We start from the raw sequence: 1047464 nt of genomic DNA, 5'->3' as shown, positions 1-1047464 counted from the left end.
ATGGCAACCCACTGCAGTATTCTTGCCTGGAGAACCCCATGGACAGAGGAGCCTGGCGGGCTACAGTCCCTGGGGTCACAAAGAGTCGGACAACGACTGAAGTGACTTAGCAGGAACTTACAGTGTCTGTTTGCCTGAGAGATCCTGCCTTGAGGCACGCTCCTGTCACCTGTTACAAGCCCAGGAAAGTGAAGGTATCCTTGCTCTCAAGCACCTGTGCTCCCTGCCCCCTTGGACCGAGTGTCTCCTGACTCAGCTGTTTCTGGCAGCACCTGCGTTGGTGCCTCGGTCAGTGTCTCCTGGGTTGATCTTCCTGTCTGACTAGCATCCTCGGGACAAGTGCTGTTTGCAGTATCCACGTTCTCCTCAGATGGATTGAAGGGGAGAACGAACAGGTTTAAGCGATCAAGCATATTTTGTTTCCTAGGGTTCAAATAAACAAACCCGCTGCCGCTTTAAATAGCTGTGATGCCACCTTATAATGGCAATTCATTACAAACATATTATGGTGGTTTACATCTCTCAGTGACCTCAGATCAGTGCACCCTTTACTCCTGGGAGAATTTGTTTTCTCAATGGAACATAGACAGACCTCAAATGTTTTAGATAGAATTTAAGTGTACTGTTACAATGGAGACAGTGCAAAAAGCCAGCTAGAGACTACAGCTTTTCAGAAGATGCTTATAATCTACTCACTTTGCTGCTAAAATTGTTTTGACCCTGTTTTTAATTGCTCTGGGGCTGAATGTTTTTGTTTTGTTCAAGAATACATCTTGATACCCATGGTCCAGAATAATCTACATGTCATCCAGAATAATATTGAATAAAGAAGAAATGTCAATATAAATAGATTAAAAGTAGATGGCCAATCCAAATAATTAAGGAAAAAAAATGCTATTTATTGAAAATGAGTTATAGCTATACACTTTGTCTCAGGGAAATGTCAAATTTTTCCTTGATTTCTAAATAAACCTAATGTTTTTAATGGCACCAAGGAAATCTGCTACAAAGTGGAAAGCTTAGTCAAAACACTTTTATTTATGTGAAATCATTTGCCTAATTTAATTATTTCCCACTGAAATGGATCTTTACATATTGAATAGACAGCCCAAATCTCAGGACCATGTTAACAAGCACATGTTTTAATTTAAAAGTTAATCCCTATAATAAATATATTTTATTTATATATATATATTTATATAATCCAATAAATATAATTTATTGGAGGCTGTGAAGCCTTGTATTTTATATTAAAAAATTAAATGAAAAAAAGGTGGGTGGGAGGAGAGATGAAACTAATCAAATCGTAATATTCAAAATGTATAACAAATATGTGAGTAGATCCATAATTAAATATTATTATTTGGAATAATGGTATTTTACATTTTAGGAGGTACATTTTGAGATAGCTCAAAGAGTATTCCTATGAGGTGATAATATGATTACTAATATGGAAATTTTCTTTGTTTATTAAGATGCTTATCTTTTATTTGTGCCACGAATATCATGTACATTTCTCCTGTCATTTCCTCTGTGTTGTTCCTCACCTGCATCCCCAGATCAGCTGGAACTTTCTGCAGAATGTCAGTACTTTTCATTTACATATTGTTTTTAATTTCTGTTAGTTAGTTAGTTAGTTAATTTCTGTTAATACAGTTAATCAGCTGGTCAGAAAGGAGAAGGACTAGCAGAGATTTTGTAATATTTTATCAAAACCAAAAGCCTTATGTTGTAGCCAGCTCCTAATCTAGGGTTAGCATTGTTTGTGCTTCTCACTGGACTCACAGCAAAGTTTCCTGATTTTGAAGTTGTTATATTTTTTTGTTTGCACATAACTCACAAAGCATTTTAAGATTCTCAAGGACAGGGGTCATGATGAAACCTTCCTTTTGTTCCCTCCCTGGAGAATACAGCATGTTTATTTCATATAGGAGGTCCCTCGAGAATAGTGATAGGTATAAGATGAGGATGATGGTGAGGAAAAGAAAAAATGTTACCTCTGGCACAGTGTAGCATATGGAAATAATTCTTTTAGGCTTGTAAATACCTCTGGCGGAGCATGTTTTGGTATGTTTTATATGAACAAGCTGAATCAGATACCGTGTGTGGCTTGCTTTTGTTCTTGCAGTACCTCAATCTTTCTCTTTCGTTTCTCCTAAAACACGCCCCCCCAAAATTTTGGATGAAGGAGTTATACCCATGTGAGTATATTTATTTATATCTTGTTATCAGTATCAGAGAAGTATATTTCTGTTTGTAATGTTATTTCTTCAATTTAGCAATGTGAAATAATTGTAATTCCACTGGTCTCTGTGCCTTTTCTGTTTAGAGGAAGAGAGTCTCAGTATTTAAAAAGTATTTTACAGTTTACATGAAAGGAAATAGAAGATATTTTAAGATCTTCTGTTTATTATTTCAAAGAAGAAACAATTTACTTATTTTATAGTGGAAGTGGAGTGAATACTTTAAGGGTTATGTGCAGTGTGTAAATATTCTATTTCAAATGCTTCCTGTCCTATCCTTACCATCATCAAAGTAGCTTCTGCAACCAAGTGTTGTCCATCCTCCTTCCAAGACAACTCGTGGAAAGCCTGTCTTGAAACCTATTCACACAGTATGTTGTATTAGACATCATGTGTATTACCAGGATTGTCTGCTCCTTCATCAGAGTTGTGAACTCCTTATACATCTCTTGTACGTTTCACAGTATCTTTTTAAAAAAATTTTATTTATTTATTTTAATTGGAGGCTAATTATGTTACAGTATCATGGTGGTTTTTGCAATACATTGACATTAATCAGCCATGGGTGTACATGTGTCCCCCATCCTGAACTCCCCTCCCACCTCCCTCCCCATCCCATCCCTCTGGGTTATCCCAGTGCACCGACTTTGAGTGCCCTGTTTCATGCATTGAACTTGGACTGGTCATCTATTTCACATATGGCAATATACATGTTTCAGTGCTATTCTCTCAAATCATTCCACCCTCACCTCCTCCCATGGAGTCCAAAAGTCTGTTCTTTATATGTGTGTCTCTTCTGCTGTCTTGCATACAGGGTCATCGTTACCATCTTTCTAATTTCCATATATATGCATTAATATACTGTATCGGTGTTTTTCTTTCTGACTTACTTCACTCTGTATAATAGGCTCCGGTTTCATCCACCTCATTAGAACTGATTCAAATGCATTCTTTTGAATAGCTGAGTAATATTCCATTGTGTATATGTACCACAGTTTTCTTATCCATTCGTCTGCCGATGGACATCTAGGTTGCTTTCATGTCCGAGCTATTCTAAACAGTGCTGCTATGAACATTGGGGTGCTCGTGTCTCTTTCAGTTATGGTTTCCTCAGTGTGTATGCCCAGCAGTGGGATTGCTGGGTCATATGGCAGATCTGTTTTCAGTTTTTTAAGGAATCTCCACACTGTTCTCCATAGTGGCTGTACTAGTTTGCATACCCATCAATAGTGTAAGAAAGGTTCCCTTTTCTCCACACCCTCTCCAGCATTTATTGTTTGTAGACTTTTTGATAGCAGCCATTCTGACTGGTGTGAGGTGGTACCCCTTTGTGGTTTTGATTTGCATTTCTCTGATAACGAGTGATGTTGAACATCTTTTCATGTATTTGTTAGTCATGTGTATGTCTTCTTTGAAGAAATGTCTGTTTAGTTCTTTGGCCCATTTTTTGATTGGGTCATTTATTTTTCTGGTGTTGAGTTGAATGAGCTGTTTTTATATTTTTGAGATTAATTCTTTTTCAGTTGCTTCGTTTGCTATTATTTTCTACCATTCTGAAGGCTATCTTTTCACCTTGCTTATAGTTTCCTTCATTGTGCAAAAGCTTTTAAGCTTAATTAGGTGCCATTTGTTTATTTTTGCTCTTATTTCCATTACTCTTGGAGGTGGGTCATAGAGGATCTTGCTGTGATTTATGTCAGAGAGTGTTTTGCCTAAGTTTTCCTCTAAGAGTTTTGTAGATTCTGGTCTTACATTTAGATCTTTAATCCATTTTGAGTTTATTTTTGTGTTTGGTGTTAGAAAGTGTTCTAGTTTCATTCTTTTACAGGTGGTTGACCAGTTTTCCCAGCACCACTCGTTAAAGATTGTCTTTTCTTAATTGTATGTTTTTGCCTCCTTTGTCAAAGATAAGGTGTCCAAAGGTGTGTGGATTTATCTCTAGGCTTTCTATTTTGTTCCGTTGATCTATATTTCTGTCTTTGTGCCAGTACCATACTGTCTTGATGACTGTAGCTTTGTAGTATAGTCTGAAGTCAGACAGGTTGATTCCTCCAGTTCCATTCCTCTTTCTCAAGATTGCTTTGGCTACTTGAGGTTTTTTGTATTTCCATACAAATTCACAGTATCAGTTAAATCAGTAAATCAGTTAATCAGTAAACACTTGCTGATTGCTTTGCTGATTAACTGAAAATAGGTTAGTTACTATTGTCCATGGGATTCTCCAGGCAAGAATACTAGAGTGAGTTGCCAGACCTTCCTCCAGGAGATCTTCCCAACCAAGGGATCGAACCCACGTCTTTTACCTCCTACATTGGCAGGATAGATTTTTTTTTTTTTTTTTTTTTACCACTAGCACCACCTTGGAAACCCAATTTTGACATGATGTTGCCCCACATATGGGCTTCCCTGATAGCTCAGTTGGTAAAGAATCCGCCTGCAATGCAGAAGACCCCAGTTCAATTCCTGTGTCAGGAAGATCTGCTGGGGAAAGGATAAGCTACCCACTCCAGTATTCTTGAGCTTCCCCTGTGGGTCAGCTTGTAAAGATTCCGCCTACAATAAGGGAGACCTGGGTTCAATCCCTGGGTTGAGAAGATCCCCTGGAGAAGGGAAAGGCTGTCCACTCCAGTATTCTGGCTTGGAGAATTCCATGGACTATATAGTCCATGGGGTCGCAAAGAGTCAGACACAATTGAGCGACTTTCACTTTGCCCCAAATATAAGAGAGTGATGTCTTCTCTTTCTATTTATTTTAAATCAGTGTGCATTTCCAAGTCTTTAGATATATATTCCTAGCACAGCATTTTTTTTATAATAATGATGAAGTTTGATAACAGAAATCTTCCTTCTATATCTATAAATAAATAAGAAGTAAAAATTGGTTTATTGTTTAGCTACAAGGAGTAATACTACCTATGATCTCATAAATTTATGCCTTAACTAGAAAACATTACTATAGGATCATTCATTGGGGACTTTATTTGTTACTTTAAGACTTTATTTGACTTTATTGACTTTATTTCTTATATGACTTTATTTCTTACTTTAAGAAACTAAAAAAGAGCAAATATGGAGGTATTTAAATATAGAAGATTTTCTTTCTTTGGTAGTTTTTCTCAATGTGGTAAATTTTTGATAATCTCAAAATTTAAGCTGATTTATTTTTCCAATTATATGCTCAACATGAGTACAGAATGGCTTATGTTTGCTCAAAGAAAATGAACAAATATTTCAACAACTGAAAATATTTATAAATTGTCTAATATATATTAAGCACATTTGTTTAACAATAAATCATGGCAAAAAGCCACAGTCTATAATCAGTAATGCTTTTACAAAATTCAAATTTGCTACCTTAGTTTTTATTTCTAAAATTACATTTTATTTCTCAGTTATAGTTTTCTTCATGTCCTGAATGGAAAAGCTACATATACCAGGACCTGCTCCACTGCTGTCTCTGCCGCATCTGACATGAAAAGTTTTCTAGTCCTTTCTCCTGTTATTTGGAATGTGTCTTACCTAGGCAGCGACAAAGGATTTGACCCCCTCTCTTCGCTTTTATTTGCACTGCCCCTGGCGTACCTTTAACCTGTGAAACCTTCCTGTGATAAGATAATCACTGGCAGCAATCCACAGTCTAATCAGAACAAGATCACCCAGTAGATGCCCCGTGTGTGGGCTTTTAACTTAAACAACAGGGGCACTACAACAGTTAAAAGATATCTTTTTTTTTAAAGCTTCAAAGTAGTTATTCGTGAAAAACAAATAAAAACTTCCCTGGCCTTAGCATACCTATTGTATGGTTACTTAGGTTCTCTTAACTTTCTTTCAATAATGATCCCTATTATCCAGCTGTAGCAATTATTAACCCATGACCACTATTCATCTCTCTGCCCATGTTATTTTGAAGCACATCCTAGATATTGCATATATTCATTCATGGATAATTCAGTTTATAGTTAATACAATTTTAATTTAGAATTACACAATGGGGCAGGTAAGGCAGAATATCATAATACTGTCTGCATTTAGGGGATGCAACATGCTTCTTATTGCACGCATACGTACTTAAAGCCATTGTGGCTTATTTTTAAGTAGACATCTCTCTCTCTCTCTCTTTCACACACACAATTACAAATGCAAGTGTTTAGATGCAGAGTAAATAACTTAAAGACTGGCCACCCCTGGAGGCTCCTGTCCATCCTCAGTGACTGTTCCTTGTTACCTTAATGTTTGTTTCTGAGTTTTCAAGTTGGTCTTGTTTTTTATCTCCTCTCTGCTCTGGACCTGGTCCAGATTAAAATGCTGGGAAGCTGATATTCTTTTCTTGGTTTTGTCCCTTCGTATTTTCTCTCTCACTGTTTCCATTACATACTTTGGCCACCTGATGTGAAGGACTGACTCACTGGAAAAGACCCTGAAGCTGGGAAAGATTGAAGGCAGGAGGAGAAGGGGATGACAGAGGATGAGATGGTTGGATGGCATCACCGACTTGATGGACACGAGTTTGAGTAAGCTGCAGGAGTTGGTGATGGAGAGGGAAGCCTGGCAGGCTGCAGTCCATGGGGTCACAAAGAGGTAGACAAGACCGAGAGACTGAACTGAACTCATTCTCTCTCTCTCTCTCTTTCTCCTCCATATCCTGCCTCCTCTCCCTTTCTGTCTTTCTTTCACTGATAGTATAAACAGTCTGATGATTTCAATAAATGTATACATTCTTGTAACTCACCTGCACAGGGCACCAAGAAAACTCCCTTGTGTTCCTTTCTAGTAAATATTTGCCCACCTCCTCTACCCAGAGATAATCACTGTTTTGATATCTATGCCAATATTTTAGATTTGTCTCTTCTAGAACTTCATATAATGGATTCATATAGTACGTATATTTTTGTGTCTCTCTTTTAGCCCAGTGTTATGTCTCTGAGATTCACCACAACCAATGTCACTGTGTGTATCAAGAGTTTTTATTTAGTCTCTAAGTCATCTTTGACTCTTTTGCGAACCTTTGAACTGTATGTAGCCCGCTGGGCTCCTCTGTCCATGGGATTTCCCAGGCAAGAATACTGGAGTGGGTTGCCATTTCTTCCTCCAGGGGATCTTTCTGATCTGGGGATTGAACCCACGTTTCCTACATTGGTAGGCAGAGTCTTTACTGCTGAGGCACCAGGGAAGCTGGTATCAACAGTTCAGTTCAGTCGCTGAGTTGAGTCCAGCTCTTTGTGATGCCATAAACTGCAGCATGCCAGGCCTCCCTGTCCATCATCAACTCCCAGAGTCCACTCAAACCCATGTCCATTGAGTTGGTGATGCCATCCAACCATCTCATCCTCTGTCATCCCCTTCTCCTCCTGCCCCCAATCCCTCCCAGCATCAGGGTCTTTTCCAATGAGTCAGCTCTTTGCATCAGGTGGCCAAAGTATTGGAGTTTCAGCTTCAAAACCAGTCCTACCAATGAACACCCAGGACTGATCTCCTTTAGGATGGACTGGTTGGATCTCCTTGCAGTCAAGTGATTCTCAAGAGTCTTCTCCAACACCACAGTTCAAAAGCATCAATTCCTCAGCACTCAGTTTTCTTTATAGTCCAACTCTCACATCCATACGTGACCACTGGAAAAACCACAGCCTTGACTAGACAGACCTTTGTTGACAAAGTAATGTCTCTGCTTTTTAATATGCTGTCTAGGTTGGTCATAACTTTCCTTCCAAGGAGTAAGCATCTTTTAATTTCTTCGCTGCAATCACCATCTGCAGTGATTTTGGAGCCCAGAAAAATAAAGTCAGCCGCTGTTTCCACTGTTTCCCCATCTATTTCCCATGAAGTGATGGGACCAGATGCCATGATCTGAGTTTTCTGAATGTTGAGCTTTAAGCCAACTTTTTCACTCTCCACTTGCCCTTTCATCAAGATGCTCTTTAGTTCTTCTTCACTTTCTGCCATAAGGGTTGTGTCATCTGCATATCTGAGGTTATTGATATTTCTCCCGGCAATCTTTATTCCAGCTTGTGCTCCCTCCAGCCCAGCGTTTCTCATGATGTGCTCTGCATATAAGTTAAATAATCAGTGTGACAATATACAGCCTTGACGGACTCCTTTTCCTATTTGGAGCCAGTCTGTTGTTCCATGTCCAATTCTAACTGTTGCTTCCTGAACTGCATACAGGTTTCTCAAGAGGCAGGTCAGGTGGTCTGGTATTCCCATCTCTTTCAGAATTTTCCATAGTTTATTGTGATCCACAACAGTTAGTTCCTTTTTATTGGTGAGTTTAGTCCATTGCATAAATATATCACAATGTGTTTATCTGTTCCTCTGTTGATAGATATTTGGGTTGTTTGCAGTGTTTAAAAGTTTGAATGAAACTGCTTAAAAATTTTTATATAAGCACCTTGAAGGTCTATGTTTTCATCTCTTGACTAAATATTCCTGATCAGTTTTATTTTTTTAATGAATATTCTCATTTCTCTTTGGAAAATTCTTCGTAAATCTTACAGAGGCTATCAATTTATTTATCCATTCAAAAAATCAGCTTTTGGTTTTATCTATTGTCTCCTTTTGGATAATTTTGTTTTCTTATTGACTTCTCTGTTTATTTCTTCTTTTTGTTTATTTGAGGTCTAATTTACTCTTTCTATAGATTCTTATGGCAGGAACTCATATTGTTAACTTGAGACTCTTCTTTCCTAACATTAGAATTTAATGTGATAATTTTCTATTTAAGCACTGCTTTACCTGCATCTCACAGTTATACTGTATTTCATTTATATTCAGTTAAAAGTTGTTTATAATTTTCCCAGTGATGCACTTTTTAATTCATTGTATTTAGAAGTGTGATTTTAATGTTCCTTCATGTGAGGGGTGTTTCCAGACATTGTTCTGATTCCTCATTTAATTCCATTATGGACAGAAAATGTACTTTGAATGATTTCAATCCTGTTAAATTTTGTGAGGTTTATCATATGGTCCAGACTATGATCTTTCCTAATAAATAATCTGTGTTCACTTGAAAATAATTGTCTTCTTTTCTTGACTAATGTGTTTAATAAATTACATTTAGGACAAATTTCTTGATAATGTTTTTATCTTTTTATATCCTGATTTTCTACTAGTTCTATCCATCATTGAGAGAGAGGTGTTGATCCTCCTACCATAACTGTTGTGTTAGTTATCAGTTGCCACACTGCAAATACCCCCAAATTTAATGGCTTAAAACATCACTACAAATCTATTATCTCAAAGTTTCCAGTTGCCTTCAAGATTTTCTCTGAATCTTTGGTTTTCATCATTTTGACTATGATGTACCAATGAGTGTTTTCTTTCCTATCTTTCCTGCTTGGGGTTTTCTGAGAATCTGGAAACTGTGAATGTATATGTCTTATCAAATTTTGGAACTAGTCAACCATTATGTATTCAAATATTAATTCTGCCCCGTTCTCTTACTTCACTCCTTTTTAATTTGAATTACATGTATATTTTTTAACTTTTTACTTTACATTGAAGTATAGCCAATTAACAGTGTTGTGATAGTTTTAGGAGGACATCAGAGGGACTCAGCCATATATACACAGGTATACGTTCTTCCCAAGCCCCCTCCCATGCATGTTAAACCTTATTGTCCCATAGGACCCTGAGATTCTGTCATTTTTTCATACTATTCTTCAGATTGGATCACTTTTCATATACCTTCAAGTTTACTTTCTCATTCCTTTGTCATTCCCATTCTGCTCTTGAAACTGTCTTGTGAGTTTTTATTTCATATATTGTATTTTTTTTAACATTTAGAACTTAATTTTAGTTCTTTTTGACACTTTTTCTTCTCTGCTGAAATTTCCTTTCGTTCATTCACTGTGAGGATAACTTCCTTATGTCATTGAGTGTAATTGGAATAGTTGCTTAAAGACTCTTGTCCACTCACCCCAAGGCCTGGATATTTAGGGGTTGGGTTTCTTGTCTTTTCTCTTGAGAATAAGTCAAAATATTCCTTGATCTCTATATTCTAAGTAATTTTGGAGTTTATCTGGCCACCATAAATGTGAGTTTGTGAAAACATACATTCTTTTAAATCCTGCCAAAGAGTTTATTTTTGTTTGTTTTCCATTTGCTCTGGTAGCAGTAAGCTTGGTGGAACTAAAACTGCTCCTTTTGCAGCAGCTCAAATGTCAGTTCAGCTTTTCCTCTTTAACTGACTTCCATGATCTGCTTCACACATGCATGATTTCAGGTCCTGCCAGATAGATGAACAGTGAGTGTACAGAAGTGATTTTGGCTCCCTCTTTTCTGGGGAGTAGTCCCTCACTTTCCAGGAGTTGTAGTTTCCGTGAAGCCCATCCTTGTTTCTCTGGGTCAGAAAGGCTGCAGATATTCTGGAGGAATTTTATCCACTCAGTACTTGGTGCCTCCTGAAGCATTCATTTAAGCAAAGAATTGTAGAAAAGGTAAAACTTCTGCATTATACCCGTTTATGAGTGTCAACTGCCAATATCCACCTGCTTCCCCCTCCTACAGTGCCTTCAGATACCTGTTTTGTTGTGTGGGTAGACCTTGCAGGTAGAGTACATGGTAACTGAAATCTGTGAATTTTGTAACCAGGCTCTCCCTTTTAATAGGAACTGCTACTACAGAGCCCTGTAAAGCAAGAACATGGTTCTGATATGTGGGGGTTTTGGTAACAGGTATTATGCAATGTGAGGACTGTCTGTATTTATATTTTGTTCAGAGCCTATGTAATTGTTTTCTAGATTTTGGTTGTTCTGGTTGGATCTTTCTTATCCTGACCAGAAGAGGAACTTGTCTTCTGATAGGTTTCTATCATGGTCTCATGTTTTCTTTTCCTTCATAGAACTTTTCACAATTTATAATTATTTAATTTATGGCTCTTTACTTACGTATTTTCACACTGTGCTGTTAGAATTGTGTGACCAATCAGAGGTATCCATAGGTATGCATTGAATGAAGGAATGATGTCTTCCATGATGATAAAACTTAGATTGCAAAATGGTTTCAATTACAGTCAGGATACTTTATGGGACCACAACAGATAAACAGCATCACCATAGGAATCCAGATAAGATCTCCATGTGTGTTTAAGACCTAAGATAGGCCCTACTGCATATTGTAATAATAAGATCATCTGATCTCTACTTTTACCAGATATTTCCTTAATAGTGTCTAACTGGGAAAATGGGAAAGGCCAGGAAGTGTTAATAGTTTATAATGAAGCCAAGCATTTAACACATAGAGTTTTATGAGTCATTAAATGACTGAAAAGCTCTGTGTTTATAGTTTTTATAGCTGTGACAGATAACACTAGCACCATATTTACATTTGTTAGAGAATAGGTCTCAAGCTTGACGTTTTAGAGACCCTGGTTCTTTATATAAAACATCTTTTGTAGTATCAATACTTAGCATAGAGTTGATGCCCAACAAAGAGTTTCTTCCTTTTTGCCTCCCCATTTTCTTTCCCTTACCAAATCAAAGTGTTCTTTTCATTCAGTTCAGTTTACTTGTTTCCAAGCATTGCTTTGCAATCCTATATTTGAAAAAAGCTTAGTGAAGCCGAGGCAAGAAATATCCTTTGTGTATGACAAAGCAGTTTCTACAGCAAAATTTTATACAGAGTGGAACACACATTTACTGCAAAATGAGGAAGAACATATTATCTTTCATCTAGCTCTCCAGATTCACTTTGCTTGTACCCTGGTAAATGAAGAAACTTGGTTGAGATTTTAAAATGAATTTCTCAAGCACTCCTTGACTAGGGTGGAGGAGGGCTCCATGAATCAGGCATACCCCTCTTATATGATAGCTTCCCTGATAGCTCAGTTGGTAAAGAATCTACCTGCAATGCAGAAGACCCTGGTTAGATTCCTAGGTTGGGAAGATCCACTGGAGAAGGGATAGGCTACCCACTCTAGTATTCTTGGGTTTCCCTTGTTGCTCAGCTGGTAAAGAATCCACCTGCAATGCAGGAGTCCTGGGTTTGATCCCTGGGTTGGAAAGATCTCCTGGAGAAGACAAAGGCTACCCACTCCATTATTATGGCCTGGAGAATTCCATGGGGTCACAAAGAGTTGGACACGACTGAGTGACTTTCACTTTCACTTTCCTCTTATATGAAGTCTGTTCGAGCTGTTTCCTTCAGGAAGAGTCTCTTCTTGGTCACATATATTCTACCAAGCATATGACATTAGGGAAGATGACATCGTGAAATGTGATTAACTGCAGACAAGAATTAGGACAGGTGACATCATGATATGTGATTAAATGGAGACAAGACAGATGTGGGATCTCTGTAGGTGGATGATATGAATGTCCTTGCCTACTGGATGTAGATACACAAACCTGTGTATCAGTGCTTCTCAAACTTTAATATGCATAGGAATCACCTGTAAATCCTTTTAAAATGAAGACTCTAATGCAGAAGGTTTGGAGTAGAGTCTGAGCTTCTGCATTTCTAACAAGATCCCAGGGAACACCTATCTGAGGCTACAACTTTGACTGGTTAGATTACACTGCTGAGTTGCTGTGTCAACTGAAATGGGGCTTAGAATATTTTCTTCTATTCCCTCCTTTTTAAGATTATGTTTACTACAATCAGAATTCTTTAAGCTTCTTGGATAAAAAGGCTTAGTGTAAAATAAATCCCAGACAATGTCACTCGCAACATCCCACGATTTTAGATTTTCTTGGCAATTGTTATTTCTGACATGTTGTTTAGTACACCTGACATGCCCAATTATAAGCTCGTATTGTTTTCTGTATGCTTAGTTATCATTCCAACCTCTTATTTCACAGATGAGGAGACTGAGGCTAGATTATTTACTTACAAGTTTCGAGCCTCTTTAACATGAAAAGAAAATAACATATGTTGATTTCAAAGCAGATCACAGTGTTATTTTACCTGCAAAAAATTATTAAATAGTGCTTTGATTGTGATTTTAACCAATAAGTTTATAAAATAGTTAGAATTGTTTTTTCACTGCATTGAACCACTGCATTACTTTGCTATTATATCAACATAGTGTATTCCAGAGAACTCTTTTGCCAGGAAGACTGACACTTCATGTTTTATTGGTAGTATTAAATGGAAACAATCACTTAAATGGTAAAAATTTTCCTTTGATCATAAACATTCAGCTTACTAAACTAATCTCTGCCAAATCAGAAGACATTGCTTATAATATTCTAGCAAAGTATATACATAATTAAATATAGAGATGTGATTAAATTCAGTATCTAACCAATATGTTTGAATATAAATTTAAAACATGAGAAATAATAGGAAATACCAGGTATCTTCAGTTTTCAACTGTGATGTTCAAGTTGAAACTTTAATATTTTATCTGCTTATATTTTCATTGAAGTTTTATTTAGAATGAAAATGAATTCATCCCTCTACTCTCATCTAGTTCTGCAGTTTCCACAGCACATCACTCATTTCCTCTCATATATCTGCTTATGCTTCAAATGAAAAGTCTCTGAAACTGAACTCATTTTCTCCTTCCTCTAAATGTTGAACTAAGTGGAAATATAAATCTCCTAACATTAAACTGGAATTGTCTTTGACTCTTTCTTCTCATTACCTCTATATATCATATCAGCCAGTTTCACTGATTCTTTCTTCCACATGCTTTTGTTACTCTGAGAATCTTCCTGACATTACCCTTGCTCAAGCCATCATTAGCTCACACCTATTTTAGAAAACATCCCCTCTATTGATTTTTCTTCTTATAGCCTCACTCCCCTCTAATCCATCCGTGATTGTTAACACCAGATCATTCCTTTTAAAGCCATTATTAGGCTCACTGTCACCTGAATCCCCATAATAGCCCTCCATTATCTATAAAATAAAATACAAATTCTTTAGCCCAGTTTTCCAGGCTCCTTGTAATCTGGGCTCCAATCTACCTTTCAAGTTTTACTTTATACTAATTCCAACAGAAGCCTTCTATTATTGTCAAATTGCTTGACTTTCTGTTACCCAAACGTGCCATATACTTTCCAGCCATTATGTCTTTTCCCATTTACCTGGCCTTGTAGGCATTTCATGCTCTCCTGTACCCATGGAGATAAATTTAAGTGAAGACTACAGAATTTTTGACTGGTAATAGGCATTAGAGTTAATGGAGATCAACCTCTCACCTATTCCACCATTTTAAGAAACTAAGAACCACAAAAATATAGGTCTGTATTAATATCTAATGAACACTATAGTAATCATTGCCTAGGTTGTTTATTTTGGAAATCATGTGGTTCGTTTCATACCTACCATAATGCCTACGTTTTTAATAAATAATTCTGTAAAGCCCAACAATCTACTAAATTTAACCATCATAAACTATCTCAAGGAGGTTCAGATTAAGCACAGTGTCCTACATGTTCTATGGACCAGCTAAAGACAAGTTCTAAACTGACTTTTCATTGAACCTAAGATTTTTATGGTCCCCAAAAATAGGTGCTCACACTTTATGCCTTGCTAATATCAGGATGAGTCTGCTAAAAATTTAATAGCTCAACTTTTAGTAGCTTTAAAAAATTTCTCAATCTTTATAAGGGTGTATACATTGAGTGGGTGAGGGCAGAAGTTGGCTGATTATAAAAAACAAATCAATTTAGTGAAAAAATAAGTTTTTCAGTTGTGTCCAACTCTTTGCCACTGATGGACTGTAACCCTATAGGCTCCCCTGTCCATGGGATTCTCCAGGCAAGAATACTGGATTTGGGTGGCCATTTCCTTCTTCAGGGGATCTTCCTGACCCAGGGATCAAACCCACATCTCCTGCACTGCAGATAGATTCTTTACAGTCTGAGCCACTAGAGAATAGTCCTTAATAGGGGATGATAGTAAGAGAGAAGAATTATTCTCTATACTGAGGATAAATGGACTCTGCCACATACAAGTTAACATTATTAAGATTGAGAATAAAAACATATTGAGATAATCTCTTCTGGATAATTTCACTGGTCATACAATATTTTGTTAGGCATGTACCACTACTTTAAAGTGAGTCAGCTGCAGGTATTTCTGATGATTTTCTGTAACCTAAACTGAGCAGGGATATGATTTTACAGACTATCAACGTACTGTGATTTGAATTTTAAATACAAAATAATTGCACCTATTTGATAATAACTTAGTATGGTTTATGGCAGTAATATTTTTTAGTTGCAAAGTATAATAAAATAGTGTGTACATTTTCAAAAAAGAAAGCACACCAGTCCAAAGGCATCTTTAGCAAACTACCTCAGCAAGTAATAGCACAAGGCAGAACAAGATGTCACCTCCTCACCGACATACTGGCATGATGTCCACCCCAGAGCTTAGAATCAGGAAGGGAAACTGGGGACAGGCGAGGAGTAAGAATATGAAATCGGTATTGACTGGGTGAGTTTACTTGCAAATGACTGAGATTGCATATGCTATCACCAAGTCAAATGGTATCTCAACAGGAATGTAGCTTTAGGAAAGGATACTTTTATGCCCACTTGAATTCATGGCTTGTGTTATGAGAAGTGGTGGTCCTCAGGCTGAAGTCTACCAACAGTAAGAAGCTACTCATATCTGATCTTGCAGAGAATGTCCAGTCAGCTACTGCTGAGCAAGTTACAAAGTCAGTTATGCTATGGGTGATTCACTTGCTGTATAGGTGCATTGCTGTGATTGTCATTTAGTTTGGATCTAGAATTATATAATTAATGATTACTGTGGTCACCATGCTAGCTTCAGCATTATGTGAACCAAGAACTTCCAGATGTCCAACCTAGGTTTAGAAAAGGCAGAGGAACCAAAGATCAAATTTCCAACATTCGCTGGATCGTAGAGAAAGGGATCAAAAAAAAAAAAAAAAAAAAAAAGCTTATACCTCTGTTTCATTGACTATGCTAAAGCCTTTGACTGTGGGATCATAACAGATTGTGGAATGCTCTTAAAGAGATGGGACTATCCCACCATCTTACCTGTCTCCTGAGAAACCTGTATGTGGGTCAAGAAGCAACAGTTAGAACCCTATATGGAACAACTGACTGGTTCAGGATTGAGAAAGGAGTACAACAGAGCTGTCTGTTGTCACCCTGTTTATTTAACCTATACACTGAGTGCATCATGAGAAATGCTGGGCTGGGTGAGCTACAAGCTGGAATTAAGATAGATGGGAGGAAGAAACATCAACAATCTCAGATACATGAATGATACCACTCTAATAGCAGAAAGCAAAGAGGAACTAAAGAGTCTTTTGATGAGGGTGAAGGAGGAGAGTGAAAGAGCCGGCTTAAAACTAAATATTAAAAAAAAAAATTATGACATCTGGCCCCATTTCTTCATGGAAAATAGAAAGGTAAAAAGTGGAAATAGTGACAGATTTCCTCTTCTTGGGCTCTAAAATCACTGCTGATATTGACTGCAGCCATGAAATCAGAAGACAATTGCTTCTTGGCAGGAAAGCTATGACAAACCTGGACAGTGTGTTGAAAAGCAGGGATATTATTCTGCTGACAAAGGTTCATATAGTCAAGGCTATGGTCTTCCAGTGGTCACATACAGTTATGACAGCTGGTCTGTGAAGAAGGCAGAGCACCAAAGAATTGATGCCTTTGAGAGGTGGTGCTGGAGAAGACTCCCAAGATTCCCTCGGACTGCAAGAGAGTAGAGTAGTTAATCTTAAAGGGAAATTAACCCTGAATATTCATTGGAAAGACTGATGCTGAAGCCCAAACTCCAATATTTTGGTCACATGTTTTCATGAGCTGACTCATTGGAAAAGTCCCTGATGCTGGGAAAGATTGAGGGCAGAAGGAGAAGAGGGCATCAGAGGATGAGATGACTGGATGGCATCACCAGTGCAATGGACATGAACTTGGGCAAACTTTGGGAGATGGTGAGGGACAGGGAGGCCTGGCGTGCTGCAGTCTATGGGGTCACAAAGAATCGGACACAACCGGGCCACTGAACAACAACAACAATGATCACCGAAAGCTAGTTAAAACAATGTTCCGGCAGCTTTATTCATAACGGACAAAAAATCAGAACATTTCCCACATTTAGGAGTAGGGGAATGAATAAACAAACTAGTAAATTTATACAGTGGAATACTACTCAGCAACATAAAAGAATAAACTGACCACTTTCTGTTTCAGACCCATCATGTAAAGTTACCACCACATCTGTTCTTATATTAAAACAAGCTAAACAAAAACCCCAAACAAACAAAAAAACCTGATTTTCAAACACATTGAAAAGTAATGACTTTTATTGGGTCCCATCAGAGAGCTGAGGTTGTGGGGCAAATAATCACCCTGAAATCTGATCAACAGGCAAATATAAAGAGTCAAAGATGTGCTTATCAGGAACAGAAGCCACAGGAGCTATAAACTGGCAGGAGCATTTAAATGGTAAATTTGATGAATTGTTTACAGGCCAAATGTAGACTTATGTGAGAGTGAGAAATTCTTAGGAGTTACATTTTGAGGGAGACCCCCACACTTTTAGATGTATTGCTTCCAGGAACCTCTTCAGGTTCTCATATTGAGGAGCCAAGAAAGATCTTGTAGAGATGCACTTGTGAGGGTTATAATCCAGATACATCTGCCCACAAATTTAATAACTTGAAAGAAATGGACTAATTCCTTGGAAGACACAAGCTAGTAAAAATCACATAAGAAAAAGTTGATAATTTGAATAAGCCTGTATCTATTCAAGAAATTGAATTAATAATTACTTATTGGAAAAAGCAAGTACCTGGCTCAAATGGTGTCACTTGTGAATTCTACTGAACATTTATTTTTATTTATTTATTTTTTTCTACTGAACATTTAAAGAAGAAATGATACCTAATCAAATCCTGGCTCCTTTGAAGAAATACTGAGTTTGTAACTGTGAGGGTTAATTTTGAATCCATACTGAATCTGCTTCTGTGACTTTAGCTCTTATTTTGTCGCTTTTGTTATTATAAGCATACATAGTGGCCTGCCTCAGGGAGCCCTGCCGGCCCCCTCCATCTGACCCTGGGGGGCTACGTGGCCTTCTTTAGCTCACAGGAAGATAGCCTGACCCTGCCCACCTGGGAAGGGCTGTAAGGAAGTGAAACTAACATTATGTGATGTTAGTTAGTGAGATGTTAGTATTAGTTAACACTCCCCTGCCTGAGGCTTGCCATTCTAGGAGGTATTTTCAATAATTAAATGGTCTTTTTATTCTGTTTCATCACCTCCCCCCATCTTTGATCCGTAAAAGAAACTGGCATCCACGCCCCTAGAAGATGGTTATTTTGAGGTATTAGCCTACCATCTTCTCAGTCAGCTGGCTTTCTGAACAAAGTCGTCTTCCTTGTCTCAATGCCTCTTCCCAGATTTGTTGGCCTACTGTGCGGCAAGCAGAGCGAGCTTGGACTCAGTAACAGGTTGGCCAAGAAGTTTGGATTTTTCCATAAGATGTAATAGAAAAACCCAAAAGAACTTTGTGATCAACCCAATAATTTCTGAGGATAGGGTTTGATTTTTGTTCTGACCACAGAAGATCTCCTTCCAGGTGTCCTATTTGCTGTTTTCTCCTAAAAACTAGCTGGTCTTGGTGCAGTTGAGCCTATATCTTGAATAGTCTCCCTAAATCCTTTCATCACAACCTCCACTTTAGGCTTGAACCTCTTCTTTCTCTGTTGCAAATGAAGCCAGTTTCTTTGGGAAGATTTTGAGAGCTGCCTTACAGCCTGTTTCTCCCCCCCAGGCAGTCTTTAAGCCAGGGATCTGGAGCTGAGGGTAGGCATAATGCATGTAACCTTCTCACTGACTGACATAGTAACTCAAGAAGCTGAGTGTTCAGTGGCAGGGGACTAGCCACCTGAGGACCTCTCAACTTTGCTGACCTGGCATGGAATGTCCACTTCACAAGAAGAGGAAAGGCAACTCTACTCCCGTATTCCCAGCATGCAACATTCAGGGCAGAACTTTTGGTCCCATAGTCGGGGGTAGACAGGAAGAGAGCCCAACAGTTCAACAATACTCAACAGAGACAGCCTCCATTTCCCTGAGTCTCCCATGGGGAATCTATGTATACACACTTGACAGAAACTCACTTTCTGACTTTCTTCTCTTGAAACTGATGGTGCTGGGCTGCCCTCCATAGGCCTGCAAGCCCTGTAACTGCCCAGCATCAAGACCAAAGAAAGAGCTCGGAATCAGATATGGAGACATCAGTAGCTTATCGATCAGGGGATCCTATACATCTGAAGCAAGAATGTCCTGGAGCAACTGACACCCCACTGTGGATGCAGATGGCAGGACAGGCAGGACAAAGCAGCAGTCTTCCTAAGGGGTAGGTAGAGAGAGATTACCAGCTACAGGGAGAATTGGCTTCAGGTTGGCTCACCAGTTACCAGGGAAACCATCAGAGGCACACACCCCTCACTGTTCCTTTGATTTTGCTGTTTGTTTTTGATTGCTGTTTCCTTTGATTTTGCTGTTGTTCAGTCACTCATTTGTGTCTGACTGTTTGCAACCCCATGGAGTGCAGCACTCCAGGCTTCCCTATCCTTCACAATCTTCCAGAGTTTGCTCAAATTCATGTCCATTGAATGGTGATGCCATCCAACCCATCTCATCCTCTGTAACCCGCTTCTCTTCCTGCCTTCAATCTTTCCCAGCTTCAGGGTATCTTCTAATGAGTCAATTCTTTGCATCAGGTAGCCAAAGTGTTGGAGTTTCAGCTTCAGCATCGGTCCTTCCAATGAATATTCAGGGTTGATTTCTTTTAGGATTGACTGGTTGGATCTCCTTGCAGTCCAAGGGACTCTCAAGAGTCTTCTCCAACACCACAGTTCAAAGGCATCAGTTCTTCGATGCTCATCTTCTTTAGGTCGAACTCACACATCCATACATGACAACTGGAAAAACCATAGCCTTGCCTATAGGGACTTTTGTCAGCAAAGTGGGGTCTCTGCTTTTTAATACACTGTCTAGGTTTGTCATAGCTTTTCTTCATTTGATAAGCTTTGACAAACTATCCTAGTGGAGAGTACTGATCTAAAGATTAGAACAATCAGTAGCTGGCAGGGAGCAAGTCTGTAGACAATTACTGATTCAGTTCAGTTCAGTCGCTTAATCATGTCCGACTCTTTGCAGCCCCATGGACTGCAGCACACCAGGCTTCCCTGTCCATCCCCAACTCGTGGAGCTTGCTCAAACTCATTTCCATTGAGTTGATGATGCCATCCAGCCATCTCATCCTCTGTCATCCCCTTGTCCTCCTGCCTTCATTTTTTCCCAGCATCAGGTTCTTTTTCAGTGAGTCAGTTCTTCACATCAGGTGGCCAAAGTATTGGAGTTTCAGCTTCAGCATCAGTCCTTCCAATGAATATTCAGGACTGATTTCCTTTAGGATGGACTGGTTGGATCTGCTTGCTGTCCAAGGGACTCTCAAGAGTCTTCTCCAACACCACAGTTCAAAAGCATCAATTCTTCGGTGCTCAGCTTTCTTTATTTTCCAACTCTCACATCCATACATGACTACTGGAAAAACCATAGCTTTGACTATATGGACCTTTGTTGGCACCATAATGTCTCTGCTTTTGAATATGCTGTCTAGTTAGGTCATAGCTTTTCTTCCAAGGAGCAAGCATCTTTTAATTTCGTGGCTGCAGTCACCATCTGCAGTGATTTTGGAGCCCAAGAAAAGAAAGTCTGACACTGTTTCCATTGTTTCCCCATCCATTTGCCATAAGTGATGGGACTAGATGCCATGATCTGAGTTTTCTGAATGTTGAGTTTTAAGCCAGCCTTTTAACTCTCCTCTTTCACTTTCATCAAGAGCCTCTTTAGTTCCTCTTCACTTTCTGCCATAAAGGTGGTGTCATCTGCATATCTGAGGTTATTGATATTTCTCCCAGCAATCTTGATTCCAGCTTGTGCTTCATCCAGCCCAGCATTTTGCATGATGTATCATGCATATAAGTTAATAAGCAGGGTGACAATATACAGCCTTGACATATTCCTTTCCCAATTTGGAACTAGTCCATTGTTCCATGTCTGGTTCTAACTGTTCCTTCTTGACCTGCATACAGACTTCTTAGGAGGCAGGTAAGGTGATCTGGTATTCCCATCTCTCTAAGAATTTTCCACAGTTTGTTGTGATCCATGCTGTCAAAGCTTTTAGCCTAAGTTACTGATTAGGCTCTGTGGTTAAGAGGGATGGTTTATTGTGTGGGTAGGGTGTAGGTAAAGCAGGAATGGGTCCAGCAAGTAATGTACAGAGAACAAGAGAACAGCCACCTTGGGCAGCCTGATCATATAGATGGTAATCCGAATTTTGACTATTTAGGAACTGAATGTTTATACCCCAAACATAAAATATTATATATATTTATGGCTATCTAGGAGAAGGAAATGGCAACCCACTCCAGTGTTCTTGCCTAGAGAATCCCGTGGACAGAGGGGCCTGGTGGGCTGCTGTCCATAGGGTCACACAGCGTCAGACACGACTGAAGCAACTTAGCATGCAGGCATGCTTTGGAGAAGGAAATGGCAACCCACTGCAGTATTCTTGCCTGGAGAATCCCGCAGACAGAGGAGCCTGGTGGGCTGCCGTCTATGGGGTCGCACAGAGTCAGACGCAACGAGTTAGCAGCAGCAGCAGCATGGCTATCTAATCTATGCTATTTACCCTATTTATTTTTAACTAGAAATGAACTAAATTGGAGAGAAGATTAGGCTTATATTAACATGTCTAAGAGAGAGTCTCTGAGGAGAGCACAAGAACATAAGCAGGCAGAGAATTTTTAATTAATGTTAAGGACTATAAAATATTGGATTAATTGATAGGTACATCTCATATTTTATTAGTTCATAAAATCAAAATACATAGTATTAAATGTAGTTTTAATATGCCACTGCATCCATCATGTCAGCATTCAAGTTCCTCCTGTGATGTTTACTGTAGCAGATTTTACACTGGTAACCTTAACAATTTATGAAATGCTGGCACATGCACGATGACTTTTAATTTCTTTTCTCATGATAATTCTGTAAAGTAGATACAACTGAGGAGCCACTCAACTAAGGTGAATGGCAGAACCGGAGCTTAAAACCTCCCCATTCCTGACACTTATATCTTTTGACAAACCTCTCAGACACCGCATATTATTAACAAGCATGCAACTACATTTTAATAGGACTTCCTTATTCTGTTACTGGATCATTTCTATACTGACTGCTTTGGAGTTCAAAACCTATGGGTCTGAAGCATCAATAAGAAATCCTATAGTTTATAACTTTTGTTAAAGGATAAATCTAGGCATATTAAAGATTTAAGTTTATCTGAGCAGAATCTGATGGGGTTGGGACAAGGGGTATAGCACCAAACCAGAAGTAGTTAGGAGCGCTCCCCTGGCAGAAGCTCAGGGAGAGCCTTTTACAGAGAAAGGAGGGAAGCAGAGTCAAGAAATGATTGACTGGCTACAGCTTAAAGCCTAGTTGGCTGTTTGTGACTGTTGTCCTTAGGTTTCGATTTCCTTTTAGTTTGCTTATGTGGCTCCATGTACCTCAGTCTACTGGCCTCCTTGATTAACTATCCAGATGCCTAGTATCTCTTATTTTTGGGAACTCTCCTTCTCTGACCACTGCTTCCTACCTCCATTATGGTACAGCACCTTTTCTAAGAGCTTTCATAGTAGATACTCTTGAATTTCCCTCTGTCATGGTACTTGTTACCATAAATTTGTCTTTCGCTAGGATCAGCAGAGTTCCTGCCACTTACCAAATTACTCAAGGAGTTGGTTGGGTGAAGAAGTGGCGGACTACCAAATGTGTTTTGTTCTCCCTCTTCTTCAGTGGTTTCTGTTTTCTAGCTGGTTGATTTTTTTTCACCCTGGTTTAGCCTACTGGTCATTATCGATGTGTGTTTTACCCTGTCTCTAAATCACAATCAATTATATGGCTTCTAGGTTTACCCAGGGATTCCTAGTTCAGTTCAGTTCAGTTCAGTTGCTCAGTCATGTCCAACTCTTTGTGACCCCGTGAACCACAGCACACCAGTCCTCCCTGTCTATCACCAACTCCCGGAGTCCACCCAAACCCATGTGCATCAAGTCGGTGATGCCATCCAACCATCTCATCTTCTGTCATCCCCTTCTCCTCCTGCCCTCAATCTTTCCCAGCATCAGAGTCTTTTCAAATGAGTCAGCTCTTCACATCAGGTGGCCAAAGTATTGGAGTTTCAGCCTCAGCATCAGTCCTTCCGATGAACACCTAGGACTGATCTCCTTTATGATGGACTGATTGGATCTCCTTGCAGTTCATGGGACTCTCAAGAGTCTTCTCCAACACCACAGTTCAAAAGCATCAAATCTTCGGTGCTCAGCTTTCTTTATAGTCCAATTCTCACATCCATACATGACCACTGGAAAAACCATAGCCGGTAAAATGTAATACCAACCAATTTTCAACATGAGATGTCAACACTATTGTATTTTAGGGGATCAATACATATCAGCTGAATGGAAGAGCAAAGAGGGGCAACATTAAATTTTCTCAATGATGAGTGTACTTTGGAAGGGACAGATTCTAAGTAAATTTTGTTGTTCAGCTCTAACAGAAGCAGGAGAAGGTAGCTACTATCAGAGGCTACCTAATTCTGTGAAGGCCTGTTTATCAGTTCAGTTCAGTTCAGTCACTCAGTTGTGTCCGACTCTTTTCGACCCCATGAATTGCAGCACGCCACACCTCCCTGTCCATCACCAACTCCTGGAGTTCACTCAGACTCACGCCCATTGAGTCAGTGATGCCATCCAGACATCTCATTCTCTGTCGTCCCCTTCTCCTCCTGTCCCCAATCCCTCCCAGCATCAGAGTCTTTTCCAATGAGTCAACTCTTTGCATGAGGTGGCCAAAGTACTGGAGTTTCAGCTTTAGCATCATTCCGTCCAAAGAAATCCCAGGGCTGATCTCCTTCAGAATGGACTGGTTGGATCTCCTTGCAGTCCAAGGGACTCTCAAGAGTCTTCTCCAACACCACAGTTCAAAAGCATCAATTCTTCAGCACTCAGCCTTCTTCACAGTCCAACTCTCACATCCATACATGACCACAGGAAAAACCACAGCCTTGACTAGACGGAGCTTTGTTGGCAAAGTAATGTATCTGCTTTTGAATAGTCCTGTTTATAGATCTGAGTAAAAGGAGAATCTTATTTAAAACTTAACCAGCTCTCTAATACCTAAATTAAGATTGGGAAACATTTAAAATTTAAAATGTATGTGTGTATATATATAAATTTCATGTGTATATGTATATTACATATTGTGTATTATATATTATACAACATGTTACATGTATGCTAAGTTGCTTCAGTCATGTCCAAGTGTTTGCAACGCTATGGATTGTAGTTCACCAGGCTCCTCTGTCTGTGGTATTCTCTCAGCAAGAATACTGGAGTGGGTTGCCACGCCCTCCTCCAGGGGATCTTCTCAACCCAGGGATCGAACCTAAGTCTCTTATGTCTCCTGTATTGGCAGCAGGGTTCTTTACCACTAGCACCACCTGGGAAGCCCAGCATGTTACATATGACATATTATATATATAATGCAGTATTACAATACCATTAAAATGTACTTGAAAAATCAATGTGTATTTACATGTAAATAACAATGAAATATGTTAAGTGAATAAGTTGCACACAAAAAATGCTTCTGTGTTTGCTGAAAAAAGTAAATATCTATATATTCATAAATATATAAGACACTCTGGAAAGATCTACACCAAAATATCAGTCGTGGATATCTCTAGACAATAATTTTAAATGTGTTTTTTTAACTTTTCTTTTTGTTTTCTCTTTTGTTATCTTAATATTTAAAAAGAAAATACTAATCTACTTGAAATTTGAAAAACAAAATAAAACAGTGTGTTCTGAATAATTTTAGTGGATTTTCAGTATTACCTGTTGCTAGTATCTGGTGATACTAAATGATGTCTGGGGCTTAGAAAGGAAAGAGGGAAACAGAAAATCAGAATGGGTTGACTGAAAACAAAATCCTTCCAGAAATATTTCAAAGTCACAATTAGGTTCCCAGGGAAGGCTTCTGACTTCCCTAAATATTCTCCTGTTATCAACATTACCTGTAGAATGTGGGGTCCTCGTGGTGAATGTAGCAATGAGAAAATGCTGGATTCCGGTGGTAGAGTTAGAAGAAAGTAACGTGCTCAGCCAGTCTAGAATGGTACTCCTTGACTTTATCAAGAAACGTATCCCATAATCAACTTTATCTGTCTTTGAAGTTTTAGAGCAAAGTGGAATCGATTACTTTGATATTTGCTTACATCAGACACTCAAATTTTTTCAGTGTCTTTCAGATTAAATACATGTTAAGCTAAGTCAAATATATATTTGGCAAATATATAAACTGTCACAAATACATTTTTAATATATTTCATCCCTAATGAAATCAGTTGTTTTACAGATTATGGAGATTCTAAACTGCTAAAATTCACTAATTACATTTTAAAAATATATTAAATAGTATATTTAAATATGTTAAACTGTGAACATTTCTTTTTAAATATATTATAGTAATATATTTAATAAGTAAATTGAATTTGAAACCATTAAAAAATAGTTTAATAGTGATTTAGTTTATCACTAGTACTTTTTGTGGAGAAAAACCATCTGCGGGAGGAGGGATAATCTAAGGAGAGCTTTGATTTTTGTGGTATTATTGTTGACAAATATATAAGAACTATGATGAATGAAAAAACATAGAAATTACAGAGAGCTTGAAGCCTTACTCTATATCATTGTTAATTGTACACTATAATAGTATTATTATATTGTGTAAAAATAACCAATCATTTTAATAATGAAAGTGATGTCAAGGTCAATGAATAATAAGTAATATAATTTATAGTTTTCAAATGGTTATATTAATAATATATAACTAAGGAGGACATCAACATCCAAGGGATGAACTGATCTGGTGGAAACTTGTGATGATATCTGATTTAATAGTTTGTTCCTTGACCTCTTTCATTATGTATAAGGCAATTTCCTTGTACTCCTATTTGTGAAGATTTCCCCAGATGAACCTTAGGCTTGTAGTTGTTTACAAAACATAGTCTTTCCCATTTGGGGATCTCAAAGGGAAAAAGATGATAAACATACAAATGAACCATTTTCCTCTTTTCTACAACATAAAATATTATTGTTAAACTACCAATTAACAACTACCTGTGCTGTGCTGTGCTGAGTCACTTTAGTCTTGTTTGACTTTGCAACCCTATGGACAACCGTGCTCCTTTGTCTATAGGATTCTCCAGGCAAGAGTACTCGAGGGTGTTGCCATTTTCTTCTCCAGCGGATCTTCCTGACTCAGGGATCGAATTTGAGTCTCCTGCATTGGCAGGTGAATTCTTTACCACTGAGCCACCTGGGAAGCCCTTAACAATTATCTACTTTATAACATTTGCTTGCATCTTTAGTAATCATATTACTCAGAAAACTTGATAAACAAATTCAAACATCTAACTACAATTTTGTATTTTCTTCACCAAATTTCATCTCCTTTCTATCTTTCTTTTTATTTTTTTCAGATTTCATCTGAAAGTTTGGCTAATCACTCACTTGGAACTTTGAACTAGTCAAAATTATTCTCTCTCCCTCTCATATTTTTAATTCCATATGTCACATTTTAAATCTTATTTGCAACTCTTTAGGGGAAAATTGGGGCTTCCCTGGTAGCTCAGAGGTAAAGAATCTACCTGCAACGCAGGAGATGCCAGAGACACAGCGTCAATCCCTGGCTGGGGAAGATCCCCTGGAGGAGGGCATGGCAATCCACTTCAGTATTCTTGCCTGGAAAGCCCCTGGATAGAGGAGCCTTCCAGGCTACAGTCCACAGGGTCACACAGAGTCAAACATGACTGAAGCAACTTAGCATGCATGCAGGGGAAAATTATTAAGTTGCATTTCTAAAGCCCCTATTATATGTGTGAAAATGTTTGATAACTATGAACTGTTAGTTATTCTCAGCCTTTCCTTTTTACAAGGAGAAAATAATGTTTGAAACCAACAGATAGATATATTATAGACCATCAGTACTGACATAGATCATGTCTACCATTTATGTATCTTGATATGACTCACATTTAATGGGCAATAAATGTTTAACATAAAAATTCCAGCAAAGCAGCAAGTGAAAACAATTTTAAACCTGGCTATGATTTTTATGAATAAAGAAGCAACCACAGAGGGAAGGCTTTCCTGGTAAACTAAAAGCGTTTCCTGATGCATAGTGACTACACATATCAGTTGTGGAATCGGTTGGACCTGAATTATTTTTCAATGCTGTATTAATTTTTAATCACACAAGTGCCTCATGAATAAATTTTCCTGGTAAGAATTCAAACACAGCAGATAGATATAAAGCTCCTTTGACTGTCTTTTCTCATTCCTAATCCTAGTCCCTTTGTGGAAAAAGCCATAGTTGTCAGATATATATATTCCCTAAAAGTTTTTCTAAAACTTTTATGTAAATGTAGACACAAATATTTTATAATTGTTAGCTACAGTTGAGCTCAAAAATAGGGCACCATGAAAAACATGTATTTTTCATTGATATTTTATTCACTCAACACTATGTGTTAGGAATTTTTCATAGCTAGAAGTGAGCACAAACGTTCTTTTCCATTTATTTGCTATAACAAACAATACACATACTGGTGAAATAAATGTCCATATGTCAGCTTGTTTATTCCAGTGGTGGAGGAGTAAAATGGCAGATTCATGGTATATGGGCATTTTTCATGTTTGTTGAGTGTTTATGTGGCCAACAGTCTTTGGAGTGTGGAACTAAATGCTACTATTTCCCTCTTTTCCAGGTAGAGAAACAGGCATAGGGAGGTTAAGTATTTTTAATAAGAAGTATGAGAGATTAAGCAGCTTATTGGATTATATGGAGATTAATTTACAGAGCAGGAATCTGAACCCTCAGTATGGCTAAGCTCTTCACCTTATCCTCATACTGTATCTATAGCAGACACCTCCAAACTGAAAAGTGAAAGTGAAAGTTGCTCAGTCATATCCGACTCTTTTCGACCCCATGGACTATATAGTCCATGGAATTTTCCAGACCAGAATACTGGAGTGGGTAGTTTTTCCTTTCTCCAGGGGATCTTCCCAACCCAAGGGTCAAACCCAAGTCTCCCACATTACGGGTGGATTTTTTACCAGCTGAGCCACAAGGGAAGCCCAAGAACACTGGAGTGGGTAGCCGATCCCTTTTCCAGCGGATCTTCCTGACCCAGGAATCAAATGGAGGTCTCCTGCATTGTAGGCAGATTCTTTACCAGCTAAGCGACCAGCAATTAAACAAATTTGCTTTCTCCTAGTCATGTGTGTGAGTTCCCCACACCACTCCTTTCACCAATACTTGATATTTTTAAATGCTTAATTACTTGCCAATTTGATAGGTAAAAAATAGTATCTTGTCATTTTAATTTGCATTCCCCAGATTTCTCGTAATGTTGAGCATCTTTTTATAGCTTATCCAACATTCGTATTTTCTTTTCTGTGAATTATTTTTAATATCTTAAAACTTAAAAGTTTAGATTTTAAAGTGAACTCAATCCATATTCTGAATCTATGTCTTTTTCTCTCTCTTTCTCTACACAGACACACTCCTTCCACACACACACCCCAAGGAGTTTATATGTGCTTCTATCTATTACATATAGAGTTTCCCAGGTGGCTCAGTGCTGAAGAATCCACCTGCAATGCAGGAGACTTGGGTTCCATCCCTGGGTCGAGAAGATCCCCTGGAGGAGGAAATGGCAACCCACACCAGTATTCTTGCCTAGAGAATACCATGGACAGAGGAGCCTGGTGGGCTAAATTCCATGGTCTCAATGAGTCAAAAAGACTTAGAGACTAAACAACAATGTATTATGTATATACATATATTATAACTGTATGTAATTACAAGACACATATATAATATATGAAACACGTAGTCAGTGTGTGAGCACATATAATACAACTAGCCATTCTGCACTGGTTGCTGTCAACTGCCCCCCATCTCATTCCCTCGTCTATCCTTCTATGTCCCGTCTTGGGAGAGGAACCTGTAAAGATTGCATCACGTGGGCTCCTTTTGACCATTGTCTTCTAGCTACAGCACCTGTTGGAACAGACCGCTTGCAGAGCCCCAGCTCTCAGAAAGCTCAGATTCTAGAGTTTTCTCCCCTCGCACATTGAGGCCCAGGGCTTGCCACAGCATCCTGCTCTTCTACCCCCTGGGTGTTTCCATCTCTTTATAGATCCCTGTCACTCTACTGACTCTTCTGCAAGTAGTCCTTTTATTATAATCTGGGCTAAGTGATTTGGAGTATTTCATCTGTTTCATGCCAGACACTGCCGGGCACAACTTCTAATTAGAGTACTAATGACATTCTAATCTAAGCATAGCTAGAAAAATGTCTTTTCTGATTTGGGTCCAAACTCTCTTCTTTAGTAAATCAGATTCCACCTAATCTCCTTATTTTATTCATAGAACACGTCAATGCCAATCAGCATTGGCATATCTCATAGCTCTGATTCTTTCTGTCAAGAGTACAATCTTCAGTTCAAGCCAGTGTTTAATAATTTCGCCAATTGTGTAGACTAAACTCTTGCCCCAAATAACATATATATATATTTTACATCAGAAAATCTCAAACATATACAAAAATAGATAGAATAACAGAATGAACCCACATATACCCATAACTCAGTTTCAATTATTATCAGCACATAGCCAATCTTATTTCATCTATACCTCCATCCACTCTTCCCATGTTATTTTGATGAAAGCTTGGAGATTCTATTCATCCAAAAAAATATCTGACCACATAACCTACCATTTTTATAAATTTAAAAATAGTAGTGATCCCTTAATATCATCAAATGTATACTGTTCAAATTTCCAATTGTCTTATATTGCATTTTTAATAGTTTGATAGTCTGCACATTTCAATTGATTTAGTACATCATGAGAAACGCTGGACTGGAAGAAACACAAGCTGGGATCAAGATTGCTGGGAGAAATATCAATAACCTCAGATATGCAGATGACACCACCCTTATGGCAGAAAGTGAAGAAGAACTAAAGAGCCTCTTGATGAAAGTGAAAGTGGAGAGTGAAAAAGTTGGCTTAAAGCTCAACATTCAGAAAACGAAGATCATGGCATCCGGTCCCACCACTTCATGGGAAATAGATGGGCAAACAGGGGAAACAGTGTCAGACTTTATTTTTCTGGTCTCCAAAATCACTACAGATGGTGACTGCAGCCATGAAATTAAAAGACGCTTACTCCTTGGAAGGAAAGTTATGACCAACCTAGATAGCATATTCAAAAGCAGAGACATTACTTTGCCAACAAAGGTCCGTCTAGTCAAGGCTATGGTTTTTCCTGTGGTCATGTATGGATGTGAGAGTTGGACTGTGAAGAAGGCTGAGCGCCAAAGAATGGATGCTTTTGAACTGTGGTGTTGGAGAAGACTCTTGAGAGTCCCTTGGACTGCAAGAAGATCCAATCAGTCCATTCTGAAGGAGATCAGCCCTGGGATTTCTTTGGAAGGAATGATGCTAAAGCTGAAACTCCAGTACTTTGGCCACCTCATCCGAAGAGTTGACTCATTGGAAAAGACTCTGATGCTGGGAGGGATTGGGAGCAGGAGGAGAAGGGGATGACAGAGAATGAGATGGCTGGATGGCATCACTGACTCAATGGACGTGAGTCTGAGTGAACTCCGGGAGTTGGTGATGGACAGGGATGCCTGGCGTTCTGCGATTCATGGGGTCACAAAGAGTCGGACACGACTGAGCAACTGATCTGATCTCATCTGATCATGTCTTTTAACTTTCTTTCAATCCATCAGTTCCTCACTCATTTCTCATTTTTCTCTTGCAGTTTAGTTGTTGAGGACAGAGAGTCAGTTGTTTGAAGAATTTCCCACAATGTGAAATTTGCTGTTTGCATCCTCTTAGTGTTAAATAACATAAGTCTCTACACTCTGTATTTCCTATAAATTAGCAGTTGTCAAGTGGTAAGGGTTTTATCAGAGTCAGGTTAGTTGTGGTTTATTTCACAAGTGGTAGTGTACTTTACCATCAAGACACATTTTTCCTCACCCACAGGTTAAGATATTCAAAAAGGTACAAACTTCCAGTTATTATTAAAAACAAACAGTTCAAATGAGGTGGATGAAACTGGAGCCTATTATACAGAGTGAAGTAAGCCAGAAAGAAAAACACCAACACAGTATACTAACGCATATATATGGAATTTAGAAAAATGGTAACAATAACCCTGTGTACGAGACAGCAAAAGAGACACTGATGTATAGAACAGTCTTTTGGACTCTGTGGGAGAGGGAGAGGGTGGGAAGATTTGGGAGAATGGCATTGAAACATGTAAAATATCATGTATGAAATGAGTTGTCAGTCCAGGTTCGATGCACGATACTGGATGCCTGGGGCTGGTGCATTGGGACGACCCAGAGGGATGGTATGGGGAGGGAGGAGGGAGGAGGGTTCAGGATGGGGAACACATGTATACCTGTGGCGGATTCATTTTGATATTTGGCAAAACTAATACAATATTGTAAAGTTTAAAAATAAAATAAAATTAAAAATAAAATAAAAACAAATAAAAACAAACAAAAAAAGAAATATCTAATCTCTAGTTCCCTCTCTTATAGTGATATTGGTAGCCACTGATTCTCAAAGCCTAAATCCATTTGGAGTTACAAAGTGGTAATACCATTCTATTATTTCTTCATTTATTGTCTAGAATGCTTTTGTTAAAAAAAAAATCCAAAGGTAAAAATTTCCCTCATCTACTATTTTGGTTATCCAGCACTGCAATATTGGGATGGCAGGAGAAAGGTTCAATTATTTTGATTTCTTCACTATTTTAAAAATATTGAATTGATTTACTAGATCCTACAGTGGTGACCAATTCGTTTATTTTAATATCATTATGAATTCATGAATTTAAATTATTGATATGTTTCAGTTAATATCCTTATTGAGAGTCAAATTATCCCATTTGGGGCCAGTGGGAGCTTCTTCAAGTTGGCTATAAGTCTTGCTGAATGACTGCAGTAGTTTCTGATGGCTTTCTTACTATTTCATATTTCAAACTCATCCTGTACATGTCTGGTGCCAGATGTGGAATCAACCCCATTTTCAAGGACCCCTGTTTCTTTTCCTTCTTTTTTAGTTGGAAAATGATTTCTGAAAATTAAAATCTGAGCATTAGGAGTATTTGTTGTCATTGGTTTGCTCATTGTTTCTAGGCCTTTCCATTGGCAGAATTCAGAAAAAAACATATAACATACATCATGAGTTCTTGTTTATACTTCCAATTCATATTCAGATGTACATTTGAATCACTTTTCTCCTGCACAAAATGCAGGCCTCAAGTTCCCTGGGAATAAGAATTAGAGCATTATGTAATTTTGTTTTGTAGTCCAAAAATACATATATAACAATTTCAGAATACAAATAGCAGCCTTACCACCAGCAATATGATTGCTTAAAATGGTGGAATTGTTATTATTTTTACAATTCTTTTTGTCCTAGGTTATAGCAAAGATAAATTATTATGCTTTAAGTCAGTTAGAATTGTGCCTCTCTGTGTAATTATGCCACAAACTGTGTTTTCTTTTAAGTTCAGTTTCATTTTGTATTTGTTTTTTGGTTTCTTTGTTTAAAATTAATTTAATGTCCTAATTATGCAAAATATTTACAGGATTCAAAATTTGAATCACCAGTCCTTGTGTTGACATCTCTTCATTTCTCTTGACTATCTGAAGTGTACCATCTAGTAGATTTCTCAGGATGGGCCTTTACTCCTTAATTCCTGTATGTTCATAAAAAATGTATGCCTTTTATAATAAAAAGAGATTATCTGGCATGTTATCTTAATATGGAGAGTAGTGAACCATACCTCTTACAGAACAAAACCCTAAAAAGGGCCTTTTCCTGTGTGCAGAGGGCACATCACTGTTACATCTAACAAGACTGTACTTTTCTAATCAAGGACTTCCTGATAGGAGTCTTAGCACATCTTTCCTATATTTGCATTGAACCTGAATATGTATGTCCTTAATTCTGCACATATCCTTGAAATTTTAAAATATCAAAATCTAGTGAATTTTTACATAGACTTATACATTTTTACAAGTATATTTTAAAGAACTGTATTTTAATTTATGCAGGCTTCCCATGTGGCTCAATGGTAAAGAATCCTCCTGCAATGCAGGAGATGCAGGTTCCATTCCTGGGTGGGGAAAATCCCCTGGAGAAGGGAATGGCAATCCACTTCAGTATTCTTGCCTGGAAAATCCCATGGACAGAGGAATCTTGTGGACTACAGTGCATAGAGTTACATGACTTAGCGACTAAACAGCAATAACATTTTTTATGCAGTGTATATATGTATATATAGATATTCATATAGATTAATCATATGATAGGATATATACATATATAAAATCAAGAATATACAGTCAAATTGTATATATCAGAGTATATACCACATATATATGTGTGTACCTCTGATTTTCTTGAAGAGATCCCTGGTCTTTCCCATTCTGTTGTTTTCCTCTATTTCTTTGTATTGATCGCTGAAGAAGGCTTTCTTATCTCTTCTTGCTATTCTTTGGAACTCTGCATTCAGATGTTTATATCTTTCCTTTTCTCCTTTGCTTTTCACTTCTCTTCTTTTCACAGCTATTTGTAAGGCCTCCCCAGACAGCCATTTTGCTGTTTTGCATTTCTTTTCTATGGGAATGGTCTTGATCCCTGTCTCCTGTACAATGTCATGAACCTCATTCCATAGTTCATCAGGCACTCTATCTATCAGATCTAGGCCCTTAAATCTATTTCTCACTTCCACTGTATAATCATAAGGGATTTGATTTAGGTCATACCTGAGTGGTCTAGTGGTTTTCCCTACTTTCTTCAATTTAAGTCTGAATTTGGCAAAAGGAGTTCATGATCTGAGCCACAGTCAGCTCCTGGTCTTGTTTTTGCTGACTGTATAGAGCTTCTCCATGTTTGGCTGCAAAGAATATAATCAATCTGATTTCGGTGTTGACGATCTGGTGATGTCCATGTATAGAGTCTTCTCTTGTGTTGTTGGAAGAGGGTGTTTGTTATGATCAGTGCATTTTCTTGGCAAAACTCTATTAGTCTTTTCCCTGCTTCATTCTGTATTCCAAGGCCAAATTTCCCTGTTACTCCAGGTATTTCTTGACTTCCTACTTTTGCATTCCAGTCCCCTATAATGAAAAGGACATCTTTTTTGGGTGTTAGTTCTAAAAGGTCTTGTAGGTCTTCATAGAACCATTCAACTTCAGCTTCTTCAGCATTACTGGTTGGGGCATAGACTTGGCTTACTGTGATATTGAATGGTTTGCCTTGGAAACGAACAGAGATCATTCTGTTGTTTTTGAGATTGCATCCAAGTACTGCATTTCAGACTCTTTCGTTGACCATGATGGCCACTCCATTTCTTCTGAGGGATTCCTGCCCACAGTAGTAGATATAATGGTCATCTGAGTTAAATTCACCCATTCCAGTCCATTTCAGTTTGCTGATTCCTAGAATGTTGACATTCACTCTTGCCATCTCCTGTTTGACCACTTCCAATTTGCCTTGATTCATGGACCTGACATTCCAGGTTCCTATGCAATATTGCTCTTTACAGCATTGGACCTTACTTCTATCACCAGTCACATCCACAGCTGGGTATTGTTGTTGCTTTGGCTCCATCCCTTCATTCTTTCTGGAGTTATTTCTCCACTGATCTCCAGTAGCATATTAGGCACCTACTGACCTGGGGAGTTCCTCTTTCAGTATCCTATCATTTTGCCTTTTCATACTTGTTCATGGGGTTCTCAAGGCAAGAATACTGAAGTGGTTTGCCATTCCCATCTCCAGTGGACCACATTCTGTCAAATCTCTCCACCATGACCCCATGAACACCATGAACATTTCGAGCTCAATAAAGGACAGAAATGGTATGGACCTAACAGAAGCAGAAGATGTTAAGAAGAGATGGCAAGAATACACAGAAGAACTGTACGAAAAAATCTTCACGACCCAGATAATCACGATGGTGTGATCACTCACCTAGAGCCAGACATCCTGGAATGTGAAGTCAAGTGGGCCTTAGAAAGCATCACTACGAACAAAGCTAGTGGAGGTGATGGAATTCCAGTTGAGCTATTCCAAATCCTGAAAGATGATGCTGTGAAAGTGCTGCACTCAATATGCCAGCACATTTGGAAAACTCAGCAGTGGCCACCGGACTGGAAAAGGTCAGTTTTCATTCCAATCCCAAAGAAAGGCAATGCCAAAGAATGCTCAAACTACTGCACAATTGCACTCATCTCACACGCTAGTAAAGTAATGCTCAAAATTCTCCAAGCCTGGCTTCAGCAATATGTGAACCCTGCTTTTTGAAAAGGCAGAGGAACCAGAGATCAAATTGCCAACATCCGCTGGATCATCGAAAAGCAAGAGAGTTCCAGAAAAACATCTATTTCTGCTTTATTGACTATGCCAAAGCCTTTGACTGTGTGGATCACAATAAACTGTGGAAAATTCTTCAAGAGATGGGAATACCAGACCACCTGATCTGCCTCTTGAGAAATTTGTATGCAGGTCAGGAAGCAACAGTTAGAACTGGACAGGAACAACAGACTGGTTCCAATAGGAAAAGGAGTTCGTCAAGGCTGTATATTGTCACCCTGTTTATTTAACTTATATGCAGAGTACATCATGAGAAACACTGGACTGGAAGAAACACAAGCTGGAATCAAGATTGCCGGGAGAAATATCAATCACCTCAGATATGCAGATGACACCACCCTTATGGCAGAAAGTGAAGAGGAACTCAAAAGCCTCTTGATGAAAGTGAAAGTGGAGAGTGAAAAAGTTGGCTTAAAGCTCAACATTCAGAAAACGAAGATCATGGCATCCAGTCCCACCACTTCATGGGAAATAGATGGGCAAACAGGGGAAACAGTGTCAGACTTTATTTTTCTGGGCTCCAAAATCACTGCAGATGGTGACTGCAGCCATGAAATTAAAAGACACTTCCTCCTTGGAAGGAAAGTTATGACCAACCTAGATAGCATATTCAAAAGCAGAGACATTACTTTGCCAACAAAGGTTCATCTAGTCAAGGCTATGGTTTTTCCTGTGGTCATGTATGGATGTGAGAGTTGGACTGTGAAGAAAGCTGAGCGCCAAAGAATGGATGCTTTTGAACTGTGGTGTTGGAGAAGACTCCTGAGAGTCCCTTGGACTGCAAGAAGATCCAATCAGTCCATTCTGAAGGAGATCAGCCCTGGGATTTCTTTGGAAGGAATGATGCTAAAGCTGAAACTCCAGTACTTTGGCCACCTCATCCGAAGAGTTGACTCATTGGAAAAGACCCTGATGCTGGGAGTGATTGGGGGCAGGAGGAGAAGGGGACGACAGAGAATGAGATGGCTGGATGGCATCACTGTCTCGATGGACGTGAGTCTGAGTGAACTCCGGTAGTTGGTGATGGACAGGGATGCCTGGCGTTCTGCGATTCATGGGGTCACAAAGAGTCGGACACGACTGAGCAACTGATCTGATCTAATCTGATATGTGTGTACGGGTTGCAAGTAGAAGAAAGAGGGAAGACAGACTCAGTTTGGTGTTGAAGTGAAAATATTCCATCAGTTCAGTTCAGTTCGGTTCTTTGGTGCTCCAGCTTTTTTCACCGTCCAACTCTCACATCCATTCATGACCACAGGAAAAACCATAGCCTTGACTAGATGGACCTTTGTTGGCAAAGTAATGTCTCTGCTTTTAAATATGCTATCTAGGTTGATCATAACTTTCCTTCCAAGGAGTAAGTGTCTTTTAATTTCATGGCTGCAGTCACCATCTGTAGTGATTTTGGAGTCCCCCAAAATAAAATCTGACACTGTTTCCACTGTTTCTCCATCTATTTCCCATGAAGTGGTGGGACTGGATGCCATGATCTTCGTTTTCTGAATGTTGAGCTTTAAGCCAAATTTTTCACTCTCCTCTTTCCCTTTCATCAAGAGGCTCTTTAGTTCTTCTTCACTTTCTGCCATAAGGGTGGTGTCATCTGCATATCTGAGGTTATTGATATTTCTCCTGGCAATCTTAATTCCAGCTTGTGCTACTCCCAGCCCAGTGTTTCTTGTGATGTACTCTGAATATAAGTTACATAAGCAGGGTGACATATTCAGCCTTGACGTACCCTTTTCCTTTTTGGAACCAGTCTGTTGTTCCTGTCCAGTTCTAACTGTTGCTTCTTGACCTGCATACAGGTTTCTCAAGAGACAGTTCTGATGGTCTGTTATTCCCATCTCTTGAAGAATTTTCCACAGTTTATTGGGATCCACACATTCAAAGGCTTTGGCATAGTCAATAAACTAGAAATAGATGTTTTTCTGGAATTCTCTTGCTTTTTTGACAATCCAGTGGATGTTGGCAATTTGATCTCTTGTTTCTCTGTCTTTTCTAAAACCAGCTTGAACATCTGGAAAATTACAGTTCATGTATTGCAATTTTAAATGCTTTTTTAACACTCATTCGTATTATATAATCTGTTATATGCATAATTCAATTGTATATCCCTAAGGTATATCACCTAAAGACAGCACACATATAAAAACATACCTATAGCAATTTTCACATAGTTTAAATCATAAAAAATGACTACAGTATTTTTAACACATTCAAGCTGCTGTGTTACTAAATAGAATCCAGTTAAAATATGCTTACAAATATATATTTCCTTTTAAATGTTGTTAGTTATTTACAAATGCCCCTAAAATATTTTCACTCAAATTAGTTGTACTCAAAACCACTTCCTTCTTTCATCAGCAATCCATACAACCTACCACAAAAACCAATTTCTCTCAAGGTTTCTCATTTCTTCCTCTCTAATCTTGTTAATGGCTGCCGCTGCTAAGTCGCTTCAGTCATGTCCGACTCTGTGCAACCCCATAGACGGCAGCCCACCAGGCTCCTCTGTCCCTGGGATTCTCCAGGCAAGAATACTGGAGTGGGTTGCTATTTCCTCCTCCAATGCATGAAAGTGAAAAGTGAAAGTGAGGTCGCTTAGTCGTGTCCGACTCTTCATGACCCCATGGACTGCAGCCCACCAGGCTCCTCCGTCCATGGGATTTTCCAGGCAAGAGTATTGGAGTGGGGTGCCATTGCCTTATCTGAATCTTGTTAACTACCAGGCCCCAAACTATTCCATCACCTGTGATTCTTCCCTCTTTTCCCTTGCACCCTCTTCCATATTTCATTGGTCATGTCTCCTTTGGACAGACTTCTGGGATCTGCAGTTGCAAGCATACTGAGAGATTACACATAGAGAGTATGTAGCGTATTTCACACCAAAGCCACATTGTGTCGACTGCTGGAATGAAATTGAATCTTGAAAACAGAATCCTTGGTTCAAATTCTGGCTCTGCCCTTTAATATTTGTGTGAATTTATTAATGAATTAGTCTTTCTTTGTGACCAGTGGACTGTAGCCCAACAGGTTCCTCTGGGATTTTCCAGGCAAGGGTACTGGAATGGGTTACCATTTTCTCCTCCAGGGGATCATCGCAACCCAGGGATCAAACACACATCTCTTGCATCTCCTGCATTGGCAGGCAGATATTTTACCACTAGTACCACCTGGGAGTGCTGATAATTCCTTAATTCCTTACAAGGCTGATAATGAGTACTAAAGATAATAAGGGTCCTCACAGTAGCACTGCGCTTGGCATAGACTAGATGTTTATTATTAAACTATCAAAACTATTTATTTCTGAGCTCTTATTATCAGGGCCTGATTCCAAACATTCTGGTTTTTTCCTCTTTCTTAACAATTCTTGACACTTAGCCAGTAGGTATGACCTTGGCTCTAAGACATTGAGGTCTCCATTTTCACTTTAACTAGGGTGAGTATGAAGAAATTCAGCCACCAAAGCGTTTATGCTGTACTATTTTCTCTTTCCTGTGCCCCAAATGTGAACTGAACTTTTTTTCTTCCCTTAACCTGATTTTCACATTATCCCTCATTTCAGTGTGGATCTTGGTTTTGCTATCTGTCCTTATGTCCCTATGTTAATAATCTGTCTAGTGATCTGGTCTCTCTGATAGTATCACTTTTTAAAAATATTTATTTACTTATCTGGATGTACCAGGTCTTAGCTGTGGCACTCGATCTTTAGTTGTGGCTTGTGGGATCTGGGCTTCCCGAGTGGCACAGTAATAAAGAATCCACCTGCCAGTGCAGGAGATGTAGGTTCTCTGGGTCTGTGGGTCAGAAGATCCCCTGAATGAGGAAATGGCAACTCACTCCAGTATTCTTTCCTGGAAAATCCTGTGGACAGAGCATCCTGGTGGGCTACAGTCCATGGTGTAGCAAAGAGTCAATGTGACTGAGCGATTAAGTGCGTGCACACACACACACAGACACACACACACACACACACACACACGGGATCTAAATCCCTGGCCAGGGATGGAACCTGGGCTTCCTGCATTGGGAACACAGAATCTTAGCCACTGAACCACCAGGGAAATCCTAGCAGTATCTCTTTTAAAGGCTGTGTCTTTCTCCTAAATCATCACTTGTTAATTGGAACTTTGGCAACTGTTGGCAGATTTCCTTGATATGAACCTTTAATGCTGCTTATTTACATCCTCAAGTCTCTAAATATTATGTGCACCTGGATTTCTCACTATTTGTAAACCTCAGTTTGTCCTTCTGGGAATGCCTTGATGCTGCTTCATAGGACTTCTGTTTGCTGTACCAAGAACTAATCCCAAATATGCTTCTAGGTTTATCTGCTCAGTGTGTGAAAGTGAAAGTCGCTCAGTCGTGTCGGACTCCTTGCCATCCCATGGGCTATATAGTCCAAGGAATTCTCTAGTCCAGAATACTGGAGTGGGTAGCCTATCCCTTCTCCAGTGGGTCTTCTCAACCCAGGAATTGAACCGGGGTCTCCTGCATTGCAGGCATAGTCTTTACCAACTGAGCTATGAGGGAAGCCCCCTCTGTGTGTAGGCCTTCCAAATATGTAGTCTTAGCTCGGAGATCTCATTGTATTTTTCCGTTCTTCCTTCCTAGTTAGTTGACAAGGAGAAGTGCCTTGATATATGACATCATCACCTTGTCCTTGGAGTTTTGAAACATTTTTATTTGCTCTTTGCTGCATTCAGATATCCCTTTCTGTGCTCAAAGTATCCAGTTGACTGAAACTAGTCTAACCTTCAAAACACACAGCTCTTGCTTTGTTTCTTTTTATTCACTAACCAAGCATGCTTTTTAGTTAGATCATGTCCGGTGCTCCAAAGCCCACCATTGAAGTTTTTCTGTAATCTGATACTCTGTAGAAAAATGATCTTACTGCCACAGGTACCCTTCATACCCTAAGACTTATCCATACTGGCCTCTTACCAGTCATATTTCTTATTCTGCCATTGCTTGGGCTGTCCCACTCAGGAGAAGTAGCTTCCTCTCACACCTCTTACCAGGTGGCTCAAAGGTAAAGAATCCACCTGCCAATGCAGGAAATGCCAGAGATGCAGGTTCAATCCCTGGGTTGAGAAGGTACTCTGGAGAAGGGCACAGCAACCCACTCCAGTATTCTTGCTGGAGAATCCCATAGACAGAGGAGCCTGGTGAGCTATAGACGATGGGTTGCTAAGAGTTGGACAGAACTGAAGTGACTTAGCATGCATGCACACGCCTCTTACAATCAAATGCCACCCTGAAGTACCAGTCAAACTCCATCTTTCTAGAAGCCTTCTCTAACATCAGTTCATTTCAGTTGCACAGTCTTGTCCGATGCTTTGTGACCTTAATTCATTGTAGAATCTCTAACATTGCCCCTGTCCAAATTCCTGTTTTCTCAACTCCCACAGTTCTTAATACCACTTATTTTGACAGTGTAGTTGATTAGACAGCTAATTAAAATTTATCAGACAAAGTTCAGTTAATCTATGATCTATCAGTTTATGGAATTCTCCAGGCCCGAATACTGGAGTGGATAGCCAGCCGCTCCCTTCTCCAGGGTATCTTCCCAACGCAGGGATCAAAACCAGGTCTCCCACATTGCAGGCGCATTCTTTACCAACTGAGCCACAAGAAAAGCCCAAGAACACTGGAGTGGGTAGCCTATCCCTTCTCCAGCAGATCTTCCCGACCTAGGAATTGAACTGCAGTCTCCTGCATTGCAGGTGGACCCTTTACCAGCTGAGCTATCAGGGAAGCCAATAACATCCACAGAGTGGACCAAATCAGAAATCTGACAAATTTGGAATCTTCTGCAATCCCTGCACAGCGGATTCTTACCAATTTCCCTCCAACTTTGTCCAGAATCCATTCTTTTCTATTTGCACTGCCCCTGCCAAAGCACTCCCCACCTCTCCCTTGGTTAGTGGGAGCCCCCTCGCCCCCCTCCTCCCACCAACTGGATTCCCTCTCTCCAGTCTCCACTCACAAGCATCTACACTCCATGTGACAATCAGAATAATCTTTCTAAAAGGTAAAGGCCTCCATTTAAATGTTTCAGTGACTTTATTTTACTTTTCGGGAAAAATCCAAGCTCATTCACATGGTTCAAAGGACCTGTATATTCTGGCCCCAGCCCACTTTCCCAGGTTTTATTTTGAGCATTGGCCTACTTCTTCCCATCTCATCCTTTGCCCTGCATGCTCTAGACACTCTGAACTCTTCCTAGTTCCTCTTGGGAGCCTATTCTATCCCTTTTCAGCAACTTTGAACCTAATAGGGTCCTCTCTGCCAAGAAACAGATGAAACAGTGCCTTAAAACTCAACATTCGGAAAATGAAGATCAGGGCATCTGGTCCCATCACTTCATGGCAAAAAATGGGGAAACGGTGAAAACAGTGACAGCCTATTTTTTTGGGCTCCAAAATCACTACAGATGGTGAGTGAAGCCATGAAATTAAAAAATGCTTGCTCCTTGGAAGAAAAGTTATGATCAACATAGACAGCATATTAAAAAGCAGAGACATTACTTTGCCAACAAAGGTCCGTCTAGTCAAAGCTATGATTTTTCCAGTAGTCATGTATGGATGTGAGAGTTGGACTATAAAGAAAGCTGAGCACCGAAGAATTGATGCTTTTGAACTGTGGTGTTGGAGAAGACTCTTGAGAGTCCCTTGGACTGCAAGGAGATCCAACCAGTCCATCCTAAAGGAAATCAGTCTTGAATATTCATTGGAGGGACTGATGCTGAAGCTGAAATTCCAGTACTTTTGCCACCCGATGCAAAGAACTGACTCATTGGAAAAGCCCCTGATGCTGTGAAAGATTGAAGGCAGGAGGACAAGGGCACAACAGAGGATGAGATGGTTGCATGGCATCACCAACTCAATGGACATGAGTTTGAGTAAACTCTGGGAGTTGGTGATGGACAGGGAGGCCTGGTGTGCTGCAGTCCATGGGGTCATAAAGAGTCAGACACGACTGAGTGACTGAACTGAACTGAACCTGGCTGCTTTCTGGAACACACCCTTCTTTGAGTTCTCAGCTTGGATATCACTTGCTTAGAGAAAGCAAATCTGGGTTAGCCGTCCCTTCTTTGTTCTTTTGTTCCATAGCTTATTTTTCTCCCCCTCCAACATATGATGCTGCTCTTGACTGCCCCTTTACTGTCACCAGATAGAAAACTCCCTAAGGGCCACATGGTGTCTGTCTTATTCAGTGTTATATTTCCACTATCTATCACACTTCCAGGCACAAAATAGGCATACACTAAATTCTCATTGAAAGCGAGGAAATAAAGTTCAGAGGAAAGAAATGAAGGAAGGAGAGTTAAGGAGGGAAGGAAAGAAGTCAGGGAGAGAGGGAGGGAGGGATTTACTGTTTCTTGTAAACTGTGAAATCTTTAAGGCAGGCAGTATGTATGCCTTATACTTCATTTAAACAATCCACAGATTATGGTAATTGGTTAGTAACACCTCAGGCAAATTTTAACTTTAGGGCCTTTGTGGAGGTTCTCACTGCTGCTAACTTCTCCCTCTGCTAACTTCTCCCTCTGGATATCCACAAGGCTGGGTCCTCACCTTATTCTCTTTCATTCAGATTTGGCCAATTCTTTTCCACTCCCATTTCCATCATGTCCTTGACATATCCTTCCTCTTTCCTCTATTTCTTACATATATTGATAGGCTCCTAAAATACTGTGTTAGTCTTCTTTTTCCTTTTTTTTTTTTTTTTTTTGGTATTTATTTTACATCTCATGCTTTTGAACTGTGGTGTTGGAGAAGACTCTTGAGAGTCCCTTGGACTGCAAGAAGATCCAATCAGTCCATTCTGAAGGAGATCAGCCCTGGGATTTCTTTGGAAGGAATGATGCTAAAGCTGAAACTCCAGTACTTTGGCCACCTCATTCGAAGAGTTGACTCATTGGAAAAGACTCTGATGCTGGGAGGGATTGGGGGCAGGAGGAGAAGGGGACGACAGAGGATGAGATGGCTGGATGGTATCACTGACTCGATGGACGTGAGTCTGAGTGAACTCCAGGAGTTGGTGATGGACAGGGAGGCCTGGCGTGCTGTGATTCATGGGGTCGCAAAGAGTCAGACACGACTGAGTGACTGATCTGATCTGATCTGATACATCTCATGTGTATTAAATTATAATTCAATATCCATACCACTATGAAGTGACCACCCCCAAAATACTCTGGTTACCATCTATCACCACACAACTGACCTCCTTCACTATGTATATGCACCCTCCAGTCCCCTTCCTCTCTGGTAACCACTTATCTATTCTCTGTATCTATGAGTTTATTTTTGATTTAGTTTTTCTTTTTTATTTTCTTTTAGATTTCATGTATGAGTGAAACTTATGTATTTGTCTTTTTCTTTCTGTGTTATTTCACTTAGCATAATATTCTCAAGGTTCATCAATGGTGTTGCAGACGCCAGAATTTCATTCTTTTTTACCACTGCATAGTACTCCAGATGACACCACCCTTATGGCAGAAAGTGAAGAGGAACTAAAAAGCCTCTTGATGAAAGTGAAAGTGGAGAGTGAAAAAGTTGGCTTAAAGCTCAACATTCAAAAAATGAAGATCATGGCATCTGGTCCCACCACTTCATGGGAAATAGATGGGGAAACAGGAGAAACAGTGTCAGACTTTATTTTTCTGGGCTCCAAAATCACTACAGATGGTGACTTCAGCCATGAAATTAAAAGATGCTTACTCCTTGAAAGGAAAGTTATGACCAACGTAGATAGCATATTCAAAAGCAGAGACATTACTTTGCCAACAAAGGTTTGTCTAGTCAAGGCTATGGTTTTTCCTGTGGTTATGTATGGATGTGAGAGTTGGACTGTGAAGAAAGCTGAGTGCCGAAGAATTGATGCTTTTGAACTGTGGTGTTGGAGAAGACTCTTGAGAGTCCCTTGGACTGCAAGGAGATCCAACCAGTCCATTCTGAAGGAGATCAGCCCTGGGATTTCTTTGGAAGGAATGACGCTAAAGCTGAAACTCTAGTACTTTGGCCACCTCATGTGAAGAGTTGAGTCATTGGAAAAGACTCTGATGCTGGGAGGGATTGGGGGCAAGAGGAGAAGGGGACGACAGAGGATGAGATGGCTGGATGGCATCACTGACTCGATGGACATGAGTCTGAGTGAACTCTGGGAGTTGGTGATGGGCAGGGAGGCCTGGCGTGCTGTGATTCATGGGGTCGCAAAGAGTCGGACATGACTGAGCGACTGATCTGATCTGAGTGATTAGGAATCGTGAACATCTTTTCATGTATCTGTTGGTCATCTGTATGTCTTCTAAGGAAAAATGTCTAGTCAGATTTTCTGCCCATTTTAAAAATTGGAATGTTTGCTTTTTTGTTGGTGGTGAGTTGTATGAGTTCTTTATATCTTTTGAATGTCAACCACTTACCTGACATATGGTTTGCAGATATCTTTTCCCATTTGGTATGCAGCCTTTCTGTTTTGTTGATGGCTCCCTTACATGTGCAGAAGCTTTTACCTTTGATGTAGTCCTATTTGCTGACTTTTGCTTTTTTGTTTCTTCTACCTTTGGAGTCAGATCTGCATAACCATCACTAAGACAAATATCAGTGAGGTTACCGCCTATGTTTCTTGTAGGAATTTTTTGGTTTCGTGTCTTACACTCAAGTTTTTAATTCATTTTGAGCAGATTTTTGTGTATGGTGTAAGAGTGTGGTCCAGTTTTATCCTTTTGCATATGGCTGTTCAGCTTTCCCAATGCCATTTATTGAAGAGAGTATTTTTTCTTTGTATGCTCTTTACGTCTTGGCTGTAAATTAATTAAATTGTACTTTTGGGCTCTCGATTCTGTTCCATTGATCTGAGTGTGTGTGTTTGTACCAGTACTGTACTATTTTGATTAATATAGATTCGTAGTAGGGTTTCAAAACAGAAAGTGTGATACGTCCCACTTTGTTCTTCTTTCTCAAGATTGTTTTGCCTATTCAGGTTCTTTTATTGTTGCATTAAAATTTTAGAATTATATGTACCAGTTTTGTGAAACGTGCCATTGGCATTTTGATAGAGAGTGCATCAACTCCATGGATTGCTTTGAGTAGTATGGATATTTTAATAGTAATTCCTCCAATCCATTAGCATGGAATATCTTTCCACTTATTTGTGCTTCCCTGGTAGTTAAGCTGTAAAGAATCCTCCTGTAATGCAGGAAACCCTGGTTTGATTCCTGGGTCAGAAAGATACCCTGGAGAAAAGATACGCTACCAGTATTCTTAGACTCCCTTGGTGGTTCAGCTGGTAAAGAATCCACCTGCAATGTGGGAGACCTGGGTTTGATCCCTGGTATGGGAAGATCCCCCGGAGAAGGGAACAGCTACCCACTCCAGTTATCTGGCCTGGAGAATTCGCAAAGAATTGGACACGACTGAGTGACTTTCACTTTCACCACTTTATTTGTGTTTTCCATAATTTCTTTCATCAGTTTCCTTTAGTTTTCAGTGTACAATTCGTTCACTTTGTTTGTTAAATTTATTCTTAGGTACTTTATTTTTTGATTCAGTTGTAAATAGGATTGTTTTCTTAATTTCTCTTATAGTTCGTTATTAGTGTATAAACACATCACAGCTTTCTGTATATTGATTTTCTATACTGTGACTTTACGGAATTCCTTCATTAGTACTAACAGCTTTTTTTAGTGGAGTCTATAGGGTTTTCTATACATACCATATTGTCTACAAATAGTGATAGGTTTTACTTCTTCCTATCCAATGTGGATGGCTTTTATTTCTTTTTCTTGCTTAATTGCTGTGGCAAGGACTTTCAATGCTGTGTTGAATGCAAGTGGCAAAAGGGAGCATTCTTGTTTTGTTCCTGATTTTAGAGGAAATTTTTTCAACTTTTCATTTTTGAGTATAATGTTAGCTGTGGCCTAGCCATATATGGCCTTTATTATGCTGAGATACATTCCCTCTATACTCATTTTATTGTGGATTTTTATCATAAATAGATGTTGAATTTTATCAACTGCCACTTCTACACCTATTGGGGTGATAATATGATTATATTCTGTTTTATTCAGGTGATATAACATGTTCATTGATTTGTGGATTTTGAACTGTTCTTGCATCCCTGGAATAAATCTCAGTTGATCATAGTGTATGATCCTTTTGATGTAATATTATAGAGTTTAGTTTGCTAATATTTTCTTGAGGATTTTTGCATGTATTTTCAATAGGAAATTGGCCTAATCATGTGAATGTTGTCCTTCTCTGGTTTTGGTGTATGAATAATGCTAACCTTATAAAATATGTTTGGAAACACTTTCTTGTCTGTAATTTTTTAGAAGGGGTTGAGAAGCATAGGTATTATATCTTTTAAAAATATTTGGAAGAATTCACAGTGAAGCTACCTGGTCCTAGATTTTTGTTTGTTGTTTTTCCAGAGGCTGCTTTAAGATCACTTATGATCTGGGTGTTTTTCAAGCTGTGACTTATGCTCTAGATCTCAGGGCAAGTGCATCTGTGCACCAGTTCATTATAAGTGGATTCTCTATTTCCTACAGTTCTGTGGTTCTCCTGGACTTAATTGCCTTGACTTTTAAAACCAGATGCTTTGGGGTCTCATCTTTGTGGTGCTGAACCCAAGAGTCAGGGTGCCAATGTGGAACTCAATCCCTTAACTCCTTGAAGGAAAGTTGCATTTGTTTGGAATCCCTCCTGATTGTGGATCTCTGTTCCTGGAGTGGGGTCCTAGGCAAGACCATATCTCTCCCTCTCCTACCCCTATTGATGCATCTCTTTGATCTTTTGTTGTGGAGGCCTGTTCATTGAGCCTTCAGGTCTTTTTCAGAGGAAAATTGTTCCATAAGTAGCAGTTAATACTCTCTTCTGTAGGACGAGATGAGTTCAGGGTCTTCCCACATCACCACTGTGAACTCAGTTTCCCTATGTTAGTCTTTTATTGTTGCATAACAATACACCACAATTGAGCAATGTAAAGCAATACTAATTTACTAGCAAAACTTCTAACCCAACTTCTCCATGGTGTGGTTGATGCTCTGCTTAATGTCTCACAGGGCAGAAATCAAGGTATCAGCAGGGCTGAACTTTTGTCAGGAGCCTCTGGGGAAAATCTGTTGGGAGCTCATTCAGGTTGTTGGCAGAATTCAGTTCACTACAGTTGTATAAATGAGTCCCTGTTTTCTTGCTGGCTGTCAGCCAGTGGCTGCTCTGTACTCTTAAATGATACTCTTAGGTCCTTGCCATCTGGCCCCCTTCATCAGCAGAATCAGAGGATTCTTATTGTGTTGAATCCAACTTTACTTTGAATCTTTGACTTTCCTCTTTCTGCCTTCAAGATGCAGATTTTTAAGAATTCATATGATTAAGTCAGGCCCATCTCCCTGTCATAAATTGAACTGATCTGGGATCTTAATTACATCTATAAAATCTCTTTTGCCATATAAGATAACAATCACAGGAGTGATTTCCATCATATTCATAGGTTCAACCCCATCTCAAGGTGAGATGATCACACAAGGGCAAGCATTGGGATAGTTTAGGATTCTGTGTACCAAAAATACCATGAAGTATCTTTGTTAATTGTGTGTGTGTGTGTGTCTGTCTCCCTCCCTTTGAATTAGAGCTTAATGAGAACTGGGATTTATATATGTTTTGTTCACTGCTGTATCCTATTGGTACTTAGAATAATATCCGAATCATCACAGATGCTCAATAAATGTTTCTTGTATGAATGAATGTCTCAGATGCACAAAATAAATTCTTGTTTTAAATTTTGGAGATATTTTTAAAATCTTTGACATGCAGAATTGAAGTTCTAATATCTAAGTAGATATTTTTGTTAATTACTTCACAATCAATTTTTTGTGTCAGAAGAGATAATTGTGGTGGTGGTTTTCTATGGATACTCCCCTTTTTTCCTCTTGAGCATGAAGTATAGGTATTCCAGCTGACAAATGAGATAATTCATAGTAGCTTTGACAAAATACTGGTGCTATATTTTATCTTCTTTGATCTTTCTTCTAGACATTGAAAAGCCAGGACAAGTTGGCATACTTATACTTCCTCTCTTTCTCTTTCTTTCTCTGTACATACTACCAGGACACTAGTAAGAACTGATTTAGCATGGTTTTAGTTCAGCTCAGTCTTCAAGCTTTAAGCTCCAGTTGACCTAATGAAAGAATTAGTTAAGCATGTAGGGTGAGAGATAGATTTATATATAGTGATCTAAAATAAAATAAAAAATGAAGCTATTTTTTAATAGCACAATGTACTATTAATATTAAAATGAAAGGAATGTATTAAGGTACACTGTTCTGATAAAAGAACACATTCTACAAAAGGAAAGGAATAGTACCTAAATATAAAGCAGTGACATGATGTTAAAGAAACAAAGTTTTCAAGACTATGACTCAATTTCACCTTTATCACATGCTTGAATTTCTTTCTTTCTCTTTTGGATAGTACATGTGGAGGGACATTTTGAAGTGGGCCATGTTGAAATCAATGATCTTACATATATGCAAACCATGTTATATTACTGAAACATAAGTGATGGCTATGTGACTATAGGGAATTAATGTCTAGACTACAGCATTTAAATTGATTTTTTGTTCAACAGAGCACATGAAGAGCAGTGAGCAACTGCTTTAAAACCTTGTAACTCTCTTCTGCCATTCAGATAAACATAACTGCATTGGGGGAGGGGGCAGTTTGAAGGTTGCAATACTTATTAAATTTTTAGTCACATACTCTGATGCAGCAATTCTGAGAAGTTTTCTTAGAATTCATGTATTGTGACAAGAAGTACATAAAAGGCAAGAATAGAGGATGAGATGATTGGATGGCATCACTGACTTGATGGACATGAGTTTGAGCAAGCTCCGGGAGTCGGTGATGGACAGGGAAGACTGGCATGCTGCAATCTATGGGGTCGCAAAGAGTCAGACATGGCTGAGCGACTGAACTGAACTGACTGACAATTTTTAATAGAGCAAAAACAGAAGGAAAATGTTTATTAAGTAAATTGAGGAAAAGACATAGAATACAATTTTATAGAATAAAAAATTTATCCATGTTCATTAGTAACAAAAAACTGTTTTTCAAAAGAAAATCTTTTGTAATTCCCATCTTTGTGAAACAAAAACATGTATAAATATTTTTCATAGGAAAAGATTTCAAAAAATAATTAATAAAATTGCCACTGGGCACAAAGAAGTAAGGAAGAACATTTCTTCTTTTCATTTCTGTGTATGTCTGTATTGTTGAATGTATTTTCAGTAAGCAAGATTTCTATTTCAAATCTCAAAAGAATAAATGGCATGGGAATTCTCCTACCAGAAAAAACAACAACAAAAAATGAACAGGCTATTAAAACAAGGATTTTCAGACACTGGAAAGAAAGAACAAGATATAGTGATTCTTGAAATAAAGGAAGCAAAATAAGTTATCCTTATAATTTCCCCTGACTTACTGCCTCAATACAGTTTCCATGCTGCATTTTAACAAGAGAAATCCAGACCAAGTTCAGTGCACGTACTGGGTTTAGGAAACAGATGTTCACGGAGGCAGAGGTTGCTGTGCCAGCGCACCATTGAAGAAGATAAAGATGTGCAGAGAGACCAGGATATCTTCAGAAAATAAATGAGAGAACCATACCATAATCAAAGATATATCATAATCAAATTTCAAATTAAACCAGATATGCAGAGGAAAGACTTTTTTTAAAAATAGCAAAAATTCAGTTCAGTTCAGTCACTCAGTCATGTCCAACTCTTTGCAACCCCATGAATTGCAGAACACCAGGCCTCCCTGTCCATCACCAACTCCTGGAGTCTATTCAAACTCATGTCCATTGAGTCGGTGATGCCATCCAGCCATCTCATCCTCTGTCGTCCCTTCTCCTCCTGCCCCCAATCCTTCCCCAAATTAGGGACTTTTCCAATGAGTCAACTCTTTGCATGAGGTGGCCAAAGTATTGGAGTTTCAGCTTCAGCATCTGTCCTTCCAATGAACACCCAGGGCTGATCTCCTTCAGAATGGACTGGTTGGATCTCCTTGCAATTCAAGGGACTCTCAAGAGTCTTCTCCAACACCACAGTTCAGAAGCATCAATTATTCGATACTCTGCTTTCTTCACAGTCCAACTCTCACATCCATACATGACTACTGGAAAAACCATAGCCTTGACTAGACGGACCTTTGTTGGCAAAGTAATGTCTCTGCTTTTAAACATGCTATCTAGGTTGGTCAAAAGTTTCCTTCCAAGGAATAAGCATCTTTTAATTTGATGGCTACAATCACCATCTGCTGTGATTTTGGAGCTCCCCCAAAATAAAGTCTACACTGTTTCCCCATCTATTTCCCATGAAGTGATGGGACCAGATGCCATGATCTTTGTTTTCTGAATGTTGAGTTTTAAGCCAAGTTTTTTACTCTCCTCTTTCACTTTCATCAAGAGGGTCTTTAGTTCTTTTCACTTTCTGCCATAAGGGTGGTGTCATCTGCATATCTGAGGTTATTGATATTTCCCTTGGCAATCTTGATTCCGGCGTGTGCTTCTTCCACCCAGCATTTCTCATGATGTACTCTGCATATAAGTTAAATAAGCAGGGTGATAATATACAGCCTTGATGTACTCCTTTTCCTATTTGGAACCAGTCTGTTGTTCCATGTCCAGTTCTAACTGTTGCTTCCTGACCTGCATATAGATTTCTCAAGTGGCAGGTCAGGTGGTCTGGTATTCCCATCTCTTTCAGAATTTTCCACAGTTTATTGTTATCCACATAGTCAAAGGCTTTGGCATAGTCAATAAAGCAGAAATAGATGTTTTTCTGGAACTCTCTTGCTTTTTCGATGATCTAGCATGAAAAGTTGTTGTTGAACCATGCAAAGATGCTGGGATTCTTGGCCTCTGGAGGAGAAGAATTCAATCTGGGGCCAGAGATGAGTCTTGATCGCTCAGAGCTTTTGTGTATAAAGTTTTATTTAAGTATAAAGGAGATACGGAAAGCTTCTGACATAGACATCAGAAGGGGTAGAAAGAGTACTTGCTTTCTCGTGTTATCAATGGAGTTATAAACTCTCCAATGAATCCAAAGAAGGTCTGGAGGTTGTAAAGACCTCACCAGACCTACTCCCATAATTTACATTTTAAGATAACAGGATTAGCTAGAAGATTTAGTCCAGAGACTGCCTTCAGGCAGGATACATTATTGTTATATAATCCTTGTAAAGACTAGACCTACTCCCATAATTTACATTTAAAAATAACATGATTTGCCAGGTTTAATCCAGAGACTGTCCTCAGGCAAGATACATAATCCTAAGGAATGTAGAGGAAAAAAAAATTTGTTCTTTCTTCCTCCTTGAGAATTCTAGACCCCTCTCTCCTTGGGGACCCCTAGACTTCTTATCAACCTGCCTAGGAAATGACTCTCTCAAGGGGATGTTGGCAATTTGATCACTGGTTCCTCTGCCTTTTCGAAAACCAGCTTGAACATCTGGAAGTTCACGGTTCACGTATTGCTGAAGCCTGGCTTGGAGAATATTGAGCATTTCTTTACTAGCGTGTGAGATGAGTGCAATTGCGTGGTAGTTTGAGCATTCTTTGGCACTGCCTTTCTTTGGGATTGGAATGAAAACTGACCTTTTCCAGTCCTGTGACCACTGCTGATTTTTTTCCAAATGTGCTGGCATATTGAGTTCAGCACTTTCACAGCATCATCTTTCAGGATTTGGAATAGCTCAACTGGAATTCCATCACCTCCACTAGCTTTGTTCATAGTAATGCTTTCTAAGGACTTCACATTCCAGGATGTCTGGCTCTAGGTGAGTGATCACACCATCGTGATTATCTGGGTCGTGAAGATCTTTTTTGTACAGTTCTTCTGTGTATTCTTGCCACCTCTTCTTAATGTCTTCTGCTTCTGTTAGGTCCATACAATTTCTGTCCTTTATTGAGCCCATCTTTGCATGAAATGTTCCCTTGGTATTGCTAGGTAGGTAGAATAGGGAAAAGGAGTCCAAAAGGTGGCTAAAAGACAAGGAAGGTCAAAGGAAGGTCCGAGGACCAGAGTGAAAACTTCAGGCAGAACAAACAGCACTCCTGGCTAAGCCCAATTTGCATAGGGCAGGCCCAGGTGGAAGAAAAAAACATATAAAAGGAGGAGCCGAAGCGCTTTCTCTGGGACTCTCTCTCCCGTGTGCATGCACGCTCTCTCTCTCTCTCTTTCTCTCTCTCTCTCCCCCCTCCTCCCCCCACGCACTCCTCCACTCTCTTCTCTTCGAGTCTTGGATTCTCCTGCTATCTTATAAAGAAAAATGGAGCTGTAACACTGATTTGCCTAAGAGCTGTAACACGGTTTGTCCAAGACCTGAGAGCTGTGATGCGCCGAGGGCTTTAATGTCCGTTGCTCCAAATCTTTGTTGTGACGAGACAAAGAACTGAGGAACATACACTCGCGTGACGTCTATAGAAGGAGAGAGAAAGAAAGAGAGAAAGAGAGAGAGAGAGCGCGCATGCACGCGGGAGAGAGAGTCCCAGAGAAAGTGCTTTGGCTCCTCCTTTTATATGTTTTTTCTTCCACTTGGGCCTGCCCTATGCAAATTGGGCTTAGCCAGGAGTGCTGTTTGTTCTGCCTGAAGTTTTCACTCTGGTCCTCGGACCTTCCTTTGACCTTCCTTGTCTTTTAGCCACCTTTTGGACTCCTTTTCCCTATTCTACCTACCTAACAGTATCTCTAATTTTCTTGAAGAAATCTCTAGTCTTTCCCATTCTGTTGTTTTCCTCTATTTCTTTGCATTGATTGTGGAGGAAGGCTTTCTTATCTCTTCTTGCTATTCTTTGGAACTCTGCATTCAGATGCTTGTATCTTTCCTTTTCTCCTTTGCTTTTCACTTCTTTTCTTTTCACAGCTATTTGTAAGGCCTCCCCAGACAGCCATTTTGCTTTTTTGCATTTCTTTTCCATGGGGATGGTCTTGATCCCTGTCCTCTGTACAATGTCACGAACCTCATTCCATAGTTCATCAGGCACACTATCTATCAGATCTAGTCCCCTAAATCTATTTCTCACTTCCACTGTATAATCATAAGGGATTTGATTTAGGTCATACCTGAATGGTCTAGTGGTTTTCCCTACTTTCTTCAATTTCAGTCTGAATTTGGCAATAAGGAGTTCATGATCTGAGCCACAGTCAGATCCCAGTCTTGTTTTTGCTGACTGTATAGGGCTTCTCCATGTTTGGCTGCAAATAATATAATCAATCTGATTTGATGTTGACCATCTGGTGATGTCCATGTGTAGAGTCTTCTCTTGTGTTGTTGGAAGAGGGTGTTTGCTATGACCAGTGCGTTCTCTTGGCAAAACTCTATTAGCCTTTGCCCTGCTTCATTCTGTATTCCAAGACCAAATTTGCCTGTTAATCCAGGTATTTCTTGACTTCCTATTTTTGCATTCCAGTCCCCTATAATGAAAAGGACATCTTTTTTGGGTGTTCTAAAAAGTCTTGTAGGTCTTCATAAAACCGTTCAACTTCAGCTTCTTCAGTGTTACTGGTTGGAGCATAGGCTTGGATTATCATAATATTGAATGGTTTTCCTTGGAAACAAAAAGAGATCATTCTGTCGTTTTTGAGATTGTATCCAAGTACTGCATTTCAGACTCTTTTGTTAACCATGATGGCTACTCCATTTCTTCTAAGGAAGTCCTGCCCACTGTGGTAGATACAATGGTCATTTGAGTTAAATTCACCCATTCCAGTCCATTTTAGTTCGCTGATTCATAGAATGTCGACGTTCACTCTTGCCATCTCCTGTTTGACCACTTCCAATTTGCCTTGATTCGTGGACCTAACATTCCAGGTTCCTATGCAATATTGCTCTTTACAGCATCGGACCTTGCTTCTATCACCAGTCACATCCACAATTGGGTGTTGTTTTTGCTTTGGCTCCATCCCTTCATTCTTTCTGGAGTACTTTCTCCACTGATCTCCAGTAGCATATTAGGCACCTACAGACCTGGGGAGTTCCTCTTTCAGTATCCTGTCATTTTTCCTTTTCATACTGTTCATGGGGTTCTCAAGGCAAGAATATTGAAGTGGTTTGCCATTCCCTTCTCCAGTGGACCACAGTCTGTCTGACCTCTCCACCATGACCCGTCCGTCTTGGGTGCCCCACACAGCATGGCTTAATGTCATTGAGTTAGACAGGCTGTGGTCCGTGTGATCAGATTGATTAGTTTTCTGTGATTAAGGTTTCAGTGTGTCTGCCCTCTGATGCCTTCTTGCAACACCTACCATCTTACTTGGGTTTCTCTTACCTTGGACGTGGGGTATCTCTTCATGGCTGCTCCAGCAAAGTGCAGCTGCTGCTCCTTACCTTGGAAGAGGGGTATCTCCTCACGGCCGCCCCTCCTGACCTTGAATGTGGAGTAGCTCTCTCGGCCCTCCTGTGCCCGTGCAGTTGCCTCTCCTTGGATGTGGGGTAGCTCCTCTCAGTCACTGCCCCTGACCTCGGGCATGGGGTAGCTCCTCTCAGCTGCTCCTGAACTGAACTGAAGAAACAGTAGCTTTGTTTTTGTTGTTCAGTTGCTCAGTTGTGTACCACTCTTTGAACCCCATGAACTGCAGCATGCCAGACTTCTCTGTACTTCACTTACTCCCAGAGTTTCCTCAAACTCATGTGCATAAGTCAATAATGCCATCCAGCCATATCATTCTCTCTGTCCTCCTTCTCCTCCTGACCTCAGTCTTTCCCAGCATCAGGGTCTATTTCCCATGAGTCAGCTGTTTGTATCAGGTGGTCAAAGTATTCAAGCTTCAGCTTCAGTATCAATATGGAGCTTCAGCTTCAGCATCAATCCTTCAAATGAATATCCAGGGTTGATTTCCTTTTGGATTGGCTGGTTAATCTCCTTGCTGTCTAAGGGACTATCAAGGATCTTCTACAGCACCACAGTTTGAAAGGGTCAATTGTTCCACCCTCTTCCTTCTTTATGGTCCAGATCTCACAGTGTATGTGACAACTGGAAAAACCATAATTTTGACTACTGTAAAAACCATAATTTTGACCGTTGTTGGCAAAGTATTATCTTTGCCTTTTAATTTTCTGTCAAGGTTTGTCATAGCTGTTCTTCCAAGTGGGAAGCATCTTTTAATTTCATGGTTTCAATCACCATCCACAGTGATTCTGGAGCCCCAAAATATTAAAATCTGTCACTTCTTCCACTTTTTCCCCTTCTACTTACCATGAAGTGATGAGACAAGATGCCATGATCTTAGTTGTTTACATATTGAGTTTTAAGCCAGCTTTTTCACTCTCCTCTTTCACTTTCATCAAGAGGGTCTTTAGTTCTTCTTCACTTTCTGCCATTAGAGTGGTAGCATCTGCATATCTGGGGTTGTTGGTATTCCTTCCTGCAATCTTGATTCCAGCTTGTGCTTCATCCAGCTTGGGCTTTCACATGATGTGCTCTGCATATAAGTTAAATAAATGGGGTGACAATATATACCCTTCAGTTCAGTTCAGTTCAGCTGCTCGGTCATGTCCGATTCTTTGCTACCCCATGGACTGCAGTACACCAGGCTTCCCTGTCTGCCTCCAACCCCCGGAGCTTGCTCAAACTCATGTCCATTGAGTTGGTGATGCCATCCAACCATCTCATCCTTTGTCGTCCCCTTCTCCTCCTGCCTTCAAATTTTCCCAGCATCAGAGTCTTTTCCAATGAATCAGTTCTTTGCATCAGGTGACCAAAATACTGGAGCTTCAGCTTCAGCATCAGTCCTTCCAATGAATATTCAGGACTGGTTTCTTTAGGACTGACTGGGTGGATCTCCTTGCAATCCAAGGGACTCTCAAGAGTCTTCTCCAACACCACCATTCAAAAGTATCAATTTTTTGGTGCTCCGCTTTCTTTACAGTCCAACCCTCACATCTGTACATGACTACTGGAAAAAATCATAGCTTTAACTAGATGGTTCTTTGTTGGCAAAGTAATGTCTCTGCTTTTTAATATGCTGTCTAGGTTGGTCATAACTTTTCTTCCAAGGAGCAAGTGTCTTTTAATTTCATGGCTGCAGTCACCATCTGCAGTGACTTTGGAGCCCAAGAAAATAAAGTCTGACACTGTTTCCATTGTTTCCCCATGTATTTGCAGTGACATGATGGGACCAGATGCCATGATCTGAGTTTTCTGAATATTGAGTTTTAAGCCAGCTTTTTCACTTTCCTCTTTCACTTTCATCTAGAGGTTCTCTTTCTTTTCCTCACTTTCTTCCATAGGGTGATGTCATCTGCATGTCTGAGATTATTGGAATTTCATATCAATATATGATATTAATATATAGTGAACATACGAACATATAGTGATATACAAGATCAGTATCAATACAGCCTTATCATACTCGTTTCCCAATTTTAACCAGTCTATTGCTCCATATAAGCTTCTAACTGTTGCTTCTTGACTCATGTACAGGTTTCTCAAGAGGCAGATAATGTGGTCTGGTATTCCCATCTCTTTCAGAATTTTCCACAGTTTGTTGTGATCCACACAGTCAAAGGTTTTAACGTAGTCAATGAAGCAGAAGTAGATGTCTTTCTGGAATTTCCTTGCTTTCTCTATGATCCAATAAATGTTGGCAACTTGATCTCTGGTTCCTCTAACTTTTGTAAACCCAGATTTGACATATGGAAGTTCTTGGTTCACTGCTGAAGCCTTGAAGGATTTTGAGCATAACCTTACTAGCATGCGAAATGAGTGACAATTGTCTGGTAGCTTGAACATTTGGGGGCACTGCCCTTCTTTGGGATTGGAATGAAAACTCACCTTTACCAGTCCTGTGGCCATGGCTGAATTTTCCAAATTTGCTGATACATTGAGTGTAGCACTTTAACAGCTTAATCATTTAGGATTTAGCAATTCTGAATATTGTAAGTCAAAGTTGGTTGCCTCATGCTCAGACATAGCACCATTCTTTATTTAAAAGAAATGCAAAGCCAGCATCCAGAAAAGAGAAAGAGTGTTAAACAGTAATTGTAAGCTTCTAGTATCACCAAAAAATTCCAAATTTGGTATTACATTGCATTAAGTGTCCTGTGCATTAACTAACCTATTAACAATTATGAGAGTATAGTCTGTAGATCTGTGAATTTTTAAAAAGCATTTATGAAAAAATATTGCATGGGAGATTAAATTAGAAGGAAAGAATAAACATGATTTTATTCAACATTATATGATCAGTGCCTAGATTTTTTAAATGATATATTTTCTCTTTGATTACATAGAGTTATTTTCAAAACCAATTCTTCATAAAAACATTCAAAATTATTTTTGTTTACTGGGACTGGCCATGATACGAAGAGACACTGTGAACTTTTCCCTGATGTAGACACAATCACAAAGGCAGTGTACTTACTTACAGAAAATCTGTGTTGTTTAATTGCTAAGTCATGTTCAGCTCTTTAGAGACCCCATGGACTGTAGCCCACCAGGCTCCTCTGTCCTTGGAATTTCCCAGGCAAGGATATTGGAGTGCATTGCCATTATTTTATCCAGGGGATCTTCCCAACTCAGGAATTGAACCTGCATCTCCAGCACTGGCAGATGTCTTCTTTATCACTGAGCCCCCAGGGAAAACAGAAAATCTAATCCTCAATAAGTGAATTCATTAAAAGACTAACCAAGTAAACACCCCAGTGTATTAACCATCAGACAACAAAGGCCTGACTGTTTTTGTACATCTATAAATGGTTGGGCATATTCTGTGTTCTAAGAACTATCAAGGTGGAAGTCATAGATTGTTCAAAGATGATAGGAAACCTGGTCAAATGATTGCCAGAAGTGGCAGTGATATTGTTGAGGGTAGAATGGAGGTTCAGGAGCTTGACTTTCAGGATGGCTATATATTCTAATTTGGAGAGGATCATCCCTGCCAAAACCTTAAGCCAAAGAGTTGAGGTGAATCTAGGTCTTGTGGTCCTGATAATGAGTTTAGACCTTACTTTAGAAATGTCAACTAAGAATTCTTAGGTAATCATCTTCAATAACTTCTCTTTCTTTGTAGATGGTAAATCCCTTCCTGGCAGAGTTCATTTTTCCATATTTCAATGATAGCATTTTGTCCAGTGCTGTGCACATAGTAGGTGTTTTTAAAATGTGCTCATTAGTGGTGATGTAGAAGACTTGGTCCTATGACTTGTTCCACAAAATTAAGAGTAGTGCCCAATGCGCTATTAGATTTCAGGTTAAAAGAGAAGGTGAGAGACATATTATTTAAAAAGAATATGTATTATTTTCTCTGTATAACAGACTTGGGGAAAGAATAAGAGTGGCATTAGTGGAAAAAGAACACAAACTTTAAGGTTAGACAAACGTAGGTTTTTGTTCTCTACTTGAGCATCTCTATTTGTTATGTGACCCTGGGTCTCTCCTTTCTCCATTCAAGAGCAAAGGTAATAATACTTTATTCATAAGGTTGTTTTGAAAATAAGACTGCCAAGTAAGTGTAGTAAAATACCTGATTCAATAAATAATGGTGAAGTTCTATTTTATATATATATATATAAAATATAATATAATATGTATATTTATAATTATATATAATTATATATGTGATATGTATGTAATCTTTTAAACATTTTGTTTAATATATAATTATATATAATTAATTTATATTATATATAAATATATGTAATCTTTTAAACATTTTGTTTCACAACCAAATAAACCGTTTTACATTCATGATGAGATTTGTTCATATAATAGAGGCACAGGAGGAAGATCTCAGATGAAGAATGTGAGGTACAAAGACTTCAGGACTGGGAGGGCAGGGCCAGCGATGGCCTGAGTCAGGGATTGCAGCTCCCATCAGAGACTGCAGGGCCCTGGCTGTCACGAAGTCTCAGCACCATCAAAATGTTAAAAATCTTTTTTTCTTTCCTCATTATAAAATAACACATACAACTCAAATTATAGTTTTCCCCCCAATTTAATTTTTTAGTTTATTTTTTCTCAATTGATACTCAGTATCAATTTTTCTCATTGATACTCAGTAAGTATCAATGTTGAATAAAGCTCATATACAAGTCATCTGTGGAAGAAGAGACAATGAATTCAGCCACTAGTGGGTGAGTGAGAAGGAGGGGAGGTTAGGTGGGACAAGGCTGTTTATGTTCTGAATAAAGGCTCTTCTTAGTCAGTGAGGGAACTCACTGATTTAAGCTGACTAAACCCAGGGTCCTTCAGAAATGCTGATACCAGAGTGTCTAAATTTTGTTTTGAGAACATTCAGTTTGAGAAAATTTCAAAGTGGTTGCTGCAATTAACAAAATGTATATACTAATAGTTTAACAGTGGTAAAAATTAAAGGTAGAAAATAGATTGCATGCTTAATTCTTCCAGATAAAAACATTAAATACTTTTGTGTGTGTGTTTGCACATGAGAGAGACAGAGAGGGAGAGAGAGAAATTCCTGATTGCTCTACCATGGTGAGCATGGTGAGCTCTACGATGGTGCTCTACCACTAAGTCATGCCTGACTCTTGTGACCCCATGGACTGTAGCCAGCCAGGCTCTTCTGTCCATGGGATTCTCCAGGCAAGAATACTGGAGTGGGTTGCCATTTCCTTCTCCAGGGATCTTCCCAACCCAGGGATCGAACCTGGGTCTCCTGCATTAGCAGGTGGATTCTTTACCAAATGAGCCACCAGAGAAGCCCCAAGTTTAAGAAAAAATATTTTCAATGACTATTAAAAATTAAAAAACCTGCACAACCAGAATTCATTTATCACATGACCAAGTGACTGACTAAGAGATTGCATCACCATCATTATTAAAGAGTTGCCCTTCCACAATTTCTCTCCTATTAAGTGTCAACAGAGATTGCAGATGGATGACCAGAAAGAAACACAGGGCAATGATGTGCCACAGCAGAAATAATGGACCATCAACAAAGGCCACATATCCCAGGAATTCAATTCCCTCTTGTTCCCTCCATATCCTTAGATGTCAGCTTGAGGTGATCTCAGATAAATTTTTCTTGGGACTTCTGTTGTGAGTTGAATTATGTCCTCCAAAAAGAACTTTTGAAGTTCTAATCCCTTAAAAAGAGAGGAATTTGGAGACACAGAGAAGACCCCTATATGACAACAGACAAAGAGACTGGACTGATGGAGCCTCAAGCCAAGGAATACCAAAGATTGCCGGCAACCACCAGCAGCCAAGAAGAGGCAGAGATTCTTCCCCAGAGGACCCCACCAAAACCTTGATTTCAGATTTTTAGCCTCCAGGATGTCAGAGAGTAGATTCCTATTGTTTCAAGCCCCTTAGTTTGTAGTTATATTCTATGGCAGCCCTAGGGAATTTATGGGGCTTCCCTTGTGGCTCAGATGGGAAATAATCTGTCTTCAATGCAGGAGGCTTGGGTTGGATCGGGAAGATCCCTTGGAGGAGGGAATGGCTATCCACTCCAGTATTCTTGCCTGGAGAATCCCATGGACAGAGGAGCCTTGCAGGCTACAGTCTGTGCTGTGTGCTAAGTCACTTCAGTCATCTCCGACTCTTTATGACCCCATGGACTTTAGCCTACCAGGCTCCTCTGTCCATGGGATTCTCCAGGCAAGAATACTGGAATGTATTACCGTGCCCTCCTCCAGGGGAATCTTCCCAACCCAGAGATCGAACCCACATCTCTTATATCTCCTGCATTGTCAAGTGGGTGGGCTTCCCCAGTAGCTCAGCTGGTAAAGAATCCACCTGCAATGTAGGAGACCCTGGTTTGATTCTTGGGTAAGGAAGATCCACTGGAGAAGGGATAGGCTACCCACTCCAGCATTCTTGGGCTTTCCTGGTGGCTCAGCTGGTAAAAAGTTCACTTGCAATGCAGGATACCTAGGTTCAGAACCTGGGTTGGGAAGATCCCCTGGAGGAGAGCATGGCAACCCACTCCAGTATTCTTGCCTGGAGAATCCCCAGGAACAGAGGAGCCTGGTGGTCTGCAGTCCATGGGATGGCAAAGAGTTGGATATGACTGAGTGACTTGCACTTTCACTTCACCTCTTTACCACCTGTGAAGCCCTGGGCTACTGTTCCACGGGGTCACAAAGAGTTGAATGCCACTGAGAGACTAACACTTCACTGGGAATTTATACATCCCAGAGTAGGTCTAATCCCTTGTGATGAGCCTCCATGAGATTCTATTCCTCTTCCTCAAAGCCTTTGCAAAATTAAATTAAATGAGTTAATGTACTCATTTTAAATGTCTTTTTTGCCTGCTACAGTGAAGCAGGACATTCCTAGGAGAGGGACTATGCATATATTGTTTACCTCTGAATCATCATCTCTGGATTGCCTGGAAAAAATACTCAAATAATTTTTAAATGCAGAAATGAATTTATCTGCTGTGTTACTTCTTAAATGCATATATATATTAATACCATAACTCCATATAATTCTGAAGTCAATTTTTATGTTAGTCTCTATGTCAGTTGGAAATGTTTTAGTTACATGCAGTGGAAAATAAAACTCAAACAGCTAAAACAAACAGATTAACAAAAGAATTATTCACTGATTTTATCTTCAAAGTCCAGTAGTACAGCCAGTTCAGGGTCATGACTGACCCAACCAGCTGCTTAAACAATGTCACCAAGATCTGGCTTCTCTTTGCCTCTCTGTTCTGCCTCCACTCCTATCAGCTTTATCCTTAGGCTCTCCATGGTGGCTCCCCTTCTGGTCATGAAATGTCTAAGGCAAGCCTTGCACATTTAAGTCTTGTAATCAACTATCATAGCTTGTGCATGTGCCATGAAGCTTTTTTTTCCCCTATTGATCCACAATGAGAAACATTTCCATTGTTGAACCAATTAGAGGGCTTAATTCAAAAGCTGGACAAGTGGGTCAGTTCCATCTCAGTCACATGGTTAAGGACTTGGAAGGAGTGAACTCTGCAAGGAAAATCAGAATATTGTTGGTGGGAATAGAAGGAATGGTTTCCAGGGAAACAATCAATTTATTTGTAACTGTTTAACATTGGTTGCAATAAAATATTCTAGAATTGGAAATATTCATATATAGTCTGAGAAATTCTGTGTAATAGAATTAACTAGGTGATTATCAGAATTGGCTTTAAAGTAAGTGAAGGTATTTGAATGAATGAATGCTAAGTCAATGCTTTGTTCCAGTAGCTAAGTCATGTCTGACTCTGCGACCCCATGAACTGCAGAATGCCAGGCTTCCCTGTCCTTCTCTATCTCCTGGAGTTTGCTCAGATTCATATCCATTGAGTCAGTGATGTCATCTAACCATCTCATCCTCTGTTGCCCCCTTTCCCCTCTTGCCTTCAATCTTTCCCAGCTTTGGGGTCGGTCTTTTCCAATGAGTTGGCTCTTTACATCAGGTGGCGGAAGTACTGGAGGTTTAGCTTGAGCTTCAGTCCTTCCACTGAATATTTAGGGTTGATTTCCTTTAGGATTGACTGGTTTGATCTCCTTGCAATCCAAGAGACTCTCAAGAGTCTTCTCCAGCCCCACAATTCAAAAGCATCATCAGTGTTTTAGACTTGGTTTTATGATGCCTCCTGAATTAATTTAGATAGTCTTGTTATTATTATATATATATTTTAATTTATTTATTTTAATTAGAGGCTAATTACTTTACAATATTGTATTGGTTTTGCCACACATCAACATGAATCCACCACAGGTGTACACATGTTCCCAATCCTGAACCCCCCTCCCTCCCCATACCATCCCTCTGGGTCATCCCAGTGCACCAGCCCCGAGCATCCTGTATCCTGCATCGAACCTGGACTGGCGATTTGTTTCTTATTATTATATTTTTTACATGTGATGTGAAGAGTGCGAAATATGATTTTCATTCATAGCCTACTTAGTATAAAAACCACAATCCTAGAAGAAGATGAATTGCTAATGATTTTAGTCATTGTCATTATAGAACTGAGTGTCAAAATTTAACAGACACTGTTCAAATGATTTAGAAACATCATTCCATCACTGAAATTGAACTTTAAAACATGACTGGACATAACAAGGATATAAAAATATTGATAAAACTTAGAAGTAAAGCACTGTATGCACTTTCAAAATATACATGGTAATGCATTGCTTAATAATGGTACTTTAGTAAGAAAAATAACCTATTAAGTAGATTATTTGATCCTGACCTCTACCTTGGAAATTTCTGGTTTGTATAAAAATTATAATAGACAGTTATCTTAGATCTGTGATCGGTGTTGATATACAAAATTACAAAGATTGCAGGTAACATTAACTATTTATATGCATATACAAAATACAAAAACAACCATAGCTGAAATGCCAGTGATAGCCCTTTATGCACAGGATGCTGTAATCTACCAAAAATGTGCACTGATTTATGCTTTATTATATGTGGCTGCTTTTTTCATGTCTACTAAAAAGAAGGAAATGGAAGAATGCGTATGCATGCAAAACTTTTTATTTTGTATTGGAGTATAGCAGACTAACAGTTGTGATAGTTTCAGGTGGATACCAAAGCGACATTCTCGCCTAGAATCCCCCACTGTCCAGGCTACCACATAACATTGAGCAGAGTCTCATGTGCTAAATGGAAGGTCCTTGTGATAATCTATTCTTTTATGCTCACCAAAAAGATTTTTCTAGTTAACTTCCTAAAAGTGTGGTTTATAGGGAAAGTTATGCCCTGGTTCATAGCCAAAAATATTGATGTGTATTGTCACTCAAATTAATAAACTGGCAGCCTGGTTTTCTAAACAGTGTCTTCTGAGTTTGACAAATTTGAAACTTAGCAGCTTAGGGAGAATGGATGAAACTGCAAACCTGGTGCAGCTTAGGGGATCCAATCATGGTAACCATGGTGACAGTTCCACAGTGTGGCTCATCTGAGAGGGATGGGCTTATATCCTGTACCTCCATCTTTATTGCATGTATTGGGATAATTAATGTAAGAAAGGGTAAGAGAAGGGGAAAGGCAATTGTTATTTTATAAAGAAAACCAAAGAAGCAGTTAACATGTTACAAACAAGTTCAGACAGTGGTCAGGATACCTGGTGAATACATTCCAGTGGATCTAGGTAAGTGAAGCTGTATAACTATCCCACGTCTACCAGGGTCTTTATTTATAATGGGTCATATGCTGCTAATTTGACAAAATGAACACTTATTTATGTTACAAGGCAGAAAGCAATCCACGATGTAGATCAAGTTTTCTCAGGAGATTTTAAAAAAATTTTCTACCCAATGTATATTCCCAATTAAGAGGAAAGACTCAAATAGAATAAATTAAGAAGTCAATAAAATTATTTTCAAGGGCTTGGAAGATTGTTTCTGTAACATTCGATTCATTCAAATAGTCATGGCAAAACTGCATGCCCAAAGTCACTTATAGGCAAGCAAAAATATCAATTTCTACTGTTTTAACTATTAAGGCAGCACATAGTGTGCCTCCAGTCACCACATGATTGTCTTATTCTCACTATTCATTCATCTATGAATTCAACAGTTACAAAGGTGAGCAAGACAGGTCAAGCCTGTTCTCATAGAACTTATAAGCCAACAGAGAATATAGTCAGTTATTCAACCAATAACCATAAAGTATAATAAAGGTTCATCATGTATCATGCAGACCTTCCACTAGCCAGTTAACATTAGTTAAAGCAGCAGCAGCAGCAAAGCAGCAATTCTCAACTATATTTCTGCCATAAACTCCCTGACAGATGATATTTCCAAGGAGACACCACTTGGACCATAGTCAAGGTTGTGTTCAATTATCACCAAGGCTACTGAGTCCATTCTTTTTCTTCCAGTCAGAAAAGTACACTGGAATCTGAGTGGGAATAATGCAATATAGATAAAATTGAATTAGCTTAGATATAAATAAAATAGCTTAAAACTGTTAAGCTGACCTTGCTCCAAACTTCAGAATTGTGGCACAGTATTGTTTTAGAGCTAAATACTGAAATTCAGCTACCATGTATGTTAGTCACTGGGTACTTTAAGGCGATTGAAATACACTGATATGAGGGAAAATGTTTATGGTAAGTATGACAGAAAGGAGGATACTATCTTCTATTTAGGAAGAATTTATATACATTGATAAGAAACTTCCCAAAGAAAATGGACAAATGACATGAGTAGATTATGCCTCCTGTCTGAAATCAGGTATATTGAACAGCTGTGATTATACATGGGTGCTGGGATCATGAACAGTTTCTTCTTTTTTTCCCCCTCTTTTTATCTAAAAAAATCCTTTTAGTATCTATAGCCTGTAAACTTTTTATTTTGGTAGTTTCCAAAACAAGAAAAAATTTATAAGAGCAGCATTATTTTACATGTTGGCAAATGGTTTGCTACTGCTAAGTCACTTCAGTCGTGTCCAACTCTGTGCGACCCCATAGGAGGCAGCCCACCAGGCTCCCCCCTCTCTGGGATTCTCCAGGCAAGAATATTGGAGTGGGTTGCCATTTCCTCCTCCAATGCATGAAAGTGAAAAGTGAAAGTGAAGCCGCTCAGTCGTGTCCGACTCTTCGCAACCCCATGGATTGTAGCCCACCAGGCTCCTCCGCCTATGGGATTTTCCAGGCAAGAGCACTGGAGTGGGGTGCCATTGCCTTCTCCATGGCAAATAGCTTTAATGTTGGTTTAATAGAATGCAGGTCGATTCTCCTATCTACATTCAGTCTTTTGCTAGCTACTGTTTTGTTTTTAGTATATTGTAAATGTTTGGAAAAGAAAGCAGTGTTTTAATAGCCTTTCAGGTAATAATAATATTCTTCTTTGATATCACACTAAAAATTGGTCATTGGTAGTAGCTTACAAGTTAGTTGCATTGTGTTATAATGTTAAGGAAGGTTCTTTAATTTATCATATGTTAAAATCCATTGGTTAGTTTCACACTTCATATGGCTGTTTTGTCCACGCAAGATTTTGTAACATCATGCACTGGTCTTTGGAGTTTTGACCTATTTTGTTGTATTATTTTATAACTCACATTTGTTATATCATTATGTATCTTAGAACATTTAAGTATTGAGAAGCTGAAAAGCTTATGGTGACAGATATGTTTTCCAGAATTTGAATTTCCTCTTGAAAGCAAAATTTTGTCATGGGTAACAAATATGCTCTGTTTCTTTTCTGAAAATGAGAGGCTCATCTTTGTGTTCAAAAAATGTCTCTTAAATATTCTAGTCTGAGTGTACTGTGAAGCAACAGTTCTTGCAGGTCAAGAAGCAACAGTTAGAACTAGACACGAACAAGAGACTGGCTCCAAATTGGGAAAGGAGTATGTCAAGGCTATATATGGCCACCTTGCTTATTTAATTTATATGCAGAGTACATCATGTGAAATGCTGGGCTGGATGGATAACAAGCTGGAATCAAGATTGTCAGGAGAAATATCAATAATCTCAGATATGCAGATGATGGCAGAAAGTGAAGAGGAACTAAAGAGCCTCTTGATAAAAGTGAAAGAGGAAAGTGAAAAAGCTGGCTTAAAACTGAACATTCAAAAAATGAAGATCATAGCATCCAGTCCTATCACTTATGGCAAACAGATGGGGAAACAATGGAAATAGTGAGAGACTTTATTTTGGGGGGCTCCAAAATCACTGCAGATAGTGACTGCAGCCATGAAATTAAAAGACACTTGCTCCTTGGAAGAAAAGCTATGATCAACCTAGACAGCATATTAGAAAGCAGAGACATTGCTTTGCCAACAAAGGTCCATCCAGTCAAAGCTATGGTTTTTCCAGTAGTCATGTATGGATGTGAGAGCTGGACTATAAAGAAAGCTGAGCGCCAAAGAATTGATACTTTTGAACTGTGGTGTTGGAGAAGACTCTTGAGAGTCCCTTGGACTGCAAGAAAGATCCAACCAGTCAATCCTAAAGGAAATCAGTCCTGAATATTGGAAGGATTGATGATGAAGCTGAACATTTTGGCTGCCTGATGCCAAGAACTGACTCACTGAAAAAGACCCTGATGCTGGAAAAGATTGAAGGCAGGAGGAGAAGGGGACGAGAGTAGGAGATGGTTGGATGGCATCACAGACTCAATGGACATGAGTTTGAGCAAGCTCCAGGAGTTGGTGATGGACAGGGAAGCCTGGTGTGCTGCTATCCATGGGGTCACAAAGAGTCGGACATAACTGAGCAACTGAACTGACGGAATGTACTGAATCTGCTAATAATTTTTACAGGTAAACATGCCGTGCTACATCTCCTCATTTGTGTTCAACTCTTAAACATAGTACGCCATAAAAAAATTCAGATAGTTTAACTTGTAATTCAAATAATCACAGTAGTGGTTTTCCTCAAGACACCATCATACTCGAATGCAAAAGTGCTTTCTAGGAACTTCCCATTTTGTCACACATAATATAAGCGTACATCTACTCAAGATTTGAGATGTAATAAAATTCATTTTATCTTCTTCTTCGATGGCATTTTGGAGTGAATTTGGCACATTGACTGTGCAGGCAGATCTGTGATTACAGGGAATACAGTTTTGTGCCACTGCCTTGAATCAGGCTAAAGTATATGCAGTTTTACTCACCATTGTTTCTGTGCCATCTGTGCAAATGTCAACACAGTGAAAAGAATAACATTTTAGGATTATTAGGAAAATAGTTTTGACCTCATGGTCTGCCTGAGAGGGTGAGATTTAATAAGGAGAGAATACTGCAGGTAGATTTGTAACACGGTCTTCAATGAGTTGACCCCATTCCCAAGTGGGTGTGCATTCTTACATTGTGCTTGTATACTTTTACTATATACACACATATTTGTATACTTTTATACTTGTATACTTTTTTACTTGTAACTTTTACATATACACACATATTTGTCAGCAATATATACCATTTCAAGTGGTTCCAAATATTATCTAAATTATATACTTAAGATTATTTATATGTGTTTTTAGGCAACCTATGTTTTTTCTCTCAAAGATGAATCTTAAGGTTTATTGATGTTGATATGTATAGATTTACTCCATTTACTTTAAAGTTTGTATAGTACTTCATTCTCTAAATATTCTAATTTATAACTATGTGTATATGTAGTTCCATTCACCTATATTAAGTATGGAGATCTATCTATCTATCTATATATATATATATATAGTTCCTTTCACTTATCAGTAGACATTCCAAGTTTTGTGTATTACAAACAATGCCAGCAATGATACTACATATGTATGTACTCTTTTACAGATGTGAAAGTTTCATATGGGTTTTTATTTCAAAGAAGTCCTGAGCTATGCTAATAGGTTAAAAATAGAGTGTAATACAAGGTGATGAACTTAACTATATTGTTGATACTATATATCTACATAGTTATTGCTTGGCTACCTGATGGAGTAAGCTTTTATGGTTTTAATTGGGACGCAGGTGACTTTGTAATATTTGTTCTATGAGAAAATACATTTAAAATTTTAAGCAAAGCAAAATCAAAGGGCAATGTTTTGGGGAAAACTGTGCTTCTAAGATGAGAATTGCTTACCTTTTTAATTTCTTCCTCCAGAACTTAATAGATTAGGGAATAACTTTTAGAAATAATGTTAACAGTGGCACATTCATCTCTGAAATCCTATAGTCAGCAAAGGTAAACGCAAAGAGAATCCCATTTCCTAGTATGTAAGAGAATCAAAGAAAGAAGATGGGAACTATTTTTCACTGGCGCCTATAATCATTGTTCCAATTTCTGAGGACTGAGAGTGAACTAAAAATGTTGGATAATGGAGATTCATTATCATGACTTCAAGGAGAGAAATTACTCTCCCATAAATTCTAGGTAATTTGTCTTTTTCAAGCTGTCTAGTAATGAATTTCTATTTGTTTACGGCTTGGGTAGATACACCTTTTTTACAAGTGGCCAAAGCAACTTGCCATCTTGTATCCATCTTCATTTATCTGAAGCTCGTGTGAATCCAGAAGGTTTATTTCCTTTTTGACTCTAAAGCAGATAGGTTAGTATTAACTTCTATATTTAGTGACCGAAAAGACATAACCATTTCTCAAGGCTAATTTTATTTAGTCAGAAGTGTACTATTTCTGCTTTCATCCAGAAAGATCTAAGTTGAATTGTTAGTATGTGGGGAAAACCTGAACTATGGATATGGCTGTGATCTAATTAAAAATATGATCTGCTTCCTATTAACCGATATTATTGTGAAAAATTCTCCTACACTAGAGGGAAAACACTTTTCATGTTCATATTTTCCTAAACAGAGAGATGATAAATTATTTGTTCTGTGTTATATTTATTTTTTATAAAAGACATATACTGCCTCTGGGAGCTTTTATGAGGCAATTAAGTTAATCAATTCTTATTATAATACAAAATTCAGAAACTCTTAAGATGCAAGTGAGGGTAATTAACTATAGTAACTTTCAAAATGTCTAACAACTAGGTTTATTACTAGTTTATAATGGCCTAAAAGTATACCAACTTCTCAGAGCATTTATGATGGCATTCTGCAAGATTCATTTAAAAGGAAGAGATATAAACTAGCCTAATTGTTTTTTTTTTAAGCCATTTCCCCTCAGGTTTATTGAGATATGATTACCTAACAGCAATGTATACATTTTAGGTGTACAGCATAATGATTTCATTTTCATACATCATGAAATGATTATCACAATAAATTTAGTAGAACATCTATCATCTCATATAGATATAAAATTAAACAAACAGAAAAAATACTTTTCCTTATAGTCAGAATTCTTAGGATTTACCTTCTTAACAATTTTCGTATATGACACACAAGAGAGTTTACTATATTAATCAAGTTGCATATTAAATTCATAGCAATTATTTATCTTATATGTGGAAGTTGGTACCTTTTGAATGCCTTCAATCCAATTCCACCCCCCTCCAACAACATCCTCCTCTGATAACCACGAATTTGATCTCTTTTATGACAAGTTTATTTGTTTTTGAAGTATAATTGACCTGAAACACTGTATTAGTTCCTAGTGTACAACATAGTGATTGGTATTTCTATAGCTTCCAAAAAGACCACCATAAGTCTCTGTACCGTCTATCGCCATCAGATAAGATCAGTCGCTCAGTCGTGTCGGACTCTTTGCGACCCCATGAATCGCAGCACACCAGGCCTCCCTGTCCATCACCAACTCCCAGAGTTCACTCAGACTCATGTCCATCGAGTCAGTGATGCCATCCAGCCATCTCATCCTCTGTCGTCCCCTTCTCCTTCTGCCCCCAATCCCTCCCAGCATCAGGGTCTTTTCCAATGAGTCAACTCTTCGAATGAGGTGGCCAAAGTACTGGAGTTTCAGCTTTAGCATCATTCCTTCCAAAGTAATCCCAGGGCTGATCTCCTTCAGAATGGACTGGTTGGATCTTCTTGCAGTCCAAGGGACTCTCAAAAGTCTTCTCCAACACCACAGTTCAAAAGCATCAATTCTTCGGTGCTCAGCCTTCTTCACAGTCCAACTCTCACATCCATACATGACCACTGGAAAAACCATAGCCTTGATTAGACGAACCTTTGTTGGCAAAGTAATGTCTCTGCTTTTGAATATGCTATCTAGGTTGGTCATAACTTTCCTTCCAAGGAGTAAGCATTTCTTAATTTCATGGCTGCAGTCACCATCTGTAGTGATTTTGGAGCCCAGAAAAATAAAGTCTGACACTGTTTGCCCATCTATTTCCCATGAAGTGGTGGGACCAGATGCCATGACCTTCATTTTCTGAATGTTGAGCTTTAAGCCAACTTTTTCACTCTCCACTTTCACTTTCATCAAGAGGCTTTTGAGTTCCTCTTCGCTTTCTGCCATAAGGGTGGTGTCATCTGCATATCTGAGGTTATTGATATTTCTCCCAGCAATCTTGATTCCATAATATATTATTATTGACTGCTGTCCCCACACTGTACATTCTATTGTTGTTGTTGTTCAGTCACTTCACTACCCCGTGGACTGCAGCAGGCCAGGTTTCCCTGTCCTTCACTGTCTCACAGAGTTTGCCCAAACTCATGTTCATTGAGTTGATGATGCCATCCAACCATGTCCTCCTCTGTCACCTCTTCTCCTCTTGCCCTCAATCTTTCCCAGCATCAGGGTCTTTTCCACTGAGTCAGCTCTTCACATCAGGTGGCCAAAGTACTGGAGCTTCAGCTTAAGGATCAGTCCCTCCAATGAATATTCAGGACTGATTTTCTTTAGGACTGACTGGGTGGATCTCCTTGCAGTCAAAGGGACTCTCAAGAGTCTTCTCCAACACCACAGTTCAAAAGCATCAATACTTCAGCACTCAGCCTTCTTTATGGTCCAACTCTTATATCCATACATGTCTACTGGAAAAATCATAGCTTTGACTATTCAGAACTTTGTACGGGGAGGGAGGTGGGAGGGGGGTCAGGATGGAGAACACATGTATACCCCTAGATTCATGTTGATGTATGGCAAAACCAATACAATATTGTAAAGTAATTAGCCTCCAATTAAAATAAATAAATTTGTATTTAAAAAAAAGAACCAGACATGAAAAATGGACTGGTTAAAAATTGGGAAAGGAGTATGTCACAGCTGTATACTGTCACTTTGCTTATTTAAATTCTCTGCAGAGTACATCATGCAAAATACTGGGCTGGATGAAGCACAAGCTGGAATCAAGATTGCCAGGAGAAATATCAATAACCTCAGATATGCAGATGACACCACCATTATGGAAGAAAGCAAAGAGGAACTAAAGAGCCTCTTGATGAAGGTAAAAGAGAAGAGTGAAAAAGCTGGCTTAAAACTCAACATTCAAAAAAACTAAGATCATGGCATCTGTTGCATCACTTCATGGCAAACAGATGGGAAAACAATGGAAACAGTGAGAGACTTTATTTTCTTGGGCTCTAAAATCACTGTAGATGGTGACTGTAGCCATGAAATTAAAAGACACTTGCTCCTTGGAAGAAAAGCTATGACCAACCTAGATAGCATATTAAAAAACAGAGACATCACTTTGCCAACAAAGTTCTAAACTAGCCTAATTGGACTGTGAAGAAAGCTGAGCACTGAGGAATTGATGATTTTGAACTGTAGTGTTGGAGAAGACTCTTGAGAGTCCCTTGGACTGCAAGGAGATCCAACAAGTCCATCCTAAAGGACCCTGATTGTCAGGGTCAATTCAGCTGATCTGGACGTGAGTATCTCTCGCAGGCATCTGGGTTAGTTTTAGGAAGTAGGTGAGAATCAGGTCTAATTCCATTTTCTAGGCCCAGCCTTATTTCTGGTCCACCCCTCACTGAGTTTTCCCGAGTTGGTCCCTTTATGAGGAAGCTTTCAAAAATGCAAGGTGATGCCACCAAATGTCCAATACTCAGATTTAGTATTTGGAGGCTTATGTGGGTCTTTATATATTTATTTGGCTGTGTTGGGTCTTAGTTGCTGCATGCTGGATCTTCATTGTGTCACATGAGATCTTTTGTTGTGGCATGGGGGCTTCTCTGTGACTCGTGGGCTCAATAATTGTGGCATGGGCTTACTTGCCCCAAGACATGTGGGATCTTACTTCCCGTGCCAGGGATCAAACCCACATTGTAAGGTGGATTCTTAACCATTGGATCACTAGTTAAGTCCCCTCAGACTGGTCTTCTATCTGTCTTGTCCACAGACATTAATCACATTCTCTGTATCAGTTCCATCAAAACTAAAACACTTTTATTTTCCCACCTGCCTTTCCATGTTTCTTCTTACATAATTGGTTCAGAATTTGGAAGGAAAGTTAAAGGATGAAATTTATTGAGACTTCTTAGACCCTTGGGTCATATTCTTCACTATTCTTTCATAATAGCTGCAACAAACAAGGAAGCGTAATTTCTAGACAGTTTTTTCAAGGAATTTGAAAATATTGTATGTTTTCCTTTTATTGCTACAGAGAGGCAATAAGATCTTAGTATACTTAAGAATAATGAATAAAGTCACTCTTTATTAGTCCTAACGAGTTTCCAATCAGGAGAGATGTATGCTGTTGATTATATTGTATTAATAAGAGTTAGAACTTCAAGTCTATGAAGAGAAACATGAACCAAACATTTATTTGAAGTGATTACCCAGATCATGTATGTGCATTTCTTAGGCACACGTATGAGTGATTCATGTGCCCAGTTGATCTAACAAATAAATTGTATCATTACAACAGGGAGCTGGCAATGAAGAGGCCATGGTAGGGTTCAGACCTGGGAAGGCTAGATAAAACTTTTCTGGAAGAGATCAGAATTTCTTCCTCTGATATATGCCGAGAACAGATAAGATTGTTTAATTAACACCAGTTGAGAATAGACTGATAACAGATGGAGGACAGACTTGTGTATAAAAGCGAGATATTTCAAGGTGAAAGAAGATTAAAAAACAGCAGCATTTTATGTAGTAAGTCTAAAACCAATTCAGTCTACCTTCATGACTGTTTAAGTCATTGATTGTTGTTGTTCAATTGCTCAGCCACATCTAACTCTTTGTGGCCCCATGGACTGCAGCATGCCAGTCTTCCCTGTCCTTCACCATCTCATGGAGCTTGCTCAAACTCATGTCCATTGAGTCAGTGATGCCATCCAACCATCTCATCCTCTGTTGTCCCCTTCTCCTCCTGCCTTCTATCTTTCCTAGCATCAGGGTCAATGCTTTTTAGTTTTACTTTTTCTCATCATATATAATTGTGTGTAGAAATTGGTATGTTTTAAGCATGTGTGCTTTTGTGATTAAATCATTTATTTTTATGGAAAATAAGCCTCTCCATGTGAACGATGTATCATGTTCTTGTCCATCTCAGTATCCAAGCCTGATCTGCTAAGGGTTTACACTCACTGATACTTATGTGTGCAAGACATTGGTCTAAACATTACCTCATTTAATCCTCATAATAATCCTTGTAGTTACCAATATAATCCCACTTTGCAGATGAATAAATGTATTTTAGAGAGGCTAAGAGACTTGTAAAGGCCACACTGTTTTTATACAGGGAAGCTGAGTTTTGAAGACCAGAAGTGATTGGGAGTGACTCTAAACCCTCTGAGGTAGGCAGACGTCACTGAGGGAGGCATAGCAATTAGTCTTGATAAAAGAAAGAAATGGAACAAGATGGAGGAGGAGTAGGTGGACATGGAGTACATCTCTCTCCATGGATACATCAGGAATACACCTTCAGACACAAAAATTCATGCAGAACGCCAGCTGAGAGCAGACGGGCATATCTGACCAGAGGAAAAGAATATATAGAACCACTCAAAACTCGGTAGGATGAAGGAACTTGGGGGAAATACAGGAGTGTTTGTAGGCTTGGACCTGCCCTTGGCTGGTGGGGGAACTGAAGCAGGGGTCCAGTCCCCACATCAGGGTGATTGTCTGAGTCAGAGGAGAAACATTTAAGGCTGAGAATGAAACAGTTGATCTGTGCCAGCCTAAATGGAATGAGAATCAGACAGTCCTTGCTGCAGCCATACATACCCCGGACAGGGACACAGGTCACCTGGAAGGTGCAGTGGCTGGGAACTGGAATTTAGGGATTGTGGAGAAATCCCAGAGCGAGGGCTGCTGTTGACTGAGGAGAGATAGAGGAGGGGATGTGAGGGAGGAGATTGTGGTGGGAGGCGGGGGGGGAGTGACTGTGGAGGAAAGCCAGGCAGCCACGGAAGCAAGGAGATACTGCTGAGTCACATGTAGCGGGTGGAGCCATCCCCTCTCTCTCTCACCACATGTCAGCATCGGCAGCTGAACGATAGAGAGGCTGGTCCATCAAACGCCTGATGCACTGAATTACAGAGCAGGACCCCACCCCGGCTGCCCCTTTAAGTGCCTGACGAGCTGACCTACAGAGTAGAACCCCAGCCAGGGGGGCCCCTTTATGTGCCTGATGCACTGAACAACAGAGAAGGACCTCAGGCAAGGGCGCCCTCTAAGTGCCTGAATGGTTAGAGCTACGGAGAAAGACTGGCCAAAGAGGCCTTTAGATCACCAGCTATAAAAGGCTAGAAAAAAGACTCTGATAGGGCCATAACTCCTGTGGCAGAGGCAGTCCGTGTCCCTGAACACTTGGTGCCACCAGGGACCCTGCAAGCCAAGCAGCTGCGCCACCTTCACACTCAACTCTCACTGGGGCAGAGCTGCCACGGGCAAAAAATGTCTCGCGTCTATGCATGCAGGGTCGCTTTGGTAGTGTCCGACTCTTTGCGACCCTATAGACTGTGGCCTGCCAGGCTTCTCTGTCAGGGAAGGGGGATCTCCAGGCAAGAATATTGGGGTGTATTGGCCAATACCGGTTGCCATACCCATCTAAAACACTATATTTCCTGCTGCCCTAGCCACCAACTCCTCTGAGTACCTGGTGCTGCCAGAACCCCTGCAACCCAAGCAGCTGCACCACCTCCACACCTCACAGGGGCAAACTCACAAAAGAAAACGCACTAGTTCTGATAGCGGTGGACATTGGAGGCAATAAAACACAGGAGTAGGACCAGATTAGAATCTGAGCTGCCTCCACAGCAGGTCCAGAGATCAGCACAGTGTTGAAGGGCATCATAGGGAGGTAAGGTGGACTGTGACTCCCAGTGAGGGAAAGGACTCTGATAGCAGTGACTCAAGAAAAACATTTATTAGTCTTATGTTTTGACTTGTTCTGTAGATTCTTTTGGATTTTTTTTTTCTTTTCTTTTCTCCCCCCTCTGTTGTAGTTGTTGATTTTATTGGCACTATGAAATCTAATTAAGCTTTTGAGGTTTTCTTTTTTCTCAGTCACGTTTTTTACTGTTGTTATAAACCTCTGCCTCTATATTGGGCTTTTGCTGTTCTGAGGAGTTTATCTTTTTTTTTTTTTTTTTCCTTTCTTTTCTCTTTTTTAGTTTTAATTTTTAATTTTTTAACCTATTATTATTTCTTCTACATTTATTTCTTTGTTTGCTTTTCCTACTGTTCTTTTCCCCTTGCGGTTAATCTTTAATGTATAAAAATCTTCTTTATCTATCTCTATTTAACTTTGCATAGCTATTCTTTCTTTCTTGTCTTTATTTCCTTTCCTCTCAACATATTTGTTATTTTTGTTTTCATTGTTTTATTCCCCAATTGGCACCTTGCTTTAGTTTTGTTTTCCAGTTTGTGCTTTAGTTAGTTTTGTTCTTAATTGTAAGTACAAGTTTTGATTCCCTTTCTTCACTGGGTCAATCTACTGTACTTTATATTTGTTGGACTGTTTTGACTTTGCTCATGGGTGTATATGTATATGTATATGTATATGTATATATTTCATTATTTTAATTATTATTTGCCTGATTTTGTAACTGTCATTTGTCTGGGGTTCATCTTTAGTTTCTCATTATTGGATATTTATTTTAATCTCACTTAATGTCATAGCAAACCACTTGTGGAATCATTGTTCCTGACCAGAGATCAAGCCCTGAGCCTTTGGCGTGGGAGCACTGACTCCAAGACCCTAGACTACCAGAGAACTAACCGTAGGGAGTATCAAATAGTGAGAACTCACACAAAGGAAACCACTTGAGTACAAGACCCAGCATCACTCAACCATCACTAGCAGCCTATGCAGGACGGCTCATCTAAACAACAAACAAAACAAAAATACACACCCAATTATCAGCAGAAAGGATTGCCACCTCACTCAGCTTTGCCCAGCAGAGGGGGATTAAAAAAAAAAAAAAAAAAAACCAGCACAAATCTCACCCTATAAGAATCTTACACAAACTACTGGACCAACCTTAGGAGGACAGAAACCAAAAGGAAGAAAGAATTCAACATTGAAGCCTGGGAAAAGGAGATCTCAAACAGAATAAGTTTAAAAAAAAATGAAAAGGCAGAGAAATACTACACAAATGAAGGAACAAGCTAGAAACACAGAAGTCCAAATAAATGAAGAGGAAGGAAGCAAACTACCTAGAAAAGAATTCAGAATAATGATAGTAAGGATGACCAAAAATCTTGAAAACAAAATGCAGAAAATGCAAAAATCAATTAACAAAGACCTAGAAGAATTAAAGAATAAACACACAGAGACGAACAACACAATTACTGAAATTAAAAATACTCTAGAAGGAATCAATAGCAGAATGTCTGAAACAGAAGAACGAATAAGTGAGCTGGAAGATAAAATGGTGGAAATAACTTCTGAAGAGCAGAATAAAGTAAAAAGAATGAAAAGAACTGAGGATAGACTCAGAGACCTCTGGGACAATAGCAAACTCACCAACATTTGAATTATAGGGGTCCCAGAAGAAGAGCGGAGAAGGCAATGGCACCCCACTCCAGTACTCTTGCCTGGAAAATCCCATGGATGGAGGAGCCTGGTAGGCTGTAGTCCATGGGGTCGCTAAGAGTCGGACATGACTAAGCGACTTCCCTTTGACTTTTCACTTTCATGCATTGGAGAAGGAAATGGCAACCCACTCCAGTGTTCTTGCCTGGAGAATCCCAGGGATGGGGGAGCCTGGTAGGCTTCCGTCTATGGGGTTGCACAGAGTCGGACACGACTGAAGTGACTTAGCAGCAGCAGCAGCAGAAGAAGAAGAGAAAAAGAAAGGGCATGAGAAAATTTTTGAAGAGACTATAGTTGAAAATTTCCCCAACATGGAAAAGGAAATAGTCAATAAAGTTCAACAGGTGCAAAGAGTCCCATACAGGATAAACCCAAGGAGAAACACACCAAGACACATACTAATCAAACTAATAGTCAATAAAGTTCAACAGGTGCAAAGAGTCCCATACAGGATAAACCCAAGGAGAAACACACCAAGACACACACTAATCAAACTAACAAAGATGAAACACAAAGAAAGAATATTAAAAGCAGCAAGGGAAAACAACAAGTAGCATACAAGGGAAACCCCTACACTTAAGACCTGATCTTTCAGCAGAAACCCTGCAGGCCAGAAGGGAATGGCAGGATATTTAAAGTACTGACATGGAAAAGTCTACAACCAGGATTACTGTACCCAGCAAGGATCTCATTAAAAATTGATGGAAAAATATAAAGCTTTTCAGATAAGCAAAAGGTAAGAGAATTCAGTACCACCAAACCAGCTTTACAACAAATGTTAAACAGACTTAAATAGTCAAGAAATACAAAAGAAGAAAAAGATCTACAAAATCAACTCCAAACAATTAAGAAATTGGCAATAAGAACATATATATCATAATTGCTTGAAATCTAAACAGATTAAATGCTTCAGCCAAAAGACACAGACTGGCTAAATGGATACAAAAACCAGACCCATATATATGCTGTCTACTAGAAACCCAGTTCAGACCTAAAGACACATATAGACTGGAAGTGAGAGTATGGAAAAATATATTCCATGCAAACAGGAAGCAAAAGAAAGCTGGAGTAGCAATCCTCATATCAGACTAAATAGACCTTAAAATAAAGAATATTATAAGAGTTAAGGAAGGACACTACATAATGATCAAGGGATCAAGCCAAGAGGAAGACATACCAGTTGTAAATATCTGTGTACCTAACATAGGAGCACCTCAATACATAGACAAACACTAACAGACATAAAAGGAGAAATTGACACTAACACAATAATAGTAGGAGACTAATAATAGTAGGAGACTTTAACACCCCACTTACACCAATAGACAGGTCATAAAAACAGAAAAGTAATAAGGAAACACATGTCTTAAATGATACATTAGATGAGATGGGTCTCACTGATATCTTCAGGACATTCCATCCAATTGCAGAAGAATAAACCTTCTTCTCAAGTGCACATGGAACATTCCCCAGGACAGACCACATCTTGGGTCTCAAATCAAGCCTCAGTAAATTTAAGAAACTGGAAATCATATTGGGCATCTTCTTGACCACAATACTATGAGACTCGATATCAATTACAAGAAAAAAACTGTAAGAAACACAAACACATAGAGATTAAACAACACATTTCTAAATAACCAACAAGTTACTGAAGAAATCAAAAGGGAAATAAAAAATTCCTAGAAACAAATGATAATGAAAACATGACAACTCAAAACCTATGGAATGTAGCAAAAGCAGTTATTAGAGGGAATTTTATAGCAATACAATCCTACCTCAAGAAACAAGACCATAGAATGGACAACCTAACTTTACACCTAAAATAACTGGAAAAAGAACAAAAATACCCCAAAATTAGTAGAAGGAAAGAAATCATAAAGATCCAAGCAGAAATAAATGGAAAAGAAATGAAATAAACAATAGTAAAGATTAATAAAAATAAAATCTAGTTCTTTGAGAAGATAAACAAAATTGACAAACCTTTAGCCAGACTCATTAAGATAAAAAGAGAGAAGAATCAAATCAACAAAAGTAGAAATGAAAAAGGAGAGGTTATAACAGACAGTGCAATAACAGACAGAAATACAAAGGATTATGAGAATATTATGGACAACTATATGGCAATTAAATGGATAACCTGGAAGAAATGGACAGATTCTTAGAAAAGTTCAATCTTCCAAGACTGAACCAGTAAGAAATACAAATTATGAACAACCCAGTTACAAGCACTGAAATTGAAGCTGTGATCAAAAATCTCCCAAAGAAGAAAAACCCAGGACCAGATGACTTCACAGGTGAATTCTGTCAAACATTTAGAGAAGAGCTAATGCCAATCCTTCTAAAACTTTCAAAAAATTGCAGAGGAAGAAACACTTCCAAACTCATTCTACGAGGCCACCATCACCCTGATACCAAAACCAGACAAAGACAACACAAAGAAAGAAAACTACAGGACCATATCACTGATGGACATAGATGCAAAAATCCTAAGAGAAATGTTAGCAAATAGAATTTGGAACACATCAAAAAGTTCATACACAATGATCAAGTTGAGTTTATCCCAGGAAAGCAAGGATTCTTCAATATTTGCAAATCAATCAATGTGATACACCGTATTAACAAATTGAAAGAAAAAACCATATGATAATATCAATAGATGCAGAAAAAGCCTTTGGCAAAATTCAGCACCTATTTATAATTAAAACTCTTTGAAAAATGGACATAGAAGGACTATACCTCAACATAGTGAAGGCCATGTATGATAATCCTACAGCAAACATTATTCTCAATGTTGAAGAACTGAAAGCATTCCCCCTAAGATCAGGAACAAGACAAGGGTGTCCACTTTCATCACTATTATTAAACATAGTTCTGGAAGTCCTAGCTATATCAATCAGAGAAGAAAAATAAATAAAAGAATCCAGATCAGAAAAGAAGAAGTAAAGCTCTCACTGTTTGCAGATGACATGATACTGTACATAGAAAACCCTAAAGATAGTATCAGAAAATTACTGGAGGTAATCAGTGACTAGCAAAGTTGCAGGATACAAAATCAATACACAGAAATCACTTGCATTTCTATATACTAACAATGAAAAATCAGAAAGAGAAATTAAGGAATCAATCCCATCCACCATTGCAACACAAAGAATTAAATATCTAGGAATAAACTTACCCAAGGAGACAAAAGAACTGTACACAGAAAATTATGACACTGACTAAATAAAAAAATGGCATAAACAGATGGAGAGATATTCCATGTTCCTGGGTAGGAGAAATCAATACTGTGCAAATGATTATACTACCAAATGCAATCTACTGATTCAATGCAATCCCTATCAAATTACTAATGGCATTTTTCACACAACTAGAACAAAAAATTGCACAATTCATTTGAAAACACAAAAGACCCCAAATAGCCAAAGCAGTCTTGAGAAAGAAGAATGGAGCTGGAGGAATCAACATTCCTGACTTCAGATTATACTACAAAGCTACAGTCATCAAGACAGTATGGTACTGGCACAAAAACAGAAATATAGACCAATGGAACAAGATAGAAAGCCCAGAAATAAACCCATGCACCTGTCAGATCAGATCAGTCGCTCAGTCGTGTCCGACTCTTTGCGACCCCATGAATCACAGCACGCCAGGTCTCCCTGTCCATCACCAACTCCTGGAGTTTATCCAGACTCACGTCCATCGAGTCCGTGATACCATCCAGCCATCTCATCCTCTGTCGTCCCCTTCTCCTCCTGCCCCCAATCCCTCCCAGCATCAGAGTCTTTTCCAATGAGTCAACTCTTCACATGAGGTGGCCAAAGTACTGGAGATTCAGCTTTAGCATCATTCCTTCCAAAGAAATCCCAGGGCTGATCTCCTTCAGAATGGACTGGTTGGATCTCCTTGCAGTCCAAGGGACTCTCAAGAGTCTTCTCCAACACCACAGGTCAAAAGCATCCATTCTTCGGCACTCAGCCTTCTTCACAGTCCAACTCTCACATCCATACATGACCACAGGAAAAACCATAGCCTTGACTAGACGAACCTTTGTTGGCAAAGTAATGTCTCTGCTTTTGAATATGCTATCTAGGTTGGTCATAACTTTCCTTCCAAGGAGTAAGCATCTTTTAATTTCATGGCTGCAGTCACCATCTGCAGTGATTTTGGAGCCCAGAAAAATAAAGTCTGACACTGTTTGACAAAGGAACCAAAAATACACAGTGAGGCAAAGACAGCCTCTTTAATAAATGGTGCTGGGAAAACTGGACAGCTCCATGTAAAAGAATGAAATTAGAACACTTCCTAACAACATACACAAAGATAAACTCAAAATGGATTAAAGACCTAAATGTAAGACCAGAAACTATAAAATTCTCAGATGAAAACATAGGCAGAACACTCAATGACATAAATCAAAGCAAGATCCTCTATGACCCACCTCTTAGAGTAATGGAAATAAAAACAAAAGTAAACAAGTGGGACCTGATTTAACTTAAAAACTTTTGCATAGCAAAGGAAACTATAAGCAAGGTAAAAAGACAGCCCTCAGAATGGGAGAAAATAATAGCAAATGAAACAACTGACAAAAGATAAGTTTCCAAAATGGCAAGCAGCTCATACAACTCAATGCCAGAAGAACAAAAAACCCAATCAAAAAGTGGGAAAAAGACCTAAACAGACATTTCTCCAAAGAAGACATACAGATGGCTAATGAACACATGAAAAGATGTTCAACATCACTCCTTATTAGAGAAATGCAAATCAAAACTACAATGATATATCACCTCACAGCAGTCAGAATGGCCATCATCAAAAATTCTACAAACAGTAAATGCTGGAGAGGGTGTGGAGAAAAGGGAATGCCCTTGCACTGTTGGTGGGAACCAAAATGATATAGCCACTATGGGAGATGGTATGGAGATTCCTTAAAAAACTAGGAATAAAACCATCATATGACCCAGCAATCCCACTCCTAAGCATATACCCTGAGGAAACCAAAACTGAAAAAGACACATGTATCCCATTGTTCATTGCAGCACTATTTACAACAGTTAGAACATGGAAGCAACCTAGATGTCCATTGACAGATGAATGGATAAAGATGTTGTGCTGCATACACACAATGAAATATTACTTATCCACAAATAGAAACGTATTTGAGTCAGTTCTTCTGAGGTGGATGAACCTAGAACCTATTATACAGAGCAAAGTGAGTCACAAAGAGAAAGATAAATATCATATTCTAACGCATATATATGGAATCTAGAAAAATGATACTGAAGAATTTATTTACAGGGCAGCAATGAGGAAACAGACATAGAGAACAGACTTATGGACATGAGGACAGGGGAGGAGAGAGTGAGATGTATGGAAAGAGTAACATGGAAACTTACCATATATAAGATAAATAGCCAATGGGAATTTGCTGTGTGGCTCAGGAAACTGAAACAGGGGCTCTGTATCCATCTAGAGGGGTGGGATGGGGAGGAAGATGGGAGAAAGGTTCAAAGAGGAGGGGATATATGTATACCTATGGCTGATTCATGTTGAGGTTTGACAGAAAACAACAAAATTCTGTAAAGCAATTACCCTTCAATAGAAAATAAAATAAAAACAAAGAAAAAGAGAAGTTATTTCAATAGTAGAGTCTGCATAGACCTTATAGAAAAAAATTCAAGAATGAGAATTATTAACATTAACTGAGGTAAAGCAAAACCTAATGAGATCACACAGGGCAGCATGGAAATAACAGTGTGAAATCAACAACTTGATATGATTCATGTTATGCTCCAGCTTGTGATTTGTGTTTTTTTCACAGGTGGGAGGCCATATTATGGAAGGCAGGATTTCACGCATGGTAGAATGGGTGAGGTTGGCATACCCTGCATCTTGAACAAGGATTACAGAAACCCATCATTTGGCTTGGACATTATCATAGTGAAGTCAAAGTGTTAAAGGTCAAAGATACACAGAAACTCTTCATATATAGGGAAACTCTCATAAGTTCACAGGCTCAATAGTTGTGGCACGAGGTCTTAGGTGTTCTGCAGCATGTGGGATCTGCCGAGATCAGGGATTGAACCTGTATCTCCTGCATTGGAAGGTGGATTCTTTACTACTGAGCCACCAGGGAAGCCCCCTGGATTCATGTTTAATCTCCGTGTCTCTATCTCCAAAGCTTTGCTCTTCCCTCTACATTTCTCATAGTGACATTCTAGGACATAGAGATAGTTTGATTTAACAAGATTCTTAACTAACACTGATATACCCTGTTAAAGAATGGACCATTGTATCTAAGAAAGTCCAGGTTTCAGTTATGTAATAGGAGGTCTTTATAGAAAAGAGGAATTTTTCTCTGGAATAAAATTTCTGCAAGCATGTAGTTGTTCTTAACATGGAACCAAATATACACAGTGGCCTGGAACCCACTGTATGCCCTCTGAAAATCTATGTAAATTATAAAACATTATATAAATACATGTAAGCCATTATTTTTCTATTACTATCATGAGTACGTTTCTACAGGAATTGCTAGAAATATACAGTAGTAAGAATGAAATCAATTTAGTGTCAAAAATCAGATTTATAAATGGTTCTTAAACTAGTAGCACTTTGTGCTGTGAAGGGTATTACAAAGACTGTTGCGGTGTTACAAATTTGTGGGGAATTTGAGCACAATGAAATAAATATATCATAATTTTAACCACATGAATAATTTATTTTATATTTTGTCATATTCATTTTTCACATTTATATACACATACACTGGTATTTTGTTTTCTTTTTCCCTTCAAAAATTGGGATTCAACTCTAATATTTTGAATCCTCCAATATTTAATACATCTTTACTATTTTCTTCTGTCATTAAGTACTTTTCAGAGCATCATCTTAATGCCTGCTTAATATTTGATTGTATGTAAATTGATCATACTATTTGGCTCAGATGGTAGAGAATCCGCCTTCAAGGCAGGCAGGTTTGGTCCTTAGGTCAGGAAGAGCCCAAGGAGGAGGGGCTGGCAGCCCACTCTAGCATTCTTGCCTGGAGAATTCCATGGACAGAGGAGCCTGGTGGGCTAGAGTCCATGGGGTTGCAGAGTTGGACACAACTGAGGGACTAATACACTTTCATGTTAAAACAACATTTTATTTATTTCAATGTATTTAAATAGGAACCATGTTATTATTTTCATTATTCCAACTTTCTATGTATGCCCAATACACTCTCATAAGGGTTTCCTTTGACATTTCACAGATACTCAAAGATAAATTCTGACTGCATTTGGGATCATTGATGTGTCCTTGGTGGTTGCTTCTTTTTCACTGAGCAAAATTTGATGTCCTTAAGTTAAGCTGGTTTTCAGGACACTGCTGTGTGTTAGTCAAACTTAACTGTTTTCTCTCCATTTTTACGGGGTGCCCCATATTCTCATGCCTTCAGGCTTTTGTTCAAGTGCTTGGATCCTACTGCTTATGAGCTTTTGTTTTTTCCCAATATGTCATGTGTTGATTCTTCCTGTCTTTAATGACCACCTCATGTTTTACTCCCTCAATGAAATATCTGACCACCAAGCAACAAAGAGCTTCTATTTCTCTCTCAGCCATCACAGCTCTTTACCTAGATCAATTTTCCTTAGGACACTTATTTCTTTCTTGGATTGTTTAAAGAGATTATTTATTAAACAGCTAATGCATAGGGTTTGAGGGGGTCCAGTATATAGCAGCTATCTTTTTCTAACCAGGTTTTGAACCAAAAAAAAAAAAAAAAAAATACTGAGTCTAGCAAGAGGCAATCAAATAGCCGTATAATTACTGATTAAGCAAAAGCATGCCTTCTAGCCTTTCTTAGACACCTTGTCACTGACAGCTCTGTTCTGGTAAAATTTATGGTGCATAGGAAGATTCTATTCTGTGCTTCCAAGTGGAAGGGAAGAAAGGAAATGGGGTTGAATATCCAGTTCTCTCTCACTTTCACTGTCAGGTAATTTATTTCAATTTTGTGGGAAAGGCTAGGGAGTGAGGCAAGAAATGAGCAGCGTTTAGCAGTAACTCTTCCTTGTTGCTATTTAGTCACTAAGTCACGTCCTACTCTTTGTGACCCCAGGGACTGTAGCCCACCCCACAGCTCTGTCTATGGAATTTCCCAGGCAAGAATACTGGAGTGGGTTGCCACTTCCTTTTCCAGGGTATCTTCACAACATAGGGATTGAACCAGTGTCTTCTGCATTGTGGGCAGATTCTTTACCACTGAGCCACCTGGGAAGCCAATCCTTGCTTACAAAACCAGAGTATTTCCCTCTAACATCACTTAGCTTTTTGGTTTCTTAACCCATTGGACTTAATCATTAAGCCCCTGGTTGCCCAGAGGTGTGTCTGTTCTCCCTTGGAGAGCTGATCAGTATCCCTTTGGAAAGTCTAACTCCCACCTTCTGGAGGCTCCTTCTTCTTCTTTTTTTTTTTTTAAATTTTATTTTATTTTTAAACTTTACAATATTGTATTAGTTTTGCCAAATATCGAAATGGATCCGCCACAGGTATACATGTGTTCCCCATCCTGAACCCTCCTCCCTCCCCATACCATCCCTCTGGGTCGTCCCAGTGCACCAGCCCCAAGCATCCAGTATCGTGCATCTAACCTGGACTGGCTACTCATTTCATACATGATATTATACATGTTTCAATGCCATTCTCCCAAATCTTCCCACCCTCTCCCTCTCCAATAGAGTCCATAAGACTGTTCTATACATCAGTGTCTCTTTTGCTGTCTCGTACACAGGGTTATTGTTACCATCTTTCTAAACTCCATATATATGCGGTAGTCTAATGAGGTGGATGAAACTGGATCCTTCTTCTTTTTTAATACTTAGTTTTTTAAATTTTTATTTGGCTGCATCAGGGCTTAGTTGCAGTGAGAGGGCTCTCTGCTGCAGAACAGGCTTCTCTCTAGTTGTGGCACTTGGGCTCAATAATTGCCTTGAAGTATGTGGCATCTTAGTTCCCCAACCAGGGATCAAACATGTGTCCCCTGCATTGTAAGGCAGATTTTAAACCACTGGACCACCAAGAAAGTCCCTCCTGAGCCTACATCTGGAACATCACATCTTTTTTGGAGTTCTCCAGGAAGGCTGTTGGGTAAATATTTTATATCAGAAGATTCAGAAATATGCCTAGAGTGTGCTGTTTTAAAAGGTTCCAGGTCCACTCTGTATTCAAGACTGAAACTCACTCCCTCCTCTATTCCCATCCCAAATTATGTCCAGAATTGTTCAGCTGCTGCCCCTTGGGCCGAAGTTCCCTGAAATGGGTACAGCTTCTTCTGGACTCTGATGTGCTTAGTTGTTAAGGACTTCCCAGGCCCACACCACTGACTCTCACTTAGGATGTTTAAAAATGAAACACACGTTGCCAATGCCTAATGAAGTAGTCCCAGGCAAATCTATATTGCCAGAATCCTTCTTTTAATATTGGCAAAGCAGAGGCAATGGCACCCCACTCCAGTACTCTTGCCTGGAAACGCCTATGGATGGAGGAGCCTGGTGTTCTGCAGTTCATGGGGTCGCTAAGAGTCGGACATGACTGAGCGACTTCACTTTCACTTTTCACTTTCATGCATTGGAGAAGGAAATGGCAACCCACTCCAGTGTTCTTGCCTGGAGAATCCCAGGGATGGAGCCTGGTGGGCTGCCGTCTAAGGGGTTGCACAGAGTCGGACACAACTGAAGCGACTTAGCAGCAGCAGCAGCAGCAGAGATAACAGCAGAATCTGAGAGAAGAAGAGAAGACAGAGGGAACTAGATTTCTTGCTTATCCAGGATCCCAGCCAGTCTTTGGCAGATGTCTGGAGATGGTGTCTGGCAAACCCACACCTGGGAGACCTCTCCCTTTATGAGAGACTCATCATGTCCAGGGGATGAAACTTGACCTGTGCATGTTGTCCTCTCACATCCTGAGTGGCATTTGCGATGTGGTGATTTATTGCAGTTTAAAAAATTTGCAATACTGGCAGCCCCAAGCAGAAGGTTATTTTCAGGTGTATTTTTCTTTTTTTTTAATGCATCATGTTTAGAACCCTTTTCTTTCCACTTCTCTGTACCTAAGGGATGTATTATAGGAGGACTTCTCTAGGCTTTTGCAAGAGGTATTCTTAGTCCTGTGCCTGGGCCATGTGCTTCTAAAACTTAATGAATGTTTCAGTCTTTGCCTGAAATAGCAAGAGCTATTAAGAATCTATATAATTATCTGAGTGAGAGATGATGGTGGCATGGATCCATGGAATTTGGTGAGATGAGCAGAGTCTAGATATATTTTGAACGTAGGAAACCTGGGACTTGATAATTGATGGCCAGTGGGGTGTGGAGAGAAAGGGGACAGTCACAAAGATTCTAATTTTTTGGCTTCAGCCCTGGAAGAATGGAGTTGTTGCTGACAAGGGGCACCACCTAAAACCCACCTAAGAATGGTAACAGTGTCTTAGGCTCTGTCCTCCTGGTCTTGTCATTCAGATCTGTCTGGAGATTTTACATTCACTTGACATATTTGTTCCCATCTTAAGGGATTGTTTCTCAGTTACTTATCTGTGGCTTCTCTGTTTTGGTCTCTACCCACCACAGAGTTCTTAGCAGAGTCTAGATATTGTCTCCCTCTGTGCCAGGACAGCTCTTAACTATTTTCCACCATGGACCCTTTAGTGAAATCTGGTATAGCCAGAGGGTCTCTTCTCAGAATAATGTTTTTATTTTTTAATTTTAATATTTTGAGGAGAACTGTTATGATCTAATCTCTTAGCAACTTTCAAATATGCAGTACAATATTATAAACTATAGTCAGCATACAGTCCATTACATCCCTATTGCTTATTTATATTATAACTGGAAATGTGTACCTTTCGACCTCCTTCACCCATTTTGCTCAACCCCAACCCCCTAACGACTACCAATTTGTTCTTTATATCTATGGACTTGGTTTTTGTTTTTATTTGTTTAAGTTTGAAAGATTCCACATATATATGAAATTACACAAAGTATTTGTCCTTGTTTGTCTAACATATTTTACTTAACGTTTTCAAAGTTCATCCATGTTGTTGCAAATGGCCAGATTCCATTATTTTTATGGCTGATTACTATTCCATTGCGTGTGTGTGTGTGTGTCTTCTTTATCCATCCATGCATCAATGGGCACTTACATTGTTTCCATATCTTGACTACTGTTAATAGTACTACAATAAAAATGGGGGTGCGTATATCTTTCCGAATTAGTGTTTTATTTTTTTTTTCAGATAAATATCCAGAAGTAAAATTTACTGGATTATATGGTGGTTCTATTTTAATTTTTTGAGGGACATTCTTACTGTTTTTCCATAGTGGCTGTACCAATTTACATTCCCACCAACAAACAGTGACAAGGGTTCCCTTTTCTCCATATCCTCACCAACACTCGTTATTTCTAGTTTTTTGTTAATAGCCATTATAACCAGTACAAGGTAGTATCTCATTGTGGTTTTGCATCACCTTGATGGTTAGTGATGTTGAGCATCTTTTTGTGTGCCTGTTAGCCATCTGTATGTCTTCTTTGGAAAATGTATATTCAGGCCCTCTGCCCATTTTTTAATTGCGGTTTTTTCAAAAAAGTTACTATTACTTTTTTCTTTTGAGTTGTATAAGTTCTTCATATATTTTGGATATTAAACTTAATATATGATTTGCAAATATTTTCTCCCATTCATTTCTCCCTGTCTTTTCATTTTGTTGATGTTTCCTTTGCTATGCAGAATCATTTAGTTTGGTGTAGCCCCATTTATTTATTTTTGCTTTTGTTTCACTTAGTTTTGGAGTCAGATCCAAAAATTCATTGCCAATATTGATGTAAGATTCTTACCACCTATGTTTTCTTCTGGGATTTTTAAAGTTTTAGGACTTACATTCAGGTATTTAATCCACTCTGAGTTAATTTTTGTGTATGAAATGGTCTAGTTTCATTCACTTTGTTGAGTGTTTTATCTTAAATGGATGTTGAGTTTTGACAAATGCTTTTTTGTCCACTTGTTGTGGGATGATTATATGATTTTTGTCCTTCAGTTTCTAAGTGTGCTGTGTCACCCGGATTGATTTGCTGATGTTGAATCATCAGTGCATCCCTGGAGTAAATCCCATTGGATCATGGTGTATAGTTCTTTAATACATCATTGAATTTCATTTGCTAATATTTTATTGAGGATTTTGTATATATGTTCATCATGGATATTGGCATATAATTTAATTTTTTGTAGTGTCCTTATCTGGTTTTGTTATCAGGGTAATCCTAGTCTTGTAAAATGAGTTTGGAAGCATTCCTTCCTGTTTAATATTTTGGAAGAGCTTGAAAAAGATTGGTATTAATTCTTTTAAATGTTTGACTTCACTAGTGAAGTCATCTGGCCCTGAACTTTTATTTTTCCAGGTGGTTTTTGATTACTAATTAAATCTTTTTATTAGTAACTCTTCTATTTGTTTTGGTTCAGTCTTGGAAGATTGTATGTAGTTTAGGAATTTATCCATTACTTATAAGTTATCCAATTTGTATGCAAACAATTATTTATAGCAGTCTCTTACGATCCTTTGTATTCTGTGGTATCAATTGTAATATCTTCACTTTCATTTCTGATTTGACTCTTTTTTAATTGATAAATCTAGATAAAGGTTTGTCAGTTTTGTTTATCTTTTTGAACAACCAGCTTTAAGTTTTATTTACCTACTCTATTGTTTTTTAGTCTCTGCTGCTGCCGCCGCCGCTGCTAAGTCGCTTCAGTCGTGTCCGACTCTGTGCAACCACATAGACGGCAGCCCACCAGGCTCCGCCATCCCTGGGATTCTCCAGGCAAGAACACTGGAGTGGGTTGCTATTTCCTTCTCCAATGCATGCAAGTGAAAAGTGAAAGTGAAGTCGCTCAGTCGTGTCCGACTCTTCGCGACCGCATGGACTGCAGCCCACCAGGCTCCTCCGTCCATGGGATTTTCCAGGCAAGAGTATTGGAGTGGAGTGCCATTGCCTTCTCCAATATATATATATATATATATATATATATATATATATATATATAGGTGCCCCATGTTGGATGTATGATTATTCATAAATGTTATGTCCTCTTATTGGATTGATACTTTTATCATTATTTATATCCTTCTTTGTCTTTTATTACAGCTTTTGCTTTAAAATCTATTTTGTCTGATATAGGTATAGCCATCCAGCTTTCTTTTGGTTTCCATTTGCATGGAACATCTTTTTCCATCCCTTCGCTTTCAGTCTGTGTGTATCCTTATATCTGAAGTGAGCCTCTTATAGGCAGCATGTAGATACTCTGTGTCTTTTTTTTTTTTAAACTTTACATAACTGTATTAGTTTTGCCAAATATCAAAATGAATCCGCCACAGGTATACATGTGTTCCCCATCCTGAACCCTCCTCCCTCCTCCCTCCCCATTCCATCCCTCTGGGTCATCCCAGCGCACCAGCCCCAAGCATCCAGTATCGTGCATCGAACCTGGACTGGCAACTCGTTTCATACATGATATTTTATACTCTGTGTCTTTTGATTGGAGAATTTTGTCCATTTTTTTTTTTGGAAGTAAATATTGATAGATTTGTACCTACTGCCATTTTGTTCTTTATTTTCTGGCTGTTTTGTAGTTTCTCTGTTTCTTTCTCCTTCTCTTGCTTTCTTCTTTGTGATTTGATGACTTTCTTTACTGTGATATTTAGATTCCTTTCCCTTTCTCTTTTGTGTATCTACTATAAACTTTTGCTGTGTGGTTGCCATGAGGCCTGCATATAGCAACCTATATTTATAACAGTCTATTTTATGTTGATAATAACAAGTTTAGTCACATCCTGAAACTCTGTATTTTCATTCCCTCTGCCTTGTTTTATATTTTTTATTTCACATTTTTATAACTTTTTAATTTTGTGTATCTCTTAACTAATTCATCATTGTAGTTATAGTTATTTTTACTATTTTTCTTTTAATTTCATACCAGCTTCTTACATGATAAATCCACTACATTTACTATGCATATACATTTAGTAGTGACAGTTATATTTTCATATATTTTCTTATTACCGATTAGCAACCTTTTTTTCTTTCAACTTGAAGAAGACCCTTTAACATTTCTTGTTAAATTTTCATTGAAAAATCTGCTGGTAGTCTTATGGTGGTTCCCTTGTACAAAACAAGTTGTTTTTCTCTTGCTGCTTTTAAGATTCTCTCTTTGACTTTTTACATTTTAATTTTAACGTATCTTGACGTGAGTCTGTTTGGGTTCGTTTTATTTAGAACTCCCTGAGCTTCGTAGATCTGAATGTCTCTTTCCATAGGTTAGAGAAGTTTTGAGCCATTATTTCTTCAAATAAATTTTCTGCCCTTTTCTCTCTCTCTCTATCTTGTCCTTCTAGGACCCCAGAATATTGGTCTGCTTGATGTTCCCTGCAAGTCCTTAAGCTGTCTTTACTTAAAACTTTCTTTTTGTTGCTCTGTTGAGTTCCATTGCCCTGTCTTTGATTTCTCTGATCCTTTCCTCTGCTTCATCAAGTCTGTTGTTGAACCCTTCTAGACTGTTTTTCAGTATTGTTATTGTATTCTTCATCTTCTTTTTCATACTGTCTTATATTTCTTTTTGTTGAAGTTCTCACTGTGTTTATTCTTCTCCCAATTTAGGAGCGAATTTATGGCCATTATTTTAAACTCTTTATCAGGTACTTACCGCCTTTTTCCCCCTGAGTTTTGTCTTGTTCTTTTGCTTGAAATGTATTCCTCTGCTTCCTCATTTTGCTTGATTTTCTGAGTTTATTGCTATGCATTAGTCACAACACTACTTGTCTCAGTCTTAAAGGAGTGGCCTCAGGTAGGAATTGAACCTTGTCATTCAACCTTGTCCGAGCTCTTGGTTGTCACTCAAACTTTATGATTATCCAAGAATATTTACTTATTAGCCTGATTTTATTTTTAATAGCTCTAGTTGTTGATGGTATGCCAAGACCTGTCGGTGTTTCAAGGGGGGGAATCTCATCAGCACCTAATTTCAGGCTGACTGAAAGCCAGACCCTCAGGCAGCAGCTTTTAAAGTATGCAAATATATGCAATCTTGTGGGATAGCATTTGTAAATCCTGCTGACCTCCAGACTAGGTGATCTGGAGGTATTCCCTATGGGGCAGTTGCAAAAATCAAGGCTCCACATGAATGCATGTCTTTCTGAAAAGTAGTGGCAAGCTACAGAGAAACAGAGGGAGAGTGCGAAGATGGCATCCCCTGACCTACATTCCCTGAGAGCATCTCTGTCGCCTCTAAGGTGTGAAGCAATCTTGAAGCCTTCCCCTCAGGCTGAAACTTCAGGACAAAAAAACAGGCGTCTTTCACAGAAAAACAGGGTGTGTTTCAATATGCCCTCTGTACAGTGCCCTGAGAGTGGTAGGCTGCTAAGACTGTCTGTCTTATTGTTACAGTCCTATGGGATCCAAGAATGTAATCCTCCTGGCCCACAGAATCCCCTATGGGACAGTCACAAAAACTGTGGCACCAGACCCCCAAAAAATGGGGCATCAGACACATGTGAGAGCTTCTCCCCCAAATATACTGACTCTCTGGGGGCAGTAGAGGGAGAGCTTGAAAATAGTACTCACTTTCCAAGGTCCCTGGAAAGGTTTGCAGTCAACCCTTGGATAAGTATTCAATTTGAAGCCTACATCAGGCTATACTATCATGCTAACGTAATTAGGCCCCTTTCATAGGGGAGACTGACCTCCTGAATCTGTTGCCTCTTGCTGTGCCCTGGGGTGATAGCTATTTAAGAACTTTTTCTCCATTGGCTGTAGTCTTGTTGGACCCATGGGCAGAAGCCCCACCAGCCTTCCGAGCTAGGTGATGTAGAATTGTCCTCTTGTAGCAACTGCAAGAATCAGACAAAGGTGTAAGCTCCTTTGTGGGAGATCTTGGCAAGCTGGAGTGAGACAGAGGAAAGGAGATCTTGGCAAGCTGGAGTGAGACAGAGGAGAACACAAAGATGGCGTCCACAGGCGTCCATTCCCTGAAAGCACCTCTGTAGGCCTCTAGACGTGTACCAGACCAGGATCCCACCCTTGGGCCAAACTTCCTGAAGAAGCAAATAGGTTTCCTTAGAAATGTTACCAAACTCAGATTTGACTTCTCACTGCTTGAAAGCCAGTACTCTAGAGACAAGCAGCCAAACCTGAGTTTCATAACAGATTTTGGCACTCAAGGTGTGGCAAAGGTCTATATTCTATAACTGCCTCATATCAACATAGGGCTCCCTATTCTCAGAGTGGGAGATGTCCACGTGAGTTTGCAGCATCTCTTGCTGATGGTTGTTGCCTGTTTACTTACATGGGTAGAACAAATCATAGTCATCTTGATGCCCACAGATACAGATTATTATGAGTAATGGAGTTAATTCCATGCTCTTGAGGCCAGTTCTTGGAATTGTGCTAGCAATAGATTCAGTACTATTCAAGTTGGAACAGCTCCTGTCATGGCTATAGTCTGCTCATCATGCAGTTAGCTTTTCCCTTCTGTTGCAGTTATAATGTAGGCTGCAGTCCATGGGGTTGCTAGGAGTCGGACACAACTGAGCAACTTCACTTTCACTTTTCACTTTCATGCACTGGAGAAGGAAATGGTAACCCACTCCAGTGTTCTTGGCTGGAGAATCCCAGGGACAGGGGAGCCTGGTGGGCTGCTGTCTATGGGGTCGCACAGAGTCGGACACAACTGAAGCAACTTAGCAGCAGCAGCAGTTATAATATCTATAAAACAACTCAGGAGTGTGCATCAGACACTGTTATCTATGTCCTTGGGGAAAGCACCAAAGATTCTGTGACTCTGCTGTCCTAAATCATTCACTCCTTGAGCCTGCTCTTTTGTGACACAGAGAGGCCTGGGAGAATCCAGCTTTTCTACAGACAAGAGGCAGGAGACATGGAGGGGCCTTTGAGCTTGAGAGAGCCCTATAGGGTTCTGCTAAGTTTCAGAAAGACTGGGAGTGTGTTTCAATCTGTTCTCTGTGAAGTGCCCTGGGGGTGGTAGTCAGCCGAGAACTGTCTACGATTGTTACATTCCCATGGGATCCAGGAACACAAGTTCCCCTGGCCACCAGAGCCAGGCACTCAAGGGGTATCCCCTGGGATGCTGCTGCAAAAACTGGGACACCTGATACAAAAACAAAAACAAAAACAGGCTATCAGACATATATAAAAGCTCATGAAATACTGGCATGTGGAGCATGGCAGAGGGAAAGCACAAAGATGGCATCCACCAGTTCCTCTGTCCCTCCAGGAGACACTTTACAATGAGCAAATCAGTCTCCTTTCTCTGTAGTCTGGGAAATTTTCAAACTGCTGCGACCTGGAGCAAGAAAGTCTGCACTCACGCCCTTCCAGAACGCCCTCCAGTACCAGCCTTGGGTCTAGTGGAAGCCTCTGTGGTTTTAAAAGCCAGGCGTTTTGCAGCCTTGTCTCTCAGGTCCTAGTCTTAAAAGCTGGGGTGGGCTACAAACCCTCACTCCTCAGAGAAAGCTCTGGGTTTGTGAGATCTCTCCTGGCTGTGGGCAAGACCACATCTCAGCCTTTCACACCCACACTGATACAGCCCTTTTCTCACTGTATGTGAAGTGGTTTTTCAATTAGTTTTCAGGTCTTTATCTGAGGGAATCGTTCTGTGTGTTCCAATGTAGTAGATTCTGTGTGTCCATGGGAGGAGATGAGTTCAGGATCTTCCTATATTGCCATCTTCGACCACCTCCTCATGAGAATAATGCTTTTAAATGCATAAAATAAAGTATAAAGGATTATAAAATGAATCAATAATATTGAAAAACAGTTACCAAGAGATGTCTAAAATTTTTTGTTGTGGTTCTGTATGTACTTCTTGATGAACACATTAAATAAAAAGACCTAACATTGAGTCCAATAACCTGGTTAACTTCAAACTAATGATAAACAAAAGTAATATTTTAAGAATTAGCAACAGGATTATGTAATAAAATATGTGTGATTTATATTGATGATAAAGTCATCATTCAGATCAGATCAGTCGCTCAGACGTGTCCCACTCTTTGCAACCCCATGAATCGCAGCACGCCAGGCCTCCCTGTCCATCACCAACTCCCAGAGTTCACTGAGACTCACGTCCATCGAGTCAGTGATGCCATCCAGCCATCTCATCCTCTGTCATCCCCTTCTCCTCCTGCCCCCTATCCCTCCCAGCATCAGTCTTTTCCAATGAGTCAACTCTTCACATGAGGTGGCCAAAGTACTGGATTTCAGCTTTCACATCATTCCTTCCAAAGAAATCCCAGGGCTGATCTCCTTCAGAATGGACTGGTTGGATCTCCTTGCAGTCCAAGGGACTCTCAAGAGTCTTCTCCAACACCACAATTCAAAGGCATCCATTCTTCAGCGCTCAGCCTTCTTTACAGTCCAACTCTCACATCCATACACGGCCACAGGAAAAACCATAGCCTTGACTAGACGAACCTTTGTTGGCAAAATTATGTCCCTGCTTTTGAATATGCTATCTAGGTTGGTCATAACTTTCCTTCCAAGGAATAAGCATCTTTTAATTTCATGGCTGCAATCACCATTTGCAGTGATTTTGGAGCCCAGAAAAATAAAGTCTGACACTGTTTCCCCTGTTTCCCCATCTATTTCCCACGAAGTGATGGGACCAGATGCCATGATCTTCATTTTCTGAATGTTGAGCTTTAAGCCAACTTTTTCACCCTCCACTTTCACTTTCATCAAGAGGCTTTTGAGTTCCTCTTCACTTTCTGCCATAAGGGTGGTGTCATCTGCATATCTGAAGTTATTGATATTTCTCCCGGCAATCTTGATTCCAGTTTGTGTTTCTTCCAGTCCAGCATTTCTCATGATGTACTCTGCATATAAGTTAAATAAACAGGGTGACAATATACAGCCTTGACGAACTCCTTTTCCTATCTGGAACCAGTCTTTTGTTCCATGTCCAGTTCTAACTGTTGCTTCCTGACCTGCATACAAATTTCTCAAGAGGCAGATCAGGTGGCCTGGTATTCCCATCTCTTGAAGAATTTTCCACAGTTTATTGTGATTCACACAGTCAAAGGTTTGGCATAGTCCATAAAGCAGAAAGAGATGTTTTTCTGGAACTCTCTTGCTTTTTTGATGATCCAGCAGATTTTGGCAATTTGATCTCTGGTTCCTCTGCCTTTTCTAAAACCAGCTTGAACATCAGGAAGTTCACGGTTCACATATTGCTGAAGCCAGGCTTGGAGAATTTTGAGCATTACTTTACTAGCGTGTGAGATAAGTGCAATTGTGTGGTAGTTTGAGCATTCTTTGTCATTGCCTTTCTTTGGGATTGGAATGAAAACTGACTTTTTCCAGTCCTGTGGCCACTGCTGAGTTTTCCAAATGTGCTGGCATATTGAGTGCAGCACTTTCACAGCATCATCTTTCAGGATTTGGAATAGCTCAACTGGAATTCCATCACCTCCACTACCTTTGTTCGTAGTGATGCTTTCTAAGGCCCACTTGACTTCACATTCCAGGATGTCTGGCTCTAGGTCAGTGATTACACCATCGTGATTACCTGGGTCATGAAGATCTTTTTTGTACAGTTCTTCTGTGTATTCTTGCCATCTCTTCTTAATATCTTCTGCTTCTCTTAGGTCCATACCATTTCTGTCCTTTATTGAGCCCATCTTTGCATGAAGTGTTCCTTTGGTATCTCTGATTTTCTTGAAGAGATCCCTAGTCCTTCCCATTCTGTTGTTTTCCCTATTTCTTTGCATTGATTGCTGAAGAAGGCTTTCTTATCTCTTCTTGCTATTCTTTGGAACTCTGCATTCAGATGTTTATATCTTTCCTTTGCTCCTTTGCTTTTCGCTTCTCTTCTTTTCACAGCTATTTGTAAGGCCTCCCCAGACAGCCATTTTGCTGTTTTGCATTTCTTTTCTATGGGAATGGTCTTGATCCCTGTCTCCTGTACAATGTCACGAACCTCATTCCATAATTCATCAGGCACTCTATCTATCAGATCTAGGCCCTTAAATCTATTTCTCACTTCCACTGTATAATCATAAGGGATTTGATTTAGGTCATACCTGAATGGTCTAGTGGTTTTCCCTACTTTCTTCAATTTAAGTCTGAATTTGGCAATAAGGAGTTCATGATCTGAGCCACAGTCAGCTCCTGGTCTTGTTTTTGCTGACTGTATAGAGCTTCTCCATGTTTGGCTGCAAAGAATATAATCAATCTGATTTTGGTGTTGACCATCTGGCGATGTCCATGTATAGAGTCTTCTCTTGTGTTGTTGGAAGAGGGTGTTTGCTATGACCAGGGCATTTTCTTGGCAAAACTCTATTAGCCTTTGCCCTGCCTCATTCCGTATTCCAAGGCCAAATTTGCCCATTACTCCAGGTGTTTCTTGACTTCCTACTTTTGCATTCCAGTCCCCTATAATGAAAAGGACATCTTTTTTGGGTGTTAGTTCTAAAAGGTCTTGTAGGTCTTCATAGAACCATTCAACTTCAGCTTCTTCAGCGTTACTGGTTGGGGCATAGACTTGGATTACTGTCATAGGTACTGCAAATACCACTGTGGCTTTCTGCCTACAGTATCATTGAATGAAATGTTAAATTTGGGTTCTCCAACTGAAATTAACTTGTGAAAATACAATATATTTTTGTCCCCATCTAAGTTCATGGGACTCCTTTGAGGATGAAGGAGCTGACCTGAACATGTATTCTACACTGAATTCATATTTGAACTTTGGAGTGAGGTGAACCTTGTATGAAGGAGGGGGGAAAATAGGTTTCTTCTTTAACACCTATTATTTGCAAGGCTCTACACTAGAATTTTTAATGTATATCATGTCATTCCATTGTCAAAACAATGTGTAGCACATTAATTATTTTATAGATTAGAAATTTGAGAGATTGAGAGGCAGGTGATTTGCCCAAGTTCCTATGACTATGATTTTTCCATGTACATGGTAGATCCAGGTCTGCCTCTACCCCAAAGGATATAGAGGAATTACTATGACCTCAGGGCATTTGGGTAGAAAACTTGTCTCCTCCACAAGTCTGTAATCTCCTTCACACCAGGGTTCTAGTTGAAGTTGTCTCAGCATACCCCACCAGCTTGCAGGGTCTCACAGTTGCTTTAAACCTATTATATTTTGATTTATAAGTATTGAAACAACTGAGTATATTTTGAATGCAAAATAAATGGAAAAATATTTTAAATGCCTCTATTCTTGCCATCTTTAGGGAATAGTCATATAGGAGTTGATGGAGGTGACTACAGGAGAATCTGATCTCTGGCAAAGTCCTGAATAAACTTACCCTATATTAGCTACAGGGGGTTCTCAGGTGGCGCCAGTGGTAAAGAACCCACCTGCCAATGCAGGAGACTCAGGTTCTATCCCTGGGTTGGGGAGATCCCCTGGAGGAGGGCATAGCAACCAACTCCAGTAATTCTTGCCTGGAGAATCCCATGGACAGAGGAGACTAGCGGGCTATGGTCTGTGGCTGCTGCTGCTAAGTTGCTTCAGTTGTGTCCGACTCTGCGTGACCCCATAGACAGCAGCCTACCAGGCTCCCCAGTCCCTGGGATTCTCCAGGCAAGAACACTGGAGTGGGTTGCCATTTCCTTCTCCAATGCATGAAAGTGAAAAGTGAAAGTGAAGTCGCTCAGTTGTGTCCGACTCTTAGCTACCCCATGGACTGCAACCTACCAGGCTCCTCTGTCCATGGGATTTTCCAGGCAAGAGTACTGGAGTGGGTGGCCACTGCCTTCTCCAGGGCTATGGTCTATAGGGTAGCAAAGAGCCAGACAGGACGGAAGTGAGATAGCACGCATGTAAACACACGTTAGCTACTGAACGATATTGTGAATTAAAAGTATGCAATAGAAAAAAAAAATAATAAAAGTCTTCCTGGAGTGGCTTGCCATGCCAGTGGTTGTATTCTTGGTTATGAGTTATATACAGAAGCTGTGCAGAGAGCAGCATCCAAATCTCTAAATTAATGATAATCATACCCAAAATAAACAGACTAATTAACTATAATGAAAACACAACTACTGTTCAATGGTCCCGATTGCATAGTTTATTTAGTAAAATACAAGCTTAGAAATTTCTTTAAATGAGAGAAGTAATGGCTGTTAATACTAAATCTTCCTTTTTTCCATTAAAGGCCTCTAGCATATTAATTACATCATCAGCCCATTTATTGATTTTAATGCCTTGCAGTTTGCTAAAAATGAAATTCACTCTACTTGCTTTAGGATTCCTTGAGATTTAATACATATATGATTTGGGACTAGAGAAGTTCCACTGGCCAGTTTTAATTAAAAAATACAATACAATGAAAAATAAAACTCTAGGTTCACCAAATTACTTTTTGTTCAGTAGGGGGAAAAATCCAGATAAATCAGACCTTCTTGCATTTACTTTACTAATGAGGAAATACAATCCAAGCCAAATAAATCTCTTTGCTGAGATGGCAATTTGTTAGTGCTGGAAGTTTTATTTCTTATTGATTAGGTAATAGATATAAAGAGACTCATTACTCTTGAGTGCTCTGGCTTGAAGAATGTTAATATGGGACAGCTTCAGTGATTTTGAATAATCTAGGAGTCCACTTACTAAGGACATCCATGTTTTATTTTGTTGTTATTTGTTTTTACTATAAACCTTCTTCTTCTTCTTCAAAAAAGGAAGCAAGTGCATTAGACAGGTGACAGAATTTTCAATTTATTTTTAAAAATCCAGTTCAACAGTAGAAAGCACATTGAAAAATGTTTTTTGTTCTAATCATTTAAATTCCTCAAACTTGGTGTTTGGATTTTTTTCTCAAAAGGCACAGCATGTTAGATGACCGAATCTTAAAGCTTTGAAAACAGTAAGATTTTCAGGTTCATCTTTGTGTGAGCAGCAGTCCTCAGAATCTGAAGTAATGTTTACCCATACACTGTAGGAACTATTTCTGAACCCTTCCTAAAGTGACATTTTGAGGAACATTTCTATTTTTTGTTGTTTGGCAGAGTACGTGACAGAGACCAAAAAGTATTAGTCATTCTTATTTTTATTGTGCTACGTGATTCAGTGGTTTGACACAGAGCTATCTTTGGCACCATTTGAAGAGTTCTGACTCCACTCAGAGGTTTAACAGGACTTCAGAGAAGCCAAATTAGCTAGACCTGCTGCTGCTGCTGCTGCTAAGTGCTTCATTCAGTGTGTTTTCCAGTAGAATCCCATCGTATTACTGTAGGAAATAGACATGACCAGCTGTGGGTTTCAGAGGTGACCAGCCAAGGGCACTGACCTCAGCCATTATGATTTAAAAACCCGTTACTATCAATTTATCCAAGCATCCTCAGGCTGGGAGAGGGGCTAGAATATGGGCGTAGGGGCCAGAGCCTCTAACTGGGCAAGAGTTCTAGCTTAGGTGCATAATAACTTCTTTATCTGTAGAGATGTGCTTACGCTCTTTGAACTCCAGTTTCTTCAAAGCAAAGATGATGGTTTTGTGGTAAGGAGAAGCCACAATAGGTAGAAACCAACTGAGAGAATGCCCAACATATAGAAGGTGCTCAATAAAGAAAAGCAGGGTGGTAGCAATGCACAGGGAGAAGGCAATGGCACGCCACTCCAGTACTCTTGCCTGGAAAATCCCATGGATGGAGGAGCCTGGTAGGCTGCAGTCCATGGGGTCTCGAAGAGTCAGACATGACTGAGCGACTTCACTTTTACTTTTCACTTTCATGCACTGGAGAAGGAAGTGGCAACCCACTCCAGTGTTCTTGCCTGGAGAATCCCAGGAATGGCAGAGCCTGGTGGGCTGCCATCTATGGGGTCACACAGAGTCAGACACGACTGAAGTGACTTAGCAGTAGCAGCAATGCAGTGTAAAGAACCTTGAAATCGACTTTAAGTTTTTTTTAATAATTTTATTTATGTATTTTTGGCTGTGATGGGTCTTCATTGCTGTGCGGGCTTTTCTCTAGTTGCAGCAAGTAGGGGCCACTCGCTAGTTGTGGTGTGCAGACTTCTCATTGAGGTGGCTTCTCTTGCTGCAGAATATGGGCTTCTAGAGCTCACGGGCTTCAGTAGTTGTGGCTCCCAGGCTCTAGGGCATAGCTTCAGTAGTTGTGGCACACGGGCCTAGTTGCTCCGTGGAATGAGGGCTCTTCCTGGACCAGGGATTGAACTCTTGTCTCCTGCATTGGCAGGCAGATTCTTTACCACTGAACCACCAGGGAAGCCCTCAACTTTAATTTAGAAAGATAAATCTGATTCTTAGAGTTGAATAGAGTCTAGAGGTGGAGGGTAGATCCTAGAAGCAGAAAGGATTTTCCACTGGAGTCTGAAAGAGTAGGACAGTAAGCTGACCCAAAAGGCTGATTTACAAAGCAAAACGCTAATTTGCTTATTTGTGATAAGGTCATTGTGATATTTAAACATACTCCAGGTGATAATGGGGCTTTCTAGGTGGCACAATTGGTAAATAATCTTCTTGCCAATGCAGAAGACAAAAGAGAGACAGGTTTGATCCCTGGGTCGGCAAGATCCTCTGAAGTAGGAAATGGTAACCCTCTCCAGTATTCTTGCCTGGGAAATCCTACAGACAGAGGAGCCTGGTGGGCTACAGTCCAGGCTATCGCAGAAGAGTCAGACATGACTGAGCATGCACACACACACACACACACACACACACATGCACACACACACATGTGATATTGATATTCCCAACCTTTTCTAGAAATCAGTCACACAAATTAATATATGGGGACCCGCTATGGTGTTAGTCATTTTCCAACTTCAGTTGGAAAATTGCATGGTCATTCAGTGTCTTTGTGAAGAGAAACAAGGATTGTATTTCACTGAACAGGTCAATAAATTCTGTATTTCTCGAGAGTCTAAAAGGCACTCTGATGTTACTGGCATGGGCATTTGATGGAAGTGTAACAGAGCAAATGATTGTTTAAAAAAGTAGTGAAAGATGGACAGGCCTTTAGGAACTGGGTAATTGACATTCATTTTGCATCAGTTTTATTTTCCAGGTGAGTCTGTGTCAAGGGCCCACTCTCCCAGCTTGGACCCCAGACTGACAAATCTATCTTTTCCTCCCCTCAGAGTTAACTAGATCAATTGTTATGACCTGCTGGCATCTTGCACTTGTCTCTCTTGATCTGTGTAAAATTGTGAGGCAAGTATTCTTTCTGGATGTAATAGATCTGTTACTCTCGATAATTACCTTGGCTTTAGCACTGAGCTCCCCTGTACCTTCCCCTCATACTTGGTCACAGTTGGAAATACACACATTGGCATTGTTTTTTACATGTGGTCCAGGGACTACCAGTTTCAGAAACTTTTGACCTGCCTGTTGAAAATACCGATTTGGGAGTTTAAGTCAGACCTTTAGAATATCCTGGGAACTTCTATCTCATTCACTGTTGGTGGTGGTGAGGGAAGGGCCCCTAGAGTCCTTCCCTTCCTCTGTGGTCAGAAAAAGCTCTGAAAGTCCCTGGGCACCCACTGTATGCTGGTGTTGGAATTTTCATGGGAAAGAGCAGTGCTCTTTCCATCTGGGCTTGGCTCTCTGTCTGAAGATGAGTCTCCCACGTGGCACATGCAGTAAATGGGGCTGTATGTCCATCTCCATTCAATGAGCAGAAGAATCTGAAAACACAACTGATCCAAGAAAGAGGAAGGAGGGGAATCCATAGGCTTACAACTGGCCTAACTCAGTATACAGGGTTGGGACGTTAGACAGGGTCTGGGTACTCAAACCAGAGAGTCATAACAATGAGATATTTGCTGAAAAGCAGTTTCTACACCCCTTTACATGGGCTTCCCAGGTGGCACTAGTGATAAAGAATCTTCCTGCCAAAATACAGGAGACATAAGAGAAGTGAGTTCAATCCCTGGGTCGAGAAGATCCCCTGGAGAAGGGCATGACAACCCACTCCTGTGTTCTTGCCTGGAGAATCCCATGGATAGAGGAGCCTGCCGGGCAACAGTGCCTAGAGTCACACAGAGTCATACATGACTGAAGAGACTTGGCATGCATGAACACACACCTTTACACTCTTAAAAATTATTGAGAACTCCCAAAGCTTTTATTTATGTTCAATATATCAATGTTTGCTGTATTAGAAATCAAAACTGAAGAAGCTTAAAGGTATTAATACATCAAAACCCCCAAGTTATTACATTAACACAACTAGCATATTTTTACCTGAAACTATGTATTTTTCAAAATAAAATAGTGAGAAAGATGTTATTGTACATTTTTACAAATATCTTTAATGTTTGGCTCAATATAAGACAATTCTTATGTCTGATTTTACAAACTATCTGTTGAAATATGTTGTTTTATTTGAAGTATATAAAGAAAATGTGACCTCACTTAGACATGTAGTTCAAAAGGGAGAAATATTTTAATAGCTTTTAAAGATAATTGTCAATATTCTTTTTTGATACAATACCAAAAGTTAACAAGTGGTAGTTTTTGAAGCTTGGTTGTGATATGTTATATCAAACCATATTAAGGTACTCTGCCACATGTCTATCAGTAGATGAATGGATAAGAAAGCTGTGGTACATATACACAATGGAGTATTACTCAGCCATTAAAAAGAATCCATTTGAATCAGTTCTAATGAGGTGGATGAAACTGGAGCCTATTATACAGAGTGAAGTAAGCCAGAAAGAAAAACCCCAATACAGTATACTGACGCATATATATGGAATTTAGAAAGATGGCAACGGTAACCCTGTATGGGAAACAGCAAAAGAGACACAGATGTATAGAACAGTCTTTTGGACTCTGTGGGAAAGGGAGAGGGTGGGATGATTTAGGAGAATAGCATTGAAACATGTATAATATCATATAAGAAACGAATCGCCAGTCCAGGTTCAATGCAGGATACAGGATGCTTGGGGCTGGTGCACTGGGATGACCCAGAGGGATGGTACGGGGAGGGAGGTGAGAGGGGGGTTCAGGATGGGGAACACGTGTACACCCATGGCGGATTCATGTTGAAGTATGGCAAAACCAATACAATATTGTAAAGTAAAACAAAACAAAACAAAACACCTATAATGAATCTTGTACCCATGTATGATTTCTTAACTTTACATGTGATATTTGGAAAATACTAATTCACCTTAGGATACCAATATTCCAAATGTTGGCATATTTTATTTTACATATGACACATTTCATATTGTGTCAACATTTGGAGGACAAAATTGCTGCGTTAGTTTCCCAAGATACCATAACAGAGTATCACAAACTGAGTGAATTAAACACAGAAACTTATTATCTGATAGGTCTGGAGGCTAGAAGTCAGAAATTCCTCTGAAACCTATACGGGAATCTTGCCTTGCCTTTCTGCCTCTGGTGGTATGCTGGCAATCTTTCATCATTCCAATCATTCCGGTCATATGTCTTCCAGATGTCCTCTCTGTGTATTTTCATGTTATCTTCCCTCCATGTATCTCAGTCTCTGGGTCTAAAGTCCCCCTTTTTATAAAGACGCCAGTCTTATTGGACTAAATGGCCTCATTTAAACTTGATTTTTAATATTTCTGTAAAGATACTATTTCCAAACAAAGCCACATTCTGAGGTCCTGGAGGTAAGGACTTCAACCTACCTTTTTTGAGAGATGCCCTTCAAGCCATAATACCTACAATCATTAGCATCACCACTGAACTCAGTCCCAAAAGTCTGCAGTTATCATGAAGTGGCCAAGCCCATCTTGGTGAATGCCAGTGCTCCAGAATTCTAATTTTTCTTTGGCAGCTTACATTCTGTCTTTGGCAACAAATAATCTCAGTTGTTTTCCTTGAAGTGACAGGCTCACTTTGTTCATTTTTGAGAAAATGTCTGCCAAATACCTCAGTTTCAATAACCACAGTTTGTCAGTTCTTTTTTTCAGATAAAAATGGTGCCTCGTGACAAAGGAGCCTGTTCAGCTTGCAACTCAATTACTTTTCCCTGTGACATCCTTCATGAGTCAGGCTCCTGATGAAAAACTCGTATGTGATTTTTTTCAGGCCTAACCAGAGGCCGTTGTAAAGGCTTTGCCTAGCAGGCTCATGGGGGCTCCTGCCCTGCCCACACCACCCTTTAGTCAACAGGCAGTCACTGGACCCTGAGCAGAGTTGTGTCGAGAACTCATGTTCCCCTGTCTCTCATGCTTTTTGAACGATATTTCCTTTTTTAGCCCAGGTGCCTTCATTTCTAGGTCTCTTTTCTCTGAGGCCTTGGGCAGAGGTCTTCCTCAGGTGCCTGTACTTATAGGGGAGGAGGAGAAACCCTTGGAGACACTCCCCTCCCTGCTCTGACTCAGTACCAGTACTTTTCCACTCACAGCCTCACCCTGAGCCCTCTTTCCTGCTGGTCCACCTGACTGGTGAGCCTTTCCACAGGAAAAGCAGAACAGGGGGAGTTGGTGTTTCCTTCTGGCTTAGGCTCTTGCTTACACCGTCTCTCGGTAAGTGGTTAACTCTTTCATTTTTGGCTTGTTGCTTTGATGCGCTATTCTGACACATGACAGCTCGGTTCCCTCTGTCTCCCAGGTCAGCTCAGCTCCAGACACTCGAAGGGCATCTCCTTGCAATTAGTATTGTTACTGAAAATGGAGTTCCAGTTGCTCACTGGTCAAAAGCCAATAAAGAGGCCAGATTGGTGGAAAGGAAAGTTTGCTTTATTTTGAATGTGTGCAACTGGGGGGTGGTGTGCAGGGTGGTCCAAAGGCCAAGTCTTCCCACCTCCCTTGACAGTCAGAGGGCAAGAACTTTATAGGTTGAGGGAAGGGGCTACATGCAGAAACCACATAGTCAGCTCTGACAGTCATCTTGAAATTGATCATTGGTGGTCTCACCAGCATCATCTTGGTTGTTTTAGGTACAGTTAATCTTCCATTCCAGAGTTGATTTGTTACCATTTCTTGCGGCCAGTTCTCAGAAATGTGGCAGTTTATGTCATGGCTACAGTCTGATCATCATGTCATTAACTTCTTCCACTTGGTGGGGCTTACAGTATCTATAAGACAGCTTACAGGATATGGCTCAAAATCCTATCTATAGCCTTTGCTGTTGTTATTGTTGTTGTTATTTTAGTTGCTAAGTCATGTCTGACTCTTCTGCAAGCCCATGGACTGTAGCCCGCCAAGCTCCTCTGTCTATGAGATTTTCCAGACAAGAATACTGAAGTGGGTTGCCATTTCCTTCTCCAGGGGATCTTCCCAACCTAGGGATTTAACCCACATCTCCTGCATTGGCAGGTGAGTTCTTTACCACTAAGCCACTAGGGAAGCCTCTACAGGCCTTGAGGAGAAACTAAAGGTCATTGACTTTGTTTAATGATTAAACTATTATTATTTGGTCTCCTTTGACTGTTTCCTTTGTTTCTGCATGTTCTAGGGTCTCTGATTAAACTTACTCTTCGGCTAAAGTTTTCCACAGACCAAAGGCAGGCACAGGACATGAGGAGCAAGGACCGTAGGGTCCTGCTCCGTTTCTTCATCATACTTTGGGAGGTAGCAAGAGTTCTCTATGGGTGCCTCTCATTGAGTCATCTAGAATATTAAAACGCTGTGTACTCATGATTGAGCATAATCATATTTTAATATTTTTGACTTCACAATCAAGGGCATTCTTACAGGAACATGGCCTTTTCCATTTTCATTGCAAGTGAAAACTACAGTGTTGGCTGGTCTGGTTTGCTGCCCCTGCCTTGATTAGTTCTGAGGCAGTGGTAGCTTTACCAACTGTTGCTCTGTATCACCAGTGCAGATAACATGGTGAAAGACAAACTACTAGTGTTACTAGAAAACAGTTTTGACCTTGAGGACCCACTGAATCCTTTCAAGGACTCCCAAGAGCTCTGTACCAGACTTTGAGAACTACTCTAGTGTGAGTATATTCTCTGAATGACACATTGTTCTTAGTAACCCAGAAGCATAGTCTTAACAGAAGCTGTTGGGAGATTTAAGGATTGGGAAATTCAAGATCTCAGCTGGCCTTCCATCTCATATCTGATAAATTACCAGACTAAGTGAGTATATATGTGCTCTTCAATTTCAACTGTGAAAGCTACATGTATTCAAGTGCATGATCAAAATCGCTAAACCAAGGGAGGGTCTGGTATGGATTTGTTTTCCTTGTGTGCTCAGTCTCTCAGTTGTGTCCGACCCTTCAATACCCTATGGATTGTACCCCCCAGGCTCCTCTCTCCATGGGATTTCCCAGGCAAGAATACTGCAGTGAGTTGCCATTTCCTTCTCTAGGAGATCTTCCCAACCCAGGGATTGAACCCACATCTCCTGCATTGGCAAGCAGATTCTTTACCACTGAACCACCCAGGAAGCCCCTTGTTTTCCTTGAGCCAACCCCCGCCCCCCAAAAGAGGACTAATATATCCTTTTTCTTGTGAACCAAGTTCCATGTAGAGAGCACATAGCATCTTCTACAGGGAAGAAACTCTAGTGAGGATCTCGTACTGATAAGTTGAAGGATGCAGGTTTTACCTAAAGACAATGCAGAATCTTTCAGGGATCTCAGATGGCAGCTGAGTATTTCCAAAATCCTTGGAAACCCGTGATGACAGTTGTAGCTAGGGAGCCACAATAAATGTGTACAATAAATAAAGGCCTGACAAAGAAATGGAATTTTAGTCTTGCATTAACATTTGTATAGTCATTCAACTTGCTTCTTTACAATCCTCCAGGAGTGTTCAAGATGATATTTGTATTTAACTGAGAATACAACACAGAGCCCTGTTCATTCCAGCTCTGATTGTCTTTCAACTTCATCTTTTCTGGGTTCCTGGCTTGGCTTCCCATATGCCAGCATCCAGATTAGGACAAGTCACATTCTCTCGAATTCCTGCATCATTACCTATCTGGTCCTTCTGACCGTGACAGCTTTCTTCCATTTCCTTGACCTCCTCAATTGGCCAAAATCTGAGTCAGCCTTCAGGACTCAGCTCACCAAAAATCTTTCTGGTGCCTGATATTTTGACTATCTTAGACATTTGACATTCCGACTTTTCCAACACCAACAACTAATTTTCTCATTCTCTGTACACCAACTGTGTGTCCTACAATTCAGTTCAGTTTGATCAGGAAGACACTGCCTGGAGTATCAGCTCCCACAAGTTTAAGGGTTCAATTCCACCGACTGCCCCCAATTGAGAGACCGGTTTTAAACCTTGGGCTTACATCCTTCTGACTGAGCAGCTGTCAACTGGCGATTCCCTCCATTTCAATAAGTTGCTAAAATAGTTCACAGAACTTACAAAGGTGCTTAACTTACATTTCCTGGTGTATTATAGAGAATACAAGTGAACAGCCAGATAAAGAGACATCTCCATCCAGAGGGATGGAATGGGGAGGGAGGAGGGAGGAGGGTTCAGGATGGGGAACACATGTATACCTGTGGCGGATTCATTTTGATATTTGGCAAAACTAATACAATTATGTAAAGTTTAAAAATAAAATAAAATTTAAAAAAAAAAGCAGGAAAAAAAAAAAAGAGAGACATCTCGGACAAGTTCTGGATGTGTCCTGAGCAAGTTCTGGATGTGTCCTCTGTCTCTGTGGATTTGGAGTGTGCCATCCTCTCAACACCTAGGTGTGTTTGCCAACTCTGTAGCTCTCTGAGCACCATTGTGTAGTATTATATATATATATATATATATATAGTAGGTTTTGTTACATAGTCATGGTTGATTAAATTATTACCCACTGGCAATTAAGTCAATATTCAGTCCCTGTCACCTCCCTAGATGCTGGGGCCTGAAAGTTTTAACCTCCTTAAAGATCAAGGCTTGGTCTTTTGGTGATTAGCCAAAGGCTACCTTAGGGCCTGCCAAGAGTCAAAAAGATACTTCTACCACCCTTATTACTCCGGAAATTCCAAGGGTTTTAGAGACTGTACCAGAAACCAGGGACAAAGACCAAGTACCTTTCTATGATAACAAAACCCCTAGAAGCCAAAGCATTTAACCTCTTCTGTATCTGTCATTAAATCCCTGACTCAATCCATCCCCATGTTTCCCTATCTCAGATCAGGGCTTAGGGGTGGGGTGACATTTAGACCTGGGATGAAGCTCAAGGATATGATGAAGGAGTCTATGGCATACATTTTTGATAATTTTGTAAATTAATTTTGGACTAAAAAATATCCATATTTTTCTTAGTCACATCTATATGTTCTGCTTTATAGCCTAGTATCAGAGGCTGGCTTAGTAATCGTGTTATTAGACTCATCCTGGGATACTTCTGTGGCAGCACTTACTATCAATACACTGTATCTTAATTGTTCACTTATTTGTTTATTCCACTGGGTTTGAAGTAGGAAGTCTTCCCTTTCAATTTCCCCCCAATCTAGGAATAATTCACATTCCCTACCTTGTGTCCTATCCTCTGGTCTATTTAGAAATCTATTATAGTATCCATAGTAGATTGTGGTAGTTAACTTATTTACAAGTTTCAAGATTTGGTTGCTGGATCATAAGCCAGTTGATTATTTGGACCTCTGTTTATTGACCTAATGTTCCCAGTACTTGACATTGTGTCAACATTTGTTGAATGTTAGAATCCACAAATTGTCTGCTTCTTTAATGTCATCACCCCAACTTGTCTTAACAAGCTACACTAAAGTAGCTCCCTACATATGTTTTACACCTGCATTCCGGTAACATAACTCCCATCCTTGCCTCTTGGGCACACGGACTACTACCTTTTCAAACTCTGTCTTAACTCTGTGCTTCTTGCTTGCCTCATCACTAATTCACTGTTTCACCATATTATTCATTCAGCTCAAAGCATCAATTGCCTACTACCACACCTGAAACAGAAGCTCACCCGAATGGGCTTTTCTGCATTGATCTCTGCTGTGGGTATCTCCAATACTGAAAGTCTTAGAGAATCTGTACATTTGGGCAGCATTTATGAAATCTGAAATAAATACACAACTACATCCACCTGGAACATCCACAAGCTATTCTGTGTATAATTATATCATTTTCCTTGTCTCTCTAATAGTATTGAAGATTAGGAATAAATTAAAAAAACATCTACGGAGAAGGCAATGGCGCCCCACTCCAGTACTCTTGCCTGGAAAATCCCATGGACGGAGGACCCTGGTAGGCTGCAGTCCATGGGATCGCTAAGAGTCGGACACGACTGAGCTACGGCACTTTCACTTTTCACTTTCATGCATTGGAGAAGTAAATGGCAACCCATTCCAGTGTTCTTGCCTGGAGAATCCCAGGGATTGGGGAGCCTGGTGGGCTGCCATCTATGGGGTCACACAGAGTCGGACACGTCTGAAGTGACTTAGCAGCAGCAGCAGCAGCAAAAAACATCTAAAGGTAATATAACAGCCACAGTGTATCTTTGATTAAAATATTGAATGTATAAAATAATCATTGCATCTCATCATATCAAGTTCAGTTCAGTTCAGTTGCTCAGTCGTGTCATCATATCAAAGTTAATTATAAAGTCAAAGGTAGCATTGACTATAAGATTATGTCTAAGCAACATGAATGGATAATTTTTTTCTTCAGTGAGACTTGCTCATTTTTGTTCCTTCAATATTTATCTGTTGCATCCCAGATGTTGTTTTAGCAATCAAACATTTTTCTTGCCCTCCTGGAGTTCACAGTATGGATGGCTAAACATACTATGTATAAAACTCATTATATACAGTGCAATAATGGCCACAATATTTATTCATGTATTCACTCAAAATATATTGTTTGAACCTGTAGTATGTGCCAAAACCTGTCATGATTTTAATGAATTATGATTTTTCTACTTAGAAGTTATGTGGGCTTTAAATATTTGATTAGTCATCCCTGTTAAATGTCTTCATTCATTTTTATTAATAGCTTCAAAAATAATAAAAAATTCACTGAAATGGTGAAGTCTTAGTAAATAATAATGAGTTTAAAAGATGGGTTATATTTCATTAAGAGAAATTTTAGCTATTCATACATTTTATAACTGGGGAAATGGTCACACTGCAGAATTTTAATTCTGCTGTCTAAAAGGGGACCATAATAACATTGTCTTTGAGTCCTAGAAAAAGAAAATTATTTTAAGTGGATCCTTTGAAATGTGAAAAAAAAAAAAGTGGTTTACTTGTTTAAATGAGTTATTATTGCAGTGGACTTCAGAAGAGTTAGCTAGTCTGACATTAGGAGAAACACTTCCCTGGTGGCTCAGACGGGAAGATGTCTACCCGCAATGCGGGAGACCTGGGTTCAATCCCTGGTCAGGAAGATCCCCTGGAGAAGGAAATGGCACCCCACTCCAGTACTCTTGCCTGGAAAATCCCATGGATGGAGGAGCCTGGTAGGCTACAGTCCATGGAGTCACAAAGAGTTGGACACGACTGAGCGACTTCACTTTCACTTAAATTACTTAATTATCCAATAAAGATTATAATTTGCCGTGCTCTCAGCATGAAAGTATTTGAGTGGCACAAACAAAATTAAGGATGATTTCAAGTCAGGTGAAGATTGTGCATGGGTATGGCTATGAACTGTTATTTCTTATAGAACAAGATAAAAAAGGAGCTTAGTATCTTTTTGATGTATATACTTACTTCCTGCATCAAAACAGTGTTCTGGTAGGAAAATAATGGCTATTTTTGCTTCTAGTAACAAAGGACAGCTTTAAAATAGAGAAGTGTAAATTGGCTTGATAACTCAGAATCAAAAAGATATTACCTTTACCTAAGATATCCAGAGGCTCAGAACTGGAAACCTGGAAGCTTTTGCTAGCATTGTCTGGTGAAGCTAGAAGCATCTGAGCCTTAAAGCAGGGGAGACATCTAATGGTATTTCTCACTGCTGCTGCTAAGTCACTTCAGTAGTGTCCGACTCTGTGCGACCCCATAGACGGCAGCCCACCAGCTTCCCCGTCCCTGGGATTCTCCAGGCAAGAACACTGGAGTGGGTTGCCATTTCCTTCTCCAATGCATGAAAGTGACAAGTGAAAGTGAAGTCGTTCAGTCGTGTCCGACCCTCAGCGACCCCATGGACCGCAGCCTCCCAGGCTCCTCCATCCATGGGATTTTCCAGGCAAGAGTACTGGAGTGGGGTGCCATTTCTCACTACAGACCAAGAGAAAAAGAGTAAGTCACACATCATGTGAAATATTTATTTTTAATTAAATAAGTTATTGGAAAATTGAAACCTCTCAATTTGAAGCCATAAGATTTGTGAGAGTACCATATTCAGGAAGATGATTTCCTAGACATGTAAGAAAATAGACCACTACTTCTATTGTGTTAGTCACTTAGGCTTGTCCTACTCTTTGTGACCCCATGGACGGTAGCCTGCCAGGCTCCTCTGTCCATGGGATTTCTCAGGCAAGAATACTGGAGTGGGTTGCCATGCCCTCCTCCAGTGGATCTTCCCAACCCAGAGATCGAACTCGCATCTCCTGCATTGCAGGCAGATTCTTTACCATCAGAGTCACCAGGGAAACATCAAGCATTTTGACCTACTTGATTGCAGAAACCAAAGAATAGAGTTGCTTTTTAATGCTTTTGGATTTATGCATAATATTATATTCATTTCTGCCTTCTTAGCTGCTTCAGTTTCATTGCCTCTGGGTATATTAACTGAAAAGATTAAAAACATAAATTATCATAACTAATAAAATGATTCCACAGGCAGTGTAAGAGAAAAACTATATTTTTTTAGGGATGTGGTTTATACTGACCATGCTAATTACTACTCTGTCCAAAATTGCATTTTCCTTCGGTGGGCATATATTTTGTAGCATAAGGAAAATAGAAACTTAAGTCTTTGTCCTAACCCACTATTTAATTATTCATAGCCATCATGATAGCTTTTATATTTTTATTTTCCCAGTTATTTGAATCAGGATTTAAATAGATTATATTTTGGGGATTGGTTGACATTTATCTCTAGACTTTCCTGTAGTCTGGATTGTATATATTATGTCCTTGTAGAATTATTTTAACATATTGCTCTGTATTGTGAATTTCCTATAAATTAAAGGTAACTCTAGAGGTTTGAGCAGATTCTGGTTGAATTGCCTTGCCAAGACAGTGAATTCTCCCATCAGGAATTACTAATGTCTGGCTATTTCTCTTTTGGTGATGTCAGTAATCATTAATACTTGCTGCCTAAGTCCAACTGGGGGCTTAGAAAATGGTGCCATTCAAGAAATATCAAACTATAATTTTTTCTGATCTTTTTTACTTGGAATACTTTTACGCAAATTTATTCTTGTCCTCCTTTATTTGGTTTTGCCCAGCAGTATAGTTCCATAGCATGCACAGAATAAATGCTTGGTGTGTTCCCTTTACCTTTCAATGTTCAAGATAATGAATTGATTTTTCATCATTCTCCAAAGGTGACTGGTTAGGGTTTTGTTTTTGTTTTAACCCCTTTATGAACTCATGAACTTAACCATACTTGTTTTCTCCATTCACAGTAACTATTATTTTTAAAGCTAAACATAACCCATATTTAGCCAGTTTGCACCTTGTTAAGCTGAACCCTAAGTTCTATTGACATGACTTTAGTATCTGTTTATAGCTTCCTTGTTAACTGACACAGCAAGATGATTCAGATTTATATTTTGCCTACTGCAAATTTGGAATTAGCATATCTCTAAGGATGTTTTCTTTTAGTGAGGGATGTACTTGGAGACCGCAATCTGGGTGCTAAAGATGTTCATTGCTACTGGGTTCATCATTGTTTTCAACTGTTTTAACTAATAAAGTGAAGAAATACATACACACACAAAACTATACATACAAGTGTGCTACTGCTGCTATGTTGCTTCAGTCGTGTCTGACTCCGTGCGACCCCATAGACGGCAGCCCACCAGGCTCCCCTGTCCCTGGGATTCTCCAGGCAAGAACACTGGAGTGGGTTGTCATTTCCTTCTCCAATTCATGAAAGTGAAAAGTGAAAGTGAAGTCGCTCAGTCATGTCTGACTCTTAGCAACCCCATGGACTGTAGCCTACCAGATTCCTCCATCCATGGGATTTTCCAGGCAAGAGTAGTGGAGTGGGTTGCCATTGCCTTCTCTGATATACAAGTGTAGATAGATATTAACATGAACAAGTAAGTATAAGTAATCATGAATTCTATTGATATTTAATTCAATATCAGGACTACAGTGTGTTTTTTTTTAATTTTATTTTATTTTTAAACTTTACATAATTGTATTAGTTTTGCCAAATATCAAAATGAATCCACCACAGGTATACATGTGTTCCCCATCCTGAACCCTCCTCCCTCCTCTGTCCCCATACCATCCCTCTGGGTCGTCCCAGTGCACCAGCCCCAAGCATCCAGTATCGTGCATCGAACCTGGACTGGCAACTCGTTTCATACATGATATTTTACATGTTTCAATGCCATTCTCCCAAATCTTCCCACCCTCTCCCTCTCCCACAGAGTCCATAAGACTGTTCTATACATCAGTGTCTCTTTTGCTGTCTCGTACATAGGGTTATTGTTACCATCTTTCTAAATTCCATATATATGCGTTAGTATACTGTATCGGTGTTTTTCTTTCTGGCTTACTTCACTCTGTATAATAGGCTCCAGTTTCATCCACCTCATTAGAACTGATTCAAATGTATTCTTTTTAATGGCTGAGTAATACTCCATTGTGTATATGTACCACAGCTTTCTTATCCATTCATCTGCTGATGGACATCTAGGTTGCTTCCATGTCCTGGCTATTATAAACAGTGCTGCGATGAACATTGGGGTACACGTGTCTCTTTCCCTTCTGGTTTCCTCAGTGTGTATGCTCAGCAGTGGGATTGCTGGATCATAAGGCAGTTCTATTTCCAGTTTTTTTAAGGAATCTCCACACTGTTCTCCATAGTGGCTGTACTAGTTTGCATTCCCACCAACAGTGTAAGAGGGTTCCCTTTTCTCCACACTCTCTCCAGCATTTATTATTTGTAGACTTTTGGATTGCAGCCATTCTGACTGGTGTGAAATGGTACCTCATAGTGGTTTTGATTTGCATTTCTCTGATAATGAGTGATGTTGAGCATCTTTTCATGTGTTTGTTAGCCATCTGTATGTCTTCTTTGGAGAAATGTCTATTTAGTTCTTTGGCCCATTTTTTGATTGGGTCATTTATTTTTCTGGAGTTGAGCTGTAGGAGTTGCTTGTACAGTGTTTTTTATTTTTTAATTTTTATTTTATTTTTGCCTAATGTCTTCTATATGTACCTCTTTTGTTCCTCTCTCCCAACAAGAATTAAGAATTCTGGTTCACAATCACGTCATGAATATAACTAGAATGTCACATAATTACTCAATTAGTTTATTCCACAATCCATATATAACTGTTCCAGGGTAACAATATAGCCTGCCAACTACCAACACTATTGCCAGCAGTATGATTAATGGAGAGAGTTTAATATCCTGGCTTTTTTTTTTTTTTTAACATTTTTTATCCTTAAATTATATCTCAATAGGCAATGAAATTACTGTGAGCAGTTTCCATGTGATTATGTCACAAACAGGATACACATTTAATTTTCCTTTCTTTTCTGTTTTTAAGGACTTAAAAATTTTAAATTTTATTTTCTAAGGGCTAAATTTAATTTTTACAGTTTTTTTTCAGGGGAGGAGCAAGTTAAAGAAAGCAGGGGAAAGAAAAATCTAGGTTCAGAGAAATCTAATAAATCATCCAAGTCAAACAGCTAGAATTTAAACCTACATTTCTGGAGAAGTTCAATGTTTTAAGACCATATTACCATAATAACTTTGAATAAATTTCATGTTAGTCTAAATAAACTGTCAATTTATAATCAGTAAGTTATTTTCTGATTTTGAGTATAGCTTTAGCTGAATGTTTAAAGAAAAATTAATTTTTGCTTTCAATCTAGTGACAAAATCTTTTCGTAAAATTATACAGATTTTTATATGTTCGTTATTTTAATTTTGGATTTATAGCAGACATGTTTGTAGGCATATGTCTTTGCCATCAGTCTCTTTATCTGTAAAGAGGTACCAGCCTTCACTCGTGTACTTATTTAGCAACTATTCATTGCATTCATACTGTTCTAGGTAACATGCTAATTATTGACGTGCTGTGCTTCATCCCTCAGTTGTGTTCGACTCTTTGCAACCCCTTGGACTGCAGCCCACCAGGCTCATCTGCCCATAGGGATTCTCCAGGCAAGAATATTGGAGTGGGTTGCGATGCCCTCCTTGGAATCTTCCCAACCTAGGGATCTAACCCAGGTCTTCCCACACTGCAGGCAGATTCTTTACCATCTGAGGCAGGAGTAATAAATAAGATGCCCTCTACTTTCAAGGAGATTGCACTCTAGAACTGCAAACAAGTGGTTCAGTGGGGATTAATATATAACAACAGCACTTAGTAATTATATATATAACAACACTTTGTTGTTGTTCAGTCTCCCAGTCATGTCCAACTCTTTGCGAACCCATGGACTGAGGCACGCCAGCCCTCTCTGACCCTCACCATTTCCCGAAGTTTGCCCAAGTCCATGTCCATTGCATTGGTGATACCATCCAGCCAGCTCATCCTCTGATGCCCTCTTCTCCTTCTGCCTTCACTCTTTCCCAGTTTCAGGGACTTTTCCAATGAATTAGCTGTTCACATCAGATGACCAAAATACTGGAGTTTCAGTTTCAGCATCAGTCCTTCTAATGAGTATTCAGGTTTTATTTCCCTTAAGATTGACTAGTTTGATTGCCTTGCTGTCCAGGGGACTCTCAGGAGTCTTCTCCATCACCACAGTTCGAAGGCATTGATTCTTTGGCAGAGCACCGAAGAACTGATATACACAATACTGTATATAAAATAAATAACAAGGACCTACTTGTAGCATCTGGAATTATATTCAATATCTTATAATAACCTATAATGGAAAAGAATTTTAAAAAGAATTATATATATATATATATATATATATATATATATATATATATAAAACTGAGTCACTTTGCTATATACATGAAATTACCACAAAATTGTAAATTAATTGGATGTCAATTTTAAAAAATGGTTAAAATTAAGAAAAATTCACCAGGTTGAGGGATGAGAAGAATGAGATATTTTCTGTGTAAAAGTGTATAGAGGGTTAATATTTTGAAACATCATCTAATGTGTGTTTCTGTCTCTGTGATTTCTTTTCCCCTGAAGCCTTTTTAACATTAAAAATCATATTTTGAAATAATAAAAAACTCCATATATTAATGTTCTTAAAATTAATGTTAAAATGGACTTTCCTAACTTATTAGAATTAAAGTTAAATTATTGTAAAGAAAAGTATTACTTTCCTACTTAATTTTTTATATAGATAGACATAAAAAAGTAGGATTTGTTCATAAAGCACAAAATAAGGTTTCAGAAATATTTATTTAATTTCATGATTTCTGACAAAGCTGAAAAAGCTACTGTGATAAAATTTACTCTATAATACTGTATCATTCACTGTGTCATTATATAAGAAAGACATTTGTTTTACTCTCTTCTTTATATCCTGTTCATTTTCTATCACTGTACAAAAGTTCTTATTGAAAGTCTAAAACCATAATTATTTGTTGCCATGAATATCTGTTCAGTTCAGTCACTCAGTCGTGCCCGACTCTTTGCGACCCCATGGATTGTAGCTCGCCAGGCCTCCCTGTCCATCACCAACTCCCAGCGTTTACTCAAACTCATGTTCATTGAGTTGGTGATGCCATCCAACCATCTTATTCTCTGTCATCCCCTTCTCCTCCTGCCTTCAATCTTTTCCAGCATCAGGGTCTTTTCCAATAAGTCAGCTCTTTGCATCAGGTGGTCAAAGTATTGAAATTTCAGCTTCAGCATCAGTCCTTCCAATTAATATTCAGAACTGATTTCCTTTAGGATGGATTGCTGGATCTCCTTGCAGTCCAAGGGACTCTCAAGAGTCTTCTCCAACATCATAATTCAAAAGCACCAATTCTTCGGTGCTCAGCTTTCTTTATAGTCTAACTCTCACATCCATACATGACTACTGGAAAAACCATAGCTTTGACTAGATAGACATTTGTTGGCAAAGTAATGTCTCTGCTCTTTAATATGCTATCTAGATGGGTCATAGCTTTTCTTCCAAGGAGCAAGCATCTTTTAATTTCATGGCTGCAGTCACCATCTGCAGTGACTTTGGAGCCCCCAAAAATAAAGTCTGTCCCTGTTTCCATTGTTTCCCCATCTATTTGCCATGAAGTGATGGGACAAGATGCCATGATCTTAGTTTTCTGAATGTTGAGCTTTAAGCCAGCTTTTTCACTCTCCTCTTTCAACTTCATCAAGAGGCTGTTTAGTTCCTCTTCGATTTCTACCATAAGAGTGGTGTCAGCTGCATATCGGAAGTTATTGGTGTTTCTCCTGGCAATCTTGATTCTAGCTTGTGCTTCATCCAGCCTGGCATTTAACATGATGTACTCTGCATATAAATTAAGTAAGCAAGGTCACAATATACAGCCTTGTCATACTCCTTTCCTGATTTTAAACAAGTCCATTGTTTCATGTCCAGTTCTAACTGTTGCTTCTATAATTTTCCTCAGTTTGCTGTGATCCACACAGTCAAAGGCTTTAGCATAGTCAATAATGCAGAAGTAGATGTTTTTTTCTGGAACTCTCTTGCTTTTTCTATGATCCAGAAGATGTTGGCAATTTAATCTCTGGTTCCTCTGCCTTTTCTAAAACCAGCTTGAACATCTGGAAGTTCATGGTTCACGTATTGCTGAAGCCTGACTTGGAGAATTTTGAGCATTACTTTACTAGCGTGTGAGATGAGTGCAATTGTGTGGTAGTTTGAGCATTCTTTGTCATTGCCTTTCTTTGGGATTGGAATGAAAACTGACCTTTTCCAGTCCTGTGACCACTGCTGAGTTTTCCAAATTTGCTGGCATATTGAGTGTAGCACTTTCATAGCAACATCTTTTAGGATTTGAAATAGCTCTGACTCAATGGACATGAGTTTGTGTAAATGCCGGGAGTTGGTGATGGACAGGGAGGCCTGGCATGCTGCAGTCCATGGGGTCACAAATAGTCAGACATGACTGAACAACTGAACAGAACTGCTAGCTCAACTGGAATTCCATCACCTCCACTAGCTTTGTTTGTAGTCATACTTCCTAAGGTCCACATGACTTCATATTCCAGGATGTCTGGCTCTAGGTGAGTGATCACACCATCTTGATTATCTGGGTGGTGAAGATCTTTTTTGTATAGTTCTTCTGTGTATTCTTGCCACCTCTTCTTAATGTCTTCTGCTTCTGTTAGGTCCATACCATTTCTGTCCTTTATTATGTCCATCTTTGTGTGAAATGTTCCCTTGGTATCTCTAATTTTCTTGAAGAGATCTCTGGTCTTTCCCCTTGTAAGGTTTTACTCTATTTCTTTGCGTTGATCACTGAGGAAGGCTTTCTTGTCTCTCCTTGCTATTCTTTGGAACTCTGCATTCAAATGGGTATATCTTTCCTTTTCTCCATTGTTTTTTACTTCTCTTCTTTTCAAAGCTATTGGTAAGGCCTCCTCAGACTACCATTTTGCCTTTTTTGCATTTCTTTTCCTTGGGGATGCTCTTGAGCCTTAACTATGTGACTGTCAAAATGAACCTGTCTCAGTAAATGACTCAATCTATGTTCTAGGTAAGTAACATTTGTTCATAGGCTTGTGCATGCCCGCATGGTCAGTTGCTTCAGTGTATCCAACTTTATTCAGCTCTATGGACACTAAGCCTACCAGGCTCCTCAGTCCATTGGATTCTCCAGGCAGGAATATTGAAGTAGGTAGCCATGCCTTCCTCCAGGGACTCTTTCCAACCCAGGGACTGAATCCACTTCTCCTAAGTCTCCTGCATTGCAGGTAAATTCTTTACCCACTGGAATCTTAAAATTTTATAGACTCTAAAATAGATTCTAACATATTTTGGTTTGGACATTTTGAATTAACGTAAATATATGTAGTTTTAAAAAAGACTTTAGAATTATTACCCAAGAAAGAGAGGAAAAGAATCCAAGAAGAATGAAGAACCAGTGTTTTTGACTTTCATTATGTATTTTTTTTTTGATAAGGCCATAGCAGGCAGTATCTTAAAAGCGACTCTGAATGGCAAGAGGCAAGCACTTGAGAAGAAAAAGTGCTTTGGAATGTTAAGGACTTTTCTTTGCATGTCAAGTATAAAGTCTGGCTGAATCAGGGCATTGCGTTCCATATCTAAAATCTCAGAAAAGAGAATAATGTGTAACAACAAAATATAGTTTTCCACTATTCAGGGAGCATATTCTGAATTGGGGTGAGATCTGAAGAACGCTGCTAAGAATAGAAAGAACATTTTAGATCAATGTAAGAGCTCTAATACCATCCTCTCGCCTCTTAGAGGGGGAAGCTTGTAGAAAGAGAGTCAATAGCAGTTCTAGGTAGATTTGGAGATGGGAATTCTGGTGAGAGACAATGTTGCAAACTGACTTCATTCTAGCAGAATAGAGGTGGTGAGGATGGTGAGATGAAGTACTTCCTCAAATCTTTCATTCCTGTGGGACATAATAGAGAGCAGCAAATTTCACTGGAGACTTCCCTGGTGGTCTGGTAGCTAAGACTGTGCTCTCAATGCAAGGGTCCAGGTTCAGTCCCTGGTCAGGGAACTAGATCCCACATGCCATAACTAAAAGATTCCACACGCCAAAATGAAGATGGAAGATCCTGTGGCAGATTCATTTTGATATTTGGCAAAACTAATACAATTATGTAAAGTTTAAAAATAAAATAAAATAAAAAGAAGATCCTGCATGCTGCAACAAAGACCTGTTGCTGACAAAGAAATAATAAATACATATATTTTTTAATTCCACTGGGCCAGTGCAGGGTGCAGAAGATAGTTGAAGATAGCTGAGAATTAAGAGCCACTCTGGACATGGAACAACAGACTGGTTCCAAATAGGAAAAGGAGTACGTCAAGGCTGTATATTGTCACTCTGCTTATTTAACTTATTTGCAGAGTACATCATGAGAAATGCTGGACTGGAAGAAACACAAGCTGGAATCAAGATTGCTGGGAGAAATATCAATAACCTCAGATATGCAGATGACACCACCCTTATGGCAGAAAGTGAAGAGGAACTAGAAAGCCTCTTGATGAAAGTGAAAGAGGAGAGTGAAAAAGTTGGCTTAAAGCTCAACATTCAGAAAACTAAGATCATGGCATCCAGTCCCATCACTTCGTGGGAAATAGATGGGGAAACAGTGGAAACAGTGTCAGACTTTATTTTTTGGGGTTCCAAAATCACTGCAGATGGCAACTGCAGCCATAAAATTAAAAGACGCTTACTCCTTGGAAGGAAAGTTATGATCAACCTAGATAGCATATTCAAAAGCAGAGACATTACTTTGCCAACAAAGGTCCATCTAGTCAAGGCTTTGGTTTTTCCTGTGGTCATGTACAGATGTGAGAGTTGGACTGTGAATAAGGCTGAGCGCCAAAGAATGGATGCTTTTGAACTGTAGTGTTGGAGAAGACTCTTGAGAGTCCCTTGGACTGCAAGGAGATCCAACCAGTCCATTCTGAAGGAGATCAGCCCTGGGATTTCTTCTAAAGCTGAAACTCCAGTACTTTGGCCACCTCATGCGAAGAGTTGACTCATTGGAAAAGACTCTGATGCTGAGAGGGATTGGGGGCCAGGAGGAGAAGGGGACGACAGAGGATGAGATGGCTGGATGGCGTCACTGACTCGATGGAGATGAGTCTGAGTGAACTCTGGGAGTTGGTGATGGACAGGGAAACCTGGCATGCTGTGATTCATGGGGTCGCAAAGAGTCAGACACGACTGAGCTACTGAACTGAACTGAACTGCCTCTTGGGGTTTGCCCTAACTGAACCCAGAGAAATAGTAATAAAATATGATATATGAACTGAATCAGTAGGAAAGACCATTAAGAGTTAGTTTCCAACTCAGGGACCACCCATACTTCGTGCAGAGAAAACAAAAGTTCTGAGAGTAGTTAGGGTCATCAGTAGAGCAAGCTGAGGGCAGCCACAAAGATGAGGCAGGACACTCTTCCCATCTCCAGAGGTGAGCCATAGAGGAGCTCACTGGGACCCTATGCCTCTCTCTAAATAGGAGGAGAGCACATATCACTATGCTGACAAGAGAAACATGGTGACTGCGAATTCTAGAAGTTTGCTTAAGCCTGAAGTCTCCTTCCCAAGGCTCATTCCTTAAAAGTAGGTACTTTCCAGGGTCCTGACCCTACTCTTTGTCTCCTTACTTGTAAATTCCTCCTGGGTCATCACATTTAGGCCCATCCTGCACTCTCATCCTTTGTGTACTGCTGCTGCTGCTGCTGCTGCTAAGCCGCTTCAGTCGTGTCTGACTCTGTGCGACCATATAGATGGGGGCCCACCAGACTCTGCCATCCCCGAGATTCTCCAGGCAAGAACACTGGAGTGAATTGCCAATGATACCCAAATCTCCCTCGCTAGACTAGAGAGCTTTTCAGTTCATACCTGTGTATGAACTTGACCTGTCCAAAACGAAACTCATCTTTGCCTCTAAGCCTCTAAGTTTCTCATTACAGTGAGGACCCTCCTTATACTGATGTGCCCAGACAGCTTGCTTTATAAACTTTCTCACTGCATCGTCAATCGATCACTACCCTTAACAACCTCAAATATTCCCACTCTTGCCCACACCTCTTTGCCCCTACCTCAGTTCAGGCCAGATCTAAGGTCTCATCCATGTATTAAACAGTCCAATTATAATCCAAAACGATCCTGTTTCAAGCCTTGCTTTTACTCAGTATGCCTTTAACCAAAATCAGAGTGATATTTTACAAATTCAATTCTGATTAAGTTGCTTATGGCTTAAACCTTCTCCATTTTCAACAACTCCAATTGCTGTCGGGAGAAACTTTTAAACTCTTTGGCTTGATAAGTCTGTGTGCATTATGATCCCAAATAACTTTCCATTCTTATTTTCCTATTCACCACCTCAAACTGTGAGCCCCCAATATATGGACTATCTTTTGTATTTCAGAATCCCTTGGCTTTCTGCACATGCTATTTCAATCACCTGAAGCATTCCCTAATCACACTTCTCCACACTGACAAATAAGTGCCACGGTTTCCCATCTCCATCTTGATGTTTCACATGAATGATTTTGTTATTTTGTTTCTTGTTTGCATTCTGTACTTCCTCATTTGAACACATCAAATGTGAGTAAACATCTTTGGGACAGAATCTGGGACTTAAGTGAATTTTTATATATAAAACTATATATATTAATAATACATGAATATATATATGTATATATATTTATATAGTTTTCCTAAGAGATAAAAAAAGGGGAAAGGTTTAGCCCTTGTCTTGGTTAATGGCACCATAAATCATCCTGAAAGCAAATCAGAAGCTAAGGTCTCCTCTTCCTTTCACCCTTTATATTGAGATCATCATGAAGCTTTATTAATTCTCCATATAGGTGTGGCTGATACCTGACATACATTTACACATAATCCAATATTAATTAGATAAATATTACTCTGGAGTGGGTGAATATTTTATTTCATTGATGAAGATAATAAACCTGGAAAAAGGAGAAGGTATTTTTTTGCATTGCCTTGGGTCTTTATTTAAATCATGTTTTTATAAGCTGTAGAGAAAAATCAGTGTTCTTCAGTGGGTTGCTTCATCTTTAAACCTGAATCTTCTTTACATGGTTGACCCTCGGTAGCTTTGGTTCTTCAATGTTATCACCACCATATGAAAAATAATTAATTATGTCAGGGGATGTGTTATGCTATGTAGTCATTCAGTCATTTCCGACTCTTTGCAACACTATGGACTGTAGCCCGCCAGGTTCCTCTATCCATGGGGATTCTCCAGGCAAGAATAGGGGAGTGGGTTGCCATGCCCTCCTCCAGGGGATCTTCCCAACCCAGGGATTAAACCCAGGTCTCCCACATTGCAGGCAGATTCTTTACCATCTGAGCCACCAGGGATGCCCATGTCAGGTGATAGCTGATATTAGATAACCAAACATTCCCTTTTGATTCTACTATAATTGTTCTAGCCCAGACCTTCACCATCACAGCACTGGCCATCTAACCATTCCTTTTGATTCTAGTTTTGTTCTTCAAACTACCCAAGTGTAAATCCAACATTATTGCTATACTCTTTAAAACTTTCCTCTTTCACTAGCTCTTTATCACCTATTTCCACATTCATGCTCTCAAGAAAGGAAAACCCTCATTATTTCTCTTGCATCTCACTACTTCCTCCAGACTTTCTGCTCAAGTCTCATAAAGGAAGGCATGGCACACTTTCTCTAAAGAACCAGATAGTAAATATTTTAGGCTCTGTGGACAAAAGGGCTTTGTCCCAACTATTCAGCTCGGCCATTGTAGCACTAAAGCAGTCATTGACAATACACAAAAGAACTGGCATGGATGTATTCCCATAAAACTTTATTTATGGACACTGAAATTTTAATTTCATGTAATTTTCATCTGCTCTTATTATTCTTTTGACTTTTCCCCCAGCATTTAAAAATTTAAAGCACATTCTTAGCTTACAGGCTTTGTGAAAACAGGTGGCAGATTTGGCCTGTGAACTATAATTTGCCCACTTGCACTAAGCCACTGTAAAAGCCCTGAAAATACCATGAGGTTTCAGGCACAGGTTTTCTTTGCCTAACATGGCCATGTTGATTAGACAGGAAAACTTTAACCTAAGCGGAGCTCAAGGAGAAGCTAAGCTTCCTCAGCATCTTGTGTGAGGTGTTCCCTAATCCTTACACCCCCAAATGGGGACAGGTTGATTGCATCTTTCATATTCTTTAAATACCTTGTAGATACTTCTACTATATAGTTCTTTTCATGCTTTAATGCAGCTATTTGTGTGTCTCCACCACTCACTGAGAGTAATAGGTTATGTTTTATCTATTTTCAAATTTCTGGCTCCTTGGCATATAAAACCACTTAACATTTTTGTTTTATGGGGTCATCAGGGAAAAGGACAGCTGGAGACTAAGTCCTATTTTGTAGATAATCATCCCATGAGCAGAAAAATTTCAGTATGTGCCGTGAGAGAAGCATTGGGATGAAGCTAGAAAATAATCCAAATGAGAGTTAAAATTAGTGCCTTGGGTGAGTGGTATCTAAAGTAAAGTTGACTAGAATGTACATTAAAATACATTCCTTCTAAATGGAAAAATGCTATGGAAGTTAAACGCAAAAGTTCTCTTCAATTGTCCAAAATTAAACAAGATGTGTCTCTTTCTGCCTTTCCTTTTCTTGCATTTTATAGTTCATCAAAAAAGTATCAGCTTTTGAAACTTTTTTAAGTAACAGAAATAATAAAGTACATCTAACCTCTTTGGTCTAGAGTTAAATTTTCATATTATCAAGTTAGAAAAGTCATTTCTCTTGTGATGTATTGGGTATTTTAAATGAAATTGATAAGGAAGATAAAGGTGCAGAGACTTTCATGTAACTTTTTCATCGAGATATTTCTCAACATATAATTTGTAATATAATATATGTAATTATGTATGGAATTTTGCAGCCTGTCAGGCAGAATGCCAAAATATTTTGTAAAAATATATATTCTCAAGGTAGATACCTGTTATTATACCAACAAGCAGAGGGCCGTGAGTAAATGAGCACCAACCCAATGAAATAATTTATAAGTAAAACATCTGATTTTTTTTCTTCTTCACAACATGTGTCTAATGTGACACTCAAACTTTTTCCTTATTTATAGTTTTTCAATTTTTTTCCCAAAATTTTAGTGGAAGAAATGGGATTTTCAAAAATAAAATGGATTGGGAATTCCCTAGCTGTCCAGTGGTTAAGATTCTATGCTTCCACTGCAGGGGACATGGATTCGATTCCCACATGCCTGTGAGGTGACCAAAAAGTAAAACAACAACAACAAAAAAAAGGTTTTTGGCTGAGGGTGGGCACTGAGGTCACTGGGACCTTATTTTGTATTGAATATATTAGGCTGATGTTGCCTCACCTAGAGAACTAACTTGCAAATTGTCTTCCTCTCCCTAATTTATGAGTTTTTGAGGACAATAATTGGGTGTTTTAAAATCCTTTCTCCTCTGTGACAAATATCTAACATGGTAGACTGGACTCTCCTTATAAAAGATAGGTCAGTAGCAAGTTGGTGTGAAGGTGAGGGTTTACGGGGCTTGCCAGGTGGCGCTAGTGGTAAAGAACCCGCCTGCTAATGCAGGAGACACAAGAGATGCTGGTTTGATCCCTGGGTCAGGAAGATCCCATGGAGGAGGGCATGGCAACCCACTCCAGTATTCTTGCCTGGAAAAATCCCAAGGACAGTGGGGGCTGGAGGGCTATAGTCCATAGAGTTGCAAAGAGAGTTGGATATAACTGAGAACTCAAGCCTGGACAATTAACCTTATACATGATAGGGGCTCAATGATTATTTGTTGAATAATTGATGGATTGGGAAAATTAAAATGTTACTTTTTTTCTAGAAGATAACAGTTAAATATTGTACAAAATTTCCCTGATACTTTTGTCAGTCTTCTCTCTAGTGTAGGGCATTTATGACAAGGTCAGCTCTTGCTCTTTATTGAAAAGGTTGAAGTATTTGTTTGGAAGCCAGGTACTATTCTGCAACTCAGGAAAACTAGGTATCCAGTCCTCTCGAGCTCTGACTGTTAATGTCAGCTACAGATATGGCTTCAATTTTACTGGCAGGTTTACAGTTGAGGGACCACTAAATGTGCATACTTATTCTAGTCAAATCCCATAGATTGTTCCAGCCTTTGGGGAAGTGAGGTTTTTGCAGTTTGCTAAGATGTCCATGCCCATCAGCAGGTGCCGGAGCTACACTTGTGCTTTTTTTTTTTTTTTAATATTTACTTTTATTGATTTATCTATTTGGCTGTGGGGCTTCCCTGATAGCTCAGTTGGATAAACAATCCACCTGCAATGCAGGAGATCACAGTTCGATTCCTTGGTTGGGAAGATCCACTGGAGAAGGGAGAAAGCTACCCACTCCAGTATTTTGGCCTGGAGAACTCCATGGACTGTATAGTACATCAGATCACAAAGAGTCGGACAAGACTGAGCAACTTTCACTTTCATTTTGGGGTTTCCCTGATAGCTCAGTTGATAAAGAATTTGCCTGCAGTGCAGGAGACCCTGGTTTGATTCCTGGGTCGGGAAGATCTGCTGGCGAAGGGGTAGGCTACTCACTCCAGTATTCTTGGCCTTCCCTTGTGGCTCAGCTGGTAAAGAATCTGCCTGTGATGCAGGAGATATGGGTTCAATTTGGCTGCACCAGGTATTAGCTGTGGCACACAGATCTTCAATCTTTGTTACGACATGTGGGACCTTTACTTGAAGCATATAAACTTTTAGTTGCAACAAGTGGGATCTAGTTCCCTGACCAGGGATCAAACCTAGACCCACTGCACTGAGAACATGGAGTCTTAGCCACTGAACCCCAGGGAAGTCCTTCACTTGTTAATAATGCTTGAAAAGTCTGACATTTGCAGAATCCAGTGCAACACTGTTGGCATTATTCCATAACCAAAGTCTTGTTAAAGAAATTCAGAAACATAATTTGAAATATTAAGAGAAATATCAGTGCTATTAATTTTTGTTTGTTATTTTTCTGTAATAGAGTTCCCAAACTCATTGAGTTTATTAAGAAAGTGACCACCCTCATATGAATATTAAGGAAACATAATTCATTATTTTATGGGTAAGAGATGAACAGGACAGGCATTGAAGACAGGCATCTCTGAAAAACTTACTATTAGAGAAGCCCATAGATTTTTCTCCCTAATGTAAAAACCAAACCAAACTCTGAACATAATCTGTAATAAAAGACAGTAGTAGGATTATTGGTAATTTTTTTTTTAACGTATTGGAGAAGAGTTGATTTACAATGTTGTGTTAGTTTCAGGTGTATAGTAATGTGAATCAGTTATACATATATCTACTCTTTTTTTTTTAGATTCGTTTCCCAGTATAGTCATTACATAGTTTTGAATAGAGCTCTCTGTGCTATTAGAGAAGACAATGGCACCCCACTCCAGTGTTCTTGCCTGGAGAATCCCAGGGACGGGGCATCCTGGTGGGCTGCTGTCTATGGGGTCGCACAGAGTCAGACACAACTGAAGTGACTCAGCAGCAGCAGCAGCTCTGTGCTATACAGTAGGTTCTTACTAGTTATCTATTTGATATATAGTAGTGTGAACATCGGAGAAGGCAACGGCATCCCACTCCAGTACTCTTGCCTGGAATATCCCATGGATGGAGGAGCCTGGTAGGCTGCAGTCCATGGGGTCGCTAAGAGTTGGACACAACTGAGCGACTTCACTTTCACTTTTCACTTTCATGGATTGGAGAAGGAAATGGCAACCCACTCCAGTATTCTTGCCTGGAGAATCCCAGGGACGGGGAGTCTGGTGGGCTGCTGTCTATGGGGTTGCACAGAGTCAGACACGACTGAAGCGAGTTAGCAGCAGCAGCAGCAGCAGTGTGTACATGTCAATCCCCATCTCCCAATTTACCCCTCCTCCCCTCCTTTTCCCTGCTGGTAACCATAAGTTTGTTTTCTGCATCTGTGACTCTCTTTTTGTTTCATAAATAAGTTCATTTGTACCATTGCTTTTGCATTTCACATAAAAGTGATACAATATAATGTTTGTCTTTGTCTAACTTAATTCAGTATCACAGTCTCTAGGCCCAGTCATGTTGCTTCAAATGGCATTATTCTTTTATAGGGCTGAGTACTATTCCATTGTATATCTGTACTGTATCTTCTTTATCTACTCCTATGGGCATTTATATTACTTCCATGTCTTGGCTATTATAAATAGAGCTTTAGTGAACATTGGGGTGTGTGTGTCTTTTCAAATTATGGTTTTCTCCAGAAATATGCCCAGGAGTGGAATTGCTGGATCATATGGTAGTTCTGTTTTTAGTTTCTTAAGGAACCTCCATACTGTTCTCCATAATTGTTGTACCTATTTACATTCCTACCGGCAGTGTAGGAGGATTCCCTTTTCTCCAGACCCCCTCCAGCATTTAGTGTTCGTAGATTTTCTTTTGATGGCCGTGCTGACTGATGTGAGGTGAAACCTCATTGTATTTTTGTGTTTTGATTTTTATTTTGATTTGCATTTCTCTAATAATTAGTGATGTTGAGCATTTTTTCATGTGCTTTTGGGCCATCTGTATGATTTCTTTGGAAAAATGTCTATTTAAATCTTCCACCTGTTTTTTCCTATTGGGTTGATTTTTTTTTTTTTTTTTTTGATTGAGCTGCTTGAGCTGTTTGTATGTTTTGGAAATTAACCGCTTATCTGTTGATTAATTTGCAAATATTTTCTTCAATTCTATAGGTTGTCTTTTTGTGTTGTTTACAGCTTCCTTTGCTGTGTAAAATTTTAAAGTTTGATTAGGTCCCATTTGTTTCTTTTTCTTTTTCTTTTATTTACTCTGCTACTGCTAAGTCACTTCAGTCATGTCCGACTCTTTGTGACCCCATAGATAGCAGCCCACCAGGCTCCCCTGTCCCTGGGATTCTCCAGGCAAGAACAATGGAGTGGGTTGCCATTTCCTTCTCCAATGCATGAAAGTGAAAAGTGAAAGTGAAGTCGCTCAGTTGTGTCCGACCCTCAGCAACCCCATGGACTGCAGCCTTCCAGGCTCCTCCGTCCATGGGATTTTCTAGGCAAGAGTACTGGAGTGGGTTGCCATTTCCTTCATGGAGAAGGAAATGGCATGAAAGTGAAGACCCCATGGACTGCAGCCTACCAGGCTCCTCCATCCATGGGATTTTCCAGGCAAGAGTACTGGAGTGGGGTGCCACTGCCTTCTCCAAGTTACTCTAGGAGGTGAATCAAAAAAGACATTGCTGTGATTTATGTCAGAGGGTGTTCTGCCTATGTTTTGCTCTTAGAGTTTTATAGTATCTGGCCTTACAGTTAGGTCTTTAATCTACTTTGACTTTATTTTTGTTTATGGTGTTAGAGAATATTCTAATTTCATTCTTTTACATGAAGCTGTCCTATTTTCACAGCATCACTTACTGAAGAGACTATCTCTTCTTCAATGTATATTCTTACCTCCTTTGTCATAGATTAGCTGACCATAGGTGGGTGGGTTTATCTCCAGACTTTCTGTCTTGTTCCATTGACCTGTATTTCTGTTTTAGTGTCAGTACTTAATGGTAATTTTAAAAAGAACATTTTGCCATACAAAACTTGCTTTTCCATTCTTGAGAGGCTTAATGTTCATTTAAAAAGAATGTTGGCCACAAAAACTTGCTTTCTCAATTATCATAATGGATTTACAAATATAAAGATCATGAATCCCTAGCCCACTCTTTAGAGAAAAAATAAATCACCATGATAAATAGGAAACTGTCATTTTCTTTTTGGTAATTAGTATCTTAGTCATGAAGCATTTTTTTTTTTTTTTTTGGTCTTGTGTGAAACCTTTCATAAACCTAAATGGATTTTTTGTGATGGAGATAGTTTTTGAAACTGTTATTAACTTTGAAACAAGATGATAACAATTTATGTTATGTCTGCCTTCGAATAGGTTGATTTTTATTAATGCAGAGACAAAACTACTCAAAAATTTCAGCAGAAAAATATTTTATAGCCAGATGAAGTTGTTATTTTGTGTTGCATAAAAGACAAACTCAGATAAGGAAAAAGAACTCTTGTGTTCTGGTTGTTTTTTCTTTTGGACAGATTAATTTCTGGTTAGGGAAATATATCTGCCACATTTAGGTACTTTTGCTTGAGTTTCATGCAACTAATTTCCATAAAAATAAAAATTTCACTCATATAATGGGAAAAACAGAGAGATACACACAATAAATGTCATTCCCTTAATTTTTCAATGTTATTTATTTTGGAATGGAGAATACAAAATATGGGAAACACCTAAAAATACTGTATAAATCATAAAGTCATTTCTACAGCTTGCATGAATCCCTTGAATGTGTATTTCTTTTAGGATATAAAAAGATCATTTGGAAAGTCAAGATAAGTGTTTGCTAAACAAATTATAGAATCAGTCACCTAATAATAATAAACATTTCATATTTATATAGTGCTTTACAAGTTACAATGTACTTCCATATATATCATCATGGTTTTAAGCAATGTCGTTCCTTTAAAAATAAACATTTATATCAAAAGTTGTCCAGGTACCACAGGTGAAAGAAGTTGAAAAGAGAAAAGCCAATGAAAAATGACAAATGTATTAACCAGAAGATTGATGTTTTAGAAACCAACCTGGAGGATTTCAAAGCACAGATGGTCAATGATATCCATATCAGTTACAGGGGAGAAGTCAAGTAAGACGCAGACTTATCCATTAGATTTGACAATTGGAGGGAAAAGAGGGGGAGCGGTTAGAGAGAAATTGTGGGCAAAGGAGGATTTACTATGAGGGAAGGGAGTTTCCGTGTCAGGTCCACTCAAATGCAAATTCCCTTTCATATTCCTAAACTAACAGTCATATTTTGTAATCTGTTTTCTTAAAGTTGGCCTCAAAACTGTATAAGCTTTTGGTCCTGCAATGCCTGATCCATTTCTTATTTTGGAGATGGAAACCTAATGCAATGGTTGGAGATATAAATGGGAGAGGAGAAGAGTAGATAGAGAGTATGAGTTATTCTTTCAAGAAACTTGCCTAGGGACTTCCCTGGTGGTCCAGTGGTTAAGACTCTGTGCTTCCATTGCAGGGGGCATGGGTTTGACATGCATGCCATGCAGCTAGATCTAAAATTAAAAAAAAATAAGAAGCTTGCCTGTGGTCAAGTGAGTCATGTGTATGCAGAGAACCAGGGTGTGTGTCCAGCACATTAATACAGAGGCCCGTGCTCAGAAGGGCAGCACACTTGGGGTTTAATGCTCTCCCATTGCTGTCTTGATTTTCTTAACAACTCTTTTAACTTACATTTTATGAATGATGTCTGATCAGACAGTGAAAGAACATAGGGCCTCATCTCACACCTCCCTCCCCCAGGAGAGGTTCTCTGCTGCTTGCCCCCCAACCCCCTGGTGCTCCAGGCCCACTTAGCCTCTGCATCCCTGCTGCCACCCCACCACCCCACAAGGGTTGTGCCCCTGCCCCTGGAAGGAGCCCGAACATGAGCACAGGAAGGGTCAGGAGTGGAGATGTTCATCCTGCCACACCTTGGGGCTGGGAATGGTGACACCTGGCACATCCAGGCTGGCAGCATCATGGGGTGTTGGGTGGATGGCCGGCCAGAGGCCATCTGTCAGCAGAGACCAGCATGCAGTCCACCTGGGACCCAGGTACTTAGTGCTCTTGGCGTGAGGTTTAAAGATCACTGGGTTTGCATATGTTAATCCCATCCTCCTAATTTGTCCCTCCTGTTTTCTGTGTTTGTGGATCACTACTGGGAAAGATTGAGAGCAGGAAGAGAAGGGGGCAACAGAGGATGAGATGGTTGGATGGCATCACTGACTAAATGGACATGAGTTTGAACAAATTCCAAGAGACAGTGAAGGACAGGGAAGCCTGGTGTGCTGCAGTCCATGGGATCACAGAGTAGGACATGACTTAATGATTGAACAGCAGCAACAACTGTGTAAAATGGATGAACAACAAGGACCTACTATAGAGCACAGTCATGAACTACTATTGAACTATACTCAATATTTTGTAATAACCTATAAGGAAAAACAATCTGGAAAACAATATATATATGTACTAAATTGCCATGATATTAAGAGACGCTTACTCCTTGGAAGGAAAGTTATGACCAACCTAGATAGCATATTCAAAAGCAGAGACATTACTTTGCCAACAAAGGTTTTTCCAGTGGTCATGTATGGATGTGAGAGTTGGACTGTGAAGAAGGCTGAGCACCGAAGAATTGATGCTTTTGAACTGTGGTGTTGGAGAAGACTCTTGAGAGTCCCTTGGACTGCAAGGAGATCCAACCAGTCCATTCTAAAGGAGATCAGTCCTGGGTGTTCATTGGAAGGACTGATGGTAAAGCTGAAACTCTAATACTTTGGCCACCTCATGCAAGAATTGACTCATTGGAAAAGACCCGGATGCTGAGAGGGATTGGGGTCAGGAGGAGAAGGGGACGACAGAGGATGAGATGGCTGGATGGCATCACCAACTCGATGCACTCCGGGAGTTGGTGATGGACAGGGAGGCCTGGTGTGCTACAATTCATGGGGTCACAAAGAGTCAGACACGACTGAGCAGCTGAACTGAACTGAAATTGCTCTGCTGTAGACCTGAAACTAACAAGACGTTGTAAATCAAGTATGTTTCAATTTAAGAAAATCATTGGGTTTCATCCATTTGTGTGGCTTGTGGTGACAGGCCTGGGGGAAGAGAAGATGACAGGCTAGCCTGTCCCAGGCCATACCCCTCCCTGGGCGGCAGTGTGTGGATTGAGGGTGATGCAAGGGGATCCTGGCAGTCCTAAGTCTGGGCAGAGTGCAAGTACCTCACGTGGTAAGACAGGACCCCTGGGTGCCTCTGAGGGTCTTCATTTCAAGGCTCTGTGACTGGAGGGAGCCTCTCTTCCTCCCAACAAATTCCCTGATTCTGGCATGGATTTGTCTCTTTGGGCCAGCTCAGGGCACCCTCTGCAGATGAGCCACAGAATGCAAATTTTATCATTTTGGTGATGTTACATACAAGGTAAATACTGTGCCATTTGTACTTAAAACTAGCATAACACAATATAAATATGAATGGTAAAATTTATGCTAAAATTTAATATTTTAATTTGATGGTATTTATTTATTTATTTTATTTTTTTTAATTTAATTTTATTTTTAAACTTTACATAATTGTATTAGTTTTGCCAAATATCAAAATGAATCCGCCACAGGTATACATGTGTTCCCATCCTGAACCCTCCTCCCTCCTCCCTCCCCATTCCATCCCTCTGGGTCGTCCCAGTGCACCAGCCCCAAGCATCCAGTATCATGCATCGAACCTGGACTGGCAACTCGTTTCATACATGATATTTTACATGTTTCAATGCCATTCTCCCAAATCTTCCCACCCTCTCCCTCTCCCACAGAGTCCATAAGACTGTTCTATACATAAGTGTCTCTTTTGCTGTCTCGTACACAGGGTTATTGTTACCATCTTTCTAAATTCCATATATATGCATTAGTATACTGTATTGGTGTTTTTCTTTCTGGCTTACTTCACTCTGTATAATAGGCTCCAGTTTCATCCACCTCATTAGAACTGATTCAAATGTATTCTTTTTAATGGCTGAGTAATACTCCATTGTGTATATGTACCACAGCTTTCTTATCCATTCATCTGCTGATGGACATCTAGGTTGCTTCCATGTCCTGGCTATTATAAACAGTGCTGCGATGAACATTGGGGTACACGTGTCTCTTTCCCTTCTGGTTTCCTCAGTGTGTATGCCCAGCAGTGGGATTGCTGGATCATAAGGCAGTTCTATTTCCAGTTTTTTAAGGAATCTCCACCCTGTTCTCCATAGTGGCTGTACTAGTTTGCATTCCCACCAACAGTGTAAGAGGGTTCCCTTTTCTCCACACCCTCTCCAGCATTTACTTGTAGACTTTTGGATCGCAGCCATTCTGACTGGTGTGAAATGGTACCTCATAGTGGTTTTGATTTGCATTTCTCTGATAATGAGTGATGTTGAGCATCTTTTCATGTGTTTGTTAGCCATCTGTATGTCTTCTTTGGAGAAATGTCTATTTAGTTCTTTGGCCCATTTTTTGATTGGGTCATTTATGTTTCTGGAGTTGAGCTGTAGGAGTTGCTTGTATATTCTCGAGATTAGTTGTTTGTCAGTTGCTTCATTTGCTATTATTAATTTGATGGTATTTAGAATGACATTAAATAGCAAAGACAAAATAGCATGCAAGTTGAAACAAGGAGAAAAAGAGGACAGAAGACAGGAAAACTGTTTTATATGTACCTTTAAGAGCACTTTTCTCTACTTTTTGAACATAAGGCTTTATTTTCACCTTGCACTGGCAGCTACAAATTTTGTAGCTAGCCTTGTGTGTGTATGTTCAGCAGAAAAGGTAGGAGAAAGAAGACACTTGGTAAAACCATCTGCTTGATGTGAAATTTGATTTGCATTAATCAGTACCATTACCTCTGATTGAATGAGAGAGTTTTACTGAGCTTCCTACTTAAATTATTCAAGTATGTCTGATTGGTGGAGCCTGGTTCATAACCTGTGCCCTAGCTGCAAGGGAAGTGAGCATTTCACATTCTGTTTCTATATAGTACTGGCTACTCTATGTTTCCTAGCATGAAGCTGGGGATTGTCCAAACCCAGGAAGTAGTTCAGATGCTGTAGGGAAAAAATGTAGGCACCTCACTCATCAGTCATATCCCTTGAACCTTACCTTTTCACTGTGCTCTGACTGACCGTGACATCCAGTTGCCACTTTGTTATTGTTATTTATTTGTTATTTGTTATTGTTATTGTCTTTGTTATTGTTGTTTAGGGGCTAAGTTGTGTCTGACTTTTTACAACCTCATAGACTGAAGCCCGCCAGGCTCCTCTGTCCATGGGATTTCCCAGGCAAGAACACTGGAGAGGGTTGCCATTTCCTTCTCCAGGGGATCTTCCCAACCCAGGGACTGAACCTGCATCTCCTGCATTGGCAGGTGAGTTCTTTACCACTGAGCCACCAGGGAAGCCCTGCCACTGTCTTTGTTTTAAGCTGTTTCCAAAGCCAATAAAAAAGGTTCTGCTCATTTCACAGTGCTGGCTGGAAGTGCTGAGGGGAATTGGTTGTCTTGGGTGAAGAAATTTCAGCCAGTGACTGATAGGAAGCCCCTCCATCTATGCGAGGTGACAATGAGAAGTGGTGTTAGTATTCAGTTGCTAAGTCATGTCTGACTCTTTGCAACCCCATGAACTGTAGCACGCCAGGCTCCCCTATCTTTTACTGTCTCCCAGAGTTTGCTTAAGCTCATGTCCAGTGAGTTGGAGAGGTGTATCTGATACCATTTCCTAGAATTTCCAAGTGGGATTATGCTCTCATGTCTCACTGTAGGAGTTGACCTGATAACATAGCATTTGTTGACTGCCTTCCTTTCTCTGATCCAACTCCCTTCTAGGCATGTTTCGTTTACTTCCTATATAATCACCTTGCCCTTGAATCATTTCCTAAAGGTCAGCATCTAAAGGAACTCAAACTAATACAGACACTGGACAGCGAAAAGAGTAATGAATGTCTAGCTTTCCTCGTGACATAAGCTTGTGCTTCTCTGCTTCCATAATGACTATCTGGGCACATTTCTGTAATAATACTTACCTCTCTATAATGTAAAATTTCTCTAACTGTCCCCTGGTTAGACTCACAAGATCTAGGACCATGTACCTGTGACTGTGTATCCCTGGAATTCATTGCAGAGGCTACATGAAATGGTGCCCCATTGCTATCTACCAGTACACAGGTGAACAAACTCATAAATGGTCATGTGTTTATCCCAACAGAACAGCTCATGAAAGCTTTACATGCAAATGTTTACTTTATTACTGTTATCTGAAATCCTGATTGAAATGATTGTGGTTATCTTTATATTTTTCAATCTGGCCAATTTTATTTTCGGCCTGGTTGCTGTGTAGATGTAGGCATGTGATCCCATTAATCTGTGCATGTGAGGGTGTGCAAAGAACAATGCCTTATTGTATTTTTTTTTCCTTGAAAATTACAGAGAAGCGTCTCCCAAATCTGTCTTCAACCTGGCAAACAACATTAATAGACCCAAATTGGGTGGCAAACCTAGTTTCTCATCCCTCATGCCTGAAGGTTTTTGAGAAATCCAGGAGCATGGGGGAGAAATCCAGGATGATTCTGATAGGAATGAGTATCTGTCTTATCAGAGATTCAGCCCATACTGTTCTATCCCATGAGTTTGGTTCTAGCATTTTCCACAGAGGTGTCCTTTAACATTTTTCTTACTGCATTTTTGTATTGAATTTAAAGTCAGTGAACTATGCCAGCTCAGGGCTTCTCAAATCTGAGGATCTCTGTTTCCTAGAGAATAGATTTGGCTCACCAGAGCTAATGCCACCCACATTCTAGAACCTGACCAGAACATGGGCTCCAAGCCAACGTCTATGCCTCCCTTTCACCTTCCATGAAGAACAGCTTTGAAAGTGTGTCAGTGTGGAGGTCAAATCTCCTTTCTTTATCTTTTCCCTATTAATGTCACAATTATTCTTTTCCTTCTCTTTCTTAAAACAATGAACAGGAAATCATACAGATGGCAGAATGTGTTAAAGGCTTTGAGCAAGTGTGTGTTAATAGCAGAGGAAGCAGCAATAAGTTTTCCAGGCACTTCCATACAGAAAACTTTGCTAAAGCAATGAAAGAAAAATATGCTTTTCAGTGTTCCAAGCTAGAGATTGTTGCTAGTTTGAATAATGGAACATGAAAATGTGAATGGATGGATGGGGCCGTAAAATCTCTAGGATAATCAACCCTCTTTTTTTTCAAGTTACTGGCAAGATTTTTTTATTAAACTTTTTATTGTGTATTGTGTATTTTATTGAGTATAACTGATTATACTGCAGCCATGAAATTAAAAGACACTTTCTCATTGGAAGGAAAGTTCTGACAAACCTAGACAGCATGTTAAAAAGCAGAGACATTACTTTGCTGACAAAGATCCATATAGTCAAAGCTATGGTTTTTCTGGTAGTCATGTACAGATGTGAGAGTTGGACCATAAAGTAGGCTGAGCATCAGAGAATTCATGCTTTCAAATTGTGGTGCTGGAGAAGACTCTTGAGAGTCCCTTGGATTGCAAGGAGATCAAACTAGTCAATCCTAAAGGAAATCAACCCTGAATATTTAATGGAAGGACTGATGCTGAAGCTCCAATACTTTGTCCATCTGATGCGAAGAATGGATTCATTGGAAAAGCCCCTGATGCTGGAAAAGATTGAGGGCAAGATGGAAAAGAGGGGACAGAGGATGAGATGGTTAGATAGCATCACTGACTTGATGGACATGAATTTGAGCAAGCTTCAGGAGATGGTAGAGGACAGAAGAGCTGGGCATGCTGCAGTCTATGGGGGTCGCAAAGAGTTGAACATGGCTTAGGGACTGAGCAGCAACAAATTGATGATTAACAATGTTGTGAGTTTCAGGTGGACAGCAAAAGGACTCGGCCACACGTATATGTGTATCCGTTCTCCCCCAAAACCCCTCCCATCCAGGCTGCCACATAACATTGAGCAGAGTTCCCTGTGCTAGACAGTAGGTCCTTATTTGTTATCCATTTTAAATATAAGTGAATAAATGATGAGCCGAAACTTCAGTTCTGAAGTAATTTTGGAATTTCCTATTCTGATTTCCTAAAGGAAATCAATCCTGAATGTTCGTTGCAAGGACTGATGGTGAAGCTGAAACTCCAATACTTTGGCCACCTGATGTGAAAAACGGACTCACTGGAAAAGACCCTGATGCTGGGAAAGATTGAAGGCAGGAGAAGGGGACGACACAGGATGAGATGGTTGGATGGCATCACTGACTCAATGCACATGGGTTTGGGTGGACTCTGGGAGTTGGAGATGGACAGGGAGGGCTGGCATGCTGCAGTCCATGGCGTTGCAAAGAGTCGGACACAAGTGAGTGACTGAACTGAACTGACGGATTCTGATTTAATTTGAATTTAGACATATGCTGTTAGAATATTTTTTGACCATTTTCAGTGAATATTTGTTTATGTTTTTATTTCAAAATCATCAAGTTCCCCAAATGTTTTAATATTATATTAGTTTCCCATTACTATTGTAATAAAGTACTGAAAACTTGGTGACTTAAATACAATACAATTTTATTTTATTGTCTTAAAATCCTACAGGCAGAAATCTGGTATGGGTTTCATTGGTCTTAAATTAGGGTGTCAGCAAGGTTGTATTCCTTCTGGAGCCTGGAGAGGAAGATCCTTTTTTTTTTTTCTATTTTCTTGAGGCTGTCAGCACTCATGGCCTCTATCTTCCACCTCCCAAGTCAGCAAAGATAGATTGAGTTTCCACATTAAATCAATCTGATTCTTATACTCTTCCCACTGTCTTTCATTCTCGGAGACCCTTCTGATTACACCGGGCCAAACTGGATAATCCAAAATAAAGTCCCTAGCTCATGGTCGGAGAAGGCAATGGCACCCTACTCCAGTACTCTTGCCTGGAATATCCCACGGATGGAGGAGCTTGGTAGGCTGCAGTCCATGGGGTCGCGAAGAGTCGGACACTACTGAATGACTTCACTTTCACTTTTCACTTTCCTGCATTGGAGAAGGAAATGGCAACCCACTCCAGTGTTCTTGCCTGGAGAATCCCAGGGACGGGGGAGCCTGGTGGGCTGCCATCTATGGGGTCGCACAGAGTCGGACATGACTGAAGCGACTTAGCAGCAGCAGCAGCAGCTCATGGTCAGCTGATTAGCAACCTTAATCCATCTACAACCTAAATCTCCCCTTGCCTTGTAGCATAACATATTCACAGATTCCAGGGATTGTGATGTGAAGATCATTGCTCACTCTTATTTTGCCTACTATAAGGTGATTTTTAAAAATACATAAAACTAGCCAAAGAACATAGCCAAAGAACATAAATCACAACTGAGAATGATACAATAAAGAAATAATTGATAGGGATGTAGAATGGTCCAGATGGAGTAGAAAAACTGGAGTGGGTTGCTATTTCTTTTTCAAGGGATCTTCCTGAACTAGGGATCAACTGGGTATCCTGCTTTGGCAGGTGGATTGTTTACCACTAAGTTACCTGAGAAGCCTGCTTTTAAGCATAGTTGTTGTTTAAATAGAACTGTTTGCTGCTTATACCTAATTCTCCTATGAAATAATGAGGCTAAGGTCTTGTGTGTTCTATAAAATCTTCCTTTTGATGTGAACCTAGTTCTTCTTTATGCCTCTCTCATCTTACTACAGCATGATGAACCCCAGTTTACATTCTATTGAATGATTTGCTCAGTACAGTGTTCCACTTGGTAAACATTTCCATGACAACAGGTATATTCAACTGTAATACAAGAAAAATGTCTCAGTGCTGATCAACATATAGTATACATCCATGCCATACCAGAAGATCACAGAATACCAGTCCTAAGGCCTCTGTCTTTACATACAAACATAGATATATATGCTGTGTGCATTTGATCTGTAACATAATTCATAACATGTGTAGGGGAAAAAACAGAATAAATTCATAACAGAAAGCCAACTATTCCTGATAATAGTTAATATTCCTGCTCAACTTCGTTTCTGTCTCATATGCCTAGCCCTTTCCTAAGTGCCTTCATATGAGTGCTAGTGTGCTGTGTGCTAACTCGCTTCAGTCGTGTCCAACTCTTTATGATGCTATAGACTGTAGCCTGCCAGGCTCCTCTGTCCATGGAATTCTCGAGGCAAGAATACCAGAGTGGGTTGCCATACTCTCTTCCAGGGGATCTTCCTGACCCAAGGATCGAACCTGTGCCTCTTAGGTCTCCTGCATTGACAGGTGAATTCTTTACCATGGAAGATACCTATATACTTTAACTGATTTAATCTGCATGGTGAGTGGCTTCTGTTTCTATTTCCATTTTTCAAATGAAGAAATGAAGGCATTGAGAGGCTGATTGACCTCTCCAAGGTGAACTAATAAGTAGCTAATGTGTGATAATTTGGGATTTGAATCTACTTCGTCTGGCTTCAACTCTAGGCTTTTACCATACAGTATTGCTTGAAAATCCCATGGACGGAGGAGCCTGGTAGGCTGCAGTCCATGGGGTCGCTAAGAGTCAGACACGACTGAGCGACTTCCCTTTGACTTTTCACTTTCATGCACTGGAGAAGGAAATGGCAACCCACTCTCGTGTTCTTGCCTGGAGAATCCCAGGGATGGGGGAGCCTGGTGGGCTGCTGTTTATGGGGTCACACAGAGTTGGACACGAGTGAAGTGACTTAGCAGCAGCAGCAGCATTGCTTCTAAGAACAAAACCAAAAAATGCATCCTCACATTCCTCAAAAAGAAGACAGTGTGTCAGGCTTTTTATGAAACTTACTGCTTTGCATAACTTGGTCTATTGGATATTTTTACTGGTGAAATGTTGAGGAGAAAATGATACCTTAATCATTGAAAGAGATGTTATATTCTAGAAATCCCCTTTGCTAGAATGTGCTCCTCTTTTCTTCCTCCTCTCTTCATTGGTTAACTCTTTCTAATGCAGATCATACAAGGAGTGTGATTATTATTTATTATTTTTCATTGAAGTTGATTTGTAATATTATGTTAATTTTAAGTGTACAACATAGTGATTCAATATTTTTATAAATTATACTCTCTTTAAAGTTATTACCAAATAATGACCATATTTTCCTGAATGGTATATTATTTCTTTGTTGCTTATCTATTTCGTACATAGTGGCCTATATCCCTTTTTAATCCCATATCTCTATCTGGCTTCTCCCCTCCTCTCTCTTCCCTGCCCCATAACACTATTTTGCTGTATATATTTGTTTTACTTTTAGACTCCACATATAAGTGTTAACATAGAGTATTTGTCTTTCTTTGAATGATTTCACTTAGCATAAATGCTCTCTAGGTCCAGGCCCATTGTGGCAAATGGCAGGATGTCATTCTTTTTTATGGCTGAGTCATATTCCATTGTGTGCTGCGTCTTCTTTATTCATTCATTGGTTGATGGGTATTTAGATTCCTTCCATATCTTGACTGCTGTATATAGTGCTGCTATGAACATTTGGTTGTATATATCTTTTCTTGTTAGTGTTTTCCTTTTTATTCAGATATATGCTCAGAATTGAAATTTTTGGATCATATTGCAGTCCTGTTTTTAGTTTTTTAAAGAACCTTGATCTTGTTTTCCATAGTGGCAGCACCAATTTCTTAATGCATTCCCACCAACAGTGTACAAGTATCCCATTTTCTCCATATCCTTTCCAACATCTGTTATTTGTGGTCTTTTTTATGATACCCTTTCTGATAGCTGTGACAATATTTTATTTCTGAAACTTTATTGTTTCCCAAAACATAATTTTTACATAGATACAGGATGAAGTAGTGTTGCTCACACTACTACATTCACCGTTCCTTGCACGTACCCTCAAATCCCATGCATCTCACTGTATCCTACTCCCTTAGTTAAATCAAAGTCCACCTAAATCCAATATTTTGCCTCCACTGTGCCTTCACTTGAAGCACTGACCAATGCTGAACAGAAACACAACCATGACAACTGGTAACATCTTGATTCTATGATTCCGGACTGTAAGTGGGAATTCCTGACTGTAAGTGCCTATTTCTGGCAATTATACTATAGTCCGCCATCCCTTCACTCACATTCTTCTAAAAGACTATTTCTCCTCTCTATTTGAACATTGAAAACTGCCTCACTTTTCCTCAACTTGACTGATGTGTTGGTTCTTATTTTGCTGAAGGAAAACTCCCTCAAGGTCACATGACCACCTCTGTCCACCTACACCTCTCTGGGCTTGTAACTCTCTGCCTTCCCTCCCGCTACACCAGTTAAGTATCTTACTCTTCCACTAGATCATGAAAATTCAAGCTGAACCCTCCAGTGAGTCTTCCTTTTTCTCCCCCAAACTTCAGGTATTTCCTCTTCTACTGAAGCATCATCCTTCGTCTTTGCTCAAACATCACTTTCCATTTGAGGACTTTTTCCACAACTTCGTGTCCAATTGCATGCCAGACTTCCTATTCCCTTTGTCTACTTTATTTACCTTTATAGTAATTATCACTATTTAACAGACTGTATAGTTTACTGATTTGATTATTGTCTGCTTGTCCCCTCCCCCACCACCTCCAAATTAAGTTCCTCAGGATGGGGATATTTTATGTTTTACTCCCTGCTGTATACTAGTATCTAGAACAATATGTAGCAGAAATGAGTGTTCAATATGTACTTGGTGCATGAATGGCTGAAGTAAGGTAATGATATTTTGTATAATTTACAAGCTGTTTTCATAGTCATTCTCTCATTAATCACAACCACTCAGTCCCTGGTGGCTCCATGGTAAAGGATCCACCTGCCAATGCAGAAGACGTGGGTTTGATCCCTGGGTGGGGAAGATCCCCTGAAGAAGGAAATGGTAACTCACTCTAGTATTCTTGCTTGGGAAATCCCCTGGACAGAGGAACCTGGTGGGCTATAGTCCATGGGGTCGTGAAGAGTTGGACACAACTTAGTGACTAAAACAACAATAATTCAGTAAATATAAAATGACTGATATCATTAGTTCCACTTTATAAAAATAAAGACTGAACCTTAGAGAGTTGGAGAAAAACTAACATTGGATCCTTGGTATCCAGCTCCTAATTTATTGTACTTCCTATAATTCTCCTATTCAATAAATAAATATTGAATGCCTGCTGTGTACCAGACACTGTGCTGTGTGCTGGGGATATGGAGATGGACAAAACATGGTCTCTACCTTCCAGGGCGGGCTTCCCAGGTGGCTCAGATGATCAAGAATCCACTTTCAATGCATGAAAGTGGAGTTCAGTCCCTGGGTCAGGAAGATCCCCTGAAGTAGGAAATGGCAACCCACTCCAGTAGTGTTGCCTGGAGAATTCCATGGACAGAGGAAACTGGCAGACTAAAGTCCATGGGGTCTCAAAGAGTTGAAGACGACCAAGCAATTAACACTTTCACTTTCACCTTCCAGGAGCCCAGAGTCTGTAAAGCTCCCCAGATACTCAGGTTCTAGGATGAAAGTCTGAATGAGGGTAGGATGAGGATGGCAGAAGAAACACATGGGGAGTGGTGGCCAATTCTACCTGGTGGGAGCAAGAAAGGTTATACTTATGCTGAGTCCTGAAAATCGAGCCTGTTTGCCAGGTAAGTAGAGAACAGAAAAAAAAAAAAATCTAGACAAAGATATAAATGAGAATAAAGATATCATCATTCTGCTTATTATATTAACATTGACATTTAAAGTTCACTGCAATGAATGAAATCTCTTTGGGTATAAAAGTTTGTAAAAAATGGGAATAAAAAAGACTGACTATGTAATGAATATTTTAGTAACTATGTTGGGGAAAGAAAGTGCTTATGGGGATATGAATAGTTCTGATTTTATTTTTAAAAAATCAAAACTTTTTATTGGAATTAACAGGTGAATAGGCTCTGAGGAACAAATTAAGTAGCCCAAGCAGAAGCTTTAAGCATGTTGATCTCCAAGGGGATATTGATTTGAGTACAAATGTGAAATCAACTTTTCTGTCAATTTGTCCAAACCCGACTTTAGCTGGGAGAGGGTAGTTGTGATTGTTCTAAGGCATCAGCAGACACATGCTATACACTGTACACTGTGGACCCTATGAGTGGAAATGTCTACCTCCACATGCATCCAGTATCTAACTCTTTACTAGCAAAGTCCTTCCCTGAATTTGACCCCATGATGATAAATGTCTGCATGAGCTTTTTTTTGGGAGTATGGTTAGAATCACCCAGAAGGAGGCAAGAGAGACCTAAGTTTGGGTGAGGATATAGGAAAAGTGAATGAAGACCTCAAAAAAGTTGAAAGTTTTGGTTTTGGTGACCAAAATAAATTGAAATTCCAATGTACTTAGAATTTAAAACTGAGGGCGTTTCTTAGTGTTTCTTTATAAAATTTCAGTTTCTTTTTATCAAGGTCATAAATATCCAAAAAATTTTTTAAACAAGCTTATAAATAACAGCAGTTTGCCAGCTTGTCTCCTCCCTACTCCTTATTCAGGCATTCTAGAGGCAGCCACTTTTAACTCTTTGATCTGTTTCTTCTGTTATTTTCTTCTGTATTTCTAAATAATACACTCATATTGTTACTTCTTTATTTTTCAACTTCAGACATGTTTTATTGATTCCTGCTCTGAGACAGAAACAAATAGCCCTCCAACTACTGTACTCCCCACCAACACGCAACTTTGCTTTTTCTCATTTTCCAAATACAGTTATTCTGCAAAAAGTCAGTATTACACTGTTTACATTTTAAGATTGTGGGTGGGCATTTTGTGTATGTTCATAATAGAAATCTATCTACATTTAAAATAATACATTTTGGGGGGGGATTTCTTAATGGTATAAATTTTAAATATTTAAGCTTTTGGATTCAACTTACAAGTTTTATTATTCTATCTCTAATCAATTACTATTAATAATTATTTATAAGAAGGTTTTACTAATGTTTGTCGCATTTACAAATTTAGCTCATTTAAATCCTATAAACAGCTTTTAACTTTACATTCTATTTAGTATTTTCAAGTGTTTCATTTTGCTGACTAGGAAACCAAACCAATAATTTAAATAATCGGAATAAACTAGCAAGTACTGCAGTGGGTTGCCATGCTCTCCTCCAGGGGATCTTCCCAACCCAGGAATCAAACGCAGGTCTCCTGCATTGCAACTGAGCTACCAGGGAAGCGCAATCAGTTAGTATTAATAGTTATTTATAAGAGGGCCTTTTACTAATGTTTGTCACATCTACAAATTTAGCTCATTTAAATCTTGTAAACAGATTTAAACTTTACTTTCTATTTAGTGTTTTCAAGTGTTTCATTTTGCTGAGTAGGAAATCAAACCAATAATTTAAACAATTTGAAGAAACCTAGCTAAGTAAACTTCTAGATATTGTGACCCTCCACTTATCCTAAACATTCTAACACGGTTGATATACTTTCTAAAATTCTATTATACTTTCCAACTGAAAACCTCAAGGCAAAATCAGATGCTCTAGAATATTAGGACTAATCTGTTGGATTAACTAATTGGTTGGAATGCCAAATTCTTAAATTTCAAATTAAAACAGAGATGTTAATGTGTCTGTCATGGGCTAAATTTAGTATATTATAATTTAACCTAAATTTCCCAGAGTTAAAGACACTTACACAAAAAAGTTACTGAAAAAAAAAAAGTTTTTTTCTGAGCAAAGTGGAATTCCTATATTGGTTGACAGTACTGGCCTAAGCTAAAACCTAAAATTATTACTTTTTAAAGGTAAATTTTTAAAAAAATTGATCTTGGTCCATGTGCCTTGGATTCTAGTAACTGATTAATTTTTGTTTAATTTGACTCTGAATCTCTCCATCCAGGCCACCAAAATCAGGTTGTTTCACAATGTGATTGGATTATTCTGGTTGATAATATTCTGGATTCTTTTAATAGTCTCCACTTTTGGTAAGGTCACAACATCTACAGATATTTAAATAACATCTAATTTTACTTTATATACTTCTCTTGTCTTGATGTCATTCTAATAACAACCACTATATAAATATTACTCCAGGTGAACTGCGTCATGTTCTATTATTAGATTTCTTACCCTAAAAATATTATTTTTCATTGTTTTTACATTTGCTTTATAATTTTGTTTCTACTATAGTTTATGGAACTAAGACATGCTCAGTTTTGTTTTACAATATAATATATCTGAAATTAAAACTCCAAAATGAAAGTTTACAAGGACTTTGATCAGTTTGTATTTCCTCTTTATATATAGTGTAATAGAAATCCATGTCTCTATATTATTAAGTTTAAAGTTCAATAAATATAGATGAAAACAGAGTTATATTTAATTGGTTGTCATTCTTTTCTTAGTAGTATATAAAATAAATGGATGGTAAGTTTTATTTTTAAAATGTATTTTATTGAAGTATTGTTGATTTACAATATGTTAATTTCTGCTATACAGCAAAGTGATTCATTTTCATATAAATATATAAATATGCATTCTTTTTCATATTATTTCCCATTACAGTTTATCATAGGATATTGAATATAGTTTCCTATGCTGAACATCAGGCCTTTGTTGTTTATCTATTCTGTATATAATAGCATCTGCTAAGACCAAACTACCAGTCCATCCCTTCCCCTCCCCTTTGGCAAGCGTAAGTATGTTCTCTATGTTTGTGACTCTGTTTCTGTTTCATAGATAAGTTCATTTGTGTCACATTATAAATTATACATATAAATGATATCATATGATATTCGTCTTTCTGTTTTTGACTTACTTCACTTAGTATGATAATCTCTAGGGCCATCCGTGTTGCTGCAAATGGCATTATTTCATTCTTTTTATGGCTGAGTAGTAGTCCATTATGTATATGTACCATATCTTCTTTATCCATTCATTAGTTGATGAACGTTTAGGTTGCTTCTGTGTCTTGGCTATTGGAACAGTGCTGCTTATGGATGGTGCATTTCAGAATCTATGATACCTTCAGTTCAGTTCAGTCACTCAGCTGTGTCTGACTGCAACCCCATGGACTGCAGCACACCAGGCCTCCCTGTCCATCATCAACTCCCGGAGCTTGCTCAAACTCATGTCCATCGAGTCGGTGATGCCATCCAACCATCTCATCCTCTGTTGTCCCCTACTCCTGCCTTCAGTATGTCCCAGCATCAGGGTCTTTTCCAATAAGTCAGTTCTTCACATCAGGTGGCCAAAGTATTGGAGCTTCAGCTTCAGCATCGGTCCTTCAAATGAACATTCAGGACTGATTTCCTTTAGGATGGACTGGTTGGATCTCCTTGCAGTCCAAGGGACTCTCAAGAGTCTTCTCCAACACCACATTTTAAAAGCATCAATTCTTCGGTGCTCAGCTTTCTTTACAGTCCAACTCTCAAATCCATACATGACCACTGGAAAAACTATAACTTTGACTAGATGGACCTTTGTTGGCAAAGTAATCTCTCTGCTTTTTAATACGCTCTCTAGGTTGGTCACAGCTTTTCTTCCAAAGAGTAAGTGTCTTTTAATTTCATGTCTGTAGTCACCATCTGCAGTGATTTTGGAGCCCCCCAAAGTAAAGTCTCTCAATGTTTCTATTGTTTCCCAATCTATTTGCCATGAAGTGATGGGACCAGATGCCATGATCTTAGTTTTCTGAATGTTGAGTTTTAAGCCAACTTTTTCACTCTCCTCTTTCACTTTTATCAAGAGGCTGTTTAGCTCATTAGATTTGGTAAAATCCACTGTCACTTATTTTACTGTAAAACTCTCTGAAAGAAATGAAAATTTTCTTTCAATATTTTCAAGCACATGGATCCTACCTTGGCATCTCACTCTACTGTAGTCTGTTCTGATTGTTCTGAGTCTGCTCCCCAGCTGTTGTGGAACCTCCCTTCACTGTTATCGCTGGAAGTTCCTTCTCCCTCCTTCCTTGAATTCTCTCTTCCTGGGATTGCACATTTCCTTCTTCCTTGGTTTATCCCATCATTTGGGAGAGCTCATCTTTGGGATCTTGAATTTCTAGAAAGTTTTAGTCTAGTCTCATTCTTGCTACTAATTGTTGATAATTTCCTCTTACCTGTATTCCCTTTTGAAAAATGTTTTATTCTTTATTATTTAAGGGACTATTTATCATTTAGATGATAAACCCTAGATTGACCCTCTCTTTTTCTTCTCTTGTTTCCTATTTTCTCTTTGTTTTATATTCCTCTTATTTTCTGATTGATTTTTCTCATACTTATCTTACAAATATTTGAATTTTTTCTTTCTGCTCTTCTGTTTAATGTCTAAGTTTTTTAAAAAACTGTTTTTCAAAGATTCTTCAAACAATTGTATTACTTTCATGTTCTCTTTTACCATGTTAAATTTATTACATTGTAAACATTACTTTTGCTGCCTGGTTGCTCCTGTTTCATTCAAGTTCCTTTACTTGTTTGTTTGTTTTGTTCTCTCTCACATAAAATGCTTTCTTCAAAGATCAGGATCCTAAGTCAGTCAATTTGCCCAGAGAGGAATCCTCCAACCTTTGTCTATGGGCTACAAGCCCATTGCCAGTGATCAGTGAGCTAGTGTGGGAAGGGTGATGGAGAGAGGGATCAATTAATCCTACTATCCCATCATGGTGCCATACCTCACCCCAGCCATATCTCTGAGTCTCAGGTAGAACCTATCAGTTCAGTCTTTCCAAAGAGAAAGCCTCTGTCTTTAGTCTGGATCCTGAGAACGATATGGCTTGAATTAATGGGTGAAGACCTCATGCTTCTGATGGGGTATTTGGATAGAGGAGAAACATACAAAATACATTTTATTAAGTAAGTAGAAATATTAAAGACAAATATCACCAGAGGAAAGACAAGATTTAGTCATGTGAATCTCCTTTCTTTTCCTCTTTTATTCACTTTACAAGTATTTACTTTGACTTTGAAAAGACAGCAGAAAGACATCCTGAAGCCATTTGAATCAGGTTGCCAAAGTATCAAAACTTCAGTTTCAGCATCAGTCCTTCCAATGAATATAGCCCGTGAGAAGAAACTAAAGGTCCTTGACTTTGTTTCATGACTAAACTCTTATTATTTTGTCTTGTGTAGCTGCTTTCCTTTGTTTCTACATTTTCTAACTTCTCTGAACTAAATTTGCTGTTTAGGACTCAGGGAAGGCCCAGGAGGCTACAGCTTTTCTACAAACAGGAAATGTGTTTGTGTGTGTGTGTGTGTGTGTGTGTCGGGGGTTGGGGGGTCTGTCCCTAGAGAGGCCTCGCAGGGTCCTGGTGGGTTTGAGTTTCACATGATAGGCATGGGTCAGCCACATCAGAAACAGCTCTAAAGACTATAAATCTCAGAGACAGAAGTTGCGAGTTACTGATGTGTTGCATAAAAATATTCACAGGCTTGCCTGGGAAGCAGGTTGTTCTATTCCCTGAAAGACAGAGCTGAGAAAAGGAAGAAGCAGCCTGAGAGAAGAAGCAGATGGGAGGAAGGAACTAAAAGACCTCAATCCTTGGGAGAAAAATAGAGCCTTCCTTTCCAAATACCAAGCAGGTCTACTGGCGCCATATTTCCAAAGGCATTGTATGTGGAAAATGAGTAGACACTGACTCAAAGCCAAGCAGTTCTCTCCTTGCTAATTCAGGAGTTATACTGGCTTAGTGCCCCAGGGCATCTGCTCCCATCCAACTAGGACCTGCAGACAGTCCACTAACTGATGATTCTAGAAACCTGTAGGGGACTGAGATGTTCAGCAAGATTCTGTCTAGAATAGATCTGAGTGGATCAACAGCTAATATACCTCTCCTGTTACAGGGGCATAGAAATAAAGGAGAAGAAATACAAGTAAACCTTGGAGATATTGTGAGTTTGGTTCCAGACCACCACAGTGAAGCAAAAATAACAATAAAGCAAGTCACATACTTTTTTTGGTTTCCCAGTGCATATAAAAGTTAATGCTTATGCTATGCTACAGTCTATTAAGTGTGAAATAGCATTATGTCTAAAAAATAATTTTAAAATTCTTCATTGCTGAAAAATGCTATCATCTGACTATTCAAGAGTCATAATCTTTTTGCTGATGGAAAGACTTACTTCTGTGTTGATGGCTGCTGACTGATCAGGTGGTAATTGCTGAAGGTTGGGTGGCTTTGGCAATTTCTTTAGAATAAGACAATGAAGTTTGTCACATTGGTTAACTCTTCCTTTCACTTGAACACTGAGAGGTCATTGCAGTGTTATTCATTGACCTAATTTCAGTACTGTTGTGTCTCAGGGAATAGGGAGGCCTGCTGCTGCTAAGTCGCATCAGTCGTGTCTGACTCTGTGCAACCCCATAAATGGTAGCCCACCAGGCTCCTCTGCCCCTGGGATTCTCCAGGAAAGAACACTGGAGTGGGTTGCCATTTCCTTCTCCAATGCATGAAAGTGAAAAGTCAAAGTGAAGTCGTTTAGTCGTGTCTGACTCTTAATGACCCCATGGACTGCAGGCTACCAGGCTCCTCCATCCATGGGATTCTCCAGGCAAGAGTACTGAAGTGGGGTGCCATGAGGAGTAGGAAAAAGATAGGTGGTGAATGGCCAGTTGGTGGAGCAGTCAGAACACACACATTTGTCATTAAGTTCCCTGTCTTACATGGGCTTGGCTTGTGGCAACCCAGAACAATTACAACAGTAACATCAAAGATCAGTGATCACCATAACAATTATGAAAATAATTTTTAAAAAGTTTGAGATATTGCAAGGATTACCAAAATGTGATGCAGAGATACAAAATGAGTAATTGCTATTAGAATATTGGTGCCTATAGACTTGCCTGGGGGCTTCCCCAATGGTTCAGCGGGTAAAGAATCCACCTGCAGTGCAGGAGATATGGGTTTGATTCCTGGGTGGAGAAGATCCCCCGGAGAAGGAAGTGGCAACCCACTACAGTATTCTTGCCTGGAAATTCCCAGGGACAGAAGGAATCTGGCAGGCTACAGTCCATGGGGTTGCAAAGAGTTGGACACGACTGAGAACAACAACAACAAGACTTGCCTGAACTTGAGTTACCACAAACTTTCAATTTGTATAAAATATAATACCTGTTTTTTTTTAAAAAGCACAATAAAATGAGATATGCCTGTGCAGAAAACTGTCAACCATGCTCACACATTGATGATGATCTTATTTTCTTTCTTTACTTATTTGTGTTTTCAAAATGATCTATGATGTATGATGTATGATCATTCTTATCAGAACAATTTTTGAAATGAAGGCAACAAAATATTTACCATCTTCATCAGGGTTTTGTGCCTGTTATTTGGCAACTCTATCTCCATGTTGGGTTGGGCCAAGACAGCACCTACGCTAGTACCAAGACTTTTCTTTGAAAGTCCACCTGAGTTCAATAGAGTTTATAAGCAGAATGATTTTAGATTGGACACCCAAAGGCATAGTCTAGAAAGAGGGGAGCAGTCTGAGGGGTCTTAACTTCAAGAGAGGATGAATTTAAAAGTCTTGTCTCTGTTGTCCTCTGTACTGCTGACCTGAATTATGGTCCATAATCTCTTCTGAATATGTTTCTCCAGAATATTTCTTCCAATTGTGCTTAGAGTTATTCATGTGATAACTTAATACCACCCTCCTTCAGTTGACTTTGAACTCCGTAAGAGCAGAAACACCATCAACTTCTTCATTTATGTTTTTTTTTTCTTTTTTCCCATTGAAAACTCAATCCAGAGACCCTACTTGGTACATAGTTGTTGCTCAAGTCTATTGTTGACTGTATGAAACACCAGAGTCCATTCATGTATAAGTCCATTCACGTATAGGTAAAAGAACGTTTCCCTATGGTATTTTAGAGATCAGTGGAGTTAAACCTAACTCTGGAAGCTTCTGATTGCTGATCATGTTACATGCAGAGCTATTGCTAGGCAGAACACTGCTTCATTCTCCATGGTGTAGGTCCCAGGAGACTTCCTGGAGGCCCTGAAGCCTAAAGTGAGTCTTAAAGGATAAAGAAGAATTAGTCAGTTAGAGAACAGTGGACTAGGTGTGTTTAAAGCCTTGTAGTGAGGATGAGAGGTCTGGGGGCTAATCAAGGAAAAAGGTTTGACCATGAGGTTGCAGTTGCACATACAAGCTTTATGAATGACACTGGCTGGCTGACATAGAAGAAAAGTCTCTCACAGTAGGAGCTTGCCCACAGGTGACTCAGAAAGGAACTTAGAGGGAGATCACTAGGCCATTTAGGTCTGACCTAAATCAAGTCGCTTAATGATTATAGAGTGGAAGTGACAAACAGATTCAAGGGATTAGATCCACTAGACAGAGTGCCTGAAGAACTATTGACAGAAGTTCCTAACTTTGTACAGGAGGCAGTGATCAAAACCATCCCCAAGGAAAAGACATGAAAAAGGCAAAATGGTTGTCTAAGGAGGCCTTACCAATAGCTGAGAAAGGAAGAGAAGCTAAAAGCAAAGGAGAAAAAGAAAGATATACTCATCTGAATGCATAGTTCCAAAAAATAGCAAGGAGAGATAAGAAAGCCTTCCTAAGTGAACAATGCAAAAAAAAAAAAAAAAAAAAAAAAAGAGGAAAACAATAGAATGGGAAAGACTAGACATTTCTTTAAGAAAATTAGAGATACCAAGGGAATTTCATGCAAAGATGGGCACAATAAAGGACAGAAACAGTATGGACCTAAAAGAAGCAGAAAATATTAAAATGATGTGGCAAGAATACACAGAAGAACTATACAAAAAAGATCTTAATGACCCAGATAAGCACAATGGTATGATCACTCACCTAGAGCCAGACATCTTGGAGTGTAAAGACAAGTAGGCCTTAGGAAGCATCACTACAAACAAAGCTAGTGGAGGTGATAGAATTCCAGTTGAGCTATTTCAAATCCTAAACAATGATGATGTTAAAATCTGTACTCAATATGCCAGCAAATTTGGAAAACTCAGCAGTGGCCATGAGACTGGAAAAGGTCAGTTTTCATTCCAATCCCAAAGAAAGGCAATGCCAAAGAATGTTCAAACTACCGCACAATTGCACTCATCGCACATGCTAGCAAACTGATGCTCAAAATTCTCCAAGCTAGGCTTCAACAGTACATGAATTGAGAACTTTCAGATGTTCAAACTGGATTTAGAAAAGGCAGAGGAACCAGATATCAAATTGCCAACATCCACTGGATCATAGAAAAAGCAAGAGAATTCCAGAAAAAAACATCTACTTCTGCTTCATTGACTATGCTAAAGTCTTTGTGTGGATTACAGCAAACTGAGGAAAATTATTTAAGAGAAGGGAATACCAGACCACTGACCTGCCTCCTGAGAAATCTGTATGCAGGTCAAGAGGCAACAATTGGAACTGGACATGGAGCAACAGGCTTGTTTAAAATTGGGAAAGGAGTATGATAAGGCTGTATATTGCCACTTTGCTTATTTAACTTATATGCAGAGTACATCATGTGAAATGCCAGGCTGGATGAAGCACAAGCTGGAATCAAGATTGCCAGGAGAAATACCAATAACTTCAGATATGCAGCTGACACCACTCTTATGGTAGAAATTGAAGAGGAACTTAAAGAACCTCTTGATGAAGGTGAAAGAGGAAAGTCAAAAAGCTGGCTTAAAATTCAACATTCAAAAAACAAAGATCATGGCATGTGGTCCGATCACTTCATGGCAAATAGGTGGGGAAACAACAGAAACAGTGAGAGACCTTATTTTCTTGGACTCCAAAGTCACTGCAGATGGTGACTGCAGCCATGAAATTAAAAGACGCTGGCTCCTTGGAAGAAAAACTGTGACCAAACTAGACAACATATTAAAAAGCAGAGACATTACATTGCTGACAAAGGTCCATATAGTCAAAGCTATGGTTTTTCCTGTAGTCATGTATGGGTGTGAGAGCTGGACCATAAGAAAGGTGAATGCAGAAGAATTGATGCTTCTCAGCAATGGTGCTGGAGAAGACTTGAGAGTCCCTTGGACTGCAAGGAGATCAAACCAGTTAATCCTAAAGGAAATCAACCCTGAATATTCATTGGAAGGAATGATTCTGAAGCTTAAGCTCCAATAGTTTGGCTACCTGATGTGAAGAGCTAACTCATTAGAAAAGACTGTAATATTGGGAAAGATTGAAGGCAGGAGGAGAAGGGGATGACAGAGGATGAGATGGTTGGATGGCATCACTGACCCGATGGACATGAGTTTGAGCAAACTCTGGGAGATGGTGAAAGACAGGGAAACCTGGCATGCTGAAGTCCGTGGGGTTGCAAAGAGTTGGACAAGACTGAGTTACCAAACAACAAGAACAGAGAGTGGAGAGGAGAGTCATGTGTCAGCAGCTTTGAGAAGCTGTGGGTTGAAGAAAGGATCTCTGTGGCTTGGGATTTATCTTATTTATTGCAAACATTATGTCAAGTGAGGGTTGGAGGGTATGCAAAGTAGGCTCTAAATTACTAAAAATATGTTTGTTTGGGAATTTAAAAAATGATTGTTTAAAATAAATAAAGATACATGAAATATAAGTTTAGCACTGGCTGGCTTTTGAGCTTACAGATTGTAGCCTGTTTTAGAGAAAACAAAAAACTAGGGGCCAATACACAGAGGCCATCTATAGCTCAGTTATACAGCAGGTGCTCTGAGCTCCTTGCATAATGTCAGTCATTGGAATTGTTGGTAGAAATAGGGCAGTGGCAGCAAAGCAGAACAAGAATTGGGTATGAATGAGCCTTGTGTGTCATTCTGAGGCTTAAACTCTAGGTTAAAAGCAATATGGAGGTCATTGAAGGAATTTAAGTTCCCAACCATCTGTACTTTTTTTTTTTTTTTTTAAGCTGTTCATGTAGCTGAAACATGGTACTTGAGTTGAAAATACTGTCTAGAGCTTTGCTTCTCGAAATGTGGTCCATGGCCCAGTAGGATTGGCATTTGAGAGTTCCTGGTAAGTGTACAATATTGGTCCTATTCCAGACTGGCATTTTAAAGAAGGTACCAGCTGATTCCTGGGCACATCTTACTTTGAGAAGCAATGGCCCAGAGTACATGGCCATAGACTTACTTTTACACTTCAAATACATAATTACTCAGTAGCAATTCTCAATAATTGTTAGTTCCTTCAAAGTTATATATGCATAATATTTAAATGGCAGAGTGGGTCTGCAAGTCTTGTGATGAGAAACAGCAGTATCCCTAGTCTTCTATTCTGGCTCCCCAAAGGCAATCCTTTTTCCATTCATTTGGGATAATTAGCTCAAACCCACCAATACTATGTTTCTACTTCTATTTTTTAATATTAAGCTTTATCTACTAATTTTATTTTTTACTATCAATATTTAGTACTCTTTTTCCTTTACCTCCCACCCCACATCAAAATTCTCCCTTATCATCTCTAGTTGAGTTATAATTTTTATTTAAATTAATATTCACTTTTTATGGCTATAAAATCCTATTTTCAACCATAAGTGAAAACAATTTCCTTTCCTTTTTTGTACATTTTTTTTTATTATTTCTTTGGAGATTTCTTTGTCCATGAATGGTTATTTATTCATCCACTAGCCCTTGTCATAATTATGCAAATTTCTCAAACAAAATAGATTTTTTTCTCTCTGTTTTGTTTTGTTTAGTATCATCTTACATGCTCTCTGGACTTCCCCGGTGGTTCAGACGGTAAAGAGTCTGCCTATAATGTGGGTGACCTGGGTTCAGTCCCTGGGTTGGGAAGATATCCTGGAGAAGAAAATGACCACCCACTCCAGTATCCTTGCCTGGAAAATCCCATGGATGGAGGAACCTGGTAGGCTACAGTCCATGGGGTTGCAAGGAGTCAGACACGACTGTGCGATTTCCCTTTCTTTCTTTCTTTAAGGTCTTCCCAGGTGGCTCAGATGATGAAGAATCTGCCTGCAATGCAGGAGACCTGGGTTTGATCCCTGGGTTGGGAAGAACCCCTGGAGAAGGGAATGGTACTCATTTCAGTATCCTTGCCTGGAAAACCCTATGGACAGAGGATTCTGGTGGGCTATAGTCCACACGGTCACAGAGTCTGACAAACTGATCTGATTGTTCTCTCCCCTTCCACGTAATCTTCATCCTGAAAATCCTCTTGCAACCATTGTGGGAACACCCTCTTATTTGTTTCTTATTCTGGGTTCTGTTTCTTATTATACATTCCATATCTTCCTTTTCTTTGTTTATGCCATCTTTTTTGTGGCACTTGTCATCTATAGATACTGGAGAAAAGAAATATTTGAAATTTCACATGTCTTTATTCTAGGGTAGATGCTTTTAATCTCTTTCCCCCAAAGCTTTTAATTTCTTCTCTCTGTCCCCACTCGAGTTTCCTCAATTGCACAGTCATGTGCTTTGCTGTAGATCCATTTTTCTTTATCATTGGATACTCAATGGGCCTATTATTGTTTCCTTTGTTGCTTGTTGTTGCTCAGTCTACAACAACAAGCAACTGTTGTTCAGTCTCTCAGTCATGTCCAACTCTTTGCAAACCCATGGACGGCAGCACACTCCAGGCTTCCCTGTCCTTCACTATCTCCTAGAGTTTGCTCAAACTCATGTTCATTGAGTCAGTGATGCAATCCAACCATCTCATCCTCTGTCATCCTCTTCTCCTCCTGCCTTCAATTTTTCCCAGTATCAGGATCTTTCCCAGTGAGTCAGCATTTCACATCAGGTGGCCAAAGTATTGGAGCTTCAGCTTCAGAATCATTCCTTCAAATGAATATTCAGAGGTAATTTCCTTTAGGATTGACTGGTTTGATCTCCTTGCAGTCCAAGGGACTCTCAAGTCTTCTCCAGCACCATAGCTGAGAAGCATCAGTTCTTTGGTGCTCAGCCTTCTTTCTGGTCCAACTCTCACATCCATACATGACTACTGGAAAAACCATAGCTTTGACTATATGGACCTTTGTTGGCAAAGTGATATCACTATTTTTTATTACACTGTCTAGGTTTATCATAGCTTTTCTTCCAAGGAGCTGCTGCTGCTGCTAAGTCACTTCAGTCGTGTCTGACTCTGTGCGACCCCATAGACAGCAGCCCACCAGGCTCTGCCATCCCTGGGATTCTCCAGGCAAGAACACTGGAGTGGGTTGCCATTTCCTTATCCAATGCATGAAAGTGAACAGTGAAAGTGAAGTCGCTCAGTCGTGTCCAACTCTTAGCGACCCCATGGACGGCAGCCTACCAGGCTCCTCTGCCCATGGTATTTTCCAGGCAAGAGTACTGGAGTGGGTTGCCATTGCCTTCTCCATTCCAAGGAGCAAGAGCCTTTTCATTGGTGCAGTTACTGTCTGCAGTGACTTTGGAGCCCAAGAAAATAAAGTCTGTCACTGTTTCCATTTTTCCCCATCCATTTGAAGTGATGGGACTGGGTTCCATGATCTTAGTTTTTTGAATGTTGACTTTTAAGCCAGCTTTTTCACTCTCCTCTTTCACTTTTATCAAGAGGCTTTTTAGTTCCTCTTCTCTTTCTGGCATTGGGGTGTTGTCTTCTGCATATCTGTTGTTATTGATATTTCTTCCTGCAATCTTGATTCCAGCTTGTGTTTCATCCATCCCAGCATTTCACGTGATGTACTCTGCATATAAGTTAAATAAACAGGGTGATAATATACAGCCTTGACATACTCCTTTCCCAACTTTGAAGCAGTCCCTTCTTCCATGCCTAGTTCTAACTGTTGCTTATTGACCTGTATATAGATTTCTCAGGAGGCAGGTAAGGTGGTCTGGAATTCCCATCTCTTGAAGAATTTTCCACAGTTTGTTGTAATCCACACAGTCAGACTTTAGAGTAGTCAATGAAGCAGATGTTTTTCTCTAATTCCTTTGCTTTTTCTATGATTCAATGAACATTGGCAATTAATTTCGTAGTTCTGCCATAACGGAGTACTACAGAGGGGAGGGTTTGACCATAGAAATTGGTTATTTCACCATTCTGGAGACAGGAAGTCTGAGATTAAGATGTTGGTGAGGTTGATTGCTTCTGAAGGTTGTGAAGGAGCATCTGCTCCATAATTGTCTCCTGGCTTCTGGAAGTTTACTGGCAACTTTTGGCATTCTTAGGACTTCCTTGGTAGCTCAGCTGGTAAAGAATCTGCCTGCAACACAGGAGATCCCAGTTAGATTCCTAGGTCAGAAGGATTCTCTGAAGAAAGCATAGGCTACCCACTCCAGTATTCTTGGGCTTCCCTGGTGGTTCATCTTGTAAAGAATCCACCTGCAATGTGGGAGACCTGGGTTCAATCCCTGGGTTGGGAAGATCACCTGGAGAAGGGAACAACAACCCATTCCAGTATGCTGGCCTAGAGAATTCCATGGGCTGTATACGGTCACATGGACATGAGGTTGTAAAGAGTTGGACACGACTAAGAGACTTTCACTTCACTGGCATTATTGGCTTGCAGATGATTGACCCAAATTTATGCCTTCATCTTCAAGTGGCCTTCTCCCTGTGTACCTCTATATCTATGTCCAGATTTTCTCTTTTTGTAAGGACACCATAATGGATTATGACTCACTTTCATCTTATATTTTTGATATCTGCAAAGACATAATTTCCAAATAAGGTCACATTATTAGGTATTGGGGATTAGGATGTAATTCAACTCTTAACAGCCCCCTTTCAACTAGAAATTCAGTTCTTTCAGTCCTGGAAAAATTTCCGGTTTCTTTGAAAATATTCCTTCCAGATAAGCAGGTCAGGTCCCACCTGTGGGTAGTAGAGAGGCTAGAGTCCCATAGTAGGCAGTGAAGCAAGCCAGGCCCCTCACTTAGGTAATTGTGCAGTCAGGGTGCTACATGTGAGTTCTTGGGCAGGTCCAAGTAGGTAGTGGCAGAGAGGGTCCCACTTGTCAGTAGTTGGGCAAGGAAGGGCCCTCAATTAGATAGTTGGGCAGGGAGGGTCCCACAGATGAAGTTGAGCTGGTTGGGGGCCCACATGAATGTAGATGGGCAGGGAGGGTTCCATTTGTCAGTAGTTGGGCAAGTCAGGTCCCACATCGAGTGGTTAGGCAGGTAGGGTCCTACTTGTAGGCAGTTTAGTGGAGTGGGTCTCGTGTACGTATCTGGGCACTTAGGGTACCAGATGTCTGTAGTTGACTGGAAGTGTCCCACTTGTAGGTATTTGGGCAGGTTAGGGCCCTCATTTAGATAATTGAGCAGATAGGGTACGTCATGTGTGGCCCAACTCCTTGAAAAAGACCCTGATGCTGGGAAAGATTAAAGGCAAAAGGAGAGGGGGTGACAGAGGATGAGATGATTAGATAGCATCACCGACTCAATGGACATGAGCTTGAGCAAACTCTGAGAGATAATGGAGGACAGGGGAGCTTGATGTGTTGCAGTTCATGGGATTGAAAAGAGTTGGACACGACTGAGCAACTGAACAATGACATGTGTTCCTGAGCAGATCTAAGCCCACTAGTAAGTAGCTGGCAAGGAGGCTCGCTTGCAGGCAGTTGTCCAGGGAGGGTCCCTTGTTTAGCTAATTTGGCATTAGGACCCACATGTGGGGTCTTAAGCAGGTCTAAGCCCACCTGCAGGTAGTTGCCAGGGAGCGTCCCACTTGTAGGTAGCTAACAGGGAGGTTACCCCCCCAAAAAAAAGAAAAATAAAGTCTTCCGACCGGTTTTTTGTTCTGTTCTCTCTGGAACTTTTGTTATTTGGATCATGGAACTTGTGAAATGTTCCTCTAAGATTAAGGAGATTAAGATTATTTCTTAATCTGTTAATACATAACAAACCACTTTCACTTTCTTTTCACATTTTGGAAAGTGCTTTGTTATGTGCCCACAGATTAAGAAACATCAGCTGCTCACAAGACCTCTGTTTCTTTCCTCTCCAAAGAATAAATCTCCAAAGTTCTGTTGAGGTGGAACAGAGGTAGTTGCCTAGATAGGCAGAGTAAGGGTGGGGACCTGAGGGTCTAACTGCTCCTCCAAACGGCATTTGAATGATCCCCTGCTGTTTAACCACACTATGACTCTCACTGCCATCAATTTGTGAGCCCTGTAGAAGTTCTTTAGTTATTTCATGTTACCACGCAGCTGCTACCATTAAAGCTTGGAATTCATCTTTCTCAAGTGTTTTAGACAGTTACCCCATATCCATCTGCTTTCCAGATTCTAGAATTCTGCTTTGGTTATTTTCCTATTCTTTTTGTCTCTGGTTTTATGGCTTCTAAGGATTACTGTATTTTGGTGGAGTATCTTTAATCAAAAATCCCTAGAAATCATTTTATTGAAGAGCATTACTTAGAGTAAAACATCATAAACAGAATAAACAGGGCTTTGAAACACAAAAAGTAATGACTTCAAAAGAGGTAAGTTTAAAGACCTACTTTATAAAATTTGGGGCATTAGCTTTAACAAGTGGATTTCGCTGAAGGGTTAGCCCAGGTACTTTTAAAATTCCATCCTTATAAAAAACAATACACAAGGTCAGACTTAAAAGTACCCTGCCAATGATTGTGAATAAATATAATTTGAACTTACAATAAGGTTTCAGAAGGATATAATATGGGCTCCTTTTTCTCTCACTGGCCCTTCCTTTCCCTGAAACAGTCCTGCCACAATGCAGTTCTGTATTACATTTTTACTTAATGTCATTCTCAGAAGTAATTTGCTATCAATCCTAAAAGAATACAATTATGTAAAGTTTAAAAATAAAATAAAAAAAAAAAAAGAAATCAACCCTGAATATTCATTGGAAGGATTGATGCTGAAGCTCCAATACTTTGATCATTGACTTAATGGACATGAATTTGAGCAAACTCCAGGAGATAGTGAGGACAGGGAAGCCTAGCATGCTGCATTTCATGGGGTCACAAAGAGTCAGACATGACTTAGGGATTGAACAACAAAAACAACTTTGCTACAGCTTATTATGGAAGCATTTGTTTTGTCACAGGTGACAAAATGGCATCTCCCATTGTTTTCAAGATGAGTCACAAATTTTGAAAACATAGTCACATTTTCTTAAATGTTAAAAATATCTTATTTTGCTTGTAGAAGGCAATGTGACTGTCCACAAATGGTTCAAGAGAGCAAGGAAACTTAGGGAAGTTATAAAGGACAGAATTAGATGGCAGATTATTTAAGCAACACCAACCTACTAGGATTTTGCTTTGATTTTTATATCTGGAAATAGAGTTTTAGTTTACTTAAGTCCTTAATATGATTTAATAAGAAACTCTCAGACAAATCTTTACTTCTAAGCATAGTATAACATGGTTATCACAAGGCTTTAATTTTGAGTTAATATATCATAATATGCTTGCAGCTTTCGTAAAAGTCCTCTGGAATCTCTTGAGAATGAAAGTATTACATTATGCTGCCCCCTGGCAGATATTTTGTTTACTGAATATTGTCAACTGCCCTAAGGAAAACGAAAATAGAATAGAGGCTGCCCTGTCTGTATATCTCCAGAGAAGATAGAATATAATTTTAGGTGCTTGTTGTCCTGCAAGCAAATATTATCACTGGAATGAAATTTGTTTGAATTAGGACTTGGCTGAAGTAGAATCAGCTCATCTATATTCTTGGTTTTGCTTTCTCTGTAAGTGGGAATAGTTAATATTAAATGAATGCCAAATGAGGATAAGTATTATAAGTAATAACAGGGAAATACTACAATTCATGTTCCAGGCATTTTATCATAAATTCAACCTGTTCATCTTAAAATGAAATACAGGTAGAGTTGCGGTTCATGTTTATTCTCAAATGTTCCTGGGATAAAGAACATTTTAAACCACAGACTGTGTGCACGTGTACTAGCAGAGATGCTAGTCAAAGCTGTGTTGTTTCCAGTAGTCAAAGCTATGGTTTTTCCAGTATTCATGTATGGATGTGAGTTGGACTATAAAGAAGGCTGAGTGCTGAAGAATTGATGCTTTTGAACTGTGGTGTTGGAGAAGACTCTTGAGAGTCCCTTGGACTGCAAGGAGATCCAACAAGTCAATCCTAATGGAAATCAGTCCTGAATGTTCATTGGAAGGACTGACGCTGAAGCTGAAGCTCCAATACTTTGGCCACCTGATGGGAAAGGCTGACTGACTCCTTGAAAAAGACCCTGATGCTGGGAAAGATTGAAGGCAGGAGGAGAAGGGGACGACAGAGGATGAGATGGTTGGATGGCATCACTGACTTGATGGACATGAGTCTGAGCAAACTCTGGGAGTTGGTGATGGACAGAGAATCCTGGTATATGCTGCAGTATCTGGCATCACAAAGAGTTGGACACAACTGAGCAACATAACTGAACCGATACTAGCAGAGAAGAGGAAGTATGATGAGCTAGTGAAAATAGTATAGATATCACCCCTTGCATCATGCCCTACATGTTAAATTGATCCTGGAACATATAATAAATTATGTGTGATATGCAAATCATCCACATGAGGTTTGAGTCCATGTGATCAGAGATCAGTACATGATTTACAAAGCAAGTGCAAAACAAGGTATAAAGTTTTCATATTTCCTGTTTCCACTTGCTTTCTTTTGGAGAGTAGAAGAAATAGTGAACTCCCTTAATGGTGACAGAGGAATAGAAATTTTTCAAATTGCCTAGGAATTGTTTTCCCTGACATGTCTGTGGAGACTATTTACCAAGAAGTCTAATGGGAAACAACTTATTTCTGCCTGTATCTCTATCTCATTCTTGTGAAGATGGTTTTGGAGCTGAGGAGGTGAGGAGAAGTTGAGGCAAGCAGGAAGGGATCTATTCTGAGTATCAGCCAGGGACTGCTGTTACTTGATCTGGTTCACCAGGGTTTTTATGGATTTCCAGCTAGGATAGAGTAGTTTTATTTTAGGTTTTATTTGAGATGATTGGGTCCTTTTCCAAAGTTGCTGAATCAGAATCTCTGGGGATCAATGAGGGATTCTGCGTTTTAACATCTTTAGAGGATATTTAGGCAGAGGTAAATTTTGGTGGAACACATTTTGTTATGCTGTGTGTTTTCAATTGCATTGTCTCTTGGAAATTTGATGGTGAAGAGTATTCATCTGATACCATATTGTAGGCAGTGGCAGATTTCCTAGATTCTTCTCATGCCTCCTTGGACAGATACCAGATAGGAATCCCATGTGAGTATGTTCAGTGCAAGATTCACTTATGTGTGTGTGTGTGTGTGTGTGTGTGTTTAAGCAATTGGAAATGCTATGTAGAATTGTCCCTTACTCACTAGAATGGAAGACACCTGATTCTCTCTGAGTTCTTATTCCAGGATCAGCTTGCTGCCCTTAACAAGTATTTGCTTATGTACATCAATGGACTTCTTTCAGAGTAATGGAAATAAGTTAAAGAGATTAGCACCAAAATTCGCCAATATTCCTTTTTTCAGCAGCTAGCCCTGAGTTGAAGGATTTATGTTTTCTTTCCCCATACAAACATATATGGCATACTTACCAGATATATTTCTAATTTATGTGCATTTTGCTATCTGTGGTGATGCTGGTCTATTTACCTTGGTTTATGTGTTACATTTTTGTAATTTGGGATTTTTGATTGACTTGTTATGTTTTCTCTATATGTTATAATATGGATCTTGGGGGAGAGGTTTATTGAGAAAGAAGCCTGAACAATATGATCTCTGAATGCACATTCCACTACTTAGACATATAATGGTCAGATAATAACTTTCAATAGTTAAGGATAGAATGCTTCTAGTAATTCTATGGATTCTGAATAAATATTAAGGATTTTAAAACAGATTTTTTAAATTAATGGGATTTATTCTGTTATAGCAGTTTTTGGCTCTGTGAAAAAATTGCACAGAAAATACAGGGAGTCTCCCACCACCCAGGTTTCCCCTATTATTAAAATGTTGCATTAATGTGGTATACATGTGGTATAAATATTGATAGATTATTACCAACTAAGGTCCATAGTTTACATTAAGATTCACTCTTTGTGCTGTATAATTAGATAGCTTTTGATAAATGTGTAATACCACATTTTTATCATACCATATTGTATAGAATAGTTTCCCTGACCTAAAAATCTCCTGTGCTTCACTTATTCATCCGTCACTTCCCTGCTTCCTCAAAATCTCTGGCAACCATTGATATTCTTATTTGTCTGCATAGTTTTGCCTTTTCTAGGGCTTCCCTTGTGGCTCAGCTGGTAAAGAATCTGCCTGCAATGAGGGAGACCTGGGTTCAATCCCTGGTTTGGGAAGATCCCCTGGAGAAGGGAAAGGCTACCCACTCCAGCATTCTGGCCCAGAGAATTCCATGGACAGTCCATGGGGTCGAAAAGAGTCAGACACGACTGAGCGACTTTCACTCACTCACTCACTCAGGATGTCATATATTTAGAATCATACAGTACTAACCTTTCTGGATTGACTTTTACTTCACTTAGCATTATTTATTTAATATCCCTCCACATCTTCTTCTGGCTTTTTATCACTGAATAATGTTCTGTTGTATGACATACAATGGGCTACCCAGGTGACACTATTGGTAAAGAACCCACCTGCCCGTGCAGGAGACACAAGAGACATGGGTTCGATCCCTGCGTTGGGAAGATCCCCTGGAGGAGGGCATGGCATCCAAGTCCAGTATTCTTGCCTGGAGAATCCCATGAAGAGAGGAGCCTGGTGGGCTACAGTTCAACGGGTCACAAAGAGTCGGACACAACTGAAGTGACTTAGCACACACCCATGACATACAATAGTTAATCTGCTCACCTATTGAATTATATTGGTTGCTTCTACTATTTTCTGCTCAAATTTCTCCAAGCCAGGCTTCAGCAATATGTGAACTGTGAACTTCCTGATGTTCAAGCTGGTTTTAGAAAAGGCAGAGGAACCAGAGATCAAATTGCCAACATCTGCTGGATCATCGAAAAAGCAAGAGAGTTCCAGAAAAACATCTATTTCTGCTTTATTGACTATGCCAAAGTCATACTGTGTGGATCACAATAAACTGTGGAAAATTCTTCAAGAGATGGGAATACCAGACCACCTGATCTGCCTCTTGAGAAATTTGTATGCAGGTCAGGAAGCAACAGTTAGAACTGGACATGGAACAACAGACTGGTTCCAAATAGGAAAAGGAGTTCGTCAAGGCTGTATCTTGTCACCCTGTTTATTTAACTTATATGCAGAGTACATCATGAGAAACACTGGACTGGAAGAAACACAAGCTGGAATCAAGATTGCCAGGAGAAATATCAATAACCTCAGATATGCAGATGACACCACCCTTATGGCAGAAAGTGAAGAGGAACTCAAAAGCCTCTTGATGAAAGTGAAAGTGGAGAGTGAAAAAGTTGGCTTAAAGCTCAACATTCAGAAAACGAAGATCATGGCATCCGGTCCCACCACTTCATGGGAAATAGATGGGGAAACAGTGGACACAGTGTCAGACTTTATTTTTCTGGGCTCCAAAATCACTACAGATGGTGATTGCAGCCATGAAATTAAAAGACGCTTACTCCTTGAAAGGAACGTTATGACCAACCTAGATATATTTAAAAGCAGAGACATTACTTTGCCAACAAAGGTTTGTCTAGTCAAGGCTATGGTTTTTCCTGTGGCCATGTATGGATGTGAGAGTTGGACTGTGAAGAAGGCTGAGCACTGAAGAATTGATGCTTTTGAATTGTGGTGTTGGAGAAGACTCTTGAGAGTCTCTTGGACTGCAAGGAGATCCAACCAGTCCATTCTGAAGGAGATCAGCCCTGGGATTTCTTTGGAAGGAATGATGCTAAAGCTGAAACTCCAGTACTTTGGCCACCTCATGCGAAGAGTTGACTCATTGGAAAAAACCCTGATGGTGGGAGGGATTGGGGGCAGGAGGAGAAGGGGATGACAGAGGATGAGATGGCTGGATGGCATCACTGACTCGATGGACGTGAGTCTCAGTGAACTCCGGGAGTTGGTGATGGACAGGGAGGCCTGGTGTGCTGTGATTCATGGAGTCGCAAAGAGTCGGACACGACTGAGCGACTGATCTGATCTGATCTACTATTTTCAGTTATGAAGAAAACTGTTGTAAATATTTTTGTTCAGAATTTTGGACAAAAGGACGTAAGCTTTCAGCTCATTTGGGTAAATACCTAGGATCATTCAACTGGATCGAATGGTAAGCCTATGTTTCAGTTCTCAGTTCTCAGTTCAGTCGCTCACCGGAGTTCACTCAAACTCATGTCCATGGAGTCGGTGATGCAATCCAGCCATCTCATCCTCTGTCGTCCCCTTCTCCTCCCACTCCCATTCCCTCCCAGCATCAGAGTCTTTTCCAATGAGTCAACTCTTCGCACGAGGTGGCCAAAGTATTGGAGCTTCAGCTGCAGCATCAATCGTTCCAAAGAACATCCAGGACTGATATCCTTTAGGATGGACTGGTTGGATCTCCTTGCAGTCCAAGGGACTCTCAAGAGTCTTCTCCAACACCACAGTTCAAAAGCATCAATTCTTCAGCGCTCAGCTTTCTTCACAGTCCAACTCTCACATCCATACATGACCACAGGAAAAACCATAGTCTTGACTAGACGGACCTTTGTTGGCAAAGTAATGTCTCTGCTTTTGAATATGCTATCTAGTTCCATAAAAAACTGCCAGATTGTTTTCCTAACAATTGTCTTCCTGCACCATTTTGCATTCCCACCAGGAATGAACGAGGATTCTGTTGCTCTACATTCTCATCAGCATTTGGTGTTCATGTTTGGGGTTTTAACTTTTCTAGTACCTGTGTAGAACAGCATTCAATAAGTTGTTTTAATTTGCATTTTCCTGATGAGATACCATATGGGGCATCTTTTCATATGCTTATTTTCCATCCATTTAATCTCTTTGTTGGAGTGTGTGTTCAGACCTTTGCCATTTTTTAATTGGGTTGTTTGTTTTCTTCTTATTGAGTTTTTAAAGTTCTTTATATATTTTGAACACAGTACTTTTATCAGATATGTGTTTTACAAATATTTTCTCTTCGTCTATGATTTGCTTTTTTAAAAATTTTCTAACAGTGTCTTTCACAGAGTGAAAGTTTTATATTTTAGTGAAGTTCAAATCACTCTTTCTTTCATGATTGTATCTTTGATATTGTGTTTAAAAAAAATCATCTTCTTGTGTAAGGTCATCTAGATTTTTTCCTGTATTATCTTCTAGGAGTGTTGTAGTTTTTCGTTTTACATTTATGCTTATAATACATATTGAGTTAATTTTTGTGAAAGGTAGAAGATCTGTGTCTAGATTAACTTTTTTGAGTGGGGATGTCTAGTTATTCTAGTGCCAGTTTCCTCTCTCCATTGAACTGCCTTTGCTTTTTCATTGACCATCAGTTGACTATATTTTTTGTGGACCTGTTTCTGGGCTCTCTAAGTTTTTCCACTCATATATTTGTCTATTCTTTTGGTTATACCACACTTTCTTGATTACTGTGGTAACTCTTGAAGTCATAAACTCTCGTACTTCGTCCCACTTTAGAACTGTGCTGGCCATTCGGTGTCTTTTGCCTTTCCATAAAAGATTTAGAATCATTTGACATCCACAAAATAACTTGCTGGGATTTTGAGCGGGATTGCCCTGAATCTAGAGATCAAGTTGGAGAGAACAGACATCTTAACAATACTGAATCTTCCTTTCTATGAACATGAAATGCCTCTCCATTTACTTAGATATTTAATTTCCTTCATCAGTATTTTATAGTTTTCATTATAAAGAACTTGTACTTACTATGTTAGACTTTCACCTAAGTGTTTCATTGTTTGTGCTAATGTAAATGGTGTTATTAGATGGTCAGATAGCAACATCAATTCAATGGACATGAATTTAACCAAACTCCAGGAGATAGTAGAGGACAGAGGAGCCTGGTGTGCTACAATCCATGGGGTCGAAAAAAGTTGGACATGACTTAGTGACTAACCAACCCTAACCCTAACAACAAATGGTGTTGTATTTTAAAATTCAAATTACATTTGTTCATTGTGATATATATATATATATATATAAGCAGTTGATAAATGATTATATATTAATCTTCAATCTTGCCACCTTGTTATAATCTCATTATTCTACAGCCTGTTGTTGTTGATTCTTGGGAGTTTTCTACAAAGACCATCATGTCACCCCTGAATAAATCTTTATTTCCTTCTCCTCCATATTGGAATCTCACTTAATGCTGGATGACAGTGGTGAGAGGGGGCATCCTTGCCTTCTTCCTGATTTAGAAAGCATTAAAGTATGATGTTAGCTACAGGTTTTTGTAGATATTCTTTATCAAGTTGAGGAAGTTTCTCTCTACTACTTTGCTCAGAGTTTTTATTATGAATGGCTGTTGGATTTTTCCAAGTGCTTTAACAAGTCTATTGATATAATTAAAATATTTCTTTAGGCTGTTGATTACATTAATAATTGATTTTTCTGAATGCTTAACAAGCCTTTCATACTTAGAATAAATTCCACTTGATTATGGTGTATAAATCCTTTTATATATTGTTGAACTCGATTTGTTAATATTATGTTTATGAGACAGTTCTCCTTTCTTGTAATGTCTTTGGCTGGTTTTGGCATTAGGCAGATGGTGGCCTCGTAGAATGAGCTTGGAAGTGTTTCCTCTTCTATTTTCTGGAAGAAATTGTAAAGTATTGCTCTCATTTTTTCCTTAACTGTTTGATAGAATTCAGGAGTGAAACCATCTGGGCCTAGCATTTTCTGTTTTGAAAGTTTATTACTTATTGATTCACTTCCTTTAATCTATATAGGTCTTTTCACATGATCTATTTCTCCTTGTATGAGTCTTGGTAGAGTGTGTCTTTCAAGGAGTTGGTATATTTTACCTAAGTTATCAAATTTCTGGACATAGAATTGCTTATCATATTTTATTTATTTATTCATTTGGCTGCATCAGAATCTTTGTTGCATCATGTAGGATCTTTTGTTGCGGTCTGGGCTCAGGAGTTGTGGTACACAGGTTAAGTTGCCCCACAGCATATGGGATCTGACTTCTCTGCCCAGGGATCTAACCCACACCCACTACATTGCAAGGCAGGTTCTTAACCACTGGACCACCAGCGAAGTCCTTGCTTATAATATTCTTTTTATCATTCTTTTAATATCTATATGATCAGTAGTGATAGTTCACTTTTCATTTCTGATATTAGTAACTTGTGTTTGCTCCTTTTAAAAAATTTTTTTCTCTTGATTAGCATCACTAGAAAGCTAGTTTGTCAATTGTATTGATCTAGCCAAAGAAACAGCTTTGGGTTTCATTGCTTTTTCTCTATTGATTTTCTGGTTTTGATTTTATTTATTTGTGACTGAATATTTATTCTGCCCTTTCTTATGCTTAACTTGGATTTAATTTGCTCTTCTTTGTCTAGTTTCCTAATGCTAAGTTCAGCTACTGATTTTATTTCTTTTTTCCATAGTAACATGTGCATCCAGTGCTATAATTTCCCTCAAAATAGTGCTTTTGTTGCATCCCACAAATCTTAATAGGTTGTATTTTAATTTTCATGTGTTCAAAATATTTAAACATTTTTTTTCTTGAGACTTCTTTTTTTTTGACTCACATGTTATTTTGAAGTGGTATTTAATATCAAAATATTTTTGGATTTTTCTAGCTATCCTTCTGTTATTGATTCCTAGTTTAATTCCACTGTGGCCTGACAGTATACTTTGTATGATTTGTTTTCTTTTAAATTTGTCTACAATGATGGCCAACCTCATCGGCCCAGAAACACACAGCAGGATCTTTGCATACAGCCCCATTCCCTGGCTATCGCAGCCAATCAGAGACCATGCCCCACCCTGGAAGTGCTGCTGTGTGGCCTGCATAAGCATCTACCACTGGCAATAGTAACAGTGACAGGCAGCAGTCATAGCTGCTACCCTGTCTCTAGGCAACCTCCTCATCTGGCCCATCAGCCTATTGAGTTTGGGATTGTGGAGTACAACCTGTGACAGGACATCCTTGGTGGCCCGGTGGCTAAGACTCCATGCTCTCAATGCAGGGGGCCTAGGTTTGATCCCTGGTCAGGGAGCTAGATCCCACATACTGGATTGAAGATCCCACACTCTACAGCTAATACCAGGCACGGCCACATAAATAAATGAATCCTAAAGCAAATCAACCCTGAATACTCATTGGAAGGACTGATGTTGAAGCTGAAACTCCAATACTTTGGCCACCCAATGCGAAGAGCTGACTCATTGGAAAAGACCCTGATGCTTGGAAAGATCGAAGGCAGGAGGAGATGGGGATGACAGAGGATGAGATGGTTGGTGGCATCACCGACTTGATGGACATGAGTTTGAGTAAGCTCTGGGAGATGGTGAAGGACAGGGAAGCCTGGAGTGCTGGGGTTGCAAAGAGTCAGACACAACTTAGCGACTGAACAATAGCCCTGTTGCTTCCCCCACCTCCCAGGGCCTCAAAGCAACTATGCAAATGTTACCATGTTTATGCAGATTGGAATATCAAGCCCAGAGGCCTCCGGAAGTCACCCCTACCTGACTCTTGGTTCCGATTTCTCACCATTTTTATTCATGCTTGGCTCTGGGGGTTGGTGAGGGCAGAATGGGAAGACACCTTTTGCCATATTGCTGCTGGAGTGGACACTTGGAAGGATATGCCTTCTGATATTCCGAAGGCATGTGGGGTTCTCAGCATGGAGGAAGCCTCAAACCCAAGCTGATTAATTCCCAGATTCCTAGATGATTCAGGGTGCCCCTCTCTCTGGATCACAGGGAGCAGAGAGTGGGCTGACCACAAGGGGCTTCCAAATAGGGTGAGGGTTTCCACCCACCTACCCATGACTCCTTTGAGGAAGGCATTGTTAACTGAACCTGTCTGGAGACCCAGCCATGGGATTGTGTGGCCAGACCCAGACCTGTGAGGGCAGTAAGTCTACCCAACTGGCCAAACTCTGTCTAGGGTTACAAAGGTCCCACTGGGGCCTGGTGTGCCTGGTGATGGGCAAGTATCTGAGTTCCCTGTGTGGGGACTCTGTTGATGCATTTTTTTTAAAAAGCCACCTACAGGCGAGGACTGTGAATCAGCCAAGGGTCTATTTTGGTGAATGTTCCATATGAGCTTGAGAAGGATGAATATATATTCTGCTTTTGTTGGATGACGTATTCTAAAACCATTTGATTAATGATTTCGGCCAGTATTTGTATGCCTCTTTTTCTGTTTATTGTGTATGGACATTAAATTTTATCAATTTTTAATTTTCTTATAGTAGTAGATTTTTAGTAATTATGACTACCAATTGCCTATATATTCCATGTGGTTTATTTTTGGTGGAAAACCTTCACTGAAGTTGATGGTAGTTCTTATAGAGCTAGCTTCAGGATACCTATGTGTTCATATAGGACCCCATGCTCAGAAGGGCCTCACACTTGATTTCATGCTCTTATTGTTTCTGTGTTTAAATTCCTAATCATTTTTTATTTGAATTTATGACTTGTAAGTGAAGTCCAGCTGGAGAGTAACTCATGCCTATGAGCACAGGAGATACGTTTATCTACCTTACTTTGGCACTTCATCACAACCTTCAAGATGCCCTATAAATAAGCACAGAATTTTGGTGGGACCATTGCATGTAGAGTTTTAACAAGACTGAAAGGAAGTGAAAGTTAAGCACATTCCATAGAGTAAGCAAGAGGCACTAGGGTGCCAGAGAGGTCATGCTTTCCTTTGGAATAGGAACTTCAAACAGAAGGCAATGGAATTCTAAAACCAACCAACCAAGGAACTCTATCAGATCCTTTCTTACTTATACTATCCTTTGTATCAGCCAAAAGAAAAAGAAAAGAAATGATGACACAGAGGGAATGGCAAACATTGGACAATCCATTGTTCTTTTTCTTGCTGGTCTTTTCTGAAGGTAGAGAATGTTAGAATGTAAAGATGCAAAATAAGAACAGTGGAGTTCAGACTTCCCTGGTGATCCAGTGGTTAAAGACTCCTCCTTCCAATGCAGGGAGTGTAGGTTCAATCCCTGGTCGGGGAGTTAAGATCCAACATTCTTTGGGGCCAAAAAACTAAAACATAAAACAGAAACAATATTGTGACAAATTCAATAATGACTTAAAAAAATAATCCACATCAAAAAAATTTTTTTTTAAAGAACAGTGGAGTTAGTTTTGTATATCATCTTCAGCATTTGGTAAGAAGAAAATACATAAGTTTGTATGAGCTATAAATATGCATATTGAAATTTCAGTGACTTATTGTGCAAGTTAAATTCTCTTATATTTGCATTTAAAATGGCTATTGAACAACATAAAGACAAATGATAAAATTCATGTTAATACTTTACAGCTTTCATTTTTCTTTCATTACTATAACAATAAATAGCAAATAAAAAGCATCATGACAATTTAAGAAAAACATGAAGAAATAAGAAAGATATATTTTAGGACGTTTAACATTTATCCTTCTTTTTTCACAAGGATCCTACTTTTACATTTTGCACAGGGCCCTGCAAATAATGTAACCAGCCCTGAATTTTTAAATAACAAATATTTACTATATTTACTAATATTTACTATATACAACAAAGGAGTTAGTAATACTGAAATGAAGATTTCATTAAAACATTTGCTGAGATTTATGACTTAACAGAGCAACAGAGCAGCTGTGCAAGAAATTACAAAGAAATAATAGATTTATTTGACAACTCAAAATATAAAACTTTTGTGCTTGAAGAAAAACACAAAATTAATGATGAATTAGCAAACTATTAATACTTATAAAAATGACAGGTAAAGGATTAATAATTTTCTACATGAGTTTTTCCAAATCAATATATAAAACATCCTTGTAGACAAATTGGCAACACTTATCAACATATAATTGATAAAAGAAAAATATAAAATATTAATCATCATAAAAACTATAACCACTGATAATACTAAAAGTGTAAACAAATATGTATATTTTTAATACCAAGTTGACATTGACTGACATGCAAGGAAATAAGCATACACATCATTGCTTGGGGACAAACCCAACTTGGTAAAGACTCGTTTTGGATTGTTTGGCAATGTGTGTGCTTAGATCCCATAGTTAATTTCTAGGAATTTTGTCTAAGCAAATTATGAGGAATATGTTGAAGGATTTTTGTATAAGGCTGATGATTTTTATTTTTCAACAATGTAAATAAGGTCTGGTGGTATTTAAAAAAAGAATAAGTTGATAGATGTTTTAACCTCTCCCTCCAAAATGTGAAGCCCAACTCACTTCCTATTGAGTGAGGGGAGAAATTAGTACCTTGCTTTTGGGTACAACTTGGCGGAAGTGATGGTGTGTGCCTAGGTTATAAAGTGCATCACTCTTTCATCTTTGCTTGTTCTCTCATTTTATTTGCTCTGAGGGTAGACATTCAAGCAACTCTGTGGAGAGGCCCAGTTGGCAAAGGACTGAAATGTTCAGCCAAGAGCCTTGTGAATGAATCTTAGAAGGAAATCTTCTAGCTCGACAAGTCCTCCAGCAGGTTGAATACAACCTGAAATGTCAATGGTAGATGGGCAGTTATGGGCAGTCTTTGCCAGGATCCCATTGGAGAAGGCAATGGCACCCCACTCCAGTACTCTTGCCTGGAAAATCCCATGGATGGAAGAGCCTGGTAGGCTGCAGTCCATGGGGTCGCTAAGAGTAGGACACGACTGAGCGACTTCACTTTCACTTTCCACTTTCATGCATTGGAGAAGGAAACGGCAACCCACTCCAGTGTTCTTGCCTGGAGAATCCCTTGGACGGAGATGCTTGGTAGGCTGCAGTCCATGGGGTCACACAGAGTCAGACACGACTAAAGCGACTTAGCATAGGTGAGTCACAGAGAAGATTATTACAAGGTTGGAGCAAAGCTTTCCCATTTTCTATGTCAGAAATGTCCTCTCTCCTGTTGAGAAACACCTTTTAGTTTCCTACCAACCTTTATCAGAAACACACTTGATGACCAGCCTCCAAATTACCATGTAACCTATGCTGCCCTTCACAACCTGGAGCTGTTAGACCTGCCAAGCTGTAAATCTGGGCACAGGTAGTAGCACTCTACTATCAGATGGAAGGGATGTCTACCAGATTAGTCTCAAATAGTTCCTGGGGGCACAAGTTGCATGAAGAAGTGGTCCAAATCTCCATGGCCTTTATTCAACTAGATTGCCATCTTTCTCCCAACCTTCTCCACCTATAGTCTCATAGGGAGTTTTCTGTGACAGTTGACTGTGGAAGAAAGAGAGTGGGCTAGGTTTTACAATTAGTTCTGCAAAATACACAAAAGTTAGTGGTTACAACATGCCCCTGAAAGATGATGATAAAAGACAAAGATTCATATGGTTTGTTTTTCCTAAAAGTAGGGCTGATCATAGCTGTGGGTATATATCTATTTCTGGATTGGGCTAAAGGGTTGGCAGGATAATCAGGGATGTGGAAAGAATATGATTAGAAAATTGACAACAGGACTGTCTGGGGAAAAGAAGTAGCTAGATGTATCTGAATGGTCACCCAGCATGGAAATATTTGTGTCTTATGTGAATATCCCCCCAAGGGTGACCCCAGCAGAAGAGGGTTTTAGTAACAAAATAGATAGGATAGTGTGTTTTTTGAATGTCAGTGAGTCTCCTTCCCTAGCCACTTCAGTCACTGGTTAATTGAGCTCAGGAAAAAGAGGTTATGGTAACAGGAAGGGAGGTTACACATGAACTCAGCGACATGATCTTTCACTCTCCCAGGCCAACCTGGCCAGAGCCGTTGCTGAGTCTCAATTGCCTTTCAATTTGCCTTCCCTGCTGGCAATATTTCTGCCCAAACTCTCATCTATGGGCTTACAGAATGCCTTCTCCATCCACATGACATTCCCACAGCATTGCTCATGACCAAGGCAATCCCTTCACAGCAATAGGCTCAAGCTTATAGACTTCATTAATGTTATCAAGTTCACTGTTGCCCTGAAACAACTGATTTGACAGAATGGTGGAATGGACTTTGAAAGATTCAGTTAGGGCACCAGCTTGGATATAATAATTGATGGGGCTGGGGCAGTGTCCTCCAGGATGTAGCATATGCCCCAAATCAGTAAAATATGCCCTAAATCCAGTATTTGGTACTGTTGTTTCTCCCATAGCCAAGATTCATGGATCCAGAGTCATGGGATTGAACTTTGGGCTCTGCTTGCTAGAGTCTGCAATCATAAAGGGAGGAAAGCTTCCACTGAAGGAGATAATTTCATTGAATTGGAAAATAAGGCTATTATCTGACCACTTTGACCATCTAACAACATTGACCCAAAGAAGGGGATTACTGTGCTGGATGGGGTAAATGTCCCTGATTATTAAGGGGAAGTTGGTTGCTGCCAAATAATGAGAATAAGGAGTATGTCTGGAATTCCTGACCCCTGACCTTTCTCTTCCTTTTTAATTTCAATGCAGCTTGCTCTCCTGAAGATGATGCTTGTGTGTTGTGCTTTTTTAAACAACTTTTTTCACCATTTCTTAAGTGTACATTTGGAGTCAGAAATTACTCAACACAGTGGAATGAATCAAGATGTGTTTTTTATAAAATGGTGATTCTTAGTTCTCCTTTGTAATTGGCCATCTATTTCCAGAGTAAGGAGATAAAATGATCCATGAGCAGGCACACCTTCCTATGGTTGCTTTAATTCTGTACACATTCTTCCACATTTTTGATCCTTTTTAGTTGCCCCAGTGCTCCTTTCCTTTATCTCTACCTTAGCAGTGTGGTTGCTGAACAAATTGCTTCAGGCTGTTCAGGGGAACAGACAAGACTGCTTTTTGTCACGATTAACTTTGGGGATTTATGCGGGAAGCTGCTTGTGAAGTGTAGGCAGAAATCGTCCACTGCCCATATGTTGCTGACTCTGATAACATGGAGAATCTATGGGGTAAGTCTGCACAGTCCAGCTTCTTAACTATTAAGAACACTTCATTTGAAGGTTGCATAGTTTGTTTGATGTCCTCTGATATTTTTTCTTACCAATTACTGAACCTCCAAAGTAGTTACCACCATCTATCTTTGTCTTGGAAAATATTTCAAAATAAGGTGAAAGCAGGGAGAATTTAATGGATATGCTGAGAGTGAGCTGGCAAATTTGAATTCCATTCAGTTTTTAGAAAATTCATAGATAGATCAACCTATGTGAGGTGGTACTTAGGATATAAGGGAAAAAAAAGACTTCTTTTTTTTTTTTTTTGGCAGGTGGAAATGTTACTAGAGCTGTTGATGTCATTAAATATGAATGATATTCTGTTATTTACACCTTATCATATCTCTTAAAGGTATTTCAAGGAAAAAGTCTGACCTAAGTCCTACAAGCAAATTATTCTCTTCCCATGCTGAAAAGGAGAGACTACTAAAGTTCAGGGAGCTATTAATAAAATAAGTGTTCCAGAGTCACATATGTGCAGGATGAGTCCCAGAATCCAGATTCTTTCCACCTGTGCCTTCTTTTATTGACTAGTTGCTTTTACACTCAAGGCACAAGGGCCAAATGCTTTTTTTCAATAGCTTGTCTTTGATCGTTTCCTAGGTTCTCACCTAGGATTACTGTGAGGAGTGATCACTGGCACATTTGCTCTTCAGAAGGTGCAGAACAGAGTGACTGTAAATGTAAGAGTAGGAGGAGGTGGAGATGGTAGGGCAGCTTGTTGAGAAATGGATGGAGCCCAAAGTAGGGGAGTCATCCTTTCCTATTCTCTTGGGAGAAACCAAAGTAGAAGCCACTGAATTAGTTTCTGAAACATGTAGGCCACTTTCAATTCCTTAATTGTACCTGCTTTTTTTTGCTGTTTTGTTCCAACATGAGAGGCTGGTGCCTCTTGAGTCTACAACACTATCACCTAGGTCTCAAGGAAGCAAGTAAACTTAATCACTTAAGTGAGTGATCTTCAGGTTGTTGATGTTGTTCAGTCACTCAGTCGTGTCCGACGCTTTGCAGCTCCATGGACTACAGCACACCAGGATTCCCTGTCTTTCACCATCTCCCAGAGCTTGCTCAAACCTTTGTCCGCTGAGTCCGTGATGCCATCCAGCCATCTCATCCTCTGTTGTCCTCTTCTCCTCCAGCCTTCAATCTTTCCCAGCATCAGGTTCTTCTCTAATGAGTCATCTAGACAGGATATATTCTACACACAGAGATCAACAAGATAAGGAACGATACAAGTGTAAAAGAGAATGTGTATAAACTTTAACATGGTAGACTTCATTCAAACAAAATGTTGACTACCTTATGAGTAATTTTGCAATATAACATTCAACGACATAATTTTAAACAACTAGTTGACTAAAGAAACTAAATATCAACCTCATTATCTGGACTCCTTTGACAATAATTATGTAGCATAAAGTGAGGTTCTGTATGGTTTAAATATAGGCTTCGCCACTTAACACTTGTGTGACCTTAAGTAAGGTATTCACCTCTCTAACCTTCATTTTCCTCATCTGTAAAATGGGAATGATAGCTACAGCAGCCTCTTGAGTTTGGTGTGAAGCTTAAGTAACAGTTTACATTAAGTATAAGATGTATTACATTATATTTACTTTTTGCGGCTCATGCAACATACTGCTGCTGCTACTGCTGCTGCTAAGTCACTTCAGTCGTGTCTGACTCTATGCAACCCCATAGACGGCAGCCCACCAGGCTCCCCCATCCCTGGGATTCTCCAGGCAAGAACACTGGAGTGGGTTGCCATTTCCTCCTCCAATGCATGAAAGTGAAAAGTGAAAGTGAAGTCACTCAGTCGTGTCCGACTCTTAGCGACCCCATGGACTGCAACCTACCAGGCTCCTCCATCCATGGGATTTTCCAGGCAAGAGTATGCAACATACTCTTGGTAAATAATTAGGATGGTATTGATTGCCTTTGTGACTCCAAAGCCAAATCAGATGCTGTGAATGTATATATCACAGAAGGTGAGAGCAGAGTTGTCAGATGGTTGGCTTGATTAGTTGTTGGGTGTTTGCATGGCAAGTGCATCCAAATAAGGGGAAAGGGCAGAGAGGGATGATGAGGACATGATTGACATAATGTGCTAAGTGGACTAGGCTGAATATATGGAAGGAAGTGAAGCCCTTCACAGGGTGAGTGAGATACAAGAGAAATCAGAGCAGTTCAGAGACTCGATCAAAGGCTAGGTGGAGACTGGAGATATGGGAGGTGAGAGCTGGAAAGACAGGAGATTATGCTGAGCAGGCTGAATACTGGGACACACGATTTTCAAAGGTGGAACAGCTGTGACTAATGGCAAAGTCCATGTTATTATGCTGAAAAGAAGGGGAGAAGGGGATAACTGGAATTAATTAATATTGGAAGGTCAAATAACCAGGAAGCCAAGGTGACAGATGGGTGATTTACATATTCATAGATGTCCCCAAAATGATGAGAGAAGATGGCTTCGAAAATGAGCAGGAGGTGGAAAACTAATATCAGTGGGGAAAGGTAAAGGGTGTAGTAGCTAGGCAACTCAGAACTCCGTGGAAGAAGGGTCACTGCAGGAGGTTCATTCAACATTTTGTAGCTACAAGAGTGACAATGAGAGAGGCTGGGACCTGAACCTGGGAACTTCCATACTTGCATCTGGAGAGTCTCCTCCAGCATCAGATTACAAAGTACCTATAAGAGATGAGAATAACTGCACACTTGGGGGGAAATTAAGAACAGTAAGATACAAAAATGCTACAAATCAATGGCCACCTTTGAGCAAAACCAAGGTACTGTGCCTGATCCCTGCACACAGCACCGCCAAGGGGGTGGGCAGACCACCTAAGCCACCCCTCCAGCCCAACCCTCAAATCTGCCTCTGTTGTTTTTCAGTTGCTGTCGTGTCCAGCTATTTTGCAACCCCATGGACTGTTGCCCACCAGGCTCTGTCCATGGGATTTCCCAGGCCAAAATACTGGAGTGGGTTGTCATTTCCATCTCCAGGGGAATCTTCCTGATCCAGGGATCAAACCCACATCTCCTGCGTTGGTAGGCAAGTTCTTTACTGCTGAGCCACCTGGGAAGCCCCAATCTGCCCCTACCCTCACCCCATTTAAGGAACCAGCCCCAGAACAAGGGCACCTGTAACTTGGTTTCTCTTCCCTGTGCTGCGGCAGAGTCCCAGTAAGGCATTGCCTGAATGCCTCATCTGGCCTCTTGTTAATTTCTGTTAATTACAGAGTCCTCTTGCCTGGAGACTCCTAGGGACGGGGGAGCCTGGTGGGCTGCTGTCTATGGGGTCGCAGAGTCAGACACGACTGAAGCGACTTAGCAGCAGTAGCAGCAGCAGGTAGCACAGAGTCGGACATGATTGAAGCGATTTAGCAGCAGCAGCACGTAGCAACACCCCTTGCCCTGAGGCATTTAGATTTTTGAGAAACAGTCTGCACACAAATGTGGTTGCAGGAAAGCAGTGGTTGGAGGGGGAACCCACGTTTCAGAGAAGACTAGGAGGCCAAGACGTGGAGTAAATATTCTCACCTGACTATGTTAGAATCACTCCAGGGCTTTTAAAAACAATCATCCAGGTTTGGGCATTTGCCCAAACCGATGGAATCGAATTCTCACAGATTGGGGTTGTCAGCTGTACTTTGTAAAACGACTTAATGGGCTATGAGACATTGCTTAGATCAAGCACGAGCCAGCTGGGAGGAAGGATCGGGTAGAAAGACGGGGCTGACCTCAGGGCCCGGCATTTTGAAGATGCAGTAAGGATGAGAAGCCTGGAGTCAACTGTTCTCTGACTGTGGAAGGTCAAGACTCGGCCTCCTCGTACTTTCCTGGGCGCTTTCTTTACTCCTGAAGTGGAGATTGTGGGCGAGAGGTGAGGAAGGCACCACTGCTGTGGGGAAACCTTAAGATGAAAGAGGTCAGAAGCTTATTTATTTACTTTTTTCTGCTTTGTGCTCTCACTTTCTTCCTCTCTCCTAGTTTCTCTGTCAAAAGCCCAGAGGTCAGTGGAACATTACTGGCCTGTGGAATAAAAGCAGGTTTTTTTAGGGACTTCCCTGGTGGCACTCTGGTAAAGAATCTGCCTGTCAATGCAGAAGATTCCTATTTGATTCCTGGGGGGACAGCTAAGATCCCACATGCCTCCTGGCCCCCTAAAAACCAAAACATAAAACAGAAACAATATTGTAACACATTCAATGTTGTTGCTCAGTCCTGTCTGACTCTTTGTGACGCCATGGACTGCAGCATGCCCGGCTTCCCTATCCTTCACTATCTCCCAGAGCTTGCTCAAACTCATGTCCATTGAGTCAATGATGCCATCAAAAAAAGATGTTAAAAATGGTCCACATAAAAAAAAAAGCTTCCAGGAAAAAAACGAAGCTTGTTAGCTTAGGGTCATTGAACACGGTGAATCTGACATTTCTGTATGCTATACTTTCTCTCTTTTCAGAGACAAGGCCCAGGGCCTTCACCAGTTTTCTCAGCATCTCTGTTCCCAGTGCACTGAGCTAGGCTTCTGAAGTGATAGTATTTGGATTTAAAGGTGAACTGGATGGCAGATGGGACTCCCAGCAGGAGATACTTCAAAATGTCACAAGCCATGGACACACCCCAGACTGGGAGGGAAAAATGCCAGGTAGTTCTTGGGTCACCTAAGACCCTTTGTTCGGAGTCCTAGGCACCCACACACTTCTAATCAAGCTAATGAAGACTTTTTCCATATAGCTGTACATACATCTATCTGTATACTTTCTCAGAAATCTACCATGACCATAAAGTTCTTATGCCCTGAATAATCATAAAAAAGCTCACTAGACCTTTTATTTTCACAGATAGAATACATATATAATTTTTTTCACCTGGAGCTATTTTATTCTACATTGTCTGTGTGTGCGGGCATGCTCAATTCTGTCCAACTCTTTATGACCCCATGGACTGTGGCCTGCCAGGTTCCTCTGTCCATGGAATTTTCCAGGTGAGAATACTGGAGCAGGATGCCATTTCCTACTCCAGGGGATATTCCCAAACCAGGGATCAAACCTGTGTCTCTTGCATCTTCTGAATTGACAGGCAGATTCTTTACCACGGCGCCACCTGGGAAACCCTTTTATTCTAAATGATGGCTAATAAATACAAAGGTCAAAGTACCCATATGACTGCATCTTTCTGATTATGACCAAGGTCCCACATTTCAAGCCAATGGAAGAATGTGAATTCTGACCAAATCCTCAGACTGTGCTGGGGAACTTGTATTTTATACTTCATCTATTAAAAAAATTTACTTGGATAAATCAAGTAATGAACGATTCAAAAATTTCTATTAATCATGTATCAGCAAAATGTTGTCAGTTAAAACTAGGATAATTAGGAGTGGCCAACAGCTGCACAAACTTGATAGGTAAAAATTCTCAGGATACTTTTAAAGCAAATTATACAAATAGAATATGTAGGAAGTCTGAACTAAGCACCATAGAAAGAGGTCTATCGGTCACTTCAGAAAGCATATTAAACATGAGTCAGTACAGCGATTCTGTTCTTGAAGAGGTAATTATGGCCTTGAAATGCTAAATGAGAATTCACAATGTAGGAGACACTTGGCACCTTTCCCATTAGGTACTCAAAACTGTCAAAATCTCTCCATGCTCAATTCTGCTTCTGTAATTAAATGAGGCAATGAACATGGAGAAGAATCAAAGGATGCAAATATAGGACAAGGTAAACAATAAGGAAGTTAACAAGTTGATATTGTCTTATCTGAGGGAAGACATGACAAAAGAGGTTTGATAATTATCAGTTTGCTGGAAAAGAAAGTCCTTCATCAAAAATAAAACCGCTTTATAATGGGAAATAATGCTGAATTTCAGAGTCAAACAAGCATAGAAAACAATCCTGGCTCTCCTATTGTATGACTCTGAGAAAGGAACTTGACATCCCCTAGCTTCTTCAGTTTCAGATGGGGATAAAACAGAACCCTCCAGCATTACTGTAATGGATGAGATTAAATTAAGTAATGTAAGTAGAACACCGAGCAAATGTCCAATAGAGTGCAATAATGGGGTGACAAGGAAAACCCATAAAGCCTGAGATCCGGTGTTGACCTTCTCCTGGCAGTCTAGGGTGGATGGTGGTTAAGAACGTGATTCCTGAAGCTATGTTGCCTGGGTTCAAGTTCCAGATAAACCTCTTGCTCGCTGTGGGACTGTGGGCTAATTCTTTAAATTCTCTCATTTTTGTCATTTCTTAACCCAGGATTGTTGATAGTTGTTGTGAGGATAACATCATTTAACATGTGTAAAATGTTTCGTGTTATTCCAGAGGCTGTTCTCTTCTGTCTCTTCCACTTTATCCTCTTCCACTTAACTCTTTCTCCTTCTTCATTTAATTAGTATGGTTCATGGGCAATACTTTTGACATTCCTAAGTTGTGAGCAAATAGTGAATGAATATCGGTCCCATTTGTCTGGCCAGTGCTCTCTTTCCTTCTAGTCCATGTACTAATTCCAAGAGCACTTTCTCATAAACTTTCTGCAAACTCATCTCCATCCAGACTTTCTGGAGAATGCAGCATGTGGCATTCACCACCACTCTCCTCCCATCAATAGTATTTCCACAATGATGATAATAAACATCTGAATGTTACGTGTTGAACACTATGCTAAACACTTCATGTGTATTATCTAAGAAAACGTTCAACAGTTGAGTACTATTAGGACTTGCATTTTATATATGTGGCAACTGTGGCCCAGAGAGGTTAAGATGTTTTCCTTGGTTACCCAGCTGTGAACTCATGGGGTCAGGATCTGAAACCATGCACTTCAGCAACTAAGAGGTCACGTTTGACCATGATGCTGTGCTGTCATTGAGCTTAATAAATATTTGTTGACTATTTGAAGGTGACTGGGTGTTTTCATGGGGTTGTTTACTGAATCTTTTCATCATGATACCTCCCTGCCCTGAATGGACCTTTGATTGTTGATAATACATGCAAACAATTGGGTGAATGGATAGTAAAAATGGGAAGAGGAGCAGAGAAATGTCAAGATGTTTCTCTAAGGGAATGTCTTGCTCAGAAGATAAATGTGTTTAAGGATACTGAATGCACAGTATGCATATAAAGTATGCTCAATGTCACAAGTAATAGAGGAGATACCCATTAAAACGACACCGAGATATCAGATTCACACGATTTGTAAAAAGCTGATAATGTCAGTGTCGGCAAAAAGATGGGAAACTGGACATTAACATCCACTGTTGATTAGTTTTAATCAGTTCTTTGTAGAGTCATTTGACACTAAGAATTTTGCAGTTAAACTTAACTAGAGAAATTTTTAAATGTGCATTAAAAGGAAAATGCAAGGATGCTCCAGCAGCATTTTTCTGTGAAAGAAACAATTTTTTTAAAGTTCAAATATCTATCAGGGCATGAATAGTATGTTTTGTTGCATGTTTATATGTCAAGATACTCATACAGTGTTTTAAATGAATGAATCCTGTGTGTGTGTGTGTGTGTATATATAAAAATATATATATCTTGAAAATGTTGAAAGAAAAAAGCAAGTTTCTGAGTGTTCAATACAGCATGATATCATTTTTAAACCCATCAGTCTGTGTATGTAGTTAATGGATATAGTTGTGGGGTGAAAGTATAAAATTGTAGACGTTATATAGCAGATCTGTCGTAGCGTTTATCTTCTTGGTGGGAAGGAGAGATGGTATGTAGAATGGAACTGGTGAGAGAAATAGAGGAAATAGTATTTCTTCAAAGTTTTATTTCTCAAACTACGGTAACAAGATCTAAGGCTAATTCTGTTTTGGGACAATGAGTTCTTTAATACTTTGCTATATTTTATTTATACTTTTCAAAATACATCACAATAAAAATAACAGAGCATGTATGTAGTTTTGCTAATGAATTACTTTGTGAAGTGAAATCTTAATGTAACTAGTTAAATTGAACCTAGATATATATATTTCTAGGTGGACTTTAAAGTGTACAAGGTAGTACCAATAGGGAGGAAACGATTGCCTTTAGCAAGCACAAGACTTGAGAAAACACACCTGTCCCTTTGTTATTGATAGTGATCAACTGATCCCTAGAATCTGATTGAGAACATCGGGGTATAAATCAGGCCACATGTGCAGTTCCAGAAACATCACTGCTAGTAATTCATAGCATATTTCAACTGCCACTGGCATGCATTTCTGGATTAGTGTCACAGAGGGGTTCACAAGAAAGCAACAAGGGCTATTTGTTTATATAGTCACATTTCTACCCTCATTTTTCCTCATATTCAACCTGATGCGGGCTTAACGTACCAATAAGCACATCAGTGTGGGTTTGCATTTCTTCCTCAGGTATTCAGGAACAAAATGTTGGTTGATTCACAAGTAAAAGGAAATTAGTGTCATGAAAGGATAATTTTGTTGCCTAAAGAAACAAACATTATTACTTCTTCAGGGGGCCTGCTACCTGAACTGTTCCTCTAGGCAGGAATGTTCTCCATCGGCAGGTTAATTGCTGGGATACTCTGTAATCATTTCTAAGGCCCACATTCACTTGCGTATTCTCTCAATCATTCCACACATATTTATGGGGAACCTAGTCTATGAAAGATACTGTTCCAAGTGCAGTGGGTGATGACGATTCCTGGCCCTAAAGGAACTACAGCCTAGGTAGCAACTTCAGAAGGAAAGGCACAACCAGTGAGATAAAAATGACACCACCACCGTTGAGAAATTGACCAAAACCTGAGAGCCCTCAAAAAATTAGACTGAAGTGGAAAAAAAAAAAATGTAAATCAATTTTGTCCTGAAAAACTAGGGAATTTCCTTCTTTGAAAAAGGCTTGATCACTGGAGGTGGTTTAGAAGTGGCCTTTCATGATGGAGAGAGAGTGAGATGGACCCTTGTGGCTCAGCTGGTAAAGAATTTGCCTGCAATGAGGAAGACCTGGGTTTGATCCCTGGGTTGGGAAGATCCCTTGGAGAAAAGAATGGCTACCCACTCCAGTATTCTGGCCTGGAGAATTCCATGGACTGTATAGTCCATGGGGTCACAAAGAGTAGGACACCACCGAATGACTTTCACTTTCACACCTGGCTGGTCTTTAGAATCACCTGTTGGTGGTGGTGGGGTCTGATTTGCAAAATGGTTAGCCAAACCCCCAGGTTTATCTGTTCCTTGAGAGATGAGTCCAAATATTGGTTTCCTTTCTGTCTTTGATAACTCAGTGGAGTCTGGTAATTTGCTGGGTTTGGAAATCTGTCTCCAGATGTCCTTTTAAGTTTTCTGCCTCCAAATTATTATTTTAAAGATTAATTAGTTCAGTTTAGAAGTGGAGATGGTTGCTTCTGAGACAATAACTGAAAGAGGGTGATAGAAAAGTTTTCCAGTTTATAAAGTTGGTGTTACAGTCTAAAAGTGACTCCACTCAGGCAAAGCCCTCACCCTGTAAATCAGTCTGGGTTTAATGCAGCCGACACTTCTTTTTTTTAATTTAATTTAATTTTTAAACCTGAAACACTGTATTAGTTTTGCCAAACATCAAAATGAATCCGACACTTCTTAAAAACAGATACATCCAGCATCCTCTTTACAGTATATAAAGTCTGGAATGCTTTTCTCACTTTGTAGGCTGCTTAGTCATCCCCCCTCCCCAACTTTTAACTCCAAGAATTACAGTTGAATATCAGAGCATTACAATTTTGGCACGATTGTGGCTCTATTTGTATGGAACTCCTTGTCAATACAAAAAGTAACTAGTAAGCGCCAATCTTTGATTCTGAGTTTTAGTGTCTTTGTACTTGACTGGCAGGGGAATATAATCTCCATCTGCACCCGCAAAATAAAAACGGTAATGATTTGTGTCTGTGAGGCATTTTCTTTTTGAGAGAGGCCTCACTATAAATCCTTCTGTACATTATTGGACTAGTTATATGTCTTCCAGTGCTTGAGGCTATAAATATATGGGTTGTAAAGGGCCTCCTCACAGAGACTTCTTGTCTGTATCTGGTCCGTAGAGTTTTTCTGGGGGCTGGAAAAAAGGAGAACAGAGAGAAAAATACCAGAGAATTTACCTTGTGGAAGCATTTTATTTTTACTGGTTTTTAAATACCGTTTCCTAGGAAGTGGCCTAAATTTATATATTACTAGTTTTTCAACATGAAAAGCTTATTAATAAGAATGATTGTTTTGATGTTCTCTATTACTCTGGTTTTAGCCCATGCTGATGCACACACCCTCCACCTCTTCCACCTCCAATAAAAGGGAACTCTAGGAGCCCCCAAATTTGGGTCCATCTTTCTTTATTCGCTCTTGTCCCTTGTCCTGCTTCTGTGTCCACTAAGCTCTTGACCTATGACTTTCCTGCCAACAGCCTGACACTTGGTGCCAAGATATAGTTCTAAAGTCAGTGTTTTCAACTAGACTCTCAAGTCTGCTCTTAGACTCCGGTTTGCCCATTGTAACCCTACCTGCTCTGTTTCTGGCTCCTTTCTACCAACCCAGGGTTGTCTAGGCTCTTGTTACTGATCCCTGAAAAGGAAGAGGACCCACCCACCCACACACTCTCACCTCCACCCCCATCCGATGGCAGACATAAGTGTGTACTCAGTTGCTCAGTCATATCTGAATCTTCAGGACCCCATGGGATGTAACCTGTCAGGCTCCTCTGTCCATGGAATTTTTCAGGCAAGAATACTGGAGTGGGTTGTCATTTCCTCCTTCAGGGGATCTTCCTAAACCAGGGATCAAACCTCCATTTCCTGCATTGGCAGCCAATCGGATTCTTTACCACTGTGCCAATGGCAAGGGTTGATGCTTTCTTGTCTAAATTTGGCCTGATGGTCTAAGTAAGAGTTTTTTGTATCAGTCTACTGGTTGTATCTGAGGCTGTGTTGCTAGGTTTCCTTTGTAAAACATTATGTGTATTACCAAGCGCAAGTTTATGTACCTGACACATGTGAGGCCAAAGTGAAACTTGGAGTTTGGAGCAGAGAAAGGTTGATTGCAGGACCAAGTATAGCAGAGCATTTTTAAAGACCAGGTGAGGAACGGGTGTCCCAGAGTATGTGATCGGCTTGTGCACAATTCTCTGATGGGTTGATGTTGAGGTAACAGGGCAATTATCAATCCTCAGGCACCAGAGGTGGTGGGGGAGGCTGCTTGCTCATGACCATCAAGTAGTTAATTTCTTCCATGTGGTGATTTTTCAGAATCTAAGAAACTCTGGAAATGTGCATCAGATACTATTAGGTGGGTACATCAGAGAGGTGCTCTGGGACATGGTGGAGGGGTCTGTGCCAGGAAGACCCCATAGGGTCCAGCTTGGTTACTATGTATTCTTATGATGCTGCTATTCTCGGAATACATTTAAAACACCTCACTTGGATTGCTTTCTGAACATAATACCTTATACAATAAGAACTTAGTTGGTGTTTGCGTGCACGTGTGCTCAGTCGTATCTGACTCTTTGCTATCCCATAGTATGTAGCCCATCAGGCTCCTCTGTAGGATTCTCCAGCCAAGAATACTGGAGTGGGTTGCCTTTTCCTCCTTCAGGGGATCTTCCCAACCCAGGGATCAAACCAGCATCTCTTGCATGGGCAGGTGGATTCTTTATTGCTGAGCCATCTTTACCACTGAGTTCCCCATGGGGGAAGCCTCATTTGTTGCTTTGGGAAGGACAGACACATCAGCAAATTTGCAAACAGTGGTATTAAGAGTTGCCTTTTAGTGTCTGGTCATGAATGTTTTGTGATTACAGAAATGACCTGTCATTCATAAATAGACTAAGATGGAGTGATTACTTTACAGGAAAAGTGGCATTGATGTATGTCAGAGTCAGCGAGTCTTTTTGTAAAGGATATGATAGTAAATATTTTAGGCTTTGTGACCAGAGTGTCTCTGTTCTAACTACTCAGTTTGGCAGTTGTGGTGTGAACATAATCATAGGCTATATGTAAATGGCTGGGCTTGAATCAAACTTTGTTCTATGAAAAGAGGCAGAACAACAGATCAGATTTGTTCCATGAGCCATAGTTTACTGACCACTGATCTAGGCGATGAGGGACGAGTAAGGTGAAAGTTTTTCCGGTACAGGGTACAACATGATAAAAGATCTAAAGCAAGAGAGAGCCTGTGTATCCTTGGGTGATAGGAACATGAAGATAGCCAGAGCAGAAAGTGCTGAAAATGAGCTGAATAAGAGTGACTAAGGCTGTGTTGCAAAACGCCTCATATGTCAATTTAAAAGGTTGGATTTTACCCTGTGGGGAGTCACAAAATGAGCTTCTGTCTTGTAAAACTGCTATAAATCAACTTGTTCACCTTCAAAAGTCAGTAATGCAGTCTATTTGAAGAAAACGCACAAGGTGAATACAAATTCTTCTATTGAACACTTTTAATCATGAGCTGTGGCTAGATTATTGGACACATTATAATCTTTTTTCTTCAGTTGTGTACTGTTTTTTCTAGGCAGCAATTACCAAGAATCTGACAAAGGCATTACACTCGTATATCAATGGTACATCTCCTCAGCCTATTCCGTCTTCCACCAACAACTTGTTTTTGCTGTTAGCCTGGAAATAATGGGACACTTTGGAGAAAATTACACTTTTAATGACCTTTCTATAGAAAGTTTTAAAAAAGCTACTGGAGAGAGCAGTATTTAGATGAAATGCTAAAAAGAGTCAGCTACAGAAATGAAAAATTGCCCCATAGCTCAGTAGGTTTTATAACATGTCAGTTTGTCTTAGAGTTAAGAAAGCAATTCTCCAAGAAAAGGAGTCTCTCTGAAATCAACTATTTAGAATCTGTAAGACTAAGAGAATCATGGAATTGTTTTCTGCCCAGAAACTGGCTGCATCTAAAAGTGACAGTGATTAAAGGGATTTTAAAGCTAATTGATAGTATTGATGCATATATCTAACTGTCCCTTTAAAAAATTATATTTAAATATTTAAACTTAATATAAATAGTATTGATTTTAATAATTTAGTCTGTAATGTTAATAATTATTTTATGTAATTTTAGTTTTAATAATTTTTATTTCCATGATTTTACTAATCCTTATTTCTACAATTTTGTAACATAAAATTAATGGCGTGAAGACATCAGTAAGAGAAGTGATCAGGGCTACGGATAAGCAGTCTGTGGAGAAAGCCCTGGCCTGAGTCTGAAGCCTGGAGGTCTCGTGCTGTCTGAGAGCAAGTCAGGCCATCTTTCTGAGGCCAGAACGTACTGAGTCCTCGATTGCACTGAAATAGGGGTTGTGAAATTCCAAGAAACTGCTACGGAGGTCGAATCATCAGGGAGGCCTGGAGGCTGTGAATGAATTCTGGTACAACTGGCTGATTGCTGGGGAAGCAGAGAGGTGGGATGCAGGAATGGTCTGACTCCCTGTATAATTACATCTAGGTAGTAAATTCAGGGACCACAGTGATGGTTTGTAACAAAACCACCTACTATTCCTTGACTTGGACCAGAGTGATGCTTTATAACAAAACAACCTGCTCTTCCTTCACTTGGGACACTGATCCCAAGGGTTCTCCCTAATCTATACAGAGACTACACAATATCTAAAGAGTAAACGGTCACAGTCCTCAAAGAAAGGAAGGTTTCTTGGCAAAGAACATTCAAACACGGTATAAACATCAAAGAAAAATTTTTCCTAAGAGATCCTCAGACACTCCATGAGTCTGTTTCATCACACGCAAGTTTGTTCTCGGAAGAGACAAAGACATTATTCACTTTACACAAAAGCAGCAGTGATAGTATTATTGATGCCTTAATCTCCCTGCAAAAGAAAAAAAAAAAATTCCTGCAAGTGTCAGAGGGTCCTTTCAGCAGATATTTTCCTGGTGTTTCTCATCATAGTAGGGGAAAATGAAGCTTTAGGTTAACATGTAGCATTGGAAACGAAGCACCAAGGGTCTTCAGGTCTGAAGCGACCCTAGGACACTATGTCTTCTCTGGGAGGCTTATATTCCAGTGGCAGGTGGCCTCACAGTGAAGTCATAACTGAGGAGCCCACACTGGCAGAAGGCCTGTGAGCCAGATTTCCAACAGATTGTAATGATCTCGGTGTCGCTGATCAGGAGGTCAGTAGGTAGACACAAAACATGGCACACATGCCATGCTTTTGGTCTGCCTCAGTGTCCGATGGTGGACTGGCTCTTGAAATGGCATGAAATGTATTTGTCATTTGCTGGGTTTTTTTTGCCTGTCCCCTTGCTACTTTAGCATAGTTTTCCTTTTGGCTACCGCTCCTTTGCATATAGTCTGGATCAGACTATAAGGTCCCGGAATGAAAGTTGATGAGAATATTAAGCAAAGCTAATCTAGCATTCTTTTCCAGAAATTAAACCCAGAGCAAAGTGATGTAGAACACAAAATAATTGGAAGTAATCCTTCCAATTGAGGAATGGGGTGACTTTTTTCCTATCTGCTCAAAAACAACCACAGCCCCACAACCAAACAAGCCCTACATCTACCAATACCACTACCATCATAAATGCTCAAGGTGTTAGCTGATAGACATGGGCTTCCCTGATGGCTTGGATGGTAAAAAACCCACCTGCAATGAAGGATATCTGGGTTCAATCCCTGGGTCAGGAAGATCCCCCTGAAGAAGGGAATGGTTACCCACTCCAGTATTCTTGCTTGGAGAATTCCATGGACAGAGGAGCCCACGGGCTACAGTCCATGTGGTCACAAAGAGTCAGACACAGCTCAGTAACTAACACTTTCACTTTTCATGAGGAATTTGCATAAATGTGATGATTCCTGAACCAGAGCAAATGTACTATGTACTCCTGAACCAAAGCATAGTACTATTCTGTAGTAGGATGAATGCTGCTGCTGCTGCTAAGTCGCTTCAGCTGTGTTCGACCCTGTGCAACCCCATAGACAGCAGCCCACCAGGCTCAATGCTGCTGCTGCTGCTAAGTCGCTTCAGCTGTGTTCGACCCTGTGCAACCCCATAGACAGCAGCCCACCAGGCTCCCCCTGTCCCTGGGATTCTCCAGGCAAGAACACTGGAGTGGGGGTGCCATTGCCTTCTCCGTGGTGAATGCTAGGGCTAGTCATTTTGTTTTTGAAAATAATCAAGTCAGTCAATTAAAGAACTTCACTTTACAAATCATATCAATGCTAAGTTTGTAGTGTTAAATACAAAACCCCTTTAGGAATAAGATCTTTTAAAAAATCCTGTTACCAAGCTTTGGAAGATACCCAAGCACGATCTTTAGCACTAAGTTTTCTGGCTTTTGCCATAATGTGTCAGCCCATTCTTACAAGTTTCCTTCTCTTGCAGTACTCTGGCTGCAAACCTACTGCCAGCCCTTGTTGGTCCATAAAGGCTCCACCACATGGTGGAGCTCTGGTTGTGCCTTTAGTGAAATCGCTAGCGTTTCCCTTTTAGGAAAAGGGTTGACAAAACATGAAGTTTAAAACTGCTAAAAGCATCCACTCCTGATCTTAGGGGGAAAAAATATTCTCTTTAGTGTTTTCTTTACATCCCTCTGTATCGTTCTCCTGTTTCAGAGGCCGGCAGGTGCCCTTGACTTTGGTACTTGCAGCTGCAACCCCCAGGACCCAAAGGTGGAGACCTGGCACAAATGGCCTGATTCTGAACAATCAGAGGCTGGCTTGAAGATAATATGAATCCTTTCTCACCTCTGGTGGCTCAGAAGGTAAAGAATCCATCTGCAACGCAGGAGACCTGGATTTGATCCCTGGGTCGGGAAGATCCCCTGGAAGGGAGGAAGTGGCAACCCACTCCAATATTCTTGCCTGGAGAATTCTGTGGACAGAGGAGCCTGGCAGGTTACAGTCCATGGAGTTGCAAAGAGTCAGACACGACTGAGCAAATAACATTTTCACTAACACTTTTCTCATCTCACAACTGTTTCTCTTTGTCCATTCACAGCCCCTGTCCTCCTCTCCCAAAAGAATCACTGGGGAATTTCTAGCATGCTCCAGCTTCCTGACCAATAGCTTGCTCACTTGTACTGACCAACCTTAAATAAGATGTACGATAAATAAAAACAGTCTGATGGAGGGAGTCCTAGGATGCAGTGATTCCAATTTAGACTCCAAATCTGCAGAAAGCACATAGTCCAAGAGTGGGATAGCAGTGTCTTTTGCCTGTGGGGAGCCTGTGTTTCCTCTTGAGAGAAAAGTCACCTTAAGGTAGAGGAAGCTCTAGTTCACACCTGGAGCAAGTCTGGCCTTGTGATTTCTGCTAGATAATGCACAGGAGGCAGAGAATATTTCAGTTGAGCTATATGAAAAGGAAATTATAAGCTGATTATTCAAGAAGTCTTTTTTTCTTTTTAGTATGAGACTTTAAAAAAAAATTTAATTCAGAGTGAAACAGGATGCCAGTGTCTTGGAATCATTCAGTTTCAGTGTATTCATTTACTATTGCTGTAAAACAAATTACCGCAAACTCACAGGCTAAAAACAATACATTTCCTGTGATTGTGTTTTCTGATTCTTGTGTATAAGAAAGCCATCAATTATCTCAAAGTTTCCGCACATCAGGAGTCCAGGCATATCTTCACTGGAGCCTGTGCTCAGGTCCTTGGCTCACAAGACTGTTAAGGTGTCCGCCAGCCTACACTGTGTACGTATGCTAAGTGGCTTCAGCCATGTCCGACTCTGCGACCCCATGGACTGTAGCACTCCAGGTTCCTCTGTCCATGGGATTCTCCAGGCAAGAATACTGAAGTGGGTTGGCATGCCCTCTTCCGGGGATCTTCCTGACCTGGGATTGAGCCCTCATCTTTTATATCTCCTGCACTGGCAAGTGGGTTCTTTACCACAATGGAGGCTCAACTGGGGATGAATCTGCCTCCAAGCTCGTATGTGTTGTTGGCAGGATTCGTTTCCTTGCAGTAGGAGGACAGAGGTCTTGACTTTTTGCAGACTGTGGGCTTGAGGCTGCCTGGAGTTCCCTATTGTGTGGCCCTCTTTGTAGGCAGTTCACAGCATGGTTGTTTTCTTGAAAAGTAATTTTTGATACGAGAAAAGTCTATTAAATTATCTGTTACTTTTTCTAGTTGTGTAAGTTATTAGATTTTGACTGCAGTGTAACAAATTTCCATGAGCTGAGTGGCTTGAAGACACCCACTTATTGACTCAGTTTTATATGCCTGAAGTCTGGGCATGGTGGGACTGGATTCTATGCTCAAAGTATTACAAAGTTGAAATTGATACGCCAGCAGGACTGATTTTTCTTCTGGAGGCTTTGAAAGAAAAATCTGCATCTAGATTCAGTGGTTGTTGGCAGAACTCATTTCCTTGTGGTTGTAGGACTGAGGTTCATGTTTCCTGGCTATCAGTCAGCCAGGGACCACTCATAGCTGATAGGGGCCACTTACAACTCCTTGCACGTGGCTTCCATGGGCAGTTCACAACCTGGGGTTTTCTTCTTCCAGGCCATGGAGAAAATGACTTTCTGGCTTCTCCCTGTAAAACCAGGCAAAAGGAAAATAATTTCCTCACTTTTAAAGGGTTCAAGTGATTGATTAGGTCATACCCAGCCAGATAATTTCCCTTTCTTGAGATTGAATGATATGGATTCTTCATTATATCTTCAAAATGTTTTCCCAGCAGCCCTTACGTTAGTGTTTGATAGACTATCTGGGAGAAGGGATGTATACACCAGGGGTTGTCTCAAAATAGTAGTTTTCTCATAACTTCAGCTGTTCTGATATCAGTACTTTAGCAGGGCGATTGGCTGTCTCCAGTGTACTCTGTCTTAGGAGGAGTTATAGAGAATTATGGGATGGTAAAGAATCTGCCTGCCAATGCAGGAGACCCAGGTTCGATCCCTGGGTCAGGAAGATCCCTTGGAGGTGAGCATGGCAACCCACTCCAGTATTCTTGCCTGGACAATCCCATGCACAGAGGAGACTGGAGGGCTATAGTCCATGGGGTCTCAAAGAGTTGGACACGGATGAAATGACTGGGCACGCACACATGGAGAGTTACAGTGTTCACCTTCTGCACCCTCCTGGGCTGAGTCAGAGGATATGAGAGAGCTGGAAAAGTTGTTAAAGATGAAGGCCAGTCTATGGGAGACCATAAGAGGTGGGGCCAGAAACGAATCACACAGAGGGTGGCCCTTCTGTCTCTGGCCAACACCTGACTTCTGGGCTAGCCTTCAGCCTCCTCCACTCAGCAGTGCTGCTGCTTGGTAGGGCTTTCACCAGGCTGAGGGAAAATTAGTAAATCTTTAATTTTACTAAAAATTTTATTTAATTAAAGTCCTACTTTTTTCTTTGTCTTTTTGGTAGTGGTGAGAGATGAGCTAGCCAAAGTGCAGCAAAATGATTTATATGATTTTTCCAGAATTCTTTTTTTTTTTTTAGCCACAGATGTGATATAAGTCTTTTGATTTCTAGATCAGGACCTAAGTATGAAAGATCATGCTCTTTAGAGCATCAGAGAGATCCTTTAAAAGAAGGAAAAATAAAACCATGTCAAAAGTGAACATATTTTGCTCCAACTATTTCAAGTACTTAGTCTGCTTTTGAGAGCAGGAGAAGGGGGCAACAGAGGATGAGATGGTTGGATGGCATCATCAACTCAATGGACTTGAGTTTGAGCAAGCTCCAGAAGTTGGTGATGGACAGGGAAACCTAGCATGCTGCAGTCCGTGGGGTCACAGAGTTGGACATGACTGAGTATCTGAACATCAACAAAGTCTGCTTTTTAGTTATTATTCATTAGTGTTCTTAAGAAAGTTCATTGCCGTTTACAATGTCAGATTTATGTTACAACTTCCCACCCCAACACATACCACATACTTGGTAGTGGTGATGAAATTTAGGCACAGTAGGGTCAGATGTCATTCTTACGGTCACTGACATTCCGGTGACTGTTGGGATGGAGCCACGGAGTCCCTGAATTTTTCATCTGTTTTATCACCTTAGTTTCGGACATGTTCAGAAAACATTGTGAGCATGATAATTATCTTTCCTAATGGATTCATAAGTGTAGTTATAGGGATTATTAAGAATTCGTAGCAGGATCAAGAAAATGGATAAATATGTAAAAGCTGTCATTTAGTGATGACTGCTATGTGCTGCCTGGCACGCGGAATCACTTTCTCTAATTCACTCATCAAGGTAGATATTATCCTCTCCATGCCACATGTGGATAACAATTTTCAGAGAGATTAAATAACTTGGTCACAGCCAGAAATCTATGAAAGGGCAGAAGTATAATTTGATTTCAGGACTCCCTAGGCCAGGTTCATTTTGCTGTGTGCCTGTTAGTAAGCCACTTCAAGAGCAAGTGGATATCTTTTTCCCACCACATCAGAATGATTCTATTCAGAGATGAGATATTACACTGCTGCTAAGAAGCTCTAAACCTGGAAATGGGAATGGACTGTAGGCTTGACACTGTCAGTCATTTTGATGAAGTTGGGTGAGTCACTTTAAGTTCTCTAAACCTCAGTTTCCTTGTTGGGTGGTGACTGACCTGAAAGGCTGGCACACTTACACTGAGATTAATTTGTCTTGCTTTGTTTATTCAATCGCTTCCTTCCTCCCTCCTCCTGCTCTTTATTTCTGTGCCTGTTACCGTTTCCCCTGCTGAGGCAAACGTTGCCGGGGCTTCTATTGATGCCACTACGCTGCTGTTGCATTTAGCGCTGTGGTCACAGCCTGCAGCCTCACTAGTAAGTTCCATGACAATCCTGTCTCTTATTTGGATTTCAAAATTTCTGTGAGATAAGTTATTATTACGTCGATTTTTACAACGGAGAACGCAAGTATTTGGACACATTTTTAAAACTTACTAGAGATCATGTGACTAATCAGTGGTAAGTACAGAATTTAAAATGATCCTCAGAGCCCAAGATCTTTATCATAACTACCAATGTGACATGTATTAGATTCTCTTTATCCAGTGCTAGCTTCCAGAGAAAAATAATCTTTTAAACGTGACTTGATAAAAAGTGGACTTTCCAGGGTGATGGACTCTGTTTTGCCTGTGACTTAGGCTCCTATTGGTACACAGAGACATACTCCCGCAAGAATGTGCTGTGCTCAATCGCTCAATCGCATCTGACTCCTTGTGGCCCCATGGACTGTAGCCCGCCAGGTTTCTCTGTCCATGGAATTCTTAGGTGAGAATACTGGAGTGGGTTGCCATTTCCTTCTCCAGGGGATCTTCCCCACCCAGGGACTGAACCCTAGTCTCTTGCCTGGATGGGCAGGCAGATTCCCTAGCATTAACACCACCTGGGAAGCGTGGGAGTATGGTTACTCAGATTTGAGAAACTGGGGAAAGAATCAGCTCCTGGAATTTCATTTTTCAGCAGATCTTTACCAGCCTCTGTTCTCTGACAGGCACTGTGCTAGGCGCTGCAGATGCAAAGATGAGTAAGAGTATCCCTGCCCCAAGGGCAGTAGGGGACCAGGCAAGGGAGGAGGTTCCAGCAGCTGTCTGGCTCCTGCAGAGGAAAGCTGGGGGCTCTGGGTCACCTTCAGGGAATGATGTACAAAGCCGGTCAGTCCTCAAACCTAGCTACAGAGAGAGGCTGCTCAGTTTGGGGCTAATAGTGATTTCTCTTTGAAATAGAAAGATTTGACTGTGGGCCTGAAACACGAAGGGGGTGTGGAGGCAGCTGGTAGGAATGAACTTTCCCTGAGGCACTGAGAAGAGTGTGCTGAAGATTATTATCTTTCAAGATGGAAATGATCATACAGCTCAGAAACCCAGAGGCCTGAAGCAGGGCTGGGAAGCCAGAGCCCTTCTATTCTGACCAGTCAGGGAGTGTGTGTGTGTGTGCAGCTGCGCATGCATGGGAACATGTATGAATTAGCATGCATGCACATGTGTGTCTTGATACTTGTGCAAGCATATGAGTGTGGGTAGATGTGTATGTGCCTGTGTGCATAATTTGTTGTGTGCCTGTTCTTGTGTGTATGTAAAGGTGTGCAGGTCTGTGCACAGTGTTCACATGTATATTGTGTGTGCAGATCTGTGCACCTGTGTGCATGTGCTCTGCAGAAGGGAAGCTTGCAGAATGTATTTCTGTCGATGGAGTCAGATGCCTATTTGTTCTTAGTCCAGGATGGACAGATACTAGGGAATCTATGAATGGATGTGGCTGAACCCATAAGAGTAAAAAAGCAAGGCATGTTTTGGAGATGAACAATATTTTTGATGTCTCATGTTTCCCAAAAACAACTTACACAGCTGAGAAATTTAGCCACCAAGATCCCCAAGGTATGTGAAGGAGGGCTTTGGAGGGAAAAGGAGCATATCCCGTGAGCATCTATGCTTTCTATAACACAGGATCTACATCTCTGCGTGCCCCCTGCTTGCCAGAAACATTGCTTCCTTTGTCTGAACTTGTTTACAACAGATGCCTTATTACAGACTGGGTTTTAATTGTCCTTGTGAACACTGGAAACGAAATGAAGGCAGCGGAAAAACAACAACAAACAGTATCTATCTACAAATAGTTTCAAACAGAGCCAGAAGACATGATATGTTCTTTTCAAAGGATTTTAGTTTGATAAGGAGGCTGGAAGCCTGGCCTTTTCCCGAAGGGGTTAAGTCCCTGGGGCATGGATAATTACGATGTTCGTTACACACACAGAGCTGTAAGAATCTGTTGTCTTTCTCTCTGGTTGATGATTTTCTATTCCAGTGAGCTTCTGTGAAAACAGAGCTTTTATATCTATTTCTGAAACTGATTTTAGGCCTTTTGCTTTCAGCAAAAACCAAAATATTGTGTTTCAGGTACTGGTTTGATAAGAGCAACATTCCAGACCTAGAATACAGCCTATGTGTTTATTTAGAATCAAGAGTGAATTTTCATCTGGGTACATAAATGTGATGTTTTGTTAAAAAGAAAGCGCCTTCCTTCCTTCTTGTACATTTGATTTTTTTTTTTAAATGTTAAATGTAAATCTGAAGTCAGACATCATCAGGCTTTGGATGGCTCATTTGTAAAAGGGTCTCTGGTTCTCAGAAAGCAGTCTTTTTGTACAGCTTTGACAGGCCTTCTGGAAGCCCCAGAACAATTGTGGCCCAGGCTGCAGTGGCAGCTGCCATGGCCCAATCCAGCTTTCAGGGCAAGAAGTGCATCTCTTAGCTACATAATCGGTATCTCTGAGAACCCACCAATAAGAAGGAGTACCAGATATGTCCCGCCTTCACTTTATTTGGCAATTGATCATGTTAAAGTAGCTTAGAGTCATGGAGCACTTAGTCTGTACTTCGTGAAAAGTAGTATTTTGGGAAAAAAAGGGAGAGACTGAATATCTCAGTGCCTTTGGGTTCCGAGAGCACCTTGCACAGTCTAACATACATTGGTGCACGCACGCTTGCTCAGTCGCTCAGTCATGTCTGACTCTGTGACTGCCTGGACTGTAGCCCACCAGGCCGCTCTGTCCATGGGATTTCCTAAGGCTAGAATACTGGACTGGGTTGCCATTTCCTTCTCCTGGGGATCTTCCTGATCCAGGGATCGAACCCATGTCTCCTGCATTAGCAGGCAGATTCTATACCACTGAGCCACCTGGGAAGCCTGAAATACATTGATATTAAAGATAAACTCCATGTGCAGCCCAGGAAATATCCTTGATGCTCCATGCTTGAGGACAAAGGACTCCAATCAATAAGACATTAGAATACTCCTGAGTGTAGGGAGGAGGCAGGGGAAAGAAGGGAGGTTGGAAGGCGTCTGATGGATGGGCCAGGGAACTTCTCTGTAAGCAAACATGAAGAGCAGAGCCAGTTAAATTTCAAAAAAAGGTATTCAAAGGACAAGCAAGCTGGGGTGGCTTCCACAGTGAGGAAGTGGCCCAAAGGCAGAGGGCAGAAAATTAATCACTGAAAATGTCTGACCATCAGCAAAATTGTGGACAATTCATGAAAGTCTAGGCTAGATGCTGATTTATGGGTAGAGGTGAATCATGAACCTGGAACAAGAGAAGGAAATGCAAATTCAGGGAAAATGGGATGAAGACTATATTTGGAGGACTTCTCTGGTGGTGCCGCGGTTAAGACTGCACCTTCCAGTATGGGGATATGGGTTCAATCTCTGATCTGGGAGCTAAGATCCTGTGTGCCTCACAGCCAGAAAAAAAAAAAAAAAAAAAAAAAAAAAAAAACCACAGAACATAAAACAGAAGGAATATTGTAAACAGATTCAATGAAGACTTTTAAAATGGTCCATATAAAGAATTCTTAAAAAAATAAAAATAAAAAAGACTGTTCAGGTGGCTGCAAGCCAGAAAGAGGTTTTCAAATGGGAGAGAGGTCTCAGATTTTCTATAAATACCTGATCAGTGTCACTGTTTCCCTCCCTTTGGGAGGAAGCTTTAGGGGCCCTGAGTCACACTGGTTAAGCTATAGAATTACATTGCTGGTGGAGATGGGATTCTTGGTGTCTCTGGCTGTTGGAGCCAGAAGGAACTTTGTATATCATCTCATTCAATCACAGATGTGGAAACTGAGGGTCCACAGGGTGAGAAGACTAAAATCCACTCAGCCAAGAGGTGGCAGAATTGGTGTGAGAATGGGTCTCCTGGTTCCTGTTCTCTCTCTCTCCTAAAACAAAAAGTTGTCCTATTCCTCTGAAACAAAACTTACATTTCTTTTAGTGACCAATGAGCATGATTGATTTTTAATAGATAAGACACCTGTCTAAACATGAACAGAAAACACTCAAGCCTCTATTATTGTTTTCTGCTCACGCTTCCGGGTACCTCATCATCTGAAACCGGGAGGCAGCATTTTCACCCTGGGAATGAGTCCAACCACGCTGTGGGTTTATACAGTATGCCACACAAATAGCAGTCAGGTAAACCTGATCCAACAGGTGCTCCTGTAATAGGTTCATCCAACCTCCAAACCTATTTACTTAAGCCTTGCTTAGAGATATGAAACCATGACTTTCCCCCAAATGGTTCATCTGTTCTCTATTCTCTGAGCTCATCTGAGCCATTACCCAGTGATGTGCCAGAATAAACTAAAGACATGCAGTTCCCCTCACACGCATGACGTGGAACATGCAGTCTGGCAGGGAGAGGTATTTGTGTAAAACCACCAATGTTTATCGGGAACACATGGTAAGAAGAGCTATGAGCTGATCAATGATTTCTTCTCTAGTATTTTTATGCATGAAATCTCAACTTATTACAAGCTTATGGACTAATGAACGGCTAGCTAGAAAGTTTAGCTCCAAATAAGCATGCTACCAATAGCATGAGTATAAGAAAGTTCTCATTTATGGCTTTTTAAAATGTGTCTCCACTTCCCTGGTGGCTCAGATGGTAAAGAATCTGCTTGCAATGCGGGATACCCAGGTTCAATCCCTGAGCCAGGAAGATCCCCCGGAGAAGGGAATGGCAACCCACTCCAGTATTCTTGCCTGGAGAATTCCATGGACAGAGGAGCCTGGCCAGCTACAGTCCGTGGAGTCTGCAAAGAGTTTGGCACGATTGAGCGACAAACACTGGCCCCTCGCCCCTTAGTTGTTTGACTTGAGCTTGCCATTTTCTGTTGTCAAAAGCACTTATACAAGCCAGTTAATGCCACAGTCCTTACATTTATCATTGTCCTTGAACTGTCAAAGTTCAGCTATTACAAAAGCCAGTGCTTCCTCTTCCATTACACTCAGCCCAATCCACTTCTATAAACATTTTGGTAAGTTAGGGCATGACACCACCACTTTACAGATCTAAGCCAGTTCTCAGACCCAGACTTATTGATTGAGGTGGAAGCAGGGTCCCCTTGAGGAAGAATGTATACGGTCATCATTCCCATAATCTCCCTCCAAAGGCACCTTCCAAGGAAATATTTTGACATTTTGAGAGTTTTTAGGACCAGATGTGATCTGAGATTTAGAAACCCAACAGTTTTTAGAGGGGTTACAGTGATTAGAGACCAGGAGGTAAACAAAGTTCTGACCCAAGTCTATCTTGGATCTTAGTTGCGGCACGTGGAATCTTGTAGGCTGCAGCATGTGAACTCTTAGTTGCAGCATGTGGGATATAGTTCCCTGACCAAGGACTGAGCCTGGGCCCCCTGCATTGGGAGCTCAGTGTGTTAGCCATTGGCCAGCCAGGGAAGATCCTGGTCCAAGTCTCTTCATTATTGAGTTTGTTGGGTTTATGGATCCGTTCTGTGGGTATTGACTCATTTTGCTACTGCATGATTAGTATGGATAGACTTAGCAGCTGGTTGTTATTGTTGTTCAGTCACTTAATTGTGTCCAACTCTTTGTGACCCCATGGACTGCAGCACGCCAGGATTCCCTGTCCTTTACCATCTCCCGGAGCCTGCTCAAACTCATGTCCATTGAGACAGTGATGCCATCCAACCATCTCATCCCCTTCTCCTCTTACCTTCAATCTTTCCCAACATCAGAATGTTTTCTAATGAGTTGGTTCTTTCACATCAGGTGTCCAAAGGACTGGAGCTTCAGCTTCAGCACCAGTCCTTCCAATGAATTTTCAGGGTTGATTTCCTTTAGGATTGACTGGTTTGATCTCCTTGCTGTCCAAGGGACTCTCAAGAGTCTTCTCCAACACAGTAGTTCAAAAGCATAAATTCTTAGGTTCTTAGCCTTCTTTATAATCCAACTCTCACATCCATTCATGACCACTGGAAAAGCCATAGCTTTGACTATATGGACCTTTGTTGGCAAAGTAATGTCTCTGCTTTTTAATATGCTTCTAGGTTTGTTATAGCTTTTCTTTCAAGGAGCAAGTGTCTTTTAATTTCATGGCTGCAGTAACCATCTGCAGTGATTTTGGAGCCCAAGAAATTAAAATCTGTCACTCTTTCCATTGTTTCCCCATCTATTTGTCATAAAATGATGGGACTGGATGCCATGATCTTAGTTTTTTGAATGTTGAGTTTTAAGCCAGCCTTTTCACTCTCCTCTTTCACCTTCATCAAGAGACTCTTTAGTTCTTCTTTGCTTTCTGCCATAAGGGTGTTTTCATCTGCATATCTGAGATAATTGCTATTTCTCCCAGCAGTCTTGATTCCAGCCCAGCATTTCTCATGGTTTACTCTGTATATAAGTTAAATAAACAGGGTGACAATATACAGCCTTGATGTACTCCTTTCCCAATTTTGAATCAGTCCATTGTTCCACGTCTGCTTATAACTGTTGCTTCTTGACCTAGATACAGGTTTCTCAGGAGGCAGATAAGGTGGTACTCTTATATTGGTTCCCTAATCTGATCTGAATCTATGGAGTAATAGCTGTTATTGTAGGAAAGGCCAAGTGGAAGCCCCAGAAGCTGTCCCCCTGCTTCCCCCAACTCCCAGCCCAGCCAAGATGGTAAATTATACCCTAGGAGGAATTGAAGGGATTAGAGCAAACACAAAAGACTTAAAGGATAGAGTGGTGGTTATCATTTTTGTCTTCTTTCCATTTAGTTGTATGGAGAAGGCGATGGCACCCCACTCCAGTACTCTTGCCTGGAAAATCCCATGGATGGAGGAGCCTGGTGGGGTGCAGTCCATGGGATCACTAAGAGTCAGACATGACTGAACGACTTACCTTTCACTTTTCACTTTCATGCATTGGAGAAAGAAATGGCAACCCATTCCAGTGTTCTTGCCTGGAGAATCCCAGGGACAGGGGAGCCTGGTGGGCTGCTGTCTATGGGGTCACACAGAGTCGGACACAACTGAAGCAACTTAGCAGCAGCAGCATTTAGTTGTATTGCTTTTGTGTTAGTTGCTAAGTTGCTTCTGACTTGTTTTGACACCCCATGGACTGTTGCTCACCAGGCTTCTCTGTCCATGGGATTTCCCATGCAAGAGTACTGGAGTGGGTTGCCATTTCCTTTTCCAAGGGATCTTCCTGACCCAGGGATTGAACCTGTGTTTCCTGCAGTAGCAGGTGGATTCTTTACCACTGAGCCATCTGGGAAGCCTCGTTTAATTGTAAAGCCTCCATGGAACTCCTATGGGTTGTGATTTGTGATTGGGTTTGACATAAACTTAAGCAAATGATAGTCCTAATTGCAGCTGATGTTCTGGATAGGAACTATTACTAGAACAGTCTCAGGAATTACATATGTGACTATTGCATTGGTATTTTCCTCCAGTTATTAACACAGAAGATCCAGAAAAATTGTATTAGGTAAGAAAACCTCCCTAATCTAAGCTTCATTAATGCCCTTGTTTATGGCCACAGTGCAGTTCTCATAAACCCTAATCAATTCAATACCCTGAGGAATGTCACATTGGTCCATTATATTGGTAACAATACACTAATTTGGCTTGATGATCAGAAAGTGGCAAGTACTATGTATTCCCTGGTAAGACACACGTAGGCCAGAAGATGAGAATAACATCAGTGGAGATTCAGAGACCTGCAGGATCAGTGGAAATGTTGGGTCTCTGATGGTCTGGAGTATATTGCCATTCCTCTGATACAAAGGGCAAGTTATACCACCATCTGGTGATGTCAACCAGAGAGCATTTGTGGTGGAGGAGGCACCCGCCCACCAGGGTGACGAGATGACTGGTCCAGTGGTTATCGGTCAGTGCTTGTCCGCAGCCATCCTAGTGCTTGGACAAATGCAGCCACCCACGTGGCAGGTATGGAGGCGCCGCACAGGTCCCAAAGCTCAGGCACTGTCACTAAAACTGATCTTCAGTACTTGCAGCTGTGCTTATTGCCCAAGCTTCCAAAAACATCATCACCGGAGAGCTTACTGCATATCTGACTTAACAACAGGCCTATTTGCTCCTTATACCTAGTCCAAGATAGTGTGCAACTGCAATATCTACAGAGGACTTAATACTTACTGATAGGGGAACAAGATAGAGCCCCAACAGCTATGACCAACCCCACTGCCATAATACATCTAGAATGAAATAAATGGAGCAAAATCTTCCTGAATAATCAATTTTTTTTTCTGTTTGTGTCCCTTTTCTGGAACATGGGAGTGGACGTGTGTTTTCGTGCTGATGTATTTGCTATGTGTTCAGACACTCCTGCTCTGGCTATGCTTTGTATTTTTTATTACTTAACTCCTCTGGGTTATGCTTTGCCCTGTGTGCTCTATTTTTCTCCCCTGTCCTAGATTTTTTCCCTTCCAGGAAGACTTGACTATTTCCCCTTAAAATTTCCCTAGATGCTGGTCTCTTATATCTATGTATAAAGTAGAATCATTTATGAAGATATATGTGAGATTGAAATTCTTTTGTTTTCCCTTTCTTTTCCATCCCTAGAAGTTACTGGAAACTGCATATTCATTTGAAAAGGAAAAATTACTTATAGTCTATTCAGAATATTTTGGAATATATTTATGTACAGTTTGATAATCATATAGATGGTGTGGCCATCCTAATTTAAATAACCAGCTTACCCATGCTGCAATATTATTTCTTAGGTTTTAGAGACACAGCCTGATTCTTTATAAATAATTGTACTGAATTGATTATTCAGGAAGATTTTATTTCATTCTAGATGGATTTGCATCTGTTCTAAATCAGTGAGTAGCAATTCAAAAGAGCTACCGCTTGATTTCCAGTATCAGTCAGAATTCAGAAAACCAAAGCCATACGTTCCATGTAGCTCCTGTGCTGATTAATCAGTTAATAGTGTTATTTAAATACTGTGTCAGAGAAGAGCATACCCCCATTTCTCCTTTAGCCGTGTACACATATCTATAGCCTGTGTAATGATGTGTGTGGTGAAATCAATCTCAGGCAATTAAGCTCCTCTTCAATAGTATCTTTCAATTGATGAATACCAGAGTGTGTTATAAATGGCTGATAAAGCGAGTGCTGCAAAAATTCTACAAGAATGTAAGTCAAATGGAATAACTTAAGATCCGATTTAAAGTACACAATTGAAAGAAACTATTATCAAAGGAGCCCCAAAGAGACAGTTTCAAAAGAGAAGTGCGTGGAAAGATCCTAGCTTATGTGTTAAGCCAGCAGAGTCACAGATGACTCCAGTATCAGTGGACTTCAAGATATGTCATCTATAAATACCACATGATATCACTTATATGTGGAATCTAAAGTATGACACAAATGAACACATCTATGAAACAAGATCTCACTCAGATACAGAGAACAGACTTGTGGTTGCCAAGGGGAAGAGGAGTGGAGGAGGGAAATATTGGGAGTCTTGGGATTAGCAAATATAAACTATTATTATTATATTGGCTTCCCTGATAGCTGGTAAAGAATCTGCCTGCAATGCAGGAGACCCCGGTTCCATTTCAGGGTTGGGAAGATCCACTAGAGAAAGGATAGGCTGCCTACTCCATTATTCTTGGACTTCCCTTGTAGCTCAGCTGGTAAAGAATCCGTCTGCAGTGCGGGAGACCTGGGTTAGATCCCTGGGTTGGGAAGATCCCCTGCAGAAGGGAAAGGCTACCCACTCCAGTATTCTGGCGTGGAGAATTCCATGGACTGTACAATCCATGGGGTTGCCGAGAGTTGGACATGACTGAGCGACTTTCACTTCACTTCAAACTTTTATATATAGGATGAATAAACAACAAGGTCTTCCTGTATAGCATAGGCAGCTATATTTAATAGCATGTGATAAACCATAATGGAAAAGAATATGAAAAATTGTATGTGTATAACTCACTGCTACACAGCAGAAATTAACATAATGTTGTAAATCAACTACACTTGAATAAACTTTTTAAAAAGATATCATCTAATAGAAAAGTTGAGGGAGACTCAGCACTGTCCCTATGTCAGTTTTAGAATATGATATCAGAGGCTATTTATGAGAATATTTTAACCTGTTTATAATGAGACATGAAAAGCTATACTCTTTCCAAGGTATCTGCTAACTCAATCTATTAATATAAGAGAATGATAAAGTGATTTAGACTCAAGATTTATAGTTCTTATTTTTACTTCATTGTTAAGTTTAACTTTAGGTCATATATTTGAGAACTTTTTTCCTCATCTCTCATCTCTCATAGACACACAAGCACATGCATACACACTATTTTGTGAATAACATTTAAAGTTTCATATTCACTCTGGTATTCTCTTACTTATGTTCCATGACTTATATTTTTAGACATAATCAGATTTTTATAAGCAGTTTAACACTATTATTAAAAATAAACTGAAAATTTTCATTAAAATGGTGATATATTTCCTACCACATAGTAACATTATCAGAAGATTACAAAGTTCTCAGTGATCTCAAATGTCCATTTATTTCATTTTATGAATATTTCAAATATCTTATATTTAAACACCAAATCCTCAAAATTCTCTAGTGTCCATATATGAAAGATACAGTGTCAATTTTGATAGAGTATTTTTGAAGTCTCATACTTTTAATGTTAGAAAAGATATTTTAGAAAATACAGGCAAAGCTTTTAAAATGAATTTCATAAATGAATAAATAGAAACTTTAAAAGAAAATCACATATGAATTGTTCCTAAGTCTATCTCCCTCATAAATTTGAGGTTTCACAGAGAACTTGAACCATAGCCTGTTCAGCTTTATGTTGCCAACACCCAACCCAGTACTTGACACATAGCAGTATGAATATATATGGAATAAAATTAAGTCTAATCTACAAATTATACTTACTACATCCATCACATGTTTTATTTGAGGGTGATTACTTAATTTTGGAATCTTTTCCCAAAGTATAGAACTTTTTCCTTGACTCAGATAAGCACTTATTTGTCTTCAAGGAACATGATTCCTGATGACTTAAAAAAATACAAAAAAAAAAACATAAAATGCCTCACGATTCCAGAAGCTGATCTTTATGGAACTTGAAAGCCTAAACCAGAAAAACAGACACTGGTGAAGGAGCAGCTCCTGGGAAAACATGCTGAAGAGTGTGAAAATGCTCCCAAGATTTGTGTCTAACATAAGATTCACCGACTAGAAGGAAACAGTGTTCATTTTAAAGCCAAGTTTCTGGTGTGCAAACACAGAGGATACAAGGGGTGGAAGAAAGAAAAAGAAGTCAAGATGAAGGAAAGGAATGGATTCCCATCAGATCAGATCAGATCAGTCGCTCAGTCGTGTCCCACTCTTTGTGACCCCATAAATCACAGCACGCCAGGCCTCCCTGTGCATCACCAACTCCCGGAGTTCACTGAGACTCACGTCCATCAAGTCAGTGATGCCATCCAGCCATCTCATCCTCTGCCATCCCCTTCTCCTCCTGCCCCCAATCCCTCCCAGCATCAGAGTCTTTTCCAATGAGTCAACTCTTCACATGAGGTGGCCAAAGTACTGGAGTTTCAGCTGTAGCATCATTCCTTCCAAAGAAATCCCAGGGCTGATCTTCAGAATGGACTGGTTGGATCTCCTAGCAGTCCAAGGGACTCTCAAGAGTCTTTTCCAACACCACAGCTCAAAAGCATCAATTCTTTGGCACTCAGCCTTCTTCACAGTCCAACTCTACATCCGTACATGACCACAGGAAAAATCATAGCCTTGACTAGACGGACCTTTGTTGGCAAAGTAATGTCTCTGCTTTTGAATATGCTATCTAGGTTGGTCATAACTTTCCTTCCAAGGAGTAAGTGTCTTTTGATTTCATGGCTGTAGCCATTTGCAGTGATTTTGGAGCCCCCCCAAAATAAAGTCTGACACTGTTTCCACTGTTTCCCCATCTATTTCCCATGAAGTGGTGGGACCGGATGCCATGATCTTCGTTTTCTGAATGTTGAGCTTTAAGCCAACTTTTTCACTCTCCACTTTCACTTTCATCAAGAGGCTTTTGAGTTCCTCTTCACTTTCTGCCATAAGGGTGGTGTCATCTGCATATCTGAGGTTATTGATATTTCTCCCTGCAATCTTGATTCCAACTTGTGTATCTTCCAGTCCAGCGTTTCTCATGATTTACTCTGCATATAAGTTAAATAGGGTGACGATATACAGCCTTGACGAACTCCTTTTCCTATTTGGAACCAGTCTGTTGTTCCATGTCCAGTTCTAACTGTTGCTTCCTAACCTGCATATAGGTTTCTCAAGAGGCAGATCAGGTGGTCTGGTATTCTCATCTATTTCAGAATTTTCCACAGTTTATTGTGATCCACACAGTCAAAGGCTTTGGCATAGTCAATAAGGCAGAAATAGATGTTTTTATGGAGCTCTCTTGCTTTTTCCATGATCCAGTGGATGTTGGCAATTTGATCTCTGGTTCCTCTGCCTTTTCTAAAACCAGCTTGAACATCAGGAAGTTCACGGTTCACATATTGCTGAAGCCTGGTTTGGAGAATTTTGAGCATTACTTCACTAGCATGTGAGATGAGTGCAATTGTGCGGTAGTTTGAGCATTCTTTGGCATTGCCTTTCTTTGGGATTGGAATGAAAACTGACCTTTTTCAGTCCTGTGGCCACTGCTGAGTTTTGCAAATTTGCTGGCATATTGAGTGCAGCACTTTCACAGCATCATCTTTCAGGATTTGGAATAGCTCCACTGGAGTTCCATCACCTCCACTAGCTTTGTCCGTAGTGATGCTTTCTAAGGCCCACTTGACTTCACATTCCAGGCTGTAGGTCAGTGATCACACCATCGTGATTATCTGGGTCGTGAAGATCTTTTTTGTACAGTTCTTCTGTGTATTCTTGCCATCTCTTCTTAATATCTTCTGCTTCTGTTAGGTCCCTACCATTTCTGTCCTTTATCGAGCCCATCTTTGCATGAAATGGATTCCCATAGAGTAGAGGAAATAGCGAGATAGTGGCAGTTGAAAAAAGTGGGACTCAAGTTCAAATGACATCCCCATGCTTACCTCTGTGATCCCCCAGGGCATCACTGTGCCATAGTAAAGTGTAAGATTGAGGAAATACTAGGTATGCAGATGGATCCTTATACTACAATAGGAAACATTTAGAGAGGAGGCAAGCTAAATTCTGTTCTTTGTGATTGTCTCAAAGCACGTCAATAGTCAATATCATGCTTAAGGCAACCCAACAGCTGTCTGTGGCCCATTTTCCATTGTTCAGAGAAAAGATAACCTGAATAGGGTACAGTGCAGATGTTAGTAGAGCTGTAACCGGGTGTTACATAGAAACTGTCCTACACTATGAACCAAAACTTCCCCCGGCTGCCAGCAAACACCTCTCTCGGCACTCCATGCAAATTGGGAAAGCAAAGGATTTTATATGCAAATGTTGCTGAGTTGTGTGAGACGAAACATTAGAACCTTGGTGTAACTGGTTAAAAAAAAAAAGAAACAGTCATGAAGTTACAGAACAATTTTTCATCTTTCTCCCAGACCCACCCCAAACGGTCTAACCATTTAAATATCATAGGTTTTTTCAATACTGATGAAATTGGCCTGTTTCGGCAAAGCTTGCTAAATTCTAGCCTAGAAGGGGCCAGTGAATCAAGTGCCTGAGGGCTTGAGAAGAGAAAGAAAAGCTGACTGCTATTATATGTGCGAATATTTTAGGCTTCAACAAACTGACACCCCTGATGATGGGTAAATCCTGTTCTAAACTTGTCACAGGTGTCATCACCCTTGCTGTACGGTTTTATGGACTGAACTCGTAAAGGGACATAGCGTTGTTCAATTCCCTTTACATTTTGTCACTTAATTTCTTGATCCCAGACCCGAGGGAGTGGACTCAAGTAAACTGCCCACCCAGAGAAAGGGCAGAGGAAATTGTTCTGGGTAGGGTTTTAATACCAGAAGTCCCACCTCCTGGGAAGCGGTCAGTCCCTGCAAACCAGAATCTTGTTCACTCTAGTTCTGGTTTATTTGTCCTTCCTTTTCAGGGATAATTTGCAGCTGTACAGCAGAAACCTAAGAAATAGTGAAATGTAGTTGATCCAACCTAAGGAGCATAATCTCAAAAAACGAAGAAATGAATAGCATTTTGATATGGGGTGGTGATTCCCAACCTTGGCTATGTGTTAGATTACCGTGAGTTTTCAAACCTACCTGTGTCCTGCCACCAGGAGCCTTGATGTAATTGTTCATGGCTGTGACATAGATAAGTTCCTCAGGGAGTCCAACATGTAGCCAAGATTGAGATGCACTGACATAGGCTGACTTCATGAAGCAGATTCCTATAGAGCACCAATTACTGATAGAAGGATATTTAAATTTTGCTATTGTTGTAGCCACGCCTTCCGGGAAACAAACTCACTCAGAAGGACAATGCAGATAGTGGAGTGCAGTTTATTACACTGGCGGGGCCAAGGCAGAGTCTCCTCTTAGCCAAGGACCCCAACCAGCATTTGTGAAAACCTTTTATACCCCATGTGTACATGTCTGAACCCACCACTCCAAATTCCTTGAGACTTACGTAAACCAACGAAAATACGATCCCAATAACCTTATCATTCACTTGCTATGTGCTCATGTGCTCAAACAGTCAAACAATTAGCCAATAATCAATAAACCTGAGGTTACACTCCGATAGATACAGAAAAATTTATGGCCTGTCTGGAGGTGATTGGTGTATGTTTTCTCTTAGGCGATGAGTAACCTAGATATGATCTTCAAGGTTCCCCTGTCTGGAGGGGTCTTATCCTTCTGTTGTTTTCATAGGCACTAAACACAGAGTTCAGAGTCCATTGGAAAGGTAGCCGAGCATGATCAGCATGAACAGGCCTAAGATGGAGTCTAGGCCCTATGAATTCCATCTTCACTATTTTTGATATAAGGAATCACACAAAATAGACAGTAAGAAAGACAACATTGACTAGTTGTAGTTCCCATTTGATTTTCAACAAAGGAAACTATGTATTTATTAATCTACAATAAACTATAATAATTATAATTTAATTATAATTAATAAGTAAACCATTTAGTTATTAATCTGATTCATTGCAATTGAATGACCTGAATTATGCATTATCATGGATCAGCCTTTTTAAACACATGACCCTTTCATATTTCTCAACTAATAGTTCAGTTCAGTCGCTCAGTCGTGTCCAACTCTGCGACCCCATGGACTGCAGCACACCAGGCCTCCCTGTCCATCACCAACTCCCAGAGTTTACTCAAACTCATCTGCATTGAGTTGGTGATGCCATCCAACCATCTCATCCTCTGTCATCCCCTTTGTCTCCTGCTGCTGCTAAATCGCTTCAGTCGTGTCCAACTCTGTGTGACCCCATAGACGGATGCCCACCAGGTTCCTCCATCCCTGGGATTCTCCAGGCAAGAACACTGGAGTGGGCTGCCATTTCCTTCTCCAGGAAGGATCTTCTTTTCCTACCTTCAATCTTTTCCAGCATCAGGGTCTTTTCAAATGAGTCAGCTCTTCGCATCAGGTAGCCAAAGTATTGGAGTTTCAGCTTCAACATCAGTCTGTCACGTGAGTGTATGCTCCTCGGTTTTTGTCTCGTCACAACAAAAATTTGGAATGACGGACATTAAAGCCCCCTCAGCGTGTCACAGCTCTCGGGTCTTGGATAGACTGTGTTATAGCTCTCAGGTCTTGAAAGGACCGTGTTATAGCTCTTAGACAAATCAGTGTTACAGCTCAGTGTTACAGCTCTATTTTATTTAGAAGATAGCAGGAAAATCCATCTTCAAGGCTTCACATCTTCGTTGATCCAAAGACGTGAAGAGAAGAGTGCCCCAGCGTGCTGGGGAGAGAGAGAGAGAGCGCGAGCTTCGGCTCCTCTTTTTATGTTTTTCTCTTCCTGGGCCTGTACTATGTAAATTGGGCCAGCCAGGAGTGTTGTTTGTTTTACCTGAGGTCCTCACTCCGGTCCTCGGACCTTCCTTTGTTCTATCTTCACAGGCTTTTCCCTTCCTTGCCTTTTAGCCATCGCCATTTTGGACTCCTTTTCCCTATTCTACCTACCTAACAAGTCCTTCCAATGAACACTCAGGAGCGATTTCCTTTAGGATGGATTGGTTGGATCTCCTTGCAGTCCAAGAGACTCTCAAGAGTCTTCTCCAACACCACAGTTCAAAAGCATCAATTCTTCAGCGCTCAGCTTTCTTTACATTCGAACATTCATGTCCATACATGACTACTGGAAAAACCATAGCTTTGACGAGATGGACTTTTGTGGGCAAAGTACTGCTTCTGCTTTTGAATATGCTGTCTATGTTGGTCATAACTTTCCTCCAAGGAGTAAGCATCTTTTCATTTCTTGGCTGCAATCACCATATGCAGTGATTTTGGAGCCCCAAAGACAAAGTCAGCCACTGTTTCCACTGTTTCTCCATCTATTTGCAATGAAGTGATGGGACTGGATGCCATGATCTTAGTTTTTCTGAATGTTGAACTTTAAGCCAAATTTTTCACTCTCCTCTTTCACTTTCATCAAGAGATTCTTTAGTTCTTCTTCACTTTCTGCCATAAGGGGGGGTGTCACCTGCATATCTGAGGTTATTGATATTTTTCCATCAATCTTGATTCCACGTTATGGTGACAATATACAGCCTTGACGAACTCCTTTTCCAATTTGGAACCAGTCTGTTGTTCCATGTCCAGTTCTAACTGTTGCTTCCTAACCTGCATATAGGTTTCTCAAGAGGCAAGTCAGGTGGTTTGGTATTCCCATCTCTTTCAGAATTTTCCACAGTTTATTTTGATCCACACAGTCAAAAGCTTTGGCATAGTCAATAAAGCAGAAATAGATGTTTTTCTGGAACTCTCTTGCTTTTTGATGATCCAGTGGATGTTGTCAATTTGATCTCTGGTTCCTCTGCCTTTTCTAAAACCAGCTTGAACATCTGGAAGTTCATGATTCATGTATTGCTGAGGCCTGGCTTGGAGAATTTTGAACATTACTTTACTAGCGTGTGAGATGAGTGCAATTGTGTGGTAGTTTGGACATTCTTTGGCATTGTCTTTCTTTGGGAGTGGAATGAAAACTGACCTTTTCCAGTCCTGTGGCCACTGCTGAGTTTTCCAAATTTGCTGGCATATTGAGTGCAGCACTTTCACAGCATTATCTGTCAGGATTTGTAATAGCTCAACTGGAATTCCATCACCTCCACTAGCTTTGTTCATAGTGATGTTTTCTAAGGCCCTCTTGACTTCACATTCCAGGATGTCTTGCTCTAGGTGAGTGATCACACCATCGTGATTATCTGGGTCATGAAGATCTTTTTTGTACAGTTCTTCTGTGTATTCTTGCCACCTCTTCTAATATCTTCTGCTTCTGTTTCTGCTTCTGCTTTTGTACAGTTCTTCTGTGTATTCTTGCCACCTCTTCTAATATCTTCTGCTTCTGCTTCTGTTTTCCATACCATTTCTGTCCTTTTTTGTGCCCATATTTGCATGAAATATTCCCTTGATATTGCTAATTTTCTTGACAAGATCTCTAGTGTTTCCCATTCTATTGTTTTTTTCTATTTCTTTCCACTGATCGCTGAGGAAGGCTTTCTGTTTTTTGTTTTTTTTTTTTTCTTTTAATTTTATTTTATTTTTAAACTTTACATAACTGTATTAGTTTTGCCAAATATCAAAATGAATCCGCCACAGGTATACATGTGTTCCCCATCCTGAACGCTCCTCCCTCCTCCCTCCCCATTCCATCCCTCTGGGTCATCCCAGTGCACCAGCCCCAAGCATCCAGTATCGTGCATCAAACCTGGACTGGCAACTCATTTCATACATGGTATTTTACATGTTTCAATGCCATTCTCCCAAATCTTCCCACCCTCTCCCTCTCCCACAGAGTCCATAAGACTGTTCTATACATCAGTGTCTCTTTTGCTGTCTCATACATAGGGTTATTGTTACCATCTTTCTAAATTCCATATATATGCGTTAGTATACTGTATTGGTGTTTTTCTTTCTGGCTTACTTCACTCTGTATAATAGGCTCCAGTTTCATCCACCTCATTAGAACTGATTCAAATGTATTCTTTTTAATGGCTGAATAATACTCCATTGTGTATATGTACCATAGCTTTCTTATCCATTCATCTGCTGATGGACATCTAGGTTGCTTCCATGTCCTGGCTATTATAAACAGTGCTGCGATGAGGAAGGCTTTCTTATCTCTCCTTGCTATTCTTTGGAACTCTGCATTCAGATGGGTGTATCTTTCCTTTTTTCCTTTGTTTTTTGCTTCTCTTCTTTTCACAACTATTTGTAAGGCCTCCTCAGACAGCCATTTTGCTTTTTTTGCATTTCTTTTTCTTGGGGATGGTCTTGATCCCTGTCTCCTGTACAATGTCACTAACCTCTGTCCTATATTGGGTGCATAGATATTTACAATTGATATGTCTTCCTCTTGGATTGATCCCTTGATCATTATGTAGTATCCTTCCTTATCTCTTGTAATATTTTTTATTTTAAGGTCTATTTTGTCTGATACAATGATTGCTACTCCAGCTTTGTTTTGCTTCCCATTTGCATGGAATATATTTTTCCATCCTCTCACTTTCAGTCTATATGTGTATTTAGGTCTGAAGTGATTTTCTTGTAGACAGCATATATATGGGTCTTGTTTTTGAATCCATTCAGCTAGTCTGTGTCTTTTGGTTGGAGCATTTAATCCATTTACATTTAAAGTAATATTTATATATATGTTCCTATTGCTATTTTCTTAACTGTTTGGTATTGATTTTGTAGATCTTTTTTCTTCTCTTGTATTTCTTGACTATATAAGTCCCTTTAACATTTTTTGTAAAGCTGGTTTGGTGGTACTGATTTCTCTTACCTTTTGCTTTACCTATGAAAAGCTTTTTATTTCTTCATCAATTTTGAATGAGATACTTGCTGGATATGTAATCTTCATTGTAGATTTTTCCCTTTCAGTACTATAATATATTCTTCCATTACTTTATGGCCCACAGAGTTTCTGTTGAATGATCAGCTGTTAAGCCTATGGGGTTTCCCGTGTATGTTACTCGTTGCTTCTCCCTTGCTTTTAATAATTTTTCTTTGTGTTTAGTCATTTTTTGTTTGATTAGTATGTGTCTTGGCATGTTTCTCCTTGGGTTTATCATGTATGGGACTCTTTGTGCCTCTTGGACTTGATTGACTATTTCCCTTTCCATGTTGGGGAAATTTTCAACTATAATCTCTTAAAATTTTTTTCATGCCCTTTCTTTTTCTCTTCTTCTTCTGGGACCCCTATAATTTGAATGTTGGTGCATTTGATTTGTCTCAGAGGTCTCTGAGACTGTCCTCAGTTCTTTTCATTGTTTACTTTATTCTGTTCTTCAGAAGTTATTTCCACCATATTATCTTCCAGTTCACTGTTTCATTCTTCTGCTTCAGATATTCTGCTATTGATTCCTTCTAGAGTATTTTTAATTTCAGTGATTATGTTGTTTGTCTCTGTTTGTTTATTTAATTCTTCTTCTGCTGCTGCTGCTAAGTCGCTTCAGTCATGTCCGACTCTGTGCCACCCCAGAGACAGCAGCCCACCAGGCTCCCCCGTCCCTTTTGTTAATTGATTTTTATATTTTCTCCATTTTGTTTTCAAGGTTTTTGATTATCTTTTTATTCTGAATTCTTTTTCAGGTAGTTTGCCTATTTCCTCTTCATTTATTTGGACTTCTGTGTTTCTAGTTTGTTCCTTCATTCGTGTAGTATTTCTCTGCCTTTTCACTGTGTTTTTTAACTTATCATCTTGGGAGTTTCCTTTTCCCAGGCTTCAAGGAAAGTTGAATTCTTTCCTTGAAGAAGGTTGAATTCTTGCTTCCTTTTGGTTTCTGACTTCCTAAGGTTGGTCCCGTGGTTTGGGTAAGCTTTGTATAGGGAGAGATTTGTGCCTAGTTTTTGTTTGTTTTTCCTCTGATGGACAAGGCTGAGTGAGGTGGTAATCCTTTCTGCTGATGATTGGGTTTGTATTTTTGTTTTGTTTTGTTGTTTAGATGAGGTGTCCTGTACATGGTGCTGCTGGTGGTTGGGTGATACTGGGTCTTTTATTCAAGTGGTTTCGTTTGCATGAGTTCTCACTATTTGATACTCCCTAGGGCTGGTTCTCTGGTAGTCTAGGGTCCTGGAGCCGGTGGGCCCACTCCAAAGGCTCAGGACTTGACCTCTGGCTCTGCGGATGTGCAGCTGAGGGTAGCGGCTGTGACTGTGACACACACGTGTGGCAAAGTCCTCGTCATACGTCAGGCTTGGGACATACCCCGCTTGTCTGAATATGGTTGTGCGAGTCGAGCTGAGGCTCATGTAGGACGCCACAATAGGAACATGAAGTGAAGGTCTGGCACCGCGTTGAACGCAGTCTGAATAGACTCTTTGCAGCAGCCTTGAATACTCGTCCACAGCCACAAAGAGGTGCATGAACAGTAGGCTCAGAGGCTGCAGAAGAGGTGGTATTTTTTGTTAAAACATTCTCTGTCCCTCTCCATGGTAGGAATATTTCTCTCCACCCAACTGACGTTAAGCTTGACCATGGGACTTGCTTTGGCCAATGAAATATGAACACAAGTGCCATGTATCCCTTTCAGAGAGTAGCTTGAAGCACTGAAATTTACTTCTGCCTTTTTTTTCTTGACTAGCAACATGTACTTAATCTAACCATATGTAAGTTACAGCTCAAGGTTTTTTTTAAGCCATGAATATTTTTCTTGCCCCCTTTCCCCCAAATCTCATGCCTTCTTGAGCTTTAACATTTTTGAAACACTTCTTACAGGCTCTTAAAAACATTTGATTTTACTTTAGAATTTTTATGACATTTTCCATGTTATGGTCCTCTCTTTTTAATATATGAATTCATCTTAATGCTTCTAATGCATTTTCTCTGGTTTCCTTAACCATATTTTTTTTACATTGGAACTAGTCCTTCATGTCAGAATTTCATTTTAGATATTCTTATCCTTCTGGAGCTTTAGTTTCTTTTTTGGGGGGCCATTTGAAATACATATATAATTTTTAAATTTGAATTTGAACTTTGATTTCCCAAACCTTTGATTTCAACGGATCCATAGCTGGTATTGTTTCTCTTGTTGTTGTTCAGTCACTCAGTCATGTCTAACTCTTTGAGACCCCAAGGGCTGCTATGACATTATAAATTTCAGTGTGCTACTCTAACTTTCTGCAAGAATTCTTTCACTTCCTCATTAGGAATCAGTTCTCTCCCAGTGGCTTCTTTGTTTGTAGCACTGATAAGGAAATCAAAGGGTAGATCTGATTCTGTGACTTGTTCTGCAAGGGGATCCTTACTGAGTGGTAGGCTTCTGCCCTCGGGAGGATCTATGTGGGTGACTCTATGAAGCTGAAATACTGGTAGTCATAGCTGATGTCACGCAGAGGACTGCATGCTTGAATGAACATCATACAGAGATGAGAATCATCCTTGATCCCACCTCAAAGAAATACTTGGTCTGGACAGAATTCTGCATCGGTAATAGTGGAGGCTACAAGAGCATGGAGGCTTTTTCTTAGCCCTTGTGCTTATGTGCTTAGTCACTCAGTCATGTCTGACTCTTTGCAACCCCATGGACTGTAGCCTGCTAGGCTTCTCTGTCCATGGGATTCTCCAGGCAAGAATACTGGAGTGGGTTGCCATTTCCTTCTCTAGGGGATGTTCCCAACCTAGGGATCAAACGTATGACTCTTGCATCTCTTGCATTGGCAGGTGGATTCTTTGCCACTTAGCCACCTGGGGAGCCCTCAGTCCTTGTATCTGAGGCAAAATAAGAGTCATAATATTCCAACAGGTGGTGGTTGTTGTTGAGTCACTAAGTCTGTGTCCAACTCTGCGATTCCATGGACTATAGCCTGCCAGGCTCCTCTGTCCATGGGACTTCCCAAGCAAGAATACTGGAGTGGGTTTCCATTTCTTTCTCTAACTCCAACAGGGTAGAAGCATCAATACCCAGGCTGCTACATGTTGTCTGTCTTTTGGTTATGGTTCAAGGCTCTTTCTTTTGTGGGAGAGAAAGTGGGGTCCTGGGAGCACATTCTGGGGTAACTAGATCCTGGTGGGGACTTAGGAGCCCTTCTCCCTCTCCTCCTCCACCAAAGGGTTACATTTGAGTTCCATTTCCAGAGATGAAGTAAAAGTAAATTGAACTGGTCTTTTGAATACCTGTAAGAATCCTTAGAGTATTGGGGACATATATGGAGAATTTCAGACAAAGGCCGTGAAAAATAGAGGCTGTATTTTCTATTCAACTGTAAATTGAACCTTCTTAATTACATAATTTTAGGCATATAAATCTTATTATAGACTCATTTTCTTATTAATTTTCCATAGATTATGAGCATCACTTTCATCACAATGAAAGTGTTATTGCAGAGTAGTTATAAACCTACAATTTGGGGTGAAATATACCTAGCATGAACCCTAGCTTCTGACTATTAACTGGGTAATTTTAGATAGATTATTGTCTCAGATACCCAGTTTCCTCAATTATAAATTAATATGAGTAGATTAAATGAGATAATTTATGTGAAGTGTTTAGCAGAATGCATGAACATTTTAAAAGTTCAGAAAGTGGTTACTATTACTGTAATTATTATTCCATGAAATATCTATTATCTTCCATAGTATTTGTTTTTCACTTTTACACAGAGCATTTCCATCCTCACACCCTCACATTTCAGTTTTGGCATATCTCAGTAATATTGATAAGCCTGCTTCCAATTTTCATGCTGTACACATTAGCTCTTGGCATCGAATAATGTGAGTACTTCATATGTTTTGAGATAGAATATGCTTCATTTTTAAAACGAAGTTGGAAAAATTACTTAAAGTTGTGTTTATAGATATTTGCTAATAAATAGAATCACTGCTATTAAAAAATAAAACTAACCATGCAATTTAAAATGTTCAGAGTGGTAATAAAAATGAGGAAGAAATCTAAAAAAAATGGTATGCCTTTTATAATTCCTCATATATTTAAACAAATGTTCATAGAGGATTTGATGTGATTTGAACTTCTATAATATTTTTAAATCAAGTATTTATAAACAAAAAGACATGGTGTCAATGTGGTAGATATTTAATGCACCTTGATAAATGAGTGAATTAATAAGAGTCTGTAAATACACAGCTTTTTGTTCAGTAGGTGAAACTTACAGTATGAAGCAAAAAGACCCAGTAAAACAATATCCGTAACCAGATCTAATGATTAATCTTGGCAATTATATTTAAAAATTACAAATGGCCCTGTTTTAAAGGGCACATCATGTTTATAAAATGCAATAGTTATTCTGATTCTATTAAAAGGGAAAATAATAAACCTATGCTAAACCATGATATGAGTAATATTCAGGATCTTGTCTTATTAAATATATTTGCTAAATTTATTGAGATTGGATAAGATTCAAGTACCATTTCAAGGACTGAACTCTGGATGAAGGATAAGAAACACAGTTAATAATAAAGGGCAATGTCAAGATAAGGTGTGATGGCTAAAAATATGGGTTTTATGGGTTGTCTTAACATCTGTATTAATTATAGAAGAAGAGCCCAGTCTGTTAATTAAGCTTACAGATGGTTCTAAATTAGGAGATGCTACAAATACCACTGAAAACCAAGAAGTAATCTCAGAAATTAAAGGAATTCATAATTAAAACTGTCATTAAATAATACTGAAGGAAAATAAATGAGTTTGAGTGAAGATTTCAAATACTCTTGTTCTCACTTTCTGGTCTTCTGAGGCAGAAGCTAAGTACAAATCATAAAACAAGCATAAAATGACTTTTGAGGCTAATGATTTTTAACTTTGAAAGAGGATCATAAATGACCATCTTTTAGAGCTCATCACTGTCAAGTAGGTACTTAAAACTATGCTTAGAGAACAACTTGGTATAATGAATTTCACTGTGTTTGACTGAGGAGAAAACAGACTTGGATTCTGATGGTTCATATCCTAAACTCTAGTACACAAGTTCTTATTTTGTTGCTAGAGGGTTACTCTGAATTCTGAAAGTGAAACTCTAGCTCTGAACTGCCATCTCTGGGGGTTGGGTTTCTCTTATTTTTATCTTCTTATCAACATGTATGTCTGAACCTCTAACAATTTCTGACTTGCTGAGTGCTCATCAGTTGCCAGGCAATTTTTAGCCCTCTCATTTCCCTTTGGGGGCTCTGTGTAGTCTCAACATCCTACCTGTTGCCTTCAGAGTGCTCAAGTCTCCATCTGATAGCTTCCAACTTCTCCTGGACACAACTATTTGGAAACTTGTTGCTTCATACTCAGTGTTTCTAAGGAAAATTCATTATCTTTCTGTCCTTGAAGAAGACCCCTCTCCTGATTTCTTAATCAATGTCAGTGCTGATGGATTTCATCTAGGTCAATGGGGTTAGACGCTCAGTTGTGTCTGACACTTTGTGGCCCCAAGGACTATAGCCCACCAGGCTCCTCTGTCCATGGAATTCTCCAGGCAAGAATACAGGAGTGGGTTCCCATTCCCTTCTCCAGGGGATCTTCCTGACCCAGGAATGGAACTGGGTATCCTGCATTGTGGGCAGATCCTTTCTCATCTGAGCCACCAGGCATTGTCTGTGACATTTTCAAATTCAAGATCCTCTGATTTCTATTGTTTACCCAGTCTCTTTGAGTCCTCTTTCCAAATTTATATTAATTTCCCTCTTTCCTCTCTCACTTCCATTCTCCTTCTCCATGCCTGTATCATTTATATTTTTATTATTATAATAGCCTTTTGGGAGGGACTAAAATAAAAATATCAATAAACTCAGATATGTAAATGACACCACCCTTATGGCAAAAGTGAAGAGGAACTCAAAAGCCTCTTAATGAAAAAGAGGAGAGTAAAAAAGTTGGCTTAAAGCTCAACATTCAGAAAACGAAGATCATGGCATCTGGTCCCATCACTTCATGGCAAATAGATGAGGAAACAGTGGAAACAGTGTCAGACTTTATTTTTTTGGGGCTCCAAAATCACTGCAGATGGTGACTGCAGCCATGAAATTAAAAGACGCTTACTCCTTGGAAGAAAAGTTATGAGCAACCTAGATAGCATATTCAAAAGCAGAGACTTTACTTTGCCAACAAAAGTCCATCTAGTCAAGGCTGTGGTTTTTCCAATGGTCATGTATGGATGTGAGAGTTGGACTGTGAAGAAAGCTGAGCACTGAAGAATTGATGCTTTTGAACTGTGGTGTTGGAGAAGACTCTTGAGAGTCCCCCTTGGACTGCAAGGAGATACAACCAGTCCATTCTGAAGGAGATCAGCCCTGGGATTTCTTTGGAAGGAATGATGCTAAAGCTGAAACTCCAGTACTTTGGCCACCTCATGTGAATAGTTGACTCATTGGAAAAGACTCTGATGCTGGGAGGGATTAGGGGCAGGAGGAAAAGGGGACGACAGAGGATGAGATGGCTGGATGGCATCACTGACTCGATGGATGTGAGTCTGAGTGAACTCCGGGAGTTTGTGATGGACCAGGAGGCCTGGCGTGCTGCGATTCATGGGGTCGCAAAGAGTCGGACACAACTGTGTGACTGAACTGAACTGAAAATAAAAATAAGAATAGGTTTTATGTTCTCATAAAAGTAAACACATATAACTAAGGGAAACTGATTTGCAATACCACCCTTCCAAAAATGAATACTCAAAGAAACATTTGAGTAAAAGCAAAACAAACATAACCATATCAGGTTAACACCACCTAGAAACTTCTGGATTGGAAGTTATATGTGGAAGTGAAGGTCTGGTTCTTGCATGGTTTTGATCATACATTATTGCATATTCTTAGGAGAAAAGCAACCAGTAATAACATTATCAACAAAGAAAAACTAGACTGTTTCAACACAGACATAAGATAGCTGACATGGTTGCATGATGGAAGTATTAGCTGGTGCTACAGTGGTAATTGTTTTGCAGTATTTAAGTATACCCTTTAAACGTACACAATGTTATATAGCAGTTATATCTCAGTAAAGTGAAAGAAAGTGAAAGTTGCTCAGTTGTGTGTCTGAACCTTTGCAACCCCATGGAATAGTCCATGGAATGCTCCAGGCCAGAATACTAGAGTGGGTAGCCATGCCCTCCTCCAGGGGATTTCCCAACCTAGGGATCGAGCGCAGGTCTCCCGCATTGCAGGCAGATTCTTTCCCTGCTGAGCTTCCAGGGAAGCCCTCATCTCAGTAAAGATGGTGGGTAAAGTCATGGTCTTGAATTACAGGTGTGTTCATAGGCATGCCATGTAAGAAAATAATTGAACAAGTTTGAATTGAAATGGTACATTTATTACAGCCAGAAAGTTTAAAAAATATACATATGCACATACCATATCATTGAATGAAAAAGCAAGTTACACTGTAGTGTATATAGTATGACAGAGCCATTTTATGTGTATATATTTTTTGTGCATGTGAATTCATGCCAAAGTATTAATGACATTCATCTTTGGAGAGTAGGGCTTGGGATGAAAATAAAATTTATATTTAAATTTGCTACTTGTTAAATTATTTTTATTAAGAGTACAGTGACTTTTGTGATATAAATTAGTTATCTATTTTAATTTCAGAAAAATTGAAGAAAAAGATATAATCATGGAACACAGATATAACTACTGTTCATACTAGGCTCTGTTTCCCGCTACAATTTTTATGCTTACATACAATTGTTTGGATATATTTCAGATCATATCATTTATCAATTTATTCATTTGATAATCAGCATCTTTGTAAGGAAAACTCTGGCTCATACAGTGGTGAATGCAAGAGGAAAAAAATGAGAGGAAATCTGCCATCCAGACCATTTTATTTATCAAATTTATTCATTCAACAAGTATTTATCTAGAGCATTTTATGTACCGGCACTGTTCTAGATATGACAAGCATGTAACCAGGCAATCTTCTGTTCTTAATGGAAATAGAAACCATCAAAATCCATTTGAAATGTCTTAGTTTTAAAGTGCTTAAAGACGTATCTGGTGTTCAGATAACCTATTAGGCATTTAGCACACTAAATATGTTAAAATTTTTTAAATGAGCAGGGTTTTTTTTTTTTCTCTTGAGTTTAAGGTCACAATCATTTAAATTTCTTCCAGTGAACATATGCTTGCAAACTCATGCCAGCTGACTTAATGAGTAGAAGATAAATGTGTTCATGAGTAGAAGAGAAGGGGACCAACAAAAAGACACATGCAGCCAGGAAATGGATTCAACAGATTCAACAATCACCTTTGTTCCAGGCGCCAAAAAGTGGGATGAAGGCAAAGACAAAATGGAAGAAAGGTTAGAAATTAACATTAATGATAATATGGTAACTATAAACAGATTCCTTCAGCTACTTGCTTTGGTATTCCTGATTGTTCCTCTTTCTGGTGCTGGGGAATTGGCTTCTCTGATGACAAATGCAGGTGTCGGTAGGCTGGATGGAGCCAGAGATTATGGTGACAAAAGAGAGGCTGTGATCCAGGAACCAGGCAGGTCCTGGTAGGGGACTGGGGCAAGGCAATGAGAAAGGTAGGCATGCTGAATTTCAAGGGATGGTCTGAGACATCAAAAAGTACAGTAGGTGGGGGCCAACATGGGACCTATATGTCTCCAGAATAAAGCAGTTACTAGAACAGAGCATGAGGCTAGAGAGACACGGAGTTCTGGCTTGACTCCTTTTTTGTTCCCCTTAGCAATCTGGCCCCAGGCCTACAGATGTGAATTACTCTGCAAATAGAGCTTCATTCTACTCCACTATAGAACTTGACTTTGGAGGAAGCTCATTAAATAGGGTGGTCACGCCTCTCCATGTTATGAAATCCAAGAACTTGTAGCAAATTAGAGAATCATGAAAATTAAAAAAAAAAAAAAAAGGAAGAATCATACCTTTCTAGATTTTTCTGATGACCAATGTCTTTCCACCCTGTGGCGCTAGTTTGAGGATTCCTTTTCCTTTCTTTCTACTTTCATTTTGGACTAAGATGAGAACTATATTGAAAATGTTATGATGGGAGAGATGGTAAATTATAAATTGATATCTGTGTCAAACAAAAGCTAACAACTGCTTGCTCCCTAGGAAGGGTTTTTAGATAATTTTATACTCTACTTATGCTGGACCAGTTATCCAGATAAATTGGATTTAATATAAAAGGCATTTTATTTTCTCAAAATAGGGACTACTTGCTCAAATCCAGGGTTTCCATTTTGAGTCTTGGGTATGTTGAGATGCACTGAAATTGTACCATGTATGGCCTGTATGACTGTGGGTTATAATTTTGTATATCTTCATCATGTTATTGGTCAAATTTAATTTCCCAGAGGTTAGAAAACTGAAATTATTTCATGTCTGTACATCTTACCCTTGGAAAGAGAAGATGGCAGTCAATCTGTTTTTCCATTTATTCAATTTTTCTTTGGAACCTCTCAACTGGTGATAAAGAAAACTGCATTTGTTTTAAGTGGAAGGAGCTTAATTGAGTGTGTTGGTTTTGTTATAGATGGCTATTTGTGAGTATGCAGAAACCAAATGCCACCTGGGAAGTAAAAATCATTTTTTTTCCAGTGCAGTATTTTTAATTATGTCTTTTCACCAGAGCTCCAGGGCAAAAGTTCCATTTTTCTCCCTGCTCATTATTAGTAAAACCCACAAGGACAAGGTTTTCTAATTCCATATTTTTAAGTGAATTTAGCATGCAAAATGTTCTGAAATGACATGAGATATGTAGTTAAGATAACACCTAGGCTCTGGAATTTCTTGGCTTCACACAAATCTTTACCTTCTACCCAGACTGACTCCGTTCATGCAGAAATACTTAGCCACACAACCTGCCTGTTACTGAAAGTGTATTCAGTGACTTGTAATTATTGTTTGTATGCTACACACATTTGAAACATATGGTAGCTATTATGAGAACTATATATATATATTGTTGTTGTTGTTGTTTGTTTTCATTTGTGTTGAGTGTGATTTAGTGCAGTATGCAGGCTTGTAAACGTTTTGAAATTAATTAACCTGAACACAGTTGAATTCACCCGTCTGGGTTCCTACTAATACACTGGCTAAGACACTGAATAACAAATGAGAGGAAAATGGAAGCGGTGAGATTCCAAGGAGAGAGAACAAGGACTTATGCCTCCAGAGTGTGTAATCCCCATCCTGCCATTGTTTTCCTCTGTGAACTTGAGTCTGCCCTCCTTTGCTTTTGTTTTTCTGGCTTTGGCAGGAGAGTCATGGCAAGCCCAGGCAGCGTGGTAGTGAGGATGAATGAATGCCTAAAATGTTCTTTGGAAGCCTCCAGTAAAACACACTGGGCCACATGTGGAAATTATTATTAGTTCATTCTCATGCACTTTTAATCCCTGCCCTCTAGGCTCAGACTGGCAGCCAAGGCACCAATTACTGTGGATGGGGCTGTTGGTTCTTGTGATGTGAACACCTGTCCTCCAGCAAATGAACTGAGATAATACACAGCAATTTACTATGTGTGTCATATACCCTGCAAATTGAATCTCCAAAATACACTCTGAGTTGAATAATACATGACACTGGGTTGAAATGACAGGAAATAGGCTCAGTACAATTGCTGGGGCATCTGTGTCCATCCCAGGCCTTTGTCCACTCAGTCTGCTGCTGCAACGCCAAGCCAGACCTCCCTCTGCATTCTCAGAGCTGACTAAGGGGGGCCATCCATATGGGGAAAGTCACTGCAGAATTGCTGGCTTTCGTGGGACAGCCTCGGGCTGACTCATCCAGTCAAGCCAGGGCTTGGCAGACCCAGCCCCACACTGTTCATCAGTTACGACGAAATTGCGACTATGTACAATTCCAGGGTCTCTCCAGTTCATGTTTAAAGAAATAGTCCTTAGATGCTGGATGATCTGCCCCATGTAAATTGTTGCCCTGAAATTTACAAGAGATAACATTTCAGAGTGAAAAAGGGAATGAGAACAGTCTAGGATAGCGGTTGAGGGAATGAGTTTTAAAGGTCAGACACTGGTGTGAATCTTGCCTCCACTTTGACAAGCTGTGTGATTTCTGGCAAGTTCCAAACTATAATTTCTCTAAACTTCAGTTTCTTCATTCTCCTTTAAAAACAGGACCATAACTAACTTGCTTTGCATTCATATCCCCAGTGCCCGGCACATTATCTGGCACATAGAAGGTACTGAAAAGTCCTGGATGATTCAAGATTTTTCTGGAATTGTTTTTCTTAACTGCTTGATCCATACTCAGTCATTTCCCATTCTTTGTGATCTCATGGACTGTGGCCAGCCAGGCTCCTCTGTCCATGGGATTCTCCAGGCAAGAATACTGGAGTGGGTTGCCATTTCCTCCTCAAGGAGAATCTTCCCAACCCAGTGATCGAATCCACGTCGCTTGCTTCTCTTTTATTGGCCGGCGGATTCTTTACTGCCATGCCACCTGGGAAGCCCACTGCTTGTTACAGCTACTGATGTAACAGCCAGCAGAAGCAGTCCTGGAGCACAGCCCTCTGTATCAAGCCACTCTTGTGTCTTCCTTGTAGTCTCTAGGGGACCTAGGGGAGAAGGAGGAAACTGGGCTCTTAGTGTTTGGCCTGCTGTGCCTGATGCCCAGCCAGCAGGCTCATCATGACACTTCAGCTTGTTTTGTGCAACTCAAATCTCCTTCCTCAAAGAAGGTATTTTGCACAGCCAGAGCTGCATATTTTGATACATTTTACTTGTATATTTGTAGAATTGTATACATGTAGAATGGACGGAGGAGCCTGGTGGGCTGCAGTCCATGGGGTCGCGAAGAGTCGGACATGACTGAGCGACTTCACTTTCACTTTCATGCATTGGAGAAGGAAATGGCAACCCACTCCAGTGTTCTTGCCTGGAGAATCCCAGGGACTGTGGAGCCTGGGGGGCTGCTGTCTATGGGGTCGCACAGAGTCAGACACGACTAAAGCGACTAAGCAGCAGCAGCAGCAGAAATTTGTAGTGTGTCTGTTGTATTCTTCTCAGTTTGATAGCATGATTCTCACATAAATATGGGTCTATTCATTTGCATGGTTGTATTTGATATTACACATAAGTATGTACAATTTTCCTTTCTTTCATGTTTAATTATATGTTAATCAGTCAGAACTATCTTGATCCATATACTCTCTATTTTCTTTTTTTTAAGTCTAGTTGATTTACAGTATTAATTCAGGTGTACAACCTAGTGAGTCACCATTTTAACAGGCTGTACTCCATTTAAAGTTCAAAATAGTGGCTATATTCCCTTGTGCTGTACAATATATCCTTGTTGGTTACCTATTTTATACATAAGTTTGTATCTCTTAATCCTGTACCCCTATTTTGCACCTCCCCATATCCTCTCTTCACTGATAACCACAAGTTTGTTCTCTGTGAGTCAGTTTCTGTTTTGTTAAATACATTTATTTTTTAGATTCCACATAAAAGTGATAATATAGATTCTCTGTCTTGCTCCATCTGACTTATTTCACTAAACATAATACTCACTAGATCCATCCACATTTATTGCAGGTGGCAGAATTCCATCATGTTTTATGTCCAAGTAATATTCCACTGTATATATATACCGCCTCTGCTGAAGCCAGTCATCTGCTGGTGGACACTTAGGTTGCTTCCATGCCATGGCCACTGTAAAGGGTGCTTCTGAGAACACTGGGTGCATGTTTCTTTTTGAACTAGTGTTTTCCTTTTCTTCCTTTACCCAGGAGTGGAACTGCTGGATCATATGGTAGCTCTGTTTTTTGAGAAACCTCCATACTATTTTCCACAGTGGCTGCACCAACTTACATTCCCATTAACAGTGTACCAAGGTTCCCTTTTCTCCACGTCCACACCAACAGTTGTTATTTGCCATCTTTTGGGGGATAGCCATTTTGACCAGTGTGGGGCGATACCTCACTGTGGTTTTGCTTTGCATTTCCCTAATGATTAGTGATGACGGGCATCTTTTCATGTGCTTGTTTACCATCTATATATTTTCTTTGGAGAAATATCTATTTGTATCTTTGTCCATTTTTAATTGATTTTTTTTGTTGCTATTGTTGAGTTATATGTGGTGTTTATGTATTTTGGATATTAGTCCCTTATTAGTCATATCAGTTGCAAATGTTTTTCTCACATTTGGCGGTTTGTCTTCACTTTGTCAAAGGTTTTCTTTGCTGCGCAAAAGCTTTTAAGTTTAACTTGATCTCATTTGTTTAGATACTACCTTTTTTTCTATAGATCTATCCATTTCTAACATCTGATCAAGGAGTAAGGTGGGGAGGAGAATAAATACTCTGGGAAATAAAAGCAAGGCAATGAGAAGAGACAAGGGTACTACAACAATGCCAGTATTTGAAAAACAGACAAGCACTTATTATTCTACCCACGTTTATTTCATAGTTCCTCTTCAACTAATGCCTAAGCTCTAAAAAGACGAAGTCTTAGTTGTCTTTTTAGTTTCTATGTTACCCCACATAATGCCTTTGCTTTATTTTGTAGGTTCATCACTTGCAATGAGGGCTGTTAATACATATAAACTCATAGGAAAGGGTCTGCCCTGCAACTGAGTCCCACACCTGAGTTGGGACTGAGTCCAGCAGTGAGTCCAACAGTGAGTCCCTGCAGCTGAGTCCCACAGTGAGCATAAGGGCATGACAGGAAGCGCTCCCAGGGGCTCTACCTGGGGCGTGAAGCTGATAGCATCTCCCAGCTCTTAGGAGGACCTTGGGAGTATTTGTACACCACTCCTCTTTTGTGCTTTCCCTTCCTTAAGTCTTCCTTGCCTCTACCCTGGATAAACCCTAAAAACCTTGAATTTGCCACTTCCTTCCAACTTACCCCATCTTTTCCATTATTGCCTCTACCCAAATTCCCTTTCTCTATCTCATTCTTTGACTACTTTAATACACCCCACAGAAAATCACACTGGCAACTTCTCTCCTCCTTTTGCCATGTTCTAAGATCTTCTCTAGGTCTGGACATCTCTTCAGAACTTACCTGTCAGTCTGTCCCTGTCCCAGGTCCTCACATCTCTGCAAAGTGGCAGTTGGTGGTATTAGATGACTGTGTTAAACATAGGAAAAGTGGAAAGAGTTCTCTTTATTGACTGGTTCAAGTTTTCACTTGGTCTTTATAACCTACTGTGTTCTCCTAGCAAGCTATTAATTTCTCCATGCCTCTGTTTTCAGTCATTAATTTTTCATCCCTTTTTCATGCCTTCCAATCACAGCACCTTCCTTTGGCTGAATCTAGCATAAAGCCAGCTGACACAGCGTCCAGAGAACTACATGCTGCAGGTCTTGGCAAATGTGCTATAGAAGAGAACATGGAGGGGCCTCAGAAGGCAAGCCAGCCCTGGACCAGCATGCAGGACTGATCATGCTTGTTTAGCAGGTGTCTCCCCTCTAAGAATGTGAGCTTCCTAGAGCAGCTGCATTTCTTTGACTTTGCATCCCCTGCTCATTTCATAAGACTTCAAATAGAATGCAAGCTTAATCAATGTCTAGGGGTGGACTTGTTAGTGAAAGTGAATCATTTCCAGAAAGCATGTTTTCACTTTTATCCAGATAGATCTGCCTCGTTAGCGGTCCATGCTGCCAGTAGTGGGTCCTGGTGAATGTGTAGTGTGGTGAAGAGGAGACTGGAGAAAAGACCAACTAAAAATGATTCACAATTTTGAAAAAAGTCTTACTAACCTGGACAGAGGGCAGATTAGTTTGATAGCACAAAATAGTAATGAGATTTTAGAGAGCGTAGGATGTTGAGAAATGACTGGGTGGGGTGGGGCAGAGTCATGGGCCTGGACAGACAAACAGCATGAGTTCCTGATGTTACAGGTTAGTGTAGGGAAAGAGACACTGCCATGAAAATGAATCTACAAACCATGAAAGTGAAATCGCTCAGTCGTGTCAGACTCTTTGCAAGCCTATGGACTGTAGCCTACCAGTCTCCTCAGTCTTTGGAATTTTCCAGGCAAAAATACTGGAGTGGGTTGCCATTTCCTTCTCCAGGGGATCTTCCTGACCCAGGGATCGAACCCAGGTCTCCTGCATTGCAGGCAGACCCTTTACCATCTGAGCCACCAGGGAACCCATGAAGCTGGTATCAAAGATAAAACCACATTAAGTTCACTGTGGCAACCCACTCCAGTATTCTTGCCTGGGAAATTACATGGGCAGAGGAGCCTGGCAGGCTACAGTCCTTAGGGTTGCAAAGAGTCAGAAACAACTGAGTGACTAACACTTGCAGCATTCATTGCCTTGGATCAACCTCATAAGTTCCCCCTCGCCCTACCCTCATTTGTTATATTCTCTGCAGCAAGATACTCTATCCTGTGTTTACAACAGTACCTGGCAGGGGAATATGTGTTGAGTGAACATTATGTAGAGGGAAAGGAAGTTTAAGTGCAGAACCATATTTACATGTAGGTTCACTTTAATCCAGAAGCCAGAATTATAAAAGCATGTGTAGCTAGCAATCTTTTTGTACTATTTTTCTGTTAAAAACAGTCATACTTGGTCTCTGAGGAATCATTAAAAATAGTCACCAGAGGCTCTCTCCCTGGGCCCTTGGAGAAACAGGAAACTAACATGAGAATTTTCAAAGTTTGTAAAACAGCATGGCCTGTAATGAATCTCTGGCAACTATCAGGGACAGTTAGCCGAAAAAGGTCTTACTAGGGACTTCCCTGGTGGGTCAGATGGTAGAGTGTCTGCCTAAAATGCAGGAAACCCAGGTTTGATCCCTGGGTTGGGAAGATCCTCTGGAGAAAGAAATGGCAACCCACTCTGGTACTCTTGCCTGGAGAATCCTGTGGACAGAGGAGCCTTGTGGGCTACAGTCCGTGAGGTCGCAAAGAGTCAGACATGACTGAGCGACTTCACTTATGTATTTCCCACTCGTGATAAAACTCCAATCTGCTCTATTTCTCATCTTCAAGGGCAAAATGCAACTGATGGCCAGCCCCGAGCTTGTTTAAAGGACAGCAATGTTCCTGGAAGTGATCACTTCTTTCACTAGGATGAGTTCTGAGGAGGAAGCCTCATCACCCTGCTCAGGAATTCACGGCTGAGAAAATTGAGCCAAGTCATCCTATCTGGCTGCTACCTGGGGAACAGCACCTTTGTGTGCCGCATGGTGACCTGTGCTCTGGCCACACCTGCCGCATCACCAAGTGACCGCAATTCCATGGACCAAACAAGGAGAAGAATAAGGGGCCAGCCCCTTTCCAGCTCCGCCACCCAGCTCAAGAAGAAAAGGACATCAATGATCTCTTTCTTTTCCAAGGTCTCTTGGAATCTGAGGCTCCAGAAGCAGGAACCTCTGAAGAATGTGTTTTTCATCTTGGCAGAGACAGCCTGGGACCCCAGTGTTAAAAAGTGTTATATGGCGATGAGAGGCCTGGGAATCATGACCTGTGAGACCCCAGACAAGGCAAGAATGTATAAGAAGATTGTTCTAGACCTGCTGGTGCATGGTCTGTATGACCTGGTGAGTTCTGAAGTCATCCACCAGAGCATGAAGATCCTGACACCATCATCCTAGGCAAGATGCAGGGGAAAGGCCTGAGCTCCTTCTTCTTAGACATCATCCTCCAGACCAGGGCTTTGCTTGATGACGAGAATGACAGCCTGAGATAATTGACCTTTGTCTTATTTGGACAACTGGTTACCCTTGCTGGACGGAAATGGAGGAGGTTCTTCACCCGTCAGGTGAATCTGACTTGGGACTCCCTCCTGTTCCACTTACAGGACAGGAATCCCCAGGTGGCCAAGGCTTGCAAAACAACATTTTGAGCCTGTTCTCCATATCGGAGACAACCAAGGACTACAGCTTCCAGAATGAGGAGGGTCAAAGGAACCTTAAACTCTGCCGGCAGCTGAGCCCCTACCATCCAGAGCTCCTGCAGTTCTATGCAAATAAAATCCTGTAAACACAAAGAGACAGGGAGATTAGTCCAGTGAGCTGAACACATGGCTGGGGGCTGATAGTCCCCCTCTTTTAACCCTTTGGAGGCTCTGTTGCTTCTGGTGATTGTGATAGAAAATGGGATGTTGGGAGACCAGTTGATGGCAAATGTAAGACCGTGGAATTGTATAATTGTATCCAAAGTAAATTCTAAATAGCTTATGTCTCGTTTTCTTCCATACATATTTGATGATAAGGTGCGTCCTTTCTTTAAAACATTTAAAGTACATGTGGATTCAGTGCTTTTGTTCTCAGCGTTTTTCTTCTTAAGGTATTTCTGTCACCGACCTTTCTTTTTAATTTTTAAGGAGAATATTACCTGAAGTTTTTTTTTTTTAAATCTGTTATTGATCCTTTGTCATTTGCTATTAAAACCTTTTTCTGGCAAGATCTATTTAAAGTTAGCCAAAATTTAGTGTGGAGGGCAATTTTTAGCTGCTCATCATCTTTGACAGTCAGTGCATCCAAGATCATTCCAAACAAGAGCTAATAAAGAGAAAAAACGTTGGAAAAAAAAAGTCACCAGAACACATTATTTTAACCTTCTTTAGCTTTGTGTGTGTGTGTGTGTGTGCGTGTGCACACATGCATGCGTTCGTTCTCTCAGTCGCTTCAGTTGTGTCTGACTCTTTGCAGCTCTATGGACTGTAGCCCACCAGGCTCCTTGTCCACGGGATTCTCCAGGTAAGAATGCTGGAGTGGATTCTTTACCCACCAAGCCACCTGAGAAGCCCCTTCTTTAGCTTCAGTTCAGTTCAGTTGCTCAGTCATGTCTGGCTCTTTGCGACCCTATGAATTGCAGCACGCCAGGCCTCCCTGTCCATTACCAACTCCCGAAGTTCACTCAGACTCACATCCATCGAGTCAGTGATGCCATCCAGCCATCTCATCCTCTGTCGTCCCCTTCTCCTCCTGCCCCCAATCCCTCCCAGCATCAGAGTCTTTTCCAATGAGTCAACTCTTCCCATGAGGTGGCCAAAGTACTGGAGTTTCAGCTTCAGCATCATTCCTTCCAAAGAAATCCCAGGGCTGATCTCCTTCAGAATGGACTGGCTGGATCGCCTTGCAGTCCAAGGGACTCTCAAGAGTCTTCTCCAACACCACAGTTCAAAACCATCAATTCTTCGGAGCTCAGCCTTCTTCACAGTCCAACTCTCACATCCATACATGACCACAGGAAAAACCATAGCCTTGACTAGATGGACCTTTGTTGACAAAGTAATGTCTCTGCTTTTGAATATGCTATCTAGGTTGGTCATAACTTTTCTTCCAAGGAGTAAGCTTCTTTTAACTTCATGGCTGCAGTCACCATCTGCAGTGATTTTGGAGCCCCCAAAAATAAAGTCTGACGCTATTTCTACTGTTTCCCCATCTATTTCCCATGAAGTGATGGGACCGGATGCCATGATCTTCGTTTTCTGAATGTTGAGCTTTAAGCCAACTTTTTCACTCTCCACTTTCACTTTCATCAAGAGGCTTTTGAGTTCCTCTTCACTTTCTGCCATAAGGGTGGTGTCATCTGCATATCTGAGGTTATTGATATTTCTCCCGGCAATCTTGATTCCAGCTTGTGTTTCTTCCAGTCCAGCGATTCTCATAATGTACTCTGCATATAAGTTAAATAAATAGGGTGACAATATACAGCCTTGACGTACTCCTTTTCCTATTTGGAACCAGTCTGTTGTTCCATGTCCAGTTCTAACTGTTGCTTCCTGACCTGCATACAGATTTCTCAAGAGGCAGGTCAGATGGTCTGGTATTCCCATCTCTTGAAGAATTTTCCACAGTCTATTGTGATCCACACAGTCAAAGGCTTTGGCATAGTCAATAAAGCAGAAATAGATGTTTTTCTGGAACTCTTTTGCTTTTTCGATGATCCAGTGGATGTTGGAATTTGATCTCTGGATCCTCTGCCTTTTCTAAAACCAGCTTGAACATCAGGAAGTTCACGGTTCATGTATTGCTGACCTGGCTTGGAGAATTTTGAGCATTACTTTACTAGCATGTGCTGCTCCTGCTAAGTCGCTTCAGTCGTGTCCGACTCTGTGCGATCCCATAGACGGCAGCCCACCAGGCTCCCCCATCCCTGGGATTCTCCAGGCAGGAACACTGGAGTGGGTTGCCATTTCCTTCTCCAATGAATGAAAGTGAAAAGTGAAATTGAAGTCGCTCAGTCATGTCCGACTCTTAGCAAGCCCATGGACTGCAGCCTACCAGGCTCCTCCGTCAACGGCATTTTCCAGGCAAGAGTACTGGGTGGGGTGCCATGAGTGCAATTGTGCGGTAGTTTGAACATTCTTTGGCATTGCCTTTCTTTGGGATTGGAATGAAAACTGACCTTTTCTAGTCCTGTGGCCACTGCTGAGTTTTCCAAATTTGCTGGCATATTGAGTGCAGCACTTTCATAGCATCATCTTTCAGGATTTGAAACAGCTCAACTGGAATTCCGTCACCTCCACTACCTTTGTTCGTAGTGATGCTTTCTAAGGCCCACTTGACTTCACATTTCAGGATGTCTGGCTCTAGGTCAGTGATCACATCATCATGATTATCTGGGTCATGAAGATCTTTTTTGTACAGTTCTCCTGTGTATTCTTGTTACCTCTTCTTAATATCTTCTGCTTCTGTTAGGTCCATACCATTTCTGTCCTTTATCGAGCCCATCTTTGCATGAAATGTTCCCTTGGTATCTCCAATTTTCTTGAAGAGATCTCTAGTCTTTCCCATTCTGTTGTTTTCCTCTATTTCTTTGCATTGATCGCTGAGGAAGGCTTCCTTATCTCTTCTTGCTGTTCTTTGGAACTCTGCATTCAGATCTTATATCTTTCCTTTTCTCCTTTGCTTTTCACTTCTCTTCTTTTCACAGCTATTTGTAAGGCCTCCCCAGACAGCCATTTGCTTTTTTGCATTTCTTTTCCATGGGGATGGTCTTGATCCCTCTCTCCTGTACAATGTCACAAACCTCATTCCATAGCTCATCAGGCACTCTATCTATCAGATCTAGGCCCTTAAATCTATTTCTTTAGCTTAGGAAAAGGTAAATGGGAAAATTTAGCTTAAATCTCATACCCTAGATATATTGTTCTTTATGTCTGTGACACATTGTATATTCACCAATTACATTTTCCTTTCATTTCTGCTGAGTAAGCCATATCTTTCTCATTCCATTACTTTTGGTTTGGTCATGTGATTTGTTTTGGCCGATGGAATGTGAGCAGGTGTGATATGCCGTCATCCCTTTGTATCCACTAGGAGTTGGTTCCAGGACTCCGTCAGATATCAAAATCCAAGGATGCTCAAGTTCTTTGTATAAAATGGGTAGTATTAATACAGTTGGCTGCCTATATCCATGGATTCTGGGTCCACCATACAAGGGCCAACTGAACTGCACATCAGAGCACATCTTCAAATATGCTCATTTAGTGTTGGTTTTGTTCCTTTTATGCCCAGCCTTTACTTGAAAAGAACACGACCCAGAGAGTAGTTGTCTTTGAACTGGGTTCCAAAATAAGAAAACTAACAGAGAAGAACCGAACAGAACCTATCAGAGCCACAGCTGACTTGCTGACCCCAGATATTTGAACAAGAAGTAAGCATTTGCCATTGTAAAGTAATAAGGTCTATGTATTTGATCATTATTGCTGCAGTAACAAATTAACACCAACTTTGCAGCATAAACAGCACAAATTTATCTTATAGTTCTATAGATAAAGTCCAACATGAGTCTAACTGGTTAAAATCAAGGTGTTGGCAGGGCTAGGTCCATTTCTGGAGGTTTTAGGGGAGAATCTGTTTCTTTGCCTTGTCCAGCTTCTAGAGGTGGTGCATATCCCTTGGTTGGTGGTTTCCTTCCAACTTCTTTAGAGCCAATGACATTGTATCTATTTTCCCACAGCTACATCTCCCAGCAGATTCTTTTTCTGCCTTCCTCTTTCACTTTTAAGTATTCTTATGATTTCACTGGGCTCATTCACTGAATTTGGATGATCTCTGAAACTTAAAGGTCAGCTGCATAGCAACCTTAATTTCCATTTGTCCTGTAACCTTAGCATATTCACAAATTCTAAGGATTATGACAGGAATATCTTTGGGGGCAATTATTTTGCAGTGTGGGTATCATGCTCAAGGATGATATTACTAAGATAGCAGAGAACTAGCAACTACTTTGTAAATGTAGATAAAACAGTGACTTCCTGTGGTTGCTTGAAGTCATAAGAGAAAAGATAGAGAAGCAGAGAAGCAGAAGAGAAGCAGAGTCATATTGACTCTGATGGTCTGGCTCCATGTCTTATACTGACCCTAGCTGTGGGACCCTGGGCAAGTCATTTGATTTATTTCACTCTTAGTTCCTTTACTTTTAATATGGAAATACTCAACATTGATTCTGTTTATCTTTCAGGGCTACTAGAATCAAATGAAATAAAGTAGTATAAGGATATCTATCTATATATATATATGTATTCCATTTTTTCTTCTTTATTATGGCTGAATAATATACCATTGTGTGTGTGTGTGTGTGTGTATATATACACATGATATTTTTATATCTGTTAATCAGTTGGTGAACACTTAGATTGTTTACATATCTTGGCTCTTTTTTTAAATTGAAGTCTAGTTTCTGTACAGCATAAATTATAGGTATACAGTGCAGTAATTCACAATTTTAAGGGTTATATTACAATTGTACTTATTATAAAATATTGGCTGTATTCCCTATATTGTCAAATATATCCTTGTAGTTTATTTTATACCTAGTACTTTGTATCTGTTACTCTGCTACTCCTGTGTTATTTACCTCTCTTCCCTCTCCCCACTGGTAACCACTAGTTTGTTATCTGTATCTGTAAGTCTTTTTTGTTCTATTCACTAGTTTATAGTATTTTTTTTAGATTCTACATATAAGTGATATCATACAGCATTTGTCTTTCTCTGTCTGACTTATTTCATTATCATAATACCCTCCAAGTCCATCTATGTTGCTGTAAATGTAAAAATTCGTTTCTGATGGCTGAGTAGTATATATTTATACCACACCTTATTTATGCAATCATCTGTTGTTAGATGCTTAGGTTGCTTCCATTTGTCTGCAATTGTAAATAGTGTTTCCATGAACATTGGAGTGCACATATCTTTTAGAACTAGTGTAAGACTTCATTCTTTTTTCTCTGTAATAGGATATATAGGTTGCTAATAGGGTCATCAGATTCAATTTTGCCCCAAATAGTCTTTTACATGGACCATGACTTCTGTGGCTATGCATGTATATTTGTGTGCTTTTAACTATGCTGTGACTACACATTCAGCTAACTTACCTTTCCAGTGAAACAGTACTGCAGGTTTCAAAGATGCACACCATCTTCATTTCTTCACCAGTGAGGACTATTAACAAATAGTAATACATGGGTAAAATTAAGATATTGTTTTTTAGTCACTAAGTCATGTCCAACTCTCCTGTGACCTCGTGTAGCTCTCCAGACTCCTCTGTCCATGGGAATTCCCAGGCAAGAATACTGGAGTGGCTTGCTATTTCCTTCCCCAGGGTATCTTCCCAACCCAGCAAGGGGACCCACATCTCCTGCATTGCAGGTGGATTCTTTACCACTGAGCAACCAGGGAAACCATCAAAATTAAGATACCAATTTCCATTAATGAAAACTCCCATGTTTTCAGAGAGAGAGAGAGATATGCTTATGTCTGTTTTTGTTGTATATTATAAAACTTTTATTTTATTTAGCCTTCCATATCATATCACAGCATGCTTGACATTCTAAGTTTTCAGTTCATAGGTTTTTTGAGAATAACCTCACAAACAGAATGATATATAAAATTGCTTTTTCCTTTTGTTGGGGGTTCAGCTTGGTGCTGATCCCCCTAGCCAGTTCCTAAGGCTTCCCTGGCTAAGTAGCAGCTGTCTCTGCCAATGGCAGCGAGATGCTCTTCTTAATATTTTGGTATCTTACCATTATATATAGGTTCATGAGAGATCATACTTTTATAGATATTTGAAAAATTTGTCTTTCTACATCTTTTATTCTTTTTGCCTGCTTTCACGTATTCTTTACTATTTAGATATATTTTAGATACAATTTATTTAAATGCATTCTTGTGTGTTTTTACTGGTGTATATATACACAAGTTATATGTGCTGTTATTTCAGGTCAAATTATGGTACTTGTCCAATGACAGAGCCACATTTTTAATAAGCTGTTTTCGAGAGATCACAAATTTGTTGGCTGAAAGCTGAATTTTTTCAGCAAAGCAGTGCATCAGAGAAAACTATCGCTTGTAAAAACATTTTCATGTTTAGTGCTGCTGCTGCTGCTGCTGCTAAGTCGCTTCAGTTATGTCCGACTCTGTGCGACCCCATAGATGGTAGTACAGGAGCCTACAATCATTCCATGAAAGTATGCTGTGCTATGCTAAGTACAAATGTGTGAATTAGTCCAAAGCATGGCACTAATAAAAAGTCCTATAATATACAAACTAAAAATTCAGAAGAACAAGAATGAAATTTCAGAGGTATACATGCCTTCCAAAATAAAAGGAGTTAATCATTCAGAGAAATAGTTATCTTGAAAATTCTGCTGCTGCTAAGTCGTTTCAGTAGTGTCTGACTCTGTGAGACCCCATAGATGGCAATTTAGTTCAGTTCAGTTCAGTCGCTCAGTCGTGTCCGACTCTTTGCAACCCCATGAATTGCAGCACGCCAGGCCTCCCTGTCCATCACCAACTCCCGAAGTTCACTCAGACTCACATCCATCGAGTCAGTGATGCCATCCAGCCATCTCATCCTCTGTTGTCCCCTTCTCCTCCTGCCCCCAATCCCTCCCAGCATCAGAGTCTTTTCCAATGAGTCAACTCTTCGCGTGAGGTGGCCAAAGTACTGGAGTTTCAGCTTCAGCATCATTCCTTTCAAAGAAATCCCAGGGCTGATCTCCTTCAGAATGGACTGGTTGGATCTCCTTGCAGTCCAAGGGACTCTCAAGAGTCTTCTCCAACACCACAGTTCAAAAGCATCAATTCTTCAGCGCTCAGCCTCCTTCACAGTCCAACTCTCACATCCATACATGACCACAGGAAAAACCATAGCCTTGACTAGACGGACCTTTGTTGGCAAAGTAATGTCTCTGCTTTTCAATATGCTATCTAGACAGCAATTAGTGCCTAGTAAAATGAAAGATCTCTATTCTCTTGTCCAGTTCTATTCTCTAAAGCTACATATTCTAAAATAGTTTTTGTTTTGAAGTTCATTTTGATGTTAGCCATTATATTGATAGTTTATAAGACAATAACTGCCTAAAATAACAAGATATAATAATTATTATAATTAGTAATTATCAAACACAATGCCTTATAAACAAATTAAAATTGCAGGCATTCACAATAGTATGTGTATGGTTGTATTATAATTAGTAATATCAACCAAAAGGGTATGCATTAAAAACAATAGGATGGTTGGGAAGAATGGAAAATGGGATTATGGGAAGACAATAAAGGAATATGTAAATTAATAAATGAGTCAAACAGGGGAGTATTTAATGTGGTATGAATTAAGGAGCATGATTAACTTAACCTCTGCACCAGGGGTTCAAAAATACTAATCTGTTTGCACTTCACCTTCTTTTGGAGGCAGTGTTTCAATTTAGGATGCGAATTATAATGACCTGAGGCTCTTCTAAATATGCCCACAGTTGTACACAACCCCTAGATTTTGTGACTTAATAAGGCTGGGGGAGAAATTTGTTGTTGTTCAGTCGCTCAGTCATGTCCAACTCCTTGCCATCCCATGGACTGCAGAACGCCAGGTTTCCCTGTCCTTCACCATCTCTCGGAGCTTGCTCAAACTCCTGTCCATTGAGTCGGTAATGCCATCCAACCATCTCACCCTCTGTTGTCCCCTTTTCCTCCTGCCTTCAATCTTTCCCAGCATCAGGGTCTTTTCTAATGAGTCAGCTCTTTGGATCAGTTGGCCAAAGTATTAGAGCTTCAGCGTTAGTTCCAATACTTTGGAGGAGAAATTAGGTATGTGTATTTTTTGTGACTAAATATTATAAAATGAACACATCTGTGTACAGTTAATCGAAAACATAGAACATCACGAACATCCCAGATGACCTTCTCTTTGTTAAAGTAGTACTTTTGAAAGCTCCAGATATGATTCTAATGTTTCCATAGGATTAAGGACCATTCTTCTGGCTCATAATCAGGCTGATGCCTTCTTCTCTCATGGCTTTCTTTCCCTTGCATTTGTTTTTATTTATTTTGCAGTTTTCCAAGCATTCATAGTAAGTAGTGATGATCCATAAACCTTCTCAGTCCTTTTATCTTAAAAATGTATCTATTTTCTTGTTTGATTGATAGATTTACTACATGTAGAATTATTATTTCAAATCATTTTCCACTCAAATTTGATAGCATTTTCCACTGTCTTTGAGCCTCTAATTTTGGTGAAATCAGTTTGATGTCATTTGTTGTACATATCTTTTTTTATTATCTCTTCCATGGAAGTTTTCTTGATTTCCTCTGAATCCTTGAAGACCTGAAATTTCACTGAAATGTATTGATATGTGCTTGATTCTGCTACCCAGCTCAACATCTGATAGGTCCTTAAGTTAAAAATATTTGCATTATTTCTTTATTTCCTTCCCTTCACTAATCACTGACTCCTTCTAAGAATGCCTGGCATTCTGGAATTGAACCTCAATGTTGTAAAGAAAAAAATTACATATGTGTATTATATATAACTAAAATATATTTACATATAACATAATTATATTCTACAGTATGAGAAATTTCTTAAATGTAATATTTCCAATACTAACCTTGATCTTAACTGGATTATTCCTTTATTCAGTTCATTGACTAAGACTCCATAATCACATATTTTTTAATTTCACAAATTTATTCTCTGGTAGTTCCCTTTTTAAAGAAATAACAGTCTATCCTTGTTTTCTGGATGCAATATCCTCTTAAACGTCTCTGAATAAACAAGTGGAATATTTTAAACTTTCCTTTTTGTTCTGAAATTTTTTCTGTTTCTTATAGGTTTAATTTTTTGTTTTATTCATTGTGATCTTTACCATTTTTGGTCTTCCTCCAATGTGTGGTGATCCTTAGATAAAAATCTGTATTGAATAAAGGATTAGAAAGATTAATGATCCATTTACATAGAGAAGATGTCAGTTACTACTGCTTTGTAAGTTACTAAGCATGAACCCTTCTAGGTGACTGGGGACTTGCATAATTAGGCAAATAAAGAGGACTTTGAAAGTGAACGAGTTAGTTGCTCAGTCCTGTCTGACTTCTTGTGACCCCAACCCCATGGACTGTAGCCCACGAGGCTCCTCTGTCCATGAAATTCTCCAGGCAAGAATACTGAAGTGTGTAGCCATTCCCTTCCCCAGGGGATCTTCCCAACCTAGGGATTGAACCTGGGTCTTCTGCATCACAGGCAGATTCTTTACTGTCTGAGCAACCAGGAAAGCCCAGATTAAAACTCTTTAGTGCATATATTTTTTTAGAGCTGTTTCTCCTCTTTCTTTCCTCAGCATCTGCTGTGTCTAAATCCATTCTCCTAGCCTCTCTCTCTCGGGCTCCTATAGGAATGGTAGGTTTATTCCCTAGGCAGATCAACTCCCTCTTTTAAAAAGTTATTTTGCTCTGAGTTGGCTTAGGTAATTAAAACATTATTTCTTAAGCATTTTAATTAAGTGGTCCATTCCAGATTTTGTCCTTGTTGAGTTGGAATTTGGAGCTAGTCCTTGGTTATCTTGGGGATAGAACTTTCATTTAGTGTTTAGGTCTAAGGTTTCTCCATCCTGTTTTACCCTTCAGTCTGATTCTTTTTATTAGCTAGGATTCCCTCAAGCTTTCTTCCATACTGATGGCTCACTTTTTTATTTTTAAATATTGTGATTTTCAATAAAAACATATATATACACATAATTGTGTGTATGTGTATATTTGTTGTTGTTCCATCGCTAAATCATGTCCGACTCTGTGACCCCATGACCTGAATCATACCAGGCTTCCCTGTCTTTCACTGTCTGCCTGAGTTGGCTCAAACTAGTGTCCATTGAGTCAGTGATGCCATCCAACCATCTCATCCTCTATTGTCTCCTTCTCCTCCTGCCCTCAATCTTTCCCAGCATCAGGGTCTTTTCCAATGAGTCAGCTCTTCACATCAGGTGACCAAAGTATTGGGGCTTCAGTTGCAGCACGAGTCCTTCCATTGAATATTCAGGGTTGATTTCCTTTAGGATCAACTGGTTTGATCTCTTTGCTGTCTAAGGGACTCTCAGAGTCTTCTCCAGCACTACAGTTAGAAAGCATCAATTCTTTGGTGCTCAGCCTTCTTTATGTCCACTCTCACCACAGCTTTGACTATGAGTATGTATGTGTGTGTGTGTGTGTGTGTATATATATATATATATATATATATGCTTAGTCGCTCAGTGATGTCCAACTCTTTGTGACTTCATGAACTGTAGCCTACCAGGCTCTTCTGTCCATGGGGATTTTCCAGGAAAGAGTACTGCAGTGGGTTGCCATGCCCTTCTCCAGGGGATCTTCCCAAATGGGGGATTGAACCCAGGTCTCTTGCATTGCAGGTGGATTCTTTACAAACTGAGCCGCCACCAGGGAAGCCACACACACACACACACACACATACACACACACATATACATATACATATATATATCTGAAGAGAAAGTGGACAGTGTTGTTTGCATAAATCTGACATCTTTCACTGGAAGTCCTGATGAGTATATAATAGATTAATTATATCATTAATCAAAAGGAAAGTACATATAGATATTGGAAAATTCTGTTATATCAGTGGCCATATTCAGTAAGTTTATTGCCTTAAACAGGACAATATACTGCTAAGAGAAAGCAATAGTGAAAATATCTGAGATATTTCAATGGAAAATTTAGAGGTATTAAATAAATAAACCCCAAATGATCTAATACATACAGTCAATGTGTTTTCAAGACAATAGACCAAGATTTTATAGATATGGATATCTAACTGTCTACTCATTCATCTGCCCATTTGTTTCTCTTTGTCCTGCTTTCCATCTCTCCAGAAAGTCTTAAAGCAATGATAAAAAACGCTCAAGTATCTTAGCCTTCCAGATAGAGAAGAAGATAATGGCCCTAAAACTCTTTAACTCAATATTGAAATTACATCAATAATTTATAACTCTTTTGTGCTATGAATCCCTTTGGTAGTCTGATATAACTTATGAACCCTTTTATGAATTAATATTTTTAAACGCATAAAATAAAACATACAGGATAACACTGGGAACTGAGTATATTGAAACATATTTGTTATAGTAACAAATTTGTTATATATTTCAAATTTCTGATGACTGTTCTGCCTCTTAATTAGTAACACCTGGTGATAATCAGATTATCGGTCTTTTCTAATAAATATTATCCACATAAAATAATACTGTTCTTCAGTCAGTTCAGTTCAGTTCAGTCATTCAGACATGTCCGACTCTTTGCAACCCCATGAATCGCAGCACGCCAGGCCTCCCTGTCCATCACCAACTCCCGGAGTTCACCAAGACTCATGTCCATTGAGTCGGTGAGGCCATCCAGCCATCTCATCCTCTGTCATCCCCTTCTCCTCCTGCCCCCAATCCCTCCAAGCATCAAAGTCTTTTCCAATGAGTCAACTCTTCATATGAGGTGGCCAAAGTACTCGAGTTTCGGCTTTAGCATCTTTCCTTCCAAAGAAACCCCAGGGCTGATTTCCTTCAGAATGGACTGGTTGGATCTCCTTGCAGTCCAAGGGACTCTTTTTCATTAATTTCAGAGCTTTCTTATTTCCCTTTTTTCTTCAATCTTGATCTTTATTCTAATTTATTCTGTTGTTATTTTTCTAGCATATTTAATTGGAATGTTATTAATTTCCAGCTTTTCTTCTTATCAGTATAAGAACATTAAGTCCATAAATGTTCCTCTGAATAAATCTTTACTGCATCCCATATTTTTGATATGTAGTGATATTATCATTGTCCCAATGTATTTTTCTGTTTCAGGATTTAATCATTGACTGAAGAGTTATTTAATAGCATATTTCTAAAGGTTCAGTGAATGATCAAAGTTAGTTGTTGTCCCCGCCTCTAGAAACCACTTATTCCTGAAGTATATTCTCATTGTTTTTTTGTTTTTTTGTTTTTTTTTTTTTTATTTCATGGCTGCCATCACCATCTGCAGTGATTTTGGAGCCCAAGAAAATAAAGTCTCTTATTGTTTCCATTGCTTCTCCATCTATTTGCTATGAAGTGATAGGATCAGATACCATGATCTTCATTGTTTGAATGTTTTTAAGCCAGCTTTTTCACTCTCCTCTTTCACTTTCATCAAGAGGCTCTTTAGTTCTTTGCTTTCTGCTATAAGGGTGGTGCCATCTGCATATCTGATGTTATTGATATTTCTCCCGGCAATCTTGATTCCAGCTTGTGCTTCATCCAGTCCAGCATTTCTCATGATGTATTCTGCATATAAGTTAAATAAGCAGGTGACAATATATAGCCTTGATGTACTCCTTTTCCTATTTGGAACTAGTCTGTTGTTCCATATCCGGTTCTAACTGTTGCTTCTTGACCTGCATACAGATTTCTCAGGAGGTCAGTCAGGTGGTCTGGTATTCTCATCTCTTGAATTTTCCAGTTTGTTTTGATCCACACAGTCAAAGGCTTTGGAATAGTCAGTAAAGCAGAAGTTGATGTGTTTCTGGAGCTCTCTTGCTTTTTCTTTTTGATCTCTGGTTCCTCTGTCTTTTCTAAATCCAGCTTGAACACCTGGAAGTTCATGGTTCATGTACTGTTGAAGCCTGGCTTGGAGAATTTTGAGCATTATTTTGCTAGCTTGTGAGATGAGTACAATTGTGCAGTAGTTTGAACATTCTTTGGCATTGCCTTTCTTTGGGATTGGAACAAAAACAGACCTTTGGTCCCTGCTGAGTTTTCCGAATTTGCTGGTATGTTGAGTGCAGGACTTTCACAGCATCATCTTTTAGGATTTGAAATAGCTCAATTGGAATTCCATCACCTCCACTAGCTTTGTTTGTAGTGATATTTCCTAAGACCCACTTGACTTCCCATTCCAGGATGTCTGGCTCTAGGTGGGTGATCATACATACCATTGTGGTTATCTGGGTCATGAAGATCTGTTTTGTATACTTCTTCTGTGTATTCTTGCCACCTCTTCTTAACATCTTCTGCTTCTGTTAGGTCCATACCATTTCTGTCCTTTATTGTGCCCATTTTTGCATAAAATATTCCCTTGGAATTTATAATTTTCTTGAAGAGATCTCTAGTCTTTCCCATTCTATTGTTTTCCTCTATTTCTTTGCACTGATCACCGAGGAAGGCTTTCTTATTTCTTCCTTCTATTCTTTGGAACTCTGCAGTCAAATGGGTATATCTTTACCTTTCTCCTTTATCTTTCACTTCTCTTCTTTTCTCAGCTATTTGTAAGGCCTCCTCCAACAACCATTTTGCCTTTTTGCATTCCTCTTTTTGGGGGATGGTCTTGATCCCTTCCTCCTGTACAATGTCATGAATCTCCATCCATAGATCTTCAGGCACTCTGTCTATCAGCTCTAATCCCTTGAATCTATTTGTCACTTCCACCATATAATCATAATGGATTTGATTTAGATCATACGTGAATGGTCTAGTGGTTTCCCCTACTTTCTTCAAATTAAGTCTAAATTTTCAATAAGGAGTTCATTATCTGAGCCACAGTTAGCTCCTGGTCTTATCTTTGCTGACTGTATAGAGCTTCTCTGTCATTGGCTGAAAAGAATATAATCAATCTCATTTGGTATTGACCATCTGGTGATGTCCATGTGTAGAGTCTTCTCTTGTGTTGTTGGAAGAGGGTGTTTGCTATGAGCAGTGCATTCTCTTGGCAAAACTCTGTTAGCCTTTGCCCTGTTTCATTTTGTACTCCAAGGCCAAACTTGCCTTTTACTCCAGGTATCTCTTGACTTCCTACTTTTGCATTCCAGTCCCCTATGATGAAAAGGACATCTTTCTCGGGTGTTAGTTCTAGAAGGTCTTGTATGTCTTCGTAGAACTGTTCAAATTCAGCTTCCTTAAAATTACTGGTTGGGACATAGACTTGGATTTCTGTGATATTGAATGGTTTGCCTTGGAAATGAAGAAAAGTTATGACAGCATATTAAAAAGCAGAGACATTACTTTGCTGACAAAGGCCCATCTAGTCAAAGCTATGGTTTTTCCAGTAGTCATGTATGGATGTGAGAGTTGGACTATAAAGAAAGCTAAAGTGCTAAAGAATTGATGCTTTTGAACTGTGGTGTTGGAGAAGACTTTTGAGAGTCCCCTGGACTGCAAGGAGATCAAACTAGTCCATTCTAAAGGAAATCAGTCCTGAATATTCATTGGAAGAACTGATGCTGAAGCTGAAACTCCAATACTTTGGCCACCTAATGTGAAGAAAAGCCCCTGATGCTGGGAAAGGTTGAAGGCAGGAGGATAAGGGGATGACAGAGGATGAGATGGTTGGATAGCATCACCGACTTGATGGACGTGTGTTTGAACATGTTGGGAGTTGGTGATGGACAAGGAAGCCTGGCCTGCTGTACTCTTTGCCCTACAAAGAGTAGGACACAACTGAGCGATTGAACTGACTGATTCACAGTGTTCTCTTAGTATTTTATCTTGGCTTGCTTTTGTCTGAAACTAAGGTTTATTTCATCTTCACTTTTTTCGTTTGTTTGTTTGCCAAACATCTGTATATCACATTCATTCCTAAATGATAGTTTTGGATAGAGATGAAATTCTGTCTGCTATCTATTTTTCTTCTTTGAATCTCCTTTTGGCTTCTAGTTTTGCTTTTGAGAACTTGTCTGTTTTGTTTTTCCTTCACAGAAAGTGTCTTTTTTCTTTGAATGCTTTAAAGTCTATCTTTAATAATCTGCAGTTTCACTGTAGCTACTGTCTTGTGTCTAGGTGTCTTTTTCTTTTTAGTAATTCTGTTGGAATTCCTTCGACCTTCTTAGCCTCAGAATTGGTGTCTGTATCAGTTCTCAAAAATTCCCAGCCATTATCACTTTGGCTATTGCCTTTTCTCCTATTCTCCCTGTTTCTCACGAACTCTGAATAAACATAGAATAACCTTTTTACTTTATATTCAGTATCTATTTTTCTTTCATATTTTCATTTCTTTATAACTCATATCTTTGTGCTGCATTCTGCATAATGAGTTAAATTCAATATTCTCCTTCATGAATTCTCTCTTCAAGTTAGCTAATGGGAGCTAATTTGTTTTTAGCCCATCTATTGAGTTTCTCATTTTGCTGATAGTCGTTTTCATTTCCAAAAGTTTTATTTTGAAATTTTGGAAACTACACCTGGTCAACTTTGATGGTCTATGTTCTATAGTCACATCCTTGCCATTTTTTTTTCTTTAAACCTACTTGTTTTATATTCCTTGCCTGATAATATCAACATTTGCCATCCCTGGTGTATTATTCTGCAGGTTAAAAAAATTTTTTCCCTACTAATTCTGCCTCTCTTTGATAATGGTTATTTTCCTCTTTGTGGGAATTTTGTGAGTATGAGGTTTAAAAGTCTCCCCTTCAGAGAAGATTTGTTTCTGGTTTCTGCACGTGAATATAGACACTAATGACCAAGAATCATTTAATATGTGACTTACGGATTTTGTAGACCAGATAGCTAGCATTAGGTAATTTCATTCCCAATCTCAGATAAGGATTCATTTATATTTGGGAAGTTTCTAGGAGAAATTTTCTTTTTATTTTCAACTCTATATAGATTAATGGTCAAATTAGGCAAATATCCTACTATGCTCCACTGTAATATATTTTTTTTCCCCTTTCAACACAGAGTGCACTGCCTTTCAGCATCCCTAATTCTATGTGGGATTCAACCTTCCTTTCGTGTGCTCCCTACCAGTAATTTTGATTGTTCTCCATGCCTGTGGCTCATTAAAGTCAAAGCTATATGTCAACATCATGTTCTTACCTCTCTGCTGCTGCTACTGCTGCTAAGTCACTTCAGTCGTGTCCAACTCTGTGTGACCCCATAGACGGCAGCCCACCAGGCTCCCCCGTCCCTGGGATTCTCCAGGCAAGAACACTGGAGTGGGTTGCCATTTCCTTCTCCAATGCATGAAAGTGAAAAGTAAAGTGAAGTCGCTCAGTCGTGTCCGACTCTTAGCGACCCCATGGACTGCAGCCCATCAGGCTCCTCCGTCCATGGGATTTTCCAGGCAAGAGTACTGGAGTGGGGTGCCATTGCCTTCTCCATCTTACCTCTCTAGATGTCTCCAAAAGCTCATATGTCTGTGCCAGCTCAGCCAGACATTTAAACATTATTTTAAAAATATCTGATGAGCACACCTGTGACTAGATTGTGGTTTCTAAATACTGTTTTGGAGAAATGACTGCTCTTTTAGGTCTGGCTTAGGGAAAGTACACAGTGAGCCTGCTACATCTTCTTGTGGCAGAAAACAAGCAAGCTCTCAAAGAAGGGAGACATGTCACAAGGACCCAGGAACTAGTTTTGGAACAGTTTAAGCATCAAAAAGAATAATGACTATAATTGACTGTAACCACTTAGTCTAAAAAATCTGTAGTGTCAGAAAGTGAGAGACATGCTACCAATGAGATTATTAACTTATCCTTGAAGTTTGTAATTAAAGGCAAAGTTAGGCATTTAGCATAAGTCTTGGAGGAAGTGAAGTTCAGCCTGTGGTCATGAGATAAAGTGCTCTCTTATTTTTATACAGATGTTTAAAAATGCTAATTGAAAAAGAAGATGAAATGATAGAATTCAAAAATGACATTTTTATAACCCTAAGTAAAATAGTTCAGTATAGGATCATCACTAGAGACTAAAATCATTAGGGGAAATGTTGAGATCAAAGTGTCACACTAAAACACCTCTTGCCAATTTCAATAGGCAGGAAAACAAAATCCTTGACAGTGGAGGGATCTGAAAGTCAACGTTTTGACCATGTGATGTAAAGTAGTTGCATTAACAGTGGGCCATATGGCATTTATACTTCCTGCTGATGTATCACAGGACATACAGAGTATTTTTGCCTGGAGTGCTACACCTGAATCAAGTCAAGGCTTGACATTTAACTTTCTGATTGTAAGAAATATAGAGAATTAGAAAAACAAGAAAAATGATACCATGAGGGAAAGGTGGATCTCAAAATGTAGAGCCTTGTTTACGCTAGCTAAGTCTCTGCAAAATGTCAGATGTTTTAGCAGGGGGAAAAGGTAGGAAGCATGAACTCCTTTCTTTTTGGTTGTGCTGGGTCTTCTTTGCTGTGCAAGGGCTTTATCTAGTGGAAGTGAGCCAGGGTGGGGGGGCGAGGGGGTTTGGGGGAGTTGAACTACTCTCTACTTGTGGTGCACAGGGCTTCTCATTGCAGCAGCTTCTCTTGTTGCTGAGCGTAGGATCTAGGTGCACAGGCTTCAAGAGCTGGAGCATGCAAGCACGGTAGTTAGGACTTGCTGGCTCTAGCACATGTGGGTTCAGTAATTGTGGCTTGTGGGGCCTAGAGCGTGCAGGCTCAGTAGTTTGGGCACATACGATAAGTCGACCCACAGCATGTGGGTCACAGACCAAGGATCTGGATGCATGCACTGGCAGGCAGATTCTTATCCGTGGTACCACCAGGGAAATCCAAGAAGCACGAATTTTGAACCAAAATTCAAAAAAGGGCTAAAAATATATTTTAGAAAAAATTGTGGCAAGAATATACAGAAAAACTATACAAAAAAGATCTTCATGACCCAGATAACCATAATGGTGTGATCAGTCACCTAGAGCCAGATATCTTGGAATGTGAAGTCAAGTGGGCCTTCACACTGGAATTCCAGTTGAGCTATTTTAAATCCTAAAAGATGATGCCCTCAATATGCCAGCAAATTTGGAAAACTCTGCAGTGGCCACAAGACTGGAAAAGGTCAGTTTTCATTCCAATCCCAAAGAAAGTTCAAAGTACCACACAATTGCATTTATCTCACATGCTGGCAAAGTAATGCTCAAAATTCTTAAAGCCAGGCTTCAACACTGTGTGAACTGTGAACTTCCAGATGTTCAAGCCAGATTTAGAAAAGGCAGAAAACCAGAGATCAAATTGCCAACATCCACTGGATCATTGAAAAAGCAAGAGAGTTACAGAAAAAAATATCTACATCTGCTTTATTGACTATACCAAAGCCTTTGACTGTGTGGACCACAACAAACTGGAAAATTTTCAAGAGGTGGGAATACCAGAACACCTAACCTGTCTCCTGAGAAATCTGTATGCAGGCCAAGTAGCAACAGTTAGAACTGGATATGGAACAACAGACTGGTTCCAAATTGGGAAAGGAGTACATCAAGGCTATATATTTTCACCTGCTTATTTAACTTAAATGCAGAGTACATCATGCAAAATGCCAGGCTGGATGCACAAACTGGAATAAAGATTGCCAGGAGAAATACCAATAACCTCAGATATGCAGATAACACCACCCTTATGGCAGAAAGCAAAGAACTAAAGAGCCTCTCGATGAAAGTGAAAGAGGAGAGTGAAAAATTTGGCTTAAAACTCAACATTCAGAAAACGAAGATCATGGCATCTGGTCCCCATCACTTCATGGCAAATAGATGGGGAAACAGTTGGGAACAGTGGCTGACTTTATTTTGGGGGGCTCCAAAATCACTGCAGATAGTGACTGCAGCCATGAAATTAAAAGATGGTTGCTCCTTGGAAGAAAATTCTGACCAACCTAGACAGCATATTAAAAAACATAGACATTACTTGGTCAACAGAGCCCCATCTAATCAAAGCTATAGTTTTTCCAGTAGTGATGTATGGATGTCAGAGTTGGGCTATAACGAAAGCTGAGCGCCGATGAATGGATGCTTTTGAACTGTGGTGTTGGAGAAGACTCTTGAGAGTCCCTTGGATTGCAAGGAGATTGAACCATTCAATCGTAAAGGAAATCAGTCCTGAATGTTCATTGGAAGGACTGAAACTGAAGGTGGAGCTCCACTACTTTGGCCACCTGATGCGATGAACTGACTCATTGGAGAAGACCCTGATGCTGGGAAAGTTTGAAGGTGGGAGGAGAAGGGCATCACTGACTCGATGGATGGACATGATTTTGAACAAGCTCCAGGAGTTGGTGATAGACATGGAAGCCTGGCATACTATAGTCCATGGGATTGCAAAGAGTCTGACACGACTGAGTGACTGAACTGAACTGGGAAATAAACAGTGGGTATGGCAAGGTAAAGATTTGGTAATGTTTTTTAAAAATCTATACTTTTTAGTTGTTCAGTTACTTTGGATGGTTTTTCTGCATGTGTACGTCAAGATAGACCTGTATCATGTAATAGGTATATATCTAATTTTAATTTTTTATTGGTAAATGATATACCTTAATAATTCATTTGGTTACTTTCAGTAATTTGCTACACCCTTCAGAAAGTAAATTTTCAAAATGCAATGTGTGAACTGATCTTTTCACAAAGCATTGTTAATGCTTACATAATTTATATTTTAGTTTATTAGAATGTTATAACTATGTTATAGATTACATGATGTATATCAAAGCATATATTTACAAATAACTTATCTTAACCTTCCAATAACTATGTTTCCATTTATCACATTTCATTAGTATGTGTATTATTCTTTGTAAGTATTACTTAAAGATAGTCAAATTACATAATATTACTATGTTTAGCCAGAAAGTTACCCTCTTCCAAAAAATTGCAGAGGAAGTAACACTTCCAAACTCATTCTATGCAGCCAGCATCACCCTGACTGCAAAACCAAATTTAAAAGTGGACATATGTATATGCATAACTAATTCACTTTGCTATACACCTGAAATTAACACTGTAAATAAACTGTAGTCCAATAAATTTCTTTTAAAAAGAAAAACAAAATAAAAAACAAGCAAACAAAATTAGGACCTAAGGCAGGACAGTAATTGTGGTTTAGTCCCTAAATTGTGTCCGACTCTTGTGATCTCATGGACTGTAGCTCACCAGGCTCCTCTGTCCATGGGATTTTCCAGGCAAGAATACTGGAGCAGGTTGCCATTTCCTTCTCCAGAGGATCTTCCAGACCCAGGGATTGAACCCAGGTTTCTCCTATGCTGCAGGCGATCTCCTGCATTGCAGGCAGATTCTTTACCAACTGAGCCACCAGGGAAGCCCCCAAGCCAGAGCTACTTTCAGTAAAACTAAGTCGTCCTTATCTTCTCTTTGAGAGCTCGCTGCACAAAAATAATAAAACTATACAATAAAGTGTCCTTAATTGGTCCAATAAATCAAATTCATATAAAAAAGAATATTTGAACCTCAAACATTTAGCAGAGAATTTAGTAATTTCATACAGAGACAGGTGTGAACATATAGTAAAGTAATACCTAAAGACACAACCAGAGTTTAGATTTGGCCCTAATTTTGTTTGTTCGCTTGTTTTTGTTTTTTTTTAATTTAAGCTATTTTGTCTTTATTTCTTAAAAAATTTTTTTTTGTTGGAGTTTAGTTAATTTAAAGTGTTCTGTTAATTTCAGAAGCATAGCAAAGTGAACCACTTTCATTGTTTTGTAGATTATTTTCCCATGTAGGTGATTACAGAGTATTGAGTAGAGTTCCCTATACTATATGTAATATGTTCTTATTAGTTATTTACTTTATATTCAAATATTCTTTAAAATTCCATATACATACATGATCTTTCCTGACACAAATAACCTTACTAATATTAAAAAAAAATAGTTTAGAAAAACACACTGAGATTTTAAAGTAAAAGACCTAGAATAATGATCAATTTATTATTATTTTCTACTTCAAATCTTACCTGCCAATTGATCTTTGACTCTCAGAGATGTTTAATTAAAATAATATTTAATTTGTAAGTAATTAACTTCCTTAAGGCAATCAATTATAATCTAGGAGAAACTAATGGACCATCGTAAATCTTAGAAATATATTTTATGTTTTATTAACTTTCTTTTCTTTATAATTCAGCAGACGCATTTGAAACTTTCAAAGAAAGGGCATTGCCTATAGCATTGAAACCATCTCTCTAGGAATATCTGGAAACTTAAGTTCTAGGTCAAACACACTTTATCCAAATAGATTCTGTGTTTCCACTAAAGAAGAGGCACTTTGAGGTGAAAGAATATTCTAGTTTCACCCTCATGTTTGTAATTTCTCATTAAAAGAGTGACAAGGTTGTAAGAACTCTTATTAAGAGCTGAGAATGAAATCCATGTATTATAATTTAAATAATATAAAACAAAGTTCTTAAGCAGAAATAACTTAAAAATTAATTTTGAAAGTGAAAGTGTTAGTCGCTCAGTGGTGTCCAACTCTTTGTGACCTTGTGGACTGTGGCCTGCCAGACTCCTCCGTCCATGTAATTCTTCAGGCAAGAATACCAGAGTGGTTTGCCATGCCCTTCTCTAGGGGAATCTTCCCAACCCGGGGAATTGACCTAGGTCTCCTGCATTGCCAGCAGATAGTTTACCAATGGAGCCACTACAAACTTAGCTGCTGGTCTGATTTTCTCAGGAGTTTTAAAAAGAGTCCATTATTTGGGCAATTTTAGGGCAGCATTTCAAATTCAATATTTATTTTTATTAAGAATTTAGGAGCAAGAGACGGTTGAAGTAGTATCACAAATCAGCAATTTTAGAATCAGAATAGCCGTGTGACATTAGATAAGCACTCATTTCAGTATCCTCGTTTCTTAGAAACAGAAAAAAATAGTACCAGTATTCCTTACATATTACTTTACTGTTCAATCTGGCCATAACTTACCCTTCCATCCAGCATTAGAACCCTTCAGTTATCCTTGGTTAATGCATATCTAAATACTATCCCTGTGGCTTGAGCAGTTTCCATATTATTCTCTGCTTTTCCTGTTACACATCTTCTGTCCACCAGTACTAAAGACAAAGCTCTCTAAGGCCCAAACCATTTATTTTTTCTAATAGCAATACTATTCCTACAATGTTCATCCTGTTGTCACAGATGAGCACTGAGTAGGCTTGTGTGTTTGGGTTAATGCTTTCTTATACCAAGTGCCACTAGATTTCCCAGAGTTGGGCTATGTGTATTCCACAGTGCCGCGTCTGTTTCCATGGGCCCGTTTTGAACGTCAGTGCATTGGTTAAGGTATGAATGTTTTATACTGTCACCTAGCGGTGATTGCTTGTTCCCCAACAGCTTACTTTTGGCAGAACCGCTGTTGCTATACAACCGATTGTGTAATTGTTTGAAAATTCTGGTCAACCAATTTTTGTTGAGTTGCTAGTAGATGTCAGATTCTTTTCCAGGCATTAGAACTATAGTAGAAAAAGAAAATAAAAAACCAAAAAAGAAAATTGCTGTCCTTGTGAGGCTTATATGCTATTATAATTTGTTCTTTTTTTCTAAATAAAAATGAAGGATAAAATAGAAAAAACGTAAAAAATATTTAATAATATGAGAAGTGTAGCATATGTATTTATAGTTGAAACAGGTGCTAAAAGGGGAAATTTTTATTTTTTGAAATATAATTGATTTAAAACTGTATTAATTTTGCTGTTCAGCAAAGTAATGCAGTTTTACATATATACATATATATATATTAATTTTATATTCTTTTCTATTATGGTTTATCCCAGGATATTGAATATAGCTCCCTGTGCTATACAGTAGGAACTTGCTGTTTATAAAAAAAGGAAAATTTTATACCTAGATTAATTCTTATTGAGCTGAAGATATTCAACTATCTTAAATAGAGATACAAAGTTTTGAAAATACGTAACTGCCTAGGTGTAAAACATTAAGGCCTTTACAGTATGTTCTTTTAAAATGTACTGAACACAAATACTCTAGACTGTAATTTATTTTCCACAGAGGTATATGTTAGTAATTCTGAAATTATTTTATGTGTATTCTGGGACTGAGAAATAAGTATATGGTGAATAATGAAAGCCAAATTCCTTTTTTTTCCCCCACACAGAAAGTAGTTGCAAATTAGAAAGAAGGTATAGTTAAAATGAACCATGTAGTGTTAGATTGGAAGTGGGGGAATCATTATTAAGTATGATTTGATATTTATTAAATAGATTGATAGAGAAATAGACTAGATGCATTTAAGTGTGTATACTCTCTCCTTTGAGAATACCTAGAAGCAAAGATAACTTAGTAGCAATGAACACAATTCATATCCAGACTTTAGTTTCTAAATATCATTCTTTAATGAACTCATGCTTTTTGGACAAATACTGATTCTAGGTTGGGATAGGGAAAGTACAAAATGAGCCTGGAATAATATGTATGTAGTGTATGCAATGGAGAAGGCAATGGCACCCCACTCCAGTACTCTTGCCTGGAAAATCCCATGGATGGAGGAGCCTGGAAGGCTGCAGTCCATGGGGTCGCTGAGGGTCAGACACGACTGAGCGACTTCACTTTCACTTTTCACTTTCATGCATTGGAGAAGGAAATGCCAACCCACTCCAGTGTTGTTGCCTGGAGAATCCCAGGGACAGGGGAGCCTGGTGGGCTGCCATCTCTGGAGTCGCACAGAGTCGGACACGACTGAAGTGACTTAGCAGTGTATGCAAGTGCCCAAAAGATAATCACATGTTGAAAGGATACTGGAGCCAACTTGTAGTTCCTAGTGCTGCATCTGGTCAATTTGAGCAATGAATGGAATGGTGATGGTGATGGAGTATACTCCATAGAGCAAACTTTTATGAGTTTATACTGGCATGAATGTATTATTGAATACAAAAAGGAAAGGAGGTAAAAGATAACCCTTCATTATAGTAGAACTTCAGTTAACAAATAAAAATGATGGAATTTTTTTAAAAACACCATTTGGTGAATATCACAGTAATAATTGTTCCAGGCAAGAATCATCAGTGGGTCTTAAAATTAATGGGAAAGGTATGAGAAACAAAGTATTTTTCATAAGTATTTTATTTCATAATATTTTCAAAGTATTTTCCTCATACAATATTTATTAATTATATTAATATATTAATATAATAGTTATAAAGGTAAAAATAGTAACTTTACATGAATAAACCTGGTAAGTATCAGCTTAACCAACTGATCAAAGATAACAGCACCAGTAACAACATATTGATACAAAGCACTGAGGAGGGCATAGTATTATTTTTAATAGTATTCTTATCAGAAATGAATAGCTTGAGTTTATACACAAGAAAATATGAGACAAACATAAATTGAAGGATATATACAAAATAACTGACTGACCTACATGCTTCAAAAGACTTCCCAGATGGCGTTAGTGGTGAGGTGCCAAATGCAGGAGATGTAAGAGATGCGAATTTGATCCTTGGTTTGGAAAGATCCCCTGGAGGAGGGCATGGCAACCCCCTCCAGTTTTATTGTCTGGAGAATCTAATGGACAGAGGAGCCAGCAGGCTATGGTCCATAGGGTCTCAGAGTCAGACACTACTGAAATGACTTAGCATAGCACGTGCTTCAGAAGTTTCAAGGTCTTGAAAAACAAAGAAACAAACAACAGTCCAAAATTAGAGGAGATTGAGACATGGCAACTAAATGCAATGTATAATCTTAGTTAGATCTTGGATTTATAAAAGGATCTAATGGGACAACTGGTGAAATCTGAGTAAGGTTTCCTGATTATTTCAAAATGTTTTCAATTTCCCAGATATGATCATTGCACTGGGGTTATGTTAAGTGTTTACTGTTGGAGTAGCTGGATGAAGGGTATATTGAAATTATTTTTACTGTTTTGCAAGTATGAAATTATTTCACAATGAAAAGCTTAAGTATTAAAATTAAAATATTTTAATTAAAAAAGTGGAACCTTTTTTTCCAATCACAATAAGAAATAAAATTTGTAAGTTTGCCATCTATTTTCACATATTCAAACCTTGTATGATTTTAGGAACTCATTTTGCAACTGTTTGAGATAATCTCTAGAGTAATAGAATCACATTAACAGTGACTAATTGAGTAACTTTTTTTTTAACAACAGGTATAAAACTAAACAGACAATTTAATTAGAAAATTATAACTTTACTCCATTTTCAATTGCAATCACAATGTAGTGTTGATCAGTGATTTTTCACATCTGAGATAGCACCAGAAATATCTTGAGGGCTTGTTAAAATGAGTCTTAGGCTCTACCCTCTTGAGTTTCTGAGCCAGTATGTCTGAGGGGTTTAAGGATTTGTATTTTTAAAAATTTTCCGAGGCTGACACTACTATTCCCAGGATCACACTTCAATAAACTGGTCTAGATAATTTAAAATTGTACGATTAATGTATCATTACATATCCATTATTTCTAGTGTATATAATAAAATATTGTTGTTTTTCAGTTGCTCAGTTGTGTCTGACTGTTTGCAGTCCTATGGACTGCAGCATGCCAGGCTTCCCTGTCCTTCACTATTTCCCGGAGTTTGCTCAAACTCATGTCCATTGAGTCCGTGATGCTATCTAACCATCTTCTCCTCTGTAGTCCCCTTCTCCCTTTGCCCTCGATCTTTCCCATCACCAGGGTCTTTTCCAGTGAGTCCGTTCCTAGCATCAGATGGCCAAAGTACTGGAGCTTCAGCTTCTAGCATCAGTACTTCCAGTGAGTATTCAGAGTTGATTTCATTTAAGATTGACTAGTTTGATCTCCTTGCAGTCCAGAGACTCTCAAGAGTCTTCTCCAGCACCACAGTTTGAAAGCATCGGTTCTTCAGCTCTCATCCTTCTTTATTGTCTAACTCTTACATCCATACATGACTGCTGGAAAAACCATAGCTTTGACTATAGGGACCTTTGTTGGCAAAGTGATTGCTTCTGCTTTCTAATATGCTGTCTAGGTTTGTCATAGCTTTCCTTTCAAGGAGAAAGCATTTTTAAATTTCATGGCTGCAGTCACCATCCACAGTGATTTTGGAGGCCAAGAAAATAAAATCTGTCACTGCTTCCAGTTGTTTGGCTTCTATTTACCATGAAATGATGGTACTGAATGCCATAATCTTAGTTTTTTGAATGCTGAGTTTCAAGCCAGCTTCTTCACTCTCCTCTTTCACCCTCATCAAGAAGCTCTTCAGTTCCTCTTCACTTTCTGCCTTTAGAGTGGTATCATCTGTATATCTGAGGTTACTGATATTTCTCTCCGCAATCTTGATTCCATCTTGTGATTCATCCAGCCTGGCATTTCACATGATGTATTCTGCCTAGAAGTTAACTTAGCAGGGTGACAATATACAGCCTTGTCGTACCCCTTTCCAAATTTTGAACCAGTCAGTTGTTCTATGTCTGGTTCTAACTGTTGCTTCTTGACTTGCATGTAGGTTTCTCAGGAGACAGGTAAGGTGGTCAGGTACTCCCATCTCTTTAAGAATGTTCCACAGTTTGTTGTGATCCATACAATCAAAGGCTTTATTTTGCACAGTCAATAAGCAGAAATAGACATTTGTTTGGAATTCCCTTGCTTTCTCTATAATCCAATGAATGTTGGCAATTTGATCTCTGGTGGTTCTGCCTTTTCTAAACCCAGCTTGGTTATTCAAACCATCCCCACTCCAAATACCAGGAAGCCACTGATTGTATTACTGTCTCCATAGTTTTGCCTGTTCTAGAATATCATATAATCAGGAAGAGACTGTGTACAATCTTTCCAGACTGACTTTGTCTAAGCAATGTGGGAATACATTTAGTATTTGTCTGTCTTTTTATTTATTTCTCTTTATTTCTGAGCAATATTCCATTCTATGAATGTTCATTTATAAAATGAAATGACAGTTCATCTATTTTATTTCTCAACAGGTTTTCATTGTACAGATGTACTATGGTCTGTTAATCCAACATCTATTGAAGTCTTCTTGGTTGCTTCCTGTTTAGTGGTGATAAAGCCGGTTTAAACATTCACAAATAGTGTTTTGTGTGGGCATAGATTATAAAATTCGTTGGGTAGAAACTTAAAATTGCCACTGTTGGATTTTATGGCAAATCTATGTTTGCTCTGTAAGAAAGTGCCAAGCTGTCTTTAAAAGTATTGAATCATTTTGAAAACCCACCAGCAATGAATGAGAGTTCCTTGCTAGCATTTGGTGGTGTTAGATTTTTTTTTCAATGTAGTCATTCTAATAGGTATGTAGTGAAATCTTACTGTTTCCATTTAAAATGCACTAATTAAAAATTATGCTGAGCATCTTTTCATATATGTATTTGCCACAGGTTTGCCTTCTTGGGTGAGATACATGTTTAGATTTTTGGTCCATTTTGAAAATCAGATTGTTTTCTTCTTGTTGAGTTTTAAGAATTCTTTGTATACTTTGAATACAAGTCCTTCATCAGATATATGTTTTGCAAATATTTTCTTCAAATTGTGGCTTATCTTCCCATTCTCTTAACAGTGTTTTTCACAGAAGTTTTAATTTCTAGTACAGTCCAAATTATTATTTTTTTTCTTGATCTGTGCTTTCGGTCTTGTTTCTAAAAACTAACTACTCCACTGAAAAAATATAGATTTTCTGTATTTTTCCTAAAAGTTTTATAGTTTTAGATATTACATAAAGTTCTATGATATTTTTGTGTTAATTTTTATGTGACATATTAATTCTGTGTCTAGGTTATTTTTTTCTCACATATGAATGTCCAATTATTCCAGCACCATTTGTTGAAAAGAAATCTTTTCTCCATTAAATGGTCTTTGCTCTATTGTCAGTCTATTTGCTTGGGTGCATTTCTGGTGGGTCTATTATGTTTTATTGATCTGTGTATTCTATTCTCTTGCCAATACCAGTGTCTTGATTACTGTGGCTTTATATTAAGTATTGAAATTAAGTCTTATGTTTCCTACATCTTTGTTCTCTTTCATATACTACTGGATACTTTAAGTCTTTTGCCTTTCATATATATTTTAAAATCAATTCATTCACTTCTACAAAATAACTCAGAATTTTATAATTTTCTGCATATTTATCCTATGTGTGTATACATACATATATATGTATATGTATTAGATGTTTACCTCAGTATTTCACAGGTTTTTGGTACTATTATAAATGCCATTTAAAAATTTCAAATTAGAACTGTTCATTGCTGCTTTATAGGCACAATTGGCTTTTGCCTATTGACCTTATATCATGCAATTTTGCTGTAATTGGTCATTTGCTCCAGGAGTTTTGATTTATAGATTATTTATGGTTTTCTACAAAGACAACCAGGCCAGCTGTGGGAAAAAAAGCTTTATTTTTTTCTTCCCAACTTGTATACCTCAGATCTTCTTTTCCTTTTTGAAAATTCTTATTGCATTAGGGAAGACTCATAATACTTTATTGAATAGGAGTGCTAAGATAAGACATTCTTGCCTAATTCTACAACTTAGAATTCTCACCATTAAGTGTGATGTTAGCTTTAGGAAGGTTATAGATGATCTTTATCAAGCTGAAAAAGTTCCCTTTAGGCCAAGGTAGCTGAGAGCTTTTATAATGAATGGGTGTTGGATTTTTGCCAAATGTTTTTCTGTGCCAATTGATATGGTATCATAAGAATATGGTCAGTCAGTTCAAGAGATATTAAGTTGATAGAATCAACAGTACTCTGTTTCTTTGACCTCTTGATGTGGATAACTATGATTGACTTTCAAATGTTGAACCAACATTCTATGTCTGGAATAAATCCCACTTGGTCCGGGTGTATAATTACTTTTTAATAGATCATTGTATCTGATTTGTAACATATAGCATTGTACTCATAATATTTACAACCATGTTCATGAGCTATATTGGTCCATAGTTTTTCTTCCCTGAGATGTCTTTGTCTAGTTTTGGTATTAAGGTAGTGATGGCCTCATAGAACAAGTTTGGAACTACTTGCTCTGCTTCTAGTTTTTAGAAGAGATTGTAGAGTTGGGATTACTTCTCTTTAAATGACAGAATTCAGTATAATTTACCAGTAAAACCATTGAGGCCTCATGCTTTGTCTTTTGGAAGGTTATTAAATATTGATTCAATTTCTCTAATAGATATATGTCTGTAAGAGTCTCCATTTTTCCTGTGTGTGTTATCAAATGCATGGACATAGGGTTGTTCATAGTATTTCCTTATAATCGTTTTAATGCCCATATGATAAGTAGTAATGCTTCTCTTTCATTTTTGAATTACATAGTGTGTGTCTTCTTTCTATTTTTCTTGGTAAGTCTGCTACAAGTATATTGTTCTTATTACATTTTCTAAAAAAGCAGATTTTGATTTCGTTGATTTTTCTGTTCTTTTTTTAAATGTCATTAGTTTCTACTCTATTATGGCCTTTCCTCCTATTGTTTGGCTTAATTGAGTCTTCCTTTTTATTTTTTCTAAGGTGAAGATAAACTACTCCTTTTATATTTTTATTTTCTGAAATATGTATTTAATGTTGTAGTTTCATTCTGTGTATTATTTTGCTTCATCCCATAAATTCTGATAAGATGTATTTTCATTTAGCTAAAAATGTATGATTTTTTTCCTCCCGTTTTTTCTTTAATTCATGTGTTATTAATAAGTATTTCATTTAATCTCCAAAATTTGGGGATTTTTCTGGCTATATTTCTGTTGTTGATTTCTAATTTAACTGCGTATGGTCTGAAGATATGCTTTGTATAATTTCTCTTCTTATAAATTAGTAAATTTTATTGTTTGACCCAGAATGTGGTGTACTTTGATTACTGATCCATGTGAATTTGAGAAGAATGTGCTGTTTGACATTTATATGTCACTTAGATCAAGGTGATTTATAATGCTGTTTAGGTCATCTACATCTTCACTGATTTTATGCCCACTTTATGAATACTGGCAGTGAGATATTGAAGTCTTAGCTGTAACAGTAGATTTATTTATCCTTTAAATCCTATCAGTTTTTTGTATGACATATTTTGATACTAGGTGCATGCACATTAAGCATTGTTTTATGTAATCAGAGAATTTATCACTTTATCATAATATATGCGTCTCTTGATTCCTGATGATTTTTATCATTCCAAAGTCTGCTTGTTTGAATTTAGTATATATCAGTTTTTTCCCCCAATTATGTTAAAATGGTATATATTTCTCCATTCCTTTACTTTTCATTTACATGAATTATATTTAAGCTCAATTTCTTTCTTTTTTTATAACCATTTTAAAAATTGAGGTATATCAGAATGAATCTGCCACAGGTATACATGTGTTCACAAAACCAATACAATATTGTAAAGTTAAATAAAATTAAATTAAAAATAAAAAATAAAAAACAAAAAAAATAAAAATAAAAATTGAGGTATAGTTAGTTTATAGTTATATGTTTATATGTGTTAGTATCAGGTGTACAGAATACTAATATAAAGTGATTCACTTTATATATGTATATATAGATAGATCTATATATACACATGTGTGTATATATTTTTTCAGGTTCTTTTCCATTATACGTTATTATAAGATATCAGATATACTTCCCTGTTTTATACAGGAGGTCCTTGTTGTTTATCTGTTTTATATATAGTAATGTGTATATGTTCTTCCCAAATTCCTAATTTATCTCCCCCTGTCCCCCACTACCCTCCCTGGTAAACATAAATTTGTTTTCTATATCTGTATAAACTCAGTTTCTTGTAGACAACATACAGTTGGGTCTTATTTTATTATGCACTCTGACTTCTTTGTGTTTTAACTGGCATATTTCAACCATTCACATTTAAAGTGATTACACTGATATGATTGAATAAATATCTATCATGTATCTTTATTTGTTGCATCTGTTGTTTTCTTTTCTCCCCTATTTCTCTGTCTTCTGTGGTTTTAATTAAATGTTTTCTATGATTTCATTTTACTTCCTCTCTTAGCATATCAATTATACTTTAAGAATGTTGTTAGTGATTGGTCTTCACAGTTTGCATGTTTATTGCTTTTTAAAAGTAAACTTCTTAATTGAAGATTAACATTCATGGGGAAAAGTGTACTAATAATAGGTGTATAACACAATGTTTTCTCCCAAAGTGAACCACCTGTATAATCAGCACAGTTTAGGAAAAAATATCTTATTACCATTTAAGAAACCCTCCTAGTGTCCTCTGCCAGTCACTACAATCAAACCACTAACCTGACTTCTACCGTAGAGTAGTTTTGTCTGTTTTTGAATACAATCTTTGGGAATTTACTTTCGTTCTTGTTACTTATGCTGGCTTTTATAGATAGTTATTTTCTTGTTTTTAAACATTTCAAGTTGTATGCTAATATTTGGTTGTTTTTAAGCTAAGACAAACCTTAGTAAATGGTGGATGTTTTCCTCTACAGAAAATTTATATTCACTTTCACTATGAGCTGGGAGGCCAGGCCAACTTCCAAACTATTTTGTCACCCTTCTAGTGTCTCTGGCTTCACCTAGGGCTTTTAGAAACAGCTCTGGCACTATGATACTGCTCTAATGTTCAGTCTTTCTACCATGATGTTGATATCAATATTGCTCATAAGATCATCAAGCCCCTTGGGTGTGTGGTCTGCTCACTGATCAGTTTTCAGCGGACATTTTTGTGGGAGGAGAGAGCAAGTACACCCTGTGAACCTACTCATGCAGTCAGAACTGCTCATCAGGCGTTCTTGAGTTGTTTTCTTGAAAAGGGGCTCTTTCTAGACAGCCACAGCACTAGAAGCAGAAATCCACATTAATTTTATTCATAAAATATATACATCAATACTATATCTTTACCTTGATGCAGACTAGTAACAATGTGAGCCAATATCATATCTCTATTTTTCTTAATTAACTGATTGATACTTTAAAATGACAGTTTTTCTTCTGTTTTAGAAAATAATAGTCTACAAATATTCTGAAACAAGTTTTTAAAGTATAAGGCATGAAATCACTTCATTTTACTTGAGATTAGTCAATTTAATACTCCCACAAAATGATATGCTTAGATGATTTTATTTGAATCAAGGAAATCTTGAGATTTCAAGGACTATTGCTGTTTCAAAATTTAGGTATATTTGTTTTTCTACAAGAAGACATCTATGCATAAGTATCCTCAGAAACATAGCTGTCTTTGTAAACCATGCTATACCCCTGACCTTCAAGAGGCTGCTCCACGTCCCTCTGTGTGTGGGGTTTTTTCAATCCCACATCCAACTACACATCCAAGCACATCCAACTACAAATTAATGGCTAAAATGACTTGAAGTTTTGATTGGGTCATAGCATCATTATTCTTAATGAGGTTGTTCTTAATAAATTATGTTCTATAATATCTTAGGCAGTTGTATCTCATGCACACATATATAAAACTCTACCTTGAAGATTACCTCAATCTAAAATTTACAATTCATTAAGATAAATGAAAGTGTGTCACTCCTGTACTGGTGTTCTGCTTTTTTAAGCTATCAGTACAGAGTTTAAAATTGTCTAAGAGGCATTTTTGCATATAAGATGAATACTTCATGACTTAAATGTTAACACTCATTTTCAAAACTCAGTATAAAGTAAAAAATAACTTAAATTTTTGGAGCTTCTAAATGGTTATTCCGCTTTTGATCAAGAAGTTTAATTAAAGAATTTTCTAAAGACTTTGGAGATGTTCCTTTTAGAAGCAAGAAGAGAAGTCTAAAACTTATTTTCTGCCTTACTTTTCAATACATGTTAGAATAGTCCCAGGAAAGCTAGGGGTAGTTTTCTTTTCAACTTCTCTCCACCCCACCCCATCCCCACAAAAGACAATATTTCGGCATTGTTACAGATAACTTGTAGATTCTGATATTTGAACTCAGATGTCTTTTCTTGCGAAGTCTATTTCTAGAGTCTGTGATTTCAGCCAAGAATTATATATCCATTCTTGTCACTTTTAACTTGCAAGTCAAACAAATATCTTATAATGATTAATAATGTATTGTAAATAAGATTTAAGCATTACATAATGGTGGTGAGATTTTAACTGATTCATTCAACAGAAATTAGGATGAAAACTGGAAATAGGGAAAAGTGTAATGGGAGTTAGGAAGATGTGCATTGCCCCCTCTTCTCTGAAGAATTGTTATTTTCCATGACAAAATAACTGTTCTAAAAATAATATAGAAATTCTATAATTGTGCTGTCCACTGAGTTGAAGATATGTAGATGACTGTTTTAAGACATATATTTTGGAAGAAAAGATAAGCCATATGGCTACTGGAAATAAAGCAATATTTGGGGCCAGAAAAAATGTATTTTCTTCTCTGTTACAAGGGACATGAACACCAGACTGTTAGCGTTGGACTTTATCATAGTTCTGACAGCTAGATGAAAATGTCAGGTGGATGAATGTTGAATGAATCCATATGTGGCTGTTAAAATGCAGGAACTGGCTGTGCCATGGACTTGTTCATACAGAGATGATAAAGGTAGGAACCAAACAGAAATCCAGCAAAGCCACTAGATTTGTCAAATCTAATTTGTTCTTAGTTTGCACAAATTAAGTATATATGGAAATTAACTTCTGACCAATGTATCGTATTTAATGGTGATCACACCAAGCAAATATAAATATCAATCAATTTGGAGCCAAGCAACAAACATTAAGTTTCTAATCTTTTTTCTTTTGCTTAGAAAATGGAATAAGGATACTGATACCAGGCAATGGCCACCCACTCCAGTACTCTTGCCTGGAAAATCCCATGGACGGAGGAGCCTGGTAGGCTGCAGTCCACGGGGTCGCAAAGAGTTGGACACGACTGAGCGACTTCACTTTCACTTTTCCCTTTCATGCATTGGAGAAGGCGATGACAGCCCACTCCAGTGTTCTTGCCTGGAGAATCCCAGGGATGGCGGAGCCTGATGGGCTGCCGTCTATGGGGTCGCACAGAGTCAGACACGACTGAAGCGACTTAGCAGCAACTTAGCAGCAGCAACCATAGCTTACAAAATTTGTTAAAAAAAAAAAAAACACTTTTTTTTTTTTTTTGGTGTGTGTTAGTAATGACAGCCCTAAAGATCAAGACAATATTTAAACTCTTTCAAAAACATTTCTTTTCTGAGCCAAAGTATAGCTACAGAATCCTGAAGATAGTGCTTCTCAAATTATTTGCAAGAAGAGTCAATATGGAAGTCAACTCATAAGATCAGATTTGTGACACTTGTTATGTAGTCTCAAACTTCCCTATTGGCACAGGGAAATACATCCCTGCTTTCACTTAGTTTATTCTGTTTCATTTTGAAAAGTTACCATGATGCATGATGATCAAATTGCTGATCAATTTGAGTTGGCTGCTTGCTTCCTTTACAAGTTCCTTTTCCTTGGAAGAGTTATTAATAGATGATTAAATATCTGAATGCATAATGATGTTTAGAACTTCTGGGTTTCAAAGTACCAAGGACCCTTTATCATACTCTCTGGTCCAGCTAAAGGGCTCGGATTCTCTTACTAACTCAACTCAGTAGACAAAGGCTCTATTCCATCTCTTCAATGGCCGATTTTCTCATAGGTCATATTCAAGCTGTAGATTCCTGTTTCAGCATCCCTCCAGATTCTGATCTAATCTGCTACTGCTACTGCTGCTAAGTCACTTCAGTCGTGTCTGACTCTGTGCGACCCCATAGACGGCAGCCCACCAGGCTCCGCCATCCCTGGGATTCTCCAGGCAAGAACACTGGAGTGGGTTGCCATTTCCTTCTCCAATGCATGAAAGTGAAAAGTGAAAGGGAAGTCGCTCAGTCGCAGCCTACCAGGCTCCTCCATCCATGGGATTTTCCAGGCAAGAGTACTGGAGTGGGGTGCCATCGCCTTCTCCCTGATCTAATCTAGAATAGGTCAAACCAAAATTTTCAGTCCTTCTTTTAAATTTTTATTTATTTATTTTGAAGTCAAATTTTATTTATTTTTTACTTTTTAAACAATTTAATTCAATTTTTATTGAATGAAATATTCTTCAAATTCTTTAGTGCTTTACAGCTTTCAGAAGTTTCACACACATGATTTCATATAATCCCACAATAATGCTTTTTGCCCCCTTTCCTATATTGCTCCTCCTCTCTCTGTTCCCACTGGCAACCACTAGTTTATACTCTGTGTCTGTGAGTCTACTTCTTTTTTGTTTTATTCATGAGTTTGTTGTATTTTTTAGATTGTACATATAAGTGATATCATACAGTATGTGTCTTTCCTTTTTAAAATACAGATTATTTTAAGGCCAGGTAAATTTTGGAACTTACTAGACATTTAGGTCCAGCCAAGGATTGATTCAAATGGCTTGGCTATGTTTCTCAGACTTGCCCATCGTCACTGTTGTATCAAAAGGAGCTAACTTATGCTGTTCAGCACACCTCATTCCATTTCAGTCCTAGGGTATCAGTGTATACAAAATCAGTATCAAAACATACAGCCTTTCCCTTTGGGGGCTGGGGGCGTGGGGACAGAGGAATGTGGATAGAGGTGATGTTATTCATTCCCATGGCTTTAAATTTTCTGTATGTATATCTTCAGCCCAGACTTTTCTCTGTCGTTCAAGCTTCTATATTCAAATTCCTACATGAACCACTCTTTCCATATTTCAAATTTAACTTTTCTGAAATTAAATTTTTCTTCCTGCCTCTCCACCCCAACCTACTTCTGCTCCTACCTCAGCCTCCAACTCCCAATCTGTTCCTCCCTCAAACTCCCCTCTCTAAGTCAGTGGCCTCACTAGCCATACTACTAAAGCCAGAAGCCATCTGGTCATCCTTGACTCAATCTTTTCTCTCACTTGCCACATGCAATCCATCAGCAAGCCTTCTGCTATCTTTAAAACATATCTTCAATCATCACGTCTGTCTGTGACCATTACCTTTCTAATCCAACCCCATAATACTTCACCTAAACTACTACAACTCCTGTAAGCTTCTTAACTAGTCTTGCTGCCATGGGTGCCTCCTCCTGATCCTTTCAAAGTGGCTAGTGAAACTTCTAAAAATGCATGACATTTAATTCTCCTGCTTTAAATATACTTGATTGATTTCCCACTGGGCCAAACTCCTTATCATGGTGATCAGAGCCCTACAGGATATGGCAGCAGAAGACAACTGAGATGTCATAGCCTGCTTCTCTATTTCAAGCTCAGCAAGTTCCCGTTACACTGGTCTTTTTTTTTGGCTGCAGTAGGTCTTGATTGTGGCATGCCCGCATGGATTTCTCTAGTTGTGGTGCACCAGTTTAGTTGCCCTACGGCATGTGAGATCTTAGTTCCTTGACCAGGGACCTAACTCTTGTCCCCTGTATTAGAAGTTAGATTCTTATCCACTGGACTTCCAGGGAAGTCTCACATGGGTCTTCTTTCTAATCCTTAAACATGCCAAGAACTCTTGCCTTTGTGCTGTGTATATTGGTCCCCTTCTTAGCTGTTGATGTGATTGACTTCTTTGCATCCTTCAGGTGTCACGATAAATGTTACTTGCTCAGAGAGATCTTCCCTGAGTCTCCAATTCCCTCCACTATTCCATTGTTTTCTGTCAAGGTACCATCGGGCCCCGCCACCGCCCCCCACCACCACCACCCCGGCCCCAACCACCACCTCTTCTAGCACTCACTTATTAGCACTTAAGTGCTAATTATTTATTTCTTTGCTTATTATCTGTTTTCCTTGGACAATTTTAAGTTCCATTTGATGAGGGCCATATATATACATCAGTCTTGTGGACTACCTTAACCTTAGAGCCTACCAGAGAGATTGTGAAAGTCATTCAGCCTTGTCCGACTCTTTGCGAGTCCATGGACTATAGCCTGCCAGGCGCCTCTGTCAATGGAACTCTCAAGGCCAGATTACTGGAGTGGGTAGCCATTCCCTTCTCCAGGGGATCTTCCCAACTCAGGGATCAAACCATGTCTCCCACCTTGGAGGTGGATTCTTTACCATCTGAGCCACCAGGGAAGCCAGAGAGATTAGCACGAGTAAATGTTTGTTGAATGAAAGTATAATTATATAGATGGATGAAGGAAGGATTGTTTAGTCTTTGAATCCTTATTTTATGATTATAAATTACCTGTTTGCACTATAACATTTTGCTGATGAATAAGTAGACCTGCATGACTATTTGTGATGGATAATTAAATGCAAGATTTTCCAGAATTTTTTTAAACATCATACACAAACTGACCCTGATGTTGAAAGAAACTTTACTTTCATAATGTTGATTTATGTTTCAAAATTTGCATTATCTTTCATTACAATATAATTTTCTGATATAACACTTTGACTTCCTCTCCCTATAAATAGCATGGAGAACCCTAGGCCAAGGGCTGAGGGATTGGTGTTCAGATATGGGGTGAAGAGTCACTTTTTGGAGAGAGATGTTCTGCACAGAAGCAATTCTGAAGAAAGTGTCTTGAGGGGAATGCCAATTAAACTCCAAGCAGCCTGTTCAATGAATAATTTAGCTGAAGGAACTGGAAAGAACTTCTGGAGACATTAAAAGTAGAGGAGAGAAATGTATCCAGAGTGAGTTACTGAAGCAGATTTTGGATTTTTCAAGTGTTTATGCTCTTGGGTAGAAAAGATATGGTAAAAGATGTTGACTGAGCCTGCCAGTTAATCATGAGTACAGATACAGAACAAGGCACACTGGAGACCAGAGAATCCACAGAACTTGGAGAAGTGTGGCCCTCGAAGTCCTAGGACTCTCAATTCCTTTAGTCTAATGTGAATACTCGCTTGTTTACCTCTTCCTTCTAAAAAGAAGGTCTTATATGATATCTTTCAATTTTGTAAGTTTTTTTCTTTTTGCTTATATACCAAATCTAGTTAATGTAACCAGGGGTTATACATATTTATATTCTACGAATATGTCTCAAATTTGTAATTTCCATACATTGGAGTGTCAAGTATAATGATAAATAGAATGAACATGTGTATGTGGTCAGGCCCTGTGATTTCCTTAACTGGGGCCCAACTTTATCCAAACAACCTCCAGCAAAAGGTAACGGGAATGGCCAAGGATTATGCCTGCCAACTTCTTCCTTCCTTCTCTTCCTCTCATTTTCCTTACTTTATTAACTAGCTCAGCATATATTTATTAAGCACTTACTGTGTGCACTGGGGCTTCTCAGGTGACTGTGTGTGAGGCTTCTCAGGTGACTGAAGCTAAGTCGCTTCAGTCCTGTTTTACTCTTTGCAACCCTGTGGACTGTTACCCTCCAGGCTCCTCTGTCCATGATTTTCTCCCGGCAAGAATACTGAAGTGGGTTGCCATGTCCTCCTCCAGGGGATCTTCCCAACCCAGGGATCGAACTCATATCTCTTATGTCTTCTGCTTTGGCGGGTGAGTTTTTACCAGTAGTGCCACCAATTCAGTAGTAAAGAATCTGCCTGCCAATGAAGGAGACACAGGAGACACAGATTTGATCCCTGGATTAGGAAAATCTCCTGGAGGAGGAAATGGCAACCCGCTCCAACGTTCTTGCCTGGGATATCCCATGGACAGAGGAGCCTGGACAGCTACAGTCCATGGGGTCCCAAAGAGTCAGACACAACTGAGCAACTGAGCACACACACATATTCATTGCTCCAGAGTTACTTGGAAAACAAGAACATCTGAACTCTCTAGAGTCTTCAATCAAGATTCAATTTATACAGTGGGATATTTGTTGTTATTTGTTAAGCTGCATCCCACTCTCTTGCAACCTCAGGGACTGTAGCCCACCAGGCTCCTCTATTCATATAGTACAAGAGCAGTGCAAGTTCTTATGATCTAAAACACTTCCGAACTATAGGTGCCAGTCATCCTTTGCTGGATCATAAAATAAATTTATTGAGTTAGGAAAAATTTTTTTACCAAATTTAAAAATAGGAGAAAAATGGCAAATAGTGCATCTTAAATGTAATAAAAAATACTTCATAAAATTTTTGGAGGAGAGATGTATACATGCACTCTATGCCAAAGTAAAATGTATGTCTTACTATGAGACAAGGTTTTAAAAAAAATTTGAAAGACACTATCCAGAGGAGTTTAGAGGCAGATGACTTGAGCAAGTCAAAGAAGAAAGTCTTTCTGGTTCTGAAAGTACTTGAATGAGGCTTAGAGGAGTTGGGATGTCTTTTCAAATGAAAGAGCTACCAAAAAGAATTATGAAATTGTGAATCAAGCTATATCCATAAGTGAAAGTAAACTCTATAGAACCAGCTTAATCTTGAATGAATGACCACTCTGTGACCAACTATACTTCCAGAATCTCCTAGGAAAGCTATGACCAATATACCAGAAAACCTACATCTCTCCACTTGGAATAAATGTCTTGTCTCTGATCTCACCAGGGAAACTTGGAAGAGAATTGTTTTTGTGAGTTATACCCCATTTAGATGGGTGACTGAAAATATTCTCTGTCCAATTGTTCATCCCAAATTATTACATACTTCAGATATTGGAAATATTTTTTTTAAATGTGAAAAGCCGAAAGATAAGTTCCCAATTCAGTAAACTGAAAGTGATCCTCTCCTGATATTAAATCCACGTGTGACTTCTACTGGCCTGTGGCTCCCCTGAGCTCTACTGGGCTAATATTTATTGGGCAAACAAATTCAAGGACTCAGGACCACTGATATATGTTAGCATTATTTTTCGATTCAGAAGAAAGGAATAAAAAGAATAAAAGCAGTCAGGGTAGCCTCTAGAGAAGGGGAGCTGTTGTTGCAGGCATCTTGCAAGTTAATGGGAATTCACCCGGGACTCTAGAGCCACCCAGAGAGGGGAGAGAGGAGGAGACAGGGAGGGGTGGTGGTGGATGAAAAGTCTTCCTTTGCAGCTGGCCCTCTCCCTCATTTGTTGCTCCAATAAGCAGTAATTAGGTCCTGAGCTAATGGTGTCAGCTGATTTGCTGTTTTTAGGCTAGACCCAGAGGAATCTCCATGGAAACCCTGCTGGAGTCGTCCCCCCACCTGGATGCTGAGTGCTCCTTTCCGCCACCTGGCTGCCGCCGGGCCCGCTGCTACCTCCTCCCGCCTCTAACCTGCAGCCTGCAACATGCGCACTGCCCCCGGGATCCCTAAATGGGACAATTCTGCCCGTGACGTCAGCGCCCAGCCGTCTCCACAGAAACTTTTGTCCCACTGGCCAATCAGAGAGCTTGGAAGGGGCCGGGGAAGAGGGGGGGCGGGAGGAGAGGGGAGTGGGAGGGGTGGGGGGTGAGGGGAGAGGCGAGAGGTTTAGTGTGTGGAGCTGCTCGCGCTCCGCCCGGGCTGTCAGTCCCGGCTCCAGCCGCCGCCGCGAGACCTTCCCGGAGACGCGCGCACACACAGCGCACCCCCTGCACACCCTCGCTCCCCGGCTCACACACACGCGCACACTCAGCCTGGTGGAGCAGGAGCCACTGACCGTTCTGCAAGTGCCGGGACCAGCCGCGGCGCAGTGGGGACAAACACCCCGCGTTCCTCCCAGTCGGGGCTTTCGTCTTGGAGACGGCGACGAGGGGGCGAAGGTGGGCTAGGACACGGACTCGGCGCCGGGCACTGATCGGGCCGTCTTGCTGGCAGAGCCGCCTCCCGGGACGGGCGCGGGCCTCCGCAGAGAGTAGAATAAAGAGGAGCGGCCGCGATCGCAGCGCGAGGAGGATGGGAACTCCCCTATTTCCAGCTCTGTAACAAACGGATGGAAATCCTGAATGGAGGAAGCGCTGATCTCATTTGCTTGAGAAATCGTCCGGGGGAACTCATATTTGGCTACTCTGAGCAGAGGAGGGGGTGTCCATGACGTGGCAGGGGGAAAATAGACATCCGAAACCTCCCGTGTGAACTGCAAACTGTAACCAAGCAAGGGGAAAATGACAGCTCGCTATATTCTAATTTCATGCAGAGGGTTTGAAGCATCTGTATCATAAACTTACTTCTATGCCTTGTACCCAGTTCATTAGAGACCAGAGGAGTCCTGTCTGGGGGCCCCAACGTTATCTGGGAGACCCGCCGCCAGCGGCCTGCCTTCGTTTACCCACTTCCCCCTGGAGCGGATATCTGTTCAGGGTACCACGGGCTATCCTAGAGAACTCCGGCCAGATCTCCGTGGATGCTTTGCTAATTCTGGGACTTAACTCCCGGAACCTACCTACGGGACTGGAATTCAGCCTAAATGCATCTGAAGAAATGACATTTTAAGCCGCTTTAAAAATACCTTAAGAAATTTCCTGTGTAGCAGGATTTGATGGGCTTAACAACATGACAGGTAAGAACTTTCTCTCTTTCTAGTCCCTGAACGCCCCACACAGGGAAGGCCGAAGCGGAACGGGACCCTGGAGGAAGGAGAGCCCGGGGACCCGGGTGCCCTTCGAGCTCTCAGGCGCCAGGCCGGGCAGCTGCTTTCGAGAGAGGCGCAGCCCTCGCTCCTGGACGGTGGTGGGGCCGGAGGCCGGGAAGCTTCGGGGGCGCGCGCGCGCGGGGAGGCGGCGCTGCGCTCCACCTGCCTGCCCCGGACGCAGCCCCGGGCGAGGCGTCGAGGGACCACCCCAAGTCAATATTGGGATTTTTAATAAACCAAGGAATGGGATTTTAATTATTCAAAACCCAGCTCCTCCGGGCCAGAGGATGGTCCTACTCCCACAATATTAGAGACCCATCACTAAGAGGAAGAGAACAGCGTCCGGAGACATCCGTCGCAATTACGAATGAAACCAGAGACTTGGTAGCACAGGGCATTGATCGCTGGTGCCCAGCCGGACCCTCCTCCCCCTTCGCCCCTTCCCTCCCCCTTTCCCCCGACCCGAGGCAGGCTCTGGCGGCGCCCGGGACCTCGCGTCCCCTACATCGTGGCGGGGGGCTGCATTTTTCATGAGCCCGGGGTGAACAGGTGCGAAGTGCGCTGGGAGCCTCCGGCCGGCGGCCGGGCGCGCGGAACATGGAGAGCGAGCGCGATGTGTACCGCCAGTTCCAGGACTGGTGTCTCAGGACTTACGGGGACTCAGGCAAGACCAAGACGGTGACCCGTAAAAAATACGAGCGGATCGTCCAGCTCCTCAACGGCTGCGAGTCGAGCTCCACGGACAACGCCAAATTTAAATTCTGGGTCAAATCGAAGGGTTTCCAGCTGGGCCAGCCGGACGAGGTCCGCGGGGGCGGCGGCGGCGCCAAGCAAGTGCTCTACGTGCCGGTCAAGACCACGGTGAGTGACTCGCCTTCTTCTGTTATTTGTCTGCCGGAGCAGCCCGGGGGGGAGGTGAGGGTGGGGGAAGAAAGGGGGGAGCCGTGAGCCACCGTTGGCTCGTTTGCCCCCACCCTTCTCAACCCCCTTCCCCAAGTCGTCCCCACTCGCGTGAGCCAGGCGCGTTTCCCCCAGCGTGGAGTCTTTGTGGTCCTGTATTTTAAAGCAGCAGCGCATCTCTCGAGCGCGCAGCCCTCCTCGTCTCCGGAGCTTCTATCCCCGGGTCGGGCGGCATCTCGCGTCCTCGGACTGGGCCATTGTCCCACGTCCTTCGCTGGGCGCCCGGCGCGTGTCCCGCCTTCCCCACCGCGCATAAAGGCCACGCTGACACCCCAGCCACACGCTCTGATAATAGATGATTCTGATCGATAGTCTACGGAGTCTTTTTATTGGCACAAAGCCCGAACGTGGCGCTGGTCGTGGATGTGGGGTTCCCCCGACCCCCCCCCCCCCGCCCCCGGACACTATCGGGTTTTATTGTTAGTTAGACCGCCGCCTGGGAGACACCTGGCTGTCCGATCGCCTTAATCTTCCTGGGATCTTGCCCTGAAGATTTAGATGGTATATAGGGTCCTGGAGATGCCTCCTCCTGCCCACCCCCCACCCCTTCCTTCTTCACTTGCAGCTTTCACAAATAAAGCCGCAGCTACATAATGAACAACAAAGAGTGATGGGTTTGGGCGCAATCAAGTGGTGTACGTTATTTGTTCCTTATTCTGGGATGGCTCTAGTCTGACGGCCGCAAAGCTTTAAGCCCAGGCGCTGACGCTGAGAGCTCAGTGTATCTCAGCCTCCCCAGGCAGAAGCCTGTGAGGTTGGGGAGCGGCGGCAGCGTCAATTTCCGTTTTCAGGAGATGGGAACTGTGGGCTACAAGTAGGATTGCAGATCAGATCCATAAGACCTCTTTCTTCATCATGCTAGGTGGGTAGTCGTCCGGAGTAGGGGTGGGAGAGGGTTATCTGGCATTCGGTACATTTTTGCCTCGCTTTGGGGTTTCTTGAGCATTTGCTCCTTTCCTCCATCTCTCACTGGCAACTGTTTCCCGTGCAGTATTCCTGGAGGATGCTAGAAAGGAGATGCCTTGAAAGCTACTCTTCTATCTCAAACGGAGGTATATTAAATTGGAAATACGTGCATGAAAGGTTTTTCAAAGGATTATGTGGAAGACTCTTTTTGGAAAGCAGTTTATGGTTTCTTGAGATTAATTAGGGGTAGTTGTTTGAAGGAAGTATATTTCTTTTGAAATTTATATGGAAAAATGACATGGGAATAAAGGTGAAACGGAAACACACATAAAAGTTCTGCTTTTTAAAAAAAATATGCATCATTGTTGAAAGGTTTCTAGGAGGGCGATCTATAAACACAGCCTTCGCCTTTCACATCTGGCATTGCTAAAGACAATGGTGAGATTGCTTTATTAATAATGAGCACTAGATGGGCATGGATGAACTTAGGTTTATCTACATTTAGATGAGCCAGAAGTCTGTCATAGAGAATGAGGGGCTTTGATTCATTTATATTGGGAGTAACATTAAGAACCTGATTTTTAAAAATAACTTAGTTAGACAAAGTAAATTAGAATTCAAAACATATGAATGTATTTTTATTTGGGTGGTACTGAACTAATTGATGAATAAAATAATGATTTAAGATATATTTGAATATTTCTTAATAAGATTGTGTGTGTTTTGTTTTTTAAATTGCTAGCTGGGAGTTTGTTTTTCATTTCTTAAAATGTTTTACTTAGGCACCTCTGTTTATGTGTCAGATTGCTTCACTTGTGTATTTCTCCAATGAGTTTATACCTGCATGGATTTGGTTACATCTACTGTATGTATATACAGGTGTTCTTTTTTAAAACGTTAAATAAAAATTCTAGCATAAATTGTGTAGTGGTCATAGAGGCACTAAGATAAACATGGATGCCAGTAATTCAAACCAGCATTCACATTCTTGGATACCACATTTTCATTGAAAAAATAATGCAGAGTTGTTAAGAAATTGCTGCTAAGATATCTAATATAGATTAATAACTCCAGGATTAATAATGAAGTAATGTGTGTTTCTCTTTTCAGTAAAGATTCCATATAGTTAAGGGAGAAAATGTAATCCTTCAGGTGATGTTCTTGCATAATGGTTTCCTGTGTAGTATTTAAGAGCGCTGATTTTCATTCACATCTGTTTTGAAATTTTGAAGAGGTTTTTAATTCATGAACTTTCCTATTGCTCTTTATGAAATTTTTATGCTGCTCCTGACATAGAATTATAGGCTCCTCCTTCTCTGAGAGACAGCCAATCATCATTTCATTGACTTAAAATATAAATAAAAGATCCCTTTTATCATGTGTTTCCCCACATCTCAGAGGATTTCTTCCTTAAACCTATGATGGTTTTTCTTTGTGATAGCAGGGGTGCAGTCATCAGAAAGACCAAAAAAAAAAAAAAAATTTTTTTTTTTTTTTTTTGCATCCAAAAGCATTTATTGGTTGAAAAAGAGTACTGTATTTGAATAGTATTTTCAAGTAGACTGAGAATCATTCTAGGATTCTGAGGTTTGAAGGTTCATGGCTGACTTTGCTTCACTGAGAGCGATTCATTCCTGGTGTTGCAGTTACCCATTGCTGCAGGTAATTAGGCATCATTACTACTGCAAAAAGGGAAAGACAGAAGGGGAGAGGACAGGCTGGGGCTAATTAACTCCTTGTGTTTAATGAGAGAAAGGGAGACTGATAGCAACTGGGAGGTCGGACTAGAACAGAGCAGACACATCATGCAGGCTTAATTGAAACAGGACTGTCTTTCATTGTAAAAGAAGCTTGGTCCTACCTCTTGTTTTTCCAAAAGAGCAGATGTATTTATAGCTTTGCAAATACTTTCCCTGTGAAGCCTCAAGGTAACTGATGATAAAATCAAGCAAGTGACAACTGACTTAAAAATGTAGAATATTGGAGAAGATAAACATGCCCTTTACTGTTTGTACTGGCCATGCCTAAAACTGAGGGGACATATCTGTCTCTGTTTAGATTACTGTGTGGCTGAGCAGATACTGTTTGGTCACCAAGCAACAACATCCTGCGACTCAGCCATTTTAGATCTGGAGTGAGACTGTGTGTGCGCGCACATGTGCGCGTATACACACACACGTGTGCTTTGCTGAGCATGGGAGCTCAGTTCTTTTCCATACTACCACTGTTACTTTTCTATGTTCTTTCCTTAAAGGTGTCAGAAATTTAGAAGTATGAAATTATGGTAACTTCAAACAGTTCTAAAAAAGACAGGAAATGCTTGACATTGATTCAGAAACAATGTTTAATCAGTGACAGTTGATAATTATCCTCACTATGGTTACTCTGTTTTACATCTCTGATAGTTCTAGTTTGTTTTCAGAAGCTTTACATTCTGATTGACACTTTGTTTTCTGGCAACAATTAGTTAAAACATCACACTTTAAAATGTAACCACATTTTACTGCTTCATATTAGGAAAGGTAAACTTAGAAAAGAATCAGGAATTTCATTACATTTCATTAGTAATATTATTCATGCATTATTGTTTATTTTATAAAAGTCCACTGCATTCTATAAGTCATTAGGAAATTCCATAAACTCACATTTCTATTTGTCTTTCAGTCTTAACCAAACAAGGTAATGAATATCCAAACTATAAAATCAAATAATATGAACAATGCTTTTCTTTCCCTGTATTTGTAGGAACAGACATTTCAGCCTTTTTTTTTTAAGCATTTACATGTATTTTTTCCCTTTATTTAGTATTTTTCCCTTTATTTATTCCATGAGGAAACATAAAATGAATTTTTTATCCAGAAAAGAAAATATATTATTTCTAGTTATGTGATTTAAAAATGATAATTTATTCAGTTATCAATCAGTAGCCTCAGATTTCATATTTTCTCACTGTGTATACTACTAATTGATTATTGTACAGTGATTAGAATGAATATTCATGGACTGGTTCAAAAGCAGTTACTGTTTTTTAGTTCTCTGACTGTAGTTTTGGTTATTTTTTTCAATACCACATCAGAGTGAATAAAATAATACATAAGGAGTCTGTGTACATTTACACTTGGTCTAAGTCCAAGAGCCTTGGACTAAGGCTCACATCATATATGTTGGGCCTTGATGTGTAATTTGCTATAGAAATTCTAGAAAACAAAGCTGAGGGATATGCCAGCTATGCGTAATGATACTTTGTATCTCTTACAAGTCAAAACAGTAGTCACTGAGACAACCAAATTTTGCTTATGTCTTAATACTTCCACAGTGGGAATTGCTATTGATGACTGATGCATTTTTTCCCCTTCATTTAAGTATTTTGGGACACACGATACCATATATCTTTGTGGGGTTAAAGAGATCCCAAGTATGAGTCTCAGCATCGTGGTTTATAAGCTGACTGCAGTGGCATTGAGAGTTGTTGGGAGGAATCAGTCATCCATGGCAAGTCCAAGTCCCTAGCACAGCACCTCCTTTGGGTTCTCAGGGAATAGTGGGTGCCTTTACTAGAGGCCAGGCTTCCCTGGTGACTCAGACGGTAAAGCGTCTGCCTGCAATGCGGGAGACCTGGGTTCAATCCCTGGGTTGGGAAGATCCTCTAGAGAAGGAAATGGAAACCTACTCCAGTACTCTTGCTTGGAAAATTCTCTGGATGGAGGAGCCTAGTAGGTATAGTCCAGGGGTCACAAAGAGTCGGACACAACTGAGCGACTTCACTTTCCTTTCCTTTTACTAGAGGCCAGTTGGCCATGAGGATTAAGAGACAAAGGGCTTGTCGAGTTAACACCCCTGAATTTTAGAAGGCAATCAGACCCTCTTAGTACAAGAGGACTAGTTGTTCAGTCACAAATTTGTGTCTGACTCTTTGTGACCCCATGGACCCCCTGTGAGGCTCCTCTGTCCACGGGATTTTCCAGGCAAGAGTGCTGGAGTGGGTTGTCATTTCCTTCTCCAGGGAACCTTCCTGACCCAGGAATCAAATCCACATCCCCTATATTACAGGCAGATTCTTTACCACTGAGTAACCTTGGGAGCCCATATGAGGACTATCCCACATTTATTTCCAAAGATACCAGTCCTTAACTTTTCTGTTTTCTCTTCTTAGTTGTGTTACTCGTGACTATGGTGAAGGTGAGGGATAAGACCCAACACATATGTATTCCTCCTAGAGACCTTCTGAACAACTATTCTGAGATTCTACTTGTCAAGATTTTAACTCTGGACTTTCTGTATATGATAGAGGAAAGACGAGGAAGGAAATACAGGGATGTGGCAGCAGAATTTCCAAAAGTTTCAATTTCCACGTCAAGATCATAAAGACCTCTCACTAATAGCTGTTGTATTTGCCAAGATTTTTTATATCTCACTAGGAAAGAGTAAAGTGAATCCAGTGTGTTTTAGCTTGTGTTCCTTTTCATAGTCTTAGGATGGCAATGTAAACTTCCTGGACAGCATGGATGGCAGGAAACGTGGTATAGTGGGCAGGGTAAGGATTTTAGAGCAAGATTTAAATCCTGGATTTGACAGTTACTGGAGTTGCGAGTTCAGTTCAGTCGCTCAGTCATGTCCAGCTCTTTGCGACCCCATGAACCTCAGCACGCCAGGCCTCCCTGTCCATCACCAACTCCCAGAGTTTACCCAAATCCATGTCCATTGAGTCAGTGATGGCATCCAGCCATCTCATCCTCTGGCGTCCCCTTCTCCTCCTGCCCCCAATCCCTCCCAGCATCAGAGTCTTTTCCAATGAGTCAACTCTTCGCATGAGGTGGCCAAAATACTGGAGTTTCAGCTTTAGCATCATTCCTTCCAAAGAAATCCCAGGGCTGATCTCCTTCAGAATGGACTGGTTGGATCTCGTTGCAGTCCAAGGGACTCTCAAGAGTCTTCTCCAACACCACAGTTCAAAAGCATCAATTCTTCGGTGCTCAGCTTTCTTTATAGGCCAACTTTCACATCCGTACATGACCACTGGGAAAACCATAGCCTTGCCTAGACGGACCTTTGTTGATAAAGCAATGTCTCTGCTTTTTAACAGAAAGTTTCTTATTTAAAGACACAGTTTCCTCTTTGCTTCTCTTTGAGAATTTCTCTTTGAGGATTTCCTAATTTGCATCCAAAACTTTGCCTAGTTTTAGTTTTGGATGAGAATTAATAATCATACTTCATAAGCATATAGTATATAAGGCATATGCTTGGCACGTAATAGATGCTACAAAAATAGAAGCTAATCTAAGTATTAACAAGTCAAGAACACCATGATATAATTTTAATTATATATTATGAACTCAATCACAGTGTGAGTTAAAATATGAGATACATATATACATTAATGATTATACATTATTATAATGTTATATAATATATATGTTAACATTATAACATTATATAATATAACATTAATGTAGTATATTGCATCTTTTTTCTTACTTCACTTTTAGAAAATAAAAATGACTTTGTTTTCTTAAAAGTGATACATTCTCATTACTCAAAAGTCTAAATGAAAAGGAAAAAATTGCCAAAAATTCATACTAGGTCTCTTGCCTAGATATAACCATTAACTAATTATGAGTATCATTACAGACATCCATCTAAACAAGTATTCCAAAAGAAGATTAGAGATAATGGTTGATAGTCATACTGTATATGGAGAAGCAGAAGTGATTTTCTAAAAACTGGGATGACAATTATATGCTAATTTAAGAAGAATAAAATATATTACCAAAATGTCACAAAAATACACAAAATTCAAAAATTTTCTAATAGGTTAAGGCTTATTCATAGACGTGTTTATTCCTAAAATTGACAGAAAATATTAAAAAAAAAACAATGGTGAATTATATTTATTTATTCAACTACAATTTCAGTTTTATACCATATTATTGACTTTCTCTAGTGGTAGATAAAGAACAAATCTTTTTTAATTTCTCACCTTCTTGTTACTGATATCCCTGTTTATAATACATTACATTTATTCTAATTGTTATATATTTTGTTGTATTATCTAAATTATTGCTTTTATTGTCAAGGTTCTTTATGTTATAGTATGTAATTTGCTTCTTACAATTATTATCCCTTTATTATGTTTAAATGTATATCATCCATTCTTTTACCTGGTTTTCTTTATGTCTAAATTATCTGACTTGATCCATCAGTTGATTAGTGGTAATTCCTGATCATCATTTTTTCCCCTAAAGAAGGGCTCCTATTTTCTATTCTTTGGGGTTTATATGCAATTGAAAAATATTTGTCCTTTTCCTTTGTGCCTAAAGGGCAACTTAGCTAGGTATAATTTCTTTGTTTTCACTCTTTCCACTAGAACATTGTAGATAATTGTATTAGTGCTATTAAAATTCAACAGCAAACTTGTTTTTTTCCAAATTTCATGGATTTATTTACTTAGGTATCCTTAAAATTAAATAATTTGACTAAGATACATTTTGAATTCCTTTTATTACTCTCTCTTTCTCTTGAGTAGTGGTACCCCCATCCATAGCTTCAGTCGTGTGTCTATTTTGAGGACTTAATATGCTTCTGCTGAAGTTCAGATCTTTGCTTTGGGTTTTCCACTAGTTGTTTTCCATCAAGATATTCCAAAGCACTTAAAATTAAACAAATTAAAAATTTTTTCTTTTCTCCATTCCCCATACTAGGTCCTCCAAGCTAACCTCTTCAAAAAAATAAAATTTTTTTTTCTTTAAAATTTTTCCTTCTCCATGAGTGGCAATACAATTTGCTCACCTTTCCAAGCCAAAAGTCTGTGTGATATGATTGTTTCTTTCCCCCTTTCTTCTCTCCTTATGGTCAGTACTTCATAGAATACTGTTGATTCTATCAACTTAATATTTCTTGAACCAACTGACCATATTCTTATTACATCATACCATGAGGTATATCTATTGCTTGATAATTTGTTTTATTTTTTTTTTTTGCAAAATTTGTTTTGACAGAAGGGAGGGCATCATGTGTAATACATCTTTGGCAGTAATTAATGGGATAAATGAAAATCACTTCCCAGCCCCATAACACAATGGAATCTTCTTATTTAAACACCACACACCAACTAGTTATAACCAGATGTGGGGACTGTTTTTTAAATTTTATTTATTTAAATTACGGTTAAAAAAACATAACATATACTTTTCCATCTTAAACATATGTAAGTATGTGGTACAATAGTATTAAGCATATATACTTTGCTGTACAAGATATCTCTAGAATGTTTTCATCTTGCAAAACTGAAACTCTGTAACTAATAAAGAACTCCCTCTTTACCCTTCCCTCCAGCCCCTGGAAACCACCATTCTACTTTCTGATTCTGTAAATATGACTACATTTGATACCTCATATAATTGCATGCATGCTTGCCCTGTCATGTCTGACTCTTTGCTACTCCATGGACTGTAGCCTGCCAGACTCCTGTCATTGGGTTCTCCCAGGAGTGAGTTGCCACTTCCTTCTCCAGGGGATCTTCCCAACCTAAGGATTAAACTGGAACCTTCTGCATTACTGACTCAATGGGCACAAGGTTGAGTAAACTCCAGGAGCTGGTGATGGATAGGGAGGCCTGGCGTGCTACAGTCCATGAGGTCACAAAGAGTCGGACGTGACTGAGCAACTGAACTGAACTTCTGCATTGCAGGCAGAGTCTTTACCTTTCGAGCCACTGGGGAAGCCCCCCTCCTCCCACAGTATAAGTGGAATTACACAGTGTTTATCTTTTGTGATTGATTATCTCACTTAGTGTAATACCCTTAAAATTCATTCATGTTAAATTGTGTCACAGAATTTCCTTACTTTTAATGGCTGAATAATATGCTATTTTATGTATTTACCATATTTTGTTTATTCACTTGTCAATGAGCATTTGAATTGCTTCCACCTTTGGGCTTCCCTGATATCTCAGTTGGTAAAGAATCCACCGGAGAAGGCAATGGCACCCCACTCCAGTACTCTTGCCTGGAAAATCCCATGGATGGAGAAGCCTGGTAGGCTGCAGTCCATGAGGTCGCTAAGAGTCGGACACGACTAAACGACTTCCCTTTCACTTTTCACTTTCATGCGTTGGAGAAGGAAATGGCAACCCACTCCAATATTCTTGCCTGGAGAATCCCAGGGACGGGAGAGCCTTGGTGGGCTGCTGTCTATGGGGTCGCACAGAGTCGGACACGACTGAAGTGACTTAGCAACAAATTCCTGGGTCGGGAAGATCCGCAGGAAAAGGGATAATCTGCCCACTCCAGTATTCTTGGGCTTCCCTTGTTGCTCATCTGGGAAAGAATCTGTCTGCAATGGGGGAGACCTGGGTTCAATCACTGGGTTGGGGAGATCCCCTGGAAAAGGGAAAGGCTACCCACTCTAGTATTTTGGTCTGGAGAATTTCATGGACTGTATAGTCCATGGGGTGGCAAAGACTCAACATGCCTGAGCAACTTTCACTTTCACTTTTGGCTGTTAGAAATAGTGCTGCTATGAAGGGTGTCCCTTCAAAACTCTGCTTTCGATTCTTTTGGATGTAGACCCACAAGTGGGATTGCTGGATCACATGGTAGTTCTATTTTTAATTTTTTGAGGAACTTCCATACTGTTTTCCTTAGCAGTTATACCATTTGTAGTCCCATCAGAAGCAGGAAAAGATGGGCTTTTTTTCTTAAGGCTGTGAAACTGGTGACTTTACTTGTCATTTAGAGTTCTTTAATGAGTACATTGCTTCTTTAGGCAATAGAAAGTTTTGAATGTAACACAATTAATAAAAATGCCTTGCATATATCAACTTATTAATATATATTGGTTAAGGATTGAGATAATAACTTTAAACAAAATGTCCCCTTTAACAGTCACAATAATCCTATCAGATGAACATTTTTCATTACATACTTGATAAAATTGTGGTTTAAATTAAGATAACTTTCTAAAGTCACATAGCTTCTAAGTGTTAGAGTTGGGACAAGAAACTGTTTCAGTTGGATTCCAAAGTCCTTGCTTTGGTTTCCAAACTCTTAATGTACTCTAGTGATTAAAACAAATTGAATATTCCCCCAACATGTGTGTTTTTATAAATTACATATAGTTCTGTATCAATACTTAATACATAGCACATATTCAAAAATGTAACTATATAGGACTGTTAGTTCAATTTAACTGCTTACTTGTGTCCGACTCTTTACGATCCCATGGACTGCAGCATGCCAGGCTTCCCTGTCCATGACCAACTATTATTAAATGTATACAAACATAAATTTTAATGTTTTTATTCATCTCAGTAGGTCATCTCATGCATTTCCTGGGGTGTGCACATACCAATTTGGAGACAGTTACTTTAATCCATAGGATAATATTGTATGTGTGTGTTTGGTCACTTAGTTGTGTCCAACTCTTTGTGACCCCTGGACTGTAGCCTGCCAGGCCTCTTTGCCCATGGGATTCTCTGGCAAAAATACTGGAGTGGGTTGCCATTTCCTTCTCCAGGGGATCTTCCGACCCAGGAATCAAAGCCGGGTCTCCTGCATTGCAGGCAGATGATTTACTGACTGAGCTATTGTTGAAGGCAGAAACTATTGTTGAAGCCTAATATTACCTCACAGTAAATCATTTTAGTTAAGACCTTACACTTCAGCTAAAATATCGCCTTCTCTCTTACAGGGGAGTGCCTCTGTACTTAACACAATATTAACAATAATTTCTTAGCCATAAAAATCCATGACATCCATAAAACCATTGTTCTCTTTTGGTATTATTTTGGTGGAGGTGAGATTTTATTTCATCAAACGCAAGTTGAGATGGTACATAGTCAAGAATAGCTGAAGTGCAGGGTACAGGGGAAGATGAAGTTGGAAAAGTGGGTGGGGGCAAAATTATGGGAAGCCCCTACTGCCATGTTGCAAAATTTGACCTTCCTTCTATAGGGAATGCCAGCTACCAGAAGTGTTTGAGCAAAGATGTTATGATTTAGGTCTTATGGGTAGGGACTTGAGATCTCTCCTTGGTTTATGCTGGTTATAAATCAAATGAATAAAGAATAAAAGTCGAATAGTTCCTTTTGCCTCAATATTTGTTTGAAATATAGTTATAAATATTACACAGATACTGAAATCAAATTGTTAAGCAGTAAATCAATATAATTCAATAGCTTGATATTGTGTAATTGAATCATGCTGTACAAACGTCAGACTTTATTAATCCAATACAGTGTTAAAAATAGGATTGTTTGAAATGTAAGAAAATGAATTTAAAGACACTTAAAAGGACACGACTTAATGACCCAACAACAAGGCATCCCTAAACAACGCAGTTTAGTTGTTCCTGGTTTTAAAATTTCTACAAAAGAATGATACTCTACATACTCTTGTGTGTCTTGTACTTTTATTGGATATTGTTGTGAGATTCACCCATTTTGTTGTATGTAGTATGTAGCATTCTTTAGAATGAATGTATCAAAATTTCATTCATCCTCCTGATGATACATTTGACTATTTGACTTCTAACTTGTTTAATGTATTATGAATGTTTGACAAAGAGTGGCAAGAATTTAAATCTATAAAAAGTAAAACAAAAATTTTGGAAAGAAAAAGGAGTATGGATGAAATCATCTTGTAATAAAATGTTTTTTTCCTTCTGTTTTTAGAGTTGAGAAATAATTTTTGACCTATTATTACTACATCCACAGCTACAAAGATTTACCAGAGAAATTGTTCTAAAACCCATGGGAAATTTCTATATATTAATAGAATACTTATTCAAGCCACAAACCTTTTCAAAGTAATGTTTCAAATATTGCTTAGAACATGGAGTTTATACTTTAAGGCAGTATTCTAAATCTTATTCCAAGTTGTTTATTCCTCAAACTTGTTTAATTTTAAATCCTTGTGCCTGTCTCTGTCACTATGATTCTACAATCTTTGTGTACTGTGATAGGCAGGATTCTAAGATGACTCCGAAATGACCCTCACATGTGTTTAATTCCCTTACCTTTGAGTGTGAGTGGAAAGTGTGCATATGATCTCTGATTCCTATGGCTATATTATATGGAACAGGAAAGGGGGCTCTTTTAGGTGGGTCTGACTTAATCACATTAACCTTTTAAAAGCAGAGGGTTTTTATAGCAGAAATAGCAGGGAGAGAATCTCAAAACCTGAGTTGGATTCATTGTAAGGGAGATTCTCTGTTGCTGAGATGGAGGGGGCCATGTGGTTAGGAGCTGAGAGCATGCTTTGCCAACAGCTAGCAAAACAATGGGGACCTAGGTCCTACAACCACAAGGAATAAATTCTGACCAAAGGAAGCCTTTCTCAGTTGGGCTTCCAACAAAGAATGTAGCTGTCTTCCACCTTGATTTCAGCTTTATAAGAACCTGAGCAGAAGACCCATTAAAATATGCTGGACTTTGGAACCATAGAAACTGTGAGATAGTATAAGTTTGTGAAGCTTTAAGCCACCCAATTTGTGATTATACAGTGAGAGAAAATAATACATAGTTTTTTGGCCTAAATTTTTCAAAAAGCATTTGCTCAATTAAAACAACTTTCTAAAAAGCATATTTGACTAATTGTGGTTTAAGATGTAGCTGGGAATAATTTAAATGGCATTCTACTAATGCCTAATGTGTTGCCATTTTAATTGTTTTTGATGAGATGGTCCATAATTTAGTAAAATATACAATTCCTAACAGCTCATTTGAGATAGTTATTGATCACATTAGATATATTTGTGTGTGTATATATATATATATTTATTACTATGTACTATTTTGATTTTTCAGTTTTTAATTAAAATATTTTATTTCATTATATTCCATCTATCTTTTTTATAGAATATAAAGTGACTTACTGTTTTATGGTTTTCAGGGAGGATGGAGATTGAGGAGTTGCATGTATTAAAATAAAACATTATACACATCATTATATTAATGTATGTTTAAGTATTTTTGACTGCATAGTGACAAATAACAATATGCAGCAATATCATTTAGTAGCACTAACCATACTATAACTTTATTTTTTAATAATTATTTTATTATTATACATTTTAAATGAGACCTTAATATTTGGGGAATTAGCATATAGAAAATAACAATAACAGGTATATCTTCTTCTGTTAAGATATTAACAAGAATTGGAATCATTTTCCTCTCTCTGTTGAGAAGAGAAAATCTTTATTTTGATTATTTTCCCTTTCTATCTGAGGTTTATTCAAGAGACTCTTATGTCCCACTCTTCCTAATTTTAATCAAGTGTTCATTTGTGCTAGTTATTCTCAGAGTTACAGATTTTTCAAGTGTTTGGCACTGTTAGAAAACTGGAAGGTTGTGAAGGAAACTCAATATAAGTTCAGGAAGTTGGAAGCTTCATTTTGGTCATACAAAGGAGTAGCTTGTCTGACAGAGAAAGGGTGTTTTTGTTGCTAGTTCTTCCTTTTTTAAAGTTATGTGTTTTCAGAAAATATTATTTGAATATTTGGGTCTCATCATTATGTATAAAGATAGTAGTCATTGAGATAAGGTTGGCCAATATTTTTTAAGTTATCTTTTTTTTTTTATTTTGGTGAGGTGCCAGGGTGAAGGGGTGCAGAGACAACACTTATAGGTGGACCCGACTGCAGTTGCCAGATGGCTAGAGGGCTTTAGGGGTTTAATCTAGGAACATGGGGCAAAGATAAGTGGCACATATGAGGATCTAATGTCTAGTTTGGTCATAATAACACTATGCTCTAACCAATTGACCTAATTAGATGGGATTTTCAAGACTAGATGCTATTTTGATTGAAAGTATAATAAAAAATCTCTTAATAGAGCTTCACTAACTAGTGAATTAATCAAAAGTCTCTTCCCAGAGTGTGGATTGTTCATTCAAAATAGTCTACACTGTAGTAACCTGTACCTTGTACACATAAAATTGAGTTGTGTATATATTACTGGTTGCATTTTCCCACATCTTTTATGTGAGTTTCAATTATTATCATGATTATAACATTTAAATATTTCATAACTGATGAACTGAATGCATGAACTTAAATTCAATGCTTTATAAAGGCTCAAAATACATGTGGATTGCTAAAATGTACAATTAGAAAAAAATAGGGAAAAAAGAAGAAAACAGGTTTCTGCACAGCCTAGATTACAAGTAATAACTTACTTTAACTGAAACTAGAAGTCACAGACAATGCATTGTCCAGGGCATTATTCACACTTGGAATGTCAATCAGTAGACCCACACTTAAAGAAGACATCTTTGTCTTATCACAAGTTTAGCAAATAATTATGTGTTAGCATATATTAAATAAATGAAAATGTGATATTGACATTTACATGTAATGTATTCACTGTCTTCCAACTTTAAATTTTTTGTTAACTGAATAGGTTTAAGGATAACAAGAGCTTTATGCACTACTATAGATAATAATAATAAGTGGTATTTGGCCAGCCATGGAAAAAATGAGTTAAAGATACACATACTGGCAGTGCTGATAAAATATGCTGTTATTATGGTGAAGAACTTAGTGTTTCTTGATGGTTGTTTCCATTCAGGTGAGCCAGATGTCATAACTTGATCATGTGGGTTTATCAGGCCCTCTTTAAACCCATATTTAACAAGCCACCTTTTGATTATTTGGTTTCTTACATAAATTGACCAAAGAGAGAATGCACTGGTCAAACTGTTGCCAACATTGGGAATATTTGAGTTATATTTTTCAGTATAAGTTAAGTGATTTTAGGTTTTATACTATAATATCTCCTGAGTTTTTGGTGGAGTTCAGAAAGTCTACGTGTAACCAATTATGTTTGTATATACACTGATGAGATCTCCAAAAGAACACTAGCAAGCTGATGAGATGGGAAGGGGAACATGGCTATCAGGGAGGCAAAGGTGGGGTCCATCACCTGACTCGTTTCGAGTTCCCCCTTCTAGGCAGTCATTCGTAGTTTCCAGTTCCCTTGACATCCTTGTTGTTCTCTTCTAATTATTTTCTAAAATATGGTACCTGGCATACTTTATATAGAAGGTTATAATCATAGTTTGCCTATAACTTTGAATTGTGCTTTTTTCATTTAAAATCATTATTAAGATGTACTCAATAGTCTTCATAATTATTTTATGGCTTTATAAATACCTAATCAAGTGTTCGGAGAAGGCAATGGCACCCCACTCCAGTACTCTTGCCTGGAAAATCGGGGTCGCTAAGAGTTGGACATGACTAAGCGACTTCACTTTCACTTTTCACTTTCATGCATTGGAGAAGGAAATGGCAACCCACTCCAGTGTTCTTGTCTGGAGAATCCCAGGGACGGGGGAGCCTGTTGGGCTGCTGTCTCTGGGGTCACACAGAGTCAGACACAACTGAAGTGACTTAGCAGCAGCAGCAGCAGCAATCAAATGTTTCTACCACAACTCTTCTTTTTTAAATTTTTATTTGATTTTACTCTTTTGCCCATTTTGTTTTATTTTTTATTGAAGTATGGTTGATTTACAATGCTGCATTTCTAGTGTAAAACAAAGCAGCAAATATACATATATAACTACATAGATATTTTCCTTTTCAGAGTCTTTTCCATTATATTTTATTACAAGATATTAAATGTAGTTCCCATCCTTGTTGTTACCATAACTGTCCCATAATTTTCTTACTATTTCCATGTGATTTATCATTTAATTGTGTTTTTTTTTTTTTTGCTTTAAGTTTATTTTCCCACTTAATTATGATACTTAGCTATCCTTTTCAAAAATACGTGTGTGTGTGTGTGTGTGTTTGTATCTTGGAATTGATTTTTTTGGCCCTCAATGAGGAACTTTACTTGAATCTTCTTAGGATCCAAGAACTTCGTAAATCTTATTCCTGTCTTCTAGCTCAGGATATGTCCTGTTTTAGTGTGCTTACCCATTACTCGAGTATCTTGTTAGAATGGAGATTCTGGGTCAGGCCAGGGCTCATGATTCTTTGTTTCTAAAAAAAGCTACATGTGAGTTGCCAGTGCTGGTCAAAAAGGCGAATCTCTTTCATTATGAATCATTACGGATGATCTCTTTTTTTTTTTTTAATTTTATTTTATTTTTAAACTTAACATAACTGTATTAGATTTGCCAAATATCAAAATGAATCCGCCACAGGTATACATGTGTTCCCCATCCTGAACCCTCCTCCCTCCTCCCTCCCCATTCCATCCCTCTGGGTCGTCCCAGTGCACCAGCCCCAAGTATCCAGTATCATGCATCGAACCTGGACTGGCAACTCATTTCATACATGATATTTTACATGTTTCAATGCCATTCTCCCAAATCTTCCCACCCTCTCCCTCTCCCACAGAGTCCATAAGACTGTTCTATACATCAGTGTCTGTTTTGCTGTCTCGTACACAGTGTTATTGTTACCATCTTTCTAAATTCCATATATATATGCGTTAGTATACTGTATTGGTGTTTTTCTTTCTGGCTTACTTCACTCTGTATAATAGGCTCCAGTTTCATCCACCTCATTAGAACTGATTCAAATGTATTCTTTTTAATGGCTGAATAATACTCCATTGTGTATATGTACCACAGCTTTCTTATCCATTCATCTGCTGATGGACATCTAGGTTGCTTCCATGTCCTGGCTATTATAAACAGTGCTGCGATGAACATTGGGGTACACGTGTCTCTTTCCCTTCTGGTTTTCTCAGTGTGTATGCCCAGCAGTGGGATTGCTGGATCATAAGGCAGGTCTATTTCCAGTTTTTTAAGGAATCTCCACACTGTTCTCCATAGTGGCTGTACTAGTTTGCATTCCCACCAACAGTGGAAGAGGGTTCCCTTTTCTCCACACCCTCTCTAGCATTTATTACTTGTAGACTTTTGGATCGCAGCCATTCTGACTGGTGTGAAATGGTACCTCATAGTGGTTTTGATTTGCATTTCTCTGATAATGAGTGATGTTGAGCATCTTTTCATGTGTTTGTTAGCCATCTGTATGTCTTCTTTGGAGAAATGTCTATTTAGTTCTTTGGCCCATTTTTTGATTGGGTCATTTATTTTTCTGGAGTTGAGCTGTAGGAGTTGCTTGTATATTCTCGAGATTAGTTGTTTGTCAGTTGCTTCATTTGCTATTATCTTCTCCCATTCTGAAGGCTGTCTTTTCACCTTGCTAATAGTTTCCTTTGATGTGCAGAAGCTTTTAAGGTTAATTAGGTCCCATTTGTTTATTTTTGCTTTTATTTCCAATATTCTGGGAGGTGGGTCATAGAGGATCCTGCTGTGATGTATGTCAGAGAGTGTTTTGCCTATGTTCTCCTCTAGGAGTTTTATAGTTTCTGGTCTTACGTTTAGATCTTTAATCCATTTTGAGTTTATTTTTGTGTATGGTGTTAGAAAGTGTTCTAGTTTCATTCTTTTACACGTGGTTGACCAGAGTTCCCAGCACCACTTGTTAAAGAGATTGTCTTTAATCCATTGTATATTCTTGCCTCCTTTGTCAAAGATAAGGTGTCCATATGTGCGTGGATTTATCTCTGGGCTTTCTATTTTGTTCCATTGATCTATATTTCTGTCTTTGTGCCAGTACCATACTGTCTTGATAACTGTGGCTTTGTAGTAGAGCCTGAAGTCGGGTAGGTTGATTCCTCCAGTTCCATTCTTCTTTCTCAAGATCGCTTTGGCTATTCGAGGTTTTTTGTTTTTCCATACAAATTGTGAAATTATTTGTTCTAGCTCTGTGAAGAATGCTGTTGGTAGCTTGATAGGGATTGCATTGAATCTATAGATTGCTTTGGGTAGTATACTCATTTTCACTACATTGATTCTTCCAATCCATGAACATGGTATATTTCTCCATCTGTTAGTGTCCTCTTTGATTTCTTTCACTAGTGTTTTATAGTTTTCTATATATAGGTCTTTAGATTCTTTAGGTAGATATATTCCTAAGTATTTTATTCTTTCTGTTGCAATGGTGAATGGAATTGTTTCCTTAATTTCTCTTTCTGTTTTCTCATTATTAGTGTATAGGAATGCAAGTGATTTCTGTGTGTTGATTTTATATCCTGCAACTTTACTATAGTCTCTTTCATGAAAAACTCTAGTGAGAATATAAAACACAACCACCCGAGCGCTCTGAAAAACAATAAAAGGCAGAATGCAGATGGAAATGGACTAGACGCAAAACAGTATGTGGGGTGAGTTTCTCTCCGCTTTTCCCATTCTTTAATCTCCCAGATTTAACTGAAAGCTAGTCTCAGTCATGGAGCTGCACTCCTGCTATATATGGTGGCCGTGCTGGCAGAGAGGAACCTGAAACTCTTAGTGAGTAACCTTTCTTGTTGGCCAGAGGAACAGTGTGGAAAGGGCCCCGGTGGTCCGAGTGTGTGTGAAATTCCACTACGACCTTCTCTCTCTCATTTTCCTGATACATGTGTCCTGAAGATGGCTCCAGTCTCATGAATTTATGCAAAGTGCAGAAGGATGAAATGTTGAGAGGCACTGATATTTTCAGGCTAGAGGAATCAGAAATAAAGGGATGTTGGAAATAAGAGTGAGGAAAATACCAGAGAGGACATCTCCTAAATCTTCGTGTGAACTGAGTTCTTTGTGAAGCTGTGAATGTGAAGCACATATGCAAAGTGCCATGACCAAATCTTTGAGAAGTGAAGTGTGATATAAGCTGCAGTACAAGTCCCAGGTTAATCTCCATGCTACCCGTATGCAGATTAGACCCAAAGGAACAGGAAAATTTGAAAACTGATAATGGAATCACTGGTGAGAAGGCAAGCAAAGCTCATGGTCTGAGTCTAATAGAATTTAGTGCATGATATAAATATACAACACTTTCCAGAAGATTTTAGTAGGATCCAGAACCTCACAGCATAATCAAAATTTTCAGGATACAGCCTGAAGTAAGATAATTTTATATGCAAAGTTGCATATAAAAATGATGAAAATTGGACATGTTTTAAGAGGAAAAAAATCAACAGATGCCAACTCTGAGTTGAGTCAGATGTTGAAGTTAAGAACTTTCAGCTATTATAACCAATGCTCTATGCAGAAAATGCAAATACTTTTGAAATTAATGGAAAAATAGATACTCTAGGCAGAGGAAGAGTAACTTTAGTTCTTTTAAAAAGAATAAAATGTGAAGATTTGAACTAAAAAATTTAATAAGTGATAAAAATTTACTGGGTGGGCTCAAGAATAGAATGCAGATAGCAGATGAAGGAGTCAATGAGTTTAAAGATAGATTAATAGAAATTATCCTATCTGAAAAACAGGGTAGAAGAAGATTACAATATAAACAAAAAACTAAATTTTTCTTTTTGCCACTGAAATCATAGAAAAGAAAGAAATTGTTATAGAAGAAAAATATTTGGAAAATAATGACTAAAAGTTTCCCAGATTTGGTGACAAACCAAGATGCATGGTAAAACCCAAACAAGCTAAAATTTTAAAATGTTATAAAACATGTAATGAACCTGCTGGAACAAAACAATCTTGAAAGCAGCCAGAGGTAAACAACACACGATAATTCAGATGACCACAGAGTTCTCCTCAGAAACAATGGAGGACCCTAACAATAGTCCTTTTTTTCTTTTCTTTTTTTTTTAAATGTTGAAAGAATTGTATATTCATTGAAAAATACCCTTTCAATAAAGAAGATGATATAAAGACATTATCTGGTGAAGAAAAACTATGAATTATTTTCCACTGGACATGCTCTAAAATTAATGCCAAAGGAAGTTCTTCAGGAATGTTCTTCAGAGGAATGGTGTGTGTGTGTGTGTGTGTGTGTGTGTGTGTGTGTGTGTGACTCAGTTGTGTTCAAGTCTTTGTGACCCCATGGACTGTAGCCCACCAGCCTCCCCTGTTGGTGGAATTCTCCAGGCAAGAATACTAGAGTGGGTTGCCATTCTTTTCTCCAGGGTATCTTCCCAACCCTGGGATCGAACCCTGGTCTCTTGCATTGCAGGCCGATTCTTTACTGCCTGAGCTACCAGGAAAGCCCAAAGAGAAATGGTACTAGAAGGAAATTCGGAACTTTACTAAAGGAAGAGAAATAGAAACTATAAATAAACTATTTTTCATCTTCTGTATTCTTTAATATATATATGACTCTTGAAAGAAAAAATTATAGCACTGTCTGGTGGGGTTTTAAAGTTTATGTAGCTGTGATAAGAATATATAGTTTACAAAGGATATTTTCTAACTGAAAGGATTAAGATATCAAATAAGAGAAAGTTACCTGGTGATTCCCCTAGTATTCAAAGATTCAACAACATACTTTTAAGTAACCTATAGGTGAAAGAAGAAATCCCAAAGAAAATTAGACAATATTTCAAACAGAATGAAAATGATAGTGTAGCATATCAGAATTTTCAGGGCGCACCTAAAGGGAGATTTTGAGGAAAATTTATGATGGTGAGTGTTTATGTTACAAAAGATGAAAGGTCACAAATCAGTAATCTCAGCTTCCACCTAAGGAAACCTGGTGAAAGCAGAATCTACATTTTAGTTAATTCCTGGTGAACTCAGTAAGTCAAAAGTATCCCTTAGCCTGGGATTCTAAGGACTGAGGGTGGTTCACATAGTGTCCCAGACAGAGTGGAGGGTACTGGGCTTTGGTTACTGCTGATGGCACTGGTATCTGCTCAGATGTATTGGGTTGTCCATAATCTCTTATAGGAAAGCCTGAATGAACTTTCTGGCCAATCCATTTCCCCATTCAGTTCGATTCTATCATGTAGACTGCTAATGCGGTACACCTGGTTTGTTAATACAGGGCTTATACAAATACGGGACTCTCAGGTATCTTGTTGTCTTTCTTGATATCATGGGTTGAGTTCACCTACTCTCCTGTGGGTGCTTGTATGACTGTCTCACACTGATGCTCATTGCCATTCAGCTGTCTCCATTCTGTTGCCCACAAACTATGTCAGATGCAGAAAAAATTAGAAAATAAGCCACCCACCTGTTGTTGTTGTTTTTCAGCCACTGAGTTGTGTCCAACTCTTTGCAACCCTGTGGACTGCAGCATGCCAGGTTCCTGTGTCCTTCACTATCTCCCAGAGTTTGCTCAAATTCACGTCCATTCAGTCACTGATGCCATCTAACCATTTCGTCCTCTGCCACCCTTTTCTCCTTTTGCCATCAGTCTTTCCCAGCATCAGGGTCTTTTCCAATGAGTTGACTCTTTGCATCAGGTAGCCAAAATATTAGAGCTTCAGCTTCAATCCTTTCAATGAATATTCAGGGTTAGGATTGACTGGTTTTATCTCCTTCTGTCCAAGGGACTCTCACGATTCTTTTCCAGCATCAGTTTGAAAGCATCAATTCTTCACCAGTCAGCCTTCTTTATGGTTCAACTCTCACATCCTTTCATGACTGCTGGAAAAACCATAACTTTGACTGTATGGATCTTTGCTGGCAAAGTAATGTCTTTGCTTTTTGGTATTCTGTCTAAGTATGTCATAGCTTTCCTTCCAAGGAGCAAGCAACGTTTAATTTCACAGCTGCAGTCACCGTCCACAGTGATTTTAGAGCCCAAGAAAAGAAAATCTGCAACTGTTTCCATTTTTTCCCCTGGATGCTGTGATCTTGGTTTTTTGAATGTTAAGTTTCAAGCCAGCTTTTTCACTAGCTTCTTTCACCTTCATCAAGAGGCTCTTTAGTTCCTCTTCACTTTCTGCCATTCGAGTTGTATCATCTGCATATCCGAGGTTGTTGATATTTCTCCAATTTGGGATTGTTGATTCCAGTTTGGGATTCATCCTGCCTGGCATTAATCATGATATATTCTGCATATTTGGGGTTGCAGGAATTCCCAAAGCTATCTGGGTTTAGCTCCTCAGAACTCTTTTTTAAATTAAAACTTTAGGGAGGCATAGACTGCAGGACTTCTTCTCAGGAACTCATGGATATGCAGGTACATTTTCTTCTGTTTGTCTGCACCCACTGAGAATTGTTATCTCACAGGAAGTGTGAAAACTGTTTATTACTTCCTCAACATTTATTCAGGTCTGTTTCTTATGGCATAATCATTATGTGATGGGTCCTCAGGCTTTAGGTTTCTGAAGATCCAAAGCTCAGAATCTTGCAAATCCAAGTAAACTTTTGAAACTTAAAATCCAAGACTTGAACATTTGAATATTTTTAAACAATGTGTGTTCATCACAACTTTCCTTAGGGCAGTGTATGTATATAACCCGCACAACTCGGTTTGGGGAGAGGACCAGGATACACATAGAAAGACAAATGAAAGAAATCAGCTCATACTTCAAAAGTTCTCCTGACATCTATGAAGTAAGGAGAGTAAATGACAGTTATTTCACATGGTTATTGTGACGATTCAATGAGGCAATACATGTGATTCCTGTGGCAGTTTCTGACAACAAAGAATTTAAGTATTCCTCTCCTTTTTGTCATTGTCATCTCCTCCTTTTCCCAATAAATGCAGAAGTATCATCTATGTTGAGGGAGCATATAAAGACATCTTAAGAGTTTATTAATTATGTGAAACAATTCAGGATATGCTTGAAGAGGAACTGATGGCTCCAGAATAGAATACATATGGCCAAGGGAAGGATAGTGACTCAGCTTCTTTGTCTTACCTATTATCCAGGATAGATTTTTGACCTCAGTACGTTTAAAAAGTCTCCTAATGTTAACCATGGCTTCCCTGGTGGTTCAGTGGTAAATAATCCACCTGCCAATGTAGGAAACAAGGATTCAATTCTGGGGTCCGGAAGATCCCTTGGAGAAGGAAATGGATACCCACTCTGGTATTCTTGCCCAGGAAATGTCACTGATAGAGGAGCCTGGTGGGCTACAGTCCACAGAGTTGCAAAGAGTCAGACATACAACTTAATGACTAAGTATGAGTGTGAGCTTGTTAATCAAATGATTACTTTGCAATATAGTACATATATTTAAAATTATGAAAATCAAAACAGGGGAAGGAGAGAGTGGGATGAATTGACAGAGTGACATTAGAGGGATGGAATGGGGAGGGAGGAGGGAGGAGGGTTCAGGATGGGGAACACATGTATACCTGTGGCGGATTCATTTTGATATTTGGCAAATCTAATACAGTTATGTAAAGTTTAAAAATAAAATAAAATTAAAAAAAAAAAAAAAGAAAGATATACATTACTGTATGTAAAACAGATAGCCAGCAGCAATTTGTTGTATGACACAAAGCTCAGCCTGGTGCTCTGTGACAACATAGAGGGGTAGGATGGGGTGGAGTGCTGGGAGGGAGGTTCAAGAGGGAGGGAACATATGTAAACCTATGGCTGATTCATGTTGTATGGCAGAATCCATAACATTGTAAAGCAATTATTCTCCAATTAAAAATAAAAATTAGAAGAAGGCCAGGTATCAGGGAACCAGAGAATACTGAAATGAAAAGGAATGATGCAACAAATATTATAAAGAATTTTATTATAAAGATTGCTGCAGGGACCATTGAATTAAAAATGCTTAGTACAAATTATAAGAACTAATCATTGGCTGAGATTGTTTGTGATAAAGTGTACAGATTTTCCTCTTGTTGCAGAGATCCTGGGAGAAAGATCATGTATCCTACTGTGGAGTACTAAGGTGTTCAGTTCAGTTCAGTCGCTCAGTCGTGTCCAACTCTTTGTGACCCCATCAATTGCAGCACACCAGGCCTCCCTGTCCATCACCAACTCCCGGAGTTCACTCACACTCACGTCCATTGAGTCAGTGATGCCATCCAGCCATCTCATTCTCTGTCGTCCCCTTCTCCTCCTGCCCCCAATCCCTCCCAGAATCAGAGTCTTTTCCAATGAGTCAACTCTTCACATGAGGTGGCCAAAGTACTGGAGTTTCAGCTTTAGCATCATTCCTTCCAAAGAAATCCCAGGGCTGATCTTTCAGTCCAAGTGACTCTCAAGAGTCTTCTCCAACACCACAGTTCAAAAGCATCAATTCTTCGGTGCTTAGCTTTCTTCACAGTCCATCTCTCACATCCATACATGACCACAGGAAAAACCATAGCCTTGACTAGACAGACCTTTGTTGGCAAAGTAATGTCTTTGCTTTTCAATATGCTGTCTAGGTTGGTCATAACTTTTCTTCCAAGGAGTAAGCGTCTTTTAATTTCATGGCTGCAGTCACCATCTGTAGTGATTTTGGAGACCAAAAAAATAAAGTCTGATACTGTTTCCCCATCTGTTTGCCATGAAGTGATGGGACCAGATGCCATGATCTTCATTTTCTGAATGTTGAGCTTTAAGCCAACTTTTTCACTCTCCTCTTTCACTCTCATCAAGAGGCTTTTGAGTTCCTCTTCACTTTCTGCCATAAGGGTGGTGTCATCTGCATATCTGAGGTTATTGATATTTCTCCCGGCAATCTTGATTCCAATTTGTGCTTCTTCCAGCCCAGCGTTTCTCATGATGTACTCTGCATAGAAGTTAAATAAGCAGGCCTTGACAATATCCAGCCTTGATGTACTCCTTTTCCTATTTGGAACCAGTCTGTTGTTCCATGTCCAGTTCTAACTGTTGCTTCCTGACCTGCATATAGGTTTCTCAAGAGGCAGGTCAGGTGGTCTGGTATTCCCATCTCTTTCAGAATTTTCCACAGTTTCTTGTGATCCACACAGTCAAAGGCTTTGGCATAATCAACGAAGCAGAAATAGGTGTTTTTCTGGAACTCTCTTGCTTTTTCGATGATCCAGCGGATGTTGGCAATTTGATCTCTGGTTCCTCTGCCTTTTCTAAAACCAGCTTGAACATCAGGAAGTTCACGGTTCATGTATTCCTGAAGCCTGGCTTGGAGAATTTTGAGCATTACTTTACTAGCGTGTGACATGAGTACAATTGTGTGGTAGTTTGAGCATTCTTTGTCATTGCCTTTCTTTGGAACTGGAATGAAAACTGTTCTTTTCCAGTCCTGTGGCCACTGCTGAGTTTTCCAAATTTGCTGGCATATTGAGTGCAGCACTTTCACAGCATCATCTTTCAGGATTTGAAAGAGCTCAACTGGAATTCCATCACCTCCACTAGCTTTGTTCATAGTGATGCTTTCTAAGGCCCACTTGACTTCACATTCCAGGATGTCTGGCTCTAGGTGAGTGATCATACCATCATGATAAGGTGTTAGATATGTGCATATGAAGTACTAGCGTGTTCAGTTCAGTTTAGTCGCTCAGTCGTGTCCGACTCTTTGGATCTCATGGACTGCTGCATGCCAGGCTTCCCTGTCCATCACCAAATCCTGGGGCTTGCTCAAAGTCATGTCTATTGAGTCAGTGTTAGATATGTGTATATGGAGTAATACAGTGTTATATATGTGTATATGGAGTAACAGGGTGTTATTATGTTATATATTGTGTGTACAGATTTAGGTTTTGTTGAAAGCTATTTTACTTTTCAAACAAATAGGATTTTCATGAGTCAGAACTGTAGAGCAAGCAGAAGGTAACCAGGGGAGATATATCCTGTCTATGCTGCCTTATTAGCACTTGTCACATTGTGTTTTGTTTTGTTTTTCCAAATAAGCAGAAGTTTAATTTTTATCTCATTCAAAAAAAAGGGGGCCAAAGGTAAATAGTCAAAGGATGATATGGTGAAGTCCTGATGTCATAAGGTATCAAGGCTCCTATTTGCCATTTTTAATATTACTTTCATCTCACTTACTGAAGCAGTTCTAGTTCTGGTAGACATAATGCTTTCCAGGCAGAAAATTGTGTGTGTGTGAGAGAAAGAGAAACAGAGAGAGCAAAAGATACAGACTCTTCCAGCTCTCTAATCTCCCTTTTTTTGAAATGAAATTTTTATTGAGATAATGGTAGATTCACTGTACCCATTTCTTACTAATTACAACACTTTTATCACAACCAGAATTCTGTTGATACACTCCACTAATCTTCGATTTCCCCTGTTTTATTTGCTGTGTGTGTGTGTCTGCGTGTGTTAAATTCCTCACAGTTTCATTGTGTCTGGGTTTGTGTATCCACTACACAAACATACTGAACAGTTCCAACAACATAAGGATCCCTCAATCTACCCTTTTATAACCATATTCATCTCTCTGCTGACCCATTCAGTCCTCCATGACCTCCTAACCCTAACCTTTGGCAATCACTGATTTATACTAAATTTCTAAAAACTTGCAATTTCAAAATGAAACCATACGTACAACATACTTTTGAAGATAGGCTTTCCCCCCGCCCCTACTCAGTATCACTCCCTGGAGACACATCCAAATTCTTGTATGAATCAATAATTTGTTTTTTGTTTTTGAGTAGTACTCTCGGATATGGATGTACCACTATTTGTTTAATCTTTAATCTGTTGAAGGATATCTGATGTAATTTCAGTTTGAAGCTGTTGCACAGAAAGCCGCTATAAATATTCGGGTATAGGTTTTGTGTGAACATAAGCTTTCATTTGCCTGGGATAAATGCCCGAGTGTAACTGATGTGTTGCACAAGTGCATGTTGGTTTCCTGAACTGAAACTGTTTCCCAGAATGTCTGTACCATTTCACTTTCCTACTAGATATGTATGCGTGATACTTTCCCATCCTATCCATTTTTTCATGTAATAGCAAAAATAACTTATACTCAGTAACAACATAAAGTCATACTTCCTCTTCGAGCAGTTATCCAGTTCATAGTTTATGTTTGAAGGTAACAAATGCAAATAAGACCATAGGTATCATTGTAATATTTTCTCAGTTTTTGTTTCTTGAAAATCATGGAGATTTAGTGGGTTTATTCATCTCCAGCATTAATGTCTATTTGTCTATAAGATTGGAGGCTTCACTTCCTTTGAAAAGTTTTCTAGTAGTGCTTGCCTATATGGTCAACCAATACAATATTGTAAAGTTAAATAAAATAAAATTTAAAAAAATATTTAAAAATGCAAAAAAAAAAAAAAAAAAAAGAAAAATTGACATGTGTAATCAGCCAGCCAGCGACTGTCTTCATGAACTGGAAGCAATAGAAACAAATATGTTGATGTTTTTAGGCAATGAAAGGAAGGATTAGATTTTAACTATAGGACAAAGATACTGAAGTGAATAATCTAGAATACAATAAATTTTGTAGACCTGTGGGTTAACTAATGATTTCAACCTGTTGGACTAAATGAACACGCCAGAGTTTCTCTCTGGGCAGCAGTAATACATTAATCTCAGCATTCCCAGGATTCTTTGTGGTATCTAACTCATAGCAAGTACCTGATAAGTATTTAATTAAACAATGTAATTTAAAAAAGATACTGTAACTATAGCAAAAGTGGGATTTTGACCTTTTATTTTTTGGTCAAAGCAAGTTGAAATCAACTTTGTCAGTCCTAAATCTGATTGGTTCCTGGACTCAGGACAAATAATAATGTTTTCTTTAACTTTTTAAATGCTCTAAAAAAGCAAAATAAGCAAATGCATATATTGATAAGAAAAATATGCTTACACAAATGTAGGTAATGAGCAAATTTTCTGTGTGGATTAAACATGGATCTAGATAAGAAGAGAGGAAGTTTGTTTCTTGATTAGAACATCAGTGTGTGCTGTGCTAGGTCAGTCAGTTCTGTCCTCCTCTTTGAGACCCCCTTGGACTGTAGCCTGCCAGGAACCTCTGTCCATTGGGATTCTCGAGGCAAGAATACTGGAGTGGGTAGCCTATCCCTTCTCCAGGGGATCTTCACGAACCAGGAGTTGAACCAAGGTCTCCTGCGTTGCGGGTAGATTCTTTACCAGTTGTGTTACCAGGGAAGCTCTACATCAATGCAGAATGTTGGTGTTTTCATGGCACTGAATTTAAAATTTGCATTTATTTTATATATATATATATATATATATATATATATATATATATATATATTTAAACAGAAAAATTGCAAGTATTTTTTAAAATGTAATTCGGGCCTTGAAAGAATTTTGAAAATTTCCAAGACACTATAACTAAACCAAGAACTCCAGACGAAAGATTTTGAACTCAGAAATTTATTGGGCCATGTTCACTTGCTTCTCTAGTAGCTCAGCTGGTAAACAATTTGCCTGCAATGCAGGAGACCCCGGTTCAGTTCCTGGGTTGGGAAGATCTACTGGAGAAGGGATAGGCTACCCACTCCAGTATTCTTGGGCTTCCCTTGTGGCTCAGCTGGTAAACAATCCACCTGCAATGCAGGAGACCCCGGTTCAACTCCTGGGTCAGGAAGATCCCCTAGAGGAGAGCATGGCAACCCACTCCAGTGTTCTTGCCTGGAGAAGCTCTATGGACAGAGGTACTTGGGGAGCTACAGTCCATGGAGTTGCAAAGAGCTGGACATGACTGAGCGACTAAGCACACACAACATTCACTTGGGTAGGCTAGCAGATGAAGCCATGAAAGAAACTATGAGAGACACAGTATTTTATGTGTGATGGAGAAGGGATGCTGAGGATAAAGTGTCAAAAAATTAGGGCTTATTTGTTATACTTTTTATTACTACTTCTGTACAATCCTTATATGTAATTGTTTTGGTTTTCTGATTCTTGGGATATACAGTGTCTACTATTAATTCTTGGCGGCTGTAGTGGCGGTAGTTAAGAACGTGAACTCTAAAAGCAGACAAGGGCCTGGGTTTGATTTTCACCTCTGTCACATATTGGCTGTGTGACTTTTGGCAAATTGCTTAATATCTCTGCTTCACTGTTCATCTATAAAGTGAAAATAATACTTACCTCATGGCTTTTTTATGAATATTAAATGTGCTAATATTTATAAAACAGAGAAATGCTTGTGCATAGTATATGTCATAGAAGTAAAATTGCTAAGTAAAAACTGTGTGTTTGGAGGTGATAATGCAAAAAAAAGTCAATAAAGTATCATTTTCTTCTCTCTCTCTCTTTCTCTGTGTATGTGTGTGTCTGTCTATGTTTTTCTTCTGTGCTTCTATTTCTCTTAATTTTTCTCTGCGTTATAATACAAAGAAGCAACCCTATAAATAGGTTGAAACTTAAAAATGCCTTATGAAATTATTTTTTTCAGGACAGGAATGAGCCTCTGTTTTTGATCAGAAGCTGATCTTCAGTTTTGAAATGTTCTGTATTCGTAAGGAACTGTTCTGTTGGTTAGGACCATACAGGGAAAAACAAACAAACAAAATCCTTTCCTTAAGGGATTCCCCTTGTCATACAGAACTTTTACATTGGATATTTTCACTAAATTAGTCAACTTACTTATTTCAACAATGTTTTTTATTCCTTTCAACTGGTCATCTCTCTCTTATTAGCAGCTGACTTTTGATACCACCATGGGTGGCTTCGGTGTCTGACCTGTGTACAATACATCAATGTATTGCTTATGTAGAGAGGTGCTTGGTGGCTTTTTCGTTTTTTGGATCAGTAAATTAAGAAAAATTTTAAATATTCAAAAACAAATTTGCGGTTTTTTTATATTAGGATGTTAGAACATTCAGACAAAACAAAAACCGTCACCTATATCCCAACATTTTGTGAAATAACATTTTAACATAAGAGCAACAAACAGTAACAAAAACTAGAAAGGACAACTTGAGAATGAGAACCGCTCTGTAAATGGAATAAGTTTAAGTTAAGGGAAAACTCACTTTATTTTTATGTTATTATTTCTCCTCAAAAAGTAAGAACCGCATCATGGACTGACATGAGAACTGGGACAACCACATCTCTTTATGGGAACATATTTTTTTAAGTTTTTCTCTTAAGATCTATTGGTGGTAAAAGGAAAGCCATTGACATGCTGTTAAATCAACATGACTGGTGGTCCAGTTTATAAAATGGTGAAAATCATGACTCAAAATGAAATTTCTAAAGCGCTCTTTCTCACAGTAGTATTTTTTCCTCTAATGAAAAGTAACACATTAATTTCCCTGTCAACTCTTATTTACTTACTGCTGTGATGATACTCAGTAGATGGTGCCAAGGACTGAAAGACACCTTAACAGTTACTGGAATGAAAGTGGAGAAAAAAGTAGAAATTATAAAAGGAATGGTAAATATAAACCTTTTTTTCTTTCAGTTTAAAAGGCTGCTGCTGTTATTGTTGGTATCCAGTTATGTGAATAAGTTGGAAAGGATTAGTGACACCGGGCACCATTTTTACCGTGTATTTTTACAGGAATCTTCTCCCCCATCTCCAAATTGTACCAGCTTGATGTGAAACGCAATATTTTAAAATGCACAGTTACATAAAAGTTTGGTGCTTTGTAGGAAAACTTCTCACCTCCAAGAATTAACTGATATTACTAATTTTTTTTTCTTTTTCTTTCTTTTTTTTTTAACCATATACTATAATAAAGAGGTCTTCCCTGGTATTCAACTGGTAATGCAGGAGACCATGGTTTGACTTCTGGGTCAGGAAGTTCCCCTGGAGAAAGGATAGGCTACCCACTCCAATATTCTTGGGTTTCCCTAGTGGCTCAGATGGTAAAGAATCTACCTGCAATGCAGGAGACCTGGGTTTGGTACCTGGATTGGGAAGATCCACTGGAAGAGGGCATAGCAACCCACTCCAGTATTCTTGCTTGGAGAATCCCTATGGTCAGAGGAGCCTGCCAGGCACAGTCCATGGGGATGCAAAGAGTCAGACACGACTGAGCGACTAAACACATCAAATAATAAAGAAGCTTCCAGAATAGTCAAACCTGTAATTAACTTATGCCATTTTTAACACTTGTATAATGATAACTAGAACTATAAATTTACAGAATTTTGATTCAACTTCTAGTGTTATGTAAAAGCTTTATATGGCATGTATGGTTTGGTCTAATTGACAAAGTAGTAAAAATGACAATTAATGATATGGATACAAAGATAAGTGAGGAAGGCATGGCAACCCACTCCAGTATTATTGCCTGGAGAATCCCTATGGATTCTCCATAGGGAGAATAGTCTCCAGAGGAGACTGGTGGGTTACAGTCTTTGGGGTCACAAACAGTCAGACATGACTGAGCAACTGAGCACAGAGATAAATAAGTCTAGATTTTTTCTCCTTTAAGGAGCTCATTTTTGTGTGTGTGCATGCACAGTGAAACCTGAATAGGTTTCAAATCCCTTTTTAGGTCACTTTTGATATTTTAACCAGATATGCTAGAATTTGGCACTTTTAAAAACATTTTTTTAATTGGAGCATATTTACCATGTTGTGTTGGTTTCTGCCTTAGAGCAATGTGAATGAGTCATAACTACATACGTGTGTGTGTGTGTGTGTGTGTGTGTATGTATATATCTCCCCTCCCTTTTAAGCCACCCTCCCAGCCCCTCATCCCACCCGTCTAGGTTGTCGCAGAGCACCAGGCTGGGCACCCTGTGTTATATAGCAGTTGCCCACTAGTTAGCTATTTTACACATGATAGTGTATATATGTCAAATATATACACTGGTCAAATATATACTCCTGGTACTATCTCAGTTCATCCCACCCTGTACTTCCCCTGCTAATCCACAAGTCCATCCCCTACTTCTGGTTCTTCATTCCTTCCCTGCAAACAGGTTGATCAGTATCATTTTTCTAGATTCCATATATATGCGTTAGTATACGATATTTACTTTTCTTTTTCTGACGTACTTTACTCTGTATAACAGACTCTAGATTCATCCACCTCACTATAACTGACTCCAGTTCATTTCTTTTTTATGGCTGAATAATATTCCATTGTATATATGTACCACAGCTGCTTTGTCCATTCATCTGTTGATGGACATCTAGATTGTTTCTATGTCCTCAGTTCAGTTCAGTCAGTCAGTGGTGTCCGACTCTTTGCGACCCCAAGAACCGCAGCACACCAGGCCTCCCTGTCCATCACCAACTCCTGGAGTTCACTCAGACTCACGTCCATTGAGTCAGTGATGCCATCCAGCCGTCTCATCCTCTGTCGTCCCCTTGTCCTCTGCCCCCAATCCCTCCCAGCATCAGAGTCTTTCCCAATGAGTCAACTCTTCGCATGAGGTGGCCAAAGTACTGGAGTTTCAGCTTTAGCATCATTCCTTCCAAAGAAATCCCAGGGCTGATCTCCTTCCGAATGGACAGGTTGGATCTCCTTGCAGTCCAAGGGACTCTCGAGAGTCTTCTCCAGCACCACAGTTCAAAAGCATCAATTCTTTGGCCCTCAGCTTTCTTCACAGTCCAACTCTCACATCCATACATGACCACTGGAAAAACCATAGCCTTGACTAGCTATTGTAAATAGTACTGCAGTGAACATTGGGGTACATGTGTCTTTTTCAGTTATGATTTTCTCAGGGTATATGCCCAGTTAGTAGAGAAGGAAATGGCAACCCACTCCAGTATTCTTGTCTGGAGAACCCCATGGACAGAGGAGCCTGGTGGTTTGTGGTCCATGGGGTCGCAAAGAGTCGGACACAACTGAGTGACTGACAACAACAACAATGCCCAGTAGTGGGATTGCTGGGTCATATGGTAGTTTTATTTCTACTTTTTTAAGGAATCTCCATACTGTTCTCCACAGTGTCTGTGTCGTCTACATCCCCACCAACAGTGCAGGAGGATTCCATTTGCTCTGCATCCTCTCCAGCAGTTATTGTTTGTATACGTTTTGATGAGGGTCATTCTGATTGATGTGAGTTTGATATCTCATTGTAGTTTTGATTTGTATTTCTCTGATAAGTAGTGATGTTGAGCATTTTTTCATGTGTATTTTCCCTTTGTATGTCTTCTTTGGAGAAATGTCTGTTTTAAGTCTTCTGCCCATTTGTTGACTGGATTGTTTGTTTTTCTGATATTGGGCTTATGAGCTGCTTATATATTTTGGAGATTAATCCTTTGTTAGTTGCTTCAGTTGTAGTTGTTTTCTGTCATTCTCATTTTTCATCTTGTTTATAGTTTCCTTTGTTATGCAAAAGCTTCTAGGTTTAATTAGGTCCTGTTTGTTTATTTTTGTTTTTATTTTCATTACTTTAGAAGGTGGGTCACAGAGAATGTTGCTGTGATTTATGTCAGTGTTCTGCCTATGTTTTTCTCTAAGAATTTTATAGTTTCTGGCCTTACATTTAGGTCTTTATCCATTTTTGAATTTACTTCTGTGTATGATGGTAGTAGGACGTGTTCTAATTTCATTCTTCTACATGTCACTGTCCAGTTTTTCTAGCACCATTTAGTAAAGAGGCTCCCTTTTCTCCATTGTATATTCTTGCCTCTTTTGTCAAAGATAAGGTGCCTGTAAGTGCATGGGTTTATCTCTAGGATTTCAGTCTTGTTCCTTTGATGTATATTTCTCTTTTTGTGCCAATACTATACTGTCTTGATAACTGTAGCTTTGTAATAGAGTCTGAAGTCAAGAAGGTTGATTACTCCAGCTCTGTTTTTCTTTCTCAAGATTGCTTTGGCTATTTAGGGTCTTTTGTGTTTCCATACAGATTGTGAAATTTTTTGTTCTGATTCTGTGAAAAATGCCATTGGTAATTTGGTAGGGAGTGCATTGAATCTGTAGGTTGCTTTGGATAGTATATTTATTTTGGATAGTATATTTATTGTGATAAGAATCACAGTATTGATTCTTCTAATCTGAGAACATGGTGTATCTCTCTATATATTTGTGTGTCTCCGATTTCTTTTATCAGTGTCTAATAATTTTCTGTGTATGTATCTTTTTCCTTTTTAGGTAGGTTTATTCCTAGGTACTCTTTTTGTTGCAAGAGTTTGCACTTTCACATCTGCCTCTGGGCCAGGAGATATGGCCCTGGGACCACCTATGGGTAGAAAATTGAAATTAAGAGACTCCTCATAAAGCTGAAACGATCAAAGAATTTCTTTCTCAATGAATGGTGGACTAGGATATAACAAGGAAACATCTCTGCTTAGACTTGGCTCTGGAAGGAAAGAAAACGTCTTAGAAGAATTTATAGACCTCTGCATGTATGTTGATCTGGGGTTCAAATATACAACAGTAATGTGGTCTTAGAGATCTTAAGCTAATAAATTAGCAACAGTGAATCAGGGTTGGCAACACCTGAGGGTCACTGACAGAAGCTGATGTGCAGCTTTAGTAGAGTGTAGATTGGAGTGATCTACTTTAATCACACGCTTCCCAGGATGCCAATAGATAAAACTCAACTGTACTTGAATTTGCCAAAATTACAAATTATAAAACAAACACCCATAGCTAAGAGTCAGCAGAAATTGCAAGAGCAGAATCAGACCTCCAAGCATTTATGATATTAGAATTATTATGTACAGCATATAAGGTGAATATGTTTTATATGCCTTTCAAAATGTAGGCTCAAAATATACGAAAGAAATAAGATATTCATCCAGAAAAAGGAAAATTTTCAAAAGAACCAGATACTTCTAAAAATGAAAAAATTACTGTCAAAATCTGTACTAGTTTTTTAAGGCTACCATAAAAAAGTAGCAAAAACTGTGTAGCTTAAAACAACAGGAATGTATTGTCTCACAGCTCTAGAGGCTAGAAGTCCAAAATAAAGGTGTTAGGAGGGTGGATTCCTTTTGAGGGCTGGTAGCGAGACTCTCTCTCCTAGCTTCTTGCTGGTTTACTGACAGCCTGGAGTGTGTTGGCTATGACAGTCCTCACGTGGCATTCTCTCAGTGTCAGGAGAGAAGTTAAACAGCAAATCAGACACAGTTTTATACTGAATTTATGAACTGAAAGATAAACTTGGGTAATTTCTTTTGATATAATAGACAGACATAGTGATAGCAAATGAGGGATTAGGACACATGGAGAATAAAATGAGAAGGTCAGAAATGTTATTAGAGTTCCATAGGTAGAAGATAGAAAATAAAAAAGAGATTTTTGAATGTATGTTTTCTTAAAATTAAGATCTTTAAAAAGATAAATCCACAACTTCAGGAAATGTAGCAAATGTCAAACAAGACAAATAAAAAGTCGTAACTAGACACATAGTAGGGAAATACTAGAAAAACATAGAAAGAAAAACACCAATACAGTATACTAATGCATATATATAGAATTTAGAAAGATGGTAACAATAACCCTGTATACGAGACAGCAAAAGAGACACTGATGTATAGAACAGTCTTTTGGACTCTGTGGGAGAGGAAGAGGGTGAAATGATTTGGGAAAATGGCATTTAAACATGTATAATGTCATATATGAAATGAGTCGCCAGTCCATGTTCGATGCACGATACTGGATGCTTGGGGCTGGTGCACTGGGACGACCCAGAGGGATGGTATGGAGAGGGAGGAGGGAGGAGGGTTCAGGATGGGGAACACATGTATACCCGTGGCAGATTCATTTTGATATATGGCAAAACCAATACAATATTGTAAAGTTAAAAAATAAAAAGATCAAAAAGAAAAACATAAAGAGAAAAACTTTAGAAGCAAAAAGAAAGAACAAATGCTCTTTAAAAACAAGTAAACTGAGAGCTTACATCTGAAAAGCAGTAATGGAAAGCAAATGACTTCAAAATGCTGAGAAGAAATAAGGTATAATGAGACATTTTTCTATGAGAGATTTTACCATGAACAGACCTTCACAAAAGAAATTTTAGGTGTATTTTAAGAGTATAGAGATCTCAAAAGAAATGATCAGGATGTCAGAAGGAATGGTGAACATAAAAGTTAGAACAGATGACCATGTACTAAATATTATTATAAAATACGTTAATATGCAATACTGGGAAATAAAAAATGGTAGCAAAGTTCTGGACAAAAATAACAAATTTAATGGAAGATGACCTCTGGAATTTAAAGCAGCTTAAGCATGTATTGAATAAAAGGAGGACTGAAATATTGTTTTGATTTGGGCTTTACTAATTAATATTATAAATGCAAATCATTCAAGAATAGAAAATAATGTTCAGTTTGTAAGAGGACAAAAGTAGAATATGAAAAATAATTTCAGTATATTCCAAAAATAGCATAAATGGAGGAAAGAAAGGTATGTAAAGGAGAAAGGAGAGCACTAAATTAACTCAGAATTCAATCTAATAATATAAACTTTTACATAAAACAGGAAAAATTATCATATTAGATAAAGATATAAATCTAATCTACTCATTACAATGATATACCAAATTAATAGAGTTACAGGTTAAAATTATAAGATATCATTGAATATTGGATGATCATAGAATAGCAGATGAATGTATATTTATGGAAGACTAGAATTTCATTATTAGTAACAATATTATTATGGATAAGAGGAGTTGCTATATGAACATAATGCTTAACTTGTATGGTACTAACGGTGTAATCCTTATTATATATAAAGAAAATTTGAGAGAATTATATAGAACAATAGACAAAGACACTATTATAATTGGTAATATATCACATATCTCCCTTCTAATTTTTATCTTATTTGACTATCCTTTACTAAAGAAATACCATATTTATTCCAACAGTAAATAACCTTGGTCTAGTGTGACCACGGGGTCACAAAGAATTGGACACAACTTAGCGACTGAACAACAACAACAAAATGAATATACATGTTTAGCTTGTACCTAGCGCTTATAGCATTCACATTGTTATCAAGAATGTACAAATCATTTGTAAAAATTGGATATGCATTATACTGTAAGAACAGGCATTGATGAATTTCTAAGCCTCCAATTCATAACATTCCAGTTTGACTCTAAGAATCAAAAGTGAATTATTAAAAAATAGAATTGGCAATTTTAAAATACACTTTTAAATAACTCATGCATTGCAGCAAAAATAAAAATGGAAATTAGAAAATATTTTAAACTGGATGATAAAAATTGTATCAGAAATTTGGTGATGCAGTCACGCTGGTGTTTGTCACTTTTAGTGCTTCTTAAAGAGGAGGACTGAAATTCAGTGTGATATCCTGTTAAATTTAAGAAGTTAAAAAATAAGTAATTCAAAGAAAGTGAATAATTCAAGAGCAGAAACTATAATGATACATTTTTTAGAACTTTGAGATATGTTTCTACCAACTTCTGACTTATAGGCTTTCTGATGAGAAGTCCACAGTTATGTAAGTAGTTATTCTGTATGGAGTAATATTTCTTATGCATTGGTTTTGAAGATCTTTTTATCTTTGGTTTATAGCAATTTGACTATGATATGGTTACCTGGGGTTTTCTTTGCGTTCTCTTTGAAGTCTAATGAGAGTATTGAGTATTATAACCTTTTGTATAAGTTTATGTATTCACCAAATTTGAGAAAGTTTAGCCCACTATTTCTTCAGATATTTTCTTTGCCCCCTTTTCTCTCCCCCTGTCTTCTGGGACTGCAATTACTCCTAGGATAGAACATTTGATATTTTCCCATAAAGTTTTGAAGCTGTGTTCATTTCCTCATATCCATTTCCTCTCTCTCTCAAGATTAGGTGATTTCTATAGATCTGTATGTATTCACGTCCTTAAATTGATGATGCTTTCATCCCCACAGAGGCCTTTGCATATGTCCTTCCTGTGCTAGGTTAACAAACCACCCTCCCATAACCTCTTTCTGCTAGTTAACTCCTATACATTCTTCAGATCTCACCTTAGGCAATGCCTTTATCAAACCCGATAGGTTTCTGTTTCATTAACATGCCTTCCTAGCACTTATCTCACTTTATGATAATACATGTGCTAGTATGATTAATTAATTAGAGCTTGTCATTTCCATGAGATAAATTTCATAGAACAGGCAGATTCTAACTTTCTCCCCACTATTGTGTAGCCCCTGGCACAAAGGAAGCATATAGTAATTGCTTAATAAAAACATATGGCTTTGTTCTTTTAGAGAATTATCAGCCCTCACACATGTGTTTAATGTAGACAAGTCAAATGTTAATTTGTCTTCTTTTTAACCTTACCTTGCTGAACTATGAAGTGAAGGGATGGGATTAGAATTTACCTGTGGATCTGGCTAAAATGCCATTTGTTATCTATTCTTGGTTTAAAAGGATGAACTTAATGAGAAAAAGGGTAAAGACTAGTTTTCAGGTTTCTTTTCATTTTCTTAATTGTAAAGGCATAATTAAGTGAAATAATACATTGACTATCATTGAAACTTGCTTAATTCTTGTATATGAGTTAGTGCTGTTTTGTATTGTTTTTTTCCATCTAAGTAGTGGATCCATTCAAATTCATCATTATATCCTCATCCTCCTGCCCCCTCTCCAGCCAAACTGCTCCCCTCCCCAGAACTTATGTATCTACTTAGCTCTATCTAGCTATAGGCTTACTAGGTGGCTCAATGGTCAACAATCCATTTGTCAAGCAGGAGACCCGGGTTTGATCCCTAGGTCAGGAAGATTCCATGGCATAGGAAATGGCAACCCACTCTAGTGTACTTGCCATGGGAAATCCCATGGACAGAAGACCCTGGTGGGTTACAGTCCACGGGGTTACAAAGACTTGACTTCATAAAGCAGACACACATGCATATATAGCTTTATTCACTCTTTAAGTACATTTGAGAGACTATTAGGGTAGTAGAAATCCATCTCCAAATGCTTAAAAATATCTGCTATCAACTTAAAATCTTCCCCAAAATGTTATCAGAAATATCTAAAAGGTTATAAAATTGTGATTTTTTTTTTACTATATATAATTAAATGACAGTTATTCAATGTAGAGGAAATACTCTTTTGTTGAATATTACTTTCTTGAGCTTTTATTTGTGGCTTCCCAATATGGAGAAAGGCAGATGTTCCTGGAAAATAAGTTAAACTGTTGCAAAGTATTAAGTCCCTTCTTTCTAGATTCCTTAAATGCCAGTAATCTTTCCAGTGCATGGAAATTCGCTGCAGATTTGTCTGTTTTGCAGTTAACAGAGTGGGAATAAATCTCAAAAGGTTTGCTTGAGGGCCTTCAAATCCCTTTCGTCAACAGCTAATCAAAATTTTTGTTCTATCAACAACAGTTCAGTAACGTCAAGTTCACTTCTGGAACAGACCATTTACTTTATTATTTACTCAATTATAGTGTCAGCTGCAATCACTTTGTGATCCTAATGCTATACAATTTAAAATGCTGTGAGTGTGTGAGTTTTCCAGACTCAGATGGCTCTGATCAGCAATTTCCATAAGATGTGCGACTTGGCGTTCTTTGATTTAAAGCAAGATGATAGTCTTGGTAATCTAGTTGACTAATGATTCCTATGAGGGAAAGTACGTGTGCAGTCACCTCCGTGTAGCTTTACGATTCCATGAACAGGATACAGCAAGACAAATAAGTTGCTCTATGTCCTTGAGGAATATTAAGGGAAACAATGTCTTCGACATAGCCATTCCAGAAGGGAATCTCATTCAAAATTTAATGCAGAAGAGAAGGTGCAGTCACATAATGATCCTTTTAATTTTGTCAGAAAATGAGATTTTATTACCTTTTTAGCATCTTGATGAATATATCTCTTTCCTGTAGTTATCTAACTTTTTAAAGTGAGATAGTTGGGTGGAGATTAGCTTGGGGAGTAGAAAAAATAAATTATTTCTGTACTGGAAGGGATTCTTTTTTTTTTTTTTTAAAGAGGTGATTGATCCACTTTTGAACCTTATTCTGATATTATGCTACTTCACCTTATTGAAGCAATGCTGGCAAAGAATTCCAGACAAGGCAATTCTTCTTAAGGTCTCAGATATCTTGACCATTGCTAATGGAAAATAAAATGCATACAGTCACTTGTAAAAGGCATAATTGACTTCAATGCAATGGCAGCATAAAAGCTTATTTCAGCACACACAGGTACACAGATTTTTTTAAGGTTAAATAGCATTATTTGGTGGGCAAGGCAATGGCACCCCACTCCAGTACTCTTGCCTGGAAAATCCCATGGACGGAGGAGCCTGGTAGGCTGCAGTCCACGGGGTCGCGAAGAGTCAGACATGAATGAGTGACTTCAGTTTGACTTTTCACTTTCATGCATTGGAGAAGGAAATGGCAACCCTCTCCATTGTTCTTGCTTAGAGAATCCCAGGGATAGGGGAGCCTGGTGGGCTGCCGTCTACGGGGTCGCACAGAGTTGTACACGACTGAAGTGACTTAGCAGCAGCAGTAGCATTATTTGGTGGGGGGGGAACCCCTAAGATTTCTTTTACTAACACTGAGACCTCAAAGTAAAACATGGTGGTACAATTTTAAAGGATTTCATGTGTGTGTGTTTGTCACTCAGTCATGTCCAACTCTTTGTGACTCCATGTACTGTCGTCCACCAGGCTCCTCTGTCTGTGGGATTTCCCAGGCAAGAATAATGGAGTGGGTTGCCATTCCCTTCTCCAAGGGATCTTCCCATCCCAAGGTCAAACCCAGGTCTGCTACATTACAGGTGGATTCTTTACCATTTGAGCCACCAGGGAAACTGGAGAGGTTGCCATGCCCTCCTCCAGGAGATCTTCCCGACCCAGGGATCGAACCTGTGTCTCTTATGTCTCCTACATTGGCAGGCAGATTCTTTACCACTAGTGCCACTTCAATGTACCCATAAAATTTATGTAAATTGTTTGGCCTTTTCATTATTTTGCACTAATAAATCATCAAGATTTGCGACTTACGATTTTACTTAGCTGCTTGGGTTTGTAAGTTGAGGGATAATTTTTCTATTTGTTTCCTATCTTTGGGTTTTTCTTTATATTGATTTCAACTTAGAGTGTAATTAGTGTGTACAGGTGATACCAGTTGTCAGTAATAAAATCCATAAAATGTAGATTCGAGAAAAATGATACAGTCATGCTTTAGTGTTTCATGAAAACTATCTCAATAATTTCTGAGTGTTGTTTCAATTTTATTTGAAAATGATTTAACCAAGGTTACAAGTTCTTACAAGTTCTTGGTAAGTCATTTCAAAATCCCTTTTTAGTGTACACTTTTGATTAATTTGAATCAATTGCATTGGAGTCAATTAAATATCTGTATGTTAAAAATTAGCTCTTTAAAAGGTGTTTTTGTTTAGTGAGTAGTTTCTGTATTAATTATATGCAAAAATGTTCTATAACCCTATCATCCAAAAACTACTGAAGATGAGATGAGTTCTTGGAAAATAAATAAGGTGAAGCAAAATATGTAACATATTTTAATATTTGAGTTTTGAACCAAGGCATTTAACAATACTGGGAATGGGTTAATTTTTCCCCACCCAACTTATAAGAGCGGTAGATGAATCCCATGCACATTAGTACTGCTTCTGTTTGCTCTCTTTCTGTTTTTTTGAAGAGCTACAACCTGTGGTAGTTCTTTGTATTGATGCCAAGAAAGGCTTCTGAATCCTTGTAGGTAAAAATACAGCCAAGATGTAAGAATTTTAATTACAATCTGGATACAGTGGAGAAATATCTTAGAACATCATAATAAACAGCATCTCCCCTACACAGCTGATTGCTGCAGGAGAGAAGTGCAGATGTGGGTGCATGTATGTGTGTGTGTATGTCTGAGAGAGAAAGAGAAAGGTGCGGATAGGTAGACAAATTTTGAACAATGTTGGGTAAATTAGACAAATCTAGAGATGTGGTAGACTTAGGACTCTCCCAGCGCTATCCCCCTCCTGGTCCTCTGCTGGCAGAGCCTGTTTCCCCTTGGAAAGGTGATGTATGCGTAAGTACTTGCTTCCTAGCTTCCCCTGTGGCTAGGGCATTGAAATATAAACTTGACTTAGCCAATGGAAAAGCAAAGTCTTTTGTAAGGTTGCAGCAAAGTTAATTGCCCATGAATAAAAAGAGATGAAAAGCATAAAACACTCTTCTTCACTGGATGTGACAGTGAGTACACATGAAGCCTGGGGTTTCTGAAGTCTTCTTGCAAACAACAGGGGGATAGAGCAGATATGGGGAGGATAACAGAGGAAACCAAGGGAAAGAATTTATTTAGGTCATTCCAAAGCCTTTGACTGTGTGGATCACAATAAACTGTGGAAAATTCTGAAAGAGATGGGAATACCAGACCACCTGACCTGCCTCTTAAGAAACCTATATGCAGGTCAGGAAGCAACAGTTAGAACTGGACATCAGTTCTAATGAGGTGGATGAAACTGGAGCCTATTATACAGAGTGAAGTAAGCCAGAAAGAAAAACACCAATACAGTATACTAACGCATATATATGGAATTTAGAAAGATGGTAACAATAACCCTGTGTACGAGACAGCAAAAGAGACACTGATGTATAGAACAGTCTTATGGACTCTGAGAGGGAGGGAGAGGGTGGGAAGATTTGGGAGAATGGCATTGAAACATGTAAAATATCATGTATGAAACGAGTTGCCAGTCCAGGTTCGATGCACGATACTGGATGCTTGGGGCTGGTGCACTGGGACGACCCAGAGGGATGGAATGGGGAGGGAGGAGGGAGGAGGGTTCAGGATGGGGAACACATGTATACCTGTGGCGGATTCATTTTGATATTTGGCAAAACTAATACAATTATGTAAAGTTTAAAAAATTAAATTAAAAAAAATAAAAAATAAGAACTGGACATGGAACAATAGACTGCTTCCAAATAGGAAAAGGAGTACGTCAAGGCTGTATATTGTCACCCTGTTTATTTAACTTATATGCAGAGTACATCATGAGAAACGCTGGGCTGGAAGAAGCACAAGCTGGAATCAAGATTGCCAGGAGAAATATCAATAACCTCAGGTATGCAGATGACACCACCCTTATGGCAGAAAATGAAGAGGAACTAAAAAGCCTCTTGATGAAAGTGAAAGAGGAGAGTGAAAAAGTTGGCTTAAAGCTCAACATTCAGAAAACGAAGATCATGGCATCTGGTCCCATCACGTCATGGCAAATAGATGGGGAAACAGTGGAAACAGTGTCAGACTTTATTTTTGGGGGCTCCAAAATCATTGCAGATGGTGATTGCAGCCATGAAATCAAAAGACGCTTACTCCTTGGAAGAAAAGTTATGACCAACCTAGATAGCCTATGCAAAAGCAGAGACATTACTTTGCCAACAAAGGTCCGTCTAGTCAAGGCTATGGTTTTTCCAGTGGTCATATATGGATGTGAGAGTTGGACTGTGAAGATAGCTGAGCACCGAAGAATTGATGCTTTTGAACTGTGGTGTTGGAGAAGACTCTTGAGCATCCCTTGGACTGCAAGGAGATCCAACCAATCCATTCTGAAGGAGATCAGCCCTGGGGGTTCTTTGGAAGACATGATGCTAAAGCTGAAACTCCAGTACTTTGGCCACCTCATGCGCAGAGTCGACTCATTGAAAAAGACTCTGATGCTGGGAGGGATTGGGGGCAGGAGGAAAATGGGACAACAGAGGATGAGATGGCTGGATGGCATCACTGACTCGATGCACGTGAGTCTCAGTGAAGTCCGGGAGTTGGTGATGGACAGGGAGGCCTGGTGTGCTGCGATTCATGGGGTTGCAAAGAGTCAGACACAAGTGAGCAAGTGAACTGAACTGAATAACTTCTTGACTTAGAACCAAATCTGAAACAACACTGCCTCTGGAAATTTTTGTCTAAAAAATATTAGATGTATAAGTAATTTTAAGGTAGCTATTCTGTTAGAGAAAAAATCATCTTAGAGGCAGAAGTAATCAATTATCATGTTGTTGTTTTGGTCACTCAGTCATGTCCAACTCTTTTGTGACTCCATGGACTATAGCCTACCAGGCTCCTCCGTCCATGGGATTTCCAGACAATACTGGAGTGGGTTGCCATTTCCTACTCCACAGAATCTTCCTGACCCTGGGTGTGTATATATATACACACGCATATACATATATATTTGCATATGCATAAAATATATATATACACCTACAAACATTTATGTAGGTATGTATGTGTATATATGCATCAGTTCAGTTCAGTCACTCAGTCGGGTCCGACTCTTTGCGACCCCATGAATCACAGCACACCAGGCCTCCCTGTCCATCACCAACTCCTGGAGTTCACTCAGACTCACGTAGTCACTATCTGTAGTGATTTTGGAGCCTAAAAAAATAAAGTCTGACACTGTTTCTCCATCTATTTCCCATGAAGTGATGGGACCGGATGCCATGATCTTTGTTTTCTGAATGTTGAGCTCTAAGCCAACTTTTTCACTCTCCACTTTCACTTTCATCAAGAGGTTTTTTAGATCCTCTTCACTTTCTGCCATAAGGGTGGTGTCATCTGCATATCTGAGGTTGTTGATATTTCTCCTAGCAATCTTGATTCCAGCTTGTGTTTCTTCCAGTCCAGCGTTTCGGTATCTGTATATATATGTGTGTGTATGTGTGTGTACTTTTTCCTTTAGTATTATGTAACTCATTTACCAAAACATGTAGACAAGTCAGAATGAAGAGAGTGCAACTTGACTTCTATTTTCCATTGGACAGTAAATTTTAAAATGATAAAGTTATTAGAATTTAGTGGAGATACACTCAAGTATTGATGGAATTTTTCTACTTTATCACATATGTTCAGGACCTTTTGAAGCTGTGTGCAATAGTTACGGAGCCATTTCTTTAGCAGAGCACAGCTAAAGTTGGCTTCTTTTTTCTGTATTAGGTTTCTGTGCTATGATTTCAAGCTAAAGTATGTTAGCTTATTCAAGGATTCTTAGCAACATGGGATGTTTATGACTCATGGGACCCAGTGGAATCCTTTGGCTCTGTTAGCTTATTTATATGATTGTGTGTGAAACAGTTCCACGTTGTACACCAGACCTATGTATAAAATACCATTTATAATTGTTTTAAAATACAAAGAAATTCCTATAAATTGCTGATCTGAGTGACAGCATAGTATTGGGTTGGCCAAAAAGTTCGAGTTCCCCCCATAAGCTGTTATAGAAAAACCCAAACCAATTTTTTGGCCACCTAATAATTCTTTATAGTTGAAACTAAACATACAGCTCTAACAAAATGTAAAGTGACTTGAAGATCATTGTGCCAACATAGTTATATGTGTATTCAACTAAAAGTGTTTTTTAAATTTTAAACTACCAAGACCTAAAATTCCATTCACTATTTTGTATATTAACACTGTCTATGAACACTTTCCTTGAAACATTTTACCCAGTTTAGGAGTGTACACCACAAAGAGGATTAAAAGTATGTGATTTGCTGTAAACTAATAAATACAACCAACAATTCAAAGCACACATTTTACTCATAGTGACTGGATGATTTTACCTTCATATATAAAGGACAGCACATTCATTCACACAATACAACTTAACTGAATTTATAATTTTTCACAATTTTTTATAGAAGAGCATTGGATGTATGTCACATATGTCATTTTTTAGTTGCATTGTATTTTAAGAGATTATTTTAATTGACATTCCAAGCTTTTTTTTTCATCTGATCTGCTACAGATGGTCTCCAGCCATCTTATCAAGAGATAAGCATTCTCAGCTCTTACAAATTATGGTAAATGAATATTAATCAATCAGTTTTGCCTCTTTATAGAGACTGTAATTCCAGATGAAAGCCTGCTGTTTATAACTCTGAATTTCTGCCAAAACAGAGATGTTGAAATGCATTTGGATACTATCTATATGCAGTGGATTAAAAAAAATATGAATACACATATGTAACATATATTTTATAAAATATTACATAGATTATGTATTATATATTTATACATTATATATTTATTTAAATTAAAAGAAATACATATTAGATATTATATAATATGCATTATCAAATACTGTATACATTATATGTTCTTAAATATCATACATATTATTCAGATATTGTATATAATTTATTTTAACTTAAAAAATCATCTAGTGTATAGTTTGGATGGGAAACTTGCTGAGGTCATAGGAAAAAGCAAAAATGTGGTTAAAAGTGCATCTTCAAGTTTAAATGTCAAAGTGAATCTTTTGCATTCAAATATTTCACAATCACATGGAATTTAAAAACATTTATTTTGCAAATAAAAAATGAAAATAAAGTAAATATTTTGAACTTGATTTAAAGGGTTTTAGCCTTATTCTTTTCAGATTGATTTATTTCTAACATATGCTATTAATAGTTTAAAATACACTAAATGGCATGTGATCTTGAAATATTTTGTGTTAGGCGCTCAGTCATGACTTACTGACTGCGACCTCATGGACTGTAGCCAGCCATGTTCCTCTGTCCATGGGATTTTCCAGGCAAGAATACTGGAGTGGATTGCCATTCCCTTCTCTGGGGACCTTCCCAATCCAGGGATCAAACCCGAGTCTCCTGCAAGATATAGGGGAAAAAACAGAAATGTATTTCTTGGTAATCATTGAACTTATCATTGAATAGAAACTGTTTGGTTTTGCTCACAATATATTACATGTTCTAGAATAGTGCCCAGTATATAATAAGATAATAGATCTTTGCTCTATGAGTTAACTTTGAGAATCAGATTACCATTACTCAAGGTTCTGGGAGGTCCTGGATAGGAGTTCACATATTGGGAAGAATAGCTCATTCTCCGTTTAATCTCTCTCAGTCTGTACAAACAAAGCACAAAGAGTGATACATTAAGGCCATGTACATTGGACCTACAAATCTATTTCATCACAAGAAAGAATATCATCTTTGAACAAATAGGATACAAATAAATATTTGTAAACATAGAAAATTACTAAAGTTGCAGGAATGACTAACTCGGGCCATAATATCATAAGATAGCTGGGCAAATGAATTCACCCTTCTTGTCAACTGAAACAATCCTTTTTATATAGTTTTTTTTTTTTTTCACTACAATCCTAGCTTTTAGTTATTAATTATTTCAAGGCATCATGTTACATTCAGCGGATAACAAAAAAGATAAGTTTGGCTACCCTTAAGTCCATATTAAAACAGTTATAATGTGTACAGAAATAGTTACAATACTCTGTATCATCTATTATTAAGGTATTGCAAGTGATAACAATGATGAAATTCTACCTCATACTCCTAGAATGGAACAAAGGCAATACACTAACAACCAATACCAAAAAGTATTGTATACAAGAGCCACAGAACTCTTATTCATTATGGTAGGAATTCAAATGGAACGGTCACTTGGAAGACTGTCTGGCAGTTTCTTACAGAATTAAACATTCTGTTACAGTTCAGTTCAGTTGCTCAGTCGTGTCTGACTCTTTGTGACCCCATGAATTGCAGCACTCCAGGCCTCCCTGTCCATCACCAACTCCTGGAGTTCACTCAAACTCACGTCCATTGAGTCGGTGATGCCATCCAGCCATCTCATCCTCTGTTGTCCCCTTCTCCTCCTGCCCCTAATCCCTCCCAGCATCAGAGTCTTTCCCAATGAGTCAGCTCTTTGCATGAAGTGGCCAAAGTACTGGAGTTTCAGCTTTAGCATCATTCCTTCCGAAGAACACTGAGGACTCATCTCCTTCAGAATGGACTGGTTGGATCTCCTTGCAGTCCAAGTGACTCTCAAGAGTCTTCTCCAACACCACAGTTCAAAAGCATCAATTCTTCGGCACTCAGCTTTCTTCACAGTCCAACTCTCACATCCATATATGACCACTGGAAAAACCATAGCCTTGACTAAGACGGACCTTTGTTGGCAAAGTAATGTCTCTGCTTTTGCATATGCTATCTAGGTTGGTCATAACTTTCCTTCCAAGGAGTAAGCGTCTTTTAATTTCATGGCTGCAGTCACCATCTGCAGTGATTTTGGAGCCCCCAAAAAATAAAGTCTGACACTGTTTCCCCATCTATTTGCCATGACGTGATGGGACCAGATGCCATGATCTTCGTTTTCTGAATGTTGAGCTTTAAGCCAACTTTTTCACTCTCATCTTTCACCTTCATCAAGAGGTTTTTTAGTTCCTCTTCACTTTCTGCCATAAGGGTGGTATCATCTGCATATCTGAGGTTATTGATATTTCTCCTGTCAATCTTGATTCCAGCTTGTGCTTCCTTCAGTCCAGCGTTTCTCATGATGTACTCTGCATATAAGTTAAATAAACAGGGTGACAATATACAGCCTTGACATACTCCTTTCCCTATTTGGAACCAGTCTGTTGTTCCATGTCCAGTTCTAACTGTTGCTTCCTGACCTCCATAGAGGTTTCTCAAGAGGCAGGTCAGGTGTTCTGGTATTCCCATCTCTTTCAGAATCGTCCACAGTTTACTGTGATCCACACAGTCAAAATCTGTTACCCTAAGATTCAGCGATTGTAAAGTTGAAAAAGTTGAAAATTATGTCCACAAAGTAACCTTCACATGGATGTTTATAGCAGTTTATACTTAATTCCCAACTTGGAACCAGTCAATTATACTTCAGTAGGTGAATGGTAAATCAATTGTTGTATGCTCTGACAATGAGGTATTACTCATCACTGTGAAGAAATGAGCTGTCTAGCTATGAAGTGACTGGAGGGATCTTAAATGCACAATCCTAAGTAAAAGAAGCCAACTGAAAAAGCTACGTAATGTATGATTCCAACAATATAACATTCCAGAAAATGCAAAACTATGGAAACAGTAAATGTGGTGACTGGTTTCTAGGTTTTATAGAGGAGGGAGGGATGAGTAGATGGAGCACAGAAGATTTTTGTTGCTGTTGTTCAGTGGTAAGTTCTGTCAGTCTCTTTGTGACCCCATGGACTGCAGAGCTCCAGGCTACCCTATCCTACACTGTCTCTCGGAGTTTGACTAGTCATGTCCATTGAGTCAGTGATGCCATCCAACCAACTCATCCTCTGTTGCCCCCTTCTCCTCCTGGCCTCAGTCTTTCCCAGCATCAGGGTTGATTCCAATGAGTGAGCTCTTTGCATCAGGTAGCCAAAGTACTGGCACTTCCCCTTCAGCATCAGTCCTTCCAATGAAAATTCTGGACTAATTTCTTTTACGATTGACTGGTTTGATCTCCTTGCAGTCCAAGGGACTCTCAAGAGTCTTATCCAACACCACAATTCAAAAGCATCCATTTTTTGGTGCTCAGCCTTCTTTTTATGGTCTAACCTTCACATCTGTTCATGACTACTGGAAAGACCATAGCTTGGACTATATGGACCTTTGTCAGCAAAGCGATGTCTCTGCTTTTTAATACACTATCTGGATTTGTCATAGCTTTCCTTCCAAGGAGAAAGCATCTTTTAATTTTGTGGCTGTAGGAACTGTCCACAGTGATTTTGGAGCCCAGGGGGAAAAAAAAAAAAAACTCTGTCAGTGTTAACACTTTCCCCCATCTATTTGCCATGAAATGATAGGTCTAGATGCCATGATCTTAGTTTTCTGAATGTTGAGTTTTAAGCCAACTTTTCCACTCTTCTCTTTCACTTCCATCAAAAGGCTCTTTAGTTCCTCTTTACTTTCTGCCATTAGCGTGGTATCATCTGCATATCTGAGGTTGATTAATATTTCTGCCAGCTATCTTGATTCCAGCTTGTGATTCATCTACGCCCAGCATTTTCCATGATGTACTCTGCATGGAAGTTTAAACAGAAGAGTGACAATAAACAGCCTTGATGTACTCCTTTCCCAATTTTGAACCAGTCCATTTTTTCCATATCTAGTTCTAACTGTTGTTTCTTGGCTTGCATATAGGTTTCTCTGGAGGCAAGTAAGGTGGTCTGATAATCCCATATCTAAAAATTTTCCACAGTTTGTTGTGATCTGCACAAATACTTTCATGTAGCCAATGAAGCAGAGGTAGATATTTTCTGGAATGCTCTTGCTTTTTCTATGATCCAACAAATCTTGGCAATTTGATCTCTGGTTCCACTGCCTTTTTTAAACTCAGCTTCTACATCTGGAAGTTCTTGTTTCACATACTATTGAAGCCTAGTTTGAATGATTTTGAGCATTACCTTGTTAGCATGTGAAGTGAATACAACTGTACCATAATTTGAACATTCTTTGACACTGCCCTTCTTGAGGATTGGAATGAAAACTGACCTTTTACAGTCCGGTGGCCACTGCTGGGTTTTCCAGATTTGCTGGCATATTGAGTGCAGCACTTTATCAGCATCATTTTTTAGGATTTGAAATATCTCAACTGGAATTGCTTCACCTCCACCAGCTTTGTTCGTAGTAATGCTTCCTAAGGCCCACTTGACTTCACACTCCAGGATATCTGGCTCCAGGTGAGTGACCACTTCATTGTGGTTATCTAACTTTTTGGTATAGTTCTTCTGTGTATTCTTGCCACCTCTTCTTAATCTCTTCTTCTTTTAAGTCCTTATTGTCTCTGTTCTTTATTGTGCCCATCCTTGCATGAAATGTTCCTTTGAAATCTCCAGTTTTTAAAGAAATCTTTAGTTTTTCCTATTCTATTGTTTTCCTCTATTTCTTTGCATTGTTCACTTAAGACAGCTTTCATATCTCTCCTTGCTATTCTCTGAAGCTCTGTATTCAGTCTGATATATCTTTCTCCTTTGCCCTTCCCATTTGCTTGTCTACCTTGCTCTGCTATTTGTGAAGCCTCCTCAGATAACTGCTTTGCCTTCTTGCATTTCTTCTTTGTGGGGGATGGTTTTGATTGTGGCTTCCTGTGCAGTGTTATGAACTTTGGTCCATAGTTCTGCAGGTACTCTGTCTACCAGATCTAATCCCTTGTATCTATTCATCAGCTCCACTGTATAATCATAAGGGATTTGATTTAGGTTGTACCTGAATGATCTATTGGTTTTTCCTACTTTCTTCAATTTAAGCCTGAATCTTGCAATAAGAAGCTCATTATGTGAGCCAGAGTCAGCTCCAGGTGTTTTTTGCTAACTCTGTAGAGCTTCTACATCTTTGGCTGCCAAGAATATAATCAATCTGATTTCATTATTGACCATCTGGTGATTTCCATATATAGAGTTATCTCTTGTGTTGTTGGAAGAAGATATTTGCTGTGACCAGTGTGTTCTCTCGACATAACTCTGTTAGCTTTTGCCCTGCTTAATTTTGTACTCCAGGGGCAAACTTGCCCATTACTCCAAGTATCTCTTGACTTCTTACTTTTGCATTCCAATCCTCTATGATGAACAGGACATCTTTTTTTTTTTTTTGTAAATTAAAGAAATTTATTATGAAAAATGTATTTTTAATGCATATGGAATAATACTGTTTACAACTTAATTTGTTTCATTTTTATATTATGTCCTTTTCCAGGCCAGCACATACAGAACTCTTGTTCTTTTAATTTTTTAACTTTGAATTTTTAAAATAAGAAATGCATTCACATGGCATAGAATTGGAAAAGTATAGACGAGTATGTGGTAGAAATTCATCCTCCAGTTCTGTTTCCGGCTACTTAGTTTCTCTAAGACAGTCATATCTATATGTGTGTGTGTCCCTCTCGGTGGTTCTTTATTCCATTGTATGAATGGATCACAAATTGCTCATCCATTTTCTTAAACAACATTTAGGTTGTTTCCAAGAATCTACTTTTATCCCTAAAATAGGGCTGCAGTAGAAAATTTCCTACACAGAACTTTGTGATGTGACTATAGCCAATTCTTGTAAGCCTTAATTTTTTCCCATTGTAATTTTATTTTTCCCTTTTTATTTAAAAAATTTTCAAATCTATAGAAAAGTTGAAAAAATAGCAGTTTATTGGGGTTAGTCCTAGAAGATCTCGTAGGTCTTCATAGAACCCATCAACTTCAGTTTTTTGGCATTAGTGCTTGTGGCATAGACTTGGATTGCTGTTATATTGAAGGTTTGCCTTGGAAACAAACCAAGATCAGATTCTTATTTTTAAGACTGTGCCCAGGTATTCCATTTCAGACTCTTCTGTTGACTATGAGGGCTACTCCATTTCTTCTAAGGGATTCTTGACCACAGTAGTAGATATAATGGTCATCTGAATTAAATTTACCCTTTCCCATCCATTTTAGTTCACTGATTCCTAAGATGTCGATGTTCACTTTTGCCATCTCCTGTGTGACCACATCCAATTTACCTTGATTTATAGACTCCAGTACTTTTGCCTAGAAAATCTCATGGATGGAGGAGCCTGGTAGGCTGCAGTCCATGGGGTCGCTAGAGTCGGACACGACTGAGCGACTTCACTTTCACTTTTCACTTTCATGCATTGGAGAAGGGGAAATGGCAACCCACTCCAGTGTTCTTGCCTGGAGAATCCCAGGGACGGGGGAGCCTGGTGGGCTGCCGTCTGTGGGGTCGCACAGAGTCGGACACGACTGAAGTGACACAGCAGCAGCAGCATGGACCTAACATTCCAGGTTCCTATGCAGTATTGTTCTTTACACCGTCCGAGTTTACTTTCACCATTAGACACATCCACAACTGAGTATCGTTTCTGCTTTGGCCTAGCCTCTTCATTCTTTTTGGAGTTATTTCTCTGCTCCTCCCCAGTAGCATATTGGACAACTGGAGGACTCCTGTTCTGGTATCATATCTTTTTGCTTTTTCATATTGTTCATGGGGTTCTTGAGCCAAGAATACTGGAGTGGTTTGCATTCCCTCCTCCAGTGGACCACGTATTGTCTGAACTCTCCACTCTGACCATCTGTCTTGGGTGGCCCTACATAGCTTGGCTCATAGCTTCACAGAGTTATGCAAGTCCCTTTGCCTTGACAAGGCTGTGATCCATGAAATTATTTTGTATAATACTATAGTGATAAATACATGTCACTATACATTTGTCTATAGCCATAGAGTGTACATCAAGAGTGAACCCTGATGTAAACTATGAACTCTGTGACAAAGTACTTTCTTTGATTGTAACAAATGTCCATCTCTGGTGGGGGATGTTGATAGTGGGTGAAGCTGTGCACATGTGGCAGGGAGTATATGGGAAATCCTGTGTGTCTTCCCCTCTGTTTTTTTCCTCACAGTGATTATTTATTTTTTTAAAACGTTTTATTTTGTACTGGGCATGGCCAATTAACAGTGCTGTGATAGTTTCAGGTGAAAGGCAAAGGGACTCAGCCATATATACACATGCATCCATTGTTCCCCAAATGCCCCTTCCATACAGGCCACCACTTAATTGGCAGTATTATGTGGCACATAATTGGCCACATATGTGGCACATAAAGCTTACACATAATTTAGCTGAGTTCCCTGTGCTTATACAGTAGGTCCTTCCACTCAATTTTGCTGTAAACCTAAAACTGCTCCAATATATAAGGTACTAAAAATATATTTAAAAAGTTTGCAGTGTTAGAAGCAAAATCCGTGTGCTTTGGGGATTTATAGAAGATAGTTATTCTGGTTAAGGAAAAAAATTCTGAAAAATGTTACCTTAATATATAGATAATATTTTATTAAGGGTAAGAGTCCACTATTGTGTGCAGAGAGGAATAACAAGGACAGAAACTTGGCAGTTGTAGGAGTAGCAAATGGCACGTGAAGTTGACCCTTAAACAATGTGAGAATTTGGGCCCTTTGACCCCGTGCTGTTGAGAATCTTTGACTCACCCAAAGATTCTCTGTTGACTGGAGGTCTTACAAATAAACAGTTGATTAAGTTACATTTTGTGCATTATGTGTATTATATACTATAGTCTTAACAATGAAGTCATCTTAACAATGAAGAGAAATGAAAATGTTAAGAAAATCATAAGGAAGAAAAAATACATTTACAGTACTGTATTTATTGTATTAATCAATAACCTAGTAACCTCTGTTTACAAGATGAATCATCTATCAGTACCTACATTAGTATTATCCATATGATAACAAAATGATGCATGTCATACATATTATTAACATTAGACATCAAAAAGTGAAATAAGGTGAAAAAGAAATTGAGATTATTTACTGGTATAATGCTTCATGCATTAGTAATGGAGGAGCAGCAATATAATTGTTTTAAGTTAGCCCAGCGACTTCACTTTCACTTTTCACTTTCATGCATTGGAGAAGGAAATGGCAACCCACTCCAGTGTTCTTGCCTGGAGAATCCCAGGGACGGGGGAGCCTGGTGGGCTGCCGTCTGTGGGGTCGCACAGAGTCGGACATGACTGAAGCGATTTAGCAGGAGCAGCAGTGTAATCTATATGATTGCTTCACAGTAGCCTAGCCTATACACTAATAAATGAATCATTATCAATTTTTATGGCATACAGTATTTCAGTCATATTCATCATACAGTATTAGAAATATTGTTATATTAAAAAAATCCCTTACCTGTGATGATAGGCTGAATATGAAGTTTCTCCAGTTATGAGAGAGAGATACACACTGTATGCTAATAAAATTCTTTAAAGGCAAAGTTATGGAACAGAAAACTAACACATTATTAACTTTATATAGAATACCACTCACCTTATGTTTATATAAGGATTGCAGTACTTGTATGTACATATACATTTTTGTGTATTTATTGAAAAAAATGCACCCATAATTGGACCCACACTGTTCAGCATTGTGTTAAGGGTCAGTTTTAGTTTCATTGAACCGAAAAGCAGTGAACACTTAGCGGAGTAATGGAAGCTAAGGTTTGAAAGATAGACTTGAATAGTTTTACAGGTAGCTAGGATATTTGTTTGATTTACTTATTCCTCATTCTGTAGAGAAAGAAGAAGGCTTAAAAGTGGGGTAACACAATTAGCAATGGACAAGTTTGTTAATATAATTCCTTGTGCAAATTTTTGTTATTTTGTGCTTCAGCAACTACAAGATCTTTGAATGGTAAAGTAAGAAGTTTAGAATGTATTCAACTGGCTGTGTTTCTTTTTGTTTGTTTTGTTGTTGTTGTGATGTTAGAAAGTGGCAAAATAGAACATGATCTTAAGATCAGTATGATAGAAGTGAGCCTAATGGATTATGGGCAAAGTGAAGGTACTCAAACATGGAAAAAAACTGTCATTTTGATCGGGAGGACCTGAGCTTGGGTAGTTGCAGTAGACTTAGACTTGGTATGAATTTGGGGTATCAGTTGGGTATCTATAGTCATTGTGCCATACCAGTCTCAAAACTCAATTGTGTAGAAGGAGCAGAACATACAAGTTGGGGTTAAACTATCAACTATTTTATTATGTATCTTTGGATCATATTAGCTCTTAAAATAAGTCCATATTACAGTGGTAATTTAAACATAACTAAAAATATGTTTTAAAGGTGTACCATAGCTTTAATATCAACAGTAGATATGGGAGAAAGAGGAAATAAAGGCTGAGAAGGTGAGCCTGGATTACTAGTGCAGCAACGTGACAAATGGCATGGGAAATTGGAGGCATTTTTGATGTTCGGCAGTACCTAGCTATGAGCTTGTTTTGGAAATATTAAAATTGATGATTTTTACCACATACGTGAAAACCTTCCAGCAGGGAAGTAGCAATAAGGGTTAGAAATACACAAAGGCTGGATTGAAAAGTCATGCTTAAACAAAAATTGTCTCCTTGGAGTCAAGAAGATATTAAGGCAAGGGAAAGAAAGAACAAAATTTGAAATATACACATTTAAGGACTGTGAGCTACCTGGGCATATATTAGTTCTCAGCTGGTCTAGTTGTGTGGTAATTAAGGAATAGGTAAAAATCTTTGCCTTCAGGTAGCTGACAAGCGAGTGTTTCTCAAGGCAAAATCTTTGACCTACTTTATAGCCTGGCTGAGAATCAAATGGTCTACTGGAAGTTTAGCTGTGCTAAACTTTCTCCTATCTGTGTTAAAGAGAAAAAGGGTGAAACACTGGTTCAAATACATTTAATAAATATGAAATGTAGGATTAATTATGATCACTCATCAGATTACATTCTCAGTACATTCTCAGTTACATTCTCAGTACATTCTCAGTTACATTCTCAGTGATGGTTCGTGACTTTATATCCTTGGTTGCTCAGGTCCTATGAGGAAGATATGCTCACTTGGTCTTGGCTAACATTCAGTTCACAGGGAAGGAGGTCAAGTGCTTTCATGTTATTGTTTATATTTGTGAAATGTGCATATTATTTTATTGAATTATATTTATATTTTATAAAAGTGGACCAGGGAAATAAAATGATTTGTCAAAGCATGAGGCTGATGTAGTTCACAATAAAGTAAACAGAATAGGGAGTACAGTTGTATATCTGTCAGGATAAATGGATTTGCAAGTGTGTTATTTCCATCTTGCATGCCCAAAGAAGAGTTGACATAGAATATATGATGAAGAGTTGACATAGAATATATGATGAAGAGTTGACATAGAATATATGATGATGAACATATGAAAATTGGGTCTTGGCTGAGTATCTAGCTACTTGCCCTGACACACTGGCAGTAGTTAAACTATCAAACATTGCTTGACATCATGAAAGTTTTCACTTAAGTTTTCAAAAAAGAAAGCATAGTGTTCTCTTTGTAAAGCAATTAGAACTGTCTTTCAGGGAATGGGTAAAATAACATCTTTCATAATAAAATGGATTATTTTTTGTCATGAAAGGCCAAAAAGATTCTAAAAGTAAAGTGGCATTTTTCAGAGCTGAAGATATCTTTGCCAAAATAAGCATCTTTATTTCTGCTAAGGTTGTAAAGCTAGTTGTAAGCCTAATAACTGACACAAAGTAAAGGAAAAGTATTTTCCGTGATCAAAGGACTGCTGGTTGTCCTGTCATATTAGGCATACAGTGTAAAGATTGTAATCATGTATACGTCTAGTTAAACAGATGATGTTATAGGTCTTTTGAAGTAGAATAAGAGGTATGTGCTATCTATGTGTGTGCTAAGTCACTTCAGTCCTGTCCAACTCTTTGCAACTCTATGGACTGTAGCCCAACAAACTCCTCTGCCCATAGGAGAGCATGACAATTGACTTTATCTCTTTAGCAAAGGAGGAGATTGGGCCATGATTTGAAGTGGCTTGATGCTGTTCTTAGGAAGGTCAGTTGTATTTAAGGGTTATTCAAGAATTGATAGGTACAGACTATAAACTTACACTGAAAAGTTTAAAAAAAATGTAAAACTACTTGGGGATATGATAGGGAGTTTCACGGGAAACAAGAAATTTTCATGGAGTGCAACCGAAGAGAAGAGAGTTGGGCCTCGTTGGAGCGCAAAAGCTCCAAGAAGTGCTTTTCTCCCCCTTTGTGGGATTGCATGGTGGCTTGGAAATTCATCCCTCTGCATGGCAGTTCCATTCTGCTCTCTAAAGATTATTTAAAAGAAAAAAAAATAAGACTTTCATAGTTATCTCCTGTGTCTTCACTTTGCGCATGGCACTGTCTTGCCAAGGCACCGATTCTTGGCTGCCTCAGTCCTTTGTCTCAAGTTGAAATTCTTGGGAAGGGGGACTTTGGTCAATTAGGGGTAATTACATGCTAAGGGTTTAGAGGACATTGGAGGTGAGCAACCAGGTATCTCTGATACAGACAGAAGATGAAAATAATAAAGATGAGTGTCTGTGAGGATCACTTGAAATTAATTTTCATTAAGGATGCTATAAGATGTGATTTAATAACCTTCTAGAGTAAATATGTGCCCTTAGAAGCAAGAAAGAAGGTTTGGGAGTGTTGGAAGGTTGCTAGCATTTCTCATGTCTTATGAACAGAGGCACTGACTGCTTTTGTGGGGGACTGTCTTCAAAGGTTATTTGTAGAGTGAACAGGCTTGGACAATAGAGATAATGTCTCCCTTTGGGGGAAAAAGGTAGGTTTTCTCACTGTTCAGTATTATAAAGATGCTATTTTCCTCCATGGCAAGACAGCCGGACTTATTACCCTTTATTAAAAAAAAAAAAAACGACCCAGGTTCCCTGAGCTTGGGATTTCTTCCCTGTAATATGTCCCACCACACGTGCAGGGAACAACTGACCTCCTCCTCGTGGCTCTGCGAGTATGGTAACTTGGGGAGGTGATGCAAATGCTGATACTCTGTCTACGACTATTCCTCTAAGGGCCAATGGCCCTTTGTCACGAATGCAGGTGTCTGTGTCTTCTGCCAGCATCCATGAAAACTGTGGCAGGATGAATTAGCTTGCAAGCAAGGGGAAATCTCAGGTCCTTCACAGTTCTTAACAGAATGATCGATTTTCTAAGATAGACGTTGTGTTTTAATGGTTGCTTATGGGAGCCTAGGGTAAAGAGGCAAGTGAAACTGCAAAGTAGATGGTAATTGGAAAGACAGGAGTGTGTGTGTCTAGGGACAAAATAGAGAGTGAATGTCGTGAAAGTATTGGAGCTTCAGTTTTAGCATCAGTCCTTCCAATGAATACTGAGAGTTGATTTCCTTTAGTATATATTGTATATACTTAATGCATAAATTGGTATACTTAATATATAATTTGTATATTATAGCATTGTTATAGCAATAATAGTAATGATATAGATCATTTTCTTTTTTTTAGATCATTTTCTTATTCATAGCAATTTAGAACTTACTCAAAATTAGTTCTGAATTTCACTTTGCAGTTACAAGAACTCAGTTGAAGCTCTAAAATTACATGGAACAGCCAATGTTTAGACAAAAACCACTCTTTTCTCCAGGCCTAGAACATTTGAATTGGGATAGAGTTCTTTTCAGTGATTACAATTATTTAATTCTTTTTATCCCTTATTGATTCTTTTTTGTTTTTTTCCTAAGATGTTATGTATTCATTTTTATTTATATGTTTTAGTATCTCATTGTAGTTGTGCTTGACTTTTTCCTAATGAGTAGTGATTTTGAGCATCTTTTCCTGTTTCCTTGTATCCACATATATTCTTTGAACAATTTAGATTATTGCTCACTTATTAATTTGGGATATTTGTTTGCTTATTATTGAGTTTTGAGAGTTGTTTATATATCCAAGATAAATATCTTTTGTCAAAAATGTGCATTTGAAGGTATTTTCTTCTAGTCTGTGTCTTGTCTTTACACCTTTTAAAACAATATCTTTCACAGATCAAGTGTTTTCTATTTTGTTATATCTGTCAGTTTTCCTTCCATGGATCATATTTTAATGTCATACTAAAGGACTCTGCTTAAACCAAGAACAGATATTCTTTTTCTTTAAGACTTACTGTCTAACTCCGTACTTGCATGACCTCCCGTATTGTCAATATCGCTCACCAGAATGGTACCTAAAAAATATTTACCAAGAATGAACCTACTTTGACATCTTATAATCACCCAGGATCCATTATTGTTGTTGTTCAGTCTCTGAGTAATGTTGGATTCTTAGTGACACCATGGACTGCAGCATGCCAGGCTTCCCTGTCCTTCATTATCTCCCTTAGTTTGCTCAAACTCATGTTCATTGAGTCAGTGATGCCATCCAACTGTCTCATCCTCTGTTGCCCCTGTCTCCTCCTGCCCTCAATCTTTCCCAGCATCAGGGTCTTTTCCAGTGAGTCAGCTTTTCACAATAGGTGACCAAAATATTGGACTTTCAGCATCAGTCCTTCCAATGAATATTCAGGTCCATAATGCAACTTAGGTGCTATACATTCTGTGGATTTGGACAAAAGTATGATGAAAAATATCCAGCATTAAAATATTGTGCAGAATATTTCTGCTTCCCTGAAAGTCCTCTGTGCTCTGTTGATCTCTGTCTTCCAACCCCTGACATCCACTGATCTTTTTATTGTCTACATAGTTTTTCCTTTTCCAGAAAGTCATATAGTTGGAATCATGCTGTGTGTAGCCTTTTTAGATTGGCTGCTTTCATGTAGTCATATGCATTTGAACTCCCTAACCCCTGCTGATGTATTTTCATGGCTTGAAAGCTCATTTCTTTTTAGTGCTGAATATATTCCACTGTTTGGGTGTACCATAGCTCATTTATTCATTCACCTATGGAAGGACAGCTTGCTTGTTGCCAGGTTTTGGCAGTTATGAACACAGCTACTATTAATATCCATGTTCGATGTTACCCTGTGGGCACAAGTTTTCACTCCATTGGTAAACATCAAGGAGTGCTATTGCTGGATTATGTGGTAAGAGTATGTTTAATTTTGTAAGAATAAATTTGTAAGAACAAATTGTCTTCCAAAATGGCTGTACCATTTTGCTTTCTTATATGTTGTTCCATATCCTTCCCAGCATTTGATGTTGTCAGTGTTCCCGATCTTGGCCATTCTAATAGGTGTATAGTTGTATCTCATTGTTTCAGTTTTCATTTCCCTGAAAATGTATAATGCAGAAGATCTCTTCATATTCTTATTTTGCAATCAGTGTATCTCCTTAGGTGAGGTGTCTGTTAAAATATTGGCTCATGATTTAATTAAGTCGTTGATTTTAAGAGTTCTTTTTATATTTTGGACAGTAGTCCAGTATCAGATGTTTCTTGTGCAAATATTTTCTCTCAGTCTATGGTTTGTCTTATAAGTCTCATGATATTTTCTTTTGCAGAGCCAAAGGTTAAAATTTTAATCTAGCCCAGTTTTATAAATTATTTCCTGCATGGATTGTGCCAGTCAGTGTTATATCTAAAAAGGCATCATCATACCAAAGGCCTTCCAGGTTTTCTCCTGTGTTTTTCTTCTAGGAGTTTGATAGTTTTGTATTTTACATTTAGGTCTGTGATCCATTTAGAGTTCGTTTTTGTGAAGAGTGTGTCATCTGTGTCTAGATTCATTATGTGAGTGTCCCGTTGTTCCAGCACTGTTTGTTAAAAAACAAAAACAAAAACAAAAAACTGTTTTCCATTGTAGTGCTTTTGCCCTTTTCCAAAGATCAGTTAGGTATATTCATGGGGATGGATTTCTGGGCTCTATATTATATTCCTTTGTTGTATTTGTCTATTCTTTTTCCAATAGTATAATGTTTTGATAACTCCCGCTTTACAGTAAGCCTTGAAGTCAAGTAGTGTCATTCCTCCAACTTTGTTTTTCTCCTTCAATATTGTGTTGGCTCTTCTCGGTCATTTACCTCTTCCCACAAACTTAAAACAGTTTGCCATTATCCATAAAAATATTTGCTAGGATTTTGACTGATGTACCTTGAATCCATAGATCAAATTAGGAGGAACTGACATCTTGACAATATTGAGTCTTTCTTTCCAGGAGCAGAATCTCTCTCCATTTTTATAGTCCTTTTTTGATTTTATTCACCAGAATTTTATAGTTTTCCTCAGATACATATTTTGTTATTTTATATCTAAGTATTTAATTTTTGGTGCTAAGGTGAATTATATTATTTTTATTTCAAATCCACTTGTGCATTTACTAGTCTATGGAAAGTCAGTTGACTTTTGCATATTTAGCCTTTTATCCTGCACCATTGTTACAATTGCTTATAAGTCCCAGGAAGTTTTTTCTGCTGATTCTTTTAGATTTTCTACACAGATGATCATGTCATATGTGAACGAAGACGGTTTTATATCTTCATTCCCAGCCTATGTGTCTTTCATTTGCCTTATCTATAGCATTAGCAAAGACTTCCAGTGCAGTGTTGTAAAGGAGTGGTGAGGTACAAATCCTTGCCTTGTACTTCTTAGTGGGAAAGCTTTGAGTTTCTCACCATTAAATATGACATTAGCTGTAGCTTTTTTTTTGTACATAGTCTGTGTCAGGTTGAGAAAGTTCCTCTCTCTTCCTAGTTTACTAAGAGGTTTTCCCATTAATGTGTACTGGTTTTCATCAAAAGATTTTTCCACTTCTATTGATATAATCATGTTGATGATATTTTTTTTTTTTTAGTTTGTTGACATGATGGATTACCTTAGTTGATTGAAGAACCTTGCATGCCTGGATCAAATCCTAGTTAGTCATGGTGGAATTTCCCTAAATTTTCTAATAAATATTTTAGAGTTTACATTTTACATTTATTATATGATTCATTTTGAGTTAATAAAGTATAAGGGGTGGGTCAAATTTTATGTGCCTTTTGGCAAATGGATGTCTATTCTTTTGTATCACATTCAGTTTACTAGGATTATGAAGTTATAGTTCAATTATTTAAAAAATTGAGAAAGTTAATATTAAAAAATAGCCCTTAATCCCACTACCTCAAAATTGTCACTGTTAGACATTTTAGTGTGTTTCCTCCCACATTTTATTCTTTCTGCACTCAGTTTACCATAAATTGGTGAAGTATGAAACCATTTACAAATGTATTTTTGTATTCCTGTGTTACTGATATCATTTATGTACCCCCAAATCACCCTTTTTTACATGAACAATTTAGTGGTTTTAAGTGTGTTCACCAGGCTGGGCAGCTGTCGCCACTACATAATTTCAGAATATATTCATCATCCTGAAAATAATTACTCACATCCATTAGCACTCACTCTTCATTTCTCCATCCCCCTAGTCCCTAAAACTAATCAACTTTATTATTTCAATGGATTTGCCTATACTGGATATTTTATATACATGGGATAATACAATATGTGGACTTTATGTCAGTCTTCCTTCACTTAGCATAATGTTGTCAAAGTTCAACCTTGCTGCAGCATGTATTAGCACCTCATTTCTTTTTATGTATAAATAATGTTCCATTGTATGGATATGCCAAATTCTGTTTATACATTTGTTACTTTATCAACTCTTGGAGTAGTTTTTACCTTTGGCTATCATGAATAATGCTGCTGTGAACATTTGCATACAAAATCTTCTGTGTATGCTTAATTCTCTTGGTTTTATACCCAGAAGGGGAAATGCTGGGTCATTTGGTAATTCTGTTTTAGGAACTGCCAAGCTGTTTTCAACTTCATTTAAATTCACACAACAATGTATGTGGTTTCCAAATTCTCCACATGTTTACCAACACTTGCTCTTTCCCATTTTAAAAATCATTGTCATCCTTGTGATTATGAAGTGGTATCACCTTGTGGTTTACATTTCCCTAACTAACTAATCATGTTGAGCATCATTTGGAGAAAGAAATGGCAACCCACTCCAGTATTCTTGCCTGGAAAATCCCATGGACGGAAGAGCCTGGTAGGCTACAGTCCATGGGGTCTCAAAGAGTCGGATACGACTGAGTGACTTTCTTCTTTCTTATCATTTCATGTGTTTATCGACCATCTGTATGTTTCTTTGGGGTAAATGACTATTCAAGTTTTTTGCTCATTTAAAAAATTGGCTTGCTTGTTTATTGTAGAGCTATGAGACTTCTTTTTATATTCTGGAACTATATCCTTATCCAATTTATTATAAGCAAATATTTTCTTCAGTTCTGTGGTTTGGATTTTCACTTCTTTGATAACATCTTTTGACATGTAAAAGATGATGCTGTCAAAGTGTTCCACTCAATATGTCAGCAAATTGGGACAGGAAAATGTCAATCCTCATCCCAGTTCCCTGCAGTGTGGGAATCTGCCTGCAATGTGGGAGACCTGGGTTCAATCCCTGGGTTAGGAAGATCCCCTGGAGAAGGGAAAGGTTGCCCACTCCGGTATTCTGGCCTGGAGAATTCCATGGTCTATATAGTCCATGGGGTCACCAAGAGTTGGACATGATTGAGTGACTTTCACTTTTACTTTCATCCACGTTCCTAAGAAGGGTAGTAGTAAAGAATGTTCAAATCATGGGACAGTTGTGCTTGTCTCACATGATAGTAAAGTCATGCTTAAAATTTTGCACACTAGGCTTCAGCATTATGCCACCCAAGAACTTCCAGACATCCAGGTTGGGTTTAGAAAAGACAGAGGAACCAGAGATCAAATTGCCAACCTTCGCTGGATCATAGAGAAAGCAAGGAATTCCAGGAAAACATCTATCTCTGTTTCATTGATTATGCTAAGCCTTTACTGTGTGGATCATAAACTGGATCTTAAAGAGATGGGAATACCAGCCCATCTTACCTGTTTCTTGAGAAACCTGTATGTGGGTCTAGAAGCAACAGTTGTCCCCTGTATGGAACAAGTGATTGGTTCAGGATTGAGAAGGAGTATGACAGGGCTGTCTACTGTCACCCTGTTTATTTACAGCACATTATGGGAAATGCTGGGCTGGATGAGTTACAAGCTGGAATCAAGATAGGCAGGAGAAACAACCTCAGGGATGCAAATGATGCCACTCTAATAGCAGAAAGCAAAGAGGAAATAAAGAACCTCTTGATGAGGGTGAAGGAGGAGAATTAAAAGTCCAGCTTAAAATTAAATATTTAAAAAACTAAGATCATGATATCCAACCCCATTTGAAAGTGAAGTGAAGTCGCTCAGTCATGTCCAACTCTTTGTGACCCCATGGACTGTAGCTTACCAGGCTCCTCTGTCCATGGAATTTTCCAGGCAAGGATACTGGAGTGGGTTGCCATTTCCTTCTGCAGGAGGTCTCCCCAACCCAGGGATTGAACCTGGGTCTCCCACATTGTAGGCAGACACTTTACTGTCTGAGCCACCAGGGAAGTCTCGTCCAACCCCATTACTTCTTGCCAATTAGAAGGGGAAAAGGTAGTGACAGATTTTCTCTTTTGGGCTCTAAAATCACTGTGGTTGTCGACTGCAGCCATAAAATCAGAAGATTGCTTCTTGGCAGGAAAGCTATGACAAACCTAGACAGTGTGTTGAAAAGCAGAAACATTACTCTGCTGACAGAGGTCCGTATAGTCCAGGCTATGGTTTTTCCAGTGGTCATGTATGGATGTGAGAGTTGGACTGTAAAGAAAGATGAGCACCAAAGAATTGATGCTTTTGAACTGTGGTGTTGGAGAAGACTATTAAGAGTCCCTTGGACTGCAAGGAGATCCAACCAGTCCACCCTAAAGGAGATCAGTCCTGGGTGTTCATTGGAAGGACTAATGTTGAAGCTGAAACTCCAATACTTTGGCCACCTGATGCAAAGAGTTGACTCATTGGAAAATACCCTAATGCTGGGAAGGTTTGGGGGCAGGAGGAGAAGGGGACAACAGAAGATGAGATGGCTGAATGGCATCACTGACTCATTGGACATGGGTTTTGGTAGACTCTGGGAGTTGGTGATAGACAGGGAGGACTGACGTGCTGTGATTCATGGGGTCGCAAAGAGTTGGACATGACTGAGCGACTGAACTGAACTGATGGTCTTCCCAGTGGTCATGTACAGTTGTGAGATCTGTACTGTAATGAAGGCAGAGGGCCTAATAATTGATGCCTTTCAATTGTGGTGCTGGAGAACCCTCTTGTGAGTCTTGGACAGCAAGGAGATCAAACCAGTCAATCCTAAAGGCAATCAACCCTGAATACTCATTGGATGCTGAAGCTGAAGCTCCAGTATTTTGCTCATCTGATGTGAACAGCTGACTCATTGGAAAAGTCCCTAATGCTGGGAAAGATTGAGGGCAGGAGAAGAGGTCATCAGAGGATGAGATGACTGGATGACATCACTGATGCAATGGACATGAACTTGGGAAAATTTCAGGAGATGGTGAGGGACAGGGAGGCCTGGAGTGCTGCGGTTTGTGGGGTCAGAAAGAGTCAGACATGACTGGATGACTGAACAATGGCATGTAAAAAATTTTTAGTTTTGATACCATTCAAATGACCTTTTTCCTTTGTTTGATTGTGTTATATGTGTCATAATAATAAACTGTTACCTAAGTAGGGTCATAAAATTTTGTACCTCTGTTTTCTTCTAAGAATATTATTATAATGTTAGCTCTAATATTTAGGTAATTGATCTATTTTGAGTTACTTTTTGGATATGCAATGGCACCCCACTCCAGTACTCTTGCCTGGAAAATTCCATGGATGGAGGAGCCTGGTGGGCTTCAGTCCATGGGGTCACTGAGTCGGACATGACTGAGCGACTTTACTTTCACTTTTCACTTTCATGCGTTGGAGAAGGAAATGGCAACCCACTCCAGTGTTGTTGCCTGGAGAATCCCAGGGACAGGGCAGCCTGGTGGGCTGCTGTCTATGGGGTCGCACAGAGTTGAACACTACTGACGTGACTTAGCAGCAGCATTCTTGTCTTTATTAAACTACCTTGGTGCCCTTGTCAGAAATCATGTGACTGTACATGTATCATTTACTGATATGTGTGGCTTCCAGGTGGCTCAGTGGGTAAAGAAGCTGCCTGTAGTGCAGGAGACATGGGTTCATTCCCTGGGTTGGGAAGAAAATGTAACCCACTCCAGTATTCTTGCCTGGAGAATCCCATGGACAGAGAAGCCTGGCAGGGCATGGGGTCAGAGAGAGTCAGACACACCTGAAGTGACTTAGCACACGCACACACATGCCAATTTTACTCTATTGATCTATATGTTTGTCTTTATGCTAGAACCATGCTTTCTTGATTATTACACTTTTGTAGTATGTTTTAACATCAAGAAGAATGACTTCTCTAAATTTTTTTTAGATTGGTTTACTTTTTCTGAGTCTTGTATTTCCAGTGAATTTTAGGATTAACTTGCTAACTTCTCTCTTTTTTTTTCAACTTAAATTTTTTGTTGAAGTATAGTTGATCCACAATATTATTGAACATGTAAGTTACAGGTATATGATATATTGTTTCACAATTTTAAAGGTTATAATCCATATATAGTTGTTATAAAACATTAGCTATAATTTCCCATGTTGTACAATATATCCTTGTAGCTGCTTTTATACATAATAGTTTGTACCTCTTAAAAAAGCAGTTGGAATTTTGATATAGATTGTTTTGAATGTGTAGCTTAATTTGAGGGGTATTGCCCTCATAATAATAGTCTTCTAATCTAGGAAGACTAATAATACTCTTCTAATCTTGGGATATCTGTGTATTTTTAAAAAAATCAAATTTATGAGGTGAATTGACATATAAAATTGTAAGCTATTTAGAGTGTACATTGTGGTGATTTGAAACATGGTGAGAGGGGATTCTTCCCATCTAGATAATTAGCACATACATCATCTTCTGTTGTTCTGGAAATTTTTAAATTCTATTCTCTTAGCAGATTTTGATTATATCAATGTTATCAACTGGAGTCACATGTTTTGCATTAGATCTTTGGATCTTAGTCACATTATAGCTGAAAGTTTGTACCCTTTAAGCAACCTCACTGGCAACCACTTTCTACTCTCTGTTTCTATGATTTTTGACTTTTAAAAAATAGATCCTATGTATAAAGGATAACATGCAGTTTTTGTCTTTTTCTGTATGTTGTTTTTTTACTTAGCATAATGCCTTCAAGGTTCATTTGTGTTCTTGCGAATTGTAGTATTTCTTCCTTTCTCATGTCTGAATAGTATTCCATTATTTATATACCATATCTTCTTTATTTGTTCATCCAGTGATGGGCATAGGTGGTTTGTATATCTTGGCTATTGTGAATTATACCATTAACAAAGAAGTACAGATATCACCTCAATATTGAGTTTTCATTTCCTTTGGATATATAGGTAGGAAAAGTACTGCTGGGTTGCATAGTAGCTCTATTTTTAATTTTTTGAATAATATATTGTTTTAAAGAGTGGCTGCACCCATTTATGTTTTCTTTTGTTCAAGTCCTTGTCAGCACTTGTTTTCTCCTGTATTTTTGATGATAGCCATTCTAACAGATGTAAGGTGATATCTCATTGTCATTTTGACTTGCATTTCCCTGATGACTAGTAATGTTGAGCACCTTTACGAGTAGTTGTTGGCCATTTGAATGTTTTCTTTGAAATAATATTTATTCTGATCCTCTGCTCATTTTTAATTGAATTTTCCTATTAGTTTATGAGTTTTCAGTCTGTTTTGGATATTCACTCCTTATCAGATTATATGGTTTGCAAATATTTACTACTGTTTTAGTATGTTACCCTTTCATTTTGTTGATGGTTTTCTTTGCCATTCAGAAGGTTTTTAATTTATGTGGTTCTACTTGTTTACTTTTGCTTTTGTTGCCAAATCCAAAAAATCATTACTAAGACCATTGTCAAGGAGCTTACCTCCTAGGTTTTCTTTTAGGAGATTTATGGTTTCAGGTCTTACATTCAAGTCTTTAATCCATTTAGAATTGATTTTGGCATATTGTATAAGATGGAGGTGTAAGTCTTCTTGACTTCAACAATATTTTGAAGTTTACAGTGTATAAGTCATTTCTTCAGATAAATTTCTTTCTAAATATTTTTATTATTGTAAAGGGGATTGTTTTACTAATTTCATTTTCACATTTTTCATTGATAAGTGAAAACACAACTTTTATATATTGATCTTGTATCTTGCAACTTTTCCAAACTCATTTCCTTAGTCGACCAGTTTTTCAGTGGATTTGTTAGGATATTCTCTATGCATTAATTTTTGTAGCTTGAATCAGTTTTATATTTCTGTGATTAACCCACATGGTTATTGTGTATAAATTTCTTATAGGCTGCTGAAATTAGCTTACAATTATTTTGTTGTAGATATTTGTATCTACTCATAACAGATTGTTATTGTCGTTCAGTCACTAAGTTGTGTCCAATCTTTGTGTCCTCAGGAACTGCAGCACGCTGGGCTCCTCTGTCTTCCACTCTGTCCTGGAGTTCACTCAAATTCAGGTCCCTTGAGTCAGTGATGCAATCTAACCATCTCTTCCTCTGCTGTCCCCTTCTCCTTTTGCCTTCAGTCTTTCCCAGTATCAGAGTTTTTCCCCATGAGTCGGCTCTTTGCATCTGTTGGCCAAAGTATTGGAACTTCAGTGTTAGTCCTTCCAATGAATATTCAGGGTTGATTTCCTTTAGAATTGACTGGTTTGATCACCTTGCAGTCCAAGGGACTCTCAAGAGTCCTCTCCAGCACAAAAAGGGATGCTCAGTTGTTTCAGTCATGTCCCACTCTTTGCAACTCTATGGACTGTAGCCTGCCAGGCTCTACTGTCCATGGGATTCTCCAGGCAAGAATTCTGGATTGGGTCACCATGTCCTTTTCCAGGGGATAATCCTGACCTGGGGATTGAACCTGTGTCTCCTGCATTTCAGGCAGATTCTTTACCCACTGAGCCACCTGGAAAGCCGATAAAAAGGGATACTGATCTGTAATTTTGTTTTCTTGTGATTGCACTGCATGATTTTGCTATCAGGGTTATACTGACCTTAGAAAATCAGTTAAGAAATCTTTTTTTCTGGAGGAGTATATGTGAAATGAATTCTTCTTTAAAACTTTGGCCAAATTCACCAGTGAGTCCATATATTCCTGGACTCATACTTGTAATTTTTAAGAGTAAATTTTCAATCTCTTATTTATTTGTTTATTCAGATTTTCTACTTTTTCTTGTAGTTTGTGCTTTCTAGTAATTTGTCCACTAAAATCTATATTATACATTTCTTTGTGAGCAGTTGTTCAGTATCTTCTTAGAATTCTTTTTATGTAGGTTAGCAGTAATGGTCCCCTTTTAATTTCTTATTTTAGTAATTTGAATCTTCTCTCTTTTTCTAATTGATTAGCTAAAGATTTATAGGTGTTTTTGGTATTTTCCATGAATCAATTTTTGGTTTCATTGATATTCTCTTGTTTTTCTATATTCATTTTATTTATTTATACTTTTCTTGCATTTAGGTTGCTTTTGTTTTTCTAATAGAAGATTAGATTATTTGAGATCTTTCTTTCTTAAAATCTAAGCACTTACCACTATAAATTTCCCTGATAGCACTTTTTTTTTTTAGCTGTGTCCCATAAATTTTGATACAGTTTTTTTTCCTTCATCTCAAAATATTTCTCACTGAACAGTGTGTTCTATTTTTGACAGATTTGTCAGTTTTCCAGGTGTCTTATTGATTTCTAAATTTTTTATACTGTGGTTGTCGAAAAATATCTTATATGGTTTCAACCCTTTAAATTTATTGAGACTTGTTTTTTGGCCTAGTATATGGCCTATAATGAAGAACGTTGTATGTGCACTTGAGAAAAATACATATTTCTGCTGCTGTTGTCGAGTGCTCTTACAGATGTCTATTAGGTTTAGTTGATTCATAATGTTGCTCAAGTTGTCTGTTTCTTTGGTGATTTGCTGTCATGCCTAGTTGTTTGAGTCGTTTGAAAGTTGAGTACTGAAGTCTCCAACTATTATTTTGTAATTATTACACCCTTTAATTCTATCAGTTTTTTCTTTTTGTATTTTGTGGCTCTGTTGTTCAGCATGTGTATGTCAATGATTGCTATGTATTCTTGAAGGACTGTCAGTCTTATCATTATAAAGTGTCATAATTTGCCTCTAGGAATACTTTTTATCTCAATGTCTACTTGGTCTAACTTTGAAATAGTCTCTTCTGCTCTCTTTTGGTTTCTGTTTGCATGGTATATCTTTTTCCATCCTTTCACTTTCAACATGTTTGTGTCTGAACATAAAATAAGTGTATTGTATATATATTTTTGAATGATTGTTTTTATCCGTTCTGCCTATTTCTGTCTTTTGGTGTAATCCATTTACATTTAATGTAATTATTGCTAAGGAAGGAGTTATTTCTTCTGTTATTTGTTTTCCATGTCATGTCTTTTTTGTTCTTAATTCCTTATCTTCATTTGTATTAAATACTTATTTTCTTGTGTACCATTTTAATTTCCTTTTTGTTGCTTTTACTATATATTTTGAGTTATTTTCTTAGTGGTTGCTGTGAGGATTATCATCAATTTCTTTCTTTTTAAAAAATTTATTAATATATAGCAGTCTAGTTAGGATTTTTATCAACATAATGTCAATAACATATAAAGCTTTGCTCCTAAATTCCTGGAACCTGCAAATCTCCCAGTATTTGCTAAGGAGCTCTCTGTGTATGTTGGGACAAACCTTTGACACTCAGTTGGGTAGCTGAGAACTCTTTTCTAACCTTTACTTCCTGTGTGTGCAGAGCCTCAAGGTCAGCTGGAGGTAAGACCCTAAGTCCTTCTTAGACCTTCTCTGAGCATGCAAACATCTCTTTACATGTGTGTGTCCTGGATTCTTAGGGATATGTTGGAGCTTTTTAAAACCTTATGGCCATCTCATTCCATAGTTTTTAATTGTAAATTTTTGTTTAGTCTGTTGTTTGACTCAAATGTGCAATTCACTGTCTTGGGAGCTATGAAAATAAAACATTTTCCTGTAATTGTTTTCCATAAATGCTCCTGCATGGAGGGCTAATCATATTAGGCGAGTTCTGAGCCATTCACTTTCAGACACCCTGATACATGGGGTCTCCCAGAGAACTACTTGACAGATAAAATAATGTGAATGTTCTTTGGGACTTAGGCTTCAAAAAAGTTCCAGTTCCACTCTTTCCTCTGGTGGCTACAAAGTGCAGTAATAATGTGGGCTGTTACTTATCAAAGCTACTGCAGAACAACATGTTAGGAGACAGAACTAGAGAAAGTTAAAACACTGTAAATTTCCATGTTCTTTGCAATGCTCAGCTTTTTTGTTAACCATGCTTGCTTGGTTGTTGTGAGCCTTCTATGAGTTTCTAGTGTTTTAGGAAAGTTGACTCTGACAATTTATGGAAGATCCTTCATTGCTTTTAGGAACAGCAGATTTTTGGAGGTACTTACTCTGCCATTTTTGCTGTCATCACTTCCACTGAATTGGAATAGTATGGTTTAAGCTTTGTGCCAAAATTTTCGGGTGTTAGGCTGGAAATTTCATTCCCTGTGAAGGGGAAAGCAAACTGGTAGGACACTCACAGAATAATGCAAGACAATTTGCTGACCATCATCCACTTTCCTTGTTGTTCTGTGGTGGTATATACTATTTGGCAGCTCTGATTTAACTCTATGAGATCAGGAGTTTCCTAAGGAAATTTTTAAAACTTTAATTGAAATAATTAATAAAAAGAGTAAGTTGACATTAAAGGGATGTTCCCAAATGAGGAAAATTTGTGCACTTTTTATGATTGAGGTTAAATGAACATTAACCTTCATGTTGAAAGAGATGAACTTATCACCAATATTGAGAGGATGCTTTTCCTCAGCAAAAGCACATTCAGACAATACATGGCACTGACAAGATTTGATTTTGATACATCTGTAACATCTGTGCAGAGAAGGCGATGGCACCCCACTCCAGTACTCTTGCCTGGAAAATCCCATGGACGGAGGAGCCTGGTAGGCTGCAGTCCATGGGGTCGCTGAGTCGGACATGACTGAGCGGCTTCACTTTCACTTTTCACTTTCATGCATTGGAGAAGGAAATGGCAACCCACTCCAGTGTTCTTGCCTGGAAAATCCCAGGGACGGTGGAGCCTGGTAGGCTGCCGTCTGTGGGGTTGCACAGAGTCGGACACGACTGACGTGACTTAGCAGTAGCAGTTAGCATAACATCTGTGAGTGTAGCAAAGATTTGCCATTCAAGAATTCTTATAATATTCTGAAGACAGATCAAGATTTATGGAATTGCAGAGCAGGTTAGTAATTTGGTGTCCCTTAAGAAGATATTCTTTAAATGTTTAATCACCATTTATTTGGTGGATATAGGGAGAAGCTTTTTTTTTTTTTAACAAACATTTATCTTTTTACTTTTATAAAAATATTTAACATTCATCTAAGTATGAAAATTTATTTTAACCAGCACATAAGACTGATTCAAAATTATATTAGTGAGTAGGTTAATATTAACAATTGATGTATTAATATTGATTTGCTTATCCAAAAATATTTAGTCACTTTGTTGTTATAGTGCTGGGTGGTGACATACAAGTGATGTGGTTTGATAATTTCAGATTTGTAACAGAACTTCACTTAAATTTTCAAAATTATATTTTGTAATAATTTGCTAATTATATATGGATATATATGGGTAAATTTACACACATATATGTAAAATTATGGGTTTAAAATTATTGGGGATTTAAATATTTGTTTTCTCTCTCAAAGAATATGGTGTCCAGATTGAAAGAGAAAATATGTGTATTTGAAGTGACATGGGAACAATAATAAAGTAATATATTAATCAAACAAATTATAGGTGATATTAAGATTGTATATTCTTACACTCATTAGTAGACTGAGGCCTTTGATTTTGGAAGAAGGTTTGAAGGATAGCATGATAAAATGCAATTTGGATGACTGATAACTTGAGTATTTTCTATATTGTAAAATGCTATAAACCTCCATTCTTTTAATAAATCCTAAGTCATATTGATTGCACAGTGTTTGACAGAGAAGACATATATGGTTTTTATATATGATACGTTTATGATATTTAACTTTCTATCTGCCTTTGACATTTCCTCTTAATGGCTTGCTCAGTGCCTGAATTAGTAACTTGTTCAGAGGTTTCAAACTAGATAAATAGGATAAGACACTAGCTGGGAATGTAGAAAGAATAATATCCATTTTAGTTGCCATAGAGATGGCAGGCTTTATCATCAGTGCTATTGATGGGGGACTGCCATATTAGGCTATATATCAACAATCTTGGAAATTTTCTTTCAGTTATTTTTAGCATTATACTAAACATTACAACACATTTGTATTTGACAAAAGTTCATTTTACTTTGATATTTTTCTGTATACTTCTGAATAGCTTGATATGTTAGAAAATATAAAAACTCCTATATTCAAAAAAACATTTTGAGTACAGTAGTAGATAGAATAAAGGCCTGCACAAGTTGTTTTTAGCCTAATTTCTAGAACCTGTGAATATGTTGCATGACCTGGCAAAATGGACTTTGAAGATTTGATTAAGTTTAGAATCTTGAGGAAGGAAGGTTATACTAGAATTTCCAGGTGGGCCCAATATAATCCAAGAATCTTTATAAGAGGAAAGTGGGAGGGCTAGATTAAAAGGAGATGTGAAGATAGAAGCAAAGGTTGGAACGATGCACTTTGAAGATGCAAGAAGAGGCCATGTGCCAAGGAATGTGAGTGTCTCTAAAAAAGTGGAAAAGGCAAGGAAAAGATTCTCCCTTAGAATCTTCAGAATCTCCAGGATCTTTAGGAATTGGGGGTTGCAGGAGGTGAAGTGGAAGACAAAACATGTGCAAAGGCCTTAAAAAGGAAAATAGATTAAGAATTGAAAAAAAGAATTACATGGCTGGAGAGCAGAATAAGACAGGGAGACTTATGAGAGACAAGTTTAAACCATTCACAAGGCCAAGCAGTGAATAGTTTGGCAGTTCATACTGAGGAGTCTGTATTTTACTTGGGTGCATTTTTACTTATTTATTTATTTTTTAAATTTAAATTTATTTATTTTAATTAGAGGCTAATTACTTTACAATATTGTATTGGTTTTTACATACATCAACATTTTTAAACATAACGTAGTAAAATGTCTTTCCTGTATGAACAGTTCAGTTCAGTTCAGTCGCTCAGTCGTGTCCAACTCTTTGCGACCCCATGAATCACAGCACGCCAGGCCTCCCTGTCCATCACCAACTCCCGGAGTTCGCTGAGACTCACATCCATCGAGTCGGTGATGCCATCCAGCCATCTCATCCTCTGTCGTCCCCTTCTCCTCCTGCCCCCAATCCCTCCCAGCATCAGAGTCTTTTCCAATGAGTCAACTCTTTCACATGAGGTGGCCAAAGTACTGGAGTTTCAGCTTCAGCATCATTCCTTCCAAAGAAATCCCAGGGCTGATCTCCTTCAGAATGGACTGGTTGGATCTCCTTGCAGTCCAAGGGACTCTCAAGAGTCTTTTCCTGTTGAGCAAGTTCCTTTCAATTCCAGCATTCCTAAGAGATTTTATGAGGGATAGATGTTGGTTTTTGTTGTGTTATTGACCTTTTCTGTGTTATTGAACTGAGCATTTTTTAAATTTTGTTAATATAGTGGATGACATTGATTTTCAAATGTTAAAGCAACTTTGTATTCCAGTAATAGACTTGATATATACAGTTGACCCTTGAATAACACAGATTTGAACTGCGCAGTTGCACTTGTATTGATTTTTTTTTTCAATAAATACACACAATGGTATGTTAGTTGAATCTGCAGTTGCAGCCATGGATGCAGAGGGCTGACTATTAAATTACCTGCAGATTTTCTACTGCATGTTAAGGTTTGTGCCCTTAACCCCTGCGTTGTTCACAGGTAAACTATAAAGTGCATTTCTTGTAAGCAGCTTATAGCTGGATCTTGCTTTTTGAATATAATGTCTGCCTTTTAATTGAGTCTTTATTAGAACATGTAGAAAAATTTTATTGAGGTATAGTTGATTCACAATGCTGTTAGTTTCTCCTATACAGAAGAGTGTATCACTTATACATATATACATATTCAATTTTTTAGATTCTTTTCCCATATAGGTCATTACAGAGAATTGAGTAGAGTTCCCTGTGCTATACAGTAGGTCCTTATTAGTTATCTATCCCAATCTTCCAACTTATCCGCCCACTTTTTCCCCTTGGTAGCCATAAGTTTGCTTTATACATGTGTGACTGTTCTGTGAATAAGGTCATTTGTACCATTTATATTTACTGTGGTTAGTGTTAAGTCTATCATCTTGCTGGTTTGTTTTTTTTTTTCTGTTTAATCTGTTCTTTGTTCTTTTCCCCTTCTTTTCTGCATTTTTGAAATTAATTAAATATTACCAGATGCCATAGACTTTATAGTATACACATTTAACTTATAAAAGTCTGCGTTTAAGAATTATGCATCTTGTGTAGTTGAGGAAGCTTAGCATGGTACACTTTCATTTCCCCCTTGTGACATTTATGCTGTTGTTTATATATATATATTTTCAAATAGGTATGTGATAAACCTCATAATACATTATTATATTCAGATTTCAATGATCTTCAAAGATATTTACATAACAAGGATGATACAGTAATATATTTACCCATGTGGTTACCATTCTGGTACCTTTCCTTCCCATTTATACCTCCATATTTCCATCTGGTATCATCTCCTTCTGCCTGAAGGATATTAACATTTCTTATAGCATAGGTCTGCTAGTAGTAATGAATTCTTTTGGCTTTGTATGTCTGACAATATATCTTTTCATTGTTTTTAAAAGACTTTGTGGTTATTTGTACATGTCTATATATTTTAACATCTCATTCTTTGTTTTCTGTTTACCTTGTTTTTTATGTTCCTTTTTCCATTATCTTGACATTTTAACTTATTTTTAATTCACATTTCCCCCTTTACTAATTTGGATTTTATATGCTAGATTTACTGTAGTGATTGACATTTACATCTGACCATGCATGATTATTACAGTCTATGTCTTGACCTTCCTGCTAAATATTGACTCCTACCATATTTCCATGGGGCTTCCCCAGTGGCTCAGACTGTACAGAATCAGGCTGCAATGCAGAAGACCTGGGTTTGATCCCTGGGTCAGGGAGATCCCCTAGAGAAAAAAATGACTTCCCACTCTGGTATTCTTGCTTGGAAAATCCGATGGACAGAGGAACCTGACATGCTACAGTCCAGGGGGTCCCAAAGAGTCAGACACATCTATTCTATACTATATATATTTTCAGGAATTACCTTTTTTTAGTTTAGTCTCTTTTTTTCTTCTAAACTCCAGAATGTAGATACTATTATTGTCCTTTTAACTCTAAATATACATATATAGTTGTTCAGTCACTCAGTTGTGTTGAACTCTTTGTGACTTCATGGGCTGCAGTATGCCAGACCTCCCTGTCCCTCACCATCTGAAATTTGCGCAAGTTCACATCCATTGCACACGGTGATACCATCCAGTCATCACATCCTCTGATACCCTCTTCTCCTTCTGCCCTCAATATTTCCCAGCACTGGGGACTTTTCCAGTGAGTTGGCTATTCACGTCAGGTGACCAGAATACTGGAACTGGAGCTTCAGCATCAATCCTTCCAATGAGTATTTAGGGTTGATTTCCCTTAAGATTGACCAGTTTGATCTCCTTGCTGCCAAAGGGATTTCTTCAGGACCGTGGTTTGAAGGCATCGATCATAAGTATATAAATATTATATATTAAATATAATTTATCTTTATTTCATAAAGATAGTTGTTTTTAATGCTCATGTCCAAATTAACTAGTTGCTTTTCATATTTCTTATTCTCATCTGTTGAGTTTTTTCTCTGAAGGTATTTTTTCCCACCTAAAATTAATGCTTTAGAAGTTCCTTTAGTTAAAGTTAGTGGGCAGTTGTTTCTTAATTTTCTAGATGAAAATATTTTTACTTAGACCTATTATTTTGACTTTTAAACCTTTCTTAAAAAGGTCATTTTATTTTCTATATTCCATCATACCTCCAGCTGAGAAATGTGTTGCCAATTCTATTGTCCTTTCTCTGTACATGATCTGTCTCTTTTTCTTGAAGGTGTTCACATTTCTTTTTATCATTCTATTATATTCAACAAATTCACTATAACGTGTCAAGGTGGGGATTTCAAAACAGTTATGCTTTTGAATATATATGTCTTAAAATTCTGAATTCATGACTCTTATCAGTTGTGGAGAATTAGTATCATTTTAGAGGGGAAGAGATGATGTATATGTGAGTAGGAAATTTTAGAGAATAATAAAAGAGGAAAAAACAACTCTAGAAAGTAGAAACTCAAAGGTTTCAATAGAAATTTAGATAACATTGAAAAGAGAATTGGCAACGTGAAATCTGGATGTGTAGATATTGCCCCAAATGAACTCAGTTTTCATTCATTCCTTTCCCTCTAATTCCTTGCTCTTAGAAATCTGCTTCATTGTCCTTAACTTGCCAGAATCTCAGGTTTAGTCTTTTCTTCTGCCCATTCCCTCCAATCTCCAGAAGCTGTAGTTTCCTTGTGTAGGCAGTTCCTCCCAGAGAAACCCAAGCGTTAGCTTGCTGTTATTGCTTTCTCCTTTGTTTTCTTGTTGACATTTATTTTAAACTTTAGTTTTTGTGTCCCTGATCATTTCCTGTTCTTAAATGTGAGCTCAGTAATACATCTAAAATGCTTGTGTTCTCCCTCTGTATCCCCATCTATTTATACAATACTTAAATAAGTAGCCTCAGATCTTCATTTTATTTATTTATTTATTTTTTACCATTTCATGCCAGTGAGAATGGCTGCGATCCAAAAGTCTACAAGCAATAAATGCTGGAGAGGGTGTGAAGAACAGGGAACCCTCTTACACTGTTGGTGGGAATGCAAACTAGTACAGACACTATGGAGAATAGTGTGGAGATTCCTTAAAAAACTGGAAATAGAACTGCCTTATGACCCAGCAATCCCACTGCTGGGCATACACACCGAGGAAACCAGAATTGAAAGAGACAGATGTACCCCAATGTTCATCGCAGCACTGTTTATAATAGCCGGGACATGGAAGCAACCTAGATGTCCATCAGCAGATGAATGGATAAGAAAGCTGTGGTACATATACACAATGGAGTATTACTCAGCCATTAAAAAGAATACATTTGAATCAGTTCTAATGAGGTGGATGAAACTGGAGCCTATTATACAGAGTGAAGTAAGCCAGAAAGAGAAACACCAATACAGTATACTAACACATATATATGGAATTTAGAAAGATGGCAACAATAACCCTGTATACGAGACAGCAAAAGAGACACAGATGTATAGAACAGTCTTTTGGACTCTGTGGGGGAGGGAGACAGTGGGATGATTTGGGAGAATGGCATTGAAACATGTATAATATCATATATGAAACGAGTCGCCAGTCCAGGTTCGATGCACGATACTGGATGTTTGGGGCTGTTGCACTGGGATGACCCAGAGGGATGATACGGGGAGGGAGGTGGGAGGGGGGTTCAGGATGGGGAACACGTGTACACCTGTAGTGAATGCATGTTGATATATGGCAAAACCAATACAATATTGTAAAAAAAATACATAAATAAAAAAATAGAGGGACTTAAGTCATGCATTAAAAAAAATAAAGATCTTCATTTTAGAAAGATATTTTTGCTTGCTCTGAAAAGACTGAATTGTAAGAGTCAAAAAAAGAGAGATCATTTACTCAAGTAGTAAATTGAGTAAGTATTACAAGTAAGAGATACAGGTAAGTATAAGAAGACTTGAGAACAGTTTAATATGGATATGTGGGAGGCATAAAAAGTCAAAGATTACTATTTTAAAAGCTTAACAGAACTTTGTATATCAATTATTACATATCTGTTGGAGTAACAGCTTGATTGTTAAAAACATAAACTTCAGTTAATATTGTTCAATTTCTATGTGTGTGTGTGTGTTAGTTGCTCAGTTGTGTCTGACTCTTTGTGCACCCATGAACCATAGCCTGCCAGGCTCCTCTCTATCCATGGAATTCTCCAGGCAAGAATACTGGAATGGGTTGCCATTCCCTTCTCCAGGGGATCTTCCTAACCTAGGGATCAAACCTAGGGTCTCCAGCATTGCAGGCCAATTTTTTACTGTCTGAGCCACCAGAGAAGCCCTATTTCTTTAGTGGACATTTTTGCATTGATATTTATTATCAGCTCAAATTCAAATGATAGATTTTTGATAATGGACTTTGGGGAAATGGATATACACAAATCTTTGTGTAATCTGTGTTCTGTAAAAGACAAACATCTTTCTGTTCCTCCCTGGTCACTATGACAGAATCTGTTTATTTACTTCAAATTCAAGTGGCATTTCCTGTTGAAGTGGGAATTACACAGTAGCTATTTTTAAGTTGTGTCCTTTTATTGTTTTATTAATGCCTTTCAGTAAAACATTTTAATTCCAACTTATAAATTAGTTGGTATCTACTTACTCAGATAAACTATAATGTGATTATATTCTGATATGCTAAGTCACTTCAGTCGTGTCCGACTCTGCGCGACCCCATAGACGACAGCCCACCAGGCTCCCCCCTCCCTGGGATTCTCCAGGCAAGAACACTGGAGTGGGTTGCCATTTCCTTCTCCAATGCATGCAAGTGAAAAGTGAAAGTAAAGTTGCTCAGTCGTGTCTGACTCTTAGCGACCCCGTGGACTGCAGCCCACCAGCCTCCTCCATCCATGGGATTTTCCAGGCAAGAGTACTGGAGTGGGGTGCCATTGCCTTCTCCAATATTCTGATATAGCTTTGGATAAAAATGGTCAGCTTTCCATGATGTGATGTTTTGAGGGTTTGACAGTCTTGTATAAGGTTAATGAACATTTTAAATGTAACACTTTCTTGTAACATAACGTTACTTAGTGAGAAAACTGGGCAGTTAGATATAAGTATTTCTGGTCCCGTAGTTGATTTTACAAGCCTGTCAAATTTCCCTAACTCTTGGAAAGACATATTTTATCAATTTTCATTCATTTGGCTTTTTTTCTAGTATATAGGACAACCTAAAGATTTTAAACATTGGAAAAAATAACAGTCACAACGAATAAATTGAACATATGATATGCTTTCAAAGTATAGGCATTTATCAATATTAAATATATATTATGTTCATTATTATTAAATTGCCATCTGCTTAGATTTCTTGAAAAGGAAAGAAATGCAAAAGAAAGAAAAAAAAAACCTTTGGTTCTACTATATAGAGACATCTATTAGTTAAAATTACATATTGAGTATATGATAAATGTTCTTTCAAATCATTTCTTAATATACTTTGCTTTTCCCAGCTTCCTCAGTTCTGGTGCACACTAAATGATCAGATATTCATTCATTTTGAAAGCTTCAGTTAGCAGCTCGGTGTCAAGTTTTATATTTTAATGTCTCAGTATATATTGTACCTTGAGGAAATGGAACAGTACTTTAATATGCAAACATTGACACCTAACTGAAGGTGTGCCAGACATGCTGAGTGCTTCTAATACCATGGGAAATAATAAGGGTGAGAAGCTAGGCTAACCTTTTCAAATGGCAGAAGAAGCTGTCCAGAAAGCTAAAAGTTTTCCTTCTCACTTCCCAGTCACTTAAACTTTGCATTGTAATGTGGAGTCCTTCGATTATCAACCCTTTGGGATCCTGATAGCATATACTGAGGTATTAAACATAGATCAGTATACCTTCTATGACTTATAGACAGATCTGTCTCCCACTTGAAATATACATTTGCTTTTAATCAATGTAGGCAAAAATTATTTTTTTAAAAGAAATTTGGCATTAAGAGCATCTTAGGGGGATGATAGAAACATTTCTGCCTATAATATTTGAAATAGTTTGGCAGTTTGGAAGGTGATTACAGGAATATTGTCTTTACTAAATATTCAATTATTGATGATTAAATCATCTTTCAAACTACTACCTAGAAAAGTTGAATATTTCAATGCAAAGGCAACAGGACATAGCTGGGTTAACAATCAGATAACACTTCAATTTGAATTTTAAGGTTTATATCTAATCTCAAGATTTTCATTCAAAGATCCTTTATGTTTTGGTCGCCAAATTTATTTAGTGTCCAAATATATATATTTATAATAAATTACACACACACACACACAGACACACATATATATATATATATACACACACACACATAATTTATGTATATCCCAGGTGGCACTAATGGTAAAGAACCCACTTGTCAATGCAGGAGACATAAGAGACTTGAGTTTGATCCCTGGGTTGGGAAGATCCCCTGGAGGAGGACATGGCAACCCACTCCAGTATTCTTGGCTGGAAAATCCCATGGACAGAGGAACCTAGGGGGCTCCAGTCCATGGGGTTGCAAAGAGTCGGACACGACTGAAGCAACTTAGCATATATATATAAATATATTTAATTTATAAATTTATATATAAATATATATATTTAATTTATATAATATATATAACAAATAACTTTCAAATTTCTTAAACAGACTATTAAAACTTAATTCTGTTTAAAAAATGCTGTTCATTTTCCTACATATTTTCTCCAGTTAAAGATATAATCTTTGCTGTAAGTGCTAGGTAACAGTTAACAATAAGCTGATTCATCAAGTATTTCCCTAAATATTCAAAAAATCAATGATACAGCATATATTCAGCAACACAAGCATTGCTTAGAATTTTCAAATGTTGTGCATCTTATTAAAAAGATAACAGCTTTATGAACACTCCTGGCTACAGCAATAAAATATTAATTGCTGCTCAAGAAAAGGACAGATGTAGATTGTAAACTATAGAAAAGCTGTCCTCAGAATTTCAAATGGAAAATGAAACATAGTGGGGTTTTTTTTGTTTTGTTTTTTGCATTTTCTTTGTCAGTATGTAAACAATAATGTTTATTTCTTTCAAAACCATGGTGCTTTCTGATGCATTTGAATGCAAGGCAACAGAGTCCATTGACTAAGCTGCCGAAAGAGAAGCCCTTCTCTGCCTGTGCTTGTTTTGCTCCAGTAAATAAACACCTGATTCAGTTCTTTTAGGCCTTGGGCAAAATTAGTTTCTATATGCAATCCTGAGTCATCTGTCGAGGGTGCCTCTCCTGGCCGCAGTTTACCTGGCTGGTACCAGACCCCCTCCCACATCCCTCTCCCCCGGGATGTCTGGGCAGAGGGAGGAGACCCTGACCCTGCAGGAAGTCTGGGGTCCTGCAGCCTTCTCCTAGGCTCCGAGGACCTCTACCCTTTGCTCCCAAATGCCAGGGAAAAACAGAGGAAAGAGAGAGGACTTGGTGTCCTTGTCTTGGAGATAACCCGAAGTGGATGGATGGGGCTGGCAGAGTATCACTAAGCTGGCTGGGACTGGAGGGGATCTTGCTGGAAGTTAGCCTCCACCGTGCTTTCATGCCGGCGTTGGTATGGGCTCGGGTGGGGCAAGCTTTTTTCAGACCCTTGGACCTATGGAAGCTCCAACCCCAGGCACAACCCCAGCAGGACTGTACCTCCTTCCTGGAGGAATGGGAAAGAGATGCCTTCCTAGGGTCAGGCTGTTGAGCCTCTACCCCGGCAGCTGCTGCATGGTGGCTGGAGTCACTAGCCTGCTTTGCCTTGTGCCCTAATGCTGAGTGCCCCCCGCGGCCCAGCCCCGCTGAGGGAGGACTCAGACCTCCCCTGAGCCCTCACACTCCAGGCACACGGGCTGCGAACGCCAGAGGGAAAAAAGGGCCTTGGCCTTCCTCCCTCCCCACCCGTTGCCAAGGTAACCGTGCTGTTGGACGCAGAAGAGACGAAAGCGGACTGGGCTTGTGGTTGGAGCACCAGTCGAGAGCCTGGGCGAGGTCTGCAGAGAGGTGGCGGAGGTTTGCTGGGTGGAGAGAGCCTTTCTCACCTCCACCCTTCTAGTGTTGCCATGGAGACCGTCAGGGCGCCCTCACCTGTACCAGCTGCTGCAGCCGCTGCTGCCTAAAGAAAAGAAACAGAAACCAGAACCCTCCTTTGCCCTAGCGGTCTCTACCAGGACTCTAATCCAGTAGCTGCCACTGCTCGCCTCCCACAAACAGGGCAGACGTCCAAAATTCGTCCCGAGTTCCTCACTATGTCTTTCTTTATTAAGCTTTCCACCCAGATTTTTTTTTTTAATCTCAGTACCTTCCACAGTAACTGGTCTGCGGGAAGAAAAAGAAAATGACTCCCTGATACTTCCTGTGTCTGCCCCACACCTCTACTTAACAGCTTATTTAGTTCCACAGAACACTGCCCTAGGCCAAATCTAATTATCAAGGGAAAGAGATTTCAAGTTGTTTTTATTTTAAATTATAGTAGATATGTGAAATTTCCAGTTTTCACTAATAGGCTATGGATAATATTTACAGGAATGTGCTTTTACTGAAATTAACTACTTTTGGACAAATGAGTGGAGTAATTATGTTCAGAATATCTGGGGATATATGAGAGAAAGAGTGAACCGTTCAGAAGACCCTCCTTGTTTTTGCCAGTTCTTCATGCCAATCCAGTGCTCACATCTCTCTTTTCTAGGCTTTATTCCATCCACATTTGAGATCAGTTTTTGGTTTTGCAAGGGGGGTTATTTTAGCATGTGTCTGCCTTTGAACTAGCGGTCTCTACCAGGACTAGAGGGAAGAGGTACATTAAATACCCTAGAATACTTATCCTCTGCTCAGGTTCAAAATTTAGTGCATGGTTGCATCTCTACTGACTACCAGCATGAATGCTCTTAGCAAGAAGGACTCAGATTAGAGCAAGTTGAGGCATCTGTGATCTTGAATTGCCAACCATACCCTGGCAGCCTCTGTGAACTGCTGTTGGTCACAACCTCTTGCCTCTCAAATTTCTTTCCTGTTTAATGTGTATATCGTGCAGCTTTCAATCTCTGAAAGCACCCTGGTAGCTTTTGCCACTGATAATCATGAGTTTCCTTACATAGTCCTGCAGTTTTGAATGGACCAGGCTTTTCAGCTGACTCTAATAGTACCTCTTTAGAAAATCCCAACAATGAAGGGTAACTATTTCTTTCCTAAAGCTGATAGGTAAGATACTTAATAATTTCATTTTGTCACACTTCCTGTGTCACAGGCCTTTCAAAATCACTGGGCAAGATTTTTATATAGTCCAAGCCCTAGCTAAAGCTATGAATTGGGAAAAAAAAAAAAAAAAACCAAAACAACTTGTTTCTTTCTTTCTTTCTTTATTTTTTTAATTTAATTTTATTTTTTAAACTTTACATAATTGTATTAGTTTTGCCAAATATCAAAATGAATCCGCCAACTTGTGTCTTTAGTGTACAAATCTGCTTGGTTTCAGCCCCTCCCAAAGGTCACCAGGGTTTTTCCTCAGCAATAGATCTCATTCCCTCTTTTGTCTTCCTACTTACTGTCTCCTAAGTATTTGACTTTTCTGATAGACCCTAATATCTTCCTTGAAAATCTCTCCCCATTTTCTCCTGGGGCTTCTCTGACCACTTTGAAGGCTATTTCTCATTTTTTTTCCTTTTCTATTATTAGTAATGTTCCTTCCTTTATACTACTTGTTGGTCTTTTACTTTCTCCCTCAGACATATTTTCCCGAGTCTTCCTACTCACTTCCATAGCTTCATCTGTCCTGTTACTCTCTTGTCTTCTAAGTCTGTGTTATCTTGTGCAGATGTTTCTCTGAACCCTAGATACCCATTTCTAACTACTTCATGGGCATTTCTACTTGTCTTACCTGTAGGCATCTCAAATCAACCTTTCTCTCACTGAACTATATTCTTCTCCAAATCTCACTTTCCTACTGTATTTCATGTCTCAGTGAGTGACCATACTATCCACCAAGTTACCCGAGATAAGGATCAGTAAATGGCTCTCATGGTTCTTACATTCATCTAATCAGATTCCTTATTGGTGTTTAGCATGTGCCAGGCTGACACTATCATGAAGCTTAATTCAAGTGGGAAAGGCATATGGCTACACTTCTACTGAGTAATCAAATGACAGTTTTTGAGAAAGTCTACACAAAAGTTTAAGTGAGGGCGCTATAAGGTGGGGAGAGCACTTTAGATGGGATGGCCAAAGCAAAGTTGCTATGTATTAAATGGCTAAGAGGGATGAGAAGAAGCTGAACATTTAGATTGCTGGAGAAAGAACAGGCCAGACAGAGAGCAGAGTCTCACACTGATCTGGAGGTGGAGAAGTGCTTGTTGTGTTCAAGAATTTGCATAAAATCCAATGTGCATAGCAGAAGGTGGGGTGCAATGAGAGTGGAAAGGGAGGAAGGGCACAGATTTTGCAGGACTTTGTGCGTCCTGATGAAGACTTTAGATTTTATCTTAAGTGCAGTGGGAAGCTGCTAAATGGTTTTGAGAAGAGTGGCATGAACTGTTCTATAATTTGAAAAGACCATTCTGGCTGTGGGGTGGGGAATGAATTGGAGGGGGTGACAGTTTGGAGATGGAGAGGAAACGAAAGTTGATGGAAATGGAAATGGTCCAGATTAGTGATAGTTGGGGTGTGGATATTGAGGGGGAGGTAAGGAAACAAATATGAGATATTTTCAGTGGTCTTTTTTATCATTCAGATTAGGTCTCAATCCCATTTCTGTCCTTAGAGTGTGCTGTGCCGTAAGCGGCTTCCCATACCCAGGTCCTGACTCCTACAACCTAAAAGAATAAGGTCTTATTCTTCAAAGGCTGAAACTGTCAATGATTCTGACATGATAGCTGACAGGACGTATTTAGATAAGAAAGAAAGATAATAGGTAAGAAAGTAGGTTCTAGAGTTAAACTGCCTAGGCTCATATCCAAGCTCCATGACTTACCTGAGTCACTTTGGACAAATTGCTTAACCTTTCTGTTTTATCTTTTCCAGCTATATGATGGGAATCCTAGTAATAAGACTTATTTGCATGGATTTAGAGGGCTTAAATAAAACATGTATGTAATACCCAGTAAATGATAAGCGGTCAGTGTGCTTAGATGATGATACTGATGCCGCTGATGATAGAAGACTTGAGATCTCACTCTGATGAGCATTTGAATGTAACAATTGAGGGAAGTTCTGCAGCCTTCAATTTCCCTGTGGCTCAGACAGTAAAGAATCTGCCTTCAATGCAGGAGACCGAGGTTTGGTCCCTGGGTTGGGAAGATCCCCTGGAGGAGGCATGGCAACCTACTCCAGTATTCTTGGCTGGAGAACCCCATGGACAGAGGAGCCTGGCAGGTTATGGTCCATGGGGTCACAAAGCGTCGTAAAGGACTAAGTGACTTTCACTTTACATTGAGGAATTTCTGAAGCCTTTACTTTTAACTTTTACTAATAAGTCTAAGAATCAGAAGAGGAAGGGCATTTTGGCTGAGCTTTATTGTGGGAAGAAATGGGAAATGTTTTAATAGGCATCTTCAGATTGCTGCCCCTCAAATATCTTTTATTGGAAAAATTGACCTGGAGAAAAGAGTTTTCTCTTCCATTATGATTTTTTAAGGCTGTGTTTTGCTATTTATTTTTTATTGTTTGAGTCACCTGCAAAACAAGGAACATGGAGTTTAAATCGTGGCAAGGATGATAGAATGTCTTTAAGTTGGTCTTGTGCTACCTCGTGATTTTTTCTTTTTATCTTGCTGATTCCATATTAAAGATGCCTCAGTAATTATAAACTTTCATTTTCCTAAGTTCTCATCTGCCAATATTGATTGCCTTGTTTTATGAAGTAATCCCTGTCCTTCATTGGAGAAGGCAATGGCAATCCACTCCAGTACTCTTGCCTGGCAAATCCCATGGACAGAGGAGCCTGGTAGGCTGCAGTCCATGGGGTTGCTAGGAGTCGGACACAACTCAGTGACTTCACTTTCACTTTTCACTTTCATGCATTGGAGAAGGAAATAGCAACCCACTCCAGTGTTCTTTCCTGGAGAATCCCAGGGATGGGGGAGCCTGGTGGGCTGCTCTCTCTGGGGTCTTACAGAGTTGGACACAACTGAAGCAACTTAGCAGCAGTAGCAGCTGTCCTTCATGAGTGGCCTGTATTCCATAATTTTCCAAATCAGTTATCAAGGCTTCTCGGTATTAAATAAATAAATGGATGAATTAATCCTTTATACAGTATTTTTTTCACCATTTTCCTTTCTTTTCTATTATTATTGCTCTGTCTAAATTAAGCCCTCATTCCATTTCTCCAGAAATTTATAAAATGTCTTTCAAAATCTCTCTGCTTGACTTTTTCATTTTCATGGCGTATTAATTTTCTCAGCTATTTATGTCACTCTTTCATTCAAAAAATTTAAAAGCTATTCTCTGAGAAGTCAGTTACAAACTGGCAAATGATTCATATTTAGATTATATAGAGAACTATAAAAAGACCACCCAATAAAAAAATTAAACAAGAAACTGGAAAAGATACTCAACAAAAATGGCTCTCCAGGTAGTCAATAAATGAAAGCAAGGATGTTTAGTCTCGTTAGTCATGAGAGAATGAAAAAACCACTAGAGAGTCATTAGAGAAATGAAAGTTATACCCACCAGAGTGGCTACAATGAAAAAGAATGACATTCCCAAGTGTCAATGAGATTACAGAACAACAATAATGCTCAGATACTCTAGAGAGATAATAGATTGTGAAAGAATGAAGGGATGGCGCCAAAGCAAAAAGAATACCGAGCTGTGGATGTGACTGGTGATAGAAGCAAGGTCCGATGCTGTAAAGAGCAATATTGCATAGGAACCTGGAATGTCAGGTCCATGAATTAAGGCAAATTGGAAGTGGTCAAACAAGAGATGGCAAGAGTGAATGTCGACATTCTAGGAATCAGCCAACTAAAATGGACTGGAATGGGTGAATTTAACTCAGACGACCATTATATCTACTACTGAGGGCAGGAATCCCTCAGAAGAAATGGAGTAGCCATCGTGGTCAACAAGCGAGTCCAGAATGCAGTACTTGGATGCAATCTCAAAAACGACAGAATGATCTCTGTCCATTTCCAAGGCAAACGATTCAATATCACAGTAATCCAACTCTATGCCCCTACCAGTAATGCTGAAGAAGCTGAAGTTGAACGGACCTACAAGACCTTTTAGAACTAACACCCAAAAAGATGTCCTTTTCATTATAGGGGACTGGAATGCAAAAGTAGGAAGTCAAGAAACACCTGGAGTAACAGGCAAATTTGGCCTTGGAATACGGAATGAAGCAGGGCAAAGACTAATAGAGTTTTGCCAAGAAAATGCACTGGTCATAACAAACACCCTCTTCCAACAACACAAGACAAGACTCTACACATGGACATCACCAGATGGTCAACACTTAAATCAGATTGATTATATTCTTTGCAGCCAAAGATGGAGAAGCTCTATACAGTCAGCAAAAACAAGACCGGGATCTGACTGTGACTCAGATCATGAACGCCTTATTGCCAAATTTAGACTTAAATTGAAGAAAGTAGGGAAAACCATTAGACCATTCAGATATGACCTAAATTAAATCCCTTATGATTATACAGTAGAAGTGAGAAATAGATTTAAGGGACTAGATCTGATAGACAGAGTGCCTGATGAACTACGGATGGAGGTTTGTGACATTGTACAGGAGAGAAGGATCAAGACCATCCCCAAGAAAAAGAAATGCAAAAAAGCAAAATGGCTGTCTGAGGAGGCCTTACAAATAGCTGTGAAAAGAAGAGAAGTGAAAAGCAAAGGAGAAAAGGAAAGATATAAGCATCTGAATGCAGAGTTCCAAAGAATAGCAAGAAGAGATAAGAAAGCCTTCTTCAGCGATCAATGCAAAGAAATAGAGGAAAACAACAGAATGGGAAAGACTAGAGATCTCTTCAAGAAAATTAGAGATACCAAGGGAACATTTCATGCAAAGATGGGCTCAAAAAAGGACAGAAATGGTATGGACCTAGCAGAAGCAGAAGATATTAAGAAGAGGTGGCAAGATTACACAGAAGAACTGTACAAAAAAGATCTTCGCAACCCAGATAATCACGATGGTGTGATCACTGACCTAGAGCCAGACATCCTGGAATGTGAAGTCAAGTGGGCCTTAGAAAGCATCACTACGAACAAAGCTAGTGGAGGTGATGGAATTCCAGTGGAGCTATTTCACATCCTGAAAGATGATGCTGTGAAAGTGCTGCACTCAATATGCCAGCAAATTTAGAAACTCATCAGTGGCCACGGGACTGGAAGAGGTCAGTTTTCATTCCAATCCCAAAGAAAGGCAATGCCAAAGAATGCTCAAACTACCACACAATTGCACTCATCTCACATGCTAGTAAAGTAATGCTCAAAATTCTCCAAGCCAGGTCAGCAATACATGAACCTTGAACTTCCTGATGTTCAAGCTGGTTTTAGAAAAGACAGAAAACCGGAGATCAAATTGCCAACATCCGCTGGATCATGGAAAAAGCAAGAGAGCTCCAGAAAAACATCTATTTCTGCTTTCTGGACTATGCCAAAGCCTTTGACTGTGTGGATCACAATAAACTGTGGAAAATTCTGAAAGAGATGGGAATACCAGACCACCTGATCTGCCTCTTGAGAAATTTGTATGCAGGTCAGGAAGCAACAGTTAGAACTGGACATGGAACAACAGACTGGTTCCAAATAGGAAAAGGAGTATGTCAAGGCTGTATATTGTCACCCTGCTTATTTAACTTATATGCAGAGTATATCATGAGAAACGCTGGGCTGAAGGAAGCACAAGCTGGAATCAATATTGCCGGGAGAAATATCAATAACCTCAGATATGCAGATGACACCATCCTTATGGCAGAAAGTGAAGAGGAACTCAAAAGCCTCTTGATGAAAGTGAAAGAGGAGAGTGAAAAAGTTGGCTTAAAGCTCAACATTCAGAAAACGAAGATTATGGCATCTGGTCCCATCACTTCATGGCAAATAGATTGGGAAACAGTGGAAACAGTGTCAGACTTTATTTTTTTGGACTCCAAAATCACTGCAGATGGTGACTGCAGCCATGAAATTAAAAGACGCTTACTCCTTGGAAGGAAAGTTGTGACCAACCTAGATAGCATATTCAAAAGCAGAGACATTACTTTGCCAACAAAGGTCCGTCTAGTCAAGGCTATGGTTTTTCCTGTGGTCATGTATGGATGTGAGAGTTGGACTGTGAAGAAGGCTGAGCGCCGAAGAATTGATGCTTTTGTACTGTTGGTGTTGGAGAAGACTCTTGAGAGTCCCTTGGACTGCAAGGAGATCCAACCAGTCCATTCTGAAAGAGATCAGCCCTGGGATTTCTTTGGAAGGAATGATACTAAAGCTGAAACTCCAGTGCTCTGGCCACCACATGTGAAGAGTTGACTCATTGGAAAAGACTCTGATGGTGGGAGGGATTGGGGGCAGGAGGAGAAGGGGACGCCAGAGGATGAGATGGCTGGATGGCGTCACTGACTTGATGGACGTGAGTCTAGGTGAACTCCGGGAGTTGGTGATGGACAGGGAGGCCTGGCGTGCTGCAATTCATGGGGTCGCAAAGAGTCGGACACGACTGAGCAGCTGGTCTGAACTGAAGTGAACAGCTGCTTGAAATCTGTAGAAGTTGAGCATATGAACATATCCATGAAAAAACTCTATTCCTTGGGTATATCTCAAAAAGAAATGAATGGTGGGTGAACCAAAACAAAAACATGAAGGAAACTTATAGCAGTATAATTTTTAATAGTTGAAAACTGGAAACAACACATATGTTTATCTTGAGGACAATGATTAAGTAAATAATGGCATATTCTATAATGAAATGCTGTGTAGCAATAGTAGATAAAAATACTGCCACACACTGCAGCATGTATGAATCCCACAAGCATCATGGCACAAGAAGACAGGCAGCCTTAATCTGTGTTGACAAGTTAGTGGTTATCTTTGGGGAGGAGAGCAAAGTTAGTGATTGGGAAGAGGCATGTGGAAGCTTATGCTTATGTTGCCCCTCATATTAATCTAAGTGATCTTTACATGGGTCTGTTTAATTTGTATAAATTCATCAGGATGTACATTTATGTTTTGTGCATTTTTTTTTACTGTTATAGTTCAATACAATTATTTACTGAAAAAAAAAAAAGTCTTCTCTAATAGGTTACTCCAGATTGGCATTCAAGCCTCTCCCAGTTGGATTGTGACTTACTTTTCCAGGCCATTCCTCTTACATCCCACAAGCATAATGGAATGGGATTTTGCACAGGTCTCTTGTTCCCATCAAAATAGATTAGTAAATCAGGCAGAAACTTCCACTTGTCCTTCGTATTTATAATTTTCTTCCTTTTAGAAACAAAATCCTCTGAAATTTCACCTGGACACCTGTGTGCTTTTGACCAATCTATTGACTACATTTTGTTGCATTCTTTTACTCTAAATGTGGTCCTGTGATTGATTTTAGACTGATGAGACATAAGCAGTTGTGCTGAATGCGACTTATTTACTATACTTTCTCCTTTTCATGTTTATTTCTGGGTGGGAAATAGAGATGTCTGGAGACTCCTCAGAAGTCACATGCTTCTGATGGCAAAGCTACCAGGCTGGTTCTGACCCACTAGACTTTAGAGGAGAGAGGTTTATGTTTCTGTCTCACTTAAGCTAAAACAATTTGAGGTCTCTCTATTACAATATAGACTGTATATTTAACACAGTTAATATTTCATAAACATTGTGATTCATTATGTGCTATTAAATGAGGCTAATTATTCTTTCCAGAGACTACCTTGGTTCCTACTGATATAACCTTCAGGCTGTGCCATATTCATTATTTTATCTCCTGCAGTGCTTTCCATTTCCTGTATATGTGATCATGAGCCTCAGCTTCCTTATCAGTGAAATGGGAATGACATGATTAAGAGCAATATTAAAAGATATAATACATGTAAAGTGTTAAGCACAGCCTGGGGTACATATTAAGCTATCAATAGATATAAGATTATTTTCACATAATAGTTTGAATTTACATTCATGACATTATAGAATTAAGCAAAGGCACAGCACAGAATATCAGTGTATGTGGAGGGCGATATCCAAGTTAAAGGAATTGTAAAGACTAGCTAATCTTATTTTATGACTCTAGGCTTTTAGAAATTTGTGATTATTTCATAAATATTGAAAATAGTGAAATGTCTACGTAAATATACTCATGAATAAGCAACTCTACCCTTGGTTATATATATATCCCAAAGAAGTTAAGTGCATATGCATTCCAAAACTATAGACTAAATATCATGGTAGCAACAGTTCAGTTGTTTCCTAGCCATAGGAGCTAAACTAGCTCTTAATGTGGGCATATTTCTTTTAACTATTCTATGCTTCTCTTTCCCTTTAAATATAGGGAGTAATTATTCTTGACTGTTGACTCCTTAAGAATGTGACTTATTTATTAAAAAGAGCTTTGGGAAAAATGGCTAAAAGCATGTTATGTATAATTATATTTCTAATTTGAATGTTTCTTTTCCAGCATCATCTAGCAATTTTCTTGCATCTAAAGTAATTTAAATTCTCTGAACAGAGAGGAGTAGATGCTTTTGGTTTTTGTCTAAAAATTCTCCTTCTTCAATGATGATTTAATTGATTATACAATTCTGCATTAATATGTATTTGCCCATAGGATCATGAAGCTGTTACTCTACTGTCTTCTGACTTTGTGACTGTTGAGAAGTCTGCGGTCAGATACAGAGTTGGTCCTTAAGAATGACCCGTCCTCTCTTTCTGGCTGCTTGTTGATACATCAGTCTGTGGTTATTTGCAGTTTTACTACAACATATTCAAGACTGGATTTTTGGGGATTCCTTGTATTTCTTAAATCTGAGGACTAATAGCTCTAGTTAGTCAATTATTAGTTAGGACTAATAGCTCTAACTAATTTTCTCTCAATGTTTTCTCCAGATTCCCCAACCAAGGACAAATGAAAATAAACCAAGTTACCTTGTCACCCTCTTTACAACTGGGCAGGTTTTTTTTTTCTTTCCTACCCCATCCTTTCATTGTATGTGTTAACCTTTTTTGAGAGGCCTGTTTTTAGGTGTTCATTTCTGTTTTAAATTGTTGTTCACATGATCCTGGAAATTTGCCTTGGTGGAAAGTTTCTTTTCATAAAATAATAATGGAAGTGAATGTTTTATATCCTTGGCAAGTTTTATTGTTCAATATGAATTGTTCTAAAAATATGAAGAAATATTTTTAGAAATACACGTAGTTAAAATGGCACTCCTGTTTGACCATTTCCATTTTGCCTTCATTCATGGACCTAACATTCCAGGTTGCTATGCAATATTGCTCTTTATAGCATCAGACCTTGCTGCTTTCACCAGACACATCAACAACTGGGTTTGTTTTTGCTTTGGCTCCATCTCTTCATTCTTCCTGGAGTTACTTCTCAACTGATCTCCAGTAGCATATTTGGCACCTGCCAATCTGAGAAGTTCATCTTTCAGTGTCCTATCTTTTTGCCTTTTCATACTGTTCGTGGGGTTAGGCAAGAATACTGAAGTGGTTTGCCATTCCCTTCTCCAGTGGACCACGTTTTGTCAGAACTCTCCACCATGACCCGTCCTTCTTCATGGCCCTACATGGCATGGCTCATAGTTTCATTGAGTTAGACAAGGCTGTGGTCTCCAAAATCACTGCAGATGGTGACTGCAGCCATGAAATCAAAAGACGCTTGCTCCTTGGAAGAAAAGTTATGACCAACCTAGACAGCGTATTAAAAAGCAGAGACATTACTTTGCCAGCAATGTTCCATCTAGTCAAAGCTATGGTTTTTCCAGTAGTCATGTATGGATGTGAGTTAGACTATAAATAAAGCTGAGTGCCAAAGAATTGATGCTTTTGAACTGTGGTGTTGGAGAAGACTCTTGAGAATTCCATGGACAGCACAGAGACCCAACCAATTCATCCTAAAGGAAATTAGTCCTGAATATTCATTGGAAGGACTGATGCTGAAGCTGAAACTTCAATACTTTGGCCATCTGATGCAAAGAACAGACTCATTTGAAAAGACCCTGATGCTGGGAAGGATTGAAGGCAGGAGGAGAAGGGCATGACGGAGGATGAGACGGTATCATCTCATGAGGATGGTATCATCAACTCAATGGACATGAGTCTGAGTAAGCTTTGGGAGCTGGTGATGGACAGGGAAGTCTGGCGTGCTGCAGTCCATGAGGTCGTAAAGAGTCAGACGTGACTGACTGAATGAACTGAAATGAACAGAACTGAAAATGGCACTAGTGGTTAAGAACCCACCTGCCAATTCAGGAGATATAAGAGGCACAGGTTTGATCCCTGGGTTGGGAAAATCTCCTGGAGGAGGGAATGGCAACTCACTCCAGTATCTTGCCTGGAGATTCCCATGAGTGGAAAAGCCTGGCAGGCTACTGTCTATAGAGTTGTAAAGAGTTGGGCATGACTGAAGTGATTTAGCATGCATGTGGTTAAAATAAATACAATAGATTTTTGTTATATGTTAATTTTCTGTGAATTTCCAATTGATTTTTTTTTTTAATTGGCCAAAGTTGCATTGCAAAAAATGTCTTGAACTGGTTTTGGTCTCCTTGAATAACTTCCCACTCTTTCACACAGAAAAACAAGGCTTTAACTCTCAAAAGGATTTAAATTGTATATGTTTAATAAAATTAAAAATTATTTAAAATGTATTTTAAATTATTTTAGATCAGTTTTAAGTTCATGGCAATATTGAGCAAAATATAGAGCAATTTCCCATATGCCCCTTGCCTCACACATATCCACCTCTGATAGTATCACCATTCCACACCAAAGTAGTGCATATGGTACAGTTGTTGAACCTGCATTAACACATCAGTAGTATTCAGCATTCATAGTTTACATTAGGATTCACTCTTGGTATACATGTTATGTGTTTTGACAAACATTTCCATCATGTGTGTGCTAAGTTGCTTCAGTCATGTCTGACTCTGAACCCTTTGGACTGTTGTCTGCCAGGCTCCTCTGTTCATGGGATTCTCCAGGCAAGAATACTGAAGTGAGTTGCCATGCCCTCCTCCATGGGATCTTCCCAAACCAGGGGTCAAAGTTGCATCTCTTACATCTCCTTCATTGGCAGGCAGATTCTTTACTACTAGCACCACCTGAAAAGCCCATATCCATCATTACAATATAATAAAGAATAGCTTCTCCACCCTAAAAATTCTCTTTGCTTTGCCCATTTGTCCCTTCATCCCTTTGAAACCATGGCAACCACTGATCCTTTTACTGTCTCCATAGTTTTGTCTTTTCCAGAATGTCATAGTTTATAAAGTGCATGGCCTTTTTAGATTGGCTTATTTCATTAGTAGTATGCATTTTAAGATTCCTTTTTGTCTTTTCATGGTTTGACAGCCCATTCATTTTAGTGCTGGATATACCACAATTTATTGTCCATTCACCTGCTAAAGGATATCTTGGTAGTTTCCAAGTTTTGGCAATTATGAATATAACTGTTGTAAACATGTGCAGGTTTTTATATGGACATAAGTATTCAACTCCTTTGAATAAATATCAAGGAGCATAATTACTGAAGCATATGGTAAGAATATGTTTAGTTTTGTAAGAAATGACCAAAAGGTTTTCCAAAGTGGCTGCACCATTTTGCATCCCCACCTGCAATAAATGAGAGCTTCTGTTGCTTCACAACCTGACCAGCACTTGGCATTGCCATTGTTCCGGATTTTCAATTCTGATAAGTATCGAGGGATATCTTATCATTTTAGTTTGCATTTTCCTAATGGCATATAATACTTGCTTTCTATCTATATATCTTATTCAATGAACTATCTATTCAGGTCTTTGGCCCATTTTCAGGTTGTTGGTTTTCTCATTGTTGGATTTTAAGAGTTCTTTGAATCTTTGGCTCTTTTATCAGATTTGATTTGCAAATATTTTCTTCCCATCTATGACTTGTCTTCTCAATCTCTTGATAGAGTCTTTCTTTCTTTTTTTTTTTTTTGAACCGTGAACTTCTTTTTTTTTTTTTTTTTATTTTTAAACCTGAAACACTGTATTAGTTTTGCCAAACATCAAAACGAATCCGCCACAGGTATACATGTGCACAAAGCAGCATTTTTTAATTTAGTGAAGCCCACTTTATCAATTATTTGTTACCCTTAGTGTTGTACCAAAAAGTCATTGCCATGCCTAGGGTCATCTAGTTTTTTTCCCTTTATTATCTTCCAAGAATATAGTTTTGAGTTTTACACTTAGGTGTATGATTCATTTTGAGTTAATTTTTGTAAAGAATATAAGTTCTGTGTCTAGATTCTTTTTTAAAATCATACAAATGTCCAGTTATTCCAAAACCATTAGTTGAAAAGACTTTTTTTTTTCCTTCAAGGTATTACTTTTGCCACTTTGTCAAAGACCAGTTGACTATATTTATGTGGGTTTATTTCTACACGTTATATTCTATTCCATTGTACTATTTGTCTACTCGTTCACTAATATAACAGTGTTTTGATCACTATTGCTTTACAATAATCTTTAAGTCAGGTAGTGTCAGTTCTCTGATTTTGTTCTCCTTTAATATTGTGTTGGTGCTTCTGGATACCTTTTACTTTTTCCTGTGTATTTTATTGAACTATCCCCCAAACTATTTTTGTAAAAGCCTAGTCAGATATGTGTAGCACATATATTATCTACAGTGAAGTAACAACTAACGTTGGTTGAGTGCTTTTTAAATTTCATGTGACATTCAAATAATTCTAAAGTTAAGCTAAACAGATGTATGCTATAATTACCTTCATGTTTCAGATAAGGAAGCCAAAGCTCAGGGAAATGTAAAGGAATTCCCCAAGGAAACTTAGGAAGTATATGGTGGAATATAGTAGCTTGCCTCAAAGAGGCAAATGTGGTATCACTTCCCAATACCTATAACATGAGCCAGCTATTTAACAAAGAGATTCTACAAATTTTCCAGGTTACAGAAATACAGTTTGTACTCTAATTGCAACTTTGCTGATCAAGTACTAGATGCCATGGACTATAATAGTTTGAGAAGTATAAAAATTTCAAAATAATTGCCACCAAGCCTCTTCTCTGGATGTAGTGTGCAGATTAAAGTCTTTCTAGTGCTGGAGAGGGTGTGGAGAAAAGGGAACCCTCTTACACTGTTGGTAGGAATGCAAACTAGTACAGCCACTATGGAGAACAGTGTGGAGATTCCTCAAAAAAACTGGAAATAGAACTGCCATATGACCCAGCGATCCCACTGCTGGGCATACACACTGAGGAAACCAGAATTGAAAGAGACACGTGTACCCCAATGTTCATCGCAGCACTGTTTATAATAGCCAGGATATGGAAGCAACCTAGATGTCCATCAGCAGACAAATGGATAAGAAAGCTGTGGTACATATACAAAATGGAATATTACTCAGCCATTAAAAAGAATACTTTTGAATCAGTTCTAATGGGGTGGATGAAACTGGAGTCTATTATACAGAGTGAAGTAAGCCAGAAAGAAAAACACCAATACAGTATACTAACACATATATATGGAATTTAGAAGACAACGATAACCCTGTATGCGAGACAGCAAAAGAGACACAGATGTATAGAGCAGTCTTTTGGACTCTGTGGGAGAGGGAGAGGGTGGGATGATATGGGAGAATGGCACTGAAACATGTAAAATATCATATGTGAAACGAATCGCCAGTCCAGGTTTGATGCATTATACAGGGTGCTCGGGGCTGGTGCCCTGGGATGACCCAGAGGGATGGTACGGGGAGGGGGGTTCAGTATGGTGAACACATGTACACTCATGGAGGATTCAAGTCAGTGTATGGCAAAATCAATACAATATTGTAAAGTAAATTAATTAATTAAAAAATCATTTAAAATACAACATAGCATCTTTTTTCAAAATAGTGCCAAGCTGGAATCAATCTGGATGCCCATAAACTGGAAAATGGACAAAATGTAAGTTAGCCATCCAGTGGGTTATTATTCACAAGTAAAAAGTAGTAACTACTCAGGCATATAGCACCATGAACAGATCCCTAAATTATTATTCTAAATGAAAGAAATGAGACACAATCAAATACAGAAGAACATAGTGTATGATCCCACTTATATAAACATTTGGAATGGGCAAAATATTAGCATCTAATGATTGAAATCATTAGTCATTGCTTTGAAAGGATTGACTAAGAAGGATAATGAAAAAATTCTCTAGCATGGTTAAAATATTTATTGTTTGATGCCTTTTTCTAAACTAACTGAACGTCATACTTAAGATCTGAGCATCTTAACTATACATAAATTATTCATAAAATTAAAAAGCTCAAATAGCGTATTAAATGCTAAAAGGAAGAATGAACAAAGGGAGGTAGAGGCACAAGGAAATCGGTGAGTACCATAGCAGGAAGGAGTCAGGGAAAGCTTCATGGGCACTGGACATTTGAGACGGATTTTAATGGGTGAACAGGAGTTTGTCAGTTGAAGAAAATCATTCTAGGGATGGAAAACAGGTAATATTCATTTATGAAGTCCTGAATTTATCAATCTACTCAGAAATTATAGTCCATTTATTCTCTACTTGGAACAATTCTAGGTCCTTGTGATAGTAAAAAGACAAGCTCAGTCTTTGCCTGAGGAAAGCTTAGGTTCTCATGGGGAATTAATGAGTCATGAGTTTTACGGAATTTTCAGGGAAAGTTGAAAAGATCTTTGTGATCAACCTGTGTTGGATGGTGAGAGACAAAGTGGGTTGTGGTAAGTAAATTGGAATTAGATTAAGAAAATGTATGTATAATAAATTAAGGAGTTTAAAATTTTATCGTATAGACTTGAGAGTCTTGTAGACATTTATAAATCATAAGTTCATATGGTGATCATTTAAGGAAAGTTATTTTAGTCATTTGAGGGCAGGTTGGAACAGAGAGAAATTAATTATAATATGATAAATAAAATGCTGTTTCCATAGTCTAAGCCAGAGTCTAAGTCAATACATGTGTTACCTCATATATTTTTGAGTCCAGAGGAGACAGTGCCAACTTAGAAAAGTACTCTTCCTTATCAACCCAAATCAAGGCTTTACATTCTAGATTAGCCATCATCAAAAATGGATATGGCAATGTAATTTTAAAGTGTTCGTGGCTCAGTCATGTCCGACTGTTTGCGACCCCATGAACTGTAGCCCACCAGGCTCCTCTGTTTGTGGAATTCTTCAGGCAAGAACAGTGGAGTGGGTTGTTATTCTCTATCTGCAATTCCTGGTCTAGACACCAAAAGTCATTTCCTGAGCTAGTAAATCAGGAGCCCAATAGGAAAGGGGGCAGAAGTGGATTGGAAAGCCAGTCTAATTTGATTACTGGATAAGAGAATGATTTGGGATTTTAGATTGCTGATCCAGGTGTCCATGCTGCTGCTGCTGCTAAGTCGCTTCAGTCGTGTCCAACTCTGTGCCACCCCATAGACAGCAGCCCACCAGGCTCCACCGTCCCTGGGATGTCCATACCATTAATCAAAATATGATAATGATAGTAAAAATCATAGCACAGCATATAGAAAGTTTTGGGTAAGTGTGATAGAAAAGTTTTGACAGTGATCTTCTTTACACACCTCACTAGCTAAATCATCATGTTTACTTTTCAATGAAACCATGTTGCATCTCTTCTGATCAATTTAGAAGAGAAGACATTTCCTTTCTAGATTTTAATTCCTTGGATTGTAATAAGGACAAAAATCCTTGCTTTGTGGCCATATGTACCTAACTCACTACTCTCAGTTTTCCTAAACTGAAGTCTTATGGAATTTTCAGGGAAAGCTGAGAAATTTGGATGATACCCCCACCCCTGGGGAAATTATGACTCAAAAAATAGCCTTCCTTTTTTTTTTTAATTTATAATTTATTTGGCTGCTCTGTCTTTGTTACAGCACATAGGCTTAGCTGTGAGGGCTTACTTGTGGTATGTGGGATCTTAGTTCCCTGACCAGGGATTGAATTCCAGACCCCCTGCATTGGGAGCACAGAGTCTTAACTGCTGGACCAACAGGGAAGTCCCCAGGATAGCCTTCTTATCTCCAAAGACTTTAAGTGATTTGTTTCTTGTTACCACTTTCTTCCAAACATACTCATACATCATAGGTTATTGGCCATGGACACTATATATCTTTTGGTCTATTAAATTTTTTATCATTAAGTTTGCTGTATCAGTGTCTCTAAAAGTCCATTTTTATTTGCATTGCTCTAATTCTTAGCTCAAAAGTATAGAAGGGATTTTACCACTCTTTTAGGTAATGATTGTGACTGTTAGTTAAGGGAAAGTGCAAGAAGATGCATTTGAACTTCTCACATCAGAGCCAAATACCGAATGATCCACAGCAATGACTAAAAGAGACAGCTCAAGTGATCAGATATCTCCAGATGAATGCTTAATTTATGTTAAATCAGTTAAGGGAATTTTAGCTTTTACCTTTTTGTTGGTTGCTGCATAGACTATTTAATAAATACAAATGCAGTGGAATAAAAAAAAAATAAGGTGAATGCAGTCTAAATGATAATTGGTTAACTAAAACCTCAAAATTGAAAATTAATTATTTGTATTTCAGGGGCAGCAACGACATCTGTCAGGGAAGTGGTGAAAAGTCCTTCCTATTACACAGTACTGACAAGGAAAGCTCCTTTTGCCAGTATCCGAACATATGGCAAAGCAATGTTTTTCCAGACTTCTTTATGCTGGCAGGGACTGGCCTCCTAGTCACTTGGACTTTTGTTTGTGTAGCCGAGATAATGAATATTCCACATAAATAATTATAATTATCTTCTCATTGAAGAAACATAACCTTGGAATTCAAAGCTGTGTTCTTGGGTAAATCATCAATTTTGAAAAGAAGTAGAATTAAATTTTGTCTATTTTTTGAAAATAAATGGCTGGTACAAAATTAATAAATTTTGTAGAGGTTTGCCTTTCACAAAATATATTTGTTTAGGTTGAAGTACTTTATGTTGAAATACTGTATTTTTCTTTTTAAAATATATTTCCTTTGTACTGCTTTTTCTCTGAAATATTGTTTGCTTAAAATTCCGCATGTTGTTATTTTCCTTTTTAAAACACAGTGACTCAAACCCTTTAGAAGGTGTTAGCTAAAAAATGCCACCAATTCAGGTTTTTAATTTCATTTGTAAACTCACTATATTTCACATGTAAGTAGGGTGAATTTCTTCAATAATTTCTTCAATAATCAGCACATAAAAATCAAAGTTATTTTTTAATTGACGGCCTCTTATAAATCATTTTATCAGATTCTTTGTTGTATTTTTGTTTTTAAATATACAGAGTGAACCAAAGCCCTGAGAGCCAAATGGCAGGATCTTCCCCTAGGTTTAAAAAAAAAAAAAGGAGAGAGAGAGTTTAGGACTGCAGATGGCCTCTTTGATAATTAGCACATTCTGCTTGAATAAGAGTGGAGATGGGTGATCTTATAATAATTATGCAGTTTTGAATGATTAGTCAGGCGTTACTAGCTATGACATCAAATGTTTCTTTGCTTTATTTGTTTGTAATTGCTGTCAGGTTCAGATATAATTGAAATAAGGATGGAAACAAAAAGAGTGGGAATGGGTATTTTCATGTCACTTTTCCTCTTCATGGGGATAACTGCTTGCTCTCCGGAGCCGTGGCTTTGTATCCTAGCACAATCCATTGATCTGAGAAAGTTCCTTGTAGTCCCTGTGCCTCGTGTCCTGTATGTAAACTGGAAATAGCAACCTTGTCAGACCCAGGAGTAACTATAAGGTAAAGGACCATGTGGGTACCACACTAGTGGGATCCACTTGAGCAGAGCAAGCTTAGAACACAGTGGCTCTTGTGCAGATCATTTCCTCCATCCTCAGCCCTGTGGCTTCTGCTTCATCTACCAGCTTCTCCCTTTCATTCTATTCTTTATCCACTCCCACTTTTTTTTTTTTTTTTCCTCGTTCACTTCTCTTCCCTTCTTTTAAATCCGTTCATTCATTTCTTCGACTCATCCTTATTTTTAAGCGGTCACCAACAATGGCTGAACTTTACCTTCTGGAATCTTCTCTCAACTTTGCTTTCCTTTCTCCTCTTGCTGCTGCCTCCTTTGTTTACTTGGATTTTAGTACTTTACATTTTACTACTACAAGAATTGTTTTAGGGCACTAATCTGTTTTGGAATTTCATGTTAAAAAATCCTTGAATGGTTTCCCATTGCATGTAAAGTAATACATGACTATGGAGTCTGATGTTCATGAGCTCAGCATTTTATTCCATTCTCACCTATAACTCACCCCTCTCCTGATTCCTCAACCATGGCTGTACGTCACAGTTACACTGGGAGATATTTTAAAAACCCATGCCTATCTAGTTACATTCCCTGTGGCAGAAACCTAGGTATTAAGCTATTTCTTAAAGTTCACTGCTGCTGCTGCTGCTCAGTCGCTTCAGTTGTGTCCAACTCTGTGCGACCCCGTAGGCGGCAGCCACCAGTCTCCTCTGTCCCTGGGATTCTCCAGGCAAGAACTCTGGAATGGGTTGCCATTTCCTTCTCCAACGCATGAAACTGAAAAGTGAAAGTGAAGTCACTCAGTCGTGTCCAACTCTTCGCAACCCCATAGACTGCAGCCTATCAGGCTCCTCCATCCATGGGAGTTTCCAGGCAAGAGTACTGGAGTGGGGTGCCATTGCCTTCTCCGTAAAGTTCACTAGGAGATCCCAGTGTGTAGCCAAGGTTGGAAGCCAGCCTTGGGAACATATTGGCTTTATTGTACTTTACTAATTATAGTCTCTTTTGGCATACTTCCTTAAAACTTCTAGTTGTAGACCACACACTCTTTCAGGAAGGGAAATACATCTTATAAGTTGTTAAAAGAAATTAGCTAAAGATCTATCGCAGTATCTTGCATATCAGATCAGATCAGATCAGATCAGTCGCTCAGTCGTGTCTGACTCTTTGCGACCCCATGAATCGCAGCACGCCAGGCCTCCCTGTCCATCACCAACTCCCGGAGTTCACTCAGACTCACGTCCATCGAGTCAGTGATGCCATCCGGCCATCTCATCCTCTGTCATCCCCTTCTCCTCTTGCCCCCAATCCCTCCCAGCATCAGAGTCTTTTCCAATGAGTCAACTCTTTGCATGAGGTGGCCAAAGTACTGGAGTTTCAGCTTTAGCATCATTCCTTCCAAAGAAATCCCAGGGCTGATCTCCTTCAGAATGGACTGGTTGGATCTCCTTGTAGTCCAAGGGACTCTCAAGAGTCTTCTCCAACACCATAGTTCAAAAGCATCAATTCTTCGGCGCTCAGCCTTCTTCACAGTCCAACTCTCACATCCATACATAACCACTGGAAAAACCATAGCCTTGACTAGACGGACCTTTGTTGGCAAAGTAATGTCTCTGCTTTTGAATATGCTATCTAGGTTGGTCATAACTTTCCTTCCAAGGAGTAAGCGTCTTTTAATTTCATGGCTGCAGTCACCATCTGTAGTGATTTTGGAGCCCAGAAAAATAGTCTGACACTGTTTCCACTGTTTCCCCATCTATTTCCCATGAAGTGATGGGACTGGATGCCATGATCTTTGTTTTCTGAATGTTGAGCTTTAAGCCCACTTTTTCACTCTCCACTTTCACTTTCATCAAGAGGCTTTTGAGTTCCTCTTCACTTTCTGCCATAAGGGTGGTGTCATCTGCATATCTGAGGTTATTGATATTTCTCCTGGCAATCTTGATTCCAGCTTGTGTTTCTTCCAGTCCAGCGTTTCTCATGATGTACTCTGCATATAAGTTAAATAAACAGGGTGACGATATACAGCCTTGACGAACTCCTTTTCCTATTTGGAACCAGTCTGTTGTTCCATGTCCAGTTCTAACTGTTGCTTCCTGACCTGTGTGGATCACAATAAACTGTGGAAAATTCTGAAAGAGATGGGAATACCAGACCACCTGATCTTGCATATAGTAGAGGTAAATTCCTAAGCCTTGCAAATAGGCTTACCTGTATCTCTTTGCACTGCCCCACTCCTGGGCTTTCCAATTGCATCTCTTCTGCAGAGCTATATTCCACCGTCCTTATGTGGTTGCAATAAGCCATGTTTGGGATACCTTTCAGCCTTTACAGGACTTCCCTGGTGGTCCAGTGGTTAAGACTCTGTGCTCCCAATGCAGAGGGCCCTGGTTTGATTCCTGGTCAGGAACTAGATCCCACATGACAACTAAGACCCAGCATAGGCAAACAAATAAAACTTTTGGCTTTCCTAATAGCTCAGTTGATAAAGAATCTGCCTGCAGCTATATGTCTTAGGAAACTCAAACAGGGGCTCTGTATCAACCTAGAGGAGTGGGATGGGGATGGAGATGGGAGAGAGGTTCAAGAGGGAGGGGATATATGCATACCTATGGCTGATTCATGTTTAGGTTTGACAGAAAACAATAAAATTTTGTAAAGCAATTATCCTTCAATTGAAAAATAAATTAATTAGAAAAAAAAAAAAAAAGAATCTACCTGCCATGCAGGAGACCCTGGTTCAATTCCTGGGTCAGTAAGATCCACTGGAGAAGGGATAGGCTATCCACTCCAGCATACTGGTCTGGAGAATTCCGTGGAATGTACAGTCCATAGGGTCACAAAGAGTCAAGCATGACTGAGTGACTTTCACTCAGTCTTTACATGCCAAACGTTCCTCTTATTTCATCCCTCATCACTCTATAAACCCTGGGACCAGTAACCTGCCAGTAGAAAGTGAGCTTATGGAGTCAACAAAACAAGATAGGAACAAGGGTAACTCTCAGTTTAGGTAAAGCCTCAAAGGTATGGTAAAAATATATGGTAAAAATTAGATTAGATGATTTATAGATGTTCTTTGTGAATTCTTGAGTTTAAAGTGAAGTTGCTCAGTCATGTCCAACTCTTTGCAACCCCATGGACCATAGCCTGCCAGGCTCCTCTGTCTATGGGATTTTATAGGCAACAGCACTGGAGTGGGTTGCCATTTCCTTCTCCTCATAAAAATTGAGAGTTGCAGATTTTGTATTTATTTCACTGTCTTGATTATGTTTTATTTTTTGTTTATGGATTGGCAGCCCTTTATACTGCTTTTATTTCTAGATATTTCACTAAAGTTGCTACCTATCACATTAATTCATTTATAAAAATGATTTTACCAGTTAGAATACCTGTTTTATAGCAGTTGAACTGAAGGATGGAAGGTGATTATTTTAATTTATTGATTCCTAGACAGTAAATGTACTTTATTGATCTTAGTTTGAATTCTCGGTTATAATTTAAAAGAAAGCTATTTCAGTTGTTATATTTGTATCAAAAACTGGACTTTAAATTACTTTTAATTGAGTGGAAAACTCTGATAAATGCTCCTGTTTTTATCTGAATAGTATGTTTCAGTGATATACTAGTATCAATTGTATGTATTTCTTGCCATATTACCTCCCAAGCCGATACAGTCTCCTGTGGAGAATGGAAGTCAGGAAGGATTAAAGGAGAGAATTCTAGCCCACAGTGGTTCTTTTATATCAGTTTTTCTTCTCTGGCCCTGAAATGTAGTTGGAAATGAGGAATTTCAGGAGTTGAATTTGTAATCCAGGAATAGTATCTTTATAATAGATCCTGTAATGCCAAGAGGAGATATGTAGAACTGTGTGATAGTCTTTTAATAGGAATCACATTTTGATTTCATCATAATAATGTTGGCATCTCTAAGCTTCATGCCTCTCATTTATTAATTTCATGTGATTGCTTTAAATTTTTATGTATATGTGTATCATCTCACCATTTGGCAATCAGTAAGCTAGCGACAGTTAAGTGAGGGTGTCTCATTTTTGAGCTTAACCATTGTTTCCCTTCAGTATAGTTTTAATATTAATATAATACAATAAGGACATTAAAAACTAATCTTTTTTAAAAACATATATTTGCTATCACAGACTCAGTTTAGAAAACTGGTTAGTTTTGCTATTCAGTTCAGTTCAGTCGCTCAGTCGTGTCTGACTTTTTGCAACCCCATGAATCGCAGCACGCCAGGCCTCCCTGTCCATCACCAACTCCCGGAATTCACCCAGACTCACGTGCATCGAGTCAGTGATGTCATCCAGCCATCTCATCCTCTGTTGTCCCCTTCTCCTCCTGCCCCCAATCCCTCCCAGCATCAGAGTCTTTTCCAATGAGTCGACTCTTCGCATGAGGTGGCCAAAGTACTGGAGTTTCAGGTTTTTCAAAACTAGTATATTTTTATAGCACCCTCAAGTGACATGTTAGGTCAGCTAATTTTTTAAGGTGTGTTTTCAGAGGCTACTTGGTCATGGGTGACCATAGGAACAATACTATAAAATATTCACTTAAATCATTAACTATGTCATTCACTTATCCTGAATGAGATAAAATAATGAAATCCTGGAGCTCGGTTGTACTAGCTCATGAAAACTTATTGTCTCATGGAATTTACAGTGGAAAATATTGTATATTTTATTACTGTTTATACATTACATGCTGTACATCTTTTATATCATTAAAACTTAAAATAACTATATGTATTATATATTTTTATGAGACAGATGTTAAACACTTAGCAATACACTGCTATACGCCTTGGTGACTGAGCTGTTTGCATTGGACATTCAGGCATTTGTGGACCGTTTCGATTTGTATTATACAAGATCCTTTTCCTATATTTTTTTACATCTTTAAACTCAAAATCCAAAACTGTTGGAGGCCACATCTTTTAACAGCTTTATTGAGATATAATTCACATACTGTACAATCCATTCATTTAAAGTGTACAATTCAATTTCTTAGCCTTTTCATAGGGTTATAAATGATTCATAGGCACCTTACCTGCCTCCTGTGAAACCTGTATGCTGATCAAGAAGCAACAGTTAGAACTGACTTGGAACAATGGACTGGTTCAAAATTGGGAAAGGAGCATGTCAAGGCTGTATACTGTCACCCTGTTTATTTAACTTACATGCAGAGAAATGCCCTGGGCTGGATGAATCACAAGCTGGAATCAAGATTGCTGGGAGAAATACCAATAACTTCAGATATGCAGATGACACCACCATTATAGCCGAAAATGAAGAAGAACTAAAGAACCTTTTGAAAGTGAAAAAAGAGAGTGAAAAACCTGGCTCAAAACTCAGCATTCAGAAAACCAAGATCATGGCATCCAGTCCCACCACTTCATGGCAAATAGATGGGGAAACAGTAGAAACAGTGGCAGATTTTATTTTCTTGGGCTTAAAAATCATTGTGGATGGTAACTGCAGCCATGAAATTAAAAGATGCTTACTCCTTGGAAGAAAAGCAATGACAAACCTAGACATCATATTCAAAAAACAGAGACATCACTTTGCCTACAAAGGTCTGTATAGCCAAACTATGGTTTTTCCAGTAGTCATGTACGGATGTGAGAGCTGGACAATCAAAAAGGCTGAGTGTCAAAGAATTGATGCCTTCAACTATGATGCTGGAGAAGACTCTTGAGAGTCCCTTGGACAGCAAGGAGATCAAACCGGTCAATCCTAAAGGATATCAACTCTAAATATTCATTGAAGGACAGATGCTGAAGCTGAAACTCAAATACTTTGACCACCTGATGCAGAGAGCTGAGTGACTGGAAAAGACCTTGATGCTGGGAAAGACTGAGGTTAAGCGGAGAAGGGGACAACAGAGGATGAAATCATTGTATGGCATCACCGACTCAATGGGCATGAGTTTGAGCAAACTCTGGGAGATGGTGAAGGACAGGGAAGTCTGGCCTGCTGCAGTCCTTGATGGTGCTACAAAGAGTCAGACACAACTGTGCAACTGAACAATAATAACAAGGATATAAAAAATCACTGTCAACTAATTTTAGAACATTTTTGTCTTCTAAAAGATACTTGGACTGATGAACAGTCAATCCTCATTCTCTTCTCCCAAGTCCTAAGCAACCAAGAATTTACTCTGTATCTATGCAAATTTGCCTTTTTTTGGAGCCATTCCTTTCTCCAAGAGATTCTCCTGATTCAGGGATCAAACCCAGGTCTCCTGTATTACAGGCAGATTCTTTATCATTTGAGCCACCCAGGGAAGCCCATTTGTATGAAAGAAATCATGTAATATGTGATTTTTTGGTGACTGGCTTCTGTTACTTATCTCTGTATCTTCCAGGTTCATCCATGTCATACCATGAATCAACATTTCATCTCTTCCTATTTCTCTGTATTCCTTTCTTGTATAAATGCACTTTATTTATATTTATCAGTTCAGGGACATTTGAATTGTTTCATATTTTTTGGCTATTATAAATGTATTTCTATACTATGTACAATGTATTTTATGTGAATGAAGGCTGTATATTGTCACCCTGTTTATTTAACTTATGTGCAGAGTACATCATGAGAAACGCTGGACTGGAAGAAATACAAGCTGGAATCAAGATTGCCGGGAGAAATATCAATAACCTCAGATATGCAGATGTCACCACCCTTATGGCAGAAAGTGAAGAGGAACTCAAAAGCCTCTTGATGAAAGTGAAAGTGGAGAGTGAAAAAGTGGGCTTAAAGCTCAACATTCAGAAAACAAAGATCATGGCATCCGGTCCCATCACTTCATGGGAAATAGATGGGGAAGCAGTGGAAACAGTGTCAGACTTTATTTTTCTGGGCTCCAAAATCACTACAGATGGTGACTGCAGCCATGAAATTAAAAGACGCTTACTCCTTGGAAGGAAAGTTATGACCAACCTAGATAGCATATTCAAAAGCAGAGACATTACTTTGCCAACAAAGGTTTGTCTAGTCAAGGCTATGGTTTTTCCTGTGGTCATGTATGGATGTGAGAGTTGGACTGTGAAGAAGGCTGAGCACCGAAGAATTGATGCTTTTGAACTGTGGTGTTGGAGAAGACTCTTGAGAGTCCCTTGGACTGCAAGGAGATCCAACCAGTCCATTCTGAAGGAGATCAGCCCTGGGATTTCTTTGGAAGGAATGATGCTAAAGCTGAAACTCCAGTACTTTGGCCACCTCATGTGAAGAGTTGACTCATTGGAAAAGACTCTGATGCTGGGAGGGATTGGCGGCAAGAAGAGAAGGGGACGACAGAGGATGTGATGGCTGGATGGCATCACTAACTCGATGGATGTGAGTCTGAGTGAACTCCGGGAGTTGGTGATGGACAGCGAGGCCTGGCATGCTGTGATTCATGGTGTTGCAAAGAGTCGGACATGACTGAGCGACTGATCTGATCTGATGGTTTCAATTGTCTTGAATTTATAAAAGGATGTAGACTTGCTGAGTCATCTGATAAGTTTATGTTTAATTTTCCAAGTTGCTTCCAAATTTTCTAAAGCAGTGGCATCATTTTGCAATCCTATCAGCAATACAGGGGGGTTCTAATTTCTCCTTATTCTCACCAATGCATATTATTGATTATAACAGCCCTAGTAAATGTGAGGTAATATCCTATTGAAGTTTTGATTTAAAGTTCCCTAATTACTAATGATGTCGAGCATATTTTTTTGTGCCTGTAAGCAGTTTGAACATCTCTAGAGAATTGTTCAATTTTTAAACCAAGCTTTTAATTGGATTATTTGTCTTTCTATTATTGAGTTGTGTTTTCATGTATTCCAGATGACAGTCTCTTATTAGATATGAGATTTTCAAATGTCTTCTCCCATTTTTGTTGGTTGTCATTTCACTTTTTTGATTGTATCATTCATGGCATGACTTTTAAAAAAATTTTGGTGGAGTTCTTTTTAATCAGTGTTTCTCTTGTTGCTTTTGCAATAAGATTCATAACTAAGAAAATCTTGTCTTACAAAAGGTTAAAAATACTCCTGTTTTCTTGTAAGCATTTAAAGTTTTAGCTCTTATGTTTAGATCTATGATCTATTGTGATTTAATTTTCATTGTGTGATATAGTGATGCTGCTTCAGTCTTTTGCATTGGGTATCCAGTTGTCTCATTCCCTGGTGGCTCAGTGGTAAATAATCTACCTGCAATGCTGGAGATTTGGGTTCAACCCCTGTTTCAGAAGATTCTTTGGAGAAGGAAATAGCAACCCACTCCAGTATTCTTGCCTGGAAAGTCCCATGGACAGAGGAACCTTGTGGGATACAGTTCATGGGTTACAGGAGTTGGACAAGACTCAGTGACTAGACCACCACCACCATCTAGTTGTCTCAGCACCATTTGTTGAAAAGACTATTCTTTCTCCATTGCAGTATCTTGTCACTCCTGTTGGACACTTAGTTGAAAATAAGTGTAAAGTTTTATCTTTGAAATCTCAATTCTATCCCACTGATCTATACATCTGTTCTCATGCTGGTACAATGCTATGTTTATCACTTTAGATTTATAGTAAGTTTTGAAATCAAGATGTGTGAGATCTCCAAATTTCTTCTTTTAAAATATTATTTCAATTTTTCTTAGTACTTTGCAGTACCTATACATTTTAATGTCAATTTCTGGAAAAAAAAAAAAAAACAACTAGGTAGCTTTTAATAGCAATTACATTTATTCTGTAAATCATTTTTGGAGTATTTCCATCTTAACAATATTAAGCCTTCTGATCCATGAACATGGGATACATATATTTCAGTCAGTTCAGTTCATTTCAGTCACTCAGTCGTGTTCAACTCTTTGCGACCCTATGGACTGCAGCATGCTGGCCTCCCTGTCCACTGCCAACTCCCGGAGTTCACTGAAACTCGTGTGCATCGAGTCAGTGATGCCATCCAGCCATCTCATCCTCTGTCATCACCTTCTCCTCCTGCCCCCAATTTAGATACTTTAAAATTTCTTATAAATAGTGTTTTGCACCTGTCAGTATACAAGTTTTGCACTTCTTTTGTGAACTATAACATTATTAGAGTTTTTATTTATATTTATAGAGTTATTATTATAACATTATAAGAGTGTCTGACTCTTTGCAACCCCATGGACTTTAGCACATCAGGCTCCTCTGTCTACGGGGATTTCCAGGCAAGAATACTGGAGTGGGTTGTCATTTCCTCCCCCATGTTCCTTCAGTTTTTAAGTAAAAATAAAAGACATTTTTTCATTTTCACCTAGAACTTTATTGAATGATGTATTCCCAGTGCATTCAATGTGAAACTTGTCAAATCTTAATCTAAACTTATACCTAGCATTCTATTTTTTAGGTGCCATTATAAATAAAATTATATTTCCTAGTTTGTTTTTGGGTTGTTCATTGCTAATGAACAGAAATGCATTTGATATTTATGTACTGATTTTGAATCTTATCTTTGAAAAATTCATTTATTAATTCCAACAGTTATCTAGTGAATTCCTTAGGATTTTTTATATACAAGAGTATGTCATCGGCAAACCGAGATATTTTTATTTACTCTTTTCCAGTCTATAGGTGTCTTTTCTTTCTTTTACTTTTCTAATTGACCTGACTAGAAGCTTCAATACAATGTTAATTAGAAGTGGCTTGAGCAGACATTCTTGTCTTGCCCTGTTCTTAGAGGGAAAACATTCAGTCTTTCACCATTAAATAAGACATTAGTGTGAGGTTTTTAAAGATACCCATAATCAGATTGAGGATTCCTTTCTTTTCCTCGTTTACTGAGTTTTTGTCAGAAAAGTGTGTTGCTTTTGTCAAATATTTTTCTGCATCTGTTGAGATGATCATATGCTTTTTCCCTTTATTCTATTAATATAGTATATCACATTAATTCATTTTCTTGTATTAAACCATCCAATATTATCCTACTTGATTATGGTACATAGTAATTTATTTATATGTTTGGATTTTATTTATTAGTATTTTGTTGAAGTGTTTTTATTTGTGATATATTAAGCGCATTGGCCAAAACTTTCCTTCAGTTTCTTTTTAATTAATCTTTATTTTTTACAGAAGATTTTGATTCTCAGCAAAATTGAACAGAAAGTACAGACATGTACTGTATATATTCCCATATACCCACTGTACCCACACATGTACACACTCTCCCACTGTTAATATGCCAACCCAAATGATATATTTGTAATAATAAATAAACTTGCATTGACACATTCTTATCACCTAAAGTCTACTTTTTACATTAGGGTTCATGCTTGGTGTTATACAATATAAGTTTTAGCAAATGTATAAAGACATATATCCAACGTTAGTTCCATGTAGTGTAGTTAGCTATAGGTTTTTTGTAAGTGTTCTTTATCAAGTTGAAGATGTTCCCTCACTTCCTAGTTTGCTGAACTTTTATCAGGAATGAGTGCTGTTGTTTTTCAGTCGCTAAGTTGTGTCTGACTCTTTGCAACCCCATGGACTGTAGCACATCAGGCTCCTCTGTCTACGGGGATTTCCAGGCAAGAATACTGGAGTGGGTTGTCATTTCCTCCCCCATGTTCCTTCAGTTTTTAAGTAAAAATAAAAGACATTTTTTCATTTTCACCTAGAACTTTATTGAATGATGTATTCCCAGTGCATTCAATGTGAAACTTGTCAACTCTTAATTTGGATATTTTGAGGATATGGGCTATCTCTCGTGTGGTATAACACTAATTGTTTTCAATGTCTCGATTTAATTGCTGTCAACTTAAACTAGTCTACTTGACTGTGGATAAACATCCAGTGAGAAATCTCCAGCATGAAACTTTGCAAACCACTTTTGACACGCATTTCAGGTCCATTTTTACCTTTCTTGAAATAATTAAGCATGATTTGCCAAAAAAAATTTTTTTTGTGTCTTCAGTATTAAAATGCGCACACAAGAATTCATTAAAAATGAACATTTTGGCCAACCCAATATTTTTGATATAAAGGTAATTCTGACTTCATAGAGTGATTTTAGAAGTATTTTCTCATCAATTTTTCTAGGAGAATTTGTGATGAATCAGCTTAATTTTTTGATTATTTGGTCTAGTAAAACCCTCTGAACTTGTAATTTCCTTGTGAAAAGATTTTTTATTACTAATTTTATCTGTTTACTTGAGACAGATCTATTCAAATTTTCTATTTTTTAAGTTAGTTTTAATGATTTGTATCTTTGTAGGAGTTGTTCATCTTCTGTGGTTATTTAATTTGTTACCATACAGTTATTTTTGTGATGTCAGTAGGAGTATTCCTCTTAATATCCTGAGTTAGTAATTTGTGTCTTCTCTGTCTTTATCTTGGTCAGTAAAGCTAAAGTTTTGTCATTTAAGAAACTTTTTCTAAGACTACTCTTTGATTTTGCTGATCTTGTCTATATTTTTCTATTCTCTTTAATTTGTCTCTTTAAAAAAATATTTTCCCCTTCTGCTTGGTTTTACTTTACTCATATTCTAGTTACTTAGTGTGGAAAGATAGGTCTCTGATTTGTAATTTTTTGGGGGGGAGTCATCCAGTTTTTTTGAGATATGATTGATAAACAGCACTGTAAGTTTAAGGTGTAAGGCAAAATGATTTGACTTATATACATTGTGAAATGATGACTGCAATTAGTGAACATCCATTATCTCATATATAAAGTAAAAGAAAAAGAAAAATAGATTCATTTTGATATTTGGCAAAACTAATACAGTTATGTAAAGTCTAAAAATAAAATAAAATTAAAAAAAAAAAAGAAAAATAGTTTTCCTTGTGATCAAAGCTCTTTTATAACATACATGAGTATTAATTATATTAATCATCAGATCAGATCAGATCAGTTGCTCAGTCGTGTCCGACTCTTTGCGACCCCATGAATCGCAGCACGCCAGGCCTCCCTGTCCATCACCAACTCCCGGAGTTCACTCAGACTCACGTCCATCGAGTCAGTGATGCCATCCAGCCATCTCATCCTCTGGCGTCCCCTTCTCCTCCTGCCCCCAATCCCTCCCAGCATCAGAGTCTTTTCCAATGAGTCAACTCTTCGCATGAGGTGGCCAAAATACTGGAGTTTCAGCTTTAGCATCATTCCTTCCAAAGAAATCCCAGGGCTGATCTCCTTCAGAATGGACTGGTTGGATCTCCTTGCAGTCCAAGGGACTCTCAAGAGTCTTCTCCAACACCACAGTTCAAAAGCATCAATTCTTCGGCGCTCAGCCTTCTTCACAGTCCAACTCTCACATCCATACATGACCACAGGAAAAACCATAGCCTTGACTAGACGAACCTTTGTTGGCAAAGTAATGTCTCTGCTTTTGAATATGCTATCTAGGTTGGTCATAACTTTCCTTCCAAGGAGTAAGCGTCTTAATTTCATGGCTGCAGACACCATCTGCAGTGATTTTGGAGCCCAGAAAAATAAAGTCTGACACTGTTTCCACTGTTTCCCCATCTATTTCCCATGAAGTGATGGGACCGGATGCCATGATCTTCGTTTTCTGAATGTTGAGCTTTAAGCCAACTTTTTCACTTCTCCACTTTCACCTTCATCAAGAGGCTTTTTAGTTCCTCTTCACTTTCTGCCATAAGGGTGGTATCATCTGCATATCTGAGGTTATTGATATTTCTCCTGGCAATCTTGATTCCAGCTTGTGTTTCTTCCAGTCCAGCATGTCTCATGATGTACTCTGCATATGAGTTAAATAAACAGGGTGACAGTATACAGCCTTGACAAACTCCTTTTCCTATTTGAAAGCAGTCTGTTGTTCCATGTCCAGTTCTAACTGTTGCTTCCTGATCTGCATATAGGTTTCTCAAGAGGCAGATCAGGTGGTCTGGTATTCCCATCTCTTTCAGAATTTCCCACAGTTTATTGTGATCCACACAGTCAAAGGCTTTGGCATAGTCAATAAAGCAGAAATAGATGTTTTTCTGGAACTCTCTTGCTTTTTCCATGATCCAGCGGGTGTTGGCAATTTGATCTCTGGTTCCTCTGCCTTTTCTAAAACCAGCTTGAACATGAGGAAGTTCACGGTTCACATATTGCTGAAGCCTGGCTTGGAGAATTTTAAGCATTACTTTACTAGTGTGTGTGTATATTATATCCCTAGGGCGTGTGTGTATATTATATCCCTAGGGCTTATAACTGGGAGTTTGTACCTTTTAACCATTAATCAGTTCCCCTTATCCCACCCTTCTCAAGTAACCACAAATCTAATCTATTTTTCTGTGACTTTGTTTATTTGCTTTTGGAGGTATAATTGACCTATAACATTATGTTAGCTCCTGGTGCATATCTCATGATTCAGTATTTCTATACATTACAAAATGATCACCACAATAAGACTAGTTCATATACAAAGATATTACATTGTTATGCCTGTATTTCCCATGTTGTAACTCATTTATTTTGTAACTGGAAGTTTATACCTCTTAATTTGTCTCACCTGTTTCACTCATCCCTTACTCCATGTCCCTCTGGCAATCACCTCCTTGTTCTGTGTGTCTGTGACTCTGTTTCTATTTCATTATGTTTGTTCACTTATTTTTTAGATTCTACATATAAGTAAAATCAGGGTATTTGTCATTCTCTGAATTATTTCACTTAATACTGTCTAGGTCCATCCATGTTTTTGCAAAGGGCAACATCTCATTCATCTTTATGGCTGAGTAGCACACTATTATGTATATGTATATCATATATCTATATCTTGCTTACCTGGTGGTTGTAATACTGTTTTTCTACCAGTTTCATGCTGCTTTGACTGTTGTATCTTTGTAGTATGGTGTGAAGTCAGGGAGCCTGATACCTTTCAGCTCTATTATGCTTTCTCAAGATCAGTGCAGTCAGTTCAGTTGCTCAGTCATGTCCACCTCTTTGCAACCCCATGGACTGCAGCATGCCAGGCTTCCCTGTCTATCTCCTGGAGCTTGCTCAAACTCATGTCCACCGAGTTGGTGATGCCATCCAACCATCTCATCCACTGTTGTCCCCTCCTCCTACTGCCTTCAATCTTTCCCAGCATCAGGAGCTTTTCAAGTGAGTCAGTTCTTTGCATCAGGTGGCCAAATTATTGGAATTTCAGCTTCAAAATGAGTCTTACCAATGAATATTCAAAACTGATTTCCTTTAGAATGGACTGGTTGTATCTCCTTGCAGTCCAAGGCACTCTCAAGAGTCTTCTCCAAAACCACAGTTCAAAAGCATCAATTCTTTGGCACTCAGCTTTCTTTATGGTCCAAATCTCACATCCATACATGACCACTGGAAAAACCATAGCCTTGACTAGACAGACCTTTGTTGGCAAAGTAATGTCTCTGCTTTTGAATATGCTATCTAGGTTGGTCATAACTTTCCTTCCAAGGAGTAAGCGTCTTTTAATTTCATTGCTGCAGTTGCCATCTGCAGTGATTTTGGAGCCCAGAAAAATAAAGTCAGCCTCTGTTTCCACTGTTTCCCCATCTATCTACCATGAAGTGATGGGACCGGATGCCATGATCTTCGTTTTCTGAATGTTGAGCTTTAATCCAACTTTTTCACTCTCCTCGTTCACTTTCATCAAGAGGCTCTTTTGTTCTTCTTCACTTTCTGCCATAAGGGTGATGTCATCTGCATATCTGAGGTTATTGATATTTCTCCTGGCAATCTTGATTCCAGCTTGTGTTTCTTCCAGTCCAGTGTTTCTCATGATGTACTCTGCATATGAGTTAAATAAACAGGGTGACAATATACAGCCTTGACATACTCCTTTTCCTATTTGGAAGCAGTCTGTTGTTCCATGTCCAGTTCAAACTGTTGCTTCCTGACCTGCATACAGATCTCTCAAGAGACAGGTCAGGTGGTCTGGTATTCCTATCTCTTTCAGAATTTTCCACAGTTTATTGTCATCCATACAGTCAAAGGCTTTGGCATAGTCAATAAAGCAGAAATAGATGTTTTTCTGGAACCCTCTTGCTTTTTTGATGATCCATCGGATTTCGGCAATTTGATCTCTGGTTCCTCTGCCTTTTCTAAAACCAGCTCAAACGTCTGGAAGTTCACTGTTCAAGTACTGTTCACTGTTCAGGCTGAAGCCTGGCTTCGAGAATTTTAAGCATTACTTTACTAGTGTGTGAGATGAGTGCAATTGTGTGGTAGTTTGAGCATTCTTTGACATTGCCTTTCTTTGCCATCATAGTCAACAAAAGAGTCCAAAATGTAGTACTTGGATGCAGTCTCAAAAACGAGAGAATGATCTCTGTTCATTTCCAAGGCAAACCATTCAATATCATGGTAATTCAAGTCTATGCTCCAACCAGTAACACCGAAGAAGCTGAAGTTGAACAGTTCTATGAAGACCTATAAGACCTAGAACTAACACCCAAAAAGATGTCCTTTTCATTATAGGGAATTAGAATGCAAAAGTAGGAAGCCATGAAACACCTGGAGTAACAGGTAAATTTGCCCTTGGAGTACAGAATGAAGCAGGGCAAAGGCTAATAGAGTTCTGCCAAGAGAACGCACTGGTCATAGCAAACACCCTCTTCCAGCAACACAAGACAAGACTCTACACATGGACATCACCAGATGGTCAACACCGAAATCAGATTGATTATATTCTTTGCAGCCAAAGATGGAGAAGCTCTATACAGTCAGCAAAAACAAGACTGGGATCTGACTGTGGCTCAGATCATGAATGCCTTATTGCCAAATTTAGACTTAAATTGAAGAAAATAGGGAAAACCATTAGACCATTCAGATATGACCTAAATTAAACCCCTTATGATTATACAGTGGAAGTGAGAAATAGATTTAAGGGACTAGATCTGATAGACAGAGTGCCTGATGAACTACGGACGGAGGTTTGTGACATTGTACAAGAGACAGGGATCAAGACCATCCCCAAGAAGAAAAAATGCAAAAAAGCAAAATGGCTGTCTGGGAAGGCCGTACAAATAGCTGTGAAAAGAAGAGAAGCGAAAAGCAAAGGAGAAAAGGAAAGATATAAACATCTGAATGCAGAGTTCCAAAGAATAGCAAGGAGAGATAAGAAAGCCTTCCTCAGCGATCAATGCAAAGAAATAGAGGAAAACAACAGAATGGGAAAGACTAGAGATCTCTTCAAGAAAATTAGAGATACCAAGGGAACATTTCATGCAAATATGGGCTCAATAAAGGACAGAAATGGTATGGACCTAACAGAAGCAGAAGATATTAAGAAGAGGTGGCAAGAATACACTGAAGAACTGTACAAAAAAGATCTTCATGACCCAGATAATCAGGGTGGTTGATGATCACTGACCTAGAGCCAGACATCCTGGAATGTGAAGTCAAGTGTGCCTTAGGAAGCATCACTATGTAAAAAGCTAGTGGAGATGGTGAAATTCCAGTGGAGCTATTTCAAATCCTGAAAGATGATGCTGTGAAAGTGCTGCACTCAATATGCCAGGAACTCAGCAGTTGGCCTTATATAAAACTTTATATATATGCAGATATTTATTATCCTGCTTTAGGCACTACTGCTTCTGAGATCTATTATAAACCAGAAACAAATCAATAAAATAAAATGAAACTAACAAAAAACATCATGCAATTTGCTTTCAGTTTTGCAGTGAACTTAGTCTGCTAGCACTATTGTTTGTTTGTTTGTTTTTTAATTTTATTTTATTTTTAAACTTTAAAAAATTGTATTAGTTTTGCCAAATATATGCCAGCACTCTTGTTGAAAGAGGCTTTGCCGTTTGACGCATTGGCTGCGTAATGATTTTGCTCAGGTTAATCACCTTCGTGTGTTGTGTGCCAGCACTGATGGAAATGCAGAGTTACTTCAGGTTGAATAAGGTTTGAATAAGAACACTGTCTGAATGTGTGTGTGTGTATTTGTAAGTAGGAAAACCTTTCACTTCAGAAATAAAAATGTATCTATGATGTCAATATTAGACTAAGGGTTAAAGGTTAAAAATGGGAGCTCTAGAGACAGGTGGTACTTGGGATCCTCCACTCAGAAGTAGTGAATTCTTTCAGGTGGAGCCATGTAAGATTAAATTTATTTCTTATCTCATTCAAAGCTTACTATTTACTCTTCTCAATCACGTACGGGAACTTTTGGCTCCTTGTGGTCTTTCTCTCTGCCATGATGAATCCCCTGCTTCAGCATACTGTCAAATTCTGTTTCTTATATGAAGGTGCTTTAGTCAGAGATGACATCTTTATTCTCTGAATTGCCCTAGTACTTATATTTTTATCATGATCATCAGAATGGCAAAAGCCACGATTTACTGACTGTTCACTAAATGTCAAACACTGGGTTATATCCCGTACATACATTATTTCATTTAATGATTACAGTTCTGTTAAGTAAGCAACATCCCTATTTTATGGGTAAGAAAACAAATTTAGAGAGGTTTAGGTGATTTGCACAAAATACACAACTTCTGAGTGGATGATCCAAATTTTACACCTAGATAATCTCTAGAGCTCACAGTTTTAACCTTTAACACATACTATCCCTTAGTCTAATGTGGATAGAAGAATAGATGAATTTTCTTTCCTAGACTCTATGATATTACCGTAGAGGTTTCATATTATTTCTTTCATTTCTCTAATAACAATGTCCAGTACCCAGGGACACAATAGATATTTATTAGATAAATCAATCTTTGTTGGCATGATTAAATCTGCCAAATATCTCTTTCATGTTTCTTAAAGTTTTATATGTAAATAAAGTATAAAACGAGATATTCAATCACATGTTTTCAATTTTCCTATCTAGATGATTTGGTTCGGTTTATCAAAATGCTTTTGTATAATGAAATGTATGTGTTAATCTTATGTATTTAATACATATTTATTAATCTTATGCCTTTTTGTTTTGTTTTGTTTACAGGATGGCGTAGGGGTAGATGAGAAGCTATCTTTGCGGCGGGTAGCTGTGGTTGAAGATTTCTTTGACATTATCTATTCAATGCATGTGGAAACAGGGCCAAATGGAGAACAAATTCGGAAACATGCTGGACAAAAGAGAACTTACAAAGCAGTAAGTTGAGAAACGAAAATAAGAGAGAAAAAAAGGCATGCATTTTGAAATTTGATATTATATACTTACTAAAGTTGGGTTAATTATGAATATTCTATCTTCAACATAAATTTTACCGTATCATGGTCATACGCAGCATTTAAACTATTATTATTACTGATTTTATCTTTGTTGTATGTTCACTAAGTTTATTTCATATAGTTCAAATGTGTTTTTAGTGTTATTTTTTTTAAAATAAGCATACAATGTGGTTAGTCCCAGTTAAATGCCCACATGGGAAGATTATTTGTGTTATATGTTCAATACATAATATATTTTCAAATCATACAATATAAATTATGTACTGGAACAGATGAACTTTTTACTACTACTATTGTCTTAACTGTCCTTCCCCTTCAAATCATATTAATATGTTCAGGTATTTCTTATTTAATAATTATAATCACATGAATAAGAAAATTTTATGTCCTCTTCTTATATTACCTTGTATTAAATACATTTACCCTGAAGGGTATGCATTTCTTAATTTTCCAGTATAGATTATTTTTAAAATATGTGTTATTTTTATAGTCTAATGCCCTTGATCAATTAAAAATGAAAATATATAATGTTTTTATTGTAAATTATCTAGAAAACAGATTTAATTAACTGTTAGACTTTGAAATATTTACTGTCAAAATGAAGTTATATATTATTTCTAAAGTTTCTAATTATACTTACTGTTCGATCTAAACATTTTATTCTAGTTTTTAATTTAATTAAACATTTTATGAAATCATCTTACTATAGATAATTCATCCTTTCTAGGAAAATTGAACAGTAAATCATTCTTTTCCAATATGAGCAAGTGTACATCAGAAATACTTTATCAGCAATCAGAACAATATCTTTTTTTTATGATTCTTATTGAACTTTGCTTTTGGCTACCTTTATATTAACTGTTTTCAGCTATATTTATACACAATATCAGTCTGGATCCATTTTTTTTTCAGATACAGAAAAATGTGTGAAATGCTCAAAGTTTCAAATACAGGTACATATGTTTGAAAATTAGCTACTGAGCATAAGAAATAGCTTCTTTTCCATAACTATTTTTTGCTATATTTCCAGGATCATATTGAATCTTAGTTGCATAATAACCCCTAATACATGTTGTATTTATCTCTCCTTCTCTATGGTTTTGTTTCTTGGCTGTTTCCAGATTGCATGGTTTGTGGGCAGGCACTTTTGTAAGTTTCCTTACATAATTCTGCCACATAAACTTTCTTTTGACTTACATATCCTAGGAGACATTTTTATCATGACTAATGACAATGATATAGCTTCTTAAATTTTTTTTGTGCAAACTAATATTACTGAACATACTCATTTTGCCTGTCTCCTAAGCCAGGGCTGTATCTCTAGATACTAATAGGAGAAAAAATTATATATTGATCTACTAATATCACTAACTGTGTATTCTTATGGTAATGATAATTCATTTTTACAAAATAGCTACCTGAACTTGATAGGACTTTGTAAGGTAGGAATACATAAGTTCAATTGTATTAAATGAAAGCAAACCAACAAAAAACCCAAGTAGCTTCATTGTCAGTAATCATATGGCAGCCAAATCTGTGTAGGTGCCAAAAGCAATTGAAAGTGATTTAATCTTTGAAGTGCATTTACTAGAGACTTTTAATTAAAATAAAAATAGATCATAGACCCAAATCTCTCATTCTATGTTTTACTAAATGTAGAGACTCTGATCTACTGCCATAAAGCATGCTAAACCCTTCCAATAAATTGGTAAATACATTTCCAATATATATCATTTTGCATTAACATTTTGGAGACATTTTCTGCATTTTGGAGTAGAGATAGATACCAACTTTGAACATACTAATAGTGTCTGAAGCATCACCCATTCCCTCTTGAGAATGTCCTTTTTGAAGATCCTTCTCTTTGCCAAATTTAATTTTTGTTTTTGCAATTAAAGTATTCTCACCTTTTCCTAATACCACAAAGGTTTCTTCTGGCCTAATCTTTTGCCTTCTGTTATCTCTCGATTTAATCCTAATTAGAAAACGTTTCCATTTTATGGAGTAATAATATATCATAGGGGAAGAAAAAAAAACACTGCTGCATTGCCAGCAAAACTGTACACACGACTCTATAATGAATTTAAGTCTAATGTTAAAAGTTAATATAAGTGTTCAACTAATGGGACATCACACTAAATGTAATTTGAAATGAAATGGTTTAGTGCTGTTAGGGCCCTAGACTGTTGGGTCAGAATTTAGTTCTCAATGCTAATGCTGGAGTTGGCTAGTCATTGGTAAAATTAGCTAGATACCTACTGCAATTATAATGGTTCCCATTAAGATTATTTTCTATTTCTAACACATTGGCTCATAGAACATGCATGATTATGTTTATTGACTTTCTTTTTCTCCCTTATGCTACATAGCCAAGAAACTATACTTATACAACTAATCATTAAAACGTGTCATATTGTCTTAATAATATTACCAATAGATTTAGTGGTCATTTTATTTACTTTGCCTTTTTTGCAAATCTTTTCTGTGTTTTCACTCTGCAGGAAATGGTGGTCCTTTAATATTGGATTAACTTCTGAATGCCATTTGTTTTTACCTATCTGCAGTATATCATTCCTTGAAATATCTAGTCATTATACAACTTAAATTTTATCGCAATCTGATCTGACTAGAGATAAAATTGGAGGGTGTGTTCTACTACTTATGAGCTCTTTTTTAAAAATCCACATAAAATGACACATTTTAGGAATATGTAAAGGCTATCAAAAATAATTTTTTCAGCCATTGTTGAATTCTAGTGTCTTTTAGGTATTTTTTCCCTTTCATTTGTCTCTCTGTATAAACCTTTATTGGTGCATTGAATGTGTTTCCTTCAATATTTTTGAGTTGATTATGTACATTAACAGAGGAGAGAAGAAGTGCGAATCATTCAGATATCACTTACATTTGAACTTAAATGTATCTTTCTACTGAAGATTGAATGCACGTATACTTAGCAGGTTGGAAAGTGACTTCAAAATTAATTGTGTAACGTTGTTTAAAAAAATCATGAATGCAGGAAGCTATCTTCCAGTCCTTAACTTTTCTGAAGTCTTTAACTAGTGTCTGAATTCCACCTTCAGGAAACAGCTCTTCTCCAGTTGTTTTTTATCTCTTGCATTTTGTCACAGGCTAAAGCACAGTTGGCTTCCCAGAAAGGTGTCTTTAGTTAGGGTCCAATTAAAGGATAAAGTTTCAAAGCTCTTTCTTGCTAAAATAAAAGCAAGTGGTGGAAATACAGGAACTGGTGAGAAAAGTCAGTGTTTTCAGTAGACAGAACAGTCTGCATATATACGTGTAAATGTACACATACACATGTAACTTGTGGTGTGAAACAGTAAGTTTACACGTATTACTCACATATAGAGCTGCCAATAATTGCATTCATTTAATTCCGAATGGAAAGCATATGCTACAGCTACAAGAAAGTAGACCAGAAGCCAGGCAGACTCAGTTTTAAATTTCAGATTTAGTACTTCCTCTCTGTGCCTCTTTGGGCCACTTATTTATTTTTTTTATTTTTTTCCCTCCTGTTTAGATAATGATATACAAGGCATGGTAAAATAAATAAATCAGTTAATGTTCATGAAGTGCTTGACTTGTGGTCAACTTTTGAATAATGCTATTTCTCCTTTATCCAATCACTAGTCTTGTACCAGGTAGAAGGACAATCAGCATAGCTCCATCATTGTCCTAATTATAATTATGGATGTAATTTCCTCTGCTTGCCCCACTGCTTCCATGTTGGGAAAGAGAGGAAAAGTCATGACTGAGGCATTATTTTGTGTACATCTTACAAAAGTCACAGTCTCTGACAGTCCACAGCATAACCCACAGCATATGGTTTGACCCGGCTGAAGGGAAGAATGGAAGTAAGCCAGGATCCCTTTGTTTCCAACCTTTCCTGCTAGATGATGTTTCTGAGAATTTCAGTTATTTCTTTGCTTCTTCCCAAGTTCCAGTCTTACGTTAATTTTCAATTACTTTTCTGAAAAATTTTCAAACTGGCTCTCTTTAAATAATTTACTTTCAATATGAATAGAATATTCCTATTCAGGAATATTCATGGGCAGAGAAATCTGGTGGGCTAGAGCCCATGGGGTTGCAAAGAGTTGGACACGATTGAGAGACTGTAACAGCAACATTCAGGGACATACTATAGAAAAATAATATATGAGCCAGAATGCCTGTATCCCTACTCTGACTTTAGAAAGGAAAAGTATTTATTTTTTTCAGGTCCTGTAACACTTAACCTTAAAACCTAGTCAGCATCATTTTTATCCTGTTCTTTTTTTATTAATATCTATAGGTTTGGTGTCTTTACTGCTAAGTGGGATATTTTAACTTGCACTGTTTGGGCTAGTTTGTTATGTCAACATTTTCAGAATTCTTGTCAATTGAGAATAAGAGGAATGACAAAAAGTTGCAACCATTTTTACCGTCCAAAAACAAAAAGACTAAAGTTCTGAGAGTTCCTAGCAATTCATCTACCCTCTATTTGGCTTAGGCCACAGTTTTTGAACATGTGAAATGAGCGGGCTATATTTCTATTTTCTTCCAACTCTGAAGGAATTACAGCAATTTTCACTGTACGTGTGGAGTCATTGCTGTACTAGGAGACACAAGGAAAATAGTACCAAAGTGAACAAGTTGGCTGGCACAAGAAGTGTTCAAACAGGGAAATGCCTCCTGCTCTTGATAAAGCAGATTGGCTGATGAACATAGCAGAGAGATAGAAGATTTTGGTTTTATTATTATCTAGAGAGCTCTCTCATAAATAATAATAATGATAATAATAATCATGAAAAGTATCTGTAGTCATTAGACTTCTTTTTTCCAAGTTTTTAAAATAGCAATCAAATAAGAAAGGGGATAAAAAATGACTCTCAAGTGTCAGCAGATTTTCACTGCTCTCCATTTTGTTAAAATTTTTGCAGTAATCTAAATCATGTGGTGAGTGGGCCATTACTAAATTTACAATGTGATTTTAAGCTGCAATGCAACAGATGTGACCACGCCTCAAATTTCATTGTAAACATAAATGATCCTGTAACCATCAGTCTTGCTTGACTTATAGTCCTGTAGTCTGATACACTACTGAAATAGCGGGTTATAGTTATTTCTGTGCCTAGTGTCAGGAAGGCCTTGATCTCTGAATATCATTTTCCTTCCTATCACAATGCCTTAAGTTTATAATTAGAATTTAATTTCTTTGGATTAAACCATTGACCTCTATATCTTTATATGGACTTCACATATCCTTGGGCAAGAGAAGCTAGAGAATAAATTAGGCTGCTAGCAGTCATTGACATTTTGAGTGATCATTTTGTAAATATGTTTGTCTCTCATATGTAGCTGGGTTTAGCTGAAGAACAGGTAGGCAGGAAATGTGTGACATGCCATAGATAAACCTACTAATGTCCCAAGTAGCACAATCACCCTGATTTTTGTATGAGTCCTAGTGTGGCATCAGGGGTAGTAGTCTTTGGCATGTATGGTATAGAAGTTGAGAACTCATGTTAACAAGTGTGTGTGTGCTCAGTCACTTCAGTCATGTATGACTTCATGTGACCCCCACGGACTGTAGCCTGCCAGGCCCCCCCGTCCATGGGATTGATTCTCCATGCAAGAATACTGGAGTGGGTTGCCATGCCTTCCTCTAGGGATCGAACCTGTGTCTCTTGCATCTCCTGCATTGGCAGGTGGGTTCTTTACCACGAGTGCCACCTGGGAAGCCCATGGTATCAAGATGAGGATGAAAAGCCACTGCAAACCCCATCTGTTTCTTTTTATGAAATATTTGTAAACGATGAGAGTATTGTTTTGAAATAGAAAGTGTTAGATTAAAAACTATGAACATTAAGTAGATTTCTCAGTGGAGGAACTGCCTAGTCATGATTTACGGATAGAATATCAACTGATGTGTTCCCGTGTCCCTCCTCAGACTCCCTTTTACTATTGTGATTTCTTCCTTTTGCTAACACAGATCCAAGTGCATATATAGGGTGTTTCTGAAGCCAAGGATTGAAGAAAATATTCTCTGGGGCTTGGAATTAATTTTATGTCTATAAACAATCTTCATGGACCTAATGTGGAAAAAAAAAAAAAGCAAAATAATACAGCAGTTAAACAGATATAAGTCCCTGTCTTTTTTATGCAGATTACATTGTTTATTTCTCTTTGTTATTACACCCTGAAATGGCTTAAATAAGCAACTGTTTGGGGTATCAAATAGAAGTAGGAAAAAATTTTAAATTATTCCAAACTCAAATATATTTTATAGACATTTGTTAATATAGAACTCAGTGATTCTGTTATATATTAAGTCAGTGATCTAAAAATATATTTTATTATTTTTAAACTTACTCGGTTATAACTATTTTATGGTACTTTTGTCTGATTCCTCTTGTTTATTTTATCCAATTTACTTAATGCAATTTTTAAAGGTTACCTTCCATTTACAGTTACTACAAAATATTGCTTGTATTTTCCATATTGTACAATATATCCTGGAGTCCATCTTATACCCAGTAGTTTGTGCCTCCCTTGCCCCTCATTCTCCCTTCTAGTAGCCACTAGTTTTTTTCTCTATATCTATGAGTCTGCTTCTTTTCTGTTATATTCAATAGTTTGTTGTATATTTTAGATTCCACACATGAGTGATATCACACAGTATTTGTCTTTCTGTGTCTGACTTATTTCACTTAACATAATGTCCTCCAAGTCCATCCATGCTGCTGAAAATAGCAAAATTTTCCTTCTTTTTTTCCCCCTTTATTTATAGCTAATGTCAAAGTTAAAAAAAAATGGTGAAGTCCCTAATGGTGGGGGGCCATATCCATCTCTCATTACTGTATAGTTTCAGCTTAGTAAAAGGACCATCACATGGTTTTCCATAAATGCTTGTTGAAGGAAAAATTTCACCTTGTCTCTGTGAAGTCCTTGAATTTTTGATACCAACTAAGTAGTATAAAGATGTTACTATAAATGGAGATAATGAAATAAGATCAGAACTGTGGCCCATGACTGTAAAGACCCCACATTACCCAGTTCATGTTGACTTGAACAGGGCCCAGGATTTCTGCAGTTTTGCAGGCTCTGAATAAGGTAGCAAGGTTATTTAACCCATGTGCCCCCCTCCCTTTGTTTTTCAGGGAAAGTTTTGATGCTCCATTTAATTATGCTATCGTCTTTGAGGCAAGGTATAAACATATCACTTACATTTTCACACATTGGTTTATTTCTTATCAGATACACAACCATATCCACATATCCCCTCCCCAAGTATAGAGGTTTTTTGAAGGTGATTGCTGAGTATTGAAAACAGCTATCAAATTTAAACATGGTACACATAATATTGGGCTTCCCTGATGGCTCAGATGGTAAAGAATCCACCTGCGATGTGGGAGACCTGGGTTCCATTCCTGGGTTGGGAAGATTCTCCTGGAGAAGGGAATGGCAACCCACTCCAGTATTCTTGCCTGGAGAATTCCATTGACAGAGGAGCCTGGTGGACTATAGTCCATGAGGTCACAAAGAGTCAGACACAACTGAGTGACTAAACACACACACACACACACACACACACACACACATTACACCTAACTTTCATGTAGGAACACTCATTATTTTTGATAACTCATAATTACTCAGACTAAGCATAAGCAGTCAGATGCATAAAACCAACTCAGAAGGAAAAAGTAAATCAGTGGCCTGCCAATTAGAGTTATTAAATAGCAATCCTAAAACAGAATAATAATGTTCATTCATTTGTCAGAATTGATTTATTTCTTATACAGCTCTAGTGAGAATTAGCCCAGGTGGGCAGAGTAAGAGTGCAAATCCTTTATACTCAGAAACTTTCTTTTATGTAGTTGAGACCATCAAAATATTTAAGAACTCATCCAAACCAGTTTATCATCAACTAATGTCACAAATTCTGTCATTGATACTTTTTGTGTTATTGTGAATAGATATATTCCTTGAAAAGGAATTAACCCTTTGGGAAAATATCATTAATTCTTTATGTCCAGCTTGATAAATTGCTACTTCAGTGCACCCTTGTGGTGAAAATGTGCCAATGCAGCTTTTCAAACTGCACAGGACAAATAATACTTTCTAGTGGATGATTTGGAGAAGGCAATGACACCCCACTCCAGTACTCTTGCCTGGAAAATCCCATGGATGGAGGAGCCTAGTGGGCTGCAGTCCATGGGGTTGCTCAGAGTCGGACATGAGTGACTTCACTTTCACTTTTCACCTTCATGCATTGGAGAAGGAAATGGCAACCCACTCCAGTGTTCTTGCCTGGAGAATCCCAGGGACGGGGGAGCCTGATGGGCTGCCGTCTCTGGGGTCGCACAGAGTCGAACATGACTGATGTGACTTAGCAGCAGCAGCAGCAGCAGCAGGGGATGATTCGTCTTCAGATCCAGAGGTTTAGGTTTTCCTGGACACTGTGATGATGTCAGAAATCAAAGCTCCCGAATTTCTTACAGTATATGCACATGGATATGTATTTAAATACCTATTTAATTGGGATAAAATATCAGATCAGTCACTCAGTCGTGTCCGACTCTTAGTGACCCCATGAATCGCAGCACGCCAGGCCTCCCTGTCCATTACCAACTCCCGGAGTTCACTCAGACTCATGTCCATCGAGTCAGTGATGCCATACAGCCATCTCATCCTCTGTCGTCCCCTTCTCCTCCTGCCCCCAATCCCTCCCAGCATCAGAGACGTTTCCAATGAGTCAACTCTTCGCATGAGGTGGCCAAAGTACTGGAGTTTCAGCTTAAACATCATTCCTTCCAAAGAAATCCCAGGGCTGATCTCCTTCAGAATGGACTGGCTGGATCTCCTTGCAGTCCAAGGGACTCTCAAGAGTCTTGTCCAACACCACAGTTCAAAAGCATCAATTTTTCGGCACTCAGCCTTCTTCATAGTCCAACTCTCACATCCATACATGATCACAGGAAAAACCATAGCCTTGACTAGACGGACCTTTGTTGGCAAAGTAATGTCTCTGCTTTTGAATATGCTATCTAGGTTGGTCATAACTTTCCTTAGGAAAGAAGAATAGGACATGGGCTATTGGTATGAGGTAATAGAAAGAACATGGTACCACCTTTGATGTCAGGTAGACTTGAGTTTCACTTTTCACTTTCCTGCATTAGAGAAGGAAATGGCAACCCACTCCAGTGTTCTTGCCTGGAGAATCCCAGGGACAGTAGAGCCTGGTGGGCTGCCGTCTATGGGGTTGCACAGAGTCGGACACGACTGAAGTGACTTAGCAGTAGCAGCAGCAGACTTGAGTTTAAATCCTGATTAGGCAAGTTTTATGCATGCAGTTTTTGCATGTGTTAATTGTAGGGTTGTTTTGAGGCTCATAAGTATTTATGTATGTAAAGGTGTAAATGTAATCATTGGTCCCAACATGATATTTTATGTACACATTTTTATATTTAGAAACATGATATTCTCTAAAAATTCAGAATTGTTTGTGAGGTGACAGATGCCATAAATGCCTTTTTGTCTACTAACTAGATGTTGAGCAGCCTCTTTCTTTGTATCATCTATGTCCTCAGTGGCCCGTGGAAAACATCCATCTGTGTTTCCATTCATGACTTTTCCAGAATTGAAAGTACTATTCACTAACTTCATCTGCAGCAGTTTTAGTCATTTTATAAGTAACAAATGTCATCCTTTTCCTGTTTTTTTTTTCTTCTGTTCATCTGCTCTCCCCCTCCCCTTCCTCTCCCCCTCATTTTTCTGGGAATGTCCTCTGCCATAACACAGCCATGGTTGAGCATGGCTCTGCTCCTTGGTCCTAGCAATTGGAAAGGAGGTGAATAGTGAAAAAATGGATTCTAAGAATTGGAATTCAGACCAAATTTTTTTTGTATTTGGTGTTCAAATATTTTTAGGCATTCCTGGGCACTGTGATTTGGTATATGAAATGTATCCATTGATTTGCACAGTTATTTGTACAGTCTAAAGCAGCATTTCTCAGTAGGGCACTACAGACTTCGGGACCAGATAGATGGCATTGCCCCAGGTACTCCAAGATTTATCCTTAACCCCTGAGTGCTAAGTTCCAGCAACACAGTTCTAGTTATTCCTTGTTTTCAAAGGTCACCTTGGTGTGCCTGACACACAGTGAGGCCAAAGAAACCAAAATGCTGGAGCAGAGAAAGTTTTATTGCAGGACCACACAAGGAGACGAGTGATTGGTGCCCTAAATCCTCTGAACTCCTCACAGACTCTGCACATTGCATATGAAGCAGAGATATCACTTTGCTGACAAAGGTCCCTATAGTCAAAGCTATGGTTTTCCCAGTTGTCATGTGTGGATGTGAGAGTTGGACCATCAAGAAGGCTGAGCACCGAAGGATTGATGCTTTCGAACTGTGGTATTGGAGAAGACTCTTGACAGTTCATTGGACTGCAAGGAAATCAAACCAGTCAGTCCTAAAGGGAATCAGTCCTGAATATTCATTGGAAGGACTGATGCTGAAGCTAAAGCTCCAATCCTTTGGCCACCTGATGCAAAGAACTGACTCATTGGAAAAGACCCTGATGCTGGGAAAGACTGAGGGTGGGAGGAGAAGGGGGTGACAGAGGATGAGATGGAGGGGTGGCATCACTGACTCAATGGACTTGAGTCTGAGCAAAGTCAGGGAGATGGTGAAGGACAGGGAGGCCCGGCATGCTGCAGTCCATGGGGTCTCAAAGAGTTGGACACGACTGAGCGACTTAGCAACAACGTGAGAGTTGTGTGACTCACGGCTCTCCTTAGTAAAGTGAAGCCTAAGCGTCTCCATTTTTCTTCTGTTTCTCCTAAGATGGCCAAATCTTGACTGTTTTGGGTGACTGTGGCAGCAATATTCTTGACTACGTGTTTTAAAAGAAGTACTACCGTCCCTCTCCTTTGCGGGGCTTAGTAAGGGTAAACTTAAACCAAGGAAGCTGAAACAGGAACCCATGAGAACTTGACCATGCCACTGAATTCTGGACCAAAAAAAAGTTGAATTCAACTTGTTCTTCCCTAAGCCCCAGCAAAAACTCTAATACATCACAGAAGATAGAGGAAGTCAATTTCCCCACACTTCCATGTGTGTAATTCTATATTTAATGAAGCTATTCATGCTGCAAGTCACTGAATAAACATTTGCTGTGTGGAGTCATTTTATTTACATGCAACAGTTAGGGATTCTCTTTATTTTACTTTTAGGAGCCATGTATGGAGAAAAACTTTTTTAGTGTCCATCTGCTCATTTTTTTTTTCATCTAATATAAAGATTCTCTGTTATGACAATCTGTTCCTTAATAGCCAGATATTCTAACAGAAGAAGAAACACAAAAACATTACCCACAACTTTGGAAATATAATTCCAGTTTATTGGACTCTCTTTTTGCTGTAGTCACATTTGCACAGTTCATGGCTATTTTAATTATTGCAAAATACAACTCCAAGTTAAAGATGTTCATCATTATCATAAAGATAAAAATAGAAAATAAAGTTCTTTTCTGCAAAGCAGTATATCTGAATTTTAAGTGTCATCAGTGAAGCAAAAACTATTTCTTATAAAAATGAATTAGCTATAATTAACTTAGATCATTTCTATTTCTTATTTGCCTGCATCCGGATTTGCTAATGTATGGTGATGTCATGCTCAGCTCATGCGATGTGGCCCTGGAAGGGTGTTACCTCTCTATTTTCCTCCTCTTGTTTCTTTTCATCATATAGCATATTTCTGTGCCTCTGCCCAAGTTCACTGCCTTTGCCTCTTACTTTGCCCTTGTACCGTTTCCCTAGCCCTGGAGGCTAGACTGCACTTGATTCAATTTTTATTCCCCTCGCCCTTCATCTGAAACATTTGCCTCAGAGTTCCAACTTGCTTTTAGCTGTCTAAAGTTTGACCTGAACTGTCTAAGAATAGTCTTGCCCGCTTTAGACCTCCTTTGAATTTGCAGCCTTCCTTTTAAACTCGACCACATAGCCACCATCTTCTCTCAACACCACAGCAAATGTCTTTGGACTGACAGACTGTATTCCTGTGCTTTAGACCAGTATTTTTCACATTATGTATCATGACCCATTTGTGGATTTTAAGGTGAATGTAGTGAGTTGTGATAACTTTTACAAAAATGAAATAGAGAACATAAATGATCTGTTTTACTGTAGAAATGTGTATATGTGCTAGCTTAGGATGTAAAATACATTTCTGCCTGTGCTGTTGGTCTAAAAAGTTGGAAAACATTGCTCAGTGAGCACTGTGATTTCAGATTGCCTGCAGATGCCCAGTAATCACTTCCACCTACCCTGCTTCTCACTTCTGCTCTTGATATATTCTTAGATCTTCCTGGCACAACAGTTTGTTCCACATTTAAAATTATCTTCAGGCTCTAACCCATATTTTCATTCATCTCAGTTAAATGTACCCTACAAGGTTGCCAGATTTAACAAATAAAGATACAGAATGCCCAGTTGTATTTGAATTTCAGATTAGCAATAATTTTAATGTTATTCCCAATATCACATGTTTATCTGGAATTCACATTTAATTGTGAGTGTTGTATTTTATCTAGGAACCTTTGTGTGCTAACTCGCTTCAGTCATGTCTGACTTTGTGCAACCCTATGGACTGTAGCCCCCCAGGCTCCTCTGTCCATGGGATTCTTCAGGCAAAGATACTGGAGTGGGTTGCTGTGTCTTCCTCCAGGGGCTCTTCCCAACCCAGGGATTGAACCTGCATCTCTTGTGTCTCCTGTTTTGGCAGGAGGGTTCTTTACCGATAGCACCACCTGGGAAGCCCCTTGGAATTTTAATCATATTTAAAAATCAACTCAAGATATTCCTGACTGGGGCACCCCTTAACTAAATGAAAAAGACAAGAGGACCTGATCAATGGGTGTGATGACTGAATATAGAAAATGATCAGAGAAGAACAAAGGGAATAGTAGGCACTGATATAAACTGAAAAAGGCATATTGGAGTAATTGATGAATACTGGAGTGGGTAGCCTATCCCTTCTCCAGCAGCTCTTCACAATTCAGGAATCTAACTGGAGTCTCCTGCATTGCAGGCAGATTCTTTACCAACTGAGCTATCAGGGAAGCCCCAGCAACAGTACCAGAGAGTAGCAAAATCAGTACTATGGGATTGATAAGAACCCAACCAAAAAGTTGAGCACCCACCACCAGGGGGCAGTAGAAAGTTCGAGGGGGCTAAAGTGCAAACCTGGCAGCATCCTAGTTTTGATATTGATGTTAAGGCCCAGGTGTTCAGTTGGTTAACAGATGTATAGAGGTCAAATAAATACAGTGTAACGGGAAGTCTTGCTGAAATGGCAGTTAGGATTTGGAAGCAAAAATTTCTGAGGGTCAGAGTAAATGCAAATTTGATCAGACAACCTAAATGTCTGCCTTTTTGTTTAACTGATTATGATGCTATGAATACACTTTTTACCTGAGAGCATTTATGATGAATCCTGATCAAAGCATTTTTTGGAATCACATTAAAATTAGCCAAAAAATTAACAATAAGTGATTATAATGATTTCCTATTTGTTGTTCAGTAGCTCAGTCCTTTCCGACTCTTTGAGACCCTATGGACTGCAGTACACCAGGCTTCCCTTTCCTTCACTATCTCCCAGAGTTTGCTCGAGCTCATGTCCACTGAGTCAATGATGTCATCAACCATCTCATCCTCTGTTGCCCCCTTCTCCTCCTGCCCTCAGTCTTCCCAACATCAGGGTCTTTTCCAGTGAGTTGACTCTTCATATCAAGTGGCCAAAGTATTGGAGCTTCAGCTTCAGCATCAGTCCTTCCAATGAAGATTCAGGACTGATTTCCTTTAGGATTGACTGGTTTGATCTCCTTGCTGTCCAAGGGACTCTCAAGAGTCTTCTCCACATTGCAGTTCAAAAACATCAATTCTTTGATGCTCAGCCTTCTTGATGGTCAAACTCTCACACCCATACATGACTACTAGAAAAACCATAGCTTTAACTATAGGGACCTTTGTCAACAAAGTGATGTCTCTGCCTTTTACTACACTCCCTAGGTTTGTCATAGCTTTTCTTCAAAGGACCAAACATTGTTTGAGTTCATGGAGGCCCTCACTGTCCACAGCGATTTTGGAGCCCAGGAAAATAAAGTCTGCTACTGTTTGCATTTTTGCTCCATCTATTTGCCATGAAGTATTGGGACCAGATGCCATGATCTTCACTTTTTGCATGTTGAGTTTAAAGCCAACTTTTTCATTCTCTTCTTTCACCTTCATCAAGAGGCTATTTAGTTCCTCTTCACTTTCTTCCGTTAGGAATGCGTCATCTGCATATCTTATGTTATTGATATTTCTCCCAGCAATCTTGATTCCAGCTTGAACTTCATCCAATCTGGCATTTCACATGTTGCACTCTGCATATAAGTTAAACAAGCAGGGTGACAGTATACAGCCTTGATGTACTACTTTCCCAACTTTGAGCCAGTCCATTGTTCCATGTCCAGTTCTTGACCTGCATACAGGTTTCTCAGGAGACAGGTAAGGTGGTCTGGTATTCCCAATGCTTGAAGAATTTTCCAGTTTGTTGTGATCCATAGAGTCAAAAGTTTTAGCATAGTCAATGAAGCAGAAGTCGATGTTTTTCTGGAATTCCCTTCCTTTTTCTATGATCCAAGGGATGTTGGCAATTTGATCTCTGGTTCCTCTGCCTTTTATAAATCTAGCTTGTACATCTGGAAGTTCCATCATGTCTGGATTGTGAAAGTAACCAACAGTTGGTTTCAATTATTTAATATGGCCCAGAGTATTAGTGGTATAGAACCATACCTAGCAGTATTCAGGGATAATTTTAGTGCCTGTGTCTTTAATAGATATTTGTTCAAAGTTTAGGTGAAAAATGTCTTCACCTATGTAAGACTGTTTCCATGTGCCACTCCCCTGATCCAGAAGTTCCTCTGTAGAAGTATAATAATGTTCACTGCTTATCTTTTCTCTTGCATGAACTGAGTAAAGAAAACTCAGATAAATGTAAGAAAACCATTGGTTAGACTTTATACTTTCATACCACATCTGTAAAAGTATCTGGGCCAAAGGCTATAGTGTTGGTAAGCTTTATATGTGTATGCCATATGTGTGTATATATACATGTATGTTTTCTTCCTAATTCCCTTTCTTTAGATGTATTCAAAAATATACAGTGTGTAAACCAGATAGAGTGGCCCTTGTTGAACTGGAGATAATGCCCATAAATAAGATTTTCCTTCCTCAGATAGGGATCTCTCTGGACTGTGGTGTCTTTTTTGAATCAGGACACATGAGGTCCTGATCCATATGAGTATTTGGATTTATAGACTCTATTCAATTACATTTTAATTTTATTAGTTTCAAAAAATAAATTTTCTGCATCTTCATTATGCAGTTATGTACATTGCAAGTGGTATGTGATAAAATATCATAATGAAGGAAGTGAATGAAAGTCACTCAGTCATGTCCGATTCTGTGACTATACAGTCAATGGAATTCTTCAGGCCAGAATACTGGAGTGGGTAGCCTTTCCCTTCTCCAGGGGATCTTCCCAACCCAGGGATCGAACCCAGGTCTCCTGCATTACAGGAGGATTCTTTACCAGCTGAGCCACAAGGGAAGCCTAAGAACACTGGAGTGGGCAGCCTATCCCTTCTCCAGGAGATCTTCCTAACATTGCAGGTGGATTCTTTACCAACTGAGCTATCAGGGAAGCCCAAAATATCACAATATTGAACATTAAATATCACAATAGGGTTATGATAAATGTCATTAGGAGACTGTTTCTTTATATGTGATCTCAAGAGTTTCACAGAAGAGAATGTTAAATATTGGGCCCCAAAGGCAAGTTCTTCCATGGGTTTACTGTATGATACTTTGCAAAAAAAAAAAAAAAATCTAGTGTTACTATTCCAGTGAAATAAAGGTGTTATTTCTTTTTTTAAAATTCACTTTATAAAGCTAATGTGGAGAAGGTAATTTCAAAAGTAGTGCGGTTAAACCAACTTTATTTTGCTCTAAAATTCAGTGTCTGAAATGGAGCACACTGTTTACAAAGGCATCAAGCTGTGGAGTAATGTTACTTAACAATGAAATTCAGCGCTTGCCTACTGTTTTTCCAAATTATTAACATTTAGTAGCAGCAGCAGCACTAATTCTGATTATTTTTGCTAAGACCTTAGTGAACTTAGGACAAAATGGTGTGATTCTGGTTGATAACTCTGATGATTTTAGCATTTTTTGTTTGCTAATGCTCATGATTTACCCATGTCAAGCAATGTCTCTATTTTAGTGCATGTGTTAGGTTCAAATCTTAAACCAACAAGAGCTTCTCTACTGGTGAGTGTCTTTGAACAATTACAGTCTTATTCCTTTAGAAATAGGTTATTTACACTCCTTATGTGTATTAGTTGCTCACTCGTGTCAGACTCTTTGTGACCCCATGAGCTGTAGCCCGCCAGGCTTCTCTGTCCATGGAATTCTCCAGGAATGGATTACCATTCCCTTCTCAAGAGGGTCTTCCCGACCCAGGGATCAAACCCTGTCTCTTGCATCGCAGGCAGATTCTTTACCACGTGAGCCACAGGGAAGAAGGAAGTCCTCCTTGTGCATTCTGTTAAAAATGGACCTCCTCTGCATTTAGTTGCTGGCTGTTACAATATTACAGCATTATGACAAAGCCATTACTTTAGCCTCAGTTCTGTTGGAACAGAACAGATGGCCAGTTAATTTCCTCCAGGTGGAGCTCTGTATTGTTACTGCAGTCTGATGTGTTTCTCATGGAACTCTGTAACCTGAGACAAGGTACAGAGCCCTTGACTGGCCCTTGTATTCAAAAGGGTCACCGCAAACCAGTCGGAGCATTTTATACTTTAAAGAACCTCACTCCAGGGAACATTATAAACATTTTAGTATAATTAACCTATGCTGTGAGGTTAATATTCCAACTCTTACGGATGAGACAGTCTCTCTCTTTCATTTTTAATGCTGATGACCAGGAGAGGCTGTAAAATGTGGTGATCAAAACTGAATAAAAGGTAGGCTCTGAAACCAGAGCTTGTCTCTTCTTGTTTGATAAATTGTACAACCTCTCTGAAGCTTAGTTTCCTCGTGTGTTAAACAGAGATGATAATGGTGATGATAGGCATCTGTCCCTGGGACTGTTGTGAGCATTAAACGATAAAATACATATAGAATTCTTACTTAGTATAATTATTATTAAGTACCCAATTAATGGGAAACACACACATAATATAATTTTAGGAAAGCATTTCCTTTTGTGCAAAATAGCCAAAAAAAGTTAAAAGTTGTCACAGAGTTAACAAGAATCCTAATTTAGAGAACTGTCAATTCTCTACCATTTCAGGAGCCAAAGAATTGCAGGTTTAGGGACAAGCTGAGTCAGTTTTGGGGACCTTTCTATTGAAAATGCTTGGACGTTCAACACAGTTAAAATTAGAATTCTTAGGACTGGGCAGGAAGGACAGGACAAACAGTCCCGTTAAAATAATTTTTGTCTGTTATCAATTTTGCTGTTAATTTGCAAAACCTTATGGCTCAAGTTAATGAGATAACCTTGGATCGTGTAACTGTGACTCACGCAATCTGAAAGAGTATAGCAAAACAACAGTTTTTATTCACTTATTGGTTTTCTTTTACCAATGCAAGATATTTTTTTTAAACTTTATTTATTATTTTTTAAATTTTATTTTATTTTTAAACTTTACAATATTGTATTAGTTTTGCCAAATATCGAAATGAATCCACCACGGGTATACCTGTGTTCTCCATCCTGAACCCTCCTCCCTCCTCCCTCCCCATACCCTCCCTCTGGGTCGTCCCCTTGCACCAGCCCCAAGCATCCAGTATCGTGCATCGTTTTTTGACTTTTACTAAGCTCCTATTTTACTTTTTTTAACTTTTTATTTCGTGTTGAAGTATAGCAATGCTGTGACCATTTCAAGTGCACAGCAGAGTGACTCAGCCATATATATACAAGTGTCCGTTCTCCCACAAGCTCACCTCCCGTCCAGGCCGCCACGTAACATTGAGCGAAGTTCCCTGCACTGTCAGTAGGTCCTTATCGGTTACCATTTTAAATATAACAGTTTCTTATTGAATTATTTTGAGTAATTAATTTCAAAATTTTTCTAATTTCATATTACCCACATAGTCAGATCCCAGAAAGAAAGGAGACTTATTTCTGAATATAAAACTGTGCTATTCCAAAGTAAATGTAAGAAGACTTTAGGAATTACGTATATGATCAAATTTATGAGATTTGGACACTCATTTAACTGTGATTGACTTAAAATTTCAGTTCTTTTGAATAAGTTACAGTTTTAGCTTAATAAGTTTTTGAGGGGAAGGTGAGTGGCACTTGGGAACTGCCATTGGTTTGATACTTGTTGGATTTAAAAAACTGTTTCTTCTTCCTTCACAAAGACAGGGGCATTGGCAAGGTAAAAATGCTCATCCTCCTTTCAACTACAGTATTTGTCAGTAAACTTTTCAGAAATAAGTTCCTGATAGTTTTTTTACATTTTATATTTTAACCCACAAGTGTGTAAGATCAATAGCAGTGCCCCTTACGAGCTTAATAATTAGGTCCTCTTCAGGTGGATAGGTTTATCATTAGATTACTAATATCATCTTGGTTCTAAATGCTGTCCATTCATAGATGCTAAAGTTTAGTTATTTTTATGTAGAAGTATTACCATATTTTTAAATTGGAGAGGTGATTTCTACTTCTTAGAATGCTAGTACAATTTATTATTTTCGGCATCCCTGATGAGTTCTGGTCCTAACGGACTTAGAATATAATGTTTTCATTGAAGACACTATCAATGTTGTCTAATACACAGATGAATTAAACTCTTTAGAAGTGATAAGCAATGAAAAAGGTGCCATAACATTCCCAGCATTCAACCATAGCTAATTTGATGTTAAAAAAAAAATAGGAAAAACAGGGTGTGAGGGCTGTCTGTCTGTGACACTGCTCACCCCGTTGATCGCCAGGGATGATTCGACTGATCTGGCTGATGAGGCGGGTGTATTTTTCCTTCCTCACCACTCCAGGTGCCTCCTCCCAAAACTGCACGCTCAACTGAAGAGCGTGACCTGCCCTGATAAAGGAAGATCATCCCTGGGCCAAGGGCATATGAGTAGCTGTGCTCCCCTGCCAGAACCTCCCCACATGCTCCCAAGGTCCATATGTAGGAGAATGTAGGATAGTCAAGCTTCCAAGACTCCAGACACACCAAATGAGGCGCCACATGTGGCAGCCTGCCTTTCTTAAAAAGCATCAATGAATCTTACAAATCTTTAGCCACAACTCAAGTTGAAGGAATATTTAAAACAGATATATTTTAAATATATTTAAAATAGATAACTGACAAGGACTTACTGTATGCACAGGGAGTTCTGCTCGATATTCTGTAATAACCTATATGGGAAAATAATTTGAAAAAAAATAATAGAAAGAATTAATTTTAAAAACTTAGTATGTATATCTATAGAGCTTTGTAGCTATAATAATACTTATAATAAAAAAAATATAGCAGTGATAGCAGGAAGAAAACAAAAGTTCCCAAGTCCCAACTCTGGTAACACTTTGGGGTTTGGGGTAGGTTGGGCTTTTTCTTTTTTTACAATATCAAATTTTTGAAAATCTATTTTGAGGTTCCTGCTTTCCTTGGACCCTATGCATTTGTCTAACCTGTCTGTTGGATGAGCTCACCATGGTCCCTTGAGTGTATGGAAATAGACCAGGACTGAGACATCCAGTTTCAAGTTCCAGCTCTTTGCTTTGCCCTCTCTTGTGTAACAGTGGCAGTTTATTTAACCTCTTGTACCAATGGATCCTCTTATCAAGGAATTCCTATATTTTAGGTATCCACTACCTAAATAATGGATACAAAACTCAGTGAAAAGCAATATATAAATCTAAGAAACCAAGTCTGGATTTATAGAAAATAACATTTCTAAGAAAGAGATGCCTCATAATTATTCACATGATGAAGAGTGTGAGGTCATTAGTTTGTAAGATACTATATGACTATGTTCTAGTCCTTCCTTTGGATGTTTATTTTTGCTACTGGCAATATATATGACTTGTCACATGGCAGTTGTTTTGTTGTTACTGTTTTTATTGTTGTTTTAGTGTTTCATTCAGAGGGAATGAAGCTAATATCCACTCTAGTGATGTTTTGCTTCTTATTACTAACAAGATGCAGCACTTCTGTGTTGATAAACCAATTCTAAGGAAATACACTCTGTCTTTCCCAGTTATAAAGATATTTCTAAGAATGAATTTTCAAATTAATATCATCCTCACTAGTGTTCTAGAAATGCTGTGTACCATAAATTCAAAGTCTGATTTCTGTCCTAGAAAAAGAGAAGTGATTAGATTGGGAAAATGGGTCAAGGAAATAGACATTTATGAATGACATAGTGTTTCATATCATTAATTATAGTTAGTAGAATGGTATTTCAAGTATATGAATCAAAATATTTTTCAATTTCTGTCCATTCTCGATTTGATTTGCACCTGTTTTTACATATTTAGGACTTTGATGAATAGACAGCTTGGAAGAACACATCCCTGAGTTTTATCTCTGTTTATGAACATCTGTTTAAAGTTGATTTAACATTTAAACATTCACAGAAGCAGATCCTTTCACCAGGGCAAGGGCCATAGGGAGCATTTAGCTCAGGCCTCAAGTTCAAGAGTCTTCATGTAGACTGTCCGTGTAATCTCTGAACGGGGTTATGAGAGGATATTGACAGGACCAAGCGCAGTATTTCATTATGGGCTTTAATTGTAATTATTAAAATGAAAATGTAATTATTCAAATGTACCATAATTTTAGAACTTTTAAAGGACATCTCCTCACTGTTTAAAAATGTTCTGAGAACTGTGGCAGTGGAGGCTGCCTGCTGCTGCTGCTGCTAAGTCGCTTCAGTCGTGTCTGACTCTGTGCGACCCCATAGACGGCAGCCCACCAGGCTCCCCGGTCCCTGGGATTCTCCAGGCAAGAACACTGGAGTGGGTTGCCATTTCCTTCTCCAATGCATGAAAGTGAAAAGTGAAAGTGAAGTCGCTCAGTCGTGTCTGACTCCCAGCGACCCCATGGACTGCAGCCCTACCAGCCTCCTCCGTCCGTAGGATTTTCCAGGCAAGAATACTGGAGTGGGGTGCCATTGCCTTCTCCAGGAGGCTGCCTAGGACCCTTAATTTCAAAGAGACTGGAGAGGAAAGATTCTGGAAAAGGGAGAAGGAAGAATTTTCCCTCTTCACCATCACTGCATGAGAAATATCCCTTCAGAAATGAGTGTGAGACTTGAAGAGCCTATTCTGAGGGTCTCTTCTCCTCCCTGTGCCTCAGAAGACTCCAGGGTCCTTGGGCTCTGGTGAGCATGAGGTGGGGTAGAAAAGGTCTGAGAAGAGTAGGATGTCTCAGCAGGTCCTCCTATAAAATGGGTTCTGAACACGAAAAAAGCACCTGCAAAGGGGTGATTTTGTCCACTTACATAACATACAGTGATATGCCCAGAATAATATCAGAGATCAATGTGATACAATACTTACTAAAGTATCTTTTCTAAGATATCAGAAGGAATTTTTATTATTTCATTCACAAATGTACAGATATTTATCCACTTATATAACTTATTTGTGGTCATTACAGATGCTTGTTTTTAAGAGTAAAAGTACAAAAGAAATATTAAATATGATTAATGATGAAAACAATTGGAACTAGGTAGTGCTAGAACAAATAATACAATTGAATCAGGTCAATGATAAAGCTCTCTAGATGGGATTTCTACACAAGGGCTTTATTAACACTGAGAAAAGGGAAAATTGCAGAGCATCAGGACCATGGAAGCAAACACAGCATCTCTTTTACTCCACCAGTGGGCTATTTTTTTTTCAATTGAAGATTTCTCTTTTATGTAAGAAAAGAAAAGCATTAACAGAAATCTTCTTTGAAAATAAATTAATGGAGCATTCTTCTCAAATCCTGCTTGTTAATGAATTTACTGATTAGATGTATTAGTTCCAGTGGATTATAACTCCATATTGTTAAAATATGAAGTGTCTGGACAGAGCATGCAGCAGAGACTTAACTTCCAAATTATTATAAAATAGATTTTTAGAGTCAGAAAAAAATTATCTCTAATTAATTAACTAAATCAGGCTAAAATGCTAGTTCCCTTTGTAAAAATAGATGAATAAAAGTCAAATTTGTGTGTGTGTGTGTGGAGAGAGAGAATGTGTGAAAATGAATGAACATTTAAATTGTGTATTTCTTCACTTTATAACTAACAATATATTTTGATGAAATAGTTTGAAATTTCTCTAATTATTTTTCCTCACAATTCCTATATTACAAGGAAGTTTTTTTAATCTGAACATCTTAATTTACAAATGATAGTTATATTAAAAATCAGAGTTTCATTGTCTAATCCTAGTAGAGTTGAATGTAAATTACCTGTGTATGGATCATCCATGACTTATTTTCAGTTGTAGACTAATTTCTTCTCTTTCATATTCTTATGGCTTCTTTTCCCTGAGCATCAAAGTGATAGGCTAAGTGATGCAAACTGATTTTCATGTGAAATCCAGGGTAAAATACACTTTATAATTTTGGATTTTAGTATATGAGGTTTCCTTGATGCTGTGCTCCTTCTGTAGCCTGGATAAGCAAAAGTTTCCCCCATGAACATGGAAGGGCCTGTGCAGATTTGTACTCAGTTGAACACAAGCTGCATATTTTCCTTCCTTTCTACAAACTTAAAATACATCAGTGTTCATAACAGCTCTACATGCACCTGAGATACTGATATGGCACTTATATCTAATTTACAACTCATTTATTCCTCCTGCTTATCTCATATTTCATGGACCAGTGTTAGTATGGTGGAAAACTAATGCCCTGATCAGACTCCCTAGCATCCCTGTCAGAGTTAGTGCCAGGTTTTATTCAGTGATATTTAGCAATCTATTTCACTTCCAGAATTTTTGCTTTGATGAGAGAAATACCTTGGTTTTTGAAAAGTCAGTGTTTAAAGAATCACTGATAAGAATTTTGATTTTTAATTTGATTCTAGATCACGGTTCTGAAAAGAGAAGCTCTGGGTAGGGTGCTGGAAAAGTGGCTGTGACTCTCAGTGTTACATCGATTATGAAAAACTGATGTAAAATAACAAATAAAAAATTGGTGGCCAGAATGCATTCCAGGTGTGTCATTTTCTGTGGAAAGGATGATTCACTGCAGTAAATAGATAACATGAGTTCTGTTCAGATTATTTTTTCTTTTTCTGAAAATACTATGAAAAGCAATCATGAAGACCTGCTTATTACTGCAAAATCTAAAGTTGTTTGTTTCTCCTTGGGGCTAAATTTTTAAAAGCATATGTAAAATTGGATACCATGTTAATGGTGCTAGCAATGAGTTTAATTGCCAAAAACCATGGGGGCCAATTTTAATAAAGAAAATTCACCTGAGTATCTGTACCCTGTGATTATTTTTCCTAAAAGAAATGCAGAAATAGAAACAGATCTCCATCCAGATGTGGCTCCTTTTCCTCCACATTGCGTTCTTAGTGATTATTAAGAGACACACAATCAAGTTGGATAGATATTTCTTGAAATGATGCATGGTATGCAATGCATGCTTTCATTGTGCTTCCTGCCATTATGGAATAATGCGTCTTATTTGGAAATACAGTGATCACTTCTGTTGAATCATGCCCAGTCCGTTTGTATAATAACACCCCTGTTTTGTGAATCATTTCAGATTTCAGAGAGCTATGCCTTCCTACCAAGAGAAGCGGTGACACGATTTCTAATGAGCTGCTCAGAGTGCCAGAAAAGAATGCATTTAAACCCAGATGGAACAGATCATAAAGGTAGCCGCAGCGTCAAATAGTGAGATTTCAAGTAATTTTATTCATAATGGCAATTTATAGCCCACATATTTCGAAGAATGTGGTAGAATGAAACAGTTCAACAAGTCAAATCATCTCATTTATTCAAATAGGAGCCGGTAAATCCACTTACAAAGCAATGCAATGATGCCCTTCTTCAAATGAAAGACGGTCTTGACTGTGGCAAATACTTTTTGTCCTATAATAGTGTTTTAATTCTCATTCATTGTGTATATTTCATGGTGTTTTAACTATCTTCAGCAAGGAAATTGATGTTCCATCTGTGTTCTTTTAAATTTATCATCTTATTTCTAAAAGTAATGAATAATAATTTTCTTTCACTGAAAATTTTTATAGAGAAGTTACTATTTGGCTTTGGCTTTCATTAAAAATTATTTGGATTATTTTCCTAATATATGAGTTTCTCACAGAGGTTAATCTCAAAGCTATATTGAAGCTAGTCAATTCCCATGTGTGGGAGGATGAGTAGAATGGCAAAATATAAAAATAAAAAGCTTCCTTTTTACCCTCATGTGGTCCACTTAGAAAGTAAGTGTGGGGACTTCCCTGATGGTCCAGTGGTTAAGACTTTGAGCTCCCACTGCAGGTGTGAGAAGTTAAAGTGTTAGTATAGCCCACCAGGCTCCTCTGTCCATGGAATTCTCTAGGCAAGAATACTGAAGTGGGTAGCCATTCCCTTCTCCAGGAGATCCTCTTGACCCAGGGATCAAACCTGAGTCTCCTGCATTGCAGGCAGATTCTTTACTATCTGAGCCACCAGAGAAGCCCAGCCTTGGGTTCAATCCCTGGTTAGAGCATTAAGATCCCACATGCTGTGTGGCATGGCCAAAAAAAATTGTGTACAGCAAAGGAGAAAAATACAAAAATACTGATGATTTTGTTTAACCACTATATTAGCTTCACTCATTGTTATCCAGGATACCAAAAAACTCACCTTGTAGTTAGAAATAACCAGTTTATCCATAGTGCTATTTTGTCCCCAAACACCGTTATTGAAACTTGCCAATCAGATATATATATATATATATATATATATATTTTTAATGCTCCATCTCTAATGCTACCAATCTTCTAAACACTTGGTATCTTGCCTCTTATTTCCATTTGAACAAACTAGATCATTCTAAAATTACAGGTAGAGTACTGTATCACTTTCATTACCCATTAAAAATGTTTTATTACAGATAATGGAAAACCTCCCACTTTGGTGACCAGCATGATTGACTACAACATGCCAATTACCATGGCCTATATGAAGCACATGAAACTGCAGCTGCTAAACTCACAGCAAGAGGAGGTAAAATGAAATATCTACCCTTATATCACAAGTCAGAATGAAACTTGATAACCATGACTCTCCTATTAAGCATGACGCCATTTTGAAGACAGTAATTTATTTTTTTAATAAAAAGAGTGTCAGTAGAACTGCACAGATGGAGAAAGAGGCAGAAATTGTTAGTTGTCAACAGATCCCCTATCTGACCACATCCACCTTAGTGTTATGTGAACATTTGTTCATTCTCCCCAAAGATTCATTTTCCTTCATTTTCCTTCCTTTATCAAACTAACCTTGATAAAGTGCTAGGAAGTTCAGGAGAAAGTATTCCAAATAAGTGTGTATCCAGGGAAATTACAGTATTAAGGCTATTTTACCTGGAAATCAGAAAGTTCAAATTCATAGGTATTTCAAGTATGACCATTTCAAATCAGCCAAATCTTTTGTATATTTTAAAGTTGTTTTTCAATTAACCATTCTATGTATTTGTCTCTTCTCTGAAATGTCTTAACTAGAAACATTTTGATGTTTCAGATTATTTTATTTAATTTGTATAGTAAGATTCTAGCAATGAGCTTGTTGGCATATATTAGACACAGAAAGAATATTTGTTAAATATTCTTCTCCAAGATACTGATTCACTTACCAGTTTGGTTGAAGTATCTCAAAAGCAGGAACTAAGTTGTATACAAACCCTGTGTATATTCCCCAAATACTTCTAACAGTGTGGCTTAGTAAATCCTTCTTAATTAGTTAGTAGCCATTAGTTAATATACACACTCAAAGTATCTATCCCATGGACTGTAGCCTATCAGGCTCCTCTGTCCATGGGATTTTCCAGGCAAGAGTGCTGGAGTGGATTGCCATTTCCTTCTACCAGGGGATCTTCCCGACCCAGGAATCGAACCCTAGTCTCCCACATTGCAGGCAGATGCTTTACTGTCTGAGCCACCAGGGAAGCCCCAGTTAATATACACACTCAAAGTATCTATACTAGAAATAGTTTCTCAGGCTAATATATTCTTTCCTTTTTGAAATTTCTCTGGAAAAGGAAATGTGGTTAAATACTTATTTTTAAGTGTAACATTACTTGGTGAGGTATTAAATTCTTTTACAATTATTTGGTTAACTTAGTTCATAAAGCTCAAATCAAATTTTTTATTTTCCTCTTTATGTCAGCAGGTTTAATCTCAAAACTGTATTTATAAAATTATGTTGTCTCAAAAGACTTTATGAAAAGTATATTCTATAACAACATCTGTATTAGTGCTGTGGCAACATCAGATTCCATATTATCAGATAGATATATGTAAGTGATTAACTCATAATAAAGCCATTAGTTAAGAAAATATTACTATTTATCCATCCCCAAGAATGAAAATATTATTCCCATGATTCAGCACACAATTGAAAATCATTTTTTAAAAACCTGTAAACTAGTTAGAGCTGTCAAATTATTTGTAGGAAACTCATTTAGATATTGATATGTTTATTAATAGGCCAAAAAATAAGATCAACTTTGAGCCAGCAGAGCCCACATATGCTAAGTCCTTCTGGCTTCTAAAAAATCCTGAGTATTTCACATAAAAAATGGATTATTTTAAATGATAATTGGATTAGGAAAATAACTCTTATCCTTACATTTAAAAAATTCTACCTTGGGTTTACATTGTCTTAAAAATATTTAGATAAATGATGAATTATATTACTTAAAAAATTTTGGAAATTGTGATCATTGAAAGATAGTGGTTAGATAAGTCATGGTAAAAATGGACATCAAGTGAGATATCCCTTTTGTAGTAAGTTATATTTAAATTTAATAAATGTTTAATCAGTTACTTTAACCAATATTTATTGAGTACCTTCTTATGTAATTGTCAGTCTTATAGGCAGTGGAAATAAACAGTGAATAAATTGACAAAATCCTTGCCTTTAAGCTTATCTTCTAGTGGTGGTGGGAGACAGTCCATGAAGGAAATAAATGATGAAAGTCTGTATGTGAGATGATGCTAAATGCTAGTAATAGAAATATAGACAGCCAGGAATGGGGATTCCTTTATAATTACAAAATACTGTATCCAAAGTAAGATCAGCCTTCTTATAAACTATTGATGAAAATTTAAACCACAACAGACTTTTTGGGAAACAGTTTGGCGATAATTAATTTAAAACTTTGAAAAGTTATTTATATGCTTTGACTAGAAATTTATACTAAGGAATTTGATATATAAAACAATTTACATATTAGGATGTTTATTGCATTGCTAATGGTAATGATTGGAAATATCTAACAATGAGAAATAGTTCAATCTGCAACATGGTAGCCTCTACCTATACAGGGATATTGAAATTTAACCAAAATTAAATTAGCTAAAATTAAATTTTCAGTTCTTTAGTCACACTAGCTACATTGATCAGCCATAATGCACAGTTCGTATAAACCATTCTATAGAACAGACACTGCAGCGTCACTCTTTGTATCTAGTTTCTCTTTAAACATACACATAACCTCACACACATACTTTTTACATGTAGATACATTTATATATCTTCCCTAATACATTTATATCGCTTCCCTGAGAGCTCAGTTGAGTCCACCTGCAATGCAGAAGAAGGCAATGGCACCCCACTCCAGTACTCTTGCCTGGAAAATTCCATGGACGGAGGAGCCTGGTACGCTGCAATCCATGGGGTCGCTAAGAGTCGGACACGACTGAGCGACTTCACTTTCACTTTTCACTTTCATGCATTGGAGAAGGAAATGGCAACCCACTCCAGTGTTCTTGCCTGGAGAATCCCAGGGACGGGGGAGCCTGGTGGGCTGCCGTCCATGGGGTCGCACAGAGTCGGGCACGACTGAAGTGACTTAGTATAGCATAGCATAGCAATGCAGGAGACCCCAGTTCCATTCCTGGGTGGGGAAGATCCCCTGGAGAAGGAATAGGTTACCCACTCCAGTATTCTGACTTGGAGAATTCCATGGTCTATATGGTCCATGGGGTCGCAAAGAGTCAGACACAACTGAGCACTTTTACTTTCGCATTTATATAGGGGCTTCCCAAGTGGCGCTAATGGTAAAAAATCCTCCTGCCAATGCAGGACACACAGAAGACATGGTTTTCATCCCTGGGTCGGGAAGATGCCCTGGAGGAAGAACTGGAAACTCACTCCAATATTCTTGCCTTGATAATACCATGGGCCGAAAAGCCTGGCAGCCTACAGCCCATGGGGTCTCAAAGAATTAGACATGCCTGAGCGATTGAGTGCATGTGTGCGCCCCCTCCCGCGCACGCGCGCGCGCACACACACACACACACACACACACATTAAATACACATCTGTCTCTCACACACATATACACTTACATGCAAATAATATTTTACTAGACTACATCTAGCTAGCTCTTTGTAGTGGACATAATAAACACTTTTATAAAGATTATTAAGTATCCACAGCTACTTTATAAACACAGATTGATCATCTTTACTATTATATTTAAATTCATTTTTGTGTGTGTTCATGTATAATAAATATAAATCTTCTACACTGTAGAATTTGTTACATATTCTATATAACAGTATCAAACAGCTTTGTGCTTATTATGTATCTCATGCTGTTTTAACTACTGTAAATATAATATAGCCTCTCAATCATTATACAGCCCTATGAGGTTGATACTATTTTTATTATTCCCATTTTATAGGTGAGGAAACCGAGGCACAGAAATGTTAGGTAACTTGCTTAAGGTAACACATCTAATAGGTTCAGTTCAGTCACTCAGTCATGTCCTACTCTTTGCGACCCCATGAATTGCAGCACGCCAGGACTCCCTGTCCATCACAAACTCCCGGAGTTCACTCAGACTCACGTCCATTGAGTCAGTGATGCCATCCAGCCATCTCATCCTCTGTCGTCCCCTTCTCCTCCTGCCCCCAATCCCTCCCAGCATCAGAGTCTTTTCCAATGAGTCAGCTCTTCGCATGAACTGGCCAAAGTACTGGAGTTTCAGCTTCAGCATCTGTCCTTCCAATGAATATTCAGGATTGATTTCCTTTAGGGTGGACTGGTGGATCTCCTTGCAGTCCAAGGGACTCTCAAGAGTGTTCTCCAACACCACAGTTCAAAAGCATCAATTCTTCGGTTCTCAGCCTACTTCACAGTCCAACTCTCACATCATACAGAGCATAAATCTGAATCCAGGCAGTGTGGCTCCAGAGAATGTGCTCTAAAATAATATATTACAGACAATACATATAATATATATAATGGATATACATATTATCAAGCTATGTGTGTGTACATATGTGCATATATGGTGCACATTGATAATGTGAATGTTTACACTGAATTCTATTATTTTTTCTTCTTTGAACATAAATATTTATTTCAGATGCTTTGGATTTTTCATAGAATTTAGAATTGGAGAAAACATAATGTCCTGAGAGAGGGCATGTGGCTGGGAGAAGTCTATGTGGCTGATGGCCCAGAGGCCTCCTAGCGTGGAATTTCCTTGCTGAATTAATGGCTCAGACGGTAAAGCGTCTGCCTACAGTGCAGGAGACCTGGGTTCAGTCCCTGGGTCAGAAAGATCCTCTGGAGATGGAAATGACAACCCACTCCAGTATTCTTGCCTGGAAAATCCCATGGATGGAGGAGCATGGTAGGCTACAGGCCATGGGGTCACAGAGAGTCAGACACAACTGAGCGACTTTACTTTCACTTTCAGTGCTCCTTGGTAGACCCAGACACTATCAGAACCTTTGATAGAGGAAGAACACCCGGATACCTGGGTCTGACCTAAGGATCAGAATGCCCGTTGTTAGTGTGCTAGAAAGCTCCTGTCTCCTGACCATAGCAATTTCTTCACTGATGCCAACATGTTATTTATGAAGCCAAGAGAATGCTTTCTATTCAAAGAAGCTCTTTCTCAAGCCTGGGTGACATCATAATGAAGCCCAGGTCTGGTAGGTGATAGTGTGATCAGTTATCTAACTGCTCTGTGCCTCAGTTTCACAGTGTGTTAACTGGGTAAATGCTGGGTAAATTTCACAATGCATTAACTGGGTAAATTCTAACTCACAGATTGGATGAAGCTGACATAAGTGAACAACTAAATAACAGAGTCTGTGATATAATTAGCAGTGCTACTACTGCTGCTACTGGTAATCATCGCATCAATGTTAAACTTTGAGATCAAATATTTATGAGTTGAAGTTAAACCTGGTGGTTTCAGTGAAACATTTTTGGTATTTTACACGAGTTTCTTGGGTCTTCCTGCCTATATAAGCACATAGCTGCTGCTGCTGCTAAGTCACTTCAGTCGTGTCCGACTCTGTGCGACCCCATAGACGGCAGCCCACCAGGCTCCGCCATCCCTGGGATTCTCCAGGCAAGAACACTGGAGTGGGTTGCCATTTCCTTCTCCAATGCATGAAAGTGAAAAGTGAAAGTGAAGTCGCTCAGTCGTTTCCGACTCTTAGCGACCCCATGGTCTGCAGTCTACCAGGCTCCTCCGTCGATGGGATTTTCCAGGCAAGAGTACTGGAGTGGGGTGCCATTGCCTTCTCCCATAAGCACACAGCATTTGTCCGAAAATCAGTTCTCCCAAAGGAATTTTCTTCAAGAAAATGATTATAGCAACATAGCATGTATTTGTTTTAACTTAATATTTGATAGATTTTTTGATGAATTGACAATTTGGCAGCTAGCTTTGCCTTTTGGGAATTTAGCCATTTGCTGATTTGGCTTTTGGTTGCTGTTTGGCTTCTGAATCTTTTGTACTTAGAACTTTTTGTGTTAATGGCATTTGTACTCCCTTGCAAGGAAGAAAGGCTGTACTAAGATTAACTAGTTTTCTGACTAATGAGGACTTTGAGTCTAAACATGTAAATTTTTCTTTAAGGAGATTCTATTCTGTATACCAATAAAAATTTTTCAGTTCAGATTTTTTATTACAGTGTCAGATTTTTGCTTATAATATTTTATTGTCATTAAAAATAAAAGCGTGTTTCTTTTTATGCTATATTTTGTGATTGACTCTTAGAAAGCTTTTTAATAATTAAAAAATACATTCCTTCATTATTCAGATAATTCCTCAACTACATCCTTCCTAAATACATTACTTTAAACCTTTTATATCTTCCTGTATACAAAGACACATTGAATCTTCACAAGTCTTCATGTCTTGTTTGTTATTTCAAGCATCTACTCATGTTAACATTTAACTGAGCCCTATAAAGGCTTACTTACTGGCTAAACTTTAATTGATCCTATAGATAAAATAGTCATTATCTGAGTATATTATATTTTATGATACTTGATGATATGCTAAAACCATTTTCAGGATGAAAGTTCAATAGAAAGTGATGAATTTGATATGAGTGATTCAACGCGGATGTCAGCTGTGAACTCTGACCTCAGCTCCAATCTTGAGGAAAGGATGCAAAGTCCCCAGGCTCTCCATGGCCAACAAGATGGTAAGCCTTTCAAACTGAGCAAACAAAACAATAACATATCCTGGATCAGAATTGATTAAAGCAACCGCTTCTTATTCTGGTGGTAATTTTTTATCTGTTTCTATGGAGACTTTTTTCTGTACACTAAGGTTGTGTTATCCACTTCATTATTCTTAGATTCAACTACTTGGATTAAAACTGTAAATGCTAGTTATAAAATTCAAGCTTGCCCATGTTTTGCACTCTGAGCTTAAAATGAGTTACATTAGTGGACTTTGGGTTTCTGTGATGTTTTCTAGGTTTGGTTTCTTGGACCATTATTCTCCTAACTGAATAAAGAGTTTAATAATGGTCAGAGATTAATGAGGATGTTTTGATGTTACTAAAAGACAAAGGAATAGCCAAAAAAAACAATTGCTATAAAAGAACAATTTTTACCATAGTGATTTTGCTGGGTAAGAAGATTTTTGCTGTGATTTTGAGCTGTTTTATTCAGCTCTAAAGGAAAGAATGATCATGATCTTTCATTCCTGGGTCTGTTGATGATTCCTGAGTCATTGCACTGTCCCTGATAGAGCAGTTAAGGTTGAGAAAACTGGACGTGTAGAGAAGGCTTAGCAATTCACACTTTAGGTCTAGTATAGTCAGAGGTTTTTTAAAACTATCTGTGTAGATTTTTGTCTTTGTAAATATAATATCCTGTATGCAAGGAAACGTTCCTTATTTGGTAATTGCGGATAAAAATTCAGGCTTACAAGTAGAAGGAAATTGTCCAATTTTATTCAAAAATAGTTTATTATTCCGGTAATTAACAAATTTACATGAGCTTTTTGACTGTGTATTTTTGTGCCTGCATCTGTTGATAGCAAATAAAGCTCTTTACTTGTTTTCTCTGATACTTGATTTAAAAACTGGTTGTACAAGATTGCTGCATTTCTAGCTGCTGTTGGTGTTCTTATGTTGTCAAACGAGAAATCCTTAGTTTTAATCAGAAAGTCTTTAAAAATGTGAGGGGGGACTTGTGTTCCCACTTCAGATGAATCTAAAAGATGCTGGTGTCCTTGTTGGCATGAGTTACAAAGAAGGAGCAGGACACTGGTCATCAGTGGCTTTAAAATCACATTTTACTCATTACATAGTATAACAGCTCTTGCAACAGAAATGATGCTTATTTGGGAAATTTCTAAGAATGTAGTTCTTCTGGTATGGATATAAATTGCTTTTTTTCTTCTAAAATATTAGTAGATTTTCAGATTTTGTCTTTTAATGAAAAATGTGTAGCACCAGAATAATGGACTAACCATATATATGTGTGTGTAGTTGGGTGGGTGTGTATCTTAATATTATTAATAATATTATTAATAATATGCACATGTTTTGCCTGACCATCATCTTTTTTACTTCTTAATTTTGGGGATCATAAATAATAAGAGGATGTCTCTCATGATGCAAATCCTTTGTTTGCTTGATTGAAGTCTATTATGGATCTTTGGCTAGGAGACAGTTGATGTGACATAAATATATGTTGATTTTAATAAAACGTGGAGGGATAATGTCAAATATTACTTCGTCTTAGGAGAAGGCATTGATGCCTTTCTCATTGTACGTTGATGTATGCATCAAGGATAGGGCCATACCTAGTAGTTCCTTCTCCAGCCTAAGCCTTCCCTGACATGTTCAACGCCTTCTCCTCACACTTCTCTTGCAGTTTCCTCTTATTGCAATTACCTCTTCTTTCTCCTGCCTCACAGGTTTTCCCCAGAATCAACATACACGCATGATGTGATAAAGGCCCTCCCTAGGAGGCCGCCATTAATCCCACGGAGTCCATGCACTCATTGCCCTTTTATCTGCCCCACGCCCATGATACTCTTTACTGCAAAACTGAGAACCTGTCTCATCTCCACTTCCTCACTCTACTCCTCCCAGCTCATCTCAGGTAGGCTTTCATCCTCACCATCCCATTCTACTTGCTCTTGTGAGTGCTCCCAGCAGTCTTCATGTGGCCTGATTCTTTGATGCGACCTTCATCTTTCTCATTACTAATATCAAAGGATCGCACACCATTTGCTTCCTGGTGGGCCTGTCTCTGGGTTCCTTTTTCATTGTCTAGTCAATACATGGCGGAGTGTGCTGGGGTGCAGCCCTTCTCTGTCTCCTCTTCCGTGCTCACTGCCTAGATGATCACATCAAATCACTTGGCTTTCAGTATGATCTGTACCTAGATGAGTATGAGTCATACTCATGTGTGATGAGTCTCACGTTTGCCTCTCCAAGCCCTAATATCTTTCTTCAGCTCGGGACTCTCTCCTCCTCTCTATTACCTAAATTTTAACATTCTTCAGAGGATTTATCAGGGTATGAAATGATACTATTTTTCTTATCGGCTGTTTTTCTTCTATACTATAAATATCATATTAATTAGGGAATCTTTTGTGTTTTTGATTTCCTTTCAGTTTCTCCATTCGACATACTTCTTAAATAGTCTATTATGTAAATAATTATGCTCCATTATGTAAATCTAACTTTTCACCGTAACCATGATTTGTCACGTACATTTTGCATATTTTTTGTAATTTTCTTTTCTCTTTCTCCCTGACAATGGCACTCTCATAGGTAACCCATACTGACAAACTATCATTCCTGAATTTCTCTGTGTACACACACACACACGCTTATACACAGATGTGCATACTCAGAAGATTTTGTCATCATTTTATAAAAATAGGTTATATCATTTACGGTAGTCTGTTTCTTGCTTTTTTCATCCATATTACCTTTTTTAAGAGCTTCTAGAATACTAAGATGTAGATACTATGTGTGTGTGCATGCTCAGTCATGTCAGATCTGTGACCCCCATGGACTGTAGCCCACCAGGCTCTTCTCTCCATGAGATTTCTCCAGCAAGAATACAAGAGTGGGTTGCCATTTCCTCCTCCAGGGGATCTTCCTGACCCAGGGATCAAACCCACATCTCCTGTGTCCCCTGCATTGGCAGGTGAATTCTTTACCGCTGTGCTACCTGGGAAGTCCGTATATACAGTCTGCTGCTGCTACTGCTAAGTCGCTTCAGTCGTGTCTGACTCTGTGCTACCCCACAGATGGCAGCCCACCAGGCTCCCCCGTCCCTAGGATTCTCCAGGCAAGAACACTGGAGTGGATTGCCATTTCCTTCTCCAATGCATGAAAGTGAAAAGTGAAAGTGAAGTCGTTCAGTCTTGTCTGACTCTTCGCGACCCCATGGACTGCAGCCTACCAGGCTCCTCCGTCCATGGGATTTTCCAGGCAAGAGTACTGGAGTGGGCTGTCATTGCCTTCTCCAGTATATACAGTCTAATGTTCAGTAAAAAAAAAAAAAGATATGGTCCCTATGCCTTTAATTAACACACAATCTAAAGGAATAAAAGTATACACATACCATTTGATTTTGGTTACAGTTCATTGAGCCAATGTGGGAAAAGTCCTGCTTCTGTAAAAATAAGAATCCGTGCTACTAAAACTTTTAGTTTGTGTCTCCTTCAAATCAGTTGGGATGTAGAATACTAGGACTACCTCGGGTCTGGGGGTATGTTGCTTTCTGTGGATAATATGCTTTGATCTTTAGTAATCAGTGGGTAAGGACTTATGAGGTAACATATCCAATTATGGTAGCAACCTGAACACAGCTTCAATCTAGTCTAGTCCAGGGATTTTGAAGCATCACTGGCCTCCACCCACTCCGTGCCAGTGTTGCCTACCTCCAACCATTATAGCCAAAAATGTTATAGACACTGAAATATCCTGTGCATCCCAAAGTGAAGGACACTGCATCTCTGGTGTAGGCAGAGAAGGACCATCTCAGTAATAATCCAATAAGATGAATATTAAGAAGGCAATGGAGAGGAGTTTAGACATGGAAATTGAAGAGAAGTCTAGGAAATATGAACATATGAAACTCCAGTTTAATATTCATAAAATATGAACAATATAAACATTTTAAAGCTAAAGCATTCTATTTTCTTTAGTACTAAGTAATTACTTTAAGGTATTATTGGAAAGAAATTGAAATAGCATATTGTCAGTTTTCAGGACTCTTTCCCATATTTATAACACAGGTAAGTGTAACAGTGTGTTATTGGACATAGTGAGAATAAACTTCTTCGATTCTCATCTCACATGGTAATGGACAATTTTTAAATCTCTTCAATACCAAGGGAAAGAAAGAATATGAAATATAAATCAGTTTGTAGATATAATAATATAATGCACATAGGAAAAAGAGAGGAAAAGAAAGGAAATGTCTTGCCATCAGACTAGATAATTAGGTAAAGGTGAAGAAAATACAAACCAGAATGATGAATTTGATAAGAAAAAAGTGTGTCAAAATTGATGTGTAATATTCAATTTCTTTTACTTATTTTAAGTTTATAATGCCCTAACTCAATTAAAATATAGAAATGCACAGAAACTTTGAAACTTTGTATAGGAAATATTTTACCCTCATTTAAAAAATTGAGGTATAATTTACATAACACATCATATTAGTTTTGTTTTTTTTAATATTTTAAATTTTTTTATTATTTTTTTATTTTATTTTTTAACTTTACAATATTGTATTGGTTTTGCCATATATCAACATGAATCCACCACAGGTATACACCTGTTCCCCATCCTGAACTCTCCTCCCTCCCCGTATTAGTTTTGATGTACAATGTAACAATTTTGTGTGTGTAATACGTTACAGAATTACCCCCACAAAAAGTCTAGTTAACATCCATCACCTCATATAGTTGTAATTTTTCTTTCTTGTGACAAGAACTTTTAAGATCTACTCTTTAAACAACTTCCAAATTACAGTGCAGTATTATTAACTATAGGCCCCATGCTGTACATTAAGTCCCTAGAATTTACATATTTTAAATTGGAACTTTGTTCCTTTTGACCACCTTCACCCATTTTTTCATTAAAATATATTAAACTATGTAAAACTTTTTTGCTATCTTCAGTAATGCCTTTAGGATAAAGTTGTTTAACATATTACATAATCATTTGAGTTACTCAGGACACTATGAGGTCCTTTAAGCTCTGGTGAAGTATAAGGAGCTTACTGTGCAACAGGTTCTTCTCTGTAGTGGTTGTGGCCCATGGAATTCCAAAGTGCTTTCCTGAATCGAAAAGCTTAGAGGTGCTCTGTACTCGAATGTTCATCAATTTGTAAGTATTCTTGTTTTTCCATCTATTTCGATGGATTATAAATAGAAATGTCGCTTAAGGCTTATGTTGTCCAATCCAGATCCTAGAGATTTGTGGGAGTGTGGACTAGCTCAAAATAGTATTTTTTTGTAAATTATTTATTTGGAATTGGTGCCTAAAAACAGCTGATTTATTTTTCGTTCTTATCTCAGGTAATTTATTATTAATAAAGGATATCTGGCAAAAGTGTTGGATTTAGAAACAGACAAAGATTCAGTTCACAATGTTCAACTTCTGATAGAGAAATACTTTTCTAAGAGACATCTGAATTACTTTTCTGAGTTAATAACATATTGTATAATATTAATAGCTTTATAAGGGAAAATTTGTGCTTTATGAAACTCAAAAATATTATTAGATTATTACTAGAAAGGATTTATGTATTTTTAAGTCACAACAAATTATATTTTCCCTTTTGCCATTTAAAAAAGACTATAGGAATATAGAACTATAAAGAGAAGTTGAGGCACACCTTTCAAATCTTTGCACATTAGCTTATTTGCCTTTATTTTTTATTTTTTTTAATTTTATTTTTAAACTTTCCATAATTGTATTAGTTTTGCCAAATATCAAAATGAATCCGCCACAGGTATACATGTGTTCCCCACCCTGAACCCTCCTCCCTCCTCCCTCTCCATACCATCCCTCTGGGTCATCCCAGTGTACTAGCCCCAAGCATCCAGTATCATGCGTCGAACCTGGATGGGCAACTCATTTCATACATGTTATTTTACATGTTTCAATGCCATTCTCCAAAATCTTCCCACCCTCTCCCTCTCCCACAGAGTCCATAAGACGGTTCTATACATCAGTGTCTCTTTTGCTATCTCGTACACAGGGTTGTTGTTACTGTCTTTCTAAATTCCATATATATGCATTAGTATACTGTATTGGTGTTTTTCTTTCTGGCTTACTTCACTCAGTATAATAGGCTCCAGTTTCATCCACCTCATTAGAACTGATTCAAATGTATTCTTTTTAATGGCTGAGTAATACTCCATTGTGTATATGTACCACAGCTTGCTTATCCATTCATCTGCTGATGGACATCTAGGTTGCTTCCATGTCCTGGCTATTATAGACAGTGCTGCGATGAACATTGGGGTACATGTGTCTCTTTCCCTTCTGGTTTCCTCAGTGTGTATGCCCAGCAGTGGAATTGCTGGATCATAAGGCGGTTCTATTTCCAGTTTTTTAAGGAATCTCCACACTGTTCTCCATAGTGGCTGTACTAGTTTGCATTCCCACCAACAGTATAAGAGGGTTCCCTTTTTTCCACACCCTCTCTAGCATTTATTACTTGTAGACTTTTGGATTGCAGCCATTCTGACTGGTGTGAAATGGTACCTCATAGTGGTTTTGATTTGCATTTCTCTGATAATGAGTGATGTTGAGCATCTTTTCATGTGTTTGTTAGCCATCTGTATGTCTTCTTTGGAGAAATGTCTATTTAGTTCTTTGGCCCATTTTTTGATTGGGTCATTTATTTTTCTGGCGTTGAGCTGTAGGAGTTGCTTGTATATTTTTGAGATTAGTTGTTTGTCAGTTGCTTCATTTGCTATTATTTTCTCCCATTCTGAAGGCTGTCTTTTCACCTTGCTAATAGTTTCCTTTGATGTGCAGAAGCTTTTAAGGTTAATTAGGTCCCATTTGTTTATTTTTGCTTTTATTTCCAATATTCTGGGAGGTGGGTCATAGAGGATCCTGCTGTGATGTATGTCAGAGAGTGTTTTGCCTATGTTCTCCTCTAGGAGTTTTATAGTTTCTGGTCTTATGTTTAGATCTTTAATCCATTTTGAGTTTATTTTTGTGTATGGTGTTAGAAAGTGTTCTAGTTTCATTCTTTTACAAGTGGTTGACCAGATTTCCCAGCACCACTTGTTAAAGAGATTGTCTTTAATCCATTGTATATTCTTGCCTCCTTTGTCAAAGATAAGGTGTCCATATGTGCATGGATTTATCTCTGGGCTTTCTATTTTGTTCCATTGATCTATATTTCTGTCTTTGTGCCAGCACCATACTGTCTTGATGACTGTGGCTTTGTAGTAGAGCCTGAAGTCGGGTAGGTTGATTCCTCCAGTTCCATTCTTCTTTCTCAAGATCGCTTTGGCTATTCGAGGTTTTTTGTATTTCCATACAAATTGTGAAATTATTTGTTCTAGCTCTGTGAAGAATACGTTGGTAGCTTGATAGGGATTGCATTGAATCTATAGATTGCTTTGGGTAGTATACTCATTTTCACTATATTGATTCTTCCAATCCATGAACATGGTATATTTCTCCATCTATTAGTGTCCTCTTTGATTTCTTTCACCAGTGTTTTATAGTTTTCTATATATAGGTCTTTAGTTTCTTTAGGTAGATATGTTCCTAAGTATTTTATTCTTTCCGTTGCAATGGTGAATGGAATTGTTTCCTTAATTTCTCTTTCTGTTTTCTCATTATTAGTGTATAGGAATGCAAGGGATTTCTGTGTGTTGATTTTATATCCTGCAACTTTACTATAGTCATTGATTAGTTCTAGTAATTTTCTGGTGGAGTCTTTAGGGTTTTCTGTGTAGAGGATCATGTCATCTGCAAACAGTGAGAGCTTTACTTCTTCTTTTCCAATTTGGATTCCTTTTATTTCTTTTTCTGCTCTGATTGCTGTGGCCAAAATTTCCAAAACTATGTTGAATAGTAATGGTGAAAGTGGGCACCCTTGTCTTGTTCCTGACTTTAGAGGAAATGCTTTCAATTTTTCACCATTGAGGATACTGTTTGCTGTGGGCTTGTCATATATAGCTTTTATTATGTTGAGGTATGTTCCTTCTATTCCTGCTTTCTGGAGAGTTTTGATCATAAATGGATGTTGAATTTTGTCAAAGGCTTTCTCTGCATCTATTGAGATAATCATATGGTTTTTATTTTTCAATTTGTTAATGTGGTGTATTACATTGATTGATTTGCAGATATTGAAGAATCCTGTAAGGGATTACAATAGGAAAATTGTATACATTTCTCTTTGGCCCTCATTTTGTTTTATTTTGGTTGTGACATCACAGAGTATATTGCTCTAAAAGGTATTGAATGTGCCTTATCTCTCAACTCAATGGAATTATGTAGAGATAATTTTTGCAATATTTTGGTACTTCATTAATGTATCAAACAATGACTTGTTTATTCATTAAAAATTAACAATGGCCATGTGCCAAGCAAAGTAGTGTAATGTCTAGAAACAATGAAAGAGGGAGAGAGACTTGTGAGGGAAGAATTCCCCTAAAGCGCATTGACATTTATTTCAGCTTTTACCTATGATTCCTGGAGAGGCAAATGGCTCCCCACTCCAGCATCCTTGCCTGGAGAATTCCATGGACAGAGGAGCCAGATGGGCTACAGTCCATGGAATTGCAAAGAGTCGGACACGACTGTGCAACTTTCACATCACTTACCTATGATAGACTTCTAAATAATATATTCAAGGCAACTTTTTCCTTTCTAGTATATGTTTTCTAATTCTCATAGCATTTAGAAATGCATCATTCATTTGCCAGAATTTGAAGATATTTCCCTTTCCACATATTTGTTTTCTAAAAAGGTTTTAATATGCTTTGATTGGTCAGGCCATTTTTGATACACAGCAAATAATTAATTGGAATTTAGTGGCTAATATGCATACAATTATTAGAATATGGTTTATATGTATACAAACATAGTGTGCATTTATATATATATATATATATATATATTATGCATGTATGCTCAGTTATGTCTGACTCTTTGAGACCCCATGGCCCACCAGGCTCCTCTGTCCGTGGGATTCTCCAGGCAAGAATACTAGAGTGGGTTGTTGTTTCCTCCTCCACGGGATCTTCCCCACCCAGGGATTGAAACAGCATTGCCTGCATCTCCTGAATTAGCAGGAGGATTCTTTACCAGTGAGCCACCTGGGAAGCCCATATACATCTTATAATAATGATTAATTATAATAAACTTCAAAGAACTTTAGGTCTTACTGCTGAGAGCAGGTAATTTTTTTGCATAAATATCAGTTTAATGAAAGTTAAGTAATAATTTACATAGGCTATCACTATATTATAGGTAATTCAGTACATTTTACTAATATTGCTCTTCAGTTTATTGCACTTAGCAGATACTGTGTTTTTTACAACTTGCAGGTTTATGGCAGCCCTATATTGAGCAAGTATATCAGTGCCAATTTTCCAGCAGCATTTGGTCACTTTTTGTCTCTGTCATATTTTTGTAATTCTTGTAATATTGATATTTCTAACCTTTTTATTATTATTATTATATTTGTTATGGTGATCTGCAATCAGTGATTTTTGATGCAAAAGCTTAGTGATCAATATTACTATTGCAAAAAGATGGACTCATGAAAGGTTCAGACGATGACATTTTTAGTATAAACTATTTTAAGTTATATACATTATTTTTTGAGACATAATGCTATTGTACACTTAACTGACTGCATATTGTGTTAAGATAACTTTCATATGCACTGGGAAACCAAAAAGTTCAGATGACTTGTTTTATTACAATACTCATTTTTAATGTGTTCATCTTTAACTGAACCCATGTTATCTGCAAATAATAAGTAAACATTTTGTATTCTAATATCTGAACACAAACATGACATATTACACTGAACCATATTAACTTGCCATATTGACTCAACCTAATAGTTCAAACTCTCGAATAACTTAAAATATTGATAGAACATGAAAATTATTAAAGAAAAAAGTTTTTGAAGTTGGAATATATTTCTGTTTCCAAACAATGATGCATACACATGTACAGCAAGCATGTGTCTTGACTAGTAAATGTATAAGATGACCATAGTCTTGTTTTAAGTGTAAACATAGAAGGGAGTAAATGTAAAAATAGCAATTTAGTTGTGAGATAAATAACTGTGTAAAGCAATATTGCAGTGTCAGTCACATTTTTTCTTCTGTCCTTGTTGAGATTATATGCTGGATGGACAGCATAGACTCCTACCTGGGACCTTATTTTAAAAATACAGATTTAGGGGGACCCATCTCAGATAGGATGACTAAGGAAAAAGGATGGTGCCTCTACTCCAGATTATAATTTTGAAGATACCACTCACATTTCTATCTGATGGTTTTGGAATTTGAAGGTGGCAACAGAATTGAGTCATGTAGGTATAGTTCATACTCAAATGCTGTTTTTGGTCAGTGGTACCTTCTATGTCAGGCTTCTCCAGTGACTCAGTTGGTAAAGAATCTGCCTGCAATTCAGAGACCACCTCTAATGCAGGAGACCCGAGTTTGATCCCTGGGTCAGGAAGATCCCCTGGAGAAGGGAATGGCTACCCACTCCAGTATTCTTGCCTGGAGAATCCCATGGACAGAGGGGCCTGGCAGGCTATAGTCTATGGGGTCACAAGAGTCAGACCTGACTAAGCGAGTAAACCAACCACCACCACTTTCTGAGTCATTTTTCTGGTGAGGATCGTGTGAGTTTATATGCGTTTCAGTTAAAATTGTCTTCTTTGTTATGAAATTTGTTGCATACTGCATTCTTTATTAGTTTAAAAAAATCTCTCTGCAAGTCTATTATATTTTACAGCCTGCTGTATCTGAATATTGTACACCCTGTATTTAAGAACACACACACACACATGCAATTCTTTTTTACAACCCTGTGTACATGTGAATACAATTTTAGTAAAAATATGTTTGTGACTAAAATTGCATCTAATTTAGCTGAACAGAATAGTTTTTGGTAATTATTAAAGTATACAAAGCAGCAATAAAAACAACTACTCTTGGCCATTTAATTTAGTTGGAAAATCTAATAAAGCATGTTTTTAATAAAAATGATATATAACAGGGAATGTGATAGGAAATTAAATTTAGTAGTTAATTTTAATGATGGTGACTTTTAAGTACAAAAGCTATTAAAATTTGTTGAGACTTAACACTAAATTCTCTATAGATGTTGTGTTGTCTTGAGTAAGGCATTTCCATTTTTCTACAAACGGTTTTCTTTTAACTGCTTCTAATTGTTTAGGAAATTTTGTACAAAGCAAAAATAGTTAAAAGAATGTCAATATATTTTCTTTTTACATAAATAGAATAAAGCTTTTGACTTCCAAAATTGAACCTATTCTTAGCTCTGTTATTGTTTTCAGTTGTTAAGCTGAATATGTTTCTGTATTTAAAATACATGAAAATGATACAATGCTGCTTTTTTTTTTCTTAAAACAAATTCTAATGCCTGATTAAAACATAATTTTTATAGTAAATTTATTGGATTAACTCTGAAATGAGGTAGTTAAGCTAATGACGTTTTTTGAGAGCTTTCTTTTCATTGCAGTTGCTCTATAAGTAATTATATTATAATTTGCAGAAATATAATGTATTATTATAAGCTATATTGAGAAAATCATTAATTAATTGTAAGGAATGTTACTTTGATTTAGAGGACATTTTGATTGCTAGATTTTTTTGTAACATTATTATGCTTGTGTATGCATCTTGGTGTGAGTGTATTTAATCATTTGAAATAGCTTTTAAGTAGTAATTCTCTATTTCTGAAAGCAGAAGAAGAAATAGCAACTTGACTTATGTATAAAGATTAAGTATGAAAAAAAGATGCTGAGCTGTACACTTATTTAATATGGTTTTGTGGGGAATATTATTTTCTTCTTGTATTTAGGATCATATTATTTGAAATTTTACTTTTCTATGAAGTTAAAATTCTGCTTTTTGATTCTTATTTTATATAAGTGATTTTTCATATAAGAGAGTGCTTGATTAAATTTTAGCTTATTGATTTCAACACCCCAGTGACCAGTCCAATTTTAGCTCGATACTGGGCCTCTGGAAAATTGAGGGAGATTGGCTTGATTCTAGGCTTGCCTTCGAGAGTCTAATCTGATCAGTAGAGGATTAACTTGATATTTCACCTCTGAGTTAGTTCTTTGTTTTCAATTATTGCTCTTGCATTTTGTCATTTTCTTCATGGTAGTGATTGTTGGTTCACAAATGATTACATGTGTTGACTGAAATCAAATAGACTGCCAGATATTTCTCCATCAAAGATAGGTTTATGCAGGATTAGCAGAGAATTACAGTTTGTGGTCTGCAGTAATGGTGAGACACTTGTAAGTTCTCAAGTGGTAAGAGGGGGAAAATAATTCTATAGAGGGGAAAAGAAAGTTGAGAGTGTTATAGTAAACAAAGAGTCCATGGCTTGTCATTGGCTGAATCCTTCCAAGGAAACAAGTGAAGTCTGTCTTCTTCCAGTTGGGTTCTGTTGTCATTACAGGGCATGACTTTCCCCTTCTTGTCTCCCAGCTCTATTTAATTCAAGTTTACGTTGATTTTTTTTTTTTTTTTCATTTTCCCCTTTAGAGCAAGTTCTTTCTCTGAAAGCGTCACTGGCCACGAGTAAGGTTTTATATAGTTTCAATGGCTTTTTGCCCCTCAGTGTCAGAAAGGACCTTTCCTAAGAGTAATGTTTCATGTCAGAGAAAAAATGCACAGATTAGAAAACTATTGAGGTCAAATTTGAATAATGATGAACGGTACTAGGGAGAACTCTCAGGCACTTTTTTTTTTTTTTTTTTTTTAGTCTCAGGTCTATATGTTATCAAGATCATAGACACCTGAAGTGTTATGTCATCATCAAAAGTTTGGTCCACATCTATTCCAACAGGCCTGGTCCTGATATCTTGGGAAAGTTATTTTATCATATTTCACCTGCTTAAATTCTAGGAAATTTTTCCTTTCATATCACCAGACGATACGCATTCAGGGTCTATTCAGGGTTCAGTGCTTTCTGTAGATGCGTCATTTGAATCTAAGAATCTGTTTCTTGGAGTTTGGTGGGGCTAGGGCTAGAAGTACCTAATAGGGACATCTCCGTTGAGTTTGAGGCATTCTTCTGGAAGTGCTCTTTCCAATAGGTGAAGTTTCCAGGTTACAAGGTGTGGTTCATAAGGTCTTTGTCTCTGATGGCAAACTGTGACAGGGTCACTCCAGAGAACTCCAGAGAAGTTTACTGTAGATCATTGCGAGGTGTCAGGAGGTGCTACATTAGTGCTGAGCAGTTGTGAAGGACTTCCTCAGTGACAGAGGGGAGGAAAGTGGTAGGGTTGAAGATTGCTACAGTGTAAAAGAGTTACATGAGGAGCAATTACTAGGACTTCATAGGGAGGTGAGGTGATGAATGAGGAATGAGTATGATGAGAATTCAGGAGTGGTACAAAAATGGCACTGAAATGCATGAAGTACAAAAATGGTTGAAAGAAATCCCACAACACTTTTCTTGAAGGTCTTAACCAAGTAAACAGTGGTGGTAATGGCTCTAAGACCAGGGGAGTAGCCCTAAGGGGCAGGGTCCAGGTGCTGATTGTAACACCCTATGGGTGATGGTGGTCCTTATGTCTTTGGGCAAGTACTCCATTCCTTCCTTTACACTATAGAAAAAGAAAAAACGTATTCTAATAATTGGGATGCCCAAGGGCAGATGAGTTCATCAGACTCGCCTTTAAGGCCTTAATGGCTAAGCAAGTCACTTATTCCCATATAATTTGATTGGGGTTATTGTTCCCTAGTAAAACATGGAGATTTGGCCATGAGAGAGAAATTTAGAATTCAATTTTGGCCATGACTAACAAGCCCAAGAAAGCCTTGCAGCTGGCACTTCGTTTTGGGTTTGGGAAAATTTAGGACAGTTTGAAGCCTGTCTGTATCTAGGTGAAGCCCTGGTTCAGATATCATATGCTATGAATACTGAACCTGGGTTTGGACAAACTAAAAAATTTTGGGCAACCTTCTGTCCCTTTAAGGCCAAAAGCGCTACCACTTGGACACAATCTTCCTGTGAGGAGGCTTGAAAAGGAGCAAAGAAGCAAATCATACACATATTGCAACAAAGTTGAGCCTCTGGGGAACTTTGTATCAGATCAGCCTTTAGGATTTGCAAGAAATAAGGGCTCTCAGTAAAACCCTGAGGCATTACTGTCCAGGTGAATTGTTTTCCTTCCCAAGTGAAGGCAGAAAGGTATTGACCGGTTTCATCAACTGAAATACTAAAGAATGCACTGCGTAGGTCAATTACAGTAAAGAATTTACTTTTGGTAGGAATGAAGACTCGTAACCTATCAGGGTTAGAAACAACAGAGTGTAATGATGTTGTTTATTGCTTAGAAGTCCTAGATACACCTCCATTCTCAGACCTTAGATTTTCTCACCAGTAAAATAGGAGTGTTACAGGGGCTTTGACAAGGAATAATGAACCTTTCAGCCTTGAAGTCTTCTATTATGGGTTTTTTGCCTTGAAGAGCTGCTTTACTTATAGGGTATTGATTGATTCTGGGAAAAGGTTTTGAGGCATCGCTTTGAATTTTGATGGAAGGTGTGCTATGAATTTTGCCACTGTCATTTGGAGGTGTCCAAAAGGATTTTGGTAACTGATTCAGTAGGAATAAAGAGTGTTTCTAGAGTCTGTTCTAGTACTATCAGAGATGGAACAAATTAAAGATGCCAAAGGGTTGTTTAATTCACCTGGTTGGTTACTTTGATGACTACCATGAAATTTTAGAATTATTTACTCCTTTTGAGAGAAAGAAATTCCAGCATGATACTTCTCTAAAAACTCCCAGCCTAATAAATGTATAGGCACTGGAAACGAAAGAGGGAAAACCGGGGTGTATATTTCTCAAAGGGCTTTAACAAATGGGAATAGTAAGTAGGTTCCAAGACAGGTTCCTTAGCAATTCCCACTAGAACTGTTTTAGTACTCTGTGTCTGTGTTTGAGCACCAAGAATGTGGCTCCAGTGTCAATTAGGATTGAAAGAGGTTCATCCACAGTCTGGAAAAATGCTTCTCCAAGCCAAATAAGAGAGAGACTTGGGAAGAACCCTATAGTTCTCTGGAAACTTGTCATTGAGAGCTGGGAAGGTATTGGCAAGACTGGTTAGAAAGCACCCCTAAATTTGTAACAGTTTCTTTTCTGATGTCCTGGCTGTTTGAAATAATAGCAAAAACCGAGAGGATTTTGATTTCATTTAGGAGTCTTCATTTGCCGGATGTGAAGATTAAGAATTTTGATAATCTCCCTTTTAGGTGACTCACCTCGGGTGTGAGAGGACTGGTTTGCCAAATTCACTAAAGCTGAAGTGGACCCAGTTCCCATTCCATCCTGGCCCAGTTCACTAGAAGAGAAAGGTCCCAGTTCAGCCCATGAATAAACAGGGAGTTACAAACTACCTGGGAGGAACCAACATCTGAAGGAAGATCAGAATTTTCTTTAAAATAATCTGAAGTTGATTGTAAAGTCATGAACAGATTCATCAGATTTTTGTTTGCAGGCTGGAATCTTGTTCCAGTTAGCAAGTTCTGGGAAAGCCCTTGGGAAAGTGATGAAGTCGCCTAGCAAATGCTCAAGCCTGCTCGTGTGTAAGTTAGCAGGCTGGTCTCCTGATTTTAATTCCAGAGACGTTTCAGCATTTTCCCAATTAGTGGTTTTCATCCAGTGCTGGGCCTGACCTTTACCAACAGTCTTATAAGCGAACTGATATAAATCTATGAAACCAGGTTGACAAGTTTAAATGACCATATTAAATTCCTCAGCAAGTCTGTCAAGATCTTCAGTTACCTTAGGAAGATCTTTAACTATGGCTCACAGTTCAGCTTTAGTCCAGGGAATATAAGTAATTAAGAGTTTAGCCTCTGGATCCTCAGAGGGTTTAATTTTAAAGCAGCAGATCCAGGTAACTTCAGGTAAAAAGGGAGAGGGAAGAGTTTCAGAAAAAGGGGGAGTTTGGAGAGAGAATTGGTGTGAAGGAACTGGGGATATTAGAAGAGGCATAGTTGTGGGAAGGAAAGAGGAAGATGGTGCTGAAGGCCAAGTCTGAAGGGAGAAGTCAAGGGAGAGAGACAGGATGGCACCAGTGGCCACATCTGAGACAAAGAATTAAAGGAGGAAGAGCCTGGGGCTTTGGGAGCCATTTTTCTTTCTTTAATCATTTGTTTGCCACAATCTTAAAATCTTTCAGAGAGGCAATTTTAGACTCCTCATAAAGTTAGAAAACTTGCAAATACTAGTAAATCAAAATAAACATTGCACTCAGTTCTGGAAATTTCTGAGTTATGAAGTCCAATTCCATTTCCAGGAAATTAAGTTTGGTAATTTCCAAAGTTCTCCATAATGGCCTTTGATATTGTAGATTGCCTTTGGTCAAGTCAGTCCATTTAGTTAGAAATGTACATGAGGAAATGCCATGGTTTTTAAACATAAATTTTAAATAAACGTCTTGAAGGGGAACCTTCATAATATTTAGACAGTAGAATCTATTTCTCAGGGGTTTTTGTCTAGAGTAAAAGAACAATTTTCAAACAGCTTAAATAACCTACAGCTTTAAACAGCTCAATTTCAAACAGCTTCCAGCTTACACAGCTTCCAGTGCGAATAGCCTTTAGCCCTAATACCAGATAGTCTAAGTATACAGTGTGGTACTGGAGGAGCCAGGCCAAAGGCTTTCCAGCCAGTTGCCATAAAACAGCCCCTATTCCAAAAGACTGGACCCATGGGATGGCTGAACTTGCACAGATTTAGTGAAGCAGCCCGTGTTCCCAAAGGAATGGGCAGATGGCTTCTCAGCCAGCTTTGGTTGAAACAGTCTGATAGCAAATTCAGTCCACAGTACTGAGTGAGTGCTCACATACAGACAAAGCCTTAACTAGATAGACAAAACCTTAAAGTAGATCACAAGTCTGGAGAGCTTCAAACACAAACAGGGTGTGAACTCAGATTGAGGGGAAAGATATACCTGCAAACTGCAAGGTTGGCAAGAAAGCAGTGGGGAACAGTGGGCTCAATTGTTGGTCTCACACTCGTTTGCCCACCAGCCCAGGAATCTTCAGGTGTTTTCTCTGACTTCTGAATAGTTTCCAAAATGTTGACATAAAACAAATAGACTGCCAGATATTTCTCCAGGAAAGATGGGTTTATTCAGGCTCAGCAGAGTTTTATTTTAGGGTCTTTAATCATGAGGAGCCTCATAGAAGTCCTCACATACACGAGAAGGAGCCCTCTTTTATAGAGGGCAAAAGGGAGTTGGACGATTGTAGTCAATGAAGAGTCCATGGGTTTTTTGTTGACTGAGTCTGTGCCAGGAAACAAGAGGTATCTTTCTTCCTGTTGGGCTCTGTTATCATTGCAGAGTATGAAACTCTCTTTCTGATCCTCCGACTCTATTTAATTGAGGTTTCTACTTATTATTATTATTATTATTTTTACATATGAATCCAGTGTTCAATGTTTCTGTTCCCCTAGGTGATGCCAAAATTCTATTGGAAACAAATAGAAAATACTAGACCCTTTAGTCTTTGAATATTGAGTTTTGTCTGTCCAATAATACAAAAATAAGGTCAAGAATTCATGTCACACAGAAGAGCTGTTAGAAAGTACATATCCTTTGTGAATGTATTCAGATAAAACTTGAACCTGCAAATCCATGAGTCTGGCCACATTATAGAATCAGAACCTCTTGGATTTTCCTAATTTGAAAGTCTTGAGCAAAAATACCTTTTTTCCTAATTGTTTTTGTTTCTTCGTACTATCACCTAGCTAGCCTTTATAAACTCCCACTGTAAAGCCAATGCCATGCTTTGGTTATTACAAATTTCTTGTTGCTACTGTGGGGGAAGCTAGCTCTTATTTTTTTATAAAATGGCTTTATCCTCGAGGCAAAAATAATCTCAGTGTTGAGTAGGCTTTGAAGCTGCTGCTACATGAGAATTGTACAGAGACATAAAGCAGTTACAAAATGAGGCCAAATTGACCATAAGAAATCTTTATTTATTGGGTTTACAAAGATCATAATTAGATTGTGGGTTAACAAAAGGAAAGGATAGTTGGAGGGTTTTAAAGAAAAAAGGATATTTAATTATATTCATTATAAATTTATAGTATAATTGTTTTCTTATCAGTCTCACTTTTTGTGATGGGGAGCACCATAAGGCAGGAAATGAGTGTATCTTGTGCGTCCTTGCATGCTGGTAAAGAATCTGCTCCCTTGTGGCTCAGCTGGTAAAGAATCCACCTGCAATGTGGGCAGATCTGGGTTTGATCCTTGGGTTGGGAAGATCCCCAGAGAAGGGAAAGGCACCCACTCTGGTATTCTGTCCTGGAGAATTCCATGGACTGTTATAGTCCATGGGGTTGCAAAGAGTTGGACATGACCGAGTCACTTTCACTCACTGACTGTGCATCCTTGCGTCTGGTAAAGAATCTGCCTGTTAATGCAGGAAATGAGAGTTTGATCCCTGGGTCACACGGATCCCCAGGAGAAGGGAATGGCAACCCCAATTCAGTATTCTTGCCTCGAGAATCCATGGACATGAGGAGCCTGACAGACTACAGTCCATGGAGTCACAAAAGAATCAGATGTGACTTCAAAACTAAACAGCAGCAAGCAGTGTTTGACATACAGTCGAATGTAGATTTTTTTTTTTAATTTTATTTTATTTTTAAACTTTACATAACTGTATTAGTTTTGCCAAATATCAAAATGAATCCGCCACAGGTATACATGTGTTCCCCATCCTGAACCCTCCTCCCTCCTCCCTCCCCATTCCATCCCCCTGGGTCGTCCCAGTGCACCAGCCCCAAGCATCCAGCATCGTGCACCGAACCTGGACTGGCAACTCATTTCATACATGATATTTTACATGTTTCAATGCCATTCTCCCAAATCTTCCCACCCTCTCCCTCTCCCACAGAGTCCATAAGACTGTTCTATACATCAGTGTCTCTTTTGCTGTCTCGTACACAGGGTTATTGTTACCATCTTTCTAAATTCCATATATATGCGTTAGTATACTGTATAGGTGTTTTTCTTTCTGGCTTACTTCACTCTGTATAATAGGCTCCAGTTTCATCCACCTCATTAGAACTGATTCAAATGTATTCTTTTTAATGGCTGAATAATACTCCATTGTGTATATGTACCACAGCTTTCTTATCCATTCATCTGCTGATGGACATCTAGGTTGCTTCCATGTCCTGGCTATTATAAACAGTGCTGCGATGAACATTGGGGTACTCGTGTCTCTTTCCCTTCTGGTTTCCTCAGTGTGTATGCCCAGCAGTGGGATTGCTGGATCATAAGGCAGGTCTATTTCCAGTTTTTTAAGGAATCTCCACACTGTTCTCCATAGTGGCTGTACTAGTTTGCATTCCCATTTTTAATTGAAATGATGTTTTAAAGTTTCTTCATTTGCTTCTGTAGTGAAGATGTATTCAACTCTTAGATCCACTTTTTCTTACCAAATATTAGATAAGTAGTTGATTTTGCTAGCCCGTGAGTTGAGTAGTCAGCTGTCTTCTTTACATCTTAATTTGGAGTTCCGCTACCTGTCTGTACTGTCTCCATTGTCTGCCTCCCAAATCTTGTCAGGAGCAATGGAATAATAAACTAGCTTTGAGATCTGAAAGTGAATTCACTCACAAGGCAACATACAGCAACTCTTAAATGTTGAGACCTGAATTCTTGTCCCAGCTCTGCCAGTAACTAATTTTGCAGCCTTAAGAATAAACATATTTGGACAACCATTTCTACATTTGAAACTTGAGAAGCCTAGATAACTCCTCTAGGAGTTAAGATTAAGTAAGATTAAGTCCAGCCCCAGAACACTCTGAGTGTTTCCCCTTTTGGATTCTCTTTTTCTTCTATAACATTTTCTGTTACCTTCATCCTGATGAATCATTTTTCTTTAAAAAAATAAACAGGACTCCATTATTTTTTGTGTATCACTGTTGTTGTTCAGTCGCTGAGTCATGTCCAACCCTCTGCCATCCTATGGACTGCAGAACCCCAGGCTTCCCTGTCTTGGACAATCTGCGGACTTTTCTCAAACTTATGTCCATTGAGTTGGTGATGTATGTATCTCTAAACTGGTTTAAATGTTTTCTCATACTAGAGAAAAGGATTAAACAATGATGGAGACATCCCTGTCTTTTTCCCAGCAGCCTTTCACATCTTTAAAGAGTTATTTTAATTCCAAAATATTGCTATGATGAATGCTTAGAAAACCAGGGTGATTGCTGAAGGAACAGACTTCCCACTTTCCCCTTTTTCCCCTCCAGCCTTGACTGCAAGAATCATGCAGAATCATCTCTTTCTTCTTTTTGCTGCCAATCTTCCATGCCTTTAGTAAGAAACTATATTGACACAAGGACTCATGGGTATTGCCAAAATGTGAAATTAACTTTCTCTTTTTCTTTAAGAACATCATTTATAAAAGCCCTTATTTCTATTCCTTCCCAAATGCATGTATCTACATAAGTATTTGCATATATATGTATGTGTATATAGAGGGGTGGAAGGGAGGAGGGAGAGAGAATTTTAGCGCTTTCAACAGTAATGGTTGTTTTCCTTCAAGTGTTTTTCATAAAATTTATCCTGAGGTCCTCAGGTACTGGAGGGTCTTGGGATTTTCTTCAACAGCAACATTATTAAGGCTTTGACAACCTCAAATATTTATATACATTTCAGAATTTTTTAGTGTTTTGACAGTCAGATATCATCTGCCTATCTTTCAGTGTGCAGATTTATTTCACTAACATATCCACTACATCTCGTTATTCCTATGGTATAACAACGTCTTGGAGAATAGATTCTATGCATCATAGTAATAACAGATACAAATCATGACTGCTTGTGTGTTAGTCGCTCAGTCATGTCTGACTCTTTGTGATCCCATGGACTGTAGCCCACCAGGCTCCTCTGTCCATGAAATTCTCCAGGCAAGAATACTGGAGTGGGTTGCCATTTCCTTCTCCAGGGGATCTTCCCGATGCAGGAACTGAACCTGGGTCTCCTGCATTGCAGGCAGATTCTTTACTGACTGAGCCACAAGGAAGAGCTATAACTGCTCAGCTGTGACTTTATTCAAATCTATGATAAAGGGATCAAGAAAAATCATATTAGCACTTTGGGTATGGGGGAGTTTAGTACACTGAACAAAGACAAGTGTTCTAAATTGGTGTCAAGGAGGACGCGCTAATTCTCAATGAATGTCAACAGCATGAGTGGTTTATCTAACTAAAATGTCATGTTGTTCAGTTGCTAAGTCACGTCTGACTCTTTGCAACCCCATGGACTGCAGTATGCCAGGCTCCTCTGTCCATCACTATCTCTCAGACATTGCTCAGATACATGTCTCTTGAGTCAGTGATGCTGTCTAACTATCTCATCCTCTGTCACCCCCTTTTCCTCTTGCCCTCAATCTTTCCCAGCATCAAGGTCTTTTCCAATGAGTCGACTCTTCGCATCAGGTGGCTAAAGTGTTGCAGCTTCAGCTTCATTGTCAGTCCTTCCAATGAATATTCAGGTTTTATTTTCTTTAGGATTGACTGGTTTGATCTCCTTGAAGTCCAAGGGACTCTCAAGTGTCTTCTCCAGCACCATAATTTGAAAGCATCAGTTCTTCAACACTTGGCTTTCTCTGTAGTCCAGCTCTCACATCTGTACGTGTTGTGTGCATAATTCTATTTTAGAGTTGATGAAAAACATCTAAACTATTATCTGGATTCAACCATATAAAATCAGATTATTGTTTTACATATTTCTATATGAAAGTGAAGATAGATGATGAGGAGAAATAAAGCATCTTAACTGCTTACAGTATACCAGGTACTATCCCAAGAATTAACTTCCCATCAATCCTATGAAGTAGTGGAAGCTTTTATTTTCATGGCATAGATGAAGAAGCCGCGGCTAAGTTATTATCTTTATCCAGTTGCTGCTGCTGCTGCTGCTAAGTCACCTCAGTCGTGTCCAACTCTATGCGACCCCATAGACGGCAGCCCACCAGGCTCCCCCGTCCCTGGGATTCTCCAGGCAAGAACACTGGAGTGGGTTGTCATTTCCTTCTCCAATGCATGAAAGTGAAAAGTGAAAGTAAAGTCGCTCAGTCGTGTCCGACTCTTAGCGACCCCATGGACTGTGCCCACCAGGCTCCTCCATCCATGGGATTTTTCCAGGCAAGAGTACTGGAGTGGAGTGCCATTGCCTTCTCCTATCCAGTTGCTAGGTGCTAGAATTAAGATTGGAACACAGGAATTCTGGATCTGGAGCCTGCATCTTTAAAGATGAGTTTTCACGTTGCCCCACACCCAAGTCTGCAATGTTTGCATTATTATATTCTGTAACTGTGCTTACTTACACACATTACTTTATGCCATGCATGCTCAACCATCCCATCAAGTTCTTATTTTCTGAACAAAGCATTAATATTCTAATACTTTACGATTGCCTGTGCTTTTTAATGTGTCTATAATAGCTACTTGCAGATGTGTCCGCATATTTCACTATTTTCATGCATGTATCTTTGTTTCTGCATTGTTATGAAGAAATTAAAATATTATTTCTAGCCATTGAAATCTATTGATTTTGCCTAGTTTTCTAAAGTGGGAGTAGCAAACTTAAATTCTGTGTATTTCAATAGTATTCTTGACAGTAATTGCCCTGTGTTTAAAATTCGTATTTCCTTTTATCTGTTAAATATGTAATTGACTTTTGACAATTTCTTTCATTTCCCCCATTCTTCCCTTGTATGGAAAGGACAATGAGAAATTGTAATTTACCTCCTCTCCTGCACTCCTTGTTTTGAATCTTCTCATTTTACTTTACAATGTTTTATTCTAAATAATAAGACCAAAGTTTTGTAGAAGAGAGGGAAAAAAGCACTTGTCATTCATGACCATCTGCTTATGCCAATAATGATTTGTTATGCCAATAAGCTTTTGGGGGATAACATTTCAGCTTTGCTTTGTATGAAATAACAAAAAAAAATGTACAACTTTTTGGATAGAGTACCATTTTCCTGCATAAAGCATCTAGATGAATAGGTTATTTTGAAATATCAATCAGACAAGTCACATGTCTTAAAATAGCATACTTTATATAACAATAATAGTCATGTTCATGTAATAAAACTTTTTAAAAAATGGTATTAAAGGGTACAGAAAGTGGAAATTATCCAGATTAAGTGAAATAGACTTATATTCAGTGCTACACAAATGTGAGCAAACTTTCGAAATAAAACATCAAACTTCAAAAGAAAACTTTTAATACTATAAATTAAAATTACTTGCATTTACAAAGTAAAGAACAAAAGTAGACTGGTAAAATTTGTTAGATGATTGTGAGAGCCTGTGGTTTTGAGAATTTATATTTGGTAAATTGAGTGGTTAATGATAGAACCATTTACCGCTTGGGCATATTTTTTGTCTAACAATTGTCAGTATCCCTACATGTGTTAGAGGACTTGTCAGCCAGCCAGTCTGTAAATAGGCCAACTTCTACATTTACATTTATAGATAAGGGTCTATCCCTGCTTTCTTAAAAAAAGACTACAAAATGTTATTCTGGGTATGAACAGTTTATAAATAAGTTCAATAGACTGGGTATTTTCACTTACTTTTGAAAAATGTTTCTTATCCTATTGTGATGTTATAATAATACTATCATGATGTTTAATAAGCAAGATAGTTTTTTGGATCACATATTATTATTATTGCCAAATTAAACCATGTCTCCTATTTTATTCCCATTAAACTATGGCTCTGTTGGTTATAAAATAATATTTTACCTTGTTAAGCAAGCATTTACTAAGAATTCTTTATAAACTGGATTTCAACTATTATTAAAAGTAGAAATGACAATGAACAAGGACGTGGCATGATGGACAGCAGTGGACCAGGATGCACAGGACCAAAGTTTAGATCCAATTTCTATGATGTGGCCTATGTATTCCTGATGCATGTCATTTTACATACTATTAGTCCAAGAACCCTCCATTTTCAATTAGGAGTAATACTTGCTTTACAAAATCATAATCTATGATAGGAACCAATAAGATAATATAGTCATTTACAATAAGAATTTACTGACCATCTACTGTGGTCATTACTATGTATGAGAACTACTATATAAAGTGTTAGAAATGTAGTAGTGTGCAAACCAGAAAAGGGGTCTAGACTGTTAACACTGATATAGAACCTAGTGGGTTGGGGTTACACGACTAGATTTATCCTTACAAATTGTAACAACCTCTGTGAGAAGAAGACTTCCTCATGAGAGAGTACAGCAGGGGCCTGAATTTAACCTGGCCATGGACAGGCTTCCCTGCTGGCTCAGCTGGTAAAGATTCTGCCTGCAGTGCAGGAGACCTGGGTTCAATCCTTGGGTTGAGAAGGTCCCCTGGAGAAGGGAAAGGCTACCCACTCCAGCATTCTGACCTGGAGAATTCCATGGACTGTATAGCCCATGGGGTCACAAAGAGTGGGACACGACTAAGCCACTTTCACTTTCACTTGGAAGAGCTGGAAATACCACTCAGAAGTGACATAGGTCCAGAAGATGAACATCAGTTCTCAGCTGAAAAAGGACACACACACAAGCACTTCCAGCAGAAACAACAGACTGCAAAAGTTGTGTACTATGGAAACTGTTAAGGTGAAATATTTGATGGAGCAATATTTTGATGTTAAATTGTGTGTGCTTGGTTTTTCAAATCCTTCTACTAGCCACATTGCCTCTCAAGCAGAAACTAGGGCTTTCCAGATGAATTGCCCTCAGGCAAAGCATGGTATAGAAAGAATAAAAAATAAATTGCTTCGTTTTTGAGTACTGGATATTTAAAAATTAATAGCATAGATATATACCTTTAAAACCATGGCTTTCAATGGCAAGATCCAAACATAAAATAGAATTCTAAGAAATTGGCTTAAAATAAGAACAAAGCCTAGAGGTCTGAATGAATAAATTATAGAATGGACAAGAATGCATAATTACATAAGAATTTTTTTCCTCCTTGAAGAAGCTAATGGTCCAACTATATGTCGAACGGGGCAATTTAGAGGGATGAGCTGCATAGTTTTCTGGGAAAAGTCCTGTGGCCATGGACAGGGTAGCAGGTAATTGAAATATGCTTGAAGGATAAAAGAACAAAGTGAGGGTGGGTCTCATTACCCACGAGGTATTCAGAAAAACTGCAAACTTCATAGATGCCATGTGTCCAACGTAGCATATGAAGGGTGCAATAGCAGTAGCATGAGGTACTAAGATAACACAGTAGATTAAAGGAAAGTCTTACAAACACGTACCAACCTGGGATGAACTGGCAGGAAGAAGCAGCTGAGAGATCTGCTTAGCTGGATGAATCTCCATGGTTGGGATGAAAAAGCCCTGAAATTATCACTGGAATCCCTGGCAGGTCATGGTCATCAGCAGATTCAATAAGGACAGACATCTGATGAGAAAGCCTTTCACGGGGAACAGTAAAGACAGAAAAAAAGCGCCCTCTCTTTCCTTCTCACTTAAACCTTTCCAAGCTTCATACAACACTGCATCCTTGAGGCTCCTAGAGAGAGAAGACAGAGAGGGGTGTATGTGGTGGTGGTGGTGGAGGTTTGAACCATGATTAGTTTACCAGAGAGACTGAGCTGTTACACAAAAAAGACTGAGTTTTTGCTGGAAAGGACTGAACTACATTCATTTGTTGTAAATTTCCCTCCATGACCAGAAGTGGGGCCAATAAACTGAAATCAGTTATAAAGGAAACTGTTCTTTTTTGTACACTTGAGTTGGTGACCATGTCAGTGGTAACCATCATTGAATCTGCAACAAAGCCCTAAGTTAGGTTCCCTTTCTGAGGGAACCTTCACAGTTACCTTAAATTTATTACTTTGATCAACTTCCCTCCTTTTTTAAATACTTTGTAGGAAATTGGATACCAGGTTCAATTTATACCTATATTCTTTTATAAATGATCGCTCGGCATTTTAGAAATCCTCCTCCATATCCAAACAGATGTTTTCAAACTGTATACGTTGATCCCGTGTGAGTAATTACTGAATTACTGCTTTTCATATTGGCTTGTCTTTATGTACACGTAATTATCTTGAACACGACATGCTAAATGTTTTGTCTTCTCCTCCACTTACCTTTCTAAAATGAATTATTTGATAATATGTAGGAAAGGAACATGCTCTTACTCATGGAAGGTGGTTGGCTTGTTACAGTGTGGCATTGTCTCCTGGGGTCTGTTCTCTGACTATAATATATTAATATAATGTCACCCGAAGAGTGCTGTTGCAAGTCAAGGCATCTTTTGCATCTTGCCAATCGTCTTTATTGATAAAGGGCAAAAGTCATCATTAATAACAATAACTTGAATTTAGAAGAAGGAAATTAACTTCACCTGAGGCATTTTACCTGCAGTTAGAATCCTTTTTGTGTCCACCTATTGTGACTTTCTGTGACCTGACCAACGCTGAGAGTTTTATAAACTATCATCCTCAAAAATTGACACTCATTTCATTCTAAAGTAAAGAGAAAACACACATTTATTGTCTGCTTTGCAAATAAAAGCATGTATTCATTGGTCATTATTGCTTTGCAAATAAAAGTATGCATTCATTAATCTAAATGTTTAAATTTATATTAAAATATCTTGGCTTCAGGAAAATGCTAGCGTATTTCAACTGAGTTGAAAAGAAATAACACAAAAATATGCATTGGATTCCTCTCTTCATGGAAATTATTTTGTGATGGGAAAGATAAATATCTGGATTTTAAAACCTGTAAAGGTATTTTTCAAACATAGCCAGACTAGAATGTTCTTATTTGGTGGCTTGTAGCCAACTTACTTTAGAAGTTAGTTTTGTTTTTTTATATTGTTTTTCCGAAGACATAAATAGATATTTGCTAATATTTGCACTGTTGCCATGGAAAGTAATATGCTGGTATACTTGAATACTTTTTGTTTTATTCTGTAAGAGGCAGTAATGGAAAATAGTAAAATTATCATTTACTCTAATAACCACTAGAGGTCTACTGATATCAAATTTCTACCAGCATTCATTTCTATAAATATTTAAAATTAAGTGTGTCATATGAATTAAAGTGATGTTCCTCTTCTTTGTTACATATCTTTCATTCTATAGGCTTTAATTCCACTTAATTAAAGGTACTTGGCAGGTTTTTTTTTAGTTTTGATTTGTTTGAATTGTGTTTTGTTTTGTTTTTCTCTTATGCTTAAATACTGTATTGCAACTGTTAACTTTTAGGAAAGCTTAACTTCTAAGCAATTGGTGGGTACTGGGTACTTTATTTATGCATGCAGGAGACCTGGTGTGCTACAGTGTATGGGGTCTCAGAGTCAGGCACAGCTGGGTGACTGAACAACAACAGTATGCAGGGTGGTGGCTCAGATGGTCAAGGATCTACCTGCCATGCAGGAGACCTGGGTTGGATCCCTGGTTAGGGAAGATCCTCTGGAGAAGGGAATGCTAATGCTACCCACTCCAATATTCTGTCCTGGAGAATTCCATGGACCGAGGCGCCAGGCAGGCTATAATCTTCAGGGTATCAAAGAGTCAGAGATGGCTGAATGACTTTCACTTTTCACATGCATATGTGTATATATATGTTATAGCATTAGTTAAAAAGAAATGTGTCTTTTTATTCATTAGACCAAATGCATTCCATTTGATTCTAAAGCAAGAATTTAACTTTCTGGTATAATGCATTTTCATATTGACTTGTGAATGCACCTCCAGGGAGTTTGCAATACACATTCAAATCAAGCACAAGTGGAGTTCACTATTCAAGGACTCAGGTCATAGTCACATTGCTAAAAATAGATGCTTTCTATTTTGTTAGAAATAGTAAATTGACTTGCCACCATTTTGTACAAAAATTGTGTCTGGGAACCATCGAAGTATTAAATGTTACTGTACTATTCAGTGAGATTTTTCCATTTACATTATTTTAAATAAAAGAAGGTAGCAATTCAAATCTGCATGAAAAAAATTAAGAAGCCACTCTTTGAACTCTTGTACTTGAGAGAAGTTAACACTCAGTTAATTCTGTTCAAGTGACTTTTCTGTCTTCCTGTAGTTGAGCACAGGTGACATTTGAAGAACTAAGGAACTCTCATCTGGGAGTCCCCAGCACCTACAGTAACTTTAAAGAGTCCCACGGGGTCGCAAAGAGTTGGACACGACTGAAGCGACTTAGCAGCAGCAGCAGCTTGTAGGGCTTAGTAGAAATGTCTTTGCAACCATTGCACTTCAACCCCCAAAGTGAAATTAGAAATATAGTATCATCTTGTTAAAAAAAGGAAGGGAGAACCTATGAGTTCTGTACATCCTTTTCCTACTAGCCAAAATAATGACTATAATCTGCAATAAAGAGAAAATAACCTGAATTTAAGGACACATCACATCTACATTTTTAGGGGCCATTAAGCAAACTGAATTTATTCTCAGACATCTCTCTACCTGAGAGACAGAGGCAATATTATGAAGGCAGCAAAAAGGATGGCTTTCATTCAGTACAGTTAGCGAGCACTGATAATTTTTTTACCACATGTTGCTGGATGTTTTATAGTATGCAGGATGATTTTTTGAGTAAGTAGAATGTGCTACTGTTGATGTTAGTGATTTGGAAGATTCCAGAAATGGCTCCCCTCAACTGATGTGTGGGTGTTTAGTGATGAGCTAAGGCTGCTGGCCATGGGTGAGTGAATGCTGATCCCAGGGTGTGTTAATTTCAGTCAGCATAAATGGACTGATGCAAGGCTGCATCTTCCCAGAGGAATGAACATCTTGTTATCAGTCAAGAGGAAGCACCTTTTGCAAGTTGCCAGCCTTTTTGTAGTTAGTTCCAGGCACCCCATGTGCATGCTACTGTCTGCCTTCTACTAAGAACTGTCCTTATTCACCTTTCATGGAGTACAAGATTTTATTGTACTTTTGGTTTCTGAAGGTGCTTATATTTTCTTCCTTATCAAAATTAAAATATATACCCTTCAAAATGAAACTTTTGCAAACATGAAAGAAAAGTGAAAGTGAAGTCTTTCAGTCGTGTCCGACTCTTTGCGACCCCGTGGACTGTAGCCTACCAGGCTCCTCCGTCCATGCGATTCTCCAGGCAAGAGTACTGGAGTGGGGTGCCATTGCCTTCTCCAGGGGATCTTCCCAACCCAGGGATTGAACCCGGGTCTCCTGCATTGGAACCAGACGCTTTAACCTCTGAGCCACCAGGGAAACATGAGTGGATATTCAAATTTAAATTACCCGCTCATAACTGGGAAGGCTCTATAGGAACTTAAAGACATTTTTTACATATATGTAAAAGTTTATATATATATATATATATATATATATTTATATATATATTTATATGTGTGTATTGTATATGTGCTGTGTTTCTCAAGTGGTGCTAATGGTAAAGAACTTGCCTGCCAGTGCAGAAGATGTAAGAGATACAGGTTTGATCCCTAGGTCAGAAAGATCCACTGGAGTAGGAAATGGCAACCTACTCCAGTATTCTTGCCTGGAGAATCCCATGGACAGAGGAGCCCAGCAAGGCTACAGTCCATGGGGGTGTAAAGAGTCAGACAAGACTGACGTGATTTAGCATGCACGCATTGTATATGTATATATTGTACAGATATATGTGGGCTTCCCAGGTGGCACAATGGTAAAGAATCCTCTTGCAGATGCAAGAGAGTCGAATTCAGTCCCTGGGTTAGGAAGATCCCCTGGAGTAGGAAAAGGCAATCTATTCCAGTATTCTTGCCTGGAAAATTCCATGGACAGAGGAGCCTTGCAGGCTACAGTCTATGAGTTCGCAAAGAGTCAGACATGACTGAGCATCCCTGCCTGCATAAAATATAAAATAAATATACATAATATATAAAATGAATTATATATGTAAAATATATATAATGCATAATATAGAATATTAAAATTGCATAGAATATATAAAATGCATAAATATAAGATGAACCAAATATATATAATATATAAAATGCCTAAAATATATATAAACATTTCAAATGTGTGAAAGTGAAACTGTTAAGGTGCTTAGTCATGTCCGACTCTTTGCAACCCCATGGACTGTAGCCCGCTAGGCTCCTCTGTCCGTGGAATTCTCCAGGCAAGAATACTGGAGTGGGTTGCCATTCCTTTCATCAGGGGATCTTCCCAACCCAGGGATTGAACTGGAGTTTCCAGCATTGCAGGTGGATGCTTTACTGTCTGAGCCACCATATGCAAATAAAGAAAATAGTAGAGTATGTATATATTCATGGCAAAATGTACTCATCTTCTAACTTCAAAAATTGTTCACTTTTAAACTGTTTAAATTGGGGGGAAGAAGAGCACTGAAAGAAAACATGCTTTTGACTTTTCAGAATTTTGCTTCACTTTGGCCATACCTCTCGTGCCAAGATCATGGTGAAAACTATTTAGAAATTAGTTCATTCTCTTCTTTGGTTCAACTCTAATCAACATGACCTAATGAATAAAAAGGAAAAATTTCCAGAAGTAAACTTCTGGAAGCATTTAATAATTATGATAGAAAAAAACCTATAGTTTTTAATGTACTGGCTTACAAATAATTTACCTATTTCTTAATTATTAAGCCCTTACCATGAATCAGGTAGTTTTTATGTCTAGGACCATAGCAATGAATGAGGCAGACAGCATACCTGTTATCCTGGAATTTATACTTGACAGAAGAAAACCTAATTATATTATATACAATAAAACAGTAAATCCTATATAAGAGAGGAAGTATGTACCATTAAAACTGCTTTTGTTAAAATTAGAAATACAAATTTCTCTTTTAAGAAAGGAAAATGTTTTGTTAAGATTTTTTAAAACCTAAGAGGAAATGTCTTTAAAAGTATCTATATGTTTATTATACTGTATTCCTCTATTCTTGGGCTTCCCATGATGCTACTGGTAAAGAACCCATCTGCCAATGCAGGAGATGTAAGAGATGTGGGTTTGATCCCTGGATCAGAAAGATCCCCTGGAGAAGGGAATGGCACTATTCTTAAAATTCTTGGTACCTGAGATGAATCAGTCCTTCTTGAGCTATGAAACATGTATTACTCCATCCTTTATTATAAAATACACGTTAATGGCTCTTCATGCTTGAGTAGCTTTTATAATTTATAAAATATTGCTTATAAAGTTAGATAAGCCATAAAAGAATGTCTAATGTAAAAAGTAGTAATTAAAAGTTTTATCAGTCAAGGTAAGTAAACTGTATAAGAACTTGAGTTTCTTAGGTTTCATGGGGTACGTTCTTTTCCAAACTATAAAAAAAAAAAAAAAAAAAAGACACCATACACTTCCCACAGGCAAGAGGACCATGACTCCTTCCTGTTTTCCTGCTTCAAAAATTTAAAGATAACATGATTTTGCCATTTTTTTTTCCACTGAAAGCTAAATATAAAGCTTTATCTTTCATTTCTTATTTTTAAAATATTTTTAGAGTAGCTTTAGGTTTACAGCAAACTCAGGAGGGGAGGCACAGTGATTTCCTACACAAGTCTGCCCCTACACATACATAGCCTCAGCATTATCAAAATCATTCACCAGATGGTACATTTTTTTAACCAAAGATGAGCATACATTGACTCATCATAATTACCCAAAGTTCATAATTTACTTCAGGGTTCACTCTTGATGTTATACAATTTATGGGCTTAGATAAATGTGTATTGACATATATATCCATCATTATATCATACAGTGTATTATCACTCCTGTAAGAATCCTCTGTGCTCTGCTCCTTCTTCTATCTTGCTCTTCACCTCTGGAACTACTGTTGTTTTTTATTGTCTACCTAGTTTTGTCTTTTCCAGATTACTGTATACGGGGGCATCACAGTATGCAACATTTTCAGACTGGCTTCTTTCACTTAAGTTTTCTCCATATCTTTTCATGGCTTGATAGCTCCTTTATTTTTAGCACTAAATAATGTTCCATTGTCTGAATGCACCACAGTCTATTTATCCATCCACCTACTGCAGGACCTCTGATTACTTCCAAGTGTTGGCAAGTATGAGCAAAGCTGCTGTAAACATCTGTGTGTAGGTTTTGGTGTGGACAGAAATTTTCCATTCATTTGGGTGAATACTAAGTAGCGTGATTTCTGGATTATGTGGTAAGAGTGCGTTCAGTTTTTAAAAAACAGCCAAATTCTCTTCTCAAATGGCTGTACCATTTTGCAATCCCACCAGCAGTGAAGGAGGGTTCTTGTTGTTCCATATCACTAGCATTTGATGAAGTTGGTGTTCTGGATTTTGACCATTGTAATAGGTATATATAATAGGATCTCATTGTTTTAATTTGCATTTCACTAATAACATAGTTTTTAGTGCATCTTTTCATATGCTTATTTGCCCTTTGTGTATCTTCTTTGCTGAGGCATCATTTAATGTCCTAGGCCCATTTTTTATTTGCGCTACTTTCTTTGTGGTGAGTTTTGAAAGTTCTTTGTATATTTTGGATAACAATGATTTATCAAATGTGTCTTTTGCAAATATTTTCTCTCAGTCTGTAGCCTGTCTTCTAATTCTCTTGATACCATATTTTGCAGAGAAAAAAAATTTCATTTCAATAAGTTCAGCTGATAATTACTTCTTTTATGGATCATGCTTTTGATATTATATCTAAAAAGTAATTATTACACTTAAGGGCATGTGGGTTTTTCCTAGGTTGTCATCTAGGAATTTTCTAGTTTTTCATCTTAGGTCTCTGATCCACTTTGAGTTAATTTTTATGAAAAGTGTAAGCACTGTGTTTAGATTCATTTTTTCCAGGTGTACCATGTTCTTGGATTGAAAGAATCAATATTGCCAAAGTGTCTGTACTACTCAAGGCAGTCTATAGATTCAGTGCAATCCCTATCAAATTACCAAGGGCATTTTTTCCACAGAACTAGAACAAAAATCTTAAAATTTATATGGAGACACAGACAACCCTGAAAAACCAAAACAATCTTGAGAATGAAAAACAGAGCTGGAGGAATCAGGCTCCCTGATGTCAGACTGTTCTACAAAGCTATAGTCATCAAAACAGTATGATACTGGCCTATGTTCAATTAATCTATGACAAAGGAGGCAAGACTATACAAGGGAGGAAAGAGAGTCTCTTCAATAAATAATGCTGGGAAAACTGGACAGCTACAGGTAAAAAATTAGAACACTGTCTAAACCATACACAAAAATAAAATCAGAATGGATTAAAGACCTAAATGTAAGGCCAGACACTATAAAATTCTTAGAGGAAAACATAGGCAGAACACTCTCTGACATAAATTGCAACAATATTTTTTTCAGTCCATCTCCCAGAGTATGGAAGTAAAAACAAAAATAAATAAGTGGGAGCTAATTAAACACAAAAACTTCTTACACAGCAAAGGAAACCATAAACAGAAAGACCAGCCCACAGAATGGGAAAAAATATTTGCAAATTGTGAGACTAACAAGGAATTAGTGTCTAAAATATACAAATAGCTCATGTGGTTGATTATATTAATAAAAAACTGATTATATAATTAAATTAAATATATAATTAAATATAATTATATTAAATATGTTCGTGACATTGTACAGGAGACAGGGATCAAGACCATCCCCATGGAAAAGAAATGCAAAAAGCAAAATGGCTGTCTGGGGAGGCCTTACAAATAGCTGTGAAAAGAAGAGAAGTGAAAAGTAAAGGAGAAAAGGAAAGATATAAGCATCTGAATGCAGAGTTCCAAAGAATAGGAAGAACAGATAAGAAAGCCTTCTTCAGCGATCAATGCAAAGAAATAGAGGAAAACAACAGAATGGGAAAGACTAGAGATCTCTTCAAGAAAATCAGAGATACCAAAGGAACATTTCATGCTAAGATGGGCTCGATAAAGGACAGAAATGGTGTGGACCTAACAGAAGCAGAAGATATTAAGAAGAGATGGCAAGAATACACAGAAGAACTGTACAAAAAAGATCTTCATGACCCAGATAATCACGATGGTGTGATCACTGACCTAGAGCCAGACATCCTGGAATGTGAAGTCAAGTGGGCCTTAGAAAGCATCACTACGAACAAAGCTAGTGGAGGTATTCCAAATCCTGAAAGATGATTCTGTGAAAGTGCTGCACTCAATATGCCAGCAAATTTGGAAAACTCAGCAGTGGCCACAGGACTGGAAAAGGTCAATTTTCATTCCAATCCCAAAGAAAGGCAATGCCAAAGAATGCTCAAACTACCGCACAATTGCACTCATCTCACACGCTAGTAAAGTAATGCTCAAAATTCTCCAAGCCAGGCTTCAGCAATATGTGAACCGTGAACTTCCTGATGTTCAAGCTGGTTTTAGAAAAGGCAGAGGAACCAGAGATCAAATTGCCAACATCTGCTGGATCATGGAAAAAGCAAGAGAGTTCCAGAAAAACATCTATTTCTGCTTTATTGACTATGCCAAAGCCTTTGACTGTGTTGATCACAATAAACTGTGGAAAATTCTGAAAGAGATGGGAATACCAGACCACCGGATCTGCCTCTTGAGAAACATGTATGCAGGTCAGGAAGCAACAGTTAGAACTGGACATGGACCATCAGACTGGCTCCAAATAGGAAAAGGAGTACATCAAGGCTGTATATTGTCACCCTGCTTATTTAACTTATATGCAGAGTACATCATGAGAAACACTGGACTGAAACAAGCTGGAATCAAGATTGCTGGGAGAAATATCAATAACCTCAGATATGCAGATGATACCACCCTAATGGCAGAAAGTGAAGAGGAACTCAAAAGCCTCTTGATGAAAGTGAAAGTGGAGAGTGAAAAAGTTGGCATAAAGCTCAACATTCAGAAAACGAAGATCGTGGCATCTGGTCCCATCACTTCATGGCAAATAGATGGGGAAACAGTGGAAACAGTGTCAGAATTTATTTTTCTGGGCTCCAAAATCACTGCAGATGGTGACTGCAGCCATGAAATTAAAAGACGCTTACTCCTTGGAAGGAAAGTTATGACCAACTTAGATAGCATATTCAAAAGCAGAGACATTACTTTGCCAACAAAGGTTCGTCTAGTCAAGGCCTATGGTTTTTCCTGTGGTCATGTATGGATGTGAGAGTTGGACTGTGAAGAAGGCTGAGCACCGAAGAATTGATGCTTTTGAACTGTGGTGTTGGAGAAGACTCTTGAGAGTCCCTTGGACTGCAAGGAGATCCAACCAGACCATTCGGAAGGAGATCAGCCCTGGGATTTCTTTGGAAGGAATGATGCTGGAGCTGAAACTCCAGTACTTTGGCCACCTCATGTGAAGAGTTGACTCATTGGAAAAGACTCTGATGCTGGGAGGGATTGGGGGCAGGAGGAGAAGGGGACCCCAGAGGATGAGATGGCTGGATGGCATCACTGACTCGATGGACGTGAGTCTCAGTGAATTCTGGGAGTTGGTGATGGACAGGGAGGCCTGGCGTGCTGCGATTCACGGAGTCGCAAAAGTCGGACACGACTGAGCAACTGATCTGATCTGATATTAAATATAATCAAAACAACCATGTTAAAAAATGGATAGAGACAGACATTAATAAATGACTAAATGGACATTTCTCCAAAGAAAACATATAGATGGGCAATGGCACATGAGAAGATGCTCAACGTTGCTAAGTATTAGTGAATTGGAAATCAAAACTACTATGAGATAGCACCTCACACCAGTCAGAATGGCCATCTTCAAAAAATTCACAAATAAATTCTGGAAATATATTTAACTCCTGTGTGTGCTGTGCTAAGTTGCTTTAATCATGTCTGACTCTTTGCGACCTTATGTACTGTAGCCCAACAGGCTTCTCTGTCCATGGGATTCTCCAGGCAAGAGTACTGGAGTGGGATGCCATTCCCATCTTCAAGGGATCTTCCCAATCCAGGGATTGAATCCATGTCTCCTTGTGTCTCCTGCATTGCAAAGAGATTCTTTACCCAGTGAACCACCTGGGAAGCCCTAACTTTAGGTGTACTACATAGTGATTTGCCTAAGTAACAAAATGATTGCCAGGATAAGTCTAATAATTATCTGTTCCAAACAAAGTTATTACAATATAATAAGCCATATTCCTTCTGCTTTATATTATATCCCATAGCTTATTTTATAACTGGAGTTTTACATCTCTTATTTCCTTTCATCTATTTCACCTAACACCCTATCACCTTCCCTTCTAGTAAACACATACATGTTCTCTGTATCTATGAGCTTGTTAACATTTTGTTTGTTTTTAGATTCCACATACAACTAAGATTTTACAGTATTTGACTTTCCCTGTCTGATTTATTTCACTTAGCAAGGTTAACCCTCTAGATATATCCATGTTGTACTTCTCATTTCTGATATTGTTAATTCATGTATTTTTATTATTTTCATTAATTTATTCCAAAGGGTTATGAATTTTACTAATACTGTCAAAGACCCACCTTTAGCTGTGCTACTTCTTCTGTATATTTTGTATTATTTCCCCATTTAATTATTACGCTTCTCAATTTTTAATGATTATTCTGATTAGTTTGGGTTTTTCCTTTTCTAGCTTCTTAATTTTAGGCTCTTCATTGCCAGTGTAAGCATCAAAAACTATATATTTCTAAGTGAAAGTTTAGCTTCTTCACATTGGTTTTGGTAAATTTTGTTACATTAATGAAAATTTAAATATCTTAAAATTTTCCCTGTGATTTCTTATTTGACTCATGGTTTAATCAGAAGTGAGTATTCAATTTCTGAATCTTTGAGGGAATTTTAGATTTGAATTTATTGAGACTCATTCCATGGTTCAGTATACTATTTGATTTGATGAAAGGTTCATATGCAGCTAAAAATAAAAATATTCTGTCGTTGTTTTCCTGTGGTGTTCTATATATGTCGATTAAGTCAACTTAATTGTCATTAAGTGACAATTAGTGAACAGTGTCATTCAAATCTAAATCCTTATTTATTTTTATCTACTTGTTTTTCTGGCATTTTACTTTTCACTTCCCTTTTTCTTTATATTTAAAACAGAGCTCTGTATGGCACCATGCTGTTGAATGTCCCCTACCATCTCTTTCTCTATGGAGTAGTGGATGGATGGATAGATAGATAGAAAGATTCATTTAGGTATTTGACATATATCTCCAGCCAGACAATATCTTTTAAAAAAATTTTTTAATTGGAGGATAATTTCTTTACAATGTTATATTAGTTTCTGCCACTTGTCAACATGAATCAGCCATAGGTATACATATATCCCCTCCCTCTAGAACCTCCCTCCCACCTCCCACCCCACCTCACCCCTCTAGGTTGTCACAGAGCACCAGGTTTAAGCTTCCTGGATCATACAACAAATTGCCACTGGCTCTCTATTTTACATATGGTAATGTATATGTTTCAGTGTTACTCTTTAAATTTGTCCCTTCTTCTCCTTCCCACACTGTGTTCACAAGTCTGTTCTCTATGCATCTCCATCGGTGTTCTGCAAATAAGTTCATCAGTGCCATCCTTCTAAATTCCAAATACATGTTAATGTATGGCATTTATTTTTCTCTTTCTGACTTACTTCACTCTGTATAATAGGCTCTAGGACTCAAATGCATCCCTTTTATGGCTTAGTAATATTCCATTGAATGCACACACCACAACTGCTTTATCCATTCATCTGCTGATGGACATCTAGGTTGCTTTCATGTCCTAGCTATCATAAATAGTGCTAACATGAACCCTGGGGTGCATGTGTCTTTTTCAGTTATGGTCTCCTCAGGGTATACGCCCAGTAGTGGGATTGTTGGGTCATGTGGTTTTACTCCTGGTGTTTTAAGGAATCTCCATACTATTCTCCATAGTGGCTGTATCAATTTACATTCCCACCAACAATGCAAGAGGGGTCTCTACATCCTCTCCAGAATTTATTGTTTGTCCATTTTCTGACAATATCTTTAAATCAGAGGATTTTTAGTTCTACTTTTTTCTCTTTTTAGTGGTTATCTAGAAATTTCAATATGTATCTACCTTAATATACTTTGAATGAATACATTACCATTTTATTTTTAATGTAAGAATTTTAAAATAATATATTTCCAATTATTCCCTTCCTTTGTGCTATTTCTTTCATCTTTCACTTCATAATTTATAAACTCCATGTTTATAATACTGTTTTTGCTTTTAATAGCATTTATAGGAAGTAAGAAATATTTTAATATCATCGTTTGTATTTGTTACATATTTATAACTTCTTTCACTTTTTTTTAGGCTGAGGTTCCATCTGGAATTATTTACCTTTGTACTGAAGGATTTACTATATTATTTTTGTTGTGTAGATGCTTCTAATGACAAATTCTCTCAACTGTTGTTTGTTGTATATATCTGTATTTTGCATTTATTTTCAAGGACAGTTTTAATGATGATGGAATTTTAGGTTATGAGTATTCTTCCCTCAAATAAAGACTGTGTTTTTTATATTCTGGATTGAATTTTTTTATGTTTAGTCAGTAATCACTTGTGTTCTGTACATTGCTGCCGCTGCTGCTGCTAAGTCTCTTCAATCGTGTCCGACTCTGTTCGACCCCATGGACTGCAGCCTTCCAGTCTCCTCTGTCCATGGGATTTTCCAGGCAAGAGTACTGGAGTGGGGTGCCATTGTACATTGCTGCTGCTCCTGCTAAATCGCTTCAGTCGTGTCCGACTCTGTGCGACCGCAGAGATGGCAGCCCACCAGGCTCCCCTGTCCCTGGGATTCTCCAGGCAAGAACACTGGAGTGGGTTGCCATTTCCTTCTCCAATGCATGAAAGTGAAAAGGGAAAGTGAAGTCGCTCTGTCGTGCCCGACTCTTAGTGACTCCATGGACTGCAGCCTACCAGGCTCCTCCGTCCATGGGATTTTCTAGGCAAGAGTACTGGAGTGGGGTGCCATTGCCTTCTCCACCATTGTATATTAAGTGGTAATAAATGAAGACCAGCCAAATGATGACAGGCAATGGCTATTTATTCAGAGCTTATTATAGCAAGAGGCAGCCACCATCTCTTAGGTTTGATAGAGACGGAGAGGCAGAGAGAGGAGAGGAAAAGTTTTATAATGAAAGAAGGAAAGGCTTCAGATGTTCCCTACTGGAAAGCTATTGGCATGTGGTAGCTGGAGGTGGGCTAACTAAAAATGAGAAGTCTTGTGAAGGTAGTTAAGGGTGCACAGGACTTTCTCTGGGTTAGTCCTAATTTGAGCATAGGGACAAGAATTTAAGCTATTGGTGATTAATCAATTCCTGGTCATTTTAAAGCAATTGTTGCAGGGATTATTGTCTGACATCTTAGGTTGGTTGCTAGAGATAGTTGTCTATAACTTCCTACAAGTCCGACTTAAAGTAGTCTGACTTCCTGGTCTAGTTACCACAGAAAAGCTGTTGGTTTCCTGGGATGGTTACAGAAGATATGAGTCAGAGCTCCATTTCTGTGTTTGGCCTAGCCATTGCCCATTTGAATATTCATCCTCTCAGTTATTTGTATTTTGTCTCTGTCTGCCTTTAAGATTTTCTTGTATACTTGGTTTTTAGCAGTTTGCCTATGATATGACCAGGTGTTGTGTGTGTGTGTGTGTGTGTGTGTGTGTGTGTAAGCTTTCACTGGGATCTTGTTGAGCTTCTTAGATTTGTGGATTTGAGATTTTTTCATCAGTTTCTTCAATTTTTCATACTTTGGTTTTAAAAAAATTTTACTCTCATTTTATCTCTTTCCCCCTTTTGATATTCCAGTTATAGTATCGCATGTTAAACTCATTCAAAGACATCGTATTTCCAATACTATAATTTTCGTTTGATGCTTTCTTAGTATGTCCAGTTTTCTACTGAAATATACTATCAGTTTACCTACTGTATCAATCTTTTGCTATAAATTGTTTAACATATTAATTACTAATGATTATTTTATTAAAGTCCAAGATGCTAATTCCAATAACTGAATTTTTGTGGCTCTTCTATTTACTTTGCCTTTTTAAAATTAGGGATAGGAGAAGGAAATGGCAACCCACTCCAGTATTCTTGCCTGGAAAAGTCCATGGACAGAGGAACCTGGCGGGCTGCAGTCCATGGGGTTACATGACTGAGCATGCGTACATGAGGGTAGAGGGAGATGGGTTGGTAACAATAAACTGCTACTGCTAAGTCACTTCAGTCGTGTCCGACTCTGTGCGACCCCATAGGCGGCAGCCCACCAGGATCCCCCGTCCCTGGGATTCTCCAGGCAAGAACACTGAAGTGGGTTGCCATTTCCTTCTCCAATGCATGAAAGTGAAAAGTGAAATTGAAGTCGCTCAGTCGTGTCTGACTCTTAGCGACCCCATGGACTGCAGCCTACCAGGTCCCTCCGTCCATGGGATTTTCCAGGCAAGAGTACTGGAGTGGGGTGCCATTGCCTTCTCCAAGCAATAAACTGGTAAACTAAAATAAATAAATTATGGATAAACTTTTCCTTCATATAACATATAAAGTTTTATTGTATTCTGGACCTCATTGGAAATGAATATTTGAAGTATACCATTTTATTGTTTTATTTCCCAGGTAATAAAAGTCCCTTCCATGCCTGGTGGTTAGAGTAAGGGACTAACCATTCCAAATTCCTCTTATTTGCTGGGTCATAGTTTTAATTATATTGAGTTCATCTTTAATTTGCCGAACCCCTAACCTCCCTGGAGTTTTTCATCTTGAACATATTTTAACAGAAAGGAGACTGTACTGTAGTCAGAAATATGTTTGTTTACTGTTGCATTCCAGTTACAGAGGGTTTTGGAGTGCAATTACTGCAAGAATGTTAAGGAACAAGCAATTTTCTTTTTTGCATTTTTCCCCTCTACTGCTGCTTTCTTTGGCACCCCACTCCAGTACTCTTGCCTGGAAAATCCCATGGACAGAGGACCCTGGTGGGCCGCAGTCCATGGGGTCGCTAAGAGTTGGACACGACTGAGTGACTTCCCTTTCACTTTTCACTTTCATGCATTGGAGAAGGAAATGGCAACCCACTCCAGTGTTCTTGCCTGGAGAATCCCAGGGACGGGGGAGCCTGGTGGGCTGCCGTCTATGGGGTTGCACAGAGTCAGACACGACTGATGCGGCTTAGCAGCAGCAGCAGCTGCTGCTTTCTTGGTTAGATTTGGGGAGAAGAAGAAGGAGAATTGACATGCTAAGGTATTTTTTAAATGTTTGGGGCTATTTTCAGTTTTTAAAGTATTCACTCAACCAAATTGTTGTCTTGTCTTGGCTGATTTCTCCTCATCCCTACAGAGCCTCTCCATCTGTATCAGGACTGCTTCTCCTCTGTCCACACACATTCATGTCCACTGTCAGGTATGGAAGCTGCAGAAGTTCTTTGCTCATCTCCTCATTCTCCTCCTATCTCACTGGCATGTTATTCTCAGTTTGTTTCTTAATTTTTTGTCAGTTGCTCTATTTCTTAAATTTGCTGGGCCTTGTGACTCAGTTCTTTAATGTTTTCTTTTCTATGTGCAATCACTCCAGTGGTGATAACATTTAGACTCTTCATATCAATGCCATGACTAGTTAAATCTCCAAATCAGACTTCTACCTTTAACTCCAAACTTGTATTCCCAATACCCTATTTGACATTTCCAATTGGATAAAGAATAAACATCTTAATACATCCAAAATTGAACTTCTCTCCACAAAATAAAATGCAAACAAACAAAACCCTCCACACCTGCAGTTTTTTTTCTCTCAATGATAATTCAACCATCTCAATGATAATTCCATCCTCCAGGTTGCTCAGACCAAAATACTTAGTCACTTGTGACTTCCTTCTTTCTATCATACTCAGCATGCTATCAATCAGAAGATTTGCTGGTTCTTCCTTTTATCTTTAGAGCATATCCAGAATCTGAACACTTATCTCCACTTCCATATCCATTATCTTGGTCCAAACCACCAGCATCATTTGCCTGGCTTATTAAAGTAGCCTCAGACCTAGTCTCTCTGCCTCCATTCTTGTCTCCTTTCCTATCCTTCATTATATTCTCAACCTGGGTGATCCTTTTGAAACTGCAGTCAGATCATGTCACTCTTGCTCAAAACCTTTCAGAGGCTTTCAGCATCTCTCAGTGTAAATTTTAGTCTTCTGTATGGTCTGGCTATAGGGCTCTTGTGCTGTACCTCAAACATGCCAGGTATACAAGGGCCTCGGGGTTCTCTCTGATTGTTGTTAATTCTGCCTGTTCAGTTCAGTCGCTCAGTCGTGTCTGACTCTGCAACCTCATGAACCACAGCATGCCAGGCCTCCCTGTCCATCACCAACTTCTGGAGTCCACCCAAATCCATGTCCATTGAGTCGGTGATGCCATCCAACCATCTCATCCTCTGTCATCCCCTTCTCCTCCTGCCCTCAATCTATCCCAGCATCAGGGTCTTTTCAAATGAGTCAGCTCTTCACATCTGCTGCTGCTGCTGCTGCTAAGTTGCTTCAGTCGTGTCCGACTATTAGCGACCCCATGGACTGCAGCCTACCAGGCTCCTCCATCCATGGGATTTTCCAGGCAAGAGTACTGGAGTGGGGTGCCATTGCCTTCTCCAGCTCTTCGCATCAGGTGGCCAAAATATTGGAGTTTCAGCTTCAACATCAGTCCCTCCAATGAACACCCAGGACTAATCTCCTTTAGGATGGATTGGTTGGATCTCCTTGCTGTCCAAGGGACTCTCAAGAGTCTTCTCCAACACCGCAGTTCAAAAGCATCGATTTTTCAGTGCTCAGTTTTCTTTATAGTCCAACTCTCACATCCATACATGACCACAGGAAAACCATAGCCTTGACTAGACAGACCTTTGTTGACAAAGTAACGTCTCTGCTTTTTAATATGCTGTCTAGGTTGGTTATAACTTTTCTTCCAAGGAGTAAGCGTCTTTTAATTTCATGGCTGCAATCACCGTCTGCAGTGATTTTGGAGCCCAGAAAAATAAAGTCAGCCACTGTTTCCCCATCTATTTGCCATGAATTGATGGGACCAGATGCCACGATCTTCATTTTCTGAATGTTGAGCTTTAATCCAACTTTTTCACTCTCCTCTTTCCCTTTCACCAAGAGGCTCATTAGTTCTTCTTCACTTTCTGCCATAAGGATGGTGTCATCTGCATATCTAAGGTGATTGATATTTCTCCTGGCGATCTTGATTCCAGCTTGTGCTTCCTCCAGCCCAGCGTTTCTCATGATGTACTCTGCATATATGTTAAATAAGCAGGGTGACAATATACAGCCTTTTCGTACTCCTTTTCCTATTTGGAACCAGTCTGTTGTTCCATGTCCGGTTCTAACTGTTGCTTCCTGACCTGCATACATGTTTCTCAAGAGGCAGGTCAGGTGGTCTGGTATTCCCATCTTTCAGAATTTTCCACAGTTTATTGTGATCCACACAGTCAAAGGTTTGGCATAGTCAGTAAAGCAGAAATAGATGTTTTTCTGGAACTCTCTTGCTTTTTTGATGCTTAAAATTCTCCAAGCCAGGCTTCAGCAATACGTGAACTGTGAACTTCCATATGTTCAAGCTGGTTTTAGAAAAGGCAGAGGAACCAGAGATCAAATTGCCAACATCTGCTGGGTCATCAAAAAAGCAAGAGAGTTCCAGAAAAGTTTGCCTGTTAATTGTTGTTAATTCTTATATCTACATTGCTTGCTCAGTGTTTCCTTTGAGATTGCTCAAATCTTTCCAGTGAGGTCTTAAACAATGTTTATTTAAATTGCAAACTATATATACCTCCTCCACTTTATTTTGCCCGATAACACTATTTTCTGCAACTATCTATATATTTTACTTCTGTCTTTTACTTTTTCTCTTCCCTCATTGGAATGTAAATAAGGGGATAAAAGAGGGTTTTGTTTTGTTTTTTTTCTTTCCTGTTTTGTTCATGCTATATACATAGAATAATGCCTGACACATAGGAGGTATTTTAAAATGTGTTTGTATATTGCTAGCTGTGTTTTTCTAACTTGGCTATGAATTCATATTGCTAGCCTGAGTCTTTACACTGTGACAGTCTAAAGATGAAAAGGTTTCTTTGCTTTACAGTGACACCTTGTCCCCTTCATATTATTCTGTTATATTAATTGTGCTAGAGTTTGGGGATTATTGTTATGGTTAGAATAAAACAAGCAAACATGATTTTTCTTGAACAAAAGTTAAGTGTTATCCTAGGAAAAGGAACATATATTTGTACTCCATCTGCCAAAAAACTGCTTTGTAAATGTTCAAATACTTTTCAAATATAAATAATTGAAATATTTTGCATAGTAGACAGCTTTGGAATATTTTAGTACTGATTTGACATATCAGCTCTCTACTGAAAACTACAAGCTGCTTTTATATATTTTAGGGCCTCCAATGTAAGTAAGTTTGGACATTCAAATTCCGTGTAAATAATTTAATGCTTAATAACAGTGTTCCAAATAATTTTTCCCTTTAAACAAAATTAAGTATATTTAAATTCATAATTTAATGAATGATGCCTATAACTATATTCTAATCAGGTGTAAAGACTGAAATAATTGGGGGAAAAGCAGAAATTGAAAAATAAAAAGAATAATGGTTCATGTTTAAGAATAGTAATGAACAGCTTTGCATTTTAGTGTAAAGAAATAATAAAAATCTCTTGGGAGTTATTTTGATCATTCTCAAGACTGAATGAATCATCTAGAATAAAGAAATTTTAGTTTGAAGTAAATTAAAATGCATGTCCCAATTTTGCCTTCTTTTTTAGATTAATTATTGATAGCTATTATTTAAAAAATTTAGAATAGATGGTTGAGATAAGTTCATCCTGAAAGTTTGCTTGTATGTTTTAGAGATTAATAATTCCTAAGTCAAACTCTTGAGACTTGTGTTTTGAAGATCTATATGTATATTTAAAATCTCTGCAAGTGTTATATGTAAGTTAGTGGCAAAAATGGAAATTTCCTCATATACAAGCAAAGTCCTCCATTAAATCCAAGAATCAAATGCTTGACAATTACTAAATATTAATTTTTTAGTGCATTTTATAATCTCCTATCAAAAGTCCTTAGCCTCTATCACCTATCATCAGATTATGTAGCAAATAGATTATTCAAAACTTTAAAATAGTTATTGTAATATATATGAGAATATATAGATGTACATGAGCCTTCAAATTAAAGAGTAAAAGAATCATTATAATTTCAGTACATTTCATAGTATAATGGTGGAGCAATACATCATAGAATACTTTTTGAAGGGGAACTCATTTGCATGCTGAAAGCTTTGCTAGTATTACAGATGATAAAAGTCATGCATTTTAGCCTTTTTTTTAAGAGAGGAAACTAATTTCTTTTGATGAAACTTTTAGCATGTCTAATATTCAGCTTTTTGGATCTCTGGATTTTAGAATATATTGTATCATTTTAATTTCAATGGGCATGTAGGGAGAATCCATCTAACTGAAAATGTGCTAGAAGGCAGTTTTTTTTTTTTATTTTATTATTGGAGTATAATTGCTTTACTGTGTTGTATTAGTTTCTGCTGTACAATAAAGTGAAACAGCCATATGTGTACATAATATGCCCTCCCTGTTGAGCCTCCTCCCCCTTCCACCCATCCCACCCCTCTGGGTCATCACAGATCACCCAGCTAAGCTCCTTGTACTTTACAGCAGGCTCCCAATAGCTACCTGTTTTATACATGGTAGGTATATATGTCAACACTTCTCTCCCAGTTCATCACACCCTCCCGTCTTCCCCTGTGTCTACATGACCATTACATCTGAGTCTCTATTCCTGCCCTGCATATAGATTTATCTGTATCTTTTTTCTAAATTCCATATATATGCATTAATATGCAATATTTGTTTTTCTGACTTCACTCTGTATGACAGAAATCTCTTGCATTCCTATACACTAACAACAATGAAAGATTGGTGCTGCTACTGCTAAGTTGCTTCAGTCGTGTCCAACTCTGTGCGACCCCATAGATGGCAGCCCACCAGGCTCCCCTGTCCCTGGGATTCTCAAGGCAAGAACACTGAAGTGGGTTGTCATTTCATTCTCCAATGCATGAAAGTGAAAAGTGAAAGTGAAGTTGCTTAGTCGTGTCCAACTCCTAGTGACCCCATGGACTGCAGCCTACCAGGCTCCTCCATCCATGGGATTTTCCAGGCAAGAGTACTGGAGTGGGGTGCCATTGCCTTCTCTGAATGAAGGATTAGAAAGAGAAATTAAGGAAACCATCTCATTCACCACTGCAACAAAAAGAATAAAATACCTAGGATTAAACCTACCTAGAGAGACAAAAGACCTGAAGAGACAGAAAACTGTAAGACCTTGATGAAAGAAATCAAACATGACACAAACAGATGGAGAGATATAACATGTTGTTGGTTTGGAGAAGAGTCGATATTGTGAAAATGACTGTACCACCCAAAGCAATCTACAGATTCATTGCAATACCTATCAAATTACCAATAGCATTTTTCACAGAACTAGAACCAAACGCTTTACGATTTATATGGAAACACAAAAGACCCTGAAAAGCCAAAGCAATCTTGAGAAAGAAAAACAGAGCTGGAGAAATGAGGCTCCCTGACTTCAGACTGTAAGACAAAACTACAGTAATCCAGACAGTATAGATTAATGGAACATGATAAAATCACACACCTCAAAAGGTGTGAGCACCTTTTCTTTGACAAAGGAGGCAAGAATATACATTGGAGAAAAGACAGCCTCTTCAGTAAGTACTGCTGGACAAACTGGGCAGCTAGATGTAAAAGAATGAAATTAGAACACTTCCTAATATCACACACAACAACTCAAAATGGATTAAACACCTAGATGTAAGGCCAGACCAAAAAAAAAAAAAAAAAACCCTTAGAGGAAAACTTAGGCAGAACACTCTTTGACATACATCACAGCAAGATCCTTTTTGACCTACCTCCGATAGTAATGAAAATAAAAACTTTCTAACTCGTATTAAAACTTCATTAAGCTAGATTTCAGTGCTAACTTCTAATGAGATTGTACCCCTTTCTCTTCTAAGAAATTCAGTAATATACCTATTTGAATACCTTGTTCAAGTTTTGTTACTAGTTGTCTGTTTTATTGAATTGACTTAATAAAACCAAAGAACTGTCTACATAGACTGTATTGTCTAGTGCATAAGTAACTACTGTGTACTCAAAACATTTTTGTCATATAAACATTTATAAGTTACATATATGCTAAAAACACCATGTGGAATAAAATTCATGACAGCAAATTTTTATGTGTAACAATGATCATGTGTAACATAAGATGCTTTAGGTAGACAATCTGAAATATGCTTAGAACATTTGTAAGACTTGAATCCGTTTTTTCAATTTTGGTGAAATCAATGATGCATGATGACAAACTACATAAATTTATGTATACTAATGAATTGTATGTCCCAATTTCACAAAGTGAAATATAATTCATATTATATTTACTACTATTAGTAATACTACAGATATGTTTCACATTTTAAAATTTCAGAGTGCAATTTTCATAACAATAATGATTAAGAGCATGAATTAGATATTTCATAATTTGAAGTGTATTATTAGGATAAAAAATTCATTAGCATGTGATCCTCAAAAACAGTTTCTTTTTGTAAATGATCAGATGTCAGACTCTCTATTTCCCCTGACCCCATTTCAGATGAACTTCTGAATGGCAATTATAAAGTACAAGGCTTTTAAGATATCATAGTATATTGGAGGGAGGAAATGGTCATGTGCCTTGAGGCTGTATATAGCCTATATAATACCCTCCATTGTGTACAAGCACAATATTATATGGATGAGGTGTTGATGATAATTCTGTGTTGTAGCCTTAATTTTTCTTTATTCTTTGACCTTCATTGTTAAAATTTCAACAAATAAGAGAAGTTGAGTAAGGATAGACTGTTTAGCCCAGTGGTCTCTCTTTCACTTTCCTTGGACTTATTTGATCCTTCAGTAATGCTCGACCTGCACCAATAAAAGAAGAAATACATTTTGTGCTTCATAGATCTGTATGCTGATTGTATTGTGTAGGTTGTACTTGACTTTATAATTGCTGATTCTTTCTAAACATAAGAACAATTCAATCATGCCAGTCAATGTGAAAGTAAGAAATAAATCTCACTTTCCAACTACATAAATAGAATTAATTTTTCCTGTACATTAGTTTAACCATAATAAAAGCTCTTTTATAGAATTTTAGAATGTATGTTTTTAAGTAGGAAGATCTCAACTTGAGAGAAAATACTTGAGCTTTAGTGTAAGATTCAGTGATATATTAATGAAATGACTAATTTACAAATTTATTAACAATCATCATATAATAAAGCACTACATAATATCTGGAAGCAATGGTGTTTGTTTATATTTTTGTTGCATGAAATGATTTATACAGCATGTTTATGGACATTATTTTCTTTGGACGAAATGTAGACAGAAAGATTAGCTCTCTTTTGTGCCCTCTTAAGAGCTATGAACGCTCAGACTTGAGATGATTTCTGTCCAATCATACACTATAAGTGCACGAGAAAAGGTTTCAGTCTATTTCTGGATATAGTTAATTTCTTTTGTGAATATGCACTATTGCTTTCTACTTGCTAGTGCCAAAGTCCAAATGACTTCTTTCTATGATATAATATTGACATTTTCCGTCTGTTTGCCTATTTTAATTTTGGTATGTAAATGTGTGTGTGTGTGTGTGTGTGTGTGTGTGTGTGTGTGTGTTTGAAATGTCTGTTTGAGTGAAATTGAATACATTAATACTATTTTTTTAAAAATCAGATAATCGGGTGACCTCTTCTTTGGTATATTCTACCACAAAGTAGACCAAAATTGTCTCTAGAAATTTTGAACCCTTCGAAAAATGGAATGGAAATAGCGATTATAAGGAGAGGATTGTGCCTTATATTTTTAGCTGGTTTATAGTATTCTAGCAGAAGCTCCTTTAGGAATGATTCAGGCTTGTTGAGGTTCTGATACGTCTGCCATGCCCTTCAGGTGAGACTCATAACTGAGACTTAGGGTCCATCACCCAGTGCTGTGTTTCTGTACTTCTCTCGAGTATTTAGTATTTTTTCACTCTCTATCTTCTCTGAGATGTATACAGATCTTTTTCTTCTTTTGTTCCTTCAAATGAATCTTTGGGTTACTCATTAATATTCCAGGTTTTGATATTCATTTGCCATTTCTTATCTTCATTTCCTTCTTTTGCCTGTTTTATTACATCATCCAGTCTTGTTCTTATTTCACTTTTTTTCTACGTCCCTGCTTTACTTTTTACCCATCATGATAGACTTTATGTCTTTTCTAGCACGTATCATTCTAAATAATACACAGTTACTTACTTCAGTAATTAATGGCAAGAGTTAGTTCATATGTTATGAGGATATGTTAAACAATGATATACAATGGTAACTATTAACTAATTCTTCACTCTTTATTCATTTGTAGCTATACTGGGCCTTTGTTGCTTTGTGCAGGCTTTTCTCTAAAAAAAAGAGTGAAGGCTACTGTTTATCGTGGTGTGCAGTCTTCTCATTGAGCGGTGGTTTCTCTTGTCGCAGAGTACAGGCTCTAGGCATGCAGATTTATGTAGTTGCAGCTTGTGGGCTCAGCAGTTGTTGCTCATGGGCTCTAGATCCTGGGCTCAGTAGTTATGGCACAGAGGCTTAGTTGCTTCATGGCATGGGGGTCTTCCCAGACCAGGGATCAAACCCGTGTCTCCTGCAGTGGTTGGTGGATTCCTATCCACTGTACCACCAGGAAAGTCCTGTTCACTCTTTTTAAATGTTGTAGGATACAACAGGAGCTTCTTTGGTGGCTCAGTTGGTTATCTGAGAATCTCCCTACAATGCAGGAGACCAGAGTTTGAGCCCTAGGTTGGGAAGATCCCCTGGAGGAGGGCATGGCAACCCACTCTAGTATTCTTGCCTGGAGAATCCCCCTGGATAGAGGATCCTGGTGGGCTGCAGTCCATGAGGTTGCAAAGAGTTGAACATGACTGAGTGACTAAACACACAGGATACAACAGGTATTGAAGATGTGGTCTCTTTACCTTAATGAATGTATAACATTGATGGTTAAAAATATTACATGATATATAAATAATATAAACGGTAGATGTTACAATCAACTGGCTATGCTTTCTTTTCCTTCATTTATGCATGGTTCTTGTGAGTTATTACTCCACTAAGGTAGAGCTGCTAAAAGCAAAAAAAAATGTATCTTCCCTAAGCCAACTTTATACTCAACCCAGAAATGTAACTCTAGCAGTGCTAGATATGTGCCTTGAACGAATGTGTTTAGTTCAGACTACTGGTCAGTTGTCCTGTTGGAACATTTAAATTATCTGACCACCATCCCATAAGGTTATCTTGTACACATGGAATTATCCACTTGGAACTACTATAATGAACAGCATGAGAGACAAATAGTTCTCTTCCCATAAATCTAGGGCTATAGGATTGGAATATTGGTAATAATACCTCACTGAATTTTTTAAATTCACCATGTCTTAAAGAACAACATTAAGATAATGCTTATTATCTTAACAACAAATGCTATTATTAAAATTATTACATGTAAGTTTAGTGTTTATTCATACAACATTAATTCAGCAGACATTTTCCAGATATCTGTTATGAACTAATGATTATGCTAAATACAAGCATGTATTCTTAGTCCTTAATTGCATTCTCTGACATTTTATAACTTATTATATATCTCAGCGGTTGCTATATAACAACATAAAGTTGTTTTCATTTTATAGGACATCTTAGAATTTCTTTCTGTGTGAAACTCGGGTCACTTGGAGCATGTTAGCCTTGTATATTACTCGGAGTTAATTTGAAGTTCTGTTTTCAGAAGAAAGAAAAATACTGAATGTCTAGAAATAACTTTACAACTCGAAATAAATCACACAACAAGATAGAATGTGATGTCTTTCTACAGATACATAGCACCTTTATTCTGAGGAGGTCAGAGTGTTCCATATACATTTATCTCATTCCACCAAGATTTTCCTTCTGCAGTAATTGCCAAAACACAGAGAAGTAAAATTTCTTACCTCAGGTCATGAAGTCCTCCTCCATAGATAACCAACTATACATATTTTCTAAGTCCTGGCTTTCTCTACAACATGGCTCAAAAATATGTTCATTTTCTCTTAAAATGATGAATTACTTCAACCAACAAATACTGTGCATCTACTGATAGTAGGCACTGCTCTGGGTACTTGGGATAAATCAGTAAGCCACGCAGAGGGAAAACCCTCCTTTTGTTGTCCTTACATGTCTATTTTAATGAGAGAAAGTGGGTGGCATGGGGGAGACTGATAACAAACACTGTAAATTAGTAACTTATAATCTTTTGATGAGAGATTAATGCAAAGGAAAAATAAAGTAGTTAGGGGTAAGTTAACCAGTGGGATGGGAACATAAAAAGTTTAATACATACGGTGCAGAACTAATTTAAGTTCCCAACTATAGTATATAAAGCAATACTAAAAAGTGGTTCAAAATGAAAATTTAAAAACAGTTGTGTGGAGTGTTTTGCATATTCATATTGAGGAGAACTGAATTTATTAATTCAACTTAGCAAGCATGTATTGAAAAGAATTCTATCTAAAAGTAGTGTTTCAGTGATTGTAAGTACAAGGGTAGTAATAGTATAGATTCTACTGTCAAGCTGCTCAGAGACTGGGAGACATGATACTCTGGTTATCTATAAAGATACCCACCTCAAAGCATGACTGTTTAAAGCCATACTGTTTTATGATCTCATGATTCTGTGGGTTGATAGATTTCTGGTAGTATTTGTGCTTTTTGTGATATCTCCTGGGACTCTCATGTCTGAGAATAGTGGCTCAGTCATATGCTTGATGCCTTGGTGGGGAAAGACTGGAGGTTCATTTGTTCTGGGACATTGGGTGGCTAGGACAAATGGCCTTGTTTTATTTCTTACCAGGACCTCTTTCTCCCTTTGTGGCCTCCATGTAGTTCTGCCTCTGGTTTCTCTACATGGTGCTTCTGACAGGTAGTAAGACTTCTTAGGGCTTCCCTGGGGCTCAGATGGTAAAGAATCTGCCTGCAATGCAGGAGACCAGGGTTTGATCCCTGGGTCAGGAAGATCCCCTGGAGAAGGGAATGGCAACCCACTCCAGTATTCTTGCCTGGGAAATCCCATGGAAAAGGAGCCTGTCAGTCTACAGTCCATGGGGTCTCAAAGAGTCAGACACAGCTGAGTGACTAACACTTTCACTTTTTCACTTTCAAGACTTCTTACTTGATGGTCCAGAGGTTCACAAAGAACAAAAACAGAAACTGTTGGACCTCCTTAAGAGGTAGGTCCTGAACTTCCACAGGGTCACTTCCTCTACCTTGTACTGGTTAAAGTGAGTCCCAGGCAATTCCAGATTAGGGGAGGGTATTTCACAAGTGGAAAATTTTGTGCAAATAGGATTCCTAAGTCACTTGGGACTATTTTTGAGGAATAACAATCTCAGTAGTCATGTATGGATGTGAGTGATGGACCAGAAAGAGGCTGAGTACCAAAAAATTGATGCTTTCAAACTGCGGTACTGGAGAAGACTCTTGAAAGTCTCTTGGACTGCAAGGAGATCAAACCGGTCAATCTTAAAGGAAATCAACCCTGAATATTCATTGAGAGGACTGATGCTGACCTTCAATACTTTGGCCACTTGATGTGAAGAGCTGACTCACTGGAAAAGACCCTGATGCTGGAAAAGATTGAAGGCAGGAGGAGAAGGGGATGACAGAGGATAAGATAGTTGGATGGCATCACCGATTCAAATGGACATGAATTTGAGCAATCTCCCGGAGATAATGAAAGACAGGGAAACCTGCCATGCTGCAGTCCATGGGATCACAGAGTCAGACACAATTGAGCGACTGAACAACAACAATTGCAGGAGACTGCTGTCAATATGCACAGGGTGCGGTGGAAACACTGAAGCTGGACATCTGGAAATCTGGTGGTACTTGGGAAAGGGTTCCCAAAACAAGATGATGATGAAGTAAACCTTAAAGGAAAAGTCAGAATTTTCCAGTGAAACATACACCAGGAAGAGAGAGAGAGAGAGCATGAGACATATACAAGGCATGGTGTCAGAGAAGAGTGTCATGCGTTTCAAGAACTTCCAGTTCCTTAAAACAAGATTAAAGTCCAGCCTCTTGTTAAATGATGAGAAAGAAGGCAGAAGACGAAGGCAGACCTTTGATCCAGGGGTATTTTATAAAATTAGAATTGCTCTCAGAAAGTTGCTGGCATATATATATATGTGTGTGTGTGTATATATATATATATATTTATATTTATATACATACACAAACATACATATACACACTAGATGTCTATACATGTATGTTGTTAAAATACTAATTGATTTCTTTTTTTAATTATTTATTTTTTTAAATTTATTTTAATGGGAGGCTAATTACTTTACAATATTGTATTGGTTTTGCCATACATCAACATGAATCTGCCACGGGTGTGCATGTGTTCCCCATCCTAAACCTCCCGCCCACCTCCCTCCCCGTACCATCCCTCTGGGTCATCCCAGTGCACCAGCCCCAAGCATTCTGTATCCTGCATCTAACCTGGACTGGCGATTCATTTCTTATATGATATTATACATGTTTCAATACCATTCTCCCAAATCATCCCTCCCCCCCACAGAGTCCAAAAGACTGTTCTATACATCTGTGTCTCTTTTGCTGTCTCACATACAGGGTTATCGTTACCATCTTTTTAAATTCCATATATATGTGTTAGTATACTGTATTGGTGTTTTTCTTTTTGGTTTACTTCACTCTGTATAATAGGCTCCAGTTTCATCCACCTCATTAGAACTAATTAAAATGTATTCTTTTTAATGGCTGAGTAATACTCCATGGTGTATATGTACCACAGCTTTCTTATCCATTCGTCTGCTGATGGACATCTAGGTTGCTTCCATGTCCTGGCTATTATAAACAGTGCTGCGATGAACATTGGGGTACACGTGTCTCTTTCAATTCTGGTTTCCTTAGTGTGTATGCCCAGCAGTGGGATTGCTGGGTCATAAGGCAGTTCTATTTCCAGGTTTTTAAGGAATCTCCACACTGTTCTCCATAGTGGCTGTACTAGTTTGCATTCCCACCAACAGTGTTAGAGCTAGAGGAGAACATAGGCACAGCACTCTCTGACATAAATCATAGCAGGATCCTCTATGACCCACCTCCCAGAATATTAGAAATAAAAGCAAAAATAAACAAATGATTTCTTTTTTAATCATTTTATATTGGAGTAGAGTTGCTTTGCAGTGTTGTATTAGTTTCTACTGTACAGCAATATGAATCAGTGATATATACACATATACCCCTCCCTTTTGGAACTCCCTCCCATTCAGGTCACCACAGTGCGTTAAGTGGGCTTCTCTGTCCTGTACAGTGCATTCTCACTAGTTATCTATTTAACATGTAGTATCAATAGTGTACTGGTCAGTGTACTCAGTACTGTCCCACTCTTTTATGACCCTATGGACTGTAGCCTACCAGGTTTATTTGTCCATGGAATTTCCTAGACAGGGGATCTTCCTGACCCAAGGATCGAACCTGCATCTCCTACACTGCAGGTGAATTCTTACCTCTGAGCCTCCAGGGAAGCCTAGTATCAATAGTGTATATATGTCAATTCCAGTCTCCCAATTCCTCCCCCCCACTGCTGCCCCATATCCATGCATTTGTTCTCTGCGTCTGTGTCTCTTATTTTTCTGCTCTGCAAATTGGCCTCTCTGGTGGCTCAGCAGTAAAGAATTCACCTGCAGTGCAGGAGAAGCAGGTTCAATCCTTGGGTCGGGAAGACCCCCTGGAAGAGGAAATGGCAACCCACTCCAGTATTCTTGCCTAGGAAATCCCATGGACAAAGAAGCCTGACGGGCTACAGTCCATGGGGTCGCAAAAGAGTCAGACATGACTGAGTACACTGGTACTATCTTTAATATTCCACACATATGTGTTAATATATGATAAGTCGTTTTTCTTATTCACTTCATTCTGTATGACACTCTCTAGGTCCATCTATGTTTCTACAAAACAAAACAAAACAATGTATTCCTTTGTATAGCCACCACCCTTATGGCAGAAAATGAAGAGGAACTCAAAAGCCTCTCGATGAAAGTGAAAGTGGAGAGTGAAAAAGTTGGCTTAAAGCTCAACATTCAGAAAACGAAGATCATGGCATCTGGTCCCACCACTTCATGGGAAATAGATGGGGAAACAGTGGAAACAGTGTCAGACTTTATTTTTCTGGGCTCCAAAATCACTGCAGATGGTGACTGCAGCCATGAAATTAAAAGATGCTTACTCCTTGGAAGGAAAGTTATGACCAACCTAGATAGCATATTCAAAAGCAGAGACATTACTTTGCCAACAAAGGTCCGTCTAGTCAAGGCTATGGTTTTTCCTGTGGTCATGTATGGATGTGAGAGTAGGACTGAAGAAGGCTGAGCACCGAAGAATTGATGCTTTTGAACTGTGGTATTGGAGAAGACTCTTGAGAGCCTCTTGGACTGCAAGGAGGTCCAACCAGTCCATTCTGAAGGAGATCAGCCCTGGGATTTCTTTGGAAGGAATGATGCTGAAGCTGAAACTCCAGTACTTTGGCCACCTCATGCGAAGAGTTGACTCATTGGAAAAGACTCTGATGCTGGGAGGGATTGGGGGCAGGAGGAGAAGGGGACGACAGAGGATGAGATGGCTGGATGGCATCACTGACTCGATGGACGTGAGTCTGGGTGAACTCCAGGAGTTGGTGATGGACAGGGAGGCCTGGCGTGCTGCGATTCATGGGGTCGCAAAGAGTCAGACACGACTGAGTGACAGATCTGATCTGATCTGATAGCTTTTATATATTTATAGAATATATAGTAATATTCTCTTTCATATATGTACCACATCTTTTTTATCCATTCCTGTATTGATGGACAACTAGGTGATTTCTGACACTTGCTTTGCCATGATAAGAGATTTGAATTTCATTCTGATATACATGGAAAGCCAAGTATTCTCAGAGAATCACTTTGCTATATGGAATTTATGGTAGAAAATAATGTATATTTCATCATATGAATAAAATGTATATTTTATTATAATTTATAAATGATTGTATGTTACACATTTTTATATCAGTGAAATTTAAAATATAAAATATGCTGTGCTTTTTTGGAGAACTCGTTAAACACTACCAGCACATTAAAGATGTCATTTTCCTATGTCATCCTGTTTCCTGTATGTCCCTAATTCTCTTTGCTCTACTTGTTATGCACTCAGCTCAACGTTTCAACCTATTCTCGGTGGCTGTTGTTTAGTCACTAAATCATGTCCGACTCTTTGCAATCCCATGGGCTATAATCCAGCAGGCTCCTCTGTCCATGGGATTTCCCAGGCAACAACACTGGAGTGGGTTGCCATTTCCTTCCCCACCCAGGGATCAAACTTGCATCTCCTGCATCTGTATTCCAATTCACTAATCCTCTATACTTTTATCTCCAACTACTATCAGCTCTAAAGCCTATCATAAATACTAAATGTTAAACATCTTGTGTTTAAAATTATTGAATCTCTCTTTGATTTCATTACAGAAATTCTCACTGTGGTGAAATTCCCACCTCTTTTCATTCATTTCCTTAAATATAATAATCACAGTTATTTCAAGATAACAACTATGTTATCGGTATATCTTTCTACTGCCTGTTTTTCTGAGATCTATTTTTTGCTTCTTGATCCTATTTCTTGGTATTCCTTTTCATGTTTAAAAATTTAAATTTCAGATATTGAGTATGAAAAATAGTAGAGAGTCTGGGCAATGTTATCTGACTTAGAATGAGTTTCCCTTATCAATTTGTATGCAGATAAGGAGGCCCAGATTATCTGATCAAATCAAGTTTTGAACTGATGGGATGCTGGCTTGCAGTTCTTATAATAAGCTTCCTTCTGCATCTTTTCTTCTTCCCCTCATAGAGTCTAACCTTCAGGAGATGCCAATAGGTTCAGTTCAGGTCAGTCACTCACTGATGTCCAACTCTTTGCAACCCCATGAATCACAGCACTCCAGGCCTCCCTGTCCATCACCAACTCCCGGAGTTTACTCAAACTCATGTCCATCGAATTGGTGATGCCATCCAGCCATCTCATCCTCTGTCGTCCCCTTCTCCTCCTGCCCCCAATCCCTCCCAGCATCAGGGTCTTTTCCAATGAGTCAGCTCTTCACATGAGGTGGCCATAGTATTGGAGTTTCAGCTTTAGCATCAGTCCTTCCAATGAACACCCATGACTGATCTCCTTTAGAATGGACTGACTGGATCTCCTTGCAGTCCAACAGACTCTCAAGAGTCTTTTCCAACACCACAGTTCAAAAGCATCAATTCTTCGGTGCTCAGCCTTCTTCACAGTTGAACTCTCACAACCATACATGACCACTGGAAATACCATAGCCTTGATCAGACGGACCTTTGTTGGCAAAGTAATGTTTCTGCTTTTCAATATGCTACCTAGATTGGTCATAACTTTCCTTCCAAGGAGTAAGCATCTTTTAATTTCATGGCTGCAGTCACCATCTGCAGTGATTTTGGAGCCCAGAAAAATAAAGTCTGACCCTGTTTCCACTGTTTCCCCATCTATTTCCCATGAAATGATGGGACCAGATGCCATGATCTTCGTTTTCTGAATGTTGAGCTTTAGGCCAACTTTTTCACTCTCCTCTTTCACTTTCATCAAAAGGCTCTTTAGTTTCTCTTCACTTTCTGCCATAAGGGTGGTGTTATCTGGATATCTGAGGTAATTGATATTTCTCCCGGCAATCTTGATTCCAGCTTGTGCTTCTTCCAGCCTAGCGTTTCTCATGATGTACTCTGCATATAAGTTAAGTAAGCAGGGTGACAATATACAGCCTTGATGTACTCCTTTTCCTATTTGGAACCAGTCTGTTTTTCCTTGTCCAGTTTTAACTGTTGCTTCCTGACCTGCATATAGGTTTCTCAAGAGGCAGGTCAGGTGGTCTGGTATTCCCATCTCTTTCAGAATTTCCCACAGTTTATTGTGATCCACACAGTCAAAGGCTTTGGCATAGTCAGTAAAGCAGAAATAGATGTTTTTCTGAAACTCTCTCACTTTTTATATGATCCAGCAAATGTTGACAATTTGATCTCTGGTTCCTCTGCCTTTTCTAAAACCAGCTTGAATATCTGGAAGTTCCCAGTTCACATATTGCTGAAGCCAGGCTCGGAGAATTTTAACATTACTTTACTAGTGTGTGAGATGAGTGCAATTGTGCGGTAGTTTGAGCATTCTTTGGCATTGCCTTTCTTTGGGATTGGAATGAAAACTGACCTTTTCCAGTCCTGTGGCCACTGCTGAGTTTTCCAAATTTGCTGGCATATTGAGTGCAGCACTTTCACAGCATCATCTTTCAGGATTTGAAATAACTCAACTGGAATTCCATCACCTCCACTAGCTTTGCTCTCCTTGGGCTTCACTGATAGCTCAGTTGGTAAAGAATCTGCCTGCAATGCAGGAGACCCTGGTTCAATTCCTGGGTTAGGAAGGTCTTCTGGAGAAGGGATAGGCTACCCACTCCAGGATTCTTGGGCTTCCCATGTGGCTCAGCTGGTAAAGAATCTGCCTGCAATGCGGGCGACCTGGGTTTGACCCCTGGGTTAGGAAGACCCCCTGGAGAAGGGAAAGGCTACCCACTCCAGTATTCTGGCCTAGAGAATTCCATGGACAGTCCATGGGGTCGCAAAGAGTCGGATGCGACTTTCACTTTCACTTTTGCTCTCCATGCTGTGAGGTCCAGTGTCTTAACCTCATTCCTTAGAACTGCTTTGGGGATCATCATCAAAACAAGTTTTCAGGAAAATGTTCTCTTCCCTACCCTTCCTATCTCCATTTCCCCTCAGATGAACACCTAACAGATACACTAATAGTTATATTGAAAAGCAGGGGCTCAAAATATAATACAGTGGAGAAAAAAGAAACAAATTTCTAGCAGTTGTGATTGTTGGCATTCCTATAACCTGTGTTGGTTATAACTCACATGCAAAATTCAAATCTCAGTTGTGGCACTTTTGTGTGACCTACTTTAAAAACTTAAAAAAAAATAATAATACTGTTTTTCAGGGGCAGGGAAGCTGGAAAATATATAACATGATTGATTTCTAGGTAGTTAGTCTTAAAGGAATAGCAGATGGTAAACATTAGCTATTAGAGCAGGAAATTATTTCCTTAACATATTTTTTGAGCTCAGAGATTCTTTAAAAATAAGTAATTCTGGTTGGTTGATTTTGAAAGTAAACCATATGTTGTTTATATGTCTTGGCATTTATCCAATTTCCCTGAAGATGAGAGTGAAAAATGAAAAAAATAGCCTTTTACTAATTAGATGATAATGAACATCATGAAAACAGGTGTCATAAGTTTTTGAATTATCATAATGGATCTTCAGAACAAGCTCTGGGAATAGGATCCTGGGGTGGGGAGGGTCAGTAAAAATTCTGCATATACGTATAAGGTGAGTACATGGGCATCCTGAAGATATAGCCCAAGGCACACATTCAACAAATTTAAATGTTATTTATTACTATGATAGAAATCAAAAACACAAATCAAAGTGAATTTTCAAATGCCCTGTGGATTTGATGTGAATTACTAAGTGTAAACATGTGCATTATTTTTGATACTGATGTACTCATTAATAACACAAAATATTTCATACATATTTGAATGACAAGCAAAAAAATAAGCCTGAGGGAGAGGATACACACACACACACACACATGCACATATATATATATATATATATATATATATGCTTATGGCTGATTCGCATTGTTGTAGGGCAGAAACCAAAACCAATACAACATTGTAAAGCAATTATCTTCCAATTAAAAATGAAAAAACAACAAAGAAAAACAACTTCCACACATTTTTTAATCTTCACTCTACATATAGAAATAGAAGCTTTATGTTTTACTAAATGAACTGACTTTTGCAGGGAGGATTCTATCCCTGTAGTACCTGGCCATTGTGGGTGCTCAATAAATGTTCGTGCAATGAATGAATGAATGAATGAGTAGCCAACTGACCAAAAAAGGTAGCCTGATGATTTTCCTAGAAGGCTAATAGGAGACTGGATTAGTCTAATATATAGATGCTCTCCCCTCTAAGTGACAGCCACATCCATTGGACCTGTTTTCTCTCTCTACTGGAAACAGTGGGTGTAGATGATGCCGATTCCATGGCTTCAGTCACAAAGCAGAGTAGTCCCCGCTTCATGTGGGGGAAGGATGGTGCTCAGTCAAAGCTGTTCCTGACATAAAGGATTGAGGAGTGGAGAGGATGATGGGGAAATCCAGGAGTACAAAGGACAGTTTGGATAACTCTTGGGTGATATCCACATTCCTGGTGTTAGTACATTGAACCTTGGAGAGGGAGAAACTTCCAGTCCTGTGTCCTTTCTTGCCAACAAAAGAAATGGACAGGCTTGGATGCACTGGGATGTTTCTGGAGGAAAATGAATATGCAAAATAGGATACAATTAGGGCAACTCAAAGGCATTAACAACTATTTAAAATATATAATAATGTATATGTTAATTATGTTCCAAAAATATAACTGCTGTGTTTGAAAATAATATAGAAATTCTGCCCTCGTACAGTATGACCTGAGACTAGCTTTCTTCTGCTGTTGCAAAGAACTTAAAATTCCACTGATGATTATTTTTCGAAATGATTAACACTTATTGTGATTATTCTCCGGCTAATATATGTATGCAAAATGTGGCTGCAAGGATTTGCTTATGTTAGCATATCCCCTCCCCCACCCTGAAACCTCAAGGCTCCAGACATGGATGCTAGAGAGAAAATGGTTGTGTGTGTGTGTGCGCGTGCGTGCGTGTGTGTGTGTAACCTTCAAGTTGATACAATGCGGATGATATACAAACAAACAAACAGAAAGATAAAGCTTTCCACTTGATAATGCCATTCTCAACATATTATCATTTTAGAAAAACTTAGAGGAAGGAGAATGATTTAAATTTAAGAGAGTAGTGTTTTAAATGAGCTATACAGAGCATTTAAAATTGGAAATTTAATATAACCGAGAATGGCACTTTTGTTAAAGAATGCTGTAATCTTCCAGCCGTGTTCTTAATCAGTGATCTCCCCATAGCAAAATGCATAGATAATCAACAACCCAGTCTGTCAGCAAACTTGTTGGGGGATTAAATCCTAAAGGAAGGAGCCCATAGCCCTGGAGGAAAACTGAGTGCCTGTTTCCCTGAGTCTTTGAAGGCTCATCTCCGTAGTCCCACTGCTAGAATGTGCTCTGTTGTCATAGCAACCCCATCTCCTGCTTCATAGAGGAAAGATTAGCTCTTACTGTGCAGAGGAGAGAATTTAGGGGAAGTCAGACTAATCCCTGGGTGCACTTGGAGAGAAAGGTTGGACCTCGCCTGAGGGATGCTCTCTCTGCCATGATAGAATTGGCCTGCCACAGACACTGGTATTTAAGTTGAAGAGCAGAATTCACAGTAAGTTTCAGCTCCTCCAGAATAGAATATTGATGAATGAGGTTTGTCTCAGTCTTGTTGAAGACCGTCCCATGCAGCAGGAGACTCTGATGAGACTGCCAATGTTTTCCTAGTTTTGGTGGTATTTAAAGGGTTGACCACATCAGGAACTTGAAAAATTTTAAGAGACTTTTTGAAACATCCATCTGAAAGTCTGGGAGCATGTCAAAATTAGATAGGCAAAAATAAATGTATTATATGTTTGGGGCACTTTATTTACCCTGGGTTTTTGTACATTTAAATTTAAAATCTCATAGAAAGAGAAATTCATGAAAAAAAATCTATGTCGAAGCAGGTGTGTTTCTTGAACTCTCAAAGTGATGATAATTCATTTTAGGATTGTAAATGTTCTTTTTCTATTGTGCATACATGTTTTTGAATATCTTTTTAGAAGCATACAACTGGTAAAGTTCTTTTAAGGTAGTTATCAAATTATAAAGAGGTATTCTTGGGTAAGATTAATTTATTTAGCTCTTCTATTTGAGCTACTGCTTCAACTTCTCAGCATAAAGCATGTGCAGTGTGTAAATCTTACAGGATTTTCCACTGCTTACCTCAAATGAATTTTGTTCTGGGAGGATGTCTATGTGGATTTATTTAGATTTTTTCCCCTTTATTTCTATTTGTATATTTTTATGCAGTTATTAAGGATTGCATATATTTTAGCTAAAGTGCTGGGAAAGCTTGTGGGTTTGCAGTGTTTGATTTTGATAGCTATTGTGAAGATGTCTAGTCTTTCAAAAAATTACTTCAAAGTATACTTTAATCCACATCCAAAAATTATTTTTTCAAGCATAGATAGATTTTACATGTATTACTAATATATAAACTGTATGACTGTCATCAGTGTGTATTACCCTGAGAGTATATGTGTTTGTATTTAAAGTATTCATGGTGGAAATTGTATCATGCTGCATTTATCATGTTTTCAGTTGTTTTGATTGTGACCATACATGTATAGTGTGTATTTAGAAACTGAGTTTTGCTTTCTATGGACCAAATTTTAGGATACTAATGTAATAGCAGACTACAACTACCATCACAGTCTGTGCTAAATATAGCCACTATCATAAAACACCTAATTGGCATTTGATGTGTGTTGCTTTATCAGAATAAAGGAGATTTGGTTGTTTGAAAAAGCAGAGCAGAGATAAGACATATACTCCTTTTCTCTTAAACTTAATACTAGAATAGGAGACGTGTCTTAGATTTTAAAGGAACAATTATGTTAAAAGGTGACATAAAATTATTCTCTTCATATGTCAGGGAAAACACACAAAGCCATAAGGGTCGTACTTGGCTTAATAGCATTCAACTTGTAACCATGCAGAAGCCTGGTGCTCTTAAGAAAATGGAGACAAAGCAGAAAGTCAGAAGTCCCGTTCAGTAAATGATTGCAAATTATTCTAACAGTCTTTTCTGGGTTTCAATCACTAGTTGAAGGTAGGACTCACCAAGAGAAAAAGGAACTCTGCTCTTTCTACGCTTCCCCATCCTTCACCCCCATCCGTGCAGAAAACAAAATGGAGTAATTTATCCCTCTTCATAGACTTTGGGCAAAAGTGAGGAAATCAATGAATGACTTTATGCTAAAAAGGGAGAAGATTTGGGTCTACTATATGATGTGAAGCTCAAAACGAGCAGAACAAAACTGTGAAAGAAGAAGGATGACTAAGAAAAAATGGGCACCATTTACTTAGATAACATAAGTATATATTTGGCTAATAATTGAAAGGTCATAAGTCAAGGATTTGGTCCAGTCACTCCCTTAACCAAACTTTTTTGAGAGGTATTCTTAACCAGTGTAAAGGAAAAAGGAAAAAAAGCGGCAAAAAATTGTTATATCACTTAGAAGTTTCCATTTCAAGTCTTCTTTGGTGGTGTTGGTGGTTATTATCATGATCATTATTTTTAGGAATACAGCCTGATTGAACTGGAGTCAGATGATGTAAGTTGTCACATCCCTGAGGCAGGTTTGGTTTGGGTGCCTAGTATGTCAATGTCTTTCTTGGAGAGGGAATGGGTCACCCTTCAAAGCCTAATTACTCCCTGAAATGCTTTGGTTCAAGAGTTTTGGGAAGAGCAAGTAGCTCCATTCTTGAACAGGTCTCGGAGGTTTGAAATGTCATTTGGAGAGTCCAGAAGTCCATTTGAAGAATAAAACTCTTCAGGACATAAAGGTCTTCTGAAAGCTCTGGGGTTTCTAGGTGATCTGGAAGTGATCTGAGCTTTTGCATGGGAAACCAGAGGAAACAGTCACACAGGAAAAAAATCACAGTATAAACTTCTGTGGGGACAGACCCACATTGGAGGCATTAATACATGATTTCCTAGTGGTCAGTTACTATGTAAATTGAGAGCTTCTAAAACTTCCCAGTATGGTTGATGATTATTATAGTAAATATTAAGAATAAAAATCTTCTTCATAATAGGTGATACTGTGACATGAACCCATTTTGTATTTGCTTTTAAAAATTAAATTAAGGTTCAGCTTGACTTTTCATATAAGATTTGATTCTGTGACACAGGTTTGGGTAAAAGGCCACTCAAGAACTATAATAAAGCAACGATTCCTCTTTTCTTTTTAAAATTTCAGAATTTATGCTGATGTAAAAATCTTCTCTTCATATTCTTCAAGTTTTACTGTGTCTCAGGACAAATATATAAGATGCCAAATTTATGTTTTCTTAGGGTTACATGTAAGCAGATGAGTAGCATGGTGCATAGGGAAGTTGGCTGGAGCAGTTGTGGAAATCAGGTTGTAGAAAGACCAGAACATTAGCCTGGGCTTTGTGCTCTTGATAAAATATACTTTTGAGGGCTTTCCTGGTAGCTCAGATGGTAAAGAATCTGCCTTCAGTGCAGGAGACACAGGTTCCATCCCTGGAGAAGGAAGATGCCCTGGAGAAGGAAAAGGAAACCCACTCCAGTGTTCTTGACTGGAGAATTCCATGGACAGAGGAGCCTCGCAGGGCTACAGTTCATGGGGTCGTAAAGAATCAGGCACAAGTGACCGACTAACACTTAAAACTTTTAAGGGCTGATGGAGCCACTGAGTATCTGTGAACCAGAGTGAAAAATAGAAGCAGTTTTCTGTGAAGGATGTATCTTATATGTGTAGGGAAGGATGAATAGAGGGTCTGGACAATAGTCCGGGGATGTGAATAGGATAGAGAGCCTAGGCTAGCCTAGAAGCACTGGGAATTAAGAACAAGGAATAGATGAGAAAGAATTATAGACATGTAGTCTATGAAATTTCATGTGTTAATTTATACAACCAAGGTTTATTTGACCTCTGCCAAGTGACAGGCGACAAGACAGATGGTAGGAATTATAGAGCAAAATGTGAAAGTTCAGGCGTTCATCAAAACAGTCTGGTGGGAATGACTGAAAGATAGAAAATCAAAATATCTTGTGGTAAGCGGTGTGATAAAACAAGCAGAGGAGAGACTTGCCCCGTGACTGGGTAGCACTGAAGAACCTTCAAACCCCAAACCCAGTGGTGCCATTACTAGATATAAAGAAAGATAATAGGAAGAGGGGTTTATGAGGAGAGTGGTGGTGGTAATGAAGGCAGCTATGAGTTTGACTTTGGGTATCTTGTTTGATAGATAAGCCTTAGAAACAATACTACGTTTAATTATAGTAGTTACTCGTAATGGAGTTTCTTTTAGAAGGTCACATTACTACATGAAATTTCATAGCATCTTAGCATTTATTTTACTACTCTCTGTATTTTGTTTTCTCTTTAATAGTTGTATATAGCAATTAGAGTATGTGAGAGCTTGACATGTATTTTCCTTTTGAAGGACAGCTTTTTAGTGTGATCAAAAAGAAGTTTGATTTTGATTACTAGAGTCAGACAATTCTAAAATCTAAATAGGGATATAGTTTTTAACTAGGGAACTTTGTACTCTGTTCTTGGCCTCAATATATGATAAGTTCAGTGCAAAGGAAAAAAATATATATTCAGTTGAGTTTTTGAGAAAAACACTTTTGTAGCTTACACAATTAGCTAGGGATAAATATATTTTATATTGTCTTTTTATCCAGGTAATTGGAAGATTTTTCTATTATTATAGTCCTGAAATGATAATAATTATAACAACAGCCTCAACAATGAACATTTTGGGTTCTTTAGGTGTATAATTATTGGGGAAATGACAAGCCTGCCCCCCAAAAGACCCACCTGCATGCATGCTCTTTGTATCTGACTCTCTGCAACCCTAGGGACTATAGCCAGCCAGGCTTCTCTGTCTATGGAATTTTCCAGGCAGGAATACTGGAGTGGGTTGCCACTTCCTTCTCCAGTGGATCTTCCCAACCCAGGGATCAAACCTCAATCTCCTTGCATTGGCAGATGGAGTCATTACCATTGAGCCACCTGGGAAGCCCAAAGACCCCTCTATACCTACATAAAAGTAAGAGGGAAAACACAATTGGTTATAGACATAACATTTCATGACATGACATGAAAGTAACTCCAGAGTCTGGACAGAATTTCACACGTATTTATACAGTAAAGTAGAATAAAAAACAATTCCAAATTCTTTATCTCTTTGAGAGACAAATAGATACATCTATCACTATCCCCTTTTTGTCTTTGAAAGAAAGATCTGAACTAATTCTGGAGACATGCATTTACAGTTTGAAGGGTCAGAAGTCTCACTCTTACACAGAAAAAATCAAAAGATTGGTCCTCTTATCACACCTGTATATTTTGATGAAGACGCCCTAAGGAGAGGATGGGGGGAGGCAGTCACATCTCTCCTCAAAGAAAGTATATTCTTTTATCCTGATACCTTTTTGCACACATTATCTCATTTAATTATTAAAATACTGCCAGACCCATATAATTACTGTCATGTTCTGGTTTTATGAATGAGGAGAGTTAAACTTAGAGGTCAAGGAATATTCTTAAAGTTGTATAATGGATAGCAGAGGATTATTCCAGTTCAGTCTATCTCACATTCTTAGTTCTTAAATGAGACGTTGTAGAAACTTGTTTTTGGATGTGCCATGGAGAGGTAGTGATGAAGAAACAATTATTTGTATTGTCTTGGTTTGGGTTACTATATATATAATAAAACCTTGTGTATAAGTAAGGGGACTGTTGGACACAGTCCAATCTAATTATTGTGTATAATAGCTATTTCATGGGATTGTTCTGAGAATCAAAGGAGATAACAAATGTAAAAACACTTACATCACCTTTAGTGTTTCATAAATGATAGTAGTCACTTAAGGTTGCAATAATTGTTATTGTTCAGTCACTAAGTCATGTCTGACTCTTTGCAACCCTATGGACTGCAGCATGCCAGGTTTCCCTGTCCTTCACTATCTCCCAGTTTGCTCAAACTCATGTCCATTGAGTAAGTGATACTATCTAACCATATCAAATGCTGCCACTTCCTCTTGCCCTCAGTCTTTCCAGCATCAGGATCTTTTCTAAAGGGTCAACTCTTCATATCAGGTGGCCCAAAGTATTGGAGCTTCAGCTTCAGCATCAGTCCTTCCAATGAAAACTCAGGGTAGATTTCCTTTATGATTGATTGTTTGATCTCCTTGCTGTCCCAGGGACTTTCAAGAGTCTTCTCCAATTCAAAAACGTAAATTCTTTGATGTTCAGCCTTGTTTATGGTCCAACCCTCAGATCCGTACACGACTACTGGAAAAACTATAGCTTTGACTATCTGGACCTTTGTCATTAAAGTGATGTCTCTGCTTTTTAATACACTGTCTAGGTTTGTCATAGCTTTTCTTCCAAGTGGTAAGCTTCTTTTAATTTAATGGTGGCAGTCACCATCCTCAGTGATTTTGGAGCCCAAGAAAATAAAATCCATCACTGTTTCCACTTTTCCCCCATCTATTTGCCATGAAGAGATGGGACTGGATGCTGTGATCTTAGTTTTTTGAATGTTGAACTTCAAGCCAGCTTTTTCACTCTCCATTTTCACCCTCATCAGTGGCTTTTACTTCTTTGCTTTCTGCCATTATAGTGTTCAGTTCAGTTCATTCAGTCGCTCAGTTGTGTCCCACTCTTTGCGACCGCATTCACTGCAGCACGCCAGGCCTCCCTGTCCATCACCAACTCCGAGAGTTTCCTCAAACTCATGTCCATTGAGTCTGTGATGCCATCCAACTATTTCATCCTCTGTCGTCGCCTTCTCCTCCTGCCCTCAATCTTTCCCAGCATCACGGTCCTTTCCAATGAGTCAGCTCTTCACATCAGGTGGCCAAAGTATTGGAGCTTGAGCTTCAGCTTCAGCATCAGTCTTTCCAATGAATACTCAGGGTTGATTTCCTTTGTGATGGACTGGTTGGACCTCCTTGCAGTCCAACAGACTCTCAAGAGTCTTCTCCAATGCCACAGTTCAAAAGCATCAATTCTTTGACACTCAGCTTTCTTTACAGTCCAACTCTCACATCCATACATGACTACTGGAAAAACCATACTGTTGACTAGACGTACCTTTGTTGGCAAAGTAATGTCTCTGCTTTTTAATATGCTGTCTAGGTTGGTCATAACTTTTCTTCCAAGGAGCAAGCATCTTTTAATTTCATGGCTGCAGTCACCATCTGCAGTAATTTTGGAACTGAAAAGGATAAAGTCTGTCACTGTTTCCATTGTTTTCCCACCTATTTGAAATAAAGTGATGGGACTGGATGCCATGATCTTAGTTTTCTGAATGTTGAGTTTTAAACCAACTTTTTCACTCTCCTCTTTCACTTTCATCAAAAGGCTCTTTAGTTTTTCTTTGCTTTCTGCCATAAGGGTGGTGTTGTCTATATATCTGAGGTTACTGATATTTCTCCCAGCAATCTTGATTCCAGCTTGTGCTTCTTCCAGCACAGCATTTCTCATGATGTACTCTGCATACAAGTTAAATAAGCAGAGTGACAATATACAGCCTTGATGTACTCCTTTTCCTATTTGGAACCAGTCTGTTGTTCATGTCCAGTTCTAACTGTTGTTTCCTGACCTGCATATAGATTTCTCAAGAGGCAGATCAGGTGGTCTGGTATTCCCATATCTTTAAGAATTTTCCACAGTTTGTTGTGATTCACACAGTCAAAGGTTTTGGCATAGTGAACAAAGCAGAAGCAGATGTTTTTCTGGAACTTTCTTCTTTTTCAATGATCCAATGGATGTTGACAATTTGATCTCTGGTTCCTCTGCCTTTTCTAAATCCAGCTTGAATATCTGGAAATTCATGATTTATATACTGTTGAAGCCTGATTTGGAGAATTTTGAGGATTACTTTGCTATCATGTGAGATGAGTGCAATTGTGCAGTAGTTTGAGCATTCTTTGGCATTGCCTTTCTTTGGGATTGGAATGAAAACGGACCTTTTCCAGTCCTTTGACCACTGCTGAGTTTTCCAAATTTGCTGGCATATTGAGTGCAGCACTTTTACAGCATCATCTTTTAGGATTTAAAATAGCTCAACTGGAATTCCATCACCTCCAATAGCTTTGTCCGTAGTGATGCTTCCTAAGGTCCACGTGACTTCACATTCCAGGATGTCTGGCTACCATTGTGATTATCTGGGTCGTGAAGATCTGTTTTGTGTAGTTCTTCTGTGTATTCTTGCCACCTCTTCTTAATATCTTCTGCTTCTGTTAGGTCCATACCATTTCTGTCCTTTATTGAGCCCATCTTTGCATGAAATATTCCCTTGGTATCTCTAGTTTTTCCCATTCTGTTGTTTTCCTCTATTTCTTTGCCTTAATCACTGAGGAAGACTTTCTTATCTATCCTTGCCATTCTTTGGAACTATGCTTTCAAATGTGTGTATCTTTCCTTTTCTCCTTCACTTTTCACTTCTCTTCTTTTCACAGCTATTTTTAAGACCTCCTCAGACAGCCATTTTGCTTTTTTGCATTTCTTTTTCTTGGGGATGATCTTGATCCCTTTCTCCTGTATAGTGTCATGAACTTCCATCCATAGGTTTTAGGCACTCTATCAGATCTAATCCCTTGAATTTATTTCTCACTTCCACTGTATAATCATAAGGGATTTGATTTAGGTCATACCTGAATGGGCTAGTGGTTTTCCCTACTTATTCAATTTCAGTCTCAATTTGGCAATAAGGAGTTCATGATCTGAGCCACAGTCAGCGTCCAGTCTTGTTTTTTTCTGACTGTATAGAGCTTCTCCATCTTTGACTGCAAAGAATATAATCAATCTGATTTTGGTATTGACCACCTGGTGATGTCCATGTGTAGAGTCTTCTCTTGTGTTGTTGGGAGAGTGTTTGCTATGACCGGTGCGTTCTCTTGGCAAAACTCTATTAGCCTTTGTCCTGCTTCATTCTGTACTCCAAGGCCAAATTTGCCTGTTACTCCAGGTGTTTCTTGACTTCCTACTTTTGCATTCCAGTCCCCTATAATGAAAAGGACATCTTTTTTGGGTGTTAGGTCCTCACAGAACTGTTCAACTTCAGCTTCTTCAGCATTACTGGTTGGGGCATAGACTTGGATTACCGTGATTTTTTATGGTTTGCCTTGGAAACGAACAGAGATCATCCTGTCATTTTTGCGATTGCATCCAAGTATTGCAGTTTGGACTCTTTTGTTGACTATGACAGCCACTCCGTTTCTTCTGAGGGATTCTTGCCCACAGCAGTAGATATAATGGTCACCTGACTTAAATTCACCCTTTCCAGTGTAGTTTGGTTTACTGATTCCTAAGATGTCGATGATCACTGTTTCCATCTCCTGTTTGATTACTTCCAATTTGCCTTGATTCATGGACCTAACATTCCAGGTTCTTATGCAATATTGCTCTTTACAGCATTGGACTTAGCTTCCATCTCCAGTCACATCCACAAGCAGGTGGTGTTTTTGTTTTGGCTCCATCTCTTCATTCTTTCTGGAGTTATTTCTCCACTGATCTCCAGTAGTATGTTGGGCACCTACCGACCTGGGGAGTTCATCTTTCAGTGTCCTATCTGTTTGCCTTTTCATACTGTTCATGGGGTTCTCAAGGCAAGAATACTGAAGTGGTTTGCCATTCCCTTCTCCAGTGGACCACATTTTGTCAGAACTCGCCACCATGACCTGTTCATCTTGGGTGACCCTACACAGTATGGCTCATAGTTTCATTGAGTTAGACAAGGCTGTGGTCCATGTGATCAGATTAGTTAATTTTCTGTGACTGTCAATTTCAGTCTGTCTACCCTCTGAAAAGGATAAGAGCCTATGGAAGCTTCCTTATAGGAGAGACTGACTGAGGGGAAACTGGGTCTTGTTCTGATGGGTGGGGCCACGCTCAGTAAATCTGTAATCCAATTTTCTGTTATGGGTGAAGCTCTGTTCCCTCCCTGTTATTTACCTGGGGCCAAACTATGGTGGAGATAATGAAGATAATGGCAACCTCCTTCAAAAGGTCTCATGCATGTACTGCTACACTCAGTGCCCCCAGTTCTGCAGCAGGCCACCACCAACCCACCACTGACCCACGCCTCCACTGGAGACTCCTGGAAACTCTGGGGAAAGTCTGGGTCAGTGTTTTGTGGGGTCACTGCTCCTTTCTCCTGGGTCCTGAATGCACACAAGTTTCTGTTTGTGCCCTCCAAGAGTCTATTTCCCAGTCCTGTGTAAGTTCTGGCAGCTCTATGATGGGGTTACTGGCGACCTCCTCCAAGAGGGCTTATGCCATACCCAAGTCTGCTGCACCCAGAGCCCCTGCCCCTGCGGCAGACTACTGCTGACCCGTACCTCCACAGGAGACCCTCAAACACAGTCTATCTCAGTCTCTGTGGAGTCTCTGGGTCCTGGTGCACACAAGGTTTGTTTGAGCCCTCTGAGCATCTCTGGCAGGAATGGGGTTTGATTCTAAATGCATACTTGCCCCTCCTACCATCTTGCTGGGGCTTCTCCTTTGCCCTTGGACGTGGGGTATCTCCTTAAAGCTGCTCCTGTGCCACACAGCCGCCGCTCCAGTGCCTACCATCTTGCTGGGCTTCTCTGACCCTGGACCTGGGGAATCTCCTCAGGTCCTTTTACTGTTATCATCTGCAAATCTGAGGTTATGGATATTGCCCCTGGCAAACTTGATTCCAGCTTGTGCTTCATCCAGCCTGCCATTCACATAATGGACTCTGCATAGAAGTTAAATAAGCAAGGTGACAGTAGAGTCTTGACATCTTTCCCAATTTGGAACCAGTCCATTGTTCCATGTCCTGTTCTAGCTGTTGCTTCTTGCTCTGCATGCAGATTTCTCAGGAGACACGTAAGGTTGTATGGTATTCCCGTCTCTTGAAGAATTGTCCATAGTTTGTTTTGATCCACATGTGCTCTAAGTTGCTTTAGGCATGTCCGACTCTGTGAGATCTTGTGAACTGTAGCCCTCCAGGCTCCTTTGTGCATGGGATTTTCCAGGCAAGAATACTGCACTATGTTGACATTCCCTTCTCCAGGGGATCTTCCTGACCCAGGGATTGAACCCATGTCTCTTACGTTCCTGCCTTGGGAATCAGTTTCTTTACCACTGATGCCACCACACAGTCAAAGGTTTAACATAGTGAAGCAGAAGTAAATGTTTTTCTGGATTTTCCTTGCTTTTTCTATGGTCCAGCAGATGTTGCCAATTTGCTCTCTGGTTTCTCTGCCTTTTCTAAACCCAGCTTGTACATATGGAAGTTCTCAGTTCATGTACTGTTGGAGCCTAGCTTGAAGGATTTTGAGCATTGCCTTGCTATCATTTGAATTGAGTTCAAGTACAGAAACTTCCAGGAAAAGGCAAATGGTGAAGACAGTTGGAGGGTGTTTTTGGTGAAACTAATTTATTAAATCATTACATGAAATAAGTTGTTAATTGACTTAAATTGTCTAATATTTTGATAAGTGAAGTTTTAATAGAATACTATCATGAGAGTCAGAAGATTATTCATGCATCCATTCATTGATTCCTTCATTCAGCAAACATTTAAAACCCTTACACTGTGTGTCTCTCTGCCTGGGCATACTGCAGGAAATGAAGATAACCAAGGCTGCCTCTCCCTCGGAGATGATACTTTCCTTGATAGAGATCAGACTGTGGCTAGATGCTCTGCAACATGAACTGATTTAATCGTATGAATTGTCCTGTAATGTAAATACTATACCTGCCCCTGTGAGAAAACTAAGGCTCGGAGAAATTATATCCAAACTACCCAACTTATAAATGACAGACCTATTTTGAATTTATGCTTTTCTTACTGCAAAACCCATTTATTTTTAGTATTTACTTGTTTTAGTTTGTTTAAAAATTAACATAAAATAAGGCTAAGGTTCTTTTGCATTATTCTCTCATAGCATTTGTCATGCAGGATTTTGTTTTATTTTTTTCTGATTTTATTTATTTTTAATTGGAGGATGTTAGCTTTACTGTGTTGCATAGGGTTCTGCCATACAACTCTAATCAGACATAAATGTGGGTATATGTATCTCCTCCCTCTTGAACGTCCCTCCCACTACCCCACCCCCATCTCAACCTTCTAGGTCATCACTGAGCAACATGCTTGGCTCCCTTCATTATATAGCAATTTCCCACTACTTATTTCACATATGTTAGTGAATATAGTCAATGATACTCTCTCAATAATTGTATATTAGGGCATATATTCAGTTCAGTCACTCAGTCATGTCTGACTCTTTGCAACCCCATGGACTGCAGCACGCCAGGCTTCCCTGTCCATCACCAACTTCCAGAGTTTACCCAAACTCTGGGTAAACAATATACAACCTCGACGTACTCATTTCCCTATCTGGAACCAGTCTGTTGTTCCATGTCCAGTTCTAACTGTTGCTTCTTGACCTGCATACAGATTTCTCAGGAGGCAGGTCAGGTGGTTCAGTATTCCCATCTCTAAGAATTTTCCACAGTTTGTTGTGACCCACACAGTCAAAGCTTTTGGCATAGTCAATAAAGCAGTTCAGTTCAGTTCAGTCACTCAGTTGTGTCCGACTCTTTGTGACTCCATGAACCACAGCACACCAGGCCTCCCTGTCCATCACCAGCTCCCAGAGTGTACCCAAACTTATGTCCATTGAGTCAGTGATGCCATCCAACCATCTTGTCCTCTGTCATCCCCTTCTTCTCCTGCCCTCAATCTTTCCATTGATCATCAGGGTCTTTTCAAATGAGTCAGCTCTTCGCATCAGGTGGCCAAAGTATTGGAGTTTCAGCTTCAACATCACTCCTTCCAGTGAACACCCAGGGCTGATCTCCTTCAGAATGGACTGGTTGGATCTCCTTGCAGTCCAAGGGACTCTCAAGAGTCTTCTCCAACACCACAGTTCAAAAGAATCAATTCTTCTGTGCTCAAGTAGATGTTTTTTCTGGAACTCTCTTTTTTGCTGATCCAGAAGATGCTGGCAATTTGATCTCTGGTTTCTCTGCCTTTTCTAAATCCAGCTTGAAGATCTGGAAGCTCACAGTTCACGTACTATTGAAGCCTGGCTTGGAGAATTTTGATCATTACTTTGCTAGTGTGTGAGATGAGTGCAATTGTGTTGTAGTTTGAGCATTCTTTGGCATTGCCTTTCTTTAGGATGAATGAAAACTGGCCTTTTCCAGTCCTGTGGCCACTACTGAGTTTCCCAAATTTGCTGGCATATTGAGTGTAGCACTTTTACAGCATCATCTTTTAGGATTTGAAACACGAAAGGCAAAGGAGAAAAGGAGATATACCCATTTGAATGTAGAGTTCCAAAGAATAGCAAGGAGAGATAAGAAAGGCTTCCTCAGTGATCAATGCAAAAAAAATAGAGGAAAACAACAGAATGGGAAAGACTAGAGATCTCTTCAAGAAAATTAGAGATATCAAGGGAACATTTCATGCAAAGATGGGCACAATAAAGGACAGAAGTATTATGGGCCTAACAGAAGCAGAAGATATTAATATGTGGCAAGAATACACAGAAGGACTATACAAAAAAGATCTTCATGACCCAGATAATCATGATGGTATGATCACACACCTAGAGCCAGACATCCTGGAATGTGAAGTCAAGTGAGCCTTAGGAAGCATCACTTTGAACAAAGCTAGTGGAGGTGATAGAATTCCAGTTGAGCTATTTCAAATCCTAAAAGATAATGCTGTGAAAGTGCTGCACTCAAAATGCTCATAATAATTAATATATGGAATCTAGAAAATGGTACAAATGAACCCTTTTGCAGGGAGAGAATAAAGGCACAGATGTAGAAAACGAACCTGTGGATCTAGATGGGGAAAGAGAGAGTCAGGCGAATTGAGGAAACCCATATTCTTAACTACAATATTATTCTACCTATTGTCCAAGTATAAAAAATGCTGTGATGCAGGTTAGTACAGGGGCTAACAGAAGGAGTAAGTGGCAACAAGTTGGAGGTGGTCATCTTGGAAGGCCTTAGTAGATACACTTTTTCTTTAGCAGATAGAAGTTTTCTCTATAATAACTATTTCATGGAATTGTTGGAGGGAATGAAGGAGATTGACTAATAGAAACTTGTACTGCACTAAGTGCTGAATATATGATAGCAATCACTCATAATCCTAATCTATCAATTTAGGCCTCAACTACTGTTATGGATTTTCTTTTCTTTTCTTTCTCTTTCTTATTTCTTTGTTTCATAAACAGTCTGAATATTTGTGCTACCTCTTCTTTCACTTTGCCTAAAACTTTGGAGACTTTTAATGAAAGATCCATAGACAGCTTTTCCAACATCTGACCTTCAGTGTGAATGCACTTAGTTTTATAACAATTGGGATAGAAAATGGTGGAGATGTTCCTTTAAACTTTAGAAAACAGGGTCCGATTTTCTGGACCAGTTTTCTTTCTCATACCTGCTGAGAGAAAGGGGCTTGTTAGGAGAGACGTCTTGAGAGCTTTTCATTTTTTTAAAGTGAGGCTCAAGGGAAGGGATCTCTCGCACTCTCTCTCTCACACACACACACACACACATGAATTTTTGTTGTTCTGACTCTAAATCATGTCTGACTCTTTGTGACCCGTGGACCACAGCACACCAGGCTTCCTTGTCCTTTACTGTCTCCCGGAGTTGTTCAACCTCATGTCCATTAAGTCAGTGATGCCATCCAACCATCTAATCCCTCTGTCTTCCCCTTCTCCTCCTGCCTTCAATCTTTCCCAGCATCAGGATTCTTTTCCATTGAGTCAGCTCTTCATATCAGGTTGCCAAAATATTGGAGCTTCAGCATCAGTCCTTCCTAAATCCTAAATGAATATTTAGGATTGATTTCCTTTAGGATTGACTGATTGGATCCTTTCTGTCCAAGAGACTTTCAAGAGTCTTCTCCAGTGCCACAGTTCAAAAGCATCAATTCTAGGGTTCAGCCTTCCTTATGGTCCAACTATCATATCTGTATCTGACTACTGGATAACCATGCCTTTGACTAGATGGACCTTTGTCGGGAAAGTGATATCTCTTCTTTTTAATATGCTAAGAAAGCATGTCTGTGTATAATACCATCCTGCAGCTTGATTCTATACCTTTAAATCACATACAAAACTTCATGCAACACAGCCTCTTTGCTTCAAAGCCTCTTTGAAAATGATCTGTGACAGAATCACTGATACCTCATACCTTTTAGTAAAAGCTAACTATAGGGCTATAACGTTTAGCCCTGTATAGTAAATTTAAGAACAGCAATAGACATTATACTACAGCTAATACAATGCTTTGTGGAAAAAGCCTGAGGTAGATTTTAAAAGGAGAATAAGAAATGAACTTTGATTGATGCCTCAGCAGGTAAAGAATCCACCTGCAATGCTGACACAGGAGATGCAAATTTGATCCTGGGATCGGGAAGATCCTCTGGAGAAGGAAATGGCAACCCACTCCAGTATTCTTGCCTGGGAAATCCCATGGACGGGGAGCCTAGCGGGCGACCGTCCATGGGGTTGCAAAGAGTTGGACACGCTGAGTGACTGGGAGCATGAGATCTGGAGATACTACCAATGTCTTCCAACCTTGTCTAATAATGGTCACCCCTATTAGTTAAAAAAAATAAGGGAAAAAGTGAAAAATACATATAATTCTTTTCTAATAGGTGGAAAGAGGTTTCAAAATTTAGAAAACCCCAGAAGCCATGACATTATTAGAGAATGCTGCATATCTCTATCCTCTTTCTGAAAATTGCTGGAAATTTAAAGGTGATAACTAATTTTTTTTTCCACTGTAGCTAATGAGATCTCAAGGGATGACCATTACCCATACCAGGAAGGGAGGCATGTGCTTCTCTTACCACCTGCCAAATAAAGAACATCAGTAATCTTTGATTTTAGTCCTTTCTTCTGTTTGCAATTCTTCATAGTAGAGAATATGGGGGAAAAGTTTCAAAAATGTGAATTTCTGTTTATTTTTTCTTATATGTCCTCATAAAATAGGCTCAAAATGTGATTTTTCCTATTTAATTTTTATTATAAATCCACCCTACATCATTCCCAAGTTCCTAAGATTTCCTTAGAGTTTAGAATTTTAACCTGTTAATTTAACATTAATTAATTACTATGGAAGTTTGTAACTTTGTACAGGAGGCTGAGATTAAAACCATCCTCAAGAAAAAGAAATACAAAAAAGCAAAATGGTTGTCTGAGCAAGCCTTACAAATAGCTGAGAGAATAGAGAAGCAAAAGGCAAAGCAGAAAAGGAAAGATATATCCATCTGAATGCAGAGTTCCAAAGAATAGCAAGGAAGGATAAGAAAGACTTCCTAAGTGATCAATGCAAAGAAATAAAGGAAAACAATACATTGGGAAAGACTAGAGGTCTTTTCAAGATTATTAGAGATACCAAGGTAGCATTTCATATAAAGATGGGCACAATAAAAGACAGAAAAGGTATGGACCTAACAGAAGCAGAAGATATTAAGAAGAGGTGGCAAGAATACACAGAAGAACTATACAAAAAAAGATTTTAGTGACTCAGATAACCATCATAGTGGGATCACTCACCTAGAGCCAGACATCCTAGAATGTGAAGTCAAGTGGGCTTTAGGAAGGATCACTATGCACAAAGCTTGTGGAGGTAATGGAATTCCAGCTGAGCTATTTCAAATCCTAAAAGAAGATGCTGTAAAAGTGCTGCACTCAATATGCCAGCAAATTTGGAAAACTCAGCAGTGGCCACAGGACTGGAAAGGTCAGTTTTCATTCCAATCCCAAAGAAAGGCAATGCCAAAGAATGCTCAAACTACCACACAGTTGCACTCATCTCATGATAGCAAAGCAATGCTGAAAATTCTCCAAGCTAGGCTTCAACACTGCATGAACTGAGAAATTCCAGATGTTCAAGCTGGTTTTAGAAAAGGCAGAGGAACGAGAGATCAAATTGTCAACATCTGTTGGATCATCGAAAAAGCAAGAGAATTTCAAAAATATGTCTACTATGCTCCATTGAATACGCTAAAGCCTTTGACTGTATGAATCACAACAATCTGTGGAAAATTCTTAAAGAGATAGAATACCAGAACACCTTACCTGGCTCCTGAGAAATATGTATGCTGGTCAAGAAGCAACAGTTAGAACCAGACATGAAACAACGGAGTGGTTCCAAGAAGTATGTCAAGGGAAAGGAGTATGTCAAGGCTGTATATTGTCACCCTGCTTATTTAGCTTCTATGCAGAGTACATCTTGCGAAATGCCAGGCTGGATGAAGCACAAGCTGGAATCCAGATTGCTGGGAGAAATATCAATAGCCTCAGATATGCAGATGTCACTCCCCTTACAGCAGAGGAGGAACTAAAGAGCTTCTTGATAAAATTGAAAGAGGAGAGTGAAAAAGTTGGCTTAAAACTCAACATTCAGAAAACTAAGATTATGGCATCCATTCCCATCATTTCATGGCAAATAAATGGAGAAACAATGGAAACAGTGAGAGCCTTTATTTTCTTGGGCTCCAAAACCACTGCAGATGACGACTGCAGCCATGAAATTAAAAGATGCTTGCTCCTTGGAAGAAAAGTTATGACCAACCTAGACAACATGTTAAAAAAAACTGAAACATTACTTTGCCAACAAGGTCCATCTAATCAAAGCTATGTTTTTTCCAGTAGTCATGTATGAATGTGAGAGTTAGAACAGAAAGAAAGCTGAGCGACAAAAGAATTGATGCTTTTGAACTGCAATGTTAGAGAAGATTCTTGAGAATCCCTTGGACTGCAAGGAGATCCAGCCAGTCCATCCTAAAGGAAATCAGTCCTGAATATTCATTGGAAGGACTGATGCTGAAGCTCTAATACTTTGACCACCTGATGCGAAGAACTGATTTGGAAAAGACGTTGATGCTAGGGAAGATTGAGGGCAGGAGGAGAATGGGATGACAGAGGATGAGATGGTTGGATGGCATCACCGACTCAATCCACGTGAATTTGAGCAAGCTCTGGGAGTTGGGGATAGATAATTAGATTTATATTCTGGCAACTGTTTTCTTTATGCTTTCTCTATCCTAGGATAGTTTTGGGTGTCTGATGAAGTTAACCACATGTAACCAAGTTGGTACGTGATCCTTTCCAAGCCAACATGATCCCTGCACCCACATGCATCCTTTTTAGAAATTTTTCAATAACAGAGGGAAAACTCAGTAGCGTTTTTAATTTATAAAATATACTTCTGACCAAACTCCTTTGAACAATTTTGGTACAGAATTCTGGGTTGCATCATTGTCACTGGTGCATGTCAGATACATTTTTTTTTGTTGCTTATCCAGTCCATGTTTTCTAAGTTAGAAACAAAAGCAAATTCCATTAAACGATTCAAAATATTCCTTTTTTTGTTGCCTGGCAGCATAGGGAAGTGGGAAACATACAGACTTTGGCTTTGCACATATTTCCCTTCTCTGCTCTGCACCTCCAGTGTAGTTTACTCATCTGTCTGCTGAAGGGCTAAGAACCAACTCTGCATGTTATAGAGTAAAAAAAGATAATATTACACATTTGTCTTAAAATGCATATTTATGGATAACATTTAGACTTTCTAGAATCACTTGTATCACAAACATATTATTAATTACATATTCAAAACATATATCCATGAGAAAGATTTCCAAAAGTACAAAAATTATAAAGCAAATGCTAGAGTCCCAGAGTCTTCCACTCCCAACCCACTGTACTCCTAATGGGTGTAATTTGGGAGCAATAATTTGCTATGTACTTTTCCAGCAAGATAAATGGATACATGATAAATCAATAGATATATCCCTTTTTAAAAAAATGGTAGCTAAGAGTTTGAATATAGGTGTTTTTTCATTTTTATCATTTTGAATCAGTGGTTGGAAAGAACATTTTGCCCAGTGACTTGCTGAGATTGTCATTGTCTGCATATTGTTATGTGAGCTGTTTTATACCATTTGTTGCTATCAAAGATGTAACAATTTACAGACTAGAGCAAACTGGATGGATAGACCACAGACATATTTGGGGAACCATTCATTAATCGGGACAGGATCTCTGCTGAAATGGCAAAGAACTACACACCTTAATATTACAGATACCAAAAGACAGGCTAAACCAGATTCAAGGCTAGCACTTAAAATATTGGTCTGCAAATGTCCCTAGAGCTGAAATGTGTAAATTAGAGATTCACTGAGTCCACTAGCCAAAAGTGAAAATGAAAGTGTTTACAGCTCTCTAATTATAGCCACATGTACAGTTTGATGGCAGAATAATGGAAACACCCAGGCCTATGGGAAAAAGTGGTGGCCTGAGAGTCGAGAACTGAGTCCCTTTCTATTCTGCTACTCAGTGTGGGGCCATCAGTAAAGGAGCCTCTTCTTTGTCGTCAATGTAGCTACTTAAATAGGGGTCATAGTCACTGTCTTCTCCCCAGAATTGCGGTCACAATAAAAATAAAGGAAATAAATAAATCAAATTTCACAGAAACCATGATATAACTGTTGAACCACTGATGTTCTGATGTCTCTAATATTTATATATTTTACTAAATTTTAATGATCTTCTATCAAGTCAAGACCTTCAAGGAGCTGTTAGGAGCCAGTGTTGGTCTTCAAACTGTTACTGGCCCATGGCAAGTAATGAAGTTCAGTTCAGTTGCTCAATCGTGTCCAAATATTTGTGACCCCATGAAACGCAACACTCCAGGCCTCCCTGTCCATCACTAACTCCCAGAGTCCACCCAAACCCATGTCCATCGAGTCGGTGATGCCATCCAGCCATCTCATCCTCTGTCTTCCCCTTCTCCTCCTGCCCCCAATCCCTCCCAGCATCAGAGTCTTTTCCAATGAGTCAGCTCTTCATATCAGGTGGCCAAAGTATTGGAGTTTCAGCTTCAACATCAGTCCCTCCAATGAACACCCAGGACTGATCTCCTTTAGGATGGACTGGTTGGATCTCAAGGAGTCTTCTCCAACACCACAGTTCAAAAGCATCAATTTTTCTGTGCTCAGCTTTCCTTGTAGTCCAACTCTCACATCCATACATGACCACTGGAAAAACCATAGCCTTGACTATATGGACCTTTGTTGACAAAGTAATGTCTCTACTTTTTAATATGCTGTCTAGGATGGTCATAATTTTTCTTCCAAGGAGCAAGCATCTTTTAATTTCATGGCTGCATTCACCATCTGTAGTGATTTTGGAGCCCAAAAAAATAAAGTCTGTCACTATTTCCATTATTTCCCCATCTATTTTCCCTGAAGTGATGGGACAGGATGCCATGATCTTAGTTTTCTGAATGTTGAGCTTTAAGCCAACTTTCTCACTCTCCTCTTTCATTTTCATCAAGAGGCTCTTTAGTTCTTCTTCACTTTCTGCCATAAGGGTGGTGTCATCTGCATATCCAAGGTTATTGATATTTCTCTTGGCAATCTTGATTCCAGCTTGTGCTTACTCCAGCCCAGCGTGTCTTATGATGTACTCTGCATATAAGTTAAATAAGCAGGGTGACAAGATACAGCCTTGATGTACTCCTTTTCCTATTTGGAACCAGTCTTTTGTTCCATGTCCAGTTCTAACTATTGCTTCCTGACCTGCATACAGGTTTCTCAAGAGGCAGGTCAGGTGGTCTGGTATTCTCATCTCTTTCAGAATTTTCCACAGTTGATTGTGATCCACACAGTCAAAGGCTTTGGCATAGTCAATAAAGCAGAAATAGATGTTTTTCTGGAACTCTTTTGCTTTTTCCATGACCCAGAAGATGTTGGAAATTTGATCTCTGGTTCCTCTGCCTTTTCAAAAACCATCTTGAACATCTGGAAGTTCATGGTTCACATATTGATGAAGCCTGGCTTGGAGAATTTTGAGCATTACTTTACTAGTGTGTGAGATGAGTGCAATTGTGCAGTAGTTTGAACATTCTTTGGCATTGCCTTTCTTTGGGATTGGAATGAAAACTGACCTTTCCAGTCCTGTGGCCCCTGCTGAGTTTTCCAAATGTGCTGACATATTGAGTGCAGCACTTTTACAGCAGCATCTTTTAGGATGTGAAATAGCTCAACTGGAATTCCATCACCTCCACTAGCTTTGTTCGTAGTGATGCTTCCTAAGGCCCACTTGACTTCACATTCCAGGATGTCTGGCTCTAGGTGAGTGTCGATGATCACACCATAGTGATTATCTGAGTCATGAAGATCTTTTTTGTACAGTTCCTCTGTGTATTCTTGCCACCTCTTCTTAATATCTTCTGCTTCTGTTAGGTCCATACTATTTATGTCCTTTATTGAGCCCATCTTTCCATGAAATGTTCCCTTGATGTCTCTAATTTTCTTGAAGAGATCTCTAGTCTTTCCCACTCTGTTGTTTTCCTCTATTTCTTTGCATTGATCACTGAGGAAGGCTTTCTTATCTCTCCTTGCTATTCTTTGGACCTCTGCATTCAAATGGGTATATCCTTTCTTTTTCCTTTGCTTTTCACTTCTCTTCTTTTCACAGCTGTTTGTAAGGCCTCCTCAGACAGCCATTTTGCTTTTTTGCATTTCTTTTTCTTGAGGATGGTCTTGATTCCTGTCTCCTGTACAAACAATGTCACGAACCTCTGTCCATAGTTTATCAGGCACTCTATCAGATCTAGTCCCTTAAATCTATTTCTCATTTCCACTGTATAGTCATAAAGGCTTTGATTTAAGTCATACCTGAATGGTCTAGTGGTTTTCCCCACTTTAATTTAAGTCTGAATTTGGATTTACAACAGAGAAATTTTATGTCTGTGGAATTTAGTCACAAATAAATGGGTTTGTGGGCTTTCCTGATAGCTCAGTTGTAAAGAATCTGCCTGCAATGCAGGAGACCCCGATTTGATTCCTGGGTTGGCAAGATCTGTTGGAGAAGGGATAGGCTACCCACTCCAGTATTCTTGGCTTCCCTGTGGCTCAGCTGGTAAATAATCCACCTGCAAAATGGGAGACCTGGGTTTGATCCCTGGGCTGGGAAGATCACTTGAAGAAGGGAAAGGCTACCCACTCCAGTATTCAGGCCTGGAGAATCCCATGGACTGTGTAGTCCATGGGGTCACAAAGAGTCGGACACAACTGAGCGACTTTCACTTTCAAATGGGCTTGTATTTTGTATGTTTCAGGTTTTATAAGTTTGCAAATAATCTGTCAATGAGAGATTGGAAATAAAAAGAACCATGCCTTTATCACAGATAAAATAATTGTTACCACAGAGAAGCAGGGCACTTGGGCTGAGGAGCAGTGATAGATACAGCAGAGAGTGAAAATAACCTAGTCCCTGCTCCCACAGAGCTTGGGGTCCTGGAGGAGACACATAATAATCAGACAACCTTAACTAAGTGATTATGTCATTCATACCAGAGTAAGCGCTCCTTCTCAATCGTTCCCCTTCTCTCTCCTCCCCTCCCTCTTATCTCCTGCCTTCCCCGCCTGTCCACCCCTCCCTGTCTCTTCTATACCAATTCATCTCTCCTCTCTTCTCTCCCCTCCCCTGCCGTGACTTACTCTCCGCACTCTCCCTCTTCATCTTTCATTTGTTTTTTACCTACTCTGATTCATATATCTGAGAAACTTTATCAGTTAATTCAGCAGAATGAATTATTATCTAATTATCAGTCATAGTCAGCAAAACCAGAACTATTTCAGTATCCTGATTTTTGAAACTATAATATCCTCTTTTTGATTATCAAGGAGCATGTGCCTACCTTCCTTTTTTTTCTTCTTCCTTCTTTCCTTGCTCCTCTTTCCTTCTTTCCTTTCATCATCCGCTTGGTAATTTATTTAGACTTAGCCACTGCTATGTGGCAAGGATTGTGCCTTGCACCCAGCTGTACTCCTGCCTCGCTTTTCTTCTTCCCACCTCTAAAAGGAAAAATAACCAAAGTAGTAAGAGAATTGGAACTTAGAATTCTCTGGATATGTAGCCTAGGCATGCACTATCTTAGAATGCATTGTTCTTGCATGCATTCTTTCTAAAAAGAGCTAATATTAAGACGAAGCATATATTATCTGTTTTTTTTTTAACTTTTGAAAATGAAGCATGTAGGGACTTCCCTGGGGTCCAGTGGCTAAGATTCCATGCTTCTACTGTAGAGGGTGTAGGTTCGATCCTTGATCAGTGAACCCCACAGGCCGCACAGTGCAGCCAAAAATAAAAAAAAAAGGTGAAGCATGTAAAATTTGAAATTCCAAGTTTTTATTATTAGGAGTGTAAATACAAATGCCATGATACCTTTCTCTTAATGGTAGAAAATGTGAGCAAACTGGAATTTTACATAAACCATTACTTTCCTTTGCCTTTAAGATACTATTCATATTAGGGAAAAAAAAGAGAAAATAATCTATTTCTTGAGGCATGAAATCATTCACTAATAATACATTTTGCACCACTTAATAACAGTTGTAAATAATACCTGAAGTGATTTGGATGTTGAATAAATGTGAAACGTTGTCCTGGCTTAATTCATTAATTTTAGATTGTTATGTCACTATACTTACTATTACAAATTAGTTATTATTCCTTGATGCCTGTGAGAAAAAGGTGTATACAAAAATATTTTGTATTATTTTATACACCTTTATATTTTGTACACCTTTTGTCTTATTTACAAAAATACAAAAATATTTAAATAGAGTAAAATTTAAAAAAAATCTGTGTCTTGGTTTTGTTTGGTCTAAAAAATAATGCTGAATTCATATGTATACAACACTCAAGCATTTTGTCAGAAAAATAGAGAGGGATAGTATCCTTTAAACAGAAAATGTTTCTGTGCCTTCAGAGACAGCCATGCCTGGCATGCTTTCTTTCCACAGCTGGGGTTTTCAGCTTTACCAGAAGTATTAGGTGGCATGAGATTGTCACCTGGAGAGGTGTGGGATCGAAGGGAAAAGATAAGGACCATGAAGCCAGCATCCCTGCATGTGAATTAGGCCTGGGCACCTGTGGGGCCTTGAGGAAGTCATTTAATCAAGATCCCAGAGTATGCCCTGGTAACATTAAATTACCTGAGCCTGCTTTGAGGAGTAGATAGAAATTAAATTCCCAGTACATATTTTTAAATTATTTTTCATGGTACATAGAAGGCACCAGTTATACAGTGAACTTATTTGCAGCAGTTGCTTCAGATAATGAGGGTAGTCATTGTTTGTAAAAATGAGGTGTCACAATATGGGAGACAGTAATTTAAGGAATCCAAGAACAGGAAGTGTAGAACAACCAGGCTGTGAGTTAGCTTTGACCTTACTGAGTTAGATATGGGGTTATCATGCTCAATCTGGAACACATTTGAGAGTCAGTGTATATGCGTGCATGTGTGCACAGTCGTGTCCAACTCTTTGTGACCCTATGGACTGTAGCCCACCAGGCTCTTCTTTCCATTGGATTTTCCAGGCAAGAGTCCTAGAGTGGGCTGCCATTTCCTCCTCCAGGGGAACTTCCCAACCCTGGTATCAAACTCACTTCTCCTGCATTGCAGGCAGATTCTTTACCACTGAGCTACCTGGAAAATCATTTGAGAGTCAGAGAGGTGAACAATTAATAATTGTGCTGATAGCTCATGAGACCAACCTGCCACATAGTCCCTCTGTTAGGTGCCTTTTCTCTGTGTTGCTCTGTACCCCACACACACACACTCTGGCTTTCTCTGCTGAATTTTGCTTGAACATGGACTCTTGTAAATTCTTCAGCCAAGTGTTTCCTTGTGACTTTGCCTCAGTTATGCCTGCTAAACCAGTTAGGGGTTTGGTCTTCTGAGATTTTTATTATGCATGTGGGTAGGCTGGGAGTCTTGTTAAAATGCAGATTCTGATCCAGTAGGTTTGGGGTTGCACCTGAGATTGTGTTTCTAACAAGTACACAGGTGATTTTGATGCTGCTCATTGCTAGGTCACACACTTAGGAGAGAGGAGGTAGCTTAATCTAAGAGATGGAACCTCTTTGGCCCAATTCACCTTTCTGTTTGACCACATTGGTGGTTGTTTTGACCTTCTGTAGTTTGGTGGCCCTTTGGTCAGGTCCTGCCTGGGCTGTATTGACCTGGGAGGTCATGTGGTTACCAAGGCTGTACGCTGTTGGCAGGTTTCTTTGTTCCAGAAGGCATATAGAGAGGACATCCATACATGAAAATGATATATTCATTGTCCAGTTTTGTTTCTTTGAATTGAGAGTCACTGAGAAAGAATCATGAAAAGGAGCCATCAGCAATGAACACCCCCCCCAAAACAGGCCATTCAAAGCTCAGTAAATGCCTTCTCTCTGGCTTAAGTCAAGAAACTCAAGGCTTTCAAACCAGAATCCACTTTGGATCAAATCATCCTTTGCACTTTTTCAAAGGATGATTTTATAGATGGTCATGGTTATGTAATGTTGGTATAGTAGCATGGGGGTGGGGTGGGGAAGAGTATATTTTGAACAACTCTTGGTTAATTAGAAATAATCACTATGTAAAAACTTTTTTTATATTCCAGAGTTTAAGTGAATACAGTGAGTAACTGATTTTTTTTTTTAATATGGTCAACCAAGACAGATTAAAAAAAATTTTTTTTTATTTCTACAGAGTTCAGTGATTTATCATGATAGAAATAGTATTAATCAAAATGAACAATATACCACTGCTATAAGAAGAATATTTATTGCCTGAGCATACTTTTCATTCTTAGTCATTTTTATTTTTATCAAACTCACTAACATTACTTTTTGCCCTTCCTTTTACTATAATACATAAAACATCAGCAAAACCTGAATGTTTTCTTCCATTTACTTTTAAAAACTACTGCAAGTGATGACTTGCTATACATACTACTTTAGGCAAAGGAATATTAAAACAAGGTTCTCAAACATTTGGGTGGAAAATGACCTACTTCTGTGAAAGTTAGTATATATATAAAAATTTTAAACTTTTATAAATCAAGAAAATCAAGAACTGAGAATATAGAATCAATATGGTTTGGAATCAATGTAATTCTTTAGGCATTTGTTGAATATCTGCTCCATACATGTCATAATGCTAGCTTCAGGGCACACAGTGAAGAAAAAAGCTTAGCCTTTAATTGTTTGTAATTTAGTAGATTTGAGTGTCAGAGTAAGAGGAAGATGTGTTCTTGGAGGGCATTTCTACAACTTTAGTACCCCCAACACTAACCCTCTGACCATCACTTGATCACTTTATTTCCCCTAATTCCTGACACATCCTATGATATATCTTCATAATTCCATGATTCCTGGCCTCAGTGTTCTTCACCAAATACCTCTTCTCCTGCCTACTGGATGGCTCCCTGTTTTAGGGCTTGTTCCAAACCGTCTTCATGTTCTCTTCCTCTCCTCCCCTTCCTTCTCTTCCTCTTTCAGTTCAGTCGCATCCAACTCTTTGTGACCCCATGAACCACAGCACGCCAGGCCTCCCTGTCCATCACCAACTCCCGGAGTTCACCCAAACCCATGTCCATTGTGTCGGTGATGACATCCAACCATCTCATCCTCTGTCGTCACCTTCTCCTCCTGCCCCCAACCTTTCCCAGCATCAGGGTCTTTTCAAATGAGTCAGCTCTCCACATCAGGTGGCCAAAGTATTGGAGTTTCAGCTTCAACATCAGTGCCTCTGATGAACACCCAGGACTAATCTCCTTTAGGATGGACTGGTTGGATCTCCTTGCAGTCCAAGGGACTCTCAAGGGTCTTCTGCAACACCACAGTTCAAAAGCATCAATTCTTCTGCACTCAGCTTTCTTTATAGTCCAACTCTCACATCCATGCATGACTACTGGAAAAATCATAGCTTTGACTAGACAGACCTTTGTTGGCAAAGTAATGTCTCTGCTTTTTAATATGCTGCCTAAGTTGGTCATAATTTTTCTTCCAAGGAGCAAGCGTCTTTTAATTTTATGGCTGCAATCACCATCTGTAGTGATTTTGGAGTCCAGAAAAATAAAGTCAGCTACTGTTTCCACTGTTTCCCCATCTATTTGCCATGAAGTGATGGGACCGGATGCCATGATCTTAGTTTTCTGAATGTTGAGCTTTAAGCCAACTTTCGAACTCTCTCCTTTCACTTTCAAGAGGTTCTTTAGTTCTTCACTTTCTGCCATAAGGGTGGTGTCATCTGCATATCTGAGGTGATTGATATTTCTCCCGGCAACCTTGATTCTAGCTTGTGCTTCCTCCAGCCCAGTGTTTCTCATGATGTACTCTGCATAGAAGTTAAATAAGCAGGGTGACAATATACAGCCTTGACGTACTCCTTTTCCTATTTGGAACCAGTCTGTTGTTCCATGTCCAGTTCTAACTGTTGCTTCCTGACCTGTATACAGGTTTCTCAAGAGGCAGTCAGGTGGTCTGGTATTCCCATCTCTTGAAGAATTTTCCACAGTTTATTGTGATCCACACAGTCAAAGGCTTTGGCATAGTCAATAAAGCAGAAATAGATGTTTTTCTGGAGTGCTCTTGCTTTTTCGATGATCCAGGAGATATTGGCAATTTGATCTCTGGTTCCTCTGGTTTTTCTAAAACCAGCTTGAACATCTGAAAGTTCATGGTTCACATACCGCTGAAGCCTGGATTGGAGAATTTTAAACATTACTTTACTAGCGTGTGAGATGAGTGCAATTGTGCAGTAGTTTGAGCATTCTTTGGCATTGCCTTTCTTTGGGACTGGAATGAAAACTGACCTTTTCCAGTCCTGTGGCCCCTGCTGAGTTTTCCAAATGTGCTGACATATTAAGTGCAGCACTTTCACGGCATCATCTTTTAGAATTTGAAATAGCTCAACTGGAATTCAATCACCTCCACTAGCTTTGTTTGTAGTGATGCTTCCTAAGGCCCCACCTGACTTCACATTCCAGGATGTCCGACTCGAGGTGAGTGTGAATGTTCACACCTTCGTGATTAACTGGGTGGTAAAGATCTTTTTTGTACAGTTCCTCTGTATATTTTTGCCACCTCTTCTTAATATCTTCTGCTTCTGTTAGGTCCATACCATTTCTGTCCTTTATTGAGCCCATCTTTGCATGAAATGTTCCCTTGGTATCTCTAATTTTCTTGAAGAGATCCCTAGTCTTTCCCATTCTGTTGTTTTCCTCTATTTCTTTGCACTGATTGCTGAGGAAGAAAACGAAAGGCTTCCTCTTTAGTTTGCTTTATTCTACCATCCTCATACTCAAACCGTCTGTAAAGCCTGCCCTGTATGAGAACCAGTAGAGCACACTGGTTTACAAGGGCTGGATGTGACATCTGCCATCAAGTGTCAGCTTTGTCATTCATTAGCTCTGCTAACTGAGAAGCACGGGATATTTTCAAGACTCAACTATTTTCATGTTGGTAAAACAGGGCAGATAATGCCTATCAGCTTTGATTCATTGGGTCCCTATAAAGAATAAATTAGGTCAGTTATGAAAATTATCCTTTTTTCCTGATATGGACAATGTCTTCCAAAATAAAGCAATTAACCTCAGCAGGGAAAGTGGACACGACCCTGGCTGGTGATTGGTTCCTGGAGAGATTGGCTTAGAATGCTGGTTTCAGCTTTTGCTTAAGAAATGGATCCGTTAGGTTCCACCACAGACGGAAAGCATGACTTTTGTGATCTTCCAACCATTTTTTAAAACAAGTTGACCTTGTTTTAAACATTGTTCTGTGGGCATGGGTAGGGATGGGTCTGGAAGAGCCTGTACTTTAGAGGAGAATTTAGGATATGATGGCTGCCCTCACGTTGCCCAGCCTGCTCCATTAGAGTCAGTCCTTCAACTATCTATGACTTGAAAGAGTTTGCTTGGTTTCAAACTCAATATTTTGAGTGCTTTCATAGTTCCCTTGACCATGAACCTCCTTTTCCCCAAAGCCAGTGCTCAAACTAACCGTTCGTTATTTAATTCAGGATTAACAAAATTAAAGCTTTAAACTGATTCAAATATAGTGCGTTTGAGTGTGAAATAGAAATGCACAATGTGGAAATGACTCTTCTATCTTTACTATTTGTTAAGTTACTGAGTTAATACAACCAAAGCAAGTCCTATGTCTGTTGCTGAAAATGTCTCACCATTTTATCCCTATGCATGTGTGCTAAGTTGCTTCAATTGCATCCGACTCTGTGAGACCCTTTGGACTGTAGCCTGCCAGGCTCCTCTGTCCACGGGATTCTCCAGGCAAGAATAATGGAGTGGGTTGCTGTGCCCTCCTCCAGGGAATCTTCCCAACCCAGGGATTGAACCCATGTCTCTTACGTCTCCTGCACTGGCAGACGGGCTCTTTACCACTAGTGCCACCTGGGTAGTGGTAAGTCTGAATACATTGTGAAATCTTGTTGAGCACTCTAGGATTCTTCTGTTATGAAAGTAGAACATTTTATTATGAATGTCTCTGCTGCTGCTGCTAAGTCATTTCAGTTGTGTCCGACTCTGTGTGACCCATAGACAGCAGCCCACCACGCTCCCCTGTCCCTAGGATTCTCCAGGCAAGAACACTGGAGTGGGTTGCCATTTCCTTCTCCAATGCATGAAAGTGAAGTCGCTCAATCATGTCCAACCCTCAGCGACCCCATGGACTGCAGCCTACCAGGCTCCTCCATCCATGGGATTTTCCAGGCAAGAGTACTGGAGTGGGGTGCCATTGCCTTCTCCGATGAATGTCTCTGACTTACAGTTTATTCTCTACATTGCAAGCACAGTGTCTGCTATTTTTACAGAGAAGTTTATTTTAGAGTTGGGTTGGTAAGTCTTTCTCCCCTTCTCGTTTCCTTAGTTTTTATTCACAGTAAAAACAGAGTATGCACACCTTATGCACTTAGTGAAATCTCATTTATAACAGTGAAGCCATTCATGACATCCAGGTTTCATACCCTTTCCCATGAGTGTGACCATTGGCCCTTGTCTGTCCTTCACCCAGACTCCAGCGATCCAGGGTGATGGTGGGAATATAAATGGTATCAGAGCTTTACCCTGCTGAGGTGGCTGCAAGGCCCGTGGCTTCATGGTGATTTTAACTGTGGTCTGAGGGTAACTCCTTTATTTTTTTTTTAATTGAGTTATTATTGACATACAACCTTATATTAGTGTCAGGTGTAAAACATAATAATTTAATAGATGTAAATAGGTTGTGAAATGCTAACCAGTAAATCTAGTTAATATCCATCACCACACAGAGTTACAAATTTCAGTTTCCTTGTGGTGAAATGAAATCACTTTTTAAATAAAAAGGTGACAAATCTATTACTGTTCTCCTTCAACAAGAGGACTTTAATTTTCTATATCCTTTAAATATGTTAATGTTGGTTTTCTTTGATCTCTTGTAATTATAAATTCTTTGATTTTTCCTGCTTATTCAAAATTTCAATAAGTTTTCTAAAATAGTATCATTTGATATCATTCAGCCCCGAATGTCAAACAGAATTGTCTTTGGTTATAAATATGTCATTGGTCAGCCTGTACTCTTATAATCATGGTGAGACTGAAAGTTCATCTGCGTTTATAAAAACATCATGGCTGTTCAGCTTATGCTAATTACAAGAAGGTAGGCAGAAGGCTTTTGTTAAATGAGGAGAAGGTGGTAACAGGCTGTTCACTGTGATTCCTGATATTATTGCAAAATGGGCAACTCAGAATACACCGTTCAATTTAGTAGTGTCTCTAAGAGCATGCTAAATCTAAAGTTAGCTCCTTTCTTTCCCCCACAGCAAACTACCTTTTCCAGGCTTTTCTCCTCACAATACCTGAACATGTGTTTCCTGCTGAAGTGTAGCAGTACAGTTTAAACAGAAATTTTGTCTAGAATTAAGTCAGTATCTAATCCTATGTTCGTCACTGTCAAGGTGACTTGAGCAATTAAATTCTTTATTGAGCTCTATAAAACAGGAAAACTGATAGTCTTATTTTATGCCCAAGTCTGTTTTAAATATTGTAAAGGAAATAACTACCAAAATGATTTGTGTAATTAAGATGTTTAATGAGTCAAAGCAACTGGCATTACTCAGATGAATCCTTTTGTCTAAATCAATCAAAATAATTTAGTCTTTATTAGAAAGATGCCAATATCTTGACAAGTGTCTAAATAATAATGCTTTATAATTGCCAATAAATGCTTAATGACCTTGAATCCTTCAAGATAGCCAATAAATTCATAAATATCACTGTTATGATGATGGATTTCAACCCCAGAGGTAGAAATAAAGAAAGCTTAGTGAAAATCTCTTGGATATCAAATAGTGAATTGACATTATGAAGGAAAAAAGTCACAAGATATTGACTATAAAGACATCACAGGTGCTACAAAACAGAAGTCCTGAAGCCAAAGTAAAGTGAATTTTATTTGTTGTGATTCAATCTGGAAAATGTTGTTCATTCCATGGCGTTCATTAGAAAAAAATGAAAATAAGGCATTCTTCACAATGTGTAAAGCAGTGTAGGAATTAGTGATAGAAGGACGCTTCTGCTCGAGCTAGAAGTGGAAAAGCTGGGGAGGAGATGGCATTACTAGAGGCCAAGAGCCAGAGCTACCTGCCGGTAAACAGACATGCTTAGGATGCTTTCTGGCAGGAAGATGCTTCCTGGTGGCAGCTGGGATGTGGAGAAGACCCCCCCCACCCACCCTTTAAACAAAGTTGGAAACTGAGAGTTCTCCTGAATCCGAGGGGAACTGTGTGTGGGTGGGGGAAATAGGGATACTTAGGCATTTTCTTCTCCCCTCCTATCACTGCCAATACTTCCCATTGTTTAAACCAGTCATAAAACAAGGTCAAGGAAATCTGGGAAATGGTTTGCAAAGAAAAGGGGAAGATGGACTTGTGAGCAAACCAGTAAGTGACCCATGTAGAAGAGAAAGGAGTGTGTGGGGAGCCTTTCAGAATTCTTAGTATAGGATTTGCTTGTCAAGTCCCAGAAGCGCTGGGTGGCTCAGGTTTCTTGGAATTTCAGGAGGTTGGGCATGAAAGCTTCTGCTTCAGCAGTGAGTAGTCCTGGTTCACCCACTACAGGAGGGAGAGGGACATTTTTGAGAGCGGCAGGATTAAAAGAAAATATCACAGATCAGACACTCTAATCATTCGCCTCCAAGTTACTCTGAGAACCTGAGAATGAATTAGGTCTAGATAATTGTAGGATTTCTTCCTCTACACACACTTTCAAGACAACAATACACTTCTTCACCTGCTTGCTAATGGCTAAAAATACCAAGAGAAGCCTTTCATTCCACAATTAGAGATAAAAGGTTTCAATTACAAGTGTCTAGCTCAAGTAGCATTTTCCTGTGGGGGAATTTCAGTCAAGGGATAATCAATCTGTCAATCTATTTCTCAGTAAAATGACTTGGAGAGCCCGTTTGCACACAGATAGCTCGAGGAGTTGCCATGAGGACAGGGAAAAGAACACAAGGGACCCCAGGAACAAGATTAGAAGAATTTGACAATCTTTCCTGGACAACACTCTTTGCCTACCATGTAAGCAAAATCAGACAATGATTTGAGCACATATGAACATGTAGTTGGTACACAGCTCTGGTTTATGGGCAGAATAAAGGTTCTTGATTTTGCAAATGTACTCTTGACCTTGCTTGGTAAAGCCCTTCTTGCCTAAGAGTTTGTTAAAGTAATCAAAGTGATCTTTTTCCCAAAAATAACATCTTTGGTTATTCAACACATATTGATATAAGCTCTTCGGGAAAAAAACATATCCTTTTAGAAGTCTTTTAAAAAGTGAAGCCGACTGGCTCTGGGTTTTTTGTGACATTTTGATTAGTTTTGATAAGGGAAAGAATATTTGGCTGGTCTCTTTTTCTAAAAATTTCCTAGAGATTTGTTAAATGACATTAAAATGTGCTTAGATTCTGTCTTACTGAGCTCAGATTTGGGGGCTGTCAATCATATTCAGTTCCCTTGTTATTACCACCCACAATTCCATATTCAACCAGTTAGTTGTGGGAGATAATCTACGTTAATTAATGGTCCCAGAACTCATGTAAGAGAACTGCTTCTTGATCTCCTGCCCCTGACCACGATAAAAGAAACCAGCATTTCTGATTCTTATTGAGTTAGAATTTTTTAGTGCCCAAGTGAATCTGTGTTGTTAACTATCTACCCAGGAGATTCTGGAGCAATTAAAGTTGGAGAAACACTGATCCACACCAATCATTGAGTATATTTGAATAATTTTAAGTGGTATTACCTATCCTGATACACCATAGACATTCCTTTATGTTTGTCATTGTATCCATTTTCTGTTGCTGTCAAAAGTTGAGGCAAGTTCAACTAGGTTATAAGCTCAGGGTATCACAAAGGCTAAAATCAAGGGGTCAGCCTGTCTAACCTCTTATCTGGAAATTCTGGTAAAGAATGTACTAGAGAGTTTATTCAAGTAGTAGGCAGAGGTTAGTTCCTTACGGTTGTGGGGCTGAGATTGTTGTGGGGTTTTCTCATCAGTTGTCCACCCTACTCCTTATCACTGCTTGCATTCTTTTGTATGTGACCTCACCTTATAGACGACATCAACTTTGTATAAAGCACTATACACACACACACACAAACACACACATGTGTATATGTATACGTATATATCCATACATGTATAATTTTCACTTATCTGTAGCTGAAATTTAGCCTTTTATTGTGCTGTGAATATAATCAGTAAAACACAGTATTCACAGTAACTGTTGACTTCATCAGCAAAATAAATCAGATATTTTCAAATTACATTGCGATTATAAAAAATACTAATACATATAATTTTCTGTAAAATGTCTGTTTTTTTGAAACCCTAAATAAGCTAATGTGTAAGCATGAAAGTCATAGTTTATAATAACTTATTTAGATAATTAAGAATCCATTGATAAGTCATGAATGACCATTTTTTTTAAATGGGTCCTTTTAGAATTGGGAGAAAGTTTTATTGATCAGTTGACAGTGACTCTAAGGTAGGGGTAGAGATAGGCTTTTAACAGACTAAACTCACATAATCAGTTGGCGTCTCCAAGTACCTCCCTTGGGAGAACCATCAGTAATTTTATGTGATCCAAAAAAGGAATATACAATAAAATATCCACAACTTGCTGAAACATACATTTCCCTGTCTTAGTCTGTAGAAATGTAGAATGTACTCAGTTCTCTGTCCTCTTCTAGTTCTTTCCTGCCTATATTTCTTTTTCTCATATGCTCTCTGAACTAGAATAACCTACGCCATCACCAATATGTATCTATGTGTATTTTACCTCCTTCAGATTGCACCTCTTGTAACTGTTACCATCCTCACCCTCCATGATGTATAAGCAACTTTTCTCTCTGAAAACCTTGTTTACTCATTGTGCCTTGTATGAAACTTATGTGGGACAAATGCTGTTTTCTGACTTGCGCTGTAATTCTTTTGTTATAGTCAAGTTAAGAACAAATTCTACATGGAGTCTCTCTGGACTCACAATCCCAGAAAGAGTGTCTAACACACAATAGGTTTTTGGTTAAGTTAAACTTTGTAAACAAAGTGATATAAAGAAATGCATATCATCTCCTCATTCGTGGCTCTGAATTAGTTTTCTTTAATTATTGTGCTGAGGTTAGTGATATCCTTTGGAACATATAGCTTATTTCTGTGCCTTCACTATCTTGCTCCTGTAATTAGAGACTGTCTTTGCAATGACATGGTCTGAATTCGGAGCTCCCAGACTGGGATAACACCCTTCTATAGAATTAATTTACTTGAAAACTGAATCTGCTTGTTATTTTCTTACTCCCAATATCAGTTTGATCATTTTAGAATCAATGTCCTTTAACCTTTCAGTAGTAGTTATGCATGCATATGTAACACACATACGAATTTATCTGCATCAGTGAACTTCTCTTAGTCGGAATGTTTTGATTTCAAAATGTAGTCAGAGGACTAGAGATAGGAGACTATATTGCATTTGGAGGCAAACATTAAAAACTTTTTTGGGCCCTAGGAGCATCCGACCTGCATTTTAGGACTAAATTTCCAAGTATTAAAATTAAAATGAGGATGGTATATATTTTTCCTATTCATTTTGCCCAAGGCACTTTGCCTAAAGGCCATAATGAAGAGCTACTAAAAGTGAGTGAGAAAGTAGGTCAGGTGCTTTGGGATATTTCAAACATATATATATCATATTATTAATATTTTATATATAAAAGATAGATATACATATATGTGTATATAGAGATATATTTAAATATACCCACAGCCATATACCACACATACTGTTATAGGTTAATTCATTTTATATAGGGAAAACAAACTATTGACTGGTGTTGATGAACCTACTTCGCACAAAATTCTGGTGGAGATGTTAGAAACAATTTAAACAATATTTCTAGAATCTGTACTAACTTGTGGAGAAAATGAGGAGTGGGGAAGGAGAAAGAAGGAAATAGCCTGCTACCCATGTTAGTGTTATAGACAAGAGCCACAGCCAAGCTCAGGTGGACAGCCCCTTTCACAATACTAAATCCATCCCACCAAAACCTCAGTGCAAATGCAACTCAAATATCCAACTGCCCTCTGATGTCACTAGATTCCACACTACCTGTCATCATATTCCACTTTCTCCTTTGTTGCTAAGCACCCTGGGCACTCTTAATTTCCAAAGCTCCAGGTGCTGTTTTTCCTTGGGACTCAAATACAGTTTTTGGTTCCAGTGCTATGGTACCCAGACTGAAACTTGAGAGGAGCACCATCATTCTGGGCCTGTGAACGTAATGATCATAGCTACAGATCTAAAGATTACACTCTGTGTCTAGCAGCCTGGTACCCACACGCCTGCAGCCACTGAGGATGGAGCAAACTCTGCTGGGTAAGAAAGCAGGTTTCCCCTGTAAAGCAGTAATCTGATGTGAATTGTTACAATTAACAGGAGTCTCAGATTTATGGTCTATAATTCTGAAAAAATTATCTTTAAGAGAGAATGAAAACGATGAATGTGGTTTTATGAAAGTAGGTAATAAAAAATGGTTAATGAATCCTCAGTTTAATGTCTGTTCACTTTTTTATGTTAAATTTTTCTAATATAGACATCAAAAACTTTGTTTTAAATTTTGATTTCTGAAACAGTTGCATGTGAAATCGATTCTTTTACCATTTACAAGATAAAATATGTGAATATGTATTTGATACAAATGGGTAAATAATTTGTCCTTCATGAAACATGATTTACTGAGGAACTGAAATATGTAAAGCTGTTGAATTTAGTTACCTTGGTAACATCTGGAGTGAACCACTCTCTCTAAAAATATTTTCTTTCTTTATTGTTTATGCTTTGTACTGAAATTATATATACATGACATTTATTAAAGAGTCTCTTGATAAATGCTAACCCTTCTTTTATCTGAAAAATGAATAAATGATATATTTTTATTAATATGTATGATGATATCAGATTAAAATTACAGATATAGCATGTTTGACTATAATTGACATTGGATTTGTTCTATGCAAATATAGATTTAGTTTTTAAAAATATCTTTGAGGTTATATTTTTTAATGTAATGATAAAAATTTCTTACATTAAATATTATTTTTGAAGGGATTCAAGTACACAAATGTAAAATCACAATTTTCTTCATGAATTAAATAATTGGACTTGAATCAGTCCATTATACTTTTCTTTGGATTTCTTAGAAATAAATAAATAGAAATAACTTTTCATACTTTAGCATAACCATATGACTTAGCATAACCATATGACTTAGCATAGAAGGACATTCTTAAAATTCAAAATTACTTACATAATAACTTATTATATAATAATTATATTAATTATTATTAATTAATAATTATATAATAACTTATATCCTAATATTGTTTCTCAAACATTGGATAGTTCATTGTTAAACGAATGTTATTGATTTCTCAAATTAATAGTTGTGGAAAACACTACACATATTACTTACGGCCAGTTTCCTAAATTCTCTTGTTTTTTCACCAAATGAGGTCCTTTTTTGAATGGGTACATAAACAGAGTAATTCCTTATCCTGCAAACTCATTTTCATTTTCTTGCAGAATATGTTCAGAGAATTGCTTAAAAATACTATTTTGTTGAAAATTAAACTGAATGCCCTTTGTTTCTGTTTTTTACTAGAGTGAGAAACCTAGACGTTTTCCTAGCCCTGTATCTAACCATTAGCAATCTTACCTCTTCTTTTTTTTTTTATTTTTATCGAAATATAGTTGATTTTCAAGTATGCATTAGTTTCAGGTATACAGCAGAATGATTCAGTTATACATACACATATGTTCATTTTTTCAGATATTTTTCCCATTTAGGTTATTACAGAACATTGAGTAGAGTTCCCCTTTGCTGTATAGTAGGACCTTGTTGGTTATCTATTCATTATATATAGTAGTGTATGTATGTTAATCCTGAGCTCCTGATTTATCCCTCCCTCCAATGTTTCGCCTTTGATAACTGTATGTTTGTTTTACATATCTTTTCTATTCTAAAATATTTTTAGTCACCCCCCTCTTACTCTGCACTGCTGCTGTTTTACTTAGGGTTTGTTGAGCTTTCAACCAGCTGACTTAGATGACTTCTGCATCTCCTAAGGGTCCCCCCAACTTTCAGATTGTTGCCTTCATACCATTCTCCTCATCAAAGACAGTTATCTCTTTAAAACTTTTTTTTTTTTCACATCACTTCCCACAGTTAATTAAAATTACTTTTGTTTGCTCTCAAGATAAAATCCAAGTCCTTTGATGCACAAAACACTTCTTTTCCTCCCTTTTTAGGTTTCCCTTTCATCAGTGTCTCTTTAGTACTCAGCTCTATGCTCTCATTTCTCATGGGCCTGCATATTCTTTCCTCTGTGACTACACCTGACAATTTTTAGTGGGCAAGGCTCTTCCTCAGTTTCTTCACCTGATTAAAGCTTTGGAATTCAACTCCAATGCCACCTTCTCTAGAAAACCTTCTGGATATCTTGATCCCTTGTTTTGGATCCCTTGGTCCTTTTTTTGCTCTGTATTTTAGCTTCATCTTTATTTTTCTGTTACTAAATTATCTGTGAACTCTTTGAAGGCACCAGATTCTCTATTGGCCAAATATTTTACCCGCTTTTGGCCAAAAACAGGCACTCAGTAAATGTTTGTTGAATAAATAAACTAACAGGTGAGTTATACCACTCCTTCAGAATGTAAACATTATTTCCATGATTTCAATTGATTCAGTTCAGTTCAGTTCAGTCGCTCAGTTGTGTCCAACCCTTTGTGACCCCATGAATCGCAGCATGCCAGGCCTCTCTGTCCCTCACCATCTCCCAGAGTTTGCCCAAGTTCAGGTCCATTGAATCAGTGATGCCATCCTTGAAAGTATTCAATTCAGTTCAGTTCAGTTCAGTGGCTCAGTCGTGTCCGACTCTTTGTGACCCCATGAATCGCAGCACGCCAGGCCTCCCTGTCCATCACCAACTCCTGGAGTTCACTCAGACTCACGTCCATCGAGTCAGTGATGCCATCCAGCCATCTCATCCTCTGTCGTCCACTTTTCCTCCTGCCCCCAATCCCTCCCAGCATCAGAGTCTTTTCCAATGAGTCAACTCTTCGCATGAGGTGGCCAAAGTACTGGAGTTTCAGCTTTAGCATCATTCCTTCCAAAGAAATCCCAGGGCTGATCTCCTTCAGAATGGACTGGTTGGATCTCCTTGCAGTCCAAGGGACTCTCAAGAGTCTTCTCCAACACCACAGTTCAAAAGTATCAATTCTTCAATTGATTAGAAGATGTCAAATATTTCATTGTACTCTACAAAAGGAAAGCAAACTTGAGAATATCGGAAATCAAACAAAAAATTCACAAAAAGTCACAGATATTTACATGGTTTCATCAGCAACTCTGCCCTAAAGGAAGCAGTTTAATACCTTTCTCAGTCATAATCCTTTAAAATGAATAGCAAATTCTTACTATGAATATAAAGAAGAAATTAAGAGAAACAGAATTTTATTGTTTAGGTAAACTTTATTTTTCTTTGCTCTCAGTACATTGATAATTTTCTTCTAACCGATTTTCTTCTGTATTTTAAAGCCAGAAAAGTTTTCTTCGTTCTGCTTCTTCTCCTTCCCTGTTTCTTCTATAATTATTCCATTTTTGTTATTAGAAAATTATATATTATATGTTATAAATGATATACCTTATAGTACATTGTGAATTCTATATAGAGTAGATAATAGAGAATATGTTAGAAAATCCAGTGCCGTACTGTTATGACAATATCAATATTAACATTTTAGAGTACAACTTTTCAGTCTTTTTGTTCTTGTATTTATATTTTCTTTTCACAAAATTTGGGTCATATTGACCACACTTTTCTGTAACTAGCTTTTTCCATTTAGTGCCTCTTGAATCACATTTTCCTGCATATTTAAAATGGGATATTGACTAATTCCATAATATTCTAAATATTCCAACATACATTAAGCTAAATTTCTATTTTTGATAATCTGTATAATTCCTAAAATTTTGTATTATTGATATAAGCAACACTGATTTCAGTGTCTTTTTATCTGCAGAAAGATGTGAGCAATGATTAAACCCCTTAGGCTTTAAAGCCTTTATAATGGCTGAGCAAAGTTTCTGAGTACTTTTGATGTTTCCGATGCATATTAAACCCCCATAAAGCTTGTACTAGTATATAACCCTCTAGCAGGGTGGACAATGCTCTCATCAGAGAGTTTTCACCGAATCTGGATAGTCTCACTGAAAAAAAAACAAAAACTACTTGTAAAATAATTGGCAATTATGTTTTTTAATTTACTTTTCTTTGAGATTGCATTTGCAATTGAATGGTTTGTTTTGTCTTCAGATTATTTTATCTTCTATTTATTTTATACTTCTTGTGCTTACGTATGCCTACTAGGTTAAAAATGATACAGGCTACTTCACAAGTTTGTTGCTAAGGATAAACTGCACATTATATGTAAAATTAGTTAGTACCATGCCAAGCCCAGAATAGGAGCTCAATAAATGTTTGTTGAAGTAGAAACTTATCCGCGTATCAGTTAAAATCAAAATATAAATTTTTCCTTTGCAACAGATGATTCTGCCACAGAGAGCTTCAATGGCAACGAGACTCTGGGGCACAGTTCGATTGCTTCAGGGGGAACACACAGCAGGGAGATGGGCGACCCCAACTGTGACGGCAAAACTGGGCTGGAGCAGGACGAGCAGCCACTGAACCTGAGCGACAGTCCCCTCTCAGCACAGCTGACTGCGGAATACAGGATAGATGACCACAGCACTAATGGAAAAAACAAATATAAGAACCTTCTAATTTCCGACCTCAAGATGGAACGAGAAGCGAGAGAAAATGGAAGCAAGGTACGCTCATGTTAACGATTGTCAATGAATTTTTAAGTTGGTCATGAAAGTCACAAAGAAATACTTATACAAGAAATGAAGACCGCTGTCACTAGAAGCCCAAGAGTGGGTTACCAAGAAATTGCCAACTATAGACACTGTGTGTCCATGTTCCATGAACAGAATAGATTTCAGGTATAGCAGTGAGTGAAATGGATCCTTTCTCATGCAGAGTGGTAGGTTTTTATACATGGAATCACTTGATTTAACGTGCCTCACTTATATACTCTTACTTCTTTGTCTTTGGGAGTTTGTTGAGCTCAGGTGTGAAAGTTTAGCTCTGAGGACACTATTTGGACTATAAAAAGATCACTTCTAGTTTCACCTGGATAGGATAGGTATATGTAGCAATAAAATTTCAATTAAATTCTTAAGTTTGCTTTAGAGACCTAGTACCTTTGATCCATAACTTACTTCATGCACATAGACAAAATGTGTCAGTTTTATGGATGAAACATACAGATTAAATAACTCCTTGAACAGTTTTCTCTAAATTATATTATGCAAAAGACATGTGCAGATGTATTATCGACATTTATAGATTCTTTATATTAGTATAAATTGCAATCTTCCCCATTCCCAATGGATTTACTCATTAAAAGTGAAGCTATATTTCTATCATTTTGAGATAATTCATGTTGATGATTTTGCTCTATACGTTTTGATGGTATACTTTTATACATATGCGGATATTTATAGCACGTATGTTTTCAGGCTCCCCGGCTCCCCCGCTCTCACTTCTAAGTTAGAGTTGTGGAATTGGTCTTTTGAAATAGATCCTGAAAGCAAAATGTCTTAATCTGGATTAATTTCTGAATTTGCTAAGGCATTATGCTTCCTAAATTGGCTCTATTTAAATCCTCTTGCCTGCCTGAGGGTGTGTTGTTTTATCCTCTTTTAAGCAAGTCACTAGACATTATCAGACACTTAAGCACTTTTGCCTGAGGGAGGCTGTTACAACTTTTGCATTGGTAAATGCACAGTACTGTCTTTAGTGGATTAAAGCCATATCATACAAACACAGATGATTTTATGTTCACTAACATTATAAGAATCACTGTGTTATATTTTACAGGACAAAATAACCCTTAAGTTTCCCTGCCCTCCACATAACCCTGTCTTTATAAAACTTATTCAGGAAATGTCCTTTTAATGCTATATATCTGCTTAAGAGTTTTTTTTTTTTCCCCAAAAAATCATCCAGTGGTTTGCTCTTCTCCTATTTCCCTCCTTGTTCAATATTACTATGGGAACTATGCTTGTTAAAATATGTTCTTCCGTTCGTTAAACAAATGAATTTACTTTTCTACCTCTATTAAAATGGGATTATAAAAAGCACAGATTGATTAACCTGTAAAGAATAAGATAGGAAAAGGGTTCCAGAGAGAAGACACCTCAGAGGAGGAATGTTTAATGGTTTGATAAAAGAACAGCCTCTGCAGCTGACTAAGAAGTAACCAGAGAGACAGGAAAAATCAGAAGGGCATCACATAAGGAAGCTAAATCCACCTTTCAAGAAAGAGAATGGTCAGCTCTGATGGACACTGCTGAGGAATTAAAGCAGATCAAGTAGAAAAATAACTGAATTCGTAAGATAGCTGTGGCAGCATGTTGCGAGCAGAATCCAGAGGGACTTTCTTCAAAAAGAATGTATTAAATACCTGTTATATTAGCAGCAACAAGTAGATAGTAGAGACAAGTCAGAGAGAGAAGAGTCTTTATTCATAAGGCTGTTGATACAGCCACTAAGAGTATGTGTATAACCGAGCCCAAGCTCTTATTGCTCACCACATAAGAGGCCAATAAGTCAAGGTACTGGGGTTAGGAGTAGAATTTTCATTTCGAAAGCCGGTAGACCCAGAAGATGGTTTACCAGTGTTCCAAAGAACAGTCTTACCCAGGGTAGAATTCAGGCTTCTTTTATGCTCAAAGGGAAAGGGGTGTGGTTGGTCACTGCAGACTTCTTTGTGTGGGAATCCTTTATTCTTGCATCTGTCCAGGTAGGTCTCGTTCACAGTATTCCTGTAAACCCTGTTCTGCAACTTTTTATCTCTATATGAATGAAAAAGTATTATACATTTAAAGGGCAGAGGCTTGAGAATGCGTGATCCTGTATATTTCAGGCCATAGGCAACGTTTTTAACTTGTTGTTCAGTCACTCAGTTGTTTTTTATTCTTTTCAACCCAATAAACTGCAACACACCAGGCTTCCGTGTCCTTCACCATCTCCCAGAGCTTGATCAAACTCATGTTCATTGAGTCAGTGATGCCATTCAACCATCTCATCCTCTGTCATCCCCTTTTCCTCCTGCCTTCAATCTTTCCCAGCATCAGGTCTTCTCTAATGAGTCAGCTCTTTGCATCAGGTGGTCAAAGTTTGGAGCTTCAGCTTCAGCATCAGTCCTTCCAGTGAATATTAAGGACTGATTTTCTTTAGCATTGACTTATTTGATCTCCTTGCAGTTCAAGGAACTGTCAAAGGTCTTCTCCAACACTGCAGCTCAAAAGCATCAATTATTCAGTGTTCAGCCTTCTTTATGGTCCCACTCTCACATCCATACATGATACAGGAAAAACCATTGCTTTGACTAGATGGACCTTTGTTGGCAAAGTAATGTCTCTGCTTTTTAATACACTGTGTATGTTTTTCATATCTTTTCTTCCAAGGTGCAAGTGTCTTAATTTCATGGCTGCAGTCACCACCTGCAGTGATTTTGGGCCCAAGAAAATAAAGTCTGTCATTGTTTCCACTGTTTCCCCATCTATTTCCCATGAAGTGATGGGACCAGATGCCATGATCTTCATTTTTTGAATGTTGCATTTTAAGCCAGCTTTTTCACTCTCCTCTTTCACCTTCATCAAGAGGCTTTTTAGTTCCTCTTCACTTTCTGCCATAAGGGTGGTGTCATCTGCATATCTGAGCTTATTGATACTTCTCCTGGCAATCTTGATTCCAGCCTATGCTTCATCCAGCCTGGATTTTCAAATCATGTACTCTGCATATAAGTTAAATAATCAAGGTGACCATATATAGCCGTGGCATACTCCTTTCCCAGTTTGGAACTAGTCCGTTGTTCCATGTCCGGTTCTAACTGTTGCTTCTTGACCTGCATACAAGTTTCACAGGAGGTAGGTAAGGTGGTCTGGTATTCCCATCTCTTTAAGAATTTTCCACAGTTTCTTGTGATCCACACAGTCAAAGGATTTAGCATAGTCAATAAAGAAGAAGTAGATGTATTTCTGGAATTCTTTTGCTTTTTCTATGATCCAACAGATGTTGGCAATTTGATCTTTGGTTTCTCTGCCTTTTCTAAATCAAGCTTGAACATCTGGAAGTTCTCAGTTCACATACTGTTAAAGCTTAGCTTGGAAAATTTTGAGCATTCCTTTGATAGCATGTGAAATGAGTTCAATTATGTGATAGTTTGAACATTCTTTGAATCTTCCTTGGGATTAGAATGAACACTGACCTTTTCCTGTCCTGTGATCACTGCTGAGTTTTCCAAATTTGCTGGCATGTTGAGTACAGCACTTAAACAGCATCTTTTTTTAAGATTTGAAATAGCACAGCTGGAATTCCATCACTTCCGCTAGCTTTGTTCACAGCGATGCTTCCTAAGGCCAACCTGACTTAGTACTCCAAGATGTCTGGCTCTAGGTGAATGATTACACACCATCATGGTTATCTGGATCATAAAGATCTTTTTTGTATACTTCTTCTGTGTATTTTTTGCCACTTCTTCTTAATATTTTCTGCTTCTATTAGGTTCATAGTATTTCTGTCCTTTATTGTGCCCATCTTTGTATGACATGTTTTCTTGATATCTCTAATTTTCTTGAAGAGTTGTCTAATTTTTCCCATTCTATTTTTGTCCTCTATTTCTTTGCATTGTTCACTTAGGGAGGCTTTTTTTTTAATCTTTCCTTGCTATTCTTTGGTACTCTGCATTCAGATGGGAATATCTTTCCTTTTCTCCTTTGCCTTTCACTTTCTTCTTTTCTCAGCTATTTTTAAGGCCTCCTCAGACAACCATTTTGTTTTTTTGCACTTCTTTTTCTTGGGGATGGTTTTGATCACCACTCCTGTACAATGTTACGAACCTCTGTCTGTAGTTCTTCAGGCACTCTGTGTATTAGATCTAATCCCTTGAATCTGTTTGTTACTTCCACTGTATATTCATATGGGATTTGATTTAGGTCATATCTGAATGGCCTAGTTAGAGCAACCAAAATATGAAAATAAGCAAAGCAGGGTCCCTTCTCTCAAAAGCTTAGAGTCAAGCAGATAAAAACTTCAAAGTTGTTATTATGTCCTTATTCCATAAGTAATATGATGGCCATATGGCAGGGTGACATGAGAGGGCAGATGTGGAGCACCTATAGAACCATGATGAATCTTTTTTAATATTTATTTGTTTGGCTTTGCCAGATCTTAGTTGTGGCATGAGAGATCTAGTTCTCTGACCCAGGTTCAAGCCTGGGCCTCCTGAATTTGAAGCATAGAGTCTTAGCTGCTGGAACATTGGAGAAGTCCCATTCAGTTCAGTCACTTAGTTGTGTCCAACTCTCTGTGACCCCATGGACTGCAGCACACCAGGCGTCCCTGTCCATCACCAACTCCCAGAGTTTGCTCAAACTCATGTCCATGGGGTTGGTGATCCCATCCAGCCATCTCATCCTCTGTCATCCCCTTCTCTTCCCGCCTTCAATCTTTCCCAGCATCAGGGTCTTTTCCAATGAGTCAGCTCTTCACATCAGGTGGCCAAAGTATTGGAGTTTCAACTTCAGTCCTTCCAATGAATATTCAGGGCTGATCCTGGTTGGATCGCCTTGCAGTCCAAGGGACTCTCAAGAGTCTTCTCCAACACCACAGTTCAAAAGCATCAGTTCTTCAGTGCTCAGCTTCCTTTATAGTCCAACTCTCACATCCATACATGACTACAGGAAAAACCATAGCCTTGACTAGATGGACCTTTTTGGAAAAGTAATATCTCTGCTTTTTAATATGCTGTCTAGTTTTGTCATGGCTTTTCTTCCAAGGAGCAAGCATCTTTTAATTTCATGGCTGCAGTCACCATCTGCAGTGATTTTAGAGCCCCCAAAAATAAAGTCTGTCACTGTTTCCACTGTTTCCCCATCTATTTGCCCTGAAGTGATGGGACAGGCTGCCATGATCTTAGTTTTCTGAATGTTGAGTTTTAAGCCAAGTTTTTCACTCTCCTCTTTCACTTTCATCAAGAAGCTCTTTAATTCTTTGTTTTCTGCCATAAGGGTGGTGTCATCTGCATATCTGAGGTTCTTGATATTTCTCCTGGCAACCTTGCTTCCAGTCTGTGCTTCTTCCAGCCCAGCATTTCTCATGATGTACTCTGCAAATAGGTTAAGTAAGCAGGGTGACAATATACAGCCATGACATACTCCTTTCTGTATTTGGAACCAGTCTGTTGTTCCATGTCCAGTTCTAACTGTTACTTCCTGACCTGCACACAGATTTCTCAAGCGGCAGGTTGGGTGGTCTGGTATTCTCATCTCTTGCAGAATTTTCCACAGTTTGTTGTGGTAAACCCAATCAAAGGCTTTGTCATAGTCAATAAAGCAGAAGTTGATATTTTTCTGAAACTCTCTTGCTTTTTCAATGATCAAACGGATGTTGACAATTTGATCTCTGGTTCCTCTGCCTTTTTCTAAAATCAGTGTGAACATCTGGAGTTCATGGTTCACATATTGTTGAAGCTTGATTTGGAGAATTTTGAGCATTACTTTACTAGCATGTGAGATGAGTACAACTTTGTGGTAGATTGAACATTCTTTGGCATTGCCTTTCTTTGGGATTGGAGTGAAAACTGACCTTTTCCAGTCCTGTGGCCGCTGCTGAGTTTTCCAAATTTGCTGTCATATTGAGTGCAGCACTTTTGCAGCATCATCTTCTAGGATTTGAAACAGCTCAACTGGAATTCCATCATGTTCACTAGCTTTATTTGTAGTGATACTTCCTAAGGCCCACTTGACTTTGCATTCCAGAATATCTGGCCCTCTGTTGGTGATCACACCATCGTAATTATCTGGGTCATGAAGATCTTTTTTGTATAGTGTTTCTGTGTATTCTTTCCACCTCTTCTTCCCAGACCATGATAAATCTTAAGAAAGACTTTATAGAAAGTGATGCCAGGGATAAGTGTGAAGGGCGAGAAGAAGTGATTCACAAGGAAAGGGTTATTTATGATAAAGCATGTTTTGAGGCCTAGAATAGTGAGAAAGTATTCTAAGCATGGAGATTGGCAAGGAGCTCAGCATGGCCACAGCAAAGACTGTGTGAAGGAATGGAGGATAAAGGGGTCGGGTCCATCATGAAGGCTTTGTAGGCCAGTTTAAGGACGTGAATTGCATCCTGTTGGTAGTGCTTTGTATAAGGTTGTGGTCAGCTTAGAATTTTAGAAAGATTATTCTGGCAACATTGTAGTGGAGCCATAGCATAGGAACTATGGAAAAAAGAAATAGTTAGAGAGCTATTGTGGCTGTCCAAGAAAATAATAATGTAGCGACACAGTAAATAAAAATAATGAACATTATACTATTGTATTTTTGACACTGTGTTTGCAGGAGTACCATATGAAGCTTCATAGGTTGTATATTAAGAGTTCCAGACACTCCTGGGAGTGTCTTTCACATAGATTATGATATGAGTGATCTCTTTACCTCTATACATTTCATTAAGATATACTTTTGTAAGAATGGTGTCTACTTTGCTTACTACACTATGACCTGTTGTTTAGTTGCTAAGTCATGTCCAACTCTTTTGCGTCCCCATGGACTAGCCCACCAGCCTGCTCTGTCCTCTGTCAATGAGATTTCCCAGGCAAGAATACTGGAGTGGGTTGACATTTCCTTCTCCCAGGGATCTTCCTGACCCAGGGATCGAACCTGTGTCTCCCATATTAGCAGGCAGATTCTTTACTGCTGAATCACTGTGGCTAGCAAGTGGCTTAATATCTGGTTACATAGTAGTTTCTCAAATATTTTGGATAAGTAGTTTTCCTAACTGTGGGAAGTAAAACAGAACATTTTAGTATGACTCCAGGATTTGAGGCCTGGGTTGCCTAAGTGAATGGTGATTACATTTACTAAGATTTGGAATGAACAACATTTGAAGGAAGCTGTGTTGACATATAAAGTTTATGATGCTTATGTGGTATCCATTAGAGATGTTTAATAGGTATGGGGGACATAATGTTTCAGCTTAGAAGAAACATCCAGGGTGGAGAGACATTTGAAAGATTTCAGAGACGTGCTGCCTAAAGATTTTGTGGTTGATAAGATCATTTCAGAATTATATAGACTGAAGAAGAGATGAGCTCAAAATATATCATCCTGAAGAATATCAATCCATTAGTAACAAGTGGCATGGAAGGAGTTTGTTGGGGGGAAAAGAACCTAAGAGAAAATGAAGGCAGCCAGTTAAGAAAACCAGGTATTTTAGAAGCCAAAATACAGGGCATTTCAAAATTAATGAAGTGGTTAAATGGGGTAATCCTTAGGTAAAGTGACATCGATCTAAACTTGGAGGACATTGGTGGCTCAGATGGTAAAGCAATGGGGAGACCCGGCTTCGATTCCTGGGTCAGGAAGATTCCCTGGAGAAGGAAATGGCAATCCACTCCAGCACTCTTGTCTGGAAAATCCCATGGACAGAGGAGCCTGATAGGCTGCAGTCCATGGGGTCGCAAAGAGTCGGACATGACTGAGTGACTTCACATAGCCTTCACATAAGGCTTATCAGTTCAGTTCAGTTCAGTGTCTCAGTCGTGTCCGATTCTTTGTGACCCCATGAATCGCAGCACACTAGGCCTCCCTGTCCATCACCAACTCCCGGAGTTCACTCAGACTCACGTCCATCGAGTCAGTGATGCCATCCAGCCATCTCATCCTCTGTCGTCCCCTTCTCCTCCTGCCCCCAATCCCTCCCAGCATCAGAGTCTTTTCCAATGAGTTAACTCTTCGCATGAGGTGGCCAAAGTACTGGAGTTTCAGCTTTAACATCATTCCTTCCAAAGGCTTATTCAGTTCAGTTCAGTCGCTCGGTCGTGTCTGACTCTTTGCAACCCCATGAATCGCAGGACACCAGGCCTCCCTGTCCATCACAAACTCCTGGAGTTCACTCAGACTCACGTCCATCGAGTCAGTGATGCCATCCAGCCATCTCATCCTAGGCTTATAGTAGGGTTCAAAACCCATGGAAGAAGAAGAGTTAGCAAAATTGGTGGAAAATTGGATTTATGTTAGTTGTAGAGGCTGGACAGGGAAGCTGAATCATTTATTACATTTATTTTATTTTTATAATTTTATTTTTTCATCAAAGTATAGTTGATTTACAGAATTGTGCCAATCTCTGCTGTACAGCAGAGTAACTCAGTTATACACATATAGAGATTCTTTTTTTCATATTCTTTTCTATTATGGAAATTTATCACAGTTTATTGCGTATAGTTCCCTGGGCTATACAGTAGGACCTTGTTGTTTATCTATCTTAGATATAATAGTTTACATATGCTAATCCCAAACTCCCAGTTGTTCCCTTCCCCCAAGAAGACTGGAATTTTGCTTCAGGAATTCTTGCAATCAAAATCCAAATGCAGAGAGCCTCAGGGCTGTCAGGTGACCTTCATACTGAAGGTTTAGCAAAACTCATCTGTTCAGTGTTACCTTTTTAGTCCTTAGGAATGTTCCATCAATTCTATCCAGATTTATAAAGTGATAACTATTGCCAGTTTCTTCATCCAACATTTTTGAGGTTAGATTCTGTTTTACCTTGGAGGATTATAAAAGCTTAATTATATAGTGTCTCTGACAAACATAGATCAAAGTTACCAGTGAGTTTGATATTGACCTATTTCATAATTTTATTATGAAGAATATCAAACAAAAATGATTTTAAAGCATTTTAAAACCTTAGTGAATAGAATTGCTTAGAAAGAATGGCTGAACTAAACTAGGGCATTTACAAATTGTTTATTATTATGCAAATTCACTTAACTAGACTAGCAGAGAATCATATTAGTCAATCTAAAGAATAAAACTATTGCATGAAAAGAGTTTAGAAGATATTTATTTTATACTTGCAGACGGTCACATTTTTAAAGGACAACTAGTAACATTAAAGCTTGGGAAAAAGTAGAAATGTTGATTAATTGGAATATACAACTCACGAGGAAGCATTAAGGGACTAGTAATATGAAAAAAGAAAGGCCAAGAAAACCCAAATCTAGATATGGTGTTTTAGTCACTCAGTTGTGTCCAGCTCTTGCAAACCCATGGACTGTAGCCTGCCAGGCTCCTCTGTCCATGGGATTCTTCAGGCAAGAATACTGGAATGGGTTGCCATTTCCTTCTCTAAAATCTGGATATAGATATGTTTAAAATTATTAATAGATGAGAACAGAAACAAAATTACAAATCAGAAAGAAATATATAAATTAAAAACACATATCATTGATATTTAAAAAATTTTTCTGTTTGTATTTGTGACCCAGGTGCCTTTTACTTAATATGGTAACATATTCTGAATCAATCCCCAAGAGAATAATGTTTCAAGTAATAACAGCAGTAGGAAAGTAATTATTGTTTGAGAGTTAACATGTTGCTATAGTTGCTACATATTTAGTTTTTGGCTTAGTTCCCAGGACCCTTCAATCTTCACTTTACTCAAAAATAACATTATTTTCAACTTTTCCTTTACTGTTTTACCAAAATGGATATTATCATTCAAATTAAAGTTTATAAAGTACTTCTCAGAATCATCATTAATAATTGTTAGGTGATTTTGTTTAGAGACAATGAATGGAAGCAGTAGGTTTTTTCAAAATATCTCTTTGAGGGGCTTCCCTTAAAGAATCTGCCTCTGCCAAGGCAGACCTGTGCGATCCCTGTTTCAGGAAGATTTCACATTCCGCAGAGCAGCTAAGCCTGTGCACCACAGTTATTGAACCTGTGCTCTGGAGCCCCCCAGGAGATGCAACCAGTGAGCCCATGTGCTATTGCTACTGAAGCCCACGGGCTCTAGAGCCCATGTTCCACAAGAGAAGCCATCGCTATGAGAAACCCTTGCACCGCAATTAGAGAGCAGCCCATGTCGCAATGAAGACCTAGCACAGCCTAAAATAAATAAATGAATAATATCTCTTTGAAATATTTAGAAATAACGAGATTGCCTTTTGAAACAAAGGAGTGATGGCTTGACTTTTGGAACAGTATTATTTTGTTCTTTGTCATGTGGCTGTATTTCAGGTCATTATTGTTTTAATTTGATGATTTTCAATTTCTGGCTTCTTGGTGCTGTGTAGAGATTTTTGGCACAGATGTGGCTTAGAGTAGAAGCAACAATATAGATTCAGCAAATGTTCCTCGTAGGTGGCATGCCTTATCCTGAGTGCCTGAAGGACAAAGAGAGAGAGGGAAAAAAAAAAAAAAAAGGTCTCTATTTTTAAGAACTCACATTTTTGCCGGAAAAATAGATGCATAAATAAACAGGTATGTTACAATATGGAAATTAGTTGTACATGAGAATGCCTTCTAGGCCTATTAATCTTGCCTGGGGAAGTTCCCACGTTAATTCTTTTTTTGTTGTTTTTGTTTTGTTTTTTACATTTTATTCATTTAATTTATTTATTCTGGGGGGCACTGGATCTTCACTGCTGCTTGTGAGTTTTCTCCAGATGGAGCGCACAGACTTCTTACTGTGGCGGCTTTTCTGGTTTTGGAGCAGACTTAGGCACATGGGATCAATAGTTGTAGCACACCAGCTTAGTTGCTCCAAGGCACGTGGGTTCTTCCTGGACCCATAGGTGGAATGAACCCATGTCTCTTAGGTCTCCTGCACTGGCAGGCGGGTTCTTTACCTCTAGTGCCCCCTGGGAAACCCTTGTGTAATGCTTTCATATTCATGAGTTAACCAACTCATCCTATCAGATAAGGAAAGCACATATAATCACCAGTCTCATTGAAACAGAGGGACATAAAATCTAGTGGATGTTAAACTATTTCACTGAAATTAGCGCCATAGTTACTCAAGCTGTTGAGCCTGGTATTGAACCCCGATCATCTGAAACCCATGTGCCTTTCACCGTGCCCACACTGAATGACGCTGTGTGAGATCAGTGTCCTTTATGGACCACATGGTGACTATGATGGGCAAACAATTCAAAGAGGCAGAAATCTAGTCCCATTAGCAGATAGTTACTTAATAAAATGCAAATACTTGCAGTGATGTTTCTTATACAGATATATATTTTTCTCTTCTATATGAATTATTTTACAAAATGAAAATAATACACCAGATGCCTCTGTTGAAAACATAAGCAAGTCTGCAAAATATACATTTATTGTTTTAGTGAATTGAGTGGAAAAACAAATGGGTAGCTGAGTTGGAATGGGTCTTTAAAAAGCCCCAGGGTAAATATTAAGCTCAAGTTTTTATTGTTAGCTACCAATTTAAAATAGCATTCATGTAATAATATAGATAAAGTGTATGTATAAAATACACATTATTGTATTTTTATTCTTACAAGTTGCATAGATCTCAGATGTGTTCCTTATTGGGCATAAATTTTTCCTTCTATTAGTACATTTTTTTTAAATCAAAAAATATAGAATGATTATGATGTAATTAGTTTTGTTGTATCTATGCTATTTGTAATCTAAATTTAACGTGTATAATGCTTTTGTGAAAAAAAAAAAAGCTTTACTTGCTCAGAGACTGTAAAATTAATTACCGTATAGAAAAATAAAATAATCTTTAAAATCGGGACTCACTTCAAAAAAAAAAATCAGGAACCAAGAAAAGCCCTACAGACTCCTACCACCCAAATTAGTGTCCTTGTGAATTCTTATGCGGTCATGCTTACCATTACGTATGCTTATATTCTTGGTAAACCATTACAGAGAGAGAGATGGGAGAGCCACCAGTTTTGACTGCCTACTGTGTGTGTTCTACTCCGTGTTAGTTCATTTCACCTTTTTTATCTCAGGAGAATGGGGAGGATGAGGGACCTATATGATTTATATCCAGAAATGTGCTAAGTGAAGTTGATTTTTAATTCCCCATATGCAGCAAAATATCAATTTTGAGTTCCTTTTTAAACATTTAAGAGTTCAGTTGGGTCAATACAAAGTTTCAACTGATCCATCAGTTCCACACATTCATAATAATCTGGTGAAAATGACAGATTGAAATTTTGACCAAAAAAAACAAAAAACAAATGGACCAATAGTTACCACTGTGTTTATTTGACAATGGCAATGACCTATTGGTCAGCAGCTCAAAAAGAAATAGGAGTTTTATTTTGCATGTTTTTGTATTCAGTGTCTTTTGAGTTTGGGGGAGGATTTTTTTTTTTAATTTTTATTGGAGTATAGTTGTTCTACAGTGTTGTGTTTGTTTCTGCTGTACAGCAAAGTGAATCAGCTATACTTATACATATTACCCCTCTTATTTAGACTTCCTTCCCATTTAGGTCACCTACCGAGTCGGTCATTTGCATCAGGTGGCCCAGGTAATGGAGCTTCAGCTTCAGCATCAGTCCTTCCAATGAATTTTCAGGGTTGATTTCCTTTAGGATTGACTGGTTGGATCTCCTTGCAGTCCAAGGGACTCTCAAGAGTCTTCTCCAACACCACAGTTCAAAAGCATAAATTCTTTAGTGCTCAGCCTTCTTTATTGCACAACTCACATCCATACATGACTACTAGAAAAACCACAGCTTTGGATGAATCTTTGTTGGCAAACTAATGTCTCTGCTTTTTAATACACTGTCTATATTTGTCATATCTTTTCTTCTAAGGGTCAAGTGTCTTAATTTCATGGCTGCAGTCACCATCTGCAGTGATTTTGGAGCCCAAGAAAATAAAGTCTGTCACTGTTTCCATTGTTTCCCCATCTATTTGCCATGAAGTGATGGGACCAGATGCCATTATCTTCATTTTAAATGTTGAGTTTTAAGCCAGCTTTTTCACTCTCCTCTTTCACCTTCATCAAGAGACTCTTTTGTTCCTCTTTGCTTTCTGCCATAAGGGGGTTGTCATCTGCATATCTGAGATTATTGACATTTCACCCAGCCATCTTGAAAAATCTTTAAAAGCTTTAAATATAAGATCATCTATACCACTTTTCTAGATTGCACATATATTCATTAATGTACAATATTTGGAGTCTTTTTGTTTTGTTTTATCATTGTATATGTGTTTTGCTTGTGTTCTATCATTTGGAGTAATATCAAATGGTTAAAAATATAATTGTGTCTGTAAGTGTCTTTAGAGAATGGTTCAGTTCAGTTCAGTCACTCAGTCATGTCCGACGTTTTGCGACTCCATGAATCGCAGCACCTCAGGCATCCCTGATCATCACCAACTCCCGGAGTTCACCCAAACTCATGTCCATCGAGTCAGTAATGCCATCCAGCCATCTCATCCTCTGTTGTCCCCTTCTGCTCCTGTCCCCAATCCCTCCCAGCATCAGAGTCTTTTCCAATGAGTCAACTCTTTGCATGAGGTGGCCAAAGTACTGGAGTTTCAGCTTTAGCATCATTCCTTCCAAAGAAGTCCCAGGGCTGATCTCCTTCAGAATGGACTGGTTGGATCTCCTTGCAGTCCAAGGGACTCTTAAGAGTCTTCTCCAACACCACAGTTCAAAAGCATCAATTCTTCAGTGCTCAGCTTTCTTCACAGTCCAACTTGCACATCCATACATGACCACAGGAAAAACCATAGCCTTGACTAGACAGACCTTTGTTGGCAAAGTAATATCTCTGTTTTTGAATATGTTATCTAGTTTGGTTATAACTTTCCTTCCAAGGAGTAAGCGTCTTTTAATTTCATGGCTACAATCAACATCTGCATTGATTTTGGAGCCCAGAAAAATAAAGTCTGACACTGTTTCCACTGCTTCCCCATTTATTTCCCATGAAGTGATGGGACTGGATGCCATGATCTTAGTTTTCTGAATGTTAAGCTTTAAGCCAACTTTTTCACTCTCCTCTTTTACTTTCATCAAGAGACTTTTTAGTTCCTCTTCACTTTCTGCCATAAGGATAGTGTCATCTGCCCATCTGAGGTTATTGATATTTCTCCCGATAATCTTGATTCCAGCTTGTGCTTCTTCCAGCCTAGCGTTTCTCATGATGTACTCTGCATAGAAGTTAAATAAACAGGGTGACAGTATACAGCCTTGACGTACTCCTTTTCCTATTTGAAACAAGTCTGTTGTTCCATGTCCAGTTCTAACTGTTGCTTCCTGACCTGCATACAGGTTTCTCAAGAGGCAGGTCAGGTGGTCTGGTATTCCCATCTCTTTCAGAATTTTCCACAGTTTATTGTGATCCACACAGTCAAAGGCTTTGGCATAGTTTTCCTGGAACTCTCTTGCTTTTTCCATGATCCAGCAGATGTTGGCAGTTTGATCTCTGGTTCCTCTGCCTTTTCTACAACCAGGTTGAACATCTGGAAGTTCACGGTTTGTGTATTGCTGAAGCCTGGCTTGGAGAATTTTGAGCATTACACTACTAGCGTGTGAGATGAGAATGGTAGAGGAACCCTAAGAGAAAGAAATGTAGTTGAAATATCCTAAAGTGATTTACACATCTCAAAGTAATGGGTATTAATAGCATTCCTTCTTTCACTTGCTGTTGACTCAAATTTGAGGAAAGAATAAAACAAGAAAAATTAATATCAGAGACAGAGAACAATGCATTCTAATTTGTCTCAATATAATAGTTTATTATTTTATTAATATTAAATATTTGATGAGTCTTAAAGTATACTCCTAGGCTTCCCTGGTGGCTCACTGGTAAAGAATCCCGCCTGCCAGTGCAGGCGATATGCGTTTGATCCCTGGGTTGGGAAGATCCCCTGGATAATGGCAACCCACTCAAGTATTCTTGCCTGAGAAATACCATGGACAGAGAGCCTGATGGGCTACAGTCCATGGGCTGCCAAAAAGTCAGACACAACTGAGCAATTAAACAACTAAAAGTATACCCCTAGATGCAACTATCTGTAGCCTCATTATTAGTATTTTTGCTTAATATTTTTGAAATGGAGATCCTAAAGTTAGCTGGGGTCAAGAGGGTAACTCAGACACAGAGTTTAAAATAAGAGAATTATGTCATCATCTTTGTCCCAAAGAGTAATAATGATAGGTAACAATCATTGGATTCTTACTATTTTCCAGACACTCATCTAGGAATTAATTCGTGTAATTCTTTTAACAACACAGTAGTTTCAGGCACTGTTGTTATTCCCATTTTTTTTTTTTTTTCCACATCTGGAAAAACTAAGATCCAAAGAATTTATAAGTATGGCTATACTAAGAATTTGTATACTTTGCATTTAAACTCCAAATCATTTGACTCACATTTCAACTACCACAGTATATGTTGAGATCATGGGGTAGAGTCTGAAAATGAGCAAAAGCAAATTAATGCTGCGACCCCTAGCTGCTATTTCATGGTTCACAGTTGTTCTCTGAGCCGGAAGCAGTACTGATCAGCTCTGTGACTTTGAGCAGGTCTCTACTTTTTAAGCCTGTATACTTCATCAGTAAAAGGGGGATAATGATACACTTTAATTTAGATCGACAATTTGAAAAAGCATATTTATTTCAACTAGTGTTTATTACTTTCCTTTTCCTCCTCTTTTTGTCTCCTTTTCTTACCTTATTTTGACTTAGCTACACTTATTTTTCAGAAATCTAGAATACTTAATACGTTCCCAGAGGCATTTTGTAGGCATTCATTCTAGGACTCATTTCTGTGAATTCATAACATGGACTCACAGAAATAGATCCTAGGATATCTTGCAATTTTTGCTTGTTAAAAATCTTTCCTGACCCTGTTGGAATCTGTCCAATTCAAATAATACATTTCTGTATAACACCTATCTTGATGACCTCAACTAAGGGAAAAAATCTTTTATTTTTTTCAACTTTTAGAAGGAATGATCCATGAAGAATGAGGATGAGGTGATGGGTGATGGATTGTGTGGTCACATACTAAAGTGATGTACACGCATGAGGCTTGCCCCATACAAAATGTTTGTTGAAGGAAAAAAATGCAGTGATGTGGGAATATATTTTATTGATATTATCTTATCTATTTTCTAACTAGCAATTTTCTCACATTGTCTCTTGGCTTCCTTGAACACCCCACTGTGCCACTGACTCTGGCTTTAGTATGAGTCAGTGGAATAAGAATATGTCCTTTTTAAGGTAATATGTATACAGTATTACCTCTCTGGGCCAGAGATTCTCATTTGAATATTTCACAATGAATTTTGACTCAAATGGATATAACACCAAGAACACAAATGATAAAAGCAAAAATCAATAAATAGGACTACATCAAACTTAAAAACTTGAGCCCAAAAAAGAAACAATCAACAAAATGTTAAAGGTATCCCATAGAGTGAGAGAGCAATTTTGCAAAGTATGTTTCAGAAAGTTTAATATCCAAAATAAATGAAGAGCTCCTACAGTTCAATAGGAAAGGAAGGGAGGGAGATAGAGAGAGAATGAAAGAGAGAAAGAAAACAAGCCAGTCTGATCTGAAAATGAGCAGAAGCACTAGACAGAAATTTTTCCAAATAGATTATCCAAACGGCCAACTGGTACATGAAAAAAATGTTCAACATTGCTAATTATCAGGGAACTGCAAACCAAAACAACAGTGAGGTATATTCTCACACATAGCAGAATGCCATCATCGAGAAGACAGACAATAACAAGTATTGGCAAGGATGTGGAGAGAAGGGAACCCTTATAAACTGTTGGTAGAATATAAATTCAGCCAGTATGGGAAACAGTGTCAGACTTTATTTTTTTGGGCTCCAAAATCACTGCATATGGTGATTGCAGCCATGAAATTAAAAGACGCTTACTCCTTGGAAGAAAAGTTATGACCAACCTAGATAGCATATTGAAAAGCAGAGACATTACTTTGTCAACAAAGGTCCATCTAGTCAAAGCTATGGTTTTTTAAGTGATCATGTATGGATGTGAGAGTTGGACTGTGAAGAAAGCTGAATGCCAAAGAATTGATGCTTTTGAACTGTGGTGTTGGAGAAGACTCTTGAGGGTCCCTTGGACTGCAAGGAGATCCAACCAGTCCATCCATCCTGAAGGAGATCAGCCCTGGGATTTCTTTGGAAGGAATGATGCTAAAGCTGAAACTCCAGTACCTTGGCCACCTCATGTGAAGAGTTGACTCATTGGAAAAGACTCTGATTCTGGGAGGGATTGGGGGTGGGAGGAGAAGGGGACGCCAGAGGATGAGATGGCTGGATGGCATCACTGACTCGATGGACGTGAGTCTGAATGAACTCCAGGAGTTGGTGATGGACAGGGAGGCCTGGCGTGCTGCGATTCATGGGGTCACAAAGAGTCGGACACGACTGAGCCACTGAACTGAACTGAACTGAATTGAATACTTTCAAGGATGGCATCACCGATTCAATGGACCTGAACTTGGGCAAACTCTGGGAGATGGTGATGGACAGGGATGCCTGACGTGCTGCGATTCATGGGGGTGCAAAGAGTTGGACACAACTGAGCAACTGAACTGACTGACTGACTGATGGAAAACAATATGGAAAAAAATTTTAATCAAAAAACTTAAAGAATAGATCTACCATATAACCCAGCAATTCTACCTCTGTACCTGAAGAAATAAAAACATAGTATCAGAGAGATATGGACTCCTATGTTTATTACAGTGTTATTCTCAATAGCCAAGATATGGAATCAGCCTAAGTGCCCATCAATGGATGAATGGATAAATAGGATGTAGGGATACACACACGTGCCCCTCCTCCCCACACAGACAATATTATTCAGCAATGATAAAGAAGGATACTTTGCTATTTGCAGCAACATGGATAAATCGAGAGGACTTTATGCTAAGTGAACTAAGGCAGAGAAAGACGAACACTGCATATATCACTTGTGGAATCTAAAAAAGACAAACTTGTAAAAACAGAGTAAAATGGTGCTTAACAGGGCATGGGGATGAGGAGGTAGGACAGGTATTTAAGGGTACAAATTTGCAATAAATAGTAAAGTAATTTTTAAAGATTTCATGCACAGTATGCTGAATATAAACAACAATGTTGCATTGTAATCATCAAACTTTTTAAGAGACTACATCTCAGTTGTTCCATTACTAAAAAGAAAAGATAATTATGTAATCAGATAGAAGTTCTAAGTATCATTACAATGTCCATCAGATTATTAATATATAAATATGTCAAATTAATGCTGTGTACCTTAAATTTACACAGTGTTATATGTCAAATATATTTCAGTTGAAAACAAACAAACAAATGAAAAAAAAAAAAAACAGTGAGTCAAAATAAATACATTTCCAATGTGGTGATTAAGGAGGATAGCAGCATAACAGGCTGGTAAAGGAGATATTTGGGCAATTATGAGGTCTTGTGTTGTGATTCTCAAATGTTCAAACAAAAAGACAATGAAGTATTTTGGTGCTTAAGCCAAATGTTTTTAAATTTATTTTTAGTTAGAGGATAATTGCTTTACAATGCTATGTTGGTTTCTGCTGTACATCAACATAGATCAGCCATAGGTATACATATGTCCCCTCCCTCTTGAACCTTCCTCCCACCTCCAAACCCAACTCACCTTTATAGATAGGACAGATATTTTTGAGACAATTTTTAGAGCAGTTTTCAGTTCACAGCAAAACTAGAAGAAAATGACAGAGATTTCCCATATAACGTTTGTTCCACACATGCATAAACTCCTGCATTATTTGCATCCCCCACCAGAGTAGTTCATTTGTTACAACTGATAAGCCTGTATTGATACACCATAATCATCCATGTCCACAGTATGCCTCAGGGTTCAGTCCCAGTGTTGTGTATTCTCTGGATTTGGGCAAATGTATAATGATAAGCATCTATCATTATGCTAACATACAGAGTGTTTTCACTGTCCTTAAAACTTCTCCATGTTCCCGCTATTTATCTCTCTGCCACTTTAGACAGACTTTTAAAAATGAAAATTAACCAGTGATTGTACATCTGCATTTTACCTTTTTGCATTTCAATTAAAATATTATTCCTGGCACTAGCATTCTCATTAGAGATGCCACTAAAATGCTGAAATAATTCAATAGAATTATTATTATTTGGGGCAGTTGTCTCTGGATCAGAATTGTCTGAGTCATCTAATACTCCTCAATTCCTATATGGGCAGAGTATCCTTCCAGGGACCGTAGGGGCACAGAGTTGCTTCTGAAGGAACATAAACAAAAATAAAAGGTGAAGAGAGATGAATGTCAGCTCTTGTGTGCAAAACAGTTCTGTGAAAACACAAAGTAGGGAATTGAAGAAGGTTTTATCACAGAAAGCATTTGTATGAACCCAGAGACTAAAGGTAGTTATGATGAAAGAAGGTTCAGGAGGTGAACGGAAAGATGAGAATAAAGTCACAAAAGCAAGAATACACCAAAGTGATCTGGGAGCAAATAATCTTGAGTTTGGATGGACTCAGGAGTGTGTCAAAGTGAATCAGGGCAGTTGTTTCCCAGGGCCAGTTCTGATGTGCTTCTTGGTAGGTGTGCCTGAGTTTGGGGAACCACAGAAGGATACGAGCAGGGAGTGATGCAACGAGCATAAGCCTTGGGCAGGAAGATGAATGTGTCAGCAATAAAGGCAATGGTTCAGGGATGCTGCAGACAGGTGACAGAGGGAACCTTTCCAGGGGAGAGTGGTAAGGGCCCTTGCCAGGGCATGGACCATGGCAGTCTGTTACAAGCTGAAGGAGTTTCAGGTTCTAGATGGTCACTTAGACATGAGAGACTGGCAGGTGGAAATGTGAGGCCAACTTTGAGGAGGAAGACGGGAGAGGAAAGAAGGTAGTGATCACCCACACAGTGTCAGCAGGAGATCAGACAGGAAGTTGGCAGCCAGCAGACCTGAACCTTTCTCTTTTGGATGAAGGAAGAGAGAACAGGGAGGAGGGGTAGAGATGAAGCTGACAGAGAACAGAAAACACAGAAGCCTGGCATGGCCAGACCCAAATGCAGAAGAGGGGAGTGAGGGATCATTTTCAAGATAGATCGTTTAGGGAGTTAGAGAAGGGAGAGGGAGCGATTGACCTGGGGGTCCCTGGAGGCCTTCCAGAGGGCAGTTTTGACTGAGTGGTGAGAAAAAAGGCAGATCTCAAAGAAGTGAGGTGTGAGTCAACATAAGGTGGTGGTTTAGTCTCTAAGTCACCCCCGACTCCTGTGATCCCATGGACTATATCCGCCAGTCCCCTCTGTCCATGGCATTCTCCAGATGAAAAGACTGAAGTGGGTTGCCATTTCTTTCTCCAGAGGATATTCCCGACCCAGGAATTGAACCTGGGTCTCCTGCATTGCAGGCAGATTTTTACTGACCGAGTGATGAGGGAACTCAATATATGGTTTCCTTTTAAAAGGAGTTCATCATATTTGTATTATTGTTTAAAGTTATATTTGTTTAAAGTAATAGTTTGATTATAAAAATGAAGTATAACTTTAATATTTTAACATACTGCCTTAGCATTGACCTTTCAGTTGAATTTAGCAAATTCAGTTTTGAGCACCAATTATGTACTTAGCATTAAGGTTGCTAAAATGAAAATGACATAGGTCCTCACTCCAGGGCCATCAATAAAAGAAGGGAGACAAACTCATGGCTCAGTGGTAAAGACTCCTCCTGCAATACAGGAGAGGCGGGTTCGATCCCAAGGTCGGGAAGATGCCCTGGAGAAGAAAATGGCAATGCACTCCAGTATTCTTGCCTGGGAAATCCCATGGACAGAAGAGCTTGACGGGCTACAATCCAGGGAGTCACAAAAGTCGGACATGACTTAGTGACTAAACAACATAGTCTGCTAAGTGCAGTCTTTTAAGATTGAAAAGTAAGTCACACTTATAAGTGGATTATTCATTTTGTTGAGTGGAGTGGTAGGAGTGGGAATTTGGGGTGGTCAAGAAAGATTTTCTTGGGAATGTCCTATTTCGCCTGAGTTTGAAAAAAAAAAAAAAGTTTCCATCCAGAAAAGGGAAGCAAAGTGATTTGGATTTTTTTTTTTCTTTTGCTGTTGACTAAACTGTGAGGGCTTGGGCACATAGTTAATTGCACTTTAATTCAACATACTTATGCATAAAATGAGAGAATAATCCTTATTGCTTATAAGTCTTCATTTAGTTATATATTTTTTACTGTTTTCTATGGGTTGAATCCCAGGGATATGGGAAATATGATGACCATCAAGTGAAAAAAACCTGGAAAATGTTTAGTATAGGCCGAAGACAAAGTAAAAAGAACCATCATTATTTGTGTTATGATGGTAAATGAATGCAAACAGGCAGTAGATTCAGCAAATAACAAGAAAGGATTTTTCAGCGAGAAAAATGTGATTCTATTTGCATTTTAGAAAGTCAGATAAATGGTATGTTCTTCCAATTCACTGTGTGTGTGCGCTCAGTTGCTCGGTCATGTCCGACTGTTTGTGTCCCCATAGATTATAGCCTGCCAGGCTCCACGGTCCATGGAATTTTCCAGTCAAGAATACTGGTGTGGGTTGCCATTTCCTTCTCCAGGGCTAATTCACTAAGATATTTTAGTTGGTCAAAGTGCTAGATTTGCAAAATGGATAAAGTAAATAAAGTTTATTTTATCCATCAAGCAAACATATCTTGAGAATCTATTATGAGTCAGAAATCGGGCTGGATGCAGAAATCCTGAGGATGCAGAGATGAATAAAACATAGTCTCTCTTCTAAAGAGCCTAGACTTGAATGAGATGGTTACATCAATAGATAACTAGCTAGAATAAAATACATGCAATAATAAAGATGTGCACTGGGCATCATACCCACATGAAAGACTTCCAGAGTGTTGGAAAACATCAATACGAGTTAAAAGAGAATAATATACTTTAACACTTGTCCTTTAGAAGTTCCTCACTAGGGTGAATTCAGGACTAAATTGTTAAGTGCTCAACATTCAGAAAATTAAGATCATGGCACCCAGTCCCATCACTTCATGGGAAATAAATGGGGAAACAGTGGAAACAGTATCGACTTTATTTTTGGGGACTCCAAAATCACTGCAGATGGTGATTGCAGCCATGAAATTAAAAAAACGCTTCTAAGGAAGGAAAGTTATGACCAACCTAGATAGCATATTCAAAAGCAGAGACATTACTTTGCTAACAAAGGTCCATCTAGTCAAGGGTATGTTTTTTCCAGTGGTTATGTATAGATGTGAGAGTTGGACTGTGAAGAACGCTGAGCACCAAAGTATTGATGCTTTTGAACTGAGAGTTCATTGGACTGCAAGGAGATGCAACCAGTCCATTCTAAAGGAGATCAGTCATGGGTGTTCTTTGGAAGGACTGATGCTAAAGCTGAAACTCCAATACTTTGGCCACCTCATGCGAAGAGTTGGCTCATTGGAAAAGACTCTGATGCTGGGAGGGATTAGGGGCAGGAGGAGAAGGGGACGACAGAGGATGAGGTGACTGGATGGCATCACCGACTTGATGGACATGAGTTTGGGTGAACTCCGGGAGTTGGTGATGGACAGGAAGGCCTGGCGTGCTGCAATTCATGGGGTCGCAAAGAGTCAGACACGACTGAGCGACTGAATTGAACTGAATAGAAGAATGTAAAATAAATTTGTGTCTGTATCTCTTGCAAAAATATTATTATGCAAGGATAGAGAGCATGAGCATGAATGAGTGTTCCTGGGGATAATATTACTTCCAAAATATTTCATACAAGTATGATAAACACAACGAAAGTATGTCTGTGTTAGGAAGGAATGACCAGGTTTTTGCCTTAAGTGCGAAGTATGATTATTTTAAATGTTAACTTTAATGAATTAACAGCGACTTCTTCATGAAACTTTCATTAATCTACAGTGATCCCAAGTCATGTTGAGACTTTGTGAGAAAGTAAATGAGGACCTAACTTTTATAAGTGTTGGAAGTTTTTAATCTAGCTCTTATATTGGAGGCTTATCTATGATAATACATTTTGGGTGCTATTTTAAAATTTTATCCACTGTTTAACAAATATTTATCAAATCCCTCCTGTAAGTCATGTGTTGTGTTGGCAGTTAGAAACATAAGGGTGAAGAGGAGAGGGGTGGTGCCTCTTTCTCAGAGCCTGGGTGTTCATTAGCAAGAAGTAGGGGGTAGAATGGAGGACATGGCATGGAGGAGAGGAGAGGTACTGATTTGAATTGGAGGAATAATTTGGATTTAAGTCAGGACCTCCTTTGCAGAAGAAATGCATCTAAGTAGGAAATTAAAGAATAAGTAGGAGCTAAACCCAAGTGGTGCCAGTGGTAAAGAACCTGCCTGCTGATGCAGGAGACATAAGAGACTTGGATTCAATCCCTGGGTCAGGAAGATCCCCTGGAGGAGGGCATAGCAACCCACTTCAGTATTCTTACCTGGAGAATCCCACAGGCAGGGGAGTCTGGTGGGCTGCAGTCCACAGAGTCTCAAAGACGTGGACACGAGTGAGTTACTTAGCATGCATGCAAGACCTAAACAAGAGAGAAGTCTTATATCCTTTGCTAAAGAACTGGTTCTAAGTAGAGGTACGATTTGGAGACAAAGCATGACATCTTTGAAGAACTAAACGTACTTCAGTCTGGCAGGAGCTTGGGGCCCTGGGGACGTACTGTCAGAGTATGGAAAAGTAAAAAGAGCCACATTCCCAAAGTCCTTGTTTATGAATTTGGATGTTGTCACTGTAAGGGTCATCAGGCAGAGTAGTGACATAATAGGATTTTCATTTTTAGACAGTTTTAAACAATAGGGTCTGGAAATGGATGAACCAAGGTGGAATCAAGATCTTGAAAACCTTTGAAATAACCTAAGAAAAGTATTTTGGTTACTTGGTGTCCGGCATGTATATCTGGGTAGACGGTAGTGCAATCTCTGTAGGTGTCCCTCTTTCTGCAAAGCTGTTGCGTGACACCCAGTTTGGGGATATTTGCCTCTCCTAATTCATGCGCCCGTAGCCCTCTGCTCCTCTTCCTTTGTTACTTAAATGTTGTGTTTAATTTCAGTTTTAGTGCTTAGCTGTCCCTATGATGAAACCTGAGTTCCAGCCATTTAGAAATACTATCTTTGAGTACCCTCTTCCTCTGCCTGGAATATTTGCTATGTTTGCTCGCTTCATCCTAACCCAGTTCTCCACTTCCCATACACCCACGTGTGCTCACAGACACACACACATGCCCACCCACCCTTTGACCCGGTGTGCTTCTATCTATTTCTTACAACTTGGTTCAGGGCTGTGAGGTCTACCCTGTTGCAATGAGGGTTACTACTTTCTCTCGTCTCAAAGAACGGATACATAGTTCTTTTCTATCATTTGCAATGTTGCTGCTGCTGCTGTCGCTTCAGTCATGTCCGATTCGGTGCGACCCCATAGACGGCAGCCCACCAGGCGCCCCCATCCCTGGGATTCTCCAGGCAAGAACACTGGAGTGGGTTGCCATTTCCTTCTCCAATGCATGAAAGTGAAAAGTGAAAGTGGGGTCGCTAAGAGTCGACCCCATGAACTGCAATGTTAAGTTCTGAATATTCATTTGTATATTTTTCTCCTGTATAGGAACAGAGAAGAAACATACGTTACCCATTCCTGAGGCAGTGGCAATTAGCACAGTTCCTAACATGTGTTTATTGAATTAGCTAGACCAGTTGGAAGATGGTGAAGGGCAGGCAGGTTGTTCTCATGCTGTGAAAAGGAAGAAAAGTACAAGAAGAACAAAGGGAGAGGGCAATTAGGTAGTTTTGGATTATCGGTCGAAAGAATGTACAGTCAGGTATTAGAGAATTTAGTTAGCATCATTTGTAGAAAGAATCTACAGTTAGGTTATTAGAGAATTTAGTTAGCATCATTTATAGTATTAAAGAAGCAATAGTCAGTTGTTAATTTCTCAGATATATTGAGGAAAAATTCAATTAATGGAAACGTGTTGAATTATTCCTTGTTATATAAAAAATGATTAAGCTTTCTGAATGATTTGGCTTATGATCACTAGGAATAACTGACTTAAAATAATTCTTATTTGTGCTGAGATTCTTGATATGTTGTCTGACTTATAAAATCTAGGAATATGTTTTTCCTCATGATTTTGAGTCTCATTTTTCTGTGAAGAACTCCCAGTTAAGAATTTAAACTTTGATATTTGGCAAAACTAATACAATTATGTAAAGTTTAAAAATAAAATTAAAAAAATAAATAAATAAATAAATAAAAAGAAAGAAAATATGAGACCAAAAAAAAATAAATAAATCTATTTCAGTACTGAAAAAAAAAAAGAATTTAAACTTTTACAGTAGTGTTTTAGCTATACTTTCTATATTCAGGTCTACAGTTCCTTACTTTCAAGAAATAAATTCAGTATCAAATCAACATCTCTGTCAGAGTCATTGTTGAATTTTAAGAACGTCTTTGTTATGACAGCATTGTCACTATTCCTAAGTAGAGAAAATAGAAATTAGCATTTGATGATGTCTGCAGAGGAGTTTCCACGCACTGAATACAGAAACAGACATTATCCTTCTCTGAAAAGGAACACACGTTGTCAAGTACTCACATTGTTTTGAGTTTTACCACCTTGGGATTCTTTGATTTAATTTGGATGCCATCATCAGATCTCACAAGTGTGCTAGGGACTTTGAGATCTTGATCTAATTATGATAATACATCTTTGCTTTTTTTTATCTTATCACTACTAAGACAGACTGACATTTTCAACAAAATTTTTGCCAAAATTGAATGGAAAATAAAGAAGTTATTATAGAAAAAAAGGACTAGTAAAAAACCTGCAGAGACTTCCATCTCTTTACTCCATGATGATTATAATGTAAATATCCAGAGATCTAGAACAATATTTTTTTCATATTTAAATTCTAAGTATGCTTGCTTAGAGATCCCAAGGACAGAGGATCCTGGCAGGCCACACTCAATGAAGTCTCAAGAGTCGGACATGACAGCAACTAAACCACCACCTCCAAATTCTAAGTTCCCGAAATAGTGTTGAGATTGTGGTGAAATACTTTACATGATTTTTATAAGTTCTGAATTAAACCAATCTACAGTAGTTACCAAAGAGCAAGTCGTGTTCTGTGGGCACTTTTGCCTGGCTATTTGCCCTTTCAACAGGTCACCAAATCTTGAACAGGTTGACTATAGGGGACACATTATATTTTTTAAATTGCATTATTCATGGAGAGTCAGAATAAATGTGCTTCCCTGATAGCCCAGTGATAAAAAAAAAAAAAAAAACTACCTGTAATGCAAGAGACCCTGGTCCATTTCCTGGGTTAGGAAGATCTACTGGGGAAAGGATAGGCTACCCATTCCAGTATTCTTGGGCTTCCCTTGCGGCTCAGCTGGTACAGAATCCATCTGCAATGTGGGAGACCTGGGTTTGATCCCTGGGTTGGGAAGATACCCTGGAGAAGGAAATGGCAACTGGAGAATTCCATGGACTGAATAGTCTATAGGGTCACAAAGAGTCAAACATGACTGAGTTACTCTCACTTCACTCACTTCAGAATAAATACAAAATTCCTGGTCATGTTCCCAAACTACTTCTTATCTAATACTCATTATTTGGCTGAGAGATGTTCCAAGCTGATAGAGCAATTGAATAATCTCTATCATAGACCTGGCAGATAGCTTTTATTTTTCAAATACTTGGTAGTAGCTGTCTGGGCTGGAGATACCTATTGCCCAGCCTTGGTAAGAAAAATAATCAGTTAAAATGTGTATCCTGAGTATGGGTTATCAGAATAATGGTATCTTTGCCACATCTGAGATAACCCTCTCCAGCTCAAAATTTTCAGCATCACCAGCCTCTGAAACATTTTATCTCATTTCACATAAGTACATTACTCTTCCCCACCCCACTCAAGATAAGTATCAATAGTCATTTACCTGTAATAGTAGCTCCATAATAGTCAGTGCTGCTGCTGCTAAGTCACTTCAGTCGTGTCCGACTCTGTGCGACCCCATAGATGGCAGCCAGGCTTCCCCGTGCCTGGGATTCTCCAGGCAAGAACACTGGAGTGGGTCGCCATTTCCTTCTCCAATGCATGAAAGTGAAAAGTGACAGTGAAGTCTCTCAGTTGTGCCTGACCCTCAGCGACCCCATGCACTGCAGCCTACCAGGCTCCTCTGTTCATGGGATTTTCCAGGCAAGAATACTGGAGTGGGGTGCCATTGCCTTCTCTGATAATAGTCAATAAGCATGTATAAATCCAGACTTTTTTTTTTGGACTATGTTGTTTTATAATATATTTCTTAGTGTATCATATTCAAATTAAGATGTAGACACTTGTGATCTTATGGATTTAGTAAAATTAGAAAAAAAAATTGACATTTTTTGAATATGCTTCTAAAAATGATGAGGAAGTGTGTACCTATTTAAATTCTCTGTATTTAAATAGAAGAAAAATAATAGCTTTGCAGTAGGTGATCTCTTTAATTCAAGAATACATTGCACAGAATCTACTGTATGGTTTCTGAAGGAATGTTAGCAAATATTTCAAGAAAGTTGTAACCTTTTATCTGTATTATTTTACATTCCACTCAGGAACTTTAAGTCTACTCTGATGAAAAATGTAAGTGAAACAAGTGGAAGGGGAAGAAAGGATGAGGAGGAAAAAAATAAATATCTGCCAAGGGCCAGTGATGAGCTAGACATAGAACCATGCATTCTAGTAAATTTGGAAGTTTCCTCTTTTAGATATCTGTGGCACATCTCCCATTCATTCATTCATTTCGCCAGAGAAGGAAACAGTCCTTCAACACTTATCAAATGGAGATAGTGAACCTCTGTGCAATTTTAGGTGATTCTCATCAATAAAACATGAATTATTTAAGTTTGATGTATTTGAAAAATGATATACAAAATTATAACACCCATATGCTTGTCTGTTTCTTTGCATACTATTTTTCTCTTTTCCAATTTAATTTATTCAGGATTTTTCAGTATAAAATTAGCTTCCCCCCCCTACAAATTATAAAATGGATGGCAGAAATATAAAAAAGCATGGGATTTTTCTTTCCCCACCTAACTCTGTTATTCTTCTGTTAGCCATATTTTTTCCTTCTTTTGTTACTCCTGACCTCAAAAGATATATAATGCTGAGAAGGGGAGATACTTCCATATAGGTTGGAAAAGGGTCAACTAATCTATCCTATAATTTATATCGTGAACAGGATCAACTAACCTGTCTCAACAACTCTTTTTTTTTTTTTTAGCAGTTTTGTCAGTATATAAAGCATACAATTGACCAATTTAATATGCAATTCACATTTTTTTTTAATTTTTGAGGTATAATTGATATATTCGTTTCAAATGTGTACCATAATGGTTCAGTATTCATGTGTATTACAAAATGATCATCACAATAGTTCTAGTTAACATCTCTTACAACACAATTACAAGTTTTTGTGTGTGCTGAGAACTGTTAAGATCTATGCCCTTTACTTTCAAATACATAAGGCAGTATTGTTAACTGTAGTCACTGGGATGTACATTGCCTCCCAGGAATGTATTTATTTTATAACTGGAAGTATGGATCTTTTGGGCACCTTCACCCATTCCACCTCAGCAAGTCACCAACATATTCTCTGTATCTATGCATTGTATGTCTATTACTATTATTATTTAATGTAATTTAAATCAAAATTTTTTTCTTGCCTATTTATCCATCTGACTTATTTAATTTAACATAATACCTTCCAAGGTCATCCATGTTGTTCCACATGGCAATATTTCCTTCATTTTATGGCTGAATAATAATCCATTTAAAATATATACCACATTTTAAAATTTATTCATCTATCAATGGACACCTCGGTTACGTCCATGTCTTGGCTATTGTAAATAATGTTGCAGTGGTACATATATCTTTTTGAGTTAGTGTTTTAGTTTTCTTCAGATTAATAACCAGAAGTCAAATTGGTGGGTCATAAGGTAGCTCTGTTTTTAATTTTTTGAGGAAACTCTGTATTGTTTTCCATAGTGACTGCACCAGTAGAGCCCAAGGATTCTCTTTTCTCCACATCCACATCCACATCCACATCCACATCCACATCCACATCCACATCCACATCCACATCCACAGCGTTTATCACTTGTCATTTTCATAATAGCCTGTATGGGGTATGGTTTTGATTTTCATTTCTCTGATAATTAGTGATGCTGCAAACTTACAATGTACCTGGAGACTGTCTATATTTCTTCTTTGGAAAAATGTTTGTTCAGATCCTCTGCCCAATTGTTAATCAGGTTTTTTTTTCTTTTTGTATTTTTTGCTGTTGTGAGTTCTTTAAATGTTTGACATGCTCCTTATCAGAGACATGAATTACAAAGTTTGCAGATGAGATATGATATTAGACATAGAAAGTCCTATGCATTCCACCAAAAAACAATCAAACAAAACCCTATTTAAGTAATCCATGAATCCAGTATAGATGCAGGTACAAAATCAACATACCAAACCTGCTGTGTTTCTATACATGAACAATATAATATCTGAAAAAGAAATAAAGGAAACAATCTCATTAACAGTGGCATCCAAAACAATAAAATACTTAGGAATAAAATTAATCATGGTGGTGAAAGATCTTTATGTTGAAAACTTTAAGACTTTGATGAAAGAAACTAAAGAATACACAAATAAATGGAAAGATTCCATGTTCATAGAGCAAAAGAATTTGTGTTATTAGAATGAGCATACTAACTAAAGCTATCCATAGATTCAATGCAATCCCTATCAAAATTGCAATGGCTTTTTTAAATAGGGAAAACAGCTCTAAAACTTTGTGGAGCCACAAAAGACCCTGAATAGCTAAGCAATCATGAGGAAGAAGAACAAAACTAGAGGAATCACACTACCTGGTTTCACACTAGACTGCAAAGCCATAGTAATCAAACAGTATGGTACTGGCATAAAAATCTTGATTAAAAAAACACATCAATTAATGGAACAGTATCAAGAGTCCAGAAGTAAATCCCCATATCTGTTGTCAAATAATATTTGATAAGGTAGCCAAGAATATTTGAAGGGGAAAGGACAGTTTTGTTAATAAATTGTGCTGGGAAAACTGGATAATCACATGCAGAATGAAGCTGGACCCCTCTATCTTACACCACTTATAAAAACTAGCTTCAAACCATTAAAGGCTTAAACATAAGACCTCAAAACATAAAACTCATAGAATAAAACACAGAAAAAAATTTTCTTTACATTGGTCTTGGCAAAATCTTTTTGGATATGACACAAAAAAGTAAAAGTAATAAAATCAAAAATAAATAATTGGACTATCATGAACTGAAATATTTCTTCACAGTAAAAGAAACAGACAACAAAATGAAAAGGCAGCCTATGTAATGGAAGAAAATAGTTGCAAATCATATATATGATAGGGAGTTAATATCCAAAATATACAAGGAAAATATGCAATTAATTCAGTAACCAAAAAATCCAAATCAATATGATTATTACATGGGCAAAGGAACTAAATGGATATTTTTCCAAAGAAGACATTGAAATGGTCAATGGATACACGAAAAGGTGTTCAACTAACTGAGGAAATACAAATCAAAATCACAGTGAAATTCCACCTCACAACTTTTAGAATGCTTATTCTTTCTTGATAAAAATAATAATAATAAAATGATAAATGCTGAGGAGGATGTGTAGAAAAGGGAACCCCTGTGCACTACCGTAGGAATGTAAATTGAAGCAGCCACTCTACAAAAGTGTGTAGCTTCCTCAAAAATTAAAAACAAAACTCCCATATGATAAAACAATCCCACTTCTGGTTATATATGCAAAGGAAATTTAACCAGACCTTAAAGAAATACCTACACCCTTCTGTTCATTGCAGGAGTACTCATAATAGCAAAGGTGTGGAAACAACTAATAACCTCAGTGTACATCTATGGGAGAAGGCAATGGCACCCCACTCCAGTACTGTTGCCCGGAAAATCCCATGGATGGAGGAGCCTGGTGGGCTGCAGTCCATGGAGTCGCTGGAGTCGGACACGACTGAGCGACTTCACTTTCACTTTTCACTTTCATGCATTGGAGAAGGCAATGGCACCCCACTCCAGTGTTCTTGCCTGGAGAATCCCATGGATGGAGGAGCCTGGTGGGCTGCAGTCCATGGGGTCACACAGAGTCGGACACGACTGAAGCGATGTAGTAATAGTAGTAGTACATCTATAGGTGAATGGATAAAGAAGATGTATATTTATATATTTAAATAAATTATTATATAGAATATATTATAATGAAGTATTGTATATTGGTGTATCGTATATAAATAATAATACACATGAATATTATTCAACCATGAGAAAGAAGGACATTCTACAACTTGCAGCTATATGGATGGACTTTAAAGGCAGACAAAGACAATCACTTATATTTGAGATCTAAAAAGTTGACTCACAGAAACAGAAAATATAGTTTAGCATAGAGGCTGGAGATTGAGGGAAATTGGGAGATGCTGGTCAAAGGGTACAAACTTACAGTTTTGAGTAAGTTCTTGGTATCTATAATATAGAATGGTGATTATAGTTAACAATCCTGCATTATATACTTGAAAGCTGTTAAGAGAGTAAGTCTTAAATGTTCTCACCATAAAAAGAAATGACAATTAAGGCGGTGGAAGTGTTAACTAACCCTACTGCATCGTGTTGCAATATATGTAACAGATCATCACACTGTACACAATAAACTTACACAATGTTATATTTCAGTTATATCTTAAAGCTGGAAAAAAGAAACCCCATTTCCTCACCCCTCAGCAACCACTGACCTACTTTCTAGCCCCTTAGAGTTTACTATGCTTGTCATTTCCTAGAAATGGAATCATATAAAAATAGATGGTCTTTTATATTGATAATTGGCTTCTTTCTTTTGTATTGTATTTTTTTAAGTCATCCATGTTCTGGCATGGATTAGCACTTCATTCTCTCTTATGACCAAGTAATCTTCCATTGTATGGACAGATCATACCACATTCTGCTTATCCATTAATCAACTAATGGACTTTGGGGTGATCTCCCAAAAGTTTGTGTGCTAGTTTTTGTTTGTGGACATATGTTTTCATTTCTCTTGTGTATTTACTTGGTAGTGGAATTGCCAATTCATATGGTAACTCTGATTAAACATTTGAAGTGCTGCCAGATTTTTTTCTAAAGTACACATCATTTTACATTTCCAACATCAGTGTATGAGGGCTCTATTTTCTCCACATACTCAGAGATACTTATATCTGACTTTTTTTTATTAGGTATAAACTGGTATATCATTATGGTTCTGGTTTGCATTTCCCTGATGGCTAATAATGTCAAGCATCCTTTCATTTGTGATTCGTATCCTCTTTGGGAAAAGTCCATTCAAATTCTTTGGTGTATTTTAAATTGGATTGTCTTTTTATTATTAAGTTGTATGAATTCTTTGAATATTCTAGATATATGTCCCTTACCTTATATATGACTTGAAAATATTTTCTCCCATTCTGTAGGTAATCTTTATATTTTCTTGACTGGGCTTCCCTGATAGCTCAGTTGGTAAAGAATCTGCCTGCAATGTGAGAGACCTGGGTTCAATTCCTGGGTTGGGAAGATCCCTTGCAGAAGGGAAAGGCTACCCACTCCAGTATTCTGTCCTAGAGAATTCCACGGACTGTATAGTCCATGGGGTTGCAAAGAGTTGGACATGACTGAGAGACTTACACTTCACTTCACCCCCAGAAGCTGTCATTAATAGTCTTTTAATTTGTCAATTAATTTAATTTGTCATTGATAGTGTCTTTTGAATCACAAAATCTTTAATTTTGATGAAATCTGATTTATCTACTTTTGTTGCTGATTTTTCTTATATCTATGAATCCACTGCTAAATCCAAGATCAGAAAAAATTTAGTCTTAGGTTTTCTTCTGAGTTTTTATACTTTTAGCACTTAACTCCAGTTGTTTTAGCACCATTTGTTGAAAAACTGTTCTTTTCTTACTGAATGGTTTGTCACCCTTGTTGAACATCCATTGGCAATAGAACACAATAGAGAATGAATTTATTTTTGGACTTTCAATTCTATTCCATCTATTTTTGTCTATCCTATACTTGGGCTTCTCTGATGGCTCAGATGGTAAGGAATCAGCGTGCATTGCGGGAGACTTGGGTTTGATCCCTGGGTCAGGAAGATCCACTGAAGACAGGCATTGCAACCCACTCCAGTATTCTTTCTTGGAGAATTCCATGGGCAGAGGAGCCTGGAGGTCACTCTTTGTGATCCTGTCACCATAGGGTCCAACTGAGGGACTAATGCTAACACTATTGATTACCATGGCTTGTAGTTAAGTTTTGAAACTTGGAAGTTTGTGTCCTCCTATTTTGTTCTTTATATTTAAAGTTGATTTGACTATTCTGGGTTCCTTGTAATTTTGTATAAATTTTAGAACCAGCTCGTTAATTCCTAAACAGAGACAGAGAGAGAGAGAGAAGGAAGGAAATAGGAAAAGCCAGTAGGGATTCCTCATAATAATTTTCCTGAATCTGAAGATCAGTATGGGTATTTTAGGGGAATATCTCAATCTATCCTATACCACCCCCAATTTTGTACTATGAAACAAATAGATTTGGGAGTTAAGACATTACAAATGAGGTTTTATTTCATTATAAATCATGCAAATATTAAGCACAATTTCAAGTAGATTAGAATGGAAAGGAACTAGATTTCCATAGGACAGAAGCTATTCTCATGTTGATCTTGGAGCATCTGTTATTAACATTATCCTGTTAACATTTATGGAAGATTTATGCATACACCGATGGGAGAATTAACCTCTGAATCTGTAATGTCAAGTGGTTTTCATTAAAAGCTTACAGATACCTGCTTGGCGAATTTGACTGTTTACAGTTGGAGATAACATGACTAATTTTATAAAAATGACTTTATTAATTTTACTTGTAGATGTGTCAAATGTGCAAGAACTGATGATTTAACTTTGCTTTAGTTTATATCTATAGGTACCCATACATGTGTACAGTATAGAATTCAGTAGCTCAAGCAAGACTATTCAGTAAAAATTTCTACGACAACAGAAATGTCCTGCACAGTCCACAATGGAGTCACTGTCCATATGTGGCTACTGAGCATAGGAAATGCAGCTAGTGTGACTAAAGAACCGATCTTGTTTATTAAAAAGAACTAAAATTTTAATTTGTCTTAAGTTGTAGACACTACTCAGCAGCTATTGTATTAGACACCATAGAGTTAAAATAATTAATGCTGCTCCATTCTTGCATTTACCCTTGCCTACTCCCTCCCCTTCCTGCTTCCAGAAACACACAGACCAACACTCAAAACCACCCAGCAGTGTGAAAAAAAAAATTCTGTGCTATTATTTCAGCTTAAAAATAAGATAGGATTAATAGCTGTATCCCAGAGAAATCAAGTGTCCTAGATAATTTAGTAGCTGGCACAAGAGTGGTTGTTGAAGAGTAGAGGACAAAACCACTTAGTGAATGCTTGCTATTTTCGCCATCATGTTTTGAAGCAAACTGCAATTTTTTAATAGAACTATGCATTAAAAAGTGAGTAAGGTTTTACTCAAGTGGGTTTTTACATGAATGGTTCAAGAACTGTGGACTAATATCAGGTAGTAAGTCATCTCACAGTGTACTTAAATAAGCAGATGAAAGTTTTGCTTATTTAAAAATTATCATCATTAGTTGTTAAATAAAAATTGAGTTTCAAACTGCAATAAGACCTGTGGATGAAAAGATGGATAGTTGGGGAGTTTGGGATGGACATGCACACACTGCTGTAATTATAATGGATAACTAACAAGGACCTACTATATAGCACAGGGAACTCTGCTCAATGTTATGTGGTGGCCTGGATGGGAAGGGAGTTTGGGGAAGAATGGATACATGTACATGTGTGTCTGAGTTCCTTTGCTATTCATCTGAAACTCTCAGTGGCGTGGTTTATTGGCTATACTCCAATACAAAGTGGATGCCTTCTCAGTCATGTCTGATTCTTGCCAAGCCGTTGGACTGAAGACTGCCAGGCTCTTCTGTCTGTGGGATTTTTTAGGGGAGAACACTGGAGTGGGTTGCCATTTCCTCCTCCAGGGGATCTTCCCTACCCAGGGATTGAACCCAAGTCTCCTGTGTTTTCTACATTGCTGGCAGATTCTTTACCCACTGAGATATTGGGGAAGCCCGTCAGTGCAGTTCAGTTCAGTAGCTCAGTCATGTCCGACTCTTTGCAACCCCACGGACTGCAGCATGCCAGGCCTCCATGTCCATCACCAACTCCCAGAGTTTACTCAAATGCATGTCCATTGAGTCGGTGATGCCATCCAACCATCTCATCCTCTATTGTCCCCTTCTCCTCCCATCTTCAATCTTTCCCAGCATCAGGGTCTTTTTGAATGAGTCAGTTCTTCACATCAGGTGGCCAAAGTATTGGGAAGCTCATACTCCAATACAAAATAAAAAGTCAAAAAAGAAGAGATGAAATTGGATTTGCTCTTAAGATACTCCAGTGTAGAAGGGAGACAGACAATTGACATCATTAAGAGAAAATGTGTTAAAGTTTGTGATATGAGAATGTACAGAGGAAACACCTAACATACTTGAATGGGACAGATGGGGACGAGTAAAGACTTCCTTGTGGAAAATGTTGAAAGGTGAGTAGGAGTCCAGGCCTTGACAAAGCTGAAGGAGTTGTTGGTATAGATACAGAAGAAAGGAGCAAGAAGAGAATAATGCAACCATAGGACTACAGGCTTCTTGGGTTGAGGCGGGGAGGGGAGCATGAAGACTTGACTAGAAGACAGTTTCATTCTAGTTTCATTCTACTGATCCTGAAGTCAGTAACTGAAGGATTCAAAATAGCAGGGGATTCAGGTTTGGTTGCTGTTGCTGTTTTTTTTAATGTGGTTGTTGTCATGTAGCTGTATGGAAATTGGGTTCAAATTGGGAAATCTCAGGCCATAAAAATCTGTAAAGAGAATTAAAAGTCTATAGGAAATCTCAAACTGCAATAAGAGGAGGATGGAAACAGACGAAATAAGTTTTCTATGTAGATAGGGACACAATGGTCAGGGATTTTAACTGTTGTGAAGAATGGGGGAAATGGGTATGGGTTGGTGCTTCGCAGGTGGTGCTGGTGATAAAGAACCCACCTGCCAACTTAGGAGACATAAGAGACTCAGGTTCAATTCCTGGATTGGGAAGACCCCCTAGAGGAGGGCATGGCAACCCACTACTGTATTCTTGCCTGGAGAATCCCTTGGACAGAGAAGCCTGGTGAGCTAAGGTCTGTAGGGTTGCAGAGTCAGACATGACTGAAGCGACTTAGCATGCCTGCAAACAAGAAGACTGGGGATTTGAGGAGGCTGGGAAGGTTTTGACCCTGATAACAAGGAATTGGAACCAGTAGGTGAATAGGGTCATAGACAGGCAGGGCCAGGCAATATGACACCCCGCTGAGGCTGACAACCACAACTTTGAGGAGTGAGTGAGTGAAAGTCACTCAGTCGCGTCCGACTCTTTGTGGCCCCATGGACTGTACAGTGCATGGAATTCTCCAGGCCAGAATACTGGAGCGGGTAGCCTTTCCTTTATCCAGGGATCTTCCCAACCCAGGGATCAAACCCAGGTCTCCCGCATTGCAGGTGGATTCTTTACCAGCTGGGCCACAAGGAAAGCCCAACTTTGAGGAGACATCATATCTTATAACTGTGTAACTTTCTCAGATTGTGTGGTAGGCTCAGTGAAAGATGTGGGGTTTTTATATTGAATTTCCTAAAGATCGAGGGATATGTTGTTTGTGGATGTCAGTGAGGGAATGCTTAAAGTTGTGATTAACTTTGTAGGTTGACAAGGTAATGAAAATGGGCTGCTGCTGCTGCTAAGTCGCTTCAGTTGTGTCCGACTCTGTGTGACCCCATAGACGGCAGCCCACCAGGCTCCCCCGTCCCTGGGGTTCTCCAGGCAAGAACACTGGAGTGGGTTGCCATTACCTTCTCTAATGCATGAAAGTGAAAAGTGAAAGTGAAGTCACTCAGTCGTGTCCAACCCTTAGCGACCCCATGGACTACAGCCTACCAGGCTCCTCCGTCTATGGGATTTTCCAGGCAAGAGTACTGGAGTGGGGTGCCATTGCCTTCTCCGAATGAAAATGGACAAGGACTGGTAAATTGGGAGACATTTTGGTTAAAGGATTGCAATACTTCGTGAAGACAAGTAAGAGACATAGTTGATGTACAAAAATGGAAAAGATGTAGTCAGGGAATTGAAATTTGAGGTTTTGTATTCCAAAGAAGACTAATTTCTTTTGAAAGCGAAATCTAGGATATGGTGTTACATATATGTGGCTGAAATGGCATGAAAACAAATGTCATTTGAATTCAGGACTACATGGGATTATGAGTCTGGATCATGAATGCATCATCTTTAAGGACATTGAAACCATTCAGAAAATTGGTGCCATTTGAGGTGGAAAGGAAGACTAGGGACCAGGTCATAAACACATCTTTAAATATAGGGAAGTGAACAACAGGTAGGAGAAGGCAATGGCACCCCACTCCAGAACAACAGGTAAAAGATAACAAATGAGAGATCAGAGGCTACATAATTGGATACGATAGTCTTCAAAGTAAGAGCTGTTTTCACAAAACAGTGGCAAAATAAATGGTTGTAAGGGGCAGTGTGGATATAGGAGTTTAGCAGCCTATTCTGTGTTTTTTTAGGTGGTAATCAATCATATGCAGCCACAGGGAGATATAGAAGAGGCTCAGGAAAGCAAAGTTTATTATACTCACAGAGCCTAGAACCTGAGGCGCAGCAAGCCACACACACTGCATGAGGAAGTACTAGCATCACTCAGAACAAAGAAAGGACAGGAGCGAAGGGAGAGCCTTAAGCAGCCACATCCTTTATTGGAGTTTCTGTGTAAAAGGCAAGGCAGAGAAGAGAAACCAATTTAGCACTGGCTAATTGAAATAATTTTAGCAGACCATAAATATAGTAGTAGTCCTTAGTTGCCTGATACCTGGCTTTGGGATGATTAAGGCAGAGGAAAATTGCCTTCTAGGGTGTATGAGCCATAGAGGATGTGTGACTCAGGGTTGGTTTGTCTGAATATCAAAGGCATGATCCAGGCTGAGCCAGATCTAAGAACTGGCTTGAACTGAGAGGGACAATATGTCCTCAGGCAGAAAGTTTTTATTTTTTGCTTATTTATTTGGCTGCTCTGGGTCTTAGTTGTAGCATGTGCAATATAAGTTGCAGCATACAAACTTAGTTGAGACATGTGACATCTTGTTCCTTAACCAGGGATTGAACTTGGGCTCCCTGCATTTGGAGCTCAGACTCTTAGCCACTGGACCATCAGGGAAGTCCCCAGAAATATTTTTAAGATGTCAAAAAACATAATATATAGAAAATAAAATATATAAACAATGCATAGACCAGTTTCTAGGACCAAGTCAAGTGTAGGGGTAGAACGAATGTGTGGTATAAATTGACAAGCTCCACAAAGAAGGTGGAGTTCTCAGAGAAGGCTGTATTTAACATAGGGCGAGGAGAGAGGGAGGCGTGTTCTGTTCTGCAGAGCTCCAAGTGACACAGGTGTGCTTGCCCTAGAGAGATGCAAGAGTGTAAACTTAATAATGTGAAGGGGCTCAATGGTAGAGAATCCGCCCTCCAATGCAGGAGACACAAAAGATGTGGGTTCCATTCCTAGGTCAGGAAGATCCTCTGAAGTAGGGAATGGCAACCCAGTCCAGTATTCTTGCCTGGAAAATTCCATAGACAGAGGAACATGGCGGGCTTCAGGTCCATAGGTTCACAAAGAGTTGGACACGACTGAGTGACTGAGCACACACACACAAACTATGTGAAAATGCGTAGCAAAGTAGATATTTGAGAGAATGGATGTTTACATCCTTGGTAGGGACCAAGAGTGATTAGAAGTGAGATATGAAAAAAAAATGCTGACTTCTATTTTGCAGAAAGGATTATTTTATAAAGTTGTTTTGATTATGATTGAACAGATAATTTCAACCTTCCATCACTATGACGATAATTTATTGGATTTTTTTTTCATAATACATAAAACTGTCTGCAGTTATCCTGGTTAATTGTCTCCTGGTTACTTTCCTTCCCTAGTAGAAAATGGACTCCCATGGGAGTACGGCCTTGTGTTTTACTTGGTTACTATTATATCCCCAGTCTTCAGAACAGTGCTTGGTACTAAGTACTTAATAGATACTTGGTAAACAAAATAGTTAACTCATTACGTTCTTATGTTGTCATAAGTGGTAGTTAAAAAGGAAGATAAAACAATCAGTTTATTGGACATTGCACATGACATATTATACAACACAATCATACCCCAGCTGTCAATAAAGTCAATAAAGAAGTCAATAAAGAAGTACCCCCAGGACTTCTCTGGTGGTCCAGCAGTTAAGGGTCCACCTGCCAATGCAGAGGATGTGGGTTCAATCCCTGGTCTGGGAAGATCCCACCTGCATGGGGCAACTAAACTCACGTGTCACAACTAGTGAGCCCGAGCTCCGTAGCAGAGGAGCCACCGCGATGTGAAATCCATGCACCACAACTAGACTAGCCCCTGCTCTCCGCAACCAGAGAAAGCCCACAGGTACCAGTGAAGACCCAGCATGGCCAAAAATAAATAAACGAAATAAATTTTAAAAAAAGAAAAATATGAACAGCAGAGTTTTTTTTTTAAAGAAATACTGCTAACATCGCTATGATACTTTTTTGTATTTTACCAAATATACTACTTCTGTATGCCAGGAATTGTCCTAATAACTTCACTAATATTAACTCATTAATTATTAATGATGGATTGTTATACTGCCTGGGTAGTTCCCTAAGGAATTTTGCTTTGGGTTTTACAAAATTCTGGCTTCCACCATTGAAACATTCTCAGGATAGGAATGTCATTTGCCATCTGTGTCTCTACAGAAAATAAATTATATAAGGTTAAGTGAATATTCATGGTATTCTTTACTGGGCCAGGCAGTCTTTCTGAAAACACATCCTTTTTGTCTGATGCCATATAATGATTATTTAAAACCCTATTAATAGATGTGATATTAAAAGTTATTTATCTATTAGTCTGGCTTCTGGCAAGCTATCTTAATTATCTTTTTAAAGATGTTATGTATTTTAAATCCCTAGTATTTTTCTGAGCCAGCTGGTTCTTAATTATTAACAGATGCTATCATTCATCTCACAAAGATGCGATGGTTAATCACTGCAAATCTCCTTAATATCACCAATCAGGCTGTATTTTTTAGGCTTTGATTCAGGATGGCTTTGCCATTGATTTTAAACATCTATCTTAAATAACTCTGATGGACTTCCCAAACTGTTCATTAATGTTATTGTCCACAGAAAGAAAGGATGTTATATATAGCATGAGGGTTTTCAAAGTGTTTTGGTTTTCCTTTCTTTAACCTTTGACAGAACTCTAATATATAAACTTTATGTGCCATGTGGTATAGGTGTCCTGTTTTTCTTTCCCCTCAGATGCATGTGTAGCTACCTTGGTTTGAGATAGTGTGTGAATCTGAGTTACCAATTGTACCCACTCTTCAGCTAAGTCATAATTTGCATTGTCCACTCTGGTGGTTCCTCTTGATCCCAAAGCCCGTAGTTATGCATGGGCGGATGCCTCTTCTATTTAATTAATTCAGCATGAGTCTGATGTCAGTGATCACAGTATCTGTGAAAGAGGGATGCCCCTTATCAGATCCCAGTACTACCTATCTTGTCGTTTCTTAAGTAAACAGGGCTTCACTGTCTGGTCCATTTCATGGGATGAGATCTTTCTCTAAAGAAATTATCAAGACTCAAGTACATTATCTTTAAGCATTTCACACTCGGTCATTCTCCACCTCTATCTGATTTACGGGTCATGTATTCCCATGAAGGAGAGTCCTCAACGGAGAGTAGAGAGGTCTAGCGGTATCCAGTGTGGGGCAGGGAAGCTTAGAAGAATTATACTGAAGGTGTTCATATTACTTACCTGGATAGGGTTTTATTTTCCTCAAAAATCAATCAGACCTTGCTCCACAAGTTTTTGCTTTGTTTTTTTTTTTTTTTTTTTTTTTTTAATCCCCACAAACCATGTTATGCATGAGAATTGAATATTGCAACCCTATGGACTATAGTTCACCAGGCTCCTCTGTCCATGGGATTCTCCAGGCAAGAATACTAGAATGGGTTGTCATGCCCCTCCAGGGAATCTTTCCAACCCAGGGATCGAACCCACATCTCTTACATCTTCTGCACTGGCAAGTGGGTTCTTCACCACTAGCACCACCTGAGAAGCCCCAGACTTTATTAACAACATTTAATCTTATTTCCTGACATAGAAACCTGTCTTTATCTGCTAGGTGAGCATTTGCATCACACTCTATTGCCTGACCTCTTTAAGGAAAGGAGAAATTAAGAGTTTTCTTCTTGTTCCTTGATGAGAGCACTTTAAATGCTCTCAGCTTCACTGATAAAAGCAGACATTTTCTGGTTTTAATATGTCTTGGGACACTGGGGACACTCCAGTGGTACCCACTATTGCCCACTCATTATAATGCCTTCCCCTGTAGCTGACCCCTGGGTGCACAGGTGGCTGGACGGAGGTCACTGATATCCTGCGTAAAGCACAATACTTAGATTCAGGAGACCTAGGAATGATTCTTGTGTCGGCTAGATGTGTCACTTTGGCTTAATTATTAAAAGTCTCTTAGCCTAATATAACTCAGTTTACAAACGGGAGTATTGATTTTTTCCTTCAGTGTTTTTTTTAAGTTTGAGATTTTTTGTTTTGTTTTTGTAGGAGGATCATGTAAGAAGATATTAAGTCCAAACATACTTTATGCTTAGAATCATAGATTTCAAGGATCATAATATGTAATTAATATGTTCTTTTGCAACTTAAGATAAAAAAAATCAGGTTATGCTTCTTTATTGCTCGAACCATAATAACTCTGAGCCCCTCCTTGGCAGATTTACAAAGAGTACAATTTTTTCTTCTGCTGTTCTCCTTTCTAGGAAGTTTCTAGAAACTCTGAGAAATATTTTCCAACCATCCTGATAATCATTTGCATTTCCACATCCTATGCTTCTCTGAAGGTTTCATGGTCACTTTCAACGACGGAATGGCTTACCTCTGCAAACTGCTCATGACCAAGGTCATTTCTCCACCCCCATAGCTAAGCTGGGACCCCAGTAGTATTTTCAGTCCTGTATAATGGTACATTTCACATAAAGGGAAATTCAGTCCTCTTAGTGGCACTCGGTCATCACTGGTCCTTGGTATTGCCAATTTTGTTTTTGTCATTGTAATAGATGTGGTTGTGTCTTCTTGTAGTTTGTCCATGGAATAGCTTTCTGGAATTTTAATTGGTATTGCATTAAATCTACAGCTCAAATTGGGAGGACCGATACCTTACAGTATTGAGTTTCCTATCTATGAACGTGGAATATCTCTCCATTTATTTAGTTCCTCTTTGATTTCATTCATCAGAGGTTTCCAGTTTCACTCGCTGATGTCTTGTACATATTTTGTTGGATTTTACCTATTTCATTTATTTAGGGGCTAATATAAACAGTACTGTGTTTTTAATTTGAAATTTTACCTGTTTTTTGTTGATATGTAGGAAAGCTATTGCCTTACATATATTAACGTAACCTACAACCTTGCTCTTCAGTCCAGTTTAGTCCCTCAGTCTTGTCCAATTTTTTGCAACCCCATGGACTGCGGCATGCCAGGCTTCCCTGTCCATCACCAACTGCCAGAGCTTGCTCAGACTCATGTCCATCAAGTTGGTGATGTCATCCCCTTCTCCTCCTGCCTTGAATCTTTCCCAGCATCAGATCTTTTCCAAGGAATCAGTTCTTCATGTCAGGTGGCCGAAGTATTGGAGTTTCAGCTTCAACATGAGTCCTTCCAATGAATATTCAGGACTGATTTCCTTTCGCATTGACTGATTGGATCTCCATGCAATTCAAGGGACTCTCAAGAGTCTTCTCCAACACCACAGTTCAAGAGCATAAATTCTTTGGTGATCAGCTTTGTTTCTGGTCTAACTCTCACATTCATACATGACTACTGGAAGAAACAAAGCTTTGACTAGAAGGATGTTTGTTGGCAAACTAATGTATCTGCATTTTAATATGCTGTCTAGGTTGGTCATAGATTTTCTTCCAAGGAGCAAGAGTCTTTTAATTTCATGGCTGCAGTCACCATCTACAGTGATTTTTGGGCCCAAGAAAATAAAGTCTGCCACTGTTTCTACTGTTTCCCCATCTATTTGCCATGAAGTGATGGGACCAGATGCCATGATCTTCATTTTTTGAATGCTGAGTTTTAAACCAACTTTTTCACTCTCACCTTTCACTTTCATCAAGAGCCTCCTTACTTCCGCTTCACTTTCTGCCATAAGGGTGGTGTCATCTGTATATCTGAGGTTATGGATATTTCTCCTGGAAATCTTGACTCCACCTTCTGTTTCATCCAGCCTAACATTTCGTATCATGTACTCTGCATATAAGTTAAATGAGCAGGGTGACAATGTACAGCCTTGAAGATATTTTTCTGGAACCCTCTTGTTTTTTCCATGATCCAGCGGATGTTGGCAATTTGATCTCTGGTTCCTCTGCCTTTTCTAAATCCAACTTGAACATCTGGAAGTTCACATATTGTTCAAGCCTGGCTTGGAGAATTTTGAGCATTACTTTGCTAGTGTGTGAGATGACTGCAATTGTGTGGTAGTTTAAGCATTCTTTGGCATTGCCTTTCTTTGGGATTGGAATGAAAACAGACCTTTTCCAGTCCTGTGGCCACTTCTGAGTTTTCCGAATTTGCTGGCATATTGAGTGCAGCATTTTAACAGCATCATCTTTTAGGATTTGAAATAGCTCAACTGGAATTCCATCACCTCCACTAGCTTTGATTGTTTGTTTTCAGAGTAAAAAATACAAAATACAAAATCAGAAATGAAAGATTTAAGGACAAAGACCCATCATCCTGAGGAGGGAGTCATGAATGAGGAGAAGTTTCCACACAGTGGGAAACCCTCTCACAGGCTTGTCTGTCAGGAGTTTTAGAATCTCAGAGAGCAACATAACTGGGAGGAAAAAACAAAACCCACAGAATACGAACCTAACCGTGTGCACCACCAGCAATTGGGGGTGGGGCAGGGAAGCGCGGGCTGCATCATCATTAGGGTAAAGCAGCTGATGTGAGAAAGCAACACAAACCATGAGATCGCCAGAGAGACAAAACAAAAAAAACCCAAAAACCTTTCCTGCAAAAAACTCTAATACCGCATGGTGACTCTTGGCGGGCTCACAGAACAACCTTGCTCTAATTGCTTATTAATTTCAAGAGGATTTTGGGGGTCAGTTCTTTCAGATTTTCTGTATAGATGATCATGTCATTTACAAACAATGACAGTTTTCTATCTTCCTTCCCAATGTGTGTACCTGGTACTTGCTGTGAAAGTGCTGCACTCAATATGCCAGCAAATTTGGAAAACGCAGCAGTGGCCACAGGACTGGAAAAGGTCAGTTTTCATTCCAATCCCAAAGAAAGGCAATGCCCAAGAATGCTCAAACTACCACACAATTGCACTCATCTCACATGCTAGTAAAGTAATGCTCAAAATTCTCCAAGCCAGGATTCAACAGTACATGAACCGAGAACTTCCAGATGTTCAAGCTGGTTTTAGAAAAACCAGAGGAAACAGATCAAATTGCCAACATCTGCTGGATCGTCGCAAAAGCAAGAGAGTTCCAAAAAAACATCTATTTCTGCTTTACTGACTATGCCAAAGCCTTTGACTGTGGATCACAATAAACTGTGGAAAATTCTGAAAGAGATGGGAATACCAGACCACCTGACCTGCCTTTTGAGAAATCTGTATGCAGGTCAGTAAGCAACAGTTAGAACTGGATATGGAATAGCAGACTGGTTCCAAATAGGAAAAAGAGTACGTCAAGGCTGTATATTGTCACCCTGCTTATTTAACTTATATGCAGAGTACATCATGAGAAATGCTTGGCTGGAAGAAGCACAAGCTGGAATCAAGATTTCCAGGAGAAATATCAATAATCTCAGATATGCAGATTACACCACCCTTATGACAGAAAGTGAAGAAGAACGAAAGAGCCTCTTGATGAAAGTAAAAGAGGAGAGTGGAAAATTTGGCTTAAAACTCAACATTCAGAAAACTAAGATCATGGGATCTGTTCCCATTACTTCATAGCAAATAGATGGGGAAACAATGGCTGACTTTATTTTGGGGGGCTCCACATCACTGCAAATGGTGACTGCAGCCATGAAATTAAAAGATGCTTGCTCCTTGGAAGAAAAGTTATGACCAACCTAGACAGCATATTAAAAAGCAGAAACATTACTTTGCCAAAATGGTCCATCTAGTCAAGGCTATGGTTTTTCTAGTGGTCATGTATGGATGTGAGAGTTGTATTATAAAGAAAGCTGAGCACCGAAGAATTGATGCTTTTGAACTGTGATGTTGGAGAAGACTCTTGAGAGTCCCTTGGACTGCAAGAAGACCCAACAAGTCCATCTTAAAGGAGATCAGTCCTGAGTGTTCATTGGCAGGACTGATGTTGAAGCTGAAACTCCAATACTTTGGCCACCTGATGGGAAGAGCTGACTCTCTTGAATAGGCCCTGATGCTGGGGAAGACTGAAGATGAGAGGAGAAGGGGATGACAGAGGATGAGATGGTTGGATGGCATCACTGACTCAATGGACATGAGCTTGAGTAAACTCTGGGTGTTGGTGATGGACAGGGAAGCCTGGTATGCTGCAGTCCATGGGGTCTCAAAGAGTTGGACATATCTGAGCAACTGAAGTGGACTGATATATATATATATAATTTACATGATATATATATATATTAACATGCATAATTGAATGCATTGTTGCTATTATGATTTTGAACAAACTGGTATAGGTTAGGTCAATTAAGCATAAGAATAAATGAAAAATTTTATTTTGTCTTCACTGATTCCTTTCTCTGTATTCTTCTTTTGTTTATTTAAAGCCAAGTTTCTGACCTATATTATTTTCCTTCTTTCTAAAGAACTTCTTTTAACATTTCTTATGAAGCAGTTCTACTGGCAAGAAATTCCCTCAATTTTGTTTGTATGAGAAAATCTTTATTTCTTCTTCACTCTGAATGGATAAATTTGAAGGGTACAGACTTTAAGTTGGTGAGTTTTTTCTCTCAATGCTTTAAATATTTCACTCTGTTCTCTTTTTTGCTTTTATGGTTTCTGTGAATTGGATGTAATTCCTTTTTTTTTTTTTTCTGTATATGTATGGTGTGTTTTTTTCTCTGACTTCTTTCAGAATTTTGTCTTTGTCTTTAATTTTCTGTAATTTAAAAATAATATGCCTGTAGAATTTTTGGTGAGGGAAGGGCTTTTATACTTTTGATGTTCTTTGATTTTCCTGAGTCTGTGATTTGGTGTCTAATATTTATTTGGAGGAAATTCTCAGTAATTACTGTCTTAAATATTTCTTCAGTCCCCCTCTCTGTTATTCTTATTATCTGTATGTTACACTTTTTGATAGTTTTCTCATGATCTTTGGGTATTCTGTTCTGTTTAAGTTGTCATTCTTTTTACTTTTCTGGTTTTGAGGATGCTACTGATATATACTCTAGCTTAGAGACTTTTTTCCCCTCAACTATTTTCAGTCTACTAATAAGCCTGTCTGTCAAGGACTTTCTTTATTTCTATTACTTTTTTTAATCTCTAACGTGTTTTTTCTTTAGGATTTTTATCTCTTTGCTTCATTGCCATTCTCTTCTTGCATGCTGTTGTTAGAAGGTCAAAAATAGAAGAGGCAAAACTGATGAATCACCAAAGTCGATAATTAGTGAAAGTTTACTTTGCAGATGCCAAAAACAGTTCACGAACTGGAATCATTCAAACTGAACATGAAATGAGGCTCAGGGGCATATCATTATAAAGCCGGATATACACTGAGAAGGCAGAAACTGTTTATCCTTCATTGTGATTAGTTATAATAGAATTTTCTTAAGTGATCCCAATAGGAAATAGGTTAGTGGTTCCTTCCTTTCAACTGTGGGAAAGAGTTGAAGTTTTTCTTATGATTTCCAGAGGTATAAGAGAGAAACGACCCAAGTCAAGTTAGCCTTGCGAAATAAGCTAAATTAAGCTTTGTTTGTATGACTAAACTGGTTCTGTATACTCAGGGAATTTTCAAAGCTGATATCTCTTTGTTTTTTATTCTATCACTGTCTATCTCTGAGAGCCCTTAGCATATTAATCATGTATGTTTTAAAATTTTTGGTCTGTAATTCCAACATCCTGCCATATCTGATTCTGATGCTGTTCTGTCTCTTCAAATTATATTTTCAGCTTTTTGGTATACCTTATAATTTTTTTTAACAGCAAGATTCAATGTACTGTGTATAAGGAACTGTTATAAATAGGCCTTTGGTGACATGGTTTAGAAGTGTGGGGAAAGGGGAAGAATTCCATAGTCTAAGTATTAGCTCTCAGTCTTTCAGTGAGTCTATGCTTCTGGCCTGTGAACTTGAAAAGTGTTTCTCCGTTTTCCCTTATCCTTAGGTGTGGGACAAGGGGATAGGTTAGCTTGAGTGAAACTAGAGTTGGGTATTTCCTTTCCCAGATGAGTTAGGCTGGGATAAACCCCAGCAGTTTAGCTGTGGTTAGTTTGTTTCTCCTGATGCCATGCTATTGAGAAAGAACATAGCGCACTGATTTATTTCAAGGTGGCTCTTGTGCCCCTCCCTTTGCCAGAAGCAAAAGGGGATTTTTCTCCAGTATTTAGAATAGCAGTCTTGGTTGAGCGCCTGAAGGTAATTTTTGCAATATGGGGGATGGGGTAAGGCAGGTATAAGTTAGTCCCCCACGAATTTTTAACTTCAGAGTTATCATCACTGAGATTCCAATAACTCATCTGTTACAATTGAGGTTTTCCTGGCACCCATTCCCTCAGAGTTTTCACATATCAAGTATATGAACTTATAGCCAGTGGGGCCATCATATTGATTTACAAAAACATAAAACGTATTTCGGAGAAGGCGATGGCACCCCACTCCAGTACTCTTGCCTAGAAAATCCCAGGGACGGGGGACCCTGGTGGGCTGCCGTCTATGGGGTCGCATAGAGTCGGACATGACTGAAGTGACTTAGCAGCAGCAGCAAAACATATTTATTTCCTCCAAAAAAAATCTCATAATCCCACTTTACATTTTTTAGTTGTTTTCCCTAGTCAAAAAACAAAAGTAGAACTGTACAAATATTCCTCACCTATTTAAGACATTTCAGTTCAGTTCAGTCGCTCAGTCGTGTCCGACTCTTTGCGACCCCATGAATCGCAGCACGCCAGGCCTCCCTGTTCATCATCAACTCCCAGAGTTCACTCAGGCTCACGTCCATCGAGTCAGTGATGCCATCCAGCCATCTCATCCTCTGTCGTCCCCTTCTTCTCCTGCCCCCAATACATCCCAGCATCAGTGTCGTTTCCAATGAGTCAACTCTTCACATGAGGTGGCCAGAGTACTGGAGTTTCAGCTTTAGCATCATTCCTTCCAAAGAAATCCCAGGGCTGATCTCCTTCAGAATGGACTGGTTGGATCTCCTTGCAGTCCAAGTGACTCTCAAGAGTCTTCTCCAACACCACAGTTCAAAAGCATCAATTCTTTGGCGCTCAGCCTTCTTCACAGTCCAACTCTCACATCCATACATGACCACAGGAAAAACCATAGCCTTGACTAGACGGACCTTTCTTGGCAAAGTAATGTCTCTGCTTTTGAATATGCTATCTAGGTTGGACATAACTTTCCTTCCAAGGAGTAAGCGTCTTTTAATTTCATGGCTGCAGTCACCATCTGCAGTGATTTTGGAGCCCAGAAAAATAAAGTCTGACACTGTTTCCACTGTTTCCCCATCTATTTCCCATGAAGTGATGGGACCAGATAGGTTCAATCTGAATACTATGCCTGACTCATTTAAGTGGATCAGAATATTTTTCATCAATTTATCTTTAATATGGCCAAGGCTGGGGAATAATTTGAAGTGTTATATTAGATATTTCGGAGAAGGCAATGGCATCCCACTCCAGTACTCTTGCCTGGAAAATCGCATGGATGGAGGAGCCTGGTAGGCTGCAGTCCATGGGGTCGCTGAGAGTTGGACACGACTGAGCAACCTCACTTTCACTTTTCACCTTCATGTATCGGAGAAGGAAATGGCAACCCACTCCAGTGGTCTTGCCTGGAGAATCCCAGGGACTGGGGAGCCTGGTCAGCTGCTGTCTATAGGGTCACACAGAGTCAGACACAACTGAAGTGACTTAGCATAGCATAGAATAGCATTAGATATTTATGACTTCAAAATTGACTATTCTGTAGAATGTTAAGTAACAGGCAACAAGTTATATTTTAATCATTATTAACTGCATTGTAAAGATCAATACCCTTTGGTTTTACAGCAGAATATTCCACACCAGCCTAAAAAACATCTTAGCTTTTACTTTCTAAATAAAAATGGTCAGTGTTTTCAAATGAACCCATCTGTGAAACATAAACAAAATCTGAGATGCAGAGAATAGATTGGTGGTTGCCAAGGGGGAGGTGGGTGGGAGAGTGTAGGAGTGGGAATTTGGGATTAGAAGATGCAAACTGGTATATATAGAATGAATAAACAAAGTCCTACTGTATAACACAGGGAATATTCAATATCCTATGATAAACCACAGTAGAAAAGAATGCAAAAATGAATGCATATATGTATATATATGTGTGTGTGTATAATGATTCACTGATGTACAGCAGTATATAACACAATATTGTAATTCAACTATACTTTAATGAAAAATCAATTTGGAAGAGTAGTCAATGTCTTTATACAGTTCATGAATCATAATATAAATTACTCCTAATCTGTAGACTGGGAACTTTGGGTGAAAAACAGTACCTATATCAGAACCATAGAGTACATTTTAGACATTAACTGCCACACTACAATAATTAGTTGGAACATTCCTTGGCATTGCCCTTCTTTGGGGTTGGAAAGCAAACTGACCTTTTCCAGTCCTGTGGCTGCTGCTGAGTTTTTCAAATTTGCTGGCATATTGAGTGCAGCATTTTCACAACAGCATCTTTTAGGATTTGAAATAGCTCAGATGGAATTCCATCACCTCCACTAGCTTTGTTCATAGTGATGCTTTCTAAGGCCCACTTGACTTCACACTCTAGGATGTCTGGCTCTAGGTGAGTGATCCATACCATCATGATTATATGGGTTGTTAGGACCTTTTTTTGTATAGTTCTTCTGAGTATTTTCCCCCCTCCTTAATCTTTTCTGCTTCTTTTAGGTCCTTCTTGTTTCTATACTTCCTGCAGGAAGATTATGTCTTTATTTTAAGCTATAAAGAATGTATGCAATGGAAATAACACATAAACTTGTTGGCCATTTCTGAGTTTCAAACTCAGTTTTCCTTTAACTTTCTTAGTTGCTTTCATAAAAAATTAAGTGGGTGATTTAGCTCTTTATTTAGCAAAATGCTGTTTGGACTAACCTGTTTCATGTAGATCGTTGCCACTATAAAATTGATTTATAACTCCTGCCAGTTGTAAAATGAAATATTATTTGGTCTTGTCTCAAATTAATTAAAAGAGCATTGATGGGGTTTAAATCAATATATCAAGTAGGTAAAATCACTTTTTGAAACATGTATACCCTTCAAACTAATAAATATAATGGAATATAGCATAGTTTGTGCTATAAAGTATCTGTAGCCCTGTACTGGGCTAAGTCACTTTAGTCGTGTCCAACACTTTGCAACCCCGTGGACTGTAGCCTGCCAGGCTCCTCTGTTCATGGGATTCTCCAGGCAAGAACACTAGAGTAGGTTGCCATTCCCTCCTCTAGGGGATCTTCTTGACTCAGGAATCCAACCCAATCCCACTACTAGGCATATACCCTGAGGAAACCAAAACTGTAAAAGACACATGTACCCCAATGTTCATTGCAGCACTATTTAGGATAGCTAGAACATGGAAGCAGTCTAGATGTCCATTGACAGATGAATGGATAAAGAAGCTGTGGACATACACACAATGGAATATTACTCAGCCATAAAAAGGAACACATTTAAGTCAGATCTAATGAGGTGGATGAACCTATAGACTATTATATGGCATGAAGTAAGTAGAAAGAAAAATATAGATATTGTATACTAATGCATATATATGGAATCTAGAAAGATGGTACTGATGAATTTATTTTCAGGGCAGCAATGGAGAAACAAACATAGAAAACAGACCTAAGGACATGGGGGGAGGGGAGGCGGGAGAGGGTGAGATGAATGGAGAAATTAACATGGAAGTTTACAATACCATATGTAAAATAGATAGCCAGTGGGAAGTTGCAGTATGACTTAGGGAACTCCAACAGGGGCTCTGTGACAATCTAGAAGGGTGGATGGAAAGGGAAATGGAAGGGAGTTTGGGAGGAAGGGAACATGGGTAATACCTATGACGTGATTCTTGTCGATGTATGACAGACAACCACAAAATTTTGTAAAGCAAATATCCTCCATTTAAAAAATAAAGTGGCAAAAAAAATCTGATCCTTTAAACAAAAATTAATTTGATTCTTTTTAAAATAATTTTGTAAACTAGTCTTTAAATATTTGGTCATATTGAAGTCTATACTTTTAGTTCACTAGTATTATGTTTCTTCCCTAGTGGCTCAGACAGTAAAGAATCTGCCTTCAATGCAGGAGACCTGGGTTTGATCCCTAGGTTGGGACGATCTCCTGGAGAAGTGGTATTCTTCTGGAGAACTCTTAGGTATTCTTGCCTGGAGAAATCCCCATGGACTGAGGAGCCTGTGGGCTACAGTTCACGAGGTCGGAGAGAGTCAGACAGGACTGGGCAACTAAGCACATAACAGCATGATGCATTATAGCATTTCTCTCTTTGGTGAATAATTTTCAGTCCATTTTTGTTTTTAAACATCATCTCATTTATTCCACATTGCAACCCTGTGAGATAGGTACTATTGCTATCCTCAGTTTTTGATGAGGAACCTGAGACTTGGAGTAAGGTAATACAGATAGCAAAAGCAGGAGGGAGAATTTAATTGCTTGACTTCAAGATAGCCCTTAGACAAATGCTGATGATTCATAAAAACTTGAGGCCACATGACGTTTCTGCAAAGTTGATAAATTGAAATCAATAATTTTTGTTTTTATTCTGTTTTTTTTTAAATGAAAAATTTAGCAGCATTGAAGACTTTGCAAATTCACATAGATTAAACTGGCAGAATATTTCTGTATGTCTATTTGGAGGTTTATTTTCCTGTATCTTTGAGCCTGCTGCTGCTGCTGCTAAGTCGCTTCAGTTGTGTCTGACTCTGTGCAACCCCATAGACGGTAGCCCACCAGGCTACCCCGTCCATGGGATTCTCAAGGCAAGAACACTGGAGTGGGTTGCCATTTCTTTCTCCAATGCATGAAAGTGAAGAGTGAAAGTGAAGAGTGAAAGTGAAGTCGCTCAGTCGTGTCCGACTCTTAGCGACCCCATGGACTGTAGCCTACCAGGCTCCTGTATCCATGGGATTTTCCAGGCAAGAGTACTGGAGTGGGGTGCCATTGCCTTCTCCGATCTTTGAGCCTAGGGGAGAGTAAGAGTGAAAATTGGATTAAAATTGAGCTTGCATTACATTTCTTTATAATTTCTTATTTATTTAATTTGTTGATTAAAAGATTATATATCCTTTATTTCCTGTTGTTGAGCAGATATGACTTATGGCCAGAAAAACGATTAAGCCATCTTATATATAAGGTATGAGGACCCAGTTACCTATGACCCTAGAAAATATTTTTTCATAGGCCATATCTTGACTAATGCCCAGATGATTTCTTTATTCTGACTCAAATCATGTGCAAGCATTAAAGAAATAATGTTTAATAAACTTGCATGTGCTGTGCTCAGTCGTGTCCAGCTCTTTGAGACCCCATGGAGTGTAGCCTACCAAGTTCCTCTGTCCATGGATTTCCAAGACAAGAATACTCGAGTGGGTTGTCATTTCCTTCTTCAGAGGCTTTTCCCAACCCAGGAATCGAAACTTTGTCTCTTGAGTCTCCTTCATTGGCAGGCGGGTTCTTTACCATCTGAACCACAGGGAAGCCCTTTAATAAACTTGCTTTTTACAAGTGAGGCACTAGCTTTTTACTGTAGTTTATTTCCTTCTTTTTAAGTTAATTTGAGTTAGTTGAAATTGCCAATATTTGACAACTTTGGATCATAAGAAATAGCACGTTCATATGATTCACTCTAATGCAAATAGAATAAGTCAATTGTTTGCTACTGCTACTGCTAAGTCACTTCAGTCGTGTCCGACTCTGTGCGACCCCAGAGACGGCAGCCCACCAGGCTCCCCTGTCCCTGAGATTCTCCAGGCAAGAACACTGGAGTGGGTTGCCATTTCCTTCTCCAATGCATGAAAGTGAAAAGTGAAAATGAAGTCCCTCAGTCGTATCCGACTCTTAGTGACCCTGCGGACTGCAGCCTACCAGGCTCCTCCATCCATGGGATTTTCCAGGCAAGAGTACTGGAGTGGGGTGCCATTGCCTTCTGCGAAGTCAATTATTTAGAGGAGTGTTACAGAACACTGAACGAAAGGAACTGAAAAACAAAGCCAAGTATCTGGTGATTGAAAGCAACAATGATTTTATATTTTTAAAAAAGATTTGTTTTTGGTGGTTTTTTTTATATATATACTTTGTTTTTAGAGCAATTTTAGGTTCACATCTGAATTGAATGGAAAATACAGAAAATTCCTTTATAGCCCCACCACTTCCTGTCTCCACACAGCTCACAACCTCCCCCACTATCAGTATTCCCTCACCAGAATGGTACATTTGTCAATAACTGATGAACCTACATTAATACATCTGTATTACCCCAAAATCCATTCTTCATATTTAGAATTAAACCTTAGTGTTGCACATCCTATGCATCTGGGCCAATCTGTGGCCTGTCTCCACCATCACAGCATCATACGGAATAGTCACATAGTCCTCCGTGCTCTGCTTGTTTGCCCCTCACTCCCCTTGACCTCTGACAACCATTGTTCTTTTTTCTGTCTTAATGGTTTTGCCTTTCCGGAGTGTTATATAGTTGGAATTATACTGTATAACTTTTTTATACTGTCTTCTTTCACTTGGTAATATGTATTTAAGGCTCTTCTATTTCTTTCTGTGGACTTCCCAGGTGGCTCAGTGGTAAAGAATCCTCCTGACAGTACAGGAGATTTGGGCTCGATCTCTCAGTCAGAAAGATCCCCTAGAGAAGGAGATGGCCATGCACTCTAGTATTCATGCCTGGGAAATCTCATGGACAGAGGAGCCTGGCAGCCTATAGTCCACAGGGTTGCAAAAGAGTTGGACGTGATGTTGAGACTTAACAGTAAAATTGTCCTTTTGTGGCTGGATAAGTCATTTATTTTAGCAATAAATAATATTCCATTATCTGTATGCATGACAATTTATCAGTTCAAATACTGAAGGACATGATGGCTGCTTTCCAGTTTTGACAGTTATAAATAATTCTGCTATAATAATTAGTAATCAGGGTTTTTGTGGACATAAGTTTTTAACTCATATGGGTAAATACCAAGGAATGTGGATGGTTGCTGGATCATAAAACAAGAGTATGTTTAGTTTTATAAGTGGTTGCAAACTGTTTTCTGAAGTGGCTATACCAATTATTAATTTATTTTCCTCAAGTATAGTTGTTTTACAGTCTTGTGTTAATTTCTGCTGTATACTAAAGTGATTCAGCTACACATATGTATACAGTCTTTTTATATTTCCCATTATGATTTATCACAGGGCATTGAATATAGTTCCCTGTGCTGTACAGCAGGACCTTGAAAAATAGATAATTTAAACATACCAGTCACTAGAAGTAAAATAGAATCTGAAAAAAAAAAAATAGAACTCTCTACAAACAGAAGTCCAAGATCAGATGGCTTCACAGGCAAATTCTACCAAACATAGAAAGAAGAACTAAACTGGCTATACCATTTTTCATCCCCACCAACAATGAATAAGAGTTCCTCTTGTTCCATATCTTTGCTAGCATTTGGTGTTGTTAATGTCTTGGATTTTCAAAATCCTAATATGTTTATGTGCTTAGTCCCTCAGTCATGTCCAATTCTTTGGGACCTCATGGACTGTAGCCTGCCTGGCTCCTTTGTCCCTGGGATTCTCCGGGCAAGAATACTGGAATGGGTAGCCATTCCCTTTGTTAGGGGGTCTTTCTAACCCAGGAATTGAAGCCAGGTCTCCTGAATTCCAGGCAGATCCTTTATCATCTGAGCCACTAGGGAAGACCAACAGGTGTATATGAAGATGACACCACCCTTATGGCAGAAAGTGAAGAGGAACTAAAAAGCCTCTTGATGAAAGTGAAAGAGGAGAGTGAAAAAGTTGGCTTAAAGCTCAACATTCAGAAAAGGAAGATCATGGCATCTGGTCCCATCCCTTCATGGGAAATAGATGGGAAAACAGTGGAAACAGTGTCAGACTTTATTTTCTTGGGCTCCAAAATCAGTGCAGATGGTGACTGCAGCCATGAAATTAAAAGACACTTACTTCTTGGAAGAAAAGTTATGACCAACTTAGATAGCATATTCAAAAGCAGAGACTTCACTTTGCCAACAAAGGTCTGTCTAGTCAAGGCTATGGTTTTTCCAATGGTCATGTATGGATGTGAAAGTTGGACTGTGAATAAAGCTGAGTGCCAAAGAATTGATGCTTTTGAGCTGTGGTGTTGGAGAAGACTCCTGAGAGTCCCTTGGACTGCAAGGAGATCCAACCAGTCCATTCTAAGGGAGATCAGCCCTGGGTGTTCTTTGGAAGGAATGATGCTAAAGCTGAAACTCCAGTACTTTGGCCACCTCATGCGAAGAGTTGACTCATTGGAAAAGACTCTGATGCTGGGAGGGATTGGGGGCAGGAGAAGAAGGGGACGACAGAGGATGAGATGGCTGGATGGCATCACTGACTTGATGGACGTGAGTTTGAGTGAACTCCAGGAGATGGTGATGGACAGGGAGGCCTGGTGTGCTGTGATTCATGGGGTTGCAAAGAACTGGATACTACTGAGCGACTGAACTGACTGAATTTTTGTTTAATTTGCAATTCTCTATTGAATATGATTCCAGACATCTTTTATTATGCTTATTTGCTCTCTGTTTATCTTTGTAGGTGAAGGTGCTGTTCAGATATTTTGTCCATTTTTTTGGTTGGGTTGTTAGTTTGGATTTTAAGAGTTCTTTGTATGTTGGGAATAAGTCTTTATTAGGTGTGCATGCTAAGTCGCTTTAGTCATGTCTGACTCTTCGCAACCCAATTGACCATAGCCTGCCAGGCTCCTCCGTCCATGAGATTCTCCAGGCAAGAATGTTTAAGTGGGTTGCCATTCCCTTCACCAGGGGATCTACCTGACCCATGGATCAGCCACGTCTCTTATGTCTCCTACATTGGCAGACAGTTTATTGACCACAAGTGCCACATTGGAAAGCTTTACCAGTTGTGTCTTTGCAAATATTTCTTCCCAGTCTATGGTTTGTCTTCTCACTTTATTGCCAATGTCTTTCATAAAGTATACATTTTAAATTTTAGTTAAGTCCTATTTCTTACATTTTTTGATAGACTCTATCATTGTTGTATTTAAAAGTCATGGCGATGCACAAAGGCCATTTAGATTTTTCCCTATGTTATTTTATAGGAGTTTAATCAGTTCACTCATTTAGTCATGTCCGACTCTTTGCAACCTCATGTAATAGAGCACACCATACTTCCCTGTCCATCACCAACTCCCAGAGCTTGCTCAAACTCATGTCCATCAAGTCATTGATGACATCCAACCATCTCATACTCTGTTGTCCCCTTCTTCTCCTGACTTCAATCTTTCCTTGCATTAAGGTCTTTTCAAATGAGTCAGGTCTTTGCATCAGGTAGTCAAAGTTTTGGAGTTTCAGCTTCAGCAACAGTCCCTCCATCAATATTCAGGACTGATTTCCTATAGGATTGACTGGTTGGATCTCCTTGCAGTCCAAGGGACTCTCAAGAGTCTTCCAACACCACGGTTCAAAAATATCAATTCTTCGGCGTTCAACTTTCCAAACAGTCCAACTTTCACATCCATATACATGACTACTGGAAAAACAATAGCTTTGACTAGATGGACCTTCGTTGGCAAAGTAATGTCTCTGCTTTTTAATATATTGTCTAAAGTGGTCATAGCTTTTCTTCCAAGGAGTAAGCGTCTTTTAATTTCATGGCTGCAATCACCATCTGCAGTGATTTTGGAGCCCCCCAAAATAAAATCTCTCACTGTTTCCATTGTTTCCCCATCTATTTGCCATTAAGTGATGAGACCAGATGCCATGATCTTCATTTATTGAGTGTTGAGTTTTAAGCCAACTTTTTCACTTTCCTCTTTCACTTTCTTCAAGAGACTCTTCAGTTCCTCTTTGCTTTCTTCCAAAGGGTGGTGTCATCTGTGTATCTGAGGTTATGGATATTTCTCCTGGAAATCTTGATTTCAGCTTGTGCTTCATCGAGCCTGGATTTCTCATGATGTACTCTGCATATAAGTTAAATAAGAAGGGTGACAATATACAGCCTTGACATAGTCCTTTCCCTCTTTGGAACCAGTCCATTATTCCATGTCCAGTTCAAACTGTTGCTTCCTGACCTGCATACAGATTTCTCAGGACGCAGGTCAGGTGGTCTGGTATTCCCATCTCTTTAAGAATTTTCCACAGGTTGTTGTGATACACACAAAGGCCTTGGTGTAGTCAATAAAGCAGAGTAGATATCTTTCTGGAACTCTCTTATTTTTTCAATGATCCAGCCAATGTTGGCAATTTGATCTCTAGTTCCTTTGCATTTTCTAAATCCAACTTGAACATCTGGACATTCATGGTTCATGTACTGTTGAAGCCTGTCTTGGAGAATTTTGAGCATTACTTTGCTAGTGTGTGAGATGAGTGCAATTGTGCAGTAGTTTGAACATTATTTGGCATTGTCTTTCTTTGGGATTGGAATGAAAACTGACCTTTTCCAGTTCCCTGGCCACTGCTGAGTTTTTCAAATTTGCTGGCATATTGAGTGCTGTATTTTCACAGCGTCATCTTTTAGGATTTGAAATAGCTCAACTGGAATTCCATCACCTCCACTAGCTTTGTTTGTAGTGATGCTTCCTAAGGCCCACTTGATTTCCCACTCAGGATGTCTGGCTCTAGTCCAGTGATCACACCATCATGGTTATCTGGGTCATGAACATCTTTTTTATGTAATTCTGTGTATTCTTGCCACCTCTTCTTAATATTGTTTGCTTCTCTAAGGTCTATACCATTTCTTCCCTTTTTGTTCCCATCTTTGCATGAAATGTTCCCTTGGTGTCTCTAATTTCCTTGAAGAGATCTCTAGTCTTTAGAAAACATTCTGTTGTTTTCCTCTATTTCTTCTCATTGATCACTGAGGAAGGCTTTCTTATCTCTCCTTGCTATTCTTTGGAACTCTGCATTCAAATGGTTATATCTTTCCTTTTCTCCTTTGCCTTTCACTTCTCTTCTTTTTTCAGGTATTTGTAAGGCCTCCTCAAAAAGGAAAAATATTTTGCCTTTTTGCATTTCTTCTTCTTGGGGATACTCTTGATCACTTCCTCCTTTTCAATGTCATGAACCTATGTCCATAGTTCTTCAGGCACTCTATCAAATATAATCTCTTGAATCTACTTGTCACTTCCACTGTATAACCATAAGAGATTTGGTTTAGGTCATACGTGAATGGTCTAGTGGTTTTCCCTTCTTTCTTCAATTTAAGTTTGAATTTTGCAATAGAGTTCATGACATGAACCCCAGTCAGGTCCCGGTCTTGTTTTTGCTGACTGTATAGAGCTTCTCCATCTTTGGCTGCAAAGAATATAATCAATCTGATTTTGGTATTGACCATCTGGTGATGTCCATGTATAGAGTCTTCTTTTGTAGGAAGACTCTTGTAGGTGTTTGCTATGACCACTGCATTCTCTTGGCAAAACTCTATTAGTTTTTGACCTGCTTCATTTTGTACACCAAGGCCAAATTTGCCTGTTACCCCAGGTATCTCTTGATTTCCTACTTTTGTGTTCCAGTCCCCTATGATGAAAAGGACATCTTTTTTGGGTGTTACTTCTAGAAGGTCTTGCAGGTCTTCATAAAACTGTTCAACTTCAGCTTCTTCAGCATTACTGGTTGAGTCATAGACTTGGATTACTGTGATACTGAATGTTTTGCCTGGGAAACAAACAGAGATCATTCTGTCGCTTTTGAGATTGCACCAAGTACTGCATTTTAGACTCTTTTGTTGACTATGAGGCCTACTCCATTTCTTCTAAGGGATTCTTGCCCACAGTAGTAGATATAATGGTCATCTGAGTTAAGTTTGCCCATTCCAGTCCATTTTAGTTCACTGATTCCTAAAATGTCAATATTCACTATTGCCATCTCCTGTTCGACCACTTCCAATACACCTTGATTCATGGACCTAACATTCAGGTTCCTATGCAGTATTGTTCTTGACAGCATTGGGCTTTGCTTTGATTGCCAGTCACATCCACAACTGGGTGTTGTTTTACTTTGGCTCTGTCTGTTCATTCTTTCTGGAGTTATTTCTCCACTGATCTCCAGTAGCATATTGAGCACCTACTGACCTTGAGTTCATCTTTCAGTATCCTATCTTTTTGCCTTTTCATACTGTTCATGGGGTTCTCGAGGCAAGAATGCTGAAGTGGTTTGCCATTCCCTTCTTCAATGGACCACATTTGTCAGAACTCTCCACCTATTTCCTATATCCAAATAGTAAAAGGATTACATCAAGACTGTATATTGTCACCCTGCTTATTTAACTTATATGCAGAGTACATCATGAGAAATGCTGGGCTGGAAGAAGCACAAGCTGGAATCAAGATTGCCAGGAGAAATATCAATAACTTCAAATATGCAGATGTCACCACCCTTATGGCAGAAAGTGAAGAGGAACTAAAAAGCCTCTTGAGGAAAATGAAAGAGGAGAGTGAAAAAGGTGGCGTAAAGCTTAACATTCAGAAAACAAAGATCATGGCATCCGGTCCCATCACTTCATGAGAAATAGATGGGGAAACAGTGTCAGACTTTATATTTTTGGGCTCCAAAATCACTGCAGATGGTGACTTCAGCCATGAAATTAAAAGATGCTTACCCCTGGGAAGGAAAGTTATGACCAACCTAGACAGCATATTGAAAAGCAGAGATATTACTTTGCCAACAAAGCAGATCAGTAAGCAACAGTTAGAATTGGATATGGAAGAACATGGTTCCAAATAGGAAAAGGAGTACTTCAAGGCTGTATATTGTCACCCTACTTATTTAACTTATATCTAGTCAAGGCTATGGTTTTTCCAGTAGTCATGTATGGATGTGAGAGTTGGACTGTGAAGAAAGCTAAGTGCTGAAGAATTGATGCTTTTGAACTGTGGTGTTGGAGAAGACTCTTGAGAGTCCCTTGGACTTCAAGGAGATCCAACCAGTCCATCCTAAAGGAGATCAGTCCTGGGTGTTCATTGAAAGGACCAATGTTAAAGCTGAAACTCCAATACTTTGGCCACTTCATGCAAAGGGCTGGCTCATTGGAAAAGACCCTGATGCTGGGAGGGATTGGGGGCAGGAGGAGAAGGGGACGACAGAGGATGAGATGGCTGGATGGCATCACCGACTCGATGGACACGAATTTGAGTGAACTCCTGGAGTTGGTGATGAACAGGGAGGCCTGGCATGCTATGATTCATGGGTTCACAAAGAGTCAGACAGGACTGAGCAACTGAACTGAACTGAACCAGGTCTTGTTCTGATGGGCAGGGCCATGCTCAGTAAGTCTTTAATCCAATTTTCTGTTAATGGGTGGTGCTGTGTTCCCTCCCTGTTGTTGACCCCAGACCAAAGTATGGTGGAGGTAATGAAGGTATGCCCATTTGAATGCAGAGTTCCAAAGAATAGTAAGGAGATATAAGAAAGACTTCCTCAGTAATCAGTGCAAAGAAAAAGAGGAAAACAATAGAATGGGAAAGACTAGAGGTCTCTTCAAGAAAATTAGAGATACCAAGGGAAAATTTCATGCAAAGATGGGCTCAATAAAGGACAGAAATGGTATGGATCTAACAGAAGCAAGATATTAAGAAGAGGTGGCAAGAATACACAGAAAGACTATACACAAAAGATCTTCACGACCCAGATAATCACAATGGTATGGTTACTCACCTAGAGCCAGACATCATGGAATGTGAAGTTAAGTTGGCTTTAGGAAGCATCACTATGAACAAGACTACGGGAGGTGATGGAATTACAGTTGAGCCATTTCAAATCCTAAAAGATGATGCTGTGAAAATACTGCACTCAATATGCCAGCAAATTTGAAAAACTCATCAGTGGCCACAGGACTGGAAAAGGTCAGTTTTCATTTGAATCCCAAAGAATGGGCAATGCCAAAGAATGCTCAAACTACCACACAATTGCACTCATCTCACACGCTAGTAATGCCAAAGTAATGCTCAAAATTCTCCAAGCCAGACTTCAACAATACGTGAGCTGTGTGCTTCCAGATGTTTAAGCTGGTTTAGAAAAGACAGAAGAACCAGAGATCAAATTGCCAACATCTGCTGGATCGTTGAAAAAGCAAGAGAGTGCCAGAGAAACTTACATTTCTGCTTTATTGACTATGCCAAAGCCTTTGACTGTGTAGATCACAGCAAACTGGAAATTCTTCAAGAGATGGGAATACCAGAGCACCAGATCTGCATCTTGAGAAATTTGTATGCAGGTCAGGAAGCAACAGTTAGAACTGGATATGGAAGAACATGGTTCCAAATAGGAAAAGGAGTGCTTCAGGGCTGTATATTGTCACCCTACTTATTTAACTTATATACAGGGTACATCATGAGATCGATTGCCTGGATGGAACAAAAGCTGGAATCAAGATAGCTGGAAGAAATATCAATAACTTCAGATATGCAGATGACACCACCCTTATGGCAGAAAGTGAAGAGGAACTCAAAAGCCTCTTGATGAAAGTGAAAGAGGAAAGTGAAAAAGTTGGCTTAAAACTCAACATTCAGAAAACTAAGATCATTTCCTTCAGTCCCATTACTTCATGGCAAATAGATGGGGAAACAGTGGAAACCATGGCAGACTTTATATTTTTGGGCTCCAAAATCACTGCAGATGGTGACTGCAGCATGAAACTAAAAGATGCTCACTCCCTGGAAGAAAATCTATGACCAACCTAGATAGCTTATTAAAAAGCAGAAATTTGCTTTTCCAACAAAGGTCCATCTAGTCCAGGCTATCGTTTTTTCAATAGTCGTGTACGGATGTGAGAGTTGGACTATAAAGCATGCTGAGTGCCAAAGAATTGATGTTTTTTATCTGTAATGTTGGAGAAGACTCTTGAGAGTCCCTTGGACCTCAAGGAGATACAGTCAGTCCATCCTGAAGGAAATCAGTCTTGAATCTTCTTTGGAAGGACTGATGTTGAAGCTGAAACTCCAATACTTTGGCCACCTGATTCAAAGAACTGATTCTTTTGAAAAGACCCTGATGCTAGGAAAGATTGAAAGTGGAAGTGGATGACAGAGGATGAGATGGTTGGATGGTTTCACCAGCTCCATGGACATGAGTTTAAGTAAACTCCAGGAGTTGGTGATGGACAGGGAGGCCTGTTGTGCTGCAGTCCATGGGGTCACAAAGAGTCAGACATGACTGAGCGACTGAACTGAACTGAATGAAGATAATGGCAACCTCCTTCAAAAGATCCCATACACACACTGACACACTCAGTGCCCCCAACCCTGCAACAGGCCACTGCCAACCCACGACTCTGTTGGAGACTCCCGGACATTCACAGGCAAGTCTGGGTCAGTCTCTTGTGTGATCGCTGCTCCTTTCTCCTGGGTCCCGGTTTATACAAGGTTTTGTTTGTGCCCTCCAAGAGTCTGTTTCTTCTGTCCTGTGTAAGTTCTGGCAGCTCTGTGGTAGGGTCAATGGCAACCTTCTCCAGGAGGGCTTATGCCACACCCAGGTCTGCTGCACCCAGAGCACCTGTCCCTGCGACATGCCACTGCTGACCCTTCCCTCCGCAGGGGACACTCAAACAATCAAAGGCAGATCTGGCTCAGTCTCTGTGGTGTCTCCTGATGCACACAAGGTTTTATTTTTGAGCCCCCCAAGTGTCTCTGGCAGGTATGGAGTTTGATTCTAAACACGATTTTGTCCCCCCTACTATCTTGCTGGGGTTTCTCCTTTGCCCTTGGATGTGCGGTATCTTTTTTTGGTGGGATCCAACATTCTGTTGTTGGTTGTTCAGCAGCCAGTTGTAATTTTGGAGTTCTCGCAGGATTAGATGAACCCACATCCTTCTACTCTGCCATCTTGTGACTTGTCATAGGAGGTTCATAGTTCCACATTTTACATTTAGGTCTGTGGTCCATTTTGAGTTAAGGTTTGTGAAGTGTATAAGACCTGGGTCTAAATTTTTGTTACATGTTAAAGTCAGTTGTTTCAACACCATTTGAAGAAAAGTCTATCTTTTCTTCATTGTATTGTCTTTACTTCTTTGTCAAAAATCCGTTGACTATATTTATGTGAATCTCTTTCTGAACTTTCCATCTGTTGATTGATCTGTGTATTCTTTTACCAGTGTTGACTACTGTAGCTTTAGAGTAAATATTGAAGTCAAAATATGTCAGTGCTCTGACTTAGTTCTTCAATACTGAATAGTCTCCACTGTGTCATTTGTCTTTCAATGTAAACTTTAGAATCAGTTAGTTGATAATCAAAAAAAATAACTTGTTAGGATTTTGATTGGGATTGCATTGAATCTCTAGATGAAGCGAGGAAGAACTGACTCCTTGATCATAGTGAATCTTATGGATGAAGGTATAATATCTCTCAATTTAGATTTGTTTCATTTATTTCATTGTGGTTTTCCTCATATATGTCTTACACATATTGTTACATTTGTAACTAAGTATATCATTTATTTTGGTCCTCTGTATTTTTCATTTTGAATCCATTTGTTCATTGCTTTTAATAGGAAATAATTGACTTTTTATGCTAATTTTGTAAGCTTACTATAATTGCTTATTAGTGCCAGAAGCTTTTTGTCAAATTTTTAGATTTAGATTTTCTGTAAGACAACTATGTCAACTGTGAACAAAGGCAGTTTTATAAATATAATATTGGAAAGGAATGGTGAGAGGGAATATCCTTGCCTTATTCCTGATCTCATCTGGAAAGCTAGTTTCTCACCATTAAGTGTGGTGATGTCAGCTGTAGGGTTTTTGTAGTTTTCTTTTTTTTGTTTTTTTTTTTTTATCAAGTTGAGGAAGTTTTCCTCTACTTTTCATTTGTTAAGCGTTTGTAACATGAATGGCTGTTAGATGTTGTCCAATGCTTTTTCTACATCTATTGATATAATTGTTTATTTTTTCTTTTCATGTAATTGGTCTATTCATGGGATGGATTACCTTAACTGATTTGCAAATGTTGAATCCACTTTTCATATCTGAGATAAATACAACTTGATCATGCTGTATAATTCTTTTTTTTACATTGTTGGATTCAGTTTGGTAATAATTTGCTGAGGATTTTTGCATCTAAATTTATAAGAGATATTGCTTTGTTGTTATCTTGTCATTTGTTTTCCTATAGTACTTTTGTGTGTTATGGAAATGTTGGTCTCATTGAATGAACCAGGAAATATTCCCTCTGCTTTCATCTTCTTGAAGTTGTTGTAGAAAATTAGTTGGATTTTTTTTTTTCCTGAATTCCTGTAAAATGTAACTGGGCATCATACTTTCTGTTTTAGAAAATCATTTGTTGATTCAATTTCTAATAGTTATAAGCCAATTCTGGAGAAGGCAATGGCACCCCACTCCAGTACTCTTGCCTGGAAAATCTCATGGACGGAGGAGCCTGGTAGGCTGCAGTCCATGGAGTCACTAAGAGTTGGACACGACTGAGCGATTTCACTTTCACTTTTCACTTTCATGCATTGGAGAAGGAAATGGCAACCCACTCCAGTATTCTTGCTTGGAGACTCCCAGGGATGGGGGAGCCTGGTGGGCTGCCGTCTATAGGGTCGCACAGAGTCGGACACGACTGAAGCGACTTAGCAGATAAGCCAATTCATATTGTCCTTTTTTATATGCGTTTTTTCAGATTGTGCCCTTCAAAGAAGTAGTTCATTTCATCTAGGTTACCAAACTGTGGACCTTGGGTTGTTCATAGTACTTTTTATTACCCTTTTAATGTACATGGAATCTATATGGATGTCCCTTGTCTCATTTATGGAATTAGTAATTTGTGCCTTTGTTTCTCCTATTAGCTTGACTAAAGGCTTATTATTTTTACTAGTATCTTCAAGGGACCAACTTCTGAGTTCATTGATTTTTCTGTCTTATTTACCTGTTTTCAATTTTATTGATTTCTGCTCTACTTTTTATTATTTCTTTTCTCTGGCTACTTTGGATATGATTTATCTCATATTTCAAGTTTCTTCAGATGAAAATTTAGATAATTGATTTTAGAACTTTATTCTTTTTTCATATATACATTCTATGTGCACGCACATATACACACACAAATTCCTTATAACCACTGCTTTAGCTGCCTGCCCCAAACCTTGATAAGTTGTTTTTTTCATTTTCATTAAGTTCAAAGTATTTTAAATTTCTTTTAAGATTTCTTCTTTGACCCATGTGTTATTTAGAGGTTTATTGTTTAATCTTCAAGCATTTGAGTATTTTCCATGTAAATTTGTTATCAATTTATAGTTTAATTCCTTTGGGGCTGAGAGCTAAGGTTCTTTTTATGGTCTAGAATATGGGTCTCTCACCTTTTTTTTCAAAATTCCTTCTTGGAAATCACCTGTCTGCTTATGTTATTGATCTCTTCTTGCATGTTATCTACTTTTTTATTATATTTTAGCATATTAATTGCAGATTTTTTTTAATGTTCAGATAATGCCAACATCCTTGCCGTATTTGGGTCTAGTTTTCGAGACATTCAAATAATTGTAACATTAAAACTGCTTCATGAACCAACACCTTATAAATAATATCTAATTTAAACAGTGACAATTTCATTGTTTTATGAACTCACAGTTCCTTTTCCACCATTCTAAAACCAAATGGCTATCAGAAATAAATATTTTTAACATAAATTTGTGGCAGACTTACTTTTGGAAAAACCTGACCTAAATTGACATGTATCTATATCATGCATGCTCAGTCGTGTCCAACTCTTTGAGACCCTGTGGACTGTAGCCCACCAGGCTCCTCTATCCATGGAATTTTCAAGGCAAGAATACTGCAGTGGGTTGCCATTTCCTACTCCAAAGGATCTTCCCAACCCAGAGATTGAACCTGCACCTCTTGCATCTCCTTCACTGGCAGTGGATTCTTTTCCACTGTGCCACCTGGGAAGCAAGTTGACATGACGTCATTTATCTTTTCTTTTTTTCAGTGTTCATATGATTTTGTGGGGTAATATTAAGATATTTGGGCTTCCCTTGTGGCTCAGCTGGTAAAGAATCTGCCTGTAATGGGGGAGACCTGGGTTCGATCCCTGGGTTGGGAATATCCTCTTGAGAAGGGAAAGGCTACCCACTCCAGTGTTCGGGCCTAGAGAATTCCATGGACTGTATAGTCCATGGGGTCGCAAAGAGTCAGACACAATTGAGCAACTTTCTTTTTCATTAAGATATTTTATGATGTGCTCCTGAGATATTTCAAACTACATAGTTTATGCTCTACTTGCTGTATCTAAATCCAAAATAATTCTAAGTTCTAAATATATCTAGGAGCAATGGCTTTAAATAAAAGATTATAAACATATAATAATATTTTTAAGTCTCATAATTCACGGCTTTTTAAATAGTCAGTATGTGCTGTGCTTAGTTGCTCAGTCATGTCTGACTCTTTGTGACCCCATCAACTATAGCCCACCAGGCTCCTCTGTCCATGGGGATTTTCCAGGCCAGAATACTGGAGTGGGTAGCCATTCCCTTCTCCAGGGGCTCTTCCCAACCCAGAGATCGAACCAGGTCCCCTGCATTGCAGGCAGATTCTTTACCATTCTTTACCATCTGAGCCACCCAGGAAGCCCAAAGAGGTAATATGTTATTATATAATTAATTCGATATAGAGTCAGATAATATGTTTAGGGCATTTAATGGGTGGGTAAAATAGCTGTGCAGATAATTTCTTTTACAATTTTAAAGGATAAGATTGTCTGATATGTTGTTTAAGTATGAATAAACCTGAAATGCTGCTGCTGCTGCTAAGTCACTTCAGTCGTGTCTGACTCTGCGCGACCCCATAGACGGCAGCCCACTAGGCTCCCCCGTCCCTGAGATTCTCCAGGCAAGAACACTGGAGTGGGTTGCCATTTCCTTCTCCAATGCATGAAAGTGAAAAGGGAAAGTGAAGTCGCTCAGTCCTGTCCGACTCTTAGCGACCCCATGGACTGCAGCCTACCAGGCTCCTCCATCCATGGGATTTTCCAGGCAAGAGTACTGGAGTGGGGTGCCATAGATAACTGTAAATAAATATTACGCTCATTTACTAGTTATTGTGGTCTTCTTGCCCTGTTACTCTACCGATTTTTCATCCAAAATAGAATGTGGCGTTGATTTTGTTTTTAATTTTGTCCCAAAAATCTAAGAACAAGCATGCTATAATGTCTATTCAAGTCTCATTTTTCAAATTTTACATTTATTAAATCTAAAACTTTATGTTACATATTGTTGTCCTACAGTCAGCTGTTTCCTAGACACCTCCCTTAGAAGTAAATATCAGAGGTTAAAAAAAAATCTCATGTTTCTGAAAATCTGAAAATTATACATACAATTGAAATAAATATATATATATGTGTGTGTGTGTATATATATATATATATGTTTGAATTTGGATGACATTCAGTGAAGTCTACTTCTGTGAATAGATCTAAAGCTGACATATTATTCCAAGGATTCAAGTGAAATTCATCCTCAGTGTTAAGATTTCTGGGATGCTGTGACAGAATTTTATCTTGTTTAGAGCTTCTGCCCTAGGCAAAGACTCACATTTATCTCAAAGTTAAGGTTACTAACAAAGGTCTGTGCTGTCTAATATATCACCCACTTACTGCATTTGGTTATTATCATTACTATTGTTGATGATTATATTTCTGTCATTTACTATTCATACTTTAAAAGTAAGTCAAGTGAAACAAGATTAAATATTTAATATGCAAGTTAAAAGTATTCTAAATTGAATACCAGGCTTGGCAATTTTTTCAAATATCAATTGTTTTTTTATTTTATTTTTTGATGCCTAGGATGATGAAATCATTACCAGATACTGTGAAAATATTTGTAAAACCCCACTCCCTTTAAAATTGGTGATAATGCCCTCAAACCACTACAATATTGTAATCATCTGAATTGTTGGTGATTTAATTAATTATTGGGACTTCAGTTTACTTCCAAGCCTCACTTTCAAATAAATTTTAACTCGAAGAAAAAAAAAATGTTCTCCTAAAAACATGAGATAATATTACAGTAAATTTAGGGGAACTATATCAATAGTATATGTAATGTTTTTCTTCTTCTTAAAAGTCCCTGAACAAAATGTTATTTACAGTAGATGTTCTGAGATATGATGCTTGCATTTATCTTTTATTACTTTAATTTTGGGAATTAACTGAGATATTGGAAGGTGAAGTTTGTACTTTGGGGATTTTTCCTTCAGGATGATAGGTTAATAACTTAAATAGTTGTGTTTGAAATTTGGAAAGAAGAGTTAAACCAGGGAGTCACACCTTTGCTTATGAGGTCAAAAGACTGCTCTGATGTAATTATAATGTCACCTTGTACTGAAAGATAGCATCAGTATTGCTGGCATATATCTCTAGAAGTTTCAAGAACACACACTTTTTTGGATTCTTTCTCTTAGAAGTGGTATAATCATTTAAGAAATGATTGAGAAAAATCTGAAATGTCATTCCTAGCACATATTTCTGTCATCATTTATAAATAAAAATAAAAACCTTGAGAAATTGGTTAAAATATGGAACAAATTCTTTCAGGAGCAATTCCTTCATGTTAAATAAAATGTTTTGCTTTTGACTTATGGCTTCTATTTCTGAATGGAATAAGCTCAATGATGGAGCAATTGTTTTCTCAGAAAAAATTCAGTAACCATTGGCACCCTAGGCATTATTCCAGGAGACAATTTGAGAATCAGTTGTTCCAAACCTATTTTAGAATGGTAGCTTATATTCTCCTCACTACCCCCACTCCATCAGATTTTGTGTAGTCTGATCAATATTTCTCTCTTGTTTTGCTTGGAAATGTATGTTAATATCCGAGATAATTAGGAAGCATCACAACAAACAAAGCTAGTGGAGGTGATGGAATTCCAGTTGAGCTATTTCAAATCTTAAAAGATGATGCTGTGAAAGTGTTGCATTCAATATGCCAGCAAATCTGGAAAACTCAGCAGTGGCCACAGGATTGGAAAAGGTCAATTTTCATTCCAATCCCAAAGAAAGGCAATGCCAAAGAATGTTCAAACTACTGCACAATTGCACTCATCTAACATGCTAGCAAAGTAATGCTCAAAGCTCTCCAAGCCAGGCTTCAGCAATACGTGAACTGTGACCTTCCAGATATTCAAGCTGGTTTTAGAAAAGGCAGAGGAACCAGAGATCAAATTGCCAACATCCACTGGATCATCAAAAAAGCAAGACAGTTCCAGAAAAACATCTACTTCTGCTTTATTGACTATACCAAAGCCGTTGACTGTGTGGATCACTGTGGAAAATTCTTCAAGAGGTGGGAATACCAGACCACCTGACCTGCCTCCTGAGAAATCTGTATGCAGGTCAAGAAGCAACAGTTAGAACTGTGCATGAAACAACAGACTAGTTCCAAATAGGAAAAGGAGTATGTCAAGGCTGTACATTGTCACCCTGCTTATTTAACTTAGATGTAGTGTACATGATGTGAAATGCTGGGTTGGATGAAACACAAGCTGGAATCAAGATTTCCTGGAAAATATCAATAACCTCAGATACGCAGATGATACCACCCTTCTGGCAGAAAATGAAGAAGAACTATAGAGCCTCTTGATGAAAGTCGAAGAGGAGAGTGAAAAAGTTGGCTAAAACTCAACATTCAGAAAACTAAGATCATGGCATCTGGTCCCATTGTTTCATGGCAAATAGATGGGGAAACAATGGAAACAGTGAGAGACTTTATTTTCTTGGGCTCCAAAATCAGTGCAGATGGTGACTTCAGCCATGAAATTAAAAGATGCTAGGTCCTTGGAAGAAAAGCTACGACCAACCTAGACAGCTTATTAAAAATCAGAGACATTACTTTGCCAACAAAGGTTCATCTAGTCAAAGCTATGGTTTTTCCAGTAGTCATGGATGGACATGAGAGTTGAACTATAAAAATAGCTGAGGGCCGAAGAATTGATGCTTTTTATCTGTGGTGTTGGAGAAGACTCTTGAGAGTCCCTTGGACTGCAAGGAGATCGAACCAGTCAATCCTACAGGAAATCAGTCCTGAATATTGACTGGAAGGAATGATGCTGAAGCTGAAACTCCAATACTGTGGCCACCTGATGTGAAGAACCAACTCATTGGAAAAGACCCTGATGCTGGGAAAGATTGAAGGCAGAAGGAGAAGGGGACAACAGAGAATGAGATGGTTGGATGGTATCACTGACGTGATAGACATGAGTTTGTGTAGGCTCTGAGAGTTGGTGATGGACAGGGAAGCCTGGTGTGCTATAGTTCATGGGGTCACCAAGAGTCAGACTTGACTGAGCAACTGACCTGACTGATCTGAGATAATTTGTTATCTGTTTAATGTTGAGTCTTTCAGTATGATTTTATCGCACATTTCTAATATCCTCCATCCTCAGAAAAGCTGCTTTTATAGATGACTTCCTATCACTAATAAATTAAATTGTATTAATCAGAATAAAAAGTTTTATGTTTGAAATAGCAAGAGGGATAGCTCTATTTTCTACTTCTGACTCACCATCTAGCAGTGGTACTGGTAAATAAAATTTATAATCAATACATAAAATAAAACTAGTAGTTTAAAGGAAAACAGCTGTATATGTAAAGAATTTAAGACAATAGAATGTTTTTTGGATAAGGAAAGGTATGAAGGACTTTTTCTGTGTTTGATATGTAGTGTTTTTTGGGAGCGGAGCGGTAAAGGAGAAAAAGTAATTTTTTCCTAAATAAAATGATTATTCTGGAATAAACAAAATAAATAGGACAGAAGTTGAATGGATATAGAAAGTTACAGAAGATTTGTGGAAAAAAAATTTTATGTGTGCAGTCAAAGCTGGCTAAAATTGAATAGATTTATTTTTATGGGTTTTTAAAATGAGTTTAGTAATATACTAATACAAAACTTGCATTTTATTTTCTCTGTTAAAAAGCCCCAAAATTCTTAGATTATTGGTCTGCTTTAAATAAAAGATTATAAAAGGTTTTTTATTACCTTTAATGTAATCTGCCTAGGAAACAAAAAATCTCTATCTTATGAACATAGTTCCTCTGTAGTTAGTAATATTTGGAGATCATTTTACAGTATATACAAATATAGAACATGTTGGATATTGAACATCTGAAATATGACTAGTCTGAGATGGGCTGTAAGTGGAAAACACATGCTGGATTTCAAAGATTAATTATAAAAAAGAATGCACACACTCTCACTAACATTAAAAAGTCAAATGGAAACCAACCTTGAAAATTTCCTGAGCAGACAAGACAAGTCTAGTCATACAAACAAAGCTTAATTTAGCTTATTTGGGGAGACTAACTTGACTTGGGTCAGTTCTTGCTGATTTCTCTGAAAAATCATAAGCAAAACAAACTGTTCCCAAAAATTGAAATGAAGAAAGCATTAACCAACTTCCTATCATTATCATTTAAGAAAATTCTAATATTATAACCAATCACTGTAAAGAATACAGAGTCACTGCCTCCTCAGAATATAAGATGCTTTATAGCAGTATACCCTGGAGTTTCACTCCATATTTTGGTTTGAGTGTTCCCAGTTCAGGAACTATATTTTTGGTGTTTTTAAAATAGACTTTTACTACTAGTAATCTTTACTTTCCACTGAAAATTAGGTAGCAGGCAATTGTGAACTATCGTATATTAGGATTACATTGTAAGTTAACAAATGTATTAATGCATAATTATAAAAACTTACAGTTTTTAGATATGTTTTCATAGTAAAATATTAATGTGACAAAGACATTTTGTTAATAAACCCAAGTATTTTTGTCTCTGTGTAAGAATTTAAAAACTAAAATAGATAAATCCCAAAGAAAGGCAATGCCAAAGAGTGCTCAAACTACTGCACAATTGCAAAATGGCAACCCACTCCAGTATTCTTGCCTGGAGAATCGCAGGGACGGGGGAGCCTGGTGGGCTGCCGTCTATGGGGTCGCACAGAGTCAGACACGACTGAAGCGACTTAGTAGCAGCAGCAGCAGCACATGCTAGTAAAGTAATGCTCAAAATTCTCCAAGCCAGGCTTCAGCAATATGTGAACCGTGAACTTCCTGATGTTCAAGCTCGTTTTAGAAAAGGCAGAGGAACCAGAGATCAAAGTGCCAACATCTGCTGGATCATGGAAAAAGCAAGAGAGTTCCAGAAAAACATCTCTTTCTGCTTTATTGATTATGCCAAAGCCTTTGCCTGTGTGGATCACAATAAACTGTGGGAAATTCTGAAAGAGATGGGAATACCAGACCACCTGACCTGCCTCTTGAGAAATTTGTATGCAGGTCAGGAAGCAAGAGTTAGAACTGGACATGGAACAACAGACTGGTTCCAAATAGGAAAAGGAGTACATCAAGGCTGTATATTGTCACCCTGCTTATTTAACTTATATGCAGAGTACATCATGAGAAATGCTGGACTGGAAGAAACACAAGCTGGAATCAAGATTGCCAGGAGAAATATCAATAACCTCAGATATGCAGATGACACCACCCTTATGGCAGAAAGTGAAGAGGAACTCAAAAGCCTTTTGATGAAAGTGAAAGTGGAGAGTGAAAAAGTTGGCTTAAAGCTCAACATTCAGAAAACGAAGATCATGGCATCCGGTCCCATCACTTCATGGGAAATAGATGGGGAAACAGTGGAAACAGTGTCAGACTTTATCTTTTTGGGCTCCAAAATCACTGCAGATGGTGACTGCAGCCATGAAATTAAAAGACACTTACTCCTTGGAAGCAAAGTTATGACCAACCTAGATAGCATATTCAAAAGCAGAGACATTACTTTGCCAACAAAGGTCCGTCTAGTCAAGGCTATGGTTTTTCCTGTGGTCATGTATGGATGTGAGAGTTGGACTGTGAAGAAGGCTGAGCGCCGAAGAATTGATGCTTTTGAACTGTGGTGTTGGAGAAGACTCTTGAGAGTCCCTTGGACTGCAAGGAGATCCAACCAGTCCATTCTAAAGGAGATCAGCCCTGGGATTTCTTTGGAAGGAATGGTGCTAAAGCTAAAACTCCAGTATTTTGGCCACCTCATGCAAAGAGTTGACTCATTGGAAAAGACTCTGATGCTGGGAGGGATTGGGGGCAGGAGGAGAAGGGGACGACAGAGGATGAGGTGGCTGGATGGCATCACTGACTCGATGGACGTGACTCTCTGAACTCCAGGAGTTGGTGTTGGACAGGGAGGCCTGGCGTGCTGCGATTCATGGGGTCGCAAAGAGTCAGACACGACTGAGCGACTGATGTGATCTGATCTGATGTTTATCATTTAATGTTTTGATGTATTATCTTAATTGGAAATTATTTAGATATTTGTGAATATACATTATTGAGTTTAGTAGTATAATCTTTTTTCTTATTTATATTTATTTAAAAAATTTAACAAGTATGCTTGGATAAGGTATTACACTTCTCTGGTGGGTCAGACTGTAAGAAATCTGCCTGCAATGCAAGAGACCCAGGTTAAATACCTGGGTCAGAAAGATCCCCTGGAAAAAGGGAATGGCTACCCACTCCAGTATTCTTCCCTGGAGAATCCCATGGAAAGAGGAGCCTGGTGGGCTTCAGTCCATGGACTGAGCAACTAACACTAATAGGCATTAAACAGTTAATCATCATCTTAAGTTATTTTTCATGTTAACAAATTTCTTAACCTGTGAACCCAAGAAGCAGGTTCTCATCGGATATCAAATCTGATGGCAGCTTCATCTTGGACTTCTCAGCCTCTGAAGTGAAAGTCACTCAGTTGTGTCTGACTCTGCGACCCCATGGACTACACAGTCCATGGAATTCTCTAGGCCAGAGTACTGAAGTGGGTAGCCTTTCCCTTCTCCAGGAGATCTTCCCAACCCAGGGATCAAACCCAGGTCTCCTACATTGCAGGCGGATTCTTTACCGGCTGAGCCACAAAGGAAGCCCTAAATATTTCTGTTAAAGCAGCCAGTCAATAGGACTTGTGTTACAGCAGCTCAGGTGAATGAAGACCAGCAGCATCTGCTTCATCTGGGCACTTGTTAAAATCGAAATTCTTGGGTCCCACTCTAGACCTACTGAATAAGATGCAGTGCTCTATATCTTAACAGATCCTTTGGCAGATTCCGATGCATGTCAAAATGAGAGAACCACCATGCTCAACCAACTAGTATCTTGAAAAACAAGCCAGAAAAAAATATTTACTATCATTTTGAAGTACCAAAAAAGTAGCCAGAGTTTTTAAAATTATTAAATGAGAGAGATTTCCTTTCAGAGATTATGAAATGGAGTGATTTTCAGATATCTAAAATTTCATGAGACTCTTCAAGTACTTTTTGGACAAACATTTGGCAGTAAAATGAAGTGTCAAATATGTCTCCTTTTTAGCCTCAATACTAGAAAAGCATATACACTATGGTAAACCAATAAACAAAATAACAAAAATCAATCCCTGGTTATACAAATGTGTAATTGCAAATTCACATGCAATTGTAAGTTTAATACAGAGATAGTTTGAGTACCATTCACACAGTAGAAAATGATATTTCACTTGCCATGTGGAAAGGTCTTTTGGACCTTTTTTATAAAATAAGTGAGAAATAATAGATTCTTGATTTGAAATATATAAAGGCTATATCATTTTGTTGTCTTTGTATTATTTACTAAATAACTGAGAGAAAACTCAGGGAAAACATTAATAAAATATGAAAAAATCAACAAAAATGACAAGTGAAATTGATAGACATTTTGACACTGAGAAGTAAATGACTTGTAATAAAAATTTTCAGGTCTTACTAAAGATAGTATTTCCTTGGGAGTAAGACAAATACAGTTAATGAAGAGAAATGAATTGATTCACGTTAGAAGATTTAAATTTTACATTGGATTTGACAGAAAATGCTGATATCAATGAAGAAAACATAAAACTCTTAAATGTCATTTTAATGAAGTCAGTCATTTCCCAAGAAAACTTGAGATGCCCTAAATATGAAAGGAACTTAATTAAGAGCTTCCTCCGCTGAAAACAGTGTAACAATTTGCATGATATTAGCAATATTTAATTTGAAGAGCAAAGGAAAATTTCTAGACTGTCAACAATAAAACACACATTTCCATCAGGTATGCTAAATACTGATTTTTCTTTTCTATTCTCTCTGTAGAATATGGTAATACAAAATCATTGTCATATGAAGAAGCAATCAAAGAACAGGCAGCCAAGAAATGTAGAAATAAAACAAATATGGGCCAGGGAGTTATTTAATTTTTAAACTATTATATTTCTGCCATTTGTGATGTTTGTAGCATTTACAAACTTTTTAGAATCTTGTCATTTATTGTGGCTTTTCTCATTTTAATTAAATATTCACTTTCTTATCTAATTTTTCAAATGCACTCCCTCTCCAAATTTTATAACTTTCAGTTATACTGAAAATATAACTGAAACTCAAAAAACTTGTATCTACTCAATCCTATGGGCCAAAACAACTCTATGTATTAAGCAGTGCTTCTTTAAATGTTGAACAAATGACTGTCACCTAAAAATATTCAAAATAGAGGAGATATAAAATAACTTAAAATTTGTTACATTTTAATATTCATTTTGAAAGTATAAAATTTTTTTAAAATAGAGAATATAATATTGAGTTGGCCAAAAGTTCATTCTTTTCTATACAATGCCATGGGAAAACGCAAATGAACTTTTTGGTCACCCTATCTGGTTCTGTCACTTCATGGCAAATAGATGGGGAAACAGTGGCTGACTTTATCTTGGGGGGCTCCAAAATCACTGCAGATGGTGATTGTATCCATGAAATTAAAAGACGCTTACTCCTTGGAAGGAAAGTTATGACCAACCTAGACGGCATATTAAAAAGCAGAGACATTACTTTGTCAACAAAGGTCCATCTAGTCAAGGCTATGGTTTTTCCAGTGGTTGTGTATGGATGTTAGAGTTGGACTGTGAAGAAAGCTGAGCACTGAAGAATTGAAGATTTTGAACTGTGGTGTTGGAGAAGGCTCTTGAGAATCCCTTGGACTGCAAGGAGATCCAACCAGTCCATTCTAAAGGAGATCAGTCCTGGGTGTTCATTGGAAGGACTGATGTTGAAGCTGAAACTCCAATACTTTGGCCACCTGATGAGAAGAGCTGACTCATTTGAAAAGACCCTGATGCTGGGAAAGATTGAGGGCAGGAGGAGAAGGGGACGACAAGGATGAGATGGTTGGATGGCATCACCGACTCAATGGACGTGGGTTTGGGTGAACTCTGGAGATGGTGATGGTCAAGGAGGCCTGGCGTGCTGGGGTTCATGGGGTCGCAGAGAGTTGGACATGATGAGCGAGTGAGTGAGTGAACTGATACATAGAACTTCTAATATCAATCACCTAAATTCAGTGCCTAAGGTTTTTTTTTTTGTTTTTTTTTTTTGTTGTTGTTGTTGTTGTTGTTTTTTTTTTTTTTTTTTTTTTTTTACTTTTTAAACTTTTTTTCTGCTGTATTTAAAAGCAGATCCCAGATATCAATGTCATTTCATCCCTCTCTGCCTCTAACAAATGTGGACATTTTCTCAGGTGCGTGTATGCTCATTTATGTCCTACTCTTTGTCACTACCTGGACTGTCCTCTGGGCTTCTCTGCCCATGGGATTTTCCAGGCACAAATACTGGAGTAAGTTGCCGTGTCCTCCTCCAGGAAATCTTCTGGATCCAAGGATCGAAACTCTATGTGGATTCTTTACCGTTGAGCCATCTGGGAAGCCCCTTTTCTTAGATAAATATTCACTTAACCAAATGTTAGGTCATCACATCTAACAAAAAGTATGCAATGTAATCATCTAATCTCATCCATAGTCAAATATCCCCAATTTTTCAAAATTGTCTTTTTGCATTAGGTTTATTTGAATCACGATATAAGCAAATTCAACACCTTTCACTTTATTAAACCTTTTAAGTTCCTTCTAATATGTCACTTTTTTCCCTGTGTCACTAAGATATTGCTAAACCAAAGTCAATTGTTCTATACAGTGCTTCATATTTTGGATTTATCTGTCTGCTTTTTCTTGTGTCTTATGTCTTACTATTATTGTCTTATTAGAAGTTAGTTTCAAACTGTGGTGGTTTAGTCACTAAGTCATGTCTGACCCCTTGCGACTCCATGGACTTAGCCTGCCAGGTTCCTCTGTCCATGAGATTTCCCAGGCAATAATACTGGCGTGGGTTGCTATTTCCTTCTGCAGGGGATCTTCCCAACCCAGGAATTGAACGTGGGACTCTTGCACTGCAGGCAGGTTCTTTACCAACTGCACTACAAGGGAAGCCCAACTTCTGACAAGTGGTTCTCAAACTTGAGCTACAACAGAATCCCCCTTGAAGGCATTTTATTAATAAAACACATATTATGGGTCTAGCCCCAAAGTGTCTGATTCAGGCGATCTAGGATGCGACAAATAATGTGCATTTCTGATCAGTTCCCAGGATATACAATTAGTGCTGAGCTAACAGGCACACTTTGGGAACCGCCATTCTAGACTGAGGTTAGATTGGATTCAATTTCTTGTTTTTATTTTCAAAAGCTTGTTTCTTTAATTATACTGTGTGTTTCCTTTGGGATTTCCCAGGGGGTTCAGTGGTGGAGCATCCACCTGCAAAGGCAGGGGATGTGAGTTCAATCCCTGGGTTGGGGAGATCCCCTGGAGGAGAAAATGGCAACCCACTCCAGTATTCTTGCCTTAAAAATTCCATGGACAGAGGAACTTGGCGGGTTACAGTCCATGGGGTCACAAAAAGTCAGACATGATTGAGTGACTAATACACAAGAGCAAATGCTTCATTTTGCATCACATCACAAGGCACATAGTGTCTGGCAATCACACTTTTAATGATGCTAAGAATGCCTAGTAGATTCAGTAATGAGTAACTGATATTTTTAAATGTGACTTGCTGAATACAGTGAAGTGGCAGGAACAAAATCAATATACAGAAATCTGTTGCATTTCTATACACAATAATAAACTCTCAGAATGAGAAATTAAGAACACAATCCTATCTACAATTGCATCAAAAAGAGTAAAATATCATTAAATAATATAAATGTTAAATAAAGATAAAAAATGCTCTGAACACAGAGTAAGAAAACTTTCCTTAAAAATAATGTTAATCTTCCTCTCTGTGGGGATTTTTCTAGGTCTAGAATTGGCAGTTCTATTTGGGTGCAAAAATGTGAGAAAAGGAAAGTGCAAATATGTTTTCAAGAAGGATGGTCACGTGTGATCTCAAGATAATGAATGAAATATGCAACTAAGACAAAAATCTAATCTTGTCCCCATAAACCATTTTTTGGATAAGCAGGTGTGTCTCTTCCATCAGGCCTAAGTTATGCTTCTTTATATCTTTGTATTTTTAAAGGTCTAATTTGGATTTTTTAGTTTTACACATAGAAAATGAAAATGATTGTTCCTAAAATGGAGATTTGTTTAGGGAATGATCATCCAGAGTTTTTATTGAAATGAGACAGGTTTATGGGGCAATGACTGCTATATTTTATGTGGGTTATTAGAAGGCCTATAGTAATTTTTGTTGCTTGATTTTATATTATCACCCCAATACCCATATTCTCCCATTTGTTAAAAGGACTATTTTTAGAGCAGTTTTAGATTCACAGCAAAACTGAGAGGAAGGTATAGAGATTTCCCATATTCCCACTTCCCTCTACACGTGCTTATTTTCCCTGTTACCAGCATTATTTACCAGAGCAGCACACATGTTATTAATACAATTGATGAACCTACACTGGTGGATTATAGTTATCCAAAGTCAATAGTTTATATTAAGTTTCACTCATGGTAGTGTACATTCCTTGGATTTGTACAAATGTAGAATGGCTTGTATCCACTACTGTGGTGTATCATACAGAGTATTTTCATGGCCCTAAAAATCTTCTTTGTTCTATCTATTCATCCCTCCCCATCCCCTAAGCCATGGAAACTACTGATTTTTTTTTTAATTGTGTCTAGTTTTGCCTTTTCTAGGATGTTATATAGTTGAAATCATACAATATATAGACTTTTCCATTGGTTTCTTTCACTGTGCTTCAGTTATGTCTGATTCTGTATGACCCTATGGAGCCTGTTAGGCTCCTCTGTCCATGGAATTCTCCAGGCAGGAATACTGGAATGCGTTGCCACACCCTCCTCCAGGGGATCCTCTTGATCCAGAGATCAGACTCATGTCTTTTATGTCTCATGCATTGGCCAGCAGTTTCTTTACCACTAGCACCACCCGGGAGACACACTTAGTAATATGTATTTAAGATTCCTCTGTGTCTTTTCGTGGCTGGTTAGCTCATTTCTTTTAGTATTAAATATTATTTCATTATCTGGATCAACTACAGTTTATCCATTCACCCATTGAAGCACATCTTGGTTGTTTCCAGGTTTTGGCAATTATGAATAAAGCTGTTTGAAACATTATTGTGCAGGTTTTGTGTAGACACAAATTTTAATTCCTTGGGTAAATACCAAGGAGCACAATTGCTGAATCACATGGTGAATATGTTTAGTTTCAGAAGAAAAAGCAAAATGATCTTCCAAAGTGGTGGTATCATTTTGCATCCTACCAGCAATGCATGAGACCTTTGGTTCCACATCGTCTCCAGCATTTACTGCTGTCAGTGTTCCAGATTTTGACCCTTTTTATACGTGTGTAGTGACATCCCATTGTTGCTTCAGTTTGCATTTCCCCAATGCATATGATGTGAAGCATCTTTTCATGTGCCTATTTGCCATCTGTCTATCTTCTTGGGTGAGGTGTCCCTGGCCCACATTTTAATCAAGTTGTTTCCTTATTGTTTAGTTTTTAGTGTTCTTTGTATATTTTGGATAGCTGTCCTTTAGTAGATGTGTCATTGGCAAATATTTTCTTTCCGTCTATGGCTTGTCTTCACTCCCCCATATTTTAAGACCAACGACTTTGCAGAAAAAGAAAAGCTACCTTCAGTGCCAACTCCGTAGAGAACCTTTCTTAGATGCTGTGAGGAAAAAGTAGGATATGTTTAGATTCCTGTCTCGGTCTAGCTTGAAGGAAAAAATGCATATTAACATGAAAAGAAACGTACAGCACAATGGTGGTATTTAAATCAGCGTCAAAAGCCACTGAATACTAAGAGTTTACAGTGAAGGAAAAGACTCAAATAGACTGAGGTTGAAGTGGGAATCTGTGGAAATTGAACTTAATCCAGTTAGTCTTGAAAGCTTTTAGATCTTCAACAATGAGACAGGCAAGAAATATACCATCTGCGAAAGAAAATTCAGAGTTACAAAAATTTTCGTTTATTTTCTCGAAGGAAAAACAACAACAACAACATTGATTATGTTCTCAGTTTAGATCCTGAATATTTTCAGGTCTAAGATGGGTTTTCTTTACCTTGACTGCCTAGAGCTATCCATGAACAACCTTCATGGTTCTAAGTGGTACTATTTGTAGTAGACTGCTGGCTTATGTGTCTCACGTCATATCTAGAAAGAATAAATTAGCCCAGAATGTTTGTATTCAGATAAGTGTATTATAACACTTTGAAAATATTACCATTTTAAAAGCCTATATGGTATATTTTTCAAACCTATGGAATATTTGCCTTATATTTGATTAGGTGATTCTACCTTGTTAATGATCTGAACTATAAAAATAGGCTTTATTTTAAATTGTAACTCCACTTTTAATGTCAGTGATCTATTTTAGTTTTGTTCCCTCTCTGATTTTATGGTAATAATATAGTAGTGCAGCCCTTAAAGCAGTCAGCATATATGTTGTCATTGCATGGAGGCAGTTTTGAAGGCTGACGATTTAAAATTTCCCATTGTAAAGGTCTTTCAAAAGCAGTTGACTTTGTTGTTAGATTTCAGAATAGTTTCTGTTCTTTACAGAAATTATACATACTAGCTGGGGTGACCCGGGTATCTAAGTTGTCATATATGAAACTTGGGGTTGTTAATCTGACCCAGTAATGATGGATTGCTGTACTACTCCAAGCTCCACTGCAAATGATTGAAACTCAGATTTAAGCAAAAATATAAAGGGGAGGTTGAAAGGATATAATATCACACAGCTGGAAAGATCCATGAGTTCATTTCATTTCAGGCACAGTTAAATCTAGATGCTCAAATGATTTCCTGGGACTGTTTCTACTTTTCTTAGCTCTGCTAGATTCAACTTGATTTTAGTTACAGGCACACTTTCATCATCTGGAGCTGAAGGTTTGAAGCAGTGATACCTAGGGTAGAAGAGGTTGGTGCCCACAAGATTGGAACAGATGCTTGGCTAACAAGGAAGTAAAGGATATTGCAGCAGGACCCATAGTTGGTCTTGGACACAATTATCTATGTTTGTGAAAATTGTCTTGGTTGGCCTTCATTAGTACGTTATGAAGCACTAAGCTTGACAAATGATTAGAAGGAAACCTAGTTACTTTTTTCTAAAGCAAAATCAGATGCCATCTTTAGACTCAGACAAATTATAAAGTGACCTTAAAACATGTCCTAGCAGTCCTAGCATCAATATTTTGTATAGTCCTTGTTGGGCAAATCAGTGAAATATACCTACCCCTCAGTTCCCTGACCTGTGTCAAGAATACTAATGCAGTTAGGTGGACTAAGCTCTGGTGTCATCTCTATTCCAAGAATATGTGATTCAATGATTCCTTTACAAAAGTGATTGCAGGTTGTTTTTGGTTCTGCAATATGTATATTGAATGGAAACAGTAATCGCTCTCAAAAAGCTAAATTCAATAAATCTGTCTGCAGTGACAGAAATGTTCTATGTGGCTATTGAGCACTCACCATGTGAATGGAGTGACACAGGAAATGAAGTTTTAATGTGATTTCATTTAAGTTAATTTTGATTTAAGTGAAAATAGCCACAGCTCTAGAATTATCAGCTTATTTAAACTGAAGTTTTGAGAAACGGTTGACATTAAAAGCAAAACAAAATTTATTAGCTCGTGCAAGGAATTTCAAAGCAGCAATTTCTTCTTTTCTTTTCAGTCCCCTGCGCATAGCTATTCAAGCTACGACTCGGGCAAAAATGAGAGTGTGGATCGGGGTGCTGAGGATCTGTCTCTAAACAGGGGAGATGAGGATGAAGATGACCACGATGACCACGAAGATTCTGAGAAAGCTAACGAGACAGATGGCGTGGAGGCTGAGCGGCTAAAAGCTTTTAATGTGAGTCTTGCCACCCTCCCCGTGTGGCTGGATTTTTACCCCTTCACTTTCATGTTGTTGCTTGTTGGTAAATGTGGATATTTTAGAGACATGTTTGTTTAATTTACAGAAGGATTTAAAAAGTACATGAAACACTCTTTGCCAACCAGACACCAGAATTGCTGTGTTTTGTTTAGAATTTTAAAGCCAAATGTGAGCTGAAAACTGCAGTTGTGTTGTGTGAGTATGCATGTTTACCTAGCGGATGAAGGGGGCGTCAGCTTATGCCCTGGAAGAGCCTGCCCGTCATCCGTTATTTTTTGTTTTTGTTTTTGTTTTTTTTTGCTTTCCCAGCTTACCTAATTATGCATGACAAAAGAATCTGTTGTTTGTTTTCTGAGATTAGTATACTGTGCAGTGTAGCAATGTAACAGTCATTTTTATTATTAATAGAGAATTTACGGGGTGCTTAATTGTCACAGTCTACTGTTATTTCTTGATTTTTTTTCCTACGCGATAGTCTATATTTTTCTGTCTCTGTCTGTCTGTCTGTCTGCCTCTCTCTCCCTTTCTCTCTCTCTATTTTTTAATCCAACCATTTAGAAAGTCTTTAAAGGGTGTTTGCTTAAAATTTCTGGCTTTCCATTGCAAAGTTCTCCAGTGCATAAACCAGAAAAGAGTATTTTCCTATCGGTAATCAAGACAGGAAGCTAGGAACAGCAGAGAGCAGCCCTCCAAACCCTTCTCCTCTGTCTCCCTCTTGCCAACAGATGTTTGTCAGGCTGTTTGTAGATGAAAACTTGGACCGAATGGTCCCAATCTCTAAGCAGCCCAAAGAAAAGATCCAGGCTATCATTGACTCATGCAGGCGACAATTCCCTGAATATCAAGAGCGTGCCCGAAAACGCATACGTACTTACCTCAAGTCCTGCAGGCGGATGAAAAGAAGTGGTTTTGAGATGGTGAGTTTTGAATTAAAACACAGCCCTAGATTCCATCCAAATCCCACATGTAAACCATGACACGATTTTTTTTTTCATCTTAGTGTCTTTTTAATTTTTTCCATAACGTCAGGTCCAAGGGGTTTTTGTTTGCTTGTTTGTTTTTGCTCCTTTTCATCTTCCTGAAGTATTTATCCCCTCTGTTGATTCAGTAAGGAATACCTTGTGAGACTAGTGCTCACAGGCCCGCATGGTACCACGTCCTAGAAAAGGAGGGTCACATGAGTGAACACCAGCAAGAATCAGCATCCCAGTCTTGTGTGTTATCTTTCTGTTACTGCTGAAGCAGATCTAAGGTTAATCAAGTCTTGAACTGAAGCACCAATGGTTGCTTTAGATGGCATATGAGAATGCCTTTCTCTGGAACAAAAGGAAATGAATGGATCCATCTAAGTAGTATCAATTTCATACCAACATTTTATAAATAGCAGGCCTTGAAAACAAAGATCAGGGAATGAAACTCCTTATGTGAAAAGTAAGGCTTTTGTGTACTTGGTATATTTGTGTGTCTGTCTTGTGGATGGTTAACATAAGCTTTTAGATTCAGCTTGGCTTTATAGATGGATGACATTATGCCAATGTTAGGTATTTATGGCTGGAATTTAAATATCAGTGATTTTTGAACTTTATTCTACCTCAGCTTGATTGAGTAGTTGTACCTAGAAGTAGTTTTTGCAAAATATTTTAAAAATTTCTTAATATTTTTATGTACTTGAGTGGACAAGTACTAGAAATTTTCTGAAACTATTTTATTTGTACCTTTGAGAAGCCTCTGTGAAAGCCAAACTCTTTGTGATCAAGGCCTCTGATTCATTAGGTATCGTAGAGCAGGAGTTGGTATAGATTTAGGAGAGGTTTCAGAGTATCATATATGAGAAAGAGCTTTTCAGATAAAAATGAATGACAAGTAATAAAATCCCTTATTATCCATTTTCTACATTGGCTTATGAGAATATCTTTGAAATTTTAAAAGGAAAATGACTGTTTCTTATAGAGAGGTAGTCTGTCAAGATGGTCTCTAACACAAGGCTTGGTCCCCAGAGAGCATGGTCTGGAGTTCTAGGTCCACCAGAACTATGCTGCTGTGTAACCTAGGCACATTACTTCAGTTTGTCATGCAGAATTCTTAATTTCTATAAAGTATACTTGAGATAATCACAGGTTTTTTATTAGCTGGATTTATTTACCAAATATGAACACCTGTGTGTTTTAAGCTTTGTGCTATGCATAGAGGACAAAAAAGTTGATATAAAATCATGTAGGTTTGCAAACTAATCATGAAGCAAAACATTATAAAGAAATGCTTTGTATTTCATTTTTAATAATTTTCAATTGTTCATCTCTTTGTTCATTTATCCGTATATGTATAATGTGCATAACATTGTACAAAGTAATGAGAAATACAAGATGCCTGACTTGATAAATAAACTCAGCATGTTTCCTAATCATGATTCTTTGAGGTTACAGTTGTAGGAAGTGAAGTGCTAAAGGAAAAATACAAACTGAGTGAAGTCGCTCGGTCATGTCCGACTCTTTGCGACCCCATGGACTGTAGCCTACCAGGCTCCTCTGTCCATGGGATTTTCCAGGCAAGAGTACTACAGTGGGTTGCCATTTCCTTCGCCAGGGGATCTTCCCCACTCAGGGATTGAAACTGGGTCTCCTGCATTGTAGGCAGACGCTTTACTGTCTGAGCCACTAGGGAAGTCCAAGGCCTACATTAAACAAATGAAAAACACAGATGAAAATTGATGTTGTAGTTTAGCCTATTTTTTAAAAATATATTATTCAATAATGTACTACTAGAATTAAATATTAAATTTGCCATCTATTTAACACCAGAATTTTGACGTGCTTTGCATATGACTTCATGTTCATGGAGTGTGTCATCATTTTAAACACTCATCCTTGCCTGGAACAAATAGGGAAGGCATGACTAGGGCAGGTAGTAATTCCAACTAAATACTGTACATTAATATTCTTGCCATCATAATTTTAAAATTAATATAATATCAATAATTTTAAAAATTGTAACATTTGAAAAGGCTTTCTTTTATTATTTTTGCTGTATGAAGACATGCAGAAAATGTGTATCATTTTTAATATATGATTATGTTTACATGCAAATTATTTTGTAGTACTTGATAAGTCAATGAAACAACCTAAAGACGACTTCAATATATTTGAAGAGAATAATTGGAAAGTTGTAGGACTATTTGATAGGGGATTCTGTATTTTAAAATGAATGTATGAAAGTGACATTCAGCAAGCTTAGCTCATCCAGTTACTTATGGTCTTTAAGGCAACAGACTCTGTAAGTAAAGCAAAATACAAAATATTAAATTACATAGTTCCTTCCTGACTTTGATTCAGAAATTCAAAGAGATATTCCCATAGAAGTGGTTTATCACAACTTATATTAGTATTAGGGGTTTCCCAGGTAACACTAATGGTAAAGAACCCACCTGCCATTGCAGGAGACGTAAGAGACTCAGGTTCAATCCCTGGGTCAGGAAGATCCCCTGGAGGAGGAAATGGCAGTTCACTCCAGTATTCTTGCCTGGAGAATCCCATAGACACAGAGGAGCCTGGCAGGCTACAGTCCATGGGTTCACAAAGAGTTGGACACAACTGAAGCGACTTAGCCCTTATGTTAGTATTATATTTAAGAATCGGACTTTCACTCTAATTTCTGCTGTTGTTAGTACAAAAAATATTCATTTTTAATTAATGTACACTACACTATCCCTTAAGATGAGGCTTCCCTGGTGGCTCAGATGGTGAAGAATCCACCTGCAATGCAGGAGACCTGAGTTTGATCTCTGGGTTGGGAAGATCCCCTGGAGAAGGGAATGGCTACCCACTCCAGTGTTCTTGCTTGGAGAACTCCATGGACAGAGGAACCTGATGGGCTTTAGTCCATGGAGTCACAAAGAGTCAGACATGACTGAGCAACTTTTACTTTCACTTCTTTTATCCCTTAAGAATTCAGAGCACAAGTACTTTTCACTGACTTCTCTGAATGCATACAAATATTAGAATATTTATTTATGCATTCTTATTTCACTGAAATCATTAAGACCCCAAAGGTCTTAATAGCCTAAGTAGTGAAAATCTCTATGTCATTGCACCAAACAGTCTCTATAATGCATGAAGTTAAAAAACCTTATTATTTACTTTTCTACACATTTTCACTAATTCATTGTTTCCAATGATCTCAAATCATAAGTTCTTCAGTGTTGAATATAAAAGAATATGTTTTATGAAAAGTAAATCCAAGAAGCTTAATACAGAGTACTATGTTAGTTTTCAATAGATTTTAAGAACCATTGAGTTAGATAGCCATTATATTAATCCTTAGACAAATGTATCAAATCATTATTGATTCTGTTATGCAGCTTTGACACTCAAGTTACTTCAGTTAGTTTTCTAAAGACTATTTGTTGATTGTTCCAGAAAAGAAATGTATTGCTCCACTGTGTCCTGATCTTAAATTCAAGAGCACCTATGATAGATTAAACAGTAAAAGCAAACCTTTATGAACAAGGTGGGGTTGGCTCATACCTAAGTATCATTTGTGTTGTGGATATGATTTCTCTTTTTATTTTCTGAGTTTGCATTATTTAGAGAATCTTTTACCAGGCTGCATATGTTTAGATGCATTTTTGTAAAACTTAAATGGAAATATTTGGAGGATATAGTCAAAGACTTTCAATCCATTCTGCCTCATGTACCTCAAATTTTGTATCTCATTTTCAGACCATCTTCTAAGTTCTTTATTCACATCAAGTAGCCTAGGTATTTGAATTCCATAAACTCAATCTCTTGAAAAATTACCTATTAACTTGTCCTTTAATATTATTTATTTGATCATATTTGTTTCAAGAATTAATCTCATGCTATTTTTTGAAGAATTTTTCCAGGAACATTGTCCCTTAGACTTGTGAATGTCCACTATAAATGATCTCATTTGGAACCCTCTTTTAGCATGTAATGAAAAAAACATGTGTTTCCCCTACAGAAATAGAGTGCTTTTATGTTTTCTCATCATTACCTTACTAGGTTCACTTTTCTGCCTGTCAGGAAGTTTAGAGCCAAAATCTTTCTGAGTTATCTCTTTCCCAGTTATCTGTTTAGTTTGTTTTAGTGTATATATTTCCTTGGTAGCTCTGGTATCTGTTTTTGGTGAGGAGAGATATAATTTTAAAACAAATGTGTAAATAATCTAATTATGGAAACACCATCATTTCAGGCCATCTTCTAAGTTTTTTATTCACAGTATTTTTTATCTGCATTCTATAATACCCTCCTCGGTAATTTTGCTATCTGACCTTCTGGTTTCACAGTTTTTTTTTTCATTAAAAAATAAGTATTAAATGTTTAGGAAATGGTACATTTGTTTAGCGAATTTGACTATTATATATCCTTTGCCTCTATTTGTCTGATGCAAACTAACGTAGAGAGATCATAATTTTTCTTCAATTGACAGCTTTTATAGCCATGAAATAGACTGTGTATAGGTGTTACAGAAGCTACAGGGACACTTGCTGTTCATTCTTTAGCAAATAGAGCCACCATCAAAATGAACTAAAGTGCTTCTTTAAACTAAACATTTGACCAGAAATATCATGAGGCCTCCATACAAGACCTTGATGAAAAGCTTTATATCTGTGCAGCCATTATTATTCACAATATTCTTCATGCATTGTGATCACAACTGTGCCAGTTTCTCTCCCTGTGACCAATTAACTTAATTGAAGCTAATTAGCAAACACATTTTGTTTGAATTCCCCACCTGCTAGTTGTGCCATTTTTTTGCCCTCTCTTTTATAGATGTCATCTACTATCCCCCAGGATACGTCTAGAACATCTTCTAAGTTCTTTCTTCATAATATTTCTTTCTAAATTTCATCCTATAATACTTTTCTAAATAATTGACAGCTAATGTTCTACACTCGTAGTTCTTTAACTTTCTCAGTTCCAGTGAGTTTACTTCAGTGAGTATTAGTTCAGTCATTATTCGTATGGGTATACCTTAGTCTTTGCTTTCTCTCAAGGAGCCTGTCCCAGCTATGTTAAAAGTTTTCAGAATCATGTGAAATGTTTTAAGTATCCTCTGCTGTGTTTACAGAGACAGTGTTCTGGTCTTCCTTGCTCTGGATCACCGGCTGCTTCTGCTGCCTGTAACCTGACCTCCTTTGGAGCATTGCTTCTGTGACCATCCCAGTGGTCATAGTTTCAGCTTTCCCCTTTCGCTGTTTCCCCTTTCCTTATCTTCTGCCTTAAAAAACTCCCCAGATTCCAAATAGATAGAGATATTGAGTTTAATGGCTTCTATAATCTTTCTTTGAAGACTCAATGAGTCTTTCTTTGCCATGTTTCCTGAATGATTTTTTTATACTCACAAATGATACCTGTTACCACCGCCTCCACTAATAGTCCCTTATTTCAGTGAGTTGTTCTCACCACCATATTGAATTACTTCTCATGAAGAGCTCATGACCATCTTTGCACCAAATCCAAAAATTGCATCCTTGACTATAAATCACCCTATTTTTTTAAGACTTTTTTTTCCTGTTTCTACTCTTGTACATTTTTCTTGATTTGGGGCACTGCTGAAGTTTCTGTGTTTGGCCATGTACTTACTGCACCTTACTGTCTCCATAGCTGCAGAGGTCTGCCCCCTTATAGACTTCTCTCCTGTCTAAGTGAGGGCTTCCCAGGTGGCGCTGCTGCTGCTAAGTCACTTCAGTCGTGTCCGACTCTGTGCAACCCCATAGACAGGCAGCCCACCAGGCTGCCCTGTCTCTGGGATTCTCCAGGCAAGAATACTGGAGTGGGTTGCCATTTCCTTCTCCAATGCATGAAAGTGAAGTCACTTAGTCGTGTCTGACTCTTCATGACTCGATGGACTGCAGCCTACCAGGCTCCTCCGCCCATGGGATTTTCCAGGCAAGAGTATTGGAGTGGGTTGCCATTGCCTTCTCCCAGGTGGTACTAGTGGTAAAGAATCTACCTGCCAAGCAGGAGATGCAAGTTCAATCCCTGGGTCAGGAAGCCCCTTGGAGAAGGAAATGGCAACCCACTCCAGTGTTCTTGCCTGGAGAATCCCATGGCAGGCTATAGGCCTTGGGGTCGTGAAAGAGGTGGACACAACTTGATGACTAAACAAAAGCAACTCTCAAGGTAGATCTCAGTCATATACAAAGCCTTGGTATTTCATTCCACATCTCAGTCAGATGCTAGACAAATGTACTGTTATATCCTCACTGATTTCTCTATATTCTCTATCACCCGTTCTCTCCATTAATCTGCCTCATCTACCAAGTCACCAGCAAATTCCTCTTGACTTACCTAGTTCCAGCAGTTGCCCCTGTTGTCATTCACACCAAAGTTCATAAACTTGGAATGATGTCTGACTCTCTTTATATTTATGACTTGCATCCTTCCACTGACTAACGTCTGTTTATTCTTCCTCTTCTGTCTTTCCCAAATCAGTCCCATAATTTTGAATTTTATCAGCTATCATTTTATTTCTAGCTTCTCACACATCTTGAATAATTCTTCTCACTCAACTTCCTACTTCCATCTACACTCCTTCCCTACCCTCTATTTGCAAGCAGAGACAAAACTAGGACTTGCACCTGAAATTTGGGACCTTTTTCAAAAGTAAAGTAACACAAAATTATGAATTAAAAAAATGTATATAGAAGGATGAATATATATCTACAATTAGAAAAAAATACACAATAAATTTTTTAAAACAGAGAAATCTAGAAGACTCAAATCTTTTACTTCAGACATATCTTTAGACAATTTCCAGATACACATGTATAAATACTGATACTTTTATTTTGTTTTCCCATTCCTACCTGTAATCTTACATCATCTAGAAACTTCAATATTATTAGTTCCATCCAGTTGAAGAACCCTGGGGCCTATACTTCATTGGCCTTATGATAAATCTGCCTTCCCACCTGGAGAAGTCTTCCTCAATTTTGGCTTTGATACTGTCGAATTTTTATCACTTCAGGAAAAATTCTAAATTTCTTATTATAGTGTTAGTATACGGCCTTTTAAAACTGAGAGACCTAGGTTGAATTCCTGTGCAATTTAATGTGATGTTTCTGAGTCTCCATTTTTTTAAAGGAGAGGGCTGTTGGGGTATTACTTTATATAATGTAAATAAAATGATCAGCTTTTTATTAATAATAATTAATGATAATCTGGCCCCTTTCTACCCTTTCGTCTGATATGCTCTGTTATTTCCTTTAATGTCTAGATCAGGGATCCCCAACCTCCAGGATCTAATCCCTGAAGATCTGAGCTAGAGCTGATGTAATAATAGTAGAAATAGCATGCACAATAAATGTAACACACTTAAATCATCTGGAAACCATCCACCCTCTACCTCCCCTGTCCATAGAAAAATTGTCTTCCATGAAACTGGTCCCTGGTGCTAGAAAGTTTGGGGACCACTGGTGTAGGTCATCACAGGGAACCGCAACTCTTTCTTTCAGTGTGTGCTCTCTTGGTTCACTGATTTGTCCTGATTCAGGGTTCATGGGTACTATTCTCTTTATTTACTGAATGTATTTTATTTACTAAAGTTGAAGAGTAACTAAACTGTAAAGAATACAGCCTTCATAGCTTTCAGATTTGCTCATCAATAGATCCTTAAGTATTATGTTGACCTGAGACTCATGGAATACCTCTCATACACCCCACTCACCTTCTATCTACAAATACATATAAATCCTGAGTAAAAAAAAAAAAAATTACAATTTTTAAATACCTCTATAAGCTCAGAAGAAAGAAAAGGAATTCTCAGGACTTGAAATTAATAGAAAACTCTCAGCCAGAGTTGTGAGCCCTTAATTTGATATGGAGATAGAAAAAGTGACTTTAGGCCCAGACAGATTAGGGCTGGGGTTGAATGCCAACTCAAGTTTAGGAGATGTGGATTTTGGTTTGTAACTAGGCAGGAACATGAACTGAAAACTGTATATAAAGCTGGGACCATTGCCTGCCCTCTCATTAAGGGAGAATTACAAACGTCAAACGATAGCTTCAAAAACTGAAAAGAAAGTGAAGTCACTCAGTCGTGTCTGACTCTTTGCGACCCCATGGACTGTAGCCCACCAGGCTCCTCCATCCATGGAATTTTCTAGGCAAGAGATCAAACCTGGGTCTCCTGCATTGTGGGCAGATGCTTTACCATCAAGGCCACTGGGGAATCCCATTTCAAAAACTGAAATGATGGGCATTATAAATATTGAAATTAGAGCCTTATTATATGGGTTAAACAGCAGATAAGATGATTCATCCAAAGAGAAAATCAATAAACTGGAACACAGAACTATGGAAATTTCTCACAGAAAGGAAAAAAGAGAGGGAGAATTTGAAAAAGACGTTTACTTGGGGACTAGAAATGATATAGACCTAGTAGACATTCCAAAGGAGAAATCAGCATGAGTACAACATTAAAACAAATAAGGAGGAAGGATTTTTCAAAATGTACTAGGCCATGAATACTAAGAAGAGAGAAACAGGCCAGTTCTGGGTGGCACAAATAAAGACAGTCACACCTGTGTGTGTCAAGGCAGAACTGCAGGAGACCCAAGAAATTCTCAGGTGTCACCAGCAAGAAACAAGAAACTATCTAAAACAGTATAACACACGGAACATAATACTCGTCCTCAAAATAGATGTTGGATGACAATCTTCAAAATACTAAGGAAAAAAAAATCGTTTAGAGAAGCTATATTTAATCTACAAATCAACACCCAACTAAACTCTACTTCCAAAATAAGGAAGAAAGACACCTCAGACAACTACTGAAATTACAATACCACTCACAAGCTATCTCTGGATGACCTAAAATGTACTCTAAGAGAAAGGAGACAACCCAGAATGAAACATTGGAAAATTAGCAGTAAGCAAATCTGAAGAAAAGCTCCTGATTTTAGTCACTGGATCTTGGTTCTTAGCCATGTTTTATCAGCTGTTACTTGTGGACTTTGTATCTCTTGTGCTTCAGAAACAAATAGCACTTATATGTGAAAACCAACAACATCTGAAATAACAGATATGAAAACTCCTGCATGGTTTGTTACCTGGTCTCTGAGGAACATGATAAATGCAGTCTAATCTGAAATTCATTTTACTGCTCCCTTTTCTAGGAAACCCTTGCTGTCTCAATCTGTGAACTCCCAAGGGAACTAAATCCAATGTTTGTATCTATTGAATCCTCACTTTTGGCTAAAAACAGCTTTAAATCTTTCTTTCTTTCATGTGCAAATTGTACTTTGTGGTACTTTTGTAGTTTTATTTTATCCTGTCTCATATTACTGTTATTTATATATGGGCCTTAGCTCCCTAATAAGAAGTTACGTTCCTTGACTACTCTGCTGCTTAACTTGTTCATCTCTGTATCATCCACTGTGTCTTCTATAGCATAATTAGTTGCTTGTGAAGCTGCTTAATCTGTTGAATTCAGTTGAGGTAAAATTGTTGAATGAAGGATGAGTGGATGAATGGACATTCACAATGTGCTACTTTGTGGTAGAAATCAGTTGGGAGATAAGCTAATGTTTATCGTATACCCTTTCACAGTATTCTACAACTGGCATTTCAATTTTAAAAATTACTGATAACTGATAACAAAATATTTAGCAGGATTAGTTTCCTAAAGAAGGCAGTCATATAACATTTTATTTTAACCCTCTTTTTAGCTCTTGAAACACTATTTAAAAAATGTTTTTATCTATTTGGCAATTAGTGTGAATAGGTAGTGATATTAATTGTATGAATAGAATTCGTATATCGTTTTAGGTTTCACAAATTAGGAGAAAAGATGTCATGATCCACAATAACCATAAGTATGTATAATCACTTATCTTCAGGATTAAAAGTTATTTCCTAGTGGAGATTTTAATAAATAGAAATGAAAATGTCATTTTAGTTGAAAGTTTAGTTTATCTCATCTTGATCAGATGTATTGTCAGATGACATTTAGCCAAATTGGGCTTTAGTTTCAACTATAAAATCAGCAATTCCCCAGGTATTTGTGAAAGATCATTGTTAAAGGCCAATAGTGTTCTAAACTTAAGGCCAAAGCAAAGACTATCAATTCATAATCAAATACTTATAATGAAATCAAAGCCTAGATGAAGGTTAATGAGCATTTTTGTTTAAAATACATTTTAAAACTCATTTTAAACTGGTCAAGAGATTTTTCTCAAACTGGGAAGTCCAAGGATTCTCACATAGCTGGATCCATGGGCTCAAACGTCAGGGTTCTGCTGCTCTCCTAATACTTTACCTCTCAGAGTCTTGCTACCTGTTTGAAAATGTTGCCATCAGCAGCTCTAAGCTTCTTAAAACTCCCAATCCAGGAGTAGTCTTCCATCTTTCAGCTGCAGGTACTTTCCATGAAAGGACTTGGATTAGCCGTATTTGGATCACATGTCCATTTCTTGGAACAGTCACTGGGAACAAAGGAATGATCTCCCATGCCAGAGTCAGGTCAGTAAGGGACTTTGCTTATCACATCCACTGAAACCCCACAGAGTGAGTTTCAAGACAGTGTGCCTTCTGCTTTAGTCCACATGCACCATCCTTATCTAAAAACGTGGATCATCAGTGGTCCAGAATTCAGAACTTTTTTGATTTGGGAGACATGATAAAGTGTATCTTCTATTTATTGCTTAACACTCACAATAGGGTCTGGAGAAACATCCCATACACAAATATATTAGTCTTTCTGCTGCAAAACTTAGGAATATTCATAGAAATAAGAAAAAAGAAACATTATAAATACCTCATAATCAGTTTCTTCTGCCAACTGAGTTTGCCCTGAGTGCATGAAATATTTCAGCTTATACAACTCTAGGATTTTAGAATTGCTTATAAAAGATTGTGAGTCTGTAATGAACATGCTTTATTACATGTATGTTATACCCTATGGAAAAGGCAATGGCACCCCACTCCAGTACTTTTGCCTGGAAAATCCCATGGACGGAGGAGCCTGGTAGGCTGCAGTCCATGGGGTCGCTAAGAGTCGGACACGACTGAGCGACTTCGCTTTCACTTTTCACTTTCATGCATTGGAGAAGGAAATGACAACCCACTCCAGTGTTCTTGCCTGGAGAATCCCAGGGACGGGGGAGCCTGGTGGCTGCCGTCTATGGGGTCACACAGAATCGGACACGACTGAAGTGACTTAGCATAGCATAGCATATACCCTATATGCTAAGCATTGTACTAACTTAAGTGAACTCTATGATAATAGAGATAGTACTGATTTTGTTTATCTCCATATATGTGGACTTGGCACGGTACCTGAAATACAGAAAGTGCTCATGAAGTATATTTGTTCAGTAAGCTAGTAAAGATATCAGTGACTTTATGTGCCTTCCTTCATGGAATTCTAACTACTTCTCCCTGACACAGAGATTATTTTACCTATTCATAACTAGCTGAGGAACCTCAATTTTGCCATTCATAAAGATAAAAATAAAATAATGATACTTGGCAGAATGAATGAGGCTCACAGAGATTAAATAGCAAAAGTGATCAGGCAGATTGCAAGAAGGCAATTACATAGTAATAATCTAGGTCTGTCTGACATAGTTGCTAAACTTTACTTTAGTCCACTGATGTCCATAGGTGAAGCTGCCTGTTCAGAAGAAGGGATACCTTGGGAGCTGCAACTTTTTACACTGTAACAGTTATGTGATGAGGCATGAGTATACCATTTTGGGATGATAGGATATGCATGTCATTCAAGCTGCAGAATTGTCAAATTATGTATTTTATAAAGTAACAAGATTGGGAGATATCATCTTAATTTAGGATGTAACCTACCTACACTCTGACTACTGAATCACTTGCTTTAATTACTTTGAAAAAACTCATTCACTTAAAATCTCCGGTGGATGTCACAGTTGCTCTAATCCGGCTTGTCTAATACTTGATTAAGCTCTATTTAAACACTGGAATGGAGAGCATTGCCACAGTCTCCCATGAACATAAGCTTACATTCTTGATTTCTTTTTATTTTTTTATAACTTCCAAAAAAAAAAAACAAAAACCCTACCACATCCTAAGGGTACAGCAGAAGTTCAGAGAATTCTAACATTGTTTCAGTTTTAAGACCAAAAAATGGTGTGGTAGGTTTTACATGCATAAATGAGGAAAGACACACTTACTTTGTGCTAACAGCAATCACATCCTAAGTCCCCAATTAAAATGTGACTTTTTACACTCCAAAAGCCCCACAGGACTGTTTAGCCATCTGTTTAATGAAACAGCCACTATGGATTTGGGCATAAATAATTATTACAGTAAGGACAGTGCTGAGGATAGATCAAGTCATCCCAGTTGAGCATGACAGTTAATTATGAAGAGATAATTAGTGCGAGCTAGTTAGGATCAGCTCATATCCAGGAAAGAAATAGGTAACAAATCTCAATCTTGGTATAGATCATATAAAGTGGATGATTATACACATTCTTAAATCATTTTTAAATTTTTTAAGATATATACCAAATAGTAGATTTACTGAGCTATATTCAATCACAAGGAGAAGTATTATTTTCCATAAATTATCTACTGATAATATCTATTCTTTGCATTTGATTTTTTGTTGAAATATTATTATTTCAAGTTATTACAATGGAAGCTTGTGTGTGTTACTGGTGTTAGAAGGAATCTTCTGCATTTATCCCTGGTGGAACCCATGACTACAGCCCTTAATGTACTGCCAGGAAAACACTGAAGAGATGATTTTAGAATAAGCTCTCTGTGATTAAATGTAACAAAGGAAAGGAGCATTCCTATGAAGATGGTTCTAAGAACTCATGCTAAATAATAGTTTCAAATTTCTCTCTTAACACTGCTTTTATAAGGAACACAGTTGATTAATTTCCTTCTCACTGTCTTGGTCTAAGTACTTTTGAGTTGTGAAATAGATATTAGCTACATTATGGAGGCAAAATCAGCAAAATTCTTTCATATTTAGTAAAGTATAGCTGGGTACAGCATAACTGAACTCTGTGTATTGATCAGCATTAGCATTCACTACTGGCTCATCAGTATTAGAACCAAGGGGATGTTTACCAGGATTGCCTTACAGGAAAAAAAGAACAGAAAAGAACTTCTCTGCCTGGCTCCTCATTCTCATTTTGAGCATGAAACTAAGCTTTATTATGTTTCATGTGTTACAGTAATTTCTTGGAACTTCTGTTTGCTCCAAAATGAAAATCTTGTGAATTTAGATTGCTTCAGTTTACAATTTGTGACTGAATTAAGTTCCATTTTATCATGTTATTAATGAAGAAGAGTTTTAAAAAATTAATAGGAAAACATTTTACGAGGATTTTGACCACTCAAAGATAAGGACTTTAAGAAGGTCCTAATATATTCTTTGTTTCAGTGCAAAATTGAATTAGCTGTACAGGGATTCCTCTATAAGAATGTGTAGTATTTAAGAGCTCTAGTTTTCTTTAAACTCATTGAGGCCTTAGTTTTAAAATGAGAATAAGTTTTACTAAGGAATATTATTCCAAACGTATCATCAGAATTACATATTGGTGTTTCCACATCATAGCTGTGTGATCTTGGGAAAATTATATAGGGATTTAATTTGGTTTTCTTTAAAAGAGTGATATAAGTAGTATATTTTTTCCTCAAGTGTTGTTTGGAAGAAATCAGATAATGAACCTAAGATTCTTGTGTTAATGCCTCCACACCTAAGCACTCATTATGAGTTAGGTATTATTAATATTTATCTTAAAATTAATGAGAATGAACTGGACTGGTGTTCTTGGAGACACATATTTTGTCTTTAGTTAGTATAGTTTAAACTCCTTGAAAAACACATATATATCTCTTAAACTGTAAGAGAGATTTTATTCATTCATTCATTCTGCCCTTCTCCCATGAGCTTATTAGTTATAATTGTAAACAAATGTCTAAATAGCTATCTTTGGTATGCTTATTTTTAGTTGAGCCAAGAGTTTATGTGTAAACATTTCTCCTAAAATATTTTTATTCATAATGAATTATGTAAAAGTACTAAGTATACAACAGAATTTAGGAGAGTGGAAGAGATGAGAACTGCGGTACATGAAACCTGGCTTCTATTTCCAGTTCAGAATTAGGCAGAAAAGTTTCTTCAAAGTTTAAAGAAACTTGCATTGAATGATCGCTATGGCCATTTACAGTTGTCAGGTTATGATTCTACAATAAACTCAGAACAACTCTAATTTCAAAATTATATTGTGTAACCTCTGGCCATGTTTTATCACATATCTTTGCTTCTACCCATTGCTTCCTCTTAATAGGAAAGAGTACATGATTGCTTTATCTTGCAGTCAACTTTTTCCCCAAAATCTTGAAATGAATAGGTTACCCAGTGACCTTAAGAAATATCTCATCCTACTCAGCCAGGACATTATTCTAGTTTCTGAGAAAACCAAATAAATATATCTGGGAAAAACCCAACTCTATCATTTTCTCAATAAGGAAACTATATAGTTATTATACACAATAACGTATACTCTTCTAGTAAAAGTCATTTCCCGTTTTAAATATTAAAAAAAAAAAAAAAACAGAATTTGAGAGGAAATTCTACCAACTAATTTTACTTCAAAAGATGTTTTACCTTGTGTACTCTCTTTTCTACAAACTTTTATTTATTTAAGGGATATATGTATTTACTACTACAATTTAATCTGCTTGATGAAACTTCATAGTATTATATGGGCTTCCCTGGTGGCTCAGACAGGAAAGAATCCACCTGCAATGCAGGAGACCTGGGTTTGATCCCTGGGTTGGGAAGATCCCCTGGAGGAAGGCACAGCAACGCACTCCAGTATTCTTGCTTAGAGAATCTCCATGGATGAGGAGCCTGGCAGGCTATAGTCCATGGAGTTGCAAAGAGTCAGACACGACTGAGGAACTAAGCATAGCACGTAGTATTATATATTTCTAATTTTGAATAGAAATACCAGGTTATACCTGTGGCGGATTCATTTTGATATTTGGCAAAACTAATACAGTTATGTAAAGTTTAAAAATAAAATAAAATTTAAAAAAAAAAAAAAAAAAAACAAAAACAAAAACAAAAAAAAAAAAAAAAAAAAGAAATACCAGGTTAAACGAATAAATGAAATGGATGAAGAACTTTCATAGAGACTGCTGATACTGTGCTTTGCTTTTGTTAATTCAGTGTCTAGAACCAAATGAAGTATCGAAAGATGTAGTTTATAAAGGTATGCAGTTTCACTTCTAGTATTTGAATAATGCCAGCTACAGTCAAATAAATGATTTTTTTTTAATAAGGGAATGTTCTTATTCCCATTTTTCCTATGACCCCTTTGCCTCAAAACATAATTCAGTTGTATATCAACTGAATCAGTTCAGTTGTATATCAGGACAACATTGAATATCCAATTTCCATGAAGTTTAGAGTATAATTTTGAGCCACGCTATGGCCGTCTTTTAATGAAACACTGATTTTTGTAGCTGAATATATTTTCAGTTCTGAGCTAGACTGTCTTATTCATATTTAGCGAAGTGCAGAAAGAAATGAAGCAATATTCATTTCGAAATTACGTATATATCCTTTATGGCAGTTTAAAAATTTTAAATGTTTACCGCACTTGACCCTCTCTATTCCCAATATAGAGTCCTGGCTTTGTAATTTCCTTGTCAAAATATTTTTGCTTCTTTCTTCCTGCTACCTATGGGGCCTCTTTCTTTTCTTTCTGTTGGAAAAATCACATCCCGAGAATCCTAATGCTTTGCTATCAGAGTTGTCCAGCTGGTGTTTCCAATATCTTACAGGGTTAGCAAGTGGAGACTGTACCGCATACCTTTCCTACCTTTTGCCTGCAGAGGCCACTTTGGAGTTGGAAACCTGGGGGAGTTGGCTGAGGTAGCAGCAGAAATTTCTTCCTAGTTCAAGCAAGGTCAAAGCCTGGTCTCTTTCTGCACTGAACAAGTGCTACTGAGAAGTATCCATTAAAGCACTGTGGGTCTGTATTTATCTGTTTTAGAATATTGTTTGAGATAGAAGTGCTATGGTTCAGTTTGCTAAAGCACATGAGACATGCCAGAGTTAGCAAAATGAATCAAGTCCAATAAAGGCATGTTCACGTTCATTTACAAAAATACTTAAAAGATCGTTATGAGTTTGGTGGCTTCTAGTAAATATGTGTGGTATCCACATGTAATTTGGATGGAGGCTTTGAAAACCTGAGATAGCATGCCATTACATATGCTAGTTTCCTAAAAGACTCTTTTTTTTTTTGTAATTTCATATTTTGCTCTCACCTGATTTAATTTTTATGCATTAATATCTTCTTATCTACCATTTGCTTGTCTTACTTTTTAAAAAAATGTTCAGTATCTTTAAGTACTTCATCTTTCAGTTAGATAATTTTGCATGTAATTATGGGGAAAATGGAAAACTTTTCAGATTATCATGAATGATACGGAAAATCACAAACACTTTGTACCTAATTAGGAACTTAGGGGTTTAATGAATTTTAATGTGAGCTACATAGAAGATGGATTTCCAATATGTACCCATTACATTATTGATATTAACACATATTTTATAAATAAAACATGTAGGCACATACTCATCTCACGTCTAGAACACTGAATTTTTGTTATAGAAAAATTGTTGTAGGCCTGAATTTTCATTTTGTTTTTAAGCTAAAGTAAGTTTTTTTTTAAAAGGATTTTATTTGTATCAATTGTGTCACAACTTAGCCTGTAAATAGCCATAATATTTCATGTTAAGATGGTTTGGCATGGTCAGAGTGTCTGTCAGTTTTTCCAACTGTTTCAGCCCCGTCTCTTGTTTTGTTTTTTTGTGCATTGTCGTAGGTTATAAGAGAAATAAAGGACTTGTTTTCCTTACAAAACCCAGTCAGGAATTTTGCCACTGCCTGTTCAAACTTAATGGCCCAGATTAAACACTTGTGACAAAGGAGCTATGGGAGTGAATGATGGATCTGTAGTATCTCTAACGTTAACCTCTAACTAGCTCTCATTATTCATCTTTGAAATTTCCATTTCCTTTTTCTATCAAAATCAGTTCAGTTGGAATAAATTGATACTCTTGCACGTCCTATGATATCTTCTGAGCGTAGTGTTGGTCTCTTAATGATACTGTTAATAATTTTTTCATGTTCTTTTCTCTCTTTTCTTTTAGTCTCGACCTATTCCTTCCCACCTTACTTCAGCAGTTGCTGAGAGTATCTTGGCCTCAGCCTGTGAGAGCGAGAGTAGAAATGCTGCCAAGAGGATGCGCCTGGACAGACAGCAGGTACTGAGGAGTCTTGTGGGCTGGCGACTCTCAGCTGTTGCAAATATGGTCAAGTTAATCTGATTCATGAGGAAGAGCAAAATCTCTGGAATGGATTTGAAGTCCACAGAGAGATTGCTTTTCTTTGTGTGATGTGAGGTGAAACTTGAAAATACATCTCTGTGAGACCAGTGGAGATGCAATGACAAAATTTTTCTCTGATGAAAAATGGACAGTTGTAAAATTAATGAGCTATAATTCTTTTTAGTATCCAATTTGAAATCTAGTGACTTATTTAAATAAGAGGCTCTAACTGATCACTTACAATAATTTCATAAATTTATCTGATCTTTTATGATAGTGACCTGATTGTGCTCTTTTTAAATGGAAGTGAACATCTCTTTAATTTCCTCTGGTCCACTGCCAAATTTCAATAGGTTATGCTGGGAATACAGAAAACACAATATAATCTTGAAGACTAGAAAGTCATAAAATGGGGTATAAAATAATTAAAAACTACATCCTGGGCTTACATTCTCATTAACAAATAATTTACTGTATAACCATTAAGTATCTATCTATATCTTTTTTCTAAGGCTATATATTCATGTAGAAGAGATATGTATTTTTTGTGCATTGTTCATTGATGTTTTGCTTAGTTTTTCTCTTGGTTTATCTGCATCTGTCTGTCTCCCCTTCTCATGTCTGGAATGTCTTTCTTTCTCTGTTTCCCTTTTCTCCCTAGCCCTCTTTCTTAATCATCAATAATAAAGACTAAATTATAATATATAATTTTAAGTGCTATGTATAAAGTATTCTGTATTCTGACTTTTAAATTATTTTTACAACAAATGATCTGGGAGTTTCATATTTCTCATTGAGGCTGGGATAAGGAGACTGAATTGTCAGCCCAATTTTGTTTTGCCTGTGAGCCAATGGTTTCAAAGAAAATAGAAAAAAATTTTCCATTCCAGACTTAATATTTTAAAATATTTTAGAATGATATTATTTTAATTGTATGTGTTTATACTTAATATGGCTTATACCAGTACTTCTAAGCAATGCAAAAGATGAAGGCTTTAGTTAAATTTAAAATGGGGTATTAGCCTCATATGATAATATATATATATATATATATATATATATATATATAAATGCTGATTTGGAATTTACTATTCATTCTTTGCCAAACACATTTACTCACATATACATATCCGCAGTAGAGATTTTGTCATGATTATATCTCTAAAATTTATCTTGCTTAAAATAAATTATAGCCCAATATACAATATCCAGTTTAGCATAGTGGTTAAGATTGTACATTCTGGAGTTAAATACAACTGATTTTGATTCTCAGCTGTACTCTTATTCACTGAGTGATCTTCATCAAATTATTCCCATTTTCTGTGTTTCAGTTTGCTCATATGTAAAATAACAGTAAAGTACTATTCTTAATAGGGGTGTTTGAGAACCCTGAATGTTAGATTTGTGTTAGGTACTTAGCAATTTGCCTGGCACATGGCAAGCATCAAAAATTTCAGCCTAGGAAAGGTTATTTTAATGGATGTTCTAGCTTTTCTGTCATTGCATTGGTATCAATAAAACTATAAAGAAGCATTAATAGTATAATAGGAGTTTTTTGAAGTCAGCCTAAGTCCATTTGAGTAAAGATTATTCTAGAAATCAGAGTGGTAGCATGCTGGGATTGAAAGGATTCTCCTCAATGTCAGTGTACACGTGCCTCACCCAGTCTGCACTCTAGACTCTGCCTGAAAGGTGTATGGGCGCACACGTGTTCCGTCATGTCCGACTCTTCCTGACCTCATGGACAGTCTCCTATGCCCATGAACTCTTCCCAGGCAGAATACTGGAGTGGGTTTCCTCCTCCAGGGCATCTTCCTAATCCAGGGATGGAACCTATGTTTCTTGTGTCTCTTCCATTGGCAGGCAGATTCTTTACCACTGGGTCACCTGGGAAGCCCTCCCTGAATCATGTATGGAGTATCAATCATATATGCAGGCATTATAAAAATTAGATGACTGATTCACATTATGTACTGCCTGTGATATCCTTTTACAATATCCCAAAAGCCTGATCATCCACCAATATTTGGCCAAATCACTTAACCCCTGTTGGCCTAATCTGTAAAATAAAGGGTACACATATAAAACTATTTCTCTTTACTATGAATTCTGTAGATTTCACTTGGCATGTAGCACTAAGGCTTCAATCAAATGGATTCTGTATTTTTATCAAAGCATAGAGATGTGGTTGGGGAGGCTCTCTTAACTGGATCTAAACACTCTTTGCCTAAGTAGAGACAACCAAAGTTCTTTTGGGTGTTGGCAATGACATCATACTTTTTTAGGCACGTTCTTAACCTAACTCACAATTCTTAGAATTTGCCAGTGACTCAGAAATTCTTCATTGTGCCCCTGGCTTTCTGTGGGTGTTTGAAAGTTCAAACATAAGACAATTAAAATCTAAATCCTGTTCATCCACACATATGACTACTTGTTGCCTCTGGTTAGCCATGCATAGAGCTGTAATTATATGTGTCCTTCAGAGTTTATGAAACTTGATAAATTAATTGGCCTTTATAAAGCTCTTTGAGCTATGAACATGAAAGGTACTATGGATGTGTTAAGTACTTTATTTCATATGTCCACCTTGCCCCAGGATCCAGTGTGTGTGTGCAGGGGGAGCCTCAAGCCTGAAGCAAGCCAGTGGCAAGGGTGGGAGCCTGCTGCCTTGTCAGCAGTCAGATAGCACAGGGCTAAAGTCAGTCCCCAGTGTATTACAGAATATGGTCAGCATTTATTGTCTTTTAACATGAAAATCTGGTATTTCTATGTTACCTAGGAAATCCTTCCTCACCTTGGCAATTCAAAAAAATAGGCAGAGTCAGACTTCACCTGTCTAATTCAATGCCATAGCTCAAATTAAAAGATTGTATTTTTTCTGTGTTAGTTATATATTATTTGACTGTGTGTGTGTAAGCCAAGTTGCTTCTGTCATGTCTGACTCATTGCAACCCTATGGACCATATCCCACCAGGCTCCTCTGTCCAGGAAATAACACTGGAGTGGGTTGCCATGCCCTCCTCCAGGGGATCTTCCTGACCCAGGGATCAAACCTGCATCTTTTATATCTCCTGCATTGGCAGGTGGGTTCTTTACCACTAGTGCCACCTGGGAAGCCCATTATTTCACTACTATTTCTTTAAAAACAAATCCATCTCAATATTTTCGGTTATACTTCATCTCACCAGAGAGACAGAGGCATAAAGTGAGAGAGATTAGAACCAACCACTTGTTGGTCATTTATCTCCCGTTTGTGTGTACTTTACTCTTTTTGAAGGATGCTGCTGCTGCTAAGTCGCTTCAGTTGTGTCCGACTCTGTGCGACCCATAGACTGCAGCCCACCAGGTTCCCCCGTCCCTGGGATCCTCCAGGCAAGAACACTGGAGTGGGTTGCCATTTCCTTCTCCAATGCATGAAAGTGAAAAGTGAAAGTGAAGTCGCTCAGTCATGTCCAACTCCTAGTGACTCCATGGACTGCAGCCTACCAGGCTCCTCCGTCCATGGGATTTTTCCAGGCAGGAGTACTGGAGTAGGGTGCCATTGCCTTCTCTGTTTGAAGGATGACATATGTTTTATTCCTGGGCTTATTGAAATCTCAAGTTATTGTGTGAGGGTCCCCTTGTTTCTTATCCCTATTTAGTTCTTTCAGTTAAACTGTAGTTTTATAGAAAGAATACAGAAAACCAATGGTCAAGGGCCTCCTTGGAAGATCCAGCCCTCATGAAGGGCAATGCAGCATGAGTATTGGGTGACAGTTTTCGTGGTGACTGGGACAGATAGGAAATCAATGGTAGACTGTGATGTAACACCTTTGACTCTATTGGAAAGAACACTCTAGGGGAAAAGGGGAAATGACATGTTAGCTGCTTGTGACATAAAAGGTGAGAGAGCAGGGGAAAAAATACTGAAAACTGATGTACTTCTGAGTCATGTATTACAAAACAGAAAGTCCTTGTTAGTAAACCAGCAGGAAACCATTGGCCGAAGACCTAAAAATATTTAGTAAGCCTGTAGTTCCTGCTGCTCTGTTCTCTATAGTGCTGGTGAATGTGACTTGTTACATCTTCATTATTTTTCCTTTGTTAGGGTACCAATGAGTGGGCATGTTATTAAAAGAAACATAGGTGGTTGTAGCCCTCAAGGTAGAAGATTCGGCCACATAAGCACGGTGGCAATGTTTCATTTTGTAGTGAATGTATTTGGGGAATATCTGAAACAACAGATTCCAGACAGTTTCTGAGACAGGCAGGTCTCCTTTCATATTTCCTTCTGCATGTCCTTTTGATAACATTTACAAAATTCTACAAATGCATAATTGAAAGTCATATTTTTTCAATAGACTTTTATGCTTAAATGTAAACATTGTGATAGTAACTGAGATACAGCTTTAAACCTGTTTCTGTGGTTTCAAGCTTCCAGCCCCCATTCTCCTATCCCTGCTCTGTCATCCTCAGCTTTTAATCAACTTCTAGCATTTATCTTTATTATATACAGCATTTTGGAGAAAGAAAACTGTATCTTTGAGTGTTCCAACATGTTTCAGCATGCCCCTTTCATCCAAAGGGGAATATATACTATGTAAGACAAAGTACCACCTACAGTATAATAGTTACTTGAATATATTATATTTCCTCTGTAACACAATGCAGTTTTAAATAATTGAGATAAAATATACTTCCTAAGACATCTAACTGTAGTAGGTCTTATTTTCCTCATTAGTAATAATATTAAGAATAACAGAAATAGCAGGAATATACATGGGTGCAGCACTGTGCAAGGAGAGTTGTAAGCCTGTTTTATGTAACTGTCATGACTTTTCATGAAGGGGAGACACGGGGGCTTATTATTCTTAGGTCAGAGCTGCTCAGGATAGATCCCCACTTGAATCCAACCTTTGTGCATTCTAAAATTGTGCTAAAGGACCTCCCTGGAGGTGCAGTGGCTAAGACGTTGCCTTCCAATGCAAGGGGTGTGGGTTTGATCCCTGGTCAGTGAGCTAAGAGTCCACATGCCTGGAGACCAAAAAAACAAAACATAAAACAGAAGCAGTTTTGTAACAGATTCAAGAAAGATTTTAAAAATGGTCCATATCCAAAAACCTTTTAAAGAATCATGTGTATAGTAGTAACATTTTAAAAAAAACTTTTCAGACCTGCAGGCTTATTTTTTTGATAATTTAGGAAATAGAGAAATGTGTAGAGAAGAAATACAATTACTAGTAGTTCCACTCTTCAGTTTTAGAGTATGATTCTTTCTACTACTCTTGTTATGCAAAGCTCCCTGCTTTAAAAAGCAAAATAGTATCACACTGTATCCTTCCACTTAGCTTAATGTTATGAATATTTACTGTATCGCTATGATTGCAACCATGAAATTAAAAGTTGCTTGCTTCTTGAAAGAAAAGCTTTGACAAACCTAGACAACATATTAAAAAGCAGAGACGTTACTTTGCCAACAGAGGTCCAGCTAGTCAAACTTATGGTTTTTCCAGTAGTCATGTATGGATGTGAGAGTTGGATCATAAAGAAGGCTGAGCGCCAAAGAATCGATGCTTTTGAACTGTGGTGTTGGAGAAGACTCTTGAGAGTCCCTTGGACTGCAAGGAGATCAAACCAATCAATTCTAAAGGAAATCAATCCTAAATATTTATTGGAATTACTGATGCTGAAGCTGAAGCTAGAATCCTTTGGCCATCTGATGTGAAGAGCCGACTCATTAGAAAAGACCCTGATGCTGGGAAAGTTTTAAGGCAGGAGAAGAAGGGGATAACAGAGTATGAGATGGCTGGATGGCATCACTGACTCAATGGACATGAGTTTGAGCAAGTTCTGTGGGAGATGGTGAAGGACAGGGAAGCCTGGTGTGCTGCAGTCCATGGGGTCGCAAAGAGTCAGACATGACTGAGTGACTGAACAACAAATGTAAATTTATGGATTACTTTTTAAAGTCACTTAATACTCCATCATGTAGTGTTTCCTGAATTATTAAGTATTGATTTTATTATTTCTACCATAATTTTCCTGTGAAAAGGATGTCTTGCCAATTATTTCTTCAGGATAAATTATGAGAATTGGATCAAAAGCTAGCAAGGTTTTTAAAACTCTTAATAAACATACAGTCCATGCATGCCCTTAATTTCTACCTTATTCTTATAAAAATAAGCATTTTTGCTTGTTTTATAACCATACGCCTATTAAAAGCTTATTTTAACTTCTAACAATCTAGGAATCTTTGATTCTTTTCTGACTCATTTGGCTGTGCCCGGTCTTGGCTGTGGCATGAGGGATCTTTGATCTTCAGTGCTACATGCAGGATCTTTACAAGCATCGATCTTTTCCACATGTGGCATGTGGAATCTAGTTTGCTGATCAGGGATTGAACCCAGGCCCCCTGCATTGACAGCATGGGGTCTTATCCACTGGACCCCCAGGAAAGTCCCTGGGAATCTTTGATTCTTAATCAATGATTCCTAAACCTTTCAAACACAGCATGTCATTTTTACAGTTAACGCCTTGACATGCCCCCCACTTTTAGATCCTGAAATGTAATTTATAGTTAATATAAACTACCTGATGCGAAGAACTGACTCATTTGAAAAAACCCTGATGCTGGGAAAGATTGAGGGCAGGAGGAGAAGGGGACAACAAAAGATGAGATGGTTGGATGGCATCACCAACTCAATGGACATGAATTGGGGTAAACTCTAAGAGTTGGTGATGGACAGGGAGGCCTGGCATGCTGCAGTCCATGGGGTCACAAAGAGTCGGACACGACTGAGCGACTGAACTGAACTGAAACTGTCTATGCTCACAATTTAAATATATGTTCATAACATCTTGATCTTAGTGTGTAAATGTGTTATTTATTTAACTAGTAATACAAAATCTAACAGGCTTCACAGGTAGCACTAGTGGTAAAGAACCTGCCTGACAATGAAGGAGATGTAAAAAACGTGGGTTCAATCCTTGGGTCAGGAAGATCCTGGAGGAGGGCATGGCAAGCCACTCCAGTATTCTTGCCTGGAGAATCCCATGGTCTAAGGAGCCTGGCAGGCCACAGTCCATAGGGTCGCAAAGAGTCAAACAGGACTAAAGCAACTTAACACACAAACACACTTATATATATATATATAATCTAACAACGTGTGCTTTGGTGTGGAAACATGCGGATTCCACATCACTAGAAGATACAATGAGCTTTCCAGGTGGCTCATACACTAAAGAATCTACCTGCAATGCATGAGACCCTGGGTCAGAGAAGATATCCTAGCGAAGGGAATGGCTACCCACTCCAGTATTCTTCCCTGGAGAATCCCATGGAGCCTGGAGGGCTGCTATCCGTGGGGTTGCGAAGAGTCATACGCAAGAAGATATAATAAAGTCATCAGCTGCTTCTACCTGTCCCTCAAACCAGTGAGGAAAAAGCAGCTACACCTGTCCTTTGATACACGTGTGTCGTGGATACTCAGAACACTTTATGACATGATCTTTCCAAACATTGTAAAACTATTGGTAAAGTTCCAAACAAACTATAGCACAATACTCCTTTGATTTACATGGTAGTGTATTCCTGAAACAATTCAAGGTGTATTTTAAAGCATGCACAAAAGCATTTGTATACCTAAAATGAAATTAAACTTTAGGCTCAGTAAATCCCGTTCAGGTCTCACCTGCAAACAGCAGGGCTTTTTGAAACTCATGTGGGAACAGAGACAGTTCTCAGTCATTTGAGACTGCCGAGAGCATGTCAGAACTTCCTGTAAGCTTGTCTGCCCACTTCCTGTATCACCTAATATGTGTTTTCCATATGTCCCCTAGGGGTGGTAATACTCTTTGAGAAGTACTGCTATGCATAGACTAGTCTAGGATTTGAATACAGGAATGAGAATAATAAATTCTCAGATCTATTCCTTGATAACAAACTTGTAACTCAGTTACTCCCATTTTGAAGAGACTGGCCTTGAGGTTCAAAACCCACAATTTTCCATAGATTTGCACTGATTATATCAAATGAATTCTCCCTCCATATTTTTCTACCTTCTGTCTACTTTTTGGTTTTAAAATTCACCCAAGTCTGAAAGTAAAAACTGCATGCTTTAAGATAAAAATAACTTAACCAGACCCTTTAGTTTAATTTTATTTCTTTGCAAGAAGGAAGTAATTGTCAATGGCCATAGCAATTATGCCCCTAGTCAAAAAGCTAAGCCACATATGATTTCTAATTCCAGTTGTATTCTTAGAGTGTAATTCCATTTTGTATTCATCATTCAACTATGTTCAATATCTCCTGAGATTGCAGTTACATCCGTTTCTAATTTGGAAGTCACCATCAATTAAATTACCATGTTTAACATTTACAGTAGGGAAACCACGACATCCAACAGTTTGCTACAAATAGAGCCACAAAAAGACAAGGCTCAATAATCTTCAAGTATGCGTGTTTTCATCAGTTTCAACCATGCATACATATGCTCTTTGCACAGTCGCCACTGGAGGATGTGACTGGGTGTATCCTGAAGCATCTGCTCACTCTCCACTCACATGGTCTCTAAAAGCCTGGCAGGGTTTAGTAAATAATCATTGCAAAGCAAAGGAGGTCTTTGCTATGTGGGAAATAGCTAACACAAGTGGATAGACATCGAACCATGACCTTAAATTCACGAGCACGTGAATTTGTCATGGTGGACAAATTAGTAAACCCATCCAGAGGACTTGGAGACACTCTCACTACAGCAAACCAACCATCATACCTCGTCCCAGAGAACAAACTCTGGGAATGGTTATAATCACATTTTAAAACAATTAAAATAAGAAAATATTATACATTTACATTTTCATATTTTTGTAAACATAGAAATTTTATAAACATAAAAACTAAGGAAAAGTAAATATATATACCAAATTTAAATGTTGACTGGGCTTCCCTTGTAGGTTAGTTGGTAAAGAATGTGCCTGCAGTGCAGGGGACCCAGGTTAAATCCCTGGGTCAGGAAGATCCCCTGGAGAAGGAAATGGCAACCCACTCCAGTATTCTTGCCTGGAGAGTCCTATGGATAGAGGAGCCTGATAGGCTACAGTCCATGGGGTCGCAAGAGTTGGACATGACTTAGCAACTAAACCAGCACAATGTTGACTTCCCTGGTAGCTCAAAACAGTAAAGAAGCCACCTGCAATGCAGGAGATCTGAGTTTGATCTCTGGGTCAGTAAGATCCCCTAGAGAAAGGAATGGTAACCCACCCCAATATTCTTGCCTGGAGAATCCCATGGACAGAGGAGCCTGGCAGGCTTCAGTCTGTAGGGTCACAAAGAGTCAGACACAACTGAAGCAGCTTAGTATGCACAGATATATAAAATATCACTTATAATTACAATTAATATTTACTATTCTCATTTAAAATTGGAGTTCTTTGTATACATTATTTGAGAAACAAGGTTAAAATAGTTTTACTAAAATTTTTATTTGCTCTGTAGGGAAGAATATTTGACCTGTCTTCTGTTGGTATAGAGTATACCAAGATACTGCTACTGCTGCTGCTGCTAAGTCGCTTCAGTCGTGTCTGACTCTGTGTGACCCCATAGACGGGAAGCCCACCAGGCTCCCCCGTCCCCGGGATTCTCCAGGCAAGAACACCGGAGTGGGTTGCCATTTCCTTCTCCAATGCATGAAAGTGAAAAGTGAAAGTGAAGTCGCTCAGTCGTGTCTGACTCTTAGTGACCCCATGGACTGCAGCCTACCAGGCTCCTCCATCCATGGGATTTTCCAGGCAAGAGTATTGGAGTGGGGTGCCATTGCCTTCTCCAAGATAACTGCTTTACAAATCTGTACTCATCCAGTATTAGATTAATAAAGTAGATGGACTTCAAATGTGTTTTATTTCCAACTTGAGTTTTATAAGATAACTAAATGGTAGAAGTTTTAAATCTTCTTTTCCCAAGGTTTTTTAATTGCTCTAGGTCGTTCCTTAAATGTTCCATGTATCTTTATCTGCAAGGAATATGATTAACAGGAGAAAATTAGTGCTATGTATCCCTGAAGTAGTTTACTTAGCAACTATTCATTATATGGAAGAAGTTTTGCTTGGTACAGAGGCTACACAACAAGGATGGGGAACCTTTATTGAGGCTTTACCAGGTAGTAGGTTTATTTATACCATTTGCTACTGAACTGGTATTTTTATTCTCTCTTCGCAGCTTGATGAAGTATAACATTTTTCCTCTAAAAACTCACATTCTATTAAAGACAAGTGAAATCAGTATAGTAAATGAAATTATAAGGGTGTGATTAGATTGTTGTGAAAGCAAGAGGAGAGTGCTCCTAACTTTGCCAGGAGGGCTTCCCAGAGGAGGCGATATTTGAGCCAGAGCTTGAGAAATGAAAGAGATTTTGAGAGACAAAAAAGCTAAATGATGATGCTCCAGACACATGGAATATGAACGTTTCCTGAGTATTAAAAACAGTAATCTCCTGTGAGGGAAACTTGAGATTCTTGGGAAGACATAAAAGGAGAAAGTGTTAGGTTGAAGGTTAGATTGTGGACATTTTAAATGCTCTCTTAAGTTGTTGTTTGCTGACTCACGTCCATCTCTTTGTGACCCAATGCACTATAACCCTCCTGGCTCCTCTGTCCATAGGATTTCCCAGGCAGTACTGGAGTGAGTTGCCTTTTTTTTTTCTCCAGGGGGATCTTCTTGACACAAGGATCAAACCTGCATCTCCTACATTGGCAGGTGGATTCTCTACTGCTGAGCTACTGGGAAGCCCTCTATTAAGTTATTTGGATTTTAAATACATGCCAAGATGAGTGGAAGGAGAGTGGAATGTTTAATTTTGGGGAAGCTTTGGAACCCTAGGGACAATGAAATGTATCTGTACCGGGGCAAAGATGAGGCCCCAATTCAGCAATAATTCCTTTCTCTACCACCTACATTTCAGATTTACTATTTAAATGTGAAAATATTTAAATTTGAACTAATGCCAAAAAGTAATTATGAAGACTAATCTGCTATAGGGTGTTTCAAAGTTACAAATGAGTGATTTGGGAATACCTACTCATCCAGGCTGCAATGTTAGCTCAGCTAATGAGAAATCAGAGGTAAATGTTTTCCTATAGCTTCAATGTGTGTAACTATACACATAGATTATTATTCTTTCTATTGTAAAAATTTTCATCTTTTTTATGATGTCTCAAAAAACTAACATTATGATTTTCCTCAATGCCTTTTCATCTATTTTTTCTTAAATTGAGAGTAAGGTTACTTCCGTAAAAAATTTTTTCTTAGTGTATGTATTTTCCTTCTATAATCGTATATCAGTGTATAGCTGAGTTATGATACACAGTGCATGATGCTTTGGGTCTCTCAGAAGAACTAAGAAGACTATTGATCAAATAGTTTCCCTTTTATACAGATGGGGAATCTGAATCTGAGAAGCTTTTAGGTGATATAAATGGAGTTTGGGGGGTTGGTGGATGCTGTAAACTGCCTTAATTTCTGAATTTTTTTTTGTCTTCCTATTACTCAATCTGTTTTACTGTTTGGTTTTCTGGCTTCATTGAGCATTCTCCCACATTTGTATAGAATTTTTTTTTTTTAGGTACATCTTTGGCTTAGGATGTTATTAATTCCAAGTAGATAAATACCAGGATATGAGTAGGTGGTTTGAATTCAGAGAGAGAAATTCATCAAAATATGTTGATACACTTTTCAGTGCCAAAGTCAGGGGAACATATGGTTTACTGGGTTCTCTGCGAAGACTGCATTTTTGTTAATATCATTTCTTTTAAAACCAGTTATTTTAGGCTTAGCAGATAAATGAAGAGTCTGACATACTTAGTTTATGCCAAATATATTCACTTTTATAATTTATTTCTCATAATTTGTTCATTCCTTGTCTTGTCTTTTCTCTTTAATCTAACCACTTTAAAACCCATTAGTTACTCTGAAACAATAATGTTATGTGTATTAGGGAGATTTAGCCATAGTCACAAATTTATTATGAAATTAGACAATGTAATAGCTTGACACATTGGGCTGTGCTTCCTAAAGAGATGTATGACATCTGGCATGACTCAGTTGGTAAATACCATGAGCCCAGTGGCCTCAAGAAATATATATTGGCCTCTCAGTTACTATGGAGAAGGCAATGGCACCCCACTCCAGTACTCTTGCCTGGAAAATCCCATGGACGGAGGAGCCTGATGGGCTGCAGTTCATGGGGTCGCGAAGAGTCAGACACGACTGAGCGACTTCCCTTTCACTTTTCATTTTCATGCTTTAGAGAAGGAAATGGCAACCCACTCCAGTGTTCTTGTCTGGAGAATCCCAGGGATGGTGGAGCCTGGTGGGCTGCCATCTATGGGTCGCACAGAGTCGGACACGACTGAAGAGACTTAGCAGCAGCAGCAGCAGCTCAGTCACTAGCACTCTGCAGGGCTTCTGCAGAGCTGGGAATTCTAGATAGCTGTGCATTAACCTTTATTACAAATGACTTTACTTTCATTGGTAGTGGAAATATTCCTAGCCTCTCAGTGCATCTTTATTTCATGCCTTAAAATCTTTGGATCAAAACTTTTAAAGACGGACTTAGTTATGAATATTTACTAGGGATTGGGTGGTGCTGACATCAGAGCTTCAGCTACTGACATGGGTACTGCGGAGCAGGTGATGAAATCGGTGATCTTGTGCAGTCTGCCCTAGAGAAAACTCCCTGCAGCAGCTCAACTCACTTTATTGGTAATTTGCCTCTTCCTCATAATGGTGGAGACAGTTCTGACTTTCTGAGAACCTTGGTAGCAAAATTGATGTTTAACTATTAACTTTGCTGAAATGGATTCATCTCTTATAAAAATCTCTCATCCTCAGGAAGAAGGCCCCATCTTTCCTGTGCTGTCAGTGTTCTTTGCCTTGTCCAGAAATACTGTTTTTTTCTTCAACAATCCAATGGCTTCTCAGTGTCTACAGAGCAGTCTGTATTTTCCCTTATTTATACCTGGTTAAAAGAATATGTATAATTTATACCCTGTTAAAGATCCTGATGCTGGGAAAGATTGAAGGCAAAAGGAGAAGGGGGCAGCAGAGGAGGAGATGGTTAGATAGCATCACTGACTCAATGGATATGAATTTGAGCAAACTCCAGGAGATAGTGAAGGACAGAGGAGCCTGGCCTGCTACAGTCACAAAGAAGCCGACATGACTTAGCGACTGAACAACAACAAAAGAGTAGAAGGAAAACTACCTGTGACTCTCTAGGGGTTTATGCAAAGCTATTTTCTACGAGTTCTTACCTGCACTTATTCATCAAGAAGAAAATGATACTTGTATAGATCAAAAATCCAGTCACATTTGTTTTTAAGCTTCCTTTAACATTTTGCCTTGAACACAAGCAAGATCAAAGTAGCATTTCTAATGAAAGAATTAAGTTGAAAGTCCAGTGAGACTCCTGCATCAAGATCAAACTTCTCACTAAATCACTTCTCTGGTAATATTCCATGTTATTTCTTCTTGGTTTTTGTGCTAGTTCTGTTATTTAAGAAAACATAATAGTGCATTCTGGACTTGATATATAGGAGCCCTCAGGGGCTCCGGCATCCGGCAGAAACCTTTGCTATTTTCATCCTTGAGGTTTGAGACTAGCCTCCTATTCCCAAATCCACTATGTAAATGTGAGGTTTAATGGAAGTCAAGGTTCTGAGTTCTAAAAAAGAGATCAGAGAGCAAAAGTATCAATACAAAAGAGGTCAAATGTATAATTGTGAACTTAAGTTACTAAGTAGGTAGATGTAGAAGTCTATCTGAATCCCAAAGGCATTATGATCCCCATCAATAAACAGCAGTTAAAGTAAAGCTTTCTACTATGTGCCAATATCCTTCTTGTTGGTTATTTTTGCTACATGCTTGCTTTTGGGTAGGGGGGACCTGAGAAATTTAGAGGAAGCATGTAACCTTTGATTCGGGCCTTTGGAAAATACATTCTGTAGACACTGATGCAGTGGCCTGTTTTAACCACGTATGTGGACGGACACACAAAGTTGCTATACTTGGGGATTACTAATATATACATAGCATTTCAAAAGAATAGCTTATTTAAAAAATTTTTAAATTATCATTTTTACTATAGGAAATATGGGACTCAAAAATCATTAGAGCTTCTGAGAAACTCACAGGCCACTTAGTTCAGTTACTTACTTTATAAAAGAAAAGGGCCTGGAAACATTCATTTTTAGTTTAGATTTTCCTTCCTTCCTTACGCCCTCCCACCTCCCTTTCTTCAGTGACTTTTTTTTTTCATATTTCATTAGAAACAGAGTGTTCTTTAAAAAGAAGGAAAAGACTAGTACAGTATGAAGAATTTAGCTTTCTTTTGATTTCAGAGTAATGTTCTGAGCAATGAAAATCAGAATGCTTCATAAATTTCAAATATTAAGGCCATCCTTACTATTTACTTACTATGTAAAGTCTGCATCCTTACTATCCTTATTCAGGACTAAAAATCACAGGAAGAGGAAATGCAGTGCCTCCTTGTTCCTGTTTTGTTTCTATAGAAAGGACATTTAGGGGCTTTAGAAATGTGTGAAAGTGGAGCCGCACCTTTAGTGCTCCAAGCACACCCTCTTCCCACCAGTATGTCTTTGCCCAGGCAGTCTGTCAACTCCAGTTCCACTCCTGTGTTTATTTGCACACCCCCGTCTCAAGGTGCACCTGCTTTAGAGGCAGCTCCTGGATCAGCTCTCAGCCCACAAAGCTAAATCCCCTTCCTGGTTCTCTAGGTAGCAAGGACTATCAGCACAGCATATTTTAGGACTTGATTATATTCCCAGGTAACATTGTAATAGCCTCCAGGTGTCTTTTGGAATATCAGCTTTATAATATTTCGTCACTCTGTGGGATTAAAGCAGTTTTGGCTTTCATCATTCTGAGCCCCAAAGATACCTAGTCATATCCTGGGGAAAGGATAAGCAGTAAATAAAACATCCACTCGTGGCTTGATGTAACATAGCAGAACATTCAGTTTTAGGGAAGGAAAGAGCCTTTTAATGAGATGCCTGCCAACACAACAGGAAATGTTCAAGCCTGAGAACGGTAATATGTGGCCAAATAGAGCAGGCATCATTGGAATTAATACTGTAATTTAAAATGTCGCCTGACAGCTTGGTAAATACAGTTTTAACACCAAATGGGGAGGCTGGGGAGAGGACGTCTCAGTTCTTTGAGCGCTATTGCTTTCCACTGTTCAGTGAGGAAAAGAAGGCAGCTATTAGGTCCCTGACAAAGCAATTATACAGACAGAGACACTGGGAGTTGACCTGACATTTGCCCTTGGGTAGTTGTCATGGCAGCAGGCTGAATAGAGCAGCAGGATACAATTGCTACTGCAGGCTTGGAGGAAGTTCCGCCCTAAATGCAGCACATTTGAACATTAATATACACGCGTGTGTATTAATCGTTCCCTAATGGTGGCCATCACTGTCCTTTGCTCAGCACTTACCTGATTTTAAGTACTCATTTCGGAAGAAGTCCATGTTTAAAGGTAAACCACATGCCTTTGCAAGATCTGCAGTGATGTATCCAGGGTATTGTTCCTCAGGGAAGTTATTTTAAACAGTGTTGCTAACAAAAGAAAGGTTTAGATGCTGTAAATGGATGTAGCTTTTTTTTTTTTTTTTTTAAGCTATGTAGGCTGTGTCTATTCTCTTCAAATAAGTTTTGTCCTTATTTACTCTTTGCTTATTCCCAAATGTATGCAGGCACCTCTAGATCCATGTCTGATATGCAAAAGATAGCTATTTAAAGTTATCTATAGAAAGATGTGTGTATAGAGAAATACATTATGTCCACATAAAGGAGAAGGTATTTGTCAATATATTAAGAAAGACTTTGAGGATAGTACTGGAGTACTTATTTGAGTTTTTAAAATATTGCTTTCAGTTTCATAGGCTAAATTTGGTTTTAATGTAGACAGGTTCTCCTAAAACTGAAGTCTTAATAGCAACATTAAATTACATATCATTATATAGTCATATTTTATAAGCAGTTATAATTATTAATGCATGCATAGTCGCTAAACACTCTAACTGCATAATTTTTTAACAAAAAATATGACTCTGTTCCAGTGTTAAATAAAATATATGATCTTCTGCCTAAAACAAAAAGAATAAAAATCTTAATATTCTGTATGATCAGCAGAGAACCTGTATATTCTAAATCACGACCTTATGGAATTATGGAATAAGCATCAGGAAAGGCTCATAAAAGATTAATATACCCATGTACAGTAGGGTGTGTTAGTTCTTGCCCTCAATCAATATGTATTTCCAACTTTAGGAGAAGTTTTAAAACTGAATTTTTAATTCATTTCTTTTGAGCTGATGAAAATAGAAAGAATGCTACTGACAAAGGTAGAAATATAATCTGACTAATAATAATATATTTTTGCTGAAAGTTTAAGGAAAATTAATGTGATATATTGAGTTACAGTAATTTCAAACCAGCATTTCAGAAATTGCAAAAGTATGCATATACAATAATCTGAATACATGATAGCCTAAATATAAGATATCAAGTTAAATTGAATTTTGTCTTTGTTATGACTCAGGTTGGAAATTAGGGGAGTTTTCCAGAAAGACTGGAAGCACAATTTGTTTGGACATGAGAATATGTAAATATCAAAGTTTAGTGTATTATAACAAACTTATTTTTAAGAATATATTTTAAAACATAAAGGATGTTCACATAAATGACACAAAAATTGAGGGTATGTCCAATCTAATCTAAATCCATATATTATATGTTAAGGGAGATGCTCTTCTTTATTATTCCCTAGGAATACATAAAGGAGCATTTGTCTGCTGTCTCAAGCCATTGAGATAGAGTTGTCTGACTATCTCTGTATTGTGATCTGTAGCCACAAGAATGAGGGTTAAACAGGAAAGTGTTCAATGAGTACATGTTTAGAAATAAGGAAACCTGACTGGCTTTTCTTCTCAGAAATAACTTGAATTAGGAATTTCCAAATCATTTCATTCATTAAGTAAGCAGTGAAGTTAGTGTTAGTTGCTTGGTTGTGTCTAACTCTTTGCAATCCCACAGACTGTAGACCACCAGGCTCCTCTGTCCATGGGATTCTCCAGGCAAGAATACTGGAGTAGATTACCATTCCCTTCTCCAGAGGATCTTCCCAACCCAGAGATAGAACCTGAGTCTCCTGTATTGCAGGCAGATTCTTTATCGTTTGAGCTACAGTGAAGACCTTAAGCAGTGAAACACCGGGCCAAAATCTTTTTTTAACTTTAGAAGTGATCCAGGAGAGTGTGATCTGGCATTTGATGACCACTGAAAGTAATTGAAGGCAAGCAGTGCCAAGATTTGGAACACATAGAACTCTCGTACTGGAAAGTGTTACAGAAGTTAGTCAAAAATGGTTCAAACAAAAGGGGATTTAGAAGCTTGGTTAGGTTACTAAAAATTCTAGCATTAGGCCAATTCTGTATGTGGTTGATTGTCTTATAGATAAACAGGATCTCTCTCAGAGATCTCTTAACTCTACTTCATCTTTATTGCTTCTGTTCTCAGACAGTTTCTCCCTCATGGTAGCAATGTGGCTGCAGCAGCTCCAGCTTTCCATTGTCCTCACTGACTATGATTGAGCTACACATTCAACCTGGAAGCAACTGCTGAGGTCAAGAGAACAGACTAGGTTGCAAGCTCAATTTAGGATTCATGGATGTGGTCATCTATGTACAGTATATGAAATAAGAGTGGAAGAGGAAAATCAGATATACTTTACTAAAAGAGGGAGGGGAGAAGGTGAATGCTGAAAGGTCAGAGGAAAACAGTGTTTGCTCTAGTGGGCTGTATTAGTTTCCTAGGGATTCCATGTCAAAGTACCACAAGCTTAGTGACTTGTTCTTGTTGTTTAGTCGCTCAGTCGTGTCTGACTCTTTGTGACCCCCATGGACTGCAGCATGCCAGGCTTCCCTGTCCTTCACTATCTCCTGGAGTCAATGATGCCATCCAAACATCTCATCCTTTGCTGCCCACTTCTCCTCCTTCCCTCAATCTTCCCCAGCATCAGGGTCTTTTCCAATGAGTTGTCTGTTCACATCAGGTAGCCAAAGTATTGAAGCTTCAGCTTTAGCATCAGTCCTTCCAATGAATATTCAGGGTTGATTTCTTTTAGGATTGACTAGTTTGATCTCTTTGCTGTCCAAAGGACTCACAGAGAGCTCAGTGGCTTAAAACAAGTGTTTTATCTCACAACTCTAGGGGCTAGAAGGCCAAATTAAGGCATTGGAAGGGCTGTGCTGTGTCCTAAGCCTCTTGGGGAGGACCTGCCTTGCCTCTTCCAGCTTCTGGTAGCCTTAGGCATCCTTTCGCCTCTAGCAGCCATCACTGCCTCCACTGTCACATGGCCATATTCCGTCTATGTCTACATCACTTCCATTCCTATAAGGATACCAGTTGTATTGGAATAGGGCCCACCCTAATTCCCTATGGTCTCATCTTAACTAGATTACATCTGCAAAGACCCTATTTGTACATAAGGTCACATTTGTGGGTATTAGGGGTTAGAACTTCAGTATGTTTTTTGATGCCACAACTCAACTTGTAAAGTCTGCCCTCTGCCTTCCTTGCCAAAGTCATGTCTTTCTCACTTGCAAAATACATTCATATTCTCCACTTTATCAGAAGTCTTAATACATTCCAGCATCAACTCTAAAATCTCATCTAAATATAATTAACTTAAAAAATCTCAAATCTTATAAATCATCTAAATCAAGTATGGACCATTCTGGAGCAAAATTCCTATCCATGTGTGGACCTGTGAAACCTAGAAAACAAGTCATATGCTCCCAAAATACAGTGACAGGAGAGGCACAGGATAAATATTCCGATTCCAAAATGGATAAGTGGGAAGGAGACAGGGGATCATAGGTCCCAAGCAAACCTAAAATTCAGCAGAGAAAAGTCTATTAGATTTCAAGGCATAAGAACAGACCCAATGAAGACATAGAATATAATGTGTACCTATAAATGCAAAATATATAACTATTTCAAATGCTATTTAAATGGAAAACTTTTATAAACTATCTGTTTTATTTTTAAAAAGATTTTAGGTAAAGAGAATATCTGTATTCATTTATTTGCTTTAAAAAATTACATGAGTTTTATCAGGAGACAGTTATGTATAATCTTTCTCTTTCTCTCTTGTATATAGTATAGAAAACCTCTTATACAAAATTAAATTTCATAGCAAAATGTGAAGAAATGTTATCATTTCTTCACATTGATAGATAACAGTGATAGATACAGAGAATACAAATAATGGAAATAAAATTTTTAAAAAATAAGGTATATATTAGCCCTATTGACTATTGATATATGCTTTGCTTTCATGAATGTGCCAAATATATATACTCCATTATGTTATTATTGTCAAATAGAGTAAGTACTTTACACATCTCCACACCCGCATAGTCACAAAATCTGTTCTTTATTAAAACAATTTTTTGCTAAAAATATTACATATAAAATAGGAATATTATATAGATTTTAAATATTTTTTTTCTGCTTTAGAGAAAAAATTCTTATAGAACTCAGTGATTCATGCATATAAACTCTGTGTATATATGCCCTGATTGAGGCCGTTTGTAATTAGACATCAAGAAGTACTTCTTAATAATGAGGAAACCATTTATTAATGAGCTGCTTCTTGTAAAGTACTATTCATTAGCTCTACAGTGCTGACCAAGCTTTAAATGTATGTATGCCTTTCTAAAATCAAATTAAAATTGACCTCTCTAAAATCAAACTGAAATTGCCCTCTTTTGTTTACTTGTTTGAAAGTGAAAGTCACTCAGTTGTGTCTGACTTTTTGCGACCCTGTGGACTGCAGCTCACCAGGCTCCTCTGTCCATGGGATTCTCCAGGAAAGAATACTGGAGTGGGTTGCTATTCCCTTCTCCAGGGGATCTTCCTGACCCAGGGATCAAACCCCGGTCTCCTGCATTGCAGGCAGATTCTTTACCCTCTGAGCCACCAGGGAAGACTTTATTTAATGTATTGCTTTTCTGTGAATATGAAAGCACTGTATAAAATCAGACAGAGACTTATTAATTATGGAGGTACCCACTGAAGGCAGATTCTGAAAAATATCTTTACACTGAAGGCAAGCACATTAACAGCCCAGCCCAGATGCACCCCTGTGCAAGCCTGAGGGGATAAACATCAGTGTTTGTTGTTGTTTAGTCACTAAGTCATGTCCAACTCTTTTGCAACTGTTTTTGCGACTTTTTTTTTTTTTTTGTAACTCATGACGCTCCTCTCTTCATGGGATTTCTCAGGCAAGAATACTGGAGTGGGTTGACCATTTTCTTCCCCAGGGAATCTTCCCAACTCAGGCATCAAATCCACATCTCCTGCATTGGCAGATGTATTCTTTACTGCTGAGCCATCAGGGAAGCCCTAACATCAGGGATGCTTGGCTGCAAATTCCTTCTCTTAATCCCTTCCTGAGCAACCCAATCAGGAGGAAGAAAGGGCCTGTGTCTCGGTCTTTGTAACCTAACAGGACCCCACATTCTTTGAATCTCAGATATGAAGTCAATATAGTAGATGCTTTTGTATCGAGTAACTCAGGAGCCTCTTTCATGAGACACAGATTAGGAACCTGGAGCTGGGCTATAGCTGTGGCCAGGGTTCAAGGCAAAGATGAATCACGCTCAGTAGGTCTTATGAATATTTCCAGGAATAATTCGATTCCCCTGCATTGTAACATGTGACTTGCTTCAACAAGTCTGAGAAGCACTGCCCTGGTATTTTGAAGATAAATAAAAATGAATCATTCTTTCTCAGTACATAAAACCAGTATATTTCAAAAGTACATTGGAAAGCTGGGAGAATGCAAATGTGTTTTATTTGGCCTGAACATTGTTGTAAAATGTTTGCATCTGAATGCGCTTCAAGGGAACATGTACTCTGGAATTTTCCCCTGCCCACATATCTTCCCATTGCCCCATAGACAAACCTCTTCACTCACATGTGTACTTTGCCTGGTCTCTAGAGACAGTTGAGTTTGATGCCTTGTAGTAGATCAAAACTTTTGATTTACCTAGTATAAGCCAAGTCTTTCATTATCCAAACATATGTGCCAATATTTTTGCCTTAAACATTAAAGCTTTACTAATCCTTTGAGAAAACTATTTAGGATGAGGAATAAGATAAAGTAAGTCACTTACATATGAACAAGTTCCATGCAGAGAATGCGTTCACTAGTCTAATTTGTTCATTAGTCCAACAAATTTAGCCTAGGTACTCAAATAACACAGTTGGCCATCTATATAGTACTGTACTGTAATAGGTTTATAATACTTTTCACACAAATAATATACGAAAACAAACACAAAAAATAAAGGAAACATTTTTAATCTTATAGTACAGTACCTTAAAAAGTACAGTCCAGTCCAACACCTGGCATAGAGGAACACGTTCGCATCTTTGAAAGTTTTCAGTGTAAGGTTTGTATGTAGGCGACATGCTGTAGTCATTGTATGTTTTATCTATTCCAACTTACCTGAATGCAAACATACTATCTCCTCCACATTGTTCTGTGGCAGTATAGAAACTTACATTTAAAGGACAGGAAACAGGAATAAGAAAGGTATTTAAATTTTACTCTTTATATTTTAGCTTGAACTAATATGTGGTTTCACCCTTGAGAGGACACTTGCTATTTTGGAAGCAATATGTGTATCGGTCAGAATTTGAGTATATGAATATGTTATCAGTCAGAATATACAAATATAAATCAAACTCAAGCTGCACAACAACAAGCTGAATTAAAAATTTTGCCCTTAACCAGATACTGAATTAAGGTTTATTTCCTTCTCAAAACCTAACTTTCTGTGTGACTTCCATGAATTACTTGAAATCAACAGCCTTGCTTGGCACAAAACATATTGTTCGATTGCTCACTTGTGTCCGACTCTTTGCAACCCCATGGAATGCAGCACACCAGGCCTCCCTGTCCTTCACTATCTCCCAGAGTCTGCTCAAACTCATGTTCATTGAGTCAGTGGTGTCATCCAACCATCTCATCCTCTGTCATCCCCTTCTTCTCCTGCCCTCAATCTTTCCCAGTATCAGGGTCTTTTCCAATGAGTTGGCTCTTCACATCAGGTGAAAGGGAAATAATTGGACCTTTTTTTTTTTTTAAACCCCTGGGCATGAGTGTCTCAGTTTTGGCTTTAAACTGAGTTGTCTGTTACTCCTGGCAAGTTCAGAGGGAAGATAAGCCTCTTGGTCTCCAAGTAGGTAGACAACATTATTTATGTTTAGTCAGAGGAAAGATATGCTTAGTTTAAAAGTGGGGCCAGGACCAGAGTCTCTGAACTAGAATTAGAAGACATTTATAAAGCAAACAAAAATAAATTTTTAAAAGTCACTTAAAATGAAGGATGCCTGACATTACAGATCCTGAAAGCCCACAGCTCATAAAACACTTTGAAGCATTAAAAAGAGTAAGTGAGCCCATTAAGGAAAAGGCATTCTTCAATAAGCGACCCTAAATAGGCACACATCTTAGAACGAGGTCCTCATTTTTAAATTAGCTTTCTATAGAATTGAAGATGATCACATTGTTTTTTGCTTTTTTTTTCCTTTTAGTGCTGGTGTTGCTCAACACCCTAACTACACAGCATACTACTCGACAGTGCTCAAGAAGCTTTAGAAAGATTAATGCAACCTTACTTAGATGGACTCAGCAGGCAGACAGAACTGTATCTCTTTGTCCACCCAAACCACCAGGACAAAAAGGATGGAGGGCAGGACCCAGCATTTTACTGCAGCTCTGGATTAGCCACTGGACAGGTGCTAGAATGTTCTTATATGCTGTTCACTGGTTTACACACAGCACTGTGTCCCATCGTTCCCTTTGCAAAAGCCCAGGAAAGGCAAGGGAAGAGTAAAGAAAATCATAGTTCATTTGTATAGTTTAGGGTCCTGGAAATTAAATGCCATTCATCACCTTGCTGATTTTGTACTGAAATTTTAAAAACTGCTTATCCAGCCTCCTGCATAGTGCTGGGTTAAAACAAACGGAGCAAATCCCATCAAAGTGAAGTTCTGAAGTGAAGATAAGGCTGAATTCATGGAGAAATATTCTGTGCAGTTTTATTATTTTTCACTTTGCATAAACACCCCTTCCTTAATAATTGAATGATGTTTGTACCTAAAGCTATAGTTTAGGGCAGTTGGCAAAATTTAAAAGATTAAAATTAAGTTTGAATTTTTGCCTATTAAACATCTGAAGATATACCTAAAAACGGATACATTTAGTACTGGGCATGTCAAAAAAAGTTAATATTTAGCAGCCATTATAGTAAGTAAGTATTCATCAGGTAAACAGATTTAAAATGGAATATTTTTATTTGAAAATTTCTCAATTCTATTGTCACAGTCTTTCCCATTAAGATAAATAAGCATCAGGGCTTCCCTGTTGGCTCAGATAGTATAAAGAATTTGCCTGGGTTCGATCACTGGGTCAGGAAGATCCCCTGGAGATGGGAATGGCCATCCACTCCAATATTCTTGCCTGGAGCATCCCATGGACAGAGGAACCTGGTGGGCTGCAGTCCATGGAGTCTCAAAGAGTCTGACACGACTGAGTGACTGACATACATTATTAAAATGATATAGCCATCTTTTTTGTCTACCTTTTGTGTCTTAAATACCTAACAAAATTAACATATTGTGGAACACTGAGTGGGTAAGAGCTATTTGGGCTACCAGTTTCCCTCTACCTTTTCTAGACACCCATAAAAGAGTTCCTAGCAGTGTCTGACAGAGTTAAGTCTGAAAATGATAAATCTTATGAGCAAACACATGTGTGTGTGTGTGTTACTTATATCATATATTACTTTTTGTCTTCTCTAATTTAATACCTTCAGTTCCTCTAACTAAAGTGTTAAGATCTCCCGTTAACCTGTTTTTTCCCCTACCTGGATGTTGTTCGGCTTATGATGGTTCATAGCAGATCTCCTAGCAAGCCTTGACTGGCTCAGGCCTGAATGCCAGTTTAGCCTCCAAACTACAGTATTCCCATGTTCCCATGTTTAGATCTCAGTTCTGTACTTACCACTGTGTTAACTTGGACAAATCCCTAGGCAACCTCTGTGCCTCTGTCTTTTCAATCTATAAAATGAGGTTTAATCTTATCAAATTCATTGGGATGAGTGAATCAAGATAATATCACAGTCCATGAGCACAGTTCCTGGCATATAGTAAATGCCCAATCAGTATTACCTGATAATATAATATTTCTCTCATTTTTTAAATTATCATCATTCCTTGTTGAATGAATAATTAAATACCAGCAGCTCAGCATTCTAGGCATTATATACTTTTATCACTGAGGCCTATGATGGCACTAGATATCCCTATCTACTTCATCTATATATTAGGTCTCCTATTATGTATTCCTAATATTAATCATTCTCTATTGTTAGACTTAAATCAATTATGACTAATTTTGAAGTGTTACCTGTTTCCCATACTAACCTGTAAGTTCAATAGAAGCAGATACCCAATCTGTATCAACTGCAGTGTCTTGCACATTGTATGCACTTCATAAATATTTTAACAAATGTTTTAGCTAATTATAACTGTACAGTTCTTGCAGAGGTGCTAATGTTACATTACTTCCTCACTTTGTTTGTATAGATCATGTTTTAGATTTAAGTGTAAGGCTATACGTTTAGCCCTGTTAAATTAGCCTGCAGTGAAGTTGTTCATATCCTCCTGCTATTGACTTTACCCCTTGTTCAGGATTTTCCTTCCATCCTCACATCCTGCTCCTTGTTACCACCCAAATTGTTCAGTGTTTTATCAGCATACTTACGTGTCTCAGTTCAAACAGTGAATAGCATAAAGCTTAGGGCAAAACATGTGACAATGCCTTCTAAAGACCTTTCGTCTTGTTGCACCAGTCCATTCATCAGTCTGGGATGTGGTCATTCTGTTAGATGTGAGCCATTCACATGGTGCTGTCTTTTAGCAACTCCACTTTCTTTTGTCACCTGCTTTGTTCTATGTTTAGAAAATCACCACAATCTACCTTTTGGTTAGTAGTTCTTTCATAAAGTAAGTGAGATAAGTTTAGCATGAGTTGTCTCTTACCACTATTAACAAAGATTTTAAATGAACTTATAAATTAAAGATGTTTAAAGTTTAATGACACTGACATTATAATATAAACTGTTTTGTCTGCTTCCATATTTAAATTTCCTTTTTCTATCAAAGAGAACTTCAGATAGAGTTTGCCTTCTCACTTACGAAAACTGCTTTACAAGACAAGAATTTTAAATACAAAGATACACTTAATATAGCTCTCTAAATTCTAAACATGTTGCATTACTTCCAAAAGTTTTCCTACCAGCAACCTAATACATATATTACAGCGTTAAAATGTGTGTCTGACATAGAAAATTGAATCCTTTCCTTTATCTCTGCTGCTGCTGCTAAGTTGCCTCAATTGTGTCTGACTCTGTGCGACCCCATAGATGGAAGCCCACTAGGCTCCCCGTCCCTGGGATTCTCCAGGCAAGAACACTGGAGTGGGTTGCCATTTCCTTTTCCAATGCATGAAAGTGAAAAGTGAAAGCGAAGTCGCTCAGTCATATCCGACTCTTCGCGACCCCATGGACTGCAGCCTACCAGGCTCCTTCGTCCATGGGATTTTCCAGGCAAGAGTACTGGAGTGGGGTGCCATTGCCTTCTCCATCCGTTATCTCTACTTTCTTCCAAAACCCCACTAAAACAATTGCAAGTGAATATTAAAAATTTAAATCTGCATAGACTCAGGAAAGGGATGAGAAATTCATCAAATTTTTTTCCTTTTTATTGGAGTATAGTTTCAAAAACAGACAGCCTAGTTATTCACTCCACTAAGGAATCTAGAATTCTCCCAAAAATGGAGGAGTCAGAGAGGGAAAGAGATTCTGGCACTGAAATACCAGAAGCAAAGAATAGAAGAAAATGTTGAAGCAAAACAGTTCATAATCTCATATTAAAAAAAAAAGGTATTTCCTTGAAATTAGAAGTGAATGCATAAAAAAGAACAATAAAATGCAACTCTTGGAATATAAAAAAATATACATGATTGTCAAAAAATATTTTAAAAATTGGAAAGCCTTTTAGGAAATTGCTCAGAAACATAAAAATTTAGGCAAATAATGGAAAATTAAATAGCTTTTTTTTTTAATTTAATTTTATTTTTTTAAACTTTACATAATTGTATTAGTTTTGCCAAATATCAAAATGAATCCGCCACAGGTATACATGTGTAGATCAATTTAGGAGAGCCAACATCTGGATAATTAAAGAGAAAATAGAAAGGAAGAACTTATCAAAAATAATTTTTCCACAAAAGTGAAGAACCTGCATTACTATGATGAAAAAGCCCATAAAGTTATCAGGACAGTAAATGCACTTATGTCAATCACATCATCATGCAAGTTTAAGAACATATGAGATAAAGAGACAAATTTGAACAGTCCAGAGAGGGAGGAAGAATAAATCACGCATAAATAATAAGAAAGCCAACAGATAATAACCAGAAAAACCATTCTCAACACTAAAACATATGGGAGCCAAACTTGTAAACTTCTGTAGAAAATTTTATATCCAGCCAAATTATCAATGAAGCATGAGGATAAACGTAATTTTAAATACTTGAAGTCTATTTTATAAAGTGTAACCTTTCTCAGGTTATTGGAGAATATTCTCCAGTGGAACAAGAACATAACCCAAGGAAGAAGTTACTCCAAGAAGAGAAAATACAAAATAGGAGAAAAGAATATAATGGATGATGCTATATCCTATTGCATCTCACAGGCCTAGGGAATCCTCTTTCCAGATTGGAATAAAGAGATAGAGAGTACAGGGGGGAATATGAGACTGATGAAACCCTTGGTGGATAATATAGAAAATAGTCCAAGAAGTTTTATATTTGTGTTAGAGACTTCTGGAAAAAGTAGAAATAGTGTCTTGGAACTCAAACACCACACAAAAAAGAATTTTAACACTGAAGGAATAAAACTTCAGATACAAAAGTGTACTGATTGTCCACTGGTTGGCTCAATAGTGAACAGAATTATGTCATTCTGGTTTCTTGCAGGTGAGAGAGAACCTGTTCAAAAAAGTAACTGAAGACTGTCTTGTAAAGGGACTATTTATATAGGTATGAGAAGGGCTGAGGAAATCAAGAAGAGATGGTGGAGCACCTTAGGACCAACAAGTGAGAGAAGCCTGGAGGAGCAGTGGAAGGGAACTGTTAGCACAACAAGATGGGAACCAAAGCCCTGGACAAGAGGGTGTCTGATAGGGTTCAGGAACAGAGCTGCTCCCAGACTGTGGTATGGCAGGAGAGAGTGCTAGGGGATAGATACCCCCATGCTCTCCTCTAAACTCCTGTCCGGGCTTCCTGTTGATGAATCCCTAGCAGCCAGAGAGCAGGTGAACCCAACTGTTAAGTTCATGGTGGTTATACAGCCAGGAAGCAAGGCTTAAGAGTGCATCTAGAGAGGGAAATTGAGAATATTCAGTATACCAGCAAAAACATGTGTTGTTGCGATTTCTTATTGTAAGGCAAATTCTAGTCTAAGCTATATGATGCTTTCCTGACCTTATTTAACCAAACCCTGGGAATCCTAGTCAGATGTCTTTGGATACGAGGACTGTTTCATATAAAGTATAGAATGGATTCAGTGAGATGTTCATATATACAGGCACACTTCCCCTATATCTTCGCATGACTGCCTCTTTATCATCCTGTTTCTTGGCTGATGGGCTTACGTATTTTTCTCAGAAAGTTTTACCCTCCTGAATACCTGTCTCCAATCATTCTTTTATGTAACTCTATTTAATTTTATTTTTAATGAATACCGCTCTCTGAACTTAGTATTATAACATATATTTTTTATTTCTTTCTCTTATCTAGTCTCTTTCCCACCTCACACCTCTATATGTCTCTGTAGGGTAGGAATCGGATGATCTATCTTCACCTGCATGCTGAATGTGTAACCCAGGGAATAGAAGGGATTCAATAGAACATTGTTTAAATAATTCACTAGGAAATAAAATGGCTGTATAAGATTTTGTCCTGGATTGTACCTATGAGATAATAAAAAGGGGCCTGTTGAATATGACCCAAGTCTGTTGCTCAGGAGACTGCAGAGACAGATGAAGGTGTCATTTATCAAAATCAAGAATTGAGGAGGTGGAGCATATTATGGCTGGAGAATTAGGAGTTGGAGGAAGATAACATGACATACATACTCAGTGGGATGCACTTGTGGGGCATGCAGTTATTTATGTCCAGTAGGTAGTTGAAAATGTGGACCTGGGAAAAGATCTTAATTATAGATTTAGATTTAGAGGCCTTTGGTGTAAAGGGGTAGATGAACTCATAAATAGAATGAAATCTTGCAAGGAAATTATGCAGAGAAATGAGCAGGAGAATAAAAATGGAAGGGAAAAAGAAGCTGAGCTATACTGTTGCTGCCAAAATTTATTGTGGAGTAGGGTAAAGTAATCCAATATTGTAAGGAAAATGTTACCACTACTTTTCAATATGTTCAGGAACACTAATGGGTTTAATTGTGTGTATTTTTGAGAAGTTAGAGAATTCCTAAAAATTACCGACTCCTTGAATAATTAGTTTTTCATACTAGATGGTAAAAAAAATTAGAAACTTTATATTTGAAGAAATATGTCAACAATTATATTTCTCTTCTTCCTGTATACCCTCCACCCACAGTCAACATAGTGTATCAGATCTCTGTATTTGTATAACACTGTACTTGGTAAATCAAAAGCAGTATTATCAAGGAAAGGAAAGGTAACAAAAATATATTTTACTTACTTGTACACATAACACCAGCATGTAGTCAGACATCAGTGATGTGTTTTGAATTCATCCCTAGATTATTTTTAGATCATTTCATATTGTCTCATACATGTTTCCTTTAAAATTTAATTTCACATTAAAAGCATTATCGCTCAGTGTTGCAGGCATCACCACTTTGATGGCTTTCTCATTACCTTAGTTTGACTATTTCATGATGAATATACTTGAAATATCAAAATGGATAGGTAATTCTTACACCCAGTTTAAATTAAATTATAATAACCTGTAAGCTTTTATTCCAGTATGTTTGGAAATTAAGATCTCAATTATATGGCTCATTCAAGACATACAATTCAGATGGAATTATGTTTACTATCTGATTGAACATAATGTTCTTCAGTAGTAGCTGTAAAGGTATCTATTATGTAGATGACATTCAGAAGGGATTTTTCTTTGTTCTGCTCATTCGACCATGCTAGCACACCTGTTTCTAATTTTGAAACCACCTATGACTACCTCCCAACATCAGTGTGGAAATAACATCATTAGTCAAGTTTTTCTATTTACTCAAAAAGAAATATGAAAAAATGAAAAATTTCTGCCAAGGCCAAGAGTTTTTTTTTTTTAAAAAAAAGCTTTCATTGTATTTTTCAAATCTCTTTTTCCCGTTGAGCCTAATTTTCTTAATCCAGTAGTAATACCTCTCCAACTATACTTAAAAGATTTAGGGTAACTGACATCTGGGATAAATAAATTGTATCTGAGAGATCATTTTTCAAGTACTTTGGTCTGAGATTTGTTGGTTTATGTTTTTATAGCTGTTTGTGACAGTTAAAACCATAGTTTTAACATAAGTTGGAGCCTAACCTTGTACTTTCAGAAAACTTATATTCACAGAAATGAAAAGAAAGTTTGTTTCTCTTGTTATCTTTTAAAATGACATGTTACTTTTCATTTGATCTAAAATGTTACAATCAAAAACAGCATTAAAAGTCATGAGTTTATTTTAGCATTAAGCAATAATATATATTTCTAGGCTCCTCTGTCCATGGGATTTCCCAGGCAAGAATCTACTATTAGATGTGGACAAAATAAAATAAAAACATAATCATCTTATCAGACTAAAATTAAGTACCAGAATCTAGTTAAATCCTTTTAAAAACATGCTTTATGTTTCAAATTTGATCACACCATCGATAAAACAAGCACCTCTCCAAGCTGCTTGACAACATAGTCTAGTTAGCCATTATGCAGATATTAGCCTTAATCTTCTGATATCACCATGCTAATATGATTCTTGCTGCTAAGTCGCTTCAGTCATGTCCAACTCTGTGCGACCCCATAGACAGCAGCCCACCAGGCTTCCCTGTCCCTGGGATTCTCCCGGCAAGAATACTGGAGTGGGTTGCCATTTCCTTCTCCAATGCATGAAAGTGAAAAGTCAAAATGAAGTCGTTCAGTCATGTCCGACTCTTAGCGGCCCCATGGACTGCAGCCCACCAGGCTTCTCCGTCCATGGGATTTTCCAGGCAAGAGTACTGGAGTGGGGTGCCATTGCCTTCTCCAATATGATTCTTATGTAGTAGCTAATGGTTAACTGCTCTAAAAAAAGTCTTTGACCTCCATTGTGCTTCTCAAAGTCTAATTGCTAAAAATATTTATTCTGAATGGAATAGGAAATGGCAACCCACTCCAGTATTCTTGCCTGGAGGATTCCATGGACAGATAAGTCTGGCAGGATATATATAGTCCATGGGGTCGCAAAGAGTTGGACACACGACTGAGCACGCACACTCACACACACACACACACACACATTTGTTCTGAATTTTTATCAAAACTGTAGTGTTTTTTGTTATGAATTTTTATTTCATCTGAAATATTTTTATAGCTAAGGATTCTAGCATAGCTATAGGGTTTAGAATCTTGTTTTGGAGAAATTTCTAATTTTTTGAATTGTTTTGGTATATTTTTAGACCTCATCTTCAGTGGGATGTTTGGTTCAAGGTCTTTGATCTCTAGCAATCTGAGAACTAAAGAACTAATTTATATACTCAAAGTCTTTATTCCCTTCTAGGATATCTTTTACTTTCTAGTTGCTTTCCATGCATTTTTCATAAAGATAATTGTATACAGTAGCAGAGATACAAGAATTTCAGATAAATAGGCCCAACTTATTTTGTTTGAAGGTGTATAGGAAATATGCTTGTGTGCTAAGTTGCTTCAGTCCTGTCTGACTCTTTGTGACCCTATGGGCTGTAGCCCACCAGGCTCTTCTGTCCATGGGATTCTCCAGGCAAGAATACTGGAGTGGGTCACCATGCCTCTTGTCCAGGGGATCTACCCGATCCAAGGATCAAACCCTTGTATTTTATGTTTCCCACATTGGCAGGTAGATTCTTTCCTTTACCACTAGCACCACCTGGGAAGCCCCGTCTAGGGGATAGACTAGAAATTTAGAGAGAAGATACTTTGTCAATCTGGAATTTAGATGAGTAAGGAAAATACCATCCTTTTTCTTTTGATGAAAGGCATACCTAAGTCTGCTTTACCTACATAAAACTTTTTGATTTCACACACAGTTTTTTATAAAGTACTAAAAAGCAAATTTTATGTTGTCATCCATCATTAGATATATATGTAAAAATTTTGGAAAAAAGATTAAAAACTCAATGACAGACCATCATCAGAGACTATAACACAGACAATAGGTACAGGTAAGAAACTTTCTATATATCGGTGGACATATGTGGCAAGTTAGGTAACTCAGACTATTACACTGGTAAGATTTATTTTTTCAGCTTAAACTATGATCAGAGTACAGAATGCATGAGGAGAAGTGACAAGATGTGGCTGGAAAGATTGTTCTCAAACTCTGAAAGGCTTTAGATGCCAGGAGCTTTGAGTTTTGTTCTATAGGAAATAAGAAATCTCAGGAGATTTTAAAGAGAAATCAACATGATAAGTGATTTTTAAAAGATACATTTGAGGAGATGTAGACAAGAAGTGAAGGGACAAACACTGGTCAGAAGGTTATCACCGTAGCCCAAAGGAGGGATTGCATGAGCAATGAGTGCTTCTCAGATGTGTGCCAATGAGGGTCATTTCCAAGATGAAGTTGAGAGGGCTTGGGTATTATTTGACTGAGAGAAACCTGTGTAAGAGAAGAAAAAAATCTTGGCACGGTGCAGTAAATAGAACAAGAAACATTGGTAATAGAATAGGTGTTATTTTGTTTTTTAATTAAAAATTTTTGCAAGAGGTCTCTGGAGGGAAGAGAAAATAAATTAATTTCAAAGTATTAAAAGGATGTAATTGAATACTAAGAAATTCAGGCACAAACCTAAGAGGGAAGGCAGAAATTGGAAGTGAGAATTTAAGAGTAACAGTTACATTACATAGGTAATATCAGAAACCACGTCTGCCATAGAATCACCAGATAGAGTATTGTAACTCTCTTACCAAAAGGGAATATTGTATTAAGAAGGTTTAGAAAAAAAATGATTTAAGGACGATGTTATTTAAATAGAAAAAGCCCAATTGCAAATAAAAGGATTTTGTAAAAAATGTTTTGAATTGTTCTACGTGTAGATTGTTAAAAAGAACTAAAGATGAACATTGAGGTGAAACCAAGATACCATGACTAAAATAAAATCTTTCTTATTCATAAACTTGATTACAATTTAATGTGAACTATACCAGTGTGGTACTGCTTGGTTAAAACTGAAAGAATTTTCTGAGGTGAAAAATATTATGCTATACATATGAAAATGAATGACCAAAACAGTTATATCTGCAATCAGATTTTATGACCTCAAAGGAATATTACTTTTAAATTTTCATTTCGATCATATTAACAACAGAACTCAAAATTAAGTATTAGAAACCTATAGAAAAAAGACATCTATTTTTTTAATTTGATATTTTTGGCCTGTAACTAAAGAGCATAGTGTTACATTTAAGATTGCAATTTAAAAGTGTTAATTCTCAGCCCTTGCTTGTAATTATAAAATGTTATGACCATCAGGAAGAATTTGAGAGTAGATAGGTTTGCGGTGTAGTAGGTTACTTCTTGCCAGCCATGTATCTTTGTATATCAGGTTAAGGACTGTATTTTTTATGTATTTTTCTTTAAGTCAGTAGTTCTCAAGCATTTATTGTTCATAAAATTATGTCTCTGTGTGTGTGTATGTGTAAATATTACCACAGTTTATTAACATAACCTGTCTGGGAACGCTTTGTTAAAACTCTTCATGAAAGCTCTCCTGCTATGACTTTGGTTTCTCAAGTTGGAAACAAAATCTATCTTCTCTGTTATTTCAGATCTTATCATTATAATATTTAGATTTTGTCAAAATATATCTTCCACTGTTACCTTTCCTAGTGGGTTTGGCAGCATCTTTGCAAAGAGCCGTCTATTCAATCTTCTGTGTTGGCATCTTGATCATTTGTATGGCCAAGGGGAGACTGTGTGGATGCTGTTAACTATATGAAAGAAGTTACTGCCTGAGTGTTATTATATACATGAGTGAGTGTGTGTGTATGTGTGTTTTGATGGCATCATAAATCACTTCTTATCATCGTAAGTAGTAAGCACATTTACATTAAGTGCAGACTGTTTTTCCTTAGCAAGAAAGCAGTTTAAATTAGAGCTCTGGTTCTCTCAGATCTTTTATGAGTTTCACTGCAAATTCTTATCCACATGTGCTTAGTTCTGAAACACTTGCTATGAAGTGGAATAAGAGACACTTTTAGAAGTTAGAGAGGTTTTCCAGCAGTTTATACATGAAATAAATTGCACTCCCTCACGTCATCCATAATTGAAGAGCAAAGAAAATTAGGGGAAGTAACTTAAGTAAAAATGCTATCATACAGACTACAAAGACCTTGTAAAGACAGGAGAAATCAAGTAACAATCTTAAAGGAAGTTCAAGTAAATTGATGCCTAAATGATATACATATTCTGCAGTGATAAACTTGTTTGAGGTCTATGCAATTTTTTTTTTTACCTTAAAAAAGCTCATTGCTTGTACCTAGATCATCTCAATGGTGAACTAAATGTATAATTTCATGTTGATGCAAAATGCCTTTCATCTCCAATTGCTATAACAATGTAAGATAAAGGAAAACAGAAGAAAAATATTACTGAATCAAGCAAAAAACTTTTTGCCGTTTGCTGATAATATTTATAGGCAGAGAAAAGTTAATGAAAATACGCAGCATATTTTACAGATAGTAGAGAGTATAAAATCTAAGAAAATTTTAAGTTCTTGGGAGATATAAATGCAATGTTTTTGAAACCTATTGTCAAAAGTTGAGTAGAATCAGGCAAATTTAATTAAAAAAAAAACATGTCTGTATAAGATACATGGGTAAAGGATTCCTTTGGCATTTGAAGTAAGTTAGGAATTCAATCTGTATTGTCCACATACCAGATCAGGTTCAGCTAACTCAAGTTTGTCCTGTCCAGTTTCTATAGATAGAGTACAAAGGATACGGGCCAATCTTCCCAAACAGTGTGTGAATGAGAAGGTCATGAGCAAACAATGCCTACACTTCTAAATAATTTCCAGTCTTGCCCTCCATCTATAAGTAATCATCTGTCCTAGTCTAAGCCCAATTTTTCAAATTTGAATTGCATACTTATATACATAAAGCAGATATTTATTGATAAGACCAGACCCTAATTATAGAAGTCACCATAACTGTTTCATCTGTTGTATGTTTTTAATCAAAAGAAATCTGAATCAAAACAATTCTGCATTGTCTCGCACAACGCTGGCAATGCTGGTGGTCATTTCATCATGTTGATGCATCATTTTTATGGAATTTTTAAGAAAATTTGAACTATGTCCTATAAAATCTGGCACAGGATTTTTCCGGTTTCTGATGAATAAAATGTGTTTTATTGCCTAGATATTCAGTATTGTGGGATATTAATATATTCCTCTTTTGAAAATAATCTTCATAGCAACCTAGGGGGCAAGCTGTCAGCTTTGAAAACTTCAGGAGCTAATGATTATTAAAAGTTGCTTATAAAGATAAAATGTGACTCCAGGGGATATTTATTTTTTATGTCATTAAAATCTATGCTTCTTTGAAACCAATAATAGTAATCACTCATGTGAAAAACATGAATTAACTTTACATTAAACTTTTGCCCAAAATACACTGCTGAACAGATTCAATTGGGATTTTGATACTTTATATTTCTCAACATATAGTGGACTACCAAAACATTAATAGTGAAAATCTGTGTTTGGATACAAATGACTCCCTACAAGGCCTATTTTGATTATCCATGGAATTAATTATCTGCCTTCTCAGTGCAGTTTCTGTGGTTTGGAATAACAGTTAATATTGAAAAGGCTGAGGCACATTTAAAAAGTAGCATGTTTAATAATTCAAACTAATTCCATCACACAAAGAATCAGAGAGAAAATATTGTGGGAGGCAATGTCTTCTTCCTTCTCCCTTTCTAGTCATCTTTAAGAAACTCTTCTCCAATAGGTGTATTTTATTGTCATTTTCCAAACCCAGAAAAATAAATTGGGAATGTATCATAGGAGCCACTAATTTTTTTTAACTAGAAACTCCAATTTTATCACATTGACCAACCTGTTTTCAAACAGGAAACTAGGAAGTTACCCTAATGGTGGAATTGTTTGAGGCTAGCCTCTTCTCAGTTAAAGTGAAAGTCGCTCAGTCATGTCTGACTCTTTACAACCCCATGGACTGTACAGTCTGTGGAATTCTCCAGGCTGGAATACTGCATTCGGCAGCCATTCCCTTCTCCAGGGGAATCTTCCCAACCCAAGGATCAAACCCAGGTCTCCTACATTGCAGACCTATTATTTGCCAGCTGAGCCACCAGGGAAGCCCAGCCTCTTCTCTAGAACCTCAAAGTTGCTTTGAAGTATAGAATATTTTGCCTTCTTTCAAAGTTGCAATGGCTACATATCTCTACAGAAAAAATACTGCACAGCCCAATGGTTTTCACTCTCCCAACAATTTCCAGTATTGTCAGCCATATGCACATTTTTATGCAAGGGATTCCCCAGAACCATTCCCCGAATTCTGCATGACTGAATCACCTAATGAACAACTCCTGACCTCCCCTTCTCCCAGGCCCTTGCAACCACCATTCTACTCTGTTTCTGTGTGCTTGGCTAATTTACCTAAAATAAGGGGAATTATGCAATGTTTATCTTTTGGTGATTGGCTTATTTCACTTAGCATTATATCCTCAAGATTCATTCATGTGGTAGGCTATGACAGGGTTTTCTTCTTTTCTTGCATTGTATTTATATACCACAATTTTTAGCTATTCATCTGTCAGTGGACATTTAGGGTACTTCCTTCTCTTGGCTATTGTGAACAACTCTCTTCATGTAATTTTAAATTCAGTTGGAAATTGTAAATTGCTCCATCTCCAATCTGTCTCACATTGTTACATTGCTTTCCTTTTTTTAGTTTTCAGCAAAGTTGTTGAAAATGTGCATATGTACTGATTTAATGTTGACTGTATTTTTCTTGTTCAGTGAAGACACATAGATAACAATAAGATAGTCCTGTTCAAGATGAAATAGTGTGGTGATTGATAAATAATGAACTGCTATTGTCATTGCAGGATGAGTCTGCTCCAACAGACAAACAGTGTAAACCGGAGGCAGCCCAGGGCACTTACTCAACCTCAGCTGTTTCAGGCTCCCAGGAGGTGTTGTACATCAACGGAAATGGGACCTACAGTTACCATAGTTACAGAGGGCTCGGAGGGGGACTGCTAAATCTGAATGATGCATCTAGTAGTGGTGAGTCTTTATTACATATTATGTTTTTCTGTCAATTTGTGGGTATTAAATTCCCTAAACTTGAGAGAAAAAAATGGAATGAAATGTTATAAGCAATAGTCAGTGCCAGTCTGCTGGAAACAAGACCATTTAACACATAATGTCCACCTGCCTACAAGGACATCTCCCTATTCCATTGCTGTTTCTATATATATGTAGCAGCACTATTAAACAACTGAACAATTGCTGTTTTAAACTCAAAAATCTCAACTAGAGAAATAGCAATTTTTTTAACCAAAGAGTCACACATTCTTTCTGTGAAGCTGTAATGTACTACTTGTCAAAAGTAATGACACATTTTCTCAATGTTCAAAGAGGTTTTTAATTTGGAAAACTTGAGGTACCAGGAATTTTATTGATTTATTGAAACATACACGGTTGTTTTAAGTAAGAAGATACAAACTGAAACAACACACAGAAACAAATCATGGATCTCTAGCCAAAAGCTTGTCAATGACAATGGTGTGTTCCACCAGCAGTGGCAAAATTTTAGAAATTTCTTGAGCTTATATACCAGAGTAAGTTCCACATGTGTAATATAAAGTCATACATCTATTTCCTATCACTGGGTTGTAGGAAAAGTTTTCCTAAACTATACTTAAAATCCAGGGGAAAATATGTTCTATCATATACACACACACAACAAAATACATAAAATAAAAAGTAAATGATAAACTGAAAAATTACTAACTACCAATACTACAAAGAGTTAATAGACCAATACATGAAGGTCTTCTAAAAAGAAAGGAATACTCAAAACTACATATTTAATAAATAAGGCTATAAATATGAACATGCAATTCACATAGAAAGTAATGCAAATGACCTTAAATCCAGGTATAGCTACTCAAACTCACTCACTTCTAGTAAGAGAAATGCAGCTCCTATCTGTCAGATTAATGAAAGTCCAAATACTTACTGAATATTTCTTTGACTAGGCTGTGGGAAATGAGTATATTTGCCTGTAGAAATGCAAAAACTTGGAGTAAACTTGACAATATCTAACAAAATTGAATACTTATTTGCCATTTGACCCAGCAGTTTCTTTAGGAATCTCTTGTTAGCAGTTTACTCTAAGACACACCAGCAAAAATACAAGACATATGCACTTGGCTATTTATTTGTTGCAGTGTTATTTATAAATGCACAAAAAAAGCTTACCAATAAAAACGTCCATCAAGAGATGGCTAGTCGATTTAATTATACTGCATCCACATAAGAAAGTAACCTGAAGTTATAAAAAGTAAAGAAAAATATCTTTATATACTCCCAATAGTGAAAAATATTTATAGTATGCTGCTGCTGCTAAGTCGCTTCAGTCCTATCTGACTCTGTGCGACCCCATATACGGCAGCCCACCAGGCTTCCCGTCCCTGGGATTCTCCAGGCAAGAACACTGGAGTGGGTTGCCATTTCCTTCTCCAATGGGTGAAAGTAAAGTTGCTCAGTCGTGTCCGAGTCTTAGCGACCCCATGGACTGCAGCCCACCAGGCTCCTCCGTCCATGGGATTTTCTAGGCGAGAGTACTGGAGTGGGGTGCCATTGCCTTCTCTGTATAGTATGCTGCTGCTGCTGCTGCTGCTGCTGCTGCTAAGTCACTTCAGTGGTGTCCGACTCTGTGCGACCCCATAGACGGCAACCCACCAGGCTTCCCGTCCCTGAGGTTCTCCAGGCAAGAACACTGGAGTGGGTTGCCATTTCCTTCTCCTATAGTATGCTAACATTCATTAAAGAATATATAGAGAGAGACCTGAATGGAAAATGAACAGAATAAAGAAAGGACTATAAGCCAGAATTATTCTCTGGTTACAGTTGGTTGTGGTTTTTTCTTTTACTTTTTTTTGGTAACTTTGAACATTTTATTTTGTATTGGGTTATAGCCAATGTTGATGTAGTTTCAGGTGAACAGTGAGGGGACTCAGCCATACATATACATGGAAGAGAATGGATACATGTATTTGTATGAATGAGTACACTTGGTTTTTATACTTTGTTTTTTAAATTTAACTGAAACAATTTACATAATTATGGAACAATCTGATCTAAAGAATCCCTAGTATTGAAAGAAAAATTATGCAAATGAACTTAATCTGTTTAATAAGTGGTTGACATAACCCCATAGAGAGGAACTTTTCTGAGTGATCTCAACAGTCATAATTTGATGCCACAGTATGAAAGCTTATGATAAAACCTTAAACTATTTTCAGTAATCATATAATTATTTTGGAACTGTTGTCTGTGTATTATAGTTTAGAACGAATTTGTAATTATGTTGGTGTCAGTGAAAGATGGAATTTTCAGCAGCGGGCAAAGTAGATACAGATGTGAAATCAATAAATTGAAGCAAAAACTCCATAATTTTGTAGTTGAATTGGTAGTATCACTGTGAGCTCAGTGTAGTTTGGTTTTAAAAGAAAAACATACTTCCTATCTTTTCTGCTGAAAATGTGTGGAAACAAACACCAATTTGAAATTTTGAACTTAGGCTTGGTGAGTTTTTAATATATTGGGGAGGTAATTGTATTATTATAATACTATCAAATGGGTATATACTCTAGAAAATTACCTATCTTTACAATACTAGAAATATGCTCCCAGTGTCTCCTGGAATGATTCTGCTGGAAAGCTGGGGCTCTTTGGTCTGCCTTAGAATTAAAAGTCCTCTAAGGACAGAGTCACTGAGCATTAGTCTGTATCAACTGACCTCCAGCTCAAAAGAGCAGTACCTGAAGTGGAAGAGGAAAGAAAGCAGCTTATTTTGGGGGGGCGGGTTTCAAGTGTATATTCATCTTTTCAAAATCCAACTAGTGACCCTTCTTAGCTGTTTTCAATGTTTATTTTTATTTGAACAACAAATTAGCAGGAAAGGGGACGTGTAAGACCAGAAATGGAAAACATAAACAAAAGGTAAGCCTTCTTTTAGCCTATAAAGCTAGAAACAGTAACACTTCTTTTTAAATATTTTACATAGCAAGTAAAAATTGATAGGTAGCTCAGAACTTAACCATCAAATCAAAAAATTGATGGGGGGAGCAGAGTCACTAAAGATAATAATGGCATGATTTTTTGTCTTCTAGATTGTTCATTTATGAAATTAATTTATTGAACATTAATTAATAACACTAACTACCACTTCTGAATCATTATAGTGTTTCCATGTAGTCTCTGTTTAATCTTTATAAAATCCTATGAGATATATTCTGCAATTTGGGGGAAATTTTTTGTAAAACTGAACTTTCCCCCACTTGAAAAAATCATGCCTAGGTACCACTTCCTTTTTTTCTAATGTGATTGAAACCTATTTTGTGAGGCTCAGAGAAGATGAGTGGCTTGCCCCAATTCCCTCCTTAATAAGGGAAGGGAAGGGGCCAGAATTTGACAATCATTCTGACATCAGAGGCCACATTGTAAACCACTGAGCTGGCAATCTGTAATGGAATATAATGGAAGCAAGGAAGGAAGGAAGTGACAGCCCCTGGTAAATACTAATCTACTTTCTCTGGAAACTCTCTCAGCCTGGAAATTTCATACAAATGAATGAATCAGTCGTACAATGTGTGGTCTTCTGTGTCTGGCTTCTTTCACTTAGATGCTATTTTCAAGGTATATCTACCTTAGAGCATGTATCAGTGCTTCACTTTTTTGCTGCCAAATGATGTTCCATTCTGTGGATATGTCATATTTTGTTTAACGAGATATCAATTGTTTAGTTCAGTTGGTGGGCACTTGGTGTTTTCCACTTTGGGGTTACTATGAATAATGCTGTTATCAGATCAGATCAGATCAGTCACTCAGTCATGTCCAACTCTTTGCGACCCCATGAATCGCAGCACGCCAGGCCTCCCTGTCCATCACCAACTCCCGGAGTTCACCCAGACTCATGTCCATCGAGTCAGTGATGCCATCCAGCCACCTCATCCTCTGTCATCCCCTTCTCCTCCTGCCCCCAATCCCTCCCAGCATCAGAGTCTTTTCCAATGAGTCAGCTCTTTGCATGAGGTGGCCAAAGTACTGGAGTTTCAGCTTTAGCATCATTCCCTCCAAAGAAATCCCAGGGCTGATCTCCTTCAGAATGGACTGGTTGGATCTCCTTGCAGGCCAAGGGACTCTCAAGAGTCTTCTCCAACACCACAGTTCAAAAGCATCAATTCTTCGGCACTCAGCCTTCTTCACGGTCCAACTCTCACATCCATACATGACCACAGGAAAAACCATAGCCTTGACTAGACGAATATTCAAAAGCACAGACATTACTTTGCCAACAATGCTGTTATACACATTTACATAAAATGTTGTGTAAATATGTTATCAGTTATTTGGGGGAATACCTGAGAGTGGAATTGCTGGTGCATGCATGTGGTCCATGTTTAACATCTTAAAAAAAATTACAGACTGAACATGGGCTCTTTCAATTTTTAGAATGTCTCTCAACAAGTCTTGCAGTATTTACAATACAAACTTTGCACTTGTTTCATTAATTCTATTGCTAAGTATTCCCCTTTGTGATGCTATTATAGAAGGAATGTTTTCCTTAAAACATTATTTTATATTTTTTCTATTATTTTGGAATAGTCTGTGAAGTAGTGATATTAAGTCTTTAAGTATTTGATAGAATCTGATGATATCTGTGCCTGGGCTTTTCTGGAAGGATTTTGTTTCCTAAATCAATCTCTATTTACTTGTTAGAAGGCTACTTATACTGTCTCTTTCTTCTTTAAACTGCAGTTAGGTAGTTTGTATATTTGCAGGAGTTGATCCATTCACCAGAATTACCTAATTTATTGATACAAGTGTTCATAGTCTCCTTTCACAAACCTTTTTATTTTTGTAAGGTCAGTAGTGATGCTCCTAATGTCATTTCTGATTCAAGTTATCTAAGTGTTCTCTTTCTTCTTGGTGATTCTTGGTAAAGGTTTTGTCAGTTTTCCTGATCGTTTCAAAGAGCAAGCATTTTGTTTCATTGATTTTTTTATGGCTTTTCTATTCTCTATTTCACTGATTTCTACTCCCCAATTTATTATTTCCTTCACTTTGCTTACATTAAATTTAGTTTGCTCTTGTTTCCAATGTCTTAACCTGAAAAGTTAAGACATTTATTTGAAGTCTTTTTTTAAAAAATCTTTTTGTATATAGGTATTTGAAAGTGAAAGTCACTCAGTCATGTCCGACTCTTTGCGATCCCATAAACTGTAGCCTGCCCAGTTCCTCTGTCCGTGGAATTCTCCAGGCAAGAGTACTGGAATGGGTTACAGCTACAAATTTCCTTCTAGGCACTGCCTTATCTGTATTACAAAAGTTTTGGTATGTTGTGTTTTTGCTTTCATTCACCTCAAAGTATCTATCTTGTAATTTCCTCTATCATTTCTTCTTTGATCCATTGATTATTTAATAATGTTGTTTAATTGCCACATAATTGTGAATTTCCCAAATTTCTTTCTGTCAATGACTTTGAAAATTTTCAGTCCTCTCAAGATTTTTGAAGCTGGCTTAATGATCCAGATTATGGTCTATCCTGGAGAATGTTCCACATGTTCCTGAGAAGTATGTATATTCTACCATCATTGGTAGTAGGATACTTTGTAAATATGTAGTAGGCATGGTTGGGTTACAGTGTTGAAGTCTTCTATATTCTTGTTGATCATCTGCCTAGGTTTTATATCCATTATTGAAAAAATGGTATTGAGATCTCCAGCTACTGTTGTTGAATTATTTATTTTGGCCTTCAGTTCTTCCAGTTCTGTCTCATTCATTTGTCAGTCAGTCATTATGTACATATATTGCTTATACTGCTTTCCAGGTGGCTCAGTGGTAAATTCTACCTGCCAATGCAGGAGACACGGGTTGGATCCCTGGGTGGGGAAGAAAGAGAAGGAAATGGCAACCCACTCCACTATTCTTGCCTGGGAAATCCCATGGACAGAGAAGCCTGGCGGGCTACAGTCCATAGAGTCTCAGAGAGTCAGACATGACTCACACACACACACACACACACACATACACATTGTATATATTATTATATCTTCCTGACAGGCCGATGCTTAGTCATTGTAAAATATTCCTCTTTTTATCTAAAAACCTTATAAAAGTCTATTTTGCCTAATATTAATTACTGATGTAATATCAGGAAAAGAGAATGGTAACTTAGATTATTGTGGTGATACTAAAAATGAAGAGAAGTGGCCAAAACTTTGGATATGGAAATGACATACAGAAGAATGTTGAAAAAACGTTTACCTCTACTCAAACACAACCAAAATAATTTATCTTTACTCCCTAAATGGCAAACTAATTGTGGGAGCCCAATGCCAAATGAAAATGTGGGGCCTCGTATTTAAGAATGAAGAATTTTAAGACAGTAACAGCAGAGCATTAAACAAAGCATGAGGCACTTTTGAGCACAATCCTGTGGGACTATATATTTCCTGTCCCATTTTGTTCCTTTGATTTATTCAGCAAGTTGGAGGAAGCATCATGTTTTCATAAAAAAGGCAGGGAGCTACTGGTAAAGAGAAAGATACTATATACAGTGAGGGAAAAGATTCAAGACACAAGTGAGAATATTTTTGGAGAGTTTTTTTGAGAAGAGAGAACTTTGGAGGAACTGCCAATCAAGAGTAAAACTTGAGAGGGAAATTAAAGGGAAAAATGCTGCTATGGATTATTAATTAGCAGGACTCCAAAAGTTTTCTTGCCTTCCTACCCATTCTCCACAGAGAAATCAGGGTAATCTTTAAGGAAAGGAAAACCTGATCACATCACTTCAATATCTAAAACCCTTCTATAGGCTCTCATTGTTCTTTGAAAAATGATACTAGCTAGTTCTTCATGCCTCAGAATCCTCCCTCCTGAAGTTTTCTTTGATCATTTTTTACTCCCACATCTCTCATTTACTGCTCATTTTTTAAACCCTGAACTCTGCAGGTCCAAATCAGGTACAGTCATAACTCCAATAGCATCCGGAATTTGTCCCTTGAAGCCTGTACATGTTTACAGAGCACGTAAACATATACATACATGTGTGATCACAATATGCTGTTATTAAATCCCCAGTTGTATTGTTCAGTGATGGTCAAAAGCCACATAGGAAATCTGGTATAGGTTCCAGGTATGCAGCCATACATGTGAGCAGTTCTTATCATTTCAGTTCAGTCGCTCATTCATGTTCGACTCTTTGAAGCTCCAGGGACTGTTTTTATAGAAGCAGTTTTATTAGAAAATGATTTCCACAAATTTGCCACTTGAATATAGATACTATGGTGCTATGATGAGGTTATCAGTTCAGTTCAGTTGCTCAGTCATGTCTGACCCTTTGCAACCCCACAGACTGCAGCACGCCAGGCCTCAACTCCCATGCCATCCACTCCCAGAACTTGCTCAAACTGATGTCCATCCCAGTGGTGCCATTCAACCATTTCATCCTCTGTCGTCCCCTTCTCGTCCTGCCTTCAATCTTTCCCAGCATCAGGGTCTTTTCAAATGAGTCAGTTCTTTCCATCAGGTGGCCAAAGAATTGGAGCTTCAGCATCAGTCCTTCCAATGAATATTCAGGACTGATTTCTTTTAGAATTGACTGGTTGGATCTCATTGCAGTCCAGGGGACTCTCAAGAATCTTCTCTAACACCACAGTTTAAAAGCATCAATTCTTCGGCTCTCAGCTTTCTTTATGGTCCAACTCTCACATCCATACATACCTACTGGAAAAACCATAGCTTTGACTAGATGGACCTTAGTTGGCAAAGTAATGCCTCTGCTTTTTAATATACTGTCTAGGTTGGTCATAACTTTTCTTCCAAGGAGCAAGCATCTTTTAATTTCAGGGATGCAGTCACCATCTGCAGTGATTTTGGAGCCCAAGAAAATAAAGTCTGTCACTGTTTCCATTGTTTCCCCATCTATTTGCCATGAGGTGATGGGAAGCAGATGCCATGATCTTCATTTTTTTTTTTTTTTGGCATGCTGAGTTTTAAACCAGTTTTTTCACTCTCCTCTTTCACTTTCATGAAGTGGCTCCTTAGTTCCTCTTTTCTTTCTGCCATAAGGGTGGTGTCATCTACATATCTGTGGTTTCTGATATTTCTCCTGGCAATCTTGATTCTACTTTGTGCTTCACACAGCCTGGCATTTTGCAAGATGTACCCTGCATATAAGGTAAATAGGGTGACAATGTACAGCCTTTCCCAATTTGCCACCAGCCTGTTGTTCCATGTCCAGTTCTAACTGTTGCTTCTTGACCTGCATACCGATTTCTCAGGAGGCAGGTAAGGTGGTGTAGTATTCCCATCTCTTCAGGAATTTTCCAATTTGTTGTGATCCACACAGTCAAAAGCTTTGGCTTAGTCAATAAAGCAGAAGTAGATATTTTTTTGGAAGTCCCTTGCTTTTTCTGTGTTTGCAATTTTATCTCTGGTTCCTTTGCCTTTTCTAAATCCAGCTTGAACAACTAACTTGTCTTTAAGTCTCGCCACAAAAAAGCTTCACCACCGTGTGTGTTTTGTCTGTTAGTTGCTTAGTCGTTTCTGACTCTTTGCAACCCCATAGACTGTAGTCCACCAGGCCCCTCCATCCATGGGATTCTCCAGGCAAGAGCACTGGAATGGGTTGCCATTTCCTTCTCCAAAAGGAACTATAGAAAGAAAGAAAGTGAAGTCGCTAAGTCGCATCCAACTCTTTGCAACCCCATGGACTGTAGCCTCCCAGGCTCCTCCATCCATAGAATTTCCCAGGCAAGAGTACTGGAGTGGGTTGCCACGTCCTTCTCCAATAATGAGATAAAATTCTCTTTGAAAAGTGAAAGTGTTAGTCATTCAGTTGTGTCGGTTCTTTGCAACCTCAAGGACTGTAGTCTGCCAGTCTCCTCTGTCCATGGAATTCTCCAGTCAAGAATACTAGACTGGGTCGGCATGCCCTCCTCCAGTGGATCTTCCGAACCCAGACGTCGAACCCAGGTCTCCTGCATTGCAGGCAGATTCCTTGCTGTATGAGCCACCAGGGAAGCCCCTAAAGTCTCTTTAGAATATAGAAGAGAACAACTTTGAACAATTCAGATTGTGTGTTACTGAGAAGAAACAAGAGTAGCAGAATAATCAGAATGGCCTGCAAATGAGATGGCTTCATTTGAGCCTTGGCCTTGGGCTGAGCATAATTGAGTGAGGGGAGCAAAGGCTAGTCTAGACTTTAGACTTTAACAGCTTTAGACTTAAACCAAAAAGAGTTTCTCTAGCTCACATTTGACAAAGGTCTCTAGCTATAGTGACGACAGCAAAGCAAATGGTTGATTTCATGTTGTGAAGGAGCTTTAAATAACATTTCTTCTCAAAAAACACATTCTGCCTGTAATCCTGGTATTGGCTACTGCTGTTTTTATTTTGTTTAGTTTTTGCTTGTTTTAACCACAGGAGGGCACCAAGATTGATCAGACCTGCAAATGCCTTTATTTGGGGACTTTCTTCATAAATTCTGGGAACCCCGTGCATTCTGACTTTTAAAATGGTATTATCTTTAGCTTGTTTTTTTCATATGTAAGATATCAGAATAGTCATTCCCTGTAACAGATTTGGAACTGTGGAGAAAGAAACTACATACATATACATAAATCTTGAGATCTAAAAAGGCGTAGCAGCAAATTAGCATTATATGAGATGCCAGCATCATATCTGATGGCTGACAACTCCAGTTAATCTAAGTTTGAGAATACTTAATTTTAGAATTTGTAGAGATCCTCCAAAATGTATGGAAGGAAGCAACAACTTTCAAGAGACCAAGTTGAAGTAGCTATACAGCTGACTTAATTTATAAAGGAGAAGAAGAGCATCAGAATTCAAACCATTAACAGAGAAACTGGGAAGTAATTTGAGTTGGTAGCATAAATAGGACGGCGGAGTTTAAAAGAGATACAATATTTGCAAAACCTGTATTTATTTGGATTATAAATACTCTGTAGTGTTGAATTAGTCTCTTCTGTACAAAGAAGTGAATCAGCTGTATGTGTACATATATCCTCTCCATCTTGGACCTCCCACTCATCTAGGTCATCACAGAGCTCCGAGCTGAGCTCCCTGCGCTATATAGCAAGTTCCCAATAGATACCTGTTTTAGCCATGGTAGATATGTATATCAATCCAGTCTTCCAATTAAAATGTAATAAAAACATAAACCCTACAGATTATATATTATGTTCAAGAAGAATGTAAAGGCAAAGGAATGAAAAGGATACTTTTAACATTTAGATTTAATTTAACGAGTATTTTTGGATTCTCATGTTCAGTTCACTGTATTAAGTGCTTTCTTTGCTTGGACTGCTATAACAAATATTCCATAGACTGGGTAGCTTAAACAACAAACATTTGTTTCTCATGGTTCTGCAGGCTGTGAAGTCCAGGCTTAAGGTGCTGGCACGTTTGTTGTCTGGGGAGAGCCTGCTTTCTGGTCCACAGAGGACCATCTTTTCACTGTTCCTCTTTCACATGGTGGAGGGATGAGGGAGCTCTCTCAGGTCTTTTCCTTATAAGGGCACCAATTCCGTTCATGAGGCCTCTACCCTCATGACCTAATCAGCTCCCAAAAGCCCCACCATCTACTACCATCTCTTGTGATTTCAGCAAATGAATTTGGCAGGGAGGGGAATGCAAACATGCCATCTATAGTAAGTATATTAAGAGAAAAAAGAGTTGAATAGGCAGAATCTCTGACATTAAGATCAAAAAATAGAACATTCCTCTTCCTCGAGTCTGAACATCAAAATTCTTTAAGACTAATTCATTTTTTTATAGAAACCCATTTTTATTATGGTGAAATTCACATAAGATTAACTAGTTTTTAAATTACTTTTTATTGGAGTATAATTGCTTGACAATATTGTGTTAGTTTGTACTGTACAGCAAAGTGAACCAGCCACACATACACATATATTCCCTCCTTTTGGATTTCCTTCGGATTCATTTCCTTTGGTGTTTTAAGTAGGATTCCCTGGGCTATACAGTATGTTCTCATTAGTTATCTATTTTATACTTGGTATCAATCGTGTATACTTGTCAATCCCAATCTCTCAATTCATCCTGCCCCCCATCCCCTTTACCCCTTGCTATACATGTATTTATTTTCTACTCCTGTGTCTCTCTTTCTGCTTTGCAGATACGATCATCTATACCATTTTTCTAGATTTCACATATATGCATTAGTATACAATATTTGTTTTTCTCTTTCTGACTAACGTATCCCTGTATGACACTCTCTAAGTTCATCCATGTTTCTGCAAATAACCCAAATTTAAATCATACTTCCTCTGTGAAACTCGACTCTCCCTCACCACTTTTCCACCCTTTGGAAGGTTGGTCACTATCCTGCATGTGCCTTATCTCACTGAATTGTGACATACTCACTCCTGGAAATCAAGAACTGTCCACCATTACATCCCTTGAGTAAGGCCAGAAATATAGTAAGTGCTCAATTATATTGGGTCAATTAATGAATAAATTTAAAACACCAATACAGTATACTAATGCATATATATGGAATTTAGAAAGATGGTAACAATAACCCTGTGTACGAGACAGCAAAAGAGACACTGATGTATAGAACAGTCTTATGGACTCTGTGGGAGAGGGAGAGGGTGGGAAGATGTGGGAGAATGACATTGAAACATGTAAAATACCATGTATGAAACGAGTTGCCAGTCCAGGTTCGATGCACGATACTGGATGCTTGGGGCTGGTGCACTGGGATGACCCAGAGGGATGGTATGGGGAGGGAGGAGGGAGGAGGGTTCAGGATGGGGAACACATGTATACCTGTGGCAGATTCATTTTGATATTTGGCAAAACTAATACAAAAATAAAATAAAATTAAAAAAATAAAATAAAATAAATAAAAAAATAAAAAATAGAAGTATTTAGCTCCAAAGTAAAAACAAAATTGTACAGAGAATTATTGATGTGTATTGGATGTAGGCTGAAGGATTTATCTTAGATAAAGCAAAGTGGCTGAAATTGAGAATTCTGGGGTGAAAGAGGAAGATTTCAAAGATTCTATAAACCCCTGCTTAAGTTTGAATAGCAATAGGAAAATCTTGCCCATGTGGAGACTTCATAGCATGGAAAGGGTGCACTTCAAATCCTTCGTTAGCCAACCTCCATTTGTTTAGAGCTGGCAAGGGTCTGCACCCAACAATCCGGATTTTCAACTTGGACTGTTATCAAAATGACAGCAGTTACAATTTTTATAAAGAACTTATTCAAATCATCCCACTGAAATGAGAAGCAAGCAAGCAGCCAATCCTCCCGTTATTATCACATCCAATTACATAGGACCTTGGAATGCTTTCTTTCTATCAGGAAGTTCACATGGTGCTGTCTAAAGAGGGCAATTGTTCGCAGCAGTCATCTACTGGATCTATTGAGTCTAAATTATATGCATAATGCATAAGTTAACTACTGATGTTTCCTCTCCACAAACTCCATTGGGCAGACTTTTCAATTTGTTTTTCAACTCTCATATAAACTGGGCTAATACACAGACCACAATCTAACAAGACCAAATTGTAGTAATAATGACCATAATAGCTAACATTTGTATGGCAGTTTCTAGTTTGCTCAAATGACATTCTTTGCTCCTTGCTAATATTGAGGGTTGTCAGCTGTAAAGATGTGCTGAACCAGAGCCTATACTTATGAGTCTAAGGGAGCTTGGATGGAAGATTCATCACCACACTAGATGTGGTTCACAATGGTGTGACCTGTTTGGTATGTGGACATTGCTGTCCCTCAGCATTGACATTCTGAAACATCACTGCTCATCTGCAATAGCCAAAGGAGTGCTTCTGTTCATTTACTGTCTTCATTCTTCATCAACCATTTACTCTTTAATCCACTATAATTGATTTATGCCCCACATTTTGCTAAAACTGGTCAGGTTAAGTCTATCAGTGATTCCACTTATTGCCACACTAAAAATGCTTTTTGCCCTTGATGTTACCAGATGTCTTGGGTAATATTTTAATCTGTTGATTACTAGAGCCTTGAAATATCCACTCTCTTGGCTTCCACATAACTTTGTGTGTTTAGTTGCTCAGTCGTGTTCGACTCAGGCTCCTCTGTCGATGGGGATTCTCCAGGCAAGAATACTGGAGTGGGTTTCCATGCCCTTCTCCAGGGACTTTTCCCTACCCTGGGAGCGAAACCAGGTCTCCCACATTGCAGGCAAATTCTTTACCCTCTGAACCCCATGTCACCTAATCACCAGATAATTCTTCTCCTATTGCCTTAAGCCTTTTGCTTCAATCCTTACCTTTCCCTGCTGGAATTCTCCTAGCATCCTGCCCTAGTCCCTTTAATCCTGCACATTGCTCAAAGGAGAGCCCACTAGATCTCATGGTTTCAACTTCAGAATGTGCCCAAACTTGCATAATCTCCCCCATGCTTTGCCTTGAGCTTTATATTTTATATGCAATTGTCTACCATGTTGCATGATCCAGGCATCCCAAGAAACCTTGTTTTTAATTAAGAGTGAAATATTCACCCATACAGATATTATTGCCTGTTTCTGTGGTTATCTTACACAGAAATGCCCTTCCTGACACCTGATCTGTATCAGCTATTACTTTATCTTGATTATTTTCTGGTTGTCTCACCCATTAACTTTTCTTCCTAATGAATAGTAAATGGATATATGAATGACTCAGTCAGAAAAATAATTTCAATAAAATAGTGTGTCTTTTTAGAGTACTTAATTAAATCTAATTGAGCATGGGGAAAATCAGTTGAAATTGGGGATATCTTCTAATAGTTTGTTCTCTTTTTCTCCTAATACTTGAAAGAGCACAATATCAAAGGAAAGTATTTCATATCAAACATTGGAGACACACATTTTGAAAAATTCATGTAGATTCTGTTTTAAAATATATTCAGCTTAAGTTATCTGATTCAGAAAAGAAATGTTTACCATAGTTATCTAGGGAACTGTGAAGGTCTGGTTTTTACTTTGACCTTACCTTCTTAATAATTTGTTCTAGCTCACTAAAACGTTGAAATAAGTAGTGCAAACATATGATAGAAAACCACCCTGCTCCAGGACACCAGCTGGGTGTTTCTGGCATGAAAAATACATAATTTTTGTAGATAAACTGTGTGGATAATGATTTTATAGAGTAGTGCCTAAAGTAATTCACAGAAGTTAAGCAATTCCCCTGGGTAATTCATAGGTCCTTTATACAATGGGAAGATCCACATAATAAAATAGTATGTGAAGACAGACAACTGTGTGATCTAATTGAAGTCAACGTAATTGGGATTATGCAGTTATTATCTCAGTAGAGTTCCAATAAACCTCAGTGAGTTGTCAAATCATATTCTATAGAACATAGTGGAAACTTCATTTGTATCTAGAGAATTTTCCATCACTGTGTGCATTTTAGTAAGTCCATTTCTCCCATTCATGTTCCTTTAATGAGCTGATTTATCAGATTGTCTTTACACTTTAAATCCTGATTTGTATCATCATTTTGATTATTTTCCATTTCTTTCAAATATAAGTTTATCAATATCTGTGCTATGCAATATGATAGGCATGAGCCACATGTGGCTATTGACATTCAAATTAATTAAAATTAACTAAAACTTAAAGTTCAGTTCCTCAGTCACATTAGGAAATATTCTAAGTGTCCAATTGCCAAAGTGGTGAGTGGTTACTGTATTGCACAGTGGAGAACATTTCAGTCACCACAGAAATTTCTATTGAATAGCATTGATTCTAGGGTTAATTGTCTCACCTACACCATTATATTGACCCTTGATTTGTTTTATTATTGCAGAAAACCTTTTCTACATTTATCCCATTGACTTTTTGCATTTAATCATGTATCATTAATTCTTTAACAAAATAAATAGGGTCAATGAATAACCTTATAAAAACTTAAATGGCAATTCTTAACTAGTAATACTCACAATTCAAACTGCTCACCTTTTAAATACTGTTCAGTTTTTTTTTTAGCTGTCTGAGAAGAGCTCATAACTTGTAACTGTATTTGGTTTAAGTCATCTGATTCAGAAAAGAAATGTTTACCATAGTTATCTAGAGAAACGGGAAGGTATGGGTTTTACTTTGACCTTACCTTCTTAAGAATTTGTTCTGGCTCACTAGCAACATGGAAGAAAGTAGTGTAAATGCATGGATAGAAAACCACCCTGCTCCGGGAGGACCAGCTGGGTGTTTCAGGTGTGAAAAATACATAATTTTTATAGATAAACTGTGTAGATAATGATTTTATAGAGTAGTGCCTAAAGTAATTCACAGAAGTTTAGCAATTCCCCCTGGGTAATTCACAGGTCCTTTATACAATGGGAAGATCCACATGATAACATAGTGTGTGAAGACAGACAACTGTGTGATTTAGTTGAAGTCAACGTAACATAGGTGTGGAAAATCTTTTGGCATAGGCTGGGATTATTTAAAACCAAAGACAAATTTTAAGAGAATTTCATTGTAACAGAATTTGTAATTATGTATTTGGAGACAGCAAGCCTAAACTTCATATATTTGAAATGTGATCACAATTTTAAAACAGTTCATTCTATTTTTCCAGCTCTTCTCCATACTATAATAATAACCTAGAATTCAACTGAGACCGAATTTTTTTGTCCACATATATAATGAGATAGAGAGTTTCAGGGAGATTTTGCCTTTTTTGTAACTTTTAATGATTGGAAATTATATAAACCATTCTCTGGAAAATGATCTGAATTATATGCAAAATAAAATGAAGCATCTTTCAGTTTATCTGACTGAACCCTCATATCTTCCAGTAGATTTCTGTAGGTCAGGGAGCCTCAGAGAAAGGGCTCTGAATAGAGAGGTGAGTGACCCTGTGTTTTCCCTGCACAGCTCAGCACATATAATTGGTTTCACAGCTCTATATTGATCAGGCTTTTCTGGCAGAAGTGTCCTAAAAGTCTGTTCTCTACAGTAAAATGGATCTTATGTACTCTTAAAATCCTCCTGGGAATTTTGTGTTTGTGCCTACTCACTGAAGATATGGAAAGAAAAGAAGTCTTCATTAGTATTCTCCGACATTTCTTCTTGAGTCTTCTGGTATAACTAACATTCAGGGGCTTTCCAGGTGGCATGAGTTCATTATGGTTGGCTCTGGTTCCTTTTCGTAACAACTTCCTTTGAACTTTGACATGTTCTCTGGGGATCCATCTAAACAAACCAGTTAAAATTTCCTGGCCTCGCCAGCCCTCAGCTCCAGGAAGAAGCTCTCTTGGGGAGTTCAGAATGTTCCGCTTTCCTAGGGAGTCAGAAATACCATTTTCTATATGGAAATTGAATTAGCCACTTTCCATATTCCTCTTTCCTGGGTTAAGGGTATTGATGCACCTTTCTGAAACAGGCACTGGACTGCTCCCTTAGCCTCCTTAGAGATCTTGAGTCTGCCTAACTGGACAGGAGGCCAGAGTTGCCTAATTCTTTTTTTCTCTTTCATGTTAAAAAAAAATTCAAGTTCCAAGTATGAATACAATTAGAGTGCTAACGGCACCCCACTCCAGTACTTTTGCCTAGAAAATCCCATGGACAGAGGAGCCTGGTAGGCTGCAGTCCATGGGGTTGCTAGAGTCAGACACGACTGAGTGACTTCACTTTCACTTTTCACTTTCATGCATTGGAGAAGGAAATGCAACCCACTCCAGTGTTCTTGCCTGGAGAATCCCAGGGACGGGAAGCCTGGTGGGCTGCTGTCTATGGGGTCGCACAGAGTCGGACACAACTGAAGCGACTTAGCAGCAGTAGCAGCAGCAGCAGAGTGCTAATATTTCCTTTTGTGACTTCAAGGCACACAGTCGGGGAGGGAGGAGGGAGGAGGGTTCAGGATGGGGAACACATGTATACCTGTGGCTGATTCATTTTTATATTTGGCAAAACTAATACAATTATGTTAAGTTTAAAAATAAAATTTAAAAAAAAAAAGCTAGTGGAGGTGATGGAATTCCAGTTGAGCTCTTTCAAATCCTGGAAGATGATGCTGTGAAAGTGCTGCACTCAATATGCCAGCAAATTTGGAAAACTCAGCAGTGGCCACAGGACTGGAAAAGGTCAGTTTTCCTTCCAATCCCAGAGAAAGGCAATGCCAAAGAATACTCAAACTACCGCACAATTGCACTCATCTCACAGGCTAGTAAAATAATGCTCAAAATTCTCCAAGCCAGGCTTCAACAATACGTGAACCATGAACTTCCAGATGTTCCAGCTGGTTTTAGAAAAGGCAGAGGAACCAGAGATCAAATTGCCAACATCCACTGGATCATGGAAAAAGCAAGACAGCTCCAGAAAAACATCTATTTCTGCTTTATTGACTATGCCAAAGCCTTTGACTGTGTGGATCACAATAAACTGTGGAAAATTCTGAAAGAGATGGGAATACCAGACCACCTGACCTGCCTCTTGAGAAACCTATATGCAGGTCAGGATGTGCCGGGAGCCGGCGAGAGACATTCCACTCGTGACAAAGGTCATGAGGAAGGGGGCTCGGCATACGCAAAGGCGGGATCGAGCCTCGAGCCTCGGGAGTGCCCCCGGATATTCTCGAGCATCTACCCCCCAAAAAACCAGAGTCTGCCTACTTTATTGCTTTGTGCTCTCACCTCTGACTTTACTGGGGGCTGTCCCCCACCACCATCTCACTCTCTCTGTCAAAGAGTTACCTTACAGCTCCAATTAATAAAGTTCCTGCGCAATTAGGAGTGTTTAAATCCAAACCCCTCAGATGGCTCTCTAACTCGCCTGACAAGTTTACCCGGACACCTACAGCTATGCATACGATTGTTTACAGTCTCCCAGCCTCCAGAGGCACGGGAAGCTTAAGATATTCAAATAGCTTAGAGCCTCTCAGAGAATTAGAAACTGTCAGAATAAAACTAGTAAAAGGTTTCATTGATGAGCCAATGTTTGTTGCCAAGTTTTCACATCCCCTGAATTGTATCCTTGAATGTGCATTAATTAATATAGTTGGTATGTAGAAAAAATAAGTAGTGGCCTTGGTGTTAGTAACTTTAGACCCTTAAGGTAGTAAATTCTTTCCTTTGTAAACCCATTACACATCCACCCTATAGGAACGTAATCTTATCTTCGGAAGATGGCGCCAAACCTTAAAATAATTACTCTTAGAGAAAATAAGTCTTTGTTGATAAGTCCTTGTCAAGAGTCATAAAATGTTAATAGGCCTCTGGCCAGAAGATGATGTAAATCACCTAAACCATTTGTATACGATAAATCTGCAGGAAAGAAACCCTGGTTTTTGATAAGCATCAAAGACTGCTGACTTTGCATCCCCTATTATCCTCTATGTGTAACTTAGGGTATAAAAGCCCCTGTTGAAAATAAAGCTATGGGCCTTGCTCACCAACGCTTGGTCTCCCCATGTCATTCTTCCCTTTAACTTCCAGCTGAGTGTCCATCTGGAGCGTGGATATCCTCTGCGACCATTTATTTGCCTGGGCTTCTAAGACCCACTCGAGAAGGTGTCTAAGGTGGGGCACCTTCCGCTATTCGAGAGGGCGCCTGCGGCCTCCGTGGTCAGAGCTAACCTGGTGTCACGGGTTATATTGATTTTCCGCGTAAACCAAGCCACTCAGCTTCTTTTCTCCACTGAATTTTCCTACTGAGCTATCCTCATTCTATTCCTCTTTATTATCTCTAATTAACATTTGAATAGGTCGCCTAGCCGTCTCTCCTTCGAATACCCTGGATCAGCTGGGGCTGGACCTCGGCAAGGAAGCAACAGTTAGAACTGGACATGGAACAACAGACTGGTTCCAAATAGGACAAGGAGTACCTCAAGGCTGTATATTGTCACCCTGCTTATTTAACTTATATGCAGAGTACATCATTAGAAACGCTGGGCTGGAGGAAGCACAAGCTGGAGTCAAGATTGCCAGGAGAAATATCAATAACCTCAGATATGCAGATGACACCACCCTTATGGCAGAAAGTGAAGAGGAACTCAAAAGCCTCTTGATGAAAGTGAAAGAGGAGAGTGAAAAAGTTGGCTTAAAGCTCAACATTCAGAAAACGAAGATCATGGCATCTGGTCCCATCACTTCATGAGAAATAGATGGGGAAACAGTGGAAATAGTGTCAGACTTTATTTTTTGGGGGGGCTCCAAAGTCACTACAGATGGTGACTGCAGCCATGAAATTAAAAGACACTTACTCCTTGGAAGAAAAGTTACGACAAACCTAAACAGCATATTGAAAAGCAGAGACATTACTTTGCCAACAAAGATCTGTCTAGTCAAGGCTATGGTTTTTCCAGTGGTCATATGTGGATGTGAAAGTTGGACTGTGAAGAAAGCTTTGCACCAAAGAATTGATACTTTTGAACTGTGGTGTTGGAGAAGACTCTTGAGAGTCCCTTGGACTGCAAGGAGCTCCAACCAGTCCATTCTGAAGGAGATCAGCCCTGGGATTTCTTTGGAAGGAATGACGCTAAAGCTGAAACCCCAGTACATTGGCCACCTCATGCGAAGAGTTGACTCATTGGAAAAGACTCTGATGCTGGGAGGGATTGGGGGCAGGAGGAGAAGGGGACGACAGAGGATGAGATGGCTGGATGGCATCACTGACTCGATGGACGTGAGTCTGAGTGAACTCTGGGTATTAGTGATGGACAGGGTGGCCTGGCGTGCTGAGACTCATGGGGTCCAAAGAGTTGGACACCACTGAGCGACTGAACTGAACTGAACCAAACTGATAATCTCTGAATTGGTTATCATTAAAACAGTCAAATAATTGTATCAGTTTCCTGCTGGCTTTCTTCTTTCTAAACTACAAAGCCTGATGAATAACTGGCTATAAGTGATTCCTGCAGAATAGTGTTTTAGAAAGAAAAAACCTCCAGCTTTTACATAACTAAATAATAAGGTCCATGAAGGTAGGAATTACACTCCTTCACTGCTGTATTCCTAGCATTCACGACAGTATTTGGCACATAATAATCACTCAATAAACATTTAAAGTAATGAACTTGAATTAAAAAATAAATAAATAAATAAAAATAAAATAAAATGACATGTGACTCGACTAATATACAAAGGCTTTTTCTGAAACCCTTTCTCCCATCCATGTATTGTTGCTAGAACTTGTGGAAGTGGGTGTGTTTAAATGTGCATTCACTCAATGCAACTTTGCCTCCTGAGTTGCTGTTTGGTCCACCCACTCAAGGTTATACAATTAAATGTGTGATGACTAACATTCTGACCAATATCTCTGTGGTCACAGGGAGAAAAATTATTTCTGGTCATTTAAACCCTTAGGGAATACAATCCTCTTGAGAATTCTGAACATATCTAAAAGTAGCTTGTATTCTACTATAGATTTAATGGTTTTTTTTTTTTTAGTTCTATATCTGGCAATATAAAATTCTCTTCATTGTTTTTTTGAGGCAGTATTTTAGGGATCATAATGTTCTCTTAGTACAGTTCCTAAAAACATATTTATAAACACAATGTGTCTTTCAGTTCAGTTCAGTTGCTCAGGCATGTCCAAATTTTTGTGACCCCATGGACTGCAGCATACCAGGCCTCCTTGTCCATCACCAATTCCTGAAGCTTGCTCAAACTCATGCCCATCGAGTTGGTGGTGCCACCAATCATCTCATCCTCTGTCATCCCCTTCTCCTCCTGCCTTCTATCTTTCCCAGCATTATGGTCTTTTCCAATGAGTCAGTTCCTCAATCAGGTGGCCAAAGTATTGGAGCTTCAGCTTCAGCATCAGTCCTTCCAATGAGTATTCAGGACTGATTTCCTTTACAAAATTGACTGGTCTGATCTCCTTGCAGTCCAAGGAACTCTCAAGAGTCTTGAGAGTTCAACATCATAGTTCAAAAGCCTCAATTCTTCGGCACTCAGCTTTCTTTATGCTCCAGCTGTCACATCCATACATGACTACTGGAAAAACCATAGCTTTGATTAGATGGACCTTTATTGGCAAAGTAATGTCTCTGCTTTTTAATATACTGTCGAGGTTTGTCATAGCTTTTCTTCCAAGAAGCAAGGTATTTTAATTTCATGGCTGCAGTCACAATTTGCAATGATTTTGGAGCCCAAGAAAATAAAGTCTGCCACTGTTTCTACTGTTACCCCATCTATATGCCATGAAGTGATGGGACCAAATGCCATGATCTTCATTTTTTGAATGCTGAGTTTTAAGCCAGCTTTTTTACTCTCATCTTTCACTTTCATCAAGAGACTCTTCAGTTGCTCTTCACTTTCTGCCATAAGAGAGGTTTCATCCGCATATCTAAGGTTATTGATATTTCTCCTGGCAATATTGATTCCAGTCTATGCTTCTTCCAGCCTGGCATTTCACATGATGTACCCTGCATATAAGTTAAATAAGCAGGATGACCATATACAGCCTTGACGTATTCCTTTCCCGATTTGGAACCAGTTTGTTGTTCCATGTCTGGTTCTAATTGTTTCTTGTTGACCTGCATACAGATTTCTCAGGAGGCAGGTAAGGTGGTCTGGTATTCCCATCTCTTTAAGGATTTTCTGCAGTTTGTTGTGATCCACACGGTCAAAGCCTTTGGCATAGTCAATAAAGCAGAAATAGAAGTTTTTCGGGAACTCACTTGCTTTTTTCTATAATCCAACAGATGTTGACAATTTGATCTCTGGTTCCTCTGCCTTTTCTAAATCCAGCTTGTACATCTGGAACTTCTCAGTTCACCTGTTGTTGGAGCCTCATTTGGAGAATTTTAAACATTAATTTGCTAACGTGTTAGATGAGTGCAGTTGTGCAGTAGTTTGAGCATTCTTTGACATTGCCTTTCTTTGGGATTGGAATGAAAACTGACCTTTCCAGTCCTGTGACCACTGCTTAGTTTTCCAAATTTGCTGGCATATTGTGTGGAGCACTTTCACAGCATTATCTTTTAGGATTTGATATAGCTCAACTGTAATTCCATAACCTCCACTAGCTTTGTTCATAGTGGTGCTTCCTAAGGCCCAGTGTGTATATAATTCTGAGAAAAGTCATACTATGTTTATTTTTGAGTGTGATCTTTCTAAGCAGATACATTCTTGTGTCTTTATTGTAGTCTCCTCTTTCATATTATCATATTCCATAGTCTATTCTCCCACTACTCTAATTATGGACTGTTCCCATGATTTCTTCTGTTTCCTATAAAATATTAATTGCTTTAATTGCAACCTAAAAAAGCAAAGGTGAGAAATGGGGAGGACGATATTAACTTCTATGGATGGATTTCATCTATCCCATCTCCCTTTACATACAAAAAAGAATATTTTGTCCAGATTCATAGGAATGGTCCTTTTTAACATTTAATTCTCTTGAATGTTGGCAAAGCACATATTTGTCAGGAAATTACTGAAGGCAGACAGGCACATGTACATGTCTCCAAATACTGCCTCTTAAAATTCTATATTCCTTGAATCCATATTTTTCCCTCCAAGGTTTATTGGCTAAACGGATAATAAAGATAATCTGTCAGTCTAAATACTTTGTATTTCACATGATTCTAGGTTTTCTTCATAGTTTCAGATAATTGTGTGTGTATATATATTTATATATAAGAACATTTTTATTGAGATATAATTGGCATATAACATTGGGTAAGTGTAAGGTGTACAATTTGTTGATTTTATATATTTAAATATTGCAATATGATTACCAGCATAGTGTTAGCTAACACCTCTATAATTAAAATAATCATCATTTCTTTTTGGGGGGGTAGAAACAATTAAGTTGTGGTCTCTTAGCATCTCTGAAGTTTAAAATACAGTGTTGTGGCCTATAATCCTGTGCTGTGCATTAGATCTCTAGAACTGATTTACTACTCACTTCAAGTTTGTCCCCTTAAACAGCATATCCCCAATTCTACCACCCTCCACCCCCTGATAACCACCATTCTGCAACATGGCTTTATGAATTAGGCTTTATCTTAGGTTACAACTAAGTGATATCAACAGTATTTGTCTCTCTGTCTGACATCTCACTTAGTATAATGCATTCAAGGTCCATCAGTGTTGTTGCAAGTGGCAAGCTTTCTTTCTCATGGCTGAATAATATTCTATTGTGTATATGTATATTTAGTAGATATATATATATATAGGGATAAACAAGTAATGGCATATAAACAAGTAGTGGCATATGTATGTCATATGTAAGACACCACTTAGGTTGTTTCCATATCCGGCTTTTGTAAATAATGCTGCAATAATTATGGGAGTGGTTATATCTCCTCAATATTCTGTTTTCATTTCCCTTGGATATATCCCAGAAGTAGAATTGCTCGATGATATATTAGTTCTAATTTTTTGAAGAAGCTCCACACTGTTTTCCATAGTAACTGAACCAATTTACATCACTGCCAACAGTGTACAAGGATTCCTGCATCTCTACATCCTTACCAGTGCTTGTTTTCTTGATCCCCATTCTGACCGATAAGAAGTGGTTTTGATTTGCCTTTCCCTGATAGTGATATTCAGCATTGGAATGTACCTGTTAGCCATTTTGATGTCTTTTTTGGAAAAATGTCTATTTAGTTTCTCTGCCCTTTAAGAAAATTTGTTTTATATTGGAGTATAGGTGATTAATGGGCTTCCCTGGTGGCTCAGATGGTAAAGAATCTGCCTGCAATGTGGGAGACCTGGTTTTGATCCCTGGGTTGTGAAGATCCCCTGGAGAAGAGAATGGCTACCCACCCCAGTTTTATTGCCTGGAGAATTCCATGGACAGAGGAACTTGGCAGGCTACAGTCAATGGGGCCACAAAGAGTCGAACATGACTGAGCAACTTTCACTTTCATAGGCGATTAAAAATGTTGTGTTAGTTACAGGTGTATGGAAAAGTGATTCAGTTGTACATATATATGTATCTATTCTTTTTCAAGTTCTTTTCCCATTTAGGTTATTACATATTATTGAACATATTTCCCTGCACTATATAGTATGCCCTTGTTGATTATCCATTTAGCAGTGTGAACATGTCAATCTCAAACTCCCTAACTATCCCTCCACCCCCCACAATCCTTCTGCCCTGGCAACTTTGTTCTCAAGGTCTGTAAGTCTGTTTCTGTTTTATAAATAAGTTCTTTTGTATCATTATTTAAGATTCTGCATATAGGTGATATCATATGATATTTTCTCTGACTTACTTCACTCAATATGACAATCTCTAGGTCCATGCATGGTGCTGCGAATGATATTATTTCATTGTTTTTAATGGCTGAGTACTAGTCCGTTTTGGAGACATAAGAGATGTGGGTTGGATTTCAGGGTGGGGAAGATCCCCTGGAAGAGGGCATGGCAACCCATTCCAGTATTCTTGCCTGGAGAATCCCATGGGCAGTGGAGCCTGGCAGGCTACAGTTCATAGGATTGCACAGAGTTGAACGCAACTGAAGCAACTTAGCATGAATGCAATATTCCATTGTATATATGTAACTATAATACATATTCTTTATCCATTCATCTGTCAATGGACACTAAAGTTTCTTCCACATCTTAGATATTTTACACAGTGCTGCAATGAAGATTGGAGTGCATGTATTCTTTTGAGGACCATGTTTATCTCTGAATATATGCCCAGGAGTAGGATCACTGTATCATATGGTAGCTCTGTTTTTAGTTTTTAAGGAATCTCCATACTGTTCTCCACAGTGTCTGTACCAATTTACATTCCCACCACTAATGTAGGAGGCTTCCCTTCTCTTCACACCTTCTCTAGCATTTACTGTTTGTGGATTTTTTGATGATGTCATTCTGACTGGTGCCATTTACCTATGTTTTGCTCTAAGAGTTGTATAGTACCTAGTCTCACCTTTAGGTCTTTAGTCCATTTTGAGTTTAGTTTTGGGCATAGTGTCCAGTACTCTTGCCTGAAAAATCCCATGGACGGAGGAGCCTGGTAGGCTGTAGTCCATTAGGTTGCTAAGAGTCAGACACGACTGAGCGACTTCACTTTCACTTTTCACTTTCATGCATTGGAGAAGGAAATGGCAACCCACTCCAGTGTTCTTGCCTGGAGAATCCCAGGGACGGGGGAGCCTGGTGGGCTGCCGTCTATGGGGTTGCACAGAGTCGGACACGACTGAAGCGACTTAGCAGCAGCAGCATAGTGTTAAAGAGTGTTCTAAATTCATATTTTTATGTGCAACTGTCCAGTTTTCCCAGCACTGTTTTTTGAAAACTGTCTTTCCTCCACTGTATAGTCTTGCCTCCTTTGTTATAGATTAATTGACCATTGATGTACGGGTTTGTGTCTGGGCTTTTTATCGTTTTCCATTGATCTGTATTGCTATTTTTGTGCCAGTACCATACTGTTTTGATGACTATATCTTTGTAGTATTGTCTGAAGTCAGGGGGCCATTTTTTAAATTGGATTGTATTTTTTTGTTGTAATTGAGTTAAAAGTTTTTATATTCTGAATATTATTCCCTTATCAGATATGTGGTTGGCACATATGTTCTCTCATTCTGTGGTTTGCCGTTTCATTCTGTTGATGGTTTCTTTTGCTGTGCAGAAGCTTTTAACATTGATGTTGTCCCACTTTCTGGGTTTTGCTTTTGTTGTTTGTACTTTTGGTGTCATTTCTGAAAAATAATGGCATAAGCCAATTTTAAGGAGATTCTTCTATTTTCTTTTAGGAACTTTATGGTATCATATTCTTGCTTGTCTTTAGTCCCTTTCAAGCTAGGTTTTGTGAGCAGTGTAAGATATAGTTCCAATTTCAATTTTCCCAACATCGTGTTTTTCAATTGTCCAATGTTATCCCCATTGAGTGGCCTTGGATCCCTTGTCAAAATTAGTTAACTGTATAAGCTGAGGTTTATTTCTAGACTTTTGATTCTGTTCCATTTGTCTCAATTCAGTTCAGTCACTCAGTCATGTCTGACTCTTTGCTACCCCATGAATCGCAGCACGCCAGGCCTCCCTGTCCATCACCAACTCCCAGAGTTCACTCAGACTCATGTCCACCGAGTCAGTGATGCCTCCAGCCATCTCATCCTTTGTCGTCCCCTTCTCCTCCAACCCCCAATCCCTCCCAGCAAAAGAATCTTTTCCAATGAGTCAACTCTTCACATGAGGTGGCCAAAGTATTGAAGTTTCAGCTTCAACATCAGTCCTTCCAATGAACACCCAGGACTGATCTCCTTTAGGATGGACTGGTTGGATCTCCTTGCAGTCCAAGGGACTCTCAAGAGTCTTCTACAACACCACAGTTCAAAAACATCAATTCTTTGGTGCTCAGCTTTCTTCACAGTCCAACTCTCACATCCATACATGACCACTGAAAAAACCATAGCCTTGACTAGATGGACCTTTGTTGGCAAAGTAATGTCTCTGCTTTTCAATATGCTATCTAGGTTGGTCATAACTTTCCTTCCAAGGAGTAAGTGTCTTTTAATTTCATGGCTGCAGTCACCATCTGCAGTGATTTTGGAGCCCAAAAAATAAAGTCTGACACTGTTTCCACTGTTTCCCCATCTATTTTCCATGAAGTGATGGGACCAGATGCCATGATCTTCGTTTTCTGAATGTTGAGCTTTAAGCCAACTTTTTCACTCTCCTCTTTCACTTTCATCAAGAGGCTTTTGAGTTCCTCTTCACTTTCTGCCATAAGGGTGGTGTCATCTGCATATCTTAGGTTATTGACATTTCTCCCTGCAATCTTGATTCCAGCTTGTGCTTCCTCCAGCCCAGCGTTTCTCATGATGTACTCTGCATAGAAGTTAAATAAGCACAGTGACAATATATAGCCTTGACGTACTCCTTTCCCTATTTGGAGCCAGTCTGTTGTTCCATGTCCAGTTCTAACTGTTGCTTCCTGACCTGCATATAGGTTTCTCAAGAGGCAGGTCAGGTGCTCTGTTATTCCCATCTCTTTCAAAATTTTCCACAGTTTATTTTGATCCACACAGTCAAAGGCTTTGGCATAGTCAATAAAGCAGAAATAGATGTTTTTCTGGAACTCGCTTGCTTTTTCCATGATCCAGCAGATGTTGGCAATTTGATCTATGTGTCTATATTTTTATGCCAGTACTATACTGTTTTATATACTCTAGATTTATAGTGTAGTTTGAAATCAATAAGTGTGATAATTCCAGCTTTATTCTTCATTTTCATGATTGCTTTGGCTATTAGGATTATTTTTCTATTTCTGTAAAAAAGTATTAAAGTTTTAATCAGCATTGTGTTGGGTCTATGGATGGCTTTGTGCACTATGGACATTTCAACAATATTAATTCTTCTGATCTGTGAACATGGAATATATTTCCATTTGTGTCTTCAACTTTTTTCATAATGTCTTATAGTTTTCCTTATATAGATTTTCACTTGGTTAAATATATTTACAAGTATTACTTTTAAAAAATTATGTTACAAATGGGATTACTTTATTTCTTTGTCACGTATTTCAGTATTAAACACTTTTAGTGTAAATAAATTGAATTTAAAAAAAAATTCAGCGGTTTCACATTTCATTTTTTAAGATGCCAATGGCGATGTTAATTAATGCTGTTATTACTTTTATTGGAGGATAATTACAATGTTGTGTGTGTATATATATACACACACACACACACATATACATATACATATGTAATACATACACACACCCTCCCTCTTGCACGTCCCTCCCTGCTCCCATCCCACCTCTCTAGGTTGTCACAGAGCACCAGGCTGGGCTCCCTGTGTTCTCTTACAGAATAAAATTCAAATTCATTGCCATAGAAAACACTCATAACTGATTTATGTGTGTTAATTCTGTATTATACAACTTTACTGAGTTTGTTTATTAGTCCCAATAATTTTTTTGGATGAGTCTTTAGAAATTTGTATGTATAAGCTACTAGTATCTCCAAATAATGACAGCTTTACCTCTTTCTTTCTGATTTAGATGCTTTTTATTTCTTTGTATTGCCTAACAGCTCTAGTTAGGATTTCCAGTACCATGTTTAAGAAGAATGGTTAGAGTTTTCTACCACTGAGTAAACTGTTAGCTTTGGTTTTGTCCTATATGGTCTTTATCATGTTGAGGCATGCTCTTTCTATGCCCAATTTGTTGATGGTTATTTTATTTTGCTTTACTGTGAAAAAAACAAAGAAACAACATTTTGTTAAATTCTTTTTCTGCATCTGTTCAAATGATAAAGGAAAAACTTAGTGTTAGTCACTAAGTTGTGTCCAACTCTGCAACCCCCAATCCCTGGTGGGACTGTAGCCCACCAGGCTCCACTGTCCATGGAATTTTCCAGGCAAGAATACTGGAGTGGGTTACCATTCCCTTCTCCAGGGGATCTTCCCCACCTGGGATCAAACCCATGTTTCCCATATTGCAGGCAGATTCTTTACCATTTGAGCTACCCAGGGAGTTGAAATGATAATATGTTTTTCTGACATTCTAGTAATATGAGACATCACATTTATTGATTCTCATATATTGAACCATCCCTATATCTCAGGGATGATATGACCAAATCCCACTTGGTCATGGTAAATAATTCTGTTAATGTGTTGCTGAATTAATTTTACTAATATTTTCTTGTGAATTTTTGCATCTATATTCATTAGAAATATAGATCTATAATTTTCTTGTATCCTTATCTAGCTTTTGTATCAGGACAGTTCTTACAATTTGAAATGAGTTTGAAGTGACCCCACCTCTTCAAGTTTTTGGCAAGGTTTAAGATGGATTGCATACTTTTTTTTTAATGTGTGGTAAAATTCACCTATCAAGTCTATAATGTTTTGATTACTGTAGCCTGGTGGAATAGTCTGAAACCAGTAGGTATGATGCCTCCAGCTTTGTTCTTTTTTTATCAAGATTCCTTTCACTATTCAGCATCTTTTGTAGGTCCGTGTAAATTTTAATATTATTTATTGTAGTTCTGTAATGGCAACCCACTCCAGTACTCTTGCCTGGAAAATCCTATGGACGGAGGAGCCTGGTAGGCTGTAGTCCATGGGGTCACTAAGAGTCAACCACAACTGAGCATCTTCACTTTCACTTTTCACTTTGATGCATTGGAGAAGGAAATGGCAACCCACTCCAGTGCTCTTGCCTGGAGAATCCCAGGGATGGGGGAGCCTGGTGGGCTGTCATCTATGGGGTCACACAGAGTCGGACATGACTGAAGCGACTTAGCAGCAGCAGTAAGAGTTCTGTGATAAATGTCATGAGGGTTTCCATAGGGAATGCATTAAATCTGTAAATTGCTTTGGGTTGTATGAACATTTAGAAATATTAATTCTTCCAATCAATGAATATCTTTCTATTTATTTGCATAATCTTTAATTTCCTTCATCACTGTCTTAGTTTTCCGAGTATAGGTCATTCATTTCCTTGGTTAAGGTTTTGATTCTGTTTTAAATGGGATTGTTGCCTTGCTTTTTCTCTCTGATTGCTCATTAGTGTATAGAAAAGCAGCAGATTTCTGTATATTAACTTTGTATCCTGCTATTTTAATGAATTCATCTTATTAGTTCTAATAGTTTTTTGGTGGAAATATTAGTTTTCTATAAATAGTATTATGTCATCTTCAAATAGTAACAATTTAGCTTTTCCCTTCCAGTTTGGACGTCTATTTCTTGTTTTATTCCTATGGGTTGGACTTCCAATACTGTGTTAAATATGAGTGACAAAAGTGGGGATCCTTGCCTTATTCCAGACTTTAGAGGAAAGACTTTTGTTGTTGAGTATGATATTAGCTGTGAGATTGTCATAAATAGCATTTATTACATTAAGAACTTTTCTCTATATACCAATTTTGACAAGAGTGTCTGTTATGAAAAATGTTGAATTTTGTCAAATGCTCTTTCTGTATCTAGAGAGATGATCATGTGATTTTTATATTTTTTTAAATAATGTTTGTATCCCATTGATTTGGGAATACTGAACCATTCATGCATCACTGGAATAAATCCCACTTGGTTATGGTGTATGGTCCTTTTTATATGTTGTTTTATTTGATTTGCTAATATTTTGTTGAGGATTTTTGCATCCATATTCATCACTGATACTGGCCTGTAATTCTCTTTTTGTGGTGTCCTTGTCTGGCTTTGAATAGGATGATGGTGGCCTTATAGAATGAGGTTTGGAGATTTCCTTCCTCTTCAATTTTTTTTTTTTTTAATAATAGTTTGACTTAGATGAATATTAACTCTTCTTTAAATATTTGGTAGCATTTACCTGTGCAGCACACTGGTCCTGGACTTTTACTATTGGGGATGTTTTTATTGTTTATTTATTTTCATTACTAGTAATTCTATATAAATTTTCTATTCATTTTTCAGTCTTGGAAGATTGTACATTTCTAGGAATATACTCATCTTCTAGGTAGTCCATTTGTTGGCATATAGTTATTTATAGTAATCTCTTATGATCCTTTGTTTTTCTGTGCTGTTGATTACAACTGTTAATATTTCATTTCTGATGCTATTTATTAGGGCCCTCTCTTTTTTTCTTTATGAATCTGGCTAAAAGTTTATCAGTTTTATCTTTTCAAAGAACTAGCTCTTTGTTTCATTGATCTTGTCTAATTTTTTTGTCTCAATCTTATTTTTGTTCCAATCATTATTATTTTCTTTTAACTTGGAGTTTTGCCTTTTTCTCTTTTTCTAATTTCTTTAGATGTAAGATTGGATCAGTTATATGAGATTTTTATTGTTTCCTGAGGTAGGCCTGTATTACTAAAAACTTCCATCTTAGAACTGCTTTTGCTGCATCCCATAGATTTAGGAATGTCGTGTTTCCACTTTCGTTTGTCTCTAGTTTGTTGTTGTTGTTCAGTCACCCAGTCATGTCCGACTCTTTGCAACCCCATGGCTAGCAGCAGGCCAGCCCTCTGTCCCTCACCATCTCACAAAGTTTACCCAAGTTCAAGTCCATTGCATTGGTGATGGCACCCAGTCATCTCATCCTCTGACGCTCTCTTCTCCTTCTGCCCTCAATCTTTCCCAGCATCAGGGACTTTTCCAATGAGTCAGCTGTTTGCATCAGATGACCAAAATACTGGAGTTTCAGCTTCAGTGTTAGTCCTTCCAACAAGTATTCAGGGTTGATTTCCTTGCTGTCCAAGGGATTCAGGAGTCTTCTCCAGCACCACAGTTTAAAGGGGTCAATTCTTTGGTGCTCTGCATTCTTTACAGTCCAGCTCTCACAACTGCACGTACCCACTGGGAAGCCCACATAGCCTTGATTATACGGACCTTTGTCAGCAGAATAATGTCTCTGCTTTTCAACACACTGTCTAGGTTTGTCATATCTTTCCTGCCAAGAAGCAAACGTCATCTGATTTCATAGCTGCAGTCAACATCCACAGTGATTTTAGAGCCCAAGAAGTGAAAATCTGTCAATACTTCCACCTTTTCCCCCTCTATTTGCCATGCGGCAATTCTAGTACTTTGGCCACCTCATGCAAAGAGTTGACGCATTGGAAAAGACTCTGATGCTGGGAGGGATTGGGGGCAAGAGGAGAAGGGGACGACAGAGGATGAGATGGCTGGATGGCATCACTGACTCAATGGACGTGAGTCTGAGTGAACTCTGGGAGTTGGTGATGGACAGGGAGGCCTGGCGTGCTGCGATTCATGGGGTCGCAAAGAGTCGGACACAACTGAGCGACTGAACTGAACTGAACTGAATGGGGCCTGATGCCAAGATCTTAGTTTTTTTTAATATTTAGTTTTAAGCCGGCTCTTTCACTCTCCTTCTTCACCTTCATCAAGAAGCTCTTTAGTTCTTCTTTATTTTCTGCCTTTAGAGTGGTATCATCTGCACATCTGATGTTAATGATGTTTCTCCCACCTATCTTGATTCCAGCTTGCAACTCATCCATCGTGGTATATTTCATGATGTGCTCAGCATATAGATTAAACAAACAGGGTGACAGCAGCCAGCCCTGTCGTACTCCTTTCTCAATCTTGAACCAGTCAGTTGTCCCATACAGGGTTCTAACTGTTGCCTCTTGACCTGCATACAGGTTTCTCAGGAGACAGGTAAGATGGTCTGGTATTTCCATCTCTTTAAGAGCTTTCCACAGTTTATTATGATCCATACAGTCAAAGGCTTTGGCATAGTCAATGAAACAGAGGTAGATTTTTTTTTTTTAATTCCCTAGCTTTCTGTATGATCCAGCAAATGTTGGCATTTTGATCTCTGGTTCTTCTTCCTTTTCTCAACTCAGCATGGTCATCTGGAAGTTCTTTGTTCACATAATGCTGAAGCCTAGTATGCAAGATTTTAAGCATGACCTTTAGTAGCTTGGGAGATGAGTGCAATTGTCCCATGGTTAGCACATTCTTTAGTACTACCCTTCTTGGGAATTGGGATGAGGACTTAGGAATGTTGTGTTTCCACCTGAATTTGTCTCTCTGTATCTTTTTTATTTTGTATTGATTTCCATGACTCATTGATAGTTTAGTAGCATATTGTCTGGCTCCCTGTGTTAGTTTTCTTCAGTTGTTTTTTCTTGTTAATTTCTACTGCTATTTTGTCGTAGTTGGAAAAGATGTTAGATATAATTTTTATCTTTCTAAATTTTCTGAGGCTTCTATCTGGCTGAGTATGTGATCTACCTAGAGAATGTTCATGTGCACTGCTGCTTTTGGATAAAATGTTCTGTATAAATCTCTAAAGCACAATGGGCTAAATAATGTATTGAAGGCCAATGATTCTATATTGATTTTCTGTCTGGATGATATGTCCATTGATGTAAAGAGCCCTACAATTACTGCGTTATTGTGAATTTCTCCTTTTATGCCTTTCAGTATTTGCTTTATATATTCATGTGTGTCTTTGTTGGGTAAATATATATTTACAAGTGTTCAATCTTCTTGTTGGACCGACTTCTTCATAATTATGCAATGCCTTTCTCTGTGTCTTGTTACAGTCTTTATTTTAAAATATATTTTCTCTGATATAAGTGTTGCTACCCCAGTTTTCTTTTTATTTCCATTTGCATGGCTTATCTTTATCCATCCCCTTTCAGTCTGTATTTGTCTTTAGATATAAAATAACCCTCTTGTAGGCCACATATATATGGATCTTGCTTTTTTATTCATTCTACCGTTTGATGTCTTTTGCCTGTAGCATTTAATTCATTTACATATCATTATTGATAGTTATGTACTTATTGAAATTTTGTTGTTTTGATTGTTTTTGCAGTGTTTTTTCCTTTCTTCTCTTGTTCTTTGTGATTTGATGACTGTTTTTGATGTTATGTTTGGATTCCTTTCTCTTTATTTTTTGTGCACCCATCATAGATTTTTTTTTTTTTTTTGGAGAAGGCAATGGCATTCCACTCCAGTGCTCTTGCCTGGAAAATCCCATGGACGGAGGAGCCTGGTGGGCTGCAGTCCATGGGGTTGCTAAGAGTCAGGCACGACTGAGCAACTTCACTTTCATTTTTCACTTTCGTGCATTGGAGAAGGAAATGGCACCACACTCCAATGTTCTTGCCTAGGGAATCCCAGGGATGGCGGAGTCTGGTGGGCTACTGTCTATGGGGTTGCACAGAGTCAGACACGACTGAAGTGCCTTAGCAGCTTAGCATAGATTTTTGGTCTATAGTTTCCATTAGCTTTATTTGTAATAATGTAGATAGAGGTATCTATTTTAAGTTTATGATCCCTTAAATTCAATACATTCTAACAGCCCTAAATTTTTACTCCGCTCCCTCAATGTTTTTGACCTATTTTACATCTTTTTGTTTCATGTATCCCTTATCTACATATTGTAGATATGCATGATTTACTACTTTTGTCTTTTAACCTTTCTACCTGCTTTATAAGTGTGTGATCTGCTGCTTTTTTTTGCATTTGCCTTTTCCAGTGAGTTTTTTCTTTAATAATTTTCTTATTTCTAATTGTTGTCTTTTCTTTTTTACTTAGGGAAGTTCCCATATCTTTTCTTGTAAAGTTGGTTTAGTGGTGATGAACTCTTCTATCTTTTGTCTATAAAACTCTTTATCTCATCTTTAATTCTGAATAACCACCTTACCAGGTAACATATTCTTGTTTATAGTTCTTCTTAAATTTCAGAATTCTGAATTATCATGCTTCTCCCTTCTGGGCTATAAAGCTTCTGCTGAAAAGTTAGTAATGGTCTTATGAGACTTCTCCAAACATAAATATTTGCTTTTCTCTTACTGCTTCAAATATTCTTTATCTTTAATTTTGGCTATTTTTTATTAGTTTTTCTGTGAACTTCTTTGAGTTCATCTTGTTTGGGACTTTCTGTGATAATTGGATGTATTTTTCTTTCCAGGGCTAGGGCATTTTTACCTAATATTTTTTTCAGCATATTTCCTGCTCATTTCTTGCTCTCTTTTCCTTCTGGGAACCCTATAATGTGAATGCTACTATGGTTAAAGTGTCTTTAAAAATTATTTTCTTTTTTGTTGTTGTTCAGCTTGGGTGATTTGAACTATTGTGTCTTTCAGATAACTGATCTATTTTTATGTATCATCTAGACTTCTGTTGATTCTCTCTAGAGTTTTGTTTGGGTTTCTTTTGTTTGTTTGTTTGTTTCAGTTAATTGTATTTTTCAGCTGTGATCGGTTCTTTTATTTTCTGTTTATTGGTATTTTTACTGTGCTTATCCATTCTTCTTGGAAGATCAGTGAATACGTTTGAGAGTTTTGTCTTATCTTTCATTTGGAACATATTCCTCTGCTTCCTCATTTTGCCTAAGTTTCTGTATGTCCGTATGTCTCCCAGTCTTAGAGAAGTTGCCTTGTTGTAGGATATACAGTCCTATGGGGCACTGTGGCATGTGCTGGCTGGTCAGCAGAGCTACATGCTCCAGGTGTCTCCCCCAGTATGAGCTACAGGCTCCCTTTGGTTATGGTCAGGCTGTCTATATTGGTAAGATGCCTGGCCCACAGCCTGACCAGATGTGAGGCCCTTCCACATTAGGCTCTGTGGGCTTCTGGAGGGCAGAGCTGGCTCCCCTGCCACCCAATGCTGCCAGATGTGCAGGTGTGTGGGGGGATGGGGCAGACACCCCATGCTAGTAGGCTTTAGAGGGAAATCCCAAGTGTTGATTGCCAGCACAGTGTCAAGGTGGTACAAGAGGATCCAAAAATGGCTGCCATCAGCATCTCAGTCCCCAGGAGACCTTGAGGCCTCCTGTCCTTCTGAGAGGCTTTCAAAGATCAGAAAGAGGGTATGATCCAGGTGTCTTTCAAATTACCACCTCTGTACTGGAACTCATAGCAGTGAGTTTTCATCTGTGCCCTTTAATAGAAGAGTTGCTATTTCCTATAGCCCATCAGCTCTGCTGACTGTAAGCCTCACTTGTTTTCAAAGCCCAGCTTCCTGGGAGTTCATCTTCCCATTGCAGGGCTCCTGAATTTAGGAGCCCCATATAGGGCTTGGACCCCTTGCTCCTTGGGGAGGGACTGTGTGTGTGTTATAACCTTCCATTTCGAGTTGCCCATTTGAGGACCTGGGTCCTTCTTAGTTGTGCACATTCTTGTCTGCTCGTCTTTAGGTCATTGTCATAGATAGCTGCTCTGTAAATAGTTGTAATTTTGGTGTTCCTATGACCAGGAGGCGAGCTTAGTGTCTTCTTACTCCATTATCTTGATCTCTTCTCTCACATTTGGACTTGTTATTGACTTGTAAGGACTTACTAATATCATTTTATTGTTTTCTGGTTGTCAAGTATTTTAATTCTTTTTTTCTCTGTTTCTGCCTACCTTTGTATGTTAGACAGTTTTAATGGCGGGTGACATGCTCTATTTCCGCTTTCTTTTGCGTTCTGGTTACCATGCTAGTAGTAGTGCTGGCTTGGTCACTGAGTTGTGTCTGGCTCTGCGACCACATGGACTGTAGCCCACCAGGCTCCTCTATCCATGGGACTTTTGCAGGCAAGAATATTGGAGCGGCCGTTTCCTTCTCCAGGGGATCTTCTTGACCCAGGGATCGAATCCAGGTCTCCTGCATCTCCTGCACTGCAGGCGAAATCTTTCCTTACTGGGCCATCAGGGAAGCCCACATGGTTACCATGAGGCTTACATAAAACATCTAACAGATGATATAGCCCATTTTTAGCTGATAGAAACATAATTTCAATTGCCTACAAAAGCTTCACCTGTTTACTCACCCTTTTATATTTTTGATGTCATTTTTTACTACTTTTGTATTCATTGAGTTATAGTAACTATATTTTTACTACAGCTTTATTTACCTTTGTGTTACCAACATGTTGTATGTGAAAGTGAAGTCGCTCAGTCATGTCCGACTCTTTGCGACCCCATGGACTGTAGCCTACCGGGCTCCTCAGTCCAGGGAATTTTCCAGGCAAGAGGCTTTAGAGAGGAATCCAAAGTGTTGATTGCCAGCACCAGTGTCAAGGTGGTACAAGAGGATCCAAAAATGGCTGCAATCAGCATTTCAGTCCTCAGGAGGAGTGCTTGCAGCCTCCTGTCCTTCTGAGAGGCTTTCAAAGATCAGAAAGTGGGTTGCCATTTCCTTCTCCAGGGGATCTTCCCAACCCAGGGATCAAACCTGGGTCTCCCGCACTGCAGGCAGACGCTTTACCAGCTGAGCTACTGGGAAGCCCAATATGTTGTATGCATTCAGGTATTTTCTAATCACTGAAGCCTCATTTCTTTTCAGTTTGAAGACTCAAGTTTTTGTTGTTGTTTTTCGTGAGAAAGTGTTTACTATTCCTTCATGTCTGAAGAATAACTTTGCCAGATGGCGTATCCCTTGCTGGAAGTTTTCTTTCTTTGAGCACTTTGAAATCTTTACAAACTTGGATGCCCAAGTCGCGCCAGATTTGAGAAATCCTCAGCTATTATTTATTTAAATAAGCTTTCTGCTCCTCTTCTTCCTCCCTTCTGCTCCTGGAATCTTAATTATTCTTGTATTTGTTCTTTTGATGGAATCTCATAGATCACAGACTCTTCACTCTTTATTCTTTTTCCTTTGTTCTGCTCTAATTGAGTTATTTCAAAATTCCTTGTCCTCTAATTCACTTTTTCTATAGTGAATTAGAGCTGTAAATGTTCTCTATTGCAATTTTCATTTCATTCATTAAATTCTTCAGATCCAGAATTTCTGTTTGGTTATGAATTTTATCTCCTTGGTCAATATGTCATTTTGTTCATTTTTCTCTGATTTCATGGTCTGTTTTTTCTTTATGATTCACTGAGTTTCTTCAAAATAGCTATTTGAATTACCAACTGGGTCACAGAATTCCCTGCTTAAGAGCTTGGTTGTTGGCGAATAGTTGTTTTCTGGTGATGCTGTGTTTCCCTGATTTTTCATATCCCTTGTACATTTTTGCATTGCTTTTCTCTCATTTGAAGTGGCAGAAAGGTCCTTAAAGTGATACTAATTGCCTTCAGGTGGGATATACTCCTCATTGGTACTGTTATCCTGGGGTTTTCGCCACCTTTGAAGGTTCAAGTCTGTGGTTTTTCCCTTGTCCACGGATCCTGATCCAATTTTTCTGATAGCACTCTGTTTAGCAGACTTGCAGGCACCACTATACTCAAGAGCATGCATAAGAAGCAGGCTGCACAGTGAAGGGAGGTATGTATGATTTTAGCACTCAGGGTTTTGGTGGTACTCAGACTCCAGGAAGATCCTTGGGGGAGGTAGTCCCACAAGTTCAGGGGCAGATTTCTTGTTGAAGTTTTGAGTGCAGATAGCAAGGATCACCTTTGATATTCTTTGATATTGATACTGATTTTTTATATTCTTAACTGCCTCTTTCTTGATGTTCTGCCTCCCCACAATTATAAAGACTTAAGTACTGTGGGTGCTACTAGAAAGAAATGCATTTCACCAGCAGCATCGTGTACAATTGGGGTAGCCAGGTATTTGCTCCCCACTCTGCTTTAAGCTCAGACAGTAAAGCATCTGCCGGGAATGCAGGAGACCTGGGTTAGGAAGATCCCCTGAAGAAGGGAATGGCTACCCACTCCAGTATTCTAGCCTGGAAAATTCCATGGACAGAGGAACCTGGTGGGCTACAGTCCATGGGATCACAAAGAGTCGGATATGACTGAACAACTTCACTTCGCTTCACTTCTGCTTTAAGAGAGGTTGCTACTGCCCAATAATTTAGTTTCAGGCAATTTTGCTTTGGGGCCAGAGGTTGGGGGAAGGACAGTGGTGCAGGGAAAATTCCTCTTACTCCATCCCTACAATCAAACTCATATTTTTGTTGTTGTTCCCATTGTGTGCTGAAATCAACCCTTGGGAAGACTGAAATTCTGCAAATTCTCCCTCATCTGGATATTTGCCCAGGTCACCCCCTCTAGGTTTTATTCCAGACTAAATGGAGAGGAGTTGGGGGTAGCTATTACTCAGAGCTCAGGGGGATGAAACATCCCCAAAGTCCCATGGCATATACTGCTGAATCCTGCAATTCCCACAAAGATTGTCAGTTGAATGTCTAATTAATTATTCAAAAATGGGGAGGAAGAGGAAGAACATCTTAAACCACCAAGATGCTGGTGTCATTCCTGCATCCTTTGAAACATGAAGAACAGCAATGCTTGCTGACCTTAGCTTCAACTTAATGATTCAATAGACTTGATTCAATTATAATTACTATAATAGACTTCATTTATTCTGATTTTTCTTTGTAAACTTTCACTATTAGTCTCTAAGAGCAAAATGGATACCTCAGAGGTAGCAGTATCAACCCATCCCATTTTCACCTTCATTTCCAAAAGTATAGAAATTACCTTGGATATATACCATTTAAACAACTTCTTAAAATAAATGTTGATAAAGTTTTTGAGATGCTTTGCACAAAAAAAGTTAAACATAGAAAATATCTGAGAATTTTGAAAAACGAATTTCTCAGACCAAACATTGTTTTTACATAACTTATAAACTCAGATATATAGGACCCTCCAAATGTTTTATCCTATGAGTTCTGTAATTATTATTCACAGTGAACTTTGAGGGATTTAAAATTAATGAAATGGAAACATATTGATTGTAATGAGAATACTAGTAAGTTTATTTTTTAAATTTATTTTTTGAAAAATCATTTTGTTCTTTGAAACAGAGACAAATTAACTATTACATGTTAAGGAATTTTGCTGAAAATTATTCTCTAACATAATTACCAGGGGGAAAGTCAATGTTTGATTCTTAATGATATTGTAGTAATAGTACAGTATTAGTTATTAACTATCAATCTGATGGGTAATTATTAGTAATCCCAATTCCAGAGGGCATATTACTTCACTAATTCATGTAAGTCTTACCTCATGAGTCATCAATATTTCTGCTATGGTTGTTATCCTAAGTTCGTTTTTAATTTTTATTTTATATTAGAGTATAGTTTATTAACAATGTTGTATTAGTTTCTGGTGCACAGTAAAGTGATTCAGTTATACAAGTATCCATTCTTTTTCAAATCCTTTTCCCATTTATGTTGTTATAGCATATTGAGCAACATTTCCTGTGCTGTACATTGGGTCTCGTTGGTTATCTGCTTTACATATAGCAGGGTGTACATGTCAATCCCAAACTCCCTTCTCCCTGATAACCATAAGTTCTTTCTCTAAGTATGCAAATCTGTTTCTGTTTTATAAACAAATTCATTTTTAAGATTCTGCATATAAGCAGTATCATATGATATTTTGCCTTTCTCATACTTCACTTAGTATGATAATCTCCAGGTTCATCTGTATCACTTGCTGCAAATACGATTATTTCATTCTTTATGATGGCTTAGTAATATTCTGTTGTATATAGGTACCACATGGTCTTCATCAATTCACCTGTCAAGGGGCATTTAGGTTCCTTCCCTGTCTTGGCTATTATAAACAGCACTGCAATGAGCATTGGAGTGTGTGGATATACACTTTCAGTCATTCTCAGGATATGTGCCCAGGAGTGAGATTGCTGGATAATATGGAAATATTTTTAGTTTCTTGAAGAACCTCCATGTTTTCCTCCACAGTGCCTGTACCAATTTACATTCCCACCAACAGTGCAAGAGGGTTCCCTTTTCTTTACACCCTCTCCATCATTTATTACTTGTAGATTTTTTTGATGATGGCCATGCTGACTGGTGTGAGGTGATACCTCATTGAAGTTTTTAATTTCTCTAATAATTCGTGGTATTGAACATCTTTTCATGTGCTTCTTGGCCATCTGTACATCTTCTTTGTAGAAATGTATATTTAGCTCTTCTGCCCATTTTTTAGTTGGGTTCTTTGCTTGTTTGATGTTGAGCTGCCTGAGCTGTTTGTAGATTTGGAGATTTATCCTTTGTTGGTCATATCGTTTGCAAATATTTTTTCTCCCATTCTGTGTGTTATCTTTTAGCTTTTGTTTATGATTTCCTTTGCTGTGCAAAATGTTTTGAGTTTAATTAGGTCCCATTTATTTATTTTTGGTTGTGTTTCCATTACTGTAGGAGACAGATTGAAAAAAATATTGCTGTATTTTATGTCAAACAATGTTCTGCCTATGTTTTTTTTTTCCTGAGCATTTTATAGTATCTGAATTTACATTTAGGTCTTTAATCTATTTTGATTATTTTTAGTATATTATTATAGAATGTTCTAATTTCATTTTTTTACATGTAGCTGTCCAGTTTTCCCAGCACCATTGCTTGAAGAGACTGTCTTTTCTCCATTGTTTAGCATTGCTTTCTTTCTCATAGAAAAAATTGACCATAGGTGCATGAGTCTATCTCTAAACTTTCTATCCTATTGCAATGATCTATATTTTGGTTTTGGTGCTGTTTCGTTGACTGTAGTTTTGTAGTACATCTGGAGTCTGGGGGACTGATTCCTCCAGCTCCACTTTTCTCAAGAGCTTTGGCTGTTTGAATTTTTAAGGAGACACAAAAGACCCCAAAGATTATTTTTTGTTTGTTTTTGATAACTTGCTGGTTTGTTCAGTCATGTCTGATTCTTTGCAACCCCATGGACTGTAGCACACCAGTCTACAGTTCATGGGATTCTCTCTTCATGGGATTCTCCAGGCAAGAATACTGAAGTGGGTTGCCATTTCCTTCTCCAGGGGATCTTCCCTACTCAGGGATTGAACCCAAGTCTCCTGCATTGCCGGCAGATTCCTTACCATCTGAGCTCTGTTAAAAATACCATTGATAATTTAATAGGGATTGCATTGAATCTATAGATTGCTTTGGGTAGTATAGTCATTTTGACAGTATTGATTCTTCCAATTCAGGAAAATGGTATATCTTTCCATCTGTGTCATCTTTTGATTTCTTTCATTATCATCTTACAGTTTTTGGAGTTTGGGTCTTTTTCCTCCTTAGGTAGGTTTTTCCTGGACAATTTATTCTTTTTGATATGAAGGTAAATGGGATTGTTGCTTGAATGTCTCTGATCTTTCATTGTTACTGTATAAAAATGTAACAGATTTCAGTGTATTAATTTTGTATCCTGCAACCTTACCACAGTCATTGATGAGTTCTAGCAGTTTTCTGGTAGCATCATTTTTTTTGGAAAGATTTCTGTTATTTTAGTTGATTTACAATGTTAATTTCCACTGTACAGCAAAGTGATTCAGTTATACTTTCTCATTATAGTTTATCAAAGGACATTGAATATATGTCTGTGCTATACAGTAGGACCTTGTTGATATGTTCTATGTATAACAGTTTACATCTGCTAATCCCAGATTCCCAATTCATCCCTCTCCCTCACCCCTCCACCTTGACAACCACAAGTCTGTTCTATATTTGAGTCTGTTTTGTAAATAAGTTCATTTGTGTCCTATTGTAGATTCCACATATAAGTGATACCATATGTCACCTTTCTGAATTACTTTATTTGGTATGATGATCTCTAGGTCCATCTATGTTCCTGCAAATGGCATTATTTCATTCCTTCTTATGGCTGAGTAGTGTTCCATTGGGTATATGTACCACATTATCTTAGCCATTCATCTAACAATGGATATTTGGAGAAGACAATGGCACCCCACTCTAGTACTCTTGCCTGGAAAATCCCATGGACGGAGGAGCCTGGTGGACTGCAGTTCATGGGGTTGCTAAGAGTCGGACACAACTAAGCTACTTCACTTTCACTTTCATGCATTGGAGGAGGAAATGACAACCCACTCCAGTATTCTTGCCTGGAGAATGCCCCAGGGATGGGGGAGCCTGGTGGGCTGCCGTCTACGGGGTCACACAGAGTCAGACACGACTGAAGCAACTTAGCAGCAGCAGCAGCAACGATGGACATTTAGGTTGTTTCCATGTCTTAGCTATTGTAAATAGTGCTACTGTGAACATAAGCATGCATAGAACTATATGAAAGATAGATTTTAAAACCATCTTAATGTGTAAAGTTCAGTAGTCTGGTAGCTTCTTTAGGATTTTCTATGTATAGTATTGGAGAAGGCAATGGCACCCCACTCCAGTACTCCTGCCTGGAAAATCCCGTGGATGGAGGAGCCTGGTAGGCTGCAGTCCCTGGGGTCGCTGAGGGTCGGGCACGACTTGAGCGACTTCACTTTCACTTTTCACTTTCATGCATTGGAGAAGGAAATGGCAACCCACTCCAGTGTTCTTGCCTGGAGAATCCCAGGGACGGGGGAGCCTGGTGGGCTGCTGTCTATGGGGTCGGTCACACAGAGTCGGACACGACTGCAGTGACTTAGCAGCAGCAGCAGCATATATAGTATCACATCATCTGCAAATAGTGACAGTTTTGCTTCTTTTCCAACTTGGATTCCTTTTTTTTCTCTGATTTCCAGAACTAGAATTTCCAAAACTATTTTGAACAACAGTGGTGAGAGTGGACATCCTTGTCTTGTTCCTGATTTTAGAGGAAATGCTTTCAACTTTTCACCATTGAATATGATGTTACTTATAGGTTTGTCATATATGGTCTTTATTATGTTGAGGTATATTCTCTCTGTGTCTGCTTTCAAGAGAATTTTTATCATAAATGGGTATTGATTTTTTTTTGTAAATTATAAAAGTATATTTTCATTCTTGCATTTATACACATCTTTTGTTCTTCACTGAAAATTATATTATGATGGAAGAAGAAAGTAAGAGTATTCCATGAAAAATTGTGTATTAATCTCTATCAGAATCTTTGAAAGTGGCTGTGAATAAGATTGATAGTCTTTGCTGTAAGGGTGACAGAAAAAGGCAACACTTTCACAGTGGCATTCTCTACAACATGGCCATTCTGTTGCACCTCTAAAACATACATAAATATCTACCCAAGGTTGATTATTGCACCTTAAAGAGATTCCACTATAAATATGCTTTGAATTTTTTCAAAAAACATTATTGAAATATAATTGATTTACAATGTTGTGTTAGTTTCAAGTGTATAGCAAAATGATTCAGTTACACATACACACATACGTGTATATATAAATATATGTATATGTGATATATCACAGTAGTTTTGATTCACATTTATCTAATAATCAATGATGGTTCAGCAGGAAAGAATCTGTATGCAATGCAGGAGACACAGGATACTTGAGTTCAAGCCCTGGGTCCAGAAGATCCCCTGGAGGAGGAAACGTAAATCCATTCCAGTATTCTTGCCTGGGAAATCCCAGGAACAAAAGAGCCTGGCGGGCTACAGTCCACAGGGTTGTACAGAGTCAGACACAACTGAGTGACTGAGCACACACACACAATAATTAATGATATTTGGCATATTTTCATGTACCTCTTGGTCATCGGTAAGTCTTTAGAGAAATGTCTATTAAGGTCATCTATCCACTTTTTGAGTGAGTTGTTTGTTTTTCTGATATTGAGCTCCTATATTATTTAATTTACTAATTTAATTTAATTAACCAATTCCTTTTGTTAAAAGATTAACTAGATTGTAAATTTTATTTTAGCCTCTCCTGCTGCATAAAATATCTTCTTACTTAAGTAAAATCAACCTTTTGAACAAACATCTTAGAGTCTACTTGATGGTTTTCAAATATAATCTTAGCTAAACTAGCTCAGAAGGGATAGCTTATGGTGAATAGACCAATATTCAGTCCAAGAAAGGAAAAGTAAATTTGCATAAGCTAATTTAAACAAAGCTGTTTTCTTTTCTGTGTGTTTTCTCAATATCTTATAAAATATCTAATTTCCAGGTTTGTTATTTCTATGTCTTTTTTTTTTTTTTTAACTTTACAATGTTGTATTGGTTCTGCCATATATCGAAATGAATCCGCCACAGGCATACACGTGTTCCCCATCCTGAACCCTCCTCCCTCCCCATACCATCCCTCTCTATGCCATTTTGACTTATTTTTGTGAGTGCATGTATGCTAAGTTGCTTCAGTTGTATATGACTCTTTGTGACCCTATGGACTGTAGCTCACCAGCCTGCTCTGCCCATGGGATTCTCCAGGCAAGGATACTGGAACGGGTTGCCATGAACTCCAGGAGATCCTTCTGACACAGGGATCAAATCAGCATCTTTTACATCTCCTGCATTAGCAGGCAGAATTCTTGCCACTAGTACTACCTGGGAAACCCCTATTCTTGTGTTCAGTTCAGTTGCTCAGTCATGTCCTATTCTTTGCAACCCCATGGACTGCGGCATGCCAGGCCTCCCTGTCCATCACAAACTCCCAGAGTGTACTCACACTCATGTCCCTTGAGTTGGTGATGCCATCCAACCATCTCACCCTCTGTCATCCCCTTCTCCTCCTGCCTTCCATCTTTCCCAGCAACTCTTGAGAGTCACTTAGACTGCAAGGAGATTCAACCAGTCCATCTTAAAGAAAATCAGTCCTGAATACTCATTGGAAGGACTCATATTGAAGCTGAAACTCCAATACTTTGGCCACCTGATGTGAAGAACTGACTCATTTGAAAAGCCCCTGATTCTGGGTATTGATTTTTGTCAAAAGCTTTTTCTACATCTAATGATTGTATTGTTTTTGTTCAATTTGATGAAGTGATATATATCACACTGATTTTCAGATATTGAAAAATCCTGGCATCTCTGGGACAAACCCTACTTGATCATAGCATGTGACCCTTTTAATGTATTGTTAGGTTTGGTTTGCTAGTATTTTGTTTATTAGCCTCTAATTGTCTTTATTTTTTCGTTTAGTGATATCTTCATCTGGTCTTGGTACAAGCGTGAGGGTGACCTCATAGAATGAGTTTGGGAGGTTTCCTTCTCGAGTTTTTTGGAACAGATTCAGAAGGCTAGGTTTTAACTCTTCTCTAAATGTTTGATAGAATTCACCTGTGAAGCTATCTGGTCCTTGATTTTTTGTTCGTTGGGAGATTTTAAATCCCAGTTTCAATTTCAGTACTTATGAGTCTATTTACATTTATTATTTCTTCCTGGTTCAGTCATGGGAGACTGTACATTTCTAGAAATTTGTCCAGTTGATGTCTGATATCAGTCTCTTGTAGACACCATATATAAGGGTCTTGTTTTTTTAATCCATTCAGCCAGCCTGTGTCTTTTAGATGGAACATTTGTTTATATTTAAAGGTAGTTATCAATATGCATGTTCATATTGACATTTTGTTAATTGTTTTTAATATTATTGTAGGTATAGGTGTTTTTTCTTCCCTATTTCCTCTTGTGATTTTATGACTAACATTTTATATTTTGTTCAGAGTCCTTGTTCTTTTGTGTGTATCTGTTATAGATTTTCAATCTCCAGTTACCGTGAGGTTTCACTATAGCAGTCTCTCTATATAAATGACATTGTTTTAAGTTGCTGTCCTTTTCATTTTAAATGCATTTTTAGTGTGTTGCATTTGTACTGTCCTCGCAGTTGCCAGTTTTTATATCATATTGGTATATGGATAAAAAAGATCTTCATGACCCAGATAACCATGATGATGTAATCACTCACCTAGAGCCAGACACCCCAGAATGTGAAGTCAAGTGAGCCTTAGGAAGCATCACTATGAACAAACTAGTGGAGGTGATGGAATTTCAGTTGAGCTATTTCAAATCCTAAAAGATGATGATGTGATAGTGCTGCACTCAATATGCCAGCAAATTTGGAAAAGTCAGCAGTGGCCACAGGACTGGAAAAGGTCAATATTCATTGCAGTTCAAAAGAAAGGCAATGCCAAAGAATGTTAAAACTACCACACAATTGCACTCATCTCACACACTAGCAAAGTAATGCTCAAAATTCTCCAAGCCAGGCTTCAACAGTACATGAACTTCCAGATGTTTAAGCTGGATTTAGAAAAGGCAGAGGAACCAAAGATCAAATTGCCAATATCCACTGAATGATCGAAAAAGCAAGAGAGTTCTAGAAAAACATCTACTTCTGCTTTATTGACTATGCCAAAGCCTTTGACTGTGTGGATCACAACAAACTGGAAAATTCTTAAAGAGGTGTGAATACCAGACCATCTTACCTGCCTCCTGAGAAATCTGAGTGCAGGTCAAGAAGCAACAGTTAGAACTGGACATGGAACAACAGACTGCTTCCAAATCAGGAAAGAAGTACATCAAGGCTGAATATTGTCACCCAGCTTATTTAACTTATATGCAGAGTACATCATGAGAAATGCTGGGCTGGATGAAGCACAACCTGGAATCAAGATTGCCAGAAGAAATACCAATAACCTCGGATATGCAGATGATACCATGCTTATAGAAGAGAGCAAAGAAGAACTAAAGAGCCTCTTGATGAAAGTGAAAGAGGAGAGTGAAAAAGTTGGCTTAAAACTCAACAGTCAGAAAACTAAGATCATGGCGTCTGGTCCCATCACATCATATAGATGGGGAAACAATGCAAACACTGACAGACTTTATTTTCTTGGGCTCCAAAATCACTGTAGATTGTAACTGCAACCATGAAATTAAAAGACACTTGCTCCTAATATTGTTCCAGAGGTCTGTTAGACTGTCCTCATTTCTTTTCATTCTTTTTTCCTTATTCTGTTCTGCAGCAGTGGTTTCCACCACTCTGTATTTCAGCTCATTCATCCATTCTTCTGCCTCAGTTTTTCTGCTAGTGATTTTGTCTTCTGTATTTATTAATTTCAGTTATTGTTTAATTTCTGTTTGTTCTTTACTTCTTATAGGTCTTTGTTAACCATTACTTGTGTCATCTTGATCTGTGCCTCCATTCTTTTTCTGAGATCTTGCATCATCTTTACTATCATCACTCTGAATACTTTTTCAGGTAGATTGCCTATCTCTACCAGTTGTTGTTCTGGGATTTTATCTTTTACCTTCCTCTGGGATATTTTCCTCTGTCGTCTAATTTTCTGTGATTGTGGTTTCCATACCTCAGACTACAGGGTTGTAATTCTTGCTTCTGATATCTAGTGGATGACTTCCCACATGGCATAGTGGTAAAGAATCTGCCTGTCAGTGCAGGAGTCTCTAGTTCAGTCCCTGGGTCAGGAAGATCCCCTGGAGAAGGAAATGGCAACCTGCTCCATTACTTTTGTCTGGGAAATCCCATGGACAGAGGAGACTGACGGGCTACAGTCCATGGGGTCAGAGAGAGTAGGATGCAACTAAGCAAACGTCTAGTGTAGGAGTCTGTCTAAGAGCCTTATGTGGGTAGGAGGGAACGGTTCTTGCCTACTGTTGAATGGAGCTGAGTCTTGTCCCTCTGTGCAGGCTCTATCAAAAGGTATGTTTATCTGGCCTCTGTGTGCTCAGGAAGACTTTAAGCAGCCTGTCTGCTGATGGCCGGGGCTTTTTTCCCCACCCTGTTGGTTGTTTGGCTTGAGATATCCCAGCACTGGCGCCTGAAGGCTACTGGGTGGGACAAAGTCCAGGTGGGAACAAAGTCCAGGTAGGGCTGACACCAATTGGTACTCCCCGGAATCCTGCTGCCAGTGTCTTTTGCCACAGTGAGCCACAGCCACCCACAACCTTCACAGGAGACCCTCCAGTGCTACTAGGTAGGTTGACCCAGTTCTTTTACAGGGTCACTTCCCCCCAGCCCCTTAGTCCTGGTCTGCACGAGAATTTAGAAGCACCTTCCAATAGTGGAGTTTCTGATTCCCCAGGCTTGTGGAATTCCTATGATCAAACCCTGATGATCTTCAAAGCCAGGTTCTCTGGAGTCTCCTCATCCTATTACTAGATCCCCTAATGTATCGTTCAGAACTCTTGCTTCCATGGGAGAACTTCTGTGGCATAGTTATTTTTCAGTTTGTAGGTTTCCCACCCAAAGGTATGGGACTTGATTTTATGCTATTGCACCCCTTCTCCCATCATGTTGTGGCTTATTCTTTGTCTTTGGATACAGGCTATCTTCCTTTTGGTAGCTTCCAGTGTTTTTTTGTCAGTAGTTGTTTAGCAATTAGTTGATATCTTGGTATTTTCTTCAAGACATGAGCTCTCATCCTTCTACCCCATTACCTTGTCTCTTTCCACCTAAGTGTTTTAATCATTGTAGTATATATATTGGTGTGGGCTTTTCATATTCAGGAATTTAAAATAATTCATAATCCTACTGAGCATATAGAACAAAAGAAAATTATTTGTTAAACTTAGATAACTATCTCAATATACTAAAAATAGTTTATAATACCTAGAATTTGAATCAGATGTAAAATTGATGACAGTATGGATGTGGTATTATTTTTATATGTCAACTTTACTGGCCGTGTACAGTGTCCAGATTTTTAGCCAAGCATTATTCTGGTTGTTTGGGGAGGGTGTTTCTGAATGAAATTAACATTTTGTAGACTAGGTAAGAGAGAGTGAGTCTAGAAAGAGAGTTAAGCAAGAGAGTTCCAGAAAAACGTCTATTTCTGCTTTATTGACTATGCCAAAGCCTTTGACTGTGTGGGTCACAATAAACTGTGGAAAATTCTGAAAGAGATGGGAATACCAGACCACCTGACCTGCCTCTTGAGAAACCTGTATGCAGGCCAGGAAGCAACAGTTAGAACTGGACATGGAACAACAGACTGGTTTCAAATAGGAAAAGGAGTATGTCAAGGCTATATATTGTCACGGTGCTTATTTAACTTCTATGCAGAGTACATCATGAGAAACGCTGGGCTGGAAGAAGCACAAGCTGGAATCAAGATTGCTAGGAAAAATATCAATAACCTCAGATATGCAGATGACACCACCCTTATGGCCAAAAGTGAAGAAGAACTAAAGAGTCTCTTGATGAAAGTGAAAGAGGAGAGTGAAAAACTTGGCTTAAAGCTCAACATTCAGAAAACTAAGCTCATGGCATCTGGTCCCATCATTTCATGGGAAATAGATGGGAAACAGTGGAAACAGTGTCAGACTGTATTTTGGGGGGCTCCAAAATCACTGCAAATGGCTACAGCCATGAAATAAAAAGATGCTTATTCCTTGGAAGAAAAGTTATGACCAACCTAGACAGCATATTCAAAAGCAGAGACATTACTTTGTCAACCAAGGTCCATCTAGTCAAGGCTATGGTTTTTCCAGTGGTCATGTATGGATGTGAGAGTTGGACTGTGAAGAAAGCTGAGCATTGAAGAATTGATGCTTCTGAACTGTGGTGCTGGAGAAGACTCTTGAGAGTCCCTTGGACTTCAAGGAGATCCAACCAGTCCATCCTAAAGGAAATCAGTCCTGAATGTTCATTGGAAGGACTGTTGCAGCTGAAACTCCAATACTTTGGCCACCTGATGTGAAGAACTGACTCATTGGAAAAGACCCTATTGCTGGGAAAGATTGAAGGGAGGAGGAGAAGGGGATGACAGAGGATGAGATGGTTGGATGACATCACCAAATCGATGGACATGAATTTGAGTAAACTGCAGGAGTTGGTGATGGACAGGGAGGCCTAGCTTGCTGCAGTCCATGGGGTCTCAAAGAGTAGGACATGACTGAGCGACTGAACTGAGACTAGGTAAAGGAGATTGCCCTACATTGGGCCCTATCCAATCAAATTAAGACATGAATAGGGTAAAAGGGCTAAGAAAGAGCAAACTCCTTTTGCCTTAGGGCTTGAGCTAGAACTTTGGTCTTTGGTCTTTTCTTGCTTCTAGACTCAAACTGAACTATCTTGGGTCAAAAATCTACTTTCCAGTCATAAGCGTGCCAGCTTTTGGACTGGAACTTAGGACAAGTGTTCCTGGGTCTTTAACTTGCTCACTGCAAGGAGGTTGGACTTTACAGCCTCCACAATCAAGTGGGCCAGTTCTGTACTTCATATATATTTCTCTCTGTTACACACACACTCTGTTGGTTCTTTTCCTCTAGAGAAAGTTAATTAATACAATAAGTCACAACAACTGGAATATATTCTTAGACTTTAACATAAATAATCCTTGAATCTTTCATTATCACAAAGGAGTTTAGACAAGGGTAGGGTCCCAGTTAAGAAAAACATGTTATTGGACCACTTAACACTAAAAATTTCATTTTCCTTGCTCCAACAGTCTGACAAACAAAAGTAGTCTTATTTTTCAGTAGTATTGGGAATCATAGAAAAGGTAAATGATCTGCCTAAATTCACACAGCTAGAAGTTTTCTCCATTAGGATTTGAACCCAGGTTTTTCACTTGCTAATTTTATGATCTTATCACTTGTAACTTGTATGCTGTGTCTTTTTTTTTTTTTTTTTTTTTCTTTCCCCCTTATGTCTATAGGTGAGATTTTAACATTTGGAGAAGAAACTTGTGTCCAAGTCCAAATTTATTGGTAGTTTGTTACTATTTACCTGAGTTATCAGTACTTTTATTACAGGTAGAATTTCCATCTAACTTACTCCTTTCAAAAGTCTTCAAATATTTCTTGAAATAGATTTAATGAATACACATAAAAAGATCATTTTATAACACATTTAAGGTTTTTTGTTCCCTTGAAAATGAAACGAAATAAAAATCTGGGAGAAGTGTTTAAAGGAAATTTTTATGACTGTGTGTATATACACTAATGAGTCAAAATTTGACTTTACAACAAAAGCTTTGGAACATAAACAATTTACAACCTAATAACAAAGGGAACATTTCATCAGAAATTCACAATTATCCAGAACCTATGAACCCCAACATCATAACCTCAAAAGTAATACATAAGAAAAATTTCAAGAGGAAATTGACATATCTATAATTATAGGCTTAGACCTTTAACACTCTTTTCTCAAACGAATGTATAGAAGAGAAAAATACTTTGGATTTGATAAAGTAAAATTTAATCTGGCTATATCTAAATCCTGCCATAGGTATATAATACACGTTCTCTCAGACATACTGACACTTTAAACAAGTGGTGACAACTAAAGAATTATTAATATACTGAGAGCATTTTGTTCAGAAATATTTATAATTAATGAGGATGAAAACACTAAACAATTTATGTGATGGAATTAGGTGGTATTTTTACACATACATTAGAAAAAAATAAAAAATTTACAAGGCATTTATTTAACCCAAGAAATTATAAACAGATCAGAGAAAATGTGGCATACAGATGAAAATGGGGGAATTTAATGGAAAAGAAAGATGCAGTAGAAAAGGTCAACAAAATCAAAAGCTGAATCTTTGAAAGGATTCTTTCAAATGGGTTCTTTTGAAATATCTGCCAGATGAACTAAGAGAAAGGAAGCATAAAAAATAAAGATTTTTAAATTATAATATTTATAATTTTATGTAAGTAAACTTGAAAATTTGGAGTGCAAGACTTTCTTTTACAAAAATGTAATTGGCCAATATTGACTCAAAAAGGAATAGATATTCCAAATGATTAAATTGAGATCACAGAAGGTTTTGCAAATGAGTTTTATCAAAACTTCAAGTACAAGAAAATCTTCATTTTAGACAAGCAGATCTAAAGGAGGAGAAAAGAAATGGAAAACACCCCAGCACAGGATGCTACTGTAATCCTCTCATGAAGAACAGTAGTAGGAAAGCAAATTATACTCCAGTCATTTATGAATATAAATGTAATTCGTTACCATGTTGAACCTAATTGTGTACATATGCTATAACCAAAGCCCTATGCTGGATGCATCATGCTGCTGCTGCTGCCAAGTCACTTCAGTCGTGTCCAACTCTTGCGACCCCATAGATGGCAGCCTACCAGGCTCCTCCATCCCTGGGATTCTCCAGGCAATAACACTGGAGTGGGTTGCCATTTCCTTCTCCAATACCTGAAAGTGAAAAGTGAAAGTGAAGTCGCTCAGTTGTGTCTGACTCTTTGCGACCCCATAGAAGGCAGCCTACCAGGCTCCTCCATCCATGGAATTTTCCAGGCAAGAATACTGGAGTGGGTTGCCATTGCCTTCATAGACATTAGTTAATTTAGCCAAAATAATAAAAAATAATATTAACTTTGTTCAACATTTAACAACAAATTATGAAAATATACAAAAAAGATCTTAATGACCCAGATAACCAGAGTTGTGTCATCACTCATCTAGTGTCAAGACATCCTAGAATGTAAAGTGGGCCATCACTGTGACAAAGCTAATGGAGGTGATGGAATTCCAGTTGAGCTATTTCAAATCCTAGAAGAGTATATTGTGAAAGTGTTGCACTCAATATGCCAGCAAGTCTGGAAAACTCAGCAGTGGCCACAGGACTGGAAAAGTTCAGTTTTCATTGCAATCCCAAAGAAAGGCAATGCCAAAATATGTTGAAACTACCACACAATTGCACTCATCTCATACACTACAAAGTAATGCTCAAAATTCTCCAAGCGAAGCTTCACTAGTACATGAATCGAGAACTTCCAGATGTACAAGCTGGATTTAGAAAAGACAGAGGAACCAGAGATCAAATTGCCAGCATTCACTGGATCATAGAAAAAGCAAAAGAGTTCCAGAAAAACATCTACTTATGCTTCATTAACTATCCTAACTCCTTTGTGTGGATCACAACAAACTGTGGAAAATTCTTCAAGAGATGGGAATACCGGACTATCTTACCTGTCTCCTGAGAAATCTGTATGCAGGTCAAGGAGCAACAGTTAGAATCAGACATTTCCAACCATTTGGAACCAATGGACGGTTCCAAATTGGGAAAGGAGTACATCAAGGCTTTATATTGTCACCTTGCTTATTTAATGTATATGCAGAGTACATCATGTGAAATGCCAGGCTGGATGAAGTACAAGCTGGAATCAAAATTGCCAGGAGGAACATCAGTAACATCAGATATGCCTCACTTGTAGCAGAAAGTGAAGAGGACCTGAAGAGCCTCTTGATGAAAGTGAAAGAGGAGAGAAAAAACTGCCTTAAAACTCAATATTCAAAAAATGAAGATCATGTCATCTGGTCCCATCACTTCATGGCAAATAGATAGGGAAACAGTGAGAGACTTTATTTTCTTGGGCCCAAAATTACTGCAGGTGGTGACTGCAGCCATGAAATGATAAGATGCGTGCTCCTTGGAAGAAAAGTTATGACCAACCTACACAGCATATTAAAAAGCAAAGACCTTACTTTGCCAACAAAGGTCTGTCTAGTCAAAGCTATGGTCTTTCCAATAGTCATGTATGGATGTCAGAGTTGGACTATAATGAAAGCTGAGCACTGAAGAATTGATGCTTTTGAACTGTGGTGTTGGAGAAGACTCTTGAGAGCCCCTTGGACTGCTAGGAGATCCAAACAGTCCATCCTAAAGGAAATCAGTCCTGAATATTCATTGGAAGGACTGATGCTGAAGCTGGAGCTCTAATACTTTGGCCATCTGATGGGAAGAACAGACTCATTGAAAAACACCCTGATGCCAGGAAATATTGAAGACAGGAAGAGAAGAGGATGACAGAGCATAAGATGGTTGGATGGCATCACCAACTCAATGGACAAAAGTCTGTGCAAGTTCTAGGAGTGATGGTCAGGGAGGTCTGGCATGCTGCATTCCATGGGGTCGCAAAGAATCAGACACAACTGAGTGAACTGAACTGATGAAAATATTTTAAATAACATACCTCTATTAAACACTTGATCAAAATATAAAATGAACCTCCAGCCAATGTAAGTTTCCAAGTGGCTCCATTAGGCAAGCCAGAAAAATCACTTCACTTACTGGTGATGAATTTACTAAGTTGTGTTGGACTGTACCAGCTGAAAAAAATGTGTCTACAGAAAATAAACTTCTTTGACCATTAGGAGTATACAAGAACATTGCTTATGGAGTTTTAGAAATTGAGATATTGTTCACCTCAAAACAATGAATTTCACCTTTTTCTCAAGTGCACTCAGAACATTCTCCAGGATAGATAACATCCTGGGCCATAAATCTAGCCTTGGTAAATTTTAAAAAATTGAAATCCTTTCAAGCATCTTTTCTGATCACAATGTGGTAAGATTAGATGTCAACTACAGGAAGAAACTAAAAAAACTAATAAAAATACAAACATATGGAAGCTAAAAACCACACTTCTGAATAACCAACAAATCACAGAAGAAATCAAAACAGAAATCAAAATATGCATAGAAACAAGTGAAAATGAAAACACGACAACCCAAAACCTATAGGATTCAGTAAAAGCAGTGCAAAGGTGAAGTTTCATAGCAATACAAGATTACCTCAGGAAAAGAGAAAAATCAAATAAATAACCTAATTTTACACCTAAAGCAACTAGAAAAAGAAGAAATGAAGAACCCCAGGTTTAGTAGAAAGAAATAAATCATAAAAGTTAGGGAAAAGAAACAAAGGAGACTATAGCAAAAATCAACAAAACTAAAAGCTGGTTCTTTGAGAAGATAAATAAAACAGACAAACCATTAGCCAGACTCATCAAGAAAAAATGGAGAAGAATCAAATGGACCAAATTTAAAATGAAAATGGAGAAATCACGACAACACAGAAATACAAAGGATCATAAAAGACTACTATCAGCCACTATATGACAATAAAATGGACAACTTGGAAAAAATGGACGGATGCTTAGAAAAGTATAATCTTCCAAAACTGAGCCAGGAAGAAATAAAAAATCAAAATAGGAAATCGAAACTATAATAAAAAAATGTTCCAACAAAGAAAAGGCCAGGACCAGATGGCTTCACAGGTGAATTCTACCAAAAATGTAGAGAACAGCTAACACTTATCCTACTCAAACTCTTCCAGAAAATTGCAGAGGAAAGTAAACTGCCAAACTCATTCTATGAGGCCAACATCACCCTAATAACAAAACCAGACAGAGATGCCACAAAAAAAGAAAACTACAGGCCAATACCACTGATGAACATAGATGCAAAAATTCTCAACAACTTTCGAGCAAACAGAATCCAACAACATATTAAAAAGATCATACATCATGACCAAGTGGGTTTTATCCTAGGGATGCAAGGATTCCTCAATATTTGCAAATCAATGTGATACACCACATTAACAAATTGAAAAATAAAAACCATATGATTATCTCAATAGATGCAGAGAAAGCCCTTGACAAAATTCAACATCCATTTGTGATAAAAACCCTCCAGAAAGCAGGCTTAGAAGGAACATACCTCGACATTTTTAAAGCCATGTGTGATAAACCCACAGCAAACATTATCCTCAATGATGAAATATTGAAAGCATTTCCTTTAAAGTCAGGAACAAGACAATCGTGCCCACTCTCACCACTACTATTCAAGACAGTTTGGAAGTTTTAGCCACAGCAATCAGAGAAGAAAAAGAAATAAAAGGAATCCATGTTGGAAAAAAAGAAGTAAAACTCTCACTATTTGCAGATGACATGATCCTCTACATAGAAAACCCTAAAGACACCACCAGAAAATTACTAGAGCTAATCAATGAACATAGTAAAGTTTCAGGATATAAATTAATACCAAGAAATCCCTTGCATTCCTATACACTAACAATGAAAAAACAGAGAGAGAAATTAAGGAAACAATTACATTCATCATTGCAATGAAAAGAATAAAATACTTAGGAATAAATCTACCTAAAGAAACAAAAGACTCATATATAGAAAACTATAAAACAGTGATGAAGGAAATCGAAGAGGACACAAATAGATGGAGAAATATACCATGTTCATGGATTGGAAGAATCAGTATAGTAAAAATGAGTATACTATCCAAAGCAATCTATAGATTCAATGCAATCCCTATCAAGCTACCAATGGTATTTTTTCACAGAAGTAGAACAAATAACTTCACAATTTGTATGGAAATACAAAAAAATTTTGAATAGCCAAAGCAATCTTGAGAAAAAAGAATGGAACTGGAGGAATCAACCTGCCTGACTTCAGACCATACTACAAAGCTATAGTCATCAAGACAGTATAGTACTGGCACAAAGACAGAAATATAGATCAATGGAACAAAATAGAAAGCCCAGAGGTAAACCCATGCACCTATGGGCACCTTATCTTTTGACAATAGAGGCAAAAATATACAATGGAGAAAAGACAATCTCTTTAACAAGTGGTGCTGGGAAAACTGGTCAACCACCTGTAAAAGAATGAAACCAGAACACTTTCTAACACCATACATAAAAATGAACTCAAAATGCATTAAAGATCTAAATGTAAGACCAGAAACTATAACACTCCTAGAGGAAAACATAGGCAAAACACTCTCTGATGTAAATCACAGCAGGATCCTCTATGACCCACCTCCCAGAGTAATGGAAATAAAAGCAAAAATAAACAAATGGGACCTAATTAAATTTAAAAGCTTTTGCACAATGAAGGAAACTATAAGCAAGGTGAAAAACTGCCTTCAGAATGGGAGAAAATAATAGCAAATGAAGTAACTGACAAAGAATTAATCTCAAAAATATACAAGCAGCTCATGCAGCTCAATACCAGAAAAATAAACGATTCAAAAAAAAACAAGGGTGGGGGCGGGTGGCCAAAGAACTAAATAGACATTTCTCCAAAGAAGACATACAGATTGCTAACCAACACATGAAAAGATGCTCAGCATCACTCATTATTAGAGAAATGCAAATCAAAACCACAATGAGGTACCATCTCACACTGGTCCGAATGGCTACTATCAAAAAATCTACAAACAATAAATGCTGGAGAGGGTGTGGTGAAAAAGAACCCTCTTACACTGTTGGTGGGAATGAAAACTAGTACAGCCACTATGGAGAACAGTGTGGAGATTCCTTTAAAAACTGGAAATAGAACTACCATACGACCCAGCAATCCCACTGCTGGGCATACACACTGAGGAAACCAGAATTGAAAGGGACACGTGTACCCCAGTGTTCATCACAGCACTGTTTACGATAGGTAGGACATGGAAGCAACCTAGATGTCCATTGGCAGATGAATGGATAAGAAAGCTATGATACACAATGGAATATTACTCAGCTATTAAAAAGAATGCACTTGAATCAGTTCTAATGAGGTGGATGAAACTGGAGCCTATTATACAGACTGAAGTAAGTCAGAAAGAAGAACATCAATACAGTATATTAATGCATATATTTGGAATTTAGAAAGATGGTAACAATGACCCTATATGCAAGATAGCAGAAGTGTTTTCATAGTGTGTTTTTTTTTGTCCAATTCTGCATGAACTGAGATCAAATAGTATGTCTTTCTATGAGTTATTTCATTTAGCAAAATGCCCTCAAGGTACTTTCATGTTATCACAAATGGCAAAACTTCTTTCTCCTTTTATGGCTAAGTGATGTGAGTATACATATAAATGTTATATAAAAACATTACTGTTACTGTTCAATTGCTAAGTCATGTACAACTCTGTGACACCATAAACTGTAGCGCATGTCAGACTTTCCTGTCATTCACCATCTCCCAGACTTTGCTCAAACTCATATCCACTGAGACAGTGATGCCATCCAACTATCTCATCCTCTGTCACCCCTTTCTACTCGTCCTCCATCTTTTTCAGAATCAAGGTCTTTTCCAATGCATCAGCTCTTTGCATCAGGTGACCAAATTATTGATGCTCCATCATCAGTCTTTCCAATGAATATTCAGGACTGATTTCCCTTAGGATTGACTAGTTTGATCTCCTTGATGTTCAAGGGACTCTCAAGAGTCTTCTCCAACACCACAGTTCAAAAGCATCAATTCTCTGCTACTCAGACTTGTTTATGGTCCAACTCTCACATCCAAACATGACTACTGGAAAACCAAAGTTTTGACTACACCGACCTTTGTCAGCAAAGTGAAGTCTCCGCTTTTTAATATATTGTCTAGATTTGTCATAACTTGTCTTCCAAGGAGCAAGTGTCTTAATTTCATGGCTGCAGCTGCAATCTGCAGTGATTTTGGAGCCCAAGAAAGTCAAGTCTGTCACTGTTTCCACTTTTTCGCCATCTATTTGCCATGAAGTAATGAGACAAGATGCCATTCTCTTATTTTCTTAAATGTTGAATTTTAAGCCAGCTTTTCACTATCCTCTTTCACCCTCATCAAGAGGATGTTTAGTTCCTCTTCACTTTCTGCCATTAGGGTGATGTCATCTACACATCTGAGTTTGTCGATTTATCTCCCAGCAATCTTGAATCCAGCTTGTGATTAATCCAGTCTGCCATTTTGCATGATGTACTCTTCATATAAGTTAAATAAGCAGGGTGACAATATACAGCCTTGACATACTCCTTTCCCAATTTTGAAGCAGTCCATTGTTCCATGTCTGGTTCTAACTGTTGCTTCTTGATCTGCATACAGGTTTCTCAGGAGGCAGTTAAGGTGGACTGGCATTCCCATCTCTCTAAGAATTTTTCACAGATTGTTGTAATCCACACAAAGGCTTTAGTGTAGTCAGTGAAGCAGAAGTACATGCTTTTTCCTGTAATTCCCTTGCTTTTTCTATGATCTAACGGATGTTGGCAACTCAATCTCTGGTTCCTCTGTCTTATCTCATACAGCTTGTACTGCGTTCTGCATTCACCTACTGCTAAAGCCTAGCTTATAATATTTTAAGCATTATTTTGCTAGCATGTGAAATGAGCGCAATTGTACAGTAGTTTAAACAGTATTTGGCATTACCCTTGTTTCGAATTGGAATGAAATCTAACTTTTCCAGTCTTGTGACCACTGCTGAGTTTTCAAAATTTGCTGACATACTGACTACAGTACTCTAATAGCATCGTATTTTAGGATTTGAAATAGCTCAGCTAGAACTCCATCACCTCTACTTGCTTTTATCATAGTAATGCTTTCTAAGGCCCAGTTTACTTCATACGCCAGAATGTCTGGCTCTAGGTGAGTAACCATGCCATTATGGTTATCTAGGTCATTAAGACCTTTTTTGTACAGTTCTTCTATGTATTCTTGCCACCTCTTCTTAATCGTTTCTGCTTTATGTTAAGCTCTTACCATTTCTGTCCTTTATTATGCCCATCTTTGCATGAAATTACATGTCCATTGAGTCGGTGATGCCATCCAGCCATCTCATCCTCTGTCATCCCCTTCTCCTCCTGCCCTCAATCCTTCCCAGCATCAGGGTCTTTTCAAATGAGTCAGCTCTTCGCATCAGGTGGCCGAAGTATTGGAGTTTCAGCTTCAACATCATTCCTTCCAATGAAAACCCAGAACTGATCTCCTTTACAATGGACTGGCTGGATCTCCTTGCAGTTCAAGGGACTCAAGAGTCTTCTCCAGCACCACAGTTCAAAAACATCAATTCTTCTGTGCTCAGCTTTCTTTATAGTCCAACTCTCACATGCATACATGACCACTGGAAAAACCATAGCCTTGACTAGATGGACCTTTGTTGGCAAAGTAATGTCTCTGCTTTTTAACATGCTATCTAGGTTGGTCATAACTTTCCTTCCAAGAAGTAAGTGTCTTTTAATTTCATGGCTGCAGTCACCATCTGCAGTGATTTTGGAGCCCAGAAAAATAAAGTCAGCCACTGTTTCCCCATCTATTTGCCATGAAGTGATGAGACTGGATAGCATGATCTTTGTTTTCTGAATGTTGAGCTTTAAGCCAACTTTTTCACTCTCCTCTTTCACTTTCATCAAGAGGCTCTTTAGTTCTTCTTCATTTTCTGCCATAAGGGTGGTGTCATCTGCATATTTGAGGTTATTGATATTTCTCCCAGCAATCTTGATTCCAGCTTGTGCTTCCTCCAGCCCAGAGTTTCTCATGATGTACTCTGCATATAAGTTAAATAAGCAGGGTGACAATATACAGCCCTGACATACTCCTTGTCCTATTTGGAACCCGTCTGTTGTTCCATGTCCAGTTCTAACTGTTGCTTCCTGACCTGCATACAGGTAAGTATGCATACACACATAAGTGTGTATATATGTACATAAAATCTTTACATTAAGTTTATTTACAATTATGGGTTAATTTCTTCTATATAGCAAAATAACTCAGTTAAATATATGTATGTACATTTTCTTATTCTTTTCCATTATGAGTTGTCATAGAATATTGAATATAGTTCCAGTGCTATACAATAAGACTTTGTTGCTTATCCATCCTATATATAATAGTTTGCCTGTGCTAATCCCAAACTTCCATTCCTTCCCCTCCCCTAGCCTCTTCACTAGGCAACCACAAATCTCTATACCTACAAGTCTGTTTTTGTTTTGCAGATATATTGATCTGTACTGTATTTTAGATTCCACATATAAGTGATATATGGTATTTGTATTTCTCTTTCTGACATACATTTGCTTAATATGATAATCTCTAGGTCCATCCATATTGTTGCAAATGGCATTATTTAATTTTGATGGCTGAATAATACATTATACACACACGTGCTTGCTTACACATCACATCACACACACGTATATATATGAATGTTGATGGATATTTAGGTTGTTTGGCTATTGTAAATAGTGCTGTTATGAACATAGGGGTGCATGTATCTTTTCAGATTATAGTTTTTTCTGGATATATGCCCAGAAGTGGGATTGCTGGATAATATGGCAACTCTAGTTTTAGTTTTTTGAGGAACCTCCATACTGTTTTCCACAGTAGCTGAACCAGTTTCCATCTGCACCAGCAGTGTAGGAGGGCTTCATTTTCTCCACACCCTTTCCAGCATTTCTCATTTGTAAACTCTTTTTCCCTTATGTTTGTAACTGGAGAATAATGGCTTTGCAATTCTGTATTGGTTTCTGCTGTACAACATGAATCAGCCATAGGTATACCTATGTCCCTTCCCTCCTAAAGCCCCTATCCCACCCCTCTAGGATGTCAAAGAGCACCAGGTTGAGCTCCCTTCATCATGCAGCAAATTACCATTGACTATCTATTTTACATTTGGTAATGTGTATGTTTCAGTGCAACTCTTGATTTGTCCCATGTTCTCCTTCCCACACAACGCCCACAAGTCTGTTCTTTAAGTCTGTGTCTCTATTGCTGTCCTGCAAATAGGTTCATCAATACCATTTTCCTAGATTCCATGTGCTCAATTGTGTACAACTCTTTGTAGCTCCTTGGACTATATCCCATCAAGCTCCTCTGCCCATGGCAGTTTCCTGGCAAAAATACTGGAATAAGGTGCCATTCCCTACTCCAGGGTATCTTCCTAACCCAGGGACTGAACCCACGTCTCTTGCAGGCTCATGCATTGGTAGGCAGATTCTTTACCTACCACCTGGGGAGCCCCATTTCTCAATTCCATTTATATGCTTCAATATATATGTTTTTCTTTTTCTGACTTACTGCACTCTGTATAACAAGCTCTAAGTTCCTCTACCTCACTAGAATTGACTCACATTTCTTCCTTTTTATGGCTAATATACCATTTTATACATGTACCACAACTTCTTTATCCACTCATCTGTAAAAGGATATGTAGAGGTTGCTTCCATGTTCTAGCTACTGTGAGCAGTGCTGCAATGAACATTGGGGTACATTTTTTTTTTGAATTATGGCTTTCTCAGTGTATAAGCCCTCAGTGGGATTACTGGGTCATGTGGTAGTTTTATTTCTAGTTTTTTAAAGAAATATTCTTACTGTTCTCCATAGTGGCTATATCAATTTACATTTCCACCAATAGTACAAGAGAGTTCCATTTTCTCCACACCCTCTCCAGCATTTAGTTTCTGTAGATTTTCTGGTGATGGCCATCTGACCAGTGTGAGGTGATACCTCATTGTAGTATTGATGTACCTTTCTCTAATGATGAGTCATATTTAGCCTTTTGTGTGTGTTTATTTTCCAACTGTATTCTTCTTTGGAGGAATGTCTATTTAAATCTTCTGCTTATTTTTTGATTGGGTTATTTGTTTTTCCAATATTGAGCTATATGAGCTGCTTATATAGAGATTAATCCTTTGTCAGTTGCTTCATTTGCATTTGTTTTCTCCCATTCTGAGGGTTCTCTGTTCATCTTGTTTATTGTTTCCTTTTTGTGTAAAAGCTTTTAAGTTTAATTAGATCCCATTTGTTTTTGTTTTTATTTCCATTACTCTAGGAGGTGGGTCAAAGAGGATTTGCTGCAATTTATATCAAAAAGTATGCTGCTTATGTTTTCCTCTAAGAGTTTTATAATTTCTGGTCTTAAATTTAAGTCTTGAATTAATTTCCATTTTGAGTTTATTTTTGGGTATGTTGGTTAGGCAATGTTCTAATTTCATTCTTTTACACATAGCTGTCCAGCTTTCCCAGCACCACTTACTGAAGAGAATGTTTCTTCTCCATTGTATATTCTTGCCTCCTTTGTCAAAGATAAGGTACCCACAGGTGGGGTTTATCTCTGGGTTTTCTGTCCTGTTCCACTGGTTTATTTTTATATTTTTGTGCAAATACTATACTATCTTTATGACTGTTGCTTTGTAGTACAGTCTGAAGTCAGGTTTATTCCTCCAGCTCCATTTTTCCTTTTCAAGGTTGCTTTTGCTATTCAGGGTCTTTAGTGTTTCCATGAAAATTGTGAAAGTTTTTGTTCCAGTTGTGTGAAAAATCCCATTGGGAATTTGATAAAGATTGCATTGAATCTGGAAGATTGCCTTGGGTAGTATAGTCATTTTCACAATATTGATTCTTCTAACCTAAGAACGGGGCTTCCCTGATATCTCAGTTGGTAAAGAACCCACCTTCAATTCAGGAGACCCCGGTTTTATTAGTAGGTTGGGAAGATCCGCTGGAGAAGGGATAGGCTACCCACTCCAATATTCCTGGGCTTCCCTTGTGGCTCAGCTGGTAAAGAATCCGCCTGCAATGCGGGAGACCTGGGATCAATCCCTGGGTTGGAAAGATCTCTTGGAGAAGGGAAAAGCTACCCACTCCAGTATTGTGGCCTGGATAATCCCATGATTGTACAGTCCATGGGATTTCAAAGAGTCCATCTAGGTCCATCTAGTCAAAGCTATGGTTTTTCCAGTAGTCATGTACGGCTATGAGAGTTGGACTATAAGAAAGCTGACCACCAAAGAATTGATACTTTTGAACTGTGGTGTTGGAGAAGACTCTGGCGAGTCCCTTGGACTGCAAGGAGATGCAACCAGTCCATCCTAAAGAAAAGCAGTCCTGAATATTCATTGGAAGGACTGATGCTGAAGCTGAAACTCCAATACTTTGGTCACCTGATGCAAAGAGCTGACTCATTTGAAAAGACCCCAATGCTTAGGAATATTGAAGGCAGGAAGAGAAGGGGATGACAGAGGATAAGACAGTTGGATGGCATCACTGACTCCATGGACATGAGTTTGAGTAAGCTCCGGGAGTTGGTGATGGACAGGGAAGCCTGGCGTGCTGCAGTCCATAGGGTTACAAAGAGTCAGACATGACTGACTGAACTGAACTGAATCTAAGACCATGATATATCTCATCTGTTTGTATCATCTTTGATTTCTTGCATGAGTGTCTTATAGTTTTCTGTATACAGGTCTTTTGTCTCCTTGAGTGTGTTTATTCCTAGGTAATTTTTTTGGTTCCTATGGTAAATGGAATTGATTCCTTAATTTCTCTGATTTTTCATTGTTCGTGTAGCTCAGTTTATAAATCATCTGCTTGCAATGCAGAAGACCCGGGTTTGATTCCTGGGTCAGGAAGATCCCCTGGAGAAGGAAATGGCAACCCACTCCAGTATTCTTGCCTGGAGAACCCCATTGACAGAGGAGCCTAACAGGGATGGCACAGTCCATGGGATCGCAAGAGTCGGACACGACTTAGCAACTAAACCACCACCAGTGTATAGGAATGCAAGGGATTTCTGTGTACTGATTTTGTATCCTGCAACTTTACTAAATTTACTGATTAGCTCTAGTTTTCAGGTAGTACTTTTAGGGACTTTAATGTATAATTTCATGCTGTCTGCAGACAATGAGAGTTTTACTTTTTTTTTTTTTTTTTTCCAGTCTAGATTCATTTCTTCTCTGATTGCCATGGCTAGGACTTCAAATCTATGTTCATTGGCAAGAGTGGGTACCCTTGTCTTGTTCCTGATCTTAGAAGAAATGTAAACTTTTTCAAGATGGTCATTCGGACTGGTATGAAGTGGTATCTCATTGTAGTCTGGATTTGCATTTCTCTCAGTTCAGTCGTGTCTGACTCTGCGATCCCATGAACTGCAGCACGCCAGGCTTCCCTGTCCATCACCAACTCCCGGAGTCCACCCAAACCCATGTCCATTGAGTCAGTGATGCCATCCAGCCATCTCATCCTCTGTCATCCCCTTCTCCTCCTGCCCTCAATCTTTCCCAGCATCAGGGTCTTTTCAAATGAATCAGCTTTTCACATCAGGTGGCCAAAGTATAGGAGTTTCAGCTTCAACATTATTCCTTCCAAAGAACACCCAGGACTTATCTCCTTTAGGATGGACTGGTTGGATTTCCTTGCAGTACAAGGGACTCTCCAGAGTCTTCTCCAACACCACAGTTCAAAAGCTTCAATCCTTCAGCTCTCAGCTTTCTTTACAGTCCAACTCTTACGTCCATACATGGCCACTGGTAAAACCATGGCCTTGACTAGATGGACCTTTGTTGACAAAGTAATGTCTCTTCTTTTTAATATGCTGTCTAGATTGGTCATAACCTTTCTTCCCAGGAGCAAGCATCTTTTAATTTCATGGCTGCAATCACCATCTGCAGTGATTTTGCTTTTCTCTAGTAATTAGCAAAGTTGAGTACCTTTTCATGTGCCTGTTGCCCATCTCTATGTCTTCTATGGAGAAATGTCTATTTAGGTCTTCTGCCCATTTTTCAATTGGATTTCTTATTGTTGTTATTTAATGGTATGAGCTGTTTATATATTTTGGAAATTAAGCCCTTGTCAGTTGCATTGTTTGCAAATATTTTCTCCCATTCCATAGAGTATCTTTTCATTTTGTTTATAATTTCCTTTGCTGTGTAAAAACTTAAGTTTGATTAGGTCCCATTTGTTCATTTTTGTTCTTATTTCTATTGCCTTGAGAGACCGACCTACGAAAACATTAGTACAATTTATTTTTGTGTCTAGGAATTTTGTGTATGATGTGAAGGCATTTTCTGAATTTGCTAATTTACACACTGCTGTCCAAGTTTCCAAGCACTACCTGCTGAAGAGACTCTTTCCTATTTTATATTCTTGCCTCCTTTGTTGAAGATTAATTGGCTGCAGATGTATGGGGTTTTTTTCCTGGGTACTCTGTTCTGTTCCATTGGTCTGTATGTCTGTTTTTGTGCCAACACTTCTCTGTTTTGACTACTGTAGCTTTGTAGTATTGTCTTAAGCCTGGGAGGGTTATGCCTCTTGCTTTTTTTCTTTCTTCTCAAGATTGCTTTGGCAGTTCTGGGTCTTTTATGGTTCCGTACAAATTTTAAGATCCCTTATTCTAGTTCTCTGAAAAGTGTCATGAGTAATTTGATTGAGATCACAGTAAATCTTTAGACTGCTTTGGGTACATGTGTGCTGAGTTGCTTCAGTCATATCCAACTCTGTCCAATCCCATGGACTGTAGCCCACCAGGGTCCTCTATCCATGGGATTCTCCAGGCAATGCTGGAGTAGGTTACTGTGCCCTCCCTCCAGGGGAGCTTACTGACCCAGGGATTGAACCTGCGTCTCTTACATCTCCTACGTTAGCAGGCGGGTTCTTTGCCACTAGTGCCACCTGGAAAGCCCCTGCTTTGGGTAGTAATGCCATTTTAACAATATTAATTCTTCCAATTCAAGAGCGTGCTATATCTTTCCATTTCTTTGAATCATCTTTAGTTTCCTTTATTAATGATTTGTAATTCTCAGTATATATCTTTCACCTCTTTGATGAAGCTTATTCCTAAGTATATTATTATTTTCGATAGGATATTAAAAGTGATTGTTTGCATTCCTTTTATGATATTTCCTTGTTATAATTTTTTAATATATAAAATATTTAATGGGGACTTCTTTTAATAAATAACGAAGTTGGAAGTACAAATGAGGGTTGTGGGGGCTCAGAGGAAGGGGGCAGTGAGGATTGCAATGGTGACAGAATGAGCAGGACACTGTCTCCCAGCACCTGTCTCCATGCTAGAATCTCACTCTCTCTCTTGGAGCCTCTCTGCAGTCTGATGGGACAGCAGAGTAAGATAACTTGCCCCATTTTTAAGCTATAGAAACCGAGTTCCAGATGGGTTAACTGGCCTGCCCCAAGTCACAGAGCATTCCTGGCTTTTCCTGCTGCACCACTGTGTCCCAGCTTAGAAGAAATAGTAGTTGGACAGGGGAGGGCAAATGCCCCCATAGGAATAGTCAACAAAGATATGGAAACAAGCAAGAGTTTTCTGCACAGGGTGTTAGCTGGAACAAAGTTGGGATACAGCTGAAGGGTAGTTTTTTTTAAAGCTAGAATTTATTTTTATATAAAAATATTCAAGAGACTTTTAAAAGGCCCAGTGAGGATGAGTCTTATCTGGTACTGGGGTAATGCTGGCCTAGTAAAAATGACTTGGAAAGTGTTCTCATCTCTTCTGTTTGGGGGATAAGTTTGAGAGGGATTGGTATTAGTTCTCTGAATGTATAGTAGAATTCAGAAGTGAAATTTTCTGCTCCTAGACTTTAATTCAAAGATTTTTGATGTGATCTCCTTACCAGTAATTGGTCTGAGATTTTCTAGGTTTCCATGATTCAGTCTTGGTAGGTTGAGTTTATACAAGTTTATCCATTTGCTCTTGGTTGTCTAATTTGTTGGCATGTGATTTTTTGAAGTATCTTATCATCCTTTGTATTTCTATGATATCTTTCATTTCTGACTTCATTTATTTGAGTCTCTTTTCTCTTAATGAGTCTAGTTAAAAGTTTGTCACTTTTTAAAATCTTTTCAAAAGAATAGCTGTCATTTTCATCTTTCTATTGTCTATTTTGTCTCTACTTCATTTATTTCCACTCTGATCTTTATTTCCTTCCATCTGCTAACTTGGGGCTTAGTTTGCTCCTTTTATAGTTTCTTGAGGTCTAGACTTGAGATCTTTCCTGTTTCATGATGTAGGCATATATCACTATGGACGTCCCTCTTAGAATTGCTTTTGCTGTATCCCATAAGTTTTTGTTTGTTGCATTTCTATTTTTATTAGTCTTGAGGTGTTCTGATTTCCTTTTATTCTTTGACCCACTAGTTGTTATGTAGCTGTGACTTAATCTCCACATATTTGTCAGTTTTCTAGTGCTTTTTCTTGTAATTGATTTCCAACAACACTGTGATCAGAAATGCTTGATAGGATTTTAATCTTCTGAAATTTATTAAGGCTAGTTTTATGGCCTAGTATATGATCTATTCTAAAGAAGGTTCCATGTGCACTTGAGATGGAATATTCCATATATGTCCATTAAGTCAATTATCTATTATGTTATTTAAGGCTGATGTTTCCTAACAGATTTTGTCTAGATGATCTGTCCATTGATTTAAGTGGGATATTAAAATCCCCTACCATTATTGCACTGCTATTTCTCCCTTTAAGTATGTTAATACTTGCTTTATATATTTAAGTACATACATATATACGAATATACAAATGTTATACATATATACAAATGTTATATTGTCTTGCTGTATTGGTTCCTTTATCATTATGTAAAGACCACCTTTGTTTCTTATTACAATCTTTGTCTTAAGGTCTATTTTATCTGTGCTTAGTTGCTCAGCTATGTCTACCTCTCTGTGACCCTCCAGGCTCCTCTGTCCATGGGGATTCTCCAGGCAAGAATACTGGAGTGGATTGCCATACCCTCCTCCAGGGCTATTTTATCTGATGTAAATATAACTATTTTTACACCTGAAATCCTCAGATTTCTTTTGGTTTCCATTTGCATGGATCTCTTTTTCAATTTCTTTACTTTCAGTCTATGTGTATCCTTACATTGGAACTGAATTTCTTGTAGATAGCATTTAGTTAGTTCAGTCACTCAGTCATGTCTGACTCTTTGCAACCCCATGGACTGCAGCACAGCAGGCATCCCTGTCCATCACCAACTCCTGGAGTTTATTCAAACTCATGTCCATCAAGTGATGGACATCAGTAATGCCATCCAACCATCTCATCCTCTGCTGTCCCCTTGTCCTCCTGCCTTCAATCTTTCCCAGCATCAGGGTCTTTTCCAATGAGTCAGTTCTTCACATCAGGTGTGCAAAGTATTGGAGTTTCAGCATCAGTCCTTCAAATGAACACCTAGGACTGATTTTCTTAGATGGGTCTTATTTTTTTAATCCATTCAGCCACTCTATATCTCTTGATAATAGAATTTAGTTCATTTATATTTAAAGGAATTACTGATAAGTATGTACTTATGGCCATTTTGTTAATTATTTTCTGGCTATTTTATAATTTCTCTGTCCTTTGTTCTTTTTCTCTCTTCATTTGTGATTTGATGATTTTCTATAGTAGTATGCTTATACCAAAACCAGACAAAGATACCAAAATAATTAATGACCAATATTTCTGATGAACATAGAGGTAAACTCAACAAGATATTAGTAAACTGAACTCAATGATACATTAAGAGGATAAGAAAATTGTGGTTTTCATTCTGTCTGCCTTCTGATGGATAAGGATAACAGGTTTATGGAAGCTTCCTGCTGCGAGAGACTGACTGAGGGGCAAATTGGGTCTTGTTCTGATGGGCCAGGGCCATGCTCAGTAAATCTTTAATCCAGTTTTCTGTTGATGGGCAGGGCTGTGTTTCTTTCCTGTTGTTTGACCTGAGGCCAAACTGTGGTGGAGGTAATGAAGATAATAGAGACCTCTTTCAAAAGGTCTCATGCATGCACTGCTGAACTCACTGTCCCTGACCCTGCAGCAGGCTAACGCCAACCCATGCCTCCACCAGAGATTCCTGGACATTCATGGGCAAGCCTGGGTCATCCTCTTGTGGGGTCACTGTTCCTTTTTCCTGGTTCCTGGTACACACAAGGTTTTGTCTGTACCCTCCAAGAGTCTGTTTCCCCACTCCTGTGTAAGTTCTGGTGGCTCTGTGGTGGGGTTAATGGCAACCTCCTCCAAGAGGGCTTATGCCATACCCATGTCTGCTGCACCCCGAGCCCCTGTCCATGCAGCAGGCCACTCCTGATCCATACCTCCACAGGAGACTCAAACACAGTTCTGGCTCACCTTTCCTTCACTGACTATGCTAAAGCCTTTGACTGTGTGGACCACAACAAACTGGGAAATTGCAAAAAAGATGGGAATACCAGACCACCTACTTGCCTCCTGAGAAACCTGTATGCAAGTCAAGAAGCAACAGTTAGAATTGGACATAGAACAACAGATGGTTCAAAATCGGGAAAGGAGTACAAGACTGTATGTTGTCACCCTGCTTATTCAATTTCTATGCAGAATACATCATGCAAAATGCTGGACTGAATGAATGACAAGCTAGAATCAAGATTGCTGGGAGAAATAAACAACCTCAGATATGCAGATGATACCATTCTAATGAAAGAAAGCAAAGAAGAATTAAAGAGCCTCTTGATGAGGATGAAAGAGGAGTGAAAAAGCTTGCATAAAACTCAACATTAAAAAAGTTAAGATCATGGCAAATAGATGGGGAAAAGGTGGTAACAGCAGATTTTATCTTCTTGAGCTCCAAAATCACTGTGGACTGTGCCTGCAGTCAGGAACTTAAAAGACACTTGCTCCTTGGAAGAAAAGCTATGACAAACCTAGACAACATATTAAGAAGCAGAGACATCCCTTTGCCAACAAAGGTCCATATAGTCAAAGCTTTGGTTTTTCCAGTAGTCATGTACGGATGTGAGAGTGGGACCATACAGAAACCTGAGCGCCAAAGAATCAATGCTTTAAAACTGTGGTGCTAGAGAAGACTTGTGAGAATCCCTTGGACAGCAAAGATATCAAACCAGTCAATTCTAAAGGAATTCAACCCTGAATATTCATTGGAAGGAGGCAAAGGAGAAAGTGAAGTAGCGTGCATGTATGCACAATATTTGCCGAAGCTCCAGTATTTTGGTCACCTGATGTGAAGAGTCTACTCATTGGAAAAGACCCTGATGCTGGGAAAGATTGAAGGCAGTAGGAGAAGGGGACAACAGAAGATGAGATGGTTGGATGGCATCACTGACTCAATGGATATGAGTTTGAGCAAACTCCAGGAGATGGTGAAGGATGGGGAAGCCTGGCATGCTACAGTCTATGGGGTCATAAAGAGTTGGACATGACTGAGCAATTGAACAACAAACTTTTCAGAATGAACATTAAGATCTGCATCATTTGGGTTAAAATACTACATACAGTTGACCTTGAACAATATGGGATTTGAACCGTGTGCATCCTCTTCCAGTTTTTTTCCCCCCCAATATCAAATACTACAGTCGCACATGGCTTCCCAGGTGGCGCTAGTAATAAGGAAACCACCTGCCAATCCATAAGACATAAGAGACATGGATTCAATCCCTGGGTCAATAAGATCCCCTGGAGGAGAGCATGGTAACCCATTCCAGTATTCTTGCTGAAGAATCCCATGGACAGAGGAGCCTGGTGGGCTACAATCCAAAGGGTCACAAAGAGTCAGACACTACTGAAGTGACTTATCATGCATGTATGCACACTATTTGAAGTTAATTGACTCCACACAGGCAGAGCAGCCAGAAGGCACATTCGAAGTTACATGGAGATTTTCAACCATGGCACAGGGTGGGCACCCTTAACCCCCATGTGTTCAAGGGTCAGCTGTACTATACTGCTATATTTAAAGTGGATAACCAACAAGGACCTACCGTAGAGCACATGGAACTCTGCTCAATGTTATGTGGCAGCCTAGATGGGAGGGGAGTTTGGGAGAGAATACACATATATATGTATGACTGAGTCCCTAAGCTCTTCACATGAAACTGTCACAATAAAAGTTTTTTTTTTTTAATAAAAATAGGAAAAAAAGTGTTATGAACCACAAAAAGAAAATTGGCCTTGTCACATTTCCTAAATGTATGCCTTAACATTTGATATTCAAGCCATTTTCTCTTGAAGCATCTAGTGAGACATTTTCCTTTCTCATTTTCTTATTAACTGCTTCTGCTCTTCTAGAACCACACTTTTCAGTGGCCTTGTCTGTAATTTGATCAGGTCACCAAGAATGTTTTCGACTTCTTTAAATTCAGTATCTTCATAAATTTTTAAATTTTGCTTTACACTCGACATGCATTCTAATTACATGATATTGTTTGGGTTAATCCAAACCACTCAAGTATGATACTGACTCAATGAGGCAGAAATGAATATTAAGTGAAAAACAGGGAAGGGCTGTTTGAGTAGTTACTAGTTAAATAATTTATTCATTTGTGAATATTTTCTTTTTTTTTTTTTTTTTTGCTTCACTAACCAAGCTCATAAGGTTGAAGATTTTAATAATCAACAGTCACATAAAGAAATCTAAACGTAAGACCGGAAATTATAAAACTCCTAGAGGAGAACATAGGCAAAACACTCTCTGACATACATCACAGCAGGATCCTCTATGACCCACCTCCCAGAATATTGGAAATAAAAGCAAAAATAAACAAATGGGACCTAATTAACCTTAGAAGCTTCTGCACATCAAAAGAAACTATTAGCAAGGTGAAAAGACAGCCTTCAGAATGGGAGAAGATAATAGCAAATGAAGCAACTGACAAACAACTAATCTCGAGAATATACAAGCAACTCCTACAGCTCAACTCTAGAAAAATAAATGACCCAATCAAAAAATGGGCCAAAGAACTAAATAGACATTTCTCCAAAGAAGACATACAGATGGCTAACAAACACATGAAAAGATGCTCAACATCACTCATTATCAGAGAAATGCAAATCAAAACCACTATGAGGTATCATTTCACACCAGTCAGAATGGCTGCGATCCAAAAGTCTACAAGTTATAAATGCTGGAGAGGGTGTGGAGAAAAGGGAACCCTCTTCCACTGTTGGTGGGAATGCAAACTAGTACAGCCACTATGGAGAACAGTGTGGAGATTCCTTAAAAAACTGGAAATAGACCTGCCTTATGATCCAGCAATCCCACTGCTGGGCATACACACTGAGGAAACCAGAAGGGAAAGAGACACGTGTACCCCAATGTTCATCGCAGCACTGTTTATAATAGCCAGGACATGGAAGCAACCTAGATGTCCATCAGCAGATGAATGGATAAGAAAGCTGTGGTACATATACACAATGGAGTATTACTCAGCCATTAAAAAGAATACATTTGAATCAGTTCTAATGAGGTGGATGAAACTGGAGCCTATTATACAGAGTGAAGCCAGAAAGAGAAACACCAATACAGTATACTAACGCATATATATGGAATTTAGAAAGATGGTAACAATAACCCTGTGTAGAGACAGCAAAAGAGACACTGATGTATAGAACAGTCTTATGGACTCTGTGGGAGAGGGAGAGGGTGGGAAGATTTGGGAGAATGGCATCAAAATATGTAAAATATCATGTATGAAACGAGTTGCCAGTCCAGGTTCGAAGCACGATACTGGATGCTTGGGGCTGGTGCACTGGGACGACCCAGAGGGATGGTATGGGGAGGGAGGAGGGAGGAGGGTTCAGGATGGGGAACACATGTATACCTGTGGCGGATTCATTTTGATATTTGGCAAAACTAATACAATTATGTAAAGTTTAAAAATAAAATAAAATTAAAAAAGAAATCCTTGTACTTCTGATTTATATTCTCAGTCTTAATCCTACAGATCCGAAAAAACCAAAGGTAATGAAGTCAACTTTCTTCCAAAATGAGAAAAGTAGAGCTGTGAATGGCTTCTCAATTGCTGAGCCATCTAGAGTTTGCCAATGTTACTAATGATCTGAAAGAAAATGAAAGCCATGTTGCAGTTTGTGAGAGTAGACCTTTGAGCCAGAGGTGGGGAGTTATCCATAAACTGCAATATTAGAATGAAATCACAACCTCCCTCACCCTAAAAGGAACTGAAGCCCTTGCCCCACCCTTTCTCAATTCCAGTTCGAGATGTCAGTCGGCATCTTTGCAGCAAAATCACAAAATGTTACACCTTATAAAATAACTGACAATCAGTTGGATACTGGGTATCTACATAACTGGGAGGAAAATCTTTAATTTTCTTTCATAAAGATTTGTACTAGGCAGAGAACAGACCTGTAGTTGCCAATGGGGAGGGATGAATTGGGAGCTTGGGATTAGCAGATGCAAACTATTATGTATAGAATGAATAGACAACAAGTTCCCACTATATACACAGGGAACTATATTAAATATCCAGGGATAAACCATAATGGAAAAGAATGTGAAAAATATGTGTATGTACAATGGCACCCCACTCCAGTACTCGTGCCTGGAAAATCCCATGGATGGAGGAGCCTGGTAGGCTGCAGTCCAAGGGGTTGCTGGGAGTCGGACACAACTGAGCGACTTCACTTTCACTTTTCACTTTCATGCATTGGAGAAGGAAATGGCAACCCACTCCAGTGCTCTTGCCTGGAGAATCCCAGGGATGGGGGAGCCTGGTGGGCTGCCATCTATGGGGTCGCACAGAGTTGGACACGACTGAAGTGACTTAGCAGTAGCAGCAGCATGTACATACTTATGAAAGTCTTAGCTGCTTAGTCCTGTCCAACTCTTTGCAACCTCATGGACTGTAGCCTGCCAGGCTCCTCTATCCATGGAATTCTCTGGGCAATAACCAGTGGAGTGGGTAGCCATTCCCTTCTCCAGGGGATCTTCCAGATCCAGGAATCAAACCCAGGTCTTCAGGCAGATTCCTTACCATCTGAGCCACCAGGGAAAACCTAATATATATAACTGAATCACTTTACTGTACAACAGAAACGAAAACATGGTAGATCAACTATACTTTAAATATTTTACTAGGATTCTTGAATGTAAAGGAAAGAAGTAAAATTTAAAGTTGGTTCATTCAGAGACCCAAACTCCTCTTATGTCATGATTCTTTCTGAATCCACTAAGAATCTCCCAAACAGTAGCTATTAATGATTTGCTTGTTCAGTATTCCCGTTTGCAAGCATGGCACACCTGCCTCTCCCTTTCAGCTATTCTATCTGTGTCATGATTCTGTGAACAGGAGAACAAATAGCAGCCAACTCCCACTAAAAAATCAAAGCTTTGAAAGGCCATGGGCAGAAGTGGAGAGAAGTTTCTCCCAGATGTCAGAATTCTTGAGTACCTCTCTTGTGTCTGTCCTAATTAAATTCCAAGTGAAGCTACTTGCCTCTTATGGGACATTTGCCTCCTGGCTGACAGAAGTCCTTTTCTCCCTTTGGGAGAGAGGGTGGAGGAGGATGGATCTTGACCTGTCTTCATTATGCCTCAGAGAACAAGAAGGATGAAATAACACCCCTCATTTTAGTTTAGGAAATGAATCTTACTATCTGAAAAATTATAATATGGTTAGGAAAAAATTCTGTTAAAATACTTTCAAGTTCTATAATCACTACAGTTTTGGAGCATGCCTCTACTTATGTGCTTAAGAATATTTTTCAAGGATTTTATTACTATAAATTTAATAATTATAATAATTGCTTAATGAAAGGTAAGAATATAAAAATGAATGCCTAGGTATATGTGTGCTCTCAGTTGCTTACTCATGTCTGACTCTTTGCAGCCCCATGAAGTTGTCCCCCACCAGGCTCCGCGGTCCATGGAATTTTCCAGGCAAGAGTAATAATCATATAAAACACAAATAATTTAAGAGTTTTAAATCACTTTTTCAGTAAAAATTTCTAAAATGTCAAAGTAGATATATCCATTCAGTTCAGTCGCTCAGTCATGTCCAACTTTTTGCGACCCCATGGACTACAGCACTCCAGGCTTCCCTGTCCATCACCAACTCCAGGAGCTTGCTCAAACTCATGTCCATCCAGTTGGTGATGTGAACATATGATTATTTTATGCAAATAAATATTGGACTTTTGCAGTTTTTATTGGACATGTATACATATATCTCTCCCTCCCCTCTCCCTCTCCCACCTTTCTAGGTCATCACAGAGCACTTGTCTGAGCTCCTTGTGTTATATGTCAGCTTCCCACTAGCTATTTTACACATGGTAGTGTATATATGTCTGTGCTACTCTCTCAATTCATCCCACTCTCCCCTTCAGGTATTTAACAATACCTAAAGCAGCATTCCAAGCCTTATTTATACTAATCATATATATAAGATACACTTCTAAAGTGATACACTTCTAAATTCCAGTGTAGTCAACCTGGTATACAAAGCATTGGCCTGAAACAAAAATACCCAACTCATATCCCTATTGTGACACTTATAAGTTATTGACCTCCAAATGTATCCTTGAACTCCTGTGGTCCTCAGTTTCCTCTGTTCTAGATTGTGAAGTTTGTAATCTGGAGTCATTAGCCTCACCATGTAGGCTCTTCTCACTTCTGAATTGGTCAGGTCCAAATGATTTGTTAACAAATAAAAAGTGTTCATGATTCCCATCATTTTCCACTAGTCTAGAGAAATTCCTATGCATTGAAGATGGATTTAATATGTACTTTTTGGAAAACTTAAATATTAAGGTCTTCAGTGTCTTTTGCAGTAAGAAACAACCACCGGAGTGGTTGGACCAGAGTCTAAAAAAACCTAACATTCTTTTCCCATCGTGTCTTTGTCTATCTTTCTGCTGCTGCTGCTACGTCACTTCAATTGTGTCCAACTCTATGCGACCCCATAGACAGCAGCCCACCAGGCTCCTCTATCCCTGGGATTTTCCAGGCAAGCTATCTTTCTGAGAGCAGGTGTATTTATTTTTTATTAAGGGTAGGAGTAGCTTCTCATGAAAGAATAGCTGAATTAAATCAACTAATTTATTTTGTGCTCATGTTCAAGATACTAGGAAAAAACTTGTTCATGTCTCATCTGTGCTGATTGTTTTCTAGGACCCACTGATCTCAGCATGAAGAGGCAGTTGGCGACCAGCTCAGGATCGTCTAGCAGTTCAAGCTCCAGACCTCAGCTGAGTCCAACTGAAATCAACGCAGTGAGACAGCTGGTTGCGGGATATCGAGAATCCGCTGCATTTTTACTGCGTTCCGCAGATGAACTGGAAAATCTTATTTTACAACAGAACTGAGTCCAACAACGATCCTCTTCACTGAGGTCTAAGTTTGCAGTTTCCACTAATGACATTTTGATTTCCCAGCAGAGATGCGTTTGGTCTTAACTGCACAGTCTTAAGAGAAATACTTGCAATTATGCCACATTGTCCTTGATCCACAAAGTGATGTGTTTCGGTGCTTCAAAGGAACCCTGGCCTCTGAAGTACTTGAGGTACGTTAACGTGTCCAGCCTACTGCTTTTTGTTTCAGTATGCCAGCATAAATATCTGGGGCAAAAAAAAAAAAAAAAAAAAAAAAAAAAAAAGGCTGTGTATTCCTAATTCAAGGATAAAACAGAAGAAGCTTGTGGTATAAAAAAATAGTTCAAGGTCCAGCTGAAATATAAGTGGAATTTGCTACTGACTTACTGGACTGAAAGCTGCAGTATCTGGAGGAAAAAAAAAAAAAAAGCCAAAATTTCTTGTTGCTACAGGATATAGCAATGAAAAGGATCTTGTATTTTAAAAAAAAATGTAATTTTTATAAAAAGAAAACTTGTTTTTCATTCAGAATTGTCATTTTTACTTTGGTAACTTTTTCATAGGTCCTAAAAGAAAACTGTTTTGAGAAACTACTGTAAGTACCTTTTCCACATCCCTTTGCCTTCTCCTCTTTCCAAATTCTTTCTACAAAAATAACACTTGATGCTGGGGATAAAAAAAAAAAAAAAAAAAAAAAGATACCCTTACCTATGTTCTTTGAATCGTCACATCAGGAACTACTTCCAAGAGGAGCTTGCATTTCTGCACTCATGCTGTTCTCGAGCATCCCACTCAGCACTGCAGCTTTACCATAGCGGTTTCACCACAGAATTTTTTAATATTCTAAAGAGACATATCATTGAAAAAAAAAATCACACCTTGATTTCTTACAGCTGCTGTCCCCGGATTGCCGCTGCTGTTTTACGGGCATCCTTCTAGCAGCCATTGGATGTTGATGACTGAATGTTAAAGAGGTTGCAAGTGACAATCTGAAAATTTGCACTCTTGTGTGTTGTTTTCTTTTCTCTTTCAGAAATAGTTTCCAAAAAGAGACATTACCTCTCCTGAAATGATTTGTATAATTTACACTTGTAGGTAAAAATGATGTAAAGAACTCTCAGTGGATATAGCCACAACTTACAATGAACTGTCCCCTCCTCTCTCCCATACTTGACCCTTCTTATTTTATAGTGTTGGATACACATGAATGGTGTTCTCTTTGTGCACTGAGGCAAGCCTATTTTTAAAATATTTAAGGAGGAGTACATCCGTTTATGCTTCTTGTACACTTTTTCTGTTGTTTAGCTTCGGTTGGATTACAGATTCTTTGTGCATTCCTGAATTTGCCTTATTTCATGTAAAATTTATGTCATTTGGGTTTTGATAAGTTTAAGGCATCAGTGACATTTCTTAACTACTTGTTACATATAGTTTTTCAAGTAACGACTGTGGTTGTGACCAAGTAATGTGCACTTTTTCTTGTAACTGTGGACATTGCTATGCTTTTTTCTTCTAGTGTTTCTAGAATTACGGTTCCTTACGGTTACGTAAACAAAAAAACAAAAACAAAAAAAAACTTTTGTGATACTGTTGGTGAATATAATGTGAAAATCTTATTGAAATATGAGTATTTTGGAAATACATAGATGCACAAACATCTTTTAAGGTGTGGATTTAGAATTTGCTTATTTAATTGAAAATTCAAAATATTGAGGGCTGGTATAATTTTGTTTTGTTGGGTTTAATAAACAGATTTCTGTGTTAAAATAATGATTGTGGAAACTTATAAATTTTTGGAATCATATGAAATATTATTTTGTATCTACATTTAGCACAAAATTGACAGTTCAAATATATTTCAAGAGCATCCCAAGGTCCCCCAGAGTCTCCACATGCAGGCTAGTAAATAACTTATTCCAAGAAGGAGTAAAGCAAATTAGCAAACCATAGCTATTTCATTTGATTAAATATGATTTAAGAATTTATCTTTTATTCCCCATTTTAACATGACTAATCTGGCTCTTTAAGTCCTATTTAGCATTTTGGGAAAAACATACCACTTTTAAGTCCCTGTTTTATGCTTTGGGATTTGTTATTGAATAGTATTTGAGGCTTTGGCATGGTTACTATTTCAAAAAGTAACACCCAGGTTTGGGTTCAACCTATATATAAAAATCCATAATAGTGATCCTTATTAAGCACTTTGATTGGAGAAGGCAAGTGCCAGCAAGGCGCTTTTGTTTCATTTTATTTTCACGTTATAACTCCCACACCCATCCACCAAGGACTAAATCCCCCCCTGCCTTCTGCTTTTTGCACATTTATCTAGAAGAATGAGTTCCAGGACTCCCACTGTTTCCCTAGGAGAGCTCTGAGGACAAAACCATGTACCACTTTGTTTTCCTTTGTAACTTGTCCCTGAAAATCACCCTGGTCTTTTTGTAATTCTCTGTCACATCCCCTTTATAAAGCAGTTTGGAGGGAACTGGGTGCAGGTTCGTATTTTCATTCAAATGAGGTGATAGAAAACTATCATCCACATGGAGATCACATAGGTATTTCTGTCACTTCTGACAGCTTTTCATACAGTCACAGTTTCTTGTCACATATGTATTACTTGATCGCACTTAGTAAGAAAACATTCCTTGAAGTAATGGCAGAGAATGCAAACACAAGTAGATACTGAATTTTCCTAAGTTGTGTAAAGTAACAACTTGATAAAAAGGGCATTCAGATCATGATAGCCACCATTTACTGATTATTTACACGTGGAAAAGGCATTTATTTCCTTTACCTCTGACAACACTAGGAGATCAGGATAGCCACTTTTTATTTTACAACGAGGCTCAAGAAGATGAAGTAACTTGCTAGGAGCCCCAGGAGAATGAGAACTAAAGCCCTCATTTGACCCAGGCAGGCCTGATGCTGGAGCCCCCTCTATTAGTGGCCGGTCTGTTCCCTCCCAGGGTTTCCCTGACAGTTCAAAAGAATCCACCTGCAATTCAAGAGACATGGGAGATGCAGGTTCAATCCCTGGCTGGGGAAGATCCCCTGGAGGAGGAAAATGGTAACCCATTCCAGTATTCTGGCCTGAAAAATCCAATGAACAGAAGAGCCTGGCAAGTCCTAAGGGTTACAAAGAGTCGGACATGACTGAGCAACTATGCACACAGTAAATCTTTACATTCTGTACCAACTTGGAACCTGACCAGTTTATACTCAAGTTTAGCCATTTTATTTATATATAAAAGATAAATAATAGTTATTAAAATGCACTTGACATCAAATAAAGCATTTGACTAAAAACACTGAGCATTTTATCCAACTTATGGAAGTTTAATTTCCTTTATGTTCTCTACAGATATAAAGAGCAGTCATAAAATCCACCACTAATGAAAATCAAACACACACTGCATGAAGGAAAGGCAGTGACTTGTTTTTAAACATGATGGGTACAGTAATGAATCTGGCAAGGAAAGAGAAAAGGGATTATCCAACTGATGTTCATACATAAAGCTCATGAAGTTCATTCATCTGAGATTTTAGTTACTATGCAGGTGCTATCTGGTTATTTTAATTAATCCTGGTGCCATTTACAAAATATTCAAAGATTAGTCTTGGTATGCCAAAAATAATTTCACAAGGCCCAGGTTTCAAACTTTAGTTTGTTAAAAAAAAAATCCAAAAACAAATCAGGTGGACATTACATTAACTCTGTTTATGTTTTAAACTGTGTTTGACAGGCAGAAATTCAGTGAAGCAAAAGCTAACCTACAGGAGTTTACCATTTAAAGAGAATTAAAATCTCCTTTCTTAAAACTATTTTGAAGGGAGATAAAATGCTGCTAATAGTCTGTCTCAAGTTTTAAGGTCAATCATTTTCAACATTTTATTTTCTGATTACGAAAGGAATCTAGCAAATACAAGAAATAAGGGGGAAAATTCCAGCATCCATGAAGAACAATGACAACATTTTACAGTGTATCTTTCAAAGTTTATCTAAACAAGTAAATTTTTTTTTTAAATTTTGCTCTGCATGGTGTTTCCCCATCTGCTTTTCTGTCCTAAAAGTATACCATAAATCCTTTCCACATCATTTGGTATTATTATTTCTGAAGACTGTATGGTATTATATTGGATGAATGTACCTGTATTAATTTTCTATTACAACTGTAACAAGTTACCCCAAACACTACAAATGCATTACAGTCTGGTAAGTTGATGTATTGCTGATCCTGCTCACAGAGCCAACTGTTTCGCTATATCTCACTGAACACACTATTCGTTGAGGGCATGGGAGGCAAGGCATAAGCTAAGAAGACTGAACTGCAGACATGTTTATTCTCTCCTGCCTGACGAAGCAGCCATTATTACATCACATAACATGGCCCCAAGGGCTTTTGAGGTGGAGCTTATATAATAAAAGTAGTCCATGGCCAAGCAATTACCTCATGGTGCTCATGCTCAGTGCTATGAGTGATCTCGGCTGTTACGTTAATTATTTACATAACATGGGGCAAGAGCAAGAGGCCATGGGATTAAAGAGCCTGACCACTGCCATCTTAGCTAGTTTGCTCTCCCCCTACTGTTGGAATTCTCAATGGGCTAAAATCTAGGTATCGAAAGGACTATGTTTCTCTCTGGTTGTTCTGGGGGAGAATCCATTTCCTGACCTACTCTAGCTTGGAGGCTGCCTGTATTCCTTGACTTGGGGTTCCTTCATCTTCCAAGCCAGGAGCTTAGCATCTTCAGATCTCTCTGTAACTCTGACTTCCATTTCTATCCCTTCTTCCATCTTTAAGGACCCTTCTGAGTTCACTGGGCCCACATGAATAAAATATGACAACCTCTTTAAAGTCACATGATTAGCAGCCTTAATTCCATCTACAAACCTAACTCCTTAATTTTAACATGTAATAAAACAGATTCTGATGATTAGGATGTGGAAATCTCTCTCAGGGAGGGGAGATTATTCTGTCTACTGTAGTATTTTAATTTCCTTTTATTCCCTTTTAAATCTCTCTCATACCCAGCTGTATTTCGTCCATTCACTATAGTAAAGTTCCCAAGTCAGCAGCACATTTTATAAATAATTGTCAGCTGCTGTATCTGTATTTTTTCTTCTGTATAAAGGGTTTTTAGGAAATTGTTTTAATGGCATTCTCAAATATCATACATTCAAATCAAATGTAATAAATGCATATGTTAAGTGTGCAGCTAACTCTTTCAAGTGAAATGAAACAAAAATACCTCTGAACGCTTTCCTTATTTTGATTTCTTAGAAAGTGATTCTGCCCAGGAAATTTCCTGAAATGTGTTTTAGGCAGCCTTATTAGATCAGAATAGGTATGGAAGGATCCAAAGCTTAATTTCTGTAAGCAATCCAACCACATTCATAAAACTTCTGGTGGTCATTACCAGTGGTATTTTATTTACTCTGAACAAATAAAAGGTATTAACATTAGATGTTATTAGATGACATGTCTTTTCAAAGGGAAGGTTTGGCAATAACACACCTATTGAGTTTAGGATAAGCAAACACGTTTAAAAATTAAACCTCTTTACCTCCATTTCTTTGTGAGAAAACTATACTTTATTTACATATTAAAATTTTTATTTCCCGTCATTTACTGGGCTTTTTTTTTTCCCGTTTCAATGGCCATCCACTGAAAAAGATCAAAGATAATTCAAGACCATTTATAATGATGTAAGAGGGAAAAAGAAAAACAGACCACAGAGAGCAGATATTATTACTCAAAGTGTGGAAGTACACCAGTTTTTTTTTCCCTTGAAAATATTGACTTCTCATATTCTTTGTTTATTGGGGAATGGAGGAGATCAGGCTGCCCGTGAAAAATGGCTTTACTTATTGAAAGCACTCCATTACAGTGACAGGACAAGCGGCCAGAAATTCCCCAGTAGATTATTTACTCTCGGTTCCTTCGCTGGTAGAAAGATTCCAAAGTCTGTTTTGATTCTTAGCTCATTTTAATTTCCATTCATTTAATTAGTGTCTTCTTTAACCTACTATGTGGAGGCATCAGGCTCTGATACAGGGAAACTATTCCTGCTTCAAGGGGTCACATCTAGTGGAAGACAGAGACAGAAGTAAAGATGGTTAGAATATGAAGGATAAGGAGTGTGTGACATGTAATGATACAGTAGAAATAGTGTAACATGTCATGATATGATAGAAACAGTGTGACATGTCATGATATAATAGAGACAGTGTAACATGCCATGATATGATAGAAACATGTCAGACAGGTCAAATGAGGTCATAGATCTATAGCAGTCTTGTCTGTATCAGGGGTGGGTGGGCGAGGTGAATTGAGGGGGATGATGGTGCCAGAGGCTAGCTGGTCACAAAGATGGAGCTGTGGGGAAGGAATACCTGGCAAAGTTGTTGAGTGTGTTCGGGGAGGAAAGAAGAAGAATAAAAGATGAGTCGGTTAAAGACATTTTTCAACTTCAGAGGACACCACCAGTTGAGGATGGAGGCGCACTGTATAGCGTGATACACAGTGACTCAAGCAGTATAGTGTTGCCAGAAGGCAGAGATTGAGATGAAAAAAGACTGTTGGAGTGGAATAAAAGAACCAGATCATTGGTGTCTCTGTTGACTTCTTGTGGGAACTTCAGCTCAAGAAGATGACCTAGTATTAGATCACAGGACCACCCTCCAACCTCCAAAGTAAATCAAACTCCTAATAATGAAAAACAAGTAGTACTGCCTAAGTAGCCCAGGGACAAGGAAGGAATGGGCTTTGTCCTAAAACCACAGAAAGGAGGAACCAGGAATATTCAGTATGTGCCACAAATTAATGTGACTTCATCCTTAGGAAACAGATCTGAGGGAAGACTGAGCAGACAGGAATGTTGAAACTACCCCTCCCACTATTAAAGCCCAAGTTGGGAGAAAAGAGAATGAGGGGTGAGTGGACCAGCTTGGAAAAATATGTACACAACCCTACCTACAAAAACACAAGACCCTTGCTGCCCTAAGGATGACTCTCCAGAAGTAGAAACACTGTCAGGACTTGCCATTACATGAGCTCTCTGGTGGAAAACATCGGCTGAGAGGTAAAGATGGGAAGACAGTGATACCAGGGTATGTTTTCTACAAAAAGAAATGGAGATTCAGTGAGCATTCCCCCAGCCCACTTCCTGTCCTGTCCTTTTTCTCCTCTTCTCTACTTCCTCCCCACCAGTGATTACTAAGTCAGCAGCCAAAACTTAAGAGGTGTCCTTGCCTTCTTTAATTTTCTCTTCTGAGCAGGAAACAGGCAAAGATGCTGGAGGAAAGGGAAGGCGTTAGGAGAAATGAGTTTTTGGGTCTCATTGCCTCTGTCAAAAGTGATTTTTCAGAAGGTCTACCCTGAAACTGGGGAATTTAGGAATCTTCAATTTCCCATCCCCAAATATGGACAGCACACTCCCATGTGGAGTGAGTTCTAAAACTGGACTACCAACAACATCACAGAAAACAATGATCACAGATGGACACCCCAATCTCAAAGGCTAGCATCACCTCCCAGAACTCTGCTCTCCCTGCCCTCAGCAGAACAAAAGCAGGACTCAAGTAACATGGAAGCTTATATTACCATATGTAAAATAGATAGCCAACAGGAATTTGCTGTATGGCTCAGGAAACTCAAACAGGGGCTCTGTATCAACCTAGAAGGGTGGGGTGGGGAGGGAGATGGTAGGGAGTTTCAAAAGGGAGGGGTTATATATATACCTATGGCTGATTCATGTTGAGGTTTGATGGAAAACAGCAAAATTCTGTAAAGCAAGTATCCAATAAAAAATAAAAAATAAAAAAAAGCAGAACTCAAATATGCCACTCTCAGACTACAGGTCAACAAGAAGTGTGAGTATATATAGAAAAATAAAAGGGGGGAAAGAGATATCAGGGAGAATCTAATTATACTGTATTAAGAGAAACAGTAGGTAGAACAATGAACATATCCCACAAATATGAATAAAACATAAAAGAAGAGCATGGCACCCATATATCCAACCAATAGCCAAGAATGAAAGTCAGGCAGACAGGGAAGAACAGTTTATACATTTAAAAAAAGTGTACATTTGAAATAAAATCTCTCAATAAAACATTTTTATCTATAATAAATGCTTTGCTTGCAACAAGAAACTATAAGACCAAAGAAACAATTTCTCACATCATTTGACAACCCTAAATTATAACAATGTCACATATGACAAAGCTTTCATTATAAGTAATCATTCTTCAAGAGTGCTTTAGAGAAAGACAGAAAAATCTATTGTTGCATATATTTTCTATCCATTATAGAAACAGGTAAGAGGGATGGCTTATACACCATGCCAGACCAAGGAGAGTATGAGGCACCTCTGAAGATTGGAAAAAAGAACCATCAGAATTTCTCTAGTGGGCCTGGCACTGGACTGGGACATGTTTGACACAAAACTGCAACCTCCTAATGGGGTATCTGTGCTGGCTTTTTGTTTTGTTTGTACTGGTGAAATGAAAATTCCTCATGAGTTGTGTCTGTCTTGTGGGACACATGACCACATGACATGTCACTTGAGCTTCACACATGCCATGTAGAGGGGAGCAGTGCTGATCCTAGACCAGCAGGAAGGCTATGACGTGCCTCTTCCATCTCTAAGTCAATTATTCCTCTTCTCTTCATTATTATGCAGCTTGGCTACAGAGACTGCCAACGCCAAAGGTCAAATGCAGATTTCTGCGTAGGATCCCAGAACTAAATAGGAAGCCATAGTCCTCTCCAGTGGCTTCAATGTCATGTTTGGGGAGGATTTCTGTCTCACTGACTGCTACCCCCACCACGGGACATAATTGATGCATCCTTCTTCCCAGAGCCGCTTACAGTCTGGGCATCTTCACCCTCATTCCACACTTATGGGCAGGCTGCACTGGGTGGACTTTTGCTGAGCCCTCAGGGTGAGGGCTTTCAGCAGCCCACACCCCCACCGCCCCCTGACCTGCTCTTGGACCCCAGGGGAGTGGCAGCAGAGGTTTCAGGCCCAGAGACTCCATGTCCAGACTGGATGAGTCTGGAGCCTGGGGACTAAGCAGAAACGGCTAGAAAATGAAACAGACCTTTTTGACTCAGAAGTCTGCCCATATATGAAGCAAAACCTGTGTAAGGGGCATCCGTCCTTTGGGATAACCTCTCCTCATTAGTTGAGACATTGCTGCTGGTGTCAATGACAGGAAAGGCCACCTCTTCTGACACTGGAAATGAATCCTAAATACACAGGCAGTTATGAATGCTCACAAAGGAAAGCCCAGCTGAATGTGGCAAACCCACATCACACAATCTTTTATTTCCTTTTTCACCACCTCATCATACCCCTTTCAGTACCTCACTGAATATTAAGCAGAAGAAACTGTGCATACATTCTTATTATAAAAGTATTAGCATATGATATTTATCTCTATCTTTAAAAGTATAATTATTACTGGACCATTTTGAGAGCTTTATTGTCCAGAAAGCACTGATGCATTGGTGTACCTGATTCATACAACAAGGAAGACAGAAGGCTTTATCACCATTTTCTGAAACTGAAGCTCAGAGTTTGGGGGTCTCTCCTAATTATTATGACCAAGACAAGAAGCCAGGCCTTCTAATTTTGAATCTTATGTCTTTCTTGTCCCTGCCCCCTTCTCCATTATATCGTATCACATTTCGAAGTGTTGTTTCTTTGATGTATTACAAACATATCTTGTATCTATGTTTTTCTACTCAATTACCTATCCCTTTAACACATGTCTCCCTCAAAGACATTCAAACTAGAATTATCTTTCGATTTTTCTCTCCTCCTCTGCCTCTAGGTTTGGTTTTTTCCCTAATAAAAATTCATTAGGAAAGTCATTCAACCAGAATACATGAAATGCCTCTAACCTGCAGAACCCCATGCTGCTCTGGTATCAGAGGCAAAAGATTTAGACAGAAAAGAAATATAGGTTTGTAGAGGGTCTGCAGGTCACCAGCGAGGATTTTGGCACCAGGCCATGCGCTGACACCTCTGGCTAGATCCATTCGTCCATGCATAAGATGAGAATAAGCTGTTTCACAAACATGAGCACGGTAGTACATATGAAGATAGAACAGATTTTAAGGTACACACCAAATAAAACTCAGAATTAAAGAGCACTACTCCTTTTCACATCTCTATTCAAAGCCTTGGTAGTGTTGTTTAAGAAAATAAGAACAACTCTGGCCAGACCAACATAACCAAATGAAAACGCAAAACACAAGATCTCGTCTCAGTATTTGACAGGAAACATGTTCCTTAGCCCTACTTGGCACACCTAGGGAGCAAAGCCATATCCAAAGATGTGTGGCTTCCACCAGGCCTGTGCTAAATCGCCATGCGCATGAAAACCACACCAACTTAGAAAATAGGGCACACTTGAGCCATAACAAGTGTTCTGTCTGCTCACTCTTGTTTTAGACACAGTTACTTGGCAATTGGAGGCTTCCCCAGTGTCTCAGCAGTAAAGAATCTGCCTGCAATGCAGGAGCCACAGGAGATGCCAATTTGATCCTTGGGTCAGGAAGATCCCTTGGAGGAGGGCATGGCAATCCACTCCAGTATTCTTGCCTGGAGAATCCCATGGACAGAGGAGCCTGGTGGGCTACAGTCCATGGGGTTGCAATGAGTCAAACACATCTGAAGTGACTTAGCACACATTTGGAAACTGGAGACTTGAAAAAACAGTATCAAACATCATTTCAATTCACATTTAAACCTCATGTGGATTATTCTAATTCTTTAAAACTATGATCCAGAGGGAAACCCACATCATTTATCCATTGCATGTGTGCATGCTTAGTCGCTCAGTTGTATCCAACTTTTGTGACCCCAGTGGATTGTAGCCCACCAGTCTCCTCTGTCCATGGGATTTTCCAGGCAAGAATACTGGAGTGGATTGCCATTTCCTCCTCCAGGGGATTTTTCCAACCCAGAAATCAAACTCTACGTCTCCTGTGTCTCCTGCATTGCAGGCAGATTCTTTGCCCACTGAGCCATCAGGGAAGCCGCATTTACCCATAAAAGGCACCAAAATGGTCTGGAGGATCCCCCTCCCTCTGGTGGGATGATTCCCTCCATGTCCCACCTCCCCTCTTATGTTGGAGTAATGCCAATGACTAATACGTTCTGAGCTCTTACTAGGAGCCAAGAACTTTCCATATGTCATTTCCTAGTCTTACTCTGATTTGAATGATGCACGCATTATGTATAATGCCCACACTTTTGGCCATGCTGTTGAAATATCTGAGCCATGAATTCCATATTTCCCTAAGAAGCTCTCACTGAAGATAATAAAAACTTTGTTCTTGCTTAACCAAAAAAGTAGAATCAGTGCGGGATGGACTCCATTTTCTGCAGGACTAGTCAAGACACTTGCGCCTTCTCAAAATTAGTATTCAACAGCCACTGCTTCTCCAGCCACAAAGGAGGGGTAGCACCCAATGTTGGCCTGTCTCTGTGGGCTGGGTCATATCTCAAGGCCAAATTAAGGTAAAGCAACTCACCAGGCCACACATGTCTTATGCATGCTCCCTCTTTTCTTTCCTCCCAAACGCCCCGTCATCACCCTCAGCTTCCCAGCCTGTTCCCCTGAATACCAAACTTGCCAGGCAGGACAAACAGTGATATGTCTGTGGTGACAGAATCGTCTGAAGAGGAGAGAGAAAGAGGACAAAGGGAAGAGTCCTTTTTTGTCCTTTAGGAACAGGAATCCATCTTTCTGCCAGTCCATCTCTCTTAGATGCCAAACAAGTCCTTCCCCTAGAGCAGGATTTCTCAAAGTGTCAGCTGAGTGGGCCTGGGGTGTCACATGAATGCACATGGAGACGCAGAAGGAGGGTGCTCTATAGCCATGGCCTCCTACTACGTAAGCAAACCCACACCTCAGCCTGTGAACACCTCACCACTGTGAAATCCAAACTCCAAAGACAATCACCAGCAGCCAACTGGGCTTTAAGCTATAGCTGACCCAGAGTTCCCTTTCTTTGCTTCCGCAGTTTCTCAGTAAACGTCTTTCCCCTGGCTCCTGTTGGCAGAGCTATTTTAATCATTGCTCGTTTGGTGCTGCCCCATGGAATCGATCTTTACTCAAATAGAATCTTAACTTTTTTAAAACGTCTCGTTTGATCTTCTAACGGTTTACATGTGTTAAAAATCTAGACCTCAGAGCATCACCCTAGCTGTTTCTGAATCAGAATGGGGATGTGAAAGGTGAGGTTACAGAGGAGCTGGGGCACAGTAGTCTGCCGCTGTTGGAAGCTCTCCTAGGTCACTTGAATGCAACTTGAAAGTTTCAGAACTTCTGGCCTAGACTAGAGAAAGGGAAGAGATGGGCCGGTAAGTGGCCACGATTGAAAGACAATAAAGTGTCACCCTGAACCCAAGGTCAAGAAATGTTCTAGAAAATTATGCTATTGAAAAGCTCTGAACCCCATGGCTTCTCCTTTCTCACCAAATAAGAAACCAAAATGCTTTCTCCCCCAAGAGACTCCACTCTATTAGCAGTTCTGCTCCGATAAAAGGATGGCCACAGGCCATGGACTTCTGATTTATAATAATTAGGGACATTGCTAGCCATCCAGTCTTTTCCATCTCTTCATCAGGAAGACAAGTTTCTGGTACACCGAGGCAGCTCACTGAATGCTTTATACCACAGAATTAGCGCCACATTTGGCAACTGAGTTCAGTGATGAAAAAGTGAAAGTGAAAGTCGTTCAGTTGTATCCAACTCCTTGCAAGCCCATGGACTATACAGTCCATGGAATTCTCCAGGCCAGAAGACTAGAGTGGATAGCCAGTCCCTTCTCCAGGGGATCTTCCCAGCACAGGGATTGAACCCAGGTCTCCTGAATTGCAGGCGGATTCTTTACCAGTGAGCTACAAAGGAAGTCCAAGTTCAGTTATAATGTATTTCAATTACTAATACTTTTGTAAGTATAGTTGAAGTCATACATGTTTTCCAGAACAGAGGTCGTAAAATCACAGCCAGTGGGTCAAATACAGACTACTCATTGCTTTTACAACTAAATTTTTATTGGATCACAGTTACATTCATTCACTTTCATGTTGTATATGGCTGTTTTCACACCGTAACAACAAAGTAGTTGCATTGGAGACTATGGCACACAAAGCCAAAAATCTTTACTATCTGAACCTCTATACAACTCATGTTCTGGAAGACTGTTTTATCAGTTCAGTTCAGTCACTCAGTCATATCCAACTCTTTGTGACCTCATGGACTGCAGCATGCCAGGCTTCCCTATCCATCACCAACTCCCAGAGCTTGCTCAAACTCATGTTCATTGAGTCAACTATATTATAGATTATCAATATCTACTTCTCCAACTATGTGAACTCAAAACTCTACTAGGCTTCTTCTACAAATGATCCTTAATGCTCTCAATAATTTTGCTAGTCATACTATGATCATGACACTGCAAGTGAGCAGAGAGTCCTAATAAGAACAGGTATGTCTAATGTAGACTGCTGGTATCACATCCAGAATTCAAACACTGCTTTGTCATGTTTTTTTTCCTGACACCAATTCTTTGAGCTGTTTTAAGGATATAATTAGGATTCTCTGATGGCTCAGATGGTAAAGAATCTGCCTATAATGACGATACCTGGATTTAATACCTGGGTCAGGAAGATATCCTGGAAAAGGGAATGGCAACCCACTCCAGTATTCTTGCCTGGAGAATTCCATGGACAGAGGAGCCTGTTGGGCTACAGAGGTAGCTCCAAAGAGTCAGATACATCTGAGTGACTAATACTTTACTTTTTTAAGGATCTAATTACTATGTTAGATATTTAGTGGGAAAAGTAGTTCTTAGTGGCAAAACATGGGCCTAAAAATGAACTATTAGAAATCAACCCAAGGACTTTCTGATGGTGCAGTGGTTAAGATTTCAGCTTCCAATGTAGAGGGTATGGGTTCAAATCCCTGGTCCAGGAGCTAAGATCCTACACGCCTTGGGGCAAACAAACAAACAAACAAAAACCACAAACATAAAGCAGAAACAATATTGTAATAAACTCAATAAAGACTTAAAAAAAAAAAGAAAGAAAACAACCCATATAAAATTAGGGACTGCCTCTGCGTTCCCAGTGACGTCTTCTTGACCACTAGTCTAGCTCTTTTCACTTTCTAACCTATTTTTCTTTCTAACAGTTATGAGTGGCTACCATCCATGGGGTCGCCGAGTCGGCCACCACTGAGTGACTGAACAACAAGTAATTTTATTTAGTTGGTAACTTCTAGTGGATCTTCTGTCTTCTAGAATTCAGGCTTTTTGCAGGCAGAGTTTTGTTCCATTTATTTCTGTAAAGCCTGGAAGCCCAGGAGGCATATCTATTGCTGCACGGTATTGATATGTGACTCCTTCTTAGTTAACAACAAATATCTATATTGTCGTCTTGTCCTAAAACACATCTGGATAGAGACTGGAGTCTATATTAGTAGTAAATTTCCATTTGTTTTAAAAAAACAAAAATGAAAAATACTTTCTTGAAATCTGTGAAAGCATATAGGTTACTCTGGAGGAGAACTGTGAGAGCTACTGATTAGTTACAATATTTTTCAAATGATCATAATCTCTCTTTGAGGACTTAATAGAGTTTATATATTAAGAAAAATAACAGCTGTTTAGTTAGATAAACTAATTTCAAATGAACGAGCTACTGTTCTTCCTTTAACCTCTTCAAAGTTTGCGAGTTCACAGACTGCAACTTCCTGCCCCCTACTGGAAGAAAGAGTAACAAACAGCGTGCAGCCAAACAGCATTTCAAAGACTTTTCTGTTGTTCAGTCTCAGTCATGTCAGACTCTTTGAGACTCCATGGGCTGCAGAGCACCAGGCTTCCCTGTCCTTCGCTATCGCCTGGAGTGTGCTCAAACTAATGTCCATTGAGTCGGTGATGCTATCCAAAAATTTTCCCTTTGCTAGAGTAAATTACATGCTCAATTGCTTTCCCAACCCCCTATATTACTTTCTACTTCCAAAATAAACAGTGAAACAAGAGGAACATAAGGTGGCTATCAGTGAAATAGAAAGCCTATACATAGAACATGTTTTGAAAACAAAATTAATTTTTTCCCAGTAGAGCTATTTTTAAAATGTGAGTTATTTAATAATCATCTCTATATAAACTCTCACCATCTGGCATTCTCTTGAAGATTACAATCTAAAGGGCTATCTAAGTTCAACTTCCAAAAAGACTTCTTCTGAATATTAGAGGCAGCAACACACATATTTACTTATATTAACACATATTTTAATTTCTCTTTAACTCTTACCAGTAATACTGTTGCTCAATCATGTCAGACTCTTTGTGAGCCAATGGACTATAGCCTGCAAGGCTTCTCTGTCCATGAAATTCTCCAGGCAAGAATACTGGAATGGGTTGCCATTTCCTTCTCCAGGGCATCTTCCTGACCCAGAGATCAAACCCGGGACTGGAGGCGGATTCTTTACCCTCTGAGCCACCAGGTATGTGTTCAGTTCACACTTTTAACTCTTAATGGAGTAAAGTTCATGTATATTATAAATATAATGCCATGATAGCAAATATAGTCCTTGGTTTTGAAAAACATATCTTTTAAAATATTGTTTATTCTACAGGCAAGATGATTAATTACAGCTGACTCTTTTTCCTCATCAAATTTGTGGTCTTCCAGTTCCACAGGTCACCCTACCAAATCCCTCATCCACATGGAGAAAAAGCAACTATCCATAACTCATAATCCTGAGCTCACCTGGATGGTGATGCCATCCCACAAACCCGCATTCTGAGTCTTAGAGACAGAGGCCTTTTTTTCAGTAATCTGCACTATATGTTTTTAAGCATTGGGTAAACAAGCTAACTCTGCATTGAATTCAAGCAGACACTTTCTAAATCTACTTAAAAGATATGCTATATGAGTAAGAGAGTCTAAGAGACTACTTCAGTGGAGTATCTCCTAGTACTTTTAAAACCTAATCTGTGCTTGTGAAATTATTATAAAGCAAAGTGCATGCTGCTCTAAGTTCTGGATGAGTGCTATTCCCCTAACTTTAGAACACTGAAGCAAGAAGTTGCCTCATAGAGAATATATTCTTTTGCAAAAACTTAATCAAGTTTTTGATTTTCATTTTTCTATTATATTACCTAGACTAAGGCCACTAAGTACACTTTTTTTCCCCCTTCCTTAAAAATCAAGGCAAGGGGAAAGTTTTACCTCTTACTGGTAAAATTCTGACTCCTACCGGAGAAGAAGAAGAATCACTGTGGTTAAGACTTTATTTTCTTGGGCTCGAAATTCACTGCAGATGGTAACTGCAGCCATGAAATTAAAAGATGCTTGCTCCTTAGGAGAAAAGCTATGACCAACCTAGACAGCATATTAAAAAGCAGAGACATTACCTTATCGACAAAAGTCTGTCTAGTCAAAGCTATGGTTTTTCCAGTAGTCATGTATGGTTGTGAGAAGTGGACCATAAAGAAAGCTGAGTGACAAAGAATTCATACTTTTGAACTGAGGTGTTGGAGAAGACTCTTAAGAGTCCCTTGAACAGCAAGGAGATCCAACCAGTGCATCCTAAAGGAAAGCAGTTCTGAATATTCATTGGAAGGACTGATGCTGAAGCTGAAATTCCAATACTTTGGCCATCTGATGCGAAGAACTGACTCATTGGAAAAGACTCTGATGCTGGGCAAGATTGAAGACAGGAGGAGAAGGGGATGACAGAGGATGAGATGGTTGGATGGCTTCACTGACTTGATGGACATGAGTTTGAGTAAACTCCGGGAGTTAGTGATGGACAGGTAAGCCTGGCGTGCTGCAGTCCATGGGTTCACAGAGTTGGACATGACTGAGGGATTGAACTAAACCGATACTAGCTTTGCTAACTTGGGCAAATTATTTTACCTTCTTTTGCCTCAGTTTATTCATCTGTAAAATGTGTATGTCAGGAATTGCTTGGTGGTCCAGTGGTTAAAAATCCATCTTCCAATGCAGAGGACACAGGTTCAATCCCTGGTCCAGGAACTAAGACCCCACTTGCCATGAGGCAACTAAGCCCATGCACTACAACTACTGAAGCCCACATACTCCAGAGTCTGTGCTCCGCAACACGAGAAGCCACGGCAATGAGAAGCCTGTGCACTACAACTAAAGAGTAGCCCCTGCTCGCCACAACTAGAGAAAGCCCACGTGCAGCAATAAACACCCAGCACAGCCAAAGCAAGTAAGTTTAAAAAAATTTAGTAAAATAATAATAAGGTGTGGGTGTTGATAATACCTGCCTCACAGGATAGCTGTGGAAGTAAAATAAATTCACACATAAAGAGACCCTTAGAACTGGACCTGACACATGATAAGTATTCAAGAGATGACAGCGACAACCAATTTGTTTCTGCACCTGACCCTGGACAGGAGGCTCAGAGATAAGTGTATCCACTTTCTTGCTGTAACTGACTGATCCCTGACACCTGCTTTTTCTGTTTCCCTCTTCTCTGATTTACTTATCATAATTGCTCAGTTTTATATCTTTTATTAACATAAACTGACTTGAAATATTTTAAGGAAATGAACAAAGTTCAACTTATAAATAAGGTAGACTGAATTGCACTTGGTTTCTTTGCCCAATGATTTCAGACCCGGTTACTTAATTTTCTGCTTTGTAAAATACTTTTAAATTAGGTCACATCAATTTCAGAGAGCACATTTTAGAATGATTATCTTCCACGTGTAGGAAAATTCAGAATTTAAAAATCTTTTTATTTTGAGGATACTTTGATGGCACACTGTCCTGTTCATGGTTTAATAAATCCATATAAGAAGATACCTTTTAAAATGTTAACTGTGCTAATGGCGTCCATGCCCGCTGACACCTGCATGGAAAAGGAGTGAAGTGCAGAGCAGCTACAGTCCACCAGCCCTGTGCTTAGAATAAAGTGAAATCAACTTTCAGCAGAGTCTACTTCCAGTAGAGAGTGTGAAAGGGGATGCAGTGTGGAGTGCAAGTTTATCTGAACAGATTGATCAGGTTTGCATGAAACTCCGAGTCCTCCTGGAAGAAATATAGATAAAAGTTGTCAAAATGGATAGATGTCCTCAGAACTTAAGCTCTCAAACACACAGGAGGAAAAAAGGCTGTCTGAAATCCTGAGGAGTGTCCCTCAAAATAAATGGATGCCATTCCTCAAGGGTTTGTAGTCTGGGTACGTAATTGCGGAGGATGGCATCTGGGGCTGTGTAACAAGAAGCATCAGTCTTACTGTTCTCTGACCAGCCCCCAAAAAGTATTCTAAGTTTCAACAGTTAAGTGCCTGAAAAAAGCTGACACAGAAGAGGTATTTTCAGAAACTGATGGAACAAAGCTGTCCTACTGGAACACACAGGGAGTTATAATGGTAAAGTGTTACTGTTAATAAAAGAAATCAGCAAGGAACACATGTTACCATTGTTGACTGTGAGTCAACTGAGTGTGGCTAAGGGAAGTGAGGCAGGAGATAGATTCTCCTCCCCCTCCCAGAGTAAAGCAATAGGAGATTCCTTCCCTGTAGACCCAAACTCCAAAATATCAATAGCAGGACAATTGAGAAAGAAGGCCAGGCTTTGCCAAGATAGAAGAGATCACATGTTCCTCATTGTCAGGTCAGGAGACCTCCCTGACTACATATGCACAGAAAGGCTCCTTGGAGTGATGCCAACTGATGCTCACTACCCATAGGCCTTTTCAGTGGAATCCATCTTGGCTGACAGATGCCTGTTCATACATAGGATGATCCTGAGATAGACCAAATATGGATTCTGAACCAGGTAAATCAAAATGGTTGGCCAAAGGAAACCTGGAAGAAATGCCCCATAAAAGTACTTCAAGCTACCAAAAGGAAGCAACTCAGCAACACTGAGTCTGCCTATGTATCTATCCACACATACTGTACTCTTTTTTATTTCCCCTCCTAATAAATATTTTACTTGTTTTATTACTTACTATCATTGCAGGAATTTTTTCTCTGCAAAGCTAAAGGGCTAGGGCCTTGTCACTGACCACTGGCCTAGTGGCTAGGATTTAGTGTACTGCCATGATGCAACCTCCATCTTTGGCTGGTAACCTAAGCCTGGCTTCAAGCTTCTGCAGGCCAAGGCCACCCAAGATTAGAACCATTTCAGAGTACTCACAGGTAATGATTAAGAAATTTTTTTAGGAGTGGAAAGAAAGAAAAAATTGTAGGGATTCTAGTAGTTTTACTTTGAGACGTTCAGAAACAAATATTAGTATCCCTGCTGCCCTTGTTTTCTCTCTTAGGCAGTGAAAGCGGGAGAGTAAATATTTACAGTATAAACAAGATATGGGTACTGACCTCCAGATTCAATGTTAGAAGACACAGACTTGGAATTTGAAGTCAGCTTTCCCCATAGGAAATGATATTTGTGCCCCATGTCACACTGAAATAGATCTATGTCTCTTCTCACAACCCAGAAGGAATTCTGTAGCAACAAAAGTGTTATTTGTAAAGTTCATTTCATTCTCTCATATGAAAGATGGGGAGAGAGGAAGGTTACATACAGAAAAAAAGAATTAATTTTAACCAGATGGCTTTGTCTTCTAAAATTCATTCTTCCTACAGTACCAACAATGTGTTCCTTCTCTGCCCAGCCTCATTAACCTGTGTCTTTTCCCTACTGAATCCTCCCCACTCCTGCACACAAGGCTTATTACGTCTCTACCACTTATCAGACAAAGCAATTCAGTGCCTCCAATTCATACTAGTATTTGTTTCATGGCCAACAGGATCCACATGACCAGGAACAGAGCAAACGCTATGTGTATTTGTGTTCAACACTGTAAGGACTGACTCACTGAATCCTCACAAGGACATAATGGGTTAGGTTTTATTATCATTTATATTTTTATAGTCAAGGAAACCAAGGCATAGAGGTGAGAGAACTTGACAAAAATTACACAGAGGGTATCAACTGAGATTGAACAGGGCTTTCAGATGTAGGCAGCTGAAACACTAGTCTGTGCTCTTAGCCACGGGTTCTGCTTCTCACGCCTCATCTTGCACAATACTTAGCAAGCAAATTCTGTTAACAGGATACAGCTGCACACAAAAAGCAATAAAATATGTAAATTCCTTTTTCTACTACAAAATATTAATGGTACAAAGAGTCCATTCTGAAGGAGATCAGCCCTGGAATTTCTTTGGAAGGAATGATGCTAAAGCTGAAACGCCAGTACTGTGGCCACCTCATGCGAAGAGTTGACTCATTGGAAAAGACTGATGCTGGGAGGGATTGGGGGCAAGAGGAGAAGGGGACGACAGAGGATGAGATGGCTGGATGGCATCACTGACTCAATGGATGTGAGTCTGAGTGAACTCCGGGAGTTGGTGATGGACAGGGAGGCCTGGTGTGCTGCGATTCATGGGGTCACAAAGAGTCAAACACGACTGAGCAACTGAACTGAACTGACAAAGAGCAACTAAACCTGCCAGAGGGAGGGACTCTTCAGTCATATCTTGACACAGGAAGTGAGCTGAGTTTAAGAGATGCATAGAAGTTCAATAAGCAAAATATGGTTGTGTAGCTACAGGAAATGTAGATGGCTCATGTTGAAATTGACAAGATTTTTGACTGGAGGACATATTTGAGGAATGACTAAAGATGCAGAAAGAAAAAAAAAAGATTTAAGGCAAGATAATAAATTGCCTTTGAATGCCAAAATTAAGTTATTAATTTTAGGTGGTAGGAATTCAGAGATTTTTAACAGGGAAACTATATAAGCAAATTTATATTCTGAAAAATTCTGAGTGTACAAATAGAGGACAAACTTTAAGGGGGTCTAAAAGTTGGGAGTAGGGACAGGGCTGGGAGCAAAGAAACCAAATTATTCTACCATGTTTGTTAAAGCTCCTTAGATTCATTCTCAATTCCAAATGTCCCCAAAATATCTGTATTTTCTTTTTTTGTAAAGGCAAGTGATTGCTACAATTCTGCATCTAATCATTCTCACCATCCTTTCCTTAGACTTTTTTATTTTAATCAACTTTTATCTCTTGTTTTCTGGAAGGGCAAGATCATCAGAAAGCATTCAAAACCAATTTATTATCTTACCTCAAATATGTTTTCCTCTGCTTCAAATTCCTAGACTATTTCATTCATTCAATTAAAAAATAAAGCTTGCTGAGTATCTACTATTCAGTAGGGATATAAATCTAGTCCTTCCTAATTTTCCTTGACTTCATGATAGCTTGTTACCTTTTGGAGAGGGTTAACCTGTTGAGTTGGAGAAGACTCTTGACAGTCCCTTGGACTGCAAGGAGATCCAACCAGTCCATTCTGAAGATCAGCCCTGGGATTTCTTTGGAAGGAATGATGCTGAAGCTGAAACTCCAGTACTTTGGCCACCTCATGCGAAGAGTTGACTCATTGGGAAAGACTCTGATGCTGGGAGGGATTGGGGGCAGGAGGAGAAGGGGACGACAGAGGATGAGATGGCTGGATGGCATCACTGACTCGATGGACGTGAGTCTCAGTGAACTCCGGGAGTTGGTGATGGACAGGGAGGCCTGGCATGCTGCGATTCATGGGGTCGCAAAGAGTCAGACACGACTGAGTGACTGAACTGAACTGAACCTGTTGAGACTTTGAGACAAGTTTACAACACAAAGTAGGAAGGTAAATTGTCCACTGAAGGGAGCCCTCATATGAAAAGTTCAGATCTTTAGCTAGAATATGTTTAGTAGGCTTTTTCATCTCTCTCACAATATCTTTGGTGAATATAGAAGTCTTTGAGAAGGCTCCAGTTTAGATATAAAATTACATTTGTCATAGAGAAGCAGAGTAGAAGCTTGGTGTGTGTGCATACTGTCACTTCAGTTGTGTCCAACTCTTTATGACCCTGTGAACTGTAGCCCGCCAGTCTCCTCTGTCCATGAGATTTCTCCTGGAAAGAACAATGGAGTGGGCTGCCATGCCCTCCTCCAGGGGATTTTCCCAACCCAGGGATCGAATGCATGTCTCTTATGTCTCCTTGGTAGGAGGGTTATTTTACCAGTAGCGCTACCTCGGAAGCACCTCTGGATAACCCTAAATTAAATAAAGCAACCTGTAGCCTATAAACCAGATAATGTTTCAGTGATGAAGATTTCTCTATGTGAGCCTCAAGTCTTTTGAAAAATCTTGTTTTAAAGTTCCAACAATCTGTATTAAGGAAGGATACAAATGACAGTCTATTTCCACACCTAGGCCCCACCCATTGAAGAGGATGTGTGCCCTCTTCAGGCCAGTGGGATGAAGACAGAATTGTTTTAGAAATGTGTCTTACAGAACAACAACTTTTTAAAAAATCAAGAACAGGGGTCTTCCAGTTTTAGCTCTGACATGTAAAAATCTTAGAAACAGTCTCTCCTATAGTAATAACAAGAAAAAATTGAACATCAATGACCCATCAGAGAACTGAGGATTCAGGGTAAATAACCACCCAGTAGTATAGAAAGACAGGCAAAACAGAGCCATGACTGAGATCTGCTTTCTGGAACAGCAGCCACTGACAAAAGTATTAGAAATATTCAATCATTCTGACAATTTTCTGAAGGCTGAGTGTGGACTAGCAGGACAATGAGAAACTTGGGGGATTGCCTTCTTGGTAGAGGGCCTACCATCAGGGGCTTTATCTCCAGGAACCCCACCTGGATGTCACAGTAGAGTGCCAAGAAAGATTCTTTTTTAAAATTTATTTATTTTAATTGGAGGCTTATTACTTTACAATATTGTGGTGGTTTTTGCCATGTGGTACATATATACAATGGAATATTACTCAGCTATAAAAAAGAACACATTTGATTCAGTTCTAATGAGGTGGATGAAACTGGACCCTATTATATAGAGTGAAGTAAGTCAGGAAGAACACCACCAAGAAAGATTCTTTAGTGGCTTGGGCAGAGAAGAATCCTCACTGTGAAACAAGGAGCACTCTCCATAGCAAATGTCTCCTCTCTGTGGGAAAAGACTCACTGGAGCCGTATCCCAATTAATTGATGGGCATTCCTCCTACTCTTGGCCCCCATTTCTTCATGTCTCAACTAAGGTGTGGTGAGAAGCTACACTACTGGAGAAATAAACCATTGTGAAGGTTGAAGCCCAGAGACAAAGGCCCCTGAAAGAGAAGTAATCATAACATGATACTGGATTGGTAAAAAAAAAAAAACTCGTTCCGATTTTTCCATAATGTCTTGCCCAAATGAACTTTTTGGCTAACCCAATAGAATGCTCCCCGCTCTTACATACCTTACCATACCACCAACAGGATTTCCATATAATAGTGGACTACAGCTAAGCAAACTACAGGATGTATACTCTCCCTGAGAAGAACAACTTAAAGCCAAAATCAAGAGGAAAAGAAAACAAACGAGAAACCAAAAGCCTCTGACACCCACATCTACAGCAAATGTTAAAAACAGCCAAATGCCTAGACACATAAGCATAAGGCCTCACACTATTGGGTCAGGTTCCCATGACCCAATAAAACAAGTCTGGATTTCAACAAAAATTACAAGCCATGCAAAACATCGAGAAGAAAAAAAAAAAAAACACACAATTAAGAGACAAAGCAAACCTAAGAACCAGGCTTCTACAGTACAGACATTAAAATAATCAGATAGGGGATTTTAAATAACGGTGGTCAATATGTTTAGGTCTTTAATGGATGAAAAATAAAACAAGGAAGAACACAGAGGTAATGTTGACAGAGAGATGGAAACACTAAGAATAAAAATGAATGCTAGAAACCATAAACACTAACAGAAACGGAACAGGTTTTGCTGGACTCATCAGTAGACTGGATACAGATGAGGAGAAAAAAAAAACTGAGTTCAAAGATGGGACAGTAGTACCTTCTCCAACTGAAATGCAAAGAGAAAAACAGACTTTTAAAAATGCAAATATCTAAGAAATGTGGGGCAATTTTAAAAAGGTATAGCATATGCATAATTAGAATGTCAGAGTAGAAGAAAACAGAATGAAGCAGAAGAACCATTTATATTAATAATGACTAAGAACTTTCCAAAGCTAATGATAGAAAAAAACCCACAAATATGGGCAGCTCACATATAGGAATATAGAAACTGCAGGTTATGAAGCAGAAATACATGGGGAAGGTCTACAGGGGACTTCCTGTTCATCATATAAGCAGCTTAGAAGTTGCCATTCATACCAACAATAATTAAAAATCTTAACAAGTGAAAAAAAAAAAAAAAAGTCTTAGATCCTAAGAGAAGTGAGGTCATAGGGCAAACTACTGCCCCCAAATGTGCGGAGACCAGCAGTGAATACAGAGAATCACAACTTACTGGAGCAGAACCTCACAAGCAGAACACTTGGCAGGAACCAGTACTGGGATAGGAAGTCCTGAACTGCGATTAACAGGTTGCTAGATGCTCACCGTGGACAAGTCTAAGAGAGCTCCAACGGGATCCAGTCGTAAGGAGATCCCTCACACTTTGATGAATTATATCTCCAGGGGGTCTACCCGGTCCTCACAATGAATTTCAGAGAAAATTCTCTTTAGGTTTCTAGCAGTGGGGAGGTAGGGAAATGATCTATTTTGAAATACACCGGAGCAGTCTGTTCTTATTAAGAAGAGCTGCCCTTGGGAGAAACTTACACCAGATCCTAGCCAGCTGGAGTTTCATCAGAGCCTAAGCAACTCCTGTCCACCCCAACAACCCTGTTCCACCTAAGAGGGGAGAAATATGAGAAGCAAACATGAAGTTGCCAATCCAGAGATACAAGCTCAGTAAAGATTAAGACCTAATCATGGGACTATGGGAGGCTTCCCCTCCTTCCATACCACACAAGACACCTCACACCACATCACCAAAGGTCTATTTACAGCAGTTCCTTTTACCTAGTAAATCAAGCCTAGCTGTCAAGAAAAAAATAACAGTATATACTAAAAAGCAAAAAACACAGTTTGAAAAAGCAGAGCAAGCATCACGCCAGACATGGTAGGGACACTGGAATTACCAGATTAAGAATTTAAAACTATGATTAATATGCTTAGCATCTTAACTGATAAACAGCATCTTAATTGATAAACAGAATATAACAGATGAACAATGTAAACAGAGAGAAACAATCCTAAAAAAACAAAAAACCAAAAACCAAAAAGAAATGCTACAAATAAAAAGAAAAATACTGTAAATACTGTAATGGAAATGAAGAATGCCTTTGATAGGTTTATTAGTACCCTGGACCTGACCGAGGAAACCGAATTTCTTTTAAACACTTCAGAATTACAGGTTGCTGACTCTTTTAAATATTTAAAGTACTTAGATAAAAAAAAAAAGCCACCAACCTATTATTCTGTACCCAACAAAATTATTCTTCAAAAGGGAGTCATAGAGACTTTCTTAACAAAAATCGAGAGAGTAGATATACTCTATGGCTCAGCAGTAAAGAATCCATCTGTAATTCAGGAGACACAGGAGAGGTGGGTTTGATCCCTAGGTTGGGAAGTTGTCCTAGAGAAAAAATGGAAACCCACTCCAATATTCTTGTCTGAAAAATTCCATGAACAGAGGAGCCTGGGGAGCTATAGTCCAGAGGGTTTCTAAGAGTCAGACATGACTGAGCACAGCACAGCAACAACAAGACATGCTTTGTAAGAATTGTTAAAAGAAATTCTTTAGAGAGAAGGAGAATGATATAACTGAAAATTCAGATCTACATAAAGAAAGAGCATCAGAGAAACAATACATGAAAGAAAAATTAAAATCATTTTCTTTTTCCTAATTGATCTGACAACAGTTTGCAACAATATAATTTGATTGTGTATGCTATGTATATGCAAAATGAATGACAAGGATGAGAGGAGAAATCAGGGTTATCTCATTATAAGGTACTCAGGTTACTTTTAAATGATTTAGTATTATGTGAAAATGGACTTGGATCATTTATACACATATTGCAAACTTTAAAAAATATTTTTAGTGTTTGCCTTAAATAAAGAAGTATAACTGTTATGCCAAGAAAGAGAAAATGGAATAATAAAACTCAGTTAAAATCACAAAAGGCAGAAGCAGAGAGGAAGACAAAACTAGAAGCAACAACAAAGGAAACAAGTAGAAAACAGCAACAAATATGATCACTATTAATTCAACTCTGTCAATAATCAGCCTCCAATGATCTAAATGCACCAATTCACAAACAGATTGCCAGAGTGGATCAAAAAGCACAACCCAACTATCTTGTGTCTATGAGAACCTCCTCTAGATATAAAGGCATATATTAATTAAAAGTAAAGAGATGGGGGACAAATGCTAACACTAATCAAAAGAAAGTAAGAGTGGCTATATCAATTTCAGGCAGAGCAGATTCAGAGCAAGTAAAGTTGTCAGGTCTACAGATGGATGTTACAGAATAATAAAGTGATCAACCTTCCAAGAAGACAGAACAATCCTTAATGTGTATGTTGCCTAACAGAATGTCAAACTATCTGAGGCAAAACCTGATAGAAATGCAAGGAGAGGTAGACGAATCCACTATTATAGGTGGAGATGTCAATACCTATCTCTCAGAAATGAGATTCAGCAGGTGGAAAATCAGTAGAACCAGTTGACCTGCATAGCAACATCAACCACCTACACTGATATAATCGACATCCATAGACTACCTCATCCAGTAACAGTAGAATACACATTTTATTTTTCAACCTCACATGAAACATTCACCATAGTAGACCATATTTTGGGCCATAAAACATACCATAACACATTTAAAAGACTAAATCAGAATACATATGCTCTGAGATCACAGTGGAATTAAATTAAAATAACAGAAAGATAGCTAAAAAAAAAAAATCCCCAAATTCCTGGAGACTTAACAACACAGCTCTAAATATGCATAGTCAAATAAGAAAACAAGATGTTAAAAATACTTTGAACTCAATGAAAACTGAAAAAAATTATCAAATTTATCGAAATGTGTGGGATGCAATGAGAACCATGTTTATAATGAGATTTATAACATTAAATGTAACTGTTAGAAAATGAGATTGATCCCAAATCAATAATCTAGGATTGCATCTGAGGAAACTAGAAAAAGATCAAATTAAATTCAAAGCAAGCAGCAGAATAAAAAAAAAATAGAACAGAAATAAGTTAAATTAAAAGCAAAAAGTCAATAGAGAAAAATCAACACACTGAGGAAACCAGAAGGGAAAGAGACACGTGTACCCCAATGTTCATCGCAGCACTGTTTATAATAGCCAGGACATGGAAGCAACCTAGATGTCCATCAGCAGATGAATGGATAAGAAAGCTGTGGTACATATACACAATGGAGTATTATTCAGCCATTAAAAAGAATACATTTGAATCAGTTCTAATGAGGTGGATGAAACTGGAGCCTATTATACAGAGTGAAGTAAGCCAGAAAGAAAAACACCAATACAGTATACTAACGCATATATATGGAATTTAGAAAGATGGTAACAATAACCCTGTGTACGAGACAGCAAAAGAGACACTGATGTATAGATCAGTCTTATGGACTCTGAGAGAGAGGGAGAGGGCGGGAAGATTTGGGAGAATGGCATTGAAACATGTAAAATATCATGTATGAAACGAGTTGCCAGTCCAGGTTTGATGCACGATACTGGATGCTTGGGGCTGGTGCACTGGGACGACCCAGAAGGATGGAATGGGGAGGGAGGTGGGAGGAGGGTTCAGGATGGGGAACACATGTATACCTGTGGCGGATTCATTTTGATATTTGGCAAAACTAATACAGTTATGTAAAGTTTAAAAAAAAAAAATCAGCAAAACCAAAAGTTGGTGCTTGGAAAGGTCAGTAAAACTGATAAGCCTAGAGGCCAAAGTAAATTTTTTAAAAAAGTGCAAATTAATAATATCACAAATTAAACAAGGGGCACCACTGCAAAACTCATAATCAAAAGGATAAAAAGAAAGACTATTAAAGACTCTACCCATAAATTTTAATAACCAATGAAATGGAACAGTTCTTTGAAAGACACCCAGAATTCACACAAGAAGATATAAATGATCTGAATACGCCTTATTAAAGGAATGGAAAACCATCCATAACAGAAAGTGTAATGCACAAATGGGTACCTTGGTGAATTTAGCCACATTTAAGGAAGGAATTTTAACAATTCTCTATAATCCTTTGCAGAAGATAGAAACAAAGGTAATATTCATAATTCATTCTCTGAGGCCAGCATTATCCTAATACTAAAACCAGGAAAAGATATTGTAAGAAAAGTAAACTACAAAACCACTTCTTATGAGTATAGATGCAAAAATCAACATTATCAAATTGAATCCACAATGTATATAAAGAATTATTTACCACCATTAAGAATTCAAGGTATACAAGGCAGTTTCAGCATTCAAAAGTCAACTAATATAATTCATCACATTAACAGGCTAAAGAATAAAAATTACATGATCACATTAAATAGATGCAGGAAGAACATCTGACAAAATTCAAAACCCATTTATAATATTCTGAGTAAATTGAGAATAAAGGGAAACTTTCTTAACTTAATAAAGAGTATCCACAAAAAAACCTACAGCTAATATTATACTTACTGTTCAGAAACTTGAAGCCATTCCATAACATTAGGTTCATGCCATCCCTATGTCCCCTTTCATCACTCCTTTTCAAAATTATATTGAAATTATTGGCCAATGCAATAAGGCAAGAAAAGAAAAGATATACAGATTGGGAAGGAAAACTGTAGATGACAGGATCATCTATAGAAAATCTGGAAGAATCAACAATACTACTAGAACTATTAAATGATTACAGCAAGGTTTCAGAATATAAAGTTAACCAATACACAAATGGTATGGACCTAACAGAAGCAGAAGATATTAAGAAGAGGTGGCAAGAATACACAGAAGAACTGTACAAAAAAGATCTTCACGACCCAGATAATCACAATGGTGTGATCACTCACCTAGAGCCAGACATCCTGGAATGTGAAGTCAAGTGGGCCTTAGAAAGCATCACTATGAACAAAGCTAGTGGAGGTGATGGAATTCCAGTGGAGCTATTTTAAATCCTGGAAGATGATGCTGTGAAAGTGCTGCACTCAATATGCCAGCAAATTTGGAAAACAGCAGTGGCCACAGGACTGGAAAAGGTCAGTTTTCATTCCAATCCCAAAGAAAGGCAATGCCAAAGAATGTTCAAAATACCACACAATTGCACTCATCTCACATGCTAGCAAAGTAATGCTTAAAATTCTCCAAGCCAGGCTTCAGCAATACGTGAACCGTGAACTTCCTGATGTTCAAGCTGGTTTTAGAAAAGGCAGAGGAACCAGAGATCAAATCGCCAACATCCGCTGGATCATGGAAAAAGCAAGACAGCTCCAGAAAAACATCTATTTCTGCTTTATTGACTATGCCAAAGCCTTTGACTGTGTGGATCACAATAAACTGTGGAAAATTCTGAAAGAGATGGGAATACCAGACCACCTGACCTGCCTCTTGAGAAATCGATATGCAGGTCAGGAAGCAACAGTTAGAATTGGACATGGAACAACAGACTGGTTCCAAATAGGAAAAGGGAGTACCTCAAGGCTGTATATTGTCACCCTGCTTATTTAACTTATATGCAGAGTACATCATGAGAAGCGCTGGGCTGGAAGAAGCACAAGCTGGAATCAAGATTGCTGGGAGAAATATAAATAACCTCAGATATGCAGATGATACCACCCTGATGGCAGAAAGTGAAGAGGAACTCAAAAGCCTCTTGATGAAAGTGAAAGAGGAGAGTGGAAAAGTTGGCTTAAAGCTCAACATTCAGAAAACGAAGATCATGGCATCTGGTCCCATCACTTCATGGGAAATAGATGGGGAAACAGTGGAAGCAGTGTCAGACTTTATTTTTGGGGGCTCCAAAATCACTGTAGATGGTGACTGCAGCCATGAAATTAAAAGACACTTACTCCTTGGAAGCAAAGTTATGACCAACCTAGATAGCATATTGAAAAGCAGAGACATTACTTTGCCAACAAAGGTCCATCTAGTCAAGGCTATGGTTTTACCAGTAGTCATGTATGGATGTGAGAGCTGGACTGTGAAGAAGGCTGAGCACCAAAGTATTGATGTATTTGAACTGTTGTGTTGGAGAAGACTCTTGAGAGTCCCTTGGACTGCAAGGAGATCCAACCAGTCCATTCTAAAGGAGATCAGTCCTGGGTGTTCTTTGGAAGGACTGATGCTAAAGCTGAAACTCCAATACTTTGGCCACCTCATGGGAAGAGTTGACTCATTGGAAAAGACTCTGATGCTGGGAGGGATTGGGGGCAGGAGGAGAAGGGTACAATAGAGGATGAGATGACTGGATGGCATCACCGACTCGATGGACATGAGTTTGGGTGAACTCTGGGAGTTGGTGATGGACAGGGAGGCCTGGTGTGCTGCGATTCATGGGGTCTCAAAGAGTTGGACACGACTGAACCAAACTGAATATACAAATGTCAGTGAATAAGTAGAATTTGAAAATAAAAGCAATACCTTCAAAATGAAATTCAAATTGAAAAAAATCTTCAAAATTCCAAAACTTTCAAAATGAAATATTTAGGTGTCAGTCTAACAAAATATAGTCAAGTTATATATGAGGAATCCTCTGATGGAAGCAATTAAACAATAACTAAATAATGGAGAGATGTTCATGGAAAAGATAATGCAGATGGCATATCAGCATATGAAATTATTCATATATCATTAGAAAAATGCAAATTAAAACAATGAGATCCCACTACACACTTTTAGAATGGCCAAAATCTAGAACACTGCCAACAAATGCTACCAGGATGAGGAACACTCATTCATTGCTGGTGGGAAAATGCAAAATAGTACAGCCACTTTTGCTTTTGAATTGTGGTGCTGGAGAAGACTCTTAAGGGTCCCTTGGACTGTAAGAGATCAAACCAGTCATTCCTAAAGGAAATCAGCTGTGAATATTCATTGGAAGGACTAATGCTGAAGCTCCAATACTTTGACCACCTGATATAAAGAGCTGACTCATTGGAAAAGACTCTGATGCTGGGAAAGATTGAAGGCAAAAGAAGAATCAGGCAGCAGAGGACAAGATGGTTAGATAGCATCACCAACTCAATGGACATGATTTTGAGCAAACTCCGGGAGACAGTGGACAATAGAGGAACCTGGTGTACTGCAGTCCATGGGATGGCAAAAGCAGGACACGATTTAGTAACTGAACAACAACAGCCACTTTGGAAGACAGTTTGGAAGTCTGTTACCAAAGTAAATGCATCTTACCATACAATTCAGTAATTAGGCTCCTCGGTATTCATCCAAAGGAGTTGAAAATTTAAACCTGCACACAGATGTTTGTAGCAGCTGTTTTTGTAACTGCCAAAATTTGGAAGCAACTAAGGTGTTTTTCAGTAGGTGAATGGATAAAATGTGGTACATCCAGACAAAGGCATATTATTCAGCCTTAAAAGGAAATTAGCCTTCAAGCCATGAAAAGACATGAAGACATATAAATCCATATTACTAAGTGAAAGAAACCAACCTGAAAAGGTTCCATACTGTATGATTCCAGCTATATGACATTCTGGAAAAGGCAAAACTATCAAGACAGTAAAAAAGATCACTGGTTTCCAGATATTAGGGGAAAGAGAGGGATTAATAAGTGAAGCACAGAAGATTTTCAGTGATTTTTAGTGGGGAAACTACTCTGTGTGATACTGTAGTGATGGATATGTATCATTATAAATTTATTCAAACTCATAAAATGTACAATTCTTGGGCTTCCCTGGAAGTTCAGATGGTAAAGAATCCACCTGCAATGAGGGAGACCTGGGTTCGATCCCTGGGTTGAGAAGGTTCCCTGGAGGAGGGCATGGGAACCCACTCCAGTATTATTGCTTGGAGAATCCCCATGGAAAGAGGTGCATGGCAGGTTGCAGTCCATAGGGTTTCCAAGAGTTGGACACAACTGAGTGACTAAGCACGTAGAATGTTGATGTGGGTGAGGTTATGCATGTTTGTGGATGGTGGATAAATGGAAATTCTCCTTCTTCTGCTCAAAAGCTCTATGACCCCAAAACTACTGTAAAAAGTAAACTCTAATAAAATAAACAATAGGTAGGCATACATTTTAAAAATGAATAAAGGCAAAGAGAAATTCTTGAAATAAGAAGTACCTTATCTATAGAGGGACAAGAAAAATAATTAAAACAGACCTCTCATCAGAAGCTAAACAAATAAGACAATATTTTGACAGTCTTTGTTAAAAGGCAATTGATGAATGTAAATATATTCTGCCTCACAATTTTTGACTATGGGTGCAGCTTTGTGTGTGTCATCTTGGATCAGATTTATAGGCAGTTACTTGATTTTATTTTAGCCAGTCTTTATTTTCTATTTCTTCTTCTCCTTCCTCAAGTTGTGATTTACAATGTTCACTTTCTTAACTGACCATATTATCAGTTGTTATGCAGCTGAAAGTTACTAATACAGGGACTATGTATGTTTATTTTATGAACAACTGGTTTTCAATTAACTTTCTAGTTTTCTGTTTGATTTGGTTCAGAGTTTGGTTCGGGAGCCATGAAATCTTTAAAGTTTTGAAAGAAAACAAACCTAACCTATAATTTTATACCCAGAAATTTTTTTCTTGAACAATGAAGAAGAAATAAAGGCTTTGTTAGACTTCCTTGGTGGTCCAGTGGTTAAGAGTTCACCTGTCAATGGAGGGGACATGGGTTCAATCCCTGCCCCAAGAAGATGCCACATGCTGTGGGGCAACCAAGCCCATGTGCCACAACTACTGAGCCTGTGCTCTGCAACAAGAGAAGCCACCCCAGTGAGAAGCCCACACACTGCAAGGAAGCCCTTCTCATCCTAACCAGAGAAAACTTGCTCATAGCAATGAAGACCCAGGTCAGCCAAAAATAAAAATTAAATTAAAAAAATGACTTTCTTAGGAAAACCAAAACCAAAAAACAGATGCAATGCTTCACCAGCTGATTAGTCTTAGAAATGTTAGAGGACGCTATTCAAGAAAAGGAAAATTACATCGATGAGAAATTTGGATCTAGATCAAGAAAGGAAGAGTACTAGAAAAGGAATACATGAAAGTTTTTTTTCTTCTTAATCTTAAAAGATAACACCTTAAAATAATAACTGTAATAATGTATCAGGGAATCACAACACAGGATAAGTGAAATGAATAACAACAATGTTATAAGCTCTGGAGGGTGGAATTAAATGCTCTGTTATATAGCTCCTGTTGTTTAGTTGCTAAGTTGTGTCCAACTCTTTTATAACCCCAGGGACTGTAGCCCGCCAGGCTCCTCTAAACTGAACAAAAAATGATAGTGTGACTGAATGTGATTTTTGATTAGTTTAAAATGTCAGTTTTGCACAGTCCTATGAAATTATTTACTGTGTTTACTCAGATGATATCATCTAGTACTTTGTTCTTTACAATAAAAAGTGCCCTCTCTATGAGCACCAATGGGTATCAGCTCTCAGTATCAGATAGAATTTTGCTTCCCATAGGAACTGATTGATACAAATTTTGAATCCTCTAAATTATACATTTTTTGGTGTTTCTTTGTTTGCCTTGTCCTCTGAAAGGCATCATCATCCTACATGACGTGTTTTGGCCACTAAAATCACATTATGCTGCAATCATCTTACACGAACTCTTTTCACCACATACTTTTCTTTCCATTTATTTTTACCATGTCATAATCCATCGATTTCTGTACACTCCCTTAAAACTTTTTAAAATAAGTAAAACAAATGAATCGGTATTGTTCAAAGTATTATCCTGAGGAATACAAGAATAAATTATAGCTGCCACAGAGTAATGGCATTTATCCTTTTAATCACTGATGAAGTTACTTATTTTCGTAGTTGCCTCACTGTCTTTGAGCCACACTAATGGAGCGGTAATGTCACAATGGCTCTGTCATCTTTTGATATAATTTTCTTATGTCACATCGTCATTACAGTACTTGTCACATTGAAGAGCATTAATTGCCAGCAAAATAACAAGGATTATTATTGGGATGTGGTTTACACTCCTCATTTCACAGAAACATATAATCTGAGAGCTGGAATCTATTTCAAAGAATCATGTGTTCTAGTCTTTGCTATGAGTTAATGATTATTTGCAAAGCTCTCAATTACAGAAACCCCACAGGTTCTCCTAGAGCTTTTGAAAGATCTTTACACTTTCTTCTGCCAATAAACTCAGACTGAATATCAAATATTTTAATTAAAAACCTGCCCTTATCTATAGTACATATTTTCATCTTCTTCGAAAACATTTAATAGCGTGATTAGTAAACACTCTCTGTTTCTTGGAAATGGCTATTAGAACTCTTAGTCTAAGGCACAGAGAAGAAGTCCCCAAATTTTAAAGAAAGATAAAAATTGAGGTCGGACTACACTCAGCCCCATGGGTTTATTAAGAGACAAACTCAGAAGATTTGTCTGAGTACCACTGTAGCTTAGTCCCAGGCCCCCTTCACCTTCTAGGCTCTAAGAGAGGAAGAATAGGGCTTGCACAGAAAAGACAGATCTTTGGTCCTGAATCACTGACCTGTGGCAAAGTGTTGTGCCGTCTGCATGCCTGGCATGTGTCCCTCCCATAAACCATGGGAGAGGTGCCGTCTGTAACAATCCACGAAGATGGAAGATGCCTGCAAGAAGTGGAGGATGAAATCTCATTCCCCAATTGGAAGTGTGCTTAAGGAACCATGAACTGCGTCATCTCCAAGTGACAGGGACTCCTGATTTGCCCTGGTGAGCTCATCCTAGCTTGCTTTGAGAACACCAGCTCATTTTCGTGCCCAGGTCCCACCACCAAAAAGGTTAAAAATTGCATACACAGGGCTCTGCTGGTACAAGAGGCCTTCTTTCTGTTCTGAAAGAAGTTTTACTGCCATATTGGCATTCCATTCCTTGTTGCCATCTTCACTCTATTTGCCGACAGTCAGCAAAAAACAAGACCAGGAGCTGACTGGGGCTCAGATCATGAACTCCTTATTGCAAAATTCAGACTTAAATGCAAGAAAGTAGGGAAAACCACTAGACCATTCAGGTATGACCTAAATCAAATCCTTTATGAATATACAGTGGAAGTGACAAATAGATTCAAGGGATTATATCTGATAAACAGAGTGCCTGAAGATCTATGGATGGAGGTTTGTGACATTGCACAGGAGGCACAGATCAAGATCACCCCCGAGAAAAAGAAATGCAAAAAGGCAATTAAAAGACAAAATGACTGTCTGAAGAGGCCTTACAAATAGCTGAGAAAAGAGAAGCTAAAGACAAAGGAGAAAAAGATACCCATGTGAATGCAGAGTCCCAAAGAATAGCAAGGAGAGATAAGAAAGCCTTCCTCAGTGGTCAGTGCAAAGAAACAGAAAAACAATAGAATGGGAAAGACTAGAGATCTCTTCAAGAAAATCAGAGATACCAAGGGAACATTTCATGCAAAGATGGGCTCAATAAAGGACAGAAATTGTATGTATCTAAAAGAAGCAGAAGATATTAAGATGAGGTGTCAAGAATACACAGAAAAACTATACAAAAAAGATCTTTGTGACCCAGATACCACAATGGTGTGATCACCCACCCAGAGCCAGACATCCTGGAATGTGAAGTCAAGTGGGCCTTAGGAAGCATCACTATGAACAAAACTTTATGAAGCTTTATGAACAAATATTTAACAGAAAGATACCAAAACAAAAAATCTCAAATAAAAATATAAAGAGCTCTTGTAAAGAAGGCTATGCAATCTTGCTAAGATTTTTTAAGTGTTTGAAACAAAAGGAAAAATAGTCTACATTACAACAAAAATATTATACAATAGAAAGATATTATGATAAATGTTAAACCTTTCCAAATAATTTATAGGTTTAACACAATTAAGATAAAAATCTGGGAATCGTGAGTTAACTTGATGAAATTCAAGTTTCTATAGCTGATCAAACAAACGAGAAATTAAATTTCTGAAAAAATATGATACCTGCCACTATCAAATATGAATACAGATCACAATCCTTCACTGATTATAGTGCAGTATTGACCAAAAAAAAGGTCCACAGGTAGATTAATGTGATAAAATGCTCAAGGCTCTGAAATACATACAACTTCATAAATAAGGGAATCATCGAAAAATAAATGGAATAATTAGTATTCAATAGATGATGTTGAAAGAATTGCCTACATGTATGGGACAATCAAGTAGAGATTTTTCTTTCTCACGTGTTGCAATGAATTCCAGAGTCTAATAAAAGTAGTTTTAGAAGTAAAAAAGAAGTATACAGATTTTAGAAGAATATATCAAATGCTGGGGTGGGTACTTTTCTACTTGAAACTTCTATGCAAATGAAGAATTTGATTAGCCTGTATAAAAAATCTAGGAGATCAAACCAGTCAATCCTAAAGGAAATCAGTACTGAACATTCATTGGAAGGACTGATGCTGAAGTTCCAGTACTTTGGCCACATGATGTGAAGAACTGACTCACTGGAAAAGACCCTGATGCTGGACAAGATTGAAGGCAGGGGGAGAACGGGACGACAGAGGATGAGATGGTTAGATAGCATCACCGACTCAATGGACATGAGTTTGAGCAAGCTCTGGGAGTTGGCGATGGACAAGGAGGCCTGACGTCAGTCCATGGGGTTGCAAAGAGTCAGACATGACTGGGTGACTGAACTGAATATAAAAAAGCAGCTTTATAGTCTAATATACTATAGAAATCTACATATAAATCTATGAACAGGAAACGCAATGCAGCTGATTCTCACAAGGAAAGCTATTGGACACAAAGTATCAGGCTCTATGTCTTGCTTCTCTGTTTAAGGGTAACACAAATTTTTTCCCTGGTGCTCTGCATGTATCTCTTGTTTTACTCTCTTTCTAGGTTTTTTCTTATGGATTTAACCCCAATTAACTTTAGCTGTTCTTTGGAAGGAATGATGCTAAAGCTGAAACTCCAGTACTTTGGCCACCTCATGTGAAGAGTTGACTCATTGTAAAAGACTCTGATGCTGGGAGGGATTGGGGGCAGGAGGAGAAGGGGACGACAGAGGATGAGATCTGGATGGCATCACCAACTCGATGGACGTGAGTGTGAGTGAACTCCGGGAGATGGTGATGGACAGGGAGGCCTGGCGTGCTGTGATTCATGGGGTCGCAAAGTGTAGGACACGACTGAGTGACTGAACTGAACTGTACTTTAGTGGGCTTCCTCCGTATGCTACATAAGTATTAACTCAAGTTCCTGCAAATGACCTGCAAAACTTCTGAGTTTCTGTTTCATATTTCTAGAAAGAAGTAATATGATTTAGTTCATAAAACAGAGGCTGCTATCTCCAGATCTTCCTCTCCTCACCCAGCCTATTGTTTTCTCTGTCCAAAAGTCTTATCTTGTCTGCCACAGAAGTTTTAATTAGCAGAATTACAGTGTTTGTATTTACAAACCAGATTAGACTAAAAAGGGCTATTTGAAAAAATAGAAATTTAAAAACCTTCAGCTTAATTCATTTTCAACTCCCGACCCTGAGCTGAATTATAATCAGTGCTTTGAATCACAGCCATAATTGTAATTTAAAGATAATCATTTTTAAGGAATACATTTGTTCCTTCTTGTCCTCTATGATCTATTTCACATAAGCTTATTTAGAAGCAAAAGAGGATTTGGTAGACATCAATTTTGTAACTGTTCATTTTAGAACAGTTAGAATTTTAGAGTTAGAATCAAAGAAACAAGAAAACAAAAACACAGTTGCCACTCTGATCTTTTATCCCTCTCTCACCCCTGTTGTGATCAGTGACCAATGTTCTGGTCAGTCTCCCTTGGTTTTACATCTTCCTCTGCATCCTCACATTCTGTCATCCTTGGTGACATTAACAGGAAATGGACTACCCACTCAGTGTCCTGGATGTCACTCTGATTCTTGACCTCCTTGTGCCCAGCGCTTCTTTCCCTTCCACCTAAGCCTCCAATATCGTGGTCACAGGCTGGCTCTTATCATGTGTCAGTGCCCTATCTCTAAAATTACAAATCCTAGTGGGGGACTTTAACACTCTCCACTTTCATCAATGGACGTATCATCCAGACAGAAAATTAATAAGGAAACACAGGCCTTAAATGACACTTTAGACCAGATGAACTTTATATTTATAGAGCATTCCATCCAAAAACAGCTGACGACACATTCTTCTCAAGTGCACACAAAGCATTCTGCAGGATTGGCTGCATGCCAGGCCACAAGGTGAGCCTTGGTAAATTTAAGAAAGTTGAAATCACATTAAGCATCTTTTTTTATCACAATGCTATGCGATTAGAAATAAACTACAAGGAAAAAAACTATAAATACATAAACAGGTGGCAGCTAAACAATATGCTAGTAAACAACCAATGGATTATGAAAAAGTCAAAGAGGAAATTAAAAAATAATACCTAGAGACAAATGAAAAGGAAATCTCAATGGTCCAAAACCTATGGGATACAGCAAAAGCACTTCTAAGAGGGACGTTTATAGCAATACAATCATACCTCGACAAGAAAAATCTCCAACAACCTAACCTTACAGCTAAAACAACTAGAAAAAGAACAAAACAAAATCTAAAGTTAGTAGAAGGAAAGAAATCATGACGATCAGAGCAGAAATAGCTAGAGACAAAGAAAACAATTCCAAAGATCAATGAAATTAAAAGCTTTGAAAAAATGAAGAAAAATTGATTAGCCAGACTCATCAAGAAAAAAAGGGAGACTCAAATCAATAAAATTAGAAATGAAAAGGGAGAAATTACAACTGACTCCCCAGAAATATAAAGGATCATAAGAAACTTATCAGCATCTGTATGCCAATAAAATGGATAACCTGGAAGAAATGGACAAATTCTTAGAAAGGTATAGTCTCCCAAGACTGAACCAGGAAGAAATAGAAAATATGAGCAGATCAATCACAAGTACTGAAATTGAAACTAATTTAAAAACTCCCAACAAATAAAAGTCCAGGACCTTATAGCTTCGCAAGCAATTTCTATCAAATACTTAGAGAAGAGTTAACACCCATCCTGAAACATCCAAAACATTACAAAGGAAGGAAAACTTCTAAATTCAATTCTATGAGGCCACCATCACCCTGATACCAAAACCAAAGACAATATGAAAAAATTTACAGATCAGTATCACTGATGAACATAGACACAAAAATCCTCAATTAAATACTAGCAATCCAAATTCAACAATACATTAAAAAAAAATCATACAACATGATCAAGTGGGATTCATCCCAGAGATGTAGATTTTTCAATATCTGCAAATCAATGTGATACACCACATCAAACTGAAGAATTAAAAACCATACTATTATCTCAATAAATGTAGTAAAAGCTTTTGGCAAGATTCAGCAACCATTTATGATAAAAAAAAAAACTCTCTAGAAAGTGGGCATAGAGGGGACATAACATAATAAAGACCATCAATGGCAAACCACAGCTAACTTTATACTCAGTGGTGAAAAACTGATAGCACTTCCTCTAAGATCAGGAACAAGAAAAGGATGACCACTCACCACTTTTATTCAACATGGTTTAGAAGTCCTAGTTACAGCAATCAAAGAAAAGGAAGCAAAGGGAATCCAAATGGGAAAAGAAGTTAAACTGTCACTGCAGATGGCATGATACTACATACAGGATCCTGAAGATGCTACCAGAAAATTACTAAAACTCATCAATAAATTTAGTAAAGTTGCAGGTTACAAAATTAATACAGAAACCTGTTGCATTTCTATGCACTAACAATGAGAGATCAGAAAGAGAAATTTGAGAAACAATTTCATTTACCATCACATCAAAAAGAATAAAATACCTATGAATAAGCTTATCTAAGTAAACAAAAGACCTGTAATCTGAAAACTATATGAGGATGATGAAAAAAATCAAAGAAGACACAAACAGATGAAAGATATACCCTGTCTGTGGATCGAAAGAATCAATGCTGTCAAAATGATTATACTACCCAATGTAATTTACAGATTTAATGCAATCTCTATCAAATTACCAATAGCATTTTCCACAGAACTACAACAAAAAATCTTAAAATTTGTATGGAGATGCAAAAGACTCCAAATAGTCAAAGCAATCTTGAGAAAGAAAAATGGAGCTAGAGGAATCAGGCTCCCTGACTTTAGACTTACACTACAAAGCTACAGTCATCAAATAATACAGTACTGGCACAAAAATAGGAATACAGATCAATAGAATAGGATAGAAAACCCAGAAACAAACCCATGCACCCATGATTGATCTGTGACAAAGGAGGTAAGACTATACCATGTCAGAAAGACAGTCTCTTCAACAAATGATGACGGGAAAACTGTACAGGTACACGTGAACACCAAACACAAAAATAAGCTCAAAATGGATTACAGACCTAATATGAGGCCAGACACTATAAAACTCCTAGAGGAAAATATAGGCAGAACACTCTGACATGAAGCACAACAATCTTCTTTCTGTCCATCTTCCAGAATAATGAAAATAAAACAAATGGGACCTACTTAAACTCCAAAGCTTTTGCACAGAAAAGGAAACAAAATGAAAAGCAACCCATAAATTGGCAGAAAACATTTGCAGATGATTTGACTAACAAAGGACTGGTCTAAAATTTACCAACAGCTCACGATGCTTAACACCGTCCAAACAAATAACTGAATCAATAAATGGGCAGAAGAGCTAAATCAACATTTCTCAAACAAGAAATACAAATGACCGAGAGGCACATAAAAGAGGTTCAACATAGCTAATTACTAGAGAAATGCAAATCAAAACTACAATATCACCTCACACCAGCCAGAATGGCTATCAGCAAAAAAAATCCACAAGCAATAAACACTGGAGAGTGTGTTGAGAGAAAAGAACCCTCTTACACTGTTGGTGGGAATATAAATTGGTATAGCCATTATTGAGAACAATATGGAGGTTCCTTAAAAACTAAAATGGAGTTGCTATATGACCCTGCAATACCTCTTCTGGGCATATATCTGGAGGAAAATATGATCTGAAAGGATACATGGACCCCAATGTTATTGCAGCACTGTTTACAACAGCCAAGACATGGAAACGATCAAAATGTCCATCAACAGAGGAATGGATAAAGATGTGGTGTATATACACAACGGAATATTAGTCATTCAAAAGAATGAAATAACGCCATTTGCAGCAACATGGACAGACCTAGAGATTATTATACTGAGTGAAGTTAAGTCAGACAGTAAAGGAGAACTATATGACATCCCGTATAGGTGAAATCTAAACTGAAATGATACAAATGAACTTATAAAAGCAGCAGACTCACCGACTTAGAGGATGAACTTATTGTTGCCAGGGGGATGGACAGGGGGAAGGGATAGTTAGGGAGTTTGAGATGGACATGTACATACTGCTATCTTTAAAATGGATAACTAACAAGGACCTACCATATAGCACAGGGAACTTTGCTCAGTGTTATGTGGCAGCTTGGATGGGAGGGGAGTTTGGGGAGAATGGATATATGTATATGTATAGCTGAGTCCCTTTGCTGTCTACCTGAAACCATCACAACATGGTTAATCAGTTATATCCCAAGATGAAATACATTTTTTAGAAAATAAATAAAATTACAAATGCAAGTATCCCCACCCCCTCACAAATTTCCTCTCTTTTCAAAAAGTCACCACCCACTATTTACCCCACCCAATATTCTTATCCCAAACTACAGCCTTGACTTGAACTTGGAACTTCCAGGTCCTTGACCTCTTTCCTTGTTTCCAAACCTCCATACTTTCCCTTTTATATTATGTGGCTAAGAACCCCATCAGAGATCATTTGAATACATTTTTGCCAATAGTTTAAAAACTCAATTCACTGGCCCATCATCTTTTTTTGTCATAGCTGTTGAGTAAAACCCCGACCCTAGATGAACATAGATATAATTTCTTTTGTGATTGCATCAGTGAAGCCAGGAGCTTGCAGAGCAAGTCACATTTAAGGGAATACTAGCTTCTCAACAAATTCATGAATGCTGGTTTCAAAGGGCACTCAAAACTGCAAAGATAAACATTTATATTACGAGCTCACTTTCCTCTTCTCCACGATGACTATTTTCAAAACTTTTCATAGTTAAAAAAATCCAGCTTCCATATTTGTATATTGATTCTCATTCTCTCTATACCTATCCCCATTTCTCTCTTCAGTTTTCCAATTCTGTCTCCAATTCCCTAATGGAATGCAGGTACTTTTTTAATCATACTTGTCATAGTTATAAACTATGTGTTCATAGTTATAAACAATGTGTTCATTCATAGCATCAATGAACACATTGATGCTCATTACAAATTATATGAATTATGAGAAGAGATCAAGGTACAGGAGTTGGAGCCTGTGGGGTACACCTCCCTCCATGAACACACCAAAAATGCATCTATATGTTGACCAATTCTCACTGAAAACTGGACCAACAGAAGGATTCCTGCACAACAAAGGCTGTAGGGAAGATCCATACAAAATTGATCAGAAATAAAAGAAAAATGATCAGATCAGGACCTGGATCCTGGAAGAGGACTCAGGGGGAAAAGGAGGTTAGATGATTGGAGAGCCTCTCTGGTGAGTGAGCAGTTTCAGTCACATATTATGTGCCCCAGATCTGGGGTTTGACACAGGGAAGATGAGCACTCCTAGCTGGTTAGAGCACCTGTGAGACTAGAAGCAGGGCTGTGAGAAGTCTAGACTCTGCTTGTGAGGAGCGCATGCCCACCCTTGCTTGCTTCCTAAGCAAGAAAACTGCATTCTCAGCAGAGAACTGGGTGGTGGCTGGCTGGCTAGCTTCTCACGGTTGTCCTGGTGCATGTCCCAGCCTGAGCCCAGTGAATGCTCCAACCCTTCTGGTTTCACTGTGTAGCTCCACACTGGGGTTTGCAGTGCCAAGGCCAAGGCGAGACATCACAGAGACCTGAGGCACAGAGGTGGCTCACACCCAAACTGGCATCTGAGCAGGACAGGAGCAACCATTGTTGGTGCTCACACAGGCCGAGCAGCCAAAGCAGTCCAGGTCTCAGAGCAGGGCCGGATGGCCACAGCCCACACCCCAACCCATACCAAGAGCCCCCTGAGGCCCCTGTGGAGCAGCTCCACACCAGGGCAAGGGTGCCAGGGCTGCGAGAGGGAAGAGACGCACCTAAGGAGAGCAGAGCCAGCTCACACCAGTCTCAGGACCTCTGCTCTAGCAATGCAGGACTGGACCCTGCCCAGAGAGGGCAGTCCAGCCACTGAGCAGAGGGCAATCCTTGGCTCACACTTGTTTCTGACTCTGGCCGCTCCAGCTCCAGCTCCATGCCCCACCAAGGTGAGAGCTGACAGCGCATCATAAGGAAAGACATGACTTGTGTTCACATCAAATTCAGCTCTCTCACCAAAGCCACTGGGCACACGCAGGCTGTACAGGGGTGCTCCCACATAAGGATACCCCTTTAACAGTAACAGGTAAGCATTCCCCTATTTTCATAGAGACAGTGAATGTTAAGCACAATGAGAAGAGCAAGGAATTCATCTTATTTGAAAGGACAAGAAAAAAACCCTGAAACAACTAATAAAACAAATAATTTATCAGGAAATAATTCAAAACATTGTTTCCTACCACAGTGGCAGGAAGCTAGAAATCAATCACAGGAAGAAAAAATAGGAAAAGCACAAATGCACAGAGAATAAATACCATGCTACTAAAAAAAAATAGGTCAAAAATGAAATCAAAGATGAAATCACAAAATACCTCAAGGTAAGTGAAAATGGAAACACAACTTATCAAAGTATATTGGACACAGCAAAACCAGTTCTAAGAGGGACACTTGCAGCAGTATCAGTCTACCCCAAGAAATAAAAATCTCTAACAACCTAACCTACCATCTAAAGAAATTAAAAAAGAAGAAAGCCCAAAGTCAGCAGAAGCAAAAATAGTGAACATAAGAAAGGAAATAAAATTGAGATTAAACAACAATAGAATGAGTCCATGAAACAAAGAGATGGGTTGTTTTTTTAAAAAGACTTTTAAAAATGATAAACCTTTAGCTAGGCTTTTCAAGGAGAAAAGAGAACTCAAAATAAGAAATGAAAGAGGATAAATAACCACAGATACCACAGAGATACAAATAATTATAGGAGAATATCAAGAACAGTTATATATCAAAAAAACTGAACAGACTAGAAGAAATAGTCAAATATCTAGAAAAGCAAACAACATGCCAAACCTGGATCAGAAAGAAATAGACAATCTGAGCAGACCAATCACCGGTACTGAAATCGAATTTGTAATTTAAATGCTCCCAGCCAAAAAATGTCCAGGACTGGACTGCTTCACAGGGGAATTCTACCAAATGTATAAAGAAGAGCTAAAACCTTTTCCTCTCAAACTGTTCCAAGAGACTGTAGAGGATGGAATACTCCCAAATTCAGACCATTCCCCTGATAGCAAAACCAGACAAAGACACTACAAAAAAAGAAAATTACATGCCAATATATGTGATATATAAAGATGCACAAATACTCCACAAAACACTAGCAAACCAAGTTCAACAGTTTACCAAAAGGATCACACACCATGACCAAGAGGGATTTCTTCCAGGGATGCAAACTTGACTCAGTATTCACAAAATCAATGTGATACACCACACTGGAAAGATAAAATCATGAGAATTAAAAAGGGTAAAAAGCATATAAACATGTCAATAAACACAGATAAAGCCAAAAATTCAACATCCACTCATGATTAAAAACTCTCAAACTTGGTATAGAGGATCATATCCCAACATAATAAAGTCCATTTAGGACAAACCCACAGCTAACATCACAGTCAACAGTGAAAAGCTGAACCCTTTCTTCTAAAATCAGAAAGAAGACAAGGATTCCCACTTTCTCTATTTGTATTTAATGTAGTCCGTAAGTCCTAGCCACAGAAATCAGATAAATAAAAAATGTCCAAATTAGAAGGGAAAACTAAAACTGCCACTATTTGAAGATGACATGATCCTATATATGAAAAATTCCTAATTGCCACCAGAAAACTATTAGAGTTAATAAATGAACTCAGTAAAGTTGCAGGATACAAGATTAATATATAGAAATCACTGTATATAGTAATAATGAACTATCAGAAAGAGGAAGCAAGAAAATGATCACTCTTATAATGTATCAAAAAGAATATTTAAGAATAAACTTAACCAAGGAGACAATAGATCTATATTCTGAAAACTATAAAATCTTGATGAAGGAATTTGAAAATGACACAAGGAAATGTGAAGATATCCCATGTTCTTATATTGAATTTAAATTGCTAAAATACCCATACTATCGAAAGAAATCTACAGGTTCAATGCATCTCTATCAAAACACCCATGGCATTTTTCACAGAAAAAAAAAATCCTAAAATTTATATGGAAGCACAAAGACCCCAGATTCCCAAACCAAACTTGAGAAAAGAAAGAGGTTTGCTCCCTAAATTCAGACTGTACCAAAAATTATATTAATCAAAATAGCATGGCACTGATAAACAAAAACACAACAGACCCATTGATCAATGGAACAAAATAGAGAATCCAGAATCCATGCACTTAAAGTCAATAAATCTACAACAAAGGAGGCAAGAATATGCAATGGAGAAATACAATCTCTTTAGTAAGTGGTGCTAAGAACCTTGCCAGCTGCATGTTAAAAAAAATAAAAATAAAAAATAAAGGACATTTCCTCATACCACATACAAAAATAAATTCAAAAAACAACTAAAGTCCTAAATGTAAAACCTGAGACCATAAAATTCCTGGAAAAGAACATAGGCAGAACACTCTGTAGTAATATTTTTTTAATGTCTCCTAAGGCAAAATAAATAAAAGTGAAAGAAAAGCTAAAACAAATAGGACTTAATTAAACTCACAAACTTTTGTGAAGCAAACGAAGCCATTAATAAAAGGGCCTAAGAAACGGGAGAAATGGGAACCTAAGAAATGGGAGAAAAATATTTGGAAATTATATGACCTATAAAGTGTTTGTACCCAAAATATAAAAACAGCTCATACAACTCAATATCAAAAACAAACAAAAAAACTAATTAAAAAAACAGGCAGAGGCTCTAAATAGACCTTTTTCCAAAGAAAACATATAGATGGGCAACAGGCACAAGAAAAGATGCTCAACATTGTTAATCAGAGAAATACAGATCAAAACAACAATGAGAAAACACCTCACACCTGTTAGAACAGCTATCATCAAAAAGGCCACAAGTAACAGTTGCTGGTGAGGATGTGGAGAAAAAGGAACCCTCCTACACTGTTGGCGGGAATGTAAATTGGTGCAGCCACAATGGAAAAGAGTGCGGAGCCTCCTCCAAAAACTCATAATAGAGCCACCACATGATCCAGCAGTCCCACTCCTGGGTATATACCCAGAGAAAATGAAGAAACGAATTCTAAAGGAAACATGCTTCCCAATGCTCATTCATTATAATAGCCAAGATATGGAAGCAATATAAATGTGCATCAACAGATGGATGTATCAAGAAGTCATGATACATACATAATGGAATAATATTCAGACAAAAAAGAAGGAAATTCTACCATTTGCAACAACATAGATGGACCTATAAAATACACTTAGTGAAATAAGTTAGAAAGATATATATATATACTGTTATCAGTTATGTGTGAAATCTAAAATAAAACAAATGAGTTTTATTAATAACAAAACTGAAACAGACTCACTGGTATAGAGAACAAACTACAGGTTAGCAGTGACGAGAGGGAAGGAGGGGAGGAGCAAGCTAGATTCAAACAACCATGTATCTAGTAAATAAGCAACAGGATACATTGTACAGCATAGGGAAATATAGCCATTATTTTGTAATAATTTTAAATACAGTATGGAATTCCCTGGTGACTCAAATGGTAAAGAATCTGCCTGCAATGCAGAGCGTGTTCGACCCCTGGGTTGGGAAGATCCCCTGGAGAAGGGAACGGCAACCCACTCCAGTATTCTTGTCTAGAGAATTTCATGGACAGAGGAGCCTGGCAGACTGCTGTCCATAGGGTCCCAAAGAGTCAGACACAACTAAGCAACTAACATTTTCACTTTAAATCTAGTATAATCTATAAAAATATTGAATTACTGTGTTGTACATCTGAGTGACTAAACAACAATATCTGAAATTAAAATATTGTAAATCAACTTCAATAACAATTATATGAATTATTATAAACTACATTCTATTAATTATATGAATAATTTATCATTCTGTGAGAATTTTTATAATAAAAATCTACTCATTAGATTGTGAGGGCAAGGCCACACACAACTGTTTACCATTCCATCTCTACCAACTGTTGTAGCACCTGACAATAGGAAATATTCCAAAAATTTATATTGGTAGAATAAACAAAACATACACTTCATTAAACACATTAAATCACTTAAAAATAGCTTTACATTATCTGCATGCCAAGAGTTGTGCTCATACTTAACTGTCTTCTGTATATGTCTAGTATTTGTATGGACTGCAATTCCCCTTTAGCACATTCTTTGGGTGAATTGTTTTGAATTGTCACTGCATTCATGTACTTTTTAATTGTCAGTTATTTTTTTCCATCTCTTGCCTTGTACTGAGAAAATATCAAAAAGTACATTCTTACCTTGACTAAATTCTACATGTATGATTTTAAACATTTTTTGGCCATTGATATATGTTATGCACTGTGCTCATTGCTGGGAAGTGACTTGAGATGGATGCAAAATAAGACATAAGATCTACCACCTAGGACTTCCCTGGTGGTCTAGTTGTTAGAAATCCACCTGCCAATGAAGGAGACACGGGTTCGATCACTGGTCTGGGAAGGTTTTCCATGCCAGAGGGCAACAAAGCCTGCACACTACAACTACTATAAACAACTGAAGTTTGTGCACCCTCGAACCTGTGCTTTACAAGAGAAGTCACAGCAATGAGAAGCCTGAGCACAGAAACAAGTCCCAGTGCAGCCAGAAACAAAGCAAACAGAACCCTACCGCCTGGTATCACAATCTTGTGATATGGTTCAAATTTTACAAAGTTTTCATTGTTAGGATTAGCTTTCCACCCCAATAACTTAAAACACAAAATAACAGAGGTTCAAAGAAGACAGAAATACATTATCTTCTCATTAAATGCAAGCAGTACATAACTATGGGAGTTCCCTGATGAAGATTACAGTCTCTTCTCCTCGCAGCCTCCCTACGGCAGCTACTGTTCCAGCCACTGCATCAACATTCCTAATGGTAACAAGAAAGGGACAAGGGCACACTTCTCTCCTTTTATGACATTACATGGATCTTTAAAACATCAATTCTATTCGTTGTTCTTTGATAAAACTTAGCCACAAAACTGCTCTTGGTTGCAGTGGTGGTTGGGAAATGGACCATTTAAAAATTTACAAGTTCTAAGCCTGAGGGAGAAGGTGGGAATGGATCCAGGAAGAATTCTTTACCACAGCAAGAAATTCTGAAAAAAAAAAAAAAAAAAAAAGCACGATCAGTAATAAACTAGATGTATAAACAAAGGTAATGAGTGAACATAGCAGAGAGAAAGCGATTCTTACTGACTTGAGACCTAGTTCTCAATATGTGAAAAATATATAAATAGAAAAAAAGGTCAAGGAGGGAGAAATCAAGGTATGAAGTCCAAAAAATATTGAGTAGTGAGGGGAGGCATGAGGAGTCCAGAGTGGTCAGATCATGGGGATAGAAAGTAATGGAAATATAAGGATGAAAAGGTGGATTAAGATACTGAAAGAGCTATGAACGACAGACTGAACACATTTGGTATTGATCAACATTCAAGAAACTTTAACTCTTTGTTATTTTATTCCTGTTTAGCTATTAAAAATTTTTTTAAGTCATTCCTCCATTAAATCTGGAGCTCTGTAACCAGTACTTTAGATGCTAAATCTTGCAGCTAGTGGAGATTGGGGCTTTGCTAGTGTCCCAGGTAGGAGAAGGCAATGGCACCGCACTCCAGTACTCTTGCCTGGAAAAATCCCATGGACGGTGGAGCCTGGTGGGCTGCAGTCCACAGGGTTGCGAACAGTTGGACACGACTGAGTGACTTCACTTCACTTTTCACTTTCATGTATTGGAGAAGGAAATGGCAACCCACTCCAGTGCTCTTGCCTGGAGAATCCCATGGACAGAGGAGCCTGTTGGGCTACAGTCTATGGTGTCGCAAGAGTTGGACATGACTAACTACTAAACTACTAACTACTACAGGCATAATACCCCAAATCATCGTTACTTTATAACAGAAAGGAAGTCTTAGAATAGAAATGTTATTACTACTCTGGCTGATGCTCTCTGGTTGAGATTACATCCCTCAGAGGCACAGACACCAGTGAGAACCTGTGTAATAAATCTGAATGTGCTCTTAAGATGAACTAACTTCTTAAACAGAGCCATTGATTTCCCCACATCAATTCAGACCCAAGAGCCCCCAGCCTCTCCAGCCAGAGGAGGACCATGCCCCCTATTCTCTAGGTATTGGTAGCAGAAGAGGGTGGAATTGCGGGGAGAGGGTAAGATCAACAGCTGCTCCTTGTCAGCTGAGAAGGTCCACTTGGGAAGCAGACATCTGAGCAAGGGCTCAGGTTCAAGCATCATCATGATGACTGACATGTGTTTTTAGGAGAGCAGTGGGGATGAGGTGTTTCTTCCTGATGCATGAATATCTGGAACCGGGGTTTTTGTTGTGGCTCTGTCATTGGGGTGAGTTCAGACTGGAAAGGAGAAGGCAATGGCACCCCACTCCAGTACTCTTGCCTGGAAAATTCCATGGACAGAGGATCCTGGTAGGCTGCAGTCCATGAGGTCACAAAGAGTCAGACATGACTGAGCGACTTCACTTTCACTTTTTCACTTTCATGCATTGGAGAAGGAAATGGCAACCCACTCCAGTGTTCTTGCCTGAAGAATACCAGGGACAGGGGAGCCTGGTGGGCTGCCATCTATGGGGTCACACAGAGTCGGACACGACTGAAGTGACTTAGCAGCAGACTGGAAAAGTGTAAACAGAACACTCATGCCTCTGATATCCATGGTGCCAGTCATTTTTTCAGTCCTTGTAATTACAAAACATGACTAATGCCAGCTTCACTTTCTGACTCATTCTGTAATGAAGACATTTGACCATATTTTGCCCTGATTTGTGGAAATGGTGTGAAGTCACCTGACATCTGGAACAGCTTTACTGCGTTACCCGAGAGAGAAAGATGATGCTGTTATAGGAACGGTAAAAAGCTTTGTTTATAAGGAACAGCGGGACACAGACATTTCCAGCATGGAGAATGGAAGGCCACTGAGATGTGCATCATGTAAACGAGGTCCGTCCATGAGGAAATTGGATTTTTTCATTTTATTTTTTATATGCAGTGGAAATTTTCAGTGTTCAATGAAATCCTGAGCCTGGCTTTTAAAAATTAATTTAAACACATACATTTCTTATCAAGCTTTCTGATGAGAAGGTACTTCTCTACCAGGAGAGGGGTCCAGGTATAACCCAGCTTTCACCAGGCTGCATCACCCTGTGGGTATGAGAGGTCATATTAAGATCATGCTAAGCCAATAGCTGCCTCACCCTAGGACCTCACTGACCACCCCCAGGTGCCTCACTTGTTTCTGGGGACCCCAGTATGTCTCCCATGTGCTCATGGAATGGACAGTTTCCATTATACATCCCAATTTCACATGCTGGCTGGCACTCCTTCTCTGAGACAGCAGCATTTCCACGCTCTGTGGCAAGTTCTGCCAGCTGGAATATGCAGAATATTCCAGTGCAAAGGGTGGGCACTTCTTTGCCTTCATTCTCCATTGTCCCAGATCCATGCTACATTCCACATAGAATTAGGAGTCTGGGGTTCTCCACAACTTCTGCGGCACTATTTTTGTGCAACGGAAGCAACACAATGTATACCAAAATGTCCTTGTTAAAAATAGGAAGCAACCTAAGTGCCCATCAACGAAGAAGATGTTGTCTATATTTATTTACATACCTATATATACATATATATATAATGAAATATTGCTCAGCCATAAAAAATGAAATCTTGCCACTTGTGATAATATTGATGGGCCTACAGAATATTATGCTAAGTGACATGAGAGAAAGACAAATACTGTATGATTTCATTTATATGTGGAATCTTAAAAAAAGTGATTAAACGTAATAAAGCAGGAGCAGAGTTAATAAATACAGAAAACAAAGAAGTGGGTTTCAGAGGGGAGGGAATATAGGGAAGAAAGAGGTGAGGGAGATTAAGTACAAAACAAGTGTCAGCTGCAAAATAAATGTCACATATGAAATACAGTGTGGGGAATACAGTCCATAACTGTAATATCCTTTGCATGGTGGCTTGTCCTTCATTGTGGTAACAGGACTAACATGGTGTTGTAGGTCAATTATACTTTTAAAACAAACAAACCCCTTGAAAAAAACAAACAAACAAACAAACCCCTTGAAAGACAGATCAGGTTAGTGGGTACCAGAGCCGGCGGTGGGGGGAGGGGAATCAGATGAAAGCAGTCATAAAAAACTATCTTTCAGTCATAAGATAAACAAATACTAGGGATATAATGTCCAATACGATATTAACCCAGCTGTATGTCACATGAGGATGCTGTTGAGGGTAAATCCTAAAAGTCCTCATCACAAGGAAAAATACTTTTTAAATTTTGTATATCTATATGAGGCCATGAATGTTCAATAAGCTTATAGTGATAATCATTCCATGATAGAAGTCAACTCATCATACTGTACACCATAAACTTACAGAGCTGTATGTCAATTATATCTCAATGAAACTGGAAAAAAATAAATTTACCTTTTCTGATTTCACTATCAGAAAAAAATAAAGAGTGACAGTCACCCAGGGTTCTTCTCCTAGAGCTCCAGCAACCAGGAGGACTTATACGATAGCCTCTTATAATGAGCCCCGCACAGAGTTATTTCCTATGTCTTGAGTGCAACTTTCCAATGATCTCAGTATTTTCACCTATTGCATCAGAATTATGTCAGATTCTGCCTGAGGGTTCAGGGGTAAAAAATCTACACAGTAATCTGGGCTGCAAACCATCATAGCTTACATCTAATATTTCATGCCCTTCTACTGCACACAAGCGAAAAAAAAAAGAACCCTCATCTCTCCCCACCACACCCCAGCTCTTGCCAAGAACTCTCACACTTTCCTTCCACCTACTAACCAGCTAAAAATGATTTAAGAAAAATTCACACAACTCAGTAACATTAGGGTAATGCAAATTAAAACCACATGGGATACCATAACATGCCAATTCTAATTTCAAAATAACTAAAATTGTAGGGAGGGGGAGCTAAAATACCACGTTCTGGTGAGGACGTGAAACAACCAGAATTCTCATACACTGCTGGTGGGAAAGCAGAATGGTACAGCTACTCGAGACAATTTGGTGGTTTTGGATAATGTTAAGCACCCCACTCCAGTGTAGTTGCCTGGAGAATCCCAGGGACGGGGGAGCCTGGTGGGCTGCCGTTTATGGGGTCACACAGAGTCAGACACGACTGAAGTGACTTAGCAGCAGCAAGCACACATTACCATAGGAGGCAGCAACCCCATTCCCAGGTATTTGACCAAAGAGAACAAAAATTTACATTCACTCCCAAACCCATGTGTGAATATCCATTGAAGCTTTATTCATAATTGCCAAAATCTGGAAACCCATATGCATAAATTCAAGAATGGATAAACTCTCAGCAGTATATGAACAGAATACACTCAGCATTAAAAAGCACCATATTATTGGTTCCCAAGACAACATGGGTGGCTCTTAAATGCATTTTGCTAAGTAAAAGAAGCCAGATCCAAAAGGCTGCATATTGTATGATTCCCTTCATGTGACACAGAGAACTTTAAGGATGAAAACAAAAGTTTTACAACTAGGTTGTCAGGGATCAGGGGTTCGAGTTGACTGTGCAGAGGCATCTCATAGAATTTTAATAGGGTAATAGAACTCTTCTATATCATATATTCGTCAAACCCATAGAAAATGACTTTAACCACATATACTTTTTAATAGAAATTTTAGTTCTTCATGAGAGCAACTTGGAAATTGCCACTCTGACCTAATGACGAGTAAAAATCTGACCAGACTGAAAAACCAACAATTCTTGGGTTCCTAAGCATGGTTTGCAAAAGAGACTGATGAGGCTACAGAGAAAAACAACTTACCTGGGCAGAGACCAAGGAGCAGAATCCACGGTAGGAACCAGCACCGGAGAAGGAGAACCAGGACTGAGACTGGTGAATTGCAGGAGGCTCAGAGTAGACGAGTCTGAGAGTCACAAAATCCAGAGGGACCGAGTCAGAGGGGCCCCTTGCAACATGTGACATTCACTCCAGGAGCTCAACCACATTCCCACAGCATGTAGCTGAGAAAAATCTCCTTGGACATCGAAGAAGGGAGCAGTACAGGAGCCATTTTGAAATAAGCCAGAGCAGGCTGTTCTTAAATAGCCTCCCATCAGGAGAAACTAATTAACCACAGCCTAACAAAGGAAAATACCCAATTTCAGCCCACTCAAGACCACTTGCTTCCCTGTCCCAAAGAAGGGGGAGGGATAAACTGAGAAACACTTGTGAAGTTCCCAATCCATAGGCACAAACTCACTAAAACAACAGTTCCCAGCCTTTTTGGCAGCAGGGACCAGTTTCACGGAAGTTAGTTTTTCCACGGACGGGGCAGAGGGGTAGGTTTTGGGATGGTTCAAATACATTACATTTATTGTGCACTTTATTTCTACTATTGTATCAGCTCCATCTCAGATCAGTAGGCATTAGATCCTGGAAGTTGGGCTGCTGCTGCTGCTAAGTCGCTTCAGTCGTGTCCGATGCTGTGCGACCCCATGGACAGCAGCCCACCAGGCTCTCCCATCCCTGGGATTCTCCAGGCAAGAACACTGGAGTGGGTTGCCATTTCCTTCTCCAATACACAAAAGTGAAAGTGAAAGTGAACTCACTCAGTCGTGTCTGACTCTTCGCGACCCCATGGACTGCAGCATACCAGGCTCCTCCATCCATGGGATTTTCCAGGCAAGAGTACTGGAGTGGGTTGCCATTGCCTTCTCTGGGAAGTTGGGCACCCCTGCCCTAAAACACTGAGACAGAATCATGGAACTTGGAATATTTCCCTTCCCCTCCCTCACCTCAAAACCACATCATTAAAAGCTTATTTATAACAGTTTCATATACATTATACATCGAGTCCAGCTACTAAGAAAATATTATGTTGTACCAAAAGGCTAAAATCACAATTTGGAGAGACAAGAGTAGCATCAGGATTAGACATGGCCAGGATGTTGGGATTATCAGATTGGGAATTTTTTTTATAATTGTGATTAGTATTCTAAGGGCTCTAAAGGATAAAATATAGACAACATGCAAAAACAGATGCACAATATAAGCAGAGCAATAGCAATCCTAAGAAAAAAATGAAAGCAAAAATAATTGCTTATGAGCTATATGGGCTTACCTGGTGGCTCAGACAGTAAAGAATCCTCCTGCAATGCAGGAGACCTGGGTCCGATCTTTGGGTTGGGAAGATCCCCTGGAGAAGAGAATGGCAACCCACTCCAGTATTCTTGTCTAAAGAATCCCATGGACAGAGGTGCCCTGTGGGCTACAGTCCCACCGGGATAATTATTGATTGTTAAAATTAAATAAAAATCAATAATAGGTAATTAGGTAATCTTAAAATATGGGCTGCTTACAATGAACTTCTAAATAACACATAGATCAAAGATGATATTTCAAGAAAAACATTTCTGAAAATGAAGCCACAATTCATCAAAATTTATAAGATGCAATAAAAGCAATGCTTAGAGGGAAATTTATAGCATTGAATGTATACATTCAAAAAGAAGAAAGATCCAAAGTTAATCATCTAAGTTTCTACCTTAAGAAAGTAGATTAAGAACAGCAAATTAAATCCAAAGGAAGCAAAAGAAAAGAAATAATAAGAATTAATGCAGAGAATTCCCTGCCAGTCCAGTGGATAGGACTTGGCACTTTCACTACCAAGGCCAGGTTTGATCCCTGGTCAGGGAATTAACATCCTGCAAGCCAGGTGGCATGGTTGGAAAAAAAGAATTAATACAAAAGTAATGAAATTGATATGAATAGAGAAATCCAGCAATATCAAAAGCTGGTTCTTTGTAAAATGAATAAGCCTTTAGGAAGGCTAAGAACAAAGAGAGGATACAAATTACAACACCAATAATACTAATACCAAAAAGAGAACATATCACTTCTGATCGTATGGAAATTCAAAGGATAATGAACGAATACTATGATCAACTCTGCAACTGCAAATCTGATAATCCAGATAAAATGGATCAATTCCTTGAAAGACACAAGCTGCCAAAACTCACACAAGAAGAAATAATCTGAATAGGTCTATATCTTTTAAAGAAATTTATATAATACTTAATAATAATATGATTGCACTAAGGGAATGGTGAGGAAAAGAACTAACCTACTAATGTAGGAAAACAATAATTTTATCAGATGCAGATAGGCTAAAGACAGAAAGATTTGTATAAGGCTATTGTACTTTAGTTATTTAGCATCTTGTTTCTTATAGGGATATGAGTTAAAAATTCTGAAGATATTTTATGTGTTTACTAGGGTTGTTCAAATAGGCAAATATATTGCTAGATAATGAGAGCCAGGCTTCTCCCTGTTGTAGAAAGAAGTTAAAAATAAGAAAGAGGAGGGAAAAATAAAAAGGGAAAGACTAGAGGGAATCATGTTCTACTAAGACTGGAAATCAAAGGTATCATTTTTTTACAACCATATAGATACAGAAAGGAATACAGATGTCTTTGCACACATAGACTAGATACATACATATATTCCAACCTCTGTTCGATGAGATTTAGAAGTAATGACAATCTACTAGCAATGAACATGTCTAGGAGCCAAGACCTTGGTTTATAAATATTGTTTTCAAAAAAAAACAACTAGGGCTCTTTAGAAAAGTGGTTGATTCCAGAGATGAAGCAAGAAAAATCTGATGAGACTGGGGCATTGTGTAGTACTTGAAAGTAAATAACTTATCAGACAGGATGTGGACATGATGAACAGCACAGGAGCCAATCCAAAAGAGCTCCCAGTGGCCAAAGTTGGAGCGATTTAAGCAAACACTAAATAACTATAATATCAGATTATAACACACAAAATAAGTACCCAAAAGTCTCTACTGACAAATATAAATCAGTGGATAAATTATGAATGTATGGAAAAGAATTCTTTCCAGAATTTTCATTAATTAGTGTTGAAAGAATAAGAGAAAATCACCATTAGAATGCCCCAGTGATAATTTTGTTCCAGACAAGATCCACCAATGAGGCAAAATTTGAAAAGAAAGAATATTTGTATTATGGCTTCCCTGATGGCTCAACTGGTAAAGAACCTGCGGGAAATGTAGACCTGGATTCCATCCCTGGGTCGGGAAGATCCTCTAGTCAAGGAATGGCAACCCACTCCAATAATCTTCCCTGGGAAATCCCATGGACAGAGGAGCCCAGCAGGCTACAGTTCATGGGGTTGCAAGAGTCAGACATGACTTAGCAAGTAAATCACCACCAAATGGGGAAGCGTGAGGTATGATACAACCTTGATCTAGGGATCAAGGTTAACATCACTACTGATAAGCCATTTCAAACTCATATGCCCTGTGGTGTGATGAAGCACTGAGAAAGTTACATCACCTGTGTGGTATTCCTGCCAAAAATGGATGACTTGAATATAATCATCAGAAAACATCAAACTCATATTGAGATACATTCTATTAAAGACTGACCAATATTCTTCAATATGCAGGAAAAATTGAGAGATAGTCACTGATTCGAGACAACTAAGTAGATATAACAACTAAGTGGAGTATGAGATTGGATACTGGGAAAGAAAAAGTATGTTACTGAATAAACTGGTGAATCCAAATTAAGACTTTAGTTAACAGCATTATACCAACGTTCACTTCTTAGTTTTGATAGCTGTACTATAGTTATGTAAGATAACATCAGGGAAAACTGGTTGAAGAATAAACTGGAACTCTGCATTATTTTGTAACTTTAAGTCTAGAATTATTTCAAAATATAAAGTTAAAAAAATCTTTTTAAAAATATGAGTATTCATGGAAAATATGGGCCCAATGAATAAACCCCAAAAATATGCTATACCCCAGCTCAATCTCAAAGACATACAATGTATTACCAAAATAAACATATTACAACTGTATTACAGTTGTACAGGAAATGACATCCTGCCTCACAGCATGAAGACGTATGTTTCATATTTGTGTAACTGAAGGCTAATTCCTGGAGTTTCCTTAACACGAAAGAAAAATCTGCCCCAAATGTATGTTAAAAGTGCTATTTCTAGAAAAGAGATGAACCGCTAGCAACTTGTAAATGACAGTTTGTTTTCCAAGTCTTCTCATCAAGTTTCCAAATCTTCATGTGTGGATTTCTCCAGGGCAACCTGTTAATAATATGAGGCTTCACTATATGCTGTGTATATTGTGTCCAAAAAAGACTGTTTTCTGTGTGGGTAAGTATAGAGCCTTATGATATCTCTGCAATAAAAATGAGATTTTACAAGTGCCAAAGCCTCCATTTCAAAACTTGAATAGGATGATACTTAACAAAATTCACCTAGCTAAATTGAGGGCAATAAAATTTCAATCAAGAATATTCTCTGACTTTGGACTCACCTCATTTCATTTGATTGTGAATAGAATAGATTTCCTTTCTCAATAATCCCTTGCCTTCTAATACTTGATTATTCTTAGAGAGGCAGCAAGGGCCAATGACCATATTTGGTCCATGATAGCTGTTGTTTTTACATTAAGGATCATTTTTTTTTTCACTGCCAGTTCAAGTTGGAAACATGCTTATCAACAGTTTACTGGAACAATCAATCAAGACGTTTCCTTCCTTGGTGTTCAGTTTATCCCAGGCAGCCTCATCCCTTTTTCTGTTTGAAATAATGTGTCTTATGGTTTCAACACAGTACTAGAGACTGAATCGGAGATTTGGAGCGCACTATACATTTGGAGCAAGCAGAAGAATATAAGAATGTGGACGTGTTTGTTATTCTGTTTTCCACCATTCTGGAACCATTTCCCCCTTTTCTGCCTTATTCTGTGCAGACTTGGGGGGATCCAGTAATTTCTGGCTTTCATGTGGGTTTGGCTAATATGGGTCACGGGAAGAGATCAAAAGGTAGGAAGAGAGGTCATGGTATTTTCTGTTGTCTTTCTACCTGCCTTATAACACTTCTGACAGTGATTGCATTCTCTGTGTTCTAGATGTGAATTTGCCTTCACTTTCCCATGTGCTACTGCCAAACTATCATACTTGGAAAGGCTGAATGCATTATTTATTGCCGTAACAACCCACACGATATCATCTTTGACCTTGGGATATTTTATAGCAAAAGAAGTTTAACAGTATAATTGCCTTGAATTTTACTTGTCTTACCATGGACCCCATCATTCAGAAGCAGGTAGTGTTTGGGGGGCAAGTTCTGGAGATATTCTTTTTCAGGTGGAGAAAATTCCTTCCTAGTCCTAATTTGCTGAGAATTTTCAATATAATAGGTGCTGAATTTTTTAACTTTTTCCCTTTAACTCTTGATATAATCATTTGACTTTTCTTTTTAGACTGTTGATATAGGGCTTCAATCATGTCCGACTCTGCACGACCCCATGGATGGCAGCCCACCAGGCTCTCCCATCCCTGGGATTATCCAGGCAAGAACACTGGAGTGGGTTGCCATTGCCTTCTCCAATGCAGGAAAGTGAAAAGTGAAAATGAAGTCGGTCAGTTGTGTCCGACTCTTCATGACCCCATGGACTGCAGCCTACCAGGCTCCTCCGTCCATGGGATTTTCCAGGTAAGAGTACTCGAGTGGGGTGCCATTGCCTTCTCCGAGCATATAAACAGGCAGTGTATAAAAAAAGTTTATACACCACTATCAGGTGTGATTCCAATGGCATCTAATTTCATGAGAGATACTGGTCTGTGATTTTCCTTTCCGGCAATGTCTTTGTCTGTTTAGGGTATTGTGGTTATTCTGGCCTCATAGAATGAGTTAGGAAATATCCCACTTGCTTCTGACTTAATTTCTTCCTTAAATGTGGTAGAATCCATGAGGGTATCCATATGGGTCTGGTGCTTTCTATTATAGTGGGTTATGCATTACAGATTAAAATCTTTTGGCTGGTACAGACCTCACATAGGTTATCAAATTTGTGGACAGAGTTATTCATAGTGTCTTAATGTTCATGGAATCATAATGATGGCCCTTCTTTCATTTTTGATATTAGGAATTTATGTCATCTCTCTCAGTAAACTTGGATAGAAGTTAATAAATTTTATGAATATTTTCAAATAACCAACTCTTGAATTCATTGATTTTTCTCTGTTCTCTATTTTTAAATCATTGATTTCTGCTTTTGTGTTTATTACTTATTTTCTTATGCTTGCTTTAGATTTAATTTGGTCTTTGTCTGGTTTCCTATGATGGAAGCTTAGATATTTGATTTTAGATATTTGTTCTTTTCTAAAATATGTATTTAAAATCATATATTTCCCTCCATGTATTATGCTTTTGCTACATCTCACACATTTTGATATATATTTTCTTTTTATTTAGTTCAAAATATTTTAAAATTTCTCTTGAGACTTCTTGACTCATGGTATTCAGAAGTATACTCTCCAAATATTTGCAGTTTTCTTATCTATCTTTTACTCACTGGTGGCTCAGTCAGTAAAGAGTCTGCCCTCAATGTGGGAAACCTGGGTTCAATCCCTGGGTCAGGAAGATCCCCTGGAGAAGGACATGGAAACCCACTCCAGTATTCTTGCCTGGAGAATTCCATGGACAGAGGAACCTGTGGGCTACAGTCCATGGGGTCACCAAGAGTCAGACACAACTGAGTAAAACCAATCTAGTTTGAATGTAATGTGGTCCAAAAATGTTCAGATATTGTTGTCTAAAATATTTATCTTCTTTTTTCTCTTTCTTCTCCTGATAGTCCCCTTGTGTGTGTAGTACATCTTTGTAATTGTCCCATATTCTTGAATATTCTCTTCTGTTGTTTTTTTTTTAACTTTTTTCTCTCTGCATTTCTCTTTTGCAGATTTCCATTGACATTTCTTCATGATCAGAGAACTTTTTTTAGTAAGTCTATGAATGAGTCCATCAAAGGCATTCTTTATTTCCTTTCAGTGCTGTTTTTATTTCTAGCATTTCCCTTTGATTCTTTCTCAGTGTTTCCATTGCTTTGCTTCCATCCCCCATATGTTCTTGCAGTTTGCCCACTCCTCCCTTAGAGCCCTTATAGTGTTTATGATAGTTGTTTTAAATTTCTGGTCTAATAATTCCAATATCTATGCCATATCTGAGTCTGATTCTGGTGTTTGCTCTCTCTTCAAACAGTGTGTTTTTGCCTTTTAGTATATCTTTTTTTGAAAGACAGATCTGATGTGCTATGTTAAAGGATCTGAGTGAAACAGTTTTTAGTGCAGGCTGTTATATTTATACTATTAGGAGTTAGTCTGCATTTACTCTTTGTTATAACTGTGAGTGTCAGAGGCCAACGTTTCCTCTCGTGTCCTTGTCTCTGCAGCTGTCTTTGGTTTTTCCTAGAGACTTCTTAAATAAAGTCCGAGTCATGCAGTTCTTTCCACTGTATTTTCCTGTTACTACACAGGAGTCCTGTTGATGTAATGCAAGATGTGGGGAGAGGATAGCATCGTCTTAGAGTTAGGTCTCCAGCTCTTAAGGAGCTGTAACCCTGTTCCGTAACCTTAGAAGGGTCTCAAATTAGATGTTTCTCTTGTCTCAGGTTCATTAGTCTGGTAAAACACTAGTTGGTTAGGCTCAAGTAAAATAGTTTCCCTTAATGATAAGCTTTGTTAAGAACAGAATGATCTGGACATATTTCAGTATGGCTACTTTCCCCCTTTCCTTACCATAAACAGGGGAATTTTTTTTTTTCTCATCTTTACTGTGAGAACCTGGAGGGTTTCTGGAGGCAAGACTCATGAATATATTAGCCCCACCTGAGGCTGGGCCCCCTGGAGTTTTCCTCTCACCTTTGCCTATCCCAACCTCTAGCAATTTGTTAACTGCAGTTTAGGTTCTTCTCCTCTGATACTTAAACCTGAGGATGTTTCTTCTCCTGGGCTTCTGCTCTAGTATCTGTGATGCTCTGTATCCACCTGTCTGTATCTTCAGTTTCAGAGTCAACAGTTTGTCTTGCGACTTCAAATCTCTGACAAATCTAAGAAGAATTACTGGTTTTTAATGTGCTCAGATTCTGTTGAGAAGGCAGTGATGATTCCAAGCTTCTTACATGCTAGACCACAAACCAGAAATTCTCAACATGTTATTTCCAGTTCTGAAAAAAATAAAACACATAAATGTCCATTACCTGGAGAGTGAATAAATACATTGTATTATATTTATATAATAAAAGATATTATAGCAATCAAAATTAAAAACTAATGAACTAGAAATTTCCATCCCAACATTGATGAATATAAACATTTTGCTGAGGGAAAACATCAAATTGATTTTGACTCTATTTATATGAAGTTTAGGAACATACAGAAAAATACAGTGTGGTGTTTAAGCACACATAAGTAATAAAAAGTAGAAATAAAGTACAAAGAAATGCAAAGGAATGGTAAGCTCCAAATTCAAGTTTTGAATTATTGGAGGAGGATATGGGGCAGGGAGGGACTGGGGTATGCTCATGGAGAGTTATATAGAGAATTTCCACAATATTAGCAATATGTCAACTGGATAGTGATTTTTAAGCAGTAATCCTTATATCTTTTATCTTAAATATTACAAAATAAATGAATACCTAGACTTGGTAATACTATATAATTTAAGGAGAATGAAGTAGAATTATGTATGCCGATTTGGAAAGATCCCCAAAACATCTTTTTAATGGCCAGGGGCCGCGGCCTGGAGGAGCAACCCCACCTCCAAGGAGCAGTGGCTGCGTGGGCTCAGGAGGGCCTAGAGGAGCTATTCCACGTTGAAGGTCAGAAGGGGTGGCGGTGAGGAGATACCCATCATCCAAGGTAAGGAGCAGCGGCTGCGCTTTGCTGGAGCAGCTGTGAAGAAATATCCCACGTCCAAGGTAAGAGAAACCCAAGTAAGACAGTAGGTGTTGCAAGAGGGTATCAGAGGGCAGACACACTGAAACCAATATCACAGAAAACTAGTCAATCTAATCACACTAGGACCACAGCCTTGTCTAATTCAATGAAACTAAGCCATGCCCTGTGGGGCCACCCAAGAGGGGCGGGCATGGTGGAGAGGTCTGACACAATGTGGTCCACTGGAGAAGGGAATGGCAAACCACTTCAGTATTCTTGCCTTGAGAACCCCATGAACAGTATGAAAAGACAAAATGATAGGGTACTGAAAGAGGAACTCCCCAGGTCAGTGGGTGCCCAATATGCTACTGGAGATCAGTGGAGAAATAACTCCAGAGAGAATGAAGGGATGGAGCCAAAGCAAAAACAATACCCAGTTGTGGATGGGACTGGTGATAGAAGCAAAGTCCGATGCTGTAAAGAGCAATATTGCATAGGAACCTGGAATGTCAGGTCAATGAATCAAGGCAAATTGGAAGTGGTCAAACAAGAGATGGCAAGAGTGAACGTCAACATTCTAGGAATCAGCAAACTAAAATGGACTGGAATGGGTGAATTTAACTCAGATGACCATTGTATCTACTACTGTGGGCAGGAATCCCTCAGAAGAAATGGAGTAGCCATCATGGTCAACAAGAGAGTCTGAAATGCAGTATTTGGATGCAATCTCAAAAATGACAGAATGATCTCTGTTCGTTTCCAAGGCAAACCATTTAGTATCACAGTAATCCAAGTCTATGCCCGAACCAGTAACGCTGAAGAAGCTGAAGTTGAACAGTTCTATGAAGACCTACAAGACCTTTTAGAACTAACACCCAAAAAAGATGTCCTTTTCATTATAGGGGACTGGAATGCAAAAGTAGGAAGTCAAGAAACACCTGGAGTAACAGGCAAATTTGGCCTTGGAATACGGAATGAAGCAGGGCAAAGACTAATAGAATTTTGCCAAGAAAATGCACTGGTCATAGCAAACACCCTCTTCCATAATAGAATTTTGCCAAGAAAATGCACTGGTCATAGCAAACACCCTCTTCCAACAACACAAGAGAAGACTCTATACATGGACATCACCAAATGGTCAACACCAAAATCAGACTGATTATATTCTTTGCAGCCAAAGATGGAGAAGCTCTATACAGTCAACAAAAACAAGACCAGGAACTGACTGTGGCTCAGATCATGAACTCCTTATTACCAAATTCAGACTTAAATTGAAGAAAGTAGGGAAAACCACCAGACCATTCAGGTATGACCTAAAATAGATCCCTTATGATTATATAGTGGAAGTGAGAAATAGATTTAAGGGACTAGATCTGATAGAGTGCCTGATGAACTATGGACGGAGGTTCATGACATTGTACAGGAGACAGGGATCAAGACCATCCCCATGGAAAAGAAATGCAAAAAAGCAAAATGGCTGTCTGGGGAGGCCTTACAAATAGCTGTGAAAAGAAGGAAAGTGAAAAACAAAGGAGAAAAGGAAAGATATAAGCATCTGAATGCAGAGTTCCAAAGAATAGCAAGAACAGATAAGAAAGCCTTCCTCAGCAATCAGTGCAAAAAATAGAGGAAAAGAACAGAATGGGAAAGACTAGGGATCTCTTCAAGAAAATTAGAGATACCAAGGGAATATTTCATGCAACGATGGGCTCGATAAAAGACAGAAATTGTATGGACCTAACAGAAGCAGAAGATATTAAGAAGAGATGGCAAGAATACTCAGAAGAACTGTACAAAAAAGATATTCATGACCAAGATAATCATGATGGTGTGATCACTGACCTAGAGCCAGACATCCTGGAAAGTGAAGTCAAGTGAGCCTTAGAAAGCATCACTATGAACAAAGCTAGTGGAGGTGATGGAATTCCAGTTGAGCTATTTCAAATCCTGAAAGATGATGCTGTGAAAGTGCTGCACTCAATATGCCAGCAAATTTGGAAAACTCAGCAGTGGCCACAGGACTGGAAAAGGTCAGTTTTCATTCCAATCCCAAAGAAAGGCAATGCCAAAGAATGCTCAAACTACCACACAATTGCACTCATCTCACACGCTAGTAAAATAATGCTCAAAATTCTCCAAGCCAGGCTTCAGCAATACGTGAACCATGAACTTCCAGATGTTCAAGCTGGTTTCAGAAAAGGCAGAGGAACCAGAGACCAAATTGCCAACATCTGGTGGATCATTGAAAAAGCAAGAGAATTCCAGAAAAACATCTGTTTCTGCTTTATTGACTATGCCAAAGCCTTTGATTGTGTGGATCACAATCAACTGTGGAAAATTCTGAAAGAGATGGGAATACCAGACCATCTGATCTGCCTCTTGAGAAATTTGTATGCAGGTCAGGAAGCAACAGTTAGAATTGGACATGGAACAACAGACTGCTTCCAAATAGGAAAAGGAGTATGTCAAGGCTGTATATTGTCACCCTGTTTATTTAACTTCTATGCAGAGTACATCATGAGAAAGGCTGGGCTGGATGAAGCACAAGCTGGAATCAAGATTGCCGGGAGAAATCTCAATAACCTCACATATGCAGATGACACCACCCTTGTGGCAGAAAGTGAAGAGGAACTAAAAAGCCTCTTGATGAAGGTGAAAGAGGAGAGTGAAAAAGTTGGCTTAAAACTCAACATTCAGAAAACGAAGATCATGGCATCTGGTCCCATCACTTCATGGGAAATAGATGGGGAAACAGTGGAAACAGTGTCAGACCTTATTTTTTCGGGCTCCAAAATCACTGCAGATGGTGATTGTAGCCACGAAATTAAAAGACGCTTACTCCTTGGAAGGAAAGTTATGACCAACCTAGATAGCATATTGAAAAGCAGAGACATTACTTTGCCAAGAAAGGTCCGTCTAGTCAAGGCTATGGTTTTTGCAGTGGTCATGTATGGATGTGAGAGTTGGACTGTGAAGAAGGCTGAGCGCCAAAGAATTGATGCTTTTGAACTGTGGTGTTGGAGAAGACTCTTGAGGGTCCCTTGGACTGCAAGGAGATCCAACCAGTCCATTCTAAAGGAGATCAGCCCTGGGATTTCTTTGGAAGGAATGATGCTAAAGCTGAAACTCCAGTACTTTGGCCACCTCATGTGAAGAGTTGACTCACTGGAAAAGACTCTGATGCTGGGAGTGATTGGGGGCAGGAGTAGAAGGGGATGACAGAGGTTGAGATGGCTGGATGGCATCACTGACTCGATGGACGTGAGTCTGAATGAACTCTGGGAGTTGGTGATGGACAGGGAGGCCTGGCGTGCTGCAATTCATGGGGTCGCTAAGAGTTGGACACGACTTAGCAACTGAACTGAACTGAACTGAAGTCCAGGGTTCCCTGGTGGTCCACTGGTTAAGAATCCACCTGGCAATGCAGGAGACACAAGTTTGATCCCTGGTCTTTGAAGATTCCACACGACACAAAGCAACTTAGCCTGAGCGCCACAATTACAGAACCTGTGCTCTAGAGCGCCTGCAAGTGGCAACTATTGAAGCCAGCACACCCAGAGCTGTGCAACAAGAGAAGCCACCTCAGTAAGAAGCCTGCCACTGCAACAGAGATCCAGTGCCACCAAAAACATATAAATGAGTCCTTAAAAAATAAATCATAAAACACTGTGAATGAAATGTGTATGTTTGAAAATAAGTATATGTGAATATAACATATATGAAGGTTTACACAGCAAACTTTAAGTGATGGCTACCGCAGAGGTGTTAAGTGTTAGTTGTTCAGTCTTGTGTTGAGTCTTTGTGACCTCATGAACTGTAGCCCGCCAGACTCCTCTGTCCATGGAATTCTCCCAACAAGTATACTGGACTGGGTTGCCATTTCCTGCTCCAGGGGATGTTCCCAATCCAGAAGTTGAACCCGGGTCTCCTGCATTGCAAGCAGATTCTTTACCATCTAAGCCACCTCAGAGGGGACAACTTCAAGTTGGAGGAAAAGGAACAAAGAAAAAAAATTCATGTTAGACTTTGCCTATTTATATATTGTTTGAGCACTTTAGCAAAAAAATGTATTTACTACTTATGTAATAGAACAAAATAGCACTTTCTCTCTCCTAAAATGCTTAAATTCTATGTATGTTAATAAGTAAGAGGAAGAAGCTAATGAGGAGGAATGATAAAGCAAACAGGATAACAAAAAGACTCAAAGTTCTAAGCTGAAGCGCTGAAATTTTGAAATTTGGAATCCCCTCTCCTTTAAAGTTCATTATAGTAGACTAGTCAAGATAGAGAGGATTCAAGAATCTGTGGGCAGTAAATAGAGTAATGGATGAGATGATGGTTCAGTAAACCAGGGACCTGAATTCTCCAAAAAAAAAAAAAAAGAAATTCCTAAAGTAACATAATACCTTTATGAAAAGCCTCTTGGTTTTGTTTTTCTATGTATGTTTATAAGTTAGAATTATGGATATGACCCGATGAACACTTCATTCAAAGAGAATCCCAAAAGAGGATATCTGACATCTGAAAAATGCTTGCCTCCTTTGTCATTGGTTAATAAATCTCAGCAAATCAAAAAGCAGAGACATCACTTTGCCAACAAAGGTGCATATAGTCAAAGCTATGGTTTTTCCAGTAATCACATACAAATGTTAGAGTTGGACCATAAAGAAGGCTGAGTGCCAAAGAATTGATGCATTTGAATTGTGGTGCTGGAGAAAACTCCTGATAGTCCTTTGAACAGCAAGACCAAACCAGTCAATCCTAAAGGAAATTGACCCTGAATATTCATTGGAAGTACTGATGCTGAAGTTCCAATACTTTGGCCACCTGATGTGAAGAACTGACTCATTGGAAAAGACCCTGATGCTGGGAAAGACAGAGGGCAGGAGGAGAAGGGGATGACAGGATAAGATAATTGGATGGCATCGCCAACTCAGTGGACATGAGTTTGAGCAAACTCTGGGAGACAGAGAATGACAGGAAAGCCTGGTGTGCTATAGTCCACGGGGCTGCAAACAGTTGGACGTGACTTAGTGACTGAAAACAACAATAAATCTCAAAGAAGAATTTATTCCATATCTTGGATTCGTCTAGGAAAAGGACAGAGATTGCCTAGGATAGCTGATTATTCTCTTGAATAGTTGCTTAATACTTAAAGTTTTACAAGAGTTTAATATTCACATTTTAGAGATAGAAATTTTAGCTGTAAAATTTTGACCTGGTGTTGTTAAAATTGAAAGGTCACAAAAATATAAACTCGATGGAAGAATATTATTTATCAAAACTTCAACATTTCAAAATTAAAATGGTTAGGTTAGAATATTTGTATTTGGTGACCATTGTTGTTGTTCAAGTCATGTCCAGCTCTTTGCGATCCCATGGACTGCATGGACTGCATGGGACTGCAGTACAACCAGGCCTCCCTGTCCCTCACTATCTCCCGGAGTTTGTCAAAGTTTGCCGAAGTTCATGTCCACTGAATTGGTGATGCCATCCAACCATCTCATCTGGTGATCACAGACTCAAAGTAAATTAAGTGCAGGGCAAGAAACAAGTCAGAAGCAGGGAAAAGGTTCTATTTCCATTTGTAAAAGCTTTGTCTCCTGCCATGTCTTAGTTATAATACTGAAAAAACAACATCATCTTCAAGAGATATTCAGTGGCAAATGCAAATTAGTTTGGTGCGTGTTTCTGATAGGGAACTAAATCATTTTTGTTTAATCTACCCAAAAACAAAACATTCAACCTTCACGAGGGATACAAAACATTGTATTGATATTTTTAGTCTGTAGAATATATTTGTTTCAGAAAGTAGAGTATTTTCATGAAAATTGAAAATGAATTCACCAGTCTTTTGTCTCAAGAAATAAATTATTTGGGATATTCTGTTAGAAAAATACTGAGAATGCTGGGTCTAGTTTTCACCTATAGATTACAAATAATATACAAGAGTGCCTCTAGCAGATCATGATTACATTTCAATAAAGAGTTCTCTGATAATCACAAACAAAATCACCTGCTGTGTATATTGGCATAATTTTAATTATTTCTTTCTTTTGTAAATCAAAACTATTTTGGTAACCTGGGTGGTAATTTCTTTATGATGAGGAAATGTCTCCTAATTGGCTATTCTTTTCCACCCATGCCCACAGGTCTTCAATCCTTAACATCATTCTTTTGTATGATAATCACTTTTCTTAGCATCGACTTCCTTTAGTTACTGACTATCTGACATGGAAAGTCCATAAATATTAAGAGATTAACAACTTAATATAAATTCAGATTTCATCTTCTTTGATTATTGCATTAGGAAAACCCAATTATGAGATTTTACATTTGCAATATGGAGTTTTCACATTTTAACCTAAGAAGGAGATAAAATTTACTTTATGGAGGTCAGAAGGTAAACAAGAAAGAAAAGGACTGTGTATTGTGGGTTTTGTAGAGCTAATTTCTTCAAAAACATTATCTGTTAAAAGAAAATGGGATAAAATCTAATTTTAATTGTTAATCATGAGAGAGAGCAATATTTACTAAGAGCCAGGCTCTATTTTAAAAATTTTACTTATGCTGTCTATTGCTTTCAGTGGACATATGACATATAATATATCATTTCATTTTACTAAAGGCAAAGCCTATAAACAAGGAACATAGGTCACCCACAACACACATCTAGAACTGTCTGGCTCAAGGTAGCCCTTGTAATCTTACCATCATTGCCTGCAACGTCCTACTCACAACCTACTCACATCAAGGGCGAGTGCAGCATCCAGTTCACATCCAGGATTGTTATTTACACCGAAGTCCTTCTAAAACCTAAAGTGAATGAAGAACAACTTCCTCTTTATTTCTAGTATGTGTAAATAGAACCTTCAGCATTTTATAAGAATAGATTTTTGCATATTTTCTATATTTTCTTTACAATCTTTTTGTTTCCCATATCATTCATCATTATTCTCCTTCCTGCATCCCTACCAAGAAAATGACTTTAACTCTTTTATGTTGCTTCCTAGAGAAACATGATCCTGCTTTCCCATAAGACACACTGCCCCATATCTCTGTCTGATTATGTTAAATTCTTATAGAATCCATGATGGAACATATCTTTCGATTGTCACAAGAGGGAATTTTCTTTCCTGTATGAAAATCTGCTTCTCCTTCACATATTTTTACCCTTTTCTTCCTATGTTTAATGATGCCAAAAGGTCAGGCCTATGTTACAGAAAATGTCTATTTGCCACCTGGGACTTCTACTGATTTAAAAAATCAGCTTCTCTGCATGATTTAAAAGAATTTTTGATGGAGGCAACATAGATTCTTGAAACTTGGAAGTAGAGCCATATTTTTTCTCAAGTATAATAACCTCTAGATTATCCTGTGACAGTTGTAAAATGTTACCTTAATCACAATGGTGAGCATTAATGAAGGTTTGTGCCAGATGAAAAGGGAAGTTGAAGGTCATATGAAATTCGATATATTTAATAAAACTAACTTTGCATTTCACAATTAAATCATATGGTTATGAGATATTTCCTTGAAAGATGGGGAGGAGAGTATCAAAGATTCACATTTCATCCAAAAACCTTTTTCACCAAAAGTAATAAATCATTATTGAGTGGTTCTCTACAACAATAAGTGCCAAGACGTGGTCAGTTTCCACCTTGGTGAATAGGAACCAGCAAGGGTGCTTTCAGAATGAACTTTATCTACTGAAAAGAAATTTCAACTAGATTTCAATTAAAGGAAAGAAAGAAAAATCACAATTTCTCTAGTGCTTTATACTTGATTATCCTACGTGTTTTCATATATTGCCATTTAATTGAAATTCCCTCAATAGTTTCTAGCAGAAAGTGTTGACATTAACTCCATTTTCACAGATGAGGGAACAGTCTTAAAATGCTGGACTTAGTTGGCAAATAGCCAAATTGGGGTTCAACTCACGGCTCTAGCCAACTTTCAGCCTCTCTTAAGGAAACACACATGAGCTTCATTAAGGACTGACATGAAAGAGCCAGTCATGAATCGTGTGCATGCAAACCAGAAATGCCTTTGCTTCCCAAATAACCACTCTCTCTTTACTGATCCTTCACATTTCAGTGTTAGGGCTTTGTTTGTTTCCCTTGAGCTAATATTTATTATTTGCTCCTAAAAGGCAAACGTGTTAGGGACAGGCAACAGAATATTCTATATCAATCACTGATGCTTTAATACAAATAAATTCTTAAGTTTCTTTCTGGAAAGGTAACATTTGGGGCTTAATTTATTTTATTAAAAAAGTTTTTAAAGCAAACAACTTTTTATTGAAATATAGTTGATTTACAATGCTGTATTAGTTTCAGGTATACAGCAAAGGGATTCAATTACATCTAGAGTTTATCACACTAAGTCAGAAAGAGAAAGACAAGTATCATATAGATATCTCTTACATGTGGAAACTTAAAAAAAAAAAAGATGCAAGTGAATTTATTTACAAAACAGAAATAGACTCACAGACATGGGAAACAGCTTATGGTTAACAAAGAGCGAAGGCAGAGGGATAACTTAGAAGTTTAGGTTTAACAGATACATACTACTGTGTATATTAATAAAATAGATAAATACCTACTGTATAATACAGGAAACTATATTCAATGTTTTGTAATAACATACAAAGGAAAGGCAACTCTTAATGGAAGAAAGGTGTGTATGAAGGGCAGATTGAAGACACAGTTCAAATACCACAAACAGCTCTGTATAGCTAGCTTGTCAGTGGGCAGAATATTAGACACTCTTTCAAAGGAAAATTAGAATCACATAAAACATATCTCTAAGATAACATCATTAGACTTCTAAGATAACATCATTAGACTTCCTTATGAGTTTATTGAGTTTCCACAGCTCTAAAATTGATGGAAGAATTTTTTCCTGGTAGATGGCTAAGACTTATCAAGCATATTTTGGAAGGAAATCTATAAGTGCCTTGAGTTCATCTGAGGAGGTTTTATTTACCAAAGAGAAAGCAGTTATAATCTAATCTTTGGAAAATCTCTAGATTTCTATTTCTTCCACAAGAAGTTTTCCATTATATAAAAGAAAACTGGAGACCCTAAGTCACATATATGTTCCAAAAAAATCCAAAAACTGTAGTAATTCTTTTCATTTATTTATTTCTAGGATGAATATTAGGTACTTTTCCTATGTGAACTATGCCAAGGAAAAAACTAACTAAAATGAAAGTGAAAAGTTTTTCAGCATGGAGAGAGAATAGTTTGATAGTATTTATTGTTTCACAAATCACTTTGGTAATGATAATTAATGATTAACATATGATGTCTCTAGATAACACCTTTTTTCCATTTGGGGTGTTTTCTATGCTCTCCAAACACAACTGATAAAGGTAAAGTCATAAAATCTTCATAATATCCAAAATATGCTTGTTTCTAAAGTGGCGAGCAAGAAAGTGCTTACATATCATATCTCTTCAGCCCGTGGTGGAGGGCACTGTAGCTGTTTCCTGCTTTGTCAGCTAAACCCACAAAAGATTAAATACATAACAGCCAGTTAGTACCAATCTGTCTTGGAGGCTGGCAGGTGTTTCCATGAAATTTTGCCCCACCTGTCACAGCACACAGGGAAGGCAGCACCTGGCAACCTTATAAACAGCTCCCTCTTTAATTGCTTTGAAACAACACAAGCAGCAGCTGCCGCTGCCAACATTGTTAAGCAAACAACAGGTTTTGCACCTGCTGGAGCAAAATTCTGACCTTACTATTGGCCAGTCAGGGGACACCCAGGTAACTCGGCAGCCTGTCCTAATACTGTGGCCCAGGAGATTAGTTACTGTCAGTCAGGATGGATTCTTTCCCTCAGAGGTGTAATATTTGTTCCCTGGTTGCCTCTGGAGGGTATTTAATTCACCACCCCTCCCCCAACCCTCCCTTTTATACAAAAATCTAGATAATTAAATTTAACTTATGAGCAGTTCCTTTTTGCTCTTCCCCCTCCCCTTCTCTTCCTCATTTTGAGGATGATAACAGCAACAACAAAGATGACTTAGCTCTGATTTTCCATTTTATGCATGATCAACAATACCTATTGGAGATCCAGAATGGAAGATACATGTGTGTGCTTAACCACTCAGTTATGTCTGACTCTTTGTAACCCAAGGACTGTATGCTGCTCTTGCTGCTAAGTCTCTTCAGTCGTGTCCAACTCTGTGCGACCCCATAGATGGAAGCCCATCAGGCTCCCCCGTCCCTGGGATTCTCCAGGCAAGAGTACTGGAGTGGGTTGCCATTTCCTTCTCCAATGCGTGAAAGTGAAAAGTGAAAAGGAAGTCGCTCAGTCGTGTCCGACTCTTTGCAACCCCATGAATCGCAGCACACCAGGCCTCCCTGTCCATCACCAACTCCTGGAGTTCACTGAGACTCATGTCCATCGAGTCAGTGATGCCATCCAGCCATCTCATCCTCTGTCGTCCACTTCTCCTCCTGCCCCAAATCCCTCCCAGCATCAGAGGCTTTTCCAATGAGTCAACTCTTTGCATGAGGTGGCCAAAGTACTGGAGTTTCAGCTTTAGCATCATTCCTTCCAATGAAATCCCAGGGCTGATCTCCTTCAGAATGGACTGGTTGGATCTCCTTGCAGTCCAAGGGACTCTCAAGAGTCTTCTCCAACACAACAGTTCAAAAGCATCAATTCTTCGGTGCTCAGCCTTCTTCACAGTCCAACTCTCACATCCATACATGACCACAGGAAAAACCATAGCCTTGACTAGACGGACCTTTGTAGGCAAAGTAATGTCTCTATATAGGAGTGGGCAAATAAACATGCTACCAACTGGCGACTCAGTGATCCATGCTTTCAGCCTCCATGACCAGAAAACTAAGGCTAAAACAACATATATTTGTATATAAGTAATCCAGCTAGCATTTTCAAAAAAGATACTTTTCAGTATTTGATGTCTTTGTATAGATGTCCTTTTATTAATAAAGTGAGAGCAGGCAGTTCAGCTTTTATCTGAGCAAGAGCAAAGTCACATTTAACTTTGCCTCCCACTTGACAGCCCTCCCCACTCTGCTTCCCTGATGTCTCAGATGGTAAAGAACTTCCCTGCAATGTGGGAGACCTGGGTTTGATCCCTGGGTCAGGAAGATCCCCTGGAGAAGGAAACAGCTACCCACTCTAGGATTCTTGCCTGAAGAATTCCATGGACAGACAAGCCTGGTATGCTACAGTCCATGGGATCACAAAGAGTCAGACATGACTGAGCAACTAACACTTTCACTTTCCCCCACGCATATCTACACATACATGAGTCTGATATTTGCAGCAAGATCATTCAAAGGCTCAATAAGAAACACTGTTCAGGCTTCAGGTACACAGGCCAGAGAAATGGCACACAAAGGGACAATGGATAAATACAACCCCAAGGTGGCCAAGAGAATGTTCTTCTCCTTGTTCACATCTTCTACAAGCTATAGACATCTCTCAGTGTTGGACTTGACTGATCACACATGCCCATCACTACTCCTAGGTGGGAAAAGACAAACTATGCAAGGCTAATTCAAAGAGAAAATTATTTGATGCTCTCAAAGCTAGCACATGACCATGAATTGGTATGTATTTATTGTACATAGTTTAATCCCCAGAACAAGTCTCCTTGAGATCTGACTATTCCTAAAACTGGTAAAAGAAAGGACTTAGGTTTATCTGAGTTAATACATTTTCAGCAAGGAGAACACACAGTAATATCAGCTAAGCCTTGATAAGGAGAGAGAGAAAAAAAAGAGTATTTAAATCATAGGTAGAAATATACTAGACTATGCAATGTTTTAGGTTCTTTCATTTTCATCACAAAGATAGAAAATTCAACCACGCAGGACAAAGACTGGATGAGCCTGAAGGCAAATGATCAAAAGTCTGTTTCAGATCCGAAAGGCAAAAGAATATTTTGCCTATGACTTGTTTATACCATTTTGATCAAAAAGAATAATGTAATTGTGAACTACTCCAAGGTTAAAGGATATTTCCAATGAGGTAAGTTAATTATTTATTACTATTGACTTGGGAGAGCATTTCTGCAAAATCCAAGTATACTTCTTTTTCTCCTTTCACATTTCTAAGAATTCTGTAACAACTCCCCAACGTTGTTAGGGGGCTGGTGCACTGGGATGACCCAGAGGGATGGAATGGGGAGGGAGGAGGGAGGAGGGTTCAGGATGGGGAACACATGTATACCTGTGGCGGATTCATTTTGATATTTGGCAAATCTAATACAGTTATGTTAAGTTTAAAAATAAAATAAAATTAAAAAAAAAAAAAGAAAAGAAAATAATTTTTATAACATGAAGCAGCTGGTCAGTGTGCTATATGAAACACATATATTTTAAATAAATTAACATATAAGTTACACTCTGCATTCATAGTAAATGAAGCATGCGTGTGTGCTGTCATTTCAGCTGTGTCTGACTATTTGCAACCCTACGGACCATAGCCCACCAGGCTCCCCTGTTCATGGGACTCTCCAGGCAAGAATACTGGAGGGGGTTGCCATGCCCTCCTCCAGGGGATCTTCCCCACCCACGGATCAAACTTGCATCTCTTATGTCTCCTGCATTGGCAGGTGGGTTCTTTACCACTAGTGCCACCTGGGAAGCCCAAATGAAGAATATAAGAATGTAAATTTTCACGTTTAAACTTTCTCTTGGGTTACACTAACCACTAAAAGACTGTGGTGTGTGTGCTAAGTCGCTTCAGTCCTGTCTGACTCTGTGGGACCCTATGGACTATAGCCTCCAGGCTCCTCTGTCCAAGGGATTCTCCAGGGAAGAATACTGGAGTGGGTTGCCATGCCCTCCTACAGGGGATCTCCCCCACCCAGGATCAAACCCGCATCTCTTTATCTCCTACATTGACAGGCAGGTGCTTTACCACTAGCGCCACCTGGGAAGCCCCCACTAGCAGTGTACAAATGGAGAGAAATACAATCAGAAATCTATGAAGAAATCTCTAGGGTACTCTTAATCCAATCTGTTGAAGTTCCAAAGAACAATTAAAGAATTACAGCCAAGATCTGTATGTTATATAAATGAAGTATAAAGAAAACAGTGGGCTTTCCTGGTGGTTCAGTGCTAAAGAACTTGCCAATGCAGGAGACGTGAGTTTGATCCCTGGGCTGAGCTCCTCTGGAGAAGGAAATGGCAATCTACTCCAGTATTCTTACCTGGGAAATTCCATGGACAGAGGAGCCTGGAGGGCTACAGTCCACGGAGTCGCAAAGAGTCAGACACAACTTAGTGACTAAACAACAACAAAGACACAGTGAAAAAAAAAAATACTCTTTTTAACTTATCCTATCCTTTCTTTTACATCTGTAGGAACATCAAAAGGAAAACATATATAAGATGCAAAGGGGAAAATTCCATGAACTGTATTATAGTAGGACAGGAGTAGCAGTATTTATTCCCCCAAACTATGGAGGAGTATTTTGTCAACAAAGGTCCGTCTAGTCAAGGCTATGGTTTTTCCTGTGGTCATGTATGGATGTGAGAGTTGGACTGTGAAGAAAGCTGAGCGCTGAAGAATTGATGCTTTTGAACTGTGGTGTTGGAGAAGACTCTTGAGAGTCCCTTGGACTGCAAGGAGATCCAACCAGTCCATTCTAAAGGAGATCAGTCCTGGGATTTCTTTGGAAGGAATGATGCTAAAGCTGAAAGTCCAGTACTTTGGCCACCTCATGCAAAGAGTTGACTCATTGGAAAAGACTCTGATGCTGGGAGGGATTGGGGGCAGGAGGAGAAGGGGACAACAGAGGATGAGATGGCTGGATGGCAATCACCGACTCGATGGACATGAGTTTGAGTGAACTCTGGGAGTTGGTGATGGACAGGGAGGCCTGGTGAGCTGAGATTCATGGGGTTGCAAAGAGTCGGACACGACTGAGTGACTGAACTGAACTGAACTGAACTGATTTGAGATATATACATGCAATGGAACAATGAAAACAAATTTTTCATGAATATGAAAGAGGCTATGAGGACACCTGAAACCCAGAGTTTTGGGGTCTTCATATGTTAATCTGACAACACTATTTGGCCTGAGCTTCAGAGTCTTCATCTGTATAAAGGAAATAATAACAAACTGATATTAAAGGATTTATGGTATGAAATAACTGATAGAGATGACAAGGAGTGCTGTATGCTTATCTGTTCATCTCTATAGTGTGCCGATATTTTAAAACATAGGTGTGGCTGCTGCTGCTGCTGCTAAGTCGCTTCAGTCGTGTCCGACTCGGTGTGACCCCATAGATGGAAGCCCACCAGGCTCCCCCATCCCTGGGATTCTCTAGGAAAGAACACTGGAGTGGGTTGCCATTTCCTTCTCCAATGTATGAAAGTGAAAAGTCAAAGTGAAGTCGCTCAGTCATGTCTGACTCCTAGTGACCCCATGGCCTGCAGCCTACCAAGCTCCTCCGTCCATGGGATTTTCCAGGCAAGAGTACTAGAGTGGGGTGCCATTGCCTTCTCCGATAGGTGTGGCTACATTTTCTCAAAACTAATAAAAGCAACAAATAAAACTTCTTCAGATCATGGTTCTTACTTAAATCAAACCAGTCTCAAGAATTTAAAAAAAAAAGAAAAAAACAAGATAATGATACTGCATGTGTGTGAGAAAGGTAGAGGGCAGGAAGGAGGGATCAAAAAAATATCATTTTAGAGGTGACTGACATCTACATAGAAGAGAAAGATCATCTCCTGTAAGTAACTAGAAATGATACATTAAGACTTCACACCCAGAAGTGTGTCTTATACACAGTAGAATCTAATTATTTAATTAACTATTTCATTGGTTTTGATGAGTTATAATTTACCTCCAAATGCACAAGATGTAAATATACAGTTACATGCTGCTGCTGCTGCTGCTGCTGCTGCTGCTGCTGCTAAGTCTCTTCAGTCGTGTCCGACTCTGTGCAACCCCATAGACAGCAGCCCACCAGGCTCCCTGGTCCCTGGGATTCTCCAGGCAAGAACACTGGAGTGAGTTGCCATTTCCTTCTCCAATGCATGAAAGTGAAAAGTGAAAATGAAGTCGCTCATTCGTGTCCGACTCTTAGCGACCCCATGGACTGCAGCCTGCCAGGATCCTCTGTCCATGGGATTTTCCAGGAAGAGTACTGGAGTGGGGTGCCATTGCCTTCTCCAACAGTTACATGAGTTTTAACAAACACATACACTTCTCTGCCTTCTCAATCAAGATACAGAATACTTCCATCATCCAAAAAAAGTATCTTGTTTCAACAATTCCTGTCTCCCTTCCCACTGCCAACAGACAACACCACCTAAATTCTGCAACTACACTTGAAAATTAAAGTGAAAGTCACTCAGTCATGTCCGACTCTTTGTGACCCCATGGACTATACAGTCCATGGAACTCTCCAGGCCAGAATACTGGAGTGGGTAGCCTTTTCCTTCTCTAGGGTATCTTTCCAACCCAGGAATCAGCCCAGGTTTCACACATTGCAGGCAAATTCTTTACTGGCTGAACCACAAGGGAAGACCAGCTACACTTAGTTTCACCTATTAAGAAGTTCATATAAATGGAAGCACACAGTATATATTCTTTAATCAGGCTGCTCCATCCAATACAGTTGAAATATTTATCCATGTGATTGGGTAGATCACTAGGTCATTCACCATTATTGCTACCTATATCCCATTCCATTGTATTAATATGCAATCAATCATTTATTTATTCACCTGTTAACAGATATTTGGATTGCTCTCAATTTTTTTGGCTACAATGAATAAAATAAATTTATTACAATAAATATTTAAATACAGATATCTGTGGACTGCATTTTCATTTGGTGTTAAATTTATTAGTATAAAGTTATTTATAGCATTTATAATATTCCCTATTTTCTGTTTTCCTTCTTTAATTAAGTACTATTATGATATCTCTCTCTCTATCAGCTCATTAGCTACATACTTAGGTTGATTTGCATGCTTGCTTTTTTGTGGATGAGCTAGGTTTAGCCTTCCAAGGTGTCTACTCCAGTGGAATAAGTCAAAAGAGTTCTTTTTAACTTCTCTCTGGTCCATCCCTCAATCCCCAACCCCCTATTAAAGGTAACAATTCTCTACATTTTCCCTGTTCAAATTTTTCTGTGGTTTCTGTCTTCTGATTGAATCTCGATTAAGAGAGAATTGTCTTCACAAAGATGCTCTAGGTAAGGTAGCCAGAAATCAGACTTGGTTTACTGTTCTGTTGAGTTCAGTTTCTAGACCTGAGTTCAGCTTGATTCAGCTGAGCTGGTCTGGAGTGAGGTTGTGGCTTTAATTCCTCTAACAGGATGTTTGAATTAGAAGTTTACTAACTCTCTTTGCTCTTCAACCCCAATTCTCATATGGCTGCAACACTGATATACAGGATCTCAACAGAAGGTGAAGTGAGTGAGAGTTCAGTTATGACTTTGATTAGACTCAGTTCATCTCTGGTTTCAACTGCTTTGACTTCGAGTTCACTGTTTCCCTACAACAAAACCCTGGGACTGAATCACAAAACAAGAGTTTCTCACGGTTCTGCACATCTGTGAAACCATGAGATTGTGAGACTACAAGACTTCAGAGCAGACACCAGCAGAGATCTCTTTATGCTTTCCAGACTCACCCCCAGCTTCTCCTTACTTATTAAAATTCCCATGTAAGAGAAAAAATTGATAGAAAAAGTTGTTTTCTGCTTTTGAGGCCCCTACAGTTTCAAATCCAGCATCCAGCATGCTAATGCACGCTGGTGGTAGTGGTTTAGTTGCTAAGTGGTATCCGACTCTTGCGACCCCAAGAACATGGAGCCTGCAGGCTCCTCTGTCCATGGGATTCTAGAGGCAAGAATACTGGAATGGGTTGCCATTTCCTTCTCCAGGGGATCTTCCCTACCCAGGAACTGAACCCAGGTCTCCTGCACTGCAGGTAGATTCTTTACCAACTGAGCTATGAGGGAAGCCAGTGCATGGCCTTGTTCAAAGGTAACTGTTTTCTGCTTGTCTAAACAAAATACTGCAGGCTTGAATCTCTATTAGCCCTGCCACCACCTCCAACAACTGGTCTCAGAGGGCTCATCTCTCTGGAGTTTAGGGTCTTTGTGTTTGTTTTTTAGATGTTTTTGTATTCATAGATCTTCATTAACTTTAAAGACATGTATTTTTTTTGTCGTTGTTGTTGCTGTCTGGTGATATCTTTTAGTTGCAGTGGGAGTAAAGATTCCATATGAAGATTACATATGGTGTATAGATATATAGACTGTTCATGCCCAAGCACATAAAAATACCTTTATAAGGTAAGACTCAGATGCTAACATTAATAAACATTAATTTTTAAAAACCAAAAGCTACAAATGTCTCCCTTAAAATCACTCACTTCTTTTTAAGCATTTATACTATGAAGTAATATTTTCACTGATTTCAGACCTCAAAGGCAATCATTATTAACATTTTGGTGAATGATATTTTCCCACTGGAATTTTTTTTTTTGCTACCTTCATACAGACATTGTCATATGTACATATAATCACATCTATATTTTTATAAAAATTGATCAATACAACATGCATTACCCTATAACTCATTTGTCACCCTTGCAGATCAAAATATATAGGTTTTTGGGTTTTTTAACTGCTACAGAGAACACCATTGCACAAGCCATAATTTATATTAACGGCTCTCTATTGATAGTCATTCATGTCCTTTCCATTTTCACTGCACTTACCATTTTTATAATTACATCATTTAAGCACTCCTTAAAAATGACTTCTAGAACATAAAATATAGATTTTAATAAATTAAAAAGGAAGTTTCATAAGTTAAGAAAAAAGATGAAGCTATTGCATTTGACTTAATGGTTTACTTTCATGCTTTCTACCCAGCAGCTATGCATATGAATGCAGTAACCTGTGTTTATATGTTTGAAATGAAGCTTTCTTTTTGGCCAAGATTTTTGGTTTCTGAAATATTTAATCCATAACCATACATGCCTAAATGTTTCAGTGAAGTGCAGTAGAAAGATCAGGAGCTTGATTAACCATATGTGGCCGTGAACCCCAGAGGCTGTATGTAATCCTCTGAGGGCATAAAGTGGCCAAATGACAATTCTGCGCTTTACATTTGCTGGGGGATTAAATGGGAATCTTTGCTGGGCATTTAGACACTTTATAGGTCATACGCTCAGTAATTTGCAGCAACTGTCGTCGTCATTCTGGAAATGTTGATCATAATGGAAAGAGGATGAGGACTAGAAAAAAAATAAATTTAAAAAGTCAATGATTAACAGCTAATATAGGACTGGAGATAAAAATCAGTGTAATAATACATAAAAAGGAATACATCTTCAGGTAATAAAGAGCCAGTTCTACTTTTACATTTCTGAGGAGGTTAAAATCAATACCAAGGAAATTGAATTGAAATAATATGTAATCAGTTCTCTTCTTGATGGGGAACACCATTAAGAAAAACTCTTAGATAAGAAGAAAAAGTTTGTAGGGGTGTGGGAGGGAAAATGTTCAAAAGAGGAGGGTAAATCTTTTTGTTTCATAGGTAGAAAAAGCTGATAACCAGCAAATTTTAAAATAAGTGATGATATCCTTATGTACAGGGGTAATTTTGTTGCCTAAATGCCAAAAAAGGGAATATCTCAGTTTTACTGGTCAATTAAGACAAAGAAGACAAAACCAAGCAAACAAATTGCATTTTACTCTTTGTATGACATGGCATAAATCCATCTTTAAATTCATTCAAAGAAATTTTCTGCCAAAATCACTACTGCTTGGTGATGGCACTGCAACTATTTTCCTAAAAAGAGCAGAATTATAATAACTACAGACACACTGCTGCTGTTTTGCTGCTAAGTCATGTCTGACTCTTTGTGACCCCTTGGGCTATAACCCACCAGGCTCCTCTGTCCATGGGATTTCCCAGGTAAGAATTATGGAGTGGGTTGCTATTTCCTTCTCCAGGGGATCTTCCTGACCCAGGGATCAAACCCATGGCTCCTGTTGTGTCTCCTGCATCACAGGAGATTCTTTACTGCTGAGCCACCAGGGAAGCCAGAGTCATACAATTTTCTAAAATAAGGCCATGTGGTACCACTCCTCTGCATACCATACAACAAGGAGAGACAGGAGAAAGCCTGAATAACCCATCACAGGTGAAACATCTAAGACTTTCAGCTCTCCACTTCTGCCCCTTGAAGCTTCTGCTCCTCAAATGTCCCCATCAAGCCTGGAGGGACAGAAATTCATTGAGTCCTGAGCAAAGACTGACAGTTCCTTTCTACTATTCTCTGCATTGCAGAGAGTGTCAGCTCTGATTCCCATTTCAAGAACAGGCTAATCAGTTGCACAGTGAGCCAACAAACTGAGCTGTGGAGAAAAAAAAGACGTGGGTGACAGTTTCTCTCAGCTGCTTTAGTGGGAGCAGAAGAAGTGTATCAAATCCAGAGTTCTAGTCTCCGACTTTCCCTTGCATGTCCAGATGGAAACAGAGAACAGGGGATGAAAAGATTCACCAGCCTAATGAGCTGGCAGTGTGGTCACGGCCACTGCGAGCAAATGTCATGATTCCTCCCACTCAGCCCTGTTCTGTGACTGGAAGACTCAGTAACCACTGCTCAGTGACCTATCACATGGTTATCAAACTTCTCTGTACGTAAGGAATAAGTAAATCATCTATAACCATAGAAATATGGGCTAACACATTAAAAAAAATCTGCTTTCTGCAAGCGTTACTCCACATATTCCCTCTTTTTTTCTTTAACTGGAGGATAATTACTTTACCATATTGTGATGGGTTTTGCCATACATCAACATGAATCGACCACAGGTATATATATTCTCTCTTTATTTTGTACCCTACCCCCCACTAGGTTTTTGATAACCCAGGAACAGGATCTTTTAATCAAGCTAGACTTTAATGAGATTTCCTTGGGAGCCCTGTCTTACAGCACCTGGGAAACTTTTAAAACAAAGCAGAGAACTGCACATTACCTTTACATATGTTAAGTTTTATGTCTACCAAGTAGGTTAGAGAGGAAAGCCTATAATGAGGATAATTACATAGAAAAAAAGAGACACATGCACAGTCAGTAAAGGTAACTTGTTAACTCAGTAACTTGCCTATATCAAAGTTATAAAAAGAATGAAAGGGAAAGAGTTATTTTTCATTATGTGTCAAAGGCAATCCTAACAAAAATTACTGTATTTACAGAAAGAAAAAAATGTTATGAATCATTGTGCTAAGCATGAGGGAAGGTCAGGAGCCCCAAAACCCTCTGCTTAAAGACTTTCAAATGAATAAGTGTATATTGTTTTCATTTTTTCTTTTTAATTATAAAATATTAACAGCTATAGAACTTTTTTAATCCACTCCAGTACTCTTGCCTGGCAAATCCCATGGACGGAGGGGCCTGGTGGGCTGCAGTCCATGGGGTCACTTGGAGTTGGACACGACTGAGCAACTTCACTTTCTTTTTTCACTTTCATGCATTGGAGAAGGAAATGGCAACCCACTCCACTGTTCCTGCCTGGAGAATCCCAGGGACGGGGGAGCCTGGTGGGCTGCCATCTACGGGGTCACACAGAGTCGGACACAACTGAAGTGACTTAGCAGCAGAATAGAACTTTTTTAGTTGGTTTATTTGTTCATTCAACAAATTAACCTACATTTCCTAAGAGTGAATGTGTGTGTATATGTATGTGTGTGTGTGTGTGTGTGTGTGTGTGTGTGTATCCAGTATTGTGCTAAGAACTGGGAATCCAGGGCTAAGACATGCCCTGCCCTTTAGGGGTTCACAGCCTAGGAAAGAAACTGAGACTAGCAGCCCTAGTGAGTTCCAAGCATCAGTTGATGAGCATTATAATTTCTGAAAGAGAAATGTAATAAATGACATACTGGGAAGAAAGAGGTTATGTCATACAATGGAGTCAGGCAAAAGAGAAAGAACAAGGGGAGAATGAGGCTCTTCTTTTTGGCCCTGAGTGGTTCCTGGGATGAGAGGCGCTAACGTGCAGAGGTTGCTGGAGAGACAAGGTTGTCACAACCTTCCTTCCTTGGAGTTAAAGTTCTAGGAGATGCACAGTTGGATACGTTGAAAGCAAAGCCAGAAGAAGAAAGGCTTTTAACATTGATTTTTTGGGACTCTGAGAGAGACTTGTCTCTCAGATTGGCCATGAAGGATGCTCAGATGGAGATTAAATAGACTGCATTGCCATAACTGTGGAGATCTTCAGTTTCAGCAAGATTACAGTGGGGCTATGTCAGCAGAGATGACTATTAGAGCCAGAAGAGAAAAGGCCATTGACCTACTAGCCACAGACCTCAACTTCTGACACCTCCTGAGCATGCAGTAACCAGGTATGAAAGCAACACTTCTGGGTAGATCCAAGAAATCACCAAGCAGAACAAGAACCTAGGAACACATGGAAGGGCTCCCTCGCACCCTCCACTACAAGATTATATCTATCCCTTCTCTCAGATGCCCAGAAACTGTCTTAGAGAAGAACATGGGAAGGAGAAGGGAAATCTGAGATAGAGACAATTACTTCAAAGAGGATATTACTAGACTTGTGTGTTCACTTCTGACGTGTAAAAACGAGGAAGATCTAACTCCCACCCATACAACAACAAGAGCATGTTGCTCAACAAGATGCTGAGCAAACTAAAAATCATTGATTTTTTTCTTAGATCTACAAGAGAACTGACATCATAGAGCAAACCACCACCCTGAAATCTTGAGAGGAAAGTGAATACAGAGAAACAGTCAAGATCTGCTTCTTTGAAAAGGAAGCTGCTAGAGCGATAATTGTAGAAATACTTAAATGGTGATTTAAACAACTTGATGGATGCTGATTGTAGGCTAGTTTGAAAGTGATAAACTTCTGGCACCATGGTCGTGGGTGGAACCCAAACTTTTGTGGGTTTTATACCAACAAACCATATGCTAATGGTGGATAGCCAAGAAAAAATCACCTCCTATATCTTAAAAGAGGGAAATAAAAATATTCATTTTGAAATAATCCCAATGAGTTCTTCATAAAAAAGATCTAATAGGACAATTCAGTTCAGTTAAGTTCAGTTGAGTCACTCAGTCGTGTCCAACTCTTTGCAACCCCATGAATTGCACCACGCCAGGCCTCGCTGTCCATCACCAACTCCCGGAGTTCACTCAGACTCATGTCCATCGAGTCAGTGATGCCATCCAGCCATCTCATCCTCTGTCATCCCCTTCTCCTCCTGCCCCAAATCCCTCCCAGCATCAGAGTCTTTTCCAATGAGTCAACCCTTCGTATGAGGTGGCCAAAGTACTGGACTTTCAGCTTTAGCATCATTCCTTCCAAAGAAATCCCAGGACTGATCTTCAGAATGGACTGGTTGGATCTCCTTGCAGTCCAAGGGGCTCTCAAGAGTCTTATCCAACACCACAGTTCAAAAGCATCAATTCTTCGGCACTCAGCTTTCTTCACAGTCCAACTCTCACATCCATACATGAACACTGCAAAAACCATAGCCTTGACTAAATGAACCTTTGTTGGCAAAGTAATGTCTCTGCTTTTGAATATGTTATCTAGGTTGGTCATAATTTTCCTTCCAAGGAGTAAGCATCTTTTAATTTCATGGCTGCAGTCACCATCTGCAGTGATTTTGGAGCCCCAAAAAATAAAGTCTGACACTGTTTCCCCATCTATTTCCCATGAAGTGATGGGACCAGATGCCATGATCTTCGTTTTCTGAATGTTGAGCTTTAAGCCAACTTTTTCACTCTCCACTTTCACTTTCATCAAGAGGCTTTTGAGTTCCTCTTCACTTTCTGCCATAAGGGTGGTGTCATCTGCATATCTGAGGTTATTGATATTTCTCCTGGCAATCTTGATTCCAGCTTCTGTTTCTTCCAGTCCAGCGTTTCTCATGATGTACTCCGCATATAAGTTAAATAAGCAGGGTGACAACATACAGCCTTGACGTACTCCTTTGCCTATTTGGAACCAGTCTGTTGTTCCATGTCCAGTTCTAACTGTTGCTTCCTGACCTGCATACAGATTTCTCAAGAGGCAGATCAGGTGGTCTGGTATTCCTATCTCTTTCAGAATTTTCCACAGTTTATTGTGATCCACACAGTCAAAGGCTTTGGCATAGTCAATAAAGCAGAAATAGATGTTTTTCTGGAACTCTACACAATTACAATTACACAATTCTAGCCACCTCTAGGCTTTCTGTCTCACCTAAGGGGAGGGGAAGCTCAGAAACAGTGAAAGTTATGTTCCAGGGACTCAGGTCCACTAAAAGATGGGGATTTAATTATAAGATTTTAGAAGGTTTCTTCACCCTTACTCCTTACCACTAGGTCAGTGGGGCTCTAGTTTAATAATAGCATATTAGTGTTGAAGTATTGTAAGGAATAAAATTTATTTAAGGAGTTCAAGAGAAACCCAAAGACAACAGGCAAGAAGAAAACAAGGATACTAGAAGAGTCTTATGCATGCAGTACCTACAGATACAGAAAACATTAAACACAGCCTAACTCCTAGCCAGATTAACACCAAATCTCACACCAAATACCTTCCTCTTTTTAAATCATAGTTCCTATTGCCTGAAATTGAATCAGTTGATTCGGAACCTTCTAAAAATGAAAATACCAAGCCCACAAATTTCACTGGTAATTTTACCAGTAATTTAAGAGAGAAATGATTCCAATTCTCTATAATACCTTTCAGGAAATAGAAGCAGAGGGGACACTTCCCAACTCATTTCAAGAGTCCAGCATCATCCTAACACCAAAATCAGTTAAATACAGTGTAAGAATGGAAAACTACAGACCAATATCTCTCATCGGCACAGATGAAAAATTCCTTAACAAAATGTTAGCAAGTTTCACATAACAATGTAAAAAACTATATATAACAGTCAAATGAGATTTATTCCAGGCATATATATCTGTTTTAACATTCAAAAATCAATTAATATAATGCACCAAAGTATACACTCGTATCAATGGATGCAGAAAAAGCATTTTATAAAAAGCATTTGTCAAAATTCAGCACCCATTCATGAAAAAAACTCAGCAAACTAGAAATGAGGGAACTTACCCAAATTGATGAATAACTTCAACAAAAAACCTACAACTAACATCATACTTAGGATATGAGGTTACTACATAAAGATATTTGCTTTTCTATATGCTGTGCTGTGCTTAGTCGCTCAGTCATGTCTGAGTCTTTGGGAGCCAACGAACTGCAGCTACTAGGCTCCACTGTCCATGGGGATTCTCCAGGCAAGAATACTGGAGTGGGTGGCTATGCTTTCCTCCAGGGGATCTTCCCAACCCAGGGATCAAACCCAGGTCTCCCACATTATAGGCAGATTCTTTACAGACTGAGCCACCAGGAAGCTTTTCTATATACATTCAACAAATAATTGGAATTTAGAATTTAAAACACAGTACCATTCACGATAGAATTAAAATCAACAAAACACTTAAGTACAAATCTAACAAAACATGACTAGGATCTATATGCAGAACATGAAACTCTGATTTTTAAAAATCAAACAATATGTAATAAATGGAGAGACATTCCATGTGCATGGACTGGAATGTTTAATATTATTGCCAATCCTACTCACTTTGATTTATAGATTCAATACAAGTTCAATCATGATCCCAGAATGCTATTTTGTAGATATTTATAAACTAATTCTAAAGTTTATACGGATCCAGAAGAGCCAACACATCACTAAGGAAGAAGAACAAAGTCATAGGACCCATACAAAAACTACAGTAACCAAGTCAGCACGGGGTTCATGAAAGAACAGATACACTGATCAGTGGACTAGAATAAAGAGTCTAGAAACAGACCCACACAAATATAGTCAACTGATCTTTGGCAAAGAAACAAGGGAAAGTAAGTAGAGAAAGGACAGTCTTCTCAAAAACTTATGCTGGAATTGTATGTTCACGTGCATACAATAAAAAAATAAAACAATAAAAAATAAACTAGTCATAGATCTTATACCTTTCACAAGATCAATCACATACCTAAGTGCAAAAAAGCAAAATGATGAAAGATCTAGAAGAAACACAGAAGAATATTTATATGACCTTTGGTGTGCAGGTGAATTTTCATACACAACACTAAAGCATGATTAATAAAAGAAAAAAAGTTTGATTTATTAAAATAAAAACATTTCTACTCCACAGCATTGTAAGAGAATTAAGCCACCCGTAGTTTGGGAGAAAATATTTTCGTAACAAAGTTGATACTGTCCATGTATTAAAAACATACCAACAACTCAAACTTCAACAATAAATAAACAACTCAACTAAAAAGTGGACAAATGATCTGAACAGATATATAAGAGAAATTCCTACAGAAGGGGATTCTATAAAAATCCTTACCAATATTCCTCAAACCAGAAAAGTCTAGGAAACTGTAACAGCCAACAGGAGCCTAAGAAGATACAGTGACTAACTGTAATGTCATATCTTAAATGGGATTCTGGAGCAGAAAAAGACATTAGGTAAAACTAAAGAAATGTCAATAAACTAGGGACTTCAGTTAATAATCATGTATCAGTATTGTTACTAATTGTAATAAATACACCATAGTAATGTAAGGTGTTATTAATAATTGGCAAAACAACACAGGGTATATGCAAACTCTTTCTACTGTCTAAATTTTTATGTAAGTATAAAACTATTCTAAAAAATAGTCAATCATTTTTTTTGAAATGAAGGCATTACTTCAGTTCAGTTCAGTTCAGTTCAGTCGCTCAGTAGTGTCCAACTCTTTGTGACCCCAGAAATCACAGCACGCCAGGCCTCCCAGTCCGTCACCAACTCCTGGAGTTCACTCAAACTCACGTCCATTGAGTCGGTGATGCCATCCAGCCATATCATCCTCTGTCGTCCCCTTCTCCCCCTACCCCCAATCCCAGCATCAGGGTCTTTTCCAATGAGTCAACTCTTCGCACGAGGTGGACAAAGTATTGGAGTTTCAGCTTTAGCATCAGTCCTTCCAAAGAAATCCCAGGGCTGATCTCTTTTAGGATGGGCTGGTTGGATCTCCTTGCAGTCCAAGGGACTCTCAAGAGTCTTCTCCAACACCACACTTCAAAAGCATCAATTCTTCAGTGCTCAGCTTTCTTCACAGTCCAACTCTCACATCCATACATGACCACTGGAAAAACCATAGCCTTGACTAGACGGACCTTTGTTGGCAAAGTAATGCCTCTGCTTTTGAATATGTTATCTAGGTTGGTCATAACTTTCCCTCCAAGGAGTAAGTGTCTTTTAATTTCATGGCTGCAGTCACCATCTGCAGTGATTTTGGAGCCCAGAAAAATAAAGTCTGACACTGTTTCCACTGTTTCCCCATCTATTTCCCATGAAATGATGGGACCAGATGCCATGATCTTAGTTTCCTGAATATTGAGCTTTAAGCCAACTTTTTAACTCTCCCTTTAATAACTTTAAATAATTGGATCAGAACAAGGTTACCATATTTTACTAAATTTAATTTCCAAATCTCCCTAATGCAATCCTCAGCTAGAATGTAAGATGACACATTTCCTTTGCACTCCTGAATATAATGTGCATAAATTAGATAAAGAAATTAAGAATCAGAGAATTAAAGATCACACAGCTACTAATGACAGAGCTGTGACTCAAACCTCAGATTTCAGACTCAGAATCCAAGTTCTTTCCACTTTACATATAAAAAAGCACTCTGGGAAGTTACCCCAAAATAAAACACACCATTTTCTTTCAAACAAGCTACACCTTGCTTATGAAAAGCACACTTGAATCTGAGAAATAGTAAAATTCCGAGAGTCTGAGAAAGCCAGGCAGTATGCTTCAGGAAGATGGTACAAAGATAGTCCCAGTGTCGACACAGACATGTAAGAGGGACACTGAAGACAATAAGTCAAACTCACGTCTGTATGGTTCAAAGAACCAAACTCAGGAATAAAATGAGAACAAAGTGAATTCAATCATTCCCATCAAAGAATCTTTCTCGCTGTGTTTTTTATGAGCTTTGTCTGGAGTCGTCTGGTTTCTGTGGATCAAAAGCTTAAAGGCCTCACCTGTAACCTAATTTGTTAAGGTTTGTTACTATTTTATAATCTAGAGGATGAGAAAATGTAATCAGTTCACTTTACAACATTCAAATTTTTTTTTAACATTGCTGCAGTTAATTATCCAAAATCTAAAATACTCTTTTCAAATACTGACCATTGGTACTACTTATTTCCACAGCAAGATTCAGAAAAATAGAGAAGACAAAACTTTCGATTGTGTATTACTATTTATGAAGGCAAGTGTTACACAATTAGCCAAAATCTTGTTTAGTGATTTTTTGAGCAAATTCAAAAGTTAGCTGGAGGATATTATGAATATAAAAATATCAATTCTGTGAATGAAGTACAGTAAACTTCATATTAATATGTAATATATGAGCCTACGTATATTTAAACAAAGATGAGACAAGGTATTTAGAATAGCACATACTTGTTCAATGATGGAAATTTCATTGCAAGAAATATATAATTCTGATTTCTACAAGAAGAGATAAATGACATAATTCTAGTTGAATCAACATAAGGGCTGGTTACAAGTTGGAAAATAAAGCTAAGAGACTTCATTTTAACCAGCAGGAAACATTTGTTTTTCAAGTAAAATATTCTTGAATGAAAAGGCTAATAGAAAATAATATTAAGTACATGGAAACTCATAGAGTAGATTTTAATTTGTCAAAAATTTTTTATCCCCGTATTCAAGTAGCCTATGGGGCAGTCAGTCAGTCAAATAAATTAAAAAGGTAAAATGGAAGAGACAGAACCCTGAAGCTGAAAGCAAATTGAAAAAGCAAAGGAAAGGGGAAAAATCATTTGCCAATGTGGGAAACCATGAATTGAGCTCACTTTATATATTTGGAAAGTCTCAGCCCATACATTTTTCCCCCAAATCCAACAAACCGTCCTCCTCAATGTAAGCTTACCTGTCAGAGGTATTTGATATGATGGTTTTCATTGTCCAGTTTTCTCCAAGAATTACTAACTTCTAAAGGGATTAATAGGGTTATCTACATATCAGGATAATAATAAAAGCATATGACAATCACATACTCTAAATCTCTCTACCATGCGTATCAGAATCACTTGATTTGCCTAATGTATATACAAATTCTTGCATTTTATTGCTGATACACTAATTTTGATGGCTGAGACCCAAAATCTACCTTTTCATTGAGCATCCAAGTTGATGGTTGCCACAATAATACTTAAGAACTTTGCTTCAAGCCAATATAATTGATTATGGCATAAGATACATAACTACCAAATTAGGAACTAAAAGTGGAAATAAGACATGGAAGTTTAATGCCCTAACACCTGGATTTGTTTGTTTACAAAGTTAAATGAGGATATATCTAGTAATATCCAAATATAAATTAAGTAATAGTAATATAGATCAAACCCTAGACAGATTTCAGTACTCAGTACTGATTGAAGATAGTCTCGTGTTAAAAATAGTCCTTTTTTCTCTTTCTTTCTAAAGAAAAAATGAACCAACCTCACATTTGAGCTAACTTCAAGAAAATACAAAAGCACAACATCTATGTTATATAACTGATTGTTACACTTTTATTCTTATCCTAAGCCATTCTTCGAGCTTTGTCTTTGGTAATGATAATTATGCAGAGGAAACCAGAGCAGGGAAGGGGAAGAGAGAGAGGTGACTGGGCAAGGTAACTGTACACAGGTTGTCAGCAGGTATTCAGTCTTATAAAGTCATAGAAGAAAACACTTTAATGGGTCTCGATGTATATCCTACACTGTTTACTATATTGTTTACACTGGTAGTTTCATCAGTAATATAAATGCATAGCAACTGTTACTGTCCTGAAACTAAGAAGATAAATTTTATGTAAGTGATTTTCAAACAGTTCAGAAATACAATTTAAACAAAAATGCTAAGGTATTTTCCACATTCCTTCCTTCCTCTGCGCCAGGTCTTTGTTGCAGCACTTGGTATCTCCGATCTTCACTGTGGCGTGTGGATCTTGTTTGTCGCTGTGACATGTGGGATCTTTAGATGTGCATGTGGGATCTAGTTCCCTGACTAGGGATCAAACCAAACCTCCTACACAGAGTCTTAGCCACTGGACTACCAGGGAAGTACCTTACATATTCTTTTTTTTTTTTTTTTTAGTTCCAGGGTCAATTTTTAATTTCATTTAATTAGTTAAATTAAATATTTTTTAGAAAGCCTTGGAAAACATTTTTTTTTTTAATTCAGGGGTTTGATCAACAGATTATGTTTAAACCAAACTGGAGACTTAGTTGGTCTGACATGATAAATGGGGTGAGGAAGACATCAATAAGATCAGAACATACATAGACACATGGAAATAGTATTGGTCTTTTGCAAACATGATTGTAATAAATGTAAGATATGACACATGGACACATCATTTAAAACAAAATGCAAAACAAAAACACTCATTAGTGCTCCCATTTCTTGAGTTCAGTTCCTGGAATTGTGGCAGCTTGCATGTCATAGCTGCAGCCTGCTCATCATGCCACTTACTTCTTCCACCTGATTGTTTTCCTTTGTTTCTACATTTTCCCACTTCCATGATTAAACCTATTCTTTGACTAAAGTTTTTCTGCAGACAAAAGGCTGGCTGAGGATGTTGGGGGTGGGGTGGGGCAAGGATCATAAGATTTTGCTCCATTTCAGTGTCGTTAAGAACACGGGCCCTGAAGTCTGAATGCTTGGCTGGGTTGTGCTACTTACTAGCCAGGTGACTCTGAGAAGTTCCTCAACCCTTTGAACCTCAGTTGTCTATAAATGGAAATGGAGGGAAAGAAGCACTCACTTCCCAGATTTCCCTGAGGATTAAATGAGACTGTGTATGTCAAAATGCTTAGCGTGTGGCAAATGACAGGTGCTCAGTTACTGTGGGTAATTTTTTTTTCCATTAAACAAGGTAATACTTCATGAGTCTGTTCCATTTTAGTCTCTTTCTTATGATAGTATCTCAGCACTTTAACAAATTATCACACAATTCAATAAGTTTAGATAGTTCTACATGTTTTTCTTTTAACAATATAAGTCACTTATGAGTATAAACTGGTCAAAAAAATGGCAATCAAAACTTACCTCTTTTAGGTTTGTAAGGAGTTAACTTTCCAAGAAAACAGAAATTAAAAAAAAAGATCTCCATATATGTCTTTGAGGTCACAGTGGTCCAAAGTGATAAGTCTGTCAGAACAATTCAAACCAAAAGGGTGCCTTAAAGACCAGAACCCTGGGACACACATACACAACAGAAAATCAAGGGAAAATCATGCCATCCCTCTAAACTTATAACGGCTGCTTGGGCCAAAAAAAGACCTATGCACGAATGAAAGCTTCAAGATGTAACTCTTTACAACTGACCAATCCATGCTCTACCCTTGAAAACCTCCAAAGCCACTCCCATGATTTAGAATTAATGACCCATAGGTAGCAGTCATGAGTATGATTTTCACAATCACTATCAGATCAGATCAGATCAGTTGCTCAGTCGTGTCCGACTCTTTGCGATCCCATGAATCACAGCACTCCAGGCTTCCCTGTCCATCACCAACTCCAAGAGTTCATTCAGACTCACGTCCATCGAGTCGGTGATGCCATCCAGCCATATCATCCTCTGTTGTCCCCTTCTCCTCTTGCCCCCAATCCCTCCCAGCATCAGAGTCTTTTCCAATGAATCAACTCTTCACATGAGGTGGCCAAAGTACTGGACTTTCAGCTTTAGCATCATTCCTTCCAAAGAAATCCCAGGGCTGATCTCCTTCAGAACGGACTGGTTGGATTTCCTTGCAGTCCAAGGGGACTCTCAAGAGTCTTCTCCAACACCACAGTTCAAAAGCATCAATTCTTCAGTGCTCAGCCTTCTTCACAGTCCAACTCTCACATCCATACATGAACACTGCAAAAACCATAGCCTTGACTAGACGAACCTTTGTTGGCAAAGTAATGTCTCTGCTTTTGAATATGCTATCTAGGTTGGTCATAACTTTCCTTCCAGGAAGTAAGTGTCTTTTAATTTCATGGCTGCAGTCACCGTCTGCAGTGATTTTGGAGCCCAGAAAAATAAAGTCTGACACTGTTTCCACTGTTTCCCCATCTATTTCCCATGAAGTGATGGGACTGGATGCCATGATCTTCGTTTTCTGAATGTTGAGCTTTAAGCCAACTTTTTCACTCTCCACTTTCACTTTCATCAAGAGTCATTTTGATATTTGGCAAAACTAATACAGTTTTGTAAAGTTTAAAAATAAAATAAAATTAAAAAAAAAAGAGGCTTTTGAGTTCCTCTTCACTTTCTGCCATAAGGGTGGTGTCATCTGCATATCTGAGGTTATTGATATTTCTCCCGGCAATCTTGATTCCAGCTTGTGTTTCTTCCAGTCCAGCGTTTCTCATGATGTACTCCGCATATAAGTTAAATAAGCAGGGTGACAATATACAGCCTTGACATACTCCTTTGCCTATTTGGAACCAGTCTGTTGTTCCATGTTCAGTTCTAACTGTTGCTTCCTGACCTGCATACAAATTTCTCAAGAGGCAGATCAGGTGGTCTGGTATTCCCATCTCTTTCAGAATTTTCCACAGTTGATTGTGATCCACACAGTCAAAGGCTTTGGCATAGTCAATAAAGCAGAAATAGATGTTTTTCTGGAACTCTCTTGCTTTTTCCCAGATCCAGCGGATGTTGGCAATTTGATCTCTGGTTCCTCTGCCTTTTCTAAAACCAGCTTGAACATCAGGAATTTCACGGTTCACATATTGCTGAAGCCTGGCTTGGAGAATTTTGAGCATTACTTTACTAGCGTGTGAGATGAGTGCAATTGTGTGGTAGTTGAGCATTCTTTGGCATTGCCTTTCTTTGGGATTGGAATGAAAACTGACCTGTTCCAGTCCTGTAGCCACTGCTGAGTTTTCCAAATTTGCTGACATATTGAGTGCAGCACTTTCACAGCATCATCTTTCAGAATTTGGAATAGCTCAACTGGAATTCTATCACCTCCACTAGCTTTTCCATAGTGATGCTTTCTAAGGCCCATTTGACTTCACATTCCAGGAGGGTTTTCTAATCTGCCTTGTTCAGAGCAAACACTATGGTTCAATTAGAATTTGATATACGCTGTTATTCCATACAAGTGCTTTTCTATTCATTGTCCTTTAGCTTCTAAATTACTTTTTTAAATTAGTTTTTATGGGAATACAGTTGCTTTATAATGTGTTAGTTTCTATTGTACAGCAAAATAAATCAGCTACACATATATACAGTGGAATATGGCCCAGTCTTAAAAAGGAACAAAATTGGGTCCCTTGGAGAGACATGGATGGACCTAGACAGTGTCATACAGGGCAAACTAGGTTACTTTTTGACATTGCCCTTTCATAAGCTGGGTTTAGTATTGGCCTCAACTTTGTGAATTAACTTTCAGGCAAAAGATGTCTCTGCTTTACATTTGTTGACTTAGTTCTAATTGGGCCCCTAATTGCCTGGTTTTGTGTGGAGGCCTCTCAACACTTCCCCTTTTCTTGCATTCATGTCTTTTTTGGGGGAAATAACCTTTTTACAACTCTGAATGCAATTTCAGGTTGCTTTTCTCTCTTCTCAAAGAAATACAATAAGGAATCACTAGACCAGTACTTACTATATTTTCCTCCATTTCACAATAAATATTCCATAGATTAAAACAAAAAAACATTTACTGTTATGTACATTCACTGTAATAATTAAAAATGGAGAGAGGTAGAAAGGTAGTTTTCTCCTTTTATTCCACCTGCATCATGTAACCAATATTATTTTGGTGTTTCATTCTCCATTTTTCTCCCAAGGCTTTTACTAACCTATGTAACACTGATTTACATATCTGACCTTTATATTATTTCTCATTTGATATTTTAGATGTGGCTTGTTTTCTGTAATTTCTTTGCACTGGAACTGGAACTTATTCAGTACTGTCTTCTTAGTTTCCCTTCATTGTTTTTCACACGTTTTGATTTATATCATATTCTGGGGACCTTGCTCCAGCTCTCAGCAGACCTGCCAGTCCTGTTTTATTTAGCTGAACCCTTACTGAATCACAGATGGCCATCCTCTGGAGATGTCCAAGTGTAATTCAGTCTCACCCTCGACTTTTCTCTGAGAGTTAAAAGTGACTGGACCCAGTTCAGTGAGTAGGTGATAATTGTTACTGGGTGGCAATTGTCCCTTGCATGGGACTCATAGAATGTTAGCTTAAAAAGGACTCTGTTACAGCCAGAAAAAGATTCTAGAATTTGTTAAGCAAACAGTTATTAGCATGTTACTTAATATGGATTCAAAACTTCTTAGTGCTGATCTATTGAAAAAAAATTTTATTACTTGATATTATGGTTTAGTTGGTCATTTTAGAGCTAGAAAACCACTGCTTCTTTGAGACAGGCTAATTTTTACCTACAAATGTAGAGTAACTTTACTGGTCAATTAGGTGAACAAAATAAAACAGACTGGGCAGCCACTGGGTGGCAGCAGAAATTTGATAAATATACTTTCTTATTGTTTTATTGTATCTTTTACTAAATGAATTTTGATAAAATTCATATCATTTGACTCTCTAATGCAAATAAACATATTCAACTATGAGAAGAGAAAATTTTAAGACATTAAACCTTATGACCCATTATTGTTTGAATATAAAAATTTAACATTACTCAGGATATATGGATGGATATATGTTGTGTTTTTTCTGTAGATGGATATATGTTGTTTTCCTAATAATTAAACATTGGCATTACTTTTAATAGCTTTAAAAATCTGCTAACTACTCAGCCATTAAAAAGAATACATTTGAATCAGTTCTAATGAGGTGAATGAAACTGGAGCCTATTATACAGAGTGAAGTAAGCCAGAAAGAAAAACACCAATACAGTATACTAACGCATATATATGGAATTTACAAAGATGGTAACAATAACCCTGTGTACAAGACAGCAAAAGAGACACTGATGTATAGAACAGTCTTTTGGACTCTGTGGGAGAGGGAGAGGGTGGGATGATTTGGGAGAATGGCATTGAAATATGTATAATATCATATATGAAACGAGTCACCAGTCCAGGTGCAAAGCACGATACTGGATGCTTGGGGCTGGTGCACTGGGACGACCCAGAGGGATGGTATGGGGGGGTGGGGAGGGGGGTTCAGGATGGGGAACACGTGTATGCCTGTGGCGGATTCATTTCGATATATGGCAGAACCAATAAAATATTGTAAAGTTTAAAAATAAAATAAAAAAAAAATCTGCTAACAGAAGTTTTACATATTCAAATAAAAAAATGTTGAAAAATTCAGAAAAGAGAAAGAATAAAATTACTCAGAATCTCCAAACCTAAATCAACCATTGAGAGTCACTTACTATTATTGATTTGATCCTTTTCAATATATGGTAGTTGGTTTTTTCAGTAATAATAATATCTATTCTTATGTAACACTTTAAACTGCTGTCTTTTTTTTCATTTAATATAGTATGAATTTTTTTCAACTTTTGCAATGTTATATTTAGTTACTGAACATATTCCCTCATATGCCAGGACAATTTATAACCAATTCCTTATGTCAACTATTTATCAATTTTTCTAATATTTACTCGTATTGATAGTGAAATTAAGTGAAAGTTGCTCAGTCATGTCCAACTCTTTGCGACCCCATGGTCTATACAGTCCATGGAATTCTCCAGGCCAGAATATTGAAGTGGGTAGCCATTTCCTTCGCCAGGGGATCTTCCTATCCCAGGGATCGAACCCAGGTCTCCCACATTGCAGGTGGATTCTTTAACAGTTGAGCCACAAAGGAAGCCCCAAAATACCTGGCTTGGGTACCCTATCCCTTCTCCAGGGGGGTCTTCCCAACCTAGAAATTGAACTGGGGTCTCTTTCATTGCAGGCGGATTCTATACCAACTGAGCTATCAGGGAAACCCCTGCTGCTGCTGCTGCTAAGTCGCTTCAGTCGTGTCCGACTCTGTGCGACCCCAGAGACGGCAGCCCACCCGTCCCTGTGATTCTCCAGGCAAGAACACTGGAGTGGGTTGCCATTTCCTTCTCCAATAGGGAAACCCCTAACTGTTGCTAATTTTGAAAGCTAGATACCTGATGATTCTCAGCCTTCCAATGTGAGATAATAAATTAGTAATTTATACAGTGAGAGATCCTGGTGCAAGGTGATCAGAAAGTCTGATCAGAATTATTTGGATGGGTTCTAAATCAGAAGTCCATGGCAGAGACCCAGACTTTTGAAGTTTTTAACAAGTTACCAGAGCTATTTAAATGCATACTAGCATCATTCATACTCTAAATAAAACTATATAGTTAGAGGGCCTCAGTAATACTGCTAACAGGAAATGCACAAGCTTGGAGGCTTTTACATTTCACTTGTTTCCAGTTCTTCCTATATTAAATGGAAATGATCCTAAGGTTAGCGTAAAGTCAGTTGAATTCTGGTATTTATCAAGAGCCCATTTCCAATTAAAATGCAGGGTTTGGAGACTCTGTGGGGAAGAATATGCCTCTTTGAATAACAGAGGTCATGTATCTTGAGTGCAATATGCAACAAACATTATGCTAAGCAGTTTATATGTATTGTTATCTCTGATAACAAATTTTCCAGGTTACGTGGATAAGCTCAAATAAAGGTTCAGATGGATTAAGTACCTTAACTCAGGTTATACTGTTTGTCAATATCAAAAATCTGAATTCAGAGAAGTCATTCTGGTTTCCATGACCTGTATTCATTCATCTCTAGGACCCTGTCAGTCTATGTACACGGAAAGGTGCCTGTACAGGCAGGTAGGTGAAGTTTCTTCCTGGTTCAATAAAAGGTTGAAAGTGAAAGTCGCTCAGTAGTGTTCAACTCTCTGTGACCCCATGGACTATGTAATCCATGGAATTCTCCAGGCCAGAATACTGGAGTGGGTAGCCTTTCCCTTCTCTGGGGATCTTCCCAACCCAGGGTTCAAACCCAAGTCTCCCACATTGCAGGCGGATTCTTTACCAACTGAGCTATCAGGGAAGGTCTTGCATGGTTACTGCATGCAAAAAAAAAAAAAAAAAAAATTAAAAGGTACTGCATGGTTATTGCTCTGTCTCCTCCCCATGCTGTTTTCAAATGACAAATGAATTACTTCAGAGCTGATGACTGAGAGGCAAAAATCATTTTTTCGACTTTTTGTGAGCCTTTGCATTTTAGATAGTACTATCATCAATTACAGGTCAGAAAGTAGTGTGCATATTGTTCAGAGGTTTTGAAGAAAAGTGTAATAAGGTGTTCCAGCAGACAGAAACATATCCCTGCTGATGGGGTTTCTTTAAAATTTACATCTACTCATAACAGGATGGGGTTGAGACAGAGGAGCTAATTCTGGAGTAGTTCATGCGCATTGACACATACTCAGAACTTCATTTTTACAATGGGTGTGGCCTTTGGACACAGAGGGTGCTTTCCAGGTGACCTAATTTACCTTTCCTGGTGGCTCAGATGGTAAAGAATCTCCTTGCACTGAGGGGGTCCTGGGTTCGATCCCTGGGTTGGGAAGATCCCCTGGAGAAGGGAATGACTATCCACTCCAGTATTCTCGCCTGGAGAATCCTCAAGGACAGAGGAGCCTGGCAGGCTGCAGTCTATGGGGTTGCAAAGAATAAGGCATGACTGAGTGACTTCACTTTCTACCTTCTCTACAGTCCAGCTCTCTACAGTCCAGTTTCTCACTGGGAAGACCATAGCCTTGACTATACAGACCTTTGTTGGCAGAGTAATGTCTCTACTTTTCAACACACTGCCTAGGTTGGTCACAGCTTTCCTGCCAAGAAGCAAATGTCTTCTGACTTCATGGCCGCAGTCACCATCTGCAGTGATTTTAGAGCCCAAGAAGAGGAAATCTCACTACTTCCATCTTTTACCCCTCTATTTGACATGAAGTAATGGGACCAGATGCCATGAACTTAGTTTTTTCTAATATTTTGTTTTAAGCCAGCTCTTTCTTAGCTCTTACTGGTAGCATTAGACCTAGCAAGGCACTAGATGATATGATATAAGATGCCATTTTAATATCTTGCCTGGAAAATAGATAAGACAATTTTTAAAAAAGTCTACTAACATGGGCAAAGGGAAAATATTTTAATAATTTACTGAGAAAGTTATACTTTCTTCTCAAGTTGGACCGTTGGAAATAGCTGATCCCATCAGGATGCAAGAGTCTTGATAAATGGAAGGCCTAGAAGTTCATTATTCTGCCATTTATAAGAGCTTCCTCTTCTTTGAGAGCTATTCAGAGAGTTAGGATATCTACATGTAAATTATCTACCACAGCACAGAGACCTGGGGTGTTACATTGGCTTTTGCCTACACTTTGAAGGCTCTCCATCAGATGAATGCCCACGTGGCACCCTCCTGCACCCTCATACCTGCTTCAGTTCTCCACTCCACTATGGCCTTTGTATTAGCTTAGGACACCACAGTGATAGACCAGGGACTGATGGCTTAAACAACAAAAATTTGTTTCTTACAGTTCTGAAGGCAGGGAAGTCCAAGGTCAAGGTGTTGGTGGATTCGGTTTCTGGCTGAGACCTCAATTCTTGTCCTGCAGATGCCTCCTTCCTGCTGTGTCCTTATATGGCAGACAGAGAGACAGACAACTCTAACCTTTTCTTACATGAATACTAATCTTACAGTATCAGGCCCCACCTTTATGACCCCCTTAAACACTAATTATCTCTTTATATGACCTATCTCCAAATATAGTCATAATTAGGGTGAGGGTTTCAACATATAAATTTGAGGGGATGCAATTCAGCCCCTGGCACTTTCTCAGTGAGGCCTTCCCTGGGAAGTAAAAGTGAAAGTCGCTCAGTCGTGTCTGACTCTTTGCGACCCCATGGACTATACAGACCATGGAATTCTCCAGGCCAGAATACTGGAGTGGGTAGCCTTTCCCTCCTCCAGGGCATCTTCCCAATCCAGGGATTGAACCCAGGCATCCTGTGTCACAGGTGGATTCTTTACCAGCTCAACACAAGGGAAGCCTGAGGCCTTCCCTAGGAACCTATCTACATTTATGACCTCTACGCCATAATACTCCTTATGTCCTTATTAGGCTTTGTTTTCCTTCACGGCACTTTCTACTTTCAAACATACTGTATATATGTTCAACTCTTTGCTACCTGTCTCTCCATACCAAAATAAACATTCAGGGATTTGGGGCTGTGTATTCATTTAGATACTTGCAGCAGCCACGACAGAGCCTGGCACTGAGAAAGCCAACAATACAGAGACGGCTGTGGCCTGGGGTGGACTATTCTCTCAGATGCACAATGGGGCCTGTTAGAGATACCAAAGCAGATGAGATACTACAACCGGCTTTTCAGTAGGGGTCAGTCCAGTGATAAATGTAGGGCTCACTGTAGATGAATGAAGATCTCTAACTGTAAACTTTAATGCAGGACATGACCAAGAAGGAAAGGAGAAATCTGTGTTGTGCACACTCTAAAGGGAGCCATCTGCTTCTCACAGGGGATCTAACCTCTTTGGATTTGCATAAATCTATTTGCTGAACTAGGGCTTAGGAAATCAGATTTCCCATTATTAAAGTTATCATTCTTAGTAAATTTATGTTATATTTATATCAAATCTCTGTGCTGAAATATGTTTTAAATATCCATCCTTGCAGGTAAATTATACACATTAATAGCTCCACAACAACAGTTAAGGAAATGACCATGTATAAGAATAGCCAAATGCCCGGTGCAGATTTTCCTTTCTGATAAATTAGTTTGATATTCATTTCTTAAAATAAAAGAATGATTTACTTGATCTGAGCCAGAGAGCTTTTTAAGTCATCCTGAATTTTATTAAGCCTGCAAAGCTATTTGTGTGTGTATGTGTTTTATTGGACTATAATTGCTTTACAATGTTGTGTTAGTTTCTGCTGTACAGCAAAGTGAATCAGCTCTATGTAGACATATATCCCCTCCCTCTTGAACCCTCCCCAGCTCCGACCCATCCAGGTCATCAGGGAGTGAAGAGCTGAGCTCCCCCTGGCACATTCACATTAATGTGTGTAAAATAGCTAGCTAGAGGGAAGCAAAGGTATTTTTTAAGCATCACCTCTTTCATATGAATGTAGAACTGTAGGGAAAATAATCTCTAACTTCATTTTCCTCCTGAAGTCTGAAGAATGTTATTGACATGACTATTATTATGACTGTGAACCCAGAATGCAGTGAGATGCTGATTTACCTTCACTGGTGAATCATGCAGGGCACGGAACCACAAACCTGAAGCAAACAGACCATTTGTGCTGTTTTCTCCAGATGAGTCGAATTTGGTGACAAATCATTCTCCAAACAAAGGGCGTCTCTTTCTTTTCATCTTTCTTTTAAGTGAGAACGGGTAATTGCTCCCATACAAGATGCAGAAATGTAGTTTGCTTCTCATACTACATTGCCTAAATATTTTGACTCTGCACCTAGATAAATTAGCCAATAAATTAAATTATGACTTCAAAGATTTCGCTCTTTGAAACTTCAATTCTCTCATTATTCCTCCCATCCACATCCACGCTGTTCTGGGAAATAAGATGCTTCCTGGAAAGTTACATTTGAATGGCGTTTTCTAAGGAAATTCCTTCTATCTTACGACAATGCTGAGGCACAAAACACTAAAAAAATGCTTGGTAACTTTATATTTCTTGAAGAATCAAGTCATAAATAAGAACTTTTGCCTCTAATTCAACAGCCGGTATAGCAATGTGGATCAATCAAACGTTCATTCATTGAGTGTTGGATGGGGCTTGGAACTGGAAATGCCCAGTTGTTAGAATCCCCTTACAAGTATTGTGGGTCAAGGAGGAAGCTCTGCTCACCTTCAGTGAGACGACACACTCTTGGGTAGAAAGGGAAGTTAAAGCATCTCATTTTGGAAACAGCAAAATGCATGTGTTCACACAATCTAACCTCACAAAGAAATTGTTACTTTGATATCTCTTCAAATAGTTGCTTATCAAATACTTAAAATACAAACTTTCCAGGGGGCTGAAAGAAACATATTTATGAGTAAGAAGTATTAAAAGACAGCTTGGCCGTAGGGGGAAGATGGTAAGTCAGACGCTGAATACAGTGTGAATAATTCATTCATGTTCTTATAGCAGTGGCATAACAGGCAGGGGGACAGAGGCCACTGGGGCTCCTGAATATTTTTCTCTATATGGTGACAGTTAATCACTGATGTTACCTGGGCTGGAATGAGTGGAGCAGTAGGACTCAACCAACCAAGACTTGCTTGGAAAAATACTGGTGATGTTTATCTCTGGCACTATGTCCTGGGGTTATCTGCTGACTGCCTCTTCTGTGCTCTTGCATTTTCCCCAATGGTCAAAATAATTCTCTCTTGTGATCACCAGCAGATCAGGATGCTTTTATTCCTCAGAAGCACTGGACAAGGCACTGGGGGTTCCCTGACTTCAACCCAAACCTGCATCTTGCATGTGCAGGACTTGCTTTTTGTTTTCTCATCAGAACCCTACTGAATCGCATGAGTAGTCAGAAGTAAAGTCATGTCCTTAAAGAAACAGCCCACATTGCAATGTGTATCAGTGCACTGCTATTTTTTGTAATACTATTTGACTTTTTAATATAGGAATATGTGTTACACTCATTAAAATAAAATTAACAAGTATCACCAACATTGGCTACCACATTGTTTTAATATGTCGCTAATGTTTACAAAGTCCATTGTCAGTATTACCAATACCCAAACAAGTTCCTGGAGTCATATAAAAAGGTCTTGGGGACATGGCTGTGAAATGTGTAAAGCACTGTACACCTTGCAGAGATCATTAGCAGGAGGGCTAATATGGCTGAGTCCTGTTCAAGAGAAACCATTGGGATGCTGACATGGAAGAGCATGTCCTCCTTCCCAGTGGGATGGCCCTGAGGCTTTGTCATTTATGAGCAATGGATGCCCTCGTGGAGGTTTCTTTCTTGTCCAGTTGCAATCTTAAATGGCCGCATCCACTCAGTTTACTTTCCCCACTGCACCTTGTACATGTCTTGGCTACACTCTTGCCATAATAAAATGACTGATCATCTTTCCCACTAGCCCGTACTTTTTAAAGATTTTGGGATCCTCTGTTTTTCCTTAGTAGCCTCAGTACTCAGCAGTATAGGTAGCAGCCATTGTGTTTCATAGATAAATAAGAGGATATGCTTTGGTGAAGAGAATTTATAAAATCTTCATATTCAGACCATGAAGGCTAAAGATTTGAAAAAGATTTATTTATTACTAAGAGAATCATAAGTAGAAAACTGAAACTGCAGAGTGTGGTGTCTTCAATTACTCCAAGTTTTTGCCAAGGAAAGCTTTTCGGACAAGAAAGATCCCATGGGTTTCCAACCTCCTGGATACAGAGAATAGACTGCCGGGTGGTTGTCAGAGGTTAGTAGAGGGAGGTGGGTGAAATGGGTGAAAAGGCACAGAATTCCAGCTAGAAAATAAATACCCATTCCAGACTTCTTGCCTGGAAAATTCCATGGTCAGAGGAGCATGGTGAGCTACAGTCCATGGGGTTGCAAAGAATCGGACGTGACTGAACACACGCATACAAGCCTCGTGGATCCAAGGTACAACATGTGACCATACTTAACAGCACTGAATAGCATGGTTTAAAGATGATTAGAGAGTAGATCTTCAAAGTCCTTATCACAAGAAAAAAATTGTAACTGTATTATGATGGGTATTAACTCTATTTCCTGTGATGATCAATTTAAAATATATTCAAATATCAAATCATTAAATATAAAAATTCAAATATTAAATCATTAACCTGGAATTAGTGTGTTATATACCAATTACACCTCAAAAACAAAAAAAAAAACCATTTCAATGTCAGAAGATGAAAAAAAAGAAGCTGCTACCAATCTCACACTGCTTTTCTCTTGGTCAAAAAGTATCCTGTAGGCTCCAACTGACCCTCTAACAATGAAGAAATTACAGACATGAAGGTCAGAGATAATGAGCTATCCATAAAGTCCTACTCTAAATGTAGTTTGGAAAATGTTTTTGAATTATTGAATTTTTTAAGATGCAAACTCATCTCCCATAGCTCTGTTTTCCCTGCAAATATAAAGACTGTTTTACCAAAAATAAAAATAAAGCCAAAAAACCTATGTGATACCAAAAAAGTCTACATTGAGTTTACATGTTAAAGGAAGAGGAGGTATAAAAGGTATCAGTGACTTCTATTTAGAAGCATCAAGGAGAACTTCCCCACTAAGCCTTTCAATTTCTCATTATGAGATTTAAATTCATCAATTGGCAAATGAATTTTATATTACAGGAAGAAATAAAATTTCTATATAAATGGACATGCATTAAATGCTACTTCTTCTTAATAGAAAAAGAACATCCAGGAGAAACTCCTATGGTTCCTACAGTCACTGCTGCTGCTGCTGCTGCTGCTGCTCATCACTTCAGTCGTGTCCGACTCTGTGTGACCCCATAGACGGCAGCCCACCAGGCTCCCCCGTCCCTGGGGTTCTCCAGGCAAGAAGAAGCCAACTTTTCCATCGAAAGCCAAATGAATCAAGGAAATAAACCATAGCTCTGCACTACCTCCACATTCTCTCTCCATTAAAAGAATGAGGATTTGGAAATTAGCAGTTTTCTGAAATAAAACCATAATATGAAACCATAGATACATTTGGATCAAAGGTGAAACCTACTTTCCATGTACCACTTAACCAGCTTATGAGAAATTAAGACACTGTGATGAGTACCCAGAATAAGAAATGATCTTACTTATCTCAAGTGTCCAGGACCTTCTGTTGAAGCAGCAGGTGTTCCCTCCTTTAGACAAGTTGCTGTTTATGGAGGGCGTCCACCAAACACGGTACTTGTAAACAGCAAAAGGGGGAAATGTCTGGAGTTTTTGTTGTGTTTGGGTTAAAGCTCACCTTTGAACCATCTCTAAATAATTTCCTTAAAAAAAAAAAAAAAAACCACACAGATTGTAGGTGGAAATTTTAGCTAACTAAAAAACAAACTTCCCCATAAATGCTAGTATATGAAGTATTTATACTTCATATAAATGAAGTATAAATGCTAACTATTGATAAAAGCAGATTCAGGGAGTCCCTTTGTTCACAGAACTTATCTTCAGCCAATCTTCATCGATTTGTTGTAATAGGACCATCTCTTTTTGTCTGGCATCAGTTTGGATTGCCTATGCTTTGCAGGATTGCTAAATATATTCACTATCAGCATTACTGATAGGTATAAAAATGGAATATTATTTAATATAGCTGAAAAATATAATAAACTTTAAAATAAAACAGCAGAAAAAAATCAACCTTTGCTTTGTAAATCCGGGGACCCTCCTCCAGTTGGTGAGAATGTATGTAATTTATTGACTAGCAACTGGAGAAAAGTTTCTCCAGATAACAAGACTGCGTTCATTGCCCACCCTAGACTTCCACATTAGCAGTGACACTGGAGGACTCCAACTTCTGATTTCTGTTTCACTGTGGATAATGACGTGTGCTTTGAACTTGAAGTAATAAGTTCACGCCAACTGCACCCTGTCTTCAAAGAAATTCACGGGGACACACTTTCTAGGAATGATGTTCAACTCTATCCTGCAGGAAGAAGTCCAAAACTGTTTTAACAACTATTCTCCCGGTGAGGTTCTAAATAATATGTAAGAGCTTGTTGAATCACTGGGTAAATCATTTGTTCTCAGATAAAGTCATGATAGATACAAATATGTACCTTAGGTCCTAAGAGCAACTGTTACTCTAATTAGGTCACATTAATATATTAAGAATAAATATTTATATGAAAATTGCTTAATATACCTATTATGAGAATAAGTGGATTAAAACATAATCAGATAAGTTTCAAGAAATGTCACCTTAGAGAATGCTTGGTGGTTCAATTTTCCGTGATGAATTTTGGAATAGACGATGCCTGGGGAGTAATGCAATGAAAACAATAAAAGAAAAATTCCACAATGCTAAATGAAATTAAGAAAACATTCTGTAACACTGTAATAGAAAAAATAGGACGAATAAGGAGTGCCAGTATTATAGTGAAAATAATTTAGTGTCAATTACAAGTATTTATCTTCCATCGCCTTACTTGAATGAGCTGTATTTTCATTACTATAATCATTTAATCTATGAGAAGGAAGAAGCATGTTTTTATTTTCCTCCAAAAGTAAACATCCTTTTTCGCCATCTGGTGGCTAAGAACCGCATTTTCTGTGTAGATGAAAACAGCCGAACTCAGATTTAACCAGCTAATTATGTTTAATGCTTTCAGCTTCATCTTACTGTAAAGATATGCATATTTCCTTAACCAATGTAAATACAACTGAGGCAATTTTAATGGTTCAGAACATTTTTCATATCAATCTATCTGTAATATTTAATGCAAGAGAAGGAAAACTAACCAGCAATTATTTTAAAAAAGAATTTTGAGAGGTAATTCATTTTGAAAGTTAAACATGGTAGTAACAATTTGTTTGACTTACCTGTCTTTTGGTATAAAGAATTAATAATATTTGTATGAAAACAAGAAGATTCAAATATATTTTAAATAAGCATAATAGATATGGTTAATTTCAAAGAGGAAACCTTGTAGTAATAAGTTACAACTGTATGTTGAGAATTCACCATGCCAATAAGGGTAGAAACTTTAAGAGTATGTGGTTTGTTCTCCTTATAAACTTTTTGTTAAGTAAAATTTTCAATGTATTTATTAGTACATTTTATGTGTATGTATATTAACCACCTCATTTCATTAAAAATTTAAAATTCATATTAAAAATTAGAAATGACAATAATTTAAGGTTGAATTTCTTTATTTTCTCCCAGAATATTTTAATATTGAAACCCAAATCGTTACTTTAGAGAAAGGGAAAAACAGAAACATGAAAAGACAAACATTTCATTTAACTTATGGTATCGTGAGCAGTCACTTTTTTAGGCAACACTTTTTTCTTTGTAGAAAAGAAATAAAAAACAAACAGCACCATTAAAGAATGCATGATCCCTGAATTCTAAACAAAACACTGCCTAAAAATTGTTTCAATGCTTGTTGCACTCCGTCACATTTAGTCAGGTATCAAAGCAAGCATAACAGTATTAAATTGTAGCAGTCTTACTGATTCAACTGCTCCCCCTTCTGAGGATTTTACACACCTTTTCTGAGTTTTTCCTGTGGGAATAATATATTCTTTGGTAGAGGGCTGAAGGAGGGTTGGACTTTGCTGTATGCTGATATAAAATGTCTGTGTACGTTCCGGGCCTTTGCCCCCCAATCTGTATTTGTCATGCATGTTATGTTTGGGTTGATTCACATTTTGCTGTTACACTGTAAGAGTAATACCGCCTTTTAAAAAAGGCGTTAAATGGCTAATGTCAAACAGATGTAAACATTCAGAATACTGACCAAAGGGAAAAAAAATACACACACACACACATTAAAAAAGTATACTGAAAATATGAGTCAGATTAGGTTTCCATGAAGCCAGGGGGAAAAATACAGCAGTACAAGAAAAATTATGGCAACCAAGTAAAGCACTTTCTTTGAAACATTCATGAACAGTACAAATACAACAAAGTTTTTTCTACAGTCTAAATTATTCTGCAACTATCAAAGAGAGTACAAAGCGAAATAGTATGTGCTATAAAAAAAGCAGCTCCTTTAAATTATAGTAAAAATGCTTTTTGTTCGCTTTACAGTGACAAAGCATGAGGACTGAAGACAAGATTTTTTTTCTATTCAGTGACATTTTGGCTACATCGGCCCCTGACAGTCTGGTGAGTTCCTTTTCTAGGACTCTTCACATTGTTCTCTAGAAACATGGACAGTGACTCTGGGCTCTGCGTATTCGGTGGGCTCACTTCCTCCAGGCCGTTAGCCCGGTGCTGGCCTCCACACTACAGAGCAGATACGACCCTTAACCCGGCTTCAGCTTCTGTCACCTGGGATTTGACCAGACCCAGGAGGAACTGGGAAACCAAGGCCACAGTAACTTCCCCTTTAGAAATTGTGCGAGTGTTTTTAAAGGCCATGGGGCTGTAGCGTCTTGGATTCTTACTCTCGGCTGCCCTGCGAAGCACCATACGCACCAGCTTGTGTCTGTTCATTTTGAACGAGTAAGACTCTCCAGCTCTAGAAGTCAACTAAACCTTCCACAGCGCATCCCCAAAACACATACCACCACAAAGTCTTTATAGCAACGAGGCTCAACCTCATAGGTTTGTTTTCAAGTTTGTTCCTTCAAACTAGACCTTAGCAGAGAAATAGTCTATGTAACTATGGTGCTCAGGTCTCCAATATTTCTGATATTCTCACTTTGGGGAAGGAAAAATATTTTCATTCTGAAAATGACTCTTGCATGAGAACGTTCATATTAACATGCCCATTAACTACCTAAATGTCTTTATACAACTTCAGGCAGATGTGTATCATATAGGAGAGGGATCAGGGAATAGCAGTTTTCTTCCACCCCTGGTTTCAAAAGTGCTATTTAGGGAAATACAACCTTTGTGAAAATAATAATAAAAAAAATTCCATGATAGATGTGCAAGCTCTGTTCCTGATATGGATATCACAGTGTCCAATCACCAGGATAACACACATACTAAAATTTGCACATTATACCATGGTAAACATGTAGCAAATAATATACTCCATTTGCACACAGGCAGATATCAGTGGAAATCAGGACACTAAGAACTTGCTCACCTAATCCAAATATACTGGCTTTTGTATATATATTAAATGGCCATTCATAACGTATCTGACCTATGTTTTATTTGTGAATTTTTCTTTCCATCTTTCGAGCACAAAGCTTTAATTCTTCAGTAATATAAACCATATGCAAACACTGGGAATTTAAACAAGGGCAAAGAAAGAGCAAGGGCAGAGAAATATTATGCTCTTTGGAACAGAGTGATAGAATCCACATGTGATCAGCAACTGATTCTCCAAACTTACCATGTGAAAAATGAGAAAAGAGAGAAGGACACTTTTCTTTATTCCCAGTGAGTAACTTGCGGGCAATGTTCCACAATAATGGAACTGATAACGAGCTCAGTATCATATCAGCCTCAATTGTATCTCATATGTAGAGTGCAAAGGTTTTGTAGACCGGAGTTTCAACTAGGTGTCAGTTACTAGGGTAATGTTGAATCTGCTGGTGTGGACAGTATCTGACACTGGTAGAGGAGCAACTAAACTTGGAGGAAGGTGGTGGCATGCAAGTGTCTATGTTTTAGGGGTGCCCCTCTGTGAGCGTGCCCTTCCGAACCAACATCAGAGCCAAGCAGACCATAGAGACCCACTGATGAGGATACCACTCAAAGCCCCTGGTGCAGAGTGAACTAAGGATCCGCTGGAACTAATGCTGCCTTTCTTGGGAAGGGCTGGTTAAGTGCATTGCTAATATTCTCAGCCATTAATTCTGTTAATTTTAATGTGAAAAACAGAAGTGACAGCAACTGAAGCACTGAACCTCGGCCACAGAGGTAGGCCTTATTTGCTTTGATTTCTTCCTAGGTACTTTCACTATCAGCAATTTGTTAGTAAAAATGACATCTCTATCACTTAATAAAATTTGGCAACATCACAGTCATAAATATGGAGGGAAAAAAATATGCCACGGTTGACTACTATAAAAGAAAATTGCAAGTTTTTTTTTTTTATCCCCAGGAATGTAATTTCCACTCATTTTAGTCGATTTTTAAGACGTAATTTAAGGGAATGTCAAAAGTTAACATTGATTAGGACGATCCCTTGTGAAAATAACTGTCATTCTTACCCTGAATACAGAAGATTCCCCCCCACGCCCAGATTTTCTACAGTCACAACCGACCAGTGGGCTAAAGGTACTCCGCCTTTTGTGCTCTGTAATATGAAGTTACAATGGACATGGTGTTTGTTCTTTCATCTTCCCACAACGTGCATGTGCTTTTGAACTTGCTTTAGGGAACAGAGCCTGCTGAAACTACAGCTGTCCTCCGGCACGAGGGTGGCCGAAGTTCATGGAATGCAACTCAAATACTCGACACCCAGACTCTCAGCTAAACACTGAGAACAGTTGTAAGATGCAGTATCCCTTTTTTCAAAAGTAGTTCCACTACCCCAAATGTGAAGAATGCACTGAATTCACCTGAGGGTAGGGGGAAACCAAATCGTGGAACACCCAGAACAATTCTAAAGGACTAGTTCAGAGTCAAATGCAATTACAGAGATCGTGACTCATAAGGAAAAAAACTTGTTTGGAAAAATGTCAACATTTCAGCCTTCTGGAGTCCCTTTGGTCATCAATGACACTTTTAAAAAGAAATGGCCAAACTCTGCAGAGTCAGAAGTCAGAATGCAATGGTGTCATCAATAAAGGGCTATGATTATTTCCCCCCAATCTCAATATTCAGTAACTGTACGAGAGTGAATAGAATGGACCGATATTTACATCATCAACCCATCTAGGTGTGTTTGCATACACAGCATTTTACTTGTTTGCTCTGAATTTTAGGGCATCTTTTTTCATACTTGCTCTTAAAAACCATGCACAAAGCTCTGAAATCCTCTGGGCCTCTTACAGTCTCAGGTGTCAAGAGGTTTGAACCAGACTGCTGGGCAAGAGGCCCGCACTGCAATTTCAGGTAGAAAAGACATTTCACTACAATGTGTGTACCATGTCCAAGGCAGATCCAGGTAATCTGCCCATCTCCGAAAAGAGTCAAAAGGGAGAAAAGAGAATAAGGACAGTGGAGTTCATTAATGGTATACCTCCTTTAATATCTCTTGTGATATGAGTAAATACAAGGAATCATACACTTAAATCAGATTCCCTTTGCCAAACAGAATGTCATCACTTATGGTGAAGGCAGATCCAAAGGAGTCAACTGTGGGAACCCTCACTGGAATGGTTTACCTGTAGAAGAACGCATCACCACCTCAAAATTGCTTTTACTGATCTCTTTCTACATCTCCATTTCTGGTTACCATGAAGTAATTAAATTGTCCTTTTTCTTGCTACACCTGGATTTTTTTTTTTTTTAAGCAACAAATTGGGAGGGAGCAACCTGTACACACACGCGTAGAAATTTTCCAGGAGTTGCGAATGGCAACTGAATATGCAAAAGACATGCTGCTGAGCCCCTTGGCTGGGATGCGATCTCGCCTCTCCCAGAAACGCCAGAAAACAATATGAGATAGAGTAAAGAGCCTCTGTTCCAAACTAAAATAAATTAGCACGGGATAGACCCCGGAGTGACGCAATGTGTTGTTGATGATGCCGTTTGGCTTTTCCGTAGAGGAAAAGGGATACTGCACCTTTCACTCGGCTTTTATCGCACTACCAGGCAAGCGACACAGAGTTTAGAAGGCCCTATGCAGTCGTCGTGGCAGAAGGCCCCGCAGCCTTTGCACACAATCATGGCTTTCAGCCGGCAAGAGCATTTCAGTTCCAATTCGTCCGCGTTGCTGCTGTCGGCAAAGTTCTGAACAGGCATCTGGGCGTTCTGAGCGGGCAGGCCCGTGGTGGGACTGGAGCCACTTCCCAAAACCCCAATGGACTTTTCAATGGCAGACGTGGCCCTTCTGAAGCTTGTGCTCCCGAAGTGGATGGTTGGATAGTTTCCACAAAGCTGCTGTTGTTGCTGCACCTGCATTTTCTGAGCAGCTAATTGGGTAAAAGGCTTTTGCGGCTCGGAAAGCAAATAGGAAGAGAAATCGGCATTTTTCAGCGCAAAGGCCTTCAACTGTTCTTTCATCTCATTCTGGTCGTAGGAAACTTGTTTCATGCCCAGTTCGCAGCTGCTGCTCAAACCTTCCTCAAAAGAAAGAGGTTCCGATTTTATATTGCTACATATGCCCGTGGACTGAGGCCAACTGAGTCTCTTAGTGGTTTCCATGGTAACCGGCGGTTGTTTCTGCTCGGGTGGGACTTCTGGGTTAGGATGAGGCGGAGGTAGCGGAGGTGGCGGTGGTGGGGGCGGTGGGGGAGGCGGGGGCAGAGCCAAGGGGGGAGGGGGCGGGGGCGGCGGGAGATGCACCAGGGCCTTGTGTGGCATTCCGTGCGGGGTCCCCCCGACGTCATCACCTTCTTTAATGGGCATGTTGGGGGGTGCCATGTTGGCTAACCTCAGCTGGTGAGGCGCCGGGGAAAGGCCAACCTCCCCCAGTCCCTTCTGTTCAAGGTGCCTGTTGAAGGCGAATGAGCTACAGCCTGCTGAGGTCTTGGCAGAGGCCGGTAACAGAGCTGCTGGAGGAAGGGGGCCCCTGGGTGTCAGAGGCATTTGGTAAAACTGCTGTCTGTGTGAGGTCCCGGGGTCGGGATGGAAGCCCCCGTTCTTGTCGACGTGAAACAGGGTCTGCTGGAAGCTACACGAGGGGAGCAGCCGCTTCTGCTGTTTGACCTCAGGGCTGTGAGCAATCCTGCTCTGCGCAGGGTGCTTGTTCAGCCACTCCTGCTTCAGAGGCTGGCTATGTGCCAGTGGACTCAGGCCGGAGCCGAGGACACAGGGCACTCCTTTCACGTCGGGGTCCGCCAGCAGTTTCCCCGGCTCGCATTTCACTTGTGTGTGCTCCCCCACGGTCCTGGCCACCCTCTTCTTGGGGTGGTTCTCTCGCTTCCTCATTTGGAGTGGTGCCAGGGCTCCGGCCAAGTAGCCCTTCCCATCTGGATTGGGCGAGCTGAGGGGCATTTCAACCACGTTCCTCTCCGGGGCTGCTTTACCCACTGAGGTAGTCGGAAGAGGCAGGGGGAGCCTGTTGATCTCCAGCTTGGCTCCCAGTCTGGGCTGCGGCAACACTTTCTCCAGAGGTAGGTTGCCCTGGAGTAACTGTGTGACGAGGGGGTTGTTGGCCTCCACCGACGACAGACGGCAGCTGGAGTTCCCAGCGCTGGGCACCCGCTTCAGGTTGTCTGTGGCCAAAGAGACAGCCTCCTCCAGGGGCCCGGAGGCGGGGGCCTTCACGGTCTGCGGCGGCTGCACACTCCGGGCTGCCTCGGCAGCCGGAGCAGGCAGCTCGGAGCCGGGGAAGTCTTCGGTGTCCATCCTGAAGCCCTTGTCCACGTCGTGAGGTTCGGACTTCACAGGGAGCGTGACGCTTGTAATGAGATTCCGGGGCTGAAGTTCCACCACGTGCGAGTAGCTGGCATGCTCGGTCTTGATGGACTTAGGACAGCTCTGCTCCAGATAGTCCTTCTGTTTGCTGGAAGCCGGGTGGCTGGGCGGAGGCTGGCCCGTGCTCTGCATCCCGTCCTCACTCCAGCAGATCCGGCTGCCCGGGTTGTACGGATGGCTACAGGTGGTGTCAGCTTCACTCTTGAACGCGGCTGAGCCACGCGCCTGCTCGGCAAAGCTGTGACTCGAGGGAGTCCCCTCTTTTAATTTATCGGGAATGACCAGGAGTCCTTCGCGATGACCCGGACAAGTGGCCTTCATCGTCTGACTGTCTTGCTCGGCCACGGAAGCCATGATGAAACTGGAACCGTGATCGCCTTCAAGGGCCACCGGCTCAGGCCTGCTGATGACAGACACCTGAGGGCAGGCCACGGGTGGCCCGGCTGCCTCTGTCCTCCCAGCCCGGGTCTGGAGCTCCAAGCCAGCTTCCGTGCTCTCCAGGGAAACCGTCAGAGACAGGGTGGAGGTCAACGTGGTGCTGTGGTCCACGATAACCTTACAGGGGATTGATCGGTTTATGGCTGCTGGTGTGAAGCCGCCCGGGGTTGGCTGAGGTTTCCCAGAAGGGTCTCCCCTGTTCCGAGTCCCTGAAGTTTTGTCCAGGCTTTCGGCACTTAACTTGGGAGGGCTATCGTAAGAGCTGATGGCCAGCATGCTTCCAGAAAACACTGCCACGGGTGGGCGTGCCACCAGGGCGTCAGTGACTGCAATGGGGTCCCTACAGCCGAGGGCGGCTCTCACAGTGGTACCCATGGGCACAGTGCCCGGTTCTTCACTCCCAGGCATGGCTATCTTCTCAGAAGGGTATCTGTTGTTCATTCCCGTTGGGGGCATCAAAACAGAGCTAGAAGAGAGATGGTTGGGCAAGTTGCTTCCAATCGAGGGAGCTGGCACGGAGGTGTACTGAGCAGAGAAGAGGCTGCCAGCACTGCTGCTGGGTACCAGTGCCAGCTGGTCATTGTGGGGGCTGGCCGAGCCTGAGCCCTCTGAGGGGGCGGGGAGAGGTGTGCTCTCCATACATTTTGGTATAATGGCTATGCACGGGGTATCCGTTCCCTGGATGGTTTTTAACATGCTTATGTTACAAGCAGAAATTGTAGCGTTTGCACTGTCAACAGACATTAGGACGGAGGCTTTATCAACAGGACTCACAAAGGGATGCTCTTTAATTGCTCCCGACAGAGCGGTGCTGCAGACAGACGCAGGGATGGGATTTTTATTAAAAAGCATGGGCATACTGCTATTTTCAGAAGAGGTAGATGAAACCATTTTCTCAGGTAAGTGTGACACGGGTGTGTTTTCGTCAGAACTATGCACAGATAAGTCCGTAGCGGTTTCTGGAAGTTTCGTCGGGTTGAGAGGCTGTTGTAGAACCGTGGCGGTGTCCCGGAGGTGCGCGGCCTTGTTGCTGGGAGATCGGCAGTTTGGGTTGACAATGATGACGCCAGGCGAGCCTTCAATTTTTGTTTCAGGGGCAGGAGAGACGACGTCTAAGCTTGGAGGCCCTTCCTTTGGGCCAAGCTGGGGAGGCCCCCGGGGCTCTTTCGGGTTCTGGAAGAGGTGGGCTCGTGCTTGATGCTTAGCAAAGAGCTTGGCCTTTGTCTGCTCTTTGATGTGCGCCAGGGTCCGGGCCTTCCCGCCCTCTCCGGGGCTCCCCATGGCACCTGAGACGATGCTGGCCGCGGCCGCCACAGCTGCAGCCGCCGCCGCCTCGCGCTGGGCCCTGGCTTGCTGCGCTCTTGCCTTGATGTCTGCTAGGGTCCGGGCTCCCGTGTTCCTCCCGCTACTGACCGAGGTGCTGGAAGACGCACGAGCCTCCGGTTTGGAGACGGGTTGGCTCTTGATGATAAAGGGTGGCCCGATTTTGGAAAGCTGGATCTACAGACAGGAGGCGGGGGGGGGGCAGAAAAGAAAAGATAAAGCGTAAGGAGCACCGAAGAGGCGCATGTGCACATGATTCCAGAGGCGCATGCGAACGCAAGAGGCAGGGAATAACCACGTTTTTAAAGGGGCCAACCCCTAAATCCAGGAATGGGCTTTTGGAGGTAAAAAAAAAAAAAAGGCAACAATAAACGCAGCACGAATGTGAAAATTAAAAAAATTTAACCTCTGTTTTAATCTACAAAACATCAAACAGTGACTTCATTTGGCATGGAAATGAAACATTAAAGCATCATATGAATGGAAAGGAAGTCCAGGCTTCTTCAAATGAGGTAAACTAAAAAATAGTTAAGCTTTCGACTTATCTTCCTGGCTGTCATGAAAAAGTGGGACCTTGACTCTGTTTGAATTTACTGGTCTTAATTTGACATAAAGGAGAAAGCCCCAAGGAAGGCTCAAGACTAGAATTCTCAGCTGTGGTCCCAGGCTGTGTACTTCAGTTTCTCCAACAACCTCCTAAGTCGAAGACTGTAGGTTTTATGTGGTCCCATACCACCTAGCATGCTGCCTTATACATATAATAAGCACACAATACGAGTTTGTAAATTCAGTTGTAAAATGAGCCTGGCTATTTCTGGTCTATTTCCTTCGCAGAGCTGTTATAAAGAAGGAATGAGACTGTTTTTGTGAGAGTGCTCTGCCTTCCAAAGGGATTTTGTTATTAGCAGTATGTTTTATTGAAAGCAAGGGCAACTCTAGTTCTCTGCCTCCAAAATAACATGGGTTGGGCAGTTTATTTTGGAAATCCACAGTGTGCTGAATTTCATACATGTCCCAACACACACTGTTCACTTACTCATGCTGAGACACGCCTATGTGTGTGCTCAATCGTTAAGTCATGTCTGACTCTTTGCAACCCTATGGAATGTAGCCTGCCAGGATCCTCTCTGTCCATGGGATTTTCTAGGCAAGAATACTGGAGTGGGCTCTCATTTCCTCCTCCAAGGGATCTTCCCAATCCAGGGATCAAACTTGCGTCTCCTGCTTGGCAGGATTCTTTACCACTGAGCCACCAAGGAAGCCCAAGAGATGCACAGCTGTCACGGAATTCATGCAGCCTAAGACCTAACACCTAACTGTGTGCTGGAGAAGACTCTTGAGAGTCCCTGGGACTGCAAGGAGATCCAACCAGTCCATTCTGAAGGAGATCAGCCCTGGGATTTCTTTGGAAGGAATGATGCTAAAGCTGAAACTCTAGTACTTTGGCCACCTCATGAGAAGAGTTGACTCATTGGAAAAGACTCTGATGCTGGGAGGGATTGAGGGCAGGAGGAGAAGGGAATGACAGAGGATGAGATGGCTGGATGGCATCACTGACTCCATGGACGTGAGTCTCAGTGAACTCCGGGAGTTGGTGATGGACAGGGAGGCCTGGCGTGCTGCGATTCATGGAGTCGCAAAGAATCGGACACGACTGAGCAACTGAACTGAAGACCTAACAACCAATATCCCAAAGCAATGGCCTGTGATGTGCTAGCCACTGAGAATATTCACAGAGTCACAGATTTGTGGAGCTGGAAGGGATCTAGTTAAAGCCCTAATGTACAGCTGCAAACACTGAGCCTCTGGAGATAGGCTGCTCTGGGGTCCTCTAACCAGAGCATGATGGAGACTTTCAGCCCCCTGTTCTCTTCTGTTGACATGTACTATGCTTCCTTTTATTCTGTCCTCTAGAAAAAAGATTTTTCCTAGAAAACTTACATGTCTCTTCTTAACATTTGTGCACTTACATATGTTGACATTATAAACATGTGACACATACTACAAGATCATTTCAACTTGGAATTACCCTTAGAACTCTGGAAGGTGGAATTATTTTCCTGAGCTCTCATTTCTCATTTTCAAACATGTGCTAGTTCTCTTCTAATCCAAAGGCTCCAAAGAAAGATACATTTAGAAAAGGATTTCAGCTTTTCAAGTACTTCCCTTCATTTAAAAAATTAGAAACATCAAGCCTAAGAAACAACAAATTTATTTTATCTAACTAATCCACGTATGTTTACATAAAGGTATATATCACTTTGAAAAACACCTTTTGACAAAAAACAGGATACTTCAATGTATTATATACTTGTATATATGTCTATACTTAAACATATTATACTTAAAAGTATTTCCTAGGGGAAGCATGCTTATTATATTTGTCTTTCCATTGCTTCATAAATTAAAATGCATAGCAGGATTTTAATGGGAGCTTAATGTTCATCTTTTATATCTCTAGAATCTTATTTAATAGGGAATGATTCATTACACAGAATAACTACAATCACACCCTTAAAAGTCAACCTTAGGAAGATTAAGAGTCCCTGTTACAAGTAGATGTCAGAGCAGAATAAAATAAAAAGACATGAAGAAAAACAAAGGCTGTTTGTTTATAATTCTTTGAATCAATATTAATTTTCAGTTCACTTAGATTCAATTATATAAAAGGTTGGTTTTCTGAGAGTTAAAATCTACCTGGGAATCAAAATAAAAAGTGTAATTAGGAATGTTTGTCTACAGGCTTTATTATTTTGTGAAGTCAAATACTTCTTTAACTATCTTGGAAATAAAATAGTAGCATTTGTATACATGTATATCTATGGCATTTTCCTCTGGGTTTGCAAAGCAATTTCATTTATTTATTCAAGAAGTATTTAATGAAGGTCTTTCAGAAACCAGGCCCTCTCTGCTGGTCAGTGTGGTGTGTGGGGAGTTCAATGTTTGTTGGCAAATGAATGAAGGGATAATACATACCTTCATTTCTTGAGTGCATGCCTCTGACTTGATCACTACTGTCTCTAGTTCTGCTAACTTTTATAGAATGATGAATTAACCTTCAAATTTATGTAGATCTCTGTCCTACATCTTGGAGTCCCCCAAAGGCCATGTATCTGAGTGGCCTGTGGGCTCCTCCAGGCCCAGTTCTCCCTCTTCGTTTGATTTTTCCCTTAAATGCCCAGGTCTAAATATATACATGTATCTAAACTTACTGTATGAACTCAATGCAGTCTGAAAAAGAATCACTTAGTATCAGACTGGCGCTGGGAGTATTGGATTATAAACTGTGACATTTATTTTTGAAAAATGAAATATCTGACTAGGAAAAGCCTATCTATGGAATTTTTCGTTAAAAAAAAAAAATACCATACCTTGAGAGGTGGGACCCTTGGCTCCTCTCTTGGGGGTGGCTCTTTCTCAGGTGGGCTGCTGGACGAGATGTTCCGTCCAGCAGATGACTGGTCATCGTCTATCCTAGCCCTCTTCTCCTTACAAATCCCGAAGGTGTGATGCTCTGCAGTTTTCCTCTTTGATATTTCAGATTCTCTGCTTTCATTTCTTACCCCATCTGGGGACTTGGAGGGCTCTGACAACTTGGAAGAATGTGAGTTCTCCAGCCGATTCTGTGAGCTCCCCTGCTTATGCATTTTATTTCTAGAGCCTTCTGAAAATGAAGCCTTATCTACCGAGGAGACGTATTGTTTGTCCTGAAGTTTACCTGATGGGACCTCATTTCCCTTACTCTCTGTCTCTTCAGAAAAGACGGGTAAGTCCAATGGTGAAGACATCCCTTTCTTTTCTGCCCTTTGCAGGACATTATGATTTTTCACTTTGATCATTTCTGTAGAAGGAAGTTCCGGAATTGAAGTGGGATAGGATTTCTCAGTTTCAACGTGTGATTTACAAGGCTGCTGATTCAGGGTGTTACTGTGTAATTCTTCTGATGAATACGCTTCAGGAGCAATCGAAGAAGAAGCCATTTTGATGGGTTCAGGAGCATCTGATAGAATCTTCTGTTGAGAGGTGACGCCCTCTCCCAAGGGCTTGGCAAGAGCAGAACCTTCGTCTTTCTGCGGGGAGGGTGGTTCTTCGGATACGGAAGTGGACTTTCTTTGTTGATGCACCATTCTTTCATTCATGGAAGAACTGGAAACTGGAGATGAAGGAAGTGGCAAACTGGATATAAAAGTGGTCTCAGGTGTGAGAAGCATGGAAGACACTGAAGAAGTTTCTGACGTCAAAGGTAAATCAGACATGGGTGAAGTTTCTGATGTTAAAGGTAAATTTGATACTGGGGATGCTTCCGATGTCAAAGGTAAATTGGACATCAAAGATGCTTCTGATGTCTCAGGTGAGGTGGATATTGGAGAGATTTCTGACAGCAAAGATGCATGAAGATTTTCATCAGTGGCATTTCTCTGATTATATTTGTCCACATTTTCAGTGCTGGACACCTCAGAACAAAACGTTGTCTCAAGGGAGGTTGGAGTACACGACTCTTCTGAAGTGGATTGGTTTTCCCCTCCTGGGGATGTCAGACTGGCACAGGCTCCCTCTGGGCTCTCAGAAGAGAAGGACGTTTCAGAGACGCAGGCATTTTCAGAAAGCTGCTCATCAGGCTCGCTCTGCAGCTCCATATCCACGGCAATTCCTTCACTTGGAAATCGGCCTTCTAGGGACGATGACCCCGTTTTAATTTTTGGAGTGTTGGTCTCTAGTGCAGTTTCTGGCTCCTTATGTTCTGTGTCACTAACATGAGTCACGGATAAAGTGGAAGGAATGAGCGAGTCACAGACTTCCAGCTGATCAATGACAACCGACATCTCTTCCTGGGGAGATTCTGATTTCTCTTCCACGTTAACTTCGATAGGAGGCAAAGTTTCCAAAACATCATTCATCATAACACAAGATTCCACATGATCTTCAGGAGGTGCTAATTGTGGCTCTTCATGAGAGGTGACTGGACTTTCCGACTCCTCAGAAAATTCAGGTATTGTCTTGTGATTCTCATCCTGGCACTCACAGATGCTGGTCTCCACCTCTTCTGCAATTTCCTCCTGAATCACGGATTCTTCAGGGATCAAGATGTCCTCTGATTCTGATTCTGTCATTACATCTTTACCTACATCTACCATCGGACAAAGCGTAGCACAGAATTCAGGCTCTGGAGAAGTTGGGCTTTTCATGCTTTTTGGCTGTTGTTCTTTCAAGGGAGTCTGTGTGGAAAGACTGGGAAGGCCAGGGGTCCCACAGGAAGAACTACTTTCAGCTCCATCAATGTTTGGCCCAGATGTGAGCTTTACAGAGTCCTCTCTTGACATGCCCAACCTGAACAGAAATTAGAAATACTAAATTATTCTTCAACCACAAAACATGAAAGGTACAACTTGGATCTCTCACCAAATATAGCATTCATAGAAGTAAATGCATCAAATTAATTTTATTATTACTAAGTAGCATGCTTAGCCTATGTAAACTAGTTTATGATGGCTTAGGTTTTCTACTCCTTTTACGTGCTCAATTGCTCAGTTGTGTCCAACTCTTTGCGACCCCATGGACTGCAGCCCGCCAGGCTCCTCTGCTCCTCTCCTCTTCAAGCAAGAATACTGGAATGGGTTGTCATTTCCTTCTCCACAGGATCTTCCTGACCCAGGGATCAAACCTGCATCTCCTGCACTGGCAGGCAATTCTTTACCATTGAGCCACGTGGGAAGACTGCTTTTATAATCATACCTAAAATAAACTCTGCGTGCATGCTCACTCAGTCATGTCTGACTCTTTGCAACTCCATGGACTTCAGACTGCCAGGCTCCTCTGTCTATGGGATTCTCCAGGTAAAAATACTGGAGTGGGTTGCCATTTCCTCCTCTAGGGGATCTTCCTGACCCGGGGACTGAATTCGTGTCTCCTATGGCTCCTGCTTTGATAGGCAGATTCTGTACCACTGAGCCATCTGGGAAGCCCCAAAATAAACTTTTGGTTTTAAAAAAAGTATTGATTTTTATTCTATAAGCAAGGAAATATCAACCTTACCAAGTATTAGTAATAAGAAAATTGCATAGTACAAAAGATTAAAAAAATATGGGCTGAAAGGCAAAAGAATATAAAAAAAATCTAAACTTTTATACTCAGGAAGTAGAAATATATCCTTATAGTAGAAAATCTTATAGTCCTCAAAAGATGCAACATAACCAAATAATTAAAATAAATGGAAGATGGGTACACTGTAAAATTCTATAACTGAAATGACTTCCAAAGATTAAGTTCTCTTAACGCAATGTAAAAGATGTCCATCACCTTATTTTAGTATCTAAATGTCTAACCTATTATGGAAATTTCATTAAAGAATAATAAATATGGTTGGGGTCATCAAAGTTGATTCCACTAGATTACATCTGTGTGAGGCAAGACATTTCAGTTCTTTCATGTAGATCTCTTACAGTAAAAATATTCCATAAAAAGATAGTCTAGAATATCAAGAAATAGCCCAGGCCATAAGACAAAGTTCATCAGTATTATGATTGATAATATTGTAAATCACTATTTCCTATCATACTAAGATACAATGTTAGCATCAGATGGTAGGGAAATATGCTGTTCTAAATGAAGTTAAATTAGAGTGCAGGCAATTACAAGGAGGAGCAGGACAGAGAATATTCCCAGAGGAAGAAACATATTTGAATGAGGAAATAGAGCTGTAACAGGAAAATACCTCAGTGAAATCTTCTTCAACCTTTTACTTAAATCCTCAGAATAAAAAGGAAGTAAGAAAGAATGTGCTTTTGGGGTATTTGTTCATTGCCTTCTTCACTAAATTTCAGAAAGCTGAGAAAGAAAGATAGAGGATACTTCCTTCATAATTAGTCTCTCTTCTTTCAACTTTCCCTATGATGGGTTCAAATTAAACCACAGTTTATATTATGCTAAGAATGAAAGAATAATATAACTACACAACAGATGAATTTAGAACAGAAAAATCAGCTGGATACAAGGTCTCCTGCGGCCAGATCAAGTAAAGATATCACTGATACTAGATTAGATAGAGAATATACAAAACCTACCCACTGGCAGCCAGATTTCAGCTAGACGAGTCACAAGGATATTATTAAATATATACTATAATTTTGGGTTAGCATATGCATAACATCTACATAAGTAATTAAAAGAAATTTAAGACAGTACTGTATCAAAAATCCTAAAGGAAATCAACACTGAATATTCACTGGAAGGACTGATGCTGAAGCTAAAGCTCCCATACTTTGGCCACCTGATGTGAAGAGCTAACTCACTGGAAAAGAACCTGATGCTAGGAAAAACTGAGGGCAAAAGAAGAAAGGGGTAGCAGAGGATGAGATGGTTGGATGGCATCACTGACTCAATGGACACAAGTTTGAGCAAACTCCAGGAGATGCTGAAGGACAGGGAAGCATAGCATGCTACAGTCCACGAGGTCGCAAAGAGTCAGACACGACTTAGCGACTGAACAACAACCCTGGATTAAAGGCAGAGTAAGCCAGTATGAACCAAGATAGAGATCACAAAGAGCAGAAAACTAAATCAGACAGATCTTAACTAAAGGGGAGTTTCAGTGGTAACATTCTTGGGAGAACTCAGAGCAGTGAGAAGGCACATGGTCTCAGTCAACTGAAAATTATCTGATGGGAGGAAAATATCCCTCCTGTATTGAGGGAATATAGGTAATCTCAGAGTAAGAAAATTAGAAGAGCAGTCAATGAAATGTCCAAAATGCGTCAGTCATCCAGTATGTAATCAAAGATCAGAAAAGATAAGCAAGAAGTCCAGAGAGGTAATGGGACAGAAACTCTATGGATAAACTACAGCAAGGAAAGGGTCAATTAAATAAAAGAACTGTTGTATTCAGAACTCAGTGACACTCCTGGGGAGTCATGTTTACTCACAGCATTGTAGCTATCACCTTCCAGGGCAGGGGTCTTTAACCTGATATTCATGACAGCCTACGGAGCCCCCAAATTTCATGCCAAAAATTGTAGATGTGTGAATTTTTCTGAGAAGGATTTGCAGGATTAAGACACTGAGCAAATTACTTAACCATACTGTGTACACCTGGGGAAATCAGTTTCACTGCCTCTCCGTTTCCTAATCCCCCCCTTTTTTAAAAAAAAAAAAGAGTAATAATGGTATCCACCTTATAGGACAGTTGAGAAGATTAAGTGAAACAATATTTGCAAAGCTCTTAGAAACCTATTAGAGCCTGAATATGCTCAGTGATTATCTGCTGACTGAGGAAAAGTCTGTGTGGTCTTACAACATGGGCTGTCTGACACAGTGTGTGTGGCACAAAGACAATGCTTGATGAAGACTGAGTTGATAAAAGAACAGGCCCAACACACGATAAAAACTAAGGACAGGTTCTTTGGAGGTGATTGACTTGTTTATGCTTCTTCCTTTACTGACAAGAGTGTTCCCAACACTCCCTTTGTCAGAAAAGACAAGGAAGGCAGGGTTCTTAATATTGCTGGACATCAGCACGATGGAGAAGCATCTAAAAATACAGATTCCAGGGTTCAACTCCTGGAGATCCCCAATCAGTATGTCTGGGGTGTGTGTCCTAAATCTGTATCTAATCTTTTTTTTTAATGTAATTAATTTATTTATGGTTGCACTGGGTCCTTGTTGCTGTGTCTGGGCTCTCTCCAGTTTTGGCAAGTGGGGGCTACTCTTTGTTATAGGGCCTGGACTTCTTACCGTGGTGGCTTCTCTTGTTGTGGAGCACAGGCTCTAGGTGCATGGGCTTCGTTAGTTGCAGCACATGGACTCAACAGTTGTAGCACAAGGGCTTAGTTGCCCTGCGGCATGTGGAATCTTCCCAGCCTAGGGATTGAACCTGTGTCCCTTGCGTTGGCAGGCAGATTCTTAACCACTGGACCACCAGAAAAGTCTTGTATCTAGTTTTAAAAGCTGCAATGAGGACTGTGATGCCGGAAGGCTTGAGTAATAGTGCTAGTAATGATATAAGAAGGCTGATAACTAGCCTGACACAATTTTAATTTTTGAGAAAGGAGATTACAGCCTTTTAGTTTTGCTTAAATATGTATATGCATCCGAGGTCTCAGGGCAGCAACTGAAAAGGAGCCTTCCTCCTCCTGAGGATGGCTACTTAGGACAATTCACCAGGGATGAGGCGCACTCATGTGAGACTCCCTCTGACATTTTTCCTCATTTACAGGGGAGTTTTGTGAAATTAGATCAAACGGTACAAGCTGTATTGCCTACAATCACCTTAGTGTCCTCTATACAAAACACCAGTTTCAAGCATCAGCTGTGTTTGTGATAATTAAAGCACAGATTCTTCTACCTAAGATGATCTAAAGTGAGTTAAAGTCACTCAGTCATGTCTGCGACCCCATGGACTGTATATACAGCCCATGGAATTCTCCAGGTCAGAATACTGGAGTGTTGCCATTCCCTTCTCCAGGCGATCTTCCCAACCCAGATCTCCCACATTGCAGGTGGGATTCTTTACCAGCTGAGCCATGAGGGAAGCCCAAGAGGATCTAAAGTTACTGTCAACTGTCAGCTCTTAAATCCCTCTTTTTTTCTTACAAATCTGATTGTCTGTGAGACTCCAATTCTGCTCAAGGAGAATGTGTCCCTGTTAACTGGGAGGCAAAGGAGAGAATGCTTTCAATTTAGTTCAGTCACTACCACGCTTATCTACATCTGGTATTATCTTTTAAAACACACACAAATCAAAATAATAAATTAAAAAGTGGTTATACCCTCTTACACTGTTGATGAGAATGTAAATTGGTGCAGCTACTATGGAAAACAGCATGAAGATTCCTCAAAAAAATAAAAATACCGTTGTCATATAAGGCAATAATCCCACTCCTGGGCAAAGATTCAGACAAAACTATAATTCAGAAAGATACATGCACCCCAATGTTCACAGCAGCACTGCTGAAAATAGCCAAGATGCGAAAACAACCTGAATGTCCACTGACAGACGAGCAGATAAAGAAGATGCGGTGCATAAACACAATGGAATACTGCTGCTGCTGCTGCTGCTGCTAAGTTGCTTCAGTCGTGTCCGACTCTGTGCGACCCCATAGACAGCAGCCCACCAGGCTCCCCCGTCCCTGGGATTCTCCAGGCAAGAACACTGGAGTGGGTTGCCATTGCCTTCTCCAATGCATGAAAGTGAAAAGTGAAAGTGAAGTCGCTCAGTCGTGTCCGACTCTTAGCGACCCCATGGACTGCAGCCCACCAGGCTCCTCCATCCATGGGATTTTCCAGACAAGAGAACTGGAGTGGGGTGCCATTGCCTTTTCTGCAATGGAATACTACTCGGTCATAAAACCTAATGGAATAATATCATTTGCAGCAACATGGATGGACCTAGAAATTATCACCCTAAAAGTTAAGTCGGAGAAGGCAATGGCACCCCACTCCAGCACTCTTGCCTGCAAAATCCCAGGACGGGGGAGCTTGGTGGGCTGCCGTCTATGGGGTCACACAGAGTCGGACATGACTGAAGCGACTTAGCAGCAAAAGTTAAGTCAGACATTTATAATATGTTATCACTTATATGTGGAATCTAAAATATGACACAAATGAACTTATCTACAAAAGAGACTCACAGACATAGATAACAGACTTGTGGTTGCCAAGGGGTAGGAGAGAGATGGATTGGGAGTTTGACATTAGCAGATGCAAAGCATTATATACAGGATAGGATAAACAACAAGGTCTTACTGTATCACATGGTGGTGGTTTAGTTGCTAAGTGTGTACAACCCTTGCAATTCCATGGATTGTAGCCCACCAGGCTCCTCTGTCCATGAGATTCTCCAGGCAAAAATACTGGAGTGGGTTGCCATTTCCTTCTCCAGGGGATCTTCCAACCTAGGGATCAAACTTCGGTTTCCTACATGCAAGTAGTCTCCTGGCTTACAGGTGGATTCTTTACTGACTGAGTCACCAGGGAAGTCCATATATCACTTGATGGAACTATATTCAATACCCTATGATAATCCATAATGGAAAAGAATATAAAAAAATGTATAATATATATTTATTATACATACATACACTGAATCACCCCTGTAGAGCAGAAATTATTACAACACTGTAAATCAACTATCCTTGAGTAAAATAAAGTTGTTTTTTTTTTTTTTAAGTGGTTATAGAGAAAGAGGAAAATGGACAGAGCAATAGATAGTACTGCAGGCTTTCCTTAAAATAAGGACTAAACAAATGTAAACTCAGAGTCAACATTTTTGGAAAAATGTGAGAAATAAATATGTGTCTAAGGCTGCTTATCTCTAATGAATCATTAATGAAAATACTTAGACTAAAAAAATAGCAGATTTTTACTAAAATCCAGTTAAGAAAGACAAAATTGACTTCTCTGGAGTTTCATGTGCTATTTTCAGTCCAAAATGAATTTTCATGGACAAGTTATAAACCATTGAAAATGCATTTTTAAAAAAATTAAGTGCTGATGTGCCACTATAATTTTACCTGCAATTTCTTACACTGAGGGACTATTGCCTTTTATCACAGGTTTATAAAGTTTTACAGCACATGAGTGTGCTGTGTGAACCAAGAGAATTACATTTTCATTTCCTTCTAAGAGAAATGACAAAAAAATGCTCTAGTACTTACTTTTCTCCATAAAACCTTTCAAAGAATTTTTCTTTCCAAGGTTCTGTTTTCTTTTCCTTCTCAATTTCTTGCCTTATCCGCAATTGCATTTCTGGAGTAAACTCTCCTAGAAAGAAAATGCTTAGATATTGAGGAAAAGCTGTCATATCTTTTGCCAATTAATAAAGAGAATATGTAGCTAATTTGAGTAAACGTTTATAAATACTGAAAAGTAACAGGTTGAGTGCTAATGATATTTCTACGGCTTCTCCTTTTATGAACATCACTCAGTTACTTAGTCGCAGACAGACTTGAAAGCTTTAGTAGATGTACTGTGTACTAGAGGCAGTAAATGAAACTGTGTATATTCAGTGTCCTTGATGAAACCAGTCTGGTGAATGCAAAAGCACACCATTGAGTATAATAATACAAGGTGGAAAGCCCTATATAAGCCATAAGTAAGAATATTCATAAGTGTAGGGAAAGTACTTAACTCTGCCTAAATTGATTAAGAAAGGCCATCTACAGAAACTGAGTCTTGAGTTAGCCTTTGAAAGATGACCACGCTTTCATAAGGTCATTAGCTCACAAGGCACAGAGATATGAATATATATATTTATGTTCTTTTAAGAGGCCAACTGTGAGTAAAATACAGGACGAAATGGAATAGGAAAGATAGGCTGTGGTCAATTAACCAATACATGTTTTAAAGAGAGCCCTGAATGTTTTTCTGTAAGAGACTGAGGGAGGTCCTGGCGGTGTTCGGGGAGGGAGAAAAATGGCCAAATAAGCAACTTAGAAACCGGCAGGAAGGCTACTAGGTAGCACAGACAAGAGAAGGAGATTACAGTCAGGCCAACATCTTGAGAATGTTGAAGAAGATGCAGATTCAAAAACGCAAGTTCCTAACCAAATGGACCTGGAGAGAAGGGACAGGAAGAAAGATATCATTACGGTTAACGAGTTAGGAGCTGTGAGAAAAGGGATGGCCTTAGGAGACAGAAGGCAGAAGAAATGGTAGACATTTAAAGAGAATAGAATTTAATGCTGGCATTTTGGTTTTGAGGGGCTTGATGCTAGGAAGATCCTGCAGACTTGTGGAATGGAGCACTGAGGACTGGGAAAGAGTAGCTGAAGACAGTTTTGGATGTTTTCAGCTTATGGGCCATAGCTGGAATCCTGGTGCTGAATAAGGCTGCTCAGAGTACATGAAGAGTTATAAAAGCGAAGAACAGGGAAGAGAATGGTGGAGGCAACACTATTACCAGCAGGTGAAAGAACAGGAGCTCCTGAAGGAAGCTGAGAAAAGGCTGTCAGAAAGGTACCTGGGACGCAACCTAAGATATATTATGAATGTCTAATGGAAATGGCTTCAACCACTCTGGTGAAAGAAAAAGCACACAGTTGACTATATAACGTAGAAAACCCTGTAAAAGTCACAAGAAAAAATGTAGTAAAAGTACAGAGAGGCACTTAATTCTGCCTAAAGCAATTAGGGAAGACCATGCATAGAACCTGATTCTTGAGTTAGCTTCTAGAAAGTGACCAAGCTTTCATAAAGTAATTAGCTCACAAGGCACAGAGATACAAATATGTACTGGATGGGGTAGAACACAAGTGAGATATTGGAGAAGCAACATGAAAGGCAGGACAGAGGAAAGGAAACTGGACTTTAAAATCAGAAAGCAATTCATATTCTCTAGAAAGAACTGTTTCCACCGTGTAAGACTGGGCCACTCCCAGCTGTAACAATGTGCATGGGGAAGGGAATAAAAATGTGGTAACACTGGATATTTTCTAGTCTTTCAAGAAGATTGGTGACTAAAGGAAGGATAAGGCACAGTGTGCCTTCAGGGGAAGACAATATTAAAAGAAGATTCTTCAGAGTCTTAGGCCTTAAGAAAATATATAATATATCAAACATATAATTAAAATGATTATTCCAAAGAATATCTTGCTATATCAAAATGTTATCATGTTCTAGATAATGCTATGCTTTCTTCAAAAATCCTGGACATCAAAATTGCCAAGAATAATAAGAGAATTAATGAAGTCATTTGAAATAGGATGTGAGTTTTAATTCAAGTATACTTCAGTGGGGGAAATGACTTGGGAATCAGAGAAAAGTGCAAATCTCAGAACAGTATGTGTGCTCAAATCTGTCAAATAATAATGGAAAATAGAAATTTACCTTCTGCCAGTCGCTGTTTCCAGCCTTGTGCTGCATATGCAAAGAATTCATTATTTAGAGCTGAAGTACTGAGGCGTAAAATTCCATCACTTCCCATCTAGGAAATAAGCCGACAAAAACAAGATTCCATCAAGAATAATTCAAAGCAAAAGTACGCAGGAAAGAAGCGAAAACTGAGGGTACGTGTGAGAGAGAGAGAAAATGAGAGACAGAAACAGCAGGGCAGGAGGCAGGGAGGAAAGGAAGGAATTTAACAAAAGATGAATCTCCTAGTAGGAAAACTGCACTGTTTACAGTGACTATTATAATGACTATACAGCAATTTAGCAATAAATTTAGCAATGTATTAGGCATTTCCATTATCAGTGGTGAGTACAACAAATGTATGTGGTTTAATCAAAGAAGTTTTCTGTCTTTATCATTTTAATGTGCTTTAAGTGGTACCGAATTAAAAATCAAAATATGTGCACACCTTTAGATTGAGTTTTTTAAAATTAAATTTTCTGAATTTTTTGTGAAAGCTAAAGAAATCTAGTCTGATCACTTGGATTCTTCCACTGTCTGAGGTTTAGGCAACAGAAAGTTCTGGAGCATATTAAAACACACCCACACTCTCATACATACCTCTCTCTCTTCTTCTCACCTCTCTGGTTGCACACACAAAACAGGTATACAAAGTTTAAAAGCAGTATATGCTATATGCTGCTAATGTTTTCCCACAACTATTTTTAAAATTCATGTATAGAAGAGATTCAGAGAAGCATCACCAAACTGGATGCTTTTTTTAACTTTGCAACTATTTACAACATCTTTTCTGGGTATATATTCTGCCTGCTGAGATGGGATAAAAAGAACTAGTGTGTCCTTGGCTGACTTTGTAAGTAGCTGTGGAGTGAAGGGAGAACATATAAAAAGTTAAACAATGCCCAAAATTAGGTGAGTGGGAATTAAAAAGGACAAAAAAAAAAAAAAAGTTAGGGAAGATATCTAGGTGGACCTGAGTAGTTGAGAAGAACTTGATGCCAGAGGTGAAATGGGTTAGGGTCTTGGGAGATTAACAGGATTGGGACAGGATGGTTTTATATAAAGCATACAGTACAGAGTGTAGACTGGGTTGTGGACACAGGATGTCGCAATCAGCAACTGGACGGTTCATGAAGAGGTGAAGATGTTTTAGCCTGCTACTCAAAGGCTTGGCAAACTGTAGCTCCAGTTATATTTTCAAAGATTTCTTTTTATTCTCACAAACACACTCATATCCTAAGCTCTAAGAAGTCTCTGCCATCTGAAAACACACTCAGATTTCTTATCCCCATGTTTTCATTTGTTTTTTTTTTGTCTTCTTTTCACTCCATTTTCACCCAAAGAAATGCTGTCGCTCTTTTAAAATTTAACTCAAACCATGACTTCAAGAACGTGTCACCTAAACCATCATTCAGGAGCAAAGGAGAAAACTGAGTCGAAAACTAAATCTTATACTACTACTACTACTACTAAGTCGCTTCAGTCGTGTCCGACTCTGTGTGACCCCATAGACGGCAGCCCACCAGGCTTCTCTGTCCCTGGGATTCTCCAGGCAAGAACACTGGAGTGGGTTGCCATTTCCTTCTCCAATGCATGAAAGTGAAAAGTGAAAGTGAAGTCGCTCAGTCGTGTCCGACTCCTAGCAACCCCATGGACTGCAGCCTACCAGGTTCCTCTGCCCATGGGATTTTCCAGGCAAGAGTGCTGGAGTGGGTTGCCATTGCCTTCTCCAATCTTATACTAGCTACTCTAAATGGAATCTCTTGTTCAGTCGCTCAGTCGTGTATGTCTCTTTGCGACCCTATGGAGTGCAGCACCAGGCTCCTCTGTCCTTCACTGTCCTGGAGTTTGTGCAAATGCATGTCCATGGAGTCAGTGATGCCATCCAAATATCTCATCCTCTGGTACCTCCTTTACCTCCTGACCTAAATGGAATAATGGTCAAAAAATCCAGAGAAGAAAGGCACTGAACAGATGTGACATAAGCTGAATGCTGCCATCAGGACAGCCACAGATTAGAGATCTTGAATTACCTTACCTAAGATACAGATAACCATACTAAAATATTTAATCCACTTGGAAAATTTCACACAAGACTGTTCACTCATGGATTCACCACTTCCTCCCAATGATTTCATCTTATTGCATGCGTGCATGTTTAGTTGCTTCAGTCGTGTCTGACTCTTGCGAGCCCAGGGACTGTAGCCCCCTGGCTCCTTTGTTCATGGATTTCTCCAGGCAAGGATACTGTAGTGGGTTGCCATTTCCTCCTCTAGGGGATCTTCCCGACCCAGGGATCGAACTAGCATCTTCTGTGTCTCTTGCATTGGCAAGTGGGTTCTTTACCACTAGCGCCACCTGGGAAGCCCAGATACTTAATAAGTCACTTACATGAACATGTGTCCCTGGCACTTGTCTGGGTGCAGGCAATACAGCGGCAGTAAAAGGAAAAGCCTCTACCCTCATTTTCGAATATACTCCATATATAGCAGGTGCTTCTGGTCCCATCTGGGCTCAGCACAGCTGTGATGTCTGGTGACACCGCCATGCCAGTCCCCACCTCAGCATCTCACGACAGCCCCAAAATGGGAGTGTGTAAACTGGACAATTCTAGGATACCACCTTTTGGGATGTGGTTATGAACTGAACCAAACGATGCCACTTGGTGCTGTGTCCCCAACAGTTAGAACAAGTAGGTGGAAGGCAAATGCCTTAAAGAGAAAAATGAAGTAGTTTACTATGAGGTGCATTTATGGAAGGTATGATGAACAAAGTTAGATTTTCTACATTTGAGCACATGCATGTGCTGAACAATTTGGAGTCCACGCACAATGCCTGTTATATTGCAGGTACTCAATAAATGTTTATTGCAGTCTCCTTGCTTCGTGTAAGTGAAAGATTTAACACTGAACTCCAGTAGCTGACATGCAGGATTTTAGTTTGGTATATTTTGCCAGGCCAGGGGACATGATGAGTTATTAATTGACATTTCAGCATAATTTTAAGACACAAAGAAAAACCAGATCCAGATTAGCTCTGACAGAGTCTCAAGATTTCAGCACATGAAAATGCACGACAGTGTGAAATGACCACATTCAAGAATATGGAAGCTAGCCCTGGAGGAAACTGTTTTTCTTTTAAAACAGAAAAATAATATTAATGGCCAGGCTTCCAGCCTGTATGAAACAGCACAATTAAACATGAGGGCTGAATTTGACTTAGGAAATATGTGCCAATAAAACTTTTGAAATACACAATTAATTTTATGGCCTTTAAGAAATACTGTCCAAAAGACATGGCATTTAAATGAGCTGGAACAATAAACATTTCTGAAAGGTTTACTTATTTATCACCGAGCTATAAATTCTTGTTTTTTTCTGATTACCCACAATAGAAACATTCATTCTATGTAACTTTCTTACAATGAAAAATCTAAAGAAGTTATTGATAAGTTATGTTTTGTTTTTAATTAGAAGGAGAAAAACTGTGTGTGTGCTCATTGCTATGGAGGAAAATAAGTGTGAGGAAGGAAATCTTATTTGTGGAGAGATCCTTTCAGGAAGATTTAAGTCCTGATTGGTGAGTATATCATTTGCCTTTGGGGTTGATTACATTAACATACATTTTATGGGATGTCTATCAGTAGAATGCAAAGGATTAAAAAGATGTTGCTACTTACAAGCCATCCAATGTTAGGTGTTCAATTAATATTGTTCTATATGAGAATATATCTTGGGTTAATAATAATCCTTTGCACATCTAATAGATTATTTATCCCTTTTTCTAATTTGGTATTTCCTGCAAGTGATTTGGGCTTCCCAGGTGGTACTAATGGTAAAGAGCCCATCTGCCGATGCAGGAGACATGAGAGATGAAGGTTTGATCCCTGGGTTGGGAAGATTCCCTGGAGGAGGGCACTGTAACCCACTGCAGTATTCTTGCCTGCAGAATCCCATGGATGGAGGCACCTGGAGGGCTACAGTCCACAGGGTGGCAAAGAGTTAGACATGATTGAAGCAACCTAGCATGCAAGTGATTTGGCATGGATGGCAAATCCGTGGGCTGCTTAAAGAACAGTGAGAAATGTGCTGCAGAGTCATAAAGTGGTTAAATCCTAACGGGGCATCTAGACAGACCAAGCAGTTTGGAATTTATTCTACAGGTAGTGGGGAAGGAGCCATTCGAAACAAAGTCAAAACAAGATGAAAACGTTCATGCTGAGTGTGTGCAGGGAAGCAGACTGTCAATCTGTTGATGTAGATGGTGTGTCCGGGATGGGCCTCTCTGCTCGTTGCTGATCAAGGACACTGGAGCGGACACTTGAATGAGTGAAGGAGAAGCCACCAGCCATCGGGGGAGGGTGTGCTCAGTGGATGGATGTACTTGCAGAGGCCCTCAGGTGGGGCTTGCGATGAGGCCCTAAGAGCTGGAGAGACCTTAATAGTGGGAGGAACAGGGGCTCAAAGCCCAGAATCATACTGGGCCTGGCAGCCCACTGAAAAGACTGGCTTGTCCGTCCTAAGAGCCTCTGGGGGATTTGGGCCCAACAATGAAAAGCTCTGACATTTCAAATGGAGAGCTCTGACTGCTGTGTTTAAAAAAAACTTCAGAGCTGCCCAAGAGCAATATAAATACCGGGTCACATCTGTGATTTTAATTTTTCTAATAATCACACTGAAAGAAGTAAAAACATGAAACTCATTCTAATAACACAGTTTTAATCTGACCTATCCAAGATGTTGTTTCAATATATAATCAATATGAGATATTGTTAATGAGCTATTTCTCATTCTCTCTGTATACTAATTCTTTGATGTCCACTATGTATTTTTAGAACATATCTTAGTTTAGATAACCCATATTTCTAAAGCTCCACAGTCACTAAAGCTCCACTGCTAGCCAGCTACTGTTGTGGCGAGCACAGTTTTAGAAGACAAGAGACTCACCAGGGACTTGCGGATGTCGTTATTGAGATAATCCAGATGGTAGCTGCACTAGGTTGACAGCTACAGAGGTGGTGAGAAAGGCTGGGTTCTAATTATATTTGGAAGGTTGAGCCAGTAGCACCTGATGACGGACTGGATGTGTGGTACGAGAGAAAGTGAGCAGGCAAGGATGACACCAAAGACTTCTGGCCTTGGCAATTAAAATTGTGAATTGCTATTTATTACAATGGAAAAAAATGGGAGGAGGAGGTTTAGTTTGAAACCAATTAAGGTTGAGATGCTGATTATAATTCCAAATTGAGGCCTTTTACCTATCATTCTGCATATAGTATAAAGAATGCCCTGGACAAATGCAGGACTAAAAACAGGGACTTCTGTCAAGAAGTGACAAGAGAAGACCAAGGAACAAATGATGAAAAGTGTTGAGACTACTCGGCAGCAGGAGTAAAGATGGATGACATGCAGGAGAAGTATGGGAATCAGAAATGATGGGGCTGGGTGAGCATGTGTTGGGTGGTGAATGAGCTAAAGGTTTGAAAGATGATTCCCAAGAAGAAGGCTTGGCTAATTTGGTGGATGCTGGAAAGAGACATTAGGACAGGTAAAAACACAAGGGGGAAGTGGTGTCTTAGACAAAGAAATGATGGAATTTTCTTTGAATATGCTAATATAAGGGTATGGAGAAGGCAATCAAGTAAAGGTGATCTAATCAATACTGGAAACTCAGGGAAGAAGCCCACTGGTGAGGAAGGAATCAAGCATAGAAAATTTGTCATTAGTAGTAAAGAAAGTGTAATTGAAAACATGGATATGAATGAGAACACCCAGGAAGAGCTAACCAAAAGAGAAGATGGCATAAAGCAGAGCCCTGAGGAACACCAACACAGAAGGAATGGGCAGAAGTAAATCCTGCTAGGAAGACTGAGAAAAATTAGTCACAGGTGGAAAGAAAATCAAAGCAGATGGCATCACAGCTGAAAGAAAAGAGTTTCCAGAAGATGAGCTGTAGCGTGTATGTACTAATATCTACCGAGCCATATGGGAGTACTCAGGTTAACACTGTGTATAGTACACTATACTAGCTGTTATGTCCGATAAAACAATCAACAGGGTCTTTACAGCAAGGACAACCTAGTCAGTGAGAGACCAACCAGGAATCTAATGCAACAGCAAAAGAGGAATGAGCAGACAGACTATAAGTAATTATTACTAACCCTCTTATACCTTGGAACAAGCATCCAGTGCCCTTGTATTCTACACTCCAGGAAGAACTAGAGTTGGGGAATTCATCCTCTCTAAACGGTAAGTTTTCATTTTTTACCTTACCATTAAGTATGATTCAGATGGCTCAGGAGACTGTCTATAAGTATGGCTCAAGTTTTATCCATAAGAGAAAATGTAAGTATAAAGTTAGACATAAAAAATGAAAGAGGGCTGCTGAGAGAGATGGATTAGTAAGGGAGAGAGAATCAAAGACAATTTGGCCAATAATTTTTGAATGCTATTTCTTAAACTGCATTAAGACAACATTTTTGGATAATCTATCTAAAAGGAAATCGATTCTACTATCCAATAAATATAGCCTATACTTACTAAATATGATAGAATGATTTTCTTTACTGCATGTATTCTTGAATATGTTAGGATTTATTTTAAAGCATCATGCAGTATTTCCCAAACTTTTAAACCTTGCAATCCTCTTCTAGAAGAATTATCACTATCTCATGGAACAAAAACAAGTGTTCTCCAAAATACAGTTTGGGAGATGATGTATTGGGTTGGCCAAAAAGTTCATTCAGGTTTGTCTATAATACTATCTTATGGGGGGGGGGGGGAAACCATTGTAAGGGAAAAATGGAATGAACTTTCGGCCAACTCAATATTAAAGGCTGTGAAAGTGTCACTGTCAGCAGCAGTCAAATGAGATAAACCTACCACAGTGAATTTGCACACACTAGGTACTAAATCCTTGTTAAGCAAAATGAACGAAAATTTCTAAGATCTGGACATGGGATAATTTTCTACCCGTTGCAAAAATCAAATATTCATAAAAAATAAAAAAGTAAAAACAGTAAAGGATGATGCTATAAGTCTAAACAACCTCAATTTCAAAGCCCACTGCAAGAAACAATTATTTCACGTTACTTGTAAAAGTTATATCAAAGTATGTGCGTGCGTGCTCAGTTGCTTCAGTCATTTTGGACTCTCTATGACCCTGTGAACTGTAGCCCACCGGGATTCCGTGGGACTCTCCAGGCAAGAATACTGGAGTGGGTTACCATGCCCTCCCCCAGGGGATTTTCCTGACCCAGGTATCAAACCCACATGTTCTGCGTCTCCTGCTTGCAGGTGGATTCTTTACCACTGAGCCACCAGGAAAGCCCATATCAAAGTATAAGTGCATATAACAACTTTTCTTTAAATACACAGAAACTGTCATTATAAAACTGTAATCAAGACTATCAGGAACTATACGGATGTCAAAGAAAAAAGTGCAACAACATTTTCATTTTCCTCCACCTAATTTTTAAAAAATGTGCATGGAATTAAGCTAATGTGAACAAAAAGAAATCTCGGAAATATTACCAAAGAAATCAACATTTAGATTGAAAAGCAGAAGGCTTTTTTGTCATCACCGTCATGTGAGTGAAGTCACTCAGTCGTGTCCGACTCTTTGCGACCCCGTGGATTGTAGCCTACCAGGCTTCTCCGTCCATGGGATTCTCCAGGCAAGAATACTGGAGTGGGTTACCATTTCCTTCTCCAGGGGATCTTCCCGACCCAGGGATCGAACCCAGGTCTCCCGCATTGGAGGCAGACGCTTTAACCTCTGAGCCACCAGGGAAGCCCTATCACTGTCATAATGGGCCATTAAAATTGGTTTTATTATAAAAGCCTCTCTTCTGAGTCAAGCTTATTCCTTTTCTTTCTACTACTTGCTCCTCAGGAAATCCCTGCTGAACGCTACAATGGAAACCACAAGATAAGTAGTTAGCAGGGAAGAATTTGGGAGGTGGAAGATCCACTCTACTGAGGGTGATGGCAGGTGTATCTGTTAACTAGAATAAAGCTCCTGAGGCAGAGATGTGGGTAATATTTAATTATCAAATGAGATGTGCAAGTATGTAAACTTCCAAGGGGTTTGAAAACAAAAGAAGATTATAAGATGACAAAATAACAGCTAGTCTTGTGGGAGTAGATTCTCACCTTCTCATTAAAAAATACATGTAAACATGTATGTGGGTAGGGAATATTCCCTGGGGAAGGGAATAGCTACCCACTCCAGTGTTCTTGCCTGGAGAATTTCATGGACAGAGGAGCCTGGCAGGGTACAGTCCATGGAGTCGCAAAGAGTTGGATGTGCCTGAGCAACTAACACTTGCGGTTTTTTTCACATACCTATATAATCATGTATAACTATGTGTGTGTAATAACGTTTTCTTCATTTTCTTTATCTGGAAACACGCTTTAACAATCTGATGACTTAGCTAAGATAAGCATTGCCTTTGGAATGGAATCTCTTGGACCTCTCAAGAGAACTGTTCACCAGACACCTCCCCAAGCCTCCAAGTCGACAGAGGAGGTCTTCAATTAAGAGGTTAGGAAGGCCATGCCCCAGGGTAAGACCTGCTGGCAATCAATTTCTCAGGTCCCAATTAATGAGCAAAAGGAATTCCCTAGAAATAAGAGAAAAAGATTTTCTCATAATTGCTGCTATAAATTTCAGCATTTACAATCAGAAGATCCACACTTGAGGGATGTGTATGATATTAAAAATATATGAAAACAGCATTTTGATATTGATTCTTAAAAGACTTCAATTATTGAGTTTTAATTACTTTACTTACATGAGATTTACCTTAATCTTATATACAGTATTAAAAACAAATATCATTTTCTAAAGACATTGTTTTATACATTTACATTCTGCCACTTTTTCTAAGAATCACCCTATTTTAAATTGCAAAGGGAGGAATCTCTCTGTTCAAAGTGCTATCATGTCTCTCATGCTTCAGCATCTTGCTCAGAAGATACATAGCCTGTGGTGAAATAGGTAAAAATAGTGAAATACAGACATCTGAAGACAGAAGTCAAATCATGGACAGATCAAGCTTTAATCACCCTTTCAAAATTAGAGAAGTATGTTTTGATCTTTATGGTTCATCTTTTTCATTAAACTTTGTGAACAACCCCCTGGCCACATACTGGGACAATCTGACAGGCCTTGATGAGAAATGACTTTTTTGATCCAAATGCAGATAAACAAAATTTGAACATGTTTTAGCAAATATGAGAATGTGTGTATATCTTAAAAGACATTCTCTCTTATAATTATATTTTCATCAATGTTCCCTCTGTGGGAGGGAAATGAAAAAGCAAACTTCCAATGCAACCATATAATACTAAAGTTTTATGTAGTGAAAAAAGTTCATGTTCTTGTACAGATAAAACAAGGTTCTGTTATAATGTAGTGGGAATCAATGAATCACTGTTTCTGCCTGTAATACACAGAACAGCTGTGTTTAATTGACTATCTATTAGTCACTCATTTCTTTAACAAATATTTCATAAGCAGCCACTACTTGCCAGGGACTGTAAAATGGACAGATAGCTTCTGCTGCCATAAGAGCTTTATTAATATCTAGGATAGGACAGAAAAAAAATAATGTTCATTATAATGGTACAATAAGTACCCAGAGGAGGAAAAGATGCTAGAACAACTTCCAGGCCTGGCTAACTAGTATGCCTTTAGTTTCCCCTTTTATAGCCTGTTAATGTCTATGTCTGAAGTCTATTCCTCTCCCCAGTTAAACAATGGCCCAGCCCACTATTCAGAGAAGGCAATGGCACCCCACTCCAGTACTCTTGCCTGAAAAATCCCATGGACAGAGGAGCCTGGAAGGCTGCAGTCCATGGGGTCGCTGAGGGTCTGACACGACTGAGCGACTTCACTTTGACTTTCACTTTCATGCACTGGAGAAGGAAATGGCAACCCACTCCAGTGTTCTTGCCTGGAGAATCCCAGGGACGGTGGAGACTGGTGGGCTGCTGTCTATGGGGTCGCACAGTCAGACACAAGTGAAGTGACTTAGCAGCAGCAGCAGCCCACTATTGTTCAGTTATAGCTATATTTATAATAATAAGTATAATTAATTTAGTACCTACGTAGGTAAGTGGTAAAACAGGATTTGTTCGCTCAAATGAATATATGTTTATTCTACCATGGGGCTTCGTTTAATTAACATGCAGGCATTTTTTTCTTCTACTCAAAACCTTTATGTGCTAGGTGTTGGGGAAAAAAACAACAATAAACAAAAAGATAGGTCCTGTCCTGAAACGTTATAATGAAAAATTGTGCAACATGTACAATGACAGAATGTTCCAGGTCCATGTATGTAGGAAGGACTCTCTGAGATACTAATTTCTAGGCAGTGATGTATGTGAAGGCAGGGATGGGTAAGCCCCATAAAAGGTGAAGGATAGCTCAGTTGGTAAATCATCCGCCTGCAAGGCGGGAGACCTGGGTTTGATCCCTGGGTTGGGAAGATCCCTTGGAGAAGGGAAAGGCAACCCACTCCAGTATTCTGGCCTGGAGAATTCCACGGACTGTATAGCCCATGGGGTCACAAAGAGGCGGACATGACTGAGCAACTCGCACTTTCAATTGCATCAAAACTCTGAAAAGAGAAGTAAAGGATATGGTTTGAAGAGAAATGGGGTTGAGAGTGTGGTAGCTGAAGGATTATGTAGCATCAAGATTTGTTGTTGTTGTTTGTGCATATTTCCTTTTTTTTAAAATGGATATTCTTAGCTGAGAAAGATCCACCTCTACAGGGTTTAATTTCTTTGCTTGTAAACTAAGGATAACAAACTATTTACTTCACCGAGTTTTTGTGAGGATTAAATCCCTAAATATGTATAAAATGCTTTGACTAGGGCTCATTTAGGGAAAGATCTCAAGAAGTTCAGCTATAACAATAACTACTAGGAGATGTGACAGACACACCCCAGGGTACCCCTGATGTGCCTGTGCGTGTGTGTGTGTGTGTGTGTGTGTGTGTGTGTGCTGTGTATCTGTGTGCTGGTGTCATTGTTTAAGTCATGTCTAACTCTTTGCAACCCCATGGACTGGAGCATGCCAGGCTCCCCTGTCCCTGGGACTCTCCAGGCAAGAACACTGGAGTGGGTAGCCATGCCCTCCTCCAGGGGATCCTCCCGACCCAGGGATCAAACCTGCATCTCCTGCACTGCAGGCACGTTATTCACCACTGAACCCCCAGGAAGCCCTTGCGTATCTGTGTTCAGGGGATTAAAAGAGCGAACACAAGACTCCAAGCAGCATTATCAAGGAAGATGGATTAAAAAGAAACAACAGACTAATCTCCATGGGGACAGGGATTTGCATTCCATGATAGAGTAGGTACTTCATAAATACTTGTTTATTTTGTTGTGGTTCAGCTGCATCACTATTGGATGCATCTATGTAACCTTACCCAGTCTTTCAATGGCAGTGCCAAAAAGATGCTTTTGTTAGGGGTGAAAAAAAACAACTGATCTTATAAGGAACATACAGAGAGCAGGAGCTAATTTTAGGTACTGTTTCTGATGTAAAGTCACAAAGAGGAAAACAAAGCAGACAATGGATTTTAGCTTTCACCCAAGGGGTTATCAACACCAGGGTTATGTTACTGTAACAGAAGCTCCCAAAGTGAGACCAACGTATATTTTCAAATTAAATCAATCAGTTGTGCAGCAAAACAGAAAATGGAAGGAATACTCTGCTAGGCTTTAAATCCTTCCAGAGTAGAATGTAGAGGTTACTGTAATAAATTAAAACAAAAAACATTACAACAAACTTCGGATGTTTGAAAGACACTCTGTGGCATTCTCCTTAGGTAAGTCACCTAGCATATCAAAGCGGAAAGAGGGCTGAATTTAAAGTCAGTAAATCAGGCAGCTCATCCCAGTTTTGCATTTCCTATCAGTCGAAGATGCTCCAGGTTCTTAACAGCTTCCAGCCTCTGTCTCATTACTCAATGGAAAAGTAAACAAACTCGCAAAGCTGTTCCATGAATTAGAAATAACAAATGGAAAGAACTCAACCACTTTCTAATGAGTGAGATTTTAAAAGATAATATTTATGAAAAGCGACGTTTTAAGAAATCACTATCTAATAATGCTGCTGCTGCTGCTGCTAAGTCGCTTCAGTCGTGTCCGACTCTGTGCGACCCCATAGACGGCAGCCCACCAGGCTCTCTGTCCTTGGGGTTCTCCAGGCAAGAACACTGGAGTGGGTTGCCATTTCCTTCTCCAATGCATGAAAGTGAAAAGTGAAAGTGAAGTCGCTCAGTCGTGTCCGACCCTCAGTGACCCCACGGACTGCAGCCTTCCAGGCTCCTCCGTCCATGGGATTTTCCACGCAAGAGTACTGGAGTGGGTTGACATTGCCTTCTCCACTATCTAATAATACTAGGCATCATTTACTGAGTAGTTAGGCTATGATCTTTTAAACCTGGGAATTCTTAAGTATGTTCTTTTTCAGTTGACGTCAATTGAACACATAAACCACTGATACTGAAGAAGCAACATCTGGAGGCAGTTACCTGCTTTTGAAACTAGGTGTCATAACTGGAGAGCTGCGTACCAGGTAGATATTGTTGCCTTAGTGTTGGCTTGTCACCTGAACTCTGCTGTTCCCTTCTGAGTAATCAGTCCCTTAACCTTGAGCAATATTAGTCCTGCTACCCATGCCAAAGCTGGCTGGCCCAGAGATCAGCGTCAAAGACAAAGCTGTCACAGAGAGACATTCTATGAATTGAGATAACCAATTAATTACCTCCTCCCTGTTTCACAGAAAGAAATAAGGTCTGAAACACCGTAAGAGATGTCCTGAGAAGAACCAAGATATACCAGATCATCTAACAAAAGAATGGAGAGGTCTATACATTTAACTCCTTCCTCCTCCCCTGTAATTACTTAAAATCCTCCCCACCAACTCATCAGATCTCTTTTTCTTGCAACCTGAGCCAGGGCAGATGAAAACAACTAGAAAGTATTACACTGAGTAATCTATTAAACATTTTCTACTTTGAAGAGCGTGCGCAGTTCATTGGAGAAAGAAATTCCATCTGCAAAGACAGCCAATGACCATGAAAAAAGCTGAACTACAGTGCAAATGAATAACGAGCCAGCAGTTCAACTTACACAGCACATTATAAGCGGAGACTTTCATAAAGATAAGACTCTAAATCAACTTGTAAACTTTTATAACAAAATGCCAAACACGCCACTTAAATCAAACCAACACTGAGCACCTAAGTGAAAATCCTAAGACACACAAGTCTCCCTTTGTCAGTAACGGCGGATGCCTGTCCATCCCAGATAGCTAAATTACTTCTGTCAGATGGTGGCACACCTAACCTCCATTCCTTTACTTCCTCGTTTCCCCAGTACATTCTATGATAGGAATCCTTGAGATATTATTCCCAGGGAAATAAATAATTTTATGGTTAATTAACTTTATCTACACAAAGTTCAACAAGTTCCTTCTCTGCAGAGCTTTGGAGCCTTTACTATGCCAATGAGTGTGGCCTTTCTCAAACTCCTGAAAGCTCAGAACGTGGCTCCCCATGGAATATTCTGGGGGAGTGAGGCTGTGAAGATTGTGTTCATGACAGGAAAGGCTGCCTTATGGTATTTAACGTACAGCAAGTCAGAGCATTGACAGAGTCAGAGTCTGGCATACAGAGTGAAGCAAGTCAGAAGGAGAGAAACAAACATCTGATATTAATGCATATATGTGGAGTCTAGAAAAATGGTACAGAGTAACCTATTTCAAGGCAGGAATGAAACCCAGATGTAGAGAATGGACATATGGACATGGGGCGGGGATGGGATGGGGCTGGTGGGGAGGGGACTTGGGATAGATTGAGAGATTGGGATTGACATGTACCATGGATAAAACAGGTAACTAGTGGGAAGCACAGGGAGCCTTGATGGGTGCTCTGTGATGACCCAGAGGGGTGGGACTGGATAGGGGGAGGGGAGATAGGTCCAAGAGGGAGGGGATACATGTACACATAGAGCTGATTCACTTCATTGTACAGCAGAAACTAACACAACATTGCAAAGCAATTATACTCCAGAAACAAAAACCCACTGTTCATTTTGTGAAAAATAAATAAATAAACCCCACACACATACTGAAAAAAAAAAAGGATTATAGACTGAGACTCTATTACTCTATCCCTCAACTGACTGGTCTTTGAAATTCCAATTCAGTGAACTCTCAGCCTGTTGTCAAAGACCAGAATAAAAGAGGCCTTTGTGAACCACGTCCTGGTCATTCTTACAAAATTGCCATTGAAACATAATTCACACGCTATCAGGTATTCCCTATGTGTAAACCAATTATTCTTTTTTAAAAAATGAAGTCTGTGTGACTTTTTGTGCTTCTACTCAGCTCCAGTGTATGGCCACCATGAACAGACTCATTGGCATTGGAAAGCAGGAATAAAAAAATAAGTAACACACTGAGACCTCACTTGACCTTCATGTCTATCGACCTGAGTCACTCGCTACTGTGGGCTGTGCTGACGGGAGAGGAGGGAAAGAGGACCCCTATGCCAAGTGGAATAACCCCACACCTTCATTTGAGCTCACTGTACTTCAAGCCAGCACTCAACTTGCTCCCAGGTAAGGAACATTACCAATGGTAAATTTTAACTAAACTTGCCACCACAAAATGAACAAGAGGCTTGGACAGGGCCCTTCCAAGAAATGAATTCAACATTAGTAAGCAAGTTTAAGCAAAAAGAAACAGAGTGGAGCTGCCAGGAGTGCTTCTAGTATAAATCCACCATGGATCACACAGAAAGAGGGCTTCCCTTGTGGCTCAGCTGGCAAATAATCCGCCTGCAATGTGGGAGACCTAGGTTCGATCCCTGGGTTGGGAAGATCCCCTGGAGAAGGGAAAGGCTACCCACTCCAGTATTCTGGCCTGGAGAATTCCATGGATTCTATAGTCCATGCGGTCGCAAAGAGTCAGAGATGACTGAGCGACTTTCACTCACTCACATAGAAAGAAGGACCAGGATGAGGAGGATGAGGAATGGGGGAGACTGGAGGGAGATGTGGGGAGATGCATACACTGTGGGTCTAGAGAATACCACCAACTCAGGAAATAATTTGTGGTCTAAAGCTGAGTGAAAGGAAACTTGGACAGAATAAAAAGGATGCTTGCTTCTCAAGGGAAATATGGGAGCAATAATTGGCCTGTTTTAGAGTTAGAACTAACCATATGTCCTTAGGCAAGTTACTGGAACCATATGAAACTCATTTACAAGGTCTGTAAAATGAAGTGATTAAAATAGAAGACCTTGAATGTTTCTTCCAGACCCAATCTTCTCTGACATCGGAAGAGGGAAGGAACAAAGAATGACAGTGATTCCTGAGATCAAACCCAAAGGCACGCCTGTTAATGAAATTAGGGTAAAATGAAGCAAGGAAGAAAGTAGATGCAGACAAGCTCAAGGAGTGGCCTGAGTCCATGGGCTGTGGCCACCTGCACTCAAGGTCATCTGAGTCCCTGAATGTCGCTGCCCTAAAACCTGTGAATAGATCCCCCTGAGATTTAAGAACTAGAGAATGTGTGTGTGTGTGTGTGTGTGTGTGTGTGTGTGTATAGGCAGGGTTACCTCTGAAGAACTGCAAGAACAAGAGACAAGAATGAAGTCCAAGAGAAAAGCTTTCTAAAAATAAGAAACACCATTTGAAGTGTGTAGGTTGGGGTGGGGCGATGGGGAGATACTTTCACATTTATGGGAACATTCTTGGCCTACAGGGGGCTGAGTGAAAAGATACAGAGGTCCAGCAATGCGCCCACAGTCACATAATGCAGAAATGCCCTGCAGTTCATATGCCTTAGGGCTTCCCAGGTGGCACAGTGGTACAGGATCTGCCTGCCAATGCAGAAGTTGCAAGCAACACAAGTTCAATTTCTGAGTCGGGAAGAACCCCCTAGAGTAGGAAATGGCACCCAACTCCAGTATTATTGCCTGGAAAATCCCATGGACAGAGGAGTCTGGCGGGCTACAGTCCATGGGTCTGCAGAGTCAGACATGACTGAGTGCACGCACGTGCGTGCACACACACAACACACACATCATATGCATTACAAATGACTCAATGGATGTGCATGCAAGGAAAGTACCTGCTATGCTGGTCCAAGGCTAGAATACAAAACCACCTTTTTGAATGGGTTTTGGTATCTACTGATTTTCTTTCTTGGCATACACCTAACATATTTTGAAAGACAACTGCAACTTGCTGCATTCAGAACTTTTATGAAGGTCACTCACAGAAAAATGCATCACTGAAGTTACCTCCAAACCTCTATCAACAGTCTGCTATGGTGTTCATCAGTCTCCAACTGCAGCATGGCACTCCCAGTCATTCCACATATACGTGCATCATTCTACTCCCTAGCAAGCCTACCCAGATGCTCATGCCTGACCATTTACATACCAGAACATGTAACATTTGACTAATAATAATCTCTGCTTATTTCTCTTGTATAATTATATAATTCGTATAGTATTTAAAACTACGTGTATAGGAAAATTATCTTTTCTGTGATTTTTGTTTTAAGGCAGTAAAAGGGCTTTACAAAATATGCATTTTAAAATAGGGTTACTGCTTCTGAAGACTTTCCATCATTGGTTTTAAAAGTTTTGGGTTCACAATACCTTTTCTACATTACATAATAACTGTGAAAGAAGCTGGCTTTCCCCAGTAGCTCAGCTGGTAAAGAATCCACCTGCAATGCAGGAGACTCCAGTTGGATTCCTGGTTTGGGAAGATCCTCTGGAGAAGGGACAGGCTACCCACTCCAGTATTCCTTGGCTTCCCTGGTGGCTCAGACGGTAAAGAATCTGCCTGCAATTCAAGAGACCTCCATTATGCAGAATACTCCAGTATTCCTTCCTGGAGAATCCCATGGACAGAGGAGCCTGATGGACTACAGCCCACGGGGTCGTAGAAGAGTTGGGACACAACTGAGCGACTAAGCACAGCACACAGCATGAAAGAAGCTGCGGGTGCAAACTGTGTGGCAAGCTGCTAATCCCCAAGCATTCATCCTGTCCTTCATTCCTTCATAATTACAAACGTTTCCTCTGAGGCTGAGCAGCAGTAGAGACAATATTTTCCAGACTCTCCTGCAGTTAGGTGTGGCCATGAGACTAAGTTCTCCACAAAGCAAGGTGAGCAAACGTAATCTGTGTATCTTGTACATTATTTCTATAAGCTTGCTGTGCACAATCCTTGAACTAGAACGCAGATGTGATAACTTCAACCTCTGGGAACGAACAGCTCTAAAGGGTAGAACTGTCCAGTCTCCACAGACCAACTCTCTACTTGTGCACTATGATGTGAGAGGGAAAAAAAAAAAAAAACAACTGCTACCATATTTAAGCTGCCCTATTCAGGAACTCTCTAACACAGCAGCATAGCCTCTACCTTGACTATCACAACCTGGAAATAAAGAAACAAAAGCACAAACATGCAACATAACGCACACAATTTCAGGAATCCCACAGACCCCTGAAGCATTCCTTGGTGCTCTGAACCAAATATTCTGTAGTAGTTTTAATGGCTCTTATGAAATGTCTCTTAGGTTGCTAAATTTTATATAGCTTAGTTTTAATGTCTCTTAGGTAGCCAAAATGTATCTTAGGAAAATCAGCTTTGAAAACATCGGATGAGCATTTGTTATGGAGTAGTCACAAGAAAACTCATTTTGTCACCGAGTATTGCAATTGACAGGTGAAACAGGAAAATATTCTCAAATAGGAAAGCATAGTAAATGATTGGCTTTTTCCCCAATAACCGAAATTCTTTCATATCTCTTCTCTGTATGTTCAGGACTGCAAGCCAGTACTGAATGTCAAGTTCACTTGGGTGTGCTAATGTTAAGTATCAGAAGCAATAATCATTTACACTTTAAGACTATAATATAGCTCTTCTTTAAATGAGAGCAATCACTAACATATATAGCTCATACTCTCTTTGTGTCATTAATAAAGGGTAAATTACTAAAGTAAATATCTTGCAGTTAAGTATGTAAAGTAGAAAGCAGAGAGCCAAAATCATACTTTATGATTAGCTCCTATGAACAAATACACTTAAAAAAAAAACAAGAATTTAGTAAAATTATAGCCACTGAATCATCAACAATTGTTCTCAGTGTTTTCCAAAACAACATTATCTATTTCCCCTTTAATTTGATATCTCTTCTTAGAAAGTAAATAGTATTGCCTGAAGAATAATATTTTGTCCATAAACTAAAAAGTGTAAGAATATGCTAAACTAATTGATTTCATATAGTATGAAAATATAGGACAGTAAGGACTGTATATTTTATGACTGTGTCACTGTTTTTCCAGCAACTACAGGAATGGATAGAATTTTAATCTTTTTGACAGAAGTTTTGCATTACTTAACAACATACAAGTGATGATACCAAAAACGTGAAAACATAGGAAACCAGAGAGGAATTTTTAGGGAAGCAATACTGTAAACATTCAAGAGATATCTGCAAGAGATACCCACAGACCCCCACCCCCACGCCAAAAGCAGAGTGATGTAACCACACCATATGCTCTCTCCCATGGGACACACATGACCTACATGCAAACAGTCAACTGAACCACCAAACTGTCTTCAGGATAGAAAAGCAGGAATGCTTTTAAAATTCCAAGTTATTTAAAAATCAGTTACCAGTGGCACAATTCATTATCGTAATAACTGAAAAATGTTTCCATCTAATTAAATAATAACCATATACTGACAAGTCAACAGTCAGTCATGTGGTAATTCAGATAGCCCAAAATATATGGTTCTGACCTCATAAACAGGAATCAAATGCAGTTATATAAATACTGTACACAATTAGGTCAGGGGAGCTGAACTAAATTTTGAAAGAAAATTATGTCTATTTTGAAAAGCAGTTTGAGGCATATGGCATCAAATCAAATATTAAATGGGAAAAATGTTCACCAAATTTGCATATAAAGGCAAAAAGGGGAGCAAATGTGAATGCCATCAACATCAGAAATTAAAAAAAAAATTATTTCCCCCAAATGGATAGAGAAATTATGGCAATAAAATAAATTCAAACATCTGCTTACAAAATAAGATGTAATTTAGTTAATGTAGAAATCAAGAAAAACCATGATATCTACATTGATTCTAAAATGACAAAATTGCTCTCTTGGGCTAAAATATAGGAAACAGAATAGAAAATCTAAATGACATAATAAATCTGGTAAAATGAAAAAGGCGAGAACATCTTTAAACAACATTAGAAAAAGAATACAAAGCTATGTATACGAGTGTTTTATATACAAATTTATTCCATCATAAACTGTTATAAACATTTTATAAAATAAAGTCTTGGTAAAATATTTTTCCTGGAAACAATCAATCATACAAAACTTCCCAAACATTCAATAAAAAAATAAAACTGAAAGTGCCATATGAAAAAAAAAAAAAGCAAGTGTGATATGGTTAGGTAAACTGAAAAATCTATATATTTCATTAAATGGTGACTAAAGACAATAATTTAATGCAGAAATTATCTTATGTTTGAATGAAAAAGATTGTTAAATTTTTTTCACCAATAGATCCATATCTAAACAAGTAGGGAATTATAAATGATATATTCAAATCAAGGACAGAAACTCAAGGAAAACTTATATTGGTTGGAATCGATACCATTTAAGAAAGGTAACTATAGAGATATGTCTTCGACAAGATAAACAGGGAGAGTCTACTTTTTATTTCTTTGAATATATATATTCAGAAGTTCATAGGCATCCTTTTCCAAGTGAACTATGATCAAGTGAAAGAGGAAACTCAAACTACAAAAAAAAAAAAAAAAAAGTTAATTATGAACAACTCTCTCTAGCCAACACATTCTAACTGTGAAACCATGTGGACCCAATTTTTTTATTCTGACACTAAAGTTAATTACAGTTTCCTAGCTGATCTTAATGAGTAACCAATGAAACAAGGTACAACTAGAGGAGGAAAATACCACGTTTTATCCATATCAAAAGCTATGACTCAGCTTTTAAGACAGATCTACCAAACTCATGATGCTGTAGCTGAGGGTAGTGGTGGGAGTGGAGTGACCAGAAAGTGGTAATGAGAAGGAAAAGCAAAAGAATTCTCCTTGCACGTATGACAGAACAGATTGGCTACTGCAAAGCCAAATTATGGAAAGAAAAAATGTGTTTTTTAAAAAAATTTTTACCACCTTTCATTGAAAGGTAGCATATATAGAAAATGAACAAATTACAAGTATATAGCCTGATCCATTTTCACAAAATAAACACTTCTGTGTTATCAGTATCCAGTTTAAGAAAGAGAACAGTTACAGCTAACAGAAGTTCTACCTCCCTGGTACTAATCCCCAAGGGTAACAGAACACAGATTAGTTGCATCCGGCTTGACCTTTATGGCGACTGACGACATAGTACCATATGTACTCAGCACATATGCTCAGTATTCTTGTGAGATGCATCCACATTGCTGTGAGCAGAGGTACTTCATCCATTCTCACAGTGATGAATTCAAACACTGGAATAACACCCAGCAATTTATTTATCCATTCTCTTGTTCACAGGTGTCTCAGTAGTTTCCAGGTTTTGGATCTTTCTAGGTGCTGAAACAGTATGACTACAATCATTTCTGTTCATGTCTTTTGGTAAACATATGTATGATCCCACTGGGTATAAACAGAGGAATTTAAAGGCTGGATCAATTTTAATAAGTATTGTCAGACCATTTCTCAAAGTTGTTGAAAACTCCTACCAAAGCAAGAGTTCTATGTACTTCACTTCCTCACCAGTATTTGTTATCATCTATAAACAATTCCGAAAAACTTTTTATGTTTATTTGGTTATAATACTAACCATCTTCCCGGATGTGTAATTGTATTTCATCATGGTTTCATTTACCTCATGAATAAGGATGCTGAGAACCTTTTCATATGTTTACTGACTTTTTATACCATACTTTTGAAGTGCCAGCTCAAGCTTGCTTTGTTCTTAAATTAATAAAAATTATTAGCATTAACAAGGAAATTTAACAAAATTGCTGGATAACAACCCATAGAGGTCAATGTTATTGCTAAATGCCAGCACCAAATAGAAAATGACACCACCCTCATGGCAGAAAGTGAAGAGGAACTAAAGAGCCTCTTGATGACAGTGAAAGAGGAGAGTGAAAAAACTGGCTTAAAGCTCGACATTCAAAAAACAAAGATCATCACATCCAGTCCCATCACTTCATGGCAAATAGATGGGGAAACAATGGAAACAGTGACAGACTTTATTTTTGGGGCTCCAAAATCAGTGCAGATGGTAACTTCAGCCGTGAAATTAAAAGACGCTTGCTCCTTGGAAAAAAAGCTATGAAAATCCTAGACAGTGTATTAAAAACCAGAGACATTACTTTGCCAACAAAGGTCCATCTAGTCAAAGCTATGGTTTTTCAAGTAGTCATGTATTAATGTGAGAGCTGGACCATAAAGAAGGCTGAGCACCAAAGAATTAATACTTTGGAACTGTGGTATTGGAGAAGACTCTTGAGAGTTCCTTGGACTGCAAGGAGATCAAACCTGTACATCCTAAAGGAAATTAATCCTGAATATTCATTGGAAGGACTGATGCTGAAGCTGAAGCTCCAATAATTTGGCCACCTGATGCGAAGAGCCAACTCATTAGAAAAGACCCTGATGCTGGGAAAGATTGAAGGCAGGAGGAAAAGGGGACGAAAGAGGGTGAGATGGTTGGATGGCATCACTGACTCAATGAACATGAATTTGAGTAAGCTCCAGGAGATGGTGATAGACAGGGAAGCCTGGTGTGCTGCAATCCATGGGGTCACAAAGAGTCGGACATGATGGAGAGACTGAACAATAACAACAAACAGCAGCATGAATACTACTTTGGAATAAATAAATCCAAATGAAAAATGTGAGATCCTCTATACCACAGGTTCTCAACCTCTTGTTGTTCAGTTGCTATGTCATGTCTGACTCTTTGTCACCCTGTGGACTACAGCACACCAGGCTTCCCTGTCCCTCAGTATCTCCTGCAGTTTGCTCAAAATAATGTCCACTGAGTCAGTGATGCCATCTAACCATCTCATCCTCTGTCACCCCCTTCTCCTGTCCTCAATCTTTCCCAATATCATGGTCTTTTCCAATGAGTCGGCTCTTCCCATTAGCTGACCAAAGTACTTGAGCTTCAGCTTCAGCATCAGTCCCTCCAATGAATATTCAGAGTTGATTTCCTTTAGGATTGACTGGTTTGATCTCCTTGCTATCCAAGGGACTCTCAAGAGTCTCCTCCAGCACCACAATTCAAAAGCATCAGTTCTTCAGCGCCCAGCCTTCTTTTATGTTCCAACTTTCACCTCTGACTACTAGAAAAATCAAAGCTTTGACTATACCTCTTAGCCTTGGAGCCTTTGACTCAACCTCTTAGCCTTGAGATATTCCTCCCCCTGGGGACATTCTGCAACATCAAGAGAATATTTTTCATTGTTAGTACTAAAGGTGTGGGATCCTGCTGACCTCTAGTGGGTAGAGAGCTGGTGTGCTGGCAAACGTCTTACTGTGCACAGTACGGCCCTCCCCCCAGCCTGGCCCCCACTCCCCACCCCCAACAGAAGACTATCATACAACATATCATTAGTGCCAACTGACAAACCCTGCTGTACACTGAAAACTATAAAACATTTGAAAAGTCAAAGGATAAGTCAACGGGGAGTGGGGTATACATCGTTTAATGGATTAGAAGACTTTAACAAAGTATAGATGTCACAAAGGCATGAAGGAATTCTTTGGGCTGATGAGTATGTTCATTATCTGAACTGCAGTACTGGTTTCAGGGATGAATATGATATCAACTTGTACACGTTCAAGGTGTGCAGTTTATTTCATGCCAACCATACTTCAATAGAGCTGTTAAAATATTTGTAATTCTCCAAACTAACATAATGTTTTAAAAAAACTGAATTTAAGAGGCATTCTACATCTATAAAAAAACTGAATCTGTAATTAAAGTTTTCCACAATGAGTTTTCCATGTCCAGCTAACTCTGTAAGTGAATTTTTCCAAATAGTTTGGGGAAAAAATATCCTATTCAAACCTTCTCATCAAATAAGGTATTTACTAAATAATTGTAAGAGGCAAGCATCACTTTTAGTAGGAAAACCTGACAAAGACATTACCAGAAAGGAATTACTACAAGTCAATTTCTCCGTCGATCATAAATATAAAAATCCTAAGCAAACTACAAACAAATTACATTTATATGTATGTATGTGTGTGTATGTTTTGTTCATTCTAGGAATACAATTTTTTATAATGTCTGAAAAGCAATTTGTTATTGATCACATTAATATAATAAAAGGAAAAATCATCTTAATAGATGCATAAATATAATTTATGATTAAAACTCATAAAACTAGGAATGAAACTTCCTTAATATGATTAAAAAAAAAAACCTTCTCCTTAAAAAGAATCTGCAGTATGCTTCCTGCATAAAGGTGAACCCCTTCATGGATCAGTCTCGTGGTTGTGAAACGGCTTGTCTAACTCAATGAATTAACTATGAGCTGTGCAGGGCTATCCAAGATGGGTAGGTCATAGTGAAGAGTTTTGACAAAACATGGTCCACTGGAGGAAGGAATGGCAAACAGATATGACTTCACAACTGAACAGCAATAAACGTGAAACCATAAAATCTTTATCCCTGAGACTGAAAACAAAATACAGATGGCAGCTAACACTACTTCTATGTGAAACTGCACTGAAGGTATTACCCAGTACCATAATGCAATAATTTTTAAAAAGTAAAACTGCAATTAGTATAGAAAATATAACTGCACATTCAGAGAATCAAAAAAACTATATACACTTTTTAGAATTAATAAGTGATTTAGTAGATTCACGAAGAAAAATCAACACATGAAATTTACAGTGAATAGTCAGCAGCTATGGAGGAATTAATCTACTGAAAGATGTCTAAGACCTCTCTTAAGGAAACTGCCAAATTATTGAGAGAAGTTAGAGAAGACCTAAATCAATGGAAGGTCAAACTATTATTCACTGATTAGAAAATTCAATACGCAAACTTTTAATTCTTCCCTAAATTAGTCTATACATTAGTCTATATATGCATTCCTAACCAAAATCCATGGCAGAAAGTGAAGAGGAACTAAAAAGCCTCTTGATGAAAGTGAAAGAGGAGAGTGAAAAAGTTGGCTTAAAGCTCAACATTCAAAAAACTAAGATCATGGCATCTGGCATCTGGTCCCATCACTTCATGGGAAATAGATGGGGAAACAGTATCAGATTTTGGTTTTTTTTTGGCTCCAAAATCACTGCAGATGGTGATTGCAGCCATGAAATTAAAAGATGCTTACTCCTTGGGAGGAAAGTTATGACCAACCTAGATAGCATATTGAAAAGCAGAGATTACTTTGCCAACAAAGGTCTGTCTAGTCAAGGCTATGGTTTTTCCAGTGGTCATGTATGGATGTGAGAGTTGGACTGTGAAGAAAGCTGAGCGCCAAAGAATTGATGCTTTTGAACTGTAGTGTTGGAGAAGACTCTTGAGAGTCCCTTGGACTGCAAGGAGATCCAACCAGTCCATCCTAAAGATCAGTCCTAGGTGTTCATTGGAAGGACTGATGCTAAAGCTGAAACTCCAATACTTTGGCCACCTCATGCAAAGAGTTGACTCATTGGAAAAGACCCTGATGCTGGGAGGGATTGGGGACAGGAGGAGAAGGGGACGAAAGAGGATGAGATGGCTGGATGGCATCACTGACTCGATGGACGTGAGTCTGAGTGAACTCTGGGAGCTGGTGATGGACAGGGAGGCCTGGCATGCTGTGATTCATGGGGTCGCAAAGAATCAGACACGACTGAGTGACTGAACTGAACTAAACTGAACTAAACCAAAATCCAAGTATTTTTATGAAAATTGATACTATTCCAAAATCTCTATGGAAATACAAAGGGCCTCTGAAAGGAAAGAGAAAAAAAAGTTGGTGGATTGCCTCTATCAGACTTCAAGCTACCAATCATCAAAATAAGATGGTCTGGATGCAAAAATAGATAAAAGGACCAATGTAAAAGAACAGCATCTATGAAAGAAGCAAAGATTTCTGGTCAGGAAGCGTTTGACAAAGGTGACATTACAGTTCAATGGGGAAAGAATGCCTTTTCAGTAAACTATGTTTGGCAAACTGGATATCATTTAAACAAAAAATCTGTATCTCATATTACACTCTTATTTAACCCCAATGATTTGTAGATGTAGATCTAAAGGTATCATTTTAGGACATTTCTCATCACCACACAAAAAGATTTAACACAGTAATAAAAGTCAACAATTTGGGGGTACGTTAAAGTTAAGAACTTCTCTTCATCAAAGAACACCATTTACAGAATCAAAAGACAAGCCACAATGTGAGAGAAGACATCAGCAAGTACCACCACAAATCAACAAGGAAGAGATGACTAGAGTGGATTAAAGACTCTGAACTGGTAAGTGACCAAACGGGCTATCCAAATATCCAAAAACATAAAATATTGTTCAGCCTCATTAGTCATCACAGTAATACAAATTAAAACCACAATATAAAATTATAAACACTGACAATTTCCAGTCTTGATAAGCATGTGGAATAGACTGAATATTCACATACTCCTGATAGATCTGGGGTAACCACTTTGGGAAGTTGTTTAATACTATTTTAAAAAATTGAATATATACAAATTCTATGATCTGTCAATTAGACCCATAGAAATATACTCCAAAGACTTTTGTACTTAGGTAAATCAAAAATCACAGATACCAAAGTGTTCAGAGCAGTACTACTCAAAACAGCCCAAACTGAAAACAACCCAAATGTTAATCAAAAGATTCAGTAAGAAAACAATGATGTAATCACACAAAGAAATGCTACACAGCGCAAGAATAAACTAACTACTGTCCCACACAACAAAATGTATGAATCTCTCTCACACCATATTTACCTTAAAAAAAATAAAGTATACATGGAATGACTACATTTACAAAGTGGATGGTGACAGAAATCAGGATAGTGGTTCCTCTGCAGGGGTGTTAAGAAGGCCAAACAGGGTTCCGAAATGGTAGGATACGCTTCATCTTTGTAAGAAAGACTGCATGCCAGTTTTAAGGATGTGCATCTCAAAACTCCATGAAATATACAAATATCAGATGGACATTCATTTGTCTGCATGTTATGTGCCAATAAAATGTTTGTTTACATGTAAACATGAAGTATGTTTTCCTGTCTCATTTTAAGAGACAGCTGACCCGGAGGACAGCAAGTAAGAGAAATGTGGTAGCTGAGACAGACCTAGCGTTGATAAAATCAGAAACTGCCACGGTAAATTTGGGGGCTTTCCTAAAATAACGTAAGTTTAACATTTTCTGCAATTATCTATAGTTTGGCATATGTTTTATAAAAGCTAGAGAAAAAAACTTGATTTTGCTGCTCAATATGTTTTACATAAAGTAAAAGCTTACAGTACTTTGCTGACTACATTATTAAATTTAAATAAAACTATCAAGCACATTTGGTATAACAAAAGCATTTTCGGTTAAATTTCAAAAATTGCAGCATATCTCGAGTTTTGAAAGTGGATCTGTGTAAAATTGGTGAGATGGTATTTTCCAATACTTTTTCTTCCCCAATGAAATACTGTGACATTCAAAATACAATAAATGTTAGCATCATTATTGCTATAAAGTTATTTTGTCTTTTGTAACATGAAGTGTAGGTGTGTGCATTTTAAGATAACCATAGGGCAAAAATTTTCCTTATTTTTAAGAATCAAACATGTATCAATATATGGAAATATATCAATAATAAATATCTCTAAGCTATTAAACATATCAAATAAAACCTGTGCATCAATAAGAGCTTAGTCAATTCTGCTTAATAGTTTTTTCTGGCTTCTTTCTTTTCCTTTCAATAGAATCTCTGAACAGATAAAACAAGTATCAGATGAATAATTTAAATAAGAACACAGAGCACAAAAAGTAGCATTCTGGAAACAATCCCAAGAGGCAATTAAAGAAAACGGGGAAACTGAACCACCTGAAGCATTTCCTCAGCCCTCCATGAATGCCTTCATTCTGTTTTTCACTCACCATTTATTTAACGATATTGTTATGTACCAAACACCAGATTTAAATAACCAAAACTCTGGCACTGAAACATCAATTATTAAGAACAAATCTGCAAAGGATTGATGCAAAATTACTATAGGCAAGAAAAAGAAATGAAACATATATTCCATGAGTCATTCTCACCTCCGAACATATTTCTATGGCACACTTCTGTTTTGGACCTTACTATTTTCGAAGATTCTTCCACCTTGTACAGTCCTTGTAACTTTACCCCACTGCTTACGAAACAGGATGCTTAGAATCAGGCTCCATATTTATGAGTATGGTGACCACTGAAAATCGGATATAGAGAACGGACTTGTGGTCACAGCAGGGGAAGGAGAGTGTGGGACACACGGAGAGAGAAGCACTGAAATATACACATTACCATGTGGAAAACAGACAGCTAGTGGGGAGATGCCGGACAGCACAGGGAGCTCAGCCAGGTGCCCTGGGACACCGAGAGGGGCAGGATGGAGTCAATGGGAGAGAGGGGATATATGTATACTTACAGCTGATTCACAGTGTTGAACAGCAGAAACCAACACAATACTACAAAGCAATTATTTTCCAATTAAAAATAAATTTTAAAAAAATTAAAAAAAAAAGATCTGGTATAAATTATCTCATTCTCCAAAGCAAATAGACACGAACACCTCAAAATTATGGAAAATAATGACAAAGATACAATCAAAAGAAACATTCTCCTTTTTTTGAGGGAAAAGTATTTTAAACAATTACTATGGTTAATTACTATAGATATTAATAATGTAAACTGACAAGCTGTGTTTTTTTTTAGGTAATCTTATACTTGAGTACAATCCTCTCTTTATAAGCTTCTGTAAAATAAAAGAGCTTAGCAAAACTGCAACTTTTCTCTTTGAAGTCTTTATGTGAAATATAATCGAAGATGACAGGAAAACTATAAAGCAGTTTTTCTGAGGTGTTTTTACCCACAGAAATATTAATTTAAATTTCATTTAAAAATACTTATTGAGTACCTACCACATTATAGCACAAATCAAAATAGCCATGCATTATTAATATGTCACTTTTAGAAAAAGGATGGCTTACTCAATAAATGGTTTTAGTATACTTGGTAATCCAGCAGAGGAAAACAATTTGAAATAATATTTATTACCATCCATAAAAGTTACACTTAAATCCAAATGCAGTGGAGTTCCATTTTCAGAATGCTTGTGAAAGGAACTCTGTGAACCTGTCCCCACTGAAACAATTATAACAGAAAAATTATTCTAAAAAAAAATACAACCATTTAAATTTTCTGGAATTTGTCTTAAGGGAATATACCAAGTGAAGAAAGAGTCATCCAAAAAATCTACTCAATCTTGGTAACCACAGCAAGAGTTTGTGTCGGTTAAAATCCAAACCATTGCCTCCACCCAGCAGGTTCCTGTGATGCAAGCTCCTCCCTAGGTAGCTGTGGCCAAGAAGAGGGGATCCCCTCTCTCCTCAGTGCCCAGTAAAGGAGTTCAGTAATGGGAAGGACATTGGGAAGGACAGGCCAACAGCATATCTCACCCCCTTCTAGCCCTGAATTGCAGGGGCTAGATTCCTGGCAAGTACAACCAAGAGGTCAAGGGTTCCTTCCTCTATCACACTCCAGACAGTAGCTCTACCCCAGGTGAGGAAGGCCAGGAATATTGGACCTTAAACGTTCTTACTCAAGCCCACCTGCAGGGTGGAGGTTCCATTCCAGCAGAGACAATATGAGAAAACCAGAGACTAGCACTTCCACCAATCTCTGCTTCTAAAGCAGGAGTGTCACTCCTGTCCCCAGATCTGGAACAGGGGCTCTGGATATTTTCCAAGGTCAAGAGGGACTCGATAAGAACAGAGACCTTCTAAAGTCTCCCCCACGAAGGCTGATTGTACTTAAAACAGAGAGCATGGACTTTCAAGCTGAAGGGTGCTCTTGAAACAAATGGAGATTTTGCTGGTGGCCAATTAAAAGGAGATTGGTAGCTTTCTGAGAGCAACAAGCTACATTTATCAGCGAACCAGGGAAAGAGACAGGTAAGAGGTGCCCTCTTAGAGTTTAAACAAACCTCAAAAAGCAGCCTCAAAACCATCCCTAAAAGGGCTCTAATTTAATTGGATCAGACTGTGGAGAAATTTATGCCCCAGGGCCTTGTTAAAAACATAAAGCAATTAGGTAGCAATTAATAGAGCTTAAGAGCTAAGTGTAATACCAAATGAAACTGTAAAATCCTTTAGCACAGACATTATATCTACCCAATAATCTTATCCCCCTTACTCACCAAGAAAACAGAACACTTAGAAAGAGGCTAACAATGTGTATGAATGGCAAACATAATTTTATTAAGATGACGGAAAACCTAATATAAATTGATTCCCATTCCCCAAAGCAAATATAAACAAACTTCTCAAGATTATAATAAATAATGATGAAGTTACAATCAAAAGAACTATCCTCCTTATTTAATGAGAAAAAGTATTTTAAACACTTATTAGATTCAGTGCAGATAATTATAATGGTTTTGCAGAGAGATCAGGGAAAGGGACAAAGAACTCCGGCATGACTGTGTTCATGGCCAAGGCTGTGCTCTTTAAGAAGAAACAGCAGAGACTTCACACTGTAGGAAAAATCAATTTCACTAAAATAATCCAGCCAACTCTCTAATCAAATTAACAAGAAAACAACAACACAAACATTCCCTAGAGAAGGGCTGGAAGTGGAATCAGTATACAAATGCTGCAAGATATAACATACAATGTCTAGAGAGGGAGACAGAGAGAGGGAACGGGGCTACAGAGAGAGACAAAGAAACAGGAAAATATGACCCATAGGCTGGAAAACAACCAGGCAAGAAAAGTGCTTGTGAGAAGCACTGATGTTAGATTTAAGACAAAAGGCTTCAAAGCAGCCATTATAACTATCTTTAAATAATTAAACAAAATTATGCTTAAATAAGTTGAGGAAGGTATGCTGACAATGTGTCATCAAATAGAAAATATCAATAAAGAGATAACAACTCCGAGAAAGAACCAAGTGAAAATTCTGGATTTAAAAGTAAAGTAAAATGAAAATTGCACTAGAGGGGCTCAACAGTTAATTGAACGGGCAGAAGAAAGAATCAGCAAACTTGAAGATAGAGCAATAGAAATTACACATTCTGAAGAACACAGAGAAAAAAAGGATGAAATGAATGAACAGAGCCTCAGAGAAATGTGGGGCACAATTAAGTGTACAAATGAATAGGTAACAGGAGTAACACAAAGAGAGGAGAGAGAGAGAAGGGAGCAGAAAATGGTCAAAGGAATAACGGCCAACCATCCCAAACTGAATGGAGAATGATCTACAAATTGAAGAAGCTCAATGTACTTCAAGCAAGATCAATGTAAAGCGATGAACACTCAGACACATTATAGTAAAAATGCTGGAAACCAAAGAGAAAATTCTGAAATCAACAAGAGAGAAAAGACTGATTATGTACCAAGAAAGCATAATAACATTCATTAAAAATAATAAAATAGGGACCTCCCTGGCAGTCCACTGGTTAAGACTCCATGCTTCCACTGTAGGGGGCCCAGGTTTGATCCCTGGTTGGGGAGCTAAGACTCTCACATACCATATGGCAGTGGTCAAAATAAAATAAAATAATACAATAGTAAGGGGTACGTTTAACAAAAGAATGCAAAACTTATACTATGAAAACAAAACAAAAAAATTTTTAATTGAAAGAAATCACAGAAGATATAAATAAATGAAAAGACATCCTAAGTTATGGATCAAAGGACTTAATACTGTTAAGCTGGCAATAGTCTCAAAAGTGATCTACAGATTTGACAATTCCTATCAAAATTACACGGAGAAGGCAATGGCACCCTACTCCAGTACTCTTGCCTGGAAAATCCCATGGATGGAGGAGCCTGGTAGGCTGCAGTCCATGGGGTCCTGACAACTGGCTTCTTTACAGAATTTGACAGGCTGATACTAAATTCATTTGGAAATTCAGGGTCCCAGAACAGATATGATCCAGCAATCCCACTGCTGGGCATACACACTGAGGAAACCAGAATGGAAAGAGACACGTGTACCCCAATGTTCATCGCAGCACTGTTTATAATAGCCAGGACATGGGAGCAACCTAGATGTCCATCAGCAGATGAATGGATAAGAAAGCCGTGGTACATATACACAATGGAGTATTACTCAGCCATTAAAAAGAATACATTTGAATCAGTTCTAATGAGGTGGATGAAACTGGAGCCTATTATACAGAGTGAAGTAAGTCAGAAAGAAAAACACCAATACAGTATACTAACACATATATATGGAATTTAGAAAGATGGTAACAATAACCCTGTATACAAGACAGCAGAAGAGAAACTGATGTATAGAACAGTCTTTTGGACTCTGTGGGAGAGGGAGAGGGTGGATGATTTGGGAGAATGGCTTTCAAATATGTATAATATCATGTATGAAATGAGTCACCAGTCCAGGTTCGATGCACAATACTGGATGCTTGGGGCTGGTGCACTGGGACGACCCAGAGGGATGGTATGGGGAGTGGGGAGGGAGGAGGGAGGAGGGAGGAGGGTTCAGGATAGGGAACACATGTATACCTGTGGCAGATTCATTTTGATACATGGCAAAACCAATACAATATTGTAAAGTTAAATAAAATAAAATTAAAAATAAATAAAAAGAAAAGAAAAAAACAACCTAAAAAAAAAACTGCAGGACTTACATTTTTAAAAATCTAAAAGAAAAAAATTTTTAATATTAAAAGACTAGACTAGTTTGGGGTATATTAGTATAATATTGACATAGGCAATATATTCTTAAGCTAGACATGAAACCCCACATCATACAGGAAAAATCAAATTTTCTATAGAGATAAGGGTAGCTTAAAAAACACTATAGGCATTTGGAGAAAACCACGAAAATGCCCCCAAATTCTATCACAATAGATAGAACAATAGCAATAGCACAATATTGCTCTATCACAATAGCATTTAATCATATATTATGCTAACTCAGCTTCCTCTTGCAAACTTGTTCACATACTCCTACAAGGACCATTCCTGGACTTACACCTCTTTACTTGCACCCAGTCCACTGTTACACCACCATCAAAAAAGCAAGAGAGTTCCAGAAAAACATCTATTTCTGCTTTATTGACTATGCCAAAGCCTTTGACTATGTGGATCACAATAAACTGGAAAATTCTGAAAGAGATGGGAATACCAGATCACCTGACCTGCCTCTTGAGAAACCTGTATGCAGGTGAGGAAGCAACAGTTAGAACTGGACATGGAACAACATACTGGTTCCAAATAGGAAAAGGAGTACGTCAAGGTTGTATATTGCCACCCTGCTTATTTAACTTCTATGCAGAGTACATCATGAGAAACGCGGGGCTGGAAGAAGCACAAGCTGGAATCAAGATTGCCGGGAGGAATATCAATAACCTCAGATATGCAGATGACACCACCCTTATGGCAGAAAGTGAAGAAGAACTAAAGAGCCTCTTGATGAAAGGGAAAGAGGAGAGTGAAAAAGTTGGCTTAAAGCTCAACATTCAGAAAACGAAGATCATGGCATCTGGTCCCATCACTTCATGGCAAATAGATGGGGAAACAGTGGAAACAGTGTCAGACTTTATTTTGGAGGGCTCCAAAATCACTGCAGATGGTGACTGCAGCCATGAAATTAAAAGACGTTTACTCCTTGGAAGGAAAGTTATGACCAACCTAGACAGCATATTAAAAAGCAGAGACATTACTTTGTCAACAAAAGTCCATCTAGTCAAGGCTATGGTTTTTCCAGTAGTCATGTATGGATGTGAGAGTTGGACTATAAAGAAAGCTGAGCACAGAAGAATCGACACTTTTGAACTGTGGTGTTGGAGAAGACTCTTGAGAGTCCCTTGGACTGCAAGGAGATCCAACCAGTCCATCCTAAAGGAGATCAGTCCTGGGTGTTCATTGGAAGGAATGATGTTGAAGCTGAAACTCCAATATTTTGGCCACCTGATGGTAAGAGCTGATTCATTTGAAAATGACCCTGCCGTTGGGAAAGATTGAAAGCAGGTGGAGAAGGGGACGACAGAGAATGAGATGATTAGATGGCATCACCAAGTCAATGGACATTGAGTTTGGGTAAACTCCAGGAGTTGATGATGGACAGGGAGGCCTGACGTGCTGTGGTTCATGGGGTCACAAAGAGTCGGACATGACTGAGTGAGTGAACTGAACTGAACTGAGTCCACTGTTCTTCTTTCATCATCCCCCTTGTTGTCAACTTTACATTTTCTGGCTCATCATGTTCAGATTATTTTGCCCTTCTCATCTTCTGGATACACCCATATGACAAAAGCCCAATCTATGGTAGAAAGCCCTTGCTATTCTATAGCCAGTACAGCTGGTATATTTTAGAAAAATCTAAGCAGACAGGTTTGATAAGGCAGTCTTCAACTCCGGGACACATCTCTCTCAAGCTTGTCTATTCTGCTGCTTTCAATGAACTCACTTTCTCACTCTTCAGTGACTATTTCAACTTCCATTCAATCCTCCCACAGATGAAAAAATTCCAGACAATCTCACCTCTCTCCTTAAGTTATGCTGTTCCAGTTAACGTTATGACTATTTATACATCAAAACAAATTTCTTAAATGATACATGCCTGTCTCTATTTTTTCCCTTTATTTTTTCAATTTAATCCTTACCTTCTTCCAATCTGGCTTTCTTCACTATCAAATAAAGGAACTGTGTCTAAAAAGTACACTAATGAGAAAAAAGGAATTACAATTATCATTGTTCATGATACGATTATCTGAAAAATTCAAGAGTACAAAATGAAAAACAATTAAAATATGTAAAAAATTGAGTAAGGTGGCTAAGAGAAAAAAAAATAGCTTTCACATACACAAGACAACAATTCTGTTACGCAAGAAAAGACTCCATTTACAATAGCAATTTTTAAGAGAACAATGGCCTCAAGGTACTCAGGAAGAAATTCTAAGATCTTAGAAATCTTTCAACAAGAAATTCTAAGATCTAAGAAATAGGGCTTCCCAGGTGGTGCTGGTGGTAAAGAACCCACCTGCCAATGCAGGGGATATAAGAAATGTGGGTTTGATCCCTGGGTTGGGAAGATCCCCTGGAGGAGGGAATGGCAATCCACTCCAGTATTCTTGTCTGGAGGATCCCATGGACACAGGAGCCTGGCAGGCTACAGCCCAAAGGGCTGCAAAGAGTCGGACATGACTGAAGCGACTTAGCACAGACATGCACACAAGAAATTCTAAGACTTATATGAATGGAAAAACGAAGCAGTCTCTCCAAATTCTCTCCTTTCATTCTCTTTCAAAGCCACTCCCCAGCGGTTTTTCCTTCCTACTATACCTTCAAAATTGTTCTTGTGAGGATCACCAGTGAAATACATATGTGAAGTCCGATGGGGACCTATCCATCATCATCTCTTTGATACTTGAGTGTTAATATAATTCACTCACTCCTTAAATATTTACTCTCGATTTCAGTGATACAAACACTTGGTTTTCCTCTATGTCACTTCATTGGCTATTACTTTTCAGTTTTATTTGGAAGTTTAATCTCTTACTCAGCCATGAAGACATGGAAATCTCAAGCCTAAGCCTTAGTCCTCTTCTCATTCTATCCTTTAGTACATGTCATTCATATCCATGGCCTTAACATCTATAGGTTGGTGGTTCCCAATTTTTTTTTTTTTATATATACCTTCGGCTTAGAACTCTCAGAGAAGGCAATGGCACCCCACTCCAGTACTCTTGCCTGGAGAATCCCATGGATGAAGGAGCCTGGTAGGCTGCAGTCCATGGGGTCGCTAAGAGTCAGGCACAACTGAGCGACTTCACTTCCACTTTTCACTTTTATGCATTGGAGAAGGAAATGGCAACCCACTCCAGTGTTCTTGCCTGGAGAATCCCAGGGACGGGGGAGCCTGGTGGGCTGCCATCTATGGGGTCGCACAGAGTGGGACACGACTGAAGCGACTTAGAAGCAGCAGCAGCTTAGAACTCTAACCTTCAAACCGACAGAGCCAATTTTTTAATTCAAAATTTCCCTACAGGCTTCTCAAAGGCCCCTCAGATGCAACATGTCCAAACCAAAAGCATGATTTTCTTCCAGTTTTACCTACCCCAGTGAATGGTACCAACCATCCATCCACTGAAGATGGGCTAACAAGACACTGAAGCTGAGCTATCAGAGGAAACCAGGCAGTTACAGTTCACATGAAAAGAATCAGAGAACCAAAGAAGAGAACCAGAGCACCTCAGAGAGAAACTCTAGAGTTCTCCTTGAACAAAATAATCAGGGGCTCGGCAAGAACTACTCACAAAGTCTGTTCTCACCAAGAGATGGGAAATACACAGACCTCAGTTATGGGGAAGAATCTGCCACAGACTGAACACTTCTGATTCGGCTTAAAATATGTTAGGGTTCTAATATCAAGCTGTTTACAGATACAGGTATATCTCATTTTGTTGTGTTTCTCCACTCATCAGATACTGTGTTTCTGCAAATTGAAGGTTTGTGGCAACCATGCAGTAGCAGTCTATTAGAGCCATTTTTCTGACAGTATTTGCTCACTTTGCTTCCCTGGATTATATTTGGGGAATTCTCGTAATACTTCAACTTTTTCTTATTAGTATTACATCTGTTATGGTGATATGTGTTTAGTGATCTTGATGGTACTATTGTAACTGTGGCGGGGGACCATCAACTATACCATGTAAGATGTCAGACCTAATAGAGCACTTACATAGTGCTGGTCCAGAACAGATGCCACAGCTACATCAAGCTCACTTCTTTGCCTGCTCATACGTTTCCTCTCTCTTCTTCAAAAATATATTCCCAGTGGCTTCCTGTACATTCCTTCCAATTGTCGTTTCTCCTACCAGACTATAAACTCAGCGAAGGCAGATACAGGGCAATCTCATGTAACTGGGTATCCCCCATGACTAGCACCCTACACAGAGCTCACCATTAAACTTCAATTAATATTTGTAACTATAACTAATTTCTTCTGAATCATCTTTAGCTTGCTAATTGATACTGCTGAAATAATTTTTCTCCTGTTTCTGTATGACACAGAAGGCCTTGTTCTCTGAATTGTCACACTGGGTCCAGCTTCTGGACTGCCGGCTCTATCCTACGTCACCTTATTGAGCTCTCTCTTCATCCTAAGACAGAGAGGTCTGTAGGTATTGGATCATTACTGGATATTGAGATAGTCTTATCAGAAACTCAGCTGCACCTTGTTCAAATCTTTCAGATCCAGATAAGGAATGAGGAAAAAGTGCATGCTCACCCTACTGATGCTTCCTCAAGTAAAGGTTTGTACTTGTGGGGAGTAACAATTGATGCTTTAAAAAGAATCTTCTGCAAGGAGATCCTACCAGCCCATTCTGATGGAGATCAGCCCTGGGATTTCTTTGGAGGGAATGATGCTGAAGCTGAAACTCCAGTACTTTGGCCACCTCATGCGAAGAGCTGACTCATTGGAAAAGACTCTGATGCTGGGAGGGATTGAGGGCAGGAGGAGCAGGGGACGCCAAAGGATGAGATGGCTGGATGGCATCACCGACTCGATGGACTTGAGTCTGAGTGAACTCCGGGAGTTTGTGATGGACAGGGAGGCCTGGCGTGCTGCAATTCATGGGGTCACAAAGAGTTGGACACGACTGAGCAACTGAACTGAACTGAACTGAACCACATGTTTAAGGATACATCACTGAGTCTAGGCCTCCCTTTAGCTGGCAAAACAGCCAGTCGTTGGGACACAGAAAGCCAGCTAACCCCTTAGGCAAGCATGGACTGGAAACATGTTCTTCAGTGGGAATGTCCACAGTTGAAAGATTAAATCCTAGAGGAATTTCCAGAGAACAGGAGCCAGGTAGAGATTTGCTTCTCCTCCCAAAAGCTCCACCCTTGCTTCTGGCCCTGACAACAACCTGACAGCCGGGTTCCATCTAAGGTAAATCTACAGTCTCTTTCAGTCAAATCCCATACCAGTTCTCTGCTGCAGGCAGTCATTTTCATTCTGGTCACCTCTGAACTCCATGTGGGTTTCCCAGGTGATATAGTGGTAAAGAATCCAACTGCCAATGCAGGAGGGGCAAGAGAAGCAGGTTAGATCCTTAGGTTGGCAATGTCCCATGGAGTAGGAAATGGCACTTCGCTCTAGTATCTTGCCTGGGAAATCCCATGGACAGAAGAGCCTGGCAAGTCACAGTTCATGGGGTCACTAACAGTCGGACATGACAGTACACACATAACTCCATCTAGTCTCATCTTCATTATCTCCAGCAGAAACTTCTCACAGTTTCTGGAATCTGGATGGCATTCTTCATCCAGGTTCCAGGACTGGTAAAGAAATATAATGATGGGTAAAAGCCAGTCCCCTTTTAATGGGAATTTCAGAAGCAGGGAAGTAAATTAAATATGCAGACTTATACTGCCAGCTTAATCCAGAAGCTCAAACATAATTAGACCATTCCCATCCTGCTTATAATTGATTCTTTACTCCCTTACAGTGATCTTTAATAAATTTGACAAATAGAATGAAAATATTTTCTCAGGCAATTTTATTTTTTGATTAGGGCTTAATAACTGCTATGAGTTCTAAAGGTGAAATCTGTTCTCTTCTTCTCTTGAGCCTAATTTAAGAGTAAGTCACTGTATGACACCTTTCCTACTCGTCCGACAGTGACCTTGGCATTACAATACCCCTTATTAAAAGGAGAGGCGCTAATATGTAACCTGCCATGTGCATGACTCTCTTTCTCAAATCTAGTCCTTTGTATGATAAGACAAGTTGTTCAAGTTCCTCGTTCTCCATTCCTGTATAAGCTGGTAGTTAGGAATTGAGCATATATGCATTATTCAATAATTTATATAAAAAAGGTAATTATGAAAATATCAGATGACAATATTAAATATTTATCAATCTGATATGCCAGTGGCCGTTGATCATACAGGTCCAAGGATACCCCTCATGCCTTGAGGGCGGCCACTTAGTATCTAATATAAAGGAGAAAAGAAGTGGTTTAACACACAGAATGGGACATTGTCCAGGTTAAATGAGTTTGTGCTCTTCAATTAATCACCTCACACACGGGATGGAAGGAGGCTCCATTTGTTGGATTGCCTATTACATGCAATTACTTGCACATCTGTAACTCAATCCACTTTAAACATTATTTGATATACACTGAAGCAGATCCTGATAAACAGAAGTTGATGTTAACTATCCAGTTAGCTAAGAAATGAATAATATCGAGATGAAATCACTTCCCTCCATGAGCAGAAAGCTCAAACAGCCAGAATGGAAATATGCAGGTGTGGTTTGCATGGATCTCTCTGACTGTGTATGATTTACAATCACCAGTAAGTGAGTCAGGATAGAAGGAATATTGGATTTCCTAAGTACCTTAAGATATCCTTTCAGGAGCAGAGAAAAAGCCAAAGTGTCAGTTCCATTAAAATAATTACATCTCAAGTATGCACTTTTACCTCAAGGCTTAAGATATGAGTATTTCTTTAATATTTTTAATACGTTCAAATTTTTATAATCTGTTAGGTAAATTGACATTTCATTATATATGCTATTTGTAGAATAAAATAACGGTATAATTTTAAAATCAATATCTACAGTACATAGAGCAATCTCTAAGAGGAGCCTGAGTTATTGCAAATGTATGAGCTATTCCCATGAAGGAAAAAGATGGAAAGCCCTTTCCCATTTGCATTTATAAAGGCTGTGTGACTTCTTTAAATATATACACTGATGCCAACAGAGCCATCAGAAATCAATAAATCACATTCTCGCATGCTGTAAAATATCTGACACACGCATTCATTTTCCCAGTCCAAAATTCTCTGCAAAAGGGACTGTGTAAATGTTCCATTTTGGTTTAATGACATTCTCCACAGTTAAAATTATGTGCATTATTGCCAGTGAGTTCAAAAACCTGAAGAGCACAAAGCTAGATCGGATTTTAAAGAGCCTACATAGTATATATCCTTCAGTGGCCCATCATTCAATAGACATAAGCACACAGAACCAAATGGAGAGTTAAGTAAGAATGGATTGAAATACTGCAATTACCATTTGGACAAAAAAAATAATAGGCATAATTTATTTAGAAGCAGCTGGGGGAAGGTCCTGTAAGTATTTGCAGAGAGAGTCTGATAGCCTGATGCCACAGAATGGAGGCAAAGATGAACATCACTTAAAAATGATACAGATGACAGAAATGACAACCATATATTCATCAGTGATGTTCAATCTGAAAATGTAATAAAAACCGAAATACGACTCCACTTTAGTTGACATTTATTCTACCAGCTGCCATATATTTTAAAAAGGTCATAGAAGTGTCCTACGTAGATGTCATTTATAAAGTACAAATTCTTAAAGAAAGAAGGGATCTGTTATGTACAATCAAGAAGGTTCTAAAAATTCTCCAAGCACATCTTGCTGAGAGCTAAGCAAAAAAGCCATGTCTGAAATAAACCCAAGCACTGAATTTAATAAGCCAGCATGGGGACTGAACAAGAACTAGCTAGCTACAGTTCTACCTGTTCCCCAGCACTAAACAGTGCTGTCCTGGCCCGCCCCTTCTTTCCTTTTTTTTTTTTTTTTTTTGCAATTTTATTTACTTATTTTTGGCTGTGCTGGATCTCCGTTGCTGTGCGGGCTTTTTCTCCAGCTGCAGCAAGCAAGGCTTACTCTCCAGTTGTGGTGTGCGGGCTTCTCATTGCAGTGACTTCTCTTGTGCAGCACAGGTTCCAGGGCGCAGGGGCTTCAGTATTGCAGGTTCTAGAGCACAAGCTCCACAGCTGTGGCACACAGGCTTAGCTGCTCCGCGGGCTGTGGGATCCTCCCGGACCAGGGACCTAAACCACGGCTCCTGCGTTAGCAAGCGGATTCCCCACCACTGAGCCACCAGGGAAGCCCCATTTCTTTCTTTGTGTTTATCTCTGAACCAAAATGCTGTGGCCAAGCAGATGACGTTTGACTCCTGTGTTTTCCCAACCCGGATTATACTGAAAGTGTGTTATTCTGAGACTCTTCTTTCAACAACATGTCTTTCTTAACCTTTAACCCACATTATCCTTTCCCTGAGACCTCCACCCAGACCAGCCCCCCTGACCTAACTTTTCTCCCCATGGAGCCTGGACTCCATAATCAGTTGCCCCAACAAGCATCTCACAAGTCCCCTAAAATCTTTCAGCTCCTTTTTAAATCTTCAACAGCTCTGGCAAAACTCAACTGCTGGCTCCAAGCTAAATGGACCACTATCTAGCAGTGTTGAGTGGAAAACACAGAAGTCAACCAAGGATGTCTGCCACCATCTACACTCAAATGGGGCCCCCATGTTGGTCAGCAAGCACTTTTCTCCAGGATAAATTCACAGGACGATCCATCCAGCTGCTTTCCAAAGCTCTTTAACTCTCAAGAAATCCCAAATCCTCTAGTTTCTCAGCAGACAAACCACCACCCAGCTGAAAACCCCTCACTTTACACCATACTCTTTGAAAGAAAGTGTTAGTCTCACAGTCATGTTCAACTCTCTGGCGACCCTATGGACTGTAGGCCACCAGGCTCCTCTGTCCACGGAATTCTCCAGGCAAAAGTACTGGAGTGGGTAGCCATTCATTCCCTTCTCCCGGAATCTTCTTGATCCAGGGACAGAACTCGGGTCTCCTGCATTGCAGGTGGATTCTTTACCATCTGAGCCACCAGGGAAGCACTGTGCCCTTTACTTTCAGTTATCTCTTCATACCATCCTTCATGATCATCTTCTCTCTGAGCTCAGAAATTACCTCTCTCTCTCTTTTTTTCCCTTAAACCAGCTTCTTCAACAAGAAGTCTATCCCTTTCCATCTATTCTAAGACTTGGGGCCACAAATCAAATCCTCACTCTTCTATCTTCAATTTCTTCTGTGAACTGCCTCAATTTTTAGGACAAAATCATGTTTAAGTCCACCCTAGCTTTAAAAATACAGCAATACTTTGCTATTCTCAACTGCACAATAAATAGTACCTAAAAGGAGTGTTCCATTTCTCCTTCTCCCTCAAATCCAATTACCAAGTCATGATGATTTTATTTCTAATGTCTGTATTGGGCAGAAGGCCCCCCACCTCCTGAATTCATAGGTTGAAGCCCTAATTGAAGCCCTAACCGTATACTTGGAGACAGGGCCTTAGAAAGGTAAATGCGTGTGTGCTAAGTGGCTTCAGTCATGTCTGACTCTTTGCAACGTTATGGACTGTAGATCTCCTGGCTCCTCTGTCCATGGGATTCTCCAGGCAAGAATACTGGAGTGGGTGGCCATGCCCTCCTCCAGGGGATCTTCCCAACCCAGGGATTGAACCCATGTCTCTTATCTCTCCTGCATTGGCAGGCAGGTTCTTTACCACTAGTGCCACCTGGGAAGCCCCCTTCAAAGAGGTAATGAGGGTTAAATCAGGTCATACTGGTGGGGCCCTAATGCAGAATGAGGGGTGTCTTTATAAGAAGAGAAAGCGACATCACAGATTGGGGGATTCAAAGAAAAGCACAAGTCAAGGCACATATAAAAGGAAGCTATCTACAAGCCAAAAGAGCAGAGAGGCCCAGGGAGACTCCAAGAATGCCAGCACCTTGATCTTGGACTTGCAGCCTCCAGAACTGGGAGAAAACAAATTGCTATTTTTAAGTCACCTAGTCTCTGGTATTTTGTTAACAGCAGCCCTACCAAACTAATACACTGTCTTCTGAATAAGGCCCCTTCTTGCCATTCTACAAAATAGTGGCTTTGGCTAAAATTCTTATTTATCAGACATGTTAAATTAGCCTTTTAAGTGGCTTCTCAGGCTATAGTCATTTATTCGTTCGGGAAACATTTACTGAGCACTCACTCCAGGCCTGGAAAATCCCATGGACGGAGGAGCCTAGTAGGCTGCAGTCCATGGGGTCGTGAAGAGTCGGGCACGACTGAGTGACGTCACTTTCACTTTTCACTTTTATGCACTGGAGACAGAAATGGCAACCCACTCCAGTGTTCTTGCCTGGAGAATCCCAGGGACGGGGGAGCCTGGTGGGCTGCCGACTACGGGGTCGCACTGAGTTGGACACGTCGCAGAGAGTCAGACATGACTGAAGCGACTTAGCGGCAGCAGCAGCAGCACTCCAGACCAGGCACAGTGCGGAGGAGAAATAGAGCCACTTTTCCCTGGGGCTGTTAATTTCCATGGGAAAGACAAAAGAACAAATACGTAAACAAGTTAGTCACAGACTTTAATAAGTGCAGGAAAGGAAACACAGAAAACTTAGAAAACAACCAGAGATAGTACTTTAGATGGGAGGAGAGAGAAGAAAAGCCCTTGTGAGGAGCTGATATTGAGACTTGGTGGAGAACGAGGTGGCCTTACCAAATGATGCTGGGAAAGCATTTCTGGCAGAGCTGAGGGACAACAAAAGGCTGAGGCATCAGGCACAGGAGGGAAGACAGTGTGGCTACGTGGTACCCAGATGGAGAGCACGGGCTCTCCCCTCTACCGTGCTTCGCTCCTCCAATAGAGCTTTCTCTGTAACACAAATCTAACAACAGCACGCTCCAAATGTAAAATCTTGGTATGTTCTACATTGCTTACTGATCTATGAGGCCTTTTTTAAAAGCTCACTCCACCTACCTTTCTAGCCTCAACTCTCTCCCCCCAGCTGTCTCAAATTACGTGTGGACAGACACCATACGCTTCTCTGTCAGTCCTGGCCTCAAGGGAGCATGACGTAGGAGAACATCACCTTGGGGGTGGACAAATCTGTGTTCATATTCTGGTGTCCATGTTTTTACTTGGAAGAGGCTGGGTAAGACCTACTCTTTCCTTATCCTCAGTTTCCAGGTATACAAGACAGGAACACAGACTCTTCAAGAGCTGCTGTCAGGACCAGTGACCATCTCTGTGGGAGGCCCGGCACTGCAGGCCATCAGTATTATTACTGGTACGCACGGTTTCCTCTGCTAGGAATGCCTGCCTTACTTCTTAACCTGGGAAACTTCCTCCATCATTTTGGACCTTGTTCAACAATACCTTCTCTTGAACTCTTCTCTAACTCCCACAGACAGGATATAACCACCTCCTCTATGTTCCCTTGGGACTTCACTGGTAGCTCGGCTGGTAAAGAATCGGCTTGCAATGCAGGAGACTCCCATTCGATTTCTGTGTTGGGAAGGTCCCCTGGAGAAGGGATAGGTTACCCACTTCCAGTATTCTTGGGCTTCCCGGTGGCTCAGGGGTAAAGAATCCACCTGCAATGCAGGAGACCTGGGTTCAATCCCCGGGTTGGGAAAAGCCCGTTGAAGAGGGCACGTCAACCCACTCCAATATTCTTGCCTGGAGAATCCCCATGGGCAGAAGAGCCTGGTGGGCTACAGTCCATGGGGCCTCAAAGAGTCGGACATGACCGAGTGACTAAGCACAGCACATGTCCCCTTAGCACAATGCATATGCTACCACCACAGCATTGTTCTCACCTACAGGCTTTTCTCTCTCTCTTCTCTAACCATTACTTCTCTCAGGATATGAACTGTAAGTATCAACATTTGTATCATCAATGCTTTCCCAGGCAGCACTAGTAGTAAAGAACTACCTGGCAATGCAGGAGACATAGAGATGTGGGTTTGATGCCTGGATCAGAACTGGAGGACAGCATGGCAACCCACTCCAGTATTCTTGCCAGGAGAATCCCAGGGACAGAGGAGCCTGGTGGGCTACAGTCCATAGGCTCACGAAGAGTTGGACACAACTGAAGCGACTTAGCATGCATGCACAGGTTACGTAAACGTTGGTTGAATGAATGGACCATATATTCTTCCCCAAACCACTAGAATTGGCTTTCCATCCATATCATTCTACTTCCTCAAAGGGTCTGTCAGTCAGGAACCCAACAGGTACAGGTGACTCATTCAAGTTAGCATTCTTCAAAGAAAGTAGATTAAAGGGGCTATTTATAAAGATGTGGGCAGGATGCAGCCAAACCACGGAGGACAGTGCAGTAAGCCACAACGAATGATGCAGGCAAGTATTTGACCTGAAGGGTGAGGGGAGAAGGGAGTGATTGGAACTTGGAGAGGGATGTGTGGCACAGACTTTCTGATAGAAGCTGGTCAATGGATGTGGCCTCTATTGTCCACAAAGGGCAGGTGAGGGGCTCAGTCTCACTCTGCTTCCTCCCCTGCTGGGGCATCCCAACAGTTGAAACCAATTAAGAGTCCAGGGGCCTTCTCATCCTCCTCCTGAGTGATTTAGGCCAGAAGCGTATATTAACATGGGCCTCTGAGGTAGAGAAGTTGTGGAGGGACTCACGAGGGTGCAGAGTGGGATCACGGAGCCCAGTGGGGTAAGGTGAGTGACTGTATGGAAGGGAGACCTGGAGAGGGGAGACACAGCAGGTCGGGGGGCACCTTTACAGAAGGGGCCTGATGAGCAGTGTGAGGGAGGGGTCAAGCAGAAGGGAAAGGTGCAGGGGAGGTGGGCAGTCATGGAGAGTCAGAGCCTCAGGCTGCTAAGAAGACCATCCCCACAGGGAGGTAAGGTGGCCAAGATGGAAGACTGACTGACTCCCAGGGGGCTCATGGACTATTTAGATATATTAAGAGTAACAGAAAGTGATTTATCACTGTCAGTGTTGGACAGCTATAGAAAGGGACAAAGCTAGGATAAACCAGGAAGCATTAGGTTAGTTTTTAAGCATTAGTGTGAATTCACAGTTTACAAGCTATAGAGGTGCATGTGGAAATAAATGTAAATGTTAACTGTTTTACAGTTATGGACTGTGAATAGGCTCATACTCTTTCTCCTGTAAGATGTGCCTTGTCACCAAGACACAGAAGGTGGTCACACACACAATCATGCACATACATGTATGGAAACACGCATTCCTGCATATACAGACATGTATATATTTCATAAGTCTGTCCTAGATCTGGGAGCAGCCATACCCCAACAGCAAAGAACATATGTATAGTAAGATCTTGATTTCTAAATATTACCTTCCAGTAAAGGGAACTAAGATTCCTTGGAGAAGGGGTGCATTCCAGCACTGGGGCAGGGAAAGTATAAGATGAGATGGGAACAATTCCATGTGTTTCAAAGTAATGAGATACTCAGAGAGTGATGGAGACACTTCAGAAGACAGAGGAACCAGCTTGATCAGGCTCCTAGTGACCAAATGTGGACAACTGAGCATAATAACCTGCTAAAAAACCAGGGAACAATGAAGAAACCACAGAGATAGGAGTAAGTGGAAAAACTGACAGGCTGAAGAGGAATAGGATATCTGCACAGTTTAAAAGAAAGTCCTTACAAAATACTATTTAATTACAAAGAAAAAATAAGTAATGTTACCCTGGAGAAGCCTTGGGGGATACATTTTAATAGAATGTTCAAGTGATCAACATCAGTATCAGGAGAAATCAAATTTGTGCCAGCTCATAGGTGCAAGGAGAACACATCATCATTTGTCATATTCCTCCTCCTGGTAAAATCTGAATCTGATCACTAGGAAACATCACACAAACTAACATTGGCTTATAATCTTCAAAAGTGTCAAAATCACAAAGTCAAGGGAAGACTGAAGAACTATTCCAGAATGAAGGGGACTAAAAAGATACGACAACTAAATACAATGACAGATTTGATACTAAAAGGATCTTGTTACTAAAAGTGACATTACTGGGACAGGTGGCTAAACGTGAATAGAGTCTAAGAATTACACAGTAAGAATCATAAATGCCAGTTTTCTGATCTTGATTGGCTACACTGTGCTTATGTAAGAGGATGCCCTTGCTTGCAGGGGGAAAAAAAAAAAAAAAAAAACAGGCTTAAAGTCATAATATATTGGGGACAGGGGGTCTGATGGATAATGAGGCTTGAAACTTCTCTACTCTATTTTTAAGTCTTCTAATAGTTTGTTATTATTTCAAAGCCATGGTTTTTCCAGTAATCATGTATGGATGTGAGAGCTGAGAGGACCATAAAGAAGGCTGAGTACAAAATAATTGATGCTTTTGAATTGTGGTGCTGGATAAGATTCTTGAGAGCCTCTTGAACTGCAAGGAGATCAAATCAGTCAATCCTAAATGAAATCAATCCTGAATATTCATTGGAAGGATTGATGCTGAAGCTGAAGCTCCAATATCTGGCCAGCTGATACGAAGAACTCACTCATGGAAAAAGACCCTGATGCTGGGGAAGACTGAAAGCAGCACGAGAAGCGGGAGACAGAGGATGAGATGGTTGGATGGCATCACTCACTCAACGGACATGAGTTTGAGCAAACTCTTGGAGATGGTGAAGGACAGGGAAGCCTGGCATGCTGCAGCCCCAGGGTGACAGAGAATTGGACACGACTTAGCGACTGAATAACAACAGCAAAATTAAAAACAAAGGAAGACAGAGGCATTGTTCTTGCTGATGCAGTAGTCCATATATACATTAGTCTCTACAGACAGCCTCCTGGAGCAAAGCAGAGAAAAGGAGGCAGAGGGTGGATCTAAAGGAATGAGGGAAAGATGTCCCCCTTACTCCCTGTGACCTCCTAAAGTCCACTCGACACTACTGCCCGCACATAATCTCCTCACTGATGATCTCACAGATTTGCTATTTTCTATCTATTCCCTGGCCGCCCCCCATACCCTTCGTAATATGCACTTCCTCATAAATTTATGTCTTTTTCTGGAATGATTATATCTCACAGTATCATCAAATCCCATAGCTGACACTATAATCTATGTAGATTGTAATCATTAATTACATTTTCTCCAGTTACAAAACTTGATCACATAATCATTTCTGGACATTTCCTGTAATAGAAGCATCTCAACCCAACACGTTAGAAATAAAACTCCATACCTACCCCATTACAGTGAACGACGATAGTTGACGTTCCCACCAAACCCCCACTGCACAGCCTCTAACAGAACTTCCTAAAAACCGAATTTCTAAAGTAGTCCTGAATTCCTCACAGTGCACCATTTTACTTTTGGAGATGATGAGCATTCTAAAGTTCAAGAACAGGCCTGGCTGCTTTAAACCAATTTGAATATTCCATTTCCCCCCAGATGGAGTCATTGTTTAAGTGGACAGGTGATCCATATAGTACCATTCATGTGACTCTTAGGTCTTGATTTTGAAATACTAGGACAGAAGTATCAATATGTAATAGGAAGGAAAGGGGCAGGGCACAACTTATGAAGGAATGACACAGTCCAAGGACACATCATAAACTAATTAAAATCAAATGGGTCCAAGATGGCAGACAAGCAGACTTTGACTAGACTTTGATCGTCAATCAGCAAGCTAAATGACACACCCAGAGGCTTCAGGACAGTTGCAAAACACTATCAAAAGACCAAGGAGTGGGCCCAATTCCTGGAAATCTCCATCCCTTCCCCAAAATAGTTGGAATAACCCTCCTACTCATTAGCATATGAAATTACCCAGCCCATAAAAACCAACCACAGCACACTTCAAGGCCGCCAGATTCTGCCCTCTGCGATGGCTCATACTCTCTCCAGACTCACCCTCTGCAGTGGCCCTTACTCTCTCTGTGGAGTGTGCTTCTCCCTGAATCTGAAAAAATCCACATATTACCTATCCCTTTGTCTATCACTAAATTCTTTCTGTGATGAGGCATCAAGAACCTGAGCTCCATTATGTCCTGAAACCAGTACCGTGGGTTTGGGCTGGAAGGCAATGGCACCCCACTCCAGTACTCTTGCCTGGAAACTCCCATGGATGGAGGAGCCTGGTAGGCTGCAGTCCATGGGGTCGCTAAGGGTCGGACACGACTGAGCGACTTCACTTTCACTTTTCACTTTCATGCATTGGAGAAGGAAATGGCAACCCACTCCAGCACTCTTGCCTGGAGAATCCCAGGGTCGGGGGAGCCTGGTGGGCTGCCGTCTATGGGGTCGCACAGAGTTGGACACAACTGAAGCGACTTAGCAGCAGCAGCAGCAAGTCCTGACCACGTGGGTTTGTGTCTCACCCTGGATTTTGGCTGGGTTGGAGTTCCAGCATGTGGGTTCAAGTCCCAATCTGAGGTAAACACAAACAGCTTCAAATATGTTCCCTAAGAATGTGAACTAACAGAAAAACACCCAGTTTTTAAAAATTTAGGTAGCCATCTTACCACATAGGGATTCAGGTTTAGAATAGTGCCAACTACAAGGGAAAAGATTTTTTAAATGAATTCTTTAAACACAGTTAAACTGGTCGGTGATAACTGAATCCTTGGACTAACAACTAGAAGCCTACTCCAACCTCCATCTTACAATTACCTGAGCCAATAAATCCCCTTTATATTTAAGTAAGTTTGAGTGCAGTTTTCTGTTAATTGCAGCATAATGTGTGTGAGGTAAAATTAAAATAAACTAGATGTGACAAGGTTATAAAACAACTAGGAATATGTAAAATATGTAATCTAAGATAAACAGTCCTCTAGAAAAAGAAAGGAAAAGTACAAACATGGAAAAAAAAAAAAATACCAGAAAGGCTGGCTTAATGATAAATGGGGAACCCAGCCTCCCTTATTTTAAAGGTGTCATAATGAATTACACTTTGGCTTCACATGGCCCAGAATAGGAGAGCCTGTAGGACTGCTTCAGGGGAGAACTCGGGCAGTAACCTGGGCAGTCAATGGAAGAAGACAAGAAAGCTGAGAATTTCAAATTTTGTAAAAATATGTGAAATCAGGCTTTCATACAAGTGAAATTTCACATAATTGCACTACCTTCCACTGACTCAAGTAAAACTGTGTAATCAGATTCACATCTCCATGCCTTTCCTACTCCTTCTGGCCCAGAAAATGGTGATGTTCACCTCCTTTTGGATTTTTATAAACTGAACAGAAATAGAGCAGTTTTGGAAGCTTGTTGCATTCAGTTGCCTGTTCCTTGCTGCTGGGAGAGAGGGCTGAGCTCAGCTCCAGCAGAGCAGAGACACAGTTCTCAATTTCTCAATGTCGAATGTGGATGGGGCCACAGAGTCTTCCTGTCCTCCCAAATAACCCTAGATAGTATCTCCAGTTGCCTCCAGACCTTCTACAAACCCACCCCACAGGCAGTGTCATTTACTCCCACTCTTCAGGGTTGAAAATATGCAGGGAATTCAGTCCTTTCATTTCTTCTCCAAGGCCTGATGTCTTAGGTCAGACTCTTAAACTCTCTGTTTTTAAATTAATTTATTTTTTATTGAAGGATAATTGCTTATAGAATTTTGTTTTTTTGTAAAACCTCAACATCAATCAGCCATAGATATACATATATCCCCTCCCTTCCGAACCTCTCTCCAATTTTCCTCCCAACCCCACCCCTCTAGGTTGATACAGAGCCCCTGTTTGAGTTTCCTGAGCCACACTGCAAATTCCCATTGGCTATCTGTTTTACGTATGGCAATGTAAGTTTCCATGTTACTCTTTCCATACATCTCACCCTCTCCTCCCCTCTCCCCATGTCTGTAAGTCTATTCTCTATGTCTGTTTCTCCACTGCTGCCCTGTAAGTAAATTCTTCAGTACTATTTTTCCAGATTCTATATATGCATTAGAATACAATATCTAACCTTTTTCTTTCTGACTTACTTCACTCTATATAAAAGGTTTCAGGTGCATCCACCTCATTAGAACTGACTCAAATGTGTTCCTTTTTATGGCTGAGTAATATTCCCTTGTGTATATGTACCACAACTTCTTTATCCATTGATCTGTCAATGGGCATCTAGGTTGCTTCCATGTGCTAGCTGTTGTAAATAGTGCTGCAATGAACAATGGGATACATGTGTCTTTTTCAATTTTGGTTTCCTCAGGGTATATGCCTAGGAGTGGGATTGCTGGATCCTATGGTGGTTTTATTCCTCGTTTTTTAAGGAATCTCCATACTGTCTTCTACAGTGGCTGTATCAATGCACATTTCCACCAACAGTGCAAGAGCGTTCCCTTTTCTTCACACTCTCTCCAGCATTTAATGTTTGTAGACTTTTTGATGATGGCCATTCTGACCCATGTGAGGTGATATCTCATTGTAGTTTTGATTTGAATTTCTCTAATAAGGAGCGATGTTGAGCATCATTTCATGTGTTTCCTAGCCATGTGTATGTCTTCTTTAGAGAAATGTTTGTTTAGGTCTTTTTCCCATTTTTTTATCGGGTTGTTTGTTTTTCTGATATTGAGTTGTACGAGCTGCTTGTATATTTTGGAAATTAATCCTTTGTCAGTTGTTTCATTTGTTATTATTTTCTCCCATTCTGAGGGCTGTCTTTTCACTGTGTTTATAGTTTCCTTTGCTGTGCAAAAGTTTTTAAGTTTAATCAGGTCCCATGTGTTTACTTTTGTTTTTATTTCTGTTACTCTAGGAGGTGGGTCATAGAGGATCTTGCTTTGATTTATGTCATCCCTAAGGAGACAAAAGAACTGTACACAGAAAATTACAAGACACTAATGAAAGAAATCGGGGGCTTCCCTGGTGGCTCAGAGGTTAAAGCGTCCACCTGGAATGCAGGAGACCCGGGTTCGATCCCTGGGTCGGGAAGATCCCCTGGAGAAGGAAATGGCAACCCACTCCAGTACTCTTGCCTGGAGAATCCCATGGAGGGAGGAGCCTGGTTGGCTACAGTCCATGGGGTCGAAAAGAGTCGGACACGACTGAGTGACTTCACTTTCACTTTCACTTTCACTTCAATGAAAGAAATCAAGGACAACATATAGAGAAATATTCCGTGTTCCTGGATGGGAAGAATCAATATTGTGAAAATGAATATACTACCAAATGCAATCTACAGATTCAATGCGATCCCTATCAAATTACCAATGGTATTTTTCACAGAAGTAGAACAAAAAAACTTCACAATTCATATGGAAACACAAAAGACCCCGAACAACCAAACCAGTCTTGAAAAAGAAGAATGGAGCTGGAGGAATCAACCTTCCTGACTTCAGGTTATACTACAAAGCTACAGTCATTAAGCCAGTATGGTACTTGCACAAAAACATAAATATAGACCAGTGGAACAAGGTAGAAGCCCAGAAATAAACCCCTGCACCTATGATTACCTTATTTTTGACAAAGGAGGCAAGAATATACAATGGGGCAAAGACAGCCTCTTCAAAAAATGGTGCTCGGAAAACTGGACAGCTACATGTAAAAGAATGAAATTAGAACACTGCCTAACACCATACACAAAGATAAACTCATAATGGATTAAAGACCTAAATGTAAGAAACTATAAAACTCTTAGAGGAAAACATAGGCAGAACACTAGATGACATAAATCAAAGCAGACTCTTAATCTCTTATCTCAACTACTGTCTTTATCTCTTATCCAGTCTCCCTGGGTCTTATCTTTCTGCCTGTCCAATACATTATTTACAGGGCTACTGGCTTCTAAGAGAAAATAAGGACTGACTTTATTTATTCTTTGGATCTTCTTCTCCTGCCCTAGGTCCAGGCACTAAAATATTTATTTAAATTATTTTATGTATGCTGCTTCTCATTTGAGAAATCTCTTGAGTACCCCCTGGTTTCAGAAAAAGTTAAAGAGTTGATTCTGCAACCAGGTCTTCCAGGTTGTAGACCACACTGCCCTTTAGCACAGTATCCTACCATACACACAGCAGTTCTTTGTAAATGACAAGCTCTCCCTCTGTAAAATGCACTTTCTCTTGATGCTACTTCCAAAACACCTTCAAGGTGCAAGTTAAGCATCTGTTTCATCATAAAATTTTCTTCAGTACTACTTTCAAATTAAAGTTCTTCACCCTCTCTGCGTTCTGAGGACTTTCTTTATACTTCTATTTATGTGACTCTCCCTGGTCTTATACTAAATTTCCCATAGATCTAACCAGTTATCAGACTTCTTTCCTAGTAAACAGGAAGCTATATTTCAGGATAAGCTTGTCTTTCTCCTCCACCTGCTATTCCTCTGCAAGATTCATTCTTGAAGCCTCTGTATTTAGCAAAGTAATAATACATGCTCTGTAAATATTTCTTGAATACATAATTTCCCACCGAACTACCTGTTCTTTGAGGACAGATATCATGCCTTATTCATTTATATGCCTCACAGTGACTGGAAAACACTGAGTAACAGAAACTGCTACAGGTTGGTTTAAATATTAGACTTATTCAGAGTGGCCTTCTGGGTTACTGAAATACTTGGCTAATCCTAAGACAATCTGTCATTTCTTCATTGCAAAAAGATGTGAGTATTTTATATATGCTGAATCTCATTCCAGCAACAGGAGGTAGAACTGTAAACAAGATAAACCACACATACCTTGAAGTGGAGGGAATAGTTGTATAGCTAATAAGTTCACTGTCCCCCAAATAAATAAAGTTTTTCTAAATACCTGAACGCAATGTTCAGTCATACCAACTTGAAACCCAGGAATTATCAGTGACTTCTCCCGAAATCCTGCTTCAAGTGTTATTTGGCAAAATGTAAACTTGCTGCCCCCGGATGACAGTGATCATGGCGGCGGTGGGGACTGGTGACGGTGAGCGCATCATCCTATTCCTTTCCCTTGTAGCTCAGCTGGTAAAGATCTGCCTGCAATGCAGCAGACCTGGGTTTGATCCCTGGGTCTGGAAGATCCCCTGGAGAAGGAAATGGCAACCCACTCTAGTACTCTTGCCTGGAGAATCCCAAGGACAGAGAAGCCAGGCAGGCTACAGTCCATGGGGTCGCAAGAGTTGGACACAACTTAGCAGCTAAACCACATTCCTTTTCAAGTTCAATGCTATTCCTCAAATTCAAGCCCTCACTTTGCCTTCTGGAACAACTAAAACGACTTTCTAACAACCCTTTCCACTTTCATGCTTCCCATCTCTAACATTCCCTTTTCAGTATTGCCAGAATAATTTTCTTAAGAAGTAGTGATCTTATTACACAGCTCTGCTCAAAAGCCCTCAATGGCTTTGCATTGCAAACACAGCAAGAACACCGTTCAGACTTCTTAGCCTTATACTCAAAGCATCTTCTAAAATCAACTTCTAATTTGTCATTCAAGACCCACTGGTATTGCTTCTCCTATAATCCAGACTCCGCTCACAATTCACTTTTGATTTTGTATATTTGAATCTTTCACATAAAACACATCTCCACCTATTTCATTCAAATTCTGCCTATACTTCTAGGCCCAATTCAAGGATCTTGAATTTGTCTGTAATTTTTTTTCCCTTCTACATATAAAAGTTCAATTTACTTTGTGCTTTTCTCTCTATGTTCACCTGTTTCTAACTCATATTTTCATTATTTAGGAATATAGCTTCTGTATCCAACTAGAGTGTATTTAATCACTGATTCAATAAATATGTAATAGGCACTTACTGTATTTCTGTTATTCCAAAGCACCAAATATTTATTATATTCAGAATATTGAATAAATTTCAAACAAAAATGCACAAAAATCAAAATAGTATTTTTCTAAAATGAACAATAATATCCACCAAAGAGATACAAAAGAATGGTAGAAAACAGCAGCTCATCAAATTTTAAGTATGTATGAAAGAGTTGGTAAGTTAGAAGAAAAGAGAATCAAATAAAAAGCTAAGAATATTTGTTCAAAATAATATGGAAATATTGCATCAACCTTGCCCATATCAATTTATGGATGTGTCTCTAGTTTTGAGATGCAAATTTATAAACACATGCATAATATGTCCATCAACTGGGAACTACATACAGTGTCAACTCTTATTGAAATGAGAATTGCAAGGAAATGTTTCCTTAGTTACCATTTAATAATTTTTGTGAAATTTAATAAAAGTTTATGTGATGAAATATTTTTTTTCTTTTCAACGCAAACAGCTTTAGAAGATGATTGATGCCTGCTATTATGAGTCTATATTTGTACTTCCTTATTTTAGAAGCTTTTCAAAAATACAAAAATACACTGAAAGCATTTCCAGTTCAACTAAATATAAAGATAAAAAGGTGATTATTTATAGGCAATCATATTCATGATGATAGACTCTCAGAAGCCAACTCCAAACATAAATTTTAAATGCTTTTTGGAAAGAGTTGAGAATGAAAACATTTACATAATTTCTTAGAAACCCTGGCTTTTTATTGCTGCACTTCAATATTCCCTCAGGGCAAAGGAGCAGCTACTTCAAAGATTTATTTGATAATGGAACCTTTGATTTCTTTGTTTTTCCTTCCCAATGTGGGTAGGTCTGTTGTTTCCACTCTATGGCAATGTGCTATATTTTAAAATTGGAATTGGCTCACTAGTGATAATAAAAAATGAGTCTGTTTTGGCAGATTAAGCAAACACACCAATGCCAGCAATAAGTATATAAGTTACATAAATATACTAGATTATTACAAAACCATCCACTCAGGTATCAGTCATCTTCGATAACAGACCTGCCACTTCATAATGATATAACTGGTAACTGATATCAAATGTCTGAAACTTCTACTTACCTGCCTATCCACTTCTGGGAGCAAAAGCAGGAGGTACTGTTGAAAATGCTGAGGTAAGGAAGCAAATGTATGTTTATTTATTAATGCCCTCAAGTTAGTGTTGACAAGAATAGATCCCGGGGTTTCTATGTCAATGTCCTCAGCTTTGGTCCATTTCAAGTGTCCTGTGATAAATAAGCAAGAGGTATGAATTCACTATAGATTGGGAAAACATACACCTGTACACACACATAAAATGTATACTGAAGGTATATATATATTCGATAATGTACTTAATTGTGTCTCTTTTCAGAGTGACATTTCAGAAGAAAATCTCCAAAGCTTCTTTGCGTTTCTATCTTGCCTTAGTTGCCTTTAATTTTCATAATGTCTACTTCACTCAATACCATCTGTTTATTTAACCCAACATAGCACCAGGTCTAGATAAAGTTGATAAAAATATCTGGAATGCAGCATTAAAAATGAGTCAAAAATGCAGGATAGAGTAAAAATACAGGGACTAGATTAAGTAGTCAGGATGCACATTTATAGGAGTTTGAGAACGAAAAAACACAGCAGATCACAGAGGGGCAATATTTGAAGAGCAAATGTCTCTCCAAGTTTTAGAACTAAAAAATGACAAGAGTCCTCAGAAAAAGCAACACACCAAATCACAAAAAGGATAAATACTCATTCCTCCATCTGATGTGTTGAAACAGCAAAATATCAAAAATAAAAAGAATATCTTAAAATTATTTTGAGCAAAAACAGATTACCCACAAAGAGATCAATATAAGACCCAGGAATCACATTACCAATAAATAACAGATGACAATGAAATATCTTCAAAGGGACAAAAGAAAATAAGTTTTGATCTAGAATTTAATTAATAAAAATGTCCCTCTAAATGGCAATGATAGCAATGATATAAGAATATTTTCAGTACTATCCAAAATGGAAATTCTCTCAGATATGCAGATGAGACCACACTAATGACAGAAACAGAAGAGGAGCTAAAGAGCCTCTTGATGAAGGTGAAAGAATAGAGTAAAAAGCTGGCTTAAAACTCAGCATTCAAAAAAAACCTAAAATGGTGACATCTGGTCCCATCACTTCACGAAAACAGATGAAGAAAAAGTGGAAACAGTAACAGATTTTATTTTCTTGGGCTCCAAAATCACTGCCAATGGTGACTGCAGCCACAAAATTAAAAGAGTTTTTCTTCTTGGAAGAAAAGCTATGACAGACCTAGGCAGTGTATTAAAAAGCAGAGACATCACTTTGCTGACAAAGGTCCGTACAGTCAAAGTTATGGCTTTTCTGTAGTCATGTACAGATGTGAGAGCTGGACCATAAAGAAGGCTGAGGGCTGAAGAATTGACGCTTTCAAATTGTGGTGCTGGAGAAGATTCCTGAGAGTCCTTTAGACTGCAAGGAGATTAAACCAGTCAATCCTAAAGGAAATCAACCCTGAATATTCATTGGAAGGACTGATGCTGAAGCTGAAGCTCCAATACTTTGGCCACCTGATGCAAAGAGCCAATTCATGGGGAAAAGACCGTGATGCTGGGAAAGACTGAGCACAAGAGTAGAAAGGGGCAACAGAGGATGAGAAGGCTGGATGGCATCACTCTCTCAATGGACATGAGTTTGAGCAAACTTGGGAGATAGTGAAGGATAGGGAAGCCTGGAGTACTGCAATTCATGCGGTTACAAAGAGACAGACACAACTTAGCAACTGAACAATAGTCCCTTAGAGAATCATGCTGAAAAATCACTAGGGCATGCTTTTAACAAACCAAGAAATTAACTCAAAGAAAGAATGGGTGGGTTGCAGAAGTAATAAAAAACCAGAAGATGAATAGACATGAGTAACTCCAAATAAAAACTAACAGAGGAAAATAAAACTAACACGAATTAAAATGGAAAAAAGAAAAAGAAAACAGTACACAATTGCACGAGAGATGATACAGTGTGACTGAAATGAGAATGCCATATAACTCTGGCACTGTTTGGGAACAAAAGAGATACCATCTAGTTTTTAACTTTGTTAAAACTCTATAGGTAGAGTCTACAGGTGTCACTGGGAAAAATGAAAGACTCAGAACTTCCAAATAAATTCCTGGAAAGAAAACTCAATCACATGAAGTCATTAAAAAAAAATTTAATTAAGTCCAACACAATGAAAAAATATACAAGTGGATTTTCATATTAGTTTTTAAAAGTAACACAATCCAATTATATGCTGCCTTACAAGAGATACACTTAAAATAACGATCACATGAACAGCAGAAAACGAGGAGAAAAACTCAAAACAGCAGGGAGACATTGAACACAACAAGACAAGCAAAACTATAATATTAACATCAGATAAAGATAAAGCTTTAAAAAGAAAAAAAAAAAAAAACAACACCTTTTTTGGGGTAAGAAAGTAATTCCTTAGGTATAAAATGAATTCACTGGGAAAATACAATGACCTTAAGCCTGGATCCATTTAAACTGCATAACATTCAAAATTTAAAATTGAGATAATTAAAAATAGAAATTGGTACTCCATAATGCTAGTGGGATATCTGGACATATTTTATCAGATAGCAGACGGTGAAGAAGCTACCTGCAATACAGGAAACTTGGGTTCAATCCCTGGGTCAGGAAAATCTCCTGGAGAAGGGAATGGCTACCTACTCCAGGATTCTTTCCTGGGAAATCTCATGGACAGAGGAGCCTGCTAGGCTACAGTCCATGGGGTCACAAAGAGCTGGACATGACTGAGTGACTAATATTGAGGTAACAGGCAAAAAACTTGTCTTAGGAATGAAGAGGACTTTAAAAACTCTATAATCAATCTTAAACCAATGAATTTAAGCACTGAACTAAAGCATTTTCTTTTAGTCAGCACTCAAGAAACAGTTTAAAAAAAATACCCAAAACAGACCTGTGAGTCTCAACAAATACTGAAAAATAATACAAAATCTCATCTCTCTATCCACAAAGAAGTAAACTTAGATATCAATAACAGAAATGTAGCAACTCTTTGGTCTTCCCACACCCATTATATGTTTGGAAACTTGGAAGCAAACTTACAAGTAACTCATAAGTTAAAAAATTTTGTAATGGAAATTACAAAATATTTAGATTCTAAGTGACATGCCAAAATTTGTAAAAAGCAGCTCAATTGGTCATAAAGCTAAATTGTGCATATTTAAGAGTAGAAAAAATACTGAAAATTCAAGAGTTGAGTGTGCAAATCAAGAAGTTAATGAATGAACTATAGAATAAAAATTGAAAAAGAAAGATTGTAAAGAAGCAGAATGGATATTCATAAATAGAAAAGAACAATTATGACCATCAAGAACAGAAAAAGGATTTTTTCATTAACATTAATAAAACAGGTATACCTCTAATGAGAGATGGCTTAAATAAACATTAATAGGAATAAAAGATAGGCACATAATTTGAGGTATAGTATAGATTCAAAGGCAAATATAATGAAAATTAGATTTAAAAAAGTATGTGTGTGTGGATGCTCAGTCGTGTTAGACTGATGCCAGGCTCCTCTGTCCATGGACTTTTCCAGGCAAGAATGTTGGAATGGGTTGCCATTTCCTTCTCAAGGGAATCATCCTGACCCAGGGATTGAACCTGCATCTCTTACATCTCCTGCCCTGGCTGAGATAGATGTAAAAAGCATACTACTATGATTTTAGCCAATATCTTTGAACACATCCCCGGTGGCTAAGATGGTAAAGAGTCTGCCTACAATGCAGGAGACCTGGGTTCGATCCCTGGGTTGGGAAGATCCTCCGGAGAAGGATGGCAACTCACCCCAGTACTTCTCCCTGGAAAATACCAGGGACGGAGGAGCCTGGTAGGCTACAGTCCATGGGGTCACAAAGAGGCAGACAGGACTGAGTGACTTCACTTTCACCACAGACTCTTCAGTTAAAACTTTATGTTTCCCTGGTGGCTCAGATGCTAAAGCATCTGTCTACAATGTGGGAGACCTGGGTTCAATCCCTGGGTCGGGAAGATCTCCTGGAGAAGGAAATGGCAACCCACTCCAGTATTCTTGCCTGGAAAATCCCATGGACGGAGGAGCCTGGTAGGGTACAGTCCATGGGGTCGCAAAGAGTCGGACATGACTTCACTTTCACTTTTGAACAGATAAACTAAAATATTTCAAGTTCAAAAATTTTCAAATTATATTAAAAATAGCAAGCCTCAATAAATTTGTGTAAATTCTTATAAAATAAATAGAAAACCCTCCTACTCAAAGTGTACACACATCACATATTACAAACAGCTCTGAAGACTAATTTTACCAATACATCAAGCAACTCTTCCACCACTTATATAGATATATATTCTAGAGAATAGGTAAAGAAAGAAAGCTCTTAAATTTACTTTATGAAGTTAATATAACTTATTTCAAAATAAGGACATACAAGGATAATACAAGAGAGAATTTGTGGCCAATCTCACTTATAAACACAAAAATGTACAACAATTTTATCAATTAAAAAAAAATATAAAGGATTCCCAAAAAACTCCTGACATTTGTTAGGAGTGAAATCAAATGTATGTTTGATTGCAGATGTATGTTTGATACAAATGTATGTTTGATTAGCATCTTTATTTTTCTACATATTTAAAGTGTTTCACAGGAAAATAAAATAGACTACAAGGAGAAAGGAATTAGGAAGAAGTTATTTTTTCTCAGCAGGGGAGGCAAAGGCAAAACTTAGAGACAGAAATGTTGAAAATATAGAAAAGGAACCTGCTTAATTCTAATCCATGAGAAGAAGTTGGGGTCATTTACCAAGGGTGACTTTGGGAGGGAGTACTGGGGAAATGGGAAAATTGTAAAACCTTAGAAACATGTTATGGACAATGTGAGAAGTCAAACTTATGCTGTTGGTTATTATCTGGCATGGTTCAAAATATTTAAGAGTATCATAGGGAAAAAAAGAAAGATTCAGAGAGGTACATAGACTTTCATGACAAAATCAAAAAACAAGATCTATTTCAAAGATGTCCATTGAAGCAAAACTATGCTTTATAATTTCAGAACAAAGAGCAGATGAACTTACTGCTAAATTTGTCACCACACAGGATGTTTAATCCCATTTTAATTATCCTAACATACTTATTCTTAATTGGCTTAAGAACAAGCTCATTATATCTGATCTTATCTTATAGCTGACTTATCTTATCAAAGCTGGTACCTCACCTCCCTAATCAGAGGAAGAAAAGATGCAGTTATCTTAGTGTCTAATTCCTGGACACAGGCAAATTTGGCCTTGGAATACAGAATGAAGCAGGGTAAAGGCTAACAGAGTTTTGCCAAGAGAAGGCACTGATCATAGCAAACACCCTCTTCCAACAACACAAGAGAAGACTCTACACATGGACATCACCAGATGGTCAACACCGAAATCAGATTGATTATATTCTTTGCAGCCAAAGATGGAGAAGCTCTACACAGTCAGTAAAAACAAGACCAGGAGCTGACTGTGGCTCAGACCATGAAGTCCTTATTGCCAAATTCAGACTTAAATTGAAGAAAGTAGGGAAAATCACTAGACCATTCAGGTATGACCTGAATCAAATCCCTTATGATTATACAGTGGAAGTGAGAAATAGATTTAAGGGACTAGATCTGATAGATAAAGTGCCTGATGAACTATGGACAAGGTTCGTGACATTGTACACGAGACAGGGATCAAGACCATCCCCATGGAAAAGAAATGCAAAAAAGCAAAATGGCTGTCTGGGGAGGCCTTACAAATAGCTGTGAAAAGAAGAGAAGCGAAAAGCAAAGGAGAAAAGGACAGATAGAAGCATCTGAATGCAGAGTTCCAAAGAATAGCAAGAAGAGATAAGAAAGCCTTCCTCAGCGATCAATGCAAAGAAATAGAGGAAAACAACAGAATGGGAAAGACTAGAGATCTCTTCAAGAAAATTAGAGATACCAAGGGAACATTTCATGCAAAGATGGGCTCGATAAAGGACAGAAATGGTATGGACCTAACAGAAGCAGAAGATATTAAGAAGAGGTGGGAAGAATACACAGAAGAACTGTACAAAAAAGGGCTTCATGACCCAGATAATCACGATGGTGTGATCATTCACCTAGAGCCAGACATCCTGGAATGTGAAGTCAAGTGGGCCTTAGAAAGCATCACTATGAACAAAGCTAGTGGAAGTGATGGAATTTCAGTTGAGCTATTTCAAATTCTGAAAGATGATGCTGTGAAAGTGCTGCACTCAATATGCCAGCAAATTTGGAAAACTCAGCAGTGGCCACAGGACTGGAAAAGGTCAGTTTTCATTCCAATCCCAAAGAAAGGCAATGCCAAAGAATGCTCAAACTACCACACAATTGTACTCACCTCACATGCTAGTAAAGTAATGCTCAAAATTCTCCAGGCCAGGCTTCAGCAATATGTGAACCGTGAACTTCCAGATGCTCAAGCTGGTTTTAGAAAAGGCAGAGGAACCAGAGATCAAATTGCCAACATCTGCTGGATCATCAAAAAAGCAAGAGAGTTCCAGAAAAACATCTATTTCTGCTTCATTGACTATGCAAAAGCCTTTGACTGTGTGGATCACAAGAAACTGTGGAAAATTCTGAAAGAGATGGGAATACCGGACCACCTGATCTGCCTCTTGAGAGGTCAGGAAGCAACAGTTAGAACTAGACATGGAACAACAGACTGGTTCCAAATAGGAAAAGGAGTACGTCAAGGCTGTATATTGTCACCCTGCTTATTTAACTTTTATGCAGAGTACATCATGAGAAACGCTGGACTGGAAGAAACACAAGCTGGAATCAAGATTGCCGGGAGAAATATCAATAATCTCAGATATGCAGATGACACCACCCTTATGGCAGAAAGTGAAGAGGAACTCAAAAGCCTCTTGATGAAAGTGAAAGTGGAGAGTGAAAAAGTTGGCTTAAAGCTCAACATTCAGAAAACGAAGATCATGGCATCCGGTCCCATCACATCATGGCAAATAGATGGGGAAACAGTGGAAACAGTGTCAGACTTTATTTTTTGGGGCTCCAAAATCACTGCAGATGGTGACTGCAGCCATGAAATTTAAAGACGCTTACTCCTTAGAAGAAAAGTTATGACCAATCTAGATAGCATATTCAAAAGCAGAGACATTACTTTGCCAACAAATGTCCGTCTAGTCAAGGCTATGGTTTTTGCAGTGGTCATGTATGGATGTGAGAGTTGGACTGTGAAGAAAGCTGAGCGCTGAAGAATTGATGCTTTTGAACTGTGGTGTTGGAGAAGACTCTTGAGAGTCCCTTGGACTGCAAGGAGATCCAGCCAGTCCATTCTGAAGGATATCAGTCCTGGGTGTTCATTAGAAGGAATGATGCTAAAGCTGAAACTCCAGTACTTTGGCCACCTATGCGAAGAGTTGACTCATTGGGAAAGACTCTGATGCTGGGAGGGATTGGGGGCAGAAGGAGAAGGGGACGACAGAGGATGAGATGGCTGGATGGCATCACCGACTCGATGTACGTGAGTTTGAGTGAATTCCAGGAGTTGGTGATGGACAGGGAGGCCTGGCGTGCTGCACTTCATGGGGTTGCAAAGAGTTGGACACGACTGAGCGACTGAACTGAACTGAAGTGAACTGAAAGTATAAAGTAGTTGAAGTCCAGAGAAACAGAGAAGGGACAATTGTCAAACTGCCACACTAAGTGTCTATACTACTAAAGACAACATTAGGAGTCAATAAAATCATGGGAAAGCGTCTGATCGGGGTCAGGGGAATTATTGTAACCAAAGGGAGTGTGAAGAGCATCAATCTGAGTAAAGGTGGCAGACTCTGGAGCTCTTGTTAGCTTAAAACTTCCTATTTTCCAGAAGGGAAATCCCACAGGATTAGCACATAAAATGTCCACAGGAGATACATTCAAGCAGAGGGAAGGAGCCCATCAAAGAGGCAGACCAAAGCCTTATGTTACAAGAACTGCCCAAAGAAATACAGAAAGAGTTCAAAATCAAAGAGTTCTTCATCGTCTCAAAAAAATTACAGAGGAATAGATTCTGAAAGAGCTCAGTGAAGAAAAGCAGGCTTTTGAAGAGTGAAGTCTAAAGAAAAAATAATTATCAGAGGGCAAAATCTAGCCATCTACAACCTAAATCCGAGTACCTTTCACAAAATGAAGAGACTGTAAAAATTCTATCAGGGAGCATTGACTTGATTACAATACAGTACCATGAGGTTAGTGACAAACAGGGATTATGGTAAAAAAAAAATAGATTTTTAAATGTTAATAATCTTGATGGACTCTTTGCAACCCTATGGACTATACAGTCCATGGAATTCTCCAGGTCAGAATACTGGAGTGGGTAGTCACTGCCTTCTCCAGGGGATCTTCCCAACCCAGGGATTGAACCCAGGTCTGCCACATTGCAGCCCGATTCTTTACCAGCTTAGCCAACAGGGAAGCCCATTTAAAAAATAACATAACGGAAACATGGAGGAAAGTGGGACTCTAAGTGCAACTATCTCCCCCTCCTTCAAAACATATTAGCCAAAGTTTGAGTAGTTAAAAAACTATCACTTCTATTTCAGTCTGTCACATTTCAACAGCTTTGGAGAGAACTTTCAGATATGAATACATCTTGTGGCAATGTTTAGCGATTTTGTTTTTGGTTTTACTTTCATTCTTTTTTATTATTCAGGCCAAACTTAATTAAATTTAGTATTTTTAATTAAAATGGTATGATTTGGTTTTTCTAAGATGACCTCTGACTACGGCTACACATTAGGAGATGTCAAATAGTATTTATAAAACAACAGGGAAAGTTATTGTTGATGACAGGATTTCGGGTTACTATTCAATTTTTTTAACTTTCCTGCATTAATTTATCTTAAAAGTATGTAACGTTTATGAAACCAGCAAAGTTGTAATTCTTCACTACGAAAAGATTAAACCTAATAAAATATACTGGAATGAATCCCAGAAGTTGGGCTCACCGAGGACATTTATTAAAATCCCCTCAGAGACATCCATTAGAAGCTTGAATTTGTTTAGCAAGCACTTTTTAAACTCCTACTGTGTGACTAGGAAGGAAGAAGCATAATTATAAATGGTATAGGTCAACAACCTCTAATTCAAGGAACTTACATTTTAGTTATGGAAATATACAAGAAATTAATACCAAAAAAGTGGTAAGAAAGATTATCATTAGTAATTTTTTGTAAATTCCATAATCCATCTCTCAGAAAACTCCATAGGTGAGGTTTTATATGTGTTTTATCCTTTGCTAAGATAAGGATATGGGCTTCCCTGGTGGCTTAGTAGGTAAAAAATCTGCCTGCAAAGCAGGAGACATGAATTCGATCTGTGGGCCTGGGAAGATCCCCTGGAGAAGGAAATGGAAACCCTCTCCAGTATTATTACCTGGGAAATCCCATAGACAGAGGAGCCTGGAGGGCTACAGTCCATGGGGTCACAAGAGTCGAACATGACTTAGCGACTAAACCACCACGAAGATAATGATAAAGGACATTAAAACAACTGATTAGGCAAAAAAAACCCATATACTTCAAACTCCATTTTCAGTCAGAACCTACCTTACATCTCACTGATGTGGTTTTTCCACCTAGTTGTTTGGTGGTCTAATACTATACTGATTTTCAAGCCCTGAGATAATAAAAGGGGCCTTGTAGATACTGTTAGTTTGTTTTTGTGCATGTCAGATTAGTATTTTCTACCATGCATGATTCAGAAATGGGAGCGGGACCAGCAGGGTTTCGGTTGTTTTTTAATATAACATCATCAGAGAAATACTCTTTAGATCCATTTTCTTTTTCAACTGCACTCACTCAGAGTAACCCACGTCACCATGTCAGCCAGAGAGCTACTCGGAGAAATAGCCTTATAATTTTTATACAAAACCCCGGCCAAGAACAAATAAGATAAAACAGAAAAGAAAAAAAAAAAAAAACTATGAGAAAAATAATGCGTTCCCAAGCTGAGTGCTATCACTATTTCTCATAAGAATTTCAAGATCACTATCAGAACTGGAACAGCTGAGGGATACGGAAGCTTTATTATTATTACTACTATAATACAGTCAATGCTGCTGCCATTACCACCCCCACCACCACTGTGTGCTCCTAACCCTCCCCAGAAAGCTGGCCTGTGAAGGAACCGGAAGGAGGGTTGTACTGGGGTCTGTCCTTTACTGCAGGGTCTTCGGGGAAATACTGGGATTCACCGTGTCCTGGGCTACATATATTTAGATTCCAAGATCCTGTTGAAACCTATTACCTTGGACAGGGTGCCTATTTCACTATTGGACAAATTAAGTAATTGCCAAAGACCAACAGAAGCATTCAGGGACAACTAGGAGTATTTTATGTCCTGTAAGGATAAACTGACAATGAGGATCAAACTCTAGACTTAACAGTCTGAAGTCTAATTTGGACTGGATTTAATTTCAGAATTACCAGCTGAAGGTAGAATAGACTTACAGCATTTATTTTCATTCAGAATGATTTCAACAGGCCAGGACTTATGTAGTCATCTCTCCATAGAGAAGACAAAGAGGGTTAAAGCTACATTTCTAAAACTGTGTGAATTAGATGTCTCACTGGTGGGAGAGGCAGATGACTGTATCTGGCTAGCTAAGGAGTGTTGGGTGGGCTCATCTGGTTTTGCATTCACCCTGTGTCGGTTCAACAAAGAAAGACCTTCCCAAAGAAGCACAGGGTCATTCTTATTCAACTACAAGTAACTACCCTACTATGCAGAAAACTACAGGATGCCTCACTCATCAAGACAAATATACTTGCCATCCTGTTACTTATAAATAACTCGCTGAAAACGTATTCAACACCTACTAAATGAGACAGACATAATGGGTGCGGAAAGTACTACCAAGATAGATGGGAAAGTCACTGCTTCTAAGGAAGTAACAACTTCATGGCAAAGAGTGGGAAGCAAAATGTACATATATATATGACATATATATATATATTACTTATACATATATATATTACTTATACATATATATATTACTTATATATATATATATATATATATATATATATATATATATGTAATAAAACCATCCTGATTCTAAAATGTTGCACAGCACACAGAATCTTTTACTCTGTAAGATCCCTAAGGTCACGGAACATCAGAAACATCACTTCCTACAAGAGACGTGGGATACTATCTGGAGATGGTTACATTTAAGGCCGTTTTACTTTCTTTTGACATGTTTTCACTTATCATTTTATAGTGCTGGGCATACACTGGAGGCTTAATCAGTACTACCGACTTCACTTGCACAAAAGAAGCCACTCTATTCAGCTGGCTGCTGGGTTAGTCAGTCAGTCAGAGTTCCTTCCTAGTAATAAACTTCAGGTAACTTTTGACAGATTTTTACATTAATTGACTTATTTTAAATCCCACCTTCTTCCTCTGTCTGATTTTACAGGATCAGCCAGAAAATCTGTTAGTTGCTAGCTCTCCTTGTGTATGTAACTAGGGTTCCTACATTTTAACGCCCATGGCAGGCTCATCACATCATGGATGCTATGTTGCTCTTCATTGGTGCCCACAGGTCTAGGCAGACTAGACATTCAGAACATATCCCCAGATAACAGTTTAGATTTTGGGAGCCAGCCAGCCCCTGGCTTAGATCTTTAGCCATGTCATTTATGGACAACCTCCTTCACCCTCTGGCCCTCAGTTTATTCAGGTGCAAAATAAAAATCATTTTATTGTATATAATTGAAGTAAATGAGATAACATGGCAAAGTATCTAAGTCGTTGTTTAGTAGCTAAGTCATGTCCAACTCTTCTGCGGCCCCATGGAATGTAGCCTCCCAGGCCCCTCTGTTCATGGGATTTTTCCAGGCAAGGATACTGGAGTGGGTTGCCATTTCCTTCTCCGGAGCATCTTCCCCACACAGGGATCGAACCCGGGTCTCCTGCATTGGCAAGCGAATTCTCTACCACTAAGCCACCAGGGAAGCCCCACAGAACCTAGACCACTGCATTAAATACAGGGAGTGGGTAAGATTTTACCCTTCCATTCCTTCCTTAAAGTAGCTTCATTATTTCTAGTACTCTGTAGTCTAAGAAAAAGCAGGTTAAAAAGAACTTAGTGGTCTCTCTCCTTTATCACCTTTTAAATTTGCTAGCAAATGAGCCAAAATACCTTTACTGCTTTTTGTTAATGCGTAAGACGTTTAGTGGCATGCAGGATTCCTAGGTTATGACAATTAAAACAAAAGATCCTGACTGAAGACCCGAACATCTGACGGGATCCTAAAAAGAGTACAAGCCTTGCTTACCTCCCAGCCCTGAAGGCAGCTAAGTAAAGGAATGAAGAGGTCCCTGTGCCTTGAATTTTCTTAAACTCATGATATAGTGTTGACTTTCCTGAGGTTGGTAGCACACAGATTTAACAGACAGTCACTGACTTTTTAATTACTTAAGGTATCATAACGATGTTTTGGGGGGCTTTTCTTTTTAGTATATTCTTTACATATCACTCTCCCATTACACTTTTCAACTTCAGAAGCTACTTAAAATACTTTAGAAAACTCAAAGATTAGGGGGAAAATGTCAATATATATTCGGAGAAGGCAATGGCAACCCACTCAATATATATGTAGGTATGGCTATACACTAACTTACACATTTGGGGCCAGACAATAACTATAAAATGATTTAGCCTTGGAAACAATGAAAAAGATAATTATGCTATATTTAAAAAACTTAAAGCAAAAATAAATTCTGTTTTCCCAAAGATCTCTGATATAAGGCTATCTAAACCCTATTATAAAGACTACTGAAAATATGCTCCAGAATTTAACAAAATCTTGGTATACAGTTGGCAATCAATAAACCTTTACTCAATCAATAAATACATGGGTTAAAATCTTGCTTGAATTTTACAAACAGATAAACTCTGCAAATAAGAATTACCCTAAGTTGCCAAGAAAGTAAGTGGCAGAACCAGTAATAAAGTTCAGGTCAATAAATTTGTACTTTCTACCAACCATTTTACAAAATGTTACAATGATCATTACCCTTACTCAGAGATAAAATAACTGAGAGAAATGAAGCCATTAGGTCCAGGCATCCAGTAAGGCAGGTTTGGTCTAGAATTTTAATGTTCCACCTAGGATATATTTATTTTCCTCTTTTTCAATTTTCATATTCCTTTTCCCCCTAATGCTGCTATTGATTTCCTGATGAAAAGTTATCAGGAAGGAAGTCTTCAGAAGAAAACCTGGGGCTGACTTGCAGAACCCAATATCTGGGTCTCCCACACTTCTCAGCAATTGTACACTGTTTTTCAGATAAGCACTACTGAATATTTCAAGGAGCATAAGATGAAAAGCAAGGCAGAGTAGTTTTACTGCAGCATATCCCGACAGTGTACTCTTTAGTTCAATGAACACTTTATAAAAGTTGCATTTCCCCCCCTCCCCCCAGGACAGTGTATTCCAATAAAGTGAAACCCAGTAGCAGGAACAAAACACGGCACATTGGATTGAATCATGACTTGGCAGATAATTACTTGAATGCGTATATCATTTTAAATCCCTTATCTTTAGCCTCTGCTCCATCCAGCAATATCATTCACAAATTTAGCAACACGCTTAAAATCATTCCACTGTAATATGTTGCCTTATTTAGCACCTTCTTTGGTTTAGATAAAGTGGGAAGATTTAAAATTTTCCTTGTTTAACTATTAGAAGAAAGTTCCTATTATTTCATTCAACAAGATTTAAATCTCTAAAATGAGAAATGTTATAGTCAATCGAACACTCACCTAAACCAGACTTTTTTAATCGCTTTAAGTGCTGACTTGTTTGTTTTCCAGTGGGAGATTTTTGCCCATGTTTCATTTCTTTATCTGAACTGTCTGCTTCACCATTTTTAGATTCAGATCCTAAAAGAGGAAATAGTTATTATGTCATTATGTTCCTCTTGCTGTCCTTGAAAAGAAAAATCTCAAATTGTTTTACCAACCATAGATATAATCTCCTTTTCTAAGAGTTAATACACTGCCTTTGGCCACAATCTGATTCCTCTACTGGATATAAAGAGAAAAGTCCAATAAATCAATCAAACAGAACAAAAAGCAAGAACAGATGGCCTAATAGTGGAGTCAAAAACACATTCACTGATCTGATAGCTTTTAAAAGAAACACTCAGATCTTTTGTGAAAATATATGAATACACTTCAACAATACTCTGCCACTTGGAGACGATGCAAGGCCAAGAGAGAAAGATGAAGGATGAAGAGGGAGAGATCATGCCTTTATGAATGACTTTACGTTGAAGCAGGAAGAGAAAACGCAAACATCAATCTGTAATAAATAGAATGGTCCATAGCTGAAAAAGTAACAGAAGGTAAATTAAAAGAAAAGGTCAGGGCTGCACTGAGGTGAGAAGAATGCTGCCAGAACACAAAAACTAATAAACGATTCCTAGACTTTGCAGCAGAGGATGGCAAAACAAATTCACACCCACAGAAGAACGGCTTTTGATGGCATTACACATCAGCATGTGGTCCAGCATTCGAGTTCAGCATTCACACAAAAGTCAAAGCAAGAGAAACCCAGCTAGCAGTACCACACGTCTCCTTACATCTACTGACATTAGCAAACGAAGTCCTGTGATGATGAGCAAGACGTGCTTTTGCTTTTTTTTTTTTTTTTAAGCACAAAATGCCCGGTTAGGTTTGAATCACGGAAAGAGTTAAAGGCATTAAAAAAAAAAAAATTAAATGAAACCTCAAGTGGAAATAGTATTCAGTTTCAGAGAAAATTCATGACATCTCTCTCTCAGTGAGGAACTCTCCTCCAGGGAGTAATTGGCCAAGCATAGAATATTTTAGCTCTTTACCTGAAGGCGAATCCGACTGCTCATCAGACACCTTTAATGGTGTCAGAACCACACGAGGGACAGTCTTGTTTACCATCATTGAGACTCCATTTCTTCTCTTCTGCTGCTGCCTCAAAGCCTACAAAAACATCATAATAAAATAGAACAGAAACATATAGTCAAAATGATTTCTCATAACTGAATTAAATGATCCACTTGTCTATCATTAGACAGAACCTCTCAGACTTAAATTCCACAGAGTCACTCAATTTGTCAAGACTCTTCAGCGTCACCTTCCTGTCATTTTTCCCTCAAAAGCATAAAATCGGGCTTTGGCAGAGGGCAGAAACCTGAGACCATTTTCGGGAGAATTCTGAAAACCAAACAGCATGTGGAGGTTTGTGGTACCCGAGCGGTGGCTTGAGAGCCCATGGAATTGGAAACCATGACTCCCAAAGAAAAGAAATGTAAAATAAATGTTTCGCAACCAGGATAAAAATATATGTGTCTGCACTTCTCTTGCAGGTGCGTCCTCTCCAGTGGGCTGCTCAGTCAATCAAGTTAACACCGAGTGTCATCAGTATGTACAGCAGGTAAGGACTACAGTATTGATGCACTCACTCAGCCGTGGGGAGCGCTGCACAAAATCACTGAACATGGCAGGAATCATTTATTTCTGTGAAGGGAATCAGTCCTAATCTTGGAAACCTTGCAGCACTTGGCTCCTGTCTGCTTGACTTTGGGCATTAACCTTCAGAACACGAACATGACGGCGTTCTGGCAAATCCAGTGGCGGGGAGGTGGGGGGGAGATTGATACGAGAATAAATTGCTCCAAATGGGAGTGCTTTGTGTTTCATAAATGAATCAGCCCTGGTGATGATAATGTAATAAAAAGACATTGAAAAGTTTTGAAATACAGCTTATCTAGCTGATCGTTTTATGCAGAAAATTACCCGTAATAAAAAGGGGCTTAAGCATACACAATTGAAGAGACATTAAATTCACGGTTCCAGGAATGCTAAAACTCCTCAAAAGGGTAAAAGGCTGACCACAGACAGTCTCCAGCCTTTTTATTCCTGGTTTCTGTGTAATTTCTACCAATTTTATAACATCTCCGTTACTTGATTAATGTTCTTTGACCAATAATTGTGACCGTCTCCTGAAATGCTGTATTGACACCATAGCCCCCTGCTGACAGAAACAACACTATTTTATGTGCAAAGTGTTTTACCTGAATATCCAACTTGTTGACCGTAAAATTTAGCAATCAAATAATTACAGGTGTGTAAAACTAAATATCACTTAAATGAGATGAGATGAGAGTTAAAACCAGATGGGGAAGTGAATAGCTAGGAAATCTCTTATAAATGATACTGTTGCTAATAATAATAGGGGACATTTTCTCTTCAATTCTTACATTTAATGAGTTTATAAAGTACCAGCCACTTGGGGAGGGGGATGTGGGGGGGACAGGAGATACAAAGATGATAAAGATGCCATCCTCCTCATGATTTCATGTGCTATATAAAATATTTACAACATTTACTCTTTCATTAAGGTGTGTACACAATTGCATACATTTCTTTAGCCCTGCATAAGAACTCCAAGCACTTTATAGACATTAACCTACAACCCAACATAAAATAATATAAGGCAAGGCAGTACCTTAAATTACAATTAAGCCCACCTTTGCCCACTATATAAGATAAGACTTCCCAAAACAATTAAAACCTATATAAAGAGGGATCATTTTTTAGGAGTCTACATAGATTTCAAATTCTTCCTTTGGCAATCCTAATAGGTATTTTAAAAATATTCATTTAATGGCATGGTGGGGTGGTGTATTTTGGAAAATTTTGAAGTGATGATGAAAAGAAAAAAGAGATGATACAATCAGAGGCTTAGAAGCCAAAAGGACAAAGTCAAAGGTGACATGTCTTTTTATAATGTTTGTGGTAAATAATTATTAAAATAACAAAAATGCTGTCCTCAAGTCTTACAGCTAAAACTCTATTATAGAAAAATTAGCAGTTGGACAGAAATAAACCAAGATATCAATAATATGAAAAGAAAAACCCATGGCTATTTTGAATTTTAAATAGTCAAGCTGGAGCTAAGGTAGATATAAGGAATGTTAGTCAATATCGAGCCCATTTCAATGGTCTCAATGATTTTTTCTGAATATATATTTCCTACTCAGAAATTTGAATATTATTTCTTGGTACAGCATGTTCTAAAATATTGAAATGCAACACTACATGCTTGTAGGTGATGAAAACTTTGTCGAGCTTTCTTTCTTTTTTTGCTTGTCCTGTGTGGCAATGCAGAATCTTCTTGTTCCCTGTCTACCAGGGGTACAACCCACACCCCATGCAGTAGAAGCATGGAGTCCTAACCACTGGATGCCAGGGAAGTCCCAATATGCCTACCATGGAAATGACTTTTGCTCTTTAGTTCTTCTATGTCTTTGCTGGTCTTGTTAGTAAGTGATGATGGGAAAACTGGACAGTTGCATTTAAAAAATGAAATTAGAACACTCCCTAATACCATACACAAAAATAAACTCAAATGGATTAAAGACCTAAACCTAAGGTCAGATACTATAAAACGCTTAGAGCAAAATATAGGCAGAACTCTCTCACAAAAATTGCAGCAAGATCTTTTTTGACCTACCTCCTAGATTAATGAAAATAAAAACAAAAATAAACAAATGGGACCTAATTAAACTTAAAAGCTTTTGTGCACCAAAGGAAACCATAGAAAAAATGAAACGACAACCCTCAGAATGGGAGAAAATATTTGCAAACGAAGTAACTGACAAAAGATTAATCTCCAAAATACAGCAACAGCTTATGTAGTTCAATATCAGAAAACCAAACAACCCAATGAAAAAAATGGGCCGAAGTCCTAAATAGACATTTTTCCAGAGAAGACATTCAGATGGCCAATAGGTGTATGAACAGTTGTTCCACATCACTAATTATTAGAGAAATGCAAATCAAAACTACAGTGAGGTATTATCTCACATCAGTTAGAATAGCCATCATCAAAAAATCAACAAACAGTAAATGCTGGAGAGGATGTGAAGAAAAGAGAACCCTTTCACACTGTTGGTGGGAATGTAAGGTGGTACAGCCACTACGGAGAACAGTATGGAGGTTCCTCAAAAAACTAAAAATAGAACTACAGTAGGATCCAAAGATTCCACTCCTGGGTATATCCCTGACGAAAACCATAATTCGAAAGATACATGCACCCTAATGTCCACTGCAGCACTGTTTACAATAGCCAGGACGTGCAAGCAGCAAATGTCAATCAGCAGAGGAATGGATAAAGAAGGTGTGGTACATACATACAATGGAATATTGTGTGCATGCTCAGTCACTTACTCATGTTTGAGTCTTTGCAACCCCACAGACTATAGCCCGTCAGGCTCCTCTGTCCATGAAGTTTTCCAGGCAAGAATACTGGAGGGGGTTGCCATTCCCCACTCCAGGGGATTTTCCCAACCCGGAGATGGAACCTGCGTCTCCTGCATTAGCAGATAGATTCTTTACTACCTGGGAAGCCCAAAATAGACTATTACCCAGTCATAAAAGATAACAAAATAGTGCCATTTGCAGAGATATGGATAAACCTGGAGTCTGTCATATAAAGTCAGAAAGAGAAAAAAAACAAACATTGTATGATACAGTTTATCTGTGGAATCTAGGAAAAATGACACAGATGAACTTATTTGCAAAGCAGAAATAGAGACACTGATGTAGAGAACAAACTTACGGATACCAAGGGGAGAAAGAGGAGTGGGATGAATTGGGAGTTTGGGATTGACATATGTATACTATTGATCAGATCAGATCAAATCAGTCGCTCAGTCGTGTCCGACTCTTTGCGACCCCATGAATTGCAGCACGCCAGGCCTCCCTGTCCATCACCACACTATTGATACTATGTATTAAAATAGATATTTAATGAGGACCTACTGCATAGCACAAGGAACTCTACTCATTGTTCTGTGGTACCTAAATGGATAGGAAACAGGGATATATGTATACATGTAACTGATTTTCTTTGCTGTATAGCAGAAACATAACACCATAAAGCAATGATACTCCAATAAAAATCAATTTAAAAAAACACTGTTCTAAGTGTATTAAAAATATACACTTTGTTTGCCTTACCTCTGAAAAACAAGCATTATTTTCTATTCCAACTAACATTTCTAGGGTCAAAAAAGCAAAAACTGGGAAGCCTTTGTTTACTATGATGCTAGTATCTAGCAGCTGAACTCAGGAGTATCGGGATTCAGCTATCAGAGAGGGCATTTTGATTACGTTTACTAGATCCATAGCCATTTAAGAGTGAGTCATTTTAGGATACCCTGAAGATTCCAATTCATTTTCTAGAAAACAGGACTTACTTGGCTGTGGACTCTGGGGATACCCTCCAAGCAGATCAGAATATGGATAGAGGAGAAAAAAACAATGCTGACTTAACTGAGGTGTCTGGGATAGTTCGGGGTGACTCGCAACAGCAGAACTCCAGCGTTTGTTATGTGCATGAGGTGGGCAGTAAAGTGATTCGGAGTCCCCCACGGCAGGGTATACATTCTGCAAATAAAGAAGCTGGCTGCTCAAAGTTTGTCTGGTTTGGTTATATAACTATATTTATGCAACTACGTGCACATCAGCCACTCGCCACACATGCTGCATGTCTCCTGACGTTCCCCTGAAACACATGCAATGCTTCCTGGACCATGCTGGCTAGGGCAAGACGAGGACAAGGGGTAGGCTGGGGACTGCAACAGCGCACACCCACTGGAAGGGGAGTAACCGCTTAAGAGAAGAAACACATCTGGGCTTTTTGGTGAGGTTTCCTGTTTTAAACAATGTGCCTGACAAAACAAAGAGGATTCTGAGCCAAATTCAGCCAGGGGGCACCACTTTTTGATACCTACTAGACATCATTCCCAGTTTCTCAACCTCCCCAAATAAATGAGTCTGACCTACTGCCTGAGAGAATTATTCGAATCCCCCTCCTCTACTGGGCTGACTTACAGCAGAACAGGGGCTGCAGAGCTGTCTTAATGCCTGTGAGGTATGAGGCTGTAGAGTCAGAGAAAGACTTAACTCATGAGCTAAATAATGCTGGGCAAATTACTTGGGTAAATGCCCCTGCAAAACAGAGACAACAGTGTTGGTAAGATATCTTAAATAGGAACACCACAGAGCTATGGTTTAATAGGCTTTGGGGGGATGGTTGATGGCCACCTGGCTTCCTCTCAGTGAGTCCTCTGCGACTATGTCTAGCACCCTCTTCACAACAGGATACTCGTGTACCCCATTATCCTTAACTTTATCCATTTATCCTTAACATCATCCATTATCCTTTTAGCTTCAGCTAAAATTCCAAGAGAACAAGAAAACTGCCTATTTTACACTAGAAATACAATAGAAGAGAAATGAAATTTACTTTGTAATTGTCTAAGCTTGGGTATCCCAACCTGGAAATATACATCCATGTAATAGATCAAGAAAATATGATTAGGAAGGCCACTTTCAATGGTCATAGAAGATTTGCTCTGCACAAGGACACCCTGAGAAGGGAGATTATCTGTTGTTGTGACAACATGAGGATAGGATGGCTATTCCACACCATAGGTTTTAGATAGCAAGTGGTGGCCCTGTTGATCAATCTATAACATGGTTTTAATTTGTCATTGATATTATACAATAAGTCTTACTTCCTATACAATAAGTCTAGATTCATTTTAAGAGGAAGATGTCAATGAGGTGCCTCCAACTACTCAACCCTTAGGTATATGTTGGAATGCTAATGGAATTATTTCATTGAACAACTTAAAATCTTAATTTCAAGTCTAGAAAGAAGCAATACTGAAACTAAATTAAAAAGCAGATAGCACATGTAAATACAGTCCACTATAAAAGCTGCCCATACATGGAATGTCCTCATGTCCAAACTACACAGAGTACATTGCACTTGTCAAGTTTAATACTTCCAGGTATCATTCAATATGAAAGAAACTTACAGGCTTACACTTGGAAATAGACTTACTTATTAAAGGAAACCAACGAAACAGAGCTAAACCAGTCCTGGAAAGTAAAGATCATATCACACATCAATTACAATTTTGGCTTTAAGTGAAAAGAAAGAAATCAAAAGATGCTGAGTGAGCATGCTTTCCTCTAGAGATGTATTACAATATTCTCTTGTAAAAAGAGACAGAAAATCTTTAGATAAACATTTTATTTTAAAAGAAAAAAGCTTGGGAAAACTCTAAAAATATGGAACAATTCTCATTTCCACCTCAATGAAAAATAAAGTAAAATCTAAAGTCAGAGGCTTTTATGTTAACTTGGGATTTACATAAAGAAGTAATACCTTCTTTGTTTTCATAGAGAAAGAAGAGCAACAGTGTAATTTAAGAATGCACTGGATGTGGCAAACCCTTCACTGAAAAATCTGAAAATAGCACATGTTGCGAATGCTGAAATAATGAGAAATACACACATATGAAACAGCTGGCTGTGTCAGGCACCACCAACGTGCATTGTTGCTTGTACGCTAAATGTCAACACCCACGTTCAGAAACCGCTATCGGGCAACACAACCTTTGGAATTTCACAGTATTGGTCAAACATATAAAGCGGAAGCAAAATACAAGGAATATGTCTGCTTTGTGATACAAAGGGGGAAAAGGATTTGCAACTTTATGAATAAATTCTACCATCCTAAATAAATAATGAAGAGAGTCAAAGAAACCAATGGGAACAAGACAGAAAGGTTCTGCTGTCCATCATGTTACCTCCCATCGTAACATATCTCATCCTTTTTTAATCTTGTCTTTGACTCTGCTGTTTAGAAACTTCCAAAATTTAATCTTCCTTAATTATGCTTCCTTGAAATTCAAAATATAATCATTTCACACTTTTTAGGATCATTACAGCTAAAATATCAAGGCAGAAAGAAGACAGGGAACAAGGTAATCATCAGCAATCTGCTATTCTCCAGAGGCTTCTGATTATTATTTTGAAGCTGTTATTCAGAAAAATAACTACTGAAATAACAACATATTATTCATGCAATTAAACTCCACATATGATATGAACTAATGTTCCGATGATTAGAAAGTTAAAGGGACCCAAATATCAGGAGCAATGAAAATACCCTACATCAACAGACAAGGGGCATTCTGGCTTTCACAATGTCCAGCCTGTAATTACACTGCAATCAAGAGCAGTGCACAGTTAAGCACCCACTCGCTGCAGCAACATGCTTTGGGTGGGAGTGGGGGCTTCAGAGCCGGGGAATTTTATCTGGCTTGTTTGGCATGAGGTTTGTTTTAGAAGAAGCAATTAAAAAATTTTTTTAATTTATTTTTGACTGTGCTGGGTGTCTTCATTGCTGCGTGGGCTTTTCTCTAGATGCGGTGGCTTCCCTCGTTGCTGAGGACAAGTTTTACAGCTCGGGCTTCAGAAGTTGCGGCATGTGCACTCTAGAGCACAGGCTCAGTAGCTGTGGTGCATGGGCTTCATTATTCTGTGGCATGTGGGATCTTCTCGGACCAAAGATCGAACCCATCTCTCCTGTATTGGCACGTGGATTCTTTACCACTGAGCCACAAGGGAAGCCTGAGGTTTGTTTTAAATTATTTTTCTTCACTATGTGCTGTGCTGTGCATAGTTGCTCAGTCATGTCTGACTCTTTGCGACCCCCGTGGACTGTAGCACGCCAGGCTACTCTGTCCATGGGGATTCTCCTGGCAAGAATACTGGAGTGGGTTGCCATACCCTCCTCCAGGAGACCTTCCCAACCCAGGAACTGAACTGGGGTCTCCTAAGTATCAGGCAGATTCTTCACCAGCTGAGCTACCAGGGAAGCCATTTCTTCACTATAATTACGTGTAAAAAGCTGCTGGTGCTGCTGCTGCTGCTAAGTCACTTCAGAATGTCCGACTCTTTGTGACCCCATGGACTGCAGCCTATCAGGCTCCTCTGTCCATGGGATTTTCCAGGCAAGAGTGTGTAAAAAGCTACTGGATTTTTTCTCCCACCTTCTTTTTCTAAGAATCTACACTGTGCAATATAGAGCTGAAATACAAAAGACCTACTGACTCAAAATATACTAGTAAAATGGTAAAAGCTACTATAGTTAAGTATCTACCTTTAATATGTGCTGATATTGAACACAAGCAGTCTTTTTTAGGAAGTAATATTCTTTTTTTGAAAAAATTATTATTTTGGCTGAGCTGTGTGGCACTTGGGATCTTAGTTCTTGAACCAGGAACTGAATCCATGCGTCCTGCATTGGGAGGTGGAGTCTTAACCAGTGGACAGTCAGAGAAGCCCAGAAATAATATTTTTAATGACTATGCTTTCCTTACATTATACAAATACTCGGGAATGCAGGTTTCCTTGGATAATGTCAAAAATCCATGTATCCTACTACACTGCTGTTGTTGTTTTTAGTTGCTAAGTTGTGTCTGACTCTTTTGCGACCCCATGGACTGTAGTCCACCAGGCTCCTCTGTCCATGGGATTCTCCAGGCAATGATACTGGAGTGGGTTCCCATGCTCTTCTCCAGGGGATCTTCCTGACCCAGGGATTGAACCCACATCTCCTGTACTGCAGAAATTCTTTACCACCGAGGCACCTAGGAAGCATATGCTAAAAGGAACCAATAGTTGAGAGGGCAAAATCTGAAACTATGATTCTGGGTTCAAATGTCATCTTCAAGATTTACTCACTGGACAGTCTTGGGTAAGTTTTCTAGTTCCTCTGGGCTGCAGCTTCCTCATTTGAAACATATTTTAAAGGATTACTTTAAAAGATTTGTGTGAGGATTAAATGGCATAGTGCCTGCTAAATGCAGAGCATAAAAATAAATGACAAGCTAATGTAATTATTATTAGGGTTATTCGGCTGGCCCCAGGTTCTTAAGATTATGATTCATGCTGTAAGATTATGTTTTATGTGTATACACAAAACATGTTCACAACCACAGAACACATACCTCTATATAACAGTATATACCCTTTCAAAGAATTCTACATGGTCATGGCCATTCAACTATCAAAAAGAAAGCTGCAAATCTGCTGAGGCTGCTGCAATTCAAAATGCCGCACGTTCAGTCAATGTTTGAAACACTGCCTTAAAAAACTCAGCAATTACAAGGAATCTGGCAATATTCTACAAGAACAGCTTTTTTTCTAATTGTATTTCCAATACGAATTTGATTATTAATCAAACATTAGCATATCTGCTATATATTGTGCCACACTGTCTGGGTGACTAACTTGTTACCTGATTATAAAACAGTAAGTTTTAAGACATTAATAAATAGCTCTCTCAGGACATTAAGACGCTTACAGGGCTGGCTCCTTAAAACAAGGTTTAGATGCTAATCAAGCAAGTGGTACTTCCCATGGACACGTGATCTACAAAAAACAAAACAAACAAACAAAAACTACCCAGGGACTCAAAACGGTGTCATGTTTTAGTAATTGTAAAAAAAACAAAAACAAAAACACACAAAAAAACAAATGTTCAAAGGATATGAAACCAATGTGAAGAACGTTAAAAATAATGTGACATGACAATAAAGAGATGTGAATGAATAGCTTTGCATTCATATGGAGGATGAATTCACAGTGGACACAGCTTCTAAATCATTGTTCTTCAGAAGCATGAGTTTCGTTTATGTTTGCATCTACGTTTCTTAAACGTTCAGGTCAGCAGTCTCCCGTTTTGTATATTTTGTTCCATCCTGGTTGGTATTTTAGTACCTACATCCAGTTTCCCACTTGAATCAGCCTTTTCCCAGGCTTCCCTACCATCATCCCTACTTTATTTCATCATGCAAACAGGGATCGCCACACTGAATTTAATTCTGTTCTCTGGCATCGAAAACATTTCACAAGAGCAAGGACACAAATAGTGAGCTCAGTATTTGACCTCTGTAGGATGAAACACTGTTACTACCTTAAATATAATACCAGTGAATAGAAATACTGTGATTTCAGTAGCTAAGAAGGAATTAAAAAGTAGCAGAATTCAGTATAAAAATGTTGTTTCTTTCTTAAAGTTTCCTAGTTTGAAACAGAGGAGTCGGTGGAGACATTCTAACTTCAAGAGATTGGATGTGAATATTAAGTAGCTTTATGTGTTAGGGAGACTTTAAAAATGTTTTTAACTTTATTTAAAAACATGGCTTCTTTTTCCTTCTTATAAATCTATCATTTAGAATGACACCTCTATTACTAGAGTCCCTTGGACTGCAAGGAGATCCAACCAGTCCATTCTGAAGGAGATCAGCCCTGGGATTTCTTTGGAAGGAATGATGCTGAAGCTGAAACTCCAGTACTTTAGCCACCTCATGCGAAGAGTTGACTCATTGGAAAAGACTCTGATGCTGGGAGGGATTGGGGGCAAGAGGAGAAGGGGACGACAGAGGATGAGATGGCTGGATGGCATCACTGACTCGATGGACGTGAGTCTGGGTGAACTCCCGGAGTTGGTGATGGACAGGGAGGCCTGGCGTGCTGCAATTCATGGGGTCGCAAAGAGTCGGACACAACTGAGCAATTGATCTGATCTGATCTATTGTATTACTAGACGTGGTAAGGGTCAGCAAGGGATGAGGTGGAGGTGGCTGTCACAAAATGATGAAAATAAAAAATCAGGAAATCAGTTAAACAAGGGAAAACCATGAATTCAGGGCTAAATATGTGAGTTCTGCATTTACTGACATTATTATAATCATGTTCCCCTCTGCCCACAGCATCTCTTTCTTTTCTTCTGGACACATGCAGCATTTCTGGGGTGGTGGCTATAGTTAACATTTATTAAGCAATTATCATGGGCTACACATTCACTTTATCACCTCCTTTCAGCGTATTACCTCGCTTAATTCTTGGATCATTCCCAGGTGAAGGGTACCTTTATTTTCTACATCTTCTAGAGGAGGAGTTTAAGATTCAGAGAAGAAATGTGGCTTACCCAGAGACACAGTGAGTAGCAAGGGTTGAAACTAGGTTATGTCTGAGTGTTAAAGAATCTGACTGCAATGCAGGAGACCCAGGTTCAATCCCTGGGTCAGGGAGATTCCCCAGAGAAGGGAATGGCTACCCACTCCAGTATACTTGCCAGGAGAATTCCATGGCCAGAGGAGCCTAGCAGGCTACACTCCACGGGGTTGCAAAGAGTTGGATACGACTGAGTGACTAACACTTTCTTTCTTTCTCGAGTCCAATATTATAACCACACTTTTCACCACCATCTCTGGACAAGGACACACAGGTCAAGACTGCTTACGTGGGGATGATACTGCAAAGCTGACCTCTATTCAGCACCAAACACACTAATGGATAGTCGAGATGCAAGGAAGCCACAACTGCTATTTTTCTTATTTATAATAATGCATTTCGGTAATAAGAAAGAAATTACATTTCTTTTTGATGTCAACTATCAGATAAACACAAGACCATAAATAGAGACAGTATTTTCAAAATACGTGTATGAACAAGCAATATATTTGCTCTAAATCACACACATACGCACATGCATGCACACCCTTAATTAAGTTCTGTATGTTTCCAAGCACACTTTGCCTCTTCTATTTTACATCAAAGTTCTCAGCCAAGCCTCTCCTAGACTGTAGCATAAAGTCAGCATACTGGATATTAGGGGGGTGGCTGAATCTAACGCATCTCTGCTGCTTTCAGATTCCTACTTTCTTATTTATTTTGCTTTTCCTGCATAACATTCATTATCTTAAGTAGGTAGAACTGAGAGACAAAGAAGTGCCCGTGACCTTACCTGTTTGAGAGCCTTTTTGGTGTGCTGCTGAAAGGAAGACACTAACTTGCTCTGCACTGCTGCGTTAGGAAGGCTTGCATCTCGGGTGGAAGACGCCTCATCGGTTACCTGCTTCGCACACACTAGAAACAGAGAGATGATATTACTAATTTGAATTCCTTTTTTTTTTTTTCTATATTCACTGTAATTAACTCACTTGGAGCATTTCTCCAATTGAAAATGGATACCTAAAATAAAGCAAAATAGCACAGTATAAAGATGAGTATCTCAATTTGAAAGAAGGGATCGTTTAATCACTCTGTGGCCACAGTTACACTGAACCTCTCTGAGCCTCAGTTTCCTTACCCACTAACTGATGATAATTTCAATGTCTCAGGCTACTGTACAGACATAAAAAAGAGCATGGTATCTGTCTCAAGAGGTGGGAGTCAGTAGGTAGTTTATGGAGGTGAGTAGGCAGATCGGGCAATTCATAACATTCTGAAGAAAGAATCTACATTAATGAAATTGTTTTCAATCTACCAACCTCAGAAGCCCCTGGAGAAGGGAATGGCTACCCGCTCCAGTATTCTTGCCTGGAAAACCCATGTACAGAGGAGCCTGGTAGGCTACAGTCCATGGGGTCGCAAAGAGCTAAGCGACTAACACTTTCACTTTCAACCTCAGAGGTACTGTGAATCTTCCCTTTAAAAGCCCTCCATCTATAGAATCTGTGCACTGAGGTGTGTGCATATTCTCTTCTATGGGCCAAAGTACATAGCATGGAGAAGGCAAAATGAGATGTGAGATGCTGGTGTCAACTGAAGGTAATTATTTTTAAGAAAATCATGGACTCTGCAGATTACAATATAATTACCCATTTTTACTACAGTCAAGCCTTCCAGGTGCCTCATCTATGGAAGCCAAGTTCACTGTCATTTCTACTCTGTAACACCTGTGCTGGACGCCAACGCTTCTCTCTGTCCTCCTCAGACACTCGCTGAGAGACCGGGTTTCACACTGATGTGACTCTGGCAGCAGCAGGAATAGAAGGCCTTTTCTCTGTACTCCGGGGGGCGGGGGTGGAATTTATGTGGAAAATCCACATGAGGAAGCGCTGTGATTAGTGGCAAATGGAGGCATATGTCAAAGGCAGGAGGCAAGAGGAAGTCATATGGAAGAAAATAACTTGAGAACATATTGTAAAAGCTTAAAATAAGCCTTCTTAAGGGCACCAGGGTTAACACTAATCTAAGAAAAATTTGCAAGGAACAGGAGCTCGGGACGATTCTGACCTGAGTGTGAAAGGTGGGTGGACGAGTTAAAAATGATTCTAGTCACATTGTAGAGTAATTTTACTCCAATAAAATCTAAAACAAACAAACAAAAACTCTAGTAAAAAATGGAGACATAGGCATGTGGCAGTGTTCACAGCACTGCTTCGGGTAGATTAAAGCTCACACTGACTAGAAATGGAAAATGTAGCCCATGAAAGAGGATGCCCAGGCAAAAGAGTGAATCGAGTTTTGTTTTAATGACAGAAAGTAATCAGGAAGACAAAATGAACACATTTTAGAAAATAACTGTTAGTTATTAATGCCAGGCATTTGACATGCGTGACCTCATTTCATCTTCACAGCTTCCTTGCGAGATGGAAAAAGTGTCATCTCCACACTGGAGGGAGAAAACCACAGCTCAGAAATGGTTCTTCATGTGCCCACAGTCACAGCCAGTACAACGGCAGAGCTGGGGTCCAAGGCCAGGTCCATAATCTTCCATTTAGAATATCTGGCTTCAAAGCCAAGAACTGATACAGAAAATTTAATGTCTAAAGAACATGTTGCATCATGTTGGAAGACCTGAAACAGGAAGTTAATAAGGCCACAAAGGAACAAGATATTGAGCTCTGATAAGAAAAAACTGAGGTCAACTGGCCCAGAAAACATTAAGGTCAAAGTAGCAAAAGGATGTGCCCAGATATCCAGGGAGAGCAATGCCTGAGTTAAAGATCAGGTAACTTTTTTCTCTTTGATACACTATGACATTTTATGCTTAAAACAATCTAAATGTTCCAGTAAAGAAACATTTTATAATACTGCTTACATAAACTATGGCTTCCTGGCCTCTCTCCTTAATATCATCACTTATTTGTACCTCTTTGCCAAAGCTGACTTATCAAGGAATATGAGAAATAACCATCAGTTTATATTCTAAAGATAAATTTATTTTTATACTGATTACATGGATGGCTTTTTTTTTTTTCAATATTCTGGAGTCAATAGGAAGTGTGACAAACTGGAGAGATGAGAGGAAGGTGGTGGATACGATATACAATCCCAACTGAACAGAGCTAAATGGATGGAACGTGAGCACAGCCAAAAGAAAAGTGCGCATTAGCAAATACGTTTTACTACTTTCACACTCTTAAATTAGTATCACCACCTAGAAAAATACAAACCTAATGGTAGTTTAAAAAGACAGCCAAAATGCAGCACGTGGGTTTCAGGGAATTTGTAAAAAGCATCAGAATGCTCCTGGCCTACTGGACATCAAAACACGTTTACCAATTTTCTCAGGAAATGATTTTATTCGTAAGTGTTTCAAAGGTAAACTTCAATGCAGCAGGATCAAAAAAACAACAATTACTGAATCAGTGTGGGTGTAATCAAAACCTTATGTCTTTTATTTTCTGACTGCTACAATAAGCAGTGCACACTCAGCTGTCACTTCCTGAGGATAACAGGTATCTAAATTACAACTTGCTCTATTCGTTTCTGACCTAGGAAACCACAGGCTGTTCTGACACCTATTTCGGTGTCAGTGTATACGCTGTATGGTTGTTTAAATCCACTACCGCGCTGTGTTAACAGCGAGTCACACGTATCTACACACAGCGTTTCCAAAAGAAAGAGTCGTCAACACACAGCCCAGAATTTCAGTTGGAGGGAATGACAATAAAACTGAAACAGCCTCAAGAAATACTGTGAAGTTTTTCCTCAATGTGATTCAATTCCCTTTAACTCCATCCTGTTTTACTTCATCTTACATTCCAGCCTAGACCCAAGTGAAGCATCATGAGAATTCCTTTACTACAGAGTCATTTTCCTCCCCGGTTCCTCTTTCTGAACTTGATCCTATTTCTCTGGGCCAAACTGGTTTCCCTGTAATTATTTATTTCTAATACAATAAATGCAGAATCTTAAAGAAAGTAAATGTAATAGAAAATAAAATATATAAATGAGTATTCCTGTGTATTTAAAACTTGTTTCTAAGGGAAAGTTCAAGAATAAAAATGAGTAGGACACCATATAATGCATGCACAGCCTTCAAAGAGTGTGTGCCTGTGTGTGTGTGTACTGACTATACAGACCCTAAACACGGGCATCTAAGTGATTTATTCATTCTTTGCCATGAGGGTAGCTGAACCTAAAAACACGCACTGTGTAGATGGAGCAGCGGGTGAACACACTCTTGCAAGATTCATATTCTGACAAAACACACCGTTTTCACTCTTACTTTATCCTTGCAGCTTTCTTAACAGATGTGATAAATAAATAATACAGGGCTTATTTTAAACAGTTGCCTGAATATTTATCTAAGGGGCTGAGTTTGGCCTCTGAAATACAAGCCAAAAAAAAAATTAATGTTCAAGAAAGGGCCAGGGGAAATCCCCTGTATGTTGAAATTACAACAGGAGCCAGGAAACTGAAGAATTAGGACAGATGTTTTAGCCAATAAATATCTAACTCTGACATGCAGCTTAGAAGCGATATCTTCTTGGCACTCAGGACAGAATAGAAACTGTTTCTCTTTTTTTCTTTCGTAACTGTGCACTGGCAGCATCACAAAATTCATGTTAGGATTTTATACCTGGAAACCCCATGAGACTGCCTGCCCTACTTGTGGCTGGACAAACTGAAGACTAGGAAAAAAAAAATGTTTTAAAAGGTACAGGAATATTATTTCTATGTTTTGCTTGCCTGGTAAAACTAAGCAAGCTAAAAGCATAGTTTAAAGCTAATCTGCCAGTTTTTAATTCAAACAGTTAATGGGACTTTTCAGTCGCTGTCGCTCATTTACCTCTACTCTCATTCACACTCAGATTCCCAAACTCCTCCTCCAAATTATTTTACTTAGAAGGCTTGGGACCAACGGGATTACAGGTCGTCACCAGTTAGCCCTCAAGGCTAGAGAACTGCTGAGTGTGTCTCAACAAGACTGGATAGCAGCCTCTTTTCTCCAAGTCCCAAGCTGTCCCTTCCCCTCGCTCTTATTTTTCATTTACCATTAGACCCAACAATGTGACAAAACTGGAAAATATGGACTAAAGTTCATACTTTGAAAGCGGGGCTGCTGAGAGTCGGAAATGACTGAGCGCCAAAGCACAGCAGTGAGATGAAGCCATGGGTGACATTCCACCCAGCCTAAGTACTAAGCCCCTGACAGGTATACAAGAGGGTTCTGAACTTTAGCACAAGACACAAAAACAGGAGAAAGGAGAATGGACTCCTTTTAAATTTTTTTTTTTATTTTACATTAGCGTATAGCTGATTAACAATGTTGTGACAGTTTCAGTGCACAGCAGAATGGCTTAGTCACACATATATACGCATCCATTCTCCTCTGAACACTGCACACCGCCCCCCCACCTCCGCCATCCAAGCTGCCACATAACATTGAGCAGAGTTCCCTGTGCTCTACAGTAGGACCTTGTTGGCTATCCGCTTTAAATATAGCAGTGTGTACATGTCGATCCCAGACTCCCTTCCCCCGATAACCGTATGTTTGAGCAGAATGCAATCTTGACTCTGTCTTTATTTCTAGTCTCACATCTGGTCATCTTCCCAACTCCCACCTCTCTGATTCAGCCAGTCGAGATCTTGTGGCATTTCCTGAACACACATAATACTCGCTGTATTTGTCTCACTTGCTCTGACCGTCCCTCTTTCATCTTTCTGCCTAGCAAACTCATCTTGACTGAACTCAAACAGCTTCCTCAAAGCTTTCCTGACTATCCCCATCTCTGAGGAAGACTAACTCTTCCCCTACCCATGCTTTCTTGGAACTTAGTGTTATGATTTCATGTCAGTCCCTGAGATACTGTTGCCTGCATCTGCCGTATCACTCACAGGCCCAGCAACTTGAATACTTACTTCTGTGCAAAGACAGGCACAGAGCAGTTGATCCATGAATGCTAATTAAACTGTCCAATTTGATTTTTATGAAATTTGTCTCAAGTATCTATTTCTTTTCCTTAAAAAAAATTTAAAAATTGGCTGTGCTGGGTCTCCATTGCTGTGCAGGTTTTTCTCTAGTTGTGGTACTGCTGCTGCTGCTAAGTTACTTCAGTCGTGTCCGACTCTGGGCGACCCCATAGACGGCAGCCCACCAGGCTCCCCCGTCCCTGGGATTCTCCAGGCAAGAACACTGGAGTGGGTTGCCATTTCCTTCTCCAATGCATGAAAGTGAAAAGTGAAAGTGAAGTCGCTGTCGTGTCTGACTCTTAGCGACCTCATGGACTGCAGCCTACCAGGCTCCTCCGTCTGGGATTTTCCAGGCAAGAGTACTGGAGTGGGGTGCCACTGCCTTCTCTGGTAGTTGTGATGAGTAGGGGGTTATTCTTTGTTGAAAGTGCTTGGGCTTGTCATCGCAGTAGCTTCTCTTGTTGCAAAGTATGGTCTCTAGGCAATCGAGCTTCAGAAGTTGTGGCTCTAGAGCACAGGCTCGGTAGTTGTGGTGTACGGGCTTATCTGCCCTGTAGCCTGTGGAATCTTCCTGGACCAGGGATCAAATTTGTGTCCCCTGCATTGGCAGGTAGATTCTTAACCACTAGACCACTAGGGAAGTTCTAAAGTATTTCTTTCTAAACTTAACTTTCAATTACTGTTTTTAACAAGAATTCATGGAAGGGGAAGTCAACAAAGCACAGTTTATTTATTTATTTTTTTTAATTGTGGAAAAGAATACGTACACAAATGAATTTTTAAAATTTAAAAATTTTCATATTTTTAAAATTTGAAAACAGAATCTTTATTAAAAGATTGCACATTATCCTAAGATAAATTAGGGAAAATATGAAAACCAAACTGAAAAAAAACATCTTATGCAAGTCCGTGGGAGATCTATGTGAAGTGTGAAAGCTAAAAGTGTTAGTCGCTCAATCGTGTCTGACTCTTTGGGACCCCGTGGACTGGAGCCGTCAGGCTCCTCTGTCCATGGAATTCTTCAGACAACAATACTGGAGTGGGTTGCCATTCCCTTCTCCAGGGGATCTTCCCAACCCAGGGATTGAACCCAGGTTTCCTACATTGTGGGCAGATTCTTTAACATCTGAGCCACCTGGGAAGCCCCATGACCTGCCACTAAATGTAGATACATTTCCTTTTGCCGTCCTTACTCGTTGACTTAATTCAAGAGGAAAGTCACAGTCTGGAGGTTTTGTGTGGTGAAATAAAAATAAGTATCACTGAAAAGTCAAAATTAGAAATGACAATGCTTACTTGAAATGTCAGGAGCCGTGTGGGGGCAGAACCACAAAATAGCCCAGGATGTGGGCACACGAGAGTCAATGCAACAAAGATATTTATCGTCATATGTCTCATTCATCTACACACGAAGTGACTGGCTACCTGAAGTAACCAGGGTTCAAAGGGCTAATGAAGGCAGGGAAAGAAGCATTCCTTGATCGATTTCATTTCTTTCAGTTCTTCCTCCAACTACTTCATTTCAGTTTTCTCAACAGACAGACACTCTCAAATCAAAACAGTTTTCCATCAAAATGATCCTGTATACACTATAGGCTTAGCAGAGTTCTTCTAAACTACAAAAATTTAAATCAAATAGCACACAGTATATGAGGATTAATAATGTGGAACTGTGGTGTTGGAGAAGACTCCTGAGAGTCCCTTGGACTGCAAGGAGATCCAACCAGTCAATCCTAAAGGAAATCAGTCCTGAATGTTCATTGGAAGGACTGATGCTGAAGCTGAAACTCCAATACTTTGGCCACCTGATGCGAAGAGCTGACTCATTTGAAAAGACCCTGATGCTGGGAAAGATTGAAGGCAGGAGGAGAAGGGGACGACAGAGGATGAGATGGTTGGATGGCATCACCAACTCAATGGACATGGGTTTGGGCGGTCTCCGGGAGTTGGTGATGGATGGGGAGGCCTGGCGTGCTGCGGTTCATGGGGTCACAAAGAGTCTGAGCGACTGAACTGAAACTGAAACTGAATGTGGCACATTGTTAGAATTCAGTTTCAAAAGAGGGCTGGATCTTAGAGGAGCTTAATTGTTTATTTATTAATCATTTATTCAACTGCAACACTTTTATTAAACACCTTCATGCCAAGGACTGTATAAAATGCAGGGGTATAACAGTGTCTAAGACCTAAGACCTGACTTTGAGCCCTTGTTTTCTTAAAAGTACTTTTTTCATAAAACAGTGGTATAGGGCTTCCCTGGTGGCTCAGTGATAAAAAAAAAAATCTGCCTGCCAATGCAGGAGGCATGGGTTCTATCCCTGATCTGGTGAGACCCCACATGCACAGAGCAACTGGGCCCATGCACCACAAATACCGAGCCTGTGCTCTGCAGCCGGGAACCACAAGAGGAGGAGTCACCACAAAGAGAAGCCTGCACACGGCAACTAGAGCACAGGCCCCACTCACTGCAACCAGACAAAAGCCCTCACTGCAATGAAGACCCAGCACAGCCAAAATAATGAATGATTAAAAAAAAAAAGGTTAGAACTATTCATTCTGCCTGAGAAAAATCAACCCTATGAAGACCTAGCAGTGATAACTACAATTTGTTTTAAAGGATCAATAAGTGGGTAATTCAAAAGTATCCCCAGATTGGCAAATAACCCCAAAAGTTTATGTTTGGACTGTGCTATGTTTTATGTATCACACTTACATTTGAAATTGTGCATATCAGATACTCTGGATATAAACAGCAGCAAAATACATGCCAAAAACTATTGAAGACGACTTAATGACAACCAGACAAAATCATCTGATCTCAACTAAGTATTTCCAGGACTACATTTCTTTCAGGAAAAAGGCAACTCCTTAATCCTCTTTTGGATCCAGACTGAGGAGAACTGCTCCTCTCAGAGCCGTCCTTATTCCAAGATATGTTTAGGTATCTAGATTTAAACAATTTATCTTGTTGCATTACAAGAAAACATCCAAAGAGTATAAGAGGTGAGCAATTAAACAGAGAAATAATAGCAATAAAATAATGGAAACAGCAATTTTCCCCTAAGACGTTCAAGGGAGACAGTATCTAAACATTGTAAGTACTGGTATTAGATAGTATTTGAACAACATGGCACCCACTCCAGTACTCTTGCCTGGAAAATCCCATGGATGGAGGAGCCTTGTGGGCTGTAGTCCATGGGGTCGCTAAGAGTCGGACATGACTGAGTGACTTCCCTTTCACTTTTCACTTTCATGTACTGGAGAAGGAAATGGCAACCCACTCAGTGTTCTTGCCTGGAGAATCCCAGGGATGGGGGAGCCTGGTGGGCTGCCATCTATGGGGTCGCACAGAGTCGGATACGACTGAAGCAACTTAGCAGCAGGAGCAGCAGCTCTATGAATAAAATACAACTAATATGACTTGGATGGTGACTTCAGTCATGAAATTAAAAGATGTTTGTTCCTTGGAAGGAAAGCTATGACAAACTTACACAGCGTATTAAAAAGCAGAGACATCATTTTGCTGACCATTGTCCATATAGTCAAAGCTATGGTTTTCCCAGTAGTCACGTACAGATGTGAGAGCTGCACCATAAATGAGGCTGAGCACTACAGAACTGATGCTTCAAATTGTGGTGCTGGAGAAGACTCTGAAGAGTCCCTTGGACTGCAAGGAGATCAAAGCAGTCAATCCTAAAGGAAATTAACCCTGAATATTCACTGGAAAGGCTGATGTTGAAGCTCCAATGTTCTGGCCACCTGACGTGAAGAGCTGATTCATTGGGAGACTCTGATGCTAGGGAATATTGATGACAAAAGGAGAAAGGGGCGGCAAAGATGGTTAGACAGCATCCCCGAGTCCATGGACATGAGTTTGAGCAAACTCCAGAAGACAGTGGAGAAGAGAGGAGGCTGGTGTGCCCATGGGGTCCCAAAGAGTCAGACACAACTAAGCAACCGAACAACAACAGTAACAAACTAAAAATTTTACTATATAGTCTGCTCTATTAGGTCAATAAGCCCTTTTCTTGGTCAGAAGAGGTCTGCAGAAAAGAGAGCAAAAATAAACTAGGAGGAAGAACAAATCAGATGATTCATGATTATACCAGTCATGTGTATCAGTAAGAACGTTCTCCACAAGATGTAATCATGCCAGACACATTAATGATTTGGGTGGCATATATTGCATACTACAAATGATGGTCATCTGATATCCCAGTCCTAGATGTATTGCAACTACATTGCAATGTCCTCAAATAGTTCACAAACACATTGGTTTGTATCAGACCAGACAATGAATTTCCACAAGTAACTAGGAAGAATAGTTTACTCACCGAAGGTATAGGAATCCCTCCTAACCAGCACTCAATTTATCACCAGGACATTTTAGTTGGATAGTACCTCTGTATATCTAGACACGGAGAAGGCAATGGCACCCCACTCCAGTACTCTTGCTTGGAAAATCCCATGGATGGAGGAGCCTGGTGGGCTGCAGTCCATGGGGTCGCTAAGAGTCAGACACGACTGAACGACTTAATTTTCACTTTTCACTTTCATGCATTGGAGAAGGAAATGGCAACCCACTCCAGTGTTCTTGCCTGGAGAATCCCAGGGACGGGGGAGCCTGGTGGGCTGCCATCTCTGGGGTCACACAGAGTTGGACACGACTGAAGTGACTTAGCATAGCATATCTAGACAAGAAACTCAGATAAGAGAAACAAAACCAGAAATAATAATATTTAATAGAAAAAGCATACACATCCTATAAAGTGAAGTCGCTCAGTCGTGTCTGACTCTTTGAGACCCCATGGACTGTAGCCTACCAGGGTCCTCTGTCCATGGGCTTTTCCAGGCAAGAATACTGGAGTGCGTTGCCATTTCCTTTTCCAACATATCCTATAGGTACCAGCCTTTAACCACCTAATCCCTCCTATCATAGAACCGATACAGAATCCACTTAGAATTATGGAAAATAACACAATAAGCTGCTTTTTGTGTGTGGTGGGTAATTAGAAGCTATTTCTCTTATACCCCACAACACCTGTGATCTACATGGCAGCAAGTTCCTGAAACATCTGCTCCGAAATACAGCAACCCATCTAGAAAATGAGAAATAGAAAAAAGCAGCCAGAAAGAATATCATTAAAAGGTTGGTATAGGTCAAGGATAAGTGCTTCATTCATGGGCACTACTAATGAGTTTGTACTTCAACATATAAAGCATAACTCCAGTGAATAAGAAAAGGAGTTAGACAAACAGATGGTTAACTGTTTGAGAAATGGTTATACACTGTCACTTTAGAGAAAAAAGAAAGGATGGATTATCTGACATGACTGAAAAAAGTACTTCATTTTAAAAGCATGATTCTTTGTTCCTCTCTATCAATCACAAACTATATCAATCAAGAAGAAATCTGACTCTTTGGGATGAGTAATTGGGAGAATACATTTAATTTTGGTTTTATTTGAGAGGGACTTCGCTTTTATCATGAGATCGTACTCTATTTCCAATCTTTATCTCTATATTATGAAATATTTCTCTCCTTGAACAAGAAAAGAGGGGAAAGTACACTTAAATGGGTCACTTTATCTACACTTAAAAACTTTTTTTTTTTTTAACTCCATGACTCTTGGACTGTTAAAATTGACCAAAATCCATTTACACAAGAACAAAGTTCAGGGTTCAAGGGGAAATATGTAAGAAAAAGAGGTCCCTAATGGGTAAAAGAAATGGAAAATAGTATCTATAAGTCATGTTTGAAAGAGCTGGGATAAGTTATTTGGAGAAGTTAAGATGAAGGGGGTGGGAGCTAAGATGATGCCCAGCTGTTCTCTATCATCAGAAGAGGGGGAAAAAGGAGAAAACTGGTTTAATTAAAAGCTCCAGAGATTTCAGCATAAGGAAAAAATTCTTGACTATAAAGGTTATCAAAAACACAGAGACACAAATATAAAGAAGACTGTGGGATTCCCATCCCTCTGGGCATTTACTATTAGAATAATGTCTACTTAAATTGACTGGTTTAAGTAAAAAAGCTGACATGAGAGAGGATCCAGGCCTGCGTGAACCTCTGAAGTCCCTCATACTTCCCCTGAACTGTGAAGGCTGTGGGCTGGGATGAAAGAAAGGAGAATGAGGAAGAGTGGGCAGAGGAAGTTTTATATCCTGCCAATGGTCATTTCTGACTGTGAAGAGTATTCTTTTCCCTCTGTTTTTTCTTCCATGTGTAACTAAAACAACATTTTCACATACTTAAGTTTCCCTGGGCCACCAATGTAGAACAGGTGTCTCTAGGAGCCAACAAAGCTGTTAACGATAATGCAGACGTTGGATAAAAGACAAATTCGCTCAACCTGAGAAAAATCAGGGGACCTGACACAGTCACTAAAAGAATTCCTTCCCTCCTACAAGATTCTCAGGAATGGCTGTCAGGGAGAGATGGATGATGAACACAAAGAAGGCTCATGTGTCATCTGATGTAAAATCACATGTGAGCAGTCACAGACAAGCTCCCGAAAAAGCCCAGCAACACGAGACCAATACCACCGCAAGCAGAGACACCCAATTGTTGGGCGACCTCTTCAAAAGTTACTTGAACACATCCTTCACAGCTCCAGGGTGCAAGGGATAAACTGTCAGTGTGACTACTCCCAGGGGCGCCGAAACCTTCATTAGTACCCTTCTCCCTTCCTCCAGGAAGCTGCTCATCTGGGTGTAATTGATGTCTCAACTGAGAGCCTATCCACACACTTCAGGCCATTTTAAAGCACTTTTCACTTTTGAAAAAAAGGCCCCTCAAACTGTGGCCTCTGAGCCAACGCAAACAAAGAGTGAGCTGAATAATGTTTCATTAAGTTAACATGACTCTGCCAAGAATCATACAATCAGAAACCCGCTTATAAAACTGGCCATAAGGAATAATGAAAAGGGACCACATAAAATTCTGCGAACGCTGGAATCATTATTCACCCCGGGATCTGAGGACTAAAACATAGGATGTGTGTTCTCTATAATCTTTTTCCTTAAATAGAGACTTTGAAAATACTAATTCTCCAGCTAGAGTGCTGCTTCCTCCCTGAAAGCCATTAGGGTTAATAACAAGCCAAACCTTTTTTGATCTCTATGGATGAAAACTGTACATTCTCCAGTTTCCTTATTTTAAAAGATTAAATAGGATGGCTGCTTTGGATTTTAAACATGAAATATATTAGGGCCACAAAAACAGAAGCTCATTTTTTTATCTTGTTAATAACAATTTATAAACAGAAGGGAAAGGAGGTCAAGACAATCTACTGATGGTATCGTTTCTATAAAATATGTATGGTTTCCACAGCCAGCCATGTACTCTAAGTCAACTTAATATGTGTAAGCAAACTCATAATATACATGTTCAGAAAGCAACTCAGACACAAACATAAGCATAAATCTCAGACTAAATAGTCCACAAAATTCTAAATATTTTCTTTGGGTGACACAGATCTATACTTATACAGACATAAATGGTCATGGGTTGTCAACAAAGATGTATATATCAAGTGATTCTCCTAAATCACTCTTTCACCTCTTGAGCTAAGCCTATAAAATGTGAAGAGTTTACTTTCTTGAGTCTCTAATTCTTATTAACTTGAAAAACTGTTTAGGAGTCAAAGAAACCTAATGCACAGCTCTAGTTTTGTGTCTTGTTAATTCTAGAATTGAGAATATATTTCCTTTGCCATACTGTTAAAAAAAAAAAAACAGACTTTAAAACAAAATACCTTGGCGAAGTGTCTATCATTTAAAAACAAATCTGTTTTGCTGGCCAACGGACTGCAAGAAGAAAGCAAAAGCATTACTGTTATTATCTTTAACTACAGATTCACATGTCACTGGAATCAAGCTACAAGACTTCTTTCCGGTTACCAGCTTTTGTAAAGCGCTTTCTTTTCAAATACTTTTTGAGTTTCCCTTTAGTGGTGTAACACATGTCAACTAATCTCTGTTCATCTGAAATAACTCTATGGTAGCAGAGGCTCAGGACTGTCACAAGGGTATCTTACCAATTGATAGTTATTATTCACTTCAATACTATTCACTCTTTCATATCCCAAAGGAGGAATGGGAAAAGGAGAAGAGAATAAAGATTTAAAAAACAGATGGTGGGACCCTCCTCTCCCCCTGCCCTCTCTCCCATGGCCCCCACAACCCCACACTTCCCCACCTTCCCTCTCTCATTCTATTTTCAAAGCGTATTTGTACAGCTGTAAGAAGTGTGGAAATTATATCCATTCTAACTGCTGGTTCAAACACCTACTAGAAACAGAGTAAGGAAATCATCTAAACCAGTTCAGGTTCATGGCATTTATTACTGATTTGTAAGAAATCATGTGGTAGCCCACTCCTTCATTTGGATAAGCCGGTGGTTCCTCCTTGTCAAATTCTCAAGTTTAGCATCAGAACAGAGTTGGACAACTGTTGCAAAGCTAAACTGTACCAGTGACTCCCGGGCTAAGAGTGTTCCCTAAGGTTCCGGGCAGGGTCGCAGAGTGGTCAGAGCCTGGTTTTGGGGGTCACTCACATCAACCTGAGCATGCCACCGGAATGAAACACTGAACCTCTAAGTCTGTTTCCTTACTGGTTAAAAAAAAAAAATTAAAAATTAAATTAAAAATATAAACAAAATAAAAATCAAAAATAGAAAAATTCAATAAAACACAGCAACAGAGCCTAGGAAGTCTGACTAGCTCACAGGTGCTGCCGGCATTCATCAGTCTACATGTGCACAGTTCACAAAGGATAGGCGTTGTGAGCACTCAACATACTTTCAGTATCAAGGTTTGAAAATCTATCCTGGGGTGAACGGACTGTACACAGAAGTATATGGTATTCATATAGATAGGGAACACACTCGTTCTACAAGAAGCAATTGTGGTTTGCATAAAAGTGGGCAAGTCAAGGAACACTCAAGGAAATAAGCTATTTACCATTCTTTCAGTGATTTCTCAAAGCAATTTTGTTAGTACAACTTCAAAGGAGAGACCAGGAAATCCAGTTTTGGTCCCCATTAGCTGGAGATGTGTGGGTATGTGCTCTTTGGTGAAGTACTCATTCACATTTCAAATTAGGGGAGTTTGCTTATCCCTGTTGTGGTTTAATTATTGCCTAAGTGCTTTCACCCTGCCCTGGACCCCTTCAGAGCCACTAAAACCCTCCCACTCTTTCTTCTGAAATTTAGGATTAGTCATTAGCAAAATCTGATTGACCTGGCCCTCGCCCATGGACACTACTTCCCTTGGAACCTTCTCAGGTAGCAGCCTGTGTCTTTCCCACACATCTTGTATTGCTGGGCCTGAAAATGGGACATGTGACCTCTATGCTCCTTCCCGCTCCTTAAACGCCTCCAGCATTGTATCTCCAACAGTCGGTTGTCAACAGACTGTTCCTCCTTACTGTAATTATCTACCAACTCCTGGGTTACTCCCTTTCATGTCTGGGAGATTTTAGCTCCTAAATATCACACCCTTTCAATGCTAGTTCTATCCTACCTGTCTGTTTCAATATCCACACAGATGATTCTCTACCATTTCATGGCAGGGCTACCACCAGCCTTCACAACATCCTTGTGCGGATAAGAAAAGACAATATTTCCTCCATGTTGACCCTGCTCCATCTCATGACAGGAAGTTGGGCAAAGGAAGGGCTGCTCAATTTCAGTCACTGACGCTCACCTCGGCCAGGACACTCTGAAGAGGGCTCACACTATCTAACCATTCATAACAACCTTCAACCTCCCCTCCCTCTTTCTTCTCAGCTCAGACACACCTCCCATAATCCACCCTAACCTCAAGTTCAGGGGCTTCCCTGGTGGCTCAGGGGTAAAGAATCTGCCTGCCAATGCAGGAGATCGGGATTCGATCCCTGCGTTGGGAAGATCCCTTGGAGAAGGAAATGGCAACCCACTCCAGCATTCTTGACTGGGAAATCTCATGGACAGAGGAGCTTGGCGGGCTACTGTCGGGTAGCAAAGAGTTAGACATGATTTAGCAACTGAACAACAACAACTATAACCTCAATTTCATATATCCCACTCTTATAGCACCTACCCTTCCAACTCATTTCCTCTTGAACACCAAATCAAACAATTATTCTTCCCTAAAGAGACCTCCACCTCCTCCTTCATGCCATTCCTCACACAAATGTGCCTTTGCTCAACACCCACAACCAGTTTAAATTCCACAGAGATGGATCTTAATGCTCCAATGTCATGCACCCTCAATTCCTGCGTCCCTCTCTGGCTTCATCATTCACCCCTGGCAAAACCCCAGCTCTGGTCCATTTCAATATCGTGTCTACTCTGCATTCACAGAGTGGTCATGAACATGACCGGAGAAAAATGCACAAACATGCTGGCTGTTCTCACATTAAATTCAGGATCAGCCATCTCAGAACTGTCCTTAATGATGTCAGACCCAAGACAAACATTTTTTCTATCTTCTCCTTAGATCTACAGAGCTACCTCTCCATCTTCACCCGTGGCTGAAGAACTTATTTCCTATTTCACTGAGAAAAAATGGAGCATTAGGAAGTGAACTTGTGCAGCCCCTCCCCACATACTCACCTACCTTCATTTCTATCCAGCATCCTCATTTTTCCTATTGCTTCCTTACAGCACCAGTCAATACTCCTGAAGAGTGCCAATCTCTTCATCTGTTTAATCTCCTTCCCTCTCATCCAATCAAGTACATGGCAACAGGACACCTTCCTCATGGAAACCTCTTCAACTGGATTTCTTCCCAGCAGTATATGATTGTTCTCATATTTATCTCTCATATTCAGAAAACTTTCCTTTCTTCCACTTTCTCTTGCAGCCATTTCCCCATTTCACTCCTTCCCTTTATCTCAAAAATCCTTGAAAGAATTGACTACACTTGGGGTCTCCCATTCTCTTGAACATTACTCCATTCGTGCTTGTGGTCTTACAGTATGATAAAAACAGTCATTGTCAATAACCTCACAAAACTAAATCCAATGTTTTCTTCTCGGCCTTCATTTTAAGTTGACACATAGAGAGCAACTGACACATTTGAGTTACATCCTCCCCAGACACACTTTCTTCACTTTGTTTTCAGAACAGACAACATAAGTTGTCCGTCCACTTATCCTCTGTCTCATTTGCTGGTTCCTATAATCTCTCCTACCTCTTAAATTTCAAGTACCCTAAGCTCAGTCTTTGAGCCTCTCCTCTTTTCTATCTGCCTTCAATTTCTTGGTGATTTCATCCAGTTTCTTATCTTTAAAGCTCATCTATAAACTGACCACTTTCAAATGTATATTTCCAGCAAAGCCTTTCCCATTAATCTAAGACAGATAAGTCCAGTTATGTAACATATTCACTTGGATGCTGAAAATTAATTTCATGTTTAATATGTCCTACGCTGAGCTCCTTTGTCAACATCCCCCACCCCAAACTCTTGCAAGTATTCCATCTAAGTTAAAGAAAATAGTTCTACTTGCTGGCACTCAAAACTCTGAAGTCATCTCCAACTCCTTTCTTTATCTCATGCTGCTGCTGCTAAGTCACTTCAGTCGTGTCCAACTCTGTGTGACCCCATGGACGGCAGCCCAGCAGGCTCCCCCATCTCTGGGATTCTCCAGGCAAGAACACTGGAGTGGGTTGCCATTTCCTTCTCCAATTCATGAAAGTGAAAAGTGAAAGTGAAGTCGCTCAGTCATGTCTGACTCTTAGCGATCCCATGGACTGCAGCCTACCAGGCTTCTCCGTCCATGGGATTTTCCAGGCAAGAGTACTGGAGTGGGGTGCCATTGCCTTCTCCTCTTTATCTCATAACTACACTAATTTCAGCAGTTCCTATTGGGTCTACCCTAGAATTCAATAACTTTTCATCATATTCATTGCTACTCCTGTTATTCAAACTCCCATCATCTCTTATCTAGATTACACCAAACCTTTCTAACTTGTCTCCCCGTTTTTGTCCTTGTTCTCTTATATATGGATTTTTGTACTTAGTGATCCTACTAAGGCCTGAGATCACTGTTGTTCTAGCTCAAAACCCTGCAGTGGTTTAACACCTCACTCAAAACAAAGTTTTGTGTCATGGCACTCCAAAACTTCTCTGCAACTGTATCTTACCATCTTCTCCCTTGCTCACTCTGGACTCCAACCACACTGGCCTAATGTTTCTGGAACATTCCAGGCACTCTCCTGCTTTAAGGCCTTTATAATTGCTGCTGCTTCTGTCTAGAACTCTCTCCCATCAAATGCCTGTTCCCTCATTCCCTTGGGTCTTTTCTCAGATGTACTTCTCTCTCGTTCTTATGTCCTTATTTAATTGATTTTGCCCCATAACACTTGTCAGCACTAAATAAGATGTAAATTTCACATATTTATCTTGCTTATTGTCTGTCTCTCTACCAATATAAAATCCATGAGAGGTCTCTTTTTGTTCCTCTTTTTAACTGCAACAACTATAATGCTGAGAACAGCACTCGGCATATAGCAGAAACTCAATATATATGTTGATATACATTAACAGAAAGTAGGTGGGAGAGACAGGGAGGATGCAAGTGTTCATGCAAGCATGCAGTACAGCAAGAGGACCCAATAAGATTCCCATTCAGCCACTGAAGGAGAAGGGTGTGCCCCATTCACTAGCCCTTCCAGAAATCCAGAAATTGTCATGCATCTCTGCTCTCTTCTCTTCCTAAACACAAGGACCTGCCAAAGTTCACAGCACTACCATAATAGTGGTGGGGGGGTTTAGTTGAGTTTTCAAAAGGTACAGGAGTAATAAGGACATCAAATTAAATGAAAGCTGGTTTAAAAAAAAAGTCTACAAAGCTAATTTCAGTCATTTTACTAAGAAAAGAATCTGTGTTTCCTATAATAATTCAGCACCTTGGCTACAGGTCAGATGGCGCTGGAGCAAAATCAGCCTCTAGGGGACTATCAGAAAGACACCAGTTTAAAGGGCAGGAGTGGCTAGTCAGAATACAAAGGGACTCCTACGACCATTAGTGAAATGAATGGCTTTGGGCTATTACTGAAATACGATATTTCTGCAAGGATCCTTTAAGGTTTGTTTGTTTAACGGTAATTTACTGATTTCTATGAGTCCACCAACACAGACTTTAATGACACAGTATTCCTCTCAAATCATGATCTGGGTCCACTTGGGGGACCAGTGAGTTAGGTTAAAAAAATAGAAAAGAACAGCAGCTTTTGTGGAGCAAAGGTTTGCCAAAACTGCAGTACAGAAATTACATACACCAACAGATTATAATGCAAATGTCTTGAGAAAGTTAAAAATGAATCCACATGGACAGAATTCAAGTGGAAAATGCCCCCTTAGAATTCCAGAAGGGTTGTTCACTTTTCAAAAGCATTTCATAAGAATATAACTCATTTGGTCCCTGTTTCACTGTGAGGAATGTTAACATTAAGCTTAATTTATTAAAGACAAACCTAGGAACAAAGTTATTATAAAACTACTTGAGTTCACAGGAAAAATCAGCACAATCAGAAACCAAACATCAGCCGTCTCAAGCCTCACATAAGGATAAAACCACAGCAAACCGCAGTAAGCCTCTCACCTTGCACAAGAAATATAATGATAACACTCAAGAGTACTATGCAGGGAAATGCATACTGTTAAAAAGCAAAATAAAACAAAAAGCAAACAACTGAATACTTTTCTTAGGTGCTAACCTTTAGAATTGTTTAATGATAAATGGTGGCAAAACTTAAAATTGTATCAATAATGGTAGGGAACTCAATTATCAAGTTATTCGAATTCTATATAACCTTTAAGAGAACAGGATTTCTATCTTGAAATCTGCCACACTTACCTCCATTTCCTTCCCCATTGGCATTGGCCTCCGCCATCTCTGAGCCATCCAGTTCAGACTCACAGCCTAAATCCAAAGTTCCATCAGCTGAGCATGATGACTCCTCTTTCTATATTAGTTTAAAAATAATAATTTATGGAGATGTATTAGCAACGGAAAACACTCAAAATACTTCTAGGGCCCTAAGGAATTATCAAAGTTACTTCTGACTTTAAATTGCAATACTGATTTATTTTTTACGTAAAACCACTCCTTGGAGAGGGGTGGATTACTGGGAAAAACACACTCCATAGTTGATTTTGGGGGAGATAACCTTTAAAATCTACACAAAAGACAAAGTTTCTTTTTGCCATATGTTGTTTCTGTTTTTCTCAATTCTACTGTCTTCATTTTAGAAAACGGCTTTACAACTTGGATGTAACCATAAACTAACTACAAAAAATAATAAATAATACAAGTCTTTTGATTAACCTGTATTATTTTCTGAAACACATACACAGAACAAGAGCCTGATGCTTAAGAGCTGAGAAAGAATCCCCACTTCTTTGCCAGGTATAACTTTTACTATTGAAAATAAAACAGAAGAAACTTCTCAAAGGAAATTAATGAATTTTAAACATAACCCCTCATTTACTAAAGCTGATACTTTTTTTAATTTATAAGAAAATACACTGATTTTGCATGGTCTAAGTTATGCAGCCATTTGTATCAGCTTTTGTCCTCTGGAATTTGGCATCTTACATGGCATTTCCATTCCAGATGTAAATGGAAATTACACTAAAATCATTAAGAGTTGGTTATCTGAAGCTTTTAATTTCTCTGTTCTTCTCATATGACTAAAAGCTTTTATTAAAACTTCCCAGAGAGCACTGTTTCTTTCAAATCTGAATAACATTTAAAACAGCCAATTTTCAAGAGGAATGGGTACATTTCTTACTTTTATAAAAGACAGACATACAGGTGTGAAGCCGGTATATCAATGTGTAATCATCAAGTCAAATAGTTTTTTGGCAACTGTGATCATCTTAAAACTTTTGGCTGATGAACCATGGCGGTCCTCCAGGTAAATTTTTAAGAATCAAGAATTTCAAGGAAGCCACAACCGTTTTCCATTACTATATGTTAGAGTGAAACCACAGATATGCTTTCTTTAAAGAAGAATGTCATTGTTTATTCTTAATATGAAATCATTTTTAAGACATCTGAAAACATTTAAAAGGCAAAGGGATCATTCTACCCCTCACCCAAATCTAATTTTGTTTACCTTCACATGTCTGAATAAAGGCATGATACATAGTAATAACAGACATAATATGCAGAACAGTCCAACTTACTTTGAGAGCATAGAGGCCTGACTTCCCGGGGATTTTGAAGAATGTTCCATCCCCGATTCGCGTGTTAGTGTGAAGCATTGCATTCAGACAGGCTAATGGAGAAGTTCCACTAGAAAATAAAAGTGTGCAAAAAATGAAGCAGTCTGAGACGCAGTTTCTGGGGCAAAACCGTTCTCAGTCTCTTAGGAAAAAAAAAAAAAAAAAAGACCCTCTCGCATGCCTTTTTAAAATATCCTCCCAACCCCGAAAACATCTACATTACAATAACAGGCCAGTCCAGTTTCGCCAAAGTTAATCAGATGCATCTGTCTTCTAGGCTTCAGGCAAAAAGTCTCCTGAATTGAAATTATGCTTTTATTCATAAAGCAACCAACACTATATTTCAAAGAAACCAAAGCCCAAACGTTTATGTGGTGTTATTTTGCAAATAATACCATGAAGCCTCAGGTTTTAAATACTACAGACAAGTTGATGGTTGCACTTGAATGATCAAATAAACCAAGTTCAAGGACAGCTCCATCCTATAGGTTGAAAAGCAACAAAAGAATAATAAGAAACCAGGGAAGAACTGATTTAAAATTACAAGTATTTAAGTTACTCATGGGATTGCACTTCTCACAAGGCCAAATAAAAATCTATATCTGTGCTTCTTCAGTGACATTCTTTCCTCAGCTCTTTATTTGTCAAATAAAGAAAATATGTGTTTGGGAATCCTACCCAGCTAATGATAATATTCTGCAGTAAAGAAGTGACTGAACTGTGAAAACAGATTTTTTTTTTAAAGGAATCAAACAGTATTAAATATTGATTAAAATATCAAAACACATATGTACAAACATCATTGAAATGTATTCATAAAATTAAAAAGATGTTTATGAAATGTAAAATACATATATATTTTCTGGGGTAATTTCAGAACTTCTTTTGTGTTTTGTTTGTAAACTGGTATTTCTGTATACTAGAATTTAGAAGTAGAACTGTTACTTGCATTTACTTATGTTTCCATATATACTTTACTTCCTAATATGCTATAAGATCAATATTTGGTTGAATCAATACAGATCAGAAACCCTACTCCCCATCCCATTCACCTAGTTAGGGGTTCTGGGTATATATTCCAAGATATCCTTGGACAAGAGAACCTTTGGGATATCAAGGTTTCAAAGTAAATTTCAGTGATAGAAACATTTTTTTTTTAATTTTATTTTATTTTTAAACTTTACATAACTGTATTAGTTTTGCCAAAAACATATTTTTATGTGACTAAGCTAAAAGTGTTCTAAAAACCAAGACTGTCCCATCTCTTACTTACTATGAATGCTCACCAATAAAATGAAAAAAGCCAAATTTGCTGAGTTGCCACAACACACTTACTAGCCAGTCAGCATATATACACATCATGGTCATAAAGGTTTGTAAGTATTCTAATAAGAACACTTTATTATTTTAGGAAACAGTTTCTCTAGGCCAACACATCAGTACGTTTCCATTTGGTCTGACAGGAAGCAAGCGCCCCAGTATAAGTTTGGTCACAGAACAACACAGAACAGTGAAGTACACATGGAAACAACACTGGGAGTTTATGTAACAGCTTTCCTCTCAAAGCTTCTACAAGCCTACAGACCTCATTTCATTCTTTTTCCTCACAAAAGATGTTCTGCTTATATGTAAAGTGGGCCAAGCATTCCTTATAAAGTAAAAAACATTCATCTCCCAGAAATAGCTGTCCATGAATACATTTCAGATAAACAAGGCTATACATGTTACACTGAACACTGTAAAATATATATTTTTATCATTATTCTCTTCAGAAAAAGCACAGACAATTTGAAGCTGGGAATTATTATACCAGATTTGTGGAGCTTTAATTTGGCAAAACTGTCAAAAAACACAGATTTTTCTGTAGGGACCTGGCAAGAAAATGTTACCACTACAAGTAAAATAGAATCCTATACATATAAATGAAACAATGTAGATGGTTTTGAAATATAAAAATACTTAATATTACTAATTGTGCACATTGCAAACCTCATACACATTCTTCCTGTTCTTCTTTCCTAAGGTCCTAATACACACAATTTCAAGAACTCAGATTTAGAATTTTAGAGAATAATACAGATTTAAAGGCAACTAAAAAATACTGAATAAACATAATTTCACTATAATTTACATTTTCTTTCTAAGGTACAGTAAACCAAAGATAATGGTGGAAGATAAACTGACTACTAAATAATAGTTTAAGGCTATGCTTGTTTCAAACATAAGTGATAATACCCAGTTTCATATAAATAATAAGCTCTGTTGAATATGAATATATTATTAAACTATACTGTTTATTAATTCAATAAATTCAAGATTTACTGTGGAAATATTTTAAAAATATATAATTTATAATCACATGACACAGATATCCAAAAGTCTCAAAGACTACTGTAATTTTCCCCAAAACAAAAAGGAAATCCACTTTATTTTAAAACTATACATTTGCATTTCAGAAGAATTAAAAATATTTTGCAATCAAATGCAAATTTTACTACTCAGCCTGATTAGTCACTTAGTTTTAAACATATCAATTGCATTTCTTCATAGGAAAAAAAAATCAAATTAAATGGCCCTTTCATTTAAAAACTGTAAAACTTTAGCATTGAAAGAGGAAGTGCTTAAGAAAGAAAGGTAACTTTCATCCACTGCATATCCATAGGAAAGTGAATTTTAAATATCTTTCATACCCTTTACTTATTGCTATCATTCTCAACATTTCCACAGAGTCTAGAAATTGTGGACTGCTTCCCCTGAAAAAGTGAATGTCCTAAGTAGCTGCCATTGAACAAGAATAAATAAAAGTCTCATTAAGTATTTCTATTATTTTAATATTCAGAAAAATAGATTCAGCAAGTGTACCTAGGCCAGCTTTAAGAAAGATATAAATATATATTTATATATCTGTATATATTAAAAAACACAATGTCTTATTGTGGGTATGAAAAAAGATGAGGCAAGTATATGTTAAAAGTTTGTATTCTTAGACAGCATAGACATCTTCTATGTAATATTCCTTATTTTTAAATTAAAAAATATTTGCTCACAATGCGAGTTAATTGCCTAAGTCAGAATCTGAAAGCAAAAAATTCTGGAATAGACTATGTGCCTGTGTATATTGTATATGAAATAATAACACATCAACATTTTAATTCAAAAATCTCTAAAATTTCAAAAGTTACTTACTTTCTAAAAGGATGAATTGGAAGAATTGCGATATCCCAATTTATAAAAAGAGACAACAAAGAAAAAAGGGAAAAAAAAGTTAGTTTTCCAGCTTAAAATGCAATTCTACATCCCACTATCTCAATAAATAAGACAGCATACAAGAAACACACCAAACTCTTAGATTTGGCTGTAAACTCTGGAGGACTGGAGTAAAAGGTAAATTCCACTTTCTTCCCTACACTTCCATAATGTTTTCACTTTGTCTACAATGCTCACATATGGATAGTGCCATATTGGGAATACAATTAGAAATAAACTATCAGGACACTATTTGTCCCCAGTTCCTTTCTTTCTGCCATGCCCTGTAACTAGGACCTTCCCTATACACCTGCCAGGATAGATATACAGCTTCTTCTATTTGTTTGTCTTCCTCCCTAGACTGTAGGGTTGTGGAACCCTTCTGGCTTGTTTTCATTTCCCACAACCCCTGAAGCAGAACGGGGTGAAATTTGGAGGCAGGGGAGCAGGCATAATTTAAACTGTCTAGACATCAAAGAACCCCCAGAGATGCTTTGCAGAGCCCCAGTGCTGTGTGAACTACAGAAAAACCATTGCTTTATCACATCAAATTGCTGACAGAACATATAAAATTTTACTAATAGTGCACACTTGGTGAAGAGAATGGATGGTCTGTCTATTTTAATAATTTTAAAAACCAGAGAAAATACCTGGGGAATGCAATTGGAAGGATATTTAGATACGACAAAGAAAACATCATTCCTTTCCATAGAAAATTAATAATGCTTTACAAGGCAATAATTAAGTAATCCAAATCTTAAGCTACTTTATTTTACTAAGTATCTCTTCATAAAAATTTCAGATGAAGCTATTTCCTGAAAACATTTTTAAATCTTGCTTTGTAATTTGCGGAACATTGAAAAAAGTAATCCTAAACAATGTTAAGTCTAAAAATTCAACAGATTTAAGGAGTGATTATTAAGCAGCATTATTCATCAGTTATTGTGCTAAGTCCTATTAATACAAATTAACTGAACCAATTTTATATTCACTCTTTAAAATAAATTAATAATACTTCAAGTATTTTCAGTGTCGAGAGCCAGGAGAAAATGTCTTAATTTTAAAGAATATATTTTTAAGAGGAAGTTATGTGGATCTCTGAGATGGAAGTAATGTTTCAGTTCTTTATACAGAATATTAGTGTTCATTATGTGGAAATTAATTGTTTACTTAGGATTTGGTCATTTCATTTTATATATGTTATACTTCCCAAAAATGTTTTTGAAAATACTGAAAAACAAATAATATACCCTTGGCCTTATGCAAGTGTTTACATATTCAATGGGCAAGTCACTACTAGTGGGGAAGAAAAAACTATTTCTACCACAGAATGTGGATAAGTCCTAAACACACATACACGCAGTTTATACCAGTTGATAAATCAGTAACCTAGATGATTAAAAACTACCCTAGAAAGTCAAGGCCAAACTAACTTCTTTTTATTTTTTTGAAAGGCAAATATATTAAGCATTTATTGAGTACATCATTTTTTTTTACTTAATTTATTTTAATTGGAGGCTAATTACTTTACAATATTGTAGTGGTTTTTGCCATACATTGACATGAATCAGCCCTGGGTGTACATGCAAACTAACTTCTTACTCTGAGAAACAATACTGTTAGTCTGGAACGCTTGAAAATGATTGGGAAAAAAAACTTGAAAGTTAGAGTCCTACATAAATACATTATCTGAAGAAGCTCAGCACACAGAATAGTAGACCAAAAAAGGACCTACAGAAAGTCTGAAATTTGATTTGGATGATGAGAACAGTATCTCAAATTTCACAGTACCTCTTAGATCACTAGTGAAAGTTTTTTAATGGGCACTGACATATGACAAATAACAAAGATTTAAGTTAGAAAATGTAAGTTTGATTCCAAGTTTTGCAGGTGTAACTGAGGCTGAGGTTTAGAATCTCACTGTCGTCAACTAGCTAAGAGATAACAGCTGAAATCTAAATTCTACTCTGATTTCAAACCCCATATAAACATGCAAAAATAAACAAGAACAACCAATTAATTCAAGAGATGAGTCATTTAAAAGGAAGATATTTTGCATATTTCTTTTTAAAAAATACCTACATGCTTTTCATTATTCAGTGTGTCTGTAGGGTAAAATTAGAAACATAGTCCCAGGTATTCTTTTACCAGGTATGGATATCAAAGCAAGAAATAATTACCAAGTGACATATGTTGCACAATTCTTAAATTTAGAGAAACAGTTTCAGACTCCAAACCTAAACACGCATCTCTGATTGGCTTGAACAATGTAAAATTATATTCTTTGGGGAATATAAACAGGCATTTGAACTTAGACCTTTTATCCACTTTATGGACACAATGAAGCTACCACTAGAGATTCCTATAGTCATGTTCACTAAACAGACCTTTTGTTTTAGGAGACAAGAATTTCAAAACATCAATACAAGGACAAAAGTTTGCTCAGTATTATTTAAGAATAGTACCTATAAGGAAAATTAAGAAATAGTCCTATAAAAATGTAAGCTAAAGCATATAATCTAAATTATAATTTTTAAAGACCTCAAAGTAAAATATGAGGTGAGCTGGTCATCTTTGATTATAGACATTAAGGGAAGGATATACCACATATATATCTGGATACCAGCAATTGTATGCATGTCGTGACAGGCTACACTAGGAAAGGCAATGCAGTACAATGAACGAGACTGGCTTCTGAAGCCACTTAGCCTGAGTAGCTAAGGACAGACCATTTACTAGCTCTATGACTTTAGACTTCATTTCTATGGGTCTCAGGCTTCACAACTACAAAATGTGGATAACAAAGGTCACTATTTCATAGGGGATTATTCTGAAGATTTAATGAGTTAAAATACATAAAACACCTAGAATTGTGTCTGGCATATTGTATGTGTTTAAAAATTATAAATTATTATTACTATGTATAATAATAATGAATTATTATGAAAGGAAATCAACTCTGAATATTCATTGGAATGACTGATGCTGAAGCTGAAGCTCCAATACTTGGGCCACCTGATATGAAGAGCCGACTCACTGGAAAGACCCTGATGCTGGGAAACATTGAGGGCAGGAAGAGAAGGGGGTGAGACAGGATGAGATGGTGGGATGGCATCATCGTCTCAGTGGACATGCTGCTGCTGCTGCTGCTAAGTCGCTTCAGTCGTGTCTGACTCTGTGCAACCCCACAGACAGCAGCCCACCAGGCTCCTCCGTCCCTGGGATTCTCCAGGCAAGAATACTGGAGTGGGTTGCCATTTCCTTCTCCAATGAATGCATGCGTGCTAAGTCGTTTCAATCGTGTTCGACTCTGTGTGACCCCATGGACAGCCCTCCACCAGGCTCCTCTGTCCACAGGATTTTCTAGGCAAGAACACTGGAGTGGGTTGCCATGTCCTTCCCCACAATGGACATAAGTTTGAGCAAACTCCAGGAGACAGTGAAGGACTGGGAAGGCTGGCATGCTGCAGTCCATGATGTCGCAAAGAGTCAGACACAACTTAGCAACTGAACAACAATAATGATAACTACTATGCCCCAAAATAACCAACATCTAGAGATACAAAGGATGGCAAATGGAAAAAAAATTAAATATTCTGTAGTTTAAAGAACTTATTCAGGTAAAATTTTGTTTAATTTCATTTTTGTTTCATTAGCAAAAATAAGTGAAGATATGCAAGTGTATACATTCCTTTCCCATAGCCTTTCACATGTGATTAATACTGAAAGTAACTTATTCAGTAGAGAGAAAACATGCTAAAAATATCTATTATTATAGATGCCATTTATTGAGTATCTCTAATGTGACTGGGCTTTCACACTATTATTTATATTGCTTACAGTCCCCATAAAATGTAAGCATGATCCCTAGTTTTACAGATGTAACCGAGGCTGAGAGGTTAAGACTCAGAGTGTAGTCAAATAACAACTAAGTGATACAGCTGAAATCCAAATTCTACTCTGATTCCAACACCCATGCTCTTTTGACTACCCCCAATTCTCTGTCTACAGAGTTGTTTCTTCCACTTAACTAACCTTGGATACCACAAGTGAATATATAACACTTGAGGGAAACACACAAAGGAAAGCCAGATGCCAGAAAAGAATAAGATGTTGGCTTCATCTTCATTTAATATTGTCTGTAACAATGACTCCCCTAGGGTAAATTCCAAATAATATAATGAAAGAACCAGGTTACAGAGGATGACATTGTTGGCTGTCTTGTTCAGGTAATGCTACCCTATGAAAACGAAGGAAGAAAGACCTCTGAGAGAATATGGTTAAGAATTCAGACCCATAATTGAGATGCCTCTTTGCAGAACTAGATCATTAAAGAATAACACAATCCATTAGTTGAATAAATATTTATTGAGCACATTATATATGTGAAGCTAATCTTGAAATAAATTTGCACTCTTGACAGTGCTTTGCACAGAACAGAAATGTAGGCTGGGCTGAAATGAATTCTCTGAATACATATGAAATGACAAGGGATTCAGGAGAAAGGAGCCTTGAAGCATGTGTCACAAAATGGAGAAAATCATTTGGAATTTAGATGTTATCCCTAATTTATTCTAAGGAGGCAATCATTTGTGGATTTATTCTATCACCAACTCCAGCGCAGAGGCAGCCAACCCATGGTCTTCGATGACTCTTCAGGGCTTTATACTATTTCCCTACAACTGTAGTCTCAGAGTATTTTCACTTAAGCCAAAAAAAAAAACCATATAAAATAAAACAATGAATTTCATATATTAAAGAACAGCAGTGTAAGCACAATTGGTATGATAAAACAGGTTCGTATCGAAATGTTAATTTCTGTATTCTACTTGTAGCTACTCATACTCCCATTCTCTCATTTTGTTAGTAATGGCCAATACCACAGCATTTCTGAGTGTGTGCTATAGAATGTTAGTTCCAAGTGTTCCTCAAAAAAACTGTCAAAGGAGTTTCAGAAAAAAATGCATCCTCCTCTTGCAAACTCAGCAAATACATTAACAGTGTACACTAAAATCTCTGAAAAATCTTATATTAACTCCAGAAACCTCCTTAACTCAGTGTTTCCTAAGAATATACAATTTAAAAATCTTCTCCACAAGAGTATGTAGCAACATCTCTGATTATAGTATGCCAAGAAAAATACTTGAGGAAATGCTGAACTATATTTATGGTTAGGGTCATGAGGAAATAGTACCTAGCGGTCATATTCCCAGGAACATTTAATTTCATTAGCAAGATGCTTAAAAATTATTTGAAAGGTATATAAAATAGTTCTCTGTGAAAAAATAATGGAGTGTGATTATTTTTCCCTGTGTAGCCTTACAAAATTGAAAAGCATCCAGGTACTTTAAACAGCGTTGAAAAATTTACAAACAGTATCCATATATAAATGAAAATACTTTATATTTGCAATATCATATTACCTAAAATGAAAGTCATCATATTCATCTCTCCCAGTGGAGAGCTTCCTCCTGACTATTTCTCTCACTCAATGAGTAAGGTCTTCCTCTTCATCACCCAGAAATGAAGCATTTCTTAGACTATTAGAATTATTCTGCCTCAACAAAGTTCATCTTTCAATTTACATTTTTTACTTCCTCACATCCTAATTCAAACAATCTTTACATCACAAGAGGACAGTTTTAGAAACCCTAGCCCTACCCCTGCTTTTAATGTCTGCCTGCTGCAATTTCATCTACCCACTGGTGCCAGGGCCATGTTCCTATTTAAAAGACAAAAACAAGTAAAACGTTGCTCAGGCTTCAGGCCTTGACATACACCAGACTGACTGACTGCTTCTTTACAATCTGTAGTTTTCACTCCCTACCACAGGAAGCACAGAGTCATTAGGATCCTCTATGGTAGATCGGCAACTCCTTCATCTCCACCTTCCCCAACTCTCAGGTTACTCCCCAACCCCGAGACTATCCTCTAATCTGATGTGGCTCCGTAAACCATGTGCCTCTGCAGTTTCCCATCTCTCTGTTTTGGCTCCTCCGGCATCCTCTGCCTGGAAATGCATCCCACTCTTTGCTCCATTTATCACTCAAAATAAAATGTTTAGCCACCACCTGTATGGTGACGTCTTCCGTGATACCAGGGTGTCTCCCTCACTGTACAACAGTCTCAACACCCTACATGTCCCTCACATTTTCCTCTCATTACAACCGTTTATGCGTCTAACTCTCCTGCCCTTAAAACTTCCAAGAAGTTTGGGAATGCCACGGGGGACAGACACATATTTATCTATCCTTTATTATTTGACAAGCAATCCCAAGGTACTCAGAAGGTGTTTGTTGAAATGAATGTAATCATTGCTATAAAAACTGTTTCAATCATGGATATGTGGACATAACAACCACACACCGAACAGCCTCTATAGTCTATAAACTCCTGACTATAATCATGTGTGTCAAACAGCCAACATATCACACAGGCTATGTAGTAGCCATATTATATTTGCACGCTCTGCATTCCTTTCTCCTAGGAACTTTCCTTACTTTAGCCATCACTGAAATGGTTCTGACTTCATCAGAAAGGCTAGCCTTGGTAACTATCTGGCCAGATGGTAGGAGTTTGAGTATCTTTGGGGAAGCATATAGAAATAAAGGGAATGAGCATACATTATTTTCAGCAGAAACATAAGCTGTAAAGGGACAAAAAACATATTAGCTAGGGACTATCTTGGCCTCGACAAGGAGGGAGCCTACCAAGAACAAAACTAACCACAGTCAAGCAGAGCAAATCAGAGGAAGAAAACATGGGGCATCACTTGGACTCCTGTATTATCTAGTCAAGTTGAAGGTCAACTGGATGTCCACGTTAAATAACCCAACAAATCCCCTGCTTATTTTATTGTTGACACTTGGATAACTGAGAGGCTGACCTCATTTTTCTAAGCCTCAATGTGCTCCTCTGTAAAATGATGAGTTTAAAATAGGTGGTGATGATTCATCTGAGTCAGTTCTAATGAGGTGGATAAACCTACAGCCTAGTACACAGAGTGAAGTAAGTCAGAAAGAAAAACACCAACAGTATATTAATGCATATATAATGGAATCCAGAAGGATGGTACTGACAAATCTGTTCACAGAACAGCAACGGAGACGCAGACACAGAGAACAGACATACGGACAAGGGTGGGGAGAAGAGGCAGAGGGTGAGATAAATGGAGAGAGCAGCATGGATGCAGGAATGTGAAAGTTGCTCAGTTGTGTCCAACTCTTTGCAACCCCATGGACTATACAGTCCATGGGCCAGAATACTGAAATGGGTAGCCTTTACCATCTCCAGGGGATCCTCCCAACCCAGGGATTGAACCCAGGTCTCCCGCATTGCAGGTGGATTCTTAACCAGCTGAGCCATAAGGGAAGCCCAAGTGAGTAGCCTCTCCCTTCTCCAGCAGATCTTCCCAACCCAGGAATGGAACTGGGGTCTCCTGCACTGCAGGTGCATTCTTTACCAGCGGAGCCACATGGGAAGCCTGCATGGATGCACATACACTAACACATGTAAATATATGGCCAATGGCAACTTGCTGGGTGACTCAGGGAATACAAACTGGGCTCTGTAATAACCTAGAGGGTTGGGAATGGGTGAGAGGTAGGAGGGAGACTCAAGAGGGAGGGGACATATGTACACATATGGTTAATTCATGTTGATGTATGACAGAAACCAAACCAATATTGTAAACCAATCATCAATCAATTAAAATTAAATAAATATTTTTAAAAATACGTGATGAGTTTTAAATAGTTTTAAGATGAAAGTTCTACTAATATCTTTATGGTTAAGGCTTCAAGGGCAATTACAAATGGTTGGACAATTGGCATGTCGTTCACTTTAGCCACGCCACCTGTCTCTTTGCATCTCTTCCTACTCATTTGTCAAAGAAGGCTCCCATTCACCTCCTAAAAACTTCTAATCAACTCTCTAGTCTGTAGTAATGGTTCCTGAACTTCTGTAGGCATCACAGCCCGTCCTGTGACTGCAGCCTTTAGTTCTGGGCTATCTAATATCTCATGGCTCAAAGGCAATAAGCGCCTTAGGATGCTGGCTTCATCAAGACTCTTTGTGTCCCCCTCATAAGGACCCTGTCAGACTCAGATGCTCAGAAAACATTCAGGGACTGGTGATAAGCTTAACATTTCATAATCTACAGAACAGAACAAAATTTGAAGCATGGCAATACCAGAAATTGGCTGAGGAGATTCAGAAATAGGAACTATGAAATACCCTAGTGAGAATATAAACTGACACAGCCAGTTTGAAAAGACATCTGGCAATATCTAGAGGGAAAACACAACAGGTGTGCATGCTTTGCAAATCAGCAATCCCACTTTTTGGTACAGTCCCTAGAAAAACTCAACTCACACTCACAGTCCTTAATTTTTTTAGGAGAAAAAAAAAACTGTCAGTAAATTAAATGTTCACCAGAACATAATAACTATAGACATAGATACACTTAATCTATATATACACAGTGAAATTATAAAATTCTGAGTCACTATGGTATACAGCAAACATATAACAATGATTAACTCTGAGTAAAAAAGGAAATCAAAGGAACTCCAACTTTATCTGCCAGACTTTATTTAAAAGAAATCCAAAGCAAATATGACAATACATCTACAACTGTTAATTCCAGCTGGTGCTTGTTGGTCTATGATATTTTGCTGTATTTTCAAAATTTTTCAGAACAGAAAAAATAAAGACTATTGATCATTTTGTTCTTTAACCCACAGTTTATCTTCTCTCCAATTCTATTAGATCTTTCTCCCTATTTCAGCTTATATTAAGGTTTAAGCATTTTCCACACGTAAATCCATATATACACAGAAATTATATGGAAGTGTAAAGGTACATCATTATACAGACTAAAAGTAATAAGCCACTCTCAACTTCTCCCAACGACACCCATTGCTTCTGAAATGATGACTATTAATGATGTACCATGTGTTTTTTTCTCCCAGAGCTTTTCCTATTTTTATTCAGATATATGTACAGATTCAATTCTATGCTTTTGTATTTTAAATTTATTTTCAACAGAAGTGAGGGCTGTTATTGCATACCAGTAGATGCATGCTTTTTTACTTAATAACCTTAATGGTAAAGTTTCCCATAGAATATATTTTTTGTTCTTAATGTTGCACAGACTATTAAATGCTCTTAATAATCATGCAATGTTCCCACTGTCCTATAGAGTAGATAAGCTGTACTGTAATTTTTAAACTTCTTTATTATTTAACATGTAGCTTGCATCTGATTTTAAAAAACAGTGCTGCAACGAAGAACCAATATATATGCCTCCTTGTTATGTGCTATAGATTGAATGCTTGTGTTCTCCCCAGATTCATATGTTGAAACCCAATCCCCAATGTGATGCTACTTGACGGTGGGGCCTTTGGGAAGTGATCATATCACGAGGATGGAGCCATCACCCATGGTATCAGTGTTGTTATGAAAGAGACTGTTCACGGGATTTCCCAGGCAAGAATATTGGAGCGGGTAGCCACTCTCTTTTCTAGGGGATGTTCTCATCCCAGGGATCAAACTTGGGTCTCAGGCCTGGCAGGCAGATTCTTTACCATCTGAGCCACCAGGGAAGTATAGCAGCCTGAACAGACTAAGACAGTAGGTATAATATAACTATTCCTCTAGGATAGATTCCAAGCAGTAGAATTACTACATCCAAAAAAGCATTTTAAAAAATGTTGATAGCTATTTCCAAATTATCTTCCCTGAGAGTAACTACTTTCCCCACCCGAGTCAAGGGTGGACAGTATGAATCTTTACATTTTTGCTAATCTAATCAAATGGAGGTAAAGTGGTCATTCCAGGTAGAGGGAGCAGCATGCAGGAGGCACATAGGGAAAGAACTGAACATGTCTGCAGAAACAGAATTATTTGCTATTTCCAAACAGCAAGTGGGAGGGTGAACAGGACTGGGATCGGATTCCAAAGGCAAAGTACACACCATGCCAGCTGCATGACACTTATGTGTGCTTAGGTGCTCAGTCATGTCCAACTCTTTGTGACCCCATGGACTATAGCTTCCCAGGCTCCCCTGTCCTTGGGGATTCTCCAGGCAAGAATACTGGAGTAGGTTGCCATGCCCTCCTCCAGGGGATCTTCCCAAACCAGGGATTGAACCCAGGTCTCTTGCATTGCAGGCAGATTCTTTACTGACTGAGCCACATGGGAAACCCAAGAATAGTAGAGTGGGGAGGCTATCCCTTCTCCAGCGGATCTTTCTGACCCAGGAATTGAACCGGGGTCTCCTGCATTGCAGGTGGATTCTGTATCAGCTGAGCTACCAGGGAAGCCCATGCATGACGTTTATACCTCAGTTTAAACTCTATGGCGAGGCGTTTAGACTCCATGCAGGACATGATGGAGAGCCCCAAGGGACTTTCAGGAAGGAAATGCCCTTGTCCTGCTGTACACATGAGGACAGATCCAGAATGAGACACATCTACAAGAAGACACATCAGTGAGGAGCCTGCCGTCCTTGATTGAGGGAAGATAATCTGAGCTTCATCAAAGCAATGATGGTAAAGAAGGGATGTAGAGAAAGACTCAAGAAATACATGAGAAGAGAACGAACTTACTGTTGCTGAGGAGAAGACTGGGAGGAAGGGATAGTTCGGGAGTTTGGGATGGACATCTACACACTGCTGTATATAAAATGTATAACCAGCAAGGATATACTATATAGCACAGGGAACTCTGCTAAAGGTTATGTGGCAGGCTGCATGGGTGCAGAGTTTGGGGGAAGAATGGATACATGTATATATATGGCCGAGTCCCTTCAACGTTTACCTCAAACAATCACAACACTGTTTGCTAATCGGCTATACCCCCATCAAAATAAAAAGTAAAAAATTAAAAAGAGATACATGAGAAGAAATGCGAGGGACAAAAATCAGGAGGGCACAGAAACTGACTAGATGCGCATGATGAGGAAGCAGAAGCAGGTTAGAATTGCTTCAGGGGCTGGGGGTAAGCAGTGGTGTTATTAATTACAATTGGTAACATAAAAGAGATGGTTTGAGGGAAAATATGGTAAATTTAGTTCTGGACTCATTAACTTCAAGGTATGCAAGCATACAAAGTTCAGATACACACACGCATCACAGAGTTAATGCTGGGGTTAGAGACAGACACTGGGGGGCCATCACTTATAGATGGTATTTGGAAAGGTGAAAATTGAAAGGCACAGATGTGGAGTGATAAGAGAAAAATGACTGGAGCTTATTACATTCCTGAGTCAGAAGACTACATGAGAAGATATTTCTGAGATGAAAAACAGGAAAAAATAATCCTATGAAGAATTTCATTTTAATAATATGAAACATAACTCTAACTTGAGGATATGATTATTTTAGAAGCCAGAACAAATTTCTGTAATCACAGGTAGAAACAAACTATGAGTAGGAAATTACCTAGAGAATCTCACCAGCAGGGACTTTTCTTTTAAACATGCTTTTTTCTTTTAAAAAGTAATATAAGAACATTACTAAAATATCTGTCAACTGAAGAAAAGATGAAAAAAATCACTAAAAAATCTACACTCCTTATAACAACGCTGAGCATTTTACAAACTTTCTACTAGTCTATGTTTCTGGTAGGTTTCTATTTTAAAGTTATGATTTACCTAAATGTTCAATCACCACATTTTATTTTATATTATACCCTGTCCATACTACTATACAGCCATAATAAACATATTAAGTGGTTAAAAATATTCTATCAATGTGTGTCAAGCCAGTGGTTTTCAATCTAGCCGTGCATTAAAATTTTTAGGGCAATTTTTTAAACGCAAACTTTGAGGCAATTCCAAACATCTTAAATAAACATCTCTGGGTAGAGCCAAAGCACTGGCACTCTCTTTTATGTTTTTTCAAATGATTTTACTGCACAGTCAAGTCTGCGAACAACTGATATTACTGGGGAGTGTTTAAATTATGTTCTTCATTTATAATTGAAATAGAATTGATCTGAATATTTTAGTGTATATGATACTTTTGTTCCCTTATATTCAAGAATATTTTAAGATAGGCTTGCATAAGTGGCATTATTATTTCAGGAGATATATGTTATCTAACGACCTTTTGCAAATAATGCCAACTGGCTTTTCAAATGAGTTGTTTTCATTTATCCTCTCACCAGGAGTGAGAAAGCAAAAAGCATCATTTGCAGTCAGGGTGAAGTGCTTGTACTGATTAATTTATTAGGTAAACCAAAAGACAATCTCCAGTGGCTCCTTCACCTTGCTATGATTACTAGGCAGATCAAATCTTATCTACATATTTGTTTGTTCCCTGGTTTTATGCACTGTAGTTCCTCTGGTCATGACCTCTGACCACAATGTTCTAAGGTCAACACCTCCTTTTGTTTTCATAATCTCTTTAATTAATACCTCTAGCTTATATTAACTAGAAATATTAACTAAAAATATTTTCTCCATTGTCACAATGTTTTTTTGATATACTGCTGCTGCTGCTAAGTCACTTCAGTCGTGTCCGACTCTGTGTGACTCCAGAGATGGCAGCCCACCAGGCTCCCCCATCCCTGGGATTCTCCATGCAGGAACACTGGAGTGGGTACAAACACATAAAATTTGATGCGGTCACATACATTCATCTTTTCCTTTGTTTATCGTAAAGCTTCTGTGAAGAGAGTCATTCCCCTCTCAACGTGTGCATGTGCTAAGTCACTTCAGTCATGTCCAATTCTGCAACCCCATGGACCATAGCCTGGTAAGCTCCTCTGTCTGCAGGACTCTCCAGGCAAGAATACTGGAGTGGGTTACCATGCCCTCCTTCAGGGGATCTTCCTGACCCAGGGATCGAACCTGCATCTCTTATATCTCCTGCATTGTCAGGCGGGTTCTTTACCACTAGCGCCACCTGCAAAGCCTCTTCTGTCTCAAAGGTGAATTCAAATGTTAAATCTGAATTTTTCTGTGTTTTTCAGTGGTATGACTTTTCATGTTTAAATTTTAGATCATGTATGTTTCTTCCTCAATATAAAACATAACTAACACATTATATGTTCCATAAACACTTTTAAGGTGTATAAACATTTCCTTGTCCATTACTTCATTTCTGATTCATCCTCCTACCCCTTCTCTGCAGAAGACTCTGGTACTACTCATGGGAAATTCCTTGATCAGCAGAATGTCAAAAGAACTCAACTCAGAGTTTTGCTGGCTATGGGAAAAATTTTACCTTTAAATGTTTGATAAAGGAAATGTCTAAAAATAACTACACCAACCACTACTGTTAAGACTGGCAATCATACCACAGGACAAATGTCAATTTAATTAGTTTTCTTCTCCCTTCCTTCCTCCCCCTCTTCTTTATTTGACCACTTGCATTCTCAAGGCAATTTGTTCAGAAGCAGTTGTGTGGTTTGATTATAAGTATTCCCATAAAAAGATATTTAATAAAGTTAGCTTTCTGCTATAAAAATAGAAGTGTTATCAAATTCAAACACCATAATGACTTCAGATAGCATGAAATACATCCACAAAATTCAGACAGGATTATAAAGTAAAAACAAACTTGAGAAAGGAAAAATACAAAGATCAGTGAATTTAAGCATCTTTCCCTTCCCCGAACTTAATATTCGACACCTAAAAATACATCTAAGAGTCTGGCAGTAGGCCTAAAAGAAATTTAATACACCTAGTTCTTGTTTTAATTTCACCCTCTGGGAAATATGATTCATGAGAGACATAGCTGGGAGTAGGGACTGCAGAAAAGCAACCCAAATTAAATCTCTCCCAAACAGAGAAAAAGAGTAAAATAAAAGTAACAATGGCTAGGATCAATGCAAATGTAAAAAGAGAATAAATAATACTGTTTCAGACTAATGCTTGTTGAAAACTATAAAATTATACTCACATACATATTAATAAATTCCAAAAGTAATGCTACTAATATGTTATATATGTATCACCTCTGTTTTATGGAAATAAACATCTTCCTTAGGAAAAATGCGCATTTTGATGACCCAGGGGAAGAAACGTATCTTTAGACAAAACAAGATTTCCTGTACATTATTTTATAGTAATATCAATGTTCCATCTAGGCACACAGAGCCTCTCCAGACAACAACTCCAGCAACAAAATGAGAGAACAATATGCAAATACAATTGGGTGGGGTGGAAAGGAAAAGAAATCATGAGCCAATTCAAGAAAAATTATTTTAAACCTGAAATCCTATTTAATCAACTAAATGGTAACTAAATAGTTATGAAAATTATAGAGAACTATCTATGTTTATGTAACAATAAATGGTCTTCTGCCTTCATTCTTCAATGTTTTTTAAAAAATAAAATTTTGGATATGATGGCTTCTGGCCATTTGGCAAACATCTTATTTAAGTAAGCACAACTACTCCAAACCACTCATTTAGTTTGAATTAATATTCTTGAGGCTTTAAATACCCACTTAAACTTCCAGGAAATAGTTCTTCAATGCACCTGCCACCTAATTTCATGAAATCAATATTTCACTTAAGCTAAGTCAGGAAATCTTAAGATGTTGAATTCAATTATGACCATTACTTCATGAGCTGCTAGTAGATAAAGCATAGCATTGAAGTTGAAAATCATTACAGTTAAAGAGCTTTACCTCTTTGGAAAAGTGGGGTGTTTTCTAAGGTACCATTAACATAATTAATAAGAGCATATCATGTTAGGATAACAGTAACAACTTAATATTTAATATAGTGCCTTTCTATGGCCAAATGTTAGTTTATAAGCACAGAAACAATATCTCTCTGGCTATGCCTAAAATAAATCTATTGGGATGGTGGGAGGCATCTATCTACCAACAGGAAAAGGAAAACTAATAATATTGAACCAAACCTCATCCAAAGATGTAAATAAGTATTTAGTGAAATCCACATATATTACTGTTTAAGCAAAACACAATCACCACATCTTCGGTCATGTATAAGCACGATGTTACACATGAAAGGCAACAGGAAGCTGGGGTTCCACACAGAAAAGCTCACAAACACATTAAAAGGAAAAAATAAACTTTTATAAACAGTAAACGCCTGTACTGGCTTTGAACTGCTGTCCCTCCCCAGGTAAGTACTAACTACCTGACTGGCTTCCATGCACTGACTCTTCTATTTCCTAGAGTCCAAAGTGGGGAATCATTGCTTCTATTTCTAAACAGAGAATGAAAAAATGTCCAAAGAGATAAAATTTGAAATTTTAAACCTCTCCATCCTGTAAATGGTAAACATTTGATGATCCTAAAATTGCTCCTTTTGTCACCTGACTTGTTAAAGGGAGTTTTAAGAAAACTCAGGAAATATTAAAAATAAATGTTATGCCTGTGCATTCTTAGGTCTCCCACTTCCTCCTTGGTTTGTTCTAATAGACATTCTCTTTCTTCTTTTTTATTTTCCTTCAGGACCCCTTCTTCGAGTCTAACATTTGCCTGCGACTTAACACTTGCCTGTGATAGAAAGTTTGAGATTTCGAGACAGCCAAACCCAGGCTCAAGTACCAGAGCTTCCACTTATAATTGTGTGAAGTTAGGGAAGGTATCTAACTTCTCTCAGCATCGATTTCCTCATCTGTAAAATGAAGAAATAACACCCAACTTCTCAATGTTATTGTGTGGATTAAATAAGCTAAAGGATAAAAACTGCCTGGCTCAAGGACTAATACTGACCGGTTACTGCATAAAAGTTTGTTTCTTGCCCTTTTGCCAAAATGACAATCAACAGACAGTTCTAATGATATTCACAGACACATACATCCGTGTTTGTTCTTTTCTGTTCTTTACCTATATTCTACTCTTAGACCTAATAAACTTCATGCATGTTCAACACTCAGCAAGCTTTTCATTAACATAAAGGGAAATAACTGAAATAATATTACATAAATAAATAGCAGCCAAGAGGAAGCACCACATTTCTAAAGAACATATTCAAAATTGAAGAAACTCTAGTATATTCTCTCTAAAAACAAAATGCCCGAGCAGTTTAATGAGGAGCGGCAGAATTTATTAAAAAGTACAACATTTGATTCTTAGTAAAACAGGGTTAGAAAAACGAAGTGCTCTCAGTGAAGGTAAAGGAAAACATTCACTGGGAAAAGTCAGCCATCACCCGCAACAATATTTATTAATATAGGCAGACTGCTTAAAAGAGCCCCAAGCGAAAGGGTGAACAAGTAGAGACTACAACTTCAGCAAGAAGGATCATGGAGATGCAGTCAGTGTTCACAGGGAAGAAGGCTCCAGATATATACCAGAAAGGAAAATAAAATATTTCTATCTAATGTTACAATGGGATTTTTGTGTGTAGATGAATTTGGAGTCAAAATATGGCCACAGTTTACACAAACTGTAATTCAGACAGAGAAACCAGAAAGCACAACGGGGCCTCCCAAATTTTCTCTTTCCAACAAGTCACGCTTTCTCAGTTTAGATTCTAGTCTTCACTGTCACACAGACAAAACAGAGATAACGTAGGTAAGCGACACCGAACTGGGAACCACCCTCATAACCTTCTTCACAGTCATTCAAATCACTGCCTGGCCTCCAGGTGGCCAGTTGTCTCCTTAAACCCACTAAACATGAACCGGGGAATGAGTGACGACGACGGGGTTCCATACGGGGGACCCTCGATGTCCGTTTTCACCCAACATCACTATCTGGTACCTACCCGGAAGGAATGAACGGAACCACTCCAACGCAATCCCAGCCACTCCTGCTAGTTCAAGCATTCGGTTCAGCATCACCTCATGACCAACACGAAAGCAGCTGAGGCTCTAATATAATCATCATGGAAAGTTGTCCCAAATCCTTCATTCGAGGAAGATCCTTCATACACACCAACGCTGTCTCCAAGCCATGCCGGGGTCTGAAACCAGACTGGAAAATATTATATATGTGTATATATAGTAAAACTCCCACAAACCACTCTTCTCCTACGTCACATTTATGAACAGCTGCTTAACCCCTCCTAAACACATATATTGCCTTCTCAAGGTGAAAATATGAACATTCAAGGAAAGATCTTTTCCACAGTAGAAGGGAAACTGAGAGTGTATGAAGACCTGGTGCTGCCTGGTAAGGTGGTTGAGGCGGTCCCAAACGGAACATACTTTGTCCTGAAGGGGAAAGAGAAAACACAATATTGGTTTCCAAGGCTAGTCTTCTAAACTTGGTATATAGGATCAAGCTCTTCCAGTATTTACAAAGCAAAACAACAACGAGATATCTTGACTTTTTCAGGAGGTGGGAAAGCAATGCCGTATGAACCACTGAGGCTTTGTTTGGTATTACCAAGGTACCTTCTTCCTCCTGAATCCCACTGTGTGGTCACCCACCACTTTTGTAATCCCACCTACCACTGCCTTGACTGCATTACCAGACTCTACTGATGCAGAAGGTCTATACTGACTACATTTGCTCACTATGTAGACACAGCCAGCAGCCTTTGAATAAACAACAACTTTAATCGTAGCAATTATTAAAAAAATGACCAATAAGCCCCAAGAGGTATTATATGTTAAAGAACAAGAACAAACTAACTTTAAAAATATCAATTTTCCTTCTCACTTCTTAATGAATAGGCTTTTGTAGAAACTGACATTATATAAAGTTTTCAAAGTTTAAACAGATAATCTACTATTTTTATCTTCTTGAGACTTCTATTATAAGATTTAAGACTATTTCCTTTTCACTTGCCCCTTTCTCTCCTAAACCAATACTTAAAACTAAAACTTTCAATGCCAGTACAATATTTTACTAAGTTTCTCTATCTCCAGAGTGTGTCTAAAATAAAATTTAAAAATGGGTTAAATCACGACAGTGTTATTTTCTATGTGCTTAGCCTAAATGATTTGAATCAAACAAATGGCTACCTATAAGATGCTCATTATATATAATTCCATTTGAAATTAATAAAATTGTTTTCTAATCTCCATTTCATTTACTCTACTGTCCAGACACATCCTATCCTTGTCAGTTACTAAAATTAAAAAAATGTGGTGATGTCCATCTGGTGTACTATTTCCTCTACCCACTCAGTATATACTTTGGTTCTCAAGTCAATTATTCCATTGATGTGAAATACCCAGAAATGTCGTAGACAGGCTTGGACCTGAGATTTATACCAAACATGACACTTAATATGTTTTTCTGGACACTGTCCACTAACTTCACTGTATCTCATAAAATATGACATGTCTCGCATAAAGAAAATGTGGAACGGATCACCTACACAAAGGACTCAGAAAATATTACACTGAAGGCAAGAAATCCTTGGTTGCTTAGCTCAGAAATACAGTCCTCTTGGTGCTTGCTGCTGCTGCTGCTGCTAAGTCGCTTCAGTCGTGTCCGACTCTGTGTGACCCCATAGACGGCAGCCCACCAGGCTCCCCCGTCCCTGGGATTCTCCAGGCAAGAACACTGGAGTGGGTTGCCATTTCCTTCTCCAGTGCATGAAAGTGAAAAGTGAAAGTGAAGTCACTCAGTCGTGTCCGATTCGTAGCGACCCCATGGACTGCAGCCCACCAGGCTCCTCCGTCCATGGGATTTTCCAGGCAAGAGTACTGGAGTGGGGTGCCATTGCCTTCTCTGCCTCTTGGTGCTTAGCAAAATATAAAGCTTTTTTTCCAAAAAAAAAAAAAGCTTTTTTTCCTACAATTTTAAGTCCTTGTATATGATATATTGCCCCTCTTATGCATAATCTGTGGGTCTGCAAGTACAGTAAGTATAAGAGTCTTCTCAAACCATCCCATTTACAGATGTAAGATAACAATGTCTATAAGTAATATATGTTCAAGAAAATAAATATCCATTGAGATGTCTGTCATGATCTAAGGACTACACAGGATATGCAAACATATGAGTAAGATATGTCACTAGCTGTCTTGGAATTCAAGACATAGCTTAGTTGAGAGAAAGACATATAAACTAAAAGAACTGTGATAAAGTTACATTTAAACACCTCTCTTGTAATATAAAAGAACGGACCATATTTCTGCCTGGAAATGGAGGGGAAAGTTTCCAGAGGAGGTGATCTACTTCTTAAATGATGAATAGCTATGAGGGTGGCAGTGATGGTAATAACGAACAGAAGCTAAGGTGTTAGCATATATGCAATTTACAAGAGTACTGGAAAAAAGATCACTACTCAAAAGTAAAATCTATTCCATCCTATAGTATTTAGTTTACGGACAACAGAAATACTTCAGTATAGTGAGAAACTCCTAGTGAAATAGGAACGTTCAGTAAATACTAACCAAGCCAAAGCTATAAGATCCTTAATGACAGAGGCATACAAATAATGATGTAGATTTTTCCTAGAAATTAATAACTCCCACATACTTAAATGTAGACCTCCTCGGAGATAGCAGAGTGGTTATGTTTACTAAAGTCTCTTCTCCAAAATTTCATTTTGCATATGTGAAACATCTCAAATTCCAAACAAAATTAGGATGATAGTACAAATATACAGGACTCTGAGACACATCTTTTTTCCCCCCAAAACCTACCAATTAGATAATTAGCAGGAGGTACTGTCAGGATATGACATGTTAACATATAAATTTGCAGAGTGGAAAAGCAGAAGAAATACTACATCTATATTGTACATTCAAAAGGTTAAAGTGGCCCAGGTGGTCCAAGTATGAGAGCAAGATACAGAAATACACCTCTTTAGTTACAAACAAGATTGTCCTCAAAGCATTTCACTTAATGAAAAACAATCTACCCACTGGTGTGTTGTAAACTGGGAAAATCCTTGATCCTGGAATCCCAAAATTAGTCACTGGCAGGCATCATACTAAAAACAATTCGGGCTCTGCTTCATCAGGTAACTGGTTTTAAATCTAATCACTGAATCTGAGTTTAAGAACACAAACTGATTAGAATCCCTTTGCTAACTTCTCATGAACTTTTAGATTAAAACTTATGTACTAAATAACACTGCATGCAGGCAGTATTATTTAATAATACTGTTACATTCTGTAGCACTAGAGGCACCTTGGAAGCCCATTCAATAATATTATATACTTCTTAGTGAAATATAAATCTTTTAACACTGGTGTGCCAAAATATTACTGTGAAATATGGTCAAATACAAATTTACTTGATAACCCATTCCATCTTGATTAATTTTTTCAAAGTGCTACTAATGCACTAGGGTATTAAATCTCACATATCAAACATATGATTGACAGTACATTTAAAAAATTATTTTATCCTTATTTCAGCCCTACAATACACATAAAGATCCATAAGTTTCCCTATTTCACTGGACAGAAAAGACAAAAAAAGAAAACAAAAAAGACTGAGTGACTTATCCAGGATAACACATTTCGTTGGAAATGGAAATAGAGCTACAGTTCAAATTTCCATTCAGAAAATATCATGAGTCTATTATATGAAGGGCACAGTGGTCATGTATGGATGTGAGAGTTGGACTGTGAAGAAAGCTGAGCGCTGAAGAATTGATGCTTTTGAACTGTGGTGTTGGAGAAGACTCTTGAGAGTCCCTTGGACTGCAAGGAGATCCAACCAGTCCATTCTGAAGGAGATCAGCCCTGGGATTTCTTTGGAAGGAATGATGCTAAAGCTGAAAGGCCAGTACTTTGGCCACCTCATGCGAAGAGTTGACTCATTGGAAAAGACTCTGATGCTGGGAGGGATTGGGGGCAGGAGGAAAAGGGGACGACAGAGGATGAGATGGCTGGATGGCATCACTGACTCAATGGGCGTGAGTCTGGGTGAACTCCGGGAGTTGGTGATGGACAGGGAGGCCTGGTGTGCTGCAATTCATGGGGTGGCAAAGAGTCGGACACGACTGAGCGACTGAACTGAACTGAACTGAACTGATAGGGAAGAGAAGGATCAATGGGACCTAAATTCTACCATTAAGGAAACTGCAGTCCTGTTATAACAAGAGAAAATTTGAGAGTTTATTAGCTACTATGACAAAGGCATAGATGTATTAATGTTATAAATAAACAACAAGAATAAAATGATGAATTAAAGCTAAAGAACTCTTCACTGAGGAGGTGGTATATGACATGTGATTTGGGCTCTGGAGGCAGGGGGCAGAGGACAAGAAATAGTGAAGTTCATAACAGGCTGTCTAGAGTCAGAGAGAATTGAAAATATATGTTAATGTCTGCATAAAGTCAAATATATAGGTAATTTTTTCAAATGTCACAAGTTATAACACATACTTAACTAAACCAAGTCTAAGCAGGAGATTTGATTAAAAATAGATACAACAAAGGCTGATAGTTGTTCCCCCCAAATTGCCTTTCCCTACAGCTAAGACTCCCACATTTCAGCTGGGAACATGCTTCCTGCAACAGAGTACATGCTCCTGTTTCCCATTCTGCTAACTGTAAATATATATCTGGTCAATGGGACATGAGGAAAATGGATGCACTCAATGCTTAAAATGTATCTGCAGAGGGACTGTATCTACCTCCTCTTCTACCTGCTGCTTGGAACACGGATTTGGTGGCAAGTCATGTTAGACCATGGTGATAGGGACTCAATCCTAGGGACAACAGAGCAATAAGACAAAAGGACTCTGGTTCCTTGCATATCCTGATATAACAAAGCTATCCCATCATTCCTGGGACTCCCCACCTTCAGACTGTAATGTGAGAAATGAAGTTTTATTTGATTAACCATCTATTTTGGGACTCCATGACACCCATGCAAACCTATATACTAGCCTGTATAAGTATCTATGCTATGAAAGTGAAAGTCACTCAGTCGTGTCCGACTCTTTGTGACCCCAGGGACTATACAATCCATTGGAATTATCCAAAGCAGAATACTGGAGTGGGTAGCCGTCCCCTTCTCCAGGGGATCTTCCCAACCCAGGGATCAAACCCAGGTCTCACACTGCAGGCAGACTCTTTATCAACTGAGCTATCAGGGAAGCATAAATAAATACAAATTAAAAGTATTCTCAAAACCTAAGAAATACAATATGAATACTTTTACTCACAAAGAATTTATTATAATCAGCAATATGCAGTTGTCATAATAGGCTTTCAAATCTATTTTAAAATTTGAATCTATATGATAACCCCTAAACAGTGGAAAGGTCAGAGATCAATACTATTACAACTGAAGAATCAAACAACAGATCAGGCATTCATTACAAAAAAATCTTTGACAGATTCAAATTTTACTGGGTTTAACTTCATTTAATCCATGAAATAATCATTACATATATTTCATACTATATTGATATACTAAAGATCCATTTATAAAGAAAAGTCAAATGAGTTATTAATGCTCGAAAAAAGGATCAATAAATGAAAACTGGATTTTTACTGTAAGTTCACGTTAGTCGACAATGTTCCATTTGCCCACTGGACTTCTCAGGCCACTCAATTTTATTTTGATTATCTTTAAATATTTCTATTCATTTTTTATAGAGAAGAGAGGAAAATTTAATAAGTAAACATAAATTAAATATATTACCATGATGTGAATGAAGAAACAGAGCAGGCTGCAAGAGTCTAAAAGGAAAAGAGAAAATAGAGGCTGGATGCCCTGTGTGCATCAAATTGTCTGCAGGCAAATCTATTCACCCTTGCTTCACAAATTACTTATATTATAGACATTCTAAAGAATAACAGGAGTAAGCATGTTCAATAAAATGATCCATGGCACCGTGTCTTACTGAGCTCACTGGCTCTCTATGTCAACCCACAAACGCAGGAGTGAAAGGCAGTCACTACCCTTTCCCTTGTTCTTCTCAGACTCCTCCTTTGGGTAAAGTCTTGATGGTAACTAAAAGCCAATAAGTCCAGAATCAAGAACACCAGATAACTACCTGAAGTATAAATTACAGAACATTCTCTCTTGCACCCCAATCTCCTGCCAAAATATGTACTATTGGAGGCAAATAAAACCAGGTAATAGAGGGCGACTGGATCAATGAAAACACATCACTTCAGGAAAATCGATTGAAAGACATGTCCTTTCTAATAGTACCTTGGAATAGAAGATTTATATTCTTTTTTTTTTCTTTGTGGTCTGTCCTTTACTGGGCTTTTTGCACATTCTTCTCAAATTCTGAAATGATCATCCTCTTCTAAGTTTTAAGATGAGTCACATATTTACTAGTTCTATTACAGTGGACAATTCATCTTCTCTAAGCCTTAGTTTATTGATTTGTAAAATAAAAGCTTAAGATGATATGATCTACAAAGTCCTTAACAGGAACAAAATGTTATTGTTCTGAGTTAAACTTCATTCACATCTTAGATTGCATCGTAATGCTGCTCTGAATGCCCTTCTTTTAAGGAGGCTTGCTTTCAAATAAATTCTCAAAAGCATGGCTAAAAGCTGGGAGAGTAATGACCACAGCAAATGGTCCTTTGTGTAAACTAGTCCTGATTTTACCAAAAGGTCTAATGGCTACCCACTCCAGCATTCTTGCCTGGAAAATTCCATAGACAGCAAAGCCCAGCAGGTTATAGTCCATGGGGTTGCAAAGAGTCAGACACAACTGAGCATGCACCTTTAACTCCTCAGATTCTAGGAATTAGGAATTCTGTTACTCTCTTACCACAAGAAGCACTTCTAATAAAGGCTGGAAATGCCCTGGGTCACCAGGTGGTAGAAAATTGGGTAAGGAAAAGACTAGGTTTAAAATTTAGATAATCAGATACTCCTACTCAAAATTCTGCAGACATCATTTCACAATATGTCATCCCTCTCAAAGGAAAAAAAGGAGATAAGAATGAAGGAGAGCGAGGGACATATTGAGACATTCCACAGCAAGGAAACATTCACATTACCATAGGTAAAACAGATAGCCAGTGGGAATTTGCTGTATGATGCACAGAGGCTCAAACGGAGTGATCTGTGACAACCCAGATGGGTGGGATGGGGAGGGAAGTGGGGGGGGTGCAGTTTAAGAGGGAGGGGACATATGTATACCTATGGCTGATTCACGCTGATGCATGGCAGAAGCCAACACAATTTTGTAAAGCAGTTATTTTTCAATTAAAAATAAATACATTAATAAAAAATAAAGAGAAAAAAGAACGTGCCACTGTACCTAACAAAATGATTTATAAAATTTTGAAAACTAAAAGTTTTCAGTGGCTTAACTCAAAAGGATGGTGCTTAAAAACAATAAAATAGATCCTAATTTTAAAAACCAAGCTCAATTGGTTCGATGCACGATACTGGATGCTTGGGTCTGGTGCACTGGGACGACCCAGAGGGATGGAATGGGGAGGGAGGAGGGAGGAGGGTTCAGGATGGGGAACACATGTATACCTGTGGTGGATTCATTTGGATATTTGGCAAAACTAATACAGTTATGTAAGTTTAAAAATAAAATAAAATAAAAAAAAAATTAAAAAAAAAATAAAAACCAAGCTCATACTTTCAATATTAAGGACAAGTAAAAGAAATGGGCAATAAAAACTATTCTAAGTAACTCCAAATAGTACTTTCTAGAGTTGGTGGTTCAGGGGTAGAATTCTGGCCTGTCAAATGGTGTTTTCTGTATACCTGATTCAGCACTTTCCTTCTTGGCATGAAGATGCAGGGTGATTCTAAAGTGATCTCTGATAATCCTAAAACTTCAGAATTCAGGATTTGAACCATTGACTATCACACTAACCACAATGTATTCCAACAAATCTTCATGCGTGGTATTTTTCTGTATCTAGCAATCAGTAGGTCACCTTCAACAAATGCAAATTAAGCAACAAATTGAAAAATTATCATTGCACAAATTGTATTTCACGCAGACTGGTTAGAGAGGAATGAAATTATGAATTTGGGCTATCTGCAGTGATCTGATGGAGAAAGTGCTCTAGACGGATATTTTACATTTGTCTTTTGTAAAAATGAGCAATAAAAGTAAAAAGGAATGAGTGGTGGTTTTATACCTCCCAGTGGAAATACAATGGATGGAAGCAATGAGAGAGGATGGATAAGTGGTCATGACATAGATTCCCAATAACAGTAAAGTTTATCTGACTGAGAAAATGTTCTAAAGAATGCAGTGATGCTAGTCCTGACCATACTCATCTATTCATTTGTACCTTCTTTTCTTTCCCTAGATGCATATCTTAAAAAAGAATAATGTTAATAACAGCCTCCTCCATCCCCATGGTTTAGTCAGTCTCATCTATTTTCCTTCAGTTATTTCATAAAAATAGTAACTGCCACTTTCTAAAACTGTCTTTTGTTAGCAATATGCTTTGGCCACAGTGAAACAATTCCCCCCAGAAACAATCTATAAGTCCAACTTCAACAGCAAAACAGTAAGAGTCCTAATAGAGGCCATGGTTCTTCCATTATCCAAAGTATGTATCCCACCTTATGACATCACCTTCTAGATAAAACAGTAAAGAGTTACAATGCAAATACATCTTGCTGCTACCCACAAACCCCAGTCTTCACTAAAGATCACCCACCGTCCCCCTTCATGTTGGACAAGCATAACAGGTAAAGTTTGGGAAAGGCTTTGAAGCTTCCAAATCTGGGTTATGGAAATGGAATTTTAAAAAATCTTTCAACTCTGTTTACAAATAGGCTCTAAATTGAGAGTCTCAACACACCTATCTACAGGCTTGACTTAAATCTCAGTGAATTTTATACACATATATAGACAATCAACAGTTAGCCAGAGAAGCTGCCAAGGGAGTGGGAGCTGGGGTGGGGGGAGTATTTACTTGATAAACTCATAAAACAATACTTTAAAAACAAAGTGTTTTTAGGTTCTGGAAACAAATATTTTAAAAGATTAAGTGCAATTTGAATCAGACATCAAACTCCAGACTTGTCACCTGTTAGCTAAATGAACTATCTCAAGTGACTTAACCTCATCTGCCTTAGTTCCCCTATCAGTAAAATGGGAAGTATAATATCTATCAACCATCTGTTTAAAAAGATAATTCATGTCAAGTCCTTACTCTTGGGCCTAATAAAAGTAAATGATTAAAAAAAAAACAATTAGGTATTATTTTACTCATCAAGCCCCTACTCATTAATCTGCTTGACATGCTGCATTAAGCATGGTATCTCAGCTCTAGGTAAAATAAATTAATGGATATGTAGATGCATGTTCCTATCTTTGATGAGCTTATATTTGTGATGCAAAGACAATACTTCTTGATAGGCTGGAATATCATATATTTTATAAAGAATTTAAAATTCCTAAATTTAATTTTTTTAATAAAAAATAAAAACCCATTATGTTCTAGGCTGAAGACATCCTCCACAGAGGAGAGGTTAAAAGATATAATTGAATGATTCAGAGAATAACGTTTGGAATCACGTTGTTAAATCTTCAAAAGAAGGAACTTCATTTTACTCATCTATTAATTCAGCAGCTTTCACGATCTCAAGAACATAGCATGTGCTTAATAAATGTTATTGGAATGAGGATATGTCTTAAAGGTTCCACAAAACCCCTGGATTTTACATAGCAAAAAAGGACACGCTTTATAGGTATTTGATTAACTTCTCGATGTCCACACTTGTTTTCTTTTCTCTGATGTTCTCTTATTTAACTAATAAACACTTTGGAAAGGTCTACTCACACACGTGAGTCCCCTGAACCTGGCCAGAAGACAGTCACCAACAAACTGAAGAGAGAACAGAGCCCAAATACAAGCCTTGCACAGCACCTAAAGCAGGACTTAACTAACTTTTAAAAAAATGTTAATAGAAATCATCTGAATTTCAGAAAATTATCAATGTAATTCTGTATAAGACATTCAGGAGGTAGGATAAATAGTCCTTAATTGTCCTGAACGAACTAGGACTTCGTCTAAGGAATTATGCACTGTAGCTTTTAGAAAACCTGTCTTAACAAAATGTCATGATTTTTATTCCTCTGAAAACAAATCAACTATAAAAAGAAGTCCCCATGTCAGCATATCAACTGTTTTGCATTTGAATTATGTTGTCAAGTTCAAAACATGGAAGCAAAACTAAAATCATTTAAGCATGTGGCAATTAAGAGCACAAGCAATGAAATGAGGAGATAAGGAGAAAAACACCACCTAGAAAAAAATTAAATACAATACCCCAGTTAAACGTGTATTTCTCCCGAAAGATTTTCACCTGCATAGGATACTTAGAAAGATTCAAATACAATATAATTTTATATCCATTTCTGCTCCTATTCCTGGACTGAAATGTTTATAGAGTGCTCAGTATTTCTGGAATAAATTATACCAAGATCTTGATAAAGCTGAAATCACCCAAATTACCTCTTTTGTTCAATTATTTGGAAGAATGGAGAAAGAAAGCTTGACAGAATGAAATGTTGTATTAAGAAATGGCCACGTCATAGCTGTAACTGCATACCTTAATACTGATGCCTTGAGGGTTATGTGCGGTTACCACAGCTATTTTTACCAAAGGCTTCAAATAAAATCCAAATCAATTTATGTTATGTGACTATATACATTATATTTGAACATGCAACTTAAGCCAAGTATTCTATCAGTTTATATGTTAGGAATAACATATGAAAACACGTATTAGGAGTATGTAACGACAGAAGCACAGTACAGTGTTAAGCATACTGTTATAACTTCCAAGTTGAATCAGATAGTCAAAACTCTAGAAAAATTCTATGGTATGCCATGAATTCTAGAAATGTCAAGGCCCACATTCTGAAACACTATTGTAGACTGACTGTGTGTGCACCCATCCCACAATTCCTGTGCTGAAGCTCTCCTCTCCAGTGTGGCTATGAGCGATGGTATCTCTCAGGAAGGGATTAAGGTTGAAAGAGGTCATATAGATGGAGCCTTGATCTGATGGGAGTGTCCTCAGAAGAAGAGACACTGAAGAACTTTCTCTCGCTCTCTCTGCACACACACATCCAGAAAAGGCCACGTGAGGATACAGTGAGAAGTTGGCTGTCTGCAAGCCAGGAAGAGAGCCCCCTCACCAGAAACGTATCCTGATGGACCTGCATCTAGGACTTCTAGCCTCCAGAACTATGAGAGAGAAAAAAAAGAGCTCTGTTGTTTAAGCCGCCCAGTGTGTGATGATTTGTTATGGCAGCCAGGGCACAGTAACCAATCACTGTTATCATGACCTCAGTCTGGGAACCAGGAGGGGTACAGTTGCAAATTTATTCCATTGGTTTGAGGCTTTCTGCCTGAATACTGCTTCCTTTCCATTCTGCAACCCAATCTTATGGAACAATGTGAAAACTACCAGAAGTGTGCGACACACGCACACACAACATTGCTTACTACGGTCTCTCAGGCTCTACTTCTGCTTTTCAAATTTCAAAAAGGTTCTGGGAGAAATTTCACAGCAAAGGCAAGTACAGTTGACCCTTGAGCAACATGGAAATTAATCTGCATATAATTTACTGTCAGCCCTTTGTATCTGCAGTTCTTCCATGTCTGCAGATTCCACCAGTGACAGGCTGTGTAGTACTGTAGGATTTACTATTGAAACATATTTGTGTATAAGTCAATCCACAAATTTCAAAAACCCAAGCTGTGCAAGGGTCAGCTGTAGTCAACTGTGGCTGCAACATCAAAAGCGTGACTGCAAAGGCTTTAAAGCTGCCAAAGTCCAGGCTGATTAGGGCTGGGCTGAGGAGTTGAAATCTGACCCTGTAGGGTAATGTTTCACACAATTATTTACCTAATTCAGGAAATGCTTCCACAGTAATATATAATCGTATTATCCCCTTGAAGAATTATTCCAATCACTGTGTCATCATAAAAAGAACTTTAAGAAAAGTTTAATTATGAGAGATTAGTTGCTTTTAAACAATGAATGATACCCATGTATAAATTATGAATACTTGTATAATCAGTTTTATACCATTTAATTTAAAACGAATTAATTATGCACAAAGCACACAATTCTAACAAACAACATTTTAAGTGATGTATTTTGGGAAGAACCAAATGTTTGTAAAAATGATCAAATTAGAAATTCCAAATCTTATATCTAAATGTAAGGTATAATGTATGCATTCATCACTCATATCATAAACCCTACATTATCAGAATAGCATGTGTTTCTTCAGATACCATGTGACTAGAAAAAAGTACCATGCCTGATCTCATCTAATTATATCCAAACATACAACCAACAACAGCTTTTGACTCATAGTTTATTAGGTATGTTATATTCTCTGCATTATTTTGGATTATCAGTTAAGAAATGCTACTATAAATGGGGTAGTTGTTAAGAAAAAAAATAGATTTAAAAAGGGGGAGACCAGGTTTAAAGAGATGAATTAAGAAGATACTGTATTAATCGAGTTGAAAATTTTTAAGTGCAAAGAATGAATGGCAAAGACTAGGAATACAGAGAAAGAAAGATGTAGTTAGAACACAGAACTAACACCACCCAAGAACCAACTGGCCATGAGGGGAATGGGAGAATAGAATTAGGAATGATCTGGACTGAGATTTGTAATCCAAGTAACGACAAGTAAAATTTTATGTCAACTAAGAGAGAAACTATTCTAAAGGCTTGCTTACATACTCTCATGAACACACACCTAGACATGCACATAAATACATGATTTAGGTATGATTTTTCTGTGATTCTGATTAATAACATCACTGTCTCCTTCATTCCTTTCTAAGTAGCTGACTGTGCACACCATTTACACAATGAGAGAATTAGATGCTAGCACATGGCCGGGTGACACTGTGTTAACACTGTTAATTCTAAAAGGCCCTGACACAAACTAGACCACCATGTCAGTACGAAAGGGGCGATGCCAACACGGAGTCTGGAAATAAGAATTGATTTTGCAGTTGAAATTATTTGTGTTTCTTTCTTATCTTTAGACAAAACATTTCAGCAGTGAGAAAGAAGCATCTCCTGTAGCACTAATTAGAAACGTAAATCTCACCAAGAGAAATGCCAAGGAATTTTATTGTTTTTCACTGTACATGGTAATGGAATTTTTTTGACATTTTATCCCCCTGGAAAAATGCAACATCTTTAATAAACCACAGTACAAAGTGAAGACACTTATTTCAGAATATCATGACAAAGACTGCAAAACAGAAAACATGGAAGACCTTAAGACAGGAGTGAACAACAAATTTATTCTCAGAATTCCCAGGGGGGATAAAAAGCTCTCATTGATAGCAGGATAATTACAAAATCTTGGGTTGTCAACTGCATGCTCCACATTACAAAATCAAAAATATGTCAATGTCCTGAGTAATACCAAGCACAAGAGAGATTGTTTATAAACTTTTTCAAATGTCTCTATTGTGATACGTAATTATAGGTTGCTGCCCTGTAAATGGTTGATGAAATCGAACATAGATTTTTTTCTTTTTTCAAAGTAAGGCATCTATAGTATTTTAAAAGTATACCTTACAGGGCTTCCCTGGTGGTCCAATGGTTGAGAATCCGCCTGCCAATGCAGGGGACATGGGTTTGATCCCTGCTCCGAGAGATCCCACATGCCATAGAGTCACTAAGCCCATGTCACAACCACTGAGCCTGCACTCTAGTGCCTGGGAGCTGTGACTACTGAGCCCATGCACCACAACTATTGAAGCCCTATGCTCTGCAACAACAAAAGCCCCCCAATAAGAAGCCCACACGGTGCAACAAGAGAGGAGCCGCCTGCTCTCTACAACCAGAGGAAGCCCATGAGCAGCAATGAAGACCAAGTGTAGCCAAAAATAAATAAATAAATATTTTTTTTAAATAAATGTACCTGATAAATATTGCCATGCCCCTAACCTAACAGAGGGTTTTTTAATCATGCTGTGATTTTTTGACCATTATTTTAAGACTGCCTCACCTCCGTTAGAAAACTACTTACCTACTATCAAATAATATGCCAACTATATCACAGTTTATGCTACATTAATGACCGGTATCTTGTAACAATAACGCCAGGCACATAACCAGTTATCCCCACCGACAAATGGGGGCCCCCCTCTCGTTAGGTAAAGCTACAGACCTCATTCCTTGACCTACCGCTCCTGGATGTGTCACTAAAACAGCATATGTTTCTCTGGAAGCATTGCTTTAAAAATTACATGAGCAGAGAAGAACATATCCTTGGGCATCAAAACTCCCTCAGTCCCCTTTGTAAAGGAATTATAACTTCCGAATAAGCGAGCCAAAAGCAGAAAATCAGAATTAGGGCAAGGCAACCCCCAAAGTCATGCAAACCAACACAGTCACCGCAGTTGCTTTCTCTTTTTCTATGAACATATGTTTAATTATTGCAGACAAGACTAGAGTCCACAGTAGCACCCTCTCTCCCTCAGGAAGTGGGAATGTTTAGCCAAGCAGTCCAAACAGGAATATCAAATATCCATCCATAAAAGCTGAAGTCTGGAATATGCACATTTCTATCCTCTCTGTGCAAGCAACATGGCTCTTTGATTGATTATAAGATTCTGATCATCTGAAAAGCATTCCAAACAGCTTTGTCTTATCAACTGTTGACAACTCATTAGCACAAAGTAACAGAAGCCTGGAAATAACTCAATCAGTAAAGCAAGTACAATATAGATGGACCAGAATAAAATTATATTGATAAAGATCTTCTATTATTATACAGAAGGGAATTAAAACTTACCAAATATATTTTCATTAAAAAAATTCTAGGAAATCTTGCCATGATCATATTAATTTTCTCTAACAAAAACTTTATGTTCTTCTGAAAATTTACTACATTTATATACCTTTTTAAAAACCACATGGGGAGTTCTTATTTCAGTCTAGCTTTCCCAAATAGAGTGCAACCAAACACTACACATTTCATCAATAACTTGAAGAAGATACACAGAACATGATATAAAAGAGCTGTTCTCTTTTTATCCTGTATGAAAATTATGCAATTTGAAGTGTCCCTGGGAAAGAAGAAAAGGTACCATAAAATGTCAAAAATAAATAAATGAACAATATCACATCTATCGAACACAAACATATCAGCTTTGCCAAAATTATTGGTTTATTTTTTATTTTAAGTTTTAAGTGTCAACCAGAGGCACCTACAGTGTTTGAGAACAGGCAACGGCACAGTAAGCTCACGTGTTCACCACTCATCTGTCAGAGGCGATCGGCATGCATCTATTTAAAGGAATTCCCTCAAAACTGGTAGATTCTTTTTGATTAAAACAATTAAAAATAGGATTGAAAAATACAACCTGTAATGCCAAAAAGCAGCTTCTAACTTTAAATGCAAGCCAAAGGCATCACTGAGGACCAGCAAGTTAACATCCTGAGGAAGAATGTTTGCTCAACAAATATTTACTGAGTATCTTCTGAGTGCCAGGAGTGTGGGGGTACCCTCCCCATAAGGAGCTCACAGACCAGCAGGAAGACAAACAAGGACAAATTTAGAGTCCAGTGAGGTCCAGTGTTATAGGAAACCTGCCTGACACACAGGATGAAGAACCCTCCCCCCACCCCCCAGCAACCCAGCTCTGGAAAGAAATGGCGTTATTTTAAAACAAATGGCATTGGAATGATGATGGATAAAGGGCCAATCCTCTCTCTTCCAGAAATGCCAGGCACAGCGGTGGACTGGGGGAGGGCCGCTAACATGACCTCTCATTCATGGAGACCCCCGGGGGGTTATGGGCGCATCAGTAACCTTCACAGTCACTCCCCTGCAGTTAATCAGGCATATCTGAAAGCCTGCACATCTTGAAAAGCACATCATTAATAAATACCTAGAAATGAAACAGCTATGCTTGACCTTATGATGATGGAATTTTTAAATGTAACTTTACTTAAGAAAAACAGATACAGTTACACTTCATTTACTCCGCTTCCATAAATACTTGGAAACTACTTAAGAATTTGAAAGGTAACAAAATAAAAATAAATGTCAGAACCTATTCCCTAAAGCAATATACAATAGGAAAGCTGAAACTCAAAAATCTGAGAACTACTTTTACTTTAGAGATGATCCTAATAAGCAGACTAGAAAAGAAGGGAAGAGTGGTTACAGATACAGCAGTTGTAAGGAACCATCACACCTGACAGGAGCGAGAATTCAAAGAGACAGAAAGAAACGGGGACATAAAATGCACAGTGTGAAGCCCTCTGCACAGAGTTGATTTTATAAAGTAGAACTTAAAACAGAACCATGGTCTCTTTCTTGGCCTATTCCTTTTCCTATTTAACTTCTGAGTTCCTTGCAGGTAACTTTAAACAGTCCTACACAGGTTCATCTGTACTTACAACGACATTTTTTTTCTTCACAGGACACAATTATGGAGGACGGGGATGATGAAGGGGTCAACGACTTACAGAGGAACAAGCTATGTTTTCGATTTCAATTTTCTTCCTCTTTAAAGAAGTTGTGTTTTGTTTGCTAACATATACTCAAAGCCCTTTAATGTACCATTCTGGGAAGACGAGCATCTTGAAAAAATATGAAAAAAAAAAAAAGCTGTTACAATGGTTAAGTGTAATTAAAATGCTGCTCATGGCCATGGTACAGGAGTTTTATATCTCAAGGTACATAAGAGCTGATAGTGGCCTGCTCACTCCTGTGGAGAAGAAGATCATGATGAACACATTTCAAGTGTCTGTTTATAGGAGAAGCTTCGAGCGCATGCACTGGTAGACTGCGCTGGCTCAGCCCACGTTCAACAGGATTTCAGATCTTTAGGTTTGTACCCCTTCTTTTCTCCTGGCTATAGCCCAAACATTTCGGACAGGCAGTCAGGAGAATATTAATTTCCAGGCGTCCCCGTTTTGTTCCTGAGCCCCTTATACTGACGTCTGGCTTAGAAGCAAGGGACCCCTCTAAGAGAGTTGTTAGGCTCTGTCAGCAACTTTCCTCCCCCAAAGTTACCTCCACTTTGTGGGGAACAATAATTGCAAACACTGTAGGTACATTAGCTCGGGCTCCTTCTTCAGAACAGGCAGATAAAGCCTCTAAAACAGAGATGAAAAACTGAACCTAGGAGTCCTCCATACCACTAAATTGTGATGTTCGTGGGTAAAACTCGCAAGAGATGCATTTTAAACAGCTAGAAGCCAATGTGACTCACAGGTTATAGTAATGAGTTTCAGGTAATACCAATTTTGTAGGAAAAGTTAGTCTTGGGAGGACATTGATTGCTCTCTGCAGATGCTATCTCAGTTACCAGATTCAAAAGGTAACTCAGCAGATTAAATTTTCACCAGGCTGAGACCACTGTCTTGTCAATGACTTACAGGTAGGCAAAATTATACAATTAAAAAAAATTTACTTTATGTAACATGAATGAGTGGATACACATATGATAGCTCTATGGTTATTTTACCTTATAACAAATTGCTTTCTTCTCTTTGAGTAATATCATTTATATGGCCCTAAACTACTGGATAAAGCCAACACTGTAAAATGCATAGCTAAACAAAAATAAAAGATCACCACAGATAAAGAAAATGGAGTTTACATCCATTCAATAAAATATTATTTGGCAACAAAAAGAAATGAAGTACTGATTCATGGTACCACATGGGTGGACCCTGAAAACATGATGCTAAATGAAGCCAGCCACAAAAGGCTATAGAGTTTATAATTCCAGTTATACAAAATGTCCAGGATAGGCAAATCCACAGACTGTAGTACATGAGTGATTGCCAGGGGCTGGGGAGAACAGGGAATTGGGAGTGACTGCTAATGGGTATGGGGTTCACTTAGGGTGGTGAAAATGTTCTAAAATTAGACAGTGGTAATGACCACACAGTTTGGGGGAATGTTCTGAAAACCAACAAATTGTACATTTTCAAAGGGCAAATGGTATGATATATGACTATCTCAATAAAACTGTTATTTTTTTTTAAAGACTCAATAATTTATCCAAGTAGAGTAATTCTAAATATAAGAGGACTAAATTTTCAACTACATTCACTGGCAATTTGAATTTTATCAGAGTGAGCTCATCTTACATCCTGGAATCTATCTGTGAAGACTGTAAAATGTTTCTCTTTCAGTAGTCACTTTCAGAAACAAAAATCTTCTCTTACAAGAAAGATGAGTAACTCCAATTACAGGCGAATTCACACAGTGCTGCTCCTTGCTAATGAAATACATTCTCTATCAGTCTAATTTATTAACTGAACAAGTAGTTCCAAGGAAATCTTGGGTCACTCAAATATTTGGCAGTCACCAAAGAATCTGCAGGTAGCTACTTAATTCGCAATCAACTACAACATCAAAACCTACATACATCTGTTGCTTTGCAATCAGTAGCAATTGTTAATCAAAGAAAACAGAAAATGTAAATATGAATACTGACCTTGTTTCTTTTAACCCTTCTTTCTGAATGACTTCCAATATCTGCTTTGCTGTCATTGGTGAGTTGGGATGTTTTTCTAGTGCCTAAAAAATAAAGACAGACATAAGACTTCTAGATTACTGCATAGAAGCATACAAGATGAAAATGTGTATGAATCATGCAAATTTTAAAGGGGAAGGGGCTATTATGCCAAAATTAGGTTACATAATACATGTCAGGTGTGCAAGTGATAGGATATAATTTCTTTCTGAACATTTATGGCAATTTCTGCAACATACAGGGGCCATTCTACAAAAATGTCACAAAGGCATACACCACAAAAAAAAGTAATGTGAAACCTGAAAACACCGAGTTAGTAAATGCATATAATTTCCTTTATTTAAAATTGCTAACATTTTATTGTTAAAGTCATGTTTTCAGGCTGTTAAAATGTTTCCTAAACTTCTAAAAGCTTGGAAACATGAGCCTGAATACCATCAACAGCAGAGAACAAAGCACTAGTCAGAAATAACCTCACTGGATTCATAGTGTGATCAACTTCTGTATTAAAAAACAACAAAAACCCTTCGTGGCCAAAATGGAGAGAAAGCACACAGAAACCCAAGTATCCCATTACAGTGTGTCTTCCAGTTCAGCTCAGTTTCCTTTCATTTGCCTTTTCCAATTCATTTCAAGTAAACCCCCTTCCTCTTCCGGTTCAGCCCATCTCAGCTTTATGAATTGAGTCCTATTTTCCTTCTCTCCCCATCTGTCCTACTTATTTTTGAGTGGAGGGGATATTTTGAACAAAGTATGGGAAATAACATGGGACACAGTTAATTACTTCCACGGGCATTAGACCACCAGCCCTAGCAATCAAGGCTCTTTATTTACCCAGGGACTGAACTACACGTAGTGAAAGCAGTAAGCAATGGTCCCCACACCACTCACGAACAAGGGCTGTGAGGACCACATCTGGTACAAGAGAACAAGTCTGCACATATCTTCACAACGACTTCTTCCAAGGGCAGATGACACCTATTGCAGTAGCCAAAAAGTTCATTTGGGTTTTTCTAGAACATCTTATGGAAAAACCCAAATGAACCTTTTGATCAACCCAATACTTAAATTTTCTGTACAGGAGTCTGTGCACAAGTCATGGCCCCATGCAACTTAATGATTCTAGAGTCCTAATTTATGACTACTATGATTATCAGACCAGAATTATCATAATAATTGAGAATTAATTGAGAAGTTTTTAGGCAAATTTTAAATTGAAAAGGCTTCCAAATACATTCAAAAGAGCTCTGTGATCTCTTCTACTACCAATGGGTAAATTTCAACAAGGTCACTGGCAAGGCTTCTGCTCCTTGGGGCTCTGTTCCTTGTGGTTATCTAGTGAATTATCCACAGCCTGCCCTTCCTCACCATTAAGGCCACTTTTCTGTTCTCGCCTCTATTTCCCAGAAAATGTCCCCGGTTTTCCCAGTCTGGTCAGTCCCTTAGTTGCAGATGGCAATTCTTTAAAGAACATCGAAAACATGCTACACTGGAAAGAGCGTAGCAACAAGTATGTCAACAGGAAAGAAGGAAAACTGTCTCCAGAGAGGAGACTATTGGGAGGGATGGACTGAAAACTATCAAAGGGAAGGGGGGAGAAACATAGGCACAGCTGTACAGGGAAGAGGACTAAAGTGTAAAAATATTGGTTTAAAAAAGGCAAGAAGGAAACTGCATGAAAGAGCTGAAAAGGGGGAAAGATTAGGTTACAAAGAAAGGCAGGAAAGATACAGACATGAAAACAAAAAAACCAACAGAATTTCTGAAATAAAAAGAACCGTCAGTATTGTAGAACAGTTCATACTCATGAGTTACTGAAAGGCGATGCTGTGGTCACATGGACTAGATACAGGGTGGGCATCACCCCCAAGGACAGGTAATGCTGGGAACAATGGTCTCTCATAGAAGGTATGGGCAGAAGGTCAAAAGACACACACATACATGAGTAAGCAAGCAAGGAAGAGGGAAACTGGAAGGGAGAGACACAGGATGGCAGAAAAGAGAGCGGGCAGAGAAAAAAGGGGAGAAAGGAGGCATATTGAGCTGAACTGGGAATGTCCAAAAGGCAAACTGATTAAATCCAGAAAGGGCGGAAGAGGAAACTCCAGCGTACCGGGGAAGGTTTTCATGGAAAGTTGGGTGCACTCGAAAGTGGGGTTACTCACTGTGGAGGACTCCCTGTTTCTCTTCCTGAGTACAGGCCCCTCAGCACACCTTGGCAGCTCCTCCCAGCAATTGAGAGAATTTGGATAGCCCTGTCCCCTTCTCTATGACATCACATCCTACTCTACAAAGGAAGTAGAAGTGCGAAGAATTACATCGCGAAGTGGATGAGAGGCAGGAAGGAAATGCTGAAGCCACCCAGAACACCAGAAGCCACCCTCAGTTCCTGCAAGACAGAGAAAGGGGACGGAGCAGGAGAGGGTCCTGGGTGTGAACAGGCTTCACTGAACTAGCTGTGGGAGCATTCAGAGAACAAGATAGAAATTACTTTCATGGAACAATAACATGGATAGCACTGAAATAACATGACACATGGCAGAGACATGAATCAGACTAGCAGGCAGCCATACTCAAACACAACAGAGGGAAGAAGCCCCAGTCAGAGGGAAACTATAGCCCCCAACGTTAGACTGAGGAAGCACCCACACATGCCAGGAATCGATGTCTTGGCTATGCAGTGTTTCCTAAATCCTGAAAAATTATTCTTCCTGGATTACCTTTCTTGACATATTCAAATACAACTACCATTTGAAAATGTCTTCCTGGTTATGTAACACTTAATCTGAATTTAACATATTCTTCCAATCGTTTTCCACCTTGTACCTACCTCTTAGAAACAGGGGTCAAGGATGCAATAGAGCAGTGAAGAGAGTGGGATTCTATACAATTCTTAAGATTGTGTATCATAATAAGATTAGTAACAGGGCCAATAAATATTTCAGATAATCAAAACAGGTTCAAACCGTCTTGGGCAATAACAATACAATTATGACAAAATACAGAGATTCCAATTTTAGAGTTCACCATGGATAATGATAATTTAAAAGTTTTGTTTTCTGATTGAAAAAAATGGAAAAATGCAAATTCATACCTATATTACAGAAAACAAAATGCACTAGTAAGTTTACGACCAAAAATAATTTCCCAAAGAATACACTGAATGTAATGTTCTTAGAATATTATTGAGTCAAAGGATATGAGCTCTGTCATGTCTCTTGATACACTGCCAACTGTTTGAAAAATATTTTAACAATTTATACTCTCACCAAGCAGAACTGAACCTGCCTCTCTCCACAACTTTGCCAGGATTAAATATTATCTTTTTCACAATATTTGCCAACTTGGTGGGTCAAATAAGTTGTAATTCATTGTTACTCTAATTTTACTTTTGTAAATACTAATGAGAACAAAGTTTTTTTTCAAATGAATACCATATGGGATATCTCTTTCTTACTAATGTGTAAAAAGCTATTTATAGATTAAAATAATATTCATTATTGGGCATGTTAATAACAGATTTGTATTCTTTATGTTACTTACTTTTGGATATTTATGAAGACACATAAAGTATTCTATTTTCACATAACTACTTATGTGACTTTTCCACTGTGGCTTTACCTGCTCTTATGTTTAGACATTCCTTTTATCCAGAGAGTAGATAATTATCTACAAATATTTCTTGTATTTTATGCTTTCATTTTTAATCCCTTCAATCAATCCAGAATGCATCTGTTTGCAGCCTTGTGAAGAATTAACTTAAGCCCCCACCTATTATTAATATAGGTCAAGATTCCCCAACACAATTTGTTTCATAAGCCAGTTTCTGGTTTACGGTTAGTGAGGCATCTTCTGCCATATATTACAATTAGGGCAATGAAAACGCTTCTGGATGTGAAAACAACATAAAAATGTGGAAACCCAATATAAAAGGCACAGATGGTCAAGAATCTGCCTGCAATGCAGGAGATTTGGGTTCGATCCCTAGATAGGGAGGATTCCCCTAGAGAAGGAAATGGCTACCCATCCCAGTATTCTTGCCTGAAAAATCCCACGGACAGAGAAGCCTGGTGAACTACAGTTCATGGGGTCGCATAGAGTCAGACAGGACTGAAGGGACTTCACACGCAAAGTAGTGATGAGAGTGCTCAGAACCCCCAGCACTTACTCCCTCTAATGGCCAAAGGCACTTCCGGGAATTTTCAGGGCCTCTGAAATGAACTGCAAACCACTGTCCCTGGGGCTCACCCAGAGTTCCTGCTACATTCCCCTGTAAAGTGAAGTGAAAGTCGCTCAGTCGTGTCTGACTCTTTGTGACCCCAAGGACTGTACAGTCCATGGAATTTCTCTCCAGGCCAGACTGAGGGGAATCCAGGTCAAACCCAGTTCTCCCTAATTGCAGGCGGATTCTTTATCAGCTGAGCCACAAGGGAAGCCCAAGAAGACTGGATTGGGCGGACTATCCCTTCTCCAGGGGACCTTCCCAACCCAGGAATCAAACCGGGTGTGTTGTATTGCGGACAGATTCTTTACCAACTGAGCTATCAGGGAAGCCCCTATGTTGCCCTGACTTTCAGTCAACTCCTGTGCCAGCACCACCCTGTTTAACGTGTGACATTACAATACACTTCACTCTCTGGATAGGACATGGCTCTCATTATTCCTTCCTAAATTTTTCATTGCTCACGTCTTTATATTTCTAAATGAAACTTAGATTGGAATTAAATGAGACATTCTAATTAAACTTTCAGGAAATGTACACACATTGTTCCATGTTTGAGTTTTATTTTATAAACTGTAATAGGCTTTTTATTAAGTGCTTTATATTTTGGGTTGCAACTCTGAATATACTTTTTCATAAAATATTCTCACATTTTATTGCTACACACAAAAGCCACTGAGCTGTGATAATTATTATCTATATGAACAGCTAATTGAATTCTTAATAGTTCTAATAGCACGGAAGTATAAAATCACATTTTCTACAAAAACTATGAATTGTGTCTCCTTTCCAATAGTTCTGTTTTCTTTTTCCTACATTATTTACTTTGGCTAAAAAATGATCTTTTCTAGTTCCTTTCAAAAATTTTCTTGCTGAAAATGGAGCTGTTTTATAATTTATTTCCTCAAAAACAAGCCCCTAAAACTGCCATTTCCAAAAGAAAATCTGTAGCTAGAATTATTAGCCGAGAGAAGGCTGCCAAGAGAAGGCTGTAATTAGAAACCTTTGGCCAGATATCACTGTCTCTTCTATACAAATCAGAGTCTGTCACAGTGTTCAATCTTTACATAAAATGCCCTTTCTTTCTTTCTAAAACAAATTGCTCTCCTGTGTTAGAGCTACATTTGTGATTCCACTTGACTCTGTCTTCCTAAGAGTTGGATCTTACGCCTCTCATACTTCCTTCTCATGTACTAAAGTCCTTTCAATTTTCAACTATCTTCTGTCCCCTGCATTGCTACTCCCAACAGGCTGCAGACTCAGCACTGCTCAAACCAAAGTGGACTTTCCATGGCTAAGGACACAAAGCACACATACTCTCAGTGGCCTCCCTAACAATGGATTCCCTTGCATTTTCCAGAGGGCATGAACAGATGTGCAGAACTGGTAAACAACCCACTGGATGTCAGCTTCCTTACAGATGTGACTAATTTATATCAGCCTGTATGCATGCATGCTAAGTCACTTCACTTGTGGTTGACTGTTTGCGATCCCATGGACTGTAGTCCGCCACTCTTGCCTACTGGAGTGGGTTGCCATAGCCTCCTCCAGAGAATCTTCCTGTTCCAGGGATCAAACCCACGTCTCTTATATCTCCTGCATTGGCAGACAGGTTCTTTACCACTAGTGCCACCTGGGAAGCCCAACTACATCAGAGCCTATCTCAAAGATATGTACATTTATGCAACTTTGAGACACGATAGACAAGAGTCTATCTCAGACTGCTCTTCCCCAGATTTCTACATGCCCCATATGAAGAGAAAAAAAAAAAAACTTGCAAAAAAAGATAGCAATATAGAAAGAGAAGGAAAGGGATGTTTGCTGAATCACTGAGGACACAGGCCATGCTAAGAATGATTTCTGCTTTAGGTTCATTCTTTCAGCACTTTTCTGGTCCAGGAATACCATACGTCAAACATTTTAAAGCTTACCAAGAAAAGTCATTTCCAGTACCCTAAGATAAACTGACTCATTCGAAAAGACCCTAATGCTGGCAAAGATTGAAGGCAAGAGGAGAAGGGGACGACAGAGAATGAGATAGCTGGATGGCATCACCGACTCAATGGACATGAGTTTGAGCAAGCTTCAGGAGTTGGTGATAGACAGGGAAGCCTGGCATGCTGCTGTCCATGGGGTCCCAAAGAGTCGGATATGACTGAGCAACTGAACTGAACTGAAGATAAACATATTAGACCAATGTTCATCGGATTCATTTTGATATTTGGCAAAACTAATACAATTATGTAAAGTTTAAAAATAAAATAAAATAAAATAAATAAATAAAGGTAAAAGGTTTGGTCCTTCAGGCCCTGAAAAAAAATTTCTGAGCTTATTTATTTAACTGTGCAATAAATGACTTCTACAATTTATTAATACAGTCACATTGATGATACAGGTTTAAATCTTTCTCAAACATTAAAGTATCTTCCCTTAAATCATATTGACAGTTCATTAAAATGTTTAGCTATTTAAGGTCTTATGTATTCAGTAAATGAATCGGAGGTTATAACAATAAACCATTATATAGCTCTCTACAATCAAAGAGTGTTTGCTTACAACATGTATTATTTCATTTGCTTATATATGAAATATATATATATATATATATATAATTTGACCCTGACACCTCAGTGAAATGCGTAGGAGAGACAGGATTAACTTCCTCTGAAATGCACTAAGGTGAGGTAATTAGTCCAAGGTCATAAAGCTACTTTGTAGGACAGGACTTGCACACATGATAATATTGATGATGACAATGTTTAAATACAATAAAAGCAGTGCCACCTGGGAAGCCCAACTACATCAGAGCCTATCTCAAAGATATAAAAATAAAATAAAAAAATAAAATAAAAAAAAAAATACAATAAAAAAAATATATATTAGACACCTCATCCCTGCTAAGTCTCCAGAGGTTTTACTTGAATTACAATAGACTCCTGGATTCATATATTTCAGTTCAGTCACTCAGTCGTGTCCTACGCTTTGTGACCCCATGGACTGCAGCATGCCAGGCTTCTCTGTCCATCACCAACTCCTGGAGCTTACTCAAGGTCATGTCCATCAAGTCGGCGATGCCACCCAACCATCTCATCCTCCATCTTCCCCTTCTCCTCCTGCCTTCATATATTTAACATTCTCTATTTCCACTCTTCTTGAGAAACCTCAAAGGTCCATGTCATTTTGATGAGACATGAATTTGAATGGCTGGTAGTATTCAGATAAGAAAATGAATCACATAAAAAGTGATAATACCTTGCCCAGCGCCCAATATCTATACCTCAATGAGGTGGTTTTCACTTCTACCATATGTGGTTACTAGTTAAGGGTATAAAAAATGATACTCTGTTGTTCAGTCGCTAAGTCGTGTCTGATTCTTTGCAACCCCATGGACTGTAGCCCACCAGCTTCTTTGTGCATGGGATTTCCCAGGCAAGAATACTGGAGAGGGCTGCTCTTTCCTTCTCCAGGAGATCTTCCTAACCCAGGAATCGAACCTGTGTCTCTTGCATCTCCTGCATTGGCAAATGGGTTCTTTACCACTGAGCCACCAGGGAAGCCCCAGAGATGACACCCACAATTTTTCTACTCTACTTGCCTGCACTTTATGGGGAAATCACATGCTGTAGTAGTATCTGTGAATGTGTGACTTAAAAGATGCAAAATTTTGTTATAAAAGCTTTGAAAGTCAGGCCAACATCACCTAGAAGAAAAGGTGTCCAAGAAGATAAAGAGTCCCTGAAACCTGGCAGTAGGAAGTCAATGGGTCTAGCCAAGAGAAGTCTGCTCCTTCTACTAAGTTAAATTGCTTCTCGTCTTGAGCACAAGGCTCTCATAGAAACTGTGGGCCTGGAGTCAAGACATTATATGCACCATCCAGCTCATCATCCCCCTCTCAGCAATCTCCCACTTCAGGACAAATCAGATATTTCCTTGAACTCTCAGATAATGGTTTAACCTGTACTTTCCCATGGCAGCGCCTGTCACAGCTGTCCTTAATTAGCATTATCTGTTTAATGATATTCTTCCAGCGACACTGCAAGGCTCGTGCGATTGAAGACCTTGATCCTCATTCACGTCTGTAGCATCAGATTAGAGCACCATTAAGCAGGCTTCGATGGAGACCAAGTTAGTTTTGAGTTGCTGCACATTAGGAATTTTGATAGCATAACAAGGAAGTCAGATAAACCAGGAACTGCTACTCACTAGCTGAGTGATCTTGGATATTTAACCTCCTTGAACTCAGTTTCTTCATTTTCTCCTTTAGAAAAATATTGTGAGGACTAAATGCGAGCTTGAGTGTAAAGCACTGATTATTTCCGGATGCCAAATGACTGCCTACTGCAACATGTGTTAGTAAACATTAGCTAAATACTATTGGCTGGGAAAAATGCCTCCTTTGAGCACAGCCTAGAAACGTGAATCTTTTCAACACAAAGAAGGGAGCTACAGAAAAATAATAATAATAATAATAATAATGGACGTTAGGTGGAGTCTTTCTTTGCAATTTCCTGCCTAAGCTGCACTAGGGTTTCTACAAATCAGGTTAGACACATATCACCGGCCCCATCCCCGATCATGGTCAAATTTATTCCCTGTGGATTCAGATGTAAACCTGCACCACCCCGTATCTGCTTTCACCAACCCAAAGTCTTCCTCCCGGTGTTTAACAAGAGGGATTATCCACCAGGGCACTCTTTCAGACACTGCTCTCTTATCTAGGAAGAAAAGCACCCTGTGGGGACGAATTATCCAGTTGTGTTTGTGTTACAAATCAAGCAAAAATAGAGAATACCAGAAGCGGCAACTTACTTCCAACAACATATACTTAAAGATGAACTTTCTAGCAATTACGATCTATAGAATGTCCATCAGAAGGAAATTCTCACAGTAAAATTATTTTGGTGGCTCAGCCTCCTAAAACCTGAGCAGGGCTCAGAGTACAGAGACAGTTTTCTGAAGCCTGGAACAGTTCAGACAGTGACCACTACCTAAATCTGCAGGTAAAATTCTATGCAACTGAGAGATGACTTCTAATTTCCTGGGGGATTTTGGCAAGCTTGCTCTACCTCAGTAATTTTCTAAGCTTGACAAACAGTTGACATTCCTTTGACACATAGAAAGAAAACATAAGTGAGAGACCTGGAATTTCCACAATGTTCCAAAAAATGTAAAAGAAAAACATTAATTATTATTTAAATGAAGATACATATGAAACCTGTCTTAAAAAGTCAGACATCTCTTTAATGAAGAAGAAATACTCTTATACCACAGAAATTTGCAGATGGCCTATTCAGAACCTACTGATTATTACAATGTTTCTTCTGTGTATCAAGCAAAAATTCTGCTTTCCTATTACTTCTGCTATGTAGTCCTGGTTTTTGCCTTTGAATGTGACAATTATTTAATATTCAATTACAACCACCTGGCTACCATGGAAGCCTAAAGTAAGGTAACTGTGTTACATGAATTTCTAAAATGGGATCCAGTAATTTATTCACATGATATAATGCCACCTGTTTGAAAACACTATTAGGGGCCCAGCCTCCCTTTGGTTGTTTAGTCACTAAGTTGTGTCCAATTCTTTTGCAACCCCATAGACTGTAGCCCACCAGGCTCCCCTCTCCATGAAATTTCCCAGGCAAGAATACTGGAGTGGGTTCCCATTTCCTTCTCCAGGGGATCTTCCTAACCCAGAGATCGAACCCAGGTCTCCTGCATTGGCAAGTGCATGCTTTGCCACTGAGTCACCAGGAAAGTCCCAGCCTTTTATTTTCAGGCTAATGGATCCTTGGTTTCTTCCATCCATCCTCACATAAAATAGCTTGCAGCTGCTAAGTCACTTCAGTCGTGTCCGACTCTGTGCAACCCTATAGACGGCAGCCCACCAGGCTCTGCTGTCCCTGGGACTCTCCAGGCAAGAACACTGGAGTGGGTTGCCATTTCCTTCTCCAATGCATGAAAGTAAAAAGTGAAAGTCAAGTTGCTCAGTTGTGACCAACCCTCAGCGACCCCATGGACTGCAGCCTTCCAGGCTCCTCCATCCATGGGATTTTCCAGGCAAGAGTACCGGAGTGGGGTGCCATTGCCTTCTCCGAAATAGCTTGCAGACTACCTCCCAAATCATCCTTCCTTGAATATTCTTGAATTTGCTAATGTCATCTGTAATTCACATCTTTAAGAACTACCCTAATTAAAGCAAATTAGTTAAATACCATTGATAAATATTCCAAATGTAGTTTGACTGAAACATAATCTGTATAGTAAACCTATTACTTCCATTTCTCTAGCTCATATAATTACATTAATACAATCTAACAGAACACTTGCTCTTTTTCAGCAGTCCTCACACTGTCAATCAACAAAAACTTCCAGATCGCTCAACATTTGCTTCTGAAACCACATGCGAATTCTGTGGTATATTTTCCAAACTCACCAGACAGAAATGTATCTTTATGCACTAGTGTTTGTTTCAATCCATTTTTGCAGGCTCTGAAATCCCATTATCCTCTAATATTTGATTATTTAAGGTAACAGGTAAATTTTGCTTTATCCACAAACTGGAGAAATATTTATCTGAGTTAAATTTCATCTTTTTAGGTGCAGGTGGTTCGTCCAAGCTTCCAAACTTCTTTTGGAATCATTATTCCCTTGTCCAACTGTTCAGTTTCCCTTTTTATTTTGTGATATCCACACATGTGACAAGCATGATTTGACAGATTCCTCCAAGTTATTCCTGACAGGAGAATAATGCAAGGAAAAACAAAGCCACAAACCATGTGGCTGCCACTGGGATCTCCTTTCAAAATGATACTGATGAGCCAATCAGTATAATTTGCCTATAGAAGCTCAATCTGCTAAAAATTCATTTAATTATACTATCGCCCAGTTCATATTTGCCCATCAGTTTTAAAAGAGTCCCACAAGAGAATACGTCAAATGACTGGCTGAAATTTCGCTCCACCAGGCGCATCCTCCTGCTGTATGTCTAATAATCCTATCAAAAATAAATTAATTTAGTTTGACATGAATTAACTTAGAGAATCCACAATGCCTTCCAGGGATCACTACTTCCATTTCTGTTTAATAATGCTCTGTAGAATTTTACTGAGAGTTGAGATAAAGCCCTACAGTCTGTAATTTCAAAAAGTTTTTCTTGTTTTTTTTTAATAATAATAACAATAGAAAATACCCAATAGCTACCCTGCACCAAATTCTGTTCTAACATAAATACAAGCTTACTCGATCCTCACAACCACCACTTTATCATCATGGGAAGTAGTAACAGCCTCATTTTACGAGAGGTGAGGCAACTAAAATGCAGGCGTGCTCATCTGACTCTCCCAAAGTCTGTGGTCACCAAGTGCTTCAGCTCTTGGAAAATTACCCCCTGCTCTCTGCGGCTTTCCCCACGGTTATGAGCAGCACCCCTGATCATATCTGCAGATTTTTCTCAGTCTTGTTTGTCAAGCTCACATTTTATCATTTCTTATCTCATCTAAAACATGGGCTATAACCTCTCTATTACTTTATTATATGTTCTTTTAAGAAATAGGCACTAGTTTAAAGAAGAAAATATAGGGAATACTTCAAAACTAGGAAATCATGCCCTGTGATCAAGCTGCTGTGATTCTGACCTAGAATACGGTGCTAATTCTAAGGCAGCTAAAATGTAGAGACAAACAACCAGTTAAGTCCTATTAGCTTCATGAAAGAAACATTGGTTTGTCAGAGAAGATCAAGTTTCCTATCCCTAAAACTAAGAGGATCATGTCAAGTGAAATTCATACAGAGGCACTGGGTGGTAACAGGCAGGGTCCTCAATGAGAGTTTCACAAAAGCAAACACAGAGCATACATGTTCATATTGCTGAAGCTCTCACAAAATCTAAGCATAACATAAAAATATAATGTGTGTGTGTGCTTAGTCGCTCAGTTATGTCTGACTTTTTGTGACCCCATGGACTGTAGCCCACTAGGCTCCTCTGTCCATGGAAGTCTCCTGGCAAAAATACTGGAGTGGTAGCCATGCCCTTCTCCAGGGGATCTTTCAGACCCAGGGGCTGAACCCAAGTCTCCTGCACTGTAGGCAGATTTTTTTACTGTCTGAGCCACTAGGGAAGCTCAAAGATATAATGCTGCTGCTGCTGCTGCTAAGTCGCGTCAGTCGTGTCCGACTCTGTGCGACCCCATAGACGGCAGCCCACCAGGCTCCCCCGTCCCTGGGATTCTCCAGGCAAGAACACTGGAGTGGGTTGCCATTTCCTCCTCCAATGTATGAAAGTGAAAAGTGAAAGTGAAGTCGCTCAGTCATGTCCGACTCTTAGCAACCCCATGGACTGCAGCCTACTAGGCTCCTCCGTCCATGGGATTTTCCAGGCAAGAATACTGGAGTGGGGTGCCAAAAATATAATACTTGAGACTAATCAGGTAGACAGTATTCCCAAGATCTAATACGATTAAGTTAAAGAGTATATATCCTAATGACAACTTGGAGTTTATTTATACTTTACTACTAAAGGTAAATGGACTTTCCAGGTGGCGCTAGCAGTATGGAGCCTGCCTGCCAATGCAGGAGACATAAGTGATGTGGGTTCAGTCCCTAACTTGGGAAGATCCCCTGGAGAAGGGCATGGCAACCCACTCCAGTATTCTTGCCTGGAGAATCCCATGGACAGAGCCTGGAGGGCAACAGTCTATGGGGTTGGAAAGAGTCGTACATGACTGAAGTGACTTAGCATGCACGCACTACAGATAGATATGACAACTCTGAAAAGCAGACTTGCAGCAGCAGAATAAGATAATATGAAAATTAGGAAGCTTAATTTGTATTTTTGTCCACATGTAGGAGAATAAACACCAGTCCATATGGAAGTCTCTGGTCAAGGTCAGTGTTCTCTTGAGCATAACATTATGAAGGAGTAATCAGCTGAGACCCAAAGTTTCCTTATCTTGGGAATCCTTACAAGGTGTTCATGTTAACAATAGCAGATAGTACTTACATAATACTGGGAAGAGTTTTTAATAAAAATACATGAGATACTTTTATAAGAACCTGACTTACATTAAAATATTTAGTTTTCATAGTCACCAATCAAGGTAGGTATTATTTTTCTGTACATGAGAAAACTGAGATACAGATAAATTAAATCACTTATTCCAGGCTAGTCCCAAGTAACAAGCAGAGGGGAGATTCAAACTCATGCTCCTGAACTACAAGTGTTTCACCACCACCACATGATACCTTGTAGCAAAAAGTCCAAATTTAGTTGGAGGGTAATTGAACAGTACTATGAAAATGTAAAAAGGTAAGTGGTCCCATTTTTCAAATCTATCATTCTGGGCTTCCCTGATAGCTCAATTGGTAAAGAATCCACCTGTAATGCAGGAGACCCCGGTTCGATTCCTGGGTCGGGAAGATCCACTGGAGAAGGGATAGACTACCTACTCCAGTATTCTTGGGCTTCCCTTGTGGCTCAGCTGGTAAAGAATCTACCCGCAATGCGGGAGACCTGAGTTTGATCCCTGGCTTGGGAAGATCCCCTGGAGAAGGGAAAGGCTAACCAAGAGTCGGACATGACTGAACGACTTTCACTTTCAGTCTATCGTTAGGTATTTATCATACAGAAATCCTCAGCTCATCCTGCACATTCAATAAAACATCATTCTAAAACTGTTTTTTAAAAAATACAATCTAAGAGAGAGAAGGTTAAATAAATGAAGGCACATACATCCCACAAAATAATACACAGACATTGGAAGGAAAACATGTACTGATATGGAAGGATATCCACTAGAAAGTGATGAGTAAAAAATATAAACAAGCTTAAAAATAATACATATATAAGAGGCATATATACAAGTACATGTGGTGTACATACAAATACACCCACAACCCCCCCAACACACACATTCACACCAGATAAAAATATTCAAACATCTAACAATTGTTACCCTGGACAGTGGCAGAAAAGTAAAAGCTGAAGGAGGAAATTTCATATTCTTAAAATATTTTTGTATTTAGAAGCACAAATTACTTTCATAATCTTTAAATTGTATATTAAGATCATCTTTATATCATCAAACATATAATATATACATATATAATATAAATTATATAATATTTAATTTAAAATCAATTTCAAAACAAAATAAAAATGAATATTCAAACAACAGCAGACACATTTATAGACCCTCTACTGTAAAGCACAGTAGAGAAAATAAAATTCAGGTATATTGAATTTTTTCCAAAGCAAACATTATTCATCATTCAATCTGAGTCAGAATTCTTCAGTGTTATCCTTACAGACTAGCTTGAAATGACACAGCATCCAGATGCAGCTGCCAGAAGGAATTAGTTGCAGAATATATCTTGAGATAATTGTAGAAAATGACTTTGTTATATGGGATTATTTGATTCTGACCTCTTAAATGTTGAAGAATGACAAAAACAATGATGCTTGCTTTGTCACAGTTAATAGTTACTCTTCTCCTGACTGGAGCTAAACAACAGCACCATCTCCTCAATAATTCATTGATTTAACAAATATTTACCAAACACACACACACACCAAAATGAAATACAATAAAACATGCCATCATCATCTCTAGAGAGACTTATCCTTTGGTTTACTATTGCTGAGGAGGGGAGGGTGGGAAGCATCAAATTCATTTAGAAATGACTTACAAAGGAGACTAACCCATGTCTTTTTTATCTTCATTCAAAATGCTAGTTTAGTCTACATAGAAATGACCCTTCCCTATCCTATTCCAGTGATGATGTTATAAGTCCGAGTCCGTGGAAGTAATGATGGTCATCATGGTATTTTGTTTCTTTTTTGGTCATTGCTTTATAGCCAATTACCTGGCACATGGAAAAACTTATACCTAATGAATGAAAACAAGATATATAAATGGTAAGGAAGAGGTGATGTATTAGACTTCTTGTTTTGTGAACATATTACTCTCTTCTTTTGAAAAATACTCTTCTCTACCTTGATTTTAATGGGGAACATTCTATTTCTGCAGATACTGAAGTTTTGTTGTTTAGTCACTATGTTGGATCTGATTCTCTGTGACCTCCTGGACTATAGTCCATCAGGCTCCTCTGTCCATGGGTTTCTCCGGGCAAGAATACTGGAGTGGGGTTGCCATTTCCTCCTCCAGGGGATTTCCTGACCTAGGGATCAAACTCACGTCTTCTGCATCTATTGCATTGGCAGGAGGATTCTTTACCACTGAGCCACCTGGGAAGACTCTCAGTAACAGAATAGCTATTATGAAAACTTACTTCTTTTTCATTGGTAACCCCAATTCTTAACCAAATAAAACTCAGAAATTCAGAGTTAGTCCTTTGTCAGGCATGCACTTTGATCATCCAGAGACAATAGTTAAAAGATTAAACAATTGTATAAAATTAGGAACTCTCCAGGCAAAGCTATAAATAATTCCCACAATAAGAAGTCTTTACCCAGAACGCAACTCTGATGAATAATAGTTAAAAGAATTTCTGAATCCCAGGCTTCAGAAAGAGGGCCAACATTTAAAAATATGAAGCAGGTACACCAATATTTCAGTGATATAACCTACAGACCTTCTATAGACCAAAGGTTTCTGTGATATGTGTTTTCCTGTCTGTAAAGGAAAGCATGCATAAAAATCTACCATAACTATTTATACTAAAAGCCAAGTCAAAGATCTCCCACCAAATTTACTGTACTCAAGTAATTAAGATATAATTAAAATATCTGCAACACAATTTACACTAAATACATTCTTGGGGCAATTACTTTAATATTCTACTTGATGTATTACCTACCTTAAAATTAGCCAAGTTTTCCAATTTTCCATCCAACCCTCCTTTCTGGTCCTGTTTCTTAAACTAAGTGCCAGAGGAATGAAGGCCATATTTATCAGGGCACAAAGCAAACAGAACTGGTTTCAATCAGCCCATATTTGTTGATATGAGGTATAGGCTGAGTCTCTTTAAGGAGGCAATGGAACATTAAAACTTACCTTTGCCAACAAAAGATTCTTTATGAAATCAGATAGTCCCTATTTGCTTTTTAGCCTTCCTCAGTCCTGATTTTACCAGCTGAGTTTTGCATACAACCAGGCCGCAAGCTCATTATACCATAATGCCACCTTTAGATGTCAGAATGAAGAAAAATTATTAGTTCCAATATGATCAAAATATCTATCCCTTTGAAAGAAATACAAGTAAGTTACCTATTAACCAACTGTAAATTAGTGCTTTTATGAAGTCTCAGTTAGATTTTTCCCATAAGTTGTGATTTAGCATTATTGAATTATGCCTGAATATAATAAATTAGGCCAGATGTTTTTCTCCTAGATTCACTCAACTATGGGCAGTAGATATTAGGCTCAAAAGGAATCAAATTCTCCCTGAGGAAACAATCTGCAGGAAAAGTTTTGAGAGTTCTGCTAACTACCTTGACATTCAGGTTTTAAGCACTAACTACACCTGCTATCAGGTATAGAGAACCGACAGAAGAACAAAAAACACAAAATGCATCATCTCCGTATTACTGGGAAATCATATGAGAAGACCAAAGTCTACTCTGTAATCCTAACAACTCAGTCATGGCCTTGCCTATAATAATTATAATGAAGTAGCTACACTTCCATATAAAGGCCAAGAAATTTTGAAGATAAGGAATTCATTGTGAAAATCAATGTCTCCTACAGATAAATTATGCCATAATGAAAAATATAATATGTAAGCGACTGTGCGTGAACAACTCCACTGCATTTGAGCAGATGACTGGTAGAAACATCTAGAAAATCTGGTTTTGAATTTTTGCTTCCAAGCATGGAATAGACTGGGCTGCACACTGGCAAGTTGAAGGGCTGAACAAACATTGCTCGTCTGGTTTAAGATGCATGTGGTCAACACATTCCTTGGGTATGAAAATCTGCAGACTCTCAAGACAAGTTTTCCTCATTTGCTCCCCCTTTTCCTACATGAAAAGGTAGGGCTCAATGGGGAGTCTGTCAGCTGTCAGGAGTTTCTGTGTGCTGTATCTAGAAAAGAGTAAAAACTGGTGGGAAACGGCCGGAGGGTGAACGAGCCCTCAATGCACGGGAAATGGAGACAGGACGCTCTGAGACAGACTGGGAAATATAATACCTTAGTGGGGGCACTCCTTTCCACCAGCTCTCCTCTAGGCCAAAAAAGAGAGAGAGAGAGAAAGAAAGAAGGAGGTGTTATTACAGTGTCTGCTTTCCTCTTCTCAATGGGGTGGAAATCTGGTCATACCTTTGCAACGTGAAGCACACTTTGTCTGGACTTGGGAACCTGAGCTTGTTGAAAATGCCCAGGTGCCCTTTTTCTATCTCTTCAACTATCTTGGAACTCAATTCCTTGTTAACAGTAATTGTTTCACTCTCTCTGGTTAGAAATCTGTCCTCTTGAGTAGACAGATGGAAGGAAAAGCATTTTTTTTTTAAATCAAGAAAAAACATAAACAGAATTATCTTAAGAGAAAATAGAAACAAATTTTCCTTGCAATGAAAATCCTCTACTGGTTTCTGGTTTGACAAATATCAAAGATATTTTTTACAGCAGAGGGTGATTTTACAAAGCAATTTAATGTAATGAAGAAGAACACAGGGACTTAACCTTGTTTGCTTTACTTACCTCTTAAGCATGTAATTAAGCATTTACTGTCTCATAAACAAAGGGAAAGGGTGGCCTGGAACAAAAACATCCCTTGTTGCTATCAGAACTGTATCTGTCAGGAGGCAGGGATACAAAACAGTAAAAACCAAACCCCAAATCTTGGTGGATTAAAACAAATGCTGATTCCTCACTCGCATCTGTATGTCCAAGCTAGAAGCAGGGTGACTGAAATTTCATCATTACCAGCTTCTGTGATTAACACATCCAAGAAAGAAAAAAGCTGAATCAAACCCTGGCTAGAGGGAACAAGACCATGCACCTGGTAACACCTACTTAAAGGGGCAAGAGGTGCCACCCTGTGCCAACCTACTGCCTATAATGAAAGAGCCAGTCAACCATTCATTAAAAATGAAGGAAGAAATTTAAAAATATAATTAGTAGAAAACTATCTTTTCATCTCTTTGAGTCTCTCCAACACAACTGAAAACACAGCTGACCCTTCAGCCACATTGGTTGTAACTGCACAGGTCCACTTACAGGCAGATGTTTCAACAATAAGTACTACACGATCCATAGCTGGTGGAATCCATTGATATGGAACCACCGATGAAGAGGAACTGAGGGGAGGGGGCACCAACTCTAAGTTATACAGGTTTCTGAATGTGCAGATGGTCAAGTGCCCCTAACCTCTGCGGTGTTCAAGGATCAAGTGCTTATTCAAAACACACAGAAAAAAAATTAAAACAAAACACTAAGTTTTATCAAAGTCCTACTATTGTTCCCTCATCATTCATTTTTCTGGATGATACCTTTAATGTGCTTCAAGTTGCTTCTTTCTGAAAAGCTGCCTATGGCTATCATCTACACCAGGAAAATAAGACACAAATCATGAAAAAGAATGGACTGGGAAAACAAGACTAATTTTTAAAGGGCCTCCTTCTCCACTGAAGCTTTTAACGAATGAAAATAACTTTATGAATCTTGCATTCTCTACCAATAAGCTGAACTCACTTAACAGTGAGTTCTGGAACAAGGAAAAATAAAACAGTCATTAGGAGACTAAAAGGTAATGCAATATCTGTATTTGCTCATTGATTTTTGTTTTTCCTACTGACAGTCCTTCAATCCCTGTTTAATTACTAGTACTTGGTTTGTGAAGACAGCATTAGCTAAAAGTGATAAAAACAGATATCCAAAAATTGGAGGAAGGATGAGAACAGGAGTCAGATAGTATTTTTGTCTATACTTAATAGTGTTTTATTTTTACTTTTCTCATCTCCTCGTTAAAGATCCTGGTGGGCTAGGTGTGTTTTTCTCTTTATTCACAGTAGCATCTCTGCCTAGAATAGACCGTGCATAAACATCAAAAAGCTCAGTGCCATCAACCTTCATCCAAACTGAGAAGGCATGGTTACATTTCCACAAGGCTAAGAGAAAGAAAAAGGGAGAAGGAGAAGAAGAAATTTTCTAAGCACAACTTTTGTTTCCCTTAAGCTCTAGAAGAGAAATGCTGTTAAATGAATAAATAAGAAGTGACAGCCATAAGATTGTGATGGCCACGGAACTGTACATAAAACAGGGAGTCGCCATCTTATGCTGATCTTTTCTCAATATTCAGAGAAATGAGTGAGGGTTTACGCTAGGGAGAAGAAAAGTTTGCTCTCTTTCATTAAACTAACATTCTCTTAGGGTCACAATTGATCCTGTGAAAAAATCTTGGCATTTAGTCAGTGAATGAAAGTATTTACTTGCATCCAGAAAGAACCTGGAAGCCTCATCCAGAATTATATATTTCATGAATTCAGGTCATGAATGGTGCTAAACTATAAATATTATATAAAGACCATTCATATAGAGTGCTATTTAAAGAAACTGGTCTGTGAGGAAAAACAGAACAGAAACTATCCATTGTAATATCTAGCCTCTAAATCAGGAAAGTAAGTTCCAGAGGAAACGCTCCAAAGAAATCTTTACAATTTTTGCAATGGCTGTCTTGGCTTTAACATCTTGAAAATGTGAAACAATCATAAAACTAATACCAGGAAGAAGGAATAAAAAAGTAACTTTAATATGCTTAATGTCTAGAACTCTGAGCATGGGCAGACATGGGTTTTAATCACTGCTCTACTAATGACTGGGCTTCGCTGATAGCTCAGTTGGTAAAGAATCAGCCTGCAATGCGGGAGACCTGGGTTTGATCCCTGGGTTGGGAAGATCCCCTGGAGAAGGGAAAGGCTACCCACTCCAGTATTCTGGCCTGGAGAATTCCATGGACTGTATTGTCCATGGGGCAACAAAGAGTCGGACATGACTGAGCGACTTTCACTTTCTTATCCTACTGACGAGCTTAGCAAGCTAATTTGCCCTCTCTGAAAGCAGAGGGAATGGCATGTATAATTTGTTTTTCTGGCATACTTTCTATCTCCCTTTTATTGGTGCTTTTGCATAATTATCTTCTGCTCCAAGTCATTGCTGCATGGTAATCCATCATGCTACCTGATCCTGGCCACTGCTGTTGGTGAGAGATGAGTAAAACAGTCAAGTAGGACAAAATAAAGACTACCCTGAGAGGGCATTTAAAATAACAACAGTAATAATAAAGAGGAGGAACAGGGAAAGTGGTTCTTTTTATGCTTGGAGGATTCAGCTCTGGGGTGCCAATGAGCATCTTATCTTGACCAAGACTTCTATCAGATCCTGGCTGCAGTATTAAGCCAAGAAAAAACAAAGATAAAAGATGGAGAGAAAGCAAATATTTTGATGATAGTCTCTATATCTCTATACCCACTTACAATTGACTGACTTCCACCCTTGGATTTCTCAGTTAAGTGGGACTTTTTGTTTAAACTAGTTTTCACTAAATTTATTTCACTTGCAACTGAGAGAAACTTAACTGGCACTCTTAATCTCAATTTCTTCATTTAAAAAAGATGGACTATGCTATAGATTTGCACTATAGGTTTGCACTTAGTCTCCTAGGTTTGCACTTAGGATTAAACAATATAATGTATATAATAAGTTAGTGTACTATCAGGCATATAAGTACCCAATAAGCATTATTTTAAAAAACTCTTATTAGCCATTTTTAGTCATTACTTTAGCAACAGTGATTTTAATTATTACTTTGGTAATAGTAATAGTTTATGATATCTGATATATAAAGTCTGTTTCATCATTATATCAGATTTCTACACTCTCAAAAGGAAACTGTGACATCAAGTTGTAAATATTTTGCATGCATGCTCAGTCACTAAGTCATGTCCAATTCTTCAACTCTTTGCAACCCCATGAACTGTAGCCCACCAGGCTTCTCTGTCCATGGGATTACGCATGCAAAAATACTGAAGTGGGTTGCTGTTTGCTTCTCCAGGGAATCTTGCTGACCCAGGGAATGAACCCATGTGTCCTGCATTGGCAGATGAATTTTTTACCACTTTACTACATGAACCACCAGGGAACTCCTTATAAATGTTTTACTTACATGTATAAAGGAGATTATTTACTTTATAAACATTTCCAATCCGTGTTGTAATAAATATACTATATAATTCTTCTCTTGGTTTGTAAGTCACAGAAAGCCTTTATAAAGTAAGATACATCATTGTACCTTACTAAAATCAAACATAAAAGATTACTTTTATGTTACTGAATTTCTACTACACTTTGCAACTTAAAATTTACAGAAAAGTATCTCTTGGGCTTCAAGGGGTTTTTGGGGTTTTTTTTAATGTTAATCTCCCAAAGGTCAAGTTCCATATTTTATTGTATTCACAGGGTACGTAACATATTAATGGCAGGAACTGAATATTTTTTCATTGCCATTAACTTCAACAAAGTATCCCAAAATAATAAAAGAGGCTAGTGAATTGACAGTACACACAGATTTTTCAAAACCTATCAGTTGTCCAACTGAGTCTCAGAAAATCAGATCCCTTCTCTAGGCTGTACAATGACAATTCAGCAATGACATGGAAATAAATCAAGAAGAAATAAGTTTTATAGTTCTACAGATCTTCTGAAAACTTAAAAAAAATTAGCTATAAGAGCTCCTCTGAAAAATCTTCTTTGACTCATTCACTTTATTCAACTATAATCAGCACCCTCTTAACCTGATATAGTACATCAGGTACTCAGGAAACACTTATAAACAAGAAAGTAAACAAGTAATTATAATAACCGTCCCAACTATGAAGTGCTTTGCTGCTGCTAAGTCACTTCAGTCGTGTCCGACTCTGTGTGACCCCATAGACGGCAGCCACCAGGCTCCCCCATCCCTGGGATTCTCCAGGCAAGAACACTGGAGTGGGTTGCCATTTCCTTCTCCAATGCAGGAAAGTGAAAAGTGAAAGTGAAGTCACTCAGTCATGTCCAACCCTTCGTGATCCCATGGACTGCAGCCTACCAGGCTCCTCCATCCATGGGATTTTCCAGGCAAGAGTACTGGAGTGGGGTGAAGTGCTTTGGGGACATACAAAAACTTCTTAAAGGAAGTTGAACTCTGAAGAAGTGTTAAGAATTTACCAGATGAAAAGAATAGAAGGGGAGGGAGGGAAGATTTACAAAGAGAAGGAACATGTACAAAGTTGAAACAAAATATGGGGCAGTATGATAAGTTCAAAGATCTAACAGTTCTTTTACATTAAGGTGTTTAAAATGCCAATGGTGAGAGAATCAAGCAACGAAACTGGAGATGTATGCAAAGGACAAACCTGAAGGATCCTGAAACAAGGGCCATGATACTCTTAGAATCATGGGAAGCTACTGAAAGGTATTTGAAAAAGAGATGTTTTCTGCATTCCCCATTAGCAGCTCCAGATTCACTTTTTACCCTTCTCTACTCAGCTTCATGACCCAGTAGGCTGACAACCATGAATTTCCCCAATGAAAGTCCTTTGTCTTTTGACTTATACATGGATTCAGCCATAGGAGGCACCAACTGGAGATCAGAAGATGGAAGGAGAGTGGAGTCAGAATGACAATGAGCATGCTTCTCCCCTTGCAGGGGTGAGGGGTGGCACTGGCTATGTTTTACTTCTGATTCTTCTATAATAAGAGCCCACATCTCTGTAGTAACTGCTCTCTGCTCTCCTTGGCCCTTCAAGTCTAAGAATAGTAACGTCCTTCTGCTGGTAATATCCCTGATTTGTCTATCTCTTGTTCTTTTCTTTTATTGTGCCCTAACTTTCTTTAATCACCCATTATAAGATAATGCCATCTGTTTCCTACAGCAACTTAGTCAGGCTCAAGGGGATAACATGAACCAGTTCTTCCTTTAAAGAAGCAGCTGTGGATGTAATAAGGAGAATGAGTCTGAGTTGAAGCAAGTCTGGAGTCAGTAAAACCACTTACAAGGTTGTTGTATCAACTTAATGAGAAGATGGGAACTACCAGGCACTAACATTAACTGGCACCTTCTAATGTCAGACACTGTACTTAAGTACCTTATGCACATTATCTTATTTAAATATTCCAACCACTCTGTAATGCCATTATTCCCTTTAATAGACAATTGAACTAAAATTGAGAGATGTTAAATAATTTGCCCAAGGTCAAACACATAGTAAGTGGCAGAAATGAGCCTCAAACATAAATCTGCCTGACTTTTAGGCCTGTCATTAATCTATATTCTTTCCCAAACCCATATACTGCCTGAGTCAAGATAAATTACAGTGGAAATGGATATGTGTAGCACATAAAGACAAGGATTTGAAAATTTGAAGAAAAGGAAATAAAACCGGCATAACTCAGTGATTACTGGATAAAAAGAAAAAAAAATACAAAAGGGCATTAATGATGACAAGAAGGTTTCCAGTTTGAGGAACTACAGAGAGGGCAATGGCTTTCACTGAGACAAGAAAAATGCACAGCAGAATTGCTGAGAACAGGAGGTGGAAAGAGGTGGGGCATTCAGTTTTAATCTTCAGTTGGCTTTATTGCCACTATGAATATATAAACATAGATGCTTCCACGACAGTGGTGAAGAGGCCATATACACCTTCTCATCAGTCTTCAGCAGCTAAGGTACAGACTTGGGAGCTAGAGTCTGACAATTAGATGCATCTGCCTGTGAATTTGAATCTTGAGTACTGGATGCAAAGACAGAGGAGACTATAATACATTCATATGATACACTGGGAGCAACAGCAGTGTCCAATGTCAGCACTAAGTCACAGAGGTGACCATTATTGCGCTAGTGGTGTCCACAGCCACAATCCAAGTAGACCGTTCTTGCAGCATGACTGTGTGTATTTCTGCTGCTCATCCTCTATTGATCTCTGCTGATTTTTCCAACCTTCTTTTTTTTTAAGAAGATGATGACTTCCCGATGACTATATAAACTACTTTATGGTCTCCAAAAAAAGCTCATTTTCTATACTTAAGTTAGCAACAAGTGGTTTCTGTTGCTTGCAATCCACAATTCTGACTAGCCAAGCCAGCATATCCACTACTGTATCCTGTTCCATATTAGGGAAGTCCTTTCCACATTGTATTTAAATCACTGCTAACCCATAAACTAAACTATTAGATGCTGTGGGAACACTTAGAAGACTTCAAAGAATTCATGGCCTGCTGGGGACACAAGACAATATAAGTTCTATACCAAAACATGATTAAAACTTTAAAGTATAAAAAGGCAACAATTAAGTTTACTCTTTAAGAAAAGTATGGAAAGGAAATGGCAACTATTTCCACTATTCTTACCTTGCAAATGCCATGGACAGAGGAGCCTGGCTGGCAATAGTCCACAGGATCACAGAGAGACACAACTGAGCAACTAAACATACACACTAAAAAGTAAACTCTAGATACCAAGCATAATAACACAAAGACAAACATTTAAGACAAAGCATTAAAACTTCATAACTTCAAGGATAAAGAGAACATGTAAAAACTCTCAGATACAAAAAGCATATTACTTCTTTAAAAAGTAACAATGAAACTCACCACAGACAAGATATTACAACCACTGATGCAAGAACATAATGAAGAAACATCTCCAATGTACTAAGGATAAAGCAACTGTCAACTAAGACTTTTATAACTAGTTAAATTATCACTCAAAGGTAAGAGCAACATAGAATATCTTAATTTTTTCCTACCAAGTTTTTCCCTTTATTTTCTAATGGAAGATGAGCTGAGCTTTGTGAGAATAAAAATCTTGTTGAATTATAATCCACACATTTGATGGATAATACTTCCTAAAGGCCAAGGTTGATCACTTTTGTACACATAATCTTTTTTTTTTTTGTACACATTAAGATTAAAATTATGAGAACGGGGGGATTGGGGGAGAGGGTATGGATGATTAGGAAGGATTGGCCACTAGTTCACTTTTTCTTAATTCTTATAATTGCATATGAGTCTGGAACTAACTTAAAACACAAAAGCTTAATAATCAAGTTTTTAAGGGGTGGACAAACAAAAATATGTCAGAAATGCAAAGCCTGTGGACCCAGAGACCCTCGATTAATTTTTTTTAAAAGCTGTTAAAGGAGGCAACTTAGAGTGAATGCAATATGAGAAATAAAGTTGAGCATGGAGGTTAATAAAATGTTATTAATTTATGTCATATTAAAAATAACTGCTATGTTTTAAAAGAATTTAAAATAAATATGAGGCTGCAGAAATTACTACATGATGGGAAGGTTGGTGTGATGTATAATGGATAGAACATGTTAAATTCTTGATATTATTAGGGAAAACAATCATATATCACTTTTAAAAAAGTATTTCTAAGGTTAAAATGAGTTTCCCATGACCTGCTGAACTTTAACTTAAAGGCAATCACAAATCTATAAGTAGAGGAATGATTCAGTAAGATCAAATGTGTTCGAGAAAGATTAATACAGCTTCACTAAGTAAAATTTGGAAAACAAATTAGGTTCAGAATTAGTTGGAAGGTCAGCACTCTGTAAAACACAGAGAATGAAAAGAGGAGGAGCTAAATGTGAGCTATAGTTAGAATTTCCACCCTTCACAGATATTATTTATGCTCATACAGGTAAGTGCCCTCCAGACAGGAATGATATCCTTTCCTGTTGTGGACCCAATGCATTGCACATTTGTGGGAGGTTGCCAATGAATATTTAACTGAACTGGATGAATTTCATTTGGAATATCCATAGTGCAAGGAGATAAACAATAAAAATTGTTAGTATAAATCCAAATTTAAAGAAAAAATCAAGGCTAGAGTTCTTGTCCTGGGATACCCGCCACTGAAGTGGGTGCGACTGCTCAAAGAGAGGAGAAAACTGAGAATAAAAAGGAGGGACACGTAATTCTGAGATATAGCAACGTGAAGAGGGAAACTGAGAGGAGAGGAGACCCTACAACAAGCAGGAAAGAGCAACAGTGATGCAAAGAAAACAAGTAAAATATCAAAGTTTAATTCAGAATGTTTAACTGAATTTCCAGAACTGACTCAAAAGAGATTAAGAGGACCAAAGTAAACAGGGAATTCAGGAATGACAATTTCTAATTGTGAGATTTTGAAGATATGACAACACATATTTTAAAGCAAGGAGATTTTCTTATAAACAATTTTCCAAATAATGAGTGTCTGTTGTGTGTGCATGATAAGGAGGGAGAGGAAGGGGAGGATGGTGGTGGGGAATACAGAGTCCTGATGGTCCAGACACAGACTTAGTTCTGCAGCAATGTCAACAAGGTTTCTATACATGCACAAATTACATGTGTAGTCATTTATTCCAGACATTAAAAAAAAAAAATTAAGAAAAACCAACAGCCTCACTATATATCATGTCTTCATGACTATGCTGGAAAACAAGCCCAAAGACCCAATTTCAATTTCTAATTTCTTGAATTCATTAAAACAGGTTTCACTACATGAAAGTTAACAAAATCCTGAAAATACCATCTGTCCTCTGAATAAGATGAAAAGGGTCCCTCCCATTCCCTTCGTTAAATCATAGATCATACACTCAGAAATCAACTGTCGGATTAGTTAAAAAAAAAAAAAAAAAAATTAGAACACTTGCCAAAAAAAATCAATTTTGGAATTATTTTAAAAATCATTAAGTTTTTCATGGACTAACGTATGCTACAGATAAACTGATATAAACAACTGTATCATAAAGTCAATTATACATCTATATACTTAGACAAAAATCTTACAAGTTCTAAGCTTGTCCATTAAGTATAAATTCCACTGCCTTGGAGAATTCCTCAGGTTCTAAAAGATCTACCGAAGCTAAGGTCTTAGATGTCATTTAAGTTGTATATTGCAGCTATTAAAGTCAGTGTTCTGACAAGCCCTTTGGCTCTAACCCCAGGGAATGAATTTGCCCTAAAACTACATAAGAATGTGTCAGAGGGCTACATGTCAATCAACCAGGAGAAGTGCCTATTCCCAATTTGGAGTTGTCAGTTGCTGACATTAAAACCAGCAACAGTTAATTGTTATCCGTTTCAAGTGGGACTAGGGAGGGAAGAGGAGAGATAGGTGTCTAAGTTCAGGCAGATAAAGCTGTTAATTGCTACCCTTTTATGTAGATTTGTTTAATAATGAAAACAATGTGGCTAATCATATAATGTTTCTATTTGTTCCCCAAGGGCTCTTCAGGGAAAGTTTCAGCCAGGGATAGATGTCCACAGCTACCAACTGTGCAGGGACAAAGGCAGAACAATCAAGGTTCTGAGTGCTGGCAAATAGCGGAAAGTCCTTCTATACAGATGCCCCTCCTTCCAGCCCCACCAGGAAGGAGCCAGGATCTGCTCCAGAGGACCTCAGGGGTGGGGGAGAGTGTACTTTAAATTATGAATTAACAACAGCAGCAGCAGCAGCAGCCATGCAAAGTTTTGATGCTTACAAGAAGTGGGGGAGAAGGAAATGAAAGACAGGCAATCTGAAAGGTGGTCAGTAAGTCTGATGGAGGCTTGCATCCTCCCTATGCCTCCATGCAACAAATCAGTTAAATTTACATCAGTTAAAATGCTTGTATTATTTTTAAAATATCAGACCGCACAGAATTTTTCAAAGGACTTATGCCAGCCCTGCTCCTTACAAACAAGGTGAAGATATTGGACACATCATTAAACCACACACACTAGGAGAATGAGTTACTGAGCAAACCCCCGCTATCCACAGATCTCAAGGGAGTATATTCAGCAAATGAGTGGTCTGTACACGTTTTCTATGAATGCAATGTATAATACTTACTAATGTTTACTTTTCCTCATTTGGAAGGCTATGACACAGAACAAAGTTGTTTTTTTTTTTTAAATAAAATATTTCTAGCATCAATTTTGGTTTTAGATTCTCCAAGTAACGGAGTCCCGTCTCTATAAGGAATAGTCATTTGGGAGTATGTATGTACACTGTGTGTTTCTACTACCTCACTGCCCCATCAGCCCCATGCTACAATTTACAATGTCCAGCTCTCTTAAAATGACTTTTCGAACCCCTACCCAACTGAGTCACAATTTAATTTTCAACTTTATTGCAGTGCAAGTTCCCCTCAAGTCTTCTGAGATTTCTAGACTGGCCTGTTCATTGTGCCCTGAATACTTCCTCTCACCTAACATCACACCTTTGTCCATACAGTTCTCTCTTCCTAGAAAGTTTCTCTCATCACCTGTTTAATCTTACTCGTATTTCAAGGACAAATCAAGCTTCACTTAGTCCAGTAAGCCTTCTTCAGTCAACTTCTCCCTTCTGTAAATGTATAAACTAGCACCTCTTGATCACTCATGGAATGCCCAAGGATGGTGTCTGTCTGCTCAGTCACCCTCCAGGTTCGCTTATCCCCCCCACTGAACTCTACACTCCTTCAGAAGATAAGTTTGTATTGCCCCTGGCATTTGACCCATATGCTATGTAGGAGCCCTCAGAATATTCAGGGACTAAACTTCACATTTCCAATGCATTTCAGTGACATGTTAAATGATTACATTATTAAAAATTAAATTTAATTACTTTATCAGTTTGTTGTTCTGTGGTGAAATTCCTTTACAGGTATAACTCTACAAGTCTAAAAGCTACCATATGCTCGTCTGTGACCAAAGAATTTGTCAAAGAGAGAAAAACTTAAGAAAGAATTCTTAAAATTCTCTTTCATGTCAGCAGGAAATAAAAAATTAACAACCTATACACTGCCCCAAGTTCACATCCCTCATTATTTTTTTTTCCCAACTTGAAACTCCTTTTTTTTTCCTATAGAGGCACAGAGCTTGCTAACTCTTTTCCATCTTTGAAATTGCAAAATGAAAATTTAGGTTCCATATCTGAAAGAAAGATGATGATACAGACATAAAGAAATGATGCTATGTGTGAATCACAGAAAACAGCTGAAGCAAGCCAACTGAAATGTAAGCTATTGAAAATAAAATTCCATTTGCCAAACACATCAGCCAGTCTCTTAAACCAGTAATGTCACTGTCACAGTTATGCTCATGTACACCTTTGGGGCTTACCCCAAATCACAAGTCAAATGTTCTCCGCTCTTACAAAGGCCTGGTCCTAACCTAAAATCTAAGCACCACTAACAGTGAGAAAATGCCAAAAGCAAGACCAGAGCTCTCTGCTCTACCCTATGTTCATCACCCCTGAAAAATTACATTTATTTCTAAAATACAAAGACAAAAGGCAAGGCAACCAGTAAATGAACAATTATGAATTGTTTTCTAGTTTAACAGCTACCATTACCATTCAGCGCTATTTGATAAAAACCTAACAGTTTATTTAGAATATAATGCATTATGCAAAAGAATCTTCACTGTGCAAAAGATTCACACAGATTTCCTTTAATTAATAAACCCCTACTTAATTTTTAATACAGTATGATTTACAAAAGTTCAATTTACTTAAAACCTTCAGTAACTCTGCTAGGGCATAAAGGAGTACGTGCCTGCTTTTTTCCCAACAATGAGGCAAATTTGCCATTAAAATTTTTTTCCAAAGGTCACCTTGAACCCCACCCACCCCCCAAAAAAAACCCACTGATATTCATTATCTGTGTGAATGTATCTAAACCACAAGCAAATAAATCAGCCATGTTACCAAGCACAAAGCTATTGAGGATTGTTAAGATTTATTTTCAGGTGCCAGTGAGACTAAACAAAGATTGTAAGGAACAAAACAAATAGAAGGAAACTCGGGGAACAAATTAATACATTGAACCATTATCTTAACAGCAGCACTCCCTATAGAACAAACTGATGAAACTATCAAAAAGCACTTCTCAAAGCAACAATTTTGCATGTCAAAAAAAAGAGAGAATTAACCTAGACTAAATATATAAATAACAGTATGTTCTGTGTTAAGCCAGTAACAAAGAAACCCCTTAGTGCAGTAAAACAAAGTCCTGTCAAATCCCCATTTTTTACAAAGAAGCATGAAGATCCTTTCACAATGGTTTAAACTGTATTTATAGTAACAGAGTGAAGACTTGAGATAAAAGTCAAAAGGATTAAAGTCAAAGCCCCAGCTCGACATGAGTTATGGTTTTGATTTTTATTCTTATTGTGGGCTACAAATATTAAGACAGAAGACACTTCCATGTGATTGTGGGATCCTCTGAGACTCTACAACCTTAGACGAGCAGATAAAACAGATGAAAATGCATCTGGTTTGGGAGCAGACTCCATATTAAATGGCCCTGCGCTAAGTAACAACCACAACTGCAGAAGGCCGAGGGGGAGGGGGAGAGGCTGAGGGCTGAAATTTCTGCAATTGATGAAGGGCAGAAAGAAAAAAAGGGGGGGGGGGCAAATTTGTCATATTACTATTTTAAAATGGCAGCCTGTTAATAATCACCACATTCCTGAAAATACAGGGGAATTATGCCACCAGTCCTCCTTTCCTAAGATAAACAAGCCCACCACATCCAAACAGGACATACTTCTATGAGAAAATTGGTGGAGCTTGATAGCTACATCTCTATCTAAAACAAAATCCCTGGAGCTGCCACTCAGTTTACAGATTTGGATGCCGGATACTTTTCTTACAAAGAAAGAAAACCAAAATTCTGTTGTTTAAGGGAAGTTCTAAGTTACTCTGGAAAGAACTGCTCTTCCTTATACATTTTTCTTAAAAATGAATACCAAGCTACACTTCAATATGAGCTTTTGGTCTCAGTTCAAAAAATCTATTTTGCATTTCCCCTGCCCTGATATCCTTTCGTTCAAGATAATCACATGCAAACACACATACATACACACCAGTAGAATATACATATGTACATATATACACACACACATATAGATATACACACATATGTATATAGATATATAAAAGTATACATGGCATATTTTTGAAGATTATTCTTAATGTTAATTTGGATACTTTCTCTTTAGTTCATATATTGCAAGAACCACATACTGAGCTGCATATTTTCTATTGATCTTGAGTCTTTAGTTTTAAAATCAGACATCTGGTTTAACATTTGATGGAGAAAAGGCTAAAAATTCTTTACCACTACCACAGCATAATCAGCAGGGGCAGTGTGAAAATATAAAATAGGACTTCTATCACAGAAATGCACACAAAAAAAGGCATTTCTTTTTCACTTAGTATAATACTATCACTTTTAAGAGTAAAAATGTTTCTCGTGCAAGTTTGGAAGAGAGTTTGTCTACATGCATTCACATAACCATAAAGAAAATATGAAAAATTGTCACTATTACTCAAATGGAATCATTTCTCCTTTTTTACCAAATAAGTTAAGAATGATCATAAGTCACTATTATAAATGGCAAATTTCTGAAAAAGATATTTACAGTAACAATTATTTGCTCCTTTATTCAGTATTTGATTTCAACTGTCAACATTTTGAATACATACACATTTGTACAACTACCAGGGGAAAAATAACTTGAACCAAATTGAAAAATTACCATAACTACTAGTTCAATATGTCTGGTTAAAACAGAGACATCTGGTCCATCATTAATTCTTTTGTGTTGATGACCCCTAGCGTGTCTTTTTCCATCAATGAACTTTGCAAGAGGAAAATGAAACTTTTAACAAAAAACATGTAACTCCGAAACCGATTTCGAGATTTATCACTCCAAGACAATTATATCAAATAAAGTGTAGTACTTTCAAGAATAGCAACATATACTGATTGAATACAAATGGTTAGCTTTAAATTCCATCAGAATACTGTTATTTATTAAGAATTCTCTGCAGGCAGATATAGCTAATTCATGAACCAATATTTTAAAATATTTATAAATCAACTCATTGTTCACTTGTTTAAAATATATACACTGAAGCTCTATAATAGTACTTGACTGCCACTCCAAGGAACTGGAATAATGCATTTTCAGAAGCGGTGCACACCCCCCACACAATTCTGAATTAATGGCTAAGCAAACAATAAATAACCTACTCTGCTCTAGCAAAAATCCAGTGATAACATCAATCTGGCATTTACTTAACACTGCTTACTTTTCACATATTCCTTACAAATAAGTTCACTCTCCCAGATGCAGTTCATTAGAGAATGACTATTACCTGCCCATTCATCCACGGAGACTGAGTGATTTAGCGATTAACAGGACGGCAGATAAAGAGAGAAATCATAGCATACACTATTACAAATTAAAAATGAATAAAGGGGCCCGGCCACTTCAGCTACCAATAACTAGACTGCAATTAAGAAGGACTTCTGTCACTTCTGCGCAGGGCAATAGGGCCAATTATCTAAAACCTTTTGCCAGAATCCAGAAACATACCAGCAAGGCCCTTCAACCAAACTCAGATAATTACTTTTGACAAATGTTCTCCTTGAACATGATGTAGTTACTCAAAAGCTTAAAAAAAAAAAAAAAAAAAAAAGAAAGAAAGAAAGAAAGAAAAGACCACAGTTATAGTAAAACAATCTTTAAAAGTCAACCCAGTAACATATCCTGGGGTTTTCAGCTCCCCCCACCCCCACCCCCGCTGCATGCAGCCTGCTTTCTTTTGGTCAATTTATAACAGATAGTAAGTTGGTGAATAAATATTTAATTTATGCAACCGAAAGCCTGAAAGGCTAAGCTTCAAATGTAATGCCTTGCATTCCCGTGAGACACACGGTACAGAAATATCCTTTAAAAAACACACACACACACACACACACAAAAACAAAAAACCGTTTACAGCTGTCCGTTAAAAGAAGATGAAGGAAAAAAAAAAGAGAAAAACCCACACGTACACATACATCAAACCAAAGACGCCGACGCCCCTCTGCCAACCAGCATTTCTATAGAGACATTCTTTCGCTGATTAAAACGTAAGCTCCGAAAGGTTAAAGAAAAGGAAAAGCAGCGAAGTAACACCGCCCAGGAAGCCAGCAGCGAAACACACCTAGCTGTACACTCTTCATAACCCCCCGCTACAAATGACACTGACTCAACTTCACGAAACACACACACACACCCGGACAAACATACTCACAAATGGCACACACGTGCACGGAATGTACACACAAACATCGGGCTGAGCACAATACCTACAAACACCAACGAACTTGAGCCACACAAAACCTGCACGTATCAGTGTGCATACATAATGCACACGACACGGCACACAGAGCCGCCACGACGGAGCCCACATGCAACATGCCCCACAAGTCCGGGTCGGACACACACCGGGCATGCACGTGTGAAATGTATGAACTCACAAACGTCGAAACCCACACAGACCGTGCACGGAGAGTTATCGATGGAATTCCGGGGGGTGGAGGGGCCGGGAGGGAGTGGTAATTGCCACACAAAGGTCTCCGGAGCGGCAGAGCGAAGTGGAGCGCGGCCGAGCGCTCGGAAATTCCCCGGCGGAGGAGGCACGGCCGAGCCCCGAGAGCGAAGTACCGGGAGAAGTGTCCCGGGCGGTCCCGGGCGCGGCGGGCGCCGGGCTCCCCGAGATAATCGCTGTGCCCCTCCGCGCGCGCACGCACACACACACTCACAGGCACACACACACACACACACACTGGGGCCCCCGGGCGAGCCCACTCCCGCAGAATAACAAAGAGCGGGAGCCCGGCGAGCTGGCGGCGGCTCCGGCTGGAAGCGGCCGTCTCCGCCGGCACGGGCCGGCGCGGGGCGGCGGGCGGGGGGCGGTACGTACCAGGCGGGCAGCCTCGGCCCAGGTGCGGTCCTTCTTCTTCCTCTTGTCTTTCATGTTTGCATCTCATTGATGGTTCTGCTGATGACGTGGGGGATTCCACGGGGTGCTCGGGGTTCGGGCGCCGAGACAATGACCCAGTGACCCGGTGACCCGCACTCGCTCCGCGGGGGGAGGCGCGCGGGCGGCGGGTGGGAGGGATGGAGCGAGGGGGTGGGGTGGGGTGGGTGGGGGCGCGCGGGCGGCGGCGGCGCGCGACGGGCGAGCCGGGGGCGGGGGCGGCGGCGGCGGCGGGGCCGGGGCCGGGGCCGAGGCCGGGGGCGGGGGCGGCGCCGGCCGGGCTCGCTCGTGCGGGGCTTGCACTGCGCCGCCGCCGCGGTGACAGCTCCGGGGATGCTCCGCTCGGCCCCGCTCACAACAATACACTCTGACGTCACGGGGAATGGCGACGCGGCCGCACACTCGCCGCGCTCACACTCGCCGCGCTCACACTCGCCCTCTCTCGCGCGCGCACACCCGCGCACACTCGCCGCGCGCCCCCCACTCCAGCCACGCCCTGAAACCTCGGAGACCCCTCTCCCTCCCACCCAGACCCCGAGCCCCTCCGGGCGCTGCCCGCTCCGCTCAGGCCGAGCCTCTCCGGCCCCCTTTGGGCCAGCCACCGCGGACACGCGGGCCTTCGGAACTTGCGTACGAGTCCGCTCCGCAACTCGACGCCTCTGTCCTGTGCGCTCACACTCGCTCGCACACTCATTCTCTCTCTCTCTCTGCACTGCTCCCCTCTGCTGGACTCCTTTAACCCTTTTCTGCTGGGCTGGGTAGATTCTTAGAGCCTGAAAGGGTGAAAAAAAAAAAGCCTCTTCTGATGTAGAACTAATACTGAAGGTGCAACTTGACACAATATTGAGTCCCCTCCATCATCTAAAACAATGCGAGACCAAAGCGCGGTGGCTGTGGATCAGTGCCGTGCGGTGACTTAGCATTAGTTATTTTTAATAGTGTCCAGTCATCATTCGATAGCGTAAAACATGATGAGAATCTAAACAATTGCACAGCTAACGCTTGTGTATTTAAAAATTGTTTGTAATGGCCAGGTTTGGGGTGCGTGAAGAGTTGGACTGTTAACCTTGCTAGCGAACTACAAACAAACAAAAAACATGTGTTAAGCCTTGAAAGTTTATTGTAACCTTTCCAACTTCTTAGATCGCTGGTGAAGTGTTTAGGTCAATAAAGTTATTGTTACGCCAAGAAAGAAATGGCTGTATGACCCACACATGAATTATGTCTTGAGTATCTAAAAAAACAAAACGAGCACTCATTCTGGATGATTTATGTACGGTTATTTCCTAACTGTAATAATAAAGTATGTAAATAGTAGTCTTGTTTTTTCATATACATTATCTCATTTCATCCTCAAAACAACGCAGTTAAACATACATTTTTCCCTCTACTGCACAAAAGAGGAAATGAAGCTTAGAAACATTACATTGCATTCAAGGTCTCTAGCTAAATCAGTTCTGAATCAAACTCAAGTCTTTTGACCCTAATCCCATATTGTTTCTATTACTCTAAACTGCAATGCTTAAAAATAAATACTCCTAACTTGAACG

The 1047464-nt window shown here is 38.7% G+C and overlaps 2 protein-coding genes, 2 long non-coding RNA genes and 1 pseudogene across 18 annotated transcripts; 3 read left to right on the top strand and 2 right to left on the bottom strand.

Moving 5' to 3' along the window:
• Nucleotides 1-177307: 177307 nt before the first annotated feature.
• On the bottom strand, nucleotides 177308-180236 carry LOC123331107. Its single transcript, XR_006547569.2, has 2 exons — nucleotides 179183-180236; nucleotides 177308-178527 (listed from the first exon to the last, which is right to left on the bottom strand). It is a non-coding gene; the product is annotated as an uncharacterized LOC123331107 (long non-coding RNA).
• Nucleotides 180237-181130: 894 nt separating this feature from the next.
• On the top strand, nucleotides 181131-744131 carry NOL4 (nucleolar protein 4). Of its 10 annotated transcripts, XM_006066107.4 has the most exons (12): nucleotides 224312-224429; nucleotides 394486-394635; nucleotides 395628-395668; nucleotides 418548-418659; nucleotides 419883-419995; nucleotides 426318-426450; nucleotides 527564-527847; nucleotides 610742-610921; nucleotides 611671-611862; nucleotides 629132-629245; nucleotides 665840-666020; nucleotides 742135-744105. In XM_006066107.4, the coding sequence occupies exons 4-12, from the start codon at nucleotides 418599-418601 to the stop codon at nucleotides 742326-742328; spliced, it is 1452 nt and encodes a 483-aa protein (XP_006066169.3). In that variant the 5' UTR covers nucleotides 224312-224429; nucleotides 394486-394635; nucleotides 395628-395668; nucleotides 418548-418598; the 3' UTR covers nucleotides 742329-744105. The 10 variants fall into 10 exon arrangements, with proteins under 10 accessions (XP_044790359.2, XP_044790358.2, XP_044790360.2 ...); XM_044934424.2 differs by lacking the exons at nucleotides 224312-224429; nucleotides 395628-395668 and adding an exon at nucleotides 181131-181251 and having other exon boundaries at nucleotides 742135-744099; XM_044934423.2 differs by lacking the exon at nucleotides 395628-395668 and having other exon boundaries at nucleotides 224274-224429; nucleotides 742135-744099.
• Nucleotides 224263-233221, top strand: LOC102396510 (annotated as a pseudogene).
• Nucleotides 744132-849621: 105490 nt separating the features above from the next.
• Nucleotides 849622-1046046, bottom strand: ASXL3 (ASXL transcriptional regulator 3). Of its 6 annotated transcripts, none has more exons than XM_044934440.2 (14): nucleotides 1045858-1045905; nucleotides 1011887-1011969; nucleotides 993319-993527; nucleotides 988225-988227; nucleotides 973336-973444; nucleotides 972002-972110; nucleotides 952974-953095; nucleotides 941155-941272; nucleotides 940076-940195; nucleotides 926265-926428; nucleotides 871502-871598; nucleotides 869332-869437; nucleotides 861055-863011; nucleotides 849622-857860 (listed from the first exon to the last, which is right to left on the bottom strand). In XM_044934440.2, exons 5-14 carry the CDS (start codon nucleotides 973411-973413, stop codon nucleotides 854141-854143), a joined length of 6591 nt encoding a protein of 2196 aa, XP_044790375.2. In that variant the 5' UTR covers nucleotides 973414-973444; nucleotides 988225-988227; nucleotides 993319-993527; nucleotides 1011887-1011969; nucleotides 1045858-1045905; the 3' UTR covers nucleotides 849622-854140. The 6 variants fall into 6 exon arrangements, with proteins under 6 accessions (XP_044790375.2, XP_044790376.2, XP_044790374.2 ...); XM_044934441.2 differs by having other exon boundaries at nucleotides 993319-993516; nucleotides 1045858-1045899; XM_044934439.2 differs by lacking the exons at nucleotides 988225-988227; nucleotides 993319-993527 and adding an exon at nucleotides 1004477-1004479 and having other exon boundaries at nucleotides 1045858-1046046.
• LOC102394927 lies at nucleotides 877635-884958 on the top strand. The gene is made up of 3 exons (XR_006547575.1): nucleotides 877635-877773; nucleotides 884015-884119; nucleotides 884327-884958. It is a non-coding gene; the product is annotated as an uncharacterized LOC102394927 (long non-coding RNA).
• Nucleotides 1046047-1047464: the final 1418 nt, after the last annotated feature.

The sequence above is a fragment of the Bubalus bubalis genome, chromosome 22 (genome assembly GCF_019923935.1).
Source record: "Bubalus bubalis isolate 160015118507 breed Murrah chromosome 22, NDDB_SH_1, whole genome shotgun sequence".
NCBI classification, from domain to species: domain Eukaryota; kingdom Metazoa; phylum Chordata; class Mammalia; order Artiodactyla; family Bovidae; genus Bubalus; species Bubalus bubalis.
This window is presented reverse-complemented; position numbering and strand designations above follow the sequence as displayed.

What these genes read in the sequence shown, in the direction of transcription:
- NOL4 (XM_006066102.4), top strand. Translation starts at nt 274,921, where the DNA reads ATGGAGAGCGAGCGCGATGTGTACCGCCAGTTCCAGGACTGGTGTCTC. An exon ending in AGCGGCTAAAAGCTTTTAAT is followed by an intron (nt 610,922 to 611,670) that starts GTGAGTCTTGCC and finishes TCTTGCCAACAG; the next exon opens with ATGTTTGTCAGGCTGTTTGT. An exon ending in GAATGATGCATCTAGTAGTG is followed by an intron (nt 666,021 to 742,134) that starts GTGAGTCTTTAT and finishes ATTGTTTTCTAG; the next exon opens with GACCCACTGATCTCAGCATG.
- ASXL3 (XM_044934439.2), bottom strand. Translation starts at nt 1,045,911, where the DNA reads ATGAAAGACAAGAGGAAGAAGAAGGACCGCACCTGGGCCGAGGCTGCC. An exon ending in GGGCCGAGGCTGCCCGCCTG is followed by an intron (nt 1,011,970 to 1,045,857) that starts GTACGTACCGCC and finishes TTTATTTTTTAG; the next exon opens with GCACTAGAAAAACATCCCAA. An exon ending in GCAGTCGGATTCGCCTTCAG is followed by an intron (nt 940,196 to 941,154) that starts GTAAAGAGCTAA and finishes TTCCTCTTTTAG; the next exon opens with GATCTGAATCTAAAAATGGT.